The sequence below is a fragment of the Podarcis erhardii genome (assembly GCF_964252035.2).
Source record: "Podarcis erhardii genome assembly, chromosome: 8".
Taxonomy (NCBI): domain Eukaryota; kingdom Metazoa; phylum Chordata; class Lepidosauria; order Squamata; family Lacertidae; genus Podarcis; species Podarcis erhardii.
The window spans coordinates 84,364,668-85,373,216 of record NC_138499.1 but is presented as its reverse complement, the minus strand read 5'-3'; the positions used below and the strand labels follow the sequence as shown (position 1 = coordinate 85,373,216).

The window sequence follows — 1,008,549 nt, the reverse complement described above, 5'->3', positions numbered from 1 at the left end:
CTGAAAACTTTGCACCCCCGTTGCCCAGATTTGCTTAGGTCCACAAAAGGAGGTCGTTGGGTCACTGAACATGCCCATATCTCCCCATTAGCCCAGGGTCTTGTGGGGGTGCACATCGCGGAGGGGTTTCCGCATCACTCCCCCCCCCTTTGCACTTCTAAAAAAAGACCAACCCCCACCCATGCTGATGATTCCCTTTTGTGCATGGTGGTTGTTGCCCATTCTGGTTAGGAAAAGGGTGCACCCTCCCGAAGATTGGGAAAAGAGTTGAGATTACGGGGGCTGTAGTCATGGGCATAGTGAAGGTGCGGGGGGGGGGGCTCCCTCAAAATCTATGCAAATGAGTATACACCTGAGGTTCTGTCCCCCATAACAAATTTGACACAAGATAATATCACCAACACAACTATCTGTAAAGCAACAATAAACATGCATAAAAATGGCAAGAGTACAGAAAAAGAAGAAGAGTTTGGATTTGATATCCCGATTTATCACTACCCGAAGGAGTCTCAAAGCGGCTAACATTCTCCTTTCCCTTCCTCCCCCACAACAAACACTCTGTGAGGTGAGTGGGGCTGAGAGACTTCAGAGAAGTGTGACTAGCCCAAGATCACCCAGCAGCTGCATGTGGAGGAGCGGGGAAGCGAACCCGGTTCCCCAGATTATGAGTCTACCGCTCTTAACCACTACACCACACTGGCTCTCACAGGTACAGTGGTACCTTGGTTCTCAAAATCCGTTCCGGAAGTCCGTTCCAAAACCAAAGCGTTCCAAAACCAAGGCACACTTCCCCATAGAAAGTAATGCAAAACGGATAAATCCATTCCAGATTTTTAAAAACAACCCCTAAAACAGTAATTTAAAATGAATTTTACTATCTAACAAGGCCATTGATCCATAAAATGAAAGCAATACTCAATGTACTGTTCTATAAAATAAGAGTATTGTAGATAAAAATAAATAAATATTATTATTTTCTTATCTGCACTGATGGTAATCATTGTTTGGATGGGGCGGCTTTTATCCATTTCTGCAGTCACAATCAATCAACCAACCAATCAGTAGTTGAACTGGGTTCCACACAGTCACAAAAACAAATTAACCAAAAAAGCCTCAAAAACAAAAACGCAAAATAAATAGCAAAAACAAAAGTGCCAAACTTAATCCATTCCGGAAGTCCATTTGACTTCCGAAATGTTTGAAAATCAAAGTGCAGCTTCTGATTGGTGCTGGCACCCCAGAAACAATAGCCGACAGCCGCATCAGACGTTCGGCTTCTGAAAAACGTTCGAAAACTGGAACACTTCTGGGTTTTTGGTGGTTGGGAACCAAGGCATTTGAGAACCAAGGTACCACTGTAATGTCTTTCCAAAAAAGGTTTTGCCTTAAACAATAGCAAACACAGTAAATAAAGAGTTCACTTGTAATATATCAGTGGTTCAGTGCTCATTTCTTTTCTTTCCAAAATAGATTTTATCTTGAACAATTGCAAACACAGGAATAAAGCAAAAAAATTTAAAATTGTCCAGCAGCACCTTAGAGACCAACTAAGTTTGTTCTTGGTATAAGCTTTCATGTGCATGCACACTTCTTCAGATACACTGAAACAGAAGTCACCAGAGGGTGGGGTGGGGTTTTCTCAGAAGGGTAGTAGGGGATAGGTGATTGACTCAATAGGTATGGTAGTTAGTCCTACAGGAAAAAGCAAGGGATAGTATGCAGATGACCAAAAATAACCAAAAATATTCCTGAAACAGGAATAAAGAGTCCAGTTGTGGTATATCAATGGTCCAGTGCTCGGACGTCGTTCCGATAATCAGACGTTTCTTTTTTTTCCATATAATTTTTATTAACAAACCAATCAGATCACATTAATTCCAAATTACAAAACCAAATTTTTAAAATTTTGTTGGGGGTACCCATGCTTCGAGCTCAGAAAGGGATCCAAACATCTCTCTTGCTGCTGCTTTAATATTCACAGTTCTGTCCAATCTTCTCTCTATTGTTATTTTCTTCATCTTCTTTTTTTTTTTTAATTTTTATTAAATTTTGACATAAATATATTTCACAAACGTACAAAAGACAAAATGAAAAAGAAAAAACAGAAAAAGAGAAGAAAAAGAAAAAGAGAAAAAAAGAGAAAAACACAAAATACATACAACTTTAAATAAACATTGATCGACTTCCCTTTATCTCGATTTCGGAAAATATTGCCTTGTTTATCTATCTGCTGTGTCTATTCCTTAATAAAACTTTTTACGTAGTAAGCGTTATCTCATGCCTACTGTGATTTCTATAAGTACATATGTGTTTCTGATCAACATTTTGATTTTCCCCTTGTCTCTATTTCCATATATATCCTAAATTTATTCCATTCATTGTTAAATTTTGCACTTCTTTGATTTCTTATTTTCTGTGTCAATTTAGCCAACTCCAAATAATCGGATAGTTTAAGTTGCCACTCCTTTAGTGTTGGGATTTTTGGTGTTTTCCAGTACTGTGCTATGAGGGTTCTGGCGGCCACCGTTGCATATTGAAAAAAGGTTCTATCTTCTTCTTTGATATCCTTACCAATTATCCCCAGCAAGAAGGCTTCGGGTTTTTTAACAAACGTATATTTAAGAATTTTTTTTAATTCATTATAGATGGATTCCCAAAATTTTTTGAGAATCTCGCACGTCCACCACATATGGATGAAATCGCCCTCCTTGCTCTTACATTTCCAACACAGTTTATCGCCCGTTCTATACATTTTATGTAGTTTTACTGGCGTTATGTACCACCTGTACATCATCTTATACATGTTTTCCTTTAGTGTCGTGCATGCTGAGAAATTCATATCTTTACACCACAATGCCTTCCATTTGTCAAACTCTATGTTATACCCTAGGTCTACCGCCCACTTCACCATCACTTCCTTTACTTCTTCGTCCTTGGTGTCCCACTCAAGCAACTGGTTGTACATTTTTGATAATAATTTTGTTTTACTTTCTATTATTTCAATCTGAAATCTAGATTTCTTGTCATTTATTCCGATCTTATTATCTTCTCTCCACATTGAATTAATTTGATGGTATTGAATCCAGCCAGTCAGCTTGCTTTTTATTTCTTCATAAGGTCTAATCCTCCACCCGGATTCTGTTTTGGTTAGTAAATCTTCATATGTCCATCTTTCCCCCTCGATGTTTAATTTTTTAATTGTTAAAATGTCTATTGGTGATAACCACCAGGGCGTTTTCTGCTCCAACAATTTTTTATTCCTTTCCCACACTTCCAGCAGTGACCCTCTGAGAATGTGATTAGAAAAACCTTTATGAACCCTTCCTTTATCTCGCCATAAATAGGCATGCCAACCGAATCTTAGATTAAACCCCTCTAGATCTAGCAAATTTTTGTTTTTGATGACAATCCAGTCTTTTACCCAACAAAGACATGCTGCTTCGTAATATAACCTCAAATTTGGAACCGCAAGACCACCCCTATCTCTTTGGTCTGTCAGCAATTTAAATCTAATTCTTGGTCTCTTTCCCTGCCAAATGAATTTAGAAAGTAATCTCTGCCATTCTTTGAATATTGAGGTTCCTCTAATTATCGGTATATTCTGGAATAGGAAGAGTAATTTAGGTAGTAAGCTCATTTTAATCGCCGCCATTCTCCCCAACCACGAGAGATTTATTCTATTCCATGTATCCAAGTCCTTCATTATTTCTTTCCATGTTTTCTTGTAGTTATTTTCAATCAGATTTATATTTTTCATAGTTAACCAGATTCCAAGGTATTTAACTTTTTTAGTTATTTTAATTCCAGTTTGACTTTCAAGATCGTTTTTGGTTTCTTCTTCCATATTTTTGGTCATTATTTTGGTTTTTGCTCTGTTTAATTTAAATCCGGATAATTTTCCAAATTCCTCTAATAGCTTTAACACTTTGCCGACGCTCTCTTTTGGTTCTTCCAATGACAGCATAAGATCGTCTGCGTATGTTTTCAGTTTATATTCCTTCGCTCCTATTTTTATGCCACGGATCTCTGGGGTTTTTCTTATCTTGTTTGTGATTATCTCTAAAACTGTGATAAACAACAGCGGTGACAAAGGGCACCCCTGTCGAGTGCCTTTTGCTATTTCAAACTGTTCTGTCAGGGTATTGTTAATAATTAATCTAGCTCTTTGTTGTGTGTAGATTGCTCTAACTCCTTCCAGAAATGTGCCATCTATCCCTGATCTTTCCAGGCACTTTATCAGAAAACCCCAAGAGACATTGTCGAAAGCCTTCTCGGCATCGACGAACATTAAAGCAGCGGGAATTTCATTATGACATTCTAAATATTCAATAATGTCTATTGTATGTCTAATGTTATCTTTTATTTGTCTGTTGGGAAGGAAACCGGCCTGGTCAATATGAATGAGATTAGTTAAACACTTTTTAAGTCTGTGTGCCATTATATCTGCGAAGATCTTGTAGTCGTTATTCAATAATGAAATCGGTCTGTAATTCTTGATGTTAAGTTTGTCTGAATCTGGTTTCGGAATCAACGTGATGTAGGCTTCTTTCCAGGATGCTGGCATTTTTCCTCCTCTTAGTATCTCGTTGATTACATCACATAGTACTGGTGTTATGTATTCCTCTAGGACCTTGTAATACTTGGCAGCAGCGGCGTAGCGTGGGTTATCAGCACCCGGGGCAAGGCAAGTAATTTGCGCCCCCCAACCCGGGGCAAGGCAAATAATTTGCGCCCCCTAACCCGGGGCAAGGCAAGTACAGTAATTTACTCTCCCAAGCAGCAGCAGCAGCGAGGCTTCTCTCCTTAATTGATTCCCCCTCCACACCGCGTCGTTTCCTGGCTGCTCCCCCCCCTTCCCCTCTCTCTCCTCCTCGCTCTGCTTGCCTTGCCCTGCCCTGCCTGAGGGCACCCTGAGGAGACTCCGCTCTCCTTTTTGACCAGGCGAGGTGGGAAAAAGGGGGGAAAGTCTCTTCCCGCCCCCTCGCCAGACTCCCTGCTCCGCTCGGCTCACTACCCAGGCGGCCAGTGGAAAGAGAGACGCAATTACCTCTCCCTCCGCTTCGCCAAGCTGTCAAAGCCCGGCAGCAGCGGCAACGGCAGCAGCAGGCGCAGCCAGACCCCCGCGAGCCAGCCAGCCCGCCCGCCCGCCCGGCTTCCTCTCCTTTTTTTGCCAGCGGCAGAAGGCTTTGCTCTCCCCCTTCTGCGACCTCCTCGCCAAGCCGAGCGAGCGCGGGCTCCCTAACCAGTGGATTTTAGTAGGGGCAGAGAGCTGCTAGTGCGAGTGCGCCCCTGCCCAAGTTGCGCCCGGTGCGGCCGGCACCCCTGGCACCCCCCACGCTACGCCACTGCTTGGCAGATAACCCATCTGGGCCTGGGGCTTTCCCCAGTTTCATCCTTTTGATTGCCTCTCGGATCTCCTCTATTTTTATGGGTTTATTTAAGGCAGTTCTTTCCTCTTCTGATATATTTTTAGGACTATTTTCTTCTAGGTATTTTGCGATGCCCGTTAAATCTTCTTCTTCTCTTTTGTATAGGTTCTCATAGAATTTAAGGAAGTTCTTTTTTATTTCATTGGGGTCTTCCAGGATTTGTTCTTCAACTTTTATTTTATTGATGGTACTAAGTTTTCTTCTTTTTCTCAGTTGCCACGCCAGAAACTGAGAAAAAGAAGAAAACTTAGTACCATCAATAAAATACAGTGGTGCCTCGCAAGACGAAATTAATTCGTTCCGCAAGTCTCTTCGTCTTGCGAGTTTTTCGTCTTGCGATGCACGGTTTTCCATAGGAATGCATTGAAAATCAATTAATGCGTTCCTATGGAAACCGCCTTCCCCCGACCTCTTCTGGCGGGCGGCATTTTAAAATCGCCCGGGACAGCGGAGGACTTCTCCGCTGTCTGGGCGATTTAAAAGCCCCTGGGAAGGCAAGCAGGGGGGGACAAAGACTTTTGCCCCCCGCCTGCCTTCAGAAGAGGTCCAGGACAGGCTTCGCGGACCTCTCCGCAAGCAGCGGGAGCGCTCCTTGTGGAGAGTTGCCAGCGCGCCCAGGCTTCGCGGCCCCGCCGCCCGGCTTCGGGACATCGTTCCGATGCCAGGCGGCGGGGGGAGGCTTTCTCGCCCCGCCGCCCGGCATCGGGACGATGCCCCGAAGCCGGGCGGCGGGGGGAGGCGTTCCTGCCCCGCCGCCTGGCATCGGGACGATGCCCCGAAGCCGGGCGGCGGGGGGAGGCTTTCCCGCCCCAAAGTCGGGTGGCGGGGGGAGGCGTTCCCGCCCCGCCGCTCGGCTTCGGGACATCGTTCCGATGCCGGGCGGCGGGGGGAGACTTTCCCGCCCCGCCGCTCGGCTTCGGGACATCGTTCCGATGCCGGGCGGCGGGGGGAGACTTTCCCGCCCCGCCGCTCGGCTTCGGGACATCGTTCCGATGCCGGGCGGCGGGGGGAGGCGTTCCCGCCCCGCCGCTCGGCTTCGGGACATCGTTCCGATGCCGGGCGGCGGGGGGAGGCGTTCCCGCCTCGCCGCCCGGCATCGGGGCATCCTTCCGAAGCCCGGCGGCGGGAGGAGGTGTCCCCGCCCCGCCGCCAGGCTTCGGAGGAGGTCCGAGGACAGCGGGGAAGACGAGCTGCGCTTCCCCACTGTCCCGGAGATTTCCCTATGGGCTGTCGTCTTGCGAAGCAAGCCCATAGGGAAATTCGTCTTGCGAAGCGCCTCCAAAACGGAAAACCCTTTCGTCTAGCGGGTTTTCCGTCTTGCGAGGCGTTCGTCTTGTGGGGCACCACTGTAAAAGTTGAAGAACAAATCCTGGAAGACCCCAATGAAATAAAAAAGAACTTCCTTAAATTCTATGAGAACCTATACGGGTTCATCTTCTTGTTGTTATCATATATTCCTTTCTTTAGTTTCCACAAGCAGGTTAAAAACAAACATTTTTATATCCTGTGTGGATTTTCCGTTCCTCCAAGAGCCATATTCGAACAGACAGACGCCATTTCAACACTTCGGTACAAAGCATTCTTAAAGTCTGCCCATTAATCCTCGCAGGCCTGTACTCCTCCAACTTCTTAGGGGGTTCTCCCAGGTCAAACTCACATTCCGATATAATAACAAAACCGTGGTCTCCTCCCCCTCGATCATAAATCCAGTCGCCAGGCCTGCTCCTAACACCGGTAATCAGACGTTTCATCGCTAAAGAGCTTAGTCTTCAAACTGTCAAAATCAATTGTAACAGAATTGCACTGAATTAACAAGTAGGATAAGGAAAATTAAAATTAAAAATACGTTGAGAATGCATAATTAAGATATACCTTTGCAGTAAATAATATGCAAGAGAAGACAGTATGTAAACGACTTAAAGCAGGGGTATATCTACAAGAATAAAGGTGAGACAATAACTAGTCTATTCGTACATGCATAGTTAATATCCTCAGTCCCACTAATGCAAAAAATCTCTGTAGGAACTTGCCTGTTCCCATCTGCATGTTTCCAATTCCACAGAGAAGACAATGCCCTTCAGTTTGTTAAACCTCCTTATCAAACATGGATAGGGCTCACACATTTAAAGGCACAGCGGCGGAAAGACCACAGACACAGCTGCAAGCAATTACATGAATCCTGCAAACTCTAGTGTTGAACTTAATCCACGTGGAACTAGTGTACTGAGTTTATAAATATTTTTGGACTCCATCTGGGAAAGTAATCTGGACACATTAACACCAGTAACTCCACTGGTTGGAGATATGTGCTTTGCAACCAAAAAGTGAAAGTCATCACAAGTGTGGTTTTGTTCAATAAAGTGTTCAACCAGCAGAGCCTCTCTAATTTTGCCTCTAATGTGGGATCAGTGTCCTAACATACGAGTCTTAATAGGGCGGGTGGTGGCACCAATGTATATCAACTGACAAGTGCATTTGATTAAATGAATCGCATTTCTGGAGATCACGACCTTCAATCTGAGATACAATGCCCCAGTACAGTATCTGTTTATGATTCTGAAATATACTCAGAGTCGCAAAGTGATTTCATGCTCTTTATTCAGCTCATAGTGGTGAGGAGGAATGAATGAATGAATGAATGCCCCCTCAAAGTATCTGCTTTATATACATTATTTACACAATGGGATGCACATGATTGGTTAATTCCGGAATTCTACTGTAAGCCAATCAGGTTGTGGATTCACTTCTATCTGGAGCATGATTGGGTGGTTCCTGCCAACCAATCATACTGCTGCATTGTTCTAGGACCAATCAGACTGCTGCATTCTGAATCCTATTGTTCTAGGACCAATCAGACTGCTGCATTTTGGATCCTATTGTTCTAGGACCAATCAGACTGCTGCAGTTTGGATCCTATTCAACTCAGTACATAACAGATTCTTACCTCCATCATCTGTGGGGTAAACTCAAAAGAACAGGCAATACGTTTTTGTGGTATTTTGCTTTGGGGTACAACAAGGTCCCATCTGTCACCTGCATCTGCTTCCACCCGGACTTTATGAATAATATGCCAGGGGTATCCTCTGTTACCAGGCTCACCTGCCGCTTGTTGGTACATGTCCAAAGTAGAGGAATTCCTTTTCCTATGCAAAAATTGGCCCAAAGGTGCAAATGGCTTGTGTGCATGTGTTGTGAAATAATAATAAAGATGATAAAAGGTTGTGGTGGCCATGATTCACACCTATGGCTGCAGCAAGCTGTGTCAGGTACATCTGTTGCGGCAGCTGCCGGATAATAATCTTATCTCAAAGGATGACTGGATAAACTGGCATAACACTGCATCTGTTGTGGCAGCTGTCTGATAATCTGGTGTCAGCTTGATGGCAGTGAGCTTGCATTATATCAGGGCATGATGACCTGGTTATGAGACACTGTGGCCTGGTTATGAGACACCTTAGCCCTGCAGTTGGAAGATTAATGGACTAGATCAGAGGTCAGCAAACTTAACGCGCCTCAGGCTGGTGTCTCCAGCGCTGATCGCGCGGTGGGCTGGAGGCCAGAGGAGCGCATGCCCATACGCGTGTGCACATGCGATTTCTGGCACACGTCCGGGTCAGAGGAGTGCCAGAAATAGCTTGTGTGCATGTGCATGGGCCTCCTCCAACCTGGATGTGCACTGGAAATGCTTCCGCATGCGCACAAGCTATTTCTGGTGCTCGTCCGATCCAGAAGTGGGCAGCCGCACAACGCAGCGCAGCACCGGTAAGAGCAGGCGGTGGGGGTTGCCGTGGGTCGGATAAACGACTCCCTCGGGCCTTATCCAGCCCACGGGCCTTAGTTTGGGAACCCCTGGACTAGATCAATAGACTATAGCAAAGAAATGAAGACTTGGGCGCAACTGAAGCCAGGTGCAAATGGCAGACATTCAGGATTTATTTTATTAAATTTTGGGTACTGCCCATTATCTAAAGATTACAGGGTGGCTTGCAATACAGTATACAAATACAACCTGAAAACACGAAATACATAACATAACAAACCAATAACCCCTGCTCCCACCTTGAGGAGCCAGGTTTTGAGTACCATGATAAAAGAACTGAGATTGCAGTCTTCCCACAAAAAGTCCATTCCTGGTTAACTGCCCCTCCCACGAGTTTTTTTTTAACTTCAGCATTATAAGAGTGTGTGTGTGGTCTAAACCACTGAGCCTCTTGGGCTTGCCAATCAGAAGGTCAGCGGTTCGAGCTCCCATTGCTCCTGCCAACCTAATAATAATAATAATAATAATAATGATAATGATAATAAAATTTTATTCATATCCAGCCCTCCCCAGCCAAAGCTGGGCTCAGAGCGGCTAACAACAATAAAAGTAACACAGCATTCTAAAATCAATTCATTCTAAAATCAATTCAAAATCACATTAATGGCAACCATTGGGCTAGAGTTCTGTGAGGATTACCAAAGGACTGTGCCTTGGCCAAAGGCCTGGTGGAACAGCTTTGTCTTGCAGGCCCTGCGGAAACATGTCAAGTCCCGCAGGGCTTTAGTCTCTTGTGACAGAGCGTTCCACCAGATTGGAGCCACAGCCCAAAAAGCCCTGGCTCTGGTTGAGGCCAGCCTAACCTCCCTGTGGCCTGGGACCTTCAAGATGTTTTTGTTTGAAGATCATAAGCGCTAAGATAAGAAGTACAGAAACAGTTTCTATTCATGCAAACTTATGTGAACAAAACTCATGAGGTTGGGAGGGGTAAAGGGGGACCTGGAAAATGGATACAAGCTCTTTGTAAAATGCTTTCAGGTGTGCTTGCTGTGAATCAATCACGCAGGTTCCTTCTGCTACCCCGGATGGCAGAAATAAAGCTCTTTCTCTGAATTTTACCCTCGGTGTCTGTTTGGCTCCTCCCTCCCTCCCTCCCCCCGGGTGCAATGCTCTTCCTACCCCTGGGGAAGGCCTGAAAGGCTACACCCACAGGTCTCAATTCCAATTTGGACCAATTAATAGGGTATCCTGATATTTCACTAAAGTCATCTATCATTTGCATTGACACAGGAATATAGCAGAATGAGGTTTATAAATGAACAAAATAATAGCATCTACAAATTGAACCAATTTACAGAATATACAAATGATTTACGTACTACTTCCTATGTTGTCTTATAGCACAGGCTAAGAGTTCCATGCACATATTAAAAAGCAAGGGTGAAAGTAGGCGTCCTTGTCTAGTTCCTCTGAGTAATGGGAAAGTAGCAGAAAACATACCCATTGTCCTTTAGTCTAGATGTGAGCAACTCATATAAGATCTTAACCCATTTGATGAATTCCAAAGGAAACCCAAACTTGCTTAACTTGCTTAAGAATGAGTCTCCCCACACCGTGAGTCATTTTCAACCTAAGTCACATTTTATACCACCTTCACTGGATCCTGCCATTCAGACTTCCCAAAACTCAGTGTTGCGGGAGATTTCTCAAGCAGAAGACCAATCGGTCAGAATTTTCAACAATATGTCAAGGGCACGAAGAATGGCCTCAAGGAATCTATCACAAGATGAGTCAATTGTTGTGGCTTTTTAATTTAATAAAGGTTATTTTTTTAAAAAAACAACAAACAAACCCTCAAAGCAACAGTTAGCTTAATGCACTTGCTTGCCAAGTTTTGATAATGAATAAAACAGAATACATAATTGTTACGGAAATTACGGGTGGTTGGGGGCACATCTTTTAAGTTGTTAAATGTTACAAATAGTATGCATAAATGTATCCTTTCGACTTGACAGCTCAGGGAAGTTACCTAGCTTTAAAAATCATATAAAATCAACTCCTTTGCTAGTTTCCTTCATTCCATCGCTAATTTGCTTCATTGGCCAAGGACTTGGAAACCACTCCGTCCCCACCATAGTCCCTCAAACTCACAGGAAGGTACTCATAGGCCTCAATCGCTGGGCAAAGGCACTCCTCTGGACTTGCCCAGGTGGCAGACTATGCAAACCAAAGTTCTATTGTCCCTTTGTAGTAGGTGCTTAGAATGTATTTCCCAATACATATCCTGTATCCCCCTGTTCCCCCAACACATTCCTCCTATGTTAATCATGTATAACCCTCCCCTTTTCTGATGTAGCAGTGATATAGCAATGATGTAGTGATGATACTTACCGTATTTTTTGCTCTATAAGACTCACTTTTCCCCTCCTAAAAAGTAAGGGGAAATGTGTGTGCATCTTATGGGGCGAATGCAGGCTGCGCAGCTATCCCAGAAGCCAGAACAGCAAGAGGGATTGCTGCTTTCACTGCGCAGCGATCCCTCTTGCTGTTCTGGCTTCTGGGATTCAGAATATTTTTTTCTTGTTTTCCTCCTCCAAAAACTAAGTGCATCTTGTGGTCTGGTGCGTCTTATAGAGCGAAAAATACGGTAATGAACTATATGCTGGGATAAGATAGAAATTTTTAAAAGTCCTTGTCACCCCATTTTCAGGGTTCAAAATTCCTCCTTGAACCTGTTGCGCAATAAACTTTGGTCTACAGCTATTTGCTCCGGTTGGTGGCAGGCTCTGGCTGACGAGCTGGGTGACTGAGCAGCCTCGCACCCAAATATTTCCATAACATAATGGAAGAGATTGCTCAATTCTCATCACACATTACCCCACTGGAAAATAGGTCAACGTGCCACTTTGATTTCTATTATCTTAGCACATAAAAGGTAAAGGTAAAGGGACCCCTGACCATTAGGTCCAGTCGTGGCCGACTCTGGGGTTGCGGTGCTCATCTCGCTTTATTGGCCGAGGGAGCCGGCGTACAGCTTCCGGGTCATGTGGCCAGCATGACTAAGCTGCTTCTGGTGAACCAGAGTAGCGCACGGAAAAGCCGTTTACCTTCCCACCTGAGTGGTACCTATTTATCTACTTGCACTTTGACGTGCTTTCGAACTGCTAGGTTGGCAGGAGCAGGGACCGAGCAACGGGAGCTCACCCCATCACGGGGATTCGAACCGCCGACCTTCTGATTGGCAAGTCCTAAGCTCTGTGGTTTAACCCACAGCGCCACCCACGTCCCTTATCTTAGCACATACCGCCCAACATTTCAGGATCGGAAACTGGGACAAACATGCCCTGCCTAAAATTCCTGGTTTTTTTCCCTCCCATTCCACTCACCCCACCCTGCCCCAATTCTTTGCAATGTAGGAGGCAAAGTTTGAACGTAAGTTGTAAAACTTTTAAAATGTGCCCTTCCAGTGTGTTCCTAAAACACCCCCTTTTAATAGCTCTTTCCAAGTTATTCCACGTCCCTAACACAGAGATCACATGTTTGGCAAGTCTCCATTCTGCTCTGAAACAAGAGAGGCTGGTTAAAGCCATGTGGTGACTGCCTGGAAGGAGTTCCTTTAAAGATGTACTGAAATCCACATGAGGAGTGAGATAACAAAGATTTGGCAACCCCTTTCCTCCCAAACTGAGGGGAAGTGGCATAGACTAAGCCGTCAGGACGATTACTCTTTAATCCCTTCATGCACTAAAGGTAAAGGTAAAGGTACCCCTGCCCATACGGGCCAGTCGTGTCCGACTCTAGGGTTGTGCGCCCATCTCACTTAAGAGGCCGAGGGCCAGCGCTGTCCTGGAGACACTTCCAGGTCACGTGGCCAGCGTGACGAAGCTGCTCTGGCGAGCCGACACCAGCACAGCACACGGAAACGCCGTTTACCTTCCCGCTATAAAGCGGTACCTATTTATCTACTTGCACTTAAGGGTGCTGTCGAACTGCTAGGTGGGAAGGAGCTGGGACCGAAAGACGGGAGCTCACCCCGCCACGGGGATTCGAACCGCCGACCATGTGATCGGCAAGCCCTAGGCGCTGAGGTTTTATCCACAGCGCCACCCTTGTCCCATGCCTTCATGCACTAATTAGTTGCAAATATGCTAGGGTTACACGAGGCTGAAATCCAACCATGTTCTGTTTCAGAGGAGTTTTGGGTTTTAAGAGGTAAATAAATTATAATACTGGAGTGGTTTGCATTCGAAAAATATGGATTTCAGGTGTCTCAAACATGGGGGGGGGATCTTATTTATATATCTGCTGTTCTGGCTCATCCCAGGCCATTCCAGCTTTAGCAGCAACTTAACAAGGGACGCGGGTGGCGCTGTGGGTAAAACCTCAGTGCCTAGGACTTGCCGATCGCATGGTCGGCGGCTCGAATCCCCGCGGCGGGGTGAGCTCCTGTCTTTCGGTCCCAGCTCCTGCCCACCTAGAAAACACCCTTAAGTGCAAGTAGATGAATAGGTACCGCTGTATAGCGGGAAGGTAAACGGCGTTTTGTGTGCTGCTCTGGTGCCGGTTCGCCGGAGCAGCTTCGTCACGCTAGCCACGTGACCCGGAAGTGTCTGCGGACAGCGCTGGCCCCCGGCCTCTAGAGTGAGATGAGCGCACAACCCTAGAGTCGGACACGACTGGCCCGTACGGGCAGGGGTACCTTTACCTTTACCTAACAAGGTTTGTAAGTAGGTGACATCAATGGGGCCTTTCATCTGGCCTTGCAACACCATTAAAGAGGCATGGGTTTTTCGTCTTCTATAATTCATATTTATTTAGTTTTTTAAACTTTGTAAAAAAAATTTTGCCAGTGGTTCAGTTTTTCTTGCTGGTTTTTCTGCCTGCTCTCTTTCTGTATCTGTGAGCTAGTCTTCTGCATCATTCTGTTTAGGATGAGAAAGAAGACTGGAAGCCACATTTCAATTCCAGCTAGTTCTGGTTGGCCAGAGGTTTCTTGTGCGTTTTTAAATTTCCATTAATTAAATGCCCAGCGCACGCAATTGCAAACGCTTTGCAACAACTGTGAATGGGAAAACAACGCCCAAGAAACCTCTGGGCTAAGAAAGAGTGTGCTATGAGCTCTCTGCCGCCCTGTCCGTTGGTGATAACGCGATGTACCGCTTGCAATATTGCAGGATCGACGCTCCGCTGCAGCCCAAGCTGCACGTTCACTCGACTCTGACGCGCATGCGCAAGCCGAAAGCCGGCAAATGAACCCGGAAACTAAACGGGCGTCGTGCGAGTTTAAAATATTATGTCCTCTTTCTCCCCCCGTCCCTCCTTTCCCCTTTTCTGCGCATGCGCATCACGTCTCCCCCAACGCAGCGTGGCGTCCGCGGCTGAGGGAGGCTGGGCGTCGGCTCCGCTTCGGGTGGAGGCCTTGCGTGGGGCGGGCGCGATGGGCCGCAGGCAGCGCCACAGGCGGCAGCCGCAGCCGAATACCCGAGAGAAGGGCCCTGGGGTGAGTCAGGGCCTCGGCCTGGCTGAGGCCTCGTTGCACGCGTGTCTCGCCCTACGCGTGTTTCTCTCCACACGTGTCTCATTGTGCCCGTGTCTCGCTCCACACGTGTCTCTCCCCACGCGTGTCTCGCTCTACACGGGTCTCGCCCTACACGTGTCTCATTGTGCCCGTGTCTCGCTCCCCACGTGTCTCTCCCCACGCGTGTCGCGCTCTCCACGTTTCTCGCCCTACACGGGTCTCATTGTGCCCGTGTCTCGCTCCACACGTGTCTCTCCCCGCGCGTGTCTCGCTCTCCACGTGTCTCGCCCTACACGGGTCTCATTGTGCCCGTGTCTCGCTCCACACCTGTCTCTCTTCACGCGTGTCTCGCTCTCCACGTGTCTCGCCCTACACGGGTCTCATTGTGCCCGTGTCTCGCTCCACACCTGTCTCTCTTCACGCGTGTCTCACTCTCCATGTGTCTCGCCCTCCACGTGTCTCTCTCCACGCGTGTCTCGCTCTCCACGTGTCTCGCCCTACACGGGTCTCATTGTGCCCGTGTCTCGCTCCACACATGTCTCTCTTCACGCGTGTCTCGCTCTCCACGTGTCTCGCCCTCCACGTGTCTCTCTTCACGCGTGTCTCGCTCTCCACGTGTCTCGCCCTACACGGGTCTCATTGTGCCCGTGTCTCGCTCCACACGTGTCTCTCTTCACGCGTGTCTCGCTCTCCACGTGTCTCGCCCTACACGGGTCTCATTGTGCCCGTGTCTCGCTCCACACATGTCTCTCTTCACGCGTGTCTCGCTCTCCACGTGTCTCGCCCTCCACGTGTCTCTCTCCACGCGTGTCTCGCTCTCCACGTGTCTCGCCCTACACGGGTCTCATTGTGCCCGTGTCTCGCTCCACACGTGTCTCTCTTCACGCGTGTCGCGCTCTCCACGTGTCTCGCCCTACACGGGTATCATTGTGCCCGTGTCTCGCTCAACACGTGTCTCTCTTCACGCGTGTCTCGCTCTCCACGTGTCTCGCCCTACACGGGTCTCATTGTGCCCGTGTCTCGCTCCACACGTGTCTCTCTCCACGCGTGTCTCGCTCTCCACGGGTCTCGCCCTACACGGGTCTCATTGTGCCCGTGTCTCGCTCCACACGTGTCTCTCTCCACGCGTGTCTCGCTCTCCACGGGTCTCGCCCTACACGGGTCTCATTGTGCCCGTGTCTCTCTCCACGCGTGTCTCTCTCCACGCGTGTCTCGCTCTACACGTGCCTCGCTCTACACGTGTCTCTCCCCACGCGTGTCTCGCTCTCCACGTGTCTCGCCCTACACGGGTCTCATTGTGCCCGTGTCTCGCTCTACACGTGTCTCTCTCCACGCGTGCCTCGCTCTACACGTGCCTCGCTCTACACGTGTCTCATTGTGCCCGTGTCTCGCTCTACACATTGCTCCTTGTACACGTGTTTCGTTGTACACGTGTCTCCTACGCATGCCTTTTGCCGGCGGGTGGGGGGGGGTAGGGCAGGGTTCCTGTGACAGAATGTCTTCTTGCACGTCGGGATGGGCTTGGGGCTTATTGATTTATTGAATCAGTTCATTTATTTGGCATAAGATCTCAGGACAGTTCACAGAATGAAATAGAAAGTCAAAAACTTAGTAAAACAGCAGAACAATAACCCTCCCTTCCCACAGACACATTAAAAAAACTGTAGAATATTAATCAGCCCAAGACCTGGTTGGAGAGGAATATTTTCTCCTGATGCCTAAAAATATATAATGAAGATGCCAGGCGGAGCCACCACAGAGAAATCTCATTCTCAATTTTCATGTTGCCATTCTCCTCCAGAGCATACATGGAGGAGGCTCATGAAGAAGGAATGGTACTTATTGGAAATGGAAGGCGTTAGCGCATGTGGGGTGGGTAAAGAAGGGCTGTCCTCCTTAATGTGCTAGATTTTTGTGTGCAGGGAGTTCTATTGTATTATTATTACTATTATTGTTGTTATTTATTAAATTTGCATTCTACCCTTCATCCAAAGAACTCAGGGTAGTTCACAATGCACAATAAAACCACAAAGCCCATTCACATACTCTGTTGGCGTATATATGTCTGCACCTGCAATTCTGAAGACACCAAATAAGGGATTTGCTGACTCTTTCTAACTTTTCACACCCACTCACTTTCAGTGCTGGCCTGAAAGCTGCTACCCGGAGATTGTGAAGGAGAATGAGCTTTTCGAGCACTACTATGGCAAGCAAGGCATCGTGCCACATGGGGAGTGGGAGAGCTTCATGGCGGCCCTGCGGGAGCCACTGCCTGCCACACTCCGCATTACAGGGTACAAGAGGTGAGCAAAATTTGGTCGCTGGTGCATAGAGAATGGGGTGGGTCCTAATTTTACATGTTTTCTAAAATTTGGTTAAAGGTAAAGGGACCCCTGACCATTAGGTCCAGTCGTGGTTATGTGTGCATAAAATTTCTTTTCTATCCAATGATCTTAAAAGTGATGAAAGCAGCCTTCTCATAGTGTGGTCCCTGCAGCTATTATCCCCGTACAGTGGTACCTCGGGTTAAGTACTTAATTCGTTCCGGAGGTCTGTTCTTAACCTGAAACTGTTCTTAACCTGAAGCACCACTTTAGCTAATGGGGCCTCCTGCTGCTGCCGTGCCGCCGGAGCACGATTTCTGTTCTCATCCTGAAGCAAAGTTCTTAACCCGAGGTAATATTTCTGGGTTAGCGGAGTCTGTAACCTGGAGTGTATGTAACCTGGAGCGTATGTAACCTGAGGTACCACTGAATTCTAAAGTGGAGGGAAGAGTCAAGGTGAACGAGTTCCTAACCTAGTGAGTTACTCATAGTGAGTTCATTGTCAAGATTTCAAACCAGGAACTTTCTGAATTACATAGTTCGCACTGCAGTCTTAATCCTTCGTGAGGAGGGCAGGGAGCAGCACTTGATGCCGCAGAACAGCTAGCATTGCATGCACAGCCCTGACATTTATGCCATGAGGCTGGTGCAGTGAAGAGTCCCAGATTGGGCCTGCTGCAATCATGTGACAGCAGAATGCCCCATCCCTGAGAGACCCAATTTCTGGGGTTTCCACTTGTGGGGATGCTGCTATCTGTAGCTTCCACCTCCTGTTTTGGGTTTCACATCAGAGTGTTCCCCCCCCCCCCCGGTGTGCCTTCTCCATCAGGGAACTTCAGCAGAGTCTTCCATACGGACCTCAGCACAGTGGATTAGAAGCTGGGATTGCTCTGCTTGTCTCTTAGTCAGTGCTCCTTTTATGTATGGGGGGGGCCAGGGGGAATTTCCCCAATTTCCCCTTTGAGAGGAAACGTGCTCCCTTCCAATAAGCATGTATATAAGTTTGAAAGATTTGAAGTGGAGAATGCAACTGACATAAGTTTTCTTAATAAAGAAGGAAGCCCTGTGGTAAGGGAGGACTGTGTTCCTGGTTCCTTCACCATTGAAGCTTCTTATGAAATTAAACACAATTATTTTTTGCCCACTGATAAATTTCTACAACAACGGTGTGCAAAATCTTAAAAGTTGCGGTTAGCTGATGGAAATGGAACGTAAGAGCCCTGCTGAATCAAACCAAAGCCTGTGGTGTATGCATTTATTTTTTGTTGTTGTGTTATTACAGGGATAAAGTCCACATTGGACTACAAATCTCTTGGCCATTATGCTGTGCTGGCTGGGAGCAAAGGGAGTTGGACCCCTACATCTCAAAAGCCATAGACTTTATATCCTTGCACTGTTGGTGCTTGCCAAAAGCAAGTATTTTGTACTTCTTCAAAAATCTGCAGAACTTGTTTCACCGGGCAGTTTTCTGAAGTAATGCCAAACTACCTGTGTAACTTGTATTATCCAGGGTATGGGCAGGCTATGCTAAAAATGTGTGTTGCTTAATATGACAGGCTTGTTCATTAAAGAGCTCACACAAGCAGCCCAGAACAGAGGCTGAATTAATCCGGCCCAAGGCCTCTCTGGATAATCATATGCCACATCAGGGTTAAACATTAGAAATGAATATCAACTAAAAAGTGTGAATTCCACCTTTTTAACATACAATAAAATGAATAGTTAGGCAAAAGAAAACCAGCTCATTTCCCCCAATCATACCATTAAACAAATTGATCCAATTAAATTTCCAGCCCCAATTGTAGAGCAACAAGCACAGCTTAATCTAACAACAGTTAAAAATGCACACCATTAATAATAATAATAATAATAATAATAATAATAATAATAATAATAATTATTTATTATTTGTACCCCGCCCATCTGCCTGGGTTTCCCCAGCGGCTTCCAACAAAGATGAAAAATACACTAAATGTCACATATTAAAAATTTCCCTGAACAGGGCTGCCTTCAGATGTCTTCTGAATGTCAGGTAGTTGTTTATCGCTTTGACATCTCGTGGGAGGGCGTTCCATAGGGCGGGCGCCACTACCGAGAAGGCCCTCTGCCTGGTTCCCTGTAACTTGGCCTCTCGCAGTGAGGGAACCGCCAGAAGGCCCTCGGTGCTGGACCTCAGTGTCCGGGCAGAACGATGGGGGAGGAGACGCTCCTTCAGATATACTGGACCGAGGCCGTTTAGGGCTTTAAAGGTCAGCACCAACACTTTGAATTGTGCTCGGAAACGTACTGGGAGCCAATGTAGGTCTTTCAAGACCGGTGTTATATGGTCTTGGCAGCCGCTCCCAGTCACCAGTCTAGCTGCCGCATTCTGGATTAGTTGTAGTTTCCGGGTCACCTTCAAAGGTAGCCCCACATAGAGCGCATTGCAGTAGTCCAAGCGGGAGATAACCAGAGCATGCACCACTCTGGCGAGACAGTCTGCAGGCAGATAGGGTCTCAGCCTACGTACCAGATGGAGCTGGTAGACAGCTGCCCTGGATACAGATTTGACCTGTGCCTCCATGGACAGCTGTGAGTCCAAAATGACTCCCAGGCTGCGCACCTGGTCCATTCAGTTCCACTCAAGCACACTTGTACATGATCGACACAACTTGCATCGAACACAGAGATTCTAATTTAATATTAGATCAAATTTAATATTCTGGCACACTCTTAATTCCTTTCTCCAAATACTAAAAGTATTTCCTTAATGCAATTGTTCATCCTTAGTCAACAACACTGACATGTCCCTATCATGAGACCCAGGCAAACCTGGACAAATACAGACATGCAAGGAACAATACAACCTCTGATAAAAGATTCATGCCACTTTTCCTTTTATCTCACCTGAGGGGTGGGAAAGATCTAATAGCAGGCTCTCAGCTTGGGGGGGGGGGTTTGTATAGAGCCCACTTTTCTAACAGATCTGACAATAACACTTATCTACCCCCCCTTTATAAGAATTAAACAGCTTATAAAATACTTCATAAAGTACTATTATTCATCTTGCTTCTTATAAACAGTGGCACAGAAGCTACTTCATGGAGAGGACAATTGATTAGTTACTATTTGGTTTTCTCTATTCTGGCTGTAAAAGAGACTCAAGACTTCTGTGGGAATATGGAGAAAGCCTTGTTATATTATGTGATGTCCCTTGCAGTTGGTAAAGGTAAAGGGACCCCTGACCGTGAGGTCCAGTCGCAGATGACTCTGGGGTTGCGGCACTCATCTCACTTTACTGGCCAAGGGAGCCGGTGTACAGCTTCCGGGTCATGTGGCCAGCATGACTAAGCCACTTCTGGTGAACCAGAGCAGCGCACGGAAACGCCGTTTACCTTCCCGCTGGAGCGGTACCTATTTATCTACTTGCACCTCGTGCTTTCGAACTGCTAGGTTGGCGGTACCTCGTAGTAAATTGACGTACTGATTACCGTATTTTTCGCCACATAGGACGCACCGGCCCATAGGACGCACCAAGTTTTTTTGGGGGGAAATAAAGGAAAAAAAATTTATTCCCCCCCCCCCCAGGCGCTTGTGGGGCCGGCAGCGGGGAGAAGCGCTCTTCTCCCCGCCGCCCGCCTTCAGACCAGGTCCGGGGACAGTGGGAAGACGCGCTGCGCCTCCCAGCTGTCCCCGGAGCTTGCGGGGCTGGCAGCGGGGAGAAGCGCTCTTCTCCCTGCCGCCCACCTGCAGACCAGGTCTGGGGACAACGGGAAGACGTGCTGCGCCTCCCAGCTGTCCCCGGAGCTTGCGGTTTTTTTTTTGGGGGGGGGGAAATGAATAAAAAAAATTTATCCCCCCCCCCAGCCGCGGCTGCCGCCCCAAGCCTTGCGCACACCTGCCCGAAGCACGGGGCACCCTCCAGAGGGCTCCACGTGCTTCAGGCTGCAGGCTGCCGCCCCAAGCCTCGCGCGCCCGGCGGGACCTCCCACCGGGCGCGCAAGGCTTGTGGACACTCGCCCGAAGCACAGGGAGCCCTCCGGAGGGCTCCGCGTGCTTCAGGCTGCAGGCTGCCGCCCCAAGCCTCGCGCGCCCGGCAGGACCTCCCACCGGGCGCGCAAGGCTTGTGGACACTCGCCGGGGCTGCAGGCTGCTGCCCGCAAGCCTTGTGAGCCCGCAGGAACTCCCGCCGAGCTTGCAAGGCTTGCGGATAGCTTCCTGAAGCCTGGAGAGCGAGAGGGGTTGGTGCGCACCGATGCCTCTCGCTCTCCAGGCTTCAGCGAAAGCCTGCATTCGCCCCATAGGACGCACACACATTTCCCCTTCATTTTTGGAGGGGAAAAAGTGTGTCCTATGGGGCGAAAAATACGGTAAATTTCGAACAGCCTCTAGAGTGCTTGGTCATGTAAAATGTACTTTTCAAGAAAATGAGTCCATTCCAAAAATCCTGTAACTATGGTAGTAGTTAGAATTAGGTTTTTATTGAGATTTTAAAAAGTAGTTACAGTGAAATAATAGGTTGTACTGTTTTCTTTACGGTTCTAATGTTGTTTTTCATTTTGTAGCCATGCTAAAGAAATTCTCCATTGTTTGAAGAATAAATATTTCAAGGAATTAGAAAACCAGGTGGTAGACGGTCAGAAAATTGAAATGCCTCAGCCATTAAGCTGGTAAGACTACCTGTAGGATGGCCATTAAAATATTTAGCATATTCCTGCCTTTGCTGTGTAATTGTCTACACTGACTTGGAAGGTATTATTAGCCATTTCTCCCCTGCTATGTGGTATTCTCAACTTATTAGTTGCAGTGTGATCTTTTTAAAGATGATTCTAAATAAATACAGTTTGGACCCATAAATACATGCATGAAATACCATTGAGAAGTGGCTGCAGGGGGAGGGGAATGGGTGAAAATAGCCTCTCCGCTTCTAACAGTGTGAACATCTGGTGAATTGGAGTCTGTTCTACGTACAAGAGGAGCCCTTCATTTGCAGATGGGCTTCTCAGGATCCAAGTTGGGATGGTGGAGGATTTTGGTTCACTCCACAGTTAGCAGCAAACCTCCCTGGCCAACATCCAATGGATCGTGCTTGGATCTTAATGTAGACAGGAGATCAGATTGCTTGCCTATGAACCTTTCTAAGAATGATTTGCTCCAGCTTATGTTTTTCTTTTTGCAGTGTGGTCTAAGAAAGCACAGGACATTTTTCTAGAAAACACAGTGCTTTCTATATTAATCAAATTTGACTAAAAAGCTCCTGGAAGTAACGGTATGGTATGTCACCCATTCCAGAGTAAAGGTACAGTGGTGCCTCGCAAGACGAAATTAATCCGTTCCGCGAGTCTCTTCGTTTTGCGGTTTTTTCGTCTTGCGAAGCACGGCTATTAGCGGCTTAGCGGCTATTAACGGCTTAGCGGCTATTAACGGCTTAGCGGCGTTAAGAAAAAGGAAACAAACTCGCAAGCAAGCCCTTAGGGAAATTCGTCTTGCAGAACGACTCAAAAAACGGAAAACTCATTCGTCTTGTGCGTTTTTCGTCTTGCGCGGCATTCGTCTTGCGGGGCACCACTGTACAAAGAGTGATAGATACCCTCACGTACCTAGTGGGGGGCAGCCATTCCCCCCCCCCCGCCTATTGCAGTATCAGATCTAGGAGTTGTTTTCAAAAAGAAAAAAGTCAGGAAATCCCTTGGGCCACCTCATAACTGCTTTATAACTTTTTGAAACCTTTAAAAGGTGTGGATGTGTTTTTAGCACTTTGCCTAAGAAAATCCAAACAGACATTTGACAGAATTTGTCCACTAGTCTGCTTGTGGACACAAATTGGAACAAGACCGTTCTGTCCATCCCTAGTTCTAAGTCTCTATCTTTAAATAGCTGGGTAAGTGCAAATGCTTTGAAAGAGTGTGCAGACCATAAATATTGCTTCTAGGACTAAAATATACATACTAAAAGATAAAGTAGCTAAAACACATATATCAGGGCTTGAGAATATCCTGCCTTTGTTCCCTTTTAAAGTCCATTGCTGACATCAATGTGTTTTTGTGTGTAGCATGCTTAATTTACCTAATTGAGTAACCTTAATATGTCTAGTATTATCCAGTTTCTACATGCTTCATACACAAATTAAATTTGTGCAAATACAGTGGTACCCCGCAAGACGAATGCCTTGGAAGACGAAAAACTCGCTAGACGAAGGAGTTTTTCGTTTTCTTAGCCGCTTCGCAAGACGCATTTCCCTATGGGCTTGCTTCGCAAAACGAAGCTTGCCCCACAAGCTCCGGAGATAGCGGGGAAGCGCAGCACGTCTTCCCCGCTGTCCCCGGACCTCTTTTGAAGCAAGGGGCGGCGGGGAGAAGCGATTCTCCCCGCTGCCCCTTCCCTTGCTTTAAAACAGAATCTGTGCTTCGCAAGACGAAAAACTCGCAAGAAGAAAAAACTTGCGGAATGAATTAATTTCGTCTTGCGAGGCACCACTGTATAGTTAAAAATGCAATTGCATAAACCTGTTAGACTGGTTTATATGTATTCTTTTATAATAAGTTAGCGTAATCATACTTAGTATGGACCAAATTTCTCAATCCATTCAGATGTTGTAGGAGATACTTTCCCCCCAATTTTTAGCTATTCTAATCTTAGCAGCAGTTAGTAGGTTGAACATTATTTCTTAATCATCTTCAAAAATTACATATTTTAGATAACCAAGCAGAAATATTTTAGGTTCCAAAGGTATATGATATCCTAACATATCAGAGATATGAACAGATTTCCAGAATGGGTAATTTTGTAGTGTTTTGGAATAGGTTCAGTGATAATGTCCATGTTGTCAACCTGCTGCAATACTGCTTCTTTATGTTCTATAGTTTATTTTGTTTATCAAAAAAATAACATTTATATATATATAAATGGAATGGCATGTTCCATTATTTCATTTCAAATATGCCGGTGATAGTTCTTATAAAAACTATATTTCATTAGGTATCCAGAAGAATTGGCGTGGCATACAAACCTAAGCAGAAAGGTCCTGCGAAAATCCCCACAACTAGAAAAATTCCATCATTTTCTTGTTAGTGAAACAGAATGTGTAAGTATGTTCCTAAGTTGCTGTTGTTTTAATTCATTTTGTGTCTTACTGTGACCTTTTGCATCAAAGAATTGTTACTCCCTGTCTTGCCATTGACATGTCCCTTGGGGAACTAGAGATTGCTGTGTCACAGTGAATACAGTGGTGCCTTGCAAGACAAAATTAATCCGTTCCGTGAGGCTCTTCGTATAGGGTTTTTTCGTCTTGCGAAGCAAGCCCATTGACAGCTTAGCGGATTAGCGCTATTAGCGGTTTAGCGGCTTTTAGCGGATCCGCTGATAAGCGGCTTAGGGCTTAGGAAAAGGGGGAAAAGGGAAAAACCCCCGCAGGAACTCGCAAGACATTTTCATCTTGCGAAGCAAGCCCATAGGGAAATTCGTTTTGCGAAGCGCCTCCAAAATGGAAAACCCTTTCGTCTAGCGGGTTTTCCGTCTTGCGAGGCGTTCGTCTTGCGGGGCACCACTGTAGTAAGTTGCACATGAACGTGACTTCTGACAATATGTTAATGAAATTCTCCCATTAATAGTTTATTAGGAACAAAATCAGATAAGCTTAGAATAATAAAACTTACGTTAGGGTTTCATATATACATTTTCTGCATCTAAAATATTCAAAACATGAAATTGGAGTTGCCACTGATTACAAATTTTTATTTTATTTTTCTAGGGGAACATTAGTCGTCAAGAAGCTGTCAGTATGATTCCTCCCCTGCTCCTTGATGTCCAGTCTCATCATAAGGTAGGCCTTGCATTGCTAGTGGATCTTGAAGCCTTGTTAAAAGTAGCTGACACAGTACATTTAATATCCTTTTCTTTGTATTATAAATTTATATTACAGATTCACCCTGGGGAGTAGCTTTGTTGAAACCTGGCTTCAGGGTATCAATAAGACACATTTCTGTTGCTTAAAAGGGGCAGTTGGTCACTCAGTTGCGCATCAGGGCAGTGGCCAGTTGCACGAGTGACTTAATTGTTTTATCCTTTTATTGCTTCATTCTTTTTCAATTGCATACATTCAGAATGAAAGGGATTATGAAGTTAGCTGGAAAGGTATTTCAACACATACTTGAATTAATGCATTCCTTATTGATGTACTTCTGTTCTGTTGCTACGGACTGGTCTTAATTAGATCTCCCAGTTTTAACTGGAATGTTTGTAGTATTATGGAGGGCTTAGAATCGTCTTACTGAAATGAAGAATTCTGTAGACTTTGCCCCAAAAGACTAAAGTAACTACTTCTCTGCATATAATTCAGCTGTGAGAGTTACTTTCCCGGGTACTGCGTGTAAAGTATACGTGAAATCGCGTACATTGGGGAACACTATCTAAAAAGCCAGAATCCACCAAACCACCATAATCGCGCCCTCCAAGCCTCCTTTCTCAAACTCCAACTATCCACAGACCTCAAAGGTCAATCCAAAGGCTTCTGGGATTGCAGTTGCAAAGGCTCCTGGGATTGCTAGCCGTTTCAACACTCTTTTTGTGCCATTTTTGCAATTTAAATAGATTTATTTAACCATTTCCCAGTGCTTTGCGGTTGCACATGAGTTGAACGTGTGTAAGTGGGGAGATGCCTATATGTAATATAATTTTTTGTACGTATATTAATGAGATCTTTTATTTGTGTTTTGTTTTGCTCTTGGTAGATTCTAGACCTGTGTGCTGCCCCAGGGTCCAAAACTGCCCAGCTTATTGAAATGCTTCACGCAGACATGAATGTTCCTTTTCCAGGTAAGTGAGACGGAGTGGTATATAGAGATCCCTGCCCCATTTTTTGTTGAGAAGCAAAATTCATTTACAGTCAAGGCTGTACCTTTCAGGGTTAGCATTGGATTATGGCCATTAGTGCCCAGTTTGCTCACATGTAATATGCAATTCAATCCAAGAAAGAGGTGGATGTTCAAGTACAGTGGTGCCCCGCAAGACGGAAAACCCGCTAGACGAAAGGGTTTTCCGTTTTGGAGGTGCTTCGTAAAACGAATTTCCTTATGGGCTTGCTTCGCAAGACGAAATGTCTTGCGAGTTCCTGCGGGTTTTTTCCCCTTTTTCCCCCTTTTCCTAAGCCGTTAAGCTGCTTATCAGCTGATCCGCTGATAAGCCGCTTATCAGCTGATCCGCTAAAAGCTGCTAAACCGCTAATAGCGCTAATCCGCTAAGCTGTCAATGGGCTTGCTTCGCAAGACGAAAAAACAGCTATACGAAGAGCCTCACGGAACGGATTAATTTCGTCTTGCGAGGCACCACTGTAATGTTTTTGAAGGTTTGCCAGAAAGATTCAGAATGGGAGAGGGCTTAATGCCACATGGTGCCAAACAGTATTGGCCCTGCATAGGATAGGGACCTGGTTCTGGAACCTCAATATGGTTGCTGTTAGCAGTTGGATCTTACCTGTGGATTCCACCATTTCACCTTCCTCAGTGGAAGCACCCCTTTGTCACACATTTTGTTAGTATCGAGGTATATGTATTTGTGTACAGTGGTGCCCCGCAAGACGAATGCCTCGCAAGACGGAAAACCCGCTAGACGAAAGGGTTTTCCGTTTTGGCGGCGCTTCGCAAAACGAATTTCCCTATGGGCTTGCTTCGCAAGACGAAAATGTCTTGCGAGTTCCTGCGGGGTTTTTTCCCCTTCCCCCCCCCTTTTCCTAAGCCCTAAGCTGCTTATCAGCTGATCCGCTAAAAGCCGCTAAACCGCTAATAGCGCTAATCCGCTAAGCTGTCAATGGGCTTGCTTCGCAAGACGAAAAAACCGCTATACGAAGAGCCTCATGGAACGGATTAATTTCGTCTTGCGAGGCACCACTGTATTATTTCTGTTACTTGGCCACACTGGAACCTTTAAGCTATCACCCAAGAAGCACCTGTTCCCTGTTGGGGTTCTTTGTCTAGATCAAAAATGGACTTCCTCTTCTTTTGTTTTTGCTAGTTGCGTTTCATCATTTTGTGTTGGCCTCTTCCTGTCCCTCTGCTTTCCCAGATCCATCCTGTTTTTGTCATCAATCCGTCTTCATCTTCTCTTCCTGTACCTGTAGTGCCACTAGTGTGTCAGACACCTTATGCGTTGACATAACTAATTTCCCATTCTTTTCTCTTATCTCTCTCACTACAGAATTCCTTCCTCCTTGCCCTGACCTCATCAGAGTTATTTTTTGTGGGCAAAGCTACTTAGTGGTTTCATAACTGATAATTTCTTAGAATGCTTTTCTTGTTTTATTAAAACCACTTAAAAACAAATCTATAACAGGCTTCTCTTTTTATATAACTTAAAATAATGCTCAAAACGTAACTTAACTATCACATCATGTGCTTATTAGATCAGACATATGTCCTACAAAATGTTAACATCCATTGAACATCTCTTGTACTTTATATTGATGGTTATTCTAAAAACATTTCTCATAAATTATGCTTTTGCTTATAACGTTTTCTTAATATTCTTTTGAGCACCTGGTCTAATAAACTGCAGAAAAAAATCATTTGCTTGCCTCCCTCCAAAATTCCACCTTTAACCTAAAGAGTTCATTTTTTTTCCCTTTAGAGGGATTTGTAATTGCAAATGATGTTGACAACAAGCGCTGCTATTTACTGGTTCATCAAGCAAAGAGGTTAAACAGCCCTTGCATCATGGTTGTGAATCATGATGCTTCCAGCATCCCTAATTTACAGATCACCACTAATGGAAAGAAGGAGGTCCTCTTTTACGATAGGATATTATGTGATGTCCCTTGCAGGTATGCTATATTTATCTTTAATGTTGCTAGTGTTGTAGTGCTTATGACTTTTAAATACTAGTGTGCCCTTTATATCACATCAAGATAAGCAGGGTGTGATGTTTTGTATAGGGAGATAGGGTTTGTATCTGAGAGACCGGAGTTCAAATCTCTTGCACTGTTAAAGCTCTGTGGGTAACCTTGGCCAAATTATTACAGTGGTACCTCGGGTTCCATACAGACTCCGCTAACCCAGAAATAGTGCTTCAGGTTAAGAACTTTGCTTCAGGATGAGAACAGAAATCGGGCTCCGGCGGCGCGGCAGCAGCAGGAGGCCCCATTAGCTAAAGTGGTGCTTCAGGTTAAGAACAGTTTCAGGTCAAGAACGGACCTCCGGAACGAATTAAGTACTTAACCCGAGGTGCCACTGTATATCCCAAGATTGCTACTAAATGTGGCAAGCAAAAGTGCTCATGCATGCCACTTTGTGCTCATTGGAAGAAGTGTGGAATACAAAATAATTCACAAGTTTCTAAAATTAAAGCATAGTAAAGTTTTCTCAGCCTTAATATTATTTTTAGTTGTGCCTTTTATCAGTGTCATGTTTGTCTTTTGCACCCTGTTCTTTTTTTCTTTGAAGTATGCATCTGCTTTGAAATAGCAAGATCTCAAAAACCGAACCAATGTCTTACTAACAACAGCTGTGCTTAAAAACAAACAAACAAACAAACAAACAAACAAACAAACAAACAAACAGGGAAAGGAGTAACTGAAAGAATAGATTACAAAAGTGTGCATCGCTTTTTGCCAAATCTAGTCTGTTGATTTTCTGGTGCTGATAGAACCTAGTGGTTGATATCATCAGTTTCACACCTTGTGCTTCAAGAGAAATTACAGCCTGACCACAATAGTTCATGCATTGGTAACCTCATGGCTGAAGGCCGAGTTCAGAGTGTTTGTATTAATATATCCATCCCTATACAGTTCAATGACGCAGGTGGCGCTGTGGGTTAAAGCCTCAGCGCCTAGGACTTGCCGATCGAAAGGTCGGCGGTTCGAATCCCTGCGGCGGGGTGCGCTCCCGCTGCTCGGTCCCAGCGCCTGCCAACCTAGCAGTTCGAAAGCACCTCCGGGTGCAAGTAGATAAATAGGGACCGCTTACCAGCGGGAAGGTAAACAGCGTTTCCGTGTGCGGCTCTGGCTCGCCAGATGCAGCTTTGTCACGCTGGCCACGTGACCTGGAAGTGTCTCCGGACAGCGCTGGCCCCTGGCCTCTTAAGTGAGATGGGCGCACAACCCCAGAGTCTGTCAAGACTGGCCCGTACGGGCAGGGGTACCTTTACCTTTACCTTTATACAGTTCAATATCAGGTTGTTTAAGAGACTGCCTGAACCCTTCTATACCCAGTAGACAGCTGCCATCTGTGGGACAGTTTCTCCAGCAAGTTCCAAAGCTCTCAGAAGCCTCCTCTATAGTAGCTCAGAGCAGAGCTTTTAAGTGTGCCTCTATTTTGTGGAATAGTATTCCTGTAAAAATACCATCAGCCCCTCTATCTGCACTTTCCAGAAACAACTGAAGACATATTTGCTCCAATAAACTTTCCTAGGTAGATAAATGTTCTTTACCACGACCACCCACTTGTTACTGTTTTAGTTTAGTTTTGATTTAGTTTTAGTTAGTTGTTTTTCTGGTTTTTTCTGTTTATAATTACTATATTTTTCGCTCTATAAGATGCACCGGACCACAAGACGCACCTAGTTTTTGGTGGAGGAAAACAAGAAAAAAAATATATTCTGAATCTCAGAAGCCAGAACAGCAAGAGGGATCGCTGCGCAGTGAAAGCAGCAATCCCTCTTGCTGTTCTGGCTTCTGGGATAGCTGCGCAGCCTGCATTCGTTCCATAAGACGCACACACATTTCCCCCTTTTAGGAGGGAAAAAGTGAGTCTTATAGAGCAAAAAATATGGTACCTTATGTGTAAATTGCCTTGAGACAGTGTTTTAGAAAGCGATTAATAAATAAGAATAGTCAATGATTTCTGATTTTCAAAACACACGAGGTGTGTTACTGACTCAGAATGTAGCTTACTGGTTTCATTGGAATTCATGTGTGAATGTCTCTTGCAGTGGAGATGGTACCATGAGAAAAAACATTGATGTGTGGAAAAAGTGGACTACTCAAAACAGCTTGCATCTACATGGGTAAGAAACAATTTTATTTCTAATATCACATCCTTTTTGAACTTCAGTGGAATAAAAATAAGATTACAAGTAATAACTTTGCATTTCCCCAAAATATATTAATTTCCTTGTATTTTAATCTCCCCACCCTCCAAGGTATTTGAAGCTAGTTTACTGTAAAGATAAAAATTGGTTCACACACATCGCAAGCATATAGGTTTTATTCCTAGTGGGGCACAGGAGCAAACTCTTTGCTTGAAATGCCTAGATGTCAGGGCCCTTACTTAGTGAGGGTTTTATCATAATGATGTAATAACTATGGTATGCAAAACAGAGGCCAGTGACTAAATAATTCAGAATAACTTGGTGTGAATGAGTAAGATAAATGTATAAACCCAGAGGTAGTATTCAACTAAGTTTTCCTCAGAGTAGACCTAACTTAGTCATGCCTGTCAATTTCAGTGGGTCTACTCTGGGTAAGGGACCCAGGTGGCGCTGTGGGTTAAACCACAGAGCCTAGGACTTGCCGATCAGAAGGTTGGCAGTTTGGATCCCCACAACGGGGTGAGTTCCCGTTGCTTGGTCCCTGCTCCTGCCAACCTAGCAGTTTGAAAGCACATCAAAGTGCAAGTAGGTACCGCTCCAGCGGGAAGGTAAACGGCGTTTCTGTGCGCTGCTCTGGTTCGCCAGAAGCGGCTTAGTCATGCTGGCCACATGACCCGGAAGCTGTACGCCGGCTCCCTTGGCCAGTAAAGTGAGATGAGCGCCGCAACCCCAGAGTCGGCCACGACTGGACCTAATAGTCAGGGGTCCCTTTACCTTTACTCGGGGTAAAAATTGGTTGAATACCACTAAAATATATAAAAGCAAGCTGTTTTTCCTTCAACTTTGTTTTCAAAGTTTGATATTTGACAACTGATTTTGTAAATGTTGCAAAATGGAGAAAAGAATAACAGATGTGAGAACAATATAAACTCATTAACAAATACTGCGCCATTGGTAATACTTTAGATGCTTTAATCTGGACACATTCCAGATTCATAGTCTTACATTCCCCCATTTATATTCTCTGCTGCTTTCCCAACCAAACCCTTGACACTAAGAAGGCAGCTTTGGCCAACCAGGCATTAATTCTTCCGGGGCTGATCATACATTTTAGAATATAGCATACTGACTTACGTATGTCCATACCAGTTATAAAAAAGGATTGTAGAGAGTAATGGTCTTGCAGTCTGCTCCTTTGTTGTTTATCTGGGTTAGCACATTTGCACCTTTGCATGGCATTTCAGATTGTAGTTCAGTGTGTTCAGTACATTTCCAAGAATAGCTTGTAAGAAAGGGATTGGTCAGCACTTATCTATTGACTAATCAGATATTCCAAGAATGCCAGCGTGTTGACGTGTGAGGAGGATTGACCATGTTCCCATTTGCAGGAAAAAACAACATGTCTTGTGGCATCTTAATGGCTAAACAAATACAGAGTAAATAATAATAATAGGTATACTGTCACGCTATGGTCAAGGAGTAAAAGGTAAAGGTACCCCTGCCCGTGCGGGCCAGTCTTGCCAGACTCTAGGGTTGTGCGCTCATCTCACTCTATAGGCCGGGAGCCAGCGCTGTCCGCAGACACTTCCGGGTCACGTGGCCAGCGTGACAAGCTGCATCTGGTGAGCCAGCGCAGCACACGGAACGCCGTTTACCTTCCCGCTGGTAAGCGGTCCCTATTTATCTACTTGCACCCGGGGGTGCTTTCAAACTGCTAGGTTGACAGGCGCTGGGACCGAGCGACGGGAGCGCACCCTGCCGCGGGGATTCAAACCGCCGACCTTTCGATTGGCAAGTCCTAGGCGCTGAGGTTTTACCCACAGCGCCACCTGCGTCCCTATGGTCAAGGAGTCTCAGGCTCAAATCCTCACTCAGCAACAAAACACATTAGCTGAAAGGTCAGTTAGTTGAAGGGAACAGTAAAAAAGGTTATAAAGCTAAATAATTAACAGTTTAAAAAACTGTGCCATTGTTTCACAATAAGAGCTGTAATTACGATTTTATTTTTAGGATACAGATCAGACATGTACATTGTTACTTTTGTTTTCACAGTGTTAATGTTTTTAAAAACACTTTACCATTAGTTAACTGGCTATTTGGGCAAACTGTTTTTGACTGTCAAATATCCAACACCAGCACCAGTTCAGGTTGCCTCCTTAGTTTTTCTACACAAATGTTGCATCTTAGTTGAGTCCTTATTCCATACACTCAAAAGACTTGATAAATGGTGTATTCTACATACATATAAATGGCTTTGTATATGATACAGCAATTGACTGACTTGTTGAATGGGTGGGAACAATTGAGCTCTTTCAGTGTGACAAAACATGTTGAAAGCAATGTTTGGATTATTTAGCTGTCAAAGTCAACTTGAAATCTCAGGACCAACTGTCTTGGGAAAGGATGATGAGATGCTAACCCGTTCGTGAATTTGCAGATTGCAGTTAAGGATTGCAACCCGTGGAGTTGAGCAGCTGGCAGAAGGAGGTAGGATGGTGTACTCTACCTGCTCATTGAATCCTGTTGAAAATGAAGCTGTCATTGCCTCTCTGCTGGAAAAAAGTGAAGGTGTGTGTATCTCTTGGTTGTATAGTGAGAACAGACAATAATAGTGGAATCAAGTGTTAAACTATACTCAATTGGTATAAACTGTACTCAGTTTGGGTTGAAGGAGGCATCTGGTAGTGGCAGTTGGCTACCCCCACTACCCAAGAAGGCAGGGAGTATGTGCCCAGTGTCACAGAATCATAGAATTGTAGAGTTGGAAGGGACCCAGAGGGTCATCTAGTCCAACCCCCTGCAATGCAGGAATCTCAACTAGAGCATCCCTGACAGATGGCCACCCAACCTCTGCTTAAAAACTTCCAAGGAAGGAGAGTCCACCATTTCCCCAGGGAGTCTGTGCCACTGTTGGAACAGCTCTTATCGTCTGAAAGTTTTTCCTCCTGTTTAGTTGGAATCTCCTTTCTTGTTACTGGTTCAGGTCCTAACCTCTGAAGCTGGAGAAGAAGAACTTGCTCCATGTGACAGTCCTTTAGATATTTGAAGATAGCTGTCATATCTCCTCTCAGTCTGCTGTTTTCCAGGCTGAACATACCCAACTCCCTCAAACATTCCTCATAAGGCCAGGTTTCCAGACTTTTGATCATCTGCACACCTTCCAGCTTGTCCATATCCTCCTTAAATTGTGGCGCCCAGAACTGGACACAGTACTCCAGGTGTGGTTTGGCCAAGGCAGAATGGAATGTTACTATTACGTCCCTTGATCAGGATCCTGTACTTCATGAAGCGGAGTCTAATGAAGTGTGCAGTTTGAATGCAAACCTGCAGTTCTCACATGCAACTCTGACATCCCTTTTAAGGTTCTTCTGCTTGTGAACCTGATTGCATTCCAGAATTTGGCACCCTAAGTTTGGTCCTTCCCATTCAAGGCCTTTTTACACAGTGTCCTCTTTCCTGCTCACACCTGCCTCTTTCTTGCTGGATGCTTCACCCCCTGACAGTCCTGGATTGCTCCAGGACACCCAACTCAGGGCATTCTGGGGGTTGATCACATCTGGGTTCCTCTGAGTCAGCTTGGCTCGGGCCTCAGCCAAATCTGGTGCACACGTCTAGTGACTATATTTGTGCTGTACATTCAGCAAATGCATTCTACAATTTGGTATAATATGACTCACTTGGGTACAATCCTAATCCCACTCACATGGGAGTATGCCCCATTGAAATTAATAGGGCTTGCTTCAGAGTAGACCTGGTTAGAATTGTTGTGTTCGTCTCCATGCACCTCCACGCTCTCTCTTATGCTTCATTTATTGGCTGAAATGAATAGGTAATGTTTCTTACAGCAATCCTGTGGAGATAATGTGGGCAGAGTTAGAGAAATGCAATTGCCAACCTTCATTGTTTGCAGATCATAAAAAGAATTGTGTCGCTTCAAAACATGTTGTTTTTCTTGGCTTGGGATAGTTTCTCAGAGTTGGCACTGCGTAACTTTCCTAGCTATTTCTTATTTACAGTAATCTTGTTTGTTCAAAGGTGCCTTAGAACTTGCTGACGTCTCTTCTGAATTGCCTGGTCTGAAAAGGATGCCTGGGGTTACACAGTGGAAGGTATTTTTTTAATAGAAATGTGTATTGTAATAGAATCCAAATCAAACTTTAAGAGAGAAAAGCATTCTGTTAGTTCTAAAGTCAAATGAGTAGTCATGTGTTTATGGGTACAGTGGTACCTCATCGAGCGCCCGTTCCGTTGAACGTCCGTGGCAAACCCAGAAGTACCGGAACGGGTTACTTCCGGGTTTGCCACTCACGCATGTGCAGAAGCACAAACTGCTCCATGCGCGTGCGCAGACGCGGTGCTTTGTCCAGCGCCCTTTTCAGATGGCGACCAGGGCTCCGGAATGGATTGCAGTTGCATAACGAGGTACTACTGTATATGAAGCTGCGTTGCGCCAGATCAGACCATTTGACCATTATCTATCCTGACTAGCAGTAGCTTTTCAAGATCTGAAACAGCGCTATTTCCCAGTCATACTATTTGAGATGCTTTTTAATTGGAGGTCTCAGATGCTTGGATCTTTCTATGTGCAAAGAATGTCCTCAATCACTGAACTACAGTGGTACCTCGGTTTACAAAATCCGTTCCGGAAGTCCGTTCTTAAACCAAAGCCATTCTTAAACCAAGGTACGCTTTCCCTAATAAGGCGTCCCACCGTCGGTGCCCTTCCACTGTTTGGCTTCCATTCGTAGACCAAGGTAAAGTTCGCTAACCGGAACACAACTTCTGGTTTTGCTGAGTTCTTATACCTAATAGTTCGTAAACAGGGCTGTTCTTAAACCGAGGTACCACTGTATTTCTTCTTTCCGTAAGTCAGACCTACGCAGCTTTTGACCTATGTGAAACTCTCCAGGGTTTCAATAAACTTCTCTATGTCTGAAAGAATAGGGGCCCTAAAGATATACAGTGGTACCTCAGGTTAAGTACTTACCGTATTTTTTGCTCTATAACACGCACCTGACCATAACACGCACATCGTTTTTAGAGGAGGAAAACAAGGGAAAAAACATTCTGAATGAAACAGTGGATGTATCATTTTTGGGCTTCATGCTGTGGCCACAGACATGTGATCTGATGGTGAATTTGGGGTGACCCAATGCAAAAATCCTGAGAATTCCTGTGGATCCATGCTTTGTAACCACGTTTTTGCACCATTGCAGCCCCAGGCAACAGTGGGTGCGTGATTTTTTTGTTGCAGGCTGTAGCCATGGACATGCTATGTGATCGGATGGTGAATTTGGGGTGACCCAGTGCAAAGATCCTGAGAATCCCTGTGGATCCATGCTTTGTAACCACATTTTTGCACCATTGCAGCCCCAGGCAACAGTGGGTGCGTGATTTTTTTGGTGCAGGCTGTAGCCATGGACATGCTATGTGATCTGATGGTGAATTTGGGGTGACCCAATGCAAAGATCCTGAGAATCCCTGTGGATCCATGCTTTGTAACCACATTTTTGCACCATTGCAGCCCCAGGCAACAGTGGGTGCGTGATTTTTTTGGTGCAGGCTGTAGCCATGGACATGCTATGTGATCTGATGGTGAATTTGGGGTGACCCAATGCAAAGATCCTGAGGATCCATGTGGATCTATGCTTTGTAACCACATTTTAAGTGGGGAGCGAAGGAAAAACAAAGAAGGGACATGAGAGGGGTGTGCAGAGAAGCAGCTGGCTAAGAATGCAGGAGAGGGATTTAACGGGAGGGAGGAAAGAAAGGCAAAAGTTTCCCCCCACCCAAGCCAGCCATCTCTCTCTCTTTCTCTCCCTCCCTCCCTCCCTCCCTCCCCCCTCCCTCCCTCCCCCTCTCCCCCTCTCTCTCTCCCTCCCCCCTCTCTCTCCCTCCCCCTCCCCCCTCTCTCTCCCTTCCCCCCTCTCTCTCCCTCTCCCCCAGCAGCACAGAGAGGAATTCCCCTCTGCTTGCCTGGAGGGGAGGGGCTTTCCCTGCTCTTTGTTCCGTTTGAGCAAACACAGCAACGAAACAGAGGAGGGTGGGCAGTAAGACCCTGAGGCAGAATGCAGGAAAGCAGCCACTTCCTCTTTTCAGGTTTCGCTTCTCCGTGCAGCGCCGCGATTTGATTTTTGCCTGATTTTTCGGCTCCAGGGACCACACATTCGCTCTATAACACGCACAGACGCTCTATAACACCCCCTTCCTTTTTAGGAGAAAAAATCTGCGTGTTATAGAGGGAAAAATACGGTAATTTGTTCCGGAGGTCCATACTTAACCTGAAACTGTTCTTAACCTGAAGCACCACTTTAGCTAATGGGACCTCCTGCTGCTGCCGCGCCACTGGAGCCCAATTTCTGTTCTCATCCTGAAGCAAAGTTCTTAACCTGAAACACTATTTCTGGGTTAGCGGAGTCTGTAAGTAACCTGAAGCGTATGTAACCTGAGGTACCACTGAATGTCCTCTGTCTCCTAGCACAGATTCTTGGGCTTGTCTTCTAATCCTGTGTTGAGTAGGAAATGAACATATGCTGAATCAAAAGAGCACTACTTTTTTGTAGCAGTTTGTTCTTCCCTGTCAGGAGAAAGCCCTTACCATTTTTATGGCACTTCTGGCTTCTAAGAAGTTAATTTTCACTTACCCAGACAGTAACCTCCAGTCTCTTGAGGAAAAGAGAGAAGGATACCTGAAACTGAGAACTCTCCTAATCTGGTGCAGAGATGAGAAATGCTGGGTTTGGGGCAAGATTATGTTGTTCAAATACATTACATAGGGGTGTGTTCGAAGACAAACATAATATGAAAATATACATTGGTGGACACAGCACTTCAACTTTCTGGATTGTTTAATGTTTGTTGTTTGCTTGGACAATTTGCATTGAAATGAAACTATAAGCAGTTTACAGCATAGGTTAAAAACATTTAATTAGCAAATAGAGAAAAATAACAGAGATTTTTTGCATTCTATAAACCACAATTAACAACCAAAGAGTATCCTCTTTGGCATGAAAATGAACATTACAAATAAAATTCAGCTACAAAAATGCAAAGTATGTTCATAGTAAACAAATAAACAGATTAACTTTTGAACATATTGTAAACATCAGGAAGTAAAATATTACAAATGAAAATCAACTAGCAAGTATAAATTTCACCTTTTAAAATAGCATGATGAACAACAAAGCAAAAGAAAATCTACTCACTCTTCTGTAGCACCATGCATGAATCAGTCATACCAGGCATAGGCAAACTCCGGCCCTCCAGATTTTTGGACTACAATTCCCGTCATCCCTGACCACTGGTCCTGTTAGCTAGGGATGATGGGAATTGTAGTCCCAAACATCTGGAGGGCCGGCGTTTGCCTAAACCTGAGTCATACCATTAAATCCACTGCCCCCTATATAGCAGTAAGCACAATGGCTAAGAATAAAGACCATTCAGTTCCACTCAAGCCCAAAACTTACTATTCTGATACACCCTCAAATCATATTGTCGACATTCTACAAGTGTTACATCCTTTATCAACAACCCCTTTGCATGACGACTTCGTGAGACCCAAGTACTAACATACAAGCCGGCAACAATACAACAGTACACTCCGTAGATAAAACATTCATACAGGCACTACCCCGTGACTGTTTCTTGGAGGGAGCAGAATCTATCCCCAGGAGCAGGCAGGGGGTACCCTGGGGCAGGGGGTATAAAATCACATTCTCCAGCTTTCTAGCAGATTCATCTATTTCACCTAGTGGGCTGAGTCTTAAAACCTTAATAAAATCTGAAATTGCTATTTAACAGTCTCCTCTTGTAATCTGCTGACTTGTCATTGGCAAACTTGAGGCCGCCCTCACTGTTAATTGGTACACTTTCCCACCTAGGTAATGACGAAAGATGGCCAATGGTTTGAAGACTGGAGTGAAGTGCCTTCGAACAGGCAAACCCAGATCCGGCCCACCATGTTCCCCTTAAAAGATGAAGAAAAACTTAAAGCGTTACATTTGGAGCGCTGGTGGGTATTCTTGCAGCTGATTGTTTCCGCGCTCAGCATACTCTTGCAGTTCCTAGTTGATTGTAATGAGGAGATGTTTATTTCGGGGTCGTTTGTTGGTGGTCTCAGAACTGTAGACTGTGTTTTAGTTCAGATTCATCTAAATATCAGGTTGCATCCAACTAAGTCATGCTCAGAGTAGAGCCATTGAAATTGGCGGACTTATTAATTGAGTTCAGTTGTGAAGTATGTGCTCAGACAGCTGTAAGCACTTTTTATTTTTAAAACAGGATGTGTGCATTGGGGATGACTTCTTAAGCGGCAATGCAGAAAGCCAGATCAACTTTCTTAAATCAAAAAAAGCTGTTGTTATTATTTGTTACTACATTTATATCATCCTTTTCTGTCGCTGAGCTCAAGCTAATTAAAAATTATTCTTCATAATCATTTGGATATTTGCTTTTATGATACGTTCCTTAACCTAAAGCAGTCAAATACTGTGAAAATGTCACTGTTCTGAATTCTTTATTCAATATGTGACAGTTCAGAAAAAAAATGATGGTAGAAAAACAGTTCATTTAGATTTCATTTGGCTTGATTTAAAAAAAAAATACACCAAAAAGTATAAACTTCCTTGTTCATAAACTGGACCTCAGTTTCCTTCTTTAGGTGGTGCATAGTGGTACAAAATCTGTGTCTTTATCTAGTTTCAGAATTCTGCCACATCATCAGAATACTGGAGGTTTCTTTGTAGCTGTATTAATTAAAAAATCTCCGATGCCATGGAATAAGCGTCAGCCCAAGGTAATGTTTGCTCTAGTTGGGACGGTTTTGCAACATGCTGTGAAAGAGAGGCTAGGATCCCAAGATCCCCAGGACATGTTTGGTGGCTCATGGAGCAACCCCTCTCACTCACCCCAGGCCACAAAGGGGAACTCTTTTTGAGAATGGATGTCAAGGGGAATTTTCAAGTGCAGTTGGTGAATTTTAAAAAACAACTCATTGAGCAGTCCAAATCTATGAACATCCTCAAAGAAATTCATTGAGACCTGGGCACTATGCTGGTTTGGGATATCTATTCAGGGTCTGCATTTGACTAAAGTGTAGCCTAGGGGTGGGGAATCCTTTTCAGCCGATGAGAAACAATTCTTCATGGACAGCCTTCTGTTGGTCAGCCGTGTCAGAGGCAAAAGAGGGCATAGAAATGTGTGTGACTCTTAGATTTGTATAGTAGACTGCCTTCTGGCCACGCATGTCAGAGGTTTCTACACATATCTCTTATTCCAGGCCCATGTTCCAGCCAGGTGCAAGCCACAAGGGAGTGTTTAGAGCAGGGCCAATGAGGGGCAAGCCTGATGAGAACCCCAAGAACAAGAGGCAGGTTTTCCCGTGTAGGGCTGCTTTCTCCATAATGACGGAGTTATTATGGAGTTATCTATGCTAGATGCCTCAAAGTATCAGGAAACCTTATGTCCGTGGGCCAAAGGCCTCTTCTTCTTGGGGTTCTCTTCAGGCTCGCCCCTCATTGGCCCTGCTCTAAACACCACCAAAGAGATGTGATACTAGTGATAATTTCACTAACTAGCCAATTATGCAGCCATAACATAAATACAACTCCAGATGCATATGGCTGCATAATTGGCTAGTTAGTGAAATTGAGGCATGAAAATATGTACAAATGGAAGGTAACATGGCACCTTATGGTACCTGGTTTTCTCGTGTAGGGCTGCTTTCTCCATAATAACGGAGTTATTATGGAGTTATCTATGCTAGATGTCTCAAAGTATCACATCTCTTTGGTGTTCTGGAAAAGGCTGGGTCTACAAAGCCCTTTTAGTTGAGCACTTGATCTCAAAATGGCATAATAAGTACTAGCTGTCCTGGCTTCTGTTTTGAAGTTGGTCCTGTGACACTTATGGACAAGGAACAGGTCTTTCATTGAAACCCAGTTCTGACAAGTTTCTCAGATAGTTGTAGAAATAACTGTGAAATCATTGTATAAGAAAGTAGACATGCAAAGATGCAGTGTTGAAGATGTGCATAATAATGCAATACATAATAATGTATTTTGGGTGGGCTGTATACTAGTGGCACAATCCAGCCAGAACTAATCAATTCTTAAGGCCCATTTATTTCAAGAGTGCCCTAGGTGTTAAGCTGAAAAAATATTTAAATCTTCTGTACTCAGGATAGCGTGGAAACATCGTTAAAGTATCCTTTGCCATTTTATAATGTGCATTCATGCAAATTCTGTTGATTTTGCAGTACACTTACATTCATTGATAGTTCACAGTTTTTCATTTTGCTGTATTTATTACAGTTCCTGTGAAGTTACACAGTTAGAGAATGCAGTGTGGAATGTAAAAAACACAGTAGGAATAGGAGCAAAATGCACAGGATAGGAAAAAGGAATAATATTCTATCTCATGGTTTTTGTTGCCTTTGCCCAATTTTTTTTTGGGGAGGGGGGCTACCTCCCTTTTTTGTTTTATTTATTACTGGCCCTCTTTAACTTACATATAAGAGGATACAAATGGATAATTTAGAATTTTCTTATTAATGCCCTCTAATAACATTTCTGGGAGCTCAGCACCAGCAGCTTGAGTAAGAGGCTGCTAAGAAACACTTTAGGAACAGAATGCACAGTGCTCGTGTCTTACTTTTTATTTAATAGGGATTACATCTTGTAAGGCCAGTAAAATTATGACAATTTACATAAGACATATACATGCAGACACATGTAGCTCAAAGCACATCTGTAATTCTGTAAGACTAAAAAAAACACACAGCACAGCTAAAAAAAAAAAGAAGAAGAAAGAACAGAAATAGTTACCAAAGATGGAAGTGAAGTTTATCAGTGTAACTTGGTGTCCCACTCAACAGGGAGGCGGATTTGTTGTTGCTATCAAATAGAATAAAACAAAAAGTTGTACATGGTTTGTAACTCTGAATTTCAGTGCATTATGGAAAGCATAATTCCCCCGCTACTGCACTTTGGGTCTTGAATAGATATGATTTAAACAGTGGTAAGGGGAAGTGCTGTATGTTGTAACATTTGAGACCTTTTTTTTATGTGTCAAGACCTGTTCCTTCTGTTTTGGAATAGCTGCAGCACCGGCTGCCAGAGAAGACAATCAGCACAGTGTCTGCCGCTGCAGAGCAGGGTTCTTTAGAAACTGCTGAAGACCATGTGGCCGTAGAAGCAAAGGATGAAGACTCCTTTGTAACTGAGACTACTGAAAACAAGAAGGATGGAGTGTGTGGGTAAGAAACTAAAATGAAGCTTGCCATTTGTCTGTATTGGTGCTTTTGCTGGTTCTCCCAGCATGTAGGGAAGCTGAAATTGCTCCATGATTTCCTCTCCAGCCAGAAGCTCTTGAGATCATAGAACCACAAAGGCAGCCTTATTGAGATACAATCTCTACTCAGCCTTCTCAACACTTTGTTTTCTTGCCCTAAGCAAAACCAACCCGTGAGGGCCACTTCATATGCATGGTTTTGATTGTGACATCCCTATGATGACTGATATGGAAGTACTTGTTTTGGAAAGCTGGTGTAACGTAATGATTAGATAGAATTACAAGGTGGAAAAGCCTTGTTTAAATTTTGTCTCTGGCATGAATTTACTAGTTGGCTCTAAGCAATATTCCTCCCAGCCCCAACCACTCTGTGTTATAATGTAAAAAAAAAAAAATTCCTTCCAGTGGCATCTTGGAGACCAACTAAGTTTGGTATTGGTATGAGCTTTCGTGTGCATGCTCACTTCTTCAGATAGTGTTGTAAGGGTAATACAGTAGTACCTCAGGTTAAGTACTTAATTCGTTCCGGAGGTCTGTTCTTAACCTGAAACTGTTCTTAACCTGAAGCACCACTTTAGCTAATGGGGCCTCCTGCTGCTGTTGCGCCGCTGCTGAATGATTTCTGTTCTCATCCTGAAGCAAAATTCTTAACCCGAGGTACTATTTCTGGGTTAGCGGAGTCTGTAACCTGAAGCGTATGTAACCCGAGGTACCACTGTAGTGGACTAGTTTTCTGTGCTATTTTAAGGATGGCTGAGAATATATATGGAATACTTTGAACACTGAACTTCCACATACTAGAGTAGTAGTATTACGTGGTTCTGTTTTTCTGAATTAGTGAATATCATAGAATCAAAGAATTGTAGAGTTGGAACTGGCAGTGAGCATCATCTAGGGCAATCCCCCTCAATGCAGGAATCTCTTGCCCAGCGTGGCGCTCGAACTCATGACTGATATTAAGAGTCTCATGCACTACTGATTGAGCTATCCCGGGAGAGGATTCTAGAACTGCTGTTGAACCAGTCTTTCAAAATATATTTCTGGCAGTTCTCACTCTAAGCAAAATACAGAAATCTGTTAAAATTCTTCCTGTACTGCTCAACTTGGATATATCCAGCTTTCGACATGGAGAGCTTGGCCCTCCTCTCTACTTAAAAACTGCAGAGGTGGGCAGAGATAATCTCAGCAGTTGTGTGGCGATCTCTGCTCCCTTTCCAGCTCTAAGGTTGAGAGGGATGGGGGGGGAGGATGCTGGCATTGGTATCCCTCGCTGCCAAACCAGCCTTCTCTCTGAGCAGCCAAAACTGTCTGCCCCCAAATGGCAGGCTCTCCTAGTGGTGGTTGGGAGCTTCTTTGGTGGAGCAGAAGGGGGAACCCCTTGACCAGAATTTTTGCCAGTCCATCCATAAACTGTTGACCCTGGGTATATCTTGTTACTTCCAGGCCTCCCCCGTCTAAAAAAATGAAGCTTTTTGGATTTAAAGAAGATCCATTTGTGTTTCTTTCTGAAGACGATTCACTATTTTCACCAATTCAGTAAGAAAATACGTTTCATTTTTCATACAACATAAGTATATGCTACATAACAACCTGCATTTATTTTCCTTATTTACTACATTTCACACCCTGCACAATAATCTCTTGGTAATGTTGTGGTGCTATACTGCTGGCTTCCAGAAGATTTCACAGAATACTGCTACTGCCTTTTCTCCTACCGTCACTGGTTTTTGGATCCAGACAACAGGATCATGAGAAGAAATTTTTAAATCTGCAGGTTCCTTTCGTAAATATGTGATCCTCACTTCACTATTTTATATTAATAAAAATTTTAAATAATACAAATTATCATAGACGTTTCATTGAGCAGCCAACAGTTCAAAGTTAAATTTATGGTGTGACATGTCAGTCAGTCCATCTTTTTTATTTTCAAGTCAAGGGTCCTAGTGACATTACAGTGGTGCCCCGCAAGACAAACGCCTCGCAAGACGGAAAACCCGCTAGACGAAAGGGTTTTCCGTTTTGGAGGCGCTTCGCTAAACGAATTTCCCTATGGGCTTGCTTCACAAGACGAAAATGTCTTGCGAGTTCCTGCGGGGTTTTTTTCCCTTTTCCCCCCTTTTCCGCTGATAAGCCGCTTATCAGCTGATCCGCTAAAAGCCGCTAGACCGCTAATAGCGCTAATCCGCTAAGCCGCTAATAGGGTTGCTTCGCAAGACGAAAAAACCGCTAGACGAAGAGAATCGCGGAACAGATTCTTTTCGTCTTGCGAGGCACCACTGTATTTTACTTTCTGTCTACTTGAACAGAGCACAGACACACTCAGGATTCAGTGTGCTAAATGTATTAGCCCAAATAAGCCTCTCCACCACAAACCAATTTAGGCTTGTGGGCCAGAGGTTCCCTTTCAGCAAGCTAAAGCCTACAAGAAATTAAGAAAGAAGCCCACTCTTGTGGTTCGGTGTGCAGACAACACGTCTTTAAAAAGAGCACAGCAAAAAAACTGGGCAACTTGGGGTTGCATTGTACACCCTAGCTGTAGGGAAGCCTGCTGTCTCACACAGTATAGCAAAGGTTTTGCTGTTGTCTTGAGCGTCTAATAATTTCAACTTCGTTCCTGGCTATTTTTAGCTTACATTTTTGCATCTTTTATGCACAGTACTTTTTCTAACATCTTGGTTTTTTATTACTCTCTCTGCATATTGCTTTTTTCTTTTGAAGAGAAGCTGCCTTATTTATATTCCTCTCATGCGCACATTAAATCTTTTCTAAACTTTTAATCCATTCCTTCTGTTCTGTTCGTTTGAAAAAAAATTATGCCTCAAATCCTCAAGAAGTTGCCTTATTCTGCATGAAAGGATTATTCAGTCTCCATCCAGTATATATTTCAGCAGAATTGTTGCAAACCTATTTAAATATCACTGATGTGTGGTCTACATATATTATTGGCCCGATATTAACTTGCTTTAAATCTTCATAATATATATTGAGTTAAATAATAATAATCCAGCTTCTCAAGTTACAGGTTCACAGGTGCTATGAAGGTCAATATTTATGTTTATCTTTCCAGAAAAGAGTCAGAGCTGTTAATATACCAAAAATACAGCTTAAACACCAACAATATATTAAGAACTACAGAATGATAAAACTTGAATTTGCTTGTTTGTTTATTAGGACTTTTTATGCATTGGATCCTTCCTTTCCCAAGATGAATTTATTAACTCGTACTCAGGAAGGGAAGAAAAGGCAGCTATACATGGTGTCCAAGGAAATAAGGAATGTGCTCCTGAACAACAGTGAAAAGCTGAAGGTTTGACTTGCATTTCTTAGTAAGAAAGTCGAAATAAACAATAGTCCTGGGGGTAAAAAGGTAAAGGACCCCTGACAGTTAAGTCCAGTTACGAACGAGACTGGAGTTGCAGCGCTTATCCGCAGTTTTTCCGGGTCATGTGGCCAGCATGACTAAGCCGCTTCTGGGAAAACCAGAGCAGTGCACGGAAACACCATTTACCTTCCCTCCGGAGTGGTACCTATTTATCTACTTGCACTGTGTGCTTTTAAACTGCTAGGTTGGCAGGAGCAGGGACCAAGCAATGGGAGCTCACCCCGTCACGGGGATTCGAACCACCGACCTTCCAATCGGCAAGCCCTAGGCTCTGTGGTTTAGACCACAGTGCCACCCGCGTCCCAGTCCTGGGGGATAGGGATGGTGATAACTTTGACTTCTGGTTGCTGGGGTCAGAAGCTGCAGAATGCAATTCACTCCTGTCTTTCCTGTGGGCATCTGTTTGGCCAGTATGAGAAGAATGCTGGACCAGTTAGGCCTTTTGTTTGATGATCCATCATGGCTGTACTTCTCTTTCTGTCTGTCAAAGCTGTCTCCTGCCATGACGTTTAACTTGGTCCAGGTGGAGCACAGTCTTTCCCTAACAGTTCTAGTGTCGGTGAATAAGCAAACGCAGCAACTAGCTTCTTTCAAGACCAGAAATGCCACGTTGACAACCATAGGAGAAAAGAGTGCTTTAAAAGTGTAAATTGTGCCTAGAATGTCTCATTGCTCAGGAAAATGAAGAAAGGAAGCAGATTCCTCTGGTGAGGACAGTCACTTGTTTCCAGTTCCCTTCGTCCTCTTGCTCCCCCCCCCCCCAACTTGGGCACCTAAACCTCCATATAAGCTCTCAGTTACTGCCCCTTTATGAAAGGCTGAGGTAAACTCTTCCCAACTTGGGGTCCTTATTAGGAATCAATTATCCCCTTCTTTGTCTTTCTACATATTTTGTGAAATTCAGAGTAGACCATGTAAGACGCCCATATTTCCACTCAGTGCCTTTATTGTCAAGAAAAATAGGCTATGTCCTTTTACTGATGCCTGCCAAGCCACTTCAGATGCCCTATTCCATGTTGGAATGCTTAAATATGTTAATACTGTATCTTGCTTTCTTTTCAACCCTGTTTTAGGTTATTAACACAGGGATAAAAGTGTGGTCCCGCAATAGCGATGGGGAACAGTTTGGTTGTGCCTTCAGATTAGCGCAAGAGGTAACAATGAACGCACTACGGCTATGCTGTGAAAGTATTTTATTTATGCTATGCCTTGAAACAAAGAGTCTTTTTGTGGGTAAAGACAGGTTTATTTTGGTGTTTGCTTTTGCAGCCAACTTCATTGCATAAGGTTCATGACAATTAATTGGCAGACCTCTCTCACACCTGTGTATGTATAGAGAAAAAAATTGTGATCTGTTCAGCTAAGTGGCTGTGAAATGCAAGGGCTACAGATTGTGACAATCCAAAGTAAAGCTTCAAATACCAGCGGGATAAGCGCATATATTTTCCCCTGAGTGTAAGTAGTCCACAGGTGGGATGTAAGCTGCTTCTAGTACTTAAAGGCAAAAGCACGGTTGCTTCCAAAAATGGTTTTGGTTTTTGCTTGTTTGCCTTCACTTGGGAGAAGACTCTGGATCCAACTCTCTTGTGCTTAAATTTATTAATCTGTTGTTGGGTGCATTGTGCATTTTTGTCCCTTTTGAGGACGGGTTTTCTGTTGTAAAGGTTTTTTTCCTGACAGGCTTATGAACATTTCTGTAGTTCCATTGTAGGTCTCCACATGTATAGTATAGGCTTTCCCTTGTATTTTTTCCTATCCCATAAAATTGGAACCTGACAAATGTGCATTACCTCCCTGATACTGTTATACTCAAAGTGCAGGGGCTGAAAATTTTGGGTATATTCTGCTTTCATGTGTTTTAACATTCAATTGACCAGGAAGCGATTATCAGTTCAGTGCAAGTTTTCTTTCACAACAATGAACTGATATAATGGTCCAAATACTAAAAACATGCATTTAAAGGGGGTGTTTATTGGTGCTGGTGGGTTGTTGTTGTTGTGTTGGACCAGTAAAACGACCAAGCCTATTCGTGTAAGAAAGGAAGGACTGCATTTTAAAAATAGGTTTTCTATTTTACATCCAGGGGATATATACACTCTATCCCTTCATTAATGCAAGGATTGTAAATGCCAGCATAGAAGATGTTAAAGTGCTGCTGACAGAAGAAAACCCATTCTTAAGTAAACTTAGTAATGAGGTGCGCAATCAAGTCAAAGGAATGGGTAAGTATTCACTTCTGAGGATTTCCAATCCTGGTTCATTCTTTTCTCACAGTGGTAAAAAGCATCATGTGCAGAAGGAAATATACTAACTATTAAGCTCTGACTGCTGTCCAGCTTACCCTGAGCTCCATAGTAATAGTACTAATAGTTACTCCCTAATAATAGTAATAAGGTCCATCCAGTCGCGGACGACTCTGGGGTTGCGGCGCTCATCTCGCTTTATTGGCCGAGGGAGCCGGCGTACAGCTTTCAGGTTATGCGGCCAGCATGACTAAGCCACTTCTGGCGAACCAGAGCAGCGCTCAGAAACGCCATTTACCTTCCCGCCGGAGTGGTACCTATTTATCTACTTGCACTTTGACGTGCTTTCAAACTGCTAGGTTGGCAGGAGCAGGGACCGAGCAACGGGAGCTCACCCCGTCGCGGGGATTCGAACCGCCGACCTTCTGATCGGAAAGTCCTAGGCTCTGTGGTTTAACCCACAGCGCCACCTACGTCCCCTGAGAGTAGTAGTAATAGTAATAGTAATAGTAATAGTAATAGTAATAGTAATAGTAATAGTAGTAATAGTTACTCTCTAATTTTAACTTTGAAAAACAGAGCTTTCTAATAAGCACTTACCAATGAACACAGACTGAATATCAAGAGAGTACAAGCTTCAGGTGTGTAGTAGGACTTTGGCTTGGTCTCGATCAAGCCCATTCTGTTTCCTTTATTTGTACTTTCTTATGTTTATGGCCTTTTTCCATTATGGAACCCATGGCAGTGATTCCCAAGCATGTGATTGGTCACCCATCCAGCCCCTAACTAGATCCAGGCCTGCTTAGCTTCAACAAGGTGGTAGCCCTCAGGCACTGACCTAGTGGCCAACGCAATCAGCTTCGCTAAGTTAGTTGCACTTAGTTCCCATTGAAACCAGTGGGACACCATAGTCACATCTTAACTTGAATCCTACTGGTTGAATCCAGATGTTGTCTTTGGCTGCCTGCCTCACTCTGTTCCCATTAAATAGATGGTGGCATGGGGTGAGATTGGAGCAGGTCCTGATGTTGTCTAATAAAGCATATGCTCTTTTTTGCAGCTATGGGGAGCATAGTCCTGCAGTATGAGCCAGATCCAACGTAAGTAACTGTGCTGTTTCATTGTGTGTGCTTGTGTGCGCGTGCACATGTGCACATACAGACGCACTTCTAAGTTTGACTGATTTCAGGTTAACTTTCCTTTCATTGAAATTGGTGGAAATAAAAGCATGCAACAAACAGCAGCTGCTTCCGTATGGCAGCAGCTAACCGGGCTTTCGGGAAACAAGCCTTTATGCCCCTGTGTTCTTAACTCTAATAAAACCTTTGAAGGCCACATCTCAGAGCTATTGTACCTTTAAAGCAGAGCTTTCCACATGTGTTGCAAGACGTTGGTGTGTCGGCTGCAGTGTGCAGGTAGTCTTGCTAACGCTCCCCATCCCGGGGCTGGAAAGCGGTTAGTGGAATCTCCAGTTTGCTAATAAAACTGAATTACTGTGTTGTGAAATGAAGAGTTTGGAAAGCTCTGCTTTAAAGGACAGAAGGGAGGACCTGGTCATTTGCCTTCTCCCTTTTCCTGTTTCTCTAAAGAACTTTACAGAACCATCAGCAAACACCTAAATCTTTTTTTCAAAGTTGAAATATAACAGGCCATGTGATTTCCCAATGAGGCGTCTAGTAATGCAGGTTGATGCTCCCACCACTTAGGAAAGCAAGGAATATTTGACCAAACCTTTACAATGCAGCCTCGCCCTGGAGGCTCTTTCCCAGTTCATTCCCTGCCTTTACCCAGGGCAGGAGCTCTTTCATCGCTCTTCTTACTTTCACGTCTGACTTTAGGTAAAGGCAAAGGGACCCCTGACCATTAGGTCCGGTCGTGACTGACTCTGGGGTTGTGGTGCTCATCTCGCTTTATTGGCCTAGGGAGCCGGCGTACAGCTTCCGGGTCATGTGGCCAGCATGACTAAGCCGCTTCTGGTGAACCAGAGCAGCGCACAGAAACGCCGTTTACCTTCCCGCCGAAGCGGTACCTATTTATCTACTTGCACTTTGACGTGCTTTCGAACTGCTAGGTTGGCAGAAGCAATGGGAGCTCACCCTGTCGCGGGGATTCGAACCACCGACCTTCTGATTGGCAAGTCCTAGGCTCTGTGGTTTAACCCACAGCGCCACCCGCGTCCCTCATGTCTGACTTTACCTCTTGGCAGTCTTTTCCTTCAGCTTTCAACTTCCTTAGCTGTTTCCTTCAATTTATTTATTTTCATCCTCCCCTTTTAGCCTTGAAGGCAATTAATTAAAGGGGTATGCAAGCAGGGGGGAAACTACATTTAAAATAACACACATTGTACCGGGTCAGGCCACTGGACCATCTAGCTGTATATACCTTGCTCTGACTGGCAGATGTTCTCCAAGATCCCAGGGAGAGAGTTTTCCCATTGTTGTTGCCACAGATCCTTTTTAACTGGAAGTGCTGAGATTTTGACCTGTGATCATCTCCATGGCAAAACATGTGGTCTACCACTGAGCTGTGCCACCGCTCTGATTAAAGTACTTTAAAAAGCAGCCAGCAGTATTGTTTAAAACTACTAATACATCTCGTTGACGTGGCAGCGGAATTTACAATTAACCGAGAAAGCAGTAGCCTACAGAAACTGTGTCGTTCAATTAATTTTCAATATATGTATATTTTTAATGCTGGTGATCTCTTTGTTTTTGCAGCAAACCAGATAGTCTTCAGTGTTCAATTGTGCTTTGTGGCTGGCTGGGCAAGACTTCCCTTCGTGCCTTCGTGGCCAAGAATGAGAGGTTGCATTACCTGAGAATGATGGGGGTTGAGGTGTTCAAAGCAAAGAGAAAAGAAGAAGATGTAGAACGTAAAACAGAAAAAGAAGATGCAGAAGGTAAAACAGCCATAGACACCGCAGGGCAGGTGCTGGAAGAAATGGACTTGGGATGCACAGCTAAGGAAGACAGTCAGTTACCTGTACAAATTAAAGATGAACTGAATGGGCAACCTGCAATGGAACCCACAGAAGCTAAGCTAGTAGAAAGCCTTTCTTCCAGTGTCAAAAATGAGAGCACCAAAAATATAGAAAGCAAAGATAATGTTGACCTTAGTGATAAAAATGTCTAATGGGATAACTTTCATTGACTGTCCATGTGCATTGTTCTAGATATTTATGCTCCGGCTAAGCATCTGCAAACACATTTTTAATAAGAGGGTATTTCAGGTTTTATGGGGGGTGTTGTATGGGAATCATTTTACAAGAGTTTCCTTACGTTTTATTTTTAAAATATAAATGGTTTTCATATTTACTTCTTGTACCATGTAAATTCCATGATGCTTATAATTTTGGTGGGTCTGTTGCTGGCAGTGGACTGCACCGCTAAAATGACATCTGTCAACATCAATATTAAATTTACTGCTAAGTGGCTATAACTTGTAAAATTGGGTTTATGAATTTGCTTTGTTCTTGCAGTAGAATCTGTTGAACACAACTGTCAGCTTTTATACAAACCTTATAAGTTCCTTATTGTCCCTGCGTACTTGAAATGTGCTCACATGAAAATTGAAATCAAAGGCCAGATGTTGACACCATATAATTCCTTATATTTGTGGTGTTTTCCACTGTGCTATATCTTCAACGTGAAGAAGGTACCTCTTAGTATCATTAGCTCAGTCGGCCTTTTGGGCTTGGGGGATATTGTACTTCTCAAATTCTGTTTGCTATTTCTAGCATGAAGCAGCAAGCAATGGGAATTAATTTAATAGAAATCTCACTTCATATTTGCTGAATCAGATAGATTTGCACTTCGACTTCTCTGCTTTTGATACATCTGCTTTATCGCTGAATGTAACAAGTTTAAAAACCACTGGTAGAGGCAAAAGTCTGGTATCCTTGCAGCTCATTCTGCATTCCAAATGAATGGTTGGGTTCCAGTATCAGCTGAGTAACTGCAATACAGCAAGCCATGTGGCGTAGCTCTACTAGGGATGTGCTGATAACATTTTAATAACTAAGGTGGGGCAGCAGGGGGCAGCACAGGGTAATCCAGGAATAATGGCAGAACACTTAAGATGCCAGTCCTTGGCAGGAAGGTTGTATCGCAAGAGCAAGGACACCGCAGAAACAATACCTAATGTGTTTTGGTCTTGCCACTCAATTCCTTTGTTGTTTGGGTCTAGAGAACTGTCTGTGCTGTGTATTTATCCATCTACACAATTTTTTATGGACGTACTTTGACTGAATATTTTAGCCTTAAAACCAAGAATTTGGGGGAGAACCCAAAAACCAGAGGTTGAGTTTTCAGGCGAATTTGAAGGGCAGTGTAAAAGATGCCATTTTAAAATGATGGCTCACAACTTCACCAATTCCACGGGTGTCATCAAACACTTTTTAAAGCACCATCACTATATGCAAAAGAAAACCCAGTCACAGAAGGGAGTACGTGTGTACAGAAGAGATGGCTCCAAAGTATGTCTCTTATGGCAAAGCCACCCTGTAAGAAAGTAGTCTTCAACCTTTCCAGACTCAAGACGTGATTTCGTACCAGATTCCTACTTGGGGTCCCACTTTTTGCAGCATAGTTCCTCACTCCTTTTCTTAAGCTTTTAAAAATTGGTGCTGATGTGAGCTGCATTTCAGTGGGAAGAGACATGTTACGAGTGCTTGAAAAACCAATGCTGAAGTTGAAGGCACCCAGAAAAAGGAGGAGATGGTAGCAAATAATAGCAGGGCAGGGCCCAATTTAAATAGATTTGTTCAGTGACCACCTGCTCTGGAACACCTCCTGGAAAGGAGATGCTTGACCAGCCTACAATTATTAAGACTTTCTGGGCCTGGGGAATATTTCTTAAGAAGGTGTCTTACCGCCATTAATTACACACACCCCGGTTCAACCATTTGTCCATGCTACATCTTACCTGTCATGGAGAGCAAGGGTCAAGTATGCAAGTGGTTGCTCACACACCCATCCAAGTACATTGTCCACATCTTTGAACCTGCCAACCGAAACTCGTCCAATAACAGTGAACCAGACAGTAGTCTGAATGCCTTGTGAGATGGATTGGCTGCAACAGTGGCAGATGCAAGAGATTTTATCCTCAAAATGCCGTGCAAATGAGTCACAGCAGGCTGCTGGGGGTTCCACAGACTCGTTTGGGCCAGGAGATAAAAGACTTAGAACCACCTGGAAAAGTTCAGCTGCCTGGCATTTAGTTAAGAAAGTCTTCTTTGCAGCCTTCACCACCACTGAGTAGGCTTAATAATGTTTGCTTGTATTCAAGCTTTCCTCTTCCTGCATTCAAGCTGTATTCTCAGCATACAGGAGCCACCTGAATACTGCTCTGGAATGACCATGTCAGTTGCCAGGTCCTCTGGCAGAGCAACCTGGACTTCGACAAGAGCGTCAGCCACAAAGCCCCCTAGTGCCATCTGAAAATCAATGCGATTCATCAGCCTCTGCAGGTAGTTCTCCCACCTCTGCAGGAGGGAAAAGCTGCTGACAGCCGAAATCTCTGGCCGTGATGAGTGAATGGTGCTAAAAATACCCTGCCCTCAATTCCGCCTCTTTCCTGCCCTTTTGAGAAAACCAAGTCCAGTGTGAGTTGGCTGAGGTAAATTTGGTCTTAGTTGGTAGCTAACCATGCAAAAACAGAGGATTCACATGTCCGTGTCTTGTTAACTTTGCACGACAGACCTCAAACTTTAATCTGAAATTACTGCTGAATACAGCACCCTAATATGTATTCTCTTGCGTCTCCCATCCAGACAAACAACGTGGCAAGACCCACACTCCCCGGCTTTATTTAGCAAAGCAATTTCTGTTTGATGAAAGGTCACAGTGTAGCCTTGGATTCTCCCTTCTTACTAACAGAACATCTATTTATAAATGGTGATAAAATTAAAGCATTTGTGGGTCTGAAGCAGAGAAAACTGGCTTGAGGCTACAACTGTGCCATAGCTGTATGCTAGCTTTGGATAAAAGGAAGTTTGGAGGGTCCAATTTATAAGAGATAAGAGGCTGGAGAAAACAAAGGAAGCGAAAGGTGGGATGAGAGAGTTTAAAAAGTATTATTATTTATTAAATTTATATGCCACCCTTCATCCAAAGATCACCGGGTGGTTTACAGTATCAAGTCAGTCTCGTGCTGTAGGTTGGGATGAAAAGACTGAAAGGTACTGATTTAGATAATCAAGATCAGTGAGTGGCGGAATAAGTGAGCAGGGCTTGCTGCAGAAAGCACTTTCAGAGCAAATGGTTCCAAAGGACTCCTGGAACCAAGCTTGGGATTGATGCATTCTTCTGTAAAGTGGCCAGGGCAGCTGGTGGGTCCTTTGAGGTCCTCAAGACCTCAGTGAAAACAAGAGGAACACAATGAAAACCTTTTTAAAAACAAACATCAATGAATGGCACTCAGTTCCTTCTACACTCTGCTGCAGCTGCAGAATGAAAGGGGAGGATTCCTATGGAACGGGGGGCGGGGGCGGAACTGGAAGGTCTGTACCTCAAATATCTGGTAAATGGTCAAGTTAGTAAGGCTTCACTTTAACACCCTGTGGTGTGTTTACGTGGTGATGGTGGAGGAGGCGGCGGCGGAGGAAGAAGAAGAGGCAGCGGCAATTCTCTTACCAAAACTCACTACGTGAGGGGATGGGGAGGGGGTCAGCAGGACACCAGGACGGGGCCCGGTGCATTGCCCAGGCAGCTGTGGCAAGCTGCAATGACCAGCATCAGATCTCCGTTAAGAACTCTCTACAGTGTGTCCACACTCGGGGGCTGGAGAGCGGGCATGGGTTCACACCACCCCCCCGTGGGGAAAGCAGCACCTTTCAAAGTCCTTGAATTTAGCTAGCTGCAGGGATTCAGACTGCTAAAAGGTAAAAATATCCTGAAAACCCAGTAGAAAACACCACGCACCACAATACTGGCGGGGTGCAGCGGAAGAGCTCAATGGGCTGGGGTCCCGCCCCCTCCTCCTTTGCTCCAGGCGTTGGTGGTGCGTCCGCCGCTGCTTCTCCTGCCTCTCGCCCGCCTGCCTGCCGGACTCGCTGCTGCCGCTCCTCCCGGTGCGCCTTTGGGGACAAGCATCGCCGCGGGCCGGGCCACATGGGCGTGCGCGTGGAGACCATCTCCCCCGGCGACAGTAGGACCTTCCCTAAGCGCAGGCAGACCTGCGTGGTGCACTACACAGGTATGCTGGAAGATGGAAAGAAGTTTGATTCGTCCCGTGACAGGAACAAGCCATTCAAGTTTGTGATGGGCAAACAGGAGGTCATCCGTGGCTGGGAAGAAGGGGTTGCCCAGATGAGCGTTGGGCAGCGAGCCAAGATGATAATCTCGCCAGACTATGCCTGCGGTGCCACCGGCCACCTGGCTGGGAAGAAGGGGTTGCCCAGATGAGCATTGGGCAGCGGTGAGCAGCGGGCCAAGATGATAATGAGCGTTGGGCAGCGGGCCAAGATGATAATCTCGCCAGACTATGCCTACGGTGCCACCAGCCACCTGGGTATCATCCCACCCAATGCCACCCTAATTTTTGACGTGGAGCTTCTAAAAATGGAATGACAAGAGGCATGTGTTCTTCCATTTCCCTGCTCCGGGGTTTGGCACATGGAGAAATCCAGAAATCTCTGCTTCAAGTCAAATGCACCCTGTGGTGTGTGCAGAAAGCCTGAACACCATATTGGGCTGAAACAGAAAGCTAGCTTTATTTTCCCCTCCCCTTTGGGGCCCTGGTGTTAATACCGCAGGGTGTTTTTTTTGGGGGGGGTCCACTTTGAATTCTGAATTCTGCAGCCCCTCTCCCCAAGTGCTGTTTGCAAAGTTGCAAGTCTGGCATCAGACCTCAGCTAAGGAAAAAGCGTTCCAGGAAGAGAATTGTGAGGGTTTCAGGTGTGGGTGGGTGATGGTGTTTCTGCACTCCTGACTGGTGTGGGCAAGGAGTTAGTTACCTCCTTGTTTTCCAACTAGCTCCGTACTGCCCACACAGATTGCTACTGACTTTCCAGCCCTACCTGAAATTGCACCTAGGATCTTCAGTATGTAACACATGTCCTTTGCCATTGTGCTTCAGAGCCTCCTCAGTCACCATCTGTGGAAGAAACCTGAGTTTTCAACTGGCATTCATCAGTATTTTTCTGTGATCCATCACCCCATTTTAACAACGGCAGTCTCCGTTGGAGCCACTTTTGTACTGAGGCATGAAGAATAAAAGGGTGAAAGAATCAAATATGGAAATTCCTAAACTGATTTTGTTCACTAAAATACAAACTGACTTGAGGAAGGGTGTGTGTGTGTGTGGAGGAGGATGTCTCTAGCCAAAAGAATGCACACCACAAATAGTTTAACTCCTTATTGTCAAAGATAACACACTGGTTGTTTCTTGGCTCCAAAACCCATGCACACCAATTGAGCATCCAGGCAGCTATTCCCAGGTCAGCACTGTACAGTGGTACCTCGCAAGACGAATGCCTCGCAAGACGAAAAACGCGCAAGACGAAAGAGTTTTCAGTTTTTTGAGTCGTTCCGCAAGACGAATTTCCCTATGGGCTTGCTTCGCAAGACGAAACGTCTTGTGAGTTCTTGCGAGTTTAATAGCCGCTAAGCCGTTAATAGCCGCTAAGCCGCTAATAGCCGTGAAGCCGCTAATAGCCGTGCTTCGCAAGACGAAAAAACCGCAAGACGAAGAGACTCGCGGAACGGATTAATTTTGTCTTGCGAGGCACCACTGTATGGAGCAATTGCAGCAACAGGGGGCCACTCCCCCTGACAGGCTGTTCACATGCAACTGAAGTAGAAACTGCCTCCCCTCATCCCTCTTCAATCCTCTCCTGGTTCTGGGAGACGGTGGCGCAGGAGCATGCCTTGCCTCCTGGCCAGGACAGATCCCCACAAACCACTGACCCCCTCTCCCAAGTTAGACTCCAGCCCTTCTTCCCCTAGTGCACAGGCATCAACATTCTGCCAATTCCTGACAGAGGGTGGGAAGCTGTACGATGGAGATGGGCAACTGCTGGAGAGCCCAGGGCCAAATTTGGCTCTCTGAAGAGCCTGGATGCAGAAGTATGTGGATATCAAGAGTGGAGCAATGGGTCTTCCTGGAAAAGTTTACTTTCAGGGGAATGGGTGTGCATTTCTAGCCTGCCACCAGCCTTCCAGACCCTTTCCTGGCCCTCCAAGAACACTTACCGTATTTTTCGCTCTATAAGACGCACCAGACCACAAGACGCACCTAGTTTTTGGAGGAGGAAAACAAGAAAAAAAAAATACTCTGAATCTCAGAAGCCAGAACAGCAAGAGGGATCGCTGCGCAGTGAAAGCAGCAATCCCTCTTGCTGTTCTGGCTTCTGGGATAGCTGTGCAGCCTGCATTCGCTCCATAAGACGCACACACATTTCCCCTTACTTTTTAGGAGGGAAAAAGTGAGTCTTATAGAGCAAAAAATACAGTAACTGCTGTCCAGGGCTGACAAAAGCAGCCTTGCTAAATTCTAATGCTGATAACGATGTCAAAGTTACTGCAATTCAAAAGAAATCCCTATGCATGACTGTGCTATTGAAGCTTACTTGAAAGAGCTCCTGTTTCTTGCCTTAGCTTCAGTGAGGGCAGAGTGCAACCAATTGCTATCCTTTTGACCTTGGGTGAAGAAGCTGGGTGAGCCTGCAGAATAACTCTGCTTAATTAGGCTGCCTTTGTGCTTCCAGGGAAGCAGTGGAGCTTAGCAGGAAGGGGGCTGTGATGCAGAGCAGGCTGCCCAAACTTTGCTGAAGGGATGAAAGCAGCTTTCTGACAGTAGCAAAAGCACCAAAACCACGAAAAGAGAGAGAGAGAGAGAAAGCTGCTCTTAAGCCTGCTATGGTGACTGGCAGGTCCCAAAATCTTCCGTCTCTGTAGCCCGAAGGCAAAGAATAGAAAATAAAAAAGGGCTTTCTAACAGGTGCGAGACGCTGATCTTTGCAGGTAGGAAACATCAAACATCATCGGGAGACAGGAGACATCTGTTCTGCTCTTGGATGTCCTTGCAGATTTCTTGTACCACCGTAGGCAAATATCTTGGGGCTCTGCTGTGGCTTCTTCAGCAGGCTGGTAGAGAACAAATCAGTGCTAAAAAAAGCAAAATCAAAATTCTGTACCAACAGTAACCCATATTCTGCTCCAAGAAACACTGAATACTGACATTTATATCAATTATTCAAATTAAAGCAACTGTGCATATTTTTGCTTATTTTGCTCATGTTTTAGTCTGCTTCTGCTGGTCTAGCCCTCCCCATTCTGGGGCTTCTGGAGGGTACCAGGTAGCAGAAAGGCTGGGTCAGTGGGGGGAAATGAGATTTACAGGAAGCGTTAGACTGTGTACACATTACATTTTACTCTGGCTCCAGTGCTCTCCCATAGTTGGTGCTCAAACCTGAGTACCTGTGGCATTGACCATACTCCATATCCTTTAGTTCCTCAAGAAATACTGCTGTGTGATGCATTTTCCTTCAAACCAGCTCCCATCTGATTTGGCTGCCATTAAAGCTGAGGTTGCAACAGCCTCTGCGCATGTGCAGATGACAGCTTCAGTAAATAGGAGTTTGGAGGTTTGCAGCTGCAGAGAAGCAAACCAAGTAATGTGCATCGGGTGAAGAAAACCTCCTCCCCTTCTGGTGTATCTTGCAGCATAAAAATGCAACTTGTAATGCAGCAGGAATTAACAACCATGATGTGTTTCAAGCTGCTAATGTGTACATAGCTTTATTAAGCCACTTCACTTCTCAGATTTCACAAGGCATGATTCTTGCAAAGGGACTAGAAACTTGCATTATTTAAAAAAGGAAAAAAAAACCTGAAAGCCCCGAGTCTCAAGAAGATGAGTTGTGCTTCCCAAATACCCAGCGACCTTGAATACACTGCCCATGTCCAGAATTTACTGGTACTGTCAGTGTCCATCTAAAACGGTGGTTCTCAATTTTTTTCTCTGGGTCACGTAAAATAAAAATTTGCTTGTGCCACACCAAATTTTTTATTGCTAAGGAATACTGTACACTGGAAGACATAACTAATATTGTCTTTTTTAAAAAAAATGATATTTATTAAAGTTTCAAGAATTACAAAAAGAAAAAATGAACATACCACGTTAAACAAAAACCAAGCAACACACCACAATATAAAAAAACAAAAAACCCCAGAAAAATAAAACCCATTAAACTAAAACAAAATTAGAAAAGAGAAAAAGCATCAAATCTCCTTTCTATTCTTTCATTAGCTTGTTTCCTTGACCTCCTCACACCTCCCTTTTTTGTATTCTAGGTCGATTATCTATTTCAGCAAATCCTTCCCCTCTTTTAAAATTTTTGTCCTGTAAATTGTCTTAATATAATGTAATTTTACTTTACCTCCTTTCACCAATTAACAGTCAGTTATTCCCAAATCCTTTATATCATTCCAGCTAAAATCATATATTATTATTCCAACATCCTTCTAACAAATATTAATTTTACAATGTTTCTGTAAATAGTCTTTAAATTTCCTCCAGTCTTCCTCCACCGACTCTTCTCCCTGGTCTCGGATTCTGCCAGTCATTTCCGCCAATTCCATATAGTCCATCACCTTCATCTGCCATTCTTCCCGGGTGGACATAACTAATATTGTCCTCTGTATCACTTGATGCTCTTGCTCTCATTTTGAAAAGATATTTATCCATATTCTGCAAAAAATGATGATACTATACTACTCTGAATTGTTTAAATGTCATTTGAATGTGCTTGAATCTTCTTCTCACACTTGCTACTCTCCCCTGTCACACCTTTTGAGAACCATTGGTCTAAAATAAATGGGGTCTTCTTTGCGCTGCCTTTCTTCTAGTTCCTTTGAGGATCCAGTGGTGTAATTGAGTGTGCAAATGGGCACTGAGGTTCTGTGTTTTTTTGTGCCCTTCTCTGGGTGGGTCAGGCCTTCCCTGCCCCCTCATGTCTCCAGTGGGGCAGCAAGGGGTCTGGAAAAGAGAAAATATTTATTTTTCTCTGGGCAGCCTGATCTCACTGGAGGTACAAAGTAGACTAGAGGCCTGAAAAAGGTCTGCCCTGTTTTGGATTCTGGCCACTTCACCCACAAATCCTGCAAATCGCTTTCCATTTGTGCAGGTTGGTACCAGCTCAGCACATCCTAGGAGTCCCATCACCAGGTGTACCAAAGAAAACCGCCTCTCTTCTTACTCATTATCTGGAGGCTTGTAAATGATCTATTTTGTTTTCTTGAGCAGCTTCAAGCAAAACAGTCAATGATCATATAAGCCCTGAATCCATTTCTAAGAAGAATGTCCAGGAAGAATTCACTTAAGAGCTTCTCCGAGCCCCTCAACCAATAATCATCTCATTCTAACTTTTCTTGTGGGACTTTCGCAGCCTTTGTGAGTGACATGTTTTATTTCAAGCAAGGATTTTAAAAATGCCCCACAAGACTAGGCTGAAATTAAACATCTAAACATGACACTGAGATCCAGCGCCGAGGGCCTTCTGGCGGTTCCCTCATTGCGAGAAGTAAGGTTACAGGGAACCAGACAGAGGGCCTTCTCGGTAGTGGCGCCTGCCCTGTGGAACGCCCTCCCAGCAGATGTCAAGGCAATAAACAACTATTTTACTTTTAAAATACAACTGAAGGCAGCCCTGTTTAGGGAAGTTTTTAATGTCTGATGCTGTACTGTTTTAATATTCAGTTGGAAGCCGCCCAGAGTGGCTGGGGAAACCCAGCTAGATGGGCGGGGTATAAATAATAAATTATTATTATTATTATTATTATTATTGTTGTTGTTGTTGTTGTTGTTGTTGTTGTATAGGGGAAATGCCAGGCATTGAAGTAAATAAAAATACATATTAATGAGCAAATAACAGATTGGCCAGACTGAACGTCCTTCTCAAATCTGTTCCTTCGGCAAATCACTAATACTTAAATTAATAAAGTAGTATACATACTGAAATGGTGTTATGCGGAATTTACAATACAAATAGGAACTGGAGGGTTGAGAGATAGACAGTGGCCTTTAGTCTTTCCAGACTCAGGACCTGCCTTTAAATTTTAAACTTTCCTCTACATCCGCCTTCTTTCTCTGTTTTCCTTCTCTTCTGCTATTTTCCCTTCCTCCTCTCTCGTGGGTACAATTGGGGGTGAGGAGGGGCATTGCTTACCTGGGTTGCACATGAGATTGTGCCAGGGATGCTTCTACGCACTTAGGATTCAGTTGCCATTCACTTCCTTGGCATATGGCGTCCGCACAACATGGTCGTCCCTCCAGTCTTTGTGTCCTGTGCCCCAACCTCAACTCGTCTTTGTCTTCTAAGAGAGCAGAAAGTCTGACCAGGCTTGGCTGAACTTCACTGCATGTAATGCTCTGAAGGAAAATGTAATGAAAATGATATATAGATGGTACATGACCCCAGTTAAACTTGCCAAAATATACCATTTGTCTGAAAATAAATGTTGGAAATGTAAAGAAAGTGAAGGAACATTCTTTCACCTCTGGTGGACTTGCCCTAAAGTGAAGGCCTTCTGGGAAATGATATATAATGAGTTGAAAAAGGTATTTAAGTATACCTTCACTAAGAAACCAGAGGCCTTCCTTCTGGGTATTGTCGGTCAGAAGGTGCTAAAGAAGGACCGAACATTTTTTATGTATGCAACAACGGCAGCAAGGATACTCATCGCTAAGAACTGGAAAACGCAAGATCTACCCACACTGGAAGAATGGCAGATGCAGCTGATGGACTATATGCAACTGGCCGAGATGACTGGCAGAATCCGAGACCTGGGAGAAGAGAGGGTTGAAGAAGACTGGAAGAAATTTAAGATTTATTTACAAAAATATTGTAATTTGGTTGAATGTTAAGAAGGATGCTAGATCATAAAAAATTGTCCACCACTAAATTAGATTTGAATTCGATGATAAGTGAGACTAAGGAAAATATAAACCTTTTGGAGAATTGCTAGATTATACTTAAATGAGCGGATATAAGATTGTAAACAAGATGATAATTTGCTTGAAAAAACTTTTTAACGATGCAAGTGGGAGCGGGAGACGTGAGGGAGTCCAAAGAAGTGATGAAATTATGTTATGATATAAGTAATGTTGTTTATTATTTATGCATTTGTATTCAAAAATTTTAATAAATATTTATATATAAAAAAAAGAAAGTCTGACCAGGCTTGGGGCTTCTTTTTTTTTTAAGATTGGAGGAGAAGCACAATCTTACGTGGCTGGCATCCAGAGCTACTCAAGGTGATGTTTCGCCTTTGGCAGAAACAGACACACCATGCCAAGGCATGCCTACCAATGACACAAATGCCTTTGCTTCAACAATTAAACAAAAGTTTAACTCTTTGGCCTGTGTTCACATCATTGTTACAGTTATTTATAAATAACTGTATTTAAGTACAGTGGTACCTCGGGTTACATACGCTTCAGGTTACATACGCTTGAGGTTACAGACTCCGCTAACCCAGAAATAGTGCTTCAGGTTAAGAACTTTGCTTCAGGATGAGAACAGAAATCGTGCTCTGGCGGCAGCAGGAGGCCCCATTAGCTAAAGTGGTACCTCAGGTTAAGAACAGTTTCAGGTTAAGTACAGACCTCCGGAACGAATTAAGTACTTAACCCAAGGTACCACTGTATTTAAATATGAATCATATAAAATGCTCTTAAAATATTCATGTTGCGTCCCCCCCCCCAGCATATCTTTAATATATATTCAAGATTGGGCCTTTACCCTTGATGAGAATGCATTGGCATCTGTCTATTTCGAGACACAAACTGCTTTGTTAGCAGTGACCTTCCCAAGACGCAAACCTGGGCAGTGTGTATGGAGGTCCTGGGCTGATGTGGTCCAAAGGAAAGCAGAGCAATACGTTTGGCACCAGCTTGGCTGCAGGAGTTCCTGGAGGTTTAGGCTCAGTTTTCCTTCTCCTAAATGGGCTCTCTTCCCAGGCTGATGAGCCAGCCCTATTTGCCCCTAACTCCTCTCTACAGCAGGGACGCGGGTGGCGCTGTGGGTTAAACCACTGAGCCTTGGGCTTGCTGATCAGAAGGTTGGCGGTTCAAATCCCCATCACGGGGTGAGCTCCCGTTGCTCAGTCCCTGCTCCTGCCAACCTAGCAGTTCAAAAGCATATCAAAAAGTGCAAGTAGATAAATAGGTACCGCTCCGGCAGGAAGGTAAGCGGCGTTTCCGTGTGCTGCTCTGGTTCATCAGAAGCGGCTTAGTCATGCTGGCCACATGACCTGGAAGCTGTACGCCGACTCCCTCGGCCAGATGAGCGCCGCAAGCCCAGAGTCGGTCACGACTGGACCTAATGGTCAGGGATCCCTTTACCTTTACCTCTCTACAGCATGTGCAGAAACTGCCTTCTTGACCACTGGACCCACTATTCGTCTGATCTGCTGGAGCTTGTCTTCACATCCAGAGGAAGTCCCTAACTTACTGAGGTTTGGAGACCCATTGGCTGCCCTCACCTGGGTTATTCGGCCATTCCTGGGGTGGGACCACTGTCACATGCTGACAGCTTCAAGGAGCCCCAGGTGAGAGCTGAGTGCAGGGTGGGGGACCAAAGGGGGATAAACTATCCCAGAAGAAGCACAATGTGGCCACCAGAGAGACTCCCCTTCCCCTAATGCGCCATACACCCCTTGAAAGAATATTGGGAGAATATTACCCTCTCAGATTGGTTCCCTCAGAGTTGCATTCTGTCTCTCCCTATCCTTTCCTTCCATGTCCTTTTCCCCCAAAGGCACAGCAACAACAAAGCTTGCACATATATACAAATGTTAAATTGTGGTGGCGTCATTGGTGTAGCTTAAGATACAACCTACTGTTGCTGTGGGCCTTGAAGCAACAGCTGGAGAAACCGTGTGGTGGGACATTCATCATGTTTAATTCTCACCCTGGCCTCTTGGAACAATAACTCCGTTCTTGCCAACTTCATGTGACAGCAGCTCCAGCAGCATTTCAACGCTCCGGTATACGGCATTCGTGTTCATAACAAGCGACTACGGGGACAGGTTAGTTCTAATGATACGAAGTATTATGCAATATAGCATGCTGGAAACTCTCTGTATGCCCAGGGGCTAGGCTTTACAAGCTGTCTCTTATCCTTACCTGACCCCAAAAGCTGATTCTTTTCACCTGAATCTTTGTTTGTGAAATGATCCTGTTAATTTGAATTAAGTTCCAATGGGTGTTGCGTAAGGTGGTTCTGACGTTTCGATGGTAACATCAGAGTGTAGAGTATTTGGTGTGGGAAGTTTTCTTTCTGGTCGGGAGAAAATTAGTTTAACTTTTGCGTGGGGCCTTAGCTGACAGCTGTGAGTGAGAATTCTCCACCTGCAAAATGAGGATAAATTGTGTGCACATTTCATTTGGTGGGTGCAGATACAGCCATTTGAGCTAGGCAGCATGACTTGACGGGGGCAGGACTAAAGAGGCCAGGAATAGTTTATACAGTGGTGCCCCGCAAGACAAATGCCTCGCAAGACGGAAAACCCGCTAGACGAAAGGGTTTTCCGTTTTGGAGGTGCTTCGCAAAACGAATTTCCCTATGGGCTTGCTTCGCAAGGCGAAAATGTCTTGCGAGTTCCTGTGGGGTTTTTTTCCTCCCCCCCCCTTTTCCTAAGCCCTAAGCCGCTTATCAGCTGATCCGCTGATAAGCCGCTTATCAGCTGATCCGCTAAAAGCTGCTAAACCGCTAACAGCGCTAATCTGCTAAGCTGTCAATGGGCTTGCTTCGCAAGACGAAAAAACCGCTATACGAAGAGCCTCACGGAATGGATTAATTTCGTCTTGCGAGGCACCACTGTATATGGCCAGGAGTTGGTCAGTTGAGGGGGGTCTGTTAAACGGAGAGCAGCGTTTGTAGGACAGTTGCAATTGTTGGTGTTTGTGGAGTCAGCCAGAAGATGGAGAAGAAGACAGCGGAGGAAAGGAGGGCAGAAAGAAGAGCTTGGAAGTAGGTGGAATGGCTTGTTGGCTGAAAATTTGCTCAAGATAGCTGAATCAGTTGGCTCAGGCTGAAGAGATGAAGGGAGGATTTGCCTGCAGCAGAGAGGCAACAAATGAGCACAGGGAATTTCAGAGGAGCATGACTGATTCGGTTGCACTGGGCGCAGAGCACCGGGGGCACCACAACTATGGAAGGTGAGAGGCGGGGGGTGCCGAATTTTGGCATTGCACAGGGCGCCACTGAAATTTGAGACCCCCAGATCCACCACTGGAATAAGGAACATTGTACTCTCCTTGAGAATGCTTCTTGTTTACCTGGATAGAAGATAGGAGAAGGGCTCTGCAAGTGTTTATCAAAACTAGCCTACTATGGAAAGTTTGCCTTTGTTGCTGTGCCGACTTTTGCCTCTGGCCCTGTGTTGTTCTGGCACGTAGTGCCCGAAGGCTGCTTAGAAAGGAATGAGCCCTTGGGCTCAAGGCCGGCCCACCCGTGAGGCAAGGTGAGGCAACTGTCTCAGGCAGCAGAATCCACAGGGGCAGCAGTCTCAATGCCAATATTTCTTTCTCCCTTGTTCCTGATGTAGATCTTCCCTCACACCTTCCCTGGCAAGGAGGGGCGGCACCATTTTGGGGTCTGCCAAAATGTATTGGGTCTGAAAATGGTTCCCCTTTCCTGCGGTAGGCAGAGCAAAAAGCTTCCAGGCCAGCCCAAAGTTGCCTGGCCCTCAATTCTTGGTCTTCACCCTGAGATTTTACATGTTCCACACAAGAAGGTCAAAGTGCTGGAATTTAAGGTCAAGCCCAGAAACATACCTCTCATTTCTTCTGTTACACTACCCTGTGATTTATGTATTTCGGCATTCCCACTTTCATTTCTAGAGAGATGTATTTAATCCTGTTCTGTTAAGAGATGAGTGGTGCTCAATTAAGTTTTTATTGTATTCCAGAAACTGCTGGAGAAGGGGCTCATTACTAAACAACTCCACAAATCTTTTTAATGCAAATGAAATCTGAAGGGGGAAAGGCTTCTAAATCACGCAGACACTTAATTAGAATTGGAAACATTACATTTCATTGATTATTATTTTTTAAATAGGGAGTGCTTACGATACATTTCAAAGGCTTCGTTTTTGCCAAACTATAGACCGTTTTCTAGCATAATAAAATCAAAGCATACCTCATGCCTGGCTTTATTTTTTAAAAAAAGGCTTTTGCAAGAACTGCCAAACGAATGCCAAAAGGACTAGCAGGAAACTCTGGAGTCCTAAGGGTGAAGCTTTTGAACATTTGAAATGTTCACATTGGGAAGTTTCCCCTTTTGTTTCTTGTGGCATTACAATTTATTGCCGCTTGTCATTTCCGTAGGGGCTTCGCCCTAGGAGTCCTCAGATGGTATTATTGTAATGCCGTTAAGCAGAGCTATCATAATAAATAAAGGCAGAAGGCAGATGCCAGCAAGAATAAAAGATTCGGGATTTTCTGCTTATATCTTGCTGCTGCTACTCCCAGTTTATGCATTCAACAGAACAAAGTGGCAACGCTTGCAAAACGGGTAACCTTTCCCCTGTCATTCCATGTTTCTAGGCCAAGGAAAAGGTGGTAACTGGGTGTTCATCAGACAGGGCAAAGTCACTAAGATGCTGAGGGGGTCTATTTTAGGGAAGAGGCAGATTCCCCCCCCCCAGTTCCAGACCACATAAGATTATTCTCCCCGAGTACCTCAATCTGGGCTATTGTGAGGTTTTAAATTACAAGTGATTTATTCTTGAATATACCCAAGGGCAATTACTGAACTCTGCTGCGAGGTTACATACATAAATGGTTTTCATATGCTTCTGGTGGCATGTTAAATGGGGTGGTGTAGCCCCCTAGCCGTTGTCTTCTCTGCAAGAGCTGCTCCAAGGCATTTGGGCACCTGACACAAACCACAAAATGGTGCCCTGTCCCCGCAAGTAGGAAAGAAGGAATGAGGTGAAAGACCACACAATTGCGCTCATTTCACACACTAGCAAGGTTATGCTTAAATTTCTACAAGGCAGGCTTAAGCAGTATGTGGACCAAGAAAGATCGACATTGGGAACAAGCAGGGGAATCAAATTAACCTTACCAGATGGCTGAAGTGGGAATCAAATGCTATAATGGGAGGGGATGGGGATGGCCTGGTCTTCATGTGACTGGGTGGTGTAGAGCCCAGGAGACCCCAGAGGGCACAGACCAGTTGGCATATATACATGGAATGGGTGTGTGTTTTTGGGGGGGGACACACAATATGCCAGCAAGTTTGGAAAACTCAGCAGTGGCCAGAGGATTGGAGAAGATCAGTCTACATCCCAATCCCAGAGAAGGGCATTGCCAAAGAATGCTCCAACTACCGCACAATTGCGCTCATTTCACACACTAGCAAGGTTATGCTTAAAATTCTACAAGGCAGGCTTAAGCAGTATGTGGACCAAGAACTCCCAGAAGTTCAAGCTGGAACAGAGGCAGAGGAACCAGAGACCAAATTGCAAACATGCGATTATGGATAAAGCTAGAGAGTTCCAGAAAGACATCTACTTCTGCTTCATTGACAATGCAAAAGCATTTGATTGTGTTGACCACAGCAAACTATGGCAAGTTCTTAAAGAAATGGGAGTGCCTGATCACCTCATCTGTCTCCTGAGAAATCTCTATGTGGGGCAAGAAGCTACAGTTAGAACTGGATATGGGATAACTGATTGGTTCAAAATTGGGAAAGGAGTATGACAAGGCTGTATATTGTCTCCCTGCTTATTTAACTTATAAGCAGAATTCATCATGCGAAAGGCTGGACTGGATGAATCCCAAACCAGAATTAAGATTGCCGGAAGAAATATCAACAACCTCAGATATGCAGATGACACAACCTTGATGTCAGAAAGTGAGGAGGAATTAAAGAACCTTTTAATGAGGGTGAAAGAGGAGAGCGCAAAATATGGTCTGAAGCTCAACATCAAAGAAATTAAGATCATGGCCACTGGTCCCATCACCTCCTGGCAAATAGAAGGGGAAGAAATGGAGGCAGTGAGAGATTTTACTTTCTTGGGTTCCATGATCACTGCAGATGGTGACAGTAGTCACGAAATTAAAAGACACCTGCTTCTTGGGAGAAAAGCAATGACAAACCTAGACAGCATCTTAAAAAGCAGAGACATCACCTTGCCAACAAAGGTCCGTATAGTTAAAGCTATGGTTTTCCCAGTAGTGATATATGGAAGTGAGAGCTGGACCATAAAGAAGGCTGATCGCCAAAGAATTGATGCTTTTGAACTCTGGTGCTGGAGGAGACTTTTGAGAGTCCCATGGACTGCAAGAAGATCAAACCTCTCCATTCTTAAGGAAATCAGCCCTGAGTGCTCACTGGAAGGACAGATTGTGAAGCTGAGGCTCCAATACTTTGGCCACCTCATGAGAAGAGAAGACTTCCTGGAAAAGACCCAGATGTTGGGAAAGATGGAGGGCACAAGGAGAAGGGAACGACAGAGGACGAGATGGTTGGACAGTGTTCTCGAAGCTACAAACATGAGTCTGACCAAACTGCGGGAGGCAGTGGAAGACAGGAGTGCCTGGCATGCTCTGGTCCATGGGGTCACGAAGAGTTGGACACGACTAAATGACTAAACAACAAAATTGTCCTTCACCTCATGGAGCCAGACCCTCATACACCCAAACTCCTTTTGCATGTGTATACACACCCCATGTGTATGTCCCAAAAGGGACGCGGGTGGCGCTGTGGGTAAAACCTCAGCGCCTAGGGCTTGCCGATCGTCAGGTCGGCAGTTCGAATCCCCACAGCGGGGTGAGCTCCCACTGCTCAGTCCCAGCGCCTGCCAACCTAGCAGTTCGAAAGCACCCCCGGGTGCAAGTAGATAAATAGGGACCGCTTACTAGCGGGAAGGTAAACGGCGTTTCCGTGTGCTGCGCTGGCTCGCCAGTTGCAGCTTGTCACGCTGGCCACGTGACCCGGAAGTGTCTTCGGACAGCGCTGGCCCCCGGCCTCTTAAGTGAGATGGGCGCACAACCCTAGAGTCGGACACGACTGGCCCATACGGGCAGGGGTACCTTTACCTTTACCTTTTACACACCCCATTGAGCGCGACATCACACCTTCTCAGCATACTGCTATTTCAGCTTCTAATTGCTACCGGGAAAAGCAGTCCAATTACTTGTTAAACTATGGCTGCAAGATTTCAGTGGTAGATTAATCAATTAAGAAGTAATTGATTAGCTAGTAGGGGACCAATTTTCATCAGTGAGGATAAATTGTAATTAGGGGAGGTGGTGAATTGAAGGCACACATTTTGATGTTCTTTAGGTTCAGAAGAATCACTATAGCAGTTAACTAACAAGGAAGCCTAGAAGATGGCCTTACCTTCTGAGTAGAGCTTTTGCTTGTAAAACGGCAATATCCTTAGATATTTCATAAAGGCACCTAGTTTGAGGATTTGTGTTGACAAAATAGGTAACTGTGTTTATATTTTAAACATTGGTTAATCAACTGGACTTTTTATTTGGTTGACATCCTACCTGAAGCCCATTCAACATTTCAGAATCCATCTAAAAGGTCGTGCGATAAATATGTCATGTGAACTGGAGCCCAGTCAGTTGAGACCTCAGGCCTCTCGAGGTTTGGGGAAACGTCATATGATGAGGATATTTGTGGAAAAGTTAGAGCAGAACCATACAGTGGTGCCTCGCAAGACGAAAAGAATCCGTTCTGCGAGTCTCTTCGTCTAGTGGTTTTTTCGTCTTGCGAAGCAAGCCCATTAGCGGCTTAGCAGATTAGCGCTATTAGCGGTTTAGCAGCTTTTAGCGGCTTAGCGGCTTAGAAAAAGGGGGGGGGGAGGAAAAAAACCCCGCAGGAACTCGCAAGACATTTTCGTCTTGCAAAGCAAGCCCATAGGAAATTCGTTTTGCGAAGCACCTCCAAAATGGAAAACTCTTTTGTCTAGCGAGTTTTCCGTCTTGCGAGGCATTCGTCTTGCGGGGCACCACTGTACCAGGACAGAAGGCATCATCAACCCAAATCTATGTACCGATGATTCTGTAGGTAGGAAGAGCTTTATTTGGCAGCAATATCTCATTTTGTTAATTCTCAAGTGTAACCATCCTTAGCTGCATAGACACACTTCTTATGGTTCTAGTGCACAGGCTCCCGCACATGTCTGAAAACAAAAGAATACATAGAATCATAGAATCTTAGAATTGCAAGGGACCTTGAGGGTCATGTAGTCCAACCTTGCAATGCAGGAATCTCAGCTAAAACATCCATGACAGATGACCATCCAATCTCTGCTTAAAAACCTCCAAGGAAGGAGAGTTCACCACCTCTTGTGGGAGTTTGTTCCGCTGCTGAACAGCTCTTGCTGTCAGAAAGTTTTTTCGAATGTTTAGTCGGAATCTCCTTTCTTGCAACTTGAAGCCATTGTTTTGAGTCCTACCCTCCAGAGTCGGAGAAAACAAGCTTGCTCCCTCCTCCATGTGACAGCCCTTAAGATATTTGAAGATGGTGACCATAACTCCTCTCAGTCTCCTCTTTCCCAGGCTAAACATACCCAGATCCTTCAGGCGCTTCTCATAAGGTTTAGCTTCCAGACCCTTGATCATCTTGGTTGCCCACCTCTGCACATGTTCCAGCTTGTCAATATCCTCCTTAAAATGTGGTGCCCAGAACTGGACACAGTATTCCAAGTGTGGTCTGACTAAGGAAGAAGAGAGTGGTACTATTTACTTCCCTTGACCAGGACACTATACAGTGGTACCTCGGGTTAAGTACTTAATTCGTACCGGAGGTCTGTACTTAACCTGAAACTGTTCTTAACCTGAAGCACCACTTTAGCTAATAGGGCCTCCTGCTGCCGCCGCGCCACCAGAGCACGATTTCTGTTCTCATCCTGAAGCAAAGTTCTTAACCTGAAGCACTATTTCTGGGTTAGCGGAGTCTGTAACCTGAAGCGTCTGTAACCTGAAGCGTCTGTAACCTGAGGTACCACTGTATTTCTGTTGATGCAGCCTAGAATAGCATAAGCTTTTTTTGCTGCTGCACTACACTGTTGACTCATGTTAAGCTTGTGGTTCACCAAAACCCCTAGATCCTTTTCAAATGCACTGCTGGTAAGCCAGGTGGCCGCCATTGATAGGGTTGCCATACTGTTCTACAACTGTACCGATACAGAGAAGGGTAGAAAGAAGCTGTTTGGTAAGAGGAAACCTGCAGAAATAACTCTGCCAACGAAGGTTGCTATCAAGCAGCGTGGAAAGAGGACGGTCTGCTAGGATGGTCAAGTCTGTGGCCAGAGACAGTACTGAAGGCCACCTCTTCTTCCCCCAAAAACTTGGGTTGGCATCAGATTGATGGTGGGCTGGGTGAAGTCCTCTGGCTTATAATCCTCAAATTTGCTATAAACTGATCTCTTGAGGCTGCATTAAAGGGTAGCACAAGCACAGAAGGGCTCCACTGATTCTTCTGAGAGGGAACGCTCTACCAATCTGAAAAGTAAGCCCCGCCCCCACCCCCAAATCGTTGTGCTTTTCTCCCCATCCTCATTTTGTTTTTTCTCCCGCTCCCCCAGAAGTTTGCTGGAAAAGTTCCGTTTGGAATTTTTGTCCCAGGACTATATGATCAATGAAAGTGACAAGGCTGGTTCAAAATTAGCCTTGTTAGCATTCAAAATGGCAGTTTGGGTGCTGTATGGTGCCACTGTGTTTGTGCACAGACATTTGCACACGTATGTGTGGACTAGAGACAAGGTGCATCTGCTCACTCACTTGGTGGTGGATTTATTTTCTAGAGACCTGGAAGCTAAATCATGAAGTCTGGCAAGGGCTGTAGCAGTTCGCTCCAGTTCGCTCCGATGCACCAGAAAGTAACGGCTTGGACAGTGTGACAACACCAGCTCCATACAGGTGTTCAAACTCATGCATTGACTCAATGCATGATGTGGGAGTAGGACTGCCCCCCCGCTGTAGCACACCCCGTTTCCGTGTTGACATGGACATGTGCAAAAAAGAGCCTTCACATGTACAGCTGCATGCATGAAGGCTTATGTGCAATCAGGAAACCCACAAAAACCAAGTTCCCCATTGTGTGGAGGCCTTTGCATGTATCACAGTTCATGTGACACCTTTCTTTGCTGGTAGGTAGGCTGGTGTAGCACACAGCTTTGAGAACAGGCCTCCCTGTGGCCCAGCTCACAGCCAATATTTAAAAAATACTTTCTAGAGTTTCAGAAAACAGAACATCTTTAGGTATTTGGTCCAAACTAGAAATTTGCCAAGCGTATTACTTTTGCAACAGCATAGCAAATCCTTTGCATAAGACAGCCTCTTACTCCACCGTCACTTCAGATTCCTCCACCTTCTGCGTTGTGAAATAGTGTGAAATATTTGAAAACATGCATGTACAGCTGAGGAATATATTAACATGTTAAAAAGCTGGAAAGCTTTTTTCAAGTTTTTCAATTCCTTTCATTTTCTATCTCTGGTGTATAAAGCACAGAGTTTACATTTAGAAGTCAACGGTCTCTCTCATTATGCTAGTATTTTCAAGAATATGTTATTCAATGAAATGGAGTGAAATACAACTAAAAGAAAAGTTCAGGATCTATTTTCCATTGCTATTGTGACACTTGTGTGTTTGGCCTCATGCATCAGATATACACTGAGCATGTGCAGGCATGCACACACTAATTTATCCATGCATCTATGCATACTTCTCCACCTGCGCATATACACATCACACATTCCCACCCATGCATACACACACATGCACATCTTGAGCTCTCCCCACCCGATATCTTCTGCTGGACAGACTCAAGCTGTGCCCACATCAACTGGTGCACAATTATGGTGCCAATGTCTACTGCCAGCCCACCCAAATGCAGACAGCACCCTGTTCCAGCTGCTGCCACTATGGTTTGCATTGCCACCCCCACTGATGATGGCAAGCTGCTGGTGAGCTTGCCACTGGAGACACATGGCTCTGCTTGCAAACATCCCTTGCTGCCATCAGAATACTCCTCTCTTTCCAGACCAAATGGATGGAGATGAGGTGATGTAATGGTACAACTGGGGGCAAGTTGAGAAATGATTTGGTGGAGGAATGCAGTGTCTCTTCATCTTACCTTACCTTTCCCTTACCTTTCCCGCCCCGACCTGGCCACAGTGATCCATGTGACGGTCACCTCCAGGCTTGACTACTGTAATTCGCTCTATGCGGGGCTGCCCTTGAAACTGTCCCAGAAACTCCAGCAGGTGCAGAATGCTGCAGCGAAGCTCCTCACGGGGTCTCTGCCATGGGAGCATATTCACCCAGTGCTTTTCCAGCTGCACTGGCTCCCGGTGGAGTACAGGGTCAGATTTAAGGTGCTGCTTTTGACCTTTAAAGCCCTTCACGGCCTAGGACCCTCGTACCTACAAGAACGCCTCTCCTGGTATGCCCCATGGAGAGCCTCAAGGTCCATAAATAGCAACACCCTAGTGGTCCCGGGCCCTAAGGAAGTTAGATTAGCTTCAACCAGAGCCAGGGACTTTTCAATACTGGCTCCAGCCTGGTGGAATGCTCTGCCTCATGAGACCAGGGCCCTGCAGGATCTGATTTCTTTCTGCAGGGCCTGTAAGACAGAGTTGTTCCGCCTGGCCTTTGGCTTGGAGCCAATTTGATTCCCTCCCCCTCTTTCTTTTTCCTTTCTCCTCCTGTGATGAGGCTGCATTTTAATATTTTAATGTTTCAATATTTTAATTGTTGTATTTTAATCTTGTATTTCCATTTCTGGTTGGGACGGGCCCATGTCAGCTTTGGCATGTGGTCCAGAGAACGATTAGCGAGTCCAGAGGCTTGGAGATGGGGTCTTTGGCCAACCCCAAACCCAAAGAATTTGGGTCAGAGTCAGAGGTCTGGCAAAACGGTTGACTAGGGCATAAGGGCCACCCTATCTCAGATTGATGCCATGAGCCTGAGCTTTTCTGCGATATGTGTCCTTTACATATTTCTCTTGTGTTTCTATTTGAAAGTAAGATCTCCGAATCGGGGATAGAAAAGGGGAGCGCCTGTTTTACATTACGTTTTTATTTCCGTTATATGAGGGCATGCAGTTTTGTCAAGAAAGATTGCCAAGTACGTGCAAATTCCCCCTTCCAACCCCTGAAAGAAGTCATTCAAACAAAGGCCTAGAAGCAGTGTGTCCAAACTCACGTTCAAATTGCGTTTGTGGTCACTTCACTCAGCTTTCACAGTGCACCCAAGTAAATGGAAATTGCAGACACCCTTATGATGCTTGTGTGCAATCATATGCATTAGGATAGCTCACACATGCACACAAACAGCAAAAAACATTTTCTGGTTTGTCGTCTGCCTTTGCGCCCTCCATTTCTGGGAATCAGCAAAGAAGGTAAAATTTTGTTCAGGCCAGTAAAATGCTTCCGATACACAATCACTAGCTCTTCTGGAACTTGGACAAAATGAAGCACCTTCGTTATGCAAGTTTCCCTAATGGGAAAACCATTAGATGTGCAAGGAAAATAATACTCTTCAAAGGTGGCTTGTGTCTGGTTTGTTGTTATCATTGCTACCAAACGCCTTATACATGAGCATTTCACTTTCTTGTGCAGATGTCTTTAAAGCCTGGTTTTGTCTATGACGGAAAACTTCTTAATAGCCCTCTATCCAAAGCATCCTTACTAAGCAGCAAGTCACACTGAACACGGCAGGACTTACTTCTGAGTCAATATGCTTGGGAGTGTGTTGCAATTTTTCTTTTCATCGCCTTTCACGATTAAAAACTTCCTAGGTTCTTTACAAAAAATGCTGTGAAAGTATTCATAATGTAATATATCTGTAAGATTTCTAGCGTTACACAGTAGTCCTGCAAAGAGAATGACTTAAATCTTGAGGCAATTCAATCGTTTGCTTGATTTTATTTAGAATGTGTCCAACACAATTCTCCATTTGGGTTCCACATTTCAAACTCACCCTTTGTATTCTTAGGAACATTATATGAAGTCTTAAAAACTTGTTTGATAGAAGAGGGAATGTGAATTCTTAGTGACCCTGCTGGACATTTATATGTTAACTGATTCTCTCTGGCATGGGACTCAAAAGTACTTATCTATTATGTTGGGTGGGTAGGGAAATCCAGGCATACAAATAGTCACAGAAATGCCTTAGGTCTTAAAAATCTGACTTTGCTTTTGTTCTTGGACCATCATTTCGAACCTAATACCATACACTTAAGCTTAACTCTTCTGCATTTTGTCTAACTTTTTTGTTCAATCATTGCAGAAGTGGACAGCTAAATACACTGTTCCAAAAGTACCTCGTCCTATTGGGAAGAGGGAAACCATTTGGCTCCTCACAGCCCCTTGACTTGGGTTCATCTGGTGTCAAAGCCTTCACATGATCACATTGGTTTTATTGGTGAACAATAGCACACCACAATTATCACCATAGCTAGCACATTTTGACCAACTGGGTGCTTTTGCCTTTTTTTTTTTTTTTAACACTAGAGCGTCTGTCTTTGCTAGAATTTGTTTTTTGTTTTGTTTTTTTTATGAACCAAAGGTCATATTACAGAGCACAAATGAGGTCTAAAATTTAGCCACAGCAGACCACAGCTCCACAGGAAAAAAAAACAACACATCTTCAAGTTAGGTTGACCTGCTTGGAAACATAGATTAAAAACAGCACAGCAAACATGGATCTGCAATGCACTGCTTCCTTATTTAAATATTAACTGCTTCGTTTTACATGGAAATGAACTAAGCAACGATGGATGGAATTTCCAGAACCGCCCGGTTGGTGTTGCTGTGCCATGGGGGGGGGGCGGGGGGGAGAAGCAGGCGACAAGTGTGGCTCAGATGGAAGAAGAGAGTGGGGTGGGGAAGGGGGCAAGTGATACAATCTCAACATCTGCGCTAAAGTGACTTGTTAATGATCAACCGATCATTCGCCAGTTTCAAAATATAATCTTATACAACATTTCCCCTCCCTCCCTCTGTAAACAGATCTGTTCATAAATAATTTGGACGTCTCCATGACATTCATGATATCTAACAGAAGCTGAAGTAGAAAAAGGATGGATGTGGTATACAGCATTGAGGAAATGTCAAAGAGTACTTCATCGTTGTCGTGTTGTTTTGTTTAGCGTCTGATGAGCGGGTTGCACGTAGCATCAGCCATCAGACACAGGGGGGGTCACCCACCCGTATTTTTCATGGGTCTTCACCAAGCTCTTAAATGTAGCTTCGGCTTCCTTGCGGCTGAAGGACTTTTTTGATTTCCCGGCTTTTCTGCAGATGCGTCCCTGTGTAAAAGAAAACAAGGGGGGGGGAGAGAAGAAAGGTGTGTTCAGCACCCCAATGCAGATGCAAGCGTTAAATAACCCCCCCCCCTAGCAATACGAATTCATCAGCCCTCTTCAGTAAGAACATATCCATGTGCTCTCAAAGATGTGTGGGTCCAGCTTCCTTCCTGGATGACAATGCATGAGTTGGCCACAACTCCAGCTAAGGCATGACTGATACAAGTTTCTTATGTGCACAGGAGACAGTTCCTGATTGATCAGAGTTCGTGTCCTCATGGAAGTAGTCTAGATGCATACAGATGTACCGTATTTTTCGCCCCATAGGACGCACCGGCAGCGGGGAGAAGCACTCTTCTCCTCGCCGCCCGCCTGCAGATCAGGTCCGGGGACAGCGGGAGGATGCGCTGCGCCTCCCAGCTGTCCCTGGAGCTTGCGGTGGGGAGAAGAGCTCTTCTCCCCGCTGCCCGCCTGTGGGCCAGGTCCGGGGACAGTGGGAAGACGCACTGCGCCTCCCCGCTGTCCCCGGAGCTTGCGGGGTTGGCGGCAGGGAGAAGCACGTGTCTCCCCACCGTCAGCCTCCAAACCACATCGGGAGACAGCGGGATGGCAGCGTTCCGCCTCCCCGCTGTCCCCCGACCTTGTGGGACTGGCGCTGCGCCTCTCCTGAAGCCTGGAGACGGAAAGGGGTCGACCCCTCTTGCTCTCCAGGCTTCAGCGAAAGCCTGCATTCGCCCCATAGGACGCACACGCATTTCCCCTTCATTTTTGGAGGGGGAAAGTGCGTCCTATAGGGCGAAAAATACGGTATGTATCAAGACTGAGTTTCATCCCTTGTTGCTTAGGGGGCATGGCTGGCATGCGCATCAGCATCTAGGGGATGGGGCTATAGGCAGGCACATTCCAGACAGACCCTTCACACAATCGGTACCTATGGGTACCTGATGCCTGAATTGGACTATGGTGCTCCTAATTATTTATGTACCTTCAAGATCAAAGCCAGGTTTGGATAATCAACCAAAGACCTGGCCCACTGCTATTGTTATAGATGAGCGAAGCATCACATTAAAGCGCAGAATATGCAAACTTTTAAAAAAGTGGATTTTGCCCCTAAAAAATAGTTAAATCTGACAAACAAACAAAAACAATCCTTGTAAATGCAGACTCCAATTTAGCTTTGAAGGATTTCAAGCAGCCTTCCATATTCCTAAAACAAGGACTTTTTTTGTTGTCAAGCTGTAGGAAAGTCTACAGCAGGCATCCCCAAACTCAGCCCTCCAGCTGTTTTGGGACTACAATTCCCATCATCCCTGACCATTGGTCTTGTTAGCTAGGGATGATGGGAGTTGTAGTCCCAAAACAGCTGGAGGGCTGAGTTTCGGGGTGCCTGGTCTAGAGAGAGTACCCCCTCTTTGCATAACAGAACATGGCAATGACATAATATACTTTTTGCAACCTGAGTATGAGTATCAGAAGAAGACTGTGCCATGTAATACGGGAGAAGCAGCAAACGTGTATTATTCCAGGTTTACGTATCAGGAATCGGATACATATATATCAGTATCCCCACACAGAAAATGAAACCAAAGCCACCATTCATAAATTGCTTAGTTGTGTGTTTTCTTGGACACAAACAGTAGCACTCACAAATTAAAACGTAGTATGTAAAGTCGCCCTAAGCAGCCATTTTTTCATCTCACAAATGAATATTTTTTTATTATCTTGATAAACAAAAAACAAGGGGCATTTCTCATTTTACTTCCAGGCTGAAATATTTTGCAGAAGACCCCCGTCCTTCCAATATATTTCCAAACTATGTAGGTGAAATTTGGCTAAAGATTTTGAAGCCCTGACGAATATACAATTCCCCCCTCCCATTCTCCCCCAGTAAGGAGAAATGAAATAGAAATGTTAGGGGAAATTGAAATATATGTGAAAGTTATTCTCTTACCAATTCTAGACATACACTTAGTACTTCAAGACCATAAAATAAATGATAAAAATGTGAGAAAAGCCTGCAGCCTCAGACCTAGGCCCCCTCAAATCCAGCTTCCTGTTTCCACAGTGATGAACCAAATGCCTTTGAGAAGCTGCAGAGCAAGAGCTAAGCATCTCAACAGTTTCCCCATTTTGACAGGGTAAAGTGCAGCTGAACAAAAATTTTAAAATCCTGTCTTAAAAGCATTTTCTCTAAAGGAGAAAACAGTTCATTTTTTAATTTTTTTTTATCCTCAAGTCCATTTTTCCCCCACTGAAAAAAATAAAAAACTGTTTAAACTCCTCCTCCAATTTTCCTTAGGACTGCACACCTGTATTCCTTGATTTCCTTTTGCCCTGCCCCCATCCATCCAATCGTATTTTTCGCTCCGTAAGACGCACCTGACCATAAGACACACGTAGTTTTTAGAGGAGGAAAACAAGAAAAAAAAAAATTCTGAATGAAACAGTGGATGTATGATTTTTGTGGTTTATGTTGTGGCCACAGACATGTGATTTGACGGTGAGTTTGGGGTAGCCCAATGCAAAAAATCCTGAGGATCCATGGGGATCCGTGCTTTGTAACCATGCTTTTGCGCCATTGCGGCCCCACGCAACAGTGGATGCGTGGTTTTTTTGGTGCAGGCTGTAGCCATGGACATGCTATGTGATGTAATGGTGAATTTGGGGTGACTCAATGCAAAAATCCTGAGGATCCATGGGCTTTTACCTCCCCCCTTCCAGGCAGCCTCCTTTATCTCTAGCGTCCCTTATAGCTTTGCGATCAGCTGCTTCCTTTCAACACTCCCTTCCCTCTTGTTTGCCTTAGTGTCTTTTCCTTAGCTGGAGCAGTTTTTTGCTCCTCCTCTTCTTCTAATTTCTCTCCTCATTGCTTTAGTCTTCCTGTCTCCTCTCCTTGCAAGTTTGCTGTCTTTACCTCCCCCCTCCCAGGCAGCCTCCTTTATTGCTAGCGTCCCTGATCTCTCTCCCTGATCTCTTGCCCATTAGTGGCTTTGTTTCAACACCTACTTCCCTCTTTCAAAAAAAAGAGAGCATGATTTCGCCCCTGGGCAATTTGGCTCCAGGGACCACGCATTTGCTCCATAAGACGCACAAACATTTCCCCTTACTTTTTAGGAAGAAAAAGGTGCATCTTATGGAGCGAAAAATACAGTATCTTGGTTCTGCCCATGGAGGGGCACAACCTCCTTCCTAACCTAACTCCTGCGAGATGCTACAAGGAACCAGGCAGAGGGCCTTCTCGGTAGTGGCGCCCGCCCTGTGGAACGCCCTCCCACCAGATGTCAAGGAAATAAACAACTACTTGACTTTTAGAAGACATCTGAAGGCAGCCCTGTTTAGGGAATTTTTCAATGTCTGTTTTACTGCTTTATTTTTATTAATTTTATATTATTATTATTATTATTATTATTATTATTATTCTGTTGGGAGCTGCCCAGAGTGGCTGGGGAAACTCAGCCAGATGGGTGGGGTATAAACAAATAAACAAATAATTATTATTACAGTCTGGGGGTGTGTGTGAAAGTGTTAGAAGACAATCACCTCTTTTGCCCTCTCCTCACTTGAAGGTGGATCCCAGTTCAAGGGGAAAGGAGGCAGCTTCAATTATTGTGTTGCCTTCCTCAAGCTTTTGGCTTGAAAATAGTCAAAGGGAAGATGCTGCGATGTGAACATTAAAAAATAATAATAACAACAGTAGCAGCCCAAAAGCTCTCATTCTGGCAGGGGAGAATTTCGGACATTAGAAAAGAACTCAGTGAATTCACCATTCCATCCCCCTGCAGGCATATGGAGTTTTTTTTTAAAATATTTTTTATCCTCCACTAAATGGGAGACTTAATGTCCCACTTAAGGCTGCCCACATTTCGAGGGATGCCTGAAGAGGCTTTTGTCCTTTTCATCTCCTTTGCCTCAACAGGCAAACTAAGGGCAAAGTCCTAACTGCATCCACTGTGATGTACAAGCTCAGTTGATTATACTGGTGTGCTGTTTCTTCAGGGGAAGTTTGTTGCTTTTGTTTTTTCATCTTTATTTTCGATCGTGCAATTTACGTGGAAATGGTTCAGTTTGGTTGTGCATTTTTTATGTTTTGTTTATGTTGCAGTTATCTGTTTTCTCTGTGTTTGAACATGGTTTGAACTGTGGAAAGGTGGCAGGCGGACAAAATTATGCATGTATGTATGTGGGACGCGGGTGGTGCTGTGGGTTAAACCACAGAGCTTAGGACTTGCCGATCAGAAGGTCGGCGGTTCGAATCCCTGTGACGGGGTGAGTCCCATTGCCTGGTCCCTGCTCCTGCCAACCTAGCAGTTCAAAAGCACGTCAAAGTGCAAGTAGATAAATAGGTACCGCTCCGGCAGGAAGGTAAACGGCGTTTCCGTGCGGTGCTCTGGTTCGCCAAAAGCGGCTTAGTCATGCTGGCCACATGACCCAGAAGCTGTACGCCGGCTCCCTCAGCCAATAAAGCGAGATGAGCACCACAACCCCAGAGTCGGTCATGACTGGACCTAATGGTCAGGGGTCCCTTTACTTTACTTTATGTGTAAGTCCTCAACCCTTGAAATGCCTAAGTGTTACTGCCCTGTCCCGGCTCAGCCATGCTGGCATCCACTCTGTAAATTCCTGCCCCATACCACCTGCCAGGTTGCAAAGATTCGAGGCCATCTAAAGCTACAACACTCTGTTCACTTTGAGTAAGTCCCACTGAAAGAGACTTGGGACAAAATCCTATACAGTGGTACCTCAGGTTAGGAACTTAATTCGTTCTGGAGGTCCGTTCTTAACCTGAAACTGTTCTTAACCTGTGGTACCACTTTAGCTAATGGGGCCTCCTGCTGCCACCGCTGCCCCACGATTTCTGTTCTCATCCTGAAACAAAGTTCTTAACCCAAGGTACTATTTCTGGGTTAGCGGAGTCTGTAACCTGAAGCGTCTGTAACCTGAGGTACCACTGTACCGTGCTCTATTCCAGTCATTCTCAAAGGGTGTGGCAGGAAGATTCAAGGACAATCAAAGGAACACTTCAGTGTAGCATAGTATCTATCTATCATCTATCTATCTATCTATCTATCTATCTATCTATCTATCTATCTATCTATCTATCTATCGTCTATCTGTCTATCTCTATCATCTATCTATTGATCATCTTTATCCATCTATCATCTAATCTATCTTATCTATCTTTCTACCTATCATCTATCTACACACACACACATAAAATTTGCAGAATATGGATAGATATATTTTCAAAAAAAATTCTGACAAGTATGAAAGATCATGAAAGAGAAAGGCTTTTGTGTGTTAACAAGGAGATGAGAGGGGTTTTTTTATTTCAAATTAGACATAATATGAATGAGAATAGCCAGCAAGAGCAAGCTCTCACCTCTCATTGAGTTTATATGGTACATATATAAGAGAATTGCTTATAATTCTGTTTTGAGAAGGATTCATGTTCTTATGAAGCTGCATTATTTTATACTTTATGGATGACCCATGTTCCTGTGATAAAGTAGCTGTGTTGTATGTGATAAATCAAGCGCACCAGGAGTTGTTTTCTTTTTGTTTTGCAATGTTTTCTCGGTGTGGTGCGAGCAAATTTTTATTCTGAAAGTGCGGCCCGTAGAAAACAAGTTTGAGGACCACTGGTCTGCTCCAGCAGCTGGGGCTGCGAAGGCAAAACACCCCACACAGGTGAGCAGGAAATGGGGGGAACTCTTGCGACAAAGTATGACCACTGCAGGTTCTTCTCAACCCTACTTTCTGTTCTGCATGTGAATACTGTGTCTTGTGTCTTGAGCTGCATCACTCCAACCCTCTTGTCCCTGCAGTAGCAAGGAACAGAAAAGGCACTCATCCCCACATGCAGAGATTCACAAAGAAGAAACCCCATGTTTTAACATGGGTGGGGCAGACAGATGAACGCCAGATGTGACGGATGAATCGCATGTACCGTATTTTTTGCTCTATAAGACTCACTTTTCCCCTCCTAAAAAGTAAGGGGAAATGTGTGTGCGTCTTATGGAGTGAATGCAGGCTGCGCAGCTATCCCAGAAGCCGGAACAGAAAGAGGGATTGCTGCTTTCGCTGCGCAGCAATCCCTCTTGCTGTTCTGGCTTCTGAGATTCAGAATATTTTTTTTCTTGTTTTCCTCCTCCAAAAACTAGGTGCGTCTTATGGTCTGGTGCGTCTTATAGAGCGAAAAATACGGTAGTTTGCTCCTGGCTGCTAATCTGACCATCACAATAACTTCCCTTACGTTTCACATGCTTTCCGTTAAGCAAATAACAGGTCTCTGACGGCTGTTGTACGCAGATATATTAATAACTAATGCTCTAACAAGAGCAAGACCAATACTAAGCACATCTCTGAAATACATTCCATTTTCCCCATCGCGTTATTTGCTGGGAAATAGTTACAATGGAGCGAAGGCTTACCAGGGTTTACTCTGGCTTTGTCAAAACCACGTCTGTCGTTTAATAGATAAACACGGAAACTGGCAACGGGAAAATTTTGTTTTGAAGCTTGAGGTCAGAGGCGGAATTAAGAAATCTGCAGTGCCTGCTGGTAAGTCTGCATTGTTGCCATTTAAACAGACAATAAACCACCCCTGATTACACGGATCGGAAAGCAACACATTAGCAACTGGGTTTTTTTGTTTGTTTTTTGCTTTTTAAAAAAGGGGGTATTATGAAAACTTTTTTTTTAGAAAAAGAAAATAACTAAAAGTGTTCCTATTCTTCCTTCCTATCCTCGGCACCTAAAATGCAATTAAATCAAGCCAAATAGCAAATCAGGACTTGGACAGGTACTTTGCTGGTAGGAATTAGTGGGCAAGTCAGGTCTAATAATAATAATAATAATAATAATAATAATAATAATAATAATATATTATTTATACCCCGCCCATCTGGCTGAGTTTCCCCAGCCACTCTGGGCGGTTCCCAATCAAGTGTTAAAAACAGTACAGCGTTACATATTAAAAATTTCCCTGAACAGGGCTGCCTTAAGAATGTCAGGTAATTGTTTATCTCTTTGACATCTGATGGGAGGGCGTTCCACAGGGCGGGCGCCACTACCGAGAAGGCCCTCTGTCTGGTTCCCTGTAACCTCACTTCTCACAATGAGGGAACCACCAGACGGCCCTCAGCGCTGGATCTCAGTGTCCGGGCTGAACGATGGGGGTGGAGACGCTCCTTCAGGTATACAGGACTCAGTTTCCACAATCAGAAGAGTCATGTGGCAAATAAGTTCTTGGACTGCACTGCTTCAGTGAGAACGTGTGGGTTGCATGTTTGAATGCTCCCCCATTTACAAAGGCAGACCAAACCTTTCTCTGGAATCTGTTAATAAAGTAAGCTCAGACTCTGACTAGATAACAATCAAGGGAGCAATGAATGAATGGGGAGAAAACTGAATGTGCAAACCCTTTCACAAATCATGTCCACTATTAGCTGTGTGAAGCAAGTATCTTCACATGGTACAGATTCTCTGGACACAACCTGCTTTTCCTCTTGCAAAGTTCTTGCACAACCCTCTTGCATATGCACAACAAACTGTTCCACAGTGCAGAAGGAATTCTCTGGATTGCAAAGACTTTATCCTAGCCTTCTTTAATGTGTTGGTTTCCTCCCTTCCTTCACACTTTATGTAAGTTGTTTGCTTCCGGCGTCCAGGGCTACTGGATGATAGAATTTGTTTGCGCCCAACTGAGGCATTGGAAAAATATAGTGGTTTGTTTGCACCCTGCTGATAGGCGAAGATAGTATTTTGCATCCAGCTGAGCAACCAAAGAAGCAGGATATTCTTCGCAGAAGTTTGAGTCTATTAAATTTTATATCTGTGAAATCTGCAAAGTGGATTTTGCATTATATAATTTATGTGGGAGAATATGAATGGGATTTTCTGCATACATTTCACAGTTAAGAGCAAACACTTGGAGACTGTTCTGTTATTAAGCAATTTATAAACATGCGGGGAAAATAAACAATGAAATAAATTTCACATAAAAGAAGAAGACAAATGAAGCTTAGAAATAAAATATCAAATTTCCCTATTTTTCCTAGTCTGGCTTCATGCTATAGAATAACCTTTGCTTCTTGGGGATTTATCTTTTAAGCCTACTGTTATGAATGTCTCTGTTTTGGATATCTGCTATGGGATCAAATTGTTCGCTAATGACCCAAGATGCTCAATGAATGGCTCTTTAGGGCAGGATTGGGGAACCTCCCATGCAATCCCAATAATCCCTGACCATTAGCCAGCAGGCTGGAACCAGCAGGAGTCCAACATTTTGAGAACCGCCAGTGTGGTGTAGTGGTTAAGAGTGGTAGTCTCGTAATCTGGGGAACCGGGTTCGTGTCTCCGCTCCTCCACATGCAGCTGCTGGGTGACCTTGGGCTAGTCACACTTCTCTGAAGTCTCTCAGCCCCACTCACCTCACAGAGTGTTTGTTGTGGGGGAGGAAGGGAAAGGAGATTGTTAGCCGCTTTGAGACTCCTTAAAGGGAGTGAAAGGCGGGATATCAAATCCAAACTCTTCTTCTTCTTCTTCCCCATCCAGCCCTGCTTTATTGGAGAATGGTGTGGAATGTAAACAGGCCGTCTTCAGCATATGCACCACTGGGGTGCAAAGATCTGCCCAGCGCCCCCCAATTAACTTTTATTGAGCTTTATTTGGGGGAATCCAAAGTTATTGACCTTTTTTTTTTAGGGGGGAAATCGCTCACCTGTAACAACGACACAACGGATAAAACTGCTTTTGCTTCCTGGCTCGTCAGGAATATTAGACGAGTATTTGAGTAACAGAGCAATAGAGGGGGGGCGGGGACTTTCGCTCCATTGCTTTTCACTGCCGCCAATCAAGAGGGACCGGTATACAGTAGGTATACATTTAGCGCCCCCCAGAATTCGGCGCCTGGGTGCCCCGCACCCCTGGATAAAGACGGCCCTGAATGTGAAACCCACCTGAATGTTCAGGAGATGATAAATCATCTGCTCTCACAGAGGGACCCAGATTGAAGCAGACAGACTGAAGTATTAGGGGCTGAGTTGAAGAATGGAAGGAATCTTTAGGGTCACAAATATCTCTTTCTGGGGATAATGGATATAACTCGCTACCTAAAGTTGGCCTATGCTGTTTGCCTCCATCTATATTCAAGTTTGTCTATGTATGTAAAAAAACCCCGATGTATTATAAGCATGCCACTAGTTTGGGTGATCTTCCAAAAGAAGCCAAGCATTGCTCTTGAAGCAGCTCATCACTTAGGGAAATAGCAGCACCATATTCCAGCACGTATAATTTCACAGCAGTCCTAACTGGGTTTATTCTGGAAACAAACCCTACAGAGTTCTTGCTCCCTTGTTAAATGTGCTTAGGATTGCAGCGTTAGTTTTATTAAAACAACAACACATCAGTCAATCTCTTTTGAGTATTTTTGCAGCTTTATTCCGTATCTGCCCATAGCAGGGAACTGAAATCAGCTAAACGCGGATTGCAGATAAAAGTGAGTTTATGAAGGGTGGGGAGAAGAAAGCTCTCATACTTGCCAAGGTCTGTCTCACCTGGTCACTCCTACTCATGGTCTTGATCAATTGCCCCACTTGTTTCTTTAACTGCTCAACCCCATTCTCCTTTCTCTTCAGCCCTGTTTCCTTTTTGCTGTTTATGCTCTTGTAACTCCAGGGCTGGACTTCCATGACATACTCAATAGTACAGTGGTGCCTTTCAAGACGAAATTAATCCGTTCCGTGAGTCTCTTTGTATAGCGGTTTTTTCGTCTTGCGAAGCAAGCCCATTGACAGCTTAGCGGATTAGCGCTATTAGCGGCTTTTAGCGGCTTATCAGCTTAGCGGATCAGCTGATAAGCGGCTTAGCTGCTTAGAAAAGGGGGGGAGGGGAAAAAAACCCGCAGGAACTCGCAAGATATTTTCGTCTTGCGAAGCAAGCCCATAGGGAAATTCGTTTTGCGAAGCGCCTCCAAAACAGAAAACCCTTTTGTCTAGCGGGTTTTCCGTCTTGCGAGGCGTTCGTCTTGCGGGGCACCACTGTATGTAAAGGACCCCTGACAGTTAGGTCCAGTTGCAGACAACTCTGGGGTTGTGGCGCTCATCTCGCTTTACAGGCTGAGGGAACCGGCGTTTGTCCGCAGACAGTTTTCCCGGGTCATGTGGCCAGCATGACTAAGCCACTTCTGGGACAACGGAACACTGAAACCAGAGTAGCCCACGGAAACACCGTTTACCTTCCTGCCGGAGCGGTACCTATTTATCTACTTGCACTTTTTGGCGTGCTTTCAAACTGCTAGGTTGACCGGAGCTGGGACCGAGCAATGGGAGCCCACCCCATCACAGGGATTCGAACTGCTGACCTTCTGATCGGCAAGCCCAAGAGGCTCAGTGGTTTGGACCACAGCGCCACCTGCATCCCCAATAGGAAGCTACTGTTGTTGCATTTCTTTCACTATCTCCAACTCTACGATTATTTTTTTATAAGTTCACTAACAACCAAGATAATGCTGCCTACGTCCATTTCCCAGGCTCACCAGGGGAAAGAGGAAAAGTTCAGATGCAACTTACAGAGGTTTTTCTTTGCAATTTATAATGCGCCCACTAACACCTTAACTTTTAGAAATGACTATTGAACGTGAATGAATTCATTATTGTATTGACATCATTTTGCGCCACCATCATCATAGAATAAACAGCTCAAAATTGCTGGTCATCTCCATCTTTTTTTCCTCCTTTAAGCATACACAGGTAATAAATGGGAACACATTTGCTAGGAAATCAAAATTAAAATTTGGGTGAATAGAAATGCTTATCTGTGTGGATATCTATCTATAACAAGCAGTTCCGAAATCCTGTCAAACCAAGCCCTAGCAGGCCATGTATAAGTGGGATCTTCTGGGATCAAAGCTACACAGCAAGATTACTTCCACGTTCCTGAATCTGGCACTGAACAAGTGCACCCACCTCTTGGAATTAGTCCCGAGAGCAGGAGTGGCCCAAGATTTTTTGTCGCCACCTCCCCCTGCAGATCTGGGTCCTCACCCCACTGCCTCCACCGATGCAACTGTGCTGCTGCCAGCCCCATTGTCTTAACGGTGCCCTCACCTGTGGCTGCAGCCGTGCTGCCACAAGGCACCTGCAGTGGCAAGGCTGGCGGCATGAATGAAGTGCTGGCAGCAGGGCAACATTGGGGCCAGGGGTCAGATTCACTGCCCAAAGCAAATGGCTTCACCTTGCCAATGCATAGGTTGCCCTTGCCTGAGAGGCACAAGCCAAGAGACAAATTTTGTCCTACCAAGTTATTTTGGTCTTGTTCTCCTTTCTGTGCTCTGTACCAGGGCTGGCCAACTGCCAAGAGACTACGATCTACTCACAGAGTTAAAAAACTGGCAGTGATCTATCCCCTTTGGGGGGGAGGGTTTGGGGTTTCAAAGTTGATGAGCTTTTTTTAAGGAAGGAAAGTCCCATTTTTAGGGGTGCAGGGCACAGTTACTGAGATTTTTTTTAGGGGAGCCAAATTTGTTGAGCATCTTTGGGGGGGGGAGCCAGTGATCTACCACAGATGTCCAGTGATTTATGGGTAGATCACGACATACCTGTTAAACATGCCTGCTCTATACACACCATACACTACAGCACTCCTCCCAAGAATCTTGGGAACTGTGGTTTCACCCTCACAGAGCTACAGTTCCCAGTACCCTTAAACCAACATTTCTGTTTTTACCTAGTACTGTGGCTACATCCTCCTGACTTTATTGAGGGATATAATCCTGTATATTCAGCCTAATCCTATTCACGTTTACTCAGAAGTAAATCCCACTTTGCTCACATAACTGATTGTGATGCAAGTGCACCTGTGGATATAAAAATGTGAAAATGCAGCATGTTGTCTCTTTGACACTAGCTAGGTTATAATTCTGGAAAAACCGCAGCATCTTTTGCAATGTGAAACAGCACATTGATTTTCTATCAATCAGCTTCTTACACAACCATCAAGTGATTCAAAACTCAGAAAGGATATTTCACAAATTTAAGGTCTTGTTCAACCCACAAATTAAGTAAAAGCAAACACAACAGTTTGTCCTGCGAGGAAGTGCACCAGCCATTTAAAAGAAATACCTAGGTGAGCTGCTCCAACTCCTTGATAATTTTTGTTTCCCTTTTCTAAAGCTTCCCCCGCCCAACTCTACAATATCCCTTTACCCACAGTGACCAGAACAGTGCAAAGCATTCCAAACGTGATAGCACCACAGACTTGTATAATGGCATTCTTATATTGGCAGTTTTAATTTTAATCCCTTCCCCAATGCTCCCTAACACGGAATTTGCTTTTTCAAAGCTGCCACAAAAAAGGCGAGAAAAGGCACAGATACAATGGAAAGAACGTGTTTCAAGAGTCAGCTTCAAAGCACCAGCTTAGTGATGGTTTTCTGACTGAGCAAACCCAGCAACAGTCCAAGCCCAACCAGTTTCGCGTAAGGAGAGCGACAATCAACAGGGGAGCTATTGAATCATAACTTAAGGACAGTGCACATTCAGAACACGAGAACTGGGTCTCTGGATACATGCTTGTGATGTAAATAAGTCTTGCTGATTGCAGAGCGATGGATTTATTACAACCATGAATTCCAAGAACCTTAAGGTTGTATGATACAGCCTCCTAGTAAGCAATATAAAGAAAAAACCTGTCCCCACTTTAACAGTTCCCATTTGTAATACAGTGGTACCTCGGGTTAAGTACTTAATTCGTTCCCGAAGTCTGTTCTTAACCTGAAACTGTTCTTAGCCTGAAGCACCACTTTAGCTAATGGGGCCTCCTGCTGCCGCCATGCCGCGGCGGCACGATTTCTGTTCTCATCCTGAAGCAAAGTTCTTAACCTGAGGTAATATTTCTGGGTTAGCACAGTCTGTAACCTGAAGCGTATGTAACCTGAAGCGTATGTAACCCAAGGTACCACTGTACTCTCAAGTTACATTATTTATGTATGTGGCAAAGTAAAGGCTAATTCACACTTCCGTTTACTTCTGAATCGGAGCAAACATCGACTGGGTTTTCTGCGGACTGATGTTTGTTCAGATTCAACAGCAAACAACAGAGTTTTCCCGGGGAAAGCAGTGGGACGAAAGGAAAACCTCTTGGAGCCGTGCCCAGAAATTGTGGGACAAATGGAAGAAATCACAGAACCCAGAGAAGTGTGAATGAGCCCTAAGTTCCATAGCCACTTATCCCTGTTAAATAGCAGCAACAAAAGTACTTGCAAGGAATGTGAACCATCTAGCAAACTTTAAATCTTGGATGTCTAAACGGTATTGGTGAGAGGGACATTGAGCACATGCGTGTGAATAAAGCTAAGTTAAGAGTTCTTTGGTAGGAAGAATGGGAAAGGTTGTGGAATGAAAGGGTAAAATTTACAGCCTGTAATGCTTTGAAAGAGAATACAGTGGTGCCTCGCAAGACAAAATTAATCCGTTCCGCGAGTCTCTTCGTCTTGCGGTTTTTTCGTCTTGCGAAGCACAGCTATTAGCGGCTTAGCGGCTTTAAGAAAAAGGAAACAAACTCGCAAGGGAAATTCGTCTTGTGGAACGACTCAAAAAACGGAAAACTCTTTCGTCTTGCGCGTTTTTCGTCTTGCGAGGCATTCGTCTTGTGAGGTACCACTGTTTGATGAAAAAGATGTATAGATAGTGTATTACACCAGTGAAAATAGCTAAAATGTATAAGACAAATAATAAATGTTGGAAATGTAAAGAAAAAGAAGGAACATTTTATCATATGTGGTGGGAATGTAACAAAGTAAAGAACTTCTGGGAAATGATATATAATGAGATGAAAAAGATGTTGAAATATACATTTTTTAAAAAACCAGAAGCATTTTTACTTGGAATTATAGGTCAGGACACTAATAGGCAAGATGTTAAATTGTTTTTATATGCAACAACTGCGGCAAGAGTATTGTTAGCCCAGAAATGGAAACAAGAAGAAATTCCGACGAAAGAAGAATGGCAGACGAAATTAATGGACTATGCAGAATTGGACAAATGACAGGAAGGATTCGAAACCTGTGGGACCAGAGATTTACAGAGGATTGGAAGAAGTATATGAATTATTTGAAGAGCAACTGTAATCAACAAATTATGCTAGGACTACAAGAAGTTTTGTAAGGAGAAATATACGAAGTGTTACAAAGTAGAAAAAGATAGAGATATTGGTTATGAGTTTGAAATATAATAGGAAAGATAAGAAATGCATACTGAGAGATTAGATTGGAAAATTTTCAGACAGGGTTGATGGAAGTCAAAAATTTGAATAAGATGTAAAAGTATGTTTAATTACTGTTGAAAATGATATGTTAAAAAAAACCTAATAAAAATTATATTTTTTAAAAAAAGAGTTCTTTAGTAGGATCATGCTCGGTATTTGCTGCAAATTTTCATCACAAATCTGATTTTCTTTTGCCATTAATCCTGTTCTGAGAATAACAGAATCAGAGAATTGTAGAGCTGGGTGGCATCATGAGAGTCATCTAGTCCAACCCCCCAGTAATGAAAGAATATTTTGCCCAATATGGGGCTCAAGCCCCTGAGATTAAGAGTCTCATGATCTACTGACAGAGCTATCTATGGTGATAAAACACACCTACTGGAGAATTCTCTCTTTGTTCATTCTTCTTCCTTTCATAGGCTACTTCAGGGGACACAAATATAGAGCCTGCAGGCACCAGGATACAATACCTGGCAGTACCTCATATGGCACCCATAATAGGCCTCAGTAAAAGATCCCCTCAAAATTTGCAATGCATGAGAGACGGTATGTTCTTCCTGCTCAATTCCTGTTGTCACTGGCCCAGCCTTTGCAGCCGCCATTTTGTGTTATGCCCCACACCCCACAAGAGCCATTTTGTGACTGGCACTCATGACACTTTCTAGAGATTCAGACTGTGCCCACTGGCTCCCAAGGGATGGGTGACCCCTGGGGTAGACTGAGTTATACCTCACTGAAATCACCGAGTGGCCCCTTTAGTGGCAGTTAAGTAGGTGGAAATGGCCGTCATTTTTATGATGGATGGTGTCTGTGGGTAGGCAATACAGTGGTGCCCCGCAAGACGAATGCCTCGCAAGACGGAAAACCCGCTAGACGAAAGGGTTTTCCGTTTTGGAGGCGCTTCGCAAAACGAATTTCCTATGGGCTTGCTTCGCAAGACGAAAATGTCTTGCGAGTTCCTGCGGGTTTTTTTCCCCTTCCCCCCCTTTTTCTAAGCTGCTAAACCGCTTATCTGCTAAGCCGATAAGCTGCTAAAAGCCGCTAAAAGCCGCTAAAAGCGTTAATCCGTCAATGGGCTTGCTTCGCAAGACGAAAAAACCGCTAGATGAAGAGACTCGCGGAACGGATTAATTTCGTCTTGCGCGGCACCACTGTACTTGCATAACTACAAGAGGGTCCATTGCACCCCACTGGAGGATTGTGGTCAGTGAAGGTAGAGACACACATAGTCCGAGGGGTAAGGCTGGAGGATGGATGGTGGCTAACAGATTGAGGTTGAATCCTGACAAGACAGAAGTACTGTTTTTGGGGGATAGGAGGTGGGCAGGTGTGGAGGATTCCCTGGTCCTGAATGGGGTAACACTGCCCCTGAAGGAGCAGGTGCACAGCCTGGGAGTCATTTTGGACTCACAGCTGTCCATGGAGGGGCAGGTCAATTCTGTGTCCAGGGCAGCTGTTTACCAGCTCCATCTGGTACGCAGGATGAGACCCTATCTGCCCACAGACTGTCTTTCCAGAGTGGTGCATGCTCTGGTTATGTCTCGCTTGGACTATTGCAATGCGCTCTACGTGGGGTGAACTGGAAACTACAACTAATCCAGAATGCAGCAGTTAGACTGGTGACTGGGAGCGGCTGCCAAGACCACATAACACCGGTCTTGAAAGACCTACATTGGCTCCCAGTACATTTCCGAGCACAATTCAAAGTGTTGGTGCTGACCTTTAAAGCCCTAAATGGCCTCAGGCCAGTATATCTGAAGGAGCGTCTCTACCCCCATTGTTCAGCCCGGACACTGAGGTCCAGCGCCGAGGGCCTTCTGGCGGTTCCCTCACTGCGAGAAGCCAAACTGCAGGGAACCAGGCAGAGGGCCTTCTCGGTAGTGGCGCCCGCCCTGTGAAACGCTCTCCCACCAGATGTCAAAGAGAACAACTACCACCAGACTTTTAGAAGACATCTGCTGGCAGCCCTGTTTAGGGAAGCTTTCAATGTTTGACGCACTATTGTCTTTTAATATTTTGTTGGAAGCTGCCCAGAGTGGCTGGGGAAACCCGGCCAGATGGGCGGGGTATAAGTATTAAAATATTATTATTATTATTATTATTATTATTATTATTATTATTATTATTATTCACTTGCAGGGAAAAAAGGGGAAAGGGAGTACTTGCAGACACTGCTGGTTTAATTTGCTCTCTGCCCCTGATAGCTCCAACCACTGGGAATCTATTCAGCTCCTATCCACAAAGTCCCATTTTGGGTTCTTCTGTGTTAATCACACCAGAATGTGCTGGAAATGTGACTGACTTTTCAATTGAGAGATACGAAATATAAACTCTTAAGAGTTGTTTGGATAGGCTGGCTGAATGACTTAAATCCTTTCGCGAGCCCCAGAGATATGCATCACTTTATCCAAAAATTCTCAGCAGCATTTTCTTGGCTTGCAGATGCTAAAAATGTTTCAATGGCTTTTCACTTGATAGGAATCATTTGGGAGATTAAAGTGGAAAAAATTATTTCTAGGTAAGAGTGCTTGTCTGTTCAGGCACTGATGCCAATCTCATTCAAACACCCCATTATAAAGTAAACGTAGGCTACATTTCCCCCACCCCCCCTAAAAAGGTGGCTGACGTTCGGAGGCTATTTAAGTTACAAAAGTCTGGTCTGAGGAGAAACTGGGTTCTTTTAAATACTATGGGACAGAACTGTAAAACCACACTTCTGATGGGCTTAATGGGTAGAAATTCTTGATCACTCATTCGACAGGAAACGTGATTGGATGAGGTTGGATTCCACTCAAATCTGATTGGCTGAAGGACAGGCCGGCTGCAAAATAAATGAAGCTATTCTACTAGTCTTGCGGGGAGGGGGGCAGAGAGAAAGAAGAAGACAAGAATGAAGAAGACAAGAATAAAGAAGACAGAAGAATGAGATAGCCAAGAAGAACAAGTTGAGAGAGGAGGCAGAAACAGGTGGAAGACAGACTATTAAGAGCCTAGAGAAAACTGAAAATTTAGTTTGTCTCATTGGGAAATGATTTATAATGAATTGAAAAAAAATGTTTCAAATTACTTCCCCCCCAAACCCCAGAGTCCTTTCTGTTGGGGATAATTTAGACCGAAATTCCCAGGTGTCAGAAAAGGCTATTTATGTATGCAACAACTGCAGCCCATGTTTTGTTAGCCCGAAAAGGGAAAGTGAGCGAGGTCCCAACTAAAGAAGATTGGCAACTTAAGTTGACAGAATATACCATATTTTTCGCCCCATAGGATGCACCGGCCCATAGGACGCACCAAGTTTTTTTGGGGGGAAATACAGAAAAAAAAAATTCCCCCCCCCCAGGCGCTTGTGGGGCTGTCAGCGGGGATTAGCGCTCTTCTCCCCGCCGCCCGCCTGCAGATCAGGTCCGGGGACAGCGGGAGGACGCGCTGCGCCTCCCCGCTGTCCCCGGAGCTTGCGGGGCTGGCGGCCGGGAGAAGCACGCGTCTCCCCGCCGTCAGCCTCCAAACCACATCGGGAGACAGCGGGATGGCGGCGTTCCGCCTCCCCGCTGTCCCCTGACCTTGTGGGACTGGCGCTGCGGCTCTCCTGAAGCCTGGAAAGCCTGCATTCGCCCCATAGGATGCACACGCATTTCCCCTTCATTTTTGGAGGGGAAAAAGTGCGTCCTATAGGGCGAAAAATACGATACACAACTTTCAGACTTAACATATAGAAAAAGAGAGGAAGAAGAACATACGTTTAAAGAAGACTGGAAACCGTTTATTGAGTATATGGAAAATAACTGTACAGTGGTGCCTCGCAAGACGAAATTAATTCATTCCGCAAGTTTTTTCGTCTTGCGAGTTTTTCGTCTTGCGAAGCACGGTTTCCCATAGGAATGCATTGAAAATCAATTAATGCGTTCCTATGGAAACCGCCTTCAGACCAGGTCCGGGGACAGTCTGTCCCCCGACCTCTTCTGAAGGCTGGGGGGGGGACAAGGGCTTTTCTTCCCACCCCCAGCATTTTAAAAAACCCCGGGACAGCAGAGGACTTCTCCGCTGTCCCGGGGTTTTTAAAAATGCTGGCGGGCGGCAGCGCTGCTTTTAAAGCCCCCGGGAAGGCAGGCGGGGGGGAGCAAAGACTTTCGCCCCCCGCCAGCCTTCAGAAGAGGTCCAGGCCGGCGGGGGGCGAAAGTCTTTGCTCCCCCCCGCCTGCCTTCAAAAGCCGTCCGGGATAGCGGAGAAAGCGCTGCGTTTCTCCGCTCTCCCGGGAAGGCAGGCAGGGGGGAGCAAAGACTTTTGCCCCCCACCGGCCTTCAGAAGAGGTCTCTTCTGAAGGCCGGCGGGGGGTGAAAGTCTTTGCTCCCCCCCGCCTGCCTTCAAAAGCCGTCCGGGATAGCGGGAAGCGCTTCCCTGCTATCCCGGACGGCTTTTAAAATGCTGGCGGTGGGGAGCAAAGCCTTTCGGCCCCCGCCGGCCTTCCTGGACCTCTTCTGAAGGCTGGGGGGGGGGGAAAGGCTTTGCTCCCCACCGCCAGCATTTAAAAGAAGTCCCCGGAGATTTCCCTATGGGCTTTCTTCTTGCGAAGCAAGCCCATTGGGAAATTCGTCTTGCGAAGCGCCTCGAAAAACGGAAAACCCTTTCGTCTAGCGGGTTTTTCGTCTTGCGGGGCACCACTGTACAGCTGAAAACGCTGGCAGGATTAAAATCAATTCAACAGTGTAAATAATTTTTGACGGATGTAATAATGGAAAACCGATTGGAATAATTTTTGTAAAATATGCACGGATGTAAGATATGCAAAATGAACCATGGAAAGAGAAGAAGGGAAGTCATTGATATTTTAAAGTATGTAAAATGTTTATTTGAAATGGTAAAACAGAAAATTTAATAAAAATTATAGGAAATATAGTCTGTCTCAAAAGAGCTGAATCACTGGCTTATGCCGAAGACTTGGCAGTGAGGCCATATAAAGGCATTAAGGAAGTGAGAGGGATTCAGCAAGGAGCTTCTGGAGCTGACCAGAGTGAGAACTGTCTGCAAGTCTGGCTCAGAGGAAACCGGCTGAAGTCTACAGTGCCTGGTGGCGAGATTTACAGGGGAAAGTGGAATATCAATTAAATGGGTTAGGAGCTACACTTTACTAGGCAGCCATACCCAAACTTCTGTAACTGTCACTTGAAGACACTGTAACCTCATTTTAGCAAACATAAGTAAGAAATAGGACCCAGCTGAATTTGCCTTATTTTACATTTATAGTTTCTGATAAATAAATAATTCCTTTTTCATTTTTATATACTTTTACTTATGAAAGTGTGCTATACCACAGCTACAGGATTGTAGATGAAGGCTTTAGGAAACAAGATAACATAAATATATGGCAGTTAGGTTTTGAATTAATGGACAATGGTGGGAGTAAATTAGGAACCCCTTGTTCCACATGCATCAGTGAATCGGCAAAAATAAATAGAAGATGGGCTCCCCACCTATAAAGTAGGGTGACTCATCACAATCATTAAGTTAAAGGTAAAGGGACCCCTGACCATTAGGTCCAGGCACAGACGACTCTGGGGTTGCGGCGCTCATCTCACTTTATTGGCCGAGGGAGCCGGCGTACAGCTTCCGGGTCATGTGGCCAGCATGACTAAGCCGCTTCTGGTGAACCAGAGCAGCGCACAGAAACGCCATTTACCTTCCCGCCAGAGCGGTACCTATTTATCTACTTGCACTTTGATGTGCTTTCAAACTGCTAGGTTGGCAGGAGCAGGGACCGAGCAACGGGAGCCCGTCGCGGGGATTCGAACCACTGACCTTCTGATTGGCAAATCCTAGGCTCTGTGGTTTAACCCACAGCGCCACCCGCGTCCCTTAATCACCGAGTTAGGTGGCCCTAAAAGGGACAAATTCACTGGGGGAAAGGCTATAAATGGCTATCAGTCCTGTTTGCTAACTGCTACCTCCAAGATGAGCATTAGCATGCGCCTGAATCCCAGCTGATGAGGAAACAAGATGCTGAACTAGGCAGCTTTGCCCCAATTCAGCAGGGCACTTCTTGTGTTCTTAATAGGCTCGCCACATCTGCATGGCCCGTGATTTCATGTTCAGAGCACATAATTTAAAAGCACCACTTTCCAAAAACGAGTTTAGGAATAATGGACAGTGGTTTGGAGATTGCAGCTTAGGGGTCACCGAAACAGAGCCTAGAGGAGGTCCACTTGAGGTGTTCCCCTGGCACCCACAAAACCTCTGAGTGCCTCCCCACTCACTGCCCCCTAGTCATCCTACGGTAAGAATGGTTACCCTTTTCTCAGTACTCTTTGTACTGAAAAGTACATACAGTTGGGGAAAACACTTCTATCTTTCAGCTCTTTGTGTTTAACAAGGCTCAGTTAACTGTACTGGAGCCAGCTTTTACCCAGATTCCTTGGAAATGCAAATTGTATGTGCGTGTACTTTCTCTCTTTCTGCCTCTTGGGAGTGGAGGTGGGTCTGGGGGAGAGAAGTGACCAGAAGGGTGTTGTCCATGCCCCTCACTCAAAAGTCCAAGTGTGCCCACAGGCTTGCCCAAATATGCCCACAGCCTTGATCCACAAACATTTGTATCCAATAGCCCCACAGCCCCGGCAGGACTGTTACCATTTTTTGGTAAGCATGTCTTAGTCTAAAGTTTTCTACCTTCAGGGAGCCTTTTCCAGATCAACTTGTTTTGCCATGGCTGCCTTGTGCACTGTCAATAATTCCAGGTCACATTCCAAGGATCACATTCAGTTCATAAAGGGAAGCAATTGAGCATAACTGGTTAGCGTGCATGATTGTAAACCAAAAGGTTGGTGGTTCACCAACCAATGTCTGTCTTTAGGGAAAGGCCAAAGCTCAGTGGAGGTTAAGTCTGTGGCATCACTAGGTAGGGCTGGGAATGACCTCTGCCTGAAGGCCTGAGCTAGGTCAATCAATGGTCTGATTCATATCTAAGACAGCTTTCTGTGTTTCTCCCTAATGGCCAGATCCACAGGGGTTCACTGTTGACCCATGTCAATTGAGAGCATGGCTTAGAAGAGATCTAAAGGTACTTTGAAGCTGCACATTCTGTGGGAAGAGAAGATAATTATGGCCAAGCTGTCTTCCACTGGTGAGTTTCCTCACTGAAGACCCTCAACGAGCTTCCAAGGTTCCCCGAAACACGTTTTCCAATCCACGGTCATAGAATCATAGAATCATAGAGTTGGAAGAGACCACAAGGGCCATCAAGTCCAACTCCCTGCCAAGCAGGAAACACCATCAGAGCACTCCTGACATATGGTTGTCAAGCCTCTGCTTAAAGACCTCCAAAGAAGGAGACTCCACCACACTCCTTGGCAGCAAATTCCACTGTCGAACAGCTCTTACTGTCAGGAAGTTCTTCCTAATGTTTAGGTGGAATCTTCTTTCTTGTAGTTTGGAACCATTGCTCCGTGTCCGCTTCTCTGGAGCAGCAGAAAACAACCTTTCTCCCTCCTCTATGTGACATCCTTTTATATATTTGAACATGGCTATCATATCACCCCTTAACCTCCTCTTCTCCAGGCTAAACATGCCCAGCTCCCTTAGCCGTTCCTCATAAGGCATCGTTTCCAGGCCTTTGACCATTTTGCTTGCCCTCCTCTGGGCACGTTCCAGTTTGTCAGTGTCCTTCTTGAACTGTGGTGCCCAGAACTGGACACAGTACTCCAGGTGAGGTCTGACCAGAGCAGAATACTCTGACGGTCCCATCTCATTAGTCTGATGATTCACAGCCAACATCAGAATCATGACATGAAGTAAAAGATGGATCACAGCAGGGCTTTCTCAGCCATATTTTGAGATCTTTGGGAAAGGCCTTCTTGACTGTGCAGCATCTACCTGCATTCTCAGGAGTGGTGCCCCGATTATGGAATTCCCTGGCCCTCCAAGCGGTGCAGCAAGAAAAGCACTAGCACACTTGCAAAGCTATGCAGGGCTTTGTACTGTTTCAAATAGAATGGAGGACCATGTGTTGAGATTCTGGCATTGCAGGTTGGGACTTGATGACCCTCAAATTCCCTTCCTACCCTACAAGTCTATGTTTCTATGCTTCCCTTCGCAGGTGCAGTTGGGCACAATGAGGATGAATTTTTCAGCACACTTTCTTGCTCAAGTTTTTGTGGGAGTCCCTGTGGAGCTGCTGCATTTTATTTGTCATTATAGAGTTAATATGCATCGGTCAGTGGCAGAATTTTCCTCTGTGCATCAGGAAGGCCTCTGGGAGCAACCTCACTCCCCCTGCCCTGGTGGAGGAGGAAGTTAAAGAAACTTATGGCTCCTCAGCTGCCTTTCCAGGGAGCATGGAATTGCCCCTCAGGGTTGCGGCCAAAGCTAATCCTACTCAGAGTAGGCCTATCTATGTTAATGAACACAACTAACTTGGGTTCAATATTTTCAATGGGTCTCTGAGTAGAACTTAGCTGGAAACAACCCTACATCTCCTGTGTCTTATTACTGAGATAAATAATAGTTAAAGGTAAAGGGACCCCTGACCATTAGGTCCAGTTGTGACCGACTCTGGTCAGGGTTGCGGCGCTCATCTCGCTTTATTGGCCGAGGGAGCCGGCGTTTGTCCGCAAACAGCTTGCGGGTCATGTGGCCAGCATGACTAAGCCGCTTCTGGCGAGCCAGAGCAGCGCACGGAAACGCCGTTTACCTTCCCACCGGAGCAGTACCTATTTATCTACTTGCGCTTTGACGTGCTTTCGAACTGCTAGGTTGGCAGGAGCAGGGACCGAGCAACGGGAGCTCACCCCAGCAGGGGGATTCGAACTGCGGACCTTCTGATCGGCACGTCCTAGGCTCTGTGGTTTAACCCACAGCGCCATCCGTGTCCTTTAAATAATAGTTAATGCTACGTAAATAAGTTTTTGGAGCTCAGGTGCTTTTTTGCTAGACGTTTTCCACACGGTAAGACAGGCACCACTAAGGAATATACTACTAATCCCAATAATTGTAGTGATCCATTAATGTGCTTTGCTCCTGGTTCTCCTTCCACGGGCTGCCCAGGGGAGATCAATTTGGGGCCATTCACAGAATCATGGAGGAGTTGGAAGGGCCCACAAGGGCCGTTTAGTTCAATCTCCTGCAATGCATTGTTGGAAACTAGAGGGAGTCCCTGTCTGATCCAACAGGGCTCTTATTTCCATTTAAAGCACTATCTTAACATTGCCTGATTAAACTGACAGAAGCTCTTCTGATGAAACACTGGGAATCTTACCAAGTGCTACACAATGGGTATAATGCCAGTTAAGAGTTTCACAAATTCAGTGATTGTATTTCCCAACAGATGGAAATAGGTTCCCTCTCAGTGCAAGTGCCCTTCTTAAACTAAGTGTTAAGAAAGACTAGCTCTGCAAACAGGACCAGGAATCTCAAGTGTTCCTCCTAGCCAGAGCTTCCGTACCATCTGCCTTATGCAACAGAATCATCCAGGTTATATAATGCAACTCGTATTACATGGGGCTGAATCCGACTGCTACTGGACAGCAGTTGCTCAGATTATCAAACAGACATTGACAACACTCTACTATTAATACTACCCTCTCATTTTCCCTGTGTGATTGCCTTCACATTTTTAATTACAAAAAAGCATTATGAAACTGTTGACAAACATTCACCTCTGCATTTTCCCTTTGCTCTTCAACAACACATGAGCATCATATTTTTTTTTAATAACAAGTATAGGAATTAATATTCTAGATTATAGAATTAAAATTATAGAATTCCAGTGAAAAACAGTGCATTGTGAATAATTAGGAGTTCCTCAATACTAAGTGAGGCTTACTCCCTACAAAGTATATTTAGGATTGCAATTTAACCTTCCCTTAAAAATGTATTTCTCTGTAGCAATTATATCGCAGCTCTGTATTTCTTATTCGCAAGCACACACTTTCTCTCACACAGACACTCATGTGATAAGGAGGGGTTGAAGCAATAGACTGTGTTCAGGAACAAATGTTGAAATAATTATTCGTCTCAGTGTTTAAGTTTAAAATGTTGCAGGTTGACTGCATTAGAATAGTTGATGCTGACTTCGTATATGGGCACACATGGCAAGGCAGGGACCTCTGGACCTAGTCCTCCTCTTCACCGCGGCAGCTAATTGAGCCTAATTGAATCGTCTGCTCCTGCCTCCCACATTTCGTTTTTGGATCAGCACTAAATGGGGACTCCCACCTGCCCCACCCATCCGTAGTAGGCTTTCCTGACAACTAATCTGTTGAAGTGTTCTAGGGAACTCAAAAGCTTGCTCAGTACAACACGATCCTACGCTCCTTTCTAGAAGACATGACTGAGTCACATAAAGCAATTAAGTAAAAGCCTGTTACTTTAATTGCAAGAATGCAAAAAAGACCTAGCGCTGACAATTGTTCTCATTAGGCTTGAAGTAACATGAATTACTCATATCAGCGGCAAAAAGGATCATATGACTAATGGATGGGAAAGAGGCTCCATGATCTAGCCCTGAAACATGAAGCAATATGGTTTAATTAAACGTGCAACCACCTCTCCTCATCTTCTAATCCCCAAATGGACAGATATTTACGAGAAGTATTTCCAGGAGAAAATCGCCGTACAATTACAAGGAGGTTTTTGGGGAGCAGAGGGGAAAGCTGAGAAGGAAGATAGTATTGGCAGAAATAATTATGGCAAATGTCACAAAACCATGGATTTTCCCTGAAATTGCATCTATATAATATTTGGTTTCCTCATGGCTTTCTGGTAAAGCAGGGCAAAAGCAGATCAAACTGGTTTCCTCATTCCCTGTGTATAATAAAATGAAGTGTCCATCAAGCTGATATCCAAAATGTCTATTTTGTGCATTCTAAACAGGGTAAAAAAATGTTTTCTCACTGAAAACTGCTTTGAGCCTAATGGCACAGACAATTTCATTGTCTTTTGGTAGACATTTAACTTAGAAGGGCTGCTGATACTTTAAGAAGGCAAGGTGGGTTCATTAGAATTGAGGGAATATGGGTAATTGTTTAGGGAAGGTTTGAAGTATAATGAGAAACTTGAATTAAACCAATGATTTATATTGGCCTTTCTCTTGTTGAGCTAAAAAACACACACCCTACAATTTAAATAATTAATTTAAATCAAATTTCCCATCCCACTGGTATGTCATACCTTTCCTAAGCAATGATACATACCAACCAGTTAATATAATTACTAAAATAGGTTATATCCAAAGAGAGCATGTACACTAGCTACAAAGTATACTATTATGTATTGACGTGTTCATCTATAGCTGAATAAACAAACTTGGTATTTTTATGAATTTTGGGAAATGTTACATGTAAATACACCTGCTTATTAGATGGATAAATGCTCCTTATGTATTAAGCAGCAGTGCATTAGGAATGTTAACTAGAAGACAATCACACGGCATGCTCAATGGCCTGTTATAAATGTGAAAAGGTTGTTCAACATTTAAAGTCATTTTAGTAAAACTGAATATACTATTAGTATGCGTAAGCAACTTAATCCTCTGCATGCAATCGCCCTTGAGTTCCATGGGAAATTTTTGTAAGTTAACGAATACACAGGTCCAAGTGCCCTGAGATTCCAGCACTAAAAAGAAGAAGAAGAGTTTGGATTTGATATCCCGCTTTATCACTACCCTAAGGAGTCTCACAGCGGCTAACATTCTCCTTTCCCTTCCTCGCCCACAACAAACACTCTGTGAGGTGAGTGGGGCTGAGAGACTTCAGAGAAGTGTGACTGGCCCAAGATCACCCAGCAGCTGCATGTGGAGGAGCGGGGAAGTGAACCTGGTTCACCAGATTACAAGTCTACCGCTCTTAATCACTACACCACACTGGCACTCTCTGGTGTCTGACATTGGCCAAGGGACTGGGCCACTGAAAGTTTTCACGCCCACCCCTTCTAGAAGAACATCACAGCAAGGGGTGGGCACCAACTTGCTCCCATCCATCCATCATGGAAGAAGCAGGTGCAGTGAGATTCTTCAACCCCTGCCTGCCAGTTGCCTTGGAACTGCAGAGTCGAAGGAAGCACACTCTGGCCCCATCAGTTGACCAGGGGGACTAAGGGATGATGTTGGGTTGTGTGGGCTTGGGCTGAGTGTTTACACAGGTGTGCACTGCTGCAGTCAAGCCAGCTTGAGGATAATTCACTCAAAAGGTGAGATATAGATATTCCAAAGAAATAAAGTGGATATATAAAGCCCAAACCTTACATAACCTTTTCAGTTATAACAGCCACTTAGTTCTCAAGACTGCCCTTAAAACTTCTAAACAAGGATTCATAATTCGAGAATGAAGCAAACTGAAAAGCTCAGCTAGTAAAAAGATAGGATTATACAAGATCACCCAGGGTGATGTAGTCTGCCCTTAGTAATATATGGGATGGCATCTCTTGGAAGCAAGAGCTGGATCCCAATATCTGTGATAACTGGCGAAGCCAAGGCCACCTGTCTCAAACCCATCCTAAGAATACAGTATATGTCCTATTGTGCCACAATTATGTCATTTCTATCCTCAAAACATATTTTCCCCATGGTCCACATGGAGAAGCGGTATTTAACTCAGTGGGTGACATCTGACTAAGTCAAACGGAGAAGACCCATTGAAATAAATGGGACTCGTGTTCCATTGCTTTCAATGGGTTTACTCTGGAGTATGACTTGCTCAGATAACCCCCCATATATACAATTCAGTTCTAAGGGGCTGTAAGTATTGGTTTAACATGCTGGTATTCAGAGTTAACTTCAACCACGCTATTATTATTATTATTATTTATTTGTTTTTAAAGTTGGGTTTTGTTTTATTTTGTTTTGTTTTGTTTTACTTAGTTTTCAAATCTGTTTTAATGTATCTGTGTATATGTACATTCTGCATTTGGGGGTTGGAGGGTCTTTGGAGGTTAACACTGAAGAAGAACATATCCAATGCCTGTGCTGGAGCTGTTAAAAAATAAAGGTGCAATCCAGCAGGATACTATCATGCTCAAAGCCCACCGAAGTGAACAAGATCTGCGCAATGCCTTCATTTCAGTGGGGTTTGCACAGAACTTCCCACCAGACTGCAACCCAAACACCTAAGGTTGTTCCAATGGGCATTGTCCTCTCTGTCTTGCTTAGTGATACTGATGTTTGAAAAGCAGGAGGAGGCACAAGAAGGATCTACAACCTGCATAAGTGCATTGCAATGCACAGTTGTTTAAAACCATTACTTGGAAATATGGGTTTGCAACCATTAGTCAATACCAAATTTAATTTATGACAGAGCGATTAATAAAAAAGTATATTTCTAGACGGATTTATATACCGCCGTCTCGCAGAACATCAGGATGACATACGACGACAGAAAAACATTTTAAAGCAATACAAATTTTGCATTGGTCTGTGACCACAGCGCACGTTTTTAGGGGAGGAAGGGATACAAAGCACATTAAGATCTTGAGGCCATTCATTGGGAGCTAGCCCATGCAGGAACAGCCATTACAGCAACTTTTTTTTAAAAAAAGAAATAAATGAGTGTGTGGGTTTTCTTACCAAAACCCCTTCCCACCACATCCCAAAAACATTTTTCATGAAACAACATAGCAGAGGAATTGTTGCTGTCTCTGTTTTGAAGACCTATCCCTGCTTACTTGCGTGTAAATCCCACTAAACTCATCCAAATGTATATGCATAGGATTGGGTTGCACATATATGAAACATATATGGGATTATACATAGACAGGGAGACAAATAGATATAAAGGGGGTCTCCTGCATATTTAGTTAAGATTACAAAGAGCCAGAAGGCCATAGGAAGTGCTGGATTGGGGAGGCAGCATAGATCTGGCAAGGTGGTAGCTTTTTCTAGCTTAGGCTTCAGTTGATACCCATTCATTTCAGCAGACACCTCAAGAGCTTGGGGTTTATTATACACAAGAATTGTGGTGCTCCTTGCTTTGTCTCACATATTCGTACCATCTTAAGTGGGGCTGCAGAGGCTCTCCTTTGAAGCCATAGGCTTCATTTCATAACATCACCATCTCCACGCAGCACCACAATATAGATAGCTGTGTCAGGCTGTGAGACTGCTTTAAAACATCAAAAATGCTTTTCTGGATCAGAGCAAAGAACACACTGTGCCTCCATTTGTGAGAGCACTTGACCAGCCAGTCCTGGAATTAATTGCTCCCAGAATCTGACTCTTAGTCACTGGCACACTCGGTCTCCATCAATGCGCTGTATTTCCCTTTTTAGCCAACAAATGTACCGTAGTTGCCATCGTGTCATCTTGTAGCAAGGGACTGCCTACGATACTGTTCTATATGACAAAATTCTTCTGCCAGTCAATTTGTCACTGGATGACTCAAAAGTCCCAGTTCTGGGAGAGGGAGAATAACTCAGTTTTACTCACTCTCTCCAGATAATTCTGAATTTTATAAATCTTGGCTTTGCATGTCTGCTCCCCAAAGTCACCTTTTGTGGGGCACTCCTGGGCACCTTCTGTGGCCTGCAAAGGGTCACTTACACCGCGTTGGGTTGCTGACCGCTGGATTCTACAGAGCCTCTTAGAATACAAATCTCTCCTACTCAGCCCACCGAATACTACAGAGCACTCATCCACTTCCATTTACACAAAGATTTGGGGACCAGAACCACCTCCTCTATCTTTGCGAAAGAGGTTAGGATGCCTGCCTGCCCCTCCCCCCCCCCCCGCCAGCACTAGAGTCTGGCAAAAAGTTTTCTACACACCCTTTTGGGGAGTGGGGTGGGCAGGGTTTGTTTGAGGTCCGGAAATATTTTTTGTAAGTGCTCTTGAAGCAGTGTGTGGCCCAAGATGGACACCCCAGTATCCTCGGCAGTATTGCAGGAGAGGATGCTGGGGCACAACTGAGCATCATCCCAGAGGTGCACTCCACCAACCTCTTGAGACACTATAAGGTATGAAATAACCAATCTGCTGCTCTCCAGGTGTTGCAGGACTAAAACTCTGGGACCAAAGGGCTGCTGGGTGTTGGAAATCCAACATCTGGAGAGCATTGGCTACCCCTTCTGTAAGAGATCTCTTGGATAAGGCACACAGTTGTGATTTTTAAGAAGAAACAACCAAACAAGACACGAGGGGCTTGGATAAGTGGTGCTCCTCTGACCAATTTCTTAGCACTTTACGCCTCCTTTAATATTTAAGAGGCGAAAGTTGGGAAGTTGCAGATCGCCCACATCATGTGTGGTTTGGTATTCAGCCACGTGGCTAAGGCAGTGCAGCAAAATGGCAGCACAGGAGGAGATGGATTTGAGCCAAGCCTAGGCCTTTGCTCCAGAAAACCCCCTTCAACGCCAAGGCTCAGCCAGAGAAAGGGACCAGAGGCACAGAGGGAGCCAGCTGGCCAAATATTAGCAGGGGGGAGAGGTTCAGGGGTGTTTCAACCACAGCCAGGCTGGGTGCCACCCAAGGCATGGGTGGCACCCACTGCTTCTCGGCCTAGAGAGCCTCCTCCCAAGACTCCCCCCCCCACCAGGAGCCCCTTCCTTCCTTACCTGCCCTTTGACAAGGCTGGCGGCAAACTGGCGCATGACGGCCTCGACGGTGTAGGCGCTGGACCAGCCCCGGGGGGTGAGGAGCTCCATGCAGATGGCGCCGCCGTCCAGGACGTAGCCGTTCTCCAGACGTGGGCTGAGCACCCTCATGAAGGGCGGCGCGAAGGGGAAGTTGTCCGGGAAGGTGAGGTTGAGCAAGATGTACTCGGTGTTGGTCTCCTTCATGTCCTGCCACAGCACCGAGTCCTTGTCCACCTGGTGCAGCTTGACGTTCCAGTCGAAGAGGCTCTCGTCCACCAGCTCCACCGAGATGAAGCGGTCGCTCAAGCGCGCGATGTCCTGCAGCTCCTTCATCAGCCGTCGGGTGCGCACTTGCGTGCAGTGCGCCTGCCGGCTGGCTGGCACCAGCGACGGCGGCACCAAGGCCGGGGTGCTGGAGCGCCCAACACTGCCCCCCGACGCCGGGTCCTTGCCCGAGCCAGCCTCCTTGGCGTCGCGCTGCTGCTGCTGCTGTTGCTGCGCTTTCTCTGGCGCGCCGTCGGGGCCCGCCTGTTGCTGCTGCTTGGCCACTTCCAGCACCTTCTTGGGCTTGTTGCGCGCGGGGCTGCTGCCTCGGCTGCTGCTGCAGCTCTCCTTGCCGGGGCTCCCGCAGCCGCTGGCCGGCGTGCCTTGCAGCTGCTGCTGCTTATTCTTCTGGTTGCTTTTGCCCCGCAGCGAGGAGCCTTGCTGGATGCTGCCGCGACGGTGGTGGTGGTGATGGTGGTGGTGATGCTTGGGGTCCTCGGTGTCCCTGTTGTGGATCCGGATGAGCCCGATTTTCCGCAGCAGGGTAGCCATGCTCCCAAGGGCTTTGGCCGCGGGGGTCGTCGGAGGGAAGGAGGGCAAAAGGACGCAGAGACCCGCTACCTGCCCGAGCTAGGCAAGCCAAGCCGCGCACGCCTCGCCTCCCCTCGGGTGGCGAGCAGAGCGCAAACGGTGGGCAGAGGTTTGTGGAGTGGGGAGGCGAATCCCTTTGGAGGGGCGGCGGGAGGAAACAGAAAAGGCAGCGGGGGAAGGGGGGATGTGGCCGGATCCTGCCGCCTGCCCTCGCCTCCGCTGCTCAGGCGCCTCTTCTCAGCAGAGCCGTCGGTGCTGCTGCTGCTGCTGCTGCTGCTGGCAGCATTGCCGCAGTCGAGCCGCTTCTCCCCGGGTCACCAGAGCTCCGCCGCCAGAGCCATGGAATCCCAGGTTGGAAAGCGCCGCCACCCCGGCTCCCTCCGCCCACTCCCGACGACACGCTGCTGCTGCTGCAGGAGGCCGCTTCCTTCCACAATAACCTTCAGCTCCGATCGACTAAACCACGCGCGCGCGCACACAATGGGATCCAGCCGGGCTTGCTCTTGGGGAGGGGGGGTGTCTTCTTTCACCCAGTTTTTTTCCCAGAGCGAGATGAGATGGTGGCTCTGCCGCATGCGTTTATTTTGCAATTAATTCCCACCCCCCCTACTACCCACCGTCTGACTTTCCTCTCCTAGGGCACCCGGGGTTTTTTTGCAAGCAGAACCCTCCGCTTCGGTCTTTTCTCCGGCCGGGGATCCGGCGCAGGCGAGGCTAATACTGGAGCGAAGCCCTTCGTGCGCACCGGTGGGGGAGAAGATGGAGACGGCTCCCCCCTCGCCAGCCAAGGCGACCCCCCCCTCACCCCCACGCCGGCGAAGCGAGGGCGCTGACCTTCCGCTCGCCCCCTCGAGGCTGCAGGCTTTTGGGGAGCCCCCGTCAGCTGCGCGCGGCGCCTCCTTCTGCCTTGCAGGCTGCCCCGCGACTCTGCAGCGGATCTGACATTGCGGGGGGGGGGGGGGAGGAGGCGGAGAGGGAGGCAGAGGAGGAGAGGAAAAAAAAAACCCGGGTTAAAGCCCGCCTACTATTCTGTATGCGCAAGAAGAGGAGGGCCGGGCCAGGCAGATGCTCACGTGGTGGCAACCTGGGTCCCTACTGGTTGGAGGGGGAAAGGAGAATGGGGGTGGGAGATGCTGGAATTATGTGGGTCTTGGAGGATGGAGGAGCGATGGCTGCTTCTTTTGCAGCAAGTCTCCTCCACCCTCCAGCATCCCCCGCCTCCCCCTCGCCCCCTGCAATTCAGGATAATTGCAGGTGCGTGTGAACAAGAGACCTGTAAAATACCAAGGTGGCTGTCGGGGGGAGGGATGCGGGAGGCGAAGAAATCTGTAGACCTGCAACAGTTTTGCTTTGTTTTTGTTTTGTTTAAGAAATAAGATTTAAAAGCATGCCTTTCAGACCAAGGTTGATTCCAGCAAGGAGGGGAGGAGAAATGCAAGACGCATTAATGGGCTGTGTGTGTCTGAGCCTAAAAAAATCCCGTTCGTCACAAGATAAATGCTCACATGCGTAAGGAGAGTAGACGTCCTTGGTTGTGGGCTAGGGAAGGAAAAAGATACCGGGGTTTTTATTGGGCTGCTTCTTGGCACTACAAAGAAAAAGGGATTCTTTTTTCTGCCACCTATTTTCCATTCCTCGCGTGTAGCTATATATTTGTGTGGAAGCAACAAGAGTCCTGTGGCACCTTAAAGGCTTTCCTTGTAGCAAAAGTTTTATGTGACAATAAATGTTGGGCTTTAAGGTGCCAGAGGACTCGTGGTTTTTGTACAAGAGACTAACACAATTACACCTCTATCCTATATATCTGAGGAGGAGGGCTGTTTTGCTTCTTGATATAGTGCCGTCAATTCACAAAGCGCTTTACAGAAGTATAGTATAGTACAGTATAAGAGCTTCAGTTTTCTTCCTTGTGATTACTGGGAGAAATAATTTCACAGTATCTGTAGTAATTTCACAGGATCTGTAGTGTACAGATCAGTCAGGATCTGTAGTAACTTAGGGCTCAGCCACATTTTTGCCCCACACATTATAGGCATAAGGTCTGGGCTTTCCAGGCACTGTTTGCCCACCACTTTCCCCAGGAAAACCCCAGGAAAATCTGATGAATCAGAGCATACAGCAATTTGGGTTTTTTGCAGCTGCACCAATGGTAAAGAGCAGGGTTTCATGGCTGCACCAGTGCAAAAAAGAAAAAAAATTAAGCTGTCAGACCTGGACCTGGAAAACATTTTCATGAATAACCTATAACGCAGTGTAATGGAATGCAATCTTACATTGACTGGAAAATATAAATTCGTTTTCTGTCAGGTGGTGTAACAGCACCAACATGGGGGCCACATTTTACCCCGCAGTGCCCATTTTGTATGAGCAGCAACTCTCACATTTCGTCCTGACCACCTGGTTACAAGCCCTTAAACGTTGCAGCTGCCGCATGGGATGGATCCAGGGCTGCTGTAATGTGAAAAGCACATCTCAGTAGCATTTGTGTGTGGCACAAAGAGCATGTGAGTGGATTAAATGTGCATTTTATGGCCAACTCACCTATGTGACCATTGCGCCAAGTGATGATGTGCAATTATCCACCGCAGAGCAATCGGAAACACCTGAACTCAGCTGAAACACAATACATGGTGATTTAAATTAAGCCAACTTAAATAACTGGTGTAAATCAACTATACCATTCGGGCATTCATGTATTTCTTGAACAGGCATGTAGAGTAGCCCATGGCCACATACAATTAAGGCATATTGGTTTGCAACTAAATGGAGCCTTTATTACAACATTAAACCATAACCCACATGCTTTTTTTGCACTGCAGAATTGTGTCTGCTTAGAGACAGTCTTTGTGGCTCCTTCTCTGTACGTATGCAAACATAGTAAGCAAGAACAGTTACTTAAAGACTGATGTTGCAGTAGTAGGCACTCTCATCAGTAAATGTCCCATAGCACAAAGTGAGACTTACTTCCGAGTAAACAAGGACTGAACTGGCCTGTAAGTTTCCAGGTCTTTCTGTATGTTTCGTGCTGATAGTTTTTAGATAAGAGAGTGTTCCCAGTGATATGGAAAGTATACGTGAAATATTTTAATTCAGTGGTTCTTATATTTGTTTGGGACACAGACCATTTTGAGAATCTGATGAAAACTAAACCCGCTTCCTGGGGGGGGGGGGAATCTACATGAGCACATTCATACAGAATTTTGCATACAATTAGTTGTATTGCATTGGGGTAAAAAAAAGGGGGGAAAGGACCCAGTTTTGTGCCCCCCCCGGCACCCATGGACCATAGGTTAAGAACCCATGTTTTAAGTTATTAGAGCCATGAATATTCATAACTGAGGACTGAACCATTGTAGTTGAAGGACATGAAGAAGGAGTACAAAATCATCTATGAGTTCTGTGGATGATAATAATGACAGTGAGATACAGAATCTTCGGGTTCCTAGAACCTGTGACTTGCTAGTCCCTGGTTTGGTAGAAAGTGCACAATATGAAAAGTAATACGTGCCTTCTTGCTTCATTTATGCTTACATTTCTGATTTCTAAAGTCAGATACTTTCCTCTATTTTTAATATACCGTATTTTTCCATGTATAACACGCACCCATGTATAAGACGACCCCTATTTTTTTGGAACGCAGCAAGAAATAATTTTTTTTTTGGGGGGGGAGGAAATTGCCCAAAGTTGTTGAGCTTTCTTTGGGGGGAGATCGCCCAGAGTTGTTGAGCTTTTCTGGGGGGGGGGGGTTGTCACCGCCACCAATCACTCTACAACCTGCCCGTCAATGCAAATCACACACATCGCTGCGGCCACCAATCGTATGAATGTACGCAGCCAAAAGCCCACCTGCACGCTTGACGCAACCACAGCCGATTGCATGTACGACTCGCCGCTGCCGTAAATAGCCCGCCCAATTGCTGCAGCCGCAGCCATTCGTCGGCAGGCCTTGCTGCAGCAACCAATCACACGCCAACCGCTGCTGACAATCTCCTGCTGGCTGTTGCCACCAATTGCCTGTCCCCCTTCTGGTATCCGTGTATAAGACGACCCACAATTTTTGCCTATTATTTCTAAGGAAACAATATTGTCTTATCCACAGTAGCCCCTCTCCACAGGCCACGCCTCCTCTTTTTAGGACACACCCCTCAGTGGCCTGGATTCACATTCCAAGTGCTTGGTTGGAATGTGCCCTTTAACCTCTTGTTTTCCAGGATGGAGGGTAGAGAGGGCTGTGTGAGCATAGAAATTTGCCTTTGCTGTTCTCAATGGAACTTTTCTTGAGCAATGATGTCTACCTGACTTCTGGTGCGTCTTGTTTTTCTGGCTGGCCTTCAGTCCTTGTTCTCAAGTCCCACCTTCTGGCTTGCCCTCGGATCTTGAGCACTCTTCAGTCTGGACCTCTGGTTCATGGCTTCTCATTCTCTTCTGACTGCTGCCCATGACTGCTGCCTTCTCTTCCATTGCTTATGGTGGTTGCCTTCACCTCTTCTGACTCGTGAGAACAGCTCCTCAAGAAATCCCAGCACTCTTGAGCTGGAGACTCCACAGCTCTGCCAGTGCCTGAGGAATAGGGCAAGAGCGCAGCTTTTTGAAACACCAACAGTTTCCTTGGAGGGAGAATAATAATATTATTATTTATACCCCGCCCATCTGGCTGGGTTTCCCCAGCCACTCTGGGTGGCTCCCAACAGAAGACTAAAAACAGAATAAAACTTCTAACATTAAAACCTTCCCTAAACAGGGCTGCCTTCATATGTCTTCCAGAAGTCAGATAGTTGTTTATTTCCTTGACATCTGCTGGGAGAGCGTTCCACAGGGCGGGTGCCACTGCCGAGAAGGCCCTCTGCCTGGTTCTCTGTAACCTGACTTCTCGCAGTGAGGGAACTGCCAGAAGGCCCTCGGCACTGGACCTCAGTGTCCGGACTGAGGACAACCTTCTAGCTTGGTGCTCTTGAATGCTCTGCAGCTAATCTGATTTAACCAGCTCCATGGTCCTGCTCTCCTGCTCTGTCTCTTGCCAGGCTTCACCAAGGCACCTTGCAAGCTACAGTCTGGAGGAAAGAGTCTTCTGTCCCCTTAACACACTCCACTGGTTTTTCCTGTGCTTTGAACTGTTTCTGGTGGTATTCAGTTGGTCAACAGGTGACACCCAACTAGAACCCTGGGGTCAAAGTTCATGCATCCAAGCCATAGCTGTCAACTTACAGAAAATAAGGGACCAGCAGCCAAAATAAGGGATTTTAGTCAACCAGCAGCCAAACGAAGCCTCAAGCGGTGGTTCCCACAGCGCAGCAACCCAGCAGAAGGGATGCAGCAAGGAAAACCACCGTCACCTCTCCACTGGGAAGCGCTGAGCAAAGGCGAGTCCCCAGGCAACGCGGCTGATTTAATCGGCACAAGGCATGCAAGCTCCACCCCGCAGTTGTTCTTAGACTCCTTATTGGGTGAGCAACACAGCCAAGCAACACAGTTGGAGCCTCCCTCCTCCCTGGCTGGCAGGGAGGGAGGGAGAGGAGCTGCTTCCTTTGAAACCCGGGAAATTTAAGGGACATCATCGATAAGGGACAGCAGTGGGAAACGGCGCTGGGATAAGGCAGTTTCCCGCCAAATAAGGGACGGTTGACAGCTATGATATAAACTGAGTCAAAGAGTGAAGAGGAGGGAGGGTGGAACATTGAGGAGAAAGCTATGTTAAGGTGTACTGTTCTTCCAAGTGTTCAAAAGGAGATTGCCTTCAATCAATAAATTCACACATGTTACTAGAACCACCATCTCTCTTGCTTCCTCTAAATCTCTCCAAAGCCATGCTTTTCATCAACCCTTTGACTTGTTCCTCACCTTCAGATGAAACATAGTCTAAAGCGTGTGCATTTACACTGACAAATCTCCAGCCTATTACACTTGACTCTCATCTTTCTTCCTGGCTATGCTGTCCTCCTGTTGTCACCTCTTTGACACATTTGAGATGGTACATCCCTTTGCGGCGCGATCTTTCTTACGCTTACATTGGTATTCTTTTAAAAATGCCATGTACAGTATTGTTGTGAGTTTGTGAGCTGCCTGGACCCTGCTTCTGATTCCTGGGTGCTGGACACTGAATTTAGCATGTTAAAATACAAATCCCATGTTCAAGAAATCACCTAGGACTGCCTCCTAATTCCTGGATCCAACACAGATTCAATTGCTGGAATAGTGAGGCCAGCCTGGTAATGACCCACTAAAGATGGTTTGTTAGGGGGTCAAATGGGGTGTCTCAGTGCCAGAGGGTAAATGGGAGGGGTCCCACCATCATCTAGTTAGTTAGAAAGACAAAAGACTTTGAAGTAGAGTTTTAGAGTTGTTGTGATGTAAGTTTGAGAGAAAACAGTGGCAATCTTTAAACGCAGCAGGCTAGAGTCAGAGCTATGTTTGATTTCTTTTTGAACCCACAGCTGCAGAAATGGGGGAATCAGGACCCTATTGAAGTGTTAATTCTGTGAGCCCCTCCATTGCAGGCGCAGGTTATATATCTTGAGTAAATAAACCATATATCATAAAGACACTACAGTCTCCACCGGGCCTTGTTTCCAAAAGGAAACACAAACCCTCAGTAAGTGCTTGTAACCCCTGGAATCTTGCACCGCTAGGAGATTGGGGTGACCTGTAACAATTTGAGCGACAGTAAAAAGGAATTTATATATGACAAAGGTGAGGCACCTGGTGATTGGACATGCGTGCATGGAATGCCAGACAACTAAGCAATAGTACAAGGCCATTTCCCCCAGAGAAAAAGCCGGAGGAATCGGAGGTGAAAAATCAGGGAGTAGTTATGGGTTCCCCAGGGCGTGTGAGGAGAGCCTACTGTCCCTACTTCCTTCCAAGGAAACCAAGAGAAGAAATCTCTGCAACACAAAGTTCAGGAGAAACTAGGTCAGCGCCACCTGCCACTCAGCGTTCAGAAAAGAACATGCAGTGCCCGTCGTCGCTTCAGTTAGAGCTGCCGTTCGATGCCCTCGTTCTGCTCTTCTTCGCTCTCATGCCACGTTAGGGCCTACCATTTCGTTATTTGCCCACAGCCATTTCGCTCCTTGGAGCACGCACTTTCTGGTTCCCATGGCAACACCCATCTTATTCTGTTTGTTCCCTACGGCTTCCTCCTTGCAGCCGTTGAGTCTTCTCTCTCTCTCTCTCTCTCTCTCTCTCTCTCTTTGCTGAAGCCGTTTGTGCTGTTGCATCTTACTGGCATTTTCCAATGCCTACTTTGCAGCTGACCTTTGGTTTAGCTCTACGTACATAGCTTTCTAAGCCTGTTCATGCTCCTTCTCCATCTGTGGCACCTTGATTACTTTCAGTTATCCCAGCCACTGCTTTCAGCAGAGGTTTCTTTTGTTCACTGACACAGGGGCACCAAGATAGACCATGGTACGTAGAATGCCATCACCCGTTCACACATATATTATCCACAGACAATGCCATCACCATCCCTGGCATTTGTACCACACTTTTGAGTGTTTGCTTCATGTAGCGCTATCTCAGTAATCCTTTCAGCAACCCTGAAGGGTATCCCCAGTGCTACTTTTGTAGAAAAAGAGGTGCCAGAACTCACCACGAACTTCTCTTATGATGACAATGGCACCCACCTGAGAGGTGGCAGAACTGAGATCTGGTGAGTTCTGGCTGAAAAAAAAGTCCTGGGTATCCCCATATTGCAGGACCGCAGGTGGCGCTGTGGGTAAAACCTCAGTGCCTAGGACTTGCCGATCGCATGGTCAGCGGTTCGAATCCCCACGGCGGGGTGAGCTCCCGTGTTTGGTCCCAGCTCCTGCCCACCTAGCAGTTTGAAAGCACCCCCAAGTGCAAGTAGATAAATAGGGACCGCTTTATAGCGGGAAGGTAAACGGCGTTTCCGTGCACTGTGCTGGTGCTGGCTTGCCAGAGCACCTTCGTCACGCTGGCCACGTGACCCGGAAGTGTCTGCGGACAGTGCTGGCTCCCGGCCTCTTAAGCGAGATGAGCACGCAACCCCAGAGTCGGACACGACTGGCCCGTACGGGCAGGGGTACCTTTACCTTTACCTTTTTCCCCATATTGTGGCTGAGGAGTAGAGGTTGAAAAAACACGGCCTACCTAAAGCTGTGTTGTTGATTTCCTGTAAGAATAAAGATTTGAACAGACAACTTGTTGGTTTAAAGCTCTTAGCCACCGTACAATGCTATCTTCCGGTGCATGTCTTTTTTATTTTAAATTACCATTGCAATGGCATTCCACTACTATTATTGTGACTACAGTGGTACCTCGGGTTACATACGCTCCAGGTTACAGACTCCGCTAACCCAGAAATAGTACCGCGAGTTAAGAACTTCGCTTCAGGATAAGAACAGAAATTGTGTTCCGGCGGCGCAGCAGCAGGAGGCCCCATTAGCTAAAGTGGTGCTTCAGGTTAAGAACAGTTACAGGTTAAGAACAGACCTCCAGAACGAATTAAGTACTTAACCCGAGGTACCACGGTATTTTACATTTATGAAGAGATCGTAGTGCCAACTGGGTTCTACTGTACTGAAATATGCATTATTTTGCTGAGCTATCCTTCTCCCTGAGATGCTAGATTTCCCTATGTGGGGGGGGGGGGGGCTGGTGGTGGCCAGGTTCTCCCTTTCCAGTCAAAACTGAAGGGGATTCTGCTTGTTCACAGAGTTTGGGGTGCAGCTGTTTCTCTGTCTCCTCAGTACCTCAGACCCTGCCAACTGCTTCCGGGTCTTGTTGCCACGACAACAGCAAATGCTGGGTTAAGGTTCAGTTTTGCACTTCTTAAAGAAGTGGGCTCCAGCTCTTGTCCTCAGAACCGCTGGACTCTCTTGTGAGGCGGCTGCAATATTTAAATAAATTTTTCTGAATTGGCATCTTACACATAAACGTGGGACGGATTTAGAATGACAGTGAAATGTTGAATTTAATGTCAGTGACTGCTTATTCTAGAATTCCGGTGTGCGTACAATTTATCTGCAGCTCGGTCTGACATGACTGTGTAGGATTTAATGAATTTAAGATGTGTCAGGCTTAGAAAGTTCCATGTGCCCAGTAACACTTCCCTACCTTTCAAAATTGTTATATGAATCAGGATTAAACAATAGCTGCAAAAACACTATAAATAAATTAATGGCACTGTAAGTGCGCTATTTTTTGGGACATCTCTTAGGTTTTGCTGGGAAGCTGCAAGAGGCATAAAATACTGGGGCTAGGAACCTCCTCCTAACAAGAAAGGGACAGAGTAAAGGGATGGTATCCTCAATATACAAAATACTACTCCAAAATCCCATGAACCCCCTAGACGCAATCAAAAAACAATGGGAGGATGACATAGGCTATGAGATTAACCCCACTCAATGGACCAGAATGTGGTCTAAACACCCCTTTAAATCCATATCAATGAAAAGAAAATAACTCACTCTGAAACTCACCTACAGGTGGTACCTAACACCAAGAAAACTAGTGCTATTACGCCCAGGAACCTCACCAAAATGCTGGAGAGGGGGCACCTCCACAGGCACATACCTCCACATGTGGTGGGACTGTCCCAAAATCCAACTATTCTGGGCAACAGCCATACGAGAAATATGTAAAATAACTAAACAAGTATTAGATATCACCCCAGAATTGGCCCTACTAAACATCTTCCAAGACAATAATGCTCATTTACACCACAAAGAACTCATAACCCACCTACTTTCATCAGCCAGAAGCATCATAACCAGACACTGGAGAGACCTGTCAGGAGTAAGCATGGACCAGTGGTACCAAATAGTATGGGAAACAGCCTTCCTAGAAAAATTAACCAATAAACTGAAACTGACATGGGACAAACAGAAGAAGACGCCTTCACCCCAGTATGGTTCCCCTGTATCACATACACAGCCCAATAAGACAATGACAAAAATCCACCAACAGCAAACAAATCAATACAGTGGTGCCTTGCAAGATGAAATTAATCCGTTCCGTGAGGCTCTTCGTATAGCGGTTTTTTCGTCTTGCGAAGCAAGCCCATTGACAGATTAGCGGATTAGCGCTATTAGCGGTTTAGCGGCTTTTAGCGGATCAGCTGATAAGCGGCTTATCAGCGCATCAGCTGATAAGCAGCTTAGGGCTTAGGAAAAGGGGGGAAAAAGGGAAAAAACCCTGCAGGAACTCGCAAGACATTTTCGCCTTGCGAAGCAAGCCCATAGGGAAATTTGTTTTGCGAAGCGCCTCCAAAACGGAAAACCCTTTCATCTAGCGGGTTTTCCGTCTTGCGAGGCGTTCGTCTTGCGGGGCAGCACTGTATGGCTAACCTGATCCAAAACACCACCCCACTCACACATGAAAACAAAGATCACCACAGCCAGTCACAAACAAACAAACAACCACTCCCTAGGCCAGGGGTCTGCAACCCGTGGCTCTGGAGCCGCATGTGGCTCTTTTACACCTTTGCCGCGGCTCCGGGGCGGATACTAGCGAGGGGAGGATGCGCATTGTGCGCCCCAACACTCCCCACTGTGGCGGGCGCTGTACTGGCTGTGACGTCGCATGGGGGCGGTGCATGCGTTAGTCACACACCATCCCGACGTCACCTTCCCTCCTGCCCACCCGCTACACTGTAAGGGGCATGTACGCTGGTCACAGCATTGAAAGGGGGCATGTACGCTGGTCACTGTTTTGAAGGGGAGTGAAGAACACACACACACACACACACACACACACAAAAGGTAACTTGTTAATTTAACAAGTTTATTTCTATGAGGAGGAGTAATTCTGAGGGGTCAAACAAAGAAATAATAAAAAAGTGACAAAAATGTTATTTTTATAATGGCAAGTTTTGCGGCTCCCAGTTTTTTTTCCTTCGGAAACGGGTCCAAGTGGCTCTTTTTGTCTTAAAGGTTGCAGACCCCTGTCCTAGGCCAACCCCAACCTCTCTCACCACCAAAGAAACACAAGTGAATAGCTGAGAACCTGCACAAGCGACACTGACACAACCCCCCCCATATATTAAGTAAAATAGAAACATCGCCACCCGACCCCACCCCCATCTCTCCCCCCTCCCCCTCTTTCCCCCTTTTCTTCCTAATGTCTCAACAAACGAAACTGATCTGTAAAAAATGTTACTTGGGGGGAAAAAGAGAGAGACATTGCACATACTTTTGTTAACCAAGAAAACCTTTAATAATAATACAGTGGTGCCTCGCAAGACGAAATTAATCCGTTCCGTGAGGCTCTTCGTATAGTGGTTTATTCGTCTTGCGAAGCAAGCCCATTGACATCTTAGCGGATTAGCGCTATTAGCGGTTTAGCGGCTTTTAGCGATCAGCTGTTAAGCGGCTTATCAGCGGATCAGTTGCTAAGCGGCTTAGCGGCTTAGGAAAAGGGGGGGAAAAGGGGAAAAAACCCGCAGGAACTCGCAAGACATTTCTTCTTGCGAAGCAAGCCCATAGGGAAATTCGTCTTGTGGGGCACCACTGTACATTAAAAAAATAATACTGGGGCTAGGCTGCTTGCTGGTGCACCCCGCTACATGGTTGCCCATTGGTTTAAGGTTCTTTTCATTGATTTATAAGGCCCTAAACAACTTGGGGAACTGATTCTCTGAGACAGTTTACACCCCATATGAACCTGCCAATACCCTGAGATCTCCCGAGGAGCCCCTCCCAGTGGTGCCATGGCCAACTTTGATCTACCTGGCAATAGCCAGGTAAAGGGCATTGTCTTCAGGCCTGCTTGTTCTGTGAAACAGTCTCCCCTCACAGATCGGGCACCAGCATTTAAAAATATTTCGTTTAGCCCGGACACTGAGGTCCAGCACCGAGGGCTTTCTGGCGGTTCCCTCACTGCGTGAAGCCAAGTTATAGGGAACCAGGCAGAGGGCCTTCTCGGTAGTGGCACCCGCCCTGTGGAACACCCTCCCATCAGATGTCAAGGAAATAAACAACTATCCGACTTTTAGAAGACATCTGAAGGCAGCCCTGTTTAGGGAAGTTTTTAATGTTTAATGTTTTATTGCGTTTTTAATGTTCTGTTGAGAGCCGCCCAGAGTGGCTGGGGAAACAAACAAACAAACAAACATCCAGACATTTGTTGATTGCTGATTGATAACTCATTTGCTTATTTAGCTCTTAATTGACAAAAGTATTACTGCCCCCCTCACCAAATAGCAGTGGGGTGTACAGCAATGTATGTTTACTAGAAACCATTAAGCACCCTTAAAAACTGTGTGAAATAATAAAATAGACCGCCTATCAAAAGTTTTGAACAGCTGCCTGGGCCTGGAATCTGATTGCTTTCTGTGTGCTTTTAATTGTTCTAATGTTTTTATGTTTTGTTTTTTAATGATGCAGTACACTGCTACACTGCTATGTGAGAGCCGTATAGACACATTTTAACAAATTAAAATAACAATGTCTAAATTTTCCAAGGCTGCATGCCCACCATCGCTGTGGGGGGGAGACAGCAACCGAGAGCTGTTTGCTTAGGGTTATTTCCCATTTTTAAACCATTAGGCCCACAAAGTGCTTAACTGCATTTAAAAGACCTAATTTCTCCTTTCCCGTTCCCGTTCTGTCCCAAAGCCTGTATAGCTCTAACCCTCCCCTAAGCTGCCTTCGTGCATTGAGTATCTGTGGGGAAAAGGATGCCGCCCTCAGAGGACCTTAAATAAGTAAGAAATGCAGCTGGAAGGATAGCCATGCGGCTGGCTCAGTAAAAACCCACAGCACGTCCAGCCCTGCGGCTTTTGTGTCTGTGTTGGCTAAGCTTGAGACAGACTGTTCACCTGGCCTCTTCTTAGTCAGCATAACAAAGGCAGCTGTGGAGACCTATAATCTTCATGATTGGTGGTGGTGATGCCGCAATTCTTTTTGCTTGCTTGGCAAAAGGACCCTTGCTCCCCAGAGGGCTTTAAAGCATGTCCAGTAAAGCTGTTCTTTCCTTTCTTCCTCTGACCCGATACTTGCATACCCTCCAAGTTGTCCCTATTTTCCAGGGACAGTCCTGGCTTCTGATTTGATCCCGGAATGTGGCGGCAGCGAGGGAGCATCCTGTGGCCTCTGAGAACCGTCTCTGAGATGAAGGTGGACGGCAGGTGGACGGGCAAGAAAAAAGAAGGAGCTGAGCAGGGCACAAGAAGTCTTGATTAAAAAATAAAATGCTTTGCGTGTCCATGTCTAACCTTGCCCCTTCCCAAAATTTATTTATTGGCATGTGTTTTTCTTTTTGGAAATCTACCAAAGAATAAAATACAGTGGTACCTCGGGTTACATACGCTTCAGGTTACATACGCTTCAGGTTACAGACTCCGCTAACCCAGAAATAGTACCTCGGGTTAAGAACTTTGCTTCAGGATGAGAACCGAAATCATGCTCTGGCGGCGCAGCGGCAGCAGCAGGAGGCCCCATTAGCTAAAGCAGTGCTTCAGGTTAAGAACAGTTTCAGGTCAAGAATGGACCTCCAGAACGAATTAAGTACTTAACCCGAGGTACCACTGTAAAATAAAATAAAATCGGGATTAAGGGTGTTTTTTTCAGGTTGGTGGAGGGCGTGTGTGCTGTGTCCCATTGGTGTAATGGTGGTGGAAATGCTCTGCCAGGGATGGGGGGGGGGATGGGGAGTCGAGGAGGGTCAGTTGTGGGGGGAGTGAGAAATGTCCCTATTTTCATCTGAGGAATGTTGGAGGGTTGAGCCTCCAAGCTGAGGACCAGGCTCCTCACCAGGGTTGGACCAAGACATTCCGCCACCTGAGGCGAACCACAAAACTATGCCCCCCACCCCACCCCTGGTCAGGGAAGAAGCAGTGAATGAAGATCTACATCAGGAACAAGAGGGGAATAAAGGTCTGCTGTACTTGAGGAACAAGGGTGGAAGGAGACCACCAGCATCTTCTATCCACTAAGCAGGAACAGTGAGTGATGCATTCATTGGAGGCCAAATCTGCTGTCTATGTGGATCCTGCCACCTGAGGATTTGCTTTCACTCACCTTGCTTTGTGAGTGAGCTGGCCCTGCTCCTCACTTCTAGTGACTTTACTTTGTGCAGGGGTGGATTTGGGTAATATGGCACCCTGAGCGAGGACAAATTTTGCCCCCACTTTCTTATTTTCACCATAATTCCTTTCGATATACGTGCCTTAGTAGGTACTCATGGGTGTTGTTGCTTGTTTGTTGTTATTTTGCTCCAGGGTTTGTTAGACTACAACTCCCATCAGCCCCATCATCATGGCTGGCAGTCAGGAATGATGGAATTTGTAGTCCAAAGCTTCTGGAGAAGACTGGGAAGACAGAATAGGAAAGGACCCTGAGAGTAGATAGGATAGCGCTGGCCAAATATAAATCAATCTGCGTAGCTATAGGGTGTGGGGAGAGAAGAGAAGAGAAATTGTATGTCAGACTGCATAGCCATTACCACTGCAGAATGGAGTGGAAGTTCTCAAAGGACCTAAAGACAAAACTGCCATGTCTTTACAGCAGCCCGGCAAATGTCTGCTGAAAGCATTCTTTTAAATATTTGAAGGAAGGAAGATTCATGATGAGCTCCCTAGTTAGCTTGTTCCACTGCCGAACTGCCCTTCTAATTAGGATTTCAGCTTGGACCCTATATCATTCTGTTGCCACCTCTTCTGTTCTACTAAGGGCCCTTTGAAAACCCAAATAGGAGAGCTACGTACATCGATTGCATGGGGAGCCTCTTGATTTAGGGAGCAGAAAGTGTGGGGCAGCGTTGGTTGGAAGCGTATGCATAGGGAAGGTGCGATTAAAGGAGGAATAAGGACTTCACAATCCACATTAAACCAATGGGCCCTGAATGTGGGTTAACACAAATTTTTGCTCTTTGCGATGTTGTGTACTCCTGTGTTTTCCACAAACAGTTTTGGCCAGAAAAGAACTTCTTTTAGGGGCAGCCAGCATAGCAGATATGAAAAATCTGCAAGGAAGGGTACGTTTCTGCCCTTTCCATTGTTTTTTGCTGCCTAGAGCCCTGTTTATCCTGTTTACCTAGTTACCAGCTCTGGCCACGAGGCTCCTTGTAAGGCATGAAACCGAACAAGTCAGACCATCTCAAATTGAGAAGCGAGAAAGAAGGAAAGAAAGACCTTGTGCAGGACCTTGGGAGGATTGAGACTGGGGGAAAGAGGTTTGTTTTTGTTTTTAAACAAACCCTCTTCAAGCACTGCTACTCTGATAAAGCCCCGGCAGCTAATTTTAATTCATCATCATCATCATCATCTTCATCATAATCAGGCAATTCAATGGTGGATTTCCACCATTAGTTCTGATTTGGCACTTAGCCTCTGCTGCTGTAGACAGCTAGCCTGGGAATCTCAGATTTCTCAAGGACTTTTTCCATACTTGTGCTAGACCTAATACAGTGCCTGCAGCCAGTCCCCACACAGTGTGTGTGTGGGTACAGGTGTGGGTTTGGGGTGTAGGGAAAGCCACAAAACTTCTTCACCTTTGTTATTGCTTGACAAGCACCCATGATGTTAGTTTTATGTCATAAGAACTGCACAGAAATTGGTTTGTTTGTTTCTAAGGAAAAGCTTCTGTTATGGCAGGGCAGAGTGAGCTACAAGGTCACCAGGGACATTGAAGACATAATCCAGCACTTTAAAGGCATGATCCAGCACTTCAGTGGAGGACCTCAGTAGTGCAGCTATAGACAACACCGTGGAGGATCCAGTTCTTATGGAGTCCAGAGGGAGGAGAAAGAAGTAGTTGAGACAGGCATACTCTCTGCGCATCCAGACCCAACTGGTCCAGCATCTTCATCCTGATGGATGCCAATTCTTCCATCACTGCACCCTCCATCTTCACTCCAGGTGGACCTTCGACATGGCAAGAAACCTACACACCTACATCAGCCAGCACTCATGTATGAAGTTCCCAAGTGTGCCAGGTCCTGGTACATACTGTTGGATATGGTCTGGGATGGGCAACGATGTAGGACAGTCTTCATATGCATAGATGCAATTGCATACCTTCTAACACATGCTGAGGTCTTAATAAAAAGGTAAAGGGACCCCGACCATTAGGTCCAGTCACGGACGACTCTAGGGTTGCTGCACTCATCTCGCTTTACTGGCTGAGGGAGCCGGCATACGGCTTCCAGGTCATGTGGGCAGTATGACTAAGCCGCTTCTGGCAAACCAGAGCAGCGCACGGAAACGCCGTTTACCTTCCCGCCGGAGTGGTACCTATTTATCTACTTGCACTTTGACATGCTTTCGAACTGCTAGGTTGGCAGGAGCAGGGACCGAGCAACGGGAGCTCACCCCGTCACGGGGATTCGAACCACCGACCTTCTGATCGGTAAGTCCTAGGCTCTGTGGTTTAACCCACAGCGCCACCCGCGTCCCTCGAGGTCTTAATAAGATGCATTAAATACGCACATGCAGGGGAATGGATGACACCATTAAAAGGGGGTGGGGCGAGAGAAAGAAATCCCCAAATGAGCAAAACAATCCTAATCCTCACATCTGGACGAAAGATACGCTGTTGCTGCACTGGTGGAAAGGCCACAATGTGACTGGTGCGGCAATAAAATCTGTTAGTGCGGCAATAAAAAATCTGTTAGTGCGGCAATAAAATCTGGTCTGACGCTCTGGACCAGGATGAAACTATCATTCTGGGGAAGAATCTCCATGGTGAAGATGATGCTGCTACCCAGGTTGCTGTTCCTGTTCCAAACACTGCCCATTTTAAAAGGAACAAAGGACTTCAAAGAATGGCAAAAAGCGATTTCTAGATATGTCTGGGAGGGGAAGAAACCAAGAATTAAATTTAAGTTGTTAACAGACGTAACAGAAAGAGGGGGCTTTGCCTTACCAGACATGAGACTTTATTACGAAGCATCATGTCTGTGTTGGTTAAAAGAATGGGTAAAGCTAGAGAACAAAGAGTTATTAGATTTGGAGGGGTACAACAACAGGTTTGGGTGGCACGCGTATTTATGGAAGGATAAAAAGAGAGTGCATAGGGGATTTGGTAGCCACATTTTTAAAGGACCATTAATAGAGGTTTGGGACAGATATAAAAATATATTAGAACCAAGAACACCACACTGGTTGTCCCCACAGGAGATGATAGGTGTAAAAAAAGTTAACATGAAGGAAAAATGGGGGAAGTATGAAGATATGGTTGTTTATGAAGGAGGGAAGTGGAAAGTTAAACCATACGACCAGGTCAAAATGCTCACACAAGGTTGGCTGCATTACTTCCAGATAAATGAGATGTTTAAAACAGAGGTGAAGGAAAGAGGATACGTAGAAAAAGAATCAATATTCCAAAAAGAGATAATAAATAGTGATTACAAAAACCTCTCCAAAATGTATAAACTACTGCTGGAGTGGAATACGAAGGATGAGGAAGTGAAGTCAGTGATGGTACAATGGGCAAGGGATTTAAGGTATAACATCCAAATGGAAGATTGGGAAAAGCTGTGGAGAGTGAATATAAAGTTTACAGCCTGTACACTACTAAAAGAAAATGTTATGAAGATGCAATACAGGTGGTATATGACTCCTGTAAAATTAGCTAAGATGTATAAGATAGACAATAAGTGTTGGAAGTGTAAACTTATGGAGGGGACGTTTTATCATCAATGGTGGGAGTGCAAGAAAGTTAAAAGCTTCTGGGAGGACGTATATAATGAACTGAAAAAGATGTTAGGTTACACTTTTGTAAAAAAACCAGAAGCTTTTCTACTTTGTATTATGGGAAAGGACATCAGGAGAAAGGACTGTAAACTATTCCAGTACGCGGTCACAGCAGCCAGAATTGTGATAGCCCAGAGGTGGAAGCAGGAAGAAATGCCAACAGTTGCAGAGTGGAGAGCAAAACTGACAGAGTATGCTGAGTTGGATAAATTGACAGGGAAATTAAGATACCTAAAAGACCAAAAGTTTATTGAAGATTGGGGGAAATTTGTGGGTTATCTGGAGAATAAATGTTTTGTAAATACAACGCTAGTGGGTTTTAAAGAGGCACTGTAAAGAACTAACAAGTATTGTTCAAATCGAAATAATGTATAAAGGGAGATATGTATGGCAATATGTAAGGATGGAATGTGTTTCAAAGACTCAAATTCGAAGGAATGTCAACGCCGCTGAAGGAAGTCAAAAATGAATGGAAAGTTCTGTATTTCGGATATATTGTATTTAGAATGAAATTAATAAAAAACTGAAAATTGAAAAAAAAAATAAAATCTGTTAGCTCATTTGCAAAGCTAAGCAGGGTCTGGTTTCAAATTGGTTGGGGGACTGCGGGTTGAGATTAACATGTGTCACAAGGGATTGGACTAGATGACCCTCACGGGTCCCTTCCAACTCTACGATTCGATGATTCTCCGTCCCCAGCATTCCTGGAAACACCACCAAAGCCTACCAATCAACAACAGCAGCAAGAATACTCATCGCAAAGTATTGGAAGACACAAGATTTACCCACCCGGGAAGAATGGCAGATGAAGGTGATGGAGTACATGGAACTGGCGGAAATGACTGGCAGAATCCGAGACCAGGGAGAAGAGTCGGTAGAAGACGATTGGAAGAAATTTAATAATAAATAATAATAATAATAAATTTTATTTATATCCCGCCCTCCCCAGCCGAAGCCGGGCTCAGGGCGGCTAACAACACTAAAACAGTACAACATTATAAAACATTATAAAAATGGATTAAAATGAATTAAAATCAAAATTGATGGCAACCATAAACTAAAGTTTTGTAAAGATTGCCAGAGGAGGGAGTCAGGCTGCGCCCTGACCAAAGGCCAGGTGGAACAGCTCTGTCTTGCAGGCCCTGCGGAAAGATGTCAAGTCCTGCAGGGCCCTTGTCTCTTGTGAGAGAGCGTTCCACCAGGTTGGAGCCGCAGCCGAAAAAGCCCTGGCTCTAGTTGAGGCCAGCCTAACCTCTCTGTGGCTTGGGACCTTCAAGATGTTTTTATTTGAAGATCGTAAGTTCCTCTGTGGGGCATACCAGGAGAGGCGGTCCCGTAGGTACGAGGGCCCTAGGCCGTATAGGGCTTTGAAGGTTAAAACCAGCACCTTAAACCTGATCCTGTACTCCACCGGGAGCCAGTGCAGCTGGTATAGCACCGGATGAATGTGATCTCTAAGCGAAGACCCCGTAAGGAGTCTCGCTGCAGCATTTTGCACCCGCTGGAGTTTCTGGGTCAGTCTCAAGGGCAGCCCCACGTAGAGCGAGTTACAATAATCCAGTCTGGAGGTGACTGTCGCGTGGATCACAGTGGCTAGGTCAGGGCGTGAGAGGTAAGGAGCCAACTGCTTAGCTTGGCGGAGATGAAAGAATGCCGCCTTAGTTATAGCTGCAATCTGCGCCTCCATGGAGAGGGAGGTATCGAAGATTACACCCAAACTCTTAACGGACGGTGCTGGCACTAATTGCACCCCCGCAAGAGATGGGAGTTGCCCCCTCAGCCCCCTGTCGTCCCGTCCCAGCCAGAGGACCTCTGTCTTCGAAGGATTTAACTTCAGCCGGCTCCCACGTAACCATCCAGCCACAGCCTCCAAGCATCTGATCAGTGTGTCTGGGGCAGAGTCCGGGTGGCCGTCCATCAACAGATAGAGTTGGGTGTCATCAGCATACTGATGGCAGCCCAGCCCAAAACTCCGGACAAGCTGGGCGAGGGGGCGCATAAAGATGTTAAAAAGCATTGGGGAGAGTATTGCACCCTGGGGCACACCACACACCAAGGAGTGGCGGGATGACAATTCCCCCCCAAGCGCCACCCTCTGTCCCCGACCGGAGAGAAACGAGCGCAGCCATTGAAGGACTGTGCCCTGGATCCCCACGTCGGCAAGGCGGTGGTCCAGGAGTTCGTGATCGACCATGTCGAAGGCTGCTGACAGGTCTAGAAGAATCAGCAGCCCCGACCCGCCTCGATCCAGCTGCCTGCGGAGATCATCTGTTAGGGCGACCAGAGCCGTCTCAGTCCCATTGTAGCACCCTGCTTGTGGTTAACACTTAGCTGGAATGAAATATTCAACGCAGCAATAGAGAAATTAAAATAGTAATTTATTTGTCAGACAAATAAATAAGAGGCTCAGTGGTACGTGGTTACCAAGCTCTGGCCTGGCCTCCTGCCATTCTGGCCAGCACTTATATTCCCTTAATCCAGCCCCCTTTGCTCCTCCTGTGGCTGCCTCTGTCCAATCAGCCTGGTTGAAATTCCTATTGGCTGTTTGGTAGAACCAATCACAAAAGATACACCCACAAAAGATACACCCACTTCCTTGCCCTTATAAGGGAGACAAAGAGCTATATATATGACATATAAGTAATAATATATCTTACATGGAATCTTAATTACCAGCTCACCTCTTGCCCTTCTTGCCCTATTGCCTTCTAAAACAAATGTTTAATCTTACATTTTTATGTTCAACAGATGTCAAGGATCTTGAGTTTCACATCAGCATTGAAAGATTTCCTTCATTTAATGTTTCTAAACAAATGCCTGACAACTATATATCAAGACTGCTTGGATGGCGTCTTCTGTCTGGCGGGGGGGGGGGGGGGGCTAGGCTCATTTGCCCCTCTGGTCTCCTATTGCAATATGACTCTATGAAATAAGAATCTAGCATTCCTTAAATCCTTTGCATAATTACATTTAAGCCAATATATTTAAGCTAATATATTTCATACATTTATCATAGGTAGCCTCTTAAAAGAATAAAGCTTTTCAAAGTAAAAAGGAAGAAACTCAGTAAAACAGCTTTTAAAAGAAGCCTCTTCAGTTTAAGAAAGAATGGCTTTAGAAAAAGACTTCCCCAAAAATGCTCTCTTTCTTCTAGCTAAATGTTTTTCTTTCCATTTGCTCCTGGCCTTTGAACCTTAGAAAGAAGATCTGGCTCATTTTACTGGGAGGCACATTAGTATTATCTTTCCCCATTCCTAATGGTGTTTTTTCAGCCTTGGGGCAGCATATGTAATTCTCCCTTTTTATGACTTTGAGAATTGTTTTTCTACTATAAATCAATGGGGCCCTCTTGTCTTAGGAGAATGGCCAAGGTTTTCTCTGCCTGGCATGAAACATTTGAAAATCCTTTTTTTAAGCTCATTTTTAAATACAAGCCTTGATTGAAATATATAGAAGCTTTGATAAAAATGCAGGCTTATGGTTAGGTGCCTCACCATGACCAGCGCGGAAGCCGGACTGGAATGGATCCAAAGTCTATTTACAGAAACACTGTAAAATTAAGGAATGTTAGAGGGATGTTGGAATGAAGTTATGTGGTTTTAGCAATAACGTTATAAAGGGGTATGTAAAAATGGATTGTTAACAGGTGAAAATGTAAAGTTACAATATATTAAGATAAAATATTAAGATAAAAGTAAAAAGGGTAAGGACATGCTGAAACAACTACTGAACTAGAACACAAAAAAGGGAGGTGTGAGGAGGTCAGGGAAACAAGCAAATGAAAGACAAGACATGGAAAGACAGATTTGTTTTTAATTGTTTTTTATTTTTCTGTATTTTGTATTTTTTGTTCTTTTTCCTTTTTTTCCTTCTTTTTTTCTTTCTACTTTTGTAACTTCTTTGAAACTTTAATAAATATTATTAAAAAAAAAAAAACAAAAAACAAAGCCTACCAATCAAGGACTGAGCTGGAGATGGTATCTACTTGTGGATGGTATAGAGGCCACACCCTCAACATGCAAAAAATTTAGAAAACTGGACAGTAACCACAAGCCCCACCCCCCTGCCCTTGCAGAGCTCTCTTCAACTGACAGACTCTCCATTGTAGGTAAAGATAAGGTAAAGGACCCCTGGACGGTTAAATCCAGTCAAAGGGAACTATGGGGTTGCGGCGCTCATCTGGCTTTCTGGGCCATGTGGCCAGCATGACTATACCGCTTCTGGTGCAACAGGATACTGTGTCAGAAACCAGGCCACGCAGAAATACCTTTTACCTTCCTGTTGCAGTGGTACCTATTTATCTACTTGCACTGGTGTGCTTTCGAACTGCTAAATTGGCAGGAGCTGGGACAGAGCAACGGGAGCTCACCCCGTAGTGGGGATTTGAACCGCCAACCTTCTGATTCGCAAGCCCAAGAGGCTCAGTGGTTTAGACCACAGCGCCACCCGCGTCCAATGTAGGATAGCACCCTAGATAATGTGTTTATGCTAATCTGTTGCAGCAAAAGCAGCAAAGTCTTGTTGCACCTTAGAGACTAACAACTAAATAATAAAATTGTAGGAATGAGGGGAGAGTTGTGCTACTAATCCCACAGGATTTTGCAGGCAGTACTGTTAAACTGGTGGATCTGAGTACAGGGTTTTAGGAAAACAGTTCTATCACAAATATAGGGCAAAGAATAGAAACAAATCTGCTACTATGAAACCACAATACCTTACCTCAGAACTGTTGTGAAATGAATCGGATTGCTCAGTAATAATAAGTGATATCTAGCTGCAGAAGAGCTATAAAACAAGTTGCAGTGGAATAATTGTATTTAACCACATTTCCTGGCTTAAGTATTCTGGCTGTATTTTCACAAAGCACAATATTACCAGGAAGAGGCTCTATGTAAAACCCCCAAATAATAATATGTTTAAATATTTGTGAAACAGATTTACTTGAAGCTGCCTGGGCTTCTATTGTATTGGCCTTCTAGAGAAAAGCTTTCTTACACAGTTTAGCAGATATGGCTGAAAAAAATGCTCAGAGAAGTATTTGCCTAAGTAAATTTTCAAAACATGTTTGTGGAAAGCAATCCCCACCCCCAGTTCCCAAGTGTGAAAAATTATACTAGAAGAAATATGATTCCAAGAGCTACAAGGATCTACCTAGACAGCAACAAGAAATAAATATGATTTACAGGCCTAGTTGAAAATAATCAAGTTGTCACATTGAGTTTGGACGAGTGAATATCGATTTATCGGTTTAGATTTCCATCCCACTCTCCTAAGGCCTGCACATTGCCAAGGTTATTTTTAATTAACTTAAAATGCATTTTGAGATCTGCTCAGACTCTGTAGGCAACTCACAACACAACGTGTTAACTGCATTGCTTGCTATAATTTATGTTCAGTGGGGTTCACCTGAAAGGAAATCTGTTTAGGGCTACAGTTCATACCACCCAACTAAATATGAGAGTTAAGGGAATGATCCCACTGGGAAGGTCTGCAGCACAAGGTCTACTAATGTGAACAGGAGCTTTTTATGCCTTTCACTTCTATGGGGATTGTGCAGGAGACCTTCCTAGGGGATTATGCCCAGTGTAAGCAAGGCCATTCTTTCGATTTGACTTTGTGACGTCTTGACGTGAACAACTTTGAGTTGACCACAACATTGTGCAGAATGAGAGGAGTGGAAGCCATTGAGACACCTACATGTTGTACTGTAATTCTAAATACATTCGCTTGGAAGTGTCCTGGAGCTGATCACTAGTGTTGGGGACAGGGGAACACATGCTGTGACATAAAGAATATCCTCAGAACGCCACTCTGTAGCCTCCATCCCTGGCTAAGTAGCAATGAAACACAATAGTTTCAGGGTGGGCAGCTGAACTCTCCAGTGGCATGTTGTTTGTTGGCATCTGTCCCGAGAGACAATGGAGTGTGCCTCCGAGGGTGAAGCAAACCGCTGTGTTGGCAGCACCAAAGTGACCTTCTGGGGTGGAGGTCCTGGGCTTTTTAGACAACAAGACTCCTCATCTTGGCAACACTGGTGTGGTCCAAAGGAAAGCACAGCAATATGTTTGGCACCAGCTTGGCTGCAGGAGTTGCTGGAAGGAGGCGTACAAGGCGCCATCCAATCGCCTTAGGAACCCCACTTGGGATTTGTGTAGGGTTTAAAGTAAAGGTAAAGGGACCCCTGACCATTAGGTCCAGTCATGGCCGACTCTGGGGTTGCGGCGCTCATCTTGCTTTATTGGCCGAGAGAGCTGGCATACAGCTTCCAGGTTATGTGGCCAGCATGACTAAGCTGCTTCTGGCGAACCAGAGCAGTGCACGGAAACGCCATTTACCTTCCCGCCGGAGTGGTACCTATTTATCTACTTGCACTTTGATGTGCTATCGAACTGCTAGTTTGGCAGGAGTGTGTATGGTTTACTCCTTAACAATTTCTTCTCCTGAAGATGTCCCACAAGACAGCAGAGGTTTAGGAGCAGAATTTTCCTTCTCTTAAATGGGCTCCTTTCCCAGGTTGAGGACACCCATCTACCCTTCACTTCCTTTCACAGCATGCGTAGAAACTACCTTTCTGACCATTGGATAGTGGGACCATTGAACTCACTATTAGTCTCTTCCACTCTATCTGCCTGAGCCTGTCTTTACATGCAGAGGAAGTCCCCAACTTTACAAGGGTTTAAGACCCATAGGTTACCCTGTTTTAGCCGTCCATTTGAACCTGTTTCCCAGGGTGTCGTATGCTGACAGCTTCTAGAAGCCACAGGTGAGAGCTGAGTGCAGGGTGGGGACCAAAGGTGGACAAACTATCCCAGAAGGAGCTCAACACACACCCCGCCCTAGAGGTACGACCCTCCCCTAACATTCTACATACCCCATCTATGTACCAAGTAGCACAGAAGGAAAAGGTTAGGAGCTATGGACACACTTGCAGGTACCCAGTTGTTTCATATAATTGTTAAGTTAATGCACCACCCTGCCCCCAAAGATCTTCATCAAATATTCCAATAAGTCTGACACATTTATGGACTTACTTTGACTAAGGTCAATTCTAGGCTGTCTCTGTTTTGAAGGTATGATTCAGTCGTATGCAGCAAATTTAGGCTAGATAGTTAAAATGGGTTTGGTACTTCTGTACCTAACACCCCCTCTCTGCAAACAACAACAACAACAACAACAACAACAACAACAACAACAACACACCCTGATTTTTTTGCAGTTAGAAAAGTGATGGGAAATGCATCAGAATGTGTGGGATATGATGAGGCAACATCATATAACCTCCATGCAAACAAATCATCATGAATGCTCAATAAGCAGGGAAGTTATATTATTTCTGCATGAAATTGTATGGAAGAGCCCCAAGTCGAATTCTCCATTCTAACTGAAAATCATTCATAGTCCATCATTTGGGATATATAGCTTTCAAATTTATTGCTTTATTCTCTAAACAAGCGTCCCAGGAAGGAAATGTATTTTCCCACAGATTGACTCCTCACAAATTTTGAGGCTGTATAAAAAAGGATGCATTCAGACGGCACTTTGTTTTGCCTTCACAGCGTCTCCCCTGACTTGTTAACTTTTACGTTGATCTTCCGCACAATGTCAAAAGCCACTTCTTGAAATCTAGTGGAATCTAACAGAAGTTTAGCGCTCCTTTCTGTGTTAATTGTTTCTAGGAAAAAATCCATTTTTAACTCTGTTAACATGGAAAATCCTGGGAGTTTTGTGCTGAAATATCACACAATGTAATTGGGGCTGGTGTCCTGACATTCTGTTCTTTCCCACTGTTTAAAAATTAGCTCAACATGTCTGTATATTAATACAACAACACAGCAAGTATTGCAGTGTAAAAGGAACATCAGAAACTGGGGCAGAAATGCTAGCATTACAAAATATAACATTTACAGTCAGTGACTCTCTTCTGTGTGGTTTTAGTTATTTAAACTTCAGCAAGAGCAGAGCAGATATTTCGCATGCTGCCAGTATTGTCTCTATGCACCCTTGTCAAACTGTCAGCTCTTAAGTATTAGTGTGACATGTCCTGTAACAACAGATCCGGAATAATTATAGGACTCGGTTTCACACTGTGAAACGTAAGACAGGGGAAATCTGCCTGCGATTAGTAAAGATGCATTGAGTAGCACCTGTGGAACACAGGTGTTTTCTGTGCCACTTTGTACTTTTCCATACTGGCTGTCACCTGCATCTCTGGGACAGACCCCAATGTGCAAGAAGATCAAACCTATCCATTCTGAAGGAAATCAGCCCTGAGTGCTCACTGGAGGAGGAGTTTGGATTTGATATCCCGCTTTATCACTACCCTACGGAGTCTCAAAGCGGCTAACAATCTCCTTTCCCTTCCTCCCCCACAACAAACACTCTGTGAGGTGAGTGCGGCTTGGAGACTTCAGAGAAGTGTGACTAGCCCAATGTCACCCAGCAGCTGCATGTGGAGGAGCGGGGAATTGAACCTGGTTCACCAGATTATGAGTCTAGCGCTCTTAACCACTACACCACACTGGAAGGACAGATCCTGAAGCTGAGGCTCCAATACTTTGGCCACCTCATGAGAAGAGAAGACTCCCTGGAAAAGACCCTGATGTTGGGAAAGATGGAGGGCACAAGGAGAAGGGGACGACAGAGGACGAGATGGTTGGACAGTGTTCTCGAAGCTACAAACATGAGTTTGATCAAACTGCGGGAGGCAGTGGAAGGCAGGAGTGCCTGGCGTGCTCTGGTCCATGGGGTCACGAAGAGTCGGACACAACTAAACGACTAAACAACAACAACAACAACATAAGGCTAAAACAAAACGGAACGCGTTCCCCACCAGCCACACCTTCTGCTGGTCAGAAGGATGCAAGAGATATCCTTGGATGCAGCAGTACAGTGACTCATGCAGAGGCAGAATGGGCACCCCGCTCTGTGGATGAGTGCCAGGGCTGGTACAAAAATATTCTGATGTTGGAGGCAGAGCTGTTGTTTGCCATCCATTTTCACTGACCATTGCGACCAATATGGGAGGAAGAATATATGATGCTTTCAAACACTGAAACACAGTACTGCCGCTCCACAGTACTTTTCCTTGGGGCAACTGCCCCCCCACCCTTAAAAAGAACCTGCTGTGGGAGGGGGAACAGCAGGAGATATGTACAGCCTTTTTCTCCTGGTAAATTGCATTCAAGAATACTGCAGAAAACCACTTTAATTCAGGTCTTTATTGTGACTGGTGTTGGCAGCAGAGCTCACCCTTGACATCTGTTTTCATGTCAGTGCTGAACCCTGGGATTGATTGATTGGTTTTAATAAATTCTGTTGTGCGGTTCTTTATCAATAGAGCAAAAGAAAGCTAACGGCACAAAATCAATAAAACAGCAAACGCTAAACACAAATGCAAGGTTACAAGGTAGTAAGTGGGGAACATAACAAGAGTATGAAATACAATCCCACAGCACTCTCTGTGACACAGAAAAAGAGAAAAAATTGCCCTTGGCTGTGGGTGCAAAGTGCAGTTCTCTCATCAAGGAACTTCACACATCAGGAATTAGGGGGGAAGCCCTTTCAGATAAAAGAGTCTGGAAACAAGATAGACTTCGGCTCAAGTGTCTCTTTGGGTAGAACAGAAATTTAACGTGGCTTTATTCTTTAAAAGACCGGCACATTCTCAAATTATAAAGCTCTTCCTTAGGGATATTCTCCATCAATTCTGCAAGGAGGTGGAAAGGAAGATCATCCTTTGAAAGGACTGAAGACAGGAAGAGAACACTTGCTCTTGAGAAAGAACTGCGCAGCTCTAAATACACTGGCCTTTTAAGAATATAAGAAACTTATTTCCCCCTTTTTTCGGTGAAATTCCTCGGAATTTTCACAGTAAGATCGTTTTGTACAGGTATCATGTCTCTGAAGTAACCACCCATATTTCAGGTACCATATTGGCCCGGATATAAGCCGCACCCACAAATAAGCCACACTTTAAAATTCAAGGGGCAAAAAGAAAAAAAGGACAATATCCGAATATAAGCCGCTCCCTTAAAATTGGGTTACAGGCTGAAAATTGCTGTGGCTTGTAGAATAGTAACTCCAGGCCAATTTAAACCTTTGATCTTGCAAGCCCGCAAAAGTTACTGTACAATCGCTAAAATCGCAAACTGTCGGTCAATTGCTACAATTCCGCAGGCACTCAAGCGCACAAATAGGCAATAAAACATATTTTTTTGTTCCGTTCTTCCATATGTCTGTTTCAGCAGCAATATCGTAAAAGCCTATTTTTGTAAGGTCGCGAATATAAGCCACGCTTAAACTTTTCACGGTTGGAATTTTGGGGGGGGGGCTTATAGTCGGGTCAATACGTGACCCGAATATAAGCCCCCCCCCGAATATACATGATTGTAGTTACAGTGCAAAAAGCCCTTTTAGGGGTGTACAAGGATTCACACGCTCAGGTGCCCTGCTTATTTTATTCCACGCAATAGCTTTACCCTCTGTGTCAGGCACTGATTTTCAAGGGGGCGGGGGGGGGGGGAGCTTGTCTGGCAGCCCAAGTGAAGGCTGTTTCCAGAAAATCAGGACTCTGAAGAAAAGCAGCTACCTCAGGCATACATTGTATTCTCTTCTCATGAGGTGGCCAAAGTATTGGAGTCTCAGGGCTGATTTCCTTAAGAATGGAGAGGTTTGATCTCTTTGCAGTCCATGGGACTCTCAAGAGTCTCCTCCAGCACCATAATTCAAAAGCATCAATTCTTCGGCGATCAGCCTTCTTTATGGTCCAGCTTTCACTTCCATACATCACTACTGGGAAAACCATAGCTTTTACTATACGGACCTTTGTCGGCAAGGTGATGTCTCTGCTTTTTAAGATGCTGTCTAGGTTTAGCCTTATAGGTAACAATTTAAAGATTTTATTTATTTATTTATTGGATTAATATACTGCCCTTCATCAAAAAAATCTCAGGGTGGTTCACAAGATAAAAACACAAGATAAAGACACAAATAAAGGCAAAGCAATAACTCCCCTGCCTCCCACAGACACATTTTAAAAGGCTGCAGAATATTAATCAGCCAAATCGGTCCTGATGTGGAGATGCAACAGAATGACTCATCCTCAGAGAAGTCTGCATGTTGCATCTCTGCAGAAGTCACCGCTCTGGGGGTTCCTGCCTTCCAATCAGAGAGCGAAAGGGTAGGGTGGTTGTTGTTGTTTCGAGCATCCTGAAAAGGAAACCCGTTTGGACCGGACGGTGAAATGTGCCTCCCATTTTAATCCAGAAAAAGAAAAGTAGAATCAGATCAGCTGTGGGGAATGTGGGAGACCCTGCGTTATAGCTGCACATGGCTCTGCTTCTTTTAAACTTCAAAGCACTGCACAAACCCAAATTCATGAATCCAATTAAGGTGATCTAATTAAGCTTTGGTATAAACTAAATTTCGACAATTGGCTTTCCCGTTCTAGATGACAGATGGTTTAATTGATCTACTTTTGGCAATGGCTGGGTGCAAAATTGTCTCGAAGCCAGAAGTAATCAGAATGAAGAAAGGCAGCCAAGGAGGCAGAAACGAACATTCTAAGTTTATTTCTAAATGTTTAGCATGCGTACAGTGCTTTAACTATAGCTCCTGTCAAGTACTGGCTGGGGCCGAAGAGAATTGTAGTTCTGAAGATCGGAAGAAAACTAGGTTGGCAAAAGCTGCTTTAGAGTGTTATCTTTAAACAGGACCCCTTCAAGAAGAACGGTAATATCAGAATATTGCAATCGTGGGAGGGTGGGGTTTGCCTTCAGCCTTCCAGCAAATTCATGCTGAAGGTGAATTTTGATTGACAGGCTACTGTAGTCAATCAACAGTACACCGGTGTTCCTATCATAAAACTAAATTGAGGCACATTTATATCATGCATGTTTGTGGATACCTTTTGTTTTGTGGTAACACACTGGGGAGAAATCTAATTTACACAGTTGCATAGAAACTCTGGCAAAGGCAAGGAAGAAGAAAGGTTTATAACCACATATAGGTGCCTAAAGTGGTTGCTAAGTGACAGTTCTGCTTTGAATGGATTTTTTAGGGTCTCTGCCTCTTCCTGGGGTTACCATTAATCCCTCTACCTACAGAAAAACCTTAGAAGTTTCATGTTTTCATGGCATGCTACTGGATGATTCTGGTCTAAAGTTAGTACAGTGGTACCTCGGGTTACATACACTTCAGGTTACATACTCTCAAGGGTCCTAGACAGACAATCGAGGCCTTCAAACATGGCAAAACCTAATGTCTTCCCACATTCACCCTTCTTCCTAGGAGGGATACTACTCACCCACATATTTGTTGCTGAGAATCTAATCAACATTTCCCCAAAACATTTTTCAGAACTGCTATTTCTTCCACAACCCCCAAATTTCATTCTGCTTTTTTCAGCACAACCTCCCCCCCCGTTTTAGAGCATAAGGGTAAAAAGGTAAATGACCCCTGGACTGTTAAGTCCAGTCAAAGGTGACTCTGGGGTTGCGGAGCTCACCTCGCTTTCAGGTCGAGGGAGCCGGTGTTTGTCCACAGACAGCTTTTCCGAGTCATGGGGCCAGCATGACTAAACTGCTTCTGGCACAATGGGACACTGTGACGGAAAACAGAGCTCACGGAAACACCGTTTACCTTCCTGTTGCCGTGGTACCTATTTATCTACTTGCACTGGCGTGCTTTCGAACTGCTAGGTTGGCAGGAGCTGGGACAGAGCAACGGGAGCTCACCCCGTCACAGGGATTCAAACCACTGACCTTCTGATCGGCAGGCTCAAGAGGCTCAGTGGTTTAGACCATAGCGCCACCCATTTCCTTTAGAAAGTGCCTTCATTGCAGCAGTAGTACTATAACTTGAAGTCTGAGCTGATGTTGTATTATTATGCCATTTGGTGTGAAGCTGCGGCTTCTGATGTGGTAAGTGTGGTCCTCTTTTTCTAGAAAAAGAGGTGCCAGAACTTACCATGAACATCTCCCTCATTCTCTTAGAATATCAATGGCACCCACCTGAGAGGTGCTGGAACTAAGTTCCTGTGAGTTCCCCCTGAAAAAAGCCCTGGGTAATTTATCCAGGGTATAGTATAGATTTCCCTCTCTCCATTGTCTGCTGCTCCACAGAGATAGAAAGGCTAGAATCATCTATCACTGAAATTCTTATTGGCACTTCTGGTCTAAATTTGAACAGTGTCACCGCTCTTCTATTCCAAGTTTTCACCACAAAGATGCCAAGAAATACAGAAACACCAATAAGTACCCATTAAGGGGCTCGGTCCTGTATACCTGAAGGAGCATCTCCACCCCCATCATCCAGCCCGGACACTGAGGTCCAGCGCGAAGGGCCTTCTGGCAGTTCCCTCACTGCGAGAAGTGAGGTTACAGGGAACCAGGCAGAGGGCCTTCTCGGTAGTGGCGCCCGCCCTGTGGAACGCCCTCCCACCAGATGTCAAGGAAATAAACAGCTATCTGACTTTTAGAAGACATCTGAAGGCAGCCCTGTTTAGGGAAGTTTTCAATGTTTGATGTTGTATTGTTTTTAATATTCGGTTGGAAGCCACCCAGAGTGACTGGGGAAACCCAGCCAGATGGGCTGGGTATAAATAAATTATAAATTATTATTATTATTATTATTATTATTATTATTATTATTATTAACAATGGTGGCTTTCACTTTTACCATTCAACAGTGTGCCACTCTGTTTTTCTATCTCTATGATCCCTTTGTTGTTGCTTTTCCTACATTATTATTATTATCCTATTATTTGTGTGCAATTGCAAATAACTTCTCCAAGAATTGCTTTCCAAAGGTTTTTTTGGGAAGGTGAGTGTCCACTGTCCTCCACGGTGCTGGATTTATGCATAAACTACGTAAACCACAATTTAGGATCTCAGATTATGAGGAACCTCTGAATACCCTGTTCCACACACTAAATATCAGATTTCACATACAGTGGAACCTTGGTTATCAAACGTAATCTGTTCCATAAGACTGTTTGACTTCCGAAGTGTTCGACAACCGAGGCGCAATTGCTGGTTGGCAAATTACTTTTTTAAAAATGGAGAAATGCACCTTGGGAGCCGTTCGCCTTCTGAGGCGCGTTCGAAAACGGATGCATTCACTTTGTCGGTGTTCAGGTTCTGAATTGTTCAGCTTCCGAAGCATTTGACAACCAAGGTTCCACTGTAATTGGTTAAGAAATAAAGGGAAAAGAGGGTCCAAAATTTTCATTCTGGTTTGACAACTATGTCATATTGTTTTTATAAACATGTGCAGAAATAATGTGCTGGACATTATTGACTGAATCTTGTTGACTCTGCTCCAACTGACAGCTGACTAGATTCAGTAAAAAGAAAAAGGGGTTTTGTACATCAGATATATGCATTCCTTTCCGCCTCTACAAAATGCTGTGCAATACTGAGATTATTACTGGGTCCTGATTCCACGGTACCCAAAATTTCTTTGACACCACATGGGTACTTCAGCTGAGAGTTGTGATTCAATTATCAATGTCCTTGCTCATGGGACAGTGAATAAAGTGATACAAAGAGATAACTTGCCATACTTCAGGAGAAAATGGAGGGATTTGAGTGTTCATGGAATCATTTCTTAGACCAGTTCCACAAAAACTACAGTAGTCCGTGATGGTGATACACCTGATGCTGATGAAAGGCTTTGTTCAAGAGAAATATTTTGAGTGAAATCTGTTATGCCTATGATGGATGCACTTGAAACCAACTTGAAAATGTTGCACGACCCCCCCCCCCCCAATTCTTGGTTGATTCAGATGCCACAGAAAAACAATTGTGTGAAGGTATCAAATTTCTGATGAAAGACTACCCTGATAATGTTGATGCTAACCTCATTGGGGAAATACAGCACTTCCATGCTTAGATCAAGCAAAATTAATCAGATAAAAAACATTTATGCCCTCAAGTCATCATCCAAGATAAGATGTAGCTGGCCCTCCCTAATGTAGAGGCAATATTGCGGCTCTTTTTGAGTTTAATGGTAACAAACTGCTTGGGAGAAAGGTCATTTTCACGGCTGAACAAGATCAAGAATGAACCGTGGACAAATGTTATAAGGAAAGCTGCCTGCATTTAGCCTTACATGCCTAGAAGGTGATAAACTTCATAGCTCAGCATGTGATGACATTATCAATGACTTTGCTGTCAAAAAAATCATGCTGGAGCTATATATTTTATGTCATGTGCAGAACACATATACGTTTTAGTTAGCTTTTTTATTTTTAGCTGCATACTTGCCCATGTACCAGCATATATTAAAATATAAAAGCTTATTATTTCTATTGCCATTGCCCTTTCACTGTCTTCTTCATTATGCCCTTTTACATACGTTGTGGTGGAAGAATTGCATCACAAAATTAGGATAAGTGTGAATTTTGAAGGATGGCTGTGTTTCTGTTCTCATATTGATTCAAAAAGTGCAGATTTGATAAATTTGGCTTTACATGCAAACTGAATCGAAACCTCCTCCCAATCTCTACTTGGCTGTAAGCACCAATGAATGCAGAATAGCTTACTTCGGAGGTAACACACAGAATTGCACTATTAATCAGTTAATGCATTTTAATCTGTTTGAATTTGTCTATGAAAACTTTTGAAGAAAAAGTTTTGTTTTGTTTTACAGATGCAGGTACTGCAAAGCAGACAGCACCCTATTCTTCTTCTAAATCTTTACCACCTATGTGAAGTTTTGGGGCCGGATTCAACTAACCTAGTGGAAGCTTCAGGTTACAGACTCCACTAACGCAGAAATATTACCTCGAGTTAAGAACTTTGCTTCAGCATGAGAACAGCATGAGAATACCTGCAGCAGCAGGTGGCCCCATTAGCTAAAGTGGTGCTTCAGGTTAAGAACAGTTTCAGGTTAAGAATGGACCTCTGGAACGAATTAAGTACTTAATTAAGTACCACTGTATATTAAGCCTATATGTACATACACTCAGTGTCTGCATGTTTAGGTACACACCAGCAGGCCAACTGAGGCATGGCCCAATTTTCCCCCTTTTCAGCAGGAAGGTGTTACCAGAATATAAGGGGAAGGGGCTTTAACAGAATAACTCCCATTTTACGGGGGTCAGATTCCACCATGTCTGTAATCCATCAGAGATGAATGAGCTGAGGCAGGAACCAGTGAAAGCAAGAATCTTTAATATTCTGTTGCAACAGAAGTCCCATGCCCATCGAAGCTCCACCAGCAGTAGGTTTTATAGTTATTTATCTCCTTGGAACGAATTAAGATCTTAACCCGAGGCACCACTGTACTTGCATTCAAAATAATTGTAAATATATGTATTTTAAGATCTACTGCCTGACTGGCCTTCCAGCCATGTGTAGTTTTTCTGAGAACCCACATTAAAAAGGCTAAGGAGTAAATCCTACAGAAATCTGGAGGGCAGCCCCTGTGGCGGTTGGATGGCACCTTGTATGCCTCCTTCTGGCAACTCCTGAAGCCAAGCTGGTGCCAAACGTATTGCTCTGCTTTCCTTTGAACCACATCAGCGAGGTCAAGAGGGAGGTCTTGCCATCTGGGCAGCCTGGGACCTCCAGACACACTGCCCAGGCTTGTGTCCCAGGAAGGTTATTTTTGTGCTGCTAACATGGTTTGACTTCGCTCTGGAGGCACACTCCATTGTCTCTCGAGACAGACGGATGCCAAGGAAACACTGAAAATAATTGTAGGTGATTTTTTTTTCTAAAAACAACAATATTGCCTGACTAATCAGGGGGAACTTTTGAACTGATTCAGGGGTCAGCAAACTTTTTCAGCAGGGGGCCGGTCCACTGTCCCTCAGAACTTGTGGGGGGCCGGACTATATTTTGGGGGGGAAATAATGAACGAATTCCTATGCCCCACAAATAACCCAGAGATGCATTTTAAATAAATGCACACATTCTATTCATGTAAAAACATGCTGATTCCTGGACCTTCCGCGGGCTGGATTGAGAAGGCGATTGGGCCGCATCTAGCCCCCGGACCTTAGTTTGCCTAAAGGTAAAGGGACCCCTGACCATTAGGTCCAGTCATGGCCGACTCTGGGGTCGTGGCGCTCATCTCATTTTACTGGCCGAGGGAGCCGGCGTACAGCTTCCGGGTCATGTGGCCAGCATGACTAAGACGTTTCTGGCGAATCAGAGCAGCGCACGGAAACGCCGTTTACCTTCCCGCCAGAGCGGTACCTATTTATCTACTTGCACTTGACGTGCTTTCGAACTGCTAGGTTAGCAGGAGCAGGGACCGAGCAACGGGAGCTCACCCTGTCGTGCGGGTTCGAACCGCCGACCTTCCGTTCGGTAAGTCCTAGGCTCTGTGGTTTAACCCACAGCGCCACCCATGTCTTAGTTTGCCTACCCATGGGCTAACTCATACTCCAGCCCTATCATCATCATCATCATCCTGTGTGCATGTGAAGTCTGAGTATTTATTTATTTATATATTAGATCTCAGGGCACTTCACAAGATAAAAGCATAAATAAATAGTTAAAGCAAAACCAGCAAAACAATAGGAATAGAAGTAAAAGATATAGGTTCTCTGGTTCTCTGTTTTGGACGGGCTTATTCGAATTCACTCCAGTAAACTAATTCATTATTCCTGTACCATTTTTCCATTTAATGCAAATTCCCTGAACAGTTTACAGACTTTAAAAGAAACACACAAACTTAATAAACACCACATAACAAAGATTCACATCAGCTTGAAGAGGTGGGAGGCTTTAGAAAACCTAGGGAAAAATGTGCCGCGGTCTTTAGGGAAGAAGGAACTGACGTAAACCAGAGACCAGAGCAAAAGGGGGAAGTTGTGAGAGTTGATCCCCAGAGGTTGAATCCATGCCATGGGGAGAGCTGTTGGATTATTGGTTTTTTTACTGTGTTTGCTGAAGATCAGCGGCAAATTTATCCAACTTCCTGCTACGTGTTTCAGCTGGTTTTCATGTGAATGTGCAGGAGAACTAGTAACACAATGTCACTACGCAATGAGAAGTTCTAGGGACAACAAACAGCGTTTGAGTGAGAGAGAAGTGGGAGGTTTATAGCGTCTCTACAATATTTATTTCGTTTGAAAAAAGACAAGCAAAACATAGGGGAGGAAAACACGATCCTTTCAGAGCCTAGCTGCAAAACCCTGCGTCAGATTCCAAAGAGAGCAATTTGTATAGGTGTCCTAGTTTCCAGTTACAAACACTCAGCTGTCCCCTTCAAATTTAAAGCTGCAGATTTTGACTCCCAACAGCTTCTGTGACTCTTCCATGAGCAGCTAGTGACGACCTGCAGATGCTGCCTTGTCAACACAATAATATCTTCAGTTGTTTCCAGAAACCACAACTTGGGAGTGCCTGTCGTATCTCAAAAAGGGTGCTGTTCCCTGAAACATGGGCAGAAAGCTCTGCCTGTGGTTGCAGCAGAGTGGCTTTCTGATATTTTAGGAATTTGAAGGACAGACTCTGCCACGGAACACAACAATCTACTGGGTATGTAAGAGCTGAGGCCCTTCTCAAGTATCTGACATTTTGACATATTCTGGAGGGTATAACTTTGAACTCAAGGCCACATCTGTAATATTGTGTTAGCCAAAAAAAAAAAAAAAAAAAAAAAGCCCTATCAAATCAAATAAAAACACATTCAAGGATGCACAACAATTGACATTCCTCCCCATTATTTGGTATCCTTTTACACAAAATATTAATAGTTATGGACAAGGAAGGGAACCCCAAGATACACATGGACAGTTATGGGGAAGTACATTTAAGTTGACAATTTATGGGTCTATTCTTCAATTGGTTTTAACACAGCGCTTAACATACGGGAACAACTCCAATAATGTTTACTGCAGCAACTGTTCCTTTATTGTTGTTATTTTATGTTAAGCTCTTTGGACTGTTTTTCATGTTTTGCTAAAAACAATAAAATGTTTTTTTTAAAGGATGTTACATTTCAATCTTCTACTTAATAGTACCTACCTTGCCTTAATATTATTGAAGGTAGAGGACCAACCTTGAATGTTAGCTGTGCTGGATAGGTCAGAGCACTAAACATGATGGGACGTAAATAAAAGAGAGAAACAGAAAAGGAGAAACAGAACCCGTGTAGAAAGGAAAATAAAGGGGGACACACACATACCTGTATATTCTACAAGGTTGTTATTGTACTTCACCAGATCTTAACCTATTACAGTGGTACCTTGGGTTACATACGCTTCAGGTTACAGACACTTCAGGTTACAGACTACGCTAACCCAGAAATAGTAGCTCAGGTTAAGAACTTTGCTTCAGGATGAGAACAGAAATCATGGGGCAGTGGTGGCAGCGGGAGGCCCCATTAGCTAAAGTGGTGCTTCAGGTTAAGAACAGTTTCAGGTTAAGAACGGACCTCCAGAACAAATTAAGTTCTTAACCCGAGGTACCACTGTACAGTATTTGTGAGACTGGATTCCAAACTTCCTTGAATTTGTCCATGGCAAGTCTGTGTTTATATGCAAGTTGATCATATGTTGCGAGTTTGTACAAGTCTTCAATCCAATCGTAGAAGGGAGCCACATTTTCATTTTTCCAATTCATCACTGTCAGTCTTTTGGCTGTGGTAAGGGCACAGAGAGTCCGCTCATATTGTCCTTTTATAAGGTTCCATGTGCTGGGTTATATTCAAAAGGATATTTTGCTCTGTAAATGTAAGGTTGTTCCGTACAGTTCTGTTCTGTTGAGGTCCCCTCCTATTACATACTACAATCAGTGTACACGGAGCTTTATGGAGCAGCATAAGCAAGCATATAAGAGGTCCCTACTTTGATCCACAAGGGACGTGGGTGGCGCTGTGGGTTAAACCACAGAGCCTAGGACTTGCCAATCAGAAGGTCGGCGGTTCGAATCCCCGTGAACTCTCGTTGCACGGTCCCTCCTCCTGCCAACCTAGCAGTTCAAAAGCATGCTATTTTGGTTCGCCAGAAGCAGCTTAGTCATGCTGACCACATGACCCAGAAGCTGTATGCTGGCTCCCTCAGCCAATAAAGCGAGATGAGCACCGCAACCCCAGAGTCGGTCACGACTGGACCTAATGGTCAGGGGTCCCTTTACCTTTACTTTGATCCACATTTCAGCAGTGGAAGACTTAACAATGGAGGCAGGGAGAGGTGAAGGGAGTTGCATGATCTGGAGGCCACCGAAAAGGGAACGAAAAAGTGGGTTTTGAAGTGCCCTAAGCAGGAAGGGAGAACGGTGGCACTACCATTTGGGGGATGAATTCTAGGCATAAAGGAGCAGCAAGGAAGAATGGACAGAAAGGGTAGAGATGGCACATCCAACATCATGGGCAGAACAGGAACTAAGGGCAGGAAGACAGGGTGGACTTGGTCCCAAAGAGCTTTGAAAGTGTCGTATGTGGGAGGGGAAACTAGTGCAAATATCTGAGGAGGAATGGCACACTTGGCCAGTCACACAGGAACAGTATTTTTGGACAGCTGTAATCTTTGAATTTTATAGCTAACTTTATGGGACTGGACGATTCTTCGCCCTATACATTTCCAAGGGCATATATAATGAGAACGTAATGCTTACTCAAGTAAATTGTTGTTGTTCATCAAGGCGGTGGTATTCCATGGTGTGGGTTTCAAGCAGTTTTATTCTGCCATACTCATTAATATGTCTCCGATATGGACTAATTAAAGTATAGGGAAGTCTTGCAAAACAGATGGGAGTGTATGAACCAGCACTGCCTCCTCCGAATCCCCTGTGCCATTTAAACATGCAGATCTATAAATTACAAGGCATGCAACTGCCATTTCACCCGGCGGTAGGGCTGCAGTTCTAGGCACAATAATTTGCTAGGAAGTGGGGGTTTTCTTCTTCTTCTTTTTGCTCCTGTTGTCTCAGTTTCGGCATATGCTTGTGAGAACAAAAAGCACCAGTGCACACATTTTCTGCATTTCCCCCCTTAATGTATTTGGCATGGTGAATACGCCATGCACTTATTTGCTGAATCAGCACCTGTGAGTCACTGTTTTGGCTTTGAACAATGCATTCCTGGTCAGAGGAATTCTCAATTAATTGCATTTGTCCCCCACCCTTTCTCTAAGAAGCTCATGGTAGGATATGCGGAGAGTCCCTCATTTTATAGCCCTATGTAGTATGCTGTACTGAGAGACACTGACAGAGGTCCGTTGCTTAGCTGCAGAATCCAGCAGCTATCAAAACTCAAAAGGCAGAAGCTATAGAGTCTCCAGCTAAGGAGCCAGACCAGATTCAGGGCTCTGAAACTGCTGCTGGAGATCAGAAGACATTGTGCCTGAGGCTGATGAGACAGGAGCTCAGGAGAACCTCCAATATCACCAGGTCCTGGAGAGTCAGAGCCACGACTCTCTTTTTTTAAAAAAAAAAAAAAAATTAAAATTTTTAAATACAAGTGTAAAAATAATAACCAATATAACATGCATCGTAACATAGTTTCATAACTTCTTTGGACTCCCTCACGTCTCCCGCTCCCACTTACATCATTGTAAATTTTTACCAGCAATTTATCATCTTGTTTACGTTCTTGTGCCCCGTTCATTTAAATATAATCTAATAGTTCTCCAGAAGGTTTATATTTCTCACTTGTCATCCCAATTCCATCTAATTTAGTGGTGCTCAATTATTTATGATCTAGCATCCTTCTTAACATTCAACCAAATTACAGTATTTTTGCAAATACATCTTAAATTTCTTCCAATCTTCTTCAACCCTCTCCTCTCCCAGGTCTTGGATTCTGCCAGTCATCTCGCAGAGCCACGACTCTCATAGGCACCATCCCCTGAGCCTGAGGAACCAAACGCCACTCACATTACCTCAACAGCCCAGTGGCAAACTCCTCACAATAAACCTGAGTGTGCAAAAGTACTTTCGCACTCCCATGTTGATATGGGTACTTATATTAAATCGAAGTCAGCCAAAAGCAATGGTCTCTATTAGGCTTTCAGGCTCTAATTGATGTGGCCCACTGGACCAAACACAACCCAGCACCAGCTACATAGCTGTCAACTTACAGATTTGAAAATAAGGGACCAGCAGCCTTGAAAATAAGGGACCTGCAGCCTCACCTGTTCCAGGCACTCCAGTCTTCCTGTCCTCCTACAGTCTGGTCAAACTCATGCTGGTAGCTTCGAGAACACTGTCCAACCAACTTTGTAACTAGAGGTTCAACTGAATAGAATCTGAATCACATGCACCACAAGGCCTATGCAGCCTCAACTTAAGATGGCTCCCCGGCCTGGCTTTGCACTGCAAAGTTTGCAGCAGCACGTGCAACAAAATGGCGTCCAGCATTCAAAAAACCCCTCAGCTTGCATTAACTAGCCACACACACACAGCCTCCCCCCCTCCCACGAGATCTCCTTTCCTTTTCCCCCACCATGTGCCCCTGCTCCAGACAGACCTTTTCGCTGGCAAGGGTGAGTGGGCCGTCGATGATGTATCTATCCGATTCTGATCTGAGCACTCAGCACAGGTATGTTCAACTTCTGAGCCCCTCTGAGCCAAAGGCAGAAAGCCCAGCCAGCAGCCAAACGAAGCCTCAAGGAAAACCACCGTCACCTCTCCGCTGGGAAGCGCTGAGCAAAGGCGAGTCCCCAGGGAACGCAGCTGATTTGATCAGCACAAGGCATGCAAGCTCCCCCCCCCCCAGTCGTTCTTAGACTTCTTATTGGGTGAGCAACACAGCCAAGCAACACAATTGGAGCCTCCCTCCTCCCTGGCCGGCAGGGAGGGAGGGAGAGGAGCTGCTTCCTTTGAAATTTAAGGGACATCATTTAAGGGACATTTAAGGGACATCCATCAATAAGGGACAGCAGCGGGACATGGCGCTGGAATAAGGGACTGTCCCTTCAAATAAGGGACACTTGACAGCTATGCAGCTATGCCTTGTGGTGCGCCAGGTCTTGTTTTTTCAGGATGGAAAACCACAAGGTTTATCAAAACCCTGTTAACCTCAGTTGCCATACATAGCTAGTGTGCTGCTTTTCACCCAGTGGGTCATAACATGCGTAGGCTTAATTTGCATGATCACCTGGAAACAAAATAAAAAGTAGCCGTGAGGGCAAAATATTATGGCTCTGACCCAACTGCATGCATGCCTTCTCCAAAACACAGTAATAGTGATGATCAGCTGTTCATGAAGGAGCAAGGAGGACTAAACACAGCACCTCTCCTTCCCTTCCCAAGTGTTATTGGTCTTTAAACAGGAGTCTTCGCACACAGCCCAACTGCTGGATTGAGGACGGCACTTGCTTGCACACAATGTGCTTTGTCATACAACTAAGCATACATGCAGAGATCTGGAAGCATTGTTTTATTTAGTACTTCTATACTACACCTCTTATGAAATATCCTGATGCTGTACTGTAACATAAAAACCATGAATAACCCATTAAAACCATCATTAAAATGACTAGCAAACCAAGAAAGTTTTAAACAACTGCCTAGGCCTGTCAGCATGAAAATGTCTTCAAGAGATGCATGAAAATCAGAAGTGAGGATGTTTGCTGGAAGAGTGTTCCACAATATGGGATCAGCATCACTAAATGCCCAGCACTAAATAGCTGAGGTCACAATATGAGGGACAACAAACAGCGTTGTCTCGGTGATCTCAGGCTGGAATGCAAGGGCTCAGGTGGTCCTTAAAGTGCCCTGGACCCATGTTGTTCAGGCCTTTGTATAACAACGCAAGAGCCTTGAACCTGTCCCAGCAGATTGTTGGAGAAAGCCCCAAATTCACACGAACCTAGGGGTGGGGAACTGTGCAGGTTACATCTTGGGAATATATCGCTCTCCCTGATATAATAGGAAAGTTTCGGAGCAGGGTAAATTGGACTTGCAACAATACGAAAACATTTGCAGATCTGATAAATTCAGAGGAGTTACTGGCAAAGCTTTATTGCAAAGAAATCTGAGCACACATAGGTTGCTAGTTATTGACCAAGGTGGCAGAAATAGAGACATTCGCCCTCTCTCCCATATATATTTATATATAAAGTAACAAAGGAACAAAGGCAAGCAAAGATAACAGAAACAACTCCCGAGTTTTTCATAGCAAAAGGAAGTATTGTAAAACAGTAAGCACCTGGCATTTGTAAACGACGCCAATTATTATAAAATATTGATTTACCTTCAGGAAAATAAAGTACTTCTGAATATTGATGTTATTTGTTTGATAGATATGGCAGGCCCAGAGACTCTGCATTGGTAAAATGTAAGATTTATATCTTGTGCCATTGTCCAGAGCTGCTTTAGCATTGGTTATTGCAAGCTCAGCGCTTCTTAGGTTTCAGAAGGTACAGGGCTGATAATTAATCACAAATGCTGGTTTGTTCTTTTACATTGTATAAGAAAAACAAGACTAAGCGCTACGCATGCTGCGATAAAAAAAAGAAAGAAGAATTATGTTGCCGTTAGATCATCATGATTAAAACAACTCTGGGCAGCTGAGAAGTTGCAGCTTTACTGAACAACTGAGGTCGTTTTCATGCATTATGCATTCTAGACGTACACCTAATATTTTAAAGCGTAGCCGTAAAAAAATATAAAGTGCAAATGTGACAAAGAAGTGGTTGTAAATGCATGCATTGTAGGGTCATACTCAGAGAGCTGTGAGAAGGGAAGTTTTTAATGTGTTGGGGTCCACTAGCCCACAGCAAATGTTTGAGATTTTATTGTGTTTTCATATTTTGCTGAAAGCTGCCCAGATTGGCTGGGACAACCCAGTCACAGAATCAAAGAATTGTAGAGTTGGAAGGGATCCTGTGGATCATCTAGTCCAGGGGTAGTCAACCTTTTTATACCTACCGCCCATAAATGCATCTTTCTTGACGGTAAAATTTCCTTACCGCCCACCAGTGCTCGATGGAAGGAGGATTCAGCTTGTGCCATAGAAACCATGAAACGTCCAATTGTGGGCTGTAGGGACCAGGCCAGGGGTAGGCAACCGAAAGGCCCATGGGCCGGATGCGGCCCAATCGCCTTCTCAATCCAGCCCGCAGACGGTCCGGGAATCAGTGTGTTTTTACATGAGTAATAATAATAATAATAATAATAAATTTTATTTATATCCCACCCTCCCCAGCCGAAGCCGGGCTCAGGGCGGCTAACAACAATCAAATAATCAAATAATCCAACATTCTAAAAACATTTCATTATAAAAATTAATTAATGGCAACCGTTAAGCAAAATTCTCTGCAGGTTGCCAGAGGAGGGAGTCAGGCTGTGCCCTGGCCAAAGGCCTGGTGGAACAGCTCTGTCTTGCAGGCCCTGCGGAAAGATGTCAAGTCCCGCAGGGCCCTATTCTTGTGGCAGAGCGTTCCACCAGATTGGAGCCACAGCCGAAGAAGCCCTGGCTCTAGTTGAGGCCAGCCTAACCTCTCTGTGGCCTGGGACCTTCAGGATGTTTTTATTTGCAGACCATAGGTTCCTCTGTGGGGCATACCAGGAGAGGCGGTCCCGTAGGTACGAGGGTCCTAGGCTGTATAGGGCTTTAAAGGTTAAAACCAGCACCTTAAACCTGATTCTGTACTCCACCGGGAGCCAGTCCAGCTGGTATAGCACCGGATGAATGTGATCTCGCAACGAGGACCCCGTAAGGAGTCTCGCTGCGGCATTCTGCACCTGCTGGAGTTTCTGGGTCAGTCTCAAGGGCAGCCCCACGTAGAGCGAGTTACAATAATCCAGTCTGGAGGTGACCGTTGCGTGGATCACAGTGGCTAGGTCAGGGCAAGAGAGATAAGGAGCCAACTGCTTAGCTTGGCGGAGATGAAAAAATGCTGCCTTTGTTATAGCTGTAATCTGCGCCTTCATAGAGAGGGAGGTATCGAAGATTACACCCAAACTCTTAACGGACAGTGCTGGCACTAATTGCACCCCCGCAAGAGATGGGAGTTGCCCCCCCCCCAATCTCATATCGTCCCAGCCAGAGGACCTCTGTCTTCGAAGGATTTAACTTCAACCGGCTCCCACGTAACCATCCAGCCACAGCTTCCAAATATCTGATCAGTGTGTCTGGGGCCGAATCAGGATGGCCATCCATCAACAGACAGAGTTGGGTGTCATCGGCATACTGATGGCAACCCAGCCCAAAACTCTGGACACGCTGGGCGAGGGGGCGCATAAAGATGTTAAAAAGCATCGGGGAGAGAATCGCACCCTGAGGCACTCCACACACCAAGGAGTGGCGTGATAGGCCAGGTGGAATTAGCCTGAGGAGGGAGCGACCATCCCCAACACTCACGGTGCGGCAGCATGTAGAATGTGTCCTTTTATTTAAAATGCATCTCTGGGTTATTTGTGGAGCATAGGAATTCGTTCATTTCCCTCCCCCAAAATATAGTCCAGCCCATCACATGGTCTGAGGGACGGTAGACCAGCCCATGGCTGAAAAAGGTTGCTGACCCCTGGACCAGGCTGACAACCCCATATCTAGTCCAACCCCTTGCAATGCAGGAATATATACCATATTTTTCGCCCTATAGGATGCACTTTTCCCCCTCCAAAAATGATGGGGAAATCTGTGTGCATTCCATGGGGCGAATACAGGCTTTCGCTGAAGCTTGGAGAGCGAGAGGGGTCGGTGCGCACCAACCCCTCTCGCTCTCCAGGCTTCAGGAAGCTATCAGTAAGCCTGGGGAGCCCGCGGGAGGTCCCGCAGGGCTCCCTAGGCTGCGGATAGCAGCCTGCCGCCCGGTGCGCGAAGTGCCCTGAAGCAGAGCGCCCTGCGCGCCGGGCAAACATCCGCAGCGTGGGGAGCCCTGTGGGAGTTCCCGTGGGGCTCCCCACGCTGCAGATAGCAGCCTGCTGCCCAGCACGCGGGGTGCCCTGAAGCAGAGCGCGCCGCGCGCCGGGCAAACATCCGCGCAGCCCCGCCATCCCACTGTTCCCCGACCTGGTTTTGGGGGGGAAATAAAGGAAACATTTTTTTCCTTTATTCTCCCCCCCAAAAAATAGGTGCGTCCTATGGGGCGAAAAATACGGTAATTGCCCTGGGAAGGGGATTGAATTTGCAACCTTGGTATTATCAGCACCATGCCCCTAACCAACTGAGCTATCCAGGCCAGATGATATTATTATTATTATTATTATTATTATTATTATTATTATCATCATCATTATCATTATCATTATCATCATCATCATCATCACATTTGAAACACATTATTTCTCTCAAAGACCTCTGGGCACTGGAGCTTACCCATCACAGAGTTATTAATTCATAGTAACCTTGAAACTAAAGTGGATCTGTTCTGTACTGAGTTGAATAGGATCTAAACTGCAGCAGTCTGATTGGTCCTAGAACAATAGGATTCAGAATACAGCAGTCTGATTGGTCCTAGAAGAATGCAGCAGTATGATTGGTTGGCAGGAACCACCCAATCATGCTCCAGATAGAAGTGAATCCACAACCTGATTGGCTTACAGTAGAATTCCGGAATTAGCCAATCATGGACAGCCCATTGTGTTAAATAATGTATATAAAGCAGATACTTTGAGGGGACATTCATTCATTCCTCCTGTGATAGGAATTTTAGGGTTTACACTCCTCACCACTATGAGCGGAATAAAGAGCATGAAATCACTTTGCGACTCTGAATATATTTCAGGATCTATTGAAACATCCTTTGCTGAAGTGGAGGGGAAAAAAATGGGGAGAACTACTTCCCTGGAGCAAATCACCCCCTTCTTTTATTATAAAATGTGTGACCAGACACCCCATGTGCAGGCCTATTAATAATAGTTTTCAGTGTAAGACGCCTTGGGTGCCTTTCAAGGAAAAAGGCAGGGTATAAATAAATAAATATATATATAAATATATACATGTAATATTTTCCAATTATAAATACATAATCCCGAGAATCAATTGGACACTTAATTTATGATGGAGGTATATATTTTTATTCACGGCTTTTTGAAACCGCTTAATTGCCGCGGGGGGGGGGGGGACGAGAACAACAGCCTCAAAGCGGTATATAAAAAATGAAGCGTGTGTGGCAGATGAAGTATCTGAAGAAGTGTGCATGCACACGAAAGCTCATACCTAGAACTAACTTAGTTGGTCTTTAAGGTGCTACTGGAAGGAATTTTTTGTTTAGATTATATAGGATTAGCAGAAATGACTGGCAGAATCCGAGACCAGGGAAAAGAGTCGGCGGAAGAAGACTGGAAGAAATTTAAAGACTATTGCAAAATTAATGGACATTAGAGGGATGTTGGACAGAAATTAAGTGGTTACCAGCTGTAATGTAAAGGTTGAGCAATAAGTTATAAGAAGTTATAATAAGGATTTGCTGAGTGAAGAATTTGAACTGGAATACAAAAGGGGAAGGTGAGAGGAGGTCTGGGAAACAAGTTAATGGAAATAAGTAATGGAAACTATATTTGTTTTAACTGTTTTTTAATTTTGTATCTTTGTATTTTTGTTACTTTTTGTGTATTTTTTTGGTATTAATTTGGAAACTCTAATAAATATTTATAAAAAAATAGAAAATAAAAAATGAAGCGTGTGTTTCTGCGGGGAGGGGGGAATAAGAACACGAAGAGCGCACGAAAATGGCTTCTCTGGCTCACAACAAGGGAAAAATCAGATTAGCATCTCGTCTGGCCAATGGCGGCGGCCGCGGTGTCCAGCAGGAGGCGGGGCAATATATTAACCCGCCCCTCACTATGAAAAGCCTGGCAGCCTTTCTCAACCTGTGGCGCCTCAGACGTTGTTGAACTACAACTCCCATCACCCCAAGCTAGCAAGGCCAGAGCTGGGGGATGATGGGAGTTGTAGTCCAACAACGTCTGGGGGGCCCACAGGTTGAGAACGGCGGCTTGCGCATGCGCATGCGTCCCCTCTCTCGCGGGGGCGGAGCCTAAGCCGGAGAGGCTGCTGAATCCTCTGGCTGGGAGGAGGGGAGAAGAGAGAGAAGGAGCGCGGCTTGACCCGGAAGCGGAAGTGGCCGCGACGGCCTCGATGGCGGCTCCCTTGGCAACGGGCGCCGCCAGGGAGCTTTGAGGAGGAGGAGGAGGAGGAAGGGAGGGTCTTCCATCGCCGGAGCGCCGACGGCCAGGCCCGAAGGGATGGCGGAGAAGTTCGACTCCCTGGAGGAGCACCTGGAGAAGTTCGTGGAGAACATCCGGCAGCTGGGCATCATCGTCAGCGACTTCCAGCCCAGCAGCCAGGCGGGCCTCAACCAGAAGCTGTGAGTCCCCCCTCCCCCCACTTCTCTTTAAAAAAAAAAAATAATAATAATAATATTTTTTATTCATTTTTCAAACACATAATAAAAACAAACAAAACACAAGACAAAAACATACAAAACATTTAAACATGTATAATTTCATAATCTTATTTTCATACACCTTCTTTCCTCCGACTTCCCCACACCTCCCTTTCGCTGCATCCTTATTTTGAAATTCTTTAGCAACCCTTTAGTCAGTTTGTCTATTAGTTCCCTTTCATTACGTTTCCATAAGCTTGTTAGTTACAGCTGTAATTCTCTACTTCTTACCCCTTGACATCTTAACATTCCTCAATTTTACAACAATTTTTAAGATATATTTTGAATTTCTTCCAGTCCTCTTCCACTGTCTCCTTCCCCTGGTCGCGGATTCTGCCGGTCATCTCCGCCAGTCCCATAAAGTCCATGACCTTTGTCTGCCATTCTTCCAGAGTAGGTAGTTCTTGCATCTCCCCCCCCACTTCTCAGCCCCCTCCTCTCTCTGCGCCCCCAGAGCTACCTGCTCCGAAGGCTCCGGGCTGGCGAGAGCAGTATTGTGGGGTTCGGCTGTTTCCTTGTGCGCCATTATACCCTAGTGGGTTAATCGACTGTCGCTTTATTTGATATTAAGTTGTCGATTGAAGAAGTGTGCATGCACACGAAAGCTCATACCTAGAACTAACTTAAAACAAAATAAAAAAATTCCTTCCAGTAGCACCTTAAAGACCAACTAAGTTAGTTCTAGGTATGAGCTTTCGTGTGCATGCACACTTCTTCAGATACATATGAGTGTATCTGAAGAAGTGAGTGTATTTGAAGATATGAGTGTATCTGAAGAAGTGTGCATGCACACGAAAGCTCATACCTAGAACTAACTTAGTTGGTCTTTAAGGTGCTACTGGAAGGAATTTTTTTATTTTGTTTTGACTATGGCAGACCAACATGGCTACCTATCTGTAACAACAACAACAACAATAATAATAAATTAATTTATTATCTGTACCCTGCCCATCTGGCTGGGTTTCCCCAGCCACTCTGGGCGGCTTCCACAAAGACCAAAAATGCACTAAGATGTCACACATTAAAAACTTGCTCCATCTTCCCTGTGAACAGCCCTTCAGATACAACAGAATAGCAGAACCATTCGCAGAGTTGGGAGGGAACCACCGGTATCATCCAGTCCAACCCCCAGCAATGCAGGAATCTTTTGCCCAACATGGGGCTGGAAACCACAACCCTGAGATTAAGAGACTCATGCTTTACTGATGATAATATTATTAATAATAATAATTTATTATTTGTAACCTGCCCATCTGGCTGGGTCTCCCCAGCCACTCTGGGCGGCTTCCAACAAAGATTAAAAATACATTAAAATGTCAAACGTTAAAAACTTCCCTGAACAGGGCTGCCTTCAGATGTCTTCTGAATGTCAGGTAGTTGTTTATTTCCTTGACATCTGGTAGGAGGGCGTTCTACAGGGCAGGTGCCACTACCGAGAAGGACCTCTGCCTGGTTCCTTGTAGCTTTGCTTCTCGTAATGAGGGAACTGGCAGAAGGCCCTCTGCGCTGGACCTCAGCGTCCGGGCAGAATGATGGGTGTGGAGATGCTCCTTCAGGTATACTGGGCCGAGGCCGTTTAGGGTTTTAAAGGTCAACACCAACACTTTGAATTGTGCTCGGAAACGTACTGGTTGATTTTAAGTCATTTTCATGTATCGATTGTGGTTTGCTCGTGTCAGGTTGCCAAAAGATGTGTGATCTTTTATATATTTTCCCTCTACACTTTGCCCTGCATGCGGTCATATAGAAAACGTAATCTGGTTAAGATTGCCTGTTTGTGGGATGCTTTTTCCCTAGGGAGGCTCACCAGGTGCCATTGTTGCGCATCTTCAGGTCCCAGGTGAAAACTTACCTCTTAACAAAAGCCTTTGGCTTCTTAATCTGTGTATTTTTATTATTACGTTTATATCCCACTTTTCCTCCTAGTAAAGGAGCTCAGGGTGTCCTGCACAGTTCGCCTCCCTCCCCATTTATTTTCACAACAACCCTGTGAGGTAGGCTAGGCTGAGAGACTGCGACTGGCCCAACAAGCTTCATGGCCAAGTGGGGATTCGAACCCTAGTCTCCCGAGTCCTAGTTTAACACTCAGACGACTACATCACACTGCCACTGTGGCCATTTAGAAGTGGGTGGAATGTTTTTCAATGTATTCCCCCACTCCATTGGTCTTAATGTATCTATTGGGTTTTGTCTGTTTGTAAGTCACTTTGGGTGGCCTTGGGCAAGATAATGCAACATCTTTCTGTTTGTGTATAATCTTCTTTACATCGGTTTGGAGACAGTGTGGATGGGTATGTATCCCTGGATTTTGCTCCTACAGGAAGTAGCGATGGCCACTATCGTGGATGGCGTGGTTCCACTGTATTCTGCTCTGGTCAGACCTCACCTGGAGTACTGTGTCCAGTTCTGGGCACCACAGTTCAAGAAAGACACTGACAAACTGGAATGTGACCAGAGGAGGGCAACCAAAATGGTCAAAGGCCTGGAAACGATGCCTTATGAGGAACGGCTAAGGGAGCTAAGGGAGCATGTTTATCCTGGAGAAGAGGAGGTTAAGGGGTGATATGATAGCCATGTTCAAATATATAAAAGGATGTCACATAGAGGAGGGAGAAAGGTTGTTTTCTGCTGCTCCAGAGAAGTGGATACAGAGCAATGGATCCAAACTACAAGAAAGAAGATTCCACCTAAACATTAGGAAGAACTTCCTGACAGTAAGAGCTGTTCAACAGTGGAATGTGCTGCCAAGGAGTGTGGTGGAGTCTCCTTCTTTGGAGGTCTTTAAGCAGAGGCTTGACAACCATATGTCAGGAGTGCTCTGATGGTGTTTCCTGCTTGGCAGGGGGTTGGACTCAATGGCCCTTGTGGTCTCTTCCAACTCTATGATTCTATGATTCTAGGATTAGACAGAATCATGTAGAAGAAAGAAATGTTAAGTTTCCACTGTTGGAGACTCCATGCCCCTGAATACCAATTCTTGGAAGCTACAAATGTGAAATTACACACACATTCTGCTTGTCAGCTTCCAATAGGTACTTGGTTGGCCATTATGAGAGTAGGATGCTGGACTACATGGGCTATTGGCCTGATCCTGCAGGCTCTTCTTGCATTCTTACTCCTGAAATTGTCTTTGATTAGACAGCTGGTAGTCAGAAGTCTATAAACATGGAGGTTCCATTGCTGGTCATTGCTAATAGATGAAAGGTCCATATGCGTAGTGTTTTGAAAAGCCACCTCCTCTATGGATTTAGAGAAGGAAGGGATTGAGATCTGCCAGTATTTGGTTTTCTAGTGGTTCTTTTTATTTTTGAGAATGCTCTTTTAGTGTCTTTTAAAAATTACTTATAGGAATACAGACTAGTGTGACTATTGTTGTGACTATTGTTGTGATTATTGTCTTAGTAGTTCTGGGAATGAATAAACCTATGTTTCCTTCTCCTAGGAATTTTATGGTTACAGGCTTGCAAGATGTTGACAAGTGCCGGCAGCAGCTTCATGATATTAGCGTGCCTTTGGAAGTCTTCGAGTAAGTGTTTAACTTCACATGGTTACAGGCAATACTTATCTCCAAAGCCTTGGGAAAAGTATCTCGGTCTTCTTCATCTTAATGATTTTGATGACAGCAAATTTCTGTACTCTAGAGCATAGAAGTAGTACTAAAGAGTGGTACTAAACTCTCTTCTGGTACTATACTCTTCTGGTCTTTAAGAAGCATCTTGCAGAATATTACTTCATACCTTTTCTCAGTTTTTCTCCCCTCAGGTATATTTCTGGGAATAGTTTGGCTTTCAGCATCTGTTTAAAAAGGCAGTTCTTGTATGTTGATGCTAACTGAGCTAGGTGAACTTGTCGTAGTGCTTCTTAAAGTAGTCTGTATATTCAGTATTGATGTAAAAATGTCAGCAACATGTTCTTAGCTGCATATCTAATACATAATCTAGTGTGTCTTGTTTTAGAAAGTGTTGTGAATTTATATGTCTGTTTTACACTGTATGGAAACCTGTCTATCAAACCTGACATACAATTTATTTCCTCAGATATATAGACCAAGGCCGTAATCCCCAACTTTATACTAAAGAGTGTTTGGAAAGGGCTCTTGCTAAAAATGAACAGGTGAAGGGAAAAATTGACACCATGAAGGTAAGATAAAGGTGTTTCTCAAATAACATGTATTCACTAATAGATAAATACAGTGGTGCCCCGCAAGACGAACGCCTTGCAAGACGGAAAACCCGCTAGACGAAAGGGTTTTCCGTTTTGGAGGCTCTTTGCAAAACGAATTTCCCTATGGGCTTGCTTCGCAAGACGAAATGTCTTGCGAGTTCCTGTGGGTTTCCCCCCCTTCCCCCCCCTTTTCCTAAGCCGCTAAGCCACTTATCAGCTGATCCGCTAAAAGCCGCTAAACCGCTAATAGCGCTAATCCGCTAAGCTGTCAATGGGCTTGCTTCGCAAGACGGAAAAACCGCTATACGAAGAGCCTCACGGAACGGATTAATTTCGTCTTGCGAGGCACCACTGTAGTCTCATTAAGATGAAACACAAAATATATAGCAAAGGTATCGGACTTGATAGGCTTTGCCTATATATTGGCAGTCTTCACTGATTATATCTGAAGGATCAAATTCTGTAACAAGAATTCAAAGTGTATTTAGAAATTAAGAATGGTCTGCAAATTGCAACTGATTGATAGTACCTAGAGTTTTCACAATCTGAGAGTGTTTCTAGATCCAGTTTTGTCATTTGAGGTTAACTGGTCCAGGCTTGGACCATCTGAAGTAACTGCAGCAGCTGTGACCTTTGCTGGACAAGGACCCTCTCTGCCACTCCTACCTATACTCCGGTAATTTTCTGGATTGCATTGATATAATGCAAGGTTACCTTTTGAAAACGATACAGAGCTGCAGTTCAAAGTATAGCTCCCAGCCAATAACTGGGGCCAGTCAGTTGGGCAGTTTGTGCTCGCCCAGGTAGCCCTGAGATCTGAAGGAAGGCATGTGATGACTTTAGAAATAGGATCACCTTAGCTGTGGCATATTGCTTATGAAGTGTAGTTATCCGTCACTAGGAAAGCTCCCTTGGGCCTACATTGTCTTTTCATTACTAGGCAATTTAAAAAATATGCTAAGTCTTTAATCTTTGGTTCATTATTTTAATCTTGCTGTTAACTTGATTTTTATTTTATAAGCTACTCTAGTGGGGTGTGTGACAATGCAGTGTAGTATATCAGTCTGAAAAAGCTTTCCAAAGACTAAGTTAAAATATTAATTCAGCACTAGATGAAATGAATGTGTGACTAGTTTTTATTGTATTTATTTCTTAAATTGGTATGGTGCCCTACAATTGTATATCTCAGGGCAGTTCACAACATAAAAATACAAGATAAAAACATAAAATTCCTAATCAAAACAGGAAGAAAACTAAAATGATAGTCCCCCTCCCCACCTCCTCCCAAAACAAGTTTAAAAGGGTATCAGATGTTAATCAGCCAAATGCCTTGTTGAAGAGGAACATTCTCACCTGGCTCCTAGAGGTGTATAATGTAGGCACCAGCCTTCCATTTGGCTTGGGGATCTTTGGACATTTCTCTTCAAGAAGGTGCTCCCTGGGCTACAGTAGCAAACTGCTTTGGAAACTGAATGGAGCTCTCAAAGGACTTTGTTAACCTCCTTGGGTGCAAGCCGAAACCTTCTGTTTACAAGAAGTTATAAGCACCACTGTGTGGGTACAGAGTGGGCTTCATGTACATTCACCAGGTGTGTAGAGTGCATTTGTGCCTGAGATACGATAAAGTAAGTCAGTAGTAGCTTGATCAAGTCTTTACTTACTTCCTGTCAAATAAAACTGCTAGCACATGGTGGTCTTGGTTACTGCTGCTAATACTATCTCCCTCCCACCCCCAGTGCAAATAAAAGGCGAAAGTTTCCCTGCTTGACACTTTTTCTTTTTCTTCTTAGAAATTCAAAAGCCTATTGATTCAAGAGCTGACTAAAGTCTTCCCAGAGGACATGGCCAAGTACAAAGCTATTCGGGGTGAAGATTCATCTCCTTAATTACATTCCGTATTGTACTGTGTTCTTCTCCAGACACCGCTGATAGGTTATTGTGGCAATATTTGACATAACCAGAGGACTGAAAGTGCTGTATCCACAGAAGCATTGATTAAATGTTTTGTTTCTTGGAAAAGATGCAAGCTGATTCTCCCGTACCACATCTGAAGTCATTCAGGTTTCTAAGGACTTCAGTAAGAAGCCAACAACTGTGAAACAGTCTTTAAGATGACTTCCGGCTCATATGTGAACTGAAGCCTATCAACATTGCTTTTTGTAAGATCCCATTTTGAATTACTTAGTGTATATCTTTCTTATATAAAGTAAAGTGGGGTCAGGCAGCTATATGTGTGCTGTTGAAGTTCTGCCACCTACCAAATGGAGAAGCAGAATAGTTGCTGTAATCTTTCTTCCTGGGTAATTAATAGGTTTGTCCATACTTTTTCATTATACCTTGGTCTGCAGGAAGAGTAGAATGATTCTATGATGCTATCTGAAAGAATAAACATGAACATTTGCAATATGGTGCATGTGCAGTTTATATATTCTTTATATATATTCTATATATATATCCTGCTCGGTTTTGTATGGTTAATGCAAAAACCAAGCTTCTGGTATTGAATTAGGTTGCAGCCTTGCTGGATTAAATTTGTATAGTAAAATTGTTTATTGTCCCCCACCTCCAAACTTCCATATGGTCTCTTGGGCTTTTTGCACGGTAGATGAGAAATGTCAATCTATATTTTTAATCATCAAAGGTATTTGCATGCTATACCTTGTGGGCGGCATCTAATTCATATCCATCTGCTGCTGGAAGGCATCAGTCAATGTAATGGAGGAGGTAGTTTGTGGGGGTTGGTGGAGGGATACACCCTTACTAAGATATGACAGCTATAAACTAGCTCATACTTGTATGTTCATTACTCTGCAACTGTAGCAGTCAGTGCTGATTTGCATAGCTATCAGATGTACTGTATATGAAAAGGTCTAATCCCTTTTCTAATGAAGGTGGGGGGAGGGATAGATGCTTGACAATCTATGCATTGGATAAAGTGCCTGGTTTTGGTGGAGGTGGTTTATGCCATTCATACAAACAATTTTTTACTAGTTCATATGTCCAGTTGTTCAAGGCCTCAGAGAGAAAGGTGGAGCTTCACTGCCTGATCACCTATAGGCAATCCTCACACAATGTTGGTAAGCACTCTTAAATAGTGGAAATAAGCTCTTCATCTATATGATTCATCAGTTATAATAGAGGGTCTGAAGCAAAGTATTGACTTGCTGTTTGTCATATAGCTCTGTGAAAATAGTTCTGGGGCTGTTCAAATTATCTGCATTTGTACCCATGTCCTGTATTATGTGGGGCAGATTCTAGTCTTTTCTCTCACAGCCTGATACAATTCTTAGTAATTTCTATGCTGCTCCCTTTCCTCTTCCATTTTCTCCCTTCTCACCCTACCCTCACCAGAAATTGTAGATCTCTTATCTCTTTCCCCTGCCCCCCGCCCTACCCAAACTGTGTGTTAAAATGTGGGGATGAGCTTGTTGTGAAACAGCAGAGTGCCATTTTTCCTGAACAAGTTAACATCAGCAATTTTAATAATCACTGTAATTGTCAGCGTGTTCAGGACTAGGGCCAGCTTGGGAGTGGCAGAGCTTGGCATGTTGCCATGACGGGCCCCTGTCTGGTACTAATGCCCATCAGAGCCCCCATCCAGGGCACTGCTACTGCCGCCTCAATTCACACACGCCCCTTCCTCACAGATGTGCTTATTGGCAGTGGTGCTTATTAGGGGAGCCAGTGAGCACTGGCTTGGTTCCCTTATGTGATGGGCAGCTGCCATGTTACGTTTCCTGAGATGTGATGTCTAATATGATGCCTGCTTTCCACGAAAGAGAGCAACATCAGTGCTCGACTCCCATAAAAGATTTATCTCTGACAAATGCAGAAAGGAAATTATATTCAAAGCATGTTATGCTATGTTAATGTAAAATTTTAATTTGAAGGGGGGAAATACACCCTCATTAACAACCACTGCAAGAGGTTATTGAAATCCACATGAGGGCTAGTGAACCTCTGGGGTGCAGAGGAGCAGAGAAGATTTCCTGACACAATTTTTTAGATCTCTTCAGCACTGGCTGAAGAGACCTGTTCATTCACCCAGTCCCCCCCCCCCTTAAAACAACAACAACAATAACAACAACAACAACTCACTTTTCACAGCTCAGGCCTCTCAGTTTTAAACTGTGTTTTAACTTTCCATTTTAAAAATGTGTTAATCCAGTGGTGTTTGTTTTACAGAGAACTCTTGTTTATGGGATGACTAGATAAATGCCCCAGATAAATTGATATGTAGGGAGCTTTTCCATGAATTAGACATAACACGCTCTTTCCCCCTAGGTGCATCAATATTTCTGTCATATTATTATTTTTTTCTTAGAAGGCCTCTCAAAGGCTTGAAGCCTGGCGAATCATTCTGTGACTTGAACGGTCTTTGTTTGCCTGAGTCTCCTCTGACATGCCCCTTTGTTATCCTGGCCAGAGTCCCCTTCTCCCCTCTTGCTTCTGTCAATATTGTTGCAGTTAATGTCTCATCCCAGCTTTCCTTCTTTGTAAAGAAGCGAGCAAAGGAGATATTGAGCAGTTCAGCCTTCTGTGTGCTGTTTGTCAGTACAATTTGTCCTTGAATTGAACTCCATTTCCTGGGTACCGTTTTGTCTGGTAGCTTTCAGGTCCTTTGTAAGATTTCTGCAGCAACCACACCAGTCTCTGGGTTTTCCTGCCATTGAGTTACATAGGCTTGGCCCATGATGATATTGGGCTGTAATGATGCTGGTTATACCTACTTTAATAGTGAGGAAATTTTTTTTTCACCCATTACTTGGGTGATCCTATCTCTCCCCCGGCCTGCCACCCAAATTTAGGACATGGTTTAACTTATTCTGAGCCTATTTAAATCCCCCCCCCTCTCTCTCTCTCTCACACACACACACACACGCACCCCCCCCCCTTGAAGGTCAGAGACTGCCAAAACGTCTTCCTGATCCAGATATGTCAAGTGAGAGCTTTCACATGCCCAGGAAAAAATCTGAGACTATGAGAGTGCTTGACCTCACATTTGAGGCAGTGTTTAGAATTGAGAATAGGGGTGGAGGGGGAGAAATTTGGTCCCGTTCACAATTAAAGTCAAATCTGCTGAACTTGCACTTTCCTAAGCAGTATAAGTACCGAAACGTAGCCATCCTTTGAAATTTGCATTCATCCAGATTTTGAGATGTGGTTCTCCAACCAAACAATATTTACAGAAACGCATTGTATTAGGGGAGGTTGCTGGTGGCTGCATACAAAAATGTGTTTGTTAAGAGAAGTTTGCATTAAAATGCTAGTGAATTTTCATTAGGGCTTTTTGGGAGTGGGGGGAAATTGTTGCAGAAATACGAAGAACTGTATTTAAGATTGGAGAGAGGGGAATGCAGAACTGAGGGAACTGAAATTGAGAGACACGTCTATCCCTATTTGAGGAAAAGAGTATTTTCCATCCCTCTAGCCATTTTGTGTGGGTACCGTATTTTTCGCTCCATAAGACGCACCAGACCATAAGACGCACCTAGTTTTTGGAGAAGGAAAACAAGAAAAAAATATTCTGAATCCCAGAAGCCAGAACAGCAAGAGGAATCACTGCGCAGCGAAAGCAGCGATCCCTCTTGCTGTTCTGGCTTCTGGGATAGCTGTGCAGCCTGCATTCGCTCTATAAGACGCTCACACATTTCCCCTTACTTTTTAGGAGGGAAAAAGTGAGTCTTAGAAAGCAAAAAATACGGTACTTTAGATTCTCTCCACACACACCCAATCTGATAGAACAGGTCTTAAAGTGGCAGCAACCAGGCAAACCATATGGGAGCAGGAAGAGGAGGGGAAGGGTCTATTGCTGGGCTGTTTACTGATTCTATGACATCCTAACTGAAGCTGCCTATGGCCTTGTTTCTCCTACTCTGCTGGTTCCAGATAGTCCTCAAGTCACAGATCAGTGAGTAACAGAATCGGGGCAGATGGCATATTGCAAACAATCACCGTGGTTCAAAACCTGATCCAGTTAATCTCTCTCAGTAGCCTCCCCCCCCCATGTTGATTTAGTGTTATGCCATTAACTCAGCCATGGGGGAAGGTGCCATCTGGAGGAACCTTGAGTCACTCCGCTGAGTCGTCTTGGCTGGTGGGGGACAATTAACATGGATGACTCAGCACCAGCAGTCCGAGTTCAGAAGAGTTTCTCTCGGATAACACCTGCTTGGCAGGAACTCTGTGGCCTCGTCTGTGACATGCTCAAGACAGCACATATTGTGCAACCTACTGACATGTAAAAGGGACGCGGGTGGTGCTGTGGGTTAAACCACAGAGCCTAGGACTTGCCGATCGGAAGGTTAGCGGTTCGAATCGCTGTGACAGGGTGAGCTCCCGTTGCTCGGTCCCAGCTCAGATCTCAGATCAGATCAAAACTTTATTAGCAAAGCCAACAGGCCACAGCTATACAAGAATTAAAAATAAAAATAAGAATAAAAAGAAGAAAAGAGCAGGCAAAAGGAGGTCCGTCAGATGAACAAGTCTGTCACTCAGATGGTGGCCCTCAATTTCACAGCTCTCTCGATGTACCTCGCGACCTTCTCTGTTATCTGACTATCCGTATCAGATAAGAGAAAATACAGTGTAATGTCTGGTGAGCGGCCGGGGTTGGAGAGAATGAGTGGAGTAATAATCTCATTCCTTAGGTCTTTGTAAATGGGGCAGGATAGGAGGACGTGGGACACTGTTTCCGTGTTACCATCTCCACATGGGCAGAGACGTTTTTCAAATGGAGTCTTTTGATAACGACCTTCGAGTACGGCAGAAGGAAGAACATCCCATCTAGCCAATGTAAAGGCACGTCTGTATTTTGGGATGGTTAATTTAAACAGATATGAAGCTGGGGAGTCAAAATGAGAAGGGGGAGAGTAGGTATACCATGGGCACAGTTTCTTTAAGATAGTCAGGTTGTTTTGCCGTTCAATGTCTTTCAGGCGCTGGCCTATTAGACTCTTTGCTTTAATGAGGCCCATTGATAGTAGGGACTGTGAATGCAAACCGCATGTAAGGAGTTTTTGATGCACAGTTTTGAACCACTTGCTTTTGTGAGGGTCTTGCATTACTAGAGGCAGTAGACCAGGTGGATTTAGATTAAGACGAAGCCAATAGTTGAATGTTCTTTGCCAGGTCTGAGTTTCTACAGATGGAAGGCAGGCCTCGAGTCGTAATGCTGCGTTTGGAACACAGGTGGGGACGCCGAATATCTGCCTTAGGAATTTAGACTGAACAGTTTCAAGACTGGAGCAGTGGTTCCCCGTCCAGATTTGTGCCCCATACAGTAACTGCGCCAGAGGTTTTGCTTGAAAAACTTCAAGGGCTGCTGGGATGTATCTGCCCCCCTTCGTGTAAAAGAAGCGGGACAGCATCTTAATACTTTGAGCTGCTTTTTCTTTGGCACATTTTTGATGGACATCCCAGGACCCAGTCGACTGGAAAACGATGCCCAGATATTTGAAGGCTTTAACCTGTTCAATTGTCTGGTTATCCATCCTCCAGCTGTACTGTCTGTGTTTCCTTGCAAAAACCATAATTTTGGTTTTCTGATAGTTTATTGCCAGTTGCTCTCTCCTGCAGTATGCTGAAAGTTCACCTATGAGCCTATTTAAGCCTATTCTTGTTCGAGATAGGAGTATCGCATCATCAGCATACAAAAGTACTGATATTGATTTGTCAGCCAGTTTGGGGGCGTGGAAGTCCGGAGATGACAAACAGTTAACCATATCATTGATGTAAAAGTTGAATAGAACTGGGGCCAGGATGCAACCTTGCTTGACCCCCTTGCTGACAGGAACTGGTCCTATAAGATGGCCATTTAACGAAGTTCTTACATGCAGCACCGTGTCTTTATATAAACAGCTGATCAGAAATAATAGTCTTTTGTCTATACTTGATGTGCTCAATTTATCCCAGAGTCTTGCACGTGGAATTGAATCGAAAGCAGCCTTTAGATCGATAAAGGCTGCATATAGCACCCCACGGGGTTTTTTGGCATATTTGTCAATTAAATAGGCTAGGGTGAAGCAATGGTCTATGGTGGATCTGCCTTGTCTGAAACCCGCTTGCTCTTCCGCTAGAATAGCTTCAGTTTCCAGCCAGCTAGTTAGCTTAATATAAAGATGTTTGGCATATAGTTTGCTGGGTATAGGCAGAAGGCTGATTGGTCTATAGCTCGCCGGGTCTGGCATAGGTCCTTTTTTATAGATTGGAATAACTATTGCCTCAGTCCAACCATCCGGGAGTAAACCCGTTGAGTCGATCCAAGAGAATAAAGACGCCAGCAGGGGGGCCCACCAGCCAATGTTGGACTTCAGAAGTTCGGCAGGGATGTAATCATTCCCTGGGGCCTTGTTGTTCTTTAATTGTGCGATTAAGTTCTCAACTTCCTTTACAGTTACTGGTGGCCAATGAGGTAGGTCCTCCAATTGAATGCATAGTTTGTAATGTTGGGCTTCCTGGTCATAGAACAGAGATTGAAAATGGCGCAACCACTCCATTGGTTCCACTGTACAGATGGAATTAGTACGCTCCTGATCCAGTAGACCAGATATGGTTCGCCAAAAGCAAGTAGTATCTTTCTCGTGTGATGCCTTAACCAAACTGTGCCATGCGGCTCTTTCAGCTTCCAGTTTCTTTCTCCTTAGTAATTGTTTGTAAGACCGTCTCAGATAAATATAAGCATTAAGTAGGGGAGCAGTCCCTAATTTCCTATATCTCTGGTAGGCTGTTCTCATTTGTCTCCTTGTTTGCCTGCACTCCAGGTCGAACCAGCTAGCTCCGTCCTTTGCCCTCTTTGTAGCGGCGCTTTGTATCACTGTTGTTAAATGGGGTTTCAATCTTTCCGAAAGTAATTTAAAGCGTTCCATAATCGCATCTACTGAATTGCCTGACACAATAGCGGAGCGAATAAGCTTTAACTCCACTGACTGAAGAAGGAGGGTTAGATTTTCATTCAGTATTGGGGACCATTTGAGTCTTTTGGGAGCAGGTATACCCAAATTTACAGAAGGTATATATTGTGGCTCGGCAATAGAATAGTCAAAAGGCCGACCTGCAAGCTCTAAAATTAGAGGTAGGTGATCACTCAGAGTATTGTGGCCCACTTGAAACTTCCTTACAAGGCTGTGAGCAAATCTTGAGATTAGAATATAATCTATAACGCTTCCCCCAGCCTTGGAAAAATGGGTATATTCCCCGGGGCGATCCCCCTCTATGTTGCCGTTTAATATCAGCAGTTCCCTCCGTCTGGCAGCCTGCACTAAGCAGAGACCTGAAAAATTACTTCTGCTATCTTTGGACAGTCGTGTCGCACCAATATCCGTCTGTTCTTCAGGGTCCATAAATAGGTTGAAGTGAGTGTATAGACTATTGTCATCTGTTCCTATACGAGCGTTAAAGTCTCCACACACAATAGTCAGGGCAGACGGGTAAGTAGATTCGAGAGGCTCTAAAAACGCCTCTAGCTCAGCCCATGTAGCCTTGGCCACGGGATTTTTTTGGCCTGGGGGAATATAGACATTGACCAGCAGAAGAGTAGTTCTCTTGAAGCTAAGTAGAGCGGCTGTTGCTAAAGAATTGCAGCTGGGTAGGGCTGTTAGAGAATGCGCCAGCTCCGTGGAAATGAAGCAAGCTAGGCCACCACTAGATCTGCCGCCCCTTAGAGATGGAGAGGCAGGCAGGTAGTGGCAGTTATACCCATTGAGAAATATAGGGTCATTCTGCCATGTCTCCTGAAAGAAGATGATGTCAAATTGCTTAAGGTAGCACAAAAATTGTTGGTTGTTTTTCTTGGCGTGCCAACCCGCGATATTCCAAGACAGCACTTTTAGGCCCCGGGCCCTTCGGGGAGCTGGGTCTATGTCACCACGTCCAGCAATTCTTTGGTGTCTAAAAAAACACACCCATTGGCTCTTTTCGAGGATGACTGCTTGGAGAGAGTGTAGTGATCCTCTCTTCTTGGTGATTTGGGGCTAGATTTTGGAGTTGGGGGGGAAGCTAATTCGTTCGGAGACAATTTAAGATAGCTGTGCCAGGAGCTTTGAGATTTCACACCTTGATTTGGTCTTACTTTATTGTACATCACAGGGGGCTCAGATTGTAATTCCACGTCTACACATTTAAAGGTGCCTCCCACTGTCTTCTTATCCACTAGACATTTGGGAGATATGGGCTGCACATGCGGGTCCTTCATTGTCTCACCTTGGTCATCCTTTTTTTCTAGTCTGCTTCGAAGTAAATCAAGTCTTTTCAGGATCTCAGTTTGAGCTGGAGAATGCAGTGACCAGAATCGCTTTATCAGCGAGAGTTCTTCCTCCAAAACGGAGTCCTCACTATCACACGTGCGAGGCCAGACGCCAGTTGGATGTGGAGCTTCCTTTTTTTCATTTGGTACTGTTTGATGGAGATGATCCTGCTGGAACTTATGCTTTCTATTTTGATGGTTTTGGTGGTTGGTTTTTTCCCTTTTATGAGCTTCCATTCCTATGCCCTTGGGCCCCATCAGAGAGGTTAAAGGTGCTCTATTTTCAAATATTCTTAATAGGACTATTCTTTCTTTTTTGAATAGGTTTTTAGCTCTAAAAATAAGGCTGGCCAGATTATGATCTAAAAAGGTAATCAATGCTCGTACCGAGCAATCATCTTGATGTAGATACTCTATAGCGGCTATGTCGGATGCTTTTACTACCCCCGGTAAAATGCCACTTATAATGGACAAAAAGTGGTCTATACGGTCCGACCCTGCATAAAATCTAGGCGGTTTAGGGTAATTAGCAAAGACAAGCTTTTGTGGGATTAGGACTAAACTCCATTCTCTTTTGGGACACAACATCTGTCGAGCTTGAGAGGAGTGGTTCCCCTCAATAGTTTGGGTCGCCAGCTCACCTCTGTCTACAGATTCTGTGCTGGCCATAAGAGGACTCTGGGGCGGTATAATTGTAGCTGGATTAGTTCCTTTGTCCCAGCTCGGTGTTAATTCTTCAAAACTTGGTTTAGATTCTTTTATAGGTGTATCTACTTTACGTGTCTCTTTGATGGCACTCGAGTTGGATTTGTTTGTTCCACTTGTAGAAAGGGATGGAAGAAGGTTAAAGAGCTTCTGCCAATATTTTTTACAGGTACGGTGAGTTGTCTTAAGCTGCCTTAGATTTTTCATATTTTTGCTTTTCTTCATCTTAGGCTCAGCTTTTTTTTTCCTCCGGGGTTTGCTGGGGAGTGGTGGGTCCGGGCTGGCTAGGGTATTTGTATTCTGGACTGAAGCGCTCACATGTTGTTTGAAATTATCCACTAGGGTCAGGAGAAGCCCGTTTGTTATCGCTAAAAATTTTTTGACGTTAAGGAGATCCGTAGAGATCTGGTATATCTGCTCCTGAAGATAATCACCCCGCATTTCTGTTCCGCTGTCATTGGCTTTCAGCCAATGGGTTGAAAGGTTGCTTCCAAGTTCCAGCGGTGACAAATGAGGATTAGCATCAGGTGTGTTGGCTGTATTAGCCTTTGTAGCATTCTCTGCTATGGCAAGTTCTTGGGCCAAATTTGTTGGATGGTTTGTCCTCTTGTTGTTTGTTTGCAAGTCCTTTAGCTGTGCTGACCAATCCAACACTGTGAGTGGCAAAGGCATAGCCACATCTAGAATACTCTCATTCTGAGTTCTCTTACTCGAGTCTTTTTGAGGAAAGTAGCTGGTAATTTTACTTTGTCTCCTTCGGCGCTCCATCGGGCTCTGTGGTGAATTAGGCAAGATTCCTTGGTCCTTGTATTTTTTCCTGGTGAGGACCATAGTGGGTATATGGATATATATGGATATATGGTAGGGGGTGCTTGCTTAACGGCGACTTATCTTTTGTTCTAAGCTTGTGTTTCTTGGGGTTGTAGCTGCTTCAGTTCCTTCCTTTTTATTTTTTTATAGATAAAAAGCTCGGCGTCCTTCCAGAGGAGTAGCTGATTCCCCCGTCTGCTAATTACCACCTCTCACTCTCTCCATATCCACCACACTGGCTCTTTCTCAGTACTAGGAAAAGAAAATGAACTGTAGCAGAATGGAACTCTGACCCTTTGTTAGTCCAAGTTTTTAGCCAGGAATCAAAGCAGGCAATCAATCACAGGAGCCGCTCCTTTAGGCATTTGTTGATGGGGGAGGCCAGCTTGGTCAGTAGCACAGCAACAAGCCAGTAAAACAATAAAACGTTAACTAGGAAAAGCAGGGGCAGTAGTGAGGTGATAAGGCAGCCAGTAAATCATTAAAACTATAAAACTATAAAATTAGAGTCCAGGAAGGCTAAAAAAACCTACTTAAAATCTTAATTGAAGGCAGGCAAACCTGACTATGCTGCTATCTCCGTCGCCATCTTACCGGAAGTCCCTCGGTCCCAGCTCCTGCCCACTTAGCAGTTCGAAAGCATGTCAAAGTGCAAGTAGATAAATAGGTACCACTCTGGCGGGAAGGTAAACGGCATTTCCGTGCTGCTCTGGTTCGCAAGAAGCAGCTTAGTCATGCTGGCCACATGACCCGGAAGCTGTACGCCGGCTCCCTCGGCCAATAAAGCGAGATGAGCGCCGCAACCCCAGAGTCGGTCACGGCTGGACCTAATGGTCAGGGGTCCCTTTACCTTTACCTACTGACATGTAAATATGCAACTCTGCCTAGGAGCTAAAATTCAGGAGATTAATCTTCACACACCTTGGACCACCAATTTAGAAGCAACTCTCCCTGCTTTCCCAAAGCTCATGTCTGCATTTAATAATAAAAAAGGCTTCCTCACTTTTCCTCATCCAAACCCAATTTTTTCCTTGCACATTCCAATGAATCCCAGACAGACAGATTAACCGCAGACAAAAGTAACACAAGAATCGCTGTGTTTCACTTTATTGAAGCAAAAATAACGGGTTGCACAGTGAAATAGAAACAATTCTGTAGCCATGTAAAACTTCTCTGTCTCGTAAACTAAGCTGTCAGGAAGATCTGTCAGGGAGCCCCAATTTCTCCTAAGAAAATAGCAGGGATGGAATCGTAATAGAATGCTAACATTTCATGATGACAGAAGAAATTATACAGGGAGTTGAATCCAGAAGAACAGTCCAAGATTACCCCAGTGGTTCCCACCTTTACGTTATCAGGAAGCTCAAGTGTATTTTGATAGCTTCATTTGGAAACGTAGAACAGCAAGATGGATTATGCTGAAATCATATCAAACACCAACATTCCATAATGGTAGGGCGGATTCTGCTAAACGGAAGGGAGATTGAACAGGAAGGCGACTCAAACCGGATATTTCCCACCTTTTCAAAATACCAGGAAATCCATATGTCTTTCAAACGTAACTTTTGTAAATAAAAGTATCTCCAAGTATTGTCTTTTCTAGACTAAGTGATCAGTTCTGTTTTTGAATGTTCTCAGGCATGGTCCTTTGTAAATGGAGGTAATTAATTGGTCTAAGACATTTACATGTCTTAAAGAGGCAGGGGTGTAAAAAGTATAAAAAGTGTATGTTTGTAACATGGAGCTCCCTTCCTTTTCCTGCAACATTGGTCTTGCTAACAGACAATAAAAGTTCTCCTTTATTAAGGGGCTTTTGCTTTTTAGCATCATGGGTGTAGCCAAGGGGTGGGGCAGGGGGGAAGACGCCCCCCTAAATCAATCAGAATCAATGCAAATCTGAGGTTCTGCCCCCCCCAACAAAGGCCTGCCCCCACAAACAAAAATCCTGGCTAGGCCCATGTTTAGCATGGTCTTCCGTATAATTCAGGTAAATTTCTCACCCAAGAAGAAGCTAATTTTTCCATTACACTCTCAAGTTCGGTGAAATTTTTTTTGGGGGGGAGGGAGTTGCAGGTTTCAGAAACTTGGTGTATGCTGAGGCTGGCAAGGAATTTTTAGAAGGAAGAAGAAGAAGAAGAAGAAGAAGAAGAAGAAGAAGAAGAAGAAGAAGACAGCCACCTCATTAAATACAGACCTTCCAAGTATCCCTATTTTCCAGGGATAGTTCCAGATTTACAGAAACTGTCTTGGTGTCTAATTTGATACTGGAATGTCCCGCTTTCCCTTAAGTCGTCCCTATTTTCATCAGAGAAATGTCAGAATGCATGGAGCTATATAACCCCAGAGCCAAGGAGATAAATAACTATAAAACCTGCTGCTGGCCAAGCATCGATAAGAGAGGGTCTCGTGGCCACAGCTAGTTGATCTTCAGGGACAATTCTTGCAGATCCTTGTTCTGGGTCCCCATCTCCTACCAAAGGAAGTGGATGGGCCCGGGACTTCTGTTGCAACAGAATATTAAAGACCTGCCTTGCTTTCACTGGTTCCTGCCTCAGCTCATTCATCTCTGACCAATGACAGACTTGGTGGAATGTGACTCACTTAAAAGGGAGTTACTTTGTTATATATTCTGGTAATATATATATATTCTGGAAAGGGGGGAAATTGGGCCATGCCTCAGTTGGCCTGCTGGTGTGTGCCTAACCATGCAGACACTTGAGTGTGTGTACATATGGGCTTAATATAGCTTTATTGGAGTTTACTTGTGTATTTGGGACGCGGGTGGCACTGTGGTCTAAACAATAGAGCCTAGGGGTTGCCGATCGGAAGGTTGGCGGTTCGAATCCCTGCGATGGGGTGAGCTCCCGTTGCTCGGTCCCTGCTCCTGCCCACCTAGCAGTTCGAAAGCATGTCAAGTGCAAGTAGATAAATAGGTACCGCTCCGGCAGGAAGGTAAACGGCGTTTCCGTGTGCTGCTCTGGTTCGCCAGAAGCGGCTTAGTCATGCTGGCCACATGACCCAGAAGCTGTCTGTGGACAAACGCCGGCTCCCTTGCCCTATAGAGCGAGATGAGTGCACAACCCCAGAGTCGTCTGCAACTGGACCTAATGGTCAGGGGTACCTTTACCTTTTTTTTTTTACTTGTGTATTTAGTTTATTTTTCGTGTTTGATGGCTTTGTAGCTATTGCTTTTGAGTGATTCATAATAATAAAAACACAACAAACCACAGTGATTTAAAACAATCTTCAGCAAATAATCCTGCAAACGACGCCAACAACATTCACAAACAACAACAAAGAGCAGCAGTTTTACTGTTCCAGAAATACAACAACTGCTCTCTGGAAAGAAGAGGTTTTGCCTGCCTTCTGTAAACAGGAGAGGTGGGTGGACTGAGCCAGAGGAGTTCTTTAACTGCAGTGTCATCACTGATAATTGCTAGGAGACAAACAGCCTGGAGCCAGACATTTTGTGGTGAAGGGGCCTAGGCTGGGGTTGGAAAATCAGCACTGGACAAATGGAACCTAAATATAGATAGTCTGATACGCTTCAAATTCATTTAACTACAATATATGTTACTTACAACTTAATAGAACTAAATTGCTGGTGCTTATCAAGTGGCTTTGCATTCGTTGGCTGGAATACACAATGGCCAGGGCACTGAAAGAATTATTGCTAAGCAATTGCACAGAATTCTCATTCTGTGCTTCCCCCTGGATCTCCTCTAGTAAGACTGGGGATGTTGGAGTATGGTTACCAGATTTTTTTTCTATGAATCCGGGGACACTTTTTTTTTTGGAAGCTGAGTAGCAACAAGGAGTTAGTAGTGGGGATGGTGAGGCAAAAGACCCTGGGCCCAAGCACACATGCATATTGTATAAAGGTGCAAAGCCTTTCTTTCGCACTCTGTGAAACATAAATGTGCAGTTTTTAAAAAACTGGACAACGGCGCACCACCCGCCCATGACTCTTGAGCCTTCCCCCATCTCCTGCCCCCTTCTCCCTTTGTTTTGACAGATCGGGGGAGGCTCGGGAGTCGCAGGCGGGCGGCTGTTGCCCAGGAGGGGTGCTGGGCACGCGGTTTCTCTGCCAGGCAAGGTGCAAAGCCCTTCTTTCGCACCCTGTGAAACATAAATGTGCAGAGTTTTTAAAAAACAGGGCAACGGCCACCCACCCGTGACTCCTGAGCCTCCCCTGATCAGTCAAAACAAGGGAAAGGGGGCAGTAGATCTGTACCGCCAGACGTCCCCAGTTCCCCTTCGGCAGCAGTGGCAGTCAGGAGCCCGGAGCCAGCCTGGTAGCACAGTTGGCTCTGGCTGGCTTCAGGAGCTGCGCCCGCCATTTTTCCTCGCCGGAAGTCCCCATATGATGTGTTGCACACAAGACACATTATATGGGGACTTCCAGCGAGGAAAAATGGCGGGCATCATTGCAGCGAGCAGCTCCTGAAGCCAGCCAGAGTCCACTGCGCTACCAGGCTGGCTCCGGGCTGCTGAGGCTGCCGCTGCCATGTTTCCCAGGGACAGATTTGCAAATCTGGGAACATTCCGGGGACGGAATTTGTCCGGGGGCAGATTTGCAAATGCGGGGACTGTCCCCGGGAACCAGGGATGTCTGGTAACCCTTTGCTGGAGGAACCAGACCCTTGCAAATCTTGATACAAACTGACCTGATCCTATCCCATACTGGTCCAAGAGGTGTAGAACTTAACTATCGCCTGGATCTGGGATTTCTGTGAGCTGTGAAATGCAGCTCTCGACAGCTAAAAAACAGCTCAGTGGCAGAGCATGCAAAAGGTCTCAGGTTCAGTTCATGGCATCACCAGACAAGACTGGGGGCAAGTCCATCCGGAAACCCGAAAAGCCACTGCCAGGCAGAGTGGATGATATTTGTCTAGATAAGACACGGGTGGCGCTGTGGTCCAAACCACTCGGCCTCTTGGGCTTGCCGATCAGAAGGTTGGCGGTTCGAATCTGCGTGATGGGGTGAGTTCCCATTGCTCTGTCCCAGCTCCTACTAACCTAGCAGTCTGAAAGCATGCCAGTGCAAGTAGATAAATAGGTACCACTGCAGTGGGAAGGTAAGCAGTGTTTCCGTGCGCTCTGGTTTCCGTCACGGTGTCCCGTTGCGCCAGAAGCGGTTTAGTCAATGCTGGCCACATGACCCGGAAAAGCTGTCAGTGGACAAATGCTGGCTCCCTCAGCCTGAAAGCGAGATGAGCGCTGCAACCCCATAGTCGCCTTAACCATCAAGGGGTCCTTTACTTTTTATCTTTCACTTGTCTAGATAGAGCAGTGGTCTGACTTGGTAGGAAGCAGTTGCATCCGTTCCTTTTTAAGAAACACATTTTGAAAGAAAATATGCTTAGGAATGCATATTTCAACATGCATTCAAGTTTGGGCTTTCTTTTTTAAAGGCAAATAAACGTGGAAACTCAGGGCTCCACTCTGGGGGTGAAACAGATAAGGCCTGGCAATAGGTTGGTCTGTCCACTGCTATGAGAGACTTCCTTGTTCTACGAAGGAAGCTAATGTTACAAAAGTTGGGTGCCTCCCCCTCTCTCAGCCAAGCAGTAGCAAGAGCCCATGGGATTCCAGGCACTCGCTCCGGGTCTTGTGTTCCTTTGGAGAATTGAGACACGGTGCAGACCATCATATGGTTTATTTACCTGTTTACACCTTCAGTCTGCGGGGAGGGAGTCCAGATCTTACAGCATGGCCATTGCAAGAGAAGCTTGTCCCCCACAGCAGTGCAGCCAGCCTTCAGCCAGCCTGCCCAAGATGGATCCCAATCTTTCTTCTTCCATCTTCTTCCCAGAACACCCTGCTAACCCTCTCTTTTCCTGTCACCTCACACCCAGTTACCCTGGCAACCTACCAAACCCACAGTCCCTGTTCGCACCTCAGGGCAAGGGGGAAGGACAGGGTTTCTATTTGCATCTCAGGCGCTCAGTGGCCTGTATTGTTTCTTAATGGCCCAAGCTTGGCCAGGTCGTTTTGTGTAGCAGCTTGTATTTCTCATTTCTCATCCCAAATAATCAAAATTCTACCATTTATAAATTTCTGGGGTGGTTTTTTTTTTGGGGGGGGGTTCCCCAAAATCTATATATAACACTAAGCATCCCTCCAAAAGGGACGCGGGTGGCACTGTGGGTTAAACCACAGAGCCTAGGACTTACCGATCAGAAGGTCGGCGGTTCGAATCCCTGCGACAGGGTGAGCTCCCTTTGCTCAGTCCCACCTCCTGCCAACCTAGCAGTTTGAAAGCACACCAGTGCAAGTAGATACATAGGTACCACTGTGGCGGGAAGGTAAACGTCGTTTCCGTGTGCTGCTCTGGTTCTCCAGAAGCGGCTTAGTCATGCTGGCCACATGACCCGGAAGCTGTACGGGCTCCCTCGGCCAGTAAAGCGAGATGAGCACCGCAACCCCAGAGTTGGCCACGACTGGACCTAATGGCCAGGGGTCCCTTTACCCCCCCAAAATCCATTACAGTGGTACCTCTGGTTACAGACACTTCAGGTTCCAGACTCCGCTAGCCCAGAAATAGTACCTCAGGTTAAGAACCTTGCTTCAGGATGAGAACAGAAATCATGTGGCGGCGGCAGCGGGAGGCCCCATTAGCTAAAGTGGTGCTTCAGGTTAAGGACCGTTTCAGGTTAAGAATGGACCTCCAGAACGATTTAAGTTCTTAACCCGAGGTACCACTGTATCTTCATCATGTGACTGCAGCTAGCTTTCTTTCTGCATGTGTTCATTTTGGAGTGTCACTCTCCAAGTGTATTTGTGCTGTGCGCACCCACTTAATCTTTTAAGGTGCCAAAAACATAGTTTGTTTCCTACAATCATCATTTCTGCCAGCCCTGTACCAGGCCACTGCATCATGCACCAGCTGCTGATTGGACAGAGGACATGGGAAGGAGATAAATGAAAAAAACTCCTGACTATGATATTTTAGGGCTTCTGAATTTGAACAGAGTGACGCCTGCAAAGTCTTCCTGATCGTGCTGAAACAGTACAGGCTGTAGCTGGCATCCCTGGGTGACGGCTCACGTGGTTCTGTCTCAGCAGAGAGCCTCATCCAGCCAAACGAAGGTGACATCTTTTTCTCTGGTGTTGTCTCTTCAAAGATATATTGCTTCACACTCTTGTGCCTTAAGACATTGAGGATGCAATCCTATGCATAGTTTCTTGGTGAAAATTTATTAGAATTAGCTTGTATGGGCCCTGGGCAAGCACAGTAATATGTTTAGCTCAGTTGAAACTGAAAGCTGCAGTTCTGGGGCAACATTAAGAAGGGCAAGGTAGGAGATGGACAGAACTGTCCCATGGGTTGTAGACCACTGGGAAGACTTTTAAAAAACCAACAGCGCTGCTCTTGTGCATTTAAATGCAAGATAACTTTTGAGCTGTCATTTCCAGTTCCCTCTTAGCACCAAGTGCCTGGGAAACAAAAATAAATAAATCACCAAACTTTGCAATCAACCTGCTGCATCAGATAGTTTTGTTGATTTTTCTTGCACATTAAGAAAAGGAACAAATGCTGCGATTGTCGTATACTTTAAGAAACACAGATTATTTTAGCCCTACACCTAAAGAGAACTTACTCTATACAGGACTGCTGCTAAGTTAAAAGAAATAATGGTACAGTACGTGAAATTCATGAGTTTTAATTAATTTGCATTTGTTTGTGATTTGCAGACCACAAAATTTGGTTTGGACCCCACTCTGGAAAGCAGACCAACTTAGTCTGAATGAATTTGAAGGCTTTCCGATTTAGCTCATGGTCCAAACCCGAACCCTAATTCAGCAAAAGGGCTTATTGCCTTCCCTATGCATTATAATGGAGAAATTTTTAATGGACTTTTTTTTGTAGAAATGGGTGAAATTTACAGGCATGGCAATGGATAGAGCCTGCTAACTTGCAAATAGAACCATTTTTGTTTTTTGTTTTGCTAGGTGCCTTTTAAGATTGATTTGGTGACAGAGAACTAACAGGGGTTTACTTCTCCCAGTGGTTTTGTAAGTAACAGTTTTGTTATTAAAATGGCATTGAAGGGGAGCCCCTAGGGGAGTAACCTGCTAAATTTCAGAAGGATGGGTGCTGGGGCTAGCAAAGTGATAAATGAAAAAACAGCTGCAGGCTTATGTTCTGTGGATGTGTGGGCACATGGCACAGAGGCAGAAATAGTTGTATATTCAGCGTTTTCCAAACAAGGGCTGCTAGCATAAAACTATCATAGAGGGCAGAACAGACAAGAGCAAGGTGGTTTATTACTTCAGTGTCCCTTCCCCAAAGCATTTGTGATTGAAGATCCCTGTGAAAATTATTCCTTCTGATTAGAAGCTAGAGCTGTCCGTCACAAAAGAATTTTCTGCACCCTGGTATTTTCCTTATAGGACAAACCTGGGGAGATATGTTTGCAGTTTTGCAGGCACTTTTCACAGGTTTTTTTTTAAACACATAGATCTCAGAGGTCCCTGTTTTGGCTTGTGGCTCTTCAGAGAGATCCTTCTTCAGCTTGGACAAACCCCAAATCTGTTTGATGTGACCCACTTCATTTTGGTGTTTGTCTGAAACAAATGCAGAAGCCTAGAGTGAATGTAATAGTTTGAAAGAAAAAGCATACTTTTTAGTCTTCCTCACTTCTGAGTGGTGAGAGGTCCAGGGAGAAACACTACGTGGTTTATTTCCTTTTGAGTATGCTGAGATGGCAAGATTAACAGGGAAAGTTAGGAATCACGATGACCAAAAATTTAACAGAGAGTGGGATATATTTAGACAATATTTGAAAGATCACTGTAAACACCTCAGATATTTGTCAGGCCTTGAATGACTCCTGCAATGTGACATAACATGAAAATAATGGGTAAATATAAACTAGAGATTATTCAATATGCAGTTAATACAGAAATGTAGAGGACCCATGCTGGGGTAGAGGGTAGTCTCTATACTTGATTATACAACTTTATTTCCCACACTTCAGTATTTCTTTTGTGTATATTTTTGATGAAGAAGGATAACTGTGATGTATTAAAAAACCCCCAATAATGATTAAAGAAAAGAAAATAGCAAAAAAAATGGATGTGAGAGCACTGCAGAACTTTGGCGTGCTTGTTTTATTTATAAATGTACACACAGGGCACAGTGAGGGCAAAGAGTAAATGAGAAGAAAGAAAGAAATCAGCTGTTCCTCCTTCAGCTTTACATAGAGAGTAAACTGAAAGAATGGCTTAGGCCACAGATACATGCACATACCCTCTAAAAATCCTTCACCCTGTTTGCTGGCAGATTTTTTTATGGGGATGAACCCAATTCACCTTCTTTGTTTACACCCATTTAGCTTTTCGTTGCTGCAGCTGCAACTGGCCATCGTAAGTCTGTCACAATTCCCCCACGGTCACTATGGGGCACGTACGTGAGAAGTGGCGACTGCCACACAAGCGCAAAACTGGTGGGGAATACCTGGAGAAATTCTGCAAAGTGACCCTTTTATAGTAAGGAGGGTTGAGAGGGGAAAAACGGTTTTTGAGAAATTTCAGCTCAACTGTAGCTTAAGCTCTACCAGCTTTTATTTGACTCGAAAGCAAAATGGCTTGAGTTCTTCCTGCCACCCCGAAACCCCTAATAAGCATGGATCTCAGTCTACATTACCGCAGAACACATTTGCATTTCAATTGTACGCCTGTTAATTCAGAAATAAGTCCCACTGAGTTAAATGGGTCTTACTTTCTGCCACAGCAGAGGTGTTCTTATTTGGCCTGCAAAGCTGATTTCCTCAAGCTGCGCTGCCACCCCCCCACCCCCTATGTCAAGGTAGAGATGTGGCTGCAAAGGAGCATGAAATATACTCAGAGTCGCAAAGTGATTTCATGCTCTTTATTCAGCTCATAGTGGTGCGGAGGAATGAATGAATGTCCCCTCAAAGTATCTGCTTTATATACATTATTTATACAATGGGCTGCACATGATTGGCTAATTCTGGAATTCTACTGTAAGCCAATCAGGTTGTGGATTCACTTATATCTGGAGCATGATTGGTTGATTCCTACCAGCCAATCATACTGCTGCATTGTTCTAGGACCAATCAGACTGCTGCATTCTGAATCCTATTGTTCTAGGACCAATCAGACTGCTGCAGTTTGGATCCTATTCAACTCAGTACATAACAGAGCAGACTCATCTTCTGCAGTCCCATGCAGTTTGGATGCCGCAATAGAGAGGTGCATAGGGTAGGGTAAGCATCATGTTTGCCTGGAAGGGTCTCCTCCTCCGAAGGGGGCCGGGGGGAGATGACGAGAGCCAAAGACAGCAGTTGGGGCATGAGAGAGTGCTCTAGATGCTTCCGAGCACGATTCAAAGTGTTGGTGTTGACCTTTAGAGCCATAAACGGCCTCGGTCCAGTATACCTGAAGGAGCGTCTCCACCTCCATTGTTCTGCCTGGACACTGAGGTCCAACTCCGAGGGCCTTCTGACGGTTCCCTTGCTGTGAGAAGCCAAGTCACAGGGAACCAGGCAGAGGGCCTTCTCGGTAGTGGCGCCCGCACTGTGGAACGCCCTCCCACCAGATGTCAAAGAGAAAAATAACTACCAAACTTTTAGAAGGCATCTGAAGGCAGCCCTGTTTAGGGAAGCTTTTAATGTTTAGTAGGTTATTGTATTTTAGTGTTTTATTGGAAGCCGCCCAGAGTGGCTGGGGAAACCAGATGGGCAGGGTATAAATAATAAATTATTATTATTATTATTCCGCGGGTGGCACAGTGGTTGAAACCACTGAGCTTCTTGGGCTTGACCATCAGAAGGTTGGCAGATCAAATCCCCGCGACAGAGCGAACTTCCGTTGCTCGGTCTCAGCTCCTGCCAACCTAGCAGTTCGAAAGCACGTCAGTGCAATTAGATAAATACTGGTAGGTACCGCTATGGTGGGAAAGTAAACAGTGTTTCTGCGCACTCTGGCTTCTGTCACGGTGTTCCATTGCACCAGAAGCAGTTTAGTTGTGCTGGCCACATGACCCGGAAAGCTGTCTGTGAACAAACGGCGTCTCCCTTGGTCTGAAGCGAGATGAGCACTGCAACCCCATAGTCTCCTTTGACTGGACTTAAACGTCAAGAAGTCCTTTACCTTTTACCTCTAGATGCTGCCGCATCAACAGGCTCACTTCCAAACCCTGGCAGCTTCCCAGCTGCCCTTTTCCCATCTCTGGTGAAAGGCAGCGAGCCCATGCCGAACTGCTCTTTGTAGATATTGACTGATGATAATAAAGGAAAAGGATTTATTGTTGGCACAAGCTTTTGTAAACTGTGCCGTCATAAATCGGCTAGTCTTTAAGGTGTCACAGCCTCCCAGTTGTTTTTGGCTGCTTCAGGCAAGCTCGGCTACTGCATTGGAAATAAATGGAAAGCACCCTGAGTGGGTCCAAAGGATCTTTCATTCAAGTAAACCCAGGGGTCCAGGAGTTGGGTGGGTGGGGTGAATTACTTGTAGGGACAAGGCTGGGCTTTCCCCCCCATCCCCTCCACCACCTCCTTGAGGCTGGAATGGAACAGAATCCGGAAATGCGAAAATGGTTCAGTGGTTCTTTTGAGTGTGGCAAGAAAGGGATTCCTTCTTTTTTCATCTCAATCCTTCAGAGAGCTGGACTAAAGAGACTATGAGCCAGATCCAGACAGCTTTTGCAGCTGGCCCACTGAGATCAGTGGAGCTTAAAATAGTCACAAATGGTTCATGAAGAACCTCTGATTTTTTTCTTCCCCAAGTCAGAAATATTTGTCTACTTCAGGTAACGTCCTAGATCCACAGGATTCCAGGAAGCAAGAGACGAAGAAACACCAAACATATTGGTTTCTACCAGAAGACTTTAATTAATGAACCTCACCTCAGGAAAATTGAAAATAAGAATACAGTGGTACCTTGGTTTACAAACTTACGTAATCTGTTCCGGAAGTCCGTTCTTAAACTAAAACCGTTCTTAAACCGAGGCACGCTTTCCCTAATGAGGCCTCCCACAGCTGGTGCCCTTCCACCGTTCAGATTCCGTTCTTAGACCGAGGTAAAGTTCTCAAACCAAGACACTATTTCTGGTTTTGCAGAGTTTGTAAACCAAATCGTTCTTAAACCGGACTGTTTTTAAACTGAGGTACCACTGTATAGGGACGCGGATGGCATTTTCGGTTAAACCACAGAGCCTAGGACTTGCCGATCAGAAGGCCAGAAGGCGTTTCCGTGCGCTGCTCTGGTTTCGCCAGAAGCGGCTTAGTCATGCTGGCCACATGACCCGGAAGCTGTATGCCGGCTCCCTCGGCCAATAAAGCGAGATGAGCGCCGCAACCCCAGAATTTGTCACGACTGGACCTAATGGTCAGGGGTCCCTTTACCTTTACCTTTACCACTGTATAAGGGCAAGAGCCAGCAGTCAGCCAGGTTGAGTAAAGTCAACAATGTCTAGGCAACATGATGACCATATACATATGTAACAGACAATCTTTATAGAATAGATACCTGGCCTGGTCCTGCTGTCACTCACCACCCTCCCTGCTGGACTTCTTGGGTATTTCAGCCCTAGATGGGTGTCACTGCTGCTTTTGAATGGAAGACAAGCTTGGCTCCTATCTGTGGTGGCCGCCTACCATTGTCTAATTACCCAAGATGCATTGTCCTATTGCTCTGGTCCTATCGGAACAGTAGATCTATAAAATTAATTTGGAGATTTTATACATTTATTGGCCAGGGCTGTAGATCTGGGGCAATTCAGCATGGCAGGGAGCAAAGCAGATGGGATCCAAACTTGGCTCCCATGGAAAAGCAGGAACAACACCCATCTACCCCTAAAATAAGCACCCAGGGATCTGGGAGGGGTGGCACCAGTCGAGAAGCCCTTGGGCACTGTCTGACCTACAACCACTGGCACAGTCTGAGAGAGACATGTATGTAGCCCATGGCTGCAAGAGAATGCGACATTTAAGTTGAAAACATTTCCCTTACCCTGTGCCAGATAAAAATGGTGTAATTAACCTCAAGTGAACCCAGTTTTTTAATGATTCAACTCACAGCCCCCTATATTTGTTCTTCATCTTCTTTGTGTTAAGTTGTGGGTTGACATAGCAGACGACACAGCGATTTCTCCAAGTAGCTCTTTATTTCGTAAGCTGGAATAGAACTGACTGCAAACAGCTCAGCCCGCCTGCTTTTATAGGCAGCCGGCTGTCAACATTGTAGCAACAACAGCCCAGAGTTCCCGCCTAAAATAACTGACGTGGACCTGAGTGAAAACTATCTACAGACCTGAGTGAAAACTATATACAGTATCCCCCTGCTGGCCCAGGGTGAAACTTCACTACATAACACTTTGCATATGATTGGAACACCCCCCCTCCTTTCCTTACCTTTTGTGAAATGTTGTGTCTGATTACATTTTTTTATTTGGCAATGAAGCTGATTGAAATCTGAGTAGAGGTTTTCTGGGGTGTCTGAAGGGTGAAGGTTGCAATGGACCAACACATCTCCATGTAGATTTGGCTAGTTCTCTGCGTACACCTGCCTAGAGAAGAGGGAAATCCTGCTGAAATTCAGCAGGGAGCTGTTGAAAAGCTGCCTTGGCTGAATTAAAGACACACTGAGTCACATGTATTGTTGCTCTGAATTTGGCCAGCTTGATCACTGCAAATGGGTGGTCAGGGAGCTGACAAACACATTAATATTTTGTAATGCTTGTGCATTGTTTCCCAAAGGGGCAATTCACGTGCAGGAGGAGAGTCGAAGATCATTGCTCTGCATGTTTGCGTCTTGGGGGGGGGGGGAAGCCAATTTGCAGTTTGATCTTTGCAAAGGGAGCGTCTGGGAGCTGAGAGTTCCTAGCTTGTCTTAGCTGGAAACTGTGGGACGGTCTGTACACAGAGGCTCTGCTTAAATTTGCAATGTTCAAATGATCCTGTAAGTTTCCAATGCTCTCTGTTCCAAAGAAAACTAAGCTCTTGTCTGCAGTGGAGTTTAATGTGGATTTGAAGCCGATTCCTTTTTCTCTCCCTTTGCAGCATCCTCACCAGGTTCTCCTCTTCCAAGTGGCAGCCTGCACTTCCCCTCCTCTATTCAGATTTCCCAGATCTGCAGATAATCTAATAAGAGGAGCAAGAGGTTTCGCGGAGCAGCAGCCTCTGCTTACAAAGCTCTGTGTCACTCTTGCTGTGTGTTTAAGGCTTCTCTTGGCTTATTTTCACCTCCAGAATGGGTGAAGGCTGCAAAGGAGGGCTTCTGACATTTAGGGTTCTATCGCTGAAGGGTGGTATACAAATTTAATAAATAATAATAATCTGCCCATCCCATGGCATTAAAGCATCATAAGCTTCATATACAGTGGTACTTCGGGTTAAGTACAGTGGTACCTTGCAAGACGAAATTAATTCGTTCTGCGAGTTTTTTCATCTTGCGAATTTTTCGTCTTGCAAAGCGCCTCTTCAAGCAATGCACCCTGGGTATTAACAGTTTTAAGAAAAAGAAAACAAACCTGCAAGACGTTTTCGTCTTGCGAAGCAAGCCCATAGGGAAATTCGTCTTGTGAAGCAACTCAAAAAACGAAAAACTCTTTCGTCTTGCGAGGTACCACTGTACTTAATTCGCTCCGGAGGTCCGTTCTTAACCTGAAACTGTTCTTAACCTGAAGCACCACTTTAGCTAATGGGGCCTCCCGCTGCTGCTGTGCCACTGCCACATGATTTCTGTTCTCATCCTGAAGCAAAGTTATTAACCTGAGGTACTATTTCTGGGTTAGCGGAGTCTGTAACCTGAAGCGTATGTAACCCGAGTACCACTGTATTGGAGCTCTCAGGGGTGTGTGTGAGGGGTTATGTCAGGGGTAGGCAACCTAAGGCCCGTGGACTGGATGTGACCCAATCGCCTTCTCAGTCCAGCCCGCAGACGGTCCAGGAATCAGCGTGTTTTTACATGAGTAGAATGTGTCCTTTTATTTAAAATGCACCTCTGGGTTATTTGTGGGACCTGCCTGGTGTTTTTACATGAGTAGAATGTGTGCTTTTATTTAAAATGCATCTCTGGGTTATTTGTGGGACCTGCCTGTTTTTTTACATGAGTAGAATGCGTGCTTTTATTTACAATGCATCTCTGGGTTATTTGTGGGGGATAGGAATTCATTCATATTTTTTTCCAAAATATAGTCACCACATGGGCTGAGGGATGGTGGACAGGCTCACAGCTGAAAAAGGTTGCTGACCCCTGGGTTATGTGAACCATGTTAGGATGTTAGAGGCAAAGCTCTGTGAGGAAGAGAAGCAGAACTTGTTGCTATCTCTCTCCCCCCTTCCTTTTTTTTTGGCTGGGTTTCTACATCTGCCATCTTTTTGGCAGGCAGAAATTCAGCATGTGGGGCGCATTTCCTTTCAATATTGCTGTTGGATTGTTTGCAGTTACTGAGAGCCTCCATTTGATCATTGCAATGGATTGCTTTGGAGTCATTTCTGCACAAAGTAAAGTAGTTTTTAGTTCCCCAATTCCCACCCCACCTCTTAGTTTGCCCGACCAAAGTTGGCAACCCTAGGCCCAGCACAGGCCTTGCATTGTAGCTCCAAAGAAAGTTGAAAGGAAGGCTGTAATTCTATTTCCTATCAGACAGGCTCTTGACTCCTTGGCGGTCTGTGGGGCAATGCAGAGGCCTTGCACTCTGTTGCTCCAAGGAAAGTGGTGTGTGTGTGTGTGTGTGTGTGTGTGAGTCAGCTGCTCTGTTTCTTAGCACCTCTTGCTCTCATCACAAAGCAGGACAGGCTTCTGAAGCCTGGGTTGTGATTGGCTGCCTGGCACAAAGCAGCCAATCCTGCACCAGGTGGGTGGTGCCAGGAGGTGCCAGAACTGTATATAAAGCAGGCCCTGCGCCCGGTTTCCCCAGTTGGTTGCAACTGAGCCCCTCAGGTGAGCCTGTGCATTTGCCAGGGGCTGCCTGTGGGAACAAGAGAAGCCCCCCAGGGGGATCTGAGAGCGGCTTGAGCCCCACAGCCCCCCTTGATGTTGGGCACGAAGGGTTACAAGGTCAGTTGCTGCATCCCTGTCCAAGTACAGCTGTGGGTTGTGATAGGAATTTTGAGGTTTTAAAAGGTACAGGGACCCCTGACCATTAGGTCCAGTTGTGACCTACTCTGGGGTTGCGGCGCTCATCTCGCTTTACTGGCCGAGGGAGCCGGCGTACAGCTTCTGGGTCATGTGGCCAGCATGACTAAGCCACTTCTGGCGAACCAGAGCAGCGCACGGAAACGCCGTTTACCTTCTCGCCAGAGCAGTACCTATTTATCTATTTGCACTTTGACGTGCGTTCCAACTGCTAGGTTGGCAGGAGCAGGGACCGAGCAACGGGAGCTCACCCCGTCGTGGGGATTCGAACTGCCGACCTTCTGTTCGGCAAGTCCTAGGCTCTGTGGTTTAACCCACAGCGCCACCCGCGTCCCTTTTTTTGAGGTCTTAGATATATGTTAAATGTTCATAAGTGTACCAACCAAGCACATACATAGATCACCATAGGAAGACTGACCTGAAACCATTTTTGATTCCCAGGCTGACCAAGTGTTTTCTCTGCAAGGTCAGGGGAAGACGGAGAAGCCTCTCCATTATCTTTTTCTTCACAAATCCCGTCTTAAGGGCACATTTAAGATACGAGTAGGGTGTGAGCCTGTGACCTGGCTCAGGAACTAAGTATTTATCATTACAAAAGACTGGCCAGGCTCCCCAGGCAATCCAGTCAAGTGACCATTAAACAGGTAACCTGGCAGACAGGAGATAAACAAAGCACTCAGATTTCTGCTGTAGACCACCCTTTCTGTGATGTATGTGTGATGTTTCTGGGGGTGGTCTTGGACTCCAGGGAGGGAATTTAAAATGTCCATATAAGGGCAGGCACACTTTTGTTCTGGGTTCCTCCTCCCTCCTGCGTGTGGTGAGTGAGGACCCTGTTGCAACAGATCAATAAAGATCAGGCTCACTAGCTGCTTTGCTTTTCAATATTCTCTGGTTGGCCTCTGTTATTTTCTCCTACCAATAGGGAACCTACGTAAGGACTCTATATGGGCTCTTGGATACCCCATAAGGGAAAAGGGCAGATTTTTGTTTACAACAGGGTGGGGAAGGTCTGCTTGGCCCCAGCAGGACATGACTTGCCTGTGGACATATCTCAGGCCTTCCCTTGGGCCTTGCAAAATGTGCCTTGTTCTTCCACATTCCTTCCATCAGGTGTCTTGCCTTTTTGAGGTTCCATAATCTGAAGACAGAACTTGCTCACCTTTGAAAAAAATAATAATCATTGTCACCTGCTTTAGGAGACAACATCTGTCTGAAAAGCAGGATAAAAATAATAAGAAAAACTGCGCATGTAAAAGAAAATATATACCACCACCCTTGAATTGCATGGGATTAACATTGTTCTAACCGCTAAGCCACACTGACTCACCTAGAACCTTGGCATGATGGCTGTGCATTCCGTGTCATTAACGGCTGTTGCCTAGCAACGGAGCTTGTGACCGTTTGAACTGAGGTTCTGGCATCCTCAGCACCTCCAGGTTGGTTCTAGTGACCTTCGCTCAGTCACTACATTAGAAGATGGCATCCAAAAGACTCCTGGAGGTAAGTGGACGTTGCCATGTCCAGTGGACTAGAATGTAGATTAATGGCATCACCAAGTTTGACAAAGCGATCCAAAGTCAAAGAAAGGGCTGAGCTTTGCGCAAGTTTTTGGAAGGGGAGAATGAATGCTGGAAGGGAGCATTTAGGTTTCTGTACTGCAGTCGATTGAATATTATTTTGAACAGAGCATTCCTTCTATTATATGCATATGTGAATCTGAGAGAGGGTTCATTTATATCTCTACATAATGGATATCAGCTTTGTACTATAGTTTGATTATTATTACTCTAGCGGTGCTCGATGGGCAAAGCTCCCTTCCCCTTCCCCGCTCTGGGGCAGCCCTCTCCTCTCCTCTCAGCATCTGGCTCAGGGAGGCCCCTTTGTATCCCCTCCCTCCGGGGCTGCCTGGGCTGGGGGCGGGGAGAGAGAGAGAGAGAGAGGGAGAAGGAGAGAAAGAGAGATGGGCACTCCTAGCTGGCTCCCAGCTTTTTTTGGGGGGGGGAGAGATGGGCACTCCTAGCCATAGCTGTCAAGTGTCCCTTATTTGAAGGGACAGTCCCTTATTCCAGCGCCATGTCCCGCTGCTGTCCCTTATTGATGGATGTCCCTTAAATGTCCCTTAAATGATGTCCCTTAAATTTCAAAGGAAGCAGCTCCTCTCCCTCCCTCCCTCCCTGCCGGCCAGGGAGGAGGGAGGCTCCAACTGTGTTGCTCACCCAATAAGAAGTCTAAGAACGACTGGGGGGGGGTGGAGCTTGCATGCCTTGTGTGTGGCTAGTTAATGCAAGCTGAGAGGTTTTTTGAATGCTGGACACCATTTTGTTGCACGTGCTGCTGCAAACTTTGCAGTGCAAAGCCAGGCCGGGGAGCCATCTTAAGTTGAGGCTGCATAGGCCTTGTGGTGCATGTGATTCAGATTCTATTCATTTGAACCTCTGGTTACAAAGTTGGTTGGACAGTGTTCTCGAAGCTACCAGCATCAGTTTGACCAGACTGCAGGAGGACAGGAAAACTGGAGTGCCTGGAACAGGTGAGGCTGCAGGTTCCTTATTTTCAAGGCTGCTGGTCCCTTATTTTCAAATCTGTAAGTTGACAGCTATGCTCCTAGCTGGCTCCCAGCTGGGGGGGGGGGGAGAGAGATGGGCACTCCTAGCTGGCGCTCATCTCGCTATATTGGCTGAGGGAGCCGGCGTACAGCTTCCGGGTTATGTGGCCAGCATGACTAAGCCGCTTCTGGCGAACCAGAGCATGGCACGGAAACGCCGTTTACCTTCCCGCCAGAGCGGTACCTATTTATCTACTTGCACTTTGACATGCTTTCGAACTGCTAGGTTGGCAGGAGCAGGGACCAAGCAACGGGAGCTCACCCCGTTGCAGGGATTCGAACCACTGACCTTCTGATTGGCAAGCCCTAGCCTCTGTGGTTTAACCCACAGCGCCACCCGCGTCCCATTTCTGGGTTAGCAGAAGTGTCTGTAACCCGAGGCGCCACTGTAACTAGTTCTTGCTGCATAGCATCACTTGCTTATAGATTTCTTTCTCTTTTACACATGCATACATGAACACACACACCAGGTTAAGAAAAAAAAAACCCTTCCTGTCTGTTGCCAGATTTAGGCTTTATCTATAATTTCTGGCTTTGCTCTGCTGTGAGCCTCTTGGATTGTTTTTATGAAAAAAGAACTGTTGGACTAGCTTTGCAGTCATTTAGATTTTTTGTTTAAATCTGAATTTAAAAAGAAATCAACATTGTTACAAACAAGGTGTTACATAATAAAATAATTTGTCTTAAATCTGCAAAAAACAAGAAAACAAAACAAAACGCGGTGGTGTTGTATAGATAAGTGCATTGTAATAAATGAGCAACTAAAAAAAGTTTGTTTATGTCTCCTGTTTTCTTTTCCCAAGCAGAGATAATGTGTAAGCGTGGTGTCAGCTCCCTAAACAAAGGTCAACATCTCTGGGGAACCTTTCCTAAAAAAGTCAACAACTTTGGGGTCCCCCCTTAAAAAAAGTTGACAACTCTGGGAAATGGGGGTGGGGGGACAACAACAACGACCAGAGGGATCTTTGTACCACTGCACCAGATATGCTTAAGATGGCCCTGCACAGTGCAACTCAGCACCAACAAAATAAGTAAGATGTGTTACTGAGAAAGCTGTCAAACCTTCATTTCCTCCTTGCACTGAGCTGCCACAGTCTACAATGACTTATGTGGGCCAATGAATTGAGGGAAGAACAAGTATATACTAATTTTTCTTGATGATTTTGAAAGTATTGTGTAACATATTTCCTCAAGGAAAAGAGTAAAACGATGGAAATGTTCAAGAACTACCTTGCTATGGTGAAGAACAAATTCCAGAGAGCACCAGCTATGCTAAGGACTGATAATGGGAGTGAGTATCGCTCACGTGACATGCACCTGACCATTAGGTCCAGTCGTGGCCACTTCTGGGGTTGTGGCGCTCATCTCACTTTATTGGTCAAGGGAGCCAGCGTACAGCTTCTGGGTCATGCGGCCAGCATGACTAAGCCGCTTCTAGCGAACCAGAGCAGCGCACGGAAATGCCGTTTACCTTCCTGCCGGAGTGGTACCTATTTATCTACTTGCCCTTTGACGTGCTTTCGAACTGCTAGGTGGGCAGGAGCAGGGACCGAGCAACAGGAGCTCACCCCATCACGGGGATTCGAACTGCCGATCTTCTGATCGGCAAGTCCTAGGCTCTGTGGTTTAACCCACAGCGCCACCCAGGTCCCTCTCCAGAGAACATAGACCTAAGCTTATTCCCACATATGTAATCCACTCCTTCTTCTCTGACAGGTGGAGGTGCTGCTGGAGGCCTTCTGCAAGATCACCCAGGGGCCTACAGTGGAGGGCAGAAATGTGGCTGTCTGTGCTTTCTTCATCATAGCTTGCCATCACCTGGAGAAAGTGCTTGAATGCCTCCCACAGTGTCACGAGCCTGTCTCCAAATTTCTTCCTCTTCTTACCCTTCTTTTTTGCTGCCTCGTGGCAACAGACAGGTTTTGGGGGGCTCCTGCTGTGGTACCATAGCCACAAATAGGTCCTTCAAAAGGAAGAGCGATTTCTTCTCTCTGTAGCATGGCAGCAAGCAGAAGACTTGAATCTGCATTCACAGTGACTGCGAGAGAATATGGCAGGAGGTTTTTGCATCGGCCGACCAGCAACAACGACTCCATCTGAGGGCCGAGCAACTGTACCAAAGCCCCTTGGTGGAATCTGCCACCGTAGTGGTAAGGACAAACCACCTGCTTTCTGGTTTCCTTCTCCCCAGCGTAATATCTAGGGGTTTCTGTGTTCAGCATAAAAGCAGGGAAAGTGACGTGCACCTCTCTCTCTTCCAGCAACATCTGACCAACCTGTTGCACGCCCTCCTCAGGATGGAGGAATACAAGGCAGCTGTGCGCCAGCGCTTCCCACAGCTGCTGATCGCTCTGCTGGGAATGCTTGTCAACTTCCCCTTTGACCAGGAATTCCTCAGGTGAGTAGTGTGTTGCAAAGCAGCCAATAGGATCTAGGAGTCTTGGTTGACCACAAACTTGACATGAGCCAACAGTGTGACGCGGCAGCTAAAAAAGCCAATGCAATTCTGGGCTGCATCAATAGGAGTATAGCATCTAGATCAAGGGAAGTAATAGTGCCACTGTATTCTGCTCTGGTCAGACCTCACCTGGAGTACTGTGTCCAGTTCTGGGCACCACAGTTCAAGAAGGACACTGACAAACTGGAACGTGTCCAGAGGAGGGCAACCAAAATGGTCAAAGGCCTGGAAACGATGCCTTATGAGGAACGGCTAAGGGAGCTGGGCATGTTTAGCCTGGAGAAGAGGAGGTTAAGGGGTGATATGATAGCTATGTTCAAATATATAAAAGGATGTCACATAGAGGAGGGAGAAAGGTTGTTTTCTGCTGCTCCAGAGAAGCGGACACGGAGCAATGGATCCAAACTACAAAAAGAAGATTCCACCTAAACATTAGGAAGAACTTCCTGACAGTAAGAGCTGTTCGACAGTGGAATTGGCTGCCAAGGAGTGTGGTGGAGTCTCCTCCTTTGGAGGTCTTTAAGCAGAGGCTTGACAACCATATGTCAGGAGTGCTCTGATGGTGTTTCCTGCTTGGCAGGGAGTTGGACTCGATGGCCCTTGTGGTCTCTTCCAACTCTATGATTCTATGATTCAATAGAGTCCTTTTCCCCTTCAGCCTCTGGGGGTTTCCAGTCCAGTTGGTTTTCCAAGGGAGGCTCTCCTTCAGGCGGCTACTAGGGAGCAAGGATGGGGAATGAATTTGATGCTGTTTGCATGTCAAGGCAGATCTGCATAATTCACAATTTCTGGAAATATCAACTTCTGGGGAAGCCTCGTAAAGATGGTTTTCCACTTTGGTTCTTGGTGTTCTGACTTACAGTAATCAAATACCAAACAGTACAGAAAACCAGGATCTTTTGATGCTATCCTGCTGAGAGCAGCTCTTTTTCTTTTTTCCAGATAAGGGGTCCTGATTCCCAAAGCCTGTGGCAACGACCCTCCTGGTAATACTGGCCTTCCTTGAATACAGAGAGGCTAAGGGACTTCTGCATGTCTTTCTCAGCACCACTGGAGAGAAACTAGAGACAGCCATCATAGACCAATTTTTCTGCCCGGAGAATTTCAGCCAGGGGTTGTCTGCCATGGTGAGGTAAGAGGAAGAACACAGTGACCTTCTAATGGTCTGGCAAATGGAGCTCAAGGTATGGGATAGGAATGTGCCCCTGAAAACGACGCTGGTTGATCCCTCCCATGGTGGAAAACACCACCGCTGCTCTCAAGAACAAGGAGTTTGCCAGAATGCCACAAGCAGCGGGAACTATCTACATCGAGGTGAGGGGGACTGACGCAGGAGGAAATGGGTGCAGCAAGGAGGCTCTGGCTTGGTTTCTGCCAAGAGTTGGGCTTTGTGTCCTTCAACTCTGTCTTTCCCAGAGGAAAGTGTCCTTCCACTAACAGCAGAGAGTCCCCCAAGGCCAAATTTTCCATCCCTTCTGCCACATCCATGCCACACGACACTACATGTCTTTGGCTACACTAAAGACATGGTGAAGCAAAGTTTGGTCTCTGGCCAATACAACCATGTTGTGGTTGTCTTACAACATAGCAGAGGCCTCTTTATTGATGAGATCTCTGTGGGTGAAGGGGCTTTTGTGGTCTCCCTACACAAGGCCTTCCTGCAACATTGTTTTTGGGTGGCTCCAAGAAGCGCAGCTCCCAAGGTTCCCCATTTAAAGGCTTTCCTCCGGATACAGACAGCAGACACCCGCCCTCCCCAGTTTAGACGGCAACCCCAATGGGGGTTCCCCAACATGCCTCCATCATAGTTTGGACCTTGCACCTACATTTACCTTCAATATTCTGTGGCTTACGTCAAGGCTACTTAGAGCCTAAGGATTGTCTACAGTTTTGGTGTTCCTCAGAGTAGACCCACTGGACTTGATGTACATTGTGAACTTAGGTCCATTCACTTCCATGGGTTTGCTTCACACAGAACTGTGTTGGATACAACTCTCCATCTGTAGTAAGAATACAGATGGTGGATAAACCGAGAACCTGTCTAAACCTTTCATCACTGAGGAACACACCTAGTGCAACCACATATCGGCAGCTTTTCCAGCTGCGTGCAAGTTTACATGTTTCTTGTAATCTTCTGACGGTAAATACACCCAGACCAAGCAATCTCAGAATCTCTCTTGGACAGCAAAATTCTTGCAAGCTGAGCATGTGAAATAAGGGAAATATATCTATAAAGGCTCTTTTACAGTCTTGTGGACAAAAGAAATTGAGGTGTTCAGCAAAATGAGAGCTGTTTTTTTTTAATCACTCCCTTCTTCCCTATGCTTCCATTTTAATATGTTGCACAAATGTCCCCCCCCCCTTCATTTGATTATAGCACAGAGTCACTGATGCAGCAGCAAATTAGATTTTTCTCTTGGCCTTAATGTGCTGCAATAATGAAATCCATGACTTTCAACCTCACAGGTTGACATCACCTGTATATTGGCAGTTCAGAGCTGAAGGCTGGGAGCTCATTTATCTTACTTGGGCTGGCTTTCTTTCCCATGAAAGAGCCCCCAAGGAATGATATATTTTGTGCTATCTGAGCTTTCGAGGCTGATAAAATAGTTTTAAAACTCACACACCAAAGAAGCTTTGTTCTTTTGCTTGAAATATACTTTGCTCATACCGTGTCTTAACAGACACCCTGTTTTCAGAGTCTGAGGCACAGGGGTCAGCAGCAGTCTGCATCAAAGATTTTGTAGATGTGTCCCACTTTACAGAGGGCAGTCCTCTGACTAAGGGCACCCCTCACTTTGAAGGGTTGTGTGATCTGAATCTGGCTTTGAAGATAAAGAACCCTACAAAAGGGAGAGCAAAATAGTATGTCCTCTCTTTTTTTAGTGATGTCAAAGGATTGAATTTCTGTGTCCAATGAGCATCCTCAGTCCCTTTGCAGTAGGAGGGATTTCATGCCCTTAGGGACTTTACTGTATATTTTTGCTACTTCTTCAGATTTGTAAATGTTCTGCTTTTGGCCTTTTCTAGTAATCTAGTACCTAGACCAAATTCAAGGTTTCTAGGTGATGGGGAACTATTTTAACAGTTTGGGTACCGTGATGAGTGAGTCAAGTTGCCAGGCAACTTGTACTTATGTGAATGATAGGTTGCAGTAGTGTTAATGTAAAGAGATATGAGCTATCTTTTCCTATAAACAACTATGGATTTTGCTGAAAGTATAATTATACAAACATGCTCACGCATGATTACAATTATTTAAGCATTATTGCTGCAGGTGTGCAATAGCAATTATAGAAGAGCACTTACTCTGAGATTCAGTTGTACAAATATCAGCACCTGCTTGCTTTACTGAAACAGCTTAATTAACATAATATGTTCTATATTTGATTACACCAAAGTGGAATTGTGTCCACCAAATCAAAGGCACATGTTTCTGCTTCTGAAGCATAATTGCTTAATTGTTGTTGCATATATTAATTTTTTCATAATGTTCCTTGCCTGAAAGTCCTTGACTTCAATGCTGCTTTCAGCTCAAGGAGTACGGCTCCCTTTCTGTTTCCATTTTAGCAATATGGTTAGTCAGAATTCCAGGGGATTGGCACCGGCAGGGGACTTGAACTGAAAACCTCTGGGTCTTCGGTTGATACATAAACTAATGTGTATTCAAGGCCCAGGAGTCTTCTCAGACACACAAGGGAACAGGGAGGAACAACACTGTTCCAATGATTGGCAGGCGGTATGTCAAGGACTGTCAAGGTTCCGAAGGGTGTGTGGTAGACTGGCAGAGAACCAGGGGAGCGACCCAAGAGAGGGTACCAGTGCTTTATGGGATGTCACACCACCCACGAGGAAGGAGCCCGGGGAGGCGGGAGAGTCATTGCAGGTGCTGTTTTTCATCTACCACATGTAATAGACTGAAGAGCCTGCAAGCAAAATATTACTTTGCCAACCTCCTGGGATCTCAGCATGTGGTTTCCCATCCAATGTGAAACCATACCAGGCCCTCCTTAGCTAGCAGTTTTATGGGGATCACCCCCCTGCATACTTCAATCTGCAGGAATGGATGGATGTTGCCCATTGTATTTATTTCATGGTCAAAGCCCTCCATAGCCACCGTCTGCATGTGTGTGTATTCTTTGTTGCATGCGTTTTTCTGTAATTTCTATTATCTTCATGCAACATTAACCTTGCCACAATGTATGAGAAATGCTTTGAACCTTTGAATTGTGCCAAATGCCATCTTTAGCCCAGTTCAAAATCTACAGCTCTGAAAGCCTGGCCAGTATTACATTGCAAATGGCAGACACTGGCTGGCAGAGGGCCGGGAGACAATGATTTCCCCTAATGCCACTCAGAGAGTTTGCAGATCAGCTGACATTTGAACTACGGGTTTCATGGTCTGCAGCTAATACTTTTGACCTACTGTGCAAGCTTTCAACATGTCTAGCAATCTGGCTGCGCCCATAGCTAAATGTCAGCATGGCCAGACAAGGCAAATCTGTAACTGCTGGAAAGAAGCGACGCTCCCCAGTCCCTAGATCAGGGATAGGCAATATGGTGCCCTCCAGTTGGACTACAACTCTCATCAGCCCTAGCCAGCCTGGGAGATGTAGCCCAATGACACTACCTGGCCTAGACTGTGCGTGCTTTAATGATTCGTGGTAGGACTTACAGCAAGATGCAGAAATAACAACAATCCTGTTTAGAGGAATCTCCATGTTGGATGCAACCCTTAACGACGTCGGGTTTAACTTGAATGTGACTGTTAGAGGCAGAATTAACAGAATGTTTTCAAAACATCCAGGCTTAATATTCATCTTCTCATTAAAGCTGAAGTGGTAGTGGGCAGTGGAGCTCTCAAAGAATATAGCAGAGACTCTCATGTAATTAAAGCAATTACTTCACTTTGGCATATCTGGAAAGTTGCCATTCCCTGTGTTTAATAACGAAGGGATGTAGTTTGACAAGATCTATGCCTCTATGTACCATAAAACAAACTGCTGAGCTGTCTATTACTCGGGCAACACAAACCTATTTTTCATTCTGTTTTGTCAGGTCTAATTTCTCCCAGGAGCCCAGATTGCATTAGTCCTCATCAGACTTAGGAGGAAGGGATATTTTTATTATTTTAAAGTTGATCCATTGATTTCTTTTTCTCTCTCCCTCTCTCCGCTGATTAAAAACACCCCCCCCCCGAAACCATTCCATGTCTTCTTTAAATAATATATTCCTGAACAAGCCATGTGTGGAAGTAATTGACAGGAAATACGAAATGCTAGTTTATTTCATATGATTTGGAATGTTTAAAAAAATGAAATGGCAGGACTCTCCTTCCTTGGGGGTTCTTAAGCAGAGGTTGGGCGGCCATCTGTCATAGATGCTTTAGCTGAGATTCCTGCATTGCAGGGGGTCGGTCTAGAAGACCCTCAGGATCCCTTCCAATTCTATGATTCTTGTTTCTGCTCTCTGCAAGCACTGCTTGAAGTGTTGCACAAAACTAATATAACCAGAGGCTGGACGAAGGAGCATGTTCTGTTGCAAATGACAGCTCCGCAGTGCCACCTTCAAGCCTTTGAAAAGGCTTATCAGGGACAATGCTTCATTCCCTGTGTGGAGGTCACTGAGCAGATGTTCCAGCTGCGCCTGACTGAAGCGTGCATCATCCCATGGTGGGAACTGGGCGGGTACAATCCTGCTTTCTTTCTGCGGACAGCAGGGTGCAGCGGCTGTGTGTGACAATGAATGGAAGAGGCTGGGCCAGCCATTCTACTTCCCTGTCTCTTCACAAACCACCCCCCCCCCCAATCTATCATCCAGCAACAGTGACATCTAAAACAGGAACATCTAAAATAGGCTGTTGAATTAGGTGATGCCCTGAACCAGCACATTCTATGATGGATCCTACGGTCATCTATCATAATAAAGTCAATGCAAAAGAGACCAGATAACCCCTTTTCCAGCAAAGCAATATAACCTCTCTGCCAAATACTGTCTTGCATCATGACCCTGGCACGCTGGAAGAAAATGCACTTCGTTTGATTTACACGGTTCACCAATTCCTTTGTTCTTCCCCCAGATTAGCTATTTTAAAAATCACTTGCGGTTTGCACCCGCTCACAAAAACTTCATTAATCACTGCAGCAGAGGCAGTATTTTTTTAAAAGTAATGCTACTGTTTTAGGGAACCAAATATAATTAGCTGTTTTGTGATTCATTCAAACTGGCAGCCTTAATTAGCATAATTGATAGGCTGATTAATGAATAAATCATGGATTTAAAATGGGATTTTTAATCAGTGCTGTCCCTTCGAAGAGGGTGTTTCTGTGCCAATCATAATATTCTAAATTATTTGTGTGCACTTCTATTTCACCGAACGTGTCAGAGACGATTTGGCAGTAGCTTTCGTAAGGCAGGTATCTTCAATTACCCACAAAGCATATCCTGAAATGAGATACTATATTTATTTAGTTAATGCAGTACTGTTGATTCAAAAAGAAGAAGAAAATTATCTGATTGCCGTATTGCTCAGAGTCCTGCTTGCTCAGAGTCCTGCATGGAGTGAGTCAGTTGTTCTGAACGACAATTCTATATTTTTAGATCTCAAATGTTAACTCTCTCCTGGATAGTATATGACTGAGCAGTCCCAGATAGTGACCATGCCAGCTTCTGCTCTAGGATAAATTTTAACTGCATAATTAGTGGCTTGGTGCAAGCGCATTCTTTCTCATCTGGCCTATCCAGTTTTTGTCTTGGTGTGATGACTAATGGTCCCATCACAGCTTTCCTCCACTCATGCCTCCTGAATAACTGGGGCTGCAGAGAGTTATTAATGTCCCCCCACTAATAGGTAACAGGAAGGCCATGTGATTGAAACAGGGATGCCAGAAAATTCAGACAGAAAGAGGAGTAGAACCGCCTGTGTTTGCTGAGAGCCAGTGTGGTGTAGTGGTTAAGAGCAGTAGACTCATAATCTGGTGAACCGGGTTCGCTTCCCCGCTCCTCCACATGCAGCTGCTGGGTGACCTTGGGCCAGTCACACTTCTGTGAAGTCTCTCAGCCTCACTCGCCTCAGAGTGTTTGTTTTGGCGGAGGAAGGGAATGGAGAATGTTAGCTGCTTTGAGACTCCTTAGGGTAGTGATAAAGCGAGATATCAAATCCAAACTCCTCCTCCTCCTCCTCCTCCTCCTCCTCCTCCTCCTCCTCCTCCTCCTCCTCTTCTTCTTCTTCTTCTTCTTCTTCTTCTTCTTCTTCTTCTTCCTCCTCCTCCTCCTCCTCCTCCTCCTCCTCCTCCTCTTCTTCTTCCTCTTCCTCTTCTTCTTCTTCCTCCTCCTCCTCCTCCTCTTCTTCTTCTTCTTCTTCTTCTTCTTCTTCTTCTTCTTCTTCTTCTTCTATTTGTTCCATGTCCAGAAATCAACCCAGCAAATACGGTTGGTGTTTGCTACTGCTTCTGCTTTTGGCCCACAAACGATACGCAATTGGTGATGTCTCCTCCATTTGCATGGCATTTATTTTGCACCGTGGACTAACATAATCACAATGCCATAATTTAATTAATTACAAAAGAATTATGCACCTTGGGGCACCTTAGACTTGAAACTGAGATTGATTCAGCAAAAAAATAGCATTTCAGTATATTGGACTCCACAATGTTTCTATAGGAAGATGTTGGAGGTGTAATGTTGAGAATTTTTTGAGGCACGATATGGACTTATCAGTCCTTTGAGTCTAAAATTGTTAGTAACATATATTTGTGTTATTTTAAACTATATTCCTGAAGTATGCAGATCAGTGGCTAGACAATGAAAGTGGATTTTGCAAGCCATTATGGTTGCTAAGATACCTACACTTTAGGATAACTGCCCATTGTTTATTTTGCAATGGTTTGAGGACCTCACTGCCCTGGGTTACATTCAAATGTGTTTTGTATTGTATAGACATTGGTTTTGTGTTGACACCTGTTTTGACATCTGCATGGTCCCTATATCCACTGACGGTGGTTCATTGTTGTTGCTGACATCTGTCGGTCTTGGGAGACATGGAAGAGTGTAAAGGTAAAGTCAAACCGTTGGAAAGTTACAGCGTTTGCTGTGGCTGTAGAGACCAATATGGGAGAGACATATTTTGTTGCAGCTGGGGCAGATGAAGGTGTCCAGTTGTCCTGCTGCAGATGCACCAGGGCGTTTCTTCTCTCTGTGCTCTTCCCAGCCATTCCTTCTCTGGTCATTCTGTGGGTACACAACCTGAGTTTTCTGTCTGCAGGCACTGCGATTGTCTGCGAGGGATTCCTATACGGCAGGGTTAATGTTGTCATGTTTGCAGACACTTTGTAATGCAAAGTTGGTCTGTCAACAGGTCTGCTGCCAGAAGCCAGCTTCCCCATAGAGCTCGTCCTTGGGGATCCTGTCATCTTCCATTCTGTGTACATGACCAAGCCAGAGAGCGCCTCAGGTGGTGAAATGGGACGGGCTTCCTTCGGTTCTGCTGGTTTGCGCTCAAGCTGTCCATAGGGTTGGGACAGTCTCTTCAGTTGCTGAAGTGGCCACTTCAGGAAAATGTCATTGCCTTGTTCCTTCCCTTCCTCTTAATACAAAGAGCTGCCAAGGCTATGATTTGGCACACACTTTTGTACTTGTACTAAATTTGTTGACAATGCACTTGATAAGCTAGTGAGAGATATTGTTTTTTTTTTAAAAAAATGATATTTTATTAAATTTTTAACAAAAAGAAAGTTGCAAGACAATAAACAATAAACAAAAATCACAAGAGAAGTACAAAAACACACAAATACAAAAATACAAAAATTAAAATTTAACATAAAGAAATAAAAATAAATAAATAAAAAGTCCCTCTTTTTGATTTCTCACCATTCATTAACTTATTTTCCTGACTTCTTCACACCTCCCTTTTTTGTATTCCATTTAAAAACTGGTTCAGCAAATTCATACCCTCTTAATTTATCCTTAATTATTTTTCCTCACATTTTATAGCTTCAAATTTTCGTCTAATATCAATCCATTCTTGCATTGAGAGATATTGTAATTGAGGGACTCAGGTATTTACCTTCCCAGTGAAAAAGGCATGGAATATCGTTTTGAATAAAGAGGGACAGGATTGCCATTTCCTTCATGAATGCTTACATTGAACAAGGAGCAAAGGTTGGGCTGGCAACCCAACACCGGGGGGTATTTCCAGTCTCCAATACGATCATTTCTGTTCAGGGTTCTAGCCAGCATGGAAGAGGAGGCATCTCATGGCAAGAATAAATTCAGGAGAGGGTAAGGGACACCTTTTCCTTGTCCCTCTACTCCACAGACTTCCCTTGATTTCCCCTCTTTTGAAGGCTTCTGATCCTTTCCTACTGTATTTTTGGAAAGTTATTTGCCTGTCTGCTTTGCATTTGGACACTTCTTACGATATTGTAACCAAATTTTGCACGATGGTTCCTGAGATCAAGGAGTAGGTTTTCATTTGTTTGGATTCAGTTGGATGCCATTTTGAATCAAGATGGCCGACTGAACGTTTCAATATGGCACTGATTTTAACCAGTGATTTTTAAAAAACTGTGATTTTCCCTATCTTAGAATCCCCGAGCAAAGGTGCACGAGACTGTGTGTTTGTACATGTTCCAAAACGTGGGAAATTTTCCTGGATCTGAAAGACAAAGAAGGGAGTTTCCATTTATTTTGTCTGTTAATCTCATAGAATTCATCCCCTCAACCCTAAGTCCCACCTGCAGGATAATGTAGGGGACTTAGGCAGGTGAGTTCTCTTCCTCCTCCCTTTGTCCCCACCCCAAAATCTAATACTCTGGGTCTCATAGACACATACAGTCCACCTGACACCTGATTCCTTTCAACCACTTTTGTCTTCTTCTCGGGGGCCTGAGAATGGCCCATAGAAATCCAAAAATCTAGCCTGTCCGTGACTGGGTAACAGTCTCTCTCTCTGTCTCCCTCTCTCCCTCTCCTCCATTAAAAGCTAGCAGCAAAGGCAGGAGTTCCTATATTTGGTGTTCAGTTTTAACCTGGAAGTTTCGTCTCCGAACAATGAGGTACGTTACTCTTGAGCAGGCATAGGCAAATTCGGCCCTCCAGATGTTTAGTGACTGCAACTCCCATCATCCCTAGCTAACAGGACCAGTGATCAGGGATGATGGGAACTGTAGTCTCAAAACATCTGGAGGGCCGAGTTTCCCAAGCCTGCTCTTGAGTATCTTGCCTCACCCATTGTCAATGTTTAAGCACCACTTTTGGAAAACTAGGGCAGACTTGCAACACAGCCCCTTTCTCCACCCCCCCCCCCCACAATCACATCCCATTCATATAGTCTCATGAATCATAATCATGTTTTAATTACGAAATTTCATTCTTCCATACTGTTCCAATTATACTATGGACTGCACTGGGCTATTCTACCATGTCCCATGCTGCTGCTGCAGCAGCCAAGTCCTTTTTGGCTATTTTTGTTTAACCGAAACCACATCCTGAGCGAAATAATAATTTAATAATAATAACAATTTATTATTTATACTCCGCCCTACAAAATTTACTATTTGTAATATTTGTAATAGAAGTATATACAAGGGAAATGTTTTTATTGTTTTTATTCTACCGGTGCTTTTTTGAGGAGGGATGGCTCCATTATCACTTTCAGCTGGAGTGGCTACAGGTCGTACTTTACAGAGGATGGTTGTCTGTTTGAAGTATTGACAGATGGCAATGGTCACCCTGCTTGCAAATGGTAGGCACTCAGCCATCTGAGCTTGCTGTTAGAGGGAATTAGCATTATATCAAAAAGCGCCCTGATTGTGACACTATGCGTAATCAAACATTCAAGTTGTGAAAATTGCTCTCCAGGCTATTCCTTTTTGCATTTTTTTTAAAAAAAATAAAAAAATGATTTTCTCCACGATGAAATGTGAAGGGAAACTTATTTTAGTTATTTGAGAAATCTTACACACCCTCACCTGCTTGCTTTCAAGCTTGTTGGTGTAATAAATGGTTTTCTGTGTCAATCCATAATCAACTTCAACGTTTTAAATTACTGTTTGGATTTACTTGGTAGATTTTTGTGAGTCATAACAAACCGAGGAGGCTGATGAAATGCCACAGGAAGCCAATCATAAGATAAATGGGAAAACTCTCATAACCTTGACAGTGAAATGCCAGCTGTCACGACCAGAATCATTGAAAGATATCAGTCGTATTGCAAACCCACCTTCCGTTCCCTGATTAAAATCTGTTCACCCACACTGCCTCTTTGTAAAATCATGACAGAAGGGAGCCCCGGCAAACAATTTGTTGTTCTAATATTGACAAAATGCATGTGCGTGGAATGGCTTGCCTCTTTCCCGAAACCCATGGTGGGAAGAGGATGTGTCTCTATGGGTTCTGTGTTGTGAGATGCACACATTTCCCCATTCAGAATTCAGCAGCTCAGGTCATGGGCATAGCCAAGGGGTGGGCAGCTGCCCCATCGATCAAGTAAAACAATAGAAATACTTAACTAACTGACCAATCATGTTGGTTCTGCCCCCCTAACAATAGTCCTATTATTACTTATATATAAAAACAACTCTGGACCAGGTTACCTGAAAACCAGATTTCCCCTCCATTGCCCTTTAAGGGCATAAAGATAAATAAACCAACTCTGTTCCTCTAATTTTAGCAGTAGCCCACAATAGGTCTTCTGACAACTCTCATCCCATGCTGATACCTAAAAGGCCTTTGCTACACCGTTCAGAAGGTTGGCGGTTCGAATCTTCGCAACGGGGTGAACTCCCGTTGCTCGGTCCCTGCTCCTGCCAACCTAGCAGTTTGGAAGCACATCAAAGTGCAAGTAGATAAGTAGGTACCGCTCCGGCAGGAAGGTAAACAGTGTTTCCGTGTGCTGCTCTGGTTCGTCAGAAGCGGCTTAGTCATGCTGGCCACATGACCCGGAAGCTGTACGCTGGCTCCCTCGGCCAGTAAAGCGAGATGGGCACCGCAACCCAGAGTTGGCCACGACTGGACCTAATGGTCAGGGGTCCCTTTACCTTACACCTGCAGTGGTGCACCAGCCATAGGAGGGCTCAGCCTTGCTCGACTTCCTTTATTCCCACAAAAGGTTTCCTATAAAAAAATCTGATTCTTCCATGTCACATAGTTGACAGCCCTCTTCTGAAAGATGAAGCTGACTGCGTCTGGTCATAGAGATGCAATATCCTGGAGACAGTTCATTAATGCAGTAAAAATACACGACCCCTTTGCTAGTGCTCCACTGTCTTTTTGTAGCATACTAACTACCCCCCACTCCACCTCCCGTGACTCGCTCCTGGAAAATGGCCCATCCCTGTGGAATACCTTGGAGTGCTACTTTCCTCTTTATCACTGTTTAGCCTTTCAAGACACAACTTTTTTTGAAGATGTTATTCGTTTCAATCGCATTGAGCTGCATTTACCGTATTTTTCGCCCCATAGGACGCACCGCCCCATAGGATGCACCTAGTTTTTTTTGGTGGGGGGGAAATAAAGGGAAAAAAATGATTTCCCCCCCAGGCACAGGGCTGGCTTGGGGGAAGCCCTGGCTTCCCCGACCCCAGCCCTGAAAACAGCCTGCTATCCGCAAGCCTAGGGAGCCCGGCGGGAGGTCGGGTGCAGAGCTGCCTGCATTCTGAAGCCTGGAGCGCGCTGAAGAGCGCGCCCGGGCTTCACGCAGCTCTCCGCAAGCCTGGGGAGACCGGCGCGACTTCGCCCGGGCTCCCTAGCGTTGTGCAGAGCTGCGTGAAGCCTGGGACTGCAGGCAGCTCTGCGCAGCCCTCGGGAGCCCGGTGGAACTTGGCGCCGGGCTCCCTAGGGCTGCGCAATGCCGCGTGCAGCCCGGGACTGCAGACAGCTCTGCGCAGCTCTCAGGAGCCCAGCGCGACTTGGCGCCGGTCTCCCGAGGGTTGCGCAGAGCTTCCTGAAGCCTGGAGAGCGAGAGGGGTCGGTGCGCACCGACCCTTCTCGCTCTCCAGGCTTCAGCGAAAGCCTGCATTCGCCCCATAGGATGCGCACACATTTCCCCTTCATTTTTGGAGGGGAAAAAGTGCGTCCTATAGGGTGAAAAATACGGTAACGCACTCAGGGATGGCGGGTTATAAATGCCTAAAATTGGTTTCCCAAATTGTCACTATCCAGGCATTGACAAGATCCAGGCCTGCTTAGCTTCAGCAAGGCGGTGGCCTAATATGCCTTCCCACCATACCCCAGGACCTTTGTAAATAATAGAAATCCAGCACTGTCTCTTTGGAGTCATAAGCTAACAAAGAATTCCACATATTTGAGAATTCTGATGAAACAGAAGCAGGAGCAGAAAATGCTGATGTCTGCTTATTTGCCCTATATCTGGAATGGAAATCAATCTAGCAAATATAATTGGCAATTGCTGTTGTTGTTTTCAGTCCACAAGCTACACATAACTGATGACTCCCTCGCTCCATTTGCATTGCGTTTCCTTTGAAATTGAAATGAATGGTGTGGAACAGGGGTCCGCACGGTTTACCTCGCCTGGGCTGGTTCACTCCAGCGGAGATCCCTCTGTGGGCTGGATCGCGCGCACGCATAAGCGCATGCGCCTGTGATTTTTGACGTCTCTGCATGCGCAGACGCAATTTCCGGCGCCGCAGAAGCGAGTCCCCATACCACACTGCACCGGTTTAGCACAGCATGCGGGGACTTGCTGAGCAGGCGGCTCAGTTTGGGGGCGGCTCGTGGGCCGGTTAAATGACCCCCGTGGGCCACTTGTGGAATGTTGCAATGATAGTAAAATTCCACCACAGCGGACAGCGAGCTGAATAATGTACCGTATTTTTCGCCCTATAGGACGCACTTTTTCCACTCCAAAAATGAAAGGGAAATGTGTGTGCGTCCTATGGGGCGAATGCAGGCTTTCGCTGAAGCCTGGAGAGCGAGAGGCGTTGGTGCGCACCGACACCTCTCGCTCTCCAGCCTCCAGGAAGCTATCCGCAAGCCTTGCGCGCCCGGGGGAACTCCCCCCGGGCGCTCAAGGCTTGCGGGCGGCAGCCTGCAGCGTGGAGCACGGGGCGCCCTCCGAAGGACGCCCCGTGCTTCGTGCAGGTGTCACCAAGCCTTGCACACCTGGGGGATCTTCCCCCCGGGAGCGCAAGGCTTGCGGGTGGCAGCCTGCAGAGCGGAGCACGGGGCGCCCTTCAGAGGCCCGTGCTTCGCGCAGGTGTCCGCAGCCTGCCGCCTGGTGGGCGGGGCGCCCTGAAGCAGAGCGCCCCGCGCACTGGACAGACATCCGCAGCGTGGGGATCCCTGCAGGAGTTCTCCGCAGGGCTCCCCACGCTGTGGATAGCAGCCTGTCGCCCGGTAGGCGGGGTGCCCTGAATTTTTTCCTTTATTTCCCCCCCAAAAAAGTCGGTGCGTCCTATGGGACGGAGCGTCCTATGGGACGAAAAATACGGCAGAACAGAAAAACTCTGCATGTGACAACGAACATGGGTGAGAATGGAAATAGTTGCCGCCTTCCATTTCTGGAAGGTCTACTTTGTTCAGCCAAAATTTATCTCCTTGTAGTCCCTTCTTCCCATCCTATTCCCAGGACTTAAGCCTACAACATATCTTGAACATATGCCTTGGGATGTCAGGCTGGAATGAGGGAACAGCAGTGAGATCGGTCAGGATAGCAGGTCTGGTGATATTCCCTGGCCTTTGCCAAAGTTTTCAGATCAGTCTTCTTTGCTTGTCTGAGCACAAAGAGAGCTGTTCCTGTTGTCTGTAGACTGCCATTATTGCACAGGAGCAAGGTCTTGGAGCCCAACGAGTGAACAATTACTCCTTGTCCTTCAGCTATCTGTCAGTATGCCCCCACCTGCTTTAATCTTCTCTTATCTAAGCTAATCACAGACACACTTCCTTCAGCCTCTTTCGCAGGATTTGCCTTGTAGACTCTTTATCATGTTAACTGGGGGGGAAAAACACCACTCTGCTGGGTTGTTTGGGTACATCTGACTCCTGGAATGGAGATGGAAAAGCTGGTTTAGCTGGTCTGCCTGTGGACATTTTTTAAAAAATGTATTGCTTTTGGACTTTCATGCATACACAAATACTGAACATGGATATGGGGTACGTGGGCTGAAAAGTTGTGTGCATGGCACCAACCCAACCCAACTGCAATTGAAAATGGTGGCTGCACAGGCCCCAGCCTCTCCTCCAGCTATGGGCATGATAGCAAGCACTGGTTCTGTTATGTACTGAAGTTCTCACCCTGGGCCAGCGGGGGGATACTGTAGATAGTTCAGGTCCACATATGCAAATAAGGGATCGAAAGTGACGTTCAGTGATTGGCTAGTTACAGAAAATGGTTACTGTTGCGTTCTAGCGGAGCTCTATATAAGCAGGCTGGCTGAACCCGTCAGTTCAGTTCCGTTCTGGCCTGTGAATAAACAAGAGCTGTTTGAAGAATTGCTGTGTCGTCTGATATGTTCACCCACAACTTAACAGGTCCCATCCCAGCTGAGGAAGCCTGGTAGTCCAATGATCATTTCTTCCAGATGCAAATGGGTGGCGATAGTGCCCTAAGACTTGTGGTGGAGAAAGAAGATGAACTGGCAAAGGACTGTATTTCATTATAGTCTTCACTACAAAATGCATAATGTGATTTTACTTGCAATCTGAGCTAAGTTGGCTCCCTTTCTTGATGTGCTCTGCATTAATTTGAATGTTTCTCCCCAGGAGGACAATCAGTGAGCCAACTTAGCACATTCAACTTCAGTTTTCCCCATCTATAAAATTGGTTGATGTTTCCAAGCGTATCCTCTTCCTGCAAAATTCCTTAAATGATTAGCTTCCTAACGTCATGTTATGCATCAGAAAGGTGAAGAACTAGCTTAGGAGTCGCATGGGGTGGGAAAGGAATGCTTTAGGGGGTTGTTATGGGGGGAATGGCAGGTGGGTTGGGAAGCAGAGTGAGGCAGGCGCACAGCCCCATGTATTATAAAACAAAATGATCAGAATATGGCCTTTGACTTTAATTGGCCATTAGCCCCATGCGACAAATGGCTTATTGGATGAGAGTTTGTTATTCTGTTTCTCTTTCCAGCAGTTCAGGGGACATTGATGATTGCATTACAGATGTCCTCTTGGATATTGGCCATCTCTTAAAAAAACAAACCCAAATGCATCTGGAGAGATTGATAGTGGCAGGCTGACCTTCAAGCACCCACTGTTCTCCATGACACCTTTTCTTCAAATGTCATTCCCTGTAATAGCAAACTCAAGTGGTGAGTGCCAAGAGGATTGGTGCCCAAACTCAGCATGTGGAGTGTAGGTGGGTTCCCACAAGGCAAGACAAAGTGAAAACAGCACGAACCCTTATTGAACTGCATAACTGGGAAACAGGGGCAAAGCAACTGCTTATATACATTCCTGAAAGCCTGGGCCACTCCTACTCCTAACATGATTGGCTGTCTAAACTTCTAAGCTGCGAATCATGACTCAAAGTTCAAGGGCCAATGGCAGAGGCCCAAATCCTGAAATGTTCTGTGATTGGACATCATGTATCGAATCAGCACACAGGAGCTCAGGCAAACACAAACCACTGAATGCATAGCATCATGCATGGAGGAAACCCTGAGGTTTGCAACAGCGCTAAAGAATCTTGCAGGGTGGGGTGGGGGGAACTCTGAGGGCAAAACAATCACAACCATACCCCAGTACAGTTGTACCTCAGGTTACAGACACTTCAGGTTACAGACTCCGCTAACCCAGAAATAGTACCTCGGGTTAAGAACTTTGCTGCAGGATGAGAACAGAAATCGCGCCTCGGCAGCGGGAGGCCCCATTAGCTAAAGTGATACCTCACGTTAAGAACAGTTTCAGGTTAAGAACAGACCTCCAGAATGAATTAAGTTCTTAACCTGAGGTACCACTGTACAGCACAATGAGAAGAGTCTATGCACAGTAACATTTGAATGTTGAGCATTGGTTGTAGGAGAATATAAGTTTGGAGTAAGGGTGAAATGCTATAATAATAATAATTTATTATTTATACCCCACCCATCTGGCTGGGTCCCCTCAGCCACTCTGGGCGGCTTCCAACAAAACACTAAAATACAATAACCTATTAAACATTAAAAGCTTCCCTAAACAGGGCTGCCTTCAGATGTCTTCTAAAAGTTTGGTAGTTATTTTTCTCTTTGACATCTGGTGGGAGGGCGTTCCACAGGGCGGGTGCCACTACAGAGAAGGCCCTCTGCCTGGTTACCTGTAACTTGGCTTCTTGCAGCGAGGGAACCGCCAGAAGGCCCTCGGTGCTGGACCTCAGTGTCCGGGCAGAACGATGGAGGTGAACTTGAGCTCCTTCCTGCTTAAAGTTTTCTGTAGGAGGGCATGGTTGTCCGGCAGAAACCCTAAGAGCAGCTATGTCAAAGTTTTGTTACAGACCTCCCTCAGACATTTTTCTAATATCAAACTCCTGCATGGATTGCACTTATTTTCATTATAGGATTCCATTCCCCACTATCAATTTGCAGATAAAATAACACACTTTATTGACCTTACTAACAGTTGCACCTACAGCTTACACGTTTTGAACATAGGATGAGAGTAAAACTACGTAAAACTAAGCTTCCTGTTAATGTCAGGGTTATGATAGCTGGAAGGTGCAATTTCATCAGAACTCAGAAACAAAGCAGGGTTGGTGGCCTCTGATCTGTGTACAGGAGACCTCAAAATACACATACATGAGCACACCAGAGGCCGATTTACTTGCTGGCATCTGTACCACTAAGGTAACCAGGGTTTCCTGTGAGCTCGAGCATTAGTGTATTGGGCAGCTTGCTAGAAGTGTTATTTTTGTAGCTTAAACAATTTTGCTGGCTTTTGGAAGTCTGCAGAGGTATCAAGCAGTTTTTTTTTGGGGGGGGGGAGTTGGGGAAAAATGTCCCTTCAGTGTTTAATTGCCAAAACTATTTAATTTTCAGGACTACTTTTATTGTAATAAGCCAAGAAGAGTTGGGCTGGATCAGCCTAAAAGCCTAGGACCCTTGTACCTACGGGACTGTCTCTCCCGGTATGCTCCACGGAGGATCTCAAGGTCCATAAATAGCAACACCCTGGAGGTCCCGGGCCCTAAGGAAGTTAGATTAGCCTCAACCAGAGCCAGGGCCTTTTCAACACTGGCTCCGGCTTGGTGGAATGCTCTGCTTTATGAGACCAGGGCCCTGCAGGATCTGATTTCTTTCCGCAGGGCCTGTAAGACAGAGTTGTTCCGCCTGGCCTTTGGCTTGGAATCAACTTGATCTCTTCCCCCTCTTTCCTTTTTCCTTTCTCTTTCTGTGATGGAACTCCTATTTGGGGACTTCCCTGGCTTTTTTCTGGCCCATGTAGGACCAGTCTGGATAGTTGGCCTTGGTGAAGACTTGACATTTTCATCCCCCCAAAAAGTTTTTGATTTGAGTTCCTACTGAAATGAGGCTGCATTTTAATGTTTTAATGTTGCATTTTAATCTTGTTTTTAAGTTGTATTTCAATCAATTGTTTTTATATCTGTGTCAGCTGCCCTGAGTCCGGTCTTGGCTGGGGAGGGTGGGGTATAACTAAAAATATTATTATTATTATTATCTCAGCATCCTCTTTCCTGCAAGCAATGCATAAGAGCAGCAGGCATTTAGAGACATACTGAGTGATCATGACAACCGCTTCAACAGGATCATAGAACTGGAAATGTCACCTTGTCTAACCCATAAGTGATGAAGGAACATAGCTGTCAATGTTTTCCCTTTTTTAAGGGAAATTCCTTTATTCCGAATAGGATTCCTCGCAAGAAAAGGGAAAAGTTGACAGCTATGTGAAGGAAACCCAGTACCACAGCAGTGATGCACATCCTTGATAGGTGACAATCCAGCTTCTGCTTGAAAACCTCTAATGAAGGAGAGACCATCACCTCTCAAGATGAACTGTTCTACTGTTGTCCCTCCTTGTAACATATCTAAGTCCTTCAATGTTTCCACATAGACTTGATCCTTCACTCAAAGGACTAGTAGCCACTGATTGCCTCATTCTGCATGGGCTTGTCTAACAAGTTGTCTTTTAAAGCTAACTAGGTTGACAGCCGGGACGCGGGTGGCGCTGTGGGTTGAACCACAGGCTAGGACTTGACGATCAGAAGATCGGTGGTTCGAATCCCCGCGATGGGGTGAGCTCCCATTGCTTGGTCCCTGCTCCTGCCAACCTAGCAGTTCGAAAGCATGTCAAAGTGCAAGTGGATAAATAGGTACCACTCCGGTGGGAAGGTAAATGGCATTTCCGTGTGCTGCTCTGGTTCTCCAGAAGCGGCTTAGTCATGCTGGCCACATGACCTGGAAGCTGTACGCCGGCTCCCTCGGCCAGTAAAGCGAGATGAGCGCTGCAACCCCTGTCGGCCATGACTGGACCTAATGATCAATGGTCCCCTTACCTTTACCTAGGTTGACAGCCAAGTCTTTATGAAAGAAGACAGATCATGTGGTTTTGGGGTGGGTTTGTTTTTTTACAAAAAGGGTCCAAACTACACAGTGCTCCTGGAATTACGTTGAATGTCGTTTCCCTCTGATGAGAAAAACCTTTAAAAATTATCAAAGTTAAGAAAAAGTGTCTCTCTGAACATGTGCAAAGTGCCCCATACAACACCATCATTTAAAAAGTGCATTAACAATCTCTTTCTCTTTCTGGCCACTCCTGCATCCAAGCTGGTGCCAAATGTATTGCTCTGCTTTCCTTTGGACCACAACTGTGAGGCTGAGAGGTGAGTCCTGTCATCTGGGCAGCCCAGGACCTCCATACACACTGTCTAGGCTTGCCCATCAGAGAGGTCTCTTTGGCTCTGCTAACATCAAAAGCAACATGGGAGACATCAGTTACAAGTTACATGTCTCTGCAGTCACAGCAGGGGCTGGGATTCTCCAGAAGTTCAGCGTCATCCATGGAGGTGCACTCTCTTGAGACAAATGGATGACAACAACAACAACAACAACAACGTAGGAAAGCAATCACCTAAACATAGAACACACATATGCACAATTTCTTGGGGAAATGACATGATGTGATCACGGTGGACGCTTGGGTTGTGAACGTGATCCGTGCGGGATGCACGTTCACAACCCGCAGTGTCCACAACCCACAGCGTTGCTTCTGTGCACGCGCGGGTTGCGAATCGATGCTTCTGTGCATGCACAAAGCGCGATTTAGCGCTTCTGCGCATGGGCGGCCACCGAAACCCGGAAGTAACCCGTTCCAGTACTTCCGGGTTTCAGTGGTCCACAACCCAAAAAACCCCAACCTGAAGGTATGACTGTAATTTCAGAAACACATCAGATAGATAGATATGTTGGCTGGAATGTCTGAGTTTTAGAAATTCATCCAACCAACACAAGAGTCTTCTTACTACTACTACTACTACTACTACTACTACTACTAATAATAATTTATTATTTGTACCCCGCCCATCTGGCTGGGTTTCCCCAGCCACTCAGGGCGGCTTCCATATAAACCAAAAATACACTAAAATATCACACATTAAAAACTTCCCTGAACAGGGCTGCCTTCAGATGTCTTCTGAATGTCAGGTAGTTTATCGCTTTGACATCTGATGGGAGGGCATTCCACAGGGCGGGCGCCACTACCGAGAAGGCCCTCTGCCTGGTTCCCTGTAGCTTTGCTTCTCGCAATGAGGGAACCGCCAGAAGGCCCTCGGCGCTGGACCTCAGTGTCCGGGCAGAACAATGGGGGGGGGGAGATGCTCCTTCAGGTATACTGGGCCGAGGCCATCTAGGTTGACTGCGGGACACAGGTGGCGCTGTGGGTTAAACCACAGGGACTAGGACTTGTCGATCAGAAGGTCGGCAGTTCGAATCCCCATGACAGGGTGAGCTCCCGTTGCTTGGTCCCTGCTCCTGCCAACCTAGCAGTTCGAAAGCAAGTCAAAGTGCAAGTGGATAAATAGGTACCGCTCTTGCGGGAAGGTAAACACTCTGATAGTGTGCTGTTTCAACATCTATATTTTTCTGGCCTGGATTCTGAGGTTCTGAGGGATGAAGATGTGAAGCTGCACTGTACTGAGTCAGATCATTGTTTGAGCTAGCTCAGTGACCTGATGGATAGTGGCTCACCCAAAAACCAGAATTGCTGCTATAAAAATGAATGTATTGCCAAGGATGCTGTTTCTATTTCAGACTTTACAGATTGGGGATAAAATGGAGTGTTTCGGGAGGTGGCAAAGAGATATCTCTAAATTTGTCTGGCAGGGCAAAAAGCCCAGAATTAAGTTTAAAATATTAACTGATGCTAAAGAAAGAGGGGGGTTTGCCCTGCCAGACTTAAGGTTGCATTATGAATCAGCAGCTTTTTGCTGGCTGAAAGATTGGCTGCTCCTTGAAAACACTGATGTGTTAGATTTGGAAGGATTTAACAATGCTTTTGGATGGCATGCATATCTGTGGTATGACAAGGTTAAGATTCACAAGAATTTCAAGAACCATATTGTAAGGAAAGCAGTGTTTAATGTCTGGACAAAATATAAAGACTTATTAGAAAATAAGACCCCAAGGTGGTTATCACCTATGGAAGCTAAAGCTGTGAAAAGACCCAATATGGAGGTCAAATGGCTGAAATACTGGGAAATATTAGAAAGGGATGGAGACAATTGGAGATTGCAGAGTTTGGAGAAACTAAAAGACAAAGTGCGAGATTGGCTACATTACGCTCAGATTAAAGAGGCTTTTAAATTGGATAAAAAGTTAGGATTCCAGGTGGAAAAATCGAAACTGGAAACAGAACTGTTAGAACCTAAGACTAAGGTACTCTCAAGAATGTATAACTTGTTGCTGAGGTGGAATACACAGGATGAAACGGTTAAATCAGCTATGATAAAGTGGGCACAGGACATTGGGTATAATATCATGTTTGCTGACTGGGAAAAGTTATGGACCACCAGTATGAAGTTTACGGCATGTAATGCCTTGAAAGAAAACATTATGAAAATGATATATAGGTGGTACATGACCCCAGTCAAGCTTGAAAAATCTATCACCTGTCAGATAATAAGTGTTGGAAATGTAAGGAAACTGAAGGAACGTTCTTTCACCTCTGGTGGACTTGCCCCAGGGTTAAGGCCTTCTGGGAAATGATATATAACGAGCTGAAAAAGGTATTTAAGTATACCTTCCCTAAGAAACCAGAGGCCTTCCTTTTGGGCATTGTTGGCCAGAGGGTGTTAAAGAATGATTGAATATTTTTCATGTATGCGACAACAGCAGCAAGGATACTTGTCGCTAAATATTGGAAAACTCAAGATTTGCCCACGCTGGAAGAATGGCAGATGCAACTGATGGACTACATGGAACTAGCAGAAATGACTGGCAAAATCCGAGACCTGGGAGAGGAAGCAGTGGAAGAGGACTGGAAGAAATTCAAGGACTATCTACAAAAACACTGTAAATTGTATGAGTGTTAAGAAGGATGAGGGATTTGAAAATAACAGGGCACCATAAAATTTGGTGAAAAGATTTTGAGAATGAGTGAATTTTATGAGAAAAATAAATTTTGAATAAATATTATGGTAAGATTAGAGATTTAAGACCTAGATAAAAATATTCGAAGTTAGGGACAAAATATTGGAAAAGTGTATAATAAGAATGGAAACAAGGTGATAAATTGCTGGTCAAAGTTTTACAAATTTGGAAAGTAGGAGCGAGAGACGTGAGGAAGTCCAAAAATGAAGAAAAGCTGGTTATTATATGATGCTAAATTTTATGTTTGTTTTTCTTTTTTGTTTGTTTTTTGCTATGCTGTTTTTTCTCTCTATTGTAATAAAAAAAAACTCTCAATAAAAAATTTAAAAAAACAAAAACCAGAGACCCTCTGCTCTGCCCTTGACCTCTGACCCCTGGCTCTTAGCTGTTCATCTCATTTATACATCTGCTTAACACCCCTCCCAAATGTAATGTGAATATTAATTTGTCTTCATGGCCTGTTTTAAGATGTATAAACCGAAACCTGCAAAGTTGACAGAAGCACTGTCAGGTGTTTCCTCTTCATTTCTGTTGACTTCTTCTTTCTTACTCACATGTGTAATCAGATTAAACAAACCTTTCGGTGTGATGCATGACTTGAAAACAACAAGGGCTTGAACAGGCAAAGGAAGTTTCCCTGCCAATTCCTTACTTCACAAGAGTTTTGAAACCAGCCTTGACCTGATATTCCCTCTCTCCTTTCTTCTGGTTTTCTTGAGAAGCTACTTAAACTCATTTCGAGTCAAGCATGATCCAGAGAAGTCTGCTGTTATAAATCACGCAATAACTCCAGGGGGAAACTTTGCATTGCCTCCAGATAAAAAGCGAAAGGAACAACAACCCAGATGCCATCTATTCATTAATGTGACCCAGCAAAGTGGTTTTCCCTCCTAAGTCTTGCTTTTGCTTGCCATGGTGAAATACAGTGTGGTCTTTATTGGGAGATGGAGAGCGAATGCAAACTCGTGTTGGCGCATGAATTCACTTCTTGAAGGGGAGGTTTGTGAATATGTTCTTGACTGATGCATCTCATTTGCCTCCCCCTGAAGCAAAAAAGCCTCTTCATTAACCTGAAAATCTTGTCAGCTCTCTGTATGCACAACTCTCAGTCCTTTCCCCTGCTTGCTGCTCTGTGCTATAGAGGGGTATCACACAATGGGTTTTATTCCACAGAAGAAGGAGTGGGAGCAGATAGACTTAGACAATAAATATTCATGATGAAGAGTCTGTGATGTTAAATACTGTGCTGTCAGCGGGACTAATTATTCATGGTCAGCTTTAAAAGGCAAGGAGGCTTTACAAATATTGGAGTAACATAATACAGATAGAAATCGATTTAACTCTCAGGTTCTGCATTCTGAAACTGGTGACATCCTCTGTTAGCAAATATCAGGACAGCTACACTGATGACTTGGACGGAAAGGTATTGATTTACGCTAGGAACACATCTCGCTTTGCACATCATTTAAGTGTGCTGAGCCTCAAAAGATGGTTAAATGCCTCTTTGTTAGAGCCAGATCTACATATATAACAGATTAATAGGATTGAGTGACCTGCTCACCACATGAAACAGATACTTTGCCCTCTCCTTGTGGAAAAGAATTTTTTTTCCAGTTCAAAGCAAGGTAATATCACATATCATGAAGGACATTTGTGTGAAGTGTCAGACTCTGCTTTGATTGAAAGAAAATGCCAGAACCAAGAGGGGCTGAAAGGTTCACCTCTACACTCCCAATCAATTATATCCCCCCCTCAAGAGGACTGAATTAGGCATTCTACTTTACAGGATTTTAAAGGGGCACAGGCCCTGATATAATCAAGGGCGAAACTGCATATGATTATGCTATTTCCATGCATTTAAAATACAGAACTGCCCCAATCACATACAGTGGTAAAAAGGTAAAGGTAAAGGTACCCCTGCCCGTACGGGCCAGTCTTGCCAGACTCTGGGGTTGGTGCGCCCATCTCACTCAAGAGGCCGGGGGCCAGCGCTGTCTGGAGACACTTCCGGGTCACGTGGCCAGCGTGACATCGCCGCTCTGGCGAGCCAGAGCCGCACACGGAAACGCCGTTTACCTTCCCGCTGGTAAGCGGTCCCTATTTATCTACTTGCACCCGGGGGTGCTTTCGAACTGCTAGGTTGGCAGGCGCTGGGACCGAACGACGGGAGCGCACCCCGCCGCAGGGATTCGAACCGCCGACCTTTCGAACGGCAAGCCCTAGGCACTGAGGCTTTTACCCACAGCGCCACCTGCGTCCCACATACAGTGGTACCTCGTGTTAAGAACCTAATTCGTTCTGGAGGTCCGTTCTTAACCTGAAACAGTTCTTAACCCGAAGCACCACTTTAGCTAATGGGGCCTCCCGCTGCTGCCGCACTGCGGGAGCACGATTTCTGTTCTCATCCTGAAGCAAAGTTCTTAACCTGAAGCACTATTTCTGGGTTAGCGGAGTCTGTAACCTGAAGCGTATGTAACCTGAAGCATATGTAACCTGAGGTACCACTGTATAAAGAGAGACCGTGTGTGTGCACGCGAATGTATGTTTCTGGTTTTAACCGCAAAAAGGGGGAGGAGTGCTGAATCTTACCACTTTCCCACAGCCAACCTCCCTGCAGCCGATCTCTCCACAGGCTTTTCTTGCAACTGTTTTGGTTTTGGAGCTCCACTGAGTAGAAAAGATGGTTAAGGAGAGGCTGTAAGAAGATAATTTGCAGGCCAGAAGAGGGTTCTGTGCGCCCTTTGTTGCGGAAATCAGATGTCCTGATCCGTCTTTCTATGCAAGTAAGCAGCAACATATCACTGAAGTGGATTTGAAGTGGAAGTGTACCAGATCATCTTCAGATCACCCAGCTTTATCAGCTGCAAAGTTTCCTACATCCGCAATTTAACTCCACCCATTCCATTGTCCTTGTTCCCAGCATACGCAGTCTCCCCCCCTCAACGTAAATTAGTTGTGGTATAACACCATGCAACGCTGCTTTCATTTTTGTACTTTCTGTTTAGACCACTGGGCCACACTTTCAGAATAAAAAAATTAATTGTGCCACACTGAATTTTTTATTGATAAGAAAAACATTGGCAAACACAAAGAAACAACCCCTAGCAGTGCCTTGATTTATAACATAGAACACAATTACTTTACAATATGATCATGGGACATCCAGAAGATATAAAACAATGCAGCCACATAAGAACAGAAATCATTCTCAAAATGTAATGATAAACGATACTATTACATATGTAAGTATGTATACGAACTCAATGAGAGGTGTAAGCCTGCTTTTGCTGGGTAATCTCATATCTATTAGGTCTAATTTGAGACGAACAAACTCTCATTTCCTCATTAGCACAAAGAAGCCTTTCTCTTTTTTGATCTTTCATATTTGTCAGAGTTGAAGCTGTTATTTGAAATTCATACTTCTTCAAATTTTGAGATGCAGTTTTCCAACCAAAGTGTTAAAAAATGCATGTAAGTATAAATTCCTATACTGAACATAACATTAAAATGCAATATGTATGGGGAAATTGCTTGCAGAAATGTATATATTAGGGGAAAATCACATAAAAATGCATATTTGGAGAAGTGCACAGTAAAATGCTGATGGATTTTCATGAGGACTTTAAAAAAGGCAACAGACTTGCATAATTTGTGACCTTCTCTGTGTTATCACATTTCCCTTTCCTCCCATTTGCTAGAATTCTACAGTTGTGCCTGGGCAGGTCTCCATATCAGCCACGTATAAAATCCTTATTAAGTCAAGTAAATCAGGACATTCGAATCAAAAGTTCACGATAGTCACATTCCTGCTCTGTTTCAGCCTTCATACTTAAGAGAAATTTCTTCTTGATACCGTTCAAACACCACATTCATTATTTGATTTCAGCTTCATTCTTTCAGGACCATGGACAGCACAGACACCACAAAAGGTGGAATCTACACACATATAAAAACTGTTTTGAAAATGCTTTTCTTAAAAGAAAAGTTTTTAAAAATACATTGAATTTTCCACAAGGCCTACCATCACCATCTAGTGTCACATTGTAGATTGCACTTAAATTACACTTAAAACGTTTTATTTGCAGCCGTATAGCTGAGTCCTAGTTTGCTTGTTCACCTCTCACTCTCTGATATGAGGTCTGTACACAGCAGGTATAACACTAACTCCAGTGGTGCCTCCTGATTGTGGCCTGTAATTTCATCCATATTATTGTAGGGCTTCCATGCAGTTCTGTTGAGAGAACCACTATGTTTGGGGACATGGCAAGAGCAAAACCTTCCTTTTGGGCCCAAATCAACAAGTGTTCCATGAAACACTTTCTTCCAACCAAGAGGCATTAGGTGCCGGTTCCTGGTAGCTGAGGCACATTGGGCCACCTCAATGTTTTTTCCGTTTTTAAGTGGGTTGAACCCCCCTCCATTGTTGAGGCCAAATGCAAGGCCAGGTGCAGAGCGACCGCAGGACGTCACATGACACTGCATGCAAGTCGACAGGCTGTCACATTGGGACCCCTCAATCTTCTTCAGATTTTGCTGATTTCTGCTATCTGGCACGTCTGAATTCTGTAACATTTCAACGTGCTCAAAAATTAACTGTGCATCCCCTCCCATTCTTCTTCTTTCTTCTTCTTTGGCTATCACTCATATCCGAGTAAGATAGTCTTCCATGAAAATGGTCTTAACAGTGAGTCCGTAAGTGACTGTGGAGGCCAATTCTGGATCCACACATTCTTCCACGGTGGGGACATAGGTTTCTGGGTGGGAGTTGATCACGGTGAGGGTTTGCCAAATGTGCCTTCCTCTTAGCTCATTTCTCCTTATTGCCCTGAGTTCATGCTTCTTCAAAGTCCGCGACACCTTTGGTAAAGGTTGTTCTCCAGTTGGAGCACTCGTAGGGCAGTTTCCCCCAGTTATCAGTTCTTATACTACATTTTTTAAAGATTTGCCTTGAGAACATCTTTAAACCTCTTGTGTTGTCCACCTATATTTCGCTTTCCATTCTTAAGTTGGGAATAGAGTAGTTGCTTTGGAAGACGATAATCAGGCATCCAAACAACATGACCAGTCCAACAAAGCTGATGTTGAAGAATCATTGCTTTGACACTGGTGATCTTTGCTTCTTCAGTACACTGACATTATTTCGCCTGTCTTCCCAAGTGATGTGTACAATTTTTCAGAGACACCATTGATGGAATCTTTCAAGGAGTTGGAAATGGCATTTATAAGTGGTTCATGTTTCACAAGTGTACAGTGAAGTTGGTAGCACAATGGCTTTGTAAACAAGCATTTTGGTTTCCCTGTAAATGTCCCGGTCCTCAAACACTCTGTGCTTCAATCGAGAGAAAGCTGTGCTCACAGAGCTCAGGAGATGCTGGATTTTGGCATCGATGTTGGCCCTTGTAGGAAAACTGCCCAGGTAGGAAAAGTGGTTGACATTTTCCAATGTTACACCATTAAGTTGGATCTGTGGCACTGCAGAGGGTTTTTTGTGTGTTTGTTGGTGCAGCACTTTGCTTTTTTGAATATTGAGCGATAGGCCAAGCTTTCCGTAAGCTTCTGTGAAGATATTTTAGGATGGTTTGGCGGTCATTCTCTAAGTGCATGCACACTGTGTTGTCATCAGCATACTGAAGCTCTATGACAGAGGTTATGGTAACCTTACTCTTTGCTTTCAGCCTACTCAGATTAAAGAGCTTTCCATCTGTTCAGCATATGATTTCTACCCCGGTGGGGAGTTTCCCTTCAACAATGCATAGGATCATGACGATGATCCTAAATAGAGTTGGGGAGATAACACATCCCTGTTTAACGGCTGATCCCACTGTGAATGGTTCACTTTGAGAGCTGTGATTGTTTCCATCATATTATCATGGAAGAGCTGAATGATGTTCACAGATTTATCTGGGCAGCCAACTTTCAGAAGGGCAGTCCATAGGGCAGTGTGAATTACAGTGTCAAAGGCCTTAGCCAGGTATTAAGATCAGCCAGCCATGCTGTTACTGCGTTTTGAAATCATATAATGAGGTAATGTTGCTTGCTTGCCACATTGGGCCTGAAGTTAGTCAAGGAATATGTAAACAAGTTCTGTTTCGTTCCAGATTTGCCATTGTGCTATTATTTGATCATATTCTGTATAATATTGCACCAAAACCAGCTTTGATTCAAGGAGGTAATGAATGTCAATGTTGGGGGATGTTCAGAGATTGCATAATCCTCCTTTCCACGATGAAAGCAGAAACAAAGCAAAACCGAGTGTCAAGGAACCACTACAGAATGTGTTTCTTTGACAAAAGCATGTTTTGCAATGGAAAAAAATACACCCAACATTATTAAATCAGAGCAATCGAAGAAAAATAGACAGTTGAGAGCCTTGACACCAAACATCAATACCTTTTCTCTCCTTAAGCCTTTTTGTTTGCTATTCTGCACTTATCCAAAAATTATAAAATCTCAGAGGGCAACATTTTACAGGGTCTGTTACTTTGTCATGGAAGAGTAATGGAGACTTATGATCTCTTTGTAATCTATTTATTTACAATTATGAACATATAGCTTACGGGAGCAGGCAATGATCTCATCCTCAACAGTCTGTAATAATCCTCACCAGGATATTATTAAATTTCAAGGTGATGTATTTTTCACAGATTAATTTATTTACCACGGCCAATTATTCAGTGTTGTGCTTTCAGTTAAAACAAAGGCTATCCTTTCTCTATCTGAGGTATTTATTTGTTTATTTTTCTTACAAAAAAATGTCTGAAAAGCCGAGTGAGTGATATTTAGGGTTCTCTGGATGATGACCCCACAGAAAAGGAAGCGTGATAAGGTGATCTCCTGCTAGGTCAATTCCTGTTGTATGCATGGCAGACAAGAAGCTATATTTTCTGTTTTGCCTCAGGAGCCGCTGAGGGAAACTCAAGGCCTGTCTGCATTTATGCCCGCTGATGAAACATGCTTTTTTAAAATTTAAACTAAATATGAGCATGGAAGTTTAGTAGGTACATTTGCGATGTTAACGGACAATAAGAAGCTATTGACAGCTAGTAGCGATGTTCACTAAGCTGAACTTTTGCGGCCACAGTACTGTATTCCTCTGATAACCAGATGCTGGAGACAGAGGATAGCGATCATGACCATACCCTCCTTATGCTAGATCTACCTCGCTTTCCACTAGCAGAAAATAAATTCTGGATCAGATGGATTTTACGCTTGATTAAATGAAGCATTTTGTTTGGAGAAGGGCTGCAACTTAGCAGTAGGCATGCAAAAGATTGCCAATTCAAACCCTGGCAATCACTGAGTTGGGCTGGAAAGCCTCTCCTCCTCCGGGAGGGGAGGAGTTGTGAGCAGGAGCCATTTCCTGCTTTGGCAGGGGGTGTGACACCCCCTGCCCAACTGCTCTGGCTGCCGTGCCACGCCCCCAGGTGGCCAGCCAATCGGCTGGAGGCTTGGAGGCGGGGTTTAGCCACTCAAACATGGCCCGGCAGCGTTTCTCAGCCACTGTTGCTGCTGCCTTCACCCGCCTACCCTCCCTCGAGTTCATTGCTTGGTTCTTGACATTGCTATTGACCTGTGGTTGGTCACCTTGGTTGGCCAAGGGGGCCTGGTAGGAATTTTTATCCAACTGGCAAATTGGCACCGGCCACTTTGTTTTTCGCCTACCTCGTAGCAAATTGTCACAACTTTTGGGTATTGGCGGTTAGGCATTGGAATATGGTTGTGTGTTGGAGGGCAGGTGTGGCCATCGCCTACCCCTCCATTTTATGGCTATTCCGGTAAAGGAATCCGGTGGTCGTGGATCCTGTCCGACGCCCTTGCTGGTGGCTAGGGCCATGGCACGACCCCCGGTGAAATCAGGGGGAGCTTTCAGTTGTATTTGCATCAACAGGCTCCTCCCACTGGTGGTTAACCCTTGATAGACTCACCCCTCCCTGAGGAACAGAACAACGCTCTGTTGTTTTATCCAATGCCTAAGCCAATACTTCTCACATGCTGTAATCAATAAAGTTGTGGCCTTTTTTAGCCCATTAACCTAATATACCATGTCCATGTGTCTTATCCTCAAGCGGGTAGTGGGTCCTTGAATCACAACTGTCTCTTGCCTGAAGACCAGTCACAGAGAGACAATACCAGGCCAGATGGTCCAATGGCCAGGACTCAGCATAAGGCAGCTTTGGGTGCTCCTCTGTATGTAACTGTAATAGCTCCCAAAGGATGCTTCCCATGTTCATTTTTGAAAGCTGTTGCAATCCCATCCTTCTTTCTCTTGTCCCAATGGTTTCTAAAACCATATCCTTTTCAGTAGGTTGGAGGCTCTATGTTCTTAGCTTATACTCTTTCTCTTCAATTATTTTTTTCAAAAAGTAATAAATCTTCATTCCCCCCCTTTTTTCTTTTGTTATGGGAATAATCAAGCCCCCGCTCTCTGCCTAATGGACCTGAGAGCTACATAAGGCTCGGATAATGGGTATGCCCTTTACCTGGAATTCAAAATTCCTTCTTAACTGCAGACTTGAAAATTATCTTGTTTCTAATAGGGAAGGCGACAGCTTGAAATCCTAAGTGAGGTTGTGAATGGTTAATGGGATGGTTACTTCCCGCTCTGTGAAGCTATGTTGACTTCAGTGCCAGCAAGCGATGTCTGAATGAGATGCCAGATTGTCACTCACAAAAAGTTGCAATTAAGGCCATTACAAACATGTATTGTGGTTGTTCTAGGCTGATATTTTTTATTCAGGGCATATAATAATGCCACGCTTCCAAGATTTCCATGACAATGATAGGGGTTTTTAAAAAGTGGCGTGGAAATGCACATTGAGAGCCAGACTACATGCAAGGAAAAGGTTCTGATGGCTTGGGCTATTGTTCCATCAGTTCCAGCAGTGGCCAGCCAAATGCCTGAGGAAGTTCACAAGCAGGACATGAAGGCAACAGCTCTGGTTTTTAGAGGCATCTTGCCCCTGAACATGGGAGTTTAATTTAATGGCCATATCTAACAGCTGTTGTTGATAGATCTGTCCTCCTTTAAACTAGCTAGTGCCCATCACCACATTTTTTGGCAGAGAATTATCCATTCTATTTGTAACTGCATAGCTCAGGGGTGGCCAACTCCCAAGAGACTACTCAGAGTTAAAAACTGGCAGTGATCTATCCCCTTTGGGGGGGTAAGTTGTTAAGCTTCTTGTTAAGTTGTGGGTGAACATATCAGACAACACAGAGATTCTTCAAACAGTTCTTGTTTATTCACAGGCCAGAACAGAACTGAACTGAAGGGTTCAGCCAGCCTGCTTATATAGCGCTCCACTAGAACGCAACAGTAACCATTTTCTGTAACTATCCAATCACTGAACATCACTTTCAATCCCTTATTTGCATATGTGGACCTGAACTATCTACAGTATCCCCCTGCTGGCCCAGGGTGAGAACTTCAGTACATAACACTTTTTTTAGGGAGGAGGAAGGGGAAGGCCATGTTGTTGAGCTTCTTTGGGGCGAGCCAGTGATCTACTAGTGATCTACCACAGATGCCCAGTGATCTACCAGTAGATCACGATCATGCCTGGTATAGCTGATTACCTTTCAGTTTTGTATTGTGAGAAGGATAATCTCCCCCCAGCCATTCTCTTGATACCATACATAATTGTACAGGCTTCTTTCATGTTCTCCCTTAATGATATTTTTTCTATAAACTAACCCCCACCCCCAGATGTTCTAGACTTTAGTCATAGAGGAGTGTACCAACCCTTTCATTAATTCAGTTGCCCCTTTCTGTACTTACCCCATGGTTTCCTTTTTGCAGGATGATGACCAGAAGTGTATTTAGTATAATGTAGCTAGACACCCTCCAAGACATGGGTGCATGATTAAATCAAAAGAACCCCACAGCAACTTCTGTCAATTTCCTGAGGTGTAGAGATGTAGCTTTTCCAGAAGCGATGAGAAAACCATGTATTAACTGAGACATTTTGCAATGTTCCCCACCCTTCCCATAAAGCTCCTCTCCTCCCAAATATCTAAGGCTGTTCCCTTTTGTTGCCCACCGATAAGGGTGTCAGAGAATTCCAACAGAAAAGGGAGCGGGAATTGCTCACTTATTCATCTCATGTCCAGAACAGAATTCAGTTTAGCAAAATTTTTCCTATTGGCCAATATGAGTTTTTTTGTGTGCCTCCCTCATAGCAATCGCCACAACTCTGGCAGGTAAGGCATTGGGTTAAACCTTAGTCATGGAGGTTGTAAGCCTCTGTCTACCCCTCCAAGGGTATGGGGTATCCCGTTAAAGGGATCCTGGAGGAAGCGCTTCTGTCTGAATGGCCAGGCAGGGGTTAGGGCCATGTACTCCTTGAGGTGGCTATCCTGTGGAGGATGTATGTCAAATGGCCTCCTCAAAACTGGTCAATCATCCAGCACATGGGTTGGTTGATATCGGTTAACCCAATGCCTATGCCAAACCCTTACATCTGTAACCAGTAAAGTTGTGGCCTAATTTCAACCGTGCAATGTTGTCACATGGTCTTTGGTCAGCCCTTGGGTGCACAATTTATTATGTAGAACTCTGCCACACCAGACCGTGAGTCAAAACCCACAGGTTTTGCCGGAAGCTGAACCGCAGCAGAAGGGAAACAGGTACACATGGTTTATAGGGGAAATATAATCCTGTCCTCATATACTTGGGCTTCCTTCCTAAGGCATCCATCTGGAGAAATGCTGGACTAGATGTACCAGCATTGGAGAAATGCTGGACTAGATGTACCTTGGCCTTATGCAGAATGACAAATCTCATGTTCTGATTGAGAATAAAGGCTAAGAGTGAGGTCATCAACATTATAAATAAGAAGATATAGACAGGCATTCCTAATGAATCCCGTGGAGTCAATTAGCAAATTGTACAAGGCAATTAAGCACTCTGGATTTTTGGCAAGTGTTACAGAAATCTGGAAGAGGATATAATAGCCTCTCATCATCCGATCTTTCTAAACATAGAGCAATTGGGGAATTTCAACACAGTACTGTATGAAACTATAGAAAGCACATTTAGAGCATTGTTTTAAGAAGGTATTTTTATATGTCTAATTTTTGCTTTGTAACTGAATAATGGATGAACCTCCACGGATGTTTTGGAGAAAACTAAAACATGTGTGACATGCTAATATTGACAGGCTAGCATCAGTCCATATATTGGTGTGTTTGTGTGCCTTTGAAGCAAAACATGACAAATTAACTTCACAGGGACTGGAAAGGGTCTTCATCTTTGGCAGCTGCTAGGCTTGATTTCAAGGGTGGACAAATCTGGATTGCAATAAGACTTACCTTTTCCTGGGAAGAAATTGGTGGATCAGAAGCCTGCAGGAATATGGCAGGTGAGGGATGGAGTTGAGATAGCATACAGTGGATCATAAAAAAAGGTAAAGGACCCCTGAACAGTTAAGTCCAGTCAAAGATGACTATGGGGTTGCAGCGCTCATCTTGCTTTCAGGCCGAGGAAGCCAGTGTTTGTCCACAGACAGCTTTCCAGGTCATGTGGCCAGCATGACTAAACCGCTTCTTGTGCAATGGAACACTGTGACGGAAATCACAGTGCACGGAAATGCCTTTTACCTTCCCACCATAGCGGTACCTATTTATCTACTTGCGCCGGTGTGCTTTCGAACTGCTAGTTTGGCAGGAGCTGGGACAGAGCAACCGGAGCTCAACCCGTTGCAGGGATTCGAACCGCCGACCTTCCGATCGGCAAGCCCACTGTTCAGTGGTTTAGACCACAGCGCCACCCATGTCCCTATACAGTGGATTGTTAGGGTCAGAGCCAGGGCAGACAGTTTGTAAATTAGGGACAGATAAAGGCAGTGTGTCTGAAAGAAGAGAACACTTTTCTCCACCTCAAAGGGTGTCCCTGGAAATACAGTTTGTTTGGCAGCCTGCGAAACAGCCTCCACCCAACTATCGAAAACAATATAGATTCAGCAAAGACAGAACTTTCAGTTCCATAGAGCACCTCTCCGTTCAGCGTCAAAGAATTTATTTATTGGTATTAGTGCAGTTGGCAGGGGGAGGAAGAACTAATCCATTTACTGGATTGATTTTATTACTGCACTTACCTACGTAGTTATTTCAGGGAGTTGCAGAAGCTTAAAGGAACTCGCTCATTCATATCTCGCTACTACCTACTGGGAAATAGAAAAGTGAAAAAGAGTTACATGATTAATGGGAGGCAGAATGCGCTTCCTAATTCCTATAAAGAATGGCTGGGCATGTTTATACGTAATGCATCTATGCCCTAAGTAATATGTGCAATACTAATCAGTTACCTGGAGGCTTTTTACAATTTTATTCAGCCTAAGGCTTTTAGTGCTACTGTCACAAGCCCCTTTGTCAGGGAGCCAGGATGGGTACAACTTCCGATTGATCATACATCAGGCCAGAACTAGACATAACACTTGATCGAGGGCCAGCACTGAAAACAGCAGCCCCACGTTGAATTCTCCATCTGTTTCGCATGACACTTTTGCAGACTTGCATGTGTCGCACGACACCACCACATTGTGCCTGTTCCCACACCATCTCATCAACTGGTGCTTGCAGCGGTAAAGCAATGACAGAGGCAAACTTGCCTAAATAATATTGTGGGTTTTATATATATAGACAGCAGGTCAGTGGGGCTGCCGCGGTGTCAGGATGCTGTCAGCAGCTCCCAGCTGGTTGCCCAGGAAAGTATAAAGACAAGGAAAAGTTTGTTACTGTCCTTTTTTATTTCAATATTTACACAGAGAGACTATAGAACCTAACTTCTGGAATAATGGCATTGTCCAGAGTGAATCATCACCCACCTGTCTCTCCCACTTCCGCATTCTTCATTTTCATCATCTCCTCTATGGGTGCTGCAACATGCCCTCTGCCTTTGAGCTCTTTGCTATCCTACTTTTAGGGCTTGCCAGGTTCTGAGAGATGGAGGGTCTGGAAGGCTTTCTAGTGACGCTGTGCCAGTCAGCTGCCACTCCCTTCTCCTCCTCTCCCAATCACTATCCAATCACTGAACGTCACTTTCAACCCCCTATTTGCATATGTGGACCTGAGTGAAAACTATCTACAGTATGCGAAAGGCTATGGAGTCTCTTTGAAGGGACGTTTCTGGTTCTGCATAACTCAAATCGGCATGAGGACCATTTTGTTATGATGAGAGCCACGCATTGGATCAGACCAAGGGCCCATCGGGTTTAGCAGCAAGCAGCTTGCAAGCAGGACACAGAGGCAATAACATCCCCTGTTGTTTATACTTCCTACTGAGTCAGACTGTAGGTACTCAGAAGTAAGTTCAATTGAATTCAACAGGACTTGCTCTAAGGCAAGGGAGTATGGTTACAGCCTACGTTCAATAACGTGTGCTTATGTAGCTTGGAATCCTAGAACTCATGGTTTGCGATGCTGAGTGTTGGACCATGTTTCAAACCTTCCAGCAAGACCTAGGATCTTGCTGAGAGATACTTGGTGTCTGATTATCCCACAGATGATTTTTAGTTAACAAAATGTCTACAGCACTTGATTGTAAAATAGAGAGAACTCTAAGCAGCTTACAAAAGTGTGAAACAAAGCACTGAAATTCTCAACAAAACAGTGGATTTCAGTGATGATATTTTCTTAAGCTTGGTGCACCAGAAGAGCTTTTGCCCTATTTCTTGGCCAGTTGTGCATTCGTCAAGTCAGCCAGTGCAGAACAGACCCTTGCGCTATTTCAGCCGATGCCCAAGTAAAACTAATTTTGTCTCCAGTCTCCTCCCCAATGAAACACTCGCAATGGTGCTCAAATCTGGCATTGTTAACAGACAGAGGCTTCATGCCAAATCTGAGAGAAGAAATTCATAGAATTGTAGAGTTGGGAGGGACCCCGAGGGTCATCTAGTCCAACCCCCTGCAATGCAGGAATTTCTTTTTTAAAAAATAATTTTTTATTAAAGTTTTAAAGATTAAATAACAATCAAAATAAAGAGAGGGGGAAAAAATACACCATCAAAAAACAGAAAACAGAAAAAAGGATAAAGAACAAGTCAAACCTATACATCACTTACTTACATTCACTTATTTCCTTGACCTCCTCACACCTCCCATTTTTGTATTCTAATTCCATTTGTTATTTCAGCAAATCCTTCCAACCTTATTTTTATCATAATAATTTGTCTTAATATACTATAATTTTACATTCTCTCTTACACCAATTCATTTTTACTTAATCCTTTATGTCATTTCTACTAAAACCACATAATTTTCTTTTCCCAACATCTTTCTAACAATCCTTAATTTTGCAATATTTTTGAAGATAAACTTTATTTTTTTTCCAATCTTCTTCCACCAACTCTTCTCCTTGGTCCCGGATTCTGCCAGTCATCTCAGCCAGTTCCATGTACTCCATCACCTTCAGCTGCCATTCTTCCCGGGTGGGTAGATCTTGTGTTTTCCAATACTTTGCGATGAGTATTCTTGCTGCTGTTGTGGCGTACATAAAAAAAGTTCTATCTTCCTTTTGCACCAATTGGCCGACCATGCCCAAGAGAAAGGCCTCTGGTTTCTTCTGGAAGGTATATTTAAATACCTTTTTCATTTCGTTATAGATCATCTCCCAGAAGGTCTTAATCTTTGGGCAGGTCCACCAAAGGTGAAAGAATGTACCTTCAATCTCTTTACATTTCCAACATTTATTATCGCGTGAATGATAATTTTTTGCAAGCTTGACTGGTGTCAAGTACCACCTGTAAATCATTTTCATTATATTCTCTCTTAAGGCATTACATGCCGTAAACTTCATACCTGTGGTCCATAACTTTTCCCAGTCAGCCATCATAATATTATGTCCAACATCTTGTGCCCATTTGATCATAACCGATTTAACCATTTCATCCTGTGTATTCCATTTCAACAGCAAGTTATACATTCTTGACAAATTCTTAGTTTTAGGATCTAACAATTCTGTTTCCAATTTTGATTTTTCCACCTGAAAGCCAATTTTCTTATCCAAATTATAAGCCTCCATTATTTGATAATAATGAAGCCAGTCTCGTACTTTATTTTTTAGTTTGTCAAAACTTTAATCTATCTCCTTCTTGTTCCAAAATTTCCCAATATTTCAGCAAATTTGCCTCCGTATTGAGTTTTTTCAGAGCCTTAGCTTCCATTGGTGACAACCACCTTGGAGTTTTACTTTCAAGCAAGTCCTTATATCTTATCCAAACATTAAACAGTGCTTTCCTGACAATATGGTTTTTGAACGCTTTGTGAGCTTTGACCTTGTCATACCACAGATATGCATGCCGCAATGCAGGAATCTCTAGTAAAGCATCCCTGACAGATGGTCACCCAACCTCTGCTTAAAAACCTCCAAGGAAGGAGAGTCCACAACCTCCCTAGGGAGTCTCTTCCACTGTCGAACAGCTCTTACTGTCAGAAAGTTATCCCTGATGCTTAGTAGGAATCTCCTTTCTTGTAACTTGAAGCCACTTGTTTGAATCCTACCCTCTGCAGATGGAGAAAACAAGCTTGCTCAATTGTCCATGCAACAGCCCTTGAGATATTTGAAGATGGAATTATGGTACTGGAGGAGACTCTTGAGAGTCCCATGGACTGCAAGAAGATCAAACCTCTCCATTCTTAAGGAAATCAGCCCTGAGTGCTCACTGGAAGGACAGATCCTGAAGCTGAGGCTCCAATACTTTGGCCACCTCATGAGAAGAGAAGACTCCCTGGAAAAGACCCTGATGTTGGGAAAGATGGAGGGCACAAGGAGAAGGGGACGACAGAGGATGAGATAGTTGGACAGTGTTCTCGAAGCTACCAGCATGAGCTTGACCAAACTGCAGGAGGCAGTGGAAGACAGGAGTGCCTGGCGTGCTCTGGTCCATGGGGTCACAAAGAGTCGGACACGACTAAACGACTAAACAACAACAATCATATCTCCTCTCAGTCTCCTCTTTCCCAGGCTAAACATGTCCAACTCCCTCAACTGTTCCTCACGAGGCTTGGTTTCCAGACCCTTGAACATCTTGGTCGCCCTCCTCTGCACATGTTCCAGCTTTGCACAATTCATGATGGATAATGATATTTCACATGTAAAATTTTCTGCGGTCTGGAACACCACAAGAGCAAATTTAAGAGAGGGATTGCCATTGTATGTGCAACGTATAAAAAGAAAGCTCGTAGGGAGACGCTAACCAAATTGGAAAATTAAATTATTGGTATCTTAAGCCAAATCACAAATCCTGGAAATTATCACTGAAAAGTGTGAGGTAAATAATTACAATTCAGCTCAGCAAGAATTTCACTCTGCATTAAACAGGTTGCATTAAAAAGCTGTGTTAAGCAATCTTTTTTGAGAGTTAGGGGGAAAGGCAGGAAAATTACTTGTTTTCGGGTTACACCAAGTCATATATCGATGTACGACCTTAGGAATCTGAGATAGTGCACATTCAGTGCAAAAGAATACAAACCAGATCAATGAGTGTTTTTTTAAAAAATGAATTTTATTTTAAGGAAGCAATGTAAAAAAGGAGGTTCCTTCTTGAATGTTATCCAACTCCTGAGGTCATTTAACCAGCAAAAACTATCTCTTCAGCTCTTACCCAGTCTTTATGAGAATATGAGAAGTGATATAATCGATAAAGACATGGAAGTCTCCATGCCTAGATGGGTATCCTGATGAATAACAGAAAACCTCTGACTTTTTGACTTTGGTCACCTGTGCACTTGGTTTTTGGTTTGCTTTTGTAAATCTCTCTGTGTGTTTGAGCTTCATGTTTTGCACACTAGCTAGCTACTACTACTAATAAAAAAGTAATATGTTGAATTATTTTGGCGACATCCCTGGAGCCCTATAAAAAGGGTTTTGTTCTTTGATTTAAATGGGACGTGTTTTCAGTTCTTGCTACAATGGTATTAATTCATTTTGCGATTGTTTAAAGCAATATATTTTTACTCACCCTGTCAGTCCTAAACATGCCACATCCATCAGAAAGTGAGCTTCTCAGGTTAAAAAGTTATTTTAAACCGACAAAAGTGACAGACAAGAACATTTCCTTTCTCAGAAAGAGAGCTGTCCATTTGCAGCTGTCAAGATCTATAACAACAGTCTCCAGAACAGAGCTGACACGTCGAACAGCAAAAACGTCCATGGAACTTCAATATTTCCATTTTCTTGGTGTCCGAGTGCCCTGTGAAGTAGGTAGGGGCTATCTGGAACCATTTGGCGTTAATAAATGTTCGATTACCTTACCGAGAAACTCACATGACTAGATATTTTCAGCAGGAAGTTCCTAACAAAACCTTTGTTGTTGTTTTTTGCGGAGGGGATGTAGTTCAGAATCAGATTTTTAAAAGGGTAAGTAGGAATTTATATATGTCTTTTCTTCTGAAATGTCTATCCTGAATTTGTAAAATTCAAACAACAACAACATGCAGATTGTAGAAGAGATATATACCACATTTTTTTTACAGAGGCTGGCACCAGAGGTTGGTGGCACTGGGCATTCTTTGGTGCCCTGTCCCATAAAGAGGCAGGTGGAGGTCTTTCACCTTGGTGGGTTTTGTCTGTCCAGGAAGGGTGTTCTCCAAACTTCGCAAATGATTCTGCACATTCCTTCTCTTTGTTCACCTGCTCCATTTCCTCTCCTTTTAGCCATGCCTTGTCTTCCTCTTGCACAGCAAAGGGACCCAGACTCTCTAAGTATCCCTATTTTCCAGGGACGTCCCTGATTTAGAGAAGCCATCCCGGTTTCTGATTTGGCCAGAAGAATTGTTACAGATCCCATTGTGTGTATTCAGCTGGACTTGCAGGCCAAGAGCCCAGTAGAAGCTACATTACAATAAGGGTGACCAGGCCATCAGCCTGAAAAATTTCTGTGTCCGTCCACATTCCTTAAATCCTCCTCCTTTCAGTTACGGAAAGTAGAATTTGCACCTTCCTCCCAACTCTTTTTTTGTGTTCCTAGCCAACAGCAAATCGTAGCCAGAATCCCACCCCACTGGAATGAAACACAGAAACAGGAACACAAAAGCACAATATGTGATTGTTTATTTTTCCAAAGCACTTTATAGGCCACTTAATCACAATGGCCTCAAAGCGGTTTACAAAGTTTGCAGTACAAAAACGAACAGACCCTCCAAGTCTCCCTGTTTTCCAGGGACAGTCCCTGATATAGAGAAGCCATCCCGGTTTCTGGTTTGACACCGGAATGTCTCGCTTTTCCTTAGGATGTCCCTATTGTCATTGGAGAAATGTTGGAGGTTATGAAGTTATCTGACCCTTGAGCCAGCTGAAGGCAATCCTGTATAGGGACGGTTTTTTTTAATATTTTAAGTTTTATTACGTTTTTATATATGTTGGAAGCTGCCCAGAGTGCTGGAGTTTGGGGTATAAATAGCAAAATTATCATTATGGAATGGGATATCCCTATTTTCATCGGAGAAAAGTGGGAGGGTTTGCAGACCTTCCTAAGTCACGTTTCCTGATGGCCTGCAAAAACCAACATTCTTAACACTGGATGGCTATAGTGAAAGATCTTCAAATCCCATGAGTCTTAGAAGACCAATGTGATAATCTGATTTTTGACAGGCCTTTATGTGGTTGCCAAAGAATCTTGATCCACAGCTCATTGGAAATGGATTCTTTCAGAAGTTAATGACCTTTAGGCTCTTTGACTGGAAGTGATGGTAGCAGCCTGGCTGAGCTAGCAAATCTGTTTAAAGAAGTACAGCAAAATATCCACAACAAAGATGCAAAACGGCATACCTACCATTTCCTCCATATGAAAGCAAATTTTGTATTTCTCAAAGTCACTGTCGTTTCCCAAACTTTCTCCCTTCAGGAACACTTTCCCCGTTGACTTGGTTGTTGTAAAATGCTTAAGAACTACCAAGAAATCCCCAAGCACTACAGACAATTGTGAGACATTATTTATTACCATTTATTAAATTTATATCCCACCCTTCCTCCCAGAGGAATCCAGGGTGGCAAACAACAAAGGATAAGGCAATAAAAACAATTCCATTATTGATGCAGACTGGGAAAGGTTTCAACTTAAAACGCTTGTTGGAAGACAAAATGTCTTCAACGGGTGCCAGAAAGACAATGGCAATAGTGCCTGTCAGGTATTTTTAGTAGTAGTCTTGCATGAAGTACCATATTTTGCGCTCTATAGGACGCACCCGACCATAGGACGCACCTTGTTTTAGAGGGGGAGAACAAGAAAAAAATAATTCTCCCCTTCTCTGTTCAGCACCCCTTCAGCGAAGCGGCAGGAGAAACAGAGCCCCTTTCATTTCTAATCCTGCTTCGCTGAAGGGGCGCTGCGCAGCCCTCCCTCTCTGCTGAAGCCGGGAGAGTCTTGCTCTCCCGGCTTCAGCAAAAGCAACGCAAAGCCTCCGGAGTGCGGAGGGAATGCTTCCTTTGCGCTTTGGAGGTTTCACATTGCTATCACTGAAGCCAAGGAGCCTGCATTTGCTCCATAGGATGCAAACACATTTCCGCTTAATTTTTGGAGGGGAAAAAGTGTGTCCTATAGAGTGAAAAATACGGTAGTGTACGCACTCAGTTCATGCTAGATAGTGGATGAGACCACTGGGTGTTGGTCAGCTGAGTACTGCAAGAGAAGACAGATGGTGGGGAAGAACGTTGCCTTTCAAGGAAGCAGGCTGCCATTACCAAACTTCTCAGTAACAATAAGCTTCCCGGCATCTTCAGGGTTCTCTCTCCCCCCCGCCCCATGACACAATTTGAACACCACTGATGTAGAGGATAAAATGACCCCTGACTTATGGAACCACAAGAAATTCAAGTACTACATTTTATTGTTCACCCGAGATATCTGCAGATTTCATTAGTGAATATAGTGTCCGTGTCTGATTTACTATATATTGTTACGATCCTGGTAGGACCAAACCCTTTATTGGACATAACTGGCATGCCTTGTAAAGGACCACTCAAGTCCATATTCCACAAATAGCTTTTAATGCATCCATTATGGATTGCTCTGCAAGTCAATTCTCCTAGCAGTTGATCTGAGTTATGATTTGCAGCAGCTGACAACATCTGCATACTAGAAGGCGAAGGGTTGGGGTGGAGCTGAGAGGAGAAACTCCTTAGCTCACAAAGCCGTGCATCATTTTGAAAGCAGGTCAGGGAATATGCCTACCCTTGCGTCCCTGTGTTTCATTAGAGCAGATTCTTATTAAAAAAGAAGAAAGTGAAATCTTTTTTTAAAAAAAAAAAAAACAACCCCATTTAGTCATTCAGGGACATAATATTAAAAGCACTATTCAGAGGCTGCTGGAGATGGTGTCATAAGGCTTATTCATTTCTTAAAGCAGAGATAATGTCCTTCCTTGATATTACAATGATAACTTCTGCTTTCTTCTTCTCTCATAAAAAGAGGGGGGGGGGTTGCCTTACTTGACAAAATGCAAACATTGCTATATGACTTGCAAGGGTGCCTGAAACGCTGATGAGATCCAGTTTGCTAAGGTGTCAGCTAACGGACATTATTTAAGACTACTCCATGTTAAATAATAAACCCCAAGGAGATGTCTGGGCGGTTGTATATGTTGAATATCAGCATTGCAGCTGTTTTATTAATAAAATTGTTTTGGGGCGCCGAGCTGAGAATTTCCAGACAGGAGAGAATGTTCTGAGCTGCTCCCACAGCCCACTCCATCTCCTGTCAATGAATGACCTTGCTGTGTGCCAAAGCAAAGGGCGTTGATGTGGGTGGGCTTCCTGTCCTGAGTTTCAAGGAGCATGTTAAGTTGTGGGCGAACATATCAGACGACACAGCGATTCTTCAAACAGCTCTTGTTTACTCCGAGGCCAGAACTGAACTGAACTGAAGAGCTCAGTCAGCCTGCTTATATAGAGCTCCAGAACAACGTAACTGTAGCAACTTTCTAAAACTATCCAATCACTGAACGTCACTTTCGATCCTCCATTTGCATACAAACTATCCAATCACTGAACGTCACTTTCGATCCTCCATTTGCATAACTATCTACAGTATCCCCCTGCTGGCCCAGGGTGAGAACTTCAGTACATAACAGAGCAGATTTTTATTTTTTTTAGGAATGGTTAGGGTCTGAGAACTTCATCAGTGAGTGAATGAAAAATTTAACTAGTCAGAACAAGGGGCTCTTGCTACACATTGAAACTGTTGAAATGAAGCGACAGGAACATTTGGTAGAGTTAGGAGCGGCACATCTTGTTTTCCTGTGAGAGGCAAAATGGATAGTGCTGTGGGCCAGACCTGGTTTGAGTGCACAATTTAAGATATTCGCTACAGATGCTGGGAAACCAGGCTTTGGGGATTCAGGAAACACCTTGGCTGTGTTGGGATCCAGGGTTTGTGGCGCTGAGATATTGGTTCGCCACTTTCACAACCTTAAGGGACGTGGGTGGCACTGTGGTCTAAACCACAGAGCCTAGGGCTTGCCAATCAGAAGGTCGGCGGTTCAAATCCCTGCAACGGGGTGAGCTCCTGTTGTTCGGTCCCTGCTCCTGCCCACCTAAAAAGCATGTCAAAGTGCAAGTAGATAAATAGATACCACTCTGGCGGGAAGGTAAATGGCGTTTCCGTGCATTGCTCTGGTTTCGCCAGAAGCGGCTTAGTCATGCGGGCCACATGACCTAAAAACTGTCTGTAGACAAACGCCGGCTCCCTCGGCCTATAGAGCGAGATGAGCGTGCAACCCCAGAGTCATTCGCGACTGGACTTAACGGTCATGGGTCCCTTTACCTTACCTTTTACCTTTACACAACCTTCCCCAGGGTGACGTCTCCCCTCTATTTTCATGTGATTAAATAGCCTTGGGAAAGAAACTTTATGTAGCAAACAAACAACAAACAATCATTTCTCTCTCTCCTCCTTTATGGTCCTTAATTTTTAAGTGTGTTGAAAACTTAGGTAGAAGCTCATCACCCCATCTAACCTTGTAACTGCCTCAGCCAATCGATTTCTCAACACACAGTGTCAAGAAATTGGTTGTTCTGGATACTTATATGAGTGAGAAGCCAGTCGTGTATCTGTCTGGGTCTTTGCACTGTGCAGTGCCTCAAATGTTGTCTTGCAATTGAATGGAGTAGGCAGTATTTATTTCGTTACATCTGGGGAGAAACCAGGTGTGTGACGGAAACAGCTCTTCTATATCCCGCTGACATTCTTGTTTGATAATAAACTACACTGAATGTTACTGGCAGGTGCTCATTTTAAAAAAAGTCCAGACACCTGAACCCACGTTGTCAGGGCTGCCTCTAGGTCCCAGCTCACAGAGGACCAACACCAGGCTGATATTATGTACAAAAGTCTTTACTGAAGTATAATTTCCATTTTAAAGCCAGAGCGTGCAACCCTACGTCTAGACTCTAGATAGGCGAAGTCCCCTCTGAGTCACTGCCCCTTCCGCACCAGTTTAAGATCCTAGCCCGGCTCCACCTCCTGCGCTGTTCCTTCCTCCTCTGGGTCCTTCTGCCCCCTGGGGTTTCCTCCCTCCTGGACTCTTCTGACGCTGACCCCCCTGAGTCTTGCCCTTCCTTCCGGCGGGCTTTAGGACCTGGCTCCCTATCCGGGCTACCTGCTGTGCCGCTCGCCTGTACATTTGAACTTGGTGCGCGCGCCCAGCCGGTGACTTTCCTCTTGACCGTTTCCCCGCTCTCCGATGGAGGCGTGGCCAATCCTGACTCATCTCCTCCCTCTGGTTGTGGGAAGACTGGTCCCGATGCCTGGGACTCCTCCCCCCCACTACGCTATGGTGGGGACGCTGGTCCTGATTTCCAACTGCTGCTCAGGGAGTCCCCGCTGGCCCCTTCCTTCTGGGGTTTCCCCCTTGGCACCCCCCTTGCCCTGGCCATCGGCGCTCCTCTCTGTGAATCTTCCGATTCGCTGGAGAGACTCGTGGAATCTCTCTGACCACTGTCACTGCCTACACCCCCCTCGTATTCCTCCTCCTCACTCTCCATTTGCTCCTTCTCCTGTGTCTCTGCTCCTGAACCCCTGACACACGTGTTCATTTATCTTTTCATTTTTATCTTCCTCATTCTGTTTCAAACAATAATACAAGCATGTGGAACACACACAGACGAATCTTGTATTCAGCCGAAAGACAACTGAAAAGAGCAGCAAAGAGATTTAATTGGCCACTATAATTTATGCATTTTTGCGGATTGCAAACAGGTTTTGCTATTCTCCCCTTTTCCTATAGTCTTCTCACAGTCAAAACTGAGATTGTAAGCTTTATGGGGCACAATGCAAAGTTGTCATCATCACTGTAGTATGAAGTAATAGGAGTAGTAATAATATAGGGACGTGGGTGGTGCTGTGGTCTAAACCACTGAGCCTCTTGGGCTTGTCGATCAGAAGGTTGGCAGTTCGAATCCCTACGACGGAGTGAGCTCTCATTGCTCTGTCCCTGCTCCTGCCAACCTAGCAGTTCAAAAGCACACCAGTGCAAGTAGATAAATAGGTACAGCTCCAGTGGGAAGGTCAACGGTGTTTTCGTGCGCTCTAGTTTCCATCAAGGTGTTCCGTTGCACCAGAAGTGGTTTAGTCATGCTGGCCACATGACCCGGAAAGCTGTCTGAGGACAAATGCCAGCTCCCTTGGCTTGAAAGTGAGATGAGTGTCGCAACCCCATAGTCACCTTTGACTGGACTTAACTGTCCAGGGGTCCTTTACCTTTTACCTTTTTTTTTTTTTTTAGTAATAATATAATCATTTTCTTAATCTTTTCAAAGCACTAGTGGAGGAAAAACTCCATTGGTTGCTGTTCTTCAGAGCTGTTACAAAGCAAAGTACAAAAGAGTGAGAGATAAGTTATAACAGAAACACCCACACACACCTCAGAGAAACAGATGTTGTGAGAAACAGAGAAACAGCAATGCTGGCCTGTGAGGTGGGATGGAGCTTCTCTCTTGAAACTTGTGTTCCTGCAGCTTACCTGCATGGTACCAGACAGGGAAGGCCAGCAGTGAGGTCAAGGCTGCATAGATGCACTGACATAATGTCAGGGTTTCTGGGGGAAGTGAGGAGATGGCAGAGGAGACGGAAAGCGAGTGGGAGGAGGGAGAGAGAGACGAGGAAGAAGATGACGGAATTCGAAGGGAATCTATGAGCCTAAGCAGTGAGTCAGAGGATTCCCAAAAGGGAGCTAGCATGATCAGGCGAAAAGCAGGAGAAGAGAGAAGCTGTGAAAAGTCAGGGAAGGAGGGGAGAAAGCCCAGTGAAGCACAGACGCTGTCAGAGGGGTCTCAGCCGGAACGGAGTAAAGGGGGTGGAGTTGTCAGCCTCTCGGAGGGAGGAGGAACAGGAGAAAACAGAGAGAGGGGGTTGGAGCAAAGTGTTCAGCCGGAAAGGGTAGAGAGTGGAACAGGGGGCAGTATAGAGGACGAAGGAAAGGTCAAAAGCAACGTACGCGCGCCAAGTTCAAACATAGAGGCGCGCGGAAGTGGGGAAAGCTCAGAGGAGGAGCCCGGCCCCAAAGCCAGAAGGAGGGGGCAGGAGGCGGCAGAGGATTCAGCCTCAGGCGAATCCCGGAAAGAGAGAACCCAGGGGGGCAGAAAGACCCTGCGGAAAAGAAAGGAGAGGAAGAGGTGGTCTAGAGCCAGGCTATTAAGTTGGTGTGGAGGAGGGGAGGAGTCAGAGGGGGACTTCGGCGGTCTAACGTGACAGACGTACAGCCACAATGCTGAACTGTGAAAGAAGCAATTATCTTCAATAAACTTTTCCTGTAAGTAAACTACAACGGAGTAAGGTCTCTCGTGAGCTGGGACCCACCTGGGTGGCTGTGACAGAAAGTCCCCCTCCCTCTGAAAGCAAAAATTTTTTTTTGCGAAGCTCACGAACGGGGCAGCCATGAGTGCTGAGGAACAGCTGGCTGCACTCCGGGATCAGATTACCACTCTCACAACGGCAGTCATTGCTTCGCAGAAGAAGAATGCTGACTTGGAGAAAGCGTGCCAGGATTTGCAAGCAAGGTGGGAAAATGCGGACAAGGCGGGGACCCCGGGCTCCAGAGCGGAGGGCATTGCGCTTGGAAGGAGGGGGGGTGCCCTAGTTTCGCATTTTAATGGCAACTTGCAAGACTATCCCAACTTCAGGGCAGATGTCGTGTATGCACTGCATTTACTCCGTCATGATTTTAGAGATGAGGAGGAGAGAGTGGGATTTATTGTTTCGCACCTGCATGGGGAGGCCAGGGCTTGGCTACGCAATCTGTGGCGCGAAGATGGACCAGCCCGTCGCAATGCAGATGCGTTTATCAAGGCAATGGATGCTTGTTTTCAATCCTCTGTGGATAAGGACATTGCGCGCCGGCAGATGCACGGGCTGAGGCAGGGGAGAGCCACTGTACGCCAATATCATTCTAAATTTTTTGCATTGCTCACCGCCTTAGATTGGCCGAAGGACAGTCTACCGGTCAGGGATCTTTTTTGGGAGGGATTGAGCCCCTCCGTCAAGGATGAGATCGCAAGGGGGGACAGACCCCAGACCCTGGAAGACGTGGTGCAACGGGCTTTGGCTATAGGAATTCGACATGAGGGACGTCCGTGGCACGAGGAGGGGGGGCCCCAAGCGCGCGCGCAAGCAAAAGCTCTCCCTTTTGTGCACAGGGATTTCAGCCGTGCGCACCCCTCACCAATGGGGAAGGAAGGCGAAGAGCCAATGGAGATTGGTGGTGCTAGGGCTCAAAAGCCATCCCAGAGCCCCATCCCTGCTGCAGCCAAAGCGAAGCCTCCTAGAGGGACCAGGAAGTGTTACATCTGCGACAGTGCACACCATATGGCGAAAGAGTGCCCCCAGAGGCTCCAGAAGCACACTGCAGCACTAGCAACTGTGACAGCAGAGGTGCAATCAGAGGAGCAGCTTCAGGGAAACTGCAGTGCCTGGCTGGAAGCAGAGCTACTGGGGCTCAGCCAGGCGGATCTGTAGAGAAGTCCCCAGCATCCTTGCAGCGCATGGACCCTTTACCTCCCAAACCAGCAGTTTTAATCACAGCAACACTCCAGCTGCCTGATGGGCGACTTCTCGAGGTTCCAACAACCATCGATTCGGGAAGCAACGCCGATTTCGTGGGATTACAGTTCGTCAAGCAGCATAACATAGCGCTCCTGCCTGCAACGACGCCTCTGAACGTGGTCACGGTAGACGGCAGGAAGTTGCTGGGGGGGCAAGTGGTGCAGCAAACCCCTCCCATGATGATGCAAATTGGAGACCATCGAGAGCTTATTAGTTTCAATGTCACCCACTTATCGGACACGCCCATCGTGTTGGGCATGAGTTGGCTGGACAGGCACAGTCCCGCGGTTGCTTGGTACCAGAGGCAGATCACCTTTTGTTCATCGTATTGCGCCCAGAATTGCATCCAAACCGATCAAGGAGGAGAAGCCGAACAGCAGCTGCATCTGAGTATGGTGCAAGCGGTTCCTCACAAGTACGCGGAGTTCTTGGAGGTTTTCTGCGAAAAGGAAGCTGACAAATTGCCGCCTCACAGACCTTACGACTGCGCGATTGACTTAGTGCCAGGCGCGCAGTTGCCAACTGCCAAGCTGTACTCCATGTCGGAAGACGAGCTGCAAGAGCTTCGGGAGTTCATAGAACACAACCTCAAGCGTGGATTCATCCAGGAATCTAAAGCAGCGGGAGGCAGTCCTGTTTTCTTTGTGAAAAAGAAAGACACGCCCCAGAAGAGGCTCATTGTGGACTACCGGTTCATAAACAGACTAACTAAGCCCAAGGCCTTCCCCATGCCCAAAATTGACGACCTTTTGGCTACAGTCAGGAGGGGGAAGATTTTTACCAAGCTGGATTTACGTGGAGCTTACAACCTCATCCGCATCAGGAAGGGCGACGAGTGGAAGACGGCCATGTTCACTCCTTTGGGCACGTACGAATACAGAGTTATGCCCTTCGGTCTACAAAATGGCAGCCATGTTTTCCAAGCATTCATGCATCACGTCCTGGCAGGTCTCCTCTACAAGAAGTGTGTCTGTTTTCTCGACGATATCCTGATTTTCTCGGAATCGCCAGAGGATCACGATAAGGACGTGAAGGAAGTTCTGCAGAGGCTGAAGGAACACAGGCTGTACGCCAAGTTGGAGAAGTGCCAGTTTGATGTGAGAGAGGTAGATTTCCTTGGCTACAAGCTGTCCGACGAGGGACTGGCCATGGACAAGACTAAAGTCCAAGCGCTGTTGGACTGGAAAAGCCCTCGAAATCGGAAGGAGGTCCAGAGGTTCATCGGCTTTGCCAATTTTTATCGCAAGTTTATTAAAGGTTTTGCAAACGCGACGGCGGCAATCACTGACACCCTCAGTTCCAAGAAGAAGAAGTTCGTCTGGACCGAACAAGCAGAGCGATCCTTTCGGAAGCTTAAAAGCCTTTTCGCCTCCGAGGAGCAGCTGCTGCACGTGAATCCTGGCAGGCCCATGCGGGTAGAGACAGATGCATCAGACAGAGCAGTTGGGGCCGTCCTCTTGCAAGAGGATTCGCAAGGCAACTGGAGACCGGGTGCATTCTACTCCCGGAAGCTCAGCAAGACGGAGCGCAACTACACCATATGGGACAGGGAGTTGTTGGCCATTCATGCAGCTTTCAAAGCGTGGCGACACTTCTTGATAGGAGCCAAGCACACGGTGCAGGTCCGCACGGATCACAAGAACTTGGAGTATTGGCGGACGGCTAAATTGCAAACCCAACGACACATGCGCTGGGCGGAATTCTTTGCGGATTTCGATTTCAAAATAGAATACATCCCTGGAGACTCCAATGTTATAGCAGACGCGCTGTCCCGAAAGCCTCAATACCTGGAGGAAGTAGCTCCAATCGCAGCGAAGTACATTTTCGCACCGCAGGCGTGGACGTGCGCTACCATCGCAGTCGACCTGGACGCGGTGCGACGCGCGCTGCAAGAGGATCAGTTTGCACAATCCAAGATGGAGGAGCTCCGCAGAGGGTCGCCTGACAACAATGAGTTTCAGTTGCAGGATGGACTTTTGACTCGCAAGGGCGCCCTTTACGTGCCCACCGACGAGCTTCGCGCCACGGTTTTGCAACAATTGCACGATGCCCCGAGTGCGGGCCATTTCGGCAAAGAGAAGACGATGGAGTTGGTGGCAAGGGACTTTTGGTGGCCCCAGATGAGAGGAGAGGTGGCGGACTACGTAGCCAGGTGCGATATCTGCCAGAGGTCCAAACCAGTGCATCAGAAGCAGGCGGGATTGTTAGAACCGCTGGAGACACCGCAGCAACCGTGGGAGAGGGTAGCGTTGGACTTTGTTACAGACCTGCCCAGCTCCAGAGGTAAGACGGCGGTGTTAGTGGTTGTGGACTTGTTCACCAAGATGGCGCACTTCATTCCTTGTGCCAAGGTGGCGACGGCAGAACAGACCGCAAAGCTCTTCATCGATCACGTCTTCAGAGTGCATGGACTACCGCAGTCCGTCTTGTCCGACAGGGGGCGCCAATTTGTTTCCACTTTCTGGCGGAAGCTTCTGGGTATCTTGCACGTCAAGATCAACCTGACGTCGGCGAGGCATCCACAGACCAACGGTCAAGCGGAGAGGGTCAACGCGATCATGCAGCAGTACCTACGGTGTTACGCCAACCAGCGACCCGCGGCGTGGGTGGACTACCTGCCGATGGCTGAGTTCGCCTACAACAACACGAAGCACGCATCCACCGGGGTGACGCCTTTCTTCGCGAACTATGGACGTCATCCCAGAACCTTCCCGAGCTTTACAGCACCTGAAGGGGGGGGACCTCAAAATGCCGACCAGTTTGCAGCAGAGTTGCAAGAGGTGCACGAGGAGCTGCGGAGACATTTGGAGCTGGCAAAGCAGGCGTATAAGGTGCAAGCCGATAAACACAGAAGGGCGGGGGAAGACATTCAGGTTGGGGACTGGGTATGGTTAGCAGCCCACGCGATGCCGGCCAGGTCGTTGGCCAAAAAGAAGTTAGAACACAGGCAGCTAGGACCATATCAAGTTGAGGCTAAGATCAATCCGGTGGCTTTTCGCCTAGCCCTTCCGGAGGGCTCCAGGGTGCACCCGGTCTTTCATAGGTCGGTGCTCACTCCCTACAAAGCCCCACACAGGTTTCAAGAGTCAGAAGCACCTCCAGAGCCACGTAGAAGGGCGCCTGAGAGAGGGGAGTCGCCAAGACCAGAACCTCTTAATGAGGTCACAGAGATACTGGATTCACGATGGGGGGAGGAGGGAGTTGAATATTTTCTCGCCAGGGAAGGCACTCCAGTCTCTGCAAATAGCTGGGTGCCGGGTTACGCTTTGGACGAACCCCTGTTGAAGGAGGAGTTTCATGCAATTTTTCCGCACAAACCCATGCCCGAGGAGTATTTTGATGATTGGCTTTTCACGCCCACTTTGTCGGGCAGCACGTTCGGGGGTTTCTCCTCGCCCGAGGGCTCTACGCCCAAAACAAGCCCGACCAGGGATCCCCGCCTGGGGGGGGGAGAGACAAACCCTTATTGGTGGGTGGATCAGCCAAGGGAGGTATGGAGTCAGAGGTGGATGATAGGTCCTTGGCAGGCAGCGCCAGGAGAAGCAGTGAGGGAGGAAGAGACTGTGATGCCTTCAGGGGGGGAACCCGAGTTCGAACACACGTATACGGAGCTGCCAGAGGAGAAGATTGACGTGGACACCCGGTATCCTGAACCGACCCAGGAAGAACCACATTTCCCTCAACCTGCACCCAGCGACCGGGAGGGGGGAAGGGGGGGCTTCGAGGGGGGGATGGATGTCAGGGTTTCTGGGGGAAGTGAGGAGATGGCAGAGGAGACGGAAAGCGAGTGGGAGGAGGGAGAGAGAGACGAGGAAGAAGATGACGGAATTCGAAGGGAATCTATGAGCCTAAGCAGTGAGTCAGAGGATTCCCAAAAGGGAGCTAGCATGATCAGGCGAAAAGCAGGAGAAGAGAGAAGCTGTGAAAAGTCAGGGAAGGAGGGGAGAAAGCCCAGTGAAGCACAGACGCTGTCAGAGGGGTCTCAGCCGGAACGGAGTAAAGGGGGTGGAGTTGTCAGCCTCTCGGAGGGAGGAGGAACAGGAGAAAACAGAGAGAGGGGGTTGGAGCAAAGTGTTCAGCCGGAAAGGGTAGAGAGTGGAACAGGGGGCAGTATAGAGGACGAAGGAAAGGTCAAAAGCAACGTACGCGCGCCAAGTTCAAACATAGAGGCGCGCGGAAGTGGGGAAAGCTCAGAGGAGGAGCCCGGCCCCAAAGCCAGAAGGAGGGGGCAGGAGGCGGCAGAGGATTCAGCCTCAGGCGAATCCCGGAAAGAGAGAACCCAGGGGGGCAGAAAGACCCTGCGGAAAAGAAAGGAGAGGAAGAGGTGGTCTAGAGCCAGGCTATTAAGTTGGTGTGGAGGAGGGGAGGAGTCAGAGGGGGACTTCGGCGGTCTAACGTGACAGACGTACAGCCACAATGCTGAACTGTGAAAGAAGCAATTATCTTCAATAAACTTTTCCTGTAAGTAAACTACAACGGAGTAAGGTCTCTCGTGAGCTGGGACCCACCTGGGTGGCTGTGACACATAATAACTCCTAAACCCAACCCAGAAAAGTGAAATGGAGGGATATCATTGTTGACAGTGCCTAACAGATCCAGTATCCCTCCCATCCATTCTCTGGTGTTAAGTTTCTGTTTCCATCCAAACACCAGATCTAAAACTGGACCGTACTGGAGTCACAATCCACTTGGCAGCTACTTGATCCAACAGTTTCCCCCCAAACAGCAGATTTGAATCTGAGTCGTAGTAGTAGTAGTAGTGCCAACAAAGGTCCGTATAGTAAAAGCTATGGTTTTCCCAGTAGTGATGTATGGAAGTGAGAGCTGGACCATCAAGAAGGCTGATCGCCAAAGGATTGATGCTCTTGAATTATGGTGCTGGAGGAGACTCTTGAGAGTCCCATGGACTGCAAGAAGATCAAACGTATGCATTCTTAAGGAAATCAGCCCTGAGTGCTCACTGGAAGGACAGATCGTGAAGCTGAGGCTCCAATACTTTGGCCACCTCATGAGAAGAGAAGACTCCCTGGAAAAGACCCTGATGTTGGGAAAGATGGAGGGCACAAGGAGAAGGGGACGACAGAGGACGAGATGGTTGAACAGTGTTCTCGAAGCTACAAACATGAGCCTGACCAAACTGCGGGAGGCAGTGGAGGACAGGAGTGCCTGGCGTGCTCTGGTCCATGGGGTCACGAAGAGTCGGACACGACTAAACGACTAAACAACAACAAGTCGTAGTAGATCAGAATGACTGCCCTCAGCAGGTCTTTGCAAGTTCAAGCTGTTGTAATAGAGATCCTTCACCCCTCGAAAGAGTACCATGGGACCACAATGGTGGCAGAGAAGAAAGATAATTTCTTAGCAGGATAAAAATCAAAGATGTGTTCACTGTTGTGTTTGTTCTTAGTCTTCCATAGCTTCCACTCGAATGATTTCATTTCATTGCTACCAGCTCCTTGTGGCTTGATGACTAGGCCAGGAATGTTTTGTGGTGATAACACGTGTCAGCCCCTCTTTCCAAGTGGAGAACAGGGTCTTAGCAAAAGCCTTGCATTCCCATTCTAAACTGATTTCCCTAGGAGTAGGGCTGCAAGTTTCTGTCCACCTAATTGGAAAGGCTAATCAGGATTTGAAGGAAAATCTTCATCTGTAAGAACAAATTTTAGTTAGCAAAGGTTAGAGCTTTAGGGCACATGTGAGTGATAGCTTTGCTGCAACCCTTTCTTTGTCCTACAAAGAGGTTTTCCCATTTCCTTTAGAGAGAGAAATAAAAGGGCTATTGGTTCCAGATTAGTTAATGACAAAAAATCCCCCCAACAATATTAAACTGTACTGTAATATTGTTTATGAAACTGTAAGTTCTGCCACACTTCCATCAATTTCTCTAAATGGCATCCACCCTCTACATTTATCTAATTAAACCAGATAAAAGGAAAACAATCCAATAACTTTTTTTAACCAGTTGGCAGCCCTACTTGAATGCCAGGTCTTATTCACTTTGCAGAAAGTGTACTTTGGGTTGCTGCCAGAGCCATAAACATGTTCTTAAAAGGAGACGAGAGGGACAGAATTTCTTTTGAATAAACTGCTTGCTTCAAATCTTCTAAAAATCTTTTAATGATCACAGTCATTTTGCTTCAGTGTGCAAGTGCAAAGTGGCCTTCTGCATGAAGTAACCCCCCCCCCACACACACACTTTGGCTTTTAAAATGCTTTTAAAGCACTTGGGTCCATCTAGGAATTGTGAAATGCATCTGCAACGTCATTTGCAACTAAAAGTGCCTTTTTAAAACGCTGAGCAAATGGATTGCACAGCCAGTGACAACAAGCTGCTTCACCTGCCCTTTTTACCCTTCCTTCTCGCTCCGCCCCCCCCCCCAATTTCCACATCCCCGTTTTGAATGCTACATGGCTATTATTACGGCAGCCGCTGGACACTCCCCTTTCAATCCCATAATAGTGATGCACATAAGTGCTTAATGAATTGTGCCAAGCGAGAAGGCTAGAGAGTCCATGGAGGGGAGGCGCAAGGCTCATTAATCACACGGCCCCCCCTTTCCTGGGGCCTGAATTGCTGGCCATCCATCCATTGAGACTTCCTTCTTCATCTGTCGACTCCACCAGATGCCGGTCTTGTCCTCCCAGCTTTTGCGCAATACCCATTACATTTGCCATTGTAACACAAGGCTCTAATTAGGGAGCCCCACCTCCCCCCAAAAAAGCACTCCAGTGTGGAAAGGTAAGTCTCCACAAAGAGAGCTTTTAAGCAACCACGTGCCATTTTACACTAATCAGAAAGGCATTTTGCTGGTCATTAAGAAGCAATTGCAATTTGTGTATTCCTTCAACTGCATTAATCATCACACACAATAGGGGAAGGCAAGGGCCTGAAGTCATAAAGGGATTCCCACCCCCCCCCCGCATCCCCATTAAATCCCTCGTTGCTTTCTTGGGATTGGCTATGTGAATTGTCAACGTGCATCTGTTTCGTGGATAAAAAATGTAAGGTTCAGTGTGGTAGCCTCTACCAGGAGCCAGCTGCCTTTGAATCCATCTGGACCCGTTTAATAAGACTGCCGCGTGCTCCCCTCTTCCATGAGTGGTCCCAGAGGCAACACTGCAGGGTTTAGTTTGTTTTGGATGAGAGAGCACTGGAGATTTAAGGTGTCTTTGTTATAAATAATAATATAGGTAAAGGTAAAGGGACCCCTGACCATTAGGTCCAGTTGTGGCCAACTCTTGGGTTGCAGCGCTCATCTCGCTTTATTGGCCGAGGGAGCCGGTGTGCAGCTTCCAGGTCATGTGGCCAGCATGACTAAGTCGCTTCTGGTGAACCAGAGCAGTGCACGGAAACGCCGTTTACCTTCCCGCTGGAGCGGTACCTATTTATCTACTTGCACTTTGACGTGCTTTTGAACTGCTAGGTTGGCAGGAGCAGGGACCGAGCAACGGGAGCTCGCCCCGTCACAGGGATTCGAACCGCTGATCTTCTGATCAGCAAGTCCTAGGCTCTGTGGTTTAACACACAGCGCCACCCGCATCCCAAATAATAATATATTGGTTTATAAATACAGTGGAAAGAAGCACATTGGAAGGCTGAGTCCTCCCATTCCTTCTAAAATGAATTTTGGGGAGGGAGAACATGGTTTCTAGCCAATGTGTCAAAAGGGCCAAGACAAAATATTTTGCCTCCTGACAGGGACATAGGAAGGGGGGGCGGTGGGGGTGCACTGCCCCGGGTGCCCTCACTGAGGGAGGTGACATTTGGTGTGCCACCCACAACTCCAAGCCTACCCCGAGCCGTCGGGGTAAGGGGGGGAGCTGTGCTGCTTTGCCAGCGACATTCCCCCCTTCCCCCTTCATTTTGACAGCTTGGGGGAGGCCTGGGAGTCGCGGGTGGGTGGTGCACCGAATGTCCGCCATGGGCGGCTTGCTCCGCCCCCGGCTGCAGGGCGTGCACTGCTCCGGGCACCCAAGCAGCTTTCCCACACCCGGGAGGACACTGTCAGTGTCACGCCCCCCTTGGGAGTGTGCCCACCATGGGCAGTGCGGCATATGCTCCGCAGCTGCATTGTGAGGCAGGATGGACCCTCTCTCTGCAGACACTTACCAGACCAGCAACTGAATATTACTGGCGATGGGTGTGATGTTTTCTCATATGCATCACCAGATTTCTTCAATGCAATGCTTCATTTATTTAGCTACAGTGGTACCTTGGGTTACAGACACCTTGGGTTACAGGCACTTCAGGTTACAGAAGTAGTACCTTGGGTTAAGAACTTTGCTTCAGGATGAGAACAGAAATCACACCGCAGTGGCAGCGGGAGGCTCCATTAGCTAAAGTGGTACCTCAGGTTAAGAACAGTTTCAGGTTAAGAACAGACCTCTGGAACGAATTAAGTTCTTAACCCGAGGTACCACTGTACTGGAGAGCAGTCTTTACTTTGTCATGGTCCTGTTCTGTGCTAACTGCCTCACAGCTCTCAACTGCAGCCCATTCCTAGCTGAGCCTCGACCATCCTACACATAACAAACCCCTCGGAGGGATCTCACTGCAGTGAGACAGCATGTTGTTGTTGTTGTTTAGTCATTTAGTCGTGTCCGACTCTTCATGACCCCATGGACCAGAGCACGCCAGGCACTCCTGTCTTCCACTGCCTCCCGCAGTTTGGTCAAACTCATGCTGGTAGCTTCGAGAACACTCTCCAACCATCTCGTCCCCTTCTCCTTGTGCCCTCCATCTTTCCCAACATCAGGGTCTTTTCCAGGGAGTCTTCTCTTCTCATGAGGTGGCCAAAGTATTGGAGCCTCAGCATGGGACAGCATAATCTACTGCAACTGAGGGCAGCGGCAGGACAGCTTAGGGAGCATTGGGTAAGCTGAAAGCAGCAATGTGTCACACACAATTCTGTTCTCCAACAGAGATGAAAAAAGGTAAAAGGTGGACCCCTGGATGGTTAAGACCACTCAAAGGCGACTATGGGTTTGCAGTGCTCATCTTGCTTTCAGGCTGAGGGAGCCGGTGTTTGCCCACAGACAGCTTTCCGGGTCATGTGACCAGCATGACTAAACCACTTCTGGTGCAACGGAACACCGTGATGGAAACTAGAATGCACGGAAAAGCCGTTGACCTTCCTGCCACAGTGATACCTATTTATCTGTGCACACTGGTGTGCTTTCAAACTGCTAGGTTGGCAGAAGTTGGGACAGAGCAACGGGAGCTCAACCCGTTGCGGGGATTTGAACTGCTGACTTTCTGATTGGCAAGCCCAAGAGGCTCAGTGGTTTAGACCTTGGGTGAATGAACTAGGAGTTCTGGAGGAAGGGCCAAGGTAAAATGCTACATCCTACATACAGTTTTGCCCTGTATTTCAGGTCCTCTCTCTCCTTCTCTGCCAAGTTAGGGATCCTCTCCAAATGCATGTGTTTGAAAGAGTGTTTGAAACGTCATAACACCAAGGTTATGTCTGGGACAGCTGCATATTCCTGTATTGCAGGGGTTTGGACTAGAATGATCCTCAGGGCCCCTTCCAACTCGATAATTCTATTAAGGTATTTAAGCTCTGGGTAGCCAAGCACCGAAAGAGTTACAAATTCATGTCTATGTGTGTGTGTGACAAATTACAGAGGGGCCACTCTCTTAGGCTGCAATAGATTGTGATGGATTGCTTTGAAGTCACTTCAGCACCAGATGAAAAACAAGGCCCCCCCAACCGCCCCCCCGTCCCATATTTTGCCAGAGCAAAGGTGGCAACCCTAAAATGTTCCGCATAGCACAATGAGAATAAGGGTTGAGGACACCAGCTCTTACCAGTGCTGGTCAGAATGGCCCGTGGCCAGGCTCCCCAACGGACGTAAGTCATGTTGGGAGACACAGCAGGCAACTGTGGGGCGAGTGCTTCTACGGCTGGGTGCTTTGACTCATGGGAGCTTTAGATCATTAAATTATTTTAATTTGCACAGCATGCTAGAAGTTCTCTCATTGCATGCTAGTTAGACATGACTACTCTTGAGTTCTTAACTAGGCTTGATGTTGTCCACTGCTAGAGATTCTGATTAAGGGGCTTTCGTGGTTCTTCACTCCCCCCGCCCAAGCACTTTAATTGGCCATTATGCTTGATCACGAATACATTTCACAAATGTTGTTTTTGGTTTTCAGGCCTTTACTCATTATTTTCTCACTGTCAGTGACGGAAAACACCTAATTAAGACGACCAAGGCTCTCCTGCAAAGTGATCCAAAACCTCTTTGATCCAAGGTGTTTGATGCTTTGCTTATCATGTCACATCCCTCCTCTTCCTAATTTTAATTGCCCATTGCTAAACTTCCTCTATATTCTTGCTATGGTTTCCCCCTTTTGCAAGAAAAAAGAAGCTGGGTGGAAAGCATATAGATGGTCACCAACCAGGTACAACGAAGCATGATATCAGTGTGGGACATTGTGTGGGACATTATACAACTACCAACACCATTGCTTGCTGTCAGGGGTTCAGGGAGAGAGGCGCAGATGAGGGAGGAGACAGAGAGCGAGGGGGAAGGATTCCAGGGTGACGAGGAAGAGGATGACAATGACCCAAGATTGTCCATGAGTCTGTCCAGTGAATCGGAGGACTCCCAAAAGGGAGCCCCTCTGGTCAAGCCAAGGGGAGCTAGAGGGGGAAGCAGTCAGGAGCAGGGAAACGAAGGGGGAACCCCCAGTGGGAGTTGGAGAGCGAGACCGGCTGCTCCGCTGGAACGGAGTGAGGGGGGAGGAGTGACCAGTGTGTCAGAAGGAGCAGAACAAGAAGCAGAGAGGGGAAGGAGATCAGGGCAAAACGTCCTGCCGGAAGGGGAGGAAAGTAGTATCGAGGGCAGTGTAACTGTCGAAGGGAAGGTCAGGAGCAACGTACGCGCGCCAAGTTCAAAATGGGAGGCGCGCGGAAGTGAAGAGAGTCCTGGGGAGGAGCCTGGTCCCAAAGCCCGAAGGAGGGGGGAGGAGGCGCCAGAGGATTCAGCCTCTGGGGAGTCCCGAAGGGAGAGAACACAGGGGGGCAGAAAGACCCTGCGGAAAAGGAAAGAGAGGAAGAGGTGGACCAGTACAAGCCTCTTAAACTGGTGTAGAGGCGGGACTGACTCAGAGGGGACTTCAGCGGTCTAAGCGTAACAGACGTAGAGTCACAGAGCTCGGCTGTGAAGCTAAGAATGTTCTTCAATAAAAGCTTTTGTACATAAGCCGGACTGGACTTTGGTCTCTTGTGAGCTGGGACCACGGGTGACTCTGACACTTGCTTTTTACGAATTAGCGCTACCAACCTACACCCCCCTCCTGTTCTTTTCATAGCTGCACAACAAACAGTAGGTTGGAGCTTTCACCCCATTAGTTTATTTCTATGTTTCACCTGTTTTAGTTTATGCATGTCAGGCTTGCTATTAAAGGCACAGGAGCGAGGCAAGGAAAAAGTTGGCAACCCTGCTTCTGACCTCAGGTGCTGTGCAGAAGGAAATGGCAACGGAAAAGCACCTAGGTCCAGATTGTCTGCTGCTGCTGGTGAAATAAGGTTCTCTTAATGAAACCTATGAGCTCCATTTTTGACCCCCTCCCATCTGATCCAAATCATGCCCATTCCAATTTAACCTACACTACTGGCAGGGCTATGCAGGGCAGCAGAGCTACCTCTGCAATCCAAATGACCCACAGTGGGCATCATGGAAGGTGAATGTGCAACTGAGCAGCAATTGAGTCTGGATCAGGCTTGGTGCCAGCTGGCAATGGCTTTGAGACCAGCATGGAGTTCAGTACATAATGGATTCCAAGGTCCAATGGGCTCTGCTGGTGGAGGTGCTGTAAGGTGGCAGAAGAAACAATCTCCACGGCAGGTTGCAAGGAATGGATAACACAAGGAAAAGTCCTTACCATCTGCTTTTTATTCAATATTTACAGGCTGGGGAGGCGGTCTCCACCATTCCTCCTCTGCCCAGTCCCTGACAGGTACCACCCATCAGGAAACCAGCTCAGCTGTGAGAGCCGGGCAGAGGGACACCTCTGCTCAATCCAAACCCCACACAGTCACAGATAAGGGTTCCCTCCATTGCTCTGCAAGGGAGGCTGGCCCTCTAGTCCCCTCTAATTCAAGCACTGGAAATAGGCTGCCAGTATGGATGGCGGATGATAAAAGAGATGCCAACTCTGCCCAATGCCCTTGCGGCTATTTGCTCAGGCAGAAAACATCTCCCAAGGACTGACTTCGTTGGATCAGACCAGCATTCTCTTTCCAACTGGTGGCCAAGCAAATTCCTCTGTAAGCTCACAAGCAAGGTGACGGCCAGCCCATCTTGTTGAGCACCAGCATAGTACACTGCCTCCGAACTTGGAGGCTCTGTTTTGTTGAGCCCATAGATGAACCTTCCTCTGTAAATTAGCCCATTAAAAAACAACAACAAAAAACCCACCACGTAAACCAGAGTTTTTCTAAGCTTTTCATGTTGGTGACACACTTTTGAGTCACACATCATTTTGCGACACAGTAATTCAGTTTTCTCCTGCCCACCTAGCAGTTCGAAAGCACGTCAAAGTGCAAGTAGATAAATAGGTACCGCTCCAGCGGGAAGGTAAACAGTGTTTCCATGCGCTGCTCTAGTTCGCCAGAAGCGGCTTAGTCATGCTGGCCACATGACCCAGAAGCTATACGCCAGCTCCCTTGGCCAATAAAGCGAGATGAGCGCCACAACCCCAGAATCAGCCACGACTGGACCTAATGGTCAGGGGTCCCTTTACCTTTAATTCAGTTTTACTAGCAAATCAGAGGTTAAACTAGCCCCTTTCCAGCCCCGGAAGGGGCATGATGGACATTTGTGTGATACATCTACAAACTGCCGCCAGCATACTGATGTGTTGCGATACACAATTTGGAAAGCTGTGGTGTAAACTAATATCAGTCACCACATCTTGCAGTGCTCAGTTCCACAGTTTAATTATGCACTAAGAGTACATATTGTATTTTGTTATATCAGTTTATTGACGTGTACTAAAGTTAAACACGGAAAGCAGGCAAGCACTGAGACACAAATACTAGTTTTTAGTGCTGCATCAGTCCCTGCAGAGGAATAAATATCCATTTGGTGCTCTGCAAAAATACTTCATGCTATCCATCTACAAATTCAGCTTTTCTTCTCCGTCAAAGACGTCATTTTAGGCTGTGGACATGCTCCCATTTCCTCTGCTTCCAGCTTGTTCCCACCATTGGTTTGGGAAGGGGTGAGCACATGACATTAGCAACAATCCATTGTCTACCCTCTTTCTCCCCTATTATTCCTTACGAAATACTGTATTTTGATGCCTCTCCCCACAAACCAGCTTTGATCCGAGTTGAGAAAAAAGAAAGATCTAGCTACGTTTTAAGCTGGCAATGTGCACACAGTCTAAAACTGCCACAAGCTGTTTCCTTCAGCTCCAAACAGATGTGGCATATCCAGTAACTACTAGGCACCAGCTATCAAAGGATATTAAAGCTCTTTAAGAAACAGCTTTTGTATGGTACGCGGGAAGGTAAACGGCATTTCGGTGCACTGCTCTGGTTCACCAGAAGTGGCTTAGTCATGCTGGCCACATGACCCAGAAGCTGCATGCCAGCTCCCTCGGCCAGTAAAGCAAGATGAGCGCCGCAACCCCAAAGTTGTCTGTGACTGTACCTAACGGTCAGGGGTCCCTTTAAAGGTAAAGGTAAAGGGACCCCTGACCATTAGGTCCAGTTGTGACCGACTCTGGGGTTGGGTGCTCATCTCGCTTTATTGGCCGAGGGAGCCGGCGTTTGTCCGCAGACAGCTTCCAGGTCATGTGGCCAGCATGACTAAGCCGCTTCTGGTGAACCAGAGCAGCGCACGGAAATGCCGTTTACCTTCCCGCTACAGTGGTGCCTATTTATCTACTTGCACTTTGTGCTTTCGAACTGCTAGGTTGGCAGGAGCTGAGACTTAACAACGGGAGCTCACCCCGTTGCGGGGATTCGAACCGCTGACCTTCTGATCGGCAAGTCCTAGGCTCTGTGGTTTAACCCACAGCACCACCCGCGTCCCATAGGGATCCCTTTACCTTTACTAAATAGATGGATTTTGTCAGGGGACTGATTTGTAAATCCAGGGACTGTCCCCCGGAAACGGGGACGTCTGGTAACCTTACACTAGGAGCTGCCCAAGGGAGGAGGCTGGCACTGGGATGGAGAGGCAACGGGATGCTGCCTTGCAGCCACTACAGCCGATGCTGCCTCATGTTCCTCCCTGACCTTGGTGGCGGTACCACTGGTGGGGAAAATAGGGACATTCCTGGATCAAATCAAAAGCCAGGATGGCCTATGATTAAATGGGCACAAGATGTTGGACATAACATTATGATGGCTGACTGGGAACAGTTATGGACCACAGGTATGAAGTTTACGGCATGTAATGCCTTAAGAGAGAATATAATGAAAATGATCTACAGGTGGTACATAACGCCAGTCAAGCTTGCAAAGATCTACCACTTATCAGACAATAAATGTTGGAAATGTAAAGAAAATGAAGGTACATTCTTTCACCTTTGGTGGACATGCCCAAGGATTAAGACTTTCTGGGAGATGATTTATAATGAAATGAAAAAGCTATTTAAATATACCTTTCAGAAGAAAGCAGAGGCCTTTCTCCTGGGCATGGTCGGCTAATTGGTGTCAAAGAAGGATAGAACTTTCTTTATGTATGCCACAACAGCAGCAAGAATACTTATTGCAAAGTACTGGAAGACACAAGATTTACCCACCCGGGAAGAATGGCAGCTGAAGTTGATGGACTATATGGAACTGGCGGAAATGAATGGCAGAATCCGAGACCAAGGAGAAGAGTTGGTGGAAGAAGATTGGAAGAAATTTAAAGTTTATCTACAGAAACATTGTAAAATTAAGGAATGTTAGAAGGATGTTGGAATGAAGTAATGTGGTTTTAGCAGAAATGATATAAAGGATTAAGTAAAAATGGATTGTTAATTGGTGAAAGAACACAACGTAAAAACATAGTATATTAAGATAAATCATTAGGATAGAAATAAAGATGGAAAGGATTTGCTGAAATATCGAATTGAATTAGAATACAAAAAAGGGAGGTGTGAGGAGGTCAAGGAAATAAGCAAAGGAAAGAAAGTTATGTAAAGGATTGATTTGTTTTTTTTTAATTATCTGCATCTTTTTTCTGTCCCCCCCCCCCTTGTTCTTGTATTGCTCTGTATTTTTTTCTGTTTAAATATGTTCCTTATTTTTTTCTTTTTGTAACCTTTAAAATCTCAATAAAAATCTATTGGGGAAAAAAAAAATCAAAAGCCAGGATGGCTTTTGGAAATTCCAGGGCTGCCCCTGGCAAGTAGGGACACTTGGAGAGTATGGGGGAAGCTGTGGTTAATCTATAAGGGAAGCTTCCAAACTCCTCCCAGATACACCAGAAGAAGGAGGGGAAAACTGAGGGTCACCTAGACCAGTGTTTTTCAACCTTTTTTGTGCAAAGGCACACTTGTTTCATGAAAAAAATCACGAGGCACACCACCATTATCACAATATCCTGCAGGATGCATCTCACCCGGGACACAGTCTGTTTGTACTACTGCCTTCTGGCAGGAGATACAGAAACATCAAGTCAAGGACAAATAGACTGAAAAATAGTTTCTATCCAAGAGCTGTGGCCTTCTTAAATGCAGTAACTCGATAGTGTGACCTGGGAGTTTGATGGGTGTGGGTGTGGGTGTGGCTGGAATGTGGTTTGTTTGGTTGTTGTTGTTGTTTTGCTTTTGTTGTTTTTAAGGGATGGCATCCAATTTCGTTGCACTTGTGCAATGTTGCACTTGTGTAATGACAATAAAGAATCTATCTATCTATCTATCTATCCATTAGAAAATGTTTAAAAAATTAACTCTGTGCCTATATTGACTATATATAAAGTAATTCTCTTGAATAGGAATCAAATAAACACAAAGAAAGTATTTTATAATTACTTTATTATGAAATAGTAAGTAAACAGAAATATGAAAAATTATAAAATATTTATTTTTAAATCTTTTGAATTTTTCAATTTTTCCCACGGCACACCAGGTAACATCTCGCGGCACACTAGTGTGCCGCGGAACAGTGGTTGAAAAACACTGACCTAGACTTATTCTTGTAACGCTAAACTATGGTTTAGTATTATGTTTGAACTAACCCGGTATATTTGAGCGTTTCATCTCCTTCCATTCTGTCCTTATATCAGTCATCCTTGAAGGGTATAAATGATGCATGGTAAATCGATCCGATGTCCTGACTTTTTAAATACTTTGTTCTGTATCTTGATGGTTTTTAAATTGTTATGAAAATGGGCTTTAGGTCTACCCCATTCATTTTGGGGGATTAATAGGCAATTTAGAAAATCACTCACTGTTCTTGGCATGAAAATCAAATGAAGCTGGGAGAAGGAAGGGGTTTGGAATTATTCAGCTGATACTCAACAACTAAAATACGCTACTATTTTTGACAAGACCTTCCCCATATAAGCAAGGACAATGTGCATCATGAGTAGAACTGTCCTGTTGGACTGGAGGTTGAAAAATGACAGGGGGAAACATGGCCTGGTCTGCTCCAAGTTGGATAATAGCAGAAATGAGCAGCAGAAGTGTTTTAAGCATGGAGGACATCAACATCACCTGCTGTTTGCTGAAACCTTCTTCTTAAGGCACAGTTACAGGGCCAGTTTGAGAGTTTAGGTACACCCAACACAGAATAACACATTGTTGGTCAGCACAACCTCCATTTTGCCAAGATTATGTTTAAGTTAGTTCAGCCTTATCCAGTGACTCTGCACTTCCACAGACTCAGATCTCCACCTCTAGGCAGAATGTCTAAGCCAAATGAGGACTCTCATAATACATCTAACAGTGAAATCCAATAAATATCTACTCAGAAATAAGTCCCATTAAGTTAAATGGGACTTACCCCCAAGCAGGTAGGATTGTAGTCTTAAATTTCTTTTGGTAGGGGCTCCAGTTCAGGTATAACATAAAAATCCCCATTCATCTGATCTATAAAATATGGTAGTTGAGAAAATGGGTTTTATACTAAAATCTCCAGTTTTATCTGAGTGCTATAATAATATCCCTTTTAACTGTCATTATCAAGATGCTGAGTCCATACCATGCTGTATGTCCCACTGTCCCACAAAACATGCACATATTTTTTTCTCAGTTATTGGTCTTTTTGGCCTAACAGCAATATATTTTTGTTTGTTTTTTGGATGCAAAATGCTCCCAGGTTGTTTTGATGCCCTGATTGTGGACTGTAAACCAGATTACCAGTGCCTTCTAGCATAATTTGCATTGTTGCAATATATCTTTTCTATTTTTAAATTACTGGGTGAGACCCAATGCTCTGCGAGTGGACCTCTGCTTGGGCTATGAGCCCACTGCACCCTCCCAGTCCCAGATGGAGTCTGGTGGCTCCTCCAACCTTCTGGGGCATTTTTTTTTGGGGGGGGGTTGCATGGGGATCAAAATCAAAAAGGACTGGTTCTGCATACAGGATCACCTCCATGTAGAGAAAGATGTGATTTAAAATACTGTTAAAGTCAGAGAAGGCAGGAAGATCCCAGGCAAATGGAGCATCTTTGTAATGCACTGAAATTTGAACATGAAGACTGTCCGGACCCATGGCTATTATGGATATCATTTCAGAATTCTGTGGAAACCAGTTGTACTAAGGTAGCTACGTAAATGCGGAATCATGCTTTTGGGTATTACTTATTTCTTTCCTTCATAAAATTTAGATACTGCTTGATCGGTGTAAAAACTTCAAAGCAGTTTATGCAAAAGGCGATTTTGTGTTGGTTTTGTCATGCGTCTGTGTGAAGTGGCTCTGAGTTTGCCAGTGGAACGGAGTGACTGAAATCTTGCTTCCACTGAAGGCAAAATTGTACGTTTGCCAGAGGCAGAGCTCTCTCTTGAGCATATTGAGGGGAAGCGGGTGAAACTCACACACAGTTGAGTCAGGGGTCAAAAGTGTTCGTTAAGCACAGAGTTGGGTTATAAGGTTGGGACAGTCAAGCATGAAGGAAACTGAGCAGTTTTATCTCAAGGCTTAGCTGACATGGGGCTTATCCAAACTTACGTTTTGCCCTGTTGATTCCAGACAAAGGTCTGCACTTTGAAGTTCTGAGCACTCTTTTTCTCACCTGGGAGCTTTCCCTGTGAAAGCCCGCTCTTTAAACGGCAATTTGGGTTTTCTGCAGATGGCTGTTTGCTCCAATTCAGCAGTAAAGAGCGGGTTTTCAGGGGCAAAACTCCAGAGCAAAAAAAGAGAGATGCGGTCTTTTAAAGCGTCAACTGTGCATGGAAAGTGCAGAGGAAAGGTGAGTGTGGATAAATCCTTTGTTTATCAGATCTCTGGGAATATTTTAGGGTTTAAGTTGCCTCTCTGTGGATTCCTAGCAAAAGGATAACTGGGGATAAAGGCCCAGAAGCAACAGAGCAGGTTATTTATTTTGCTTTGTTTGTATTTTTGGTGAGGAGGGAGGGAAAGATGTGAGGAATACATAAGTGAAAGAGGGAGCCGGAAGGAGAAAAACAGGGGAGATGGGCTATGGAGGTGAAAGTAGACTTAGAAGGAACTTCACAACACTTCAAGGTCAGGATGAGCTACATGCATGAGGAAGGGACCTCTTAGCCTTACATAGAGGTATGCACTATTTTCCAGGAAGCCAGATTGCAGGCTACTTTCACAAATGTAAAAGGTAAAAAGGTAAAGGACCCCTGGATGGTTAAGTCCAGTCAAAGACAACTATGGAGTTGCGGTGCTCATCTCGCTTTCAGGCTGAGGAGCCAGCGTTTGTCCACTGACAGCTTTCCAGGTCATGTGGCCAGCATGACTAAACCACTTCTGGCACAACGGGACACTGTGATGGAAGCCAGAGCGCATGGAAACACCGTTTACCTTCCCGCCACAGCGGTACCTATTTATCTACAGTGGTACCTTGGGTTACAGATACTTCAGGTTACGGACGCTTCAGGTTACAGAATCCGCTAACCCAGAAATAGTACCTCAGTTTAAGAACTTTGCTTCAGGATGAGAACAGAAATCGTGCGGCGGCGGCACGACGGCAGCAGGAGGCCCCATTAGCTAAAGTGGTGCTTCAGGTTAAGAACAGTTTCAGGTTAAGAACGGACCTCTAGAATGAATTAAGTTCCTAACCCGAGATACCACTGTACTTGCACTGGCGTGCTTTCGAACTGCTAGTTTGGCAGGAGCTGGGACCGAGCAACGGGAGCTCACCCAGTCACAGGGATTTGAACCTCCAACCTTCTGATCGGCAAGCCCAAGAGGCTCAGTGGTTTAGGCCACACAAAGACCAAGTAGCCGAGACCCTGGGCAGCTGGAGCAAAATGGGGCCACCACTACTGGGGCCTCCTATTTAAGGAAGTGGGTGGGCATGTTTGGCAAAATGTGCATCAGACAAATGATCAGTGGAGTAAGAAAGGATAAAAGGATCTACAAAGATCTTATGTTGACCCTTCCATACTGCCCTGCGTTTCGGAAAGGATACATTTAGAAACCCTTTTGGTTGTAAGCCTGTGTGCTGATAGGGTAACAGAAATTTTCTTTCAGAATCAGTAAGATAGGATCTATTTGCTGGAACCTTCCCATGAAGGGAATTAAGCCACCACACCAAAGTTTTGCAAAATTTAACCGCTCTGAATTATCTATGTGACCTAATTCAGCCAATTAATATATTGATAGAGATATAATATTAATATACCGTGTCACTGTGACATTAAGTACTTTCTCATTTGGCAATGCAGCCTTAATGACATTAACACTGAATCCTGAGGGCTCCTTTGATGACTCTTCCACAGATCCGTCCTAGCAAATTGATTATAACTATGAATCATCCTTTCTCTTGGGATTAATCCACCCTTTTTAATCTCCAGAACATTCATCTTGAAATTCTTGGTGTAGCAGTAATTGTATTATAGAAACCCGGGTATTATAAATTTTCTGGACTTCCTTCTTGCTACTTAGGTTTCTGCCTTGGGTTTACACTCTGGCTCAGAAAGGCTTTTGATTCTGTGATATTTTGTTTGATCCCCAAGTTTTGACCAGTCATTTGTTGTAATTTTTAAAAATTTCATCACCTCCCAAATGCACACACACAAACACACACGCAAACACACACAGAAAGATAGATAGAGAGTCTGAAGAACAGTAGGGTAACTATTCATGTATTCACAAAAAGAGGACATGAATCACAAAAAGAGGACCAACGAAGACACATGTTTTCAAAAAAATAGGAAATTTATGCATATGCATATCTATAAGTGTGTGAGTTTATATGTTTGTGTTTGTATTCAAATTTCGAAATAATTACTATAATTTAAAAAACCCCACAATACATCTTTTTAAAAGAAAAAAAGCTTCTGACGCTCACTATGAAGTTGTTACAGTAAGTGCCACACAGTTAACATGGAGGGGTGCCAGTACTGTGTACCCTTGAGTACCCCCAGAAACACCCCCCCCCTTTCTGGGCATACATGTGCACTTTCCAGCTCCATGTCCAAACACTTCCACTGCCCCCAACCTCTGCTGCTTTCCTCACTCTTTAATGTTGAACAAATGGCAAGTTGGGTTTTGCACAGTTTGCTATTTGCTCCAATTCCGCAGTAAAGAATGGGTTTTCGCGGTGAGAGCGCAAGGGCAAAAAATTTAAAGCTGTCTGATATGGAGCTTTACAGTGAGGACCTGTGCCTAAGACTTGCTGATCAGAAGGTTGGTGGTTCGAATCCCCACGACGGGGTGAGCTCCCATTGCTTGGTCCCTGCTCCTGCCAACCTAGCAGTTTGAAATCATGTTAAAGTGCAAGTAGATAAAAAGGTACTGCTCCGACGGGAAGGTAAACGGCGTTTCCGTGCGCTGCTCTGGTTCGCCAGAAGCGTCTTAGTCATGCTGGCCACATGACCCGGAAGCTGTACGCCGGCTCCCTCGGCCAATAAAGAGAGATGAGCGCCGCAACCCCAGAGTCGGCCACGACTGGACCTAACGGTCAGGGGTCCCTTTACCTTTACCTTTATGTGACTGGGAGATCTGTGTCCCTACCCTAGGCTGCTGTCCAAGGCTGGTGCCAGTCGTATTGCTCTGCTTTGCTTTGGACCACATCAGCAAGGTCAAGAGGGGAATCTTTTTTTGTCTGTGTAGTAACATCTTTATTGAAAGTTCAAAAAGTATGTGTCAAAACATGGGTTGAAGTTTAAAAAGATATGTCCAGATGGGAAAAGTTAAAATTGTCATTGCTGGACAAAATTTCAGTAATAAAAATGAATGTTTTGCCTAGAATGATGTTCTTATTTCAAACAATACCTATTGTGACTAATGATTTGTCGAAGAACATCCATCCCTTCCTACTCTATTCAGTTCGGTGGTACCTCGGGTTACATACGCTTCAGGTTACATACACTTCAGGTTACAAACTCCGCTAACCCAGAAATAGTACCTCGGTTTAGGAACTTTGCTTCAGGATGAGAACAGAAATTGTGCTCCGGCGGCAGCGGGGGGCCCAATTAGCTAAAGTGGTGCTTCAGGTAAAGAACAGTTTCAGGTTAAGAATGGACCTCCGGAACGAATTAAGTACTTAACCCGAGGTACCACTGTAGTGCTCTGGGTTTTGTATGCTAACCTTTTCCTTCCTGGGTTACTGGCTTTGCTGGGGTTCTATAATGGCTACTGTTTTTGGAGCTGGAAAACAATCTGCCTGCAAACAGATTTAAAAAAAAATTCTTTATTGAAATTTCAAAAAGTACATAATTTTATGTGCACTAAACATGGTGAGACGTAAATAAAAGAGAGAACCTGAAAAGGAGAAATAGAACCCATGTAGAAAGGAAAATAAAGGGGGACACCCCCCAAAAAACTGTATATTTTACAAGGTTGTTATTGTACTTCACCAGATCTTAACCTATTACAGTATTTGTGAGACTGGATTCCAAATATCACTGAATTTGTCCATGGCAAGTCTGGGTTTATATGTAAGTTGTTCATATGTTGCGAGTTTGTATAAGTCTTCAATCCAATCGTAGAAGGGAGCCGCATTTTTATTTTTCCAATTCATCAGTGACATTCTTTTTGCTGGGGTAAGGGCACAAGGAGTCCACTCATATTGTCCTTTTGTAAGGTTCCATGTTCTGGGTATATAAATCAAGAGGATATTTTGCTCTGTAAATGTCAGGTTGTTTCCGTACAGTTCTGTTGGTGGTTTCAGCTACCTTCTGCCAAAAATCTTTCAATATAAGACAGTGAATCTTGTCGTCTGTGCAGCCCAGGACCTCCATACACACTTCTCAGGCTTGCGCTCCAGAAAGGTCACTTTGGTGCTGCTAACAGAAGAAAAACAATGCGGGAGGCAGAAGTTACAAGTGCTGTGGTCTCTGCAGCCACAGCCGGCGCTGTGATTCTCCGGTGGTATGACCACTCCTGAGGTGCATGCCATTGTCTCTTGAGACAGACGGATGCCAGCAAAATGGAATGTCAGGATATACTTTATGATAAAGACATAGGGATAGAGCCAGACTTTTCCCACTGCGTGTGAGCAACCCACGAGTGGAACACACCTGTTGGCAGAAGAAACGGTCTGGATCTAAGCTGTAGAGTTTTATTATGAAATATACCCAGTGGCGTAGCGCGGGTTGTCAGCACCCGGGGGAAGGCAAGTAATTTGCGCCCCCTAACCCGTGGATTGCACCCCCTAACCCGTGGGTTTGCGCCCCCTAACCCTAACCCCCAGATGTTGCGCCCGGTGCGGCCGGCCCCCCCTGCACCCCCACGCTACGCCACTGAATGTCATTCTAATTTGCCTGCCCTCAGACCCTCACCCCCCCTCCCCAAAATGCAAGGGGAGGTCATGGATCAACATGTGAACGAATTGTGAACTTATCTGATCTTTTCTTTCACAGATGTAAACATGTATTTCTACACAGCACTTCTCATAGGGCCTGTGTATAATAACACAATATGTTTAGCGTATTTTATCATTCATTTTTAAAAAACCGCTTACTAAACGTATGCCACAATCTTGACAACATCCCCAAATTAGCCTTATTTATTTTTAAACGCTTGCCCGAGTGAATAAATTGGCACATTTTGATTCCCTCGTTTATTAAAAGAATAAACAATCTTGCCACTCTTCACCTTTCCCAGTATTTGAAGATGGTCAATATAGATTCAATTAACATATTGTCAAAGGCAACATTGAGTTCAGACTGCTGTTCACATTACTATTTTAGGGGAAAAAACCCCACTCCAGCGCAGTGTTACTTTCATATCATCTTCTTTCTTCAAATTATGTGAAGAATTTTTTGGATCCATGGCCTCTGTTTCAAATAATACAAAATGTACCAGCCTGAATCTTATAGGTTCCTTCAAAATGGGGTGGGTGGGTGTGGAATAGTGTTAAATGATAACGGGAGAACTGGTTTCAACTTGCCATGTTCTGAAAGAGAGAGTCAGGGACTGGGCAGACTGATTCTTCCAGGGAGGAGGAAGAGGGAGACAGTATAGATTTACAACAGGGGTTTGCAGGAGGTCATAGCTCAGAGGCAGATGAGGGGGAAAGTTGGGAAGTCATGGGAGAGCCAGAGCAACACTGAGCTGACACATTGTCATTAGAAAGCATTCCAGACCCTCCCTCTCCCAGAACCCGGCGAGCCTTAAAAGTAGGAGAGGAAAGAGCTCAAAGACAGAGGGCACGTAGCAGCACCAGTAGAAGAGACGATGAAAATGAAGAATAAGGAAGTGGGAGAGATGTGTGGATGGTGATTCACTCAGGACGATGCAGTTATCCAAGAGTTGGGTTCTATAGCCTCTCTCTTTAAAAACTGAAATGAAAAAGAAGTGTAAGAAACCTTTTCTTGTCTTATACTTTTCTGGGCTACCAGCCAGGAGCATCCTGGCACAACAAGGCCTTTGGCTACTTAAACAATCTATGGCTATTGAAACTGTGGGGAGTGGGTTATTGTTTTCATTCATTACTATGTTATGTATTTTTGTGTTCTTATATTGTACACCACCCTGTGATCCTCAGTTGAATGGCGGTATAGACATTTAATAAACAAAATAAATGAAAGTGAGGTGGCCACCTCAGGTGGCAGGATCCACAGGGGCAGTGGATTTGGGTTCCATAGTCTATCTCTGTAAAGATTGAAATAAAAAAGAACTGTAAGATACTTTACTCGTCTTTATACTTTATACTGGAGGCAACCACCCGGGAACCGCTGACAGCCGAGAGAGAGAGAGAGAGAGAGAGAGAGAGAGAGAGAGAGAGAGAGAGAAAGGTGGTTACCTTCATTGCATCATAAAGGTAAAGGTAAAGGGACCCCTGACCATTAGGTCCAGTTGTGGCTGACTCTGGGATTGCGGTGCTCATCTCGCTTTACAGGCCGAGGGAGCTGGGTCATGTGGCCAGCATGACTAAGCCGCTTCTGACGAACCAGAGCAGCGCATGGAAACACCGTTTACCTTCCCGCCGGAGTGGTACCTATTTATCTACTTGCACTTTGACGTGCTTTCGAACTGCTGGGTTGGCAGGAGCAGGGACCAAACAACGGGAGCTCACCCTGTTGCGGGGATTCAAACCGCCGACCTTCTGATCGGCAAGCCCTAGGCTCTGTGGTTTAACCCACAGCGCCATCCCATTCATTCCATCATAGTCCAATACAAAATGGGCCTTTGTGGTAAGGACAAGCATTGGTTCCTAGTAGCTGGGGTACAATGGGCAGGGAAAAGATTTAGCTCCTAGTCACAGATACTCCTCATGCATTAATGGAAGTGAAATGGCCTTGTGCTCACCCTACACCGATGCAGACACTGGCCATGTGCCTGTCAACCGTGTGCTCGGCCTCAGTGAGAAAGAGACACAGGAGACTACAGTTGTTGTTGTTTAGTCGTTTAGTCGTGTCCGACTCTTCGTGACCCCATGGACCAGAGCACGCCAGGCACTCCTGTCTTCCACTGCCTCCTGCAGTTTGGTCAGACTCATGTTTGTAGCTTCGAGAACACTCTTGCCCGATAATAAATGCTGGAAATGTAAAGAAACTGAAGGTACATTCTTTCACCTTTGGTGGACGTGCCCAAGGATTAAGGCTTTCTTGGAGATGATCTATAATGAAATGAAAAAGGTATATACCTTCTTGAAGAAACCAGAGGCCTTTCTCCAGGGCATGGTCGGCCAATTGGTGCCAAAGAAGGATAGGACTTTCTTTATGTATGCCACAGCAGCAGCGAGAATACTTATTGCAAAGCATTGGAAGACACAAGATTTACCCACCTTGGAAGAGTGGCAGATGCAAGTAATGGACTATATGGAAACGGCAGAAATGACCGGCAGAATACGAGATCAAGGAGCGAGTGGAAGAAGATTGGAAGAAGTTTAAAATCTACTTACAAAAACATTGCAAAATTTTTGAATGTTGATGACATTGAAATGAAATGAAGGGGTTCTAGTAAATAAGGTAAATAAGAGTATGAAAGAAGGGATAGATATATAAAAATCTGGACAGTACAACACGTGAGGGGAATTTTTAAAGGATAAAACTAATAAGAATGAATTTGCTAATTAATTTTAAAGTGGAATACAAGATAGGGAGGTGGGTGGAAGTCAGGAAAATAAGTTTATGAAGGATAAAAATTTGAAAAGAGGTACTTTTTTCTTCTTTTTTATGTAGTTTTTTTCTAATCTTTTTACTTTTGCTACATTTTTTCTTCTTTGTTGTGTTTTAACTGTTGGTATGTTTGTGGTATGTATTGTTTTTATTTTGTATTGTTTCTCTTTTGTAAAATTTAATAAAATATTATGTTTTTTTTTAAAAAAGAGAACACTGTCGAACCATCTTGTCCTCTGTCGTCCCCTTCTCCTTGGGCCCTCCATCTTTCCCAACCTCAGGGTCTTTTCCAGGAGATTACAGATGTGTGCCCAAAGGCTACTTCCTGTACCCATGCATAGCCTTTCGCACTTGTGCTGAATGTGAGGACCTGGGTGGTCAGCACCTACATTTTAAATGGAGGGAGATGATCCTGTTGCCCCCCTCATGAATTGGTTGGTGGTTCTGTGTACCCCCTAATGAGATTATCCTTTAGATGGCAGCATCTGGTGATCTCCCCCAGCTATGAAGCACACAGGGTGCCTTTGTGCAAGTCAATACCCTCAGTGTTGATGCGAGGGTGGGGGCCAGCATGCCCCATATGAATGAGCACATTAAAAAAAAAACCCAGAGCTCTGCAACACAGAAGTCAATCAATGGAAGGAAGGAAATGGGACTTATTCACATGGGTTCAATAAGCCAACAGATGGGTCTGGGCACCCCCCCCCCAAGTTTACCAGCTGGGACCCAATTAGCATGACACCACATCTGAGATCATTGCCATTGCATAGAGTTAGCCAACCCGGCCATGGCTGAGGCCTGATGAAATTTATCACCTCTGTTTCAGCAGCCTCGTATTCCATCCATCCCTTAAACATAATTTGCTCTCATAGAGTGACCATGAAGTTGGAAACTAAACTCTTAGGAAGCCTTAAATGTTCAGTCACTGCATTGAGTTTCTCTGCATTGTTGTCTGTAATGTCCAATGTGCATCTCTTAACTCTCATGGCCAGAGAATGTTTGGTTTGGTAAGGGCCTATCCATATTTTTTTAAAATAATTTTTATTAGCTGGCCAATCACATCAAATTAAATCACATCGCATAAATTCCAAATTACAAAGCCAAATTTTTAAATTTTGTTGGGGGAACCCATACTTCAAGATCCAAAGGGGGATTCAGATCATCTTCTTATTATTACGTTAATGTCCAAATCAGTCCCAATCAGTCCAGACAAAGTTCATAATTCTATCCAGTCTTATCTTGGTGTTTCCACATCATATCTTGTTCATATAATTTCTCTTTTTCCTTTACGATCTCTTCTGTTAGTCTCCTTAAGCCGATAAGCAAATATAATGATCCTGTGTGGATTTCCCATTCCTCCAAACTAAGTCCAGATGGTTTCCATATATCTCCTTCATAGATAACATCGCTCTTTCCATCATAAATTAGGCATTGTCACTCTTAAGTGGTAAGGGCCTATCCACACTTCTGCTTGTTCCAAAGAATCATAGAATTGTAGAGGTGGAAGGGACCACGAGGGTCATCTAGCCCAACCCCCTGCAATGCAGGAAGCTTTTACTCAACATGGGGCTCAAACCCACAACCCTGAGATTAAGTCCCATCTTCTACCAGCTGAGCTATCCCAATGGCCCAAGTGATTTAAAGTTGTAGGTCTGAGAGCCTTTGCTTTTGTCCTGCTGCTTTCTTTGAGAAAGTGTGTTCTCCCTAAAATGAGAGCACGGGTTGCGGTCGGGGCTACTTCCTGTTGCCAGGCAGGTTAATGGGTATTGCCTGGCGCAACGATTGGCTGACTGGGTTGCTGGGGCAAATTGCATGTAGCAAATTGGGTAGGTGGGACCATAGGTTTTAAATATTGGGTCACACTGCTTTTGCTTTCTCTTTCGCAGAGTGCATCGGATCGCCCGCCCGCCCGCCCGCCCGCCCTGTTTTCCGGTTGACCTTGCTTTGCCTGTCATGGGGTCGTCTGCCTTGGTGCTGGGGCCTAGTAGGAATTTTGCCATTTGGCTGATTGGCTGGTGCCATCTGGTTTTTGCCTACTACTTAGCAATTCGTCACAACTTGTAAGGTTGCGGTTAGGCATTGCTTATAAAAATTGGTGGTGGAGGGGTCAGGATAGGCTGGGCCTACAGCAGCAAAAATACTTATCGCAAAATATTAGAAGACACAAGATCTACCCACTTTGGAAGAATGGTAGATGAAGGTGATGGACTATATGGAATTAGCGGAAATGACTGGCAGGATCCGAGATCAGGGAGAAGAGTCAGTGGAAGAAGACTGGAAGAAATTTAAAGACTATTTAAAGAGACATTGTAAAATTAATGAATTTTAGAATAATGTTGGATTGGAACTAAGTGGTTTCTAGCTGTAATGGGTTAAAAGAATATGAAAAAATGGGTTTATACAAGTAAAAATTCAAGATTGTAATAACTTAAAAATAAGATTTGGATAGCGTAAAGAGGGAAAGAAATTGTTGAACTAATAATTTGATTTGGAATACAAAAAAGGGAGGTATGAGGAGGTCCGAGAAACAAGTAAATGAAAAATAATGTGATGGAAAGATTGAACGTTTTTAACAATTTTTATTTTGTATTTTGTATTTTTTTCTTTTTCTTCATTTTTTGTAATGTAAAAACCTTAATAAAAATTTTATAAAGAAAAAAAAAAAGGATAGGCTGGGCCTGCCCCTCCAATGGTGCTGGAAGGGAATTCCGTTAAAGGAATCCAGGGGCTTGCCACGATTTCGTCCAATCCCTGAAATGGGACCAGGGCCGGCAAGCCTTGGGAAGCTGGTTGGGTGAGCGGTGATGGAATGACTCTCAGCTCAACTGATCCCCAACATTGTTTTCCCTTCACTGGCGTCCGATGGAGTTCGGATAGTCAGTTCTGTCCCAGGCGGGGGCACAGATGGTCATAACCAATGTCTAAGCAACCACTCACAGATTTTGTATTTTAATAAAGTTGTGGCCAAAATAGTGTCAAAAACCTTAAAATAAAATTTTGTGAATTATTTTGAGGGGTGGCTTGGGGACCTCCACACGCAAAACCTGTGGTTTACTGCTGAATCCAAACAAACGTCAATCTGCAGAAAACCTGATTTACATTTGTTCAGATTCAGCAGTAAAGAGCGAGGTTTCTCAGGGAAAATGGGGGGGCGGGGAGGGCAGGAATCTCTCGGACCTGTGACTTAAAATCACTTGAAATCACAGGACAAACAGAAGCGTTGCTGGGCCCTAAATCAAAGAAAGACTTGGTTGGCAGGTGATGGCATATGCAATATTGGAGGATGTGCTGGTCTATGATCTTTGGATAGTATTGACATTTTCAGACCTGTAATTACAGTGAAATTGGAGGTGTGTGTTTTAAAATGCACACTTGAACTTTCTCTGAACACACCCCTATATACTGCATTAATGGACCACAGCTCTGTGTTTTGCATATTTGTTGCTTCCATGGGCTAAAGGATTTCCCACAGTTTTGTGTCAGATTATTAGTAATCAAATCCTCAGCTAATTGCTCCTCTTCCTGTTTGCATGTCGTATCTAAGGCTGACGGCCATCTGCTCCTGGAGGTTTATCCCCTCTGAGGTTTACTACCTTCCTCACATAATTCTTACTATCTTTTGTTTTTCATCCTGCACTGCAAGCATACAGACAGTTTGATGCGTTTGACAGAGAGAGTCCTATTTAGTATCCCCCCCATTGAATTTTATCACTTTGAAGCCACAGATGTGTTAAAACATTTTTCATAGATGCATACTTCACAACCTTCTACTTGGGGGACATTTAATAAAATAAAAGCTTTTAGACCCAACAGCCTGCACATAAAAGTGTTTTAGGCAGCCCGTGGCCCTGATTAAAAGCATTTGTTTCCTCTTCCAGTCTCTGATCCGTTTATACTATCAGTGGGCTTAAATCACCCACTGAAACAAATTCAAAAAGAGGTTAAAATGCCCCTGAATGCATAACAGGATAAGAAATCTGCCTCTTTTCATCTTGCCCAAACTAGCTGGGCAAACAACATCATGGTCTTTATTTCAGTTAGACCGAATGGTGGCGAGCGAAATCAAACATGGGCACAGCGCTTCTTGATAATGAGCAAAGATGCAGAAGTAAACCCCCTTGGCTGTCCCCCCTCTGTGTAAAGAAGGGATTTGAATCATGTTAGAAATCCTGAATCAACAAATCCTGAAAAGACAGCAAGGGGCTCTGTTTATAAAAGCAAACTCTTACATGAATCCTAAATGGTGAGCTTATTTCCTCCAACTCCTCCTCTCTGAATTTGCTTAAAATTAGAGTTCTGTCAAGATTTGTGTCCAGGTATGCCATATTTAGGTTTGCTTGAATTTGGATTTTCTAAAAGAATAAAAAATAGAAGTTAAATGCTTTGGTTTTGCCGGTTTCGCAGGAGCAGTAGATGTTGGGCAAATGGCCCACCTGGGAGGAATGCATATTCCTCAGCTGATGACTGCAGAATCCAGTGATGGCATGTACCATATTTTCCCGTGTATAAGATGCCCCCATGTATAAGCTGACCCCTGTTTTTTTCACCTTGCCAACAAAGATCTGTATAGTAAAAACTATGGTTTTCCCAGTAGTGATGTATGGAAGTGAGAGCTGGACTATAAAGAAGGCTGATCGCCGAAGAATTGATGCTTTTGAATTATGGTGCTGGAGGAGACTCTTGAGAGTCCCATGGACTGCAAGAAGATCAAACCTCTCCATTCTGAAGGAAATCAGCCCTGAGTGCTCACTGGAAGGACAGATCCTGAAGCTGAGGCTCCAATACTTTGGCCACCTCATGAGAAGAGAAGACTCCCTGGAAAAGACCCTGATGTTGGGAAAGATGGAGGGCACAAGGAGAAGGGGACGACAGAGGACGAGATGGTTGGATAGTGTTCTCGAAGCTACCAGCATGAACGTGACTAAACTGCGGGAGGCAGTGGAAGATAGAGTGCCTGGCGTGCTCTGGTCCATGGGGTCACGAAGAGTCGGACATGACTAAACAACTAAACAACAACAACTCCCTCTTCCTCCTCCCTGGAGGGGGTAAGGATGGGGAGGTGATCTCTGCAATACCTCCTCTGCACAGTCCTTGACATCAGGGCCCCTTCCAACTCTGATTCTTGGAAATGCAATAAATAAATTGCAGTCCGGAAATATTCGAAATACGAAGTGGTGGAGGTGACGCAGGCAAAAATTGAGGGCACAGGCATTGGGGGGCAGGGGAAAAGCAGGGGAGTGAAGAAACTGGAGGCCAACGTTCAGTGGCAGCCTTCTCCTAGAATGCCATTCTCCTGTAGGATTGCTTCTCGCCCAGCTTATTCGGAGTTTTGGGTTGGGCTGCCATCAGTATGCCGATGACACCCAACTCTTATCTGTTGATGGATGGCCATCCTGACTCAGATGTTTGGAAGCTGTGGCTGGATGGTGGGAGCCGGTTGAAGTTAAATCCTTCGAAGACAGAGATCCTTTGGCTGGGTCGGGACAATATGGGATTGAGGGGGCAACTCCCATCTCTTGTGGGGGCTCAATTAGTGCCAGCATCGTCCGTTAAGAGTTTGGGTGTACTCTTCGACACCTCCCTTTCCATGGAGGTGCAGATTGCAGCTATAACAAAGGCGGCATTTTTTCATCTCTGCCAAGCTAAGCAGTTGGCTCCTTACCTCTCTCGCCCTGACCTAGCCACTGTGATCCACGCGACGGTCACCTCCAGACTGGATTATTGTAACTCGCTCTACGTGGGGCTGCCCTTGAGACTGACCCAGAAACTCCAGCGGGTGCAGAATGCCACGGCGAGACTCCTTACGGGGTCCTCGCTGTGAGATCACATTCACCCGGTGCTATACCAGCTGCACTGGCTCCCGGTGGAGTACAGGATCAGGTTTAAGGTGCTGGTTTTAACCTTTAAAGCCCTATACGGCCTAGGACCCTCGTACCTACGGGACTGCCTCTCCTGGTATGTCCCATGGAGGACCTTACAGTCTTCAAACAAAAACACCTTGGAGGTCCCAGGCCACAGAGAGGTTAGGCTGGCCTCAACCAGAGCCAGGGCTTTTTCAGCTGTGGAATGCTCTGTCACTAGAGACTAGGGCCCTGCAGGACTTGACATCTTTCCGCAGGGCCTGCAAGACAGAGCTGTTCCGCCAGGTTTTTGGCCAAGGCACAGTCTGACCCCCTTCTTTGGTAATTCTTCACAGAACTCTAGCCCAATGGTTGCCATCAATTTGATTTGAACTGATTTTATAATGAATTGATTTTAGAATGCTGTATTATTTTACGGTTGTTAGCTGCTGTGAGCCCGGCTTCGGCTGGGGAGGGCGGGATATAAATAAAATTTTGTTATTATTTTATTATTATTTATTATTCTCAGTCAATAGGCGCGCTGCTCTCTCATACCTAGGCTAGGACAGCAGCAAGCCTATTTGCTGAGGGCACCCGAGGAGGGCGGACGAGGAGGAGGAGGAAGAGAAGCTGCTGCCACTTTGCACAGCTGTTATGGTGACCCCACTGCAAAGCAGCATCAGGGCAGCGGCTTTCTCTTCCTCCTTGCTGCTGTTGCTCTTCGGTGCCGCCTGAGGCAAGTGCCTCAGCCCGCCTCATTGGTGGGCCGGCTCTGTTCTTCACCCGGCTGTTTTTATATTCTTTAGCGTCTATTATGAGAAAAATCATAACTGCCGCCCTCCCCCTTGCACATCCCTGCACATTACCAATATTTCCACTGAGATAATTGGTTTCTTCTGCATTGCAGCCTAAAGGGTAAACAGGGTATTAAAGCCCTGACAGCTATTTAAAATGAAAAGCAGCCTCAGGAGGCTGCAATTTGGAAAAGAGGGGTGAGAGAGGGAACGCTTAGTTTTTAAAACATGCATCTGGAACGGGGGTGGATGGGTGGGAAGGAGAGAAAGCTACTATGAGGGAGTTTTAAGTGCGAAACCAGCCATCAGAAAGAATTAACCTACACACACTCCTCTGCTCCAAAATGAAGCCTGTAAGCGCTTATTTCCATTCTTTTAAAAATTAGTCAGCTCTCAAGCTTTCATTTATATAAAAATAAATAAACCTCTCCTCCCAATCTTCTAGGAATATTGAGACAACCTTGAAACCACAAGTCAAATGTTGTATTTTTATTTATTTTTTATTGGAAACTGTCTTGAAGCAAAAAGCAAAGTGATCTGTGAAAGATTTGATTTATCTTAAAATTCCCACCATCTCCTGAAAAGGCAGCCTGCCAACTGCTCTGTTTTTCTTTTAGCTGGCTTATCCAGCAAACATGCCTATTCCCATGTCCAAAGCTGCCTGGAAGCCTTTGTGAGTGCCAAAGCCACCTGCTATCGTTTTGACAGCATCCACCAGGAATTTATGGGGCATCAACTCAAACATCTGTTGCATGCTGAGAACAAGGAGGAGAGTGTAAAAATCAGACTGTTGTGCTCATTGACTTGCAGTCTGAATTGTAAACAAGCCCCACACAGATGAATATGAGTGGGCTTCAGAAATTGGGCGTCATTTTACCACAAACTGTCATGGGGGAGATGTGGTCATGGACTGGAGGCAGAAAGTTTCAGGTATTGATCCCTGGGATCTCCAGTTAGAAAAGCATTTTTTAAAAAAATAAAAAGAGAGATTTATTGTAGCAGGACCTCCATTTGAGACCCTGGAGAGCTACTGCCACTTAGGGTAGATCGTATAAGGCCAAGTCAGGGGTCAGCAAACTATGACCCGCGGGCCGGATCAGGCCCAATTGCCTTCAGGATCCAGTTCGCGGACTGTTCGTGGATCGGCGTGAGGATTCTATTTGTTCAGGCTGTGCCATTTTCCCCCGCGCCATTCCATTCCCCCACTCCCTCACACACACTGCGGTGGCGCCTCCTCCCTCCCTCCCTCCCTCCTCCTGGCTTCTCCCTGCCCTGCCTAGAGGAGGAAGGGGACTGGGCTGAGCTGGCTGAGTGCCATTTTAAGCAGCCTCTCTCCAGAGCCAGCCCTTTCACGCCACTCATCTTCCCTTCTCCGCCGCCCCCGCCGCCCTGGTGCTCCCGTGGACCAGAGAGTGGAGCGGACAAGCTCGCTCTGCCTACCCACGAGAAGCAGCAGCAGCAGCAGCGGTGGTGGCGGCAGCCCCTGGGAGGTAAGTGCAGCAGCTGAGGCTGGGGGTCAGGGGTGGGAGGAGGACTACTTGCCCCCCTCGCCTCTTCTTCCAGCCCCCCCGGTGCCACTTTTCCGGCCTGCCACAAGGTCTGAGGAACAGTGGACTGGCCCACGGCTAAATTTTTTTGCCAACCCCTGGGCTAAGTAGATGACTGGATTAACCCAGTCTGAGTCAGCTTCATACCAAAGCAATGGGCAGAACCCCTCTGAGAAATTTCACAGCCTTATCTGAATGGTTTTTGCTACTCTAGAAAGGTTTTTCCCCCTCCCCCCCAACTAATTCACTGTGAAGCTTCCATGGCGGTTGGAGGATGGATGGCGGCTAACAGATTGAGGTTGAATCCTGACAAGACAGAAGTACTGTTTTGGGGGGACAGGAGGCAGGCAGGTGTAGAGGACTCCCTGGTCCTCAATGGGGTAACTGTGCCCCTGAAGGACCAGGTGCGCGGCCTGGGAGTCATTCTGGACTCACAGCTGTCTATGGAGGCACAGGTTAATTCTGTGTCCAGGGCAGCTGTCTACCAGCTCCACCTGGTACGCAGGCTAAGACCCTACCTGCCCGCAGACTATCTTGCCAGAGTGGTGCATGCTCTAGTTATCTCCCGCTTGGACTACTGCAATGCACTCCACATGGGGCTACCTTTGAAGGTGCCCCAGAAACTGCAATTAATCCAGAATGCGGCAGCTAGGCTGGTGACTGGGAGTGGCCGCCAGGACCACATAACACCGGTCCTGAGAGATCTGCATTGGCTCCCAGTACATTTCCAAGCACAATTCAAAGTGTTGGTGCTGACCTTTAAAGCCCCAAACAGCCTCGGTCCTGTATACCTGAAGGAGGGTCTCCACCCCCATCGTTCAGCCCAGACTCTGAGATCCAGTGCTGAGGGCCTTCTGGTGGTTCCCTCATTGCAAGAAGTGAGGTTACAGGGAACCAGGCACAGGGCCTTCTCGGTAGTGGCGCCCGCCCTGTGGAACACCCTCCCTTCAGATGTGAAGAAAATAAGCAGCTATCCTATCTTTAAAAGACATCTGAAGGCAGCCCTCTTTAGGGAAGTTTTGAATGTCTGATGCTGTATTGTTTTTAACACTTGATTGGAAGCCACCCAGTGTGGCTGGGGAAACTCAGCCAGATGGGCGGGGTATAAATAATAAATTATTATTATTATTATGGCAAGTTTCTACCCCTTTTGCAATGAGCAGACCACACACTGTTAAGTAAGTTTAAAATGCTTTACTTACAGATTCAAGGTCTCAGTCATGCATTGTTCCACGCGACAGCAAGGATAATACAAGCAAAATACTCTTGGGTAGAAAGAACAGACTACAGTTCTGAGCCTGTGCTGTAAGCTTGTAAACAAGCTCACACATGGCTGTCTCATTACACAATACAGAGAGTGATAGAGAAAGGAAGTAAAAAGGCTTTACTTCCTCTCCAGAGGAAAGGGGGCGTGGCCTTGCTGGGTCTATCTAGTAATACAACTCTGTGGTCCTTTACCCCTTCATGCACTAACTAGAAGTCATGCATAGTTATGTTCAACTACCATTTCCTTCAAAGATCTAGCATGGAAATCAGAGCAGGATAATGAGAAATTCAAGGATTCCTCTTCCCAAATATGGGATAATTGGCTCTCAGCCTTTTGATTTATGGCTGGTATAGCTGGGGATGTAGCACCCTCCAAGGAAGGTCTGGAATAGACTATGGGCTATTTTTCAGCACGGGGTGACTAGCAACCTGAATGTGCCTGTTAAAAAGCAACACCCTTGGTGTTAAGATCTGCAGTGCTTTATATTCATATGCAGACTTCAAGTAATGAAAATACTTATGTGAACTAGCCTTGAGTCACTGAGATAAGTAGAGATTTGTGGAACACACATTAGGCATGGTTATTACCGTGCGCTGGTATAGACTGAAGAATGCTAATCACACAGTTTTCCACATGTTGTATTGTGGAATCTTTACATTATGAAGTATAGTCCATTTTTAATTTGTGGGTTTTCCCATAGAACACATATTTCCCATTCAGGGCAAACAAAAGAGAGCAAAGGTTTCTGTCACATAGTAAGTAACTTGAGTTTCAAAGCTCCCCCAAGACTCCTGCTCGGAGGCCATATAATAAAACCTGCAATTTCTGTAGTTATGTGGAAGGAAGCAGAAAGAGTTACAGTCATGATACGAACTTTTATTCTGACATGTGCATGATTAAAAGCTCAATTATTGTAGCATGACCTTCTTATGCATGAGGATATGTCATAATAGGAGTCTGGAGACTCTCATATAATATTGGAAATGAAGGTGGAGAAAGGCTTGTTACACAACGATCAATGTGAATGCCACACTGGGGAAGGGAAACTGGGATGCAGAGATACCTTTAGCCATCAATTGTGTTAATGTAGTGGTTAGGAAGGCTAATGACAAAGTTACCATTCTTGGCCAGCTGTGGGGCGAGTGCAGGTGGAACATGACATTTCTTGACTTTCAGCACCAGGAGGAAATATGAACCTGTTTTTATCAACTTCCAAGCAGTAGAAAAGAACTAAAGATGCAGAGGTTATGTTGTAGGACCCATTCACTAGAAAATTACCACCCCCTGCCATGAGGAGCTTACAGTTTTTTTTTTTAAAAAAAATTATTTATACTTTTCAGATATATACATTTCACTGATTTTACAATCATTTTGACATTTTAAAACTTGACTTCCTTCCCCCTCTTTCTATGGTTCCTTAAATTTATTTTTAATATCTTGTGCATATCCAAATTAACTTAACGTACTCATTTATTTATCATCTTTAAATATATACTCTTATGTAGCTGCAGGTTATTACAGCAATGCTGCATCTGTTTACAATTTATCTGCAAATATGCAATAAACCATCTCCATTCTTTTATTTAAAAAAGTTTGATTTATTATTCTTCCGGTAAGTTCCGCCATTTCTGCATATTCACAAGTTTTTGTATCCATTCTTCCTTTGCTGGGACTTCTTCTTCTTTCCATTTTTGGGCAAGTAACATTCTCATAAGGGACACGGGTGGCGCTGTGGGTTAAACCACAGAGCCTAGGACTTGCCGATCAGAAGGTTGGCGGTTCGAATCCCCGCAGTGGGGTGAGCTACCGTTGCTCGGTCCCTGCTCCTGCCAACCTAGAAGTCCGAAAGCACGTCAAAGTGCAAGTAGATAAATAGGTACCGCTCCGGCGGGAAGGTAAATGGCGTTTTCGTGCGCTGCTCTGGTTTGCCAGAAGCGGCTTAGTCACGCTGGCCACATGACCCAGAAGCTGTACTCCGGCTCCCTCGGCCAATAAAGCGAGATGAGCGCCACAACCCCAGGGTTGGCCACGACTAGACCTAATGGCCAGGGGTCCCTTTGCCTTTAAGATTCTCATGCACTCAGTGCCGGATTTACGTATAAGCTAAACAAGCTATAGCTTAGGGCCCCACTCTCTTGGGCCCCCCCAATAAATTTAAAGAAAAAAACGCTGGATATTTCTTAATTGTATTTCACTTCAACAATTACTTTGATAAAATACATATTTTGCTATGTGCAAATGGCTTTAGATACCTACTGGGTCCATAAATTACCATATAGAATATATTCCACACAAAAAACAGTGACAATTTGTTGTTGACAAAAGACAGCTGGGCATATAAAGGGCCCCATTACCTTCAGTAGCTTAGGGCCTCATGAAACCTAAATCCGGCCCTGCATGCACTAGAGAAAATTGTGATAAGTAAAAATAACCCAATATTCATCTGTAGTTGCTGCTGGCGTAGAAGTGCATTAGCACATTCTTTTGAGGGTCAGAGTAAATTCTCATATTATCATTATTATTTTTGGTAGTCTCTATTGCCACACCCGTATTTCCATTTGCTCCTTTCACCTGAGTATAGCATCACCATTTTTATTCTGGTGACCCGCCCCCACTCCCAGCCAACACCAAACAAATGACAGCCCTTTCTTCTGTTTTGTTTTTTTTAAAAATAAATTTTTATTAAGATTTTAAGGATTACAGAAAAAAAGAAAAAGTAAGAACAATACATATATAAAAAGAAAAAACATCATCAAAAACAAAAAAAAGATAAAAAACAAGTCACACCTGTACATCACTTACTTACATTCACATATTTCCTTGACCTCCTCATGCCTCCCATTTTTGTATTCTAATTCAATTTGTTATTTCAGCAAATCCTTCCAACCTTATTTTTATCTTAATACTTTGTCTTAATATACTATAATTTTACATTCTCTCTTTCACCCAGCTCATTTTAACTTAATCCTTTATGTCATTTCTACTAAAACCACATAATTTTCCTTTCCCAACATCTTCCTAGCAATCCTTAAGTTTACAATATTTTTGAAGATAAACTTTTCCAATCTTCTTCCACCAACTCTTCTCCTTGGTCCCGGATTCTGCCAGTCATCTCAGCCAATTCCATGTACTCCATCACCTTCATCTGCCATTCTTCCCAGGTGGGTAAATCTTGTGTCGACAGCCCTTTCTTCCGACTGCTGCATGCTGCCTGGTTCAGGGGAGCTGCTCTCTCTGGATTGCCACACAAGCGAGTCCAGGAGTTGAGGGGTTTACCTCAGAGATGCCAAATGCACACACAAAATAATCTTGCCTTTATTGCTCCACTGGCAATATGAGCTCTCTGCCTGGAAGCATTCTTCCGCACAATCATAATATTTACCCGTATTTTTCGCTCTATAAGACGCACCAGACCACAAGACGCACCTAGTTTTTGGAGGAGGAAAACAAGAAAAAAAAAACAAATATTCTGAATCTCAGAAGCCAGAACAGCAAGAGGGATCGCTGCGCAGTGAAAGCAGCAATCCCTCTTGCTGTTCTGGCTTCTGGGATAGCTGCGCAGCCTGCATTCGCTCCATAAGACGCACACATATTTCCCCTTACTTTTTAGGAGGGAACAAGTGAGTCTTATGGAGCAAAAAATACGGTATATTATATCCGGTCACTTGTGTGTACGTGTCACCAAAATCAGAATATTGGCAAGGAAACTTTACAAGACCACATTATCTGATTACCCTTCACTTAATACATGATATGAAGGGCAATTCTATGCATGCTCGTTCAGAAGTAAATTATGTTGTGTCTTACGAGGCTTGCACTCTAGTAAGCGTGTTTAGGATTCCAGCCTTAGGGTACAAACCTATAACTACTTACCTGGGAATAAGCCCACTGAACGCAATGGATTGCACTCATGAGTAGCTTTGTACAGGACTGTACCGTACATTTTATTTTATTTTATTTTATTTTATTTTATTTTTGTTTTTAAGTTTGTAATCATTCATCTTGTTTTTATTATTGCTTGTAAGCCGCTCTGAGCCCGGCCTTGGCTGGGGAGGGCGGGGTATAAATAAAAAATTATTATTATTATTATTATTATTATTATTATTATTATTATTATTATTTTCTTTCCAGAGTGTGCTTGTTGTGACATTTGAGAATACTAAAATAATTGTAAGACTTGCTTTGATCCTGCTCCCAATAAAATACAGTGGTACCTCGGGTTAAGTACTAAATTCGTTCTGGAGGTCCGTTCTTAACCTGAAACTGTTCTTAACCTGAAGCATCACTTTAGCTAATGGGGCCTCCTGCTGCTGCCGCGCCGCCGGAGCACGATTTCTGTTCTCATCCTGAAGCAAAGTTCTTAACCCGAGGTACTATTTCTGGGTTAGTGGAGTCTGTAACCTGAAGCATATGTAACCTGTGGTACCACTGTATTAAAATCACAAAAGAATGGTTCTACCTTTTCCCCAGTACAGTGGTACCTTGGTTCTCAAACTTAATCCGTTCCAGAATTCCGTTCCAAAACCAGAGTATTCCAAAACCATAAGCTTTCCCATAGAAAACAATGCAAAATGGATTGATCCGTTCCAGACTTTTAAAAACAACCCCCGAAACAGCAATTTAACATGAATTTTACTATTCAACGAGACCATTAATCCATAAAATGAAAGCAAAATGAAACAATGTACTGCAGTCACACAATCAATCAGTAGCTGAACTGGGTTCCGCACAGTTAAAAAAAGAGCCACAGAAACGCAAAATAAATAGCAAAACCAGACAGACCTCAGCGTAACACTCAAAATGGAAGTGTGGCACTCAAATCGGAAGTGTAACACTCAAAATGGAGCATGTTCAGCTTCTGAAAAAAGTTCGCAAACCAGAACACTTACTTCCGGGTTTGTAGGGTTTGAGTTCCAAGTTGTTTGAGTACCAAGGCGTTTAAGAACCAAGGTACCACTGTACATACAAAAAATATTTTCCTCATCTATTTCACAAAAATGCGCATCATTGTTCTGTCTGTATCCTACCATGAAATCTGTAGTTTTGGCTACTTGTGCAAGTGATATTTCTTCTTCTTCTGGGTTTTCGTCAACCTGTTTTGTCATTGATTGTCCTTTATAATTAAATCTCATTTCAGCACCATCTGGCATGTGTCTCTGCTCCATTTAAGGTGTTCCCCCTTTGGCCGGGAGCAGAACATTAGGGAATCTTCAATTACACTGGTTATTTTTTCCTTCTAGATATCACATTAACAGCTGTGATTACCACCTACTGCAGGTTCCTTGATCACCCGGGACATCACTGCCTTAGATTCTGAAACAGTTCAAGAAAAGTGTGTGTATGAGAGAGAGAGAGAGAGAGAGAGAGAGAGAGATTGAGAGTTGATCAATTCAGATTGATTTCAAAAATTAGTTATCTATATAGTGGCTGATTTTATTTCTCCCCTGCCACGGACCAATAGCTTGTTGAAAAAAGAAAGTCCAGTTATCATTCGCAAGGCCTGGAAATAGCTTACACTGTTTGTGCGAGGCTTTGTCAACACTGCAGTGGTGTTTCTGATTGCATACCCCTGAAATGTCCTGAAAAACCCTGAGACATCCATTTTTTGCTGCAAGAGCACTGCAGCCATTTTGGGTGTGGTGTGGTGATCTTGCTCGATTCAGTGCTGAGTTCTCCCCCCCGGAAAACATTTGTTTGGGGCTGTGATCTTGCATTGTGCCTTTTGGGGTGCCGTGAGAGCACGGCCCTGGAAAAGCCACATCTTTTGGGCTCCATGATCTCGCATGGGAAGATGCATGTCCTGGTTTTGGGACTCAAAACATGTCGGAGTGGTTGTAAGTGCTGTGCTACACTTTTCCACATACAGTGGTGCCCTGCAAGACGAATGCCTCGCAAGACGAAAAACTCGCTAGACGAAAGAGTTTTCCGTTTTTTGAGGTGCTTCGCAAGACGAATTTCCCTATGGGCTTGCTTCGCAAGACAAAACGTCTTGCGAGTTCTTGCGAGTTTGTTTCCTTTTTCTTAAAGCTGCTAAGCCGCTAAGCCGCTAATAGCCGCTAAGCCGCTAATAGCCGTGCTTCGCAAGACGAAAAAACCGCAAGACGAAGAGACTCGCGGAACGGATTCATTTCATCTTGCGAGGCACCACTGTACAGTAAACCTGCAACTTACTGCACATTCAGCTTTATGTGCTTGGCAATTTAAAAATAAAAATAAAAGAGGGTGGGCATCTGGGGGGAAAGACTTTGGCAGTCCCACCTGCTGTTAAACCCAATGCGTTTTGACTATATGCAATTTTACCTTAGGCACTGTTAAGTTGTGAGTGAGCATATCAGAAGTCACAGCGATTCTTCAAACAGCTCTTGCTTATTCACAGGCCAGAACAGAACAGAACTGAAGGGTTCAGCCAGCCTGCTTATATAGAGCTCCACTACAATGCAACTGTAACACTTTCTGTAACTATCCAATCACTGAACGTCACTTTCAATCCCTTATTTGCATATGTGGACCTGAGTGAAAACTATCTACAGTATCCCCCTGCTGGCCCAGGATGAGAACTTCAGTACATAACAGGCACGATCCTCAGAATGTAACCCCCACATAAGTTGTGGCCTAGCTGTATTAGACAGTGTCACTCACTCATACATACATACATACATACAGGTAAATGGGTGAATTCAGGGATATCCCTGATCTGGAGGCTAAATCTTTCCCTTCAGTCTGTGACAGGCGGTTCCCCCCTACAGGGCGCTGAGCTGAGGGGGTGCAAAATTGAGAAGATCCATAATTGAGAAGATCCATTTTGAGGTGCCAAATTTTGGGCTAGCTTAGGGCACCGTATTACCAAAGATTACCAAAGTCCACTCCTGCTTCTGCCTCCAGTTTCTGACTTAAGGCTAGGTTTATCTGTTTTTCTACTTTCGTCCAGGTTATTGAACAGAACCCCATAGAATAATGGGAACTTTTGGGGGGAAACCACCTAGTCTTGACTTCTCTGACACCTCTATCTACAAGGTTATTTTCCAGAGTATAATGGCAGAGATACAAGATTGATTTCCTCCTATTCTAGAGAGATAAATAGATACAGTGGTACCTCGCAAGACGAATGCCTCGAAAGACGAAAAACTCGCAAAACGAAAGAGTTTTTCGTTTTTTGAGTTGCTTCGCAAGACGGATTTCCCTATGGGCTTGCTTCGCAAGACGAAAACGTCTTGCAAGTTTGTTTCCTTTGTCTTGCAAGTTTGTTTCCTTTTTCTTAAAACCGTGCATTCACTTCGAGGAGCAACTCATCGCACGCGGTGTGGTAGCCTTTTTTGAGGTTTTTGAAGACTTTGGTGATTTTTGGAGCTTTTCCAAAGTCCGTGCTTCGCAAGACGAAAAAATCGCAAGACAAAAAAAACTCGCGGAACGAATTAATTTTGTCTTGCGAGGCACTACTGTAAGTAGTAAGGTCGAAAATAAATATTCTCTTCAGAGATTTCCTTTGGAAGGTATTTGATGGTGTTTCTGCTCGTTGCTTTGAAATGTTTTGCCCCCACCAAAGGTAGGTTTCGTTCAATTATTTTCAAGAGAAGTCAACCTCCCAAAATATCTTTGTCATCACTCTTGACATCACCGAGGCGGCTGCCTCAGATATCATCCATTAGCTGACTCGCCTTACTAATAGCCTTGCAGCTTTTGAAACTGCAAAAGCCATTTTGTTCTCAGTTGTTTTTGCCTGATTCTAGGAAAACATTTTGCCATTTAATGGGTAGAGTGCAGTATTCTTAAAGCCAATGGCTCTCTGTGCAAACAGTTGTTACGTAAGCAGACCCAGATAATGTAGTGGAAAAATTGCTCCCAGACAAATCTTTCAAAGCATTAAATGGGTATTCTGTTTTGTAAGTGTATGTTTAATGTTTGAAGGGAAAAAAGCACTTATTTGAAGAGTGTTTCACGCTCACTACTTCCTCAAGCAGCAGAAAGTTTCCATGGCAGCCTTTTAAAGGTTTGGTTTTTTGGATCTTTGTGTAATATCTGTTTATTTACAAATATACTTGCTGAGCATGGGGAGGCAGACTGACAGCCAGCTAGACAGCAGAAAGCATCCTCTACTCAGAAGTAAACAGCATGCCCATGGCTCCTTCTTATCAGGCTACATAATTCTTTCTCATGCCTATACACAGGGTCGTCCCACCCATGGGGCAAGGTGAGGCAACTGCCTCGGACAGCCAGATCCTCGATAGTTGGTCAGCTTGCTAGGCTTGATTACATTTATCTGTATAATTAAACGAGACCATTTGACTGTTTCTGTAGGTGTAGAACTTTTGAACTTCCCAAAAGAAGCTACATAACCCCCCCCCCTCCCGCCCCATTGCCATGACTTCAAACTTTTACATTCAATATGCTAGATGGGAATTGAAGTGCTGGTAGTAAACTGGAGAGGTATCTTCCTTGTCACATAAGATGAACACACACAATTATAAACTCATTTTAAGGTAAATAAGAGGGGAAGATTAATCAGCTTCTTATTATCTTGTCAGGAAAATACTAGGAATGTCAATTATCCTGCTGCGAATTGCTTTCATTTGATGCAAAACAAAAAGTCCTCCACATGCCTTCAATCACATAACCATTAGATGACAAGAGGGAGTAGACATCAAAGAGGGAAAATAACTTCATAACCTTTTCTGTCTTTCTTGAGGCTAATTCATGCATTTAAGAGCAGGAACATGCTGACTTTGGGTGCTACATGCTCTACAGTCATAGCGATACAGGGCAGATTAGCATGGCAAGAGCACATTTTCTCCCCGCTTTCATTCATTCATTGAAGAAGCACTTGTAAGATGCTTAATAATCTCTAAGCTGTGTACAGTGGTACCTCGGGTTACATACGCATCAGATTACATACGCTTCAGGTTACAGACTCCGCTAACCCAGAAATAGTGCTTCAGGTTAAGAACTTTGCTTCACGATGAGAACAGAAATCGTGCTCCGGCGGCGCTGCAGCAGTGGGAGGCCCCATTAGCTAAAGTGGAGCTTCAGGTTAAGAACAGTTTCAGGTTAAGAATGGACCTCCAGAACGAATTAAGTACTTAACCCGAGGTACCACTGTACTGTCGAAAAAGCAAGTTGTCATTAAAACACAGCAGCAACAACAACAAAAACACATGGGAGCAAATAAGAGCAACTAAAAGAGATTTGGGAGATTCAGACATGTAAAACGGGGTCCAGTCTTGCTAGTGAAGTATTCCATATTTGGAGGCGGAGCTTGTTTTTTTTTTTTTTTAAAAAAAATATTTTTATTGGATTTTCAAAATTTTTTTTAAACAAACACAAACATATATCATAAACACAAAACACAAAACAGAATATCTGTAGTTTCATACCCTTACAATCATTACCCTCTTTCAGTGACTTCCCCCCACCCCCCCCCAGCCACCTTCCCATTTCATTAGATATCTCAGCAAGTTATTTGTTCAAATCTCTTAAATATTATTCATATCTTTTCTTATAATTTATCCTTTATCCATTTTTACTTTAAATCCCATTATACATATTAAGTTGTTTCTCTCCCACAAATTCCTTGCTCTTTATATTAAATCAAAAAACAATAATATTTCTATTCTAAACCCCAGACTTTTACCACTCTACACTCCCCTCCCCCTCTGTCCCGGTATTTGCCCCTTCCCACATTAATATCCCAAAGAAAAAAAAAACAGATTTAACCCGGATTTCTCACATCAGAGGCCCTTAGGCCCCCGTTAATCACTCTCCAGCAATTTTGTTTATAGTCCTTTTTATTGATCTTCTCTTCTCGAAGGAATTCTGTCACCAGTTCCTCATATTTTTCAAACAAAAACAGTCTTTGTCCAGGATCAACAGATCTCCCATGTTGCAGCTTAAAGAAGAAGTCTCCATCATACTTATTCGTTCTTTCGTAGCTTAATGTTTCAGTTGTTCCAGGGACTTCCATCTTTCTCTCTCTTTGCAGATTTGTGATCCATTGGTTGTCTTTTTCACTTCTTTTCCTCCCAAAAGTTACAGATATTTGATTGCTCTCTTCCTCCTGAACTCCTTCTTCTTTTTCTTCTTTTTCCCCCAGTTCTGAAGTTGTCTCTTTTTCTGCAGCTGCAGATTCTTTTTCCATCCGGTTAGCTCCACCAACAGATTTGTTTAGTTTAAGATTGAAGGTCATCAGTTGATCTCTCATGGCTAAGCTCTGCTCTTGCAGAGCTCCCACCAGGGAAAACATTTTTTTTATCTCTGCCAGTAGTTTTCCTTCCGCAGCCATTGCAATGTCTTTAGTTCCCTCCAGGGGGATTTCCATCATAGTTCTTTTCCAACAGTTCGTTACTTTGTTATTCAGAATTAGTTTGTTTCCAGTCAATTTAATGTAACACTTTTAGTCCCAACAATATAGTTATAACACAGTTTTAACTCAATTTCCAAGCTGACGTCCGTTTGACAGCTCTTTTGACAGCTGTCAAACACCTTGTTTTTTCTCTCGGGTTCCCAAGCAGGGCACTGCCCGGGTTCGGGGGGGGGGGTCCGCCAAAATCAAAACCTCTGGGATTCCCCTCTCTTCACTCCAGCACAAGTAACTTTTTCAACCAATTTATGAAAGTGTTCTTTCTCCTTTCAACACCAGAGTCTTTCCGACTTAGTGCTCCTCTCCTTGCTTTAAGTCTTTTGGTGGGGGGGGGGAGTGTGGACTTCCTTTTTAACACATCCCCCGCTCGTACTCAAATTCAATGATAAAACTTTTAGTGCCAAAATTTCCTTCTACTCACGAGTTGTTTTTTCAGTCCAAATTTCAGGAAGAAAGATAGCGCTCTCCGGTCATGGCTCGCGGCTTCGCTCCGCCAAGGCAGCGATCGACTCTCAGCTCCACGCCACTCTCCGGTCCCCTCCGTAGCCTTTAAAAAGGCTCTTCGCGGGTCGGGGAGGGCGCTTAAGGTGCCCACCGAGTCTCCATGTCCGCAGGCTTCAGCGCCTGCGGTTTCTAAGGGTCCCCGTGTCGCCGGCACGGCAAGACCCGTCCTTAGCGGAGCCGATTCCCTCCAGAGCTCGGAGGGAATCCGCCATTACCCGTTCGCGCTATCCCGGAAGTCTGGAGGCGGAGCTTGTTGAGTGTTTTGCTTCACGCATAACAGGTACAATCAGGTAGCCTGACTGGGAAAAACCTCCCCGTGAGATTGTGGAGATAGCCAGCAAACCTATGCAGCTTACTACTCTACAAATCCTATACTTTTTAGCATTAGCATAGCATAGCATAGTGTAGCATAGCATACCCACTGCATTAGAGATTGATTGGGGACTGGCCCCACTGAATATGGAGGGCAAATGCATGTAAATAATATAAAGTAAAATAGATGAAGCTGGGAACTCTCTCTCTCTCTCTCTCTCTCTCTATATATATATATAATGGTGAATTTATTCTGCCATCATTTCATATCCTGTTCAGTCCAGGAGTTGCACAATGACAGCTGCTTCACCGTAATAAACTGTTAAGCATGCCAGACAGACAGGGAAGGATATTAAAGCAGATGAAATGAGATAGGTGGAAATTGTAACACGTATTCCTATAGCAAAACACCCAGTCTTCTCTTCCCCACTCAGATGGAACCCCTACGAGAGCATTATGAAACAGTTTCTGTTTCATAAGGCAGTTGATGGTATCAATATCAGACACATGGCAGAGGCAGAACCAAGTCACATAACCACAGTAGACCTGGACTTAAAATCAGGTTCTGCATTACACAAAATATTCACGTCATGTTTTCTCCTTGGTGGTGACCCTGTGTTTGAGCTGCACCTCCCTAAGCTGCAGATTGGGGTCTACATTATTGTATGCTCCTGTTAAAAAAGAAAACCCAAATAAATCCCTGCACATAGAAAATGCCCATGTCAGGGAGACGACCAGGTTTATCCAGTTTTCTGTTTGGAAGTTTTCTTCTTTGAATATGGAGAGATATTTCATCATACAAGTCCGCATCTGCAGTCTGCTGCAGTACAGCTCAGACACAGGTTGGCTACCTTGGTGACGTCTAGGCAAGTGACTTATGACAAAATAAATGAGAGCCCCTTCCTCTTGTTGAGGTCAGTGTTGCAAGCAGTAAAGGCAAGAAAAGACAAAGCTAGGGTTCCAGGTGGAGAAATCGAAATTGGAAACAGAACTGTTAGAACCTAAGACTAAGGTACTTTCAAGAATGTATAACTTGCTGTTAAAATGGAACACACAAGATGAAATGGTTAAATCGGTTATGATAAAGTGGGCACAGGATATTGGGTATAATATCATGTTTGAGGACTGGGAAAGGTTGTGGACCACTGGGTTGAACTTCACTGCATGTAATGCTTTGAAGGAAAATGTAATGAAAGTGATATATAGATGGTACATGACCCCAGTTAAACTTGCCAAAATATACCATTTGTCTGATAACAAATGCTGGAAATGTAAAGGAAATGAAGGAACATTCTTTCACCTCTGGTGGACGTGCCCTAGAGTGAAGGTATTCTGGGAAATGATATATAATGAGTTGAAAAAGGTATTTAAGTATACCTTCCCTAAGAAACCAGAGGCCTTCCTCCTGGGTATTGTCGGCCAGAGGGTGATAAAGAAGGACAGAACTTTTTTCCTGTATGCAACAACGGCAGCAAGGATACTCATCACTAAGCATTGGAAAACGCAAGATCTACCCACACTGGAAGAATGGCAGATGCAACTGATAGATTATATGGAACTGGCTGAGATGACCGGCAGAATCCGAGACCTGGGAGAGGAGAAGGTTGAAGAAGACTGGAAGAAATTTAAGATTTATTTACAAAAATACTGTAATTTGGTTGAATGTTAAGAAGGATGCTAGATCATAAATAATTGAGCACCACTAAATTAGATGGAATTAGGATGATAAGTGAGATTGAGGAAAATATAAATCTTTTGGAGAATTATTAGATTATATTTAAATGAACGGGACATAAGAACGCAAACAAGATGATAAATTGCTGGTAAAAATTTACAATGATGTAAGTGGGAGCGGGAGACGTGAGGGAGTCCAAAGAAGCTATGAAACTATGTTATGATACATGTTATATTGTTTATTTTTTTTTTTTGCATTTGTATTTAAAAATCTTAATAAATATTTTTTTTAAAAAAAAGGCAAGAAAAGACATTGTGTTGTCTTTTGCTGTTTACATGGAAAGTCATCACAAGCTGAGATAATGGTAGAACAAAACTTTATCCTTGATGAGGTCTTGAAGCCTGCAGAGAGTAGTGTCAGGGAACTGCCATCAGCTCAGAGGCGAGAGGTGGAAGGGCAGATGGATTACAGAGAGCCTCCAAAAATCCTCTAGTGGGGAAGAGCTGCAGGGCTTGGAGGATACAAGAAAGAGCCAAGACACCATGCCTGAGCAAAGCGGGGAGGAGGGAGGTCCAACTTTACCCAAGCCGTCCTTGCGCAGTAGGTTTTCACGCAGAGAGGGGAGGCGTTGGCTGGGGGTCAAGAAACTACTCTGCTGGGGAAAGTTTAAGGACCGCCCACTCTCAGATTCTGCTAGTGACTGAGCCAGACATGGAATAGAGGTGTTCTGCATTGTAAATGTTTTTGCACCAATAATAAAGCCTTTGAAAGGACCAGTGAGGGATCTTGCCTGTTCGCTCTCGAGCAACCACATCGATAGGCATAACAAGTAGTGATAAATTTATCCAGCCAGGCCTCTTGGGCCATAGATACTTTTTAGCTCATTGCAGAGAATTTGTTGATAATAGTGGAAAGAGAATATAATAATAATAATAATAATATTTTATTTATATCCCACCCTCCCCAGCCAAGGCCGGGCTCAGAGCGGCTTACAAGCAATAATAAAAACAAGATGAATGATTACAACTTAAAAACAAAAATAAAATACAACATTAAAATAATGGAACATTAAAATATTAAAATGTAGCCTCATCGCAGGAGGAGAAGGAAAAGAAAGAAAAAAAGAGAGGGAGGGAGGGAATCAAATTGGCTCCAAGCCAAAGGCCAGGCGGAACAACTCTGTCTTACAGGCCCTGTGGAAAGAAATCAGATCCTGCAGGGCCCTGGTCTCATGGGGCGGAGCGTTCCACCAGACCGGAGCCAGAGTTGAAAAGGCCCTGGCTCTGGTTGAAGCCAATCTAACTTCCTTAGGGCCCGGGACCACTAGGGTGTTGTTATTTATGGACCTTGAGGCTCTCCGTGGGGCATACCAGGAGAGGTGGTCCCGTAGGTACGAGGGTCCTAGGCCGTGAAGGGCTTTAAAGGTCAAAAGCAGCACCTTAAATCTGACCCTGTACTCCACCGGGAGCCAGTGCAGTTGGAAAAGCACTGGGTGAATATGCTCCCATGGCAGAGACCCCGTGAGGAGCCTCGCTGCAGCATTCTGCACCCGCTGGAGTTTCTGGGACAGCTTCAAGGGCAGCCCCGCGTAGAGCGAATTACAGTAGTCAAGCCTGGAGATGACCGTCACATGGATCACTGTGGCCAGGTCGGGGCGGGAAAGGTAAGGGACCAACTGCTTGATGCGGCGAAGGTGGAAAAATGTCGCCTTAGCTGTTGCTGTAACCTGCGCCTCCATGGAAAGGGAGGCGTCAAGGATTACACCCAAACTCTTAACGGAAGGCAATGGCACTAATTGGGCCCCCGCAAATATAAGAAGGGATGGCCACAGTTTAGAAGAATTAAGATTTCATGTGGGACGTTGCGGTCCTTAGACGCTGACTCCATCACTTAAGTGAAGATGCTGAAGAAGACTGGAGATGGAGACTTGGTCCAAAATAATTGAAAATGAGATGAGTCAATGCGAAAGAAAATTTAGCTAAAGTGAATATTTAACAAAATATCCATTCTATTTCCATCCCAGCATCTCTAGGGTAGACTATTTTGATATTAACACCAAGGTATTTCAAATTATTGTATTTTCCATAGCTCTGCCTCCCTGTTTCAAAAATCTATAGTGTGAATGCCACCAAATAACAGGCATTTGCTTGTGCTAATACAAGTTATTTCTCCAGTTTCCGTGCTAGAAAGGACCTGTTGCAATCAGCAGCATTTTCTTGTAAAAATATAGCCCCCAATTTCCTTTGTTCGTGGAACAGCAAGAAATAGGTTATATTTGTCGGTAGTTACATAAACTGAAAGAAAGGGCTCAGGAAAGCTTGACAGACGCACAAGTAATTACATGTTTTGTGTTTTGACTCATATTATACAGGCTGATGACTTGTTCTGGCTGAAGGCCCATCATAAGTACAAAAATAAGCGCTTCAGACACATTCATTCTGCACAACAGACGGAAATTAGCGAACCTTTCTTGAGAAGGCATCGCCTTCCTCCCACACATCCTCTGCCACCTTCCATCTCCCCTTGAACCGAAGTAAACCAGAAGTGAATATGCTCAGACTCCTCACACTAAGAATGTGTGATTATGGATGATGGACAGATCCCTTCTATGTCGACTCCATAAATAATCAGGAGCAGCTACCTGGTAGCTCAGAAGGCAAATCTAACCAACAAAGGGCCTTCATTTGGCTCCTAGGAGTGCTGATTTTTTTTTAACCAAGGTTAACCACTTTGCTCACAGTTCAGCTCCTGAAGAAAAGAAGCAAGGATTGGGCCATGTCATGTTTACTCTATTGCTATGCATTCCGGAAAGGCACAGCACCATGGCTGATCTGTTTCTCTGGGGCAGCAGAAAGACAGGTCAAGATGGAGGATGGAGAGTTGCAGCAATGATGAGCAACATGTAAATGCCCATAAGACACAGACAAGATGGAGGTGATGTTGACAGGAAATGGCCATGGTTTGGAGGGAATCAGCCTGCCTGTGGTTGTTGTCTCTGATTAGCCTGGGGGTTCTTCTTGATGGAGAAGCAGGCTGGAGTTGTTGACAGAAGTACCTTCAACTATAGTCATTAGGAAGTTTTTGACTCATCAGGAAGCATTTCCGTTTTTCCGGGCAAGCGAGAACTTGTTATGTTGATCCATACTTCTGTAACTTCCAGACTTGATTACTGAAATGGGCTTCACTTGGAGCTGCCCTTGAAGACTGCTCTGAAGCCTTAGCTGATGCAGAATGCTGTTGACCTTCTGGCAGGTGCTACAAGGACCATCACTCCAATCTCTTCTGGACTGATTGGAGTTCTTGTCCAAAATGTTTGAAAGGCACCAGCTTGGTGAAGGCTGCCTCACAGCTTCCCAAGGCCACATACTTGCCACCAAGCTCTAACAACTTCATCGTCATCTGGCTATGTTCAGCATTGCAGGGTTTTCTTAAGGACTTTTGCATATTAATAACCTGCTTGCTTACTGCCAATGCTTCAGTGTGAAATTCCTTTTGGGGCACCAGCCTGCTAATATAAGGCAGCAGAGATTCTTGAAAAGCATATCTCAGACAGAAATACGTTTCAGAAATTATAAATAACTCCCCCCACCCTCTCGTCTCTTTTAATTTAATGCTCCATTAGTTACTTCCCAGCTGCTTATATTACTTTCTATTCCCCCACAGTTTAATATTTCATCCTGCTGAAGCCTGAAGTTCTGCAAAACCTTTACTCCGGTGCAGTTCCATTGATACCAAGGAGATAACTGCAGAGCAGACAGTTGGCGAGTCCCAGGCATAAAGCTGTCCCTCCCCCAATTACCAGCATCTTCAGACAGAGTCCCTAATTACTGCACGTCATCCTAATACTTAAAAACCATTGGGATATATTTGCCAGTGCCGTTTTAATAAGCTGCATCGTGTAACCTCCCAAGAGGAGCACACGAACAGCTTGTTATAAAGATAATTCATGGAAATTATCTTTTTTTAAAAGTTTCTTAATTATATGCTTGCAAAATCGCAGCCCTTTAGTAAAGTGTGCTTCATCCTTGGCAGCCTGATTCTTTTAAGGTGTGTGTATGGCTCCCCCAGTCTTCTGAAAATTTGCTTTCCCTTTTGTCTTTATTATATGTATCAAAGGTGGACTGGAGTACCGATCCCTCCATAGGCATGCTGGTGTTGCTGTCAGTTGCCTGTTATACTAGGAACAGACAGGGTAAGACTTGAGACTGGGCTGAGGCTTCCAAGCCAGAATGTAACAGAAGCTGCTTGGCCTTGAATATCATTGGAAATCCATTCCTAGTGGTGGAGATGGTGTCAGCAAAGATGAGTGAAGACTGACACATGTTCTAAAATGTAGAGTAAAGGTGGGGGAACCTCCAGCTCATGGGCAGACCGACTGTTGTTGGCATCCATCTATCTTTAGAGGCAATGGAGTCTGCCTCCGGGGGTGAAGTCAGACCACTGTGTTAGCAGCACTGAAGTGACTTCCCTGGGGGGCATGCCTGGGCAGTGTGCATGGAGGTCCTGGGCTGCCCAGATGAAGAGTCCCCCTCTCAGCCTCATTGATGTGGTCCAGAGGAAAGCAGAGCAATATGTTTGGCACCAGCTTGGCTGCAGGAGTTGCCGGAAAGAGGCGTACAACCAACCAACCAACCAACCAACCAACCAACCAACCGTCTTAGGGACTCTGCTCTGGTTTCTGTAGTGTTTACTCCTTAGCCTTGGTTTCTACCAAAGACATCCTTCAAGGCAGCAGAGGTTTCAGATCAGAGGTTTCTCCTAGGTAGGCTACCTTCCCAAGTTGATGAGCCCCATCTGCCCCTCAATTCCCTCTACAGCATGTGCAGAAACAGCCTCCTTGGCCATTGGGCCCGCCATTGTTCTCGTCTACCTGAGAGTTTGAGACCCATCAGCTACCCTCACCTGGCCATTCCCAGGGTGTGGCTGCTCTCGCATGTGGACAGGTGAAAGCTGAGTGCAGGGTGGGGACCAATGGTGGACAATGTATCTGGTGAAGTACAGCATATCTCCCTCCCCCCTCCAGAGGTACTACCCCTTCTCTAACACACAGAGAGATCTTCACGTGACATCAAACGTGGGAAAGTTTGACTGCAAAGGAAGGCTTAGGGCATTCTCCCAGTTCTGACTTTGTATTCAAAAAGTGCTTCAAAGAGCACATCGTTGTGTCACAATGGAAGAGCTCACAATACATTATGAAGCCTCGCTTTCCATGTCACCTATCTGTGGATACTGTGGGAATGTTCAGGGTGGCAGGAGAGGATATATTGTTTATTAATATCCTTCCTAACTTGCGCTAGCAAGTTCCTTTACTTAACAGAGTTTACATTCCCCTTTTGACACGCACAGCAGATAGCTGGTTGCAGGCTTGTGTAAGCCTCTCACTATTATACAATTCAATCTGTCTCAGATTGAATTGTACATTCCTGGTAAATTCCCATGAGTCCCTCTTAAAAGAATAAAGACCATAATCTGATTCAAAGTCAATAAAATAAGTTTACTTACATCAGTTCACAGTTGGATCCCTGAAGGCAGACTTAGTTACAAATATGTACATGTGGATCTAGCCCATATGGGGGGATAATCCCACTGCCTTTGCTAGCTAAAAGCTAGAAGAGCAGTCCTAGCTAAAAGCTGGTCAAACGACGTAGGAAGTGAAAAAGAGGGAGAGTGCTGCGTGACTCGTCCTTTTGTTACCTGGACAGGTTAGGTCACGCCCACCTTCTATCACATGCAAAAGGAAGGATGCTCCGGCCTGGAGGAGCAGGAAGTTTCGACTGGCTGGACCAAACATTCCCTCGCATGTCTTGTCTAGCATTACAAGGAATGTTGTACTTGATTGCCTCTCATGGATCACATCCCACAGATATGAAAGTGAATGATTATCTTCATTCGCAGGTGGCAAATTGGAGTGTCGATTTCAGTTCTTTTCAGAGGACTGTATGTGAGAAGTCAAACTAATTCATCCAATTCAGGTGTAGGGGTGTTTTTCAACCTTTCCCGCTTTTATACTTTATGTGTGCCTGTCAGGGTACCAGCAGAGGCCTTTCTCCCTCCCCCCTCCAAAACTATAGCTATAGCATGTTTCAGCTGCCACCGTGCTTGCCAGCAACCAGTACATCTTTGAAATCATTCCAGAGGCATGCCGAAAGTGGGTTGGAGGTCTTATTTTAATTTTACACGTGGGAAGTTGAGTGGGAGAGAGGAGGTGGTTTGTTGGCATCTCTCTGAAGGAAAACAAAGAAAGGAACAAACGACCATCACAATTCAAGAAAGTGCCTCTCTCCTATACAACTTGTCTGAATGAACCTGTTGACTTCCCCACCCCCTGAGTATCAACCCCCCCCCCAAAAAAACCCCTGCATAATAAACCCAATCTTTAAAAATAATTTGTATTTTACAATATCTAATGGCTGCCACGCAATAGTGGTTTTGTTTTTTTTAATCTGACAGTGTTGGATGCTTGGCATCTGAAGATATTTAGTAATTGGCTGTATTTGATTGTTGGCATGGAGCGCTGTTTCATACGCATCAGCATTTGACAGATGAAATGCAGTGATGTTCAGTGTTTGACGCCTTGTGAAGTGTCCTATTTGATGCCTGCCAAAACAATCGTAGAATCACAACTTTGGGAGATACCTCAGGGGCCATCTAGTCGAATCTCTGCCGATACAGGGAATCTGCTGTTACACTATGGCTTCTGCTTTAAAATCTCTGATGAAGGAGAATCTACCACACTTGGAGGCAGTCTGCTCCTCTTCTGAACAGTGCATAATATCAGGAAAGTCCTCCCTAAAGTCTAGATGAAATCCGTTTTCTCGTAATTTAAACTCTCCTGCCCTCTGGAACAACAGAAAACAAATCTGCTCCATTGCCAATGTGACACTGCTTCAGATTTCTGGAGATGTGGCTCTCAAATCACCACTTAATCATTTTGTCTCCAAGTTAAACATAGCCAGCTCCTTCAACCTTTCCTCCTAGGACTTGGTCTCCAGGTCTCTCGCCTCCTTTGCTGCCTCCCCTGTTCCAGTTTGTCAACTCAAGTACCTAATTACTCAAACATAAGGCTAAGGCTGCATTCAGATGGCACTTTGTTTCCCTGACGTTTTCTTACCTGATAACTCCTGCATTTTATGCGGTAGCTCCCATGACATAAAAGTCACTTGTGGAAATCTAGTGGAAGTTTAGTGTTCATTTCCATATTGTTTCCAGAAAGAAAGAAAAAATCAATTTGCAACCCTGTAACTTCAAAACATTGCAGGAGTTTTGCACTGTAATTTCATGTGATGAAATTTTAGGTGGTATTCTGACATACAGTTCATTTCCGCCATTTAAAATTTAGGGTGAGAAAGCAGTATATCAATCAAAAATCCCCAGTTCCGTAGCAGAATGGGAACTGTAGTGTGAAAGGAACACTGGAAACTGGGATGGAAGCACTAGCATTATACACAGTAAAACTAACATAATAAACCCAACACCTGAATGCAGCCTAAAGCACTCCCATTCGAACTCTGAGGCAAAATTTAACGTCTAAAATGTGAATTGAAATGCCATATTCAGAGAGAGTCTAGTAGTTTAATTCTGTGTTTTTCAGCTGCATTAATGTACATTTTTAAATTAACGTCATCAAGTGTAACTGTCAACTGTTATAAAATGTTTTAATGGTCTGTTGACTGTTAATAAAGTAAGAAAGAGTGCAGGGCAAAAGAGACAGGGCCTTTTCAGTGATGGTCCCATGACTTTGGAATGCCCTCTCTAGATTGGTATAGACAGCTCCTTCATTGATGATTTTTCAATGGATCTTGAGGACTATTATTCCAAACTGCTTTTCATTGGTGTTATTTTACTACTTTTCTGCTCTGGTCTTATAGTCTGCTTTTTGCTTTTGCTGTCTGCTTTTACACTTGTTTTATTATGGTCTGTTGATACTCTTTTAATCTGCTATTGTGGTGATATTTTTTAGATGTGCTGTTGTGTTTTTTATTATTTTTGCTATTGTTTTCTTATTCATAATGTTACAGATATGTTTGAGAGCTTCCTTGAGGGAGTCAAAACCTTGAAAGGCAGCCTATAAATACCGATGGTAGTAGCGATTATAGTAAACAATATTGTAAATAATAATGACAATACATGCTGTTGACTAGTGATGACTTGCATGGGGAAATATGATACAGTCCAACAAGCTAAGATTTTTGCAGGGCAACGGAGTAAGTTCATATTTATATCTTGGGCTAAAATGGCCGTGTTCCTTAGACTGTAGTGATGACCTGCATATGTCAATAAACCAACACAGAGCAAACCGCAAATAGAACTGTCATGTGCTCCCCACTTCCCTGAACTGTCATTCCAGGGGCAGCACTGAAGCTTTTGTGGGAGGTTAGCAGCCACATTCAACAATGTAGATTCTTGCTAGTGAAGGGGTTAAGACCATAGAGCTGTGCTGCTGATAGGCAAACCTACACCATAGAAATGTATTTGATAGAGGGGGCTCTGTGTAAGGTCATTTCCCTTCCTGTCCTGTGGGGGAAGGGACATATAGTATTTCCTGTTCCTTTCTCTTCCTCCTTTTCTCTTTGGCCAGCAGTGGGAGCAGACGTATATCCAATTGCTTCAGCACAGGCATATGCATAGCTGTCAACGTTTTCCCTTTTTAAAAGGGAAATTCCCTTATTCCGAATAGGATTCCTCGCAAGAAAAGGGAAAAGTTGACAGCTATGGGCATATGCATGAGCTTTCTTATACAGTTGTACCTCAGAAGTCCACTTGACTTCCAAAACATTTGGAAACCAAAGCACAGCTTCTGATTGGCTGCAGGAAGCTCCTGCAGCCAATCAGAAGCCACGGAAGCCCCATTGGCAGTTCAGCTTCCAAAAATAGTCCGCAAACCAGAACAATCACTTCTGGGTTTGCGGCGTTCGGGAGACAAAACATTTGAGAACTAAGCTGTTCGAAAACTAAGGTACGACTGTACTGTAAATATAACTATTTTGCCTGTGATTATTTGACTGCTGTTGCTGGGGAGAACAAGTGCAAGACTATGAATGGGTAAGTAAATCATATTTTAAACTTACTTCTTGGTTTGTTGTCTGTTTCTTTGTTAAGCAGTCAGAAAAGGGGGAACCAGCTTGCTTTGCAGCTGAACATAAAAGAATGCTTCACAGCCTCATTCCTGTGCTTCCAGTTTTTCTGCTTAAGGGCGGTAAACAAATTTAATAAATAAAAATAAAATAATTAGGCCCACGGGCTGCAGAGGTCTTCCAACTGTAGCAGCAGCCTACCTAGCCCATTGTACCCCCACCAAGCATTTATGGTTTCAAAGCAACCACAGCTGCCTTGTAGCATGCCTTCTGATGAAAATCTCAGCATGGTAATGAATGATCTCCTCCGCTTGTTCCTCATGTTGCAGGGCCAAATCCAGAATAGAAATCTGAGCACTCACGTCATTCAGTCATACTAGTAACACAAAAAAATCTTCTACTGTGGTGAACCAGCATAAGGATTGTGAAGGGTGTTAGAAAAGGGTCTCCTCCCACTCTTAAATGCTTCCTGCCAGCTATTGATATAAGCAGCAAACAGGCATGTGTCAAGACACAGGAGGAGTCTTCTAGCAATCCCGTAGGATGCTTCATAAGACAATAAGGGCTAGAACAACTTGGGGCATCTTTGCTGGTCTCTGACACTCCCCTTCTGGATTTAGGCAGAACAACCAAGGGGACATGTGCATGGGGATAGTTTCTAAGCAAGCACCATATGCAACACTGAAGAAGAGAAGAAGAAGAGTTTGGATTTGATATCCCGCTTTATCACTACCCGAAGGAGTCTCAAAGCGGCTAACATTCTCCTTTCCCTTCCTCCCCCACAACAAACACTCTGTGAGGTCAGTGGGGCTGAGAGACTTCAAAGAAATGTGACTAGCCGAAGGTCACCCAGTAGCTGCATGTGGAGGAGCAGGGAAGCGAACCCGGTTCCCCAGATTACGAGTCTACCGCTCCTAACCACTACACCACACTGGCTATCTGAGCATCGTTGCTGATCCCTGGACACCAACCTTCACTTCCAATTTCCCAGCTTTGTGGATCTCGAGCCAACACGAGATAATCTCAGCTCTGATCTTAAAATGGAGAGGTTAAAAAACAACCCAACAACTCAATAAATACACAGGAGCAGACAGACACTCCTGCAAAACAGAAAATAACTGAGACAGACTTCCAGGCTGTTCCCATTTCAACCAACTACAGCTGAAAACTCTCATCTCAATTTTCATTTCGGAAAATATTGATCTTTCCTATTCTGATTAGTTCAGGACTGTTCTGGAACATGTCTTTCTTTGTGAAAGAAGCAAGCAGAGGGACATGATGTTTTGGTTATTTCTGCTGGGAAGCTGAGCACAGCTGGTTCTGTAATCTTTCTGTCAAGGTCATGCTGACTATAATAGATCAGGAGGAGTCTGGGTCTCACACACCTATTTACTTTCTCTTTCTATCTCCTTTGTTCTGGTGTTCTCTTCTGTATGCTTAGTAAAGGTAAAGGGACCCGTGGCCATTAGGTCCAGTCGTGACCGACTCGGGGGTGCGGCGCTCATCTCACTTTATTGGCCGAGAGAGCGGGCGTCCAGCTTCCGGGTCATGTGGCCAGCATGACTAAGCCGCTTCTGGAGAACCAGAGCAGCACACGGAAACGCCGTTTACCTTCCCGCTGGAGCGGTACCTATTTATCTACTTGCACTTTGACGTGCTTTCGAACTGCTAGGTTGGCAGGAGCAGGGACCGAGCAACGGGAGCTCACCCCGTCGTGGGGATTCAAACCGCCGACCTTCTGATTGGCAAGTCCTAGGCTCTGTGGTTTAACCCACAGCGCCACCCATGTCCCTGGTCTGTATGCTTAGTTTAGTCTTATTATAAGTTGTTGTAAGTTTTATCGTAAGTGCTGCAACTGGATTTTTATGGACTGTGCCAATCCTGAATGTTCTGGATTCATGACCATTATGCTTATTTTGCCTTCAGTATCAGTAAAGCTCTGCTGGATGAAGTACAATTGCCCCCAGTCTATTTTTTTAAAAAAACAACAACTGCTATGTGTTTAAGTTTTTTCCTGCTCCCCCTTCCACGCACGACACACCCTGTCTAGTAGCAGACAGTGAGTTTGGTGTGGTTGAGTTTGCCTGATCTCCTTATTGCTGAGTCGCCAGGAGGGAGAGGGGCAAGGTGGGAGGGGGGCTCCGCCATCACAGCTGCATTGTGGTGATCTCACTCACCACCTCACCCCTCTCCCTCCTGGTAAACAGAAGTTACTCAGCCACCTGGAGGTCAGATAAGCACAGTCATTCCCCTGTGCCATTGGCTACTGTCCTTGCCTCCTTGAATTGCAGCCAACTTTCCCCGCGGCCTCTTTGCCCCCTTTCTTCAGCTGGAGGGGTGCCACCTCCTCCAAACTCTGATACAGTGGTACCTCGCAAGACGAATGCCTTGCTAGACGAAAAACGCGCAAGACGAAAGGGTTTTTTGTTTCTTGAGTTGCTTCGCAAGACGAATTTCCCTATGGGCTTGCTTCACAAGACGAAAACGTCTTGCGGGTTTGCTTCCTTTTTCTTAAAGCCGTTAATACCCAGGGAATCCGCGCTCCGCAAGACGAAAACAATTGCTAGACGAAGCAACTCACGGAACGAATTAATTTCGTCTTGCGAGGCACCACTGTAGTTATCTTTTAGAGAGGTTCCTAAATGGGGAGGTTCCTGTTTCCTGCCAAGCAATTATCAGCCAGCCATACTGGACGATCAGCTCACAACCCACCTGACAAAGGAATAGTCTGCCAGCGGTTGTAACTGATACACGGCGCTTTTCAAGGGAGTCCAGTATAAGCACTCAGTTGATAACTACACACTTAATGACTTGCCGCTGAATAGCCAATTCTGCACCTTCACAAGTGTGAGCTCAAGTAGTGGAATGTGAAGGGAGAAAGGTCTGCTCAATGATTCCCCCCTCTGGTTGTTTTTCAGCTAAAAATTGCTTCCCTAGGTACTTTTCTCTCACTTGGAAAAACATGCACCCCTAGTAGTGGGGAGGGAAAGATTCATTCAACCGCATGTTACATGTGAGGCTAGGAGAAATGTTGCAGTCCTGAAGTAATGAATATGCTAATAATAATAATAATAATAATAATAATAATAATAATAATAATAATAATTTATACCCTGCCCATCTGGCTGTGTTTCCCCAGCCACTCTGGGCGGCTTCCAACTGAATATTTAAAACAATTCAGCATCAGACATTAAAAACTTCCCTAAACAGGGCTGCCTTCAGTTGTATTTTAAAAGTAAAATAGTTGTTTATTGCCTTGACATCTGCTGGGAGGGCGTTCCACAGGGCAGGCGCCACTACCGAGAAGGCCCTCCCTGTAACCTCACTTCATGCAATGAAGGAACCACCAGAAGGCCCTTGGCGCTGGACCTCAGTGTCTGGGCCGAACAATGGGGGTGGAGACGCTCCTTCAGATATACTGGACCGAGGCCGTTTAGGGCTTTAAAGGTCAACACCAACACTTTGAATTGTGCTCGGAAACGTACTGAGAGCCAGGGAGCCAATGAATATCTTTAGGACCCGTGTTATATGGTCTTGGCGGCCACTCCCAGTCACCAGTCTAGCTGCCGCATTCTGGATTAATTGCAGCTTCCGAGTCACCTTCACTATGTGAACTAGTGCCAAGTATTTCTCACTCGGATATCCAGAGAACAATTACTCAAAGCTTGTTCATTATAGGCAGCCCAAGACACGGTCAGCGTATCTCAATCGACCATATTCTCCCCCTGCCTCTTTGAAGGATGGAAACACAGGGTTAATTAAACCCTTTGCTTTCAAAATGCTTGTGATCAAAATTATGAGCGCTATGCTTTTCCTACTAGAGTCAATACTACGGAGCACTCCCAGGAAGCAAACTCTGCTGGAGCTTATTTGAATAGATGAAGAACATGAGAGTAACTAGTTGCAGAGAGTAGATTAGAAAGCTGCTGTTGCCATGGATATGCCAGGATTCTCTTTACAAATTCCTTGCAGCCAAAGAGCACTACATTATGCAGATACACCCAGGATCATGGGCTCTGTGCCTCCAGAGACCAGTTGCTGTGGAAGACGAGTGGGAAAAGGCTGCTGCGCTTAGAGCCAGAGTAAGACGTTCAAAGGCCCCGGGGCACTAAAAATATTATGGTGTCCCCTCCATAAAAACAATACTAAACTGTAAAACTTTTTTTCAAAATGACACAAAATTTACATACATGTCTGCCATGTGCATCATTTGACAGGATTTGATTTCCTTGTGTTATTTTGATCTATATTAGTAGTGTTGTATGTTTGTGGGAGGCCCAGATTCTCCTAAATTCCTGGGTGCTGGACTCTCCCCTTAATTCCTGGATTTAGTAAAAGTTAGAACTAATCAAGGTTTGATTAAACTTTGCCATGGAAACCCCCTGGATTTAGTTGTGCTAAAGAGCCAAGCTGGCTTGGCAGAGCTGGATGGATGGGCATTGTTGTTGTTGTTGTTGTTGTTGTTGTTGTTGTTGTTTAGTCATGTCTGACTCTTTGTGACCCCATGGAGCAGAGCACGCCAGACACTCCTGTCTTCCACTGCCTCCCACAGTGTGGTCAAACTCATGCTGGTAGCTTCAAGAACACTGTCCAACCATCTTGTCCTCTGCCGTCCCCTTCTCCTTGTGCCCTCCATCTTTCCCAACATCAGGGTCTTTTCCAGGGAGTCTTCTCTTCTCATGAGGTGGCCAAAGTATTGGAGCCTCAGCATCAGGATCTGTCCTTCCAGTGAGCACTCAGGGCTGATTTCCTTCAGAATGGATAGGTTTGATCTTCTTGCAGTCCATGGGACTCTCAACAGTAGACAAAGGCTGGTGATGGCCCATCCAAGAAGCCATCAGGGATCAAAGGGGAGTTGTGCCCCTTCTTTGATGGGTGCTAGTGGACAGAGGCGAATGCAAGGTCTAGGGCTTCAGCTTTGAATGCCATAGGCTTGCAGAGATCCTTGGAGGTGGTTGGCAGCGAGAAGGAGAAGAAGGGGCAGAAGTCCAAGTGATCTGGGGAGGACAAGCTGGAACAAAGAGACACAGAGCATGGCTTTTTGCTGTTCTTTTGAATCCAGTGCTGCCCTTAAGGGGGAAGCCAGACCCTCATAGGATGTGAATGCTCTGTAGTACCTCCATCTAGGTTCAGGTTGTGTTTATATGTGCAAATAAACCAGATATCATAAAGACACCACAGTCTCTTCCATGCCTCATTTCCGACAGGAAATACGGACCTGCAGCCTCTGGGAACTCCCACCTTTCAGAGACAGGGGTAGCCTAGAACTTGCCGATTAGAAGGTCGGCGGTTCGAATCCCCGCGACGGGGTGAGCTCCCGTTGCTCGGTCCCTGCTCCTGCCAACCTAGCAGTTCGAAAGCACATCAAAGTGCAAGTAGATAAATAGGTGTCGCTCCTGTGGGAATGTAAACAGAATTTCCGTGCGCTGCTCTGGTTCGCCAGAAGTGGCTTAGTCATGTTGGCCACGTGACCTGGAAGCTGTACGCCGGCTCCCTCGGCCAATAAAGCAAGATGAGTGCCGCAGCCCCAGAGTTGGCCATGACTGGACCTAACAGTCAGGGGTCCCTTTACCTTTTACCCAAGTTTTTGGATTGGCAGGAGTCTCTCCTTAAGACAGCACCACTGGCAGAAGTTCACGTGATGAGATGAGATGAGAGCTGCAACCCCTGAGTCGTCCGCAACTGGACCTAGGTGGCTCAAGAGTTTGATAATGATGATGAAAAGGACATATCAGAAAGTCTGAGGGATAAAACATTTCTAAGAGACTGTAGTAAGAATGACCCGTGTGCTTGAAAGGTAATGAAGCAAGAAGAGATTTGCTAATCTGTGGTTTAAATGGGGCAAGATCACAACATCCATCATCATGCATGGAATACCCTGGGAAATAGAGAACTGAGTGCAACTAGGATAGTTTGACTAATGCACAAAATATTTGTGCTTGGTGTAGCATACATTGTTATCATTAATTTCATTTCTACGCTACTTTATATTTTAAAGGGGGAAAAATCTCAAAACTGTTTACAACATATTAAGACATCAAAACAATCCAGAATAAAGTCAAATAAAAATATGCATTCAAAGCAACGTAATTAACATGAAACTAAAATATTATCTTAAAGATTTTAAAATAAAACATTACAAAGGAGTCAACGCCGCAAAGTTAACAGAAAAAAAACACCTTAAACATTTCAAAACAAAACATTACTTAAGGAAGTCAAATATAAAACTCACATTTAAACTATCACAATTAAGAAGAGAATAAAATGCTGTTTTAAGCATGAAACGTATCTGCTGCTGTTGCCGCCAGTTCTGCCAATGGTGGTTCATGGCGGATGGCAGCTGTGGAAGCTCAGGCTCAGTGACCTGGGTCTGCGCTAAGAGACAGCCAAGATGGTCTCTGGCCTCTTCAGCAGAGGCTAGTAGCATCCATGTGGCTGTTGTCGCATATATAAACAATCTTTTCTGGTCCTTTGGTATCTTGGTACCTATAATTCTTAGTAAAAAAACCAAACTTTTGGTTTTTTAACAAAAGTTTTTTAAAACATTTCCCCCCCATTTCATTATATATCATCTCCTATAATTTTTTACTTTACACGTCCACCATGTATGATAAAAGGTACCTTCTTTTTCTTTACATTTCCAGCAGATATTTGAACTGGTTCTGTACATTTTTGCTAATTTGACAGGTGTCAAATACCACCTATACACAGTGTCAGATTTATGTATAAGCTAAACAAGCTATAGCTTAGGGCCCCACTCTCTTGGGGACCCCAAAAAAATTTAAAGGAAAAAACAACTGGATGTACATTTCCAAAATATAAGATAAAAAACAAATAAAATAAAACCTACATACAGCAACAGTGTTTTTGTTGTGTAGGCTCCTATGATGTAAGTAATGGGCCCCACCTGCTAGCCTGCTCCCGAAAATATCACTGGTTCGCTCATTTTTATATATAGGGTGCAAATGGCTTTAGATACCTTTTAGGTCCATAAATCACCATATAGCATATATTCAACACAAAAAAGTGTCCATTTGTTGTTGACAAATGACAGCTGATGGATCCAAAAGCTAACAGATTATGCGGAATTAGATAGTTTATCAGAAAAAATAAACAACAAACCAAAACAGGAATTTATCTCAAAATGGGAAGTCTTCAAAGTTTATTCGAAAAACAATTACAGTAGTTTAAACTCTGTTGCAGCATTTGAATAATTTTAGTTATTCAACTTTAGTTTAGTTAAATTTAAGATAAATCAATAATTAGTTAATTTAAGATAAAAATGTGTATTGGCAACAAATAATAGATAATTGAAATAAGGAATGGACGGGAGGTCGGGTCTATAAGGACCGCTTTTTGCTTTATTGATTTGTAATTAATATTGTCTTTATCACTGTTTTGTTTGTATTTTTGTTTTGTTTTTTCCTTTTTGGGTGTATCAATAAAAAAGAAACAAAACAAAAAACAAAACAAAGGACAGCTGGACATATAAAGGGCCCCATTACCTTCAGTAGCTTAGGGCCTCATCAAACCTAAATAAGGCCCTGCCTACACATAATTTTCTAGACAGCATCTTAAAAAGCAGAGACATCACCTTGCCAACAAAGGTCCATATATTTAAAGCTATGGTTTTCCCAGTAGTGATGTATGGAAGTGAGAGCTGGACCATAAAGAAGGCAGATCGCCGAAGAATTGATGCTTTTGAATTATGGTGCTGGAGGAGACTCTTGAGAGTCCCATGGACTCCAAGAAGATCAAACCGATCCATTCTGAAGGAAATCAGCCCTGAGTGCTCACTGGAAGGACAGATCCTGAAGCTGAGGCTCCAATACTTTGGCCACCTCATGAGAAGAGAAGACTCCCTGGAAAAGACCCTGATATTGGGAAAGATGGAGCGCACAAGGAGAAGGGGATGACAGAGGGTGAGATGGTTGGACAGTGTTCTCGAAGCTACGAACATGAGTTTGACCACACTGTGGGAGGCAGTGGAAGACAGGAGTGCCTGGCGTGCTCTGGTCCATGGGGTCATGAAGAGTCGGACACGACTAAATGACTAAACAACAACAACAACATACATAATTTTCATATAATTTTCTTTCAGTGAACAACAGTTCTGTTTTCCACAGCTCCCATCATTTGTGACCATTGACCATGCTGGGAGTTCTCGTCTGCAGCATCTGGAAAGCAACATTTTGGTTATGCCTGGACAGAGAATGCCAAGAAGGGTCGTGTCAGAAGCAAGCACAATAGCTGATCAGGCACTTTGTTCGTTCCACATGCGAAGGCTGCTGAGTGGGGCAGGAGGGGGGGAACCCAATGATGACACTCTTCAAATACCCAAAGGACAGTCAAAACAGCTTGCTCTCTTCTGCCCAAGTGACTCTTGGACTGGGTCTCAGGGCTTGGGGTACAAGGGTACATGAGATGAACATGATAAGTTCTTTAAGAGCATTTTTTGAACCGCTGCGGTTGCATACAAGAATACTTGTGACCAAGGGATGGAAAGATCACAAGGCTCCAAAAATAACAGATTGGCAAATCAAATTACAGGAATTGGTGGAGACGGCTCAATTGACTAGCAAACTCAGAGGAAACTCAAAGCAAAAATTGGCGGGAAAATGGGATGGTTATAGAAGATATGTTCAAAAATACAATAATAGTTTTGACTCCGTGCTAGCATTTGAATGATAAAGGAACTAAAAGGAGGTGGACAACAATTAAGGATTTATTATGTTTTCAGAACATATTGGAAAATTTATATAGAAAGTTTTATTGTTTTGTGTACATTCGATTGTAAGATAAAATATATGCAAAGGGACTTGCCAGGAAGTCAAAGTTGAAGAAAAGATTTTGTAAGATAAAAGGGGGAAAATATTTACTTTCATTATTATCATTGTGTGTGTGTGTGTGTGTGTGTGTGTGTGTGTGTCTGTACATATGTGTGTTTTTGTATGGAATCTTTGGGAGGAAATTAGACGGTAAATAACAAATAACAAATTAAATATTGATGCATGTAGTTTTTATTTCTCAATTATATTTAGTGGTAGTATGGTTGCAATGTTTTTTGTAACATAAAATCGTTCAATAAAAGTGTTTTTGTTTTTTTTAAAGAGCATTTTTTGACAATCAAACCAGTTCCACAGGATGGGCAGGCACTTCCTCACTGGAGGTACCGTATTTTTCGCTCTATAAGACGCATCAGACCACAAGACACACTTAGTTTTTGGAGGAGGAAAACAAGAAAAAAAATATTCTGAATCTCAGAAGCCAGAACAGCAAGAGGGATCGCTGCGCAGTGAAAACAGCAATCCCTCTTGCTGTTCTGGCTTCTGGGATAGCTGCACAGCCTGCATTCACTCCATAAGACGCACACACATTTCCCCTTACTTTTTAGGAGGGAAAAAGTGAGTCTTATAGAGCAAAAATTACGGTATTTAAGCAGAGGCTGGACTGCAATCTCTTGGGGGTGTTCTGCCCCAGGAGGTCTTGCATTGAGTCCCAGGGGTTTAAGCTAAGCCTCTGGAGCTGTGCTGGGACCTGCCAGCGTCCAATAAGCCCAAGTTCTGTTTCGCTGGTGTTTTTTCATTTTTAAAAATCTTGTTGTTTGATGTGACATAAAAACATCTTGCAAACCTGCCATGCGTTTTACCTCGAGACTTGATTGATCTGATTCCCTTCCAATAAGCTCCGAAGGGGCAACGGCAACTTGGCGCTGTGCATTATTGTAATGAGCACTTTAAACTAAGCCTTCGCCATCTGCTGCGCTTCTCTGCAAAGAGGGTCTAATTTGCAGTTAAAAGAGGAAAAAGGGGAGAAACAAAGACGTCAACGTGCTCCTCCACAGCGGCATATTCTTCCTTGCATTTGTTGTATTATATCTAGGTCAGTGTTTTTCAACCACTGTTCCGCGGCACACTAGTGTGCCGCGAGATGTTGCCTGGTGTGCCGTGGGAAAAATTGAAAAATTCAAAAGATTTAAAAATAAATATTTTATAATTTTTCATATTTCTGTTTACTTACTATTTCATAATAAAGTAATTATAAAATACTTTCTTTGTGTTTATTTGATTCCTATTCAAGAGAATTACTTTATATATAGTCAATATAGGCACAGAGTTAATTTTTTAAACATTTTCTAATGGTGGTGTGCCTCGTGATTTTTTTCATGAAACAAGTGTGCCTTTGCACAAAAAAGGTTGAAAAACACTGATCTAAAGTGTGAACAAAGAAAGAGTTGGGCGATTGCAAAAATAAAATAAAATAGTGTTTCACGCTCCTCAATTCACCAAAGTAGTAGAAAGTTTCAGGGACAGCTTTTGGGTGGTTAAATTCCTTTGTGAGGAGGAAATGCTGGAGAATTGTATATTTTCACATATACAAATTGAGCCCTGGAGAATCACCTGTCTGGGAAGCAGCATCCAGTCTGAAAAGCTTGCAGGTGGTGTGAGATTTCTCTTCTTCTGATTGTTACTGGCTGAATTGTATTTAATTAAGGTGGTTTCCGGGACGTGGTTGGCGCTGTGGGTTAAACCACAGAGCCTAGGACTTGCCGATCAGAAGGTTGGCGGTTTGAATCCCCATGACGTGGTGAGCTCCCGTTGCTCGGTCCCAGCTCCTGCCAACCTAGCAGTTTGAAAGCATGCCAGTGCAAGTAGATAAATAGGTACCACTCCGGTGGGAAGGTAAACGGCGTTTCCGTGCGCTGCTCTGGTTCGCCAGAAGCGGCTTTATCATGCGGGCCACATGACCCGGAAGCTGTACACCGGCTCCCTTGGCCAATAAAGCAAGATGAGTGCCGCAACCCCGGAGTCGGTTACGACTGGACCTAATGGTCAGGGGTCCCCTTTACCCTTTACCTTAATTGACACCAAACCAGTATATGAATTAAAACACAGTCATTCTTTGAAAATTTGCAATGCCAAATTTCCCTCCCTCCGGGGCGGAGGACAGAGTGTGTGTGGGTGCAGTGGGTGCAGTCTGCCCCAGGTGTCACCACTGAGGGGGGTGACGAAATGCCAGGTGGCACTCAGCGCGGGGCCTGCAGCACGCCTGAGCCACGTGTCTCTCCTGGGAGAGACACCATGGCTCGGGAACGTGCAGGCTCCACGCTACCCAAACAGTCTGCCCACTGTCTCCCCACCAGCTGTAGGGTGGCTGAGTGGGAGGAGGCAGGCAGACTCTGGATAATAATAATAATAATAATAATAATAATAATAATAATAATTTATTATTTATACCCCGTCCATCTGGCTGAGCCTCCCCAGCCACTCTGGGTGGCTCCCAATCAAGTGTTAAAAACAGTACAGCGTTACATATTAAAAACTTCCCTGAACAAGGCTGCCATAAGATGTCTTCTGTATGTCAGGTAGTTGTTTATCTCTTTGATATCTGGTGGGAGGGCGTTCCACAGGGCGGGTGCCACTACTGAGAAGGCCCTCTGCCTGGTTCCCTGTAACATGGCTTCTCGCAGCGAGGGAACCGCCAGAAGGCCCTTGGCGCTGGATCTCAGTGTCCGGGCTGAACGATGGGGGTGAAGACGCTCCTTCAGGTATACTGGACCGAGGCCATTTAGGGCTTTAAATGTCAGCACCAACACTTTGAATCGTGATCAGAAATGTACTGGGAGCCAATGCAGATCTCTCAGGACCGGTGTTATGTGGTCCCGGCGGCCACTCCCAGTCACCAGTCTAGCTGCCGCATTCTGGATTAATTGCAGTTTCCGGGTCACCTTCAAAGGTAGCCCCATGTAGAGCGCGTTGCAGTAGTCCCGATGCAGTAGTCCCAGTCTGCATTGGGAACGTAATACAGTGAACCCCCTAGAACCTCGCACTGCTTGGAGGTTAGGGTGATGTGCAACAGGATGAAGGGTGGTATAGAAATGTAATAAATAAAAAACCAAAAAAAACCCTCAATAATATGAGGCTGCCTTTAAAGGAAACCCAGAAACTTGAGCTGCTGCAGAATACAGCTCATGTGTTTATTGAAGCCAGATGGCTGGTGCATATCACATATCTGTACCAGTTGGGGTGGTTCATTTCCCAGTCCACATTCAAAGTGCTAATTTTGGTCTTTAAAGCCCTAACCGGTTTGGGGTCAGGCTGTGAACTACTGATCCTCTTGGGCTTGCTGATCAGAAGGTTGGCGGTTCAAATCCCCACAAAGGGGTGAGCTCCCATTGCTCTGTCCCAATTCCTGCTAACCTAGCAGTTCGAAAGCACACCTGTGCAAGTAGATAAATAGGTACCACTGTGGCGGGAAGGTAAACAGCGTTTCTGTGTGCTCTGGCTTCTGTCACGGTGTCCCATTGCACCAGAAGCGGTTTAGTCCTTCTGGCCACATGACCCGGGAAAGCTGTCTGTGGACAAATGTCGGCTCCCTCAGCCTGAAAGCGAGATGAGCGCCACAACCCCATAGTCGCCTTTGACTGGACTTAACTGTCCAGGGATCCTTTACCTTTTGTTTACCTTTTTTTACCTTTACTCATGCTTTAAAATCAGAGAAACTGGCAGACACCAGGGGGAGGACCTCCTCAGCAGTGCGTGGCCAAGAGATGGTCACTTTGCCCCTTCCATTATAGTATTCAAGGGGGCTTTCTAAAAACCACTTGTTTCAAAAGGCTTTTAATTGATGGGCACACACATTGCTGTTTTATTTTATTGCTGTTACTTTGGAAATGGTACTATTGGGACCGAATTATATTTTAAGGCTTACGACATATGTTATGATATTGACTGAAACAAAATCCCCATCTTCTACCAACCCTTAACACAGAATAAGTCCATGCAATTCATCCCTTGAGGTCTTGGGCAGTGTATTTCTTGATTAACGTGTGTGTTTATGAAATTCTAAATGCACTTTGATGTTGCTGTAAAAACAAAGTAGCATGTTAATCCTAAATTAGGCTTTCTGCATAAGCACTCAATAGCCAGTCAAGTTGAATTTCACCACTCATGGAAACGATTGTTTTACCAAAGCGCTCTCTATTGGCAAGGGGTAGATACTGCAGAACCTGGTGTTTGTTTTGGCTCTACAAAGCAAACGGCTCTTTCCATGTTAGAAACCCGCTTTAAAGTTTAAGGCAGTCTCTTTTAACTATTCATGAAGGCACTAAGAGATGCCATCGGGGGATTGGGGGTGAGGCGCCATCGACAAATGACACACAGTTCTCTCTGTTCCATATGAACGAGCAGAGGCAGGTCCGGTGTTGCCTGGAGGTGGCAATGCGCTGAATCAGGAAAAGACAGAGGTGCTGTGCCCTGTGGGATCTCAGATTAGGAAACTGGAGAAATGACCTGTTTTGGATGAGATTGAACTCTGCTTAAAAGAACAGGTATGTAACTTGAGGGCGTTCAAGAGATCCAGCTTTAGCTCTGGAGGCTAAAGTGGCTTCAGTGGACCTGAGCTCCTCTTTCTAGCTACAGCTGGTTTGTCAGCCATGACCATTGCTGGACAAAGAAATCCTGGCCCCAGCAACTCAGGCTCTGGCTAACTTCCAGGCAGGACTGTTGCAATGTGGTGGCCCCCAAACCTGCATTGGTTACTAATTTGCTTTCAACCCTAATTCAAGGGACTTATACAGTATGGACAATGGAAACTACTTGGGTCCCAAATATATGTAGTGTCTCCATTTGTATCAACCTACCCAAGTTTTTGGATTGGCAGTGGTGCTGTGGGTTAAACCACAGAGCCTAGGACTTGCCGATCAGAAGGTTGGCTGTTTGAAACCCCACGATGGGGTGAGTTCCTGTTGCTCGGTCCCTGCTCCTGCCAACCTAGCAGTTCGAAAGCATGTCAAAGTGCAAGTAGATAAATAGGTACCACTCTGGCGGGAAGGTAAACGGCATTTCCGTGCACTGCTCCGGTTCGCCAGAAGTGGCTTAGTCATGCTGGCCATATGACCCCAAAGCTGTACGCCGGCTCCCTCGGCCAGTAAAGCGAGATGAGCGCCGCAACCCCCGAGTCGGCCACGACTGGACCTAACAGTCAGGAGTCCCTTTACCTTTTACCCAAGTTTTTGGATTGGCAGGAGTCTCTCTTTAAGACAGCACCACTGGCAGTAGTTCACGTGGCAGCAAACACGAGAGGGGCATCTCCGGGGCAGCCCCCCCAGGGTCATGGAATGCCCTCCCCTCCAAGGTGTATCTTCCACCAATACGATATGCTTTCTGTTGTCAAGCCAAGTAATACCGCTTTGCTCATCCTTTAGTGTGTGGAGTGGAAGTACTCAAGTTGTTCCTGCAGAATGCTGTTAAATTCTGTATTCATTGCAGGTGTTAACTACAGCGGTACCTCGGTTTTCAAACGCCTCCGTAGTGAAAGGTTTCGGAACTCAAATGCTGAAAACCCTGAATTAAATGCCTTGGTTTTCGAATGCGCCTCGGAAGTTGAACAGGAAAGGCAGTTTCCATTTCGACTTTTCCGAATTGAGGCTTCCATTTCAAGGCTTCCGCTATCAGTTTTGGAACTTGAAAAGGCTTCCACAATGGATTATGTTCGAAAACCGAGGTACCACTGTATTGCTTTTACGTTTTATATTGTTGTCAGGGGCTCAGGAGCAGAGGCACAGGGGAGAGAGGAAATGGAGAGCAAAGGGGAAGAATCTGAGGGCAGCGTAGGGGAGTATGACAGTGGCACGAGAGATTCCATGAGCTTCTCCAGCGAATCAGAAGATTCCCAGAGGGGGGCGCCGAGGGCCAGGGCAAGGGGGGTCCCAGGGGGGATGCACCAGAAGCAAGGGGCCAGCGGGGACTCCCAAAGCAGCAGCGGGAGATCAGGACCAGCTCCCCCACCAGAGCGTAGTGGGGGGGAAGAGTCCCATGTATCAGGGCCAGCGTCTCCTCCAGCAGGGAGAGAAGATGAGTCAGGGCTGACCACGCCTCTATCGGAGAGTGAGGGAACGGAGGGGAAGTCAGGTCCAGCTAGCCTCCCTGAAGGGGGAAGCAGTGACAGGAGCAGTGTAACGGTCAGGAGAAAGGTTGCCGGCTGGGCGCGCGCGCCAAGTTCGAATGTACAGGCGCGCAGGACAGCAGAAAACCCGGATTGGGAACCAGGTCCTAAAGCCCGCCGGAGGCAGGGGGAAGACTCAGGGGACTCAGCGTCAGAAGAGTCTAGAAAGGGCAAGACCCCAGCGGACAGGCGGACCCAGAGGAGGAAAGAGCAAAGGAAGAGGTGGAGCAAGGCTAGAGTCTTAAACTGGTGTCTGGGGGGAGGAGATTCAGACGGAGCTTCAGCGGTCTAGAGTTTGAGACGTAGAGCTGCGCGCCGCGGCTTTGAAATCGAAACTGAACTTCAATAAAGACTTTTGTATATAACAACAAACTGGCGTTGGTCCTTTGTGAGCTGGGACCTTGGGCAGCTCTGACAGTAAGCTCCGTCTCCATAAAAATAGAACCCTCGCAGCGTGAGTTGGCGCAGCGAGGGGCAAAACTTGGTGTTTTGCGAGCTCACGAAGATCGGCAAAGATGACTACAGAGGACAAGGTGAAAGACCTGCAAGAAGCAGTCACGAGGCTTTACGCAGAAATAGCAGCATCCAGAAAGAGAGAGGAAGAAGCAGTAGCGCTCTGCCGGGATCTGCAAACCAGGTGGGAACGTTTGGGCAAAGAGGGACTGCCAGGACCCAAGCCGGAGGGAGTTGGCCTCGGGAAGAGGGGGGGCAGCATCGTAGCCCACTTCAACGGGAACCTGCAGCAGTATCCTAACTTCAGAGCAGACATAGTTTTCGCGCTCAATTTGCTTCGGAAAGACTTTAGAGATGAGGAGGAGAAAGTAGGCTTCATAATAACTCATCTGCATGGGGAAGCTAAATCGTGGCTGCGCAATTTATGGCGCGAAAATGACCCCGCCCTCCAAGATTCAAAAGCCTTTATCAAGGCTATGGACGATTGTTTTAAATCGACGGTAGATGTGGATGTGGCCAGGAGGGAAATGCATGGGCTGAAGTAGGGCAAAGCCACTGTGAGACAATATCACTCCCGCTTTTTTGCGTTAGTAAATGTGCTGGGCTGGGAGAAGGACTCCGCTGCCGTCAGGGATCTGTTCTGGGAGGGGCTGAATGGGGCCGTGAAAGATGAGCTGGCGAGGGGGGAGAGACCCAACAGCACCACAGAAGTCATCCAAAGAGCGCTGGCGATAGGGGTGCGCCTGGAAGAACGCCCTTGGAGCAGGGATGAGGGATGTATGGCACGCACACCAGCCAGAACAACTCCCTTCCTACCCAGAGAGACAGCGCGCGCGCAGTCCACGCCTCCACTGGGGGGGGGGGGGAGAAGAGCCGATGGAGATAGGTGGTGCCAGGGCTCAGACAGCAACCAGAGCCCAAACACCAGGAGCAGTCAAGGCGAAGGCTCCTAGAGGGAGCAGGAAGTGTTATATCTGCAACAGTGCACAGCACATGGCCAGAGTGTCCCCAGAGGCTCCAGAGGCACACTGCAGCCTCAGCAACAGTAAGGGGAGCAGTTCAGCAGGGGGAACAGCTGCAGGGAAACGACGAAGCCTGGTTGGAGGCAGAGGCACTGGGGCCCAGCCAGGCGAGTCAGTGAAGCAGCCCACAGAGATTTTACAGCCCACAGACCCCCTCCCGCCCAAACCAGTGGTGCAACTCACCGCATCGCTCCAGCTGCCCAATGGACTCACCCTGGAAGTCCCTATTACCATTGACTGTGGTAGTAATGCAGACTTTGTAGGAGTGGATTTCATCAAGCAACATTGCATAGCGCTCCTACCAGCCACGATGCCCCTAAACGTCATCACGGTCGATGGCAGAGAGCTACTGGGAGGACAGGTGGTACAGCAAACACAGCCAATGGTAATGCAAATTGGAAATCACCGCGAAGTCATCAGCTTCAATGTCACCCACCTGTCGGACACGCCCATAGTGTTGGGCATGAGTTGGCTGGATAGGCACAGCCTGGCATTAGCATGGTACCAGCGTCAATTGACCTTTTGCTCCTCCTACTGCGCAGAACACTGCATCCTGACCAGCCAGGAAGATGAGGGGCAAGAGGATGAACTACAGCTACACTTAGGCATGCTGCAAGCGGTACCCAACAAGTACAAGGCGTTTTTGGAGGTCTTCTGCGAGAAGGAAGCGGACAAGCTGCCTCCCCACAGGCCCTACGACTGCAAGATTGACCTCCTGCCGGGGGCGACGCTGCCGACTGGGAAACTGTATTCCATGTCTGAAGACGAACTGCAAGAACTCAGGGAGTTCATAGATCACAACTTGAAGCGAGGATTCATCCAAGAATCCAAAGCAGTGGGGGGCAGTCCCGTGTTTTTCGTGAAGAAGAAAGACACGCCCCAACAGAGGCTGGTAGTTGATTACAGAATCCTCAATTCAAAGACAAAGCCCACAGCATTCCCCATGCCCAAGATCGACGACCTGCTCGCGACGGTGAGGAAGGGACGCATCTTCACCAAGTTGGATCTACGAGGGGCGTACAACCTTATACACATGCGGGAGGGCGATGAGTGGAAGACGGCCATGTTTACGCCTTTAGGCACCTATGAATATCGAGTTATGCCGTTTGCTTTGCAAAATGGCTCCCATTGTTTCCAAGCCTTCATGCACCACGTGTTAGCGGGACTCCTCTACAAGAAGTGCATCTGCTTCCTAGACGACATCCTGATCTTCTCGGAATCGCAGGAGGCTCACGAGAGAGACGTCAAGGAGGTCCTGCAGAGACTACGGGAGCACAGACTTTACGCCAAACTGGAGAAGTGCCAGTTCGACATGACGGAGGTGGATTTCCTGGGCTACAAGCTGTCCGACAAGGGACTCGCCATGGACAGCACCAAGGTCCGCTCGATGTTGGACTGGAAGAGCCCGCGCAATCGGAAGGAGGTCCAGAAGTTCGTCGGTTTCGCCAACTTTTATCGCAAGTTCATCAAGGGGTTCGCGATGGAGACGGCGGCCATCACGGACACCCTCAGCTCCAAGAAGAAGAAGTTCACCTGGACGGACCAGGCGGAGCAGTCCTTTCGGAGACTCAAGCATCTCTTCGCGTCCGAAGAACAGCTGCTACACGTAAACCCCAGCAAACCAATGAGGGTTGAAACGGACGCCTCAGACAGAGTGGTGGGGGCGGTCCTGTTGCAGCAAGATCCGCAAGGGGACTGGAGGCCATGCGCATTCTACTCCCGGAAACTCAACAAGTCGGAACAGAACTACACCATCTGGGACAGGGAGTTGCTGGCCATTCATGCAGCCTTCAAGGCGTGGCGGCACTTCCTCATCGGAGCCAAACACACAGTACAGGTCTGCACGGACCATAAGAACCTGGAGTACTGGCACACGACGCGGTTCCTGAACCAGAGACACATCCGCTGGGCGGAGTTCTTTGCGGATTTCGACTTCCGGATAGAATACATCCCGGGACACAACAACGTCATGGCGGATGCACTGTCCAGGAAGCCGCAGTATCTCGAGGAAGCGGCACCGGTGGCGGCCAAACACATTTTCGCACTGAAAGCGTGGACGTGCGCTGCAGCCACCGTGGACCTGGACGCGGTACGTCGCGCGCTGCAGATGGATTCGTTTGCACAATCCAAGATGGAGGAGGTGCGAAGAGGCACAGCGAAGGACGACGAGTTCCAGATACGCGATGGACTGCTCATCCGCAAAGGGGCCCTCTACGTGCCGGGAGACGACCTCCACGCAAAAGTACTGCAGCAGTTACACGACGCGCCCAGCGCCGGGCACTTTGGCAAGGACAAGACGGCGGAATTAGTAGCCAGAGACTTTTGGTGGCCCAAGATGAGGGGAGAAGTCGCAGATTACGTCACTAGGTGTGACACATGCCAAAGGGCCAAACCAGTACACAGGCCACCAGCGGGACTGCTGGAACCGCTACAGACGCCGCTCGAACCGTGGGAGAAAGTGGCCCTGGACTTTGTCACAGATCTGCCCAGCTCGCGAGGCAAAACAGCGGTACTCGTGGTCGTAGACCTGTTCACCAAGATGGCGCACTTCATTCCTTGCGCGAAGGTGGCCACAGCGGAACAGACCGCCAAGCTGTTCATAGACCACGTGTTCAAAGTTCACGGCTTACTGCGGTCCATCCTGTCCAACCGGGGTCGCCAATTCATCTCCAGCTTCTGGCAGAAGCTGCTGGGCATCCTGAACGTCAAGATCAACTTAGCATCGGCAAGACACCCGCAGACCAACGGACAAGCGGAGAGGGTCAACGCCATCATGCAGCAGTACCTGCGATGCTACGCGAATCAACAGCCCTCGACCTGGGTGGACTACCTACCGCTGGCTGAGTTTGCCTACAACAACACGAAGTACGTGTCTACGGGGGTGACACCGTTCTTCGCCAACAATGGGCGGCATCCCAGAACCTTCCCGGGGTTGGAGACGAAGGGGGAGGGGTAGCCACGGGGAGCAGAGGCCTTGGCAGCGGAGTTACAGGAGGTCCACGAGCAACTCTGAAGGCACTTGGAGCTAGCAAAACACGCCTACAAAATGCAGGCAGACAGGCACAGGAGAGTCGGGGAAGACATCCAGGTGGGGGACTGGGTCTGGTTAGCAGCCCAGGCAGTGCCGGCCAGGACGTTAGCTAAGAAGAAGCTCAGACACAAGCAGCTAGGGCCTTATCAACTCGAGGCACAAATCAATCCAGTGGCCTTCCGGTTGACACTCCCGCAGGACTCCAGAATGCACCCGGTCTTTCATAGATCAGTGCTCACACCCTACAAGGAACCCCACAGGTTTCAGGCGCCAGGGAACGCACCAGACCCACTCAGCAAATCGCCAACAAGGGGGGGGGGGTCACCGAGGGCGGCGCCACTCAACGAGGTCACAGAGATTTTAGACTCGAGATGGGGGGAAGAGGGGGTTGAATATCTCCTCGCCAGGGAAGGTACCACGGCCAGCACCAACAGGTGGGTACCGTACTATGCCGTGGAGGAGCACTACCTCAAAGACGAGTTCCATGCACTCTTCCCACACAGACCTATGCCGGCAGATTATTTCGACGACTATCTTTTCACACCCACACTTTCAGCCAGCACGTTCCAGGGGTTCTCATCAGCTGAGGAAATGGCGCCAGAAACAAGCTCCCCAGAGGGATCACTCTCGGGGTTTGTCACAGACCGCTCTTATTGGTGGGACAATCAACAGGAGGTGGGGTGGAGCAGGGAACTGCTGAGGGGGCCCTTACACACAGCATCACCCGAGGCAACAGGGGGAGAGAGGGACATGGACGTGTTGGGGGAGGATCCTGGGTTCGAGCACAGCTGCAGAGAGATGGAAGCAGAGGAGATCGACGTCAACGAGCCCATTACGGACTGGCCGGATCCAGCTGGCCGGCTGCCCACCAGGGGGGAAGAACTGTATCCCGCACTCACCCCCACAGCACTGGAGCACCCGGAACCCGCACCCGAAGAGGGGGAGGGGGGAAGGGGGGGCTTCGAGGGGGGGATGGATGTCAGGGGCTCAGGAGCAGAGGCACAGGGGAGAGAGGAAATGGAGAGCAAAGGGGAAGAATCTGAGGGCAGCGTAGGGGAGTATGACAGTGGCACGAGAGATTCCATGAGCTTCTCCAGCGAATCAGAAGATTCCCAGAGGGGGGCGCCGAGGGCCAGTGCAAGGGGGGTCCCAGGGGGGATGCACCAGAAGCAAGGGGCCAGCGGGGACTCCCAAAGCAGCAGCGGGAGATCAGGACCAGCTCCCCCACCAGAGCGTAGTGGGGGGGAAGAGTCCCATGTATCAGGGCCAGCGTCTCCTCCAGCAGGGAGAGAAGATGAGTCAGGGCTGACCACGCCTCTATCGGAGAGTGAGGGAACGGAGGGGAAGTCAGGTCCAGCTAGCCTCCCTGAAGGGGGAAGCAGTGACAGGAGCAGTGTAACGGTCAGGAGAAAGGTTGCTGGCTGGGCGCGCGCGCCAAGTTCGAATGTACAGGCGCGCAGGACAGCAGAAAACCCGGATTGGGAACCAGGTCCTAAAGCCCGCCGGAGGCAGGGGGAAGACTCAGGGGACTCAGCGTCAGAAGAGTCTAGAAAGGGCAAGACCCCAGCGGACAGGCGGACCCAGAGGAGGAAAGAGCAAAGGAAGAGGTGGAGCAAGGCTAGAGTCTTAAACTGGTGTCTGGGGGGAGGAGATTCAGACGGAGCTTCAGCGGTCTAGAGTTTGAGACGTAGAGCTGCGCGCCGCGGCTTTGAAATCGAAACTGAACTTCAATAAAGACTTTTGTATATAACAATGAACTGGCGTTGGTCCTTTGTGAGCTGGGACCTCGGGCAGCTCTGACAATTGTGTATTTTAATTTTATACTAATGTACATCCCTTGCCCTGGGACCATTTGGAGAAATGCGGTCTATAAATGTAATTAAGTAGTTAAGTGCTTTACAGAGCATGCTTCCTTCTTACTCACCACCTAATTTCCAAGTCTGTACTGTCCAGCTTCACGATCAAGGCAAGAACTTACTGGGTAATATGTGACGCTGTTTCAAGAACTTTAAGCAGGCATGGGAAACCCTTTATCATCTCTGACCCTTGTCAGTGTTGGTGGAGGTAATAGGAACACCTTTATAAAGCCCTTAACAGTTACTCTTTACATGGGGGGGGGGAGGTCCCATTCACACCCATGGAAGCTTTTATTCAAATGCAAACAGCAGGTACAGGGTCTGCAATCCAGATCAGAAGCCCCCTGTAAACACCACGACCCGAGCCAGGGTCATGGTCTGCATCAGGACCTTCACAGCTGCAATTCATTTTTTACACATCTAGAACATTAAAAGTGCTTTATTTGGGTATACAGTGTTTATTATCTGCACTCCCCCCCACCTGATATGTGGCAAGTGGGCACATCTCAGGAAATGCCCTTTGTGTAGTTGTTAAGTGCTTTTCTGCCTCCCCTTCACTGGCAGCTTTCTGGCACGCTTTTAAGAACTAGACTTTTCCCAAAGCATTGGGCAGGACGATGAATTGTACCTCCCAATTTGATTTTAATCTGGGTCCTTGCATTTTATTTTGTTGCAATGTTTTACCAATTTTTTTTCACCAATTGGGATGCGGGTGGCGCTGTGGTCTAAACCACTGAGCCTCTTGGGCGTGTCGATCAGAACGTGGGTGTTGCTCTGTTCCAGCTCCTGCCAACCTAACAGTTTGAAAGCACACCAGCGCGAGTAGATAAATAGGTACTGCTGTGGCGGGAAGGTAAACGGTGTTTCCGTGTGCTCTGGTTTCCGTCATGATGTCCTGTTATTTGTGGGGCCTGCCTGGTGTTTTTACATGAACAGAATGTGTGTTTTTATTTAAAATGCATCTCTGGGCTATTTGTGGGGCATAGGAATTCATTCATCCCCCCCCCCCCCAAAAAAATAATAGTTCAGCCCACCACATGGTCTGAGGGACGGTGGACCGGCCCACAGCTGAAAAAGGTCGCTGACCCCTGCTCTGGAGTGTCCTGCTACAAATGGAGCCAGTCCTTTTAACTTCCCTCCATCTGTTTCAGCATCCATTCAAGCTGTTTCTATTTGCGAAAGTGTTTGCTAATTGCTGATATTTTAACGCTGCTGTTAAAATCTGCATTGCAGTGGAGTTAGTGGGCTTTAACTTCTAATGATTGATGGCTTGCTTTAAACATTTTAGCTGTTTTACAACTGGGTGAGTTTCAGATGCTCTGAGTAGTTAGAAAAGCAAAGAATGAGTCTTTTTAAAAATAAATTATTGATATCCTTATCACAATCAACCAACATTGAGGCAACACTTAAAAACAATACATATTTTCAGCGTGCATGGGAGTAGCAAATGAAGTTTGATCCCTGCAAAACAAACAATCTAAATAGTCACTTCAATTACATTTTGACACTTCTGCAAATATTCATCTGTTAAATGCACAAATAATATTTATTAGAAAAAATTATACAGACATGTAAAAAATAATCTGAAAACAAGTGAACCTACATTAGATGTTTCAAGGTTTTTAATTATTATTTTAAACTCCAGTTTCTATATATATGTAGTAAAATTCCCAAAGCGGAACAACATGAAATGTGAAACACATTATATGAATATACCATATATACACATTCTCACAGAGAAAGCATCTCATTTTTCTATATACTGTAGATATTGTGTACAGAACTCAAACCATGCTTCAGTTAAATTCATTAAAATTGAAAGGCCTACTAGCATGAATAAAGGACATGATTTGATCAAAAATATTCTCTTTTCCTTTTGAGGCAAATTGACAAATTTAGGGAGTAGACAAATCAGTTTTGAAAGTGGCCAGAGAGTTATCACTTCTCATTATGTGAATTTATTTGTTTTGCTCCACTGTCATCTCTGGTCAAAAAGACGCACTTGATTTAGAAACAATACCTCAAATCTACAAAACCTGCTTACAGATGCAGGCTTCACCTCATGAGAAGGAATCCTTCTTTAAAAGTGCCTTAAGCTTTGCAGAGACTAGTGAACAAAGAAGCAAAACAAAGGTTTTTTTAAAAGTTCGTTTCATCCACATTTCCAGTGAAAGTTGTTTGGAGAACATTTGGCGTAACTAAAAAAAGAGACTTTGTGGTCTCGGGAATTCGCTTCCTGCAAGACCGTTTGCAAGAGAACACCTATTTGCATAGATGAACATCCCCCCCCCCCTGCCCCGATTTAAAGAGACAATCTATTGTCTTCTTGTGGCATTTAAGGCAATGCTCAATAGCTTATTGTTTCTACTGCCACACAAAGTACTTCAGGCTACATTGAACAAAGATGTCCTCACGACATCTCAACAAGAGTTTATGTTTTCTGCCAGCCTCCAAGGAGGGAGATTCATGACTCTTCCCATCTGAAGGAGGTTATTTCAGATGGCATTGCCACATTTTCCTGTATGGTAAAAAAAAAGCGCCACCCTCCAGGAACTTTATGAGCAGCCTTCGGTTCTCCCAGCACACTTCAGTAGACTGCGGACTTCTGCTACGCCGCTCGTGACGGCAGGAGGAAGGCTCTTCGCATTGACTGCTTCCCAAGCTTGGATGGCCTCCAAGACTTTAGGTGGATTGCTAGGACCCAACTCGCAAAGCGCATATGCCGCTGCCAACTGGACCCCCCAGGCCACATCTGCAAAGATGGGAAAGAGAACGATTAATAATGCCCTTGACCAAAAGCCATTCAGGGTTGCAAAAGGAACACAGTCAACTCAGCGGAATATGGCATTTTCTTCTGGCATCCTGGTCTCTTAAGCATTTGCGTTTCCCAGGTCAAACTCGCTTTTCAATTTTCCCTCACACAGAAGCTGGGCTTCACTGCCTCTAGAGAGATTATTATTTTTATATAGGAAGCAGTACAGTGGTGCCTCGCAAGACGAAATTAATTCGTTCTGCGTGTCTCTTCATCTTGCGTTTTTTTTCTCTTGCGAAGCACCCCTATTAGCGGCTTAGCGCTATTAGTGGCTATTAGCGGCTTAGAAAAAGGGGGGGAGGGAGGGAAAAAACTCGCAAGACATTTTCGTCTTGCGAAGCAAGCCCATAGGGAAATCCGTCTTGCGAAGCACCTCAAAAGACAGAAAACTCTTTCATCTAGCGAGTTTTTCGTCTTGCGAGGCATTCGTCTTGCGGGGCACCACTATATAAAGGTAAAGGTAAAGGGACCCCTGACCATTAGGTCCAGTTGTGACCGACTCTGGGATTGCGGCGCTCATCTCACTTTACTGGCCGAGAGATCCGGCATACAGCTTCTGGGTCATGTGGCCAGCATGACTAAGCCGCTTCTGGCGAACCAGAGCAGCACACGGAAACGCCGTTTACCTTCCCGCCGGAGCGGTACCTATTTATCTACTTGCACTTTGAGGTGCTTTCGAACTGCTAGGTTGGCAGGAGCAGGGACTGAGCAACGGGAGCTCACCCCGTCGCGGGGATTCGAACCGCTGACCTTCTGATTGGCAAGTCCTAGGCTCTGTGGTTTAACCCACAGCGCCACCCGCATCCCTAGGAAGCAGTATAGAAATGGTCTAAATAAGCAGAACGCCCACAAATGTTCCTGGGCGTCTCCTTAGCACAGGGCAATAGCTGTCAGATACTTCACCGCATTACAGTACAGGGCAGAATGGTTGTTACCTTTCTCTTTGGCATGCTGGAGAAAGACCCCAATAACCGAACTGATGTTTTCGACCGCAGAAAAAAACCCTTCTCTCAGTCCTATTTGGCCTAGACGACCTGTGAAGAATCAACAGAAAGGGGTGATTGTTATGTAAAGTACTTCAGAGTGTGGGGGGCTGGGGGGCACTGATATAACTCCATACGAAAAAGAATGAGGATGAAGCCAGGCTAGAAAATCTCTTCTGCGTCCCCATCAGACATCTAGCTGCTGCATGGAGGAGCTTAAAGTGATCGTCTTCGTCCTGCTGGAGGAAGCGAAGATCTCCTGGCACTTTATAAGCAAGGAACTTGCATAATATGAGGGAATGGGTAAGAGTCAGATCCTGGACATATTATTTGGCTCTGATATGGCAGCAAGCGTGAGAGAGTCGTGCAGGGCACAGCTAAGAAGGCAGAAGAGAGGCGAAGAAGGAAGAACAAAGACAGCCAAATCCATGTTTATTAATCAGTCCTTCTGCCCTCTGACTCCAGGAGACATGTTGCCATTCAGCCAGAGATAAAATGGATACAGGATGCTGCAGAGATGATGATGATGATGATGATGATGATGATAATGATAATAATAATAATTTATTATTTATACCCTGCCCATCTGACTGGGTTTCCCCAGTCACTCTGGGCAGCTCCCAACAGAATATTAAAAACACGACAAAACATTAAAAACTTCCCTAAACAGGGCTGCCTTCAGATGTCTTCTAGAAGTCCGGTAGTTGTTTATTTCCTTGGCATCTGATGGGAGGGCGTTCCACAGGGCGGGCGCCCTCTGCCTGGTTCCCTGTAACCTCACTTCTCAGAGGGAGGGAACCACCAGAAGGCCCTCGGCACTGGACCTCAGTGTCCAGACTGAGCGATGGGGGTGGAGACCCTACTTCAGCTATATAGGACCGAGGCTGTTTAGGGCTTTAAAGGTCAGCACCAACACTTTGAATTGTGCTTGGAAACGTAGTGGAAGCCAATGTAGGTCTTTCAGGACCGGTGTTATGTGGTCTCAGTGGCTACTCGCAGTCACCAGTCTAGCTGCCGCATTCTGGATTAACTGTAGTGCACGGGTTAAAGGTACTGTACTTTTTCATGTATAAGACGAGGGTTTTTTTTGCTAAAGCAATGTCCAGAATTGGGGCTCGTCTTATACACGGTTAGTGCATTGTTGGGATGGGGGATTGGTTGCTGCTGTGAGAATGATCTCGTCAGCGGTGATTGGTGACTGCGGCAAGGGCTGCTGCTGATAGGCTGTGTGTGTGATTGGGGTGGCTGCTGTTGGTGAGCGGAATAGGTTGTCTCGGCGACATGTGTGATAGCCACTGTTGGTCTGGCGGGTGAGTGAATTTTGGCCCCTGAAATGCTCATCAACTCTGGGCAATCCCTCCCATTTTCTTAATTTTGAGTCCCCCAAAATAGGAGGCGTGTTATACACGGAAAAAAAACGGTATACAGTGGTCTTCTTTTTTGGGTGGGATGTGGGGAGAGATGCCAACAACCCTCTCCTATTAGTTCTCAAGAGACTGCAGCCAGAACGTAAAAGCCATCGCCACCGCAAGTTACCGGCTCCTTTTATTCATGCACACAGATGTGGACTAAGTGGGGGATAGCAATGTCCCAAGCAGACAAATGGAAAGAGTATTCCAACAAGCCTGGTAGCCACAGAGAAAGCGCTGCAGGAGTGCATACTCACCAATCAGTCTGAGCACTGTTGCTACAATTATATCAGAAGGGGAAGATACATTGCCATTGCCCTTTCTGTTCTTTATCCACTTATCCATGATAGGCCAGAGTTCTTTGCTGTGGAACAAAGCGGACAATGAGTACATATGTGCTGACTGCCTCCCTTTTTGCCTTTTGAAACTAAGCTCGACCTGCCAGACCTACACCACACTCCTTTGGAATGAAAAACCTCCAAATGCTTTCGATTTGAGAAAACATATTAAGTTGCAGTAACAGCAGAACAACAAGGTTGGCTTAGCAAGCGTATTGGAGGAAACAGCCTATGGTCCAGGCTGCACACCTTTATTTTAATTATTACGTACAATAAACAACAAAGACTTGTAATACCTGATGATATGATCATGGGTCCAGCGCCACTTTTGATGTGAGCACAACAGATCAACAGCAAACACATATTCCCATGTGCTCTCTTTCAGGTCTTCTCCAAATTGCTCACTGAGCTGAAATTCCATCTGTGGACACAACTGTATCGCCAAAAGCAGGCTAGAGACCATCATGCCAACATCTGCTGGTGCATTCTGGAAAAATGAATGAATGCTGATTTTGTTCTCAAACATTCTACCCACAAGACCTTATAGATTAGTGAGACCACTGGTTCCAAAATGCTAGTGCAGACGAACAACCAGTCCCAAAATGGAGCAGAATTGGGTATAATCAGCTGGCTATCACTGACATCACATTCCAACTGCTATCAAATCCATCTTTGCCTTTGGAAATTGCTAAATTCTTTGCCGCTGCATTCTCCTTGTGCCAAGGAGTTCCACGGCTCTGATTTCCTCTCATCCGCAGGCTCTAAGTGGAGAACATGTTGTCTTTTATATTTCCCCCTTCCTACTACCCCACATGCCTATAAAAGTATTTTTTTTACCCACCTCACAGTGAAAATGGCAATATTATAAGTAGTGGTTTTCCCCCCAGTGGTTTTATTTGGCTCATATTTGGTTCAGCGGCATGTGAAACTGTCCCCCCCCATCCCAAAATCAAACCCACTTTCTTCAAAGTGATGCCCAGCTCTTCAGAAAGCAGCATTTGATTAACAGATAACACAAGAAATATGCACACTGGCCCTTTCTTATGCCTCTGTGAAAAGTGAGGTTCTGCTCTTGTATAATCAACAACCAACTCTCTTCTGGCCAAATGCAAAAAAAAAGTGATCCTGTCAAATGCTCATACCTCTTCCCAATTCAGGTAAGTTCTCAGACATTTCAGCACCTCCCCTCTTGCACGCTGCCTGGCAACCAACTGGATAGCTTTGCTGATCACACCTTGCGAGGAAAAGATCTCATCCCACATGTTTGCAATAAACAAAGTTAGTATGGCCGATTTGGGGAAATCTGGCAGGGAGAAATTAAAATAAGAAAGGAAAACCCTTTAGGCTAGACAATAATCAATATGTATATATATATTACAAGTTGGACTTGAAACAAAATGTTGCAGAGGGTTCACTATATAAGAAGTGAGGAGCTAAAGCACTTACCTTTCCCCCTTTTCATGTCCCTTTTCCAGTTTATGCTCAATACTCTCTCTCTCTCAATACTCTCTCTCTCTCGTGGAGACCACTGAGCATGCTCAGTATATTAATCACGCCTCCATACCAGCTAAATGTGTCTCCTGCACATACTCACAAAATTATCTATTTTGATTTAAGAAGCTTAGGCTCTCCTCAAGCAGCCATACCCTAAAGGTAGCACCAAGGATTTAGGCTGCAATCCTAACCCCTGGGTGGCAGTGGTGGGACTTCTTTCTTATTCTATTCTATTTATAAAAACAGATGTTAGATACAGTGGTACCTCGGGATGCGAACGGGATACGTTCCAGAGCCCCGTTTGCACCCTGAACAGAACGTAAGATGCATCCGCGTGTCCGCAGCCGTGAGCAGTGAAACCCGGAAGTAACGCGCTTTTTATTCTGAGGTATGACTGTACTGCTGTATGATAAATATATATATATTATACATACAGTGGTACCTCGGGTTAAGTACTTAATTTGTTCTGGAGGTCCGTTCTTAACCTGAAACTGTTCTTAACCTGAAGCACCACTTTAGCTAATGGGGCCTCCCGCTGCTGCTGCGCCGCCGGACCACGATTTCTGTTCTCATCCTGAAGCAAAGTTATTGACCCGAGGTACTATTTCTGGGTTAGCGGAGTCTGTAACCTGAAGCGTATGTAACCTGAAGCGTATGTAACCCGAGGTACCACTGTATATCACTGCAGTTTACGATATAAAAACATAAAACCAAACTACAGCATCATAGGATGTTAAAAACAAGTTAAAAGCAAAAGGAGATTATAAGCAAACATCCCAAAACTTTATTGCCTGCATAGGCAGCTGGTGTTGCTAGGGTAGAATAGGCAGCCAGGAAGGGGGAGGGGGAATGCTCCCAGGTTGGCATAGTGAAGAGACCCTGATAGAGCCCATTGAGATCACCATGGCTGTGCTGACTTAGGATCCAGTGGGTCCAGTGGTTGGACCTCTACCTCCAGGACAGTTTACAAACTTTTATTTTTATTTTACACAAATACGTAAAACCACAAATCATTTTGTTTCCCCTGCATTTGGGTAGCCTGATGCCTGGATGCATATATTCCGATTCAGGTTTTAAATATGATTGTGTATTTTTGTTCTGGCTTGTGAATCACTTCGGGACCTTTTGTAATGGGAAGCAGTGTGTGTGTGTGTGTGTGTGTGTGTGTACACAGTGGTGCCTCGCAAGACGAAATAAATTCATTCCGCAAGTCTCTTCGTCTTGCGGTTTTTTCGTCTTGCGAAGCACGGCTATTAGCGGCTTAGCGGATTAGCGCTATTAGCGGCTTAGAAAAAGGAAAAAAAAAAAGGAAAAAAACTTGCAAGACGTTTCGTCTTGCAAAGCAAGCCCATAGGGAAATTCGTCTTGCGAAGCACCTCAAAAACGGAAAACTCTTTTGTCTAGCGAGTTTTTCGTCTTGCGAGGCATTCGTCTTGCGGGGCACCACTGTATATATATATATATATATTTAACAAATCCAACCTAACCTCAATGCAGTAGAGGAAGAGATCAAGCCCTTCCATTAGGGAGGAAGCCCCAGGTGTGAATAAGGTCCTCTGCATTAGTTCTTTATCCTGCAATGGCCCAGGCCACACAATTATTCCCTTTTGTTTATTAATGGAGGGCAGGAAATCACACAGACCAGACCCGCTGCCCAGTTTGCCATTTGTGTGGAGGGTGTGGTTTGCAGTGGAGGCTGTATCACAGAGGAGAGAGGATTGCACCACTTCTTCTCCATAATACTGCAGCGTTACTCTGGTGGAAATGTATGAACCAGGCCTGTGGGTTGTTTAATCAGCCAACAACCCTGGTAAACAGACCTTTGCCAAAACAGTGAGTATACATTGATTTATTTCGTTTATGAACTGCTTCCCATGAAACATCCAAAAGCGATTAACATATCTGCATTCAGCTGGAACACAATGCGTAAGATGCTTTCCACCGTAAAAAAGACAAAGACGGATCATACCTTCCTTAAGAAGACTGTAGCAAAACAGGCGTGCTTTTTCAAGGTCTCCCAGCTGCCGGCATATTCCAACATACACCCTGCAGAGGGCCTGAATGTGATTGTGGCCCAAGGTCATCTTCTGTTTCTTCAGTTTCTTCAGAATGGTCTGCAACGCTGTCTCGGCTAAGTGCTGTAACATGCAAAATGGTATTTTCCATTGAGGATATTTCAAATTGCATAATATACCTCATTATCAGAAAATAATATACTTCTGTCCTTGAACAGAAATGCTGATGATCTTCAGAGCTAATTCTTTATCCGATACAGGCGATAAAATAGAGAAGAACAGATCTGTCCAAGCAAGGACAAGGACACACATGTTTTAAAGCCACTGGAAAAGTGCACTCGTGGCAGTTTGCAGCTGAAACTGGTAATCTGCAAAGGTTAAAAATACAGAAAACCAGCAACTAAACACCACAATAGTAGGAGTGAAGGACTAAATGCATGGCAGGTACAAGAAGTAACAGCATAGTTAATGTTCTTTTAATGAGCCATCTGAAACGTTACAGTGGTGCCTCGCAAGACAAAATTAATCCGTTCCGTGAGGCTCTTCGTATAGCGGTTTTTTCGTCTTGCAAAGCAAGCCCATTGACAGCTTAGCGGATTAGTGCTATTAGCGGTTTAGCGGCTTTTAGCGGATCAGCTGATAAGCGGTGTCAGAGCCACCCTGGGTCCCAGCTCACAAGAGACCAAAGTCCAGTCCAAGCTATATACAAAAGGTTTTATTGAAGATCATTGTCGTCATTACATCCAAACTCCGTGGCTCCGCATCTGTTACCCTTAGATGTTAGAAGTCCCCTCTGAGTCCGTCCCTCCCCTGCACCAATTTAAGAGGCTTGTACTGCTCCACCTTTTCCTCTCTTTCCTTTTCCGCAGGGTCTTCCTGCCCCCCTGTCTTCCCTCTTTCCGGGACTCCCCAGAGGCTGAGTCTTCTCCCGCCTGCTCCCCCCTCCTTCGTGCTTTGGCACCAGGCTCCTCCTCAGAGCTCTCCTCATTTCCGCGCGCCTCTATATTTGAACTTGGCGCGCGTACGTTGCCTCTGACCTTCCTTTCTACAGTTACGCTGCTCTCGGTACTACACTCCTCCCTTTCAGGCAGGACGTCTTGCTCCGAACTCCTCCCCCTTCCTCCTTCCTGTCCTGCTCTTTCTGACACACTGGCAACTCCCCCCCCTCCACTCCTTTCCGACGGGGGAGCTGGTCCCGCTTTGCCACTCCCACTGGGGATTCCCTCTTCGTTCCCCTCTTTCTGACTGCTTCCCTCTCTATTGCCCCTTGGCCTGACCAGGGGGGCTCCCTTCTGGGAATCCTCTGATTCGCTAGACGGACTTTGGGACAACCTCGGCTCGTTGTCGTCCTCTTCCTCCTCGCCCTCGCTCTCTGTCTCCTCTCTCCCTAAAACCCTGACATCCATCCCCCCCTCGAAGCCCCCCCTTCCCCCCTTCCGCTCATCGGGTGCAGGTTGTGGAAGCTGCCGCTCTTCGGAGGCGGACGCAGGATACAGATTCTGCACCTCCATCTCCTCTGTTTGCAGTTCGTTGTACGAGTGTTCGAATTCGGGTTCTTGACCCAAGGTGTTCTCTTCTCCCTCCTCCATTGGTACCTGGTCCGGTGCTGCCTGCCAAGGTCCCGTCAGCCATTTCCTGCGCCAGTCCTCCTCTGGTTGCTCGTCCCACCAATAAGAGGGTTCTGTGTCCACCCCCGAACACGATCCCCTGGGCGAGTTGGAGTCCGGCGACCTTTCTTCGGCTGAAGAAAAGCCGTGGAAAGTGCTGCCTGAACATGTGGGCGTAAAGAGCCAGTCATCAAAGTACTCGGCTGGCATGGGTCTATGAGGGAAAAGGGCATGGAACTCGTCTTTTAAAAGAGGTTCGTCTAAGGCATAGCCCGGCACCCAACCATTGGTACTGACTGGGGCACCCTCTCTGACTAGAAAATATTCTACTCCCTCTTGCCCCCATCTCGAGTCCAGGATCTCTGTGACCTCGTTGAGTGGTTCGGCCCTAGGCGCCCTCTCCCTCTCCTGTGACTTAGTGTGTTGTTGCGTGACTGTGTCAGACTCCTGAAACCTGTGCGGTGCCTTGTAGGGAGTGAGCACCGATCTATGAAAGACCGGGTGCACTCTGGAACCTTCGGGGAGGGCTAGTCGAAAGGCTACAGGGTTGATTTTAGCCTCCACCTGGTACGGCCCTAACTGCCTGTGCCCCAGCTTCTTCTTGGCCAACGACTTGGCTGGCATCGCTTGGGCCGCTAACCACACCCAGTCCCCCACCTGGATCTCCTCTCCCTCTCTCCTGTTTTTGTCAGCCTGCACCTTATATGCTTGCTTGGCCAGCTCTAAATGTCTCCGCAACTCTTCGTGCACCTCCTGCAGCTCCGCTGCAAACTGGTCGGCTCCTTGCGGCACCCCCTCTCCCGGTGCCACGAACCCCGGGAAGGTTCTGGGATGACAACCATTGTTCGCGAAAAACGGCGTCACCCCCGTGGACGCGTGCTTCGTGTTGTTATAGGCAAACTCTGCCATCGGCAGGTAGTCCACCCAAACTGCTGGTCGCTGGTTGGCGTAACATCTCAGGTACTGCTGCATGATCGCGTTGACCCTCTCAGCTTGGCCGTTGGTTTGTGGGTGTCTCGCCGACGTGAGGTTGATCTTGACGTTCAGGATACCTAAAAGCTTCTGCCAAAAATTGGAAACAAACTGGCGCCCCCTGTCGGACAGGATGGACTGCGGCAGCCCATGCACCTTGAACACGTGATCGATGAAGAGTTTGGCAGTCTGTTCCGCCGTCGCCACCTTTGCGCATGGAATGAAGTGCGCCATCTTGGTGAACAGGTCCACAACCACCAGTACCGCCGTCTTCCCCCTGGAGCTGGGCAGGTCAGTAACGAAGTCCAGAGCTACCCTCTCCCACGGTTGCTGTGGCGTTTCCAGCGGTTCCAACTGCCCCGCTGGCTTCTGGTGTACTGGCTTGAACCTCTGACAAGTGTCACACCTGGCGACGTAATCCGCTACCTCTCCACGCATCCGGGGCCACCAAAAGTCTCTTGCCACCAGTTCTATTGTCTTCTCCTTACCGAAGTGGCCCGCACTGGGGGCGTCGTGCAACTGCTGCAGAACCTTTGCGCGAAGCTCGTCGCTTGGCACGTAGAGGGCACCTTTGCGAGTTAGCAGCCCGTCGCGTAGTTGGAACTCTTCGCCACTCTGCACACCTCTGCGCAATTCCTCCATCTTGGACTGTGCGAACTGATCCACTTGCAACGCGCGTCGCACCGCGTCCAGATCTACTGTGGCGGCAGCGCACGACCACGCCTGCGGTGCGAAAATGTGCTTGGCTGCTACAGGCGCCGCTTCATCGAGATATTGCGGTTTCCTGGATAGCGCATCGGCTATAACGTTGGAATCTCCTGGGACGTACTCTATCCGAAAGTCGAAATCCGCGAAGAATTCCGCCCAGCGCATGTGCCTCTGGCTTTGGAGCTTCGCCGTGCGCCAATACTCTAGGTTCTTGTGATCCGTGCGGACCTGTACTGTGTGCTTGGCTCCTATGAGGAAGTGTCGCCACGCTTTGAAAGCTGCGTGAATGGCTAACAGCTCCCTGTCCCATATGGTGTAGTTTTGCTCCGCTTTGCTGAGCTTTCTGGAGTAAAAGGCACCGGGTCTCCAGTTTCCATGTGGATCTTCTTGCAGGAGTACGGCTCCAACCGCTCTGTCTGACGCGTCGGTCTCTAGTCGTATGGGCTTGCCTGGATTCACGTGCAGCAGCTGCTCCTCGGAGGCGAAAAGGCTTTTAAGCTTCTGAAAAGAGCGCTCCGCCTGTTCCGTCCACACGAACCTCTTTTTCTTGGAACTGAGAGTGTCCGTGATCGCTGCCGTCTCCTTTGCAAAACCTCTGATGAATTTGCGGTAGAAGTTGGCGAAGCCGATGAATCTTTGGACTTCCTTCCGATTGCGAGGGCTCTTCCAGTCCAACACCGCGCGGACCTTGGCGCTGTCCATGGCCAGCCCCTTGTCGGACAGCTTGTAGCCTAGGAAATCCACGTCCGTCACATCAAACTGGCACTTCTCTAACTTGGCGTAGAGCTTGTTCTCCCGTAGTCTCTGCAGGACTTCCTTTACGTCCTTCTCATGGGCCTCCTCCGTTTCCGAAAAGATCAGGATGTCGTCGAGGAAACACACGCATTTCTTGTAGAGAAGTCCCGCTAGCACGTGATGCATAAATGCTTGGAAGACGTGAGATCCATTTTGGAGACCAAATGGCATAACTCTGTATTCGTACGTGCCCAGAGGCGTGAACATGGCCGTCTTCCACTCATCGCCCTCCCGGATGCGTATGAGGTTATACGCTCCACGCAGATCCAATTTGGTGAAGATCTTCCCCTTCCTTACGGTTGCCAGGAGATCATCTATCTTGGGCATGGGGAAGGCCTTGGGTTTGGTCTTACTGTTTATGAATCGATAGTCCACAATGAGTCTTTTTTGGGGCGTGTCCTTTTTCTTTACAAAGAAAACAGGACTGCCCCCCACCGCTTTCGATTCTCGGATGAATCCGCGCTTCAAATTGTGCTCTATGAACTCCCTGAGTTCTTGCATCTCGTCCTCAGACATGGAATACAGCTTTGCAGTCGGCAACTGCGCCCCTGGCACCAGGTCGATGGCACAATCATAAGGCCTGTGGGGCGGCAACTGGTCAGCTTCCTTCTCGCAGAAAACCTCCAGGAACCCCTCGTACTTGCGGGGTACTGCCTGCACCATGCCAAGTTGCAACTGCTGCTCAGCTCCCTCCTCCTGGCCGGACTGGATGCAATGTTGAGCACAGTACGATGAGCAAAAGGTGATCTGCCGTTGGTACCACGCTACAGCAGGACTGTGTCTCTCCAGCCAACTCATGCCTAATACTATAGGCGTGTCTGAAAGGCGGGTGACATTGAAGCTGATGACTTCTCGATGATTTCCAATCCTCATCACCATGGGAGGCGTCTGTTGCACAACTTGTCCTCCTAGCAATTTCCTGCCATCCACCGTGACTACGTTCAGAGGTGTTGTCGCTGGCAGAAGCGCTATGCGATGCTGCTTGACAAAGTGCGTCCCCACAAAATCTGCGTTGCTCCCAGAATCAATCGTGATGGGGACTTCCAGGGTGGTTCCATTCGGCAACTGAAGTGTTGCAGTGAGCTGCACCGCTGGCTTGGGTGGTAAAGGGTCTGTGCGTTGCAAAAGCGCTGGGGACTGCTCTACAGATTCGCCTGGCTGAGCCCCAGCAGCTCTGCTTCCAGCCAGGCACTGTCGTTTCCCTGAGGTTGCTCTGCTTGCATCATTTCTGCTGCAACAGTTGCTAAAGCTGCAGTGTGTTTCTGCAGCCTCTGGGGACACTCTTTCGCCATGTGCTGTGCACTGTCGCAAATGTAACACTTCCTGGTCCCTCTAGGAGGCTTTGCCTTCACTGCACCGGAAGCTGGGGCTCTGGCTGTTGCTTGAGCCTTAGCACCACCAAGTTCCATGGGCTCCTCCCCCTGCCTTCCCAGTGGCGAAGGATGTGACTGACTGAACTCCCTGGGGATGAAAGAAGACGTCCTCGCTGGTGGACGCACCTGACGTTCTTCCTCAGTGTGCCAAGGACGTCCCTCGTGCCGTATCCCAATCGCCAAAGCCCTCTGCACAAGCTCCTCCAGGGTCTGGGGTCTGTCTCCCCTGGCAAGTTCATCCTTAATGGGACCGCTGAGCCCCTCCCAGAACAAATCCCTCACAGGTGCACAATCCTTCTCCCAGCTTAGCGCAGTCAGTAAAGCAAAAAATCTAGAATGGTACTGACGCACAGTGGCTTTGCCTTGCCGCAATCCAAAAATTTCCCTGCGTGCAAGATCCACATCTACAGTTGACTGGAAGCAGGCATCCATCGCTTTAATGAATTCATCTGCATCGCGGCGGGCAGGGCCATCTTCACGCCACAAATTGCGCAACCAGTCTCTGGCCGGCCCATGCAAGTGAGAAACAATAAACCCCACTTTCTCCTCCTCATCTTTAAAGTCATGACGAAGCAAGTGCAATGCATACAAAACGTCTGCTCTGAAACTGGGGTAGTGCTTCAGGTTCCCATCGAAGTGGGTGACCAGGCTGCCCCCCCTCCGTCCAAGTCCAATCCCCTCTGATCTGGACCCTGGGAACCCTTCCCTGCTTGCACGTTCCCACCTTGTTTGCAGGTCCTGGCAGCGCTTCTCCATTTCGTCATGCTTCTTCTGAGACGCAAGGACTGCAGCAGTGAGTTCGGAAACTGTAGTTCGCAGCGCTGTCAAGTGCTCCTCCGCACTCATGGCTGTCACCGTTCGTGAGCTTTGCAAAAAAAAAAAAAATTTTGCGTTCTTGTGAGGGGACTTTCTGTCAGAGCCACCCTGGGTCCCAGCTCACAAGAGACCAAAGTCCAGTCCAAGCTATATACAAAAGGTTTTATTGAAGATCATTGTCGTCATTACATCCAAACTCCGTGGCTCCGCATCTGTTACCCTTAGATGTTAGAAGTCCCCTCTGAGTCCGTCCCTCCCCTGCACCAATTTAAGAGGCTTGTACTGCTCCACCTTTTCCTCTCTTTCCTTTTCCGCAGGGTCTTCCTGCCCCCCTGTCTTCCCTCTTTCCGGGACTCCCCAGAGGCTGAGTCTTCTCCCGCCTGCTCCCCCCTCCTTCGTGCTTTGGCACCAGGCTCCTCCTCAGAGCTCTCCTCATTTCCGCGCGCCTCTATATTTGAACTTGGCGCGCGTACGTTGCCTCTGACCTTCCTTTCTACAGTTACGCTGCTCTCGGTACTACACTCCTCCCTTTCAGGCAGGACGTCTTGCTCCGAACTCCTCCCCCTTCCTCCTTCCTGTCCTGCTCTTTCTGACACACTGGCAACTCCCCCCCCTCCACTCCTTTCCGACGGGGGAGCTGGTCCCGCTTTGCCACTCCCACTGGGGATTCCCTCTTCGTTCCCCTCTTTCTGACTGCTTCCCTCTCTATTGCCCCTTGGCCTGACCAGGGGGGCTCCCTTCTGGGAATCCTCTGATTCGCTAGACGGACTTTGGGACAACCTCGGCTCGTTGTCGTCCTCTTCCTCCTCGCCCTCGCTCTCTGTCTCCTCTCTCCCTAAAACCCTGACAAGCGGCTTATCAGCGGATCAGCTGATAAGCTGCTTAGGGCTTAGGAAAAGGGGGAAAAAAGGGGGGGAAAACCGCAGGAACTCGCAAGACATTTTCGTCTTGCGAAGCAAGCCCATAGGGAAATTCGTTTTGCGAAGCGCCTCCAAAACGGAAAACCCTTTCGTCTAGCGGGTTTTCCGTCTTGCGAGGCGTTCGTCTTGCGGGGCACCACTGTATATGAAAGAAGACCAATTGGCCTCTCTGAGGCCATTCCACATGTAGGCCAATGTAGGTCAAGTTCTGATACAACCTCTGCCAGTGATGTGTGTAAAGGAATCTATGGGGAGGTGCCATAAGCAGAGCACAAGCAATGCATGCAGAAGATCCAGTCCCTATCACCTCCAGTGAAAAAGGTTCTCTGCCAGATTCTGAGATAACTTCACTGTCGCATTGTCACCTTAAAAAGTTTGAAAGACCTGGAATCCATGCAGGGCATTTTTGAAGGCCTTAATTAATACCAATATAAGGTTGAAGATATGCTAGGGCCTAAGTTGGGAGCCGTTTACCTTCCCGTCGGAGCGGTACCTATTTATCTACTTGCACTTTGACGTGCTTTCGAACTGCTAGGTTTGAAGGAGCTACTAGGTTTCCGTGCGCTGCTCTGGTTCACCAGAAGCAGCTTAGTCATGCTGGCCACATGACCCGGAAGGTGTATGCCAGCTCCCTCGGCCAATAAAGCGAGATGAGCGCCGCAACCCCAGAGTCGGCCACGACTGGACCTAATGGTCAGGGGTCCCTTTACCTTTAAGTTGGGAGCCATTACAGCTGAACAGTGGCTGGGTGGGTATGTTCCTGGCTTCTAATCCCATCCAGACACCCGGACACAAATAAGAAACACTTTCAGAAATAAAAAATCCTGAAAACAGGTTGACAGCACAATTTTGCAGTGGACCTTGTGCTGAATCTTTTCCCTCAAATCTTCCCAGGGTCTTTTTTTTGGGGGGGGGGGAAGCACTTTTGGATGGAAAGACCTCAAGTTCCCTCATCCTGAATGATGTAGTAACAGGGAATCTTACCATCTGGGGGAGCTTCCAGTGAGATTAATTTCAGGTCTGACCCTAAGCAACTGGGGAAGAAACACCAAATGAATACTGCTAGAAAATGCATTGCCAAACTTTGTTGTCGGTTAACTCTTCTTTGGCTTTGCATTTATGTACTGAAGCCTGGATCGGGGTTTTCTTTTCTTGACCTTTTTGGGGGTTAATATCAAATTTATTCTGTGTTTGTTAAACTGTTGACTTTTGAATTTACGGACATGCTCTGTATTCCGCATATTTGTATTTTGATGTCTTGAATGTTTGCTGCAAGCTGCTTTGGCTGCAGCTGATTGTGGAAAAGCAGCATATATATAAACACAAACAAACAAACACAACAACAACAATTTATTATTTATACCCTGCCCATCTGGCTGAGTTTCCCCAGCCACTCTGGGCGGCTCCCAATCAAGTGTTAAAAACAATACAGCGTTAAATATTAAAAACTTCCCTGAAAACAAACAAACAAACAAACAAACAAACAAACAGGAACTTGGGAAGGTGATCACTCCAGAAGCATGCTGCGACTTAAAAACTGGCCGTCACGAACTGGCTCTTAGTCAGTGACGTGGAACCCAAAGCGCTCAACAACTCCACCAAATGAATAAACTATCAGACAAGTTGAAGTGTTTCAGAAATGTCTCCATACAAGTTTAGCGCCCCAGCGTTCCATCTAAGGCAGGGATAGATTCACCTGAACCCAGGCTTACACAACATGTGACCCACAGCCCTCCTCTTTGTGCAGTTCAAGGCACCCATGTTCCTGGGAGTTTGGAGCAGGGAGGGTCACAAGATTTACAGATCTGATGACCGAGTTAAGATGGTTTCCCTACTCCCTCCACAAGCTCCGCCTTATGACAGACATCCAGATAGAACTTGGATGTGCGAACTGTTTGATGCATTTAGATCACAGTGCAATCTGCTTTCAGAAGCCTTTGTAAACCAAGACATAGGCTTAAACCTGTGAAACACAAAACTAAAGGACAGGACTCTCACTTGGGGGGTCTGTGGGTCACGTGGAGTGGGGCGAAAATACAGGGGTCTTAAACACACAGCACATTCTTTATTACCAGCCAAAGCCCATATTGCCCCTCGCAAGGACCCTCTCTGGTGCACATCTGATTTCGGGGGATGACTGCACCCCCATCACCCCAGCAGAAGATGTTGCTTTATTTTTATGGTGTTTAAGGGGGGGGGTAACAGTTCCTCTGCTCTGAATGCTAATGTAGAACTTAGCACTTCAGCCTGCAGATTCTCATATACAACAGGCTAAATAGAGACAACTGTGAGCAAAGTCCTTGTGCACTTGCTCACCTGTGGAAGAGACGAGCCGGGATGGGTTGCGGTGGCAGCAGCTAAGTTTGCAAGAAATGAGAGAGTGCAAAAAGTTTGAGAAACACTGGGGTAAACACAACATCAAAATCCCCATGGATATTAGCTGTAAGGGACTGAAAAACCACATTTTGGTCAAAAGTGTATGTCTGTGTGCGGATGTGTGTTAAGACATGCAAATCCAGCTTCATCCCTTTAACCAAGATATGAGTCAACATCCCCAATCAGCCACAGCAAACTTAATTATACAGTGGTGCCTCGCAAGACGAAATTAATTCGTTCCGTGAGTTGCTTCGTCTTGCGATTTTTTCGTCTTGCGGAGCGTGGATTCCCCGGGTATTAACGGCTTTAAGAAAAAGGAAGCAAACCCGCAAGACGTTTTCGTCTTGCGAAGCAAGCCCATAGGGAAATTCGTCTTGTGAAGCAACTCAAGAAACGAAAAACCCTTTCGTCTTGCGCGTTTTTCGTCTAGCGAGGCATTCGTCTTGCGGGGCACCACTGTATGTCCACATATGAACTGCAAGAGGTGACATGATAGGTTGGCAGAAAGGTGGGTTCAAATGGTCTCTTCTACGGCTTCTACTGTCTTAACTACTATTCCAGAAGGTTCCACGCTCATTGTTTGGTTGTATGAGCTAAACCAGTTTACTGGTATTTTTTAAAAAAACAACAACAACAACAACAAGAAGTGTAACTGACCTTCTTAGCAACGCCAAGTTCATAAACGGCTTCTTTCTCTTCATCTCTCATGGCTGGGAGCTTCGAGGTATTGCCCACCAAAACGTGGCTACGGATAACAGGTAACAGGTCAAAACAGGCTTTGGAAACTTTCTCCAATGCTACCATCACAATGTTGCTATCGGAGTCATCGCTTTTCTTCGCAGCCACAAGCAATTGTGAATCGGCTTCACCGGTTAAGTGAGTACCACCCTCGCTACTCAGATGGACAGTTTCTTCAGCAGCGCACCGTACACCAGCACCTGGGACTCTACCTGAAGGCTCCTCCTTGCAGAAGTTTGATTTTGGCGACTTGCTATCTAGTCTTAGCCTTTTGGCATTCTTTGGCACAGTCACAGGTACTAAAGCCCTTTTCCCAGCGTAACACACATTGGAAGACAGTTGCTCTGGGTCAGGCTTGAAACTGCTCCCCGTTTTAACAAAAGCAGTGGACACAGAAGCAATTGCTTTAAAGCCACTGATCTGATGGACCGGCTGTGGGGCGTTCTTGCCATCTAGAGAAGACGACCTACTCAGCTGAATGTTACCTTTCAGGATGCTGAGAGTTCTGGCTCGGGCGGATAGCTCTGGATACATGCTGTCCAAGATCTTCACCGAGTTTTCCTGGGATACGGGTGGAGCAGTGCCGCCAACAGCCGATGGAGGAAGTCTGCCAGGCACGGGGAGGGCGTGCTTGGGAGTGGTGGCGCAAAATTGAAGAGGCGAAGACAGCGCCCTCTGATGCATCGGCGTGCCCGAGGGAGAAGGGGTGGTAAATGTAGCGGGAGACTTGCATTTGGGGATATCCAACAGCGGCGACCTTAGAGGAGGAACTGGAGCTTCCTGTAAAGGAGAAACCATTCCATCAAGTGGGGAAGACAAAGAAGACTGGCTAGACGATGACGTCAGTGGGGAGAGAGGCCTAACCGTCCTTGGGGGAGTAGATATCAGAGGTGGGAGCAAGGGAGGTAATGGAGGGCCCATCTCTTCCCTAATTTTTGTCAGGGTTTTTGGAGGAGAATACACTGTAGGCGTGGAAGTATCTGCGTTGGCAAAAATGGTCTCAGTGAGCAGTGCTTGCCGACTTTTCCTCTTCCCCTTGCAGCTAGGTATTCTCTGGAGAGGCCTAAGGCCTGCCTCTGCTGAAACATTTCTTGAGTCTGATGGTTCACGCGCTTGTCCTGCTCCGTTATTTCCGTGAGATGCAAGAGCAGCGGGAGATGCCACTTTCTCAGACACTATTTTTTGTGGTTTAGAGCTGGAAGGTTCGGAGGCAGGTGGTACGGAATGCCGGCTGGTTTGAGCAGCAAGAGTTTCCCCCTCGTTCTTTATATGGGTTTCCTTGTTGTGGGAGGCACTGGCGTCCTCATCAAGACCGACGGGTGTTAACTGGTTCTGCGTCAGGCTGGAGCTGCATCCCAAACGGCTAAAGCTTCTTTCTTCCTCAGCACTTGCTTTCCCCTTAAAGAAATCTAACTGGATTTCTGGGGTTTCTACACTAGTGCCACTGTATTCCGAGTGTGGTGCAACTATATCACTATTAAATTCTGGATCACTTGCAGGAGACTTCCTGGAGAGAGATTTTCTGTCATGTCTCATCAATGAAACGACTGCTGAAATGTCTTGTCCTGCTTGCCTCTCTTCTGACTTCTCTGTTGCTGTAAGAGGTTCAGATTTTAAGGAGGTATTTTCATCACTACACGTCCATCTTGTTGCGTATGAATGTTCCCATATCCCTTCCGTCACTTCAGCAACATGGGAGCCAGTGTCATGTGCTGCAGCCGGCGTATATTTCGGGGATGCCTCTTCTGTTACATGGGACAGCTCCTGCTCACCACCCACATCTGCTCTGGACGCTGCAAGCATTGGTTGTGGTTTTGTGCAATTCACCTTCCTTAATGGGAAAACCTCTTCCTCTGGTGAATCCAAGGGAGATGATTTCATAAGCATGATAGTACTTTCAGACACTGTCAGTTCATTCACCCCTTCAGATCTTGTGCCTCTGCTAGATATTGCATCAGTTTCTTTAGCTGTTGCTTCACTCAGATTATGTTCTAGCTCGCACTTTCTTGAAGGAATCCCTGACGTCTTATCAAGAGGAACAAGAAGCCTCTCATCACTTGGAACAGATTCGCTCACTACAAAAATGTCTACAGTATTAACACTGTTTAGGCTTGATGCCTCGGGGGGTTGTGCTTTAGTAAGCTCCCCACAACACATTATCTGGGATTCCCTGAGAGTTGGCTGTTCTCTGGCTTCTTCGATTTCCATTTCATGGAAACTGCAACAATCCAGGGACTTATTTTTGTCTACGTCAGAATCGAGAACATTTGCCTCTTTACTTGTCAAGTCTTCCCCAGAATTGTGATCCCTATGATCAGCATCTTCTTCTCTGCTTGGAGGGGAAGGGGTAATGTACCCTGGGGCAGAGCTTTGGCCATTTCTGCGGAAGAGCTCATAACTGATTTCAACGTTGGACAGAGTAACACTGGAGGGCTCTGCAGTGGACTTAGAACCAACTGTTGTAGTGACAGAGGAAGTTTCAATAACTGCACTCTCTGATTCTAATTCATCTTGAACAGACTGAGCAAGACCTTCATTTGTGTTCTGTTCTAATTCCACCCCGTTTGTTACAGAGCACTTGTAATTCGTTTCTGTCCCTTCCGCAGCATGCTTAATTTTATCAGATGAATTGCTTTCAGCATTCCAGGTTGCCTTTTCTTGAGATGGCGCATCATTTATTCCATACTGCAAATCTTTAAAAATCAAACTGGGCTCCATATTTCTGTCACACAGAGTTCCAAGAGCAGATGTTTCTTCACTTCCTTCTTCTATGATAAACTGTGCAGTCCCAGTTTCTGTTATTTTCAGCGCTTCACTATCTTCCTTCTCAAGCCGTTCTGATGTAAGGCATATATCTTCCTCAACAGCCTCAGCATGCTGAAAGTTAATTGAAACGCTATGCGTTTTGGACTTACACTCAGGTTTAACGTCCGCATTTTCAACATACCCTGATTCTGAAGCACTTTGAGTGACATTCTCTGATTCAAAGAGTGTGTGTTTACTTTCAAGAGACCCCTCAGGACACCCTTCAATAATAAATGCTTGTGCTGCTAACATAGGACTGCTTTGATAATCTGGCTCTTCTTGTAGCGATTTAACAGAATCTTTTTGGTCAATGTATTGTTCTAGTTCTACACATTCTTTTTTTACATCCATTGATTTGGGTTTCGTTTTGCCTACAACGTTTTCATTTTCAACTTTTCGCTGGTCATCTTCTCCATGTTTAGTAGGCACAGAAGGGAGAGTGCTGCTTTCACCTATAGGATACAATGAATTATTGCATCCATCACTTGCCACTGTAATATGGGAGTGGGGCCTCAAGGTATCAACATTCCATAGTTTATTCTCCCCATTTAATTCATATTGCTTGTCACATTCCTCTTCGCTACTGTGATTTTCTTCTACGCATTGTGATTTGATGGCTGCATCGGAGACGTGAGAATCTTTTTCAAAGTCCTGTGTAAATGTTATCTCAGCATCTCGTTGCTGGAGCAGCACCCTAGAACATTCCATTTCAGAGAGGAAATTATGGTTAACGAAATTCATTTTCTCTTCCGTTAATGCTTCATCACTGCTGCCTGAGCAGAGCCCTTCAGTTGCATTTTGTTTGTCTGTTGTTGCAGGTTCAGTGTGTTCTTCACCAATGCATTTTGCTTTCTCAAAATTAAATTTAGATTGGATGTCACTGGGGCTAGGCCCCATTCCTCCTCGCACATCACCAGAAACATCCTTAAAAATTTCAGGAGCTACGAGCACATTTTCAGTAGCTAAAATGGACCCTTTGGTTTGCTGCTGAGAGCCACCTTTGGGTGTTTGAAGCCAATCACCTTCCACTGTCTCAATGAGCTCTTCCGTCTCTTCTTTCAAGAAGCTACTAGGCTCTTTGTGCACATGGTCAATGCTACTTCCAACGTCTTCTTTCATGGGCATTGACTCAGCTGTTTTTTCTTGACCTTGTGAGTTAGCTGATGGAGACAATAAAGCAGGCATCATGAGTTTGTCTTTCGCTTTCATCATATTATCTAAGTTTTTGTTGACGTTTTCTGTACCGTGTGCTGCTGGCTCAGTGGCTGTGTGTGCCTCCAAAAAGTCAGAATTCTCCTGCAGATGCTTCTCACTTGTTGATATGGCACCTCTCTCATTAAGATATACTGATGTTTCTGTCACAGGGTCGTGACACAGTGCTGACTCTTCTTCCGTCAATTTGCTAAGTCTTTCAGGTGACTCCTGAGAATTGCCCTTTATATTGTTTGCGCTAAAAGAGACACATTTGCTCCAAGATTCTGCTGAATGATTCTCGTAAGAAATTTCAGCTTTTGGTTCATTTCCCCCCAAAATATTTTCAAGCATTTGCACATCCTGGTTCATTTCATCTTCATCACTGGAATCTGTTAAGTTTCCAAATAACGTATCCTTAAAGAGATAAATGAGAAGAATTAATATAGTACTCATAACAGTTCAAATGTTTTATGAACAGCCATTCAAGTTACAATGTTCATTACTTTTTTTCCTTTCAAAAAACTGATACTGATAAAGACACATCGAAACAGATATGCACTAAAAACATGACTAAGGTGTAGTTCTCAGTAAACCGGTAAACCTACTTCTGCGCTGTTCCACTTCAGATCAGAGCTGCAAGTTTACATGGTGGCATTCTCTTTGAAACCATAAAAACCAAACCATAGAAAGCTAGAAAAAAAGGAAGTAGTTCTTTCTGAGAAACATTTTTCTATTGAGGTTTCTTGAACAGAGGTTTTGCCACTTCAATGAGAACTAAGACCAAGATAAAGTAAGGAGTATCTATCGGAAACAAAGAGAGTTCCTTTTTACAGGGCTTAGCTGACTTGCAAAGGTTCATCTTAATCCATAAAAACATGAATCATTTCACTATTTAAAAAGCAATGCTCAAAGTGATGCACAGTCAATAAAACTAAAACACAGGACCACCACAAAAATATCAGCAGCCAGAAGCTGAAAATCCAGGTGTTCAATATGGTACCTTGGTACCTTGGTTTACAAACTTAATCTGTTCTGGAAGTCTGTTCTTACACCAAAGTATTCTTAAACCAAGGTGTGCTTTCTCATAGCAGCGGAGGACTCAGTTTACAAATGGAACACACTCAACAGGAAGTGGAACATGTTCTGCTTCCAAGGCAAAGTTCACAAACCAGAACGCCTGCTTCCAGGTTTGCAGCGTTCTGTTTCCAAGTTGTTCATAAACGAAGCTGTTCTTAAACCAAGGTACCACTGTATTCTAAAACCAAACTGTTTTAACCTAGCAATGGAATTAGCAAGGATGACATCCTAACCGAGAAAGCTATCATTTTACACTTTAACAGTTCTTACTTAAGGAAGTCGGGGAAGGAGAAAAAACAACAGCTCCCTATGACAGAACCGCTGCTCTCATGAATCACAACAGGAGCTGCCACCACATTTATTGTCTTAATTTATATCCCACTGTTTGACAATATGTTTAGGGAATTTAATATTTAATGCTGTATTGTTTTAAACACTTGATTGGGAGCCGCCCAGAGTGGCTGGGGAAACTCAGCCAGATGGGCGGGGGTATAAATAAATTATTATTATTATTATTATTATTATTATTATTATGTTCCATTAAACTGGATACAATGGCAATGATTCTTTTAGGTCCGGGCCTACTATACTCTGAAGGCAGGTAATTGTGGGGGTTTTTTGGATAGTTGAAAGTGGTATAACAGAGAAATCACTGCCTAGGTATATTACACATTTACTGATTTTATCCTGCTATCGGGAGGGTGGGGGTAGTATTTTTTTGCTTTTTGGAGCACTATGAATACCTGCAAAGCCTGTTCAACTGAGAATGAGAATGAGCCATGTGTACTACCCATGGATAGCATTGCCTCTTTCTGGCCACCTGGCTCCATCCACAAGTAGACTTGCTGTACTGTACAGTGGTGCCTCGCAAGACGAAATTAATCCGTTCCGTGAGGCTCTTCGTCTAGCGGTTTTTTCGTCTTGCGAAGCCCATTGACAGCTTAGCAGATTAGCGCTATTAGCGGTTTAGCGGCTTTTAGCGGATCAGCTGATAAGCGGCTTAGCGGCTTAGGAAAAGGGGGGAAAAAGGAGAAAAACCCCGCAGGAACTCGCAAGACATTTTCGTCTTGCGAAGCAAGCCCATAGGGAAATTCGTTTTGCGAAGCGCCTCCAAAACGGAAAACCCTTTCGTCTAGCGGGTTTTCCGTCTTGCGAGGCGTTCGTCTTGCGGGGCACCACTGTATTAAGTCAACATTCAATCAAGATTATGACATTACTAAGGCTCACGATTTTAACCCATATTTTGACTTACTGGAGTAGCAGCAGGTGAAAACTGTATGGGAGACAGCAGAGGAGGAAGAGGCCTAACCCACTTCAAAATATCTCGCAGATTTTCACCAAGTTCGTCCTGTTCCGTGCTAAAAACATCCACGTTGCCCTCTCCCAAATCTGTCTCTGAAATGTCTTCTAGAGATCTGTCTTCGTAAAAAGTGCCGCCACCATTGTAAGTGCCCGTGGTTTCCATGGCCTTGCTTTCTACTGGGCTACCATGCCCAGCAAGTCTGTCGCCCAGCTTTGTCTGCAACGGTGCCAAAGAAATGTGCGTCGTACAGGTTTCAGGTGAAGGACAACCAGAAGGCCTCTCTTCTCGAGGTTTCCTGAATTGTTGAGGATTCCACGGCGTTTCTATGGGGCAGAAGATCATCTACAATGTAAACAAGGTTTCCATATTTCCTCCACTTTCTGAAGGTTTTAAAAAAAGTTTTCAAACCAATTTTAAAACAAATGGTTTATTATACATGTTACTGAGTGCCCACTGTGCTGTTGAAAGGTTTTTTTGCAACTCCACAGGCCCTCCAGAAAGTATCCCCTTAATTATTATTTTTTAATTTTAAAAATCCAGGTGTTAATTTTACTGACCACTCTCGGGGGCCCCCTGCTGTGTTTCTGGGGTGCCGTACAGTTTTTGTAACCTTCCCATGACCCTCACAAAATTTTTCCTTAAAAAGTGTAAGACATTCCTAGCGCAGTCTTGGAAGAAGGCATAGGAGGAATGAGGACACACCAAGGAAGATTTCCAGCAGCCTAGAGACAACCGCAAATTCCCTGCAAATACATATATTTTGTTCTTGCATTTAAATTATGCAAATATTAAAAGCATAGTGCAAAGTCATTCTAAAAGTTAATTATTGGCATCCGTCTGTCGTGAGATTCAATGGCAGAGTGCCGTTCTAAAAGTACTCACTTTTTTTTCCACGTGCTCTTGAATGACCATGAAAATCTGTTGCTGCAGGTGAGAAAAGAGGCAATTTTTCTTTACTCTTCTTGAAAACTGCAACATACTTTTTCTCTCTCTAAGGAAAGCGACTACTTCCAATTATCTCTAGAGCTACAGTACTTGGGTCTCACCTAAGATGTAGTCATTTTTGTTGATTTGACTTTTTCCTGTCGAGCTGTCAATACACATCCAGAGCTCCTGTAACAGCAGCTTTATTTTCTCTGTAAAATAACCAAAGAGGCATCCAAACTGTTATGGTACTTGCAGAGAAACATGGATTAATAGAATATATATCTATATCTGTATCTGCACACACTTTTCTTCACTAATACAGGGAATAAGAAGCAAATCTCAAACTGCTGAGGTTATGTCTGTTCCAGTGATGGCAAACCTCTAGCCTACTAAAGGAAAAGGTAAAGGTACCCCTGCCCATACGGGCCAGTCTTGCCAGACTCTAGGGTTGTGCGCTCATCTCACTCTATAGGCCGGGAGCCAGCGCTGTCCGCAGACACTTCCGGGTCACGTGGCCAGTGTGACAAGCTGCATCTGACGAGCCAGTGCAGCACACGGAAATGCCGTTTACCTTCCCGCTAGTAAGCGGTCCCTATTTATCTACTTGCACCCGAGGGTGCTTTCGAACTGCTAGGTTGGCAAGCGCTGGGACCGAATGACAGGAGCGCACCCCGCCGCGGGGATTCGAACCGCCGACCATGCGACCGGCAAGTCCTAAGCGCTGAGGTTTTACCCACAGCGCCACCTGCGTCCCCTCTAGCCTACTAGGCCTCCTCTATTGACTTGCCAAGGCTTCTCAGTAAAGTTGAAGGAAGCTTGCTATGTCAGGATCTGTTACCTAAAGACACCTGGAGGTGACAACTCCCAACAGAGCAGTTCTCTCTTTGCTGCTGGTTAGCTATTTCCTTGGAGAGTTGAGCAGGGGACAGAGGCCCACCACTCTGGTCCAATGTTCAGGAAACATATGAGCAGTGATATGAATGCAGCACTTTCTTGCAAACTGCCCTTGGAAAATGATTGAAGGGCTATACAAAAATACAGTGGTACCTCGAGTTACATACGCTTCAGGTTACAGACTCCGATAACCCAGAAATAGTACCTCAGGGTTAAGAACTTTGCTTCAAGATGAGAACAGAAATCGTGCTCTGGCGGCGCGGCGGCAGCAGGAGGCCCCATTAGCTAAAGTGGTGCTTCAGGTTAAGAACAGTTTCAGGTTAAGAACGGACCTCTGGAACGAATTAAGTACTTAACCCGAGGTAGCACAAATGAGTCAGCCCAATTTCTCGACAAATCGATGGATATTCAGCAGAAGTTCTGACTTGACACAATTTGTTACAATACAAGCTAACCAACATGTTCTTTTCCCCTTCTTGGCAACTCCCTTGAGCCTGTGCCTCCTCAGAGGACTCAGCCTGTTGACATGATAAGCAATAGCAAGAAATCCACCTGAATCTATTTAAATTGCATCATTTCCTTCTTGCCTCTGCTTGCCTCTTTGCTAAGTAAGCGGCGATTTTTTTAAAAAATGGAATGAAATTAAGGAGCTCTGGTTGTATCCCTTTGTTGGTATACTCAGCACTTTGTGGCATCATCACGATTTTATTTGAATGTCACCTTTCCATGAAAGGATTCATGCTCAAAGCGGCTTGCAAAAAAAAGCAATGCATCTCAAGATCAGCCGCTGCAAGAACAATTCCATAGCAATTTCATAGCAACATAATAGCAAATATAACATCAAACAAAAAAACCACACACCAATATTTCAGCATTATAAATATAAGAAGATTACACCTCCTGGCAACTGCAAAAATAACAAGGGAGACCGATAGCTTCGCCTATGATATGGGAATGGGTTCCTGGTTGGTAAAGGTAAAGGTAAAGGGACCCCTGACCATTAGGTCCAGTCGTGACCGACTTTGGGGTTGCGGCGCTCATCTCGCTTTATTGGCCGAGGGAGCCGGCGTACAGCTTCCGGGTCATGTGGCCAGCATGACTAAGCCGCTTCTGGCGAACCAGAGCAGTGCACGGAAACACCGTTTACCTTCCTGCTGGAGCTGTACCTATTTATCTACTTGCACTTTGACGTACTTTTGAACTGCTAGGTTGGCAGGAGCAGGGACCGAGCAACGGGAGCTCACCCCGTCACGGGGATTCGAACCACTGACCTTCTGATCAGCAAGTCCTAGGCTCTGTGGTTTAACCCACAGCGCCACCCGCGTCCCACTCCTGGTTGGTACTTGCATGTAAAAGGAGAGGGATAGATTCAGGTCTTGTCACCTGGAGCAGGAAAGAAAGCACTTCCAGGCGACCAGGTAGAGAAGCTTCTTTGAAAGCAAATGTGTCTTTCTCCCCAGCCCTTAACAAGTGATGAATGCACCCAACTGAACCTAGGTGGGCAGACGAGTCAGATTTTTGCCTGTTGATCTGAAAATGGCAACTGCACTTCAGACATGGCCTTCTAAACAGAAAAAGTTCTAGTGTCCTAAACAGCTTGCAGTGGGAAAGGAAGGGTTGAAGAGATAGCCCAAACTCCCACTCAGCAGATGCCCAGCATATACAAAAGCACAATGTTTTCAGCCCCAAATCACTAGCTTTGCCAGGGTTAAATTCTAAAACACCTCTCTACAATCCACCCCAAATGCATCACAACTTTTCTTCTAAAATTCCCCCATGAGCGCAACAGAACCCAACAAATTGTTCCCCACCCACGCAGATCAATTCCTTACAGCTCTGTTGTCTGCCATCTAATCCCCTAGGCTTCCACTCGTTCTACAAAACTGGGGAAATTGCAAATGTTGCCTTCTGCTTGGCCGTCCAATGCTCTCCACGCTCATTGAAACGTGCTGCTAATTTCAAGGGAGCAGTGGTGACAGGCCACGGCTGAGACACCCAGCATTAGCCAGCAATGAATCAGTCTCTCAGTGGTTCAATAATTTGTAGGGGTTTAGATGCTGGAAAGCAAGGTCTTGGGTATCATGTCTGATGACCTCGTCTTAGGCAATGATAAATAATTTGTCTCCATCCAACTGCAGTTCTAAGAAGCAAAGAATACTTACAGCAGAGTAACAAGTTCAAGCTGACATAAAACTTATCGTAGGGGTAGGCAACCTAAGACCCGGGGGCCGGATGCGGCCCAATCAACTCTTAAATCCGGCCCGTGGATGGTCCAGGAATCAGCGTGTTTTTACATGAGTAGAATGTGTCCTTTTATTTAAAATGCATCTTTGGGTTATTTGTGGGGCCTTTCTGGGGATTTTACATGAGTAGAATGTGTGCTTTTAATAAAAATGCATCTTTGGGTTATTTGTGGGGCCTTTCTGGGGTTTTTACATGAGTAGAATGTGTGCTTTTAATTAAAATGCATCTCTGGGTTATTTGTGGGCCATAGGAATTTGTTCATTCCACCCCCCCCCGCCACAAAATATAGTCTGGCCCACCACATGGTCTGAGGGACGGTGGACTGGCCCACGGCTGAAAAAGGTTGCTGACCCCTGACCTATCGTCATGCAGCTTGTTACATGTGGATGACCACAAAGCAGAACCTTTGGGCTTGCTAGCTGAGGCGGCCATGCTCTCAAGCCCTTTTCTCAGCCAGATCTTGGGGCCTTGCACATGTCCCATGCAGTGGGCAATCTCTCCTATTCAGCTCCTTTAGGGCAAGAATCCAAGTAGGGCTGAAGGGTGAGGCCTTGTAGTATGAGGATGTGATGACTGTACAGATGACAACTCAAAGAACAGCAGCTATGAGCAATTGCAATCTTCTTATATTAGAGAGAAAATATTTCTACATACCAACCTTTGTCTAGGTCTGCTACAGGACTTGCTCTCTCACTTTGGGTCTCAGCATTCTTCAGCACTGAGGGGAAATAAGACAGACACAGATATCAGATCAACAATTAAAACTGGAACCCTGGCACTGAAAATCCGTTAAGGTAAAATAAAGTGAAGCATCACCTTTCTTTTGCTTTGCATTCGGGAAGCCATCAGTCTTCTCCTGTCAACATCAAGGGAAGAAAACCAAACCACATTAACATCCTTAACTTGTAGTACTCACAGTGGAAAGAGATTCGACTCTGGTTACTGCTTAAATTACCTCATGACCTCTCAAATGCATTATACAGTGGCACCTCGGGTTACAAACACCTCGGCTTGCAAACGCTTCGGGTTACAAACTCCGCTAACCTGGAAGTAGTACCTCGGGTTAAGAACTTTGCCCCAAGATGAGAAAGGAAATTGCGTGCCGGCGGCGCGAGGGGAGGCCCCATCAGCGAAAGCGCGCCTCAGGTTAAGAATGGTTTGGGGTTAAGAACGGACCCTGGGAACGAATTAAGTTCGTAACCTGAGATACCACTGTATAGGGATTGGGAGCCTCCAGATTTTGCTAGACTACAACTCCCATCGTCCCTTACACCTGGTCATGCTGGCTAGGGGTTGGAGTCCACCATCATCTGGAGGGTCACAGGCTCCCTGGTTTCATAGGCTTGGTGGAAAATCGGAACTGTCCCTTGTTACTCTTGCCATCTCCTATCCCTCCCCTTCTGTGCTTATTGTTACCTCTTCATTCCCTCTGTCCAAATTTAGACTGTAAGGTCCAAGGTGGAGGGAGGAGGAAAGAGCTGTCTTTTATTTTAACTCCCCCCCCCCAAATTATCATGGCACATGGGTACCGTGTAACAATAGCTTTTTTACTTTGGACCTTAAAGCAGCAACAATTCTGCCCAGCAGCCTAAACCATTTCTGTGATCAGTTCTCCCCACATTGTCTAGTCTTCCACCAGTTGACCCATTGCAATGATGGGAAATAAGTCATCAACAGACAAGAACAGTGGGAAAAGTAGGCATGTCAAGTCCACATTTATGACACACACTCTGCATCTTGTGGGGGGGGGAATCATTAGGAGGAGATACTTACTCTGTAACTTATAACAAAGCATGCAAAGAAACACTAATTTGTGCTTACTGCAAAAATGCAAACCCCCCCCCCAAAACCCCCACCCCAAACCCCTGCTTAAGAAAGTTACCTGTGCTTTCTTCAATTCCTTCTCAAGAACTTTCTTCTCTGCTTTCAGCTGCTTGAATTCCTGGATGTGCTTTGCTGCAGCCTCTTCATTTAAAGGAAAAAAGCAATCAAAACGCATGAAAACCATTAAGCTCGACTTAATGGCACAAAAGTCAGCAAACAAGGGCGAAATGCACTAGCATGGTGATGCCTTCCCTTTCAGATTTGTCAAACTCTAACAGTTTATCTAGGGGTTGCAGCATTCAGCTCTGCACTATCCTGTATTTCATTAGGATTTCATCACACTGGATGAATGCCGCTTGGCTCGGTCAGAGACATGTATTATCCTACCAACTGCACACAACGGCTCCACACCTTTTTCTCCAAATGTGTAAATGCCCACATGCCTTAGAATTCTGCTTAATGAGCCCTAGGGAACTAGAATTTTATTCATACCAAACACCATTGACAACAAAACCTTTCCGTGTAATAAATATATATTTGCACCCTTCCATTTCAACAGGTCAAATTCTTAAACTGTGCTTTGTCAAGGTTTGCTGCGAGACCCTAAAATGCTTACAGATATCCTTAAATGGCAATAATCAAGTCTGAGTTCTTTGCATAATGTTATACTCAGATAAAAATTTATGCAGAAATCCAACTAGGTTTGTTGTAAGTAGATCAAGCTCTGCAAGTTATTCAGCTACCAGGGGTTTGGCAGAGGTGATACACTGACATTTAATTTATAAACACTCAAGAGACAAATTTCTTAACAGTTGTTATACTTTCCTTTGGACATTAAACAGGTAGAGTAATACGTGACATGAAAATCAGGACAAAAACAAAGAAGAAATAATTTTAAGGAGCTTTCATTCTTAATTTCAGGATCTTGTCACAGCTACCAACAACTGCCCAGAGCCAGGACAGGAGAGCACAATTGTCTTCCTGCTGTCATTTCTCATATATTTTCATGAGAAAATATAGTATAAACCTTTTATGATTTAAATAATGAAATTATTTTACAGCTTTCTAACAACAGACCACTCTAAATTCTAACAATTCATGACTTAAGGCAATCTTGGAATTTTTATACAGTGGTGCCCCGCAAGACGAATGCCTTGCAAGACGAAAAACCCACTAGACGAAAGGGTTTTCCGTTTTGGAGGCGCTTCGCAAAACGAATTTCCTATGGGCTTGCTTCACAAGACGAAAATGTCTTGTGAGTTTTTCAGACTTTCCCCCCCTTTTTCTAAGCCGCTAAGCCGCTTATCTGCTAAGCCGCTAAGCCGCTAAAAGCCGCTAAGCCGCTAATAGTGCTAATCCACTAAGCCGTCAATGGGCTTGCTTCGCAAGACGAAAAAGCCGCTAGATGAAGAGAATCGCGGAACGGATTCTTTTCGTCTTGCGAGGCACCACTGTACTTTGATTGACAGTTTCATTAAAACAGGGACTCAGCTACACAGCTGCAACTAAAAGGTTTTAAGTGCAATATACAATGTGACACTAGATGGTGAGCCTTATGGAAAATTCAATGTATTTTTAAAAACGTTTTTAAAAAAGCATTTTCAGAATGGTTTTTATATGAGTGTACATTCCACCCAGATGTATAATTAACCTTTTACAAGCCAATTCATTCTCGCACTAACTAGCTCAATTTTATCTAAGGAATTGTTCTCTCTTTTATTCCCATGAAATAGAAGCACAGCATTTGACACTGCAATCCAGACATTACTTGAATGGGGCAAAAGGTAAAGGCAACAGCGAAGAAAGCAAAAGGTGAATCAAACTCAGGTTTTTAAGGTAAACTGACTGGGGCAAAATTGTTGGTGTACCTCTCAACCCTACTTAAAATACACATAAACTATGCAACACTCTCTTTTCTTACAACAATGTACTACTTTAAACCTAAAGGTTTTCTGTATCTGAAATGTGAATTTATTTGCAGTGAATTACCTTCAAGTTTCTTCACTTTAGTTTCCAGTTTCTTCTTCCTGACCATGTTTAAAAAAAACACACCAAAAAATGAGGATAGTATTCTATTGATACAGATTTTTGGCTTTTTGTTCAATCTAATATACAGAACATAAAAGCTTCCTTGATAACACAGGTTTATTATGATTTGTGTAGCTCAGGTTTACACTTCCGGTTGAGTTTTGAATCAGAAACTGGACCCGCACCCAGTTCTTTGTGATGCTAGGACCCCACAATCGTCACCACTGCTACACCGTCTGTCCATAAAATATATCATACATCGAGGGAGAGGAGCAGGTAGAAAAGTCATGCCAAAGGAGAGACAGCATGCTGCCCAGCTGGGCAATGAATTTTGGTTACAGGCCACTCTGAACAGGTGGTAGATGGAGAGGCATATGTACTCCATTCACTGCAGCAAAGAACGCAGCACCTCCCAGAATGAGAAGTGGTCGGAAGTGCACTAATTCACAGTGTGCCCCAGAGTTCTTTGCACTGTTGAATAGGGAAGTCAGCTAGGTCAGATGTAGCACATGCCTCCCCTTGCACACAATTTTTGGCCAGACTAATTGAATTGAAATACTTTAGTGAAACTTGTACAACTTGTATACCGTGAGATTACACAAGCACCCCCCACTCAGCTCTCTTAATCTTAATTCCCCTTGTTTACTGACGCACACCCACCAAGCCCGAAAGTCAGTTGCCCTGTTGTTATATTTTCATTTAGCCCATGGATAGAAGCTGTTCATTACCCTGTTGGTGCGACTAATCATGCTTCTATATCTTCTGCCCGAGGGCAGGAGATCAAGAAAGTGCCGGCCAGGGTGTGAATCATCCCTGAGAATTTTCCTCACTCTCCTGAGGCAACCTTTTTCTGCTATTTTATCCAGTGGATTCACGGGACAGCCCATAATATCTTGTGCTGTATTCACCACCCTCTGTAGGCACTTCCTATCAGTTGATGTCAAACCAGCGTACCACACCGTGATGCAGTATGAAAGGACACTTTCTATTGTTGACCAGTAGAAGGAGATCATCAAATGTTGATTGACATCGTTCTTCCGCAATAATCTGAGGAGATGGAGTCTCTGTTGGGCTTTCTTAACCACCTGGGTTGTATTTATTTTCCAAGTAAGGTCTTCACTGAGATAAGCTTCTAGGAATTTAAAGGAAGAGACTCTCTACATACAGCCCTCCACGATGTACAGCGGGGCTAGTTCTCCTCTCTTCCTCCGAAAGTCCAACACCATGTTCTTTGTCTTGCTGATATTAAGATGCAAGTTGTTCCCTAGGCACCATGTAGATATTAGTGCACCTGCCGTCCAAATCTTGCAATGCACCCTACCTCAAGCCACCGTGGGACATATTCATGTTGTGCATTTCATGCAAGGATCAAAATCAACCTAGCCATTTTTGTCCGGAAGACTAGTAGAAGTTAAATGAATGTCCCCTCAGCCAGCAACCATTTCCAAGTAATCAACAGGCCTTAATTTGCCGCACCCTGTGAAGTCCACTTTATGGAATGTGGGTTCTGATAATCCCAGTCCCAAACAGTGAGAAGGGTAGGTAGGGAATGAATTCAGAACGGGTTGCTCGTCTCTCCTTTTGGACTGCTAGGCTCCCCTTCCCTGAAACACCACCTAATATGTTTTTGTGTTTCAGTACTGGCTACATGGCCCTAACAACTGATAAGATGTACAAGAAGTAAGGTAAAGGGACCCCTGACCATTAGGTCCAGTCATGGCCGACTCTGGGGTTGCGGCGCTCATCTCGCTTTATTGGCCGAGGGAGCCGGCGTACAGCTTCCGGGTCATGTGGCCAGCATGACTAAGTCGCTTCTGGCGAACCAGAGCAGCACACGGAAACGCCGTTTACCTTCCCACCAGAGCGGTACCTATTGATCTACTTGCACTTTGACGTGCTTTCGAACTGCTAGGTTGGTAGGAGCAGGGACCGAGCAACGGGAGCTCACCCCGTCGCGGGGATTCGACCTTCTGATCGGCAAGTCCTAGGCTCTGTGGTTTAACCCACAGCGCCACCCGCATATGATTAATTCCTACACTGAGAAGGTTCTTAATTCCCACTCCTTCCACACAAACACAACTATAATCTGAACACAGAAGATATTTTCATCTAACTCCAAAGGTGAAAAATAGTATAAATTCACCATTTGGTTCATTTATACGACTCACATTGTGTCACTTTTGTTCATTTCATCTTTCACCCGAACATATTCCAGATGAGTCTCCTGGTATATCTTGAGTGAACTCTAGTTAAATAAACAGATAGTGATTAAAATACAGACATGCAAATAAACAAATATTTTCTTATAGCTAATGAATTGATTCCTAATATCATAAAACAGCACCGCGAAAGTCAAAAGACATATACTGAATAAGGTTGCAGGAGAAGGGGTGTCCACAGCTGTGGAACCACCACTAAAAAGACTCTGGCCCTGATGCCTACTAGGGCTGGGCAATATTAGCTTTTCAATGTTGTGATGTTGAAAAGCGGAAGAGCCGAGGAAAGAATAAGCTCCATTGGCCATGGGTCTGATACAGCTCTTTCCTCCGCACACTGGTGACAGAGGGAGTCCCTCTGCTGGCAGCACTGGAATGCCAAGGGAAGAACGAGCTTAATAATAATAATAATAATTTTTACCCCGCCCATCTGGCTGGGCTTCCCCAGCCACTCTGGGCGGCTACCCAAAAAATATTAAAATGCTGTAATACATCAAACATTAAAAGCTTCCCTAAACAGGGCTGCCTTCAGATGTCTTCTAAAAGTCTGGTAGTTGTTGTTCTCTTTGACATCCATTGGCTCCAGTGCCTCGTTCCTCCCTCGGTTTGAGAGCCAGAATATTTCAGAATAAAAAGATGTTCTCATGGGCCAAATGGGGAGGCCTGGAGGGGTTAGTCCTGTGGGTCTGAAGCTCCCCTTCCCTGCACGAAGGGATTACAGAACAACCCTCCAGCTACCTTCTTAAGGTCACTCTTGGGCTCCTAGGTGCAAGCTCACTCAGGGACAGGCAATCCAGATGTCTCAAAGCAGGCCTCACCACTTTCTTTCTTTCTAAATATTTTCTAATTACCTTCTTCTCCTCCAGCTCTGCTTTCACAGATCCCAGCTCCTCCTGACACTTTTCTAGAGGCAATATTTTCTGCAGCATTTGCTCCACTTGGTGACGAAGTGTGTCATTTTCTCTGAAACGGGGCAATTAATATAACAGGAGTGGAAACGAAACAAGAGACTTGCATGCAATATCTTACTGTCTCCGTGGACACGAAGCCACAGTAGTCCCATGCCCTCCCACCATGGCCCAAGCCACATAGCAAACACAAACCAAAATGTCCTTATAATATCACATTAAACTCTCAAACCTATTTGCTTAAAAACTATTCCCAACACCTCACTCTTTTGTCTCAGGGAGCAGACAAAGTACAGAACCAATTATTAACACCCAGAGATTCATCCAGCGGGGATAACTCCCAAGCCCAAAGCAGTGGGCACAGCGTCAGAATTCAAGCAGAATGAGTTCTTACCTTACAGCAAATTGAAGCTGTGATATCTGGTTAAGGAAAACCTCAAATGCAGAGATTAGCTCGATCGCCACAGTTACAGATCAACAAAACCCACTGTGCCTCAGAGGCATTTCTTATGAGTCTGTTGACAGTCTGATAGCAATATTCATGTACAAAAAGGATGCATTTCATGTCTTGTCTCGAAGGAAGCACGAAGAAGATATTTTATTATTACTCTCAAGGGCCCAAGAACTTGAGAACTGTACAGAGCAGAACCTGACACGTCAATGGTTGAGTTTGCTTTAACCATGTATGTGAATGGTAGCTTGTCTTTGCATGCTTCATTTTTCCTACCATTGTCTGGCAATCTCACATGCAAGATCTGAGCCTCTACAGCAGGCGTCAGCAAACTTTTTCAGCAGGGGGCCGGTCCACTGTCCCTCAGACCTTGTTGGGGGCCGGACTATATTTTGATTTTTTTTTTTTTAAAAAAATGAACGAATTCCTAAGCCCCACAAATAACCCAGAGATGCATTTTAAATAAAAGCACACATTCTACTCATGTAAAAACACGCTGAATCCTGGACAGTCTGTGGGCCAGATTGAGAAGGCGATTGGGCCAGATCCGGCCCCTGGGCCATAGTTTGCCTACCTATGCTCTACAGGCCTGGGGTCTACCTACAAACTACACCTCCAACAGGAGAAACATTTTCTCTGATGATCTTCTGCTGACATGCAAAAAGCATTTTTATTCAGACAGACTTTTGATCTAATAAGCTGACTTGTTATGATTTGCAGGTTGCTCAGTTGGATGTTGTTTTTTATAAGTTTTACCTTCTTTTATGCTGTTCCCATTTTATCCTTTGTATTTTACTCTGTTAACAGCCTTCAGCAGTATTTGGGATACACATATTATACATACCTAACAAACAAAATGAAGTGTTGGTTATGATGAATATATTGAGCTTGCACACTCTGGATTTTCCCTTTCAATCTGTGCAGTTAGGAGCCTGGTTTTTTTCCAGCATGTATGCATTTTTCAATGAAAGCCCAACAAGACTTGTTCCTAAAGCACTTGCCCCCGAATATTAAAAAATTAACCTCAAAGCAGCAACCTTCAGGCTTTAGCATGACAGTGAAAGACGGGGTCAGGATACACTAGCGGCTTCAGTTACAGAAGCCTCTTTCACACAATGTTCACAAAAGCTGTTCCCGTTGCCAAGGAAACGGGATGCCTCCTTTCTGTCAAGGACACTGTGGCTGCTGTTCCCTACCTGTGTGCTGCTGCCTGATGCAACTCAGGGTAATCTGAGCCTTGGCAAATTACGCCACCAAGATTTCAAGTCACAAAGTTGCTACCTTTTCAACAACATCTGTGGGTGTGCAGTTCAGCCACCCAGTACAGACATGCTCACTATGTATCATAAAGTTCTAACACTTAAACACACCCTACCACCACTTTTGATTTCCCACAACAGTGCTTTGCTCCAAGAAATACGCATTCAATTTATTTCCTAGGAAAAGAAACGCAAAAGGATATCGTTGCACTTTTGCTGGTATTCTGTCAGCAAGTGGCTGTAAGAGAGAGAAGGGGGGGTGAGAATTAAATGCAGGTCCATGCTGGACAAATAAACACATGAAATATTATTGTGCCTGGTGCATATTGAAACTGATCTCTGTGCTTTATAGATTAGTTAGAAAGGGCAGATATGGTTTCTCACATTACTACAAAAAATCAGATTTATTTATTTTTAAAATGTAACACATCCTTCCACTTCTCACACCAGTATAGATAATATGTTGCACATATGTTCGCACATGATGTAAAGCCAAACCATGCCTTAGTGTAAGTGTGTGGGTTATCAGTGAGGGCTACCTGGGAGTAAGATATGGTTTGGCTCTCAGTGTGTTATCCAAACCCAGGCTCATGGACTGGCTCACTCCAGACAAACCATGAGCTGTAACCAAGGTCTGCTCCTGGTTTACATCTTGTACTATATTTGGGAGTACACTACGCCAAACCATGGCTTTGCTCTGGGTAGCACAACAGCAGGAAGAGGGCAATTGTTATCACCTTCTCTTCAGTAGCCTGTGTGCTCATGCTAAGCCATCTTTATCTTAGCATTATGTGCTACCTGAATTAATGTTTGCCCATTTACAGTCCTCCCCCCCCAGCGTCTTTGTGAACTACAAGAACTCCCGTAGTCCTATGAAGAAAAGTTAAGTCTGCTGCACTGTATCAGGGCCATACTGAATGCAATTTTGCAGAGCAAAGGATTTTACTCCCATTGGGTTTGAATAAGATTGAAAACAGTCGAGCTGTGTACAAGAGCGCAAAAATGAAAACAGTTGTTATGCGTACACAGGCGAAAAATACATTTGTACAAAAATGGTGACAACCTACTTACTCAGTATCAATGATCTTTTGCTTTAATGCAATTAGGGCAGCTACGTATTCATTTAAATTCTGAAAGAAAAAAAATGTAGAAGCCAGTTAAGGAAATTCAGCTCCCACACTCCAATAATATATTCTAAGTTCGTACTACTCAAACTGGGCACACGTTTTGCAGACAGCAAAAAAGATAGGAAAACTGAAATCAATGCAATCACAGACAAGATGAAGCAGGTGGCAAATGAATATGTAAAAATCACTTAAATGATTTTTTAAAAATAAAAAGGGAAAAGAACCCGAATAATCTTAGGTTAGTATATTTACAGTACCTAAATTTAAAAAAAGAAGCAGTGGACAGAGCTCCATGCCCCAGGTGCCCAGAAATTAGGAATTTTAGGCATATCCTAAGTGTCAGGGGTTCAGGGAGAGAGGCGCAGATGAGGGAGGAGACAGAGAGCGAGGGGGAAGGATTCCAGGGTGACGAGGAAGAGGACGACAATGACCCAAGATTGTCCATGAGTCCGTCCAGTGAATCGGAGGACTCCCAAAAGGGAGCCCCTCTGGTCAAGCCAAGGGGAGCTAGAGGGGGAAGCAGTCAGGAGCAGGGAAACGAAGGGGGAACCCCCAGTGGGAGTTGGAGATCGGGACCGGCTGCTCCGCCGGAACGGAGTGAAGGGGGTGGAGTGACCAGTGTGTCAGAAGGAGCAGAACAGGAAGCAGAGAGGGGAAGGAGATCAGGGCAAGACGTCCTGCCGGAAGGGGAGGAAAGTAGTATCGAGAGCAGTGTAACTGTCGAAGGGAAGGTCAGGAGCAACGTACGCGCGCCAAGTTCAAAATGGGAGGCGCGCGGAAGTGAAGAGAGTCCTGGGGAGGAGCCTGGTCCCAAAGCGCGAAGGAGGGGGGAGGAGGCGCCAGAGGATTCAGCCTCTGGGGAGTCCCGAAGGGAGAGAACACAGGGGGGCAGAAAGACCCTGCGGAAAAGGAAAGAGAGGAAGAGGTGGACCAGTACAAGCCTCTTAAACTGGTGTAGAGGCGGGACTGACTCAGAGGGGACTTCAGCGGTCTAAGCGTAACAGACGTAGAGTCACGGAGCTCGGATGTGAAGCTAAGAATGTTCTTCAATAAAAGCTTTTGTACATAAGCCGGACTGGACTTTGGTCTCTTGTGAGCTGGGACCACGGGTGACTCTGACACTAAGCATTAGAATAAGGGATGCGAGTGGCGCTGTGGGTTAAACCACTGTGCCGCCTGGGCTTGTTGATCGAAAGGTTAGCGGTTCAAATCCCTGCAATGGGGTGTGGTCCCGTTGTTCAGTCCCTGCTCCTGCCAACCTAGCAGTTTGAAAGCATGCAGTGCAAGTAGAAAAATAGGTACTGCTTCAGCGGGAAGGTAAACAGCGTTTCCGTGCGCTGCTCTGGTTTCGCTAGAAGTGGCTTAGTCATGCTGACCACATGACCCGGAAAGTTGTCTGCGGACAAATGCCGGCTCCCTCGGCCAGTAAAGCGAGATGAGCGCCGCAACCCCAGAGTCATTCGCTACTGGACTTAAGTGTCAGGGGTCCCTTTACCTTTACCTTTAAGCATTAGAATATACAAACTCAAGTTTAGCCTTTTCAGTGGTGGCTCTGCAATTGTGGAATGACCTTCCTTTCGAGGTTTGGCTTGCCCTCACTTTATATTCGTTTAGACAACAGGCAAAAGCTCATCTTTTTTGCCACACTTTTAGAGTTTGGTGGGAAGAGTTGTTCCCAAGTTTTGATGCTGGCAGTTATGTTATTGTGCTCCTTTCCTGGCCAATTCTCAGCAGGTTTCCTAACATTTGGTGGGAAACTTGGAACCTGAGCATCTGTAATAATTAAGTAAAATTAATTTAAACGGAATGTGGGAGGGATTTGAAATCTATTTGTTTAGCAGCATCATATAGTGTAGTTTAAAACATATTTCAAAATGTCAGGGACAAGATGGATTAGAAGTTATCGGGCACCTTCTTTTTCAAGTATTAGACAATGAAGGCAACAAGCGATAACAACAGAGTTTTTAAAGCTATTTGTGACTATGCCTCATATTCAGGCAGGCTTGTAGATTATTGTTTGCCGGCTTGGTTACAGCAAGTAAGAATCATGACCAGGTGACCAAGTAGGGAAGACTTTGTTCATTGGAAGATACTTTCTTTTCCTTTCAAATTGTCAATGTGTTACAAATGCTTGAAATAGGTATGTGTGAGCAGGCAAGTGTGCCCATAAACATTTCCTACTTGTATATATTATATCAAGCAGTTCCATCCAAATTTTATTGGGTTTGAATTATTCAATCGTCTTGATCCTTTTCTGTTTTTCTTCTCTCTATCTTCTGTGACAGGTTCCACCACATATTTCTTTTAAGGACTCGTGGCCCTAAATCAGCATTTTCAGTGAGCTACCCACAATGACTTTGAAGTCTCTTACAGCACAATCCTAACTATGTCTACTTACAAGTAAATACTACTGATTTCAATGGGGCTTACTCTCAGGTAAGTGGGATTACAACTACAGCCTTGGGTTGTGATCTTACTGCAACTTCTCCAGTGCTGAATCCCATTGAACTCAACTGGGCTTACTTTTGAATATACCGTATTTTTTGCTCTATAAGACGCACCAGACCACAAGACGCACCTAGTTTTTGGAGGAGAAAAACAAGAAAAAAATATTCTGAATCTCAGAAGTCAGAACAGCGCAGTGAAAGCAGCGATCCCTCTTGCTGTTCCGGCTTCCGGGATAGCTTGCGCAGCCTGCATTTGCTCCATAAGACGCACACACATTTCCCCTTACTTTTTAGGAGGGGAAAAGTGAGTCTTATAGAGCAAAAAATACGGTACATATCGGATTATGGTGGTGCTCACTTGATTTTATAGACTTTGGTTAGTTATCTTTTCCTTCCTTCCTCTGAAATCCCACTTGTAACATACCACTATTATTATTGGTAGTAATCTTTTATTATTACAATTTTTTAATAAATTAATTGTTGTGTTCCTTCTGGGGTAGTTTGTCCACATTTGGGCCCCACCCTGCACTCAGCTCTCACCTGTATCTCCTAGAAGCTGCCAGCATGGGACAGCGGCCACAATCCCAGGAAACGGCTTCAGCTGGCCAGCTAAACCAGGTGAGGGGAGACAATGGGCCTCAAACCCTTTGTGAGTTAGGGACTTCCCCTGCATGCTCTGGCAAATTGTGTGGATGAGACCAATAGCAGGTCCAACAGTCAAGAAGACGGGTTCTGCACATGCTGTAGAGGGAAGCGAGCAGTAGATGGGGCTCATCAACCTGGGAAGGTAGACCATTTAGGAGAAAGAAAACTCTGGTCCTAAACCTCTGCTGCCTTGTGGGATAACTTCAGGAGAAGGCTTAGGCGTAAACCCTCCACAAATCCAGAATGGAGGCCCTAAGGCAGTTGGATGGTGTCATGTCTGCTACCTTCTGGAACATAGCTGTCAACGTTTCCCTTTTTTAAAGGGAAATTCCCTTATTGCTCGCAATGAAAAGGGATAAGTTGACAGTTATGTTCCAGCAACTCCTGCACCTAAGCTGGTGCCAAATGTACTGTTCTGCTTTGGTTTGGACTCCATCAACAAGGGTTGTGTCATCTAGGCCCCCCAGCCCCCCCCCATACACACAGCCCAGGATTGTGCTCTAGGGAGGTCAGTTTGGTGATGCAGTTTGACTTCACCCCTGGAGGAGCATCCATTGTCTCCTGAGACAGATGCCAACAACCATTTATTAGTTGCCTTTTAAATCACTGTCTCAAGGCAATTTACACATAAGATAAGACAATTTACAAATTCCACGCCTGCTAAAAACATTCCTCTTTTAGACAAGGCTACCCAGATACTTAGAAAGTTGAGGTAATTTTAATCCATTTTTGTTTTTCTTAACTTTTGTATCTTTTAAAGCATGGATATGAATTATTCTTGATTTTATTGTCTTATCTTTCTGTAAACTGCTTTGGTTTGTGTGTGCTTTTTTTTTTTTTTACAATGAGGCAGCGTATAAATTTTATGAAATACAGTAAATAGTTAAAAACACAAAAACAACAAATATACAGTGGTGCCTCGCAAGACGAAATTAATCCGTTCCGTGAGTCTCTTCGTCTTGCGGTTTTTTCGTCTTGCGAAGCACGGCTATTAGCGGCTTAGCGGATTAGCGCTATTAGCGGCTTAGAAAAGGGGGGGGGGAAGGGAAAAAACTCGCAAGAACTTGCAAGACGTTTCGTCTTGCGAAGCAAGCCCATAGGGAAATTCATCTTGCGAAGCACCTCAAAAGATGGAAAACTCTTTCATCTAGCGAGTTTTTCGTCTTGCGAGGCATTCGTCTTGCGGGGCACCACTGTATTTAAAATGAGACTAAATCTTAGCAAGTGGACACTCACAAAGTTTGGGGAGCTCGTTGAAACAAAAATCATATTCAGCTGCTTCTGAAAAGTGCAGATACTGGGTGCCTGTCTCAACAAGAATGCTTCTCCACAGAACAGGGGTAGCCCTGCTGTGAGTTACTGTGGAGAGGGTTTCTGAGATATTTGGGTCTTGAAGGAGAAGCTCCCCCGCAGACTGCAGCGTTCTACCGGGTGTATAAGGCAGCCTCTCAAGTAACCTGGTATCAACTAAGGACTACAATAGGTTCCTAGAATGCCTCATAGCTTGCTTTATCCACAATTTGCCAGAACAATTCTGTAGCACCTGAATGTGGGTTTTTTTAAAATAAATAAATAAATACTCAGATCGCTCATATGAAAAACAGTTGAGAATGTGAAGACACATGCCTATATATCTCCCTCTGAGACAAGTGATCAGCTATGCCACCTATCAACTCATATTTTACAGTGAGGTATCAAATATGACGCGGGTGGCGCTGTGGGTTAAACCACAGAGGCTAGGACTTGCCGATCAGAAGGTCGGCGGTTCGAATCCCCGCGATGGGATGAGCTCCCGTTGCTCGGTCCCAGCTCCTGCCAACCTAGCAGTTCGAAAGCACCTCAAAGTGCAAGTAGATCAATAGGTACCGCTCTGGCGGGAAGGTAAACGGCATTTCCGTGCGCTGCTTTGGTTCGCCAGAAGCAGCTTAGTCATGCTGGCCACATGACCCAGAAGCTGTACGCCGGCTCCCTTGGCCAGCAAAGCGAGATGAGCGCCGCAACCCCAGAGTCGGCCACTACTGGACCTAATGGTCAGGGGTCCCTTTACCTTTACTTTATCAAATATGATAGATGCAAGAACCTCAAAGCCAAACTGCAGCTTTCTAGCATTTTGGATACAGCTTCTATTTGAGGTATGGACAGCTTGCTCTCTTCCTGCTATACCGTGGTGATTCCCAGAGTTGTCACTGAAGACAGGCTTCCTATAAAATTTGCTATGGAAGAACAAGTAGCATAAGGCCCTTGGGAAGAAGAAAATCCTTTGAAGGGTCAGCAAAACTTGGAGGAAAGGGTGATGTAACATACCTGCAAACACTGTACAGTTGTGATATTCTACAAACTACAATTAAGGGATGAAGGAAAAATAGGATGCAGTGGAGGTGAGCTGTACTACAAATTCCTATGCTAAACTGTACCTCAGAAGGCTTTCTCCTTCGGCTGACATATACATGCACAAACACAAATATGTTCTTTCACCCATTCTCACTTTGCAGCAAGCAATGGAATTTCACGAATGGATTTCAAAGTCACAGCAATGGGAAGCAATGATCACATTAAAACCTTTATGTTCTGGAAGCTATGGCTCTTTCAGACAATGGTGCAATTAGGAAAATGGTATTGCGTTATGCTAGAATTTCAAAGATATATTACGTACTAGAATCGAATAGCATATAAAGTAATTATATATGAGTTTAGGGTAGCGGACTTTGTCTATTGTTAGCAGAATATGCAAATGATCAGGCTGAAAGTGTTAACTAAGAAGCAAGTCCCAATGTGTTTAAAGGGGCTTACTCCAGGTACCGTATTTTTTGCTCTATAGGACACACTTTTTCTGCTTCAAAAATGAAGGAGCCTCTATAGCTGCGCGTCACCTCTCCAGCCGGGAGAGCGCGCGCGGGGCTATAGAAGCCATAGCCCCACAACCCTCTCCCAGCTGCAGAGGTGACGCGCGGCTATGGCTGGAGCCTCTATAACCGCGCATCACCTCTCCAGCCGGGAGAACGCGCACGGGGCAAAAGAAGCCCCCCGCGACCCTCTCCCAGCTGGAGAGGTGACCCGCGGCTATGGCAGGAGCCCCCCGCGACCCTCTCCCGGCTGGAGAGGTGACGCGCGGCTATGGCAGCAGCCTCTCCGCTATGCCTTTCCGCTGCTCCCTGACCTGCTCTTTGGGGCTGGTGGTGGGCTTCCCCGCCAGCCCCAAAGAGCAGGTCGAAAGGAACCTGAAGCCTGGAGAGTGAGAGGGGTCGGTGCACACCGACCCCTCTCGCTCTCCAGGCTTCCAAGGTAGCCGCCTGAACGGCACCTTGTTTTAGAGTGGGAAAACAAGAGGGGGGAAATTCTCACCCTCTCTGCGCAGCGCCTCCTGCCGCTTCGCTTAAGGGGCGCTGGGCAGAGAGGGGGAAATTTTTTTTTTCTTGTTCTCCCCCCTCTAAAACAAGGTGTGTCCTATGTTGCGAAAAATACGGTAAGTGTATTTAGGACTGCAACCTTACTGTGTGTGTATAGAAAAGTTTGCTGTTACTTAATTTTGAGGTATATGGTGTTCTGTACAATAAGGCTGAGATAATAAGTTTTGTTTTTGTTTACAACAGCACTAAGTTTCCCCCCTCCCTTTTTTTGGGGGGGGGCCCTTATTTTAGTCCTGTTTTCCCAGTAGCAAAAGCCAAAATAGGTTCCTTAGATTATAGGAGTTTACAGCTGTATTTCTCACTGCATACACATATATTTTAAAGCTATATTTATTTTCAGGGAATGACTAACAATATAAAAAATTACCAAGAAACCTACTCAATCCTCTAAGTTCAAATCACCAAGAGGCCCTTTAAACAAAATAAGGGCAGATCACAAGCAAGTCAAAGTAGTCTTAACAAATGAATAAACACATATTCAAAAATGTTTACTGGGCTGCTTAGGACAGACCACAATGTAAAGTTCATTATCTAACAGAAAATGTTATCGAAACCTGATAGACTGACTTAGCCACAGTCCACTCTAATTTAACTAATGTGCTTTCCCCTCACTAAACAATTCAATTCAATTCACACAATCTTTTTATACATCATTCCTCAGTACGTTCTTTTAATAACAGACCACACAGCAAAATATGTGGAAAGTGACACTTGTTTTCGAAGTCCGTGAAACAGCGGGGAATTAGATTTGATGGGGGGAAATAAATACACGCCGAGGCGTCAGTGTTGCTCCAGCTCCAAAGCTGCATGGAAGTCTAGCATTTGCACAACACATGCAAGAGTATGCGAGCAGTTCCTGATCAGGCACGTCCAAAAGGAGCTCTTTACATGCCCCGAGGCACGTCCCAGGGCACTGAATATGGAACTCTTCATGTGGTCAAAGGCACTGAACAGGGAACTCTTCACATGCCCCAAGGCACTGAACAGGGAACTCTTCACATGCCCCAAGGCACTGAACAGGGAACTCTTCACATGCTCCAAGGCACTGAACAGGGAACTCTTCACATGCTCCAAGGCACTGAACAGGGAACTCTTCACATGCCCCAAGGCACTGAACAGGGAACTCTTCACATGCCCCAAGGCACTGAACAGGGAACACACGCTCAAAGGCACTGAACAAGGAACTCTTCACATGCCCCAAGGCACTGAACAGGGAACACACGCTCAAAGGCACTGAACAAGGAACTCTTCACATGCCCCAAGGCACTGAACAGGGAACTCTTCACATGCCCCAAGGCACTGAACAAGGAACTCTTCACATGCCCCAAGGCACTGAACAGGGAACTCTTCACATGCTCAAAGGCACTGAACAGGGAACACATGCTCAAAGGCACTGAACAGGGAACTCTTCACATGCCCCAAGGCACTGAACAGGGAACTCTTCACATGCTCAAAGGCACAGAACAAACAAGGAACTCTTCACATGTCCCAAGGCACTGAACAGGGAACTCTTCACATGCCCCAAGGCACTGAACAGGGAACTCTTCACATGCCCCAAGGCACTGAACAGGGAACACATACGCAAAGGCACTGAACAGGGAACTCTTCACATGCTCCAAGGCACTGAACAGGGAACACATACTCAAAGGCACTGAACAGGGAACTCTTCACATGCTCAAAGGCACAGAACAAGGAACTCTTCACATGCTCCAAGGCACTGAACAGGGAACACATACTCAAAGGCACTGAACAAGGAACTCTTCACATGCCCCAAGGCACTGAACAGGGAACACATACTCAAAGGCACTGAACAAGGAACTCTTCACATGCTCCAAGGCACTGAACAGGGAACACATACTCAAAGGCACTGAACAAGGAACTCTTCACATGCTCCAAGGCACTGAACAAGGAACTCTTCACATGCTCAAAGGCACTGAACAAGGAACTCTTCACATGCCCCAAGGCACTGAACAGGGAACACATACTCAAAGGCACTGAACAAGGAACTCTTCACATGCTCCAAGGCACTGAACAGGGAACACCTACTCAAAGGCACTGAACAAGGAACTCTTCACATGCTCCAAGGCACTGAACAGGGAACACATACTCAAAGGCACTGAACAAGGAACTCTTCACATGCTCCAAGGCACTGAACAGGGAACACATACTCAAAGGCACTGAACAAGGAACTCTTCACATGCCCCAAGGCACTGAACAGGGAACACATACTCAAAGGCACTGAACAAGGAACTCTTCACATGCTCCAAGGCACTGAACAGGGAACACATACTCAAAGGCACTGAACAAGGAACTCTTCACATGCTCCAAGGCACTGAACAGGGAACACATACTCAAAGGCACTGAACAAGGAACTCTTCACATGCTCCAAGGCACTGAACAGGGAACACATACTCAAAGGCACTGAACAAGGAACTCTTCACATGCTCCAAGGCACTGAACAGGGAACACATACTCAAAGGCACTGAACAAGGAACTCTTCACATGCCCCAAGGCACTGAACAGGGAACACATACTCAAAGGCACTGAACAAGGAACTCTTCACATGCTCCAAGGCACTGAACAGGGAACACATACTCAAAGGCACTGAACAAGGAACTCTTCACATGCTCCAAGGCACTGAACAGGGAACACCTACTCAAAGGCACTGAACAAGGAACTCTTCACATGCTCCAAGGCACTGAACAGGGAACACATACTCAAAGGCACTGAACAAGGAACTCTTCACATGCTCCAAGGCACTGAACAGGGAACACATACTCAAAGGCACTGAACAAGGAACTCTTCACATGCCCCAAGGCACTGAACAGGGAACACATACTCAAAGGCACTGAACAAGGAACTCTTCACATGCTCCAAGGCACTGAACAGGGAACACATACTCAAAGGCACTGAACAAGGAACTCTTCACATGCTCCAAGGCACTGAACAGGGAACACATACTCAAAGGCACTGAACAAGGAACTCTTCACATGCTCCAAGGCACTGAACAGGGAACACATACTCAAAGGCACTGAACAAGGAACTCTTCACATGCTCCAAGGCACTGAACAGGGAACACATACTCAAAGGCACTGAACAAGGAACTCTTCACATGCCCCAAGGCACTGAACAGGGAACACATACTCAAAGGCACTGAACAAGGAACTCTTCACATGCTCCAAGGCACTGAACAGGGAACACATACTCAAAGGCACTGAACAAGGAACTCTTCACATGCTCCAAGGCACTGAACAGGGAACACATACTCAAAGGCACTGAACAAGGAACTCTTCACATGCCCCAAGGCACTGAACAGGGAACACATACTCAAAGGCACTGAACAGGGAACTCTTCACATGCCCCAAGGCACGTTTCAGGGCCCTGGACTGATTTCCGAAGCCTGCCACAGGCCCCCGGGTCCGCTCCCTACCTGCTGGAGGGCCCCGCAGTTGGCGCAGGCCGTGGCCGCCTCCGCCGCGATCCCCGCTGCGGCCGCGGCGGGCGGGGTCTCCCCGGGCATCATGGTTGCCGCCTTCGCCCATCCGTCGCCGGTCACCCACCAGCCTCGGGCGGCCGAGGCAGCGGCGCCAGTGACGGAATCCGGAGGCAGAAGCAAGGAAGGTCCTCTCCGGGCGCCCCGCGACGCGACGCACAGCGGGAAAGGTCCCCACCACCCGCGTCCTGGTGGAATAGCTGTCCATGGCGCTGCCTAACAAAAACGATATATATATATATATATATATATATATTTAGGCTTTTCCAGGCATAGAACGACAGTGGTTCTCTCAGTCTCTCTTTTTGAACGGACTCTGCCCTTAAATGTTCCGCTGTGAAGGGGTTTCCGTCCTCCGACAAGGCACTAGGAAAGGGCAGGCGGGAAACCATGGCGACGACTTCCCTCGTTGCCAAGGAGCCGGCAAGGCAGCGGCCTACGAATCCCAACATGCCCCGCGCGACTCTCGCTTTTTTTTGACGGGGGGGGCAAAGTTTAGTGACGGGATCGCAGGCAGGCCAAAAAGGAAAAGAAAGGAGAGTGGGCGGTGCGCGTGACGTCACATTCTATAAAAAAATTATTTTAAAAAAATATATTTTTAAGTGCAGGCAAAAAGCACAAGCCAATGCACTAGGGGCGGGCTTGGACCTGGGATACCATGGTTCAAATCCTTACCCAGCCATTAGGTCAGGCAGTCCTATGAAGCCAAGTGACGCGTTCTGTTGTTTAGTCGTTTATTCACCATTTACTAGATAAAATGTCATAAGGCGTCATAAAAAGTGTTAAGTTGTGGGTTGACATAGCAGGCGACACAGCGATTTCTCCAAAGCAGCTCTTTATTTTGTAAGCTGGAATAGAACTGACTAGCAAACAGCTCAGCCGGCCTGCTTTTATAGGCAGCCGGCTGTCAACATTGTAGCAACAACAACCCAGAGTTTCCCGCCTAAAATAACTGACGTGGACCTGAGTGAAAACTATCTAAGAACACTGTCCAACCATCTCGTCCTCTGTCGCCCCCTTCTCCTTGTGCCCTCCATCTTTCCCAACATCAGGGTCTTTTCCAGGGAGTCTTCTCTTCTCATGAGGTGGCCAAAGTATTGGAGCCTCAGCTTCAGGATCTGCCCTTCCGGTGAGCACTCAGGGCTGATTTCCTTCAGAATGGATGTGTTTGATCTTCTTGCAGTCCATGGGACTCTCAAGGGTCTCCTCCAGCACCATAATTCAAAAGCATCAATTCTTTGGTGATCAGCCTTCTTTATGGTCCAGCTCTCACTTCCATACATCACCACTGGGATAGCTTTTACTATACGGACCTTTGTTGGCAAGGTGATGTCTTTGCTTTTTAAGATGCTGTCTAGGTTTGTCATTGCTTTTCTCCCAAAAGCAGGGGTCTTTTAATTTCTTGACCGCTGTCACCCTCTGCAGTGATCATGGAACACAAGAAAGTAAAATCTCTCACGGCCTCCATTTCTTCCCCTTCTATTTGCCAGGAGGTGATGGGACCAGTGGCCATGATCTTTGTTTTTTTTTTTTTATGTTGAGCTTCAGACCATATTTTGCACTCTCCTCTTTCACCCTCATTAAAAGGTTCTTTAATTCCTCCTCACTTTCTGCCATCAAGGTTGTGTCATCTGAATATCTGAGGTTGTTGATATTTCTTCCGGCAATCTTAATTCCGGCTAGGGATTCATCCAGCCCAGCCTTTTGCATGATGAATTCTGCATATAAGTTAAATAAGCAGGGAGACAATATCCAGCCATGTCGTACTCCTTTCCCAATTTTGAACCAATCAGTTGTTCCATATCCAGTTCTAACTGTAGCTTCTTGTCCCACATAGAGATTTCTCAGGAGACAGATGAGGTGATCAGGCCCTCCCATTTCTTTAAGAACTTGCCATAGTTTGCTGTGGTCGACACAGTCAAAGGCTTTTGCATAGTCAATGAAGCAAAAGTAGATGTCTTTCTGGAACTCTCTAGCTTTCTCCATAACCCAGTGCATGTTTGCAATTTGGTCTCTGGTTCCTCTGCCTCTTCTAAATCCAGCTTGCACTTCTGGGAGTTCTCGATCCACATACTGCTTGAGCCTTCCGTGTAGAATTTTAATCATAACCTTGCCAGCGTGTGAAATGAGTGCAATTGTGCGGTAGTTGGAGCATTCTTTGGCACTGCCCTTCTTTGGGATTGGGATGTAGACTGATCTTCTCCAATCCTCTGGCTATTGCTGAGTTTTCCAAACTTGCTGGCATACTGAGTGTAGCACCTTAACAGCATGATCTTTTAAAATTTTAAATAGTTCAGCTGGAATACCATCACTTCCACTGGCCTTGTTATTAGCAGTGCTTTCTAAGGCCCATTTGACTTCACTCTCCAGGATGTCTGGCTCAAGGTCAGCAACCACACTTCCTGGGGTGTACGAGCCATCCATATCTTTCTGGTATAATTCATCTGTGTATTCTTGCCACCTCTTCTTGATGTCTTTGCTTCTGTTAGGTCCTTATCACTTTTGTCCTTTATTATGGTAAGCTTTGTACGAAATGTTCCTTTCATATCTCCAATTTTCTAGAACAGATCTCTGGTTCTTCCCATTCTGTTGTTTTCCTCTATTTCTTTGCATTGCTCGTTTAAGAAGGCCTTCTTGTCTCTCCTTGCTATTTTTTGGAAATCTGCATTAAATTTCCTGCATCTTTCACTATCTCCCTCGCATTTTGCTTGCCTCCTCTCCCCCGCTATTTGTAAGGCCTTGTTGGACAGCCACTTTGCCTTCTTGCATTTCGTTTTCATTGGGATGGTTTTTGTTGCTGCCTCCTGTATAATGTTGCGAGCCTCCATCCATAGTTCTTCAGGTAGAACTCTATTAGCCTTTGCCCTGCTTCGTTTTGATCTCAAGGCCAAACTTGCCAGTTGTTCCTTTTATCTCTTGATTCCCTACTTTAGCATTCCAATCCCCTATAATGAGAAGAACATCCTTCTTTGGTGTCACTTCTATAAGGTGTTGTAAGTCTTCATAGAATTGGTCAATTTCAGTTTCTTCAGCACCAGTAGTTGGTGCATAAACTTGGATTACTGTGATGTTAAAAGGTCCGCCTTGGATTCGTATCGAGATCATTCTATCATTTTTGAGATTGCATCCCAGTACAGCTTTTGCCACTCTTTTGTTGACTATGAGGGCCACTCCATTTCTTTTACAGGATTCTTGCCCACAGTAGTAGATATGATGGTCATCCGAACTGAATTCGCCCATTCCCGTCCATTTTAGTTCACTGATGCCCAGGATGTCAATATTTATTCTTGCCATCTCATTTTTGACCACATCCAACTTACCCAGGTTGACTCAACTTTCTGAGTGTCTCTGAGCAGGAGCGCTTTGCACAGGCGCCTGCTTGATCTCAAGAGGCAGGGAGTTCCCAAGGGCAGGTGCTTCCACACAAAACGATCAGGCGTTGAGCAATAAGTGGGGCAGGTCTTGCATGTAAACGGGTCCCTATCTGAAGATAGTATGTGGAAGTTCAGTGTTCAAAGTATTCCATATATATTCTCAGCCATCCTTAAAACAGCACAGAAAATTAGTCCACTATTACCATTATAACACTATCTGAAGAAGTGTGCATGCACACGAAAGCTCATACCAAGAACAAACTTTGTTGGTCTCTAAGGTGCTACTGGACAATTTTATTATTTTATATATATATTTCTACTCCGTCAGATCAAGCTACCTACCTGAATCTGGGTCCCTATTTGTTAAGGGCTTTACCTTGATCTTGGCCAGTGCCGATCTCTGAGCGCAGGCACTCCATGCTGACCAGGCCTGTCAGCAATTACGCTGCATAATTCTGCCCTAACTGCAGCTTCCAGCTCAGTCCTGAGGGAAGCCCCACACAGAACACATAGGCATCCTAACAGAGATGGGTACAGCAGATGGTTAAGGCAGATGTGGGTATCCAGTGTCAGATTACTATCTAGGAAGAGGTGTCAACCTCAGTGTGGAGGAAATGTCCTATAAAATCTGTCTCTGCCTTGAAACATAGGAACCTGGAAACCTGCCTTAACTGAATCAAACCATCTAGCTTAGTATTGTCCACACTGACTGGCAGCTTTCAACAAAAGATTAAAAATACATTAAAACATCAGTCATTAAAAACTTCCCTAAACAGGGCTGACTTCAGATGTCTTCTAAACGTCAGAGGGTAGTTTATTATTTTGACATCTGGTGGGAGAGCATTCAGATATACTGGGCCGAGGCTGTTTAGGGCTTTAAAGGTCAGCACCAACACTTTTAATTGTGCTCAGAAACGTACTGGGAGCCAATGTAGGTCTTTTAGGACCAATATTATGTGGTCTTGGCAGCCACTCCCATTCACCAGTCTAGGTGCTGTATTCTGGATTAGTTGTAGTTTCCAGCTCACTCTCAAAGGTAGCCCCACGTAGAGCACGTTGCAGAAGTTCAAGCAGGAAATAACTAGAGCGTGCACCAGTCTGGCAAGACAGTCCGCTGGCAGGTAGGGTCTCAGCCTGCGTACCAGGTGGAGTTGGTATACAGCTGCCCTGGACACAGAATTGACCTGCACCTCCATGGACAGCAGTGAGTCCAAAATTACTCCCAGGCTGCGCACCTGCTCCTTCAGGGGCACAGTTGCTCCATTCAGGAACAGAGAGTCTCTACACCCGCCCGCCCCCTGCCCCCCAGAAACAGTACTTCTGCCTTGTCGGGATTCAACAAAGGTGGTTCTGTTAAATTGCAAACCACCTGAAAGAGTCTCCTTCTGCTATTTTCTGCAGATGCAATAGAGGCGGTGAAGAAAGTCCTCTTTGCCGTTGCCACTTGGTAGGCTCGATGTTGAGCTCTAACCCGTGTCTGGTCCGATTAAAAATGAGGTTTCTGCCACTGATGCTCCCGCCGTCTCAGCAACTGTTTCATCGCCTTCAGCTCCGGGTTTCATGCAATCGGAGAGGGCACTTCAGAACCGGACAGTCGACAGCCCTGGCTCAGCCAATTGCTGGGCAGCAGCAACAGCACCAATCCTTAAGAGCCCTTCAGGCCCTGCCCCAAGCCAGGTGGAAAGAGGCCAGGCACGGCCCTTCGGGCTCTTCTCAGGCAGTCCTGCTGAGATAAAGAAGCTCAGCCAATCCCTGCCATAGCTTTTCTGCCATCATCAAATACATTTCAATAGAGATGTTCATTTCATTTCATAAAAATACTGTTTCAACATACTCTTCTGATTGATTGTTTTGTTTTGTTTTGTCCAGAGCACACAGACTTACATTATTACAATAAAAAAGAAGACGTACATTATTCACCTGCAGCAACAGTAAGTGACCCCCTAGTCTTAACCCTTTGGCTTCTGGGTGTGGGATGTAAAGGTGCAGCCAGGTGCGACATTCCGACAGAGGACTGACGGCCTCCATGTTCTAACCAGTTGCTGTGACAACCAGTTGGTCGGTTGCTGGTGGTTTTGAAAGATATCTGCTCAACTGCAGTCACCTCAGGACCAACTTCCCTCTGGTATAGTTTATTTGCTTGTTATGTAACCTCAGCCTGCCTTCAGGTCCAGTTCTGTAAACCTGAATGAATCTGAGAGTAAAAAAGCGTTATATTGACATGAATCAGATTCATGTGTGTATTCCTTAAGAGGGATTCAAAGGGATTTTTAACCAGGAAGGGATCTTTATTAGTAGAACTCAGATGAGCCAGCAACAAGCTGATCACTGCATAAACTTATAAAGGGGATTCTTTAACTCTGCTAAAGTAAACCTTTCCACAATGGGGAGGCTGTAGCTCAGTGGCAGAGCATGGGCTGTGCATGGAGAAGGTCCCATGTTCAATCTCCAGTGTCTCTAGGCAGAGACCCCATCTGAAACCCTGGAGAACCATGGCTTGTCTTAGCGTGAAACATGGCCCAGGCCACTTACTAATCTGCACCTGATTTTGATTTCAGGCTCCAGAAGGTGTTCAGATTGGGCCTTTTCTAGTCCACTACTACCCCAACAGGACCACTGGTCTTATTTTGCTCAGAACTGTCCAGAAGGTCAGAGGAAGTGAGAATACTCAGTTTACGCACCATGCCTTCTCTAGACAAAAGCGCCCCACAAAAGATTTATTTGTTTATTTCTTAGGAAGCATATTACCCAAACTCTTCAGAAGCAAGTTCCCAGAATGGCTTACAAGGGTTCAAAGAAGCCCAGTATTAGTAGTAGTAGTAGTGGTCGTAGTAAAACAATAAAAAATGACAACACATACATAACAAGGGAACGTCCCAAGAAACCAGCATGGTGGAAAAAATTCCAGGAATGATTAAAAATGGATGAATCTAATAGGCACTGAAAGGAAAAGAGAGATGACATGCTAGAAGCCTCCTTGGAGAGGGAAACTAATAAGGCTGCAGGCGCCATGAGGCGGTAAGGGGTACTGAGAGGATGGCCTTTAGCTTAGATTATTGCAGACAAACGCCGGCTCTCTCAGCCTGAAGCAAGATGAGCGCCACATCCCATAGTTCACCTCCAGGGGTCCTTTACCTTTACCTAGAGGGTCGCAATATGAGAATGGCTGGGGTGGGTCCCTGCTTATGGGATGCTCTCCCAGGGAGGCTCACTTGGCACCTTTGTTACATATCTCTGGGGGCCAGGCAAGAACATATTCCTCTTCTCCCAGGCCTTGGGCTGATTAAACAATCTATGGCCTTTTAAAGGCTGGGTGGTGACATGAATGAATGGAAGATGGTTAGAAGCACAATTCTGGGGGAATTGAAACTGGGGGCAGGAGGGGAAGGGTTAAAAACTTCATGTAAGCCTAGTTAATAGAGAATTTCAATTGTGTAAATGCTGCATCAATTGCTTTTTTCTAATTTAAAAAAATAACTTTAGGGTGAATGCTTCTATCAAGGATACATACAAGGGTTCCCAAACTCTGTTGCAATACTCAGCACCTGTCATGGGCTCAGGTAAGAGATTTCAACAGCCTAAGTCAATTATCTGTCAAGCCTAGCAGCAACCTGTCTCTGGCATAATCCAGGCACCGGATGTTTCACAAAAGTACATGCACTGTATGTCCTGTCTCTCCCATCCCCATCCTTGTGTTTCACACTCCTGACTTTCTTCAGTCGAAGTTTGTAGCAGCCCAATATATTTGCACTTCTCTGAGCAGAGTTGAAGGAAAGAAAGAAGCCAGAGAGAAGAAGGAAGGAAGCAAGGAAGGCTGGGTGGAAGGAAGGAAGAATAGAAGGAAGGAAAGGTTGGTTGGATGGATGGATGGATGGATGGATGGATGGATGGAAGGAAGGAAAGAAAGACGGAAGGCGTTGGAAGCCAGAGAGAAGAAGGAAAGAAGGAAGGAGTTACTTGCCAGGGAGAAGAAGGAAGGAAGGAAGGAAGGAAGGAAGGAAGGAAGGAAGGAAAGACGGAAGGCGTTGGAAGCCAGAGAGAAGAAGGAAAGAAGGAAGGAGTTGCTTGCCAGGGAGAAGAAGGAAGGAAGGAAGGAAGGAAGGAACTGGAAGCCAGAGAGAGGAAGGAGGGGAGGAAGGAAGGAATTGGAAGGCAGAGAGAGGAAGGAAGGAAGGAAGGAAGGAAGGAAGGAAGGAAGGAAGGAAAGAGTAGGAAGCTAGAGAAAGGAAGGAAGGAATTCGAAGCCAGAGAGAGGAAGGGAAGGAAGGAAAGAAGGAATTGGAATTGGAATAGGGTGCGGGGCCGCCTCCGCGGGTGAAGGGCTGGCCGGGCAGGACATAGACCTTTTGGCAGAGAGGCGTGGCGAAGGGCCAGATTGCAGGCTGCTTTGGAAGAGAAGCAGCAAAGCACTGGGGCTGGTAGCGCAGGAGAGACAGAGCTGCAGGCAGACCTCAAAAGCCAGGTGGATGGGGCACAAAAGGGGCTTGGTTTTCGCAAATGTGCCACTAGAACTAGATGAGCCTTGTAGTCCCTTCCAACTCTGTAATTCTGATTGTATGTATGTGCATGAGAAATGAGGTGCAGATGGAGCTCAGAAACCTGAGAGGGTATGTAGTAGCAGCAGCAGTAGTAGTAATTTATTATTTATACCCCTCCCATCTGGCTGGGTTTCCCCAGCCACTCAGGGCGGCTTCCAATAAAAGATTAAAAATACATTGAAACATCAGTCATTAAAAACTTCCCTAAACAGGGCTGCCTTCAGATGTCTTGTAAATGTCAGATGGTTGTTTATTTCTTTGACATCTGCTGGGAGAGCGTTCCACAGGGTGGGCAGCACTACCAAGAAGGCCCTCTGCCTCGTTCCCTGTATGTAGAAGGAAAGCTGATCTGAAATCTCTGCTGCCTTGCAAGGCATCATCAGGGAGCCCTACACAAATCCAGAGTGCAGTCTCTAAAATGGTTGGATGGCACCTTGTACACCTCCATCTGGCAACTCCTGCAGCCAAGCTGGTGCTTTCCTTTAGATCTCATCAGTGAGGCCAAGGGAGGGACCCTGCCACCTGGGCTTGTGCCTTGGGGTGGTCACTTTGGTGCGGCCAGCGCAGCTGTTTGACTTGTAGTTTCCACAGACATCAGGCTGGTGGCTCTGGATAATGGGAGGCCTGACTAGATGAAACCCAGAATGAGGAACCTCAGGCTCCAGGTCACATGTGGCTTTCTAGATCTGAGCATCTTCCCAAGCCACACCCCACACCAGCCCTGCTTTGCCACCCTTTGTGTGTGTTTGCGCCAGGCTTCAATGTGTCCTCAAACCCAAATTACCAGAATAGGTACCAGAAAAGAGGAGCTGCCCTCAGTAAATTAGGTTGGCTGGGACATAAGATTTGCGCTGCCATTCTGCTCCTTCCCCCAGATCACCTGTCTTAGCAGTAGTGTGCGAGGCGACAAAGTTTCATTCACAAACAAAAATCCATGTAAAGCTGGAAGAAGGGAACAAAGTACTGTGGTTCCTCGATTTAAGAACAGTTCTGTTTACAAATGATTCGGTTTACGGACTCCGCAAAACTGGAAGTAGTGTCCCGGTTTGCGAACTTTACCTCGGTCTAAGAACGGAATCAGAACGGTGGAAGGGCACTGGCGGCAGGAGGCCTCATTAGGGAAAGTGCACCTCAGTTTAAGAATGGTTTTGGTTTAAGAAAGGACTTCTGGAACAGATTGAGTTCGTAAACCGAGGTACCACTGTAAAGGTTTCATTTCTGTTTTCCACACAGCTGGTAAGCCTAAGAGCTGGTTGGGGGGGGGGGCAACTTTAGCTGTAAAGAATGCTTGGGTGTGTGCCTAAGAATACAAACTTTGCTTTTAGGTAGAGCTTTGATGGGTAAGTGGCAGGACTTGCAGTCTCAGCATGCACCTGCTGATGCCAAGCCATAATGAAGCCCCTGCATGCTGTATCCAAATGCAAAGAAGGACCTGGAGAACCATTCACAGAATACTTTTCACCTGTACTGTATAAGCAAGCAGTAATTTATTAGGCAGCTACAAGTCATATAAACAGCAGGAGCCCGGCCCAGGTCTGGTCACGTTGTGTCTTCTCGGTTGCTCAAGCTACTCACATGCCAGGGGCAGCAGGAGGGAGGGAGGAGAGAGGAGAGAAGACATGATGGAGCAATACAATAAGGAGAATCCGCAAAATGAGGCAAAAAAATAAATGGTGCATCTGCATTTCCTTAGCACCACCCAGAAAGATGGTGAAGAGATTGGGAAAACCATCTTCTCCCATAGAAGCCTCTCCACTCCCTGCATAGTCTTTGAAATTTCTGTACCAGGGCTGGCCCAAGACACTTTGGCCCCTAAGGCAAACCACAAACTGGCACCTCCTGCCTGTCAGGGAGGAAGGGCTGAGTGAAGATCTACATCACAAACTGGGGGGAATAAAGCTGTGCATTGGGAACAAGAGTCGGAGGAGACCTGTTCACCAAGAGGCCGCTGTAGAGGTGGCATGGGGGGTGGGCTGCCAAAGAAAGCACAGATCCGGCCTCCAAGGAGTGCTGTCACTGCCACCACAGCAGCAGCAGGAGGTGCTGTGTACTTTGGAGGCCAGATCTGCTGCCCCTATGAATCCTGCTGCCTGTGGCAGTCGCTTTACCTTGCCTCTTGGGTGGACTGGCCCTGCTTTGTACCTTTCCTATGTGAGGCAAGATCTAGTGTGGGGCTTTGCCTGGAAGTGCTGCTGCTGTTATGAAACAGTTTCCCAAGCAATGCCTGTCACTGCTTTGTTCAGCCTTCACCAACGTGGTGCCCACCAGATGTTTCGGACCACAACTCCCTTCAGCCCTGGCATCAAATGGCCATGCTGGCAGAGGCCAACAGGAGCTGCACTCCAAAGCATCTGGAGGGCAACACACTGGTGAAGGCTGGCAGAGTTTTAGGTGTGCCATTTAACATTTTTGAATTGATGAAACCATGTGAATTGAGAAAACAGTATCTAAACGATTAAAACGGATACTATCATATATTTTAAACAGACCAAATACAGTTAAAATTGAGTAATGATGAATAATATAAGAATGTATAATGCTGTAAACAAAAAATTCAAAAGAAAATAAGAAAAAGCAAACATCGCTGTCATTAATAGGACAGTATTTAATGAGTCTTTTGTTTGTAGTTGTAGTATTTATATATTTATGATCTATAATTTAAGGAGACTCATAGTCATATATTCCCATAAAATAGCAGAAGTCATGAACATTTTTTTAAATTTTTTTTGGAATCCTGCCTGACAGTCCCCTCCAGGAGACAAGCAAAATTCCTCCTTGTTTAGAAAGGCTTGGGGTTGTGCGACTGATTCCTGCAAGCGGTATGATCCATCTCAACTCATGTTCCATGTCAACCACAAGTGAGGCCCACCTCTTTGGGGTTGTGTTATAGCAAAAGTGTTCCTAACATCAAGCTGGTGCCCTAATATAAAAATTGCCCAAATAATCTGCTGTCTATAGTTCCATTTTCTAAGGTACTGATGGACTCCTCTTGGTGTTAATGATGAGGGTCTCAGGGGAAATCAATGCCCTATGAGCTGTGTCATCCATTTGTGTTGCTTTGGCTGACTGATTCAGGAAATGCTCTGGGCTGGAATCAATGTTGGCAGCCTTCTAAAAGTTCCCTTTCTTTTACCCCTGACATCACTGTTGGATTTCCCCCCAGTTAGGTACAGTGGTGCCTCGCAAGACGAAATTAATCCGTTCCGTGAGTCTCTTCGTATAGCGGTTTTTTCGTCTTGCAAAGCAAGCCCATTCACAGCTTAGCGGATTAGCGCTATTAGCGGTTTAGCGGCTTTTAGCGGCTTATCAGCTTAGCGGATCAGCTGATAAGCGGCTTAGCTGCTTAGAAAAAGGGGGGAAAGGGGGGGAACCCGCAGGAACTCGCAAGACATTTTCGTCTTGCGAAGCAAGCCCATAGGGAAATTCGTTTTGCGAAGCGCCTCCAAAACGGAAAACCCTTTCGTCTAGCGGGTTTTCCGTCTTGCGAGGCGTTCGTCTTGCGGGGCACCACTGTATACAAAAGCTGAGTAAGGGTATTTCCACCTCAACCTTGATGTGGCACAAACTCTCATCTTCTGCATCACAATCTGTCACTCAGTGCAGTGATCAACTGGAGGCTGATGGCTGTTGCGCGGTGTCTGTGACTCTGCCTGTTGCATCTTCCACTCTTGGCCTTGGATAACCTTGTGGGGAGGCCCTGAACTTTGTCTCGGCTCAGGACAAATGTGAGTGCTCTTTGAAGGCCCCCGAAGCCCAGAGCTATATGGGTGTTGTGTTGTGGGGGGTTCTCCTTCCTCCCCTTTGGTGTTGTGCTAAAAGAACAACAGCTGTGAGTTCAAGCAGTCTGGCTTGTAGGGGTGCCTGGAGACAAGCAGTAGAGGGCTGACTGCTGGCTGTGCCACTGAATCTGTGCCATTGGGGAGACACTGTGATGCACACTGTGTGTCAGATGATGCAGTGGTGCATGTGGGGGTAGCTTGTGGGCATCATTGCTGATGGAGTCCAGGATTGGTAGGCTTTGATGGTTTTCCAGGAATGCTGTGTCTATTGTGACTATCAAGCTGACTTCTAATTTTTGAGCTCGTTTGGAGGTTCTAGCAGGGGAGCGCAGCTATTGTATACCCTTGACCAAAGAACGCTACACTCCTTCTATCTGGGATGGTCGTCCTCTTCCACCAAGCGCGCAGCTTCGGGAGGGACACACATGGAGCGGTGAGGGAGGAAGGGGATACCCGCCTAGCCAGGCAGATCAGCCGGATCAACCCTGGCGATCAGTGGGGTGACAGATGTCGCAGCCAGATCGCCCTCACATCCCAAGCTGACTTCTAATTTTTGGACTGGTGTAGAGTGAGACTGAATAGTTTGTTTTCAGGTCTTATTTTACTGTGTGTTCCCTTGAGGCTCCTTGGAAGGAAAGGTAACATGCAGATTTTGCAGAGAAACCCAGTCCTTCTTTAATTGGTGGGGAAAAACTAGACAATTTAATCCATGTTTCACTATCACAAAGGGAGAAAATAAATTAGGGAGTGATCCTGTTCTAGACTGCAGCCAGCTCTGGAAGGAAAATTAGTTTCTTTTTAATCAATATACTTTAAGTTAGTTGAAGCTTACCTTGTTTTGTCTGACGTGCTATATTCATCGGATCTAGTATAAGAACTGAAATGTAATGAGAATTAAGATTACTGGTACTTAACCTCAGTTATATACAGATAAACATACCTTGGCTTTGTCATGGAGCTAGCTTTACTATACAGTCTGAAAATTAATTATTATTATATGTACTGGGGTGGGCAACCTATTGCCCTTCAGAGGTTGCTCGACTACACCTCCCATCTTTTCTGACCACTAGCCATAATGGGTTATTGCAGTACAACAACACCTGGAGGGTCACAGGTTTCCTGTCCTTGCTTTTCTTTCTTTTGTTGTTGGACATCATCTTCCTCCAGTACGGCCAACCACATCTGGAGGGATACAGCCCCCCCCCGATATATACTAACAGCAAACTCCTATCTGTGTTATTATGTAGCTGAAATGGCACCTCTGACACATCAGCAGGCTCAGACGAACCCCAAGGTTTGCAGAAACACCACAAAAATATTAGGGAAAATCCCTAAGCAAGGGACTCCCCCCAACTCCCCCCAGCCCAATGCAAAAGTGGATGAGAGGGGAAAGGGCATGTGGAGGTGGTCATGGCTGAATAAGACTGCATTCTGTTGCAGGTCCTACTTGTCCAAATTGTTGGTGGACCAGAAGATTTCAGGTGTGTACAGGGCAGGCCCTGATAAACTGTGGCCAAAGTGACTTACTCAGAATCACCCAGGGACCCGCTGTCCTCTATGAAATAGTTGCTGATTCGTGCCCATTTGACAATCAGGACGGCTGACCCAACCACAATGGGCAGAAAGAGAAATATGCTCAGGAGCACCCACGTCCGCATGTTGTCTTCTATGGCTCTTTCGGTAATATCTAGATGGAAACAAATTTCACAGCAAAGACTGAACCAGGAGAGCTTCCACATTAGACATTTTTAGTGTGGCACCGCCCGATGCTCCAATTTTTTAGAATTTTTTAAAGATTAGGAAGCAAACTCTTTCCACATTGCTAAAACAGCAACAACCAGAAAGGTTTTTATTTTTTAATTTAGCATTATTGAGTTATAAAAATGTAATATTGTAGTAACACAGTTTTACAGCACTATTCCTCTTTTTCATTAAAAATAAATAGAGAGCTGGAAAAATGTTAAATTAAAAGATCATTTAAAAATATGTATAAAATGGGGTTATAAAATGGCATCCTTCACAAAGGTCACAGTGAAACTGCAGACAGAAGTTATGTCAAATCCACAGGTGTCAGCAGAACATAGCAGGTTATACACAAAGAAAAATGCCCTACTACTAATGATAGTAGTAATAATAATCAGTTGCAGTTCTGCTTGCAGCTTACAGAAGAAAAGCAGTACAGTGGTGCCCCGCAAGACGAATGCCTCGCAAGACGGAAAACCCGCTAGACGAAAGGGTTTTCCGTTTTGGAGGTGCTTCGCAAAACGAATTTCCTATGGGCTTGCATCGCAAGACGAAAATGTCTTGCGAGTTCCTGCAGGTTTTTTTTCCTCCCCCCCCTTTTCTAAGCCGCTTATCAGCTGATCCGCTAAGCCCCTAAGCCGCTAATAGCGCTAAGCCACTAATGGGCTTGCTTCGCAAGACAAAAAAACCGCTAGACGAAGAGCCTCACGGAACGGATTAATTTCGTCTTGCGAGGCACCACTGTACTAAGTTTGGAAACTACTGCAGCAGAGCTGTTTGTCAGGATGGAGGGTCCTGCTTTTACTAACCAGAAGCCAGCATGCGAAGCCCACTGTCAATGCTTCCTCCGAGGGGGCCTCCTTTTTCCTTGCAATTTGGAGGCGCCCATCCTGGATCACAGTGGCAGTTCCTTTTGTTGTTGCAAATCTGAAGGGGGGGGGGAGGAATAGCAAACATTTACTCCTTGCTTACGTGCTTTATCTTAAACAGAAAAATATGCTTTAAGAAAACTTTATTCTTATTATTTCCTGAGTAGGGCTTCAGTTCTAGTCTAAAATAAATTAAGTGTAAAGTAGTAGTACTTATTATTATTATTATTATTATTATTATTATTATTATTATTATTTCATTATTTGTACTCCACCCATTTCACTGGTTTGCCCCAGCAACGCTGGGCTGCTTCAAGCATATACAAAAACATATTAAAACATTAAACATTAATTTTTTTCCTATACAGGGCTGCCTTCAGATGTCTTCTAAAGGTTGAATAGTTACTTAACTTCTTGAAATCTGATGGGAGGGCGTTCCACAGAGAGGGCACCACTGCTGAGAAGGCCCTCTGCCTGGTTCCCTGTAACCTCACTTCTCGCAGGAACCACCAGAAGGCCCTTGGAGCTGGACCTTCAAAGGTAGCCCCACATAGAGTGTGCTGCAGTAGTCCAATCGAGAGATAACCAAGACATGTGTGCAGGGAGATAGGGTCTCAGCCAGCATACCAGATTGAGCAGGTAGACAGCTGCCCTGAAAATAGAATTAAACTGCACCTCCATGGACAGCTGTGACTCCCAGGCTGAGCACCTGGTCCTTCAAGGGCAGTTACCCCATTCAGGGCTGTTCTCCAGGACCAGTACTTCTGTTTTGTTGGGATTCAACCTCAATCTGTTAGCTGCCTTCCATCCTCCAGCCACTTCCAGACACTCACACAGGACATTCACTGGTTCTGATTTAAATGGAAGGGATCCAAATGTTCCCCACCCTCTAGACATGCCTGGAGTTGTTGACCAACCACCTGCTCAATTACCTTGCCCAAGAATGGAAGAGCTGAGACTAGATAATAATTGGCCATAATGGCTGGGCCCAGAGGGAATCAGCTGAGAGGCCATCAACATGGGAACAAGACACCTCCCACCACTCTTTGGAAGTCATTTGGATCCATTAAGTGACCATTCGAATCAGTCCCACCTCCCTGCAGAGGGGAAGGGTCACAAAGAAGTCTAGTTGCATCAGGAAGTGATTTGACCATGGCACTTCTTTTGTTGTTCTGGAACTTAATGTCAGATCACCCACATCCACAGTGGTAAATGCAAAATCTAAGGCATGTCCATGGTTATTAGTAGGGTCAGAGTTATTCAGGGACAGCTCCATGAAGGCCATGCTTTCCATGAAGTCCCAAGCAGTCCCGTGTAAGGTCATGTCAGCATGGATGTTCAAATCTCCTAGGGCCACCAGCCTAGGTGTCTCCAGCAGAACATCTGCCATGACCTGAAGCAGCTCAGGCAGGGAATTCTTGGTTCAGTGGGGAGGTCGGTACCCCAATAGGAATCCTGCCCAACTTCTAGAACATGCATTCAGGAAACTGAGTCTCTTTAATAGGATGCCCGGTGAAAACTAATGACTTCCTAAAAATTGCTGCAATAACCACCACTCCGCCACCCACATACCCTGGGTTGCAGTGCTTAAGAGAAACCTGGTAGGCAAGCAGTAGCAATAACAGCCCCATCTGCCATGTCCCACCAAGTCTCTGTTATGTATGCCAGATCAATTTCTCTATTCACGACCAAGTCATGTTTTAGAATGTGTTAGCAGATGCCTTGATCTCACAATTAGCAGCGGAAAGCATGCATTTAGGTCAGGGGTGGTGGCTAATGTTTTTCAGGCCATGGGCTACATTCACGACTGGTCAACCCTCTACAAACCCAACAGTAGTTGTGGCAACAGCGATCATCCAAATTCTGAAGTTACCACACATAAAGTACACATGCTTAGTACACATGCAGACCAGAGACACACATGCAGGCAAGTAGCTCTATTCCCTGCCCCCCCCCCCGCAAACATACATGAAATCATAGAATCACACCTGCGGAAGATGGGGGGGGGGTTTCCCTTCCCACCAGTGTGCTGGGAGGAGAGAAAATTCTCCCAGGCCAGCATTCTATAAGGATTAAGAAACGCTGTCCCTCTTCCCAGCTCAGCACTGTGATGCAAAGGTAGACACCTTGCAAAGGCTTTCTCTTGCACCACCACTGATGTTACGTTGGAGCTCAGGAAGCAGGAATAGGCACAGTGTGTCATCTAGTTTTCTTATCTCTATGGCTACCCTCAGAAACTGTCAAGAACCCTGAGTGTCTGCGGCTGGATATCTTCACATGAAGGAGAATGGAGTCGAAGAATCCTAAAGCGGTAAGAGCTGGCTGTACCACTTCAAGCTATGGAGTGGAGATTTTTTTAAGAAAAGTTCCCATATTAATTCCTTTCAAGTAGAAAATTAACACAGCAGTTAGAAGGATAACCTGAACTCTTCTTGCTGCGCTAGTTTTCTACCCACAAAGTGGTTTTAGTAAAAAATGAAACTCCCCAGCTGTAGTCTTAAGTCCACTCCACCACCTCAATCTCTTGCATATGTACAGCCAACTTCAGGCACACAAGAAAACACCAAATAGTTTCTGAGGGAAAACACCACCACCTCCTTTTTATAGCAGAAACACTAACATGGAAAATATAACATTCGTTTTACTTACTCCATGCCCCAAACACGTTTTGGTAGGATCACAATCATATTTCAGGACGTCATACTTTTCACATACTTGTTTGAGACAAACCTTAAAAATAAATCAATCAATAGCATTTTTCAGTTTTTAGAAGAGTTGCTGCCTTGCAACAGACCTTTTGCATTCACCAGACCGCATCTATGAGTGTTTCCAGACAGGTGTTTATTGCGAGATCTGTATGCAAGATTTTTCCATTGTATGCACAATGTCATCTGCATCGAAGTGCTAGTCTGTATTTTCCCCTCCTCCATTAATCCAGATCTACCCTTTTTACAGGAAAACAGCATCATCATGGGAGGTTGGGGGGTAGGGGACAAGATTAACCATAATGCCCTGCTTTCATCCCATCCTCTTGTCCAGCACTGATGCCTAAAAATCTTTTCCACTTCCAGTCTCCTCCACCTCCTATGAAAGTCAGAGGGCACAGCTGCCAGAGTAGTCATTGCTACTAAATGGAAATCTCAGGACACACCAACGAAGGAAGAGTGGATTTGTAAATTAAGTGAGTATATAGAATTGGCAAAATTAACTTCAATTATAAGATATCAATCAAATCAAAAATTAAGAATGGAGTGGAAGTATTTCGAAGATTGTATGCCAAAATATTGTTCTAAAAATGACATGTTAATAGGCTTAGAATAAAAAATGTAAGCAATAACAAAACAAATAAAGAAAGAAGGAAAAATCAGAATTTAACAAAAATAATTTATTACAGAATGCAATGGAAAAAAGGTAGAAAGAAATATAAAGAAGTCGAATTGCTGTGGAGGGAAGTAGAGGGTGGGAGGTGGGTCTTATAATTTAGTGTATAATTATGCAGCTGTTGCAATTTAGATATTATATTTTAAGCGAGGGAATCATTGGGAATTTTGGTTATTATGTATATATGTTAAGTTTCAATAAAGATCTTTGTGTTGTTGTTTTTTAAAAAAAGAAAGTCAGAGGGCAGCTAGTGAAGCCTACAGGCAGATTAAGGAGTGAGTGGCAAGTGGCTGCTAAGGTAAAGGTAAAGGGACCCCTGACCATTAGGTCCAGTCGTGGCCGACTCTGGGGTTGCGGCGCTCATCTCGCTTTATTGGCCAAGGGAGCCGGCGTACAGCTTCCAGGTCATGTGGCCAGCATGACTAAGCCGCTTCTGGTGAACCAGAGCAGCGCACGGAAACGCCGTTTACCTTCCCGCTGGAGTGGTACCTATTTATCTACTTGCACTTTGACTTGCTTTCGAACTGCTAGGTTGGCAGGAGCAGGGACCAAGCAACGGGAGCTCACCCCGTCGCGGGGATTTGAACCGCCGACCTTCTGATTGGCAAGTCCTAGGCTCTGTGGTTTAACCCACAGCGCCACTTGTGTCCCAAGTGGCTGCTAGGGGGGAGTACAAGCTGGGGGGGGGATAGTGGTCATGTCTCTGGCCGCTGCAATGAGCAGCTATTTTCTCACTTGCTTCCCCTTTGCAATCAGCAGTAGTAGCAACTCTCGCTTGGTCTCAGTCTGGTGCAAGAGGAAAAGGAAGAGGAAGAACTGGAGGAAGAACACCATGGCAGGAGGAGCATTCCTAATGGGCATATGGGGAGCCCCCAGGAACACTGAATCATCCCCAACTGAAAGGAAGCCAAACATGTAAATACCTGAAGGCCAGGGACAAAGAACCCCTTTCAGGCCAAAGACCGTTCCCCCCCCCACTAGTCTTCCAAGGGCCATATGCTAAAGTGGATGGAACAAGAGGGGTGACAGAAGCCATCCATGAAAGTCTGTGGCCGTGCTGTGTGGGTTCACATGCGCACCCCTCTCTCCCTCTTCCACCCAGGCAAGCAAGAGGCGTCAGCACTGCTCAGGGACTTGTTGCAGCCGAGCAAAAGCAGTCCAGGAGGGCACAGGGCATGGCCAACGCAGCGGCGTAGCGTGGGTTGTCAGCACCCGGGGCAAGGCAAGTAATTTGCGCCCCCTAACCCGGGGCAAGGCAAGTAATTTGCGCCGCTAACCCCTAACCTCCCGCCGCTGCCATCTTCTTCTTGCTGCTGCCTGGGCTGGGGTATTTACGGTAAGGTAGCCACGGCGGCGGCGGCGGGTCCGTGTCAGGTGATCTGAGGTGAGTTGCCGCTGGCGCTGCCGCCCAAACGACGCCGCTTGCCCGGAGGAGGAGGAGGGCAGAGAGGCGAGGAAAATGCAACATGGCCCAGCAGCTGCAGCAGCAGCGGCGGCGGGGCTGTGAGGAGGGGCTGCCTGGCGCGCCCTCCACGGCCCTGACGCGCGGGGACCGCGGCGAGCTGCTGCCTGCCGGACGCCTTCAGCCCAGACGCGCGCATAGCTCGTCGGTTCCGCGAGACATGGGGCTCTGCTACAGCCTGCGCCCGAGGCTCTTCGGCGACTCCGGTGGCGGCAAGCGCCCCCCCAGATGTTGCGCCCGGCCCCCCCTGCACCCCCACGCTACGCCACTGCACCAACGAGAGGTGAGATCTATAGAGGGTGCATGGCCTGAGGAGACAGGAAAGTCTGCAGGGCTGCATTAAGCCCCCTGGCCTTGAGGTCACCCCCCCCCCCTGCTTTAGGCATTTTATGAACAAACAACATCTAACTGCATTTGCTGATTTCCATCTCTGGTTCTCCCATCACTCCCAGCCCATCATACCTGTCTCCCCATAGCGGAAATTTAGATTTTAAGTTCTTCAAGCATGAGACCAGTGGTCTTCCTTTTGCTTGTGCTGCTCTTTAGGACACCATACGCACTGGTGACAACATTTAAGTCAGATTGTATCCCTTACCTTTTCAGTTCCACATTTTGTACCCTCTTTCACCAGCATTGGGTCCGGAAAGCCCTCTGGTTGTTGAAGGTCCAGGGATATACAAAGGGTATCTTGGAACGGAATGTACAGAACTGGAACGTCCATGTCAACATAAGGATTTCTGGTTGGATAGAGGCAAATTAACTTTCCACATTTGATATCCCTGTCAAAGGCATTTGGAGAAAAGAACAGGATCACACATTTGCAAAGAGTTGGGAATTATGTATTGGAAATATCTGTTTCTTTTCACCTCCAAAATATCAGATTTGACAACGGAAGTATGTTTTTGAACATGTTACCTAAAAATGCATGCTTTTCATTACACAGATGACAAGTGGGAGGAGCTGTTATTCCTCAACCTTTGAAACATCTGGCATCAAAGATTACTGCCCAACCGTTTGTGCCCAACGGATATATTTTGGTATATCTTAATTTGTTGTTGTTGTATGGTTTTGCTGTATTGATTTTCTTATGTGAACCACCTTATAATCATTTTGGTGAAAGGCAATCTACAATTAATTAATTAATTAATTAATTAATTAATCCTTCTCCTCAATTCATTTTTCTTTTGTGTTGTGTCCTCTATTTTTTAAATTAGTTTTTATTAAAGATTTTACTGTGTATCAAACAAACAGACAAAAAAGTACATTGCCTCTACTTTCAATTCATAGAGTTTTTTTCACAGTTTGTTAACATTGGTACTAGACACATATGCAATTGGGGGAAAAGAGAGAGGAAAGGAGAGAGAGATATTGATCTTTTGTTCTGTTGTGTAGTATTCATGCAGGGTTTTTATGTCAGCATCGTGTAGGTAGGTCCTCTGTATATTTATTTATTCATTTATGATGGCATTGCGAGAGATCTGAGGGTCCAACGCTTGGTTGGTTGTGTTCAGTTAGCTGCAGTGTGGTTTGCTTGTTTGTTTGTTTGTGGGTGTGTGTATGTGTGTGTGTGTGGTACCTATTTATCTACTTGCACTGGCATGCTTTCGAACTGCTAGGTTGGCAGAAGCTAGGACAGAGCAACAGGCGCTCACCCCATGATGCGGATTCGAACCGTCAACCTTCTGATCAGCAAACCCAAGAGCCTCAGTGATTTAGACCACAGTGCCACCCACGTCCCTTGTTACAGCACCAGGGACAGAGCCTGGTGTGCAACTTGCTCCAACAAGGCTTGGAAAAGAGGCGGATTTTGGGCAGTGCAACTGGTTCCCCCGCCAGGGCACAGGAGTCAAGGGTGCACCTTCCCAAAGCAAGCACTGGAAGGAGGCGTGGGGGCTCTGACAGGATCCTAGAGTCCTTCTGCTTCCTTCCCAAAGCCTAGTTAGCACTTGCCCAGCTTTAGGAAGGAGGTGCAAGGCCTTGTGCCTCCTTCCCAAAGCTCGGTGCCTCCCTTCCCTGGATGTTGGAAGCAGCTTTGAATGGAGCGGGGAAGACGTCAAATTTGGGCCTCACACAGGGCACCGTTATCACCAAGATCTGCCCCTGCTTGGTAGTGAACTGAGGGCTTGTAAACCTCCATGACCTCCCATCTGGTATGCTTCTTGCACCATTGGACTGACAGTGTGGGAGACACTGTGTTACTTGGTCTTGGGGGAAAAAGATGCCCATGACAATCCTGCTAGGGGCCGAAACCAGGGAGGGGATCTGGTGGAAGAAAAGTGGGAATTTAAAGTGTATATAATATAACTTTGTATTCCCCCCCCCTTTTAATGAGAGATGGGAAAATCGTGGAATGGAATCTTTTTTTTGACCCTAGGGGAAATGTTTTAAGAATAAGTACAGATAGTTTTAATGGGAAATAAGATTAAATAAAGTAAAAGTGGATGGTTATTTGGTGAAAGAAAGAATGGAAAATCACAGTATATTATGATAAGATATAAGTATAAAATTAAGATGAAGGATTTGCTGAAATATCTATATGAATTTGAATACAAAGAGGGGAATTATAGTATGTTAAGATAAATTATTAGGATAAAAACAAAGTTGGAAGGATTTGCTGGAATATCTAATTGAATTAGAATACAAAAATGGGAGGCGTGAGGAAGTCAACGAAATAAGTGAATGTAAGTAAGTGAGATAAAGGTTTGACTTGTTTTTTATTTCTTCTTTTCTTTTTTCTTGTTTCTGTTTTCTGATGATTTTTAAAAAATATATGTATTGTTTTTTCTTTTTCTTTCTTCGATTGTTTACTTTTTTCCTGTAACCTTTAAAACCTTAATAAAAATTTATTAAAAAAAAAAAAAAAGACAATCCTGGCTCCAGCACCATTGGCCTTGATGTTGTAGGATGTGGTTCAGCAGACACCTGACTGTCAACCACAGTTTAGTGGGACTGACCACCAGTGTCAGGGTCAGAAACCCAGTGCCGTCCCTCGGCTAGTGACACAGGAGCCTCCAGCTGGGTGTCCTAGTCCCTGTGGGAGGGTCATGACAGCCCACTGGCTACCTTGATACTATATCAACAGTAAAAACATGCACCGTACAATAGAAGATGCCCAAGCCGCCAGCCCACAGTTTCTTCTGTTTCCTAATCACATACCGCAAAGAACAAGTCTTAAATCCATTTCTTATGTCAATCCCACAGTGTCCAAATCTATCTGTCTCACCATTAATTTCTTCATAACATGCTTGCGGAGCACTTTTTGACCCTATAAATATTAAAAGGATTTTGATTAGAAGGACTAAAATGAAACATTTAATAGTTTTCTTCAAGCAATGCTCTTAACAGATATTTTCGTATGTGTAAAAACATATCAGTCTGACGCATAAAGTCTGATATATTGCATTTGCCTCTGCAAATAATAAATTTGATAGCCTTGAAGGTGCTGCAAGACTCGTTCTTTTCACTGAAGCAGAATTATTTAGTTATTTAAAATATTTTCTTCATGGAGCACATAGTTAAACAATGGAGATCACTGCCACATGTAGTGAAGGCCACCAACTTAGATGGATTTAGAAGGGGATTAGCAAAATTATGAATGGTGGGTCTATAAATAGCTACTAGCTATGACGGATCTATATACAGTATAACCTCCTGTAGAAAGAGGCAGAAGGAGCAGGAGAGCTACTTGTAGGCTTCCTATAGGCATGTCGTTGGCTACCGTGAGAACAATCCTGACCAGATAGGCCTTTGGTCTGATTCAGCAGGATTCCTCATAAAGGCATTTGATGAAGGGCTTCACCAAAACAACCTAACTGAACAGGCTGGCATGGTAACTAACAACAGTTTGGCTTGTGCCTAAGTGTAGTTAGGTAGCTAGTAGAGTGATTTTAAAGTTGGCATAAAATGCATAAACCTGGTCATACCAGTCAGAATTCTGGTGGCCATTTTCTGCCCTAAGGAAGAAGAAGCATGCCTTGGCAACCAGCCATATTGGGGACTAGTTGCAAACGTGGAAGGCAGCACAGCTAATGTCATGGGCTTCCCCTTCCAGCCAGCTCAGGTGAAAGGGCAGGTGTGTCAGGAGATCCCCCAAAACAGGGCGTGGGGGAGGAGTGGGGAGATGATTTCATCTGCCAAGCAGAAATGCTTGCATTGTTGATGGAACAATCTAAATAGCATGACGCTGAATTCTGCTCAAAGAGTCCAAGAGAAACCCAGGACTCATTGGCTGGGCAAACTGGTATAAAATCTGAGGAAAGCTCATGGTATAGGTGCGAGTGGGCATGCACACACAATTTGGTTACAGAAGGAAGCTGTTTGTTTGCTTGTTGTTTTTAAGGGTAAATATTTCATTTTGTTTTTAAAAGAAGCAAAAAAGCAAATTGTCTCACTTACTTTCACCAAAAAGATCCTGACACTGTAGATCAGCCGACTGACAGGATCCACCATAACAGTAGCCAGAATTAGAGGCACAGCCATAGCCATTCTGGGCATAAACATTGCTTGGGCAGTATGCCGAACTGCCATTGCAGTACTCAGGGAAATCGCAGACACTATCTACAGCTGCTCTACAGATTGTGTTTCTTGGCTTGAACTAGGTGAAAAGGAAAAAGGAAGAAGGAAAGTATCAATAGCATTTTTCATGGAGGACTACAGCTAGGGTTGAGGAGGATTCCCGCCGCAGTGGTACCTAGTTATCTACTTGCACTGGTGTGCTTTCGAACTGCTAGCTTGGTAGGAGCTAGGACAGAGCAATGGGAGCAAGAAGGCTTTGATGAAGAATCCCATGGGAAACAGACTGTGGGACTAACTTACTGATCCATTATTATTATTATTATTATTATTAGTAGTAGTAGTAGTAGTACCATTTTATTATATATTTATTTATATCCTGCCTCTTCCCTAGAGATTAGTGAAGCCCTGCCTTGGGCTGAGCAGAAAAGGTACAAGAGTCTCTTCTTCCAGAAGGCTAGATGAGTTGCCGCTGAAGGTATAATTCTGAGTGCAGTGAGCAGTCTTTGATCTGTAACTGCATTAGCCTAGTGGTCATGTGCATTGCTTTGCAATCAATAAAACCGTGTCTCCTTTTTGTGATTTGGATTTCTTCTACATGGCCTGCAGAACTCTGGTAAACCTTCACACTCACCTGTGTCAGTGCTTACAGTGTTGCTGAGATCCGGAGATTCTTTCCCTGCCCTTGAACAACACCAGCATTTAATGCTGATATGGAAATCCTCAAAAGTGGCATTCCATCTTTAAAGGAAATTCTTCCTTGATCTGATTGCAGTTCAGTATTAATTAGCATCTTACATCAGGCTGCAAATGGTTGTAACCTACTAAGTTCTACTCGCAGTAGACCCACTGAAATTAATCAAACTAAACTTGCCATGTCCATTAACTTTGATGGGCCAGCATTGTGTAGGATGAGCATTGGTTGCAACACAGAGGTTACGGAGATAAAATTCAGAGGAAGTTGTAGTGTTGATTCAAACAAACCGAGGTGAATGTGTGGCCAAGGCAGTGAAGAGTGTACCTTAGCATCTTACCTGACAATTTTCACAGCACAATTCGTTGCTGCACACTGCTCCACGGATAAATGTACATGAGCTAGTACAACATTTACTGTACTTACATTCCTGAAAACAAAAATCATACAGCTTTTTGTTTGGGGTCAGTAAAGAGTTTAGACAGTGAAAAAAAATATGAAAGTAAAAGCTGAAACTCCAAAGCTTTTTTTGTAAGCCGCTTTGAGGGTTGTTGTTTTATAATCAAGCAGTGTATAAATTTTATTAAATAAATAAAAGTAAAGGTTTATACATGGAATCTGCCTAAATCTTTTCTGCTACATTATGCTTTTTAACACAGAGGAATTTCAAAAGACAGGAAAAGACAAGAGGGAAAGGCTGACTTCAAATTTTGTCTTTAAGCAGAGGCTTGACAACCATATGTCAGGAGTGCTCTGATGGTGTTTCCTGCTTGGCAGGGGGTTGGACTCGATGGCCCTTGTGGTCTCTTCCAACTCTATGATTCTATTCTATGAAATTTTACTCAAATAAACCTGATTATAATACTATTTTTAATATACAAAGCAATTCCCATGAGGCATCCTGAGGGTAAATTTATTTCCTAGACAGATATATATCGGTTCCTAAACTAACCTGGCTCTAAGCCAATGAGCTTTTTGTACTGTTGTTTGGATATAGGGTTAGTTTTTAAATTCCTGACAGTAAACTGGTCTTCACATATATGGTCTCCTGTTGGCTTTGGTTGGCTTTTCAAATACCATATTTTTTGCTCTATAAGATGCACCAGACCACAAGACGCACCTAGTTTTTGGAGGAGGAAAACAAGAAAAACAATATTCTGAATCTCAGAAGCCAGAACAGCAAGAGGGATCGTTGCGCAGTGAAAGCAGCAATCCCTCTTGCTGTTCTGGCTTCTGGGATAGCTGCACAGCCTGCATTCGCTCCATAAGACGCACACACATTTCCCCTTACTTTTTAGGAGGGAAAAAGTAAGTCTTATAGAGCAAAAAATACGGTAACTGCTACATAGTTTTTCATTTGATAACCATGTTGTTGATGTTTTTAAATTTCAAAAGCTGTGCTAGAAGAGAATGCGACAAGTATTTTTCCAATTTAAACACATCAGAAGCAGGCAGAAACAACCAGAAGGGCCGTAGCTTAAGGTTACCAGATGTCCTCGTTTCCCAGGGACAGTCCCCGGATTTACAAATTAGTCCCCTGACAAAATCCTATCATTCCTACTGAAGTTATTAATAATAATAATTTTTTAAAATTTATATCCCGCCCTCCCCAGCCGAAGCCGGGCTCAGGGCGGCTAACAACAATAAAATAATACAACATTCTAAAAACATTTCATTATAAAATTAATTCAGAATCAAATTACTGGCAACCGTTGGGCTAGAGTTCTATGAGGGTTACCAAAGGAGAGGGAGTCAGGCTGTGCCTTGGCCAAAGGCCTGGTGGAACAGCTCCGTCTTGCAGGCCCTGCGGAAAGATGTCAAGTCCCGCAGGGCCCTAGTCTCTTGTGACAGAGCATTCCACCAGATCGGAGTCACAGCCGAGAAAGCCCTGGCTCTGGCTGAGCCAGCCTAACTTCTCTGTGGCCTGGGACCTCCAAGATGTTTTTGTTTGAAAAGTTGAAAAGTGTCCCCAGATTCATTGGGGAAAAAAATCTGGTAACCTTACGGTAGCTCAGTGCTAGAACATCGGCTTTGAATGCAGAAGTTCCCAGGTTCAGTCCCCATCATCTCCAGGTAGGACTGGGAGAGAAAACTGCCTGAAACCTTGGAGAGCCACTTGGTTTAAGGCAGCTGCCAGTTTTCCAAAAGGGGAGTTTGCAGCAGCCCTGGAGGCTTCCCAGAGCAAAAGTGGAAGGCAGGCAGAGGTAAAGGTAAAGGTAAAGGGACCCCTGACCATTAGGTCCACTCGTGACCGACTCTGGGGTTGTGCGCTCATCTCGCTTTACAGGCCGAGGGAGCTGGCATTAGTCTGCAGACAGCTAAGCTGCTTCTGGCGAACCAGAGCAGCGCACGGAAACGCCATTTACCTTCCCGCCGGAGTGGTACCTATTTATCTACTTGCACTTTGACGTGCTTTCGAACTGCTAGGTTGGCAGGAGCAGGGACCGAGCAACGGGAGCTCACCCCGTCGCGGGGATTCGAACCACCAACCTTCTGATCAGCAAGTCCTAGGCTCTGTGGTTTAACCCACAGCGCCACCCGTGTCAGGCAGAGGTAGGTGGGAGTTATTCTAAATGTCTGCTTCTCTATTTTAAATAATCAACCCAAGACCCCTGGAACAGGGCAGGACACACATTCAAATAAACAAACCTGGAAAACCTTTAGGACGTACTGACCTCTTCAGAGCCGCAGTCACACTTCTCTCCAGCTTCCAGAACTCCATTCCCACAAAGCGCTCTGCTTCTGGCACTTCGCTTCTTATAAAACAATTTTAAATTAGGTCGATTAGAGAGACAGTGGGCTCCCCTGAATTTAATGAAATATTGGAAGTCTTCAATGCTGCAGCTGCTAAAAGCTTTAATTCCACTTGAAAGTCTGAAACATAGTAAGATGAATCTGATATTATTATATAGCAAGCACATACAGACTCAACACATTTTTAATAAAAAAATAAAAACAAGAGCCCCTTCCTTTTTATGCATGCTGAATGGGGGACTCTGAAACCTGGAAGGTGACCTGAGCAACATTTTTTTCCACAAAAAACAAACAAACAAATAAAAAACCTTGAACATTTTAATAGAGTTTTCAAGAAGCTTTGTTACAGTCTGCATAGTTGCAGACACGGCTCCGAGGCATCATACTGAATCACTATAAAACAATAAAAGGTAGGATCCAGTTTTTAAAAATGAGTATTTATTTTGTCCTACTTTCAGCTGGTTAACATCCACACCATAGAGTTAAAGTACATGACTTCTCCCAATTAATATTGGGAATTGTAGTATATCCCTCACAGAGCTACACTTCACAACCACAAAGTATAGTTTCCATGATTCTTGGAGGGAAGCCATGTATTTTAAATGTAAATTGTGGGTGTTTTACAATTATTGAAAAAATGCAAAAGACCTGAAATAACTTGCTGTCTAGAGACAAAAGGAGAAATGAGTGCACACAGCATGATCCCTCTTTAAAACCACCTCCAATTATCTTGAGGGGAGAAATAGCATAGGTCTCCAGTATTAAGGGACGCGGGTGGCGCTGGACTTGCTGATCAGAAGGTCGGCGGTTCGAATCCCCACGACGGGGTGAGCTCCCGTTGCTCGGTCCCTGCTCCTGCCAACCTAGCAGTTCAAAAGTACGTCAAAGTGCAAGTAGATCAATAGGTACCGCTCTGGTGGGAAGGTAAACGGCGTTTCTGTGCGTTGCTCTGGTTCATGCGGCTTAGTCATGCTGGCCACATGACCCGGAAGCTGTACGCCGGCTCCCTCGGCCAATAAAGTGAGATGAGCGCCACAACCCCAGAGTCGGTCATGACTGGACCTAATGATCAGGGGTCCCTTTACCTTTTACCAGTATTAAACTAGCTTTGCACTTTCTACTTACTGGATTTTTTCCAGTTACATTTGGTACAAAATGATAACAGCAGATACCAAATCTATCAATAGCAGTGGAAGATTTTTGGCTCTTCAAAGTTTGCTAATGCACAAGCCTTATTTATACACAGGTATAGCAGAACTTTACCCCTTATGGCAGGAGTGGGGAACATCAGACCCACAGGCATAATTAGCCTTTCCTGGCCTCTGAATTTGTCCCAGAATTTGAGGGGAACTTTTTAGTGTGTGGTGTTGTATTGTGCTTTTACTATTTTTTGTTGGGAGCCGCCCAGAGTGACTGGGGCAACCCAGACAGATGGGCAGCACATAAATGAATGTTGTTGTTGTTGACAAACCACAGGAGATAAGCCTGTGCCTGTTCTTTGATGGTAAACTGCAGAAGAGTAGCCACCATTTCTGTTATCTCCAATCTCAGTACAGTGCTGAGATAGGAGATGAGCTCCACTGCTGCCTTCCACTATCAAAAGTGCAAGCAGAGGCTTATGTCCAGTCCTAACACTGTAGGACTACCTATGAGCTGTTCAGTGCAATAGTCATAGTACTTACACTGCTTCCGTGTTCATTATGCAGACGAAGCCTTCTGGGCACTTGCACTCTTTGCCGTTGTCATATTCCATCCCCAGGTTAAGGCCCAGCAATTGGGCCAGAATGACGGAGAATGGCTCTTTGCTCATGGACTTCTGATACTAGAAGGAAGAGGGAAAACTGGAATCAGGAACCAGATTATTCCACTCCATTATGGGTGACTAAATGCAAAGAAATCTCTTAGGACCGTATTTTAGGAGCTTCTCAGTACTGTACAGTGGTACCTCGGGTTACAGACCCTTCAGGTTACAGACTCTGCTAACCCAGAAATAGTACCTCGGGTTAAGAACTTTGCTTCAGGATGAGAACAGAAATTGTGTGGCAGTGGCATGGCAGCAGCAGGAGGCCCCATTAGCTAAAGTGGTACCTCAGGTTAAGAACAGTTTCAGGTTAAGAACGGACCTCCAGAATGAATTAAGTTCTTATCCCAAGGTACCACTGTATTTAAGTTCATTTTGTAGAACCTAAGATCGTATTGTGCTTTGCTCTAAAGACAGGGAAGTTGAATAGGCATCCCTGTTCATACCCTAAGGGTGTGTCTGCAGAGCATGTTCAATCTGAAGGGTCACAGGTTACCCACCCCTGCAATACCTAAATCCAAGACAGGCAACATATACACTTTAGCCAAGAAAGTTCAGCAATACTGTACCAGAGCAACTCCTGCATCAAAATTCCGGAGGCACAGTTTCCCCATAAATCCTGCTCCTATATAATTAGGTTTCTCCCTGTAACTAAAACACAAAAGGAGATGGTGGAGTAGCTAAAGGGATTGTGTCTTCAAAAGAAATGGCAAAATCTTCACATAATCAAGAAGCTGTGGAGAACATTACATACACAGTGGCTTTCCCAGGTCTTGTTACCACAGCTGGTCCCTTCCACCATCATTTGCCCACAATCCCAGGTGAGCAATCTGCTATTTAGCTCTAACATCTGCTGGAATTTTTCAGTAGAAGGGAAACTTTTCCTGGCAGGGGCCCCTGAGCTGTGCTTCTATGCTTTCCCATGCAAGAGAAGGACACCATTTTCTTGTGCAGTTTCTGTCTTGCATCTATGACAGGTGCTTTGCCAACTTGGTGCTGTCCAGTTGTTTGGGATTACAACTCTCATCAGCCACAGCCAACAGATTGCTGGATATGTCAGAAACTGTAATCCAAAACATCTAGAGGGCACCAGGTTGGCAAAGTCTCTGTCTCTCACATACCCTTTGGTTGGAGTTTTCTCTTAGATGTCTTAAATTGGCTTTTCCTTGGATCCATCGATAATGTGAACATAACATCCTACAGCTGTCCAAAGATGCAGTTGATTTCTCTTCCTTATGCTGCCCCACATCAAGAGCATTTAACGTGGCACAACTATTATTTGATATGTAGACATTTTTCATCACATCTTCATCCAAGGAACTCAGGCAACTCTGTGACATAATGCTTTGTGAGGAAGGGCACGAAATAAATACAGTGGTGCCTCGCAAGAAGAAATTAATCCGTTCCGCGAGTCTCTTCGTCTAGCGGTTTTTTCGTCTTGCGAAGCAAGCCCATTGACGGCTTAGCGGATTAGTGCTATTAGCGGGTTTTAGTGGCTTATCGGCTTAGTGGATCAGCTGATAAGCGGCTTAGCGGCTTAGAAAAGGGGGGGGGGGGAGGAAAAAACCCCCGCAGGAACTCGCAAGACATTTTCGTCTTGCGAAGCAAGCCCATAGGGAAATTCGTTTTGCGAAGCGCCTCCAAAACGGAAAACCCTTTCGTCTAGCGGGTTTTCCGTCTTGCGAGGCGTTCGTCTTGCGGGGCACCACTGTACTGTGCTGGATTCAACTACCGTATTTTTCGCTCTATAAGACGCATGTTTTCCCCTCCAAAAATTAAGGGAAAATGTGTGTGCATCTTATGGAGCGAATGCAGGCTCCTTGGCTTCAGCGATAGCAACGCGAAGCCTCCGAAGCGCAGTGGGAGCACTCCCACCACGCTCCTTGGCTTCGTGTTGCTTTCGCTGAAGCCTGGAGAGTGAGAGGAGTCAGTGCGCACTGACCCCTCTCGCTCTCCAGGCTTAAAAGATAGCCACCTGAAGCCTCCGGAGTGCGACGGGAGCTCCCGCTGCGCTCCAGAGGTTTCAGGCGGCTATCTGGAGAGCGAGAGGGGTTGGTGCGCATTGACCCTCTCACTCTCCAGATAGCCTCGGGTTCCTTTCGCCTTCGGGTTGCCTTCTGGTGAAGCCTGGAGAGTGAGAGGGGTTGGTGCGCACCGACCCCTCTCGCTCTCCGGGCTTCAAAGATAGCCACCTGAAGCCTCCGGAGTGCAGCAGGAGCTCCTGGAGGCTTCGGGTTCCTTTTGCTGAAGGGTGGGTGCCCCTTCAGCTAAGGTGCAGTGCCCCTTCAGCTAAGCGGGAGGAGAAATGGAAGGGGCTCCGTTTCTCCTGCCGCTTCGCTGAAGGGGCGCTGCGCAGAGAGGGGGAGATTTTTTTTTTCTTGTTCTCCCCCTCTAAAACAAGGTGCGTCCTATGGTCGGGTGCGTCCTATAGAGCGAAAAATACAGTAACTGGTCCAAACTTGTGCAAAGACTTGAACTAGCACAATGGGACTTTCTCCCCTCTCCCCCATGCCCTCTAATTGACTGGGGGCAGGGTCCTGAGTACTCCAAGAACAGCATGGGGGGGTGGGGAGATGGTTCCATGAGGCAAGCAGAAATGCTTGCACTGACATAACATTTGTAACAATGCAATGCTGCATTTATTCTTTGATAAACAAATACAGAATGATGGACCCAGATCATTCAGTGAGTTTCATGGCTGAAGAGGAATCTGGAAACAGGTCTCTCTGGTTTAACTCTGATATGCTATCTACAACACAGTGACTGATTCTAGGCACTTTTTTATTTTAGCTTTACAGTGGTGCCTCGCAAGACGAAATTAATCTGTTCCGTGAGGCTCTTCGTATAGCGTTTTTTCGTCTTGCGAAACAAGCCCATTGACAGCTTAGCGGATTAGCGCTATTAGCGGTTTAGCGGCTTTTAGCGGATCAGCTGATAAGCGGCTTAGCGGCTTAGGAAAAGGGGGAAAAAAGGGGGGGAACCCGCAGGAACTCGCAAGACATTTTCGTCTTGCGAAGCAAGCCCATAGGGAAATTCATTTTGCGAAGCGCCTCCAAAACGGAAAAAACTTTCGTCTAGCGGGTTTTCCGTCTTGCAAGGTGTTCGTCTTGCGGGGCACCACTGTACCTACGGAAAGGTCGGTTCACTTTCTATGGCCAGCTGCTGGCACTCTTGCAATGCTATATTTTTCAGATAACTGCACAAAAAGGCTGAAAATCCTTTGATCCTAATAGCACAATCCCAAACCCAGCAGTAGATCCCATTAAGCTCAACAGGGCATGCTCCTGGGAAAGTGGGCAGGATTTCCACTAACTGGTCTGAGGGCTGACATTAATACACAGTTTCCTTTGTAAGAGAGGCGTTAGCCACATGAAGCAGGGAATGGGGCAGCAACAAGGCATGGTGACATGACAGCCCTTGTAGGAAATTAGTACAGTGAAAAGGCATCAGCCATCAGCATCAGCATCAGCATCAGCCATCAGCCATCAGCATCAGTCATCAGGGCAGCCACCTGCTTTTCCCATCTGAAGCCCATTAGAGAGCCAATACACCATAACACTCCCAGATGCTTTTGCAGCCCCCTTTTCAACATGTAGCCTGGCTGCTGGATCAGGCCAAAGGCCCATCTAGTGCAACATCCTGTTCTTAGTGGCCAAGCAGGGTCTCAACGCAAGAGCACTCTTCTCACTTGTGAGTCCCACCAAATGTATTCAGAGGCATTCTACCACTGACAGTGGAGGGAGAACATACGGTATTTTTTGCTCTGTAAGACTCACTTTTTCCCTCCTAAAAAGTAAGGGGAAATGTGTGTGCATCTTATGGAGCGAATGCAGGCTGCGCAGCTATCCCAGAAGCCAGAACAGCAAGAGGGATTGCTGCTTTCACTGTGCAGCAATCCCTCTTGCTGTTCTGGCTTCTGAGATTCAGAATATATTTTTTCTTGTTTTCCTCCTCCAAAAACTAGGTGCGTCTTGTGGTCTGGTGCATCTTATAGAGCGAAAAATATGACAGTTATCATTTTCTAGCAGCTTGAGTTGTTAAACAAAAGAAAACATGTAGAGTCATCCCTCAGACCACCACGTAAGTATTTTTTTTAAAAAACTACTAAATTTAGGATGATTTTTCAGTAGGAGGGGGGAATTCTGCACATGGAATGTGCAAACAACACATGTAAAATGTGAGCACATGCAAAACGGCTATATGAAGTGGACTAAAACTGATCTGTCTGTCCCTAGTTTGCACAGCACTGCATTTTAATGGAAGGCTACGTTATTTATATTTGCTGCCTACTCTAAGGAATAAATATTGTTGAAGGGCACAATGTTCTATAATAAATATTTCAGTAAAGGGTGAAAGCTATGGCTCAGAGGTGAAATGCCTGCTTTCCACGCAGAAGGTTCAAGCCTCAATCCCCGCCAGAAAGACGCCTCTCTGAAATGTTAGAGAACAACAACACTGACTCGGGCCCCACACTGTGGGTGCCCAGCACGCCCCACATCATGGCATCGTAGCGCAGGGCGTGAACTCCAGCAGAGAGGTGAATGTACCCCTCCCACCCGAACTCCACACTTTCTTCCACCCTCCGCCCAAACTCCGCACTCTCTCTTGCATGGAACAAGGTGTCCACGTACCTGCCCCTGCATTTTGTGGGTGCCCAGCCCCTATATGTGCAATCTTGTGGGTGCTTGGGCACCCAGAGCCCCAGGGAGATAGTGCCTATGTTAGTGGGTCACTCTCTCTCAGTGTAGATGAGTATGCATGCTATAGCAATATTAGAGTGCTCTATATGATAAAATATATCTCCTTACACTAACAAAAGTGCCAGATCATGAGGCCGTAGAACAAGATATGAATTTTTCCAGCGTAAAAATTTCCGTAGTAACACATCGGGCTCTCCTGATGTTGAGATTTTATTATGGTCCGTCCAGAACTCCAAAGAAGATAGAACAACTGTAATGTTAAGGCTAGAAAACATCTGAAAAGATGGAAAGAATGCAAGCTCAAATAAAGGCAGAGAAAAATACATGTTCAGCGGTTCCAACTTAATTTTTGACGAATTCATCATAAAGAATTGGGTGATTGTAAGAGCCTGGTCCTAATTTGTGCCAGGGCTCACCAGTTTGCCATCACATGTGCAAGAAGCCAGGGGCTCAGGGCTGGTGTGCCCATGAGGCAAATGAGGGGGTGGCCTCAGGGAGGCAGCCTCCAGACAGCTGGGGGGGGGGGCACCACAGTGCACACATTGCGACACACACACTGTCCGGGTGCATGTCGATGATGGGCAGCAAATGGCGACTGCTGTGACAAATAGAATCAGTCACCCACATCCTGGTATCAGATAATTCAATCTAATCTTATTAATCTGTAGGTTGTTAAAACAAAATAAAAAAATTCCTTCCAGTAGCACCTTAAAGACCAACTGAGTTAGTTCTAGGTATGAGCTTTCGTGTGCATGCACACTTCTTCAGATACACTGAAACAGAAGTCACCGGACCTTTCTATATAGTGAGAAGGTGGGGAGGGGTATTACTCAGAAGGGTGGTGGGAATGGGTGATTGGCAGATAGCTGCGATGAGCCTGTTGACGACTCTTAACGACTGCAATAGGTCTAACAGGAAAAAGCAAGGGGTGAGAAGGTGAAAAATGGCTTTGTCATGTATAATCTCATTATACATGACAAAGCCATTATCTCATTATACATGACAAAGCCATTTTTCACCTTCTCACCCCTTGCTTTTTCCTGTTAGACCTATTGCAGTCGTTAAGAGTCGTCAACAGGCTCATCGCAGCTATCTGCCAATCACCCATTCCCACCACCCTTCTGAGTAATACCCCTCCCCACCTTCTCACTATATAGAAAGGTCCGGTGACTTCTGTTTCAGTGTATCTGAAGAAGTGTGCATGCACACGAAAGCTCATACCTAGAACTAACTCAGTTGGTCTTTAAGGTGCTACTGGAAGGAATTTTTTTATTTTGTTTTGACCATGGCAGACCAACACGGCTACCTATCTGTAGGTTGTTAGTAGGGAGTGTCCATTCAGACAAATGTAAGCCTTCAGGATTGGGGTGGGGCGGATAAGATGGAGATAGTAGGATTCATGAATGTTATACTACACGTAACATACTGGAATCTTGTACATATGCCTATTATTATTATTTCTACCCCGCCCATCTGGCTGGGTTTCCCCAGCCACTCAGGGCGGCTTTCAACAGAACATTAATAACAGAATAAAACTTCAAACATTAAAAACTTCCCTAAACAGGGCTGCCTTCAGATGTCTTCTAAAAGTCAGATAGTTTATTTCCTTGGCATCTGATGGGAGGGCATTCCACAGGGCGGGTGCCACTACTGAGAAGGCCCTCTACCTGGTTTCCTGTAACCTCACTTCTCGCAGTGAGGGAACCACCAGAAGGCCCTCGGCACTGGACCTCAGGGTCCGGGCTGAACGATGGGGGTGGAGACGCTCCTTCAGGTATACTGGGCCAAAGCCATTTAGGGCTTTCAAGGTCAGCACCAACACTTTGAATTGTGCTCAGAAACGTACTGGGAGCCAATGTAGGTCTGGCTGGGACAGATGTGAGCTGTGATCTAATAATTGCTGGAAGACATCATGTTGAGCACCTCTGTTTGTTTAAACCATGTTAAACTATGGTTTAACATTATGTCCTAAAAGGGTCAGACATGCCAATCTTGTCTTCTGTTGTAGGGTCAGTACCACTGAAACCATGCATGCTATTTAAGTTAGTCACAACTAAGTGGTGTCTCGATTTAAATGGAATGTAATCTATACTAATTTAGCTGGATCAAGACCTAATTGTCTAACAGAACAGAACATAATGATCAGCGTTGGCCACTTATTTATTTGAATACATTATTTATATGCTCCCTTTCCAAGATGAACATTTAATGTAACATTGTAATGTTGAAATAAGATTAAGGTTACCATATCTTTTTCAATGAATCCGGGGACACTTTTCAACTAAACAGATGGAATTTGTCAAGGGACTGATTTGTAAATCCGGGGACTGTCCCCAGGAAACAGGGACATCTGGTAACCTTAAATAAGATCACAAGCCATGACCTCATGAGTGTGCATGTACACCTATCATCCAATGCTATGCAATTACTTTGCCAGAGCAGATGCTTGCAAGACAAGGCTGTTAAAGAGTGATAGCCAAGTGAAAACATCCAAGTGGTTCTTGTTAGTACGAAAGAAAAACAAAACATGGCAGTCACTTACACTGTTGACAAAACCAATAAGCTGTGCTATGCTGTCGGTTACAATTTCTTTGCTTCCACCCAAAAAGTTGTACTGGAGAGAAAAACAGTTGCATGCATCATAGCAAAAATAAACAATAAAATAGACAATAGTTATGGTAGACTGCCAGTGTTGGCAACAGAACACTGGGTCATATGCAACTTGGTCTGAGAGCTGAACCAAACGTTGGGCCACCATACATATATGAGATGTGAAGTGCTTTGAATGCACTTAGAGCTCGCATTTCAGGGCATGTGTGTCTGTAGGATAGCAGTGAATCAAACAATCTTAGCAGGGTGAGATGCTCTTCAGGGTCCTCAACAACCTCCTGTCACGCTTAAATTGCCGTCTGCTGCTAATATATCTCATTTTATACTCAGTAGTAGCCCTGCAAGCCAGATTAGACTGAGAGAAAATGGCTAGGCCAAGTTGACCCTATATGCCAAATCTCACCATCTAAGACCAACACTCTATCCACTACACCAGTGGTTTCCAACCCGTGTGCCATGGCACCCTGGGGTGCCTAAAAGATGGCCAGGGGTACCAAAGGCAACACTGGCCTCTGTCCCTCTTTCCTTCCCTCCTCCTCTGATGCCTCTTGTGTCTCTGCCTCCCAAAGGAGGAGATGTTTGCTACAGCAACCCTGGCTACAAGCTCCACAGGCGAATGGTGCCTCTGAGGCTGGCCAGGGGATGCTGGTTGCCAGGAGCTGAGGTGGCCTTGGAGTAAGCAAGCAAGTGGGTGAGGGAGCCCAGCCAGCCAGTCCACCAGCCCTTACTGTTGAGAGTGGACAGATAAGTAGGAAGCCAGGCAGGTAGGCACCATGATGGCCTTTCTTGTGTTTGCTGTGTGCAGTGCCTTCCTGGGAGCTGAGTGCCCCGTGCCAAAGGGAGCCTTTCCGCCCTGCAGGCCTGGCGCCACCCACAGCAGTCTCCCAAGGTGAGTAAGGAGCTGGCCTCACGTTCACCTTTGGCCAATGTCCATTGTGCTGCTAAGGCTGGGAGCATCCTCTTCCCAGGGCCTCTTTGGGGTGGTTTAGAGACCAGGGGCAATGGCAGCAGCTGCCTGGAGGACTCCCAAGAAGAGGAGGCTGAGGGAATATTCCACAAGGGAGGGTGTTTGAAAAGGGGTGAGAGGCTGCAGGCAAGGGGTGACATAACTGGCTTATGAGGCTTGGAGTGTGTTTCCCCACAGGGCAGCCACAGAAAGAATGTACCGTATTTTTTGCTCTATAAGACTCACTTTTTCCCTCCTAAAAAGTAAGGGGAAATGTTTGTGCGTCTTATGGAGCGAATGCAGGCTGTGCAGCTGTCACTGTGCAGCGATCCCTCTTGCTGTTCTGGCTTCTGAGATTCAGAATATATTTTTTCTTATTTTCCTCCTCCAAAAACTAGGTGCGTCTTGTGGTCTGGTGCATCTTATAGAGCGAAAAATACGGTAGTTGGTCAAGGGAGCATGGACTCAAAAAGGTTGAAAACCTCTGCACAACACCATGCTGGTTCAATGAATTGCCCTTGTTAGTATTCCAAGAAGATGTGTTTCTCGTGGTCAGTAACTTACCAAACCCTTATCCAAAACGATATATATTTCTATGTATCTGTGTACTTTAGTGACATCTGACAGTGGCTGAGGAAAGACAAAATAAATCACATTTAGTAATAGTTTTTGTATTTTGGTCCCTGGAGTTTTTATACAAAATGGGTTAATGTTAGCAGCAGATTACTAGAACCAAGCCTGCATCAAGCTGCTCCACTGAAAAAGAATCACTTCAAAAGCTGTGCTTTTGCCCAGTTCACCTAGCAGTGGTTCTCACTTTCCCAATTTATTCATCTACAGAAAATCTCTCCAGAATAGGCACCAATGCACTCAAGTCCCATTGCTGTTTAAGGGTTTCAGCAGAGGAGTGTGGATAATGTTTAACAAATCCAAAGCCACATTCGGAAAATATGCACAGCTGTGCCCAGAAAGGTGTTTTGATACGGTTTAGCATTAGGGTTTGATGTCTGGAGGCAAGCAGGTATTGGTCAAGACATGAAGATGAGAGTCAAGTAAGAGGGCCATCAAGTCAACCTGATGGTATTATTATTTCTTACATTTATTCACCATTTACTAGATAAAAGGTGTCATAAAAAGGATACAAGTACGGATGTTTAAAACAAATATCAAAAAGAAAAATAAACTAGAAGTGTTCATTCTGCAATACTATAGAAAGGATAAATCCTATGCCACACTACTAAGAGATGAACACCACAACCGGCTATAAGATATTACCCCAATTAGGGATCAAATGCTGGGTGAACAGGAACATTTTCCCCTGGCACCTAAAAGTTTAAAATGATGGTGCCATGTGCACCTCCCTGAAGACAGCATTCCACAACTGGGGAGTCACCAGTGAAAAGTCCCATGTTCAGGTTGCCACCACCTGCACTAGCCTCAGAGAAGGGCCTCGGGTGAGAAACACAGGCAGGTGCTCAGGATGGCCCCACTCTGCTCCGTTGGGGATGGAATCATTCTGGCGGCATCAGCACTGAGGGCTGGGCTGGCATCCCTCCGCCCAGTGCGCGTGCACCCTCCCCCCACCTGGCACATGCACACATGCACACACGCACCCCGGACGCCAGCAACCGATGCTATGCCACTGCCTTTTTCTTTTTAAAAATTTATTCCCTGCATCCTGTGTACAGGTACACCACAGACAACCAGTACAGGTAAGTTATGGAATGAGCATACAAAGGAAAATACACCTTTTTCCACCCTAGTAGCTATTGTCTATTTATTGCATTGCATCTGAATTGTAAGCCTACTAACCCAGGTTCTCAGGGAAGACTCCAAATAAAACATGAATATTGATGGTAATCACTCCTAAAGGCCAGTTTAAGAAGAAACCTCTTAGCACTTACCGCATTATCTGAGAGCAACTTATAAGGCATGCCCTCGCGCCCCAGTTGTCTTTCTGTAGATGGCAAATCTTCTCCCCTAAGTAGACTCTGGAGGTTTTTGTTGTTTATTTGATAAATCAGGTGCTCAAAATTAGCCGAGTCTTTCAAATGCTCAACTCCATAGCTGACATTCTCAAACTGCAACAGCCCTCTGGAAAAAATAGAAAGTACTACCCAAGGTTCAAGGAGACTATAGGAAAAGTGAGCTTAAAGGTAAAGGGATCCCTGACCGTTAGGTCCAGTCGCGGACGACTCTGGGGTTGTGGCGCTCATCTCGCTTTATTGGCCGAGGGAGCTGGCATACAGCTTCTGGGTCATGTGGCCAGCATGATTAAGCCGCTTCTGGCAAACCAGAGCAGTGCATGGAAACGCCATTTACCTTCCCACCAGAGTGGTGCCTATTTATCTACTTGCACTTTGACACAATTAGCTGCTTCTGCGCAGCGTCATTTGGAGCGACTGCGCATGTGCGAGTGGCGAAACCCAGAAGTAATGCACTCCATTACTTCCGGGTCGCCACAGAGCGCAACCCGAAAATGCTCAACCTGAAGCTACTTCAACCTGAGGTATGAATGTATAGAGAAGGAAACAGCTGGCATAAGGGCTGCTGATTAATCCCTGGAGTCTGCTAGCCCTGTGTTTGGGCGCACAGTATCTTAGGGTGCTGGCCATCTCCTCCAGATACCTCATTCAGGGACAGGGGTATTTAGCTTAAGCAGGGCCTCCACTTACGCTCATAGAATCATAGAATCATAGAGTTGGAAGAGACCACAAGGGCCATCAGGTCCAACCCCCTGCCAAGCAGGAAACACCATCAGAGCACTCCTGACATATGGTTGTCAAGCCTCTGCTTAAAGACCTCCAAAGAAGGAGACTCCACCACACTCCTTGGCAGCAAATTCCACTGTCGAACAGCTCTTACTGTCAGGAAGTTCTTCCTAATGTTTAGGTGGAATCTTCTTTCTTGTAGTTTGGAACCATTGCTCCATGTCCGCTTCTCTGGAGCAGCAGAAAACAACCTTTCTCCCTCCTCTATGTGACATCCTTTTATATATTTGAACATGGCTATCATATCACCCCTTAACCTCCTCTTCTCCAGGCTAAACATGCCCAGCTCCCTTAGCCGTTCCTCATAAGGCATCGTTTCCAGGCCTTTGACCATTTTGGTTGCCCTCCTCTGGACACGTTCCAGTTTGTCAGTGTCCTTCTTGAACTGTGGTGCCCAGAACTGGACACAGTACTCCAGGTGAGGTCTGACCAGAGCAGAATACAGTGGCACTATTACTTCCCTTGATCTAGATGCTATACTCCTATTGATGCCGCCCAGAATTGCATTGGCTTTTTTAGCTGCCGCGTCACACTGTTGGCTCATGTCAAGTTTGGGGTCAACCAGGACTCCTAGATCCTTTTCACATGTACTGCTCTCAAGCCAGGTGTCACCCATCTTGTATTTGTGCCTCTCATTTTTTTTGCCCAAGTGCAATACTTTACATTTCTCCCTGTTAAAATTCATCTTATTTGTTTTGGCCCAGTGCTCTAATCTGTCAAGGTCGTTTTGAAGTGTGATCCTGTCCTCTGGGGTGTTAGCCACCCCTCCCAGTTTGGTGTCATCTGCAAATTTGATCAGGATGTCCTTGAGTCCATCATCCAAGTCGTTGATAAAGATGTTGAATAAGACCGGGCCCAAGACAGAACCCTGTGGAACCCCATTAGTCACTCTTCTCCAGGATGAAGAGGAACCATTGATGAGCACCCTTTGGGTTCGGTCAGTCAGCCAGTTACAAATCCACTGAGTGGTAGCATAGTCAAGTCCGCTCAACCTGCATGTTTGTAAATAAGCTCAAATATTACAAAACACAAGTAAGTCTCCAATGATTTCCTTCCAAAGGAAACCAAACCTGGGTAGGCACCACACCTGGGAACTTTCCACTGCTCAGAGAAGAGCAAATATATTGGGCTGCTGCAAACTTCCACTGAAGAAAGTCAGGAGTGTGAAACACAAGGATGTGGATGGGAGAGACAGGACATATAGTGCATGTACTTTTGTGAAACATCTGGTGCCTGGATTATGCCAGAGACAGGTTGTTGCTAGGCTTGACAGATAATTGACTTAGGCTGTTGAAATCTCTTACCTGAGACCATGACAGGTGCTGAGTATTGCAACAGAGTTTGGGAACCCTTGTATGTATCCTTGATAGAAGCATTCACCCTAAAGTTATTTTTTTAAATTAGAAAAAAGCAATTGATGCAGCATTTACACAATTGAAATTCTCTATCAACTAGGCTTACATGCAGTTTTTAACCCTCCCCCTCCTGCCGCACAGTTTCAATTCCCCCAGAATTGTGCTTCTAACCATCTTCTATCCATTCAAGTCGATGTGCCAATGATAGCTTGTCTTAGAAAGAGAGAGCCTAGCCACAGTTATTTGTGCTGTTCATGGGAATTACTATTATCTATCAAATGTGTGCACTCCATCTGAGAATCACAGGGCAGTTTTCAATGTAAAAATACAAAAATAGATTATTGTAGTGACAAGCAAAAACAATAACTACCACCCACCACCCACCATTTAAAAGACCATAGATTGTTTAATCAGCCAAAGGCCTGGGAGAAGAGGAATATGTTCTTGCCTGGCCCCCAGAGATATGTAATAAATGTGCCAGGTGAGCCTTCCTGGGTGAGCATTCCATTAGCAGGGACCCACCCCAGCCATTCTCATATTGCGGCCCTCTAGGTAAAGGTAAAGGACCCCTGGAGGTGAACTATGGGATGTGGCGCTCATCTTGCTTCAGGCTGAGGGAGCCGGCGTTTGTCTGCAGACAACTTTCTGGGTCAGGTGGCCAGCATGACTAAACTGCTACTGGCACAACAGAAACACCGTGATGGAAGCCAGAGCGCACAGAAACTCCATTTAGTTTCCTGTCACGGTGGTACCTATGTATCTACTCGCACTGGTGTGCTTTCGAAATGCTAAGTTGGCAAAAGCTGGGTTAGAGCAGGGGGAGCTCATCCCGTTGCGGGGATTCGAACCACCAGCCTTCTGATTGGCAAGCCCAAGAGGCTCAGTGGTTTAGACCACAGCACCACCTGTGTCTCTTACTTTACCTTACTTGCTGAATTCTGCACCAGCTGAAGATTCCAAACATCTTCAGAGGCAACCCCACATATAATGGGTTGCAGTAATCTAAGCTAAAGGTTACCAGAGCATAGTTTGCAGAAATTAGGCTATGCCTGTCCAGATGGGGCGCAACTGGGCACTCAATGCAACTGAGACCACTTGAGCCTTAAGTGGAAGCAATGGACGCAGAAGCGCAACGAAGCTGTGTACCAACTCCTTCAGAGACCTTCAGAGACCTGAAGGTAGCTGGGGTTTGTGGGGTGTTCTGCTGCGAAACCCCCCCTTTGGAAATTACTCACCAGAGAAGCTTGCCCATCACCTCCTTACAAATGCCATATGCATTATTTTTTTTACTTGCCCCCAGGCTTTTGGCAATGTTTAAACTGAAGGGTTTATCTGATCTCAAAATGCCCTTTCCGCACAATCTTCTTCTGTGGTGAAGTTAAATCTTTATTGTTACACGCCACCCCAAACTCCATGAGCAGTGTGATATTCCAGGGGTTGCAGGCACACGGTAACCCAGGGTCTGGGTTTCCTTTTGGGAATGAGGCACAGTGGAGAATGGGCTGTCTTTATGATATATGGTTTATTTACACATACATACAACCTGATTCTAGATGGGTGGGAATCCCAGCATTACACCCCACGAGGATCTCTTGCGTCTCAGATTTTAAAGAGACCTCAGCCATAGCTCTGCATATCTCCCTACTGCTTGCCGCTTCAAGACTGGAGAGGATTTCCCTCACACTCGTTTCGTGCTCTGGCATCTCCCCACCCCCTGCCCGCCACCTTCAAGTTTGCAAAACCAACACTTTCTTTCTGTTTGCTTACTTCAGGCCCACGGTAATTCTGAAATTTCTTCTGCCCAACTCTGGCATTGTCTTTGCTACCTATACTCCCTTTGCAGCTGGCACAACCTCTGCTTTGCTGCTGACCAGTCTTTGTTTCATAATAATAATAATCATAGAATCATAGAATCATAGAATCATAGAATCATAGAGTTGGAAGAGACCACAAGGGCCATCGAGTCCAACCCCCTGCCAAGCAGGAAACACCATCAGAGCACTCCTGACATATGGTTGTCAAGCCTCTGCTTAAAGACCTCCAAAGAAGGAGACTCCACCACACTCCTTGGCAGCAAATTCCACTGTCAAACAGCTCTTACTGTCAGGAAGTTCTTCCTAATGTTTAGGTGGAATCTTCTTTCTTGTAGTTTGGAGCCATTGCTCCGTGTCCGCTTCTCCGGAGCAGCAGAAAACAACCTTTCTCCCTCCTCTATGTGACATCCTTTTATATATTTGAACATGGCTATCATATCACCCCTCAACCTCCTCTTCTCCAGGCTAAACATGCCCAGCTCCCTTAGCCGTTCCTCATAAGGCATCGTTTCCAGGCCTTTGACCATTTTGGTTGCCCTCCTCTGGACACGTTCCAGTTTGTCAGTGTCCTTCTTGAACTGTGCTGCCCAGAACTGGACACAGTACTCCAGGTGAGGTCTGACCAGAGCAGAATACAGTGGCACTATTACTTCCCTTATAATTGTGGGAATGTTCTGGGGTGCAGGAGAGGATATATTGACTAATTATATCCTTATCCAACTTGTGCTAACAAGTTCCCAAAATATCAGCAGAGTTTATAGACATTCCCCTTTAAGTTCGCAACGGTAACGCTTGCACAGGTTCGCTAGAACCTCTATAATAATTACTCTGGTAATTTCCCCTTTGTTCCCTCTTAAAATACAAGACACGACACAGTCTTTATAAAAGTATAAAAGAGTTTACTCACGTTCTGTTCACAATATGATCCCAGAAGGTAGGCAGGCTTAAAAAGGTTACATGCAGTTAGAATCTATCTTGTAGCAAGATAGTACTGTCCTCTCTTGGCTGGGAGCCAAGAGGGCATGTTGCTCCTTCAGAAGATGAAGATGGCAAGAGGCAAGAGGCAAGAGGCAAGAGGCAAGAGGCAAGAGGCAAGAGGCAAGAGGCAAGAGGCAAGAGGCAAGAGAGAGTGGCTGCCTGCCCTGTGCTTTTATCATTACCTGCACAGGTGAGGCCACACCCACCTCTGGTCACATGCGGAGGAAGTCCGTCCCCAGGAAGTTTACCTGCTTGCTGGACAGACATCCCTCCCCATGTTCTAACATGTACACTCTAGGAATGTTGTCATTGACTGCTCCTGTGTTTACATCCCACATACCCCTTCTCAGGCAATACAACATACACAAAACATAAACAACTTTATTCAACCACCCAGAGTCCCAGCTTGACACGTAGATTCTGGAAACTCTCTCTTGGTAGGGGTTTCGTCAGGATGTCAGCAGTCATCTCTTGGGTGCTGCAGTAGGATAGTTCCACAAGTCCATCCTGGATCATCTGGCGTATGTAGTGGTATTTAACCCCAATGTGTTTTGTTCTGGCCAGGAACTTCTCACTCTGCGTCAGCTTCAGGCAACTTTGATTGTCCTCTAGCAAGCTGACAGGCCCTTTTCTCACCAACCCAAAGTCCTTTATGAGTTGATCAAGCCAGGCGATCTCTCTGCAGGCTTCTGTTGCTGCAACGTATTCTGATTCTGTGGAAGATAATGCTACACAGCTCTGTTTATAACTGCCCCATGAAACAGGTCCATCACCAAACATGAAAACATGACCACTTGTTGATTTATAATCAGCATTATCCCCAGCCCAATCCGCATCAGTATACCCAACCAACTTAGGGTCTCTGACGGCTGGTAACCTTAATTTACAATTCATGGTACCCTTCAAATATCGCACCACCCTCTTTACACCTGCCCAATCATGCTCAGTGGGAGAATTCACTTTTCTGCTAAGAATCCCCACAGCATTAGCTAAGTCAGGTCTACATGTGGTAACTAAATACAAAAGTTTACCAATCGCCGACCTGTAGTCATTGTTGTCTGGCAACTGCTTCGAATCCTGCTGATTCTTCAGGAAGTCAGTAGCCATCGGTGTAGCAACTGGATGTGCGTCTTGCATCTGCATGTGCTCAATTAGCTCGTGGATCTTCTGTCTTTGGCTGAGAAGAAATGAGCCGTCCTCTTCTCTTTCCACCTGGATCCCGAGGTAGTACTGGACATCTCCTAGCTCCTTGACCTCCACCTCTTTGCTAAGGTGTTTTACTATCTGTGTATAGTCTTTCTCACTTGCTGTGGCAATAATCAGGTCATCAACAAATGCTAAGATATATGAGAATTGTCCATTATTTGACTTACTGTACAAGCACTTATCAGCATCACCTTGCTTGTACCCAAGTTGCGTCAGCATTTTATGCAACTTCTGGTTCCAGGCTTTAGCAGCCTGTTTAAGTCCATAAAGTCCTTTCTGCAGTTTGCACACTAAATGTGCCTCATGTGGTTTCACAAAACCTTTGGGCTGTTTCATATAGATTTCTTCAGAAATCTGCTCGTGTAGAAAAGCGGTAGCAATGTCTATGTGTTTCACTCTCATTTTCTTGGAGGCTGCAATGCTTAAAAGCATTCTTACGCTGCTGTACCTCACGGTTGGTGCAAAAACTTCATCATAATCTTCACCAAAACGCTGTGAAAATCCCTGTGCTACAAGTCTAGCTTTGTAGCGCTGCACTTCTCCTTCTGACCCCTTCTTAACCTTGAAAACCCATTTACTGCCAATGGCCTTCTTACCGGGAGGCAGCTCAGTGAGTGTCCAGGTCTTGTTCTGATGCAGTGCATCCATCTCCTCCTGCGCGGCCTTCCTCCAGAGACTGGCTTCTGCAGCTGGCATCTCCTGTATCTCTTCCCAAGTGGAAGGTTCTTGTGGAAACGCCGACCCTGCAAAGTAGGACAACCGTAATGGTGGGACACCTTTGTTGGTTCTGGACGAGCGCCTGACCTCTGGTTCTGCGACCGCATCAGCTTCCTCATCCTCCTCCAACGCAGGCATGTCCCCATCTGAGTCCTCATCTTCGTCTCTGGTGCCGCCAGGGTTCTGGTCCTCTGCGTCTTCTGGTGCGTCGCCTGTAGGGGGCGCTGTAACACTCGAAGGCAGATTAGTACTTTGTGGGGTCTCAAAAGGGAAATATACAAACTCTTGAGTCCTTTCTGACTCATCGGAAGAATCCACAACAGTGTTCTTAGTGTCTACTTTTCCATATTCATCAAAATAAACCGCATGGTATGCATTTGTCTTACCAGTTTGTAAGTCCATAATTCTGTATCCTTTGCCTCCAGAGGCGTATCCCACAAGGATACCTGCTTTTGCCCTGGAGTCAAGCTTGTGTCTGTGTTCCTTGGGCACGTGGAAGTAACACGGACTTCCAAACACACGTATGTGCGACAGATTGGGAGCTTTCCCATGCCAAAGTTCAAATGGTGTGCGCTCTGCACCTTTAGTTGGCAGTCTATTCTGCAAATAGACCGATGTGTACACTCCTTCGGCCCACAGCTTCTGTGGCAAACATGCATCCTTTAGCATGCACCTTGTCATGTCCATAATGGACCTAAACTTTCTCTCAGCTATGGCATTCTGCTGTGGTGTGTAAGGAATTGTGGTTACGTGTGCAATTCCTTCCTTGGCCAGGAGAGCCTGCATTTCATTTGAGCAGTACTCACCTCCATTGTCGCTCATTAACACAGCTGGAGCTCTCTGGAATTTGTTCTTGACCATGGCAATGTATTCCTGGAGCTTGTCCACTGTCTCACTCTTCTCTTTGAGGAAATATACAACACAAAATCTTGAAAAGTCATCCAGAAATATTAAAATATATCTATTCTTTCCCAGTGAGGGAACATTCATGGGTCCACATATGTCAGTGTGCACTATGTCAAGCACTTTGTTGCTTCTTTGTTCTGCACAACGTGGAAATGAAGGTTTTACAGCCTTCTCAGTAATACAGCTTATGCACTTTGCTGGAGCTTTGTTGCTCTGCTTTACCTGCAAGCCTCTTACAAGATCTCTTTTCTGTAGATCCAGAATGACGTTGGTGTCTCTATGTCCAAGCCTTCTGTGCCACAGGTCCAGATCTGCTTCATCCTTCTGGCTGGAATGTGCCACTTTTGCAGACTGATTCTCTGAAAGATCAAGCTCATATACACCATTGATTAGCTCTGCTTGAGCAAACACTTTGCCATTTCTAGTCACTTTACATTCTCCATTTCCAAATGTGATCTGGAAACCTTTCTTGTCCAGTGTGGACACGCTGATTAAATTGCAGCTCAGCTCTGGTACATACAAAACTCTAGAGATTGTGTTCTCAATGCATTCATTGTTTATATTGCATTTCAGACTCATGGAACCTGCACCTTTTGCTTTAACAATGTTGCCATCTGCAATTTCAATTTCAGATCCTTCTTCATCATTTATCTCATTAAAATAGTCCTTTTTATATGAAAAATGTGAGCTGGCACCTGAATCAATTATCCATTTATTACGTCTATTCTCACGATTCTGGACAGTTAAATTCCTTTCTTGCAGTAGCCATGTGCATTCACATTTCCCCTTCTTTTCTCCTTTTGGCTGAAAGGGGTGGGGTTTCTTGGCTTTAGGAGCCCTGCAATTCTTTGCAATGTGTCCTTCTTTGTTACAATTGAAACAAATCACTTTCTTAGGCATCTCTTTGGACTTTGTACATTGCCTAGATGCATAACTACTGTCTTTGCTTCTAGCATTTCTCACTGGAGATTCAGCTCTATCTCTGCATTCTTCTTTTAAATAACCAATCAAGTCTTTAAAAGTCAGACCTTGTCTATGATCCATCAAACTTACAAATGCGCTAAAGCGTGGTCCAAGTGATGATAACAAAAATGCTATCTTTGTGTCTTCATCAAAAGCTTTGGGAGTCAGATCAATTCTTTGAATAATCTCAGTAAACTTGTTGATGTGCTCTGTGAATTCCTCTTTTGAATTCATCCTCACTCTGGTTAATTTACACACCAAGTTTCTGAAGCAGTTTATGCTAGATTCTCCATACACGCGCTCTATATCTCTTAAGATTTGAGATGCATCATCTGTACTATTTATTAATGATAGCTGCTCATCGCGAAGTCCATTCAAAATTATGTGTCTAGCTTCGCTGTTCATGCGTTTCCAAGCACTTATCTTGGCTAAAGCTTCCTCAGACGATCCCGTAGGTTGAGGGTTTAAAGCTTCCAAAATGTGCTTATAATCTAAACATGCTATCAAGCGCTGCTTCCAGTGCATGAAATTGTGTTCATTCAGCACAGGCATTCCTAGCTTTGCATCACTATCAAAAGCTGCTCTAGCCATCTTAAAATCCAAAAATTTGAAAATTCTTCAAAATTTCAAAATTTCTCAAAATTTCAAAATCAAAATCTCAAAAATCTAAAAATGCAAAACAATTCTTCACTGCCTTGGGTCACTGTGAACTCTGAGGGAAGGGGGGGGGGGTTGCTTAATCCCCACTGCACAATGGAACAAAGGACCATGTGCTTACCAGGAAGTTAACTCAGAAAAATACTACTCAACTCAAAATCACAATCCAATGCAATCCTTCAAAGATACGCAGAAATATGCAATACTGGGGCCAATAACCCTTTGTGGGAATGTTCTGGGGTGCAGGAGAGGATATATTGACTAATTATATCCTTATCCAACTTGTGCTAACAAGTTCCCAAAATATCAGCAGAGTTTATAGACATTCCCCTTTAAGTTCGCAACGGTAACGCTTGCACAGGTTCGCTAGAACCTCTATAATAATTACTCTGGTAATTTCCCCTTTGTTCCCTCTTAAAATACAAGACACGACACAGTCTTTATAAAAGTATAAAAGAGTTTACTCACGTTCTGTTCACAATATGATCCCAGAAGGTAGGCAGGCTTAAAAAGGTTACATGCAGTTAGAATCTATCTTGTAGCAAGATAGTACTGTCCTCTCTTGGCTGGGAGCCAAGAGGGCATGTTGCTCCTTCAGAAGATGAAGATGGCAAGAGGCAAGAGGCAAGAGGCAAGAGGCAAGAGGCAAGAGGCAAGAGGCAAGAGGCAAGAGAGAGTGGCTGCCTGCCCTGTGCTTTTATCATTACCTGCACAGGTGAGGCCACACCCACCTCTGGTCACATGCGGAGGAAGTCCGTCCCCAGGAAGTTTACCTGCTTGCTGGACAGACATCCCTCCCCATGTTCTAACATGTACACTCTAGGAATGTTGTCATTGACTGCTCCTGTGTTTACATCCCACAATAATAATAATAATAATAATAATAATAATAATAATAATAATAATATAACAACAACAACAACAACAACAACAACAACAACAACAATAATAATAATAATAATAATAATTTATTATTTATACCCTGCCCATCTGGCTGAGTTTCCCCAGCCACTCTGGGCGGCTCCCAATCAAGTGTTAAAAACACTTATGACTTATTTGCCAGGGAATTCTCCATCACGGGTGGGGGGGACAGGGTTAGCCTGTATTTTACACTGCTTTTTTGGGGAGTGGGGCAGAATCTTGCATGCAGGAATTTAGGAGAGTCGTGGTACCCCACACACCCATAACAATATTGTATTGCCTCAAAATTCTGTACACTGCTTTGGGAGGTGATATATCTGACAAGTGGTGTACAAACACTTAAAATCAATCAATAAATGTCTGAAATGACATCCAAAGAACCTTTACCTGAATATGTGGGGAACTGGGATTAACAAAGCCTCCTCGGTTGTACGTATAAACCCAAAAGTCATTGGGCAAAAATGTTCTGTGAAGAAAACAACAAAATGATATTTACGTTGGCACTGCAAAAAGAATCACTGACTTCCCTCTGGGAAAAGTCTCATAGGGTTGGGTTGAAGAGGTAACTAATGAAGATCCCCTAGAACGCTGCACTTTGTCTTTGTCAGCTAGCAAGCTGAGGAACAGAAACAGGGGATGCTTCTGAAATATGCTGGCAGTGCTAAGTGGAGAGGTACAGCATTCATAAATACTAGTAGCAAACTGCCTATCACAATGATGGAGGCCCAGCTCTTTACTGCAGTGCTTCCCATAAGTGAGGCCCAGATCACCTTGGGAGGTTGTGGGCTCTCTCTCATTGGGGGTTTCTAAGCAGAGGGTGAATGGCCCTCTGTCGTGGATGCTGTAGCTGAGATCCCTGCATTGCAAGCAGTTGGACTAGATGACCCAAGGGTGCCATCCAACTCAACAATTCCATGATTCTATGATTACACAGTGTCAGGGAATGGAGGGAAGGTTGTTCTCACCACAATGCTCTCTCCCTTTGTGGTTTGCTTTTCCTCCCACTGAATTGAATGGTAACCATTAATTTCCACAGAGGAAATCCAAGGGTTGTTCTCAAGAGACACCATAGGGGGTGTTGAACTAAATATTTTATTTACTTTTGGTGTCCTTGGCAATTAATAAGCAATGTAGTCTGAGTGTTATTTCTTTATTGCTATTATTATATTTGTTTTATATGAAACTAATAAAACATGTATTATTATTTTTAAGGAAAAAGAATAAATTAAATTAGTTGGTGTCCACATAGTCGTCTCCTGACTTCTGTTTCCATGTCACACTAAAACATAACAGCATGTTGGAATTGTGGAATGACATTTTGGAAGCTGGTGTTTAAAGACAGAAATAGGAATAACAATATAAATTATAATCCAGGCTGGCTCCAGAATTTGGGGGGCGGCAGAATCTCACATGAACTTTAGGCCATCCTCTCAGTACCCCTTACCGCCTCATGGCACCTGCAGCCTTATCAGTTTCCCTCTCTAAGGAGGCTTCTAGCATGTCATCTCTCTTTTCCTTTCAGTGCCTATTAGATTCATCCATTTTTAATCATTCTTGGAATTTTTTCCACCATGCCGTTTTCTTGGGAAGTTCCATTGTTATGTATGTGTTGTCATTTTTTATTGTTTTACTACGACCACTACTACTACTAATACTGGGCTTCTTTGAACCCTTGTAAGCCATTCTGGGAACTTGCTGCTGAACAGGATGGGTAAGATGCTTCCTAAGAAATAAAAAAATAAATATTTTGTGGGGCGCTTTTGTCTAGAGTAGGCATGGTGCGTAAACTGAGAAGTCTCAAACTGCCTCTGACCTTCTGGACAGTTCTGAGCAAAATAAGACCAGTGGTCCTGTTGGGGTAGTAGTGGACTAGAAAAGGCCCAATCTGAACACCTTCTGGAGCCTGAAATCAAAATCAGGTGCAGATTAGTAAGTGGCCTGGGCCATGTTTCACGCAAAGACAAGCCATGGTTCTCCAGGGTTTCAGACGGGGTCTCTGCCTAGAGACACTGGAGATTGAACATGGGACCTTCTCCATGCACAGCCCATGCTCTGCCACTGAGCTACAGCCTCCCCATTGTGGAAAGGTTTACTTTAGCAGAGTTAAAGAATCCCCTTTATAAGTTTATGCAGTGATCAGCTTGTTGCTGGCTCATCTGAGTTCTACTAATAAAGATCCCTTCCTGGTTAAAAATCCCTTTGAATCCCTCTTAAAGAATACACACATGAATCTGATTCATGTCAATATAACGCTTTTTTACTCTCAGATTCATTCAGGTTTACAGAACTGGACCTGAAGGCAGGCTGAGGTTACATAACAAGCAAATAAACTATACCAGAGGGAAGTTGGTCCTGAGGAGACTGCAGCTGAGCAGATATCTTTCAAAACCACCAGCAACCAACCAACTGGTTGTCACAGCAACTGGTTAGAACATGGAGGCCGTCAGTCCTCTGTCGGAATGTCGCACTTGGCTGCACCTTTACATCCCACACCCAGAAGCCAAAGGGTTAAGACTAGGGGGTCACTTACTGTTGCTGCAGGTGAATAATGTACGTCTTCTTTTTTATTGTAATAATGTAAGTCTGTGTGCTCTGGACAAAACAAAACAATCAATCAGAAGAGTATGTTGAAACAGTATTTTTATGAAATGAAATGAACATCTCTATTGAAATGTATTTGATGATGGCAGAAAAGCTATGGCAGGGATTGGCTGAGCCTCTTTATCTCAGCAGGACTGCCTGAGAAGAGCCCGAAGGGCCGTGCCTGGCCTCTTTCCACCTGGCTTGGGGCAGGGCCTGAAGGGCTCTTAAGGATTGATGCTGTTGCTGCTGCCCAGCAATTGGCTGAGCCAGGGCTGTCGACTGTCTGGTTCTGAAGTGCCCTCTCCGACTGCATGAAGCCCAGACAGCCCCGTGATTCTTCCCGGAGCTGAGGGTGATGAAACAATCACTGAGACAGCTAGAGCGCTGGTGGCAGAAACCTCATTTGAATCAGACCGCACACGGGTTAGAGCTCATCGTCGAGCCTACCAAGTGGCGATGGCAATGGCGAAGAGGACTTTCTTCACCGCCTCTATTGCATCTGCAGAAAATAGCAGGAGACTCTTTCAGGTGGTTCACAATTTAACAAAACCACCTTTGTCATCAGGCCCTGATAAAGACCCCAAGATCTCCTGAAACGATTTTGCAAAGGCTTTTTTGCAGATAAAGTCACTCAGATTTGGAAGAGGTAGACTACACCATGGGAGCAAGGCCGGGGAGGGAGAGTGCTAGAGTCCTGTCTAGTCGAGTTGCTGAACAACTCCAGGCACGCCTGGAGGATGTGGACCATTTGGATCCCTTCCAATCGGGATTCAGGCCTCATCATGCAACTGAAACCATCTTGGTTATGCTGGTTGATGATCTCTGGTGGGCTATGGACAAAGGTGAAAGCTGTTTCCTAGTTCTGCTGGATCTCTTAGCAGCCTTTGATACCATCAACCATAACATCCTTCTGGACCATCTAGAGGAGCTGGGGGCATTGTTATACAGTGGTTCCACTCTTTCCTCCTGGGCTATGTCCAGAAAGTGGTGTTGGGGGATGAGTGTTCAGACCCCTGGGCTCTCACTTGTGGGGTGCCTCAGGGTTCCCTGCTCTCTCCCCCATGCTTTTTAACATCTACATGAAGCCGCTGGGAGAGATCATCTGGGGGTTTGGGCTGGGTGTTCACCAGTATGCAGATCATACCCAGCTCTATATCTCTTTCAAATCGGAACCCGTGAAGGTGGTGAAGGTCCTGTGTGAGTGTCTGGAGGCGGTTGGAGCCAAAGATTCTTATGCACAACTGTGCATCTGTGATCTCTGCTCATTCACTCACCTGGAGGACCCCAGGTGTGGAACATGTGCCCTGTTTGTGCGTTTCCCAGAGGTATCTAGTTGACTCCCATGGGAAGCAAGCTTGGGAATCACTGTGCAAAATATCATCCACTGAGTAGATGTTCACTCCATAGCACAAACTTTTGAATAAGTATATTTCTTTATTCCAAATACCTCATCTTCTCCTAGACCATCTTCAGTCATGTTGGATGGAATTTTCTTTGGAATTGTGATATCCAAAAAGGTTTGACAATCTGGAGAAGAAGAAAAATGCCAAGAAGTTAAGCACCATTTAATGTCTATAAGGCGCAAATGTCACAGCACTGTAAGACACCTAAGAATAACATCCAATCACATTCAGTTGCACATTCTGAATTCGCTGAGAAATGGCTGAATCCCGCATGGAAACAGTGAGTCTGGAAACACCCTTAATGATATGTGGCAGGTTACACCCACAACAAACTAGTCTGGAGAGGTCCTTAGATTATATTGCAGCCTGCTTGGGAGCAGGGGGCTGTCTCTCTAGAAATTCTATATGCATTTACGTCATATAAATTAGGATTGCTAACCGAATAGAGATGTAGGAAAGACAAACCCTTGTGCCTTTACCAGTACCATTCTTCCTTTTTCTATTTTTCCCCATTTATTAAATTCTTACAACATATAATGACATTGTACACAAGTAATAAAATATCCCACCCTAACCCAGAAGGCAATACATCCAAAATAATATCCAAATAACACAATAAGTTCTTATCCCAGACTACCATTTGTATAGAAAGCAATAAACAGTTCATTAACCAAAAACTTTTAGACCGTTTTCATTTCTAGCCATATGCATAACAAAGCTATACCAATCTGTTTCAAGAGAATTTATGTTTCAAACCTTATGCCAATTTTATTTGTGTCTATTTCCCCACAAGTGCTATTTGCCATATTTTATTGTACTAATTTGTCAGAGATGCACCCTACAACTTCTTCTAGTATCTCATTATGAGCCACTATTAAAAGAGAACTTAGAGGTTTGAGCCGTACATTAACATCATCGCCCATGAGAAGACTTGAGGAGCATCAGCTCTGGACATTTTGAGATATATTTTGACAAATACTTTCCTCCCAGAACTTTCCCACCTCAAATATGTGTTGATATGAGCCTAACTCCCCACAACAGTTTGGTGAGCAGGAGTAACGAAAATGGACTGATTGTACTGGTGTGAGATACCATTTTTGCACTATTTTAAGTGCTACTTTGCCAACAAAGGTCCATATAGTTAAAGCTATGGTTTTCCCAGTAGTAATGTATGGAAGTGAGAGCTGGACCATAAAGAAGACTGATTGCCGAAGAATTGATGCTTTTGAATTATGGTGCTGGAGGAGACTCTTGAGAGCCCCATGGACTGCAAGAAGATCAAACCTCTCCATTCTGAAGGAAATCAGCCCTGAGTGCTCACTGGAAGGACAGATCCTGAAGCTGAGGCTCCAATACTTTGGCCACCTCATGAGAAGAGAAGACTCCCTGGAAAAGACCCTGATGTTTGGAAAGATTGAGGGTACAAGGAGAAGGGGACGACAGAGGACGAGATGGTTGGACAGTGTTCTCGAAGCTACCAGCATGAGTTTGACCAAACTGCAGGAGGCAGTGGAAGACAGGAGTGCCTGGTGTGCTCTGGTCCACGGGGTCACGAAGAGTCGGACACGACTAAACGACTAAACAACAACAACAAGTGCTACTTTTCCCTTAAGGGAGAAGGGCCCTGGGCCAGGGGTAGGTTCAATCCCTGACATTTCCAAGTAGGATTGGGAGAGATTATTGCCTGAAATCCGGAAGAGCTGCTGCCAGTCAGTGTGGACAATACTGAGCTACATGGACGAATGGTTTGACTCGGTTAAGGCAGCTTCCTAGGTTGCTATGTTTCAAGGCAGAGACAGATTTTAAAGGACATTTCCTCCACACTGAGGTTGACCCCTCTTCCTAGATAGTAATCTGACAACTAGATACCCACATCTGCCTTAACCATCTGCTGTACCCATCTCTGTTAGGATGTTCTGTGTTCTGTGTTCTGTGAGGGACTGAGCTGGAAGCTGCAGTTAGGGCAGAATTATGCAGCGTAATTGCTGACAGGCCTGGTAAGCATGGAGTGCCTGCACTCAGAGATCGGCACTGGCCAAGATCAAGGTAAAGCCCTTAACAAATAGGGACCCAGATTCAGGTAGGTAGCCGGCTTGGTCTGATGGAGTAGAAATATATATATAAAATAATAAAATTGTCCAGTAGCATCTTAGAGACCAACAAAGTTTGTTCTTGGTATGAGCTTTCGTGTGCACGCACACTTCTTCAGATAGGGACCCGTTTACCTGCAAAACCTGCCCCACTTGTGCCCAGGGGGCCATTTTCTCGGATGGAGTATGTGCCATGTATTGCTCAGCGGCTGATCGTTTCGTGTGGCTGCACCTGCCCTTGGGAACTCCCTGCCTCTTGAGATCAAGCAGGCGCCTGCCAAAAGCGTTCCTGCTCAGAGACACTCAGAAAGTTGAAGTTTTAGTATATTAACTTTTGTATGTTTTAAAGCATGGTTGTGATTTCTTCTCAGTGCTATTATCTTTAAAAAAAACCCTCAACGCGGTTTACAAAAACAATCAGGCAGGGTGTTCATTTTGTGATAGACAGCTCACAGGTGCTCGGGCCTTTCTCAACCTGGGGTCCCCAGGTGTTTCTGGACTACAACTCCCATCATGCCCTAGCTAGCAGGCCCAGAGGACAGGAATGATGGAAGTTGGAGTCCAACAGCGCCTGGAGGCCACAACTTGGGCTTGTCCAGTCCGGGTCCCTAACGGGGCATGCGCGTGAGGGAGCCCGCCCTCACTCACCAAGGCCGGCGACGAAGAGGAGCAGCGCCGCCGCCGCCGCTACCAGTTTCATGGCGACGCTTCGCTCTGCGCCTGCGCGCCCGCCCGCTCTCTCTAACGGTCCCGCCTGGAACCGAGGCCCGCGCGGCGGTTGCCGAGCTTCGCGCGCGCGTCAAGGCCAGCGCGGGGGGCGGCGAGGCTCCGAGAGGGCCGCCCGGCCGCCCTCCTTTGCCGTGGGGGCGGCGTGTTCCTTGGCTAGGAGGGCCAGGGATCCTCCGGGTCAGAGGGCGAAGGGACGGGGCCCGGCTGGACCTCGACATTCCTTCCCCGCGCTCGCCCGCTCATTCACACGTGCGCGCGCACACACGTGTCTTTTCTGCCAACCCCAACCTGCAAGAATGCGGGCAAAAGACACTAGGTGACCACCAGACACGCGTCTCGAGTTCTGTAGGGTTGACTCCCGTGCCCATAAAGGGCAGCTAAATAGTGGTATTTCTGTATTTTATTGTTGCGAACCACCCCAAGAACAGATAGGTAGCCGTGTTGGTCTGCCATAGTCAAAACAAAACAAATTCCTTCCAGTAGCACCTTAAAGACCAACTAAGTCAGTTCTTGGTATGAGCTTTCGTGTGCATGCACACGAAAGCTCATACCAAGAACTGACTTAGTTGGTCTTTAAGGTGCTACTGGAAGGAATTTGTTTTGTTTTCACCCCAAGAACTTTTGTCATTGCACGTCGTGTCAATATTCTGAATAAAACCGACTCGGAGCAGCACCCCGACTAGACAAACAGACACATATTCCCATTTAGACCAAACAGATACATCCCCATCCTTGTGTTTCACACTCCTGACTTTCTTCAGTGGAAGTTTGCAGCAGCCCAATATATTTGCTCTTCTCTGAGCAGTGGAAAGTTCCCAGGTGTGGTGCCTACCCAGGTTTGGTTTCCTTTGGAAGGAAATCACTGGAGACTTAATTTGTGTTTTGTAATATTTGAGTTTATTTACAAACATGCATGTTGAGCATAAGTGGAGGCCCTGCTTAAGCATTCCAGTAGACAGCTAAATACCCCTGTCCCTGAATGAGGTATCCGGAGGAGATGGCCAGCACCCTAAGATACTGTGCGCCCAAACACAGGGCTAGCAAACTCCAGGGATTAATCAGCAGCCCTTTTCCTTCTCTATATTCCTTCCTGGAATAATTTAGGGTTTATCCACACTCATCTGTCCTCCGCTCTTTCCTGGCGCAGCCCACAATTTAAAGCTCTGTGTCTGAGCACCTCTTTCTAGCTCTGGAGCAGGCTTCCTCAACTTTGGCCCTCCAGATGTTTTTGGCCTACAACGCCCATGATTCCTAGCTAGCAGGACCAGTGGGATGGGAATTGTAGTCTCAAAACTACAAAACATCTATGAGGAAGCCTGCTCTGGAGCATTCCCTGTAAAACACACTCTTAAAAGCTCAACTGGAGCAAATGTCAATCAGTGGAAAACCCAAATGGATGTTTCCACTGATTCAGCTTTAATAAGCGTATTTTCCCCAGCAAACTGCCGCCCTCCTTTGCCGTGGGGGCGGCGTGTTCCTTGGCTAGGAGGGCCAGGGATCCTCCGGGTCAGAGGGCGAAGGGACGGGGCCCAGCTGGACTTCGACATTCCTTCCCCGCGCTCGCTCGCTCGTTCATACGTGCGCACGCACACACGTGTCTTTTCTGCCAACCCCAACCTGCAAGAATGCGGGCAAAAGGGACCAGGTGACCACCCGACACGCATCTCGAGTTCCGTGGGGTTGACTCCCGTGCCCATAAAGGGCAGCTAAATAGTAGTATTTCTGTATTTTATTGTTGCGAACCACCCCAAGAACTTTTGTCATTGCACGTCGTGTCAATATTCTGAATAAAACCGACTCGGAGCAGCACCCCGACTAGACAAACAGACACATATTCCCATTTAGACCAAACAGATACATCGTGTTTCACACTCCTGACTTTCTTCAGTGGAAGTTTGCAGCAGCCCAATATATTTGCTCTTCTCTGAGCAGTGGAAAGTTCCCAGGTGTGGTCCCTACCCAGGTTTGGTTTCCTTTGGAAGGAAGTCACTGGAGACTTCATTTGTGTTTTGTAATATTTGAGTTTATTTACAAACATGCATGTTGAGCATAAGTGGAGGCCCTGCTTAAGCATTCCAGTAGACAGCTAAATACCCCTGTCCCTGAATGAGGTATCCGGAGGAGATGGCCAGCACCCTAAGATACTGTGCGCCCAAACACAGGGCTAGCAAACTCCAGGGATTAATCAGCAGCCCTTTTCCTTCTCTATAATGTCTTCCTGGAATAATTTAGGGTTGATCCACACTCATCTGTCCTCCGCTCTTTCCTGGCGCAGCCCACAATTTAAAGCTCTGTGTCTGAGCACCTCTTTCTAGCTCTGGAGCAGGCTTCCTCAACCTTGGCCCTCCAGATGTTTTTGGCCTACAACGCCCATGATTCCTAGCTAGCAGGACCAGTGGGATGGGAATTGTAGTCTCAAAACTACAAAACATCTATGAGGAAGCCTGCTCTGGAGCATTCCGTGTAAAACACACTTTTAAAAGCTCAACTGGAGCAAATGTCAATCAGTGGAAAACCCAAATGGATGTTTCCACTGATTCAGCTTTAATAAGCGTTTTTTCCCCAGCAAACTGCCGCCCTCCTTTGCCGTGGGGGGCGGCGTGTTCCTTGGCTAGGAGGGCCAGGGATCCTCCGGGTCAGAGGGCGAAGGGACGGGGCCCAGCTGGACTTCGACATTCCTTCCCCGCGCTTGCTTGCTCGCTCGTTCACACGTGCGCACGCACACATGTGTCTTTTCTGCCAACCCCAACCTGCAAGAATGCGGGCAAAAGGGACCAGGTGACCACCTGACACGCATCTCGAGTTCCGTGGGGTTGACTCCCGTGCCCATAAAGGGCAGCTAAATAGTGGTATTTCTGTATTTTATTGTTGCGAACCACCCCAAGAACTTTTGTCATTGCACGTCGTGTCAATATTCTGAATAAAACCGACTCGGAGCAGCACCCCGACTGAGGGAAGCATCACGCACACAAAGCAGATAGACAGACAGATATTCCCATACTCTACTCGCCCTTCTTGCTGTTTTCTTTAAACCAGGCAGCCCTGCAAAGCCTTTCACATGCTCCTCAGTAACGAAGCACACTCCCACATCCCCAATTTAAAACAAAGGTTTACTCAGCACATTTGACTTCAGCTCCCGTTATGTGCAAATGGCAGCATTGCTGAGAAATACAGTACACCAATAAAGTGTTTTGAGCACACAGGAAATGTGTACATGTTACTGAGTCAATTGTGTGGAAGAGCCAACCTTTCCCATCCACCAGCAAATTTGTAGCTGGTTTCCAGACCTGAACAGTAAAAACTGATTGGTAAGTTTTAGCAGTACTGTACAGTATACAGTTTAGCAAATATCAGGGAGACCACAATAGTTCCAAGTATTTTATTATTGCAACTGCATACATATATATGCAAACATTGTTAAAGACTTCTTTTTTGGCAAGAATTATGAAGAAATTTACCAAACAAGCATATGCTGAATATTTGCCACCGTGGGGGAATTATTCTTAGCATAATTTAATAAAAGTGTTTCATTCTCTGAAGCTATTGTAGCTGACGTGTTTTTGTAACGGTCCTTGCACATAATGAAATTCTGTTGTTCTCGCCATGCAAGAATCTTCATCTGCTCTTCTTTTTAAATAGATTATCATGTCCATTCTGTGGCTGTGTGGTCTTTTCCTGGTTGGCCCCAGCAACTCTTGATTCCGGGTGTAGGTTGGATTTAGCTTAGGCGCTGGAGGCCTGGAAGAGGGCTGACACATGACAGAGTGGAGCCCAGGATTACTGGATCTGCCCCAAGACACAGGTCTACATGGATGACTGTGCCTTCTGTCAAAGAACAATCTTCATGTGCTCTTCTTTTTTAATAGATGACCGTGTCCTCTCGGTGGGTGCTGGGTCTATTCCTATTTGCCATAGTCTGCACCAATGCTGAGGGAAGAAAGAAATGTGACCTTTATTACCGAGAGGTTCTGATGGGAATGGATGATAACCATCAACGCCACGTCCCAAAAGCATAAAGCTGATGAAGAATAACGTATTTCCAGAAAGAGGTCTGTTTAAACACATATACTCATGCAAATTTAAATAAGTGGCTTTGCTTATGCACCAGGAAGTATCATATCTCCAGTATGGGCATTGAATGGTTTTGTAATAAGTCCCAGAGCTTAAGAAAGGAACTGATCACCCTGAACACTAGGGATGGGGAACTCCAGCTCCCATAAGCCCCCCCCAAGCAGTATGACCTGAGATTATTTAATTTATACCCCACCCTTCAGCCTGAAGAATCCCAGGGTTGTATGCAACAATTCATAAAATGGTGCTTGTTGATACAAAGGTAATAAAAGCAACAATACACATAAAATAGTAGTAGTAGTAGTAGTAATAATAATAATAATAATAATAATAATAATAATAATAATAATATAATGATGAGAGTTCATATTCAACAATATCTGGAAGGTCATAGGAACTCTATGATTAGCCTTAAGAGTAACTGAAAGAGAAGTGAAACTGCCATAGCCTTCCATCCCTGCCTCTGACTGCAATTTTCCTACCTAGGAATTTGTTTTCACAGAAAATCTATTCCTGGTCTTCCCTATGGTTTTTACTTTTTCTTTATTTTTGCACTGGTGAAAGTGATGTGTGGAATGGGGAGTTGCTGCTATTGTTACACGACTGGGAGACAGAAATTATTGGTGGGCTACTGCTGTAGCTGCCCTTCTGTGCCAAAATCATGATTTGGCAGCATTTGGGTTGCTTCTGTTTGGTTAGAAGGCATACATAGAAACATATCCAAATTTTGCAATCTGAAATAATAGGCAAAGTCAACCTTGCTGCCTTGTATGGAGCTTTCTTGATGGACTGTGTACAACATTTACTTCCATAAGCTAGCCATTGGACAATGGACCATGTGGACAAAGTATATTATGAAGGAGGAGCAAACAATCCCTGATGGAGTAAAGGGAAACCATTTGCATTGATTGCCTCATAATTGCTCAGGCTGACCTTATCTGACTGGCCAGACCACCATCAAGGGTCAGAGCAGCTCAGCAGCTGCCCGGGACCTACATTGCAAGCTGTACTCAAAAATAACCCTGTTAGGGGCCTACTCTGAGTAGAACTAAGTTGGATAGAACCATTTATTACGTTGTTCCACATTATTGATTTCAGTGCAAAGGAAACACAATGCAAATTGGCAGTGAGCAGGACTACCATCAATGAAATCAACAATAGCAGTGAATACTGAATATGCGGTAGTTACTGAATTGATTTCTGTTTCAGACATGGTCCTTTCTCCGTCAGTGCCCAGCACATCAATTGAAAAACAAACTCCATCGGTTCTGGGACATCACAACTCATTTCTCCCTCGGTTTGAGGACCAGAGCGCAATGGCACCTTCACCTGGTGGTATATGACAGGTGTAACCTGACCACAAGATATTGCTAGGTGAAGGTGCTATCATGCTCTGGCCCTAAGACTGGGGGTGTATCGATACATCGCCCAGGCCTAGTGGGAGGTTCCCTGCGCTATTTTCATTCTGAAAAACATTCATCCCCCTCCCCCACAGCTTTTGATAACAAATAAAAGTTCGATATAGAAAAGGCTCTATTCCCTTCTCTAAAGAACATACAAAGAGCCCTCCGGGACCAGGCCAATGGCCCATCTTGCCCAACATCCTGGCTACCCTCATGCCTCTGGGAAGCCTTCAAGTAGAATCTGAGCACATGAGCACTACTCTGCTTCTGGTTTTGGTGTTCAGAAGCATTACTGCCCCTGACCATTGAGGCTAATAGCCTCATTCTCATCCTCTCCCTTTTTTGGTTGATTGTGTTGATGGGAAGAGGGAGTTAGTTTTTGTCTTTGGAATATAAATGCATCAATATTCCTCCTATATGACTTAAATGTGCCTGCCAAGGAGCTGTATGGAGCCCATCCTCCTATAGAACTCCTTAGGCAATGGAGTGATCACTGCCCCTGGTACGGCAAGAAAATCCTGTTGGGCCTCGGGGCCTACTCTAGGAGCAGCGACTCAGAGTCCACCTCGGACAGCGAGGGACCATCAACTCCACCGGGAAGATCGTCTCCTCCGTGTCTCCCCAGTCCCTTAGAAGCATGGGTCTTGTCATTTCTCTGTTTCCATCCCAACCATCTCCTAGACTTGCAACTTTTGTTCTCCTGTCTCTTTTATTTCCAAGAGAATACCAAAATAATGTACTGAATCTGTGTGTGTCTCTCTTCATATCCCTTGTCCTTCTCTCCGCTCTAAGGCTTGTGTTCAGTTTGGGAGGGAGTACAGATTGGGGGAGTCACACATCTTCAATATGGTCAAAGGCCATAATGGTCAAAGGCCTGGAAACGATGCCTTATGAGGAACGGCTAAGGGAGCTGGACATGTTTAGCCTGGAGAAGAGGAGGTTAAGGGGTGATATGATAGCCATGTTCAAATATATAAAAGGATGTCACATAGAGGAGGGAGAAAGGTTGTTTTCTGCTGCTCCAGAGAAGCGGACACGGAGCAATGGTTCCAAACTACAAGAAAGAAGATTCCACCTAAACATTAGGAAGAACTTCCTGACAGTAAGAGCTGTTTGACAGTGGAATTTGCTGCCAAGGAGTGTGGTGGAGTCTCCTTCTTTGGAGGTCTTTAAGCAGAGGCTTGACAACCATATGTCAGGAGTGCTCTGATGGTGTTTCCTGCTTGGCAGGGGGTTGGACTCGATGGCCCTTGTGGTCTCTTCCAACTCTATGATTCTATGATTCTATATCCAGAAAACCCAGAAAAGCATCCATTGTACCAACAGCAACAAAAGACTTGAGGCTTCTGAGGTTTACAGATGAGGACAGGAAATTCCTTGTATTTTTTAAAAGATTCCATGAATGAATAGATTGTTTGCTGGGGGTGTTCCAAGTTGGTTTTTTTTTACAAAGAAGCGTTTTTAGGGTGTAGCTGTCTGGCAGGTGTGGACATATGGGTTGGCTCTCTATCTCTCTTTAGAATTGGTTTTGTTGTGGGGAAAGTGCAAAATCGAGCAGATGGTAATGTGGATTGTCATGACACTGTAATGACGTTTTAGTGTTGCATCTGATTAAAGAACTCCTCAATGCAAGAAAAGAAAAAGAAAAAAAGAAGGACACCTCAAGGCTCGCTCTTATTGAGGTTCTGCTCCTTTTTAGCAATGGGGCCTCCAGGAGGTGGAAGGAATGATATTACAGGTATGGTGTCAGATTAAATGCAATAGGACAGCCTTTCTCAACCTTGGGTCCCCAATACTGTTGGACTACAACTCCCATCATCCCTAAGTGACTAGTGGTCAGGGAGGCTGGGAGTTGGAGACCTACAACCTCTGACGTGATGTGACCTTGCACTTTACCAGCAGTTTCAACTATCTGCCTGGGGTCACCAGAAGGAATGGCAAAGCTGCACTGAGACTTACTGTCTTCCTTTGTGTCTTACAGGGCGTTTCACAAGTTACCTGTCCATTATTTCCATCCGTGCCATTGCGGATGAAATTTTGGATTTGAGATTTGGGGCCACTTTTCTGGGGTAAATGGACCATGAGGAATGTGCTTCTCTTCAAGAAAGCATATGTTGTGGTATTTATATGCGCAGAAGCTGCTCCAGGATTTTAAACATAGCACATTACTTTAGTTAGTATACTAAAGCATACAGTGATTTTTTTCTTTAAAAATGTTTGGGGTAATCTCATTTTGACTCAAGAAATCACCATTTTATAGTTCAAATCAGGGAAAATAAATATAGTAAATGGACAAAAGTGCAAAGAACATGCATTACCTGAGGCTAGATTCCAACTCCTACTTCACACATTAAACGCTCGCTTCTGTCTGAGTAGCAATGGTAGTGATGATTCACCGTGATAAAGAAGAAAATAAAATGTTTAGTTTCTTCTCCCGTTAGATTCACAAAATGTTCAGGGCTACGCATACCCCTGCGTAACCCCCCCCCCGAAAAAAGCACTGAAAACACACACGCACACACACACACAAGAGAACCTGGCAGATTTCTGAGATTTTACAGACTTATTCTGAGGCACATAGCAGTATAAAGCAAACTCACAGTAAAACTCCCTCTCTGCACTTGATAACAGACCTAACTGAAAAAGAACATCTTAGGATTCCAGACTACATTAACTCTTTCCCTAACACATTTCCCCCAACCACATCTAGTCACAATCTTCGACTGCCGCTGCTCTTGCTATAGAATCCTGTACTATTGTGTGTTTGTTATCTGAAGGGACACTTGATTTAGGATCAGGAGGTTGATAAAAAACCTCCATGGTTAGCAAAATAGGAAGCTGTCGCTGTCACTGGTCCATCTAACTTAGCCCTGTCTTCAATGACTAGCAACAGCTGTCCAGGGTTTCAGGTGTTGGAGATGCCAGGGACCAATGTGTAAAGCCATGTGCTTTGCCATTGAATTATGAATGGAGATGGGGGAGAAATAATGAGCAGCATCCATTTCAACCATTTAACCTTTTATCTTCAATTTGAAACTCTGTTTCTCCCTCTTCTGTTGTCAGATGCCATAGGATATTTGTTGCTGACAACCTAATATGTTGTCATTTTAATATTTTCCTTTTCTGTAAAGGTAAAGGGGCCCCTGACCATTAGGTCTAGTTGTGGCCGACTCTGGGGTTGCAGCGCTCATCTCGCTTTATTGGCCGAGGGAGCCGGCGTACAGCTTCTGGGTCATGTGGCCAGCATGACTAAGCTACTTCTGGCGAACCAGAGCAGTGCACGGAAACGCCGTTTACCTTCCCGCCAGAGCGGTACCTATTTATCTACTTGCACTTTGACGTGCTTTTGAACTGCTAGGTTGGCAGGAGCAGGGACCAAGCAACGGGAGCTCACCCCGTCACGGGAATTCGAACCGCCAACCTTATGATCGGCAAGTCCTATATTGAGCTTATCTGGTGCACAGAGGGCTTTTCACTTGATTTAGCGAAACATGTGTTTCATGCAAAGTCTTTTGTTTGCAACTTTACTGTCATTCAGTTATGGAATGCTGGTGGAAATTGTTGGGAGTGCCACCAAGCTGGGAGCCTTCTGGAATTACGACAAACTCCTGAAGGTCAACACCACAGAGGACTGGAGAGAGGAAATCAAGAAGGTCATGCTGCAGTCAGAGGGGGCCAACAAAAACACTGTGTTCTTTTTATGCTATAACTGAATAAAAGACAAGTCCTTTGTAGAGGACATTAACATGCTGTTGAACACGGGGGACGTGCCTAACATATTTGCAGCAGATGAGAGGGCCGACATCCAAGAAATGGATACAATGACAAATTGCTATCCTGTGGACCTTCAAAAGCTTGATTTTGAAGTTTCGCAAGCAAGTGTGGACTGGAACAGGTAGATTATATGGAAACTTGTAACTGTTTTCATTATCTGCAGTATCCATTGCAAGCTAGTCTTATTAACAGGGCTGTTCAAAGACAATGGCTGTGTACACACCATATGTTGAAAGCACATGACTTCTTCCAAAGAATCCTAGGAACTATCTTTCAGAGCTACAATTCCCAGCACCCTTAACAAACTACAGTTCCTGATTAGTTAGAAAGCAAAATCACTGACCAATTCTGGTACCTAATTGCACACTAAAATGCTGGTGCATTTTTGTCATAATTTTCCCTCCCGTATCTGAAATTGATAAGGCATTGTGGTGAACTGAAGATTGGAACAGTAAGGAATTAATATCTTGATTATGCCCTCTACCTTGATTGTCCTCTTTAGGTTGCAGTGATGCCAAAGGAGCTGACAGCTCTTCACCCAGAATTGACTCAGACCTCCGCAGAAAGGGAGAAAGGGATGATCCACATAGAAAAGGAAAACATTGAGGTTTCTGATGCCAAGAAGGAGCTTGTGGCTGCAGATGAGAAGGAGGCCAATGAAGCTGCAGGGTATTCAGGTCATTGTGCTGTGCAGCCTGGCGCTCCCTCCCCATCAGAGCTCATGTTTCCAACAATGCAGCGTTATAAATGAGAAATCCAAACTAAGAGAGGTGTAAAGAGCTATCAGCTATGTGCTGTTCCTGCCCTATCTGTGGTTTCCCTGGAGGAATGTATGCAATGCTGGTTCTTCTCAGAGTAGGCTCGTTGCAATTAAGAAACCCAAGTTACCGTATTTTTTGCTCTATAAGCCTCACTTTTTCCCTCCTAAAAAGTAAGGGGAAATGTGTGTGCGTCTTATGGGGTGAATGCAGGCTGCACAGCTATCCCAGAAGCCAGAACAGCCAGAGGGATTGCTGCTTTCACTGTGAAACAATCCCTCTTGCTGTTCTGGCTTCTGAGATTCAGAATATTTTTTTTCTTGTTTTCCTCCTCCCAAAACTAGGTGCGTCTTGTGGTCCGGTGCGTCTTATAGAGCGGAAAATACGGTAGTTCTGTCCTTTAATTTCAGTGAATCTGCTCTGAGTAGGACTACCATTGACTCTAGTCCTAAGGTTGCACCTCAAGTGTGGGAATGTTTATCAGCCCAAGGGCCACATCTCCCAGGCAACCTTCTGAGGGCCACATGCTAGTGGTGGGCAGGGCCAGAGACAGAAGTGGAAGGGGTGGCAAATGCCCATTTTACCTTTTGTACAGCTGGCTGGTTTCTTCATATCCACACCCCATCCAGACAAGCAAGGGACATTGCCAGAGTTCATGGACACAGTCCAGTCAAACAAAAACAATTGGGGGACAAAGTGAGGGGGTGTTGCCATAGGAGAATTCTGAGGGCCAGAGAGAGAGGAAGAGAGGGTTCTTCATCCTATGCCAACTATGCCAACTTACCTGAGAGTAAGCCCCATTGAACTCAGTAAGACTTAAAGGTAAAGGGACCCCTGACCATTAGGTCCAGTCGTGACCGACTCTGGGGTTGTGGCGCTCATCTCGCTTTATTGGCCGAGGGAGCCAGCGTACAGCTTCCGGGTCATGTGGCCAGCATGACTAAGCCGCTTCTGGCGAGCCAGAGCAGCACACAGAAACACCGTTTACCTTTCCGCTGGAGTGGTACCTATTTATCTACTTGCACTTTGATGTGCTTTTGAACTGCTAGGTTGGCAGGAGCAGGGACCGAGCAACGGAAGCTGAATAAATATGCACAGGGCTGCACTGTTAGCACAGGATGTGCCCTTCCATGGTGGTTGCTTTCTAACTAAAGAGCAGCGACATAACAGGGGATGGTCACACTGGGAACATGATGTTGCTGAGAGGGAATTCAACCACTTGCCCCCCCCCCGATCTGATTTGCCTCCCTAGGACTGCTATTTACCCCAGAGCAGGGAGAAACTATTTCTTCCAAACACACATATGCTAAAAGTAACATTGGGCTAAAACTGCTCCGCTTTTGTGGGGGTCACAAGGGAGTGAGTGTGATACAGTTAGAGTGTTAGACCGGGGCAACCAGGGTTCAAATCCCCACTGAGTTCTAAAACTCTTTGGGTGACCATGTGCCCGTTGCGCCAGGGAGTTCATTTGACAGGTGGGGACCGGCCACCGAGAGGGCCCTCAATCAATTCCAGTCAAGGCACAACCACTGGCTGCAGCTGCAGTAAGAAAGGAAAGAGTTGCTCTTGCAAAGTTCTTGTTCCACTGGACTGTGCGGTAGCATCCTGACCATGTTCTGTGAATATATTTGATGTGATTACAGGAGGAGTGCAAGGGGAATCTACTGGAGCCAATGCCAGTCCTGGAAGCTGCCCTTTCGGCTCTCGATAACCTGAACCTGACAAATACCTCCCTTGTCAAATCCATGCAGAATCCACCAGGACCTGTCAAGCTGGTCATGAAGCATTTGAGAGAAAAGACAGAAAGAAAGCCTGATCCAAGTGGAAGCTGTAAAAACCAAACACAACCAAAAATTATTTATGGGGGGCGGGGCGGTTGTCATGTGCTGATATTGAGCATTGTCATCATCTCACTTTATATTATATATTAAGATATTCAACCAGTAGACTTTAGTCCATATGGGCAAGTGGGGCACTGCCCCTCCAAGCTAAGCCTGTCCTTAGACAGCCCCTGCCTGCATCTGCTCCTCCTTAGCCCCAGTGTTGCTGTTATAAAACTCATCAGGAAGGAGGGAGAGGAGAAATCTAGAATTAGCCTATCATTGGCTCTACCTCCCCAACCACTGTTGACTCTCCCACAGTTTGCCCTAAAAGTCCAATGGGCATCAGCCTCCCCTGCATTCAATGCAATAAAATGGACCATAGATACAATTGTTATGGGAAGTGAGTCATTCTATTACCTTATCCATTTGCTTTGGCTTAAGAATCACCTGGCTGCTCAAAAAACTATTTCGGGGTAAAAGGAGGGAGGTTGAAAATCTTCCAGATTTTTTTCATGAGATATTCTTATTTTGAAAATATTTTAATATGTATGTGTTTATGTGAAATTTCAGGTAGTTCCAAAAAGGCTCTAGGGGATCTGAAATTCCACAAAGGCTTGAAGACTTATGACAAAGATAATATCCCACCAGCTTTAACCAAGAGAATTAGAGAGAAGTTCATCAACCATTCGGACTTTCAGACAGCTGTCAAAAATAATGTATCATTCACCTGCGAAGGCTCGTGCAACGGGGTGAGAGCCATGGACTTGCACGACCGTGTCACAAAGGAGGCGCCCCCAAAACATGAAGAACTCAGGGAAGATGAAGGTTTGTTCACTGCAGAAATGCAGAAGCTCAATACGAAGCGAGCAGAACTCAAGAAAGTGATTTACCGCCTCCAGGACCTGAAGGATGAACTTGAAGAACTTAATAACCAGAAGAAAGAACTTGAAAACAGCATTGACGAATGCTCTCAGAAGCTAGACAGGGCTGAAAAGCTGAACAGTGGCTTGGGAAGCAAGAAGGATAGTTGGACGGAAGCAACACACTTGCCAGGACTTCGGCACCCTGACCTCACTGGGGATGTCTTGTTATCTTCAGGGACGGTGGTAAAGGAAGCCTTTACTGTTGAATACCATACAGAATTTCAGAAGAAATGGCTGGTTTTGTGCAAGGAGGAGAAAGTCCCATGCTCTACTGTGGTGTAGTGGTTAAGAGCGGTAGACTCGTAATCTGGTGAACCGGGTTCGCGTCCCCGCTCCTCCACATGCAGCTGCTGGGTGATCTTGGGCTAGTCACACTTCTCTGAAGTCTCTCAGCCCCACTCACCTCACAGAGTGTTTGTTGTGGGGGAGGAAGGGTAAGGAGAATGTTAGCTGCTTTGAGACTCCTTCGGGTAGTGATAAAGCGGGATATCAAATCCAAACTCCCCTCCTCCTCCTCCTCCTCCTCCTCCTTCTTCTTCTTCTGATTTCAGCCTGAGTAGCAATTTAGCGGAACCAGTCAAGAACTGTGCCTGGCAGATTGCTGGGTTGCTAATTGATTCATTTTCGATTGACAATGGCATCATTGTTTCCATCTCAAGACGAAGAGCTTTAATGATTGATCCTCAAGGACAAGCCAACAAGTGGGTCAAAAATATGGAAAAGGGCAATAAGCTTTCCGTTATCAAGTTGTCCGACACCAACTCTATAAGGACTTTGGAGTCCAATGTTGTGGAATACAAAATGATTTATGAGTCTGCCAAACTTCATGAAGAAGAGTTTTCCATTGAATGGAATCTGTTCACAGGTCTTGACCGCATGGTCATCTTCTGATGCCTGAGACCAGAGAAAATCATTCCAGCCACCCAACTGTTCATTGCAGTCAACATGGGGAAGATACATATCGAACCCCCAACATTTGATCTTGTTGGAAGTTGCTATGGTTCCAACTGCTACTCAGTTGTCATAGTTTCACAGAACTATGCCAGGAAATACGGCATCACAATAGATCACACTGGACTTGAATTTCAGGTAAGTAAAACCATTTCATTCCATGTTTAAGAGCTCCTGAGTAAAAATAATACTTGGTAACCTACAGGTTTAAGAGCTCCTGTGCAAAAATAATACTTGGTAACCTACAGGATGTTTAAGAGCTCCTGTGCAAAAATAATACTTGGTAACCTACAGGAGACATTCCTTGCCATGGCTAGCAACTAGCACTGGATAGAACCTTCCTTCCGCAAGACCTAGGCCATGTTTTAATACACCATCTCTTCTCTCCTTCCCCCACCCAATTTAGGGGATGATACAGGAGCACAGTATGACTCAACTGCCTGAAGATGGAGCCTATGTGAAAGGGCTTTATCTGGAAGGGCCCTGTTGGGACACGGAGACCATGCGGATTGGAGAGCCTTTTCCCAAAACCCTCTATGACTCCCTGCCCATCATTTGGCTGAAACCTGGCGAGGGTACCAAAATTCTACACAAGGGAATTTACCTGTGTGCCATATCCGAAACCAGTGCTGGGAGAGGCACACTGTCCACTCAAATGGCCAGTCCACCAATTACATCCTCTACATTGAGCTCACTTCTGATTTGTCTCAGAAACACTGGATCAATCAGGGCATAGTTGCGCTTTACCAGCTCGTCAACTAAATGGTTGATAACACATGCCTGCGCTTTCACGTGTAAAAGTGTGGCTACAATCATCACCCCTTTAAAAACAAAGAAGCCTTAGAGAGGGAACTTTCTTCTCTGAAGCCAAAATGACATGGACAAGAATTGACCAAATTTGGATAACTAGAGGACTGGCTCCAAAGACTAGAAAAGTGGAAATTTGTCCTAAAACCTGCTCCAACCACAATGCTGTGAAAATGGAGATGAAACTAACACCAATCGGCTCCTTCAGATGGAGGATGAATGACACCTTGTTTAGAGATGAAGAAGTGGCCAAGAAGGCCCAAAAAACCTTGAGAGATTATTTTGAGATAAATATGAATACCACCGTTGAAAAAAGAGTAATCTGGGATGCAAGCAAAGTGGTTATGAGAGGGTTTCTGATACAACAGAATGCAATAAGACCAGTCAAGCTTGCAAAAATATATCATTTGCCCGATAATAAGTGTTGGAAATGTAAAGAAAATGAAGGTACATTCTTTCACCTTTGGTGGACGTGCCCAAGGATTAAGGCTTTCTGGGAGATGATCTATAATGAAATGAAAAAGGTATTTAAATATACGTTCCTGAAGAAACCAGAGGCCTTTCTCCTGGGCATGGTCGGCCAATTGGTGCCAAAGAAGGATAGAACTTTCTTTATGTATGCAACAACGGCAGCAAGAATACTCATCGCAAAGTATTGGAAGACACAAGATTTACCTACCCGGGAAGAATGGCAGATGAAGTTGATGGACTACATGGAACTGGCGGAAATGACTGGCAGAATCCGAGACCAGGGAGAAGAGTTGGTAGAAGAAGATTGGAAGAAATTTAAAGACTATTTACAGAAACACTGTAAAATTAAGGAATGTTAGAAGGATGCTGGAATGAAGTTATGTGGTTTTAGCAATAATGTTACAAAGGGGCATGTAAAAATGGATTGTTAACAGGTGATAATGTAAAGTTACAATATATTAAGATAAAATATCAAGATAAAAGCAAAAACAGTAAGGACTTGCTGAAACAACTATTGAACTAGAATACAAAAAAGGGAGGTGTGAGGAGGTCAGGGAAACAAGTAAATGAAAGATAAGATATGGAAAGACTGATTTAATTGTTTTTATTTTTCTGTATTTTGTATTTTTTGTATTTTTTTCTTCTTTTCATTTTTGTAACTTCTTTGAAACTTTAATAAATATTGTTTTTTAAAAAAATAAAATAAAAACAAAGAAGCCTTAAGGTTGGGGCTACAACCATCGCCCCTTTGAAAATAAAGAAACCTTAAGGCTTGGGCAACTCGTTTGATTGCACATTCATTCTGATTTGTTTCCAGGGAGGTTAGACTGCAGTTGCATCTAAACCATACATTTATGTATGCATGTATGGTCAAGGTCATGGGTTCGAGCCCCTGCAATGCAGAATGTTGAACTCAAGTCCCTTCTAGCTCTATGTGACTTCATAATACACCCATTCTTGTGTAAGGTCTTCCTTGCCCTCTCCCTTCTGCCCCAGATGTTCCTCTCCTTGTGGTTTTAGGCCCCATCTGCACCATACATTTAAAGTAATATCAAACCTATTTACACAGTCATGAGTCCCTCTCTATAATCCTGGGAACTGTAGTTTATTAAGGGTGCTGAGAGATTAGTTCCTCTTCCTTGGGAACTGGAGCTTGCAGCTCTGTGAGGGGAACACAGCTATTAGATTTGGGGCATATATTGACTAATCATGAAGTTTATTTAAGCCTGCCACCTTCATTTTTGTTATTTTATTATTGATTTTTTTTTTTGCTTTATGTTGCTGTTTGATTAGTCAGGATTCACACACAAACATTTTTTGTTTATTTTGCATGGGAGAGCCAGTCACAGCAGCATAGAAAGCAGTAGGATAGATAAGGAACAACTTCAAAGGGGAAAGCTATTATTGTAGTCAGTTGGACAGGAAGAAATGACTGAATTGGATGTAGAAGAAAGAAGAGGATGAGTCACAGATGACAGACACATGGACTGCATGTCTGAATAATTGTATCTTGAGCAGCAAGGAAAACGTGCTGAAGGATGGAAAGACACATGGCAGAATTCCGTATTTTTCGCTCCATAGGGCACACCGGACCATAGGGTGCAGCTAGTTTTTAGGGGGGGGGGATAAAGAAAAAAAAAGGTGTGCACCGACCCCTCTTGCTCTCCAGGCTTCAGCGAAAGCCTGCATTCACTCCATAGGACGCACATACATTTCCCCTTCATTTTTGGAGGGGAAAAAGTGCATCCTATAGAGCGAAAAATACGGTATCTGCTTCCAGGGAAATTGTCTTGTGCCAAGGTTGAAAAACTTGGAATGAGGCCTGCTTGGTTTGCCAATTCTATAGGAAGGCTGCCTTTGACCAGGTTAGAATGTATCTTCCTAACCCACTGTTATCTACCTTGATAGGCAGCAGCTCTCCCAATGTGGGCTTCTCTCTTATCACCTGCAGATTGACCCTGGAGACCTTCTGCAGGCAAAGCTATGGTGAGCGATGGTGTTCCCCAAATACCAGAGGACATATGGACTTGCCTAAAAACAAAGGCTGATGGACTTTATGGATAAGGCAATCAATGGATGCTAGCTGTCAGAGAACTGCCATCGGAGCCAAGGGTGGGGCTGAGGCTCCCAAATGATGATGCTGGAGAGGGAACCAGCAGAGGGAGAGAGGACGCTTCCGCTGGGGAAGGAGATAGAGGTGACACCAGGGAGAAAGGGGAGTCCGAGGGAGCTGCGGAGAGAAGGCTCCAGGACTCTGCCAGTGAAACCAGCGGGGAGAGCACAGGACCTCCTCCGGGGAGCCACACACACACTCCACGCGGCTCTGTAAAGGGAGCGCGGCTATCCCTGGCTTTTGCAGGAGGTGGGGAAAGGGACAGAGCCACGGATAGCCGTGTGAAGCCTCCGCAGGGCAGCGGGATGAAGGCTCGCTGCTGCCCTGCGGAGGCTTTGCGGGCTACCCCAGAGCTGCTCAGGAGCTTATCGGGGCTGGCGGGGGAAGCCTGGGCTTCCCCCACCAGCCCCGACAAGCTCTGGGAGTATTCCCCACCTCCCGCAAAAGCCGCGCGCTCTTTAAAGGGGCTTCATGGCTTCTACTGGCTTTTCTAGTAGGTGGGGGAATTCTCCCACCTCCTGCAGAAGCCCGCAGAAGCCGCACACTCTTTAAAGAGCGCGCCGCTCTTGGGGGCTTTTCCCTGAGGAAGGAGAAGGGACGGACTGGCTGCGTCCGTCCCTTCTCCCACCTTGTAGAAAAGCTCGCAGGAGCCGCGCGCTCTTTAAAGGGTGTGTGGCTCCTGTGGGCTTTTCTACGAGGTGGGAGAAGGGACTGATGCGGCCAGTCAGTCCCTTCTCCCTCCTGGGGAAAAGCCCGCAAGAGCCGTACACAAGCTTGGGGGCTTTTCCCGCCTGCCTCCCCCCTGCATTCGCTCCATAAGATGCACACACATTTCCCCTTGGGGGAAAAGTGCATCCTATGGAGCGAAAAATATGGTTTTCTGCTCATGCAGGGTATTTTCTCAAAGAAGCGCAAAATGCTTTGAAAACATTGCTACAACCTCCTTAGGGTCATCTAGTTCAACCTGCTGCTAGTGCAGGAATCTCAGCTAAAGCATTCGTGACATATAGCCATCCAACAAGAGACTTGATATTTATGCAAAGCCTTGTGCAGTATTCGTTTTTTCCCATCTGAAAATGAACTCAGATTAGTGACATATACAGAAACACAATAAAATAAAATAAAAAGCAATTCCTGGTGTTTTGTCATCTCTATGAGTTTATTTACTGATCGCAGGTGGATGCATGCAGTTCAAACTCTCCCAATAGATAGGGATATTCACTGCTCCCAAATCAGATTTCTAGGGAATTATGGTAACTTATCAGTGCCCGCCAATGGGACGCGGGTGGCACTGTGGGTTAAACCACTGAGCCTAGGACTTGCTGATCAGAAGGTCGGCGGTTCGAATCCTCGCGACGGGGTGAGCTCCTGTTGTCCGGTCCCAGCTCCTGCCAACCTAGCAGTTCAAAAGCACGTCAAAGTGCAAGTAGATAAATTGGTACCGCTCTGGTGGGAAGGTAAAGGCGTTTCCATGCGCTGCTCTGGTTTGCCAGAAGCGGCTTAGTCATGCTGGCCACATGACCTGGAAGCTGTACCCTGGCTTCCTCGGTCAATAAAGCGAGATGAACGTTGCAACCCCAGAGTCAGCAACGACTAGAAAACTCAGCTCTCATCTGACTCCAAATTGTAATGTCTGATAGTTTCCACATTGCACGTAGACCTAGTCTGCCTCCTCCCACCATCCAAAATGTGGGGAAAGTCTCTGCCTGTTTCCTTGTTATTTTGGAAGTTTGTCTGACAAATTCGTTTCCACGGCAACACATTTCCTTAGTGTACTGAGCAAAATACCATACTTGTCCAACCAGTCTGAACACCTTAGCAGCCCTCATCGCTTACAGTAAGAATCACAGGGTTGAAAGGTACTCTAGAATCCATCTAGCTAACAATACTTTGGACAGTTCCCCACACTTTACCGTATAAGTGAATATTATTATTTTTGTGGAGGTCTTTTTCCCCTCTTCAGACCAGTTTTCCCCTCACTGTTAAACATATACGGTGGTACCTCAGGTTAAGTACTTAATTCGTTCTGGAGGTCTGTTCTTAACCTGAAACTGTTCTTAACCTGAAGCACCACTTTAGCCAATGGGGCCTCCTGCTGCCACCGCGCCGCTGCTGCACGATTTCTGTTCTCATCCTGAAGCAAAGTTTTTAACCTGAAGCACTATTTCTGGGTTAGCGGAGTCTGTAACCTGAAGCGTTTGTAACCTGAAGCGTCTGTAACCCAAGGTACCACTGTAGACTGTGGGTGGTATATGTGTCACATACAAGCAACTTCAAGTCAACATTCATTCCATGCAAATGTGCAATGGTCCCTGAATGCACTTTTAGTAAGAAAAAACAGGTTGAGAAAGGTAATAATTTTGAATAGAGAACCAGTGGGCCAGAGGAGGCTTTTGCCCCTTGCCCACCCACTATTTTTCTACTCCAGGTTACCTCTACTTCACCACAGGGTTTAAGAGGCATGCTTGCATAAACGTGCTTGTGTATATACATCTGGGATCTGCATTTTATATGTTTTCTACGGGGAATGTGTGAGCACAGCAACAAGTTTACCTTGGAAAGTATGGAGCTGCCTTTACAAAAGTTTGCGCACTTGTAATGTTTTTGCTTTACAAGTGCTTCCGACATAACTGAACAGCATTCAGCACTTACCTCTGGTGGCGGACAGAAGGGCAAAGTCTCCAACAACGCCAGTGAAATATGAGCAGGCTGTTGATTTATTTCCATAAGACACATTTTGTGGAAGGGTCGGTGTTGCAAGGTGTATGTCAGAAACAACATGCATATCTGCTGCACACGTGATCTCAACGCAAAACTCCGAGAGGCCTGGAACCCATTTTGTGGAGTCAGTATGTGCATCCATAAAAAAATATGTGTATGGTATACCTTTAACCCTTATGCCTAATAAAGAAATTGTCACACCAGGAAGTAGAAAAAGATGGGCTTATTACATGGAAATGAAGGAGACAGATTGTATGGATGCAGTTTTAGACAGCAAGGCTACATATATTTGCAGACAGCAAGGCACATACGCACCTTGATTCTGAAGAGTAAAAGCAGAGATAGGGATTTGTACGGGGGTCACAGATGAGTTGGGCTATGGTCTGAAGCTCAACATCAAAAAAACTAAGATCATGGCCACTGGTCCCATCACCTGCTGGCAAATAGAAGGGGAAGAAATGGAGGCAGTGAGAGATTTTACTTTCTTGAACTCCATGATCACTGCAGATGGTGACAGCAGCCACGAAATTAAAAGACGCCTGCTTCTTGGGAGAAAAGCAATGACAAACCTAGACAGCATCTTAAAAAGCAGAGACATCACCTTGCCAACAAAGGTCCATATAGTTAAAGCTATGGTTTTCCCAGTAAGGATGTATGGAAGTGAGAGCTGGACCATAAAGAAGGCTGATCACCAAAGAATTGATGCTTTTGAATTATGGTGCTGGAGGAGACTCTTGAGAGTCCCATGGACTGCAAGAAGATCCAACCTCTCCATTCAGAAGGAAATTAGCCCTGAGTGCTCACTGGAAGGACAGCTCCTGAAGCTGAGGCTCCAATACTTTGGCCACCTCATGAGAAGAGAAGAATCCCTGGAAAAGACCCTAATATTGGGAAAGATGGAGAGCACAAGGAGAAGGGGACGACAGAGGACGAGATGGTGGGACAGTGTTCTCAAAGCTACCAGCATGAGTCTGACCAAACTGCGGGAGGCAGTGGAAGACAGGAGTGCCTGGTGTGCTCTGGTCCATGGGGTCACGAAGAGTCAGACACAACTAAACGACTAAACAACAACAAGGCGCTATATCAATGTATAATCTAAAACTGGTTTCAAGTCCATATCATGATATCAGTTTCATAGTTTTTGACCTGGCCTGGCAATATATTGCAAATCGTGATGTGCGCGCGCATCTGCTATGCCAAAACCACAATGTGTGTGTGTGGGGGGGGACAGTGATGCCAGCCCATGCTTCTACATATCTCCACCCTTATTTCAGACATCATGATATTGCGATGTTGATATATCATGATGCTGAAAACCACAGCTGTTTAGGGAACTGTTAGGGAAGCTTTTAATGTTTAACAGACTAGTGTATTTAAATATTTTGTTGGAAGCCATCCAGAGTGGCTGGGCAATAAATTATTATTATTATTATTATTATTATTATTATTATTATTATTATTATTATTATTATTCATCACCACCCAGCCCTATTCACAATAGGTACATTTTATATTGCAACTGCACTGATGCCACGATCCATGGAAATAAACTGTGTAAAAAGGCCAAACTAAGAACTCATCATCACACACTATATAAATATTTACGGTAAATTGCATGCATCAGAATAAATACACATATAGTTTCTGAATGGAAGCAAGCATTATGGTGATAGTGGAGATACTAAATGCCGAGTTGTTTAAGAAAATATTCCATCTGAGTCTATTTTAGGTTGTAATGCCGTGCATGCTTACTTGAAGTAAGAATCCGTGAACATAATGAGTAAATGTGTGTGCAATTGAATGTAGCTCCAATGAATACTAAGGAGATTTACTTTGAATGGGACTGGCTCCTCTGTAGCTGTAAAGTCATTGTGAGATTCGTGCATCATAAATCTTCTTTTTTTCTCTTAAAAAATATTGTTTATTAAATTTTCAATTTTTCCAATATTACATTATAACAAAAATCATAATTCCCAGATTCCAAATTATCCCTACCCCCCCCAGACTTCCCACATCCCCCTTCTCTGGTTTATTTTAACATAATATCAATTCTTTCCATTCATTTTTAAATACCGTATTTTTCGTCCCATTGGATGCTCCGTCCCATAGGACGCACCTACTTTTTTTGGGGGGGGATTTTTTCCTTTATTTCCCCCCCAAAACCAGGTCGGGGAACAGTGGGATGGCGGCGCTGCGCCTCCCCGCTGTCCCCCGAGCTTGTGGGGCTGGCCGATGTCTGCCTGGCGCTAGGGGCGCTCTGCTTCAGGGCGCCCCGCGCGCCGGGCGGCAGGCTGCTATCTGCAGCGTGGGGAGCCCTGCGGGGAACTCCTGCAGGGCTCTCCACGCTGCGGATGTCCGTCCAACGGGCGCCCCGTGCTCCATGCTGCCGCCCGCCGCCCGCAAGCCTGTGTGCCCGGGGGGGAGTTCCCCCCAGTGCGCAAGGCTTGCGGACACCTGCGAGAAGCACGTGGGCGTCCTCCGTAGGGCGCCCCGTGCTCCGCGCTGTCGGCTGCCGAGTTCCCCCGGGCGCGAAAGGCTTGCGGACACCTGCGCGAAGCACAGGGCATCCTCCAAAGGGCGCCCCGTGCTCCGTGCTGCAGGCTGCCGCCCGCAAGCCTTGCGCGCACGGGGGGAGTTCCCCCGGCACGCAAGGCTTGCGGATAGCTTCCTGAAGCCTGGAGAGCGAGAGGGGTTGGTGCGCACCGACGCCTCTCGCTCTCCAGGCTTCAGCGAAAGCCTGCATTCGCCCCATAGGACGCACACACATTTCCCCTTCATTTTTGGAGGGGGAAAAGTGCGTCCTATAGGGCGAAAAATACGGTACATTTAATCTTATTTATACAAATTTTATTACTTGTAAGTGGTTAGTCAAAACCTGCTAGTGAGTCCAGCTCTTTGTATTGCTTCTGTAGGTAAGCCAAAAATGGTTCCCAATCTTCTTCAAATGATTTTTTTGTGTGTCCTTATTTCATAATCTATCAGTTAGTTTTGCCATTTCGGCATAATAAATCTTTAAAACAGCAAAACCTTTAAGTACATCAGCGGCACAATGAGATATGATATATGTATTCTGCAGCAGAACAAAGGACGTATTGCTCTGAATAGCAACAAACCAACCACATGGTAAATGGTATGGGATTGTTTTGAGGGAATTTAGCAAGAAACGTGTGTATAATTTGGCATATTTTAGTGGAATCATAAAATGGCGAGGGGCAATGAAATGAGACGAATCACCTGCACATTCCCAGCCATCACCCAGCACAACCCCCACCCTTTCTGACAGTGCAAGGACTCCTGGTTCAAAACAAAATTCAAGCTTGAAACCTGGATGTAGTAGTCAGGAGTTATAGTTAGTAGGCAGGCTCAGATATGCAGATGACACAACCTTGATGGCAGAAAGTGAGGAGGAATTAAAGAACCTTTTAATGAGGGTGAAAGAGGAGAGAGAAAAATATGGTCTGAAGCTCAACATCAAAAAAACGAAGATCATGGCCACTGGGCCCATCACAGGCAGTGAGAAATTTTTCAAATCTTTCTCTGCCGGTTAAGTTGTTGAGGGTTGATTTTCTGTCCTGTGATAAAAAGGCTTCTGTTTCAAGGGCCAAACCTTTCAGGGGAGCATTAGCAACCGTTTGGCACCATTTTTGAGTCAATTGGAGAACGTCAGATTTTTGATGAAATTGTGACCCCGGGGCTTAGGGATTTTTTCAAAAAAATCTTTTTCTGCCAGTTAAGTTGTCGAGGGCTGATTTCTTTTCCTGTGATAGAAAGGCTTCTGTTTCGACCGCCAAACCTTTCAGGGGAGCATTTGCAACCGTTTGGCACAATTTTTGAGTGAATTGCCGAAAGTCAGATTTTTGATGAAATTGTGACCTTAGGGATTGTGGTTTAGGGATTTTTTCAAAAAAATCTTTTTCTGCCGGTTAAGTTGCCGAGGGCTGATTTCTTTTCCTGTGATAGAAAGGCTTCTGTTTCGACCGCCAAACCTTTCAGGGGAGCGTTTTTGAATGAATTGCCAAAAGTCAGATTTTTGATGAAATTCTGATCCCGGGGCTTAGGGATTTTTTCAAAAAAATATTTTTCTGCCGGTTAAGTTGTCAAGGGCTGATTTCTTTTTCTGTGATAAAAAGTCTACTGTTTCGATCGCCAAACCTTTCAGGGGAGCGTTTACTACTGTTTGGCACAATTTTTGAATCAATTGCCGAAAGTCAGAGTTTTGATGAAATTGTGACCCCGGGGCTTAGGGATTTTTTCAAAAAAATCTTTTTCTGCCGGTTAAGTTGTCGAGGGCTGATTTCTTTTCTTGTGATGAAAAGCCTTCTGTTTCGACCGCCAAACCTTTCAGGGGAGCATTTGCAACTGTTTGGAACCATTTTTGAGTGAATTGCCGAAAGTCAGATTTTTGATGAAATTGTGACCTTAGGGATTGTGGCTTAGGGATTTTTTCAAAAAAATCTTTTTCTGCCGGTTAAGTTGTCGAGGGCTGAGCCCCGTGGTTTTCTACGGATCTGAGGGCAATGAAACAATCGTTGAGAGGGCTAGAGCGCCGGTAGCGGATAACTCATTCCGAATCTGACCGGACACAGGTTAGAGCTCAACGTCGAGCCTACCAAGTGGCGGTAGCGGCGGCGAAGAAAAATTTCTTCACTGCCTCTATTGCATCTGCAGATAACAGCAGCAGGAGACTTTTTCAGGTGGTTCACAGTTTAGTGGAACCACCTGCAACATCGGAGCCCAGTACGGGCCACATGTTCTCCTGCAATGATTTTGCAAAGTTTTTTTGCAGATAAAATCGCTCAGATTTGGGAAGAAGTAGACTCCACTGTGGGAGCAGGGCCGGGGCGGGAGAGTGCTAGAGTTCTGTCTAGTCAAGTTGAGTGGAGTCAATTCCAATCTGTTACCTCTGAGGATGTGGACAGGCTGCTTAGACGAGTGAAACCAACCACCTGTCTCCTGGATCCTTGCCCATCCTGGCTTATAAAAGCTAGCCGGGAAGGACTGGGCGATGGGCTTCGTGGGGTGGTGAATGCTTCCCTCCGTGAGGGAGCCTTCCCAGACCCGCTGAAAGAGGCGGTTATTAAACCGCTTCTTAAAAAACCATCTTTAGATGCGGCCACAATGGCCAACTATTGCCCAGTCTCAAATCTTCCATTCTTGGGCAAGGTGATTGAGCGAGTGGTTGCCGAACAACTCCAGGCACGCCTGGAAGAAGCGGACCATTTGGATCCCTTCCAGTCGGGATTCAGGCCTCATCATGGGACTGAAACTGCCTTGGTCGCACTGGTTGATGATCTCCGGCGGGCTAGGGACAAAGGTGAGAGCTGTTTCCTAGTTCTGCTGGATCTCTCAGCGGCGTTTGATACCATTGACCATGACATCCTTCTGGACCGTCTTGAGGGGCTGGGAGCTGGGGGCACTGTCCTACAGTGGTTCCGCTCCTTCCTCCTGGGCCGTGTTCAGAAAGTGGTGGTGGGGGATGAGTGTTCAGACCCCTGGGCTCTCACTTGTGGGGTGTCTCAGGGTTCTGTCCTCTCCCTCATGCTTTTCAACATTTACATGCAGCCGCTGGGAGAGATCATCAGGAGGTTTGGGCTGGGTGTTCATCAGTATGCGGATGATACCCAGCTCTACCTCTCTTTTAAATCAGAACCAGTGAGGGCGGTGAAGGTCCTGTGTGAGTGTCTGGAGGCGGTTGGAGGATGGATGGCGGCTAACAGATTGAGGTTGAACCCTGACAAGACAGAAGTACTGTTTCTGGGGGACAGGAGGCGGGCAGGTGTGGAGGATTCCCTGGTCCTGAATGGGGTAACTGTGCCCCTGAAGGACCAGGTGTGCAGCCTGGGAGTCATTTTGGACTCACAGCTGTCCATGGAGGCACAGGTCAAATCTGTGTCCAGGGCAGCTGTTTACCAGCTCCATCTGGTACGTAGGCTAAAACCCTATCTGCCTGTGGACTGTCTTGCCAGAGTGGTGCATGCTCTGGTTATCTCCCGCTTGGACTACTGCAATGCACTCTACGTGGGGCTACCTTTGAAGGTGACTCGGAAACTACAACTAATCCAGAATGCGGCAGCTAGACTGGTGACTGGGAGCGGCCGCCGAGACCATATAACACCGGTCTTCAAAGACCTACATTGGCTCCCAGTATGTTTCCGAGCACAATTCAAAGTGTTGGTGCTGACCTTTAAAGCCCTAAACGGCCTCGGTCCAGTATACCTGAAGGAGTGTCTCCACCCCCATCATTCTGCCCGGACGCTGAGGTCCAGCGCCGAGGGCCTTCTGGCGGTTCCCTCATTGCGAGAAGCAAAGCTACAGGGAACCAGGCAGAGGGCCTTCTCGGTAGTGGCGCCCGCCCTGTGGAACGTCCTTCCAGGAGATGTCAAAGCGATAAACAACTACCTGACATTCAGAAGACATCTTAAGGCAGCCCTGTTCAGGGAAGTTTTTAACGTGTGATATTTTACTGTATTTTTGGCTTTTCTGGAAGCCGCCCAGAGTGGCTGGGGAGGCCCAGCCAGATGGGCGGGGTATAAATAATAAATTATTATTATTATTATTATTATTATTATTATTATTATTATTATTATTTTCCCCTGTGATAGAAAGGATTCTGTTTCGACCGTCAAACCTTTCAGGGGAGCATTGGCATCATTTTTGAGTCAATTGCCGAAAGTCAGAGTTTTGATGACATTGTGACCCAGGGGCTTAGGGATTTTTTCAAAAAAATATTTTTCTGCCGGTTAAGTTGTCGAGGGCTGATTTCTTTTCCTGTGATAGAAAGGCTTCTGTTTCGACCGCCAAACCTTTCAGGGGAGCATTTGCAACCGTTTGGCACAATTTTTGAGTGAATTGCCGAAAGTCAGATTTTTGATGAAATTGTGACCCCGGGGCTTAGGGATTTTTTCAAAAAAATCTTTTTCTGCCGGTTAAGTTGTCGAGGGCTGATTTCTTTTCCTGTGATAAAAAGCCTTCTGTTTCGACCGCCAAACCTTTCAGGGGAGCGTTTTTGAATGAATTGCCAAAAGTCAGATTTTTGATGAAATTGTGACCCTGGGGCTTAGGGATTTTTTCAAAAAAATATTTTTCTGCCGGTTAAGTTGTCAAGCGCTGATTTCTTTTCCTGTGATAAAAAGCCTTCTGATTCGACCGCCAAACTTTCAGGGGAGCATTTGCAAGCATTTGGCAACATTTTTGAATCAATTGCCGAAAGTCAGTTTTGATGAAATTGTGACCCCGGGGCTTAGGGATTTTTTCAAAAAAATATTTTTCTGCTGGTTAAGTTGTTGAGGGCTGCTTTCTTTTCCTGTGATAAAAAGCCATCTGTTTCGACCGCCAAACCTTTCAGGGGAGCATTTGCAACCGTTTGGCATCATTTTTGAGTCAATTGCCGAAAGTCAGAGTTTTGATAAAATTGTGACCCCGGGGCTTAGGGATTTTTTCAAAAAAATCTTTTTCTGTCGGTTAAGTTGTGGAGGGCTGATTTCTTTTCCTGTGATGAAAAGCCTTCTGTTTCGACCGCCAAACCTTTCAGGGGAGCATTTGCAACCGTTTGGCACCATTTTTGAGTCAATTGCTGAAAGTCAGAGTTTTGATGAAATTGTGACCCCGGGGCTTAGGGATTTTTTCAAAAAAATCTTTTCCTGCCGGTTAAGTTGTCGAGGGCTGATTTCTTTTCCTGTGATAAAAAGCCTTCTGTTTTGACCGCCAAACCTTTCAGGGGAGCATTTGTAACCGTTTGGCACCACTTTTGAGTCAATTGCCGAAAGTCAGATGTTTACTGAAATTCTGACCCCGGGGCTTAGGGATTTTTTTCAAAAAAATATTTTTCTGCCGGTTAAGTTGTTGAGGGCTGCTTTCTTTTCCTGTGATAAAAAGCCTTTTCTTTCGACCGCCAAACCTTTCAGGGGAGCATTTGCAACCGTTTGGCATCATTTTTGAGTCAATTGCCGAAAGTCAGAGTTTGCTGAAATTGTGACCTTAGGGCTTAGGGATTTTTTCAAAAAAATCTTTTTCTGCCGGTTAAGTTGTTGAGGGCTTCTTTCTTTTTCTGTGATAAAAAGCCTTTTGTTTCGACCGCCAAACCTTTCAGGGGAGCATTTGCAACCGTTTGGCATCATTTTTGAGTCAATTGCCGAAAGTCAGTGTTTTGATGAAATTGTGACCCCGGGGCGAAGGGATTTCTTCAAAAAAAATCTTTTTCTGCCGGTTAAGTTGTCGAGGGCTGATTTCTTTTCCTGTGATGAAAGGCTTCTGTTTCGACCGCCAAACCTTTCAGGGGATAATTTGCAACCGTTTGGCACCATTTTTGAGTAAATTGCCGAAAGTCAGAGTTTTGATGAAATTGTGACCCCGGGGCTTAGGGATTTTTTCAAAAAAATCTTTATCTGCCGGTTAAGTTGTTGAGGTCTGCTTTCTTTTCCTTTGATACAAAGCCTTCTCTTTCGACCGCCAAACCTTTCAGAGGAGCATTTGCAACCGTTTGGCATCATTTTTGAGTCAATTGCCGAAAGTCAGAGTTTTGATGAAATTGTGAACCCGGGGCTTAGGGATTTCTTCAAAAAAATCTTTTTCTGCCGGTTAAGTTTTCGAGGGCTGATTTCTTTTCCTGTGATGAAAAGCCTTCTGTTTCGACTGCCAAACCTTTCAGGGGAGCATTTGCAACCGTTTGGCATCATTTTTGAGTCAATTGCCGAAAGTCAGAGTTTAGATGAAATTGTGACCCCGGGGCTTAGGGATTTTTTCAAAAAAATCTTTTTCTGCCGGTTAAGTTGTTGAGGGCTGCTTTCTTTTCCTGTGATGAAAAGCCTTCTGTTTCGACTGCCAAACCTTTCAGGGGAGCTTTTGCAACCGTTTGGCATCATTTTTGAGTCAATTGCCGAAAGTCAGAGTTTAGATGAAATTGTGACCCCGCGGCTTAGGGATTTTTTCAAAAAAATCTTTTTCTGCCGGTTAAGTTGTTGAGGGCTTCTTTCTTTTTCTATGATAAAAAGCCTTTTGTTTCGACCGCCAAACCTTTCAGGGGAGCATTTGCAACCGTTTGGCATCATTTTTGAGTCAATTGCCGAAAGTCAGAGTTTTGCTGAAATTGTGAGCCCGGGGCTTAGGGATTTCTTCAAAAAAATCTTTTTCTGCCGGTTAGGTTTTCGAGGGCTGATTTCTTTTCCTGTCATGAAAAGCCTTCTCTTTCGACCGCCAAACCTTTCAGGGGAGCATTTGCAACCGTTTGGCATCATTTTTGAGTCAATTGCCGAAAGTCAGAGTTTTGGTGAAATTCTGACCCCGGGGCTTAGGGATTTTTTCAAAAAAATCTTTTTCTGCCGGTTAAGTTGTTGAGGGCTGATTTCTTTTCCTGTGATGAAAAGCCTTCTGTTTCGACCGCCAAACCTTTCAGGGGAGCATTTGGAACCGTTTGGCATCATTTTTGAGTCAATTGCCGAAAGTCAGAGTTTTGATGAAATTGTGACCCCGGGGCTTAGGGATTTCTTCAAAAAAATCTTTTTCTGCCGGTTAAGTTGTTGAGGGCTGCTTTCTTTTCCTTTGATACAAAGCCTTCTCTTTCGACCGCCAAACCTTTCAGCGGAGCATTTGCAACCGTTTGGCATCATTTTTGAGTCAATTGCCGAAAGTCAGAGTTTTGATGAAATTGTGACCCCGGGGCTTAGGGATTTTTTCAAAAAAATCTTTTTCTGCCGGTTAAGTTGTTGAGGGCTGCTTTCTTTTCCTGTGATAAAAAGCCTTCTGTTTCGACCCCCAAACCTTTCAGGGGAGCATTTGCAACCGTTTGGCACCATTTTTGAGTCATTTGCCGAAGGTCAGATTTTTGATGAAATTGTGACCTTAGGGATTGTGGCTTAGGGATTTTTTCAAAAAAATCTTTTTCTGCCGGTTAAGTTGTCGAGGGCTGAGCCCCGTGGTTTTCTACGGATCTGAGGGCAATGAAACAATCGTTGAGAGGGCTAGAGCGCCGGTAGCGGATAACTCATTCCGAATCTGACCGGACACAGGTTAGAGCTCAACGTCGAGCCTACCAAGTGGCGGTAGCGGCGGCGAAGAAAAATTTCTTCACTGCCTCTATTGCATCTGCAGATAACAGCAGCAGGAGACTTTTTCAGGTGGTTCACAGTTTAGCGGAACCACCTGCAACATCGGAGCCCAGTACGGGCCACATGTTCTCCTGCAATGATTTTGCAAAGTTTTTTTGCAGATAAAATCGCTCAGATTTGGGAAGAAGTAGACTCCACCGTGGGAGCAGGGCCGGGGCGGGAGAGTGCTAGAGTTCTGTCTAGTCAAGTTGAGTGGAGTCAATTCCAATCTGTTACCTCTGAGGATGTGGACAGGCTGCTTAGACGAGTGAAACCAACCACCTGTCTCCTGGATCCTTGCCCATCCTGGCTTATAAAAGCTAGCCGGGAAGGACTGGGCGATGGGCTTCGTGGGGTGGTGAATGCTTCCCTCCGTGAGGGAGCCTTCCCAGACCCGCTGAAAGAGGCGGTTATTAAACCGCTTCTTAAAAAACCATCTTTAGATGCGGCCACAATGGCCAACTATTGCCCAGTCTCAAATCTTCCATTCTTGGGCAAGGTGATTGAGCGAGTGGTTGCCGAACAACTCCAGGCACGCCTGGAAGAAGCGGACCATTTGGATCCCTTCCAGTCGGGATTCAGGCCTCATCATGGGACTGAAACTGCCTTGGTCGCACTGGTTGATGATCTCCGGCGGGCTAGGGACAAAGGTGAGAGCTGTTTCCTAGTTCTGCTGGATCTCTCAGCGGCGTTTGATACCATTGACCATGACATCCTTCTGGACCGTCTTGAGGGGCTGGGAGCTGGGGGCACTGTCCTACAGTGGTTCCGCTCCTTCCTCCTGGGCCGTGTTCAGAAAGTGGTGGTGGGGGATGAGTGTTCAGACCCCTGGGCTCTCACTTGTGGGGTGTCTCAGGGTTCTGTCCTCTCCCTCATGCTTTTCAACATTTACATGCAGCCGCTGGGAGAGATCATCAGGAGGTTTGGGCTGGGTGTTCATCAGTATGCGGATGATACCCAGCTCTACCTCTCTTTTAAATCAGAACCAGTGAGGGCGGTGAAGGTCCTGTGTGAGTGTCTGGAGGCGGTTGGAGGATGGATGGCGGCTAACAGATTGAGGTTGAACCCTGACAAGACAGAAGTACTGTTTCTGGGGGACAGGAGGCGGGCAGGTGTGGAGGATTCCCTGGTCCTGAATGGGGTAACTGTGCCCCTGAAGGACCAGGTGTGCAGCCTGGGAGTCATTTTGGACTCACAGCTGTCCATGGAGGCACAGGTCAAATCTGTGTCCAGGGCAGCTGTTTACCAGCTCCATCTGGTACGTAGGCTAAAACCCTATCTGCCTGTGGACTGTCTTGCCAGAGTGGTGCATGCTCTGGTTATCTCCCGCTTGGACTACTGCAATGCACTCTACGTGGGGCTACCTTTGAAGGTGACTCGGAAACTACAACTAATCCAGAATGCGGCAGCTAGACTGGTGACTGGGAGCGGCCGCCGAGACCATATAACACCGGTCTTCAAAGACCTACATTGGCTCCCAGTATGTTTCCGAGCACAATTCAAAGTGTTGGTGCTGACCTTTAAAGCCCTAAACGGCCTCGGTCCAGTATACCTGAAGGAGTGTCTCCACCCCCATCATTCTGCCCGGACGCTGAGGTCCAGCGCCGAGGGCCTTCTGGCGGTTCCCTCATTGCGAGAAGCAAAGCTACAGGGAACCAGGCAGAGGGCCTTCTCGGTAGTGGCGCCCGCCCTGTGGAACGTCCTTCCAGGAGATGTCAAAGCGATAAACAACTACCTGACATTCAGAAGACATCTTAAGGCAGCCCTGTTCAGGGAAGTTTTTAACGTGTGATATTTTACTGTATTTTTGGCTTTTCTGGAAGCCGCCCAGAGTGGCTGGGGAGGCCCAGCCAGATGGGCGGGGTATAAATAATAAATTATTATTATTATTATTATTATTATTATTATTATTATTATTATTTTCCCCTGTGATAGAAAGGATTCTGTTTCGACCGTCAAACCTTTCAGGGGAGCATTGGCATCATTTTTGAGTCAATTGCCGAAAGTCAGAGTTTTGATGACATTGTGACCCAGGGGCTTAGGGATTTTTTCAAAAAAAACTTTTTCTGCCGGTTAAGTTGTGGAGGGCTGATTTCTTTTTCTGTGATAAAAAACCTTCTGTTTCAACTGCCAAACCTTTCAGGGGAACATTTGCAACCGTTTGGCACCATTTTTGGGAGAATTGCCAAAAGTCAGATTTTTGATGAAATTGTGACCCCGGGACTTAGGGATTTTTTCAAAAAAATATTTTTCTGCCGGTTAAGTTGTCGAGGGCTGATTTCTTTTCCTGTGATAGAAAGGCTTCTGTTTCGACCGCCAAACCTTTCAGGGGAGCATTTGCAACCGTTTGGCACAATTTTTGAGTGAATTGCCGAAAGTCAGATTTTTGATGAAATTGTGACCTTAGGGATTGTGGCTTAGGGATTTTTTCAAAAAAATCTTTTTCTGCCGGTTAAGTTGCCGAGGGCTGATTTCTTTTCCTGTGATAAAAAGCCTTCTGTTTCGACCGCCAAACCTTTCAGGGGAGCGTTTTTGAATGAATTGCCAAAAGTCAGATTTTTGATGAAATTGTGACCCTGGGGCTTAGGGATTTTTTCAAAAAAATATTTTTCTGCCGGTTAAGTTGTCAAGCGCTGATTTCTTTTCCTGTGATAAAAAGCCTTCTGATTCGACCGCCAAACTTTCAGGGGAGCATTTGCAAGCATTTGGCAACATTTTTGAATCAATTGCCGAAAGTCAGTTTTGATGAAATTGTGACCCCGGGGCTTAGGGATTTTTTCAAAAAAATATTTTTCTGCTGGTTAAGTTGTTGAGGGCTGCTTTCTTTTCCTGTGATAAAAAGCCATCTGTTTCGACCGCCAAACCTTTCAGGGGAGCATTTGCAACCGTTTGGCATCATTTTTGAGTCAATTGCCGAAAGTCAGAGTTTTGATAAAATTGTGACCCCGGGGCTTAGGGATTTTTTCAAAAAAATCTTTTTCTGTCGGTTAAGTTGTGGAGGGCTGATTTCTTTTCCTGTGATGAAAAGCCTTCTGTTTCGACCGCCAAACCTTTCAGGGGAGCATTTGCAACCGTTTGGCACCATTTTTGAGTCAATTGCTGAAAGTCAGAGTTTTGATGAAATTGTGACCCCGGGGCTTAGGGATTTTTTCAAAAAAATCTTTTCCTGCCGGTTAAGTTGTCGAGGGCTGATTTCTTTTCCTGTGATAAAAAGCCTTCTGTTTTGACCGCCAAACCTTTCAGGGGAGCATTTGTAACCGTTTGGCACCATTTTTGAGTCAATTGCCGAAAGTCAGATGTTTACTGAAATTCTGACCCCGGGGCTTAGGGATTTTTTTCAAAAAAATATTTTTCTGCCGGTTAAGTTGTTGAGGGCTGCTTTCTTTTCCTGTGATAAAAAGCCTTTTGTTTCGACCGCCAAACCTTTCAGGGGAGCATTTGCAACCGTTTGGCATCATTTTTGAGTCAATTGCCGAAAGTCAGAGTTTGCTGAAATTGTGACCTTAGGGCTTAGGGATTTTTTCAAAAAAATCTTTTTCTGCCGGTTAAGTTGTTGAGGGCTTCTTTCTTTTTCTGTGATAAAAAGCCTTTTGTTTCGACCGCCAAACCTTTCAGGGGAGCATTTGCAACCGTTTGGCATCATTTTTGAGTCAATTGCCGAAAGTCAGTGTTTTGATGAAATTGTGACCCCGGGGCTTAGGGATTTCTTCAAAAAAAATCTTTTTCTGCCGGTTAGGTTTTCGAGGGCTGATTTCTTTTCCTGTGATGAAAAGCCTTCTCTTTCGACCGCCAAACCTTTCAGGGGAGCATTTGCAACCGTTTGGCATCATTTTTGAGTCAATTGCCGAAAGTCAGAGTTTTGATGAAATTCTGACCCCGGGGCTTAGGGATTTTTTCAAAAAAATCTTTTTCTGCCGGTTAAGTTGTTGAGGGCTGATTTCTTTTCCTGTGATGAAAAGCCTTCTGTTTCGACCGCCAAACCTTTCAGGGGAGCATTTGCAACCGTTTGGCATCATTTTTGAGTCAATTGCCGAAAGTCAGAGTTTTGATAAAATTGTGACCCCGGGGCTTAGGGATTTTTTCAACAAAATCTTTTTCTGCCAGTTAAGTTGTTGAGGGCTGATATCTTTTCCTTTGATACAGAGCCTTCTCTTTCGACCGCCAAACCTTTCAGGGGAGCATTTGCAACCGTTTGGCATCATTTTTGAGTCAATTGCCGAAAGTAAGAGTTTTGATGAAATTGTGACCCCGGGGCTTAGGGATTTTTTCAAAAAAATCTTTTTCTGCCGGTTAAGTTTTCGAGGGCTGATTTCTTTTCCTGTGATGAAAAGCCTTCTGTTTCGACTGCCAAACCTTTCAGGGGAGCATTTGCAACCATTTGGCATCATTTTTGAGTCAATTGCCGAAAGTCAGAGTTTAGATGAAATTGTGACCCCGGGGCTTAGGGATTTTTTCAAAAAAATCTTTTTCTGCCGGTTAAGTTGTCGAGGGCTGCTTTCTTTTCCTTTGATACAAAGCCTTTCTCTTTCGACCGCCAAACCTTTCAGGGGAGCATTTGCAACCGTTTGGCATCATTTTTGAGTCAATTGCCGAAAGTCAGAGTTTTGATGAAATTGTGACCCCGGGGCTTAGGGATTTTTTCAAAAAAATCTTTTTCTGCCGGTTAAGTTGTCGAGGGCTGATTTCTTTTCCTGTGATGAAAAGCCTTCTGTTTCGACCGCCAAACCTTTCAGGGGAGAATTTGCAACCGTTTGGCACCATTTTTGAGTAAATTGCCGAAAGTCAGAGTTTTGATGAAATTGTGACCCCGGGGCTTAGGGATTTTTTCAAAAAAATCTTTATCTGCCGGTTAAGTTGTTGAGGTCTGCTTTCTTTTCCTTTGATACAAAGCCTTCTCTTTCGACCGCCAAACCTTTCAGAGGAGCATTTGCAACCGTTTGGCATCATTTTTGAGTCAATTGCCGAAAGTCAGAGTTTTGATGAAATTGTGAACCCGGGGCTTAGGGATTTCTTCAAAAAAATCTTTTTCTGCCGGTTAAGTTTTCGAGGGCTGATTTCTTTTCCTGTGATGAAAAGCCTTCTGTTTCGACTGCCAAACCTTTCAGGGGAGCATTTGCAACCGTTTGGCATCATTTTTGAGTCAATTGCCGAAAGTCAGAGTTTAGATGAAATTGTGACCCCGGGGCTTAGGGATTTTTTCAAAAAAATCTTTTTCTGCCGGTTAAGTTGTTGAGGGCTGCTTTCTTTTCCTGTGATGAAAAGCCTTCTGTTTCGACTGCCAAACCTTTCAGGGGAGCATTTGCAACCGTTTGGCATCATTTTTGAGTCAATTGCCGAAAGTCAGAGTTTAGATGAAATTGTGACCCCGCGGCTTAGGGATTTTTTCAAAAAAATCTTTTTCTGCCGGTTAAGTTGTTGAGGGCTTCTTTCTTTTTCTATGATAAAAAGCCTTTTGTTTCGACCGCCAAACCTTTCAGGGGAGCATTTGCAACCGTTTGGCATCATTTTTGAGTCAATTGCCGAAAGTCAGAGTTTTGCTGAAATTGTGAGCCCGGGGCTTAGGGATTTCTTCAAAAAAATCTTTTTCTGCCGGTTAGGTTTTCGAGGGCTGATTTCTTTTCCTGTCATGAAAAGCCTTCTCTTTCGACCGCCAAACCTTTCAGGGGAGCATTTGCAACCGTTTGGCATCATTTTTGAGTCAATTGCCGAAAGTCAGAGTTTTGGTGAAATTCTGACCCCGGGGCTTAGGGATTTTTTCAAAAAAATCTTTTTCTGCCGGTTAAGTTGTTGAGGGCTGATTTCTTTTCCTGTGATGAAAAGCCTTCTGTTTCGACCGCCAAACCTTTCAGGGGAGCATTTGGAACCGTTTGGCATCATTTTTGAGTCAATTGCCGAAAGTCAGAGTTTTGATGAAATTGTGACCCCGGGGCTTAGGGATTTCTTCAAAAAAATCTTTTTCTGCCGGTTAAGTTGTTGAGGGCTGCTTTCTTTTCCTTTGATACAAAGCCTTCTCTTTCGACCGCCAAACCTTTCAGCGGAGCATTTGCAACCGTTTGGCATCATTTTTGAGTCAATTGCCGAAAGTCAGAGTTTTGATGAAATTGTGACCCCGGGGCTTAGGGATTTTTTCAAAAAAATCTTTTTCTGCCGGTTAAGTTGTCGAGGGCTGCTTTCTTTTCCTTTGATACAAAGCCTTTCTTTCTCAACCGCCAAACCTTTCAGGGGAGCATTTGCAACCGTTTGGAACCATTTTTGAGTGAATTGCCGAAAGTCAGATTTTTGATGAAATTGTGACCCCAGGGTTAGGGATTTTTTCAAAAAAATCTTTTTCTGCCGGTTAGGTTTTCGAGGGCTGATTTCTTTTCATGTGATGAAAAGCCTTCTGTTTCGACTGCCAAACCTTTCAGCGGAGAATTTGCAACCGTTTGGCATCATTTTTGAGTCATTTGCCGAAAGTCAGAGTTTTGATAAAATTGTGACCCCGAGGCTTAGGGATTTTTTCAAAAAAATATTTTTCTGCCGGTTAAGTTGTTGAGGGCTGCTTTCTTTTCCTTTGCTACAAAGCCTTCTCTTTCGACCGCCAAACCTTTCAGGGGAGCATTTGCAACCGTTTGGCATCATTTTTGAGTCAATTGTCGAAAGTCAGAGTTTTGATGAAATTCTGACCCCGGGGCTTAGGGATCTTTTCAAAAAAATCTTTTTCTGCCGGTTAAGTTGTCGAGGGCTGATTTCTTTTCCTGTGATGAAAAGCCTTCTGTTTCGACCACCAAACCTTTCAGGGGAGAATTTGCAACCGTTTGGCACCATTTTTGAGTAAATTGCCGAAAGTCAGAGTTTTGATGAAATTGTGACCCCGGGGCTTAGGGATTTTTTCAAAAAAATCTTTATCTGCCGGTTAGGTTTTCGAGGGCTGATTTCTTTTCCTGTGATGAAAAGCCTTCTGTTTCGACTGCCAAACCTTTCAGGGGAGCATTTGCAATCGTTTGGCATCATTTTTGAGTCATTTGTCGAAAGTCAGAGTTTTGATGAAATTGTGACCCCGGGGCTTAGGGATTTTTTGAAAAATTCTTTTTCTGCCGGGTAAGTTGTTGAGGGCTGCTTTCTTTTCCTTTGATACAAAGCCTTTTGTTTCGACCGCCAAACCTTTCAGGGGAGAATTTGCAAGCGTTTGGCACCATTTTTGAGTAAATTGCCGAAAGTCAGAGTTTTGATGAAATTGTGACCCCGGGGCTTAGGGATCTTATCAAAAAAATCTTTTTCTGCCGGTTAAGTTGTCGAGGGCTGATTTCTTTTCCTGTGATGAAAAGCCTTCTGTTTCGACCGCCAAACCTTTCAGGGGAGAATTTGCAAGCGTTTGGCACCATTTTTGAGTAAATTGCCGAAAGTCAGAGTTTTGATGAAATTGTGACCCCGGGGCTTAGGGATTTTTTCAAAAAAATCTTTATCTGCCGGTTAGGTTTTCGAGGGCTGATTTCTTTTCCTGTGATGAAAAGCCTTCTGTTTCGACTGCCAAACGTTTCAGCGGAGCATTTGCAATCGTTTGGCATCATTTTTGAGTCATTTGCCGAAAGTCAGAGTTTTGATGAAATTGTGACCCCGGGGCTTAGGGATTTTTTCAAAAAAATCTTTTTCTGCCGGTTAAGTTGTTGAGGGCTGCTTTCTTTTCCTGTGATGAAAAGCCTTCTGTTTCGACTGCCAAACCTTTCAGGGGAGCATTTGCAACCGTTTGGCATCATTTTTGAGTCAATTGCCGAAAGTCAGAGTTTTGCTGAAATTGTGAGCCCGGGGCTTAGGGATTTCTTCAAAAAAATCTTTTTCTGCCGGTTAGGTTTTCGAGGGCTGATTTCTTTTCCTGTCATGAAAAGCCTTCTCTTTCGACCGCCAAACCTTTCAGGGGAGCATTTGCAACCGTTTGGCATCATTTTTGAGTCAATTGCCGAAAGTCAGAGTTTTGGTGAAATTCTGACCCCGGGGCTTAGGGATTTTTTCAAAAAAATCTTTTTCTGCCGGATAAGTTGTTGAGGGCTGATTTCTTTTCCTGTGATGAAAAGCCTTCTGTTTCGACCGCCAAACCTTTCAGGGGAGCATTTGGAACCGTTTGGCATCATTTTTGAGTCAATTGCCGAAAGTCAGAGTTTTGATGAAATTGTGACCCCGGGGCTTAGGGATTTCTTCAAAAAAATCTTTTTCTGCCGGTTAAGTTGTTGAGGGCTGCTTTCTTTTCCTTTGATACAAAGCCTTCTCTTTCGACCGCCAAACCTTTCAGCGGAGCATTTGCAACCGTTTGGCATCATTTTTGAGTCAATTGCCGAAAGTCAGAGTTTTGATGAAATTGTGACCCCGGGGCTTAGGGATTTTGTCAAAAAAATCTTTTTCTGCCGGTTAAGTTGTTGAGGGCTGCTTTCTTTTCCTGTGATAAAAAGCCTTCTGTTTCGACCCCCAAACCTTTCAGGGGAGCATTTGCAACCGTTTGGCATCATTTTTGAGTCAATTGCCGAAAGTCAGATTTTTGATGAAATTGTGACCCCAGGGTTAGGGATTTTTTCAAAAAAATCTTTTTCTGCCGGTTAGGTTTTCGAGGGCTGATTTCTTTTCATGTGATGAAAAGCCTTCTGTTTCGACTGCCAAACCTTTCAGCGGAGAATTTGCAACCGTTTGGCATCATTTTTGAGTCATTTGCCGAAAGTCAGAGTTTTGATAAAATTGTGACCCCGGGGCTTAGGGATTTTTTCAAAAAAATATTTTTCTGCCGGTTAAGTTGTTGAGGGCTGCTTTCTTTTCCTTTGATACAAAGCCTTCTCTTTCGACCGCCAAACCTTTCAGGGGAGCATTTGCAACCGTTTGGCATCATTTTTGAGTCAATTGTCGAAAGTCAGAGTTTTGATGAAATTCTGACCCCGGGGCTTAGGGATCTTTTCAAAAAAATCTTTTTCTGCCGGTTAAGTTGTCGAGGGCTGATTTCTTTTCCTGTGATGAAAAGCCTTCTTTTTCGACCACCAAACCTTTCAGGGGAGAATTTGCAACCGTTTGGCACCATTTTTGAGTAAATTGCCGAAAGTCAGAGTTTTGATGAAATTGTGACCCCGGGGCTTAGGGATTTTTTCAAAAAAATCTTTATCTGCCGGTTAGGTTTTCGAGGGCTGATTTCTTTTCCTGTGATGAAAAGCCTTCTGTTTCGACTGCCAAACGTTTCAGCGGAGCATTTGCAATCGTTTGGCATCATTTTTGAGTCATTTGCCGAAAGTCAGAGTTTTGATGAAATTGTGACCCCGGGGCTTAGGGATTTTTTGAAAAATTCTTTTTCTGCCGGGTAAGTTGTTGAGGGCTGCTTTCTTTTCCTTTGATACAAAGCCTTTTGTTTCGACCGCCAAACCTTTCAGGGGAGAATTTGCAAGCGTTTGGCACCATTTTTGAGTAAATTGCCGAAAGTCAGAGTTTTGATGAAATTGTGACCCCGGGGCTTAGGGATCTTATCAAAAAAATCTTTTTCTGCCGGTTAAGTTGTCGAGGGCTGATTTCTTTTCCTGTGATGAAAAGCCTTCTGTTTCGACCGCCAAACCTTTCAGGGGAGAATTTGCAAGCGTTTGGCACCATTTTTGAGTAAATTGCCGAAAGTCAGAGTTTTGATGAAATTCTGACCCCGGGGCTTAGGGATTTTTTCAAAAAAATCTTTATCTGCCGGTTAGGTTTTCGAGGGCTGATTTCTTTTCCTGTGATGAAAAGCCTTCTGTTTCGACTGCCAAACGTTTCAGCGGAGCATTTGCAATCGTTTGGCATCATTTTTGAGTCAATTGCCGAAAGTCAGAGTTTTGATGAAATTGTGACCCCGGGGCTTAGGGATTTTTTCAAAAAAATCTTTTTCTGCCGGTTAAGTTTTCGAGGGCTGCTTTCTTTTCCTTTGATACAAAGCCTTTCTCTTTCAACCGCCAAACCTTTCAGGGGAGCATTTGCAACCGTTTGGAACCATTTTTGAGTGAATTGCCGAAAGTCAGATTTTTGATGAAATTGTGACCCCAGGGTTAGGGATTTTTTCAAAAAAATCTTTTTCTGCCGGTTAGGTTTTCGAGGGCTGATTTCTTTTCCTGTCATGAAAAGCCTTCTCTTTCGATCGCCAAACCTTTCAGGGGAGCATTTGCAACCGTTTGGCATCATTTTTGAGTCAATTGCCGAAAGTCAGAGTTTTGGTGAAATTCTGACCCCGGGGCTTAGGGATTTTTTCAAAAAAATCTTTTTCTGCCGGATAAGTTGTTGAGGGCTGATTTCTTTTCCTGTGATGAAAAGCCTTCTGTTTCGACCGCCAAACCTTTCAGGGGAGCATTTGGAACCGTTTGGCATCATTTTTGAGTCAATTGCCGAAAGTCAGAGTTTTGATGAAATTGTGACCCCGGGGCTTAGGGATTTCTTCAAAAAAATCTTTTTCTGCCGGTTAAGTTGTTGAGGGCTGCTTTCTTTTCCTTTGATACAAAGCCTTCTCTTTCGACCGCCAAACCTTTCAGCGGAGCATTTGCAACCGTTTGGCATCATTTTTGAGTCAATTGCCGAAAGTCAGAGTTTTGATGAAATTGTGACCCCGGGGCTTAGGGATTTTGTCAAAAAAATCTTTTTCTGCCGGTTAAGTTGTTGAGGGCTGCTTTCTTTTCCTGTGATAAAAAGCCTTCTGTTTCGACCCCCAAACCTTTCAGGGGAGCATTTGCAACCGTTTGGCATCATTTTTGAGTCAATTGCCGAAAGTCAGAGTTTTGATTAAATTGTGACCCCGGGGCTTAGGGATTTTTTCAAAAAAATCTTTTTCTGCCGGTTAAGTTGTCGAGGGCTGCTTTCTTTTCCTTTGATACAAAGCCTTTCTCTTTCAACCGCCAAACCTTTCAGGGGAGCATTTGCAACCGTTTGGAACCATTTTTGAGTGAATTGCCGAAAGTCAGATTTTTGATGAAATTGTGACCCCAGGGTTAGGGATTTTTTCAAAAAAATCTTTTTCTGCCGGTTAGGTTTTCGAGGGCTGATTTCTTTTCATGTGATGAAAAGCCTTCTGTTTCGACTGCCAAACCTTTCAGCGGAGAATTTGCAACCGTTTGGCATCATTTTTGAGTCATTTGCCGAAAGTCAGAGTTTTGATGAAATTGTGACCCCGGGGCTTAGGGATTTTTTCAAAAAAATCTTTTTCTGCCGGTTAAGTTGTTGAGGGCTGCTTTCTTTTCCTTTGATACAAAGCCTTCTCTTTCAACCGCCAAACCTTTCAGGGGAGCATTTGCAACCGTTTGGAACCATTTTTGAGTGAATTGCCGAAAGTCAGATTTTTGATGAAATTGTGACCCCAGGGTTAGGGATTTTTTCAAAAAAATCTTTTTCTGCCGGTTAGGTTTTCGAGGGCTGATTTCTTTTCATGTGATGAAAAGCCTTCTCTTTCGACCGCCAAACCTTTCAGGGGAGCATTTGCAACCGTTTGGCATCATTTTTGAGTCAATTGTCGAAAGTCAGAGTTTTGATGAAATTCTGACCCCGGGGCTTAGGGATCTTTTCAAAAAAATCTTTTTCTGCCGGTTAAGTTGTCGAGGGCTGATTTCTTTTCCTGTGATGAAAAGCCTTCTGTTTCGACCACCAAACCTTTCAGGGGAGAATTTGCAACCGTTTGGCACCATTTTTGAGTAAATTGCCGAAAGTCAGAGTTTTGATGAAATTGTGACCCCGGGGCTTAGGGATTTTTTCAAAAAAATCTTTATCTGCCGGTTAGGTTTTCGAGGGCTGATTTCTTTTCCTGTGATGAAAAGCCTTCTGTTTCGACCGCCAAACGTTTCAGCGGAGCATTTGCAATCGTTTGGCATCATTTTTGAGTCATTTGCCGAAAGTCAGAGTTTTGATGAAATTGTGACCCCGGGGCTTAGGGATTTTTTGAAAAATTCTTTTTCTGCCGGGTAAGTTGTTGAGGGCTGCTTTCTTTTCCTTTGATACAAAGCCTTTTGTTTCGACCGCCAAACCTTTCAGGGGAGAATTTGCAAGCGTTTGGCACCATTTTTGAGTAAATTGCCGAAAGTCAGAGTTTTGCTGAAATTGTGACCCCGGGGCTTAGGGATCTTATCAAAAAAATCTTTTTCTGCCGGTTAAGTTGTCGAGGGCTGATTTCTTTTCCTGTGATGAAAAGCCTTCTGTTTCGACCGCCAAACCTTTCAGGGGAGAATTTGCAAGCGTTTGGCACCATTTTTGAGTAAATTGCCGAAAGTCAGAGTTTTGATGAAATTCTGACCCCGGGGCTTAGGGATTTTTTCAAAAAAATCTTTATCTGCCGGTTAGGTTTTCGAGGGCTGATTTCTTTTCCTGTGATGAAAAGCCTTCTGTTTCGACTGCCAAACGTTTCAGCGGAGCATTTGCAATCGTTTGGCATCATTTTTGAGTCATTTGCCGAAAGTCAGAGTTTTGATGAAATTGTGACCCCGGGGCTTAAGGATTTTTTCAAAAAAATCTTTTTCTGCCGGTTAAGTTGTTGAGGGCTGCTTTCTTTTCCTGTGATAAAAAGCCTTCTGTTTTGACCCCCAAACCTTTCAGGGGAGCATTTGCAACCGTTTGGCATCATTTTTGAGTCAATTGCCGAAAGTCAGAGTTTTGATGAAATTGTGACCCCGGGGCTTAGGGATTTTTTCAAAAAAATCTTTTTCTGCCGGTTAAGTTGTGGAGGGCTGATTTCTTTTCCTGTGATGAAAAGCCTTCTGTTTCGAACACCGAACCTTTCAGGGGAGCATTTGCAACCGTTTGGAACCATTTTTGAGTGAATTGCCGAAAGTCAGATTTTTGCTGAAATTGTGACCCCGGGGCTTAGGGATTTTTTCAAAAAAATCATTTTCTGCCGGTTAGGTTTTCGAGGGCTGATTTCTTTTCATGTGATGAAAAGCCTTCTGTTTCGACTGCCAAACCTTTCACGGGAGCATTTGGAACCGTTTGGCATCATTTTTGAGTGAATTGCCGAAAGTCAGAGTTTTGATGAAATTGTGACCCCGGGGCTTAGGGATTTCTTCAAAAAAATCTTTTTCTGCCGGTTAAGTTGTTGAGGGCTGCTTTCTTTTCCTTTGATACAAAGCCTTCTCTTTCGACCGCCAAACCTTTCAGGGGAGCATTTGCAACCGTTTGGCATCATTTTTGAGTCAATTGCCGAAAGTCAGAGTTTTGATGAAATTGTGACCCCGGGGCTTAGGGATTTTTTGAAAAATTCTTTTTCTGCCGGGTAAGTTGTTGAGGGCTGCTTTCTTTTCCTTTGATACAAAGCCTTTTGTTTCGACCGCCAAACCTTTCAGGGGAGCATTTGCAACCGTTTGGCATCATTTTTGAGTCAATTGCCGAAAGTCAGAGTTTTGATAAAATTGTGACCCCGGGGCTTAGGGATTTTTTCAAAAAAATCTTTTTCTGCCGGTTAAGTTGTGGAGGGCTGATTTCTTTTCCTGTGATGAAAAGCCTTCTGTTTCGACCACCGAACCTTTCAGGGGAGTATTTGCAACCGTTTTGAACCATTTTTGAGTGAATTGCCGAAAGTCAGATGTTTGCTGAAATTCTGACCCCGGGGCTTAGGGATTTTTTCAAAAAAATCTTTTTCTGCCAGTTAAGTTGTCGAAGGCTGATTTCTCTTCCTGTGATGAAAAGCCTTCTGTTTCGACTGCCAAACCTTTCAGGGGAGCATTTGCAACCGTTTGGAACCATTTTTGAGTGAATTGCCGAAAGTCAGATTTTTGCTGAAATTGTGACCCCGGGGCTTAGGGATTTTTTCAAAAAAATCATTTTCTGCCGGTTAGGTTTTCGAGGGCTGATTTCTTTTCATGTGATGAAAAGCCTTCTGTTTCGACTGCCAAACCTTTCAGCGGAGCATTTGCAACCGTTTGGCATCATTTTTGAGTCAATTGCCGAAAGTCAGAGTTTTGATGAAATTGTGACCCCGGGGCTTAGGGATTTTTTCAAAAAAATCTTTTTCTGCCGGTTAAGTTGTGGAGGGCTGATTTCTTTTCCTGTGATGAAAAGCCTTCTGTTTCGACCACCGAACCTTTCAGGGGAGTATTTGCAACCGTTTTGAACCATTTTTGAGTGAATTGCCGAAAGTCAGATGTTTGCTGAAATTCTGATCCCGGGGCTTAGGGATTTTTTCAAAAAAATCTTTTTCTGCCGGTTAAGTTGTGGAGGGCTGATTTCTTTTCCTGTGATGAAAAGCCTTCAATATCGACCGCCAAACCTTTCAGGGGAGCATTTGCAACCGTTTGGAACCGTTTTTGAGTGAATTGCCGAAAGTCAGATTTTTGCTGAAATTGTGACCCCGGGGCTTAGGGATTTTTTCAAAAAAATCATTTTCTGCCGATTAGGTTTTCGAGGGCTGATTTCTTTTCCTGTGATGAAAAGCCTTCTGTTTCGACTGCCAAACCTTTCAGCGGAGCATTTGCAACTGTTTGGCATCATTTTTGAGTCTTTTGCCGAAAGTCAGTGTTTTGATGAAATTGTGAACCCGGGGCTTAGGGATTTCTTCAAAAACATCTTTTTCTGCCGGTTAAGTTTTCGAGGGCTGATTTCTTTTCCTGTGATGAAAAGCCTTCTGTTTCGACTGCCAAACCTTTCAGGGGAGCATTTGCAACTGTTTGGCATCATTTTTAAGTCAATTGCCGAAAGTCAGAGTTTTGATGAAATTGTGACCCCGGGGCTTAGGGATTTTTTCAAAAAAATCTTTTTCTGCCGGTTAAGTTTTCGAGGGCTGATTTCTTTTCTGGTGATGAAAAGCCTTCTGTTTCGACTGCCTAACCTTTCAGGGGAGCATTTGCAACCGTTTGGCATAATTTTTGAGTCAATTGCCGAAAGTCAGAGTTTAGATGAAATTGTGACCCCGCGGCTTAGGGATTTTTTCAAAAAAATCTTTTTCTGCCGGTTAAGTTGCTGAGGGCTGCTTTCTATTCCTGTGATAAAAAGCCTTCTGTTTCGACCCCCAAACCTTTCAGCGGAGCATTTGCAACCGTTTGGAACCATTTTTGAGTGAATTGCCGAAAGTCAGATTTTTGCTGAAATTGTGACCCCGGGGCTTAGGGATTTTTTCAAAAAAATCTTTTTCTGCCGGTTAGGTTTTCGAGGGCTGATTTCTTTTCCTGTGATGAAAAGCCTTCTGTTTCGACCGCCAAACCTTTCAGGGGAGCATGTGCAACCGTTTGGAACCATTTTTGAGTGAATTGCCGAAAGTCAGATTTTTTATTGAAATTGTGACCCCGGGGCTTAGGGACTTTTTCAAAAAAATCTTTTTCTGCCGGTTAGGTTTTCGAGGCCTGATTTCTTTTCATGTGATGAAAAGCCTTCTGTTTCGACTGCCAAACCTTTCAGCGGAGCATTTGCAACCGTTTGGCATCATTTTTGAGTCATTTGCCGAAAGTCAGAGTTTAGATAAAATTGTGACCCCGGGGCTTAGGGATTTTTTCAAAAAAATCTTTTTCTGCCGGTTAAGTTGTTGAGGGCTGATTTCTTTTCCTTTGATACAAAGCCTTCTCTTTCGACCGCCAAACCTTTCAGGGGAGCATTTGCAACCGTTTGGCATCATTTTTGAGTCATTTGCCGAAAGTCAGAGTTTTGATGAAATTGTGACCCCGGGGCTTAGGGATTTTTTCAAAAAAATCTTTATCTGCCGGTTAGGTTTTCGAGGGCTGATTTCTTTTCCTGTGATGAAAAGCCTTCTGTTTCGACTGCTAAACGTTTCAGCGGAGCATTTGCAATCGTTTGGCATCATTTTTGAGTCATTTGCCGAAAGTCAGAGTTTAGATGAAATTGTGACCCCGGGGCTTAAGGATTTTTTCAAAAAAATCTTTTTCTGCCGGTTAAGTTGTTGAGGGCTGCTTTCTTTTCCTTGATACAAAGCCTTCTCTTTCGACTGCCAAACCTTTCAGGGGAGCATTTGCAACCGTTTGGCATCATTTTTGAGTCAATTGCCGAAAGTCAGAGTTTTGATGAAATTGTGACCCCGGGGCTTAGGGATTTTTTCAAAAAAATCTTTTTCTGCCGGTTAAGTTGTGGAGGGCTGATTTCTTTTCCTGTGATGAAAAGCCTTCTGTTTCGACCGCCAAACCTTTCAGGGGAGCATTTGCAACCGTTTGGAACCATTTTTGAGTGAATTGCCGAAAGTCAGATTTTTGCTGAAATTGTGACCCCAGGGCTTAGGGATTTTTTCAAAAAAATCTTTTTCTGCCGGTTAGGTTTTCGAGGGCTGATTTCTTTTCCTGTGATGAAAAGCCTTCTGTTTCGACCGCCAAACCTTTCAGGGGAGCATTTGCAACCGTTTGGAACCATTTTTGAGTGAATTGCCGAAAGTCAGATTTTTGATGAAATTGTGACCCTGGGGCTTAGGGATTTTTTCAAAAAAATCTTTTTCTGCCGGTTAGGTTTTCGAGGGCTGATTTCTTTTCATGTGATGAAAAGCCTTCTGTTTCGACTGCCAAACCTTTCAGCGGAGCATTTGCAACCGTTTGGCATCATTTTTGAGTCATTTGCCGAAAGTCAGAGTTTTGATGAAATTGTGACCCCGGGGCTTAGGGATTTTTTCAAAAAAATATTTTTCTGCTGGTTAAGTTGTGGAGGGCTGATTTCTTTTCCTGTGATGAAAAGCCTTCTGTTTCGACCACCGAACCTTTCAGGGGAGTATTTGCAACCGTTTGGCATCATTTTTGAGTCAATTGCCGAAAGTCAGAGTTTTGATGAAATTGTGACCCCGGGGCTTAGGGATTTTTTCAAAAAAATCTTTTTCTGCCGGTTAAGTTGTCGAAGGCTGATTTCTCTTCCTGTGATGAAAAGCCTTCTGTTTCGACTGCCAAACCTTTCAGGGGAGCATTTGTAACCCTTTGGCACCATTTTTGAGTGAATTGCCGAAAGTCAGATGTTTGCTGAAATTCTGACCCCGGGGCTTAGGGATTTTTTCAAAAAAATCATTTTCTGCCGGTTAGGTTTTCGAGGGCTGATTTCTTTTCATGTGATGAAAAGCCTTCTGTTTCGACTGCCAAACCTTTCAGCGGAGCATTTGCAACCGTTTGGCATCATTTTTTAGTCTTTTGCCGAAAGTCAGAGTTTTGATGAAATTGTGACCCCGGGGCTTAGGGATTTTTTCAAAAAAATCTTTTTCTGCCGGTTAAGTTGTTGAGGGCTGATTTCTTTTCCTGTGATGAAAAGCCTTCTGTTTCGACTGCCAAACCTTTCAGGGGAGCATTTGAATCCGTTTGGCATCATTTTTGAGTCAATTGCCGAAAGTCAGAGTTTTGATGAAATTGTGACCCCGGGGCTTAGGGATTTCTTCAAAAAAATCTTTTTCTGCCGGTTAATTGTTGAGGGCTGCTTTCTTTTCCTTTGATACAAAGCCTTCTCTTTCGACCGCCAAACCTTTCAGGGGAGCATTTGCAACCGTTTGGCATCATTTTTAAGTCAATTGCCGAAAGTCAGAGTTTTGATGAAATTGTGACCCCGGGGCTTAGGGATTTTTTCAAAAAAATCTTTTTCTGCCGGTTAGGTTTTCGAGGGCTGATTTCTTTTCCTGTGATGAAAAGCCTTCTGTTTCGACCGCCAAACCTTTCAGGGGAGCATGTGCAACCGTTTGGAACCATTTTTGAGTGAATTGCCGAAAGTCAGATTTTTTATTGAAATTGTGACCCCGGGGCTTAGGGACTTTTTCAAAAAAATCTTTTTCTGCCGGTTAGGTTTTCGAGGCCTGATTTCTTTTCATGTGATGAAAAGCCTTCTGTTTCGACTGCCAAACCTTTCAGCGGAGCATTTGAAACCGTTTGGCATCATTTTTGAGTCATTTGCCGAAAGTCAGAGTTTAAATAAAATTGTGACCCCGGGGCTTAGGGATTTTTTCAAAAAAATCTTTTTCTGCCGGTTAAGTTGTTGAGGGCTGCTTTCTTTTCCTTGATACAAAGCCTTCTCTTTCGACTGCCAAACCTTTCAGGGGAGCATTTGCAACCGTTTGGCATCATTTTTGAGTCAATTGCCGAAAGTCAGAGTTTTGATGAAATTGTGACCCCGGGGCTTAGGGATTTTTTCAAAAAAATCTTTTTCTGCCGGTTAAGTTGTGGAGGGCTGATTTCTTTTCCTGTGATGAAAAGCCTTCTGTTTCGACCGCCAAACCTTTCAGGGGAGCATTTGCAACCGTTTGGAACCATTTTTGAGTGAATTGCCGAAAGTCAGATTTTTGCTGAAATTGTGACCCCGGGGCTTAGGGATTTTTTCAAAAAAATCTTTTTCTGCCGGTTAGGTTTTCGAGGCCTGATTTCTTTTCATGTGATGAAAAGCCTTCTGTTTTGACTGCCAAACCTTTCAGCGGAGCATTTGCAACCGTTTGGCATCATTTTTGAGTCATTTGCCGAAAGTCAGAGTTTTGATAAAATTGTGACCCCGGGGCTTAGGGATTTTTTCAAAAAAATATTTTTCTGCTGGTTAAGTTGTGGAGGGCTGATTTCTTTTCCTGTGATGAAAAGCCTTCTGTTTCGACCACCGAACCTTTCAGGGGAGTATTTGCAACCGTTTGGCATCATTTTTGAGTCAATTGCCGAAAGTCAGAGTTTTGATGAAATTGTGACCCCGGGGCTTAGGGATTTCTTCAAAAAAATCTTTTTCTGCCGGTTAAGTTGTCGAAGGCTGATTTCTCTTCCTGTGATGAAAAGCCTTCTCTTTCGACCGCCAAACCTTTCAGGGGAGCATTTGTAACCCTTTGGCACCATTTTTGAGTGAATTGCCGAAAGTCAGATGTTTGCTGAAATTGTGACCCCGGGGCTTAGGGATTTTTTCAAAAAAATCTTTTTCTGCCAGTTAAGTTGTCGATGGCTGATTTCTCTTCCTGTGATGAAAAGCCTTCTGTTTCGACTGCCAAACCTTTCAGGGGAGCATTTGTAACCCTTTGGCACCATTTTTGAGTGAATTGCCGAAAGTCAGATGTTTGCTGAAATTCTGACCCCGGGGCTTAGGGATTTTTTCAAAAAAATCATTTTCTACCGGTTAGGTTTTCGAGGGCTGATTTCTTTTCATGTGATGAAAAGCCTTCTGTTTCGACTGCCAAACCTTTCAGCGGAGCATTTGCAACCGTTTGGCATCATTTTTTAGTCTTTTGCCGAAAGTCAGAGTTTTGATGAAATTGTGAACCCGGGGCTTAGGGATTTCTTCAAAAAAATCTTTTTCTGCAGGTTAAGTTGTTGAGGGCTGCTTTCTTTTCCTTTGATACAAAGCCTTCTCTTTCGACTGCCAAACTTTCAGGGGAGCATTTGGAACCGTTTGGCATCATTTTTGAGTCAATTGCCGAAAGTCAGAGTTTTGATGAAATTGTGACCCCGGGGCTTATGGATTTTTTCAAAAAAATCTTTTTCTGCCGGTTAAGTTTTCGAGGGCTGATTTCTTTTCCTGTGATGAAAAGACTTCTGTTTCAACTGCCAAACGTTTCAGAAGAGCATTTGCAACCGTTTGGCATCATTTTTGAGTGAATTGCCGAAAGTCAGAGTTTTGATGAAATTGTGAACCCGGGGCTTAGGGATTTTTTCAAAAAAATCTTTTTCTGCCGGTTAAGTTTTCGAGGGCTGCTTTCTTTTCCTGTTTTAAAAAGCCTTCTCTTTCGACCCCCAAACCTTTCAGGGGAGCATTTGCAACCGTTTGGCATCATTTTTGAGTCAATTGCCGAAAGTCAGATTTTTGATGAAATTGTGACCCCGGGGCTTAGCGATTTTTTCAAAAAAAATTTTTTCTGCCGGTTAAGTTGTTGAGGGCTGATTTCTATTCCTGTGATGAGAAGCCTTCTGTTTCGACCGCCAAACCTTTCAGGGGAGAATTTGCAACCGTTTGGCACCATTTTTGAGTAAATTGCCGAAAGTCAGAATTTTGATGAAATTGTGACCCCGGGGCTTAGGGATTTTTTCAAAAAAATCTTTATCTGCCGGTTAGGTTTTCGAGGGCTGATTTCTTTTCCTGTGATGAAAAGCCTTCTGTTTCGACTGCCAAACCTTTCAGGGGAGCATTTGCAACCGTTTGGCATCATTTTTGAGTCATTTGCCGAAAGTCAGAGTTTTGATGAAATTGTGACCCCGGGGCTTAGGGATTTTTTCAAAAAAAATTTTTTCTGCCGGTTAAGTTGTTGACGGCTCCTTTCTGTTCCTGTGATAAAAAGCCTTCTGTTTCGACCCCCGAACCTTTCAGGGGAGCATTTGCAACCGTTTGGCATCATTTTTGAGTCAATTGCCGAAAGTCAGAGTTTAGATGAAATTGTGACCCCGGGGCTAAGGGATTTCTTCAAAAAAATCTTTTTCTGCCGGTTAAGTTGTTGAGGGCTGCTTTCTTTTCCTTTGATACAAAGCCTTCTCTTTCGACTGCCAAACCTTTCCGGGGAGCATTTGGAACCGTTTGGCATCATTTTTGAGTCAATTGCCGAAAGTCAGAGTTTTGATGAAATTGTGACCCCGGGGCTTAGGGATTTTTTCAAAAAAATCTTTTTCTGCCGGTTAAGTTTTCGAGGGCTGATTTCTTTTCCGGTGATGAAAAGCCTTCTGTTTCGACTGCCAAACCTTTCAGGGGAGCATTTGCAACCGTTTGGCATCATTTTTGAGTCAATTGCCGAAAGTCAGAGTTTAGATGAAATTGTGACCCCGCGGCTTAGGGATTTTTTCAGAAAAATCTTTTTCTGCCGGTTAAGTTGTTGAGGGCTGCTTTCTTTTCCTGTGATAAAAAGCCTTCAGTTTTGACCCCCAAACCTTTCAGGGGAGCATTTGCAACCGTTTGGCATCATTTTTGAGTCAATTGCCGAAAGTCAGAGTTTTGATGAAATTGTGACCCCGGGGCTTAGGGATTTTTTCAAAAAAATATTTTTCTGCCGGTTAAGTTGTGGAGGGCTGCTTTCTTTTCCTTTGATACAAAGCCTTCTCTTTCGACCGCCAAACCTTTCAGGGGAGCATTTGCAACCGTTTGGCATCATTTTTGAGTCAATTGTCGAAAATCAGAGTTTTGATGAAATTCTGACCCCGGGGCTTAGGGATTTTTTCAAAAAAATCTTTTTCTGCCGGTTAAGTTGTCGAGGGCTGATTTCTTTTCCTTTGATACAAAGCCTTCTGTTTCGACCGCCAAACCTTTCAGAAGAGAATTTGCAACCGTTTGGCACCATTTTTGAGTAAATTGCCGAAAGTCAGAGTTTTGATGAAATTGTGACCCCGGGGCTTAGGGATTTTTTCAAAAAAATCTTTTTCTGCCGGTTAAGTTGTGGAGGGCTGATTTCTTTTCCTGTGATGAAAAGCCTTCTGTTTCGACCGCCAAACCTTTCAGGGGAGCATTTGCAACCGTTTGGAACCATTTTTGAGTGAATTGCCGAAAGTCAGATTTTTGCTGAAATTGTGACCCCGGGGCTTAGGGATTTTTTCAAAAAAATCATTATCTGCCGGTTAGCTTTTCGAGGGCTGATTTCTTTTCCTGTGATGAAAAGCCTTCTGTTTCGACCGCCAAACCTTTCAGGGGAGCATTTGCAACCGTTTGGAACCATTTTTGAGTGAATTGCCGAAAGTCAGATTTTTGATGAAATTGTGACCCCGGGGCTTAGGGATTTTTTCAAAAAAATCTTTATCTGCCGGTTAAGTTGTCGAGGGCTGATTTCTTTTCCTTTGATACAAAGCCTTCTGTTTCGACCGCCAAACCTTTCAGGGGAGAATTTGCAACCGTTTGGCACCATTTTTGAGTAAATTGCCGAAAGTCAGAGTTTTGATGAAATTGTGACCCCGGGGCTTAGGGATTTTTTCAAAAAAATATTTTTCTGCCGGTTAAGTTGTTGAGGGCTCCTTTCTGTTCCTGTGATAAAAAGCCTTCTGTTTCGACCCCCGAACCTTTCAGGGGAGCATTTGCAACCGTTTGGCATCATTTTTTAGTCAATTGCCGAAAGTCAGAGTTTAGATGAAATTGTGACCCCGGGGCTTAGGGATTTTTTCAAAAAAATCTTTATCTGCCGGTTAGCTTTTCGAGGGCTGATTTCTTTTCCTGTGATGAAAAGCCTTCTGTTTCGACTGCCAAACGTTTCAGCGGAGCATTTGCAATCGTTTGGCATCATTTTTGAGTCATTTGCCGAAAGTCAGAGTTTTGATGAAATTGTGACCCCGGGGCTTAGGGATTTTTTCAAAAAAATCTTTTTCTGCCGGTTAAGTTGTTGAGGGCTGCTTTCTTTTCCTTTGATACAAAGCCTTCTCTTTCGACTGCCAAACCTTTCAGGGGAGCATTTGGAACCGTTTGGCATCATTTTTGAGTCAATTGCCGAAAGTCAGAGTTTTGATGAAATTGTGACCCCGGGGCTTAGGGATTTTTTCAAAAAAATCTTTTTCTGCCGGTTAAGTTTTCGAGGGCTGATTTCTTTTCCTGTGATGAAAAGCCTTCTGTTTCGACTGCCAAACCTTTCAGGGGAGCATTTGCAACCGTTTGGCATCATTTTTGAGTCAATTGCCGAAAGTCAGAGTTTAGATGAAATTGTGACCCCGCGGCTTAGGGATTTTTTCAGAAAAATCTTTTTCTGCCGGTTAAGTTGTTGAGGGCTGCTTTCTTTTCCTGTGATAAAAAGCCTTCTGTTTTGACCCCCAAACCTTTCAGGGGAGCATTTGCAACCGTTTGGCATCATTTTTGAGTCAATTGCCGAAAGTCAGAGTTTTGATGAAATTGTGACCCCGGGGCTTAGGGATTTTTTCAAAAAAATATTTTTCTGCCGGTTAAGTTGTGGAGGGCTGCTTTCTTTTCCTTTGATACGAAGCCTTCTCTTTCGACCGCCAAACCTTTCAGGGGAGCATTTGCAACCGTTTGGCATCATTTTTGAGTCAATTGTCGAAAATCAGAGTTTTGATGAAATTCTGACCCCGGGGCTTAGGGATTTTTTCAAAAAAATCTTTTTCTGCCGGTTAAGTTGTCGAGGGCTGATTTCTTTTCCTTTGATACAAAGCCTTCTGTTTCGACCGCCAAACCTTTCAGAAGAGAATTTGCAACCGTTTGGCACCATTTTTGAGTAAATTGCCGAAAGTCAGAGTTTTGATGAAATTGTGACCCCGGGGCTTAGGGATTTTTTCAAAAAAATCATTATCTGCCGGTTAGCTTTTCGAGGGCTGATTTCTTTTCCTGTGATGAAAAGCCTTCTGTTTCGACTGCCAAACGTTTCAGCGGAGCATTTGCAATCGTTTGGCATCATTTTTGAGTCATTTGCCGAAAGTCAGAGTTTTGATGAAATTGTGACCCCGGGGCTTAAGGATTTTTTCAAAAAAATATTTTTCTGCCGGTTAAGTTGTTGAGGGCTACTTTCTGTTCCTGTGATAAAAAGCCTTCTGTTTCGACCCCCGAACCTTTCAGGGGAGCATTTGCAACCGTTTGGCATCATTTTTGAGTCAATTGCCGAAAGTCAGAGTTTTGATGAAATTGTGAACCCGGGGCTTAGGGATTTCTTCAAAAAAATCTTTTTCTGCCGGTTAAGTTGTTGAGGGCTGCTTTCTTTTCCTTTGATACAAAGCCTTCTCTTTCGACTGCCAAACCTTTCAGGGGAGCATTTGCAACTGTTTGGAACCATTTTTGAGTGAATTGCCGAAAGTCAGATTTTTGCTGAAATTGTGACCCCGGGGCTTAGGGATTTTTTCAAAAAAATCTTTTTCTGCCGGTTAAGTTTTCGAGGGCTGATTTCTTTTCCTGTGATGAAAAGCCTTCTGTTTCGAATGCCAAACCTTTCAGGGGAGCATTTGCAACCGTTTGGCATCATTTTTTATTCAATTGCCGAAAGTCAGAGTTTTGATGAAATTGTGACCCCGGGGCTTAGGGATTTTTTCAAAAAAATCTTTTTCTGCCGGTTAAGTTGTGGAGGGCTGATTTCTTTTCCTGTGATGAAAAGCCTTCTGTTTCGACCGCCAAACCTTTCAGGGGAGCATTTGCAACCGTTTGGAACCATTTTTGAGTGAATTGCCGAAAGTCAGATTTTTGCTGAAATTGTGACCCCGGGGCTTAGGGATTTTTTCAAAAAAATCTTTTTCTGCCGGTTAGGTTTTCGAGGGCTGATTTCTTTTCCTGTGATGAAAAGCCTTCTGTTTCGACCGCCAAACCTTTCAGGGGAGCATTTGCAACCGTTTGGAACCATTTTTGAGTGAATTGCCGAAAGTCAGATTTTTGATGAAATTGTGACCCCGGGGCTTAGGGATTTTTTCAAAAAAATCTTTATCTGCCGGTTAAGTTGTCGAGGGCTGATTTCTTTTCCTTTGATACAAAGCCTTCTGTTTCGACCGCCAAACCTTTCAGGGGAGAATTTGCAACCGTTTGGCACCATTTTTGAGTAAATTGCCGAAAGTCAGAGTTTTGATGAAATTGTGACCCCGGGGCTTAGGGATTTTTTCAAAAAAATATTTTTCTGCCGGTTAAGTTGTTGAGGGCTCCTTTCTGTTCCTGTGATAAAAAGCCTTCTGTTTCGACCCCCGAACCTTTCAGGGGAGCATTTGCAACCGTTTGGCATCATTTTTTAGTCAATTGCCGAAAGTCAGAGTTTAGATGAAATTGTGACCCCGGGGCTTAGGGATTTCTTCAAAAAAATCTTTTTCTGCCGGTTAAGTTGTTGAGGGCTGCTTTCTTTTCCTTTGATACAAAGCCTTCTCTTTCGACTGCCAAACCTTTCAGGGGAGCATTTGCAACTGTTTGGAACCATTTTTGAGTGAATTGCCGAAAGTCAGATTTTTGCTGAAATTGTGACCCCGGGGCTTAGGGATTTTTTCAAAAAAATCTTTTTCTGCCGGTTAAGTTTTCGAGGGCTGATTTCTTTTCCTGTGATGAAAAGCCTTCTGTTTCGAATGCCAAACCTTTCAGGGGAGCATTTGCAACCGTTTGGCATCATTTTTGAGTCAATTGCCGAAAGTCAGAGTTTTGCTGAAATTGTGACCCCGGGGCTTAGGGATTTTTTCAAAAAAATCTTTTTCTACCGGTTAAGTTGTTGAGGGCTGCTTTCTTTTCCTGTGATAAAAAGCCTTCTGTTTTGACCCCCAAACCTTTCAGGGGAGCATTTGCAACCGTTTGGCATCATTTTTGAGTCAATTGCCGAAAGTCAGAGTTTTGATGAAATTGTGACCCCGGGGCTTAGGGATTTTTTCAAAAAAATATTTTTCTGCCGGTTAAGTTGTGGAGGGCTGCTTTCTTTTCCTTTGATACGAAGCCTTCTCTTTCGACCGCCAAACCTTTCAGGGGAGCATTTGCAACCGTTTGGCATCATTTTTGAGTCAATTGTCGAAAATCAGAGTTTTGATGAAATTCTGACCCCGGGGCTTAGGGATTTTTTCAAAAAAATCTTTTTCTGCCGGTTAAGTTGTCGAGGGCTGATTTCTTTTCCTTTGATACAAAGCCTTCTGTTTCGACCGCCAAACCTTTCAGAAGAGAATTTGCAACCGTTTGGCACCATTTTTGAGTAAATTGCCGAAAGTCAGAGTTTTGATGAAATTGTGACCCCGGGGCTTAGGGATTTTTTCAAAAAAATCATTATCTGCCGGTTAGCTTTTCGAGGGCTGATTTCTTTTCCTGTGATGAAAAGCCTTCTGTTTCGACTGCCAAACGTTTCAGCGGAGCATTTGCAATCGTTTGGCATCATTTTTGAGTCATTTGCCGAAAGTCAGAGTTTTGATGAAATTGTGACCCCGGGGCTTAAGGATTTTTTCAAAAAAATATTTTTCTGCCGGTTAAGTTGTTGAGGGCTACTTTCTGTTCCTGTGATAAAAAGCCTTCTGTTTCGACCCCCGAACCTTTCAGGGGAGCATTTGCAACCGTTTGGCATCATTTTTGAGTCAATTGCCGAAAGTCAGAGTTTTGATGAAATTGTGAACCCGGGGCTTAGGGATTTCTTCAAAAAAATCTTTTTCTGCCGGTTAAGTTGTTGAGGGCTGCTTTCTTTTCCTTTGATACAAAGCCTTCTCTTTCGACTGCCAAACCTTTCAGGGGAGCATTTGCAACTGTTTGGAACCATTTTTGAGTGAATTGCCGAAAGTCAGATTTTTGCTGAAATTGTGACCCCGGGGCTTAGGGATTTTTTCAAAAAAATCTTTTTCTGCCGGTTAAGTTTTCGAGGGCTGATTTCTTTTCCTGTGATGAAAAGCCTTCTGTTTCGAATGCCAAACCTTTCAGGGGAGCATTTGCAACCGTTTGGCATCATTTTTTATTCAATTGCCGAAAGTCAGAGTTTTGATGAAATTGTGACCCCGGGGCTTAGGGATTTTTTCAAAAAAATCTTTTTCTGCCGGTTAAGTTGTGGAGGGCTGATTTCTTTTCCTGTGATGAAAAGCCTTCTGTTTCGACCGCCAAACCTTTCAGGGGAGCATTTGCAACCGTTTGGAACCATTTTTGAGTGAATTGCCGAAAGTCAGATTTTTGCTGAAATTGTGACCCCGGGGCTTAGGGATTTTTTCAAAAAAATCTTTTTCTGCCGGTTAGGTTTTCGAGGGCTGATTTCTTTTCCTGTGATGAAAAGCCTTCTGTTTCGACCGCCAAACCTTTCAGGGGAGCATTTGCAACCGTTTGGAACCATTTTTGAGTGAATTGCCGAAAGTCAGATTTTTGATGAAATTGTGACCCCGGGGCTTAGGGATTTTTTCAAAAAAATCTTTATCTGCCGGTTAAGTTGTCGAGGGCTGATTTCTTTTCCTTTGATACAAAGCCTTCTGTTTCGACCGCCAAACCTTTCAGGGGAGAATTTGCAACCGTTTGGCACCATTTTTGAGTAAATTGCCGAAAGTCAGAGTTTTGATGAAATTGTGACCCCGGGGCTTAGGGATTTTTTCAAAAAAATATTTTTCTGCCGGTTAAGTTGTTGAGGGCTCCTTTCTGTTCCTGTGATAAAAAGCCTTCTGTTTCGACCCCCGAACCTTTCAGGGGAGCATTTGCAACCGTTTGGCATCATTTTTTAGTCAATTGCCGAAAGTCAGAGTTTAGATGAAATTGTGACCCCGGGGCTTAGGGATTTCTTCAAAAAAATCTTTTTCTGCCGGTTAAGTTGTTGAGGGCTGCTTTCTTTTCCTTTGATACAAAGCCTTCTCTTTCGACTGCCAAACCTTTCAGGGGAGCATTTGCAACTGTTTGGAACCATTTTTGAGTGAATTGCCGAAAGTCAGATTTTTGCTGAAATTGTGACCCCGGGGCTTAGGGATTTTTTCAAAAAAATCTTTTTCTGCCGGTTAAGTTTTCGAGGGCTGATTTCTTTTCCTGTGATGAAAAGCCTTCTGTTTCGAATGCCAAACCTTTCAGGGGAGCATTTGCAACCGTTTGGCATCATTTTTGAGTCAATTGCCGAAAGTCAGAGTTTTGCTGAAATTGTGACCCCGGGGCTTAGGGATTTTTTCAAAAAAATCTTTTTCTACCGGTTAAGTTGTTGAGGGCTGCTTTCTTTTCCTGTGATAAAAAGCCGTCTGTTTTGACCCCCAAACCTTTCAGGGGAGCATTTGCAACCGTTTGGCATCATTTTTTATTCAATTGCCGAAAGTCAGAGTTTTGATGAAATTGTGACCCCGGGGCTTAGGGATTTTTTCAAAAAAATCTTTTTCTGCCGGTTAAGTTGTGGAGGGCTGATTTCTTTTCCTGTGATGAAAAGCCTTCTGTTTCGACCGCCAAACCTTTCAGGGGAGCATTTGCAACCGTTTGGAACCATTTTTGAGTGAATTGCCGAAAGTCAGATTTTTGCTGAAATTGTGACCCCGGGGCTTAGGGATTTTTTCAAAAAAATCTTTTTCTGCCGGTTAGGTTTTCGAGGGCTGATTTCTTTTCCTGTGATGAAAAGCCTTCTGTTTCGACCGCCAAACCTTTCAGGGGAGCATTTGCAACCGTTTGGAACCATTTTTGAGTGAATTGCCGAAAGTCAGATTTTTGATGAAATTGTGACCCCGGGGCTTAGGGATTTTTTCAAAAAAATCTTTATCTGCCGGTTAAGTTGTCGAGGGCTGATTTCTTTTCCTTTGATACAAAGCCTTCTGTTTCGACCGCCAAACCTTTCAGGGGAGAATTTGCAACCGTTTGGCACCATTTTTGAGTAAATTGCCGAAAGTCAGAGTTTTGATGAAATTGTGACCCCGGGGCTTAGGGATTTTTTCAAAAAAATATTTTTCTGCCGGTTAAGTTGTTGAGGGCTCCTTTCTTTTCCTGTGATAAAAAGCCTTCTGTTTCGACCCCCGAACCTTTCAGGGGAGCATTTGCAACCGTTTGGCATCATTTTTTAGTCAATTGCCGAAAGTCAGAGTTTAGATGAAATTGTGACCCCGGGGCTTAGGGATTTCTTCAAAAAAATCTTTTTCTGCCGGTTAAGTTTTCGAGGGCTGATTTCTTTTCCTGTGATGAAAAGCCTTCTGTTTCGACTGCCAAACCTTTCAGGGGAGCATTTGCAACCGTTTGGCATCATTTTTGAGTCAATTGCCGAAAGTCAGAGTTTAGATGAAATTGTGAACCCGGGGCTTAAGGATTTTTTCAGAAAAATCTTTTTCTGCCGGTTAAGTTGTTGAGGGCTGCTTTCTTTTCCTGTGATAAAAAGCCTTCTGTTTTGACCCCCAAACCTTTCAGGGGAGCATTTGCAACCGTTTGGCATCATTTTTGAGTCAATTGCCGAAAGTCAGAGTTTTGATGAAATTGTGACCCCGGGGCTTAGGGATTTTTTCAAAAAAATATTTTTCTGCCGGTTAAGTTGTGGAGGGCTGCTTTCTTTTCCTTTGATACGAAGCCTTCTCTTTCGACCGCCAAACCTTTCAGGGGAGCATTTGCAACCGTTTGGCATCATTTTTGAGTCAATTGTCGAAAATCAGAGTTTTGATGAAATTCTGACCCCGGGGCTTAGGGATTTTTTCAAAAAAATCTTTTTCTGCCGGTTAAGTTGTCGAGGGCTGATTTCTTTTCCTTTGATACAAAGCCTTCTGTTTCGACCGCCAAACCTTTCAGAAGAGAATTTGCAACCGTTTGGCACCATTTTTGAGTAAATTGCCGAAAGTCAGAGTTTTGATGAAATTGTGACCCCGGGGCTTAGGGATTTTTTCAAAAAAATCATTATCTGCCGGTTAGCTTTTCGAGGGCTGATTTCTTTTCCTGTGATGAAAAGCCTTCTGTTTCGACTGCCAAACGTTTCAGCGGAGCATTTGCAATCGTTTGGCATCATTTTTGAGTCATTTGCCGAAAGTCAGAGTTTTGATGAAATTGTGACCCCGGGGCTTAAGGATTTTTTCAAAAAAATATTTTTCTGCCGGTTAAGTTGTTGAGGGCTACTTTCTGTTCCTGTGATAAAAAGCCTTCTGTTTCGACCCCCGAACCTTTCAGGGGAGCATTTGCAACCGTTTGGCATCATTTTTGAGTCAATTGCCGAAAGTCAGAGTTTTGATGAAATTGTGAACCCGGGGCTTAGGGATTTCTTCAAAAAAATCTTTTTCTGCCGGTTAAGTTGTTGAGGGCTGCTTTCTTTTCCTTTGATACAAAGCCTTCTCTTTCGACTGCCAAACCTTTCAGGGGAGCATTTGCAACTGTTTGGAACCATTTTTGAGTGAATTGCCGAAAGTCAGATTTTTGCTGAAATTGTGACCCCGGGGCTTAGGGATTTTTTCAAAAAAATCTTTTTCTGCCGGTTAAGTTTTCGAGGGCTGATTTCTTTTCCTGTGATGAAAAGCCTTCTGTTTCGAATGCCAAACCTTTCAGGGGAGCATTTGCAACCGTTTGGCATCATTTTTGAGTCAATTGCCGAAAGTCAGAGTTTTGCTGAAATTGTGACCCCGGGGCTTAGGGATTTTTTCAAAAAAATCTTTTTCTACCGGTTAAGTTGTTGAGGGCTGCTTTCTTTTCCTGTGATAAAAAGCCGTCTGTTTTGACCCCCAAACCTTTCAGGGGAGCATTTGCAACCGTTTGGCATCATTTTTTATTCAATTGCCGAAAGTCAGAGTTTTGATGAAATTGTGACCCCGGGGCTTAGGGATTTTTTCAAAAAAATCTTTTTCTGCCGGTTAAGTTGTGGAGGGCTGATTTCTTTTCCTGTGATGAAAAGCCTTCTGTTTCGACCGCCAAACCTTTCAGGGGAGCATTTGCAACCGTTTGGAACCATTTTTGAGTGAATTGCCGAAAGTCAGATTTTTGCTGAAATTGTGACCCCGGGGCTTAGGGATTTTTTCAAAAAAATCTTTTTCTGCCGGTTAGGTTTTCGAGGGCTGATTTCTTTTCCTGTGATGAAAAGCCTTCTGTTTCGACCGCCAAACCTTTCAGGGGAGCATTTGCAACCGTTTGGAACCATTTTTGAGTGAATTGCCGAAAGTCAGATTTTTGATGAAATTGTGACCCCGGGGCTTAGGGATTTTTTCAAAAAAATCTTTATCTGCCGGTTAAGTTGTCGAGGGCTGATTTCTTTTCCTTTGATACAAAGCCTTCTGTTTCGACCGCCAAACCTTTCAGGGGAGAATTTGCAACCGTTTGGCACCATTTTTGAGTAAATTGCCGAAAGTCAGAGTTTTGATGAAATTGTGACCCCGGGGCTTAGGGATTTCTTCAAAAAAATCTTTTTCTGCCGGTTAAGTTGTTGAGGGCTGCATTCTTTTCCTTTGATACAAAGCCTTCTCTTTCGACTGCCAAACCTTTCAGGGGAGCATTTGCAACTGTTTGGAACCATTTTTGAGTGAATTGCCGAAAGTCAGATTTTTGCTGAAATTGTGACCCCGGGGCTTAGGGATTTTTTCAAAAAAATCTTTTTCTGCCGGTTAAGTTTTCGAGGGCTGATTTCTTTTCCTGTGATGAAAAGCCTTCTGTTTCGAATGCCAAACCTTTCAGGGGAGCATTTGCAACCGTTTGGCATCATTTTTGAGTCAATTGCCGAAAGTCAGAGTTTTGCTGAAATTGTGACCCCGGGGCTTAGGGATTTTTTCAAAAAAATCTTTTTCTACCGGTTAAGTTGTTGAGGGCTGCTTTCTTTTCCTGTGATAAAAAGCCGTCTGTTTTGACCCCCAAACCTTTCAGGGGAGCATTTGCAACCGTTTGGCATCATTTTTTATTCAATTGCCGAAAGTCAGATTTTTGATGAAATTGTGACCCCGGGGCTTAGGGATTTTTTCAAAAAAATCTTTTTCTGCCGGTTAAGTTGTGGAGGGCTGATTTCTTTTCCTGTGATGAAAAGCCTTCTGTTTCGACCGCCAAACCTTTCAGGGGAGCATTTGCAACCGTTTGGAACCATTTTTGAGTGAATTGCCGAAAGTCAGATTTTTGCTGAAATTGTGACCCCGGGGCTTAGGGATTTTTTCAAAAAAATCTTTTTCTGCCGGTTAGGTTTTCGAGGGCTGATTTCTTTTCCTGTGATGAAAAGCCTTCTGTTTCGACTGCCAAACCTTTCAGGGGAGCATTTGCAACCGTTTGGCATCATTTTTGAGTCAATTGCCGAAAGTCAGAGTTTAGATGAAATTGTGACCCCGGGGCTTAGGGATTTTTTCAAAAAAATCTTTTTCTGCCGGTTAAGTTGTTGAGGGCTCCTTTCTTTTCCTGTGATAAAAAGCCTTCTGTTTCGACCCCCGAACCTTTCAGGGGAGCATTTGCAACCGTTTGGAACCATTTTTTAGTCAATTGCCGAAAGTCAGAGTTTAGATGAAATTGTGACCCCGGGGCTTAGGGATTTCTTCAAAAAAATCTTTTTCTGCCGGTTAAGTTTTCGAGGGCTGATTTCTTTTCCTGTGATGAAAAGCCTTCTGTTTCGACTGCCAAACCTTTCAGGGGAGCATTTGCAACCGTTTGGCATCATTTTTGAGTCAATTGCCGAAAGTCAGAGTTTTGATGAAATTGTGACCCCGGGGCTTAAGGATTTTTTCAAAAAAATATTTTTCTGCCGGTTAAGTTGTGGAGGGCTGCTTTCTTTTCCTTTGATACAAAGCCTTCTCTTTCGACCGCCAAACCTTTCAGGGGAGCATTTGCAACCGTTTGGCATCATTTTTGAGTCAATTGTCGAAAATCAGAGTTTTGATGAAATTCTGACCCCGGGGCTTAGGGATTTTTTCAAAAAAATCTTTTTCTGCCGGTTAAGTTGTCGAGGGCTGATTTCTTTTCCTTTGATACAAAGCCTTCTGTTTCGACCTCCAAACCTTTCAGGGGAGAATTTGCAACCGTTTGGCACCATTTTTGAGTAAATTGCCGAAAGTCAGAGTTTTGATGAAATTGTGACCCCGGGGCTTAGGGATTTTTTCAAAAAAATCTTTATCTGCCGGTTAGCTTTTCGAGGGCTGATTTCTTTTCCTGTGATGAAAAGCCTTCTGTTTCGACTGCCAAACGTTTCAGCGGAGCATTTGCAATCGTTTGGCATCATTTTTGAGTCATTTGCCGAAAGTCAGAGTTTTGATGAAATTCTGACCCCGGGGCTTAGGGATTTTTTCAAAAAAATCTTTTTCTGCCGGTTAAGTTGTTGAGGGCTGCTTTCTTTTCCTTTGATTCAAAGCCTTCTCTTTCGACCGCCAAACCTTTCAGCGGAGCATTTGCAACCGTTTGGCATCATTTTTGAGTCATTTGCCGAAAGTCAGAGTTTTGATGAAATTGTGACCCCGGGGCTTAGGGATTTTTTCAAAAAAATCTTTTTCTGCCGGTTAAGTTGTTGAGGGCTGATTTCTTTTCCTGTGATAAAAAGCCGTCTGTTTTGACCCCCAAACCTTTCAGGGGAGCATTTGCAACCGTTTGGCATCATTTTTGAGTCAATTGTCGAACGTCAGAGTTTTGATGAAATTCTGACCCCGGGGCTTAGGGATTTTTTCAAAAAAATCTTTTTCTGCCGGTTAAGTTGTCGAGGGCTTATTTCTTTTCCTGTGATGAAAAGCCTTCTGTTTCGACCGCCAAACCTTTCAGGGGAGCATTTGCAACTGTTTGGAACCATTTTTGAGTGAATTGCCGAAAGTCAGATTTTTGCTGAAATTGTGACCCCGGGGCTTAGGGATTTTTTCAAAAAAATCTTTTTCTGCCGGTTAAGTTTTCGAGGGCTGATTTCTTTTCCTGTGATGAAAAGCCTTCTGTTTCGAATGCCAAACCTTTCAGGGGAGCATTTGCAACCGTTTGGCATCATTTTTGAGTCAATTGCCGAAAGTCAGAGTTTTGCTGAAATTGTGACCCCGGGGCTTAGGGATTTTTTCAAAAAAATCTTTTTCTACCGGTTAAGTTGTTGAGGGCTGCTTTCTTTTCCTGTGATAAAAAGCCGTCTGTTTTGACCCCCAAACCTTTCAGGGGAGCATTTGCAACCGTTTGGCATCATTTTTTATTCAATTGCCGAAAGTCAGAGTTTTGATGAAATTGTGACCCCGGGGCTTAGGGATTTTTTCAAAAAAATCTTTTTCTGCCGGTTAAGTTGTGGAGGGCTGATTTCTTTTCCTGTGATGAAAAGCCTTCTGTTTCGACCGCCAAACCTTTCAGGGGAGCATTTGCAACCGTTTGGAACCATTTTTGAGTGAATTGCCGAAAGTCAGATTTTTGCTGAAATTGTGACCCCGGGGCTTAGGGATTTTTTCAAAAAAATCTTTTTCTGCCGGTTAGGTTTTCGAGGGCTGATTTCTTTTCCTGTGATGAAAAGCCTTCTGTTTCGACCGCCAAACCTTTCAGGGGAGCATTTGCAACCGTTTGGAACCATTTTTGAGTGAATTGCCGAAAGTCAGATTTTTGATGAAATTGTGACCCCGGGGCTTAGGGATTTTTTCAAAAAAATCTTTATCTGCCGGTTAAGTTGTCGAGGGCTGATTTCTTTTCCTTTGATACAAAGCCTTCTGTTTCGACCGCCAAACCTTTCAGGGGAGAATTTGCAACTGTTTGGCACCATTTTTGAGTAAATTGCCGAAAGTCAGAGTTTTGATGAAATTGTGACCCCGGGGCTTAGGGATTTTTTCAAAAAAATATTTTTCTGCCGGTTAAGTTGTTGAGGGCTCCTTTCTTTTCCTGTGATAAAAAGCCTTCTGTTTCGACCCCCGAACCTTTCAGGGGAGCATTTGCAACCGTTTGGCATCATTTTTTAGTCAATTGCCGAAAGTCAGAGTTTAGATGAAATTGTGAACCCGGGGCTTAGGGATTTCTTCAAAAAAATCTTTTTCTGCCGGTTAAGTTTTCGAGGGCTGATTTCTTTTCCTGTGATGAAAAGCCTTCTGTTTCGACTGCCAAACCTTTCAGGGGAGCATTTGCAACCGTTTGGCATCATTTTTGAGTCAATTGCCGAAAGTCAGAGTTTAGATGAAATTGTGAACCCGGGGCTTAAGGATTTTTTCAGAAAAATCTTTTTCTGCCGGTTAAGTTGTTGAGGGCTGCTTTCTTTTCCTGTGATAAAAAGCCTTCTGTTTTGACCGCCAAACCTTTCAGGGGAGCATTTGCAACCGTTTGGCATCATTTTTGAGTCAATTGTCGAAAATCAGAGTTTTGATGAAATTCTGACCCCGGGGCTTAGGGATTTTTTCAAAAAAATCTTTATCTGCCGGTTAGCTTTTCGAGGGATGATTTCTTTTCCTGTGATGAAAAGCCTTCTGTTTCGACTGCCAAACGTTTCAGCGGAGCATTTGCAATCGTTTGGCATCATTTTTGAGTCATTTGCCGAAAGTCAGAGTTTTGATGAAATTGTGACCCCGGGGCTTAGGGATTTTTTCAAAAAAATCTTTTTCTGCTGGTTAAGTTGTTGAGGGCTGCTTTCTTTTCCTTTGATACAAAGCCTTCTCTTTCGACCGCCAAACCTTTCAGCGGAGCATTTGCAACCGTTTGGCATCATTTTTGAGTCAATTGTCGAAAGTCAGAGTTTTGATGAAATTGTGACCCCGGGGCTTAGGGATTTTTTCAAAAAAATCTTTATCTGCCGGTTAGCTTTTCGAGGGATGATTTCTTTTCCTGTGATGAAAAGCCTTCTGTTTCGACTGCCAAACGTTTCAGCGGAGCATTTGCAATCGTTTGGCATCATTTTTGAGTCATTTGCCGAAAGTCAGAGTTTTGATGAAATTGTGACCCCGGGGCTTAGGGATTTTTTCAAAAAAATCTTTTTCTGCTGGTTAAGTTGTTGAGGGCTGCTTTCTTTTCCTTTGATACAAAGCCTTCTCTTTCGACCGCCAAACCTTTCAGCGGAGCATTTGCAACCGTTTGGCATCATTTTTGAGTCAATTGTCGAAAGTCAGAGTTTTGATGAAATTGTGACCCCGGGGCTTAGGGATTTTTTCAAAAAAATCTTTTTCTGCCGGTTAAGTTGTTGAGGGCTGCTTTCTTTTCCTGTGATAAAAAGCCGTCTGTTTTGACCCCCAAACCTTTCAGGGGAGCATTTGCAACCGTTTGGCATCATTTTTGAGTCAATTGCCGAAAGTCAGAGTTTTGATGAAATTGTGACCCCGGGGCTTAGGGATTTTTTCAAAAAAATCTTTTTCTGCCGGTTAAGTTGTTGAGGGCTGCTTTCTTTTCCTGTGATAAAAAGCCGTCTGTTTTGACCCCCAAACCTTTCAGGGGAGCATTTGCAACCGTTTGGCATCATTTTTGAGTCAATTGCCGAAAGTCAGAGTTTTGATGAAATTGTGACCCCGGGGCTTAGGGATTTTTTCAAAAAAATCTTTTTCTGCCGGTTAGGTTTTCGAGGGCTGATTTCTTTTCCTGTAATGAAAAGCCTTCTGTTTCGACCGCCAAACCTTTCAGGGGAGCATTTGCAACCGTTTGGAACCATTTTTGAGTGAATTGTCGAAAGTCAGATTTTTGATGAAATTGTGACCCGGGGCTTAGGGAATTTTTCAAAAAAATCTTTTTCTGCCGGTTAAGTTTTCGAGGGCTGATTTCTTTTCCTGTGATGAAAAGCCTTCTGTTTCGAATGCGAAACCTTTCAGGGGAGCATTTGCAACCGTTTGGCATCATTTTTGAGTCAATTGCCGAAAGTCAGAGTTTAGATGAAATTGTGACCCCGGGGCTTAGGGATTTTTTCAAAAAAATCTTTTTCTGCCGGTTAAGTTGTTGAGGGCTGCTTTCTTTTCCTGTGATAAAAAGCCGTCTGTTTTGACCCCCAAACCTTTCAGGGGAGCATTTGCAACCGTTTGGCATCATTTTTGAGTCAATTGCCGAAAGTCAGAGTTTTGATGAAATTGTGACCCCGGGGCTTAGGGATTTTTTCAAAAAAATCTTTTTCTGCCGGTTAAGTTGTGGAGGGCTGATTTCTTTTCCTGTGATGAAAAGCCTTCTGTTTCGACCGCCAAACCTTTCAGGGGAGCATTTGCAACCGCTTGGCATCATTTTTGAGTCAATTGCCGAAAGTCAGATATTTGCTGAAATTGTGACCCCGGGGTTTAGGGATTTTTTCAAAAAAATATTTTTCTGCAGGTTAGGATTTCGATGGCTGATTTCTTTTCCTGTGACGAAAAGCCTTCTGTTTCGACCGACAAACCTTTCAGGGGAGCATTTGCAACCGTTTGGAACCATTTTTGAGTGAATTGCCGAAAGTCAGATTTTTGATGAAATTGTGACCCCGGGGCTTAGGGATTTTTTCCAAAAAATCTTTTTCTGCCGGTTAGGTTTTCGAGGGCTGATTTCTTTTCATGTGATGAAAAGCCTTCTGTTTCGACTGCCAAACCTTTCAGGGGAGCATTTGCAACCGTTTGGCATCATTTTTGAGTCATTTGCCGAAAGTCAGATTTTTGCTGAAATTGTGACCCCGGGGCTTAGGGATTTTTTCAAAAAAATATTTTTCTGCCGGTTAAGTTGTTGAGGGCTGCTTTCTTTTCCTTTGATACAAAGCCTTCTCTTTCGACCGCCAAACCTTTCAGCGGAGCATTTGCAACCGTTTGGCATCATTTTTGAGTGAATTGTCGAAAGTCAGAGTTTTGATGAAATTCTGACCCCGGGGCTTAGGGATTTTTTCAAAAAAATCTTTATCTGCCGGTTAGGTTTTCGAGGGCTGATTTCTTTTCCTGTGATGAAAAGCCTTCTGTTTCGACTGCCAAACCTTTCAGCGGAGCATTTGCAACCGTTTGGCATCATTTTTGAGTCTTTTGCCGAAAGTCAGAGTTTTGATGAAATTGTGACCCCGGGGCTTAGGGATTTCTTCAAAAAAATCTTTTTCTGCCGGTTAAGTTGTTGAGGGCTGCTTTCTTTTTCTTTGATACAAAGCCTTCTCTTTCGACTGCCATACTTTCAGGGGAGCATTTGCAACCGTTTGGCATCATTTTTGAGTCAATTGCCGAAAGTCAGAGTTTTGATGAAATTGTGACCCCGGGGCTTAGGGATTTTTTCAAAAAAATATTTTTCTGCCGGTTAAGTTTTCGAGGGCTGCTTTCTTTTCCTGTGATGAAAAGCCTTCTGTTTCGACTGCCAAACCTTTCAGGGGAGCATTTGCAACCGTTTGGCATCATTTTTGAGTCAATTGCCGAAAGTCAGAGTTTAGATGAAATTGTGACCCCGGGGCTTAGGGATTTCTTCAAAAAAATCTTTTTCTGCCGGTTAAGTTGTTGAGGGCTGCTTTCTTTTCCTTTGATACAAAGCCTTCTCTTTCGACCGCCAAACCTTTCAGGGGAGCATTTGCAACCGTTTGGCATCATTTTTAAGTCAATTGCCGAAAGTCAGAGTTTTGATGAAATTGTGACCCCGGGGCTTAGGGATTTTTTCAAAAAAATCTTTTTCTGCCGGTTAAGTTTTCGAGGGCTGATTTCTTTTCCTGTGATGAAAAGCCTTCTGTTTTGACTGCCAAACGTTTCAGCGGAGCATTTGCAATAGTTTGGCATCATTTTTGAGTCATTTGCCGAAAGTCAGAGTTTAGATGAAATTGTGACCCCGGGGCTTAGGGATTTCTTCAAAAAAATCTTTTTCTGCCGGTTAAGTTGTTGAAGGCTGCTTTCTTTTCCTGTGATAAAAAGCCTTCTGTTTTGACCCCCAAACCTTTCAGGGGAGCATTTGCAACCGTTTGGCATCATTTTTGAGTCAATTGCCGAAAGTCAGAGTTTTGATGAAATTGTGACCCCGGGGCTTAGGGATTTTTTCCAAAAAATCTTTTTCTGCCGGTTAAGTTTTCGAGGGCTGATTTCTTTTCCTGTGATGAAAAGCCTTCTGTTTTGACTGCCAAACGTTTCAGCTGAGCATTTGCAATAGTTTGGCATCATTTTTGAGTCATTTGCCGAAAGTCAGAGTTTAGATGAAATTGTGACCCCGGGGCTTAGGGATTTCTTCAAAAAAATCTTTTTCTGCCGGTTAAGTTGTTGAAGGCTGCTTTCTTTTCCTGTGATAAAAAGCCTTCTGTTTTGACCCCCAAACCTTTCAGGGGAGCATTTGCAACCGTTTGGCATCATTTTTGAGTCAATTGCCGAAAGTCAGAGTTTTGATGAAATTGTGACCCCGGGGCTTAGGGATTTTTTCCAAAAAATCTTTTTCTGCCGGTTAGGTTTTCGAGGGCTGATTTCTTTTCCTGTGATGAAAAGCCTTCTGTTTCGACCGCCAAACCTTTCAGGGGAGAATTTGCAACCGTTTGGCACCATTTTTGAGTCATTTGCCGAAAGTCAGAGTTTTGATGAAATTGTGACCCTGGGGCTTAGGGATTTTTTCAAAAAAATATTTTTCTGCTGGTTAAGTTGTGGAGGGCTGATTTCTTTTCCTGTGATGAAAAGCCTTCTGTTTCGACCACCGAACCTTTCAGGGGAGTATTTGCAACCGTTTGGCATCATTTTTGAGTCAATTGCCGAAAGTCAGAGTTTTGATGAAATTGTGACCCCGGGGCTTAGGGATTTTTTCAAAAAAATCTTTTTCTGCCGGTTAAGTTGTCGAAGGCTGATTTCTCTTCCTGTGATGAAAAGCCTTCTGTTTCGACTGCCAAACCTTTCAGGGGAGCATTTGTAACCCTTTGGCACCATTTTTGAGTGAATTGCCGAAAGTCAGATGTTTGCTGAAATTCTGACCCCGGCGCTTAGGGATTTTTTCAAAAAAATCATTTTCTGCCGGTTAGGTTTTCGAGGGCTGATTTCTTTTCATGTGATGAAAAGCCTTCTGTTTCGACTGCCAAACCTTTCAGCGGAGCATTTGCAACCGTTTGGCATCATTTTTTAGTCTTTTGCCGAAAGTCAGAGTTTTGATGAAATTGTGAACCCGGGGCTTAGGGATTTCTTCAAAAAAATCTTTTTCTGCCGGTTAAGTTGTTGAGGGCTGCTTTCTTTTCCTTTGATACAAAGCCTTCTCTTTCGACTGCCAAACTTTCAGGGGAGCATTTGCAACCGTTTGGCATCATTTTTGAGTCAATTGCCGAAAGTCAGAGTTTTGATGAAATTGTGACCCCGGGGCTTAGGGATTTCTTCAAAAAAATCTTTTTCTGCCGGTTAAGTTGTTGAGGGCTGCTTTCTTTTCCTTTGATACAAAGCCTTCTCTTTCGACCACCAAACCTTTCAGGGGAGCATTTGCAACCGTTTTGAACCATTTTTGAGTGAATTGCCGAAAGTCAGATTTTTGCTGAAATTGTGACCCCGGGGCTTAGGGATTTTTTCCAAAAAATCTTTTTCTGCCGGTTAAGTTGTCGATGGCTGATTTCTTTTCCTGTGATGAAAAGCCTTCTGTTTCGACTGCCAAACCTTTCAGTGGAGCATTTGTAACCCTTTGGCACCATTTTTGAGTGAATTGCCGAAAGTCAGATGTTTGCTGAAATTCTGACCCCGGGGCTTAGGGATTTTTTCAAAAAAATCATTTTCTGCCGGTTAGGTTTTCGAGGGCTGATTTCTTTTCATGTGATGAAAAGCCTTCTGTTTCGACTGCCAAACCTTTCAGCGGAGCATTTGCAACCGTTTGGCATCATTTTTTAGTCTTTTGCCGAAAGTCAGAGTTTTGATGAAATTGTGAACCCGGGGCTTAGGGATTTCTTCAAAAAAATCTTTTTCTGCCGGTTAAGTTGTTGAGGGCTGCTTTCTTTTCCTTTGATACAAAGCCTTCTCTTTCGACCGCCAAACCTTTCAGGGGAGAATTTGCAAGCGTTTGGCACCATTTTTGAGTCAATTGCCGAAAGTCAGAGTTTTGATGAAATTGTGAACCCGGGGCTTAGGGATTTTTTCAAAAAAATCTTTTTCTGCCGGTTAAGTTTTCGAGGGCTGCTTTCTTTTCCTGTGATAAAAAGCCTTCTCTTTCGACCCCCAAACCTTTCAGGGGAGCATTTGCAACCGTTTGGCATCATTTTTGAGTCAATTGCCGAAAGTCAGAGTTTTGATGAAATTGTGACCCCGGGGCTTAGGGATTTTTTCAAAAAAATCTTTTTCTGCCGGTTAAGTTGTCGAGGGCTGCTTTCTTTTCATGTGATGAAAAGCCTTCTCTTTCAGCCGCCAAACCTTTCAGGGGAGCATTTGCAACCGTTTGGAACCATTTTTGAGTGAATTGCCGAAAGTCAGATTTTTGATGAAATTGTGACCCCGGGGCTTAGGGATTTTTTCAAAAAAATCTTTTTCTGCCGGTTAGGTTTTCGAGGGCTGATTTCTTTTCATGTGATGAAAAGCCTTCTGTTTCGACTGCCAAACCTTTCAGCGGAGCTTTTGCAACCGTTTGGCATCATTTTTGAGTCATTTGCCGAAAGTCAGAGTTTTGATAAAATTGTGACCCCGGGGCTTAGGGATTTTTTCAAAAAAATATTTTTCTGCCGGTTAAGTTGTTGAGGGCTGCTTTCTTTTCCTTTGATACAAAGCCTTCTCTTTCGACCGCCAAACCTTTCAGGTGAGCATTTGCAACCGTTTGGCATCATTTTTTAGTCAATTGTCGAAAGTCAGAGTTTTGATGAAATTGTGACCCCGGGGCTTAGGGATTTTTTCAAAAAAATCTTTTTCTGCCGGTTAAGTTTTCGAGGGCTGATTTCTTTTCCTGTGATGAAAAGCCTTCTGTTTCGACCGCCAAACCTTTCAGGGGAGAATTTGCAACCGTTTGGCACCATTTTTGAGTAAATTGCCGAAAGTCAGAGTTTTGATGAAATTGTGACCCCGGGGCTTAGGGATTTTTTCAAAAAAATCTTTATCTGCCGGTTAGGTTTTCGAGGGCTGATTTCTTTTCCTGTGATGAAAAGCCTTCTGTTTCGACTGCCAAAGGTTTCAGAGGAGCATTTGCAATCGTTTGGCATCATTTTTGAGTCATTTGCCGAAAGTCAGAGTTTTGATGAAATTGTGACCCCGGGGCTTAGGGATTTTTTCAAAAAAATATTTTTCTGCCGGTTAAGTTGTTGAGGGCTCCTTTCTGTTCCTGTGATAAAAAGCCTTCTGTTTCGACCCCCGAACCTTTCAGGGGAGCATTTGCAACCGTTTGGCATCATTTTTGAGTCAATTGCCGAAAGTCAGAGTTTAGATGAAATTGTGACCCCGGGGCTTAGGGATTTCTTCAAAAAAATCTTTTTCTGCCGGTTAAGTTGTTGAGGGCTGCTTTCTTTTCCTTTGATACAAAGCCTTCTCTTTCGACTGCCAAACCTTTCAGGGGAGCATTTGCAACTGTTTGGAACCATTTTTGAGTGAATTGCCGAAAGTCAGATTTTTGCTGAAATTGTGACCCCGGGGCTTAGGGATTTTTTCAAAAAAATCTTTTTCTGCCGGTTAAGTTTTCGAGGGCTGATTTCTTTTCCTGTGATGAAAAGCCTTCTGTTTCGAATGCCAAACCTTTCAGGGGAGCATTTGCAACCGTTTGGCATCATTTTTGAGTCAATTGCCGAAAGTCAGAGTTTTGCTGAAATTGTGACCCCGGGGCTTAGGGATTTTTTCAAAAAAATCTTTTTCTACCGGTTAAGTTGTTGAGGGCTGCTTTCTTTTCCTGTGATAAAAAGCCGTCTGTTTTGACCCCCAAACCTTTCAGGGGAGCATTTGCAACCGTTTGGCATCATTTTTTATTCAATTGCCGAAAGTCAGAGTTTTGATGAAATTGTGACCCCGGGGCTTAGGGATTTTTTCAAAAAAATCTTTTTCTGCCGGTTAAGTTGTGGAGGGCTGATTTCTTTTCCTGTGATGAAAAGCCTTCTGTTTCGACCGCCAAACCTTTCAGGGGAGCATTTGCAACCGTTTGGAACCATTTTTGAGTGAATTGCCGAAAGTCAGATTTTTGCTGAAATTGTGACCCCGGGGCTTAGGGATTTTTTCAAAAAAATCTTTTTCTGCCGGTTAGGTTTTCGAGGGCTGATTTCTTTTCCTGTGATGAAAAGCCTTCTGTTTCGACCGCCAAACCTTTCAGGGGAGCATTTGCAACCGTTTGGAACCATTTTTGAGTGAATTGCCGAAAGTCAGATTTTTGATGAAATTGTGACCCCGGGGCTTAGGGATTTTTTCAAAAAAATCTTTATCTGCCGGTTAAGTTGTCGAGGGCTGATTTCTTTTCCTTTGATACAAAGCCTTCTGTTTCGACCGCCAAACCTTTCAGGGGAGAATTTGCAACCGTTTGGCACCATTTTTGAGTAAATTGCCGAAAGTCAGAGTTTTGATGAAATTGTGACCCCGGGGCTTAGGGATTTTTTCAAAAAAATATTTTTCTGCCGGTTAAGTTGTTGAGGGCTCCTTTCTTTTCCTGTGATAAAAAGCCTTCTGTTTCGACCCCCGAACCTTTCAGGGGAGCATTTGCAACCGTTTGGCATCATTTTTTAGTCAATTGCCGAAAGTCAGAGTTTAGATGAAATTGTGACCCCGGGGCTTAGGGATTTCTTCAAAAAAATCTTTTTCTGCCGGTTAAGTTTTCGAGGGCTGATTTCTTTTCCTGTGATGAAAAGCCTTCTGTTTCGACTGCCAAACCTTTCAGGGGAGCATTTGCAACCGTTTGGCATCATTTTTGAGTCAATTGCCGAAAGTCAGAGTTTAGATGAAATTGTGAACCCGGGGCTTAAGGATTTTTTCAGAAAAATCTTTTTCTGCCGGTTAAGTTGTTGAGGGCTGCTTTCTTTTCCTGTGATAAAAAGCCTTCTGTTTTGACCCCCAAACCTTTCAGGGGAGCATTTGCAACCGTTTGGCATCATTTTTGAGTCAATTGCCGAAAGTCAGAGTTTTGATGAAATTGTGACCCCGGGGCTTAGGGATTTTTTCAAAAAAATATTTTTCTGCCGGTTAAGTTGTGGAGGGCTGCTTTCTTTTCCTTTGATACGAAGCCTTCTCTTTCGACCGCCAAACCTTTCAGGGGAGCATTTGCAACCGTTTGGCATCATTTTTGAGTCAATTGTCGAAAATCAGAGTTTTGATGAAATTCTGACCCCGGGGCTTAGGGATTTTTTCAAAAAAATCTTTTTCTGCCGGTTAAGTTGTCGAGGGCTGATTTCTTTTCCTTTGATACAAAGCCTTCTGTTTCGACCGCCAAACCTTTCAGAAGAGAATTTGCAACCGTTTGGCACCATTTTTGAGTAAATTGCCGAAAGTCAGAGTTTTGATGAAATTGTGACCCCGGGGCTTAGGGATTTTTTCAAAAAAATCATTATCTGCCGGTTAGCTTTTCGAGGGCTGATTTCTTTTCCTGTGATGAAAAGCCTTCTGTTTCGACTGCCAAACGTTTCAGCGGAGCATTTGCAATCGTTTGGCATCATTTTTGAGTCATTTGCCGAAAGTCAGAGTTTTGATGAAATTGTGACCCCGGGGCTTAAGGATTTTTTCAAAAAAATATTTTTCTGCCGGTTAAGTTGTTGAGGGCTACTTTCTGTTCCTGTGATAAAAAGCCTTCTGTTTCGACCCCCGAACCTTTCAGGGGAGCATTTGCAACCGTTTGGCATCATTTTTGAGTCAATTGCCGAAAGTCAGAGTTTTGATGAAATTGTGAACCCGGGGCTTAGGGATTTCTTCAAAAAAATCTTTTTCTGCCGGTTAAGTTGTTGAGGGCTGCTTTCTTTTCCTTTGATACAAAGCCTTCTCTTTCGACTGCCAAACCTTTCAGGGGAGCATTTGCAACTGTTTGGAACCATTTTTGAGTGAATTGCCGAAAGTCAGATTTTTGCTGAAATTGTGACCCCGGGGCTTAGGGATTTTTTCAAAAAAATCTTTTTCTGCCGGTTAAGTTTTCGAGGGCTGATTTCTTTTCCTGTGATGAAAAGCCTTCTGTTTCGAATGCCAAACCTTTCAGGGGAGCATTTGCAACCGTTTGGCATCATTTTTGAGTCAATTGCCGAAAGTCAGAGTTTTGCTGAAATTGTGACCCCGGGGCTTAGGGATTTTTTCAAAAAAATCTTTTTCTACCGGTTAAGTTGTTGAGGGCTGCTTTCTTTTCCTGTGATAAAAAGCCGTCTGTTTTGACCCCCAAACCTTTCAGGGGAGCATTTGCAACCGTTTGGCATCATTTTTTATTCAATTGCCGAAAGTCAGAGTTTTGATGAAATTGTGACCCCGGGGCTTAGGGATTTTTTCAAAAAAATCTTTTTCTGCCGGTTAAGTTGTGGAGGGCTGATTTCTTTTCCTGTGATGAAAAGCCTTCTGTTTCGACCGCCAAACCTTTCAGGGGAGCATTTGCAACCGTTTGGAACCATTTTTGAGTGAATTGCCGAAAGTCAGATTTTTGCTGAAATTGTGACCCCGGGGCTTAGGGATTTTTTCAAAAAAATCTTTTTCTGCCGGTTAGGTTTTCGAGGGCTGATTTCTTTTCCTGTGATGAAAAGCCTTCTGTTTCGACCGCCAAACCTTTCAGGGGAGCATTTGCAACCGTTTGGAACCATTTTTGAGTGAATTGCCGAAAGTCAGATTTTTGATGAAATTGTGACCCCGGGGCTTAGGGATTTTTTCAAAAAAATCTTTATCTGCCGGTTAAGTTGTCGAGGGCTGATTTCTTTTCCTTTGATACAAAGCCTTCTGTTTCGACCGCCAAACCTTTCAGGGGAGAATTTGCAACCGTTTGGCACCATTTTTGAGTAAATTGCCGAAAGTCAGAGTTTTGATGAAATTGTGACCCCGGGGCTTAGGGATTTCTTCAAAAAAATCTTTTTCTGCCGGTTAAGTTGTTGAGGGCTGCATTCTTTTCCTTTGATACAAAGCCTTCTCTTTCGACTGCCAAACCTTTCAGGGGAGCATTTGCAACTGTTTGGAACCATTTTTGAGTGAATTGCCGAAAGTCAGATTTTTGCTGAAATTGTGACCCCGGGGCTTAGGGATTTTTTCAAAAAAATCTTTTTCTGCCGGTTAAGTTTTCGAGGGCTGATTTCTTTTCCTGTGATGAAAAGCCTTCTGTTTCGAATGCCAAACCTTTCAGGGGAGCATTTGCAACCGTTTGGCATCATTTTTGAGTCAATTGCCGAAAGTCAGAGTTTTGCTGAAATTGTGACCCCGGGGCTTAGGGATTTTTTCAAAAAAATCTTTTTCTACCGGTTAAGTTGTTGAGGGCTGCTTTCTTTTCCTGTGATAAAAAGCCGTCTGTTTTGACCCCCAAACCTTTCAGGGGAGCATTTGCAACCGTTTGGCATCATTTTTTATTCAATTGCCGAAAGTCAGATTTTTGATGAAATTGTGACCCCGGGGCTTAGGGATTTTTTCAAAAAAATCTTTTTCTGCCGGTTAAGTTGTGGAGGGCTGATTTCTTTTCCTGTGATGAAAAGCCTTCTGTTTCGACCGCCAAACCTTTCAGGGGAGCATTTGCAACCGTTTGGAACCATTTTTGAGTGAATTGCCGAAAGTCAGATTTTTGCTGAAATTGTGACCCCGGGGCTTAGGGATTTTTTCAAAAAAATCTTTTTCTGCCGGTTAGGTTTTCGAGGGCTGATTTCTTTTCCTGTGATGAAAAGCCTTCTGTTTCGACTGCCAAACCTTTCAGGGGAGCATTTGCAACCGTTTGGCATCATTTTTGAGTCAATTGCCGAAAGTCAGAGTTTAGATGAAATTGTGACCCCGGGGCTTAGGGATTTTTTCAAAAAAATCTTTTTCTGCCGGTTAAGTTGTTGAGGGCTCCTTTCTTTTCCTGTGATAAAAAGCCTTCTGTTTCGACCCCCGAACCTTTCAGGGGAGCATTTGCAACCGTTTGGAACCATTTTTTAGTCAATTGCCGAAAGTCAGAGTTTAGATGAAATTGTGACCCCGGGGCTTAGGGATTTCTTCAAAAAAATCTTTTTCTGCCGGTTAAGTTTTCGAGGGCTGATTTCTTTTCCTGTGATGAAAAGCCTTCTGTTTCGACTGCCAAACCTTTCAGGGGAGCATTTGCAACCGTTTGGCATCATTTTTGAGTCAATTGCCGAAAGTCAGAGTTTTGATGAAATTGTGACCCCGGGGCTTAAGGATTTTTTCAAAAAAATATTTTTCTGCCGGTTAAGTTGTGGAGGGCTGCTTTCTTTTCCTTTGATACAAAGCCTTCTCTTTCGACCGCCAAACCTTTCAGGGGAGCATTTGCAACCGTTTGGCATCATTTTTGAGTCAATTGTCGAAAATCAGAGTTTTGATGAAATTCTGACCCCGGGGCTTAGGGATTTTTTCAAAAAAATCTTTTTCTGCCGGTTAAGTTGTCGAGGGCTGATTTCTTTTCCTTTGATACAAAGCCTTCTGTTTCGACCTCCAAACCTTTCAGGGGAGAATTTGCAACCGTTTGGCACCATTTTTGAGTAAATTGCCGAAAGTCAGAGTTTTGATGAAATTGTGACCCCGGGGCTTAGGGATTTTTTCAAAAAAATCTTTATCTGCCGGTTAGCTTTTCGAGGGCTGATTTCTTTTCCTGTGATGAAAAGCCTTCTGTTTCGACTGCCAAACGTTTCAGCGGAGCATTTGCAATCGTTTGGCATCATTTTTGAGTCATTTGCCGAAAGTCAGAGTTTTGATGAAATTCTGACCCCGGGGCTTAGGGATTTTTTCAAAAAAATCTTTTTCTGCCGGTTAAGTTGTTGAGGGCTGCTTTCTTTTCCTTTGATTCAAAGCCTTCTCTTTCGACCGCCAAACCTTTCAGCGGAGCATTTGCAACCGTTTGGCATCATTTTTGAGTCATTTGCCGAAAGTCAGAGTTTTGATGAAATTGTGACCCCGGGGCTTAGGGATTTTTTCAAAAAAATCTTTTTCTGCCGGTTAAGTTGTTGAGGGCTGATTTCTTTTCCTGTGATAAAAAGCCGTCTGTTTTGACCCCCAAACCTTTCAGGGGAGCATTTGCAACCGTTTGGCATCATTTTTGAGTCAATTGTCGAACGTCAGAGTTTTGATGAAATTCTGACCCCGGGGCTTAGGGATTTTTTCAAAAAAATCTTTTTCTGCCGGTTAAGTTGTCGAGGGCTTATTTCTTTTCCTGTGATGAAAAGCCTTCTGTTTCGACCGCCAAACCTTTCAGGGGAGCATTTGCAACTGTTTGGAACCATTTTTGAGTGAATTGCCGAAAGTCAGATTTTTGCTGAAATTGTGACCCCGGGGCTTAGGGATTTTTTCAAAAAAATCTTTTTCTGCCGGTTAAGTTTTCGAGGGCTGATTTCTTTTCCTGTGATGAAAAGCCTTCTGTTTCGAATGCCAAACCTTTCAGGGGAGCATTTGCAACCGTTTGGCATCATTTTTGAGTCAATTGCCGAAAGTCAGAGTTTTGCTGAAATTGTGACCCCGGGGCTTAGGGATTTTTTCAAAAAAATCTTTTTCTACCGGTTAAGTTGTTGAGGGCTGCTTTCTTTTCCTGTGATAAAAAGCCGTCTGTTTTGACCCCCAAACCTTTCAGGGGAGCATTTGCAACCGTTTGGCATCATTTTTTATTCAATTGCCGAAAGTCAGAGTTTTGATGAAATTGTGACCCCGGGGCTTAGGGATTTTTTCAAAAAAATCTTTTTCTGCCGGTTAAGTTGTGGAGGGCTGATTTCTTTTCCTGTGATGAAAAGCCTTCTGTTTCGACCGCCAAACCTTTCAGGGGAGCATTTGCAACCGTTTGGAACCATTTTTGAGTGAATTGCCGAAAGTCAGATTTTTGCTGAAATTGTGACCCCGGGGCTTAGGGATTTTTTCAAAAAAATCTTTTTCTGCCGGTTAGGTTTTCGAGGGCTGATTTCTTTTCCTGTGATGAAAAGCCTTCTGTTTCGACCGCCAAACCTTTCAGGGGAGCATTTGCAACCGTTTGGAACCATTTTTGAGTGAATTGTCGAAAGTCAGATTTTTGATGAAATTGTGACCCCGGGGCTTAGGGATTTTTTCAAAAAAATCTTTATCTGCCGGTTAAGTTGTCGAGGGCTGATTTCTTTTCCTTTGATACAAAGCCTTCTGTTTCGACCGCCAAACCTTTCAGGGGAGAATTTGCAACTGTTTGGCACCATTTTTGAGTAAATTGCCGAAAGTCAGAGTTTTGATGAAATTGTGACCCCGGGGCTTAGGGATTTTTTCAAAAAAATATTTTTCTGCCGGTTAAGTTGTTGAGGGCTCCTTTCTTTTCCTGTGATAAAAAGCCTTCTGTTTCGACCCCCGAACCTTTCAGGGGAGCATTTGCAACCGTTTGGCATCATTTTTTAGTCAATTGCCGAAAGTCAGAGTTTAGATGAAATTGTGAACCCGGGGCTTAGGGATTTCTTCAAAAAAATCTTTTTCTGCCGGTTAAGTTTTCGAGGGCTGATTTCTTTTCCTGTGATGAAAAGCCTTCTGTTTCGACTGCCAAACCTTTCAGGGGAGCATTTGCAACCGTTTGGCATCATTTTTGAGTCAATTGCCGAAAGTCAGAGTTTAGATGAAATTGTGAACCCGGGGCTTAAGGATTTTTTCAGAAAAATCTTTTTCTGCCGGTTAAGTTGTTGAGGGCTGCTTTCTTTTCCTGTGATAAAAAGCCTTCTGTTTTGACCGCCAAACCTTTCAGGGGAGCATTTGCAACCGTTTGGCATCATTTTTGAGTCAATTGTCGAAAATCAGAGTTTTGATGAAATTCTGACCCCGGGGCTTAGGGATTTTTTCAAAAAAATCTTTATCTGCCGGTTAGCTTTTCGAGGGATGATTTCTTTTCCTGTGATGAAAAGCCTTCTGTTTCGACTGCCAAACGTTTCAGCGGAGCATTTGCAATCGTTTGGCATCATTTTTGAGTCATTTGCCGAAAGTCAGAGTTTTGATGAAATTGTGACCCCGGGGCTTAGGGATTTTTTCAAAAAAATCTTTTTCTGCTGGTTAAGTTGTTGAGGGCTGCTTTCTTTTCCTTTGATACAAAGCCTTCTCTTTCGACCGCCAAACCTTTCAGCGGAGCATTTGCAACCGTTTGGCATCATTTTTGAGTCAATTGTCGAAAGTCAGAGTTTTGATGAAATTGTGACCCCGGGGCTTAGGGATTTTTTCAAAAAAATCTTTATCTGCCGGTTAGGTTTTCGAGGGATGATTTCTTTTCCTGTGATGAAAAGCCTTCTGTTTCGACTGCCAAACGTTTCAGCGGAGCATTTGCAATCGTTTGGCATCATTTTTGAGTCATTTGCCGAAAGTCAGAGTTTTGATGAAATTGTGACCCCGGGGCTTAGGGATTTTTTCAAAAAAATCTTTTTCTGCTGGTTAAGTTGTTGAGGGCTGCTTTCTTTTCCTTTGATACAAAGCCTTCTCTTTCGACCGCCAAACCTTTCAGCGGAGCATTTGCAACCGTTTGGCATCATTTTTGAGTCAATTGTCGAAAGTCAGAGTTTTGATGAAATTGTGACCCCGGGGCTTAGGGATTTTTTCAAAAAAATCTTTTTCTGCCGGTTAAGTTGTTGAGGGCTGCTTTCTTTTCCTGTGATAAAAAGCCGTCTGTTTTGACCCCCAAACCTTTCAGGGGAGCATTTGCAACCGTTTGGCATCATTTTTGAGTCAATTGCCGAAAGTCAGAGTTTTGATGAAATTGTGACCCCGGGGCTTAGGGATTTTTTCAAAAAAATCTTTTTCTGCCGGTTAAGTTGTTGAGGGCTGCTTTCTTTTCCTGTGATAAAAAGCCGTCTGTTTTGACCCCCAAACCTTTCAGGGGAGCATTTGCAACCGTTTGGCATCATTTTTGAGTCAATTGCCGAAAGTCAGAGTTTTGATGAAATTGTGACCCCGGGGCTTAGGGATTTTTTCAAAAAAATCTTTTTCTGCCGGTTAGGTTTTCGAGGGCTGATTTCTTTTCCTGTAATGAAAAGCCTTCTGTTTCGACCGCCAAACCTTTCAGGGGAGCATTTGCAACCGTTTGGAACCATTTTTGAGTGAATTGTCGAAAGTCAGATTTTTGATGAAATTGTGACCCGGGGCTTAGGGAATTTTTCAAAAAAATCTTTTTCTGCCGGTTAAGTTTTCGAGGGCTGATTTCTTTTCCTGTGATGAAAAGCCTTCTGTTTCGAATGCGAAACCTTTCAGGGGAGCATTTGCAACCGTTTGGCATCATTTTTGAGTCAATTGCCGAAAGTCAGAGTTTAGATGAAATTGTGACCCCGGGGCTTAGGGATTTTTTCAAAAAAATATTTTTCTGCCGGTTAAGTTGTTGAGGGCTGCTTTCTTTTCCTGTGATAAAAAGCCGTCTGTTTTGACCCCCAAACCTTTCAGGGGAGCATTTGCAACCGTTTGGCATCATTTTTGAGTCAATTGCCGAAAGTCAGAGTTTTGATGAAATTGTGACCCCGGGGCTTAGGGATTTTTTCAAAAAAATCTTTTTCTGCCGGTTAAGTTGTGGAGGGCTGATTTCTTTTCCTGTGATGAAAAGCCTTCTGTTTCGACCGCCAAACCTTTCAGGGGAGCATTTGCAACCGCTTGGCATCATTTTTGAGTCAATTGCCGAAAGTCAGATATTTGCTGAAATTGTGACCCCGGGGTTTAGGGATTTTTTCAAAAAAATATTTTTCTGCAGGTTAGGATTTCGATGGCTGATTTCTTTTCCTGTGACGAAAAGCCTTCTGTTTCGACCGACAAACCTTTCAGGGGAGCATTTGCAACCGTTTGGAACCATTTTTGAGTGAATTGCCGAAAGTCAGATTTTTGATGAAATTGTGACCCCGGGGCTTAGGGATTTTTTCCAAAAAATCTTTTTCTGCCGGTTAGGTTTTCGAGGGCTGATTTCTTTTCATGTGATGAAAAGCCTTCTGTTTCGACTGCCAAACCTTTCAGGGGAGCATTTGCAACCGTTTGGCATCATTTTTGAGTCATTTGCCGAAAGTCAGATTTTTGCTGAAATTGTGACCCCGGGGCTTAGGGATTTTTTCAAAAAAATATTTTTCTGCCGGTTAAGTTGTTGAGGGCTGCTTTCTTTTCCTTTGATACAAAGCCTTCTCTTTCGACCGCCAAACCTTTCAGCGGAGCATTTGCAACCGTTTGGCATCATTTTTGAGTGAATTGTCGAAAGTCAGAGTTTTGATGAAATTCTGACCCCGGGGCTTAGGGATTTTTTCAAAAAAATCTTTATCTGCCGGTTAGGTTTTCGAGGGCTGATTTCTTTTCCTGTGATGAAAAGCCTTCTGTTTCGACTGCCAAACCTTTCAGCGGAGCATTTGCAACCGTTTGGCATCATTTTTGAGTCTTTTGCCGAAAGTCAGAGTTTTGATGAAATTGTGAACCCGGGGCTTAGGGATTTCTTCAAAAAAATCTTTTTCTGCCGGTTAAGTTGTTGAGGGCTGCTTTCTTTTTCTTTGATACAAAGCCTTCTCTTTCGACTGCCATACTTTCAGGGGAGCATTTGCAACCGTTTGGCATCATTTTTGAGTCAATTGCCGAAAGTCAGAGTTTTGATGAAATTGTGACCCCGGGGCTTAGGGATTTTTTCAAAAAAATATTTTTCTGCCGGTTAAGTTTTCGAGGGCTGCTTTCTTTTCCTGTGATGAAAAGCCTTCTGTTTCGACTGCCAAACCTTTCAGGGGAGCATTTGCAACCGTTTGGCATCATTTTTGAGTCAATTGCCGAAAGTCAGAGTTTAGATGAAATTGTGACCCCGGGGCTTAGGGATTTCTTCAAAAAAATCTTTTTCTGCCGGTTAAGTTGTTGAGGGCTGCTTTCTTTTCCTTTGATACAAAGCCTTCTCTTTCGACCGCCAAACCTTTCAGGGGAGCATTTGCAACCGTTTGGCATCATTTTTAAGTCAATTGCCGAAAGTCAGAGTTTTGATGAAATTGTGACCCCGGGGCTTAGGGATTTTTTCAAAAAAATCTTTTTCTGCCGGTTAAGTTTTCGAGGGCTGATTTCTTTTCCTGTGATGAAAAGCCTTCTGTTTTGACTGCCAAACGTTTCAGCGGAGCATTTGCAATAGTTTGGCATCATTTTTGAGTCATTTGCCGAAAGTCAGAGTTTAGATGAAATTGTGACCCCGGGGCTTAGGGATTTCTTCAAAAAAATCTTTTTCTGCCGGTTAAGTTGTTGAAGGCTGCTTTATTTTCCTGTGATAAAAAGCCTTCTGTTTTGACCCCCAAACCTTTCAGGGGAGCATTTGCAACCGTTTGGCATCATTTTTGAGTCAATTGCCGAAAGTCAGAGTTTTGATGAAATTGTGACCCCGGGGCTTAGGGATTTTTTCCAAAAAATCTTTTTCTGCCGGTTAAGTTTTCGAGGGCTGATTTCTTTTCCTGTGATGAAAAGCCTTCTGTTTTGACTGCCAAACGTTTCAGCTGAGCATTTGCAATAGTTTGGCATCATTTTTGAGTCATTTGCCGAAAGTCAGAGTTTAGATGAAATTGTGACCCCGGGGCTTAGGGATTTCTTCAAAAAAATCTTTTTCTGCCGGTTAAGTTGTTGAAGGCTGCTTTCTTTTCCTGTGATAAAAAGCCTTCTGTTTTGACCCCCAAACCTTTCAGGGGAGCATTTGCAACCGTTTGGCATCATTTTTGAGTCAATTGCCGAAAGTCAGAGTTTTGATGAAATTGTGACCCCGGGGCTTAGGGATTTTTTCCAAAAAATCTTTTTCTGCCGGTTAGGTTTTCGAGGGCTGATTTCTTTTCCTGTGATGAAAAGCCTTCTGTTTCGACCGCCAAACCTTTCAGGGGAGAATTTGCAACCGTTTGGCACCATTTTTGAGTCATTTGCCGAAAGTCAGAGTTTTGATGAAATTGTGACCCTGGGGCTTAGGGATTTTTTCAAAAAAATATTTTTCTGCTGGTTAAGTTGTGGAGGGCTGATTTCTTTTCCTGTGATGAAAAGCCTTCTGTTTCGACCACCGAACCTTTCAGGGGAGTATTTGCAACCGTTTGGCATCATTTTTGAGTCAATTGCCGAAAGTCAGAGTTTTGATGAAATTGTGACCCCGGGGCTTAGGGATTTTTTCAAAAAAATCTTTTTCTGCCGGTTAAGTTGTCGAAGGCTGATTTCTCTTCCTGTGATGAAAAGCCTTCTGTTTCGACTGCCAAACCTTTCAGGGGAGCATTTGTAACCCTTTGGCACCATTTTTGAGTGAATTGCCGAAAGTCAGATGTTTGCTGAAATTCTGACCCCGGCGCTTAGGGATTTTTTCAAAAAAATCATTTTCTGCCGGTTAGGTTTTCGAGGGCTGATTTCTTTTCATGTGATGAAAAGCCTTCTGTTTCGACTGCCAAACCTTTCAGCGGAGCATTTGCAACCGTTTGGCATCATTTTTTAGTCTTTTGCCGAAAGTCAGAGTTTTGATGAAATTGTGAACCCGGGGCTTAGGGATTTCTTCAAAAAAATCTTTTTCTGCCGGTTAAGTTGTTGAGGGCTGCTTTCTTTTCCTTTGATACAAAGCCTTCTCTTTCGACTGCCAAACTTTCAGGGGAGCATTTGCAACCGTTTGGCATCATTTTTGAGTCAATTGCCGAAAGTCAGAGTTTTGATGAAATTGTGACCCCGGGGCTTAGGGATTTCTTCAAAAAAATCTTTTTCTGCCGGTTAAGTTGTTGAGGGCTGCTTTCTTTTCCTTTGATACAAAGCCTTCTCTTTCGACCACCAAACCTTTCAGGGGAGCATTTGCAACCGTTTTGAACCATTTTTGAGTGAATTGCCGAAAGTCAGATTTTTGCTGAAATTGTGACCCCGGGGCTTAGGGATTTTTTCCAAAAAATCTTTTTCTGCCGGTTAAGTTGTCGATGGCTGATTTCTTTTCCTGTGATGAAAAGCCTTCTGTTTCGACTGCCAAACCTTTCAGTGGAGCATTTGTAACCCTTTGGCACCATTTTTGAGTGAATTGCCGAAAGTCAGATGTTTGCTGAAATTCTGACCCCGGGGCTTAGGGATTTTTTCAAAAAAATCATTTTCTGCCGGTTAGGTTTTCGAGGGCTGATTTCTTTTCATGTGATGAAAAGCCTTCTGTTTCGACTGCCAAACCTTTCAGCGGAGCATTTGCAACCGTTTGGCATCATTTTTTAGTCTTTTGCCGAAAGTCAGAGTTTTGATGAAATTGTGAACCCGGGGCTTAGGGATTTCTTCAAAAAAATCTTTTTCTGCCGGTTAAGTTGTTGAGGGCTGCTTTCTTTTCCTTTGATACAAAGCCTTCTCTTTCGACCGCCAAACCTTTCAGGGGAGAATTTGCAAGCGTTTGGCACCATTTTTGAGTCAATTGCCGAAAGTCAGAGTTTTGATGAAATTGTGAACCCGGGGCTTAGGGATTTTTTCAAAAAAATCTTTTTCTGCCGGTTAAGTTTTCGAGGGCTGCTTTCTTTTCCTGTGATAAAAAGCCTTCTCTTTCGACCCCCAAACCTTTCAGGGGAGCATTTGCAACCGTTTGGCATCATTTTTGAGTCAATTGCCGAAAGTCAGAGTTTTGATGAAATTGTGACCCCGGGGCTTAGGGATTTTTTCAAAAAAATCTTTTTCTGCCGGTTAAGTTGTCGAGGGCTGCTTTCTTTTCATGTGATGAAAAGCCTTCTCTTTCAACCGCCAAACCTTTCAGGGGAGCATTTGCAACCGTTTGGAACCATTTTTGAGTGAATTGCCGAAAGTCAGATTTTTGATGAAATTGTGACCCCGGGGCTTAGGGATTTTTTCAAAAAAATCTTTTTCTGCCGGTTAGGTTTTCGAGGGCTGATTTCTTTTCATGTGATGAAAAGCCTTCTGTTTCGACTGCCAAACCTTTCAGCGGAGCTTTTGCAACCGTTTGGCATCATTTTTGAGTCATTTGCCGAAAGTCAGAGTTTTGATAAAATTGTGACCCCGGGGCTTAGGGATTTTTTCAAAAAAATATTTTTCTGCCGGTTAAGTTGTTGAGGGCTGCTTTCTTTTCCTTTGATACAAAGCCTTCTCTTTCGACCGCCAAACCTTTCAGGTGAGCATTTGCAACCGTTTGGCATCATTTTTTAGTCAATTGTCGAAAGTCAGAGTTTTGATGAAATTGTGACCCCGGGGCTTAGGGATTTTTTCAAAAAAATCTTTTTCTGCCGGTTAAGTTTTCGAGGGCTGATTTCTTTTCCTGTGATGAAAAGCCTTCTGTTTCGACCGCCAAACCTTTCAGGGGAGAATTTGCAACCGTTTGGCACCATTTTTGAGTAAATTGCCGAAAGTCAGAGTTTTGATGAAATTGTGACCCCGGGGCTTAGGGATTTTTTCAAAAAAATCTTTATCTGCCGGTTAGGTTTTCGAGGGCTGATTTCTTTTCCTGTGATGAAAAGCCTTCTGTTTCGACTGCCAAAGGTTTCAGAGGAGCATTTGCAATCGTTTGGCATCATTTTTGAGTCATTTGCCGAAAGTCAGAGTTTTGATGAAATTGTGACCCCGGGGCTTAGGGATTTTTTCAAAAAAATATTTTTCTGCCGGTTAAGTTGTTGAGGGCTCCTTTCTGTTCCTGTGATAAAAAGCCTTCTGTTTCGACCCCCGAACCTTTCAGGGGAGCATTTGCAACCGTTTGGCATCATTTTTGAGTCAATTGCCGAAAGTCAGAGTTTTGATGAAATTGTGACCCCGGGGCTTAGGGATTTTTTCAAAAAAATATTTTTCTGCCGGTTAAGTTGTGGAGGGCTGCTTTCTTTTCCTTTGATACAAAGCCTTCTCTTTCGACCGCCAAACCTTTCAGGGGAGCATTTGCAACCGTTTGGCATCATTTTTGAGTCAATTGTCGAAAATCAGAGTTTTGATGAAATTCTGACCCCGGGGCTTAGGGATTTTTTCAAAAAAATCTTTTTCTGCCGGTTAAGTTGTCGAGGGCTGATTTCTTTTCCTTTGATACAAAGCCTTCTCTTTCGACCGCCAAACCTTTCAGGGGAGAATTTGCAACCGTTTGGCACCATTTTTGAGTAAATTGCCGAAAGTCAGAGTTTTGATGAAATTGTGACCCCGGGGCTTAGGGATTTTTTCCAAAAAAATCTTTATCTGCCGGTTAGCTTTTTGAGGGCTGATTTCATTTCCTGTGATGAAAAGCCTTCTGTTTCGACTGCCAAACGTTTCAGCGGAGCATTTGCAATCGTTTGGCATCATTTTTGAGTCATTTGCCGAAAGTCAGAGTTTTGATGAAATTGTGACCCCGGGGCTTAAGGATTTTTTCAAAAAAATATTTTTCTGCCGGTTAAGTTGTTGAGGGCTACTTTCTGTTCCTGTGATAAAAAGCCTTCTGTTTCGACCCCCGAACCTTTCAGAGGAGCATTTGCAACCGTTTGGCATCATTTTTGAGTCAATTGCCGAAAGTCAGAGTTTTGATGAAATTGTGAACCCGGGGCTTAGGGATTTCTTCAGAAAAATCTTTTTCTGCCGGTTAAGTTGTTGAGGGCTGCTTTCTTTTCCTTTGATACAAAGCCTTCTCTTTCGACTGCCAAACCTTTCAGGGGAGCATTTGCAACTGTTTGGAACCATTTTTGAGTGAATTGCCGAAAGTCAGATTTTTGCTGAAATTGTGACCCCGGGGCTTAGGGATTTTTTCAAAAAAATCTTTTTCTGCCGGTTAAGTTTTCGAGGGCTGATTTCTTTTCCTGTGATGAAAAGCCTTCTGTTTCGAATGCCAAACCTTTCAGGGGAGCATTTGCAACCGTTTGGCATCATTTTTGAGTCAATTGCCGAAAGTCAGAGTTTAGATGAAATTCTGACCCCGGGGCTTAGGGATTTTTTCAAAAAAATCTTTTTCTGCCGGTTAAGTTGTTGAGGGCTGCTTTCTTTTCCTGTGATAAAAAGCCGTCTGTTTTGACCCCCAAACCTTTCAGGGGAGCATTTGCAACCGTTTGGCATCATTTTTGAGTGAATTGCCGAAAGTCAGAGTTTTGATGAAATTGTGACCCCGGGGCTTAGGGATTTCTTCAAAAAAATCTTTTTCTGCCGGTTAAGTTGTGGAGGGCTGATTTCTTTTCCTGTGATGAAAAGCCTTCTGTTTCGACCGCCAAACCTTTCAGGGGAGCATTTGCAACCGTTTGGAACCATTTTTGAGTGAATTGCCGAAAGTCAGATTTTTGCTGAAATTGTGACCCCGGGGCTTAGGGATTTTTTCAAAAAAATCTTTTTCTGCCGGTTAGGTTTTCGAGGGCTGATTTCTTTTCCTGTGATGAAAAGCCTTCTGTTTCGACCGCCAAACCTTTCAGGGGAGCATTTGCAACCGTTTGGAACCATTTTTGAGTGAATTGCCGAAAGTCAGATTTTTGATGAAATTGTGACCCCGGGGCTTAGGGATTTTTTCCCAAAAATCTTTTTCTGCCGGTTAAGTTGTCGAGGGCTGATTTCTTTTCCTTTGATACAAAGCCTTCTGTTTCGACCGCCAAACCTTTCAGGGGAGAATTTGCAACCGTTTGGCACCATTTTTGAGTAAATTGCCGAAAGTCAGAGTTTTGATGAAATTGTGACCCCGGTGCTTAGGGATTTTTTCAAAAAAATATTTTTCTGCCGGTTAAGTTGTTGAGGGCTCCTTTCTGTTCCTGTGATAAAAAGCCTTCTGTTTCGACCCCCGAACCTTTCAGGGGAGCATTTGCAACCGTTTGGCATCATTTTTGAGTCAATTGCCGAAAGTCAGAGTTTAGATGAAATTGTGACCCCGGGGCTTAGGGATTTCTTCAAAAAAATCTTTTTCTGCCGGTTAAGTTGTTGAGGGCTGCTTTCTTTTCCTTTGATACAAAGCCTTCTCTTTCGACTGCCAAACCTTTCAGGGGAGCATTTGCAACCGTTTGGCATCATTTTTGAGTGAATTGCCGAAAGTCAGAGTTTTGATGAAATTGTGACCCCGCGGCTTAGGGATTTTTTCAAAAAAATCTTTTTCTGCCGGTTAAGTTTTCGAGGGCTGATTTCTTTTCCTGTGATGAAAGGCCTTCTGTTTCGACTGCCAAACCTTTCAGGGGAGCATTTGCAACCGTTTGGCATCATTTTTGAGTCAATTGCCGAAAGTCAGAGTTTAGATGAAATTGTGACCCCGGGGCTTAGGGATTTCTTCAAAAAAATCTTTTTCTGCCGGTTAAGTTGTTGAGGGCTGCTTTCTTTTCCTTTGATACAAAGCCTTCTCTTTCGACTGCCAAACCTTTCAGGGGAGCATTTGCAACCGTTTGGCATCATTTTTGAGTGAATTGCCGAAAGTCAGAGTTTTGATGAAATTGTGACCCCGGGGCTTAGGGATTTTTTCAAAAAAATCTTTTTCTGCCGGTTAAGTTTTCGAGGGCTGATTTCTTTTCCTGTGATGAAAAGCCTTCTGTTTCGACTGCCAAACCTTTCAGGGGAGCATTTGCAACCGTTTGGCATCATTTTTGAGTCAATTGTCGAAAGTCAGAGTTTAGATGAAATTGTGACCCCGCGGCTTAGGGATTTTTTCAGAAAAATCTTTTTCTGCCGGTTAAGTTGTTGAGGGCTGCTTTCTTTTCCTGTGATAAAAAGCCTTCTGTTTTGTCCGCCAAACCTTTCAGGGGAGCATTTGCAACCGTTTGGAACCATTTTTGAGTGAATTGCCGAAAGTCAGAGTTTTGATGAAATTGTGACCCCGGGGCTTAGGGATTTTTTCCAAAAAATATTTTTCTGCCAGTTACGTTGTGGAGGGCTGCTTTCTTTTCCTTTGATACAAAGCCTTCTCTTTCGACCGCCAAACCTTTCAGGGGAGCATTTGCAACCGTTTGGCATCATTTTTGAGTCAATTGTCGAAAATCAGAGTTTTGATGAAATTCTGACCCCGGGGCTTAGGGATTTTTTCAAAAAAATCTTTTTCTGCCGGTTAAGTTGTCGAGGGCTGATTTCTTTTCCTTTGATACAAAGCCTTCTGTTTCGACCGCCAAACCTTTCAGGGGAGAATTTGCAACCGTTTGGCACCATTTTTGAGTAAATTGCCGAAAGTCAGAGTTTTGATGAAATTGTGACCCCGGGGCTTAGGGAATTTTTCAAAAAAATCTTTATCTGCCGGTTAGGTTTTCGAGGGCTGATTTCTTTTCCTGTGATGAAAAGCCTTCTGTTTCGACTGCCAAACGTTTCAGCGGAGCATTTGCAATCGTTTGGCATCATTTTTGAGTCATTTGCCGAAAGTCAGAGTTTTGATGAAATTGTGACCCCGGAGCTTAAGGATTTTTTCAAAAAAATATTTTTCTGCCGGTTAAGTTGTTGAGGGCTCCTTTCTGTTCCTGTGATAAAAAGCCTTCTGTTTCGACCCCCGAACCTTTCAGGGGAGCATTTGCAACCGTTTGGCGTCATTTTTGAGTCATTTGCCGAAAGTCAGAGTTTTGATAAAATTGTGACCCCGGGGCTTAGGGATTTTTTCAAAAAAATCTTTTTCTGCCGGTTAAGTTGTTGAGGGCTGCTTTCTTTTCCTTTGATACAAAGCCTTCTCTTTCGACCCCCAAACCTTTCAGGGGAGCATTTGCAACCGTTTGGCATCATTTTTGAGTCAATTGCCGAAAGTCAGAGTTTTGATGAAATTGTGACCCCGGGGCTTAGGGATTTTTTCAAAAAAATCTTTTTCTGCCGGTTAAGTTGTGGAGGGCTGATTTCTTTTCCTGTGATGAAAAGCCTTCTGTTTCGACCGCCAAACCTTTCAGGGGAGCATTTGCAACCGCTTGGCATCATTTTTGAGTCAATTGCCGAAAGTCAGATATTTGCTGAAATTGTGACCCCGGGGTTTAGGGATTTTTTCAAAAAAATATTTTTCTGCAGGTTAGGATTTCGATGGCTGATTTCTTTTCCTGTGACGAAAAGCCTTCTGTTTCGACCGCCAAACCTTTCAGGGGAGCATTTGCAACCGTTTGGAACCATTTTTGAGTGAATTGCCGAAAGTCAGATTTTTGATGAAATTGTGACCCCGGGGCTTAGGGATTTTTTCCAAAAAATCTTTTTCTGCCGGTTAGGTTTTCGAGGGCTGATTTCTTTTCATGTGATGAAAAGCCTTCTGTTTCGACTGCCAAACCTTTCAGGGGAGCATTTGCAACCGTTTGGCATCATTTTTGAGTCATTTGCCGAAAGTCAGATTTTTGCTGAAATTGTGACCCCGGGGCTTAGGGATTTTTTCAAAAAAATATTTTTCTGCCGGTTAAGTTGTTGAGGGCTGCTTTCTTTTCCTTTGATACAAAGCCTTCTCTTTCGACCGCCAAACCTTTCAGCGGAGCATTTGCAACCGTTTGGCATCATTTTTGAGTGAATTGTCGAAAGTCAGAGTTTTGATGAAATTCTGACCCCGGGGCTTAGGGATTTTTTCAAAAAAATCTTTATCTGCCGGTTAGGTTTTCGAGGGCTGATTTCTTTTCCTGTGATGAAAAGCCTTCTGTTTCGACTGCCAAACCTTTCAGCGGAGCATTTGCAACCGTTTGGCATCATTTTTGAGTCTTTTGCCGAAAGTCAGAGTTTTGATGAAATTGTGAACCCGGGGCTTAGGGATTTCTTCAAAAAAATCTTTTTCTGCCGGTTAAGTTGTTGAGGGCTGCTTTCTTTTCCTTTGATACAAAGCCTTCTCTTTCGACTGCCATACTTTCAGGGGAGCATTTGCAACCGTTTGGCATCATTTTTGAGTCAATTGCCGAAAGTCAGAGTTTTGATGAAATTGTGACCCCGGGGCTTAGGGATTTTTTCAAAAAAATATTTTTCTGCCGGTTAAGTTTTCGAGGGCTGCTTTCTTTTCCTGTGATGAAAAGCCTTCTGTTTCGACTGCCAAACCTTTCAGGGGAGCATTTGCAACCGTTTGGCATCATTTTTGAGTCAATTGCCGAAAGTCAGAGTTTAGATGAAATTGTGACCCCGGGGCTTAGGGATTTCTTCAAAAAAATCTTTTTCTGCCGGTTAAGTTGTTGAGGGCTGCTTTCTTTTCCTTTGATACAAAGCCTTCTCTTTCGACCGCCAAACCTTTCAGGGGAGCATTTGCAACCGTTTGGCATCATTTTTAAGTCAATTGCCGAAAGTCAGAGTTTTGATGAAATTGTGACCCCGGGGCTTAGGGATTTTTTCAAAAAAATCTTTTTCTGCCGGTTAAGTTTTCGAGGGCTGATTTCTTTTCCTGTGATGAAAAGCCTTCTGTTTTGACTGCCAAACGTTTCAGCGGAGCATTTGCAATAGTTTGGCATCATTTTTGAGTCATTTGCCGAAAGTCAGAGTTTAGATGAAATTGTGACCCCGGGGCTTAGGGATTTCTTCAAAAAAATCTTTTTCTGCCGGTTAAGTTGTTGAAGGCTGCTTTCTTTTCCTGTGATAAAAAGCCTTCTGTTTTGACCCCCAAACCTTTCAGGGGAGCATTTGCAACCGTTTGGCATCATTTTTGAGTCAATTGCCGAAAGTCAGAGTTTTGATGAAATTGTGACCCCGGGGCTTAGGGATTTTTTCCAAAAAATCTTTTTCTGCCGGTTAAGTTTTCGAGGGCTGATTTCTTTTCCTGTGATGAAAAGCCTTCTGTTTTGACTGCCAAACGTTTCAGCTGAGCATTTGCAATAGTTTGGCATCATTTTTGAGTCATTTGCCGAAAGTCAGAGTTTAGATGAAATTGTGACCCCGGGGCTTAGGGATTTCTTCAAAAAAATCTTTTTCTGCCGGTTAAGTTGTTGAAGGCTGCTTTCTTTTCCTGTGATAAAAAGCCTTCTGTTTTGACCCCCAAACCTTTCAGGGGAGCATTTGCAACCGTTTGGCATCATTTTTGAGTCAATTGCCGAAAGTCAGAGTTTTGATGAAATTGTGACCCCGGGGCTTAGGGATTTTTTCCAAAAAATCTTTTTCTGCCGGTTAGGTTTTCGAGGGCTGATTTCTTTTCCTGTGATGAAAAGCCTTCTGTTTCGACCGCCAAACCTTTCAGGGGAGAATTTGCAACCGTTTGGCACCATTTTTGAGTCATTTGCCGAAAGTCAGAGTTTTGATGAAATTGTGACCCTGGGGCTTAGGGATTTTTTCAAAAAAATATTTTTCTGCTGGTTAAGTTGTGGAGGGCTGATTTCTTTTCCTGTGATGAAAAGCCTTCTGTTTCGACCACCGAACCTTTCAGGGGAGTATTTGCAACCGTTTGGCATCATTTTTGAGTCAATTGCCGAAAGTCAGAGTTTTGATGAAATTGTGACCCCGGGGCTTAGGGATTTTTTCAAAAAAATCTTTTTCTGCCGGTTAAGTTGTCGAAGGCTGATTTCTCTTCCTGTGATGAAAAGCCTTCTGTTTCGACTGCCAAACCTTTCAGGGGAGCATTTGTAACCCTTTGGCACCATTTTTGAGTGAATTGCCGAAAGTCAGATGTTTGCTGAAATTCTGACCCCGGCGCTTAGGGATTTTTTTCAAAAAAATCTTTTTCTGCCGGTTAAGTTGTCGAGGGCTTATTTCTTTTCCTGTGATGAAAAGCCTTCTGTTTCGACCGCCAAACCTTTCAGGGGAGAATTTGCAACCGTTTGGCACCATTTTTGAGTAAATTGCCGAAAGTCAGAGTTTTGATGAAATTGTGACCCCGGGGCTTAGGGATTTTTTCAAAAAAATCTTTATCTGCCGGTTAGGTTTTCGAGGGCTGATTTCTTTTCCTGTGATGAAAAGCCTTCTGTTTCGACTGCCAAACGTTTCAGCGGAGCATTTACAACCGTTTGGCATCATTTTTGAGTGAATTGCCGAAAGTCAGAGTTTTGATGAAATTGTGACCCCGGGGCTTAGGGATTTTTTCAAAAAAATCATTTTCTGCCGGTTAGGTTTTCGAGGGCTGATTTCTTTTCATGTGATGAAAAGCCTTCTGTTTCGACTGCCAAACCTTTCAGCGGAGCATTTGCAACCGTTTGGCATCATTTTTTAGTCTTTTGCCGAAAGTCAGAGTTTTGATGAAATTGTGAACCCGGGGCTTAGGGATTTCTTCAAAAAAATCTTTTTCTGCCGGTTAAGTTGTTGAGGGCTGCTTTCTTTTCCTTTGATACAAAGCCTTCTCTTTCGACTGCCAAACTTTCAGGGGAGCATTTGCAACCGTTTGGCATCATTTTTGAGTCAATTGCCGAAAGTCAGAGTTTTGATGAAATTGTGACCCCGGGGCTTAGGGATTTCTTCAAAAAAATCTTTTTCTGCCGGTTAAGTTGTTGAGGGCTGCTTTCTTTTCCTTTGATACAAAGCCTTCTCTTTCGACCACCAAACCTTTCAGGGGAGCATTTGCAACCGTTTTGAACCATTTTTGAGTGAATTGCCGAAAGTCAGATTTTTGCTGAAATTGTGACCCCGGGGCTTAGGGATTTTTTCCAAAAAATCTTTTTCTGCCGGTTAAGTTGTCGATGGCTGATTTCTTTTCCTGTGATGAAAAGCCTTCTGTTTCGACTGCCAAACCTTTCAGTGGAGCATTTGTAACCCTTTGGCACCATTTTTGAGTGAATTGCCGAAAGTCAGATGTTTGCTGAAATTCTGACCCCGGGGCTTAGGGATTTTTTCAAAAAAATCATTTTCTGCCGGTTAGGTTTTCGAGGGCTGATTTCTTTTCATGTGATGAAAAGCCTTCTGTTTCGACTGCCAAACCTTTCAGCGGAGCATTTGCAACCGTTTGGCATGATTTTTTAGTCTTTTGCCGAAAGTCAGAGTTTTGATGAAATTGTGAACCCGGGGCTTAGGGATTTCTTCAAAAAAATCTTTTTCTGCCGGTTAAGTTGTTGAGGGCTGCTTTCTTTTCCTTTGATACAAAGCCTTCTCTTTCGACCGCCAAACCTTTCAGGGGAGAATTTGCAAGCGTTTGGCACCATTTTTGAGTCAATTGCCGAAAGTCAGAGTTTTGATGAAATTGTGAACCCGGGGCTTAGGGATTTTTTCAAAAAAATCTTTTTCTGCCGGTTAAGTTTTCGAGGGCTGCTTTCTTTTCCTGTGATAAAAAGCCTTCTCTTTCGACCCCCAAACCTTTCAGGGGAGCATTTGCAACCGTTTGGCATCATTTTTGAGTCAATTGCCGAAAGTCAGAGTTTTGATGAAATTGTGACCCCGGGGCTTAGGGATTTTTTCAAAAAAATCTTTTTCTGCCGGTTAAGTTGTCGAGGGCTGCTTTCTTTTCATGTGATGAAAAGCCTTCTCTTTCAACCGCCAAACCTTTCAGGGGAGCATTTGCAACCGTTTGGAACCATTTTTGAGTGAATTGCCGAAAGTCAGATTTTTGATGAAATTGTGACCCCGGGGCTTAGGGATTTTTTCAAAAAAATCTTTTTCTGCCGGTTAGGTTTTCGAGGGCTGATTTCTTTTCATGTGATGAAAAGCCTTCTGTTTCGACTGCCAAACCTTTCAGCGGAGCTTTTGCAACCGTTTGGCATCATTTTTGAGTCATTTGCCGAAAGTCAGAGTTTTGATAAAATTGTGACCCCGGGGCTTAGGGATTTTTTCAAAAAAATATTTTTCTGCCGGTTAAGTTGTTGAGGGCTGCTTTCTTTTCCTTTGATACAAAGCCTTCTCTTTCGACCGCCAAACCTTTCAGGTGAGCATTTGCAACCGTTTGGCATCATTTTTTAGTCAATTGTCGAAAGTCAGAGTTTTGATGAAATTGTGACCCCGGGGCTTAGGGATTTTTTCAAAAAAATCTTTTTCTGCCGGTTAAGTTTTCGAGGGCTGATTTCTTTTCCTGTGATGAAAAGCCTTCTGTTTCGACCGCCAAACCTTTCAGGGGAGAATTTGCAACCGTTTGGCACCATTTTTGAGTAAATTGCCGAAAGTCAGAGTTTTGATGAAATTGTGACCCCGGGGCTTAGGGATTTTTTCAAAAAAATCTTTATCTGCCGGTTAGGTTTTCGAGGGCTGATTTCTTTTCCTGTGATGAAAAGCCTTCTGTTTCGACTGCCAAAGGTTTCAGAGGAGCATTTGCAATCGTTTGGCATCATTTTTGAGTCATTTGCCGAAAGTCAGAGTTTTGATGAAATTGTGACCCCGGGGCTTAGGGATTTTTTCAAAAAAATATTTTTCTGCCGGTTAAGTTGTTGAGGGCTCCTTTCTGTTCCTGTGATAAAAAGCCTTCTGTTTCGACCCCCGAACCTTTCAGGGGAGCATTTGCAACCGTTTGGCATCATTTTTGAGTCAATTGCCGAAAGTCAGAGTTTTGATGAAATTGTGACCCCGGGGCTTAGGGATTTTTTCAAAAAAATATTTTTCTGCCGGTTAAGTTGTGGAGGGCTGCTTTCTTTTCCTTTGATACAAAGCCTTCTCTTTCGACCGCCAAACCTTTCAGGGGAGCATTTGCAACCGTTTGGCATCATTTTTGAGTCAATTGTCGAAAATCAGAGTTTTGATGAAATTCTGACCCCGGGGCTTAGGGATTTTTTCAAAAAAATCTTTTTCTGCCGGTTAAGTTGTCGAGGGCTGATTTCTTTTCCTTTGATACAAAGCCTTCTCTTTCGACCGCCAAACCTTTCAGGGGAGAATTTGCAACCGTTTGGCACCATTTTTGAGTAAATTGCCGAAAGTCAGAGTTTTGATGAAATTGTGACCCCGGGGCTTAGGGATTTTTTCAAAAAAATCTTTATCTGCCGGTTAGCTTTTTGAGGGCTGATTTCATTTCCTGTGATGAAAAGCCTTCTGTTTCGACTGCCAAACGTTTCAGCGGAGCATTTGCAATCGTTTGGCATCATTTTTGAGTCATTTGCCGAAAGTCAGAGTTTTGATGAAATTGTTATCCCGGGGCTTAAGGATTTTTTCAAAAAAATATTTTTCTGCCGGTTAAGTTGTTGAGGGCTACTTTCTGTTCCTGTGATAAAAAGCCTTCTGTTTCGACCCCCGAACCTTTCAGAGGAGCATTTGCAACCGTTTGGCATCATTTTTGAGTCAATTGCCGAAAGTCAGAGTTTTGATGAAATTGTGAACCCGGGGCTTAGGGATTTCTTCAGAAAAATCTTTTTCTGCCGGTTAAGTTGTTGAGGGCTGCTTTCTTTTCCTTTGATACAAAGCCTTCTCTTTCGACTGCCAAACCTTTCAGGGGAGCATTTGCAACTGTTTGGAACCATTTTTGAGTGAATTGCCGAAAGTCAGATTTTTGCTGAAATTGTGACCCCGGGGCTTAGGGATTTTTTCAAAAAAATCTTTTTCTGCCGGTTAAGTTTTCGAGGGCTGATTTCTTTTCCTGTGATGAAAAGCCTTCTGTTTCGAATGCCAAACCTTTCAGGGGAGCATTTGCAACCGTTTGGCATCATTTTTCAGTCAATTGCCGAAAGTCAGAGTTTAGATGAAATTCTGACCCCGGGGCTTAGGGATTTTTTCAAAAAAATCTTTTTCTGCCGGTTAAGTTGTTGAGGGCTGCTTTCTTTTCCTGTGATAAAAAGCCGTCTGTTTTGACCCCCAAACCTTTCAGGGGAGCATTTGCAACCGTTTGGCATCATTTTTGAGTGAATTGCCGAAAGTCAGAGTTTTGATGAAATTGTGACCCCGGGGCTTAGGGATTTCTTCAAAAAAATCTTTTTCTGCCGGTTAAGTAGTGGAGGGCTGATTTCTTTTCCTGTGATGAAAAGCCTTCTGTTTCGACCGCCAAACCTTTCAGGGGAGCATTTGCAACCGTTTGGAACCATTTTTGAGTGAATTGCCGAAAGTCAGATTTTTGCTGAAATTGTGACCCCGGGGCTTAGGGATTTTTTCAAAAAAATCTTTTTCTGCCGGTTAGGTTTTCGAGGGCTGATTTCTTTTCCTGTGATGAAAAGCCTTCTGTTTCGACCGCCAAACCTTTCAGGGGAGCATTTGCAACCGTTTGGAACCATTTTTGAGTGAATTGCCGAAAGTCAGATTTTTGATGAAATTGTGACCCCGGGGCTTAGGGATTTTTTCCCAAAAATCTTTTTCTGCCGGTTAAGTTGTCGAGGGCTGATTTCTTTTCCTTTGATACAAAGCCTTCTGTTTCGACCGCCAAACCTTTCAGGGGAGAATTTGCAACCGTTTGGCACCATTTTTGAGTAAATTGCCGAAAGTCAGAGTTTTGATGAAATTGTGACCCCGGGGCTTAGGGATTTTTTCAAAAAAATATTTTTCTGCCGGTTAAGTTGTTGAGGGCTCCTTTCTGTTCCTGTGATAAAAAGCCTTCTGTTTCGACCCCCGAACCTTTCAGGGGAGCATTTGCAACCGTTTGGCATCATTTTTGAGTCAATTGCCGAAAGTCAGAGTTTAGATGAAATTGTGACCCCGGGGCTTAGGGATTTCTTCAAAAAAATCTTTTTCTGCCGGTTAAGTTGTTGAGGGCTGCTTTCTTTTCCTTTGATACAAAGCCTTCTCTTTCGACTGCCAAACCTTTCAGGGGAGCATTTGCAACCGTTTGGCATCATTTTTGAGTGAATTGCCGAAAGTCAGATTTTTGCTGAAATTGTGACCCCGGGGCTTAGGGATTTTTTCAAAAAAATCTTTTTCTGCCGGTTAAGTTTTCGAGGGCTGATTTCTTTTCCTGTGATGAAAAGCCTTCTGTTTCGACTGCCAAACCTTTCAGGGGAGCATTTGCAACCGTTTGGCATCATTTTTGAGTCAATTGTCGAAAGTCAGAGTTTAGATGAAATTGTGACCCCGCGGCTTAGGGATTTTTTCAGAAAAATCTTTTTCTGCCGGTTAAGTTGTTGAGGGCTGCTTTCTTTTCCTGTGATAAAAAGCCTTCTGTTTTGTCCGCCAAACCTTTCAGGGGAGCATTTGCAACCGTTTGGAACCATTTTTGAGTGAATTGCCGAAAGTCAGAGTTTTGATGAAATTGTGACCCCGGGGCTTAGGGATTTTTTCCAAAAAATATTTTTCTGCCAGTTACGTTGTGGAGGGCTGCTTTCTTTTCCTTTGATACAAAGCCTTCTCTTTCGACCGCCAAACCTTTCAGGGGAGCATTTGCAACCGTTTGGCATCATTTTTGAGTCAATTGTCGAAAATCAGAGTTTTGATGAAATTCTGACCCCGGGGCTTAGGGATTTTTTCAAAAAAATCTTTTTCTGCCGGTTAAGTTGTCGAGGGCTGATTTCTTTTCCTTTGATACAAAGCCTTCTGTTTCGACCGCCAAACCTTTCAGGGGAGAATTTGCAACCGTTTGGCACCATTTTTGAGTAAATTGCCGAAAGTCAGAGTTTTGATGAAATTGTGACCCCGGGGCTTAGGGAATTTTTCAAAAAAATCTTTATCTGCCGGTTAGGTTTTCGAGGGCTGATTTCTTTTCCTGTGATGAAAAGCCTTCTGTTTCGACTGCCAAACGTTTCAGCGGAGCATTTGCAATCGTTTGGCATCATTTTTGAGTCATTTGCCGAAAGTCAGAGTTTTGATGAAATTGTGACCCCGGAGCTTAAGGATTTTTTCAAAAAAATATTTTTCTGCCGGTTAAGTTGTTGAGGGCTCCTTTCTGTTCCTGTGATAAAAAGCCTTCTGTTTCGACCCCCGAACCTTTCAGGGGAGCATTTGCAACCGTTTGGCGTCATTTTTGAGTCATTTGCCGAAAGTCAGAGTTTTGATAAAATTGTGACCCCGGGGCTTAGGGATTTTTTCAAAAAAATCTTTTTCTGCCGGTTAAGTTGTTGAGGGCTGCTTTCTTTTCCTTTGATACAAAGCCTTCTCTTTCGACCGCCAAACCTTTCAGCGGAGCATTTGCAACCGTTTGGCATCATTTTTGAGTCAATTGTCGAAAGTCAGAGTTTTGATGAAATTGTGACCCCGGGGCTTAGGGATTTTTTCAAAAAAATCTTTTTCTGCCGGTTAAGTTGTTGAGGGCTGATTTCTTTTTCTGTGATGAAAAGCCTTCTGTTTCGACTGCCAAACCTTTCAGGGGAGAATTTGCAACCGTTTGGCACCATTTTTGAGTAAATTGCCGAAAGTCAGAATTTTGCTGAAATTGTGACCCCGGGGCTTAGGGATTTTTACAAAAAAATCTTTATCTGCCGGTTAGGTTTTCGAGGGCTGATTTCTTTTCCTGTGATGAAAAGCCTTCTGTTTCGAATGCCAAACCTTTCAGGGGAGCATTTGCAATCGTTTGGCATCATTTTTGAGTCAATTGCCGAAAGTCAGAGTTTAGATGAAATTGTGACCCCGGGGCTTAGGGATTTTTTCAAAAAATGTTTTTCTGCCGGTTAAGTTGTTGAGGGCTCCTTTCTGTTCCTGTGATAAAAAGCCTTCTGTTTCGACCCCCAAACCTTTCAGGGGAGCATTTGCAACCATTTGGCATCATTTTTGAGTCAATTGCCGAAAGTCAGAGTTTTGATGAAATTGTGACCCCGGGGTTTAGGGATTTTTTCAAAAAAATCTTTTTCTGCCGGTTAAGTTGTGGAGGGCTGATTTCTTTTCCTGTGATGAAAAGCCTTCTGTTTCGACCGCCAAACCTTTCAGGGGAGCATTTGCAACCGTTTGGAACCATTTTTGAGTGAATTGCCGAAAGTCAGATTTTTGCTGAAATTGTGACCCCGGGGCTTAGGGATTTTTTCAAAAAAATCTTTTTCTGCCGGTTAGGATTTCGAGGGCTGATTTCTTTTCCTGTGATGAAAAGCCTTCTCTTTCGACCGCCAAACCTTTCAGGGGAGAATTTGCAAGCGTTTGGCACCATTTTTGAGTCAATTGCCGAAAGTCAGAGTTTTGATGAAATTGTGAACCCGGGGCTTAGGGATTTTTTCAAAAAAATCTTTTTCTGCCGGTTAAGTTTTCGAGGGCTGCTTTCTTTTCCTGTGATAAAAAGCCTTCTCTTTCGACCCCCAAACCTTTCAGGGGAGCATTTGCAACCGTTTGGCATCATTTTTGAGTCAATTGCCGAAAGTCAGAGTTTTGATGAAATTGTGACCCCGGGGCTTAGGGATTTTTTCAAAAAAATCTTTTTCTGCCGGTTAAGTTGTCGAGGGCTGCTTTCTTTTCATGTGATGAAAAGCCTTCTCTTTCAACCGCCAAACCTTTCAGGGGAGCATTTGCAACCGTTTGGAACCATTTTTGAGTGAATTGCCGAAAGTCAGATTTTTGATGAAATTGTGACCCCGGGGCTTAGGGATTTTTTCAAAAAAATCTTTTTCTGCCGGTTAGGTTTTCGAGGGCTGATTTTTTTTCATGTGATGAAAAGCCTTCTGTTTCGACTGCCAAACCTTTCAGCGGAGCTTTTGCAACCGTTTGGCATCATTTTTGAGTCATTTGCCGAAAGTCAGAGTTTTGATAAAATTGTGACCCCGGGGCTTAGGGATTTTTTCAAAAAAATATTTTTCTGCCGGTTAAGTTGTTGAGGGCTGCTTTCTTTTCCTTTGATACAAAGCCTTCTCTTTCGACCGCCAAACCTTTCAGGTGAGCATTTGCAACCGTTTGGCATCATTTTTTAGTCAATTGTCGAAAGTCAGAGTTTTGATGAAATTCTGACCCCGGGGCTTAGGGATTTTTTCAAAAAAATCTTTTTCTGCCGGTTAAGTTGTCGAGGGCTGATTTCTTTTCCTGTGATGAAAAGCCTTCTGTTTCGACCGCCAAACCTTTCAGGGGAGAATTTGCAACCGTTTGGCACCATTTTTGAGTAAATTGCCGAAAGTCAGAGTTTTGATGAAATTGTGACCCCGGGGCTTAGGGATTTTTTCAAAAAAATCTTTATCTGCCGGTTAGGTTTTCGAGGGCTGATTTCTTTTCCTGTGATGAAAAGCCTTCTGTTTCGACTGCCAAAGGTTTCAGAGGAGCATTTGCAATCGTTTGGCATCATTTTTGAGTCATTTGCCGAAAGTCAGAGTTTTGATGAAATTGTGACCCCGGGGCTTAGGGATTTTTTCAAAAAAATATTTTTCTGCCGGTTAAGTTGTTGAGGGCTCCTTTCTGTTCCTGTGATAAAAAGCCTTCTGTTTCGACCCCCGAACCTTTCAGGGGAGCATTTGCAACCGTTTGGCATCATTTTTGAGTCAATTGCCGAAAGTCAGAGTTTTGATGAAATTGTGACCCCGGGGCTTAGGGATTTTTTCAAAAAAATATTTTTCTGCCGGTTAAGTTGTGGAGGGCTGCTTTCTTTTCCTTTGATACAAAGCCTTCTCTTTCGACCGCCAAACCTTTCAGGGGAGCATTTGCAACCGTTTGGCATCATTTTTGAGTCAATTGTCGAAAATCAGAGTTTTGATGAAATTCTGACCCCGGGGCTTAGGGATTTTTTCAAAAAAATCTTTTTCTGCCGGTTAAGTTGTCGAGGGCTGATTTCTTTTCCTTTGATACAAAGCCTTCTGTTTCGACCGCCAAACCTTTCAGGGGAGAATTTGCAACCGTTTGGCACCATTTTTGAGTAAATTGCCGAAAGTCAGAGTTTTGATGAAATTGTGACCCCGGGGCTTAGGGATTTTTTCAAAAAAATCTTTATCTGCCGGTTAGCTTTTTGAGGGCTGATTTCATTTCCTGTGATGAAAAGCCTTCTGTTTCGACTGCCAAACGTTTCAGCGGAGCATTTGCAATCGTTTGGCATCATTTTTGAGTCATTTGCCGAAAGTCAGAGTTTTGATGAAATTGTGACCCCGGGGCTTAAGGATTTTTTCAAAAAAATATTTTTCTGCCGGTTAAGTTGTTGAGGGCTACTTTCTGTTCCTGTGATAAAAAGCCTTCTGTTTCGACCCCCGAACCTTTCAGAGGAGCATTTGCAACCGTTTGGCATCATTTTTGAGTCAATTGCCGAAAGTCAGAGTTTTGATGAAATTGTGAACCCGGGGCTTAGGGATTTCTTCAGAAAAATCTTTTTCTGCCGGTTAAGTTGTTGAGGGCTGCTTTCTTTTCCTTTGATACAAAGCCTTCTCTTTCGACTGCCAAACCTTTCAGGGGAGCATTTGCAACTGTTTGGAACCATTTTTGAGTGAATTGCCGAAAGTCAGATTTTTGCTGAAATTGTGACCCCGGGGCTTAGGGATTTTTTCAAAAAAATCTTTTTCTGCCGGTTAAGTTTTCGAGGGCTGATTTCTTTTCCTGTGATGAAAAGCCTTCTGTTTCGAATGCCAAACCTTTCAGGGGAGCATTTGCAACCGTTTGGCATCATTTTTGAGTCAATTGCCGAAAGTCAGAGTTTAGATGAAATTCTGACCCCGGGGCTTAGGGATTTTTTCAAAAAAATCTTTTTCTGCCGGTTAAGTTGTTGAGGGCTGCTTTCTTTTCCTGTGATAAAAAGCCGTCTGTTTTGACCCCCAAACCTTTCAGGGGAGCATTTGCAACCGTTTGGCATCATTTTTGAGTGAATTGCCGAAAGTCAGAGTTTTGATGAAATTGTGACCCCGGGGCTTAGGGATTTCTTCAAAAAAATCTTTTTCTGCCGGTTAAGTTGTGGAGGGCTGATTTCTTTTCCTGTGATGAAAAGCCTTCTGTTTCGACCGCCAAACCTTTCAGGGGAGCATTTGCAACCGTTTGGAACCATTTTTGAGTGAATTGCCGAAAGTCAGATTTTTGCTGAAATTGTGACCCCGGGGCTTAGGGATTTTTTCAAAAAAATCTTTTTCTGCCGGTTAGGTTTTCGAGGGCTGATTTCTTTTCCTGTGATGAAAAGCCTTCTGTTTCGACCGCCAAACCTTTCAGGGGAGCATTTGCAACCGTTTGGAACCATTTTTGAGTGAATTGCCGAAAGTCAGATTTTTGATGAAATTGTGACCCCGGGGCTTAGGGATTTTTTCCCAAAAATCTTTTTCTGCCGGTTAAGTTGTCGAGGGCTGATTTCTTTTCCTTTGATACAAAGCCTTCTGTTTCGACCGCCAAACCTTTCAGGGGAGAATTTGCAACCGTTTGGCACCATTTTTGAGTAAATTGCCGAAAGTCAGAGTTTTGATGAAATTGTGACCCCGGGGCTTAGGGATTTTTTCAAAAAAATATTTTTCTGCCGGTTAAGTTGTTGAGGGCTCCTTTCTGTTCCTGTGATAAAAAGCCTTCTGTTTCGACCCCCGAACCTTTCAGGGGAGCATTTGCAACCGTTTGGCATCATTTTTGAGTCAATTGCCGAAAGTCAGAGTTTAGATGAAATTGTGACCCCGGGGCTTAGGGATTTCTTCAAAAAAATCTTTTTCTGCCGGTTAAGTTGTTGAGGGCTGCTTTCTTTTCCTTTGATACAAAGCCTTCTCTTTCGACTGCCAAACCTTTCAGGGGAGCATTTGCAACCGTTTGGCATCATTTTTGAGTGAATTGCCGAAAGTCAGAGTTTTGATGAAATTGTGACCCCGCGGCTTAGGGATTTTTTCAAAAAAATCTTTTTCTGCCGGTTAAGTTTTCGAGGGCTGATTTCTTTTCCTGTGATGAAAATCCTTCTGTTTCGACTGCCAAACCTTTCAGGGGAGCATTTGCAACCGTTTGGCATCATTTTTGAGTCAATTGCCGAAAGTCAGAGTTTAGATGAAATTGTGACCCCGGGGCTTAGGGATTTCTTCAAAAAAATCTTTTTCTGCCGGTTAAGTTGTTGAGGGCTGCTTTCTTTTCCTTTGATACAAAGCCTTCTCTTTCGACTGCCAAACCTTTCAGGGGAGCATTTGCAACCGTTTGGCATCATTTTTGAGTGAATTGCCGAAAGTCAGAGTTTTGATGAAATTGTGACCCCGGGGCTTAGGGATTTTTTCAAAAAAATCTTTTTCTGCCGGTTAAGTTTTCGAGGGCTGATTTCTTTTCCTGTGATGAAAAGCCTTCTGTTTCGACTGCCAAACCTTTCAGGGGAGCATTTGCAACCGTTTGGCATCATTTTTGAGTCAATTGTCGAAAGTCAGAGTTTAGATGAAATTGTGACCCCGCGGCTTAGGGATTTTTTCAGAAAAATCTTTTTCTGCCGGTTAAGTTGTTGAGGGCTGCTTTCTTTTCCTGTGATAAAAAGCCTTCTGTTTTGTCCGCCAAACCTTTCAGGGGAGCATTTGCAACCGTTTGGAACCATTTTTGAGTGAATTGCCGAAAGTCAGAGTTTTGATGAAATTGTGACCCTGGGGCTTAGGGATTTTTTCAAAAAAATATTTTTCTGCCAGTTAAGTTGTGGAGGGCTGCTTTCTTTTCCTTTGATACAAAGCCTTCTCTTTCGACCGCCAAACCTTTCAGGGGAGCATTTGCAACCGTTTGGCATCATTTTTGAGTCAATTGTCGAAAATCAGAGTTTTGATGAAATTCTGACCCCGGGGCTTAGGGATTTTTTCAAAAAAATCTTTTTCTGCCGGTTAAGTTGTCGAGGGCTGATTTCTTTTCCTTTGATACAAAGCCTTCTGTTTCGACCGCCAAACCTTTCAGGGGAGAATTTGCAACCGTTTGGCACCATTTTTGAGTAAATTGCCGAAAGTCAGAGTTTTGATGAAATTGTGACCCCGGGGCTTAGGGATTTTTTCAAAAAAATCTTTATCTGCCGGTTAGGTTTTCGAGGGCTGATTTCTTTTCCTGTGATGAAAAGCCTTCTGTTTCGACTGCCAAACGTTTCAGCGGAGCATTTGCAATCGTTTGGCATCATTTTTGAGTCATTTGCCGAAAGTCAGAGTTTTGATGAAATTGTGACCCCGGAGCTTAAGGATTTTTTCAAAAAAATATTTTTCTGCCGGTTAAGTTGTTGAGGGCTCCTTTCTGTTCCTGTGATAAAAAGCCTTCTGTTTCGACCCCCGAACCTTTCAGGGGAGCATTTGCAACCGTTTGGCGTCATTTTTGAGTCATTTGCCGAAAGTCAGAGTTTTGATAAAATTGTGACCCCGGGGCTTAGGGATTTTTTCAAAAAAATCTTTTTCTGCCGGTTAAGTTGTTGAGGGCTGCTTTCTTTTCCTTTGATACAAAGCCTTCTCTTTCGACCGCCAAACCTTTCAGCGGAGCATTTGCAACCGTTTGGCATCATTTTTGAGTCAATTGTCGAAAGTCAGAGTTTTGATGAAATTGTGACCCCGGGGCTTAGGGATTTTTTCAAAAAAATCTTTTTCTGCCGGTTAAGTTGTTGAGGGCTGATTTCTTTTTCTGTGATGAAAAGCCTTCTGTTTCGACTGCCAAACCTTTCAGGGGAGAATTTGCAACCGTTTGGCACCATTTTTGAGTAAATTGCCGAAAGTCAGAATTTTGCTGAAATTGTGACCCCGGGGCTTAGGGATTTTTACAAAAAAATCTTTATCTGCCGGTTAGGTTTTCGAGGGCTGATTTCTTTTCCTGTGATGAAAAGCCTTCTGTTTCGAATGCCAAACCTTTCAGGGGAGCATTTGCAATCGTTTGGCATCATTTTTGAGTCAATTGCCGAAAGTCAGAGTTTAGATGAAATTGTGACCCCGGGGCTTAGGGATTTTTTCAAAAAATGTTTTTCTGCCGGTTAAGTTGTTGAGGGCTCCTTTCTGTTCCTGTGATAAAAAGCCTTCTGTTTCGACCCCCAAACCTTTCAGGGGAGCATTTGCAACCATTTGGCATCATTTTTGAGTCAATTGCCGAAAGTCAGAGTTTTGATGAAATTGTGACCCCGGGGTTTAGGGATTTTTTCAAAAAAATCTTTTTCTGCCGGTTAAGTTGTGGAGGGCTGATTTCTTTTCCTGTGATGAAAAGCCTTCTGTTTCGACCGCCAAACCTTTCAGGGGAGCATTTGCAACCGTTTGGAACCATTTTTGAGTGAATTGCCGAAAGTCAGATTTTTGCTGAAATTGTGACCCCGGGGCTTAGGGATTTTTTCAAAAAAATCTTTTTCTGCCGGTTAGGATTTCGAGGGCTGATTTCTTTTCCTGTGATGAAAAGCCTTCTCTTTCGACCGCCAAACCTTTCAGGGGAGCATTTGCAACCGTTTGGCATCATTTTTGAGTCAATTGTCGAACGTCAGAGTTTTGATGAAATTCTGACCCCGGGGCTTAGGGATTTTTTCAAAAAAATCTTTTTCTGCCGGTTAAGTTGTCGAGGGCTTATTTCTTTTCCTGTGATGAAAAGCCTTCTGTTTCGACCGCCAAACCTTTCAGGGGAGAATTTGCAACCGTTTGGCACCATTTTTGAGTAAATTGCCGAAAGTCAGAGTTTTGATGAAATTGTGACCCCGGGGCTTAGGGATTTTTTCAAAAAAATCTTTATCTGCCGGTTAGGTTTTCGAGGGCTGATTTCTTTTCCTGTGATGAAAAGCCTTCTGTTTCGACTGCCAAACGTTTCAGCGGAGCATTTACAATCGTTTGGCATCATTTTTGAGTCATTTGCCGAAAGTCAGAGTTTTGATGAAATTGTGACCCCGGGGCTTAAGGATTTTTTCAAAAAAATATTTTTCTGCCGGTTAAGTTGTTGAGGGCTCCTTTCTGTTCCTGTGATAAAAAGCCTTCTGTTTCGACCCCCGAACCTTTCAGGGGAGCATTTGCAACCGTTTGGCATCATTTTTGAGTCATTTGCCGAAAGTCAGAGTTTTGATAAAATTGTGACCCCGGGGCTTAGGGATTTTTTCAAAAAAATCTTTTTCTGCCGGTTAAGTTGTTGAGGGCTGCTTTCTTTTCCTTTGATACAAAGCCTTCTCTTTCGACCGCCAAACCTTTCAGCGGAGCATTTGCAACCGTTTGGCATCATTTTTGAGTCAATTGTCGAAAGTCAGAGTTTTGATGAAATTGTGACCCCGGGGCTTAGGGATTTTTTCAAAAAAATCTTTTTCTGCCGGTTAAGTTGTTGAGGGCTGATTTCTTTTTCTGTGATGAAAAGCCTTCTGTTTCGACTGCCAAACCTTTCAGGGGAGAATTTGCAACCGTTTGGCACCATTTTTGAGTAAATTGCCGAAAGTCAGAATTTTGCTGAAATTGTGACCCCGGGGCTTAGGGATTTTTACAAAAAAATCTTTATCTGCCGGTTAGGTTTTCGAGGGCTGATTTCTTTTCCTGTGATGAAAAGCCTTCTGTTTCGAATGCCAAACCTTTCAGGGGAGCATTTGCAATCGTTTGGCATCATTTTTGAGTCAATTGCCGAAAGTCAGAGTTTAGATGAAATTGTGACCCCGGGGCTTAGGGATTTTTTCAAAAAATGTTTTTCTGCCGGTTAAGTTGTTGAGGGCTCCTTTCTGTTCCTGTGATAAAAAGCCTTCTGTTTCGACCCCCAAACCTTTCAGGGGAGCATTTGCAACCATTTGGCATCATTTTTGAGTCAATTGCCGAAAGTCAGAGTTTTGATGAAATTGTGACCCCGGGGTTTAGGGATTTTTTCAAAAAAATCTTTTTCTGCCGGTTAAGTTGTGGAGGGCTGCTTTCTTTTCCTTTGATACAAAGCCTTCTGTTTCGACCGCCAAACCTTTCAGGGGAGCATTTGCAACCGTTTGGAACCATTTTTGAGTGAATTGCCGAAAGTCAGATTTTTGCTGAAATTGTGACCCCGGGGCTTAGGGATTTTTTCAAAAAAATCTTTTTCTGCCGGTTAGGATTTCGAGGGCTGATTTCTTTTCCTGTGATGAAAAGCCTTCTGTTTCGACCGCCAAACCTTTCAGGGGAGCATTTGCAACCGTTTGGCATCATTTTTGAGTCATTTGCCGAAAGTCAGATTTTTGCTGAAATTGTGACCCCGGGGCTTAGGGATTTTTTCAAAAAAATATTTTTCTGCCGGTTAAGTTGTTGAGGGCTGCTTTCTTTTCCTTTGATACAAAGCCTTCTCTTTCGACCGCCAAACCTTTCAGGGGAGCATTTGCAACCGTTTGGCATCATTTTTGAGTCAATTGTCGAACGTCAGAGTTTTGATGAAATTCTGACCCCGGGGCTTAGGGATTTTTTCAAAAAAATCTTTTTCTGCCGGTTAAGTTGTCGAGGGCTTATTTCTTTTCCTGTGATGAAAAGCCTTCTGTTTCGACCGCCAAACCTTTCAGGGGAGAATTTGCAACCGTTTGGCACCATTTTTGAGTAAATTGCCGAAAGTCAGAGTTTTGATGAAATTGTGACCCCGGGGCTTAGGGATTTTTTCAAAAAAATCTTTATCTGCCGGTTAGGTTTTCGAGGGCTGATTTCTTTTCCTGTGATGAAAAGCCTTCTGTTTCGACTGCCAAACGTTTCAGCGGAGCATTTACAATCGTTTGGCATCATTTTTGAGTCATTTGCCGAAAGTCAGAGTTTTGATGAAATTGTGACCCCGGGGCTTAAGGATTTTTTCAAAAAAATATTTTTCTGCCGGTTAAGTTGTTGAGGGCTCCTTTCTGTTCCTGTGATAAAAAGCCTTCTGTTTCGACCCCCGAACCTTTCAGGGGAGCATTTGCAACCGTTTGGCATCATTTTTGAGTCAATTGTCGAAAGTCAGAGTTTTGATGAAATTGTGACCCCGGGGCTTAGGGATTTTTTCAAAAAAATCTTTTTCTGCCGGTTAAGTTGTTGAGGGCTGATTTCTTTTTCTGTGATGAAAAGCCTTCTGTTTCGACTGCCAAACCTTTCAGGGGAGAATTTGCAACCGTTTGGCACCATTTTTGAGTAAATTGCCGAAAGTCAGAATTTTGCTGAAATTGTGACCCCGGGGCTTAGGGATTTTTACAAAAAAATCTTTATCTGCCGGTTAGGTTTTCGAGGGCTGATTTCTTTTCCTGTGATGAAAAGCCTTCTGTTTCGAATGCCAAACCTTTCAGGGGAGCATTTGCAATCGTTTGGCATCATTTTTGAGTCAATTGCCGAAAGTCAGAGTTTAGATGAAATTGTGACCCCGGGGCTTAGGGATTTTTTCAAAAAATGTTTTTCTGCCGGTTAAGTTGTTGAGGGCTCCTTTCTGTTCCTGTGATAAAAAGCCTTCTGTTTCGACCCCCAAACCTTTCAGGGGAGCATTTGCAACCATTTGGCATCATTTTTGAGTCAATTGCCGAAAGTCAGAGTTTTGATGAAATTGTGACCCCGGGGTTTAGGGATTTTTTCAAAAAAATCTTTTTCTGCCGGTTAAGTTGTGGAGGGCTGATTTCTTTTCCTGTGATGAAAAGCCTTCTGTTTCGACCGCCAAACCTTTCAGGGGAGCATTTGCAACCGTTTGGAACCATTTTTGAGTGAATTGCCGAAAGTCAGATTTTTGCTGAAATTGTGACCCCGGGGCTTAGGGATTTTTTCAAAAAAATCTTTTTCTGCCGGTTAGGATTTCGAGGGCTGATTTCTTTTCCTGTGATGAAAAGCCTTCTCTTTCGACCGCCAAACCTTTCAGGGGAGAATTTGCAAGCGTTTGGCACCATTTTTGAGTCAATTGCCGAAAGTCAGAGTTTTGATGAAATTGTGAACCCGGGGCTTAGGGATTTTTTCAAAAAAATCTTTTTCTGCCGGTTAAGTTTTCGAGGGCTGCTTTCTTTTCCTGTGATAAAAAGCCTTCTCTTTCGACCCCCAAACCTTTCAGGGGAGCATTTGCAACCGTTTGGCATCATTTTTGAGTCAATTGCCGAAAGTCAGAGTTTTGATGAAATTGTGACCCCGGGGCTTAGGGATTTTTTCAAAAAAATCTTTTTCTGCCGGTTAAGTTGTCGAGGGCTGCTTTCTTTTCATGTGATGAAAAGCCTTCTCTTTCAACCGCCAAACCTTTCAGGGGAGCATTTGCAACCGTTTGGAACCATTTTTGAGTGAATTGCCGAAAGTCAGATTTTTGATGAAATTGTGACCCCGGGGCTTAGGGATTTTTTCAAAAAAATCTTTTTCTGCCGGTTAGGTTTTCGAGGGCTGATTTCTTTTCATGTGATGAAAAGCCTTCTGTTTCGACTGCCAAACCTTTCAGCGGAGCTTTTGCAACCGTTTGGCATCATTTTTGAGTCATTTGCCGAAAGTCAGAGTTTTGATAAAATTGTGACCCCGGGGCTTAGGGATTTTTTCAAAAAAATATTTTTCTGCCGGTTAAGTTGTTGAGGGCTGCTTTCTTTTCCTTTGATACAAAGCCTTCTCTTTCGACCGCCAAACCTTTCAGGTGAGCATTTGCAACCGTTTGGCATCATTTTTTAGTCAATTGTCGAAAGTCAGAGTTTTGATGAAATTCTGACCCCGGGGCTTAGGGATTTTTTCAAAAAAATCTTTTTCTGCCGGTTAAGTTGTCGAGGGCTGATTTCTTTTCCTGTGATGAAAAGCCTTCTGTTTCGACCGCCAAACCTTTCAGGGGAGAATTTGCAACCGTTTGGCACCATTTTTGAGTAAATTGCCGAAAGTCAGAGTTTTGATGAAATTGTGACCCCGGGGCTTAGGGATTTTTTCAAAAAAATCTTTATCTGCCGGTTAGGTTTTCGAGGGCTGATTTCTTTTCCTGTGATGAAAAGCCTTCTGTTTCGACTGCCAAAGGTTTCAGAGGAGCATTTGCAATCGTTTGGCATCATTTTTGAGTCATTTGCCGAAAGTCAGAGTTTTGATGAAATTGTGACCCCGGGGCTTAGGGATTTTTTCAAAAAAATATTTTTCTGCCGGTTAAGTTGTTGAGGGCTCCTTTCTGTTCCTGTGATAAAAAGCCTTCTGTTTCGACCCCCGAACCTTTCAGGGGAGCATTTGCAACCGTTTGGCATCATTTTTGAGTCAATTGCCGAAAGTCAGAGTTTTGATGAAATTGTGACCCCGGGGCTTAGGGATTTTTTCAAAAAAATATTTTTCTGCCGGTTAAGTTGTGGAGGGCTGCTTTCTTTTCCTTTGATACAAAGCCTTCTCTTTCGACCGCCAAACCTTTCAGGGGAGCATTTGCAACCGTTTGGCATCATTTTTGAGTCAATTGTCGAAAATCAGAGTTTTGATGAAATTCTGACCCCGGGGCTTAGGGATTTTTTCAAAAAAATCTTTTTCTGCCGGTTAAGTTGTCGAGGGCTGATTTCTTTTCCTTTGATACAAAGCCTTCTGTTTCGACCGCCAAACCTTTCAGGGGAGAATTTGCAACCGTTTGGCACCATTTTTGAGTAAATTGCCGAAAGTCAGAGTTTTGATGAAATTGTGACCCCGGGGCTTAGGGATTTTTTCAAAAAAATCTTTATCTGCCGGTTAGCTTTTTGAGGGCTGATTTCATTTCCTGTGATGAAAAGCCTTCTGTTTCGACTGCCAAACGTTTCAGCGGAGCATTTGCAATCGTTTGGCATCATTTTTGAGTCATTTGCCGAAAGTCAGAGTTTTGATGAAATTGTGACCCCGGGGCTTAAGGATTTTTTCAAAAAAATATTTTTCTGCCGGTTAAGTTGTTGAGGGCTACTTTCTGTTCCTGTGATAAAAAGCCTTCTGTTTCGACCCCCGAACCTTTCAGAGGAGCATTTGCAACCGTTTGGCATCATTTTTGAGTCAATTGCCGAAAGTCAGAGTTTTGATGAAATTGTGAACCCGGGGCTTAGGGATTTCTTCAGAAAAATCTTTTTCTGCCGGTTAAGTTGTTGAGGGCTGCTTTCTTTTCCTTTGATACAAAGCCTTCTCTTTCGACTGCCAAACCTTTCAGGGGAGCATTTGCAACTGTTTGGAACCATTTTTGAGTGAATTGCCGAAAGTCAGATTTTTGCTGAAATTGTGACCCCGGGGCTTAGGGATTTTTTCAAAAAAATCTTTTTCTGCCGGTTAAGTTTTCGAGGGCTGATTTCTTTTCCTGTGATGAAAAGCCTTCTGTTTCGAATGCCAAACCTTTCAGGGGAGCATTTGCAACCGTTTGGCATCATTTTTGAGTCAATTGCCGAAAGTCAGAGTTTAGATGAAATTCTGACCCCGGGGCTTAGGGATTTTTTCAAAAAAATCTTTTTCTGCCGGTTAAGTTGTTGAGGGCTGCTTTCTTTTCCTGTGATAAAAAGCCGTCTGTTTTGACCCCCAAACCTTTCAGGGGAGCATTTGCAACCGTTTGGCATCATTTTTGAGTGAATTGCCGAAAGTCAGAGTTTTGATGAAATTGTGACCCCGGGGCTTAGGGATTTCTTCAAAAAAATCTTTTTCTGCCGGTTAAGTTGTGGAGGGCTGATTTCTTTTCCTGTGATGAAAAGCCTTCTGTTTCGACCGCCAAACCTTTCAGGGGAGCATTTGCAACCGTTTGGAACCATTTTTGAGTGAATTGCCGAAAGTCAGATTTTTGCTGAAATTGTGACCCCGGGGCTTAGGGATTTTTTCAAAAAAATCTTTTTCTGCCGGTTAGGTTTTCGAGGGCTGATTTCTTTTCCTGTGATGAAAAGCCTTCTGTTTCGACCGCCAAACCTTTCAGGGGAGCATTTGCAACCGTTTGGAACCATTTTTGAGTGAATTGCCGAAAGTCAGATTTTTGATGAAATTGTGACCCCGGGGCTTAGGGATTTTTTCCCAAAAATCTTTTTCTGCCGGTTAAGTTGTCGAGGGCTGCTTTCTTTTCCTTTGATACAAAGCCTTCTGTTTCGACCGCCAAACCTTTCAGGGGAGAATTTGCAACCGTTTGGCACCATTTTTGAGTAAATTGCCGAAAGTCAGAGTTTTGATGAAATTGTGACCCCGGGGCTTAGGGATTTTTTCAAAAAAATATTTTTCTGCCGGTTAAGTTGTTGAGGGCTCCTTTCTGTTCCTGTGATAAAAAGCCTTCTGTTTCGACCCCCGAACCTTTCAGGGGAGCATTTGCAACCGTTTGGCATCATTTTTGAGTCAATTGCCGAAAGTCAGAGTTTAGATGAAATTGTGACCCCGGGGCTTAGGGATTTCTTCAAAAAAATCTTTTTCTGCCGGTTAAGTTGTTGAGGGCTGCTTTCTTTTCCTTTGATACAAAGCCTTCTCTTTCGACTGCCAAACCTTTCAGGGGAGCATTTGCAACCGTTTGGCATCATTTTTGAGTGAATTGCCGAAAGTCAGAGTTTTGATGAAATTGTGACCCCGGGGCTTAGGGATTTTTTCAAAAAAATCTTTTTCTGCCGGTTAAGTTTTCGAGGGCTGATTTCTTTTCCTGTGATGAAAAGCCTTCTGTTTCGACTGCCAAACCTTTCAGGGGAGCATTTGCAACCGTTTGGCATCATTTTTGAGTCAATTGTCGAAAGTCAGAGTTTAGATGAAATTGTGACCCCGCGGCTTAGGGATTTTTTCAGAAAAATCTTTTTCTGCCGGTTAAGTTGTTGAGGGCTGCTTTCTTTTCCTGTGATAAAAAGCCTTCTGTTTTGTCCGCCAAACCTTTCAGGGGAGCATTTGCAACCGTTTGGAACCATTTTTGAGTGAATTGCCGAAAGTCAGAGTTTTGATGAAATTGTGACCCCGGGGCTTAGGGATTTTTTCAAAAAAATATTTTTCTGCCAGTTAAGTTGTGGAGGGCTGCTTTCTTTTCCTTTGATACAAAGCCTTCTCTTTCGACCGCCAAACCTTTCAGGGGAGCATTTGCAACCGTTTGGCATCATTTTTGAGTCAATTGTCGAAAATCAGAGTTTTGATGAAATTCTGACCCCGGGGCTTAGGGATTTTTTCAAAAAAATCTTTTTCTGCCGGTTAAGTTGTCGAGGGCTGATTTCTTTTCCTTTGATACAAAGCCTTCTGTTTCGACCGCCAAACCTTTCAGGGGAGAATTTGCAACCGTTTGGCACCATTTTTGAGTCAATTGCCGAAAGTCAGAGTTTTGATGAAATTGTGACCCCGGGGCTTAGGGATTTTTTCAAAAAAATCTTTATCTGCCGGTTAGGTTTTCGAGGGCTGATTTCTTTTCCTGTGATGAAAAGCCTTCTGTTTCGACTGCCAAACGTTTCAGCGGAGCATTTGCAATCGTTTGGCATCATTTTTGAGTCATTTGCCGAAAGTCAGAGTTTTGATGAAATTGTGACCCCGGAGCTTAAGGATTTTTTCAAAAAAATATTTTTCTGCCGGTTAAGTTGTTGAGGGCTCCTTTCTGTTCCTGTGATAAAAAGCCTTCTGTTTCGACCCCCGAACCTTTCAGGGGAGCATTTGCAACCGTTTGGCGTCATTTTTGAGTCATTTGCCGAAAGTCAGAGTTTTGATAAAATTGTGACCCCGGGGCTTAGGGATTTTTTCAAAAAAATCTTTTTCTGCCGGTTAAGTTGTTGAGGGCTGCTTTCTTTTCCTTTGATACAAAGCCTTCTCTTTCGACCGCCAAACCTTTCAGCGGAGCATTTGCAACCGTTTGGCATCATTTTTGAGTCAATTGTCGAAAGTCAGAGTTTTGATGAAATTGTGACCCCGGGGCTTAGGGATTTTTTCAAAAAAATCTTTTTCTGCCGGTTAAGTTGTTGAGGGCTGATTTCTTTTTCTGTGATGAAAAGCCTTCTGTTTCGACTGCCAAACCTTTCAGGGGAGAATTTGCAACCGTTTGGCACCATTTTTGAGTAAATTGCCGAAAGTCAGAATTTTGCTGAAATTGTGACCCCGGGGCTTAGGGATTTTTACAAAAAAATCTTTATCTGCCGGTTAGGTTTTCGAGGGCTGATTTCTTTTCCTGTGATGAAAAGCCTTCTGTTTCGAATGCCAAACCTTTCAGGGGAGCATTTGCAATCGTTTGGCATCATTTTTGAGTCAATTGCCGAAAGTCAGAGTTTAGATGAAATTGTGACCCCGGGGCTTAGGGATTTTTTCAAAAAATGTTTTTCTGCCGGTTAAGTTGTTGAGGGCTCCTTTCTGTTCCTGTGATAAAAAGCCTTCTGTTTCGACCCCCAAACCTTTCAGGGGAGCATTTGCAACCATTTGGCATCATTTTTGAGTCAATTGCCGAAAGTCAGAGTTTTGATGAAATTGTGACCCCGGGGTTTAGGGATTTTTTCAAAAAAATCTTTTTCTGCCGGTTAAGTTGTGGAGGGCTGATTTCTTTTCCTGTGATGAAAAGCCTTCTGTTTCGACCGCCAAACCTTTCAGGGGAGCATTTGCAACCGTTTGGAACCATTTTTGAGTGAATTGCCGAAAGTCAGATTTTTGCTGAAATTGTGACCCCGGGGCTTAGGGATTTTTTCAAAAAAATCTTTTTCTGCCGGTTAGGATTTCGAGGGCTGATTTCTTTTCCTGTGATGAAAAGCCTTCTCTTTCGACCGCCAAACCTTTCAGGGGAGCATTTGCAACCGTTTGGCATCATTTTTGAGTCAATTGTCGAACGTCAGAGTTTTGATGAAATTCTGACCCCGGGGCTTAGGGATTTTTTCAAAAAAATCTTTTTCTGCCGGTTAAGTTGTCGAGGGCTTATTTCTTTTCCTGTGATGAAAAGCCTTCTGTTTCGACCGCCAAACCTTTCAGGGGAGAATTTGCAACCGTTTGGCACCATTTTTGAGTAAATTGCCGAAAGTCAGAGTTTTGATGAAATTGTGACCCCGGGGCTTAGGGATTTTTTCAAAAAAATCTTTATCTGCCGGTTAGGTTTTCGAGGGCTGATTTCTTTTCCTGTGATGAAAAGCCTTCTGTTTCGACTGCCAAACGTTTCAGCGGAGCATTTACAATCGTTTGGCATCATTTTTGAGTCATTTGCCGAAAGTCAGAGTTTTGATGAAATTGTGACCCCGGGGCTTAAGGATTTTTTCAAAAAAATATTTTTCTGCCGGTTAAGTTGTTGAGGGCTCCTTTCTGTTCCTGTGATAAAAAGCCTTCTGTTTCGACCCCCGAACCTTTCAGGGGAGCATTTGCAACCGTTTGGCATCATTTTTGAGTCATTTGCCGAAAGTCAGAGTTTTGATAAAATTGTGACCCCGGGGCTTAGGGATTTTTTCAAAAAAATCTTTTTCTGCCGGTTAAGTTGTTGAGGGCTGCTTTCTTTTCCTTTGATACAAAGCCTTCTCTTTCGACCGCCAAACCTTTCAGCGGAGCATTTGCAACCGTTTGGCATCATTTTTGAGTCAATTGTCGAAAGTCAGAGTTTTGATGAAATTGTGACCCCGGGGCTTAGGGATTTTTTCAAAAAAATCTTTTTCTGCCGGTTAAGTTGTTGAGGGCTGATTTCTTTTTCTGTGATGAAAAGCCTTCTGTTTCGACTGCCAAACCTTTCAGGGGAGAATTTGCAACCGTTTGGCACCATTTTTGAGTAAATTGCCGAAAGTCAGAATTTTGCTGAAATTGTGACCCCGGGGCTTAGGGATTTTTACAAAAAAATCTTTATCTGCCGGTTAGGTTTTCGAGGGCTGATTTCTTTTCCTGTGATGAAAAGCCTTCTGTTTCGAATGCCAAACCTTTCAGGGGAGCATTTGCAATCGTTTGGCATCATTTTTGAGTCAATTGCCGAAAGTCAGAGTTTAGATGAAATTGTGACCCCGGGGCTTAGGGATTTTTTCAAAAAATGTTTTTCTGCCGGTTAAGTTGTTGAGGGCTCCTTTCTGTTCCTGTGATAAAAAGCCTTCTGTTTCGACCCCCAAACCTTTCAGGGGAGCATTTGCAACCATTTGGCATCATTTTTGAGTCAATTGCCGAAAGTCAGAGTTTTGATGAAATTGTGACCCCGGGGTTTAGGGATTTTTTCAAAAAAATCTTTTTCTGCCGGTTAAGTTGTGGAGGGCTGATTTCTTTTCCTGTGATGAAAAGCCTTCTGTTTCGACCGCCAAACCTTTCAGGGGAGCATTTGCAACCGTTTGGAACCATTTTTGAGTGAATTGCCGAAAGTCAGATTTTTGCTGAAATTGTGACCCCGGGGCTTAGGGATTTTTTCAAAAAAATCTTTTTCTGCCGGTTAGGATTTCGAGGGCTGATTTCTTTTCCTGTGATGAAAAGCCTTCTGTTTCGACCGCCAAACCTTTCAGGGGAGCATTTGCAACCGTTTGGCATCATTTTTGAGTCATTTGCCGAAAGTCAGATTTTTGCTGAAATTGTGACCCCGGGGCTTAGGGATTTTTTCAAAAAAATATTTTTCTGCCGGTTAAGTTGTTGAGGGCTGCTTTCTTTTCCTTTGATACAAAGCCTTCTCTTTCGACCGCCAAACCTTTCAGGGGAGCATTTGCAACCGTTTGGCATCATTTTTGAGTCAATTGTCGAACGTCAGAGTTTTGATGAAATTCTGACCCCGGGGCTTAGGGATTTTTTCAAAAAAATCTTTTTCTGCCGGTTAAGTTGTCGAGGGCTTATTTCTTTTCCTGTGATGAAAAGCCTTCTGTTTCGACCGCCAAACCTTTCAGGGGAGAATTTGCAACCGTTTGGCACCATTTTTGAGTAAATTGCCGAAAGTCAGAGTTTTGATGAAATTGTGACCCCGGGGCTTAGGGATTTTTTCAAAAAAATCTTTATCTGCCGGTTAGGTTTTCGAGGGCTGATTTCTTTTCCTGTGATGAAAAGCCTTCTGTTTCGACTGCCAAACGTTTCAGCGGAGCATTTACAATCGTTTGGCATCATTTTTGAGTCATTTGCCGAAAGTCAGAGTTTTGATGAAATTGTGACCCCGGGGCTTAAGGATTTTTTCAAAAAAATATTTTTCTGCCGGTTAAGTTGTTGAGGGCTCCTTTCTGTTCCTGTGATAAAAAGCCTTCTGTTTCGACCCCCGAACCTTTCAGGGGAGCATTTGCAACCGTTTGGCATCATTTTTGAGTCATTTGCCGAAAGTCAGAGTTTTGATAAAATTGTGACCCCGGGGCTTAGGGATTTTTTCAAAAAAATCTTTTTCTGCCGGTTAAGTTGTTGAGGGCTGATTTCTTTTTCTGTGATGAAAAGCCTTCTGTTTCGACTGCCAAACCTTTCAGGGGAGAATTTGCAACCGTTTGGCACCATTTTTGAGTAAATTGCCGAAAGTCAGAATTTTGCTGAAATTGTGACCCCGGGGCTTAGGGATTTTTACAAAAAAATCTTTATCTGCCGGTTAGGTTTTCGAGGGCTGATTTCTTTTCCTGTGATGAAAAGCCTTCTGTTTCGAATGCCAAACCTTTCAGGGGAGCATTTGCAATCGTTTGGCATCATTTTTGAGTCAATTGCCGAAAGTCAGAGTTTAGATGAAATTGTGACCCCGGGGCTTAGGGATTTTTTCAAAAAATGTTTTTCTGCCGGTTAAGTTGTTGAGGGCTCCTTTCTGTTCCTGTGATAAAAAGCCTTCTGTTTCGACCCCCAAACCTTTCAGGGGAGCATTTGCAACCATTTGGAATCATTTTTGAGTCAATTGCCGAAAGTCAGAGTTTTGATGAAATTGTGACCCCGGGGTTTAGGGATTTTTTCAAAAAAATCTTTTTCTGCCGGTTAAGTTGTGGAGGGCTGATTTCTTTTCCTGTGATGAAAAGCCTTCTGTTTCGACCGCCAAACCTTTCAGGGGAGCATTTGCAACCGTTTGGAACCATTTTTGAGTGAATTGCCGAAAGTCAGATTTTTGCTGAAATTGTGACCCCGGGGCTTAGGGATTTTTTCAAAAAAATCTTTTTCTGCCGGTTAGGATTTCGAGGGCTGATTTCTTTTCCTGTGATGAAAAGCCTTCTGTTTCGACCGCCAAACCTTTCAGGGGAGCATTTGCAACCGTTTGGCATCATTTTTGAGTCATTTGCCGAAAGTCAGATTTTTGCTGAAATTGTGACCCCGGGGCTTAGGGATTTTTTCAAAAAAATATTTTTCTGCCGGTTAAGTTGTTGAGGGCTGCTTTCTTTTCCTTTGATACAAAGCCTTCTCTTTCGACCGCCAAACCTTTCAGGGGAGCATTTGCAACCGTTTGGCATCATTTTTGAGTCAATTGTCGAACGTCAGAGTTTTGATGAAATTCTGACCCCGGGGCTTAGGGATTTTTTCAAAAAAATCTTTTTCTGCCGGTTAAGTTGTCGAGGGCTTATTTCTTTTCCTGTGATGAAAAGCCTTCTGTTTCGACCGCCAAACCTTTCAGGGGAGAATTTGCAACCGTTTGGCACCATTTTTGAGTAAATTGCCGAAAGTCAGAGTTTTGATGAAATTGTGACCCCGGGGCTTAGGGATTTTTTCAAAAAAATCTTTATCTGCCGGTTAGGTTTTCGAGGGCTGATTTCTTTTCCTGTGATGAAAAGCCTTCTGTTTCGACTGCCAAACGTTTCAGCGGAGCATTTACAATCGTTTGGCATCATTTTTGAGTCATTTGCCGAAAGTCAGAGTTTTGATGAAATTGTGACCCCGGGGCTTAAGGATTTTTTCAAAAAAATATTTTTCTGCCGGTTAAGTTGTTGAGGGCTCCTTTCTGTTCCTGTGATAAAAAGCCTTCTGTTTCGACCCCCGAACCTTTCAGGGGAGCATTTGCAACCGTTTGGCATCATTTTTGAGTCATTTGCCGAAAGTCAGAGTTTTGACAAAATTGTGACCCCGGGGCTTAGGGATTTTTTCAAAAAAATCTTTTTCTGCCGGTTAAGTTGTTGAGGGCTGCTTTCTTTTCCTGTGATGAAAAGCCTTCTGTTTCGAATGCCAAACCTTTCAGGGGAGCATTTGCAATCGTTTGGCATCATTTTTGAGTCAATTGCCGAAAGTCAGAGTTTAGATGAAATTGTGACCCCGGGGCTTAGGGATTTTTTCAAAAAATGTTTTTCTGCCGGTTAAGTTGTTGAGGGCTCCTTTCTGTTCCTGTGATAAAAAGCCTTCTGTTTCGACCCCCAAACCTTTCAGGGGAGCATTTGCAACCATTTGGCATCATTTTTGAGTCAATTGCCGAAAGTCAGAGTTTTGATGAAATTGTGACCCCGGGGTTTAGGGATTTTTTCAAAAAAATCTTTTTCTGCCGGTTAAGTTGTGGAGGGCTGATTTCTTTTCCTGTGATGAAAAGCCTTCTGTTTCGACCGCCAAACCTTTCAGGGGAGCATTTGCAACCGTTTGGAACCATTTTTGAGTGAATTGCCGAAAGTCAGATTTTTGCTGAAATTGTGACCCCGGGGCTTAGGGATTTTTTCAAAAAAATCTTTTTCTGCCGGTTAGGATTTCGAGGGCTGATTTCTTTTCCTGTGATGAAAAGCCTTCTGTTTCGACCGCCAAACCTTTCAGGGGAGCATTTGCAACCGTTTGGCATCATTTTTGAGTCATTTGCCGAAAGTCAGATTTTTGCTGAAATTGTGACCCCGGGGCTTAGGGATTTTTTCAAAAAAATATTTTTCTGCCGGTTAAGTTGTTGAGGGCTGCTTTCTTTTCCTTTGATACAAAGCCTTCTCTTTCGACCGCCAAACCTTTCAGGGGAGCATTTGCAACCGTTTGGCATCATTTTTGAGTCAATTGTCGAACGTCAGAGTTTTGATGAAATTCTGACCCCGGGGCTTAGGGATTTTTTCAAAAAAATCTTTTTCTGCCGGTTAAGTTGTCGAGGGCTTATTTCTTTTCCTGTGTTGAAAAGCCTTCTGTTTCGACCGCCAAACCTTTCAGGGGAGAATTTGCAACCGTTTGGCACCATTTTTGAGTAAATTGCCGAAAGTCAGAGTTTTGATGAAATTGTGACCCCGGGGCTTAGGGATTTTTTCAAAAAAATCTTTATCTGCCGGTTAGGTTTTCGAGGGCTGATTTCTTTTCCTGTGATGAAAAGCCTTCTGTTTCGACTGCCAAACGTTTCAGCGGAGCATTTACAATCGTTTGGCATCATTTTTGAGTCATTTGCCGAAAGTCAGAGTTTTGATGAAATTGTGACCCCGGGGCTTAGGGATTTTTTCAAAAAATATTTTTCTGCCGGTTAAGTTGTTGAGGGCTCCTTTCTGTTCCTGTGATAAAAAGCCTTCTGTTTCGACCCCCAAACCTTTCAGGGGAGCATTTGCAACCATTTGGAATCATTTTTGAGTCAATTGCCGAAAGTCAGAGTTTTGATAAAATTGTGACCCCGGGGTTTAGGGATTTTTTCAAAAAAATCTTTTTCTGCCGGTTAAGTTGTGGAGGGCTGATTTCTTTTCCTGTGATGAAAAGCCTTCTGTTTCGACCGCCAAACCTTTCAGGGGAGCATTTGCAACCGTTTGGAACCATTTTTGAGTGAATTGCCGAAAGTCAGATTTTTGCTGAAATTGTGACCCCGGGGCTTAGGGATTTTTTCAAAAAAATCTTTTTCTGCCGGTTAGGATTTCGAGGGCTGATTTCTTTTCCTGTGATGAAAAGCCTTCTGTTTCGACCGCCAAACCTTTCAGGGGAGCATTTGCAACCGTTTGGCATCATTTTTGAGTCATTTGCCGAAAGTCAGATTTTTGCTGAAATTGTGACCCCGGGGCTTAGGGATTTTTTCAAAAAAATATTTTTCTGCCGGTTAAGTTGTTGAGGGCTGCTTTCTTTTCCTTTGATACAAAGCCTTCTCTTTCGACCGCCAAACCTTTCAGGGGAGCATTTGCAACCGTTTGGCATCATTTTTGAGTCAATTGTCGAACGTCAGAGTTTTGATGAAATTCTGACCCCGGGGCTTAGGGATTTTTTCAAAAAAATCTTTTTCTGCCGGTTAAGTTGTCGAGGGCTTATTTCTTTTCCTGTGATGAAAAGCCTTCTGTTTCGACCGCCAAACCTTTCAGGGGAGAATTTGCAACCGTTTGGCACCATTTTTGAGTAAATTGCCGAAAGTCAGAGTTTTGATGAAATTGTGACCCCGGGGCTTAGGGATTTTTTCAAAAAAATCTTTATCTGCCGGTTAGGTTTTCGAGGGCTGATTTCTTTTCCTGTGATGAAAAGCCTTCTGTTTCGACTGCCAAACGTTTCAGCGGAGCATTTACAATCGTTTGGCATCATTTTTGAGTCATTTGCCGAAAGTCAGAGTTTTGATGAAATTGTGACCCCGGGGCTTAAGGATTTTTTCAAAAAAATATTTTTCTGCCGGTTAAGTTGTTGAGGGCTCCTTTCTGTTCCTGTGATAAAAAGCCTTCTGTTTCGACCCCCGAACCTTTCAGGGGAGCATTTGCAACCGTTTGGCATCATTTTTGAGTCATTTGCCGAAAGTCAGAGTTTTGATAAAATTGTGACCCCGGGGCTTAGGGATTTCTTCAAAAAAATCTTTTTCTGCCGGTTAAGTTGTTGAGGGCTGCTTTCTTTTCCTTTGATACAAAGCCTTCTCTTTCGACCGCCAAACCTTTCAGCGGAGCATTTGCAACCGTTTGGCATCATTTTTGAGTCAATTGTCGAAAGTCAGAGTTTTGATGAAATTCTGACCCCGGGGCTTAGGGATTTTTTCAAAAAAATCTTTTTCTGCCGGTTAAGTTTTCGAGGGCTGATTTCTTTTCCTGTGATGAAAAGCCTTCTGTTTCGAATGCCAAACCTTTCAGGGGAGCATTTGAAACCGTTTGGCATCATTTTTGAGTCAATTGCCGAAAGTCAGAGTTTAGATGAAATTGTGACCCCGGGGCTTAGGGATTTTTTCAAAAAAATCTTTTTCTGCCGGTTAAGTTGTTGAGGGCTGCTTTCTTTTCCTGTGATAAAAAGCCGTCTGTTTTGACCCCCAAACCTTTCAGGTAAGCATTTGCAACCGTTTGGCATCATTTTTGAGTCAATTGTCGAAAGTCAGAGTTTTGATGAAATTGTGACCCCGGGGCTTAGGGATTTTTTCAAAAAAATCTTTTTCTGCCGGTTAGGTTTTCGAGGGCTGATTTCTTTTCCTGTGATAAAAAGCCTTCTGTTTCGACCGCCAAACCTTTCAGGGGAGCATTTGCAACCGTTTGGAACCATTTTTGAGTGAAGTGCCGAAAGTCAGATTTTTGATGAAATTGTGACCCCGGGGCTTAGGGATTTTTTCCCAAAAATCTTTTTCTGCCGGTTAAGTTGTCGAGGGCTGATTTCTTTTCCTTTGATACAAAGCCTTCTGTTTCGACCGCCAAACCTTTCAGGGGAGAATTTGCAACCATTTGGCACCATTTTTGAGTAAATTGCCGAAAGTCAGAGTTTTGATGAAATTGTGACCCCGGGGCTTAGGGGTTTTTTCAAGAAAATCTTTATCTGCCGGTTAGCTTTTCGAGGGCTGATTTCTTTTCATGTGATGAAAAGCCTTCTGTTTCGACTGCCAAACGTTTCAGCGGAGCATTTGCAATCGTTTGGCATCATTTTTGAGTCATTTGCCGAAAGTCAGAGTTTTGATGAAATTGTGACCCCGGGGCTTAGGGATTTTTTTCAAAAAAATCTTTTTCTGCCGGTTAAGTTGTCGAGGGCTTATTTCTTTTCCTGTGATGAAAAGCCTTCTGTTTCGACCGCCAAACCTTTCAGGGGAGAATTTGCAACCGTTTGGCACCATTTTTGAGTAAATTGCCGAAAGTCAGAGTTTTGATGAAATTGTGACCCCGGGGCTTAGGGATTTTTTCAAAAAAATCTTTATCTGCCGGTTAGGTTTTCGAGGGCTGATTTCTTTTCCTGTGATGAAAAGCCTTCTGTTTCGACTGCCAAACGTTTCAGCGGAGCATTTACAATCGTTTGGCATCATTTTTGAGTCATTTGCCGAAAGTCAGATTTTTGCTGAAATTGTGACCCCGGGGCTTAGGGATTTTTTTAAAAAAATCTTTTTCTGCCGGTTAAGTTGTTGAGGGCTGCTTTCTTTTCCTTTGATACAAAGCCTTCTCTTTCGACCGCCAAACCTTTCAGGGGAGCATTTGCAACCGTTTGGCATCATTTTTGAGTCAATTGTCGAACGTCAGAGTTTTGATGAAATTCTGACCCCGGGGCTTAGGGATTTTTTCAAAAAAATCTTTTTCTGCCGGTTAAGTTGTCGAGGGCTTATTTCTTTTCCTGTGATGAAAAGCCTTCTGTTTCGACCGCCAAACCTTTCAGGGGAGAATTTGCAACCGTTTGGCACCATTTTTGAGTAAATTGCCGAAAGTCAGAGTTTTGATGAAATTCTGACCCCGGGGCTTAGGGATTTTTTCAAAAAAATCTTTATCTGCCGGTTAGGTTTTCGAGGGCTGATTTCTTTTCCTCTGATGAAAAGCCTTCTGTTTCGACTGCCAAACGTTTCAGCGGAGCATTTACAATCGTTTGGCATCATTTTTGAGTCATTTGCCGAAAGTCAGAGTTTTGATGAAATTGTGACCCCGGGGCTTAAGGATTTTTTCAAAAAAATATTTTTCTGCCGGTTAAGTTGTTGAGGGCTCCTTTCTGTTCCTGTGATAAAAAGCCTTCTGTTTCGACCCCCGAACCTTTCAGGGGAGCATTTGCAACCGTTTGGCATCATTTTTGAGTCATTTGCCGAAAGTCAGAGTTTTGATAAAATTGTGACCCCGGGGCTTAGGGATTTCTTCAAAAAAATCTTTTTCTGCCGGTTAAGTTGTTGAGGGCTGCTTTCTTTTCCTTTGATACAAAGCCTTCTCTTTCGACTGCCAAACCTTTCAGGGGAGCATTTGCAACTGTTTGGAACCATTTTTGAGTGAATTGCTGAAAGTCAGATTTTTGCTGAAATTGTGACCCCGGGGCTTAGGGATTTTTTCAAAAAAATATTTTTCTGCCGGTTAAGTTTTCGAGGGCTGATTTCTTTTCCTGTGATGAAAAGCCTTCTGTTTCGAATGCCAAACCTTTCAGGGGAGCATTTGCAACCGTTTGGCATCATTTTTGAGTCAATTGCCGAAAGTCAGAGTTTAGATGAAATTGTGACCCCGGGGCTTAGGGATTTTTTCAAAAAAATCTTTTTCTGCCGGTTAAGTTGTTGAGGGCTGCTTTCTTTTCCTGTGATAAAAAGCCGTCTGTTTTGACCCCCAAACCTTTCAGGGGAGCATTTGCAACCGTTTGGCATCATTTTTGAGTCAATTGCCGAAAGTCAGAGTTTTGATGAAATTGTGACCCCGGGGCTTAGGGATTTTTTCAAAAAAATCTTTTTCTGCCGGTTAAGTTGTGTAGGGCTGATTTCTTTTCCTGTGATGAAAAGCCTTCTGTTTCGACCGCCAAACCTTTCAGGGGAGCATTTGCAACCGTTTGGAACCATTTTTGAGTGAATTGCCGAAAGTCAGATTTTTGCTGAAATTGTGACCCCGGGGCTTAGGGATTTTTTTAAAAAAATCTTTTTCTGCCGGTTAAGTTGTGGAGGGCTGATTTCTTTTCCTGTGATGAAAAGCCTTCTGTTTCGACCGCCAAACCTTTCAGGGGAGCATTTGCAACCGTTTGGAACCATTTTTGAGTGAATTGCCGAAAGTCAGATTTTTGCTGAAATTGTGACCCCGGGGCTAAGGGATTTTTTCAAAAAAATCTTTTTCTGCCGGTTAGGTTTTCGAGGGCTGATTTCTTTTCCTGTGATGAAAAGCCTTCTGTTTCGACCGCCAAACCTTTCAGGGGAGCATTTGCAACCGTTTGGAACCATTTTTGAGTGAATTGCCGAAAGTCAGATTTTTGCTGAAATTGTGACCCCGGGGCTTAGGGATTTTTTTAAAAAAATCTTTTTCTGCCGGTTAAGTTGTCGAGGGCTTATTTCTTTTCCTGTGATGAAAAGCCTTCTGTTTCGACCGCCAAACCTTTCAGGGGAGCATTTGCAACCGTTTGGCATCATTTTTGAGTCATTTGCCGAAAGTCAGAGTTTTGATAAAATTGTGACCCTGGGGCTTAGGGATTCTTTCAAAAAAATCTTTTTCTGCTGTTTAAGTTGTTGAGGGCTGCTTTCTTTTCCTTTGATACAAAGCCTTCTCTTTCGACCGCCAAACCTTTCAGCGGAGCATTTGCAACCGTTTGGCATCATTTTTGAGTCATTTGCCGAAAGTCAGAGTTTTGATAAAATTGTGACCCCGGGGCTTAGGGATTTTTTCAAAAAAATCTTTTTCTGCCGGTTAAGTTGTTGAGGGCTGCTTTCTTTTCCTTTGATACAAAGCCTTCTCTTTCGACCACCAAACCTTTCAGCGGAGCATTTGCAACCGTTTGGCATCATTTTTGAGTCAATTGCCGAAAGTCAGAGTTTTGATGAAATTGTGACCCCGGGGCTTAGGGATTTTTTCAAAAAAATCTTTTTCTGCCGGTTAAGTTGTTGAGGGCTGCTTTCTTTTCCTGTGATAAAAAGCCGTCTGTTTTGACCGCCAAACCTTTCAGGGGAGCATTTGCAACCGTTTGGCATCATTTTTGAGTCAATTGCCGAAAGTCAGAGTTTTGATGAAATTGTGACCCCGGGGCTTAGGGATTTTTTCAAAAAAATCTTTTTCTGCCGGTTAAGTTGTGTAGGGCTGATTTCTTTTCCTGTGATGAAAAGCCTTCTGTTTCGACCGCCAAACCTTTCAGGGGAGCATTTGCAACCGTTTGGAACCATTTTTGAGTGAATTGCCGAAAGTCAGATTTTTGCTGAAATTGTGACCCCGGTGCTTAGGGATTTTTTTAAAAAAATCTTTTTCTGCCGGTTAAGTTGTGGAGGGCTGATTTCTTTTCCTGTGATGAAAAGCCTTCTGTTTCGACCGCCAAACCTTTCAGGGGAGCATTTGCAACCGTTTGGAACCATTTTTGAGTGAATTGCCGAAAGTCAGATTTTTGCTGAAATTGTGACCCCGGGGCTAAGGGATTTTTTCAAAAAAATCTTTTTCTGCCGGTTAGGTTTTCGAGGGCTGATTTCTTTTCCTGTGATGAAAAGCCTTCTGTTTCGACCGCCAAACCTTTCAGGGGAGAATTTGCAACCGTTTGGCACCATTTTTGAGTAAATTGCCGAAAGTCAGAGTTTTGATGAAATTGTGACCCCGGGGCTTAGGGATTTTTTCAAAAAAATCTTTTTCTGCCGGTTAAGTTTTCGAGGGCTGATTTCTTTTCCTGTGATGAAAAGCCTTCTGTTTCGAATGCCAAACCTTTCAGGGGAGCATTTGCAACCGTTTGGCATCATTTTTGAGTCAATTGCCGAAAGTCAGAGTTTAGATGAAATTGTGACCCCGGGGCTTAGGGATTTTTTCAAAAAAATCTTTTTCTGCCGGTTAAGTTGTTGAGGGCTGCTTTCTTTTCCTGTGATAAAAAGCCGTCTGTTTTGACCCCCAAACCTTTCAGGTAAGCATTTGCAACCGTTTGGCATCATTTTTGAGTCAATTGTCGAAAGTCAGAGTTTTGATGAAATTGTGACCCCTGGGCTTAGGGATTTTTTCAAAAAAATCTTTTTCTGCCGGTTAGGTTTTCGAGGGCTGATTTCTTTTCCTGTGATAAAAAGCCTTCTGTTTCGACCGCCAAACCTTTCAGGGGAGCATTTGCAACCGTTTGGAACCATTTTTGAGTGAATTGCCGAAAGTCAGATTTTTGCTGAAATTGTGACCCCGGGGCTTAGGGATTTTTTCAAAAAAATCTTTTTCTGCCGGTTAAGTTGTGGAGGGCTGATTTCTTTTCCTGTGATGAAAAGCCTTCTGTTTCGACCGCCAAACCTTTCAGGGGAGCATTTGCAACCGTTTGGAACCATTTTTGAGTGAATTGCCGAAAGTCAGATTTTTGCTGAAATTGTGACCCCGGGGCTTAGGGATTTTTTCAAAAAAATCTTTTTCTGCCGGTTAGGTTTTCGAGGGCTGATTTCTTTTCCTGTGATGAAAAGCCTTCTGTTTCGACCGCCAAACCTTTCAGGGGAGCATTTGCAACCGTTTGGAACCATTTTTGAGTGAATTGCCGAAAGTCAGATTTTTGCTGAAATTGTGACCCCGGGGCTTAGGGATTTTTTCAAAAAAATCTTTTTCTGCCGGTTAAGTTGTCGAGGGCTTATTTCTTTTCCTGTGATGAAAAGCCTTCTGTTTCGACCGCCAAACCTTTCAGGGGAGCATTTGCAACCGTTTGGCATCATTTTTGAGTCATTTGCCGAAAGTCAGAGTTTTGATAAAATTGTGACCCCGGGGCTTAGGGATTCTTTCCAAAAAATCTTTTTCTGCTGTTTAAGTTGTTGAGGGCTGCTTTCTTTTCCTTTGATACAAAGCCTTCTCTTTCGACCGCCAAACCTTTCAGCGGAGCATTTGCAACCGTTTGGCATCATTTTTGAGTCATTTGCCGAAAGTCAGAGTTTTGATAAAATTGTGACCCCGGGGCTTAGGGATTTTTTCAAAAAAATCTTTTTCTGCCGGTTAAGTTGTTGAGGGCTGCTTTCTTTTCCTTTGATACAAAGCCTTCTCTTTCGACCGCCAAACCTTTCAGCGGAGCATTTGCAACCGTTTGGCATCATTTTTGAGTCAATTGTCGAAAGTCAGAGTTTTGATGAAATTGTGACCCCGGGGCTTAGGGATTTTTTCAAAAAAATCTTTTTCTGCCGGTTAAGTTGTGGAGGGCTGATTTCTTTTCCTGTGATGAAAAGCCTTCTGTTTCGACCGCCAAACCTTTCAGGGGAGCATTTGCAACCGTTTGGAACCATTTTTGAGTGAATTGCCGAAAGTCAGATTTTTGCTGAAATTGTGACCCCGGGGCTAAGGGATTTTTTCAAAAAAATCTTTTTCTGCCGGTTAGGTTTTCGAGGGCTGATTTCTTTTCCTGTGATGAAAAGCCTTCTGTTTCGACCGCCAAACCTTTCAGGGGAGCATTTGCAACCGTTTGGAACCATTTTTGAGTGAATTGCCGAAAGTCAGATTTTTGCTGAAATTGTGACCCCGGGGCTTAGGGATTTTTTTAAAAAAATCTTTTTCTGCCGGTTAAGTTGTTGAGGGCTGCTTTCTTTTCCTTTGATACAAAGCCTTCTCTTTCGACCGCCAAACCTTTCAGGGGAGCATTTGCAACCGTTTGGCATCATTTTTGAGTCAATTGTCGAACGTCAGAGTTTTGATGAAATTCTGACCCCGGGGCTTAGGGATTTTTTCAAAAAAATCTTTATCTGCCGGTTAGGTTTTCGAGGGCTGATTTCTTTTCCTCTGATGAAAAGCCTTCTGTTTCGACTGCCAAACGTTTCAGCGGAGCATTTACAATCGTTTGGCATCATTATTGAGTCATTTGCCGAAAGTCAGAGTTTTGATGAAATTGTGACCCCGGGGCTTAAGGATTTTTTTAAAAAAATCTTTTTCTGCCGGTTAAGTTGTCGAGGGCTGCTTTCTTTTCCTTTGATACAAAGCCTTCTCTTTCGACCGCCAAACCTTTCAGCGGAGCATTTGCAACCGTTTGGCATCATTTTTGAGTCATTTGCCGAAAGTCAGAGTTTTGATAAAATTGTGACCCCGGGGCTTAGGGATTTTTTCAAAAAAATCTTTTTCTGCCGGTTAAGTTGTTGAGGGCTGCTTTCTTTTCCTTTGATACAAAGCCTTCTCTTTCGACCACCAAACCTTTCAGCGGAGCATTTGCAACCGTTTGGCATCATTTTTGAGTCAATTGCCGAAAGTCAGAGTTTTGATGAAATTGTGACCCCGGGGCTTAGGGATTTTTTCAAAAAAATCTTTTTCTGCCGGTTAAGTTGTTGAGGGCTGCTTTCTTTTCCTGTGATAAAAAGCCGTCTGTTTTGACCGCCAAACCTTTCAGGGGAGCATTTGCAACCGTTTGGCATCATTTTTGAGTCAATTGCCGAAAGTCAGAGTTTTGATGAAATTGTGACCCCGGGGCTTAGGGATTTTTTCAAAAAAATCTTTTTCTGCCGGTTAAGTTGTGTAGGGCTGATTTCTTTTCCTGTGATGAAAAGCCTTCTGTTTCGACCGCCAAACCTTTCAGGGGAGCATTTGCAACCGTTTGGAACCATTTTTGAGTGAATTGCCGAAAGTCAGATTTTTGCTGAAATTGTGACCCCGGTGCTTAGGGATTTTTTTAAAAAAATCTTTTTCTGCCGGTTAAGTTGTGGAGGGCTGATTTCTTTTCCTGTGATGAAAAGCCTTCTGTTTCGACCGCCAAACCTTTCAGGGGAGCATTTGCAACCGTTTGGAACCATTTTTGAGTGAATTGCCGAAAGTCAGATTTTTGCTGAAATTGTGACCCCGGGGCTAAGGGATTTTTTCAAAAAAATCTTTTTCTGCCGGTTAGGTTTTCGAGGGCTGATTTCTTTTCCTGTGATGAAAAGCCTTCTGTTTCGACCGCCAAACCTTTCAGGGGAGAATTTGCAACCGTTTGGCACCATTTTTGAGTAAATTGCCGAAAGTCAGAGTTTTGATGAAATTGTGACCCCGGGGCTTAGGGATTTTTTCAAAAAAATCTTTTTCTGCCGGTTAAGTTTTCGAGGGCTGATTTCTTTTCCTGTGATGAAAAGCCTTCTGTTTCGAATGCCAAACCTTTCAGGGGAGCATTTGCAACCGTTTGGCATCATTTTTGAGTCAATTGCCGAAAGTCAGAGTTTAGATGAAATTGTGACCCCGGGGCTTAGGGATTTTTTCAAAAAAATCTTTTTCTGCCGGTTAAGTTGTTGAGGGCTGCTTTCTTTTCCTGTGATAAAAAGCCGTCTGTTTTGACCCCCAAACCTTTCAGGTAAGCATTTGCAACCGTTTGGCATCATTTTTGAGTCAATTGTCGAAAGTCAGAGTTTTGATGAAATTGTGACCCCGGGGCTTAGGGATTTTTTCAAAAAAATCTTTTTCTGCCGGTTAGGTTTTCGAGGGCTGATTTCTTTTCCTGTGATAAAAAGCCTTCTGTTTCGACCGCCAAACCTTTCAGGGGAGCATTTGCAACCGTTTGGAACCATTTTTGAGTGAATTGCCGAAAGTCAGATTTTTGCTGAAATTGTGACCCCGGGGCTTAGGGATTTTTTCAAAAAAATCTTTTTCTGCCGGTTAAGTTGTGGAGGGCTGATTTCTTTTCCTGTGATGAAAAGCCTTCTGTTTCGACCGCCAAACCTTTCAGGGGAGCATTTGCAACCGTTTGGAACCATTTTTGAGTGAATTGCCGAAAGTCAGATTTTTGCTGAAATTGTGACCCCGGGGCTTAGGGATTTTTTCAAAAAAATCTTTTTCTGCCGGTTAGGTTTTCGAGGGCTGATTTCTTTTCCTGTGATGAAAAGCCTTCTGTTTCGACCGCCAAACCTTTCAGGGGAGCATTTGCAACCGTTTGGAACCATTTTTGAGTGAATTGCCGAAAGTCAGATTTTTGCTGAAATTGTGACCCCGGGGCTTAGGGATTTTTTTAAAAAAATCTTTTTCCGCCGGTTAAGTTGTCGAGGGCTTATTTCTTTTCCTGTGATGAAAAGCCTTCTGTTTCGACCGCCAAACCTTTCAGGGGAGCATTTGCAACCGTTTGGCATCATTTTTGAGTCATTTGCCGAAAGTCAGAGTTTTGATAAAATTGTGACCCCGGGGCTTAGGGATTCTTTCAAAAAAATCTTTTTCTGCTGTTTAAGTTGTTGAGGGCTGCTTTCTTTTCCTTTGATACAAAGCCTTCTCTTTCGACCGCCAAACCTTTCAGCGGAGCATTTGCAACCGTTTGGCATCATTTTTGAGTCATTTGCCGAAAGTCAGAGTTTTGATAAAATTGTGACCCCGGGGCTTAGGGATTTTTTCAAAAAAATCTTTTTCTGCCGGTTAAGTTGTTGAGGGCTGCTTTCTTTTCCTTTGATACAAAGCCTTCTCTTTCGACCGCCAAACCTTTCAGCGGAGCATTTGCAACCGTTTGGCATCATTTTTGAGTCAATTGTCGAAAGTCAGAGTTTTGATGAAATTGTGACCCCGGGGCTTAGGGATTTTTTCAAAAAAATCTTTTTCTGCCGGTTAAGTTGTGGAGGGCTGATTTCTTTTCCTGTGATGAAAAGCCTTCTGTTTCGACCGCCAAACCTTTCAGGGGAGCATTTGCAACCGTTTGGAACCATTTTTGAGTGAATTGCCGAAAGTCAGATTTTTGCTGAAATTGTGACCCCGGGGCTAAGGGATTTTTTCAAAAAAATCTTTTTCTGCCGGTTAGGTTTTCGAGGGCTGATTTCTTTTCCTGTGATGAAAAGCCTTCTGTTTCGACCGCCAAACCTTTCAGGGGAGCATTTGCAACCGTTTGGAACCATTTTTGAGTGAATTGCCGAAAGTCAGATTTTTGCTGAAATTGTGACCCCGGGGCTTAGGGATTTTTTTAAAAAAATCTTTTTCTGCCGGTTAAGTTGTTGAGGGCTGCTTTCTTTTCCTTTGATACAAAGCCTTCTCTTTCGACCGCCAAACCTTTCAGGGGAGCATTTGCAACCGTTTGGCATCATTTTTGAGTCAATTGTCGAACGTCAGAGTTTTGATGAAATTCTGACCCCGGGGCTTAGGGATTTTTTCAAAAAAATCTTTATCTGCCGGTTAGGTTTTCGAGGGCTGATTTCTTTTCCTCTGATGAAAAGCCTTCTGTTTCGACTGCCAAACGTTTCAGCGGAGCATTTACAATCGTTTGGCATCATTATTGAGTCATTTGCCGAAAGTCAGAGTTTTGATGAAATTGTGACCCCGGGGCTTAAGGATTTTTTCAAAAAAATATTTTTCTGCCGGTTAAGTTGTTGAGGGCTCCTTTCTGTTCCTGTGATAAAAAGCCTTCTGTTTCGACCCCCGAACCTTTCAGGGGAGCATTTGCAACCGTTTGGCATCATTTTTGAGTCATTTGCCGAAAGTCAGAGTTTTGATAAAATTGTGACCCCGGGGCTTAGGGATTTCTTCAAAAAAATCTTTTTCTGCCGGTTAAGTTGTTGAGGGCTGCTTTCTTTTCCTTTGATACAAAGCCTTCTCTTTCGACTGCCAAACCTTTCAGGGGAGCATTTGCAACTGTTTGGAACCATTTTTGAGTGAATTGCTGAAAGTCAGATTTTTGCTGAAATTGTGACCCCGGGGCTTAGGGATTTTTTCAAAAAAATCTTTTTCTGCCGGTTAAGTTTTCGAGGGCTGATTTCTTTTCCTGTGATGAAAAGCCTTCTGTTTCGAATGCCAAACCTTTCAGGGGAGCATTTGCAACCGTTTGGCATCATTTTTCAGTCAATTGCCGAAAGTCAGAGTTTAGATGAAATTGTGACCCCGGGGCTTAGGGATTTTTTCAAAAAAATCTTTTTCTGCCGGTTAAGTTGTTGAGGGCTGCTTTCTTTTCCTGTGATAAAAAGCCGTCTGTTTTGACCCCCAAACCTTTCAGGGGAGCATTTGCAACCGTTTGGCATCATTTTTGAGTCAATTGCCGAAAGTCAGAGTTTTGATGAAATTGTGACCCCGGGGCTTAGGGATTTTTTCAAAAAAATCTTTTTCTGCCGGTTAAGTTGTGTAGGGCTGATTTCTTTTCCTGTGATGAAAAGCCTTCTGTTTCGACCGCCAAACCTTTCAGGGGAGCATTTGCAACCGTTTGGAACCATTTTTGAGTGAATTGCCGAAAGTCAGATTTTTGCTGAAATTGTGACCCCGGGGCTTAGGGATTTTTTTAAAAAAATCTTTTTCTGCCGGTTAAGTTGTGGAGGGCTGATTTCTTTTCCTGTGATGAAAAGCCTTCTGTTTCGACCGCCAAACCTTTCAGGGGAGCATTTGCAACCGTTTGGAACCATTTTTGAGTGAATTGCCAAAAGTCAGATTTTTGCTGAAATTGTGACCCCGGGGCTAAGGGATTTTTTCAAAAAAATCTTTTTCTGCCGGTTAGGTTTTCGAGGGCTGATTTCTTTTCCTGTGATGAAAAGCCTTCTGTTTCGACCGCCAAACCTTTCAGGGGAGCATTTGCAACCGTTTAGAACCATTTTTGAGTGAATTGCCGAAAGTCAGATTTTTGCTGAAATTGTGACCCCGGGGCTTAGGGATTTTTTTAAAAAAATCTTTTTCTGCCGGTTAAGTTGTCGAGGGCTTATTTCTTTTCCTGTGATGAAAAGCCTTCTGTTTCGACCGCCAAACCTTTCAGGGGAGAATTTGCAACCGTTTGGCACCATTTTTGAGTAAATTGCCGAAAGTCAGAGTTTTGATGAAATTGTGACCCCGGGGCTTAGGGATTTTTTCAAAAAAATCTTTATCTGCCGGTTAGGTTTTCGAGGGCTGATTTCTTTTCCTGTGATGAAAAGCCTTCTGTTTCGACTGCCAAACGTTTCAGCGGAGCATTTACAATAGTTTGGCATCATTTTTGAGTCATTTGCCGAAAGTCAGAGTTTTGATGAAATTGTGACCCCGGGGCTTAAGGATTTTTTCAAAAAAATATTTTTCTGCCGGTTAAGTTGTTGAGGGCTCCTTTCTGTTCCTGCGATAAAAAGCCTTCTGTTTCGACCCCCGAAGCTTTCAGGGGAGCATTTGCAACCGTTTGGCATCATTTTTGAGTCATTTGCCGAAAGTCAGAGTTTTGATAAAATTGTGACCCCGGGGCTTAGGGATTCTTTCAAAAAAATCTTTTTCTGCTGTTTAAGTTGTTGAGGGCTGCTTTCTTTTCCTTTGATACAAAGCCTTCTCTTTCGACCGCCAAACCTTTCAGCGGAGCATTTGCAACCGTTTGGCATCATTTTTGAGTCATTTGCCGAAAGTCAGAGTTTTGATAAAATTGTGACCCCGGGGCTTAGGGATTTTTTCAAAAAAATCTTTTTCTGCCGGTTAAGTTGTTGAGGGCTGCTTTCTTTTCCTTTGATACAAAGCCTTCTCTTTCGACCGCCAAACCTTTCAGCGGAGCATTTGCAACCGTTTGGCATCATTTTTGAGTCAATTGTCGAAAGTCAGAGTTTTGATGAAATTGTGACCCCGGGGCTTAGGGATTTTTTCAAAAAAATCTTTTTCTGCCGGTTAAGTTGTTGAGGGCTGCTTTCTTTTCCTGTGATGAAAAGCCTTCTGTTTCGACTGCCAAACCTTTCAGGGGAGAATTTGCAACCGTTTGGCACCATTTTTGAGTAAATTGCCGAAAGTCAGAATTTTGATGAAATTGTGACCCCGGGGCTTAGGGATTTTTTCAAAAAAATCTTTATCTGCCGGTTAGGTTTTCGAGGGCTGATTTCTTTTCCTGTGATGAAAAGCCTTCTGTTTCGACTGCCAAACGTTTCAGCGGAGCATTTGCAATCGTTTGGCATCATTTTTGAGTCATTTGCCGAAAGTCAGAGTTTTGATGAAATTCTGACCCCGGGGCTTAGGGATTTTTTCAAAAAAATATTTTTCTGCCGGTTAAGTTGTTGAGGGCTCCTTTCTGTTCCTGTGATAAAAAGCCTTCTGTTTCGACCCCCGAACCTTTTAGGGGAGCATTTGCAACCGTTTGGCATCATTTTTGAGTCAATTGCCGAAAGTCGGAGTTTTGATGAAATTGTGACCCCGCGGCTTAGGGATTTTTTCAAAAAAATCTTTTTCTGCCGGTTAAGTTGTGGAGGGCTGATTTCTTTTCCTGTGATGAAAAGCCTTCTGTTTCGACCGCCAAACCTTTCAGGGGAGCATTTGCAACCGTTTGGAACCATTTTTGAGTGAATTGCCGAAAGTCAGATTTTTGATAAAATTGTGACCCCGGGGCTTAGGGATTCTTTCAAAAAAATCTTTTTCTGCTGTTTAAGTTGTTGAGGGCTGCTTTCTTTTCCTTTGATACAAAGCCTTCTCTTTCGACCGCCAAACCTTTCAGCGGAGCATTTGCAACCGTTTGGCATCATTTTTGAGTCATTTGCCGAAAGTCAGAGTTTTGATAAAATTGTGACCCCGGGGCTTAGGGATTTTTTCAAAAAAATCTTTTTCTGCCGGTTAAGTTGTTGAGGGCTGCTTTCTTTTCCTTTGATACAAAGCCTTCTCTTTCGACCACCAAACCTTTCAGCGGAGCATTTGCAACCGTTTGGCATCATTTTTGAGTCAATTGCCGAAAGTCAGAGTTTTGATGAAATTGTGACCCCGGGGCTTAGGGATTTTTTCAAAAAAATCTTTTTCTGCCGGTTAAGTTGTTGAGGGCTGCTTTCTTTTCCTGTGATAAAAAGCCGTCTGTTTTGACCCCCAAACCTTTCAGGGGAGCATTTGCAACCGTTTGGCATCATTTTTGAGTCAATTGCCGAAAGTCAGAGTTTTGATGAAATTGTGACCCCGGGGCTTAGGGATTTTTTCAAAAAAATCTTTTTCTGCCGGTTAAGTTGTGTAGGGCTGATTTCTTTTCCTGTGATGAAAAGCCTTCTGTTTCGACCGCCAAACCTTTCAGGGGAGCATTTGCAACCGTTTGGAACCATTTTTGAGTGAATTGCCGAAAGTCAGATTTTTGCTGAAATTGTGACCCCGGGGCTTAGGGATTTTTTTAAAAAAATCTTTTTCTGCCGGTTAAGTTGTGGAGGGCTGATTTCTTTTCCTGTGATGAAAAGCCTTCTGTTTCGACCGCCAAACCTTTCAGGGGAGCATTTGCAACCGTTTGGAACCATTTTTGAGTGAATTGCCGAAAGTCAGATTTTTGCTGAAATTGTGACCCCGGGGCTAAGGGATTTTTTCAAAAAAATCTTTTTCTGCCGGTTAGGTTTTCGAGGGCTGATTTCTTTTCCTGTGATGAAAAGCCTTCTGTTTCGACCGCCAAACCTTTCAGGGGAGAATTTGCAACCGTTTGGCACCATTTTTGAGTAAATTGCCGAAAGTCAGAGTTTTGATGAAATTGTGACCCCGGGGCTTAGGGATTTTTTCAAAAAAATCTTTTTCTGCCGGTTAAGTTTTCGAGGGCTGATTTCTTTTCCTGTGATGAAAAGCCTTCTGTTTCGAATGCCAAACCTTTCAGGGGAGCATTTGCAACCGTTTGGCATCATTTTTGAGTCAATTGCCGAAAGTCAGAGTTTAGATGAAATTGTGACCCCGGGGCTTAGGGATTTTTTCAAAAAAATCTTTTTCTGCCGGTTAAGTTGTTGAGGGCTGCTTTCTTTTCCTGTGATAAAAAGCCGTCTGTTTTGACCCCCAAACCTTTCAGGTAAGCATTTGCAACCGTTTGGCATCATTTTTGAGTCAATTGTCGAAAGTCAGAGTTTTGATGAAATTGTGACCCCGGGGCTTAGGGATTTTTTCAAAAAAATCTTTTTCTGCCGGTTAGGTTTTCGAGGGCTGATTTCTTTTCCTGTGATAAAAAGCCTTCTGTTTCGACCGCCAAACCTTTCAGGGGAGCATTTGCAACCGTTTGGAACCATTTTTGAGTGAATTGCCGAAAGTCAGATTTTTGCTGAAATTGTGACCCCGGGGCTTAGGGATTTTTTCAAAAAAATCTTTTTCTGCCGGTTAAGTTGTGGAGGGCTGATTTCTTTTCCTGTGATGAAAAGCCTTCTGTTTCGACCGCCAAACCTTTCAGGGGAGCATTTGCAACCGTTTGGAACCATTTTTGAGTGAATTGCCGAAAGTCAGATTTTTGCTGAAATTGTGACCCCGGGGCTTAGGGATTTTTTCAAAAAAATCTTTTTCTGCCGGTTAGGTTTTCGAGGGCTGATTTCTTTTCCTGTGATGAAAAGCCTTCTGTTTCGACCGCCAAACCTTTCAGGGGAGCATTTGCAACCGTTTGGAACCATTTTTGAGTGAATTGCCGAAAGTCAGATTTTTGCTGAAATTGTGACCCCGGGGCTTAGGGATTTTTTTAAAAAAATCTTTTTCTGCCGGTTAGGTTTTCGAGGGCTGATTTCTTTTCCTGTGATGAAAAGCCTTCTGTTTCGACCGCCAAACCTTTCAGGGGAGCATTTGCAACCGTTTGGAACCATTTTTGAGTGAATTGCCGAAAGTCAGATTTTTGCTGAAATTGTGACCCCGGGGCTTAGGGATTTTTTTAAAAAAATCTTTTTCTGCCGGTTAGGTTTTCGAGGGCTGATTTCTTTTCCTGTGATGAAAAGCCTTCTGTTTCGACCGCCAAACCTTTCAGGGGAGCATTTGCAACCGTTTGGAACCATTTTTGAGTGAATTGCCGAAAGTCAGATTTTTGCTGAAATTGTGACCCCGGGGCTTAGGGATTTTTTTAAAAAAATCTTTTTCTGCCGGTTAAGTTGTGGAGGGCTGATTTCTTTTCCTGTGATGAAAAGCCTTCTGTTTCGACCGCCAAACCTTTCAGGGGAGCATTTGCAACCGTTTGGAACCATTTTTGAGTGAATTGCCGAAAGTCAGATTTTTGCTGAAATTGTGACCCCGGGGCTTAGGGATTTTTTCAAAAAAATCTTTTTCTGCCGGTTAGGTTTTCGAGGGCTGATTTCTTTTCCTGTGATGAAAAGCCTTCTGTTTCGACCGCCAAACCTTTCAGGGGAGCATTTGCAACCGTTTGGAACCATTTTTGAGTGAATTGCCGAAAGTCAGATTTTTGCTGAAATTGTGACCCCGGGGCTTAGGGATTTTTTCAAAAAAATCTTTTTCTGCCGGTTAAGTTGTCGAGGGCTTATTTCTTTTCCTGTGATGAAAAGCCTTCTGTTTCGACCGCCAAACCTTTCAGGGGAGCATTTGCAACCGTTTGGCATCATTTTTGAGTCATTTGCCGAAAGTCAGAGTTTTGATAAAATTGTGACCCCGGGGCTTAGGGATTTTTTCAAAAAAATCTTTTTCTGCCGGTTAAGTTGTTGAGGGCTGCTTTCTTTTCCTTTGATACAAAGCCTTCTCTTTCGACCGCCAAACCTTTCAGCGGAGCATTTGCAACCGTTTGGCATCATTTTTGAGTCAATTGTCGAAAGTCAGAGTTTTGATGAAATTGTGACCCCGGGGCTTAGGGATTTTTTCAAAAAAATCTTTTTCTGCCGGTTAAGTTGTGGAGGGCTGATTTCTTTTCCTGTGATGAAAAGCCTTCTGTTTCGACCGCCAAACCTTTCAGGGGAGCATTTGCAACCGTTTGGAACCATTTTTGAGTGAATTGCCGAAAGTCAGATTTTTGCTGAAATTGTGACCCCGGGGCTAAGGGATTTTTTCAAAAAAATCTTTTTCTGCCGGTTAGGTTTTCGAGGGCTGATTTCTTTTCCTGTGATGAAAAGCCTTCTGTTTCGACCGCCAAACCTTTCAGGGGAGCATTTGCAACCGTTTGGAACCATTTTTGAGTGAATTGCCGAAAGTCAGATTTTTGCTGAAATTGTGACCCCGGGGCTTAGGGATTTTTTTAAAAAAATCTTTTTCTGCCGGTTAAGTTGTTGAGGGCTGCTTTCTTTTCCTTTGATACAAAGCCTTCTCTTTCGACCGCCAAACCTTTCAGGGGAGCATTTGCAACCGTTTGGCATCATTTTTGAGTCAATTGTCGAACGTCAGAGTTTTGATGAAATTCTGACCCCGGGGCTTAGGGATTTTTTCAAAAAAATCTTTATCTGCCGGTTAGGTTTTCGAGGGCTGATTTCTTTTCCTCTGATGAAAAGCCTTCTGTTTCGACTGCCAAACGTTTCAGCGGAGCATTTACAATCGTTTGGCATCATTATTGAGTCATTTGCCGAAAGTCAGAGTTTTGATGAAATTGTGACCCCGGGGCTTAAGGATTTTTTCAAAAAAATATTTTTCTGCCGGTTAAGTTGTTGAGGGCTCCTTTCTGTTCCTGTGATAAAAAGCCTTCTGTTTCGACCCCCGAACCTTTCAGGGGAGCATTTGCAACCGTTTGGCATCATTTTTGAGTCATTTGCCGAAAGTCAGAGTTTTGATAAAATTGTGACCCCGGGGCTTAGGGATTTCTTCAAAAAAATCTTTTTCTGCCGGTTAAGTTGTTGAGGGCTGCTTTCTTTTCCTTTGATACAAAGCCTTCTCTTTCGACTGCCAAACCTTTCAGGGGAGCATTTGCAACTGTTTGGAACCATTTTTGAGTGAATTGCTGAAAGTCAGATTTTTGCTGAAATTGTGACCCCGGGGCTTAGGGATTTTTTCAAAAAAATCTTTTTCTGCCGGTTAAGTTTTCGAGGGCTGATTTCTTTTCCTGTGATGAAAAGCCTTCTGTTTCGAATGCCAAACCTTTCAGGGGAGCATTTGCAACCGTTTGGCATCATTTTTCAGTCAATTGCCGAAAGTCAGAGTTTAGATGAAATTGTGACCCCGGGGCTTAGGGATTTTTTCAAAAAAATCTTTTTCTGCCGGTTAAGTTGTTGAGGGCTGCTTTCTTTTCCTGTGATAAAAAGCCGTCTGTTTTGACCCCCAAACCTTTCAGGGGAGCATTTGCAACCGTTTGGCATCATTTTTGAGTCAATTGCCGAAAGTCAGAGTTTTGATGAAATTGTGACCCCGGGGCTTAGGGATTTTTTCAAAAAAATCTTTTTCTGCCGGTTAAGTTGTGTAGGGCTGATTTCTTTTCCTGTGATGAAAAGCCTTCTGTTTCGACCGCCAAACCTTTCAGGGGAGCATTTGCAACCGTTTGGAACCATTTTTGAGTGAATTGCCGAAAGTCAGATTTTTGCTGAAATTGTGACCCCGGGGCTTAGGGATTTTTTTTAAAAAATCTTTTTCTGCCGGTTAAGTTGTGGAGGGCTGATTTCTTTTCCTGTGATGAAAAGCCTTCTGTTTCGACCGCCAAACCTTTCAGGGGAGCATTTGCAACCGTTTGGAACCATTTTTGAGTGAATTGCCAAAAGTCAGATTTTTGCTGAAATTGTGACCCCGGGGCTAAGGGATTTTTTCAAAAAAATCTTTTTCTGCCGGTTAGGTTTTCGAGGGCTGATTTCTTTTCCTGTGATGAAAAGCCTTCTGTTTCGACCGCCAAACCTTTCAGGGGAGCATTTGCAACCGTTTAGAACCATTTTTCAGTGAATTGCCGAAAGTCAGATTTTTGCTGAAATTGTGACCCCGGGGCTTAGGGATTTTTTTAAAAAAATCTTTTTCTGCCGGTTAAGTTGTCGAGGGCTTATTTCTTTTCCTGTGATGAAAAGCCTTCTGTTTCGACCGCCAAACCTTTCAGGGGAGAATTTGCAACCGTTTGGCACCATTTTTGAGTAAATTGCCGAAAGTCAGAGTTTTGATGAAATTGTGACCCCGGGGCTTAGGGATTTTTTCAAAAAAATCTTTATCTGCCGGTTAGGTTTTCGAGGGCTGATTTCTTTTCCTGTGATGAAAAGCCTTCTGTTTCGACTGCCAAACGTTTCAGCGGAGCATTTACAATAGTTTGGCATCATTTTTGAGTCATTTGCCGAAAGTCAGAGTTTTGATGAAATTGTGACCCCGGGGCTTAAGGATTTTTTCAAAAAAATATTTTTCTGCCGGTTAAGTTGTTGAGGGCTCCTTTCTGTTCCTGCGATAAAAAGCCTTCTGTTTCGACCCCCGAACCTTTCAGGGGAGCATTTGCAACCGTTTGGCATCATTTTTGAGTCATTTGCCGAAAGTCAGAGTTTTGATAAAATTGTGACCCCGGGGCTTAGGGATTCTTTCAAAAAAATCTTTTTCTGCTGTTTAAGTTGTTGAGGGCTGCTTTCTTTTCCTTTGATACAAAGCCTTCTCTTTCGACCGCCAAACCTTTCAGCGGAGCATTTGCAACCGTTTGGCATCATTTTTGAGTCATTTGCCGAAAGTCAGAGTTTTGATAAAATTGTGACCCCGGGGCTTAGGGATTTTTTCAAAAAAATCTTTTTCTGCCGGTTAAGTTGTTGAGGGCTGCTTTCTTTTCCTTTGATACAAAGCCTTCTCTTTCGACCGCCAAACCTTTCAGCGGAGCATTTGCAACCGTTTGGCATCATTTTTGAGTCAATTGTCGAAAGTCAGAGTTTTGATGAAATTGTGACCCCGGGGCTTAGGGATTTTTTCAAAAAAATCTTTTTCTGCCGGTTAAGTTGTTGAGGGCTGCTTTCTTTTCCTGTGATGAAAAGCCTTCTGTTTCGACTGCCAAACCTTTCAGGGGAGAATTTGCAACCGTTTGGCACCATTTTTGAGTAAATTGCCGAAAGTCAGAATTTTGATGAAATTGTGACCCCGGGGCTTAGGGATTTTTTCAAAAAAATCTTTATCTGCCGGTTAGGTTTTCGAGGGCTGATTTCTTTTCCTGTGATGAAAAGCCTTCTGTTTCGACTGCCAAACGTTTCAGCGGAGCATTTGCAATCGTTTGGCATCATTTTTGAGTCATTTGCCGAAAGTCAGAGTTTTGATGAAATTCTGACCCCGGGGCTTAGGGATTTTTTCAAAAAAATATTTTTCTGCCGGTTAAGTTGTTGAGGGCTCCTTTCTGTTCCTGTGATAAAAAGCCTTCTGTTTCGACCCCCGAACCTTTTAGGGGAGCATTTGCAACCGTTTGGCATCATTTTTGAGTCAATTGCCGAAAGTCGGAGTTTTGATGAAATTGTGACCCCGGGGCTTAGGGATTTTTTCAAAAAAATCTTTTTCTGCCGGTTAAGTTGTGTAGGGCTGATTTCTTTTCCTGTGATGAAAAGCCTTCTGTTTCGACCGCCAAACCTTTCAGGGGAGCATTTGCAACCGTTTGGAACCATTTTTGAGTGAATTGCCGAAAGTCAGATTTTTGCTGAAATTGTGACCCCGGGACTTAGGGATTTTTTCAAAAAAATCTTTTTCTGCCGGTTAAGTTGTGGAGGGCTGATTTCTTTTCCTGTGATGAAAAGCCTTCTGTTTCGACCGCCAAACCTTTCAGGGGAGCATTTGCAACCGTTTGGAACCATTTTTGAGTGAATTGCCGAAAGTCAGATTTTTGCTGAAATTGTGACCCCGGGGCTTAGGGATTTTTTCAAAAAAATCTTTTTCTGCCGGTTAGGTTTTCGAGGGCTGATTTCTTTTCCTGTGATGAAAAGCCTTCTGTTTCGACCGCCAAACCTTTCAGGGGAGCATTTGCAACCGTTTGGCATCATTTTTGAGTCATTTGCCGAAAGTCAGAGTTTTGATAAAATTGTGACCCCGGGGCTTAGGGATTTCTTCAAAAAAATCTTTTTCTGCCGGTTAAGTTGTTGAGGGCTGCTTTCTTTTCCTTTGATACAAAGCCTTCTCTTTCGACTGCCAAACCTTTCAGGGGAGCATTTGCAACTGTTTGGAACCATTTTTGAGTGAATTGCTGAAAGTCAGATTTTTGCTGAAATTGTGACCCCGGGGCTTAGGGATTTTTTCAAAAAAATATTTTTCTGCCGGTTAAGTTTTCGAGGGCTGATTTCTTTTCCTGTGATGAAAAGCCTTCTGTTTCGAATGCCAAACCTTTCAGGGGAGCATTTGCAACCGTTTGGCATCATTTTTGAGTCAATTGCCGAAAGTCAGAGTTTAGATGAAATTGTGACCCCGGGGCTTAGGGATTTTTTCAAAAAAATCTTTTTCTGCCGGTTAAGTTGTTGAGGGCTGCTTTCTTTTCCTGTGATAAAAAGCCGTCTGTTTTGACCCCCAAACCTTTCAGGGGAGCATTTGCAACCGTTTGGCATCATTTTTGAGTCAATTGCCGAAAGTCAGAGTTTTGATGAAATTGTGACCCCGGGGCTTAGGGATTTTTTCAAAAAAATCTTTTTCTGCCGGTTAAGTTGTGTAGGGCTGATTTCTTTTCCTGTGATGAAAAGCCTTCTGTTTCGACCGCCAAACCTTTCAGGGGAGCATTTGCAACCGTTTGGAACCATTTTTGAGTGAATTGCCGAAAGTCAGATTTTTGCTGAAATTGTGACCCCGGGGCTTAGGGATTTTTTTAAAAAAATCTTTTTCTGCCGGTTAAGTTGTGGAGGGCTGATTTCTTTTCCTGTGATGAAAAGCCTTCTGTTTCGACCGCCAAACCTTTCAGGGGAGCATTTGCAACCGTTTGGAACCATTTTTGAGTGAATTGCCGAAAGTCAGATTTTTGCTGAAATTGTGACCCCGGGGCTAAGGGATTTTTTCAAAAAAATCTTTTTCTGCCGGTTAGGTTTTCGAGGGCTGATTTCTTTTCCTGTGATGAAAAGCCTTCTGTTTCGACCGCCAAACCTTTCAGGGGAGCATTTGCAACCGTTTGGAACCATTTTTGAGTGAATTGCCGAAAGTCAGATTTTTGCTGAAATTGTGACCCCGGGGCTTAGGGATTTTTTTAAAAAAATCTTTTTCTGCCGGTTAAGTTGTCGAGGGCTTATTTCTTTTCCTGTGATGAAAAGCCTTCTGTTTCGACCGCCAAACCTTTCAGGGGAGCATTTGCAACCGTTTGGCATCATTTTTGAGTCATTTGCCGAAAGTCAGAGTTTTGATAAAATTGTGACCCCGGGGCTTAGGGATTCTTTCAAAAAAATCTTTTTCTGCTGTTTAAGTTGTTGAGGGCTGCTTTCTTTTCCTTTGATACAAAGCCTTCTCTTTCGACCGCCAAACCTTTCAGCGGAGCATTTGCAACCGTTTGGCATCATTTTTGAGTCATTTGCCGAAAGTCAGAGTTTTGATAAAATTGTGACCCCGGGGCTTAGGGATTTTTTCAAAAAAATCTTTTTCTGCCGGTTAAGTTGTTGAGGGCTGCTTTCTTTTCCTTTGATACAAAGCCTTCTCTTTCGACCACCAAACCTTTCAGCGGAGCATTTGCAACCGTTTGGCATCATTTTTGAGTCAATTGCCGAAAGTCAGAGTTTTGATGAAATTGTGACCCCGGGGCTTAGGGATTTTTTCAAAAAAATCTTTTTCTGCCGGTTAAGTTGTTGAGGGCTGCTTTCTTTTCCTGTGATAAAAAGCCGTCTGTTTTGACCCCCAAACCTTTCAGGGGAGCATTTGCAACCGTTTGGCATCATTTTTGAGTCAATTGCCGAAAGTCAGAGTTTTGATGAAATTGTGACCCCGGGGCTTAGGGATTTTTTCAAAAAAATCTTTTTCTGCCGGTTAAGTTGTGTAGGGCTGATTTCTTTTCCTGTGATGAAAAGCCTTCTGTTTCGACCGCCAAACCTTTCAGGGGAGCATTTGCAACCGTTTGGAACCATTTTTGAGTGAATTGCCGAAAGTCAGATTTTTGCTGAAATTGTGACCCCGGGGCTTAGGGATTTTTTTAAAAAAATCTTTTTCTGCCGGTTAAGTTGTGGAGGGCTGATTTCTTTTCCTGTGATGAAAAGCCTTCTGTTTCGACCGCCAAACCTTTCAGGGGAGCATTTGCAACCGTTTGGAACCATTTTTGAGTGAATTGCCGAAAGTCAGATTTTTGCTGAAATTGTGACCCCGGGGCTAAGGGATTTTTTCAAAAAAATCTTTTTCTGCCGGTTAGGTTTTCGAGGGCTGATTTCTTTTCCTGTGATGAAAAGCCTTCTGTTTCGACCGCCAAACCTTTCAGGGGAGAATTTGCAACCGTTTGGCACCATTTTTGAGTAAATTGCCGAAAGTCAGAGTTTTGATGAAATTGTGACCCCGGGGCTTAGGGATTTTTTCAAAAAAATCTTTTTCTGCCGGTTAAGTTTTCGAGGGCTGATTTCTTTTCCTGTGATGAAAAGCCTTCTGTTTCGAATGCCAAACCTTTCAGGGGAGCATTTGCAACCGTTTGGCATCATTTTTGAGTCAATTGCCGAAAGTCAGAGATTAGATGAAATTGTGACCCCGGGGCTTAGGGATTTTTTCAAAAAAATCTTTTTCTGCCGGTTAAGTTGTTGAGGGCTGCTTTCTTTTCCTGTGATAAAAAGCCGTCTGTTTTGACCCCCAAACCTTTCAGGTAAGCATTTGCAACCGTTTGGCATCATTTTTGAGTCAATTGTCGAAAGTCAGAGTTTTGATGAAATTGTGACCCCGGGGCTTAGGGATTTTTTCAAAAAAATCTTTTTCTGCCGGTTAGGTTTTCGAGGGCTGATTTCTTTTCCTGTGATAAAAAGCCTTCTGTTTCGACCGCCAAACCTTTCAGGGGAGCATTTGCAACCGTTTGGAACCATTTTTGAGTGAATTGCCGAAAGTCAGATTTTTGCTGAAATTGTGACCCCGGGGCTTAGGGATTTTTTCAAAAAAATCTTTTTCTGCCGGTTAAGTTGTGGAGGGCTGATTTCTTTTCCTGTGATGAAAAGCCTTCTGTTTCGACCGCCAAACCTTTCAGGGGAGCATTTGCAACCGTTTGGAACCATTTTTGAGTGAATTGCCGAAAGTCAGATTTTTGCTGAAATTGTGACCCCGGGGCTTAGGGATTTTTTCAAAAAAATCTTTTTCTGCCGGTTAGGTTTTCGAGGGCTGATTTCTTTTCCTGTGATGAAAAGCCTTCTGTTTCGACCGCCAAACCTTTCAGGGGAGCATTTGCAACCGTTTGGAACCATTTTTGAGTGAATTGCCGAAAGTCAGATTTTTGCTGAAATTGTGACCCCGGGGCTTAGGGATTTTTTCAAAAAAATCTTTTTCTGCCGGTTAAGTTGTCGAGGGCTTATTTCTTTTCCTGTGATGAAAAGCCTTCTGTTTCGACCGCCAAACCTTTCAGGGGAGCATTTGCAACCGTTTGGCATCATTTTTGAGTCATTTGCCGAAAGTCAGAGTTTTGATAAAATTGTGACCCCGGGGCTTAGGGATTCTTTCAAAAAAATCTTTTTCTGCTGTTTAAGTTGTTGAGGGCTGCTTTCTTTTCCTTTGATACAAAGCCTTCTCTTTCGACCGCCAAACCTTTCAGCGGAGCATTTGCAACCGTTTGGCATCATTTTTGAGTCATTTGCCGAAAGTCAGAGTTTTGATAAAATTGTGACCCCGGGGCTTAGGGATTTTTTCAAAAAAATCTTTTTCTGCCGGTTAAGTTGTTGAGGGCTGCTTTCTTTTCCTTTGATACAAAGCCTTCTCTTTCGACCGCCAAACCTTTCAGCGGAGCATTTGCAACCGTTTGGCATCATTTTTGAGTCAATTGTCGAAAGTCAGAGTTTTGATGAAATTGTGACCCCGGGGCTTAGGGATTTTTTCAAAAAAATCTTTTTCTGCCGGTTAAGTTGTGGAGGGCTGATTTCTTTTCCTGTGATGAAAAGCCTTCTGTTTCGACCGCCAAACCTTTCAGGGGAGCATTTGCAACCGTTTGGAACCATTTTTGAGTGAATTGCCGAAAGTCAGATTTTTGCTGAAATTGTGACCCCGGGGCTAAGGGATTTTTTCAAAAAAATCTTTTTCTGCCGGTTAGGTTTTCGAGGGCTGATTTCTTTTCCTGTGATGAAAAGCCTTCTGTTTCGACCGCCAAACCTTTCAGGGGAGCATTTGCAACCGTTTGGAACCATTTTTGAGTGAATTGCCGAAAGTCAGATTTTTGCTGAAATTGTGACCCCGGGGCTTAGGGATTTTTTTAAAAAAATCTTTTTCTGCCGGTTAAGTTGTTGAGGGCTGCTTTCTTTTCCTTTGATACAAAGCCTTCTCTTTCGACCGCCAAACCTTTCAGGGGAGCATTTGCAACCGTTTGGCATCATTTTTGAGTCAATTGTCGAACGTCAGAGTTTTGATGAAATTCTGACCCCGGGGCTTAGGGATTTTTTCAAAAAAATCTTTATCTGCCGGTTAGGTTTTCGAGGGCTGATTTCTTTTCCTCTGATGAAAAGCCTTCTGTTTCGACTGCCAAACGTTTCAGCGGAGCATTTACAATCGTTTGGCATCATTTTTGAGTCATTTGCCGAAAGTCAGAGTTTTGATGAAATTGTGACCCCGGGGCTTAAGGATTTTTTCAAAAAAATATTTTTCTGCCGGTTAAGTTGTTGAGGGCTCCTTTCTGTTCCTGTGATAAAAAGCCTTCTGTTTCGACCCCCGAACCTTTCAGGGGAGCATTTGCAACCGTTTGGCATCATTTTTGAGTCATTTGCCGAAAGTCAGAGTTTTGATAAAATTGTGACCCCGGGGCTTAGGGATTTCTTCAAAAAAATCTTTTTCTGCCGGTTAAGTTGTTGAGGGCTGCTTTCTTTTCCTTTGATACAAAGCCTTCTGTTTCGACTGCCAAACCTTTCAGGGGAGCATTTGCAACTGTTTGGAACCATTTTTGAGTGAATTGCTGAAAGTCAGATTTTTGCTGAAATTGTGACCCCGGGGCTTAGGGATTTTTTCAAAAAAATCTTTTTCTGCCGGTTAAGTTTTCGAGGGCTGATTTCTTTTCCTGTGATGAAAAGCCTTCTGTTTCGAATGCCAAACCTTTCAGGGGAGCATTTGCAACCGTTTGGCATCATTTTTGAGTCAATTGCCGAAAGTCAGAGTTTAGATGAAATTGTGACCCCGGGGCTTAGGGATTTTTTCAAAAAAATCTTTTTCTGCCGGTTAAGTTGTTGAGGGCTGCTTTCTTTTCCTGTGATAAAAAGCCGTCTGTTTTGACCCCCAAACCTTTCAGGGGAGCATTTGCAACCGTTTGGCATCATTTTTGAGTCAATTGCCGAAAGTCAGAGTTTTGATGAAATTGTGACCCCGGGGCTTAGGGATTTTTTCAAAAAAATCTTTTTCTGCCGGTTAAGTTGTGTAGGGCTGATTTCTTTTCCTGTGATGAAAAGCCTTCTGTTTCGACCGCCAAACCTTTCAGGGGAGCATTTGCAACCGTTTGGAACCATTTTTGAGTGAATTGCCGAAAGTCAGATTTTTGCTGAAATTGTGACCCCGGGGCTTAGGGATTTTTTTTAAAAAATCTTTTTCTGCCGGTTAAGTTGTGGAGGGCTGATTTCTTTTCCTGTGATGAAAAGCCTTCTGTTTCGACCGCCAAACCTTTCAGGGGAGCATTTGCAACCGTTTGGAACCATTTTTGAGTGAATTGCCAAAAGTCAGATTTTTGCTGAAATTGTGACCCCGGGGCTAAGGGATTTTTTCAAAAAAATCTTTTTCTGCCGGTTAGGTTTTCGAGGGCTGATTTCTTTTCCTGTGATGAAAAGCCTTCTGTTTCGACCGCCAAACCTTTCAGGGGAGCATTTGCAACCGTTTAGAACCATTTTTGAGTGAATTGCCGAAAGTCAGATTTTTGCTGAAATTGTGACCCCGGGGCTTAGGGATTTTTTTAAAAAAATCTTTTTCTGCCGGTTAAGTTGTCGAGGGCTTATTTCTTTTCCTGTGATGAAAAGCCTTCTGTTTCGACCGCCAAACCTTTCAGGGGAGAATTTGCAACCGTTTGGCACCATTTTTGAGTAAATTGCCGAAAGTCAGAGTTTTGATGAAATTGTGACCCCGGGGCTTAGGGATTTTTTCAAAAAAATCTTTATCTGCCGGTTAGGTTTTCGAGGGCTGATTTCTTTTCCTGTGATGAAAAGCCTTCTGTTTCGACTGCCAAACGTTTCAGCGGAGCATTTACAATAGTTTGGCATCATTTTTGAGTCATTTGCCGAAAGTCAGAGTTTTGATGAAATTGTGACCCCGGGGCTTAAGGATTTTTTCAAAAAAATATTTTTCTGCCGGTTAAGTTGTTGAGGGCTCCTTTCTGTTCCTGCGATAAAAAGCCTTCTGTTTCGACCCCCGAAGCTTTCAGGGGAGCATTTGCAACCGTTTGGCATCATTTTTGAGTCATTTGCCGAAAGTCAGAGTTTTGATAAAATTGTGACCCCGGGGCTTAGGGATTTTTTCAAAAAAATCTTTTTCTGCCGGTTAAGTTGTTGAGGGCTGCTTTCTTTTCCTTTGATACAAAGCCTTCTCTTTCGACCGCCAAACCTTTCAGCGGAGCATTTGCAACCGTTTGGCATCATTTTTGAGTCATTTGCCGAAAGTCAGAGTTTTGATGAAATTGTGACCCCGGGGCTTAGGGATTTTTTCAAAAAAATATTTTTCTGCCGGTTAAGTTGTTGAGGGCTCCTTTCTGTTCCTGTGATAAAAAGCCTTCTGTTTCGACCCCCGAACCTTTCAGGGTAGCATTTGCAACCGTTTGGCACCATTTTTGAGTAAATTGCCGAAAGTCAGAGTTTTGATGAAATTGTGACCCCGGGGCTTAGGGATTTTTTCAAAAAAATCTTTTTCTGCCGGTTAAGTTGTTGAGGGCTGCTTTCTTTTCCTGTGATGAAAAGCCTTCTGTTTCGACTGCCAAACCTTTCAGGGGAGAATTTGCAACCGTTTGGCACCATTTTTGAGTAAATTGCCGAAAGTCAGAATTTTGATGAAATTGTGACCCCGGGGCTTAGGGATTTTTTCAAAAAAATCTTTATCTGCCGGTTAGGTTTTCGAGGGCTGATTTCTTTTCCTGTGATGAAAAGCCTTCTGTTTCGACTGCCAAACGTTTCAGCGGAGCATTTGCAATCGTTTGGCATCATTTTTGAGTCATTTGCCGAAAGTCAGAGTTTTGATGAAATTCTGACCCCGGGGCTTAGGGATTTTTTCAAAAAAATATTTTTCTGCCGGTTAAGTTGTTGAGGGCTCCTTTCTGTTCCTGTGATAAAAAGCCTTCTGTTTCGACCCCCGAACCTTTTAGGGGAGCATTTGCAACCGTTTGGCATCATTTTTGAGTCAATTGCCGAAAGTCGGAGTTTTGATGAAATTGTGACCCCGGGGCTTAGGGATTTTTTCAAAAAAATCTTTTTCTGCCGGTTAAGTTGTTGAGGGCTGCTTTCTTTTCCTGTGATAAAAAGCCGTCTGTTTTGACCCCCAAACCTTTCAGGGGAGCATTTGCAACCGTTTGGCATCATTTTTGAGTCAATTGCCGAAAGTCAGAGTTTTGATGAAATTGTGACCCCGGGGCTTAGGGATTTTTTCAAAAAAATCTTTTTCTGCCGGTTAAGTTGTGTAGGGCTGATTTCTTTTCCTGTGATGAAAAGCCTTCTGTTTCGACCGCCAAACCTTTCAGGGGAGCATTTGCAACCGTTTGGAACCATTTTTGAGTGAATTGCCGAAAGTCAGATTTTTGCTGAAATTGTGACCCCGGGGCTTAGGGATTTTTTTTAAAAAATCTTTTTCTGCCGGTTAAGTTGTGGAGGGCTGATTTCTTTTCCTGTGATGAAAAGCCTTCTGTTTCGACCGCCAAACCTTTCAGGGGAGCATTTGCAACCGTTTGGAACCATTTTTGAGTGAATTGCCGAAAGTCAGATTTTTGCTGAAATTGTGACCCCGGGGCTAAGGGATTTTTTCAAAAAAATCTTTTTCTGCCGGTTAGGTTTTCGAGGGCTGATTTCTTTTCCTGTGATGAAAAGCCTTCTGTTTCGACCGCCAAACCTTTCAGGGGAGAATTTGCAACCGTTTGGCACCATTTTTGAGTAAATTGCCGAAAGTCAGAGTTTTGATGAAATTGTGACCCCGGGGCTTAGGGATTTTTTCAAAAAAATCTTTTTCTGCCGGTTAAGTTTTCGAGGGCTGATTTCTTTTCCTGTGATGAAAAGCCTTCTGTTTCGAATGCCAAACCTTTCAGGGGAGCATTTGCAACCGTTTGGCATCATTTTTGAGTCAATTGCCGAAAGTCAGAGATTAGATGAAATTGTGACCCCGGGGCTTAGGGATTTTTTCAAAAAAATCTTTTTCTGCCGGTTAAGTTGTTGAGGGCTGCTTTCTTTTCCTGTGATAAAAAGCCGTCTGTTTTGACCCCCAAACCTTTCAGGTAAGCATTTGCAACCGTTTGGCATCATTTTTGAGTCAATTGTCGAAAGTCAGAGTTTTGATGAAATTGTGACCCCGGGGCTTAGGGATTTTTTCAAAAAAATCTTTTTCTGCCGGTTAGGTTTTCGAGGGCTGATTTCTTTTCCTGTGATAAAAAGCCTTCTGTTTCGACCGCCAAACCTTTCAGGGGAGCATTTGCAACCGTTTGGAACCATTTTTGAGTGAATTGCCGAAAGTCAGATTTTTGCTGAAATTGTGACCCCGGGGCTTAGGGATTTTTTCAAAAAAATCTTTTTCTGCCGGTTAAGTTGTGGAGGGCTGATTTCTTTTCCTGTGATGAAAAGCCTTCTGTTTCGACCGCCAAACCTTTCAGGGGAGCATTTGCAACCGTTTGGAACCATTTTTGAGTGAATTGCCGAAAGTCAGATTTTTGCTGAAATTGTGACCCCGGGGCTTAGGGATTTTTTCAAAAAAATCTTTTTCTGCCGGTTAGGTTTTCGAGGGCTGATTTCTTTTCCTGTGATGAAAAGCCTTCTGTTTCGACCGCCAAACCTTTCAGGGGAGCATTTGCAACCGTTTGGAACCATTTTTGAGTGAATTGCCGAAAGTCAGATTTTTGCTGAAATTGTGACCCCGGGGCTTAGGGATTTTTTCAAAAAAATCTTTTTCTGCCGGTTAAGTTGTCGAGGGCTTATTTCTTTTCCTGTGATGAAAAGCCTTCTGTTTCGACCGCCAAACCTTTCAGGGGAGCATTTGCAACCGTTTGGCATCATTTTTGAGTCATTTGCCGAAAGTCAGAGTTTTGATAAAATTGTGACCCCGGGGCTTAGGGATTCTTTCAAAAAAATCTTTTTCTGCTGTTTAAGTTGTTGAGGGCTGCTTTCTTTTCCTTTGATACAAAGCCTTCTCTTTCGACCGCCAAACCTTTCAGCGGAGCATTTGCAACCGTTTGGCATCATTTTTGAGTCATTTGCCGAAAGTCAGAGTTTTGATAAAATTGTGACCCCGGGGCTTAGGGATTTTTTCAAAAAAATCTTTTTCTGCCGGTTAAGTTGTTGAGGGCTGCTTTCTTTTCCTTTGATACAAAGCCTTCTCTTTCGACCGCCAAACCTTTCAGCGGAGCATTTGCAACCGTTTGGCATCATTTTTGAGTCAATTGTCGAAAGTCAGAGTTTTGATGAAATTGTGACCCCGGGGCTTAGGGATTTTTTCAAAAAAATCTTTTTCTGCCGGTTAAGTTGTGGAGGGCTGATTTCTTTTCCTGTGATGAAAAGCCTTCTGTTTCGACCGCCAAACCTTTCAGGGGAGCATTTGCAACCGTTTGGAACCATTTTTGAGTGAATTGCCGAAAGTCAGATTTTTGCTGAAATTGTGACCCCGGGGCTAAGGGATTTTTTCAAAAAAATCTTTTTCTGCCGGTTAGGTTTTCGAGGGCTGATTTCTTTTCCTGTGATGAAAAGCCTTCTGTTTCGACCGCCAAACCTTTCAGGGGAGCATTTGCAACCGTTTGGAACCATTTTTGAGTGAATTGCCGAAAGTCAGATTTTTGCTGAAATTGTGACCCCGGGGCTTAGGGATTTTTTTAAAAAAATCTTTTTCTGCCGGTTAAGTTGTTGAGGGCTGCTTTCTTTTCCTTTGATACAAAGCCTTCTCTTTCGACCGCCAAACCTTTCAGGGGAGCATTTGCAACCGTTTGGCATCATTTTTGAGTCAATTGTCGAACGTCAGAGTTTTGATGAAATTCTGACCCCGGGGCTTAGGGATTTTTTCAAAAAAATCTTTATCTGCCGGTTAGGTTTTCGAGGGCTGATTTCTTTTCCTCTGATGAAAAGCCTTCTGTTTCGACTGCCAAACGTTTCAGCGGAGCATTTACAATCGTTTGGCATCATTTTTGAGTCATTTGCCGAAAGTCAGAGTTTTGATGAAATTGTGACCCCGGGGCTTAAGGATTTTTTCAAAAAAATATTTTTCTGCCGGTTAAGTTGTTGAGGGCTCCTTTCTGTTCCTGTGATAAAAAGCCTTCTGTTTCGACCCCCGAACCTTTCAGGGGAGCATTTGCAACCGTTTGGCATCATTTTTGAGTCATTTGCCGAAAGTCAGAGTTTTGATAAAATTGTGACCCCGGGGCTTAGGGATTTCTTCAAAAAAATCTTTTTCTGCCGGTTAAGTTGTTGAGGGCTGCTTTCTTTTCCTTTGATACAAAGCCTTCTGTTTCGACTGCCAAACCTTTCAGGGGAGCATTTGCAACTGTTTGGAACCATTTTTGAGTGAATTGCTGAAAGTCAGATTTTTGCTGAAATTGTGACCCCGGGGCTTAGGGATTTTTTCAAAAAAATCTTTTTCTGCCGGTTAAGTTTTCGAGGGCTGATTTCTTTTCCTGTGATGAAAAGCCTTCTGTTTCGAATGCCAAACCTTTCAGGGGAGCATTTGCAACCGTTTGGCATCATTTTTGAGTCAATTGCCGAAAGTCAGAGTTTAGATGAAATTGTGACCCCGGGGCTTAGGGATTTTTTCAAAAAAATCTTTTTCTGCCGGTTAAGTTGTTGAGGGCTGCTTTCTTTTCCTGTGATAAAAAGCCGTCTGTTTTGACCCCCAAACCTTTCAGGGGAGCATTTGCAACCGTTTGGCATCATTTTTGAGTCAATTGCCGAAAGTCAGAGTTTTGATGAAATTGTGACCCCGGGGCTTAGGGATTTTTTCAAAAAAATCTTTTTCTGCCGGTTAAGTTGTGTAGGGCTGATTTCTTTTCCTGTGATGAAAAGCCTTCTGTTTCGACCGCCAAACCTTTCAGGGGAGCATTTGCAACCGTTTGGAACCATTTTTGAGTGAATTGCCGAAAGTCAGATTTTTGCTGAAATTGTGACCCCGGGGCTTAGGGATTTTTTTAAAAAAATCTTTTTCTGCCGGTTAAGTTGTGGAGGGCTGATTTCTTTTCCTGTGATGAAAAGCCTTCTGTTTCGACCGCCAAACCTTTCAGGGGAGCATTTGCAACCGTTTGGAACCATTTTTGAGTGAATTGCCAAAAGTCAGATTTTTGCTGAAATTGTGACCCCGGGGCTAAGGGATTTTTTCAAAAAAATCTTTTTCTGCCGGTTAGGTTTTCGAGGGCTGATTTCTTTTCCTGTGATGAAAAGCCTTCTGTTTCGACCGCCAAACCTTTCAGGGGAGCATTTGCAACCGTTTAGAACCATTTTTGAGTGAATTGCCGAAAGTCAGATTTTTGCTGAAATTGTGACCCCGGGGCTTAGGGATTTTTTTAAAAAAATCTTTTTCTGCCGGTTAAGTTGTCGAGGGCTTATTTCTTTTCCTGTGATGAAAAGCCTTCTGTTTCGACCGCCAAACCTTTCAGGGGAGAATTTGCAACCGTTTGGCACCATTTTTGAGTAAATTGCCGAAAGTCAGAGTTTTGATGAAATTGTGACCCCGGGGCTTAGGGATTTTTTCAAAAAAATCTTTATCTGCCGGTTAGGTTTTCGAGGGCTGATTTCTTTTCCTGTGATGAAAAGCCTTCTGTTTCGACTGCCAAACGTTTCAGCGGAGCATTTACAATAGTTTGGCATCATTTTTGAGTCATTTGCCGAAAGTCAGAGTTTTGATGAAATTGTGACCCCGGGGCTTAAGGATTTTTTCAAAAAAATATTTTTCTGCCGGTTAAGTTGTTGAGGGCTCCTTTCTGTTCCTGCGATAAAAAGCCTTCTGTTTCGACCCCCGAAGCTTTCAGGGGAGCATTTGCAACCGTTTGGCATCATTTTTGAGTCATTTGCCGAAAGTCAGAGTTTTGATAAAATTGTGACCCCGGGGCTTAGGGATTTTTTCAAAAAAATCTTTTTCTGCCGGTTAAGTTGTTGAGGGCTGCTTTCTTTTCCTTTGATACAAAGCCTTCTCTTTCGACCGCCAAACCTTTCAGCGGAGCATTTGCAACCGTTTGGCATCATTTTTGAGTCATTTGCCGAAAGTCAGAGTTTTGATGAAATTGTGACCCCGGGGCTTAGGGATTTTTTCAAAAAAATATTTTTCTGCCGGTTAAGTTGTTGAGGGCTCCTTTCTGTTCCTGTGATAAAAAGCCTTCTGTTTCGACCCCCGAACCTTTCAGGGTAGCATTTGCAACCGTTTGGCACCATTTTTGAGTAAATTGCCGAAAGTCAGAGTTTTGATGAAATTGTGACCCCGGGGCTTAGGGATTTTTTCAAAAAAATCTTTTTCTGCCGGTTAAGTTGTTGAGGGCTGCTTTCTTTTCCTGTGATGAAAAGCCTTCTGTTTCGACTGCCAAACCTTTCAGGGGAGAATTTGCAACCGTTTGGCACCATTTTTGAGTAAATTGCCGAAAGTCAGAATTTTGATGAAATTGTGACCCCGGGGCTTAGGGATTTTTTCAAAAAAATCTTTATCTGCCGGTTAGGTTTTCGAGGGCTGATTTCTTTTCCTGTGATGAAAAGCCTTCTGTTTCGACTGCCAAACGTTTCAGCGGAGCATTTGCAATCGTTTGGCATCATTTTTGAGTCATTTGCCGAAAGTCAGAGTTTTGATGAAATTCTGACCCCGGGGCTTAGGGATTTTTTCAAAAAAATATTTTTCTGCCGGTTAAGTTGTTGAGGGCTCCTTTCTGTTCCTGTGATAAAAAGCCTTCTGTTTCGACCCCCGAACCTTTTAGGGGAGCATTTGCAACCGTTTGGCATCATTTTTGAGTCAATTGCCGAAAGTCGGAGTTTTGATGAAATTGTGACCCCGGGGCTTAGGGATTTTTTCAAAAAAATCCTTTTCTGCCGGTTAAGTTGTGTAGGGCTGATTTCTTTTCCTGTGATGAAAAGCCTTCTGTTTCGACCGCCAAACCTTTCAGGGGAGCATTTGCAACCGTTTGGAACCATTTTTGAGTGAATTGCCGAAAGTCAGATTTTTGCTGAAATTGTGACCCCGGGGCTTAGGGATTTTTTCAAAAAAATCTTTTTCTGCCGGTTAAGTTGTGGAGGGCTGATTTCTTTTCCTGTGATGAAAAGCCTTCTGTTTCGACCGCCAAACCTTTCAGGGGAGCATTTGCAACCGTTTGGAACCATTTTTGAGTGAATTGCCGAAAGTCAGATTTTTGCTGAAATTGTGACCCCGGGGCTTAGGGATTTTTTCAAAAAAATCTTTTTCTGCCGGTTAGGTTTTCGAGGGCTGATTTCTTTTCCTGTGATGAAAAGCCTTCTGTTTCGACCGCCAAACCTTTCAGGGGAGCATTTGCAACCGTTTGGAACCATTTTTGAGTGAATTGCCGAAAGTCAGATTTTTGCTGAAATTGTGACCCCGGGGCTTAGGGATTTTTTCAAAAAAATCTTCTTCTGCCGGTTAAGTTGTCGAGGGCTTATTTCTTTTCCTGTGATGAAAAGCCTTCTGTTTCGACCGCCAAACCTTTCAGGGGAGCATTTGCAACCGTTTGGCACCATTTTTGAGTAAATTGCCGAAAGTCAGAGTTTTGATGAAATTGTGACCCCGGGGCTTAGGGATTTTTTCAAAAAAATCTTTATCTGCCGGTTAGGTTTTCGAGGGCTGATTTCTTTTCCTGTGATGAAAAGCCTTCTGTTTCGACTGCCAAACGTTTCAGCGGAGCATTTACAATAGTTTGGCATCATTTTTGAGTCATTTGCCGAAAGTCAGAGTTTTGATGAAATTGTGACCCCGGGGCTTAAGGATTTTTTCAAAAAAATATTTTTCTGCCGGTTAAGTTGTTGAGGGCTCCTTTCTGTTCCTGCGATAAAAAGCCTTCTGTTTCGACCCCCGAAGCTTTCAGGGGAGCATTTGCAACCGTTTGGCATCATTTTTGAGTCATTTGCCGAAAGTCAGAGTTTTGATAAAATTGTGACCCCGGGGCTTAGGGATTCTTTCAAAAAAATCTTTTTCTGCTGTTTAAGTTGTTGAGGGCTGCTTTCTTTTCCTTTGATACAAAGCCTTCTCTTTCGACCGCCAAACCTTTCAGCGGAGCATTTGCAACCGTTTGGCATCATTTTTGAGTCAATTGTCGAAAGTCAGAGTTTTGATGAAATTGTGACCCCGGGGCTTAGGGATTTTTTCAAAAAAATCTTTTTCTGCCGGTTAAGTTGTGGAGGGCTGATTTCTTTTCCTGTGATGAAAAGCCTTCTGTTTCGACCGCCAAACCTTTCAGGGGAGCATTTGCAACCGTTTGGAACCATTTTTGAGTGAATTGCCGAAAGTCAGATTTTTGCTGAAATTGTGACCCCGGGGCTAAGGGATTTTTTCAAAAAAATCTTTTTCTGCCGGTTAGGTTTTCGAGGGCTGATTTCTTTTCCTGTGATGAAAAGCCTTCTGTTTCGACCGCCAAACCTTTCAGGGGAGCATTTGCAACCGTTTGGAACCATTTTTGAGTGAATTGCCGAAAGTCAGATTTTTGCTGAAATTGTGACCCCGGGGCTTAGGGATTTTTTTAAAAAAATCTTTTTCTGCCGGTTAAGTTGTTGAGGGCTGCTTTCTTTTCCTTTGATACAAAGCCTTCTCTTTCGACCGCCAAACCTTTCAGGGGAGCATTTGCAACCGTTTGGCATCATTTTTGAGTCAATTGTCGAACGTCAGAGTTTTGATGAAATTCTGACCCCGGGGCTTAGGGATTTTTTCAAAAAAATCTTTTTCTGCCGGTTAAGTTGTCGAGGGCTTATTTCTTTTCCTGTGATGAAAAGCCTTCTGTTTCGACCGCCAAACCTTTCAGGGGAGAATTTGCAACCGTTTGGCACCATTTTTGAGTAAATTGCCGAAAGTCAGAGTTTTGATGAAATTGTGACCCCGGGGCTTAGGGATTTTTTCAAAAAAATCTTTATCTGCCGGTTAGGTTTTCGAGGGCTGATTTCTTTTCCTCTGATGAAAAGCCTTCTGTTTCGACTGCCAAACGTTTCAGCGGAGCATTTACAATCGTTTGGCATCATTTTTGAGTCATTTGCCGAAAGTCAGAGTTTTGATGAAATTGTGACCCCGGGGCTTAAGGATTTTTTCAAAAAAATATTTTTCTGCCGGTTAAGTTGTTGAGGGCTCCTTTCTGTTCCTGTGATAAAAAGCCTTCTGTTTCGACCCCCGAACCTTTCAGGGGAGCATTTGCAACCGTTTGGCATCATTTTTGAGTCATTTGCCGAAAGTCAGAGTTTTGATAAAATTGTGACCCCGGGGCTTAGGGATTTCTTCAAAAAAATCTTTTTCTGCCGGTTAAGTTGTTGAGGGCTGCTTTCTTTTCCTTTGATACAAAGCCTTCTCTTTCGACTGCCAAACCTTTCAGGGGAGCATTTGCAACTGTTTGGAACCATTTTTGAGTGAATTGCTGAAAGTCAGATTTTTGCTGAAATTGTGACCCCGGGGCTTAGGGATTTTTTCAAAAAAATCTTTTTCTGCCGGTTAAGTTTTCGAGGGCTGATTTCTTTTCCTGTGATGAAAAGCCTTCTGTTTCGAATGCCAAACCTTTCAGGGGAGCATTTGCAACCGTTTGGCATCATTTTTGAGTCAATTGCCGAAAGTCAGAGTTTAGATGAAATTGTGACCCCGGGGCTTAGGGATTTTTTCAAAAAAATCTTTTTCTGCCGGTTAAGTTGTTGAGGGCTGCTTTCTTTTCCTGTGATGAAAAGCCTTCTGTTTCGACTGCCAAACGTTTCAGCGGAGCATTTACAATAGTTTGGCATCATTTTTGAGTCATTTGCCGAAAGTCAGAGTTTTGATGAAATTGTGACCCCGGGGCTTAGGGATTTTTTCAAAAAAATCTTTTTCTGCCGGTTAAGTTGTGTAGGGCTGATTTCTTTTCCTGTGATGAAAAGCCTTCTGTTTCGACCGCCAAACCTTTCAGGGGAGCATTTGCAACCGTTTGGAACCATTTTTGAGTGAATTGCCGAAAGTCAGATTTTTGCTGAAATTGTGACCCCGGGGCTTAGGGATTTTTTCAAAAAAATCTTTTTCTGCCGGTTAAGTTGTGGAGGGCTGATTTCTTTTCCTGTGATGAAAAGCCTTCTGTTTCGACCGCCAAACCTTTCAGGGGAGCATTTGCAACCGTTTGGAACCATTTTTGAGTGAATTGCCGAAAGTCAGATTTTTGCTGAAATTGTGACCCCGGGGCTTAGGGATTTTTTCAAAAAAATCTTTTTCTGCCGGTTAGGTTTTCGAGGGCTGATTTCTTTTCCTGTGATGAAAAGCCTTCTGTTTCGACCGCCAAACCTTTCAGGGGAGCATTTGCAACCGTTTGGAACCATTTTTGAGTGAATTGCCGAAAGTCAGATTTTTGCTGAAATTGTGACCCCGGGGCTTAGGGATTTTTTCAAAAAAATCTTTTTCTGCCGGTTAAGTTGTCGAGGGCTGATTTCTTTTCCTGTGATGAAAAGCCTTCTGTTTCGACCGCCAAACCTTTCAGGGGAGAATTTGCAACCGTTTGGCACCATTTTTGAGTAAATTGCCGAAAGTCAGAGTTTTGATGAAATTGTGACCCCGGGGCTTAGGGATTTTTTCAAAAAAATCTTTATCTGCCGGTTAGGTTTTCGAGGGCTGATTTCTTTTCCTGTGATGAAAAGCCTTCTGTTTCGACTGCCAAACGTTTCAGCGGAGCATTTACAATCGTTTGGCATCATTTTTGAGTCATTTGCCGAAAGTCAGAGTTTTGATGAAATTTTACCCCGGGGCTTAAGGATTTTTTCAAAAAAATATTTTTCTGCCGGTTAAGTTGTTGAGGGCTCCTTTCTGTTCCTGTGATAAAAAGCCTTCTGTTTCGACCCCCGAACCTTTCAGGGGAGCATTTGCAACCGTTTGGCATCATTTTTGAGTCATTTGCCGAAAGTCAGAGTTTTGATAAAATTGTGACCCCGGGGCTTAGGGATTTTTTCAAAAAAATCTTTTTCTGCCGGTTAAGTTGTTGAGGGCTGCTTTCTTTTCCTTTGATACAAAGCCTTCTCTTTCGACCGCCAAACCTTTCAGCGGAGCATTTGCAACCGTTTGGCATCATTTTTGAGTCAATTGTCGAAAGTCAGAGTTTTGATGAAATTCTGACCCCGGGGCTTAGGGATTTTTTCAAAAAAATCTTTTTCTGCCGGTTAAGTTTTCGAGGGCTGATTTCTTTTCCTGTGATGAAAAGCCTTCTGTTTCGAATGCCAAACCTTTCAGGGGAGCATTTGCAACCGTTTGGCATCATTTTTGAGTCAATTGCCGAAAGTCAGAGTTTAGATGAAATTGTGACCCCGGGGCTTAGGGATTTTTTCAAAAAAATCTTTTTCTGCCGGTTAAGTTGTTGAGGGCTGCTTTCTTTTCCTGTGATAAAAAGCCGTCTGTTTTGACCCCCAAACCTTTCAGGTAAGCATTTGCAACCGTTTGGCATCATTTTTGAGTCAATTGTCGAAAGTCAGAGTTTTGATGAAATTGTGACCCCGGGGCTTAGGGATTTTTTCAAAAAAATCTTTTTCTGCCGGTTAAGTTGTGGAGGGCTGATTTCTTTTCCTGTGATGAAAAGCCTTCTGTTTCGACCTCCAAACCTTTCAGGGGAGCATTTGCAACCGTTTGGAACCATTTTTGAGTGAAGTGCCGAAAGTCAGATTTTTGATGAAATTGTGACCCCCCCCGGGGCTTAGGGATTTTTTCCCAAAAATCTTTTTCTGCCGGTTAAGTTGTCGAGGGCTGATTTCTTTTCCTTTGATACAAAGCCTTCTGTTTCGACCGCCAAACCTTTCAGGGGAGAATTTGCAACCATTTGGCACCATTTTTGAGTAAATTGCCGAAAGTCAGAGTTTTGATGAAATTGTGACCCCGGGGCTTATGGGTTTTATCAAAAAAATCTTTATCTGCCGGTTAGCTTTTCGAGGGCTGATTTCTTTTCATGTGATGAAAAGCCTTCTGTTTCGACTGCCAAACGTTTCAGCGGAGCATTTGCAATCGTTTGGCATCATTTTTGAGTCATTTGCCGAAAGTCAGAGTTTTGATGAAATTCTGACCCCGGGGCTTAGGGATTTTTTTCAAAAAAATCTTTTTCTGCCGGTTAAGTTGTCGAGGGCTTATTTCTTTTCCTGTGATGAAAAGCCTTCTGTTTCGACCGCCAAACCTTTCAGGGGAGAATTTGCAACCGTTTGGCACCATTTTTGAGTAAATTGCCGAAAGTCAGAGTTTTGATGAAATTGTGACCCCGGGGCTTAGGGATTTTTTCAAAAAAATCTTTATCTGCCGGTTAGGTTTTCGAGGGCTGATTTCTTTTCCTGTGATGAAAAGCCTTCTGTTTCGACTGCCAAACCTTTCAGGGGAGCATTTGCAACCGTTTGGAACCATTTTTGAGTGAATTGCCGAAAGTCAGATTTTTGCTGAAATTGTGACCCCGGGGCTTAGGGATTTTTTCAAAAAAATCTTCTTCTGCCGGTTAAGTTGTCGAGGGCTTATTTCTTTTCCTGTGATGAAAAGCCTTCTGTTTCGACCGCCAAACCTTTCAGGGGAGCATTTGCAACCGTTTGGCACCATTTTTGAGTAAATTGCCGAAAGTCAGAGTTTTGATGAAATTGTGACCCCGGGGCTTAGGGATTTTTTCAAAAAAATCTTTATCTGCCGGTTAGGTTTTCGAGGGCTGATTTCTTTTCCTGTGATGAAAAGCCTTCTGTTTCGACTGCCAAACGTTTCAGCGGAGCATTTACAATAGTTTGGCATCATTTTTGAGTCATTTGCCGAAAGTCAGAGTTTTGATGAAATTGTGACCCCGGGGCTTAAGGATTTTTTCAAAAAAATATTTTTCTGCCGGTTAAGTTGTTGAGGGCTCCTTTCTGTTCCTGCGATAAAAAGCCTTCTGTTTCGACCCCCGAAGCTTTCAGGGGAGCATTTGCAACCGTTTGGCATCATTTTTGAGTCATTTGCCGAAAGTCAGAGTTTTGATAAAATTGTGACCCCGGGGCTTAGGGATTCTTTCAAAAAAATCTTTTTCTGCTGTTTAAGTTGTTGAGGGCTGCTTTCTTTTCCTTTGATACAAAGCCTTCTCTTTCGACCGCCAAACCTTTCAGCGGAGCATTTGCAACCGTTTGGCATCATTTTTGAGTCAATTGTCGAAAGTCAGAGTTTTGATGAAATTGTGACCCCGGGGCTTAGGGATTTTTTCAAAAAAATCTTTTTCTGCCGGTTAAGTTGTGGAGGGCTGATTTCTTTTCCTGTGATGAAAAGCCTTCTGTTTCGACCGCCAAACCTTTCAGGGGAGCATTTGCAACCGTTTGGAACCATTTTTGAGTGAATTGCCGAAAGTCAGATTTTTGCTGAAATTGTGACCCCGGGGCTAAGGGATTTTTTCAAAAAAATCTTTTTCTGCCGGTTAGGTTTTCGAGGGCTGATTTCTTTTCCTGTGATGAAAAGCCTTCTGTTTCGACCGCCAAACCTTTCAGGGGAGCATTTGCAACCGTTTGGAACCATTTTTGAGTGAATTGCCGAAAGTCAGATTTTTGCTGAAATTGTGACCCCGGGGCTTAGGGATTTTTTTAAAAAAATCTTTTTCTGCCGGTTAAGTTGTTGAGGGCTGCTTTCTTTTCCTTTGATACAAAGCCTTCTCTTTCGACCGCCAAACCTTTCAGGGGAGCATTTGCAACCGTTTGGCATCATTTTTGAGTCAATTGTCGAACGTCAGAGTTTTGATGAAATTCTGACCCCGGGGCTTAGGGATTTTTTCAAAAAAATCTTTTTCTGCCGGTTAAGTTGTCGAGGGCTTATTTCTTTTCCTGTGATGAAAAGCCTTCTGTTTCGACCGCCAAACCTTTCAGGGGAGAATTTGCAACCGTTTGGCACCATTTTTGAGTCAATTGCCGAAAGTCAGAGTTTTGATGAAATTGTGACCCCGGGGCTTAGGGATTTTTTCAAAAAAATCTTTATCTGCCGGTTAGGTTTTCGAGGGCTGATTTCTTTTCCTCTGATGAAAAGCCTTCTGTTTCGACTGCCAAACGTTTCAGCGGAGCATTTACAATCGTTTGGCATCATTTTTGAGTCATTTGCCGAAAGTCAGAGTTTTGATGAAATTGTGACCCCGGGGCTTAAGGATTTTTTCAAAAAAATATTTTTCTGCCGGTTAAGTTGTTGAGGGCTCCTTTCTGTTCCTGTGATAAAAAGCCTTCTGTTTCGACCCCCGAACCTTTCAGGGGAGCATTTGCAACCGTTTGGCATCATTTTTGAGTCATTTGCCGAAAGTCAGAGTTTTGATAAAATTGTGACCCCGGGGCTTAGGGATTTCTTCAAAAAAATCTTTTTCTGCCGGTTAAGTTGTTGAGGGCTGCTTTCTTTTCCTTTGATACAAAGCCTTCTCTTTCGACTGCCAAACCTTTCAGGGGAGCATTTGCAACTGTTTGGAACCATTTTTGAGTGAATTGCTGAAAGTCAGATTTTTGCTGAAATTGTGACCCCGGGGCTTAGGGATTTTTTCAAAAAAATCTTTTTCTGCCGGTTAAGTTTTCGAGGGCTGATTTCTTTTCCTGTGATGAAAAGCCTTCTGTTTCGAATGCCAAACCTTTCAGGGGAGCATTTGCAACCGTTTGGCATCATTTTTGAGTCAATTGCCGAAAGTCAGAGTTTAGATGAAATTGTGACCCCGGGGCTTAGGGATTTTTTCAAAAAAATCTTTTTCTGCCGGTTAAGTTGTTGAGGGCTGCTTTCTTTTCCTGTGATGAAAAGCCTTCTGTTTCGACTGCCAAACGTTTCAGCGGAGCATTTACAATAGTTTGGCATCATTTTTGAGTCATTTGCCGAAAGTCAGAGTTTTGATGAAATTGTGACCCCGGGGCTTAGGGATTTTTTCAAAAAAATCTTTTTCTGCCGGTTAAGTTGTGTAGGGCTGATTTCTTTTCCTGTGATGAAAAGCCTTCTGTTTCGACCGCCAAACCTTTCAGGGGAGCATTTGCAACCGTTTGGAACCATTTTTGAGTGAATTGCCGAAAGTCAGATTTTTGCTGAAATTGTGACCCCGGGGCTTAGGGATTTTTTCAAAAAAATCTTTTTCTGCCGGTTAAGTTGTGGAGGGCTGATTTCTTTTCCTGTGATGAAAAGCCTTCTGTTTCGACCGCCAAACCTTTCAGGGGAGCATTTGCAACCGTTTGGAACCATTTTTGAGTGAATTGCCGAAAGTCAGATTTTTGCTGAAATTGTGACCCCGGGGCTTAGGGATTTTTTCAAAAAAATCTTTTTCTGCCGGTTAGGTTTTCGAGGGCTGATTTCTTTTCCTGTGATGAAAAGCCTTCTGTTTCGACCGCCAAACCTTTCAGGGGAGCATTTGCAACCGTTTGGAACCATTTTTGAGTGAATTGCCGAAAGTCAGATTTTTGCTGAAATTGTGACCCCGGGGCTTAGGGATTTTTTCAAAAAAATCTTTTTCTGCCGGTTAAGTTGTCGAGGGCTTATTTCTTTTCCTGTGATGAAAAGCCTTCTGTTTCGACCGCCAAACCTTTCAGGGGAGAATTTGCAACCGTTTGGCACCATTTTTGAGTAAATTGCCGAAAGTCAGAGTTTTGATGAAATTGTGACCCCGGGGCTTAGGGATTTTTTCAAAAAAATCTTTATCTGCCGGTTAGGTTTTCGAGGGCTGATTTCTTTTCCTGTGATGAAAAGCCTTCTGTTTCGACTGCCAAACGTTTCAGCGGAGCATTTACAATCGTTTGGCATCATTTTTGAGTCATTTGCCGAAAGTCAGAGTTTTGATGAAATTTTACCCCGGGGCTTAAGGATTTTTTCAAAAAAATATTTTTCTGCCGGTTAAGTTGTTGAGGGCTCCTTTCTGTTCCTGTGATAAAAAGCCTTCTGTTTCGACCCCCGAACCTTTCAGGGGAGCATTTGCAACCGTTTGGCATCATTTTTGAGTCATTTGCCGAAAGTCAGAGTTTTGATAAAATTGTGACCCCGGGGCTTAGGGAGTTTTTCAAAAAAATCTTTTTCTGCCGGTTAAGTTGTTGAGGGCTGCTTTCTTTTCCTTTGATACAAAGCCTTCTCTTTCGACCGCCAAACCTTTCAGCGGAGCATTTGCAACCGTTTGGCATCATTTTTGAGTCAATTGTCGAAAGTCAGAGTTTTGATGAAATTCTGACCCCGGGGCTTAGGGATTTTTTCAAAAAAATCTTTTTCTGCCGGTTAAGTTTTCGAGGGCTGATTTCTTTTCCTGTGATGAAAAGCCTTCTGTTTCGAATGCCAAACCTTTCAGGGGAGCATTTGCAACCGTTTGGCATCATTTTTGAGTCAATTGCCGAAAGTCAGAGTTTAGATGAAATTGTGACCCCGGGGCTTAGGGATTTTTTCAAAAAAATCTTTTTCTGCCGGTTAAGTTGTTGAGGGCTGCTTTCTTTTCCTGTGATAAAAAGCCGTCTGTTTTGACCCCCAAACCTTTCAGGTAAGCATTTGCAACCGTTTGGCATCATTTTTGAGTCAATTGTCGAAAGTCAGAGTTTTGATGAAATTGTGACCCCGGGGCTTAGGGATTTTTTCAAAAAAATCTTTTTCTGCCGGTTAAGTTGTGGAGGGCTGATTTCTTTTCCTGTGATGAAAAGCCTTCTGTTTCGACCTCCAAACCTTTCAGGGGAGCATTTGCAACCGTTTGGAACCATTTTTGAGTGAAGTGCCGAAAGTCAGATTTTTGATGAAATTGTGACCCCCCCCGGGGCTTAGGGATTTTTTCCCAAAAATCTTTTTCTGCCGGTTAAGTTGTCGAGGGCTGATTTCTTTTCCTTTGATACAAAGCCTTCTGTTTCGACCGCCAAACCTTTCAGGGGAGAATTTGCAACCATTTGGCACCATTTTTGAGTAAATTGCCGAAAGTCAGAGTTTTGATGAAATTGTGACCCCGGGGCTTATGGGTTTTATCAAAAAAATCTTTATCTGCCGGTTAGCTTTTCGAGGGCTGATTTCTTTTCATGTGATGAAAAGCCTTCTGTTTCGACTGCCAAACGTTTCAGCGGAGCATTTGCAATCGTTTGGCATCATTTTTGAGTCATTTGCCGAAAGTCAGAGTTTTGATGAAATTCTGACCCCGGGGCTTAGGGATTTTTTTCAAAAAAATCTTTTTCTGCCGGTTAAGTTGTCGAGGGCTTATTTCTTTTCCTGTGATGAAAAGCCTTCTGTTTCGACCGCCAAACCTTTCAGGGGAGAATTTGCAACCGTTTGGCACCATTTTTGAGTAAATTGCCGAAAGTCAGAGTTTTGATGAAATTGTGACCCCGGGGCTTAGGGATTTTTTCAAAAAAATCTTTATCTGCCGGTTAGGTTTTCGAGGGCTGATTTCTTTTCCTGTGATGAAAAGCCTTCTGTTTCGACTGCCAAACGTTTCAGCGGAGCATTTACAATCGTTTCGCATCATTTTTGAGTCATTTGCCGAAAGTCAGAGTTTTGATGAAATTGTGACCCCGGGGCTTAAGGATTTTTTCAAAAAAATATTTTTCTGCCGGTTAAGTTGTTGAGGGCTCCTTTCTGTTCCTGTGATAAAAAGCCTTCTGTTTCGACCCCCGAACCTTTCAGGGGAGCATTTGCAACCGTTTGGCATCATTTTTGAGTCATTTGCCGAAAGTCAGAGTTTTGATAAAATTGTGACCCCGGGGCTTAGGGATTTCTTCAAAAAAATCTTTTTCTGCCGGTTAAGTTGTTGAGGGCTGCTTTCTTTTCCTTTGATACAAAGCCTTCTCTTTCGACTGCCAAACCTTTCAGGGGAGCATTTGCAACTGTTTGGAACCATTTTTGAGTGAATTGCTGAAAGTCAGATTTTTGCTGAAATTGTGACCCCGGGGCTTAGGGATTTTTTCAAAAAAATCTTTTTCTGCCGGTTAAGTTTTCGAGGGCTGATTTCTTTTCCTGTGATGAAAAGCCTTCTGTTTCGAATGCCAAACCTTTCAGGGGAGCATTTGCAACCGTTTGGCATCATTTTTGAGTCAATTGCTGAAAGTCAGAGTTTAGATGAAATTGTGACCCCGGGGCTTAGGGATTTTTTCAAAAAAATCTTTTTCTGCCGGTTAAGTTGTTGAGGGCTGCTTTCTTTTCCTGTGATAAAAAGCCGTCTGTTTTGACCCCCAAACCTTTCAGGGGAGCATTTGCAACCGTTTGGCATCATTTTTGAGTCAATTGCCGAAAGTCAGAGTGTCAGAGCCACCCTGGGTCCCAGCTCACAAGAGACCAAAGTCCAGTCCAAGCTATATACAAAAGGTTTTATTGAAGATCATTGTCGTCATTACATCCAAACTCCGTGGCTCCGCATCTGTTACCCTTAGATGTTAGAAGTCCCCTCTGAGTCCGTCCCTCCCCTGCACCAATTTAAGAGGCTTGTACTGCTCCACCTTTTCCTCTCTTTCCTTTTCCGCAGGGTCTTCCTGCCCCCCTGTCTTCCCTCTTTCCGGGACTCCCCAGAGGCTGAGTCTTCTCCCGCCTGCTCCCCCCTCCTTCGTGCTTTGGCACCAGGCTCCTCCTCAGAGCTCTCCTCATTTCCGCGCGCCTCTATATTTGAACTTGGCGCGCGTACGTTGCCTCTGACCTTCCTTTCTACAGTTACGCTGCTCTCGGTACCACACTCCTCCCTTTCAGGCAGGACGTCTTGCTCCGAACTCCTCCCCCTTCCTCCTTCCTGTCCTGCTCTTTCTGACACACTGGCAACTCCCCCCCCTCTACTCCGTTCCGACGGGGGAGCTGGTCCCGCTTTGCCACTCCCACTGGGGATTCCCTCTTCGTTCCCCTCTCTCTGACTGATTCCCTCTCTATTGCCCCTTGGCCTGACCAGGGGGGCTCCCTTCTGGGAATCCTCTGATTCGCTAGACGGACTTTGGGACAACCTCGGCTCGTTGTCGTCCTCTTCCTCCTCGCCCTCGCTCTCTGTCTCCTCTCTCCCTAAAACCCTGACATCCATCCCCCCCTCGAAGCCCCCCCTTCCCCCCTTCCGCTCATCGGGTGCAGGTTGTGGAAGCTGCCGCTCTTCGGAGGCGGACGCAGGATACAGATTCTGCACCTCCATCTCCTCTGTTTGCAGTTCGTTGTACGAGTGTTCGAATTCGGGTTCTTGACCCAAGGTGTTCTCTTCTCCCTCCTCCATTGGTACCTGGTCCGGTGCTGCCTGCCAAGGTCCCGTCAGCCATTTCCTGCGCCAGTCCTCCTCTGGTTGCTCGTCCCACCAATAAGAGGGTTCTGTGTCCACCCCCGAACACGATCCCCTGGGCGAGTTGGAGTCCGGCGACCTTTCTTCAGCTGAAGAAAAGCCGTGGAAAGTGCTGCCTGAACATGTGGGCGTAAATAGCCAGTCATCAAAGTACTCGGCTGGCATGGGTCTATGAGGGAAAAGGGCATGGAACTCGTCTTTTAAAAGAGGTTCGTCTAAGGCGTAGCCCGGCACCCAACCATTGGCACTGACTGGGGCACCCTCTCTGACTAGAAAATATTCTACTCCCTCTTGCCCCCATCTCGAGTCCAGGATCTCTGTGACCTCGTTGAGTGGTTCGGCCCTAGGCGCCCTCTCCCTCTCCTGTGACTTAGTGTGTTGTTGCGTGACTGTGTCAGACTCCTGAAACCTGTGCGGTGCCTTGTAGGGAGTGAGCACCGATCTATGAAAGACCGGGTGCACTCTGGAACCTTCGGGGAGGGCTAGTCGAAAGGCTACAGGGTTGATTTTAGCCTCCACCTGGTACGGCCCTAACTGCCTGTGCCCCAGCTTCTTCTTGGCCAACGACTTGGCTGGCATCGCTTGGGCCGCTAACCACACCCAGTCCCCCACCTGGATCTCCTCTCCCTCTCTCCTGTTTTTGTCAGCCTGCACCTTATATGCTTGCTTGGCCAGCTCTAAATGTCTCCGCAACTCTTCGTGCACCTCCTGCAGCTCCGCTGCAAACTGGTCGGCTCCTTGCGGCACCCCCTCTCCCGGTGCCACGAACCCCGGGAAGGTTCTGGGGTGACGACCATTGTTCGCGAAAAACGGCGTCACCCCCGTGGACGCGTGCTTCGTGTTGTTATAGGCAAACTCTGCCATCGGCAGGTAGTCCACCCAAACTGCTGGTCGCTGGTTGGCGTAACATCTCAGGTACTGCTGCATGATCGCGTTGACCCTCTCAGCTTGGCCGTTGGTTTGTGGGTGTCTCGCCGACGTGAGGTTGATCTTGACGTTCAGGATACCTAAAAGCTTCTGCCAAAAATTGGAAACAAACTGGCGCCCCCTGTCGGACAGGATGGACTGCGGCAGCCCATGCACCTTGAACACGTGATCGATGAAGAGTTTGGCAGTCTGTTCCGCCGTCGCCACCTTTGCGCATGGAATGAAGTGCGCCATCTTGGTGAACAGGTCCACAACCACCAGTACCGCCGTCTTCCCCCTGGAGCTGGGCAGGTCAGTAACGAAGTCCAGAGCTACCCTCTCCCACGGTTGCTGTGGCGTTTCCAGCGGTTCCAACAGCCCCGCTGGCTTCTGGTGTACTGGCTTGAACCTCTGACAAGTGTCACACCTGGCGACGTAATCCGCTACCTCTCCACGCATCCGGGGCCACCAAAAGTCTCTTGCCACCAGTTCTATTGTCTTCTCCTTACCGAAGTGGCCCGCACTGGGGGCGTCGTGCAACTGCTGCAGAACCTTTGCGCGAAGCTCGTCGCTTGGCACGTAGAGGGCACCTTTGCGAGTTAGCAGCCCGTCGCGTAGTTGGAACTCTTCGCCACTCTGCACACCTCTGCGCAATTCCTCCATCTTGGACTGTGCGAACTGATCCACTTGCAACGCGCGTCGCACCGCGTCCAGATCTACTGTGGCGGCAGCGCACGACCACGCCTGCGGTGCGAAAATGTGCTTGGCTGCTACAGGCGCCGCTTCATCGAGATATTGCGGTTTCCTGGATAGCGCATCGGCTATAACGTTGGAATCTCCTGGGACGTACTCTATCCGAAAGTCGAAATCCGCGAAGAATTCCGCCCAGCGCATGTGCCTCTGGCTTTGGAGCTTCGCCGTGCGCCAATACTCTAGGTTCTTGTGATCCGTGCGGACCTGTACTGTGTGCTTGGCTCCTATGAGGAAGTGTCGCCACGCTTTGAAAGCTGCGTGAATGGCTAACAGCTCCCTGTCCCATATGGTGTAGTTTTGCTCCGCTTTGCTGAGCTTTCTGGAGTAAAAGGCACCGGGTCTCCAGTTGCCATGTGGATCTTCTTGCAGGAGTACGGCTCCAACCGCTCTGTCTGACGCGTCGGTCTCTAGTCGTATGGGCTTGCCTGGATTCACGTGCAGCAGCTGCTCCTCGGAGGCGAAAAGGCTTTTAAGCTTCTGAAAAGAGCGCTCCGCCTGTTCCGTCCACACGAACCTCTTTTTCTTGGAACTGAGAGTGTCCGTGATCGCTGCCGTCTCCTTTGCAAAACCTCTGATGAATTTGCGGTAGAAGTTGGCGAAGCCGATGAATCTTTGGACTTCCTTCCGATTGCGAGGGCTCTTCCAGTCCAACACCGCGCGGACCTTGGCGCTGTCCATGGCCAGCCCCTTGTCGGACAGCTTGTAGCCTAGGAAATCCACGTCCGTCACATCAAACTGGCACTTCTCTAACTTGGCGTAGAGCTTGTTCTCCCGTAGTCTCTGCAGGACTTCCTTTACGTCCTTCTCATGGGCCTCCTCCGTTTCCGAAAAGATCAGGATGTCGTCGAGGAAACACACGCATTTCTTGTAGAGAAGTCCCGCTAGCACGTGATGCATAAATGCTTGGAAGACGTGAGATCCATTTTGGAGACCAAATGGCATAACTCTGTATTCGTACGTGCCCAGAGGCGTGAACATGGCCGTCTTCCACTCATCGCCCTCCCGGATGCGTATGAGGTTATACGCTCCACGCAGATCCAATTTGGTGAAGATCTTCCCCTTCCTTACGGTTGCCAGGAGATCATCTATCTTGGGCATGGGGAAGGCCTTGGGTTTGGTCTTACTGTTTATGAATCGATAGTCCACAATGAGTCTTTTCTGGGGCGTGTCTTTCTTCTTTACAAAGAAAACAGGACTGCCCCCCACCGCTTTCGATTCTCGGATGAATCCGCGCTTCAAATTGTGCTCTATGAACTCCCTGAGTTCTTGCATCTCGTCCTCAGACATGGAATACAGCTTTGCAGTCGGCAACTGCGCCCCTGGCACCAGGTCGATGGCACAATCATAAGGCCTGTGGGGCGGCAACTGGTCAGCTTCCTTCTCGCAGAAAACCTCCAGGAACCCCTCGTACTTGCGGGGTACTGCCTGCACCATGCCAAGTTGCAACTGCTGCTCAGCTCCCTCCTCCTGGCTGGACTGGATGCAATGTTGAGCACAGTACGATGAGCAAAAGGTGATCTGCCGTTGGTACCACGCTACAGCAGGACTGTGTCTCTCCAGCCAACTCATGCCTAATACTATAGGCGTGTCTGAAAGGCGGGTGACATTGAAGCTGATGACTTCTCGATGATTTCCAATCCTCATCACCATGGGAGGCGTCTGTTGCACAACTTGTCCTCCTAGCAATTTCCTGCCATCCACCGTGACTACGTTCAGAGGTGTTGTCGCTGGCAGAAGCGCTATGCGATGCTGCTTGACAAAGTGCGTCCCCACAAAATCTGCGTTGCTCCCAGAATCAATCGTGATGGGGACTTCCAGGGTGGTTCCATTCGGCAACTGAAGTGTTGCAGTGAGCTGCACCGCTGGCTTGGGTGGTAAAGGGTCTGTGCGTTGCAAAAGCGCTGGGGACTGCTCTACAGATTCGCCTGGCTGAGCCCCAGCAGCTCTGCTTCCAGCCAGGCACTGTCGTTTCCCTGAGGTTGCTCTGCTTGCATCATTTCTGCTGCAACAGTTGCTAAAGCTGCAGTGTGTTTCTGCAGCCTCTGGGGACACTCTTTCGCCAGGTGCTGTGCCCTGTCGCAAATGTAACACTTCCTGGTCCCTCTAGGAGGCTTTGCCTTCACTGCACCGGAAGCTGGGGCTCTGGCTGTTGCTTGAGCCTTAGCACCACCAAGTTCCATGGGCTCCTCCCCCTGCCTTCCCAGTGGCGAAGGATGTGACTGACTGAACTCCCTGGGGATGAAAGAAGACGTCCTCGCTGGTGGACGCACCTGACGTTCTTCCTCAGTGTGCCAAGGACGTCCCTCGTGCCGTATCCCAATCGCCAAAGCCCTCTGCACAAGCTCCTCCAGGGTCTGGGGTCTGTCTCCCCTGGCAAGTTCATCCTTAATGGGACCGCTGAGCCCCTCCCAGAACAAATCCCTCACAGGTGCACAATCCTTCTCCCAGCTTAGCGCAGTCAGTAAAGCAAAAAATCTAGAATGGTACTGACGCACAGTGGCTTTGCCTTGCCGCAATCCAAAAATTTCCCTGCGTGCAAGATCCACATCTACAGTAGACTGGAAGCAGGCATCCATCGCTTTAATGAATTCATCTGCATCGCGGCGGGCAGGGCCATCTTCACGCCACAAATTGCGCAACCAGTCTCTGGCCGGCCCATGCAAGTGAGAAACAATAAACCCCACTTTCTCCTCCTCATCTTTAAAGTCATGACGAAGCAAGTGCAATGCATACAAAACGTCTGCTCTGAAACTGGGGTAGTGCTTCAGGTTCCCATCGAAGTGGGTGACTAGGCTGCCCCCCCTCCGTCCAAGTCCAATCCCCTCTGATCTGGACCCTGGGAACCCTTCCCTGCTTGCACGTTCCCACCTTGTTTGCAGGTCCTGGCAGCGCTTCTCCATTTCGTCATGCTTCTTCTGAGACGCAAGGACTGCAGCAGTGAGTTCGGAAACTGTAGTTCGCAGCGCTGTCAACTGCTCCTCCGCAGTCATGGCTGTCACCGTTCGTGAGCTTTGCAAAAAAAAAATTTTGCGTTCTTTGGAGGGGACTTTCTGTCAGAGCCACCCTGGGTCCCAGCTCACAAGAGACCAAAGTCCAGTCCAAGCTATATACAAAAGGTTTTATTGAAGATCATTGTCGTCATTACATCCAAACTCCGTGGCTCCGCATCTGTTACCCTTAGATGTTAGAAGTCCCCTCTGAGTCCGTCCCTCCCCTGCACCAATTTAAGAGGCTTGTACTGCTCCACCTTTTCCTCTCTTTCCTTTTCCGCAGGGTCTTCCTGCCCCCCTGTCTTCCCTCTTTCCGGGACTCCCCAGAGGCTGAGTCTTCTCCCGCCTGCTCCCCCCTCCTTCGTGCTTTGGCACCAGGCTCCTCCTCAGAGCTCTCCTCATTTCCGCGCGCCTCTATATTTGAACTTGGCGCGCGTACGTTGCCTCTGACCTTCCTTTCTACAGTTACGCTGCTCTCGGTACCACACTCCTCCCTTTCAGGCAGGACGTCTTGCTCCGAACTCCTCCCCCTTCCTCCTTCCTGTCCTGCTCTTTCTGACACACTGGCAACTCCCCCCCCTCTACTCCGTTCCGACGGGGGAGCTGGTCCCGCTTTGCCACTCCCACTGGGGATTCCCTCTTCGTTCCCCTCTCTCTGACTGATTCCCTCTCTATTGCCCCTTGGCCTGACCAGGGGGGCTCCCTTCTGGGAATCCTCTGATTCGCTAGACGGACTTTGGGACAACCTCGGCTCGTTGTCGTCCTCTTCCTCCTCGCCCTCGCTCTCTGTCTCCTCTCTCCCTAAAACCCTGACACAGAGTTTTGATGAAATTGTGACCCCGGGGCTTAGGGATTTTTTCAAAAAAATCTTTTTCTGCCGGTTAAGTTGTGGAGGGCTGATTTCTTTTCCTGTGATGAAAAGCCTTCTGTTTCGACCGCCAAACCTTTCAGGGGAGCATTTGCAACCGTTTGGAACCATTTTTGAGTGAATTGCCGAAAGTCAGATTTTTGCTGAAATTGTGACCCCGGGGCTTAGTGATTTTTTCAAAAAAATCTTTTTCTGCCGGTTAGGATTTCGAGGGCTGATTTCTTTTCCTGTGATGAAAAGCCTTCTGTTTCGACCGCCAAACCTTTCAGGGGAGCATTTGCAACCGTTTGGAACCATTTTTGAGTGAATTGCCGAAAGTCAGATTTTTGATGAAATTGTGACCCCGGGGCTTAGGGATTTTTTTCAAAAAAATCTTTTTCTGCCGGTTAAGTTGTCGAGGGCTTATTTCTTTTCCTGTGATGAAAAGCCTTCTGTTTCGACCGCCAAACCTTTCAGGGGAGAATTTGCAACCGTTTGGCACCATTTTTGAGTAAATTGCCGAAAGTCAGAGTTTTGATGAAATTGTGACCCCGGGGCTTAGGGATTTTTTCAAAAAAATCTTTATCTGCCGGTTAGGTTTTCGAGGGCTGATTTCTTTTCCTGTGATGAAAAGCCTTCTGTTTCGAATGCCAAACCTTTCAGGGGAGCATTTGCAACCGTTTGGCATCATTTTTGAGTCAATTGCCGAAAGTCAGAGTTTAGATGAAATTGTGACCCCGGGGCTTAGGGATTTTTTCAAAAAAATCTTTTTCTGCCGGTTAAGTTGTTGAGGGCTGCTTTCTTTTCCTGTGATAAAAAGCCGTCTGTTTTGACCCCCAAACCTTTCAGGTAAGCATTTGCAACCGTTTGGCATCATTTTTGAGTCAATTGTCGAAAGTCAGAGTTTTGATGAAATTGTGACCCCGGGGCTTAGGGATTTTTTCAAAAAAATCTTTTTCTGCCGGTTAAGTTGTGGAGGGCTGATTTCTTTTCCTGTGATGAAAAGCCTTCTGTTTCGACCTCCAAACCTTTCAGGGGAGCATTTGCAACCGTTTGGAACCATTTTTGAGTGAAGTGCCGAAAGTCAGATTTTTGATGAAATTGTGACCCCCCCGGGGCTTAGGGATTTTTTCCCAAAAATCTTTTTCTGCCGGTTAAGTTGTCGAGGGCTGATTTCTTTTCCTTTGATACAAAGCCTTCTGTTTCGACCGCCAAACCTTTCAGGGGAGAATTTGCAACCATTTGGCACCATTTTTGAGTAAATTGCCGAAAGTCAGAGTTTTGATGAAATTGTGACCCCGGGGCTTATGGGTTTTTTCAAAAAAATCTTTATCTGCCGGTTAGCTTTTCGAGGGCTGATTTCTTTTCATGTGATGAAAAGCCTTCTGTTTCGACTGCCAAACGTTTCAGCGGAGCATTTGCAATCGTTTGGCATCATTTTTGAGTCATTTGCCGAAAGTCAGAGTTTTGATGAAATTCTGACCCCGGGGCTTAGGGATTTTTTTCAAAAAAATCTTTTTCTGCCGGTTAAGTTGTCGAGGGCTTATTTCTTTTCCTGTGATGAAAAGCCTTCTGTTTCGACCGCCAAACCTTTCAGGGGAGAATTTGCAACCGTTTGGCACCATTTTTGAGTAAATTGCCGAAAGTCAGAGTTTTGATGAAATTGTGACCCCGGGGCTTAGGGATTTTTTCAAAAAAATCTTTATCTGCCGGTTAGGTTTTCGAGGGCTGATTTCTTTTCCTGTGATGAAAAGCCTTCTGTTTCGACTGCCAAACGTTTCAGCGGAGCATTTACAATCGTTTGGCATCATTTTTGAGTCATTTGCCGAAAGTCAGAGTTTTGATGAAATTGTGACCCCGGGGCTTAAGGATTTTTTCAAAAAAATATTTTTCTGCCGGTTAAGTTGTTGAGGGCTCCTTTCTGTTCCTGTGATAAAAAGCCTTCTGTTTCGACCCCCGAACCTTTCAGGGGAGCATTTGCAACCGTTTGGCATCATTTTTGAGTCATTTGCCGAAAGTCAGAGTTTTGATAAAATTGTGACCCCGGGGCTTAGGGATTTCTTCAAAAAAATCTTTTTCTGCCGGTTAAGTTGTTGAGGGCTGCTTTCTTTTCCTTTGATACAAAGCCTTCTCTTTCGACTGCCAAACCTTTCAGGGGAGCATTTGCAACTGTTTGGAACCATTTTTGAGTGAATTGCTGAAAGTCAGATTTTTGCTGAAATTGTGACCCCGGGGCTTAGGGATTTTTTCAAAAAAATCTTTTTCTGCCGGTTAAGTTTTCGAGGGCTGATTTCTTTTCCTGTGATGAAAAGCCTTCTGTTTCGAATGCCAAACCTTTCAGGGGAGCATTTGCAACCGTTTGGCATCATTTTTGAGTCAATTGCTGAAAGTCAGAGTTTAGATGAAATTGTGACCCCGGGGCTTAGGGATTTTTTCAAAAAAATCTTTTTCTGCCAGTTAAGTTGTTGAGGGCTGCTTTCTTTTCCTGTGATAAAAAGCCGTCTGTTTTGACCCCCAAACCTTTCAGGGGAGCATTTGCAACCGTTTGGCATCATTTTTGAGTCAATTGCCGAAAGTCAGAGTTTTGATGAAATTGTGACCCCGGGGCTTAGGGAATTTTTCAAAAAAATCTTTTTCTGCCGGTTAAGTTGTGGAGGGCTGATTTCTTTTCCTGTGATGAAAAGCCTTCTGTTTCGACCGCCAAACCTTTCAGGGGAGCATTTGCAACCGTTTGGAACCATTTTTGAGTGAATTGCCGAAAGTCAGATTTTTGCTGAAATTGTGACCCCGGGGCTTAGTGATTTTTTCAAAAAAATCTTTTTCTGCCGGTTAGGATTTCGAGGGCTGATTTCTTTTCCTGTGATGAAAAGCCTTCTGTTTCGACCGCCAAACCTTTCAGGGGAGCATTTGCAACCGTTTGGAACCATTTTTGAGTGAATTGCCGAAAGTCAGATTTTTGATGAAATTGTGACCCCGGGGCTTAGGGATTTTTTCCAAAAAATCTTTTTCTGCCGATTAGGTTTTCGAGGGCTGATTTCTTTTCATGTGATGAAAAGCCTTCTGTTTCGACTGCCAAACCTTTCAGGGGAGCATTTGCAACCGTTTGGCATCATTTTTGAGTCATTTGCCGAAAGTCAGATTTTTGCTGAAATTGTGACCCCGGGGCTTAGGGATTTTTTCAAAAAAATATTTTTCTGCCGGTTAAGTTGTTGAGGGCTGCTTTCTTTTCCTTTGATACAAAGCCTTCTCTTTCGACCGCCAAACCTTTCAGGGGAGCATTTGCAACCGTTTGGCATCATTTTTGAGTCAATTGTCGAAAGTCAGAGTTTTGATGAAATTGTGACCCCGGGGCTTAGGGATTTTTTCAAAAAAATCTTTTTCTGCCGGTTAAGTTGTCGAGGGCTTATTTCTTTTCCTGTGATGAAAAGCCTTCTGTTTCGACCGCCAAACCTTTCAGGGGAGAATTTGCAACCGTTTGGCACCATTTTTGAGTAAATTGCCGAAAGTCAGAGTTTTGATGAAATTGTGACCCCGGGGCTTAGGGATTTTTTCAAAAAAATCTTTATCTGCCGGTTAGGTTTTCGAGGGCTGATTTCTTTTCCTGTGATGAAAAGCCTTCTGTTTCGACTGCCAAACGTTTCAGCGGAGCATTTACAATCGTTTGGCATCATTTTTGAGTCATTTGCCGAAAGTCAGAGTTTTGATGAAATTGTGACCCCGGGGCTTAAGGATTTTTTCAAAAAAATATTTTTCTGCCGGTTAAGTTGTTGAGGGCTCCTTTCTGTTCCTGTGATAAAAAGCCTTCTGTTTCGACCCCCGAACCTTTCAGGGTAGCATTTGCAACCGTTTGGCATCATTTTTGAGTCATTTGCCGAAAGTCAGAGTTTTGATAAAATTGTGACCCCGGGGCTTAGGGATTTTTTCAAAAAAATCTTTTTCTGCCGGTTAAGTTGTGTAGGGCTGATTTCTTTTCCTGTGATGAAAAGCCTTCTGTTTCGACCGCCAAACCTTTCAGGGGAGCATTTGCAACCGTTTGGAACCATTTTTGAGTGAATTGCCGAAAGTCAGATTTTTGCTGAAATTGTGACCCCGGGGCTTAGGGATTTTTTCAAAAAAATCTTTTTCTGCCGGTTAAGTTGTGGAGGGCTGATTTCTTTTCCTGTGATGAAAAGCCTTCTGTTTCGACCGCCAAACCTTTCAGGGGAGCATTTGCAACCGTTTGGAACCATTTTTGAGTGAATTGCCGAAAGTCAGATTTTTGCTGAAATTGTGACCCCGGGGCTTAGGGATTTTTTTAAAAAAATCTTTTTCTGCCGGTTAAGTTGTCGAGGGCTGATTTCTTTTCATGTGATGAAAAGCCTTCTGTTTCGACCGCCAAACCTTTCAGGGGAGAATTTGCAACCGTTTGGCACCATTTTTGAGTAAATTGCCGAAAGTCAGAGTTTTGATGAAATTGTGACCCCGGGGCTTAGGGATTTTTTCAAAAAAATCTTTATCTGCCGGTTAGGTTTTCGAGGGCTGATTTCTTTTCCTGTGATGAAAAGCCTTCTGTTTCGACTGCCAAACGTTTCAGCGGAGCATTTACAATAGTTTGGCATCATTTTTGAGTCATTTGCCATAAGTCAGAGTTTTGATGAAATTGTGACCCCGGGGCTTAAGGATTTTTTCAAAAAAATATTTTTCTGCCGGTTAAGTTGTTGAGGGCTCCTTTCTGTTCCTGCGATAAAAAGCCTTCTGTTTCGACCCCCGAAGCTTTCAGGGGAGCATTTGCAACCGTTTGGCATCATTTTTGAGTCATTTGCCGAAAGTCAGAGTTTTGATAAAATTGTGACCCCGGGGCTTAGGGATTCTTTCAAAAAAATCTTTTTCTGCTGTTTAAGTTGTTGAGGGCTGCTTTCTTTTCCTTTGATACAAAGCCTTCTCTTTCGACCGCCAAACCTTTCAGCGGAGCATTTGCAACCGTTTGGCATCATTTTTGAGTCATTTGCCGAAAGTCAGAGTTTTGATAAAATTGTGACCCCGGGGCTTAGGGATTTTTTCAAAAAAATCTTTTTCTGCCGGTTAAGTTGTTGAGGGCTGCTTTCTTTTCCTTTGATACAAAGCCTTCTCTTTCGACCGCCAAACCTTTCAGCGGAGCATTTGCAAACGTTTGGCATCATTTTTGAGTCAATTGTCGAAAGTCAGAGTTTTGATGAAATTGTGACCCCGGGGCTTAGGGATTTTTTCAAAAAAATCTTTTTCTGCCGGTTAAGTTGTTGAGGGCTGATTTCTTTTCCTGTGATGAAAAGCCTTCTGTTTCGACTGCCAAACCTTTCAGGGGAGAATTTGCAACCGTTTGGCACCATTTTTGAGTAAATTGCCGAAAGTCAGAATTTTGATGAAATTGTGACCCCGGGGCTTAGGGATTTTTTCAAAAAAATCTTTATCTGCCGGTTAGGTTTTCGAGGGCTGATTTCTTTTCCTGTGATGAAAAGCCTTCTGTTTCGACTGCCAAACGTTTCAGCGGAGCATTTGCAATCGTTTGGCATCATTTTTGAGTCATTTGCCGAAAGTCAGAGTTTTGCTGAAATTGTGACCCCGGGGCTTAGGGATTTTTTCAAAAAAATATTTTTCTGCCGGTTAAGTTGTTGAGGGCTCCTTTCTGTTCCTGTGATAAAAAGCCTTCTGTTTCGACCCCCGAACCTTTCAGGGGAGCATTTGCAACCGTTTGGAACCATTTTTGAGTGAATTGCCGAAAATCAGATTTTTGCTGAAATTGTGACCCCGGGGCTTAGGGATTTTTTCAAAAAAATCTTTTTCTGCCGGTTAAGTTGTGGAGGGCTGATTTCTTTTCCTGTGATGAAAAGCCTTCTGTTTCGACCGCCAAACCTTTCAGGGGAGCATTTGCAACCGTTTGGAACCATTTTTGAGTGAATTGCCGAAAGTCAGATTTTTGCTGAAATTGTGACCCCGGGGCTAAGGGATTTTTTCAAAAAAATCTTTTTCTGCCGGTTAGGTTTTCGAGGGCTGATTTCTTTTCCTGTGATGAAAAGCCTTCTGTTTCGACCGCCAAACCTTTCAGGGGAGCATTTGCAACCGTTTGGAACCATTTTTGAGTGAATTGCCGAAAGTCAGATTTTTGCTGAAATTGTGACCCCGGGGCTTAGGGATTTTTTTAAAAAAATCTTTTTCTGCCGGTTAAGTTGTCGAGGGCTTATTTCCTTTCCTGTGATGAAAAGCCTTCTGTTTCGACCGCCAAACCTTTCAGGGGAGAATTTGCAACCGTTTGGCACCATTTTTGAGTAAATTGCCGAAAGTCAGAGTTTTGATGAAATTGTGACCCCGGGGCTTAGGGATTTTTTCAAAAAAATCTTTATCTGCCGGTTAGGTTTTCGAGGGCTGATTTCTTTTCCTGTGATGAAAAGCCTTCTGTTTCGACTGCCAAACGTTTCAGCGGAGCATTTACAATAGTTTGGCATCATTTTTGAGTCATTTGCCATAAGTCAGAGTTTTGATGAAATTGTGACCCCGGGGCTTAAGGATTTTTTCAAAAAAATATTTTTCTGCCGGTTAAGTTGTTGAGGGCTCCTTTCTGTTCCTGCGATAAAAAGCCTTCTGTTTCGACCCCCGAAGCTTTCAGGGGAGCATTTGCAACCGTTTGGCATCATTTTTGAGTCATTTGCCGAAAGTCAGAGTTTTGATAAAATTGTGACCCCGGGGCTTAGGGATTCTTTCAAAAAAATCTTTTTCTGCTGTTTAAGTTGTTGAGGGCTGCTTTCTTTTCTTTGATACAAAGCCTTCTCTTTCGACCGCCAAACCTTTCAGCGGAGCATTTGCAACCGTTTGGCATCATTTTTGAGTCATTTGCCGAAAGTCAGAGTTTTGATAAAATTGTGACCCCGGGGCTTAGGGATTTTTTCAAAAAAATCTTTTTCTGCCGGTTAAGTTGTTGAGGGCTGCTTTCTTTTCCTTTGATACAAAGCCTTCTCTTTCGACCGCCAAACCTTTCAGCGGAGCATTTGCAACCGTTTGGCATCATTTTTGAGTCAATTGTCGAAAGTCAGAGTTTTGATGAAATTGTGACCCCGGGGCTTAGGGATTTTTTCAAAAAAATCTTTTTCTGCCGGTTAAGTTGTTGAGGGCTGATTTCTTTTCCTGTGATGAAAAGCCTTCTGTTTCGACTGCCAAACCTTTCAGGGGAGAATTTGCAACCGTTTGGCACCATTTTTGAGTAAATTGCCGAAAGTCAGAATTTTGATGAAATTGTGACCCCGGGGCTTAGGGATTTTTTCAAAAAAATCTTTATCTGCCGGTTAGGTTTTCGAGGGCTGATTTCTTTTCCTGTGATGAAAAGCCTTCTGTTTCGACTGCCAAACGTTTCAGCGGAGCATTTGCAATCGTTTGGCATCATTTTTGAGTCATTTGCCGAAAGTCAGAGTTTTGATGAAATTCTGACCCCGGGGCTTAGGGATTTTTTCAAAAAAATATTTTTCTGCCGGTTAAGTTGTTGAGGGCTCCTTTCTGTTCCTGTGATAAAAAGCCTTCTGTTTCGACCCCCGAACCTTTTAGGGGAGCATTTGCAACCGTTTGGCATCATTTTTGAGTCAATTGCCGAAAGTCGGAGTTTTGATGAAATTGTGACCCCGGGGCTTAGGGATTTTTTCAAAAAAATCTTTTTCTGCCGGTTAAGTTGTGTAGGGCTGATTTCTTTTCCTGTGATGAAAAGCCTTCTGTTTTGACCGCCAAACCTTTCAGGGGAGCATTTGCAACCGTTTGGAACCATTTTTGAGTGAATTGCCGAAAGTCAGATTTTTGCTGAAATTGTGACCCCGGGGCTTAGGGATTTTTTCAAAAAAATCTTTTTCTGCCGGTTAAGTTGTGGAGGGCTGATTTCTTTTCCTGTGATGAAAAGCCTTCTGTTTCGACCGCCAAACCTTTCAGGGGAGCATTTGCAACCGTTTGGAACCATTTTTGAGTGAATTGCCGAAAGTCAGATTTTTGCTGAAATTGTGACCCCGGGGCTTAGGGATTTTTTTAAAAAAATCTTTTTCTGCCGGTTAAGTTGTCGAGGGCTTATTTCTTTTCCTGTGATGAAAAGCCTTCTGTTTCGACCGCCAAACCTTTCAGGGGAGAATTTGCAACCGTTTGGCACCATTTTTGAGTAAATTGCCGAAAGTCAGAGTTTTGATGAAATTGTGACCCCGGGGCTTAGGGATTTTTTCAAAAAAATCTTTATCTGCCGCTTAGGTTTTCGAGGGCTGATTTCTTTTCCTGTGATGAAAGGACCTTCTGTTTCGACTGCCAAACGTTTCAGCGGAGCATTTACAATAGTTTGGCATCATTTTTGAGTCATTTGCCAAAAGTCAGAGTTTTGATGAAATTGTGACCCCGGGGCTTAAGGATTTTTTCAAAAAAATATTTTTCTGCCGGTTAAGTTGTTGAGGGCTCCTTTCTGTTCCTGCGATAAAAAGCCTTCTGTTTCGACCCCCGAAGCTTTCAGGGGAGCATTTGCAACCGTTTGGCATCATTTTTGAGTCATTTGCCGAAAGTCGGAGTTTTGATGAAATTGTGACCCCGGGGCTTAGGGATTCTTTCAAAAAAATCTTTTTCTGCTGTTTAAGTTGTTGAGGGCTGCTTTCTTTTCCTTTGATACAAAGCCTTCTCTTTCGACCGCCAAACCTTTCAGCGGAGCATTTGCAACCGGTTGGCATCATTTTTGAGTCATTTGCCGAAAGTCAGAGTTTTGATAAAATTGTGACCCCGGGGCTTAGGGATTTTTTCAAAAAAATCTTTTTCTGCCGGTTAAGTTGTTGAGGGCTGCTTTCTTTTCCTTTGATACAAAGCCTTCTCTTTCGACCGCCAAACCTTTCAGCGGAGCATTTGCAACCGTTTGGCATCATTTTTGAGTCAATTGTCGAAAGTCAGAGTTTTGATGAAATTGTGACCCCGGGGCTTAGGGATTTTTTCAAAAAAATCTTTTTCTGCCGGTTAAGTTGTTGAGGGCTGATTTCTTTTCCTGTGATGAAAAGCCTTCTGTTTCGACTGCCAAACCTTTCAGGGGAGAATTTGCAACCGTTTGGCACCATTTTTGAGTAAATTGCCGAAAGTCAGAATTTTGATGAAATTGTGACCCCGGGGCTTAGGGATTTTTTCAAAAAAATCTTTATCTGCCGGTTAGGTTTTCGAGGGCTGATTTCTTTTCCTGTGATGAAAAGCCTTCTGTTTCGACTGCCAAACGTTTCAGCGGAGCATTTGCAATCGTTTGGCATCATTTTTGAGTCATTTGCCGAAAGTCAGAGTTTTGATGAAATTCTGACCCCGGGGCTTAGGGATTTTTTCAAAAAAATATTTTTCTGCCGGTTAAGTTGTTGAGGGCTCCTTTCTGTTCCTGTGATAAAAAGCCTTCTGTTTCGACCCCCGAACCTTTTAGGGGAGCATTTGCAACCGTTTGGCATCATTTTTGAGTCAATTGCCGAAAGTCGGAGTTTTGATGAAATTGTGACCCCGGGGCTTAGGGATTTTTTCAAAAAAATCTTTTTCTGCCGGTTAAGTTGTGTAGGGCTGATTTCTTTTCCTGTGATGAAAAGCCTTCTGTTTCGACCGCCAAACCTTTCAGGGGAGCATTTGCAACCGTTTGGAACCATTTTTGAGTGAATTGCCGAAAGTCAGATTTTTGCTGAAATTGTGACCCCGGGGCTTAGGGATTTTTTCAAAAAAATCTTTTTCTGCCGGTTAAGTTGTGGAGGGCTGATTTCTTTTCCTGTGATGAAAAGCCTTCTGTTTCGACCGCCAAACCTTTCAGGGGAGCATTTGCAACCGTTTGGAACCATTTTTGAGTGAATTGCCGAAAGTCAGATTTTTGCTGAAATTGTGACCCCGGGGCTTAGGGATTTTTTCAAAAAAATCTTTTTCTGCCGGTTAGGTTTTCGAGGGCTGATTTCTTTTCCTGTGATGAAAAGCCTTCTGTTTCGACCGCCAAACCTTTCAGGGGAGCATTTGCAACCGTTTGGAACCATTTTTGAGTGAATTGCCGAAAGTCAGATTTTTGATGAAATTGTGACCCCGGGGCTTAGGGATTTTTTCAAAAAAATCTTTTTCTGCCGGTTAAGTTGTCGAGGGCTTATTTCTTTTCCTGTGATGAAAAGCCTTCTGTTTCGACCGCCAAACCTTTCAGGGGAGAATTTGCAACCGTTTGGCACCATTTTTGAGTAAATTGCCGAAAGTCAGAGTTTTGATAAAATTGTGACCCCGGGGCTTAGGGATTTTTTCAAAAAAATCTTTATCTGCCGGTTAGGTTTTCGAGGGCTGATTTCTTTTCCTGTGATGAAAAGCCTTCTGTTTCGACTGCCAAACGTTTCAGCGGAGCATTTACAATAGTTTGGCATCATTTTTGAGTCAATTGTCGAAAGTCAGAGTTTTGATGAAATTGTGACCCCGGGGCTTAAGGATTTTTTCAAAAAAATATTTTTCTGCCGGTTAAGTTGTTGAGGGCTCCTTTCTGTTCCTGCGATAAAAAGCCTTCTGTTTTGACCCCCGAACCTTTCAGGGGAGCATTTGCAACCGTTTGGCATCATTTTTGAGTCATTTGCCGAAAGTCAGAGTTTTGATAAAATTGTGACCCCGGGGCTTACGGATTTTTTCAAAAAAATCTTTTTCTGCCGGTTAAGTTGTTGAGGGCTGCTTTCTTTTCCTTTGATACAAAGCCTTCTCTTTCGACCGCCAAACCTTTCAGCGGAGCATTTGCAACCGTTTGGCATCATTTTTGAGTCAATTGTCGAAAGTCAGAGTTTTGATGAAATTGTGACCCCGGGGCTTAGGGATTTTTTCAAAAAAATCTTTTTCTGCCGGTTAAGTTGTTGAGGGCTGATTTCTTTTCCTGTGATGAAAAGCCTTCTGTTTCGACTGCCAAACCTTTCAGGGGAGAATTTGCAACCGTTTGGCACCATTTTTGAGTAAATTGCCGAAAGTCAGAATTTTGATGAAATTGTGACCCCGGGGCTTAGGGATTTTTTCAAAAAAATCTTTATCTGCCGGTTAGGTTTTCGAGGGCTGATTTCTTTTCCTGTGATGAAAAGCCTTCTGTTTCGACTGCCAAACGTTTCAGCGGAGCATTTGCAATCGTTTGGCATCATTTTTGAGTCATTTGCCGAAAGTCAGAGTTTTGATGAAATTGTGACCCCGGGGCTTAAGGATTTTTTCAAAAAAATGTTTTTCTGCCGGTTAAGTTGTTGAGGGCTCCTTTCTGTTCCTGTGATAAAAAGCCTTCTGTTTCGACCCCCGAACCTTTCAGGGGAGCATTTGCAACCGTTTGGCATCATTTTTGAGTCAATTGCCGAAAGTCGGAGTTTTGATGAAATTGTGACCCCGGGGCTTAGGGATTTTTTCAAAAAAATCTTTTTCTGCCGGTTAAGTTGTGGAGGGCTGATTTCTTTTCCTGTGATGAAAAGCCTTCTGTTTCGACCGCCAAACCTTTCAGGGGAGCATTTGCAACCGTTTGGAACCATTTTTGAGTGAATTGCCGAAAGTCAGATTTTTGCTGAAATTGTGACCCCGGGGCTTAGGGATTTTTTCAAAAAAATCTTTTTCTGCCGGTTAAGTTGTGGAGGGCTGATTTCTTTTCCTGTGATGAAAAGCCTTCTGTTTCGACCGCCAAACCTTTCAGGGGAGCATTTGCAACCGTTTGGAACCATTTTTGAGTGAATTGCCGAAAGTCAGATTTTTGCTGAAATTGTGACCCCGGGGCTTAGGGATTTTTTCAAAAAAATCTTTTTCTGCCGGTTAGGTTTTCGAGGGCTGATTTCTTTTCCTGTGATGAAAAGCCTTCTGTTTCGACCGCCAAACCTTTCAGGGGAGCATTTGCAACCGTTTGGAACCATTTTTGAGTGAATTGCCGAAAGTCAGATTTTTGCTGAAATTGTGACCCCGGGGCTTAGGGATTTTTTCAAAAAAATCTTTTTCTGCCGGTTAGGTTGTCGAGGGCTGATTTCTTTTCCTGTGATGAAAAGCCTTCTGTTTCGACCGCCAAACCTTTCAGGGGAGCATTTGCAACCGTTTGGAAACATTTTTGAGTGAATTGCCGAAAGTCAGATTTTTGATGAAATTGTGACCCCGGGGCTTAGGGATTTTTTCAAAAAAATCTTTTTCTGCCGGTTAGGTTTTCGAGGGCTGATTTCTTTTCATGTGATGAAAAGCCTTCTGTTTCGACTGCCAAACCTTTCAGGGGAGCATTTGCAACCGTTTGGTATCATTTTTGAGTCATTTGCCGAAAGTCAGATTTTTGCTGAAATTGTGACCCCGGGGCTTAGGGATTTTTTCAAAAAAATCTTTTTCTGCCGGTTAAGTTGTTGAGGGCTGATTTCTTTTCCTGTGATGAAAAGCCTTCTGTTTCGACTGCCAAACGTTTCAGCGGAGCATTTGCAATCGTTTGGCATCATTTTTGAGTCATTTGCCGAAAGTCAGAGTTTTGATGAAATTGTGACCCCGGGGCTTAGGGATTTTTTCAAAAAAATATTTTTCTGCCGGTTAAGTTGTTGAGGGCTCCTTTCTGTTCCTGTGATAAAAAGCCTTCTGTTTCGACCCCCGAACCTTTTAGGGGAGCATTTGCAACCGTTTGGCATCATTTTTGAGTCAATTGCCGAAAGTCGGAGTTTTGATGAAATTGTGACCCCGGGGCTTAGGGATTTTTTCAAAAAAATCTTTTTCTGCCGGTTAGGTTTTCGAGGGCTGATTTCTTTTCCTGTGATGAAAAGCCTTCTGTTTCGACCGCCAAACCTTTCAGGGGAGCATTTGCAACCGTTTGGAACCATTTTTGAGTGAATTGCCGAAAGTCAGATTTTTGATGAAATTGTGACCCCGGGGCTTAGGGATTTTTTCAAAAAAATCTTTTTCTGCCGGTTAAGTTGTCGAGGGCTTATTTCTTTTCCTGTGATGAAAAGCCTTCTGTTTCGACCGCCAAACCTTTCAGGGGAGAATTTGCAACCGTTTGGCACCATTTTTGAGTAAATTGCCGAAAGTCAGAGTTTTGATAAAATTGTGACCCCGGGGCTTAGGGATTTTTTCAAAAAAATCTTTATCTGCCGGTTAGGTTTTCGAGGGCTGATTTCTTTTCCTGTGATGAAAAGCCTTCTGTTTCGACTGCCAAACGTTTCAGCGGAGCATTTACAATAGTTTGGCATCATTTTTGAGTCAATTGTCGAAAGTCAGAGTTTTGATGAAATTGTGACCCCGGGGCTTAAGGATTTTTTCAAAAAAATATTTTTCTGCCGGTTAAGTTGTTGAGGGCTCCTTTCTGTTCCTGCGATAAAAAGCCTTCTGTTTTGACCCCCGAACCTTTCAGGGGAGCATTTGCAACCGTTTGGCATCATTTTTGAGTCATTTGCCGAAAGTCAGAGTTTTGATAAAATTGTGACCCCGGGGCTTACGGATTTTTTCAAAAAAATCTTTTTCTGCCGGTTAAGTTGTTGAGGGCTGCTTTCTTTTCCTTTGATACAAAGCCTTCTCTTTCGACCGCCAAACCTTTCAGCGGAGCATTTGCAACCGTTTGGCATCATTTTTGAGTCAATTGTCGAAAGTCAGAGTTTTGATGAAATTGTGACCCCGGGGCTTAGGGATTTTTTCAAAAAAATCTTTTTCTGCCGGTTAAGTTGTTGAGGGCTGATTTCTTTTCCTGTGATGAAAAGCCTTCTGTTTCGACTGCCAAACCTTTCAGGGGAGAATTTGCAACCGTTTGGCACCATTTTTGAGTAAATTGCCGAAAGTCAGAATTTTGATGAAATTGTGACCCCGGGGCTTAGGGATTTTTTCAAAAAAATCTTTATCTGCCGGTTAGGTTTTCGAGGGCTGATTTCTTTTCCTGTGATGAAAAGCCTTCTGTTTCGACTGCCAAACGTTTCAGCGGAGCATTTGCAATCGTTTGGCATCATTTTTGAGTCATTTGCCGAAAGTCAGAGTTTTGATGAAATTGTGACCCCGGGGCTTAAGGATTTTTTCAAAAAAATGTTTTTCTGCCGGTTAAGTTGTTGAGGGCTCCTTTCTGTTCCTGTGATAAAAAGCCTTCTGTTTCGACCCCCGAACCTTTCAGGGGAGCATTTGCAACCGTTTGGCATCATTTTTGAGTCAATTGCCGAAAGTCGGAGTTTTGATGAAATTGTGACCCCGGGGCTTAGGGATTTTTTCAAAAAAATCTTTTTCTGCCGGTTAAGTTGTGGAGGGCTGATTTCTTTTCCTGTGATGAAAAGCCTTCTGTTTCGACCGCCAAACCTTTCAGGGGAGCATTTGCAACCGTTTGGAACCATTTTTGAGTGAATTGCCGAAAGTCAGATTTTTGCTGAAATTGTGACCCCGGGGCTTAGGGATTTTTTCAAAAAAATCTTTTTCTGCCGGTTAAGTTGTGGAGGGCTGATTTCTTTTCCTGTGATGAAAAGCCTTCTGTTTCGACCGCCAAACCTTTCAGGGGAGCATTTGCAACCGTTTGGAACCATTTTTGAGTGAATTGCCGAAAGTCAGATTTTTGCTGAAATTGTGACCCCGGGGCTTAGGGATTTTTTCAAAAAAATCTTTTTCTGCCGGTTAGGTTTTCGAGGGCTGATTTCTTTTCCTGTGATGAAAAGCCTTCTGTTTCGACCGCCAAACCTTTCAGGGGAGCATTTGCAACCGTTTGGAACCATTTTTGAGTGAATTGCCGAAAGTCAGATTTTTGCTGAAATTGTGACCCCGGGGCTTAGGGATTTTTTCAAAAAAATCTTTTTCTGCCGGTTAGGTTGTCGAGGGCTGATTTCTTTTCCTGTGATGAAAAGCCTTCTGTTTCGACCGCCAAACCTTTCAGGGGAGCATTTGCAACCGTTTGGAAACATTTTTGAGTGAATTGCCGAAAGTCAGATTTTTGATGAAATTGTGACCCCGGGGCTTAGGGATTTTTTCAAAAAAATCTTTTTCTGCCGGTTAGGTTTTCGAGGGCTGATTTCTTTTCCTGTGATGAAAAACCTTCTGTTTCGACCGCCAAACCTTTCAGGGGAGCATTTGCAACCGTTTGGAACCATTTTTGAGTGAATTGCCGAAAGTCAGATTTTTGCTGAAATTGTGACCCCGGGGCTTAGGGATTTTTTCAAAAAAATCTTTTTCTGCCGGTTAAGTTTTCGAGGGCTGATTTCTTTTCCTGTGATGAAAAGCCTTCTGTTTCGACCGCCAAACCTTTCAGGGGAGCATTTGCAACCGTTTGGAACCATTTTTGAGTGAATTGCCGAAAGTCAGATTTTTGCTGAAATTGTGACCCCGGGGCTAAGGGATTTTTTCAAAAAAATCTTTTTCTGCCGGTTAAGTTGTGGAGGGCTGATTTCTTTTCCTGTGATGAAAAGCCTTCTGTTTCGACCGCCAAACCTTTCAGGGGAGCATTTGCAACCGTTTGGAACCATTTTTGAGTGAATTGCCGAAAGTCAGATTTTTGCTGAAATTGTGACCCCGGGGCTTAGGGATTTTTTCAAAAAAATCTTTTTCTGCCGGTTAGGTTTTCGAGGGCTGATTTCTTTTCCTGTGATGAAAAGCCTTCTGTTTCGACCGCCAAACCTTTCAGGGGAGCATTTGCAACCGTTTGGAACCATTTTTGAGTGAATTGCCGAAAGTCAGATTTTTGATGAAATTGTGACCCCGGGGCTTAGGGATTTTTTCAAAAAAATCTTTTTCTGCCGGTTAAGTTGTCGAGGGCTTATTTCTTTTCCTGTGATGAAAAGCCTTCTGTTTCGACCGCCAAACCTTTCAGGGGAGAATTTGCAACCGTTTGGCACCATTTTTGAGTAAATTGCCGAAAGTCAGAGTTTTGATAAAATTGTGACCCCGGGGCTTAGGGATTTTTTCAAAAAAATCTTTATCTGCCGGTTAGGTTTTCGAGGGCTGATTTCTTTTCCTGTGATGAAAAGCCTTCTGTTTCGACTGCCAAACGTTTCAGCGGAGCATTTACAATAGTTTGGCATCATTTTTGAGTCAATTGTCGAAAGTCAGAGTTTTGATGAAATTGTGACCCCGGGGCTTAAGGATTTTTTCAAAAAAATATTTTTCTGCCGGTTAAGTTGTTGAGGGCTCCTTTCTGTTCCTGCGATAAAAAGCCTTCTGTTTTGACCCCCGAACCTTTCAGGGGAGCATTTGCAACCGTTTGGCATCATTTTTGAGTCATTTGCCGAAAGTCAGAGTTTTGATAAAATTGTGACCCCGGGGCTTACGGATTTTTTCAAAAAAATCTTTTTCTGCCGGTTAAGTTGTTGAGGGCTGCTTTCTTTTCCTTTGATGAAAAGCCTTCTGTTTCGACTGCCAAACCTTTCAGGGGAGAATTTGCAACCGTTTGGCACCATTTTTGAGTAAATTGCCGAAAGTCAGAATTTTGATGAAATTGTGACCCCGGGGCTTAGGGATTTTTTCAAAAAAATCTTTATCTGCCGGTTAGGTTTTCGAGGGCTGATTTCTTTTCCTGTGATGAAAAGCCTTCTGTTTCGACTGCCAAACGTTTCAGCGGAGCATTTGCAATCGTTTGGCATCATTTTTGAGTCATTTGCCGAAAGTCAGAGTTTTGATGAAATTGTGACCCCGGGGCTTAAGGATTTTTTCAAAAAAATGTTTTTCTGCCGGTTAAGTTGTTGAGGGCTCCTTTCTGTTCCTGTGATAAAAAGCCTTCTGTTTCGACCCCCGAACCTTTCAGGGGAGCATTTGCAACCGTTTGGCATCATTTTTGAGTCAATTGCCGAAAGTCGGAGTTTTGATGAAATTGTGACCCCGGGGCTTAGGGATTTTTTCAAAAAAATCTTTTTCTGCCGGTTAAGTTGTGGAGGGCTGATTTCTTTTCCTGTGATGAAAAGCCTTCTGTTTCGACCGCCAAACCTTTCAGGGGAGCATTTGCAACCGTTTGGAACCATTTTTGAGTGAATTGCCGAAAGTCAGATTTTTGCTGAAATTGTGACCCCGGGGCTTAGGGATTTTTTCAAAAAAATCTTTTTCTGCCGGTTAAGTTGTGGAGGGCTGATTTCTTTTCCTGTGATGAAAAGCCTTCTGTTTCGACCGCCAAACCTTTCAGGGGAGCATTTGCAACCGTTTGGAACCATTTTTGAGTGAATTGCCGAAAGTCAGATTTTTGCTGAAATTGTGACCCCGGGGCTTAGGGATTTTTTCAAAAAAATCTTTTTCTGCCGGTTAGGTTTTCGAGGGCTGATTTCTTTTCCTGTGATGAAAAGCCTTCTGTTTCGACCGCCAAACCTTTCAGGGGAGCATTTGCAACCGTTTGGAACCATTTTTGAGTGAATTGCCGAAAGTCAGATTTTTGCTGAAATTGTGACCCCGGGGCTTAGGGATTTTTTCAAAAAAATCTTTTTCTGCCGGTTAAGTTGTGGAGGGCTGATTTCTTTTCCTGTGATGAAAAACCTTCTGTTTCGACCGCCAAACCTTTCAGGGGAGCATTTGCAACCGTTTGGAACCATTTTTGAGTGAATTGCCGAAAGTCAGATTTTTGATGAAATTGTGACCCCGGGGCTTAGGGATTTTTTCAAAAAAATCTTTTTCTGCCGGTTAAGTTTTCGAGGGCTGATTTCTTTTCCTGTGATGAAAAGCCTTCTGTTTCGACCGCCAAACCTTTCAGGGGAGCATTTGCAACCGTTTGGAACCATTTTTGAGTGAATTGCCGAAAGTCAGATTTTTGCTGAAATTGTGACCCCGGGGCTAAGGGATTTTTTCAAAAAAATCTTTTTCTGCCGGTTAAGTTGTGGAGGGCTGATTTCTTTTCCTGTGATGAAAAGCCTTCTGTTTCGACCGCCAAACCTTTCAGGGGAGCATTTGCAACCGTTTGGAACCATTTTTGAGTGAATTGCCGAAAGTCAGATTTTTGCTGAAATTGTGACCCCGGGGCTTAGGGATTTTTTCAAAAAAATCTTTTTCTGCCGGTTAGGTTTTCGAGGGCTGATTTCTTTTCCTGTGATGAAAAGCCTTCTGTTTCGACCGCCAAACCTTTCAGGGGAGCATTTGCAACCGTTTGGAACCATTTTTGAGTGAATTGCCGAAAGTCAGATTTTTGATGAAATTGTGACCCCGGGGCTTAGGGATTTTTTCAAAAAAATCTTTTTCTGCCGGTTAAGTTGTCGAGGGCTTATTTCTTTTCCTGTGATGAAAAGCCTTCTGTTTCGACCGCCAAACCTTTCAGGGGAGAATTTGCAACCGTTTGGCACCATTTTTGAGTAAATTGCCGAAAGTCAGAGTTTTGATAAAATTGTGACCCCGGGGCTTAGGGATTTTTTCAAAAAAATCTTTATCTGCCGGTTAGGTTTTCGAGGGCTGATTTCTTTTCCTGTGATGAAAAGCCTTCTGTTTCGACTGCCAAACGTTTCAGCGGAGCATTTACAATAGTTTGGCATCATTTTTGAGTCAATTGTCGAAAGTCAGAGTTTTGATGAAATTGTGACCCCGGGGCTTAAGGATTTTTTCAAAAAAATATTTTTCTGCCGGTTAAGTTGTTGAGGGCTCCTTTCTGTTCCTGCGATAAAAAGCCTTCTGTTTTGACCCCCGAACCTTTCAGGGGAGCATTTGCAACCGTTTGGCATCATTTTTGAGTCATTTGCCGAAAGTCAGAGTTTTGATAAAATTGTGACCCCGGGGCTTACGGATTTTTTCAAAAAAATCTTTTTCTGCCGGTTAAGTTGTTGAGGGCTGCTTTCTTTTCCTTTGATACAAAGCCTTCTCTTTCGACCGCCAAACCTTTCAGCGGAGCATTTGCAACCGTTTGGCATCATTTTTGAGTCAATTGTCGAAAGTCAGTGTTTTGATGAAATTCTGACCCCGGGGCTTAGGGATTTTTTCAAAAAAATCTTTTTCTGCCGGTTAAGTTGTTGAGGGCTGATTTCTTTTCCTGTGATGAAAAGCCTTCTGTTTCGACTGCCAAACCTTTCAGGGGAGAATTTGCAACCGTTTGGCACCATTTTTGAGTAAATTGCCGAAAGTCAGAATTTTGATGAAATTGTGACCCCGGGGCTTAGGGATTTTTTCAAAAAAATCTTTATCTGCCGGTTAGGTTTTCGAGGGCTGATTTCTTTTCCTGTGATGAAAAGCCTTCTGTTTCGACTGCCAAACGTTTCAGCGGAGCATTTGCAATCGTTTGGCATCATTTTTGAGTCATTTGCCGAAAGTCAGAGTTTTGATGAAATTGTGACCCCGGGGCTTAGGGATTTTTTCAAAAAAATATTTTTCTGCCGGTTAAGTTGTTGAGGGCTCCTTTCTGTTCCTGTGATAAAAAGCCTTCTGTTTCGACCCCCGAACCTTTTAGGGGAGCATTTGCAACCGTTTGGCATCATTTTTGAGTCAATTGCCGAAAGTCGGAGTTTTGATGAAATTGTGACCCCGGGGCTTAGGGATTTTTTCAAAAAAATCTTTTTCTGCCGGTTAAGTTGTGGAGGGCTGATTTCTTTTCCTGTGATGAAAAGCCTTCTGTTTCGACCGCCAAACCTTTCAGGGGAGCATTTGCAACCGTTTGGAACCATTTTTGAGTGAATTGCCGAAAGTCAGATTTTTGCTGAAATTGTGACCCCGGGGCTTAGGGATTTTTTCAAAAAAATCTTTTTCTGCCGGTTAAGTTTTCGAGGGCTGATTTCTTTTCCTGTGATGAAAAGCCTTCTGTTTCGACCGCCAAACCTTTCAGGGGAGCATTTGCAACCGTTTGGAACCATTTTTGAGTGAATTGCCGAAAGTCAGATTTTTGCTGAAATTGTGACCCCGGGGCTAAGGGATTTTTTCAAAAAAATCTTTTTCTGCCGGTTAAGTTGTGGAGGGCTGATTTCTTTTCCTGTGATGAAAAGCCTTCTGTTTCGACCGCCAAACCTTTCAGGGGAGCATTTGCAACCGTTTGGAACCATTTTTGAGTGAATTGCCGAAAGTCAGATTTTTGCTGAAATTGTGACCCCGGGGCTTAGGGATTTTTTCAAAAAAATCTTTTTCTGCCGGTTAGGTTGTCGAGGGCTGATTTCTTTTCCTGTGATGAAAAGCCTTCTGTTTCGACCGCCAAACCTTTCAGGGGAGCATTTGCAACCGTTTGGAAACATTTTTGAGTGAATTGCCGAAAGTCAGATTTTTGATGAAATTGTGACCCCGGGGCTTAGGGATTTTTTCAAAAAAATCTTTTTCTGCCGGTTAGGTTTTCGAGGGCTGATTTCTTTTCATGTGATGAAAAGCCTTCTGTTTCGACTGCCAAACCTTTCAGGGGAGCATTTGCAACCGTTTGGTATCATTTTTGAGTCATTTGCCGAAAGTCAGATTTTTGCTGAAATTGTGACCCCGGGGCTTAGGGATTTTTTCAAAAAAATCTTTTTCTGCCGGTTAAGTTGTTGAGGGCTGATTTCTTTTCCTGTGATGAAAAGCCTTCTGTTTCGACTGCCAAACGTTTCAGCGGAGCATTTGCAATCGTTTGGCATCATTTTTGAGTCATTTGCCGAAAGTCAGAGTTTTGATGAAATTGTGACCCCGGGGCTTAGGGATTTTTTCAAAAAAATGTTTTTCTGCCGGTTAAGTTGTTGAGGGCTCCTTTCTGTTCCTGTGATAAAAAGCCTTCTGTTTCGACCCCCGAACCTTTCAGGGGAGCATTTGCAACCGTTTGGCATCATTTTTGAGTCAATTGCCGAAAGTCGGAGTTTTGATGAAATTGTGACCCCGGGGCTTAGGGATTTTTTCAAAAAAATCTTTTTCTGCCGGTTAAGTTGTGGAGGGCTGATTTCTTTTCCTGTGATGAAAAGCCTTCTGTTTCGACCGCCAAACCTTTCAGGGGAGCATTTGCAACCGTTTGGAACCATTTTTGAGTGAATTGCCGAAAGTCAGATTTTTGCTGAAATTGTGACCCCGGGGCTTAGGGATTTTTTCAAAAAAATCTTTTTCTGCCGGTTAAGTTGTGGAGGGCTGATTTCTTTTCCTGTGATGAAAAGCCTTCTGTTTCGACCGCCAAACCTTTCAGGGGAGCATTTGCAACCGTTTGGAACCATTTTTGAGTGAATTGCCGAAAGTCAGATTTTTGCTGAAATTGTGACCCCGGGGCTTAGGGATTTTTTCAAAAAAATCTTTTTCTGCCGGTTAGGTTGTCGAGGGCTGATTTCTTTTCCTGTGATGAAAAGCCTTCTGTTTCGACCGCCAAACCTTTCAGGGGAGCATTTGCAACCGTTTGGAAACATTTTTGAGTGAATTGCCGAAAGTCAGATTTTTGATGAAATTGTGACCCCGGGGCTTAGGGATTTTTTCAAAAAAATCTTTTTCTGCCGGTTAGGTTTTCGAGGGCTGATTTCTTTTCATGTGATGAAAAGCCTTCTGTTTCGACTGCCAAACCTTTCAGGGGAGCATTTGCAACCGTTTGGTATCATTTTTGAGTCATTTGCCGAAAGTCAGATTTTTGCTGAAATTGTGACCCCGGGGCTTAGGGATTTTTTCAAAAAAATCTTTTTCTGCCGGTTAAGTTGTTGAGGGCTGATTTCTTTTCCTGTGATGAAAAGCCTTCTGTTTCGACTGCCAAACGTTTCAGCGGAGCATTTGCAATCGTTTGGCATCATTTTTGAGTCATTTGCCGAAAGTCAGAGTTTTGATGAAATTGTGACCCCGGGGCTTAGGGATTTTTTCAAAAAAATATTTTTCTGCCGGTTAAGTTGTTGAGGGCTCCTTTCTGTTCCTGTGATAAAAAGCCTTCTGTTTCGACCCCCGAACCTTTTAGGGGAGCATTTGCAACCGTTTGGCATCATTTTTGAGTCAATTGCCGAAAGTCGGAGTTTTGATGAAATTGTGACCCCGGGGCTTAGGGATTTTTTCAAAAAAATCTTTTTCTGCCGGTTAAGTTGTGGAGGGCTGATTTCTTTTCCTGTGATGAAAAGCCTTCTGTTTCGACCGCCAAACCTTTCAGGGGAGCATTTGCAACCGTTTGGAACCATTTTTGAGTGAATTGCCGAAAGTCAGATTTTTGCTGAAATTGTGACCCCGGGGCTTAGGGATTTTTTCAAAAAAATCTTTTTCTGCCGGTTAAGTTGTGGAGGGCTGATTTCTTTTCCTGTGATGAAAAACCTTCTGTTTCGACCGCCAAACCTTTCAGGGGAGCATTTGCAACCGTTTGGAACCATTTTTGAGTGAATTGCCGAAAGTCAGATTTTTGCTGAAATTGTGACCCCGGGGCTTAGGGATTTTTTCAAAAAAATCTTTTTCTGCCGGTTAAGTTTTCGAGGGCTGATTTCTTTTCCTGTGATGAAAAGCCTTCTGTTTCGACCGCCAAACCTTTCAGGGGAGCATTTGCAACCGTTTGGAACCATTTTTGAGTGAATTGCCGAAAGTCAGATTTTTGCTGAAATTGTGACCCCGGGGCTAAGGGATTTTTTCAAAAAAATCTTTTTCTGCCGGTTAAGTTGTGGAGGGCTGATTTCTTTTCCTGTGATGAAAAGCCTTCTGTTTCGACCGCCAAACCTTTCAGGGGAGCATTTGCAACCGTTTGGAACCATTTTTGAGTGAATTGCCGAAAGTCAGATTTTTGCTGAAATTGTGACCCCGGGGCTTAGGGATTTTTTCAAAAAAATCTTTTTCTGCCGGTTAAGTTGTGGAGGGCTGATTTCTTTTCCTGTGATGAAAAGCCTTCTGTTTCGACCGCCAAACCTTTCAGGGGAGCATTTGCAACCGTTTGGAACCATTTTTGAGTGAATTGCCGAAAGTCAGATTTTTGCTGAAATTGTGACCCCGGGGCTTAGGGATTTTTTCAAAAAAATCTTTTTCTGCCGGTTAGGTTGTCGAGGGCTGATTTCTTTTCCTGTGATGAAAAGCCTTCTGTTTCGACCGCCAAACCTTTCAGGGGAGCATTTGCAACCGTTTGGAAACATTTTTGAGTGAATTGCCGAAAGTCAGATTTTTGATGAAATTGTGACCCCGGGGCTTAGGGATTTTTTCAAAAAAATCTTTTTCTGCCGGTTAGGTTTTCGAGGGCTGATTTCTTTTCATGTGATGAAAAGCCTTCTGTTTCGACTGCCAAACCTTTCAGGGGAGCATTTGCAACCGTTTGGTATCATTTTTGAGTCATTTGCCGAAAGTCAGATTTTTGCTGAAATTGTGACCCCGGGGCTTAGGGATTTTTTCAAAAAAATCTTTTTCTGCCGGTTAAGTTGTTGAGGGCTGATTTCTTTTCCTGTGATGAAAAGCCTTCTGTTTCGACTGCCAAACGTTTCAGCGGAGCATTTGCAATCGTTTGGCATCATTTTTGAGTCATTTGCCGAAAGTCAGAGTTTTGATGAAATTGTGACCCCGGGGCTTAGGGATTTTTTCAAAAAAATATTTTTCTGCCGGTTAAGTTGTTGAGGGCTCCTTTCTGTTCCTGTGATAAAAAGCCTTCTGTTTCGACCCCCGAACCTTTTAGGGGAGCATTTGCAACCGTTTGGCATCATTTTTGAGTCAATTGCCGAAAGTCGGAGTTTTGATGAAATTGTGACCCCGGGGCTTAGGGATTTTTTCAAAAAAATCTTTTTCTGCCGGTTAAGTTGTGGAGGGCTGATTTCTTTTCCTGTGATGAAAAGCCTTCTGTTTCGACCGCCAAACCTTTCAGGGGAGCATTTGCAACCGTTTGGAACCATTTTTGAGTGAATTGCCGAAAGTCAGATTTTTGCTGAAATTGTGACCCCGGGGCTTAGGGATTTTTTCAAAAAAATCTTTTTCTGCCGGTTAAGTTGTGGAGGGCTGATTTCTTTTCCTGTGATGAAAAACCTTCTGTTTCGACCGCCAAACCTTTCAGGGGAGCATTTGCAACCGTTTGGAACCATTTTTGAGTGAATTGCCGAAAGTCAGATTTTTGCTGAAATTGTGACCCCGGGGCTTAGGGATTTTTTCAAAAAAATCTTTTTCTGCCGGTTAAGTTTTCGAGGGCTGATTTCTTTTCCTGTGATGAAAAGCCTTCTGTTTCGACCGCCAAACCTTTCAGGGGAGCATTTGCAACCGTTTGGAACCATTTTTGAGTGAATTGCCGAAAGTCAGATTTTTGCTGAAATTGTGACCCCGGGGCTAAGGGATTTTTTCAAAAAAATCTTTTTCTGCCGGTTAAGTTGTGGAGGGCTGATTTCTTTTCCTGTGATGAAAAGCCTTCTGTTTCGACCGCCAAACCTTTCAGGGGAGCATTTGCAACCGTTTGGAACCATTTTTGAGTGAATTGCCGAAAGTCAGATTTTTGCTGAAATTGTGACCCCGGGGCTTAGGGATTTTTTCAAAAAAATCTTTTTCTGCCGGTTAGGTTTTCGAGGGCTGATTTCTTTTCCTGTGATGAAAAGCCTTCTGTTTCGACCGCCAAACCTTTCAGGGGAGCATTTGCAACCGTTTGGAACCATTTTTGAGTGAATTGCCGAAAGTCAGATTTTTGCTGAAATTGTGACCCCGGGGCTTAGGGATTTTTTCAAAAAAATCTTTTTCTGCCGGTTAAGTTTTCGAGGGCTGATTTCTTTTCCTGTGATGAAAAGCCTTCTGTTTCGACCGCCAAACCTTTCAGGGGAGCATTTGCAACCGTTTGGAACCATTTTTGAGTGAATTGCCGAAAGTCAGATTTTTGCTGAAATTGTGACCCCGGGGCTAAGGGATTTTTTCAAAAAAATCTTTTTCTCCCGGTTAAGTTGTGGAGGGCTGATTTCTTTTCCTGTGATGAAAAGCCTTCTGTTTCGACCGCCAAACCTTTCAGGGGAGCATTTGCAACCGTTTGGAACCATTTTTGAGTGAATTGCCGAAAGTCAGATTTTTGCTGAAATTGTGACCCCGGGGCTTAGGGATTTTTTCAAAAAAATCTTTTTCTGCCGGTTAGGTTTTCGAGGGCTGATTTCTTTTCCTGTGATGAAAAGCCTTCTGTTTCGACCGCCAAACCTTTCAGGGGAGCATTTGCAACCGTTTGGAACCATTTTTGAGTGAATTGCCGAAAGTCAGATTTTTGATGAAATTGTGACCCCGGGGCTTAGGGATTTTTTCAAAAAAATCTTTTTCTGCCGGTTAAGTTGTCGAGGGCTTATTTCTTTTCCTGTGATGAAAAGCCTTCTGTTTCGACCGCCAAACCTTTCAGGGGAGAATTTGCAACCGTTTGGCACCATTTTTGAGTAAATTGCCGAAAGTCAGAGTTTTGATAAAATTGTGACCCCGGGGCTTAGGGATTTTTTCAAAAAAATCTTTATCTGCCGGTTAGGTTTTCGAGGGCTGATTTCTTTTCCTGTGATGAAAAGCCTTCTGTTTCGACCGCCAAACCTTTCAGGGGAGCATTTGCAACCGTTTGGAACCATTTTTGAGTGAATTGCCGAAAGTCAGATTTTTGCTGAAATTGTGACCCCGGGGCTTAGGGATTTTTTCAAAAAAATCTTTTTCTGCCGGTTAGGTTTTCGAGGGCTGATTTCTTTTCCTGTGATGAAAAGCCTTCTGTTTCGACCGCCAAACCTTTCAGGGGAGCATTTGCAACCGTTTGGAACCATTTTTGAGTGAATTGCCGAAAGTCAGATTTTTGATGAAATTGTGACCCCGGGGCTTAGGGATTTTTTCAAAAAAATCTTTTTCTGCCGGTTAAGTTGTCGAGGGCTTATTTCTTTTCCTGTGATGAAAAGCCTTCTGTTTCGACCGCCAAACCTTTCAGGGGAGAATTTGCAACCGTTTGGCACCATTTTTGAGTAAATTGCCGAAAGTCAGAGTTTTGATAAAATTGTGACCCCGGGGCTTAGGGATTTTTTCAAAAAAATCTTTATCTGCCGGTTAGGTTTTCGAGGGCTGATTTCTTTTCCTGTGATGAAAAGCCTTCTGTTTCGACTGCCAAACGTTTCAGCGGAGCATTTACAATAGTTTGGCATCATTTTTGAGTCAATTGTCGAAAGTCAGAGTTTTGATGAAATTGTGACCCCGGGGCTTAAGGATTTTTTCAAAAAAATATTTTTCTGCCGGTTAAGTTGTTGAGGGCTCCTTTCTGTTCCTGCGATAAAAAGCCTTCTGTTTTGACCCCCGAACCTTTCAGGGGAGCATTTGCAATCGTTTGGCATCATTTTTGAGTCATTTGCCGAAAGTCAGAGTTTTGATAAAATTGTGACCCCGGGGCTTACGGATTTTTTCAAAAAAATCTTTTTCTGCCGGTTAAGTTGTTGAGGGCTGCTTTCTTTTCCTTTGATACAAAGCCTTCTCTTTCGACCGCCAAACCTTTCAGCGGAGCATTTGCAACCGTTTGGCATCATTTTTGAGTCAATTGTCGAAAGTCAGAGTTTTGATGAAATTCTGACCCCGGGGCTTAGGGATTTTTTCAAAAAAATCTTTTTCTGCCGGTTAAGTTGTTGAGGGCTGATTTCTTTTCCTGTGATGAAAAGCCTTCTGTTTCGACTGCCAAACCTTTCAGGGGAGAATTTGCAACCGTTTGGCACCATTTTTGAGTAAATTGCCGAAAGTCAGAATTTTGATGAAATTGTGACCCCGGGGCTTAGGGATTTTTTCAAAAAAATCTTTATCTGCCGGTTAGGTTTTCGAGGGCTGATTTCTTTTCCTGTGATGAAAAGCCTTCTGTTTCGACTGCCAAACGTTTCAGCGGAGCATTTGCAATCGTTTGGCATCATTTTTGAGTCATTTGCCGAAAGTCAGAGTTTTGATGAAATTGTGACCCCGGGGCTTAAGGATTTTTTCAAAAAAATGTTTTTCTGCCGGTTAAGTTGTTGAGGGCTCCTTTCTGTTCCTGTGATAAAAAGCCTTCTGTTTCGACCCCCGAACCTTTCAGGGGAGCATTTGCAACCGTTTGGCATCATTTTTGAGTCAATTGCCGAAAGTCGGAGTTTTGATGAAATTGTGACCCCGGGGCTTAGGGATTTTTTCAAAAAAATCTTTTTCTGCCGGTTAAGTTGTGGAGGGCTGATTTCTTTTCCTGTGATGAAAAGCCTTCTGTTTCGACCGCCAAACCTTTCAGGGGAGCATTTGCAACCGTTTGGAACCATTTTTGAGTGAATTGCCGAAAGTCAGATTTTTGCTGAAATTGTGACCCCGGGGCTTAGGGATTTTTTCAAAAAAATCTTTTTCTGCCGGTTAAGTTGTGGAGGGCTGATTTCTTTTCCTGTGATGAAAAGCCTTCTGTTTCGACCGCCAAACCTTTCAGGGGAGCATTTGCAACCGTTTGGAACCATTTTTGAGTGAATTGCCGAAAGTCAGATTTTTGCTGAAATTCTGACCCCGGGGCTTAGGGATTTTTTCAAAAAAATCTTTTTCTGCCGGTTAGGTTTTCGAGGGCTGATTTCTTTTCCTGTGATGAAAAGCCTTCTGTTTCGACCGCCAAACCTTTCAGGGGAGCATTTGCAACCGTTTGGAACCATTTTTGAGTGAATTGCCGAAAGTCAGATTTTTGCTGAAATTGTGACCCCGGGGCTTAGGGATTTTTTCAAAAAAATCTTTTTCTGCCGGTTAAGTTGTTGAGGGCTGCTTTCTTTTCCTGTGATAAAAAGCCGTCTGTTTTGACCCCCAAACCTTTCAGGGGAGCATTTGCAACCGTTTGGCATCATTTTTGAGTCAGTTGCCGAAAGTCAGAGTTTTGATGAAATTGTGACCCCGGGGCTTAGGGATTTTTTCAAAAAAATCTTTTTCTGCCGGTTAAGTTGTGGAGGGCTGATTTCTTTTCCTGTGATGAAAAGCCTTCTGTTTCGACCGCCAAACCTTTCAGGGGAGCATTTGCAACCGTTTGGAACCATTTTTGAGTGAATTGCCGAAAGTCAGATTTTTGCTGAAATTGTGACCCCGGGGCTTAGGGATTTTTTCAAAAAAATCTTTTTCTGCCGGTTAGGTTGTCGAGGGCTGATTTCTTTTCCTGTGATGAAAAGCCTTCTGTTTCGACCGCCAAACCTTTCAGGGGAGCATTTGCAACCGTTTGGTATCATTTTTGAGTCATTTGCCGAAAGTCAGATTTTTGCTGAAATTGTGACCCCGGGGCTTAGGGATTTTTTCAAAAAAATCTTTTTCTGCCGGTTAAGTTGTTGAGGGCTGATTTCTTTTCCTGTGATGAAAAGCCTTCTGTTTCGACTGCCAAACGTTTCAGCGGAGCATTTGCAATCGTTTGGCATCATTTTTGAGTCATTTGCCGAAAGTCAGAGTTTTGATGAAATTGTGACCCCGGGGCTTAGGGATTTTTTCAAAAAAATATTTTTCTGCCGGTTAAGTTGTTGAGGGCTCCTTTCTGTTCCTGTGATAAAAAGCCTTCTGTTTCGACCCCCGAACCTTTTAGGGGAGCATTTGCAACCGTTTGGCATCATTTTTGAGTCAATTGCCGAAAGTCGGAGTTTTGATGAAATTGTGACCCCGGGGCTTAGGGATTTTTTCAAAAAAATCTTTTTCTGCCGGTTAAGTTGTGGAGGGCTGATTTCTTTTCCTGTGATGAAAAGCCTTCTGTTTCGACCGCCAAACCTTTCAGGGGAGCATTTGCAACCGTTTGGAACCATTTTTGAGTGAATTGCCGAAAGTCAGATTTTTGCTGAAATTGTGACCCCGGGGCTTAGGGATTTTTTCAAAAAAATCTTTTTCTGCCGGTTAAGTTGTGGAGGGCTGATTTCTTTTCCTGTGATGAAAAGCCTTCTGTTTCGACCGCCAAACCTTTCAGGGGAGCATTTGCAACCGTTTGGAACCATTTTTGAGTGAATTGCCGAAAGTCAGATTTTTGCTGAAATTGTGACCCCGGGGCTAAGGGATTTTTTCAAAAAAATCTTTTTCTGCCGGTTACGTTTTCGAGGGCTGATTTCTTTTCCTGTGATGAAAAGCCTTCTGTTTCGACCGCCAAACCTTTCAGGGGAGCATTTGCAACCGTTTGGAACCATTTTTGAGTGAATTGCCGAAAGTCAGATTTTTGATGAAATTGTGACCCCGGGGCTTAGGGATTTTTTCAAAAAAATCTTTTTCTGCCGGTTAAGTTGTGGAGGGCTGATTTCTTTTCCTGTGATGAAAAGCCTTCTGTTTCGACCGCCAAACCTTTCAGGGGAGCATTTGCAACCGTTTGGAACCATTTTTGAGTGAATTGCCGAAAGTCAGATTTTTGCTGAAATTGTGACCCCGGGGCTAAGGGATTTTTTCAAAAAAATCTTTTTCTGCCGGTTACGTTTTCGAGGGCTGATTTCTTTTCCTGTGATGAAAAGCCTTCTGTTTCGACCGCCAAACCTTTCAGGGGAGCATTTGCAACCGTTTGGAACCATTTTTGAGTGAATTGCCGAAAGTCAGATTTTTGATGAAATTGTGACCCCGGGGCTTAGGGATTTTTTCAAAAAAATCTTTTTCTGCCGGTTAAGTTGTCGAGGGCTTATTTCTTTTCCTGTGATGAAAAGCCTTCTGTTTCGACCGCCAAACCTTTCAGGGGAGAATTTGCAACCGTTTGGCACCATTTTTGAGTAAATTGCCGAAAGTCAGAGTTTTGATAAAATTGTGACCCCGGGGCTTAGGGATTTTTTCAAAAAAATCTTTATCTGCCGGTTAGGTTTTCGAGGGCTGATTTCTTTTACTGTGATGAAAAGCCTTCTGTTTCGACTGCCAAACGTTTCAGCGGAGCATTTACAATAGTTTGGCATCATTTTTGAGTCAATTGTCGAAAGTCAGAGTTTTGATGAAATTGTGACCCCGGGGCTTAAGGATTTTTTCAAAAAAATATTTTTCTGCCGGTTAAGTTGTTGAGGGCTCCTTTCTGTTCCTGCGATAAAAAGCCTTCTGTTTTGACCCCCGAACCTTTCAGGGGAGCATTTGCAACCGTTTGGCATCATTTTTGAGTCATTTGCCGAAAGTCAGAGTTTTGATAAAATTGTGACCCCGGGGCTTACGGATTTTTTCAAAAAAATCTTTTTCTGCCGGTTAAGTTGTTGAGGGCTGCTTTCTTTTCCTTTGATACAAAGCCTTCTCTTTCGACCGCCAAACCTTTCAGCGGAGCATTTGCAACCGTTTGGCATCATTTTTGAGTCAATTGTCGAAAGTCAGAGTTTTGATGAAATTCTGACCCCGGGGCTTAGGGATTTTTTCAAAAAAATCTTTTTCTGCCGGTTAAGTTGTTGAGGGCTGATTTCTTTTCCTGTGATGAAAAGCCTTCTGTTTCGACTGCCAAACCTTTCAGGGGAGAATTTGCAACCGTTTGGCACCATTTTTGAGTAAATTGCCGAAAGTCAGAATTTTGATGAAATTGTGACCCCGGGGCTTAGGGATTTTTTCAAAAAAATCTTTATCTGCCGGTTAGGTTTTCGAGGGCTGATTTCTTTTCCTGTGATGAAAAGCCTTCTGTTTCGACTGCCAAACGTTTCAGCGGAGCATTTGCAATCGTTTGGCATCATTTTTGAGTCATTTGCCGAAAGTCAGAGTTTTGATGAAATTGTGACCCCGGGGCTTAAGGATTTTTTCAAAAAAATGTTTTTCTGCCGGTTAAGTTGTTGAGGGCTCCTTTCTGTTCCTGTGATAAAAAGCCTTCTGTTTCGACCCCCGAACCTTTCAGGGGAGCATTTGCAACCGTTTGGCATCATTTTTGAGTCAATTGCCGAAAGTCGGAGTTTTGATGAAATTGTGACCCCGGGGCTTAGGGATTTTTTCAAAAAAATCTTTTTCTGCCGGTTAAGTTGTGGAGGGCTGATTTCTTTTCCTGTGATGAAAAGCCTTCTGTTTCGACCGCCAAACCTTTCAGGGGAGCATTTGCAACCGTTTGGAACCATTTTTGAGTGAATTGCCGAAAGTCAGATTTTTGCTGAAATTGTGACCCCGGGGCTTAGGGATTTTTTCAAAAAAATCTTTTTCTGCCGGTTAAGTTGTGGAGGGCTGATTTCTTTTCCTGTGATGAAAAGCCTTCTGTTTCGACCGCCAAACCTTTCAGGGGAGCATTTGCAACCGTTTGGAACCATTTTTGAGTGAATTGCCGAAAGTCAGATTTTTGCTGAAATTCTGACCCCGGGGCTTAGGGATTTTTTCAAAAAAATCTTTTTCTGCCGGTTAGGTTTTCGAGGGCTGATTTCTTTTCCTGTGATGAAAAGCCTTCTGTTTCGACCGCCAAACCTTTCAGGGGAGCATTTGCAACCGTTTGGAACCATTTTTGAGTGAATTGCCGAAAGTCAGATTTTTGCTGAAATTGTGACCCCGGGGCTTAGGGATTTTTTCAAAAAAATCTTTTTCTGCCGGTTAAGTTGTTGAGGGCTGCTTTCTTTTCCTGTGATAAAAAGCCGTCTGTTTTGACCCCCAAACCTTTCAGGGGAGCATTTGCAACCGTTTGGCATCATTTTTGAGTCAGTTGCCGAAAGTCAGAGTTTTGATGAAATTGTGACCCCGGGGCTTAGGGATTTTTTCAAAAAAATCTTTTTCTGCCGGTTAAGTTGTGGAGGGCTGATTTCTTTTCCTGTGATGAAAAGCCTTCTGTTTCGACCGCCAAACCTTTCAGGGGAGCATTTGCAACCGTTTGGAACCATTTTTGAGTGAATTGCCGAAAGTCAGATTTTTGCTGAAATTGTGACCCCGGGGCTTAGGGATTTTTTCAAAAAAATCTTTTTCTGCCGGTTAGGTTGTCGAGGGCTGATTTCTTTTCCTGTGATGAAAAGCCTTCTGTTTCGACCGCCAAACCTTTCAGGGGAGCATTTGCAACCGTTTGGTATCATTTTTGAGTCATTTGCCGAAAGTCAGATTTTTGCTGAAATTGTGACCCCGGGGCTTAGGGATTTTTTCAAAAAAATCTTTTTCTGCCGGTTAAGTTGTTGAGGGCTGATTTCTTTTCCTGTGATGAAAAGCCTTCTGTTTCGACTGCCAAACGTTTCAGCGGAGCATTTGCAATCGTTTGGCATCATTTTTGAGTCATTTGCCGAAAGTCAGAGTTTTGATGAAATTGTGACCCCGGGGCTTAGGGATTTTTTCAAAAAAATATTTTTCTGCCGGTTAAGTTGTTGAGGGCTCCTTTCTGTTCCTGTGATAAAAAGCCTTCTGTTTCGACCCCCGAACCTTTTAGGGGAGCATTTGCAACCGTTTGGCATCATTTTTGAGTCAATTGCCGAAAGTCGGAGTTTTGATGAAATTGTGACCCCGGGGCTTAGGGATTTTTTCAAAAAAATCTTTTTCTGCCGGTTAAGTTGTGGAGGGCTGATTTCTTTTCCTGTGATGAAAAGCCTTCTGTTTCGACCGCCAAACCTTTCAGGGGAGCATTTGCAACCGTTTGGAACCATTTTTGAGTGAATTGCCGAAAGTCAGATTTTTGCTGAAATTGTGACCCCGGGGCTTAGGGATTTTTTCAAAAAAATCTTTTTCTGCCGGTTAAGTTGTGGAGGGCTGATTTCTTTTCCTGTGATGAAAAGCCTTCTGTTTCGACCGCCAAACCTTTCAGGGGAGCATTTGCAACCGTTTGGAACCATTTTTGAGTGAATTGCCGAAAGTCAGATTTTTGCTGAAATTGTGACCCCGGGGCTAAGGGATTTTTTCAAAAAAATCTTTTTCTGCCGGTTAAGTTGTGGAGGGCTGATTTCTTTTCCTGTGATGAAAAGCCTTCTGTTTCGACCGCCAAACCTTTCAGGGGAGCATTTGCAACCGTTTGGAACCATTTTTGAGTGAATTGCCGAAAGTCAGATTTTTGCTGAAATTGTGACCCCGGGGCTTAGGGATTTTTTCAAAAAAATCTTTTTCTGCCGGTTAGGTTTTCGAGGGCTGATTTCTTTTCCTGTGATGAAAAGCCTTCTGTTTCGACCGCCAAACCTTTCAGGGGAGCATTTGCAACCGTTTGGAACCATTTTTGAGTGAATTGCCGAAAGTCAGATTTTTGATGAAATTGTGACCCCGGGGCTTAGGGATTTTTTCAAAAAAATCTTTTTCTGCCGGTTAAGTTGTCGAGGGCTTATTTCTTTTCCTGTGATGAAAAGCCTTCTGTTTCGACCGCCAAACCTTTCAGGGGAGAATTTGCAACCGTTTGGCACCATTTTTGAGTAAATTGCCGAAAGTCAGAGTTTTGATAAAATTGTGACCCCGGGGCTTAGGGATTTTTTCAAAAAAATCTTTATCTGCCGGTTAGGTTTTCGAGGGCTGATTTCTTTTACTGTGATGAAAAGCCTTCTGTTTCGACTGCCAAACGTTTCAGCGGAGCATTTACAATAGTTTGGCATCATTTTTGAGTCAATTGTCGAAAGTCAGAGTTTTGATGAAATTGTGACCCCGGGGCTTAAGGATTTTTTCAAAAAAATATTTTTCTGCCGGTTAAGTTGTTGAGGGCTCCTTTCTGTTCCTGCGATAAAAAGCCTTCTGTTTTGACCCCCGAACCTTTCAGGGGAGCATTTGCAACCGTTTGGCATCATTTTTGAGTCATTTGCCGAAAGTCAGAGTTTTGATAAAATTGTGACCCTGGGGCTTACGGATTTTTTCAAAAAAATCTTTTTCTGCCGGTTAAGTTGTTGAGGGCTGCTTTCTTTTCCTTTGATACAAAGCCTTCTCTTTCGACCGCCAAACCTTTCAGGGGAGCATTTGCAACCGTTTGGCATCATTTTTGAGTCAATTGTCGAAAGTCAGAGTTTTGATGAAATTCTGACCCCGGGGCTTAGGGATTTTTTCAAAAAAATCTTTTTCTGCCGGTTAAGTTGTTGAGGGCTGATTTCTTTTCCTGTGATGAAAAGCCTTCTGTTTCGACCGCCAAACCTTTCAGGGGAGCATTTGCAACCGTTTGGCACCATTTTTGAGTCAATTGCCGAAAGTCGGAGTTTTGATGAAATTGTGACCCCGGGGCTTAGGGATTTTTTCAAAAAAATCTTTTTCTGCCGGTTAAGTTGTGGAGGGCTGATTTCTTTTCCTGTGATGAAAAGCCTTCTGTTTCGACCGCCAAACCTTTCAGGGGAGCATTTGCAACCGTTTGGAACCATTTTTGAGTGAATTGCCGAAAGTCAGATTTTTGCTGAAATTGTGACCCCGGGGCTTAGGGATTTTTTCAAAAAAATCTTTTTCTGCCGGTTAAGTTGTGGAGGGCTGATTTCTTTTCCTGTGATGAAAAGCCTTCTGTTTCGACCGCCAAACCTTTCAGGGGAGCATTTGCAACCGTTTGGAACCATTTTTGAGTGAATTGCCGAAAGTCAGATTTTTGCTGAAATTGTGACCCCGGGGCTTAGGGATTTTTTCAAAAAAATCTTTTTCTGCCGGTTAGGTTTTCGAGGGCTGATTTCTTTTCCTGTGATGAAAAGCCTTCTGTTTCGACCGCCAAACCTTTCAGGGGAGCATTTGCAACCGTTTGGAACCATTTTTGAGTGAATTGCCGAAAGTCAGATTTTTGCTGAAATTGTGACCCCGGGGCTTAGGGATTTTTTCAAAAAAATCTTTTTCTGCCGGTTAAGTTGTTGAGGGCTGCTTTCTTTTCCTGTGATAAAAAGCCGTCTGTTTTGACCCCCAAACCTTTCAGGGGAGCATTTGCAACCGTTTGGCATCATTTTTGAGTCAGTTGCCGAAAGTCAGAGTTTTGATGAAATTGTGACCCCGGGGCTTAGGGATTTTTTCAAAAAAATCTTTTTCTGCCGGTTAAGTTGTGGAGGGCTGATTTCTTTTCCTGTGATGAAAAGCCTTCTGTTTCGACCGCCAAACCTTTCAGGGGAGCATTTGCAACCGTTTGGAACCATTTTTGAGTGAATTGCCGAAAGTCAGATTTTTGCTGAAATTGTGACCCCGGGGCTTAGGGATTTTTTCAAAAAAATCTTTTTCTGCCGGTTAGGTTGTCGAGGGCTGATTTCTTTTCCTGTGATGAAAAGCCTTCTGTTTCGACCGCCAAACCTTTCAGGGGAGCATTTGCAACCGTTTGGAAACATTTTTGAGTGAATTGCCGAAAGTCAGATTTTTGATGAAATTGTGACCCCGGGGCTTAGGGATTTTTTCAAAAAAATCTTTTTCTGCCGGTTAGGTTTTCGAGGGCTGATTTCTTTTCATGTGATGAAAAGCCTTCTGTTTCGACTGCCAAACCTTTCAGGGGAGCATTTGCAACCGTTTGGTATCATTTTTGAGTCATTTGCCGAAAGTCAGATTTTTGCTGAAATTGTGACCCCGGGGCTTAGGGATTTTTTCAAAAAAATCTTTTTCTGCCGGTTAAGTTGTTGAGGGCTGATTTCTTTTCCTGTGATGAAAAGCCTTCTGTTTCGACTGCCAAACGTTTCAGCGGAGCATTTGCAATCGTTTGGCATCATTTTTGAGTCATTTGCCGAAAGTCAGAGTTTTGATGAAATTGTGACCCCGGGGCTTAGGGATTTTTTCAAAAAAATATTTTTCTGCCGGTTAAGTTGTTGAGGGCTCCTTTCTGTTCCTGTGATAAAAAGCCTTCTGTTTCGACCCCCGAACCTTTTAGGGGAGCATTTGCAACCGTTTGGCATCATTTTGAGTCAATTGCCGAAAGTCGGAGTTTTGATGAAATTGTGACCCCGGGGCTTAGGGATTTTTTCAAAAAAATCTTTTTCTGCCGGTTAAGTTGTGGAGGGCTGATTTCTTTTCCTGTGATGAAAAGCCTTCTGTTTCGACCGCCAAACCTTTCAGGGGAGCATTTGCAACCGTTTGGAACCATTTTTGAGTGAATTGCCGAAAGTCAGATTTTTGCTGAAATTGTGACCCCGGGGCTTAGGGATTTTTTCAAAAAAATCTTTTTCTGCCGGTTAAGTTGTGGAGGGCTGATTTCTTTTCCTGTGATGAAAAACCTTCTGTTTCGACCGCCAAACCTTTCAGGGGAGCATTTGCAACCGTTTGGAACCATTTTTGAGTGAATTGCCGAAAGTCAGATTTTTGCTGAAATTGTGACCCCGGGGCTTAGGGATTTTTTCAAAAAAATCTTTTTCTGCCGGTTAAGTTTTCGAGGGCTGATTTCTTTTCCTGTGATGAAAAGCCTTCTGTTTCGACCGCCAAACCTTTCAGGGGAGCATTTGCAACCGTTTGGAACCATTTTTGAGTGAATTGCCGAAAGTCAGATTTTTGCTGAAATTGTGACCCCGGGGCTTAGGGATTTTTTCAAAAAAATATTTTTCTGCCGGTTAAGTTGTTGAGGGCTGCTTTCTTTTCCTGTGATAAAAAGCCGTCTGTTTTGACCCCCAAACCTTTCAGGGGAGAATTTGCAACCGTTTGGCACCATTTTTGAGTAAATTGCCGTAAGTCAGAATTTTGATGAAATTGTGACCCCGGGGCTTAGGGATTTTTTCAAAAAAATCTTTATCTGCCGGTTAGGTTTTCGAGGGCTGATTTCTTTTCCTGTGATGAAAAGCCTTCTGTTTCGACTGCCAAACGTTTCAGCGGAGCATTTGCAATCGTTTGGCATCATTTTTGAGTCATTTGCCGAAAGTCAGAGTTTTGATGAAATTGTGACCCCGGGGCTTAAGGATTTTTTCAAAAAAATGTTTTTCTGCCGGTTAAGTTGTTGAGGGCTCCTTTCTGTTCCTGTGATAAAAAGCCTTCTGTTTCGACCCCCGAACCTTTCAGGGGAGCATTTGCAACCGTTTGGCATCATTTTTGAGTCAATTGCCGAAAGTCGGAGTTTTGATGAAATTGTGACCCCGGGGCTTAGGGATTTTTTCAAAAAAATCTTTTTCTGCCGGTTAAGTTGTGGAGGGCTGATTTCTTTTCCTGTGATGAAAAGCCTTCTGTTTCGACCGCCAAACCTTTCAGGGGAGCATTTGCAACCGTTTGGAACCATTTTTGAGTGAATTGCCGAAAGTCAGATTTTTGCTGAAATTGTGACCCCGGGGCTTAGGGATTTTTTCAAAAAAATCTTTTTCTGCCGGTTAAGTTGTGGAGGGCTGATTTCTTTTCCTGTGATGAAAAGCCTTCTGTTTCGACCGCCAAACCTTTCAGGGGAGCATTTGCAACCGTTTGGAACCATTTTTGAGTGAATTGCCGAAAGTCAGATTTTTGCTGAAATTGTGACCCCGGGGCTTAGGGATTTTTTCAAAAAAATCTTTTTCTGCCGGTTAGGTTTTCGAGGGCTGATTTCTTTTCCTGTGATGAAAAGCCTTCTGTTTCGACCGCCAAACCTTTCAGGGGAGCATTTGCAACCGTTTGGAACCATTTTTGAGTGAATTGCCGAAAGTCAGATTTTTGCTGAAATTGTGACCCCGGGGCTTAGGGATTTTTTCAAAAAAATCTTTTTCTGCCGGTTAAGTTGTTGAGGGCTGCTTTCTTTTCCTGTGATAAAAAGCCGTCTGTTTTGACCCCCAAACCTTTCAGGGGAGCATTTGCAACCGTTTGGCATCATTTTTGAGTCAGTTGCCGAAAGTCAGAGTTTTGATGAAATTGTGACCCCGGGGCTTAGGGATTTTTTCAAAAAAATCTTTTTCTGCCGGTTAAGTTGTTGAGGGCTGATTTCTTTTCCTGTGATGAAAAGCCTTCTGTTTCGACCGCCAAACCTTTCAGGGGAGCATTTGCAACCGTTTGGAACCATTTTTGAGTGAATTGCCGAAAGTCAGATTTTTGCTGAAATTGTGACCCCGGGGCTTAGGGATTTTTTCAAAAAAATCTTTTTCTGCCGGTTAGGTTGTCGAGGGCTGATTTCTTTTCCTGTGATGAAAAGCCTTCTGTTTCGACCGCCAAACCTTTCAGGGGAGCATTTGCAACCGTTTGGAAACATTTTTGAGTGAATTGCCGAAAGTCAGATTTTTGATGAAATTGTGACCCCGGGGCTTAGGGATTTTTTCAAAAAAATCTTTTTCTGCCGGTTAGGTTTTCGAGGGCTGATTTCTTTTCATGTGATGAAAAGCCTTCTGTTTCGACTGCCAAACCTTTCAGGGGAGCATTTGCAACCGTTTGGTATCATTTTTGAGTCATTTGCCGAAAGTCAGATTTTTGCTGAAATTGTGACCCCGGGGCTTAGGGATTTTTTCAAAAAAATCTTTTTCTGCCGGTTAAGTTGTTGAGGGCTGATTTCTTTTCCTGTGATGAAAAGCCTTCTGTTTCGACTGCCAAACGTTTCAGCGGAGCATTTGCAATCGTTTGGCATCATTTTTGAGTCATTTGCCGAAAGTCAGAGTTTTGATGAAATTGTGACCCCGGGGCTTAGGGATTTTTTCAAAAAAATATTTTTCTGCCGGTTAAGTTGTTGAGGGCTCCTTTCTGTTCCTGTGATAAAAAGCCTTCTGTTTCGACCCCCGAACCTTTTAGGGGAGCATTTGCAACCGTTTGGCATCATTTTTGAGTCAATTGCCGAAAGTCGGAGTTTTGATGAAATTGTGACCCCGGGGCTTAGGGATTTTTTCAAAAAAATCTTTTTCTGCCGGTTAAGTTGTGGAGGGCTGATTTCTTTTCCTGTGATGAAAAGCCTTCTGTTTCGACCGCCAAACCTTTCAGGGGAGCATTTGCAACCGTTTGGAACCATTTTTGAGTGAATTGCCGAAAGTCAGATTTTTGCTGAAATTGTGACCCCGGGGCTTAGGGATTTTTTCAAAAAAGTCTTTTTCTGCCGGTTAAGTTTTCGAGGGCTGATTTCTTTTCCTGTGATGAAAAGCCTTCTGTTTCGACCGCCAAACCTTTCAGGGGAGCATTTGCAACCGTTTGGAACCATTTTTGAGTGAATTGCCGAAAGTCAGATTTTTGCTGAAATTGTGACCCCGGGGCTTAGGGATTTTTTCAAAAAAATCTTTTTCTGCCGGTTAAGTTGTTGAGGGCTGCTTTCTTTTCCTGTGATAAAAAGCCGTCTGTTTTGACCCCCAAACCTTTCAGGGGAGCATTTGCAACCGTTTGGCATCATTTTTGAGTCAGTTGCCGAAAGTCAGAGTTTTGATGAAATTGTGACCCCGGGGCTTAGGGATTTTTTCAAAAAAATCTTTTTCTGCCGGTTAAGTTGTTGAGGGCTGATTTCTTTTCCTGTGATGAAAAGCCTTCTGTTTCGACCGCCAAACCTTTCAGGGGAGCATTTGCAACCGTTTGGAACCATTTTTGAGTGAATTGCCGAAAGTCAGATTTTTGCTGAAATTGTGACCCCGGGGCTTAGGGATTTTTTCAAAAAAATCTTTTTCTGCCGGTTAGGTTGTCGAGGGCTGATTTCTTTTCCTGTGATGAAAAGCCTTCTGTTTCGACCGCCAAACCTTTCAGGGGAGCATTTGCAACCGTTTGGAAACATTTTTGAGTGAATTGCCGAAAGTCAGATTTTTGATGAAATTGTGACCCCGGGGCTTAGGGATTTTTTCAAAAAAATCTTTTTCTGCCGGTTAGGTTTTCGAGGGCTGATTTCTTTTCATGTGATGAAAAGCCTTCTGTTTCGACTGCCAAACCTTTCAGGGGAGCATTTGCAACCGTTTGGTATCATTTTTGAGTCATTTGCCGAAAGTCAGATTTTTGCTGAAATTGTGACCCCGGGGCTTAGGGATTTTTTCAAAAAAATCTTTTTCTGCCGGTTAAGTTGTTGAGGGCTGATTTCTTTTCCTGTGATGAAAAGCCTTCTGTTTCGACTGCCAAACGTTTCAGCGGAGCATTTGCAATCGTTTGGCATCATTTTTGAGTCATTTGCCGAAAGTCAGAGTTTTGATGAAATTGTGACCCCGGGGCTTAGGGATTTTTTCAAAAAAATATTTTTCTGCCGGTTAAGTTGTTGAGGGCTCCTTTCTGTTCCTGTGATAAAAAGCCTTCTGTTTCGACCCCCGAACCTTTTAGGGGAGCATTTGCAACCGTTTGGCATCATTTTTGAGTCAATTGCCGAAAGTCGGAGTTTTGATGAAATTGTGACCCCGGGGCTTAGGGATTTTTTCAAAAAAATCTTTTTCTGCCGGTTAAGTTGTGGAGGGCTGATTTCTTTTCCTGTGATGAAAAGCCTTCTGTTTCGACCGCCAAACCTTTCAGGGGAGCATTTGCAACCGTTTGGAACCATTTTTGAGTGAATTGCCGAAAGTCAGATTTTTGCTGAAATTGTGACCCCGGGGCTTAGGGATTTTTTCAAAAAAATCTTTTTCTGCCGGTTAAGTTGTGGAGGGCTGATTTCTTTTCCTGTGATGAAAAACCTTCTGTTTCGACCGCCAAACCTTTCAGGGGAGCATTTGCAACCGTTTGGAACCATTTTTGAGTGAATTGCCGAAAGTCAGATTTTTGCTGAAATTGTGACCCCGGGGCTTAGGGATTTTTTCAAAAAAATCTTTTTCTGCCGGTTAAGTTTTCGAGGGCTGATTTCTTTTCCTGTGATGAAAAGCCTTCTGTTTCGACTGCCAAACCTTTCAGGGGAGCATTTGCAACCGTTTGGAACCATTTTTGAGTGAATTGCCGAAAGTCAGATTTTTGCTGAAATTGTGACCCCGGGGCTTAGGGATTTTTTCAAAAAAATATTTTTCTGCCGGTTAAGTTGTTGAGGGCTGCTTTCTTTTCCTGTGATAAAAAGCCGTCTGTTTTGACCCCCAAACCTTTCAGGGGAGCATTTGCAACCGTTTGGCATCATTTTTGAGTCATTTGCCGAAAGTCAGATTTTTGCTGAAATTGTGACCCCGGGGCTTAGGGATTTTTTCAAAAAAATATTTTTCTGCCGGTTAAGTTGTTGAGGGCTGCTTTCTTTTCCTTTGATACAAAGCCTTCTCTTTCGACCGCCAAAGCTTTCAGGGGAGCATTTGCAACCGTTTGGCATCATTTTTGAGTCAATTGCCGAAAGTCAGAGTTTTGATGAAATTGTGACCCCGGGGCTTAGGGATTTTTTCAAAAAAATCTTTTTCTGCCGGTTAAGTTGTCGACGGCTGATTTCTTTTCCTGTGATGAAAAGCCTTCTGTTTCGACCGCCAAACCTTTCAGGGGAGAATTTGCAACCGTTTGGCACCATTTTTGAGTAAATTGCCGAAAGTCAGAGTTTTGATGAAATTGTGACCCCGGGGCTTAGGGATTTTTTCAAAAAAATCTTTATCTGCCGGTTAGGTTTTCGAGGGCTGATTTCTTTTCCTGTGATGAAAAGGCTTCTGTTTCGACTGCCAAACGTTTCAGCGGAGCATTTACAATCGTTTGGCATCATTTTTGAGTCATTTGCCGAAAGTCAGAGTTTTGATGAAATTGTGACCCCGGGGCTTAAGGATTTTTTCAAAAAAATATTTTTCTGCCGGTTAAGTTGTTGAGGGCTCCTTTCTGTTCCTGTGATAAAAAGCCTTCTGTTTCGACCCCCGAACCTTTCAGGGGAGCATTTGCAACCGTTTGGCATCATTTTTGAGTCATTTGCCGAAAGTCAGAGTTTTCATAAAATTGTGACCCCGGGGCTTAGGGATTTTTTCAAAAAAATCTTTTTCTGCCGGTTAAGTTGTTGAGGGCTGCTTTCTTTTCCTTTGATACGAAGCCTTCTGTTTCGACCTCCAAACCTTTCAGCGGAGCATTTGCAACCGTTTGGCATCATTTTTGAGTCAATTGTCGAAAGTCAGAGTTTTGATGAAATTCTGACCCCGGGGCTTAGGGATTTTTTCAAAAAAATCTTTTTCTGCCGGTTAGGTTTTCGAGGGCTGATTTCTTTTCCTGTGATGAAAAGCCTTCTGTTTCGACCGCCAAACCTTTCAGGGGAGCATTTGCAACCGTTTGGAACCATTTTTGAGTGAATTGCCGAAAGTCAGATTTTTGATGAAATTGTGACCCCGGGGCTTAGGGATTTTTTCAAAAAAATCTTTTTCTGCCGGTTAGGTTTTCGAGGACTGATTTCTTTTCATGTGATGAAAAGCCTTCTGTTTCGACTGCCAAACCTTTCAGGGGAGCATTTGCAACCGTTTGGCATCATTTTTGAGTCATTTGCCGAAAGTCAGATTTTTGCTGAAATTGTGACCCCGGGGCTTAGGGATTTTTTCAAAAAAATATTTTTCTGCCGGTTAAGTTGTTGAGGGCTGCTTTCTTTTCCTGTGATCAAAAGCCTTCTGCTTCGACCGCCAAACCTTTCAGGGGCGCATTTGAATCCGTTTGGCATCATTTTTGAAAAATTGCCGAAAGTCAGAGTTTTGATGAAATTGTGACCCCGGGGCTTAGGGATTTTTTGAAAAATTCTTTTTCTGCCGGGTAAGTTGTTGAGGGCTGCTTTCTTTTCCTTTGATACAAAGCCTTTTGTTTCGACCGCCAAACCTTTCAGGGGAGCATTTGCAACCGTTTGGCATCATTTTTGAGTCAATTGCCGAAAGTCAGAGTTCTGATAAAATTGTGACCCCGGGGCTTAGGGATTTTTTCAAAAAAATCTTTTTCTGCCGGTTAAGTTGTGGAGGGCTGATTTCTTTTCCTGTGATGAAAAGCCTTCTGTTTCGACCACCGAAACTTTCAGGGGAGCATTTGTAACCCTTTGGCACCATTTTTGAGTGAATTGCCGAAAGTCAGATGTTTGCTGAAATTCTGACCCCGGGGCTTAGGGATTTTTTCAAAAAAATCTTTTTCTGCCGGTTAAGTTGTGGAGGGCTGATTTCTTTTCCTGTGATGAAAAGCCTTCTGTTTCGACCGCCAAACCTTTCAGGGGAGCATTTGCAACCGTTTAGAACCATTTTTGAGTGAATTGCCAAAAGTCAGATTTTTGCTAAAATTGTGACCCCAGGGCTTAGGGATTTTTTCAAAAAAAATTTTTCTGCCGGTTAAGTTGTTGAGGGCTGATTTCTTTTCCTGTGATGAAAAGTCTTCTGTTTCGACTGCCAAACCTTTCAGGGGAGCATTTGCAACCGTTTGGAACCATTTTTGAGTGAATTGCCGAAAGTCAGATTTTTGATGAAATTGTGACCCCGGGGCTTAGGGATTTTTTCAAAAAAATCTTTTTCTGCCGGTTAGGTTTTCGAGGGCTGATTTCTTTTCATGTGATGAAAAGCCTTCTGTTTCGACTGCCAAACCTTTCAGGGGAGCATTTGCAACCGTTTGGCATCATTTTTGAGTCATTTGCCGAAAGTCAGATTTTTGCTGAAATTGTGACCCCGGGGCTTAGGGATTTTTTCAAAAAAATATTTTTCTGCCGGTTAAGTTGTTGAGGGCTGCTTTCTTTTCCTGTGATCAAAAGCCTTCTGCTTCGACCGCCAAACCTTTCAGGGGAGCATTTGCAACCGTTTGGCATCATTTTTGAGTCAATTGCCGAAAGTCAGAGTTCTGATAAAATTGTGACCCCGGGGCTTAGGGATTTTTTCAAAAAAATCTTTTTCTGCCGGTTAAGTTGTGGAGGGCTGATTTCTTTTCCTGTGATGAAAAGCCTTCTGTTTCGACCACCGAACCTTTCAGGGGAGTATTTGCAACCGTTTGGAACCATTTTTGAGTGAATTGCCGAAAGTCAGATTTTTGCTGAAATTGTGACCCCGGGGCTTAGGGATTTTTTCAAAAAAATCTTTTTCTGCCGGTTAAGTTGTCGAAGGCTGCTTTCTCTTCCTGTGATGAAAAGCCTTCTGTTTCGACTGCCAAACCTTTCAGGGGAGCATTTGTAACCCTTTGGCACCATTTTTGAGTGAATTGCCGAAAGTCAGATGTTTGCTGAAAGTCTGACCCCGGGGCTTAGGGATTTTTTCAAAAAAATCTTTTTCTGCCGGTTAAGTTGTGGAGGGCTGATTTCTTTTCCTGTGATGAAAAGCCTTCTGTTTCGACCGCCAAACCTTTCAGGGGAGCATTTGCAACCGTTTAGAACCATTTTTGAGTGAATTGCCAAAAGTCAGATTTTTGCTGAAATTGTGACCCCGGGGCTTAGGGATTTTTTCAAAAAAATCATTTTCTGCCGGTTAGGTTTTCGAGGGCTGATTTCTTTTCATGTGATGAAAAGCCTTCTGTTTCGACTGCCAAACCTTTCAGCGGAGCATTTGCAACCGTTTGGCATCATTTTTGAGTCATTTGCCGAAAGTCAGAGTTTTGCTGAAATTGTGACCCCGGGGCTTAGGGATTTTTTCAAAAAAATATTTTTCTGCCGGTTAAGTTGTTGAGGGCTGCTTTCTTTTCCTTTGATACAAAGCCTTCTGTTTCGACCGCCAAACCTTTCAGGGGAGAATTTGCAACCGTTTGGCACCATTTTTGAGTAAATTGCCGAAAGTCAGAGTTTTGATGAAATTGTGACCCCGGGGCTTAGGGATTTTTTCAAAAAAATCTTTATCTGCCGGTTAGGTTTTCGAGGGCTGATTTCTTTTCCTGTGATGAAAAGCCTTCTGTTTCGACTGCCAAACGTTTCAGCGGAGCATTTACAATCGTTTGGCATCATTTTTGAGTCATTTGCCGAAAGTCAGAGTTTTGATGAAATTGTGACCCCGGGGCTTAAGGATTTTTTCAAAAAAATATTTTTCTGCCGGTTAAGTTGTTGAGGGCTCCTTTCTGTTCCTGTGATAAAAAGCCTTCTGTTTCGACCCCCGAACCTTTCAGGGGAGCATTTGCAACCGTTTGGCATCATTTTTGAGTCATTTGCCGAAAGTCAGAGTTTTGATGAAATTGTGACCCCGGGGCTTAGGGATTTTTTCAAAAAAATCTTTTTCTGCCGGTTAGGTTTTCGAGGGCTGATTTCTTTTCATGTGATGAAAAGCCTTCTGTTTCGACTGCCAAACCTTTCAGGGGAGCATTTGCAACCGTTTGGCATCATTTTTGAGTCATTTGCCGAAAGTCACATTTTTGCTGAAATTGTGACCCCGGGGCTTAGGGATTTTTTCAAAAAAATATTTTTCTGCAGGTTAGGTTTTCGAGGGCTGCTTTCTTTTCCTTTGATACAAAGCCTTCTGTTTCGACCGCCAAACCTTTCAGGGGAGCATTTGCAACCGTTTGGCATCATTTTTGAGTCAATTGCCGAAAGTCAGAGTTTTGATGAAATTCTGACCCCGGGGCTTAGGGATTTTTTCAAAAAAATCTTTTTCTGCCGGTTAAGTTGTCGAGGGCTGATTTCTTTTCCTGTAATGAAAAGCCTTCTGTTTCGACCGCCAAACCTTTCAGGGGAGAATTTGCAACCGTTTGGCACCATTTTTGAGTAAATTGCCGAAAGTCAGAGTTTTGATGAAATTGTGACCCCGGGGCTTAGGGATTTTTTCAAAAAAATCTTTATCTGCCGGTTAGGTTTTCGAGGGCTGATTTCTTTTCCTCTGATGAAAAGCCTTCTGTTTCGACTGCCAAACGTTTCAGCGGAGCATTTACAATCGTTTGGCATCATTTTTGAGTCATTTGCCGAAAGTCAGAGTTTTGATGAAATTGTGACCCCGGGGCTTAAGGATTTTTTCAAAAAAATATTTTTCTGCCGGTTAAGTTGTTGAGGGCTCCTTTCTGTTCCTGTGATACAAAGCCTTCTGTTTCGACCGCCAAACCTTTCAGCGGAGCATTTGCAACCGTTTGGCATCATTTTTGAGTCAATTGTCGAAAGTCAGAATTTTGATGAAATTCTGGCCCCGGGGCTTAGGGATTTTTTCAAAAAAATCTTTTTCTGCCGGTTAAGTTGTTGAGGGCTGATTTCTTTTCCTGTGATGAAAAGACTTCTGTTTCGACTGCCAAACCTTTCAGGGGAGCATTTGCAACCGTTTGGAACCATTTTTGAGTGAATTGCCGAAAGTCAGATTTTTGCTGAAATTGTGACCCCGGGGCTTAGGGATTTTTTCAAAAAAATCTTTTTCTGCCGGTTAGGTTTTTGAGGGCTGATTTCTTTTCCTGTGATGAAAAGCCTTCTGTTTCGACCGCCAAACCTTTCAGGGGAGCATTTGCAACCGTTTGGAACCATTTTTGAGTGAATTGCCGAAAGTCAGATTTTTGATGAAATTGTGACCCCGGGGCTTAGGGATTTTTTCAAAAAAATCTTTTTCTGCCGGTTAAGTTGTCGACGGCTGATTTCTTTTCCTGTGATGAAAAGCCTTCTGTTTCGACCGCCAAACCTTTCAGGGGAGAATTTGCAACCGTTTGGCACCATTTTTGAGTAAATTGCCGAAAGTCAGAGTTTTGATGAAATTGTGACCCCGGGGCTTAGGGATTTTTTCAAAAAAATCTTTATCGGCCGGTTAGGTTTTCGAGGGCTGATTTCTTTTCCTGTGATGAAAAGCCTTCTGTTTCGACCGCCAAACCTTTCAGGGGAGAATTTGCAACCGTTTGGCACCATTTTTGAGTAAATTGCCGAAAGTCAGAGTTTTGATGAAATTGTGACCCCGGGGCTTAGGGATTTTTTCAAAAAAATCTTTTTCTGCCGGTTAGGTTTTCGAGGGCTGATTTCTTTTCCTCTGATGAAAAGCCTTCTGTTTCGACTGCCAAACGTTTCAGCGGAGCATTTACAATCGTTTGGCATCATTTTTGAGTCATTTGCCGAAAGTCAGAGTTTTGATGAAATTGTGACCCCGGGGCTTAGGGATTTTTTCAAAAAAATCTTTTTCTGCCGGTTAAGTTGTTGAGGGCTGCTTTCTTTTCCTTTGATACAAAGCCTTCTGTTTCGACCGCCAAACCTTTCAGCGGAGCATTTGCAACCGTTTGGCATCATTTTTGAGTCAATTGTCGAAAGTCAGAATTTTAATGAAATTCTGACCCCGGGGCTTAGGGATTTTTTCAAAAAAATCTTTTTCTGCCGGTTAAGTTGTTGAAGGCTGATTTCTTTTCCTGTGATGAAAAGACTTCTGTTTCGACTGCCAAAACTTTCAGGGGAGCATTTGCAACCGTTTGGAACCATTTTTGAGTGAATTGCCGAATGTCAGATTTTTGCTGAAATTGTGACCCCGGGGCTTAGGGATTTTTTCAAAAAAATCTTTTTCTGCCGGTTAGGTTTTCGAGGGCTGATTTCTTTTCCTGTGATGAAAAGCCTTCTGTTTCGACCGCCAAACCTTTCAGGGGAGCATTTGCAACCGTTTGGAACCATTTTTGAGTGAATTGCCGAAAGTCAGATTTTTGATGAAATTGTGACCCCGGGGCTTAAGGATTTTTTCAAAAAAATATTTTTCTGCCGGTTAAGTTGTTGAGGGCTGCTTTCTGTTCCTGTGATAAAAAGCCTTCTGTTTCGACCCCCGAACCTTTCAGGGGAGCATTTGCAACCGTTTGGCATCATTTTTGAGTCATTTGCCGAAAGTCAGAGTTTTGATGAAATTCTGACCCCGGGGCTTAGGGATTTTTTCAAAAAAATCTTTTTCTGCCGCTTAAGTTGTTGAGGGCTGCTTTCTTTTCCTTTGATACAAAGCCTTCTGTTTCGACCGCCAAACCTTTCAGCGGAGCATTTGCAACCGTTTGGCATCATTTTTGAGTCAATTGTCGAAAGTCAGAATTTTGATGAAATTGTGACCCCGGGGCTTAGGGATTTTTTCAAAAAAATCTTTTTCTGCCGGTTAAGTTGTTGAGGGCTGCTTTCTTTTCCTTTGATACAAAGCCTTCTGTTTCGACCGCCAAACCTTTCAGGGGAGCATTTGCAACCGTTTGGAACCATTTTTGAGTGAATTGCCGAATGTCAGATTTTTGCTGAAATTGTGACCCCGGGGCTTAGGGATTTTTTCAAAAAAATCTTTTTCTGCCGGTTAGGTTTTCGAGGGCTGATTTCTTTTCCTGTGATGAAAAGCCTTCTGTTTTGACCCCCAAACCTTTCAGGGGAGAATTTGCAACCGTTTGGCACCATTTTTGAGTCAATTGCCGAAAGTCAGAGTTTTGATGAAATTGTGACCCCGGGGCTTAGGGATTTTTTCAAAAAAATCTTTATCTGCCGGTTAGGTTTTCGAGGGCTGATTTCTTTTCCTCTGATGAAAAGCCTTCTGTTTCGACTGCCAAACGTTTCAGCGGAGCATTTACAATCGTTTGGCATCATTTTTGAGTCATTTGCCGAAAGTCAGAGTTTTGATGAAATTGTGACCCCGGGGCTTAAGGATTTTTTCAAAAAAATATTTTTCTGCCGGTTAAGTTGTTGAGGGCTGCTTTCTGTTCCTGTGATAAAAAGCCTTCTGTTTCGACCCCCGAACCTTTCAGGGGAGCATTTGCAACCGTTTGGCATCATTTTTGAGTCATTTGCCGAAAGTCAGAGTTTTGATGAAATTCTGACCCCGGGGCTTAGGGATTTTTTCAAAAAAATCTTTTTCTGCCGGTTAAGTTGTTGAGGGCTGCTTTCTTTTCCTTTGATACAAAGCCTTCTGTTTCGACCGCCAAACCTTTCAGCGGAGCATTTGCAACCGTTTGGCATCATTTTTGAGTCAATTGTCGAAAGTCAGAATTTTGATGAAATTCTGACCCCGGGGCTTAGGGATTTTTTCAAAAAAATCTTTTTCTGCCGGTTAAGTTGTTGAAGGCTGATTTCTTTTCCTGTGATGAAAAGACTTCTGTTTCGACTGCCAAACCTTTCAGGGGAGCATTTGCAACCGTTTGGAACCATTTTTGAGTGAATTGCCGAATGTCAGATTTTTGCTGAAATTGTGACCCCGGGGCTTAGGGATTTTTTCAAAAAAATCTTTTTCTGCCGGTTAGGTTTTCGAGGGCTGATTTCTTTTCCTGTGATGAAAAGCCTTCTGTTTCGACCGCCAAACCTTTCAGGGGAGCATTTGCAACCGTTTGGAACCATTTTTGAATGAATTGCCGAAAGTCAGATTTTTGATGAAATTGTGACCCCGGGGCTTAGGGATTTTTTCAAAAAAATCTTTTTCTGCCGGTTAGGTTTTCGAGGGCTGATTTCTTTTCATGTGATGAAAAGACTTCTGTTTCGACTGCCAAACCTTTCAGGGGAGCATTTGCAACCGTTTGGCATCATTTTTGAGTCATTTGCCGAAAGTCAGATTTTTGCTGAAATTGTGACCCCGGGGCTTAGGGATTTTTTCAAAAAAATATTTTTCTGCCGGTTAAGTTGTTGAGGGCTGCTTTCTTTTCCTGTGATAAAAAGCCTTCTGCTTCGACCCCCGAACCTTTCAGGGGAGCATTTGCAACCGTTTGGCATCATTTTTGAGTCATTTGCCGAAAGTCAGAGTTTTCATAAAATTGCGGGGCTTAGGGATTTTTTCAAAAAAATCTTTTTCTGCCGGTTAAGTTGTTGAGGGCTGCTTTCTTTTCCTTTGATACAAAGCCTTCTGTTTCGACCGCCAAACCTTTCAGGGGAGCATTTGCAACCGTTTGGAACCATTTTTGAGTGAATTGCCGAAAGTCAGATTTTTGATGAAATTGTGACCCCGGGGCTTAGGGATTTTTTCAAAAAAATCTTTTTCTGCCGGTTAGGTTTTCGAGGGCTGATTTCTTTTCATGTGATGAAAAGCCTTCTGTTTCGACTGCCAAACCTTTCAGGGGAGCATTTCCAACCGTTTGGCATCATTTTTGAGTCATTTGCCGAAAGTCAGAGTTTTGATGAAATTCTGACCCCGGGGCTTAGGGATTTTTTCAAAAAAATCTTTTTCTGCCGGTTAAGTTGTCGAGGGCTGATTTCTTTTCCTGTGATGAAAAGCCTTCTGTTTCGACCGCCAAACCTTTCAGGGGAGAATTTGCAACCGTTTGGCACCATTTTTGAGTAAATTGCCGAAAGTCAGAGTTTTGATGAAATTGTGACCCCGGGGCTTAGGGATTTTTTCAAAAAAATCTTTATCTGCCGGTTAGGTTTTCGAGGGCTGATTTCTTTTCCTCTGATGAAAAGCCTTCTGTTTCGACTGCCAAACTTTTCAGCGGAACATTTACAATCGTTTGGCATCATTTTTGAGTCATTTGCCGAAAGTCAGAGTTTTGATGAAATTGTGACCCCGGGGCTTAGGGATTTTTTCAAAAAAATATTTTTCTGCCGGTTAAGTTGTTGAGGGCTGCTTTCTTTTCCTTTGATACAAAGCCTTCTGTTTCGACAGCCAAACCTTTCAGCGGAGCATTTGCAACCGTTTGGCATCATTTTTGAGTCAATTGTCGAAAGTCAGAATTTTGATGAAATTCTGACCCCGGGGCTTAGGGATTTTTTCAAAAAAATCTTTTTCTGCCGGTTAAGTTGTTGAAGGCTGATTTCTTTTCCTGTGATGAAAAGACTTCTGTTTCGACTGCCAAACCTTTCAGGGGAGCATTTGCAACCGTTTGGAACCATTTTTGAGTGAATTGCCGAATGTCAGATTTTTGCTGAAATTGTGACCCCGGGGCTTAGGGATTTTTTCAAAAAAATCTTTTTCTGCCGGTTAGGTTTTCGAGGGCTGATTTCTTTTCCTGTGATGAAAAGCCTTCTGTTTCGACCGCCAAACCTTTCAGGGGAGCATTTGCAACCGTTTGGAACCATTTTTGAGTGAATTGCCGAAAGTCAGATTTTTGATGAAATTGTGACCCCGGGGCTTAGGGATTTTTTCAAAAAAATCTTTTTCTGCCGGTTAGGTTTTCGAGGGCTGATTTCTTTTCATGTGATGAAAAGCCTTCTGTTTCGACTGCCAAACCTTTCAGGGGAGCATTTGCAACCGTTTGGCATCATTTTTGAGTCATTTGCCGAAAGTCAGATTTTTGCTGAAATTGTGACCCCGGGGCTTAGGGATTTTTTCAAAAAAATATTTTTCTGCCGGTTAAGTTGTTGAGGGCTGCTTTCTTTTCCTGTGATAAAAAGCCTTCTGCTTCGACCGCCAAACCTTTCAGGGGCGCATTTGAATCCGTTTGGCATCATTTTTGAAAAATTGCCGAAAGTCAGAGTTTTGATGAAATTGTGACCCCGGGGCTTAGGGATTTTTTGAAAAATTCTTTTTCTGCCGGGTAAGTTGTTGAGGGCTGCTTTCTTTTCCTTTGATACAAAGCCTTTTGTTTCGACCGCCAAACCTTTCATGGGAGCATTTGTAACCGTTTGGCATCATTTCTGAATCAATTGCCGAAAGTCAGAGTTCAGATAAAATTGTGACCCCGGGGCTTAGGGATTTTTTCAAAAAAATCTTTTTCTGCCGGTTAAGTTGTCGAAGGCTGCTTTCTCTTCCTGTGATCAAAAGCCTTCTGTTTCGACTGCCAAACCTTTCAGGGGAGCATTTGTAACCCTTTGGCACCATTTTTGAGTGAATTGCCGAAAGTCAGATGTTTGCTGAAATTCTGACCCCGGGGCTTAGGGATTTTTTCAAAAAAATCTTTTTCTGCCGGTTAAGTTGTGGAGGGCTGATTTCTTTTCCTGTGATGAAAAGCCTTCTGTTTCGACCGCCAAACCTTTCAGGGGAGAATTTGCAACCGTTTGGCACCATTTTTGAGTAAATTGCCGAAAGTCAGAGTTTTGATGAAATTGTGACCCCGGGGCTTAGGGATTTTTTCAAAAAAATCTTTATCTGCCGGTTAGGTTTTCGAGGGCTGATTTCTTTTCCTCTGATGAAAAGCCTTCTGTTTCGACTGCCAAACGTTTCAGCGGAACATTTACAATCGTTTGGCATCATTTTTGAGTCATTTGCCGAAAGTCAGAGTTTTGATGAAATTGTGACCCCGGGGCTTAGGGATTTTTTCAAAAAAATATTTTTCTGCCGGTTAAGTTGTTGAGGGCTGCTTTCTTTTCCTTTGATACAAAGCCTTCTGTTTCGACAGCCAAACCTTTCAGCGGAGCATTTGCAACCGTTTGGCATCATTTTTGAGTCAATTGTCGAAAGTCAGAATTTTGATGAAATTCTGACCCCGGGGCTTAGGGATTTTTTCAAAAAAATCTTTTTCTGCCGGTTAAGTTGTTGAAGGCTGATTTCTTTTCCTGTGATGAAAAGACTTCTGTTTCGACTGCCAAACCTTTCAGGGGAGCATTTGCAACCGTTTGGAACCATTTTTGAGTGAATTGCCGAATGTCAGATTTTTGCTGAAATTGTGACCCCGGGGCTTAGGGATTTTTTCAAAAAAATCTTTTTCTGCCGGTTAGGTTTTCGAGGGCTGATTTCTTTTCCTGTGATGAAAAGCCTTCTGTTTCGACCGCCAAACCTTTCAGGGGAGCATTTGCAACCGTTTGGAACCATTTTTGAGTGAATTGCCGAAAGTCAGATTTTTGATGAAATTGTGACCCCGGGGCTTAGGGATTTTTTCAAAAAAATCTTTTTCTGCCGGTTAGGTTTTCGAGGGCTGATTTCTTTTCATGTGATGAAAAGCCTTCTGTTTCGACTGCCAAACCTTTCAGGGGAGCATTTGCAACCGTTTGGCATCATTTTTGAGTCATTTGCCGAAAGTCAGATTTTTGCTGAAATTGTGACCCCGGGGCTTAGGGATTTTTTCAAAAAAATATTTTTCTGCCGGTTAAGTTGTTGAGGGCTGCTTTCTTTTCCTGTGATAAAAAGCCTTCTGCTTCGACCGCCAAACCTTTCAGGGGCGCATTTGAATCCGTTTGGCATCATTTTTGAAAAATTGCCGAAAGTCAGAGTTTTGATGAAATTGTGACCCCGGGGCTTAGGGATTTTTTGAAAAATTCTTTTTCTGCCGGGTAAGTTGTTGAGGGCTGCTTTCTTTTCCTTTGATACAAAGCCTTTTGTTTCGACCGCCAAACCTTTCATGGGAGCATTTGTAACCGTTTGGCATCATTTCTGAATCAATTGCCGAAAGTCAGAGTTCAGATAAAATTGTGACCCCGGGGCTTAGGGATTTTTTCAAAAAAATCTTTTTCTGCCGGTTAAGTTGTCGAAGGCTGCTTTCTCTTCCTGTGATCAAAAGCCTTCTGTTTCGACTGCCAAACCTTTCAGGGGAGCATTTGTAACCCTTTGGCACCATTTTTGAGTGAATTGTCGAAAGTCAGATGTTTGCTGAAATTCTGACCCCGGGGCTTAGGGATTTTTTCAAAAAAATCTTTTTCTGCCGGTTAAGTTGTGGAGGGCTGATTTCTTTTCCTGTGATGAAAAGCCTTCTGTTTCGACCGCCAAACCTTTCAGGGGAGCATTTGCAACCGTTTAGAACCATTTTTGAGTGAATTGCCAAAAGTCAGATTTTTGCTGAAATTGTGACCCCGGGGCTTAGGGATTTTTTCAAAAAAATCATTTTCTGCCGGTTAGGTTTTCGAGGGCTGATTTCTTTTCATGTGATGAAAAGCCTTCTGTTTCGACTGCCAAACCTTTCAGCGGAGCATTTGCAACCGTTTGGCATCATTTTTGAGTCATTTGCCGAAAGTCAGAGTTTTGATGAAATTGTGAACCCGGGGCTTAGGGATTTATTCAAAAAAATCTTTTTCTGCCGGTTAAGTTGTTGAGGGCTGCTTTCTTTTCCTTTGAAACAAAGCCTTCTCTTTCGACTGCCAAACCTTTCAGTGGAGCATTTCCAACCGTTTGGCATTATTTTTGAGTCAATTGTCGAAAATCAGAGTTTTGATGAAATTGTGACCGCGGGGCTTAGGGATTTTTTCAAAAAAATCTTTTTCTGCCGGTTAGGTTTTCGAGGGCTGATTTCTTTTCCTGTGATGAAAAGCCTTCTGTTTCAACCGCCAAACCTTTCAGGGGAGCATTTGCAACCGTTTGGAACCATTTTTGAGTGAATTGCCGAAAGTCAGATTTTTGATGAAATTGTGACCCCGGGGCTTAGGGATTTTTTCAAAAAAATATTTTTCTGCCGGTTAAGTTGTTGAGGGCTGCTTTCTTTTCCTGTTATCAAAAGCCTTCTGCTTCGACCGCCAAACCTTTCAGGGGCGCATTTGAATCCGTTTGGCATCATTTTTGAGTCAATTGTCGAAAGTCAGAGTTTTGATGAAATTGTGACCCCGGGGCTTAGGGATTTTTTGAAAAATTCTTTTTCTGCCGGGTAAGTTGTTGAGGGCTGCTTTCTTTTCCTTTGATACAAAGCCTTTTGTTTCGACCGCCAAACCTTTCAGGGGAGCATTTGCAACCGTTTGGCATCATTTTTGAGTCAATTGCCGAAAGTCAGAGTTCTGATAAAATTGTGACCCCGGGGCTTAGGGATTTTTTCAAAAAAATCTTTTTCTGCCGGTTAGGTTTTCGAGGGCTGATTTCTTTTCCTCTGATGAAAAGCCTTCTGTTTCGACTGCCAAACGTTTCAGCGGAGCATTTACAATCGTTTGGCATCATTTTTGAGTCATTTGCCGAAAGTCAGAGTTTTGATGAAATTGTGACCCCGGGGCTTAAGGATTTTTTCAAAAAAATATTTTTCTGCCGGTTAAGTTGTTGAGGGCTGCTTTCTGTTCCTGTGATAAAAAGCCTTCTGTTTCGACCCCCGAACCTTTCAGGGGAGCATTTGCAACCGTTTGGCATCATTTTTGAGTCATTTGCCGAAAGTCAGAGTTTTGATGAAATTCTGACCCCGGGGCTTAGGGATTTTTTCAAAAAAATCTTTTTCTGCCGATTAAGTTGTTGAGGGCTGCTTTCTTTTCCTTTGATACAAAGCCTTCTGTTTCGACCGCCAAACCTTTCAGCGGAGCATTTGCAACCGTTTGGCATCATTTTTGAGTCAATTGCCGAAAGTCAGAGTTTTGATGAAATTGTGACCCCGGGGCTTAGGGATTTTTTCAAAAAAATCTTTTTCTGCCGGTTAAGTTGTCGACGGCTGATTTCTTTTCCTGTGATGAAAAGCCTTCTGTTTCGACCGCCAAACCTTTCAGGGGAGAATTTGCAACCGTTTGGCACCATTTTTGAGTAAATTGCCGAAAGTCAGAGTTTTGATGAAATTGTGACCCCGGGGCTTAGGGATTTTTTCAAAAAAATCTTTATCTGCCGGTTAGGTTTTCGAGGGCTGATTTCTTTTCCTGTGATGAAAAGCCTTCTGTTTCGACTGCCAAACGTTTCAGCGGAGCATTTACAATCGTTTGGCATCATTTTTGAGTCATTTGCCGAAAGTCAGAGTTTTGATGAAATTGTGACCCCGGGGCTTAAGGATTTTTTCAAAAAAATATTTTTCTGCCGGTTAAGTTGTTGAGGGCTCCTTTCTGTTCCTGTGATAAAAAGCCTTCTGTTTCGACCCCCGAACCTTTCAGGGTAGCATTTGCAACCGTTTGGCATCATTTTTGAGTCATTTGCCGAAAGTCAGAGTTTTGATAAAATTGTGACCCCGGGGCTTAGGGATTTTTTCAAAAAAATCTTTTGCTGCCGGTTAAGTTGTTGAGGGCTGCTTTCCTTTCCTTTGATACGAAGCCTTCTGTTTCGACCTCCAAACCTTTCAGCGGAGCATTTGCAACCGTTTGGCATCATTTTTGAGTCAATTGTCGAAAGTCAGAGTTTTGATGAAATTCTGACCCCGGGGCTTAGGGATTTTTTCAAAAAAATCTTTTTCTGCCGGTTAGGTTTTCGAGGGCTGATTTCTTTTCCTGTGATGAAAAGCCTTCTGTTTCGACCGCCAAACCTTTCAGGGGAGCATTTGCAACCGTTTGGAACCATTTTTGAGTGAATTGCCGAAAGTCAGATTTTTGATGAAATTGTGACCCCGGGGCTTAGGGATTTTTTCAAAAAAATCTTTTTCTGCCGGTTAGGTTTTCGAGGGCTGATTTCTTTTCATGTGATGAAAAGCCTTCTGTTTCGACTGCCAAACCTTTCAGGGGAGCATTTGCAACCGTTTGGCATCATTTTTGAGTCATTTGCCGAAAGTCAGATTTTTGCTGAAATTGTGACCCCGGGGCTTAGGGATTTTTTCAAAAAAATATTTTTCTGCCGGTTAAGTTGTTGAGGGCTGCTTTCTTTTCCTGTGATCAAAAGCCTTCTGCTTCGACCGCCAAACCTTTCAGGGGCGCATTTGAATCCGTTTGGCATCATTTTTGAAAAATTGCCGAAAGTCAGAGTTTTGATGAAATTGTGACCCCGGGGCTTAGGGATTTTTTGAAAAATTCTTTTTCTGCCGGGTAAGTTGTTGAGGGCTGCTTTCTTTTCCTTTGATACAAAGCCTTTTGTTTCGACCGCCAAACCTTTCAGGGGAGCATTTGCAACCGTTTGGCATCATTTTTGAGTCAATTGCCGAAAGTCAGAGTTCTGATAAAATTGTGACCCCGGGGCTTAGGGATTTTTTCAAAAAAATCTTTTTCTGCCGGTTAAGTTGTGGAGGGCTGATTTCTTTTCCTGTGATGAAAAGCCTTCTGTTTCGACCACCGAACCTTTCAGGGGAGTATTTGCAACCGTTTGGAACCATTTTTGAGTGAATTGCCGAAAGTCAGATTTTTGCTGAAATTGTGACCCCGGGGCTTAGGGATTTTTTCAAAAAAATCTTTTTCTGCCGGTTAAGTTGTCGAAGGCTGCTTTCTCTTCCTGTGATGAAAAGCCTTCTGTTTCGACTGCCAAACCTTTCAGGGGAGCATTTGTAACCCTTTGGCACCATTTTTGAGTGAATTGCCGAAAGTCAGATGTTTGCTGAAATTCTGACCCCGGGGCTTAGGGATTTTTTCAAAAAAATCTTTTTCTGCCGGTTAAGTTGTGGAGGGCTGATTTCTTTTCCTGTGATGAAAAGCCTTCTGTTTCGACCGCCAAACCTTTCAGGGGAGCATTTGCAACCGTTTAGAACCATTTTTGAGTGAATTGCCAAAAGTCAGATTTTTGCTAAAATTGTGACCACATGGCTTAGGGATTTTTTCAAAAAAAAAATTTCTGCCGGTTAAGTTGTTGAGGGCTGATTTCTTTTCCTGTGATGAAAAGTCTTCTGTTTCGACTGCCAAACCTTTCAGGGGAGCATTTGCAACCGTTTGGAACCATTTTTGAGTGAATTGCCGAAAGTCAGATTTTTGATGAAATTGTGACCCCGGGGCTTAGGGATTTTTTCAAAAAAATCTTTTTCTGCCGGTTAGGTTTTCGAGGGCTGATCTCTTTTCATGTGATGAAAAGCCTTCTGTTTCGACTGCCAAACCTTTCAGGGGAGCATTTGCAACCGTTTGGCATCATTTTTGAGTCATTTGCCGAAAGTCAGATTTTTGCTGAAATTGTGACCCCGGGGCTTAGGGATTTTTTCAAAAAAATATTTTTCTGCCGGTTAAGTTGTTGAGGGCTGCTTTCTTTTCCTGTGATCAAAAGCCTTCTGCTTCGACCGCCAAACCTTTCAGGGGCGCATTTGCAACCGTTTGGCATAATTTTTGAGTCAATTGCCGAAAGTCAGAGTTCTGATAAAATTGTGACCCCGGGGCTTAGGGATTTTTTCAAAAAAATCTTTTTCTGCCGGTTAAGTTGTGGAGGGCTGATTTCTTTTCCTGTGATGAAAAGCCTTCTGTTTCGACCACCGAACCTTTCAGGGGAGTATTTGCAACCGTTTGGAACCATTTTTGAGTGAATTGCCGAAAGTCAGATTTTTGCTGAAATTGTGACCCCGGGGCTTAGGGATTTTTTCAAAAAAATCTTTTTCTGCCGGTTAAGTTGTCGAAGGCTGCTTTCTCTTCCTGTGATGAAAAGCCTTCTGTTTCGACTGCCAAACCTTTCAGGGGAGCATTTGTAACCCTTTGGCACCATTTTTGAGTGAATTGCCGAAAGTCAGATGTTTGCTGAAAGTCTGACCCCGGGGCTTAGGGATTTTTTCAAAAAAATCTTTTTCTGCCGGTTAAGTTGTGGAGGGCTGATTTCTTTTCCTGTGATGAAAAGCCTTCTGTTTCGACCGCCAAACCTTTCAGGGGAGCATTTGCAACCGTTTAGAACCATTTTTGAGTGAATTGCCAAAAGTCAGATTTTTGCTGAAATTGTGACCCCGGGGCTTAGGGATTTTTTCAAAAAAATCATTTTCTGCCGGTTAGGTTTTCGAGGGCTGATTTCTTTTCATGTGATGAAAAGCCTTCTGTTTCGACTGCCAAACCTTTCAGCGGAGCATTTGCAACCGTTTGGCATCATTTTTGAGTCATTTGCCGAAAGTCAGAGTTTTGCTGAAATTGTGACCCCGGGGCTTAGGGATTTTTTCAAAAAAATATTTTTCTGCCGGTTAAGTTGTTGAGGGCTGCTTTCTTTTCCTTTGATACAAAGCCTTCTGTTTCGACCGCCAAACCTTTCAGGGGAGAATTTGCAACCGTTTGGCACCATTTTAGAGTAAATTGCCGAAAGTCAGAGTTTTGATGAAATTGTGACCCCGGGGCTTAGGGATTTTTTCAAAAAAATCTTTATCTGCCGGTTAGGTTTTCGAGGGCTGATTTCTTTTCCTGTGATGAAAAGCCTTCTGTTTCGACTGCCAAACGTTTCAGCGGAGCATTTACAATCGTTTGGCATCATTTTTGAGTCATTTGCCGAAAGTCAGAGTTTTGATGAAATTGTGACCCCGGGGCTTAGGGATTTTTTCAAAAAAATCTTTTTCTGCCGGTTAAGTTGTTGAGGGCTGCTTTCTTTTCCTTTGATACAAAGCCTTCTCTTTCGACCGCCAAACCTTTCAGGGGAGCATTTGCAACCGTTTGGAACCATTTTTGAGTGAATTGCCGAAAGTCAGATTTTTGATGAAATTGTGACCCCGGGGCTTAGGGATTTTTTCAAAAAAATCTTTTTCTGCCGGTTAGGTTTTCGAGGGCTGATTTCTTTTCATGTGATGAAAAGCCTTCTGTTTCGACTGCCAAACCTTTCAGGGGAGCATTTGCAACCGTTTGGCATCATTTTTGAGTCATTTGCCGAAAGTCAGATTTTTGCTGAAATTGTGACCCCGGGGCTTAGGGATTTTTTCAAAAAAATATTTTTCTGCCGGTTAGGTTTTCGAGGGCTGCTTTCTTTTCCTTTGATACAAAGCCTTCTGTTTCGACCGCCAAACCTTTCAGGGGAGCATTTGCAACCGTTTGGCATCATTTTTGAGTCAATTGCCGAAAGTCAGAGTTTTGATGAAATTCTGACCCCGGGGCTTGGGGATTTTTTCAAAAAAATCTTTTTCTGCCGGTTAAGTTGTCGAGGGCTGATTTCTTTTCCTGTGATGAAAAGCCTTCTGTTTCGACCGCCAAACCTTTCAGGGGAGAATTTGCAACCGTTTGGCACCATTTTTGAGTAAATTGCCGAAAGTCAGAGTTTTGATGAAATTGTGACCCCGGGGCTTAGGGATTTTTTCAAAAAAATCTTTATCTGCCGGTTAGGTTTTCGAGGGCTGATTTCTTTTCCTCTGATGAAAAGCCTTCTGTTTCGACTGCCAAACGTTTCAGCGGAGCATTTACAATCGTTTGGCATCATTTTTGAGTCATTTGCCGAAAGTCAGAGTTTTGATGAAATTGTGACCCCGGGGCTTAAGGATTTTTTCAAAAAAATATTTTTCTGCCGGTTAAGTTGTTGAGGGCTCCTTTCTGTTCCTGTGATACAAAGCCTTCTGTTTCGACCGCCAAACCTTTCAGCGGAGCATTTGCAACCGTTTGGCATCATTTTTGAGTCAATTGTCGAAAGTCAGAATTTTGATGAAATTCTGGCCCCGGGGCTTAGGGATTTTTTCAAAAAAATCTTTTTCTGCCGGTTAAGTTGTTGAGGGCTGATTTCTTTTCCTGTGATGAAAAGACTTCTGTTTCGACTGCCAAACCTTTCAGGGGAGCATTTGCAACCGTTTGGAACCATTTTTGAGTGAATTGCCGAAAGTCAGATTTTTGCTGAAATTGTGACCCCGGGGCTTAGGGATTTTTTCAAAAAAATCTTTTTCTGCCGGTTAGGTTTTTGAGGGCTGATTTCTTTTCCTGTGATGAAAAGCCTTCTGTTTCGACCGCCAAACCTTTCAGGGGAGCATTTGCAACCGTTTGGAACCATTTTTGAGTGAATTGCCGAAAGTCAGATTTTTGATGAAATTGTGACCCCGGGGCTTAGGGATTTTTTCAAAAAAATCTTTTTCTGCCGGTTAGGTTTTCGAGGGCTGATTTCTTTTCATGTGATGAGAAGCCTTCTGTTTCGACTGCCAAACCTTTCAGGGGAGCATTTCCAACCGTTTGGCATCATTTTTGAGTCATTTGCCGAAAGTCAGATTTTTGATGAAATTGTGACCCCGGGGCTTAGGGATTTTTTCAAAAAAATCTTTTTCTGCCGGTTAAGTTGTCGAGGGCTGATTTCTTTTCCTGTGATGAAAAGCCTTCTGTTTCGACCGCCAAACCTTTCAGGGGAGAATTTGCAACCGTTTGGCACCATTTTTGAGTAAATTGCCGAAAGTCAGAGTTTTGATGAAATTGTGACCCCGGGGCTTAGGGATTTTTTCAAAAAAATCTTTATCGGCAGGTTAGGTTTTCGAGGGCTGATTTCTTTTCCTCTGATGAAAAGCCTTCTGTTTCGACCGCCAAACCTTTCAGGGGAGAATTTGCAACCGTTTGGCACCATTTTTGAGTAAATTGCCGAAAGTCAGAGTTTTGATGAAATTGTGACCCCGGGGCTTAGGGATTTTTTCAAAAAAATCTTTATCTGCCGGTTAGGTTTTCGAGGGCTGATTTCTTTTCCTCTGATGAAAAGCCTTCTGTTTCGACTGCCAAACGTTTCAGCGGAGCATTTACAATCGTTTGGCATCATTTTTGAGTCATTTGCCGAAAGTCAGAGTTTTGATGAAATTGTGACCCCGGGGCTTAGGGATTTTTTCAAAAAAATCTTTTTCTGCCGGTTAAGTTGTTGAGGGCTGCTTTCTTTTCCTTTGATACAAAGCCTTCTGTTTCGACCGCCAAACCTTTCAGCGGAGCATTTGCAACCGTTTGGCATCATTTTTGAGTCAATTGTCGAAAGTCAGAATTTTGATGAAATTCTGACCCCGGGGCTTAGGGATTTTTTCAAAAAAATCTTTTTCTGCCGGTTAAGTTGTTGAAGGCTGATTTCTTTTCCTGTGATGAAAAGACTTCTGTTTCGACTGCCAAAACTTTCAGGGGAGCATTTGCAACCGTTTGGAACCATTTTTGAGTGAATTGCCGAATGTCAGATTTTTGCTGAAATTGTGACCCCGGGGCTTAGGGATTTTTTCAAAAAAATCTTTTTCTGCCGGTTAGGTTTTCGAGGGCTGATTTCTTTTCCTGTGATGAAAAGCCTTCTGTTTCGACCGCCAAACCTTTCAGGGGAGCATTTGCAACCGTTTGGAACCATTTTTGAGTGAATTGCCGAAAGTCAGATTTTTGATGAAATTGTGACCCCGGGGCTTAAGGATTTTTTCAAAAAAATATTTTTCTGCTGGTTAAGTTGTTGAGGGCTGCTTTCTGTTCCTGTGATAAAAAGCCTTCTGTTTCGACCCCCGAACCTTTCAGGGGAGCATTTGCAACCGTTTGGCATCATTTTTGAGTCATTTGCCGAAAGTCAGAGTTTTGATGAAATTCTGACCCCGGGGCTTAGGGATTTTTTCAAAAAAATCTTTTTCTGCCGGTTAAGTTGTTGAGGGCTGCTTTCTTTTCCTTTGATACAAAGCCTTCTCTTTCGACCGCCAAACCTTTCAGGGGAGCATTTGCAACCGTTTGGAACCATTTTTGAGTGAATTGCCGAAAGTCAGATTTTTGATGAAATTGTGACCCCGGGGCTTAGGGATTTTTTCAAAAAAATCGTTTTCTGCCGGTTAGGTTTTCGAGGGCTGATTTCTTTTCATGTGATGAAAAGCCTTCTGTTTCGACTGCCAAACCTTTCAGGGGAGCATTTGCAACCGTTTGGCATCATTTTTGAGTCATTTGCCGAAAGTCAGAGTTTTGATGAAATTGTGACCCCGGGGCTTAGGGATTTTTTCAAAAAAATCTTTTTCTGCCGGTTAAGTTGTTGAGGGCTGCTTTCTTTTCCTTTGATACAAAGCCTTCTGTTTCGACCGCCAAACCTTTCAGCGGAGCATTTGCAACCGTTTGGCATCATTTTTGAGTCAATTGTCGAAAGTCAGAATTTTGATGAAATTCTGACCCCGGGGCTTAGGGATTTTTTCAAAAAAATCTTTTTCTGCCGGTTAAGTTGTTGAAGGCTGATTTCTTTTCCTGTGATGAAAAGACTTCTGTTTCGACTGCCAAAACTTTCAGGGGAGCATTTGCAACCGTTTGGAACCATTTTTGAGTGAATTGCCGAATGTCAGATTTTTGCTGAAATTGTGACCCCGGGGCTTAGGGATTTTTTCAAAAAAATCTTTTTCTGCCGGTTAGGTTTTCGAGGGCTGATTTCTTTTCCTGTGATGAAAAGCCTTCTGTTTCGACCGCCAAACCTTTCAGGGGAGCATTTGCAACCGTTTGGAACCATTTTTGAGTGAATTGCCGAAAGTCAGATTTTTGATGAAATTGTGACCCCGGGGCTTAAGGATTTTTTCAAAAAAATATTTTTCTGCTGGTTAAGTTGTTGAGGGCTGCTTTCTGTTCCTGTGATAAAAAGCCTTCTGTTTCGACCCCCGAACCTTTCAGGGGAGCATTTGCAACCGTTTGGCATCATTTTTGAGTCATTTGCCGAAAGTCAGAGTTTTGATGAAATTCTGACCCCGGGGCTTAGGGATTTTTTCAAAAAAATCTTTTTCTGCCGGTTAAGTTGTTGAGGGCTGCTTTCTTTTCCTTTGATACAAAGCCTTCTCTTTCGACCGCCAAACCTTTCAGGGGAGCATTTGCAACCGTTTGGAACCATTTTTGAGTGAATTGCCGAAAGTCAGATTTTTGATGAAATTGTGACCCCGGGGCTTAGGGATTTTTTCAAAAAAATCTTTTTCTGCCGGTTAGGTTTTCGAGGGCTGATTTCTTTTCATGTGATGAAAAGCCTTCTGTTTCGACTGCCAAACCTTTCAGGGGAGCATTTGCAACCGTTTGGCATCATTTTTGAGTCATTTGCCGAAAGTCAGATTTTTGCTGAAATTGTGACCCCGGGGCTTAGGGATTTTTTCAAAAAAATATTTTTCTGCCGGTTAGGTTTTCGAGGGCTGCTTTCTTTTCCTTTGATACAAAGCCTTCTGTTTCGACCGCCAAACCTTTCAGGGGAGCATTTGCAACCGTTTGGCATCATTTTTGAGTCAATTGCCGAAAGTCAGAGTTTTGATGAAATTCTGACCCCGGGGCTTGGGGATTTTTTCAAAAAAATCTTTTTCTGCCGGTTAAGTTGTCGAGGGCTGATTTCTTTTCCTGTGATGAAAAGCCTTCTGTTTCGACCGCCAAACCTTTCAGGGGAGAATTTGCAACCGTTTGGCACCATTTTTGAGTAAATTGCCGAAAGTCAGAGTTTTGATGAAATTGTGACCCCGGGGCTTAGGGATTTTTTCAAAAAAATCTTTATCTGCCGGTTAGGTTTTCGAGGGCTGATTTCTTTTCCTCTGATGAAAAGCCTTCTGTTTCGACTGCCAAACGTTTCAGCGGAGCATTTACAATCGTTTGGCATCATTTTTGAGTCATTTGCCGAAAGTCAGAGTTTTGATGAAATTGTGACCCCGGGGCTTAAGGATTTTTTCAAAAAAATATTTTTCTGCCGGTTAAGTTGTTGAGGGCTCCTTTCTGTTCCTGTGATACAAAGCCTTCTGTTTCGACCGCCAAACCTTTCAGCGGAGCATTTGCAACCGTTTGGCATCATTTTTGAGTCAATTGTCGAAAGTCAGAATTTTGATGAAATTCTGGCCCCGGGGCTTAGGGATTTTTTCAAAAAAATCTTTTTCTGCCGGTTAAGTTGTTGAGGGCTGATTTCTTTTCCTGTGATGAAAAGACTTCTGTTTCGACTGCCAAACCTTTCAGGGGAGCATTTGCAACCGTTTGGAACCATTTTTGAGTGAATTGCCGAAAGTCAGATTTTTGCTGAAATTGTGACCCCGGGGCTTAGGGATTTTTTCAAAAAAATCTTTTTCTGCCGGTTAGGTTTTTGAGGGCTGATTTCTTTTCCTGTGATGAAAAGCCTTCTGTTTCGACCGCCAAACCTTTCAGGGGAGCATTTGCAACCGTTTGGAACCATTTTTGAGTGAATTGCCGAAAGTCAGATTTTTGATGAAATTGTGACCCCGGGGCTTAGGGATTTTTTCAAAAAAATCTTTTTCTGCCGGTTAGGTTTTCGAGGGCTGATTTCTTTTCATGTGATGAGAAGCCTTCTGTTTCGACTGCCAAACCTTTCAGGGGAGCATTTCCAACCGTTTGGCATCATTTTTGAGTCATTTGCCGAAAGTCAGATTTTTGATGAAATTGTGACCCCGGGGCTTAGGGATTTTTTCAAAAAAATCTTTTTCTGCCGGTTAAGTTGTCGAGGGCTGATTTCTTTTCCTGTGATGAAAAGCCTTCTGTTTCGACCGCCAAACCTTTCAGGGGAGAATTTGCAACCGTTTGGCACCATTTTTGAGTAAATTGCCGAAAGTCAGAGTTTTGATGAAATTGTGACCCCGGGGCTTAGGGATTTTTTCAAAAAAATCTTTATCGGCAGGTTAGGTTTTCGAGGGCTGATTTCTTTTCCTCTGATGAAAAGCCTTCTGTTTCGACCGCCAAACCTTTCAGGGGAGAATTTGCAACCGTTTGGCACCATTTTTGAGTAAATTGCCGAAAGTCAGAGTTTTGATGAAATTGTGACCCCGGGGCTTAGGGATTTTTTCAAAAAAATCTTTATCTGCCGGTTAGGTTTTCGAGGGCTGATTTCTTTTCCTCTGATGAAAAGCCTTCTGTTTCGACTGCCAAACGTTTCAGCGGAGCATTTACAATCGTTTGGCATCATTTTTGAGTCATTTGCCGAAAGTCAGAGTTTTGATGAAATTGTGACCCCGGGGCTTAGGGATTTTTTCAAAAAAATCTTTTTCTGCCGGTTAAGTTGTTGAGGGCTGCTTTCTTTTCCTTTGATACAAAGCCTTCTGTTTCGACCGCCAAACCTTTCAGCGGAGCATTTGCAACCGTTTGGCATCATTTTTGAGTCAATTGTCGAAAGTCAGAATTTTGATGAAATTCTGACCCCGGGGCTTAGGGATTTTTTCAAAAAAATCTTTTTCTGCCGGTTAAGTTGTTGAAGGCTGATTTCTTTTCCTGTGATGAAAAGACTTCTGTTTCGACTGCCAAAACTTTCAGGGGAGCATTTGCAACCGTTTGGAACCATTTTTGAGTGAATTGCCGAATGTCAGATTTTTGCTGAAATTGTGACCCCGGGGCTTAGGGATTTTTTCAAAAAAATCTTTTTCTGCCGGTTAGGTTTTCGAGGGCTGATTTCTTTTCCTGTGATGAAAAGCCTTCTGTTTCGACCGCCAAACCTTTCAGGGGAGCATTTGCAACCGTTTGGAACCATTTTTGAGTGAATTGCCGAAAGTCAGATTTTTGATGAAATTGTGACCCCGGGGCTTAAGGATTTTTTCAAAAAAATATTTTTCTGCCGGTTAAGTTGTTGAGGGCTGCTTTCTGTTCCTGTGATAAAAAGCCTTCTGTTTCGACCCCCGAACCTTTCAGGGGAGCATTTGCAACCGTTTGGCATCATTTTTGAGTCATTTGCCGAAAGTCAGAGTTTTGATGAAATTCTGACCCCGGGGCTTAGGGATTTTTTCAAAAAAATCTTTTTCTGCCGGTTAAGTTGTTGAGGGCTGCTTTCTTTTCCTTTGATACAAAGCCTTCTGTTTCGACCGCCAAACCTTTCAGCGGAGCATTTGCAACCGTTTGGCATCATTTTTGAGTCAATTGTCGAAAGTCAGAATTTTGATGAAATTGTGACCCCGGGGCTTAGGGATTTTTTCAAAAAAATCTTTTTCTGCCGGTTAAGTTGTTGAGGGCTGCTTTCTATTCCTTTGATACAAAGCCTTCTGTTTCGACCGCCAAACCTTTCAGGGGAGCATTTGCAACCGTTTGGAACCATTTTTGAGTGAATTGCCGAAAGTCAGATTTTTGATGAAATTGTGACCCCGGGGCTTAGGGATTTTTTCAAAAAAATCTTTTTCTGCCGGTTAGGTTTTCGAGGGCTGATTTCTTTTCCTGTGATGAAAAGCCTTCTGTTTTGACCCCCAAACCTTTCAGGGGAGAATTTGCAACCGTTTGGCACCATTTTTGAGTCAATTGCCGAAAGTCAGAGTTTTGATGAAATTGTGACCCCGGGGCTTAGGGATTTTTTCAAAAAAATCTTTATCTGCCGGTTAGGTTTTCGAGGGCTGATTTCTTTTCCTCTGATGAAAAGCCTTCTGTTTCGACTGCCAAACGTTTCAGCGGAGCATTTACAATCGTTTGGCATCATTTTTGAGTCATTTGCCGAAAGTCAGAGTTTTGATGAAATTGTGACCCCGGGGCTTAAGGATTTTTTCAAAAAAATATTTTTCTGCCGGTTAAGTTGTTGAGGGCTGCTTTCTGTTCCTGTGATAAAAAGCCTTCTGTTTCGACCCCCGAACCTTTCAGGGGAGCATTTGCAACCGTTTGGCATCATTTTTGAGTCATTTGCCGAAAGTCAGATTTTTGCTGAAATTGTGACCCCGGGGCTTAGGGATTTTTTCAAAAAAATATTTTTCTGCCGGTTAAGTTGTTGAGGGCTGCTTTCTTTTCCTGTGATAAAAAGCCTTCTGCTTCGACCCCCGAACCTTTCAGGGGAGCATTTGCAACCGTTTGGCATCATTTTTGAGTCATTTGCCGAAAGTCAGAGTTTTGATAAAATTGCGGGGCTTAGGGATTTTTTCAAAAAAATCTTTTTCTGCCGGTTAAGTTGTTGAGGGCTGCTTTCTTTTCCTTTGATACAAAGCCTTCTGTTTCGACCGCCAAACCTTTCAGCGGAGCATTTGCAACCGTTTGGAACCATTTTTGAGTGAATTGCCGAAAGTCAGATTTTTGATGAAATTGTGACCCCGGGGCTTAGGGATTTTTTCAAAAAAATCTTTTTCTGCCGGTTAGGTTTTCGAGGGCTGATTTCTTTTCATGTGATGAAAAGCCTTCTGTTTCGACTGCCAAACCTTTCAGGGGAGCATTTCCAACCGTTTGGCATCATTTTTGAGTCATTTGCCGAAAGTCAGAGTTTTGATGAAATTCTGACCCCGGGGCTTAGGGATTTTTTCAAAAAAATCTTTTTCTGCCGGTTAAGTTGTCGAGGGCTGATTTCTTTTCCTGTGATGAAAAGCCTTCTGTTTCGACCGCCAAACCTTTCAGGGGAGAATTTGCAACCGTTTGGCACCATTTTTGAGTAAATTGCCGAAAGTCAGAGTTTTGATGAAATTGTGACCCCGGGGCTTAGGGATTTTTTCAAAAAAATCTTTATCTGCCGGTTAGGTTTTCGAGGGCTGATTTCTTTTCCTCTGATGAAAAGCCTTCTGTTTCGACTGCCAAACGTTTCAGCGGAGCATTTACAATCGTTTGGCATCATTTTTGAGTCATTTGCCGAAAGTCAGAGTTTTGATGAAATTGTGACCCCGGGGCTTAGGGATTTTTTCAAAAAAATATTTTTCTGCCGGTTAAGTTGTTGAGGGCTGCTTTCTTTTCCTTTGATACAAAGCCTTCTGTTTCGACAGCCAAACCTTTCAGCGGAGCATTTGCAACCGTTTGGCATCATTTTTGAGTCAATTGTCGAAAGTCAGAATTTTGATGAAATTCTGACCCCGGGGCTTAGGGATTTTTTCAAAAAAATCTTTTTCTGCCGGTTAAGTTGTTGAAGGCTGATTTCTTTTCCTGTGATGAAAAGACTTCTGTTTCGACTGCCAAACCTTTCAGGGGAGCATTTGCAACCGTTTGGAACCATTTTTGAGTGAATTGCCGAATGTCAGATTTTTGCTGAAATTGTGACCCCGGGGCTTAGGGATTTTTTCAAAAAAATCTTTTTCTGCCGGTTAGGTTTTCGAGGGCTGATTTCTTTTCCTGTGATGAAAAGCCTTCTGTTTCGACCGCCAAACCTTTCAGGGGAGCATTTGCAACCGTTTGGAACCATTTTTGAGTGAATTGCCGAAAGTCAGATTTTTGATGAAATTGTGACCCCGGGGCTTAGGGATTTTTTCAAAAAAATCTTTTTCTGCCGGTTAGGTTTTCGAGGGCTGATTTCTTTTCATGTGATGAAAAGCCTTCTGTTTCGACTGCCAAACCTTTCAGGGGAGCATTTGCAACCGTTTGGCATCATTTTTGAGTCATTTGCCGAAAGTCAGATTTTTGCTGAAATTGTGACCCCGGGGCTTAGGGATTTTTTCAAAAAAATATTTTTCTGCCGGTTAAGTTGTTGAGGGCTGCTTTCTTTTCCTGTGATAAAAAGCCTTCTGCTTCGACCGCCAAACCTTTCAGGGGCGCATTTGAATCCGTTTGGCATCATTTTTGAAAAATTGCCGAAAGTCAGAGTTTTGATGAAATTGTGACCCCGGGGCTTAGGGATTTTTTGAAAAATTCTTTTTCTGCCGGGTAAGTTGTTGAGGGCTGCTTTCTTTTCCTTTGATACAAAGCCTTTTGTTTCGACCGCCAAACCTTTCATGGGAGCATTTGCAACCGTTTGGCATCATTTCTGAATCAATTGTCGAAAGTCAGAGTTCAGATAAAATTGTGACCCCGGGGCTTAGGGATTTTTTCAAAAAAATCTTTTTCTGCCGGTTAAGTTGTCGAAGGCTGCTTTCTCTTCCTGTGATCAAAAGCCTTCTGTTTCGACTGCCAAACCTTTCAGGGGAGCATTTGTAACCCTTTGGCACCATTTTTGAGTGAATTGCCGAAAGTCAGATGTTTGCTGAAATTCTGACCCCGGGGCTTAGGGATTTTTTCAAAAAAATCTTTTTCTGCCGGTTAAGTTGTGGAGGGCTGATTTCTTTTCCTGTGATGAAAAGCCTTCTGTTTCGACCGCCAAACCTTTCAGGGGAGCATTTGCAACCGTTTAGAACCATTTTTGAGTGAATTGCCAAAAGTCAGATTTTTGCTAAAATTGTGACCCCAGGGCTTAGGGATTTTTTCAAAAAAAAATTTTCTGCCGGTTAAGTTGTTGAGGGCTGATTTCTTTTCCTGTGATGAAAAGTCTTCTGTTTTGACTGCCAAACCTTTCAGGGGAGCATTTGCAACCGTTTGGCATCATTTTTGAGTCATTTGCCGAAAGTCAGAGTTTTGATGAAATTCTGACCCCGGGGCTTAGGGATTTTTTCAAAAAAATCTTTTTCTGCCGGTTAGGTTTTCGAGGGCTGATTTCTTTTCATGTGATGAAAAGCCTTCTGTTTCGACTGCCAAACCTTTCAGGGGAGCATTTGCAACCGTTTGGCATCATTTTTGAGTCATTTGCCGAAAGTCAGATTTTTGCTGAAATTGTGACCCCGGGGCTTAGGGATTTTTTCAAAAAAATATTTTTCTGCCGGTTAAGTTGTTGAGGGCTGCTTTCTTTTCCTGTGATCAAAAGCCTTCTGCTTCGACCGCCAAACCTTTCAGGGGCGCATTTGCAACCGTTTGGCATCATTTTTGAGTCAATTGCCGAAAGTCAGAGTTCTGATAAAATTGTGACCCCGGGGCTTAGGGATTTTTTCAAAAAAATCTTTTTCTGCCGGTTAAGTTGTGGAGGGCTGATTTCTTTTCCTGTGATGAAAAGCCTTCTGTTTCGACCACCGAACCTTTCAGGGGAGTATTTGCAACCGTTTGGAACCATTTTTGAGTGAATTGCCGAAAGTCAGATTTTTGCTGAAATTGTGACCCCGGGACTTAGGGATTTTTTCAAAAAAATCTTTTTCTGCCGGTTAAGTTGTCGAAGGCTGCTTTCTCTTCCTGTGATGAAAAGCCTTCTGTTTCGACTGCCAAACCTTTCAGGGGAGCATTTGTAACCCTTTGGCACCATTTTTGAGTGAATTGCCGAAAGTCAGATGTTTGCTGAAAGTCTGACCCCGGGGCTTAGGGATTTTTTCAAAAAAATCTTTTTCTGCCGGTTAAGTTGTGGAGGGCTGATTTCTTTTCCTGTTATGAAAAGCCTTCTGTTTCGACCGCCAAACCTTTCAGGGGAGCATTTGCAACCGTTTAGAACCATTTTTGAGTGAATTGCCAAAAGTCAGATTTTTGCTGAAATTGTGACCCCGGGGCTTAGGGATTTTTTCAAAAAAATCATTTTCTGCCGGTTAGGTTTTCGAGGGCTGATTTCTTTTCATGTGATGAAAAGCCTTCTGTTTCGACTGCCAAACCTTTCAGCGGAGCATTTGCAACCGTTTGGCATCATTTTTGAGTCATTTGCCGAAAGTCAGAGTTTTGCTGAAATTGTGACCCCGGGGCTTAGGGATTTTTTCAAAAAAATATTTTTCTGCCGGTTAAGTTGTTGAGGGCTCCTTTCTGTTCCTGTGATAAAAAGCCTTCTGTTTCGACCCCCGAACCTTTCAGGGGAGCATTTGCAACCGTTTGGCATCATTTTTGAGTCATTTGCCGAAAGTCAGAGTTTTGATGAAATTGTGACCCCGGGGCTTAGGGATTTTTTCAAAAAAATCTTTTTCTGCCCGTTAAGTTGTTGAGGGCTGCTTTCTTTTCCTTTGATACAAAGCCTTCTCTTTCGACCGCCAAACCTTTCAGGGGAGCATTTGCAACCGTTTGGAACCATTTTTGAGTGAATTGCCGAAAGTCAGATTTTTGATGAAATTGTGACCCCGGGGCTTAGGGATTTTTTCAAAAAAATCTTTTTCTGCCGGTTAGGTTTTCGAGGGCTGATTTCTTTTCATGTGATGAAAAGCCTTCTGTTTCGACTGCCAAACCTTTCAGGGGAGCATTTGCAACCGTTTGGCATCATTTTTGAGTCATTTGCCGAAAGTCAGATTTTTGCTGAAATTGTGACCCCGGGGCTTAGGGATTTTTTCAAAAAAATATTTTTCTGCCGGTTAGGTTTTCGAGGGCTGCTTTCTTTTCCTTTGATACAAAGCCTTCTGTTTCGACCGCCAAACCTTTCAGGGGAGCATTTGCAACCGTTTGGCATCATTTTTGAGTCAATTGCCGAAAGTCAGAGTTTTGATGAAATTCTGACCCCGGGGCTTAGGGATTTTTTCAAAAAAATCTTTTTCTGCCGGTTAAGTTGTCGAGGGCTGATTTCTTTTCCTGTGATGAAAAGCCTTCTGTTTCGACCGCCAAACCTTTCAGGGGAGAATTTGCAACCGTTTGGCACCATTTTTGAGTAAATTGCCGAAAGTCAGAGTTTTGATGAAATTGTGACCCCGGGGCTTAGGGATTTTTTCAAAAAAATCTTTATCTGCCGGTTAGGTTTTCGAGGGCTGATTTCTTTTCCTCTGATGAAAAGCCTTCTGTTTCGACTGCCAAACGTTTCAGCGGAGCATTTACAATCGTTTGGCATCATTTTTGAGTCATTTGCCGAAAGTCAGAGTTTTGATGAAATTGTGACCCCGGGGCTTAAGGATTTTTTCAAAAAAATATTTTTCTGCCGGTTAAGTTGTTGAGGGCTCCTTTCTGTTCCTGTGATACAAAGCCTTCTGTTTCGACCGCCAAACCTTTCAGCGGAGCATTTGCAACCGTTTGGCATCATTTTTGAGTCAATTGTCGAAAGTCAGAATTTTGATGAAATTCTGGCCCCGGGGCTTAGGGATTTTTTCAAAAAAATCTTTTTCTGCCGGTTAAGTTGTTGAGGGCTGATTTCTTTTCCTGTGATGAAAAGACTTCTGTTTCGACTGCCAAACCTTTCAGGGGAGCATTTGCAACCGTTTGGAACCATTTTTGAGTGAATTGCCGAAAGTCAGATTTTTGCTGAAATTGTGACCCCGGGGCTTAGGGATTTTTTCAAAAAAATCTTTTTCTGCCGGTTAGGTTTTTGAGGGCTGATTTCTTTTCCTGTGATGAAAAGCCTTCTGTTTCGACCGCCAAACCTTTCAGGGGAGCATTTGCAACCGTTTGGAACCATTTTTGAGTGAATTGCCGAAAGTCAGATTTTTGATGAAATTGTGACCCCGGGGCTTAGGGATTTTTTCAAAAAAATCTTTTTCTGCCGGTTAGGTTTTCGAGGGCTGATTTCTTTTCATGTGATGAGAAGCCTTCTGTTTCGACTGCCAAACCTTTCAGGGGAGCATTTCCAACCGTTTGGCATCATTTTTGAGTCATTTGCCGAAAGTCAGAGTTTTGATGAAATTCTGACCCCGGGGCTTAGGGATTTTTTCAAAAAAATCTTTATCGGCCGGTTAGGTTTTCGAGGGCTGATTTCTTTTCCTCTGATGAAAAGCCTTCTGTTTCGACCGCCAAACCTTTCAGGGGAGAATTTGCAACCGTTTGGCACCATTTTTGAGTAAATTGCCGAAAGTCAGAGTTTTGATGAAATTGTGACCCCGGGGCTTAGGGATTTTTTCAAAAAAATCTTTATCTGCCGGTTAGGTTTTCGAGGGCTGATTTCTTTTCCTCTGATGAAAAGCCTTCTGTTTCGACTGCCAAACGTTTCAGCGGAGCATTTACAATCGTTTGGCATCATTTTTGAGTCATTTGCCGAAAGTCAGAGTTTTGATGAAATTGTGACCCCGGGGCTTAGGGATTTTTTCAAAAAAATCTTTTTCTGCCGGTTAAGTTGTTGAGGGCTGCTTTCTTTTCCTTTGATACAAAGCCTTCTGTTTCGACCGCCAAACCTTTCAGCGGAGCATTTGCAACCGTTTGGCATCATTTTTGAGTCAATTGTCGAAAGTCAGAATTTTGATGAAATTCTGACCCCGGGGCTTAGGGATTTTTTCAAAAAAATCTTTTTCTGCCGGTTAAGTTGTTGAAGGCTGATTTCTTTTCCTGTGATGAAAAGACTTCTGTTTCGACTGCCAAAACTTTCAGGGGAGCATTTGCAACCGTTTGGAACCATTTTTGAGTGAATTGCCGAATGTCAGATTTTTGCTGAAATTGTGACCCCGGGGCTTAGGGATTTTTTCAAAAAAATCTTTTTCTGCCGGTTAGGTTTTCGAGGGCTGATTTCTTTTCCTGTGATGAAAAGCCTTCTGTTTCGACCGCCAAACCTTTCAGGGGAGCATTTGCAACCGTTTGGAACCATTTTTGAGTGAATTGCCGAAAGTCAGATTTTTGATGAAATTGTGACCCCGGGGCTTAAGGATTTTTTCAAAAAAATATTTTTCTGCCGGTTAAGTTGTTGAGGGCTGCTTTCTGTTCCTGTGATAAAAAGCCTTCTGTTTCGACCCCCGAACCTTTCAGGGGAGCATTTGCAACCGTTTGGCATCATTTTTGAGTCATTTGCCGAAAGTCAGAGTTTTGATGAAATTCTGACCCCGGGGCTTAGGGATTTTTTCAAAAAAATCTTTTTCTGCCGGTTAAGTTGTTGAGGGCTGCTTTCTTTTCCTTTGATACAAAGCCTTCTGTTTCGACCGCCAAACCTTTCAGCGGAGCATTTGCAACCGTTTGGCATCATTTTTGAGTCAATTGTCGAAAGTCAGAATTTTGATGAAATTGTGACCCCGGGGCTTAGGGATTTTTTCAAAAAAATCTTTTTCTGCCGGTTAAGTTGTTGAGGGCTGCTTTCTTTTCCTTTGATACAAAGCCTTCTGTTTCGACCGCCAAACCTTTCAGGGGAGCATTTGCAACCGTTTGGAACCATTTTTGAGTGAATTGCCGAAAGTCAGATTTTTGATGAAATTGTGACCCCGGGGCTTAGGGATTTTTTCAAAAAAATCTTTTTCTGCCGGTTAGGTTTTCGAGGGCTGATTTCTTTTCCTGTGATGAAAAGCCTTCTGTTTTGACCCCTAAACCTTTCAGGGGAGAATTTGCAACCGTTTGGCACCATTTTTGAGTCAATTGCCGAAAGTCAGAGTTTTGATGAAATTGTGACCCCGGGGCTTAGGGATTTTTTCAAAAAAATCTTTATCTGCCGGTTAGGTTTTCGAGGGCTGATTTCTTTTCCTCTGATGAAAAGCCTTCTGTTTCGACTGCCAAACGTTTCAGCGGAGCATTTACAATCGTTTGGCATCATTTTTGAGTCATTTGCCGAAAGTCAGAGTTTTGATGAAATTGTGACCCCGGGGCTTAAGGATTTTTTCAAAAAAATATTTTTCTGCCGGTTAAGTTGTTGAGGGCTGCTTTCTGTTCCTGTGATAAAAAGCCTTCTGTTTCGATCCCCGAACCTTTCAGGGGAGCATTTGCAACCGTTTGGCATCATTTTTGAGTCATTTGCCGAAAGTCAGAGTTTTGATGAAATTCTGACCCCGGGGCTTAGGGATTTTTTCAAAAAAATCTTTTTCTGCCGGTTAAGTTGTTGAGGGCTGCTTTCTTTTCCTTTGATACAAAGCCTTCTGTTTCGACCGCCAAACCTTTCAGCGGAGCATTTGCAACCGTTTGGCATCATTTTTGAGTCAATTGTCGAAAGTCAGAATTTTGATGAAATTGTGACCCCGGGGCTTAGGGATTTTTTCAAAAAAATCTTTTTCTGCCGGTTAAGTTGTCGAGGGCTGATTTCTTTTCCTGTGATGAAAAGCCTTCTGTTTCGACCGCCAAACCTTTCAGGGGAGAATTTGCAACCGTTTGGCACCATTTTTGAGTAAATTGCCGAAAGTCAGAGTTTTGATGAAATTGTGACCCCGGGGCTTAGGGATTTTTTCAAAAAAATCTTTATCTGCCGGTTAGGTTTTCGAGGGCTGATTTCTTTTCCTCTGATGAAAAGCCTTCTGTTTCGACTGCCAAACGTTTCAGCGGAGCATTTACAATCGTTTGGCATCATTTTTGAGTCATTTGCCGAAAGTCAGAGTTTTGATGAAATTGTGACCCCGGGGCTTAGGGATTTTTTCAAAAAAATATTTTTCTGCCGGTTAAGTTGTTGAGGGCTGCTTTCTTTTCCTTTGATACAAAGCCTTCTGTTTCGACAGCCAAACCTTTCAGCGGAGCATTTGCAACCGTTTGGCATCATTTTTGAGTCAATTGTCGAAAGTCAGAATTTTGATGAAATTCTGACCCCGGGGCTTAGGGATTTTTTCAAAAAAATCTTTTTCTGCCGGTTAAGTTGTTGAAGGCTGATTTCTTTTCCTGTGATGAAAAGACTTCTGTTTCGACTGCCAAACCTTTCAGGGGAGCATTTGCAACCGTTTGGAACCATTTTTGAGTGAATTGCCGAATGTCAGATTTTTGCTGAAATTGTGACCCCGGGGCTTAGGGATTTTTTCAAAAAAATCTTTTTCTGCCGGTTAGGTTTTCGAGGGCTGATTTCTTTTCCTGTGATGAAAAGCCTTCTGTTTCGACCGCCAAACCTTTCAGGGGAGCATTTGCAACCGTTTGGAACCATTTTTGAGTGAATTGCCGAAAGTCAGATTTTTGATGAAATTGTGACCCCGGGGCTTAGGGATTTTTTCAAAAAAATCTTTTTCTGCCGGTTAGGTTTTCGAGGGCTGATTTCTTTTCATGTGATGAAAAGCCTTCTGTTTCGACTGCCAAACCTTTCAGGGGAGCATTTGCAACCGTTTGGCATCATTTTTGAGTCATTTGCCGAAAGTCAGATTTTTGCTGAAATTGTGACCCCGGGGCTTAGGGATTTTTTCAAAAAAATATTTTTCTGCCGGTTAAGTTGTTGAGGGCTGCTTTCTTTTCCTGTGATAAAAAGCCTTCTGCTTCGACCGCCAAACCTTTCAGGGGCGCATTTGAATCCGTTTGGCATCATTTTTGAAAAATTGCCGAAAGTCAGAGTTTTGATGAAATTGTGACCCCGGGGCTTAGGGATTTTTTGAAAAATTCTTTTTCTGCCGGGTAAGTTGTTGAGGGCTGCTTTCTTTTCCTTTGATACAAAGCCTTTTGTTTCGACCGCCAAACCTTTCATGGGAGCATTTGCAACCGTTTGGCATCATTTCTGAATCAATTGCCGAAAGTCAGAGTTCAGATAAAATTGTGACCCCGGGGCTTAGGGATTTTTTCAAAAAAATCTTTTTCTGCCGGTTAAGTTGTCGAAGGCTGCTTTCTCTTCCTGTGATCAAAAGCCTTCTGTTTCGACTGCCAAACCTTTCAGGGGAGCATTTGTAACCCTTTGGCACCATTTTTGAGTGAATTGCCGAAAGTCAGATGTTTGCTGAAATTCTGACCCCGGGGCTTAGGGATTTTTTCAAAAAAATCTTTTTCTGCCGGTTAAGTTGTGGAGGGCTGATTTCTTTTCCTGTGATGAAAAGCCTTCTGTTTCGACCGCCAAACCTTTCAGGGGAGCATTTGCAACCGTTTAGAACCATTTTTGAGTGAATTGCCAAAAGTCAGATTTTTGCTGAAATTGTGACCCCGGGGCTTAGGGATTTTTTCAAAAAAATCATTTTCTGCCGGTTAGGTTTTCGAGGGCTGATTTCTTTTCATGTGATGAAAAGCCTTCTGTTTCGACTGCCAAACCTTTCAGCGGAGCATTTGCAACCGTTTGGCATCATTTTTGAGTCATTTGCCGAAAGTCAGAGTTTTGATGAAATTGTGAACCCGGGGCTTAGGGATTTATTCAAAAAAATCTTTTTCTGCCGGTTAAGTTGTTGAGGGCTGCTTTCTTTTCCTTTGATACAAAGCCTTCTCTTTCGACTGCCAAACCTTTCAGTGGAGCATTTCCAACCGTTTGGCATTATTTTTGAGTCAATTGTCGAAAATCAGAGTTTTGATGAAATTGTGACCGCGGGGCTTAGGGATTTTTTCAAAAAAATCTTTTTCTGCCGGTTAGGTTTTCGAGGGCTGATTTCTTTTCCTGTGATAAAAAGCCTTCTGCTTCGACCCCCGAACCTTTCAGGGGAGCATTTGCAACCGTTTGGCATCATTTTTGAGTCATTTGCCGAAAGTCAGAGTTTTGATGAAATTCTGACCCCTGGGCTTAGGGATTTTTTCAAAAAAATCTTTTTCTGCCGGTTAAGTTGTTGAGGGCTGCTTTCTTTTCCTTTGATACAAAGCCTTCTGTTTCGACCGCCAAACCTTTCAGGGGAGCATTTGCAACCGTTTGGCATCATTTTTGAGTCAAATGTCGAAAGTCAGAATTTTGATGAAATTCTGACTCCGGGGCTTAGGGATTTTTTCAAAAAAATCTTTTTCTGCCGGTTAAGTTGTTGACGGCTGATTTCTTTTCCTGTGATGAAAAGACTTCTGTTTCGACTGCCAAACCTTTCAGGGGAGCATTTGCAACCGTTTGGAACCATTTTTGAGTGAATTGCCGAATGTCAGATTTTTGCTGAAATTGTGACCCCGGGGCTTAGGGATTTTTTCAAAAAAATCTTTTTCTGCCGGTTAGGTTTTCGAGGGCTGATTTCTTTTCCTGTGATGAAAAGCCTTCTGTTTCGACCGCCAAACCTTTCAGGGGAGCATTTGCAACCGTTTGGAACCATTTTTGAATGAATTGCCGAAAGTCAGATTTTTGATGAAATTGTGACCCCGGGGCTTAGGGATTTTTTCAAAAAAATCTTTTTCTGCCGGTTAGGTTTTCGAGGGCTGATTTCTTTTCATGTGATGAAAAGACTTCTGTTTCGACTGCCAAACCTTTCAGGGGAGCATTTGCAACCGTTTGGCATCATTTTTGAGTCATTTGCCGAAAGTCAGATTTTTGCTGAAATTGTGACCCCGGGGCTTAGGGATTTTTTCAAAAAAATATTTTTCTGCCGGTTAAGTTGTTGAGGGCTGCTTTCTTTTCCTGTGATAAAAAGCCTTCTGCTTCGACCCCCGAACCTTTCAGGGGAGCATTTGCAACCGTTTGGCATCATTTTTGAGTCATTTGCCGAAAGTCAGAGTTTTGATAAAATTGCGGGGCTTAGGGATTTTTTCAAAAAAATCTTTTTCTGCCGGTTAAGTTGTTGAGGGCTGCTTTCTTTTCCTTTGATACAAAGCCTTCTGTTTCGACCGCCAAACCTTTCAGCGGAGCATTTGCAACCGTTTGGAACCATTTTTGAGTGAATTGCCGAAAGTCAGATTTTTGATGAAATTGTGACCCCGGGGCTTAGGGATTTTTTCAAAAAAATCTTTTTCTGCCGGTTAGGTTTTCGAGGGCTGATTTCTTTTCATGTGATGAAAAGCCTTCTGTTTCGACTGCCAAACCTTTCAGGGGAGCATTTCCAACCGTTTGGCATCATTTTTGAGTCATTTGCCGAAAGTCAGAGTTTTGATGAAATTCTGACCCCGGGGCTTAGGGATTTTTTCAAAAAAATCTTTTTCTGCCGGTTAAGTTGTCGAGGGCTGATTTCTTTTCCTGTGATGAAAAGCCTTCTGTTTCGACCGCCAAACCTTTCAGGGGAGAATTTGCAACCGTTTGGCACCATTTTTGAGTAAATTGCCGAAAGTCAGAGTTTTGATGAAATTGTGACCCCGGGGCTTAGGGATTTTTTCAAAAAAATCTTTATCTGCCGGTTAGGTTTTCGAGGGCTGATTTCTTTTCCTCTGATGAAAAGCCTTCTGTTTCGACTGCCAAACGTTTCAGCGGAGCATTTACAATCGTTTGGCATCATTTTTGAGTCATTTGCCGAAAGTCAGAGTTTTGATGAAATTGTGACCCCGGGGCTTAGGGATTTTTTCAAAAAAATATTTTTCTGCCGGTTAAGTTGTTGAGGGCTGCTTTCTTTTCCTTTGATACAAAGCCTTCTGTTTCGACCGCCAAACCTTTCAGCGGAGCATTTGCAACCGTTTGGCATCATTTTTGAGTCAATTGTCGAAAGTCAGAATTTTGATGAAATTGTGACCCCGGGGCTTAGGGATTTTTTCAAAAAAATCTTTTTCTGCCGGTTAAGTTGTTGAAGGCTGATTTCTTTTCCTGTGATGAAAAGACTTCTGTTTCGACTGCCAAACCTTTCAGGGGAGCATTTGCAACCGTTTGGAACCATTTTTGAGTGAATTGCCGAATGTCAGATTTTTGCTGAAATTGTGACCCCGGGGCTTAGGGATTTTTTCAAAAAAATCTTTTTCTGCCGGTTAGGTTTTCGAGGGCTGATTTCTTTTCCTGTGATGAAAAGACTTCTGTTTCGACCGCCAAACCTTTCAGGGGAGCATTTGCAACCGTTTGGAACCATTTTTGAGTGAATTGCCGAAAGTCAGATTTTTGATGAAATTGTGACCCCGGGGCTTAGGGATTTTTTCAAAAAAATCTTTTTCTGCCGGTTAGGTTTTCGAGGGCTGATTTCTTTTCATGTGATGAAAAGCCTTCTGTTTCGACTGCCAAACCTTTCAGGGGAGCATTTGCAACCGTTTGGCATCATTTTTGAGTCATTTGCCGAAAGTCAGATTTTTGCTGAAATTGTGACCCCGGGGCTTAGGGATTTTTTCAAAAAAATATTTTTCTGCCGGTTAAGTTGTTGAGGGCTGCTTTCTTTTCCTGTGATAAAAAGCCTTCTGCTTCGACCGCCAAACCTTTCAGGGGCGCATTTGAATCCGTTTGGCATCATTTTTGAAAAATTGCCGAAAGTCAGAGTTTTGATGAAATTGTGACCCCGGGGCTTAGGGATTTTTTGAAAAATTCTTTTTCTGCCGGGTAAGTTGTTGAGGGCTGCTTTCTTTTCCTTTGATACAAAGCCTTTTGTTTCGACCGCCAAACCTTTCATGGGAGCATTTGCAACCGTTTGGCATCATTTCTGAATCAATTGCCGAAAGTCAGAGTTCAGATAAAATTGTGACCCCGGGGCTTAGGGATTTTTTCAAAAAAATCTTTTTCTGCCGGTTAAGTTGTCGAAGGCTGCTTTCTCTTCCTGTGATCAAAAGCCTTCTGTTTCGACTGCCAAACCTTTCAGGGGAGCATTTGTAACCCTTTGGCACCATTTTTGAGTGAATTGCCGAAAGTCAGATGTTTGCTGAAATTCTGACCCCGGGGCTTAGGGATTTTTTCAAAAAAATCTTTTTCTGCCGGTTAAGTTGTGGAGGGCTGATTTCTTTTCCTGTGATGAAAAGCCTTCTGTTTCGACCGCCAAACCTTTCAGGGGAGCATTTGCAACCGTTTAGAACCATTTTTGAGTGAATTGCCAAAAGTCAGATTTTTGCTGAAATTGTGACCCCGGGGCTTAGGGATTTTTTCAAAAAAATCTTTTTCTGCCGGTTAGGTTTTCGAGGGCTGATTTCTTTTCATGTGATGAAAAACCTTCTGTTTCAACTGCAAAACCTTTCAGGGGAGCATTTGCAACCGTTTGGCATCATTTTTGAGTCATTTGCCGAAAGTCAGATTTTTGCTGAAATTGTGACCCCGGGGCTTAGGGATTTTTTCAAAAAAATATTTTTCTGCCGGTTAAGTTGTTGAGGGCTGCTTTCTTTTCCTGTGATAAAAAGCCTTCTGCTTCGACCGCCAAACCTTTCAGGGGCGCATTTGAATCCGTTTGGCATCATTTTTGAAAAATTGCCGAAAGTCAGAGTTTTGATGAAATTGTGACCCCGGGGCTTAGGGATTTTTTGAAAAATTCTTTTTCTGCCGGGTAAGTTGTTGAGGGCTGCTTTCTTTTCCTTTGATACAAAGCCTTTTGTTTCGACCGCCAAACCTTTCATGGGAGCATTTGCAACCGTTTGGCATCATTTCTGAATCAATTGCCGAAAGTCAGAGTTCAGATAAAATTGTGACCCCGGGGCTTAGGGATTTTTTCAAAAAAATCTTTTTCTGCCGGTTAAGTTGTCGAAGGCTGCTTTCTCTTCCTGTGATCAAAAGCCTTCTGTTTCGACTGCCAAACCTTTCAGGGGAGCATTTGTAACCCTTTGGCACCATTTTTGAGTGAATTGCCGATAGTCAGATGTTTGCTGAAATTCTGACCCCGGGGCTTAGGGATTTTTTCAAAAAAATCTTTTTCTGCCGGTTAAGTTGTGGAGGGCTGATTTCTTTTCCTGTGATGAAAAGCCTTCTGTTTCGACCGCCAAACCTTTCAGGGGAGCATTTGCAACCGTTTAGAACCATTTTTGAGTGAATTGCCAAAAGTCAGATTTTTGCTGAAATTGTGACCCCGGGGCTTAGGGATTTTTTCAAAAAAATCATTTTCTGCCGGTTAGGTTTTCGAGGGCTGATTTCTTTTCATGTGATGAAAAGCCTTCTGTTTCGACTGCCAAACCTTTCAGCGGAGCATTTGCAACCGTTTGGCATCATTTTTGAGTCATTTGCCGAAAGTCAGAGTTTTGATGAAATTGTGAACCCGGGGCTTAGGGATTTATTCAAAAAAATCTTTTTCTGCCGGTTAAGTTGTTGAGGGCTGCTTTCTTTTCCTTTGATACAAAGCCTTCTCTTTCGACTGCCAAACCTTTCAGTGGAGCATTTCCAACCGTTTGGCATTATTTTTGAGTCAATTGTCGAAAATCAGAGTTTTGATGAAATTGTGACCGCGGGGCTTAGGGATTTTTTCAAAAAAATCTTTTTCTGCCGGTTAGGTTTTCGAGGGCTGATTTCTTTTCCTGTGATGAAAAGCCTTCTGTTTCAACTGCAAAACCTTTCAGGGGAGCATTTGCAACCGTTTGGCATCATTTTTGAGTCATTTGCCGAAAGTCAGATTTTTGCTGAAATTGTGACCCCGGGGCTTAGGGATTTTTTCAAAAAAATATTTTTCTGCCGGTTAAGTTGTTGAGGGCTGCTTTCTTTTCCTGTGATAAAAAGCCTTCTGCTTCGACCGCCAAACCTTTCAGGGGCGCATTTGAATCCGTTTGGCATCATTTTTGAAAAATTGCCGAAAGTCAGAGTTTTGATGAAATTGTGACCCCGGGGCTTAGGGATTTTTTGAAAAATTCTTTTTCTGCCGGGTAAGTTGTTGAGGGCTGCTTTCTTTTCCTTTGATACAAAGCCTTTTGTTTCGACCGCCAAACCTTTCATGGGAGCATTTGCAACCGTTTGGCATCATTTCTGAATCAATTGCCGAAAGTCAGAGTTCAGATAAAATTGTGACCCCGGGGCTTAGGGATTTTTTCAAAAAAATCTTTTTCTGCCGGTTAAGTTGTCGAAGGCTGCTTTCTCTTCCTGTGATCAAAAGCCTTCTGTTTCGACTGCCAAACCTTTCAGGGGAGCATTTCCAACCGTTTGGCATCATTTTTGAGTCATTTGCCGAAAGTCAGAGTTTTGATGAAATTCTGACCCCGGGGCTTAGGGATTTTTTCAAAAAAATCTTTTTCTGCCGGTTAAGTTGTCGAGGGCTGATTTCTTTTCCTGTGATGAAAAGCCTTCTGTTTCGACCGCCAAACCTTTCAGGGGAGAATTTGCAACCGTTTGGCACCATTTTTGAGTAAATTGCCGAAAGTCAGAGTTTTGATGAAATTGTGACCCCGGGGCTTAGGGATTTTTTCAAAAAAATCTTTATCTGCCGGTTAGGTTTTCGAGGGCTGATTTCTTTTCCTCTGATGAAAAGCCTTCTGTTTCGACTGCCAAACGTTTCAGCGGAGCATTTACAATCGTTTGGCATCATTTTTGAGTCATTTGCCGAAAGTCAGAGTTTTGATGAAATTGTGACCCCGGGGCTTAGGGATTTTTTCAAAAAAATATTTTTCTGCCGGTTAAGTTGTTGAGGGCTGCTTTCTTTTCCTTTGATACAAAGCCTTTTGTTTCGACCGCCAAACCTTTCAGGGGAGCATTTGCAACCGTTTGGCATCATTTTTGAGTCAATTGCCGAAAGTCAGAGTTCTGATAAAATTGTGACCCCGGGGCTTAGGGATTTTTTCAAAAAAATCTTTTTCTGCCGGTTAGGTTTTCGAGGGCTGATTTCTTTTCCTGTGATGAAAAGCCTTCTGTTTCGACCACCGAACCTTTCAGGGGACTATTTGCAAACGTTTGGAACCATTTTTGAGTGAATTGCCGAAAGTCAGATTTTTGCTGAAATTGTGACCCCGGGGCTTAGGGATTTTTTCAAAAAAATCTTTTTCTGCCGGTTAAGTTGTCGAAGGCTGCTTTCTCTTCCTGTGATGAAAAGCCTTCTGTTTCGACTGCCAAACCTTTCAGGGGAGCATTTGTAACCCTTTGGCACCATTTTTGAGTGAATTGCCGAAAGTCAGATTTTTGCTGAAATTCTGACCCCGGGGCTTAGGGATTTTTTCAAAAAAATCTTTTTCTGCCGGTTAAGTTGTGGAGGGCTGATTTCTTTTCCTGTGATGAAAAGCCTTCTGTTTCGACCGCCAAACCTTTCAGGGGAGCATTTGCAACCGTTTAGAACCATTTTTGAGTGAATTGCCAAAAGTCAGATTTTTGCTGAAATTGTGACCCCGGGGCTTAGGGATTTTTTCAAAAAAATCATTTTCTGCCGGTTAGGTTTTCGAGGGCTGATTTCTTTTCATGTGATGAAAAGCCTTCTGTTTCGACTGCCAAACCTTTCAGCGGAGCATTTGCAACCGTTTGGCATCATTTTTGAGTCATTTGCCGAAAGTCAGAGTTTTGATGAAATTGTGACCCCGGGGCTTAGGGATTTTTTCAAAAAAATCTTTTTCTGCCGGTTAAGTTGTTGAGGGCTGATTTCTTTTCCTGTGATGAAAAGCCTTCTGTTTCGACTGCCAAACCTTTCAGGGGAGCATTTGCAACCGTTTGGAACCATTTTTGAGTGAATTGCCGAAAGTCAGATTTTTGCTGAAATTGTGACCCCGGGGCTTAGGGATTTTTTCAAAAAAATCTTTTTCTGCCGGTTAGGTTTTCGAGGGCTGATTTCTTTTCATGTGATGAAAAGCCTTCTGTTTCGACCGCCAAACCTTTCAGGGGAGCATTTGCAACCGTTTGGAACCATTTTTGAGTGAATTGCCGAAAGTCAGATTTTTGATGAAATTGTGACCCCGGGGCTTAGGGATTTTTTCAAAAAAATCTTTTTCTGCCGGTTAGGTTTTCGAGGGCTGATTTCTTTTCATGTGATGAAAAGCCTTCTGTTTCGACTGCCAAACCTTTCAGGGGAGCATTTGCAACCGTTTGGCATCATTTTTGAGTCATTTGCCGAAAGTCAGATTTTTGCTGAAATTGTGACCCCGGGGCTTAGGGATTTTTTCAAAAAAATATTTTTCTGCCGGTTAAGTTGTTGAGGGCTGCTTTCTTTTCCTGTGATCAAAAGCCTTCTGCTTCGACTGCCAAACCTTTCAGGGGAGCATTTGCAACCGTTTGGAACCATTTTTGAGTGAATTGCCGAAAGTCAGATTTTTGCTGAAATTGTGACCCCGGGGCTTAGGGATTTTTTCAAAAAAATCTTTTTCTGCCGGATTTTTGATGAAATTGTGACCCCGGGGCTTAGGGATTTTTTCAAAAAAATCTTTTTCTGCCGGTTAGGTTTTCGAGGGCTGATTTCTTTTCATGTGATGAAAAGCCTTCTGTTTCGACTGCCAAACCTTTCAGGGGAGCATTTGCAACCGTTTGGCATCATTTTTGAGTCATTTGCCGAAAGTCAGATTTTTGCTGAAATTGTGACCCCGGGGCTTAGGGATTTTTTCAAAAAAATATTTTTCTGCCAGTTAAGTTGTTGAGGGCTGCTTTCTTGTCCTGTGATAAAAAGCCTTCTGCTTCGACCGCCAAACCTTTCAGGGGCGCATTTGAATCCGTTTGGCATCATTTTTGAAAAATTGCCGAAAGTCAGAGTTTTGATGAAATTGTGACCCCGGGGCTTAGGGATTTTTTGAAAAATTCTTTTTCTGCCGGGTAAGTTGTTGAGGGCTGCTTTCTTTTCCTTTGATACAAAGCCTTTTGTTTCGACCGCCAAACCTTTCAGGGGAGCATTTGCAACCGTTTGGCATCATTTTTGTTTTTTTTTTTTTTATAAATATTTATTAAAGTTTTTAAATATAAATGCACAAATAATAAACAGTCTTACTTCTATCACAGACATAATTTCATCACTTCTTTGGACTTCCTCACGTCTCCCGCTCCCATTTACATCGTTAAAAGTTTTTTCCAAACAAATTATCAACTTGTTTACAATCTCATGTCCACTCATTCAAATATAATCTAGCACTTCTTCCAAAAAATTTTATATTTTCTTTAGTCTCACTTATCATCAAATTTCAAATCTAATTTAGTGGTGGCCAGTTTTTTATAATCTAGCATCCTTCTTAGCATTCAACCAAATTACAATGTTTTTGTAGATACTTCTTGAATTTCTCCCAGTCTTCCTCCATCTTCTCTTCTCCCAGGTTACGGATTCTGCCTGTCATCTCGGCCAGTTGCATATAGTCCATCAGTTGCATCTGCCACTCTTCCAGTGTGGGTAGATCTTGAGTTTTCCAGTTTTTTGCGATGAGTATCCTTGCTGCCGTTGTTGCATACATAAAGAATGTTCGGTCCTTCTTTAACACCTTCTGGCCGACAATACCCAGAAGGAAGGCCTCTGGTTTCTTAGTGAAGGTATACTTAAATACCTTTTTCAGCTCATTATATATCATTTCCCAGAAGACCTTCACCTTAGGGCATGTCCACCAGAGGTGAAAGAATGTTCCTTCGTTTTCTTTACATTTCCAACATTTATTATCAGACGAATGGTATATTTTGGCAAGTTTAACTGGGGTCATGAAAAGCCTTCTGTTTCGACCGCCAAACCTTTCAGGGGAGCATTTGCAACCGTTTGGCATCATTTTTGAGTCAATTGCCGAAAGTCAGAGTTCTGATAAAATTGTGACCCCGGGGCTTAGGGATTTTTTCAAAAAAATCTTTTTCTGCCGGTTAAGTTGTGGAGGGCTGATTTCTTTTCCTGTGATGAAAAGCCTTCTGTTTCGACCGCCAAACCTTTCAGGGGAGCATTTGCAACCGTTTGGAACCATTTTTGAGTGAATTGCCAAAAGTAAGATTTTTGATGAAATTGTGACCCCGGGGCTTAGGGATTTTTTCAAAAAAATCTTTTTCTGCCGGTTAGGTTTTCGAGGGCTGATTTCTTTTCCTGTGATGAAAAGCCTTCTGTTTCGACCGCCAAACCTTTCAGGGGAGCATTTGCAACCGTTTGGAACCATTTTTGAGTGAATTGCCGAAAGTCAGATTTTTGCTGAAATTGTGACCCCGGGGCTTAGGGATTTTTTCAAAAAAATCTTTTTCTGCCGGTTAGGTTTTCGAGGGCTGATTTCTTTTCATGTGATGAAAAGCCTTCTGTTTCAACTGCAAAACCTTTCAGGGGAGCATTTGCAACCGTTTGGCATCATTTTTGAGTCATTTGCCGAAAGTCAGATTTTTGCTGAAATTGTGACCCCGGGGCTTAGGGATTTTTTCAAAAAAATATTTTTCTGCCGGTTAAGTTGTTGAGGGCTGCTTTCTTTTCCTGTGATCAAAAGCCTTCTGCTTCGACCGCCAAACCTTTCAGGGGCGCATTTGAATCCGTTTGGCATCATTTTTGAAAAATTGCCGAAAGTCAGAGTTTTGATGAAATTGTGACCCCGGGGCTTAGGGATTTTTTGAAAAATTCTTTTTCTGCCGGGTAAGTTGTTGAGGGCTGCTTTCTTTTCCTTTGATACAAAGCCTTTTGTTTCGACCGCCAAACCTTTCAAGGGAGCATTTGCAACCGTTTGGCATCATTTTTGAGTCAATTGCCGAAAGTCAGAGTTCTGATAAAATTGTGACCCTTAGGGATTTTTTCAAAAAAATCTTTTTCTGCTGGTCAAGTTGTGGAGGGCTGATTTCTTTTCCTGTGATGAAAAGCCTTCTGTTTCGACCACCGAACCTTTCAGGGGAGTATTTGCAACCGTTTGGAACCATTTTTGAGTGAATTGCCGAAAGTCAGATTTTTGCTGAAATTGTGACCCCGGGGCTTAGGGATTTTTTCAAAAAAATCTTTTTCTGCCGGTTAAGTTGTCGAAGGCTGCTTTCTCTTCCTGTGATGAAAAGCCTTCTGTTTCGACTGCCAAACCTTTCAGGGGAGCATTTGTAACCCTTTGGCACCATTTTTGAGTGAATTGCCGAAAGTCAGATGTTTGCTGAAAGTCTGACCCCGGGGCTTAGGGATTTTTTCAAAAAAATCTTTTTCTGCCGGTTAAGTTGTTGAGGGCTCCTTTCTTTTCCTGTGATGAAAAGCCTTCTGTTTCGACTGCCAAACCTTTCAGGGGAGCATTTGCAACCGTTTAGAACCATTTTTGAGTGAATTGCCAAAAGTCAGATTTTTGCTGAAATTGTGACCCCGGGGCTTAGGGATTTTTTCAAAAAAATCTTTTTCTGCCGGTTAGGTTTTCGAGGGCTGATTTCTTTTCATGTGATGAAAAGCCTTCTGTTTCGACTGCCAAACCTTTCAGCGGAGCATTTGCAACCGTTTGGCATCATTTTTGAGTCATTTGCCGAAAGTCAGAGTTTTGCTGAAATTGTGACCCCGGGGCTTAGGGATTTTTTCAAAAAAATATATTTCTGCCGGTTAAGTTGTTGAGGGCTGCTTTCTTTTCCTTTGATACAAAGCCTTCTCTTTCGACCGCCAAACCTTTCAGGGGAGCATTTGCAACCGTTTGGCATCATTTTTGAGTCAATTGTCGAAAGTCAGAGTTTTGATGAAATTGTGACCCCGGGGCTTAAGGATTTTTTCAAAAAAATCTTTTTCTGCCGGTTAAGTTGTTGAGGGCTGATTTCTTTTCCTGTGATGAAAAGCCTTCTGTTTCGACTGCCAAACCTTTCAGGGGAGCATTTGCAACCGTTTGGAACCATTTTTGAGTGAATTGCCGAAAGTCAGATTTTTGCTGAAATTGTGACCCCGGGGCTTAGGGATTTTTTCAAAAAAATCTTTTTCTGCCGGTTAGGTTTTCGAGGGCTGATTTCTTTTCCTGTGATGAAAAGCCTTCTGTTTCGACCGCCAAACCTTTCAGGGGAGCATTTGCAACCGTTTGGAACCATTTTTGAGTGAATTGCCGAAAGTCAGATTTTTGCTGAAATTGTGACCCCGGGGCTTAGGGATTTTTTCAAAAAAATCTTTTTCTGCCGGTTAGGTTTTCGAGGGCTGATTTCTTTTCCTGTGATGAAAAGCCTTCTGTTTCGACCGCCAAACCTTTCAGGGGAGCATTTGCAACCGTTTGGAACCATTTTTGAGTGAATTGCCGAAAGTCAGATTTTTGCTGAAATTGTGACCCCGGGGCTTAGGGATTTTTTCAAAAAAATCTTTTTCTGCCGGTTAGGTTTTCGAGGGCTGATTTCTTTTCATGTGATGAAAAGCCTTCTGTTTCAACTGCAAAACCTTTCAGGGGAGCATTTGCAACCGTTTGGCATCATTTTTGAGTCATTTGCCGAAAGTCAGAGTTCTGATAAAATTGTGACCCCGGGGCTTAGGGATTTTTTCAAAAAAATCTTTTTCTGCCGGTTAAGTTGTGGAGGGCTGATTTCTTTTCCTGTGATGAAAAGCCTTCTGTTTCGACCACCGAACCTTTCAGGGGAGTATTTGCAACCGTTTGGAACCATTTTTGAGTGAATTGCCGAAAGTCAGATTTTTGCTGAAATTGTGACCCCGGGGCTTAGGGATTTTTTCAAAAAAATCTTTTTCTGCCGGTTAAGTTGTCGAAGGCTGCTTTCTCTTCCTGTGATGAAAAGCCTTCTGTTTCGACTGCCAAACCTTTCAGGGGAGCATTTGTAACCCTTTGGCACCATTTTTGAGTGAATTGCCGAAAGTCAGATGTTTGCTGAAAGTCTGACCCCGGGGCTTAGGGATTTTTTCAAAAAAATCTTTTTCTGCCGGTTAAGTTGTTGAGGGCTCCTTTCTGTTCCTGTGATAAAAAGCCTTCTGTTTCGACCGCCAAACCTTTCAGGGGAGCATTTGCAACCGTTTAGAACCATTTTTGAGTGAATTGCCAAAAGTCAGATTTTTGCTGAAATTGTGACCCCGGGGCTTAGGGATTTTTTCAAAAAAATCATTTTCTGCCGGTTAGGTTTTGGAGGGCTGATTTCTTTTCCTGTGATGAAAAGCCTTCTGTTTCGACCGCCAAACCTTTCAGGGGAGCATTTGCAACCGTTTGGAACCATTTTTGAGTGAATTGCCGAAAGTCAGATTTTTGCTGAAATTGTGACCCCGGGGCTTAGGGATTTTTTCAAAAAAATCTTTTTCTGCCGGTTAGGTTTTCGAGGGCTGATTTCTTTTCCTGTGATGAAAAGCCTTCTGTTTCGACCGCCAAACCTTTCAGGGGAGCATTTGCAACCGTTTGGAACCATTTTTGAGTGAATTGCCGAAAGTCAGATTTTTGCTGAAATTGTGACCCCGGGGCTTAGGGATTTTTTCAAAAAAATCTTTTTCTGCCGGTTAGGTTTTCGAGGGCTGATTTCTTTTCATGTGATGAAAAGCCTTCTGTTTCAACTGCAAAACCTTTCAGGGGAGCATTTGCAACCGTTTGGCATCATTTTTGAGTCATTTGCCGAAAGTCAGAGTTCTGATAAAATTGTGACCCCGGGGCTTAGGGATTTTTTCAAAAAAATCTTTTTCTGCCGGTTAAGTTGTGGAGGGCTGATTTCTTTTCCTGTGATGAAAAGCCTTCTGTTTCGACCACCGAACCTTTCAGGGGAGTATTTGCAACCGTTTGGAACCATTTTTGAGTGAATTGCCGAAAGTCAGATTTTTGCTGAAATTGTGACCCCGGGGCTTAGGGATTTTTTCAAAAAAATCTTTTTCTGCCGGTTAAGTTGTCGAAGGCTGCTTTCTCTTCCTGTGATGAAAAGCCTTCTGTTTCGACTGCCAAACCTTTCAGGGGAGCATTTGTAACCCTTTGGCACCATTTTTGAGTGAATTGCCGAAAGTCAGATGTTTGCTGAAAGTCTGACCCCGGGGCTTAGGGATTTTTTCAAAAAAATCTTTTTCTGCCGGTTAAGTTGTTGAGGGCTCCTTTCTGTTCCTGTGATAAAAAGCCTTCTGTTTCGACCGCCAAACCTTTCAGGGGAGCATTTGCAACCGTTTAGAACCATTTTTGAGTGAATTGCCAAAAGTCAGATTTTTGCTGAAATTGTGACCCCGGGGCTTAGGGATTTTTTCAAAAAAATCATTTTCTGCCGGTTAGGTTTTGGAGGGCTGATTTCTTTTCATGTGATGAAAAGCCTTCTGTTTCGACTGCCAAACCTTTCAGCGGAGCATTTGCAACCGTTTGGCATCATTTTTGAGTCATTTGCCGAAAGTCAGAGTTTTGCTGAAATTGTGACCCCGGGGCTTAGGGATTTTTTCAAAAAAATAGATTTCTGCCGGTTAAGTTGTTGAGGGCTGCTTTCTTTTCCTTTGATACAAAGCCTTCTCTTTCGACCGCCAAACCTTTCAGGGGAGCATTTGCAACCGTTTGGCATCATTTTTGAGTCAATTGTCGAAAGTCAGAGTTTTGATGAAATTGTGACCCCGGGGCTTAAGGATTTTTTCAAAAAAATATTTTTCTGCCGGTTAAGTTGTTGAGGGCTCCTTTCTGTTCCTGTGATAAAAAGCCTTCTGTTTCGACCCCCGAACCTTTCAGGGGAGCATTTGCAACCGTTTGGCATCATTTTTGAGTCATTTGCCGAAAGTCAGAGTTTTGATAAAATTGTGACCCCGGGGCTTAGGGATTTTTTCAAAAAAACTTTTTCTGCCGGTTAAGTTGTTGAGGGCTGCTTTCTTTTCCTTTGATACAAAGCCTTCGCTTTCGACCGCCAAACCTTTCAGCGGAGCATTTGCAACCGTTTGGCATCATTTTTGAGTCAATTGTCGAAAGTCAGAGTTTTGATGAAATTCTGACCCCGGGGCTTAGGGATTTTTTCAAAAAAATCTTTTTCTGCCGGTTAAGTTGTTGAGGGCTGATTTCTTTTCCTGTGATGAAAAGCCTTCTGTTTCGACTGCCAAACCTTTCAGGGGAGCATTTGCAACCGTTTGGAACCATTTTTGAGTGAATTGCCGAAAGTCAGATTTTTGCTGAAATTGTGACCCCGGGGCTTAGGGATTTTTTCAAAAAAATCTTTTTCTGCCGGTTAGGTTTTCGAGGGCTGATTTCTTTTCCTGTGATGAAAAGCCTTCTGTTTCGACCGCCAAACCTTTCAGGGGAGCATTTGCAACCGTTTGGAACCATTTTTGAGTGAATTGCCGAAAGTCAGATTTTTGCTGAAATTGTGACCCCGGGGCTTAGGGATTTTTTCAAAAAAATCTTTTTCTGCCGGTTAGGTTTTCGAGGGCTGATTTCTTTTCCTGTGATGAAAAGCCTTCTGTTTCGACCGCCAAACCTTTCAGGGGAGCATTTGCAACCGTTTGGAACCATTTTTGAGTGAATTGCCGAAAGTCAGATTTTTGCTGAAATTGTGACCCCGGGGCTTAGGGATTTTTTCAAAAAAATCTTTTTCTGCCGGTTAGGTTTTCGAGGGCTGATTTCTTTTCATGTGATGAAAAGCCTTCTGTTTCGACTGCCAAACCTTTCAGCGGAGCATTTGCAACCGTTTGGCATCATTTTTGAGTCATTTGCCGAAAGTCAGACTTTTGATGAAATTGTGACCCCGGGGCTTAGGGATTTTTTCAAAAAAATATTTTTCTGCCGGTTAAGTTGTGGAGGGCTGATTTCTTTTCCTGTGATAAAAAGCCTTCTGCTTCGACCGCCAAACCTTTCAGGGGCGCATTTGAATCTGTTTGGCATCATTTTTGAAAAATTGCCGAAAGTCAGAGTTTTGATGAAATTGTGACCCCGGGGCTTAGGGATTTTTTGAAAAATTCTTTTTCTGCCGGGTAAGTTGTTGAGGGCTGCTTTCTTTTCCTTTGATACAAAGCCTTTTGTTTCGACCGCCAAACCTTTCAGGGGAGCATTTGCAACCGTTTGGCATCATTTTTGAGTCAATTGCCGAAAGTCAGAGTTCTGATAAAATTGTGACCCCGGGGCTTAGGGATTTTTTCAAAAAAATCTTTTTCTGCCGGTTAAGTTGTCGAAGGCTGATTTCTTTTCCTGTGATGAAAAGCCTTCTGTTTCGACTGCCAAACCTTTCAGGGGCGCATTTGAATCCGTTTGGCATCATTTTTGAGTCAATTGCCGAAAGTCGGAGTTTTGATGAAATTGTGACCCCGGGGCTTAGGGATTTTTTCAAAAAAATCTTTTTCTGCCGGTTAAGTTGTGGAGGGCTGATTTCTTTTCCTGTGATGAAAAGCCTTCTGTTTCGACCGCCAAACCTTTCAGGGGAGCATTTGCAACCGTTTGGAACCATTTTTGAGTTAATTGCCGAAAGTCAGATTTTTGCTGAAATTGTGACCCCGGGGCTTAGGGATTTTTTCAAAAAAATCTTTTTCTGCCGTTTAAGTTGTGGAGGGCTGATTTCTTTTCCTGTGATGAAAAGCCTTCTGTTTCGACTGCCAAACCTTTCAGGGGAGCATTTGCAACCGTTTGGAACCATTTTTGAGTGAATTGCCGAAAGTCAGATTTTTGCTGAAATTGTGACCCCAGGGCTTAGGGATTTTTTCAAAAAAATCTTTTTCTGCCGGTTAGGTTGTCGAGGGCTGATTTCTTTTCCTGTGATGAAAAGCCTTCTGTTTCGACCGCCAAACCATTCAGGGGAGCATTTGCAACCGTTTGGAACCATTTTTGAGTGAATTGCCGAAAGTCAGATTTTTGATGAAATTGTGACCCCGGGGCTTAGGGATTTTTTCAAAAAAATCTTTTTCTGCCGGTTAAGTTGTGGAGGGCTGATTTCTTTTCCTGTGATGAAAAGCCTTCTGTTTCGACCGCCAAACCTTTCAGGGGAGCATTTGCAACCGTTTGGAACCATTTTTGAGTGAATTGCCGAAAGTCAGATTTTTGCTGAAATTGTGACCCCGGGGCTTAGGGATTTTTTCAAAAAAATCTTTTTCTGCCGGTTAGGTTTTCGAGGGCTGATTTCTTTTCCTGTGATGAAAAGCCTTCTGTTTCGACCGCCAAACCTTTCAGGGGAGCATTTGCAACCGTTTGGAACCATTTTTGAGTGAATTGCCGAAAGTCAGATTTTTGCTGAAATTGTGACCCCAGGGCTTAGGGATTTTTTCAAAAAAATCTTTTTCTGCCGGTTAAGTTGTTGAGGGCTGCTTTCTTTTCCTGTGATAAAAAGCCTTCTGTTTCGACCGCCAAACCTTTCAGGGGAGCATTTGCAACCGTTTGGAACCATTTTTGAGTCAATTGCCGAAAGTCAGAGTTTTGATGAAATTGTGACCCCGGGGCTTAGGGATTTTTTCAAAAAAATCTTTTTCTGCCGGTTAAGTTGTGGAGGGCTGATTTCTTTTCCTGTGATGAAAAGCCTTCTGTTTCGACCGCCAAACCTTTCAGGGGAGCATTTGCAACCGTTTGGAACCATTTTTGAGTGAATTGCCGAAAGTCAGATTTTTGCTGAAATTGTGACCCCGGGGCTTAGGGATTTTTTCAAAAAAATCTTTTTCTGCCGGTTAGGTTGTCGAGGGCTGATTTCTTTTCCTGTGATGAAAAGCCTTCTGTTTCGACCGCCAAACCTTTCAGGGGAGCATTTGCAACCGTTTGGAACCATTTTTGAGTGAATTGCCGAAAGTCAGATTTTTGATGAAATTGTGACCCCGGGGCTTAGGGATTTTTTCAAAAAAATCTTTTTCTGCCGGTTAGGTTGTCGAGGGCTGATTTCTTTTCCTGTGATGAAAAGCCTTCTGTTTCGACCGCCAAACCTTTCAGGGGAGCATTTGTAACCCTTTGGCACCATTTTTGAGTGAATTGCCGAAAGTCAGATGTTTGCTGAAAGTCTGACCCCGGGGCTTAGGGATTTTTTCAAAAAAATCTTTTTCTGCCGGTTAAGTTGTGGAGGGCTGATTTCTTTTCCTGTGATGAAAAGCCTTCTGTTTCGACCGCCAAACCTTTCAGGGGAGCATTTGCAACCGTTTAGAACCATTTTTGAGTGAATTGCCAAAAGTCAGATTTTTGCTGAAATTGTGACCCCGGGGCTTAGGGATTTTTTCAAAAAAATCATTTTCTGCCGGTTAGGTTTTCGAGGGCTGATTTCTTTTCATGTGATGAAAAGCCTTCTGTTTCGACTGCCAAACCTTTCAGCGGAGCATTTGCAACCGTTTGGCATCATTTTTGAGTCAATTGTCGAAAGTCAGAGTTTTGCTGAAATTGTGACCCCGGGGCTTAGGGATTTTTTCAAAAAAATCTTTTTCTGCCGGTTAGGTTTTCGAGGGCTGATTTCTTTTCCTGTGATGAAAAGCCTTCTGTTTCGACTGCCAAACCTTTCAGGGGAGCATTTGCAACCGTTTGGAACCATTTTTGAGTGAATTGCCGAAAGTCAGATTTTTGCTGAAATTGTGACCCCGGGGCTTAGGGATTTTTTCAAAAAAATCTTTTTCTGCCGGTTAGGTTTTCGAGGGCTGATTTCTTTTCATGTGATGAAAAGCCTTCTGTTTCAACTGCAAAACCTTTCAGGGGAGCATTTGCAACCGTTTGGCATCATTTTTGAGTCATTTGCCGAAAGTCAGATTTTTGCTGAAATTGTGACCCCGGGGCTTAGGGATTTTTTCAAAAAAATCTTTTTCTGCCGGTTAAGTTGTTGAGGGCTGCTTTCTTTTCCTGTGATCAAAAGCCTTCTGCTTCGACCGCCAAACCTTTCAGGGGCGCATTTGAATCCGTTTGGCATCATTTTTGAAAAATTGCCGAAAGTCAGAGTTTTGATGAAATTGTGACCCCGGGGCTTAGGGATTTTTTGAAAAATTCTTTTTCTGCCGGGTAAGTTGTTGAGGGCTGCTTTCTTTTCCTTTGATACAAAGCCTTTTGTTTCGACCGCCAAACCTTTCAAGGGAGCATTTGCAACCGTTTGGCATCATTTTTGAGTCAATTGCCGAAAGTCAGGGTTCTGATAAAATTGTGACCCCGGGGCTTAGGGATTTTTTCAAAAAAATCTTTTTCTGCCGGTTAAGTTGTGGAGGGCTGATTTCTTTTCCTGTGATGAAAAGCCTTCTGTTTCGACCACCGAACCTTTCAGGGGAGTATTTGCAACCGTTTGGAACCATTTTTGAGTGAATTGCCGAAAGTCAGAGTTTTGATGAAATTGTGACCCCGGGGCTTAGGGATTTTTTCAAAAAAATCTTTTTCTGCCGGTTAGGTTTTCGAGGGCTGATTTCTTTTCCTGTGATGAAAAGCCTTCTGTTTCGACCGCCAAACCTTTCAGGGGAGCATTTGCAACCGTTTGGAACCATTTTTGAGTGAATTGCCGAAAGTCAGATTTTTGCTGAAATTGTGACCCCGGGGCTTAGGGATTTTTTCAAAAAAATCTTTTTCTGCCGGTTAGGTTTTCGAGGGCTGATTTCTTTTCCTGTGATGAAAAGCCTTCTGTTTCGACTGCCAAACCTTTCAGGGGAGCATTTGCAACCGTTTGGAACCATTTTTGAGTGAATTGCCGAAAGTCAGATTTTTGCTGAAATTGTGACCCCGGGGCTTAGGGATTTTTTCAAAAAAATCTTTTTCTGCCGGTTAGGTTTTCGAGGGCTGATTTCTTTTCATGTGATGAAAAGCCTTCTGTTTCAACTGCAAAACCTTTCAGGGGAGCATTTGCAACCGTTTGGCATCATTTTTGAGTCATTTGCCGAAAGTCAGATTTTTGCTGAAATTGTGACCCCGGGGCTTAGGGATTTTTTCAAAAAAATATTTTTCTGCCGGTTAAGTTGTTGAGGGCTGCTTTCTTTTCCTGTGATCAAAAGCCTTCTGCTTCGACCGCCAAACCTTTCAGGGGCGCATTTGAATCCGTTTGGCATCATTTTTGAAAAATTGCCGAAAGTCAGAGTTTTGATGAAATTGTGACCCCGGGGCTTAGGCATTTTTTGAAAAATTCTTTTTCTGCCGGGTAAGTTGTTGAGGGCTGCTTTCTTTTCCTTTGATACAAAGCCTTTTGTTTCGACCGCCAAACCTTTCAAGGGAGCATTTGCAACCGTTTGGCATCATTTTTGAGTCAATTGCCGAAAGTCAGGGTTCTGATAAAATTGTGACCCCGGGGCTTAGGGATTTTTTCAAAAAAATCTTTTTCTGCCGGTTAAGTTGTGGAGGGCTGATTTCTTTTCCTGTGATGAAAAGCCTTCTGTTTCGACCACCGAACCTTTCAGGGGAGTATTTGCAACCGTTTGGAACCATTTTTGAGTGAATTGCCGAAAGTCAGATTTTTGCTGAAATTGTGACCCCGGGGCTTAGGGATTTTTTCAAAAAAATCATTTTCTGCCGGTTAAGTTGTCGAAGGCTGCTTTCTCTTCCTGTGATGAAAAGCCTTCTGTTTCGACTGCCAAACCTTTCAGCGGAGCATTTGCAACCGTTTGGCATCATTTTTGAGTCATTTGCCGAAAGTCAGAGTTTTGCTGAAATTGTGACCCCGGGGCTTAGGGATTTTTTCAAAAAAATATATTTCTGCCGGTTAAGTTGTTGAGGGCTGCTTTCTTTTCCTTTGATACAAAGCCTTCTCTTTCGACCGCCAAACCTTTCAGGGGAGCATTTGCAACCGTTTGGCATCATTTTTGAGTCAATTGTCGAAAGTCAGAGTTTTGATGAAATTCTGACCCCGGGGCTTAGGGATTTTTTCAAAAAAATCTTTTTCTGCCGGTTAAGTTGTCGAGGGCTTATTTCTTTTCCTGTGATGAAAAGCCTTCTGTTTCGACCGCCAAACCTTTCAGGGGAGAATTTGCAACCGTTTGGCACCATTTTTGAGTAAATTGCCGAAAGTCAGAGTTTTGATGAAATTGTGACCCCGGGGCTTAGGGATTTTTTCAAAAAAATCTTTATCTGCCGGTTAGGTTTTCGAGGGCTGATTTCTTTTCCTGTGATGAAAAGCCTTCTGTTTCGACTGCCAAACGTTTCAGCGGAGCATTTACAATCGTTTGGCATCATTTTTGAGTCATTTGCCGAAAGTCAGAGTTTTGATGAAATTGTGACCCCGGGGCTTAAGGATTTTTTCAAAAAAATATTTTTCTGCTGGTTATGTTGTTGAGGGCTGCTTTCTTTTCCTTTGATACAAAGCCTTCTCTTTCGACCGCCAAACCTTTCAGCGGAGCATTTGCAACCGTTTGGCATCATTTTTGAGTCAATTGTCGAAAGTCAGAGTTTTGATGAAATTCTGACCCCGGGGCTTAGGGATTTTTTCAAAAAAATCTTTTTCTGCCGGTTAAGTTGTTGAGGGCTGATTTCTTTTCCTGTGATGAAAAGCCTTCTGTTTTGACTGCCAAACCTTTCAGGGGAGAATTTGCAATCGTTTGGCACCATTTTTGAGTAAATTGCCGAAAGTCAGAATTTTGATGAAATTGTGACCCCGGGGCTTAGGGATTTTTTCAAAAAAATCTTTATCTGCCGGTTAGGTTTTCGAGGGCTGATTTCTTTTCCTGTGATGAAAAGCCTTCTGTTTCGACTGCCAAACGTTTCAGCGGAGCATTTGCAATCGTTTGGCATCATTTTTGAGTCATTTGCCGAAAGTCAGAGTTTTGATGAAATTGTGACCCCGGGGCTTAAGGATTTTTTCAAAAAAATATTTTTCTGCGGGTTAAGTTGTTGAGGGCTCCTTTCTGTTCCTGTGATAAAAAGCCTTCTGTTTCGACCCCCGAACCTTTCAGGGGAGCATTTGCAGCCGTTTGGCATCATTTTTGAGTCAATTGCCGAAAGTCGGAGTTTTGATGAAATTGTGACCCCGGGGCTTAGGGATTTTTTCAAAAAAATCTTTTTCTGCCGGTTAAGTTGTGGAGGGCTGATTTCTTTTCCTGTGATGAAAAGCCTTCTGTTTCGACCGCCAAACCTTTGAGGGTAGCATTTGCAACCGTTTGGAACCATTTTTGAGTGAATTGCCGAAAGTCAGATTTTTGCTGAAATTGTGACCCCGGGGCTTAGGGATTTTTTCAAAAAAATCTTTTTCTGCCGGTTAAGTTGTGGAGGGCTGATTTCTTTTCCTGTGATGAAAAGCCTTCTGTTTCGACCGCCAAACCTTTCAGGGGAGCATTTGCAACCGTTTGGAACCATTTTTGAGTGAATTGCCGAAAGTCAGATTTTTGCTGAAATTGTGACCCCGGGGCTTAGGGATTTTTTGAAAAATTCTTTTTCTGCCGGGTAAGTTGTTGAGGGCTGCTTTCTTTTCCTTTGATACAAAGCCTTTTGTTTCGACCGCCAAACCTTTCAAGGGAGCATTTGCAACCGTTTGGCATCATTTTTGAGTCAATTGCCGAAAGTCAGAGTTCTGATAAAATTGTGACCCCGGGGCTTAGGGATTTTTTCAAAAAAATCTTTTTCTGCCGGTTAAGTTGTGGAGGGCTGATTTCTTTTCCTGTGATGAAAAGCCTTCTGTTTCGACCACCGAACCTTTCAGGGGAGTATTTGCAACCGTTTGGAACCATTTTTGAGTGAATTGCCGAAAGTCAGATTTTTGCTGAAATTGTGACCCCGGGGCTTAGGGATTTTTTCAAAAAAATCTTTTTCTGCCGGTTAAGTTGTCGAAGGCTGCTTTCTCTTCCTGTGATGAAAAGCCTTCTGTTTCGACTGCCAAACCTTTCAGGGGAGCATTTGTAACCCTTTGGCACCATTTTTGAGTGAATTGCCGAAAGTCAGATGTTTGCTGAAAGTCTGACCCCGGGGCTTAGGGATTTTTTCAAAAAAATCTTTTTCTGCCGGTTAAGTTGTGGAGGGCTGATTTCTTTTCCTGTGATGAAAAGCCTTCTGTTTCGACCGCCAAACCTTTCAGGGGAGCATTTGCAACCGTTTAGAACCATTTTTGAGTGAATTGCCAAAAGTCAGATTTTTGCTGAAATTGTGACCCCGGGGCTTAGGGATTTTTTCAAAAAAATCATTTTCTGCCGGTTAGGTTTTCGAGGGCTGATTTCTTTTCATGTGATGAAAAGCCTTCTGTTTCGACTGCCAAACCTTTCAGCGGAGCATTTGCAACCGTTTGGCATCATTTTTGAGTCATTTGCCGAAAGTCAGAGTTTTGCTGAAATTGTGACCCCGGGGCTTAGGGATTTTTTCAAAAAAATATATTTCTGCCGGTTAAGTTGTTGAGGGCTGCTTTCTTTTCCTTTGATACAAAGCCTTCTCTTTCGACCGCCAAACCTTTCAGGGGAGCATTTGCAACCGTTTGGCATCATTTTTGAGTCAATTGTCGAAAGTCAGAGTTTTGATGAAATTCTGACCCCGGGGCTTAGGGATTTTTTCAAAAAAATCTTTTTCTGCCGGTTAAGTTGTCGAGGGCTTATTTCTTTTCCTGTGATGAAAAGCCTTCTGTTTCGACCGCCAAACCTTTCAGGGGAGAATTTGCAACCGTTTGGCACCATTTTTGAGTAAATTGCCGAAAGTCAGAGTTTTGATGAAATTGTGACCCCGGGGCTTAGGGATTTTTTCAAAAAAATCTTTATCTGCCGGTTAGGTTTTCGAGGGCTGATTTCTTTTCCTGTGATGAAAAGCCTTCTGTTTCGACTGCCAAACGTTTCAGCGGAGCATTTACAATCGTTTGGCATCATTTTTGAGTCATTTGCCGAAAGTCAGAGTTTTGATGAAATTGTGACCCCGGGGCTTAAGGATTTTTTCAAAAAAATATTTTTCTGCTGGTTATGTTGTTGAGGGCTGCTTTCTTTTCCTTTGATACAAAGCCTTCTCTTTCGACCGCCAAACCTTTCAGCGGAGCATTTGCAACCGTTTGGCATCATTTTTGAGTCAATTGTCGAAAGTCAGAGTTTTGATGAAATTCTGACCCCGGGGCTTAGGGATTTTTTCAAAAAAATCTTTTTCTGCCGGTTAAGTTGTTGAGGGCTGATTTCTTTTCCTGTGATGAAAAGCCTTCTGTTTTGACTGCCAAACCTTTCAGGGGAGAATTTGCAACCGTTTGGCACCATTTTTGAGTAAATTGCCGAAAGTCAGAATTTTGATGAAATTGTGACCCCGGGGCTTAGGGATTTTTTCAAAAAAATCTTTATCTGCCGGTTAGGTTTTCGAGGGCTGATTTCTTTTCCTGTGATGAAAAGCCTTCTGTTTCGACTGCCAAACGTTTCAGCGGAGCATTTGCAATCGTTTGGCATCATTTTTGAGTCATTTGCCGAAAGTCAGAGTTTTGATGAAATTGTGACCCCGGGGCTTAAGGATTTTTTCAAAAAAATATTTTTCTGCGGGTTAAGTTGTTGAGGGCTCCTTTCTGTTCCTGTGATAAAAAGCCTTCTGTTTCGACCCCCGAACCTTTCAGGGGAGCATTTGCAGCCGTTTGGCATCATTTTTGAGTCAATTGCCGAAAGTCGGAGTTTTGATGAAATTGTGACCCCGGGGCTTAGGGATTTTTTCAAAAAAATCTTTTTCTGCCGGTTAAGTTGTGGAGGGCTGATTTCTTTTCCTGTGATGAAAAGCCTTCTGTTTCGACCGCCAAACCTTTGAGGGGAGCATTTGCAACCGTTTGGAACCATTTTTGAGTGAATTGCCGAAAGTCAGATTTTTGCTGAAATTGTGACCCCGGGGCTTAGGGATTTTTTCAAAAAAATCTTTTTCTGCCGGTTAAGTTGTGGAGGGCTGATTTCTTTTCCTGTGATGAAAAGCCTTCTGTTTCGACCGCCAAACCTTTCAGGGGAGCATTTGCAACCGTTTGGAACCATTTTTGAGTGAATTGCCGAAAGTCAGATTTTTGCTGAAATTGTGACCCCGGGGCTTAGGGATTTTTTCAAAAAAATCTTTTTCTGCCGGTTAGGTTTTCGAGGGCTGATTTCTTTTCATGTGATGAAAAGCCTTCTGTTTCAACTGCAAAACCTTTCAGGGGAGCATTTGCAACCGTTTGGCATCATTTTTGAGTCATTTGCCGAAAGTCAGATTTTTGCTGAAATTGTGACCCCGGGGCTTAGGGATTTTTTCAAAAAAATATTTTTCTGCCGGTTAAGTTGTTGAGGGCTGCTTTCTTTTCCTGTGATCAAAAGCCTTCTGCTTCGACCGCCAAACCTTTCAGGGGCGCATTTGAATCCTTTTGGCATCATTTTTGAAAAATTGCCGAAAGTCAGAGTTTTGATGAAATTGTGACCCCGGGGCTTAGGGATTTTTTGAAAAATTCTTTTTCTGCCGGGTAAGTTGTTGAGGGCTGCTTTCTTTTCCTTTGATACAAAGCCTTTTGTTTCGACCGCCAAACCTTTCAAGGGAGCATTTGCAACCGTTTGGCATCATTTTTGAGTCAATTGCCGAAAGTCAGAGTTCTGATAAAATTGTGACCCCGGGGCTTAGGGATTTTTTCAAAAAATTCTTTTTCTGCCGGTTAAGTTGTGGAGGGCTGATTTCTTTTCCTGTGATGAAAAGCCTTCTGTTTCGACCACCGAACCTTTCAGGGGAGTATTTGCAACCGTTTGGAACCATTTTTGAGTGAATTGCCGAAAGTCAGATTTTTGCTGAAATTGTGACCCCGGGGCTTAGGGATTTTTTCAAAAAAATCTTTTTCTGCCGGTTAAGTTGTCGAAGGCTGCTTTCTCTTCCTGTGATGAAAAGCCTTCTGTTTCGACTGCCAAACCTTTCAGGGGAGCATTTGTAACCCTTTGGCACCATTTTTGAGTGAATTGCCGAAAGTCAGATGTTTGCTGAAAGTCTGACCCCGGGGCTTAGGGATTTTTTCAAAAAAATCTTTTTCTGCCGGTTAAGTTGTGGAGGGCTGATTTCTTTTCCTGTGATGAAAAGCCTTCTGTTTCGACCGCCAAACCTTTCAGGGGAGCATTTGCAACCGTTTAGAACCATTTTTGAGTGAATTGCCAAAAGTCAGATTTTTGCTGAAATTGTGACCCCGGGGCTTAGGGATTTTTTCAAAAAAATCATTTTCTGCCGGTTAGGTTTTCGAGGGCTGATTTCTTTTCATGTGATGAAAAGCCTTCTGTTTCGACTGCCAAACCTTTCAGCGGAGCATTTGCAACCGTTTGGCATCATTTTTGAGTCATTTGCCGAAAGTCAGAGTTTTGCTGAAATTGTGACCCCGGGGCTTAGGGATTTTTTCAAAAAAATATATTTCTGCCGGTTAAGTTGTTGAGGGCTGCTTTCTTTTCCTTTGATACAAAGCCTTCTCTTTCGACCGCCAAACCTTTCAGGGGAGCATTTGCAACCGTTTGGCATCATTTTTGAGTCAATTGTCGAAAGTCAGAGTTTTGATGAAATTCTGACCCCGGGGCTTAGGGATTTTTTCAAAAAAATCTTTTTCTGCCGGTTAAGTTGTCGAGGGCTTATTTCTTTTCCTGTGATGAAAAGCCTTCTGTTTCGACCGCCAAACCTTTCAGGGGAGAATTTGCAACCGTTTGGCACCATTTTTGAGTAAATTGCCGAAAGTCAGAGTTTTGATGAAATTGTGACCCCGGGGCTTAGGGATTTTTTCAAAAAAATCTTTATCTGCCGGTTAGGTTTTCGAGGGCTGATTTCTTTTCCTGTGATGAAAAGCCTTCTGTTTCGACTGCCAAACGTTTCAGCGGAGCATTTACAATCGTTTGGCATCATTTTTGAGTCATTTGCCGAAAGTCAGAGTTTTGATGAAATTGTGACCCCGGGGCTTAAGGATTTTTTCAAAAAAATATTTTTCTGCTGGTTATGTTGTTGAGGGCTGCTTTCTTTTCCTTTGATACAAAGCCTTCTCTTTCGACCGCCAAACCTTTCAGCGGAGCATTTGCAACCGTTTGGCATCATTTTTGAGTCAATTGTCGAAAGTCAGAGTTTTGATGAAATTCTGACCCCGGGGCTTAGGGATTTTTTCAAAAAAATCTTTTTCTGCCATTTAAGTTGTTGAGGGCTGATTTCTTTTCCTGTGATGAAAAGCCTTCTGTTTTGACTGCCAAACCTTTCAGGGGAGAATTTGCAACCGTTTGGCACCATTTTTGAGTAAATTGCCGAAAGTCAGAATTTTGATGAAATTGTGACCCCGGGGCTTAGGGATTTTTTCAAAAAAATCTTTATCTGCCGGTTAGGTTTTCGAGGGCTGATTTCTTTTCCTGTGATGAAAAGCCTTCTGTTTCGACTGCCAAACGTTTCAGCGGAGCATTTGCAATCGTTTGGCATGAATTGCCGAAAGTCAGATTTTTGATGAAATTGTGACCCCGGGGCTTAAGGATTTTTTCAAAAAAATATTTTTCTGCTGGTTATGTTGTTGAGGGCTGCTTTCTTTTCCTTTGATACAAAGCCTTCTCTTTCGACCGCCAAACCTTTCAGCGGAGCATTTGCAACCGTTTGGCATCATTTTTGAGTCAATTGTCGAAAGTCAGAGTTTTGATGAAATTCTGACCCCGGGGCTTAGGGATTTTTTCAAAAAAATCTTTTTCTGCCGGTTAAGTTGTTGAGGGCTGATTTCTTTTCCTGTGATGAAAAGCCTTCTGTTTTGACTGCCAAACCTTTCAGGGGAGAATTTGCAACCGTTTGGCACCATTTTTGAGTAAATTGCCGAAAGTCAGAATTTTGATGAAATTGTGACCCCGGGGCTTAGGGATTTTTTCAAAAAAATCTTTATCTGCCGGTTAGGTTTTCGAGGGCTGATTTCTTTTCCTGTGATGAAAAGCCTTCTGTTTCGACTGCCAAACGTTTCAGCGGAGCATTTGCAATCGTTTGGCATCATTTTTGAGTCATTTGCCGAAAGTCAGAGTTTTGATGAAATTGTGACCCCGGGGCTTAGGGATTTTTTCAAAAAAATCTTTTTCTGCCGGTTAAGTTGTGGAGGGCTGATTTCTTTTCCTGTGATGAAAAGCCTTCTGTTTCGACCGCCAAACCTTTCAGGGGAGCATTTGCAACCGTTTGGAACCATTTTTGAGTGAATTGCCGAAAGTCAGATTTTTGCTGAAATTGTGACCCCAGGGCTTAGGGATTTTGTCAAAAAAATCTTTTTCTGCCGGTTAGGTTGTCGAGGGCTGATTTCTTTTCCTGTGATGAAAAGCCTTCTGTTTCGACCGCCAAACCTTTCAGGGGAGCATTTGCAACCGTTTGGAACCATTTTTGAGTGAATTGCCGAAAGTCAGATTTTTGATGAAATTGTGACCCCGGGGCTTAGGGATTTTTTCAAAAAAATCTTTTTCTGCCGGTTAAGTTGTGGAGGGCTGATTTCTTTTCCTGTGATGAAAAGCCTTCTGTTTCGACCGCCAAACCTTTCAGGGGAGCATTTGCAACCGTTTGGAACCATTTTTGAGTGAATTGCCGAAAGTCAGATTTTTGCTGAAATTGTGACCCCGGGGCTTAGGGATTTTTTCAAAAAAATCTTTTTCTGCCGGTTAGGTTTTCGAGGGCTGATTTCTTTTCCTGTGATGAAAAGCCTTCTGTTTCGACCGCCAAACCTTTCAGGGGAGCATTTGCAACCGTTTGGAACCATTTTTGAGTGAATTGCCGAAAGTCAGATTTTTGCTGAAATTGTGACCCCAGGGCTTAGGGATTTTTTCAAAAAAATCTTTTTCTGCCGGTTAAGTTGTTGAGGGCTGCTTTCTTTTCCTGTGATAAAAAGCCGTCTGTTTTGACCCCCAAACCTTTCAGGGGAGCATTTGCAACCGTTTGGCATCATTTTTGAGTCAATTGCCGAAAGTCAGAGTTTTGATGAAATTGTGACCCCGGGGCTTAGGGATTTTTTCAAAAAAATCTTTTTCTGCCGGTTAAGTTGTTGAGGGCTGCTTTCTTTTCCTGTGATAAAAAGCCGTCTGTTTTGACCCCCAAACCTTTCAGGGGAGCATTTGCAACCGTTTGGCATCATTTTTGAGTCAATTGCCGAAAGTCAGAGTTTTGATGAAATTGTGACCCCGGGGCTTAGGGATTTTTTCAAAAAAATCTTTTTCTGCCGGTTAGGTTTTCGAGGGCTGATTTCTTTTCATGTGATGAAAAGTCTTCTGTTTCGACTGCCAAACCTTTCAGGGGAGCATTTGCAACCGTTTGGCATCATTTTTGAGTCATTTGCCGAAAGTCAGATTTTTGATGAAATTGTGACCCCGGGGCTTAGGGATTTTTTCAAAAAAATCTTTTTCTGCCGGTTAGGTTTTCGAGGGCTGATTTCTTTTCATGTGATGAAAAGCCTTCTGTTTCGACTGCCAAACCTTTCAGGGGAGCATTTGCAACCGTTTGGCATCATTTTTGAGTCAATTGTCGAAAGTCAGAGTTTTGATGAAATTCTGACCCCGGGGCTTAGGGATTTTTTCAAAAAAATCTTTTTCTGCCGGTTAAGTTGTCGAGGGCTGATTTCTTTTCCTGTGATGAAAAGCCTTCTGTTTCGACTGCCAAACGTTTCAGCGGAGCATTTGCAATCGTTTGGCATCATTTTTGAGTCATTTGCCGAAAGTCAGAGTTTTGATGAAATTGTGACCCCGGGGCTTAAGGATTTTTTCAAAAAAATATTTTTCTGCGGGTTAAGTTGTTGAGGGCTCCTTTCTGTTCCTGTGATAAAAAGCCTTCTGTTTCGACCCCCGAACCTTTCAGGGGAGCATTTGCAACCGTTTGGCATCATTTTTGAGTCAATTGCCGAAAGTCAGAGTTTTGATGAAATTGTGACCCCGGGGCTTAGGGATTTTTTCAAAAAAATCTTTTTCTGCCGGTTAAGTTGTGGAGGGCTGATTTCTTTTCCTGTGATGAAAAGCCTTCTGTTTCGACCGCCAAACCTTTCAGGGGAGCATTTGCAACCGTTTGGAACCATTTTTGAGTGAATTGCCGAAAGTCAGATTTTTGCTGAAATTGTGACCCCGGGGCTTAGGGATTTTTTCAAAAAAATCTTTTTCTGCCGGTTAAGTTGTGGAGGGCTGATTTCTTTTCCTGTGATGAAAAGCCTTCTGTTTCGACCGCCAAACCTTTCAGGGGAGCATTTGCAACCGTTTGGAACCATTTTTGAGTGAATTGCCGAAAGTCAGATTTTTGCTGAAATTGTGACCCCGGGGCTTAGGGATTTTTTCAAAAAAATCTTTTTCTGCCGGTTAGGTTTTCGAGGGCTGATTTCTTTTCCTGTGATGAAAAGCCTTCTGTTTCGACCGCCAAACCTTTCAGGGGAGCATTTGCAACCGTTTGGAACCATTTTTGAGTGAATTGCCGAAAGTCAGATTTTTGCTGAAATTGTGACCCCGGGGCTTAGGGATTTTTTCAAAAAAATCTTTTTCTGCCGGTTAGGTTGTCGAGGGCTGATTTCTTTTCCTGTGATGAAAAGCCTTCTGTTTCGACCGCCAAACCTTTCAGGGGAGCATTTGCAACCGTTTGGAACCATTTTTGAGTCAATTGCCGAAAGTCAGATTTTTGATGAAATTGTGACCCCGGGGCTTAGGGATTTTATCAAAAAAATCTTTTTCTGCCGGTTAAGTTGTTGAGGGCTGCTTTCTTTTCCTTTGATACAAAGCCTTCTCTTTCGACCGCCAAACCTTTCAGGGGAGCATTTGCAACCGTTTGGCATCATTTTTAGTCAATTGCCGAAAGTCAGAGTTTTGATGAAATTGTGACCCCGGGGCTTAGGGATTTTTTCAAAAAAATCTTTTTCTGCCGGTTAAGTTGTGGAGGGCTGATTTCTTTTCCTGTGATGAAAAGCCTTCTGTTTCGACCGCCAAACGTTTCAGCGGAGCATTTACAATCGTTTGGCATCATTTTTGAGTCATTTGCCGAAAGTCAGAGTTTTGATGAAATTGTGACCCCGGGGCTTAAGGATTTTTTCAAAAAAATATTTTTCTGCCGGTTAAGTTGTTGAGGGCTCCTTTCTGTTCCTGTGATAAAAAGCCTTCTGTTTCGACCCCCGAACCTTTCAGGGGAGCATTTGCAACCGTATGGCATCATTTTTGAGTCATTTGCCGAAAGTCAGAGTTTTGATAAAATTGTGACCCCGGGGCTTAGGGATTTTTTCAAAAAAATCTTTTTCTGCCGGTTAAGTTGTTGAGGGCTGCTTTCTTTTCCTTTGATACAAAGCCTTCTGTTTTGACCGCCAAACCTTTCAGGGGAGCATTTGCAACCGTTTGGCATCATTTTTGAGTGAATTGCCGAAAGTCAGATTTTTGATGAAATTGTGACCCCGGGGCTTAGGGATTTTTTCAAAAAAATCTTTTTCTGCCGGTTAGGTTTTCGAGGGCTGATTTCTTTTCATGTGATGAAAAGCCTTCTGTTTCGACTGCCAAACCTTTCAGGGGAGCATTTGCAACCGTTTGGCATCATTTTTGAGTCATTTGCCGAAAGTCAGATTTTTGCTGAAATTGTGACCCCGGGGCTTAGGGATTTTTTCAAAAAAATATTTTTCTGCCGGTTAAGTTGTTGAGGGCTGCTTTCTTTTCCTGTGATCAAAAGCCTTCTGCTTCGACCGCCAAACCTTTCAGGGGCGCATTTGAATCCGTTTGGCATCATTTTTGAAATATTGCCGAAAGTCAGAGTTTTGATGAAATTGTGACCCTGGGGCTTAGGGATTTTTTGAAAAATTCTTTTTCTGCCGGGTAAGTTGTTGAGGGCTGCTTTCTTTTCCTTTGATACAAAGCCTTTTGTTTCGACCGCCAAACCTTTCAGGGGAGCATTTGCAACCGTTTGGCATCATTTTTGAGTCAATTGCCGAAAGTCAGAGTTCTGATAAAATTGTGACCCCGGGGCTTAGGGATTTTTTCAAAAAAATCTTTTTCTGCCGGTTAAGTTGTGGAGGGCTGATTTCTTTTCCTGTGATGAAAAGCCTTCTGTTTCGACCGCCAAACCTTTCAGGGGAGCATTTGCAACCGTTTAGAACCATTTTTGAGTGAATTGCCAAAAGTCAGATTTTTGCTGAAATTGTGACCCCGGGGCTTAGGGATTTTTTCAAAAAAATCATTTTCTGCCGGTTAGGTTTTCGAGGGCTGATTTCTTTTCCTGTGATGAAAAGCCTTCTGTTTCGACTGCCAAACGTTTTAGCGGAGCATTTACAATCGTTTGGCATCATTTTTGAGTCATTTGCCGAAAGTCAGAGTTTTGATGAAATTGTGACCCGGGGCTTAAGGATTTTTTCAAAAGAATATTTTTCTGCCGGTTAAGTTGTTGAGGGCTCCTTTCTGTTCCTGTGATAAAAAGCCTTCTGTTTCGACCCCCGAACCTTTCAGGGGAGCATTTGCAACCGTTTGGCATCATTTTTGAGTCAATTGCCGAAAGTCGGAGTTTTGATGAAATTGTGACCCCGGGGCTTAGGGATTTTTTCAAAAAAATCTTTTTCTGCCGGTTAAGTTGTGGAGGGCTGATTTCTTTTCCTGTGATGAAAAGCCTTCTGTTTCGACCGCCAAACCTTTCAGGGGAGCATTTGCAACCGTTTGGAACCATTTTTGAGTGAATTGCCGAAAGTCAGATTTTTGCTGAAATTGTGACCCCGGGGCTTAGAGATTTTTTCAAAAAAATCTTTTTCTGCCGGTTAAGTTGTGGAGGGCTGATTTCTTTTCCTGTGATGAAAAGCCTTCTGTTTCGACCGCCAAACCTTTCAGGGGAGCATTTGCAACCGTTTGGAACCATTTTTGAGTGAATTGCCGAAAGTCAGATTTTTGCTGAAATTGTGACCCCGGGGCTTAGGGATTTTTTCAAAAAAATCTTTTTCTGCCGGTTAGGTTTACGAGGGCTGATTTCTTTTCCTGTGATGAAAAGCCTTCTGTTTCGACCGCCAAACCTTTCAGGGGAGCATTTGCAACCGTTTGGAACCATTTTTGAGTGAATTGCCGAAAGTCAGATTTTTGCTGAAATTGTGACCCCGGGGCTTAGGGATTTTTTCAAAAAAATCTTTTTCTGCCGGTTAAGTTGTTGAGGGCTGCTTTCTTTTCCTGTGATAAAAAGCCTTCTGTTTCGACCGCCAAACCTTTCAGGGGAGCATTTGCAACCGTTTGGCATCATTTTTGAGTGAATTGCCGAAAGTCAGATTTTTGATGAAATTGTGACCCCGGGGCTTAGGGATTTTTTCAAAAAAATCTTTTTCTGCCGGTTAGGTTTTCGAGGGCTGATTTCTTTTCATGTGATGAAAAGCCTTCTGTTTCGACTGCCAAACCTTTCAGGGGAGCATTTGCAACCGTTTGGCATCATTTTTGAGTCATTTGCCGAAAGTGAGATTTTTGCTGAAATTGTGACCCCGGGGCTTAGGGATTTTTTCAAAAAAATATTTTTCTGCCGGTTAAGTTGTTGAGGGCTGCTTTCTTTTCCTGTGATCAAAAGCCTTCTGCTTCGACCGCCAAACCTTTCAGGGGCGCATTTGAATCCGTTTGGCATCATTTTTGAAATATTGCCGAAAGTCAGAGTTTTGATGAAATTGTGACCCTGGGGCTTAGGGATTTTTTGAAAAATTCTTTTTCTGCCGGGTAAGTTGTTGAGGGCTGCTTTCTTTTCCTTTGATACAAAGCCTTTTGTTTCGACCGCCAAACCTTTCAGGGGAGCATTTGCAACCGTTTGGCATCATTTTTGAGTCAATTGCCGAAAGTCAGAGTTCTGATAAAATTGTGACCCCGGGGCTTAGGGATTTTTTCAAAAAAATCTTTTTCTGCCGGTTAAGTTGTGGAGGGCTGATTTCTTTTCCTGTGATGAAAAGCCTTCTGTTTCGACCGCCAAACCTTTCAGGGGAGCATTTGCAACCGTTTAGAACCATTTTTGAGTGAATTGCCAAAAGTCAGATTTTTGCTGAAATTGTGACCCCGGGGCTTAGGGATTTTTTCAAAAAAATCATTTTCTGCCGGTTAGGTTTTCGAGGGCTGATTTCTTTTCCTGTGATGAAAAGCCTTCTGTTTCGACTGCCAAACGTTTTAGCGGAGCATTTACAATCGTTTGGCATCATTTTTGAGTCATTTGCCGAAAGTCAGAGTTTTGATGAAATTGTGACCCGGGGCTTAAGGATTTTTTCAAAAGAATATTTTTCTGCCGGTTAAGTTGTTGAGGGCTCCTTTCTGTTCCTGTGATAAAAAGCCTTCTGTTTCGACCCCCGAACCTTTCAGGGGAGCATTTGCAACCGTTTGGCATCATTTTTGAGTCAATTGCCGAAAGTCGGAGTTTTGATGAAATTGTGACCCCGGGGCTTAGGGATTTTTTCAAAAAAATCTTTTTCTGCCGGTTAAGTTGTGGAGGGCTGATTTCTTTTCCTGTGATGAAAAGCCTTCTGTTTCGACCGCCAAACCTTTCAGGGGAGCATTTGCAACCGTTTGGAACCATTTTTGAGTGAATTGCCGAAAGTCAGATTTTTGCTGAAATTGTGACCCCGGGGCTTAGAGATTTTTTCAAAAAAATCTTTTTCTGCCGGTTAAGTTGTGGAGGGCTGATTTCTTTTCCTGTGATGAAAAGCCTTCTGTTTCGACCGCCAAACCTTTCAGGGGAGCATTTGCAACCGTTTGGAACCATTTTTGAGTGAATTGCCGAAAGTCAGATTTTTGCTGAAATTGTGACCCCGGGGCTTAGGGATTTTTTCAAAAAAATCTTTTTCTGCCGGTTAGGTTTACGAGGGCTGATTTCTTTTCCTGTGATGAAAAGCCTTCTGTTTCGACCGCCAAACCTTTCAGGGGAGCATTTGCAACCGTTTGGAACCATTTTTGAGTGAATTGCCGAAAGTCAGATTTTTGCTGAAATTGTGACCCCGGGGCTTAGGGATTTTTTCAAAAAAATCTTTTTCTGCCGGTTAAGTTGTTGAGGGCTGCTTTCTTTTCCTGTGATAAAAAGCCGTCTGTTTTGACCCCCAAACCTTTCAGGGGAGCATTTGCAACCGTTTGGCATCATTTTTGAGTCAATTGCCGAAAGTCAGAGTTTTGATGAAATTGTGACCCCGGGGCTTAGGGATTTTTTCAAAAAAATCTTTTTCTGCCGGTTAAGTTGTGGAGGGCTGATTTCTTTTCCTGTGATGAAAAGCCTTCTGTTTCGACCACCAAACCTTTCAGGGGAGCATTTGCAACCGTTTGGAACCATTTTTGAGTGAATTGCCGAAAGTCAGATTTTTGCTGAAATTGTGACCCCGGGGCTTAGGGATTTTTTCAAAAAAATCTTTTTCTGCCGGTTAGGTTGTCGAGGGCTGATTTCTTTTCCTGTGATAAAAAGCCTTCTGTTTCGACCCCCGAACCTTTCAGGGGAGCATTTGCAACCGTTTGGAACCATTTTTGAGTCATTTGCCGAAAGTCAGAGTTTTGATAAAATTGTGACCCCGGGGCTTAGGGATTTTTTCAAAAAAATCTTTTTCTGCCGGTTAAGTTGTTGAGGGCTGCTTTCTTTTCCTTTGATACAAAGCCTTCTTTTTCGACCGCCAAACCTTTCAGCGGAGCATTTGCAATCGTTTGGCATCATTTTTGAGTCATTTGCCGAAAGTCAGAGTTTTGATGAAATTGTGACCCCGGGGCTTAAGGATTTTTTCAAAAAAATATTTTTCTGCCGGTTAAGTTGTTGAGGGCTCCTTTCTGTTCCTGTGATAAAAAGCCTTCTGTTTCGACCCCCGAACCTTTCAGGGGAGCATTTGCAACCGTATGGCATCATTTTTGAGTCATTTGCCGAAAGTCAGAGTTTTGATAAAATTGTGACCCCGGGGCTTAGGGATTTTTTCAAAAAAATCTTTTTCTGCCGGTTAAGTTGTTGAGGGCTGCTTTCTTTTCCTTTGATACAAAGCCTTCTGTTTTGACCGCCAAACCTTTCAGGGGAGCATTTGCAACCGTTTGGCATCATTTTTGAGTGAATTGCCGAAAGTCAGATTTTTGCTGAAATTCTGACCCCGGGGCTTAGGGATTTTTTCAAAAAAATCTTTTTCTGCCGGTTAGGTTTTCGAGGGCTGATTTCTTTTCCTGTGATGAAAAGCCTTCTGTTTCGACCGCCAAACCTTTCAGGGGAGCATTTGCAACCGTTTGGAACCATTTTTGAGTGAATTGCCGAAAGTCAGATTTTTGATGAAATTGTGACCCCGGGGCTTAGGGATTTTTTCAAAAAAATCTTTTTCTGCCGGTTAGGTTTTCGAGGGCTGATTTCTTTTCATGTGATGAAAAGCCTTCTGTTTCGACTGCCAAACCTTTCAGGGGAGCATTTGCAACCGTTTGGCATCATTTTTGAGTCATTTGCCGAAAGTGAGATTTTTGCTGAAATTGTGACCCCGGGGCTTAGGGATTTTTTCAAAAAAATATTTTTCTGCCGGTTAAGTTGTTGAGGGCTGCTTTCTTTTCCTGTGATCAAAAGCCTTCTGCTTCGACCGCCAAACCTTTCAGGGGCGCATTTGAATCCGTTTGGCATCATTTTTGAAATATTGCCGAAAGTCAGAGTTTTGATGAAATTGTGACCCTGGGGCTTAGGGATTTTTTGAAAAATTCTTTTTCTGCCGGGTAAGTTGTTGAGGGCTGCTTTCTTTTCCTTTGATACAAAGCCTTTTGTTTCGACCGCCAAACCTTTCAGGGGAGCATTTGCAACCGTTTGGCATCATTTTTGAGTCAATTGCCGAAAGTCAGAGTTCTGATAAAATTGTGACCCCGGGGCTTAGGGATTTTTTCAAAAAAATCTTTTTCTGCCGGTTAAGTTGTGGAGGGCTGATTTCTTTTCCTGTGATGAAAAGCCTTCTGTTTCGACCGCCAAACCTTTCAGGGGAGCATTTGCAACCGTTTAGAACCATTTTTGAGTGAATTGCCAAAAGTCAGATTTTTGCTGAAATTGTGACCCCGGGGCTTAGGGATTTTTTCAAAAAAATCATTTTCTGCCGGTTAGGTTTTCGAGGGCTGATTTCTTTTCCTGTGATGAAAAGCCTTCTGTTTCGACTGCCAAACGTTTCAGCGGAGCATTTACAATCGTTTGGCATCATTTTTGAGTCATTTGCCGAAAGTCAGAGTTTTGATGAAATTGTGACCCCGGGGCTTAAGGATTTTTTCAAAAGAATATTTTTCTGCCGGTTAAGTTGTTGAGGGCTCCTTTCTGTTCCTGTGATAAAAAGCCTTCTGTTTCGACCCCCGAACCTTTCAGGGGAGCATTTGCAACCGTTTGGCATCATTTTTGAGTCAATTGCCGAAAGTCGGAGTTTTGATGAAATTGTGACCCCGGGGCTTAGGGATTTTTTCAAAAAAATCTTTTTCTGCCGGTTAAGTTGTGGAGGGCTGATTTCTTTTCCTGTGATGAAAAGCCTTCTGTTTCGACCGCCAAACCTTTCAGGGGAGCATTTGCAACCGTTTGGAACCATTTTTGAGTGAATTGCCGAAAGTCAGATTTTTGCTGAAATTGTGACCCCGGGGCTTAGAGATTTTTTCAAAAAAATCTTTTTCTGCCGGTTAAGTTGTGGAGGGCTGATTTCTTTTCCTGTGATGAAAAGCCTTCTGTTTCGACCGCCAAACCTTTCAGGGGAGCATTTGCAACCGTTTGGAACCATTTTTGAGTGAATTGCCGAAAGTCAGATTTTTGCTGAAATTGTGACCCCGGGGCTTAGGGATTTTTTCAAAAAAATCTTTTTCTGCCGGTTAGGTTTACGAGGGCTGATTTCTTTTCCTGTGATGAAAAGCCTTCTGTTTCGACCGCCAAACCTTTCAGGGGAGCATTTGCAACCGTTTGGAACCATTTTTGAGTGAATTGCCGAAAGTCAGATTTTTGCTGAAATTGTGACCCCGGGGCTTAGGGATTTTTTCAAAAAAATCTTTTTCTGCCGGTTAAGTTGTTGAGGGCTGCTTTCTTTTCCTGTGATAAAAAGCCGTCTGTTTTGACCCCCAAACCTTTCAGGGGAGCATTTGCAACCGTTTGGCATCATTTTTGAGTCAATTGCCGAAAGTCAGAGTTTTGATGAAATTGTGACCCCGGGGCTTAGGGATTTTTTCAAAAAAATCTTTTTCTGCCGGTTAAGTTGTGGAGGGCTGATTTCTTTTCCTGTGATGAAAAGCCTTCTGTTTCGACCACCAAACCTTTCAGGGGAGCATTTGCAACCGTTTGGAACCATTTTTGAGTGAATTGCCGAAAGTCAGATTTTTGCTGAAATTGTGACCCCGGGGCTTAGGGATTTTTTCAAAAAAATCTTTTTCTGCCGGTTAAGTTGTTGAGGGCTGCTTTCTTTTCCTTTGATACAAAGCCTTCTGTTTTGACCGCCAAACCTTTCAGGGGAGCATTTGCAACCGTTTGGCATCATTTTTGAGTGAATTGCCGAAAGTCAGATTTTTGATGAAATTGTGACCCCGGGGCTTAGGGATTTTTTCAAAAAAATCTTTTTCTGCCGGTTAGGTTTTCGAGGGCTGATTTCTTTTCATGTGATGAAAAGCCTTCTGTTTCGACTGCCAAACCTTTCAGGGGAGCATTTGCAACCGTTTGGCATCATTTTTGAGTCATTTGCCGAAAGTGAGATTTTTGCTGAAATTGTGACCCCGGGGCTTAGGGATTTTTTCAAAAAAATATTTTTCTGCCGGTTAAGTTGTTGAGGGCTGCTTTCTTTTCCTGTGATCAAAAGCCTTCTGCTTCGACCGCCAAACCTTTCAGGGGCGCATTTGAATCCGTTTGGCATCATTTTTGAAATATTGCCGAAAGTCAGAGTTTTGATGAAATTGTGACCCTGGGGCTTAGGGATTTTTTGAAAAATTCTTTTTCTGCCGGGTAAGTTGTTGAGGGCTGCTTTCTTTTCCTTTGATACAAAGCCTTTTGTTTCGACCGCCAAACCTTTCAGGGGAGCATTTGCAACCGTTTGGCATCATTTTTGAGTCAATTGCCGAAAGTCAGAGTTCTGATAAAATTGTGACCCCGGGGCTTAGGGATTTTTTCAAAAAAATCTTTTTCTGCCGGTTAAGTTGTGGAGGGCTGATTTCTTTTCCTGTGATGAAAAGCCTTCTGTTTCGACCGCCAAACCTTTCAGGGGAGCATTTGCAACCGTTTAGAACCATTTTTGAGTGAATTGCCAAAAGTCAGATTTTTGCTGAAATTGTGACCCCGGGGCTTAGGGATTTTTTCAAAAAAATCATTTTCTCCCGGTTAGGTTTTCGAGGGCTGATTTCTTTTCCTGTGATGAAAAGCCTTCTGTTTCGACTGCCAAACGTTTTAGCGGAGCATTTACAATCGTTTGGCATCATTTTTGAGTCATTTGCCGAAAGTCAGAGTTTTGATGAAATTGTGACCCGGGGCTTAAGGATTTTTTCAAAAGAATATTTTTCTGCCGGTTAAGTTGTTGAGGGCTCCTTTCTGTTCCTGTGATAAAAAGCCTTCTGTTTCGACCCCCGAACCTTTCAGGGGAGCATTTGCAACCGTTTGGCATCATTTTTGAGTCAATTGCCGAAAGTCGGAGTTTTGATGAAATTGTGACCCCGGGGCTTAGGGATTTTTTCAAAAAAATCTTTTTCTGCCGGTTAAGTTGTGGAGGGCTGATTTCTTTTCCTGTGATGAAAAGCCTTCTGTTTCGACCGCCAAACCTTTCAGGGGAGCATTTGCAACCGTTTGGAACCATTTTTGAGTGAATTGCCGAAAGTCAGATTTTTGCTGAAATTGTGACCCCGGGGCTTAGAGATTTTTTCAAAAAAATCTTTTTCTGCCGGTTAAGTTGTGGAGGGCTGATTTCTTTTCCTGTGATGAAAAGCCTTCTGTTTCGACCGCCAAACCTTTCAGGGGAGCATTTGCAACCGTTTGGAACCATTTTTGAGTGAATTGCCGAAAGTCAGATTTTTGCTGAAATTGTGACCCCGGGGCTTAGGGATTTTTTCAAAAAAATCTTTTTCTGCCGGTTAGGTTTACGAGGGCTGATTTCTTTTCCTGTGATGAAAAGCCTTCTGTTTCGACCGCCAAACCTTTCAGGGGAGCATTTGCAACCGTTTGGAACCATTTTTGAGTGAATTGCCGAAAGTCAGATTTTTGCTGAAATTGTGACCCCGGGGCTTAGGGATTTTTTCAAAAAAATCTTTTTCTGCCGGTTAAGTTGTTGAGGGCTGCTTTCTTTTCCTGTGATAAAAAGCCGTCTGTTTTGACCCCCAAACCTTTCAGGGGAGCATTTGCAACCGTTTGGCATCATTTTTGAGTCAATTGCCGAAAGTCAGAGTTTTGATGAAATTGTGACCCCGGGGCTTAGGGATTTTTTCAAAAAAATCTTTTTCTGCCGGTTAAGTTGTGGAGGGCTGATTTCTTTTCCTGTGATGAAAAGCCTTCTGTTTCGACCACCAAACCTTTCAGGGGAGCATTTGCAACCGTTTGGAACCATTTTTGAGTGAATTGCCGAAAGTCAGATTTTTGCTGAAATTGTGACCCCGGGGCTTAGGGATTTTTTCAAAAAAATCTTTTTCTGCCGGTTAGGTTGTCGAGGGCTGATTTCTTTTCCTGTGATAAAAAGCCTTCTGTTTCGACCCCCGAACCTTTCAGGGGAGCATTTGCAACCGTTTGGAACCATTTTTGAGTCATTTGCCGAAAGTCAGAGTTTTGATAAAATTGTGACCCCGGGGCTTAGGGATTTTTTCAAAAAAATCTTTTTCTGCCGGTTAAGTTGTTGAGGGCTGCTTTCTTTTCCTTTGATACAAAGCCTTCTTTTTCGACCGCCAAACCTTTCAGCGGAGCATTTGCAATCGTTTGGCATCATTTTTGAGTCATTTGCCGAAAGTCAGAGTTTTGATGAAATTGTGACCCCGGGGCTTAAGGATTTTTTCAAAAAAATATTTTTCTGCCGGTTAAGTTGTTGAGGGCTCCTTTCTGTTCCTGTGATAAAAAGCCTTCTGTTTCGACCCCCGAACCTTTCAGGGGAGCATTTGCAACCGTATGGCATCATTTTTGAGTCATTTGCCGAAAGTCAGAGTTTTGATAAAATTGTGACCCCGGGGCTTAGGGATTTTTTCAAAAAAATCTTTTTCTGCCGGTTAAGTTGTGGAGGGCTGATTTCTTTTCCTGTGATGAAAAGCCTTCTGTTTCGACCGCCAAACCTTTCAGGGGAGCATTTGCAACCGTTTGGCATCATTTTTGAGTGAATTGCCGAAAGTCAGATTTTGCTGAAATTCTGACCCCGGGGCTTAGGGATTTTTTCAAAAAAATCTTTTTCTGCCGGTTAGGTTTTCGAGGGCTGATTTCTTTTCCTGTGATGAAAAGCCTTCTGTTTCGACCGCCAAACCTTTCAGGGGAGCATTTGCAACCGTTTGGAACCATTTTTGAGTGAATTGCCGAAAGTCAGATTTTTGATGAAATTGTGACCCCGGGGCTTAGGGATTTTTTCAAAAAAATCTTTTTCTGCCGGTTAGGTTTTCGAGGGCTGATTTCTTTTCATGTGATGAAAAGCCTTCTGTTTCGACTGCCAAACCTTTCAGGGGAGCATTTGCAACCGTTTGGCATCATTTTTGAGTCATTTGCCGAAAGTGAGATTTTTGCTGAAATTGTGACCCCGGGGCTTAGGGATTTTTTCAAAAAAATATTTTTCTGCCGGTTAAGTTGTTGAGGGCTGCTTTCTTTTCCTGTGATCAAAAGCCTTCTGCTTCGACCGCCAAACCTTTCAGGGGCGCATTTGAATCCGTTTGGCATCATTTTTGAAATATTGCCGAAAGTCAGAGTTTTGATGAAATTGTGACCCTGGGGCTTAGGGATTTTTTGAAAAATTCTTTTTCTGCCGGGTAAGTTGTTGAGGGCTGCTTTCTTTTCCTTTGATACAAAGCCTTTTGTTTCGACCGCCAAACCTTTCAGGGGAGCATTTGCAACCGTTTGGCATCATTTTTGAGTCAATTGCCGAAAGTCAGAGTTCTGATAAAATTGTGACCCCGGGGCTTAGGGATTTTTTCAAAAAAATCTTTTTCTGCCGGTTAAGTTGTGGAGGGCTGATTTCTTTTCCTGTGATGAAAAGCCTTCTGTTTCGACCGCCAAACCTTTCAGGGGAGCATTTGCAACCGTTTAGAACCATTTTTGAGTGAATTGCCAAAAGTCAGATTTTTGCTGAAATTGTGACCCCGGGGCTTAGGGATTTTTTCAAAAAAATCATTTTCTGCCGGTTAGGTTTTCGAGGGCTGATTTCTTTTCCTGTGATGAAAAGCCTTCTGTTTCGACTGCCAAACGTTTCAGCGGAGCATTTACAATCGTTTGGCATCATTTTTGAGTCATTTGCCGAAAGTCAGAGTTTTGATGAAATTGTGACCCCGGGGCTTAAGGATTTTTTCAAAAGAATATTTTTCTGCCGGTTAAGTTGTTGAGGGCTCCTTTCTGTTCCTGTGATAAAAAGCCTTCTGTTTCGACCCCCGAACCTTTCAGGGGAGCATTTGCAACCGTTTGGCATCATTTTTGAGTCAATTGCCGAAAGTCGGAGTTTTGATGAAATTGTGACCCCGGGGCTTAGGGATTTTTTCAAAAAAATCTTTTTCTGCCGGTTAAGTTGTGGAGGGCTGATTTCTTTTCCTGTGATGAAAAGCCTTCTGTTTCGACCGCCAAACCTTTCAGGGGAGCATTTGCAACCGTTTGGAACCATTTTTGAGTGAATTGCCGAAAGTCAGATTTTTGCTGAAATTGTGACCCCGGGGCTTAGAGATTTTTTCAAAAAAATCTTTTTCTGCCGGTTAAGTTGTGGAGGGCTGATTTCTTTTCCTGTGATGAAAAGCCTTCTGTTTCGACCGCCAAACCTTTCAGGGGAGCATTTGCAACCGTTTGGAACCATTTTTGAGTGAATTGCCGAAAGTCAGATTTTTGCTGAAATTGTGACCCCGGGGCTTAGGGATTTTTTCAAAAAAATCTTTTTCTGCCGGTTAGGTTTACGAGGGCTGATTTCTTTTCCTGTGATGAAAAGCCTTCTGTTTCGACCGCCAAACCTTTCAGGGGAGCATTTGCAACCGTTTGGAACCATTTTTGAGTGAATTGCCGAAAGTCAGATTTTTGCTGAAATTGTGACCCCGGGGCTTAGGGATTTTTTCAAAAAAATCTTTTTCTGCCGGTTAAGTTGTTGAGGGCTGCTTTCTTTTCCTGTGATAAAAAGCCGTCTGTTTTGACCCCCAAACCTTTCAGGGGAGCATTTGCAACCGTTTGGCATCATTTTTGAGTCAATTGCCGAAAGTCAGAGTTTTGATGAAATTGTGACCCCGGGGCTTAGGGATTTTTTCAAAAAAATCTTTTTCTGCCGGTTAAGTTGTGGAGGGCTGATTTCTTTTCCTGTGATGAAAAGCCTTCTGTTTCGACCACCAAACCTTTCAGGGGAGCATTTGCAACCGTTTGGAACCATTTTTGAGTGAATTGCCGAAAGTCAGATTTTTGCTGAAATTGTGACCCCGGGGCTTAGGGATTTTTTCAAAAAAATCTTTTTCTGCCGGTTAGGTTGTCGAGGGCTGATTTCTTTTCCTGTGATGAAAAGCCTTCTGTTTCGACCGCCAAACCTTTCAGGGGAGCATTTGCAACCGTTTGGAACCATTTTTGAGTGAATTGCCGAAAGTCAGATTTTTGATGAAATTGTGACCCCGGGGCTTAGGGATTTTTTCAAAAAAATCTTTTTCTGCCGGTTAGGTTTTCGAGGGCTGATTTCTTTTCATGTGATGAAAAGCCTTCTGTTTCGACTGCCAAACCTTTCAGGGGAGTATTTGCAACCGTTTGGCATCATTTTTGAGTCATTTGCCGAAAGTCAGATTTTTGCTGAAATTGTGACCCCGGGGCTTAGGGATTTTTTCAAAAAAATATTTTTCTGCCGGTTAAGTTGTTGAGGGCTGCTTTCTTTTCCTGTGATCAAAAGCCTTCTGCTTCGACCGCCAAACCTTTCAGGGGCGCATTTGAATCCGTTTGGCATCATTTTTGAAAAATTGCCGAAAGTCAGAGTTTTGATGAAATTGTGACCCCGGGGCTTAGGGATTTTTTGAAAAATTCTTTTTCTGCCGGGTAAGTTGTTGAGGGCTGCTTTCTTTTCCTTTGATACAAAGCCTTTTGTTTCGACCGCCAAACCTTTCAGGGGAGCATTTGCAACCGTTTGGCATCATTTTTGAGTCAATTGCCGAAAGTCAGAGTTCTGATAAAATTGTGACCCCGGGGCTTAGGGATTTTTTCAAAAAAATCTTTTTCTGCCGGTTAAGTTGTGGAGGGCTGATTTCTTTTCCTGTGATGAAAAGCCTTCTGTTTCGACCACCGAACCTTTCAGGGGAGTATTTGCAACCGTTTGGAACCATTTTTGAGTGAATTGCCGAAAGTCAGATTTTTGCTGAAATTGTGACCCCGGGGCTTAGGGATTTTTTCAAAAAAATCTTTTTCTGCCGGTTAAGTTGTCGAAGGCTGCTTTCTCTTCCTGTGATGAAAAGCCTTCTGTTTCGACTGCCAAACCTTTCAGGGGAGCATTTGTAACCCTTTGGCACCATTTTTGAGTGAATTGCCGAAAGTCAGATGTTTGCTGAAATTCTGACCCCGGGGCTTAGGGATTTTTTCAAAAAAATCTTTTTCTGCCGGTTAAGTTGTGGAGGGCTGATTTCTTTTCCTGTGATGAAAAGCCTTCTGTTTCGACCGCCAAACCTTTCAGGGGAGCATTTGCAACCGTTTAGAACCATTTTTGAGTGAATTGCCAAAAGTCAGATTTTTGCTGAAATTGTGACCCCGGGGCTTAGGGATTTTTTCAAAAAAATCATTTCCTGCCGGTTAGGTTTTCGAGGGCTGATTTCTTTTCCTGTGATGAAAAGCCTTCTGTTTCGACTGCCAAACCTTTCAGCGGAGCATTTGCAACCGTTTGGCATCATTTTTGAGTCATTTGCCGAAAGTCAGAGTTTTGATGAAATTGTGACCCCGGGGCTTAGGGATTTTTTCAAAAAAATCTTTTTCTGCCGGTTAAGTTGTTGAGGGCTGATTTCTTTTCCTGTGATGAAAAGCCTTCTGTTTCGACTGCCAAACCTTTCAGGGGAGCATTTGCAACCGTTTGGCACCATTTTTGAGTGAATTGCCGAAAGTCAGATTTTTGCTGAAATTGTGACCCCGGGGCTTAGGGATTTTTTGAAAAATTCTTTTTCTGCCGGTTAGGTTTTCGAGGGCTGATTTCTTTTCCTGTGATGAAAAGCCTTCTGTTTCGACCGCCAAACCTTTCAGGGGAGCATTTGCAACCGTTTGGAACCATTTTTGAGTGAATTGCCGAAAGTCAGATTTTTGATGAAATTGTGACCCCGGGGCTTAGGGATTTTTTCAAAAAAATCTTTATCTGCCGGTTAGGTTTTTGAGGGCTGATTTCTTTTCCTGTGATGAAAAGCCTTCTGTTTCGACTGCCAAACGTTTCAGCGGAGCATTTACAATCGTTTGGCATCATTTTTGAGTCATTTGCCGAAAGTCAGAGTTTTGATGAAATTGTGACCCCGGGGCTTAAGGCTTTTTTCAAAAAAATATTTTTCTGCCGGTTAAGTTGTTGAGGGCTCCTTTCTGTTCCTGTGATAAAAAGCCTTCTGTTTCGACCCCCGAACCTTTCAGGGGAGCATTTGCAACCGTTTGGCATCATTTTTGAGTCAATTGCCGAAAGTCGGAGTTTTGATGAAATTGTGACCCCGGGGCTTAGGGATTTTTTCAAAAAAATCTTTTTCTGCCGGTTAAGTTGTTGAGGGCTGATTTCTTTTCCTGTGATGAAAAGCCTTCTGTTTCGACCGCCAAACCTTTCAGGGGAGCATTTGCAACCGTTTGGAACCATTTTTGAGTGAATTGCCGAAAGTCAGATTTTTGCTGAAATTGTGACCCCGGGGCTTAGGGATTTTTTCAAAAAAATCTTTTTCTGCCGGTTAGGTTGTCGAGGGCTGATTTCTTTTCCTGTGATGAAAAGCCTTCTGTTTCGACCGCCAAACCTTTCAGGGGAGCATTTGCAATCGTTTGGAACCATTTTTGAGTGAATTGCCGAAAGTCAGATTTTTGATGAAATTGTGACCCCGGGGCTTAGGGATTTTTTCAAAAAAATCTTTTTCTGCCGGTTAGGTTTTCGAGGGCTGATTTCTTTTCATGTGATGAAAAGCCTTCTGTTTCGACTGCCAAACCTTTCAGGGGAGCATTTGCAACCGTTTGGCATCATTTTTGAGTCATTTGCCGAAAGTCAGATTTTTGCTGAAATTGTGACCCTGGGGCTTAGGGATTTTTTCAAAAAAATATTTTTCTGCCGGTTAAGTTGTTGAGGGCTGCTTTCTTTTCCTGTGATCAAAAGCCTTCTGCTTCGACCGCCAAACCTTTCAGGGGCGCATTTGAATCCGTTTGGCATCATTTTTGAAAAATTGCCGAAAGTCAGAGTTTTGATGAAATTGTGACCCCGGGGCTTAGGGATTTTTTGAAAAATTCTTTTTCTGCCGGGTAAGTTGTTGAGGGCTGCTTTCTTTTCCTTTGATACAAAGCCTTTTGTTTCGACCGCCAAACCTTTCAGGGGAGCATTTGCAACCGTTTGGCATCATTTTTGAGTCAATTGCCGAAAGTCAGAGTTCTGATAAAATTGTGACCCCGGGGCTTAGGGATTTTTTCAAAAAAATCTTTTTCTGCCGGTTAAGTTGTCGAAGGCTGCTTTCTCTTCCTGTGATGAAAAGCCTTCTGTTTCGACTGCCAAACCTTTCAGGGGAGCATTTGTAACCCTTTGGCACCATTTTTGAGTGAATTGCCGAAAGTCAGATGTTTGCTGAAATTCTGACCCCGGGGCTTAGGGATTTTTTCAAAAAAATCTTTTTCTGCCGGTTAAGTTGTGGAGGGCTGATTTCTTTTCCTGTGATGAAAAGCCTTCTGTTTCGACCGCCAAACCTTTCAGGGGAGCATTTGCAACCGTTTAGAACCATTTTTGAGTGAATTGCCAAAAGTCAGATTTTTGCTGAAATTGTGACCCCGGGGATTAGGGATTTTTTCAAAAAAATCATTTTCTGCCGGTTAGGTTTTCGAGGGCTGATTTCTTTTCATGTGATGAAAAGCCTTCTGTTTCGACTGCCAAACCTTTCAGCGGAGCGTTTGCAACCGTTTGGCATCATTTTTGAGTCATTTGCCGAAAGTCAGAGTTTTGATGAAATTGTGAACCCGGGGCTTAGGGATTTCTTCAAAAAAATCTTTTTCTGCCGGTTAAGTTGTTGAGGGCTGCTTTCTTTTCCTTTGATACAAAGCCTTCTCTTTCGACTGCCAAACCTTTCAGTGGAGCATTTCCAACCGTTTGGCATCATTTTTGAGTCATTTGCCGAAAGTCAGAGTTTTGATGAAATTGTGACCCCGGGGCTTAGGGATTTTTTCAAAAAAATCTTTTTCTGCCGGTTAAGTTGTTGAGGGCTGATTTCTTTTCCTGTGATGAAAAGCCTTCTGTTTCGACTGCCAAACCTTTCAGGGGAGCATTTGCAACCGTTTGGAACCATTTTTGAGTGAATTGCCGAAAGTCAGATTTTTGCTGAAATTGTGACCCCGGGGCTTAGGGATTTTTTCAAAAAAATCTTTTTCTGCCGGTTAGGTTTTCGAGGGCTGATTTCTTTTCCTGTGATGAAAAGCCTTCTGTTTCGACCGCCAAACCTTTCAGGGGAGCATTTACAACCGTTTAGAACCATTTTTGAGTGAATTGCCGAAAGTCAGATTTTTGATGAAATTGTGACCCCGGGGCTTAGGGATTTTTTCAAAAAAATCTTTTTCTGCCGGTTAGGTTTTCGAGGGCTGATTTCTTTTCATGTGATGAAAAGCCTTCTGTTTCGACTGCCAAACCTTTCAGGGGAGCATTTGCAACCGTTTGGCATCATTTTTGAGTCATTTGCCGAAAGTCAGATTTTTGCTGAAATTGTGACCCCGGGGCTTAGGGATTTTTTCAAAAAAATATTTTTCTGCCGGTTAAGTTGTTGAGGGCTGCTTTCTTTTCCTGTGATCAAAAGCCTTCTGCTTCGACCGCCAAACCTTTCAGGGGCGCATTTGAATCCGTTTGGCATCATTTTTGAAAAATTGCCGAAAGTCAGAGTTTTGATGAAATTGTGACCCCGGGGCTTAGGGATTTTTTGAAAAATTCTTTTTCTGCCGGGTAAGTTGTTGAGGGCTGCTTTCTTTTCCTTTGATACAAAGCCTTTTGTTTCGACCGCCAAACCTTTCAGGGGAGCATTTGCAACCGTTTGGCATCATTTTTGAGTGAATTGCCGAAAGTCAGAGTTCTGATAAAATTGTGACCCCGGGGCTTAGGGATTTTTTCAAAAAAATCTTTTTCTGCCGGTTAGGTTTTCGAGGGCTGCTTTCTTTTCCTTTGATACAAAGCCTTTTGTTTCGACCGCCAAACCTTTCAGCGGAGCATTTGCAACCGTTTGGCATCATTTTTGAGTCAATTGCCGAAAGTCAGAGTTCTGATAAAATTGTGACCCCGGGGCTTAGGGATTTTTTCAAAAAAATCTTTTTCTGCCGGTTAAGTTGTGGAGGGCTGCTTTCTTTTCCTGTGATGAAAAGCCTTCTGTTTCGACCGCCAAACCTTTCAGGGGAGCATTTGCAACCGTTTAGAACCATTTTTGAGTGAATTGCCAAAAGTCAGATTTTTGCTGAAATTGTGACCCCGGGGCTTAGGGATTTTTTCAAAAAAATCATTTTCTGCCGGTTAGGTTTTCGAGGGCTGATTTCTTTTCATGTGATGAAAAGCCTTCTGTTTCGACTGCCAAACCTTTCAGGGGAGCATTTGCAACCGTTTGGCATCATTTTTGAGTCATTTGCCGAAAGTCAGAGTTTTGCTGAAATTCTGACCCCGGGGCTTAGGGATTTTTTCAAAAAAATCTTTTTCTGCCGGTTAAGTTGTCGAGGGCTTATTTCTTTTCCTGTGATGAAAAGCCTTCTGTTTCGACCGCCAAACCTTTCAGGGGAGAATTTGCAACCGTTTGGCACCATTTTTGAGTAAATTGCCGAAAGTCAGAGTTTTGATGAAATTGTGACCCCGGGGCTTAGGGATTTTTTCAAAAAAATCTTTATCTGCCGGTTAGGTTTTCGAGGGCTGATTTCTTTTCCTGTGATGAAAAGCCTTCTGTTTCGACTGCCAAACGTTTCAGCGGAGCATTTACAATCGTTTGGCATCATTTTTGAGTCATTTGCCGAAAGTCAGAGTTTTGATGAAATTGTGACCCCGGGGCTTAAGGATTTTTTCAAAAAAATATTTTTCTGCCGGTTAAGTTGTTGAGGGCTCCTTTCTGTTCCTGTGATAAAAAGCCTTCTGTTTCGACCCCCGAACCTTTCAGCGGAGCATTTGCAACCGTTTGGCATCATTTTTGAGTCAATTGCCGAAAGTCGGAGTTTTGATGAAATTGTGACCCCGGGGCTTAGGGATTTTTTCAAAAAAATCTTTTTCTGCCGGTTAAGTTGTGGAGGGCTGATTTCTTTTCCTGTGATGAAAAGCCTTCTGTTTCGACCGCCAAACCTTTCAGGGGAGCATTTGCAACCGTTTGGAACCATTTTTGAGTGAATTGTCGAAAGTCAGATTTTTGCTGAAATTGTGACCCCGGGGCTTAGGGATTTTTTCAAAAAAATCTTTTTCTGCCGGTTAAGTTGTGGAGGGCTGATTTCTTTTCCTGTGATGAAAAGCCTTCTGTTTCGACCGCCAAACCTTTCAGGGGAGCATTTGCAACCGTTTGGAACCATTTTTGAGTGAATTGCCGAAAGTCAGATTTTTGCTGAAATTGTGACCCCGGGGCTTAGGGATTTTTTCAAAAAAATCTTTTTCTGCAGGTTAGGTTTACGAGGGCTGATTTCTTTTCCTGTGATGAAAAGCCTTCTGTTTCGACCGCCAAACCTTTCAGGGGAGTATTTGCAACCGTTTGGCATCATTTTTGAGTCATTTGCCGAAAGTCAGATTTTTGCTGAAATTGTGACCCCGGGGCTTAGGGATTTTTTCAAAAAAATATTTTTCTGCCGGTTAAGTTGTTGAGGGCTGCTTTCTTTTCCTGTGATCAAAAGCCTTCTGCTTCGACCGCCAAACCTTTCAGGGGCGCATTTGAATCCGTTTGGCATCATTTTTGAAAAATTGCCGAAAGTCAGAGTTTTGATGAAATTGTGACCCCGGGGCTTAGGGATTTTTTGAAAAATTCTTTTTCTGCCGGGTAAGTTGTTGAGGGCTGCTTTCTTTTCCTTTGATACAAAGCCTTTTGTTTCGACCGCCAAACCTTTCAGGGGAGCATTTGCAACCGTTTGGCATCATTTTTGAGTCAATTGCCGAAAGTCAGAGTTCTGATAAAATTGTGACCCCGGGGCTTAGGGATTTTTTCAAAAAAATCTTTTTCTGCCGGTTAAGTTGTGGAGGGCTGATTTCTTTTCCTGTGATGAAAAGCCTTCTGTTTCGACCACCGAACCTTTCAGGGGAGTATTTGCAACCGTTTGGAACCATTTTTGAGTGAATTGCCGAAAGTCAGATTTTTGCTGAAATTGTGACCCCGGGGCTTAGGGATTTTTTCAAAAAAATCTTTTTCTGCCGGTTAAGTTGTCGAAGGCTGCTTTCTCTTCCTGTGATGAAAAGCCTTCTGTTTCGACTGCCAAACCTTTCAGGGGAGCATTTGTAACCCTTTGGCACCATTTTTGAGTGAATTGCCGAAAGTCAGATGTTTGCTGAAATTCTGACCCCGGGGCTTAGGGATTTTTTCAAAAAAATCTTTTTCTGCCGGTTAAGTTGTGGAGGGCTGATTTCTTTTCCTGTGATGAAAAGCCTTCTGTTTCGACCGCCAAACCTTTCAGGGGAGCATTTGCAACCGTTTAGAACCATTTTTGAGTGAATTGCCAAAAGTCAGATTTTTGCTGAAATTGTGACCCCGGGGCTTAGGGATTTTTTCAAAAAAATCATTTTCTGCCGGTTAGGTTTTCGAGGGCTGATTTCTTTTCCTGTGATGAAAAGCCTTCTGTTTCGACTGCCAAACCTTTCAGCGGAGCATTTGCAACCGTTTGGCATCATTTTTGAGTCATTTGCCGAAAGTCAGAGTTTTGATGAAATTGTGACCCCGGGGCTTAGGGATTTTTTCAAAAAAATCTTTTTCTGCCGGTTAAGTTGTTGAGGGCTGATTTCTTTTCCTGTGATGAAAAGCCTTCTGTTTCGACTGCCAAACCTTTCAGGGGAGCATTTGCAACCGTTTGGCACCATTTTTGAGTGAATTGCCGAAAGTCAGATTTTTGCTGAAATTGTGACCCCGGGGCTTAGGGATTTTTTCAAAAAAATATTTTTCTGCCGGTTAAGTTGTTGAGGGCTCCTTTCTGTTCCTGTGATAAAAAGCCTTCTGTTTCGACCCCCGAACCTTTCAGGGGAGCATTTGCAACCGTTTGGCATCATTTTTGAGTCAATTGCCGAAAGTCGGAGTTTTGATGAAATTGTGACCCCGGGGCTTAGGGATTTTTTCAAAAAAATCTTTTTCTGCCGGTTAAGTTGTTGAGGGCTGATTTCTTTTCCTGTGATGAAAAGCCTTCTGTTTCGACCGCCAAACCTTTCAGGGGAGCATTTGCAACCGTTTGGAACCATTTTTGAGTGAATTGCCGAAAGTCAGATTTTTGCTGAAATTGTGACCCCGGGGCTTAGGGATTTTTTCAAAAAAATCTTTTTCTGCCGGTTAGGTTGTCGAGGGCTGATTTCTTTTCCTGTGATGAAAAGCCTTCTGTTTCGACCGCCAAACCTTTCAGGGGAGCATTTGCAATCGTTTGGAACCATTTTTGAGTGAATTGCCGAAAGTCAGATTTTTGATGAAATTGTGACCCCGGGGCTTAGGGATTTTTTCAAAAAAATCTTTTTCTGCCGGTTAGGTTTTCGAGGGCTGATTTCTTTTCATGTGATGAAAAGCCTTCTGTTTCGACTGCCAAACCTTTCAGGGGAGCATTTGCAACCGTTTGGCATCATTTTTGAGTCATTTGCCGAAAGTCAGATTTTTGCTGAAATTGTGACCCTGGGGTTAGGGATTTTTTCAAAAAAATATTTTTCTGCCGGTTAAGTTGTTGAGGGCTGCTTTCTTTTCCTGTGATCAAAAGCCTTCTGCTTCGACCGCCAAACCTTTCAGGGGCGCATTTGAATCCGTTTGGCATCATTTTTGAAAAATTGCCGAAAGTCAGAGTTTTGATGAAATTGTGACCCCGGGGCTTAGGGATTTTTTGAAAAATTCTTTTTCTGCCGGGTAAGTTGTTGAGGGCTGCTTTCTTTTCCTGTGATCAAAAGCCTTCTGCTTCGACCGCCAAACCTTTCAGGGGCGCATTTGAATCCGTTTGGCATCATTTTTGAAAAATTGCCGAAAGTCAGAGTTTTGATGAAATTGTGACCCCGGGGCTTAGGGATTTTTTGAAAAATTCTTTTTCTGCCGGGTAAGTTGTTGAGGGCTGCTTTCTTTTCCTTTGATACAAAGCCTTTTGTTTCGACCGCCAAACCTTTCAGGGGAGCATTTGCAACCGTTTGGCATCATTTTTGAGTCAATTGCCGAAAGTCAGAGTTTTGATGAAATTGTGACCCCGGGGCTTAGGGATTTTTTCAAAAAAATCTTTTTCTGCCGGTTAAGTTGTTGAGGGCTGATTTCTTTTCCTGTGATGAAAAGCCTTCTGTTTCGACTGCCAAACCTTTCAGGGGAGCATTTGCAACCGTTTGGCACCATTTTTGAGTGAATTGCCGAAAGTCAGATTTTTGCTGAAATTGTGACCCCGGGGCTTAGGGATTTTTTCAAAAAAATCTTTTTCTGCCGGTTAGGTTTTCGAGGGCTGATTTCTTTTCCTGTGATGAAAAGCCTTCTGTTTCGACCGCCAAACCTTTCAGGGGAGCATTTGCAACCGTTTGGAACCATTTTTGAGTGAATTGCCGAAAGTCAGATTTTTGATGAAATTGTGACCCCGGGGCTTCGGGATTTTTTCAAAAAAATCTTTATCTGCCGGTTAGGTTTTTGAGGGCTGATTTCTTTTCCTGTGATGAAAAGCCTTCTGTTTCGACTGCCAAACGTTTCAGCGGAGCATTTACAATCGTTTGGCATCATTTTTGAGTCATTTGCCGAAAGTCAGAGTTTTGATGAAATTGTGACCCCGGGGCTTAAGGCTTTTTTCAAAAAAATATTTTTCTGCCGGTTAAGTTGTTGAGGGCTCCTTTCTGTTCCTGTGATAAAAAGCCTTCTGTTTCGACCCCCGAACCTTTCAGGGGAGCATTTGCAACCGTTTGGCATCATTTTTGAGTCAATTGCCGAAAGTCGGAGTTTTGATGAAATTGTGACCCCGGGGCTTAGGGATTTTTTCAAAAAAATCTTTTTCTGCCGGTTAAGTTGTTGAGGGCTGATTTCTTTTCCTGTGATGAAAAGCCTTCTGTTTCGACCGCCAAACCTTTCAGGGGAGCATTTGCAACCGTTTGGAACCATTTTTGAGTGAATTGCCGAAAGTCAGATTTTTGCTGAAATTGTGACCCCGGGGCTTAGGGATTTTTTCAAAAAAATCTTTTTCTGCCGGTTAGGTTGTCGAGGGCTGATTTCTTTTCCTGTGATGAAAAGCCTTCTGTTTCGACCGCCAAACCTTTCAGGGGAGCATTTGCAATCGTTTGGAACCATTTTTGAGTGAATTGCCGAAAGTCAGATTTTTGATGAAATTGTGACCCCGGGGCTTAGGGATTTTTTCAAAAAAATCTTTTTCTGCCGGTTAGGTTTTCGAGGGCTGATTTCTTTTCATGTGATGAAAAGCCTTCTGTTTCGACTGCCAAACCTTTCAGGGGAGCATTTGCAACCGTTTGGCATCATTTTTGAGTCATTTGCCGAAAGTCAGATTTTTGCTGAAATTGTGACCCTGGGGTTAGGGATTTTTTCAAAAAAATCTTTTTCTGCCGGTTAAGTTGTTGAGGGCTGCTTTCTTTTCCTGTGATCAAAAGCCTTCTGCTTCGACCGCCAAACCTTTCAGGGGCGCATTTGAATCCGTTTGGCATCATTTTTGAAAAATTGCCGAAAGTCAGAGTTTTGATGAAATTGTGACCCCGGGGCTTAGGGATTTTTTGAAAAATTCTTTTTCTGCCGGGTAAGTTGTTGAGGGCTGCTTTCTTTTCCTTTGATACAAAGCCTTTTGTTTCGACCGCCAAACCTTTCAGGGGAGCATTTGCAACCGTTTGGCATCATTTTTGAGTCATTTGCCGAAAGTCAGAGTTTTGATGAAATTGTGAACCCGGGGCTTAGGGATTTCTTCAAAAAAATCTTTTTCTGCCGGTTAAGTTGTTGAGGGCTGCTTTCTTTTCCTTTGATACAAAGCCTTCTCTTTCGACTGCCAAACCTTTCAGTGGAGCATTTCCAACCGTTTGGCATCATTTTTGAGTCATTTGCCGAAAGTCAGAGTTTTGATGAAATTGTGACCCCGGGGCTTAGGGATTTTTTCAAAAAAATCTTTTTCTGCCGGTTAAGTTGTTGAGGGCTGATTTCTTTTCCTGTGATGAAAAGCCTTCTGTTTCGACTGCCAAACCTTTCAGGGGAGCATTTGCAACCGTTTGGAACCATTTTTGAGTGAATTGCCGAAAGTCAGATTTTTGCTGAAATTGTGACCCCGGGGCTTAGGGATTTTTTCAAAAAAATCTTTTTCTGCCGGTTAGGTTTTCGAGGGCTGATTTCTTTTCCTGTGATGAAAAGCCTTCTGTTTCGACCGCCAAACCTTTCAGGGGAGCATTTACAACCGTTTAGAACCATTTTTGAGTGAATTGCCGAAAGTCAGATTTTTGATGAAATTGTGACCCCGGGGCTTAGGGATTTTTTCAAAAAAATCTTTTTCTGCCGGTTAGGTTTTCGAGGGCTGATTTCTTTTCATGTGATGAAAAGCCTTCTGTTTCGACTGCCAAACCTTTCAGGGGAGCATTTGCAACCGTTTGGCATCATTTTTGAGTCATTTGCCGAAAGTCAGATTTTTGCTGAAATTGTGACCCCGGGGCTTAGGGATTTTTTCAAAAAAATATTTTTCTGCCGGTTAAGTTGTTGAGGGCTGCTTTCTTTTCCTGTGATCAAAAGCCTTCTGCTTCGACCGCCAAACCTTTCAGGGGCGCATTTGAATCCGTTTGGCATCATTTTTGAAAAATTGCCGAAAGTCAGAGTTTTGATGAAATTGTGACCCCGGGGCTTAGGGATTTTTTGAAAAATTCTTTTTCTGCCGGGTAAGTTGTTGAGGGCTGCTTTCTTTTCCTTTGATACAAAGCCTTTTGTTTCGACCGCCAAACCTTTCAGGGGAGCATTTGCAACCGTTTGGCATCATTTTTGAGTGAATTGCCGAAAGTCAGAGTTCTGATAAAATTGTGACCCCGGGGCTTAGGGATTTTTTCAAAAAAATCTTTTTCTGCCGGTTAAGTTGTCGAAGGCTGCTTTCTCTTCCTGTGATGAAAAGCCTTCTGTTTCGACTGCCAAACCTTTCAGGGGAGCATTTGTAACCCTTTGGCACCATTTTTGAGTGAATTGCCGAAAGTCAGATGTTTGCTGAAATTCTGACCCCGGGGCTTAGGGATTTTTTCAAAAAAATCTTTTTCTGCCGGTTAAGTTGTGGAGGGCTGATTTCTTTTCCTGTGATGAAAAGCCTTCTGTTTCGACCGCCAAACCTTTCAGGGGAGCATTTGCAACCGTTTAGAACCATTTTTGAGTGAATTGCCAAAAGTCAGATTTTTGCTGAAATTGTGACCCCGGGGCTTAGGGATTTTTTCAAAAAAATCATTTTCTGCCGGTTAGGTTTTCGAGGGCTGCTTTCTTTTCCTTTGATACAGAGCCTTTTGTTTCGACCGCCAAACCTTTCAGGGGAGCATTTGCAACCGTTTGGCATCATTTTTGAGTCAATTGCCGAAAGTCAGAGTTCTGATAAAATTGTGACCCCGGGGCTTAGGGATTTTTTCAAAAAAATCTTTTTCTGCCGGTTAAGTTGTGGAGGGCTGATTTCTTTTCCTGTGATGAAAAGCCTTCTGTTTCGACCGCCAAACCTTTCAGGGGAGCATTTGCAACCGTTTAGAACCATTTTTGAGTGAATTGCCAAAAGTCAGATTTTTGCTGAAATTGTGACCCCGGGGCTTAGGGATTTTTTCAAAAAAATCATTTTCTGCCGGTTAGGTTTTCGAGGGCTGATTTCTTTTCATGTGATGAAAAGCCTTCTGTTTCGACTGCCAAACCTTTCAGGGGAGCATTTGCAACCGTTTGGCATCATTTTTGAGTCATTTGCCGAAAGTCAGAGTTTTGCTGAAATTCTGACCCCGGGGCTTAGGGATTTTTTCAAAAAAATCTTTTTCTGCCGGTTAAGTTGTCGAGGGCTTATTTCTTTTCCTGTGATGAAAAGCCTTCTGTTTCGACCGCCAAACCTTTCAGGGGAGAATTTGCAACCGTTTGGCACCATTTTTGAGTAAATTGCCGAAAGTCAGAGTTTTGATGAAATTGTGACCCCGGGGCTTAGGGATTTTTTCAAAAAAATCTTTATCTGCCGGTTAGGTTTTCGAGGGCTGATTTCTTTTCCTGTGATGAAAAGCCTTCTGTTTCGACTGCCAAACGTTTCAGCGGAGCATTTACAATCGTTTGGCATCATTTTTGAGTCATTTGCCGAAAGTCAGAGTTTTGATGAAATTGTGACCCCGGGGCTTAAGGATTTTTTCAAAAAAATATTTTTCTGCCGGTTAAGTTGTTGAGGGCTCCTTTCTGTTCCTGTGATAAAAAGCCTTCTGTTTCGACCCCCGAACCTTTCAGGGGAGCATTTGCAACCGTTTGGCATCATTTTTGAGTCAATTGCCGAAAGTCAGAGTTTTGATGAAATTGTGACCCCGGGGCTTAGGGATTTTTTCAAAAAAATCTTTTTCTGCCGGTTAAGTTGTGGAGGGCTGATTTCTTTTCCTGTGATGAAAAGCCTTCTGTTTCGACCGCCAAACCTTTCAGGGGAGCATTTGCAACCGTTTGGAACCATTTTTGAGTGAATTGTCGAAAGTCAGATTTTTGCTGAAATTGTGACCCCGGGGCTTAGGGATTTTTTCAAAAAAATCTTTTTCTGCCGGTTAAGTTGTGGAGGGCTGATTTCTTTTCCTGTGATGAAAAGCCTTCTGTTTCGACCGCCAAACCTTTCAGGGGAGCATTTGCAACCGTTTGGAACCATTTTTGAGTGAATTGCCGAAAGTCAGATTTTTGCTGAAATTGTGACCCCGGGGCTTAGGGATTTTTTCAAAAAAATCTTTTTCTGCCGGTTAGGTTTACGAGGGCTGATTTCTTTTCCTGTGATGAAAAGCCTTCTGTTTCGACCGCCAAACCTTTCAGGGGAGCATTTGCAACCGTTTGGAACCATTTTTGAGTGAATTGCCGAAAGTCAGATTTTTGCTGAAATTGTGACCCCGGGGCTTAGGGATTTTTTCAAAAAAATCTTTTTCTGCCGGTTAGGTTTTCGAGGGCTGATTTCTTTTCATGTGATGAAAAGCCTTCTGTTTCGACTGCCAAACCTTTCAGGGGAGTATTTGCAACCGTTTGGCATCATTTTTGAGTCATTTGCCGAAAGTCAGATTTTTGCTGAAATTGTGACCCCGGGGCTTAGGGATTTTTTCAAAAAAATATTTTTCTGCCGGTTAAGTTGTTGAGGGCTGCTTTCTTTTCCTGTGATCAAAAGCCTTCTGCTTCGACCGCCAAACCTTTCAGGGGCGCATTTGAATCCGTTTGGCATCATTTTTGAAAAATTGCCGAAAGTCAGAGTTTTGATGAAATTGTGACCCCGGGGCTTAGGGATTTTTTCAAAAAAATCTTTTTCTGCCGGTTAAGTTGTTGAGGGCTGATTTCTTTTCCTGTGATGAAAAGCCTTCTGTTTCGACTGCCAAACCTTTCAGGGGAGCATTTGCAACCGTTTGGCACCATTTTTGAGTGAATTGCCGAAAGTCAGATTTTTGCTGAAATTGTGACCCCGGGGCTTAGGGATTTTTTCAAAAAAATCTTTTTCTGCCGGTTAGGTTTTCGAGGGCTGATTTCTTTTCCTGTGATGAAAAGCCTTCTGTTTCGACCGCCAAACCTTTCAGGGGAGTATTTGCAACCGTTTGGCATCATTTTTGAGTCATTTGCCGAAAGTCAGATTTTTGCTGAAATTGTGACCCCGGGGCTTAGGGATTTTTTCAAAAAAATATTTTTCTGCCGGTTAAGTTGTTGAGGGCTGCTTTCTTTTCCTGTGATCAAAAGCCTTCTGCTTCGACCGCCAAACCTTTCAGGGGCGCATTTGAATCCGTTTGGCATCATTTTTGAAAAATTGCCGAAAGTCAGAGTTTTGATGAAATTGTGACCCCGGGGCTTAGGGATTTTTTCAAAAAAATCTTTTTCTGCCGGTTAAGTTGTTGAGGGCTGATTTCTTTTCCTGTGATGAAAAGCCTTCTGTTTCGACTGCCAAACCTTTCAGGGGAGCATTTGCAACCGTTTGGCACCATTTTTGAGTGAATTGCCGAAAGTCAGATTTTTGCTGAAATTGTGACCCCGGGGCTTAGGGATTTTTTCAAAAAAATCTTTTTCTGCCGGTTAGGTTTTCGAGGGCTGATTTCTTTTCCTGTGATGAAAAGCCTTCTGTTTCGACCGCCAAACCTTTCAGGGGAGCATTTGCAACCGTTTGGAACCATTTTTGAGTGAATTGCCGAAAGTCAGATTTTTGATGAACTTGTGACCCCGGGGCTTAGGGATTTTTTCAAAAAAATCTTTATCTGCCGGTTAGGTTTTCGAGGGCTGATTTCTTTTCCTGTGATGAAAAGCCTTCTGTTTCGACTGCCAAACGTTTCAGCGGAGCATTTACAATCGTTTGGCATCATTTTTGAGTCATTTGCCGAAAGTCAGAGTTTTGATGAAATTGTGACCCCGGGGCTTAAGGCTTTTTTCAAAAAAATATTTTTCTGCCGGTTAAGTTGTTGAGGGCTCCTTTCTGTTCCTGTGATAAAAAGCCTTCTGTTTCGACCCCCGAACCTTTCAGGGGAGCATTTGCAACCGTTTGGCATCATTTTTGAGTCAATTGCCGAAAGTCGGAGTTTTGATGAAATTGTGACCCCGGGGCTTAGGGATTTTTTCAAAAAAATCTTTTTCTGCCGGTTAAGTTGTTGAGGGCTGATTTCTTTTCCTGTGATGAAAAGCCTTCTGTTTCGACCGCCAAACCTTTCAGGGGAGCATTTGCAACCGTTTGGAACCATTTTTGAGTGAATTGCCGAAAGTCAGATTTTTGCTGAAATTGTGACCCCGGGGCTTAGGGATTTTTTCAAAAAAATCTTTTTCTGCCGGTTAGGTTGTCGAGGGCTGATTTCTTTTCCTGTGATGAAAAGCCTTCTGTTTCGACCGCCAAACCTTTCAGGGGAGCATTTGCAATCGTTTGGAACCATTTTTGAGTGAATTGCCGAAAGTCAGATTTTTGATGAAATTGTGACCCCGGGGCTTAGGGATTTTTTCAAAAAAATCTTTTTCTGCCGGTTAGGTTTTCGAGGGCTGATTTCTTTTCATGTGATGAAAAGCCTTCTGTTTCGACTGCCAAACCTTTCAGGGGAGCATTTGCTACCGTTTGGCATCATTTTTGAGTCATTTGCCGAAAGTCAGATTTTTGCTGAAATTGTGACCCCGGGGCTTAGGGATTTTTTCAAAAAAATCTTTTTCTGCCGGTTAAGTTGTGGAGGGCTGATTTCTTTTCCTGTGATGAAAAGCCTTCTGTTTCGACCACCGAACCTTTCAGGGGAGTATTTGCAACCGTTTGGAACCATTTTTGAGTGAATTGCCGAAAGTCAGATTTTTGCTGAAATTGTGACCCCGGGGCTTAGTGATTTTTTCAAAAAAATCTTTTTCTGCCGGTTAAGTTGTCGAAGGCAGCTTTCTCTTCCTGTGATGAAAAGCCTTCTGTTTCGACTGCCAAACCTTTCAGGGGAGCATTTGTAACCCTTTGGCACCATTTTTGAGTGAATTGTCGAAAGTCAGATGTTTGCTGAAATTGTGACCCCGGGGCTTAGGGATTTTTTCAAAAAAATCTTTTTCTACCGGTTAGGTTTTCGAGGGCTGATTTCTTTTCCTGTGATGAAAAGCCTTCTGTTTCGACCGCCAAACCTTTCAGGGGAGCATTTGCAACCGTTTGGAACCATTTTTGAGTGAATTGCCGAAAGTCAGATTTTTGCTGAAATTGTGACCCCGGGGCTTAGGGATTTTTTCAAAAAAATCATTTTCTGCCGGTTAGGTTTTCGAGGGCTGATTTCTTTTCATGTGATGAAAAGCCTTCTGTTTCGACTGCCAAACCTTTCAGCGGAGCATTTGCAACCGTTTGGCATCATTTTTGAGTCATTTGCCGAAAGTCAGAGTTTTGATGAAATTGTGAACCCGGGGCTTAGGGATTTCTTCAAAAAAATCTTTTTCTGCCGGTTAAGTTGTTGAGGGCTGCTTTCTTTTCCTTTGATACAAAGCCTTCTCTTTCGACTGCCAAACCTTTCAGTGGAGCATTTCCAACCGTTTGGCATCATTTTTGAGTCATTTGCCGAAAGTCAGAGTTTTGATGAAATTGTGACCCCGGGGCTTAGGGATTTTTTCAAAAAAATCTTTTTCTGCCGGTTAAGTTGTGGAGGGCTGATTTCTTTTCCTGTGATGAAAAGCCTTCTGTTTCGACTGCCAAACCTTTCAGGGGAGCATTTGCAACCGTTTGGCATCATTTTTGAATCAATTGCCGAAAGTCAGAGTTTTGATGAAATTGTGACCCGGGGCTTAGGGATTTTTTCAAAAAAATCTTTTTCTGCCGGTTAAGTTTTCGAGGGCTGATTTCTTTTCCTGTGATGAAAAGCCTTCTGTTTCGAATGCCAAACCTTTCAGGGGAGCATTTGCAACCGTTTGGCATCATTTTTGAGTCAATTGCCGAAAGTCAGAGTTTAGATGAAATTGTGACCCCGCGGCTTAGGGATTTTTTCAAAAAAATCTTTTTCTGCCGGTTAAGTTGTTGAGGGCTGCTTTCTTTTCCTGTGATAAAAAGCCGTCTGTTTTGACCCCCAAACCTTTCAGGGGAGCATTTGCAACCGTTTGGCATCATTTTTGAGTCAATTGCCGAAAGTCAGAGTTTTGATGAAATTGTGACCCCGGGGCTTAGGGATTTTTTCAACAAAATCTTTTTCTGCCAGTTAAGTTGTGGAGGGCTGATTTCTTTTCCTGTGATGAAAAGCCTTCTGTTTCGACCGCCAAACTTTTCAGGGGAGCATTTGCAACCGTTTGGAACCATTTTTGAGTGAATTGCCGAAAGTCAGATTTTGGCTGAAATTGTGACCCCGGGGCTTAGGGATTTTTTCAAAAAAATCTTTTTCTGCCGGTTAGGTTTTCGAGGGCTGATTTCTTTTCCTGTGATGAAAAGCCTTCTGTTTCGACCGCCAAACCTTTCAGGGGAGCATTTGCAACTGTTTGGAACCATTTTTGAGTGAATTGCCGAAAGTCAGATTTTTGATGAAATTGTGACCCCGGGGCTTAGGGATTTTTTCAAAAAAATCATTTTCTGCCGGTTAGGTTTTCGAGGGCTGATTTCTTTTCATGTGATGAAAAGCCTTCTGTTTCGACTGCCAAACCTTTCAGGGGAGCATTTGCAACCGTTTGGTATCATTTTTGAGTCATTTGCCGAAAGTCAGATTTTTGCTGAAATTGTGACCCCGGGGCTTAGGGATTTTTTCAAAAAAATTTTTTTCTGCCGGTTAAGTTGTTGAGGGCTGCTTTCTTTTCCTTTGATACAAAGCCTTCTCTTTCGACCGCCAAACCTTTCAGGGGAGCATTTGCAACCGTTTGGCATCATTTTTGAGTCAATTGTCGAAAGTCAGAGTTTTGATGAAATTCTGACCCCGGGGCTTAGGGATTTTTTCAAAAAAACCTTTTTCTGCCGGTTAAGTTGTCGAGGGCTGATTTCTTTTCCTGTGATGAAAAGCCTTCTATTTCGACTGCCAAACGTTTCAGCGGAGCATTTGCAATCGTTTGGCATCATTTTTGAGTGAATTGCCGAAAGTCAGATTTTTGCTGAAATTGTGACCCCGGGGCTTAGGGATTTTTTCAAAAAAATATTTTTCTGCCGGTTAAGTTGTTGAGGGCTGCTTTCTTTTCCTTTGATACAAAGCCTTTTGTTTCGACTGCCAAACCTTTCAGGGGAGCATTTGCAACCGTTTGGCATCATTTTTGAGTCAATTGCCGAAAGTCAGCGTTTTGATGAAGTTGTGACCCCGCGGCTTAGGGATTTTTTCAAAAAAATCTTTTTCTGCCGGTTAAGTTGTTGAGGGCTGCTTTCTTTTCCTGTGATAAAAAGCCGTCTGTTTTGACCCCCAAACCTTTCAGGGGAGCATTTGCAACCGTTTGGCATCATTTTTGAGCCAATTGCCAAAAGTCAGAGTTTTGATGAAATTGTGACCCCGGGGCTTAGGGATTTTTTCAAAAAAATCTTTTTCTGCCGGTTAAGTTGTGGAGGGCTGATTTCTTTTCCTGTGATGAAAAGCCTTCTGTTTCGACCGCCAAACCTTTCAGGGGAGCATTTGCAACCGTTTGGAACCATTTTTGAGTGAATTGCCGAAAGTCAGATTTTTGCTGAAATTGTGACCCCGGGGCTTAGGGATTTTTTCAAAAAAATCTTTTTCTGCCGGTTAGGTTTTCGAGGGCTGATTTCTTTTCCTGTGATGAAAAGCCTTCTGTTTCGACCGCCAAACCTTTCATGGGAGCATTTGCAACCGTTTGGAACCATTTTTGAGTGAATTGCCGAAAGTCAGATTTTTGATGAAATTGTGATCCCGGGGCTTAGGGATTTTTTCCCAAAAATCTTTTTCTGCCGGTTAGGTTTTCGAGGGCTGATTTCTTTTCATGTGATGAAAAGCCTTCTGTTTCGACTGCCAAACCTTTCAGCGGAGCATTTGCAACCGTTTGGCATCATTTTTGAGTCATTTGCCGAAAGTCAGACTTTTGATGAAATTGTGACCCCGGGGCTTAGGGATTTTTTCAAAAAAATATTTTTCTGCCGGTTAAGTTGTTGAGGGCTGCTTTCTTTTCCTGTGATAAAAAGCCTTCTGCTTCGACCGCCAAACCTTTCAGGGGCGCATTTGAATCTGTTTGGCATCATTTTTGAAAAATTGCCGAAAGTCAGAGTTTTGATGAAATTGTGACCCCGGGGCTTAGGGATTTTTTGAAAAATTCTTTTTCTGCCGGGTAAGTTGTTGAGGGCTGCTTTCTTTTCCTTTGATACAAAGCCTTTTGTTTCGACCGCCAAACCTTTCAGGGGAGCATTTGCAACCGTTTGGCATCATTTTTGAGTCAATTGCCGAAAGTCAGAGTTCTGATAAAATTGTGACCCCGGGGCTTAGGGATTTTTTCAAAAAAATCTTTTTCTGCCGGTTAAGTTGTCGAAGGCTGATTTCTTTTCCTGTGATGAAAAGCCTTCTGTTTCGACTGCCAAACCTTTCAGGGGAGCATTTGTAACCCTTTGGCACTATTTTTGAGTGAATTGCCGAAAGTCAGATGTTTGCTGAAACTCTGACCCCGGGGCTTAGGGATTTTTTCAAAAAAATCTTTTTCTGCCGGTTAAGTTGTGGAGGGCTGATTTCTTTTCCTGTGATGAAAAGCCTTCTGTTTCGACCGCCAAACCTTTCAGGGGAGCATTTGCAACCGTTTGGAACCATTTTTGAGTTTATTGCCGAAAGTCAGATTTTTGATGAAATTGTGACCCCGGGGCTTAGGGATTTTTTCAAAAAAATCTTTTTCTGCCGGTTAAGTTGTGGAGGGCTGATTTCTTTTCCTGTGATAAAAAGCCTTCTGCTTCGACCGCCAAACCTTTCAGGGGCGCATTTGAATCCGTTTGGCATCATTTTTGAAAAATTGCCGAAAGTCAGAGTTTTGATGAAATTGTGACCCCGGGGCTTAGGGATTTTTTGAAAAATTCTTTTTCTGCCGGGTAAGTTGTTGAGGGCTGCTTTCTTTTCCTTTGATACAAAGCCTTTTGTTTCGACCGCCAAACCTTTCAGGGGAGCATTTGCAACCGTTTGGCATCATTTTTGAGTCAATTGCCGAAAGTCAGAGTTCTGATAAAATTGTGACCCCGGGGCTTAGGGATTTTTTCAAAAAAATCTTTTTCTGCCGGTTAAGTTGTGGAGGGCTGATTTCTTTTCCTGTGATGAAAAGCCTTCTGTTTCGACCACCGAACCTTTCAGGGGAGTATTTGCAACCGTTTGGAACCATTTTTGAGTGAATTGCCGAAAGTCAGATTTTTGCTGAAATTGTGACCCCGGGGCTTAGGGATTTTTTCAAAAAAATCTTTTTCTGCCGGTTTGGTTTTCGAGGGCTGATTTCTTTTCCTGTGATGAAAAGCCTTCTGTTTCGACCGCCAAACCTTTCAGGGGAGCATTTGCAACCGTTTGGAACCATTTTTGAGTGAATTGCCGAAAGTCCGATTTTTGCTGAAATTGTGACCCCGGGGCTTAAGGATTTTTTCAAAAAAATATTTTTCTGCCGGTTAAGTTGTTGAGGGCTGCTTTCTTTTCCTTTGATACAAAGCCTTTTGTTTCGACTGCCAAACCTTTCAGGGGAGTATTTGCAACCGTTTGGAACCATTTTTGAGTGAATTGCCGAAAGTCAGATTTTTGCTGAAATTGTGACCCCGGGGCTTAGGGATTTTTTCAAAAAAATCTTTTTCTGCCGGTTAAGTTGTCGAAGGCTGATTTCTCTTCCTGTGATGAAAAGCCTTCTGTTTCGACTGCCAAACCTTTCAGGGGAGCATTTGTAACCCTTTGGCACTATTTTTGAGTGAATTGCCGAAAGTCAGATGTTTGCTGAAATTCTGACCCCGGGGCTTAGGGATTTTTTCAAAAAAATCTTTTTCTGCCGGTTAAGTTGTGGAGGGCTGATTTCTTTTCCGGTGATGAAAAGCCTTCTGTTTCGACCGCCAAACCTTTCAGGGGAGCATTTGCAACCGTTTGGTATCATTTTTGAGTCAATTGTCGTAAGCCAGAGTTTTGCTGAAATTGTGACCCCGGGGCTTAGGGATTTTTTCAAAAAAATCTTTTTCTGCCGGTTAAGTTGTGGAGGGCTGATTTCTTTTCCTGTGATGAAAAGCCTTCTGTTTCGACCGCCAAACCTTTCAGGGGAGCATTTGCAACCGTTTGGAACCATTTTTGAGTGAATTGCCGAAAGTCAGATTTTTGCTGAAATTGTGACCCCGGGGCTTAGGGATTTTTTCAAAAAAATCTTTTTCTGCCGGTTAGGTTTTCGAGGGCTGATTTCTTTTCCTGTGATGAAAAGCCTTCTGTTTCGACCGCCAAACCTTTCAGGGGAGCATTTGCAACCGTTTGGAACCATTTTTGAGTGAATTGCCGAAAGTCAGATTTTTGCTGAAATTGTGACCCCGGGGCTTAGGGATTTTTTCAAAAAAATCTTTTTCTGCCGGTTAGGTTTTCGAGGGCTGATTTCTTTTCCTGTGATGAAAAGCCTTCTGTTTCGACTGCCAAACCTTTCATGGGAGCATTTGCAACCGTTTGGAACCATTTTTGAGTGAATTGCCGAAAGTCAGATTTTTGATGAAATTGTGATCCCGGGGCTTAGGGATTTTTTCAAAAAAATCTTTTTCTGCCGGTTAGGTTTTCGAGGGCTGATTTCTTTTCATGTGATGAAAAGCCTTCTGTTTCGACTGCCAAACCTTTCAGCGGAGCATTTGCAACCGTTTGGCATCATTTTTGAGTCATTTGCCGAAAGTCAGACTTTTGATGAAATTGTGACCCCGGGGCTTAGGGATTTTTTCAAAAAAATATTTTTCTGCCGGTTAAGTTGTGGAGGGCTGATTTCTTTTCCTGTGATAAAAAGCCTTCTGCTTCGACCGCCAAACCTTTCAGGGGCGCATTTGAATCTGTTTGGCATCATTTTTGAAAAATTGCCGAAAGTCAGAGTTTTGATGAAATTGTGACCCCGGGGCTTAGGGATTTTTTGAAAAATTCTTTTTCTGCCGGGTAAGTTGTTGAGGGCTGCTTTCTTTTCCTTTGATACAAAGCCTTTTGTTTCGACCGCCAAACCTTTCAGGGGAGCATTTGCATTCGTTTGGCATCATTTTTGAGTCAATTGCCGAAAATCAGAGTTCTGATAAAATTGTGACCCCGGGGCTTAGGGATTTTTTCAAAAAAATCTTTTTCTGCCGGTTAAGTTGTCGAAGGCTGATTTCTTTTCCTGTGATGAAAAGCCTTCTGTTTCGACTGCCAAACCTTTCAGGGGAGCATTTGTAACCCTTTGGCACTATTTTTGAGTGAATTGCCGAAAGTCAGATGTTTGCTGAAACTCTGACCCCGGGGCTTAGGGATTTTTTCAAAAAAATCTTTTTCTGCCGGTTAAGTTGTGGAGGGCTGATTTCTTTTCCTGTGATGAAAAGCCTTCTGTTTCGACCGCCAAACCTTTCAGGGGAGCATTTGCAACCGTTTGGAACCATTTTTGAGTGAATTGCCGAAAGTCAGATTTTTGCTGAAATTGTGACCCCGGGGCTTAGGGATTTTTTCAAAAAAATCATTTGCTGCCGGTTAGGTTTTCGAGGGCTGATTTCTTTTCATGTGATGAAAAGCCTTCTTTTTCGACTGCCAAACCTTTCAGCGGAGCATTTGCAACCGTTTGGCATCATTTTTGAGTCATTTGCCGAAAGTCAGAGTTTTGATGAAATTGTGACCCCGCGGCTTAGGGATTTCTTCAAAAAAATCTTTTTCTGCCGGTTAAGTTGTTGAGGGCTGCTTTCTTTTCCTTTGATACAAAGCCTTCTCTTTCGACTACCAAACCTTTCAGGGGAGCATTTACAACCGTTTGGAATCATTTTTGAGTCAATTGCCGAAAGTCTGAGTTTTGATGAAATTGTGACCCCGCGGCTTAGGGATTTTTTCAAAAAAAACTTTTTCTGCCGGTTAAGTTGTTGAGGGCTGCTTTCTTTTCCTGTGATAAAAAGCCTTCTGTTTTGACCCCCAAACCTTTCAGGGGAGCATTTGCAACCGTTTGGCATCATTTTTGAGTCAATTGCCGAAAGTCAGAGTTTTGATGAAATTGTGACCCCGGGGCTTAGGGATTTTTTCAAAAAAATCTTTTTCTGCCGGTTAAGTTGTGGAGGGCTGATTTCTTTTCCTGTGATGAAAAGCCTTCTGTTTCGACCGCCAAACCTTTCAGGGGAGCATTTGCAACCGTTTGGAACCATTTTTGAGTTTATTGCCGAAAGTCAGATTTTTGATGAAATTGTGACCCCGGGGCTTAGGGATTTTTTCAAAAAAATCTTTTTCTGCCGGTTAAGTTGTGGAGGGCTGCTTTCTTTTCCTGTGATAAAAAGCCTTCTGCTTCGACCGCCAAACCTTTCAGGGGCGCATTTGAATCCGTTTGGCATCATTTTTGAAAAATTGCCGAAAGGCAGAGTTTTGATGAAATTGTGACCCCGGGGCTTAGGGATTTTTTGAAAAATTCTTTTTCTGCCGGGTAAGTTGTTGAGGGCTGCTTTCTTTTCCTTTGATACAAAGCCTTTTGTTTCGACCGCCAAACCTTTCAGGGGAGCATTTGCAACCGTTTGGCATCATTTTTGAGTCAATTGCCGAAAGTCAGAGTTCTGATAAAATTGTGACCCCGGGGCTTAGGGATTTTTTCAAAAAAATCTTTTTCTGCCGGTTAAGTTGTGGAGGGCTGATTTCTTTTCCTGTGATGAAAAGCCTTCTGTTTCGACCACCGAACCTTTCAGGGGAGTATTTGCAACCGTTTGGAACCATTTTTGAGTGAATTGCCGAAAGTCAGATTTTTGCTGAAATTGTGACCCCGGGGCTTAGGGATTTTTTCAAAAAAATCATTTTCTGCCGGTTAGGTTTTCGAGGGCTGATTTCTTTTCATGTGATGAAAAGCCTTCTGTTTCGACTGCCAAACCTTTCAGCGGAGCATTTGCAACCGTTTGGCATCATTTTTGAGTCATTTGCCGAAAGTCAGAGTTTTGATAAAATTGTGACCCCGGGGCTTAGGGATTTTTTCAAAAAAATCTTTTTCTGCCGGTTAAGTTGTGGAGGGCTGATTTCTTTTCCTGTGATGAAAAGCCATCTGTTTCGACCACCAAACCTTTCATGGGGGCATTTGCAACCGTTTGGCACCATTTTTGAGTCAATTCCCGAAAGTCAGAATTTTGATGAAATTGTGACCACGGGGGGCTTAGGGATTTTTTCAAAACAATCTTTTTCTGCCGGTTAAGTTGTTGAGGGCTGCTTTCTTTTCCTTTGATACAAAGCCTTCTCTTTCGACCGCCAAACCTTTCAGGGGAGAATTTGCAACCGTTTGGCATCATTTTTGAGTCAATTGCCGAAAGTCAGAGTTTTGATGAAATTGTGACCCCGCGGCTTAGGGATTTTTTCAAAAAAATCTTTTTCTGCCGGTTTGGTTTTCGAGGGCTGATTTCTTTTCCTGTGATGAAAAGCCTTCTGTTTCGACCGCCAAACCTTTCAGGGGAGCATTTGCAACCGTTTGGAACCATTTTTGAGTGAATTGCCGAAAGTCCGATTTTTGCTGAAATTGTGATCCCGGGGCTTTGGGATTTTTTCCCAAAAATCTTTTTCTGCCTTGTTAGGTTTTCGAGGGCTGATTTCTTTTCATGTGATGAAAAGCCTTCTGTTTCGACTGCCAAACCTTTCAGCGGAGCATTTGCAACCGTTTGGCATCATTTTTGAGTCATTTGCCGAAAGTCAGAATTTTGATGAAATTGTGACCCCGGGGCTTAGGGATTTTTTCAAAAAAATCTTTTTCTGCCGGTTAAGTTGTTGAGGGCTGCTTTCTTTTCCTTTGATACAAAGCCTTTTGTTTCGACTGCCAAACCTTTCAGGGGAGTATTTGCAACCGTTTTTAACCATTTTTGAGTGAATTGCCGAAAGTCAGATTTTTGCTGAAATTGTGACCCCGGGGCTTAGGGATTTTTTCAAAAAAATCTTTTTCTGCCGGTTAAGTTGTCGAAGGCGGATTTCTCTTCCTGTGATGAAAAGCCTTCTGTTTCGACTGCCAAACCTTTCAGGGGAGCATTTGTAACCCTTTGGCACTATTTTTGAGTGAATTGCCGAAAGTCAGATGTTTGCTGAAATTCTGACCCCGGGGCTTAGGGATTTTTTCAAAAAAATCTTTTTCTGTCGGTTAAGTTGTGGAGGGCTGATTTCTTTTCCTGTGATGAAAAGCCTTCTGTTTCGACCGCCAAACCATTCAGGGGAGCATTTGCAACCGTTTGGAACCATTTTTGAGTGAATTGCCGAAAGTCAGATTTTTGCTGAAATTGTGACCCCGGGGCTTAGGGATTTTTTCAAAAAAATCATTTTCTGCCGGTTAGGTTTTCGAGGGCTGATTTCTTTTCATGTGATGAAAAGCCTTCTTTTTCGACTGCCAAACCTTTCAGCGGAGCATTTGCAACCGTTTGGCATCATTTTTGAGTCATTTGCCGAAAGTCAGAGTTTTGATGAAATTGTGACCCCGCGGCTTAGGGATTTCTTCAAAAAAATCTTTTTCTGCGGGTTAAGTTGTTGAGGGCTGCTTTCTTTTCCTTTGATACAAAGCCTTCTCTTTCGACTACCAAACCTTTCAGGGGAGCATTTACAACCGTTTGGCATCATTTTTGAGTCAATTGCCGAAAGTCAGAGTTTTGATGAAATTGTGACCCCGCGGCTTAGGGATTTTTTCAAAAAAATCTTTTTCTGCCCGTTAAGTTGTGGAGGGCTGATTTCTTTTCCTGTGATGAAAAGCCTTCTGTTTCGACCGCCAAACTTTTCAGGGGAGCATTTGCAACCGTTTGGAACCATTTTTGAGTTTATTGCCGAAAGTCAGATTTTTGATGAAATTGTGACCCCGGGGCTTAGGGATTTTTTCAAAAAAATCTTTTTCTGCCGGTTAAGTTGTGGAGGGCTGCTTTCTTTTCCTGTGATAAGAAGCCTTCTGCTTCGACCGCCAAACCTTTCAGGGGAGCATTTGCAACCGTTTGGAACCATTTTTGAGTGAATTGCCGAAAGTCAGATTTTTGCTGAAATTGTGACCCCGGGGCTTAGGGATTTTTTCAAAAAAATCATTTTCTGCCGGTTAGGTTTTCGAGGGCTGATTTCTTTTCATGTGATGAAAAGCCTTCTTTTTCGACTGCCAAACCTTTCAGCGGAGCATTTGCAACCGTTTGGCATCATTTTTGAGTCATTTGCCGAAAGTCAGAGTTTTGATGAAATTGTGACCCCGCGGCTTAGGGATTTCTTCAAAAAAATCTTTTTCTGCGGGTTAAGTTGTTGAGGGCTGCTTTCTTTTCCTTTGATACAAAGCCTTCTCTTTCGACTACCAAACCTTTCAGGGGAGCATTTACAACCGTTTGGCATCATTTTTGAGTCAATTGCCGAAAGTCAGAGTTTTGATGAAATTGTGACCCCGCGGCTTAGGGATTTTTTCAAAAAAATCTTTTTCTGCCCGTTAAGTTGTGGAGGGCTGATTTCTTTTCCTGTGATGAAAAGCCTTCTGTTTCGACCGCCAAACTTTTCAGGGGAGCATTTGCAACCGTTTGGAACCATTTTTGAGTTTATTGCCGAAAGTCAGATTTTTGATGAAATTGTGACCCCGGGGCTTAGGGATTTTTTCAAAAAAATCTTTTTCTGCCGGTTAAGTTGTGGAGGGCTGCTTTCTTTTCCTGTGATAAGAAGCCTTCTGCTTCGACCGCCAAACCTTTCAGGGGCGCATTTGAATCCGTTTGGCATCATTTTTGAAAAATTGCCGAAAGGCAGAGTTTTGATGAAATTGTGACCCCGGGGCTTAGGGATTTTTTGAAAAATTCTTTTTCTGCCGGGTAAGTTGTTGAGGGCTACTTTCTTTTCCTTTGATACAAAGCCTTTTGTTTCGACCGCCAAACCTTTCAGGGGAGAATTTGCAACCGTTTGGCATCATTTTTGAGTCAATTGCCGAAAGTCAGAGTTTTGATGAAATTGTGACCCCGGGGCTTAGGGATTTTTTCAAAAAAATCTTTTTCTGCCGGTTTGGTTTTCGAGGGCTGATTTCTTTTCCTGTGATGAAAAGCCTTCTGTTTCGACCGCCAAACCTTTCAGGGGAGCATTTGCAACCGTTTGGAACCATTTTTGAGTGAATTGCCGAAAGGCCGATTTTTGCTGAAATTGTGATCCCGGGGCTTTGGGATTTTTTCCCAAAAATCTTTTTCTGCCTTGTTAGGTTTTCGAGGGCTGATTTCTTTTCATGTGATGAAAAGCCTTCTGTTTCGACTGCCAAACCTTTCAGCGGAGCATTTGCAACCGTTTGGCATCATTTTTGAGTCATTTGCCGAAAGTCAGAATTTTGATGAAATTGTGACCCCGGGGCTTAGGGATTTTTTCAAAAAAATCTTTTTCTGCCGGTTAAGTTGTTGAGGGCTGCTTTCTTTTCCTTTGATACAAAGCCTTTTGTTTCGACTGCCAAACCTTTCAGGGGAGTATTTGCAACCGTTTGGAACCATTTTTGAGTGAATTGCCGAAAGTCAGATTTTTGCTGAAATTGTGACCCCGGGGCTTAGGGATTTTTTCAAAAAAATCTTTTTCTGCCGGTTAAGTTGTCGAAGGCTGATTTCTCTTCCTGTGATGAAAAGCCTTCTGTTTCGACTGCCAAACCTTTCAGGGGAGCATTTGTAACCCTTTGGCACTATTTTTGAGTGAATTGCCGAAAGTCAGATGTTTGCTGAAATTCTGACCCCGGGGCTTAGGGATTTTTTCAAAAAAATCTTTTTCTGCCGGTTAAGTTGTGGAGGGCTGATTTCTTTTCCTGTGATGAAAAGCCTTCTGTTTCGACCGCCAAACCTTTCAGGGGAGCATTTGCAACCGTTTGGAACCATTTTTGAGTGAATTGCCGAAAGTCAGATTTTTGCTGAAATTGTGACCCCGGGGCTTAGGGATTTTTTCAAAAAAATCATTTTCTGCCGGTTAGGTTTTCGAGGGCTGATTTCTTTTCATGTGATGAAAAGCCTTCTTTTTCGACCGCCAAACCTTTCAGGGGAGCATTTGCAACCGTTTGGAACCATTTTTGAGTGAATTGCCGAAAGTCCGATTTTTGCTGAAATTGTGATCCCGGGGCTTTGGGATTTTTTCCCAAAAATCTTTTTCTGCCTTGTTAGGTTTTCGAGGGCTGATTTCTTTTCATGTGATGAAAAGCCTTCTGTTTCGACTGCCAAACCTTTCAGCGGAGCATTTGCAACCGTTTGGCATCATTTTTGAGACATTTGCCGAAAGTCAGAATTTTGATGAAATTGTGACCCCGGGGCTTAGGGATTTTTTCAAAAAAATCTTTTTCTGCCGGTTAAGTTGTTGAGGGCTGCTTTCTTTTCCTTTGATACAAAGCCTTTTGTTTCGACTGCCAAACCTTTCAGGGGAGTATTTGCAACCGTTTGGAACCATTTTTGAGTGAATTGCCGAAAGTCAGATTTTTGCTGAAATTGTGACCCCGGGGCTTAGGGATTTTTTCAAAAAAATCTTTTTCTGCCGGTTAAGTTGTGGAGGGCTGATTTCTTTTCCTGTGATGAAAAGCCTTCTGTTTCGACCGCCAAACCTTTAAGGGGAGCATTTGCAACCGTTTGGAACCATTTTTGAGTGAATTGCCGAAAGTCAGATTTTTGCTGAAATTGTGACCCCGGGGCTTAGGGATTTTTCCAAAAAAATCATTTTCTGCCGGTTAGGTTTTCGAGGGCTGATTTCTTTTCATGTGATGAAAAGCCTTCTTTTTCGACTGCCAAACCTTTCAGCGGAGCATTTGCAACCGTTTGGCATCATTTTTGAGTCATTTGCCGAAAGTCAGAGTTTTGATGAAATTGTGACCCCGCGGCTTAGGGATTTCTTCAAAAAAATCTTTTTCTGCGGGTTAAGTTGTTGAGGGCTGCTTTCTTTTCCTTTGATACAAAGCCTTCTCTTTCGACTACCAAACCTTTCAGGGGAGCATTTACAACCGTTTGGCATCATTTTTGAGTCAATTGCCGAAAGTCAGAGTTTTGATGAAATTGTGACCCCGCGGCTTAGGGATTTTTTCAAAAAAATCTTTTTCTGCCCGTTAAGTTGTGGAGGGCTGATTTCTTTTCCTGTGATGAAAAGCCTTCTGTTTCGACCGCCAAACTTTTCAGGGGAGCATTTGCAACCGTTTGGAACCATTTTTGAGTTTATTGCCGAAAGTCAGATTTTTGATGAAATTGTGACCCCGGGGCTTAGGGATTTTTTCAAAAAAATCTTTTTCTGCCGGTTAAGTTGTGGAGGGCTGCTTTCTTTTCCTGTGATAAGAAGCCTTCTGCTTCGACCGCCAAACCTTTCAGGGGCGCATTTGAATCCGTTTGGCATCATTTTTGAAAAATTGCCGAAAGGCAGAGTTTTGATGAAATTGTGACCCCGGGGCTTAGGGATTTTTTGAAAAATTCTTTTTCTGCCGGGTAAGTTGTTGAGGGCTACTTTCTTTTCCTTTGATACAAAGCCTTTTGTTTCGACCGCCAAACCTTTCAGGGGAGAATTTGCAACCGTTTGGCATCATTTTTGAGTCAATTGCCGAAAGTCAGAGTTTTGATGAAATTGTGACCCCGGGGCTTAGGGATTTTTTCAAAAAAATCTTTTTCTGCCGGTTTGGTTTTCGAGGGCTGATTTCTTTTCCTGTGATGAAAAGCCTTCTGTTTCGACCGCCAAACCTTTCAGGGGAGCATTTGCAACCGTTTGGAACCATTTTTGAGTGAATTGCCGAAAGGCCGATTTTTGCTGAAATTGTGATCCCGGGGCTTTGGGATTTTTTCCCAAAAATCTTTTTCTGCCTTGTTAGGTTTTCGAGGGCTGATTTCTTTTCATGTGATGAAAAGCCTTCTGTTTCGACTGCCAAACCTTTCAGCGGAGCATTTGCAACCGTTTGGCATCATTTTTGAGTCATTTGCCGAAAGTCAGAATTTTGATGAAATTGTGACCCCGGGGCTTAGGGATTTTTTCAAAAAAATCTTTTTCTGCCGGTTAAGTTGTTGAGGGCTGCTTTCTTTTCCTTTGATACAAAGACTTTTGTTTCGACTGCCAAACCTTTCAGGGGAGTATTTGCAACCGTTTGGAACCATTTTTGAGTGAATTGCCGAAAGTCAGATTTTTGCTGAAATTGTGACCCCGGGGCTTAGGGATTTTTCCAAAAAAATCATTTTCTGCCGGTTAGGTTTTCGAGGGCTGATTTCTTTTCATGTGATGAAAAGCCTTCTTTTTCGACTGCCAAACCTTTCAGCGGAGCATTTGCAACCGTTTGGCATCATTTTTGAGTCATTTGCCGAAAGTCAGAGTTTTGATGAAATTGTGACCCCGCGGCTTAGGGATTTCTTCAAAAAAATCTTTTTCTGCGGGTTAAGTTGTTGAGGGCTGCTTTCTTTTCCTTTGATACAAAGCCTTCTCTTTCGACTACCAAACCTTTCAGGGGAGCATTTACAACCGTTTGGCATCATTTTTGAGTCAATTGCCGAAAGTCAGAGTTTTGATGAAATTGTGACCCCGCGGCTTAGGGATTTTTTCAAAAAAATCTTTTTCTGCCCGTTAAGTTGTGGAGGGCTGATTTCTTTTCCTGTGATGAAAAGCCTTCTGTTTCGACCGCCAAACTTTTCAGGGGAGCATTTGCAACCGTTTGGAACCATTTTTGAGTTTATTGCCGAAAGTCAGAGTTCTGATAAAATTGTGACCCCGGGGCTTAGGGATTTTTTCAAAAAAATCTTTTTCTGCCGGTTAAGTTGTGGAGGGCTGCTTTCTTTTCCTGTGATAAGAAGCCTTCTGCTTCGACCGCCAAACCTTTCAGGGGCGCATTTGAATCCGTTTGGCATCATTTTTGAAAAATTGCCGAAAGGCAGAGTTTTGATGAAATTGTGACCCCGGGGCTTAGGGATTTTTTGAAAAATTCTTTTTCTGCCGGGTAAGTTGTTGAGGGCTACTTTCTTTTCCTTTGATACAAAGCCTTTTGTTTCGACCGCCAAACCTTTCAGGGGAGAATTTGCAACCGTTTGGCATCATTTTTGAGTCAATTGCCGAAAGTCAGAGTTTTGATGAAATTGTGACCCCGGGGCTTAGGGATTTTTTCAAAAAAATCTTTTTCTGCCGGTTTGGTTTTCGAGGGCTGATTTCTTTTCCTGTGATGAAAAGCCTTCTGTTTCGACCGCCAAACCTTTCAGGGGAGCATTTGCAACCGTTTGGAACCATTTTTGAGTGAATTGCCGAAAGGCCGATTTTTGCTGAAATTGTGATCCCGGGGCTTTGGGATTTTTTCCCAAAAATCTTTTTCTGCCTTGTTAGGTTTTCGAGGGCTGATTTCTTTTCATGTGATGAAAAGCCTTCTGTTTCGACTGCCAAACCTTTCAGCGGAGCATTTGCAACCGTTTGGCATCATTTTTGAGTCATTTGCCGAAAGTCAGAATTTTGATGAAATTGTGACCCCGGGGCTTAGGGATTTTTTCAAAAAAATCTTTTTCTGCCGGTTAAGTTGTTGAGGGCTGCTTTCTTTTCCTTTGATACAAAGCCTTTTGTTTCGACTGCCAAACCTTTCAGGGGAGTATTTGCAACCGTTTGGAACCATTTTTGAGTCATTTGCCGAAAGTCAGAATTTTGATGAAATTGTGACCCCGGGGCTTAGGGATTTTTTCAAAAAAATCTTTTTCTGCCGGTTAAGTTGTGGAGGGCTGATTTCTTTTCCTGTGATGAAAAGCCTTCTGTTTCGACCGCCAAACCTTTCAGGGGAGCATTTGCAACCGTTTGGAACCATTTTTGAGTGAATTGCCGAAAGTCAGATTTTTGCTGAAATTGTGACCCCGGGGCTTAGGGATTTTTTCAAAAAAATCATTTTCTGCCGGTTAGGTTTTCGAGGGCTGATTTCTTTTCATGTGATGAAAAGCCTTCTTTTTCGACCGCCAAACCTTTCAGGGGAGCATTTGCAACCGTTTGGAACCATTTTTGAGTGAATTGCCGAAAGTCCGATTTTTGCTGAAATTGTGATCCCGGGGCTTTGGGATTTTTTCCCAAAAATCTTTTTCTGCCTTGTTAGGTTTTCGAGGGCTGATTTCTTTTCATGTGATGAAAAGCCTTCTGTTTCGACTGCCAAACCTTTCAGCGGAGCATTTGCAACCGTTTGGCATCATTTTTGAGACATTTGCCGAAAGTCAGAATTTTGATGAAATTGTGACCCCGGGGCTTAGGGATTTTTTCAAAAAAATCTTTTTCTGCCGGTTAAGTTGTTGAGGGCTGCTTTCTTTTCCTTTGATACAAAGCCTTTTGTTTCGACTGCCAAACCTTTCAGGGGAGTATTTGCAACCGTTTGGAACCATTTTTGAGTGAATTGCCGAAAGTCAGATTTTTGCTGAAATTGTGACCCCGGGGCTTAGGGATTTTTTCAAAAAAATCTTTTTCTGCCGGTTAAGTTGTGGAGGGCTGATTTCTTTTCCTGTGATGAAAAGCCTTCTGTTTCGACCGCCAAACCTTTAAGGGGAGCATTTGCAACCGTTTGGAACCATTTTTGAGTGAATTGCCGAAAGTCAGATTTTTGCTGAAATTGTGACCCCGGGGCTTAGGGATTTTTCCAAAAAAATCATTTTCTGCCGGTTAGGTTTTCGAGGGCTGATTTCTTTTCATGTGATGAAAAGCCTTCTTTTTCGACCGCCAAACTTTTCAGGGGAGCATTTGCAACCGTTTGGAACCATTTTTGAGTTTATTGCCGAAAGTCAGATTTTTGATGAAATTGTGACCCCGGGGCTTAGGGATTTTTTCAAAAAAATCTTTTTCTGCCGGTTAAGTTGTGGAGGGCTGCTTTCTTTTCCTGTGATAAGAAGCCTTCTGCTTCGACCGCCAAACCTTTCAGGGGCGCATTTGAATCCGTTTGGCATCATTTTTGAAAAATTGCCGAAAGGCAGAGTTGTGATGAAATTGTGACCCCGGGGCTTAGGGATTTTTCAAAAAAATCTTTTTCTGCCCGTTAAGTTGTGGAGGGCTGATTTCTTTTCCTGTGATGAAAAGCCTTCTGTTTCGACCGCCAAACTTTTCAGGGGAGCATTTGCAACCGTTTGGAACCATTTTTGAGTTTATTGCCGAAAGTCAGATTTTTGATGAAATTGTGACCCCGGGGCTTAGGGATTTTTTCAAAAAAATCTTTTTCTGCCGGTTAAGTTGTTGAGGGCTACTTTCTTTTCCTTTGATACAAAGCCTTTTGTTTCGACCGCCAAACCTTTCAGGGGAGAATTTGCAACCGTTTGGCATCATTTTTGAGTCAATTGCCGAAAGTCAGAGTTTTGATGAAATTGTGAACCCGCGGCTTAGGGATTTTTTCAAAAAAATCTTTTTCTGCCGGTTTGGTTTTCGAGGGCTGATTTCTTTTCCTGTGATGAAAAGCCTTCTGTTTCGACCGCCAAACCTTTCAGGGGAGCATTTGCAACCGTTTGGAACCATTTTTGAGTGAATTGCCGAAAGGCCGATTTTTGCTGAAATTGTGATCCCGGGGCTTTGGGATTTTTTCCCAAAAATCTTTTTCTGCCTTGTTAGGTTTTCGAGGGCTGATTTCTTTTCATGTGATGAAAAGCCTTCTGTTTCGACTGCCAAACCTTTCAGCGGAGCATTTGCAACCGTTTGGCATCATTTTTGAGTCATTTGCCGAAAGTCAGAATTTTGATGAAATTGTGACCCCGGGGCTTAGGGATTTTTTCAAAAAAATCTTTTTCTGCCGGTTAAGTTGTTGAGGGCTGCTTTCTTTTCCTTTGATACAAAGCCTTTTGTTTCGACTGCCAAACCTTTCAGGGGAGTATTTGCAACCGTTTGGAACCATTTTTGAGTGAATTGCCGAAAGTCAGATTTTTGCTGAAATTGTGACCCCGGGGCTTAGGGATTTTTTCAAAAAAATCTTTTTCTGCCGGTTAAGTTGTCGAAGGCTGATTTCTCTTCCTGTGATGAAAAGCCTTCTGTTTCGACTGCCAAACCTTTCAGGGGAGCATTTGTAACCCTTTGGCACTATTTTTGAGTGAATTGCCGAAAGTCAGATGTTTGCTGAAATTCTGACCCCGGGGCTTAGGGATTTTTTCAAAAAAATCTTTTTCTGCCGGTTAAGTTGTGGAGGGCTGATTTCTTTTCCTGTGATGAAAAGCCTTCTGTTTCGACCGCCAAACCTTTCAGGGGAGCATTTGCAACCGTTTGGAACCATTTTTGAGTGAATTGCCGAAAGTCAGATTTTTGCTGAAATTGTGACCCCGGGGCTTAGGGATTTTTTCAAAAAAATCATTTTCTGCCGGTTAGGTTTTCGAGGGCTGATTTCTTTTCATGTGATGAAAAGCCTTCTTTTTCGACCGCCAAACCTTTCAGGGGAGCATTTGCAACCGTTTGGAACCATTTTTGAGTGAATTGCCGAAAGTCCGATTTTTGCTGAAATTGTGATCCCGGGGCTTTGGGATTTTTTCCCAAAAATCTTTTTCTGCCTTGTTAGGTTTTCGAGGGCTGATTTCTTTTCATGTGATGAAAAGCCTTCTGTTTCGACTGCCAAACCTTTCAGCGGAGCATTTGCAACCGTTTGGCATCATTTTTGAGACATTTGCCGAAAGTCAGAATTTTGATGAAATTGTGACCCCGGGGCTTAGGGATTTTTTCAAAAAAATCTTTTTCTGCCGGTTAAGTTGTTGAGGGCTGCTTTCTTTTCCTTTGATACAAAGCCTTTTGTTTCGACTGCCAAACCTTTCAGGGGAGTATTTGCAACCGTTTGGAACCATTTTTGAGTGAATTGCCGAAAGTCAGATTTTTGCTGAAATTGTGACCCCGGGGCTTAGGGATTTTTTCAAAAAAATCTTTTTCTGCCGGTTAAGTTGTGGAGGGCTGATTTCTTTTCCTGTGATGAAAAGCCTTCTGTTTCGACCGCCAAACCTTTAAGGGGAGCATTTGCAACCGTTTGGAACCATTTTTGAGTGAATTGCCGAAAGTCAGATTTTTGCTGAAATTGTGACCCCGGGGCTTAGGGATTTTTCCAAAAAAATCATTTTCTGCCGGTTAGGTTTTCGAGGGCTGATTTCTTTTCATGTGATGAAAAGCCTTCTTTTTCGACTGCCAAACCTTTCAGCGGAGCATTTGCAACCGTTTGGCATCATTTTTGAGTCATTTGCCGAAAGTCAGAGTTTTGATGAAATTGTGACCCCGCGGCTTAGGGATTTCTTCAAAAAAATCTTTTTCTGCGGGTTAAGTTGTTGAGGGCTGCTTTCTTTTCCTTTGATACAAAGCCTTCTCTTTCGACTACCAAACCTTTCAGGGGAGCATTTACAACCGTTTGGCATCATTTTTGAGTCAATTGCCGAAAGTCAGAGTTTTGATGAAATTGTGACCCCGGGGCTTAGGGATTTTTTCAAAAAAATCTTTTTCTGCCGGTTAAGTTGTGGAGGGCTGCTTTCTTTTCCTGTGATGAAAAGCCTTCTGTTTCGACCGCCAAACTTTTCAGGGGAGCATTTGCAACCGTTTGGAACCATTTTTGAGTTTATTGCCGAAAGTCAGATTTTTGATGAAATTGTGACCCCGGGGCTTAGGGATTTTTTCAAAAAAATCTTTTTCTGCCGGTTAAGTTGTGGAGGGCTGCTTTCTTTTCCTGTGATAAAAAGCCTTCTGCTTCGACCGCCAAACCTTTCAGGGGCGCATTTGAATCCGTTTGGCATCATTTTTGAAAAATTGCCGAAAGGCAGAGTTTTGATGAAATTGTGACCCCGGGGCTTAGGGATTTTTTGAAAAATTCTTTTTCTGCCTTGTTAGGTTTTCGAGGGCTGATTTCTTTTCATGTGATGAAAAGCCTTCTTTTTCGACTGCCAAACCTTTCAGCGGAGCATTTGCAACCGTTTGGCATCATTTTTGAGTCATTTGCCGAAAGTCAGAGTTTTGATGAAATTGTGACCCCGCGGCTTAGGGATTTCTTCAAAAAAATCTTTTTCTGCGGGTTAAGTTGTTGAGGGCTGCTTTCTTTTCCTTTGATACAAAGCCTTCTCTTTCGACTACCAAACCTTTCAGGGGAGCATTTACAACCGTTTGGCATCATTTTTGAGTCAATTGCCGAAAGTCAGAGTTTTGATGAAATTGTGACCCCGGGGCTTAGGGATTTTTTCAAAAAAATCTTTTTCTGCCGGTTAAGTTGTGGAGGGCTGCTTTCTTTTCCTGTGATGAAAAGCCTTCTGTTTCGACCGCCAAACTTTTCAGGGGAGCATTTGCAACCGTTTGGAACCATTTTTGAGTTTATTGCCGAAAGTCAGATTTTTGATGAAATTGTGACCCCGGGGCTTAGGGATTTTTTCAAAAAAATCTTTTTCTGCCGGTTAAGTTGTGGAGGGCTGCTTTCTTTTCCTGTGATAAAAAGCCTTCTGCTTCGACCGCCAAACCTTTCAGGGGCGCATTTGAATCCGTTTGGCATCATTTTTGAAAAATTGCCGAAAGGCAGAGTTTTGATGAAATTGTGACCCCGGGGCTTAGGGATTTTTTGAAAAATTCTTTTTCTGCCGGGTAAGTTGTTGAGGGCTGCTTTCTTTTCCTTTGATACAAAGCCTTTTGTTTCGACCGCCAAACCTTTCAGGGGAGCATTTGCAACCGTTTGGCATCATTTTTGAGTCATTTGCCGAAAGTCAGAGTTTTGATGAAATTGTGACCCCGCGGCTTAGGGATTTCTTCAAAAAAATCTTTTTCTGCGGGTTAAGTTGTTGAGGGCTGCTTTCTTTTCCTTTGATACAAAGCCTTCTCTTTCGACTACCAAACCTTTCAGGGGAGCATTTACAACCGTTTGGCATCATTTTTGAGTCAATTGCCGAAAGTCAGAGTTTTGATGAAATTGTGACCCCGCGGCTTAGGGATTTTTTCAAAAAAATCTTTTTCTGCCGGTTAAGTTGTGGAGGGCTGATTTCTTTTCCTGTGATGAAAAGCCTTCTGTTTCGACCGCCAAACTTTTCAGGGGAGCATTTGCAACCGTTTGGAACCATTTTTGAGTTTATTGCCGAAAGTCAGATTTTTGATGAAATTGTGACCCCGGGGCTTAGGGATTTTTTCAAAAAAATCTTTTTCTGCCGGTTAAGTTGTGGAGGGCTGCTTTCTTTTCCTGTGATAAAAAGCCTTCTGCTTCGACCGCCAAACCTTTCAGGGGCGCATTTGAATCCGTTTGGCATCATTTTTGAAAAATTGCCGAAAGGCAGAGTTTTGATGAAATTGTGACCCCGGGGCTTAGGGATTTTTTGAAAAATTCTTTTTCTGCCGGGTAAGTTGTTGAGGGCTGCTTTCTTTTCCTTTGATACAAAGCCTTTTGTTTCGACCGCCAAACCTTTCAGGGGAGAATTTGCAACCGTTTGGCATCATTTTTGAGTCAATTGCCGAAAGTCAGAGTTTTGATGAAATTGTGACCCCGGGGCTTAGGGATTTTTTCAAAAAAATCTTTTTCTGCCGGTTTGGTTTTCGAGGGCTGATTTCTTTTCCTGTGATGAAAAGCCTTCTGTTTCGACCGCCAAACCTTTCAGGGGAGCATTTGCAACCGTTTGGAACCATTTTTGAGTGAATTGCCGAAAGTCCGATTTTTGCTGAAATTGTGATCCCGGGGCTTTGGGATTTTTTCCCAAAAATCTTTTTCTGCCTTGTTAGGTTTTCGAGGGCTGATTTCTTTTCATGTGATGAAAAGCCTTCTGTTTCGACTGCCAAACCTTTCAGCGGAGCATTTGCAACCGTTTGGCATCATTTTTGAGTCATTTGCCGAAAGTCAGAATTTTGATGAAATTGTGACCCCGGGGCTTAGGGATTTTTTCAAAAAAATCTTTTTCTGCCGGTTAAGTTGTTGAGGGCTGCTTTCTTTTCCTTTGATACAAAGCCTTTTGTTTCGACTGCCAAACCTTTCAGGGGAGTATTTGCAACCGTTTGGAACCATTTTTGAGTGAATTGCCGAAAGTCAGATTTTTGCTGAAATTGTGACCCCGGGGCTTAGGGATTTTTTCAAAAAAATCTTTTTCTGCCGGTTAAGTTGTCGAAGGCTGATTTCTCTTCCTGTGATGAAAAGCCTTCTGTTTCGACTGCCAAACCTTTAAGGGGAGCATTTGCAACCGTTTGGCACTATTTTTGAGTGAATTGCCGAAAGTCAGATGTTTGCTGAAATTCTGACCCCGGGGCTTAGGGATTTTTTCAAAAAAATCTTTTTCTGCCGGTTAAGTTGTGGAGGGCTGATTTCTTTTCCTGTGATGAAAAGCCTTCTGTTTCGACCGCCAAACCTTTAAGGGGAGCATTTGCAACCGTTTGGAACCATTTTTGAGTGAATTGCCGAAAGTCAGATTTTTGCTGAAATTGTGACCCCGGGGCTTAGGGATTTTTCCAAAAAAATCATTTTCTGCCGGTTAGGTTTTCGAGGGCTGATTTCTTTTCATGTGATGAAAAGCCTTCTTTTTCGACTGCCAAACCTTTCAGCGGAGCATTTGCAACCGTTTGGCATCATTTTTGAGTCATTTGCCGAAAGTCAGAGTTTTGATGAAATTGTGACCCCGCGGCTTAGGGATTTCTTCAAAAAAATCTTTTTCTGCGGGTTAAGTTGTTGAGGGCTGCTTTCTTTTCCTTTGATACAAAGCCTTCTCTTTCGACTACCAAACCTTTCAGGGGAGCATTTACAACCGTTTGGCATCATTTTTGAGTCAATTGCCGAAAGTCAGAGTTTTGATGAAATTGTGACCCCGGGGCTTAGGGATTTTTTCAAAAAAATCTTTTTCTGCCGGTTAAGTTGTGGAGGGCTGATTTCTTTTCCTGTGATGAAAAGCCTTCTGTTTCGACCGCCAAACTTTTCAGGGGAGCATTTGCAACCGTTTGGAACCATTTTTGAGTTTATTGCCGAAAGTCAGATTTTTGATGAAATTGTGACCCCGGGGCTTAGGGATTTTTTCAAAAAAATCTTTTTCTGCCGGTTAAGTTGTGGAGGGCTGCTTTCTTTTCCTGTGATAAAAAGCCTTCTGCTTCGACCGCCAAACCTTTCAGGGGCGCATTTGAATCCGTTTGGCATCATTTTTGAAAAATTGCCGAAAGGCAGAGTTTTGATGAAATTGTGACCCCGGGGCTTAGGGATTTTTTGAAAAATTCTTTTTCTGCCGGGTAAGTTGTTGAGGGCTGCTTTCTTTTCCTTTGATACAAAGCCTTTTGTTTCGACCGCCAAACCTTTCAGGGGAGCATTTGCAACCGTTTGGCATCATTTTTGAGTCATTTGCCGAAAGTCAGAGTTTTGATAAAATTGTGACCCCGGGGCTTAGGGATTTTTTCAAAAAAATCTTTTTCTGCCGGTTAAGTTGTGGAGGGCTGATTTCTTTTCCTGTGATGAAAAGCCTTCTGTTTCGACCCCCGAACCTTTCAGGGGAGCATTTGCAACCGTTTGGCATCATTTTTGAGTCAATTGCCGAAAGTCGGAGTTTTGATGAAATTGTGACCCCGGGGCTTAGGGATTTTTTCAAAAAAATCTTTTTCTGCCGGTTAAGTTGTTGAGGGCTGCTTTCTTTTCCTTTGATACAAAGCCTTCTCTTTCGACCGCCAAACCTTTCAGGGGAGAATTTGCAACCGTTTGGCATCATTTTTGAGTCAATTGCCGAAAGTCAGATTTTTGCTGAAATTGTGACCCCAGGGCTTAGGGATTTTTTCAAAAAAATCTTTTTCTGCCGGTTTGGTTTTCGAGGGCTGATTTCTTTTCCTGTGATGAAAAGCCTTCTGTTTCGACTGCCAAACCTTTCAGGGGAGCATTTGCAACCGTTTGGAACCATTTTTGAGTGAATTGCCGAAAGTCCGATTTTTGCTGAAATTGTGACCCCGGGGCTTAGGGATTTTTTCAAAAAAATCTTTCTCTGCCGGTTAGGTTTTCGAGGGCTGATTTCTTTTCCTGTGATGAAAAGCCTTCTGTTTCGACCGCCAAACCTTTCAGGGGAGCATTTGCAACCGTTTGGAACCATTTTTGAGTGAATTGCCGAAAGTCAGATTTTTGATGAAATTGTGACCCCGGGGCTTAGGGATTTTTTCCAAAAAATCTTTTTCTGCCGGTTAGGTTTTCGAGGGCTGATTTCTTTTCATGTGATGAAAAGCCTTCTGTTTCGACTGCCAAACCTTTCAGCGGAGCATTTGCAACCGTTTGGCATCATTTTTGAGTCATTTGCCGAAAGTCAGAGTTTTGATAAAATTGTGACCCCGGGGCTTAGGGATTTTTTCAAAAAAATATTTTTCTGCCGGTTAAGTTGTTGAGGGCTGCTTTCTTTTCCTGTGATAAAAAGCCTTCTGCTTCGACCGCCAAACCTTTCAGGGGCGCATTTGAATCCGTTTGGCATCATTTTTGAAAAATTGCCGAAAGTCAGAGTTTTGATGAAATTGTGACCCCGGGGCTTAGGGATTTTTTGAAAAATTCTTTTTCTGCCGGGTAAGTTGTTGAGGGCTGCTTTCTTTTCCTTTGATACAAAGCCTTTTGTTTCGACCGCCAAACCTTTCAGGGGAGCATTTGCAACCGTTTGGCATCATTTTTGAGTCAATTGCCGAAAGTCAGAGTTCTGATAAAATTGTGACCCCGGGGCTTAGGGATTTTTTCAAAAAAATCTTTTTCTGCCGGTTAAGTTGTGGAGGGCTGATTTCTTTTCCTGTGATGAAAAGCCTTCTGTTTCGACCACCGAACCTTTCAGGGGAGTATTTGCAACCGTTTGGAACCATTTTTGAGTGAATTGCCGAAAGTCAGATTTTTGCTGAAATTGTGACCCCGGGGCTTAGGGATTTTTTCAAAAAAATCTTTTTCTGCCGGTTAAGTTGTCGAGGGCTGATTTCTTTTCCTGTGATGAAAAGCCTTCTGTTTTGACTGCCAAACCTTTCAGGGGAGCATTTGCAACCGTTTGGCATCATTTTTGAGTCATTTGCCGAAAGGCAGAGTTTTGATGAAATTGTGACCCCGGGGCTTAGGGATTTTTTCAAAAAAATCTTTTTCTGCCGGTTAAGTTTTCGAGGGCTGATTTCTTTTCCTGTGATGAAAAGCCTTCTGTTTCGACTGCCAAACCTTTCAGGGGAGCATTTGCAACCGTTTGGCATCATTTTTGAGTCAATTGCCGGAAGTCAGAGTTTTGATGAAATTGTGACCCCGGGGCTTAGGGATTTTTTCAAAAAAATCTTTTTCTGCCGGTTTGGTTTTCGAGGGCTGATTTCTTTTCCTGTGATGAAAAGCCTTCTGTTTCGACCGCCAAACCTTTCAGGGGAGCATTTGCAACCGTTTGGAACCATTTTTGAGTGAATTGCCGAAAGTCAGATTTTCGATGAAATTGTGACCCCGGGGCTTAGGGATTTTTTGCAAAAAATCTTTTTCTGCCGGTTAGGTTTTCGAGGGCTGATTTCTTTTCATGTGATGAAAAGCCTTCTGTTTCGACTGCCAAACCTTTCAGCGGAGCATTTGCAACCGTTTGGCATCATTTTTGAGTCATTTGCCGAAAGTCAGAGTTTTGATGAAATTGTGACCCCGGGGCTTAGGGATTTTTTCAAAAAAATATTTTTCTGCCGGTTAAGTTGTTGAGGGCTGCTTTCTTTTCCTGTGATCAAAAGCCTTCTGCTTCGACCGCCAAACCTTTCAGGGGCGCATTTGAATCCGTTTGGCATCATTTTTGAAAAATTGCCGAAAGTCAGAGTTTTGATGAAATTGTGACCCCGGGGCTTAGGGATTTTTTGAAAAATTCTTTTTCTGCCGGGTAAGTTGTTGAGGGCTGCTTTCTTTTCCTTTGATACAAAGCCTTTTGTTTCGACCGCCAAACCTTTCAGGGGAGCATTTGCAACCGTTTGGCATCATTTTTGAGTCAATTGCCGAAAGTCAGAGTTTTGATAAAATTGTGACCCCGGGGCTTAGGGATTTTTTCAAAAAAATCTTTTTCTGCCGGTTAAGTTGTGGAGGGCTGATTTCTTTTCCTGTGATGAAAAGCCTTCTGTTTCGACCACCGAACCTTTCAGGGGAGTATTTGCAACCGTTTGGAACCATTTTTGAGTGAATTGCCGAAAGTCAGATTTTTGCTGAAATTGTGACCCCGGGGCTTAGGGATTTTTTCAAAAAAATCTTTTTCTGCCGGTTAAGTTGTCGAAGGCTGATTTCTCTTCCTGTGATGAAAAGCCTTCTGTTTCAACTGCCAAACCTTTCAGGGGAGCATTTGTAACCCTTTGGCACCATTTTTGAGTGAATTGCCGAAAGTCAGATGTTTGCTGAAATTCTGACCCCGAGGCTTAGGGATTTTTTCAAAAAAATCTTTTTCTGCCGGTTAAGTTGTGGAGGGCTGATTTCTTTTCCTGTGATGAAAAGCCTTCTGTTTCGACCGCCAAACCTTTCAGGGGAGCATTTGCAACCGTTTGGAACCATTTTTGAGTGAATTGCCGAAAGTCAGATTTTTGCTGAAATTGTGACCCCGGGGCTTAGGGATTTTTTCAAAAAAATCATTTTCTGCCGGTTAGGTTTTCGAGGGCTGATTTCTTTTCATGTGATGAAAAGCCTTCTGTTTCGACTGCCAAACCTTTCAGCGGAGCATTTGCAACCGTTTGGCATCATTTTTGAGTCATTTGCCGAAAGTCAGAGTTTTGATGAAATTGTGAACGCGGGGCTTAGGGATTTCTTCAAAAAAATCTTTTTCTGCCGGTTAAGTTGTTGAGGGCTGCTTTCTTTTCCTTTGATACAAAGCCTTCTCTTTCGACTGCCAAACCTTTCAGGTGAGCATTTGCAACCGTTTGGCATCATTTTTGAGTCAATTGCCGAAAGTCAGAGTTTTGATGAAATTGTGACCCCGGGGCTTAGGGATTTTTTCAAAAAAATCTTTTTCTGCCGCTTAAGTTTTCGAGGGCTGATTTCTTTTCCTGTGATGAAAAGCCTTCTGTTTCGACCGCCAAACCTTTCAGGGGAGCATTTGCAACCGTTTGGCATCATTTTTGATTCAATTGCCAAAAGTCAGAGTTTTGATGAAATTGTGACCCCGGGGCTTAGGGATTTTTTCAAAAAAATCTTTTTCTGCCGGTTAAGTTGTGGAGGGCTGATTTCTTTTCCTGTGATGAAAAGCCTTCTGTTTCGACCGCCAAACTTTTCAGGGGAGCATTTGCAACCGTTTGGAACCATTTTTGAGTTTATTGCCGAAAGTCAGATTTTTGATGAAATTGTGACCCCGGGGCTTAGGGATTTTTTCAAAAAAATCTTTTTCTGCCGGTTAAGTTGTGGAGGGCTGCTTTCTTTTCCTGTGATAAAAAGCCTTCTGCTTCGACCGCCAAACCTTTCAGGGGCGCATTTGAATCCGTTTGGCATCATTTTTGAAAAATTGCCGAAAGGCAGAGTTTTGATGAAATTGTGACCCCGGGGCTTAGGGATTTTTTGAAAAATTCTTTTTCTGCCGGGTAAGTTGTTGAGGGCTGCTTTCTTTTCCTTTGATACAAAGCCTTTTGTTTCGACCGCCAAACCTTTCAGGGGAGCATTTGCAACCGTTTGGCATCATTTTTGAGTCATTTGCCGAAAGTCAGAGTTTTGATAAAATTGTGACCCCGGGGCTTAGGGATTTTTTCAAAAAAATCTTTTTCTGCCGGTTAAGTTGTGGAGGGCTGATTTCTTTTCCTGTGATGAAAAGCCTTCTGTTTCGACCACCGAACCTTTCAGGGGAGTATTTGCAACCGTTTGGAACCATTTTTGAGTGAATTGCCGAAAGTCAGATTTTTGATGAAATTGTGACCCCGGGGCTTAGGGATTTTTTCAAAAAAATCTTTTTCTGCCGGTTAAGTTGTGGAGGGCTGATTTCTTTTCCTGTGATGAAAAGCCTTCTGTTTCGACCCCCGAACCTTTCAGGGGAGCATTTGCAACCGTTTGGCATCATTTTTGAGTCAATTGCCGAAAGTCGGAGTTTTGATGAAATTGTGACCCCGGGGCTTAGGGATTTTTTCAAAAAAATCTTTTTCTGCCGGTTAAGTTGTGGAGGGCTGATTTCTTTTCCTGTGATGAAAAGCCTTCTGTTTCGACCGCCAAACCTTTCAGGGGAGAATTTGCAACCGTTTGGCATCATTTTTGAGTCAATTGCCGAAAGTCAGAGTTTTGATGAAATTGTGACCCCGGGGCTTAGGGATTTTTTCAAAAAAATCTTTTTCTGCCGGTTTGGTTTTCGAGGGCTGATTTCTTTTCCTGTGATGAAAAGCCTTCTGTTTCAACTGCCAAACCTTTCAGGGGAGCATTTGTAACCCTTTGGCACCATTTTTGAGTGAATTGCCGAAAGTCAGATGTTTGCTGAAATTCTGACCCCGGGGCTTAGGGATTTTTTCAAAAAAATCTTTTTCTGCCGGTTAAGTTGTGGAGGGCTGATTTCTTTTCCTGTGATGAAAAGCCTTCTGTTTCGACCACCGAACCTTTCAGGGGAGTATTTGCAACCGTTTGGAACCATTTTTGAGTGAATTGCCGAAAGTCAGATTTTTGCTGAAATTGTGACCCCGGGGCTTAGGGATTTTTTCAAAAAAATCTTTTTCTGCCGGTTAAGTTGTCGAAGGCTGATTTCTCTTCCTGTGATGAAAAGCCTTCTGTTTCAACTGCCAAACCTTTCAGGGGAGCATTTGTAACCCTTTGGCACCATTTTTGAGTGAATTGCCGAAAGTCAGATGTTTGCTGAAATTCTGACCCCGGGGCTTAGGGATTTTTTCAAAAAAATCTTTTTCTGCCGGTTAAGTTGTGGAGGGCTGATTTCTTTTCCTGTGATGAAAAGCCTTCTGTTTCGACCGCCAAACCTTTCAGGGGAGCATTTGCAACCGTTTGGAACCATTTTTGAGTGAATTGCCGAAAGTCAGATTTTTGCTGAAATTGTGACCCCGGGGCTTAGGGATTTTTTCAAAAAAATCATTTTCTGCCGGTTAGGTTTTCGAGGGCTGATTTCTTTTCATGTGATGAAAAGCCTTCTGTTTCGACTGCCAAACCTTTCAGCGGAGCATTTGCAACCGTTTGGCATCATTTTTGAGTCATTTGCCGAAAGTCAGAGTTTTGATGAAATTGTGAACGCGGGGCTTAGGGATTTCTTCAAAAAAATCTTTTTCTGCCGGTTAAGTTGTTGAGGGCTGCTTTCTTTTCCTTTGATACAAAGCCTTCTCTTTCGACTGCCAAACCTTTCAGGTGAGCATTTGCAACCGTTTGGCATCATTTTTGAGTCAATTGCCGAAAGTCAGAGTTTTGATGAAATTGTGACCCCGGGGCTTAGGGATTTTTTCAAAAAAATCTTTTTCTGCCGGTTAAGTTGTGGAGGGCTGATTTCTTTTCCTGTGATGAAAAGCCTTCTGTTTCGACCGCCAAACTTTTCAGGGGAGCATTTGCAACCGTTTGGAACCATTTTTGAGTTTATTGCCGAAAGTCAGATTTTTGATGAAATTGTGACCCCGGGGCTTAGGGATTTTTTCAAAAAAATCTTTTTCTGCCGGTTAAGTTGTGGAGGGCTGCTTTCTTTTCCTGTGATAAAAAGCCTTCTGCTTCGACCGCCAAACCTTTCAGGGGCGCATTTGAATCCGTTTGGCATCATTTTTGAAAAATTGCCGAAAGGCAGAGTTTTGATGAAATTGTGACCCCGGGGCTTAGGGATTTTTTGAAAAATTCTTTTTCTGCCGGGTAAGTTGTTGAGGGCTGCTTTCTTTTCCTTTGATACAAAGCCTTTTGTTTCGACCGCCAAACCTTTCAGGGGAGCATTTGCAACCGTTTGGCATCATTTTTGAGTCATTTGCCGAAAGTCAGAGTTTTGATAAAATTGTGACCCCGGGGCTTAGGGATTTTTTCAAAAAAATCTTTTTCTGCCGGTTAAGTTGTGGAGGGCTGATTTCTTTTCCTGTGATGAAAAGCCTTCTGTTTCGACCACCGAACCTTTCAGGGGAGTATTTGCAACCGTTTGGAACCATTTTTGAGTGAATTGCCGAAAGTCAGATTTTTGATGAAATTGTGACCCCGGGGCTTAGGGATTTTTTCAAAAAAATCTTTTTCTGCCGGTTAAGTTGTGGAGGGCTGATTTCTTTTCCTGTGATGAAAAGCCTTCTGTTTCGACCCCCGAACCTTTCAGGGGAGCATTTGCAACCGTTTGGCATCATTTTTGAGTCAATTGCCGAAAGTCGGAGTTTTGATGAAATTGTGACCCCGGGGCTTAGGGATTTTTTCAAAAAAATCTTTTTCTGCCGGTTAAGTTGTTGAGGGCTGCTTTCTTTTCCTTTGATACAAAGCCTTCTCTTTCGACCGCCAAACCTTTCAGGGGAGAATTTGCAACCGTTTGGCATCATTTTTGAGTCAATTGCCGAAAGTCAGAGTTTTGATGAAATTGTGACCCCGGGGCTTAGGGATTTTTTCAAAAAAATCTTTTTCTGCCGGTTTGGTTTTCGAGGGCTGATTTCTTTTCCTGTGATGAAAAGCCTTCTGTTTCAACTGCCAAACCTTTCAGGGGAGCATTTGTAACCCTTTGGCACCATTTTTGAGTGAATTGCCGAAAGTCAGATGTTTGCTGAAATTCTGACCCCGGGGCTTAGGGATTTTTTCAAAAAAATCTTTTTCTGCCGGTTAAGTTGTGGAGGGCTGATTTCTTTTCCTGTGATGAAAAGCCTTCTGTTTCGACCGCCAAACCTTTCAGGGGAGCATTTGCAACCGTTTGGAACCATTTTTGAGTGAATTGCCGAAAGTCAGATTTTTGCTGAAATTGTGACCCCGGGGCTTAGGGATTTTTTCAAAAAAATCATTTTCTGCCGGTTAGGTTTTCGAGGGCTGATTTCTTTTCATGTGATGAAAAGCCTTCTGTTTCGACTGCCAAACCTTTCAGCGGAGCATTTGCAACCGTTTGGCATCATTTTTGAGTCATTTGCCGAAAGTCAGAGTTTTGATGAAATTGTGAACGCGGGGCTTAGGGATTTCTTCAAAAAAATCTTTTTCTGCCGGTTAAGTTGTTGAGGGCTGCTTTCTTTTCCTTTGATACAAAGCCTTCTCTTTCGACTGCCAAACCTTTCAGGTGAGCATTTGCAACCGTTTGGCATCATTTTTGAGTCAATTGCCGAAAGTCAGAGTTTTGATGAAATTGTGACCCCGGGGCTTAGGGATTTTTTCAAAAAAATCTTTTTCTGCCGCTTAAGTTTTCGAGGGCTGATTTCTTTTCCTGTGATGAAAAGCCTTCTGTTTCAACCGCCAAACCTTTCAGGGGAGCATTTGCAACCGTTTGGCATCATTTTTGATTCAATTGCCGAAAGTCAGAGTTTTGATGAAATTGTGACCCCGGGGCTTAGGGATTTTTTCAAAAAAATCTTTTTCTGCCGGTTAAGTTGTGGAGGGCTGATTTCTTTTCCTGTGATGAAAAGCCTTCTGTTTCGACCGCCAAACTTTTCAGGGGAGCATTTGCAACCGTTTGGAACCATTTTTGAGTTTATTGCCGAAAGTCAGATTTTTGATGAAATTGTGACCCCGGGGCTTAGGGATTTTTTCAAAAAAATCTTATTCTGCCGGTTAAGTTGTGGAGGGCTGCTTTCTTTTCCTGTGATAAAAAGCCTTCTGCTTCGACCGCCAAACCTTTCAGGGGCGCATTTGAATCCGTTTGGCATCATTTTTGAAAAATTGCCGAAAGGCAGAGTTTTGATGAAATTGTGACCCTGGGGCTTAGGGATTTTTTGAAAAATTCTTTTTCTGCCGGGTAAGTTGTTGAGGGCTGCTTTCTTTTCCTTTGATACAAAGCCTTTTGTTTCGACCGCCAAACCTTTCAGGGGAGCATTTGCAACCGTTTGGCATCATTTTTGAGTCATTTGCCGAAAGTCAGAGTTTTGATAAAATTGTGACCCCGGGGCTTAGGGATTTTTTCAAAAAAATCTTTTTCTGCCGGTTAAGTTGTGGAGGGCTGATTTCTTTTCCTGTGATGAAAAGCCTTCTGTTTCGACCACCGAACCTTTCAGGGGAGTATTTGCAACCGTTTGGAACCATTTTTGAGTGAATTGCCGAAAGTCAGATTTTTGATGAAATTGTGACCCCGGGGCTTAGGGATTTTTTCAAAAAAATCTTTTTCTGCCGGTTAAGTTGTGGAGGGCTGATTTCTTTTCCTGTGATGAAAAGCCTTCTGTTTCGACCCCCGAACCTTTCAGGGGAGCATTTGCAACCGTTTGGCATCATTTTTGAGTCAATTGCCGAAAGTCGGAGTTTTGATGAAATTGTGACCCCGGGGCTTAGGGATTTTTTCAAAAAAATCTTTTTCTGCCGGTTAAGTTGTTGAGGGCTGCTTTCTTTTCCTTTGATACAAAGCCTTCTCTTTCGACCGCCAAACCTTTCAGGGGAGAATTTGCAACCGTTTGGCATCATTTTTGAGTCAATTGCCGAAAGTCAGAGTTTTGATGAAATTGTGACCCCGGGGCTTAGGGATTTTTTCAAAAAAATCTTTTTCTGCCGGTTTGGTTTTCGAGGGCTGATTTCTTTTCCTGTGATGAAAAGCCTTCTGTTTCGACTGCCAAACCTTTCAGGGGAGCATTTGCAACCGTTTGGAACCATTTTTGAGTGAATTGCCGAAAGTCCGATTTTTGCTGAAATTGTGACCCCGGGGCTTAGGGATTTTTTCAAAAAAATCTTTTTCTGCCGGTTAGGTTTTCGAGGGCTGATTTCTTTTCCTGTGATGAAAAGCCTTCTGTTTCGACCGCCAAACCTTTCAGGGGAGCATTTGCAACCGTTTGGAACCATTTTTGAGTGAATTTCCGAAAGTCAGATTTTTGATGAAATTGTGACCCCGGGGCTTAGGGATTTTTTCCAAAAAATCTTTTTCTGCCGGTTAGGTTTTCGAGGGCTGATTTCTTTTCATGTGATGAAAAGCCTTCTGTTTCGACTGCCAAACCTTTCAGCGGAGCATTTGCAACCGTTTGGCATCATTTTTGAGTCATTTGCCGAAAGTCAGAGTTTTGATAAAATTGTGACCCCGGGGCTTAGGGATTTTTTCAAAAAAATATTTTTCTGCCGGTTAAGTTGTTGAGGGCTGCTTTCTATTCCTGTGATAAAAAGCCTTCTGCTTCGACCGCCAAACCTTTCAGGGGCGCATTTGAATCCGTTTGGCATCATTTTTGAAAAATTGCCGAAAGTCAGAGTTTTGATGAAATTGTGACCCCGGGGCTTAGGGATTTTTTGAAAAATTCTTTTTCTGCCGGGTAAGTTGTTGAGGGCTGCTTTCTTTTCCTTTGATACACAGCCTTTTGTTTCGACCGCCAAACCTTTCAGGGGAGCATTTGCAACCGTTTGGCATCATTTTTGAGTCAATTGCCGAAAGTCAGAGTTCTGATAAAATTGTGACCCCGGGGCTTAGGGATTTTTTCAAAAAAATCTTTTTCTGCCGGTTAAGTTGTGGAGGGCTGATTTCTTTTCCTGTGATGAAAAGCCTTCTGTTTCGACCACCGAACCTTTCAGGGGAGTATTTGCAACCGTTTGGAACCATTTTTGAGTGAATTGCCGAAAGTCAGATTTTTGCTGAAATTGTGACCCCGGGGCTTAGGGATTTTTTCAAAAAAATCTTTTTCTGCCGGTTAAGTTGTCGAGGGCTGATTTCTTTTCCTGTGATGAAAAGCCTTCTGTTTCGACTGCCAAACCTTTCAGGGGAGCATTTGCAACCGTTTGGCATCATTTTTGAGTCATTTGCCGAAAGGCAGAGTTTTGATGAAATTGTGACCCCGGGGCTTAGGGATTTTTTCAAAAAAATCTTTTTCTGCCGGTTAAGTTTTCGAGGGCTGATTTCTTTTCCTGTGATGAAAAGCCTTCTGTTTCGACTGCCAAACCTTTCAGGGGAGCATTTGCAACCGTTTGGCATCATTTTTGAGTCAATTGCCGGAAGTCAGAGTTTTGATGAAATTGTGACCCCGGGGCTTAGGGATTTTTTCAAAAAAATCTTTTTCTGCCGGTTTGGTTTTCGAGGGCTGATTTCTTTTCCTGTGATGAAAAGCCTTCTGTTTCGACCGCCAAACCTTTCAGGGGAGCATTTGCAACCGTTTGGAACCATTTTTGAGTGAATTGCCGAAAGTCAGATTTTCGATGAAATTGTGACCCCGGGGCTTAGGGATTTTTTGCAAAAAATCTTTTTCTGCCGGTTAGGTTTTCGAGGGCTGATTTCTTTTCATGTGATGAAAAGCCTTCTGTTTCGACTGCCAAACCTTTCAGCGGAGCATTTGCAACCGTTTGGCATCATTTTTGAGTCATTTGCCGAAAGTCAGAGTTTTGATGAAATTGTGACCCCGGGGCTTAGGGATTTTTTCAAAAAAATATTTTTCTGCCGGTTAAGTTGTTGAGGGCTGCTTTCTTTTCCTGTGATCAAAAGCCTTCTGCTTCGACCGCCAAACCTTTCAGGGGCGCATTTGAATCCGTTTGGCATCATTTTTGAAAAATTGCCGAAAGTCAGAGTTTTGATGAAATTCTGACCCCGGGGCTTAGGGATTTTTTCAAAAAAATCTTTTTCTGCCGGTTAAGTTGTGGAGGGCTGATTTCTTTTCCTGTGATGAAAAGCCTTCTGTTTCGACCACCGAACCTTTCAGGGGAGTATTTGCAACCGTTTGGAACCATTTTGGAGTGAATTGCCGTAAGTCAGATTTTTGCTGAAATTGTGACCCCGGGGCTTAGGGATTTTTTCAAAAAAATCTTTTTCTGCCGGTTAAGTTGTCGAAGGCTGATTTCTCTTCCTGTGATGAAAAGCCTTCTGTTTCAACTGCCAAACGTTTCAGGGGAGCATTTGTAACCCTTTGGCACCATTTTTGAGTGAATTGCCGAAAGTCAGATGTTTGCTGAAATTCTGACCCCGGGGCTTAGGGATTTTTTCAAAAAAATCTTTTTCTGCCGGTTTGGTTTTCGAGGGCTGATTTCTTTTCCTGTGATGAAAAGCCTTCTGTTTCGACCACCGAACCTTTCAGGGGAGTATTTGCAACCGTTTGGAACCATTTTTGAGTGAATTGCCGAAAGTCAGATTTTTGATGAAATTGTGACCCCGGGGCTTAGGGATTTTTTCAAAAAAATCTTTTTCTGCCGGTTAAGTTGTGGAGGGCTGATTTCTTTTCCTGTGATGAAAAGCCTTCTGTTTCGACCCCCGAACCTTTCAGGGGAGCATTTGCAACCGTTTGGCATCATTTTTGAGTCAATTGCCGAAAGTCGGAGTTTTGATGAAATTGTGACCCCGGGGCTTAGGGATTTTTTCAAAAAAATCTTTTTCTGCCGGTTAAGTTGTTGAGGGCTGCTTTCTTTTCCTTTGATACAAAGCCTTCTCTTTCGACCGCCAAACCTTTCAGGGGAGAATTTGCAACCGTTTGGCATCATTTTTGAGTCAATTGCCGAAAGTCAGAGTTTTGATGAAATTGTGACCCCGGGGCTTAGGGATTTTTTCAAAAAAATCTTTTTCTGCCGGTTTGGTTTTCGAGGGCTGATTTCTTTTCCTGTGATGAAAAGCCTTCTGTTTCAACTGCCAAACCTTTCAGGGGAGCATTTGTAACCCTTTGGCACCATTTTTGAGTGAATTGCCGAAAGTCAGATGTTTGCTGAAATTCTGACCCCGGGGCTTAGGGATTTTTTCAAAAAAATCTTTTTCTGCCGGTTAAGTTGTGGAGGGCTGATTTCTTTTCCTGTGATGAAAAGCCTTCTGTTTCGACCGCCAAACCTTTCAGGGGAGCATTTGCAACCGTTTGGAACCATTTTTGAGTGAATTGCCGAAAGTCAGATTTTTGCTGAAATTGTGACCCCGGGGCTTAGGGATTTTTTCAAAAAAATCATTTTCTGCCGGTTAGGTTTTCGAGGGCTGATTTCTTTTCATGTGATGAAAAGCCTTCTGTTTCGACTGCCAAACCTTTCAGCGGAGCATTTGCAACCGTTTGGCATCATTTTTGAGTCATTTGCCGAAAGTCAGAGTTTTGATGAAATTGTGAACGCGGGGCTTAGGGATTTCTTCAAAAAAATCTTTTTCTGCCGGTTAAGTTGTTGAGGGCTGCTTTCTTTTCCTTTGATACAAAGCCTTCTCTTTCGACTGCCAAACCTTTCAGGTGAGCATTTGCAACCGTTTGGCATCATTTTTGAGTCAATTGCCGAAAGTCAGAGTTTTGATGAAATTGTGACCCCGGGGCTTAGGGATTTTTTCAAAAAAATCTTTTTCTGCCGCTTAAGTTTTCGAGGGCTGATTTCTTTTCCTGTGATGAAAAGCCTTCTGTTTCGACCGCCAAACCTTTCAGGGGAGCATTTGCAACCGTTTGGCATCATTTTTGATTCAATTGCCGAAAGTCAGAGTTTTGATGAAATTGTGACCCCGGGGCTTAGGGATTTTTTCAAAAAAATCTTTTTCTGCCGGTTAAGTTGTGGAGGGCTGATTTCTTTTCCTGTGATGAAAAGCCTTCTGTTTCGACCGCCAAACTTTTCAGGGGAGCATTTGCAACCGTTTGGAACCATTTTTGAGTTTATTGCCGAAAGTCAGATTTTTGATGAAATTGTGACCCCGGGGCTTAGGGATTTTTTCAAAAAAATCTTTTTCTGCCGGTTAAGTTGTGGAGGGCTGCTTTCTTTTCCTGTGATAAAAAGCCTTCTGCTTCGACCGCCAAACCTTTCAGGGGCGCATTTGAATCCGTTTGGCATCATTTTTGAAAAATTGCCGAAAGGCAGAGTTTTGATGAAATTGTGACCCCGGGGCTTAGGGATTTTTTGAAAAATTCTTTTTCTGCCGGGTAAGTTGTTGAGGGCTGCTTTCTTTTCCTTTGATACAAAGCCTTTTGTTTCGACCGCCAAACCTTTCAGGGGAGCATTTGCAACCGTTTGGCATCATTTTTGAGTCATTTGCCGAAAGTCAGAGTTTTGATAAAATTGTGACCCCGGGGCTTAGGGATTTTTTCAAAAAAATCTTTTTCTGCCGGTTAAGTTGTGGAGGGCTGATTTCTTTTCCTGTGATGAAAAGCCTTCTGTTTCGACCACCGAACCTTTCAGGGGAGTATTTGCAACCGTTTGGAACCATTTTTGAGTGAATTGCCGAAAGTCAGATTTTTGATGAAATTGTGACCCCGGGGCTTAGGGATTTTTTCAAAAAAATCTTTTTCTGCCGGTTAAGTTGTGGAGGGCTGATTTCTTTTCCTGTGATGAAAAGCCTTCTGTTTCGACCCCCGAACCTTTCAGGGGAGCATTTGCAACCGTTTGGCATCATTTTTGAGTCAATTGCCGAAAGTCGGAGTTTTGATGAAATTGTGACCCCGGGGCTTAGGGATTTTTTCAAAAAAATCTTTTTCTGCCGGTTAAGTTGTTGAGGGCTGCTTTCTTTTCCTTTGATACAAAGCCTTCTCTTTCGACCGCCAAACCTTTCAGGGGAGAATTTGCAACCGTTTGGCATCATTTTTGAGTCAATTGCCGAAAGTCAGAGTTTTGATGAAATTGTGACCCCGGGGCTTAGGGATTTTTTCAAAAAAATCATTTTCTGCCGGTTTGGTTTTCGAGGGCTGATTTCTTTTCCTGTGATGAAAAGCCTTCTGTTTCGACTGCCAAACCTTTCAGGGGAGCATTTGCAACCGTTTGGAACCATTTTTGAGTGAATTGCCGAAAGTCCGATTTTTGCTGAAATTGTGACCCCGGGGCTTAGGGATTTTTTCAAAAAAATCTTTTTCTGCCGGTTAGGTTTTCGAGGGCTGATTTCTTTTCCTGTGATGAAAAGCCTTCTGTTTCGACCGCCAAACCTTTCAGGGGAGCATTTGCAACCGTTTGGAACCATTTTTGAGTGAATTGCCGAAAGTCAGATTTTTGATGAAATTGTGACCCCGGGGCTTAGGGATTTTTTCCAAAAAATCTTTTTCTGCCGGTTAGGTTTTCGAGGGCTGATTTCTTTTCATGTGATGAAAAGCCTTCTGTTTCGACTGCCAAACCTTTCAGCGGAGCATTTGCAACCGTTTGGCATCATTTTTGAGTCATTTGCCGAAAGTCAGAGTTTTGATAAAATTGTGACCCCGGGGCTTAGGGATTTTTTCAAAAAAATATTTTTCTGCCGGTTAAGTTGTTGAGGGCTGCTTTCTTTTCCTGTGATAAAAAGCCTTCTGCTTCGACCGCCAAACCTTTCAGGGGCGCATTTGAATCCGTTTGGCATCATTTTTGAAAAATTGCCGAAAGTCAGAGTTTTGATGAAATTGTGACCCCGGGGCTTAGGGATTTTTTGAAAAATTCTTTTTCTGCCGGGTAAGTTGTTGAGGGCTGCTTTCTTTTCCTTTGATACACAGCCTTTTGTTTCGACCGCCAAACCTTTCAGGGGAGCATTTGCAACCGTTTGGCATCATTTTTGAGTCAATTGCCGAAAGTCAGAGTTCTGATAAAATTGTGACCCCGGGGCTTAGGGATTTTTTCAAAAAAATCTTTTTCTGCCGGTTAAGTTGTGGAGGGCTGATTTCTTTTCCTGTGATGAAAAGCCTTCTGTTTCGACCACCGAACCTTTCAGGGGAGTATTTGCAACCGTTTGGAACCATTTTTGAGTGAATTGCCGAAAGTCAGATTTTTGCTGAAATTGTGACCCCGGGGCTTAGGGATTTTTTCAAAAAAATCTTTTTCTGCCGGTTAAGTTGTCGAGGGCTGATTTCTTTTCCTGTGATGAAAAGCCTTCTGTTTCGACTGCCAAACCTTTCAGGGGAGCATTTGCAACCGTTTGGCATCATTTTTGAGTCATTTGCCGAAAGGCAGAGTTTTGATGAAATTGTGACCCCGGGGCTTAGGGATTTTTTCAAAAAAATCTTTTTCTGCCGGTTAAGTTTTCGAGGGCTGATTTCTTTTCCTGTGATGAAAAGCCTTCTGTTTCGACTGCCAAACCTTTCAGGGGAGCATTTGCAACCGTTTGGCATCATTTTTGAGTCAATTGCCGGAAGTCAGAGTTTTGATGAAATTGTGACCCCGGGGCTTAGGGATTTTTTCAAAAAAATCTTTTTCTGCCGGTTTGGTTTTCGAGGGCTGATTTCTTTTCCTGTGATGAAAAGCCTTCTGTTTCGACCGCCAAACCTTTCAGGGGAGCATTTGCAACCGTTTGGAACCATTTTTGAGTGAATTGCCGAAAGTCAGATTTTCGATGAAATTGTGACCCCGGGGCTTAGGGATTTTTTGCAAAAAATCTTTTTCTGCCGGTTAGGTTTTCGAGGGCTGATTTCTTTTCATGTGATGAAAAGCCTTCTGTTTCGACTGCCAAACCTTTCAGTGGAGCATTTGCAACCGTTTGGAACCATTTTTGAGTGAATTGCCGAAAGTCAGATTTTTGCTGAAATTGTGACCCCGGGGCTTAGGGATTTTTTAAAAAAATCATTTTCTGCCGGTTAGGTTTTCGAGGGCTGATTTCTTTTCATGTGATGAAAAGCCTTCTGTTTCGACTGCCAAACCTTTCAGCGGAGCATTTGCAACCGTTTGGCATCATTTTTGAGTCATTTGCCGAAAGTCAGAGTTTTGATAAAATTGTGACCCCGGGGCTTAGGGATTTTTTCAAAAAAATCTTTTTCTGCCGGTTTGGTTTTCGAGGGCTGATTTCTTTTCCTGTGATGAAAAGCCTTCTGTTTCGACCGCCAAACCTTTCAGGGGAGCATTTGCAACCGTTTGGAACCATTTTTGAGTGAATTGCCGAAAGTCAGATTTTCGATGAAATTGTGACCCCGGGGCTTAGGGATTTTTTGCAAAAAATCTTTTTCTGCCGGTTAGGTTTTCGAGGGCTGATTTCTTTTCATGTGATGAAAAGCCTTCTGTTTCGACTGCCAAACCTTTCAGTGGAGCATTTGCAACCGTTTGGAACCATTTTTGAGTGAATTGCCGAAAGTCAGATTTTTGCTGAAATTGTGACCCCGGGGCTTAGGGATTTTTTAAAAAAATCATTTTCTGCCGGTTAGGTTTTCGAGGGCTGATTTCTTTTCATGTGATGAAAAGCCTTCTGTTTCGACTGCCAAACCTTTCAGCGGAGCATTTGCAACCGTTTGGCATCATTTTTGAGTCATTTGCCGAAAGTCAGAGTTTTGATAAAATTGTGACCCCGGGGCTTAGGGATTTTTTCAAAAAAATCTTTTTCTGCCGGTTAAGTTGTGGAGGGCTGATTTCTTTTCCTGTGATGAAAAGCCTTCTGTTTCGACCGCCAAACCTTTCATGGGGGCATTTGCAACCGTTTGGCACCATTTTTGAGTCAATTCCCGAAAGTCAGAATTTTGATGAAATTGTGACCCCGGGGGGCTTAGGGATTTTTTCAAAAAAATCTTTTTCTGCCGGTTAAGTTGTTGAGGGCTGCTTTCTTTTCCTGTGATAAAAAGCCTTCTGCTTCGACCGCCAAACCTTTCAGGGGCGCATTTGAATCCGTTTGGCATCATTTTTGAAAAATTGCCGAAAGTCAGAGTTTTGATGAAATTGTGACCCCGGGGCTTAGGGATTTTTTGAAAAATTCTTTTTCTGCCGGGTAAGTTGTTGAGGGCTGCTTTCTTTTCCTTTGATACACAGCCTTTTGTTTCGACCGCCAAACCTTTCAGGGGAGCATTTGCAACCGTTTGGCATCATTTTTGAGTCAATTGCCGAAAGTCAGAGTTCTGATAAAATTGTGACCCCGGGGCTTAGGGATTTTTTCAAAAAAATCTTTTTCTGCCGGTTAAGTTGTGGAGGGCTGATTTCTTTTCCTGTGATGAAAAGCCTTCTGTTTCGACCACCGAACCTTTCAGGGGAGTATTTGCAACCGTTTGGAACCATTTTTGAGTGAATTGCCGAAAGTCAGATTTTTGCTGAAATTGTGACCCCGGGGCTTAGGGATTTTTTCAAAAAAATCTTTTTCTGCCGGTTAAGTTGTCGAGGGCTGATTTCTTTTCCTGTGATGAAAAGCCTTCTGTTTCGACTGCCAAACCTTTCAGGGGAGCATTTGCAACCGTTTGGCATCATTTTTGAGTCAATTGCCGGAAGTCAGAGTTTTGATGAAATTGTGACCCCGGGGCTTAGGGATTTTTTCAAAAAAATCTTTTTCTGCCGGTTTGGTTTTCGAGGGCTGATTTCTTTTCCTGTGATGAAAAGCCTTCTGTTTCGACCGCCAAACCTTTCAGGGGAGCATTTGCAACCGTTTGGAACCATTTTTGAGTGAATTGCCGAAAGTCAGATTTTCGATGAAATTGTGACCCCGGGGCTTAGGGATTTTTTGCAAAAAATCTTTTTCTGCCGGTTAGGTTTTCGAGGGCTGATTTCTTTTCATGTGATGAAAAGCCTTCTGTTTCGACTGCCGAACCTTTCAGCGGAGCATTTGCAACCGTTTGGCATCATTTTTGAGTCATTTGCCGAAAGTCAGAGTTTTGATGAAATTGTGACCCCGGGGCTTAGGGATTTTTTCAAAAAAATCTTTTTCTGCCGGTTAAGTTGTTGAGGGCTGCTTTCTTTTCCTGTGATCAAAAGCCTTCTGCTTCGACCGCCAAACCTTTCAGGGGCGCATTTGAATCCGTTTGGCATCATTTTTGAAAAATTGCCGAAAGTCAGAGTTTTGATGAAATTCTGACCCCGGGCCTTAGGGATTTTTTCAAAAAAATCTTTTTCTGCCGGTTAAGTTGTGGAGGGCTGATTTCTTTTCCTGTGATGAAAAGCCTTCTGTTTCGACCACCGAACCTTTCAGGGGAGTATTTGCAACCGTTTGGAACCATTTTGGAGTGAATTGCCGTAAGTCAGATTTTTGCTGAAATTGTGACCCCGGGGCTTAGGGATTTTTTCAAAAAAATCTTTTTCTGCCGGTTAAGTTGTCGAAGGCTGATTTCTCTTCCTGTGATGAAAAGCCTTCTGTTTCAACTGCCAAACGTTTCAGGGGAGCATTTGTAACCCTTTGGCACCATTTTTGAGTGAATTGCCGAAAGTCAGATGTTTGCTGAAATTCTGACCCCGGGGCTTAGGGATTTTTTCAAAAAAATCTTTTTCTGCCGGTTAAGTTGTGGAGGGCTGATTTCTTTTCCTGTGATGAAAAGCCTTCTGTTTCGACCGCCAAACCTTTCAGGGGAGCATTTGCAACCGTTTGGAACCATTTTTGAGTGAATTGCCGAAAGTCAGATTTTTGCTGAAATTGTGACCCCGGGGCTTAGGGATTTTTTCAAAAAAATCATTTTCTGCCGGTTAGGTTTTCGAGGGCTGATTTCTTTTCATGTGATGAAAAGCCTTCTGTTTCGACTGCCAAACCTTTCAGCGGAGCATTTGCAACCGTTTGGCATCATTTTTGAGTCATTTGCCGAAAGTCAGAGTTTTGATGAAATTGTGAACGCGGGGCTTAGGGATTTCTTCAAAAAAATCTTTTTCTGCCGGTTAAGTTGTTGAGGGCTGCTTTCTTTTCCTTTGATACAAAGCCTTCTCTTTCGACTGCCAAACCTTTCAGGTGAGCATTTGCAACCGTTTGGCATCATTTTTGAGTCAATTGCCGAAAGTCAGAGTTTTGATGAAATTGTGACCCCGGGGCTTAGGGATTTTTTCAAAAAAATCTTTTTCTGCCGCTTAAGTTTTCGAGGGCTGATTTCTTTTCCTGTGATGAAAAGCCTTCTGTTTCGACCGCCAAACCTTTCAGGGGAGCATTTGCAACCGTTTGGCATCATTTTTGATTCAATTGCCGAAAGTCAGAGTTTTGATGAAATTGTGACCCCGGGGCTTAGGGATTTTTTCAAAAAAATCTTTTTCTGCCGGTTAAGTTGTGGAGGGCTGATTTCTTTTCCTGTGATGAAAAGCCTTCTGTTTCGACCGCCAAACTTTTCAGGGGAGCATTTGCAACCGTTTGGAACCATTTTTGAGTTTATTGCCGAAAGTCAGATTTTTGATGAAATTGTGACCCCGGGGCTTAGGGATTTTTTCAAAAAAATCTTTTTCTGCCGGTTAAGTTGTGGAGGGCTGCTTTCTTTTCCTGTGATAAAAAGCCTTCTGCTTCGACCGCCAAACCTTTCAGGGGCGCATTTGAATCCGTTTGGCATCATTTTTGAAAAATTGCCGAAAGGCAGAGTTTTGATGAAATTGTGACCCCGGGGCTTAGGGATTTTTTGAAAAATTCTTTTTCTGCCGGGTAAGTTGTTGAGGGCTGCTTTCTTTTCCTTTGATACAAAGCCTTTTGTTTCGACCGCCAAACCTTTCAGGGGAGCATTTGCAACCGTTTGGCATCATTTTTGAGTCATTTGCCGAAAGTCAGAGTTTTGATAAAATTGTGACCCCGGGGCTTAGGGATTTTTTCAAAAAAATCTTTTTCTGCCGGTTAAGTTGTGGAGGGCTGATTTCTTTTCCTGTGATGAAAAGCCTTCTGTTTCGACCGCCAAACCTTTCAGGGGAGCATTTGCAACCGTTTGGAACCATTTTTGAGTGAATTGCCGAAAGTCAGATTTTTGCTGAAATTGTGACCCCGGGGCTTAGGGATTTTTTCAAAAAAATCATTTTCTGCCGGTTAGGTTTTCGAGGGCTGATTTCTTTTCATGTGATGAAAAGCCTTCTGTTTCGACTGCCAAACCTTTCAGCGGAGCATTTGCAACCGTTTGGCATCATTTTTGAGTCATTTGCCGAAAGTCAGAGTTTTGATGAAATTGTGAACGCGGGGCTTAGGGATTTCTTCAAAAAAATCTTTTTCTGCCGGTTAAGTTGTTGAGGGCTGCTTTCTTTTCCTTTGATACAAAGCCTTCTCTTTCGACTGCCAAACCTTTCAGGTGAGCATTTGCAACCGTTTGGCATCATTTTTGAGTCAATTGCCGAAAGTCAGAGTTTTGATGAAATTGTGACCCCGGGGCTTAGGGATTTTTTCAAAAAAATCTTTTTCTGCCGCTTAAGTTTTCGAGGGCTGATTTCTTTTCCTGTGATGAAAAGCCTTCTGTTTCGACCGCCAAACCTTTCAGGGGAGCATTTGCAACCGTTTGGCATCATTTTTGATTCAATTGCCGAAAGTCAGAGTTTTGATGAAATTGTGACCCCGGGGCTTAGGGATTTTTTCAAAAAAATCTTTTTCTGCCGGTTAAGTTGTGGAGGGCTGATTTCTTTTCCTGTGATGAAAAGCCTTCTGTTTCGACCGCCAAACTTTTCAGGGGAGCATTTGCAACCGTTTGGAACCATTTTTGAGTTTATTGCCGAAAGTCAGATTTTTGATGAAATTGTGACCCCGGGGCTTAGGGATTTTTTCAAAAAAATCTTTTTCTGCCGGTTAAGTTGTGGAGGGCTGCTTTCTTTTCCTGTGATCAAAAGCCTTCTGCTTCGACCGCCAAACCTTTCAGGGGCGCATTTGAATCCGTTTGGCATCATTTTTGAAAAATTGCCGAAAGTCAGAGTTTTGATGAAATTGTGACCCCGGGGCTTAGGGATTTTTTGAAAAATTCTTTTTCTGCCGGGTAAGTTGTTGAGGGCTGCTTTCTTTTCCTTTGATACAAAGCCTTTTGTTTCGACCGCCAAACCTTTCAGGGGAGCATTTGCAACCGTTTGGCATCATTTTTGAGTCAATTGCCGAAAGTCAGAGTTTTGATAAAATTGTGACCCCGGGGCTTAGGGATTTTTTCAAAAAAATCTTTTTCTGCCGGTTAAGTTGTGGAGGGCTGATTTCTTTTCCTGTGATGAAAAGCCTTCTGTTTCGACCACCGAACCTTTCAGGGGAGTATTTGCAACCGTTTGGAACCATTTTTGAGTGAATTGCCGAAAGTCAGATTTTTGCTGAAATTGTGACCCCGGGGCTTAGGGATTTTTTCAAAAAAATCTTTTTCTGCCGGTTAAGTTGTCGAAGGCTGATTTCTCTTCCTGTGATGAAAAGCCTTCTGTTTCAACTGCCAAACCTTTCAGGGGAGCATTTGTAACCCTTTGGCACCATTTTTGAGTGAATTGCCGAAAGTCAGATGTTTGCTGAAATTCTGACCCCGGGGCTTAGGGATTTTTTCAAAAAAATCTCTTTCTGCCGGTTAAGTTGTGGAGGGCTGATTTCTTTTCCTGTGATGAAAAGCCTTCTGTTTCGACCGCCAAACCTTTCAGGGGAGCATTTGCAACCGTTTGGCATCATTTTTGAGTCATTTGCCGAAAGTCAGATTTTTGCTGAAATTGTGACCCCGGGGCTTAGGGATTTTTTCAAAAAAATCATTTTCTGCCGGTTAGGTTTTCGAGGGCTGATTTCTTTTCATGTGATGAAAAGCCTTCTGTTTCGACTGCCAAACCTTTCAGCGGAGCATTTGCAACCGTTTGGCATCATTTTTGAGTCATTTGCCGAAAGTCAGAGTTTTGATGAAATTGTGAACCCGGGGCTTAGGGATTTCTTCAAAAAAATCTTTTTCTGCCGGTTAAGTTGTTGAGGGCTGCTTTCTTTTCCTTTGATACAAAGCCTTCTCTTTCGACTGCCAAACCTTTCAGGTGAGCATTTGCAACCGTTTGGCATCATTTTTGAGTCAATTGCCGAAAGTCAGAGTTTTGATGAAATTGTGACCCCGGGGCTTAGGGATTTTTTCAAAAAAATCTTTTTCTGCCGCTTAAGTTTTCGAGGGCTGATTTCTTTTGCTGTGATGAAAAGCCTTCTGTTTCGACCGCCAAACCTTTCAGGGGAGCATTTGCAACCGTTTGGCATCATTTTTGAGTCAATTGCCGAAAGTCAGAGTTTAGATGAAATTGTGACCCCGGGGCTTAGGGATTTTTTCAAAAAAATCTTTTTCTGCCGGTTAAGTTGTGGAGGGCTGATTTCTTTTCCTGTGATGAAAAGCCTTTTGTTTCGACCGCCAAACCTTTCAGGGGAGCATTTGCAACCGTTTGGAACCATTTTTGAGTGAATTGCCGAAAGTCAGATTTTTCATGAAATTGTGACCCCGGGGCTTAGGGATTTTTTCAAAAAAATCTTTTTCTGCCGCTTAAGTTTTCGAGGGCTGATTTCTTTTCCTGTGATGAAAAGCCTTCTGTTTCGACCGCCAAACCTTTCAGGGGAGCATTTGCAACCGTTTGGCATCATTTTTGATTCAATTGCCGAAAGTCAGAGTTTTGATGAAATTGTGACCCCGGGGCTTAGGGATTTTTTCAAAAAAATCTTTTTCTGCCGCTTAAGTTTTCGAGGGCTGATTTCTTTTCCTGTGATGAAAAGCCTTCTGTTTCGACCGCCAAACCTTTCAGGGGAGCATTTGCAACCGTTTGGCATCATTTTTGATTCAATTGCCGAAAGTCAGAGTTTTGATGAAATTGTGACCCCGGGGCTTAGGGATTTTTTCAAAAAAATCTTTTTCTGCCGGTTAAGTTGTGGAGGGCTGATTTCTTTTCCTGTGATGAAAAGCCTTCTGTTTCGACCGCCAAACTTTTCAGGGGAGCATTTGCAACCGTTTGGAACCATTTTTGAGTTTATTGCCGAAAGTCAGATTTTTGATGAAATTGTGACCCCGGGGCTTAGGGATTTTTTCAAAAAAATCTTTTTCTGCCGGTTAAGTTGTGGAGGGCTGCTTTCTTTTCCTGTGATCAAAAGCCTTCTGCTTCGACCGCCAAACCTTTCAGGGGCGCATTTGAATCCGTTTGGCATCATTTTTGAAAAATTGCCGAAAGTCAGAGTTTTGATGAAATTGTGACCCCGGGGCTTAGGGATTTTTTGAAAAATTCTTTTTCTGCCGGGTAAGTTGTTGAGGGCTGCTTTCTTTTCCTTTGATACAAAGCCTTTTGTTTCGACCGCCAAACCTTTCAGGGGAGCATTTGCAACCGTTTGGCATCATTTTTGAGTCAATTGCCGAAAGTCAGAGTTTTGATAAAATTGTGACCCCGGGGCTTAGGGATTTTTTCAAAAAAATCTTTTTCTGCCGGTTAAGTTGTGGAGGGCTGATTTCTTTTCCTGTGATGAAAAGCCTTCTGTTTCGACCACCGAACCTTTCAGGGGAGTATTTGCAACCGTTTGGAACCATTTTTGAGTGAATTGCCGAAAGTCAGATTTTTGCTGAAATTGTGACCCCGGGGCTTAGGGATTTTTTCAAAAAAATCTTTTTCTGCCGGTTAAGTTGTCGAAGGCTGATTTCTCTTCCTGTGATGAAAAGCCTTCTGTTTCAACTGCCAAACCTTTCAGGGGAGCATTTGTAACCCTTTGGCACCATTTTTGAGTGAATTGCCGAAAGTCAGATGTTTGCTGAAATTCTGACCCCGGGGCTTAGGGATTTTTTCAAAAAAATCTCTTTCTGCCGGTTAAGTTGTGGAGGGCTGATTTCTTTTCCTGTGATGAAAAGCCTTCTGTTTCGACCGCCAAACCTTTCAGCGGAGCATTTGCAACCGTTTGGCATCATTTTTGAGTCATTTGCCGAAAGTCAGAGTTTTGATGAAATTGTGAACCCGGGGCTTAGGGATTTCTTCAAAAAAATCTTTTTCTGCCGGTTAAGTTGTTGAGGGCTGCTTTCTTTTCCTTTGATACAAAGCCTTCTCTTTCGACTGCCAAACCTTTCAGGTGAGCATTTGCAACCGTTTGGCATCATTTTTGAGTCAATTGCCGAAAGTCAGAGTTTTGATGAAATTGTGACCCCGGGGCTTAGGGATTTTTTCAAAAAAATCTTTTTCTGCCGCTTAAGTTTTCGAGGGCTGATTTCTTTTGCTGTGATGAAAAGCCTTCTGTTTCGACCGCCAAACCTTTCAGGGGAGCATTTGCAACCGTTTGGCATCATTTTTGAGTCAATTGCCGAAAGTCAGAGTTTAGATGAAATTGTGACCCCGGGGCTTAGGGATTTTTTCAAAAAAATCTTTTTCTGCCGGTTAAGTTGTGGAGGGCTGATTTCTTTTCCTGTGATGAAAAGCCTTTTGTTTCGACCGCCAAACCTTTCAGGGGAGCATTTGCAACCGTTTGGAACCATTTTTGAGTGAATTGCCGAAAGTCAGATTTTTCATGAAATTGTGACCCCGGGGCTTAGGGATTTTTTCAAAAAAATCTTTTTCTGCCGGTTTGGTTTTCGAGGGCTGATTTCTTTTCATGTGATGAAAAGCCTTCTGTTTCGACTGCCAAACCTTTCAGTGGAGCATTTGCAACCGTTTGGAACCATTTTTGAGTGAATTGCCGAAAGTCAGATTTTTGCTGAAATTGTGACCCCGGGGCTTAGGGATTTTTTAAAAAAATCATTTTCTGCCGGTTAGGTTTTCGAGGGCTGATTTCTTTTCATGTGATGAAAAGCCTTCTGTTTCGACTGCCAAACCTTTCAGCGGAGCATTTGCAACCGTTTGGCATCATTTTTGAGTCATTTGCCGAAAGTCAGAGTTTTGATAAAATTGTGACCCCGGGGCTTAGGGATTTTTTCAAAAAAATCTTTTTCTGCCGGTTAAGTTGTGGAGGGCTGATTTCTTTTCCTGTGATGAAAAGCCTTCTGTTTCGACCGCCAAACCTTTCATGGGGGCATTTGCAACCGTTTGGCACCATTTTTGAGTCAATTCCCGAAAGTCAGAATTTTGATGAAATTGTGACCCCGGGGGGCTTAGGGATTTTTTCAAAAAAATCTTTTTCTGCCGGTTAAGTTGTTGAGGGCTGCTCTCTTTTCCTTTGATACAAAGCCTTCTCTTTCGACCGCCAAACCTTTCAGGGGAGAATTTGCAACCGTTTGGCATCATTTTTGAGTCAATTGCCGAAAGTCAGAGTTTTGATGAAATTGTGACCCCGGGGCTTAGGGATTTTTTCAAAAAAATCTTTTTCTGCCGGTTAGGTTTTCGAGGGCTGATTTCTTTTCCTGTGATGAAAAGCCTTCTGTTTCGACCGCCAAACCTTTCAGGGGAGCATTTGCAACCGTTTGGAACCATTTTTGAGTGAATTGCCGAAAGGCAGAGTTTTGATGAAATTGTGACCCCGGGGCTTAGGGATTTTTTGAAAAATTCTTTTTCTGCCGGGTAAGTTGTTGAGGGCTGCTTTCTTTTCCTTTGATACAAAGCCTTTTGTTTCGACCGCCAAACCTTTCAGGGGAGCATTTGCAACCGTTTGGCATCATTTTTGAGTCATTTGCCGAAAGTCAGAGTTTTGATAAAATTGTGACCCCGGGGCTTAGGGATTTTTTCAAAAAAATCTTTTTCTGCCGGTTAAGTTGTGGAGGGCTGATTTCTTTTCCTGTGATGAAAAGCCTTCTGTTTCGACCACCGAACCTTTCAGGGGAGTATTTGCAACCGTTTGGAACCATTTTTGAGTGAATTGCCGAAAGTCAGATTTTTGATGAAATTGTGACCCCGGGGCTTAGGGATTTTTTCAAAAAAATCTTTTTCTGCCGGTTAAGTTGTGGAGGGCTGATTTCTTTTCCTGTGATGAAAAGCCTTCTGTTTCGACCCCCGAACCTTTCAGGGGAGCATTTGCAACCGTTTGGCATCATTTTTGAGTCAATTGCCGAAAGTCGGAGTTTTGATGAAATTGTGACCCCGGGGCTTAGGGATTTTTTCAAAAAAATCTTTTTCTGCCGGTTAAGTTGTTGAGGGCTGCTTTCTTTTCCTTTGATACAAAGCCTTCTCTTTCGACCGCCAAACCTTTCAGGGGAGAATTTGCAACCGTTTGGCATCATTTTTGAGTCAATTGCCGAAAGTCAGAGTTTTGATGAAATTGTGACCCCGGGGCTTAGGGATTTTTTCAAAAAAATCTTTTTCTGCCGGTTTGGTTTTCGAGGGCTGATTTCTTTTCCTGTGATGAAAAGCCTTCTGTTTCGACTGCCAAACCTTTCAGGGGAGCATTTGCAACCGTTTGGAACCATTTTTGAGTGGATTGCCGAAAGTCCGATGTTTGCTGAAATTGTGACCCCGGGGCTTAGGGATTTTTTCCAAAAAATCTTTTTCTGCCGGTTAGGTTTTCGAGGGCTGATTTCTTTTCCTGTGATGAAAAGCCTTCTGTTTCGACCGCCAAACCTTTCAGGGGAGCATTTGCAACCGTTTGGAACCATTTTTGAGTGAATTGCCGAAAGTCAGATTTTTGATGAAATTGTGACCCCGGGGCTTAGGGATTTTTTCCAAAAAATCTTTTTCTGCCGGTTAGGTTTTCGAGGGCTGATTTCTTTTCATGTGATGAAAAGCCTTCTGTTTCGACTGCCAAACCTTTCAGCGGAGCATTTGCAACCGTTTGGCATCATTTTTGAGTCATTTGCCGAAAGTCAGAGTTTTGATAAAATTGTGACCCCGGGGCTTAGGGATTTTTTCAAAAAAATATTTTTCTGCCGGTTAAGTTGTTGAGGGCTGCTTTCTTTTCCTGTGATAAAAAGCCTTCTGCTTCGACCGCCAAACCTTTCAGGGGCGCATTTGAATCCGTTTGGCATCATTTTTGAAAAATTGCCGAAAGTCAGAGTTTTGATGAAATTGTGACCCCGGGGCTTAGGGATTTTTTGAAAAATTCTTTTTCTGCCGGGTAAGTTGTTGAGGGCTGCTTTCTTTTCCTTTGATACAAAGCCTTTTGTTTCGACCGCCAAACCTTTCAGGGGAGCATTTGCAACCGTTTGGCATCATTTTTGAGTCAATTGCCGAAAGTCAGAGTTCTGATAAAATTGTGACCCCGGGGCTTAGGGATTTTTTCAAAAAAATCTTTTTCTGCCGGTTAAGTTGTGGAGGGCTGATTTCTTTTCCTGTGATGAAAAGCCTTCTGTTTCGACCACCGAACCTTTCAGCGGAGCATTTGCAACCGTTTGGCATCATTTTTGAGTCATTTGCCGAAAGTCAGAGTTTTGATGAAATTGTGACCCCGGGGCTTAGGGATTTTTTCAAAAAAATATTTTTCTGCCGGTTAAGTTGTTGAGGGCTGCTTTCTTTTCCTGTGATCAAAAGCCTTCTGCTTCGACCGCCAAACCTTTCAGGGGCGCATTTGAATCCGTTTGGCATCATTTTTGAAAAATTGCCGAAAGTCAGAGTTTTGATGAAATTGTGACCCCGGGGCTTAGGGATTTTTTGAAAAATTCTTTTTCTGCCGGGTAAGTTGTTGAGGGCTGCTTTCTTTTCCTTTGATACAAAGCCTTTTGTTTCGACCGCCAAACCTTTCAGGGGAGCATTTGCAACCGTTTGGCATCATTTTTGAGTCAATTGCCGAAAGTCAGAGTTTTGATAAAATTGTGACCCCGGGGCTTAGGGATTTTTTCAAAAAAATCTTTTTCTGCCGGTTAAGTTGTGGAGGGCTGATTTCTTTTCCTGTGATGAAAAGCCTTCTGTTTCGACCACCGAACCTTTCAGGGGAGTATTTGCAACCGTTTGGAACCATTTTTGAGTGAATTGCCGAAAGTCAGATTTTTGCTGAAATTGTGACCCCGGGGCTTAGGGATTTTTTCAAAAAAATCTTTTTCTGCCGGTTAAGTTGTCGAAGGCTGATTTCTCTTCCTGTGATGAAAAGCCTTCTGTTTCAACTGCCAAACCTTTCAGGGGAGCATTTGTAACCCTTTGGCACCATTTTTGAGTGAATTGCCGAAAGTCAGATGTTTGCTGAAATTCTGACCCCGGGGCTTAGGGATTTTTTCAAAAAAATCTCTTTCTGCCGCTTAAGTTTTCGAGGGCTGATTTCTTTTGCTGTGATGAAAAGCCTTCTGTTTCGACCGCCAAACCTTTCAGGGGAGCATTTGCAACCGTTTGGCATCATTTTTGAGTCATTTGCCGAAAGTCAGATTTTTGCTGAAATTGTGACCCCGGGGCTTAGGGATTTTTTCAAAAAAATCATTTTCTGCCGGTTAGGTTTTCGAGGGCTGATTTCTTTTCATGTGATGAAAAGCCTTCTGTTTCGACTGCCAAACCTTTCAGCGGAGCATTTGCAACCGTTTGGCATCATTTTTGAGTCATTTGCCGAAAGTCAGAGTTTTGATGAAATTGTGAACCCGGGGCTTAGGGATTTCTTCAAAAAAATCTTTTTCTGCCGGTTAAGTTGTTGAGGGCTGCTTTCTTTTCCTTTGATACAAAGCCTTCTCTTTCGACTGCCAAACCTTTCAGGTGAGCATTTGCAACCGTTTGGCATCATTTTTGAGTCAATTGCCGAAAGTCAGAGTTTTGATGAAATTGTGACCCCGGGGCTTAGGGATTTTTTCAAAAAAATCTTTTTCTGCCGCTTAAGTTTTCGAGGGCTGATTTCTTTTGCTGTGATGAAAAGCCTTCTGTTTCGACCGCCAAACCTTTCAGGGGAGCATTTGCAACCGTTTGGCATCATTTTTGAGTCAATTGCCGAAAGTCAGAGTTTAGATGAAATTGTGACCCCGGGGCTTAGGGATTTTTTCAAAAAAATCTTTTTCTGCCGGTTAAGTTGTGGAGGGCTGATTTCTTTTCCTGTGATGAAAAGCCTTTTGTTTCGACCGCCAAACCTTTCAGGGGAGCATTTGCAACCGTTTGGAACCATTTTTGAGTGAATTGCCGAAAGTCAGATTTTTCATGAAATTGTGACCCCGGGGCTTAGGGATTTTTTCAAAAAAATCTTTTTCTGCCGGTTTGGTTTTCGAGGGCTGATTTCTTTTCATGTGATGAAAAGCCTTCTGTTTCGACTGCCAAACCTTTCAGTGGAGCATTTGCAACCGTTTGGAACCATTTTTGAGTGAATTGCCGAAAGTCAGATTTTTGCTGAAATTGTGACCCCGGGGCTTAGGGATTTTTTAAAAAAATCATTTTCTGCCGGTTAGGTTTTCGAGGGCTGATTTCTTTTCATGTGATGAAAAGCCTTCTGTTTCGACTGCCAAACCTTTCAGCGGAGCATTTGCAACCGTTTGGCATCATTTTTGAGTCATTTGCCGAAAGTCAGAGTTTTGATAAAATTGTGACCCCGGGGCTTAGGGATTTTTTCAAAAAAATCTTTTTCTGCCGGTTAAGTTGTGGAGGGCTGATTTCTTTTCCTGTGATGAAAAGCCTTCTGTTTCGACCGCCAAACCTTTCATGGGGGCATTTGCAACCGTTTGGCACCATTTTTGAGTCAATTCCCGAAAGTCAGAATTTTGATGAAATTGTGACCCCGGGGGGCTTAGGGATTTTTTCAAAAAAATCTTTTTCTGCCGGTTAAGTTGTTGAGGGCTGCTCTCTTTTCCTTTGATACAAAGCCTTCTCTTTCGACCGCCAAACCTTTCAGGGGAGAATTTGCAACCGTTTGGCATCATTTTTGAGTCAATTGCCGAAAGTCAGAGTTTTGATGAAATTGTGACCCCGGGGCTTAGGGATTTTTTCAAAAAAATCTTTTTCTGCCGGTTAGGTTTTCGAGGGCTGATTTCTTTTCCTGTGATGAAAAGCCTTCTGTTTCGACCGCCAAACCTTTCAGGGGAGCATTTGCAACCGTTTGGAACCATTTTTGAGTGAATTGCCGAAAGTCAGATTTTTGATGAAATTGTGACCCCGGGGCTTAGGGATTTTTTCCAAAAAATCTTTTTCTGCCGGTTAGGTTTTCGAGGGCTGATTTCTTTTCATGTGATGAAAAGCCTTCTGTTTCGACTGCCAAACCTTTCAGCGGAGCATTTGCAACCGTTTGGCATCATTTTTGAGTCATTTGCCGAAAGTCAGAGTTTTGATGAAATTGTGATCCCGGGGCTTAGGGATTTTTTCAAAAAAATCTTTTTCTGCCGGTTAAGTTGTTGAGGGCTGCTTTCTTTTCCTGTGATAAAAAGCCTTCTGCTTCGACCGCCAAACCTTTCAGGGGCGCATTTGAATCCGTTTGGCATCATTTTTGAAAAATTGCCGAAAGTCAGAGTTTTGATGAAATTGTGACCCCGGGGCTTAGGGATTTTTTGAAAAATTCTTTTTCTGCCGGGTAAGTTGTTGAGGGCTGATTTCTTTTCCTTTGATACAAAGCCTTTTGTTTCGACCGCCAAACCTTTCAGGGGAGCATTTGCAACCGTTTGGCACCATTTTTGAGTCAATTGCCGAAAGTCAGAGTTTTGATAAAATTGTGACCCCGGGGCTTAGGGATTTTTTCAAAAAAATCTTTTTCTGCCGGTTAAGTTGTGGAGGGCTGATTTCTTTTCCTGTGATGAAAAGCCTTCTGTTTCGAGCACCGAACCTTTCAGGGGAGTATTTGCAACCGTTTGGAACCATTTTTGAGTGAATTGCCGAAAGTCAGATTTTTGCTGAAATTGTGACCCCGGGGCTTAGGGATTTTTTCAAAAAAATCTTTTTCTGCCGGTTAAGTTGTCAAGGGCTGATTTCTTTTCCTGTGATGAAAAGCCTTCTGTTTCGACTGCCAAACGTTTCAGCGCAGCATTTGCAATCATTTGGCATCATTTTTGAGTCATTTGCCGAAAGTCAGAGTTTTGATGAAATTGTGACCCCGGTGCTTCAGGATTTTTTCAAAAAAATATTTTTCTGCCGGTTAAGTTGTTGAGGGCTCCTTTCTGTTCCTGTGATAAAAAGCCTTCTGTTTCGACCCCCGAACCTTTCAGGGGAGCATTTGCAACCGTTTGGCATCATTTTTGAGTCATTTGCTGAAAGTCAGAGTTTTGATAAAATTGTGACCCCGGGGCTTAGGGATTTTTTCAAAAAAATCTTTTTCTGCCGGGTAAGTTGTTGAGGGCTGCTTTCTTTTCCTTTGATATAAAGCCTTTTGTTTCGACCGCCAAACCTTTCAGGGGAGCATTTGCAACCGTTTGGCATCATTTTTGAGTCAATTGCCGAAAGTCAGAGTTTTGATAAAATTGTGACCCCGGGGCTTAGGGATTTTTTCAAAAAAATCTTTTTCTGCCGGTTAAGTTGTGGAGGGCTGATTTCTTTTCCTGTGATGAAAAGCCTTCTGTTTCGACCACCGAACCTTTCAGGGGAGTATTTGCAACCGTTTGGAACCATTTTTGAGTGAATTGCCGAAAGTCAGATTTTTGCTGAAATTGTGACCCCGGGGCTTAGGGATTTTTTCAAAAAAATATTTTTCTGCCGGTTAAGTTGTCGAGGGCTGATTTCTTTTCCTGTGATGAAAAGCCTTCTGTTTCGACCCCCGAACCTTTCAGGGGAGCATTTGCAACCGTTTGGCATCATTTTTGAGTCATTTGCTGAAAGTCAGAGTTTTGATAAAATTGTGACCCCGGGGCTTAGGGATTTCTTCAAAAAAATCTTTTTCTGCCGGTTAAGTTGTTGAGGGCTGCTTTCTTTTCCTTTGATACAAAGCCTTCTCTTTCGACTGCCAAACCTTTCAGGGGAGCATTTGCAACCGTTTGGCATCATTTTTGAGTGAATTGCCGAAAGTCAGATTTTTGCTGAAATTGTGACCCCGGGGCTTAGGGATTTTTTAAAAAAATCATTTTCTGCCGGTGAGGTTTTCGAGGGCTGATTTCTTTTCATGTGATGAAAAGCCTTCTGTTTCGACTGCCAAACCTTTCAGCGGAGCATTTGCAACCGTTTGGCATCATTTTTGAGTCATTTGCCGAAAGTGAGAGTTTTGATAAAATTGTGACCCCGGGGCTTAGGGATTTTTTCAAAAAAATCTTTTTCTGCCGGTTAAGTTGTGGAGGGCTGATTTCTTTTCCTGTGATGAAAAGCCTTCTGTTTCGACCGCCAAACCTTTCATGGGGGCATTTGCAACCGTTTGGCACCATTTTTGAGTCAATTCCCGAAAGTCAGAATTTTGATGAAATTGTGACCCCGGGGGGTTTAGGGATTTTTTCAAAAAAATCTTTTTCTGCCGGTGAGGTTTTCGAGGGCTGATTTCTTTTCCTGTGATGAAAAGCCTTCTGTTTCGACCGCCAAACCTTTCAGGGGAGCATTTGCAACCGTTTGGAACCATTTTTGACTGAATTGCCGAAAGTCAGATTTTTGATGAAATTGTGACCCCGGGGACTTAGGGATTTTTTCAAAAAAATCTTTTTCTGCCGGTTAAGTTGTCGAGGGCTGATTTCTTTTCCTGTGATGAAAAGCCTTCTGTTTCGACTGCCAAACGTTTCAGCGGAGCATTTGCAATCGTTTGGCATCATTTTTGAGTCATTTGCCGAAAGTCAGAGTTTTGATGAAATTGTGACCCCGGGGCTTAAGGATTTTTTCAAAAAAATATTTTTCTGCCGGTTAAGTTGTTGAGGGCTCCTTTCTGTTCCTGTGATAAAAAGCCTTCTGTTTCGACCCCCGAACCTTTCAGGGGAGCATTTGCAACCGTTTGGCATCATTTTTGAGTCATTTGCTGAAAGTCGGAGTTTTGATGAAATTGTGACCCCGGGGCTTAGGGATTTTTTCAAAAAAATCTTTTTCTGCCGGTTAAGTTGTTGAGGGCTGATTTCTTTTCCTGTGATGAAAAGCCTTCTGTTTCGACTGCCAAACCTTTCAGGGGAGAATTTGCAACCGTTTGGCACCATTTTTGAGTAAATTGCCGAAAGTCAGAGTTTTGATGAAATTGTGACCCCGGGGCTTAGGGATTTTTTCAAAAAAATCTTTATCTGCCGGTTAGGTTTTCGAGGGCTGATTTCTTTTCCTTTGATACAAAGCCTTCTCTTTCGACTGCGAAACCTTTCAGGTGAGCATTTGCAACCGTTTGGCATCATTTTTCAGTCAGTTGCCGAAAGTCAGAGTTTTGATGAAATTGTGACCCCGGGACTTAGGGATTTTTTCAAAAAAATCTTTTTCTGCCGGTTAAGTTTTCGAGGGCTGATTTCTTTTCCTGTGATGGAAAGCCTTCTGTTTCGACCGCCAAACCTTTCAGGGGAGCATTTGCAACCGTTTGGCATCATTTTTGAGTCAATTGCCGAAAGTCAGAGTTTAGATGAAATTGTGACCCCGGGGCTTAGGGATATTTTCAAAAAAATCTTTTTCTGCCGGTTAAGTTGTGGAGGGCTGATTTCTTTTCCTGTGATGAAAAGCCTTCTGTTTCGACCGCCAAACCTTTCAGGGGAGCATTTGCAACCGTTTGGAACCATTTTTGAGTGAATTGCCGAAAGTCAGATTTTTGCTGAAATTGTGACCCCGGATCTTAGGGATTTTTCTTAAAAAATCATTTTCTGCCGGTTAAGTTGTTGAGGGCTGCTTTCTTTTCCTGTGATAAAAAGCCTTCTACTTCGACCGCCAAACCTTTCAGGGGCACATTTGAATCCGTTTGGCATCATTTTTGAAAAATTGCCGAAAGTCAGAGTTTTGATGAAATTGTGACCCCGGGGCTTAGGGATTTTTTGAAAAATTCTTTTTCTGCCGGGTAAGTTGTTGAGGGCTGCTTTCTTTTCCTTTGATACAAAGCCTTTTGTTTCGACCGCCAAACCTTTCAGGGGAGCATTTGCAACCGTTTGGCATCATTTTTGAGTCAATTGCCGAAAGTCAGAGTTCTGATAAAATTGTGACCCCGGGGCTTAGGGATTTTTTCAAAAAAATCTTTTTCTGCCGGTTAAGTTGTGGAGGGCTGATTTCTTTTCCTGTGATGAAAAGCCTTCTGTTTCGACCACCGAACCTTTCAGGGGAGTATTTGCAACCGTTTGGAACCATTTTTGAGTGAATTGCCGAAAGTCAGATTTTTGCTGAAATTGTGACCCCGGGGCTTAGGGATTTTTTCAAAAAAATCTTTTTCTGCCGGTTAAGCTGTGGAGGGCTGATTTCTTTTCCTGTGATGAAAAGCCTTCTGTTTCGACTGCCAAACCTTTCAGGGGAGTATTTGCAACCGTTTGGAACCATTTTTGAGTGAATTGCCGAAAGTCAGATTTTTGCTGAAATTGTGACCCCGGGGCTTAGTGATTTTTTCAAAAAAATCTTTTTTTGCCAGTTAAGTTGTCGAAGGCTGATTTCTCTTCCTGTGATGAAAAGCCTTCTGTTTCGACTGCCAAACCTTTCAGGGGAGCATTTGTAACCCTTTGGCACTATTTTTGAGTGAATTGCCGAAAGTCAGATGTTTGCTGAAATTCTGACCCCGGGGCTTAGGGATTTTTTCAAAAAAATCTTTTTCTGCCGGTTAAGTTGTGGAGGGCTGATTTCTTTTCCTGTGATGAAAAGCCTTCTGTTTCGACCGCCAAACCTTTCAGGGGAGCATTTGCAACCGTTTGGAACCATTTTTGAGTGAATTGCCGAAAGTCAGATTTTTGCTGAAATTGTGACCCCGGGGCTTAGGGATTTTTTCAAAAAAATCATTTTCTGCCGGTTAGGTTTTCGAGGGCTGATTTCTTTTCATGTGATGAAAAGCCTTCTTTTTCGACTGCCAAACCTTTCAGCGGAGCATTTGCAACCGTTTGGCATCATTTTTGAGTCATTTGCCGAAAGTCAGAGTTTTGATGAAATTGTGACCCCGCGGCTTAGGGATTTCTTCAAAAAAATCTTTTTCTGCTGGTTAAGTTGTTGAGGGCTGCTTTCTTTTCCTTTGATACAAAGCCTTCTCTTTCGACTGCCAAACCTTTCAGGGGAGCATTTGCAACCGTTTGGCATCATTTTTGAGTCAATTGCTGAAAGTCAGAGTTTTGATGAAATTGTGACCCCGCGGCTTAGGGATTTTTTCAAAAAAAACTTTTTCTGCCGGTTAAGTTCTTGAGGGCTGATTTCTTTTCCTGTGATAAAAAGCCTACTGTTTTGACCCCCAAACCTTTCAGGGGAGCATTTGCAACCGTTTGGCATCATTTTTTAGTCAATTGCCGAAAGTCAGAGTTTTGATGAAATTGTGACCCCGGGGCTTAGGGATTTTTTCAAAAAAATCTTTTTCTGCCGGTTAAGTTCTTGAGGGCTGATTTCTTTTCCTGTGATAAAAAGCCTACTGTTTTGACCCCCAAACCTTTCAGGGGAGCATTTGCAACCGTTTGGCATCATTTTTTAGTCAATTGCCGAAAGTCAGATTTTTGCTGAAATTGTGACCCCGGGGCTTAGGGATTTTTTCAAAAAAATCTTTTTCTGCCGGTTAAGTTGTGGAGGGCTGCTTTCTTTTCCTGTGATAAAAAGCCTTCTACTTCGACCGCCAAACCTTTCAGGGGCGCATTTGAATCCGTTTGGCATCATTTTTGAAAAATTGCCGAAAGTCAGAGTTTTGATGAAATTGTCACCCCGGGGCTTAGGGATTTTTTGAAAAATTCTTTTTCTGCCGGTTAAGTTGTGGAGGGCTGATTTCTTTTCCTGTGATGAAAAGCCTTCTGTTTCGACCACCGAACTTTTCAGGGGAGTATTTGCAACCGTTTGGAACCATTTTTGAGTGAATTGCCGAAAGTCAGATTTTTGCTGAAATTGTGACCCCGGGGCTTAGTGATTTTTTCAAAAAAATCTTTTTCTGCCAGTTAAGTTGTCGAAGGCTGATTTCTCTTCCTGTGATGAAAAGCCTTCTGTTTCGACTGCCAAACCTTTCAGGGGAGCATTTGTAACCCTTTGGCACTATTTTTGAGTGAATTGCCGAAAGTCAGATGTTTGCTGAAATTCTGACCCCGGGGCTTAGGGATTTTTTCAAAAAAATCTTTTTCTGCCGGTTAAGTTGTGGAGGGCTGATTTCTTTTCCTGTGATGAAAAGCCTTCTGTTTCGACCGCCAAACCTTTCAGGGGAGCATTTGCAACCGTTTAGAACCATTTTTGAGTGAATTGCCGAAAGTCAGATTTTTGCTGAAATTGTGACCCCGGGGCTTAGGGATTTCTTCAAAAAAATCTTTTTCTGCCGGTTAAGTTGTGGAGGGCTGATTTCTTTTCCTGTGATGAAAAGCCTTCTGTTTCGACCACCGAACCTTTCAGCGGAGCATTTGCAACCGTTTGGCATCATTTTTGAGTCATTTGCCGAAAGTCAGAGTTTTGATGAAATTGTGACCCCGCGGCTTAGGGATTTCTTCAAAAAAATCTTTTTCTGCTGGTTAAGTTGTTGAGGGCTGCTTTCTTTTCCTTTGATACAAAGCCTTCTCTTTCGACTGCCAAACCTTTCAGGGGAGCATTTGCAACCGTTTGGCATCATTTTTGAGTCAATTGCTGAAAGTCAGAGTTTTGATGAAATTGTGACCCCGCGGCTTAGGGATTTTTTCAAAAAAAACTTTTTCTGCCGGTTAAGTTCTTGAGGGCTGATTTCTTTTCCTGTGATAAAAAGCCTACTGTTTTGACCCCCAAACCTTTCAGGGGAGCATTTGCAACCGTTTGGCATCATTTTTTAGTCAATTGCCGAAAGTCAGAGTTTTGATGAAATTGTGACCCCGGGGCTTAGGGATTTTTTCAAAAAAATCTTTTTCTGCCGGTTAAGTTGTGGAGGGCTGCTTTCTTTTCCTGTGATACAAAGCCTTCTGTTTCGACTGCCAAACCTTTCAGCGGAGCATTTGCAACCGTTTGGAACCATTTTTGAGTGAATTGCCGAAAGTCGGATTTTTGCTGAAATTGTGACCCCGGGGCTTAGGGATTTTTTCAAAAAAATCTTTTTCTGCCGGTTAAGTTGTGGAGGGCTGCTTTCTTTTCCTGTGATAAAAAGCCTTCTACTTCGACCGCCAAACCTTTCAGGGGCGCATTTGAATCCGTTTGGCATCATTTTTGAAAAATTGCCGAAAGTCAGAGTTTTGATGAAATTGTCACCCCGGGGCTTAGGGATTTTTTGAAAAATTCTTTTTCTGCCGGTTAAGTTGTGGAGGGCTGATTTCTTTTCCTGTGATGAAAAGCCTTCTGTTTCGACCACCGAACTTTTCAGGGGAGTATTTGCAACCGTTTGGAACCATTTTTGAGTGAATTGCCGAAAGTCAGATTTTTGCTGAAATTGTGACCCCGGGGCTTAGTGATTTTTTCAAAAAAATCTTTTTCTGCCAGTTAAGTTGTCGAAGGCTGATTTCTCTTCCTGTGATGAAAAGCCTTCTGTTTCGACTGCCAAACCTTTCAGGGGAGCATTTGTAACCCTTTGGCACTATTTTTGAGTGAATTGCCGAAAGTCAGATGTTTGCTGAAATTCTGACCCCGGGGCTTAGGGATTTTTTCAAAAAAATCTTTTTCTGCCGGTTAAGTTGTGGAGGGCTGATTTCTTTTCCTGTGATGAAAAGCCTTCTGTTTCGACCGCCAAACCTTTCAGGGGAGCATTTGCAACCGTTTAGAACCATTTTTGAGTGAATTGCCGAAAGTCAGATTTTTGCTGAAATTGTGACCCCGGGGCTTAGGGATTTCTTCAAAAAAATCTTTTTCTGCCGGTTAAGTTGTGGAGGGCTGATTTCTTTTCCTGTGATGAAAAGCCTTCTGTTTCGACCACCGAACCTTTCAGGGGAGTATTTGCAACCGTTTGGAACCATTTTTGAGTGAATTGCCGAAAGTCAGATTTTTGCTGAAATTGTGACCCCGGGGCTTAGTGATTTTTTCAAAAAAATCTTTTTCTGCCAGTTAAGTTGTCGAAGGCTGATTTCTCTTCCTGTGATGAAAAGCCTTCTGTTTCGACTGCCAAACCTTTCAGGGGAGCATTTGTAACCCTTTGGCACTATTTTTGAGTGAATTGCCGAAAGTCAGATGTTTGCTGAAATTCTGACCCCGGGGCTTAGGGATTTTTTCAAAAAAATCTTTTTCTGCCGGTTAAGTTGTGGAGGGCTGATTTCTTTTCCTGTGATGAAAAGCCTTCTGTTTCGACCGCCAAACCTTTCAGGGGAGCATTTGCAACCGTTTGGAACCATTTTTGAGTGAATTGCCGAAAGTCGGATTTTTGCTGAAATTGTGACCCCGGGGCTTAGGGATTTTTTCAAAAAAATCTTTTTCTGCCGGTTAAGTTGTGGAGGGCTGCTTTCTTTTCCTGTGATAAAAAGCCTTCTACTTCGACCGCCAAACCTTTCAGGGGCGCATTTGAATCCGTTTGGCATCATTTTTGAAAAATTGCCGAAAGTCAGAGTTTTGATGAAATTGTCACCCCGGGGCTTAGGGATTTTTTGAAAAATTCTTTTTCTGCCGGTTAAGTTGTGGAGGGCTGATTTCTTTTCCTGTGATGAAAAGCCTTCTGTTTCGACCACCGAACTTTTCAGGGGAGTATTTGCAACCGTTTGGAACCATTTTTGAGTGAATTGCCGAAAGTCAGATTTTTGCTGAAATTGTGACCCCGGGGCTTAGTGATTTTTTCAAAAAAATCTTTTTCTGCCAGTTAAGTTGTCGAAGGCTGATTTCTCTTCCTGTGATGAAAAGCCTTCTGTTTCGACTGCCAAACCTTTCAGGGGAGCATTTGTAACCCTTTGGCACTATTTTTGAGTGAATTGCCGAAAGTCAGATGTTTGCTGAAATTCTGACCCCGGGGCTTAGGGATTTTTTCAAAAAAATCTTTTTCTGCCGGTTAAGTTGTGGAGGGCTGATTTCTTTTCCTGTGATGAAAAGCCTTCTGTTTCGACCGCCAAACCTTTCAGGGGAGCATTTGCAACCGTTTAGAACCATTTTTGAGTGAATTGCCGAAAGTCAGATTTTTGCTGAAATTGTGACCCCGGGGCTTAGGGATTTCTTCAAAAAAATCTTTTTCTGCCGGTTAAGTTGTGGAGGGCTGATTTCTTTTCCTGTGATGAAAAGCCTTCTGTTTCGACCACCGAACCTTTCAGGGGAGTATTTGCAACCGTTTGGAACCATTTTTGAGTGAATTGCCGAAAGTCAGATTTTTGCTGAAATTGTGACCCCGGGGCTTAGTGATTTTTTCAAAAAAATCTTTTTCTGCCAGTTAAGTTGTCGAAGGCTGATTTCTCTTCCTGTGATGAAAAGCCTTCTGTTTCGACTGCCAAACCTTTCAGGGGAGCATTTGTAACCCTTTGGCACTATTTTTGAGTGAATTGCCGAAAGTCAGATGTTTGCTGAAATTCTGACCCCGGGGCTTAGGGATTTTTTCAAAAAAATCTTTTTCTGCCGGTTAAGTTGTGGAGGGCTGATTTCTTTTCCTGTGATGAAAAGCCTTCTGTTTCGACCGCCAAACCTTTCAGGGGAGCATTTGCAACCGTTTAGAACCATTTTTGAGTGAATTGCCGAAAGTCAGATTTTTGCTGAAATTGTGACCCCGGGGCTTAGGGATTTCTTCAAAAAAATCTTTTTCTGCCGGTTAAGTTGTGGAGGGCTGATTTCTTTTCCTGTGATGAAAAGCCTTCTGTTTCGACCACCGAACCTTTCAGGGGAGTATTTGCAACCGTTTGGAACCATTTTTGAGTGAATTGCCGAAAGTCAGATTTTTGCTGAAATTGTGACCCCGGGGCTTAGTGATTTTTTCAAAAAAATCTTTTTCTGCCAGTTAAGTTGTCGAAGGCTGATTTCTCTTCCTGTGATGAAAAGCCTTCTGTTTCGACTGCCAAACCTTTCAGGGGAGCATTTGTAACCCTTTGGCACTATTTTTGAGTGAATTGCCGAAAGTCAGATGTTTGCTGAAATTCTGACCCCGGGGCTTAGGGATTTTTTCAAAAAAATCTTTTTCTGCCGGTTAAGTTGTGGAGGGCTGATTTCTTTTCCTGTGATGAAAAGCCTTCTGTTTCGACCGCCAAACCTTTCAGGGGAGCATTTGCAACCGTTTGGAACCATTTTTGAGTGAATTGCCGAAAGTCAGATGTTTGCTGAAATTCTGACCCCGGGGCTTAGGGATTTTTTCAAAAAAATCATTTTCTGCCGGTTAGGTTTTCGAGGGCTGATTTCTTTTCATGTGATGAAAAGCCTTCTTTTTCGACTGCCAAACCTTTCAGCGGAGCATTTGCAACCGTTTGGCATCATTTTTGAGTCAATTGCTGAAAGTCAGAGTTTTGATGAAATTGTGACCCCGCGGCTTAGGGATTTTTTCAAAAAAAACTTTTTCTGCCGGTTAAGTTGTTGAGGGCTGATTTCTTTTCCTGTGATAAAAAGCCTTCTGTTTTGACCCCCAAACCTTTCAGGGGAGCATTTGCAACCGTTTGGCATCATTTTTGAGTCAATTGCTGAAAGTCAGAGTTTTGATGAAATTGTGACCCCGCGGCTTAGGGATTTTTTCAAAAAAAATTTTTCTGCCGGTTAAGTTGTTGAGGGCTGATTTCTTTTCCTGTGATAAAAAGCCTTCTGTTTTGACCCCCAAACCTTTCAGGGGAGCATTTGCAACCGTTTGGCATCATTTTTTAGTCAATTGCCGAAAGTCAGAGTTTTGATGAAATTGTGACCCCGGGGCTTAGGGATTTTTTCAAAAAAATCTTTTTCTGCCGGTTAAGTTGTGGAGGGCTGCTTTCTTTTCCTGTGATACAAAGCCTTCTGTTTCGACCGCCAAACCTTTCAGGGGAGCATTTGCAACCGTTTGGAACCATTTTTTAGTGAATTGCCGAAAGTCGGATTTTTGCTGAAATTGTGACCCCGGGGCTTAGGGATTTTTTCAAAAAAATCTTTTTCTGCCGGTTAAGTTGTGGAGGACTGCTTTCTTTTCCTGTGATAAAAAGCCTTCTGCTTCGACCGCCAAACCTTTCAGGGGCGCATTTGAATCCGTTTGGCATCATTTTTGAAAAATTGCCAAAAGTCAGAATTTTGATGAAATTGTGACCCCGGGGCTTAGGGATTTTTTGAAAAAATCTTTTTCTGCCGGGTAAGTTGTTGAGGGCTGCTTTCTTTTCCTTTGATACAAAGCCTTTTGTTTCGACCGCCAAACCTTTCATGGGGGCATTTGCAACCGTTTGGCACCATTTTTGAGTCAATTCCCGAAAGTCAGAATTTTGATGAAATTGTGACCCCGGGCGGCTTAGGGATTTTTTCAAAAAAATCTTTTTCTGCCGGTTAAGTTGTTGAGGGCTGCTTTCTTTTCCTTTGATACAAAGCCTTCTCTTTCGACCGCCAAACCTTTCAGGGGAGAATTTGCAACCGTTTGGCATCATTTTTGAGTCAATTGCCGAAAGTCAGAGTTTTGATGAAATTGTGACCCCGGGGCTTAGGGATTTTTTCAAAAAAATCTTTTTCTGCCGGTTAAGTTGTGGAGGGCTGATTTCTTTTCCTGTGATGAAAAGCCTTCTGTTTCGACCGCCAAACCCTTCAGGGGAGCATTTGCAACCGTTTGGAACCATTTTTGAGTGAATTGCCGAAAGTCAGATTTTTGATGAAATTGTGACCCCATGGCTTAGGGATTTTTTCAAAAAAATCTTTTTCTGCCGGTTAGCTTTTCGAGGGCTGATTTCTTTTCATGTGATGAAAAGCCTTCTGTTTCGACTGCCAAACCTTTCAGCGGAGCATTTGCAACCATTTGGCATCATTTTTGAGTCAATTGCCGAAAGTCAGAGTTTTGATAAAATTGTGACCCCGGGGCTTAGGTATTTTTTCAAAAAAATTTTTTTCTGCCGGTTAAGTTGTTGAGGGCTGCTTTCTTTTCCTGTGATAAAAAGCCTTCTGCTTCGACCGCCAAACCTTTCAGGGGCGCATTTGAATCCGTTTGGCATCATTTTTGAAAAATTGCCGAAAGTCAGAGTTTTGATGAAATTGTGACCCCGGGGCTTAGGGATTTTTTGAAAAATTCTTTTTCTGCCGGGTAAGTTGTTGAGGGCTGCTTTCTTTTCCTTTGATACAAAGCCTTTTGTTTGGACCGCCAAACCTTTCAGGGGAGCATTTGCAACCGTTTGGCATCATTTTTGAGTCAATTGCCGAAAGTCAGAGTTTTGATAAAATTGTGACCCCGGGGCTTAGAGATTTTTTCAAAAAAATCTTTTTCTGCCGGTTAAGTTGTGGAGGGCTGATTTCTTTTCTTGTGATGAAAAGCCTTCTGTTTCGACCACCGAACCTTTCAGGGGAGTATTTGCAACCGTTTGGAACCATTTTTGAGTGAACTGCCGAAAGTCAGATTTTTGCTGAAATTGTGACCCCGGGGCTTGGGGATTTTTTCAAAAAAATCTTTTTCTGCCGGTTAAGTTGTCGAAGGCTGATTTCTCTTCCTGTGATGAAAAGCCTTCTGTTTCGACTGCCAAACATTTCAGGGGAGCATTTGTAACCCTTTGGCACTATTTTTGAGTGAATTGCCGAAAGTCAGATGTTTGCTGAAATTCTGACCCCGGGGCTTAGGGATTTTTTCAAAAAAATCTTTTTCTGCCGGTTAAGTTGTGGAGGGCTGATTTCTTTTCCTATGATGAAAAGCCTTCTTTTTCGACTGCCAAACCTTTCAGCGGAGCATTTGCAACCGTTTGGCATCATTTTTGAGTCATTTGCCGAAAGTCAGAGTTTTGATGAAATTGTGACCCCGGGGCTTAGGGATTTTTTCAAAAAAATCTTTTTCTGCCGGTTAAGTTGTGGAGGGCTGATTTCTTTTCCTTTGATACAAAGCCTCCTCTTTCGACTGCCAAACCTTTCAGGGGAGCATTTGCAACCGTTTGCCATCATTTTTGAGTCAATTGCCGAAAGTCAGAGTTTTGATGAAATTTTGACCCCGGGGCTTAGGGATTTTTTCAAAAAAATCGTTTTCTGCCGGTTAAGTTGTGGAGGGCTGATTTCTTTTCCTGTGATGAAAAGCCTTCTGTTTCGACCGCCAAACCTTTCAGGGGAGCATTTGCAACCGTTTGGAACCATTTTTGAGTGAATTGCCGAAAGTCAGAGTTTTGATGAAATTGTGACCCCGGGGCTTAGGGATTTTTTCAAAAAAATCTTTTTCTGCCGGTTAAGTTGTGGAGGGCTGATTTCTTTTCCTGTGATGAAAAGCCTTCTGTTTCGACCACCGAACCTTTCAGGGGAGTATTTGCAACCGTTTGGAACCATTTTTGAGTGAATTGCCGAAAGTCAGATTTTTGCTGAAATTGTGACCCCGGGGCTTAGAAATTTTTTCAAAAAAATCTTTTTCTGCCGGTTAAGTTGTCGAGGGCTGATTTCTTTTCCTGTGATGAAAAGCCTTCTGTTTCGACCCCCGAACCTTTCAGGGGAGCATTTGCAACCGTTTGGCATCATTTTTGAGTCATTTGCTGAAAGTCAGAGTTTTGATAAAATTGTGACCCCGGGGCTTAGGGATTTCTTCAAAAAAATCTTTTTCTGCTGGTTAAGTTGTGGAGGGCTGATTTCTTTTCCTGTGATGAAAAGCCTTCTGTTTCGACCACCGAACCTTTCAGGGGAGCATTTGCAACCGTTTGGCATCATTTTTGAGTCAATTGCCGAAAGTCAGAGTTTTGATGAAATTGTGACCCCGGGGCTTAGGGATTTTTTCAAAAAAATCTTTTTCTGCCGGTTAAGTTGTGGAGGGCTGCTTTCTTTTCCTTTGATAAAAAGCCTTCTGTTTCGACCGCCAAACCTTTCAGGGGAGCATTTGCAACCGTTTGGCATAATTTTTGAGTCAATTGCCGAAAGTCAGAGTTTTGATGAAATTGTGACCCCGGAGCTTAGGGATTTTTTCAAAATTCTTTTTCAGCCGGTTAAGTTGTCGAGGGCTGATTTCTTTTCCTGTGATGAAAAGCCTTCTGTTTCGACCGCCAAACCTTTCAGGGGAGCATTTGCAAGCATTTGGAACGATGTTTGAGTCAATTGCCGAAAGTCTGATTTTTGCTGAAATTGTGACCCCAGGGCTTAGGGATTTTTTCAAAAAAATATTTTTCTGCCGGTTAAGTTGTTGAGGGCTGCTCTCTTTTCCTGTGATAAAAAGCCTTCTCTTTCGACCGCCAAAACTTTCAGGGGAGCATTTGCAACCGTTTGGCATCATTTTTGAGTCAATTGCCGAAAGTCAGATTTTTGCTGAAATTGTGACCCCGGGGCTTAGGGATTTCTTCAAAAAAATCTTTTTCTGCCAGTTAAGTTGTCAAGGGCTGATATACTTTTCCTGTGATGAAAAGCCTTGTGTTTCAACTGCCAACCCGGTCAGGCGAGCATTAGCAACCGTTGGGCACCATTTTTGAGTCAACTGCCGAAAGTCAGATTTTTACTGAAATTCTGACCCCGGGGCTTAGGGATTTTTTCAAAAAAATCTTTTTCTGCCGGTTAAGTTGTTGAGGGCTGCTTTCTTTTCCTGTGATAAAAAGCCTTCTGTTTCGACCGCCAAACCTTTCAGGGGAGCATTTGCAACCGTTTGGCATCATTTTTGAGTCAATTGCCGAAAGTCAGAGTTTTGATGAAATTGTGACCCCGGAGCTTAGGGATTTTTTCAAAATTCTTTTTCAGTCGGTTAAGTTGTCGAGGGCTGATTTCTTTTCCTGTGATGAAAAGCCTTCTGTTTCGACCGCCAAACCTTTCAGGGGAGCATTTGTAACTATTTGGAAGGATGTTTGAGTCAATTGCTGAAAGTCTGATTTTTGCTGAAATTGTGACCCCGGAGCTTAGGGATTTTTTCAAAATTCTTTTTCAGCCGGTTAAGTTGTCGAGGGCTGTTTTCTTTTCCTGTGATGAAAAGCCTTCTGTTTCAACCGCCAAACCTTTCAGGGGAGCATTTGCAAGCATTTGGAACGATGTTTGAGTCAATTGCCGAAAGTCTGATTTTTGCTGAAATTGTGACCCTAGGGCTTAGGGATTTTTTCAAAAAAATATTTTTCTGCCGGTTAAGTTGTTGAGGGCTGCTTTCTTTTCCTGTGATAAAAAGCCTTCTCTTTCGACCGCCAAACCTTTCAGGGGAGCATTTGCAACCGTTTGGCATAATTTTTGAGTCAATTGCCGAAAGTCAGAGTTTTGATGAAATTGTGACCCCGGTGCTTAGGGATTTTTTCAAAATTCTTGTTCAGCCGGTTAAGTTGTCGAGGGCTGATTTCTTTTCCTGTGATGAAAAGCCTTCTGTTTCGACCGCCAAACCTTTCAGGGGAGCATTTGCAACCATTTGGAACGATGTTTGAGTCAATTGCCGAAAGTCAGATTTTTGCTGAAATTGTGACCCCGGGGCTTAGGGATTTTTTCAAAAAAATCTTTTTCTGCCGGTTAAGTTGTGGAGGGCTGCTTTCTTTTCCTGTGATAAAAAGCCTTCTCTTTCGACCGCCAAACCTTTCAGGGGAGCATTTGCAACCGTCTGGCATAATTTCTGAGTCAATTGCCGAAAGTCAGAGTTTTGATGAAATTGTGACCCCGGGGCTTAGGGATTTTTTTAAAATTCTTTTTCAGCCGGTTAAGTTGTCGAGGGCTGATTTCTTTTCCTGTGATGAAAAGCCTTCTGTTTCGACCGCCAAACCTTTCAGGGGAGCATTTGCAACCATTTGGAACGATGTTTGAGTCAATTGCCGAAAGTCTGATTTTTGCTGAAATTGTGACCCCAGGGCTTAGGGATTTTTTCAAAAAAATATTTTTCTGCCGGTTAAGTTGTTGAGGGCTGTTCTCTTTTCCTGTGATAAAAAGCCTTCTCTTTCGACCGCCAAAACTTTCAGGGGAGCATTTGCAACCGTTTGGCATCATTTTTGAGTCAATTGCCGAAAGTCAGATTTTTGCTGAAATTGTGACCCCGGGGCTTAGGGATTTCTTCAAAAAAATCTTTTTCTGCCAGTTAAGTTGTCAAGGGCTGATATACTTTTCCTGTGATGAAAAGCCTTGTGTTTCAACTGCCAAACCTGTCAGGCGAGCATTAGCAACCGTTGGGCACCATTTTTGAGTCAATTGCCGAAAGTCAGATTTTTACTGAAATTCTGACCCCGGGGCTTAGGGATTTTTTCAAAAAAATCTTTTTCTGCCGGTTAAGTTGTTGAGGGCTGCTTTCTTTTCCTGTGATAAAAAGCCTTCTGTTTCGACCGCCAAACCTTTCAGGGGAGCATTTGCAACCGTTTGGCATCATTTTTGAGTCAATTGCCGAAAGTCAGAGTTTTGATGAAATTGTGACCCCGGGGCTTAGGGATTTTTTCAAAAAAATCTTTTTCTGCCGGTTAAGTTGTCGAGGGCTGATATACTTTTCCTGTGATGAAAAGCCTTGTGTTTCAACTGCCAAACCTGTCAGGCGAGCATTAGCAACCGTTGGGCACCATTATTAATTCAATTGCCGAAAGTCAGATTTTTACTGAAATTCAGACCCCGGGGCTTAGGGATTTTTTCAAAAAAATCTTTTTCTGCCGGTTAAGTTGTTGAGGGCTGCTTTCTTTTCCTGTGATAAAAAGCCTTCTGTTTCGACCGCCAAACCTTTCAGGGGAGCATTTGCAACCGTTTGGCATAATTTTTGAGTCAATTGCCGAAAGTCAGAGTTTTGATGAAATTGTGACCCCGGAGCTTAGGGATTTTTTCAAAATTCTTTTTCAGTCGGTTAAGTTGTCGAGGGCTGATTTCTTTTCCTGTGATGAAAAGCCTTCTGTTTCGACCGCCAAACCTTTCAGGGGAGCATTTGTAACTATTTGGAAGGATGTTTGAGTCAATTGCTGAAAGTCTGATTTTTGCTGAAATTGTGACCCCGGAGCTTAGGGATTTTTTCAAAATTCTTTTTCAGCCGGTTAAGTTGTCGAGGGCTGTTTTCTTTTCCTGTGATGAAAAGCCTTCTGTTTCAACCGCCAAACCTTTCAGGGGAGCATTTGCAAGCATTTGGAACGATGTTTGAGTCAATTGCCGAAAGTCTGATTTTTGCTGAAATTGTGACCCTAGGGCTTAGGGATTTTTTCAAAAAAATATTTTTCTGCCGGTTAAGTTGTTGAGGGCTGCTTTCTTTTCCTGTGATAAAAAGCCTTCTCTTTCGACCGCCAAACCTTTCAGGGGAGCATTTGCAACCGTTTGGCATAATTTTTGAGTCAATTGCCGAAAGTCAGAGTTTTGATGAAATTGTGACCCCGGTGCTTAGGGATTTTTTCAAAATTCTTGTTCAGCCGGTTAAGTTGTCGAGGGCTGATTTCTTTTCCTGTGATGAAAAGCCTTCTGTTTCGACCGCCAAACCTTTCAGGGGAGCATTTGCAACCATTTGGAACGATGTTTGAGTCAATTGCCGAAAGTCAGATTTTTGCTGAAATTGTGACCCCGGGGCTTAGGGATTTTTTCAAAAAAATCTTTTTCTGCCGGTTAAGTTGTGGAGGGCTGCTTTCTTTTCCTGTGATAAAAAGCCTTCTCTTTCGACCGCCAAACCTTTCAGGGGAGCATTTGCAACCGTCTGGCATAATTTCTGAGTCAATTGCCGAAAGTCAGAGTTTTGATGAAATTGTGACCCCGGGGCTTAGGGATTTTTTTAAAATTCTTTTTCAGCCGGTTAAGTTGTCGAGGGCTGATTTCTTTTCCTGTGATGAAAAGCCTTCTGTTTCGACCGCCAAACCTTTCAGGGGAGCATTTGCAACCATTTGGAACGATGTTTGAGTCAATTGCCGAAAGTCTGATTTTTGCTGAAATTGTGACCCCAGGGCTTAGGGATTTTTTCAAAAAAATATTTTTCTGCCGGTTAAGTTGTTGAGGGCTGTTCTCTTTTCCTGTGATAAAAAGCCTTCTCTTTCGACCGCCAAAACTTTCAGGGGAGCATTTGCAACCGTTTGGCATCATTTTTGAGTCAATTGCCGAAAGTCAGATTTTTGCTGAAATTGTGACCCCGGGGCTTAGGGATTTCTTCAAAAAAATCTTTTTCTGCCAGTTAAGTTGTCAAGGGCTGATATACTTTTCCTGTGATGAAAAGCCTTGTGTTTCAACTGCCAAACCTGTCAGGCGAGCATTAGCAACCGTTGGGCACCATTTTTGAGTCAATTGCCGAAAGTCAGATTTTTACTGAAATTCTGACCCCGGGGCTTAGGGATTTTTTCAAAAAAATCTTTTTCTGCCGGTTAAGTTGTTGAGGGCTGCTTTCTTTTCCTGTGATAAAAAGCCTTCTGTTTCGACCGCCAAACCTTTCAGGGGAGCATTTGCAACCGTTTGGCATCATTTTTGAGTCAATTGCCGAAAGTCAGAGTTTTGATGAAATTGTGACCCCGGGGCTTAGGGATTTTTTCAAAAAAATCTTTTTCTGCCGGTTAAGTTGTCGAGGGCTGATATACTTTTCCTGTGATGAAAAGCCTTGTGTTTCAACTGCCAAACCTGTCAGGCGAGCATTAGCAACCGTTGGGCACCATTATTAATTCAATTGCCGAAAGTCAGATTTTTACTGAAATTCAGACCCCGGGGCTTAGGGATTTCTTCAAAAAAATCTTTTTCTGCCGGTTAAGTTGTCGAGGGCTGATATACTTTTCCTGTGATGAAATACCTTGTGTATCAACTGCCAAACCTGTCAGGCTAGCATTAGCAACCGTTTGGCACCATTTTTGAGTCAATTGCCGAAAGTCAGATTTTTACTGAAATTCTGACCCCGGGGCTTAGGGATTTTTTCAAAAAAATATTTTTCTGCCGGTTAAGTTGTTGAGGGCTGCTTTCTTTTCCTGTGATAAAAAGCCTTCTCTTTCGACCGCCAAAACTTTCAGGGGAGCATTTGCAACCGTTTGGCATCATTTTTGAGTCAATTGCCGAAAGTCAGATTTTTGCTGAAATTGTCACCCCGGGGCTTAGGGATTTCTACAAAAAAATCTTTTTCTGCCGGTTAAGTTGTCGAGGGCTGATATACTTTTCCTGTGATGATAAGCCTTGTGTTTCAACTGCCAAACCTGTCAGGCGAGCATTAGCAACCGTTGGGCACCATTTTTGAGTCAATTGCCGAAAGTCAGATTTTTACTGAAATTCTGACCCCGGGGCTTAGGGATTTTTTCAAAAAAATCTTTTTCTGCCGGTTAAGTTGTCGAGGGCTGAGTTCTTGTCCTGTGATAAAAAGCCTTCTCTTTCAACCACCGAACCTTTCAGGGGAGCATTTGCAACCGTTTGGAACCATTTTTGAGTCAATTGCCGAAAATCAGAGTTTTGATTATGAAATTGTGACCCCCGGGGCTTAGGGATTTTTTCAAAAAAATCTTTTTCTGCCGGTTAAGTTGTCGAGGGCTGAGTTCTTGTCCTGTGATAAAAAGCCTTCTCTTTCGACCACCGAACCTTTCAGGGGAGCATTTGCAACCGTTTGGAATCATTTTTGAGTCAATTGCCAAAAATCAGAGTTTTGATGATGAAATTGTGACCCCCGGGGCTTAGGGATTTTTTCAAAAAAATCCTTTTCAGCCGGTTAAGTTGTTGAGGGCTGCTTTCTTTTCCTGTGATAAAAAGCCTTCTGTTTCGACCGCCAAACCTTTCAGGGGAGCATTTGCAACCGCTTGGCATCATTTTTGAGTCAATTGCCGAAAGTCAGAGTTTTGATGAAATTGTGACCCCGGGGCTTAGGGATCTTTTCAAAAAAATTTTTTTCTTCCGGTCAGGTTTTCGAGGGCTGATTTCTTTTCCTGTGATGAAAAGCCTTCTGTTTCGACTGCCAAACCTTTCAGGGGAGCATTAGCAACCGTTTGGCACCATTTTTGAGTCAATTGCCGAAAGTCAGATTTTTACTGAAATTCTGACCCCGGGGCTTAGGGATTTTTTCAAAAAAATATTTTTCTGCCGGTTAAGTTGTTGAGGGCTGCTTTCTTTTCCTGTGATAAAAAGCCTTCTGTTTCGACCGCCAAACCTTTCAGCGGACCATTTGCAACCGTTTGGCATCATTTTTGAGTCAATTGCCGAAAGTCAGAGTTTTGATGAAATTGTGACCCCGGGGCTTAGGGATTTTTTCAAAAAAATCTTTTTCTGCTGGTTAAGTTGTCGAGGGCTGAGTTCTTGTCCTGTGATAAAAAGCCTTCTCTTTCGACCACCGAACCTTTCAGGGGAGCATTTGCAACCGTTTGGAATCATTTTTGAGTCAATTGCCAAAAATCAGAGTTTTGATGATGAAATTGTGACCCCCGGGGCTTAGGGATTTTTTCAAAAAAATCCTTTTCAGCCGGTTAAGTTGTTGAGGGCTGCTTTCTTTTCCTGTGATAAAAAGCCTTCTGTTTCGACCGCCAAACCTTTCAGGGGAGCATTTGCAACCGCTTGGCATCATTTTTGAGTCAATTGCCGAAAGTCAGAGTTTTGATGAAATTGTGACCCCGGGGCTTAGGGATCTTTTCAAAAAAATTTTTTTCTTCCGGTCAGGTTTTCGAGGGCTGATTTCTTTTCCTGTGATGAAAAGCCTTCTGTTTCGACTGCCAAACCTTTCAGGGGAGCATTAGCAACCGTTTGGCACCATTTTTGAGTCAATTGCCGAAAGTCAGATTTTTACTGAAATTCTGACCCCGGGGCTTAGGGATTTTTTCAAAAAAATATTTTTCTGCCGGTTAAGTTGTTGAGGGCTGCTTTCTTTTCCTGTGATAAAAAGCCTTCTGTTTCGACCGCCAAACCTTTCAGCGGACCATTTGCAACCGTTTGGCATCATTTTTGAGTCAATTGCCGAAAGTCAGAGTTTTGATGAAATTGTGACCCCGGGGCTTAGGGATTTTTTCAAAAAAATCTTTTTCTGCTGGTTAAGTTGTCGAGGGCTGAGTTCTTGTCCTGTGATAAAAAGCCTTCTCTTTCGACCACCGAACCTTTCAGGGGAGCATTTGCATCCGTTTGGAACCATGTTTGAGTGAATTGCCAAAAGTCATATTTTTGCTGAAATTGTGACCCCGGGCCTTAGGGATTTTTTCAAAAGAATCCTTTTCAGCCGGTTAAGTTGTCGAGGGCTGATTTCTTTTCCTGTGATGAAAAGCCTTCTGTTTCGACCGCCAAACCTTTCAGGGGACCATTTGCAACCGTTTGGAACCATTTTTGAGTCAATTGCCGAAAATCAGAGTTTTGATGATGAAATTGTGACCCCGGGGCTTAGGGATTTTTTCAAAAAAAATATTTTTCTGCCGGTTAAGTTGTCGAGGGCTGATTTCTTTTCCTGTGATGAAAAGCCTTCTGTTTCGACTACCGAACCTTTCAGGGGAGCATTTGCAACCGTTGGGCATCATTTTTGAGTCAATTGCCGAAAAGCAGAGTTTTGATGAAATTGTGACCCCGGGGCTTACGGATTTTTTCAAAAAAATCCTTTTCAGCCGGTTAAGTTGTCGAGGGCTGATTTCTTTTCCTGTGATGAAAAGCCTACTGTTTCGACCGCGAAACCTTTCAGGGGAGCATTTGCAACCGTTTGGAACCATTTTTGAGTCAATTGCCGAAAAGCAGAGTTTTGATGAAATTGTGACCCCGGGGCTTACGGATTTTTTCAAAAAAATCCTTTTCAGCCGGTTAAGTTGTCGAGGGCTGATTTCTTTTCCTGTGATGAAAAGCCTACTGTTTCGACCGCGAAACCTTTCAGGGGAGCATTTGCAACCGTTTGGAACCATGTTTGAGTCAATTGCCGAAAGTCAGAGTTTTGATGAAATTGTGACCCCCGGGGCTTAGGGATTTTTTCAAAAAAATCTTTTTCTGCCGGTTAAGTTGTTGAGGGCTGCTTTCTTTTCCTGCGATAAAAAGCCTTCTGTTTCGACCACCAAACCTTTCAGGGGAGCATTTGCAACCGTTTGGAATCATTTTTGAGTCAATTGCCGAAAATCAGAGTTTTGATGATGAAATTGTGACCCCCGGGGCTTAGGGATTTTTTCAAAAAAATCTTTTTCTGCCGGTTAAGTTGTTGAGGGCTGCTTTCTTTTCCTGTGATAAAAAGCCTTCTGTTTCGACCGCCAAACCTTTCAGGGGAGCATTTGCAACCGCTTGGCATCATTTTTGAGTCAATTGCCGAAAGTCAGAGTTTTGATGAAATTGTGACCCCGGGGCTTAGGGATCTTTTCAAAAAATTTTTTTTCTTCCGGTCAGGTTTTCGAGGGCTGCTTTCTTTTCCTGTGATAAAAAGCCTTCTGTTTCGACCGCCAAAGCTTTCAGGGGAGCATTTGCAACCGTTTGGCATCATTTTTGAGTCAATTGCCGAAAGTCAGAGTTTTGATGAAATTGTGACCCCGGGGCTTAGGGATTTTTTCAAAAAAATCTTTTTCTGCCGGTTAAGTTGTCGAGGGCTGAGTTCTTGTCCTGTGATAAAAAGCCTTCTCTTTCGACCACCGAACCTTTCAGGGGAGCATTTGCAACCGTTTGGAACCATGTTTGAGTGAATTGCCGAAAGTCATATTTTTGCTGAAATTGTGACCCCGGGCCTTAGGGATTTTTTCAAAAGAATCCTTTTCAGCCGGTTAAGTTGTCGAGGGCTGATTTCTTTTCCTGTGATGAAAAGCCTTCTGTTTCGACCGCCAAACCTTTCAGGGGACCATTTGCAACCGTTTGGAACCATTTTTGAGTCAATTGCCGAAAATCAGAGTTTTGATGATGAAATTGTGACCCCGGGGCTTAGGGATTTTTTCAAAAAAAATATTTTTCTGCCGGTTAAGTTGTCGAGGGCTGATTTCTTTTCCTGTGATGAAAAGCCTTCTGTTTCGACTACCGAACCTTTCAGGGGAGCATTTGCAACCTTTGGGCATCATTTTTGAGTCATTTGCCGAAAGTCAGAGTTTTGATGAAATTGTGACCCCCGGGGCTTAGGGATTTCTTTAAAAAAATCTTTTTCTGCCGGTTAAGTTGTCGAGGGCTGATATTCTTTTCCTGTGATGAAACGCCTTCTGTTTCAACTGCCAAACCTGTCAGGCGAGCATTAGCAACCGTTTGGCACCATTTTTGAGTCAATTGCCGAAAGTCAGAGTTTTACTGAAATTCTGACCCCGGGGCTTAGGGATTTTTTCAAAAAAATCTTTTTCTGCAGGAAAGTTGTTGAGGGCTGCTTTCTTTTCCTTTGATACAAAGCCTTCTCTTTCGACTGCCAAACCTTTCAGGGGAGCATTTGCAACCGTTTGGAACCATGTTTGAGTAAATTGCCGAAAATCAGAGTTTTGATGATGAAATTGTGACCCCCGGGGCTTAGGGATTTTTTCAAAAAAATCCTTTTCAGCCGGTTAAGTTGTTGAGGGCTGCTTTCTTTTCCTGTGATAAAAAGCCTTCTGTTTCGACCGCCAAACCTTTCAGGGGAGCATTTGCAACCGCTTGGCATCATTTTTGAGTCAATTGCCGAAAGTCAGAGTTTTGATGAAATTGTGACCCCGGGGCTTAGGGATCTTTTCAAAAAAATTTTTTTCTTCCGGTCAGGTTTTCGAGGGCTGATTTCTTTTCCTGTGATGAAAAGCCTTCTGTTTCGACCGCCAAACCTTTCAGGGGAGCATTTGCATTCGTTTGGAACCATGTTTGAGTCAATTGCCGAAAGTCAGAGTTTTGATGAAATTCTGACCCCGGGGCTTAGGGATTTTTTCAAAAAAATCTTTTTCTGCCGGTTAAGTTGTTGAGGGCTGATTTCTTTTCCTGTGATGAAAAGCCTTCTGTTTCAACTGCCAAACCTGTCAGGCGAGCATTAGCAACCGTTTGGCACCATTTTTGAGTCAATTGCCGAAAGTCAGAGTTTTACTGAAATTCTGACCCCGGGGCTTAGGGATTTTTTCAAAAAAATCTTTTTCTGCAGGAAAGTTGTTGAGGGCTGCTTTCTTTTCCTTTGATACAAAGCCTTCTCTTTCGACTGCCAAACCTTTCAGGGGAGCATTTGCAACCGTTTGGAACCATGTTTGAGTAAATTGCCGAAAATCAGAGTTTTGATGATGAAATTGTGACCCCGGGGCTTAGGGATTTTTTCAAAAAAATCTTTTTCTGCCGGATAAGTTGTTGAGGGCTGCTTTCTTTTCCTGTGATAAAAAGCCTTCTGTTTCGACCGCCAAACCTTTCAGGGGAGCATTTGCAACCGCTTGGCATCATTTTTGAGTCAATTGCCGAAAGTCAGAGTTTTGATGAAATTGTGACCCCGGGGCTTAGGGATCTTTTCAAAAATTTTTTTTTCTTCCGGTCAGGTTTTCGAGGGCTGCTTTCTTTTCCTGTGATAAAAAGCCTTCTGTTTCGACCGCCAAACCTTTCAGCGGAGCATTTGCAACCGTTTGGCATCATTTTTGAGTCAATTGCCGAAAGTCAGAGTTTTGATGAAATTGTGACCCCGGGGCTTAGGGATTTTTTCAAAAAAATCTTTTTCTGCCGGTTAAGTTGTCGAGGGCTGAGTTCTTGTCCTGTGATGAAAAGCCTTCTGTTTCGACTACCGAACCTTTCAGGGGAGCATTTGCAACCGTTGGGCATCATTTTTGAGTCAATTGCCGAAAAGCAGAGTTTTGATGAAATTGTGACCCCGGGGCTTACGGATTTTTTCAAAAAAATCCTTTTCAGCCGGTTAAGTTGTCGAGGGCTGATTTCTTTTCCTGTGATGAAAAGCCTACTGTTTCGACCGCGAAACCTTTCAGGGGAGCATTTGCAACCGTTTGGAACCATGTTTGAGTCAATTGCCGAAAGTCAGAGTTTTGATGAAATTGTGACCCCCGGGGCTTAGGGATTTCTTTAAAAAAATATTTTTCTGCCGGTTAAGTTGTCGAGGGCTGATTTCTTTTCCTGTGATGAAAAGCCTTCTGTTTCGACTACCGAACCTTTCAGGGGAGCATTTGCAACCTTTGGGCATCATTTTTGAGTCATTTGCCGAAAGTCAGAGTTTTGATGAAATTGTGACCCCCGGGGCTTAGGGATTTCTTTAAAAAAATCTTTTTCTGCCGGTTAAGTTGTCGAGGGCTGATATTCTTTTCCTGTGATGAAACGCCTTCTGTTTCAACTGCCAAACCTGTCAGGCGAGCATTAGCAACCGTTTGGCACCATTTTTGAGTCAATTGCCGAAAGTCAGAGTTTTACTGAAATTCTGACCCCGGGGCTTAGGGATTTTTTCAAAAAAATCTTTTTCTGCAGGAAAGTTGTTGAGGGCTGCTTTCTTTTCCTTTGATACAAAGCCTTCTCTTTCGACTGCCAAACCTTTCAGGGGAGCATTTGCAACCGTTTGGAACCATGTTTGAGTAAATTGCCGAAAATCAGAGTTTTGATGATGAAATTGTGACCCCGGGGCTTAGGGATTTTTTCAAAAAAATCTTTTTCTGCCGGATAAGTTGTTGAGGGCTGCTTTCTTTTCCTGTGATAAAAAGCCTTCTGTTTCGACCGCCAAACCTTTCAGGGGAGCATTTGCAACCGCTTGGCATCATTTTTGAGTCAATTGCCGAAAGTCAGAGTTTTGATGAAATTGTGACCCCGGGGCTTAGGGATCTTTTCAAAAAATTTTTTTTCTTCCGGTCAGGTTTTCGAGGGCTGCTTTCTTTTCCTGTGATAAAAAGCCTTCTGTTTCGACCGCCAAACCTTTCAGCGGAGCATTTGCAACCGTTTGGCATCATTTTTGAGTCAATTGCCGAAAGTCAGAGTTTTGATGAAATTGTGACCCCGGGGCTTAGGGATTTTTTCAAAAAAATCTTTTTCTGCCGGTTAAGTTGTCGAGGGCTGAGTTCTTGTCCTGTGATGAAAAGCCTTCTGTTTCGACTACCGAACCTTTCAGGGGAGCATTTGCAACCGTTGGGCATCATTTTTGAGTCAATTGCCGAAAAGCAGAGTTTTGATGAAATTGTGACCCCGGGGCTTAGGGATTTTTTCAAAAAAATCCTTTTCAGCCGGTTAAGTTGTCGAGGGCTGATTTCTTTTCCTGTGATGAAAAGCCTACTGTTTCGACCGCGAAACCTTTCAGGGGAGCATTTGCAACCGTTTGGAACCATGTTTGAGTCAATTGCCGAAAGTCAGAGTTTTGATGATGAAATTGTGACCCCCGGGGCTTAGGGATTTTTTCAAAAAAATCCTTTTCAGCCGGTTAAGTTGTTGAGGGCTGCTTTCTTTTCCTGTGATAAAAAGCCTTCTGTTTCGACCGCCAAACCTTTCAGGGGAGCATTTGCAACCGCTTGGCATCATTTTTGAGTCAATTGCCGAAAGTCAGAGTTTTACTGAAATTCTGACCCCGGGGCTTAGGGATTTTTTCAAAAAAATCTTTTTCTGCAGGAAAGTTTTTGAGGGCTGCTTTCTTTTCCTTTGATACAAAGCCTTCTCTTTCGACCGCCAAACCTTTCAGGGGAGCATTTGCAACCGTTTGGAACCATGTTTGAGTAAATTGCCGAAAGTCAGATTTTTGCTGAAATTGTGACCCCGGGGCTTAGGGATTTTTTCAAAAAAATCTTTTTCTGCCGGATAAGTTGTCGAGGGCTGATTTCTTTTCCTGTGATGAAAAGCCTTCTGTTTCGACCGCCAAACCTTTCAGGGGAGCATTTGCAACCGTTTGGAACCATGTTTGAGTCAATTGCCGAAAGTCAGAGTTTTGATGAAATTCTGACCCCGGGGCTTAGGGATTTTTTCAAAAAAATCTTTTTCTGCCGGTTAAGTTGTTGAGGGCTGCTTTCTTTTCCTGTGATAAAAAGCCTTCTGTTTCGACCACCAAACCTTTCAGGGGAGCATTTGCAACCGTTTGGAATCATTTTTGAGTCAATTGCCGAAAATCAGAGTTTTGATGATGAAATTGTGACCCCCGGGGCTTAGGGATTTTTTCAAAAAAATCTTTTTCTGCCGGTTAAGTTGTTGAGGGCTGCTTTCTTTTCCTGTGATAAAAAGCCTTCTGTTTCGACCGCCAAACCTTTCAGGGGAGCATTTGCAACCGCTTGGCATCATTTTTGAGTCAATTGCCGAAAGTCAGAGTTTTGATGAAATTGTGACACCCGGGGCTTAGGGATTTCTTTAAAAAAATCTTTTTCTGCCGGTTAAGTTGTCGAGGGCTGATATTCTTTTCCTGTGATGAAACGCCTTCTGTTTCAACTGCCAAACCTGTCAGGCGAGCATTAGCAACCGTTTGGCACCATTTTTGAGTCAATTGCCGAAAGTCAGAGTTTTACTGAAATTCTGACCCCGGGGCTTAGGGATTTTTTCAAAAAAATCTTTTTCTGCAGGAAAGTTGTTGAGGGCTGCTTTCTTTTCCTTTGATACAAAGCCTTCTCTTTCGACCGCCAAACCTTTCAGGGGAGCATTTGCAACCGTTTGGAACCATGTTTGAGTAAATTGCCGAAAATCAGAGTTTTGATGATGAAATTGTGACCCCGGGGCTTAGGGATTTTTTCAAAAAAATCTTTTTCTGCCGGATAAGTTGTTGAGGGCTGCTTTCTTTTCCTGTGATAAAAAGCCTTCTGTTTCGACCGCCAAACCTTTCAGGGGAGCATTTGCAACCGCTTGGCATCATTTTTGAGTCAATTGCCGAAAGTCAGAGTTTTGATGAAATTGTGACCCCGGGGCTTAGGGATCTTTTCAAAAAATTTTTTTTCTTCCGGTCAGGTTTTCGAGGGCTGCTTTCTTTTCCTGTGATAAAAAGCCTTCTGTTTCGACCGCCAAACCTTTCAGCGGAGCATTTGCAACCGTTTGGCATCATTTTTGAGTCAATTGCCGAAAGTCAGAGTTTTGATGAAATTGTGACCCCGGGGCTTAGGGATTTTTTCAAAAAAATCTTTTTCTGCCGGTTAAGTTGTCGAGGGCTGAGTTCTTGTCCTGTGATGAAAAGCCTTCTGTTTCGACTACCGAACCTTTCAGGGGAGCATTTGCAACCGTTGGGCATCATTTTTGAGTCAATTGCCGAAAGTCAGAGTTTTGATGAAATTGTGACCCCGGGGCTTAGGGATTTTTTCAAAAAAATCCTTTTCAGCCGGTTAAGTTGTCGAGGGCTGATTTCTTTTCCTGTGATGAAAAGCCTACTGTTTCGACCGCGAAACCTTTCAGGGGAGCATTTGCAACCGTTTGGAACCATGTTTGAGTCAATTGCCGAAAGTCAGAGTTTTGATGAAATTGTGACCCCCGGGGCTTAGGGATTTCTTTAAAAAAATATTTTTCTGCCGGTTAAGTTGTCGAGGGCTGATATTCTTTTCCTGTGATGAAACGCCTTCTGTTTCAACTGCCAAACCTGTCAGGCGAGCATTAGCAACCGTTTGGCACCATTTTTGAGTCAATTGCTGAAAGTCAGATTTTTACTGAAATTCTGACCCCGGGGCTTAGGGATTTTTTCAAAAAAATATTTTTCTGCCGGTTAAGTTGTTGAGGCCTGCTTTCTTTTCCTGTGATAAAAAGCCTTCTGTTTCGAACACCAAACCTTTCAGGGGAGCATTTGCAACCGTTTGGAATCATTTTTGAGTCAATTGCCGAAAATCAGAGTTTTGATGATGAAATTGTGACCCCCGGGGCTTAGGGATTTTTTCAAAAAAATCCTTTTCAGCCGGTTAAGTTGTTGAGGGCTGCTTTCTTTTCCTGTGATAAAAAGCCTTCTGTTTCGACCGCCAAACCTTTCAGGGGAGCATTTGCAACCGCTTGGCATCATTTTTGAGTCAATTGCCGAAAGTCAGAGTTTTACTGAAATTCTGACCCCGGGGCTTAGGGATTTTTTCAAAAAAATCTTTTTCTGCAGGAAAGTTTTTGAGGGCTGCTTTCTTTTCCTTTGATACAAAGCCTTCTCTTTCGACCGCCAAACCTTTCAGGGGAGCATTTGCAACCGTTTGGAACCATGTTTGAGTAAATTGCCGAAAGTCAGATTTTTGCTGAAATTGTGACCCCGGGGCTTAGGGATTTTTTCAAAAAAATCTTTTTCTGCCGGATAAGTTGTCGAGGGCTGATTTCTTTTCCTGTGATGAAAAGCCTTCTGTTTCGACCGCCAAACCTTTCAGGGGAGCATTTGCAACCGTTTGGAACCATGTTTGAGTCAATTGCCGAAAGTCAGAGTTTTGATGAAATTCTGACCCCGGGGCTTAGGGATTTTTTCAAAAAAATCTTTTTCTGCCGGTTAAGTTGTTGAGGGCTGCTTTCTTTTCCTGTGATAAAAAGCCTTCTGTTTCGACCACCAAACCTTTCAGGGGAGCATTTGCAACCGTTTGGAATCATTTTTGAGTCAATTGCCGAAAATCAGAGTTTTGATGATGAAATTGTGACCCCCGGGGCTTAGGGATTTTTTCAAAAAAATCTTTTTCTGCCGGTTAAGTTGTTGAGGGCTGCTTTCTTTTCCTGTGATAAAAAGCCTTCTGTTTCGACCGCCAAACCTTTCAGGGGAGCATTTGCAACCGCTTGGCATCATTTTTGAGTCAATTGCCGAAAGTCAGAGTTTTGATGAAATTGTGACACCCGGGGCTTAGGGATTTCTTTAAAAAAATCTTTTTCTGCCGGTTAAGTTGTCGAGGGCTGATATTCTTTTCCTGTGATGAAACGCCTTCTGTTTCAACTGCCAAACCTGTCAGGCGAGCATTAGCAACCGTTTGGCACCATTTTTGAGTCAATTGCCGAAAGTCAGAGTTTTACTGAAATTCTGACCCCGGGGCTTAGGGATTTTTTCAAAAAAATCTTTTTCTGCAGGAAAGTTGTTGAGGGCTGCTTTCTTTTCCTTTGATACAAAGCCTTCTCTTTCGACCGCCAAACCTTTCAGGGGAGCATTTGCAACCGTTTGGAACCATGTTTGAGTAAATTGCCGAAAATCAGAGTTTTGATGATGAAATTGTGACCCCGGGGCTTAGGGATTTTTTCAAAAAAATCTTTTTCTGCCGGATAAGTTGTTGAGGGCTGCTTTCTTTTCCTGTGATAAAAAGCCTTCTGTTTCGACCGCCAAACCTTTCAGGGGAGCATTTGCAACCGCTTGGCATCATTTTTGAGTCAATTGCCGAAAGTCAGAGTTTTGATGAAATTGTGACCCCGGGGCTTAGGGATCTTTTCAAAAAAATTTTTTTCTTCCGGTCAGGTTTTCGAGGGCTGCTTTCTTTTCCTGTGATAAAAAGCCTTCTGTTTCGACCGCCAAACCTTTCAGGGGAGCATTTGCAACCGTTTGGAACCATGTTTGAGTAAATTGCCGAAAATCAGAGTTTTGATGATGAAATTGTGACCCCGGGGCTTAGGGATTTTTTCAAAAAAATCTTTTTCTGCCGGATAAGTTGTTGAGGGCTGCTTTCTTTTCCTGTGATAAAAAGCCTTCTGTTTCGACCGCCAAACCTTTCAGGGGAGCATTTGCAACCGCTTGGCATCATTTTTGAGTCAATTGCCGAAAGTCAGAGTTTTGATGAAATTGTGACCCCGGGGCTTAGGGATCTTTTCAAAAAATTTTTTTTCTTCCGGTCAGGTTTTCGAGGGCTGCTTTCTTTTCCTGTGATAAAAAGCCTTCTGTTTCGACCTCCAAACCTTTCAGCGGAGCATTTGCAACCGTTTGGCATCATTTTTGAGTCAATTGCCGAAAGTCAGAGTTTTGATGAAATTGTGACCCCGGGGCTTAGGGATTTTTTCAAAAAAATCCTTTTCAGCCGGTTAAGTTGTCGAGGGCTGAGTTCTTGTCCTGTGATAAAAAGCCTTCTCTTTCGACCACCGAACCTTTCAGGGGAGCATTTGCAACCGTTTGGAACCATGTTTGAGTGAATTGCCAAAAGTCATATTTTTGCTGAAATTGTGACCCCGGGCCTTAGGGATTTTTTCAAAAAAATATTTTTCTGCCGGTTAAGTTGTCGAGGGCTGATTTCTTTTCCTGTGATGAAAAGCCTTCTGTTTCGACTACCGAACCTTTCAGGGGAGCATTTGCAACCTTTGGGCATCATTTTTGAGTCATTTGCCGAAAGTCAGAGTTTTGATGAAATTGTGACCCCCGGGGCTTAGGGATTTTTTCAAAAAAATCTTTTTCTGCAGGAAAGTTGTTGAGGGCTGCTTTCTTTTCCTTTGATACAAAGCCTTCTCTTTCGACCGCCAAACCTTTCAGGGGAGCATTTGCAACCGTTTGGAACCATGTTTGAGTGAATTGCCAAAAGTCATATTTTTGCTGAAATTGTGACCCCGGGCCTTAGGGATTTTTTTCAAAAGAATCCTTTTCAGCCGGTTAAGTTGTCGAGGGCTGATTTCTTTTCCTGTGATGAAAAGCCTTCTGTTTCGACCGCCAAACCTTTCAGGGGACCATTTGCAACCGTTTGGAACCATTTTTGAGTCAATTGCCGAAAATCAGAGTTTTGATGATGAAATTGTGACCCCGGGGCTTAGGGATTTTTTCAAAAAAAATATTTTTCTGCCGGTTAAGTTGTCGAGGGCTGATTTCTTTTCCTGTGATGAAAAGCCTTCTGTTTCGACTACCGAACCTTTCAGGGGAGCATTTGCAACCTTTGGGCATCATTTTTGAGTCATTTGCCGAAAGTCAGAGTTTTGATGAAATTGTGACCCCCGGGGCTTAGGGATTTTTTCAAAAAAATCCTTTTCAGCCGGTTAAGTTGTCGAGGGCTGATTTCTTTTCCTGTGATGAAAAGCCTACTGTTTCGACCGCGAAACCTTTCAGGGGAGCATTTGCAACCGTTTGGAACCATGTTTGAGTCAATTGCCGAAAGTCAGAGTTTTGATGAAATTGTGACCCCCGGGGCTTAGGGATTTCTTTAAAAAAATATTTTTCTGCCGGTTAAGTTGTCGAGGGCTGATATTCTTTTCCTGTGATGAAAAGCCTTCTGTTTCAACTGCCAAACCTGTCAGGCGAGCATTAGCAACCGTTTGGCACCATTTTTGAGTCAATTGCCGAAAGTCAGAGTTTTACTGAAATTCTGACCCCGGGGCTTAGGGATTTTTTCAAAAAAATCTTTTTCTGCAGGAAAGTTTTTGAGGGCTGTTTTCTTTTCCTTTGATACAAAGCCTTCTCTTTCGACCGCCAAACCTTTCAGGGGAGCATTTGCAACCGTTTGGAACCATGTTTGAGTAAATTGCCGAAAGTCAGATTTTTGCTGAAATTGTGACCCCGGGGCTTAGGGATTTTTTCAAAAAAATCTTTTTCTGCAGGAAAGTTTTTGAGGGCTGCTTTCTTTTCCTTTGATACAAAGCCTTCTCTTTCGACCGCCAAACCTTTCAGGGGAGCATTTGCAACCGTTTGGAACCATGTTTGAGTAAATTGCCGAAAGTCAGATTTTTGCTGAAATTGTGACCCCGGGGCTTAGGGATTTTTTCAAAAAAATCTTTTTCTTCCGGTCAGGTTTTCGAGGGCTGCTTTCTTTTCCTGTGATAAAAAGCCTTCTGTTTCGACCGCCAAAGCTTTCAGGGGAGCATTTGCAACCGTTTGGCATCATTTTTGAGTCAATTGCCGAAAGTCAGAGTTTTGATGAAATTGTGACCCCGGGGCTTAGGGATTTTTTCAAAAAAATCTTTTTCTGCCGGTTAAGTTGTCGAGGGCTGAGTTCTTGTCCTGTGATAAAAAGCCTTCTCTTTCGACCACCGAACCTTTCAGGGGAGCATTTGCAACCGTTTGGAACCATGTTTGAGTGAATTGCCAAAAGTCATATTTTTGCTGAAATTGTGACCCCGGGCCTTAGGGATTTTTTCAAAAGAATCCTTTTCAGCCGGTTAAGTTGTCGAGGGCTGATTTCTTTTCCTGTGATGAAAAGCCTTCTGTTTCGACCACCAAACCTTTCAGGGGACCATTTGCAACCGTTTGGAACCATTTTTGAGTCAATTGCCGAAAATCAGAGTTTTGATGATGAAATTGTGACCCCGGGGCTTAGGGATTTTTTCAAAAAAAATATTTTTCTGCCGGTTAAGTTGTCGAGGGCTGATTTCTTTTCCTGTGATGAAAAGCCTTCTGTTTCGACTACCGAACCTTTCAGGGGAGCATTTGCAACCTTTGGGCATCATTTTTGAGTCATTTGCCGAAAGTCAGAGTTTTGATGAAATTGTGACCCCCGGGGCTTAGGGATTTTTTCAAAAAAATCCTTTTCAGCCGGTTAAGTTGTCGAGGGCTGATTTCTTTTCCTGTGATGAAAAGCCTACTGTTTCGACCGCGAAACCTTTCAGGGGAGCATTTGCAACCGTTTGGAACCATGTTTGAGTCAATTGCCGAAAGTCAGAGTTTTGATGAAATTGTGACCCCCGGGGCTTAGGGATTTCTTTAAAAAAATATTTTTCTGCCGGTTAAGTTGTCGAGGGCTGATATTCTTTTCCTGTGATGAAAAGCCTTCTGTTTCAACTGCCAAACCTGTCAGGCGAGCATTAGCAACCGTTTGGCACCATTTTTGAGTCAATTGCCGAAAGTCAGAGTTTTACTGAAATTCTGACCCCGGGGCTTAGGGATTTTTTCAAAAAAATCTTTTTCTGCCGGATAAGTTGTTGAGGGCTGCTTTCTTTTCCTGTGATAAAAAGCCTTCTGTTTCGACCGCCAAACCTTTCAGGGGAGCATTTGCAACCGTTTGGAACCATGTTTGAGTCAATTGCCGAAAGTCAGAGTTTTGATGAAATTCTGACCCCGGGGCTTAGGGATTTTTTCAAAAAAATCTTTTTCTGCCGGTTAAGTTGTTGAGGGCTGCTTTCTTTTCCTGTGATAAAAAGCCTTCTGTTTCGACCACCAAACCTTTCAGGGGAGCATTTGCAACCGTTTGGAACCATGTTTGAGTCAATTGCCGAAAGTCAGAGTTTTGATGAAATTCTGACCCCGGGGCTTAGGGATTTTTTCAAAAAAATCTTTTTCTGCCGGTTAAGTTGTTGAGGGCTGCTTTCTTTTCCTGTGATAAAAAGCCTTCTGTTTCGACCACCAAACCTTTCAGGGGAGCATTTGCAACCGTTTGGAATCATTTTTGAGTCAATTGCCGAAAATCAGAGTTTTGATGATGAAATTGTGACCCCCGGGCTTAGGGATCTTTTCAAAAAAATATTTTTCTGCCGGTCAAGTTGTCGAGGGCTGATTTCTTTTCCTGTGATGAAAAGCCTACTGTTTCGACCGCGAAACCTTTCAGGGGAGCATTTGCAACCGTTTGGAACCATGTTTGAGTCAATTGCCGAAAGTCAGAGTTTTGATGAAATTGTGACCCCCGGGGCTTAGGGATTTCTTTAAAAAAATATTTTTCTGCCGGTTAAGTTGTCGAGGGCTGATATTCTTTTCCTGTGATGAAAAGCCTTCTGTTTCAACTGCCAAACCTGTCAGGCGAGCATTAGCAACCGTTTGGCACCATTTTTGAGTCAATTGCCGAAAGTCAGAGTTTTACTGAAATTCTGACCCCGGGGCTTAGGGATTTTTTCAAAAAAATCTTTTTCTGCAGGAAAGTTTTTGAGGGCTGGTTTCTTTTCCTTTGATACAAAGCCTTCTCTTTCGACCGCCAAACCTTTCAGGGGAGCATTTGCAACCGTTTGGAACCATGTTTGAGTAAATTGCCGAAAGTCAGATTTTTGCTGAAATTGTGACCCCGGGGCTTAGGGATTTTTTCAAAAAAATCTTTTTCTGCAGGAAAGTTTTTGAGGGCTGCTTTCTTTTCCTTTGATACAAAGCCTTCTCTTTCGACCGCCAAACCTTTCAGGGGAGCATTTGCAACCGTTTGGAACCATGTTTGAGTAAATTGCCGAAAGTCAGATTTTTGATGAAATTGTGACCCCGGGGCTTAGGGATTTTTTCAAAAAAATCTTTTTCTGCCGGTTAAGTTGTCGAGGGCTGAGTTCTTGTCCTGTGATAAAAAGCCTTCTCTTTCGACCACCGAACCTTTCAGGGGAGCATTTGCAACCGTTTGGAACCATGTTTGAGTGAATTGCCGAAAGTCATATTTTTGCTGAAATTGTGACCCCGGGCCTTAGGGATTTTTTCAAAAGAATCCTTTTCAGCCGGTTAAGTTGTCGAGGGCTGATTTCTTTTCCTGTGATGAAAAGCCTTCTGTTTCGACCGCCAAACCTTTCAGGGGACCATTTGCAACCGTTTGGAACCATTTTTGAGTCAATTGCCGAAAATCAGAGTTTTGATGATGAAATTGTGACCCCGGGGCTTAGGGATTTTTTCAAAAAAAATATTTTTCTGCCGGTTAAGTTGTCGAGGGCTGATTTCTTTTCCTGTGATGAAAAGCCTTCTGTTTCGACTACCGAACCTTTCAGGGGAGCATTTGCAACCTTTGGGCATCATTTTTGAGTCATTTGCCGAAAGTCAGAGTTTTGATGAAATTGTGACCCCCGGGGCTTAGGGATTTCTTTAAAAAAATCTTTTTCTGCCGGTTAAGTTGTCGAGGGCTGATATTCTTTTCCTGTGATGAAACGCCTTCTGTTTCAACTGCCAAACCTGTCAGGCGAGCATTAGCAACCGTTTGGCACCATTTTTGAGTCAATTGCCGAAAGTCAGAGTTTTACTGAAATTCTGACCCCGGGGCTTAGGGATTTTTTCAAAAAAATCTTTTTCTGCAGGAAAGTTGTTGAGGGCTGCTTTCTTTTCCTTTGATACAAAGCCTTCTCTTTCGACCGCCAAACCTTTCAGGGGAGCATTTGCAACCGTTTGGAACCATGTTTGAGTAAATTGCCGAAAATCAGAGTTTTGATGATGAAATTGTGACCCCGGGGCTTAGGGATTTTTTCAAAAAAATCTTTTTCTGCCGGATAAGTTGTTGAGGGCTGCTTTCTTTTCCTGTGATAAAAAGCCTTCTGTTTCGACCGCCAAACCTTTCAGGGGAGCATTTGCAACCGCTTGGCATCATTTTTGAGTCAATTGCCGAAAGTCAGAGTTTTGATGAAATTGTGACCCCGGGGCTTAGGGATTTTTTCAAAAAAATTTTTTTCTTCCGGTCAGGTTTTCGAGGGCTGCTTTCTTTTCCTGTGATAAAAAGCCTTCTGTTTCGACCGCCAAACCTTTCAGCGGAGCATTTGCAACCGTTTGGCATCATTTTTGAGTCAATTGCCGAAAGTCAGAGTTTTGATGAAATTGTGACCCCGGGGCTTAGGGATTTTTTCAAAAAAATCCTTTTCAGCCGGTTAAGTTGTCGAGGGCTGAGTTCTTGTCCTGTGATAAAAAGCCTTCTCTTTCAACCACCGAACCTTTCAGGGGAGCATTTGCAACCGTTTGGAACCATGTTTGAGTGAATTGCCAAAAGTCATATTTTTGCTGAAATTGTGACCCCGGGCCTTAGGGATTTTTTCAAAAAAATATTTTTCTGCCGGTTAAGTTGTCAAGGGCTGATTTCTTTTCCTGTGATGAAAAGCCTTCTGTTTCGACTACCGAACCTTTCAGGGGAGCATTTGCAACCTTTGGGCATCATTTTTGAGTCATTTGCCGAAAGTCAGAGTTTTGATGAAATTGTGACACCCGGGGCTTAGGGATTTCTTTAAAAAAATCTTTTTCTGCCGGTTAAGTTGTCGAGGGCTGATATTCTTTTCCTGTGATGAAACGCCTTCTGTTTCAACTGCCAAACCTGTCAGGCGAGCATTAGCAACCGTTTGGCACCATTTTTGAGTCAATTGCCGAAAGTCAGAGTTTTACTGAAATTCTGACCCCGGGGCTTAGGGATTTTTTCAAAAAAATCTTTTTCTGCAGGAAAGTTGTTGAGGGCTGCTTTCTTTTCCTTTGATACAAAGCCTTCTCTTTCGACCGCCAAACCTTTCAGGGGAGCATTTGCAACCGTTTGGAACCATGTTTGAGTAAATTGCCGAAAATCAGAGTTTTGATGATGAAATTGTGACCCCGGGGCTTAGGGATTTTTTCAAAAAAATCTTTTTCTGCCGGATAAGTTGTTGAGGGCTGCTTTCTTTTCCTGTGATAAAAAGCCTTCTGTTTCGACCGCCAAACCTTTCAGGGGAGCATTTGCAACCGCTTGGCATCATTTTTGAGTCAATTGCCGAAAGTCAGAGTTTTGATGAAATTGTGACCCGGGGGCTTAGGGATCTTTTCAAAAATTTTTTTTTCTTCCGGTCAGGTTTTCGAGGGCTGCTTTCTTTTCCTGTGATAAAAAGCCTTCTGTTTCGACCGCCAAACCTTTCAGCGGAGCATTTGCAACCGTTTGGCATCATTTTTGAGTCAATTGCCGAAAGTCAGAGTTTTGATGAAATTGTGACCCCGGGGCTTAGGGATTTTTTCAAAAAAATCCTTTTCAGCCGGTTAAGTTGTCGAGGGCTGAGTTCTTGTCCTGTGATAAAAAGCCTTCTCTTTCGACCACCGAACCTTTCAGGGGAGCATTTGCAACCGTTTGGAACCATGTTTGAGTGAATTGCCAAAAGTCATATTTTTGCTGAAATTGTGACCCCGGGCCTTAGGGATTTTTTTCAAAAGAATCCTTTTCAGCCGGTTAAGTTGTCGAGGGCTGATTTCTTTTCCTGTGATGAAAAGCCTTCTGTTTCGACCGCCAAACCTTTCAGGGGACCATTTGCAACCGTTTGGAACCATTTTTGAGTCAATTGCCGAAAATCAGAGTTTTGATGATGAAATTGTGACCCCGGGGCTTAGGGATTTTTTCAAAAAAAATATTTTTCTGCCGGTTAAGTTGTCGAGGGCTGATTTCTTTTCCTGTGATGAAAAGCCTTCTGTTTCGACTACCGAACCTTTCAGGGGAGCATTTGCAACCTTTGGGCATCATTTTTGAGTCATTTGCCGAAAGTCAGAGTTTTGATGAAATTGTGACCCCCGGGGCTTAGGGATTTTTTCAAAAAAATCCTTTTCAGCCGGTTAAGTTGTCGAGGGCTGATTTCTTTTCCTGTGATGAAAAGCCTACTGTTTCGACCGCGAAACCTTTCAGGGGAGCATTTGCAACCGTTTGGAACCATGTTTGAGTCAATTGCCGAAAGTCAGAGTTTTGATGAAATTGTGACCCCGGGGCTTAGGGATTTCTTTAAAAAAATATTTTTCTGCCGGTTAAGTTGTCGAGGGCTGATATTCTTTTCCTGTGATGAAAAGCCTTCTGTTTCAACTGCCAAACCTGTCAGGCGAGCATTAGCAACCGTTTGGCACCATTTTTGAGTCAATTGCCGAAAGTCAGAGTTTTACTGAAATTCTGACCCCGGGGCTTAGGGATTTTTTCAAAAAAATCCTTTTCAGCCGGTTAATTTGTCGAGGGCTGAGTTCTTGTCCTGTGATAAAAAGCCTTCTCTTTCGACCACCGAACCTTTCAGGGGAGCATTTGCAACCGTTTGGAACCATGTTTGAGTGAATTGCCAAAAGTCATATTTTTGCTGAAATTGTGACCCCGGGCCTTAGGGATTTTTTTCAAAAGAATCCTTTTCAGCCGGTTAAGTTGTCGAGGGCTGATTTCTTTTCCTGTGATGAAAAGCCTTCTGTTTCGACCGCCAAACCTTTCAGGGGACCATTTGCAACCGTTTGGAACCATTTTTGAGTCAATTGCCGAAAATCAGAGTTTTGATGATGAAATTGTGACCCCGGGGCTTAGGGATTTTTTCAAAAAAAATATTTTTCTGCCGGTTAAGTTGTCGAGGGCTGATTTCTTTTCCTGTGATGAAAAGCCTTCTGTTTCGACTACCGAACCTTTCAGGGGAGCATTTGCAACCTTTGGGCATCATTTTTGAGTCATTTGCCGAAAGTCAGAGTTTTGATGAAATTGTGACCCCCGGGGCTTAGGGATTTTTTCAAAAAAATCCTTTTCAGCCGGTTAAGTTGTCGAGGGCTGATTTCTTTTCCTGTGATGAAAAGCCTACTGTTTCGACCGCGAAACCTTTCAGGGGAGCATTTGCAACCGTTTGGAACCATGTTTGAGTCAATTGCCGAAAGTCAGAGTTTTGATGAAATTGTGACCCCCGGGGCTTAGGGATTTCTTTAAAAAAATATTTTTCTGCCGGTTAAGTTGTCGAGGGCTGATATTCTTTTCCTGTGATGAAAAGCCTTCTGTTTCAACTGCCAAACCTGTCAGGCGAGCATTAGCAACCGTTTGGCACCATTTTTGAGTCAATTGCCGAAAGTCAGAGTTTTACTGAAATTCTGACCCCGGGGCTTAGGGATTTTTTCAAAAAAATCTTTTTCTGCAGGAAAGTTTTTGAGGGCTGCTTTCTTTTCCTTTGATACAAAGCCTTCTCTTTCGACCGCCAAACCTTTCAGGGGAGCATTTGCAACCGTTTGGAACCATGTTTGAGTAAATTGCCGAAAGTCAGATTTTTGCTGAAATTGTGACCCCGGGGCTTAGGGATTTTTTCAAAAAAATCTTTTTCTGCAGGAAAGTTTTTGAGGGCTGCTTTCTTTTCCTTTGATACAAAGCCTTCTCTTTCGACCGCCAAACCTTTCAGGGGAGCATTTGCAACCGTTTGGAACCATGTTTGAGTAAATTGCCGAAAGTCAGATTTTTGCTGAAATTGTGACCCCGGGGCTTAGGGATTTTTTCAAAAAAATCTTTTTCTTCCGGTCAGGTTTTCGAGGGCTGCTTTCTTTTCCTGTGATAAAAAGCCTTCTGTTTCGACCGCCAAAGCTTTCAGGGGAGCATTTGCAACCGTTTGGCATAATTTTTGAGTCAATTGCCGAAAGTCAGAGTTTTGATGAAATTGTGACCCCGGGGCTTAGGGATTTTTTCAAAAAAATCTTTTTCTGCCGGTTAAGTTGTCGAGGGCTGAGTTCTTGTCCTGTGATAAAAAGCCTTCTCTTTCGACCACCGAACCTTTCAGGGGAGCATTTGCAACCGTTTGGAACCATGTTTGAGTGAATTGCCAAAAGTCATATTTTTGCTGAAATTGTGACCCCGGGCCTTAGGGATTTTTTCAAAAGAATCCTTTTCAGCCGGTTAAGTTGTCGAGGGCTGATTTCTTTTCCTGTGATGAAAAGCCTTCTGTTTCGACCGCCAAACCTTTCAGGGGACCATTTGCAACCGTTTGGAACCATTTTTGAGTCAATTGCTGAAAATCAGAGTTTTGATGATGAAATTGTGACCCCGGGGCTTAGGGATTTTTTCAAAAAAAATATTTTTCTGCCGGTTAAGTTGTCGAGGGCTGATTTCTTTTCCTGTGATGAAAAGCCTTCTGTTTCGACTACCGAACCTTTCAGGGGAGCATTTGCAACCTTTGGGCATCATTTTTGAGTCATTTGCCGAAAGTCAGAGTTTTGATGAAATTGTGACCCCCGGGGCTTAGGGATTTTTTCAAAAAAATCCTTTTCAGCCGGTTAAGTTGTCGAGGGCTGATTTCTTTTCCTGTGATGAAAAGCCTACTGTTTCGAACGCGAAACCTTTCAGGGGAGCATTTGCAACCGTTTGGAACCATGTTTGAGTCAATTGCCGAAAGTCAGAGTTTTGATGAAATTGTGACCCCCGGGGCTTAGGGATTTCTTTAAAAAAATATTTTTCTGCCGGTTAAGTTGTCGAGGGCTGATATTCTTTTCCTGTGATGAAAAGCCTTCTGTTTCAACTGCCAAACCTGTCAGGCGAGCATTAGCAACCGTTTGGCACCATTTTTGAGTCAATTGCCGAAAGTCAGAGTTTTACTGAAATTCTGACCCCGGGGCTTAGGGATTTTTTCAAAAAAATCTTTTTCTGCAGGAAAGTTGTTGAGGGCTGCTTTCTTTTCCTTTGATACAAAGCCTTCTCTTTCAACCGCCAAACCTTTCAGGGGAGCATTTGCAACCGTTTGGAACCATGTTTGAGTGAATTGCCAAAAGTCATATTTTTGCTGAAATTGTGACCCCGGGCCTTAGGGATTTTTTCAAAAGAATCCTTTTCAGCCGGTTAAGTTGTCGAGGGCTGATTTCTTTTCCTGTGATGAAAAGCCTTCTGTTTCGACCGCCAAACCTTTCAGGGGACCATTTGCAACCGTTTGGAACCATTTTTGAGTCAATTGCTGAAAATCAGAGTTTTGATGATGAAATTGTGACCCCGGGGCTTAGGGATTTTTTCAAAAAAAATATTTTTCTGCCGGTTAAGTTGTCGAGGGCTGATTTCTTTTCCTGTGATGAAAAGCCTTCTGTTTCGACTACCGAACCTTTCAGGGGAGCATTTGCAACCGTTTGGAACCATGTTTGAGTCAATTGCCGAAAGTCAGAGTTTTGATGAAATTCTGACCCCGGGGCTTAGGGATTTTTTCAAAAAAATCTTTTTCTGCCGGTTAAGTTGTTGAGGGCTGCTTTCTTTTCCTGTGATAAAAAGCCTTCTGTTTCGACCACCAAACCTTTCAGGGGAGCATTTGCAACCGTTTGGAATCATTTTTGAGTCAATTGCCGAAAATCAGAGTTTTGATGATGAAATTGTGACCCCCGGGCCTTAGGGATTTTTTCAAAAAAATCCTTTTCAGCCGGTTAAGTTGTTGAGGGCTGCTTTCTTTTCCTGTGATAAAAAGCCTTCTGTTTCGACCGCCAAACCTTTCAGGGGAGCATTTGCAACCGCTTGGCATCATTTTTGAGTCAATTGCCGAAAGTCAGAGTTTTGATGAAATTGTGACCCCGGGGCTTAGGGATCTTTTCAAAAAAATATTTTTCTGCCGGTCAAGTTGTCGAGGGCTGATATTCTTTTCCTGTGATGAAACGCCTTCTGTTTCAACTGCCAAACCTGTCAGGGGAGCATTAGCAACCGTTTGGCACCATTTTTGAGTCAATTGCCGAAAGTCAGAGTTTTACTGAAATTCTGACCCCGGGGCTTAGGGATTTTTTCAAAAAAATCTTTTTCTGCCGGTTAAGTTGTCGAGGGCTGAGTTCTTGTCCTGTGATAAAAAGCCTTCTCTTTCGACCACCGAACCTTTCAGGGGAGCATTTGCAACCGTTTGGAACCATGTTTGAGTGAATTGCCGAAAGTCATATTTTTGCTGAAATTGTGACCCCGGGCCTTAGGGATTTTTTCAAAAGAATCCTTTTCAGCCGGTTAAGTTGTCGAGGGCTGATTTCTTTTCCTGTGATGAAAAGCCTTCTGTTTCGACTACCGAACCTTTCAGGGGAGCATTTGCAACCTTTGGGCATCATTTTTGAGTCATTTGCCGAAAGTCAGAGTTTTGATGAAATTGTGACCCCCGGGGCTTAGGGATTTCTTTAAAAAAATATTTTTCTGCCGGTTAAGTTGTCGAGGGCTGATATTCTTTTCCTGTGATGAAACGCCTTCTGTTTCAACTGCCAAACCTGTCAGGGGAGCATTAGCAACCGTTTGGCACCATTTTTGAGTCAATTGCCGAAAGTCAGAGTTTTACTGAAATTCTGACCCCGGGGCTTAGGGATTTTTTCAAAAAAATCTTTTTCTGCAGGAAAGTTGTTGAGGGCTGCTTTCTTTTCCTTTGATACAAAGCCTTCTCTTTCGACCGCCAAACCTTTCAGGGGAGCATTTGCAACTGTTTGGAACCATGTTTGAGTAAATTGCCGAAAGTCAGATTTTTGCTGAAATTGTGACCCCGGGGTTTAGGGATTTTTTCAAAAAAAATATTTTTCTGCCGGTTAAGTTGTCGAGGGCTGATTTCTTTTCCTGTGATGAAAAGCCTTCTGTTTCGAATGCCAAACCTTTCAGGGGAGCATTAGCAACCGTTTGGCATCATTTTTGAGTCAATTGCCGAAAGTCAGATTTTTACTGAAATTCTGACCCACGGGTTTAGGGATTTTTTCTAAAAAAATATTTTTCTGCCGATTAAGTTGTGAAGGGCTGATTTCTTTTCCTGTGATGAAAAGCCTTCTGTTTCGACTGCCAAACCTTTCAGGGGAGCATTAGCAACCGTTTGGCACCGAAAGTCAGAGTTTTGATGAAATTCTGACCCCGGGGCTTAGGGATTTTTTCAAAAAAATCTTTTTATGCCGGTTAAGTTGTGGATGGCTGATTTCTTTTCCTGTGATGAAAAGCCTGCTGTTTCGACTGCCAAAACTTTCAGGGGAGCATTAGCAACCGTTTGGCACCATTTTTGAGTCAATTGCCGAAAGTCAGATTTTTCCTGAAATTGTGACCCCGGGGCTTAGGGATTTTTTCAAAAAAATCTTTTTCTGCCGGTTAAGTTGTCGAGGGCAGATATTCTTTTCCTGTGATGAAAAGGCTTCTGTTTCAACTGCCAAACCTGTCAGGCGAGCATTAGCAACCGTTTGGCACCATTTTTGAGTCAATTGCTGAAAGTCAGATTTTTACTGAAATTCTGACCCCGGGGCTTAGGGATTTTTTCAAAAAAATATTTTTCTGCCGGTTAAGTTGTTGAGGGCTGCTTTCTTTTCCTGTGATAAAAAGACTTCTGTTTCGAACACCAAACCTTTCAGGGGAGCATTTGCAACCGTTTGGAATCATTTTTGAGTCAATTGCCGAAAATCAGAGTTTTGATGATGAAATTGTGACCCCCGGGGCTTAGGGATTTTTTCAAAAAAATTCTTTTCAGCCGGTTAAGTTGTCGAGGGCTGATTAATTTTCCTGTGATGAAAAGCCTTCTGTTTCGACTACCGAACCTTTCAGGGGAGCATTTGCAACCTTTGGGCATCATTTTTGAGTCATTTGCCGAAAGTCAGAGTTTTGATGAAATTGTGACCCCCGGGGCTTAGGGATTTTTTCAAAAAAATCCTTTTCAGCCGGTTAAGTTGTCGAGGGCTGATTTCTTTTCCTGTGATAAAAAGCCTTCTGTTTCGACCGCCAAACCTTTCAGCGGAGCATTTGCAACCGTTTGGCATCATTTTTGAGTCAATTGCCGAAAGTCAGAGTTTTGATGAAATTGTGACCCCGGGGCTTAGGGATTTTTTCAAAAAAATCTTTTTCTGCCGGTTAAGTTGTCGAGGGCTGAGTTCTTGTCCTGTGATAAAAAGCCTTCTCTTTCGACCACCGAACCTTTCAGGGGAGCATTTGCAACCGTTTGGAACCATTTTTGAGTCAATTGCCGAAAATCAGAGTTTTGATGATGAAATTGTGACCCCGGGGCTTAGGGATTTTTTCAAAAAAAATATTTTTCTGCCGGTTAAGTTGTCGAGGGCTGATTTCTTTTCCTGTGATGAAAAGCCTTCTGTTTCGACCGCCAAACCTTTCAGGGGAGCATTTGCAACCGTTTGGAACCATGTTTGAGTCAATTGCCGAAAGTCAGAGTTTTGATGAAATTGTGACCCCGGGGCTTAGGGATCTTTTCAAAAAAATCTTTTTCTGCCGGTTAAGTTGTCGAGGGCTGAGTTCTTGTCCTGTGATAAAAAGCCTTCTCTTTCGACCACCGAACCTTTCAGGGGAGCATTTGCAACCGTTTGGAACCATGTTTGAGTCAATTGCCGAAAGTCAGAGTTTTGATGAAATTGTGACCCCGGGGCTTAGGGATCTTTTCAAAAAAATCTTTTTCTGCCGGTTAAGTTGTCGAGGGCTGAGTTCTTGTCCTGTGATAAAAAGCCTTCTCTTTCGACCACCGAACCTTTCAGGGGAGCATTTGCAACCGTTTGGAACCATGTTTGAGTGAATTGCCGAAAGTCATATTTTTGCTGAAATTGTGACCCCGGGCCTTAGGGATTTTTTCAAAAGAATCCTTTTCAGCCGGTTAAGTTGTCGAGGGCTGATTTCTTTTCAAGTGATGAAAAGCCTTCTGTTTCGACCGCCAAACCTTTCAGGGGACCATTTGCAACCGTTTGGAACCATTTTTGAGTCAATTGCCGAAAATCAGAGTTTTGATGATGAAATTGTGACCCCGGGGCTTAGGGATTTTTTCAAAAAAAATATTTTTCTGCCGGTTAAGTTGTCGAGGGCTGATTAATTTTCCTGTGATGAAAAGCCTTCTGTTTCGACTACCGAACCTTTCAGGGGAGCATTTGCAACCTTTGGGCATCATTTTTGAGTCATTTGCCGAAAGTCAGAGTTTTGATGAAATTGTGACCCCCGGGGCTTAGGGATTTTTTCAAAAAAATCCTTTTCAGCCGGTGAAGTTGTCGAGGGCTGATTTCTTTTCCTGTGATGAAAAGCCTACTGTTTCGACCGCCAAACCTTTCAGGGGAGCATTTGCAACCGTTTGGAACCATGTTTGAGTCAATTGCCGAAAGTCAGAGTTTTGATGAAATTGTGACCCCGGGCCTTAGGGATTTTTTCAAAAGAATCCTTTTCAGCCGGTTAAGTTGTCGAGGGCTGATTTCTTTTCCTGTGATGAAAAGCCTTCTGTTTCGACCACCAAACCTTTCAGGGGAGCATTTGCAACCGCTTGGCATCATTTTTGAGTCATTTGCCGAAAGTCAGAGTTTTACTGAAATTCTGACCCCGGGGCTTAGGGGTTTTTTCAAAAAAATCTTTTTCTGCAGGAAAGTTGTTGAGGGCTGCTTTCTTTTCCTTTGATACAAAGCCTTCTCTTTCGACCGCCAAACCTTTCAGCGGAGCATTTGCAACCGTTTGGAACCATCTTTGAGTAAATTGCCGAAAGTCAGATTTTTGCTGAAATTGTGACCCCGGGGCTTAGGGATTTTTTCAAAAAAATCTTTTTCTGCCGGATAAGTTGTCGAGGGCTGATTTCTTTTCCTGTGATGAAAAGCCTTCTGTTTCGACCACCAAACCTTTCAGGGGAGCATTTGCAACCGTTTGGAACCATGTTTGAGTAAATTGCCGAAAGTCAGATTTTTGCTGAAATTGTGACCCCGGGGCTTAGGGATCTTTTCAAAAAAATCTTTTTCTGCCGGATAAGTTGTCGAGGGCTGATTTCATTTCCTGTGATGAAAAGCCTTCTGTTTCGACCGCCAAACCTTTCAGGGGAGCATTTGCAACCGTTTGGAACCATGTTTGAGTCAATTGCCGAAAGTCAGAGTTTTGATGAAATTCTGACCCCGGGGCTTAGGGATTTTTTCAAAAAAATCTTTTTCTGCCGGTTAAGTTGTTGAGGGCTGCTTTCTTTTCCTGTGATAAAAAGCCTTCTGTTTCGACCTCCAAACCTTTCAGGGGAGCATTTGCAACCGTTTGGAATCATTTTTGAGTCAATTGCCGAAAATCAGAGTTTTGATGATGAAATTGTGACCCCCGGGGCTTAGGGATCTTTTCAAAAAAATTTTTTTCTTCCGGTCAGGTTTTCGAGGGCTGCTTTCTTTTCCTGTGATAAAAAGCCTTCTGTTTCGACCGCCAAACCTTTCAGCGGAGCATTTGCAACCGTTTGGCATCATTTTTGAGTCAATTGCCGAAAGTCAGAGTTTTGATGAAATTGTGACCCCGGGGCTTAGGGATTTTTTCAAAAAAATCTTTTTCTGCCGGTTAAGTTGTCGAGGGCTGAGTTCTTGTCCTGTGATAAAAAGCCTTCTCTTTCGACCACCGAACCTTTCAGGGGAGCATTTGCAACCCTTTGGAACCATGTTTGAGTGAATTGCCGAAAGTCATATTTTTGCTGAAATTGTGACCCCGGGCCTTAGGGATTTTTTCAAAAGAATCCTTTTCAGCCGGTTAAGTTGTCGAGGGCTGATTTCTTTTCCTGTGATGAAAAGCCTTCTGTTTCGACCGCCAAACCTTTCAGGGGACCATTTGCAACCGTTTGGAACCATTTTTGAGTCAATTGCCGAAAATCAGAGTTTTGATGATGAAATTGTGACCCCGGGGCTTAGGGATTTTTTCAAAAAAAATATTTTTCTGCCGGTTAAGTTGTCGAGGGCTGATTAATTTTCCTGTGATGAAAAGCCTTCTGTTTCGACTACCGAACCTTTCAGGGGAGCATTTGCAACCTTTGGGCATCATTTTTGAGTCATTTGCCGAAAGTCAGAGTTTTGATGAAATTGTGACCCCCGGGGCTTAGGGATTTTTTCAAAAAAATCCTTTTCAGCCGGTTAAGTTGTCGAGGGCTGATTTCTTTTCCTGTGATGAAAAGCCTTCTGTTTCGACCGCCAAACCTTTCAGCGGAGCATTTGCAACCGTTTGGCATCATTTTTGAGTCAATTGCCGAAAGTCAGAGTTTTGATGAAATTGTGACCCCGGGGCTTAGGGATTTTTTCAAAAAAATCTTTTTCTGCCGGTTAAGTTGTCGAGGGCTGAGTTCTTGTCCTGTGATAAAAAGCCTTCTCTTTCGACCACCGAACCTTTCAGGGGAGCATTTGCAACCGTTTGGAACCATGTTTGAGTGAATTGCCGAAAGTCATATTTTTGCTGAAATTGTGACCCCGGGCCTTAGGGATTTTTTCAAAAGAATCCTTTTCAGCCGGTTAAGTTGTCGAGGGCTGATTTCTTTTCCTGTGATGAAAAGCCTTCTGTTTCGACCGCCAAACCTTTCAGGGGACCATTTGCAACCGTTTGGAACCATTTTTGAGTCAATTGCCGAAAATCAGAGTTTTGATGATGAAATTGTGACCCCGGGGCTTAGGGATTTTTTCAAAAAAAATATTTTTCTGCCGGTTAAGTTGTCGAGGGCTGATTAATTTTCCTGTGATGAAAAGCCTTCTGTTTCGACTACCGAACCTTTCAGGGGAGCATTTGCAACCTTTGGGCATCATTTTTGAGTCATTTGCCGAAAGTCAGAGTTTTGATGAAATTGTGACCCCCGGGGCTTAGGGATTTTTTCAAAAAAATCCTTTTCAGCCGGTTAAGTTGTCGAGGGCTGATTTCTTTTCCTGTGATGAAAAGCCTACTGTTTCGACCGCCAAACCTTTCAGGGGAGCATTTGCAACCGTTTGGAACCATGTTTGAGTCAATTGCCGAAAGTCAGAGTTTTGATGAAATTGTGACCCCGGGGCTTAGGGATTTCTTTAAAAAAATATTTTTCTGCCGGTTAAGTTGTCGAGGGCTGATATTCTTTTCCTGTGATGAAAAGCCTTCTGTTTCAACTGCCAAACCTGTCAGGCGAGCATTAGCAACCGTTTGGCACCATTTTTGAGTCAATTGCCGAAAGTCAGAGTTTTACTGAAATTCTGACCCCGGGGCTTAGGGATTTTTTCAAAAAAATCTTTTTCTGCAGGAAATTTGTTGAGGGCTGCTTTCTTTTCCTTTGATACAAAGCCTTCTCTTTCGACCGCCAAACCTTTCAGGGGAGCATTTGCAACCGTTTGGAACCATGTTTGAGTAAATTGCCGAAAGTCAGATTTTTGCTGAAATTGTGACCCCGGGGCTTAGGGATTTTTTCAAAAAAATCTTTTTCTGCCGGATAAGTTGTCGAGGGCTGATTTCTTTTCCTGTGATGAAAAGCCTTCTGTTTCGACCACCAAACCTTTCAGGGGAGCATTTGCAACCGTTTGGAACCATGTTTGAGTCAATTGCCGAAAGTCAGAGTTTTGATGAAATTCTGACCCCGGGGCTTAGGGATTTTTTCAAAAAAATCTTTTTCTGCCGGTTAAGTTGTGGAGGGCTGATTTCTTTTCCTGTGATGAAAAGCCTGCTGTTTCGACTGCCAAAACTTTCAGGGGAGCATTAGCAACCGTTTGGCACCATTTTTGAGTCAATTGCCGAAAGTCAGAGTTTTACTGACATTCTGACCCCGGGGCTTAGGGATTTTTTCAAAAAAATCTTTTTCTGCAGGAAATTTGTTGAGGGCTGCTTTCTTTTCCTTTGATACAAAGCCTTCTCTTTCGACCGCCAAACCTTTCAGGGGAGCATTTGCAACCGTTTGGAACCATGTTTGAGTAAATTGCCGAAAGTCAGATTTTTGCTGAAATTGTGACCCCGGGCCTTAGGGATTTTTTCAAAAAAATCTTTTTCTGCCGGATAAGTTGTCGAGGGCTGATTTCTTTTCCTGTGATGAAAAGCCTTCTGTTTCGACCGCCAAACCTTTCAGGGGAGCATTTGCAACCGTTTGGAACCATGTTTGAGTCAATTGCCGAAAGTCAGAGTTTTGATGAAATTCTGACCCCGGGGCTTAGGGATTTTTTCAAAAAAATCTTTTTCTGCCGGTTAAGTTGTGGAGGGCTGATTTCTTTTCCTGTGATGAAAAGCCTGCTGTTTCGACTGCCAAAACTTTCAGGGGAGCATTTGCAACCGTTTGGAACCATGTTTGAGTCAATTGCCGAAAGTCAGAGTTTTGATGAAATTGTGACCCCGGGGCTTAGGGATTTTTTCAAAAAAATCTTTTTCTGCCGGTTAAGTTGTTGAGGGCTGCTTTCTTTTCCTGTGATAAAAAGCCTTCTGTTTCGACCGCCAAACCTTTCAGGGGAGCATTTGCAACCGCTTGGCATCATTTTTGAGTCAATTGCCGAAAGTCAGAGTTTTGATGAAATTGTGACCCCGGGGCTTAGGGATCTTTTCAAAAAAATCTTTTTCTTCCGGTCAGGTTTTCGAGGGCTGCTTTCTTTTCCTGTGATAAAAAGCCTTCTGTTTCGACCGCCAAACCTTTCAGTGGAGCATTTGCAACCGTTTGGCATCATTTTTGAGTCAATTGCCGAAAGTCAGAGTTTTGATGAAATTGTGACCCCGGGGCTTAGGGATTTTTTCAAAAAAATCTTTTTCTGCCGGTTAAGTTGTCGAGGGCTGAGTTCTTGTCCTGTGATAAAAAGCCTTCTCTTTCGACCACCGAACCTTTCAGGGGAGCATTTGCAACCGTTTGGAACCATGTTTGAGTGAATTGCCGAAAGTCATATTTTTGCTGAAATTGTGACCCCGGGCCTTAGGGATTTTTTCAAAAGAATCCTTTTCAGCCGGTTAAGTTGTCGAGGGCTGATTTCTTTTCCTGTGATGAAAAGCCTTCTGTTTCGACCGCCAAACCTTTCAGGGGACCATTTGCAACCGTTTGGAACCATTTTTGAGTCAATTGCCGAAAATCAGAGTTTTGATGATGAAATTGTGACCCCGGGGCTTAGGGATTTTTTCAAAAAAAATATTTTTCTGCCGGTTAAGTTGTCGAGGGCTGATTTCTTTTCCTGTGATGAAAAGCCTTCTGTTTCGACTACCGAACCTTTCAGGGGAGCATTTGCAACCTTTGGGCATCATTTTTGAGTCATTTGCCGAAAGTCAGAGTTTTGATGAAATTGTGACCCCCGGGGCTTAGGGATTTTTTCAAAAAAATCCTTTTCAGCCGGTTAAGTTGTCGAGGGCTGATTTCTTTTCCTGTGATGAAAAGCCTACTGTTTCGACCGCCAAACCTTTCAGGGGAGCATTTGCAACCGTTTGGAACCATGTTTGAGTCAATTGCCGAAAGTCAGAGTTTTGATGAAATTGTGACCCCGGGGCTTAGGGATTTCTTTAAAAAAATCTTTTTCTTCCGGTCAGGTTTTCGAGGGCTGCTTTCTTTTCCTGTGATAAAAAGCCTTCTGTTTCGACCGCCAAACCTTTCAGCGGAGCATTTGCAACCGTTTGGCATCATTTTTGAGTCAATTGCCGAAAGTCAGAGTTTTGATGAAATTCTGACCCCGGGGCTTAGGGATTTTTTCAAAAAAATCTTTTTCTGCCGGATAAGTTGTCGAGGGCTGATTTCTTTTCCTGTGATGAAAAGCCTTCTGTTTCGACCGCCAAACCTTTCAGGGGAGCATTTGCATTCGTTTGGAACCATGTTTGAGTCAATTGCCGAAAGTCAGAGTTTTGATGAAATTCTGACCCCGGGGCTTAGGGATTTTTTCAAAAAAATCTTTTTCTGCCGGATAAGTTGTCGAGGGCTGATTTCTTTTCCTGTGATGAAAAGCCTTCTGTTTCGACCGCCAAACCTTTCAGGGGAGCATTTGCATTCGTTTGGAACCATGTTTGAGTCAATTGCCGAAAGTCAGAGTTTTGATGAAATTCTGACCCCGGGGCTTAGGGATTTTTTCAAAAAAATCTTTTTCTGCCGGTTAAGTTGTCGAGGGCTGAGTTCTTGTCCTGTGATGAAAAGCCTGCTGTTTCGACTGCCAAAACTTTCAGGGGAGCATTAGCAACCGTTTGGCACCATTTTTGAGTCAATTGCCGAAAGTCAGATTTTTCCTGAAATTCTGACCCCGGGGCTTAGGGATTTTTTCAAAAAAATCTTTTTCTGCAGGAAAGTTGTTGAGGGCTGCTTTCTTTTCCTTTGATACAAAGCCTTCTCTTTCGACCGCCAAACCTTTCAGGGGAGCATTTGCAACCGTTTGGAACCATGTTTGAGTAAATTGCCGAAAGTCAGATTTTTGCTGAAATTGTGACCCCGGGGCTTAGGGATTTTTTCAAAAAAATCTTTTTCTGCCGGTTAAGTTGTCGAGGGCTGAGTTCTTGTCCTGTAATAAAAAGCCTTCTCTTTCGACCACCGAACCTTTCAGGGGAGCACTTGCCACCGTTTGGAACCATGTTTGAGTCAATTGCCGAAAGTCAGAGTTTTGATGAAATTGTGACCCCGGGGCTTAGGGATTTCTTCAAAAAAATATTTTTCTGCCGGTTAAGTTGTCGAGGGCTGATATTCTTTTCCTGTGATGAAAAGCCTTCTGTTTCAACTGCCAAACCTGTCAGGCGAGCATTAGCAACCGTTTGGCACCATTCTTGAGTCAATTTGCGAAAGTCAGAGTTTTACTGAAATTCTGACCCCGGGGCTTAGGGATTTTTTCAAAAAAATATTTTTCTGCTGGTTAAGTTGTTGAGGGCTGATATCTTCTCCTGTGATGAAAAGCCTTCTGTTTCGACCGCCAAAGCTTTCAGGGGAGCATTTGCAACCGTTTGGCATCATTTTTGAGTCAATTGCCGAAAGTCAGAGTTTTGATGAAATTGTGACCCCGGGGCTTAGGGATTTTTTCAAAAAAATCTTTTTCTGACGGAAAGTTGTTGAGGGCTGCTTTCTTTTCCTTTGATGCAAAGCCTTCTCTTTCGACTGCCAAACCTTTCAGGGGAGCATTTGCAACCGTTTGGCATCATTTTTGAATCAATTGCCGAAAGTCAGATTTTTGCTGAAATTGTGACCCTGCGGCTTAGGGATTTCTTCAAAAAAATCTTTTTCTGCTGGTTAAGTTGTCGAGGGCTGATATTCTTTTCCTGTGATGAAAAGCCTTCTGTTTCAACTGTCAAACCTGTCAGGCGAGCATTAGCAACCGTTTGGCACCATTTTTGAGTCAATTACCGAAAGTCAGATTTTTACTGAAATTCTGACCCCGGGGCTTAGGGATTTTTTCAAAAAAATCTTTTTCTGCCGGTTAAGTTGTCGAGTGCTGATTTCTTTTCCCGTGATGAAAAGCCTTCTGTTTCGACCGGCAAAACTTTCTGGGGAGCATTTCTAACCGTTTGGCACCATTTTTGAATCAATTGCCCAAAGTCAGAGTTTTGATGATGAAATTGTGACCTTGGGGCTTAGGGATTTTTTCAAAAATTTTTTTTTCTGCCGGTTAGGTTTTCGAGGGCTGATTTCTTTTCCTGTGATGAAAAGCCTTCTGTTTCGACTGCCAAACCTTTCAGCGGAGCATTTGCAACCGTTTGGCATCATTTTTGAGTCATTTGCCGAAAGTCAGACTTTTGATGAAATTGTGAACCCGGGGCTTAGGGATTTCTTCAAAAAAATCTTTTTCTGCCGGTTAAGTTGTCGAGGGCTGATTTCTTTTCCTGTGATGAAAAGCCTTCTGTTTCGACTGCCAAAGCTTTCAGGTGAGCATTTGCAACCGTTTGGCATCATTTTTGAGTCAATTGCCGAAAGTCAGAGTTTTGATGAAATTGTGACCCTGGGGCTTAGGGATTTCTTCAAAAAAATCTTTTTCTGCCGGTTAAGTTGTGGAGGGCTGATTTCTTTTCCTGTGATGAAAAGCCTTCTGTTTCGACTGCCAAACCTTTCAGGGGAGCATTAGCAACCGTTTGGCACCATATTTGAGTCAATTGCCGAAAATCAGATTTTTACTGAAATTCTGACCCCGGGGCTTAGGGATTTTTTCAAAAAAATATTTTTCTGCCGGTTAAGTTGTCGAGGGCTGATATTCTTTTTCTGTGATGAAAAGCCTTCTCTTTCGACCGCCAAACCTTTCAGGGGAGCATTAGCAACCGTTTGGCACCATTTTTGAGTCAATTGCCGAAAGTCAGATTTTTACTGAAATTCTGACCCCGGGGCTTAGGGATTTTTTCAAAAAAATCTTTTTCTGCCGGTTAAGTTGTTGAGGGCTGCTTTCTTTTCCTTTGATAGAAAGTCTTCTCTTTCGAATGCCAAACCTTTCAGGGGAGCATTTGCAACCGTTTGGCATCATTTTTGAGTCAATTGCCGAAAGTCAGAGCTTTGATGAAATTGTGACCCCGGGGCTTAGAGATTTTTTCAAAAAAATCTTTTTCTGCCGGTTAGGTTTTCGAGGGCTGATTTCTTTTCCTGTGATGAAAAGCCTTCTGTTTCGACTACCAAACCTTTCAGCGGAGCATTTGCAACCGTTGGGCATCATGTTTGAGTCATTTGCCGAAAGTCAGACTTTTGATGAAATTGTGACCCCGGGGCTTAGGGATTTTTTCCAAAAAATATTTTTCTGCCGGTTAAGTTGTGGAGGGCTGCTTTCTTTTCCTTTGATGAAAAGCCTTCTGTTTCGACCGCCAAACCTTTCAGGGGAGCATTTGCAACCGTTTGGCACCATTTTTGAATCAATTGCCAAAAGTCAGATTTTTGAGGCAATTGTGACCCCGGGGCTTAGGGATTTTTTCAAAAAAATATTTTTCTGCCGGTTAAGTTGTGGAGGGCTGATTTTCTGTACTGTGATAAAAAGGCTTCTGTTTCGACCGCCAAACCTTTCAGGGGAGCATTTGCAACCATTTGGCACCATTTCTGAGTCCATTGCCAAAAGTCAGATTTTTGATGAAATTCTGACCCCAGGGCTTAGGGATTTTTTTCAAAAATATCTTTTTCCGCCGGTTAAGTTGTTTTGGGCTGATTTATTCTCCTGTGATGAAAAGCCTTCTTTTTCGACCACCAAACCTTTCAAGGGAGCATTTGCAACCGTTTGGCACCATTTTTGAGTGAATTTCCGAAAGTCAACTTTTTGATGAAATTGTGACCCCGGGGCTTAGGGATTTTTTCAAAAAAATATAAATCTGCCAGTTATGTTTTCGAGGGCTGATTTCTTTTCCTGTGATGAAAAGCCTTCTGTTTCGACTGCCAAACCTTTCAGGGGAGCATTAGCAACCGTTTGGCACCATTTTTGAGTCTATTGCCGAAAGTCAGATTTTTACTGAAATTCTGACCCCGGGGCTAAGGGATTTTTTCAAAAAAATCTTTTTCTGCCGGTTAAGTTGTTGAGGGCTGCTTTCTTTTCCTTTTATAGAAAGCCTTCTCTTTCGACCGCCAAACCTTTCAGGGGAGCATTTGCAACCGTTTGGCATCATTTTTGAGTCAATTGCCGAAAGTCAGAGTTTTGATGAAATTGTGACCCCGGGGCTTAAAGATTTTTTCAAAAAAATCTTTTTCTGCCGGTTAGGTTTTCGAGGGCTGATTTCTTTTCCTGTGATGAAAAGCGTTCTGTTTCGACTACCAAACCTTTCAGCGGAGCATTTGCAACCGTTGGGCATCATTTTTGAGTCATTTGCCGAAAGTCAGACTTTTGATGAAATTGTGACCCCGGAGCTTAGGGATTTTTTCCAAAAAAATATTTTTCTGCCGGTTAAGTTGTTGAGGGCTAATTTCTTTTCCTGTGATGAAAAGCCTTCTGTTTCGACCGCCAAACCTTTCAGGGGAGCATTTGCAACCGTTTGGCACTATTTTTGAATCAATTGTCGAAAGTCAGAGTTTTGATGAAATTGTGACCCCGGGGCTTAGGGATTTTTTCAAAAAAATATTTTTCTGACGGTTAAGTTGTGGAGGGCTAATTTCTTTTCCTGTGATGAAAAGCCTTCTGTTTCGACCGCCAAACATTTCAGGATAGCATTTGCAACCGTTTGGCACCATTTTTGAGTGAATTGCCGAAAGTCAACTTTTTGATGAAATTGTGACCCCGGGGCTTAGAGATTTTTTCAAAAAAATATAATTCTGCCGGTTATGTTATCGAGGGCTTATTTCTTTCCTGTGATAAAAAGGCTTCTGTTTCGAACGCCAAACGTTTCAGGGGAGCATTTGCAACCGTTTGGCACCATTTTTGAGTCAATTCCCGAAAGTCAGAGTTTTGATGAAATTGTGACCCTGGGCCTTAGGGATTTTTTCAAAAGAATCCTTTTCAGCCGGTTAAGTTGTCGAGGACTGATATTCTGTTTCGACCGCCAAACCTTTCAGGCGAGCATTTGCAACCGTTTGGCACCATTTTGGAATTAATTGCCGAAAGTCAGAGTTTTGATGAAATTGTGACCCCGGGGCTTAGGGATTTTTTCAAAAATATCTTTTTCTGCCGGTTAAGTTGTCGTTTGGACCCATTTTTGAAAGAGAAGGCATTTTATCACAGGAAAAGAAATCAGCCCTCGACAACTTAACGGGCAGAAAAATAACTTTTTGAAAAAATCCCTAAGGCCCGGGGTCACAATTTCATCAAAAATCTGACTTTTGGCAATTGACTCAGAAATGGTCCAAACGGTTGCAAAAACTCCCCTGAAAGGTTTGGCAGTCGAAACAGAAGTCTTTTTATCACAGAAAAAGAAATCAAGCCTCGACAACTTAACCGGCAGAAAAAGATATTTTTGAAAAATTCCCTAAGTGTCACAATTTCATCAAAAATCTCACTTTCGGCAATTGACTCAGAAATGGTGCCAAACGGTTGCAAATGCTCCCCTGAAAGGTTTGGCGGTCAAAAGAGAAGGCTTTTTATCACAGGACAAGAAATCTTCCCTCGACAACTTAACTGGCAGAAAAATATTTTTTTGAAAAAAATCCCTAATCCCCGGGGCCACAATTTCATCAAATCTCTGACTTTCGGCAATTGGCTCAAAAATGGGTCCAAATGGTTGCAAATGTTTCCCTGAAAGGTTTGGCTGTCGAAACAGAAGGCTTTTCATCACATGAAAAGAAATCAGCCCTCGACAACTTAACCGGCAGAAAAAGATATTTTTGAAAAAATCCCTAAGGGTCACAATTTCATCAAAAATCTCACTTTCAGCAATTGACTCAGAAATGGTGCCAAACGGTTGCAAATGCTCCCCTGAAAGGTTTGGCGGTCGAAACAGAAGGCTTTTCATCACAGGAAAAGAAAGCAGCCCTCGACAACTTAACCGGCAGAAAAATATTTTTTTGAAAAAATCCCTAAGCCCCGGGGTCACAATTTCATCAAAAATCTGACTTTTGGCAATTGACTCAGAAATGGTGCCAAACGGTTGCAAATACACCCCTGAAAGGTTTGGCGGTCGAAACAGAAGGCTTTTTATCACAGAAAAAGAAATCAAGCCTCGACAACTTAACCGGCAGAAAAAGATATTTTTGAAAAAATCCCTAAGGGTCACAATTTCATCAAAAATCTCACTTTCAGCAAGTGACTCAGAAATGGTGCCACACGGTTGCAAATGCTCCCCTCAAAGGTTTGGCGGTCGAAACAGAAGGCTTTTCATCACAGGACAAGAAATCTTCTCTCGACAACTTAACTGTCAGAAAAATATTTTTTGAAAAAAATCCCTAATACCCGGGGTCACAATTTCATCAAAACTCTGACTTTCGGCAGTTGGCTCAAAAATGGGTCCAAATGGTTGCAAATGCTGCCCTGAAGGGTTTGGCGGTCGAAACAGAAGGCTTTTCATCACATGAAAAGAATTCAGCCCTCGACAACTTAACCGGCAGAAAAATATTTTTTTGAAAAAATCCCTAAGCCCCAAGGTCACAATTTCCTCAAAACTCTGACTTTGGGCAATTGATTCAAAAATGGTGCCAAACGGTTACAAATGTTCCCCTGAAAGTTTTGCCATTCGAAACAGAAGGCTTTTCATCACAGGAAAAGAAAGCAGCCCTCGACAACTTAACCGGCAGAAAATATTTTTCTGAAAAAATCCCTAAGCCCCGGGGTCACAATTTCATCAAAAAGTTGACTTTGGCAATTGACTCAAAAGTGGTGCCAAAGAGTTGCAAATGCTCCCCTGAAAGGTTTGGCGGTCGAAACAGAAGGCTTTTCATCACAGGATAAGAATTCAGCCCTCCACAACTTAACCGGCAGAAAAATATTTTTTTGAAAATATCCCTAAGGGTCACAATTTCATCAAAAAACTGACTTTCGGCAATTGACTCAAAAATGGTGCCAAAGAGTTGCAAATGCTCCCCTGAAAGGTTTGGTGGTCGAAACAGAAGGCTTTTCATCACAGGACAAGAAATCAGCCCTTGACAACTCGAAAGGGGCCAAAGAGTTGCAAATGGTACCCTGAAAGACAGCCAAACCTTTCTGGGGAGCATTTTCAACTCTTTGGCACCATTTTTGAGTCAATTGCCGAAAGTCAACTTTTTGATGAAATTGTGACCCTTAGGGATTTTTTCAAAAATATCTTTTTCTGCCATTTAAGTTGTCGAGGGCTGATTTCTTTTCCTGTTATAAAATGCCTTCTCTTTCGACCGCCAAACATTTCAGGGGAGCATTTTCAACTCTTTGGCACCATTTTTGAGTCAATTGCCGAAAGTCAGAGTTTTGAGGAAATTGTGACCCCGGGGCTTAGGGATTTCTTCAAATAAATCTTTTTCTGCCTGTTAAGTTGTGGAGGGCTGATTTCTTTTCCTGTGATAAAAAGCCTTATCTTTCGACCACCAAACCTTTCAGGGGAGCATTTGCAACCGTTTGGACCCATTTTTGAGCCCATTGCCGAAAGTCAGAGTTTTGATGAAATTGTTACCCCGGGGCTTAGGGAATCTTTCAAAAAAACATTTTTCTGCCGGTTAAGTTGTCGAGGGCTGATTTCTTTTCCTGTGATAAAATGCCTTCTGTTTCGACAGCCAAACCTCTCAGGGGAGCATTTGCAACCGTTTGGCACCATTTTTGAGTCAATTGCCAAAAGTAAGGTTTTTGTTGAAATTGTGACCCCGGGGCTCAGGGATTTTTTCAAAAAAATATTTTTCTGCCGGTTAAGTTGTCGAGGGCTGATTTCTTTTCCTGTGATAAAAAGCCTTCTCTTTCGACCACCAAACCTTTCAGGGGAGCATTTGCAACCGTTTGGACCCATTTTTGAGCCCATTGCCGAAAGTCTGATTTTTGATGAAATTGTGACCCCGGGGCTTAGGGATTTTTTCAAAAAAATATTTTTCTGCCGGTTAAGTTGTCGAGGGCTGATTTCTTTTCCTGTGATGAAAAGCCTTCTGTTTTGACCGCCAAACCTTTCAGGGGAGCATTTGCAACCGTATGGCACTATTTTTGAATCAATTGCCGAAAGTCAGAGTTTTGATGAAATTGTGACCCCGGGGCTTAGGGATTTTTTCAAAAAAAAATCTTTTTCTGCCGGTTAAGTTTTTGAGGGCTGATTTCTTTTCCTGTGATAAAAAGCCTTCTGTTTCGACTGCCAAACCTGTCAGGGGAGCATTTTCAGCCATTTGGCAACATTTTTGAGTGAATGGCCGAAAGTCGGATTTTTGTTGAAATTTTGACCCCGGGGTTAGGGATTTTTTGAAAAGAACCTTTTTCTGGCGGTTAAGTTGTCAAGGGTTAATTTCTTTTCTTGAGATAAATACCCTTTTGTTTCGACCGCGAAACCTCTCAGGTTAGCATTTCGAACCGTTTGGCACCATTTTTGTATCAATTGCCGAAAGTCAGATTTTTTATGAAATTGTGACCCCGGGTTAGGAATTTTTTCAAAAAAATATTTTTCTGCCGGTTAAGTTGTTGAGGGCTGATTTCTTTTCCTGAGATAAAGAGCCTTCTGTTTCGACCGCCAAACCTCTCAGGCGAGGATTTGCAACCATTTGGCACCATTTTTGTGTGAATGACCGAAAGTCAAAATTTTGATGAAATTGTGACCCCGAGCCTTAGGGATTTTTTCAAAAAAATCTTTTTCTGCCAGTTAAGTTGTCGAGGGCTGATTTCTTTTCCTGAGATAAAAAGCCTTCTGTTTCGACTGCCAAACTTCTCAGGGGAGCATTTGCAACCGTTTGGCAGCATTTTTGAGTGAATCGCCGAAAGTCAGATTTTTGATGAAATTGTGAGACTTAGGGATTTTTTCAAAAAAATCTTTTTCTGCCGGTTAAGTTGTCGAGGGCTGATTTCTTTTCCTGTGATGAAAAGCCTTCTGTTTCGACCGCCAAACTTTTCAGGGGAGCATTTGCAACCGTTTGGCACCATTTTTGAATGAATTGCCGAAAGTCAGAGTTTTGATGAAATTGTGACCCCAGGGCTTAGGGATATTTTCAAAAATATCTTTTTCTGCCGGTTAAGTTGTCGAGGGCTGTTTTTTTTTTCCTGTGATAAAAAGCCTTCTCTTTCGAAAGCCAAACCTTTCAGGGGAGCATTTGCAACCGTTTGGACCTATTTTTGATGCAATTGCCGAAAGTCAGATTTTTTATGAATTTGTGACCCCAGGGCTTCGGGATTTTTTCAAAAATATCATTTTCTTCCGGTTACGTTGTCGAGGGCTGATTTCTTTTCCTGTGATAAAAAGTCTTATGTTTCGACCGCCAAGGGACTAGAGGCACTACAATGGCTGCAGAGGGAAAATTACTGGCAGAAATAGAAAAAATGTTTTTTCTCGTGGGAATTTTACAAGAGCAGACTACGGCTATGAGCAAAGTACTCATGACCTTGAACTCCAAAACAAACAATTCTGCCGAATGTACAAACGACACGCCTGAAAAAGAATCTGCAGCCGAGCCACAAATAGGGATGGAAAGGAAAGGAGGAAGGGAGACAGTTCATGTGGAAAATATCAACAACTAAATATTAACCAAAAGCCTATACTGACAGAAAGTAAAGAAGAAGACCTTTGGATTACAACTCTGCAAAAGATGAGAAAGATGAAGAAGGAAGCCCCTGGATTACTTGGAACACTGGAATTTAAAAGAATAAAGAAATATGACCGAGACTTTCTTCTTAAGCATGGGCCTGATCTTCAGAAACAACAGCTTTTAAACTTTTTGGATGGAAGAAAACTTGATGTGACTGTGACAGAACTGTTTCGAGAACCGAAGACCAACAAAAAAGACTACCAACAAAACTGGGAGAGAGAGACTAACAGAGAATTAAGGGCCTCGGATGTGAGGAATCCGGGCTAGGAACTCTTTTTGGGGATGCTTCTCTGGGGACGGAAGCCGGGGTAGGGAGGGAGGGGAGAACAAAAACTTTTAAAACTTTATAATCTTTTATCAGGCCAATTGGATTTATAAGTAATACTAAAGGGAGAAATTCATGGAAGGGAAATGGGGTCGACCTTAGGAAAAAGAGAATTGGAAAGTGAAAAGTTAAATGTTTTTAAGTAAAATGTTTCTTCTTTTTTAAAACAACAATAATAATAATAATATGTGTAAGATAATGGATAGGAACTTGCTGAAATAATTATTGAACTTGGGATGTAGGAAGAGGGGGTGGGGGGAAGTCAGAGAAAGAGGGTAATGAAAGTAAGGGTATGAAATTACATACGTGTTTGTCTGTGTCTTTTTGTGTATGTATGTCTTTATAAAATGTGAAAACCTAATAAAAATTTATATATGTTTCGACCGCCAAACCTTTCAGGGGAGCATTTGCAACCGTTTGGCAGCAGGTTGGAGTCAATTGCCGAAAGTCAGAGTTTTGATGAAATTGTGACCTTGGGGCTTAGGGATTTTTTCAAAAAAATATTTTTCTGCCGGTTAAGTTATTGAGGGCTGATTTCTTTCCTGTGATAAAAAGGCTTCTGTTTCGAATGCCAAACCTTTCAGGGGAGCATTTGCAACCGTTTGGCACCATTTTTGAGTCAATTGCCGAAAGTCAGAGTTTTGATGAAATTGTGACCCCGGGGCTTAGGGATTTTTTGAAAAATATCTTTTTCTGCGGGTTAAGTTGTCGTTTGGACCCATTTTTGAAAGAGAAGGCATTTTATCACAGGAAAAGAAATCAGCCCTCGACAACTTAACCGGCAGAAAAATATATTTTTGAAAAAATCCCTAAGCCCCGGGGTCACAATTTCATCAAAAATCTGACTTTCGGCAGTTGGCTCAAAAATGGGTCCAAATGGTTGCAAATGCTTCCCTGAAGGGTTTGTCTGTCGAAACAGAAGGCTTTTCATCACATGAAAAGAAATCAGCCCTCGACAACTTAACCGGCAGAAAAAGATATTTTTGAAAAAATCCCTAAGGGTCACAATTTCATCAAAAATCTCACTTTCAGCAATTGACTCAAAAATGGTGCCAAACGGTTGCAAATGCTCCCCTGAAAGGTTTGGCGGTCGAAACAGAAGGCTTTTCATCACAGGAAAAGAAATCAGCCCTCGACAACCTAACCGGCAGAAAAATATTTTTTTGAAAAAATCCCTAAGCCCCAGGGTCACAATTTCCTCAAAACTCTGACTTTCGGCAATTGATTCAAAAATGGTGCCAAACGGTTACAAATGCTCCCCTGAAAGTTTTGGCGGTCGAAACAGAAGGCTTTTTATCACAGGACAAGAAATCAGCCCTTGATAACTCGAAAGGGGCCAAAGAGTTGCAAATGCTACCCTGAAAGACAGCCAAACCTTTCTGGGGAGCATTTTCAACTCTTTGGCACCATTTTTGAGTCAATTGCCGAAAGTCAACTTTTTGATGAAATTGTGACCCTTAGGGATTTTTTCAAAAATATCTTTTTCTGCCGGTTAAGTTGTCGAGGCTTGATTTATTTTTGCCGAAATTTATCATTTGCCGAAAGTCAGACTTTTGATGAAATTGTGACCCCGGGGCTTAGGGATTTTTTTCAAAAAAAATATTTTTCTGCCTGTTAAGTTGTGGAGGGCTGATTTCTTTTCCTGTGATGAAAAGCCTTCTGTTTCGACCGCCAAACCTTTCAGGGGAGCATTTGCAACCGTTTGGCACCATTTCTGAGTCAATTGCCAAAAGTCAGATTTTTGATGAAATTGTGACCTCGGGGCTTAGGGATTTTTTCAAAAAAATATTTTTCTGCCGGTTAAGTTGTCGAGGGCTGATTTCTTTTCCTGTGATAAAATGCCTTCTCTTTCGACCGCCAAACCTTTCAGCGGAGCATTTTCAACTCTTTGGCACCATTTTTGAGTCAATTGCCGAAAGTCAGAGTTTTGAGGAAATTGTGACCCCGGGGCTTAGGGATTTTTTCAAAAAAATATTTTTCTGCCGGTTAAGTTGTCGAGGGCTGATTTCTTATCCTGTGATAAAAAGCCTTCTCTTTCGACCACCAAACCTTTCAGGGGAGCATTTGCAACCGTTTGGACCCATTTTTGAGCCCATTGCCGAAAGTCAGAGTTTTGATGAAATTGTGACCCCGGGGCTTAGGGAATTATTGAAAAAAACATTTTTCTGCCGGTTAAGTTGTCGAGGGCTGATTTCTTTTCCTGTGATAAAATGCCTTTTCTTTCGACGGCCAAACCTTTCAGGGGGGAGAATTTGCAACTCTTTGGCTCCATTTTTGAGTCTATTGCCGAAAGTCAGATTTTTGATGAAATTTTGACCCCGGGGCTTAGGGATTTTTTCAAAAAAATATTTTTCTGCCGGTTAAGTTGTTGAGGGCTGATTTCTTTTCCTGTGATGAAAAGCCTTCTGTTTCGACCGCCAAACCTTTCGGGCGAGCATTTGCAACCGTTTGGCACCATATTTTAGTCAATTGCCAAAAGTCAGAGTTTTGATGAAATTGTGACCCCGGGCCTTAGGGAATTTTTCAAAAAAACATTTTTCTGCCGGTTAAGTTGTCAAAGGCTGATTTCTTGTCCTGTGATAAAAAGCCTTCTGTTTCGACCGCCAAACCTTTCAGGGGAGCATTTGCAACTCTTTGGCACCATTTTTGAGTAAATTGCCGAAAGTCAACTTTTTGATGAAATTGTGACCCCGGGGCTTAGGGATTTTTTCAAAAAAATATTTTTCTGCCGGTTAAGTTGTGGAGGGCTGATTTCTTTTCCTGTGATAAAAAGGCTTATGTTTCGACCGCCATACCTTTCAGGGGAGCATTTGCAACCGTTTGGCACCATTTTTGAATCAATTGCCGAAAGTCAGAGTTTTGATGAAATTGTGACCCCGGGGCTTAGGGATTTTTTCAAAAAAAAATCTTTTTCTGCCGGTTAAGTTTTTGAGGGCTGATTTCTTTTCCTGTGATAAAAAGCCTTCTGTTTCGACCGCCAAACCTTTCAGGGGAGCATTTGCAACCGTTTGGCACCATTTCTGAGTCAATTGCCAAAAGTCAGATTTTTGATGAAATTGTGACCTCGGGGCTTAGGGATTTTTTCAAAAAAATATTTTTCTGCCGGTTAAGTTGTCGAGGGCTGATTTCTTTTCCTGTGATAAAATGCCTTCTCTTTCGACCGCCAAACCTTTCAGCGGAGCATTTTCAACTCTTTGGCACCATTTTTGAGTCAATTGCCGAAAGTCAGAGTTTTGAGGAAATTGTGACCCCGGGGCTTAGGGATTTTTTCAAAAAAATATTTTTCTGCCGGTTAAGTTGTCGAGGGCTGATTTCTTATCCTGTGATAAAAAGCCTTCTCTTTCGACCACCAAACCTTTCAGGGGAGCATTTGCAACCGTTTGGACCCATTTTTGAGCCCATTGCCGAAAGTCAGAGTTTTGATGAAATTGTGACCCCGGGGCTTAGGGAATTATTGAAAAAAACATTTTTCTGCCGGTTAAGTTGTCGAGGGCTGATTTCTTTTCCTGTGATAAAATGCCTTTTCTTTCGACGGCCAAACCTTTCAGGGGGGAGAATTTGCAACTCTTTGGCTCCATTTTTGAGTCTATTGCCGAAAGTCAGATTTTTGATGAAATTTTGACCCCGGGGCTTAGGGATTTTTTCAAAAAAATATTTTTCTGCCGGTTAAGTTGTTGAGGGCTGATTTCTTTTCCTGTGATGAAAAGCCTTCTGTTTCGACCGCCAAACCTTTCGGGCGAGCATTTGCAACCGTTTGGCACCATATTTTAGTCAATTGCCAAAAGTCAGAGTTTTGATGAAATTGTGACCCCGGGCCTTAGGGAATTTTTCAAAAAAACATTTTTCTGCCGGTTAAGTTGTCAAAGGCTGATTTCTTGTCCTGTGATAAAAAGCCTTCTGTTTCGACCGCCAAACCTTTCAGGGGAGCATTTGCAACTCTTTGGCACCATTTTTGAGTAAATTGCCGAAAGTCAACTTTTTGATGAAATTGTGACCCCGGGGCTTAGGGATTTTTTCAAAAAAATATTTTTCTGCCGGTTAAGTTGTGGAGGGCTGATTTCTTTTCCTGTGATAAAAAGGCTTATGTTTCGACCGCCATACCTTTCAGGGGAGCATTTGCAACCGTTTGGCACCATTTTTGAATCAATTGCCGAAAGTCAGAGTTTTGATGAAATTGTGACCTTGGGGCTTAGGGATTTTTTCAAAAAAATATTTTTCTGCCGGTTAAGTTATTGAGGGCTGATTTCTTTCCTGTGATAAAAAGGCTTCTGTTTCGAATGCCAAACCTTTCAGGGGAGCATTTGCAACCGTTTGGCACCATTTTTGAGTCAATTGCCGAAAGTCAGAGTTTTGATGAAATTGTGACCCCGGGGCTTAGGGATTTTTTGAAAAATATCTTTTTCTGCGGGTTAAGTTGTCGTTTGGACCCATTTTTGAAAGAGAAGGCATTTTATCACAGGAAAAGAAATCAGCCCTCGACAACTTAACCGGCAGAAAAATATATTTTTGAAAAAATCCCTAAGCCCCGGGGTCACAATTTCATCAAAAATCTGACTTTCGGCAGTTGGCTCAAAAATGGGTCCAAATGGTTGCAAATGCTTCCCTGAAGGGTTTGTCTGTCGAAACAGAAGGCTTTTCATCACATGAAAAGAAATCAGCCCTCGACAACTTAACCGGCAGAAAAAGATATTTTTGAAAAAATCCCTAAGGGTCACAATTTCATCAAAAATCTCACTTTCAGCAATTGACTCAGAAATGGTGCCAAACGGTTGCAAATGCTCCCCTGAAAGGTTTGGCGGTCGAAACAGAAGGCTTTTCATCACAGGAAAAGAAATCAGCCCTCGACAACCTAACCGGCAGAAAAATATTTTTTTGAAAAAATCCCTAAGCCCCAGGGTCACAATTTCCTCAAAACTCTGACTTTCGGCAATTGATTCAAAAATGGTGCCAAACGGTTACAAATGCTCCCCTGAAAGTTTTGGCGGTCGAAACAGAAGGCTTTTTATCACAGGACAAGAAATCAGCCCTTGATAACTCGAAAGGGGCCAAAGAGTTGCAAATGCTACCCTGAAAGACAGCCAAACCTTTCTGGGGAGCATTTTCAACTCTTTGGCACCATTTTTGAGTCAATTGCCGAAAGTCAACTTTTTGATGAAATTGTGACCCTTAGGGATTTTTTCAAAAATATCTTTTTCTGCCGGTTAAGTTGTCGAGGCTTGATTTATTTTTGCCGAAATTTATCATTTGCCGAAAGTCAGACTTTTGATGAAATTGTGACCCCGGGGCTTAGGGATTTTTTTCAAAAAAAATATTTTTCTGCCTGTTAAGTTGTGGAGGGCTGATTTCTTTTCCTGTGATGAAAAGCCTTGTGTTTCGACCGCCAAACCTTTCAGGGGAGCATTTGCAACCGTTTGGCACCATTTCTGAGTCAATTGCCAAAAGTCAGATTTTTGATGAAATTGTGACCTCGGGGCTTAGGGATTTTTTCAAAAAAATATTTTTCTGCCGGTTAAGTTGTCGAGGGCTGATTTCTTTTCCTGTGATAAAATGCCTTCTCTTTCGACCGCCAAACCTTTCAGCGGAGCATTTTCAACTCTTTGGCACCATTTTTGAGTCAATTGCCGAAAGTCAGAGTTTTGAGGAAATTGTGACCCCGGGGCTTAGGGATTTTTTCAAAAAAATATTTTTCTGCCGGTTAAGTTGTCGAGGGCTGATTTCTTATCCTGTGATAAAAAGCCTTCTCTTTCGACCACCAAACCTTTCAGGGGAGCATTTGCAACCGTTTGGACCCATTTTTGAGCCCATTGCCGAAAGTCAGAGTTTTGATGAAATTGTGACCCCGGGGCTTAGGGAATTATTGAAAAAAACATTTTTCTGCCGGTTAAGTTGTCGAGGGCTGATTTCTTTTCCTGTGATAAAATGCCTTTTCTTTCGACGGCCAAACCTTTCAGGGGGGAGAATTTGCAACTCTTTGGCTCCATTTTTGAGTCTATTGCCGAAAGTCAGATTTTTGATGAAATTTTGACCCCGGGGCTTAGGGATTTTTTCAAAAAAATATTTTTCTGCCGGTTAAGTTGTTGAGGGCTGATTTCTTTTCCTGTGATGAAAAGCCTTCTGTTTCGACCGCCAAACCTTTCGGGCGAGCATTTGCAACCGTTTGGCACCATATTTTAGTCAATTGCCAAAAGTCAGAGTTTTGATGAAATTGTGACCCCGGGCCTTAGGGAATTTTTCAAAAAAACATTTTTCTGCCGGTTAAGTTGTCAAAGGCTGATTTCTTGTCCTGTGATAAAAAGCCTTCTGTTTCGACCGCCAAACCTTTCAGGGGAGCATTTGCAACTCTTTGGCACCATTTTTGAGTAAATTGCCGAAAGTCAACTTTTTGATGAAATTGTGACCCCGGGGCTTAGGGATTTTTTCAAAAAAATATTTTTCTGCCGGTTAAGTTGTGGAGGGCTGATTTCTTTTCCTGTGATAAAAAGGCTTATGTTTCGACCGCCATACCTTTCAGGGGAGCATTTGCAACCGTTTGGCACCATTTTTGAATCAATTGCCGAAAGTCAGAGTTTTGATGAAATTGTGACCCCGGGGCTTAGGGATTTTTTCAAAAAAAAATCTTTTTCTGCCGGTTAAGTTTTTGAGGGCTGATTTCTTTTCCTGTGATAAAAAGCCTTCTGTTTCGACCGCCAAACCTTTCAGGGGAGCATTTGCAACCGTTTGGCACCATTTCTGAGTCAATTGCCAAAAGTCAGATTTTTGATGAAATTGTGACCTCGGGGCTTAGGGATTTTTTCAAAAAAATATTTTTCTGCCGGTTAAGTTGTCGAGGGCTGATTTCTTTTCCTGTGATAAAATGCCTTCTCTTTCGACCGCCAAACCTTTCAGCGGAGCATTTTCAACTCTTTGGCACCATTTTTGAGTCAATTGCCGAAAGTCAGAGTTTTGAGGAAATTGTGACCCCGGGGCTTAGGGATTTTTTCAAAAAAATATTTTTCTGCCGGTTAAGTTGTCGAGGGCTGATTTCTTATCCTGTGATAAAAAGCCTTCTCTTTCGACCACCAAACCTTTCAGGGGAGCATTTGCAACCGTTTGGACCCATTTTTGAGCCCATTGCCGAAAGTCAGAGTTTTGACGAAATTGTGACCCCGGGGCTTAGGGAATTATTGAAAAAAACATTTTTCTGCCGGTTAAGTTGTCGAGGGCTGATTTCTTTTCCTGTGATAAAATGCCTTTTCTTTCGACGGCCAAACCTTTCAGGGGGGAGAATTTGCAACTCTTTGGCTCCATTTTTGAGTCTATTGCCGAAAGTCAGATTTTTGATGAAATTTTGACCCCGGGGCTTAGGGATTTTTTCAAAAAAATATTTTTCTGCCGGTTAAGTTGTTGAGGGCTGATTTCTTTTCCTGTGATGAAAAGCCTTCTGTTTCGACCGCCAAACCTTTCGGGCGAGCATTTGCAACCGTTTGGCACCATATTTTAGTCAATTGCCAAAAGTCAGAGTTTTGATGAAATTGTGACCCCGGGCCTTAGGGAATTTTTCAAAAAAACATTTTTCTGCCGGTTAAGTTGTCAAAGGCTGATTTCTTGTCCTGTGATAAAAAGCCTTCTGTTTCGACCGCCAAACCTTTCAGGGGAGCATTTGCAACTCTTTGGCACCATTTTTGAGTAAATTGCCGAAAGTCAACTTTTTGATGAAATTGTGACCCCGGGGCTTAGGGATTTTTTCAAAAAAATATTTTTCTGCCGGTTAAGTTGTGGAGGGCTGATTTCTTTTCCTGTGATAAAAAGGCTTATGTTTCGACCGCCATACCTTTCAGGGGAGCATTTGCAACCGTTTGGCACCATTTTTGAATCAATTGCCGAAAGTCAGAGTTTTGATGAAATTGTGACCCCGGGGCTTAGGGATTTTTTCAAAAAAAAATCTTTTTCTGCCGGTTAAGTTTTTGAGGGCTGATTTCTTTTCCTGTGATAAAAAGCCTTCTGTTTCGACCGCCAAACCTTTCAGGGGAGCATTTGCAACCGTTTGCACCATTTTTGAGTGAATGGCCGAAAGTCGGATTTTTGATGAAATTGTGACCCCGGGGTTTAGGGTTTTTTTCAAAAAAAAAAAAATATTCTGCAGGTTAAGTTGTTGAGGGTTGATTTCTTTTCCTGTGATAAAAAGCCTTCTGATTCGACCGCCAAACCTCTCAGGGGTGCATTTGCAACCGTTAGGCAAAATTTTTCAGGGAATGGCCGAAAGTCAGATTTTTTATGAAATTGTGACGCTGGGGTTTAGGGATTTTTTCAAAAAAAATCTTTTTCTGCCAGTTAAGTTCTTGAGGGCTGATTTCTTTTCCTGTGATAAAAAGATTTCTTTTTCGACCGCCAAACCTCTCAGGGGAGTATTTGCAACCGTTTGACAACATTTTTGTGTGAATGGCCGAAAGTCAGATTTTTGATGAAATTGTGACTCCGGGGTTTAGGGATTTTTTCAAAAAAAACCTTTTTCTGCCAGTTAAGTTGTTGAGGGCTGATTTCTTTTCCTGTGATAAAAACCCTTCTGTTTCGACCGCCAAACCTCTCAGGGTAGGATTTGCAACCGTTTCACACCATTTTTGAGTGAATGGCCGAAAGTCAGATTTTTGATGAAATTGTGACTCCGGGGTTTAGGGATTTTTTCAGGAAAAACCTTTTTCTGCCAATTAAGTTGTCGAGGGCTGATTTCCTTTCCTGTGATAAAAACCCTTCTGTTTCGACTGCCAAACCTCTAAGGGGAGCATTTGCAACTGTTTGGAAACATTTTTGAGTGAATTGCCGAAAGTCAGATTTTTGATGAAATTGTGACCCCGGGGCTTAGGAATTTTTTTAAAAAAATCTTTTTCTGCTGCTTAAATTGTCGAGGGATGATTTCTATTCCTGAGATAAAAAGCCTTCTGTTTCGACCGCCAAACCTCTCAGGGGAGCATTTGCAAACGTTTGGCACCATTTTTGTGTGAATGACCAAAAGTCAGATTTTTGATCGATTTGTGACTCCAGGGCTTAGGGATTTTTTCAAAAAAATATTTTTCTGCCGGTTAAGTTGTCAAGGGCTGATTTCTTTTCCTGAGATAAAGAGCCTTCTTTTTCTACCGTCGAACCTCTCAGGGGAGGATTTGCAACCGTTTTGCAGCATTTTTGAGTGAATGCCCGAAATTCAGATTTTTGATGAAATTGTGACCCCGGGGCTTAGGGATTTTTTCAAAAAAAAAAAAAAATCCGCAGGAATGATTGGGAAAGAAGCACGACAAGGCTGTATTTTGTCTCCCTGCTTATTTAATTTATATGCAGAATGCATCATGCGAAAGGCTGGGGTGGATGAATCCCAAGCTGGAATTAAGATTGCCGGAAGAAATATCAACAACCTCAGATATGCAGATGACACAACCTTGATGGCAAAAAGTGAGGAGGAATTAAAGAACCTTTTAATGTGGGTGAAAGAGGAGAGCGCAAAATATGGTCTGAAGCTCAACATCAAAAAAACGAAGATCATGGCCACTGGTCCCATCACCTCCTGGCAAATAGAAGGGGAAGAAATGGAGGCAGTGAGAGATTTTACCTTCTTGGGCTCCATGATCACTGCAGATGGGGACAGCAGCCACGAAATTAAAAGACGCCTGCTTCTTGGGAGAAGGGCAATGACAAACCTAGACAGCATTTTGAGAAGTAGAGACGTCACCTTGCCAACAAAGGTCCGTATAGTTAAAGCCATGGTTTTCCCAGTAGTGATGTATGGAAGTGAGAGCTGGACCATAAAGAAGGCTGATCGCCGAAGAATTGATGCTTTTGAATTACGGTGCTGGAGGAGACTCTTGAGAGTCCCATGGACTGCAAGTAGATCAAACGCATCCATTCTTAAGGAAATCAGCCCTGAGTGCTCACTGGAAGGACAGATCGTGAAGCTGAGGCTCCTGTACTTTGGCCACCGCATGAGAAGAGATGACTCCCAGGAGAAGACACTGATGCTGGGAAAGATGGAGGGCACAAGGAGAAGGGGGCGACAGAGGACGAGATGGTTGGATAGTGTTTTCGAGGTTACCAGCATGAGTTTGACCAAACTGCGGGAGGTAGTGGAGGACAGAGGTGCCTGGCGTGCTCTGGTCCATGGGGTCACGAAGAGTCGGACACGACTAAACGACTAAACAACAACAACATAGGGAAGTTTTTTAATGTTTACACTTTTATTACCTTTTTATATGTTTTGGAAGCCGCCCAGAGTGGCTAGAGCAACCCAGGCAGATGGATGTGGTATAAATACAGTGGAACCTCGGGTTACATATGCTTCAGGTTACATATGCTTCAGGTTACAGACTCCGCTAACCCAGAAATAGTGCTTCAGGTTAAGAAATTTGCTTCTGAGAACAGAAATCATGATCCGGCGTCGCGGCGACAGCAGGAGGCCCCATTAGCTAAAGTGGTGCTTCAGGTTAAGAACAGTTTCAGTTTAAGAACGGACCTTCGGAACGAATTAAGTACTTAACCTGAGGTACCACTGTAGTAAAATTGTTCTTACAGAACAGGGCACCCCTATTTTCATCGGAGAAATGTTGGAGGGTATGCTTTTGTCCTCACCTCAGTTTTGACTACGGGCTCCTCACACAGCTCCTGACTCACGACAGTGTGTTGCCCATCGCTCAGTACTGACTAAAGGATGTTATGCAGCCACTGCTGGGGGGGGGGACACATTTTGGGACCCAAAATATCCAACGCCACTAAATTCTGGTGTACTTTTTAACATAGTAGTGTAAACAGGGATCAACATACAAACACTGAGAAGCCATTCCCCCCGCCCCACTATGGAAACAACTGGAAAAACGTCTGTGATTGAGGCTACCAACATGGCGCCTTTTTGTACAACAAACACTTCTGAGGTCATTCTTACTACTACTTTACTACCACTTTACTACTACTTTATTTGGGAACCAAAATATCCAACGCCACTAAATTCTGGTGTACTTTTTAACATAATAGTGTAAACAGGGATCAACATACAAACACTGAGAAGCCATTCCCCCCGCCCCACTATGGAAACAACTGGAAAAACCTCTGTGATTGAGGCTACCAACATGGCGCCTTTTTGTACAACAAACACTTCTGAGGTCATTCTTACTACTACTTTACTACTGCTTTACTACCGCTTTACTACCCCTTTACTACCCCTTTACTACCACTTTACTACTACTTTACTAACACTTTACTACTACTTTACTACTACTTTACTACTACTTTACTACCGTTTTACTACCATTTTACTACTGCCTTACTACTGCTTTACTATCATTTTACTACTACCTTGATATCCTCTACTACAACTTTGCTACTACTTTACTACTTTAAAGCTATTTTACTACTATTCCACAGCTTTACTATTGGACCATTTTACTACTGCTTTACTACTACCTTACTACTATCTTACTGCTGTTTCACTACTGCCTTAGTACCATTTTACTATTATTTTACTACTGCATTACCACTACTACTTTACTACTGTTTTACTACTACTTTACTGCTATTTTACTACTATTCCACCACTTTACTATTGTTTTACCATTACTTAACTGCTACTTCACTACTGGTTTATTATTGCTTTACTACCACTTTACTTCCACTTTACTACTGCTACTTTATTACTTATCCTACTTTACTATTTATACCTCTATTTATACAGTAGACCTTCCTGAACAATGGCATGCCTGTCTATAGTAACAAATAGTATTGCGTGGACAGGCGGAGTCCCCAGATCCCGAGTGGTCCCCTCCGTCATGTGGAATAACGACTCTAGACAACGTGCTATGGGATTAAATTGGCCACAACTTTATTAAATTTCAAATGTGGGTAGACCTTGGCTCAGGCATTGGGGAGCATCAGGGTTATCCAGTGTGTGGGGGGGGGGATGGGCCGGCTCTGGAGAACATATGTTCAAGCAGAGATAGCCGCCCCCGTTACGCCGCCGCCGCAGGGGAGAGCAATGACGACCTTTCGGCGTACGGCCAAAGCCTCCCTTCAAAAACCCCTTTAACGGGGAACCCTGGTATCGCCGCCGCAAAGAGGAAGATGGACTAAAGGATTCCGCCCAAGGCCTGATACCGCCAAAGTTGTGACGTTTTGCTACGGGAAAGGCGAAACCTGCCAATGCAGGGAAATTCCTTTCCGGCCCTTTAACAGCGACCTTATCGTAGCAGCGCCCGCATACCTGTGGAGACAGGTTAACCTGCAAAACCTGTGAAGAAAAGTTAACCTGCAAAAGAAGACATTAACTGAGGGTGGGTAGGGTGGGAGAAGCTCTGGAGCCAAGTGAGGATTCCCAGGTAAGATCCTCCCTCTATTGTGTGGGCAGGTAATCCCTCCCCCTACCTGGCCTGGTTTCCCTGGCAACACTTCCCCCAGGTGGGATTGGACAACTCGCTGGGGTAGGCGGGGACCTCCAGGTATCCCACCTGAGGGAAGGCAAAGCCTATGTTGATGGGGCCACTCCAGATCCAGGGCTGCGCGCGTCCACGCAAAGGGCGCCCTCCGTTTTTTAAGTGGGGAGCAGTCATTGTTACTATTTTATTAATTGTTAAGTTGTCGAGGGCTGATTTTTTTCCCGGTGATAAAAAGCCTTCCATTTCGACCGCCAAACCCCTCAGGGGAGCATTTGCAACCGTTTGGAACCATTTTTGAGTGAATTTCCGAAAGTCAGATTTTTGATGAAATTGTGACCCCGGGGCTTACAATTTTTTTTCAAAAAAATCTTTTTCTGCCGGTTAAGGTGTCGAGGGCTGATTTGTTTTCCTGAGATAAAAACACTTCTGTTTCGACCGCCAAACCTCTCAGGGGAGCATTTGCAAACGTTTGGCACCATTTTTGAGTGAATGGTCGAAAGTCAGATTTTTGATCAAATTGTGACCCCGGGGCTTGGAGATTTTTTCAAGAAAAAAATTTCTGCCGGTTAAGTTTTGAGAGCTGATTTATTTTCCTGTGATAAAAAGCCTTCTGTTTCGACCGCCAAACCTCTCAGGGGAGCATTTACAAACGTTTGGCACCATTTTTGAGTGGTGGATTAGTAGTAAAATAGCTTTAAAGTAGTAGTAAAATTATAGTAAAGTAATAGTAAAATGATAGTAAAACAGTAGTGAAGTAGTAGTAAAGCAGTAGCAAAATGGCAGTAAAGTGGTAGTAAAAGGGTAGTAAAGTAGTAGTACTAATGCAGTAGTAAAATAGTAGTAAAATGGTAGTAAGGCAGTAGTAAGGCAGTAGTAAAATGGTAGTAAAGTAGTAGTAAAGCGGTAGTAAAGTAGTGGTAAAACGGTAGTAAAGTAGTAGTAAAGCCGTAGTGAAGTAGTAGTAAAGCAGTAGTAAAGCAGTAATAAGAATGACCTCAGAAGTGTTCGTTGTACAAAAAGGCGCAATGTTGGTAGCTTCAATCACAGAGGTTTTCCAGTTGTTTCCATAGTGGGGCGGGGGGAATGGCTTCTCAGTGTTTGTATGTTGATCCCTGTTTACACTATTATGTTAAAAAGTACACCAGAATTTAGTGGCGTTGGATATTTTGGGTCCCAAAATGTCCCCCCCAGCAGTGGCTGCATAAAATCCTTTAGTCAGTACTGAGCGATGGGCAACACACTGTCGTGAGTCAGGAGCTGTGTGAGGAGCCCGTAGTCAAAACTGAAGTGAGGACAAAAGCATACCCTCCAACATTTCTCCCATGAAAATAGGGGTGCCCTGTTCTGTAAAGCAGTAGTAAGGCAGTAGTAAAGTGGTAGTAAAGCAGTAGTAAAGCAGTAGTAAAGCGGTAGTAAAGCGGTAGTAAAGTAGCAGTAAAGTGGTAGTAAAGTAGTAGTAAAGCGGTAGTAAAGTAGTGGTAAAACGGTAGTAAAGTAGTAGTAAAGCAGTAGTAAAGTAGTAGTAAAGCAGTAGTAAAGCGGTAGTAAAGCGGTAGTAAAGTAGCAGTAAAGTGGTAGTAAAGTAGTAGTAAAGCGGTAGTAAAGTAGTGGTAAAACGGTAGTAAAGTAGTAGTAAAGCAGTAGTAAAGTAGAATGACCTCAGAAGTGTTCGTTGTACAAAAAGGCTGAGCGATGGGCAACACACTACATCCCTAAGCCCCAGGGTCACAATTTGATCAAAAATCTGACTTTCGGTCATTCATTTAAAAATGGTGCCAAACGGTTGCAAATGCTCCCCTGAGAGGTTTGGCGGTCGAAACAGAAGGCTTTTTATCTAAGAAAAAGAAATCAGCCCTCTACAACTTAACCGGCAGAAAACGATTTTTTTTAAACTAGTATTTTACTACTGCATTGCTACTACTACTTTACTACCCTTTTACTACCACTTTACTGCCATTTTGCTACTGCTTTACTACTACTTCACTACTGTTTTACTATCATTTTACTATTACTTTACTATAATTTTACTACTACTTTACTACTACTTTAAAGCTATTTTACTACTAATACAACATTCAAAAATGGTGCCAAACGGTTTGGCCGTCGCAACAGAAGGCTTTTTATCACAGGAAAAGAAAACTCCCCTTGACAACTTAACCTGCAGAATTTTTTTTTTAAAAAAATCCACAATTTCATCAAAAATCTGACTTTCGGTCATTCACTTAAAAATGGTGCCAAACGGTTGCAAATGCTCCCCTGAGAGGTTTGGCGGTCGAAACAGAAGGCTTTTTATCTCAGGAAAAGAAAGGTGGCTTTCACCTCTGGAAGCTAAGGCCCGAAAAAGACCCAATATGGAGGCCAAATGGCCGAAGTATTGGGAAATACTAGAAAAAGATGGAGATAATTGGAAATTGCAGAGTCAGGAGAAAATGAAAGACAAAGTGCGAGACTGGCTACATTATGCTCAGATTAAAGAAGTTTTTAAACTTGACAAAAAGCTAGGATTCCAGGTGGAAAAATCGAAGCTAGAAACGGAATTGTTAGAGCCTAAGACTAAAGTACTTTCAAAAATGTATAACTTGCTGCTGAAGTGGAATACACAAGTTGAAACGGTTAAATCGGCTATGATAAAGTGGGCACAGGACATTGGATATAACATTATGTTTGAAGACTGGGAGAGGTTGTGGACTACTGGGCTGAAGTTTACTGCATGTAATGCTTTGAAAGAAAATGTTATGAAAATGATATATAGATGGTATTTGACCCCAGTCAAACTTGCAAAGATATACCACTTGTCTGATAACAAATGTTGGAAGTGTAAGGAAAATGAAGGAACATTCTTTCACCTCTGGTGGACTTGCCCTAGAGTGAAGGCTTTCTGGGAAATGATATATAATGAGTCGAAAAAGGTATTTATGAAAAATTTGGAAGGGATGGGAGTGGGATGGGGATTTGAAAATGGGATAGATGCAATCTATTCAGAACAAAAGGCTAAACTGATAGTTAACAATGTGGTGACAGAAGAGTTTAAAATTGAAAAAGGAACACGACAAGGCTGCCCTATTTCCCCTTTGTTATTTATTTCTGTCCTGGAGGTGCTCTTGAACATGATTAGAGGAGACCGGTTGGTTGAAGGAATATGGGTCGGAGCGAAACAGTACAAACTTAAAGCTTTTGCAGATGACCTGGTTTTGACATTACAGGAGCCAGAATCTAGTACGAAAAGAGTATTACAATTGATTCAAGAGTTTGGTCGGGTGGCGGGATTTAAATTAAATAAGCAAAAAACTAAGGTTTTGGAAAAAAAAACTTGACTGTTACAGAGTCAGAAAGGTTTCAGAAAGAGACAGAGTTAAATGTGGTTAAAAAAGTAAAATACCTAGGGGTAAATATAACAGCAAAAAATCTGAGTTTATTTAAGGACAACTATAAGAAATGTTGGTCAGAAATTAAGAGAGATGTAGAAAGTTGGACAAGATTGAAACTTTCCTTGTTAGGCCGAATTGCTGCTATTAAGATGAATGTATTGCCAAAAATGTTGTTTTTGTTTCAAACTTTGCAGGTTGTGGACAAAACAGAGTGCTTTCGGAAGTGGCAGAGAGATATTTCTAAATTTGTCTGGCAGGGCAAAAAGCCCAGAATTAAGTTTAAGATATTAACTGATGCGAAAGAAAGAGGGGGCTTTGCCCTGCCAGACTTAAAGTTGTATTATGAGGCCGCAGCTTTCTGCTGGCTAAAAGTTTGGCTACTTCTCGAGGACACTGACGTACTAGATTTGGAAGGTTTTAATAATGCTTTTGGGTGGCATGCATATTTATGGTATGACAAGGTTAAGACTTTCAAGAACCATATTGTCAGAAAAGCACCATTTTTGAGTGGTGGAATAGTAGTAAAAAAATAGGGATTTTTTTTAAAAAAAAAAATTTCTGCAGGTTAAGTTGTCGAGGGGTCATTTCTTTTCCTGTGAGAAAAAGCCTTCTGTTTCGACCGTCAAACTTCTCAGGGGAGGATTTGCAACCGTTTCACACCGTTTTTGAGTCAATTGCAAAAAGTCAGATTTTTGATGAAATTGTGACCCCGGGGCTTAGGGATTTTTTCAAAAAAATCTTTTTCTGCTGGTTAAGTTGTGGAGGGCTGATTTCTTTTCCTGAGATAAAAAGCCTTCTGTTTCGACCGCCAAACCTCTCAGGGGAGCATTTGCAACCGTTTCACACCATTTTTGAGTGAATGGCCGAAAGTCAGATTTTTGATGAAATTGTGACTCCGGGGTTAGGGATTTTTTCAAAATGAATAAATTCTGCAGGTTAAGTTGTCGAGGGCTCATTTCATTTTCTGTGATAAAAAGCCTTCTGTTTCGACCGCCAAACCTCTCAGGGGAGCATTTGCAACCTTTTGGCACCATTTTTGAGTGAATGGCCGAAAGTCAAAATTTTGATGAAATTGTGAACCCGGGGGTTAGGGATTTTTTCAAAAACATATTTTTCTGCCGGTTAAGTTGTCGAGGGATGATTTCTTATCCTGTGATAAAAAGCCTTCTCTTTCGACCGCCAAACCTCTCAGGGGAGCATTTGCAACCAATTGGCACCACTTTTGAGTCAATTGCCTAAAGTTAGATTTTTAATGAAATTGTGACCCCGAAGCTTAGGGATTTTTTCAAAAAAATATTTTTCTGCCGGTTAAATTGTCGAGGGCTGATTTCTTTTCCTGTGATAAAAAGGCTTCTGTTTCGTCCGCCAAAACTTTCAGGGGAGCATTGGCATCATTTTTGAGTCAATTGCCGAAAGTCAGATTTTTAATGAAATTGTGACCCCGGGGCTTAGGGATTTTTTCAAAAAAATTTTTTTCTGCCGGTTAAATTGTCGAGGGCTGATTTTGTTTCCTGTGATAAAAAGGCTTCTGTTTCGACCGCCAATCCTCTCAGGGGAGCATTGGCATTGGCATTTTTGAGTCAATTGCCGAAAGTCAGATTGGATTGTTCTTTATTACGGCCATTGGCCCGTACCCTACCAGTTTCCCATACCACCATAATGTACTTGAACCTCCAAATTTAAAACCACCAAAACTTACAAAAAACAGACAAGAACCAAAGCAAAACAAAAAGAAAAGACCAACATCATACATTACAATAAATTTGTAATATGAACATCTCCCTCTGCTCATGAATTAATAGAAGACATCAATGGTGATATCACCTATTTACATCCTAAAACATAGATCGTGGTTTAAAGGGATTATCCAAGCCGCACAGGAGTCCGTTTCTCTTCTTTAGGGATAGGACGCTGATCAAGAATCTGGCAACCATGAGTGATCTTAGGGGGTCATCATCAATTAGTAGATATCTCAGTTTGGCTTCAATCGTATCATCGGCAATTCCCTTAAGATATTGAGCAAGAAACTTGCTCCTGGCCGATAAGTGAAAAGCACAATCAAGAATTATGTGATGCAACGATTCCGGTGCCCCACAATTACAATCACATAAGAGCAATATCTGTCCATTGGAGAATCTATTTCTCAGCACGTTCGATGGGAAGGTGTTGAATCTTGCCTTTACAAAGGCATATCTATGAGCCAAAGAAGTTAAGGAATTCAAATAGTTTGGGAGCCTTAAGAGGGGTAATAAACCAAGATTTAGAGGTGAGCAGGTACCATTGCCCAAGACCATTTTCTGCTGCAAGTCCATCTCCTCTAGCTTACAGGTTACTGTTCTTTTAGCTGGAACTATGTCCTGCTCTAGTAATTTGGATGGGGAGATTCCCATTGCCGTAATTTTCAGCTGTAAATTTTTTACCCATGGGCTCTGGAAATCATCTCTCCACATACATTGTATCAAGTACAAGTTTGGGAGATTGTGCCATAGAGATAACCAGTGACAAAGTATGTGCTTCCACAGAGCGTTTTCCAGGGATACAGTATTAAGTTCCATGCGTAACGCTGTATTACTTACACAGTTGGGCAGTTTCAATATCCCTCTTAAAAACTGATTTTGAATAACCTCTAGGTGAGATAGGTTGACAAAAGTCCCCCAAATTGAGATGGCATAAGCAATTGTCGGAATCACCTTGGCCTTGAAGACTTTCAACGCCGATGGGATATGAAGGGCCCCATCGGTGAAGAAGAATCGCAAGATCGCCAAGGCGATAGCTTTGGCTCTATTTGTAACATAGGCTACATGGGCCTTCCATCTGAGGTTATGTTGTAACCAAACTCCCAAATATTGGAATCTATAGACTTGTTCGATGACTCTCCCATCAATTCTCCAATTATGGAGTTTCCGGCTCTTTGAGAAAATTAGGATCTTAGATTTTCCATAATTAATTGTAAGGGAATTTGCGTTACAATATGATCCAAAAAATTTTAAGGCCCTCCTGAGACCTACTCTAGAAAAAGAAAGGATGACTGCGTCATCCGCATATAGTAACAAGGGGCAGCGATAAAGTGCATGAATCCTTTCTTGAGCCTCTATTAGGGGAGTCCTCATGTCGCTTATGAACAAATTGAACAGGAATGGAGCCAATATACAACCTTGTCGGACACCTCTGTTAATGGGAATTGAATAGGTGAGATCACCCTCCTGGGTGAGTCTCACTCTAGCCGCTGAGTTCTCATGGAGTTTGATTATTATCCAGAGAAGCCTTCTGTCGATGCCCCAGCGGGTGAGTTTTCCGAGAGGATGCTCCTGGGGATACTATAGAATGCAGCCTTTAGGTCAATGAATGCCACACAGAGTTGGCCACCCTTTAGGGTGGAATATTTCCAGGCAAGATGCTGTAAAATTAGAATATGATTAATTGTTGACTGCCTAGGGTGGAATCAAGCTGGTTCGGGCCCAATTAATTTTTTCTCTTTGGCCCATTGGATAAGTCTGTGACCCCGGGGCTTAGGGATTTTTTCAAAAAAAAATTTTTCCTGCCGGTTAAGTTGTCGAGGGCTGATTTCTTTTCCTGTGATAAAAAGGCTTCTGTTTCGACCGCCAAACCTTTCAGGGGAGCATTTGCAACCATTTGGCACCATTGTTGAATCAATTGCGGAAAGTCAGAGTTTAGATGAAATTGTGACCCCGGGGCTTAGGGTTTTTTCAAAAAAATCTATTTCTGCCGGTTAAGTTGTCAAGGGCTGATTTCTTTTCCTGTGATAAAAAGTCTTTTGTTTCAACCGCCAAACCTTTCAGGGGAGCATTTGCAACCGTTTGGCACCATTTTTGAATCAATTGACGAAAGTAAGATTTGTGATGAAATTGTGACTCCGGGCTTAGGGATTTTTTTTGAAAAAAATCAATTTCTGCCGGTTAAGTTGTCAAGGGCTGATTTCTTTTCCTGTGATGAAAAGCCTTCTGTTTCGACCGCCAAAGCTTTCAGGCGAGCATTTGCAACCGTTTGGCACCACTTTTGAGTGAATTGCCGAAAGTCAGAGTTTTGATGAAATTGTGACCCCGGGGCTTAGGGTTTTTTTCAAAAAAATCTTTTTCTGCCGGTTAGGTTTTCGAAAGGGCTGATTTCTTTTCCTGTGATGAAAAGCCTTCTGTTTCGAACTCCAAACCCTTCAGGGGAGATTTGCAACCGTTTGGCACCATTTTTTAATCAATTGCCGAAAGTCAGAGTTTTGATGAAATTGTGACCCCGGGGTTTAGGGATTTTTTCTAAAAAATATTTTTCTGCCGGTTAAGTTGTTGAGGGCTGATTGTCTGTCCTGTGATAAAAAGCCTTCTGTTTCGACTGCTAAACCTTGCAGGGGAGCATTGGCATCATTTTTGAGTGAATTGCAGAAAGTCAATTAAGTCGGTTATGTTGTCAAGGGCTGATTTCTTTTCCTGTGATGAAAAGCCTTCTGTTTCGACCGCCAAACCTTTCAGGGGAGCATTTGCAACCGTTTGGCACCATTTTTGAGTCAATCGCAGAAAGTCAGAGTTTAGATGAAATTGTGACCCCGGGCGTTAGGGATTTTTTCAAAAAAATCTTTTTCTGCCGGTTAAGTTTTCGAGGGCTGATTTCTTTTCCTGTGATGAAAAGCCTTCTGTTTCGACCACCAAACCTTTCAGAAGAGCATTTGCAACCGTTTGGCACCATTTTTGAATCAATTGCCGAAAGTCAGAGTTTTGATGAAATTGTGACCCCGGGGCTTAGGGATTTTTTCAAAAAAATGTTTTTCTGCCGGTTAAGTTGTTGAGGGCTGATTTTCTGTCTTGTGATAAAAAGCCTTTTGTATCGACCGCCAAACCTTTCAGGGGAGCATTTGCAACCGTGTGGCACCATTTTTGAGTCAATTGCCGAAAGTCAGTGTTTTGATGAAATTGTGTCCCCGGGGCTTAGGGATTTTTTGAAAAGAATGTTTTTCTGCCGGTTAAGTTGTGGAGGGCTGATTTCTTTTCCTGTGATGAAAAGCCTTCTGTTTCGACTGCCAAACCTTTCAGGGGAGCATTTGCAACCGTTTGGCATCATTTTTGAGTCAATTGCCGAAAGTCAGCGTTTTGATGAAATTGTGACCCCGGGGTTTAGGGATTTTTTTTCAAAAAAATATTTTTCTGCCGGTTAAGTTTTCGAGGGTTGATTTCTTTTCCTGTGATGAAAAGCCTGCTGTTTCATCCGCCAAACTTTTCAGGGGAGCATTTGCAACCGTTTGGCACCATTTTTGAGTCAATTGCCGAAAGTCAGATTTTTCATGAAATTGTGACCTTAGGCTTAGGGATTTTTTCAAAAAAATCTTTTTCTGCCGGTTAAGTTGTTGAGGGCTGATTTTCTGTCCTCTGATAAAACGCCTTCTGTATCGACCGCCAAACCTTTCAGGGGAGTATTTGCAACCGTTTGGCACCATTTTTGAGTGAATTGCCGAAAGTCAGAGTTTTGATGAAATTGTGACCCCGGGGCTTAAGGATTTCTTTAAAAATTTTTTTTTTCTGCTGGTTAAGTTGTCGAGGGCTGATTTCTTTTCCTGTGATAAAAAGCCTTCTCTTTCGACCGCCAAAGCTTTCAGGGGAGCATTTGCAACCGTTTGGCACCATTTTTGAGTGAATTGCCGAAAGTCAGAGTTTTGATGAAATTGTGACCCCGGGGCTTAGGGATTTTTTTTGTAAAAAAACTTTTTCTGCCAGTTAAGTTGTCGAGGGCTGATTTCTTGTCCTGTGATAAAAAGCCTTGTGTTTCGACCGCCAAACCTTTCAGGGGAGCATTTCCAACCGTTTGGCACCATTTTTGAATGAATTGCCGAAAGTTGGATTTTTGATGAAATTGTGACCCCGGGGCTTAGGGATTTTTTCATATTCTTGGGTTCCATGATCACTGCAGATGGTGACTGCAGTCACAAAATTAAAAGACACCTGCTTCTTGGAAGAAAAGCAATGACAAGCCTAGACAGCATCTTAAAAAGCAGAGACATCTCCTTTCTGACAAAGGTCCGTATAGTTAAAGCTATGGTTTTCCCAGTAGTGATGTATGGAAGTGAAAGCTGGAGTATAAAGAAGGCTGATCACTGAAGAATTGATGCTTATGAATTATGGTGCTGGAGGAGACTCTTGAGAATCCCATGGACTGCAAGAAGATCAAACGTATCCATTCTGAAGAAAATCAGCCCTGAGTGCTCACTGGAAGGACAGATCCTGAAGCTGAGGTTCCAATACTTTGGCCACCTCATGAGAAGAGAAGACTCCCTGGAAAAGACCCTGCTGTTGGGAAAAATTGAGGGCACAAGGAGAAGGGGATGACAGAGGTCGAGATGGATGGGCAGTGTTCTTGAAGCTACCAGCATGAGTCTGACCAAACTGCGGGAGGCAGTGGAAGGCAGGAGTGCCTGGCGTGCTCTTGTCCATGGGGTCACGAAGAGTCAGACACGGCTAAACAACAACAACAATTCTGGAAGAAGTTGGACTGATGCCACGATGGTTGGCCCTTAAGAAAGGAAAGAAAAGGATGCACAAAGGCAATCAACTCAAAGGTGCCATAATTTTGAGAAACAGCATGTGAAAATCTCACAGTGCTGATTAAGGGTACAGAACTTTGCAAATACAAGGAGCGATCAATACAGCTTTGTTTTCTTTTTCTGTGGCAGCTGTTTTATAAAACCTGCCTTTCCAGCTAAAGTACTCCAGATGGCAGCAAAGATTACCCAGGAAAGATTTCTACTTCAGTACAATATTACATTACAATAACAAATATAGAGCAGCACAGTGTAGAAATCCTTGAGACAAACTGATAAACCATACAAGGGAAATTTGATCCCAATATTCCCCATGTCACCTTTCACTTGTTTTGTTTTGTTTTGTTTTTTTTAAAGTCAAAAGGAATTTCCACCCAATGGCCATACAAATCAAATCCAACATTTGAAGCAGGGTGACTTAGTCCATTCCACCTTTTCTCATAAATACTTACTTAATGCCCATTATATCTCTACCAATTTTACCTTAATGCCTTGTAAATCTCCAGCATGCACCTTTAAGACAAGGCAGCTCTGGAGTCTTGAGAACAACAAATTTGTCTATTTAAAATTAAATGGAGAAAGAAAGAAAGAACTTACTACACAGAGGGCATTTTTTTTTTTTAAGGAATTTTGGATTAAGAGGAAAGGAAAAGATATTGTCAGGCCTGCCGCTAGGTCCCAGCTCACAGAGGACCAACGCCCAGTGGATGTCATATACAAAAGTCTTTATTGAAGTTTAGTTTCCATTTCGAAGCTCTGGGCGCGCAGACCCACGTCTTGACGCTAGACCGGCTAAGTTCCCTCTGACTCGCTGCTGAACCCACACCAGTTTAAGATTCTAGCCTTGCTCCACCTCCTACGCTGTTCTTTCCTCCTCTGGGTCCTTCTGCCCTCTGATCTTACCTCCTTCCTGGATTCCTCTGACGCTGACCCCCCTGAGTCTCGCCCTTCCTTTCGGCGGGCTTTAGGACCTGGCTCCCTGTCAGGACTCCCTGCTGTGCCGCTCTCCTGTACATTTGAACTTGGCGCGCGCGCCCAGCCGGTAACTTTCCTTCTGACCGTTTCCCCGCTCCCTGATGTGGGCGTTGCCAAGCCTGACTCCTCTCCTCCCGCTGGAGATGAGAACACTGGTCCCGACTCCTGGGACTCCCCCTCCCCACTGCGCTCTGGTGGAGAAGCTGGTCCTGATTTCCAACTGCTGCTCAGGGACTCCCCGCTGGCCCCTCCCTCCTGGGGCTTCCCCCCTGGAACCCCCCTCGCTCTGGCCATAGGTGCTCCCTTCTGTGAGTCCTCCGATTCGCTAGAGAGGCTTGTGGATTGACTCTGCCCACTGTCACTGCCTGCTCCCCCTTCGTACTCCTCCTCCTCACTTTCCATTTGCTCACTCTGCTTTGCCTCTGCTCCTGAACCCCTGACAGATATATTAACAAGACTGGCTAAACAGATTGGGTTATTAAATTGTAAGCTTGTCAATTACAGACACTTTATGAATAATAGTAAATGGAGACTTACCTGTATGCTCTATATGTCAGAGGGCTTAAGTGAAACGTACTAAAAACAGTAGGAATAATAATAATAATAATAATAATAATAATAATAATAATAATAATAATAATTTTATTATTTATACCCTGCCCATCTGGCTGGGTTTCCCCAACCACTCTGAGCAGCTCACAGCACATAAAAAATGGTAAAACATCCAACATTAAAAATTTCTCGATACAGGGTTGCCTTCAGATGTCTTCTAAAGTTGTGTAATTCTTTATTTCATTGACATCTGACTGGAGGGCTTCCACAGAGCGGGTGTCACTACCGAGAAGGCCCTCTGCCTGGTTCCCTGTAACCTCACTTCTCGCAGTGAGGGAATCACCAGAAGGCCCTTGGAACTAGACCTCAGTGTGTGGACTGAATGATGGGGCTGGAGACGCTCCGAGTGCAGCTATGGTACATAATAATTGTGGATAAAAATGTGGAGGCAAAAAAGCAATATGGTACTAGGGGCAGTAATGGTTGAGCAAGTGAGGTGTCCGGCTCTTGCACCTCCCAAATGCACCAAGCTATGACTGCTAACAAAGGGGTGATGGTGAGGCAATGGGAGCTCAGCGCAGTGCACACAGCATTGGCTTCGCCACAGCACCTGCACTGCACTGACTTCCCACCGCCTTATGCTCTCACTAAGCAGCAGTGACCCAGTGTGTTTGGTAGACAGGGGAGCAGTAGAGCCCTGCTACTGACTAGAGGTGTCCCAGCATCCTCAGGACCAAAGGAGATCCATGCGGTGGGCACCTCCAGGCTTGACTACTGTAATTCGCTCTACGCGGGGCTGCCCTTGAAGCTATCCCAGAAACTCCAGCGGGTGCAGAATGCTGCAGCGAGGCTCCTCACGGCGTCTCTGCCATGGGAGCATAGTCACCCAGTGCTTTTCCAGCTGCACTGGCTGCCGGTGGAGTACAGGGTCAGATTTAAGGTGCTGCTTTTGACCTTTAAAGCCCTTCACGGCCTAGGACCCTCGTACCTACGGGTCTGCCTCTCCCGGTATGCCCCACGGAGGACCTTAAGGTCCATAAATAGCAACACCCTAGAGGTCCTGGGCCCTAAGGAAGTCAGATTAGCTTCAACCAGAGCCAGGGCCTTTTCCACACTGGCTTCTGCCTGGTGGAACACTCTGCTTCATGAGAACCTGCATGATCTGATTTCTTTCCGCAGGGCCTGTAAGACAGAGTTGTTCCGCCTGGCCTTTGGCTTAGAATCAACTTGGCCCCCTCCCCCTCTTTCCTTTTCCCTTTCTTTTTTTTATTATAAATATTTATTAAAGATTTTCTTAGAACAATAGAAAGAACAAACAAAATAACATATAATTTTTCCAATATCCACATTTTCATCACTTCTTTGGACTTCCTCGCATCTCTCGTTCCTGCGTTCCAAATTTTCTAACTTTACCCAGCAATTTATCACCTTGTTTCAATTCTTATATTATAATTTTCTGATATTGTATCCCTAATTTTAGATAATTTAACCCAAACCTTAAAAGCTTAATTTTAACATAATATTTATCCAAAATTTATCTTTTCTTATCTTTTCATTTATCTTCATATTCCTTTTAACTAACTTATTGGTGCCATATTGTTGATAATCTTACATCTTTCTTAACATTCATACAATTTACAATATTTTTGTAAATAGTCCTTGAATTTCTTCCAGTCCTCCTCCACAACTTCTTCTCCCAGGTCTCGGATTCTGCCAGTCATTTCTGCAAGCTCCATATAGTCTATCAGTTGCATCTGCCATTCTTCCAGTGTGGGCAAATCTTGGGTTTTCCATCCTTTTCCCTTTCTCCTTCTGTGATGAGGCTGCATTTTAATGTTTCAATGTTTTAATGTTGTATTTTAATCTTGTTTTTAAGTTGTATTCATTCAATTTGTTTTTATTATTGCTTGTTAGCCGCCCTGAGCCCGGCCTTGGCTGGGGAGGGTGGGGTATAAATAAAAATTATTATTATTATTATTATTATTATTGGTCAACGCAGCTTGAGATGGAGAATGAAATTAAGGGATGGTCGAAAGAAGAAGTGTGATGAGAGGAAACACCAACAACTCCTAACACTAATTGGATAAAAGTGCATTCAAGTCATGGCAAAGGGGTGGGAGGAATCTAGATAAGATACTCTGCCCTGGAAAAATCATGGAGGTGACGAGAGAAGAAGTAAAAACAAAAAAAAAATTCTTCCAGTAGCACCTTAAAGACCAACTAAGTTAGTTCTTGGTATGAGCTTTCGTGTGCATGCACACTTCTTCAGATACACTGAAACAGAAGTTTCCAGACCCTTCTATATAGTGAGAAGGTGGGGAGGGGTATTACTCAGAAGGGTGGTGGGAATGGGTGATTGGCAGATAGCTGTGATGAGCCTGTTGACGACTCTTAACAACTGCAATAGGTCTTACAGGAAAAAGCAAGGGGTGAGAAGGTGAAAAATGGCTTTGTCATGTATAATGAGATAAGAATCCAAGGTCTTTGTTCAGACCAGGTCTCTCCATGGTTTTAAGTTTGGTAATAAGTTGCAATTCAGCAGCTTCTCTTTCCAGTCTATTTCTGAAATTCCTTTGTAGTAAAACAGCTACTTTGAGATCTTGTATAGAATGTCCTGGGAGATTGAAGTGTTCTCCTACTGGTTTCTCTGTCTTGTGATTCCTGATGTCCGATTTATGTCCGTTTATTCTTTGGCGTAAGGTCTGGTCTGTTTGTCCAATATAGAGAGCTGAAGGACACTGTTGGCATTTGATGGCATACACAATGTTAGACGATGAGCAATTAAATAGTCCCGAGATGGTATGTGTGATGTTGTTGGGGCCAGTAATGGTGTTGTCCGGGTGTATGTGGCAGCAAAGTTGGCATCTGGGTTTATTGCAGGCTCTGGTGCCAGTGTCCGTGTTAGGTCTGGTTGTAGTATTATTGTGGGTTAGGAGTTGTTTAAGATTGGGTGGCTGTCTGTAGGCAATGAAAGGTCTTCCTCCCAGAGCTTGAGAAAGAGAACTGTCATTGTCCAGGAGAGGTTGTAGATCTCTGATGATGCGTTGTACTGTTTTAACTTGGGAGCTGTATGTGATGACTAGAGGTGTTCTGTTATTTTCTTTTTTGGGTCTGTCTTGCAGCAAGTTCTCTCTGGGTATCAGTCTGGCTCTGTTGATCTGTTGTCTAACTTCATCTGCTGGGTATTTTAGTTCTAAAAAGGTTTGCTGTAGATCTCTTAGGTGAGAGTCTCTGTCTGTAGAATTGGAACAGATGCGGCTGTAACGTAGTGCCTGGCTATATACAATGGCTTTCACCCCACAATCAACCTAACAATGAATCAATCTATGCAAGAAATACATTTTTTGGACACTACTATAAAAATACAGGATGGGCGCATAGACACCACCTTATACCGTAAACCAACTGACCGACAAACATATCTACATGCCTCTAGCTACCATCCCAACATACCAAACAGTCCATTGTATATAGCCAGGCACTACGTTACAGCCGCATCTGTTCCAATTCTACAGGTGGGATCCGGAATGCTGAGGAGCGGTTAAACGCAGCCCTGCATCAGAGTCCGGATTGTAGCTTAGAACAAGACTCACTGGCCAGCTGAGAAGATGACCCTGCCCACAGGACAATGGAGAGTCCAAGGGTATTGGAGCCCTTCCAGCCATCAGAGCCCCACACGTGGGAAGACTACGTCGAACGCTTCGAGTTCTTCGCAGTGGCTCAAGGGATCACCGATGCCAGCAAAAGAAGGGCCACATTCCTGAGCTACTGTGGGCCTGAGACCTTCAAGCTGGCCAAGGCATTGCTTGCCCCAGCGAAGCTAAGTGAGACATCTCTCATTCATTCCATCGGCTAGCAAATTGGACTGAAGGATTATTCAATGATACCATAAAAGCTTTGAAGAATCTCAACCAGGAGGTATCTGCAATGAGAGAGGTGGTCTTACAGAATCGTTATACTTTGGATGTCATTTTAGCCTCAAAAGGAGGGGTTTGTGCACTTGTTCATTCTCATTGTTGTATGTTTATTCCTGATAATAACGTCAGCATATCTGCGACGATTGATCATATGGAAACCATGGTAGCCCACAATCCGTTTGCCCCCCTCCTTCCGTTGATCCATGGGCATGGTTATATTCTTGGCTTCCGGATGGAAGTTGGCTTCGACATTTATTGATTTTAGTGATCATTATAGTAGTTATTTGTGTTATTTTGTGTTGCTGTATACAATGTATTCCTTCTTTAATCTCTGTATGTACTGCATGGTTCTCCCGTCCGCGGCCTGCTCCCGGCCTTACAAGAGTTGCCTATCGCTCTCGATATCACCGTATTGGTATTGGTAATGAAATATATGATTCTGATTAATAAAATAAAGAAAGAGGGCATGTGGGAGTCATAAAGCCAAGGCAGAGGCTTGTAAATACCGCAGGGTGCCCCCTGACCTCGGCTGACCAGCACTCTGTGCCTTACAATGTATTAGAATGTATTGACCTTATATGGTGATGGGTTGACCGGATGAAGTAACGTGAGACATTGGCAAACGGCCATGCGGCTGGGGAGAACAAAGAAGAATAAATCGGGAGAGGGCAGAGAAAGGAGCTGCTCATTCATGAAAATACTCGCTGCCTCTTTGTGTCCTTTTTCTATGCTAAGCACCATCTAATGACGGCAGGACTCCGTCAGTTCCCTTTATTTGTTATCTAATCTTGAACATTGTGCTAAATTACAGAAGCAGCAAAGGAGCCCTGCTTGCCTTAGGGCTCATCCATATTTACCATGGCCCCATACTTTCTAGGCACAATATGAGTTTTCTGTGGATTACTATTTGCTCAGATTAAGTGGAAAAGAGTGGGTTCTTGCAGGGAAAGTGGTAGGGCAAAAAACCCCCTCCCAAAACCAAAGAAGTGCTCAGACGGAGCACTTAAAGCCTGGACCTGTGCCAACAAACATGGCACAAAAGGAAGATGTTCCTCTTAGCTACTGTTTTTAGGAGGCTATGATGTGGGTTTTTGGGGGAGGGAGAGACTTGTGAATTAAGGGCTTCCTTTTCTCTTCCTGCATGATTCAAGCACTTCTTGAATAAATCCAAGCTCATGAGTTTTAACACCTGGCTGACAATTGTGCCTTTATTTTAATTGCGTTTTAAACCCAGGCTGTAAATTGTTCTCCGCCATTCCTGTCGCAAGGAAGCTTCTGTGGACTTTTATTGTTTATTGTTCGTTTTAGTCATGACAGACTTTATTTTTCCTCGATGAAATTGAATAAATAAATAATTTTGCCCCCATATCAAGAAATCTGAAGTGGCATCCCTGGGCATCCTATTGCTTTAAAGCATTGTGTTTATGTATTACAAATATGTATATATCCTCATTTTTTTATCTGTATGCTGCCTTGAGTCCCTGTCAGGGAAGAAGGTGGTGTAGTAGTAGTAGTAGTAGTAGTAGTAGTAGTAGTAATAATAATAATATAATGAGGATGATAATGATAATAATAATAATAATTCATGCACAGGGCAACTTTTATATTGGCAAAACTGGAGAGTCATTTTTGGTGTTGTAGTCTTCAGCTTTGCTAATATGCAAAATGGCCAAGTTTTCTCTTCAATTTTCTACCTATTAAGTCCATTTAAGACTCAGATCTACATTCACAAAGGCTGGAATTTATATTTTCAGATATGGAGAAACTAGCCACCGTGTGTTCCTTTGTTACAGCATCCCCAGGTGTAACCTGAAAACCACATCACATCTTCGGCAGCCAAATTGCAATGCAGTCTGCCACTTCTTCCATCTTAAAACCATGACCGATGCTTTGCCCCCAAACCACTTTGATGAACATCCAGTCTGATGCCGAAACCTTGCACTCAGCTTTGTGGCCTTTTGGCTTTGCCCAACTGTGGATTTCGGAATTCGTATATTCAGCTAAACATGCACTAAATAAATCCTACAGAAAGGGACTTCATTTCCTACACTTCACCCAAGAGCCCTTCAAAGTTGAAAAACCAACCCTAGTAAAATGGATCCCAACTGCACCGGAAGATGCCTTATTAGCCTGGTATGGGCTAGTTTATTTATCAGAGTATTCCCTTTGGCAAGCCTTCTGCTAATGATATCACCAATGGAGAGCTGGTGCTGAGTGAATGCTGGCACTGGAAGCAGCTTTTCTTTAAATTGAGATTAATGGCAACCCTAGATCTGCACAAGTTTCCAGGTACCTGAAAGCAGAGTCTTTGTTATGAACATTTGTAATTTAGTTATGGCACGGTGTGTGTTTTTCTTGGGTTTTATAGCATCCTATGAGGTTGCCCTCAACTGTAGCAAAATATCATCCATAATCAAGCTAAACAAACAAAAAGAAAGAAACAAATGTCAGCCGTTGGTGTACATTCTGCAGTTGAGAAGAATTAACTCTGCATCTGGGTCAACACTTGTGGAACTGCAGACAGAGAAACCATTAATAACATCTAGCTTTTATATAGCACTTTTTTAAAGGGTCTGAAGTCCTTCATGTACAATACAGGAGTAACCCTTAGAAACAAGTCCATAAGGTACATCATGGGTGGGCAGAAATCAGACCCTGCAAGTGTCTCTATTTTCCAGGAATGTCCCTGATTTAGAGAAGCTGCCCCACTTTCAGATTTGATCCTGGAATGTCCCACTTTTCCTTAGGATGTCCCTTTTTTCATTGGAGAGATGTTGGAGGGTATGGAGTTATCTGACCGCCGAACTATCTGAAGGCAAACTTCCTGTATAGGGAAGATTTTTAATGTTTTATTATGTCTTTATATATGTTGGAAGCTGCCCAGAGTGACTGGGGGCGACCCAGTAAGATGCGTGGGGTATAAATAGTAAAATTCTCATTATGGAATGGGATGTCTCTATTTTCATCAGAGAAACATTGGAGGGTATGAGACGTCACACATGTGATTTACTTTGTTTTTCAGCAGAACCCCAACATCTATCAACCAGAGCCAGGTGCAAAAGACATACAGGGCTGGCCCAAGACATTTTGGCACCTGAAGCAAACTACAAAATGGTTTTTCCCCCAGCCAGGAAAGAGGGGGTGAGTGAAGATCTACATTGGGAACAAGGGTGGCAGACCAGCAGTGCTGTCTATTTGCCAAGAGGCCGCTGTAGATTCAACATGGGAGATCTGGCCTCCAAAGAGCTTGCCACAGCCTTTACTGCCACTGTAGATCCTGCCACCTGAGGAGGTCCCCCCAACCTCCCTCATGGGTGGGCTGGCCCTGGTTATAATTTAAGAACAGGATGCCTCTGAGCATATCAGTCTCAGAATTCATTTTCCGTACCAGAAATGAACTGAGCTCAAAGTCACTTTGCATTAAGTCCACTCCTAGTCCTGGTTAGCATTCTTCATTTCAGCAGCCTAATGTAGACGGAATAAATAGCTTTACTTGAGCTATTGTTGAAGCACCGGGAGTCAGAAATCCTCTCCACTGCAAATCATCAAGAGCTCTCCCAGCAGATCCCAATCTACCAAATTGGGTGAATATGTCAGATTTAGTTTCTCATTTCCCCCCACAGGGCTGAGAAAGTGGCTTGTCTATGTTCATTTAGGAGGTTCATGGCTGAAGTGAACTAGATTTGAACTGCAGGCTTCCTAGCTTACAGATTGCACCCAGAGGACTCTTCTGTATGTTCAGCAGGAAATACGGGTCTCAGAACTCCACCTGTTGCATCTCCACTGTAATGTGGTTTTGGGGCAAGCATGCGCTGGAGGTGCAGCCACAGAGTGGTGGCTGACAAAGTGTTTTGCAGCCTCAAATGCAGCACTCTCCTCAATCCCTTCATCATCATTCTTTAAATGATCACTGGGACTAAAATATCTAAAGCTCACAAATTTCCATGGAACCATGGTGAAAATTTGGCTCTGTGTGTTTATTTTGTGTTTTGTAAAGAAAAAGACTAGCATGGCACACAGCTTATGTACCATTTACAGTGGTCTTTCTGTGGGTGCAGTTGTGTGAAAGTACCTTTGCATCCTGCTCTTGAGGGTAAGACTCGAACCAATGGCTTCAAGTTATGAGAAAGGAGATTCCAATTAACCATCAAAAATCTTTCTGACAGTAAGAGCTGTTTGACAGTGGAATGGTCTCCCTCAGGAGGTTGTGGACTCTCCTTCGTTGGAGGTTTTTAAGCAGAGGTTGGATGGTCAAGGATCCATAGCATAGGTCAAGGATGCTTTAGTTGAGATTCCTGCACTACAGTGGGTTGGACTAGGTGACCCTAACTGGGGATGCTTCCAGCTCTACAATTCTACAATTCTATAATCTATGTGGTGGTGGTGTTGTTGTTTTCAGCAGAACCCCAACATCTATCAACCAGAGCCAGGTGCAAAAGACATACAGGGCTGGCCCAAGACATTTTGGCACCTGAAGCAAACCACAAAATGGTTTTTCCCCCAGCCAGGAAAGAGGGCCCCCATGGACCCCATGGACCAGAGCACGCCAGGCACTCCTGTCTTCTACTGCCTACTCATGCTGGTAGCTTCGAGAACACTGTCCCACCATCTCATCCTCTGTCGTCCCCTTCTCCTTGTGCCCTCAATCTTTCCCAACATCAGGGTCTTTTCCAGGAAGTCTTCTTTTCTCATGAGGTGGCCAAAGTATTGGAGCCTCAGCTTCAGCATCTGTCCTTCCAGTGAGCACTCAGAGCTGATTTCCTTAAGAATGGAGAGGTTTGATATTCCTGCAGTCCATGGGACTCTCAAGGGTCTCCTCCAGCACCATAATTCAAAAGCATCAATTCTTCGACGATCAGCCTTCTTTATGGTCCAGCTCTCACTTCCATACATCACTACTGGGAAAACCATAGCTTTAACTATACGGACCTTTGTTGGCAAGGTGATGTCTCTGCTTTTTAAGATGCTGTCTAGGTTTGTCATTGCTTTTCACCCAAGAAGCAGGCCAAGAAAACTCCATGGACAAAGACAACAGGCTTCCAGCTCTACAATTCTATAATTCTATAATCTATGTGGTGGTGTAATAAGCCCTATTACCTTGTCTTTACCAAAGGTCTTGGCACAGAGAGAATCACATATATTAGCAAAGTGACCATCCTTGGGACTGAAATCCCTTTGATTCTGTTTAAAACATTTTATTAACAGTCTTGATTGTGAGGAAAGTCTCAGGAGAAGCTGGGGTCTGAGTAGTCGTACATTCACTTGTAAAAAAAGAAAAGAGAAGAGAAGAAAGAGGGGGAGAAGAAAGAGGGAGTCAAGCTAAATCTAATAATTAAAGTGAATAAAAAGATACTTACATTGTTCAAGGCTCTGGTGAGAATCCTTGGGAACTATGTTTTATCTTTACAAGTTTCCTTTCAGAATAAACAAGCCTCCGTTGCAATGATCTTCCCAGTAGTAAAATGCATGGGAAACATTTATTCCACTCAAAATAACTCTTTGGGGGTAGAGAACTTGGATTTAAATCCAAGGACTTCAATTAAACTAACTTTTGAACCAGGCTGCCTCTGATAACACAATAGCAACATTACCTTCTCCAGCCCTGGCTTTTGCAGGTTTGCTGCACTCATTGCACCCACCCACACCCACCCACCAAAAATCAAGGGGCTAAGTCTTTGAAACGGGTCATTCCACCCCCTCAAAATAAGACAGTGATTTTCTAGGGTGTTTAGCTTTGATAACCTCCGACATCCGAGCGTAAGAAAGATGGGAAGGGGGAAGAAGCAGTTATGTTTACCAAATACACTTGGTTTCTATAGTGAAGACATCTCCGGCATGATGAAAGGCTAAGAGATCCATGGGGCGGGGGGGGAGACTCTCCGCAAGGTCAATAGGTGGGGACTGTTTCAAGCTAATTGGACCAGGGCAAGTGGGGGGGGGGGACTTCAGATATACAGAACAAATCACTCTTCCTAGCTTACTTCGGATAAAGTGGTTTTTCCCCACCCTAAAACAGTGTGAACTACCATTCTTGATAGATATATAAAAAAGGTCAGGTATGATGTATTTGTTATGCACACCATTGCAATGATGACTTGCAGTGCTTCCACACAACCCTTTCCCTCGCTATAGGCACTTTTCCACCAACAAGCCACAAACCATTGCATTCCTGTGTTTTCCCTGTTATTGGGCCTCTTCCCCCTCATCCTTACCCCACAGGGCTGATTTATTGTGTGTGTGGTTTTTTTTTTTAATCAGAAAGAGTATCTTTGGGTGTGAGCTGACAGTAGTGTAATTATCTCACCCAAGATGACATGGTCGATGTCATTGTTGGAGAATGTGCAGAATCCCACCTCTCCATTGCAAGTAACACCTACCCATCTGCTGCTGATATTTTATTTACATGGTTTTGTATCTTTTGTGGTATTTTATGCATTGTGATATGCTGCTACTTTTATTGATTAAAGGTAAAGGTAAAGGTCCCAGGGACGCGGGTGGCGCTGTGGGTTAAACCTCAGAACCTAGGGCTTGCCGATCGGAAGGTCGGCGCTTCGAATCCCCGCGATGGGGTGAGCTCCCGTTGCTTGGTCCCAGCTTCTGCCAACCTAGCAGTTCAAAAGCACGTCAAATGGCAAGTAGATAAATAGGTACCACTCCGGTGGAAAGGTAAACAGCGTTTCCATGCGCTGCTCTGGTTCATCAGAAGTGGCTTAGTCATGCTGGCCACATGACCTGGAAACTGTACGCGGCTCCCTCGTCCAATAAAGCGAGATGAGCGCCGCAATCCCAGAGTCGGTCACGACTGGACCTAATGGTCAGGGGTCCCTTTACCTTTACCTTAAAGGTAAAGGGACCCCTGACCGTTAGGTCCAGTTGCGGACAAGTCTGGGGTTGCGTGCTCATCTCGTTCTATAGGCCGAGGGAGCCGGTGTACGTCCGCAGACAGCGTCTGGGTCATGTGGCCAGCATGACTAAGCTGCTTCTGGCAAACCAGAGCAGCGCACGGAAATGTCGTTTACCTCCCTGCCGGAGCAGTACCTATTTATCTACTTGCACTTTGATGTGCTTTAGAACTGCTAGGTGGGCAGAAGCTGGGACTGAACAATGGGAGCTCACCCCGTTGCAGGGATTCGAACCACCGACCTTCTGATCGGCAAGCCCTAGGCTCTGTGGTTTAGACCACAGCGCCACCCATGTCCCCTCTTTTATTGATTATAGACTGGTAATTCTTTATTGCGGTTGAACTGTTTAATTAATATTTGCTGATGTTTACTGTACTTTTCCTAGTAGAAGACAAGGTTTTTTTCTGTTATAATAATGTGAAAAATTTGGGGTCGTCTTATACATAGGTAGTGCAGAGTAGGGATGGGTGATTGGTAGCTGCCGTGAGTAGGAGATTGTCAGCGGTGATTGTTTGGGTGATTGGTTGCTGAGGCAAGGGCTGCTTTTGATTGGCTGTTGTTGCGGCAATTGGGTGTGCGATTGGCGGCTGCTTGTGGTGAACAGGTAGAAAGATGAATGTTGGCTTCTGCAACGTGTGATATTGGCAGCCTTGGCCAGGTGGTTGAATGACCCCCCCCCCAAAAAAAAAACACTCAACAACTCTGGGCAATCTTTCCCCATTTTCTTAATTTTGAGTCCCCCAAAATAGGGGGCGTGTTATACATGGGGGGATATGGTAATTTTAATGTTTACTATTAGATTGTTGAATGTTGCTGTGTTTGATATAAGTTGTTTATTTTAAAATTATTGTGACTTTTATATTGGATCAGATTGTTACTATTAATGTTTGATGTTTTGTTATGCTTTTATGCCTTGGAAGCTGCCCAAAGTGGCTTGGGCAACCCAGCCAGATGAGCGGGGCATAAATGAATTATTATTATTATTGATTGATTCTAAAGCAGTGGTGAAACTGCAACCATTTCCCCTCCATGTGTGCAGCAAATCAGGACGTTTATCCTGCTTGCTGGGCAGGGGAACACAACAGGCCAGAGTGTTTGGCAACCGAGTGCGGAGAAATCAAGCAACGCTGCAGCCATGCATGAACCAACCAGCCCTTGCCAATGGTGCAAACTAACATCATGGAAAACATCCATTGGTTTCAAAGTTCTGTGATGGATCATTCACACTTTTGAGTCATATACTGAGTACAGTGGTGCCCCGCAAGACGAATGCCTCACAAGACGGAAAACTCGCTAGACGAAAGAGTTTTCCGTTTTGGAGGTGCTTCACAAAACGAATTTCCTATGGGCTTGCTTTGCAAGACGAAAATGTCTTGCGAGTTCCTGTGGGTTTTTTTCCCTCCCCCCCCTTTTTCTAAGCCGCTTATCCGCTTATCCGCTAAGCCGATAAGCCGCTAAAAGCTGCTAATAGCGCTAATCCGCTAAACCGTCAATGGGCTTGCTTCGTAAGACGAAAAAACCGCTAGATGAAGAGACTCGCGGAACGGATTCTTTTCGTCTTGCGAGGCACCACTGTATACATGTGCAGGCCAGCCCTTTGATTATTCCTCCTCTCCTTTCCTGTCAATTAACGAAGAACTGGTATCAATAACTTCTGAAGTATCTTAACATATATGCAGAAATGAGTGGCGTGAGTCCTGTGGGTTCAGCCTTCAAGATGGTCTGGCTAATTTTGCTGACTATGCCTTCTCCTGTGATGAGTGCTTAAACCCCCAGCAGTGTTTAGACTGGATCCCTGCCAGTCTCCCAGGGAACATCCTATGTAATCTAGGCCACAAGCGCAGAGCAGGTGCACTGCAGAAGGTTGCCTGCAGGTCACTCCAGATAAGCCAAGAAAGTGAGCCAAGATTCACCCTGCAGAAAGCAAGAATGTTGCCTTTCCTCAAATTCTAACGAGAACAATGAGGTTGATAACTGTGTTAGCAAAAGCAGCAAAAGAGTCTTGTGGATCCTTAAAGACTAATACATTTTCTATTAGCTGATCAGTGTTATTTTCTTCCTGCTGCGCTTCAGGAAGAAGAAGAAGAAGAAGAAGAAGAAGAAGAAGAAGAAGAAGAAGAAGAAGAAGAAGAAGAGTAGTTTGGATTTGATATCCCGCTTTATCACTGGCCTAAGTGATCATGGCTAACATTCTCCTTTCCCTTCCTTCCCCACAACAAACACTCTGTGAGGTGAGTGGGGCTGAGAGACTTCAAAGAAGTGTGACTAGCCCAAGGTCACCCAGCAGCTGCATGTGGAGGAGCGGGGAAGCGAACCCGGTTCACCAGATTACGAGTCCACCGCTCTTAACCACTACACCACACTACTGTTGTTGTTGTATTTATACATACATACATACATACATACATACATACATACATACCCTGCCCATCTGGCTGGGTTTCCCCAGCCACCCTGGGTGACCTACAGTACACATAAAAACATAGTAAAATGTCAAAGATTAAAAACTCTCTTAAACAGATGTCTTCTAAAAGTTAGATAGTTGGTTTCTTTCCTTGATATCTGATGGGAGGGCATTCCACAGGGTGGGCGCCACTACTGAGAAGGCCCTTTGCCTGGTTCCCTGTAACTTGGCTTCTCGCAGTGAGGGAACCGCCAGAAGGCTCTCGGAGCTGGACCTCAGTGTCCAGGCTGAGTGCGATCTGAGAGCAGTGCCAGAGAAGAAGAAGAAGAGTTTGGATTTGATATCCCGCTTTATCACTACCCGAAGGAGTCTCAAAGCGGCTGACATTCTCCTTTCCCTTCCTCCCCCACAACAAACACTCTGTGAGGTGAGTGGGGCCGAGAGACTTCAAAGAAGTGTGACTAGCACAAGGTCACCCAGCAGCTGCATGGTGACCGGGAAGCGAACCCATTTCACCAGATTACGAGTCCACCGCTCTTAACCACTACACCACACTGGCTCCTTCCAGAGCGCCAGCTTTGAGTATCACAATGACAAACACTCACCTATACATACCTGCTGTAGCAAGGTGTGGCATCTTGAAGACTCGCCACTTTACTGTGGTAGAAACTTTCATGGATAGCTGCCACTTAATATTTAAAGAGTTGCAAGATTCTTCTTTATATTCCTACTCTCTTTCTTCCCACTGCTTCCACCCTCTTACTGAGCACACTGCAAGCCTAAATGATTAATAAGTGGAAGCAACATCACAGAAGTGATGATTAAGATATATTGAAAAGGTAATAGATTGGCTTTTAATAACCCACCGTATTTTACTCCTGCTGAGAAGTGGAATGTCTGCAGCTGAATTTATGAGTCTGGATGTATAATAAAATGCCTTGATTGAAACAAATAAATTACAGGATGTTTCATTTACTGCTGGGCAAAGAATAACAGTTGAGCTCTGTGTTGTAAAGTTTATTCTTTTTGTGGCCAAAGCTCTAAAGTGAAGAGGTGACAGTAGAATTCGCAAAATTCTGCTGAAGCTAAGAGGTGGCTGCTTTTGTTGTTTTTGCAGAATTCCTTGCTGTATTTTTTTCCCCTTTGGAGCAAAACAGTTTCCTATCCAAGACAAATAAAAAGTTGGCAATTGTGCGATTGTGTATGTAAAGTTGCACTAAACCAGTACCCTAACTGATAACACAGTTCTGCGAACTGAAAGCATAACCTTCCTTTTGACAATGAATTTTAGCCAGGCATACAGTTATCGGGGTGGGCCCTAGATAGCTGTATGGCACCCCTGTGAGGCTCCCTCCCTGGTCCTTCAATCTGTTCAGCCTATGGTGGGATCACATTTTGTTACAGCAGGGAGAAAGAAGCGAAGCAGTTGGGCAGATCTTCATCTCCCATTGCATTTAGGGATTTAAAAAATGTAACAGATCTCCGGGTTGCAGCATGACAAAACTGGCCAAACAAGAATGCAGATTTAGAAGCATATGGCTAAATTATTGAGGTCAGTAGTGACCAGCAGTGCAGTGCAGATGAGTCTGGATTGCTCTTCTGGCTTTTTAACAGCATGGATCACTGCCCCTTACCAAGTGGCCATTTTTGAATCTAAGCTGCATTGCCTGTCTTTCCTTGCTGCTGCATGGAAATGCACATGAATCTGACCTTTGAAGAGTATGGCTCTGCCCCCTTTATATTCACCTCGAGCAGACCAGAGTGAGGCCTGCTCACTCAGTGTCCGCTTGACTGGCCTCGCCTCCACCAAAGCCACTGATTGGATTATTTGAACTGGGGTTTGGCAGGAACCCCCAATGACTGTGACCTACAGGACCAGGGCCTTGCCATGCAAGGGAGTGTGAATACTGGTGGGAGGGTTTAGAGTTGAATTTGGATGTTTTTGGGAAGTGGTAGGGTTAGTGTGATAGAATAGGGATGGCATCATTATTAGTCACTGTTTTATAGAAACCAAAGTAACAACTAAGCTAGGACGTAACTGAAACCATGTACTTCTATGTGCTGAGTGCCTTTGGTTACTTCTGTTAATATTTCAAAATTGTCCCAGCCATGCATGCCTACAGTAGAGGTTAGGAATCATTCAGTAACGTGGTATCTGTGGTGGCAGCAGAAATAAGGAGAGTTTCAAATACCAGGCAAAAACCCACCTCAGAGCTGTGTGCCTTATGGTGAAAGAAAAGTGGTGGCACAGGGGAGTTGAGGTAGATAAGAAGAAGAGGAAGAAGAAGAGTTTGGATTTGATCTGCCGCTTTATCACTGCCCTAAGCAGTCTCAAAAAGCGGCTAGCATTCTCCTTTCCCTTCCTCGCCCACAACAAACACTCTGTGGGGTGAGTGGGGCTGAGAGACTTCAGAGAAGTGTGACTGGCCCAAGGTCACCCAGCAGCTGCAGGTGGAGGAGCGGAGACGCAAACCCGGTTCACCAGATTACGAATCTATCGCTCTTAACCACTACACCACACTGGCTCTCAGTGTGAGCGTTCATTTCAAACTTTCCAAACGTGTGGTCTCTTTCTGTGCTAGGGGGAAGTGGGAAACTTTGGAGGAAACTTAGAAGGGCATATTTTAAATGTCCAACAGCCTGTATATCCACGCTTTACTTTGCTGCATATTTTGTGATTTTTAAATCTCTGCTGGAGCTCTCTCACCAAAGAATACCTGACCCAAGCTTGGTTTTTGTCATCCTGGGAATTCTCCTTCTATTCTTCTTCAACCAAACTATGAAAAATCTACAGAAAGCTGCAGCAGCCCTTCTACACGGCTTTCAACCTTCAAAGGGACAATTTGCATCTTTTCGCCCCAGCATTTCCCACAATGCATGCCAAATACCCTTCTCATACAGGGGGGCCGGCACATATAATAGAGGGGCACAAGGTATCTAGAGACTGGCTACTGCAGGGGTCAGCAAACTAAGGTCCGTGGGCCGGATTAGGCCCAATTGCCTTCTAGATCTGGCCTGCGGAGGGTCTGGGAATTGCCACGTGGATCGCCAGCATGCATGTTCTTTCCCTCTCCCTCTGTAATGTATTGGGCTTATGTTACAAGGCGTGGTCTACCCAACCGTGCAAGCATTGGTAGATGAACGTTCTAATGGCAAGTAAGCGCATGCACTTTCAACTGTCAAATGTCAACGGTCAGTTCTTGCTCGGCATTATTATTGTGTTGTCCAGTCAGTTCGGTTCTTGTTTTTCTATGAGTGAGCTGTTGTTAAATATTAAATAAATGTTAAATGTTAAATGTTAAATAAATGTAGTTGAGGAACTTATACTGCCTTGGGCTTCTGACTTTTCCCGAACATTTAACACCTTCCCTCTCCCTCACACGGCTGCACTTTTCTCCTCAGGGATGGAACCATCTTGTCCGATGGCGGAAGTCAGCTTGCCCGCCCGCCCGCCTCAGCAGGGCAGCACTGTGAAGGGGGCGTGGGACGCCAGCTGCCGACTGCTGCTGCGTTTTCCTCCTGCTCCTCCTCCCTCTCCTTCAGTCCGCCCTTCTTTCCTTTTCCTCAGCCCTTTTCTGCGCCGCTTCCTCACACACCGCCTGCCTCCTTCCTTCATTCCTCCCATGGCGTTCAGGTGTTGCTGCTTGCGGGTTGGCGGGTTGCTCTGTCTTCTTCTCTGTGGCGCCTCTCAGGAAGCAGCAGCAGCAGCAGGTGGTGGGTAAAACTCTGGCAACACCCCAGTTCCCCTACCTCCATCCTCGACTCCTCTGCCGGGGCTGCTGCTTCTGTCTTTGCCAGCCAGTGCAGCCTCCTACCTTGCCACAGCGCATGGCTGGCTATTGGGACGACAACAGGGACAGGTAAAGTGAAGAATCTTCAGGCCTCTTTGTGGGCAGGCGAAAATTGTTCATCCCCCCCATATAGTCCAGCCCCCCACAAGGTCTGAGGGACAGTGGACTGGCTGAAAATGTTTGCTGACCCCTGGGCTACTGGATCAGAATCCAGATTCAGCAGTACAGTGGTACCTTGGGTTAAGTACAGTGGTGCCCCGCAAGACGAATGCCTCGCAAGACGGAAAACCCGCTAGACGAAAGGGTTTTCCGTTTTGGAGGTGCTTCGCAAAACGAATTTCCTATGGGCTTGCTTCGCAAGACGAAAATGTCTTGCGAGTTCCTGCGGGTTTTTTTTCCTCCCCCCCTTTTCTAAGCCTCTAAGCCGCTTATCAGCTGATCCGCTAAGCCGCTTAACAGCTGATCCACTAAGCCGCTAAGCTGCTTATCAGCTGATCCGCTGATCCGCTTATCAGCTGATCCGCTAAGCCGATAAGCCGCTAATAGCGCTAATCCGCTAAGCCGCTAATGGGCTTGATTCTCAAGACGAAAAAACCGCAAGACGAAGAGACTCGCGGAACGGATTCTTTTCGTCTTGCGAGGCACCACTGTACTTAATTCATTCCAGAGGTCCGTTCTGAACTGTTCTTAACCTGAGGTACCACTTTAGCTAATGGGGCCTCCTGCTGCCACTGGGCTGCAGCGACACGATTTCTGTTCTCGTCCTGGAGTAAAGCTCTTAACCTGAGGTATTATTTCTGGCTTAGCGGAGTCTGTAACCTGAAGCGTATGTAACCCGAGGTACCACTGTATTAGAGTTTGTTGGTGGGAATGGGGGAAGGCTGCCCTGTGTCTTGCCTCTTGGCTGGAGGGAGGGGCGGCTCTCAGAGCTAGGAGGAGGAGAATGTTCCAGATAAAACAGTGAGTAGTAACTCTGAGAGGTATTGGGCTTGCAGGTCACAACAGTTTCTAGTTGCTACTAAGGACCTGAGTGCTTCACATTGGTCAACAAACAGCTTTACTATTCCCAGAGGCAACTTTGAGAGCTATTAGACCTCCCAAACATATGTCAATTGGTTTGGGTGCTTCCTAGGAACAGCTAGCTTTTTTACAGGGACTTGATGGGGCCCTTCTATGACTTGGAGATTGCACTATATCAGTGTCATGGGGCAGGGGTCCTCACTGCACCTGCAGATATTTCCCAGAACAAAACAGGATAGCACCTGACTACAGGCGGGGTTCAGACATTAGGTAAAATCAAGCTGATGGCACGTGGGGTGATTCTTGTGCCAGCCTGCTATTTGTGTTGGCCTTTTACGGAGTTGGATTTGATTAATTCCCTGATTTTCTCCAACCCCCAAGTTCTTTGAAACGAGGTCTACCGTTTCACATGACGTGTCTTTGTAACCTGACAAGGGCCCAATGGCAATATAAAATATCTATCTAGGAGGATGAAGAGTGAGGGATTAGAAGCAATTTAATGGAAACACAAACCTGTTTGTGAGATAGAAGACAGCTTATTATTGTTCGAAATCTGGAATTCAAGCCGCCTGGCTGTCAGGAGCTGGAAGAAAATGCTGTTCCTACAGAGAATAGCACCAGGCCTGTTCTCCTTCATGTGGCAGCTTTTACCACCTGGAATGATCTAAAGCAATCACTATTCACAAAGCAAAGAAACAGGTGTGGGGCTAGGGGGAAAAAGAGAGAAAGAACATTTCAGAACCTCTAGCTACAAGTAACTAGCTATAATTCCAACAATGAGTGTCACTCATCTCTTATTTTATCAATGGCATGGTATTGCAGAGCAGTCCTAGACCTATATTAGGCCAGAACTAGACCATAAAGAAGGCTGATCGCCGAAGAATTGATGCTTTTGAATTATGGTGCTGGAGGAGACTCTTGAGAGTCCCATGGACTGCAAGAAGATCAAACTTATCCATTCTTAAGGAAATCAGCCCTGAGTGCTCACTGGAAGGACAGATCCTGAAGCTGAGGCTCCAATACTTTGGCCACCTCATGAGAAGAGAAGGCTCCCTGGAAAAGACCCTGATGCTGGGAAAGACTGAGGGCACAAGGAGAAGGGGACGACAGAGGACGAGATGGTTGGACAGTGTCTCGAAGCTACAAACATGAGTCTGTGGGAGGCAGTGGAAGACAGGAGTGCCTGGCGTGCTCTGGTCCATGGGGTCACAAAGAGGCGGACACGACTAAACAACTAAACAACAACAACAACAGATACATTGCTGCCATGCTGGTGGAACATCATATGCAATGTGTGCTCAGCTGGGGTGTGGTGTGGTGGGAGCGAAAACACACAATTGGATTATACAAAAACTGCAGGAAAATGATAGACAATGCCCCTCCCCCCCCATTTATAAGAAGTGGATGTAAAAGGAGCAGGGAGGAAGAATAAAAGAAACTGATAGGGACGGGGAAGGTACAAGTACCGTGTGAAAGGAGAAGTGGAGAAGAAATGCCAGGAGATGAGTAAAAATACTTTGAGAGGCACAAGGAAGGAAAATTTGCAATAAAAAAACCCTTCGAGCACATTGTGCCTAGAATGAGGAGACCAAGGACCCAGCTATACAGCTGCAAATATAACGTTTTAAGTGTGTTTTAAGTGCATTATATTATTAAAGTGCATTATATTAAGTGCAATACAGTGGTACCTCAGGTTACATACGCTTCAGGTTACAGACTCTGCTAACCCAGAAATAATGCTTCAGGTTAAGAACTTTGCTTCAGGATGAGAACAGAAATCGTGCTCCGGCGGCGCGGCAGCAGCAGGAGGCCCCATTAGCTAAAGTGGTGCTTCAGGTTAAGAACAGTTTCAAGTTAAGTACAGACCTCCGGAATGAATTAAGTACTTAACCCGAGGTACCACTGTACTCCAACTAATCAGAATCCTACTGTTTATTCATTTCTAGGGTTTGGGGTGTGTGCGCCCCCAAATCTATAACAATACTGACCTTCCTAAAGATCTGCTGTAATGATTCATGAGTATGTGAAGTGCTTTGAACCTGTATAGAGGTTTACAACCTATATAAGATATATCATAAGCTTCATATTTATTCTACCTTAGTGGGTTAGTAAATTGCAAGATTCTCTGTGTGTGCATGTGTGTTGGAGGAATCTGAGGAAAGCAATGCGTGTGGTGGAAATCAGACTTTCTGTTCCGAAGCAGAATTTACCTTGACTGCAAAAGAGTGAATGTTTCCAGGCTGACTCACGCTTAATATTTGCTTCTGCATTAAAGATAGTACTAAATGGACTGTGAACAAAATGACAGGGCATAATTTCTGTCTGGCTGTGGCCTGGAATTAAATTCTAGCTTGGAGCAGTTGGGGGCGGAGAGAGAGAGACTGTGATGGCATTCATGGCTATCATATAGTTACAACTGGAGTCAGAGTCACTGCTGGATGTTTGTCAGACAGAGAGAAGTATGTGCCCCCAGGCTCACTAAGCACCCTGTGTGTGTGTGTGTGTGTGTGTGTGTGTGTGTGTGTGTGTGTAATGCTATATATCTTGAATGGTGTGGAAGATGACCAAGAGTCTGAATGTCTTCCAGGACGAAAGAAGATCTTCTGTGAGCTCAAGTCTGACAGAAGTCATGTGGTCTGTCTCACGTAACCGTCTGGGAGAGGAAAAAAAGAAAGTGAGATGGCTAGGGTTTCTACTGCAAAATAGGCCAAAGCTACATTAATAATGGGACGCTGGTGGCGCTGTGGTCTAAACCGCAGAGCCTAGGGCTTGCTGTTCAGAAGGTTGGCGGTTCGAATCCCCACGATGGGGTGAGCTCCCGTTGTCCTGCCAACCTAGCAGTTCAAAAGCACATCAGTGCAAGTAGATAAATAGGTACCGCTCCGGCGGGAAGGTAAACAGTGTTTCCATGCACTGCTCTGGTTTCAGTGTTCCGTTGTGCCAGAAGCAGCTTAGTCATGCTGGCCACATGACCCAGAAGCTGTCTGCAGACAAACGCCGGCTCCCTCGGCCAATAAAGCGAGATGAGCGCCGCAACCCCAGAGTCGGCCACGACTGGACCTAATGGTCAGGGGTCCCTTTACCTTTACCTTTACCCTGATGCTTAAAATGTTGAGGCACTGTATTTTTCGTCCCATAAGACACATCTTACCATAAGACGCACCTAGTTTTCAGAGGAGGAAAACGGGGGGGGGGGGGGAAATATTCTGAATTAAATGTTGTACTAAACTATTTAATAAATTACTGGTATACTGAGACGGACAGGAGCTGTATGTTTGTTTAGTGTGCGCACTCAAGGATCCAGCAGATCAGCTGAGACACTGGGGGATTGGCATAATTTTTCCTCTCCCTCATCCCGTTCCCTCCCATCCCCAGCCGCCTTCCTATTTTACTTCCTGGTTTTCACTGCGCTCGTGGCTCAGAGCTCGAGCTTGGGGTTTCTTTGCTGCTGGTTGCTTAAATTTTATCCTTCCCGATAATTTTTTTTCATTGTTTTATCTTTTTGTAAACAGCTTTGAGGCAATTTTTGCTCCTCTCCCCCAATCAAGCAGTGTATAAAAGTTATATTAGTATCAACATTCCCACTTCAGATAAATTCATGAGTGTAGGTAATTTTTTCAGAGCAAAAGGTGAGACTAGCTGCAATCTGCCTCTTTCAGTGGCCTCATAGTCCTACCAGAATTGGCTATCAGTCAGTGAAGAACACGGGTGGAACGCGGGTTAAACTACAGAGTCTAGGACTTGCCGATCAGAAGGTCGGCGGTTCGAATCCCCGCGACGGGGTGAGCTCCCGTTGCTCGGTCCCTGCTCCTGCCAACCTAGCAGTTTGAAAGCACGTCAAAGTACAAGTAGATAAATAGGTACCGCTCCGGCGGGAAGGTAAACGGCATTTTCGTGCACTGCTCTGGTTTGCCAGAAGCGGCTTAGTCATGCTGGCTACATGACCTGGAAGCTGTACGCCGGCTCCCTCGGCCAATAAAGCGAGATGAGCGCCGCAACCCCAGAGTCGGTCACGACTGGACCTAATGGTCAGGGGTCCCTTTACCTTTACCTTATAGTGAAGAAAACATTCAAACATTTGGAAAGTGAGCCACCCTCATGATAGGTCTGTATGATAGATCTGGCCTGCCTTCAAATGTTTCTTCATGGTCTCTTTAAATCAACACCAGACCCCATGTGCATCCTGACTACAGCAAAATATTTTTATTCTTAGATTGCAAAGAAACCAGATTCATGGAAATGGGTAATGTTTTGTCTCTGTGTTTGGAAACAAGTGGAAATATTTGTTCAGCACAGACAATGGGACGAGTAAGTTGATGCTTTCTTCTTTTCCCTCTGAACCCAGTCATCACCAGCATGGCTATTACGCAATGGCAACATTTCCAAAAGTTAATAATTTGGGACGGGACCTGAAGTGACCACAAAACGATGAGAACAGCAGAATTCTTCAGCTGCGGAAAGGTCGACGCTGCCAAGCCCTGACACTTGGAGTGGATGAGTCAGAGGTTTACAAAGGAACAAATTCAGAATCTTGCTTCCAATAAATTACCTGTGACTGTGTCTGGATTAGCTGGGACTAAGTCCGAGTCTTTACCGTTAAGTCAATTTGAATGTCACAGCACCTGCTGCTGCAGTAGTACCCAAAGACTTTTCCAAAAGATGTCCAGCAGGCAGCATTCTTCTGAATTTATCCAAAATACACACTGGGGCATGCAAGCTCTGTTAAGCTTGGCTTGGCTTGCAGATCAACAGACAGAAGAATGGCGTTGAAAGAATTATTTGTTAAATATAAAGCAGAGGAAGCTGCAAAATCAGAAATGACTTCTACTTAAAGATGTATGTTCCCTATCCGTTCTTTGGCTGGATTTTAGCCTCCCCACAATAACTGTGGAAACATTTCATTGCCATGGTTGAACCAGCATAAAAACCAGGTATTATATATAGTTTTTAGCATGTCCGTGTGGCAAAAGAGATACATGGGACTTCCATGATATGGTCTTTAACTCCCCCTACACTAGGGACACGGGTGGGACTATGGGTTAAACCACAGAGCCTAGGACTTGCTGATCAGAAGGTCGGCGGTTGGAATCCCCGCGACGGGGTGAGCTCCCGTTCCGTTGCTCAGTCCCTGCTCCTGCCAACTTAGCAGTTTGAAAGCACCTCAAAGTGCAAGTAGATAAATAGGTACCTCTCTGGCGGGAAGGTAAATGGCTTTTCCGTGCACTGCTCTGGTTCTCCAGAAGTGGCTTAGTCATGCTGGCCACATGACCTGGAAGCTGTACGCCGGCTCCCTTGGCCAATAAAGTGAGATGAGCGCCGCAACCCCAGAGCCATGACTGGACCTAATGGTCAGGGGTTCCTTTACCTTTACCTTTACACTATAAAGTGGGATGAGTTTGATCAGAGCAGCTGCTTTAGAGAGAGGTCCATGGTAAGCTAAATTCTGCATTAAGGTTTGCTGGATTCTGCCACCTATGTGCATTATGCCGGGACCATATAACAACAGTCCTAAAGGATCTTCACTGGCTCTCAGTACATTTCCAAGCAGAATCCAAAGTGTTGGTGATGACCTTTAAAGCTCCCAAAGGCATCGGCCCGGTATACCTGAAGGAGTGTCTCCGCCCCCATTGTTCTGCCCAGACACTGAGGTCCTCCTTCGAGGGTCTTCTGCTGGTTCCCTTACTGCGAGAAGTGAAGTTACAGGGAAACAAGGCAGAAGGCCTTCTCGGTAGTGGTGCCCTCCCTGTGCCTTCCTTCAGATGTCAAGGAGATAAAGAATTTCACAACTTTTAGAAGGCATCTGAATGCAGCTCTGTATCGGGAAGTTCTTAATGTTTTAAGATATACTGTAAGCTGGCCAGAGTGATTGGGGAAACCCAGCCAGTTGGGCAGGGTATAAATAAAGTTGTTGTTGTTGTTGTTGTTGTTGTTGTTGTTGTTCTTCTTCTTCTTCTTCTTCTTCTTCTTCTTCTTCTTCTTCTTCTTCTTCTTCTTCTTCATCTTCATGATTTATTTTGGGGTTTTCTCTGTAAGATTTATTCTGTTTCTGTTGGTTATGGGGCAGGGCAAGTGTTGAAGTTCTGCTCTCTGGAAATTCTATTCAGTAACTCTTCCATCGTCCAACACTGCCCATTTACTTTCTAGAATTATATTTGCAACCATTAGGCCTTAGAGACCTGCTCTTCTTATTATTGAATCCAGTTTGAGATCCTTGAAAAGTTAAACCCTGCAGCCAGTAACACAGGCTGGAGTTATTTCCCATTCAGTAGGAGGAGAAAAGCATAGGAAAGGATCACCAAGCCTTCCTATTCAAAAGGAAGAACTTCTGTAATACGGATAATATGAGAGACGTCCAACCAGTCTGAAGCAAAGTCATTCAGACACTCTCTAAATAATGCTGAGGTTTGATGTAACATGTGGTCAGACTTGGAAGATTTATGTTGTTTTTGTTGTTGTTTTAATAAAGGAGATTTTCACATCCATTCTTGAAATGTTTGGCAAACTTGGTCATATATAATGCTCACCACAATCTGTGCATTGGTCTAACGGGAGCTGCCAAGAGATCTCTATAAAATGTCATTGCTAGCTCATCATCTCAGTAAATGCTTCTTAAAGCATATGCATGTTTTTTTGCTGAGTCTGAAAACAGGTTTGAAAAACTCATGCCCAAATTTTCTTTTTTTAAAAAAACTTCTTGGCCGTGGGACTGCTAGCTGCTAACTAATTTAATAAACACAGCAAGAAATGGATACAATAAAAGTTTACAATGGACTGGACATCGGAAGCAGGATCTGAAATTACTTTTGAGACGAGACATTAAAGAAACAAATATTTTTTTTATTAAACTTCAGATAACATAAATATTCAGATTTCCATTTGGAGTGACAGCACCAGAAAATCTTGAGGAAGCAACAATGCTGTAATTGTAGTTTGCATTTTACTCAGGGCTGTGCACACTCCACATTTCCAGCAGTGAAAAATTCAGCACCAAAAAAGTCAAATTCTGTGTTCTCCACCAATTTTGCAAACAATACAAACATGTGCATCTTTCTGTATTTTGCAAAATTTATTCTGCTTTTGCAACTGAAGCCCTATCACAAAAGCAGAAATGTTGTTGAGCAATTGTTCTGAAATCTGAGGCTTTGGCAAGCATTGCCCTCACACATCTAAGGCTGCAATCTTATATAAACTTACCTGGGCATAAGCCTCATTGAGCTCATTAGAATTTGATTTCAAGTAGACATACAAATGATTGCACTGCAATGTATCTTGGCAGCCAAGAGAGCTAGAAACTTGTTTAATGAAATCAAAGATACTCTGGAATTGTCATTCCATGCTCAGTAACATATATATATATGCATTTCTGATCTCTGGAATTGCAGAATATACACAGCTCTGATGTCAGCATTCCGTGCAGCTTCTAAACTTGCAAAACATGTTCCAGTTGCCCTGAATAGTATTACATTGCAAAAAAGAAAAACATTTTCCTAGGCTTAATATGTTACTATGGTGCTGGAATCTAACATGGTAGTAGTACCTTATGTTTAAATGCAAACATACTTTTGGTATAATCAGCCATTTAAGTAACACTGATGGCAGAACACTCTTTTTACACTTAGCAGTACAGCATAAAACAAGGACATTTAAATAAGATCGCTCATTTGAAAACAACAAATATAAAGGATCTTATTATCTGGCAAATGTCGAAGGAAAGGGCACTCCCCTGAGGCTTTTCCTTGCCTGCCCTCCCCCTGAGATTCTCTCATCCATTAAAAGCTACAGATCTATCTAAAGCAGTTAAGGTTTATTTATTGGCCAAAGAGCCTCAAGTATGTTTCAACTGCTGTAATCAGTTACAGTCTTCACTTAAATAGGGCGTTTATAGATTCTGCCACTAGGGCATGAGGCACAAAGCTGCAGGTGAACAGCGACACACACCTGCGAATTCTCCTACACAAGGTCCCGTGGAGTTGGCCGGGAGCTGTGGAAGAACACTGGTAAAATGTAATAAATATCTTGGACGCAATCCAGTGCAAAGCCGTCCCCGCACAATAAGCCCCGTGGAAACGCTTCTGGGCTCTTTGCATAGCCACCACAGATTTTGGTGGGGTTTGTGCAAGAGAACTCCCTGGTAGATGGTGCCCAAAGGGGCGGTCAAAAGAACCAAAGTCCTTCCTTAGGCCGGACTTCTCTGTTGCCAGCTTCAGATGTCCATGCTCCAGGCGACTCTTCGGTGTCGTCTCAGAAGAAGATGCCAGCTTCTGAAGGTCCAATTCAAACGCAGAAAACGTCCCTGTTCATTAAAACCCAAACAGTAGTGGGGTGGGGGGTCACTTCAGAATACAGTACTGAAAAATATTTGAGACACCTCACTCATCCAGGTAGCTATTGACTACATTTTGTCTCCAGGCTCATTGAATAATTGAAGTAGGCTTCAGAGCAATTTGAAGTCACTCTTGAGAATCATGTGTTCGACAATCACAGTTCCGGGTTTGAAGGCGCAGCAAGGTTTGAACTCAAAAGCTGCGCTTTTGCCTGAGGAGCAAGTCTCCCTTACAAATTAGAGTTTACACAAGACCTGCAGCATTGCTTCCCGTAGAAGCTATGGTTACAAACACCGTGCTGGGGAACCAAGTGGCACCAGTTAAAGTAATCCTTACAGAAGGTATCTGAAACGAGAAGAGTCAAAAGAGAGAGAGAAGACTTTAGACAATATGGCACTACTAATGGTTGAAAGAAACAGGGTGAACCCAGACATATACAGTGGTACCTTGGGTTACATAAGCTTCAGGTTACATATGCTTCAAGTTACAGACTCCGTTAACCCAGAAATATTACCTCAGGTTACGAACTTTGCTTCAGGAAGAGAACAGAAATCGTGCAGCGGCGGCACAGCAGCAGCGGGAGGCCCCATTAGCTAAAGTGGTGCTTCAGGTTAAGAACAGTTTCAGGTTAAGAACGGACCTCCAGAACGAATTAAGTTCTTAACCCGAGGTACCAATGTACAGTATATTATTGGCGGTGAGCCTGCTGTAAAGGACCCCTGACCATTAGGTCCAGTCATGGCCGACTCTGGGGTTGCGGCGCTCATCTCACTTTATTGGCCGAGGGAGCTAGCATACAGCTTCCGGGTCATGTGGCCAGCATGACTAAGCTGCTTCTGGAAAACCAGAGCAGCGCATGGAAATGCCGTTTAACCTTCCCACTGGAGCGGTACCTATTTATCTACTTGCACTGCATGCTTTCGAACCACTAGGTTGGCAGGAGAACACAAGATTAGTGTGATTCTACAGCAGGGTGGCACTGTGGGTTAAACCTAGGACTTGCTGATCAGAAGGTCAGCGGTTCGAACCCTGGGACGGGGTGAGCTCCCGTTGCTCGGTCCCTGCTCCTGCCAACCTAGCAGTTTGAAAGCACGTCAAAGTGCAAGTAGATAAATAGGTACCGCTCCGGCGGGAAGGTTAATGGCTTTCTGTGCACTGCTCTGGTTTCGCCAGAAGCGGCTTAGGCATGCTGGCCACGTGACGGAAGCAGACAAACGCCGGCTCCCTCACCCTATAAAGCGAGATGAGAGCCGTAACCCCAGAGTCGTTTGCGACTGGACTTAATTGTCAGGGGTCCCTTTACCTTTAATCTTGTATTACTGTGACATGACATCATTTTCTTTCTTCTTCACAGCTGTTGCTCTGGACAGCACTGCATAGTTCAGAAATAGTGACATCACCACGTGCGCTGCCTTGCCCCCCTGCATGCACGCCATGGGGCATGCTGATGTGTCGTGTGAAAGCGCTGCAGCTTGCATGCATTACATGTGCACACCCTGCAGCAAGCATGCACATCTGCTGCAGAACTTTGAGGGGCCCGGCCCCTTTATTGAAAATGTTCTGGGGGCCCTGACCCTCCGGCCACCTTACTTGGCACACCTGGATATAACTAACCGACTTCTCCCCTCCCCCCCAAAACATTTTTTTTTTTAAATTTAAAAGATGTTTTTAACAATCGCCTTTCCTTTTTCTTTAAAAGGATGAGTGCAAATTTAATGGAGCAAACGTGCAAGTAAAATAAGGGATAACAGTTTGCCTGAAGCAGCAAGATGAGGCTGAATCACCATTTGATTCATGGGATGGTACATTTGTAAAACAAGGACGCAGGTGGCGCTGTGGGTTAAACCACAGAGCCTAAGACCTGCTGATCAGAAGGTTAGCGGTTCGAATCCCCGGGACGGGGTGAGCTCTTGTTGCTCGGTCCCTGCTCCTGCCGACCTAGCAGTTTGAAAGCACGTCAAAGTGCAAGTAGATAAATAGGCACCGCTCCGGCGGGAAGGTAAACGGCGTTTCCGCGCGCCGCTCTGGTTCGCCAGAAGCGGCTTAGTCATGCTGGCCACATGACCTGGAAGCTGTACACCGGCTCCCTCGGCCAATAAAGCGAGATGAGCGCCGCAACCCCAGAGTCGTCCACGACGGGAGCTAATGGTCAGGGGTCCCTTTACCTATATCTTACATTCGTAAAATGTAAGATATGGGTTGTGGAAGCAGAAGGAGGCTGGGTCCAAGCTGCAGGAAACCTAATTGCAGTGAGTCTGTTTTCTCATGTGATTTTATATGTAACCCCAGTGCGTTTCCTAAGTGTCCCCACTCACGACGCCACTGATGAAGAAAATGTCAATAGGATGTTAGAAGGATGTTGGAATGAAGTTATGTGGTTTTAGCAGAAATGATATAAAGGATTAAGTAAAAATGGGTAGTTAATTGGTGAAAGAAGAGAGTGTAAAATTACAGTCTGTTAAGATAAATTATTAGGATAAAAACAAAGATGGAAAGGATTTGCTGAAATACCTAATTGAACTAGAATACAAAAAAGGGAGGTGTGAGGAGGTCAAGGAAACAAGCAAATGAAAAATAAGTTATGGGAAGGTTTGACTTGTTTTTTTCTTTTTCTTTTTTTTCTTAATTGTTTGTATTTTTCTGGGTTTTTTTCTTTTTTTATTTTCTGCTTGCCTGTATTTATGTGATGTATTGTATTGTTTTTTTCTTGCTTAATTTAGTGTTTTCTTTTTGTAATCTTTAAAATTGGAATAAATATTATTTTTTTTTAAAAAAGAAAATGTCAAGAAGACTGCTCACTTTTTATAATGGGCGGCATTGTGGCCGGGCATCCAGGCTCTCGCGGTCATCTCCCCTTGATGCTCCCCTGGCGCCAACCCCTGGGTGCGTTATGGCTGCGGGAGTTTTAAACTGTGGTGCGGCCAGGGGGGTTTCCCTCTCTTGCCTCCTCACCAGATCTCCCAACCCACCCGCCCTCTTTTTCAGCTTTTGTTTTTATTTATTTTATTTTTTAATTTCAGTGCAAAATTACAACGAAAATTTTGTGAATATTTAAATCTGGCAAGACTCACAGCATTCATAAGGGGACAGTCGGACCAAAAATTATTAAAAGAATGGGGATGTGCTAAAGAGTATATGAAAAAAAACATTGTTCTGGAGTAAACATATCTGTATGTAATGAATGAAGCTTTGCAGGGTTAAAGAAAGAGAAAAATGGTATAAAAAGTATATAGAGGTAATCTACATTAGACACAACAACTTAGAAAGAGTAAAAATTTTGAGGTGTTAGAAAAAAGGAAGGAAGTCAATATGTGTTTATGTATGTAATGATTATATTAGAATGATGATATGGTTTTATTTGTAGATGTGTTTTTTGTTTTTGTTTTTTGTGTTCTTTTTTCTCTTCTGTTTTCTTTTCTTGTTTGTACTGTTTTATTTTGGATTCGATGTTTGTAATTTTTGTTGTAATTTTGCTCTTTTCCAGCTTTTGTATGACAAGACCTTGCTATGGACAAATGTCAGCCGCCTTACGGTTGGGGCTGGGTAGGAATTTTCCCACTTGGCGAATTGGCACCTGCCACTGGGTTTTCACCTACCTCGTAGCAATCACTGCAACTTTGTAAGGTTAAGCATTGGGCAAGACTTTGTTTAATGGAGAGTAGGTTGTAGCTTCTGCCTGCCCCTCCCCGATAAGGGTATCCGGGGGTGCGGATCCTGTCCGAAGCCCGGATGTGGGCTAGGGCCATGTCACGACCCCAACTGGGACCTCTCGGGGTGCCCCTATAAGATGTAAGTCATAGAGCTCCCTCTTTTGGTGGTTTACCCTTAATTTGACTCCCTGTAGATGGGTGGGAGTTAAGATATAGATTGGCTTCACCCAATGCCTAAGCCAATCCGCTCACATCTGTAACCAAGAAAGTTCTGGCCTGTTTTAGCCCATAAACCTAAATACTTGCGTCTGTGTGTTTATTAATCAGTAGGGAACTGGGGGCCCTGGGGCCATGAGGCCTTGGCACCCAAGAAAGCCATGCTGAGAGCAGCGCCTCTCTTCAGCCAGAATGCCCCATTGCCTAGACTGCTGCAGCCAAATCTTTACAGGTGGAGAGGCTGTTCTGACAGGGGAAAGTCCCACCTGAGAAAGCTTGGCTGATGGAGGTTTGGATGGCACAGATCAGCACTGTGCAAAGCTCTCCTTCTCAGGTGAGGCTGTTGTCCTAAGCAGGTTTGCCACCTTGCCAGAGAAGACTTGGCTGCAGGATGTAGGAAAGGTGTGGATTTGTTAGTCCCTCTGTGGGTTAAATCACAGAGCCTAGGACTTGCCAATCAGAAGGTTGGCGGTTCAAATCCCCACGACGGGGTGAGCTCCCGTTGCTCAGTCCCTGCTCCTGCCAACCTAGCAGTTTGAAAGCACGTCAAAGTGCAAGTAGATAAATAGGTACTGCTCCGGCAGGAAGGTAAACGGTGTTTCTGTGTGCTGCTCTGGTTCACCAGAAGCGGCTTAGTCATGCTGGGCACATGACCCAGAAGCTGTACACTGGCTCCCTTGGCCAATAAAGTGAAATGAGCGCCGCAACCCCAGAGTCGGCCATGACTGGACCTAATCGTCAGGGGTCCCCTTTACCTTTACCTTACAACCCCTTAACCTCAGTTGGTCTGCTCAGCGAGTCCAAACCTTAAATGCAAAAGTGGAAGTTGGGAAAAACAGCAACAAAAGAAACAGAATTTACCTTTCTTTTCAGGAAGAGGGCAGAAGTTGGTGTTACAGGCCTGCGAGGCGACCGGCTTCTGGTGTAGCAGACATCCAGTGGCTGACCTCCCGTTGGCTAGACACTGAACTGACCTGACTTGCATGCCTCCTCCACAGGTTGTTGTGCACTGTAAGGGAAAGCGGAGTCCAACCGTACGTTTAATAGAATGCAAACCTTTTGAAAATGTCAATGTGTAAACAGAGTAGTAAAGACAAGAGCGTAATTGCTGCAAATTTCAGCAATGCTGCTCCAGTAATAGATCTCTGCAGTATTCCTGCTACCTGTTTACTTTGGATTATTACTGTCAAATATGCAGATAGGCCCTTTCACTTGCTGCCCAACCCTATACCTGTTAATATAGACATAAAGCAAAGGGCATAAGATTGAATGTTCAGCTGCTTTATCTGGTCCCTTGTGATTTATGTCCTCATTGGGCTACAGTTGCATGTCGAGGTCCCCAGGTCCACCCCAATAACTCACACATCACACAGAAATTTTTGTTTAAGATTTTTGGCATAATTTCGGCCACAACTTTATTAAAATACAAATTTGTGAGTGGTTGCGTAGGCATTGGTTGCGACTATCTGCCCCCACCATGGGGGACAGACTGACATTCCGCACGATGCGAAAGTCAGAATGGGGGAATACACTTGGGGGTTACGCGGAGTAGGGAACCTGCCCTCACCCCAAATGCAACCAGGAGCTCATTGCTATGGCCCGAGCCCCCTTGACAGAGTGGACAAGCAATAGTTAGCTCCCAATTCCTTTAACGGAATCCCTTGCAGCAGCAGCATTAGAGGGGCAGGCACAGCCAATCCATGCCCCTCAACCAACCAAACCATAAACCAATGCCTAACCGCGAACCTTACAAGTTGTGACGATTTGCTACACAGTAGGCAAAAACCAAATGGCCCCAGCCAATCAGCCAGATGGACAAAATTCCTACCAGGCCCCCACTCCAAAGCAGATGACCCCATGACAGGCATAGCAAGGTTAAAGCAAATAACCCTATTCTAGGGAGGGAGGGACGGGCAATCCAATGCACGGGCGAAAAGAGGAAGCCCTAGCCTCGTGCAAGGAGTTTTACTATTTCTGGCTGTCAATCAATAAATGGCAACATTAACTTCTTCCCAACAACAAGGGAAGCGCCAATCGCATCAGTGGCCAACGATCAATTAGCCCGCCCCCCAACTTTGGAGTGTCCTGGCAGCCCTCACCGCAACACGTGCTCTCCATGAAGGAGAACACGCTTTCCCACCATCCCTGAACCTGGAGGGCCAGAGCTACAGTTTGGAAATCACAGGGAACTCTGGGAAGGAGGGTTGACTGTTAAATCGTTCTGGGAATAGTAGCTCTGGGAGGGGAACAGGGATCTCCTAACAACTCTCAGCCCCCATAGCAAATTACAGCTCCCAGGTTTTTTTGAGGGGGAAGCCATGCCTGTTTAAAGTGGAATAAGAGTGCTTTAACTGTATGCAAGGAACGTGTTGCCAAATCAAATGAAGATTCCCTCTTTTTAAAAAAACTATTAAAAAACCAAAAACGGGTTTTAATTGATTTGTCTAACTAACCAATGATCCCCAAAACACTTATTTGGGTGTAGATCATTGAGCTCAGTGGGGCTTAGGTTAAGATGAATAGGGTTTCAAGATGTGCAATAGTTCATAGTTTCCCCTAATGCCAATTTCCAGTCAGAACTTGGAAATTCATTCATCGGCCTCAAAAAGCGCAAGTTTCCCAGGAAGCTACAAGCTTTCCCTTCCATTTTCTCAGGAACACTATGGGCTTATCCACATCTCTGTTTGCCCCACTGCTTTCCTCCAGGGAACCTGCTCTTTAGCACTGAATTGGAACAAACTGCAGTTGGGTTTTCTGTGGATTGCTGTTTGTTCTGATTTAGTGCTAAAGAGTGGGTTTTCCAGAGGAAAGTGGCAGGGAAAAGGCAAAACCGCTCAGATGGTTTCAGCAAGTTATTTGCAGTTTCCAATCTTAAGTTTGGATCACTCTATTTCTGAATCAGTTTGTGATTCCCCCCTCCCCCCAAAAAAAAGTATGTATGAAAAAATTGAACATAGTACATGTTCCTCAATATATGCACTTTTGTCTAATGTATGCATTTTTCCAATTTTATTTAACACAATGCAATTTTATGCCATTTTCACTAATGTGCACATTTTTATGTGCACTTTCCCTTTAAAACTTTGTCTGAGGGGTATGGTCTGAAAGCACACGAGGCTACCACCTTCCTGATGGTGGTCAGTGCCTGGGTGGATGACTGCCTGGAAACTAGATATATACTACCTTAAGTTCCATGAAAGAAGAAAGGCAAGATATAAATGTAATAAAACAACGACAACAACAGTAGTTAGCATCAGCATCAGCAGCAACAACAACAGTAAGCTTCTTTAGTCAATTATTTGGACAGCAGCCTGCAAAAAATTTAAGGCTAGCTGCATTTCAGTTTGCATATTGGTTCAAGAAGCGTGAATGAGGTCAATCTGCATTAAAATGTGAATGGGGTTATTTCCTTTCTCATCCTCTGCTTGTTTTGCTCCAGAGAGCTAAGTGGAAGTCCACAAATCTATGTGCCGGTTCCTATACAACGCCCCTGCTGGACTTCATTTCATGGTCATTCTAGAATGCAATAAAGAGATAGAACCCAGGAGCAAAATATGATATATTTTGCAATGTTATAGTCATTTCCTCCAAACCAAACGTTTATTTTTTTAGTACCATCCTTCCGATGAAAGGTAACTTCCATAAACTTAAACTGCCAGCTCAAAAACGAATGTCCAAATGGTGCAGCCAATCCAAGAATAAACCTCCATGGGCATCAAGCCATTGTATCTTTACAGTCCTCTCAAGTGCTTAGCATGGCTTATGGTGTGAAAATGCTTACAAGCAACTGAGCACCAGCAAGCCATTAATAGGTAACCTAAAACTGTGCTAAGTGCAGGGGACTTGCTGGTTTCTATGTCATAAACACATAGACGCTTCCCTGATAACTGATAGGTATAATGATCTGCAACAATAAGGTACTTATTTCTACAGGACATGGACTTACCCCAAACCTTTAGATTTGAATAAAGCTGGCCCCACTTCAATGTTCTTTTCTGAATATGTCACTAAAATAATTGGACACCTTAATAAGCGGCTGGTGTGAGACAGCCCAAAGTGCTTCGTAAAGCAAATAAAATGCATTCTCTTCCATAATTTATCGATGAATATATTTTCCCTTCAGAATTACGGTTTTCGTGTTTACTGTCCACATATCTTTGATGTCTGCTAAAACATTTTTGTTTTGGTGAGCCTTTTTGGACATGTGAACAAGGGATACATACATATTTTAAACTTTGCAGATTTTATTTGTATATTGATAATTTGTTTTAAATTGTTCGGGTGGTGCTGTGGGTTAAGCCACAGAGCCTAGGAATTGCCGATCAGAAAGTTGGCGGTTCGAATCCCCACGACGGGGTGAGCTCCCGTTGTTCGGTCTCTGCTCCTGCCAACCTAGCAGTTCGAAAGCACGTCAAAGTGCAAGTAGATAAATAGGTCACTTGCAGAGGACTTGGGTTACTGCTCCAGGTTTCTCTCTTTCCGCACTCTTTGCCAATCAGCTGTCATCATCTGCCGGCCTTTTCCATGCCAAGTTCTGATATCGGGCAGTAATCTTGGGGGAAGAGAGAAAACCATGGGCAGATTCCCGAGGCTGCCTGAAGTCCGCTCCTAAGGTCAATGACTAGAACATCTGTTCAAACAGTAGAACAAGGGAAATTGTGAGCGCAGAGTGTCCTATGATTTCTGTCTGCATTTCATTACTGGTTCCTAGATACAGTGGCAGAAGTGGAATATATATGTGGCTGTTAAATACAGCAGAAAACAAGGCTGGAGGAGTCTAAACAAGCTGTGCTTACTGTTATATATTGGGTTTAACACATTTTATGTTACAAGGCAGGGACACGGGTGGCGCTGTGGGTTAAACCACAGAGCCTAGGACTTGCCAATCAGAAGGTCGGCGGTTCAAATCCCCGTGACGGGGTGAGCTCCCATTGTTCGGTTCCTGCTCCTGCCAACCTAGCAGTTCAAAAGCATGTCAAAGTGCAAGTAGATAAATAGGTAACGCTCCAGCGGGAAGGTAAACGGCGTTTCCATGCGCTGCTCTGGTTCTCCAGAAGCAGCTTAGTCATGCTGGCCACATGACCCAGAAGCTGTACGCCGGCTCCCTTGGCCAGTAAAGCGAGATGAGCGCCGCAACCCCAGAGTCGGCCACGAGTGGACCTAATGGTCAGGGGTCCCTTTACCTTTACCTTACTCTATATAGCTTCTAAATAAATAAGGGGTACAAAACATTCACACATTAGAATGCACAATATTTATATTGCACTTGAGAGAGGGGTTCAAAGCCCTTTTGCTATGTGCCCTTTCTTTCATCTGCCCTGACTGCCAATCAATCAATTTCCCACACATTTGTAGCCTCTATACTACACAAGCCAGCTCTCTCCATAGACCAGACCTGGAAGTAAAAGACCATGCCAGCAGCACAAACACAGGGCAAAGAGACACTGTTTGAAAGAAACATGATGGATGAGGTCTAATGTGAAATAGAAAACGGGTTCAAAGTTAGCGGCATCCTTACCTGAGACCAAGAAGAGGAAAACCAGCTGCCTTGACTTACTGGTGAATAAGCAGAGTGCCTGGGACATGGGTTTAAGATGCAGGCTTTTTCCAGGTCTATGTTGGGTTTCTGAAGGTGGGAACACTTCTTAGGAGCAAGTTCTCTGTATTTTCCAGAAACATATTTTTCTGCACAGTTCAGTGTCCTCCTCTGCACTCCCTTTCCACATGTCACAGAGCACTAGAAAAGGAGGTGCAGGGAAAAGAATACAGTGAGAATGCATTAGTATTAAATCGTTTAGGTCCCCTATCGCTCTTACACCTTCACCAGAACACTATACAGTGGTACCTCGGGTTAAGTACTTAATTCGTTCCAGAGGTCTGTACTTAACCTGAAACTGTTCTTAACCTGAAGCACCACTTTAGCTAATGGGGCCTCCTGCTGCCGCCGGAGCACGATTTCTGTTCTCATCCTGAAGCAAAGTTCTTAACCTTAGGTAATATTTCTGGGTTAGCGGAGTCTGTAACCTGAAGTGTATGTAACCTGAAGCGTATGTAACCCGAGGTACCACTGTAAATATGGCTTAACTGTGCTTTTGGTCTGATCAGCATCTCTGCAGTCAGCACAAGAATATTTCCACATTGGTTGCTCAGTGATTAATGCTTCTGATCAGCATTCAAGCAAGTTATCTTCTATTCCTCCCCCTCCCCAGTTTTTTTAATTTTAATTTTCAAACTGACACTCCACATTCTATGGCATAATCAGGGGTGGCCAAGACATTGGCACCTGGCAGGGTGGTGGGGATCTGCAAGGATTTCTCCTTAAGGAGCCTCTGCAAAGACTCACCAGCCCTCTGGGGTGAGGCGCTGTGCATTGGAATGCCTCACTTTCGCCAAGATTCATTCCATCATTTGTATGCCACTTTTACACACCCACACCCACACCCACACACCCCCCCCCCACACACACCAGACTCAGTGACTCACAGCAAAGAAGCAGGGATGCATTTCAAACACACATTACAAATTTTTTTTGTGATATTATATACTGTATTTTTCCGTGTATAAGACCAGGTTGTTGTTTTTTAACCAGGTTGTTGTTTTTGAAATTGGGGCTCGTCTTATACATAGGTAGTGCTGAGGGGTGTTTTCTTAATTTGGAGGCCCCCAAAATAGGGGGTGTCTTATACATGGGGCATAGCTGTCAACTTTTCCTTTTTCTTGTGAGGAATCCTATTCGGAATAAGGGAATTTCCCTTATAAAGGGGAAACGTTGACAGCTATGACATGGGGGCGCCTTATACACAGAAAAATACAGTCATATTTCCTAATAAGATAGCAAAACAAAAATAATAGCATAACACAACAGCATGCCAAATCCCACTTTTCAATACAGTGGTACCTCGGGTTAAGAACTTAATTCGTTCCGGAGGTCTGTTTTTAACCTGAAACTGTTCTTAACCTGAAGCACCTCCTGAAACAGCCTCCTGCTGCTGCCACGCAGTCGGAGCACAATTTCTGTTCTTTTCCTGAAGCAAAGTTCTTAACCTGAGGTACTATTTCTGGGTTAGTGGAGCCTGTAACTTGAAGCGTATGTAACCTGAAGCGTATGTAACCCGAGGTACCACTGTACAGTGGTGCCCCGCAAGACGAATGCCTCGCAAGACAAAAAACGCGCAAGACGAAAGAGTTTTCCGTTTTTTGAGTCATTCCGCAAGACGAATTTCCCTATGGGCTTGCTTCGCAAGACAAAACGTCTTGCGAGTTCTTGCGAGTTTTTTCCCTTTTTCTTAAAGCCGCTAAGCCGCTAATAGCCGCTAAGCCGCTAAGCCGCTAATAGCCGCTAAGCCGCTAATAGCCGTGCTTCGCAAGACGAAAAAAACGCTAGACGAAGAGACTCGCAGAATGGATTAATTTCGTCTTGCGAGGTACCACTGTACTATAAACCTACAAGATTACTTAAACAACATGCAGCAGCCAATAGCAAAAGACTGACAAGGGAGCTTCATAGTTTCACCTTAGTCCTAGAGACGCCCCTCACAAGATGCTGCTCCCTGCCCTCCTTATCAGACTTCTCATAAGATTTGGGGACAAGGAGGGAATTCCATAGATTTTGGTGTGGGTCTCTCTTAGCCCCAGGGGTGGGGGAGAGGAGCAAGCAGTGCTGCGTCACTCTGCCACCTCCCTTACCTGGTCTGCTTCTCTGGCGGGGGCGGAATCAGTGGGGTGGGCAGGGGCACCGCCTCTTGCCCTTCTGCTGCCTGAGGTGGTTGCTTCACCCCACCTCATGGGTGGGCCGGTTCTGGGCATAACTAACTGCCTGCACTCGCCGCTTTTGGTCACTGCTGGAGGGAGTGACAATGTACAGTGCACTGCTGCCGCTACATGGATTATAATGACGTATTTATTTATATCCCGCCTTTTCCCCTGAAAGGGACTCGAGGCAACTTACAGATAAAACAGTAATTTGCCTTTGCGACTTGCTTCTGGTTGGCTACAGTGGGAAAGCAGCTAATGGACCTTGGGTCTGATCCAGCTTCACATCGTTTACATCGTAATCCTGTTGGTCGCAGGGGTGTGAATGGCAGGTGTATATCCTTAAACATCTGTCTACATGTGTCTTATTAAAGCTCCCTGACGCACACAAACCACAGTTTGGGTATTTGCTGAAGGAGGCAAATGATTAATACCGCAAGCACATTTGCGCTGTGCGGAACCGCTACTCGATGAACAGTCAAAGCTTGGCTCTTCCACAGTGTTATGAGAGACAAGGTGTTATTTTAATTTCCAGTAGATTGGGTCTTCCCTTAAAGAGGGCACGTGTTGCAGTGAGACCTGGCAACCTGGGTGGGTACGTTTGGATAGCCACAACACCCGATTGGTAGGTCTCTTGATACAGGGTTCAATCAGGCCAATGGGACGCAGGCTAAACGGATCAAGGGACCTATATAAACCTATGCATGTGACCCAGAGCTTCCTCTTTCGGTGCATGCATTGGAACACCCGCCCACCTCTCCCTATATTAAGGGCTTGCGCGCTTGACCTTGCTATGCCATTGTGTGTTGTGTGTCATTGGGACAGGGGCACGGCAGGAATTTTCCTACTTGGATGATTGGCTGTTACCATTTGGGTTTCGCCTGCTGCGTAGCAAATCGTCACAACTTGTAAGGTTGCGGATAGGCTCTGGTTCAGGTGATAGGGGTGGGAGAACGCTCTCGCCATCCCTATGTGAAGGGTATTCTGTTCAAGGAATCCAGGGACTCAATGGTTTGGTCAACCCTGTGAGGGGGTTGTGCCTGTGCCTGAGTCCAGGGGGCGCATTTGGGTGGCGGAGATAGCCTGCTCCCGGTGGCTTTCCACTTATCCAGGTGCTCACCCTAGGCTCACCTATGCTGGTGCCCTGGGTCAGCGCTACCTGCAATGGTGCAGGGAACTAGTCGAACCAGAGCCTATGCAACCACTCACTTGCTGTAATCAATAAAGTTGTGGCCTAAATTCTGCCAAAAACCAAAACTAAAATTTGAGTCTTGTCTGAATTTATTTAAGGGGGAGGTTTAAAGGTCTAAACACGCAACAGTTTCTTCTTGGATAAGATCTGCAGAAATCCCATTGTGAAACCCTGACGAGATAGCATTTTTTAAAATCCCTTGTTTTCCGAATAAGTTATAATTGTGTGTGGGAGAGAAATGTGCTTAAAGATGTGCTCTATAGTGCACATATTTAGAAATAAATTCTCTGCAGGTTTGAAATTCCGTTTAAGATAGAAGTTGTAATGAACAGAAATGCCCTCTCCATTTGCTCACCTCGGTCCATGTGGACACAAACCACTGGATCTTCTTGTGTTTGTGGCATCGCTTCAGGAGGCACGTTTCCTGCATCTTCGGTTTCAGTTCTGAGGCACAGGCAGCATCGGACAGAACCTGAGCCCAGGGAGTAGAACTGGAGCTTTTGCACAAAACCACTCTTTTCCTCCAGCCTTTCCCACATGTTCGAGAGCACTGAGAAAATGGAACGGGATACAAACATTTAGGGGTTGATGCTTTCCAGAAGTTGCAGGTGGGTGGGAGGGAATCAAGACATAATTAAATATGTTAGTAGGATACTTTTTTTATATATTTTTACAAATCCGGGGCATTAATCAGTTCAATAAAAAAACAACCCACCGCTAAATTTACTGCATGTTAGAAAAATATTTTAAGAAAAATTATTCTTACAAATGTCTCAGATTTAGAACATTAGGACCACCATGTGAATGAAGTCAAAGGTCTACAAGCAAATCGTCCTCCACTCTGACTAATTTATACTTGGAGGCATATTACTGGACTGCAAGGGACGCGGGTGGTGCTGTGGTCTAAACCACTGAGCCTCTTGGGCTTGTCAATCGGAAGGTCGGCGGTTCAAATCCCCGCGACGGGATGAGCGCCCATTGCTCTGTCCCAGCTCTTGCCAACCTAGCAGTTCGAAAGCACACCAGTGCAAGTAGATAAATAGGTACTGCTGTGGTGGGAAGGTAAACGGCGTTTCCATGTGCTCAGGCTTCCGTCACGGTGTTCTGTTGTGCCAGAAGCAGTTTAGTCATGCTGGCCACGTGACCTGGAAAGCTGTCTGTGGACAAACGCCACCTCCCTCAGCCTGACAGCGAGATGAGCGCTGCAACCCCATAGTTGCCTTTGACTGGACTTAACTGTCCAGGGATCCTTTACCTTACCTATCAGACTGCAGATGGAAACAGGAAGTCTGGAGCACATGAGTGAATAGTGGGAGCTTTTTGTGCTGGGGCTCGGCCAGGGCACCTTAAATATTCTGGGAGTGGACCTGAGGAGAGCCTATCTGCCCCTTCAAGCCCACCCACTAGGAGGGTCCTGCCTCCAAACCTGCCTGCCATTGGTCATTTTGTAGGCAGGCTTGGATCCAAATACCCAGCTGGTAAAGGGGAGCTCTAAGCTTCTTCCAGCCAGCAGGGGAGCCTCCATCATCTGTAGCCCCCATGCTGGATCCTGTGATACAAGGCATTGCTGGCCTGCAACGCCGCCAGACCTAAAAGGGTAAGCTGTCGGAACAGCTCCAATATTTGACGAAAGCTCCTGTGAATTTTGTTTACCTCAGACCAGGACCCAGCACTCCAGGTCGGTGGGCAGTTTTGTTTGTTGCAGAGTTCCCTGTTGGCTGGGGCCGGGAATCGACAAAGAGAATCCGACACCCATTCTGGCTTGTAGTGAATTCTCTGCATGCAACGAACGTAGCGGTACCTCTCGCCTGCTCCACACGTCAAGCTGCACTCGCTCCAGTTGCCGACAGACCAGCTAGACGAGGAGGAAGAAGGAAAGGTTCAAAGAAAGGCATTTAGCTTTTGGGGATGATACCAGGGGCAAGGAATCTATTTGCACCCATGTTCCCCCATGGGCAAACTTTTGAGACACACGACAATGGTGGATGCAGCCAAAGTGGTGTTGGAAAAATGGGTGGCGCTCTTATATTTAGAAAGCACAGTGCAACCACCCAAAAGTCAGGCATTTCCACACACACACACTCATCTTTCGATCCTCAAATCCAGGCATCGCCACAGTTAAAGGTACAATGCAGACAGCCAAATGAGCTCAAGATGGATGTGGAGCAGCAGCAGCGCAGCCCAGGGAGCATCCTGAGGGCCAGAGAGAGAACTGGAGGTCCACATTCAGTACCCAGGCCTGAGATTCTCCACCCCTGGCCTAAGCCAATGTGAATGACATTCGACTCATTTCTAAGCACCGTATTTCCATTCAGGATCTTCTCCAAAGATCTCAAAGCTATTTAATGTTCTCCTCATCACAGGAGGATAAGCAGAACTCAGACAAGAGTCGCCTAGGAAATTCAGTGGGTAGAGGAAATTTTTGGAGCATCAGGTACAGCCATAGATTCTTTTTGGAATTTGGTTGTATAATACTTACACCAGATATATTTGGTGATGGGGTGGGGAGGGGTGCAGTAAGCAATCTGGGAGGGTGGGAACAGCCCCAAAACGGTTCTGAACTATCAATCAAGCCTCAGTACTGAAAAATACTGTTTCCCACACCTGTTATTCTGACAGTCTTAACTACTGAAGTGTATGTTGTAAATTAAAATTTCCTTCCAGTTCTTGAGATACTTGATCCCTTAGAAAAGTTGGATACAAATATTTTAATAAAACAACCACATTAAAAATAGCGGGAGTGCTATCTTTTATAGCGACCTTACGATCAAGGGAGACATACCAGTTGAGGAAGGTCCAGTTTGAGAGAGAAATGGTATGTACAGTTAAGAGTATAAGCTGTGAGCCAAGGCATTCCTGCTTCACTTTAAGTAACCAAACAATTAAACCTGTGTGTTGCAAATAATTATCAGTAATATCCAAGGCAACACGATGACCAAGTACAACAATGCAATGTCAATATAAACTCTTTATATAATCTATACAGAACATTGAACAGTATGAAATATGCACTCTCTGCAAAACCAAATAAACAGAAATCTTATAAATCTCTGAAAATCACAAAAAATGCACTCTTGATGGATTCTCTTGAAAACATAGAACCAAATAAACTTATAAGTCTCAGAAGGTCTTTGTAGACTATGCGAGTCTCTGAAAGAAGTAATGGGTCAGATTCTTATCTGGTGAAAACAAGCCATAAATCTTTGTTTTATGACGTCCAACGCTGTCGAAGTGGTCCGCAAACAGACGTCGTGAACAGTGATTCCGGATATACACTGTGTCATGAAATTTTTCTTCAGCACAGCAGAAGGATGCAGAAATACTTCACAAACTGCAAATGAAACGATGACCTGTATATGCATGATAACTGACAATAATTCAAATTATTATAAACTGTACGCATGAATAATTTGAGTTATTGTCAAATGTTCATTTGCAGTTTACGAAGCATTTCTGCATCAGACTCACTTTAGTCATGAATTTGCTGGATGGCTCTTTGCAAATCAGTAGCTTCCTGCCTGATTCATGATATGCTTGGGGGGGGGGGGGAGGACTGTCAAATGTTGTTTTGTTTTTTATTGCACATTTCAAAATACATTCTAGAAGAAAGGTGCAGATTACATCATGCACCCTCCCGCATCTCAGTGCTGCTATGAGAGAAATAATTCAGTGTGATGGGGACTCCCCCTCAATCCATCATCGCATATTGGTAAGTGTTAAATGTTCGGAAGAAGTCAGACACCCAAGGCAGTATATGTTCCTCAACTACGTTTATTTAACATTTGTCAGTGACAACAGCTCACTCATAGGAAAACAAGAACCGAACTGACTGGACAACACAATAATAATGCCGAACAAGAAATGACTGTTGACAGTTGACAGTTGAAAGTGCATGCGCTTACTTGCCATTAGAACATTCGTCTACCAATGCTTATATGATTGGTTAGAATGCGCCTTGTAACATAAAGGTAAAGGTAAACAAACAAAACAAGACTCTGATCTCACACAAGTTAAGAACTATAGACCGATATCTCTGTTAAACACAGATTATAAGATTTTTTCGGGTATTTTGGCAACAAGATTCAAGAAGATATTGCAAGAATATATCCATAAGGATCAGGCAGGTTTCCTTCCTGGCAGACATATGAAGGACAATGTAAGAAACATAAGAAATATTTTGGAATATTTGACTGCCAGTAATGAGAGACAAGCCGTTTTAATGTTTGTGGATGCAGAGAAAGCGTTTGATAATGTTTCATGGGAATTCATGTTGAAAAATTTGGAAATGATGGATGTGGGAGAAGATTTTTATAACGACATAAAGGTAATATATTCAGAACAGAGAGCAAAATTGATCGTAAACAACGTAATTACAGAGGATGTGAATATAAAGAAAGGTACAAGACAGGGATGCCCTCTTTCACCACTGTTATTCATTACGGTTCTGGAGGTTCTGCTTAGTTCAATCAGGCAAAATGAACTAATAAAGGGGGTAACAGTAGGTCAAAATCAATATAAAGTTAAAGCCTTTGCCGATGATCTGGTAATTACGGTGGAAGATCCGACAAGTAGTCTAAAAGAAGTTATAAAAGAAATTGACCAATTTGGAAGAGTGGCCGGATTTGTATTAAATAAGAGGAAAACTAAACTTATGGTGAAGAATTTGGATCAAAGTTTGATAGAAGAAGTGCAAAGAGAAACAGAGATGGAAGTGGCGAAGAAGGTAAAATATCTAGGAATATGGTTAACCCCAAAAAACATTGATTTATTTCAAAATAACTATGTGACAACCTGGAACACTATTAAAAGAGACCTCGAAGTGTGGAGTAGGATGAAACTATCTTTTTGGGGCAGAATCTCTTCAATCAAGATGAGCGTGCTTCCAAAGATGTTGTTTCTATTTCAAATGATTCCAATAATCAAGGGGACAAAGATCTTCAGAGAGTGGCAAAGAATGATTTCAAAATATATCTGGCAGGGCAAAAAGCCACGAATACAATTTAAGTTACTAACTGATGCAAAAGAAAGAGGTGGCTTCGCCCTGCCAGACCTGAAACTTTATTATGAAGCATCTTGTCTCTGTTGGATAAAGGACTGGATAACACTAAAAAACAATAAGTTACTGGACTTGGAAGGGTTTGACAACAGGTTTGGTTGGCACGCTTACTTATGGTTGGGGAAGAAGAAAGCTCATAAAAGTTTTGCCAATCATATTTTTAGAGGTGCCCTAACAGAAATATGGGATAGGTACCAAAATATTTTGGAACCAAATGTACCTCATTGGTTATCCCCACTGGAGGTCATGAGTGTCAAAAAGATAAATATGAGAGAGGACTGGATGACTTATGGAGACATTGTAATTAAAGAAGTGGGGAGATGGAAATTGAAGCCATATGAACAAGTTAAAAAATACGTATATGATTGGTTTCACTACTTCCAAACAAATGAAATGTTTAAAAAGGATTGTAAAGAGAGGAGATATATTGAAGGAGAGTCTAGATTTCAGAAAGAGATAATAAATAATGACTATAAGGTATTGTCAAAAATGTACAAAATGCTATTGGAATGGCAAACAAAAGACGAAGAAGTCAAATCGGTTATGATACATTGGGCCAGGGACTTTGGTTATAATATACAGCTAGCAGATTGGGAGAAGGTATGGAAGGAAAACATGAAATTCACTGCATGTATGACGATAAAGGAAAACATTATGAAAATGGTATATAGATGGTACATCACTCCCGTTAAATTAGCAAAAATGTATAAGACATGTAATAAATGTTGGAAGTGTAAGGAAAGGGAAGGGTCATTTTACTATATGTGGTGGGAGTGTAAGAAAGTAAAAGGCTTCTGGGAAATGATATATAATGAGTTGAAAAAGATGTTTAAATATACGTTTGCGAAAAAACCAGAAGCCTTTTTGTTAGGAATCACAGGAAGAGAAATCAATAGAAGTGATTATAAACTTTTTCAATATGCAGTGACTGCGGCAAGAATTTTAATGGCTCAAAAATGGAAACAAGAAGAATTACCAACATTGGAGGAATGGAGACGGAAATTGATAGACTTTGCTGAATTAGATAAACTGACAGGAAAAATTAGATATCAAAAAGATCACAAGTTCAACCAGGACTGGAGAAAGTTTATGATTTATCTGGAAAATATTTGTGATGAACAGACAACGCTAGTTGGATTTAAAGAGGCTTTGTGAGGAGAAAGGGTATTGTAAAAGAGAAACGAGCTGTAAAGATTTATAAACTGGCAATACAACGATAAAGGAAATGTGAACTAAATTTAAAACTATGAGGATTGTGGAGGGAGCGGGGGGAAGTCTAAAAGAATTTTGTATTATATTGGATATGAATGTGCTTATACAAATTTGTAAAAGAAAAATCTTCTTAAAAAAATAATAATAATAATAATAATAATAATAATAATAATAATAATAAAAGGTAAAGGTAAAGGGACCCCTGACCATTAGGTCCAGTCGTGGCCGACCTTGGGGTTGCAGCGCTCATCTCGCTTTATTGACCAAGGGAGCCGGCGTACAGCTTCTGGGTCATGTGGCCAGCATGACTAAGCTGCTTCTGGAGAACCAGAGCAGCGCATGGAAACGCCGTTTACCTTCCCGCTGGAGCGTTACCTATTTATCTACTTGCACTTTGACATGCTTTTGAACTGCTAGGTTGGCAGGAGCAGGAACCGAACAATGGGAGCTCACCCCGTCACGGGGATTTGAACCGCCGACCTTCTGATTGGCAAGTCCTAGGCTCTGTGGTTTAACCCACAGCGCCACCCGTGTCCCTGCCTTGTAACATAAAATGTGTTAAACCCAATATATAACAGTAAGCACAGCTTGTTTAGACTCCTCCAGCCTTGTTTTCTGCTGTATTTAACAGCCACATATATATTCCACTTCTGCCACTGTATCTAGGAACCAGTAATGAAATGCAGACAGAAATCATAGGACACTCTGCGCTCACAATTTCCCTTGTTCTACTGTTTGAACAGATGTTCTAGTCATTGACCTTAGGAGCGGACTTCAGGCAGCCTCGGGAATCTGCCCATGGTTTTCTCTCTTCCCCCAAGATTACTGCCCGATATCAGAACTTGGCATGGAAAAGGCCGGCAGATGATGACAGCTGATTGGCAAAGAGTGCGGAAAGAGAGAAACCTGGAGCAGTAACCCAAGTCCTCTGCAAGTGACCTAAAACATTCCCGTCAACACGTCTGGGATGTTCTACTTCACAGCTATCTCTTCCCCTCTCCCCCCCCCCTCTTCAAAACTTGTTGCCTAAACCATGAATGCACAACACTTCACTCCAAGGTGAAACTGTGTGATGGGCGGGGAACAAATATTATTATTATTATTATTATTATTATTATTATTATTATTATTATTATTATTATTAATACAATGGTACCTCGGGTTACATACGCTTCAGGTTACATACGCTTCAGGTTACACACTCCGCTAACCCAGAAATAGTGCTTCAGGTTAAGAACTTTGCTTCAGGAGAAGAACAGAAATCAGGCTCCGGCGGCGTGGCAGCAGCAGGAAGCCCCATTAGCTAAAGTGGTGCTTCAGGTTAAGAACAGTTTCAGGTTAAGCACGGACCTCCGGAATGAATTAAGTACTTAACCCGAGGTACCACTGTAGTAATAATAATAATAATAATAATAATAATAATAATAATAATAATAATAATTTCCCATAAACACATATTATTCCGTGAAGCATGTAACACCAAACTGTTACTGGACACAAATCCTGAACTAGGACTTAGTTTCAGGGCTGCTAATCTCACCAAGTCAAAGTCAAGAGATCTTTTTTCTCCGTCTTCATCATTCTGTCCTCAAACCCTGCCTTGAATAGGCGGCTTTGGTTCTGCTGATATTTATGAAAACAGGAGCAAGAAATCAATTGAAAGAGGGGCTGAGCACAGAAATTGCTTTTACAGCTATCTCAGTGGCCTCCTCTCCACGTCTATGAGAAAATTCTGTTTTTCTATATGGGGGGCGCCTTCAAAAGTGTGACCCCCCCAACTACCTACAGCTTCATTGGTGTAGCCTATAAACTCTGCAACCACTTGGTTCTACTTGGAGTGTCGTCCAGTCCCTTTTTTTGCACTGTGCAAACCACCGTAGCTTTGCTCCTTCCTGTACCGCTCAGAGAACATTGCATATGTTGGTGGTTCCCACTCTGCGAGAAGTGAGGTTGCAGGGAACCAGGCAGAGGGCCTTCTTGGTGGTGGCACCCACCCTGTGGAACATCCTCCCATCAGATGTCAAGGAAATAAACAAGGAAATAAATCGCGCCGAACCCGGAAGTACTGCAATGGGTTACTTCCGGGTTTTGGCGCTTGCACAGAAACACAAAATGATGTCACTCACATGTGGAGAAGCACCAAAATCATGTCACGTGCGTGCGCAGATGCAGCACTTCAGGCTGCGAACATGCCTCCTGCACGGATCACATTTTCAACCAGAGGTATGACTGTACCTGACTTTTAGAAGACATCTGAAGGCAGCCCTGTTTAGGGAAGTTTTTAATATTTGATGTTTTCTCATTTTTAATATTCTGTTGGGAGCCGCCCAGAGTGGCTGGGGAAACCCAGCCAGATGGGTGGGGTATTTTATTTTTATTTTATTTTTATTTTATTATTATTGTTATTGTTGTTGTTGTTGTTGTTGTTGTTGTTGTTGTTGTTATTACAAGGGGAGAATGAAGCCCTTGAGCTGGTAAAGATCCCCGGCCCTGCTGTACGCACTTACTTGGGAGTAAGTCCCACGGACCCAGCGGAACTAGCTTCTGAATAAGCATGCATAGGATGACTTGACCTGCAATTTCCACAATGGGCAACAGCAGCTTGGAGAAGAGTTGCAGGATGAGCTCCTTCTATATGGTGCAGCATGTTCTTTCTTTTTTTCAAGATTACTTTTGTTGCATGGGAAAGAACCATGCCATAAAGGGCTCTCATGCCAAAAAGGTCACATGAGAAAGGGTCCCTGTCAATCATTTCCTGTTAAAAATTCCCTCTCATTCACTTCTATCAACTACGCCAGCTCAGGCCTAATTAATGGTCATGTCAGGGGGGATGATGGGTCATCTCTGTCACACAACCACAGAACACCTTGTTTCAATCCGTACCTAACATTGCTGTTAGTAGCCTAGTTTGAATATCACTGTAAGGGCTTACCCACAGGTACCTTTAAGCACAGGTTGGTGCTTAAAAGCTCTCTATCCAGGCATTTATTTTTTATTGTTTGCTCCAAGCTTTCCTCATCAAAACCTGCTCTTTAGCGCTCAGCTGAAGCAAATGTCCATTCAGCTTTTTCACGGATTGCCATTTGCTCCAGTTAAGCTTTAAAGAACAGGTTTTCACAGGAAAACCTACCAAGCAGAAAAAGGAAGAAGAAAGAAAGGAAGAAAAGGTATTTGAACACTGAGTTTTAACATGTGGGCTGTGCTTGGAAGGAGCAAAGGAAAGCTAAGTGTGGATAAGCCTATGGTCAAATGATAGCTTACTGGTACTGTGTACATGTGTGAATTGCTCATGCGAGTTCCATCAGCCCCCAAACCTGGGGTTAGCCACCCCCTGCTCTACAGTTTGCCATCACTTCCTGTTAGACCAAATGAAGTGAGTGCGTTTCCTTAGACCTGAGAAATCAAATCAATAAATAATAATGATAAATAAGGATTAAACTGGAATTAACCGGAATTGTATCATCATCTTCTATTACCCATGAGAAGAACGTTACATAAATGTTTTACGCTGCACAAGTTTTGATTATGCTCAGCAATTTAACAACCAGCTTAAGCTTTGCTCTGGTGTAAGCCTAATATTTATAGACTTCATGAGCTAGCTCAGCTGGCTTAAATGCTCAAATCTGGGACTGCAGCCAAACCCCTTCAGGGCTTGCAGCCATGAATTCTAAAATATCCCATGTAGAACCCAGAAATGATGTCTGGAAGGTTCAGATGGCAATGCGATGTCTCTTTTAACTTGAGAGAGTGCACATAAATGATGTAAGGCACTATATGTGCACACAGAGCCATGATATAACTGCTTGCCCATTTTAACATGTGCTGTGATTAAATAACTATTTCACTACGATGATTCAGGATCAATGAAATTAGAAGTGTCCTCAAAGTGCTGGAGTGCCTAAAAATTAAAAACAGTATGCTTCTTTCTGAAACTGCAATTCTAGGTAGGCAGTTTTTTTCTGCAGGATATTTTATTCTCGACTGTATTACTTTTTCTTGCAGGATCCCAAATGAGAGTTTGGTTGTTATATTTAATAAGAGGCATGCAAACCTGAATGTGATATCTCTCTATCTCCATTATTCAATGTTTTTCCCCTCCTTCATACGCTAACACAACTAAGATCCTGATGAGAAGTCATATTTGTCATGTGAAAAATGACCCCTGAGCATCAAAAGACAGAGAGCAGAAAGCACAGCCCTTTGGCAACCGCTCTCTGTCAAAAGTCTAGCCAGCATGGTGCTCTCCAGATATTATAAACTACAACTCCCATGATGCCCCATGTTTCCGGGGCTGATGGTACCTAAAGTCGGCAACACCTGGAGGGCTTATTTTATTGCTCCATAGCAGGTAATTGGATACCCCTAAGTGTCCCGATTTAACTGGGACATCCTGGATGGACAGAAGTCACCCCAGCTTCTGATCCCATCCCAGATGTCCCATTTTAGCTCCTGTGCTCTGGTGCTTTTTTTTTGGTTCTGTGCTGTGGCTTGAGTCAGTTGGCTCACACCAGAGCGCAGGGTCAAAAATTGGAAGGAAACTTACTGGGACCCTGCACATCACTACTACTCCTCTTCCTCCTGCTGCTGCAGCACTTCTGGAAATATGTCTACAGCGTCGTAGGAGGTGGAGGCTGGTCTGTGCAACATCTTGTGATGCTGTGCAGGCCAGGGCAACCTTCCCCAGGCCAGTCTGGTCTGTACAGCATCTCCTGATGCTGAAGAACAGGAGGCAGAAGACAGCAGACAAAGGTATTATTATCAACAAATAATAGTAATAATACTCAGCATTTCACTCTTCAATATATCGAGTCTTCGTAACTTAAGAACCATCAAGCCAGGCATGGCTGACAATCCAAATATTCAGTTTAAACGGTTTTGAGAACAGGTAAGGTAGTTTACTGTGGGACGCGGGTGGGGCTGTGATCTAAACCACAGAGCCTAGGGCTTGGTGATCAGAAGGTTGGCGGTTCGAATCCCCGTGACAGGGTGAGCTCCTGTTGCTCGGTCCCTGCTCCTGCCAACCTAGCAGTTCAAAAGCATGTCAAAGTGCAAGTAGATAAATAGGTACCGCTCTGGCGGGAAGGTAAACGGCGTTTCTGTGTGCTGCTCTGGTTCGCCAGAAGCGGCTTAGTCATGCTGGCCACATGACCTGGACGCTGTATACCGGCTCCCTCGGCCAATAAAACGAGATGAGCGCCACAATCCCAGAGTCGTCCGCGACTGGACCTAGTAGTTGGGGTCCCTTTACCTTTAAGGTAGTTTACTACTACAGTGGTATCTTGGTTTTTGAAGTTAATCCGTTCCAGAAGTCCGTTTTTAAACCAAAACTGTTCTTAAACCGAGGCACGCTTTCCCTAACGAGGCCTCGCGCCGCCGGTGCCCTTCCACCATCGGATTTTTATCCAGAAACAAACTGGTAGCCAGTGCAGATTGAACAAAACCTCAATAACATTCCCTGGGAAAGCCTCGGAAACTTTTCCTCAAAAAGTTGTGTTGCAAGCATTTTTAAATAAATGCATGCACCAAGAGGAAACACACAATTTGTGATGGGTTTTATTACCTGGGAGGGCAAGCTGCCATTTTGCAAGGAACAATTCCAGGAGCTGGTTGAGTCTTGGGGTTACAGAAAGAAGGATCCACCTGTACCTGCCCGTCTTTGTAGCAACTTGCTTTTGTGACCATTTGACCTGCATACAAAAGAACACAGGTGGCTAGTACCAAGTTGCAAACAGCTGCATGCATCCGAAACCCAATCTCTTGGTTATCTCAAATCCACCATGTACGTCTTACATAACCCAATGTAAACAGCAACCTCGTTTTTCTGATTGCCTCCTGTGGTTTGGGTGTCCAGCTCAAATAAACAAGTCTGGTGTTTTCCTTAGGTATTTGCTAATTACATGACTGATTATCTCAGAGCAGCTCTGGTAATCATATATAAGATTTCCCTCTAATGCTTATTCCACAGTTGTCCTCTTCCCCTTCTGCAGTCCCTCTTTCTTTCCCTCTCGTTCCCACCCATGGCTCTTCTCTTACGGACATAACTGGGATCTAAACCTGAATCGTGGTTATTTTAGCGAAGAGGTTAAGAGATTTTGTGACGTATAGCTGCATAAAACTAAGCTTTTGGGGAGAAGGTTCCAGAACACCTGGCTTCCTTTCCATTCATAGGGATGTATGTGAGCAAATTTCAATGACCAAATCAGGGAAATGCTTCAGATTTTTGCAGAAGAGAACAAGTGTTCTGTTAGAGTAGTCTATTTAGGAATATTTACAAAATTCTCCTCATCCAAATTGGTCTCTGGATTTGGGGGTTCTGAAGTAGCTAATCATGCAGCAAGATTGTTTTCTTCTGCTATGGAGGTTAGGTCCTTAATCAATGGCTTCCAGTTACAAGAAAGGAGATTCCGACTAAGCCTCAGGAAGAACTTTCTGACGGTAAGAGCTGTTCAAGAGTGGAACAGATTCCCTCAGAAGGTGGTGGACTCTCCATCATTGGAGCTTTTTAAGGAAAGACTAGGTGGCTACCTGTCACTGATGCTTTAGTTGAGATTCCTGCATTGCAGGGAGCTGGGTTAGATGATCCTAGAGAATCATTCCAAATCTACAGTTCTGTGATTCTATGATTCAGTCCACCAATCTTTTTTTTTAAAAAAAATTCAGACCATGTACACAGTTTGCTAAAGCTCAGGAGTGCATATGGGCATTGATTAAATCACATGACAACAACAACAAATCTTCATGTAATTGCACGATCACATCAACAATACTTTTTGCGCAGAGTTTTAAAATCAAAGCACATATGTGCGCTGTCAACAGAATGTCAAGAGAAAACTGTAGCAAACTAAGCACGCACCAATTCCTAAATGAATTTTGAAAATTCTCCAAGAACCAGAAGGTAGCAGAGTGCAACAAGAGGCAAAATCAATACACACAGAGGGACAACAGAACAGGACAGGGGGCATCTGCTCACACTTCAGTCTTATTTGCTTATGCAGAAATAGAGCTACATAGATCAAGAGTGCTGGGATGGTGCCTATATAATGGGAAGGGTCTAGTTCACACAAATAGTTGTGTGGTGGCTGCTTAGATTGCAAGCGTGTTCCACGCAGTGTGTTTGATAGTCACTGCATGCCTTTTGTGCATCATTCCCAGAAGGCTTACTTTAGACAAAGCTCTAAGTGTGCAGAGAGGCCTTCCTTAACCTTGATGCGGTAGGACTACAATCCCCATCATGGCCAGCCCACATGGCCAGTGGTCAGGGATGATGGGGTTTGTAGTCCCAACATCGTATGGAGGTCAGGTTTGAGGAAGGGCCGTGTGGTCATGTATGATGGCAGATCAGCACTGCACCCAAGCCTTCCAACGGGTACAGCTGTCCATCTCAAAGCTCAACAGTCTTACATGTGGTGGATATAACAGGACCCATGCAAGCAATGCCTTACATTCACAGGGCGACATGGTGCAGTCATGGACATATAGTATCTGCAAAAGGAACGTGCAGTTTGGCCCTGTGCGCACTGGACTTAAACATTTGCTCCATCCCCCCAATTGTTCTTCATAAGGAGGCCTTGCCCTAGATCAATGGCAGCATTTCAGGCCACTATAGAGGGTGGGAAGAACATCCTGCTAACCTATGGTTGATGCTTTCCCCAATAACTCCCTTTGGCCTTGCACCTTCTTTCTCCTCTGCTGTCACAGACACTTATCTGTGGGGGGTTGGCAAGGTGGCAGTGCCTCTCAATGTTTATTTAATAACTCAAGAACACGCCACACGTTGCTTGTTCAGACACATGATGGGGAATCCTCTACGAAAGGCAAAGTCCCATGAACACAGTGAAGGAAATGTTTCAAAGAGTCACCTGTAGACAAGCAGAGACCAACTCCTTTCCTACTGTATTTCCCCCCCACTTCCCCTCACAGATCTGCTTGCCAGCATACTTTTGTTACCTCGCAGCACTTTGCATGAACTTGCTTTCTCCTGACACAAAGAAAACGGAACGTAAATTCCTTTCAAAACTACCAATAAAAGGCGGTGTGTGAGGCGACTTAACCCTTCACCCAGTGTTGGAAGCATTCTATCCCTCAATTTATTCCCCTTCTATTATCAGGCCTCCCTGCCTCCGCAGTCTGCCTCATGTGCTGAGCTCGGCTATTTTTGTTTGTTACACAATGTGTGGCTTGCTGCGCCTCCAGACAAACTGGTCATGCATTTTATAGACTTGCCCGTCACATGCTGTCTGCACAATTAATGAGCAAGAAGTTCAGAGGCTTAAATGATAACAGTGACAGCACAGGATAGTTCCAGCAAGAGGGAATTACTCCGAATTGTTTTGAGAAGCAAGCGTTGGGAGGAAAGGCAACCAGAGCCTTTTCATCTGCACAGATAAAGCAGATGTCTGTCTTCCCGACATTTCCTTACTCGTTAATTCTCATGTTTTATGCGATCTTTCACATGATGTACAATCCACTCCTTGAAATTTAGTGGCACCAAGCAGAAACTTACAACTCATTTCCATGTTGTTTCCAGGAAAAAGAAAACCCATTTGCAACTCAGTTGACTTAGAAAATCACAGGAATTTTGCATTTTCATTTGTCATGACCATGCCACCGCTGTTCACTTTATGGAATCTGGGGTGGAATCTCTCCTCTAAAACACTTCAGAACACCAGCTTCAAGCATTAGCATATAAACATTTATACATGGCATTTCTCTCCAAATTGCCAGACATGTTTTTTTGGCCTCTTTGTATTGTTCTCATGGCACCATCCTCTTAGCTCAGGGGTCAGCAAACTTTTTCAGCAGGGGGCCGGTCCACTGTCCCTCAGACCTTGTGGGGGGCTGGACTATACAGACATACCTCAGAATGGGTTGCTTCCGGGTTTTGGTGCGTGTGCATGCGCAGAAGCACTAAATCATGCTTTGTGCGTGTGCAGAAGTGCCAAATCGCGACCCATGCATGCGCAGACGTGGCGCTGCGGGTTGTGAACGTGCCTCCCGCATGGATCACGTTCGCAACCCGAGTGTCCACTGTATTTTGAAAAAAAAAAATTCCTATGCCCCACAAATAACCCAGAGATGCATTTTAAATAAAAGGACACATTCTACTCATGTAAAAACATGCTGATTCCCGGACCGTCAGCAGGCCAGATTGAGAAAGTGTTTCGGCCGGATCCGACCCCTGGGCCTTAGTTTGCCTATCCATGTCTTAGCTCTTCCTGTCCAGCTGGCACGGGAACAGTTAGCATTTCAGAGAAAGTTACCTTGAAGGTCCCGGGTAACCTCCTACGTAGCAACCTAAATTTAGTTTCCAGGGCCACACAACTACATTTCCTCAGGCCACAGATGCCAGCATGTTCCAAGATGACCATGGACTCCTCTCCTTTTCAATTTAGATTATTTGTGTGACATCCACAAACTTTGCACCAGGCAGGCGAGTCACCAGGAGGTAATCCACGCACCCTTCACAAACCCAGTGGTTTATGCCCATATAATGATCACACCCTTGCACTACGAGGATCCCTCTTGCTGCTGGAAGATCCTCCATAGAAGATATCAGGTTTGTCCCACAAGGAATGGGTCTCTTCTAAAATACAGTGGTACCTCGCAAGACGAATGCCTCACTAGACGAAAAACGCGCAAGACGAAAGGGTTTTCCGTTTCTTGAGTTGCTTCGCAAGACGAATTTCCCTATGGGCTTGCTTCGCAAGATGAAAACGTCTTGCGGGTTTGCTTCCTTTTTCTTAAAGCCGTTAATACCCAGGGAATCCGCGCTCCGCAAGACGAAAAAAATCGCAAGACGAAGCAACTCGCGGAACGAATTAATTTCGTCTTGCGAGGCACCACTGTATCATTTCCCTTTTCCCCAGAGTGGCCCTGACCTACTCCAAGATCCTCATTTTATAGGACAGCAGGGAAGCTGTCGCCTTGGGAATGGGATGTTGCTAGCATATCTCCAAAGGGACCATCGCGGCCACCCCCCCAGACATGTGCCATGCACCCCCAAGCACACCAGGCACTATGCCCCCAGGACGCAGGCCACGCCCCTGCGGGGATGGCAAGCCACACCCCCGGGATGCGCGCCATGCCCCCTGGGACGCAGGCCAGCCATGCCCCCGCCTGCTCTCTACTCCCGGTGCCAGAGTATGCTGCTCAGCCAGTGGATGTGTGTAAAGTGCAGTGAATGTCTGTGTGCTTAATGGTTTCCACTCTTTCCCCTCTGCAACCTCCCACTCCAGCTGCCTTTCTGTTCTGTATTATTTTGGCTCTTTAATATCCAGAGCTCCAGCGATAAGAATAGTGGTGAATGGGCAAAGGCTTAAGTGGCTTCTTTCCCAACCCTGGCTTCTCCCCCGAAAATTCCCCTTCCTTTTCTAACAGAGAAGCCTGGCTGCTTACTTTTGAAAAACATGCAGGCTGCCGAGCGTTTAGTTCCAGTTTTAGCCATGTGAAATTCAGTAATGTATCAGTAACTAATCCTAACGATCCAAGAGATTGTAACACATATACTGTAAATGAAAAGTCGAAAAGATGAAAGGAAGGTTTTTTGTTTTTTTCCTGGGGAACAAACTGATCACTTAAAAATACTGTTACAGTTTGACAAGCATAGCAGCCTTAGATCAAAGGGGAAAGTATTTGCATTAGAGCTGCTGAAACAAGGACCAGCTTCAGCTTCTGATGGATCACAGTCACTTTGACCTTTACCTCCTTGATTACATCAGCTCTTCTTTTCCCAGTGTTTTGGTCTTTTGAACCAGGTGGCAGACATTCACAGAGAACAAGCAACAGGATTATCACCCCATATGGAGGCTGCTCAAACTCTGGCATCTTACAATTTACTCTTTGTCTGAAATCGAGCCTTGGTGTCCGGGTACCTTCTCAGAATACAAGGCAGTGTAGCTGAGAGCATCCACATCTGAGGGCAAGTGTGTATGTCTGTGTGTGTTTGCTACACATTCACACACACAAAATGTTCATGGGGTCAACTTAGAGGTAGGCAACTGGAAGCCCAAGATCCATCAGTTTTGACCCCCCCCCCCAGTTTCACCATCCAGTCCTCAGGCCTGATCTTGTTTATATATAATATAATAATAATTTATTATTTATACCCCGCCCATCTGGCTGAGTTTCCCCAGCCACTCTGGGCGGCTTCCAATCAAGTGTTAAAAACAATACAGCATTAAATATTAAAAACTTCCCTAAACAGGGCTACCTTCAGATGTCTTTTAAAAAGAAGATAGCTGCTTATCTTCTTCACATCTGGTGGGAGGGCGTTCCACAGGGCGGGTGCCACTACTGAGAAGGCCCTCTGCCTGGTTCCCTGTAACCTCACTTCTCGCAATGAGGGAACCGTCAGAAGGCCCTAAGTGCTGGACCTCAGTGTCCAGGCTGAATGATGGGGATGGAGACGCTCCTTCAGGTATACAGGACCGAGGCCATTTAGGGCTTTAAAGGTCAGCACCAACACTCTGAAATGTGCTCGGAAACGTACTGGGAGCCAATGCAGATCTATCAGGACCAGGGTTATGTGGTCCCGGCGGCCACTTCCAGTCACCAGTCTAGCTGCCGCATTCTGGATTAATTGCAGTTTCCGGGTCACCTTCAAAGGTAGCCCCACGTAGAGCGCATTGCAGTAGTCTAAGCAGGAGATAACTAGAGCATGCACCACTCTGGCGAGACAGTCTGCAGGCAGGTAGGGTCTCAGCCTGCGTACCAGGTGGAACTGGTAGACAGCCGCCCTGGACACAGAATTAACCTGTGCCTCCATGGACAGCTGTGAGTCCAAAATGACTCCCAGGCTGCGCACCTGGTCCTTCAGGGGCACAGTTACCCCTTTCAGGACCAGGGAGTTCCCCACACCTACTCGCCCCCTGTCCCCCCAAAACTCTACTTCAGTCTTGTCAGGATTCAGCCTCAATCTGTTAGCCGCCATCCATCCTCCAACCACCTCCAGACACTCACACAGGACCTTCACCGCCTTCACTAGTTCTGATTGAAAAGAGAGGTAGAGCTGTTTGCCTCTACCACCAACTTTTTATGAAGCATAGCCAGGAAACAAGGATCCCCTCCTTCTTCACAGAGCAATCCAAAGCCCCAGTCTACTCTGATGGAGATGTTTCGAATGAAGCAGAGGGACCTCTTTGCTCAGCTCTGCCAGCAGGGAAGCCCCACCACTGGCATGGAAGCAAGGAGGAGCCAGGAAGCAGAAACAGAGAATGGTGGAAGCAAAGCCACTTCCGCCCTTCGGAGGAGGTGGAGTTGCGGGCTTCACAGCCCTAGCCCCCGTGCAATTGGGGGGATTCCCGGCCACGTCACCTCCTGGCCAGCCAATCGGCTGGCTCTGGGGATGTGGCCTGCCTTATTTAAAGCAGGACGCGGCCGGGGATTTCCCTCTTTGCTGCCTGCCAGCTGTTCCTGCTTTTCCCACCCTCCCGCCCTTTAAGGTTTTTGTTCCTGGACCTTGCTATGGACCTTGGTTGGTTGCCGTTGAGGGGCCTGGGAGGAATTTTTCCACTTGGCAAATTGGCACCAGCCACTTGGTTTTCACCTACCTCATAGCAAAATCATCGCAACTTTCTTGGTATTGGTGGTTAGGGATTGGTATTGTTCTGTAGATGGAAGAGGGGAGGTAGCACCATCACCTGCCCTGCATATTGAAGGGTAGTCCGGTAAAGGATTCTGGGGGGCGTGGCCCTGTCTGAAGCCTGGGGAGGTGAGGGCCTAAGGCACGCCCCCTATTGGTGACCCTGGAGGAACTCCTAGTTGATGTGCATCAGCAGGACTCCCCCTACTGGTGGTTAACCCTTCCCGGACTTCAAGCAGACGGGCTGAATTCGGATATAGTCGGTTAGGACTAATGCCCAAGCCAATACCGCTCATCACCTGTAACCAATAAAGTTGTGGCCTTGTTTAGCCCATTAACCTTAATAATTGTGTCATGTGTCATTATTTCCACTGGGGGGGGGCAGGAACTCGCCATGCAACACTGATATCTCCAGGGGAGGAGTAGGGAGGAAGGGACACAGGGAAAGGGTCAGAGGTCTCCAGAATGGATAAATGGTAGAATGATGTTTGCTCCGATTCAGAGCTAAAGAGAAGGTTTTTGTGGGGAAAGCTCAGGGCAAAAGCAAAACAAAAAAACAACACACGGACAAGGGAGTGTTAAAGCACAGACCTCTTGCCTGGAAAGGGCAGAACAAAAGGTAAGCGTGGATACGTTCTCCATCAAGGAAGGAAAAACCAGAGTGGTAGTGGGAATGAAAAGGCTCTTCCATGGGAATCAGAGCACTTATCACCTGCAAATGACAGGTTCAAATGTGTTGCCATTCCTGCTCCAACAGCCGCTCATCAAGATGAACTGGGCCAGAAGTGCTACCATCCCACTTAAGCAGAAACAGTGGCTCTGAATTTCCAGAAAAGGAAGTCCTCTCTTTAATTGGTTACTGCTGCTCCTTCTACTTCCCAGTGTCCAGCTAATAATGTTCTTCAGAGTGACATGTGGAAATACTTGAAGTCTTAGAAGTACGATTGGTTGGTTTTGCTTCTTCTAGTGTCATGTTAAAGCAATACTTTCCTCTGCACAGTGAAGATCAGCCTAACAAAGTATTGGGCGCCCCCCATCGCCATATTTAACATAACACGTAGGAGCCAACCTAATTATATAGCCCATAAATGAGCTTTCTATTCATACAGGTTACATTTTCGAGCAGCCTGGAAGTGCCTAGTGAGGGCTATTCCTGGACAGGAAAGAGTCTGTGGTCTGCAATAAAACTGTATTTTTGAACATTTCAGAGATACATTACCTCCTCCACACGAGACGGAGCATTCGGAATGGGTGATGGCCCATGTATAGTTAGGCTTCAGTGCTGTCATTTTTTCACTTTCTGCCTTGGGAAGGGAATATTCCCAGCCAATTCCTAGGTTTTTGCCTTGAGAGAGAAGCTAAGAAACAAAACAAAAGAGGGAAAGATAGCAGCATAGGCTTAGCATTTGCTGAAATTCTGAATGTGGAGTTAGCAAGAGAGTTTCCCTGAATGAGGAATCTCTGAAAAGAAAGGAAGCCTTCTCATGATTTACTATTTATTTATATACTTACTGTTAAGCTATTATTTATATATTGCTTAATATAAAAAGCAAACTCTAAAGGTTTACTACAGGGGTCGGCAACGTGCAGGCCATGGGCTGGATGCGGCCCACGAAGACTGTTTTACCGGCCCACGAGCCGCCCCCGAACTGAGCCGCCCGCTCGTCGAGTCCCCCGCATGCTGCACTAAATCAGTGCAGTGTGGCGTGGGGACTTGCCAAGCGGCGCCGGAAATCACACCTGTGCATGTCCAGATGCCGAAAATCGCTTCTGCGAAGGCACAATTTTTGGCGTCTGGCCATGCGCAGAAGCAATTTCCGGCGTTGCGGATTTGCGCAGACGTGATTTCCGGTGTTGCGCTGCGCCGGCCCGGCCCACAGACGATCTCCATGGGAGTGATCCGGCCCATGGCCGGTAAACCTTGCTGAACCCTGGTTTACTACAACAGCAACAATGGGTGGTGCTCAACTAAGGCATAACACTGATGGAACATGCTGATTGGATATTACCCAGTAATAGTAACTGAATTTGTCTTCATTCATTTATTACATCTATATGCCAGCTGGTCCTCCAAGGAGCTGAAGATGGTGTACCTAATTCTCCCCCCCTCCCCCAAATTATCCGACAACCAATTAAGGAAGGTTAGGCAGAGAGTGAATGATTCTACAGTAACATGCTCTAATGTCAGGGACTGGCGGGGCAGAGGAGGGGGACCACTGGAGTGACCCAGGAGAGGGGACTAGTTGTTTATGGGGTGCCATGCCACCTGCAAGTCAGGAGCCAAGGGAGGAGGGGGAGTCAGGGCAGTCTGAGGAGGTGAAGAAAGGGTACTTGAGATGAGGGACGGGTCAGTAGATGCCCCATCTTCCCCAGCCCCCACTGTCTCCTAGAAGTAGGAAGGGCTTGAAAAGGGGAGAGAAGCCATGACTTCCGTGCTGGAGAAGTCTCAGGTTAGGTATGAGAGGCTAGCATATGTGATGGTAATGTAAAATTATTAAGAAAGCCTGGGAAGTGATATACAGTGGTACCTCTGGTTGTGAACGGGAGGCCCGTTCGCAACATGAGCAGAACACAACCCATGTCTGCGAGTGCGCGGGTCGCGATTCACCACTTCTGCGCATGTGCGTGACATCATTTTGCGCGTCTGCGCATGCATGAGTGGTGAAACCCGGAAGTAACTCTTTCTGGTACTTCTGGGTTGCCGCGGGACGCAACCTGAAAACGCTCAACCTGAAGCAAACGTAACATGAGGTATGACTGTATAAAGATTTGAAGAATATGTTGAAAATGACCTTTGTTAAAAAAAGTCGAAGCTATTATTTTGGGAGGCCCAGGACTTATTGGATTTATCATGCAAAAGACTTTGTCCCTACATCTGAGAAGGGACACCAGGCCAAGACCAGCCCACCTCCATAGAAGGAAGAAGCCACCGTCAAAGAAGATGATGAAGATTGGCAAAACAAATGAATGAACTATGGTGGACACGCTAGACAATTTGAAACCCTAGAAAGAAAAAGGACATTATTCTTTTTTATTTTCTCTTTAGAAAGGGAGAAATGTTCAGGCATAATTAGTAAGCTTTGTGTACTGGCTTCTAAATTAGTTGATCTTTTAAAGGTCAAATGTAATAATATGCACAAGGTTTTAAAATCAGATAGTTAAGAGTATAAGACTCAATGGACGTGTATAAAGTAAAGGTAAAGGGACCCCTGACCATTAGGTCCAGTCGTGGACGACTCTGGGGTTGCGGCGCTCATCTCGCTTTATTGGCCAAGGGAGCCAGCGAACAGCTTCCGGGTCATGTGGCCAGCATGACTAAGCCACTTCTGGTGAACCAGAGCAGCGCACGGAAACGCCGTTTACCTTCCCGCCGGAGCGGTGCCTATTTATCTACTTGCACTTTGACGTGCTTTCGTACTGCTAGATTGGCAGGAGCAGGGACCGAGCAATGGGAGCTCACCCCGTTGCGGTGATTTGAACCGCCGACCTTCTGATCGGCAAGCCCTAGGCTCTGTGGTTTAACCCACAGCGCCACCCGCGTCCCTAATGGACGTGTATAAATAAGTACAAAAAATGGAACCAGGAGGGGGAGTTGGAGGGAAGTCAATTAATTAAGAAATATGATTTTGATGTTTTTGTTATTGTCAGGGGCTCAGGAGCAGAGGCACAGGGGAGAGAGGAAATGGAGAGTGAAGGGGAAGAATCGGAGGGCAGCGTAGGGGAATATGACAGTGGCCCGAGAGATTCCATGAGCTTCTCCAGCGTATCAGAAGATTCCCAGAAGGGGGCGCCGATGGCCAGGGCAAGGGGGGTCCCAGGGGGGACGGACCAGAAGCAAGGGGCCAGCGGGGACTCCCAAAGCAGCAGCGAGAGATCAGGGCCAGCTCCCCCACCAGAGCGTAGTGGGGGGGAAGAGTCCCATGTATCAGGGCCAGCGTCTCCTCCAGCGGGGAGAGGAGATGAGTCAGGGCTGACCACGCCTCTGTTGGAGAGTGAGGGAACGGAAGGGGGGTCAGGCCCAGCTAGCCCCCCCCGAAGGGGGAAGCAGTGACAGGAGCAATGTAACGGTCAGGAGGAAGGTTGCCGGCTGGGCACGGGCGCCAAGTTCAAATGTACAGGCGCGCGGCACAGCAGAAAATCCGGATTGGGAACCAGGTCCTAAAGCCCGCCGGAGGCAGGGGGAAGACTCAGGGGAGTCAGCGTCAGAAGAGTCCAGAAAGGACAAGACCCCAGCGGACAGGGGGACCCAGATGAGGAAAGAGCAGAGGAAGAGGTGGAGCAGGGCTAGAGTCTTAAACTGGTGCCTGGGAGGAGGAGATTCAGACGGAGCTTCAGCGGTCTAGAGTTCAAGACGTAGAGCTGCGCGCCGCGGCTTGGAAATTGAAACTGAACTTCAATAAAGACTATTGTATATAACAAGAACTGGCGTTGGTCCTTTGTGAGCTGGGACCTAGGGCAGCTCTGACAGTTATGTTTTGTTTTAGCTGTTTTTTGTTATCATAAAATTAATGAACTGTATATATAAAAAAGATAAGTCTTGGGTTGTGGGCACACAACCTGTCAGAAGAGGGCCTATAACTATCAGACGCATGCCTTCCTTATCTGGGACAGGCCATGTCATGTAACTGCACAATGTTCTCTCTACGTTTGGACCATGGAACTTAAGTATCACAACGTAACGTACCTCTATTACCACGCTTTCATTTGTCGGTCCAGGAGCAGTTAATGTCTCTGGCTGGTTAGGTGGCCTTCGGTAGTCAAAAACAGATCCAGCAAACGTGTATCTCCCTGGCCAGTCAACGGTCCAGTAGCCATTGAGGTGGTATTTTTTACTGGAACTCCGAACAGCAATGTAGGAGCTGGAGGTGTTCATTTCATACACATGGATGCTTCGTGCTCCAGCAGGGATAGTAACTAGGTTGTAGTACTCTAGACAAAGGAGGAAGAGAGACTGAGTTCAGTATCCTACCCAGCACCACATGAAGGTGGGGAGCCAGAAGGGAATTATTCACTCATCAAGTTCTTGTTTAATTTTAAGGCTCTGTTGCTGCTGAGACTTAAGTTGGAATCCTCATGGTGTGCAACATTAGTTTCTGTGACTGGCAGCCTGTATAAAGTTCTTGTACAGTGGTGCCTCGCAAGACGAAATTAATTCGTTCCGCAAGTTTTTTCTTCTTGCGAGTTTTTCGTCTTGCGAAGCACGGTTTCCCATAGGAATGCATTGAAAATCAATCAATGCGTTCCTATGGAGACCGTCCGGGGATAGCGGGGAAGCCGCGCTGCGCTTCCCCACTATCCCCGGAGCTTGCGGGGCAAGCTTCGTTTTGCGAAGCAAGCCCATAGGGAAATGCGTCTTGCGAAGCGGCTAAGAAAACGGAAAACTCCTTCGTCTAGCGAGTTTTTCGTCTTCCAAGGCGTTCGTCTTGCGGGGTACCACTGTATTAAATTTTAGGAACCTGGTCCTCCGCTCCCTCACTGGTCAATAGTGCAGGTCACTCCAGCTCCTGATTTTGCAGACTTTGGGCAGGAAAGAACACACTCCAGCTAGGGATGTAGAGTATGGTGGTCCATGGATCTTACCTGAATTGTTTTCATGATACCCAAGTGGCGTGGTTATCACCCCTGCTTCTCCCTTCCTCTATCCTCTCCTACTTGGGTTAAAAGCAGGGTTTTCAAAGAGAGTTTTGGAATCTACCCAGCTCTATTTTAACATGTGTTGGTGGTGGGTGGATGTGATGGTGAACCTGTATTATTAGGGGACAAGGGGAATTAGTATACAAGGGGCAGAGTCGGAGCTAGCCGCTCCGCACCATGGGGCGATCCACCCACGGGGGTGGGGTGGTCTGCCCACAGGGACAGGGTGATCTGCCCACGGGAGCAATCATCGCATTGGCACAATCTGCTTGGGGGTTCGATTGCGGTGTGGCAGTGTGATCCTCCTGGAAGGTGTCCGATTGTGGTGCAGTCCGGGGCAATTTGCCCAGGGGGGATTTTGTTATCCTCCTCTGGGATGGCACCTGGGGCGGACCACACCCCTCTTCCTATGCCTCTGACAAGGGGCACATCCATGCTTCACTTTGGCTGCACACTTTCTAGCCACAAGTCAGTGCTTTCCTGGTCCATGTCTGAGAACCGAAAACCCACTCCTTAACACTGATAAGGAACAAACAGCAATTCAGAACAGATTCCGTTCAACTTCCAAGGTACTACTGTATTTTGGGAAATTGCTTGTCTATTCCATATGCATCTGGACACCTCTTAAGTTATCATAACCAAATTTTGCATGGTGGTTCCTGAGATCAGGGAGCAGGTTGTAATCTGTCTTTAGATACACTTTAGCACCAGTTTGAATCGAGACAGCAGACTGAACCTTTCAAAACAGATTTCTTTGGCTTCTTTGAACTCTTGAGCAATGCCAGCTACGGGTCTGAAGTTACTCATGCTGTTTCAACGCACACTTACGATTAGTAGGGTGGTATTTTGTGTACTGCCCCTTATATATTCTACAGCTTGAATTGTCTCCTTTGCACACTCCACAAGCATCTTCCACAGAACTGGAGCCTAGGACGTGGTCACAGCCAACCACCTGCAAGGGAAGGACCAGACGATCATCTGCAACATCTGCATTTAGATCACAGTGATAAGTCAGTTGCGAAAGTTAGAAGGAAACCGTCAGACTTTTAAAATTTTATTTCCTAGGCATGTTTCATTTCTCCAGACAAAAGGCTGAGTAAGCAGACATTTGGGGAAAGAAAGCCTCATTCACCTTGGGTAATTGCCAGGGTATTATTGCTCATAATATGAAACTATGTTGACATGAGGAATCTCTCTTCCTCCCCCCTGCATTCTGTAACTCTCCACAATAGGCCCAATGGCCTCTTCATGCCCTCTGGGTGGAGCGGCAGAATAAAAGTGGAACAATAAAAAATGAGAAGGGGTCAACACCTTACTGACAATTTAAAGCAGGGACAGCCAATTTCTGCTGCTTCTTTTTTTATTAGCTCACGCCAGGGCTTCCCCAATCCATAGCTTCTCTTCTCAGCCCTGTTCCAACACTGAAAGTGGCTGGAGGAAAGGGATAAAAAACAAATTCCTTGAGGGAAAACTGTCGCTGAAGTTTTTGCTGGACCTGTCTGTAAAGGTAAAGGGACCCTGACCATTAGGTCCAGTCGAGGCTGACTCTGGGATTGCGGCGCTCATCTCGCTTTATTGGCCGAGGGAGCCGGTGTAAAACTTCCGGGTCATGTGGCCAGCATGACTAAGCCGCTTCTGGCAAACCAGAGCAGCGCATGGAAAAGCCGTTTACCTTCCTACTTGCACTTTGAGGTGCTTTCAAACTGCTAGGTTGGCAGGAGCTGGGACCAAACAACAGGAGCTCACCCCGTCACAGGGATTCGAACCGCCGACCTTCTGATCAGCACTTTCTAGGCTCTGTGGTTTAATCCACAGCGCCACCCATGTCCCTGGACCTGTCTGTGGGTCACTGTAATTGTTTCCTTGTCCTTGACCATTTCTGATGTCATGCTGTGTATCTTTTGGAAGCCAGCTGCAGTGCAATCTTAAACCCTTCTACTCAGAAGTGAGTCCTACCAAATTTAGTGGGGCATTCTCCCAGGTAAGTGGGGTTGGGATTGCAGACTTTTATTATTTCAATGGAAATAGAGTATCATTGCATTCTCAAAAAGGAACAAAGAATGAGCAATTACGCTCATCTTCAAGGCCATCTTTAATTTATTTCTAGAAGGAGTGGCCATATTTAATATTGTAATGAGAGCAGGGTTAGATCTGAATGGGTTTTTGTGGTTTCCTTCCAATCCTCTGCTTTTACAGATGTAAGACTGGATTCTGTACAGAAAGAGACTGTTAAAATGGCCAGACAAGTTTCTTTGTTAAGTAGATAGCCAGGTTTGTTATATATCTTGTTTTGTAATGTAAGCTAGGGCAATGAATCGTCACGGAAACTTGTAGTTGGAGACCCTTTTGAAAGGTGAACAGGCCTCCCCCTCCCCCCTGCCCTGGCTAAAGATGATGACAGCAAGGTGTCTATGTCTGAAAGAGAACAAAGGGCTGTCAGTTTGGGGGCTGGAGCTGAAACAGAGAGGCCTGACTCGTTCCTTGCACAGAATCAAGTGGTATGGGGTTGACCACTCCCCCACCGCCAAACCTAATGCGAGAACAGGATCTGTGGGAGCATTAACATTATGAACTTTCCGTCTTATGCTCAATCTGTATAGGAGCATAAATAAACCTCTCATACAAAATGCCAGCAGCCTCTAGTACTGTCATGCCACGGAAACCAAACCCAAGCAATGCACTGGGAACCCTGACATCTCTTACTGCTCGGAGATTAAGATGCACATAGCAATATTGCAATTCTATACTACATCAATAAACTAGAACCAAAATAGCTTCAAAAGACAAAAAAAGGGTGCCTGTATCAAAATTAGGCCTAACCAATTAATTCAACTAAAGCCAGGCCCTATGCCTGTTTACTCAGAAGTAAGCCCCACTGATTGGACCATAAAGGAGATTTTAGAGAGCTAATCTTTGGTCTGGTCTTTACACCAAAACTGGAACACAAGTGAGGGTGTAAAACCTTTCTCCTCTTCTACCTCACTTCCCCATATCTAGTTTCTTGTTCTAAAAATTAGAGCAAGACTGCATCCCTGGCTATACATGATCCGGGCAGAACACCACATGGCGCTACCTTACCATCTAAACCCTAAATGCACACAGGATTAAACAGTCATAGTTGACCGATCTATTGATTAGGACAACTGAAGCTCCCAAGTCATATTTCATTTTCTGAGACCAGAACCAGAAGTTTTGGGAAAAACACAACTGTCACCAAAATACAGTGGTGCCCCGCAAGACGAACGCCTCGCAAGACGGAAAACCCGCTAGATGAAAGGGTTTTCCGTTTTGGAGGCGCTTCGCGAAACGAATTTCCCTATGGGCTTGCTTCGCAAGACGAAAATGTCTTGCGAGTTCCTGCGTGTTCCCCCCCTTCCCCCCCTTTTCCTAAGCCGCTAAGCCGCTTGCGTGGCAATTCCCACCCCCTCCGACAGTTGGAGAAATAAAGACACTGTACACAGACTTTGAGGTTAATGGGCGTAAATGGCCACAACTTTATTGATTACAGGTAAGAGTGGTATTGGCTTTAGGCATTGGCCCTAACAGACTATCCGGTCTAACTGGGAAGGGATTAACACCGCCAGGGGGAGACCCCGAGATGCACATCCGTAGGCACTCCCCGAGGGGTGGCCGCTCGGGGGCGCGCTTTAGGCCCTAGCCTCCGTAGGTTTCGGACGAGGCGACGCCCCCCGGTGTCCTTTAATGAACTACCCTTCAAGACCTGGGGGAGGTGATGGCGTCCCTCCCCCCCAGCATCATTTGCATAACAATACCCCTGCCAATGCCTAACCGCCAGAACCGAGGAGTTGTGACGTTTTGCTACGCGGTAGGCGAAAAACCAAGTGGCTTAGAATGCCGCCAATTAGCCAAATGGAAAAAATTCCTACCAGGCCCCTTGCGGCGACCAGCCGAAGCCCATAGCAAAGTCCCTATGCGCACCTAGAGGGTGGGTGGGTGGGGAAAAACTGCAGCTGCTGAGAGAGAAAGAGGGCGAGCCGGGGCTGCCCTGACCTTAAGAGGGACCCGGTAAGCCCGCCCCTTGCGCCAGCCGATTGGCTAGCGCCGAGGGAGATGAATAAACATGAAGAGGGGAATCCTGGTGGCCTCGCGGGGCTGACACCGGTCCCGCGAGACTGTAGTTGGGGGCGTGATTCCCGCAACCCCACCCCCTCTTGAATTCGGTAGTGGCTTTATCAGCTGATCCGCTGATAAGCCGCTTAACAGCTGATCGCTAAAAGCCGCTAAACCGCTAATAGCACTAATCCGCTAAGCTGTCAATGGGCTTGCTTCGCAAGACAAAAAAACTGCTATACGAAGAGCCTCACGGAACGGATTAATTTCGTCTTGCGAGGCACCACTGTAGCGACCCTGGCTTGCCTCTTCCTTTCTCTGCAGATAGCATTTCTCAATACAACATGTATGCCGTGTTGTCATTCACCCTCTTGACACTTCGCTTTGCTGCCTGCTGCCTGCATCCTTTTGTATTGCTAGATGTTGACCGGAGGGCAGAAGAGAGGAAGACGAGACTGTTGGCGATGTTTTTGGCATCAGCCACATGCAACTCCTACAATGTCCAATTCCAGCCTGACATTTTACCCCTCCCTCTTCAACAACATAAAATGAAAGGTAATCAGACATTACACTTTGCCTTCATGGCTTATTACGGATAAGGAATGTTGAGTGAATGGCAAAATAGAGTACCTTATTTCATTATTACCTCACAAATCCCATCTATACAGACATTAGGGCTATCTTCCAAGCAGGGTGTCCCGTCTTTGACTTTGTTCGACAGAGAAAAGAAGAAATCAAAGCCTTCTGCAATACAGTACAGCTTGCACAAGTCTTGATCTGAAATGCAAACACAACCACAAACATATGTTTATTTTTGTCCATTGGACTGTTGCTTGGGATGGGGGTTGGGCACAGAGAGATTAGGGTAAAATAACCCTCATGTTATCTTAAAACAAGGTATCTGATGAAGCAGACGTCATGTTTGCATGATTTATGAGAAAGGATCATCCACACTTCCATTTGCACTGCAAGTTCTTCCGTCAATCTGCACAAAACCCGGTTGACGTTTGTTCCAATTCAGTAGTAAGCAGTGGGTTTCCCTGGGGAAAGCTGCAGAACAAAAATGCAACCTCTCCGACCCATAACTAGAAATCGCAGGACAAAGTGAAGTGTGGATGGGCCCAAAGAGAAAATAATACGTAGTCTAAAAGCCCAGCTGAATTGGTCCTGCAGATACTGTGATCCTGGAGGTGAGTGGGAACCACCAAAGTCACATACGGAAGCCCCACATGTTCCTTCCATTGCAAAGGAATGTCTGGGTGGGGAATCATGCCCATATCTTTAAACAGCAGAATCTTAAATCCCAGATTTAAATTCACCTGCTACTTGAGTGTAAGGCTTCCACTTGTAGTTCCATCCTCTGAACCGCTTGCTGTTGAATTCTGCACACTGGGCTGCTCTGAAGCCAATGCTGTTCTTTGGGCACTTCTGACTGTTGCAGAGTTTCAACATCCGAGAGGAACCCTCGCAGAACTTTCCTCCATGCGACGGTCTGCAATGTTGAGGTGGGGGAGGAAGCTTACTTCAAATCAGGTGCTAACCATTTTAGCAACATATATTTGAATAAACCAACACAAAGCAGAGGATAAAGTAGCCATTCGCATAGCAATATTTTGATTCCAGCTTAGTTGAATCCATCAGCCTCAGTGCATTCAGTACAGGCTTCCTTGCAGTACAGTGGTACCTCGGGTTAAGTACTTAATTCATTCCGGAGGTCTGTTCTTAACTGAAACACCACTTTAGCTAATGGGGCCTCCTGCTGTCGCTGCACTGCCGGAGCACAATTTCTGTTCTCATCCTGAAGCAAAGTTCTTAACCTGAAGCACTATTTCTGGGTTAGTGGAGTCTGTAACCTGAAGCGTATGTAACCTGAGGTACCACTGTACTCTCAAGATGAGGCGCAGGTGAGCTAACAACAGAGGCCAAACTGCACCAGTAAGAACAGGATGCCCCCCCTCTTCTCACTGTCATATGCTCAGATCTCACTGGATCCTTCTTCCAGTTAAGCTAAAACCACACCAGCTCCTAATTTGCAGAAAGCTTTGTTCCCAGGTTCATTCCCACTGTCCCCTTCAGTTGCTGAAGGCATTCTGGAAAAGCAGGCTGTTTACAAGATCAAACCCTAAACAAATTAACATTAAAAAAGTCATCTGTGTCAAGGTCTGAGGTCAATGTGGAAATCCCCCATAACTATTTTAATAAAGTTGAAGGATGTGTACATTCCAAAGCTAAATATGCTTCGTGGCTTGATGGAGACTGCATTAAGGCACTTAGAATATTCTTCTTTGTGCCAAGAGAAGGTCAAATGATAAGCCCAGGGAACTGCAAATATGCATATCATATTATATCCTAAGTTTACCCCCTAGTGAGAAGACATCCTCCAGCTACCAGGCAAATGTCTGGTAGCATATTTCTGCCACTATTACCAAGCATCTAGTTGGCACCAACAATACATTGCGTAGGTGGAACAGGTCAAGTGACACTGAGAAAGTTCCTATTCCAATCGAATACAGACGTTAGTTGGAGGATGCAGACAAGGGCTTCTAGTTTCAGTACAGATATTCTTGAGCACTAGATCACCGTTTTTGAATCCATCTCTCCAACTTTGTCTAAGACCTGGTCTACACATTTAGCACACCGAGGTGGCAGAATAGACTCTACTACATGAGGTGTACTTGACTAAGTGAATACCGGGCTCCATAAAAACAAAACAAACTTGCAGCAAATACAAAATTAGCCTACACAGAGCAGTCTGGACCACAAACTTCACCTCTAACATGGCATTTTCTTTTCATTTGTAGGGTATGTTTTAAATCAGGGAGCAGTAAAAAGAAAATACGGCACCTCCCCTCATCTGAAGTTGGGAGGGGCACAGTCAATTCCACCATACCAGGCTTCTACTGCATTTAATTTTATACAATATAATATCCATATCTTACATCCTTAAAATTCAAGCAGACTGCAGTTTCAATATGGCCTTATATACCTTTATGTGCTCAATAACAAACATCTGTGCTTATTTTGATTGGTTAGCCAAAACTGGCAAGAGTGTTTCCCTCTGCGTTTTCTGAAGGTGCCTTGGAACCTCTGTTACTTTTTCTGGAAATCAGCCTGAACATGACCATGCCCGTTTTGCAGATACCGTGCAATGGAAATGCACTCTCAGCATCTGAATGCTAAAGGAAATTGTTAAGAAGTTGGTTTTGAACAAAGATAAGCCAAGAAAGCATCCTGAAAACATCTGGTTAAACTTTTGTGGAGCAGAAACAAATAACTACCTCCAGCGTGAAGTACTGGTTATGGCTGAACATAGGCCTAGGGAGACCCAGGCTCAAATTGCTGTGGTGCCACAAAGCCTAATGCTTGGGCAAGTTACTATCCCTCAGTTTAACCTGTACCTTAGTTTAACCTGTGAGGATGAAGTAGGAGGCTATGCATAGCTCCCCAGAGAAAGGGTGTGCTTTAAAACATTTCCTTAGCTGTTTAAATGTATTTGCTGAGATTTCATGTTATGGGAAACACCCTCCCCTCAAACGTTTTTTAAACAATTGATTATTATATCTCCATAGTGCTCTTCCTCCAAGGAGTACAGAAGTAAGTCCCACTGAATTTTGCTCCTTTCAAGGAGCATGTGACGCTGTCAGTCTGGTACATTAGCAGTCAAACCTTACAAATACACGCTCTTGCTAGTTAGCATGAGAAGTGGCTAAGTCCACAGAGCTGTATTGTTGGTAGGCAGATACTTAAACCATAGAAATACAATTGGTAGAGAGGACTCTGTGTTATGTCATTTCCCTTCCTCTCCTGGAAAGGAAGGAGCATATAATACTTCCTGTTCCTCTCCCTCTCTTCCTTTGACCAACTTTGGATGCAGACATGCCTCTGCTCGCTGCAGTTTTAGGCACATGTCTGAAGCTGGTTAAACTGTAAATATACCGTATTTTTTGCTCTATAACACTCACTTTTTCCCTCCTAAAAAGTAAGGAGAAATGTGTGTGCATCTTATGGAGCGAATGCAGGCTGCGCAGCTATCCCAGAAGCCAGAACAGCAAGAGGGATTGCTGCTTTCACTGCGCAGCGATCCCTCTTGCTGTTCTGGCTTCTGAGATTCAGAATATTTTTTTTTCTTGTTTTCCTCCTCCAAAAACTAGGTGCGTCTTGTGGTTCTTGTTTTCCTCCTCCTCCAAAAACTAGGTGTGTCTTATGGTTTGGTGTGTCTTATAGAGCGAAAAATACGGTAAGTATTTTGCCTGCATACTTTTTTCTGGCTACTGTTGCTGTGAACTAAAGAATGATTATAAAGTAAGTAAATCTTATTTTTAAACTTGCTTTACTAGCTGTTGCCTGATTCTTTATTAAGCAGGGTAAGATGGGACAGTCATCTCAGAACAAGGTTTGAAAGCCTAATTCCTATGCTTTTGTTGCCAAGGATGGGATTTTGAAGCTCTTCAACCCACATATGAGATAAATTATCCATTAAAATCCATCTCACAGTCAGATCTGCTTAGAACAGAGATGTCTGATTCAACTAGCAGTAGTTCTTCATGCTCTCAAGCAGATGTCTTTCCCAACCCTGTTAAAAACAAGATCCTTTTAACTAAAGATCCTGGAGACTGAAACTTAGGATCTTATGAAAGCAAATTGTGTGCTGTGCTACTGAACTATGGAAAACTGTATCACAACACGTCTCAAATGGAGGTAAACAGAAGGCTCATCCATACTTCCACTTGTCCCACTGCTTTCCCCCAGGAAAACCCGCAGTTTGGTGCTAAATAGGAACAAATTGCAAGTTCCCTGTGGATTGACGTTTGTTGTGGTTTAGCAGTAAAGAGTGGGTTTTCCCGGAAAAGTGGTGGGGCAAAGGTAAAACCACTTGGACCTGTGCTTTATGGGCACAGGAGAAGCAGAAGTGTGGACAAGCCCCAGTCTTGTGTTTTGCAATGTTTGCTATAAACAAGGAGATGCACCCAGTGCATGACATTGCTGAAGCACTCTACAGTGGTACCTCGGGTTACATACGCTTCAGGTTACATACGCTTCAGGTTACACACTCCACTAACCCAGAAATAGTGCTTCGGGTTAAGAACTTTGCTTCAGGATGAGAACAGAAATCGTGCTCTGGCGGCGCGGCGGCAGCGGGAGGCCCCATTAGCTAAAGTGGTGCTTCAGGTTAAGAACAGTTTCAGGTTAAGAACAGACCTCTGGAACGAATTAAGTACTTAACCTGAGGTCAGTGGCGTAGCGTGGGTTGTCAGCACCCGGGGCAAGGCAAGTAATTTGCGCCCCCTAAGCCGTGGATTTGCGCCCCCTAACCCTACCCCTAACCCTAACCCCCAGAGGCTGCGCCCGGTGCGGCCGGCCCCCCTGCACCCCCCACGCTACGCCACTGCCTGAGGTACCACTGTATTGTGCCCTTTGCGCCTTAGCTGCTGATGCAAGCCATTACCCATAACTAAAGAAATGGTTATGGCTTTGCAACATCTGGCTTATTCCACCACATTTAGACTTGAAAAAAAGAAACTCTCAGTCACCTTGGATTCGTACAATTTCGCTCTCGGTGAGATATGCCTCCTCCGCAGGTTCTGGAACACGATGACCACCGGGACCACTCTGACCACTGTCCATGGGTTGGCTTGGGCCCTTCATCGCCATACTTGACACACTGCCCTCCACGGCACCACTGCAACATATAACGTATAATGTTTGCTCATTGCTCCATACTTTCAAGTGCAAATGATTTTGCATCAAGAGTTTGCAACACCTCATGTCTCACCAACAAAGAAGCCACCTCACTTATATTATTTATCCCACCCAACCACACAGTTTTAAACTTTGTTTAATACTTTCAGACTTCTCAAGACTGCTTTTTAGAAGCTCCCTCCTGCTTCAGTTATGGACTGAGGAATCCTGACTCAATTAACTGGAGGGAAGGGCTTAGTACTGAGTGGAGTTGTCTCCCTGTTTGTAGACAAAAGCTCCACTGGGCGCAGAAAGGGAGCATTTGCCAGAGAAGCTCCTGCTACACTGTGCTAAACTCTACAAGCATAGATCTACCCCCAGCAATGTGCTGAGCGCATGTAGGGCAGCAGAATCCATGCACACCCTACCACCATTATATGTCTTCATTGGCAATATTCATAGGTATGCGACAGACACACACAAGTTGGGAGGTGGAGTCTAGTGCCACAATGTGCCCCCACTTTGTGCATTAATTGAAACGACACAGGACCCCCCCCCCCAAAGAGGACATATGTGCAAATACAAGAGACCAACAGATAGGAACACAAATCTTAGCTGCTGAACCACAGCCCTGATATGCAAGATTTATGCATGGGTTGTATAAATTGTGAGCATTTCTTAGCTTTCAGAAGTCCTGCTAAGACTGAGATACAAGTTAAACCACAAGAATTTGGGTGTTTTGGTGAACTCCCTTGAAGATTTATGCTTTCCTTTGAGACACCTGGACAATGTGATAAAGTACTGTATGTCCAAGGTCACACTGCTTTTCCAGGAGACAAAACAACCAAGTGTGTGTTCCATTTCAGTGTCTCCTAGCCTTCACTCGGGAAGTTAACAAACTTTTTGGTGTTTGACGATTTTGATGAGGGAAGTAAGCAAACCACACTGCACCAAACTATTTTTCCAGGATAAATAATGGCATTCATTTTTTTGTTTTTGTTTTTCAACAAATGGGATGTATATACACCAGCAATCTGTGGGTAGGGATGGGGGTAGAAATTAGATTTAAGTTCATATTCAAAGGTGGATCTACCTAATCCACACTTTCTGAAACAATCTGAGAACTGAAACTTTGCCATCCTTTAAAAGTTACATGGGAAGGGATGCAGGTGGCGCTGTGGTCTAAACCACAGAGCCTAGGGCTTGCTGATCAGAAGGTCGGCAGTTCGAATCCCCGCAACGGGGTGAGCTCCCGTTGTTCAGTCCCAGCTCCTGCCAACCTAGCAGTTCAAAAGCACGTCAAAGTGCAGGTAGATAAATAGGTACCGCTCCGGCGGGAAGGTAAACAGCATTTCCGTGTGCGGTAGTGGTTCGCCAGAAGCGGCTTAGTCATGCTGGCCACATGACCCGGAAGCTGTCTGCGGACAAACACCGGCTCCCTCGGCCTATAGAGCGAGATGAGCAAGCAACTCCAGAGTCATCCACAACTGGACTTAACAGTCAGGGGTACTTTTACCTTTACCTTTAAAAGTCACATTTCCCTGAATTTTGCAATGCGGTTCTCCAGGCAACTAATATACCCAAAAATGCATATACTGGGATAAAGTGTCCACAAAAACATGTAGTGAAAACAGTGTGCAAAAATATATTATAATAGGGAGAATCCATTAGCAAAAATGTATGGATTAGGAAAAACTGCATATAAAGATCTGAATGCTCAGAGGTATTCACGCTAAAATGCTGATGGATTTTCTTGAGGGCTTAAGAAAGAAAATCAGAAGTTGATTCAGAAGTGAGGAGAACTGGGAAAATGAGAAATGAAATTGACACCCTGCCTAGGTTTTCGGGAGGATGTGTGTGGCTGCTGCTGCTGCTCCTTACACATCACCCCTCAGGTAATGTTTTGCAAAGAAATGTGGGGTGAGATGTGGTATTGCCACATTCAGCATATCTGCCTGGTGGCCCAAGCAGAAGTTCTTCTTCTCATGTGATTAGAATCAGTGGAGATACACTAGAAAGGTCCACCACCTCTGCTACATGCCTTGGAAATAAGCAGCTATCCTATATTTAAAAGACATCTGAAGGCAGCCCTGTTCAGGGAAGTTTTTAATATTTAATGCTGTACTGTTTTTAACATTTGATTGGGAGCTGCCCAGAGTGGCTGGGGAAACTCAGCCAGATGGGCGGGGTATAAATAATAAATTTATTATTATTATTATTATTATTATTATTATTATTATTATTTATTATTATTGGAGCTCAGGCTTCCTATTCTCCATGCATTGAAGGAAGACGTCTGCATTGAAAAGCCCACTGAACTTTCATGATTTAGAACTGAGATTATGCACAGTTCTGAAGCATACACTGAGCTTCCCTCATTGCATGGAGAAAAGGTATTCTGTTTTCCCTGAGTTGGGAACTGTGCAACATGGTTATTACTGACATTTTCTTGCTTTCTTTTTTTAAAAAAAGCCAATACATGCATCCTGCCATTTTTCAGTGTAAAGAATTAGAAAGATCTACAAATGCACACTTGTTTCCCTTTGGTGTTCTGTGCCCTTGTTAACCACCAATCAAGCTGAATATTCAAGTTACTCCTGCTAAAGTATTTCTGGCTTCAGATCATGGTCTTAAAAAGGGGCTTTGCTGTCACTGTCTTGCTTCGTTGACATCTCTAATTTACGACCCTTTTTAAAAAAAGCTTAGTCAGCAATGAATCAGAGTTCAAAAAGAAAGCTAAATCTTGGAAAGGGGGTGGGCTGTCTGCAGCATTCGACTAGACCATCCTGCTCAAATTCCAGGAATAAAATAGAAGGCAACACAGTGGCTGCTGATCTGTAAGGGCTCCGGAATTTCGGTGCCCTTGTCCCACTGCTCTTCAGGTCCTTTTGCCCAGCTGCAAGTTTCTCTGCTGAGTTCTCTGGCCTCATTCATATGTTACCTGGAGTGGTGTGGCTGCTGCCATCTTTTGAGTGCTCTCTTGCTGCTCTTGGTAACTTCCAGTCCAGTGTGATAAGGGGGAATTGTGAGGTTTTGAATCATGCTAGCAACCTGGGTGGCGTTGTGGTTTAAACCACTGTGCCGCTTGGACTTGCCGATCGGAAGGTCGGCGGTTCAGGGCTCCACGAGGGGGTGAGCTCCAGTTGCTCGGTCCCTGCTCCTGCCTACCTAGCAGTTTGAAAGCACTTCAGTGCAAGTAGATAAATACCGTATTTTTTGCTCTATAAGACTCACTTTCTCCCTCCTAAAAAGTAAGGGGAAATGTGTGTGCATCTTATGGAGTGAATGCAGGCTGTGTAGTTATCCCAGAACCCAGAACAGCAAGAGGGATTGCTGCTTTCACTGTGCAGTGATCCCTCTTGCTGTTCTGACTTCTGAGATTCAGAATATTTTTTTCATGTTTTCCTCCTCCAAAAACTAGGTGCGTCTTGTGGTCTGGTGCGTCTTATAGAGTGAAAAATACAGTAGGTACCGCTCTCGTGGGAAGGTAAACGGCATTTCCGTGCGCTGCTCTGGCTTCGCCAGGAGCAGCTTAGTCATGATGGCCACATGACCCAGAAAAATTGTCTTTGGAAGCAGACAAACGCCGGCTCCCTCGGCCTGTAAAGTGAGATGAGTGCCACAAACCCAGAGTCATTCATGACTGGACTTAACTGTCAGGGGTCCTTTACATTACCTAGCAACCTGGGCATTGCAGGCTAGGACACAACCATGTAATTCCCCACAAACCACAAGGGTAGAAGTTATCAAGAGTAATGTAGGCACAATCCTGCCTTGGCAGATAGTCATGTCTCCCCAGGAAATGCAGAAATGGGGTCTGATTACCAGTAAATTTATGATTTAGCTTGTGTACCCTAAGAGAACATCTAGCAGACGTGCACCAGGCTATAATCTGGTTCTGGGCCTAAGGCAGAAATAGAGAGTCTGTGGCTCTCCAGATGTGGACGACTCCTCAGCCCTAGGCAGCAGGACCAATGGCCAAGGATTATGGGAGCTGTAATCCAGTAACATTTAGAAGGCCACAGGTTCCCCATGAACAGCCTTGGAAATCTCCAGAAGGGAAGCTGCCCTCACAAGTTGCTATCTAAGAAGGTTTACTTCTCTTTAAAATAGTTCTGGTAGATCCAAACTTAGGCCTCACCTCAACTTCCTTTGGCACTGTACTTTCCAGGAACAGATATGCACTTTAAAGTTCCCTGTACAAGTGTTTTTGTCATTTGTCCCAGAGCCTTCCCTGGGAAAACTTGCTCTTTAGTGCTGAAATGGAGCAAGTGTCAGAATACTGCAAACCTGTTTGCTCTGATTCGGTCGTAAAATGTGAGTTTTCCTGGAGAAAGCGCCAGGAAACAAACAGAAAAGAAAGTCTGGATGAACCCTCAATCAAGCTTAGAAAAGATTCATTATAAACAATAGGAAATAAGTTATTTGTGATCATCTGTGTAGTATTATAAAATAAAATAAATATAAAAATAATATGAGGGGAAATATCCAAGATTATTTAGCATACTGCCATCACTATCTAAAAGAAGAAAACAATAATTCTATACTATCTAACACTGCCCAAGATAGTATGGATTTAATCTACTTAGATAGAAAGCTGCTATTGATTAGCCGGCTGACTCCAATTCTCACAATTTCTAATCATTCACTTAACCTGATTATTTCTCAACATCCCAGAATCCACTCATCAATCAGTGATAGAACTGGAGATTTCTGTATCTTTGCCATTTCAATTGCTAATGTTGGAGAAACTACTTCCATATGTGATTTCCTTAGAATACGATAAGGATAACTAAAAAAAGTAATCCTAAAGAAATCCATTGGCAATTGATAAAGCCACAATTTTTTAAATTATCTGAATAGTTTGGTTCCGAAACTCCTATGCAATTGCACAACGCTAGGAGCAGCGAATCAAAGTCCAGGGAAGTTTGCCTCCAATTGCCTCTTCCTTCAGAAATACAATGAAAGCTATTTGCAATCCACTGCATGGAGGTTCCCTCAAAACTAAGTTCACCCACAAAACTAAGGTCCTGGCACGTGAAATCAAAAATACCCTTCCTTTCAAAGCCACAAAAGGGAACTCTCTATATTGACAAGCCAGTCTGCTACATTCCACATGGGAAGGCAAATGTGTTCCCACCAGAATTGAACTATTTGTCCTGGGGATAAATATGGCTTTCCAGATGTTGTCGGACCATCCCTCATTACTGACTATGCTGGCTGGGGATGGTGGGAGCTGGAGTCTGACAACATCTGAAGGGCCACAGGTCCCCCATCCCTGGCACAAAATGTACATATCTGAGGTAAAGTGGGTGACACCAAGACACAACAAGGAGATAGGTCCAGGGCAAGTTGCTTCGCTTCCAGACATGGTTTGCCTTTGCTGCCAAGGAGTGTGGTGGAGTCTCCTTCTTTGGAGGTCTTTAAGCAGAGGCTTGACAACCATATGTCAGGAGTGCTCTGATGGTGTTTCCTGCTTGGCAGGGGGTTGGACTCGATGGCCCTTGTGGTCTCTTCCAACTCTAGGATTCTATGATTCTATGATTCTATGATTCTATGATTCATCAGTCATAATGTGTAACTCATGCATACACCCAAACAATCCTGTATGAAGATGTAGGCCTCTGACACTACAACTTTGACTTAGCCAAAATAGGAGTGAGGAATTCAGGAGATTTTGCATCAGTCAACTTTCAGTACTGACACTGAATGTTCAGCCTGAACACTGAGGTCCAGCTCTGAGGGCCTTCTGGTGGTTTCCTCACTGTGAGAAGTGAGGTTACAGGGAACCAGGCAGAGGGCCTTCTTGGCAGTGACACTTGCCCTGTGGAATGCCCTCCTTTCAGATGTCAAGGAAATAAACAACTACAGTGGGTGGTACCTCCAGTTGCGGATGGGATCAGTTCCGGAGCTCCGGTCAGATCCCGAGGTTTCTGCAACTGTAGCGACTGCTTCTGCGCATGTGCATGCAGCGGCAGACAGCTTCTGCGCATGTGTGTGGTGCGGTAAAGCGCTTCTGCGCATGTGCGTGGGGCAAAACACTTCCGGGTTTGCTGCTTTCGCAACCTGAAGTGTACGTTACCTGAGGGTAACATAAGCCGATGTGCTACTGTACTTTTAGAAGACATCTGAAGGCAACCCTGTTTAGGGAGGTTTTTAATGGTTGATGTTTTATTGTGCTTTTAATATTCTGTTGAGAGCTGCCCATAGTGGCTGGACAAACCCAGGCAGAAGGGTGGGGTATAAATAATAAAATTATATCATCATCATCATCATCATCATCATCATTACTATGAGCTGGCCTGGTAGAGAGTGTAGGGGGAGGCGAGCTATGAATGGGGAAACGAAATCCATTGGTTTTACTCACTGTACCCAACATGCAAAATGGCCTTTCTAAATTTCAGCAGGACTCGCACCCGTAACTGACTCTGTACTCTTCATATGTAAAATATAAGATGAAGAAAGACTGAGAAAGCTTGCTAATATAATTCTGCCATGAATGCCTTCTGTGCAGCACATGCGCCCTGATCCAGAGATAGTAATCCATGCGTGGAAGCAGGATTCTGTGCATGGATCAGAGATGGTGAGAATGTTTCATAGAATCATAGAATCATAGAGTTGGAAGAGACCGCAAGGGCCATCGAGTCCAACCCCCTGCCAAGCAGGAAACACCATCAGAACACTCCTGACATATGGTTGTCAAGCCTCTGCTTAAAGACCTCCAAAGAAGGAGACTCCACCACACTCCTTGGCAGCAAATTCCACTGTCGAACAGCTCTTACTGTCAGGAAGTTCTTCCTAATGTTTAGGTGGAATCTTCTTTCTTGTAGTTTGGAGCCATTGCTCTGTGTCTGCTTCTCTGGAGCAGCAGAAAGCAACCTTTCTCCCTCCTCTATGTGACATCCTTTTATATATTTGAACATGGCTATCATATCACCCCTTAACCTCCTCTTCTCCAGGCTAAACATGCCCAGCTCCCTTAGCCATTCCTCATAAGGCATCGTTTCCAGGCCTTTGACCATTTTGGTTACCCTCCTCTGGACACGTTCCAGTTTGTCCGTGTCCTTCTTGAACTGTGGTGCCCAGAAGTGGACACAGTACTCCAGGTGAGGTCTGACCAGAGCAGAATACAGTGGCACTATTACTTCCCTTGATCTAGATGCTATACTCCTATTGATGCAGCCCAGAATTGCATTGGCTTTTTTAGCTGCCGCGTCACACTGTTGGCTCATGTCAAGTTTGTGGTCAACCAAGACTCCTAGATCCTTTTCACATGTACTGCTCTCAGTACATGTTTCAGGAGCACAGCTGTATGAAGGCATTTTCCGTTATGGCCAATGTGTGCATTAGTTAGGAAAGTACATTAGAATGTTCGTCCGTTTGAAAGTACTGCAGTTCTGATATGTAACTTCTGTATTTGGATGAATGCACAAGCCTGCTTTTGTCTGTGAATTACCTTTACTGGACCAGGCACTGGTATTTAAAATCTTACATTTCAAAGTTAACTATCCACAGTCACCTCATTAGATTTCTCTGTTATTGTTATGGATTAATCTCAGACATGACCCCCTTTTGCTTTGAGAATGAGTTACGATTTACGGCAAGTGAAACTTTAGAAACCGAAAGTAGGAGAATGGAGAAAGGGAAGCAAATGGACTTTACATAGTATACCATCTGATTTATAGGTGAAGTAATCTATTTGAGATTAATTGTCCCTGCCTGTTATTCTTGGACAAAAATAAAATAAAAACTGCACCCACCACTTCTCTTGGGACTGTCAGTCAGGATTACACCCAATTTAACCTAAAAGCACATGTTCACTTTGATGTGAAGATCTTAAACTGTGTCTGTCTGCATTCATCTTGACAAGTGCTTTGTGTATGATATCCTTAAAATCTAGTCTGGAGTCAAATGACTCAACAGTTCAGTTTGGAAAAGGAGAGTGATATGATATTTCTTCTTCTAGGAACTGGAGCTATCCCTCTTTCGAGTCATCGCTAAAGAGATCAACTACGTTAATCTGTTTGGATTAGTGGATTATCTGGAGCCCTTTCTCACCTCTTTATGGAAACATGTAAGCCACACAAAGCCCATCAAAAATGTGAAGAGGGGAGACAAAAAATCCCTGCATCACCAGGTCCGCATTGCTCTTTCTCTCCATAGGGGTGTGTGGCAAGAGGTGGTGGCAGTTTTGCAGCAGGGCCAAATTAAATACGGCACCATTTGTGCAATTAGCACTGGCATGAATTTACACTAAAATTAGCAACTCTATGAATAGGGGCAAACCTAGACAGCATCTTAAAAAGCAGAGACATCACCTTGCCGACAAAGGTCCGTATAGTTAAAGCTATGGTTTTCCCAATAGTGGGGCATGGAAGTGAGAGCTGGACCATAAAGAAGGCTGATCGCCGAAGAATTGATGCTCTTGAATTATGGTGCTGGAGGAGACTCCTGAGAGTCCCATGGACTGCAAGAAGATCAAACCTATCCATTCTGAAGGAAATCAGCCCTGAGTGCTCACTGGAAGGACAAATCCTGAAGCTGAGACTCCAATACTTTGGCCACCTCATGAGAAGAGAAGACTCCCTGGAAAAGACCCTGATGTTGGGAAAGATTGAGGGCACAAGGAGAAGGGGATGACAGGATGAGATGCTTGGACAGTGTTCTCGAATCTACTAACAAGAGTTTGACCAAACTGCAGGAGGCAGTGGAAGACAGGAGTGCCTGGTGTGCTCTGGTCCATGGGGTCTCGAAGAGTCGGACACGATTAAATGACTAAACAAAAACAAATGAATAGTGGGGTTTTTTTAAGTGTCGAGATTATGGTGAGGAACGGAGGTGACCTTCAACCCTTTCCTCCCCACTATAGACCTAGACTGAATGGGGTCTCCCAGATTTCCTTGAATAAGAGTACAAATGGGGCACCCTTCTAGTGTAAACAGTAGTGTTTAAGTCCCCTTCCCTTCTCCATCAGGGTGCCAACCTGTATCTCACATTAACACTTAAAAAGCACAACACAATTGCTAATTAATACAGAATGAAGGGGGGGCTGGTTAATTTGGAAAGAAAAACACACCCTCGGAGTTAACAGCATGGCCACCTTGTGTTACTAAAATGTAAAAGTGGCCCTCAGATAATTTGAAATTTGGACCCCTAGTGACTAAATGGTGTTACTAAACGTATAGCTTGGTAGATCTTACTTTCAGGAGATTGGGAGGGTAGAAAAGCAATGAGGAGGCAGAAACAGTAGAGGGTATGGAAGAGAGTTTTCCTTGTGGTGTGGCTGCCATCAAATTGGTAGTTGAATGGCTGAAGCTCCACCTGGGGTCAGGGGGATGGTCAAATGTCCCCCCCCCCCCGAGTGAACCCATGCAATTATATGGGAGGTACCTACACTACTGCTTTATCTCTAGGGCCCAGTGATGCTAATGTGCCGCTCCCCCATAATCTACTGGATGCTTTTCAGAAGACAAATCATTTTCACAGTTGCGTGTGAAGACCCCCAAAACCACCCCCAAAATAAATCATAATGGACACAGAATATTAGTTTAAGGTTTTTGGCATTAATTTGGCCACAACTTTATTGATTACAGCATGTGAGTGGTTGCTTAGGCAATTGGTTCGGACTACATGAACCCTGCACTCAGGCAGGAACAGGACTGACAACTGGAACCTCCAGAGGCCAGTAAGGGGAAACATACTGGGGGAGCACAGAGGCGGATTTCCGCCTTTTAGTTCACCCCAGGTGCTCCCAGGGACTCAGGCATGGCCCTACCCCTGAGAGGGGATCGGACAGAACAAATCGAGTCCCTGGGTTCCTTTAAGGGAATTCCCTTGCAGCAGCAGCAGCAATATGAGGGGCAGGCACAGCCAATCCACAATCCCCTCCACCAAACAATGAACCAATGCCTAACCGCCAACCTTACAAAGTTGCGACGATTTGCTACTCGGTAGGCAAAAACCAAGTGGCACCAGCCAATCAGCCAAGTGGCAAAATTCCTACCGGGCCCCTGCTCCAAAAACAGATGGCCCCTAGACAGGCATAGCAAGGTTACAAACACTGCCCCAAAATAAAGGGAGGGAGGGTGGGAGATCTGCTGCACGATGCGAAAGAGAAAGCTCCTTGCATCGTGCAGTCCTTTAAATAGCCCCCTCTGTACCAATCAAAACCCAAAGAGCCAAATTTCTACTCCAGCAACAGAGGGGTTCAGAGGCCATCCAAACGGGCCCACCCCAGCAACAAGGAGGCAATTTAGGTGATCTCACCGCAACACATGGCTCTCCGTGATGGAGGACATGATTTGTGGGGAATGTTGATCAGCAGCCAATTTTTAATGGCAGCGATATGGCAACAATGAATATTTTAATTGGGCCTTGAAATATTAGAATTACTATTAAGTTCAAACTTGCTTTCGATATGTTGCATGGAATATGAAATGTATAGGAATATGAACCAGCTCTGCAAGAAAAGTAAGGATACCTTTGGTTTACATATGTGAAAACTGATAACCCTCTCGCTAAGATTAGTATTTCTGCAGAGGAAATGGGGGTTTCCTAGTAAATTGTGAGTGGAAGTTTACTCATTTAAGGTTCTGCATCTTGTGATGAAAAGGTATCTAAGGGCCCTTTATTTTTATTTATTGTTACAAGTTTTTTTTTAACAGGTGTATTTTGCAACATGATATTGATGCAATAACAGCACATTAGTGTTATATTCGACCACCCACCCACCATTCCCCTTTAGTAGCTGCTATGTGATGCTTTTGCACTAGAGGGGCACTCCTGCACAGCAAAAGCAAGGCAAAAAAAATAAAATAAACCCGAGCATTTCAGATATAAAATGTTACAGGATTTCAGCAGGCAGTTACCTGCACTGACTGGAAATGAAGCAGCATGTCTGGCCTGAAACAGAATACTGTTTTCTGGCACCAACGGTGCTGACAGCGGGACTGAGTAAAACCATCCCTGACACCACCATGAGCACAGATTGTTAGGAGCACGCTATAAAAGGGATGTCCTGAGAGGCCCACAGAGAGAACCCCCTTTACTCCAGGGATGAGGAGTCTGCGACCCTCCACCATCCCCAAGTAGCATGGCCAATGGTCAGCGAGGATGGAGGTCACCTGATTTCCCACTCCTGTTCTACTCCCACAATCCCGTTCTCTTCTGTCACCATCCCCATTTCCACACCAAACCATTTCCAAACTAAAAACAAACAAATCTTCCTTACCATGTCATATCCACATGTTGTACCTTCTGCAGCTGGCATGAATTTAGTTTCACATTTTCTGCCGATCCGATGGCACCACAATGCTTTGCAAATATCCTAAATGGGGGAAAATGGCAACAAACTGAAGTCGGCATTTAATTTCTGAATGCATCCACTGTTGCAACTAAAAAAGAGCAAACTCATGCAGTTGATCATGTCCAATGGTCAGTTGACTCACTATGCAATTTTCGGTGGGTAACACCTCCATGTGGAGGTACATTTGACCAAAATTAGGGGCTTCTGTCCACATTATCTCACATCAAAATATCAATCTACTAGATGGCTGAAGCTTGTGCAGTGTAATGGCTAAAGTGCTGCAGGGTAATGGCAGTGTAATGGCTAAAGTGCAGGGTTCAAACCAGGGTTCAAACCCCCACTAAACCATGAAGCTCACAAGGTGACCTTGGGATAGTCATGGTTGCTCAGCCTAACCTACTCACAGGGTTCATTTGAGGATTATATCGGGAGGAGAAAACCATGCACATTACCATTTGAGCTCCTTAGAGTTTGGATCTGATATCCCGCTTTATTACTACCCAAAGGAGTCTCAAAGCGGCTAACATTCTCCTTTGCCTTCCTCCCCCACAACAAACACTCTGTGAGGTGAGTGAGGCTGAAAGACTTCAGAGAAGTGTGACTGGACCAAGGTCACCCAGCAGCTGCATGTGGAGGAGCAGAGACGCGAACCCAGTTCACCAGATTACGAGTGCACTGCTCTTAACCGCTACACCACACTGGCTCTTAGAGGAAAAGGTGGCATATAAATGTAGGACACAACACAGGGCAAAAAAAGAACCTCCTCGAGTTCCTCTGCCATTTGAGATCCAGTGGGTGGTTACTTGGGGGAAGACCTTTTCAGTTATGGCACTCCATAGCACAGGGACATTGTCCTCAGCTCCTTGGATTAAGGGTGGGATAAATCTTGCTTCTTGGGAGAAAAGCAATGACAAACCTAGACAGCATCTTAAAAAGTAGAGACATCACTTTGCCAACAAAGGTCCGTATAGTTAAAGCTATGGTTTTCCCAGTAGTGATGTATGGAAGTGAAAGCTGGACAATAAAGAAGGCTGATCGCCAAAGAATTGATGCTTTTGAATTATGGTGCTGGAGGAGACTCTTGAGAGTCCCATGGACTGCAAGAAGATCAAACCTCTCCATTCTGAAGGAAATCAGCCCAGAGTGCTCGATGGAAGGACAGATCCTGAAGCTGAGGCTCCAATACTTTGGCCACCTCATGAGAAGAGAAGACTCCCTGGAAAAGACCCTGATGTTGGGAAAGATGGAGGGCACAAGGAGAAGGGGACAACAGAGGACGAGATGGTTGGATAGTGTTCTCGAAGCTACCAGCATGAGTTTGACCAAACTGCGGGAGGCAGTGGAAGACAGGAGTGCCTGGCGTGCTCTGGTCCATGGGGTCATGAAGAGTCGGACATGACTAAACAACTAAACAACAACAACAACAACAAATATGTGGTGAAACAAAACAGGTTCTTACTTTTTTGAAGTCCATCATGCACAGCTTGGCTTTCTCACCAAACTGCCACTTGCACTGCGTGGCAGCATCATACAGCTCTCCTGGAAGCTTCTCAGGATATTTGTACTCATGCACAGGCTTAGGCTGATCAGCAAGACACAAGGACTGAGCAGAGCTGCAAGAGACCCAAACAAGGTGTATTTGGATATGTCAAATGCAGTTTTAAAAGGGACCCGTCTTGCAGCTAGTCAGCTGTGAAACAAGGCAGTTCTAGTTCAGCTATGGACAAGAACGAAAGGATATAGGAATATGGGAGTGTCATACTCTGCTTGAAATGACTAGGTTTGAGATAAAAGAGGTGCAAGGGAATTGTGAGCTGGTATTTGGGGTGTTAGAGAAGCTATTCCTTAAGCTTCCTTGGCTGGTCAGCTGCCTGCTCTGACTCTTGAAGGCAAAAGGATTAACTGTTGCCATCTTTTCATACTATTGTTTGAGCTAAGATACTTTGCTGCAGCCTCTGTTCCTCAGCTGAGACCATTTACTGGAGAGGACAGCTGTGTCCTAGGGCTACTGGAAAGCACTGAAGAGACAAACAACATCCTACCAATAACATGCTAGAATTCCTGCTCCATGATTGCAGTCATGGGATTGTTGTCTTTCACATGATGGTGGATGTTTTGACTCCACAGAGTGGGAAGTGACGGAGACAGGAGTTTGTGTTACTGTGTTCCGTGAAGTGGGACTATTGTCCTTTGTTCTTTCTCTCTTTGCTGTCTGATGCTAGAGAGAGACGGAGCCATGTTGCAGTGCTCCGTGTGTGTTTAGATGTAAATAAAGTAGATTAGCCAAAACGCTGAGTTGCTGAGGTCTGTCATGCGCAAGCTGCACAAACTCTGCGGATCCCAAAGTGTGCTGATGTCTGTTGGCATCGGTTGCTGTGATGTTCGGGCTGAAGAAAGCTTTTGAAGCTCCTGAACGAACGGCCAGGAGGGAGAGAACATGCTAGTTGGGCATATGTCTCTACCAGGGTCCTACTCGAGTGTAGGATGAGCTTCTAACATAACAACCCTCTACTCCTGGATGTCACCCTGATATAATAGGGTGCAGAGGACATCGGTAGCACCTTCAAAGCCATGTATTTTCACCCTAGATTTTGGCGTAAAACTTCCTTGGACTACTACTGCTGGTGGCAATAAAAGCGGAAAGTTTTGATGTGGTCCTTTCCTGTATCAAAGTAAATGTGTTTTTGTTACATCACAGGAAGTATTTATTTTCATTTATTTAAAAGCATTTCTAAACCACTTTTTATTTATTTATATTTTTTAAAGAACAAGGTATGTAAGTGAGGAAGAATTTAGGCACGGGCAGAAACTGGAGTCCCAGGTTTCCTGTCTGCAAATGAAGTTGGCAAAAGAAAACCCCTAGACTGGTGGTAGACTCCAGCTACTGTTTGGGTTCACTCCAAGGCCAATGGTCAGAGTTTAAGGGAATTGTAGTCTAGGAACATTCAGAAGGTATCATTTTGGCTACCCCTCCTTAGACCTTTGAACTGGATGTTCTGGTTCTAGATTAATGCAAGGACTACAAAACCTGGAATACAGCTATGTTCTATTATCAGGAACAACAAATAAAACCATTCACAAATCATTCTCAAGGTTTCGAGAACACATCAAGTCTGCCGGACCTGGGTGTGTACATTGTCACTCCCCATTGTAATCAGCACTCAGATGAGCATGTTTGATATTGGGCCCAAGACACTTTGGTACCTGAGGCAAACCACAAATTGGTGCCACACCCCTGTCCCAGCCAAGGAAAAAGGGGGAGTGAAGAACAACATTAGGAACAAAGAGGGAATAGAGCTCCACATTGGGACCCACTGCCCCTGTGGATCCTGCCACCTGAGGTGGTTGCCTCACCTTGCCTAATAGGTGGGCCGGCCCCATTTGATAACTTTTATCATCAGAGCCTCAGCATATCTAATGTTACCAGCTGAGAATGTGCAGAGGGATAAACTGTGACTGGAACAGCAATGAAGTTAGCTCTCAACTCTCTGGTGTTTGACAACTTTCTGGTTCAAATCAGATCAGTAGTTTGCCTTGCATCTAGTTGTCTTCAATTCTGTGCTGTTGAAAAACAAGATGAGCACACCCTGGGGATATCAGACGCGTGAGTGGCTGAGTCTAACATTAACCCATTCTCCTAAAATAAGTTCCACCATACAAGCATCACTAAATGGGATGAGATCTTCTGCTATTAATAGTGGAAGCACGACAGGACAACGTGGTCAACACTATTAGCGTGACTGAGAGAAATTTAGCACAGCAGGATTCTGCATGGAACTTCTTAGCATTGCAACACAGCATCCATCTAACAAATGACAGAAAAGCAAGTCAATTCAAAAACTTACTGCAAGCTCATTCACTGAATGCTTGCGGTTTTCAGAAAGCTGAGCAGATCCCTGTTACAGGTGCATCTGTTAAGAAATGCAGTCATCTACCAGTGCTTCACTCACATGGAAGTTGATTCCATTTTCACATTTCCCTATCTGTTTTCCTATTTTCCTATTCCCCACATTATCTTTGAGCATTCACACGATGTAAAAGCCACCTTTGGAACCACAGCAGAATCTAGCACAAGTTCATCACTTATTTCATTATTAATTGCAAAAGGGTTTTTTGCATGTTCAGACCCTGAAACCTCCCCCCAAATAAATTCACACACGAGTCAAATTTTTGGATTGGTTTTTGGCCGAATTTAGGCCACAACTTTATTGATCACAGAAAGTGAGTGGTTGCATAGACTCTGGTTCGACCAGCTCCCTGCCATGCAGGTAGCACTGACCCAGGGTTCCAGCATAGGACAGCCAAGGGTGAACACCTGGATAAGCGGAAAGCCGGGAACGGGCTAACTCTGCCACCCAAATGTCCCCCTGGACTCAGGCATGGGCACAACCCCCTCTCAGGGGTTGACCAAACCATCGAGTCCCTGGATTCCTTTAATGGAATATCCTTCACATAGGGATTGTGAGAGCGTTCTCCCATCCCTATCACATGAACCAGTGCCTATCTGCAACCTTACAAGTTGTGACGATTTGCTACATGGCAGGCGAAACCCAAATGGCAACAGCCAATCTGCCAAGTGGGGAAAATTTCTGCCGTGCCCCTGTCCCAACAACAGATGACACACGATGGCATAGCAAGGTCAAGCGCAAAGCCCTAAAAGTTGGGAGAGGTGGGTGGGTGTTCCGAATGCACGTTCCAAAAGAGGAAGCTCTGGGTCACGTGCATGGGCATAAATAGGTCCCTTGAACCATTTGGACTGCGTCCCATTGGCCAGATTGTACCCAGCTTCAAGGGAGCTACCAATTGGGTGTTGTGGCTGACCAATCGTACCCATCCACAACACAGGGTGTCGGTTTGCTGGGTCTCACAGCACTACGTGCCCTCTTTAAGGGAGGACCCGATTTACTCCTTGGAAGCAAATACAGTAAGCCCACAACTTGTGTGTGGGGGGGGTTATGTTCTGGGGATCATGCCTAAAGCCAAAATCACATATGGTCAAAACACATTGGGTTCAGTGCTGAATAGGATTGCGTAAGTATATTTTTTCTGGACGCCCGCCTCTTTCTGTCTTCCTTCCTTCCTTCCTTCCTTCCTTCCTTCCTTCCTTCCTTCTTTTTGCCAAGCACGTAAAGCTGAATGCGCACAAATTAAATGCATGTAAGTTGTGGGCTTTACTGTAACATGGAAATGCAGTGGCGTAGCGTGGGGGGTGCAGGGGGGGCCGTCCGCACCGGGCGCAACATCTGGGGGTTAGGGTTAGGGGGCGCAAATCCACAGGTTAGGGGGCGCAAATCCACGGGTTAGGGGGTGCAAATTACTTGCCTTGCCCCGGGTGCTGACAACCCACACTACGCCACTGTGGAAATGAACACTAAATTTGCACCACATTCCACTATTGTTCCAGATGTAGGTTTTACATCATGTGAATGCTCAAATATAATGCAGAACGTAGCAATTAGGAAAATGGAATAAACTGTGATGTGAACACAGCCCCAAGGTAGTGAAATACTTTGTCGAGAGATACAGGTTCAAATCTCCACATAGCCACGAAGCTCACTGGGTGACTTTGGGACAGACACATTCTCTCAGCCTAACCTGCTTCACAGGGTTGCTGTGAGGGAAAATAGCAGCATGAGGAGAGAACCATGTATGGTGCCTTGAGCTCAAACCCACAGCCCTGAGATTAAGAGCCTCATGTTTTGAGGAAATCCTTTATCAAGTGAAGTGTAAACCTTCTTGATTAAAATTGTTTGTGATAACCTTTCTGACTCTTATCTTACCTAAGCAAACACTACTTAGTAAAATGCAGCAGAAAAATTGAGTGGACGCCCCTTGCCCCAAATCCTAGAGGAGGCAGAGCATTAAAACATATTCCTGTTCTTGGGGGACAGGGGGCGGGCAGGTGTGGAGGACTCCCTGGTCCTGAATGGGGTAACTGTGCCCCTGAAGGACCAGGTGTGCAGCCTGGGAGTCATTTTGGATTCACAGCAGTCCATGGAGGCGCAGGTCAATTCTGTGTTTACCAGCTCCATCTGGTATGCAGGCTGAGACCCTATTTGCCCGCCAACTGTCTCACCAGAGTGCTGCATGCTCTAGTTATCTCCTCCCTGGACTACTGCAATGCACTCTATGTGGGACTACCTTTGAAGGTGACCTGGAAACTACAAGTAATCAAGAATGCGGCAGCGGCCGCTGAGACCACATAACATTGGTCTTGAATGACCTACATTGGCTCCCAGTACGTTTCCGAGCACAATTCAAAGTGTTGGTGATGACCTTTAAAGCCCTAAATGGCCTCGGTCCAGTATACCTGAAGGAGCGTCTCCACTCCCATCGTTCTACCCAGACACTGAGGTCCAACACCAAGGGCCTTCTGGTGGTTCCCTCACTGCGAGAAGCCAAGTTACAGGGGACCAGGCAGAGGGCCTTCTCAGTAGTGGCACCCACTCTGTGGAACGCCCTCCCACCAGATGTCAAAGAGAAGAACAGCTACCAGACTTTTAGAAGACATTAAAAGCTTCCCTAAAGAGGGCTGCCTTTTAATGTTTAACAGACTACTGTATTTTAATACTTCGTTGAAAGCCACCCAGAGTGGCTGGGGAAACCCAGCCAGATGGGCGGAATATAAATAATTTATTATTATTATTATTATTATTATTATTATTATTATTATTATTATTATTATTATCTTCGTTATGCTCCATATAGTGAGAAAGGCAGCATTCTTTTTTTTTCATTTCTTTTTATTGAATTTCACTTAAATAACCAAAAGAGAAAACAAATCAACAATTTCAAAAGAGATATCCAAACATAACATAAAAATAACATCAGTTTCCGTTACAGTTCTTTGTCTTCGCACTTAAATCTTTATATCTTTAAATCTTTAAATCTTTAAATCTTTAAATCTTTCCTCTACACACCTATTGACCTTCATCCCTCCCGATTTCGGGCTTCTTAATAAAAATACTTTCTTTTTCCTGCAGCTGATAATTGTTAATGGTTTACACATCGTAAGATCTATATCAAAGCTGCTATAGTTTTTAAGTTTCTATAATTCCCTTCAATGTATACCATAAATTTATTCCAGTCACTAATAAACTGTATTTTTTTTGGTTTCTGATTTTTTGTGTCATTTTTGCTAATTCAACAAATTCAAATAATTTTATTTGCCAATCTCTAATCGCTGGGGTGTTTGGACTTTTCCAATTTTGTGCAATTAATATTCTAGCCGCAACTGTAGCATACTGGAATAATGTCTTATCTTTTTTAATTTCATCCCCAATTATTCCTAGTAGGAAAGCCTCTGGTCTTTTGGGGAAAGTGTATTTAAATATTTTTTTTAACTCATTATAAATAAGTTCCCAAAATTTCTTCATTTCTTCGCATGTCTACCACATATGGTAGAAATTGCCTTCTTTGATTTTACACTTCCAGCAGGCCTTATTTCCTGTTTTATACATTTCCCCTAATTTTGCCGGTGTGATGTACCACCTATACATCATCTTTTCCAAATTTTCTCTGAGTGTGACACATGCCATGAATTTCATTCCACTAGTCCATAATTTCAACCACTTATCATATTCTATATTGTATCCCAAATCCATTGCCCATTTTGTCATGACCTCCTTTATGTCCCATTCTAATAATATGTTATACATTTTGGATAATAACTTGGATTTACCTTCAATTATTTCTATCTGAAATTTAGATTTTTTTTCATTCATCCCTACTTTTTTATCTTCCTTCCATGCTGCATTTATTTGATGGAATTGCAGCCATCCTGTTAATTTGTCTTTCAACTCCTCATATGCTCTCCTTCTCCTTCCATATTTGCTTTTTTGGTAGTTAAAATGTTGATTGGCGATAACCACCAGGGTGTTTTCCATTCTAAAAGTTTTTTTTTATTTTTCTCCCAAACTTCATAAAGTGGCCCTCTAATAATATGGTTTGAAAAACCTTTGTGTACCTTTTCTTTATTTAGCCACAAATAGGCATGCCAACCGAATCTGTTGTTGAAGCCTTCTAGGTCTAGCAGGTCAGTGTTTTCCAAATTAATCCAATCTTTGATCCAACAGAGGCAGGAGGCCTCGAAGTATAATTTCAGATTAGGTACCAAGAATCCCCCTCTTTCTTTCCGATCTGTAAGTAGTTTAAATCTAATTCTCGGTCTTTTCCCTTGCCATATAAATTTCGAAAGAGTTTTTTGCCAATCTGTAAACATTTTGGAAAGGCAGCATTCTTGCGACAGTGGGCCCTTGGCTGGTCTTGGGGCCTAGCGAATGCCCAGTCAATCCACTATCCCAAGAGATCTATGAATGTTATCTATCTGCTCTGGTATACTGAGCCACAGGTAAGTTAAAACATCCAGATTTCCCTTTCTCAAAAGTGTGGGGGCGGGAAGCAAAGTTTTCAGTGACTCAACTCTCATTTCCACAACATGCATACCTTAGAAATTTGTAGAGATACTGACGGCTACAAGCTGACCAGGAGAAGACCCCATTGTGTCCTGCCAGCGTGGGTGACATGATGTTACCTTCAGACTTTTTGCAAATATTTCCCTCTCCGTCATGGATCATGCCAAAGCTGCAGGAGGAAAAATGGATTAACTTGCATTCTCTCCTATATAAATACTGCCTAATAATACCAGCACTCTTAACTGCAACTTCGTAAGAGAGCTTTCTCTGTTGTGCACCATTTTTAATCCTGACCAGTTTTTAGGAAAAAAAAACCTATCAATAATTTTTGAGGACTCTTTTGAAAATTCCTGCTGAATACTTTTACCCAATACTTCACATAGAGTGATAGTCCCAGCCATTGTTCCAGCCCCGAAAGCCATAGAATCTGAACTCTGAAATGCTGAGCAGATGAAACACGAAGGCAAACAAGCCGACCTAAATTACAATATGTTTGTTTGGAATATCATATCAGTGTTTGAATTCTAACCACAGTTTACTCAAACAGTCATTTGGCTTGTTACCAGATATTTAACTGAAGCACAACGAATTTCTACTTCACCTGTTAGAAAGGATGCTGGAAAAAACAAACAAACAAATATCTAGTATCTCTTTCCAAAGATATGCATACAAACTTACTTGTGTCCAGACTCATGAGCAATAGTAAATGCCAGACCAAGACCAGTATCTTCATTAACTGTGCAGCTGCGATATTTACTGCACATTCCATTTATTGGAGCAAATCCTGGTAAATTAAATGTAAAGGGAGGGGAAAAAGCATTCATTAGGAAATGGTCTTTGTGAATGTTAGTTTAATAAATACCAAAAAAGAAAATACAAAAGAACTTGGTCTGTTGGCTTCAAAATGCATATGCAATACTTGGGTTTTTGCAAAGTAGACTGTTGCTGCCAGGGACACACAGCTTCTGTGTTGTGATACGAATTAGAAAGGAACTGCTTTCTCTGCTTTTATGTATCTCAGTGCACAACTGGATCCCTGCGCGCGCGCGCGCGCTCTCTCTCTCTCTCTCTCTCTCTCTCTCCCCCCCATACCCACCCACACCACTAATTCCTGACCAGAGGTATTGGCAGAGCTATTACACTGGATAACAAAATAGAGGCATCTCTCTCCCATCACCTGAATATTGCAAAACCCATGGCAAACATCTGATAGCATTTAATTCCAGCATTTATCACACTGATGTCCTGCCCTGAGGAATCAAATGGGTATACACTGAGAGGCGGTATGGATTTGGACTGCAGAACCCCAATTTATTTATTTATATATCCCATTGTTCTCCAAGAAGCTCCAGGAATACGGGGGTGGAGGTGGGGGTGGGGGTGGGACAGAAGATCCCTGTTCAACATCAAGCCTCAAATTCTATTCCTACAGATGCCCGTTAGTTTGCAACTATTCCACCACTGTTGGCATTTGTGGGGCATGGTGGGTAGCAATTCTTAGAGGGCAAGATAGGGTAAGGTTACCAGATTTTTTTCAAAGAATCCGGGGACACTTTTTTTTTTTTTGAAAAGAGAAAAAAAGGTTATTTTTTAAAAAGAAAATTAAGAAGTAATATCTTCTCTTCTGTGGTCTCCTCGGTCCCACGGCCTTCTTCTTAGCCCCGGCCTCCTCTTTTGGAGTGCTAACTACTGTGGAGTAGGCTAGGGTCGGGCCTCGGCTTGGCCATGCGTCCTTGTCCTCCCAGTGCTCTCCTACCTCTCCTCCTCAGCTGTGGCATCAGCAGTGGCATGGAAAGGTTGGAGCTCCCCCCTTTTTCTCTTTCCTCTTTCTTTCTATTCCTTTTCCTCTCCCCTCCTTCTCCCTGCATCGGCTGCAAGGTTTTCCTGGCCCCAGAGAGCTGCTGGGCAGTTGGCCAGGTGGCCGGGCATTCTCACTCCCAGCTCAATTTGGGTCACAGTGTGTGTGTCAGTGGTTCCCCCAGTTGACGCGCCGGGCGTCCCTGGTTCCCCCTTGGCAATGGCAGCGGCAGTCTCAGCAGCTCAGAGCCAGCCTGGTAGTGCAGTTGGCTCTGGCTGGCTTCAGGAGCTGCTCACTGCCGTGACACCGCCATTTTGCCTCTCCGGAAGTCTCCATATGACGTGTCCTGTGCCGTTGAACCAATCACATAACATTCATTCCCTACTAATAAATCTACAACACTTAAACTATAAACCCGGGGACATTAAATGAAATCTGGGGACGGATTTTGTCCAGGGACAGATTTGTAAATCTGGGGACTGTCCCCGGGAAACGGGGATGTCTGGTAACCATAAGATAGTGTCTAGGACCCTTCAGTTGCTCGAGTGTAATCATGCCAGTCAGTTGTGAAATAATAGGGCCAATATGTGTTTAGCCGGTTAAGTGTCAAGCCAGACACTGGATTTTAGGTATTTAGGACCATCAGCAAAATACATTGATTTTGCCAAGGCCTTTAAGAGCAGGGGTTAATGCTTCAGCAACGATGACCACAGTAGGTTGCCAGCAAGGACTCACCTAACGTATCACATGGCTCGTTCTTCCAGGAACATATATCTAGGCCGGTAAGCAAAATGGCATGGTCATGGCGGCTCCCATCCTTCCCCATCAGCCCGGACTGCCACTGACAAAAACTACTCAGGGTATGGTCAGCGTGGTGATTGATCACGAGCCCTGGCTGAACGGAAGAGTCAAACAGAAGAAAAAGTCCAATGGGAAATGGGAATGAGATTTAGTTTTGTAGCTGTGGGCAAGTTGATAAAAACAAGCAGGTGTTTAAAGGGAAAGACACAGTCTTGGAGCCTGGCTTGGCCTTACCAACGTGTCCCTGGCCCCCTCGCTGAATGGCCTCTTGGCCAGAGCTTGCTCATTCCTTGCACAGATGGTGAACAGACACAGAGGAAGGGAGGCGGGCAAGGGGTGACCCCAGTGTGGCCTGGCTTGGCACTCCTTTCTGCGGGTGTTAGGGGGAATCACCCTCCAATTCACCAGCTGGGCTTTTCCTTTGTGGGCTGGCAGGCGGCACAGTGTGGCCCCACTTGGCTCCAGTGGCAAGGGCTGGTGGAGCAGGCTCCATACACCCTCTGCACCCTGCCCAGCCTGTGTGCACACCCTGGGCACTGGCACTACGACGCTGCTCTTTATCTCTCAATCAGAGCAAACAGCAATTGGGGTTTTCCCCCAATTGCCATTTGCTCTGACCTGTCAATCAGTGTTCTTCAGTTGTACCTTGGAAGTTGAACGGAATCCATTCCGGAAGTCCATTCGACTTCCAAAATGTTTGGAAACCAAAGCGCAGCTTCTGATTGGCTGCAGGAAGTTCCAATCGGAAGCTGCAGAAGCCCCATCGGATGTCTGGCTTCCAAAAATAGTTCACAAACCGGAACAGTCACTTCCAGATTTGTGGCATTCGGGAGCCAAAACGTTCTGGAACTAAGCTGTCCGAAAACCCAAGTACGACTGTATATGCTATGTGAACTGCGGTATCCAAATTTGAAATATATTGTATGTCATCATTAAACATAAGCATTGGAGGATAGTATGAATCTTAGCTCTAGGTTCCTCTTTAGAAAAAAACAGCAAGGGAGAGGAACAAGGGTTCCAAAATATCAGAAACAGGTTGTAAATATCATTTAAAATAAATCAATATTGTATCCGAAGATATTATTATGTTTGTCCAATATTTCTTCCTCCTTTTTACAAAATCTGTTATCCGACATAATAACAGGAACAAAGGATAAAAGTAAAGAAAATCAGCAGAGCCTGATTGGACTAAGAGATTTCCCAATGGACAGGACTGGGTCCAAAGTGTTCACATAACCTCTACTGACCAAGAAGTAAACTCCATTTGAATTTAACAGAATTTACTTCTGAGCAGGCATGGTTAGAATTATGCTGTAACTAACTAAAAGCTGCCCTTATAAAATTAACAAGTACTAACTGTTCCTTTAACTCCCTTTGCTGCAAAAGAAAGAATTGTAAGCAGTGGCACAGTAAGCAGCAGATTTACAATTACAGAGCAGCAATTTTTAAGCATAAGATGTAAAGGAAAATTATATCACAGGTGTAAGATCAAAAGATTACTCTCCTTACTCTTTTCATGTTGGACGTGGTCCAAGCACGAAAAGCTAAACATTCAATGTAATTAACCTGTCACTTAAGGAGTCCTGATCGCTCAGCACATAAAATGAAGCATTACATTGCTAGCAGAGCGTTCTACTGCACAGGGGTTTGCAGACAACTCAAAAACAAAAAAGGAGAGAGGCAAGTAAATGAAGGGAGCATAGGCTTTCATGTCCCTGTCAACACAGTTGTAACAGCTGGAATAGTGAGGATCGGGAGCTGTTCTTGTGGGGCTCAATGTAGGAACGATACAGGGTTCTGTATCTCCAAGTATGGAGTTTTTAAGTGCTTCCTTAAGTGGTCAGTTTAGAAGTGTGTTCCAAATCAAAGTGTGTCTAGTGGAGTTAGGTACACATGGTTGGGGACTGGGAGTGAGCTGAGAGTTCCTATTGAACCTCCATTCTTACACACAGCATTTCTCCACTATCTCTAACCATCAGTATGGGTCCTGTATACCTGAAGGAGCGTCTCCCCCCCCATCGTTCAGCCCGGACACTGAGATCCAGTGCCGAGGGTCTTCTGGTGGTTTCCTCACTGCGAGAAGTGAGGTTACAGGGAACCAGACAGAGAGCCTTCTTGGTAGTGGTGCCCACTCTGTGGAACACCCTCCCTTCAGATGTGAAGGAAATAAGCAGCTATCCTATCTTTTTAAAAGACATCTGAAGGCAGCCCTGTTCAGGGAAGTTTTGAATATTTAATGCTGTATTGTTTTTAACACTTGATTGGAAGCCGCCCAGAGTCGCTGGGGAAATTCAGCCAGATGGGCGGGGTATAAATAATAAATTATTATTATTATTATTATTATTATTATTATTATTATTATTATTATTATTATTATCCTCGTGACATTGTGGTTAACCACGGTCCACACTAAGCATGGGTTGCTTAGAATTGAGCCAGTTAACAATGATCACTAAAAACCAACCCCTGATTAGAACTGAACATGGAGTCAGCACAACCACGGTGAAAACACAGGGAAATCTGTGCTTGAAAAGGAGACGGTTGGTGGAAGATGGTGTCATGGCAGCTTGAGTCAGGGCTTAGTTGATTCACTCTTGCGAAACCATTTCTGCCCTAAGTCTGACAGACTGAACTTTGACAATAATGAATGGGGCTCTCTAATAGTAAAACGATGTTTAATTATTCAGCTTCAAAGAAAACAGTGCAATATTTGCGGTTACCTGTTCTTCTTCCAAAAGTATCAAGCCAACAACTGCGATATTGATATTTCCTCCAATGGTTCCATCTCTGAACAAAGCAGAAACCTAAGAGGAAATACCAAAAATGAAAGCTGATGAAGCTAATGCAGTACAGTGGTGCCCCGCAAGACAAACGCCTCGCAAGACGGAAAACCCGCTAGACGAAAGGGTTTTCCGTTTTGGAGGCGCTTCGCAAAACAAATTCCCCTATGGGCTTGCTTCGCAAGACGAAAATGTCTTGCGAGTTCCTGCGGGTTCCCCCCCCCCCTTTTCCTAAGCCGCTAAGCCGCTTAACAGCTGATCACTAAAAGCCGCTAAACCGCTAATAGCGCTAATCCGCTAATCCGTCAATGGGCTTGCTTCGCAAGAGGAAAAAACCACTAGACGAAGAGAATCGCGGAACGGATTCTTTTCGTCTTGCGAGGCACCACTGTACCCTCATCTGCCGTGAAAAATTAATTATCTTTATTATTTGATTTATATACTGCTTACATGCCAAAATGGGGCCTAAGCAGTTTACAACTATAAAATCAACACGTAATCAAATTATACAATGACAAATCCATTGGGCATTAAAACATGCTTAATTAAAATATATAATAAGGCAAAAATTTAAAAGGTTGAACGCTTAAAACAGTTAAAACACCAAAACCAGAAGCTCTCTTCAGGGAACCTAAACAGGTATGTCTTCAGGAGATGGTGGGATGCCAAAACTGAGGGGGCCCCTCATATTTCAGAATTAGGGCTAGAACACAATCTATTGGTTTCATACAAATGCCATGTTGCTGTCTCCTGCTTATGGAAAAGTGCTTGGAAATGTGCCCATTAAACAATGAATATATATATATATATATATATATATATATATATATTCTCATTACTCTTGTAACTTTGCTTATGCATCTGGCCTATCAATGTTTATGCCACAATATGTTTACATTTAATATGCCATAGGACTCTTTCTTTTTGTTGTTGTTACACGTAACAACAGATTGTTGCAATTCTTTTGGGTTGTTTTTTTTAATGCAGTGTAATTTAACCAAGGGATGCGGGTGGCACTGTGAGTTAAACCACAGAGCCTAGGGCTTGCCGATCAGAAGGTGGGCGGTTCAAATCCCTGTGACGGGTTAAGTTCCCATTGCTCAGTCCCTGCTCCTGCCAACCTAGCGGTTCGAAAGCACGTCAAAGTGCAAGTAGATAAATAGGTACGGCTCTGGCAAGAAGGTAAACGGTGTTTCCGTGCGCTGCTCTGGTTTGCCAGAAGTGGCTTAGTCATGCTGGCCACATGATCCGGAAGCTGTACGCCGGCTCCCTTGGCCAATAAAGCGAGATGAACGCTGCAACACCAGAGTCGTCTGCAACTGGACCTAACAGTCAGGGATCCCTTAACCTTAAATTTAACCAAAGTCAGGTACTTAAACCCTACTTGATTTCAAAGGGGGAGTTATGCACAAGATTGCTCCCTGAACAACAGAACAAAAAGGCACATTAATCGTCAAGGGTGGCCTGGGGCCATTATTTTCTTGTTTTCATTTATAATGTCTGCCACTTCTTTACTTCCTCCTTTTTACAACTATGTCTACATCCTGGATGCCCACACCCTGGTAGCGATCAGAAAGCTCTTGATCTTGTTCCCTGGATGCATGGATTGTCTGTCAGCCTAGCTGATGAGCCTCCTCCAACTACTGTGGCTCTTTCTCCAAGACATTTACCGTATTTTTCGCACCATAGGGCGCACCGGACAATAGGGCGCACCTAGTTTTGGGAGGCGGAAAACAAGAAAAAAATATTCTTAACCCCAGAAGCCAGAACAGCAAGAGGGATCTGGCTTCGGGGATACCAAAGAGGCTGCGCAGGGCTAAAGCAGAAGCCAGGACAGATGCGTCGCCGAAGGAGCACTGCGCCTTCTCTCTCTCTGCCCAGCGCCCCTCCTTCACAGGAGAGGTGCTGCGCAGAGAGGGAGAAGGGGCATCGCCCTTCAGCGACCCTGGAGAAGGAACAGAAGGAGTCCCTTCTGTCGCCCCAAGCCTCGCGCGCCTGGCGGGACCTCCGGGCACGCAAGGCTTGCAGACACTTGCCCGAAGCACGGGGAGCCCTCCGGAGGGCTCCCTGTGCTTCGGGCAACAGGCTGCCGCCCCAAGCCTCGAGCGCCCGGCGGGAGCTCCTGCCGGGCGCGCAAGGTTTGCAGACACTGGCCCGAAGTACGGGGAGCCCTCCGGAGGGCTCCGCGTGCTTCGGGCAACAGGCTGCCACCCCAAGCTTCGCGCGCCCGGCGGGAGCTCCCGCCAGGCGCGCAAGGCTTGCACCTCCGGAGGGCTCCCTGTGCTTCGGACAACAGGCTGCCGCCCCAAGCCTCGTGCGCTCGGCGGGACCTCCTGCCGGGCGCGCAAGGCTTGTGCACACTCGCTGGGGCTGCAGGCCGCTGCCCGCAAGCCTCGTGAGCTCGCGGGAACTCCCGCCGGGCTTGCAAGGCTTACGGATAGCTTCCTGAAGCCTGGAGAGCGAGAGGGGTCAGTGCACACCGATGCCTCTCGCTCTCCAGGCTTCAGCAAAAGCCTGCATTCACACCACAGGACGCACACACATTTCCCCTTCGTTTTTGGAGGGGAAAAAGTGCGTCCTATGGAGCGAAAAATACGGTACACAGCCAAGGGAGGTGGTGCCCCTAGAAGTTTGGCAGCCCATGTAGCTGCTTAAGCAGTGGCGTAGCGTGGGGGGTGCAGGGGGGGCCGGCCGCACCGGGCGCAACATCTGGGGGTTAGGGTTAGGGGGCGCAAATTACTTGCCTTGCCCCGGGTGCTGACAACCCACGCTACGCCACTGTGCTTAAGCTTGCTTCTATAATTGTGCTGGCCCCAAAAGACATGCTCAACACTTTTGCTGGAATCAATGAGTCTGAAACGTGCTCAATTTTTGCCAGATCATACCCATACTTCAAAGGAGAAAGAAACCAATACAACATGCATCAAAGTAACCTCCCTCCTGCAAAATCGGTACGTGATTTCAGGGTTGCAGGGCACAAAACAATGTGCAACAAGGGCAACATTTGTGGTTCATTAACTTTTACTTCCATGTTGCACAGATCTCATCGCTCCACTCTCAGGAAAACTAAAGATTAACTAAACCAGACATGCCACAAAGCACTAAGGCTATATACACTTTAGCGGTTTGAAGCACAGTGAGGTTGTTTCCCCACAACCTGTGTTTGAAGCAGCTGTAAGGGCCAGGGAGAGGGGTGGGAATACTCTCAGTCTCACTCCAGAAAGTATCTGGAGGGGTGAGGAGAGTACACACTAGTGGCTAAACATGCTTATAAAGTGACAATATTAATTTTGAATCTGTATTCATCACCCAACGTGTCTCAAGAAAAAGGACTATCATACCATATTGAGTATAGTCAGGACGTACGTAGTAATATTGTCATGGCCATGGTTTTGCATCATCTTTTTGTCAACCACCACCAAGGTCTCAACATTCAGCTCTTTGCTCTTGTGAGCCTTCATAAGAGATCGCTTGCTTCGCAGTAGATATCTATATTCATCTGGCAGGATGTAAGTGTCTCCATCTGGAGGCTGGGGCATATCTGCAAGAAGCAAGACAGGAGATGTTCAAGTAAAACTAAAGCTGTGTTTTTCACAGTGTAACGTCAAATCAAAGAGCTAAACACATGAACAGGATTATACTAGGCTCCCCAAAAGTAACTTCCATGTACAGTGGTACCTCTGGATACGAACGGGATCTGTTCCGGAGCCCCGTTCACATCCTGAAGTGAACGCAACCCATTTCTGCGCGTCTGCGTGTGTGCAGGTCGCCATTCACTGCTTCCGCGCATGCGTGTGACATCATTTTGACTGTCTGCGCATGCACAAGTGGCGAAACCCAGAAGTAATGTGTTCCGTTACTTCCGGGTCACCATGGAGCACAACCCGAAAGCGCTTAACCTGAAGTAGCTTCAACCCGAGGTATGGACTGTAGTGGGAAAGAATTATAGCAGAGCATGGCATCCATTTATAAGGCAGAAGGACACCTTGGTGTCTCCAGTTAAAGCAGGGGTAGCTAAGTTGTAGTACTTTAGATGGGCTACAATATCCCAAAACTATTGGCCATGCTGGTGGGGACCAAAGAAAGTCCAGCATCGTTCTGATGGCCACACCATAGCTACCTACCAGTTAATGGATCTCCTGTAGCAATGAAAGCCTTGTGCTGAGATCTCAGAGACCCACAGCCCTGGGAAGGGTCAAGTACGTGTGACAAGAACTTAATACATTTCCAGAGGGCAGTGTTTACTAATATTTTTAAGCAACTTAACACCACTAAGTTTCTTAACCTTCTGCTCCATCCCTTTCTTTCCCATCTAGTGCTTCATGCACTCTGTACAGAACATTATTAATCATCCCTGTTTGATTTCCCATATACAGGTGTCACTGGAGAAATAGAGGATGAAGACAGGAACCACACTGCTCCACTCAGGTGCAGGGAACCTTTGGCTCTCCAGATGTTGTAGAACTACAACTTCCATCATCTCTGACCATTGGCCATGTACAAAACAAAAAAAATTCCTTCCAGTAGCACCTTAAAGACCAACTAAGTCAGTTTTTGGTATGAGCTTTCGTGTGCATGCACACTTCTTCAGATACACACTACATTGGCCATGTAGTTCAGCAACAGTTAGAGGGCGAAAGGTTCTCTTCATCTGACTCCAGTGTTAGTACCAAACCTGTTAGTTTAGGCAATGTTACCAGAGGCGGCTGTGCACTACTTCACAGCCCCTAACTTTGAAAATTGTACAAAAACATTTACTTTTAAGTCCTATTGATTTCAAACTGGTCCATTAAGTACACCTACGTCTCTCCTGTTTAAATAAATTTATTTATTAAAAAATATACTGCTTAATATAATACAAATCTCTAAGCAGCTTACCTTAAAGAATCAAAAACAATGAGACCTAAGGCATACTTTACATTGGCTGAATTGTGCCAAATAAGTTTAAGAAGATACTGACAAATATTTTGATTTGCACCTAACTAAATGTAACCGTTTTGAAAGACCTTACTAAAAGTTGAAGGACAGAACAAAGAACACAGTGATATGTTCATCCAAATCACCGCTCACACAGTTAGGGAACAAACATCGTGGTGAAGCTCAGTACCAGTCTTTTGTGTGCTGACTTTAGGAATAAAAAAAGTCAGAAGTGAAACCAGAACATGGCAACAGGCTGGGACTACAGGAGTGATCAGAGCTGACTGCTTGATGTCAAAGTTGATTGAGGCAGACATGCAAAACCAACATCCAACGCCTGGGTCCAAAGTGTTCACATAACCTCACTTCCTACCTCTTCCTTGCGAAGGTATTTGTTTACTGGAAAGGAACAACTGAACTGCAAATGAACAATCTTAACAACAGCTATACAGACAGTGGAATTAACTCAGGTGGGGGAAACTGTGTCCTTACATACATTTCTTGCGCCTCCCACAAAAGTGCCGTTTTTGCCGCCGCTCAGAATTGCGATGATGGTGGGTCTCTTGAAAAACATGATTGTGAGTATCCACTTCCCTTTGCCTCTCATCATTCACAGTTACCTCATTATCAAATGCCAGCTGAGGCTCAGTAGATCTCTTATACAGTACATGAGGGCGGTGACCGTGAGGAGCAGAGAAGTTGTGCTTAAGTGCAATATTTGGAGGTAGTGGTTTCAGCAAGTAATCAGCTTCCTGCGTCCTTATCAAGCCAGACTAGAAAGACAAAACACAATTAAAAGAGAGAACAGTGGCTTCAGATTGTCCTTCAGAAGATACTCCTTCCTTTTAGATATTTTCCTTTCCCACGCTAAGCTCCTAAACAAATCTTAATTTGTACAGCAGGTTTTTTAGACAACAGAGGTCCTTTGTAAACTTAACAATCAGGATCTGAAAACTAAAAAATCATTCTAGGGAGATGCACATTCCTTTCTCCGGATCAAATCCATCCTCTCCCCTCTCTTCCAAATTTCCTTCAGAATTTTAATAATAATTTAATTAAATCTTAACATTACATATACACTGATGCTAACTGTGCTTGGCAATGCTGGAGTTTTTTTTTTTTTTTTTTTTTTTGTGTAAACCAGAAACTGGAAACAGCCTCTGGGATCGATTCTCAAATCTTAGTTAAGTGGGGACATTAGCCTGGAGTAAACATAATGTTGCAGGACACCTGGAGTACCCACAGACTCATACAGACCTCCCTCTTCCCCTGTTGTGCAAATATTCACCCCCCAGTTTTAGGGCTAACTATAGGAATTGTTTACATGGGTGGTGCTGTGGTCTAAACCACTGAGCCTAGGGCTTGCCGATTGGAAGGTTGGTGGTTCGAATCCCCGCAACAGGGTGAGCTCCCGTTGCTCAGTCCCAGCTCCTGCCAACCTAGCAGTTCGAAAGTATGTCAAAGTGCAAGCAGATAAATAGATACCACTCTGGCAGGAAGGTAAACGGCGTTTCCGTGTGCTGCTCTGGTTCACCAGAAGCGACTTAGTCATGCTGGCCACATGACCCGGAAGCTGTCTGCAGACAAACGCTGGCTCCCTCGGCCAGTAAAGCGAGATGAGCGCTGCAACCCCAGAGTCGTTCGCGACTGGACTTAACGGTCAGGGGTCCCTTTACCTTTACCAGGGAAATTGTAGCAAACAATTCATACAGAGATTCTAAAATGGAATTCGTCACAGCACTAGAAACCCTACTAAAGGGAACAATTTTAATTTGGCAAAGCCAGAGGCTGGGTGAGCTAATAGTCTTTCCCACCACTATGATTTTATATTTCCTACTGTAAGGCCAAGGGCTCATTTGCCCTCTGGGTCAAGCATGTAGTAGATCTCTGGGTCTCCAAAGGCTACCTCTGAAGGAACACCTCCTATGTGTTATTGTGTTGTCATATCAACTTACAAAACACTGCACAAAGGAGTGCCGTACTTTCTAGCGTTTTTTAAAAAAACTTCCCAGAGCATGGTAGCATGGAGGAAATCAGGGTAAAAGTAGAAAGTTTCATATGGGGGAGGGGTAGAGAACTAAATCAGGAACACCCAACTGGTGTTTGGGCCTGAAACCCATATTTCATCTGGAACAATTTTGAGAATGGGCACAGGGCTTCCTATATGCCCAGTGGTTCTGCAAATGACACAGCAGATGAGTAGCTGCGGACAAGGGCTTATCTACACTTTCTAGGCACACTCAATGCTTTAAAGCTTTGTGTATGAGTGCTCTCTCTTTCTCTCCCCCCCCCTTCCCAAAGCCTTCCCTGCCGAAACCTGCTCTTTACTGCTGAATTGGAGCAAATGGCAATTTGCAGAAAACTCGACTTGCCGTTTGTTGCACTTCAGCTTCAAAAAGCAGGTTTTTGTGGGGAAAGTTCTTATATATATTTATTTTTATTTATGATTTTCAGTTTTATACATTTCAATAACTTTACCATCATTTTAACATTTCAAAACTTGACTTCCCTGCCCCTCTTTCTGCAGTACCTTAAATTGATTTTTAAAAATATTTTCTGCATATCTAAATTAACTTAATTTGCTCATCTACTTTAAATATATACCCTTATAAAACTGCACGTTATTACAATAATCCTGCCAATGCTCTTTGTGGGGAAAGTTCTGGGGTGAAAAAAACCAGCACAGACCTGTGCCCAGAAAGAGTGGGGCAAAGGTAAGTTTGAGTGAAGTGGAACAAATTTACTACTGGTTTCGTCAAAGCTTTTCAGAGTGGAACCAAAGGGTTCAGCTCATCCTTACTCACAGCAAGATGAGAGAAAATCATGGATGACTGTTGGAAGCAAATTAACCCAGATATGCAAGATAAAAAAGATAGGTTATAGTTTGGGGAGTTGGGCATAAAGGCGGATGCCATAGCCACCAGGCCAATGGAGTACTTCGTGAGCATAATAAACTACACAACAGTATATAATTACTGCTTCTTCGAGGTCTAAATGCTAAGTGCTGAAGGAAGTGTGTGTTGTGCTCAGTGTTAGAGAAGATCCAAATAATTTCTAAAAGAGAACAGCCTTCATTGCTAACAATTAATTTCCCAACTTCTCAATGCAACATTTTATTTTATTTTCTCTGTGCAATTTGCAATTTGAAAACTTGCTTAATACTTGGTAATTTTTGGAAGGTGTTACACTAGTGCTGCCGTTCATTTTTTTCTCTTATGCCCCTGCACAGCTACCTATATATTTAGGCGGTGTGCAAAATGTGTTGACTCAAATATCAAGCGATGACTTGCACATATGGCTGTGCCATCAAAGGTTAAGGTAAAGGGACCCCTGACCATTAGGTCCAGTCATGGCCAACTCTGGGGTTGCGGCACTCATCTCGCTTTATTGGCCAAGGAAGCCGGCGTACAGCTTCCGGGCCATGTGGCCAGCATGACTAAGCTGCTTCTGGCGAACCAGAGCAGCGCACGGAAACGCCGTTTACCTTCCCGCCAGAGTGGTACCTGTTTATCTACTTGCACTTTGACGTGCTTTTGAACTGCTAGGTTGGCAGGAGCAGGGACCGAGCAATGGGAGCTCACCCCATCACAGGGATTCAAACTGCCAACCTTCTGATCGGCAAGCCCTAGGTTCTGTGGTTTAACCCACAGTGCCACCCGCGTCATCAAAGGTTAGCTACCGCCAAACAGTCCTATTACTCAGACTAGGAGAAGCTCCTCAACCTAGTGGCAGGAAAGGCAGGAAAGAAAACAAACCTTGCTGCCTCCATTGCATGCTCCTTGTGCAGAGTCTTTTACAGTCTGGCCCAGAACCAACAGCAGCTCACTGTGACTTGTTCACAAAACATTTTGAGGGGGAAAAATTGCTTGCATCCACCAGGATCTTGACTCTGCTGTTACAGCAGCTGAATCTTAAGGGGTGTCCAGAGGTCTACCCATAAGATGGCAGAGGTCAAGCAGTATCCTTCTCAAGGATTGCTTGACCCACAAAACCAGTGTCCTCCACTCTTTCTGCAGCCACTGCTTCCCCAGCTTCTGCCACCCAAGGATGCTCCCAACTTACCTCAGGGAGGAAGGAGACAGGAGTGGCTGCGAGTGCAGCAGAAATTAGAATTGGATCCAGCTCTTGGGCAGAGCTTTATTTTCCCCCTGAGGAGAGCATGGAGACTACATGTCACATCATTCCTAAGGGAAAGTGATGCTGTTCATAATAGTTACCGCAGAAGGAGGACTGTGCTGGTGGAAATGGACAGGAATAGCATCATCTTCCCACCAGGGATGCTGTGATGTGTAGCCTGAGCGCACTCTTTGGTGGGAAAGGAAGCTCTGCAGGGGAGCTGAGACAACCTCAGTCATCAATGGGGCCCCCTTCTACTCTGGGTAAGTTGGGAGGATAACTTGGCCGGGGGGTGGGGGAAGGTGGCCGAGACAACAAGCAGGAGGTCCACTGACCATGGCTGATTTATTTATTTAGCTAGTTAATTAGTTTATTTTTTATATCCTCTCCTTCCTCCATTCTTGAGCATAGGCCAGTTAACAGCACAAGATCACTAAATCAAACATAAAAATATAGTAAAACAGCAGCGAGAAATATCTACAGGTCCACACTCTGAATGCAATGCAGTTCCAGATCCAAGTGCCTTGACAAATAGGAACGTCTTCAGCCTGGGTTTTAAGATGTCAAGCACAGGGGCAGGCCAAGTGTCACCTGGAAGGGTTTTGCATTTGCTCGGTTAGAGGTTCACAAAGGATCCCTTTGAGGAAGCTCCTTCAAAGTAAACGAAGGGATGCTTGTGCATCCCTAAATCCCTCTTAGTAATTCAGTCTTATGCACTCAACTCAAGCAAGAGTAGTTTTCAGCTGACTGTTTTGAAGCTCCCAGTGGCTGGGAAGCAGTGGCTGACAAACAAACTTTGTCCATGAGTATGTGGAGATACTTTAGTCGTCCCAACCAAATTATTTGATGGTTACCTCCAAGACTGCACATCCCAACATGATGTCGGCAGGCTTTAATGTAAGCTTTGCAAAATGAATTATCTCCTTTAAGATAGGACCAAGGGCTGATTCCCACATGACACGATCACACGTTTTGATGATTTGCATGTGTGAATGAACCATAAGGAACTGCTTTATACAGAGTCAGGTAAACAGTCCACCTGACTTAGAATTCTGACCAACAGCAATTCTCCACATGTGTATTCACATGAACATGTGATAGAGGACATGTAATGGGATCTGAGTAAGTGCACCACTTCAGTAAGTTTTTATCTAAAACCTGAACATCTCTGAGTGGAAAAAAAAACAGATTTATGAAGTTACAGAAACTGCCTTTGGGTGGGGATGCGCCTTTAGGTCAAACAAGAGAAGATAACATCATCCCTGGCACTCTTGATGAACATCAAATTATTCAGCAGCAAAATATATTCAGTGAAATCATCTCTGCAGAAAATTAATGCCAGCTTCACTGAACTTTCAGTGTTTATGTACAGATCTCCATCCCACGTAGGGTGGGATTCACCCAACAAGGCATATGCAAGGACTTTTGCTTGAGAAATGGGGCTTTCCCCCCTGCATTTGGAGAACCCCCAGAACAGTGTATGGGAGGAGGGGGTTGTTCCCTCCTTAGCCAATATTCTACTCTAAGGGGCACTTCCAACATGATGGAGCAGCAAGCTTGTGTTTAAAACTGCCTGAAGACAAAGGGAGCCACAACCAATAATGGCTTCCTGGATTACCTGTTTTGATGTACTTGCATATACCACATTTGCACAACTTATGACACACCAGGCTGAGTGCAGCTCACAATGGCAGAATGAGTGAAGCAGGGATGGAAATAAACTGAGAGGAAAATGGCAGTTTTAAACAACAGCAGAGGTTTGAGTGAAGCAGGGATGGAAGGCTACTGGGGAGCTGTGTTTTTTTAAGCACCCGTTTTAACGAAAAGAAATAGCTTTTCACTGTTCTCAAACCTTGTTTTAAATTGCCACATCCTCGGTGTCACTGCCTGCTCGCTCTACTCAAAATCTACTGTTTATAATCCCAATTTTCACCCTCTCAGTGGTTCTCCCTTCTTGCTCCAGTTCTGTGGCCACTGCCATTTTAAAACCTGCCTTCACTTTTGCTCTCCTTCATGACCATGGCATTATGCAAATCCAGGTTTGTGATGAGACACTACATATCGTCCACTGGGAGCTGCGCTCTGACTTTCTTACAATAAACGCTCCCCATGAACAGAGGTTGGTGGGTGGAATTATAGCTTCCGCAAAATTATGCACAATATTATGATATATACTGTTTATGCTGATATGCTTGTTTTATGTATTTCTCACACACTCAACCACATACCTATGCAGTACATGTGGCAGTAAAATGTATGTTTGCCGGTACAATCTTCTTGTGAAATGTTTCATGCGTAAAAACGTATTTTAAAAAAACAACACAAAGTCTCCTCCTTTTGAAGCTTCCACAGATGTTTTCCTGCACATCCAACCTGAATTTCATTGTAACAATAGCTACAACATTTTGCATTTAATTTCCCCCCTCAGCTTGTTGGCAACTTTACTCACCAATCCTCCACATGTTGAAAGTGCTACAGATGAGTTTTTGTGCAATCGCAAGACACCTTGATAAAAGCAAAAGTCTTCTGCTGGGTATGTGTGTATTGACTTGGTTCTCCCCTTGCCCAGGGTCTGTATTGTAAATCCAGGTGCCACGAGAAAATCTGAAGTCTTCAGGTCAAGCTGGAAGTCATGGCCAAATCCATGGAAATGGAGGTGCAGCGAGTCAGTTTCTCCCTCAGATGCTTCTCTCTTCCTCCTTTCATGGTGTGCAACTCCATGACTTACATAAGCCCCATTTTGGTCTACTTCATATGCTGTCACAATAACATATTCTGTAAGCAATCAATGCATAGAGTCAGAACTTTCAGCAGCATGGAGGGCGGCAGGTGCAAATGCAAGTGTCTGCATGCATTTGCACCCACAAATTTCCTGTTGCAACCTGGCTACTGAAAAGGTCCCCTGGGAGGAGGGCTTGGTTGTTAAATTGCTCTGGGTAGCTCTATGAAAGGAAATAGGGGTCTCCTAAGAACTCTCAGAAGGGACGCGGGTGGCACTGTGGGTTAAACCACAGAGCCTAGGGCTTGTCGATCGGAAGGTTGGAGGTTCGAATCCCTGCAATTGGGTGAGCTCCCGTTGCTCAGTCCCTGCTCCTGCCAACCTAGCAGTTCGAAAGCACGTCAAAGTGCAAGTAGATAAATAGGTACTGCTCCTGTGGGAAGGTAAACGGTGTTTCCCTGCGCTGCTCTGGTTCGCCAGAAGCGGCTTAGTCATGCTAGGAAGCTGTACGCCGGAAGCTGTACGCCGGCTCCTTTGGCCAATAAAGTGAGATGAGCGCTGTAACCCCAGAGTCATCCATGACTGGACCTAATGGTCAGGGGTCCCTTTACCTTTACAAACTCTCAGCACCCACCACAAACTACAGTTAGGATTCTCTGAGGTGAGACTTGACTGTTGGTATGTTGCTGATTTAAATGTAGAGTGCAGAAGGGGACAGAGAGACCTCAAATCAGGGGTGGGAAAACTTCTGATCAATGGGTTTCATTAAATCCATCATGAGTCCAAATATGGCCCTTAAGGCCATCCCCCCAAAAAAAAACCATGACCAGCTGCCTCCACACCTGACATCACATGCTATGGGCAGGTAAGGGAGAAATGTAAAGTATTGCACTTGGGCAAAAAAAATGAGAGGCACAAATACAAGATGGGTGACACCTGGCTTGAGAGCAGTACATGTGAAAAGGATCTAGGAGTCTTGGTTGACCACAAACTTGACATGAGCCAACAGTGTGACGCGGCAGCTAAAAAAGCCAATGCAATTCTGGGCTGCATCAATAGGAGTATAGCATCTAGATCAAGGGAAGTAATAGTGCCACTGTATTCTGCTCTGGTCAGACCTCACCTGGAGTACTGTGTCCAGTTCTGGGCACCACAGTTCAAGAAGGACACTGACAAACTGGAACGGGTCCAGAGGAGGGCAACCAAAATGGTCAAAGGCCTGGAAACGATGCCTTATGAGGAACGGCTAAGGGAGCTGGGCATGTTTAGCCTGGAGAAGAGGAGGTTAAGGGGTGATATGATAGCCATGTTCAAATATATAAAAGGATGTCACATAGAGGAGGGAGAAAGGTTCTTTTGTGCTGCTCCAGAGAAGCGGACACGGAGCAATGGTTCCAAACTACAAGAAAGAAGATTCCACCTAAACATTAGGAAGAACTTCCTGACAGTAAGAGCTGTTCGACAGTGGAATTTGCTGCCAAGGAGTGTGGTGGAGTCTCCTTCTTTGGAGGTCTTTAAGCAGAGGCTTGACAACCATATGTCAGGAGTGCTCTGATGGTGTTTCCTGCTTGGCAGGGGGTTGGACTCGATGGCCCTTGTGGTCTCTTCCAATTCTATGATTCTATGATTCTAAGGACGTCACTCCAAAGGAACAATAGGAAGGCAGTTTCTTAACATGGAGGCTTGCTGACTGCCCTGACAGTGCTGCTGGGTTGGGCTCCACTAGAGAGCTGCTCATTCGGAATGCAGAGTGCTTTACAATCAGCTGCTCATCCTTTGCCTGCAGTGGTTTGATTTCACTGTGACATCAAGTGATTGATGGGTGGACCTATCAAAACTGGCCCAGGGGGTTGTGGGCTGGATCCAGTGTCCCACCCCTGCAGTAAATTGGGAGTTTTGTGGACATAGCCTTTTTGCATTCCTGCATAACACGATCCATTAATCCATTATCACAATTTTTTTTTTAAGCAGATTCATTTTCCTAGCGATTACAGACCTAGCATTTACGCTGCATTTCAAGGGTAGATGATGCAAACACATAACTTATTCTAATAGCAGTGAGGATGTGAGTAATCTTGTTGTGTTTAGGGCCCAGATAATCTTTACTAGATGCAACAGAGGGAAAGGGGAGAATTATATACACGACAGCTCCATCTTTGCCAGAAGCCATGTGTTCCATCTAGTTCCAACCTACAAAAGATAGCAGTTTCCCCAAAGCTGTTTAAATGCTATCTTGAGAACATCTCAAATAAAAGTCCTGATAAACTTAACGAGAAAGTTCCACTTGAATTCCAGGGAGACCTTTACTGAATGTTTCAGGCTACTAATGTTCACTATTCAGCACCCCCTGGTGTTTTCCTTCTTATCTCCACCAGCAGAACTTCTTTTAATACAGACTTGTAAATAGGCTCTCAAAAGTCACAGCCCTGCAACATTTTTCAAAAAAGACTTGCTCGCTCGCAGTGTTTGGTGGTGGCAGTGGCCTGGATGGCAGGCTCCCTGCCTCCTCGCCGATTGCTGAGACTGCAAGAAGAGGGTTTGCTCCTCCTGCATCCAGCTTCTAAGCTTAGCAGGCTGGTGATAGAGCCCCTTTGCTGCCAACCAACTACAGTCATACCTCGGGTTACAGCTGCATCAGGTTGCGTTTTTTCAGGTTATGGACCCGCCAAAACCCAGAAGTACTGGAACAGGTTACTTCCAGGTTTCGGCGGTCGCACATGCACAAAAGCGCTAAATCACGCTTTGTGCATGTCCAGAAGACCAAATCGCAACCCGCGCACGCGCAGACGCGCCGCTGCGGGTTGCGAACACTGCGGGTTGTGAACATGCATCCCACAAGGATCATGTTTGCAACCCGAGTGTCCACTGTATATTTATGCATGGTTACCTGGGGGTAAGTCCCATTCAACTCAGTGGGACTTACATAGACAAAGGGCTGTGCTGTCATTGTATGAATATAAACAGAAGCATGGTGCGTGTGAATAAGCCCAAGTACCCAATTAACACCCTGATCCAGATAGCTCAGTTGGTAGAGCATGTCACTCTAAATCTCAGGGCCATGGGGGTTCGAGCCCCATGTTGGGCAAGAAGAAGAAGAAGAAGAAGAAGAAGAAGAAGAAGAAGAAGAAGAAGAAGAAGTAGAAGTAGTAGTAGTTTGGATTTGATATCCCACTTTATCACTACCCGAAGGAGTCTCAAAGAGACTAACATTTTCCTTTCCCTTCCTCCCCCACAACAAACACTCTGTGAGGTGAGTGGGGCTGAGAGACTTCACAGAAGAGTGACTGGCCCAAGGTCACCCAGCAGCTGCATGTGAAGGAGCGGGGAAGCGAACCCGGTTCCCCAGATTACGAGTCCACCGCTCTGCAGGGGGTTGGACTAGATGACCCTCAGGGTCCCTTCCAATTCTATGATTCCATGTTAGGCAGGCATGAGGCCCATTTGCTCCATGTCTAGCAACAGAAAGACACCAGCCTGGCAGCTCTTTCCATCTGCTGCTGGTCCTTTTTGGTGTCTCTGCTGGATGGGAGAGAATGACCTTTGATTTGTGAGCATCAACCAGTATGGAAAATCCACGTGGCTGCCAGAGAATGGTAGAGGCAATCTGTGCCTTTCCTGGGAGCCTACAAGACTCCTCCATGGCGGCGGGGGGACGGGGACGGGAGCCTCCCAACATAGTTAACAAACTGAGATGCTGAAAGATGGGGGGGTCAAGCACTGCACATCTCTGTTGTGACCTTGCTGGGTTTCTATGAAAAGAGTGCCCCCACCCCCTGCCCAGAAACATAGGTGACTTGTCAGAGGAAGGGACAAACACTCCACCCATCTTCAGACAGCCTGCTCACTCACTCCCTCACCTGGGTGACCTTCCTAATCACCTATGGCAACCAGGTGAGTAGTTAAAAACAATTATGCTTTACTCATCATGTTGCTTTCTGACACTGTTACAGAACAGGGTAGTTCCAGTAGGGTACCGTATTTTCCGCTCTATAAGATGCACCAGACGACAAGACGCACCTCATTTTTGGAGGAGGAAAACAAGAACAAAAATATTCTGAATCTCAGAAGCCAGAACAGCAAGAGGGATCGCTGTGCAGTGAAAGCAGCGATCCCTCTTGCTGTTCTGGCTTCTGGGATAGCTGCGCAGCCTGCATTCGCTCCATAGGACGCGCACACATTTCCCCTTACTTTTTAGGAGGGAAAAAGTGAGTCTTATAGAGCAAAAAATACGGTATTTTGCATCTGGAAGTTTTGTAAGCCTAATAAAAACAAAGGCTGAACTTCCACCAGTCACAATCGTGAGGAAAGGGTACAGATTCTGCACCCCACAATATTTGGATTGTTAATGAGGCTCAATTCTGAGTGGAGCAACTCAGCAATTGGGCAGACCTTTCCTTCTGGGCTCCTCTCACCATGTAGTAAGTAAGACCTCACTGAGGGCAACAGTTACTCATTAGCTTGAATGTGTGTGGATGTGATTTCCTCACCCATTAAGTTATTATTCTTAGGTCTTATGTTGCAGGGCAGCAGCCACTCCAGATGGGAAGAAAGCCAGTTACAAATATATCAGTTTAATTTAAGAAAGCCACGCTAAAATAGCATATACATTTATGTGCCTGTGGAAATCCGTTAACGCCGATCAAAGCCAATGCATCAAGTATAGCCCATATTTCACAATCTCTGCTATTCCAGATATCAACATATTAATCAAAGAGTTTTCACTATTCATTTATAGAAAGCAGCAGGTTTTGTTTACAGCCCAGTCGTATGTTTTTGGAATTAAGATGTAATTGGGAGAAAGCCCTATTGGGCTCAGTGGGGCTTATTTCTCAGTAGACCTGCATTGGACATGTAGCCTACAACAGCCACAGAATCTAAACATTAGCAACACCTCTTTCAAAACACTTTTGTGATCCCAGGTGCATGAGTTATCAATCCTATTAATATGGGCAGAACCTCAATCAACCACTCCAAATAAAACCCTATGCACACCCACCTAGAGAAAGGTCCCATTGAACTCAATGGAGCTTACTTCACGGGAGGCATGCACAGGATTTCACCATGTGACTGCAATTCTATGCACCCTTATTCGGAAGCAAGTCTCCCTAAATACATGGAAACTCATTGACTTCTGAGTAAACAGGCATCGGGCTTTACAAGCCCGATTTCAGAAGAGCTCCTGAACATACACAGAGAATTATAAAGGAAGCCAAAGAGATCATTTCCATTAGACACCAGCCAACTCCCTTACAGGCTAATATAACCAATCAGAAGGGTTAATACAATATAGGATCTACTCTACTCACTTACCACTGTTGTCTGTGAACTCCAACAACTCAGAGTGCAAAGAGGAAAGGAGATCTGGGCTCCCAGCGGCTGCTTGAACAGCACATGTCACAGGTGCACCCTGGAAAAGCGAGGGGGTGGCAATAACAATAACAACAACAACAACAATAACAATAATAATGCTATTATTTATACCCCACCCTTCTGGATGGATATATACAAAGATTTAAGAAATATAGGCAAACGGGGAAAAGTTACAAGGAGCATAATTGATTTATGGACTCTCTGTATTGCAAAGTCCTTCTTAACGCCATCAGTATTATTTGGGGTGATCCTGCCGCGAAGATCACCGAATACTGGCTTTACTGCAGTTTGCAAGAGAGAAAGAGAGAGGCGGCTTTCGCACAGCTGTTCTGGGAGAACCTACCTGGAGCTGCGCTTGGAAGAGCAGCCAAAGCCACAGCCCCGCCAGGCTGCCGGACGGCATCCTCTCCCGCCAAGCGGAGCTCCGCAAACCACCCCTAGCGACGGAGCAGCCCGGGCGCCTGGCTCCTGTTTTGGAGAGGGAAGCGGAGCGCGCTGCCAGGGTGGCCGGGAGCCGCATGCCCCGGAGCGGCAGCCTAAAGCGCAGGCATGGCAGGAATGAGCGGAGCCCTCCTTCGCTTGGCTGCTGCGGGAGAGGGACGCCCAGCGGCTAAAAGGTGCCTCGTCGAGAGGGGCGGCGGGGGCGGCGGGCTGCGCGGGCGAGGCAGGAGGCGGCAGGTCGGGGCTGCGCGGCGCGCCAGGTGCGGCTCGCCATGGCCAGGCGCCCCAGCTGCGCTCCGGCGGCGGCAGCAGCAGCAGCCTCCGTTGGGCAGGGCGGGGGCAGCCGGCCGGCTTCTGCCGAGGGGGCAGCTCTCGCTGTCCCGCCCAGCACCTGCTGCTGCCTCTGCCGCCCCCCTACTCCTCCTCCCACGTAGAGGCGAAGGACGCCCCTCGGCAAAGGAGAGAGGGGAGGGGCGTGGGACTTTGCGCGCAAGCTCGCCGACTCTGCCTTTGTCCTCGCGGAGCAAGAGGGGCGGGGGCCGGCCAAATTATGCAGACAAGTGTGTTTTTGTGTGTGTGTGTGTGTGTGTGTGTGTGAGAGAGAGAGAGAGAGAGAGAGAGAGAGAGAGCGCGAGAGAGAGAGAGCGCATAGGGAACCAGGGATTATTCCATGCCCATTTGCCCTGGAGAGATCAGCTTTGCTGCCAGGGTTTAACTTTGCAATACAGTACTGTCAATAGGTGAAAGTGCTCCTGAGCAGGTAAAGAGTGTGCTTCTTTGCCGATCTCTCAGAGAGAGGGAGAGAACGAAAGTGGTAAATTTCAACAGTGAAAGAATGAAGTTACCATTTCTGTTTGTTTTTTTAAAAGATATTTATTGAAGTTTCAAAAAAAGGTTACAGGCATAAAAAGAATAAACAAAAAAATAAACAAAAAGAAAAAAATACAAAAACACAGAGAAAAACAAAAACAATTAAAAATAGATCCATCTTTCCATGTTTATCCTTCATTCCCTTATTTCCCTGACCTCCTCACACCTCCCTTTTTTGTAATCCAATTCAGTTGGTTAATTCAGCAAATCCTTTCCCTCTTTGTTTTTATCTTAATATATTATAACTTTACTTTCTCAACTGTTTACAATCCGTTTTCACATACTCCTTAATAGCATTACTGCTAAAAACCACTTAATTTCATTCCAACATCATTCTAATATTCCTTAATTTTACAATATTTCTGCAAGTAGTCTTTAAATTTCTTCCAATCTTCTTCCACCAACTCTTCTCCCTGGTCTCGGATTCTGCCAGTCATTTCCGCCAATTCCATATAGTCCATCACCTTCATCTGCCATTCTTCCAGGGTGGGTGAAATTACCATTTCCGGAAGCAGTTGGAGAATGTCACTGTTTTCATTTGGTTTTTTACATTAATTTTCCTCATTTAAAAAAAAAAAAAAACGAGCAGTAAAACTAGGACAGAGGCAGATTTAGGGGAGCACAATTGATTCAGTTGCCTGGGGGAGTGTGTGGGTGCCACCGGGGCACAACTTTGATTTACAGTGGAGTGCGAGGGGCAGGGCATTGCACAGGGCACTGCTGAAATTTGACACCAGAGGACACAGCCAAAATAGTTTTTTTCTTTCTGATATACTTTTCTACTTAAAGAATCCTTTAAAAAAACAACCCAAAAACATATAGATTGGAAATCTCCAGAGAGGTCATCTTCTGCCTGCAGGCAATTATCATGTCTGCCATCTGCCTGTCTCAGGAGTCTGACACTTTATTCTTCTGCTGTGGTCTAAACCACAGAGCCTAGGGCTTGCCGATCAGAAGGTCGGCGGTTCAAATCCCCATGATGGGGTGAGCTCCTGTTGCTCGGTCCCAGCCCCTGCCCACCTAGCAGTTCAAAAGCATGTCAAAGTGCAAGTAGATAAATAGGTACCGCTCTGGCGGGAAGGTAAACAGTGTTTCCGTGCGCTGCTCTGGTTCGCCAGAAGTGGCTTAGTCCTGCTGGCCACATGACCTGGAAGCTGCCTGTGGACAAACCTCAGCTCCCTTGGCCAATAAAGCAAGATGAGCGCCACAACCCCAGAGTCGTTTGCGACTTGACTTAACGGTCAGGGGTCCCTTTACCCTTTACGTTTAGAGGTAGACCAAGCCTAGCTACAGTGACGCTACATAGTGGGGACATGGTTTCTGTCACTGGTGGACTTGGGCCCCATTTCTAAATCTACCCTAATTTCTATGATCCTCAGTAGATTTTATCTGCTCCTGAGGTGAGGAAGCAGAGATTCCCTGGATGCTGCTTGTGGACTGGGGAAGGACATCCCATGGAGAGGGGCCAAGCAGGATCTCTATGGAACCCCCCCCCTCCACGTGCCTTAAGTCACACACAATGAAATATAAGAGCAAAGCAGCAGTTCTCTTTTGAGATGATGATGGGACAGGAGGGAGAATTCACCTCCACAGATCCCATGTGCAGTGGTGTAGCGTGGGTTGTCAGCACCCAGGGCAAGGCAAGTAATTTGTGCCCCCTAACCCGTGGATTTTAGCACTCGAGTGCGAGCGTGCCCCCCCAGATGTTGCGCTCGGCGCGGCCGGCCCCCCTGCACCCCACGCTACGCCACTGCCCATGTGCATCAGCAGGCGTCCTTTGCCAGCATGGGCGTAGCCATAGGGGGAAGCTGATGCCCCCCCAATCCACAAAAAGTATTGAAAAGCATTGAAAATACTCAATTGAGTTCCGGCCCACCCAGCAGAAACCTGCCCCACTGTAATGTCCTTTTTGGGGGGGGTTATCTGTGATCTCTCTCCCCCCCAAAGCCCAACAACAAAATTCCTGCCTATGCCCATGTTTGCCGGGAAGGTTGTTCTATCTATAGGGTTTGACTGGTGCAATAAAACCTCAAACATTAAAAACTTCCCTAAACAGGGCTGCCTTCAGATGTCTTCTAAAAGACATAGTTGTTTATTACCTTGACATCTGATGGGAGGGCGCCACCACCGAGAAGGCCCTCTGCCTGGTCCCCTGTAGCTTCACTTCTTGCAGGGAGGGAATCACCAGAAGGCCCTCGGAGCCGGACCTCAGTGCAAAAAGCAGGCAGAGCAATGAATGAAAAGTGTGCCTTTCTACAGAATGCTAGTTTCTTCACACAGTCACAAAACCCTTCTCTCTCTTTTTTTTTCATCCAGGCCATCGACCAAAGTTATCAGAGCTCAAGGGCACATTTCAGATGAGTAAACCACTCAAGGAGGGTGTGGAAGAAGGTGAGAGATGTGGTCCAGGAGGAGATATAACCAGGAGAGAATCCCAAGAACCAGGCAGAATGGCCTGGAGGGCTGATTTCGGTCTGGGACTAAATCTCCCACCTCTGGTGTACAGGATTGCAGCCAATAAGATGATAAATTTTTAAAAAGTCAAAACAATTCATGTATTCCGCCCCCCTCCCAAGAGAGAAATAATGTGCCTGATTACCCAAATTTGATGCAGGCACCTAAGAATTTGATTCCCCCACTGCCAGTTCCCACTATTGCGACTGGTTCTGACTCTGTGCAGGCATGAATAAAGTGAGTCTAGGTGCAGAAAGGCCTGGATGCTTACAGGAAAATGCATACTATGAAACTCTCTGCTTGCCAGCTGGCCAAACCAAATGTATTAGCAAAATTGGCAAGCGGAGGAGAATGACACAACTTTCAGTGCTGTGACAAATTGCATGGCATTTTGCTGCCTTGTTGGGGGGTGGGGGGGAGAGCTCATCCGGAAGAAGGAGCTGGGAATGGTTGAGGCACAAATGCTTAACTCGGTGTTTGCAGCTGCTCCCGCAGCCAGCATTTTTGCCATGCCCACACCAAAGCATCGGCGCCATGTTCTGCGTATAGGTGGAGAAATCTGAATCATTTACTCCCAGCCTTCAGGCCGAAGTGACAGAACAGAGGCAGAACCAGTTCTAAGGATGGAAGCCAAGTGAGTAAGAGTAGAGGTGAACCTTTCGTAGTCGTGCGGGAAGGGGAATTTTCTCCAGGTGCAGTTTTTCTGTCTCTGAGGCTGTTTGAATTGACACCTGCCAAAAACCCTCTCTTCTGAACAGCTGTTTCCATGCAGGAAACATTTCCCTTAATATCACTTTGTTTTATTTTTTTCCAAGTGAAATGTTGGGTGTACACAGAATTTATATATATTTTTGGTTGTTTTCAAGTTGATTTTGTATTGGAAATTGCAAAGGCCCTGTAGGCTAGACAATAAAACGTCTCCCCCTCTTGCTTTCTTACATAAAATATGAAATTGTGATCCATCTAGTGAGTCACAAATTATGCTAGCCTGGACCACTAGGTATACTGTGAATCACAGCCTTCTCCCTAACATGCTAAGTTTTATATGTATGGAAATTTTTTAAACAATGAGGCAGGATTTCATCACATGAGATCCCACCTGCAGTCTGAAATGATACAACCCAGATACAGATTAAGCACCTCAGTGGGAGCTAAGCCACAGCTGGTTCTCTAGGCTAGGATCCAGCCTTCAAGACTGATGTTCTTGGGCAAAGCTCCAACACCCCTGGCATCCTTAACGGTTCAAGGTCTGCAGTGACACTCACAGCTACATTAGAAACGCTGGATATTTTTACGATGAAGAGGAGAATGAAACATTTTCCTCCAAACCAATGGAATTCTAGAACTCAAAAGACATCAGACGGCAGGACAAGGATGGCAGCTGATTCTGAAGTATATTTCCTTGGAAGTAAATCCCACTGGTCTTAATGGGAATCAACTATCATTGCTGCAACGTCCCTAGTCATCCATCTAACCAAGCAGCTAGGGTGACTGTCAAGCATATTTTACACGTTGAGTTGGCTGCTTTGGGCTTCGTGTGGCACCATTTATACAGACCTGGACATGATTAGATTTGAAGCCAATATAATATTAAAGAAGATTATATCTGGCGATGGGCCAATATATACTGTCTCACAAACGTATGTCTTCACCTTGGTTAAACGTCAAGGTCAATTTTTCACCTGTTAAGGAGAAATAGATCATAATAAATCATTGAGTGGAAACTGAGTAACTTCCTTGTCTTTACATTGGCAGAAACCACAGACTAAAATGACCTTCAAACTTTACCTCATTAAAAGCTAGCATTTATAAGTGGTGCTAGACCCACAGAGCCACGTGTGGGCTCTTCAGTCATGTGCAAGGAGATTTGCTTGTTCTTTGCAAATGTCGACAAGGCAACTGGGCGGCTGCTACAGGATGTTTTGAAGACACATTCTGTACCAGGATTTAGATTATAAATAGGATCAAGAATGCATCTTCTATCTCAAAGGGCAGTCACTGAGATTACATGAGGGAGATGGGAATATCTGGGTGCTTTATGCCAGGCAGTGGGTGGTGTTTCATAGTACAGTCGTACCTTGGAAGTCAAACAGAATCCTTTCCAGAAGTCAGTTTGATTTCCAAAATGTTCAAAAACCAAATTGTGGCTTCTCATTGCCTGCAGGAAGCTCCTGCAGCCAGTCAGAAGCCATGGAAGCCCCCTCGGTCATTCGGGTTCCAAAAGAACGTTCGCAAACCAGAACAATCACTTTTAGGTTTGCGGCGTTCAGGAGCCAAGATTTCTGAGTTTCAGGCATTCGGGATCCAAGGTACGACTGTACTCGATTAGCAGGACCTTCAGGACAAACCTTGGTTACCAATTACAATTTTCTCTCCAGAGAGAGAAACCACAAGCCCAGGTTTAAGCAGTAGCAGCAGCACCAAAGGAGGAGTGAATCAGTTGTGATTTCCCCCCCACGAATGGCTACAAGCTCACTCACTGACACATAGCCTTGGCTTGGCTTAGCGTTAATTGTGAGCCAGGCCAGTGCATTCTATGAAGGCCCTACCTGGATAGAAATCATCCCTGAACTCTATTGTGACAGGAGATTCAGGTGCTTCATCTCACTTGGTGTGAGCCATATTTGAAGCAAAAGCAAAATGGCAGCATTGGGTTTTGATGGGCCCTTAACAGGTCTTGACTCTGGAAAGATCCCAACCTTTCCAACTGCAGGCATCAACCATGGCTGCTTTACACTTTCACTCTCTACTTTCCTGTGTTTGCTCTAAAAGAACAGCCCTGCCAGGAGGACTCCTCATCTTTCATCACTAAATGGTGCACAGAAATGACCTAGGTTGAAGCCATGTTGCCAATTTCTGACCTCAGTTACACATTTACTCTACTGAACTCATCTAGCAGCTGCTTTGCCTCTCATTCTGCATGCTCCCCCTCTCATTCTCTCTCTGCAGTTGGTCAAATTCTTTTAATCCTTAGATAAGGAACAAGTTCTACCAACAGCAGAACTGATCGCCATCTCCCAGGACCTCTGCAAAGGCCAGGTGTAGCAGACTGTGTGCGATAGCCATGGGAAATTTATAGCCTTATCCTTCTTTGTAACTGATCTCACCACTCCCAACCGTCTGTGTGGTCCTGTGCTTAAATCATTGGGAGTTTCCTCGTTCATCTCCAAGGAAAGGCTGATCATTTGATAATATTTGCAGTCTGTGTGTGCTTGCTTTCTTCAGCAAATTGCTTCATGGAAGAAGTTTCTGGTGATAGTGTTGGTTGACTGATTGAAGAAGACAAAATAAGTTTCTTTCTCACTTTGCTGTTGCCTTATACAGAAGAGGGCTATTATAGAAGCTTGCTTAGCTGAAGAAGGGGAAAATACTAGAATGTACAGACCTCTTATTGACAAGGTTGTTGAATTGAGACAACCATTAACTTAGAGCTTCTTCCAACGTCACCATATTAGTGGCAAAAGAGCTGGTTCAACATAGCTCCTTCCAGTGACCTTTCAGAAGTCTTAGGTTACATGCAAGCATCTCACACAATGTGAGAAGAAACCACAGTGCTCGGAAATGACTGGCAGAATCCGAGACCAGGGAGAAGAGTTGGTGGAAGAAGATTGGAAGAAATTTAAAGACTATTTGCAGAAACATTGTAAAATTAATGAATGTTAAAATGATGTTGGATTGAAATGAAACGGCTTTAGCAACAAGGCTAAAAAGAGTATGTAAAAAATGGATTGATAATCAGATGAAAATATGAAACTATAATATGTTAAGATATAGAATTAAGATAAAAACAAAGAGGGAAAGGATTTGCTGAATTAACCATGTGAACTGGAATACAAAAAAGGGAGGTGTGAGGAGGTCAGGAAACAAGTAAACAAAACTTAAGATATTAAAAGATTGATTTTTTTCCCTTTTTCCTAATTGTTTTTTATTTTCCAGGTATTGTGTATTTTTTTCGTATTTTTGTATTTGTAATTTTTTCCTTTTTTTCCTGTAATTACTTTCTTTTTTCTGTTTGTGAAACCCCAATAAAATAATAAAAAAGAAACCACAGTGCTACAGGGCCTCACACATCTGGCACAACTGTGGCATGCAGTAGGTCTCACACCTCTCAAGGTCACTTTGGGATGCAGACCAAGTGGTAGCTTGGATTGCCACTTACACATTGCTAGAAAAGATGAATTGCATAGCCTAAAAAAGATGACATAAAGGGGGCACAGATTTTGCAAAAACATATAATCAATGTACTAATTTATATGCACATGGGCAAATTTAGAAATGACTGCTATGCTTTAAATATAAATACAGTATATCTTCTTACCATAGTGGGGAGGACTGTGACCCAGTTACCTGTGTGTCTGTTGTGCAGGTACTAACTGAATGGGCAACTTTCTTTTTTCTTTTATTTTCAATGCAAAATTACAACAAAAATTGCAAACACTGAATCCAAAATAAACAAGAAACAAGAAAAAAAATCACAAGAGAAAAAAAGAACACGAAAAAACCCCAAAACACACATCTACAAATAAAACCATATTCTAATCTAATCATTACATACATATACACATATTGACTTCCTTTATTCTAAGACCTCGAAATTTTTACTCTTTATAAGTTGTTGTGTCTAATGTAGATTACCCCTATCTTTATACTTTTTACACCATTTTTCTATTTCTTTAACCCTGCAAAGCTTCATTCATTACGTACTGATATGCTTACTCCAGAACAATGTTTTTTCATATACTCTTTAGCACACTGGATGGGCAACTTTCAAGGCCCCTGTTCGTCCTTCTTAGGATACTTAGGATCTTTAAACCAGACTTCAACTGGGCAGCCCTTCAAATAAAGGCCACCTTCAAGCAGATGTCTATTCTCTCTGACTTTCCTTCAAATGCCAAGTCTACCCTCTGTGAAGTAGGCATCATCACAACCTTAGTTGGTACCTTCCCATGCTGTGTGCATAGCCTCTTGATAAGATGGATCTCTGTGTCACTTCCCTCATCCCCAAGATTTTGGTTAGGCATGCACAAGCCCAATCTTTTAAAAAGTTAGAGATGTTTAAACCCAGTGAAGTAAACAGGCTTAGGTGTGCCTGAGCCGAACTCTACGTAGAGTTGGAAAGATGTTGAGGAATTCTCCTGACCATTTCAGAGCCTTGCACCCTTACAAGCCTATCAATCATGCTTCAGTCCCCAGCATGTTTCAGCGAAAGGGCGGTCATATGCCTTTGCATTTACACATGAATGATATCGTAAAACAAGTAAGATCTATTTGTTTGGACTGCAGCACATAAGCAAAGTGCCACAATGCTCATGTTCCCTCACCTGTTAAAACAAAACCCCTTGGGATGGTTAACTAGTTTTTACTACCGTGTCAAAGGTGAAAGCAGTTAAGAGCAGTTCAGTGAGTTGCATGGAGTGAAAGGGGGGGGGGGGAAGAAACCCAGCGTAAATGTTCCTCCTGACGAGACAGAAAAGTCTGAAAACCATAGTGCTGTGTAGGGTTTTCTAGCACCCAAATAGCCATAACATATTCTTCTTTTTATCTACCTAGGACTACAGTGTGTGTGTGTGTGTGTGTGTGTGTGTGTGTGTGTGTGGTCAGTCTTCATCTTACAGATGGTAACAAATGTACTGGCTACTTAGAATCCAGTCCCCTACCCCCTGGTGATAAACTCACTCCAAACACCTAATTCCTCAAGTTGACTGTGCTACAGTCAGGGCCGTCTTAATCATATCCAGCACCGTGGTGCAGAGATCCCTCCAGCGCCCCCCTCTTAGAGTTGACCTTTTTTTAGGGCTGGAGGAGGCGGGCAGTGGCTGGAGGGCGGCTCCTCTGGTGGGGAAGAGGCGGAGGCTGGACGCGGTGTCTCCTGGCTCAGCTGGCCGCTTCGTGCCACAGTGGCCACGGCAGGCAGCACACCGAGCGAGCGGGCCTGCGCTGAGCGAGCGAGGGCGTGTGCACCGCTCCCACGCAGTGTTGGCTCGGTTTTTTCCCTTTTAGCCTTCTGGCGCCCCACAGAATTCAGTGCCTGCAGGCTAAAAGGAAAAAAAAAACTGAGCTGATTCTCAATGGGAGCGGCGCATGCACCCTCACTCACTCAGCGCACTCATTTGGTGTTGATGCCCTCCAGAACTTGGCACCCTGGCGCCACATGCCACTATCCTCAATGGGTAAGTTGGGCCTGGCTACAGTGTCCTTCATATGGATTAGTGCTGTGGTCAGTGATGCCTTTTAGGGAAGGCCAGGGAGCATCACCTCTTGCAGGGACTGTGTCCCATGTAGAGAACCACTGAAGTACACATGTAGCTTCTGTGTGTAGTAGCTACAGATCCTGGCATAGCTCCACTTTCCTTCTGGAAAAACGTACTCCAGATTCTTGTTCCTGGCCAGCTTTTCTTGAGCATGATGGTCTTCCTGAGCTACGCTGTTTTACTCTCTGGTTCAGTTTTGACTTCTGGTTGGCTCCTCCAGCTTGCCTCCTGCTTTTTGCTTCAGTTCTGGCTAATACTTTGTCCCCAGGTTCACCTCAGACTGCTGCCCATGGCTGAGCCCTGCCAACCTCCTCCCCTCCAACTATTTCTGACCAAGTCCCTGAGGGACACATTTCACATTGAGTAGACTCTTCAGGGACCCCTCCACACCTCTCATTGAACCTCTGCCCATTGCTAAGGATTTGGGGGCATGCTGTGGTGCGGATACCCACTGGACACCCACAAGTCACCCACTGGACACCCACAAGTCACCTGGGACACGGCAAGTCATGTTGCAACTCTTGGTGTGCACATTCTCAACACATCCAGAGAAAGATTCGTAGAGGTAGCACATAAAATTTGCCTATGCCTGAAAGAGATGGGACATCCAATGGAATGAGTTTTCATTGTCTACGGGACCAATGAAACTTTCTTTACTTTCCAGTCCCCTAATAAATGTTTTAAATTTCGGTCTGAAATAAACTAATATACAGGGTTTTTGTCTTCTACTGGCAGGAATGAATTCTGAAAGCCACAGTATTTCCTTAGGGACTTCCTTCTCAGGACCCTGTTTGGAACCCTTTCAAGAAAATTAAACAGTCTGATTCTAAACTTTTCCTCTGAAAATAAAATAATGGGTTTAACAGGGAATCTATGGGATAAAGTTATGCAGTACAAGTCAGTGATTTATATATATATATATATATTAAAAAGTGCTTTCCCACTTATAAGGAATTTGTCACTATTTTGAGTATGTAATTCAAAACTGAATCCTTTGCAGCAACAGTCATGTTGACAGGAAATGCTTTAAATAATAAATGGGGCCTAACAATATATTAGGGGCACAACCCCCCCAAAAATGTCAGTGGGATAGTTTAGCCAATGCTCCAGTTGCTTGTGTGGAAATCATTTGGGCTGGGTTATACCCTAAAACCACAATCTCCTGCAGGAATATGGTCTATATAGGGTTATCATGATCTACAACACTATATTCCACTTTAGAAGAGTTGATTTTATACACCAAATTTGTTACCCACCTATTAATGCAGGTCATGTGGTATGAATAACACTTTTCTTGTGTGACTCTTTGAAAGCTGACTTGAGAGGGCAGTTTATAAGTGAATCCAATGCACTGTGGAAATGTACCGAATTGCAATGAGCTCCTTTAGGAGATTGGTCTTCTATAAAGTAGGTATAAAGAAACAGGAATGCCAATGTGTTTTGTGTATTTTGAGTAAAACAAATGAGCTGAAGGCTTGAGGGTAGGGGGTGGGAATTAATGTTCAAATGACATGTATCAATAGATATTATGAGTTCAAAACTGCTTGTGAGGGCTGCGAGAAAGGAAGCTGAAAGGAACATTACCCTTAGTATAAAGTACAAGAGAAGAAAGATGGAGTCTAACATATAAAGCAACACCAATAATCTTTTTGAATCCTTTTACAACAAACTATACACCTCGAGGGATGTACAAAGCATCTTCTTATGGAAGGCCATAGAAATTATTGGAACAAGCTTGTGTCAGATGAGGAAATAAAACTGGTAGGTGGACTGAAAAGATGGGAAGTCCCATGAGAGGGTGGTTTCACAAGTAATTTTTATAAAGTGTTGTCTGAGGTGCTTATCTCTCAGCTGTGAGTGCATTTCGGAAGGAAAGAGATACCCAGTTCACGGAAACTAACTACACTGGTACCTCAGGTTAAGTACTTACCGTAATTCGTTCTGGAGGTCCGTTCTTAACCTGAAACTGTTCTTAACCTGAAGACCACTTTAGCTAACAGGGCCTCCCGCTGCTGCTGCACCGCCAGAGAACAATTTCTATTCTCATCCTGAAGCAAAGTTCTTAACCCGAGGTAATATTTCTGGGTTAGCAGAGTATGTAACCTGAAGCGTATGTAACCCAAGGTACCACTGTAGATTGACCATAGTCCCTACACTAGGTAAAGATCCAGTAGAGATGGGATCCTACTCATCCATAGCACAGGTAAATCAGGACGCAAAGTTCCTTACTGACATAATAGCTAAGTGTTTTCATTATATTAGAAAACTTTAAACTGTGCCAGGTAGACATGTTGTAGATTCACTATTTGTGGCACAGCACCCCTTTTGCTTGTATTTATTTTTGATTCAGATTTGTCATGGCCAATGGCTAGTACAATAAAGTTGTTTACATTGGGTAGGATCTTGTAGATTCAATCAGATGGATCCTAAAGGTATTGCATTAAGGACACGTCAACAAGAGCCCATGGCTCAACTATCTCTTGATACCTTCAAGGCATTTGACAGCTTTGAGTGGCTGTTCCTGCTGAGACTACTCAGGAGACTTCAATTTGGAGAGAATTTCATGGCCTTGGATTCACAACTCGATTCAAATTTGGAGACGTGTGTGTGTGTGAATGCTAGACATTCTGATCTAATACCAGGGTTGCCCTCTGTTGGGGATTCTGTTTGCTATTGCAATCAAAGTCTTGGCTGATAAAATCAGAAGGATTATTAAAACAATGTGTAAGAAATTGAAAGCCAAGCACATGTCATCAATCTATTTGTAGAACCCCTCCTCATTCTTCCTGACCCTTGGGAGGGAATCCTAGAATTCAAAGTGACACCAGCAGATTTTTTTTAGCATGTAGAAGGCTTGTAGATTAATTATACTCAGTCCCAGTTTATGTGTCTTAACTTGTCATGGAAACAGCAATTAGCAACACGGAAACTGTCTAATCTAACATTGTGAGCTGCCTGATCTAACATTACAAGCAAACTGTTTTAATTATCCAGGGATAATCATTACAAAAGATATACATCGGCTCAAAAAGGGAAATTATGAACCTCTCATAATGTGCCTGAAAGAGGAAATTTGTTCCTGAAGGACTTGGCTGGGAAACATTTCGGCAATAAAGATGATATTCCTCCCAAAGCAATCATATTGGTTTCAGGCCCTCCCAGATGATCTGCAGCCCACGCAGTTAAAACACTGGAAGAAATTCACTGAGGGATTTCGTCGTAGAGGAAAAAGAGCTAGACTTGGAAGATATTTGCTTTACATGTGAACCCAGAGTAGGGGGTTGGGCATTGCTAAGATGAACCTGTATTGTGATACCTTCCCGATAAGGTAGGTAATGCCTTTTCTGATATTTTAGGACACCTGGACCTAGTCATGCTGTCGCACTGTAGCTTCCAGCTAGTCAGAACTGGCCTGGAACTGACCAGCCTTCCTTCCATTTTGAAAAAAGTTTTTTCCTCAGTCAATTCCACTCTTATAGAGTGGAATTCAGCACTGCCCCAACAGAAGAAGTATTTTAGATGGAGGCCAGCCTATTGTATCTATGTTGGAAGATATATAAAATATACTCAGCAAAACACAGAATTCTAGGAGAAAAACTAAGCAGTGATTCATACTGTGTTTATACCACATGGGAGCTGGCAACCATCGGAACAGGCCCTCTGCTAGCAGACTGGAACTAAATTCTTAGACGTTTGCCGTGCTGCCAAGGGCTTGCATCATGGGCTTTTCCTACAGAAACATAAAGGATAAGAATGATGTCGTACATCTGAAATGATATTTGGTGTCAGAGCCCAGTGAAATTGCCAGGCCCCTTCATCTAATTAAAAATATTACCACAGTTAACAAAGGACACTCGTGAATCACAGCCATGACACCAAAATAATTTACTTGGAGCATGACCTGCCATGTTTTGATTTATTTTGTTGGATCAGCCACTTACTATGAAGCAGAGATGTGGCCATGTTATGATTTTTTTAATTTATATGTTGAAAATAGTTTGCTATTATTAATCTATTATTTGTTGTTCTTAGACTGGAGAGGTCTGGATCTGCTCGCCATGAGGCTCACTAGGTGAACTATTAGGCCAATCGCCATCTAGGTGAGACGTGGGTGGTGCTGTGGTCTAAACCACAGAGCCTAGGGCTTGCTGATCAGAAGGTCGGTGGTTCAAATCCCCATGACGGGGTGAGCTCCCGTTGCTCGGTCCCAGCTCCTGCCAACCTAGCAGTTCAAAAGCACATCAAAGTGCAAGTAGATAAATAGGTACCGCTCCGGCGGGAAGGTAAACGGCGTTTCCGTGTGCTGCTCTGGTTCGCCAGAAGCAGCTTAGTCATGCTGGCCACATGACCCAGAAGCTGTACACAGGCTCCCTCGGCCAATAAAGCGAGATGAGCGCTCCAACCCCAGAGTCATTTGCGACTGGACCTAACGGTCAGGGGTCCCTTTACCTTTACCTTTACTCCCTAGGTATCTAGGGTATCTAAAGAAGTGTGCATGCACACGAAAGCTCACACCTATAACAAACTTAGTTGGTCTCTAAAGTGCTACTGGAAGGATTTTTTTTATTTTGTTTCGACTACGGCAGACCAACTACCTGTAACTATTTCCTAGGATTGTTGTGAAGATAAAATATGTGTGGCTGACCTGAGCTTCCTAGGGGAACAGATATATTTAAATTCTCTCTCTCTCCCCCCCCTCTCTCTCTGTGTGTGTGTGTAACAGTTAAATGAGAATAAACCTGGAGTATCTGTCTTTGGAGCTTCTTACCATTCAAAGAGATGAACAGCACCTAACAACATTCTGAGCTACTTCCCCCCCCCCCATGCTGCTGAAGAGCTACAACAAGAGGGTGGCATGTAGGGTTTTAATTCCTTTGGTACAGAGCACCTGTAAGTCAGCAGGAGACTGCAGAAGCCACCAGTTCCGAATGACTGATGGATGCTTGAGCAGCCTACAAAGCCAACAGCAAAAGGGAAAAAAAAATGCTTCATGGCTGACAGTTAAAGATACGTTAGAATGTGGCTGGTCAACAACGATGTTTGATAGATGAGGTGCCAAGGATAGCAACATCATACATTAATATGCATATATGGAAACAAGCGTTCATGACAATTCTTTCAAACAGAGTGTGTGACATTCTGGAAAGGGGCCACCCAACAACATGCCCAAAGACCTGCCACTATTAAGCTTCAAACTGTCAGACGTCCTTGAAAAGCATCTCTGGAAGTGGGGGGTTTGCCGTCTGCTTCTGCGGTTTCACCGGGCTAGATTTGCTAACAAAAGCCCAGTTCATACACTTATTGGGCCAATGGTCCTCTTTGTGCAGTAGAGGAGCAGCCACATACCAGTGTGCTCTGCTATGTGCATAATGGATTGTAAGAGGAGGAAACTCCATGTGGCTGCTGGTACGCACAGAAGCCTCAGTTGTACCATCCTCACCTTCAAAAAAAGTGTGCAGTGGGGCGAAAGTCTGCAAATTTGGGTTCTGTGCCTGTGTGCTTTGGCACAGAGCATCCGCCTCACATGTTTTGTCTGTGGTAGAGGGAAGGAAGGAGGACGTTGTGACAAAATGACAGAAAACCAATTTAGGTTTGCAGCACATCCCAGGTATACAACAAGGACCGGACCACCTCACCTGTGACTCTCATCTGCAACTCACCTGGCTGCCACAGAGGGAGAGAAGAGAAGCAGCCCATCTTCTCTGCTAAGAGGCTCATCTGCTCTGCTAAGAGGCCAACTCTCTCTGGCTCCTCTGCTCTTTGACCTGTTTTCATTAAAACAACTTGAAAACTTTAAGAGCTGGTGCTTGATTTTGCTTATTTTCCTCTCCCCTCCCCTCGCCTCCCCTCGCCTCCCCTCCCTTCCCCTCCCCTCCCCTCCTCTCCTCTCCTCTCCTCTCCTCTCCTCTCCTCTCCTCTCCTCATCCTTTCTCTCTTTTGTGCCATGTCTTTTAGGTTGTAAGCCTAGGTTGTTTGTCATTAATCTTTTGTAAGCTGGTCTGGGATCCTTTTCAGCTGAAGAGTTGGGTAATACATATCCAAGTCCCCAAGCCACACATTACAAGCATTTGCTTATTCTCCATTACTCAGCACATTTCTCCGTTAAATTAGGGCTGAGCCAATACTCATTGTATTTCAAGAAAATCTTTGAAAGTGCTCTCGATCAGCAATGCCTGCAGAAAGGTTTGTGCAGTTATTTCCCTTTTCCCCTCTCTTACTTTCTCTTGCAATTGGTTTTGTTTGCCCTCAGTGAAATTGACACCTGGCAGGCATAAGCCCCATGTTTGGTCACTTTTCCTACCTGAGTTTCAAAACATTTCCCTCAATTATGGGGTGGCGGGGTGACTATCATGCTTTGCCATGTTTCATTTGAGCTGGAGTATATACCATAACATTCCTTTAGAGATATAGCTCAACTTTGGGGTTTGGTCAGGAACAGGTGTGGAAATCTGAACTTATTTGGTTGGGTTTGCTGTGTTGGGATGGGTTAACACTAGGGTTGGGATGCCTAATCCAAACAAACATAATCCATTGAATTCCCCTCCACTCTTTTCAGATTGAACCCTATTTATTTATTTATTTACATACTACCTTTTGGCCAATGCAGTGTTAAAACACCAGAACAAATACATTATATAAAATGTAGAGTAAGAGTCCTCTCAGGAGCTGATGGTATTTATACTCCCTGGTCTGGGTTCCCTCACGTCTGCCTTCCCTCAGGGTTCAGAAGTCTTTAGCTTCCCCATGGAAGTGGGGAGGAACCCAAACAGTTGTATTTTGGGTCTGCTGTGAGCAGGCATACATAACCAGAATCTTACCCGAGGGATAGCTCAGTTGGTAGAACATAAGACTTTTAATTTCAGGGTCATGGGTTTGAGCCCTACATCGGGCAAAATATTCCAGCATTGCAGGGAGTTGGACTAGGTGACCCTCGTGGTCCCTTCCACATCTATGATTCTAAGATTCAGTGAATACTGTTCTAAATCTCATTTTTGACGGTGAAATCTGCATGCATGGAAAACACATGCAATTTATTCGTTTGTTAGTTCAATTTACAAGCCAGCCTTCAGTACCAGGTCTTTTAAGGCAACATAAAGTTAAAATAGGGACGCGGGTGGCGCTGTGGGTTAAAACACAGAGCCTAGGATTTGCTGATCAGATGGTCGGAGGTTTGAATCCCCGCGACGGGGTGAGCTCCCGTTGTTCGGTCCCTGCTCCTGCCAACCTAGCAGTTCGAAAGCACACCAAAAGTGCAAGTAGATAAATAGGTACCACTCCAGTGGGAAGGTGAACGGCATTTCGGTGCACTGCTCTGGTTTGCCAGAAGCAGCTTAGTCATGCTGGCCACATGACCCGGAAGCTGTATGCTGGACCCCTTGGCCAATAAAGCGAGATGAGCACCGCAACCCCAGAGTCATCCGCGACTGGACCTAATGGTCAGGGGTCCCTTTACCTTTACCTTTACAAGTTAAAAACAAAAACCTCTGTAGCTTCAGCAAAGTCAACTGAAATCTGGCAAAGCTAAAACACAGGGATGTGCAACCATTTTTGTTTTCTGCCAGGTGCCACATTCCTTTAGAGGTAACTTGTCAGTGGTGGGCAGGAGCAAAGTCAATGATGGACGGAGCTGAATATTATCATGGTTTCTTGTTGCTTGTAGCAGAAAAATAAAAATAAAATCTCATTCGGAAAGGTAAAGATAAAAGAATAAGCTAAATAACCGACAATTTGCTGCTGTTTAATGATATGCCAAACTTCATCCTGCCTTAACGTTATTATTAGCAGAAACCATTCAACCTAAGAGCCAGCAAAGCTGCATTTTGCAAAGCCTTTAGCCCAGCGATGGACCGCAGGCAACATTAGGAAGCTTGACTTCAGCAGAACAGCAGGAAGTTGCTATAACAGAAGTTATAAAGGAAGATACTTCCATCAGGAAAAGGAAGAAATGGACAGCACATCCTAAGCAACTAACAAAATAGGTTACAATTTCACTTACTGTTGAAGTAAGTCACCAGCACCCTTAGTCAGTAGGTACTGATCTAGTCTGTCCACCTGTTGTGGTCTCTTCAGCAAAGGCAAGTAGATGGGTGTGGAAGAATCCAGAAGATATCATATTTTATTACTATTATGTTGAATTTCCTCCCCAAAGAGCCCAGGGTGGCAAACACTTCCATAACAGAAGAAAGCCTCACCTGTCAATCATAGGGTCTGGTGCATTGGCAGAGATGCTTTTCAAGGTACAGTGGTACCTTGTGTTAAGTACTTAATTCGTAGGTCCGTACTTAACCTGAAACTGTTCTTAACCTGAAGCACCACTTTAGCTAATGGGGCCTCCTGCTGCTGCTGTGCCATTGGAGCACAATTTCTGTTCTCCTCCTGAAGCAAAGTTCTTAACCTGAAGCACTATTTCTGGGTTAGTGGAGTCTGTAACCTGAAACATATGTAACCCGAGGTACCACTGTATATTCTAATCCATCTAATCAAAGATTCCACTTCCAGGGTTTCCTTTCCTCTGAGAAAACCAATTCACTGCTGAATTGGAACGCACGCCCATAGGGTTTTTTGAGAAAGCGTGTTCTCCTTCATGGAGAGCACGTGTTGCGGTGGGGGCCTCCAGGACACTCCAAAGTTGGAGGGCGGGCTAATTGATCGTTGGCCACTGATGCGATTGGGGCTTCCCTTGTTGTTGGGAAGAAGCTAATGTTGCCATTTATTGATTGACAGCCAGAAATACTAAAACTCCTTGCACGAGGCTAGGGCTTCCTCTTTTCGCCCGTGCATTGGATTGCCCCTCCCTCCCTCCCTCCCTCCCTCCCTCCCTAGAATAGGGTTGTTCGCTTTGACCTTGCTATGCCTGTCATGGGGTCATCTGCTTTGGAGCGGGGGCCTGGTAGGAATTTTGTCCATCTGGCTGATTGGCTGGGGCCATTTGGTTTTTGCCTACTGCGTAGCAAATCGTCACAACTTGTAAGGTTCGCGGTTAGGCATTGGTTTATGGTTTGGTTGGTTGAGGGGCATGGATTGGCTGTGCCTGCCCCTCTAATGCTGCTGCTGCAAGGGATTCCGTTAAAGGAATTGGGAGCTAACTATTGCTTGTCCACTCTGTCGAGGGGGCTCGGGCCATAGCAATGAGCTCCTGGTTGCATTTGAGGTGAGGGCAGGTTCCCTGCTCCGCGTAACCCCCAAGTGTATTCCCCCATTCTGATTTTCGCATCGTGCGGAATGTCAGTCTGTCCCCCATGGTGGGGGCAGATAGTCGCAACCAATGCCTAAGCAACCACTCACAAATTTGTATTTTAATAAAGTTGTGGCCAAAATTATGCCAAAAATCTTAAACAAAAATTTCTGTGTGATGTGTGAGTTATTGGGGTGGACCTGGGCACCTCGACACGCAACTGACATTTGTTCTGAATCATCAGTAAACACAGGGTCTTTTTCCAGGATTAGTGGCTGGGTAAATGAATTAACTCTCGGACCCAAGCCTAGAAATCACAGGGAAAATGGGAGAAATCATAGGACGAAGGGAAAGTGTAGATAAAGCCCCAATGTGGGGCTCGAACCCACAGCCCCGAGATTAAAAGTCTCCTGTTCTATCGACTGAGCTTTGGAAAATCTTTGGAGTCAGTCATCATCTAGCTATTGCACACGTAACATTGCATCAGGCCTTCCTGTGCTTAAGCTCTCTGGGCAAACAGTCAATTCCATCACCCCTGGAGGTATTTGGAGTTCCATGGGAGTGTGCCAGAAAAGGACCAAGCACCAATACTTTCTTATCAAGATTTATCAGCGATTTTCTTGCTAATGCTTGCTGGGAGGCAATAAGTGGATGGAAGGACAGTGGGGACCAGAAAGGGCGGTGGGGGCGGGGAGAGATGGACAGGGTTTTTTATTTGATGATATGCTTCATGCTCCCCGCCCCCATCCTGTCGAATTGCATGCCACTGTAAGATGCTACCTGTGCCAAAAGCTGTCATCCTGCAACCAGACTTGAGCCCAAGCCAAACTGAAACAGAGGCCGCTTGGCCTCCTCTTATTGGCTAGTTGCCACTAAGAAATTGTCAGGTCCTGAAAATCTCAGGCTGCTAATTAAAAGGGACCACTCTGTGAAAGCTGCTTGGCTCAGGAGGACAGAGGCTCAATTGTGCATTGCATCATTCTGGTCAGGGAGAGTTAACCCCAGCTTGGCCCTTCGTCGTCTGAAAATGTTCTGCTGAATAGAGGAGAGGGAGCAGAATGAAAGCCCCATTTGTAATGATTTATCTTAAGTTCTCATCCTAGGCTTCAGCACGGTCACAAGTTATAGATTAGTTATGATATGGGACGTCTTTTTCATTCCTTATCATAGGTGAGATTCAACAACAGCATGCTCATTTAATACTGCATATGTGTGCAGCAAGAATACTCATTGCAAAGTTTTGGAAGACACAAGATCTACCCACCTGGGAAGAATGGCAGATGAAGGTTATGGAACTGGCTGAGATGACTGGCAGAATCCGGGACCAAGGAGAAGAGTTGGTGGAAGAAGATTGGAAAAAATTCAAAGTTTATCTTCAAAAATATTGTAAAATTAAGGAATGCTAGAAAGATGTTGGGAAAAGAAAATTATGTGGTTTTAGTAGAAATGACATAAAGGATTAAGTTAAAATAAGTTGGTGAAAGAGAGAATGTAAAATTATAGTATATTAAGACAAATCATTAAGATAAAAATAAGGTTGGAAGGATTTGCTGAAACAACAAATTGAATTAGAATACAAAAATGGGAGGCGTGAGGAGGTCAAGGAAATAAGTGAATGTATGTAAGTGATGTACAGGTTTGACTTGTTTTTTATCTTTTTTCTTCTGTTTTTTGGTTTTTGATGATGTTTTTTCTTTTTATACATGTATTGTTTTTTCTTTTTTCTTTTTTGATTGTTATTATTTTTTCTTTTTTTCTGTAATCTTTAAAACCTTAATAAAAATTTATTCAAATAAAATAAAATACTCCGTGTGTGTGTGTGTGTGTGTGTATGGTAATGCAGGTTATAAATATGTAAATAAATAAATAAATACGAAATAAATAGTGATTGACTTGGATTTCCCCCTTCCAATCTTAATCTATCACCCCACACCACTTTCAAGCAACATGGATAGTGTATTCCAGGTTTATCCCTGGTGTACCAATGTCTTATTCCCTCTGGCCCCCCCCCCCAATCTTGGAGAACAATTTCCCCCTTACTGCTGTTTTGGTTTGGTTTAGCATAGTGCATGAGATTACACCCCCACACATGCCTTTCCGCTATTCCACATGCCCTCAACTTCAACACATCGCCTCAATTTGAATGTGCATTATTATTATTTTATTAAGTTTATATACCGCCCTTCATCTGAAAATCTCAGGGCGGTTCACAACATAAAAATACTGGAGAAAAGCACAAAACAAACAGTTAAACAAAAGTAAAAGAATATTGCAACAGTCAAAGGAAGGTTCCTATGCTCCTTGTGGAGGCAAAACGCATTTCCATGTGGCTAGTTTTGATGAGGTTGGGAATTCTGGGCAAAACTAAATTGTCTCATCTTGTGGGTCCCCTGCCCCCCCCCCGAAGACTTTTGTGTATAACTGCTACCCAGAACCGGAATTATTATTTCATTTCAGCAGTATAACAATTCACCTTTTCATCCTAGCTGCTGGAACATTTTAAACTCAAGAGTACAGCAGTGACTTCCGTACCAACCCCTCTCCAGCCCCAGCCTGGAGGGCAATCAACAGTTTTCTGGGTTTGAAGAAAAGAAGTTATAGAGGGTTATTTGCATTTGTTTATAACTGCACTTCATTGTGGTCCAATTTCATGTCATCAGTCCAACAAGATGAGTAGGGCAGCTGGGACTGTGTGCATGTAAGCATATTTTTAAAAGATGAAATCCTACAAACCAGCTGTTTGGCATGGGAGGGAGAACCTAAATCCTGAGCATCTGATCTGTGGCATTTCAGCATTTTTTAAAGGGTTACATGCACATATTTGGAAAAGAAACTCCCTATGCATCACCTACCTGGAGGGCCACAGGTTGACCTCACCTGTGCTACATCAACCTTTTCAATTGGCTGCTGAGGTAAAAAGAAGAATGGAAATGCAGTTGTGGTTTTTGTTGTCTATGTTTTTTTGAGTTGTTGTTTGTATTGAAAAAATGATTAAATAAATTAAAAAAGAAAGAAAGAATGGAAATGCAGTGCAGGAAATAGTGGCGTTTGCTTGCCAACCTAAAATATGTATGTACTCCAGTTTTGGGCTATTTATCAAGGAACTGGATACAGGTCTCCTCCCCACAACAGATACATCCTCCTTGTATTGTTCTGTATATTTAAGGTGAAATCATATTTTTGTTCTTTGTAATGACAGCCTTTTGAGAAGGGAAAAAGACCCCCGAATCATTTTTGTCACTGTCTCCCAAGTGATTATGAATAGGACTGGAAACAATTTAATATGAAAGTAATCCACAGGGGCTTAAATTAAAAATCCATAGTGCCACTGAACATCTCTGAAGCAAGAGCCGAAGAGTGGGAAAGGGCTCTGTTTCCCAGGACCTAGGCCTGCAGAGAATGGGCAGAGTTAGCATTGCTCCGTTGTTTCCTGGGGAAAATGTGGCGCATGCCAGTTGCAGGCTCTTCTCAATGGCCCCTGCTGCCTGTTGAAGATTTCCCAGGGAAACTGCGCCATGCTCATTTGAGGAGAGCATAAAGGCTCTCTCAGTTCCAGCCTCGGTCCACTGCAAGGCAGCTGACTTGGACTGGAACCCATAAAAACTCACTGAGGTCAACAGGCAAAACTGATTAATCAAAAACAAACAAACAAACTGTGATTTAATGAGAGTGCATCTGTATGGGTTGTTAGAGGGGTAGTACTTCTGGTGGGAAGGGACATGGGTGGCGCTGTGGACTAAACCACTGAGCCTCTTGGGCTTGTCAGTCGGAAGGTTGGCGGTTCGAATCCCCACAAAGGAGTGAGCTCCAGTTGCTCTGTCCCAGCTCCTGCCAACCTAGCAGTTCAAAAGCACACTAGTACAAGTAGATAAGTAAGTACTGCTGTGGCAGGAAGGTAAACGGTGTTTCCGTGCGCTCTGGTTTCCGTCACGGTGTTGTGTTGCACCTGAAGCGGTTTAGTCATGCTGGCTACATGACCCGGAAAGCTGTCTGTGGACAAACGTCGGCTCCCTCAGCCTGAAAGCGAGATGAGCGCTGCAACTTCATAGTCGCCTTTGACTGGACTTAACCATCCAGGGGTCCTTTACCTTTTACCTTACCTCTGGTGGGGAAATACGTCACACTCCTTCTGGGGTACTTTGCCCACCTTTGCTCCCCACCCTGAACTCAGCTCTCACCTGTGGCTCCTAGAAGCACAGGACATCAGCAGCACTCCAGGAACAGCTTCAACTTTTCCCTGCAGATTGAGCGGACTAATAGTGGGTCCGACGGTCAAGAAGGAGGTTTCTACATGAACTTAGGTCAAGTTGCTTTCAAAATTCAACTTCTATCAGTGTTTTTAATGGACGTTTTATATTCTATGTCAACTGCTTAGATGTTATGAGTGTAAAAATCCCGCTAAAGAAGCAAACATACATTTTGCAGAGGGCGCAAGAGGAGCCAGCTGCTGCACGGGTGCCATGGCTTTGGGTTGCTGACCCCTGGTTTAGAAATTAGACCAAATTGCATTAGATGGGAGTCTGTGGAGGCTGGGTCCGCAATCCCTCTCCTCCTCCTATGCGTATTCTGCCTGCTCCGATGACACACACGGAAAGGGCTCTACACTTTAACAAAGTCCTAACATACAAAAGGGATGTGGGTGGCGCTGTGGGTTAAACCACGGAGCCTAGACTTGACGATCAGAAGGTCAGCGGTTCAAATCCCTGTGACGGGGTGAGCTCCCGTTGCTTGGTCCCTGCTCCTGCCCACCTAGCAGTTCAAAAGCACATCAAAGTGCAAGTAGATAAATAGGTACCGCTCCAGCGGGAAAGTAAACGCCGTTTCCGTGCGCTGCTCTGGTTCGCCAGAAGCGGCTTAGTCCTGCTGGCCACATGACCCGGAAGCTGTACGCCGGCTCCCTTGGCCAAAAAAGTGAGATGAGCGCCGCAACCCCAGAGTCGTCCGCGACTGGACCTAATGGTCCCTTTACCCTTTACCTTTAACATACAAAGGCCGAAGAAGTGGAGCTCTCCCACCACTTATTTCCACGCCAGGAAAAGATTCACCTGTTTAATTTCTGTGTGCCAGGCTGCTGCTGAAGATGAAAAGAAACAAGGGAAATAAAACTAACACTAGGAGGCAACCCTAAGAGCAAATGAAATTGCTTGTGGATGCTGAGTCAGGCCATTGTTCCACCCAGCCGTGCAGGGCCTGCTCTGGCCTTGCAAGGTCTCTCGAACCCGGGTGTTTCCCAGCTCTGCTTCCTTTGATCTCTTATCTGGATACTGAAGCTGGGACCTTGTGCGTTGCGATGGATGCGCCTTTGCACTAAGCTGCAGGCCCTACCCTGGGCCATTTATGAAGAGCGATTTAAAATGAAAAAAGAAGAATCTCCCTCCTTGTCTCAGACTTTTGCCCCTGGAGCTTTGCAAAGCCTCTTAATTCAGAGGCTGTTCCCAGGTCTTTCAGTTACACCAGTCTGAGGGGAAACCAAAGAGGTCAAGTCTCTCAATTTGACATGCCCCTCCCCGCTTTGCCCCCACCCTCCTGCTCTGTTTGAAGTTTTGTAACTCTTATCCTAAACTCCTCACACTGGACTTTGTTGTCTCAGGATTTCCTAGCAGGCGTTTGGCTTTCTGAATCGAAGAAGTGGGTTAATCATGCTAACCTTACCTCCCGTTTCGAGAAATGCTATGATGAATAGCTTTAGCATTGCCGACTATTCAATCCTCAAAGCAAAAGGCCCTGGCTTGCGTGCCACAGAACAGCTTCAGAAATTACACAAAAAGTGAAGACACACTCATAAGCTGCTCCAGAAATCTCTCAACCCATTCCCAGTTGTGTGCAGTGGCTATATATATACTAACTCATTGACGATTTGTGCAGCTCTACTTTGGTGCTTGCTAACACAGCAAAAACAACGCGGGAGGCAGCAGTTACGAGTTGCCAGTCTCTGCAGCCACAGCAGGCGCTGCGATTCTCCAGTGGTTTTAAGAACACTCCAAAAAATGTGATGTACAGATTGGGTGTACTGCTGCACACTTGTTGAATGTATTCTATTCTGAGATGCCATGTGTTTTCCTCTTTTCTCTGAAGGGTAGGCACAGGGACAGGGAAATGCACAAGATGACAACGGCACGTCACACGTTGCAGGGAGAAAATATTCCGGGGAGAAGGGGACTCTGGATAGAAGGTTGCTGGCTTTGGCAGCGAAATCATGTTTGGTGTCACTCCCCTTCTGTTCTGCTCTCAGTTCCTAAGCCTTCAGTCATTCTTAAAGGCAAAGGAAAACATGCCTTCTTGAGTGTGATGGAATTGCTTTCTTTTCAACACACACGCACTGCATTTTGGAACATCTGTTTTCTGCTTGTTCTGTGCTGTCTAGGCACACTGTTGCCTTTGCCGTTCCACATTCCCCTGGAAAACTCACTTTTTGGTGCTGAATCAGAGCAAACGCCAGTCTGGAGAAAATCCTTACCTGGTTAGCCAGCCAGTTGAAGCCATTCCTGGGATGTGGCTGCTTTTTCATGCTAACAGTTTCCAGGAGCCAAAGGCTGACAAAATACCCGCAAAGGAGCGTGATGTACCCCCCACCAGAGGTACTACCCCTCCCCTAACACCTGATACACCCCAACCAGGGAAACTAATGTAGTAATCTCCACACTTGAAAGCATGGATATTCTGAGATATTGTTGAATTGCAAATTTGAAGAAATAATATTTTTTGACACTGCTTTGCAACGAATCCTTCTGTTTGGCTGGGGAATATTCATATGTTTGTGTGATCTGTATGGATGACGGGATAGTAGAAGTTTGCTCTTTTGTGAAATTTCATCTAATCGCTTCTCCCTGAGGGTCTGCCAAGTATCTTTTAGAGAGTCACTGACCCTTGTGCATTTATAAAATTTCCCCATGCCTTTCACTTGAGTGTTGGAGACATTGGATAAACACAAGAGGACCTTCCCAGCTCAGACACAACAGCAAAGGTCAAACTTCAGCATTTCCATCACGGGAACAATCTTCTCCAGTCAGTTCTGCTGTTCATCAGTTTTATCACCAACCCAAAATCAGATAAGGGAC

At 44.1% G+C, this 1,008,549-nt stretch overlaps 7 protein-coding genes and 2 long non-coding RNA genes across 17 annotated transcripts; 4 read left to right on the top strand and 5 right to left on the bottom strand.

The window, feature by feature from the left end:
• The first annotated feature begins 14,451 nt into the window (after positions 1–14,451).
• On the top strand, positions 14,452–50,388 carry NSUN2 (NOP2/Sun RNA methyltransferase 2). 2 transcript variants are annotated; one of them, XM_081872674.1, is made up of 19 exons: positions 14,452–14,689; positions 16,850–17,010; positions 21,576–21,680; positions 23,989–24,094; positions 24,761–24,832; positions 25,740–25,824; positions 27,631–27,823; positions 29,929–30,003; positions 32,465–32,595; positions 34,063–34,136; positions 37,908–38,038; positions 38,725–38,821; positions 41,124–41,281; positions 42,760–42,852; positions 44,488–44,623; positions 45,772–45,852; positions 46,782–46,920; positions 47,983–48,041; positions 49,659–49,797. In XM_081872674.1, the coding sequence occupies exons 1-18, from the start codon at positions 14,483–14,485 to the stop codon at positions 48,027–48,029; spliced, it is 2,091 nt and encodes a 696-aa protein (XP_081728800.1). In that variant the 5' UTR covers positions 14,452–14,482; the 3' UTR covers positions 48,030–48,041; positions 49,659–49,797. The 2 variants fall into 2 exon arrangements, with proteins under 2 accessions (XP_081728800.1, XP_081728799.1); XM_081872673.1 differs by having other exon boundaries at positions 14,536–14,689; positions 48,002–48,041; positions 49,659–50,388.
• Positions 50,389–73,827: 23,439 nt separating this feature from the next.
• UBE2QL1 (ubiquitin conjugating enzyme E2 QL1) lies at positions 73,828–106,861 on the bottom strand. The gene is made up of 2 exons (XM_081872871.1): positions 105,012–106,861; positions 73,828–75,227 (listed from the first exon to the last, which is right to left on the bottom strand). The coding sequence occupies exons 1-2, from the start codon at positions 105,846–105,848 to the stop codon at positions 75,096–75,098; spliced, it is 969 nt and encodes a 322-aa protein (XP_081728997.1). The 5' UTR covers positions 105,849–106,861; the 3' UTR covers positions 73,828–75,095.
• Positions 106,862–152,497: 45,636 nt separating this feature from the next.
• Positions 152,498–159,400, top strand: MED10 (mediator complex subunit 10). The gene is made up of 4 exons (XM_081872927.1): positions 152,498–152,752; positions 156,273–156,356; positions 156,868–156,970; positions 158,785–159,400. Exons 1-4 carry the CDS (start codon positions 152,631–152,633, stop codon positions 158,878–158,880), a joined length of 405 nt encoding a protein of 134 aa, XP_081729053.1. The 5' UTR covers positions 152,498–152,630; the 3' UTR covers positions 158,881–159,400.
• Positions 159,401–221,702: 62,302 nt separating this feature from the next.
• Positions 221,703–373,563, top strand: LOC309347972. Its single transcript, XR_014159094.1, has 3 exons — positions 221,703–221,881; positions 371,674–371,735; positions 373,288–373,563. It is a non-coding gene; the product is annotated as an uncharacterized lncRNA (long non-coding RNA).
• Positions 318,173–366,527, bottom strand: ICE1 (interactor of little elongation complex ELL subunit 1). Of its 3 annotated transcripts, XM_081872567.1 has the most exons (20): positions 366,368–366,520; positions 356,383–356,441; positions 355,515–355,549; positions 353,996–354,014; positions 353,545–353,656; positions 352,646–352,722; positions 350,439–350,476; positions 348,508–348,590; positions 347,442–347,481; positions 347,284–347,343; positions 343,607–343,696; positions 343,443–343,484; positions 342,510–342,883; positions 336,101–340,594; positions 325,831–325,999; positions 323,510–323,670; positions 322,664–322,854; positions 322,287–322,393; positions 320,573–320,671; positions 318,173–319,577 (listed from the first exon to the last, which is right to left on the bottom strand). In XM_081872567.1, the coding sequence occupies exons 1-20, from the start codon at positions 366,458–366,460 to the stop codon at positions 319,381–319,383; spliced, it is 6,540 nt and encodes a 2,179-aa protein (XP_081728693.1). In that variant the 5' UTR covers positions 366,461–366,520; the 3' UTR covers positions 318,173–319,380. The 3 variants fall into 3 exon arrangements, with proteins under 3 accessions (XP_081728693.1, XP_081728694.1, XP_081728695.1); XM_081872569.1 differs by lacking the exons at positions 318,173–319,577; positions 320,573–320,671; positions 322,287–322,393; positions 322,664–322,854; positions 323,510–323,670 and adding an exon at positions 335,384–335,424 and having other exon boundaries at positions 325,875–325,999; positions 366,368–366,527; XM_081872568.1 differs by lacking the exons at positions 348,508–348,590; positions 350,439–350,476; positions 352,646–352,722; ... (3 more) ...; positions 356,383–356,441; positions 366,368–366,520 and having other exon boundaries at positions 347,280–347,343; positions 347,442–347,486.
• A 2,244-nt stretch (positions 373,564–375,807) lies between the features above and the next one.
• LOC309347842 (disintegrin and metalloproteinase domain-containing protein 2-like) lies at positions 375,808–422,659 on the bottom strand. 2 transcript variants are annotated; one of them, XM_081872698.1, is made up of 21 exons: positions 422,606–422,659; positions 419,912–419,991; positions 418,412–418,473; positions 416,269–416,347; positions 407,669–407,745; positions 405,498–405,687; positions 404,158–404,223; positions 402,580–402,651; positions 400,146–400,312; positions 395,907–395,988; positions 395,219–395,358; positions 393,458–393,656; positions 391,123–391,212; positions 389,972–390,170; positions 388,733–388,841; positions 386,172–386,355; positions 383,383–383,463; positions 380,674–380,791; positions 379,649–379,808; positions 378,954–378,998; positions 375,808–375,909 (listed from the first exon to the last, which is right to left on the bottom strand). In XM_081872698.1, exons 1-21 carry the CDS (start codon positions 422,655–422,657, stop codon positions 375,882–375,884), a joined length of 2,280 nt encoding a protein of 759 aa, XP_081728824.1. In that variant the 5' UTR covers positions 422,658–422,659; the 3' UTR covers positions 375,808–375,881. The 2 variants fall into 2 exon arrangements, with proteins under 2 accessions (XP_081728824.1, XP_081728825.1); XM_081872699.1 differs by having other exon boundaries at positions 386,172–386,313.
• A 3,709-nt stretch (positions 422,660–426,368) lies between these two features.
• LOC309347955 lies at positions 426,369–432,815 on the bottom strand. Its single transcript, XR_014159074.1, has 3 exons — positions 431,735–432,815; positions 430,479–430,524; positions 426,369–426,613 (listed from the first exon to the last, which is right to left on the bottom strand). It is a non-coding gene; the product is annotated as an uncharacterized lncRNA (long non-coding RNA).
• Positions 432,816–433,885: 1,070 nt separating this feature from the next.
• On the top strand, positions 433,886–875,106 carry LOC309347913 (dynein axonemal heavy chain 3-like). 5 transcript variants are annotated; one of them, XM_081872901.1, is made up of 3 exons: positions 433,886–434,522; positions 435,086–436,527; positions 874,997–875,106. In XM_081872901.1, exons 1-2 carry the CDS (start codon positions 434,366–434,368, stop codon positions 435,718–435,720), a joined length of 792 nt encoding a protein of 263 aa, XP_081729027.1. In that variant the 5' UTR covers positions 433,886–434,365; the 3' UTR covers positions 435,721–436,527; positions 874,997–875,106. The 5 variants fall into 5 exon arrangements, with proteins under 5 accessions (XP_081729027.1, XP_081729025.1, XP_081729026.1 ...); XM_081872899.1 differs by lacking the exon at positions 874,997–875,106 and adding an exon at positions 873,623–874,005; XM_081872900.1 differs by lacking the exon at positions 874,997–875,106 and adding an exon at positions 873,620–874,005.
• Positions 875,107–893,026: 17,920 nt separating this feature from the next.
• On the bottom strand, positions 893,027–982,907 carry ADAMTS16 (ADAM metallopeptidase with thrombospondin type 1 motif 16). Its single transcript, XM_081872597.1, has 23 exons — positions 982,644–982,907; positions 982,241–982,337; positions 976,661–976,986; positions 970,592–970,868; positions 968,520–968,719; positions 965,119–965,202; positions 962,333–962,492; positions 960,478–960,583; positions 959,831–959,968; positions 952,845–952,998; positions 951,311–951,406; positions 939,933–940,081; positions 935,721–935,893; positions 935,048–935,178; positions 931,159–931,282; positions 929,381–929,625; positions 925,916–926,054; positions 917,677–917,803; positions 907,502–907,703; positions 906,204–906,398; positions 902,423–902,641; positions 897,766–897,913; positions 893,027–893,383 (listed from the first exon to the last, which is right to left on the bottom strand). Exons 1-23 carry the CDS (start codon positions 982,818–982,820, stop codon positions 893,268–893,270), a joined length of 3,783 nt encoding a protein of 1,260 aa, XP_081728723.1. The 5' UTR covers positions 982,821–982,907; the 3' UTR covers positions 893,027–893,267.
• Between the last annotated feature and the right edge of the window lie 25,642 nt (positions 982,908–1,008,549).

Bases quoted from the DNA above. Each gene is read 5' to 3' on its own strand.
- NSUN2 (XM_081872673.1), top strand. From the start codon at position 14,627: ATGGGCCGCAGGCAGCGCCACAGGCGGCAGCCGCAGCCGAATACCCGA. The intron at 25,825-27,630 runs GTAAGTGAGACG...TTTTCCCTTTAG, and splicing joins CATGAATGTTCCTTTTCCAG to AGGGATTTGTAATTGCAAAT. The intron at 32,596-34,062 runs GTGTGTGTATCT...GTTTGTTCAAAG, and splicing joins TCTGCTGGAAAAAAGTGAAG to GTGCCTTAGAACTTGCTGAC.
- UBE2QL1 (XM_081872871.1), bottom strand. From the start codon at position 105,848: ATGGCTACCCTGCTGCGGAAAATCGGGCTCATCCGGATCCACAACAGG. The intron at 75,228-105,011 runs GTAAGGAAGGAA...TCTTTTACACAG, and splicing joins CCAGCCTTGTCAAAGGGCAG to GGACGCATCTGCAGAAAAGC.
- MED10 (XM_081872927.1), top strand. From the start codon at position 152,631: ATGGCGGAGAAGTTCGACTCCCTGGAGGAGCACCTGGAGAAGTTCGTG. The intron at 152,753-156,272 runs GTGAGTCCCCCC...TCCTTCTCCTAG, and splicing joins GCGGGCCTCAACCAGAAGCT to GAATTTTATGGTTACAGGCT. The intron at 156,357-156,867 runs GTAAGTGTTTAA...TTATTTCCTCAG, and splicing joins GTGCCTTTGGAAGTCTTCGA to ATATATAGACCAAGGCCGTA.
- ICE1 (XM_081872567.1), bottom strand. From the start codon at position 366,460: ATGATGCCCGGGGAGACCCCGCCCGCCGCGGCCGCAGCGGGGATCGCG. The intron at 343,697-347,283 runs GTTGGTATGTAG...GTTATTTTACAG, and splicing joins TGTAGCAGACCTAGACAAAG to AGAAAATAAAGCTGCTGTTA. The intron at 343,485-343,606 runs GTGAGACCCAAG...TCTCACCTGCAG, and splicing joins CAAAAATGACTACATCTTAG to CAACAGATTTTCATGGTCAT.
- LOC309347842 (XM_081872698.1), bottom strand. From the start codon at position 422,657: ATGAAACTGGTAGCGGCGGCGGCGGCGCTGCTCCTCTTCGTCGCCGGC. The intron at 386,356-388,732 runs GTATGTGATTAG...TGCCTTTGACAG, and splicing joins TTTAAGACTTGTTCTTTGCG to GGATATCAAATGTGGAAAGT. The intron at 378,999-379,648 runs GTAAGTCACTTT...ATTACATTTCAG, and splicing joins GGGTCCCTGGGTGATTCTGA to TTCTTATACTAGATCCGATG.
- LOC309347913 (XM_081872901.1), top strand. From the start codon at position 434,366: ATGCCAGTCCTGGAAGCTGCCCTTTCGGCTCTCGATAACCTGAACCTG. The intron at 434,523-435,085 runs GTAAAAACCAAA...GTGAAATTTCAG, and splicing joins GCCTGATCCAAGTGGAAGCT to GTAGTTCCAAAAAGGCTCTA.
- ADAMTS16 (XM_081872597.1), bottom strand. From the start codon at position 982,820: ATGCGGCTCCCGGCCACCCTGGCAGCGCGCTCCGCTTCCCTCTCCAAA. The intron at 935,894-939,932 runs GTGACTGAGAGT...TCAACATTGCAG, and splicing joins CGAAATTGTACGAATCCAAG to ACCGTCGCATGGAGGAAAGT. The intron at 902,642-906,203 runs GTGAGCAAATGG...CTCCTTTTCTAG, and splicing joins TTGTGTCCACATGGACCGAG to TGCTCTGTGACATGTGGAAA.